Source organism: Ciconia boyciana, chromosome 9 (assembly GCF_034638445.1).
Source record: "Ciconia boyciana chromosome 9, ASM3463844v1, whole genome shotgun sequence".
NCBI classification, from domain to species: Eukaryota; Metazoa; Chordata; class Aves; order Ciconiiformes; family Ciconiidae; genus Ciconia; species Ciconia boyciana.
The window spans coordinates 17,451,193-18,535,452 of record NC_132942.1 but is presented as its reverse complement, the minus strand read 5'-3'; the positions used below and the strand labels follow the sequence as shown (position 1 = coordinate 18,535,452).

The 1,084,260-nt window shown below is 37.6% G+C and overlaps 6 protein-coding genes and 2 long non-coding RNA genes across 18 annotated transcripts; 4 read left to right on the top strand and 4 right to left on the bottom strand.

Moving 5' to 3' along the window:
• The first annotated feature begins 72,176 nt into the window (after positions 1 to 72,176).
• On the top strand, positions 72,177 to 106,166 carry LCP2 (lymphocyte cytosolic protein 2). The gene is made up of 21 exons (XM_072872504.1): positions 72,177 to 72,409; positions 75,981 to 76,043; positions 79,740 to 79,786; positions 88,375 to 88,440; positions 89,360 to 89,391; positions 90,236 to 90,270; positions 91,639 to 91,837; positions 92,594 to 92,694; positions 93,940 to 94,009; positions 94,247 to 94,330; positions 95,124 to 95,149; positions 95,241 to 95,260; positions 95,367 to 95,471; positions 96,392 to 96,422; positions 97,079 to 97,091; positions 98,150 to 98,270; positions 100,475 to 100,524; positions 101,384 to 101,487; positions 102,338 to 102,415; positions 103,509 to 103,664; positions 104,409 to 106,166. The coding sequence occupies exons 1-21, from the start codon at positions 72,332 to 72,334 to the stop codon at positions 104,529 to 104,531; spliced, it is 1,602 nt and encodes a 533-aa protein (XP_072728605.1). The 5' UTR covers positions 72,177 to 72,331; the 3' UTR covers positions 104,532 to 106,166.
• A 94,866-nt stretch (positions 106,167 to 201,032) lies between these two features.
• Positions 201,033 to 203,194, bottom strand: FOXI1 (forkhead box I1). 2 transcript variants are annotated; one of them, XM_072873161.1, is made up of 2 exons: positions 202,621 to 203,194; positions 201,033 to 201,586 (listed from the first exon to the last, which is right to left on the bottom strand). In XM_072873161.1, exons 1-2 carry the CDS (start codon positions 203,192 to 203,194, stop codon positions 201,033 to 201,035), a joined length of 1,128 nt encoding a protein of 375 aa, XP_072729262.1. The 2 variants fall into 2 exon arrangements, with proteins under 2 accessions (XP_072729262.1, XP_072729263.1); XM_072873162.1 differs by having other exon boundaries at positions 201,033 to 201,307; positions 202,624 to 203,194.
• Positions 203,195 to 216,138: 12,944 nt separating this feature from the next.
• Positions 216,139 to 419,668, bottom strand: DOCK2 (dedicator of cytokinesis 2). The gene is made up of 52 exons (XM_072873065.1): positions 419,650 to 419,668; positions 418,539 to 418,622; positions 415,466 to 415,506; positions 412,681 to 412,736; positions 412,424 to 412,520; positions 410,663 to 410,811; positions 408,501 to 408,636; positions 406,419 to 406,573; positions 405,693 to 405,774; positions 405,058 to 405,193; positions 404,404 to 404,479; positions 403,331 to 403,407; positions 402,840 to 402,965; positions 401,850 to 401,974; positions 399,639 to 399,737; positions 398,048 to 398,120; positions 397,869 to 397,972; positions 395,293 to 395,476; positions 395,093 to 395,190; positions 393,650 to 393,739; positions 393,294 to 393,394; positions 390,422 to 390,556; positions 386,329 to 386,437; positions 375,562 to 375,632; positions 374,782 to 374,888; positions 358,617 to 358,765; positions 340,660 to 340,755; positions 295,436 to 295,534; positions 293,603 to 293,697; positions 275,321 to 275,399; positions 264,552 to 264,652; positions 264,394 to 264,452; positions 259,719 to 259,867; positions 252,139 to 252,224; positions 246,322 to 246,478; positions 245,121 to 245,161; positions 243,561 to 243,651; positions 242,386 to 242,505; positions 240,518 to 240,607; positions 239,051 to 239,155; positions 236,724 to 236,865; positions 234,904 to 234,985; positions 231,201 to 231,285; positions 229,552 to 229,638; positions 229,046 to 229,222; positions 227,600 to 227,683; positions 224,639 to 224,776; positions 222,262 to 222,389; positions 220,734 to 220,914; positions 219,118 to 219,238; positions 217,953 to 218,095; positions 216,139 to 216,555 (listed from the first exon to the last, which is right to left on the bottom strand). Exons 1-52 carry the CDS (start codon positions 419,666 to 419,668, stop codon positions 216,481 to 216,483), a joined length of 5,490 nt encoding a protein of 1,829 aa, XP_072729166.1. The 3' UTR covers positions 216,139 to 216,480.
• INSYN2B (inhibitory synaptic factor family member 2B) lies at positions 325,693 to 333,165 on the top strand. The gene is made up of 3 exons (XM_072873722.1): positions 325,693 to 327,080; positions 328,619 to 328,693; positions 332,979 to 333,165. The coding sequence occupies exons 1-3, from the start codon at positions 325,693 to 325,695 to the stop codon at positions 333,163 to 333,165; spliced, it is 1,650 nt and encodes a 549-aa protein (XP_072729823.1).
• A 14,071-nt stretch (positions 419,669 to 433,739) lies between the features above and the next one.
• SPDL1 (spindle apparatus coiled-coil protein 1) lies at positions 433,740 to 460,311 on the bottom strand. Of its 9 annotated transcripts, none has more exons than XM_072873058.1 (15): positions 459,647 to 460,121; positions 459,416 to 459,494; positions 459,066 to 459,149; positions 458,199 to 458,246; positions 456,190 to 456,373; positions 453,812 to 453,988; positions 453,303 to 453,515; positions 452,838 to 452,987; positions 452,077 to 452,175; positions 451,074 to 451,184; positions 444,782 to 444,922; positions 443,124 to 443,230; positions 441,975 to 442,162; positions 440,660 to 441,005; positions 433,740 to 434,616 (listed from the first exon to the last, which is right to left on the bottom strand). In XM_072873058.1, the coding sequence occupies exons 5-15, from the start codon at positions 456,346 to 456,348 to the stop codon at positions 434,469 to 434,471; spliced, it is 1,839 nt and encodes a 612-aa protein (XP_072729159.1). In that variant the 5' UTR covers positions 456,349 to 456,373; positions 458,199 to 458,246; positions 459,066 to 459,149; positions 459,416 to 459,494; positions 459,647 to 460,121; the 3' UTR covers positions 433,740 to 434,468. The 9 variants fall into 9 exon arrangements, with proteins under 9 accessions (XP_072729159.1, XP_072729160.1, XP_072729151.1 ...); XM_072873059.1 differs by having other exon boundaries at positions 453,303 to 453,497; positions 459,647 to 460,115; XM_072873050.1 differs by lacking the exon at positions 433,740 to 434,616 and having other exon boundaries at positions 440,440 to 441,005; positions 453,303 to 453,497; positions 459,647 to 460,125.
• Positions 460,312 to 479,803: 19,492 nt separating this feature from the next.
• On the bottom strand, positions 479,804 to 499,027 carry LOC140656369 (uncharacterized). Its single transcript, XR_012044065.1, has 3 exons — positions 498,936 to 499,027; positions 493,752 to 493,910; positions 479,804 to 479,819 (listed from the first exon to the last, which is right to left on the bottom strand). It is a non-coding gene; the product is annotated as an uncharacterized lncRNA (long non-coding RNA).
• A 42,937-nt stretch (positions 499,028 to 541,964) lies between these two features.
• Positions 541,965 to 1,080,113, top strand: SLIT3 (slit guidance ligand 3). 2 transcript variants are annotated; one of them, XM_072873643.1, is made up of 37 exons: positions 541,965 to 542,217; positions 542,547 to 542,797; positions 568,770 to 568,841; positions 572,808 to 572,879; positions 598,239 to 598,310; positions 819,514 to 819,585; positions 846,326 to 846,397; positions 867,789 to 867,860; positions 872,966 to 873,129; positions 892,555 to 892,696; positions 907,970 to 908,041; positions 914,117 to 914,188; positions 924,404 to 924,475; positions 936,349 to 936,492; positions 939,160 to 939,323; positions 953,037 to 953,187; positions 954,398 to 954,472; positions 965,963 to 966,106; positions 969,278 to 969,421; positions 974,844 to 975,007; positions 977,174 to 977,306; positions 986,733 to 986,801; positions 987,921 to 987,992; positions 988,176 to 988,247; positions 994,878 to 994,949; positions 999,613 to 999,776; positions 1,003,569 to 1,003,693; positions 1,021,079 to 1,021,176; positions 1,027,908 to 1,028,047; positions 1,041,140 to 1,041,233; positions 1,046,623 to 1,046,760; positions 1,053,887 to 1,054,127; positions 1,056,510 to 1,056,640; positions 1,073,286 to 1,073,440; positions 1,075,848 to 1,076,133; positions 1,078,355 to 1,078,563; positions 1,079,744 to 1,080,113. In XM_072873643.1, the coding sequence occupies exons 2-37, from the start codon at positions 542,613 to 542,615 to the stop codon at positions 1,079,980 to 1,079,982; spliced, it is 4,563 nt and encodes a 1,520-aa protein (XP_072729744.1). In that variant the 5' UTR covers positions 541,965 to 542,217; positions 542,547 to 542,612; the 3' UTR covers positions 1,079,983 to 1,080,113. The 2 variants fall into 2 exon arrangements, with proteins under 2 accessions (XP_072729744.1, XP_072729745.1); XM_072873644.1 differs by lacking the exons at positions 541,965 to 542,217; positions 542,547 to 542,797; positions 568,770 to 568,841; positions 572,808 to 572,879; positions 598,239 to 598,310 and adding an exon at positions 673,420 to 673,586.
• On the top strand, positions 750,028 to 756,882 carry LOC140657104 (uncharacterized). The gene is made up of 3 exons (XR_012044218.1): positions 750,028 to 750,091; positions 750,872 to 750,947; positions 756,209 to 756,882. It is a non-coding gene; the product is annotated as an uncharacterized lncRNA (long non-coding RNA).
• Positions 1,080,114 to 1,084,260: the final 4,147 nt, after the last annotated feature.

Genomic DNA, 1,084,260 nt, shown 5'->3' with positions numbered 1-1,084,260 from the left:
TGAAAGAATAGCTATCCCTTTAAAGGAATACTTGCATGGTTGTTTTGGGGGCGGTGGTTTTGGTTTTTTAAGCCTTCCGCAAATGCACATTTATCAGACAGACTGTGACAACAGAAATGAAACCTGTATGAGAAATTCTGTATCAAGCAATTCATTCAGAATACAGCATTGAGGCAGCTGCATAAAGATATATATTAATAGAAGCTTTAAAACAGCTTATAAAAGTTTTAGTCTGCCTTTCCACAGATAAAAATTTGAAAAGTCTCCATTGTTCCTTTTATAGCTACTGATGTTCCCTTCTATAACCACTGAAATGGTTCTTCATGCCTCACTAGTGGTTCTTCATGCCTCACTAGGGGACAGGAAATAATTCACTGCCTTGTCAGCTGCTTTCAGTAGAGCAATGAAATAGCACCAATGAATATAACTTTTAAAGGTGTTAAAATATGGCACAATCAATCAAATTACCTGAACTTGAACAACATATCATTTACTCTTCAGAAGTAGCATGTTAATGTGGAGACTCAACACACTATAAGCAAATTCAAGTACACCCCCATACCTCAAGAAAAGAATTTGGGTTTCTTTGTGGTCAGGTAAAAGCACTATCTATTGTTCGATTCTAGCCCAAAGAACTCCATACAAGCAAATAATTTAGACTGGAAGAATCAAGTCATCCTGGCAGGACTGAGGTTATGGACCTATGCTATTGTGCCCTGCCTGCATCCATAGAGCACTCTCAACTTCCCAATATTCTTGCAGTGTACTTTGGGGCAGATTAGCTGGCCTGAGAACAAAACAAAATTGCCCAACCAACTGTAATGGTTCCTGGCAGCTTCTGTTCTGTAAAGTTGTAACAGTGCTGCACTCAGGAGTCTTTTCCAGAGCAGCAGAATATGCTGCCAACATCCCTCAAGGAAACGCTCAGCTCAAGCTTAGGAACTGATTTATACAAGGTGGCTTTATTCCCCCAAAAACTGCCACCCTAGGGGGCACTTGTGTGTTTTCTGAATGAATACAGTTCTTTAAGTGTGTCCTACTGTTTGTGCTTTAGGCACAGGACCTCTTGGCTTTGGTCTTAGTGTAGCAATGTGTATTAGAAGATTGGGTCTCCATTGGAGATGACAAAAGTGAAGTGAATTTTTGGCTCAGGTGTGAGCCACGTATATAAGCTGCTCCATGCTGTGGCTCAGCCTGCAGCATTCTGAGGCACCAGCTCAGGAAAAGCCATCCCTTTTACAACACAGTGATGAGAAATAACAGTGTCAACTGTGCTGTTACTGCTGATTTCAGCAGAAGCATCCAGTATTTAATTGACTCATAGCTGACTCACTGACTCAGTGGCAGCTTCAGGCCAGGGCTGCCGAGTGACACCTCATTTTTACCATAGGTCAAGGAGGCACTGAATGCAGATGATCAAATTCCAGTCTTTGTCACATCTGCCTCCCAGAAGTCACATACTAATTTGGGTTCAGAAAACCACAACACTATTTGGTCTTTTTAATAGGTAAAACATCAGTTGCTTTTCCAGGGCATTTAAATATGCACTATGTAACTAGCAATAGAGAAACCTGCAAATAGAAGGGAGATTACAGAGGGAGATACAGATTACACTGAACCAGTGACGCAGACCAAAACTGAGAACAGGATTAAAGGAAATGGAGTCAAGAAAATGCTGGAATAATATCATGCTATTAGTCTCATAAACAAGGCTTAATGTAAGAGGATAAAAATCAGATGCTTCACCAGTAGATATTACTACAGTATAAACAAATTAATGTAGAGTTAGCAACATGCTTCAGTTATGGACTTGTGTTGAAATGCCAAAACATTATCAATTTGTTTCAGAATGACAGTTACCAAGTTTGTTTAAAGCTGTTAAAAAAAATCCTAAATATTTCAGTTAGTACTGAAGAATAGCTAAAACACATTTAATGTCAGCAACCTCACAACACCTGCATGGCAAAACTGTTTTGTTGGATTTTTTTTTTCCAAACATTCTTTACACAATACTGTGCCTAAAAGCCAGCTGCTTTCAAATCATCAAAGTATTTTGCCTGGACTAAAGAGCACACGAGCACTGTGGAGCTTCTGGAAATCTTTGAGAGAAATACAAGAACCATAGTCCTGACCATAAAGGTCATGTAACACCTTCACCAATACATTTCAGTGTCAGAAATGTGCTCTCTCCTGGATGAAAAAAAGTACTGCACAAATCTGTCAAAATGAAGGAGCTCAAAATGCAAACAAGAGATAGAAGAGCCTTCAAAAAAAGACAACAAAAAGACCTCAACCAACCAAAAAAAGCCCCCTACTATTGGTATTTGTAGGTGAGTGTTTTGGGAATGGACAACTTAGGAGAGTTAAAAGCAAGCTGGGGTTTTTTGGCGGTGGTGGTTGTTTTGTTTTTAAAGAAAACAAAACAAAAACCTTTCAGGTAAGGTGAGTCAAAAATATATATCTCTTGTCACATAATAGATATTTCCAGTCATGTGCTGTGAAAGAAATCATCAGGCCCCTGGGATGATTGATGCAGCCACAGCCTGCTCCCCAAGCAAGCCACAGCCAATGGTAGGCAGGAGGCTGGGTACCCTATGCACAGGAGGATCCAGATTGCACTGTGTAAACATGTGGTTGTCAGCATGGGACACCTAAGCTGAAGTTCTCACAGTCCTCAGCCACTTTAAAAAATTCCTAATAAATGAGGAGCTCCTGTAGTCTCACAGCCTCTTGAAAAGTTCAATGAATGGATCAATACAGGAATTCTGATGCCCAGCTGGTTCTTCATTGGAAAGCAGGATTTTTTAAAAGTTATGAACAAAAACCTGCAGTAGCTGTTTTGGAACAAGATTAACACCATGCTTTTTCCATTGTTTTATATTCTGAAAATCAGCACTGTTTAGGTTCATGTTTGCACAGAATTTATCTACATGGAATGCAGCAAATCACCCATTCAGCTGACATTTAAAGTCTCTCAGATGGTGTTGAGAGCAAGTATTTTATACAGCTTTAAAATATCAAGACTGTACAGGAAGGTAGTATTAAAAAAGAATGAAATTTAAAGACTCAAACTGATGACACTTCAGGATCACAAATTATAGCAGTGTACAGGAATATACTTATGCCTATTAAGATTAGAAAAATTATTTCTCAGAGGATAAAAATGAATTCAAACCAAGAAGAATCAGCAGATAAAGTGTAATTCTGTTGCCCCCATCTTCTCAACTCAACCTAATTCCATGTCAAAAGCAGACACTGGCACCTGATTGCAGTAGTCAGAAATATAAATTCAGAAACCAAAAATTTATCTGACTGCCAAAAATGAAGGTACAAATCCCAGCTGTAAGAATTAATATATGCTTTTTGCAGCATTCAAGAGCTAAGTGACTAAAAGGCACACCATTAATTCCATGAGACCATTCCCATGTGTCTCACTGTGGTTTAAAGAAACAATTCCGTACAGGAGACCAGTAGCATTTAGCAGTTTACATCTGCTTTGTATTCCCTAGTAGCTGGAGATACAAGCAAAACTGGTGCCTGTCTAAGCTGCTACTGCAAAACGGTTGTGCTTTCTCCCAAGTCCTACCCATGGGGGCCTATATCATAATACTATCTAGAAGCAAGTTTGCAACAGAATGAGAACAGCTCAGAAACAGAACAAGATACTTGCTTTGCTGGAAGTGGCACAGTTTAGGGGGAAAACCAACAACAGAACAAACACAAAAGCAAACAAGGGGGAAAAAAAACCCCAAACACCCCCCAAACAGATACAAAAAACCCCAACAAAACCAAAACCTCCCCAAATCAAAAACATAAATCCACCACACATCTCACCAGATGCTCCACATAATCACTGACAAGTTGGGGACAAGGAAAGGTTAGGAACAGGATGAAAACTAAGAGAGTAAAATTATCACTAGTAAACTAATCAGATAAAAACATTTTGGAAAGCTAGTTGTAAGAGCTGAGGCATCACCAACAGAAGGAAAAACAATCTCTAACCTCCCTCCTGGAATACTATTAATTTTTGTATGACACTGAATATTAACACATATTCTATAAATTGTACAGAGCTGTCATGCTCCTAATCCCAATTTCTGTCAATTTACCTCACCAACTGTAAAAACACAGAGTCCCCAGCTGGATACACCTAACCAGAGCAATTATCACCAGATTCAGCTGATAGTAGAGCACATTTAAATGGATTTTTTTTAAATGGACTTTTAACAGCAATTTCAACTGTATGATATTTCCTTACTTTGTTCATAAAATGTCAGGTACAGTAGTTTCAAAACAAAAAACGAATAAAGCAGCACTGCATCTACTGTTTCCAACATTCCCACTAGGAAAGTTTTGCTAACAAAAGCACAAGTGGGGGGTTTTTTTCTTTGTTTTGTTGTGGGTTTTTGCATGTTTGATTTTTGAAAAAACAAAGCTGACTAGCTGCGGCAGGGGGTGGGGAGTGGTGTGTATTAGGTTTTGGGTGGGCAGAGAATAATGAAGTGGAAATACCACCAAAATTGGCTCATCTCTCAAAAATTGTCTAATCTCTCAAACAGTTGGGCTTTTTCCATAATTTATTCTATTATCTTTCTGTTCAGGAAAGCTAGGCTGGTTGGCCTCTACATTCTCTTTTCCCTACACCATGTTACAGATACAGTAATAGCTCTTCCCAGATTTCCCCCATTCTCAGAAATAAATTCTAACAGCTAAAAGATTGCACACAATTAGCCCTCAATAGTGATTTTCATCAGGCACTATGAATTCAATCATATCTGACTTACCTAAATATTTTTTAGCCATCTTTCCCATCTGTGCTTCTCTTTCCTTTGGACAATTAATTGTGTGAAGCAACAAGTCACATAAACTGTTTTTTGAAGGCTAAAGGACACATCAGCCATTACTTCAGCCCTGAGCCACTCAGCACTCGTGATCCTTGTCTGTTGTCTTTCTCATTTCCAGTGTATTTTTAGAATCTTTTATTGCCATCTCTTAAGTCCCTTGCCAGTTCTAATAACTCATTTTGCACCTTGGCCTCTCTGATCTTATCCCAACACACTTCCACTATTTAATCTGTATTAATCTCTTACAGTGCTTATCTTCCTGTACAGTCAGGATCATCGCCTGCCCTTTCCAGCAGTGACCAGCTTTCTTAATATTATCTTCCCAGAAGACTACATATCAGCTTCCCAAGCCTGCTAAAATCTGTTTTGAAGCACATTATTCTCATGCTGCTACTGCTCTCCTTTCTTCATGTAGGACTGTGAACCCTGTCATTTAACAAATGCCTTCACCTAACACTGCCACTCTCCCTCAGTCCATCCTGAAATTATGCCACTCTGAACAAAGAAAAATTATAACACTTGGTTTATTAGTAAATTCTTTAACTTCACTTTACCTGCATCTGTATTATCCATTGTACCATAATATTAAATCCACTGCCTGACTGATATAAAGAACTATTTATTATCCTTAATATGTTTATGGCCAGTAAAACTATTGACATTTGATGAAGACAAAACAGAAATCTCAAAATAAAGCACATATTTCCAAGACAAAGAGATCTACAGATACTGCAGTCTGGCAAAATAAAATTTAAAGGCTAAACAAAACAAACTGATATTTAGCAATCTTTTTGGTTTCATAATGAGAAAAAAAAAAAGGATAACAGCTTGTTCAACTGATGACACAGGACTACTCTCCTGACTGATCCAAGAGCCTCAAGATCCAGCTAGTGTGCAACTAAGACTGAAACTTTTGACTCCCTTATCTGTACCTGTAGTAATAAATGTAATATTTAGTGTTTGAATATGGTAGAATCATGTTGGAATATTGCCAGTAGCAATCCTTCAACATAACAACATTTTTACACAGATTACAGTCCACGCACACACACCTCTCCAGCCCCTCTGCACCTCTTGTCATGCAACTACAAACAATAAGGAAAAAGAGCAACATTTTTGGCAGAAGTTACAAGTGGGCTGTAAGACACATTTGGTTTAAGTAATATTAATTTGGTCTCCAGTTCCATTAAAACTATGAACACGGTTGAAGAGATAAGCAAAACTAATGCTGAGTTTTCATCAGAAACTGAAGAGCATAGCCTGTATTTCAATACTTCTTCATAATCATTAAAATAGTGGGAGTTTTGTTTTCTGTTTACATACAGCTTTGGCAGAAACAAATGGGATTCCCACCTTCCCCAGGCAGGCAGGACTAGGGCTATATGTTTTTTGCACTTATTTTCTTCTTTCTGCTCCAATATATCTTTCTCTTTTGTGGGGTTCGCTTTTGCACCAATTTCTTGTCCTGTTCTCCACATTTTTCTCACTTCAATGACTTCCTTCCTGCACAATTCATTTCATAAGGAAATTCAGGCTATAAATTCCAAAGGAGATATCTACAACACTATTCAACTGTAGGCAAAGAAAATAGCTGGGTGTACGCAAAAGAAAAACTGCAACGAGAGAAGTTTGTATTTCACATGACCATTCTTTGGGGAACTTGGTAGAAATTTATCATTTAACACTTAAAAATTATACCAAATCTACTCCAGTTTTGCCTCTCTGATCTTTTATGCTTCATTAAAAAAAGACTTTAAGAGATAAGTCAACAAGTCTGACTTGAAAAATGTTAGCCAGTTCAAATTAAAGTTAGAAAAACCCTATTGCATTGAATTCAGAGAATAAGAAAGAATAGTTTACAGTTTTATAGCTTTTAACCACATACTACCATTTTAAGAAGAAACGACCCACCTCACTTCAATTCACTTTAGAATTTAGTGCTAGTGAATCCCAGGGAAACACTCCTCTAATGCCTTACTCACTAGGAAGAGGAGTCAACCATGTGCATCAGCCACAAGCAATGCAGCCTCCTGCCATATGATTAGGATTATTTTTCTTTTGTAACTTGGGTCATTTCCCTTGCTCTCTCTCCCCTAAAAGAGAAAACCAACAACTACTGTACCTACTCCATGTATAATGAGACTAATCAACCCAACCAATTAAAATGCACTTTTCACTGAAGCAAACCTTTATGCCTGTCATTAATCATGACTATTTCCACATTAAATCTAAACTTCCATTTCTAATTTTTTCTGCATTACTGCTGCAGTGTCATTTGAAACACAATATTGCTGCATGGGTTTAAATTTTTAGTGTAATACATCTTCTGACAGGCATTTATAGAAAAAGATCACTGAAACAAAGAAAATCCTATGCAATACCATTAGGGCAAAGAGCCAATATGCAACATAGAAAACCAAACAAAAAAACCCTCAAACTTCACTTGTCTAAGCAAATAGTAGATATACTTTATGTCTGGGAAGAAAAGTTATGATAAACCTCTTCCTCCATAACACAAGCCATAACATTTCAATTTTCTATTTTTAAATCCCATAAAACTCTCAGATATACTACATCCTACTGGTCCTATGCTCAAGAAATCAAAGCTACTCTGAGAATAATCTACTGCTTTAACATTCCGTAACCTGTATTTCTTAAACACTGTCAGACAGCTATTGCTTGATAATATGGTGCTCTTGAGAATCAAGAGATCTTGGCCTTAGAGACAATTCCTATCTAATCCTGAGAAAGGACTCAATGAGAACACTAACTCTTGGTAAGGTTGCAGAATCACCCCCAGTTCTGAAACAGTCCTTAAAATGCTTGAGTATGTCAACAGGTTGAAAGTTATCTGTCCCAAAATACCTAAAAGCCTGATCACTGAAGTACTCTGATGGCTGAGTTAGTGTTACAGCTAATTTGATCTAACATTTCCTGAGGGGACAGGCACATCTCTCCCCTCTTCCTATATGTGCAATGTTTTCCTTATGAGGTTAGTTTTAGGCCAGTCTAACTCTTAATGTAATAGAAGGGTGTCGTGGCATTCAACGGACTTAACACAAGTGAAAGGTTAGCTTTCAGCACGGACTTTAAACACGTACTGCCACTAAAAACCAGGTTAATATTTTCTACAGAAGTCTGGGGATTTCTGCATTCACACAGAACCTCACCTCTCACCTTAAGGCAGGTTAATTAGGGAAGTAAGGACTTGCTGATCTTCTCCTTCCCAATATGCACATATTGCCAAAAATTCAATTAGTTTAAATTAGCAGAAGACATTATTTATTATTAATCAAATAGATGACTAGGAAAAGGCAATCAATCAAGTCCTGCGCAAAACTGGAGCAAAGATTTCATCCAGACATTAGTCATCTCCCTTCACCAAAGGCTGTACCCAAGCAGAACGTTATCTGTTAGATAAACACACTATGCTTTACAAAGCCCAGTAATGAAAAGGCAGCCATTAGCCTTCATTTCTCAAATCAGCTCTTGCTGGCTGGTATGTTGCACAATTTACTTCTTAATTCATTCTGAAAAGCAGCATGTAATAAGCCATCCTGACATGTATTTATTGGGTGCTCTTCACAGCACAAGTGCTGTTAAATTGCTTCCTACGCACCAAACTTTTCACCATCAATATTTTCAAACTGCAAACTTGAAGGTCCTTCAGCTCTAAAACCTCCAAGTCTGTACAATGTATATTCAATGTACGTTGCAATATAGTCTTATTGTCATATAAAGTAAATTCTGGCAGAAAGAGAATTGCTGCAAACTAGAGTATAGGACATGCATTCTCACAGTATTTTAAGCTTTTTTAAAACAGAACCATTTGGAAATAGGGTTTTTTAAAACTATTATGAATATAAATAATTGCATATAGCACCAAATAAAGAACAAAGTGTGTTAAGAGGTGGATTGGAATAATTTCTTTGGCCTGTATAACTTGCAGTGTTTGCTATTTGCACAATAGGAAAACAACGACATTTTTATATAGAACACAGCATCCTCCTTTTTGCACTTGCTGGACAGTGCAGGAATAGCAATGAGCATTCATCGACAAGCACAGCTCCATCCTGCCCAAAAGTCAGATCTGGAACAAGAGTTCTTTCACCTTGATCACTCAGGGATTCAGCCAGAAATGCATCAAGTACTAGCTACCAGTTTAAAAAAAAAAAAGTTTTGTGAAAAGGCTGATCCTCAATACCGTAAGCTGCAGCAAAAGGTCCTGGTCAGTGGCTGGGATATTGAGAAAGAGGTATACTTCTCCTCTCTTCCATCTCCTGTTAGCATGTTACAGCAGAGCCAGACAATATGCACACTAACACCTCCCAACTCACTGCAGCTGCCAGGCCACGAGAAAAGCAGGGCCTTTTAACAACATGCAATGCTGAGCATCACTTAGCCAGTAACACTGTCTTCCCAATACCTCCCAGCAGGCATGGCTACATAAGAAGCAGACAGGTCTTCATAAACACCCTAGTATCCTCAGTGATTTTAATAAGAGATTTGCATTTACAACATTTCATTTTGGATGAGTGAGGATGGTATACTCTAAAAGTTTATTTCCAAGTTTAATTAATTTGATAAAGTGTCATTAACTTTTTGTTCCTTGATTTCATTAGCTGTTCAAATCTTCCTGTTGCAACAGAGCCTAGGAACCCCATGCAGAGTCCAAGAGGTCCCCCACTGGAAAGACTAGCATAACAAGCTTTTTTTTTTTCTTCCCCTTTATTACTACACCGAGCAAGTGACTTTTCATACATAGCTTGAATGTTGAAAGTTCTTTTATTGCTTGAAGCCTCAATCTGCTCAGAATAACGCCTCAATTCAAGGATACGACTGACAGGATATCAGAGGTCTCGAAGACCAGCACACTACTCTTCCACAGTCTCCACAGAAGCGTGCAGTGCTGCAGGCATGAACCTCCAGTGCAGCAGTTTGAAATGGCATTATTACCTGGTCAAACCAATCCAAATGTTACTTTGATCTGAAAATAGAATAGTGTTGCAGCTGATACCTATGTACATGCAATGACAGATCTCAGGGGAGGATCACAGCTACACCACAGTCAGAAGATTTTAGCACAACATACCTGTATGTGAATCCACCAAGTCTGCTACAAATTTCTTAATAGATAATTCATTCTGCACCTGTAATGGAATTACTTCAACAGTTAAGCTGCTTCAGATGTGCAGCCAATACTAAACAGCCTGACTATTTGCAGTCTTTATTTTTCTTATTTTTTAAATACATTTTTGAGCTGACTCAAATCTAAATGCAAAGCCTTGCATGAAGGTGATATTCTCTTAAAAAACTTTCAATCCATAAACAAATTTCTGAATTATAGCAGAAACAAAAATAGCATCATCATCTGTGATGGATAAAGTCATTGCAATATTTCACATATTTAAAGGAAGAGCGAGGAAAAAAAAAAGAGAGCCTTCTTTCACTTCTCAATCTGAGTAAATTATGACAGATACTAAAAAAAAGTTGTCATCCTTATTTCTGTTACTGTCATTATGAAATTTTGTCTTCAAACACAGATTATGCTCAACTCAAACAAGAAGAATCACTTCCTGGGAAGTGACCATCAGGGAAATTGGCTGAAGTTTTAACTCATTCAAAACCTGGTAGGTGAGAGAACAGCACCGAAGCAGGAATTTCTGTGCAAACCACTTCTAGTCATTACTAAAAGTTAAAAAAAAAAAAGGGGGGGGGGGAGAGTTGATAATATCTAAACATGGTGCTTGTTCATGGACTAATGGAAGACACATGAAAGGATAAAACAAAACTGTACAGTAGTTAACTACAAAACCAGAGCTCTAAAAGAACTGTGACTCTGGAATCAGGTGAGAGGCAGCACCAAGTTCTTCAATGCCAAATCAACTTCTCCCTCTCAAACTACAGCTTGTGAGGAGAAGGTTCCCATTAAGTGAACTGAATAAGTTTGCTGCAATTTAATATCCTGAGCAAATACATCTCTTAGCTGTCTAACCACCCACCCAAGAGCCATGCTGTACTGTCATACCCTGCATGGCTCCAATGAGAGCAGTCTAGGGTAGCTGGGAAATGGGTGTCATTCAACTTCCACTTCTCTTCCTTAACTGACGTAAGAGAAAGTTGGTTCTTAATGTACAGCAAACAAATTAAAAAAAATCAATACTCATTACAATTAAGCATTGTATCTTCCCTGCCAAATGCCATGAGATAGGTTTTCCTATAAAGCCTTCTTACCAAATGAATTCTGTGCAGAGGTACGGTAGCACTAATACAAAATCATTAAAAGAAATGTCTCCAGCAGACAGTTTTCTTGGCTTTCTCACATTATATTACTGGAAATTCAACAAGAAGCAAGGGCAAAAATTACTGAACTAATAAATTTAGAAAGCAAACACACACATAGGTTGATATGAAGTTTAAGTTAGAGGTAAGAGATGAGGCTTTGCCATTTCAAACTCAAGGATGGAGAATAATGAGGAAGCTAAATTATTGTTCATGCTTTACCTGGAAGATAGCAACCAAGACAACATTGTACACAGAGGACTTGAAACTGAGCATAGATTTAAGCCATTCTTTAGTTATGACAGGGTCTTCTCCATTAAAATGTAGACACTGGCACCAAAATTATTTCACTTCCCTAGCCTCCTCCCCTTCAACATCTCGAAACTGAAACATCCATTTTATAATTCTAACAGCATGAACATCTCATGCAATTGTAACATTGATATTGAAAATGTAAAACTTCAATATTGTGCAAGCTCAAAAACTCTGAGGATACGATGCAGTATTTTCAGTGTGATATAACACTGCAGCAAACAAGGTAGAAAAAGCATAGTCATTTGTGATGATTCTCCTGAAACCAGGACCAAAAGAGAAAAAAGCTCCTTTTTGAGATTCCATCCCATGCTGTTGCTGCTCTCATCAGAAAAAAATGCCAACTTTAATTCCTACACAGAAAACAGAATGGAGAAGTCTGCATTACTGTGCTTCCATGCAGAAAAGCCAGTTGATTTAAGCTGAAAAAAACATATTTACACAAAGGGCTTCAGAAGGGAGAGTAAAGATAGCTTACCTTAATTTGTTTTATAGTTCACTAGGGCTCCTAAATCACCTGGAAACAACTCTGATTGTTGGCCTATAGAAACTACATTCCCCTACCTGAACATGGAGCAACAAACTTGCTTCCAGAGGATAAAAATCCTACCTAAAAGCTGCTTCACAGAATTTTATTTGGCATGGACAGGTTTGGTTTTTTTGTGTTGATTTTGTTTGTTGTTTGAAAACACATAGGGGAGCCCTCTGATCTCTGTAATGCATTATTTAATATTAGTCTAACACTGGAGCAGGGAAAAGATGCACGTTTGTAAAGTTGCACCATGACAACTGCTTGCATAGAGTATTTCTTTGCCTGGCTTCTCTGTACCTTTTCAAGCTTAGAGTTCTTCCTCCTCCTTGGTTCCTCATGCATCTTCATTCTTTACTTCCTGATACTGCAGTGTCATTACAGCATGCTCCATCATTTAGAGCCCATATGATTTCCACTTTGGTTGACTGGTGTACCTATACCAGTTTATATACAGTTCCACTGGAAAGAGGAGTGAAAACCAGAAAGATTGCCAGCAAGTGTATTTCTAGTCCTAGGTAATCTGCATCCTAGTAAGTATTATTATTAAATGGAAGGAACAATTCAGATGTTTGTGATATGAGATGGTCAAATCAATAAGTATATCAGTAACCTGTTGATATCTTTATTTATCAGTGTTAGAAGCAAAAAGCAGCGAGAATACCAAGAGACATTGCTATGGATAAGTGGAAAACAAGTCCCTTGCAGTACAGGCCTGACAGAAAGGCTTAGCAAATGCCAGCTGCAAGATTTCGAGTCATTATTTTCCTGATAAATTAAAAAAAGAAAAAGGGACCTGTACATAATCTTGTTTAAAAAGAAAGTTTTGCATGAAAGACATGGGCTGCTCATACCATTATCTCTCTTTCCTAATAAGTCCTAAACTAAGGGCAACATCCCTTGTCATGAGAGGCAGTCAGGAGCTGTCAAAGCCTCTTGCTCCTCTTCTGTTGTGTCGGCAGGCCACTCTGCTGCAAGACATCAGTTTTTTCAGGCTCTCCTTAGGCTGAAGAATGTTCCTGGCTGCTGCATAGCATTTATGTCCTCTTCTCCAGCAGTCTGAAGCCAGAAGGTATGTCCTTTGTGCAACCCTGTATGGCTTAGGGACAGGAGGGCAGACAGAGCTGGGTGCACAGCACATTCACCTTTTAAAACAAACTGTTCCCAGCTCTTACCAAATCAGCATTTCTTTCATTACAGCTCCTCCCCCCCGCCCCAACACCTCAGGACGGTAGCTTCTAATGCTGCTCCGCTGAGTCCTTGTCCTTGTAAACACATCAGTATTCTTGGCTCCCAATCGCAAAGCGGCTTCAGCCCGAGCAGCTCAGATTACGTAGGGAAGGCTACATTTTGGTATCCGTTTTGTTGAAGCTACACTTTTAAAACCAGATTGTTTTTCAAAACTTGTTTAGCTACGTGCGCAAGTCAATGGGAATTGTTCTAAGAGGTTTAAGGCTGCCAACAAAAGCCAGTATTTGCAGAGGAGGAAGCATTTTTTACTGGACTCAATTATATTATTGCAGTAGTGGAATTCAATTTAGCTTAATTCTCTGCATTTACAGCTCCATATTAATGCCAAACACCATGAAATAAAAGGGTATTTAATGTAAGCTGGCTTATGAGAAGATGTTTGAGAGCCACATACAATTTTCCAATTTCTGAGCCATAAGTCCATATATCTTTTTTTAGTTCTTTATACTTAAGGCATTGAGTTCAGAATTCAGGGCCCAGGATCTGATGTCTTGGACAGTTGCTTCCCTTTGTCCTCTTACAAACAACTACTGCAAGTAATTCCTATGGCAACATTAGCAAGCTCAGTTCCTAAAGAGGAATGGATCAGCTTGCAACTGCTATTTGTGTATATAGTACTAGTAGTTTAGTTTGCTTTTAAATTTATCCGACTGACAACTACTCAGTGCTTTATATATGTACTAATACTATATACAGGTATTTCTTGCCAAGAGGTTACTATCAACATTTGTCATAAAGAGCATGCTAATGTAATACATATTTAACTTGCTTAGAAATATATTTTTATAATGGATGGGGTATGAAAGTGTGGACTACATTACAGCACTACTGCAGCCTTACAAAGGGATATCAATGAAAATAGACAAGATACTGACTGCAGAGGTACATACAGATAAAAGACAGACAACCCATGGAGAACTTGATCTACACAGCATGAATAAAATCAAAGTTCCAGAGGTTAAAGTTCTAGTCCAATTTGGTAAAGAAAAGTTTAAGAATTAAGCTAAAAATACAAATACTTACAGAAATAAAATAATTAATAATGATGACTTAACCAGAACAGTGTCACAAAACCTCCTTCAGAAATTAACTTTCTACTGATTTCCTGCTTCCCAAGTGACTTCCAAGTCAGACTCTAAGGATTGAACAGTTGGTTTGATGCAAGAAGGTAAGTGGACCACCCCAGCAGTTCAGTACACAGACATAGTGCTTATTTATTCAACTTGTACATAGCCAATGCCTTGTTGTGGAGCAGTTACAAAGTGTGATAAATACATTAGGAACTAGACTGTCTAAAACCAAGGGATGTTCTACCTTAAAGAGGGTGTCAGAAGTGAACCCTTGAAAAGTAATTGCTTTTAGATGGGATACAACATTTTGGAAACAGATGTTATAGTGTTTTTTCCTTACTCTTTTGATCTGAAGTGTACATTGGGAACCTCTGGGATGAAAAGGGTGCTCAAACTAAAAGAACAGCCAGAGTTTAGTCATTTATAGCTTAGTTTATTCCATTTGCTTTCAGAACTAACAAGTTTCATCTTAGTTTTAGAGGACCATTTGACACAAACAAGTTGAAGAAGTTGCCATTTTTGCATTATGCAAGGAGGGAAACAAATGCCTTTTTTTTTTCCATGGACCATTTCTCAGGTTTTAGTTTTATTCTCATTTTGTCAGATAAAGAGTAGAATGGAGCTAAATTATAGCTGAACAACTGGAGGAGAAAGAGGTGAAAAAGAAGTAATATATGGAAAAGGTACAGTTAAGTACTTCAGCACACTGGAAGGAAACATTTCAGTTTATAGCCAAACAGGATTTACTACGTACGTCAGAAAGCGGCAATAAGTGGCAGGCAATCAAAGAGACTTCTGGCCAGTTCACCACTTCATACAGCTTAATGTATCCTGGCTAGAAGGCGAAGAATAGAGATTTTACTAAACTCTTCATCTCTGCCAGATATGGCCCTTGAAAGTAGCATTAGTCAAGTTCATGAGCAAGGACAAAGGAATCCAATCCCTAAGCATGTTTTGCTCAACAAGAACATTTTCTGCATCCTATTCTGCAGATTCCCTCCATGTCCATGAGCTGGGTACCTCCTGCTTTAACCTAGCAACCAACAATAAGGGCTGCAAATCTAAAGCTCATTTTATACTACCACTAGGAGAGCCACTTGCCAAACTCTATTTCACACTCATTTTTTTAAAAGGTAAAGGGTGTCTTAGTGGTTTGTTCTTTAAGAAAGTAAGCACTTATAGGCCTTGTAGCCACACTGTAATATTTACAGTGTTCCTTGAAGTGTACCAGATTTTATTTTTCCTTTCAAACTAGAGAACAAAGGCTTTATTAAAAAAAACAAAAAACACCCTACATATAAATTAAAGAATGTCTTGCCCAGCATGAACACTGCTTACTGCATCATCTCCTGCAGCTCCTCACTGGGCTTCTGGGACTATTTTCAGCTAATTTGGAAGATTTAAACCAATCCAAATGGACATGAATTTGCCACAAGAAATTAACTTGAGTTTTATCATTTTAAAGTGCAATTCACCAGTTTATTTCATCTTAGGAAACACTGTACTTCAGACATCAACATGGAACAACTCTAGAGGATATATTAGGTTTTTGAAACAAAATGTTAAGTTTTATTTTATATTCTTCAGTGATAGCATTCACCAGATTCTTCATGTTGCATTAAGTTCACAAATTTTCACATTACCATGAAAATGTGTGTATTTTTAAAAATCTACTTTATATATCTCTACATGGAGAGGGTCAGAAATTTCAGTCAAACAGAAGCTTGAAAGAATCAGAATCATATTCACAATAATCTAGAAACTCCTCTGAAATATTTTATTCCTTCTCTTCCTAATATAAGATATTTAAGAAACACCCTGCAGTTTAGACAAATTATTTACCTAAAGAGAGACCAGTTTTTCAAACATTGCCTGACATCTAACCCTTAGGACCTATAATAGTGGACAAAGGATATTAAAATACTTTCAAGGGATGAAGACTTAAATTACACTGTCCTTTTTAAATGTAAACCCAAGATTCTTGTACTTGGGAAACAGATATACTTATCAAGCATATTATGCTTTTCCTGGGATAGCATTTACAAAACCTCACCACCTGGAAATGGCAAGACAATTTTCCCAAGGGTAGTGTTTCTTTTCTAGTAGGACATCAGGTACCAAAATAACAAGGTCAGATCTTGAAATGCTGCACAGAGCTGTACCACTTCACATGTGCTGGGTATCAGACCCCAGTTTTTTTAAATTAGAGCCCCTCGCCTGACAGATGAATGCTCCAATATTCGTGTTGCTCCCAAACAGAAGAAAAGTGCTCCTCCAACAAGCATCTACATGTCTATAGACCCATAATATCAAGTATTTATTGCTGGAACAGGCTTTATAATGCAATATCATCCAGCTTTATGTGCAGCTGCCATGAAGGACAACACCAGAAAACACATAGCCCAAGTTCATAATTACCAACGAACCACAACTTACTGTAGCTCTCAAGTTTTAAAGACTAGTCTGTATTCAGGTCATTCTCCTTAGCACAGAAAAATGTTAACTATTAGGTCATTCTCAGATAAATTATTTTTATAAGAACATAGATAGTCTTCAACTACATAAAGGCTGATTTTAGCTGGGCTGAAGGAGATACTGTCTAGCATGCTAGAAACACCAGGCTTTGCCACTAGGCCTGTTTGCTGCTACAGCTATTGACCAGTCATTTTACAAAATTTCTTACAGCTATTTATTATTTATGCAAAACACTGCAAGTACACAGAGCATTTTTCTTGGAAAGCAGATCAAAAACACAGGAAAGACACATTGCATGTCAAATTCATTGCTGGATTAACTGCTTTGAAGATAAAAAGCTCACTTACAGGATGAGTTGTTTGCTAAGTCTGTCATTTAAAAAAAAAAAAAGTAAAACTCTCACATAGAGGTCCTCAGCAGTAAAGCTCACTACAGATTCTAAGGCAACTTGGTCAAAAAACTTGTCCTGAAAATTGGTTATAATTTGGTAGTATGGGGGCTGTGGCTTCCTATAGTTGCCATAGATCATAGAATCATCTGGTATTGAGTCATTAAGTGCAAAGCAAGTATTTTTGCATAACAGAAAAAGATGGCTTTTCATAAAATTATCTTTCTTCTGTTTCTGATTCCTTGTAAAGAGATTTACCCCCCAACTTGTAAAATTCAACAGGATTTAGAAGGCCAGTGTCAAAATAAACAAATACCAAAAGGAATGTTCTCAATCTTTATAGTTTTATGCATGACAAGTCACTTTTGATGTATCAACTATAAACAAACAAATAGAAACCACAAGAACTTTTGCTTAAGATTTTGTTCTATAGAAGCTGATTCAGAGCCTCATCTTTGCGAGTGAAGATTACTACAAAACAACAGGTTATTTCTTCCATTACCTGAGGTTATCCAACCTGCAGATGATGTGCTATGGAAAATCCAGACCAAACCATAACAGAAGACATCAAGTTCATTCTGCCTCCCACCCCCACCTTGCACATATTGCATCTCAATTTTTATGCCTAGAATATAGACATCTACTTTTGTCATACACTGAGTGCATAGCAAAGCCGAGTAAGTCTGAAGGTGGACTAAAACAAGCTCCTAAAAAAGCACTAAAAAAAAAAAAGTTAAATTAGGCTCTGTAAGACTGGCAGCACACTAGGTGTCTCTGAAAAAACAGAGATAGATAGAAGCTTCAAGCAAGCTCCAGCTCTTCATATCCCATTCTTGCTATGTAGAATTACTTCCTACAGATCTACATTATCACATCCACGTCACCCCTTATGGGTCTGATTTGCTGTACTCAATCTGAATCAGTTCTTGGTTTAAATAACATTTCCTTGCTTGTGCTATTAGCTGCATGACAGTTAGACACAATAATATTTAATAACCATTTAAGGCTTAATTCCCCTCTCCCCCAACTTCCTAAAAAACCCCAGAGATTGTTAAAAGTAATCTAAGCTACGTGCTCCCTTTTTCTTGCTTTTATAAAGTTTATTTGCATACTATTGATTGTCAAATAAGTTTGTCTAATATTGTAATTTTTTCTGCTTATAAAGACAAATGCACAGCTTATTTATCACAGTTGCCTTCACAAGACAGTCTGTGGTCTTGATGTTTTACCTCTCAATGAAATACTGCAAATGTGTTCAGCTTGTAATGGTGATTTTGCGGAAGTAATGTTCATAATGCAAATGTTTCTCCTGTTTTCCTATATTTATGAGAAGACAGAAAACTCACAATGAGCAGAATTATTTCTAAGATGAACACAGGGCACAGCAAGAGGTATTAACCCATAAATTCAAATGCCAGCCCTTGATGGAAACAGCACTTCTTCCAGTTTCTGAAGGAGTGATTAGCATCACTACAATTGCATGAGTGAGACCTTTTGAAAACTGAAAGGACCCTAGTTATCACAGCTCACCATGCTGCCACTAACAATTGCTGCAGCATCCTGAGTTACCACATCTGCAGTATGGTTTACATTTATACAATGCTTTTATTCATTGAATCTCAAATTGTTTCTCATGAAACACGTGATAACGTTCCTTTCAGGGCATCAACATAAACACACAATTCAACAATTGGGAAGCTTGCAAACATTTTCAGAGCCAAGTCAAAAACTCCCTGATGTTTATGAGTTTCTCTAAAACACATAACCTAAAGAACTGCTACCCCCCATATGCATAGGATGTGACAGGTATGGGATTTAAAAAAAATAATTTTAAAAAAATCAATACATCACAGCAAACAGACTTTAAGTAGGAAATAGAGAAGGCTATTTCACTTTTTATGCCTTTGTCAGCTTCAAGCTTACTTAGCTCCCCCCTGGTTTTATTTTTGGAAGTGTGTTTTTCATTTTTGCTGGCCTCCTCTTAGACTGAATCCCGATGGTCCTTATTCAATTTTTATCAAGTCAGCTGAAGTTTTACTTCAAGGTGGTGTGACAAGAGCCATATTTTGTAGTATTAGGCTAAGCATTTTGATGTAGAACATCTCATGCTTATTCCTCTAAAGTAACATGTTTATCTTTACTGAAATGTAAATGATAAAAATCTCTCACACTTTTTATTCCCAGTTTATTCCAGGAACTCCATGCAACTGTTGGAATGTTGATGGACTATCAGAGGCTGCTGCTGATAAAAATCATCACTAGCTTTACTGTGCATTAGTAATAGTGCTTTTTAATGGGTGACCATGAGGAGTTGTAAACATAAAAGGCAAAAAACAGACTGTACCTCTCTAAGTATTGCTATATATCATTTCATTACTCTTTGAAACATGATCTATTGTCTTTATCATTTACTGTTTATTATCACTAAAGAGACTCAACCTGCTAAGTAACAGCAGCTCATGTTTGTGAATAGTTGTGTTAAAGTATGAATATTTCAACAGATAAGCTATTCAGATCTCAAGATTTTAACCTACTCATTTTCTCCTCCAGTTCCCCACATCGCATAGTAACACTGGGAATTAAGAGAGTGGGCATTTGTTGCCTAACTAAACACAAAGTTTACAAGGTTCCCCTGCACTTGCCTAGAGAACACCTGATTGATACCAGAAGCAAGATCAGAGGGACCTCACAGTCCTCTTTTCTGAGCCCGACTGGCACTGCATACAAATCATGAAAACTGCTGTCTATGTTTGACATCATGGGAAGAGTGGAAAAAACACACATTAGGAGTGCTTATTTAACCGGAATACCGCCCCCCAGCATCATCCTCCATTATCATCTTTCCAACTGAACATACAAAAACACTTAAAAGAGAGAATGATATTCCCAGTAGTGTGGTTTTCCCAGGTGCCTATTATTAATCTCATTTGTAGACAACACACATTTCTAATTTAGACTGGATAATGTACGTGCTACTACTGTGAATTGCTGCCTTAATCACAAAGCATTATGCAACACATTCACCTGGGGCATACATCATTTTGGTAATAAAATGCACAGATAAGACAATATATAAAAAATAAATGGCATTTATACCAAAACTATGAGGGTATAGACCAAAAAAACCCCAGAACATATCACCCTCAACAGCAGATGATATGGAAATACAGCCAATTCAAAGACATTTTTAAAACCATATTTGTCTGATGAAGACCAACACATTTACTGCAAGGTCTGAAAACGTCACAGAACAATTTCAAGCAGGCAAAGTATTGCATTACTTATATTGCATTCAGGTGACTTTTTATGCAAGTAAAGCTGGATCCACAGAGACAAATAAGTAATGCACTTCTCTGGATCCTTACCTTGAAGTCCGCTCCTGCTAGTCACCCTGCACCCATTCATCCAGTGGATATTTTAAAAGTGTGATAGTCAGAAGCCCAGAAAGAAGAGGAAAATGGCCCAGCCTCATTAACAGGAAAGCTGCAAGAGAGGCAGAGAAAGGCAGAGCAGTCCTACATAGTCAGTGCATCAATCACACACGCGTTCCAGATCTGCACCACTGCTATATACTCATCTCTATAAACTGGAGCAGCTTCAGCAGAACAGCTCTACCCAAATCCCTGAAACATGGTCACCCCTACCTGGCCTAATTCCATCTATGACTTTGGCTGTTGAGATAGGTAAAACTTTCTGGGCTTCAGATTTGAACTAGGGCACCAAGAATCTTTCTTTGGAGTTCACATGATTTTCCTCACACTTACCAGCAGCTTTGGCACATCTATTCATTGCTAGAAGATGAAGGAACCAGACAAGTTAAGAGTTTGAGATCCTCCACATCATCTACTTTTCTATGTAGATTTAGCCTTCTACAGGCTTCACAGCCAGAGTTAGGAAAGCAGTTTCAGTATAAGATGGTTGCTGTTCCACTGAGTCAAACACACTGTACTCCTTCACAATGGATGTATTTGTTCACTAAGTCTTCCATTACTCAGTTTAAACGTGAATCTTGCTGAAATAATACAGAAACAAACATCTGATCTTCCAGATACAAGAATTTACAAATGGCAAAAGAAAACACCATCATATCATGCAATGTAAAGAAAGCATTAGAAAAATATCACGCCATTATTGCACATCTGAAAGACAAATTTACCTAAACCTTGAAGGTGCCACTCAAAAATGTCAAAGGCGGTCAAGTTAAACACTTGCTCTTTACTAGATTTTTAAATGCTGGGGACAATTTTCAGATTGCAATAGATTAAAACTGTATTAACTTTTGTTAGATGCAATTATGTAAATTATATAACAAGGTTTTATTTTTACACTCTCAAAACTTTATTTTGGCTTTACAAGATGAGCACCTCATCAAGCCTGTGGTAGCAATTTCTCTCTTACTCTAATGTAGGGCTTTGCACCAGGTCTCCCATTTATAAAAGAAAGCATTAATCACTCTTATTTTAAACCTCAGACTACTTTACTTCTAGTTACCAGCATTAAATGTACTCCACCCACGTGCCCTGCAAGCCAAGTGTTGTGAAACAGTCATTACAAAGAATGAAATTAGAAGTTAAAGCCAGCTGAGAAGTGAAAGTCAAATTATATATGCATGCTATTGGTTTTTAGTAAAGCTATGCAAATGTGGAAGAAGTTGACAATTAATATTCATTTCAATTACATCATGAGCTTAAATGCTGCCATAGTTAAAATCTTCCCGTGCCTGCTTTCCATTACATTACCATTTATGAGCTTTACTAATCATATTAAAACAAGAAAAACAAAGGTCGAAGAACAGGAATCCCACAAACACCATCATAAAGAAAAGTCAGGGTTGAATTTCATTTGCATCCCTAACAATGGGATTCCTGTTCAGGAAACCAGTTAGCTTTACCAGGCACCCAGCATGGAGCAGAAATACCACTGCATGTTTTGTTGCTAGCACCAGGGTGATCAACATTTGAAAACACTCTACAGATCAGGAATAATTCATAAAAATACATACAGAATATAGCCCAAACCAAACAGAGTTGACTTGCAGCTCAAGACTAGTTTCTGGTCACAGAAAAGACAGACAAGTGGTACCTTATTGTGACATTTTAGTATTGTGCTATTGGAGATAACTTCCTAGAGGTAAAACTACATCTTAAAATTACACTTCATGTGCTAATTTAAGCTAATTTTAGGATGATTTAATACATGCTACTATCCACTTATGCCGAGCCATCTTGAAAAGTTATCCATTCACACTTAAATCCACTCATTAAGTGAATAGTAATAGGGTCCATTAGGTCAAAATATACGTGGCATGTTCATTTTGCACCATTTTAAATGACAAAACCTAATTGGCAAATTAGCGTATCAATTAGCATATCAATATAGCTACAGCATAGGTATAAATACCTTAGCCCATTTGCCAGCAGCATACTTCCTGTCTAGCCCACTGGTTATGAAAAGAAAAAAAGAAAAGAAAAATGAAGAAAGAAAAAAACCACCAAAACCAACCAACCCCCCCAATAGGATACCAAATTTTCCTAAGTTGTTCCAATGCTATAGAATCTAACATGATTACTCTATTGCTTTTTAATTTTTTTTTTAATTAGAGAACCTGTAGATTAATAGATCAGTCATTAAAAAAGCCCTATACATAGTTTCTCTAGAGAAAATATTGCTGTAGTCCTGAATACAGACACGGGCAGTTAAACTGATAATCCTTGTATTTCTCAAACATATTCAGAGTAGAAATATCACAGTTGTTATGCCTAATATCATTAGTCTAGATTCCAGAAGAGAACATGGTTTGCCCACTGCTATGATATCTAACTACACCCAAGATTCCACAATATTCCTGTCTATCAGACACCACATACACATGTGCTTATTGCAAAACACCATTAAAAAAACCTTCCTGAATAGCTTCCCAAAGAAAATATTGTCTTGTTTTCTGAATAAGTAACATTACATGCTTATCTTTTGGGGCTACACCATTGCAAACAATTAAGTTCTTAATAAATTTCTAGCACACATGCAGCCTTATGTTTGCAGAGGTATTAGTTTCTAGAAGCAGAGGTTTATAAAGAGTTTTTAACTCCCTCTCACTCTTAGTTCTTAAAATCCATGTTGCTCCTGATGAAAGCCAGAAGTGGAATGCATGTACGTATATTCAGATTGCTCAAGTAGTGCAGCCTTTGTGGAAAAGGTAGATCTATCTGCAGTTCATTTTTCAGACATACAAACGTGTAACACCAAACAGAGGTGTATTTTGCTTAGTGGCTAAAAGATTCATCAGTATGGAGAAGATATAACTAGGTATGCTGGGTTTTTAAAAAGCCAAACAAAACCCACAGACACACCATGCAAGAGTTCCTACCAGCCATGCAACAGAATTGGAGAGCTTCACTGTGTAGAGTTAGGATCAGGTACTGAACTGTGAAGCTTCAGTAGCTATGGACTCTTCTCTAAGATGCACAGTGAAGACAGTTATTCTGCCCCTCATAGTGGCAGCCCCTCTCTAACTGGGGCTTTACACCAGCATTTTACATACAGAAACTCTCACTTTTCAGGACCATTTGGAAAACATGGACAAGCTCTAACCCCACTCTGTAAAAGCATGTTATTCACCTGGCTTCTGTAACCACTTTCGATATTAAAGAACATTTAAAACACTCAGAAAAGTTTTATAAAGAGAGAACTGACACATAAAAGCTTTTATAAGAGCCCTCTGAATCAGAGCTTCTCTAAATTTGAAGGCAGTAGTCAGAATCCAAGGGGTGAAGGCAGGCTACACAGCAGCAGGAGAATCAAAATATCTTTTTATATGTCACACAGGTGCAGGAACCCTGGCATCACTTGAACAACTGCAATGAACCTTCCTGTGTCTTTAGGACATCTAGCAACATTTACCCTACGCTTGCATTTTCAGAGGCTGGAGTCATGAAGACAAACCTAATGCTAAGGACAAAACCTAGATGGTTTTGTCCATCTAGGTAAAACAAACCTAATGGAGTCATGAAGACAAACCTAAACCTAATTGAAGACAAACCTAGTGCCAGTATGCTCTGAAGGAACAAGATTAATTTCCACTGAGAGGAGACAGAGCCTGTGTATGATTAAAAGGGACCATGCGCTTTCCTTACCATCTCACATAGCATCTCAGAAGACTAGCTGTAATTTGGATTCACAAAGCAGCAGCAAAACAGACCACATTGCTGTAAAACATTCAGAATACTTTTCTTTCATGCTGGGGGATGCTGTGGGGAGAGCAAGATGTTTGAAGACTTTATCGCTGCAGTGGAACAGATAATTAGGCAATTAAAACTATGAAAAGTGGACAAATTACCAGTTCCAGATGAATCGTGTTGCAGAACAGAGATGGGAGAAGCAAGAAAACAGAAATGAGAGCCTTTGGCAAGCATTTTAATAGCACAACCAAGAGAGGGGCAGCTAGGGAACAAAGGTGAAAGGGTAGTTAATTTGCAGAAGCTTATCTGCTTTTCCAAAGGAACATTTTGAGGAGTTGGTCCCTAAAATAATCTTGCTTTTCTTGCGTTAATAATTAGAACATATTAATAGAAATCCAAGAGGTCTCATTCCAGCTTCATTTTTGGTCACTCAGCAAGGCCCTCCCGTACTAGGTTTTTAATGACATTAGCAATATCTTCACACTCACACAGAGGGTTGTTGTTTAATCATTTTGCTCAATAAGAAACCCCAAACAAACTCATTCTTACCACCCCTACTTTCTCCCAGGACATGGAGGATGAACGACCATTTCACATACCACAGTAGAGGGAACATGAAAGAACACCCAAACCTCACACAAAACCTGCCCCCCCCCCCCCCCCCCGCCATTTGAGGCAACTTTGGTGAAGGTGCTGCTGCTCACACACTGTCCGTCACCACAGTAATTCACTTCCAGAGCTTCTTCTGGACTCTTCCCTGCAGGTGCTGGACCCCCATCCAAGCCAAGAAGGAGAATAAAGGAGTTACTCTGCTCCCACCAGCTGTAAAGGGGCATGTTTCTGCAGGCATATTTTCTTTAATGCATACATCTCACTACACAAAGCTCTTGGTGGAAGAGGCCTTCCTTTGCAGAGCAGCAGAGACCTCTACTCTGTTACTAAGGCTTTCCAAATAAGAACACACTAAGAGGGAAGCTGGCAAAATTTGCTAGTCCAGCTCTGCAGAGGTGCCAGCTATGAACCTCCTGGCTTACAACCTTGTATATTTGCAGCAGATTTAAATCAGGATGCACCAAACAGGCCGATGATCACACAGTGATATCAGGTGTGCCTATTCCCTTACTGCCGGCTGCAGGGAGAGGCTGCTGTCTCATCACACCCTGTTGCAGAAGGAGGGACTTTATAGCCGCAGCTCAGTCTCATTTTATTATTATAAATAATCAAGGAGAAAGAAAAATGCTATTATTAAGACAAGCAGAAGCCATAGAGCGCAACTAAGGATTACATCTCATTGAGCTGTGGAATATCTCCCACCGCAATAACGCTCATAAAGATGGAAGCATAAAAAGAGAATGAACCTTGTGCCTCACAAAGGATCTTCCTTGTAAAAAGTGTTTAAAGTAAAAATTAAAAAAAACCCCATTAAACAGTATGAAGGAAATGAGGCAGGAGTGGGATGAAGAACACAGGGGATATTGCTTGAATATTCAAGATCATGTATATGGTGTAAGTTAAAAAACCCATAACAACAGTAGTATACAACAGTTTCTATTTCTTGGCTTTACGTGCAGAAGTTTTAGTAAAAGAAATACTAAACAATTAGCTCTGGGATAAATGTACAAACTTCAACACTATTTTTTTTTAGTTCAACACTCCTGAGCAAGATTTCTAATCATTTTCCTTCTTGTTATAAGTTTCATAGGTAATGATATGGAAACATTTATTTTCATTGTAGCAGGTCTTTGATACCTATGCAAACTCATTCACATGGTTTATTCCTTCCTGAATCTGGTTCTTCCAGTTCAAAACACAAGCAGCCGCGTAGGAAAAAAAAGTTTATCAGAGTTTTAAATTCTTTGAATCCTAGGAAGCCACTCTTATCTAATCCAAGCAGCTTGAAATGAGACATTGCCATAGGAAAGATGTGGGCAAAACTGTATGATACCTTTGCATTCGCTGCAAAGACCATGATAGCGCAAAGCTGGGAACTTTCCAAAGAAAGGGGGGAAGGGGGAAGCAAGCAAGCCTTGGACATTTTATACTCTCATTTCTAGCTCTCCCTATAGTGCTATTCTACTCTCAGACACAAATGTTGATGTATCCCTTTGCCAAAGCAAGGCAAGCAGTAGGGGTGCAAGGGCTGCTTGAAAATTCCCCATTAGATGAACTGCTCTAGATGAGCACACGGGGAAACACCACCAGAACACAGGTTTCCCTTTGTCTTAAGGGGAGCTCAAGCAAACAGCACAAAGTTTATTGTCGATCACTTGTGAATATAGCAGTATACACCCTATGTTCCATTATCTCCTGAAAAAAAGCACAAAAAAAAGTACAGCAAATACACCATATTGACATGCTGTAGAGGACGAAGTCTTGCAGACAGCATCCTACCACTACTTTTTCTTCCCTACCATGATAATAAGTAATCACTTTAGCTATATCTTCTTCTGTGAATTTCTATTTTGTTTTTAATATTAAAAGAGACATCTTGGCATTAATCATGAATTACAACCAACATCTGACAGCTCTTTTCTGTGACAGACTTTTACAAGTTTTTAATCTTTCCTCTGCTGGTGTTTGACAGCCTATGGATGACAGGGGGGAAAAAAGTGGAAGAAGAATAATTAAATATAAGAAGATGCAATTTTAAACCAATCTTGATTTTAAAAACAACCAACCTGTCCAGCATTCTTAACGTGAAGCAGACATTTTCTTGTGCAGATTTCTTTTGAAAGCCAGTAAGGTTAATACAAGAAAGCTGTCTTAGAACTATATTTCTTTTCTAGAGAGACAGATTGAATACATTTCCCCAGTTTCTATAAAAGGAAGCTGCACTTAACAGTTCTTGGCACTTTCACATTTGCTATTTTAAAAGTCACCTCAGCTTGCTTTAGTTTATCCTAAGAAACAACTTAAACATTAAAATTCATGCAGGAGCACATGTGCTCCAGACAGCCAACACAACCACACACCTCTGAGGATTCTAAGCTTATCTGAAAAATAAATGCTTCTTTTTTGCTCCTTGACTATGAATACATTAAAAAAAGCATCAGACTTTGTATTTAAAAAAAAAAAAAACACATCATATCAGAGACTCTTCAGCCTTATACAAATCTTTCCACTAATAATTTAGTCTGAACTGTATTATCACTTCCAAAAATCACACCCCCTCCAACCAAACACACACACACAAAGCTTGGAGAAGTCTGACCCTCACCTAAACGTTGTCCACATTTCAACAGGCAATCAGCAGTCAAGCATAACATTGTTTACTATTCTCAGGAGTTCCCAAACAGATCACCAATACTCATTTAATCAGCTGCCATAGGTGGTGCTGAAAAATATCATTACGAAAGGAATAACCAACAAAAATAATGTAACAACTTACCTCAGTGCACCATCACAGGAACTACGAGATTTACAAAGAAGAATAGAGGATTTGTTTTGTTTATTGGTTGATTTTAGTGAAGAGGACAGCATAAATAAGTTTGGTACTGTTCTGCCTGCACGTGGCAAGGCACACAGGGTGTAAGCAACAAGCAAAACTTAGATAAACAAAAGGTACTCAAATACATTGGATAAGCAGCGACCTAGATCTTGAACCAAGGTACACACGTGCTTCAAACAAGCAGAAACACTAAAGTAGAAAATGACACAGAGAAGTACTGATTACTAACAGTTATGAAGTCTTTAAATTTTTGAAGCTGCATGTCAACTGCTTTCAGAAACACATCTCCAAACACTGAAATAGCCCACTACAGTTGTGAGCTAGGGCAGATTGACAAATACAGGTTACAAACTACACAAGTTAGAAACAATTACATAAGGCTTTACAGCATAGCTCCAATCTTCACTGCACACAGCAACTTCTTTCAGAGCAGCCAATTCCCAGAATTAAACCAGAACACCTCTGAAGAGACAATAATAAAACTCTATCACAAGCCTCCTTAAAGGCTACAAAAAACTCCCCCCCCAAGCAAGCTAACAGCACAGAACAACAGTATGAACTAAAACGTTTTCTCTTACCTTTGCTGAGAGTGCCTGTGATGAGCTTAAAAATAGTCTGGGCAAATTTGACAATCCCATGCTTGCATCTCTTTGAACAGCCACTCATGGTTCAAACAGGTAGAAAGGCTCTTCTCTCTTACAAAGTCCCGGAATAACAAAAAATAAAAAAGCGAGTCCTTTACAAAGTTGAGAGGACAGTTTGTGCAACGCACAAAACTCTGCTCTCATGCACTGAGCCCCAGCCTCTGCACTGAGGTTAAGCCTCTCTGAAGCTACTAGGAAAGATTGCAAAGGAGAAATTTGCATCCCCTTTTTGTTAAAGGTATAGCTCTCCCCTTCAGCCTCTCGGCTGTGATTGCACACACATGCCGCGGTGCCCTGATGGAAGTTGCTAACCACAGGCAACACCTCAGCCAGGCAGGGAAGGAGGAGGGGTTTGCTTCACCAGGCTTTGCTGTCTGCCACGCCGGGCACTGGTAATGCAGCAATGAATGCTAGAGTCACAGGGTGGCGAGTGCTGCGAGCAAAAGAAGCTGCTGTTTGAAGACCGTTTTCTTGGTGCTCTCTTCCAGCTGATTTCAATTAAGTTGTCAATTTTACTCTCATCAGGCCCAAGGGAACCAGAAAATAACACTTTGTTTTTAATTCTACCAACACTGTACTCACACTTTGCATGGAGAAGGTTTCAGAGTATTCTTTTGCAAAACCTGTTAGAAGTAGGAAAGCAAACCTGCACCCAGAAAAAGTCTCTTTTCTTTTAATGTTACCAGCTTAGATGCTGCTCAGCTGGTTATTTGCTCAACACTCAGAGATATGCCAGTTGGCCTCCAAGAGCCTGCGGGGCTCGTGCTCACACCTCTGTGCAGCACAATGTTGTTTCAGACCCTTACTTTTCGTATGCTACCTCACGTCGTGCTCGCCCGATGCTCACAAGGCTCCCTCTTGCTGTACTGTGAGTTTATCCCCTAGCAACAGCCACAGCTCTGGCTTCTCCAGTTCAGTCAATTATTTCTGCGTGCTTGGAATACTTTGAATAAAGCAACAAAGCAGAGGTGCCTCAGAGCTTCTGACCCCACCTGAGCACTAGGTAGAGTCAGGCATCTTTAGGCTTTAATTCATGTTGAAGTCCTCTCAGATGTTTTTAAACAACGCCCAAAATGCAGTATCTGCTTGTGCCGGGGTGGGTTACAAAGCAGATTACCTCAGGCTCTGCTCACACCCAGCTGCCACTCGTTAGATGACTTGATCAGCCCCGTCTCTAGCAAAGCCACCTGGAGCCAGCCGTCACCTTCGAGCAGCAACAGCTGAGTCCTCTGCCTTTACTGAGAAACAAGCGCGACAAACAGCTTTTCACTTCAGGGAACAACGATAATCCCCTTCGCTCAGGGGGCACTAAACTGCTTTACAGTATAATTTACATCTCTCTCAGGCAAAATTCAGTGCTTTGCCAAATGGTTCACCTTGCTGTGAGACAGGCGACTGTCTGTCCTTCCCGACTGGAAGCGCCTTTCTCCTCCTCCCTCACACAGGCACCCCCGCGCCGCCGCCCTCTCCCCCCGCCCCAACAGGCACCCCTGCGCCGCGCCGCCGCTCACCTCCTCCTCAGGCAAGGAGCCGCGGAGCACTGCTCAGAGAGGCTTCGCAACGCCTCATTTTACCTCAGAAAAAGGTACTTCGGCACGTAAAAAGAAACGTACGGACAAATTTACTTCGGTGATGGTCACCATCAAGTTCGTGCCTGGGCTGTCACCCGCAAGCTGAGCCATAAGGCACCGGATGTTTTGCTGCCCATTGACTTCCAGCGAGCTGCTTCTAGCCTTAAACACCTAACACTCAATTTCAGTTATTTTCAGACTTAATCGTCCCCAGCTGAAAACTTCGAAAAAACATCAAAGGAAATGTGTAGAAAGCAGGTACAAGGTCATGAAGATGGTTGACCCTGGCCGGCAGAGGTGGCAGGAGGCCTCCAGGGCTGCCACCAGCCCCACATGGACATCCCCTGCAGCTGCAGCCTCGGTCTTGGGGTTGTGCTCCCACACGACCTTTCAGGTAAATTTTTCTGTAAGTTTCTCATAAGTCTTTGCTCTTTCTTTTATTATGCTCCACAGGGCCAAATTCAGCCAGCTGAGTGCTCAGACACTGCCCCTTGAGACACAGGGTGGTGAGCACTGAGGCCACCCCTCCTCAGGGCACTGAGGGCAGAGGAGAGGAGCAGGGTCTCTGCTGCCTCCAAATCCTTCCCACCTGGATTTCAGCAAATACCCAAAGGTCACGTGGTTCCTGCCACCATCACCTTCACACAGCCCAGAGCCTTTATTATATATAATATGACTTCCCCATTTCACAGATTATTATATTTGTGGGGATCCTCAGCCCAAGGTTATTAATGGGAAACTGAGGCACAGATTAAATACATTCCTGAACATTGTTAGAAACATATGGCTGAATAGTGTGTGATGCACAAGTTTCAGGTGTAAAATAACATTTCTGCCCCCTACACCACAGATTTCCAACCACTAAGGTAAACAGTACAGAGTGATGTGAGGATGGGATTGAAAAAGCCAAGCCACTTCTCTCTGGACCATTCTTGGCTTGATAACCCTGGCTGACTAAAGAAAATGAACAGTAGCACTGTATTTTCCAGAAATCTAAGTAACTCCTTCATGAAGCCATCTCCAAGGCTGTCCTTTATTCCCAGAGATCCAATTCAAAGTTGGAAATGTGATTCTTCAAAAGAAAAAATAAATTGTAATAAGGCAGTAATGTCAATAGGGAAATCAAGGAGTCAGCAGGTTGTTAATTAGTATATTTCTATATCAAAGGTTTGCAGCATGTTTAATTGCATTTATATATACACATCATGATATAATTTGGAGGGGGAAATGTAGGACAACGGACAGAAGTGCTAGGAACTGTATTAAAGGAAGTCATGGAAACTGAGAGGTCTTACATAGTGAGAGACAGAAACTGTGTCATATCCCAGTCAGCACTTTAAGCCTCCCTGGCACTCGAATTTCACACAGAGAATGAGATTTCTTCTCAGACATCCATTTACCTCTTTTGGCCTGTACCACACAGGGAAAAATGGGTCAAAAGGAACATAGAATGTACATTAATAGAAGTGGATCATCTTAATCACAGGGTTGCCTAAAAGCTGCAGCAGGTTCAGTAGAGTGGTGGAGATACGCAGCTTTGTAGCTCAGGGAAAGCTGGAGTTAACCAGCCTTCCAGCAGAAGTTTCAGCAACCAAAAGCCTTCTAAATCTAGCCTCCAACACTGACAATCCTAAAAAAATACTTGGGCATAAAGATATTGATCATGAAGGGCCTCAAATTACTCACTACTGTTATCTGTGGAAAAGTACAAAGGCAGCTTATTCTGGTTGCAGGCAAATGTAGACAGTCTTCAGTAAATGACTGAGAACATCTCTGAGAAGCAAAAGTGTTATGTCCCTGTTTGAGCTTTTCCATAATGGCCATTTCAGACAAGATGAGTATAGACAGATAGTATTTCTATATATTACTCTATATAAAATTTCTGTATATTACTAGAAGTCTAAGGAGATCAGTCAAAGGTAGAAAGGCATATAAAAGTAAGGTTATTCAACACGAAGGTTGTCGTGGAGGGGAAAGTATTTTTCTCTGAAGGCTTTGATATAATAAACTCCAAAATAATACACCATATGCCCTCTAATTTATTTTACATGGATTTTCAGCATGCTTAATAAGGGACTACAGTAGTTACACAGCATTCAGAAATGTAACTGATTAACTCACACTCATGCTTGTTTTAATTTTCTACATGTAAAATCTGAGAACACTATATAACAAGTTGTCATCCCAAAGAGATATAAAAGTGCATGGTAGGATATTGTTCTTTCCTAATTTGCCATTCAGGATCACAGTGTGGGTGGGTGAGAGGTGAAAATATTCTGAGTATGTAAGACTCATATGAGTCAAGTTCAACCAGGGGGTCAGCTGGTATAGTTTCCACTGACATCAGAGACAGCTAAACCTATTTGCATCAGAAGAAAGTTTAATCCCTTAACTTGAAACCACACAGCAAATGCTGAAGAATTCTCTCTGGAATAGGTATGGACAAACAGACTGAACTTGGATGCCCTGCTTTCTTACAACCCTCTCCAGCATAAAGGGACTATCCCTATTTTTCTGTGGGTACATTAGGTTTGGAAATAGCAATTCCAGAACTAACTGCTGCCAAGGGTGTCAGGGTATAACATTCATGTTACCCAGTTAATCCCACAGACATTGTCATCATGCTGTGGAGGCCAAAAAGACAAAAGGCATGATGGCTGGGATCCATCATAGATCCTGGGTACGGTCAGAGAATACAATTAGTGTTTGGAATTTTTATATTCTTTTCCTAAGTTTCTGCTGCTTGGCATTGTGGGAGACAGTTGTCAACTAGTTGGGTATTTGGTCTGGTCCATTCTTATCTCTGGCTGCAGAAAGACTTTTGCACAGAAGCCAGAAAGTTCTCACTCTAAGAAGGGTAATCCAAGTCACTCCTTTTCCCTCTGGTTTGGGGAAGTGTGTCATTGCAGAAACTACCTCCTCTCAACCTCCTTCCCATAATTTTAAGACTTTTTCCATGTTGCTATGATGCACTGCTACATTAATCCAGTGAGCAAGAGTAGGATCTTTCCTCCTGCACTGGAAATTGTTTTCAATCTCCACATATTAATCTTGAGCCAGGTGGTCCCATATGTTCCTGATTGTCAACACTGGAGACTTGGCTGGAGCATGCCACAGATTCCTGCCCGGCCTGCGCACCCAGCTCTCCTTCCGACAGAAGAGAGGTATGGGATCAGATGATATGCACTGAGTCTCACCCAGAGGTGGAAGTGGAGAGGTGCCAGGTGTTCTCTTAGGTCCAGAAGTGTTGTCACAGACATTCTGTATCATCTTCATTGCACTCCCAAAGGCACAGTTGTCTCAGGGTAGACCATAAATGAAATTTTAATGATCTGTTTGGAAGCAAATGTAGCAAGTACAGGCAATTGTTCCTACTAGCTGTGTCCTGATTACCTCTAGATTGGAGGTAACCTAACACATCAAGAAGCATAGTTTTATTGGCCCCTAAGAAAAGTATAACTTCAAGGACTAGCTTTGAAAATTGATCTACTTAAAATGAAGAATTGACACCTTACTTGAATACAAATGGCCTGTGTGGGTAGAGCTCTCAGCGTGCCATATCCCATGCCATTATTTTTTGCAATACCACCACCATTAATATTGAGCATTTTCCATGTATAGAAATCCAACTACATCAGACTCCCAAGGAAGTTTGTACTAATATCTGTTTTTTTCAAGTGTGGTAAACTGACATACAACCAGATGGACTCACTTGCCTACGATTACCAAGAACAAAGCAGCAGCAAGTTTAGAATCAACATCTCTTTTGTACCAGTCTAGCACTTCAGCAGCAGTGTCCCAGCCCTGATACTATCTTCTCCGCTGGTTTCTGGCATTGCTGCCAGGCAGATAATGGCCATACTGCATTTTCATTCACTCTAATTCCAGTTAGTATTATCGATCAGAGCCTCAGGAACATTGCATGGAGATTTCCTCATTACAGAACTTGTTTTTTTATGGCACAGTAGTTATCTCTAGACTCAGGCAGCATTCCTCATTGGAGGGGAATGTATATAGATGGTAACACATCAGTATTTTCCACAAACTGTCTGCTCAAATTGGATGATCTGTTTATTTAATATCCCGTCTGTCAACCATGACTAATTGTTTATTTATACAGAAATCTAGGGGAAGAAAGGGTATTTATGAAAAAGCACACACTAAAATGGGCTTTTTAAAGTGCAGTGAGAAACTAAGAATCAACGTTTGGGTACAAAACCTTTTGCCTAAAGTACAGGCATACATACAGAGTGCACATAAATTGAAGTTACAATTCTGACTTTTCCAGGAGCAGCCTGACACCTTGGATTTGGAGGTCACTCCAAGCAGGTGGTTCATCTCTGCCTGTGGAAAACCACACTGACTTCCCTGGAGCTTTGTGTAGACAGAGCTTTTCCCTACAGAGGAAGCTGAGGCCAGTGCCTAGATCCTTCTTTCCAAGCCAAGCACAGTACTTGCCATGCAAGCTTTCTGCAGAGAAATTGGCTGAAGTTCCAGCACTCATGATATTCCAGCCCTGGACTTCTCTTGAGGTAGTTTGTCACTTTTGCTAAAACATACTGGTAACATCATAATTCAGACTGGGATGAGACTGAATACTTTTTCAGACTCTTGAATAGATTTGAATACATGCAAGGTCTAAAGCAAAAGGTTCAAAAGCATAAAGCTACACCACATCCCTGAAAATTACACAGAGCTTGTAAAAAAAAAAACAAGCAACCCCAAATCTAGCCAAACACTCAGTTTCACAGCTCTTGGCTATGAGAGTCCAGGAAATACTCTAGTGACATGTCTTAGCTTTCATAATGTCTGCCCTTATAACATGTGTGTCAGTGGGAGATTAAAAGCAGCAGGAGAAGCAGACACACACACAGGCTCTAAAGAAATATTCCACAGGGAAGTTAATTCTACTCAGTAGGTAGAAGCTTGATAGTTTAACCTATGAAATGCATACTTGCTGCCATGCTTCCAGCAGTGAGGCAATGTCAATATTTTAATGAGGTCCTGCTTTACTCCTACCTTAGCCCTGTGTTCTCAGGGTAGTTGTGCTATGGAGAGGGGTTAGACACACTCTTCCTTTGTTCTGTCATTCAAACTCAATCACAGTTTACTTAACCATAACTAAGGACAGAGATGCTACTTGGCAAATACAAAGCTTCTCAGAGAGCAAACAGCATATACTGAACATAGTGACTGTAGTCAGCTTGTAAAGCTGAAGTGGGGAAAGGGTGGTAATGAGCCCTTGCACATAGGTTAGTGGGAGATGAAGGCAGTTTCCCCAGAAAGACATCTGCCATCCAGAAAAACTGGTCTAGTCCAAAGGCAAGAGATTTACTTCTCTTAAATAAGTGTGTAAGCTCCATGGATAAGTCAGCCTTGTCAGAGGTGATTAGAGGACCAAAGTAGGAAGAAGAAAAAAATTAAACCATGCTTCCCTTCACTTTGGTGGCAATAATTTGTCAAAGGGGTCTTCAGACTTGTAGACTGGGAGTGTTTATATTGAATCAAATGGCTGCTTTTATGCCTCCCAGCTCCAATGACATGGAAGCATGTACACATTCATTTTTAATTTATAATAGTATCAGAGCATGCATAAGCTTGAGCTGTCCTTGAGTGAAGAATAAGGAAAACAATGGCTAATATGTCAGCTGTGCTTCAGTGGCTTGGTAGGACAGGTCAGAAAAAAAAAATGAAGTAACACTGATGAGGACTTTAATTGGAAGAACAACTATGGCAGTAAGGAGAGCATAGCTCCTTCCAGAGGCACTATGTCATGGAGTTTCCAAAATGAAATTTCCTCAGCATTTCAATTTCAGGGAAAATTAGAAATATATTTCCTTCACCCCCTATTCCCCAGATACTAGGTTTTCACTCAACTTTGAGTTAGTTCACTGATGCATTCATTGGTCTGGACCTAGTATATACCTTGACTAGACAAAGTACTTTCTTTCTTTACATTGCAGTAATTATCTCAGACAGAATTGATTGAAAATACTCTTTCAATTTCTTTTATCTTGTTATGAAATGGATCTAATAACATGTACCTGCCTCATACTTATTTTTGGCATCCCAAGAATCTATTTGCCTCAATAAAATAAGGTTTAATGACTTGGCACCTGACAGTTTTATGACAAACTGTCTATAGCTTGGTGCAGGCATTATGAAGCAAATACCTCCAGCAAGTCTTCTTTCTAAAGTCAGTAATCTTGTACTACTTTTTGCATCCTGTCCGTGCTTGAGATGTAGGTGTATTAATTTATGCAGCAGACACTGAACTTCTCAAAGCAGCAAGAGAGATTATATACTTGTAAATTTTAATGAGCTATAACAACTAGTTCTAGTTCAGGAAAATAAATTCTGGTGAAAGCAAGAAAACGTACATAAATGAAGTCAAGCAGGACAGGGAAGCACAGGTCATACTTCCTGAACTGATCTGCTTCTACCTTCACCAATTCTTTTTTTTCCTTAGGCATAAAATAGGTGCTGAAGCTTTTGAGCAAACAGTTAAGCCCTTTCCCAGTTAAATCACAATTAAAGTGAATGAAACTCACCTACAATTTTGAAGCTATCATTATTCAGTTAAGTGCAGGGAATAGCTATATAAAATTAATGTTTCAGCTGAGTAAAATAAGTGAAGCAAGAAAGGCTGTTTACAACCACCCCAAAAATTTGATTCAAACATAGCTTTCACAACTCTTAAGCTTTCTTTGTTTTTCTCTTAAGAGAACATGCCTTACCTATTTTGGCAATCTTATAAAATAATAGTTTCAAAGTCAAAAATTGAAGAGGTTTTTTTTGAGGTTAAAAAAGTTATTTGAACTCTTAAGAAAATATTTTATTGCTTTGAAAACTGCAATGTGTATCAATATCTGATTTTGTGAATAGTTTTATACACCTTTCAGTTACATTTTTAGCAGATGTAAGTTTATGCACACACCCAAACATGGCTGTTAACAGCCTGATTCTGATAATGACTAAATGGCAAATCTATAACAGATGGAAAGCTATAAATGGCTTTTGGACACAACTACCATTTGAAGAAGTGTGTCACAGTTGCCCTGTGAAGAGCCATGAGACTGTTATGATACAGAGCAAAAAATTCAATACAGACTACAATAATTTGATTATATCATCTGTGAATTTGTAGACACCTGTGAGAATTTTTTAAGTTTCCATGACTCTTGAAAGTTCCACTAATAAAAATATAAGTGACAGTTCTATTATCTTGTTTGAAACTCAATCAGCAAAACACAGAGTACATATAATATCCTGGAATCAGCAGATTAACCATATGTGTATGACTACAGTGTAATCAAAACAAACAGTCTGTAAATTACCCTCAGGTAAAATCTGTTCATTTGGGAAAATCTAGAAATGTTTATAAATACTCAGCATTTGTAAGTTCAGATTAATTCTAAAAAAAGTCAATCATTAATTAAAAGGGTAGATTCATAATAAATATTATTTAAATTGGCTTTACCCATGATCCTTTTGAAGTACATATTCTTCTCCACTACAGTGCTTTAGGAAAGCACATCAAGGGAAGAAGTCCTGGCTCAGCTAACAATGACAAGCTATTGTCTTGAACGAATGTAGGGTTTTGTTCCTGATATTTAAACAGTAAGATAGGGTGTCTGCTGTTTTCTACTTATTGAAACTCATTTTTCTCCACACATGGTACAAAAGGCAGTACTCTAACCATCCATAGCCTTTGTTCATAAACCCCACATAACAGGTGCCCTTTGCTCCTCTGATTCCAGTGCATGTTGAAGCCTTGTTACTCTAGTTCTTAATTGGTTTTTAATTGTTTATTTTTACTCTGCTTTTTAAAATTTTAATTTATTTTTTAATCCAGTGAACTCTGATCACTAAATCTCAGAATACTTTGGAAACAATAAGGTAAGTGCCAAAAAAGATGGTATTTTCCCTAGGTGCCAGATTAAGAGCATTGGTGCCAGAAGGCTGACATACTCAGTTTCTTGCAGCAGCAAGTGACAGAATGTATATCACAGTCCACTACTCTATCTAGTAGATCTAGATAGACTTTAAGGAAAAGAACTAGTCAATCACTAGATACAGATGATGGAGAACCAACATCCTATTCCAAAGAGCCCAGCAGTGTGATATGTCAGCTGGATCATGGACTGAGGATAATTTTTCCACACTTTTCTTCTGTACTGCTTTATTTTACATGCGCATTTTCAGGCACTCCAGCACACACAGGTGCCTGGTGAAATTTTGAAAGTTTTGAAAGTAGATAAGTGCTTACTTCCATGAGTTACTCCATGATCTGCCAAATAGTTCTCCAGCTATTGCAGCTAAAACACACTTAGAGGAGGAAGTGGGATGCTTATCTAGCTTTCTCTGAGGATGCTCAGCAACAGTATTCTGAGTTAAGCACCATGTTCCTTATCAGTACCACAAATATAATTACTTCTGTATAAAAGCAGCCAACCCCCTAGCCACCCTTCACACTGGACTTTTGCAAGACCCTAACGTGGTCTTTAAGGGAATGTTCCTTTGTACATCAGCCCATATTCATCACCTGAGTGAATTTAGCATAATGTGAACTTTGCACACTTGTCCAAAGACAACTAGGTTGATTACTGTGGGTCAGGAATCAGAACAAGACAGCTTTTTGACTTAAGGACCTTGTGAATCAAAGCAGCATGCTGGGGAAAAGCTGTCAGAGTTCTGACTATTGCTTGTTCCTCCTGTGGAATTTTTGTTGCTGTTTTGTTCTGTCTCAAAGCTAATGAAATGAAATCCATCTCAAATGAAGTATGAACTGTGCTTATCAGCACTATTCTCAATTATACCAGCCAGAGAGAATTTAGCCAGACTAGCTGAGGTCCAGCAATATATGCATCTCCCATTGCATCTGAGATTTATTCATGATTTTAAACTCTGCATTACCTTATGAGAATTTGGAGAAACAAGGAGAACTTCCTGTACAGTTTTACATTTCCAAGCCTTTACCAGATCCCAGAAGTGTACATGGGAAACAAGCAAAACTTCACTGAAGATTACTTACATCTACTAGCTTATGGCAGATACAATTTGATCACTCTCCATTCTTTACAGATCATCACGGAGGTACTTACTTGCTGACAGCCCAAACAGGACTGTATCAGATTAGTTCTGCTATGGGGCCAGACCAAGGTATAAACAGGTAAAATAAACAAATGATTGGAAGGAAAGAAGGTAACTAAACTCAAAGTGGCATACCCAGCAAGAACAGAAATTTGCACCTGAGGCAGCCACAGCAGTCAGGTCTCTTAGCTCCCAGTCCAATAACTTCTGCACAAGGCCACCTCATCTCATGAGCAATAATGTCTTTTACAACCCCACATTTATCTTATTTGCAAGGCTTTCTGAGGCTGGTAAATTTAATCTAAGCTGTAATGATCCTCCTAGTTAATTATCAGCTAAGAGGAAGTGATGGTCCAAGGTTACTTCTCAACACACCCAAAGCAACTATTACTGGAGCAGTAAAACACATCTTCTTGTGCCTTAGTATTTTATTAATAAGCATTGCAACTTACCTATACTATTAAAAGGGAAACAATGTTTTCTTCTGCATTATTCTCTCATTTAGACAAACTCAGTCTTTCAGAATGTGTCTGTTGGTATTATATGCTGTTCCCACTGTGCGTTATGCCATTAATTCCAGTGTCCTACAGTACCACTTCTCACTGTACATGGACCATCCAGGTGAGGCATGCTAGAACAAGGCTATAAAGGCAGCCATTTATCAGGCAACACTAGTTCTGAAAGATCAGAAGTACTTCAAATTCAAGAAGTAAGTTCTAGTCAAATTTCGGTTTACCATGTTACTGTTCTCAAAAACAAAAGTAGAGACTATTGCATCTTGCTAATTTTAGACGCACTTCAAAACACCTTTGCCTCCTCTTTCATTCACTACAGGCTTTTCCTCATCATAAACCTTCCCATCTTGCCACTGTGTAATGGGAATTATGGTGGATCTACAAGACAAAGACAAACAACAACAAGCCTGCTAATAGGAAAAGGCTGACCAATTTCAACCATAATTCTCCATCACTTCTAGCTATGGAACCCAGGAATTTAAAAGCTTCCCCCATCCCCCTGAGTGAAGCATGTGAGATTTGCAAGAACTATAGCAGTTTCAGCAGTTAAAAGGAGAAATGATAACTGATCTTCCAGACTTTACTGTTTGTACATGCTTATGTGAGTGTCACATTCACCAGCAATGAAGAGTCCCTCCTGACTTTCTGCATAACACAGACTGCAGAACTTGGTTGCCTCACTGAGTCAAGCTCTTTGTGGTTGAGTAACAGAAAACCCATCATACCCCTTGGTAAACTGTTCATGTTGCAGAAGTGGGCTCCAACTCAGAAATTGCTGGGTGAACTGCTTCCATGAGCATTACTGTTGGCTGCTCTGAAAGTCAATTATAATAGGCTTTACAGGAAAAGCAATGGGTGATATGTTTTTGGTTTTATCCTATTTTTGTCACTTCTATTTTTAAAGTCAATTAAAGCTGTTGAGATTCATCAAAGAGGCAATAAAATGACAGATTGTAGCAGCAGGAGAAGACTGATAGAATACCTACCTCTCCTGCAGCTGTGCAATCAACTTGAAGACAAGCTAAAATAACAGCCACAGGAGCTAAGGAGAACTTTACCAATGCAATGTGGAAAGAGCTCAGGAAGTTTTAGATACTGTAAAAAGGACAGCTTGGAGAAGAAAGATTTTCTTCTTTATTTTTGGTTCTAAAATGAGTGGGTAAGCCTCAGTAGGCCCAGTTCTTTTACTGTCCTCAGACCTCAGTACTACTATCTTACTATTTTTATGGATTATTTTAAAAATTGTTCTCCCATGATTTTCCTTATCCTTTACAAATCCCCTTTTGTGCCTTTCCATGCTTTATGAGTCTACTTTGAAACCCTGGAGTTGGTCAGACAGCTGCTTAACAAAATCTTTTCCCAGTTTGGCATTCTAATGTCAATGAAGAGCATTTAAGTGTATTTTCTCATTCAGCTTCTTACATCTTCTAAAATTGTGTACACAGCTAGCCCTTAGGCCACTATTTCAGTATTGTCACTGCTACAGAATAGCACAGGTACATTCCCACACAATCAAAGAGGTAGAAATAACTGCAATATGGTTTTGATTACTCCTTGCTCTTACACCTAACAGGATTAAGGAAAGGTTGACGGTTTATGGAGCCATCAGATCCATCAAAGAAAAAGCAACAGTGTTTTCCAAAATTCAGCACCAGTGGGCAAAACTTGTGAATCTCAGTTTTGAAATCCACAGCCAAATGAAAAATACAAAAAATCCCAAAGATTTTCTTTGTTCTTTCTTACTAGCCAAAATCCCCATCATACTATTTTTATGAGTGACTATACAATGACATATCAAAGGATTTGCCTTGGTCTTAATGACTCCTAGTATCTATGCTGAGCCTGAGGCATCATACTATCAGGAATGTACCTGAACAATGCACGGGCTTACTATAAATTATACAGCAACTTTACTCTGATCTGTGTCAAGCCAGCCAGACATCTGCTATCTTTTTGTTAAAAGATGTAGGAAATACATTAAAATGTCAATATTTCCACCACAAAGCCAAATTAGTTTGGATCTATAGGAATCTGTGGTCATGGCCTTCCTAATTCAATAACCAAGCTTTCAGGTCAGTTGAACTGGGCAGGTGGGTTGAAATCTGAAAGTTGCTACCAAGCATGAAAATATTAATGGGGCAGAAACTTCTGGAGTGAATACCAAACGTACTTAACTGGCAAAGATAGACTTGCAATGACAAAGCAATTAGAATAAAAACAATTGCTGGAAGACTTCTGATTGCAAGAACTCTGATCTTCACTAAGATTGTCTCTACATCTACTTCTCTAATAGCACTTTTCCTTTAGATAGAAGAGGGGTTTTTCCCAATGCAGAATTAGTTTAAATAGTTTTCATTAACTGTACTTAATTTTGATGTTAAATATGCCTTTAAAACAGATAAGTTATTTTCATTATAAACTATCTAAATAAGACATTTAAAAGGTAATGTTTAAGTCAGAAATGCTTTCTGCAATGGAATTTATGGCTTTTAAGTTGCCCCTAAAGTGTACTCTCTTCTAGCAAATAAATTGGTCATTTAGATAAGTCTAGTTCCTGGTTAATTTTATGGAAGAAAACTGACAGTGAGATTAATACAAGGTTTGACTAAGGTATGTCAAACATGAGTTCTTGCCTTGTACTATTTAACTATCCCCAAACTGATTATAAAGTACTGTTAGATCAGGGTAGTCACAATGTCACACTTGTGGTAGCTTAAATAGTGTAATATCAACAACAGTAGAGAAACGAATTTCCTGCATGAACTGGGGACAGAGGACAAGGAAAACTGTCAGAGGACAAGGAAAACTGTCACTGTTTAGAGAAATTTGCTATTAAGTTTCTCAAACAAGGGAAGGTAGGACTGACTAATTGGTCCCTAAAAGGTGGGCCCATGGCATCTTTGGGTCTCTGTCCCTCTCTGCAAAGACCTGGCAGAAATTTTGCCAGATCTGGCAGTAAATTAGAAGTTCACACTCACACACCTACTATTAATTCAGTCAGCTTCATTCAAACAGCTAACTAGAGACTCACCAGGATATTAATTTTCATATTAAAAGCATAAGCATCCAATTGTATTAAGAGATGCTGATTTTTTTAAATCAAAACTCAGACTTTTGTAGAACCTTAAGACCTACGACATATATGGCCCTTTCACCATACAGGATTCGAAATACATGATTACTCATGTCTGCTACTTATGGCCTTTACAAGACAATTCATAATGATGCCACTATTGAAGTGCAATGTAGTATTTGGTGCCTGATGCTTAGTCTGCTTCAGTATATCAAGGTACACAGGAGCAGCTCTAGTCCCAAGATGCACACCTGAACTCTGAAACCTTTGAAGGTTTAATAACTGAATACACAAAACATCAGATCTATGGAGCAAAAAAGTCTTTTTTACATTGTCCAACTTTATCAGATTTGAGGGGGTAGAATCCAGATTCTGGCACTCTCCCTGCGGGTCATACCATAGCAATAGTCATTGGGTGATAAGCACTGTGGCACTTAGGCATAAGCAGGTCGCAGCAGCCCTTTAGTGTAACCTTTTCCTCCCTTGCAGATGTGGTAGCTGGCTGCAGCAGGGTTCAGCTGCCAGCACACTATACAAGAGCACATGTTGTCCAAGGACCAGAAAGTGAGACTGCTGTGGGGAAGCACTGTGTTGGTTAGATCTAGCAAACTAATTGGCTATTGAGTGTAAAAGCTGATGGCTCTATATTCAAAGAGCACTTTCAGTGGAAACCAAGCTATAAAAATATCATCCTGCAAGGACAAGAGAGAAGGATAAGTAAAAAGCAGAGGAAGTCATGCTTTTTCGTGATCCTGACATATTTTAGAGTAATGGAGCTAGTCATGATATGCTATTTTAATCTGACACATGATATGAAAGATCTCTCACAGAAAGAAATTATTCTAAGCAAGCTTGATACAAGATGTGGTACAAATACTTGTAAGAAAGGATTATAAGTCTGTTCTGTGCTCTTTAAAGACTCTTGAGGTTTTTTCCTGCTGAATGTTCCCCCTCCTGTAAATTCAGAGGGATACTCAAATATACTTCTTGAGTTTGTGTGTGCCTAATTAACTCTGTGCATTTAGCCACTAAGTGCCTCATTTACCCTATCCTTTCTGCGTCTCTCTTGAGCCATTTAAACCCAGACTGTTGTATTTTAATTTGCTTACATATATGTTTGTGCAGGCTAAAACATACTGACCTCAAGTCATTTTGGTTTGCCAGGGCTTTTGTTGTCTTTAAGCCAACCATGTTCACCAAACAGAACCCGCCTCTGGCAAGTTGCTCCCAAATATTTTCTTTTATTTCAATAGTAAACATACCTTTTGCCCCAAACCTGATGTTAAGTACTCTAAAAGTCAGGGAATGCATTTTCAATTTCAAAATTGAATACTAATTGTACATCAATAGCACCTGTAAGCACCATCCACTTTTTTGTACAGGTACAAAGAATAACCTGGCAATGCTTACCTCTGGAGTTTCTCAGTTTGTCTCAACAGCCTGAACCCTGTGAAAATCTCCTCATATGTACCAACCCAAGGGCTGCAGTTGACTGCAGCTGCCCTGACTTGCAATTGGAAAACTTATGAAGTGAGAAAAAGTAAAATTGTTTCCCATGGAATCAAAAGCAAATTTCCAATTAGCTTTAAGTGCTTAAGTACTTAACTGCAGTTTTGCTACTTCAGTTATTACAGTAAAATTACAGTGGCCTCATCTGCCTAAGTTAAAACATTGTGTCCCAGGATAACTCTCCCACTATGGGAAAAGAAATATTTCTACCCATATAAGTCCAGGATGATTTCCACTGTCACCTTTTCTCTTAAGTACAAAATGTGACATTACAAAGTAAACTGGACATATTAGTGAGGTTTCTAGGTGTTTTGTAACAAGTCTCAGATCTCCTCAGAAGGAAAGGTATCTTTATCCAGGTCCTAATCCTGTAGGACCTTTTCCTTTCTACTTAGAAAGTTACATTTTGATGTAACATGTTCTCTTTTGTGTAGCAGGTACATTGGTTTGTAAAGCCCTTTACAGTCCACCTGGATGAAGCTCACACACCTCCCCGTGCTTTCATATGATGATGAAGGGCTGCCCAAGAGGTTCCAGTACCTCTGTCCTCCACATGGAATAATCAATGTCAGATGCTTGAGTCAAATCAAAAAGGCTAGAGAAAGGAAAAATCAGATAAATTGCCAGACAAAACTGCTATGGATGAGTTAACTATATTTTGGTCACTACTCCAAATCTTGAGCCCTTTAAAATGTGTAAAAACACTTAAATATGCTGGTCTGATTCATATATCTCAGTAACTACTAATTTCCTCAGGGTCTACCACACCATTCTTTTTCAAAAGACCATTGGAAAGTAGTGTTGGCAAAGACATCCCTAAGCAATACTGTGCAAGAATAAGTTGCTCTTTTGACTAAGTCACTACATTAGTATTCACTAAATCTGTGTTTCTAAGCTCTGCTACAGTCTTTCAGTATGGCACTCAACTGCACATGAGGTTCTGTAGAAAAAATAAACCAGTCACTGCTATAAGGAGCCAACCAGTCTAAATAGACAAGGCTGCAAGAAGATAGGGGAGAAATGTAGAAAAGCAACCTCAATTTCCTGCCTTAACATCCCCCCCCCCGCTTCGATTCTCTCCCCTGTTAATGCAGACTGGAAGCTCTAAATCCAGGACTAACTCCTATTTATACTAGCGCTAAGACAATGTAGTCTCAATTTCAAAGGAAACTAAATGCTGCTTTGCTACAGAGTATGAAAAATGTTTAGGAACAAATGGTAAACCATGAGATTACTTATACATTCATTATGTGCTTCCAAAGCCTCAGAAATAAATGGATGTTAGGACTTTTATTCACATCAAGTTTCAGATAAGGCCTCTGTTATATCTACATTAAGCTTACAGCTTCACCCATTGAACCAGATTATTTTTCACTCATGGCATTAAGATTTAGCTCCAGTTAACAAACTACCTTTAGACCAGGTTCTCTAAACATTGTTTTAATTTTGAAACCCAGCAATTACACATTTTGCAAAAAGCTTATGACCAGAATTTGCAGTTCTTGGCACCTACTCCAGACAACAGATTTTAGAAAGAATTTAGCACATGATACATTAAGTGTTACCACCGATAGACCAGAGATACATAAAGTACTCAAATCCTATGTTTAAGTCAATAGGATTCAGTGCATTTGTGCATATCACCCTGGCTAATACTGAATGTTCTAAATATTGATTTTGAGGGAGAAAAACTAACAGGTTATGTTGTATTAATACATTTAGTTGTCTAAGGGTGGTTATTCTACTACAAATTGAAGACTTTCATTAATATGGGTCAAATCTGTGGTGATACTTCAACTGGTTTGTCAGAGCTGTGCCCCACCACCACATATTGCAGTTTCTGGATTTGATTTTCATTCTAGACACTTTGAAGAACAGAAAGATTCAGATCTAAACACATTTTAGGCTGAAGTAGGCAGAGAAGTCACAATCTGTCAATTAATTCAGTGTTTCACCCCAAATTAATATAGTGCTTCCTTCTGAGTTGTGGTTTAGAGCATTCTGTGTTTACATGCATCTTAATTTGATTGGCACTTGCAGATTATCCTGTCACCCTCCTGTAAGAAACTAGAGCAGAACTCTAATTCTGATGTCCTTAGGTAGATGTCCTGTGTAGACAATCCACTCACCTGTGGATGTGATCCATCCTGCTTACTGCCCTGAACTTAAATACAGAAAACATATGTCCTTCTTTGGGGCATTATAAAACATGTTCTCTCATACATAAAGGGACCAGATTGCAGAAATAGAGAAGAGTGGGTAAACTTTGCATTTATAATATAGTCAGGTGATTTCTTTTAAAATGACCACTTGTGCATCAGGCCAGGATTTCAACAATTTATGTAGTAATTCAAGTAGATAAGGCTCTGATTCTTTCTGTTCCCTGCTGACTTCCAATGCACAACTGTATTTTCTGAAGAAGGCTGTTAAGTGATTTCAACCAGCACACTAAGATATTAGTTGTGTTTTCAGATGATGGAGCAGTGGAGATAACTACTGTCTTCTCTTGAACTCAGTGGCAGTAAAGTTTTAGGTGAAAAATTTTCTGCCCTTTTAGAAGCAGAGCCAAGTTGCACCTTGCTTTGACACTAGACTACATTCAACAACTTTTAAACAACTCACAGTACCTGAAGTGATTTCCTATATAAAGATATAACTATCCCTATTGAGTGCTGTAAGCTTCAGATTGTCATTCACTTTATCAGCTATATATGCTTATGCAGAAGGGATTTGCCAAGCCTGTCCAAACTCTGCCAGTTGTTTCACCTACGTATGAGTTTATAATCTATCATTGTTTTCAAAGTGTCATGCATAAGAGATCATCACAAAAGAGTGTGAGAAAAAACTAAAGGCTTTTTAGTAGTTCTCTGAAGATTTATAAAATGACAATTATTTCCTTTGTTCCATCTCCCACTTGGCTCAGAGAGGCTCAATCATATGACAGATCTGAGGGGGAGTATGTTTCAGGATGCAAAGTACACTTATTTTCAAGAATCCACTGTACATTCTGGGAGTACCATGATATTGTAATCAAAAGCTTTCAAGCACCACTAAAGAACTAGTATGATAAATCCTGGGGGGTTGTCTAGAAGGAGTTGATCTGCAGACAAAGAAACAGTTTTGGAATGCTATGTCATCTCATTATAAATATCTCACCTTGATCTGTGTTGTCAGCAAAAAAGGTAAAATTAAATCTAGCAGTTGTGATAACAGCTGGTCTTTGCATACTCTGCTGCACACTGCCAAATCACACTAATGACAGGGATAATATTTATTCAGTTGAGAAGACATGATTATATTAAAGAAAATTTTCCCAGAACTGAGTGCAGTATCAAAGAAATCAAAAGAGGGATTGTTAGAACAACAGATATTAAAAATTGTAGTTACTAGAACAGGGAAAAACCTAAGACCCTCTGAAGGTTTCAGAAGCATGTACAAAGGCTATGGGACTAGATCTGGCCAGGATCACTGAGCCTGAATTATTTTACACTAGGAACATGGTAGTCCTATAAGGTTCTTCTGACAATTTTTTGACATTTGTATCAATTTCATCAAAATCTAGTCTAGGTAGAGAAGCATGAAAGGCAAAATTGCTTTTGTTTTCTTCCAGAATTTAAGACTTAGTTTTCAAAAAGGAACAGCAGATTTTGTAATGTAAAAAAACCAAACACACTGTAGCAAGATGTTAATATTTATGTTCTTTATGCAATTCCACTTGCAACTACTGGTGGGGTGATTAAAAGCAAGAAAGGTGCTTGGAAGTAGGGATGTAACTGCTGTCTTCTATTTTGGCAGAGTTATCTGTGGGAATGAATTATGCATCTTCACATAATGGTGTAGCAGAAACAGCAGGAAGAAGCCTAAATGTGGGAAAACACACCTACCTTAGGCAAAGGCACACAAGGTGCCTGAGGTATTTCAAAGTTTGAGTGCAGCATCTGAGAAGTTGCATGAGGCCCTCAAGAAGATAACATATTGCACACTGTCACTCACCCTTAGGAGTGAATGGGGAACATCTCAAAGCGAAGTGCCAGCTGCAGAGAGTGTGGGAACAAGCACAAGTATGTTATCTGCTGCTGTTAGAGACCTGCAGTGTACAGGGAATTAAATGTCCCATAAAAACAAACTGCATCAGGAAACTGGCTCTGCAGCCAACTCCTCTTCTTAACTAGGAGAATGGTTTTTGCCAATAGCTTGGATCAGCATTGTAATTGATAGCTGCAGGGAAGCGCACTCCCTAACTTTATAGGAATATAAGACTAGCAATAGTCTTCCTGAGTACTTATTAGATAATTTGTGCTGTAAATAGACCAGGGTGCAGGGACTGATCCCACAGCTCAAACAAAACATTCAGTTTTATCTGATTTATCCACTATAGATTTATCCATTAGTCGGAAATATACAGCTACTGAAGAACCTATTACCCACAAACACCCCTGAGAACACACATTCACATGTATTACTGTAAGAGACATCACTTCAGGGGAAGCTGTTTATTAGATCATAGGATTGTTAATACATCTTTAAGTACATAGCAAATCTACAAGTGAAAGAAATATTTTAAGCCAATCTAGCACAGTAATATACATTCACGCTGTTGATCTCTCTTCACGAAGTTAAACAGAATTAAGTATAGACCTTATGGATTTCAAAGAAAATTTCCTCCTCATTCTGGACTGATCAATGTTCACTCTTTTCTGGATTAGTTAGGTTAGTATGACTGCCTCCGAGCTTGTGCAGGAAAAACAACCAACTCAATAACAAACAAGTCGACTGAATTTAAGTAAGTTCAAACTAATGCTTTAAGCATTGGCAACAAAAAAGCCATCCCACCACATATCTCAAGAGTTTTGAAGCAGAAATCAGTGAAACTGCAACAAAAAAATTAAAAATACTAAAGCTTCTTCTTTAAGATGAGCACCAAGATCTCTTAGTGCCTATTTGCAGCATTTAACCTTATTCCTCCAAGCTAAGCTGGTCACCTCGACCCCCTTGAAAGTTCATGAAGAAAATTGCACATTTCTAGAGGGCATATGAACCCAGCTATCTTCAGATCGTTGCATTTTAGACAAGGACTATTGAATAAATTAAAAACAAATATGAGATGCCTCTCTCCATTTGCTAGATGCCACCTTGAAGATTAGGTAAGACAGATGACTAAAGATAGGTAAACTAAAGCCAGTCCATCTTGATCCATTATCAAATATGATTTTTCCAACCTTAGTTCACCCAGTGGAATCCATATAATTTATTGTGATGTACATACTCCAGGCCAGTACAGGTAGAGCATATTCATGCAAAAGATTCATTGATGTGTTCCTCTTTAAAATTCATTTTAAGCATATGCCTACCCGCACAGCTGAAAAATACTATTCACAAGTCATCTTACAAGAGAGCAGTCCCTGTTTGGCAGAGCTCTCACTGACTAGGGAAGCAAGTACAGATTTCAATTGCTTTTATTCCTGTTTCCTTCCTGAGGAAAGGGTGGGCATCCATCAATTACTACTGTCTCCAGACTCTTAACCCACAGGCTCCCTTCTAAACTCTGTCTACTTCAGAAGATTTATTCTGAAGATCTCATCACCTTTTCATCCATTTTTGCCTCAGCAAGTCATTCCCTTGGCTTTCCCTTTTCCTTCCTAAATTTTATCCCTTGCTCTTTGAAATAGTGCCTTCCTTACTTGAGTACAACACTACTCTCTGCTCCTTTCAGCCTTCCCTGCATATTGGGATTCTTTCTTGATCATAACAATAGGAACGGTTTAACAAAATAATGGGTTTTGCACTGTGATCTGAAATGTTCATTTGCCTACTCTCTCTTCTTCCATTTCCTTCTTTTCTCAGCAGTCCTGAACTGAGAACATTTTACCTGTGCCTCAGATAAGGCGAAACCATATACTGCTATAGAATGCAGGCAAACATTACTACTACACACCACAAAGTGTTGTGGGTCTGCATTCATAATGTCAAGGGAAAAGGAATTTTATGTACCACTTATCAATAACAGTGGTACATAACAGTCTTTGTTACCATGGTATTACAGGCCAGAGACAGCCATAAATCAGCCAGATAGGCTGACTTAAATATATTTGTTTCAGAAACCCTTTGAAATTAATTGGAGTTTTATAATTGAGTTCAAAACTGGATCATGCCTCCAATTAGAAGCAATTAAAATATTCACTTGTGATAACATGGATTTCATGCAAAGTAAAAGGCATGTTTTACTGGATAGCATATGTTTAGATAATGCTAGGTAATTCCTGGAAAAAGAACTATGTTACATTTAGTCTATACTTTTATTAAATAAAAATAATGGCTCATTTTCTTTACCTTTCCCTATTCTGATAAAAGCATAATTTGAACAAACTTGCCCACTATTTCCAAGTGCCAAAATGTACTAAATTTTGTTAGTAATACTTGAATGAGTAAAAGGGTTATATACTTTTACCTTAAATAGAAAGAATTTAGATTATTAAAGGACAAGTGTATACAGGCTCAGTCCAATTCTGAATTAAGTGTTCTCAGGCCGTTCTATTGATTTTGTAAGAACCAGGACAAAGGTAGCATTACCGAGTATCCAAAGTCATACACTGACAGAGATTGATTTTGTAATCAGCATTTTCAGTTTCAAAATAGCTGAAACTAAATTGAACATATGGTGGTAAGAACTGCTTGGAACAAATAAGTTACAAGTGTCACTAATGGTAGTCATGATACACTGAATATCTAACTAGTGCAAGACACTAATGTTAAGGAAATAAAAGAAAGTATGAACATTGTATGACCGCTTCAATTTCCATTCAGAATACTGGCAGCCTTTTTACTGGATTCATTACAAGATAAATCATCTTCCATTTACAGCTTCCACAACCTGCTAATAACAAGGTGTGTGCCAAAGTTGTTTAGTAGGAGGCTAGAAGGTCCAAGTAAGATTCCTGATACTATAGTGTGATATGCAGTTTATTTTCATCCTCTTAAGGGAATTCAGTGTTCTAATTCAGGAACACTCATTTAAAGTTGTTACGACTTGTTATAATGTAGAGCCTTAAATCTGGGATAGATGCAAAGACAGTTACAACATGGGGAAAAAACCCAGACTATACTAAGTGACTTCGATCCATGAGACTGCCAAGCACCTCTGAAGTATTACTAACTTTATATTCTTATACTTCCATTAAAGAATCAAAAGTAAATTCTTCCCTTTCCTTTCCTGGAAGTATAGACTAGTAATTTCCATTAAATAAAACATACCTGCTAAGTCTAGCCTGTTACTGTCCCGCTGGGATTATAATTAGGAGTGAATTTGACAAGGAAAGGCTCATTACTTCTTACAGTATTTCACCTGCAAATTTCCAGTGCATTATTTTGTCTTAGTGACAACAGGCTGTTATAACAGACACTGTCTTTTACCCCAACATAATATGTTAAGACCACTGTGTGCTTACTCCTATATCAATCACTTAAAATTAGATACAGAAGTCTTGAGTCTTCTAAAAACCTCTGGCTTTTAAAAGCAGAAAAATTAGAAGTCCCTTTTCCTGCTATTAGTAGAACAGCATATTTGTCTCATTGTAGTCCTCCTTAGAGAATCCCTGCTGCAGGTCTGCTTCCAGTCTAGTGTCATTATAAATAACCCTTGCTGATGAGACACTTTTGCTAGCTATGGTTTTTCTGAAAAAATGTTACAGTGATTACAAAATACTGTTGTGCCCAAGTATGTGTACTAATGTGCAAAGCCTCCATGGGAGGCCAATTCTTTTATAACTGGCATCTTGCACCATGAACCTAATTTCAAACACCTTCTCCTTCACAGATGCATTTTTACATATTTATAGACAGATAACTGCAGTAATTAAGCATGTACTTAGGCTGCAACCTTTAAGTTTTGTTTAAGCTGATCTATTAGTACAATACATAGTACAACCCTACAGAGATTATTTCCTTTGCTACAAGAAGGTCAATATTTATATAAAATGAAAACAAACTGTGAGCCAGTCAATATGCTTCCCACAGGCTACACAGGTAACAGACATTGTAGTTACTTCTACTGTCATAAGACAAATTAGTGATCTGGAGGATCAGCATATAAGCCAAAAACTAGAAAAAAGTTCTGTAAAATCATGCAGTCCCTCAGTCTCAGAACACAATAAACAGGACAGGATTGCATAAATGCTTTGCCCATCTTAATTGGAAAGACAAACTGCAAAGCTTCAACTGTTTCCATCAGGAAAATATTCCAGCCATTTAAAAACTGGCAGAAAATTTTGACTTCTAAGGCCTATGTTTAACTGACATGTTCACTTTTTTTGACTACACACTTGATAGATTAGGCAAGTTTTGATGACATCCTTACTGCTGGTAAATATTTTAAATTCTTTTATGCTGGCTGCTGTTTGTAACAAAATATCAACTTTGTGTCACAGTTCAAGTGAAGCTTGGCATTGTCACCAGTTATAAATCAAAAACCTAAGCATTGTTAGTCATCTTCCCTATAGTCTTTAGGGATTTTTTTTCCTTTTTTTTAAACTCACTTTAAATTGTGCCTCCTGTCATCATCCAGTTGAGTTTTGAATGACATGATAAACAGTATTCCAAGTCCTCAAGTAGACTAACAGAGCATAAATAAACTGAGCTAGGGACCAAGGCCAAGTAATCATCTCTGGTTTTAGCACCAGTTTAAGTGTTAGCAGTATATATAGTGTCTAATCTTTACTATTGGAGACATCTGATTTTAACCTAGAAAAAGATTCAGCTCATCACAATAGATTTATGAGTAGCTAAAGATGTAATGAGTATACATTTGTATAACTTCTCCATGAGTGACAAACTACAGGGTTTGCATTTCAGAAATATTTAGTGACTGTTCATAGTTTGCTTCCACTGTTCTGAATGTCTTTATTAAAATGATTATGTTATAAAATGTTCCAAAGCTTTTAACGGCTTCAGTTAATACCTACCAATAAGAGAGATATCATAATAACTGACAAAAACACTGAACAGTGACATTACTTAGCATTTTCAGTGTTTAAAGCTTGAGGTGGGTTTTTTGGTTGGTTGGTTTGTTGTTTTTTTTTTTTTAAAAAAACACAGAATAAGCACTTTTCTATTCCAGACACTAAGCACTCTGTACTTGCATGCCTAACATAGATCGTGCATACCAAGACAGATTTTCAGTCTGAAGTCCACAATACAATGACTCAGTGTTACTCATAAGACTTCAGTCCAGCAAATAGCAAGCTACATAAATGAATTTTTATACGTTTAAGTACATTTTAAGTGTGCTTTCAGGTTCTGTTGTTTGAGATCTTTGGATTCTCATCTCTACTGCAAAGGTCAGAATTTTTTTTTTATAAAAATCTAAACAGTCTAAACACTAGAGCTTTAAAGGAGAAAAATTAGTATTGTAAGGTTCATAATAAAATTGCAAAAAACCTGACCATACACTTTTCACCACTTCAGGATACAAACCTGTACACTGGAAGAGTTTAACCATGATTTACAGTATTAAGAGGGGAGAATAGGAAATAGGCTTCCTGCATAGGATATATGAAATCTTCCAAGTTAGGAACACAAATCCTGCTGATTTACATTTGAAATCACAGTGGGTTCTTTTCTACATGCAAAAATTGAACTCCTGATACAACATGGCCAGCTATAATTCAGGGAATTCATAAATGAATTGGTCACAGCCTACATTTGTGACAAATACATATTTAAATAGTGTTCCCAAAATAATGAGTAGTAGTGGAGTGTTCTGTACATGTCCTTCCTGCTGATTATCAACCAAAGTCACCAAGGTCCTAGGCATCTCCATGAATGACTGTTTCAGTGAGGAAACTCAGCAGGATCTGGGGAACTCAAGACCTAGCAGGATCAGTCCCGGAAATTCAATCCTCCCATGATGAGGACATTGGTAGAACCATTTCAGATGACTGATTAAAGGCTTAAGACATTTATCTGATTTCATCCATGTTTAGTGTCTTGCTCTTACCACTGGATTACGCAGCTTCCTAATGTAATAAGTCTAACTTTTTTGGAAGAGGCCTGTGGCAGGCTTGAATGACAGGTACTGAGGTAAGAAAGAAAAGTGTTCTGACTGCAAACTTGATAATATCACTTTAAAGTACTTGTTTTTTAAAGAAACTAAAATGTTTGAATAAATAAAGCAGACAGGAAATCAAGCTTAAACTTACATACAGTTTGTGTTTATGCTGTGTATAAATGCATCTTTGTAGAACTGGGTTTAGTTTTAATAGTTATAAAAAATAGCAGTTACTAGTGCAGGAGGGAGTAAGAGTAGAGCTAGGCAGAAGTTCTGTATGAAAAAGGCAGAAAGTGTGCTGCTCATAAAAGCAAGTGTGAGAATAGATAAAAACAAACACTGGACCAAGTACAAAGCATGGACTGCAACAACTTATTGAGCCTAGCTATTATATGAAATTCTTAAAAAATCCTGAAGGTAATAGACTTGGATCATAGAGTGGGCAAAGAATATTCTTAGAACAAACTTCACTGCAACAAATATTTAACTTTCAGAATGTTGTTTCATCTGGGGCCCAGATATCAGCCAGCATGTATTATTGATCTTAAGTGATTTTCAGCCTCAGTAATTACAGCTTCAGTACTCACCAATTCCTTACTGAACATTCTACTTAACAATAGTATTTTAATTCTGTGATTGAGACCATCTATACAGCAGTCCATAGCAAGCCTGTTAAAGCCATTCCTCTTCTTTCTCACAAGCGAAGAAGGCAGCACAGCTGAAACAGCACAGAAAGGGAAAAGGCTCCCAAAGGTTACCAACCTTCTGAACTAACGGGAGAATCAAGTAGCAACCAGCTCCCAACAATCAGACTACCAGTACAATCCATGGTCTATTACCAGAGCTATGTACCTCAACCTTACTGGTGAAGTTAACCAACCAGCCCTCTCCAACCTTGGCAATCACTGGGGCTCAAAAATATTCGAAATAGAGCCTCAACTTCTAGGCATCATTAATAAGCCAGTGCCTGCCACCACTGATCTCTTCAGAACATAAGAATTCCTTGTTAAGAAATCATGTGCCTGACTTCATGTAGGCACCTTCAGCTTTGAAATTTTGGGACCAAATCACTCTCCATGCTTTCCATGTAGAGTAAAAATCCCATTTATCTCAGAAGAGACACATTAAGATGAGTACATACAGACATTTCACAAGGAAGTCTGATCTCCAGAGGTGGCTAATGCAAAGCATTAGCAATACCCTTTCTTTCAAATATTCAAAAAATGTGTAGTTTCCACTAGCATTGAAGGAGTGCCTAGAACTCAAATATGCCCTCATCACAGGGAGAATTGCATTCTAATGTGAATAGTAAACTAGTTTGACTGTACTTCCAAGGAGATTTAACCTTTACACAGAACAAGTAGATGATGAACAACATTATTATGCTTGTTGCAAAAGTGACCATGTGTTATGCTAATAAGAAAAATGTTCAGCTGCATGAAAATAACCTTCCCCCTGAGATTATTCCATTAAAGTTTAATGCTTGCTCTATACTTTCTTTTGAATACAGATCATTTGTTCGCAACACCACAGTCCCATAGAATCATCTTTTTTTCTCTTTAATGTCAAGGCCTTGCTAACATCACACTCCATCCTCATTATCAAGCTTACTGCATTAAGCTGCTGTTTATAAGCTTTCAACAGTGAGAAATCTAATTCAATTTCTTACCTTATTTTCCTTTTCAGAATTGTTCTTTTGTGAAGGGTGAAGTTAAATTTAGGTGAATTGTGTCACTTGCAACTCCTTTTAAACCCAGCTCATCAGAAGCTACCTATAAACAGGTTCAAAATACTTCTGAAGTCAGCCCATCTTACTGCATTCAGCCTAGCAAAGGCTGTTGGTTCCAGGTCATCTGACTTGACATTGAATTCATGTCCACTCAAAGCAAACTCTCATTCACAGATCATAACAGAGAGTAAAAACAGAATAGGACTTGAATGGGGGAAGAGAATGGTTCTCCCTCAAGCGAAAGACAACCATGGCTATACAAAGCTGGCTAAGTCATCTTTACACTCTCCCTCTCTACTAGTTGCTCTGGGCATACCAGTATCTTTGCACAAATCAAAACAGCCACACTGTTACCTGTGCTCTCATAAGTCTATTGCTAGGTGCTGTAGTGGTAAATGGATGCACAGCAACACCTTGCCCACACAAGAGATACTTTCTTACTAAGTATAAGTATAGCAAAATGGCTTCCTGACTATGCATTGAATGCTATCACAGTGCAGGAAATACCTGGTTTCATAACTAAGACCTCTGCACAGCAAAATTGCAAATTTGCAAACTTCTTCAGATTTATGCCAAGTGATGACTAATTCTGGAAGGCAGTTAATGTACTGGACTGGAACTCAGACTACATGGATTAGAGCTGCTGCTCTGCTATATGCTTTCTGTGTGACTTTGGTGATATTCTGTGCTGTACAGGTTCTTACGCCATGCTCATCCCTCTAACATCCAAGCACCTTCCAGCTCATCCACACCTGCACAATTGCATTAGCAAAAGGGAAAGGTTAAAGGACCAGATCTTGCATCCACACAGGAAGATGTTGTCTATGATGACAGTCAGTCATTCCTAGAAAATTAAATTTTTCTGGACAAGTTTTCAGTCCCTCATTTGTGAAGTGTAAATTAGCCTCCTTTCTCTTCTCAACTTAGCTAGTCATACATATTACAAGGTCTATAAAAGGATACAGCATTGTGTGCTTAGTCTCACAACACTTTGCACTAGGCAGCTGTGAGGAATGCAAATTTATGACACCCCAGCAAGCACAAGAACAGCAGTGCTTCATATACATGCAAGGTACTTCAGTAAAAATGTACCATGTCTAAGGAGGCTTAAATACCTAAATATTAGGTAGTGGGCTTTGTGGATCTTGGGATGCCAAGAAGTTTCTATAACTCCTGAAGGATCTTTTCATAAGTTATCTGGGGTGAGAACTGTGCCTTTAAGAAGTAGCTGCCACAATAAGGCCCATATCTCAGTTGCAGCAAAGCAGTACTGTAAGAAAGCTGTAAAGGAGATATTTAAAATATCATTGTGGTCTAGGTGGAAATAGACACTATTTTCTTTCCTGTTACACTTTAGATGTGTGTCCTCTTTACATGCAGAACTTGCAGGGGAAAATAAGCGTAATGAAAAACATCAGTTATGCAGACACTTACATTCCCCATGCAAGATTCCCCATCATCTGATCTCTGACCAGTAGCTTATTCAGCAAATTAGCTTTCTCTGTTAGAAGACAGAGAATGTGACTTACTGCTTTAAAAAAGCATATTTAGACATAATTAAATTACTAAATATTATACTATACATACCTTATTCCCAACAGTTTGCTTTGGAAAATGGTGATATGCCTGGCTGGGAGAGGAAAGCTAGAATCTTTGTCAAATCTGTTCAGACCTGATTTAAATTCATGAATAATTCTGGTATAATAAACACTGGGAAATGGAAGTACTGTGGCTCAAGACATGAACATAATTAACTCTGCCTCAGAAAGCACTATGCTTAAAACATGATTTGAATTATTTCCCAGCCCTACCCACAGTTTTAGCTTGCTTACTACTTTTTCATAAATAAATATATTTACCTTAAAACACATTGTAGCCATGGTAAAGCTGCTCCCACAGGTTACATTACAGAATTAACAACTGCCTATTGGGCTTCCTCTGCAGAAAAATAGCAAGTATCATCTCATTGTAAGCAATGCAGTTACCCAAAGCCTGTGCCCATTTGAAATGCAACAAAATTATTTTGTACCTCTTCCAGCAAATACTGCAGTAACATTTTTCCCCTTCCCACCCAGCCTTCTTTTTATATATTCCCCACTTGAGACTGCTTCTTACCATTTGAGAAGTCTCAGGTGGTTTTTCTTCCTTTCATCAACCCTTTCAAACTAAAAAATACCCAAAGCCACATGTGAAGTGGATCATGCCCAGCCTCCACCTCAGTGCTTTTTCTACCCGGCTCCTCCCAACAATTTCAATCCTTTACCCTATAGATTTGGCCCAAGGAATTCAGGATGTAAAATTAACGGCTGGAACCAAAGTATTTTTAAAGTCTACACAGTACCTTTATTAATAGCAAAGCAAGTATACTCTAGCTCTAGCCAAAGTTCATAGCAAGCCCCAGCCTGGGTCTTTCCACGCCATCCACCTGGCTTTTGATCAGGCCTTCTGTCATCTGTCAGTAACCCATAAGCAAAAGACTCAGACCAACATATAGCACTTAAAGCAAAGATGAAGTATTTCAAGAGAACTGAAAAAGGTAATGTCCAGCCAAAGATTTGAACTGATTTGAACCCTCAGTGACTGCAGTTAATGCTCTCATGTTTCTTACTGCTCATGATTCTGCAAACATTTGCCACAGAAATGCTCTGTTTTCCTGTACCTGCAACCAGTGACTCTGTACACTGTTCAATAACTTTACATTACCCCTAAGAATATGGGGTATAAAGTTTCTTATGTTTTCTGAAGAAAGTATTTATGTCATTAAGGCACATTTCCAACAAATTGCATTTTTCTGAACCTCACACAGCTTTCTGCTTTGCACGTGGCTTCAGGCTGGAACATCTCATCCCACAGTAGAGCCTATGGGGAGACAAGATGAGCCTGTCATGCCCCCTTTCTGCACCACTCAGGGGCTGGGGCTTGTCTGTCTTCTCATAGAAGAATCACCGAGTCTGTCTTCAAAACCAGCAAATATCAGCAGATCACTGGCCATATACCTCCATACCAGATCTGGTGCTGAGCTTACCACCTCCAGTTCCACCCCTCATAATCCAGTTTCACTTCCTTGTGTGAGAACTACTCCTGGGAACTTTTTTCCTCAGTAACCCTACAAACACTGAGCAAGCAGACAGGGTGTCCTCAGTGCCCTCATTACCTCAAAACCTATCCTCAGCACATACCTGTTTTCCCCACCAACACCTCCGCCATGTTGCTTCTGCCACACACACACCAGGTTCTCCTCCATATAGAATCATAGAATCATTTAGGTTGGAAAAGACCTTTAAGATCATCAAGTCCAATCCTTAACCTAGTACTGCTAAGTCCACCACTAAGCCATGTCCCTAAACACCACATCTACACATATTTTAAATACCTCCAAGGATGGTGAGTCAACCACTCCCCTGGGCAGCCTGTTCCAATGCTTGACAACCCTTTTGGTGAAGAAATTTTTCCTAATATCCAATCTAAACCTCCCCTGGCACAACTTGAGGCCATTTCCTCTCGTCCTACTACTTGTTATTTGGGAGAAGAGACCAACACCCACCTCGCTACAACCTCCTTTCAGGTAGTTGTAGAGAGTGATAGGGTCTCCCCCTGAGCCTCCTTTTCTCCAGGCTAAATAACCCCAGTTCCCTCAGCCACTCCTCATAAGACTTGTGCTCCAGACCCTTCACCAGCAAATATAGACTTAAATGACATTAACCCAAGCTCTGAAAACTAGCCCAGGGTAATAGAGCTTGATTTGGTTCACAGCCACAGAAGCACACTATTGCTTTTATTTAAAAGAAACTTATGCACTTAAAAATTGTCTCAAAAAATGTTGAGATTTAAGAAACTGGAGCCTGAAGCTAAGAATACCTAGAGAGAACTGATTTTTATTAGTATGTAATTAATACGTGCTCTCCTGCAAAGTAAATGTGATTATTGTGTGCAGTTGCAGTAAGACAGATGTCGTATTAACATAGCTCTGACTGGTGTTGACCACAAATGGGAACCTGAGCACCCTTCGTACAAACAGCTTCTCTTGTTAACCTGTCCACCCACTAACACAGGCAGCCAAAGCACATTCTGGAACTATGCTGTCCATTAGATTCTCAACATTATCCAAAAGCAGTATGCAACTGACAGCTGTTTATTTGACTGAGCAGCACAAGGACTTAGTTTAGCAAGTTGTTTCATGGGATGTGCACCATGGAAGATATCCCCTCTTTGCTCCTATTTATAGATATTTATCTCCAGGTAAATAGTAACAATTTTACGTTAGAAATATAATCTGAGGAAAGGCCAAGTAAATTCAAGAGTTGTATACAGACCCATTGCCAAGAGCCTTAACACACTATTAATCTCTTTATAGAACTTCATGCTGATCATAATGATTCTGTCTTGATTGGATTAAGACAAAAAACCCATCAATTCACCTGATAACCTCTGGAGGGCTGCATCCATACCACAGAACATGTTAAAGCACAAAAGTAAGTCTGCTGCTGCAGAAATACACAAAGATGAAAAGAGATAGTTTCTGTATATACCATAGATAGAGAGGAAAAAATGGCCCCAAATCTGCTCCAAATTATACTTACAGGACATTTGCTTTGGGGCAGAGGAATAAAGGAGTTGCCTCACTCTGCACCTAAGAAGTTATATTCAGATGTTGTAGGAAGGGTTTTAAATTTACTCTTTTTACTAGAGATATCAGTGTCTCATTTTACAAGAATCATTTAACTGGCTTCTGACCTATAAACACTCAAACTAGTAAGCAAGAACAAGCCTGCCTCAGTAAATGAGTACCTGATTCTACCAGGTCATAGTAGGTATCTTGACCACATCCCGTCTCACTTGGACTAGTCTTAAGAACAGCAGCAACAATAACAACAGCATGAAAAATTCAAATTTCTGTATGAAGTTCACCTGTTAATCAAGGGACTGCAAAAAACTCCATAGCTGATGTGCATACATATAAACTTACGTAGTATCATGGTTTAACCCCAGCCAGCAGCTAAGCCCCACACAGCTGCTCCCTCACTGCCTGCCCCCTGGTGGGATGGGGGAGAGAATCAAAAGAGTAAAAGTGACAAAACTCGCGGGTTGAGATAAAGACAGTTTAATAGGGAAAGCAAAAGCCACATGCACAAGCAAAGCAAAACAAGGAATTCATTCACTCCTTCCCATGGGCAGGCAGCTGTTCAGCCATCTCCAGGAAAGCAGGGCTCCATCACGTGTAATGGTTACTTGGGAAGACAAATGCCATCACTCTGAACATCTCCCCTTCCTTCTTCTTCCCCCAGCTTTACATGCTGAGCATGACATCATATGGTGTGGAATAGCCCTTTGGTCAGCTGGGGTCAGCTGTCCCAGCCATGTCCCCTCCCAACTTCTTGTGCACCCCCAGCCTACTCACTGGTGGGGTGGGGTGGGAAGCGGAAAAGGCCTTGACTCTGTGTAAGCACTGCTCAGCAATAACAAAGACATCCCTGTATTATCAACACTGTTTCCAGCACAAATCCAAAACATAGCCCCATACTAGCTACTATGAAGAAAATTAACTCTATCCCAGCCAAAACCAGCACACATAGCCAACCTTTAACAGGACTTTGCACAAACATTCAAGCAGTCTGGACTAATCAGACTGGACAATATATAAGAAATTCAGTAAGACTGATCTTGCAGGTGTAAGAGTAGGCATATCTACAGCAGGGAAGAAATACATCCCATCAACTCATGGCCACACCAGCCAGAAGAGCAAAAACTACAATCAGAAGGCAGTTATAGCTGCACAATTGTGACATAGGGGATATGGACTCCCATTCCCTATCAGGCATTAATAGCCTATGCTTGACTGCCAGCTAAAGTAGCTATATAGCTTCTCAAAGAGAGTTGCACCACAAGCATACAGCTTGCATGCACTCAGCTGCATAGGATGCATGCTTGACCTCTGTCATCTTGCTCCTGTATGCTGTTTATACATCTTATGCAGCAAGGAACCAGATTCATACAACTCCTTACTTACATTCCCTCCAATCTACAGGAGAACTCGTTCAGCTCCCCAACACCATTATAATCAGAGCAAATTCTAGAAGAGAGAGATAGCATCCAACAGTCCCACACACACTTCATAACAGCATCAGGGAACTTATCCTCAAGTTCACCCTCCAGAAACTACCAACATTAGGAAGTCATTCTTTTTCAAGACCATCCTAAAGTAACAGGACAACCTAAATAAGAGCACTGAGCAGCCCATGTCTTCACATAACTATAATTAGAGCAATCCAGACATTCATCATCCCCACTTATGTACTATGTCAAGCCTCTGACTGATGCAATGAAGAATGGAAAGCAGAAATTTCTGCTTGAAAGCAAAAGTTTTACTGGAAAGCAAATATTACCTTATCTGAGGAGACACCTCTCTGCCCATTGAAATTTTCAGTGACAAATATCTCAGCAGAGTCATGAGCTGAGCTTAAATACAGCCCCAGACCATGGGCAGGGTGTGGGTGGAGGCCCCAGGTGAAGCTAGTCAGGGCCATTAGGGCCTATTAGTGTCCTCAGGACCCTGGTACACAGGAACACAGTATATGGACAAATACTCTAGAGTGATCCAAGGACAGAATTTCTCTGAGAACTGGGTGAAAAGTAGAGCTAATTCTTTTATATTGACATACAAGAGAGACTTCTGCTGGCAGAGCAGGTGCTTGCAGTCTCCTGGTATACACTCATTACTTCTCCATCCAGACATGCTGTATCATGAGGAAGATTAATTTGTGAGTGACATAATGGCTTGGAAAATCTATTAGCTTATAAATACTGTTTGAGAACAGCAGCTCCCTGTACAGAAGACTGCAAATATGGGGCTTGCTTGCCTTCTCTTTAACTTCTGTGCTAGGCAGGCAGTCCAAATGCAGTAGCATGGGGTGACAGTAGAAGACAGTCAAATCTAGATGACATAACCAGAGAGGAGGTCCTTGGATGAAGAGTTGCTACCATTGAAGGCAAACGAGCTTCTCATGTCTGAACTCCTGCACATATGCCAGAAATCACATCTGAATGTGAGACTTTTGTAATCATCAGAACTTCATCACAATCCAATGTGGTGAGCCTAGTAGGATAGTATATGGACACTAAGAAAGAAAATCTGTTCACAGAATCTAAGATCAGTGACAAACTGTGCCTTTCTATAGCAAAAAAACCCCAAAACCAAAACCAAACCCATGTAAAAGACAAATAAGTATAATAAAGAGCAGTTCTATTTCTTCAGAGACTTGATATCATATATGCAGTTCACACAAACATCTAGGAGCTTAATGCAGAATCTTCTTTATTGAACCTGAATAACTTAAAAGTGATATGGGATGAAAAACAAGTGGGAGTTTTGTGGAATAGTTAAAAATAGACAGTTGTAGGAAACTTTCAACACTTACTGCTAAGTGCTAAGTAACAGACAGTTCAGACACTTCAGTGTCTGCCTTCAGCTTTCTTTCAGTGTCACAGCTTGTTATTTATCAGTCACATATAATAAAGCTACCTGAAACGAACGTCTACATTCTGCAACATATTAAACTACATGGAGGATAATGGTCAAAAAGTGAGAAGCACATAAAAGAATGCTCAACTTTCTCTGGGAAATAGGATTTTAGTTCTTTAAGTTTAAATCCTAATCAAGAATCCTTTAAATCCTGATCAGGAAGTAGTGCATGCCCCATCAGCCAGAACAAGATGGTGAAATGGATTAACTGCACAATAAAAATGAAAAGGGTTCCCATTTTTTTCTGGACGATCCACTTTGCCTATGTTATAATTTAATGTACAATCTGAACTGGCATTGCTGCCAAAAGAAACATCCCAGACTTTCCCGCAGATCCTGCACCAAAAATTTTTCTTTCTATGCTATACTTCCTACTCTGTGCAGGCATAACCACTTGCATAGTCATACAGCAAAGCCATATCAGGGAAGAGCTACAGCCTGAAACCAACCATTTCATCATTATTTTTTTTTAGATTAGCTAATGCAGCCAAATCCCTGATCCTTTTTCCTCATGTGGTCATGACAATGCTTATGCTGGCACAAGCAGAAGCAGCACAAATACAGAACCCAGAAGCTGGAAAAGGACCACATCTTGCAGTTGCAGCAACAGCTAATGCTGTCTTGTGAAAGACAAAGTATGTGTGAAAGTTCAGCAGTCACGGGTCTTCCTTCTGAGGTTTTGAACTTTTACGCCACTGTAGCCAATGAAGGAAGCACAAATCACATCCCTGCACTGCTCTTGGCAATGGACACTCCTGTCCCTCGTGACAGAATGTATTGTATCACTTATCAACAGGCAGCAAGGTGAGATCCTAGTCTGACACTGCTCTTACTTTAATCTACATCTTGGATGAGAGACCTAACTGATTAGGACTGCCCCAACTGAACAATTAGTTTTGATCTGTGCTGACCCTCCTTCATAATGAGCCAGAGGACTAAAAAGAAAGGTTTCGAAGTCCACTCCTAGTACTATACACGTATACAGGTTAAAATACATGCAAAATGCTTGTTTATGAGAAAAAAGTATCTCTTATTATGAACATACTTTATTTTGAACACAAGGTGACACTGAAAATTTGGAAAGCATGGAGTGTTCGAGAATTCATCTCCTTGGAAACTCTGAGCCAGTCACAGAGAGGAATATAAATATTGAAAACAGAACTAACACTAAAAACAAAACTATACCCGAGACTATGTTGGTTAGCAGCAGCTCTTTTTTTCTCCCAGACATCTGTGCCTCCAGATCATGCTGGTTTAGCTGCATCTAAACTACTGGTTCAGAAGCCCCCAGGAAATCTGTAGAGGAGGAAAAGTTGTGGCATTCATGGGATAGTGTCTTCCCTGCCTGCAAGAAAAAATGTGTGCTGCAAGGATGAGAATGCTAAGTATTTCTTCTGAGTCCCAGCTTCTTGCTTTGTCTGCTAGGAACACTGCAGGAATAAAGGAAAGTGCCAATAGCACCACTGGGTTGCAAGTGTAACTAAGAAGCTGAAATATCATTATTTTCATCAAAATGGTCTCACAAGTAACATATTTTCTGATCTGGAATGAAATTCACTCTCAAAAACTTTCAGGATTGACAAAAACATTTCCCATGAAGGTCTGAAATGAACACATATCAGCATATAAGCTGTTCAAGCTTTTTTCTTTTTCTCAGCATTGCAAAATCACTAGTGGTTTTCTTATTGTTCAGTAAGCTGCTTAAATATTTAGAGAATTTGAAATACACTAGGATTGGAATCCAATTCTGAGTTTGTGTATAGACAGGATGGTCTGCAATGCAACATTCACTCCAGATATTGACTTTGAATTTAACAGCAATTGTTTTCTTCTTTATTGGATTGTCAAGCCTTCCTTGTGATGAGTACAATGACAGAATTTGATGTTAACCAGTACAGATCTGAGCTGAAAGCAGTCTAAACTCTGCAAGTTGTATAAAGTTAGCTTGCTTTAGTTTAAGAAAAAACCTGGTTGTCTGAATAAAAAGAGGTCACTTACAATCTGAATGTCAGAGCCAATAAGCTGTTTATTGGTGTCAGTAGTTCATTTGATAAAAATAACAAAATGGGCTGAGTTAGAATAATCATCATATATTTAGCTGTCAGAGTAGTTGGATAAAATGGAAATACTGCTGTTTAAAAAACTGATTAAATAAAAATAATATTTTTTGTTATTGTTCAGTCGTCTTTGCTGAAAGAGAACAGGTTTTTTGTTTGTTTGTTTGTTTGTTTTTAACTAAACACGCAGCAAAAACAAAAAGGCAAATCAAACTGAAAGCTTACTAGTGAAGCACCGAATGGCAGTAACTCGAGCTTCGGCGCCATCTAGGGATAACAGCTGCGGACACTGATTTCCAGTACCAAAGGTGAGCACGGCAGACCAACCCTTGTCATGGTTTGCACAAATGTCTTCTCTTGCATTTGCACTCCTGGAAGCTCCTTTCAAAGCCATACTCTCAACCAAAAAAAAATCAAAAGCAGCTATGTCTTACATGTATTTTACCCAACTGCAGTGAAAGCTTCTCCTTCTTGCAGTTTAAGATCACTTTTAACTTCAAAAGCAGTGTTTGTGATATTGAGAGTACTGACGTGGGTTCCTAGGGCCTGCATGGCAGTCCTGGGGTTGCTCATCCTCACGGGATGAGAGGCCTCAGCCTGAATGAAGAACACTGCTCAGTCAGCATCCAGTTAACAAGCTGTATGCAACTTTGGATACACTGCATAATTACAGAGCCATATATAACCATTACCAGGTGCTGTTTCATAGTGAAGAAATTAAATAATGTTAAATACTCCCCAGTAGCTACCTTTAGCACTGTGCAAGAGGCAGTATTAGCCCACTCACAAACACTGACAAAGGGTTAAAACCAACAGATTTCTTTCAGGGAAAGGAGAAACCACATCAAAAAAGAAGCAATCTGGTAAGTCCAAGAATAGGCAAAACTATCATCCTTTAGGGCATACTTTAGCAGCAGCCCTGAACGCAGCCTTTTTCTCCGTCCTTCTGAGTAGCTGCAGAGATGGACACTTTTCATTTGTCTCACCACCGATGGCTACTGCTTGGTACCACCATCTCCATACTGCTGATCATGTCACAGCACCTTCCTCCCTACTTCAGCTCTTCAGAGGGAAACTGGGGCATACAGGGCCCAAGACACAGAAAGGAAACATCCCTAGTTGGATTCACTTTTGTCCTTTTTTCTTCCTTTCCCAGCTTTTATCACTTTGTTCAGGGATTCTTTTGTTCACCTCTTTTGACTACAACATACATAAAAATAATTTGAACCTGATCAGCTCTCCTTATATTTAGACCTAAATATCAGGCTTTTACTCACCATAACAGCAACATTTAGCCTTGTTTTAATTTTCCTTTTTAAGAAAACCCAAAATGCTCAAAGCAATTGCCACTGGGTGAGGTCTGGCTGTAGCGCTGGCAGGTTCTCACAGCACAGCATGGCACAGCCCAATTCTGCAGTGGTGCAGAGGAGACAGGAGTGTCAGGGATCAGGTGCGAGCTAGAGCAGAAGCTGTTACAGCAAAAGGGAGCTGCACCGATGGAAGAGGGCCTTGAGGGGAACTGGAGCCCTGCAGAGTCAAGGTCTTGGCAACTGCCCCCTTGGCAGCAGTCTTGTCTGGAGCTGGTGGGAGGAAACCTGTGCTTTTTGATAGCACAGGTGGAAAGGGTCTGAGCAGTTACCCCAGACTAAATGGAATATTTCTAATTTTTAACTTAAATAACTCCAACGTTGCTGTCCAACTTGCATCTTCAATTACAAAACCTGTGTGTTCGCTGGTAGAGTTCTGTACCTGGAATACACTGTGCTAAAAACGGAATATCATATCCAAAACTGAACATCCTTTCCAGTTGTCCTTTTGGCCCATTTAGTTTCCTTCTGAGTCACAGCACAGCCAGCATTGTTTGGTAGTTTATGAATTGAGCTGTTGAATTGCACTGAGCAGTCCAAATACTGGGCAGGAGAGTTCTTCAATCTGCAATACCTACTTTTCAAGCTTGCAGATTGCTTTTGTTGTTAGCAGAGCCTTTCACAGGTCACGAGAACAACTGATTGCTATCACCCGAAGTCACTAAGTTGGTCTCCTTTTTCCTTCTCTCATCTCCAACTTCCCTTTCCCAGACTAAGCAAAACATTTTTCTGTCTTTCCTCAGTAGACATCCTTTCTAAGGTTGGCTAGGTGTTCTCCTCTGTGTTTGCAGTGCCTCCGGACAGACTAGATACGTTATGCCACTTATGGCCCTAACAGAATGGAACAAAATATGTACCTGAAAAAAACAGTACTCTTGCTAGAATATCTCTAACTACTTGCCTTTTTTTTACAGCACCTTAATGGGTATTTGACTCTCTCTGTTTTCTGAATAGAGTTCAGCTGCACTCTAGTGGCTGTATTCTAAGATTTCAGGCATTTTGGATTTGCCTAAACTCTGTATTTCCACCAACTCAACGTAACACAATTCACTAGCAATGGAAAATATGCTTCTTCAAATATGCACGGTTTTTTTCCATCCAGGAAAACCATTGCTGAGGGTTGAGTTCAGAAAAAGTACGCAGAATTTTTGTGTGTGTGTGTGTGTGAAATGGGATTAGAAGCCAGTATCTCAGACATAGCTTTATTCAAACCATATATTTCACATGCAGGTAGGTTGGTTAGCATCTGCCTCGACTGCTTGTCCCATTGAAGCGCCATATATATAATTCAAGTACTAAATTTGTACAGTATCAGCAATTCAATATCCATCCCTGTTCTTGAAAATAGCCGTCTTTAGTGTTTGGTGTCGGTCTGTGACTTAACCACTAGGTGGTGAGGAAAACTCGTACTTCCATTCCTACAAAAGAGCTTTTTTAGGTTGCCAAAGACTTAGTTTTGGATCTTGTATTAATACACAGACATTGCAAAGTCAAGGTTAACACTTGACTACAAGGATTAAGGAAGTAATGGATAAGGACATTTGAGAAGTAGAAAGTGTGGCTCAGTGATTATTAAAGACAGCAAGGAATATATAACAATACTGCAGTGATTTTTAAAGGGTATAAAAATGAAAGCATTTGTTTTCCATGTCTTATAGATAGGTATACATCTTGGGAATAAGGCATGCAGTGTTAAAAGAGGAAATGTAGGCTGGCAATTGTCTTCCTTTTATCCTAGGATATCCTAGGATAAAAGGATAAAAGGATTATCCTAGGATATCCTAGGATAAAAGGAAGAAAGTGCCCAAGTCTTTTAAAATCAAAATTGGTCAGGGCAAAAAAACCCCTTATAATAAAGATCCACTTTGCTTTGGGACTGAGATGAACATGAAGGCTAAATTCTTATGAAGTTTACAATTTTTTTTGCTTTGCTCTAGGAAAGTTGACACGTAAACTGAGTTATTCTAGAAAAATAAGCTATTCTGAAAGCTGTTCAAAGTAAGCCCTTGACTCGACTTAAAACAGGGTGCTGCAAGACAGAACACCACCAGAAAGAGGTGAGAGAAAATGGAATATATTGAGGCTCTTTGAAGGCAGCAGAATGTAGGCAGTGTGAATTTCCCTCCTGCGGTGCCTGAAATGGTTAGACTCTCACATTTTCAAAGATCAGTCATCAGACCATCACTACATGTGAAAGAACTGTACCATTGGCAGCTGTTATTTGAAGAGACACATTTATTATGTGAAGGTTGTATCACTGCACGCATCAGCTATAAAAGACCAAATTCTTTAAAAAGAGGGAAAAAAAGGTTACAACGGAAAAGGTATGCACGTGATAACAGTTGTAATGTCAATGTTTCTCAGCATTTGAAAATCTAAGAGCTTAAAACCCATTTCATGGAAGATGGCCAACTGAAGTATATAGCAAATGATATTATGGAACAGATGTATTTATGCTGCCTACTTATTGTGTCTTCATTTCTTGCAATATAAGATTGAACTACTAAGATTCAAAGCATGTGAACCAGCAGACGGTTAGGATTATCACCTCTGAAATGTATTTAGTTATCAACCAAATTTCTGCATGTTGCCTGTCAAATTTTACATTCTTCCCCAGGAACTCTCTGTGGCCCTGTCTGTTGGCTGCAGTTCATTTAACAACACTAATGCTATCCCTGCACTCATTCTGTCTTTCTCCGTAAAATTCAGATGTGGTTCCTTCCCAGCCATCCTCCCTTACACCTACCCAATCTGACTAGAGATTCTGGCATGTGGGCTTGCACAAGTGTGGACATTAAACTTTTTCTCTCTTGATTTCCTTTCTTGGTGACCACCAGTGTTGAAATTGTCTCTCTGAGCAGAGGACACTGGAGGCAACAGGAGCACCTAGGAGAAAGTGCTAATTCTGGAGGTGACAACAGTGACTCTGAAGGGAGAAAGAGAAATATTAAACAAGTGAGAAAATATGGGAAGAGTGAACAGAAGAACAACTGAAAGAGTGAGGAAATAATATGGGGTCTTTTCTTCAGGATCAAGATTTTCCTTTTGTGGAATATGGGATTTGCCACACTGCATTTCTGGGCCACAAAGACAGACATTTAAAAACATCTTTCAAAACAACTGTCTGCAGTCTGGTTGGAATTGGGGGCCATGGCTCATGCATGGTTATTTGCAAGTTGAACAACACTTTCCATTGATATGTTCAAATACATACCTAGGTTGGAAATTCAATTTAAAATTTTTACACTAATCTCGCAGTATATCTGAAAATTCAAATGTAGAAAATGCAAAGTGATGTTTCCTCAGCAAGCCTCACTTGGCTACCACATCCTATGTGTTTATCGCATTACAAAAGAAGTTGAAGACAAAGCTCAAGTATGTGTGCAGCTGGATTTTGCAAAATGCATGGAATATGCATGTAGCTATAATGTACTCACAGAGACATAGACAGGATCCAAGCAAATAATAATGATTAGATAAATGTGTTAGAATTTCTGTGTTAGTTGCTCTCTAGACTAGGAGATGGACTTTAAAGGTGACTGCTTTTCTCCTATCTCAGCATCAGAATAAATGATGCTATGATTCTTCTATAACATCATTAGAATAAATTTTGACCAGACTAATTGGTTTTATATTAGTACAAATAAGGAATAACACAATTGAAATTAGAGCTGCTATGCTGGATTTGGGATAGAAATTAGATTAGAAGGTAATGAAATACTGTAATAGAACAAACAATTAGAAATTATAGCACAGGCTTCTTCCTGTCTCTGTACTGTAAGAAACTTGTTTCTCTGTTGAAAGACATGGTGTGTGATTGGGTGTCTGAGATGTATGCTGTGTAATCTCCCCTTTACCACTGCTGATAATGCACCATCAAAACAACTTCTCCTTTGGGGATTCTTTGTCACAAATTAATTTAGCCCTATTTTGTCCCCAGACCTAGACCTACAATGAAGACTTGATGATATTTCTGTGATACTGTCAGTACATGCCTCAGATGATTCATACAGGTCATTTCAAATAAGAACCCATAAACCATATCATGGTATATCTGTATTTAATAAATGCTACACTGTTTAGAACAGCTGTTACAGCAGTTCAGTTTTAGCATTTTAAATACCATGCTGCCATCATTTACCAAAATTTTTCCAGAAAAAGTAAGCTACTTTAAATTAGACTGTGAATTTCAAAAGGAAAACTCTTATATACTATAGAGACTTGTAGATATGATCTCAAATACATGCACTCGTATGCAATGCACTTGCAAATTACATACCCAAGGTTAGAAGGTCTTCAATGACTAGAAATAGCGAGTGATGCATTTCATTAGAAAGAAGAGAAACTTTCCTTTCCAGTGCTTCAGAACTATGCATCTATTCTTACTAATATAGGAAGCTCACAAAATAGCACCTTTTGTGCAGTCTACTGGAGCAGATGTGAACAAGGACACCAAGCATTCATACCAGCACAACTTTGGGAGGAAGTTCCACATCAAGAAAAGGGAGAATGGGCATGCTGTCTTTTTTAAAAAAAACAGGCACATTTGGAATTACTAAATGTAGTCTCACCAAAGGGACCTACTGATAGGATGATGCCTGAATTGGCTATACATGACAGATGCAGTCTATCATGTCCCTGTGGTAATATTATGGTTCTGTGCATTCTTTTTCAGACACAAAAATCCTCATTAGAGGTAGCTGAAAAATGGAGCACTGAAACAATGACAATGTAATAATTTTTCATCTAAGCTTGTCCATTCTTTCAGTTTCACTGAGAGGTTCCTTATTTGAAGGAATGCTGACTGTAATTCCATCCCTAATTCACGAATAAGTCCTTATGTACAACTCCAACAATAACCTTTTATTGTTGTACAAATCAAACAAAGGTAATGTGATTCTTCAGGTAGTGAGGTAAGTTGAAAAAGTTTCTCTTAAGTGAACATTTTCTTCTTTGGAGGGGGGCTTGCCTGGGCTAGACTTGCACAGAAGCAGTAACCAATATCTATGCAGATAATATGCCAATATTTTTATACTGTATGGAGTGTGTAAATACATAAGTATTTATGTATGCAATTATAAGCAAATAGGGTCCATAGGAGCTTACTTATATGTAGCAGGCAGAACATTTTCAACACTTTGCTGTGCTTCCTTGTTTACTTATTTATATTCAGACAAAGGAAGTGGTAAGGCTGACTAGCTGACAACTTTTCTGAGAAGAGACCATTTTGTATTAGAGGAAGCAGTATCTCTCTTGGATGTCCTAACGACGTAGTTCTAAATTAAAAAAACCCCAGGACTTAAACAGAAGAAGCTGGGCATTAGGCAAGGAATTACTGGACACGCTGGAGGTGGTCACACACAGGGAATATATGGCTGTTTCATCGATAGCACTGCTATGAACATTCTCTAACTGCCTAGAGGAGAAAACTTACAATGGATTTGCGAAACATTCCCTACCGTTCAGACGTGGTTACGTGGAACCCAGATGATTTAGCAGAATATTTTAGGACGGTAAGTTTAACTGTGTTTTATCTTTGTATGATGGAGGAACAAACTACTGTAACATTGTGCTAAAGTTACCTATTTTTATAATGGGCAAAGATTGCTGCAAAACTAAAAGCAAAACCACTGACAATTAAGAAGCTGAGCTAAACTGGCCAGTGAAATCTATAAATTAATCTTGAAAGTGTGTTTTAAATTAGGTATAACAGAAACTCATGGCTTTTCAGAGAAAATGTACCCTTTACTACAACAATTGTTGATATAACATATATTAACAACTGTAGAAGGTATTAATGTGTGAAGATTGCAAGCTTTCTAGGTCGTCTTCAATGATTTTCAGAAGAGAGATTTTTTTCAAATTGCTCAGTGTTCACAAATGAGCCTCTGAATGTCTTTGCTAATCACATCCATGAGAACCCAGCCAGGAACTTAACAGTTGTGGATACACAGACTCCTAATTTTTTTAGGCTCAGTTGGAAAAACCTTTCACCTTTTGGTTTGACTTCCCTGTTCTAAAACTTCTTGGGCAAAACTCATGGCTCAAGATTGCTAGCTACCCTTTCTTTCCTGTCACTGTTACTTTTTCTGATGTTACCTTGTGTGACACGCTAGGAATTTCTGTTTCTTTTGACATCATTTTCACTTGTGACAAATCTATACATTTTATTTTACAATGCAGAGGAGTTTCCACACTGAAGAAATACTTTGAAAAGCAATAAAGGAATTCACTGCCAATATATATCCTCTGCACAGCAATGCTGACACCTTTGTAATTGCCCAGGAATGTGTAACAACTGAGCCAATTTTACTGAAATTTCATTTTTGTGTGTTCTCTGTAAATTGCTCATTTTCAAATTTACATCAGAGATAGTGCCTCCTCCATCTCCCTTTCAACTGAATATGTTTCTCCCAAAGTCCAAATATGTCAGCCTGGAATTTAACATTCAGATCAATGAGAAGATTTGGGAAGATTTTCAAGTAATGCCAACATAGCTGGTTAATTTTCAAGTGAGCTGTCAGACTAGACTTGTAAAACCTGGAACAGTTTGGGCTTCATTTTGAAATCATGTGAAATTTATTGTTTCAACAACTCCTATAACTCTGTAAGAGTTTTCTTTAGGGAGTTGAGGCAAGTTTGATACTACAATGCAAAACTAGCTAATAAAGACAAGCAGATCAAACACAAAGCCTACGTCTACCAAATCTCCAGAGAAGTAAAACTGCCAACTACTTGCAAACCTCTAATTTTAGGGTGCAGGGGTTAGTGGCACAGGAAAGTGAAATGAAGATTTGGAGATGGAACAGATGATATCATTATCAACAGGTAACTTCAGACAAATATGAAAAACATTACAACACTGGTGCATGGTGGTTTGGATCACCATTTCCAAGAGACTAAGAAGGGAAATGGCTTCCTGAAAGAGTTGATAATGATATTCTTAACAGTGATAAAAGGATTAACTGTAAGTTCTATCATAACTGAATGGGCCTGGTTACATTAATTTTTGAGTACCTCTCCTCTACTGATCCAGATACCCCCCAGGATAGATATAATCTTGGCATTCCATTTTTGGGGAGATGAATTAGGGCAAAAGCTGCTTAAAGTCATCTAAGAAATCTGTGTAAGACAATAATGTCAGCCTAAGTCACCCAGCTCTGGGCAACTGCCATAAGTGACCAGATCTTCTCCCCAGATAAACTCATACAATTTCCCTCACACATATCATTAAAGGGACAAATATTATACCTTAGGAATGCTTTATTTGCATCTGACTAATATATTTTGCCTGCAGCCATATGTTCAAAGTCCAGGATTCAAGTCCAAGAGGGATAAGCAATTTTTTTCCTTTTAAACTGAGATAATTGTGGGATGATTTTCAAAGGACAATCACATTCAAATCTTCTCTCACCTGAAGTGATTGGTCATGACACAGGGCAGTGGTAAGATTTTCATCAATTCATTGTTAGCTTACACCTTCTCATTAACAAAATTCAAGCAGCACACACATCAGTAATTTATGTAACAATACTATGATGTATTACTGGCATGAATAAATTCCTCAGTTTCTGTCAAATAAGAATTCTTCATACTTAACAGTAATAACATCTAATTTATTATTCTAGGTGTGCTAACTTAAAGCCTATGTTAATTTAAGCTATGCATTCAAAATAGGGAAGGACCAATAAAGAACCAAACCTTCAAATAATTTCTAAAGACTTTAAATTTTTTTAGAAAAAGCAAAGATGTTCATATTTGTAATATCCCGAGGGTTATTTTTAATAGCTAAACAGTAATTTTCATCAATTACTTTAAGAATGAGATTAAGTCTCAGTCACACTGATGCATTCTACCAAGTATAGCAGTTGCTCACTGCTGCATACAAACTTGTGCTGGTAATGTCATGATAGCACTCACTATATGAAAGAGACATTATTTACAGGTTTAAGTCCTCAGTCTGCAGAAAAGTCTTAATCTGTATCCTAAAATATTTAGCAGAGTTAGGTCTGTTTCTGCATATGAGTAACTGAAGGTGGCTCCTAAAACTATTCTCTCAGCTCTTCAGATGTTTTCAGGATCTGTTCTCATATAACACCAAGTTACAAGATTACTCCTTAAAATTAATAAATAGGATAGAACTAAGAAAGGACATAATACTCCCTATAAGATGTTCTCTGCTTTAGGGGAATTATTGCAGCAGCACACGATCATTTGTCTGCATAACTTTCACTAACTAAAGTTTCAGGCAGGACCAGAGCCATTCTTCTGTCTTGAAGGCTCCAAAAAGTCACTTTGTCTACCTGCTCTTTGGGTTCCTTCTTGGTATGGACTTGATCAGCTTGAAACAGAAAAAAGGCATTCTAGCCAGATCAAAAATATAAGCTGTGTTCTCACATTATGCTATTACTATTCAAATAAAAAAAACCCTTAAGACACCCACTGGAAATATTTAAGTCATGTCTTGCTAAATGTGGCTAGATTTTTTTTTTTTCCTAAGTCTCCCAAATTACTGTAAAATTTTTGCCTGGTAAGACCCGGAGCTTTCTTTTCTTATGTACATGATCAACTTCTAAAATGCATGTCCTTGTCCTAGATGCTACTGTAAAACATAATATTGTGGAAAAGCTTTCCAAATATTATAGATAATTTCCAGGATTAACAAGCGACATTTCCATCCAGAAGAGGAAGCTTTTCAATCACAACAATGAATTCAGTGTCTGGAATCAGGGCTTCACTATTCCAAGTTACTAAGGTTTTTGCTGTACTTGTGTTTTCCGCAGCTGTTCATCCCAGTCCGTACCACAACTATCCATTTTCCAAATATTTTTTTGGGCCAGGCAGCTGTGAGGTGGTTTTTAAATGTGAGGAATTACATGTTCCTAAATGGATGAAAATCCTCAAGTCCACTGAAGAATCTTTGTCTTAAATATCCATGTATACAGAACAAAATGAGCTATTTAGACAGGCTCTAGCATACAAAAGGGTAACTTGAAGCATCTACTCAAAGCCAGCCGTGTGTCTAAGTGTCTTAATCCATTCTTATAAGTAATGGTGCAATAATCATCTTCTTTTCATTGACAGTTAAAGTATAAGGACTGTGAGAAAGTCGTGAGAAAGCACAGCATAAATGGACAAAGGTTTTTGGTAAGTAGAGTTGTAAAATTCCTTCCTATAAAATTCCAGTCAAGTGATTGTTTCAGCTCCTCCTTACTTTGCACTGGCAGATGCAAAGTACTTAGCTTGCAGATGGCTACTCTGGTATAAATATGAGAAGTAAATGCCTTGCTAAAATCAGTGAGACATCTTGCTTTAAATATGGAAGGCTGGGAACCCAAGCATGTTGTTTAATATGCATATATTTTTAGTATTTTTTAAACTGACAGAGAAGTTACAAAACCACAATCTTGTCTTGAATTCATCTCTTCCTTTATAGGAAGTGCTTGTTTTCAAATACCAACTACAGAAAACTCACATTTATTAATTCTCTCCTACTAAAGAAGACAGAGACCTGTTCAGAATGACTGGCCTTCTATTGTAATCACTGTTTCATGTCTCTGTAGTTAAAATTAGATTTATTCTGCAGCAATACACAAAATCAATGAACTTTAAGAGCACCAAAACTAGTAAGCAAAGTCCCAGTGGGTTTAAATCAACATTGCTCCAGGCTTTACTAAGAGCTTGGCTTAACTTTAGAAAAGCTGACAACTTCCATTGACATAGCTGCAGGTTTCAGGTCTTAAATACGCATCCATGAAGATGTATAAGGGCTTTTATTATTACTTCATTTTACTTCTATTTTATTTTATTTCCAAATATTAACTATTTTTCCCAAAAGTAGTAATTTTGATTATTGTATAATTAATCATAGTGGGGAAATCTATGCATACCTCTTCTAAAGCCTTCTTATTTTTTATTTACTTGTCCTAATGTATCAAGCTTTTTGACATTTCATTGAAATGAGATATAAAAATTTTCAAACACCTTTTGTAGGAACAGGATATTACACCTCCTTCCTTCTGGGTGGAGTCAGAATTATTCAGATGTGTGCCCTATGATTTATCCTACTAACCCCTAAGCGATTCTCCTTAGCTCAGCCACTAAGGATCTGTGGCTGGAGTGGGAGTTCTGGCTCTGGAGGCATTATGAAATTCTGGGAGTTTGTGAGGTACAAATAACAAGAGCAATAACTGTGTGATTCCTAAGTGATTTTTGTAATTTTTTATTATTTCCAGAGTGTTTCTGTAAATACATAGCTCAGAGTGCAGCATTTCTTCAGAAGCATCCTAGTAGATTCAAAGGATGCTTTTCTATTAAGTAAGCAAGCAAGCAGCTGCTCATGTCTGCTGAGACTTTTTTTTAAGCTTTTGACCTACTTGTCAATTGTATAATGCAAAAAAGGTTCACCTGTTAAACAGAAAAGGAGACTTTAAGTGGAATATTCTAGAGTACAATGCAATCTTGAAAAAAATTGCTTCTCTGTATGAATGATTTTTCTAAGAAGTATCTTTTTACATTTTGTAAGTTATTGGAAACTGCCAAATTACATTCGCACAGAAGAAACTGTTAAGACTGAGTGTTTGCAAGTTTTATATCTATTGTCAGATCTACATGGTAAACCTGACTGTAAAAAATATTGCTGTCTTATTCATCGGAATAACATCCTAGTTTCAAAGTCACATTTCTGTATCTACTGGCTACCACAAGGAAAGTCCAGTTGAGAGGTAGTAGGAATAAAACCAGAGGGATTCCATGTAACTTACTCTAACAAAATTCTCTAATATTTAAAATGGCAACATGGCCCTTTATGAGAGTTTAAACTCATAATATTTGTCAGGTTTATCACCAGAATAGAATTCCAGAGAGAAGCTTAAAAAGTCTTTTTAAAAAATTATGATCCTTCAGTAAATCCTGCAGGACATTTTTCTGCGTTTTACTCCTGTGAGTACTCCCAGAGGCAAAACAGTGCTGGAAAACACAGAGAGGATTTGTTCTGTTCTGAAAATCATTGATAGCATTGTGAACCAATGTATAATTAGAAACTTCTTACTGTTGGCAGCAAGAAAGACAGCAAGAACTAGACTATCATCCATGTTCCAAAGAGGGTTTGTGAAGCTTGTGATTAACTGAACAAACTGCTTTCTCAAAAGTTTTCATAATGCACTAATCTGTCCTAAACTTGGAGTTGCATATGATGGAAGAAGAGAGGGGCCGACTCTCTATGCAGGAACATCCGTAAAGCTCTCGAGACTTAGCACATCTCAGTTCAGGCCAGGAGTAATCTGCAATCTCATTGCTACATTATGGTTGAAGGGGGAAGAAACACTCTCTCCCCCATCCCAGTTTCTAGAAATATTTTTGTTAGGCTGCCAAGGCTGCTCTTAAGTCCAAGGAGTTTTCCAGCTACATCTGCACTAGAACATGTGATTTTACATACAGTCTGATGTTTCAGATAAGGTTCTTAGCACAAAACTCTTCTCTACTCCAGCAAATGGTGCTCTATTTTAAAATTTACTGGTTTAACCTGAAACTTTGCAATCATGCACAACTTTGCCTGATTTCACCATGCAGACATGAAGGAATTCAATATATCTAGCTTCTGAAGACACTTAAATACCATATTTTTTAGCTGTACTAAAAAGATGTAAAGCAAAATAGCATAAAATCAGAATCTACAGTAGAAGTTTGCCTTCCCTACCAGGAACAGCTCTTTACAAAGGGCATTTCATTGCACATTGCTTTAAAACTACAAGTGTTTAAGAAAGCATTTGAAATATTCTGTCCTTTTATATTCACTGTGAGAAGCATAATTCCAAAACTGCCAGGAAGAATGCCACTGATGATGATTTCAAGCAGACCATGCATGTTCTGTTGAGCTCACACCTGTAATCAGTAGCACAGGATGTTACCAGATGTATCTCTCTATTAATTGTTTGACACTGTCCACTGAGATGAATTATAGTATCTCGAGACTTCTGTAATAATAAATACATAAAGGATGTTTTTTCCTGTATGCTAAGTGATGTCAATGTACAATGAAAATCGATATCCAGAAAGCAAGAGAAAAAAAAGAGAAAAAAATTAGAAAACTTAAAAATAGTTCTGGAGTTTTTTGGTTTACTGTCTGTTCACCTGCTTTAGCTTAAGTATCTCTGACAATCTCTAGGGAGGAAGCTGTTGCAGAAGAGGGTTTTATTTCCAGTTCTTCTGAGAAGCAGAGCAGGGATGGATTTTAACCTTGCCTGTAAGTCAGTGTGACAATATAATGCCAATAAAGAACTGGATTAGAAACCAAATCAGAAAAGCAAATGACTTGGCTTTAACTTCGCACAGAGTCCCATTAGTTTGAAATTAATCCTGAAACAATGGCTCATCTGCTGGTAAACAAACATATTTACCTAACTCTCATCTGGTAAGAGCTGGTTTAAGATTTTACTTCTCCTTACAAATCTTTTTAACAAGCTATCATTAAAACATTGTAGCTACAGAAATACTTGTCTTTGAAGTTAGATGTGATTATTTTGTTGAAGTCCTTTGTCTGTAAACAAACACACATGATGTTTATTAACCTCCTAGCTAGTTTAATACAACTGGCAGCAACATAAAGTAAAAACCAACATCCAGCAAAACAAAAAAAATACAGAGAGGATTTTTTATTAAAATGGGTTCACTTCTCTTATGAGCCATGGGATGGGCACGCTGTTATCTTGCATTGCTTTTCTATGCACTTTATGTTCCTATCAGTTGAAACTTCATGCCACATTTTTGAATATGCAAACTTCTGTAAGTTGCAGGGTGTTCCATGGACAATTTTGTGATATACACCATGTGTTTCCTTTTCAGAACATGTCTGAAAATGATATTCAGAAATTTCCCAAACTCAGAGTGCCGTAAGTAAAGCCAAACCAATTTAACATTAAAAATAATCTTAGCTAGTCTGCAGTGAAAACTCATAGGAAATATTGGGCAAATGATTTGCAAGCCATTAGTTAGAGACCTGTTTATTGCACTGTACTGAGAGAAAAAGAAGAATGTTCCAAAATAAAAGGAACGTCGTCATGACTGCTCAAGCACAATGGTGCAATACAAAAAAATTGTCTGGGCGACGTTCAAAAGAACTCGTCCATAAATTCTTTGACTGACAGCAGCTACACAAAGGTTAAACTTTTTGCAAGTATTACCTTCGAAGTATGATTTAACTGTTCACTGCTTAACTGTTGACTTTAACTCAAAGGAAAAAAAAAAGTCAGGTATGTGCACAACAGTTGAGGAGTTCAAGCGATTTTCATCATGTGCTTTTCCTTTCAGTAGGCATTAAAGATAAATCAGTCTGGAACATTTGATTCAGTGTTAAATATCTTTCCTTAGCTCCTGTGGATTAGGCCTGGAAAAAGTTTTGCATTTATCTGAATAGCTTTCATAATTTCATAGAAGTTACTAAATGAAGAACAATATTCCCTTGAAGTCAACAGTGAGTAACAGAGACATTAGCTGCTTCTAATAATTCATGGTGAAAAATGAAGGATTTTATTTTGCTGTGAGTTGTCTGATACATATTTAAGACGGAAGTTAGAAGTTTCCTAACCATGAGACACATGGAGCTCTTCATGGTCTTCTAAACAAAGTAAGGAGAAAAAAAAAAAGGAACTCAAGTTGTTCCAACGCTGTTTCTTTGTACCTCATTTTCCAGTTCCAGACTCACTCCCTCTATGCATATCTTGATTTTGCCATGGGAGGTACAGCCTGCTTTGCCTTTTCTGATGCATCAGAGCTTGTGTAAGATGTTTTGGTGGAGATAAGAATACTGAAAAATTTTGAAATACCTGTGTAGTCTGTCACATTCATGCACTCATGGGTAAGCTGGTGGCTAGATCTGAGGGCAGGAGGATACCTCTGTTCGGATCAGATATGAAAGGACTTGAACTTGAAAGACTTGGACATGACATGTTTCTTAAGATCATATCTATGTTTTCACACAATAAATTTCCCGATAATAGGGACTGGTGGTGTATGATGTGTTAGTAAGAAGGCCTAGATGCTATAAAAAAAATTGCCCAGATGTCTCAGCATTTTTGAACTTACTGTCAATTAAAAGAAACATTTAATTATCGTTACTGAGACTGAGGGACCAGAGTTACACCAGATTGTCTGTGAAAAACTCATTTTACCATACTGTAAAACGCATTTGCTTGTAATACTCTGATAATTTGTCCCTCTTTAACAGTCTTTTGGCAAAATTGCCTTGTGTTCTCCTTGTTTGAAATTCTAATTTTGAGAACTTTTGGTGATTTCCTTTCAAATTCGTGAGTCAAAAGTGGTCAGTAGAAGGTCTAATAAACACACATACAAGAGATATTAATGTCATAGCTGAATAGTTAAAACAAAATCTAACAATGTAGAGTTGCTCCTATCTCATCTAATCTGTTGATATCTCAAAAATGTTTTGAAAATTAGATTTTCATAGTCCACTTACTTACCTTGTAACAGTCTAGAAGAAAGTGAATAGCCTTTTCTAGTCAGATCTTTTGGGTTTCTCAACAAGAAGAAAACTTGAAATCAAGAGCTTTAAAAGAAGAGTGAAGCTTGGTGCACAACTTGAAGAACTGAATAAATAAGTAAATTAATAAATCTGAATGAAAGTTCTGGAACTAATGCCCTTGTTCTCAGCTTTCTCCACACTTGCAAACACGGAAATAATTCATTAGAATATTGTGAATATACGTGGAAAAATGTTGATGTGATATGGGGGTCCTCCATGTAATGTCACTGTTTAAAACAAGAATTTAGAGCTTTAATAGGGAAGAGAACTGGTTGCCATTTAAAAAAACCCAAACAAACAACAGAATAATATTCATGGGTAGAAGAACCTGACATTCTTTTTAACATTAATTTCATTACTCAGAATTTCATTATTCAGAACCTCCACGCTCTCACCAAAATGGAAAGTGCTTGCTGTTGACTTCTACTAGGACATATTAACTCCTTACTTTTATATCATAATGCAAACCTCACCTAGCAGGAGAAGTTTTTCTAGAAGCTGAAATACACATTAGCATATTATAGTTATAGTACATGATATGCAACAGTGCTAAAATCTGAGCATATTCTGTAAAAATGTTTAATATAAATAGCGTCACACTTACAGCACTGACCAGTGGAATGAATAAAAAGTACATATACAAGAGAGATTGTTCTCCAGTAACTTTAGCAGGGTTATGCTGACCTACATGTACTGAGAACAGAACCCAGCACTTGCAACTATACAAGGTTTGCAAACCACAGCCTACATCCATACAGACCTCCTGAGCTGGGTATGTGGTTTTACTAAATATATACGTTTGAGCAAATCTACTGATCCAGTTTTGAATATAACTGTGTCATTACTTGGGGATGATTCTGTGACTTTTAGAAGAATCTTTAAGTGCCTAAGTAGGTAACAGTTGTTGTTACAAAGTATGATAGGCCACTTTCCAAAACTAATAAACTCCCCCACAATCTTCTGTTATTAACAGAATTATTATTTTGAAAGTTAATCTCCACCAGCCATGTTACAGATGTGGATCTTCATGAATCTTCTTTTGGCTTACTTTTAAATACCAAAAAAGGATTTAAACACTATTTTGAAAATTAAAATACTTCATAAAATCTTTAAAACTCTCCATTAAAAGGGCTGAACTCTTTATTGAAAACTTTGGTAAAAATTTACGTATATAAGGGCACCATATAAAAGTGGCTGATACATCCAGACAGTCCTGCAAGTTTTATTCTGGCTACCGTTTTGCAGGCAAAAACATTAACGGACAATAAGTCTGCACAGGATTCACTGCACCTGCATATGCATAGGCCACACACAGATTTCTTGAGGGATCATAACAAACTCTACAGTTCATTTACCTCAGTAGGGATTCCCATTCTTGTTTGCAGTCACCACCTAACTTTCTTGTACACCTGTCAGAGATACTGAGGTCTTGTACACAAGGTGATCTATACTGGCATGATTAAGGAAATCTATCCCGCATGTCTATTGGGGCATGATATCTTGTGGAGGATGGAAAATGAAGGCTGAATGAAGATCAACTTTGTCACGGAGTATTTGAGAGGTTCAAAACCAAAAGTTGTCCTCATCTTTGAGTTGTGCGTAAAGCTGTGCCAAACAGAGCATGAGTTGACTGGAAACCCACATGCCCTCCTTTCCTTGCAGTATCTGAGCCTTTAAATAAACCTGCAAATTTGAAACTATTCTTCCATTTGGGGCTTCTCTGATAAATATAAGTAAGTTTTTACTCTCATTCAGAATATTTACATTGATGATGCTGTCGCTCTTTGGAACCCTGAGACCTCTTGCACTTATGTTGCTATTAAAGCAATCTTAGGGAGAAGTTTAGAAAATAAACTTTGCTTAATGCTATATTTTGATTTAACATGGAAGCCTTTCTTTCATTCCCACTTAGGTGCACAGTAGAATCAAAGGTCTAGCTGAGGCACAAGGTCCCAAAGCAAAAGGCAGAGTACAGCTCCACTTGCTGCTTCACTTTCACTCTTTCCTTTCGACAAGAGGGAGGTGGAAAAAGCCACTTGGTCTTTGCCAGTTCTGTGTTGTAGTTGAACTGCTCTGGGTGGACATAGGGAAGAGGAATTGAAGAGATATTCTTGGACTGGTTTAAGGCTCCAGTTCAAAAGGCAGTACACTTGAACACATGCTGAGGTTCAGGCACTTCTTCAAGCTAAATAGAAAATGCCACCACATAGTATTTCTACTTGAGTATATACATTCCTATTTGAAGATACAGAGTATCAGCTTTAGATCACTTGGTAAAAATTTACTTTTAAGAATACTAACCATATCTTAAGAGTTTAAGCATAGTTGCCATTCTGTGAAAAGATACATGCCTATCTGTTCCAGTGCCCTACATAGATCTGCTATGGCACTGATGAACGATCTTTGAAGACCTGATACTGCATGATTACATGTGGTGGAACCCAGTCTCCAGGTTCCAGACCACAAAGGGTTTTCCCTACCTCACTTGTTCACAGATTTAGTGGAAATCTATGGCCCAGGAGACATTCAGCCATTATCCTAAAGTTATCACATTGCCACAGACCTTTAAGGAGCAGCAACGTTTGGGCCAAGTAATCTATTGGTAGGAACACCCAACATACATTTTCTCCTTTTTCCCACTGAGAAATTAAAATAATAATTGTGGCATGACCATCAGCTTTAGAGATTGGGTTATCATGAATGTAGCTGTCATCATAAGTAAGAGATAGCGTCACGGTTGACCTGACAATTTGTTCAGTTATTAATAGCTTAGCTCAGTTGCAACCTGTTTTCTTCAAACATACACTATGCTTAACACTTGGCATTTTTGTAACAATATGAAAAACTGTAAAAAACCATAGTGTTATGTTTTTTGTTGAGGTCATTCATATTACTCTTGTACTTGCTATATCTTATGACAGAACCATTTAAGTTAATATTAATACCACTCAGTTAACATACACACCTGAAGCTTCACAAAAACCACACTGCATCCTGAAAGAGTAAATGGTAAATTGGTGAAACAGGGAAATGATATGGTATATTTTACACAGAGCAGAAATTGAATATCTGTCTTAAGCGCTAAATGAAACTCAGACCTAATCACGAGGGTCTAATTAACATTTTGATAATAAACCTAATGAAACAAAAGGCCCATATAGAGCTTAAGGGACACATGGAGTTTTCTTATTGCTCATTATCACTATTGGCAGTCACAGCAGGTCATAAAGTTTATACTTGTGGATAACAAATGTGAGTCTTGCAAAATATTTTAAAGCGTATTCAACAGAATGTGCCTTACTTAATGTGGCCAGAATTAATAAACAAGAAAAAGCAAAGATCTCATTCAAAATAATGTTGGTGGTTGGTCAATACCTGAACCATGATCTAAACACTGAAGTTAGTGTTTGCCACTCTTATTGTTTACTATCTTGAGAGAAAACTTTTCCAAGTGTTCAGTAAGTCAGGGCTGTTGATCTCTTTGGCTATCCTCAATGGCAGATTGCTGGCAAACCTGAGATTTGAAATTCTCAACCTTGGTCAGAAAGCTTATGGCATATCCCATAGCACTTGTGAAAATTTCCAGTAATAAAAAGAGCATCGTTGCACTAAAGTGCATAATTGCATCTGCCACTTCAAACACACTAAGTGTGCCGAGTTCTGAATGGGACACATTCAGAGCCTACAAACATGGCACAGTCTGAAAGTTGTTCTACTTTCAGGACAGTCATAGTGCAAACCTAAAAATTAAGAAATCTATGGTGCCTTTCTCTTTTAAAAAGTTATGCCTTGGCCAGAGGTGAATGTGTGTGCACACATGCTCTCTCAGATGGGATGCTAAAGGTTGTTGAAAGGTTTAGAACATAACTGATATTCAGTCAGTTTTGAAGTCAACATAATAGTATTGCATCAGCCCAACAGACTTTTCTCAAAGGCCAAAACAAAGACTTCATCACCAACTATGCTCTTGACAGTATTCAATATGCAACTATGCACCTTCCTGGTCCTAGAGGACTTTGCCTTCCACCTCTCTCACCCATCTTAAGTCTTTTATCCCAATACAGGTAGAATGGATTCTACTCACGACAACAATATCTGCAGTTAAGCAAACAAAAGCCAGTTTTGGAGTACTGCTTTGGGGGTTGGTTGTGTGGTTTTTTTTTTATTTTCAACTTCCTGCCAGTTTTAAGCTAAGCGTCTAGTGGAGGAGGTAGAAAGAGAAAGAGAAGTCTGAGTAACATTTTCTGCAAGTGCTGTTGCCTTATCCTCTCCTATCATCCACTCCCACAACTCAGAAAGCAGTGTGGTTTTGGTACTTCCTTCCTCACATGGCTACAGACTCAGCTGCTCAGTGCACTGATCTTCTGTAATAATGTTGCTTGTAAAGTGTTACCATTCTAAACATTGCTTTCTTCTAATAACCTCTCTGAGCCATTGGTTTGAAGCATTTCAAATAAACTTAAAATAAAGATTAGACACTGTATTTTAAGCAGCAAATGATTAATTTTTTGGCAGCAAGATAAGATGAGCAACTTTTTCCTTTCAGTTTTTCCTCAGAAACCGGTTGTTGTAAATCCTCATAGCAGCCAACCCAGGTTTAGTCCAGAAAGCTTCCAAACACTCAGGTCCCATTCATACCCATGGAAGTCTGAACTAAAAGAATTATTAGCTCTAAAACCAGTGATCTTCATTTTACTTCTTTAGCTGAAAATAAACACAATATTATGAAAGATCCTTCCTCTACCTTTTCTACAACAGAGAATAAGCCACACACAAGTTCCGTAATCCATTTCTCAACCAAAGCACTGGTATACGCAGTGCACTGTTCACCCCAGAACATTTCCTGATGTTTCACATGGAATTTATTATTCACACAGCAACTTCCTTATCACCTGCAGCAGAAGGAAATTTCTGGTGCAGAGGAGTGTTGATTGCACAGGAAAGAAGAAGAGCAAGAGGAGTCCTCTGTCTATAACTTGGCATTTTTCTTGCTTTACACAATTTGCTTGGGTAACAATGTCAGATTTAGACAGCTGTAATCCTTCTTAAATTATTAACATTTGTGCATGTCCTTATTTCAAAAGGGGCAAGTATGACAATATTTGCTTCAAATCAGAAAATTGCAAAGTACTGTCTTAAAAAAAGAAAAACCAAAAAATATTCTTCCTCTGCCTTTCTATTTTCATTCTTGGATCCTTGAGTACATATCCTTAACTTCAGATTACCCATCTTCATGCTTTTCAGACAACACAACCATACTGATCTGAAATGGCTTGTTCTGTGATACTTGCTGGCAGCCTGATCTGTCCTCATAGCACTTTCCATAATCAAACAGAGCAACCTTATGCCTTGAATTTATCTTTTAATCTGAATTACAGTAAGGTAAGTATTAGGAAAGGAGCAAGAGCAAGAGAAGGAATATTCAAAATAAGAGAAAGATTTTTAGCATGGTTCAGGATAAAAAAAACCAGTATGTTTTTGTTGGCTTTTGTTTAATATCAGATTGCTTGAAAGCTTCTCTTCCTTAAGTCCCAGCCCAGAAAAGCAGTTAGACATGAAAGAGATGCACAAATGAGGTCATTTGGAAAAAAACTAGGGGATTATTATTGTTGAGTAGCAGAAAAAGACATGAAAGAAGAAGAAAAACAAAACAGAGTAGTAACTGCCTGGCCATAAAAAAAGATTTTACAATACTGATATAAAGTTTGATTGACCAGATCTAAGATGTATGGAAAAGAATTCTGCAATAACAATAAAGATAAGATTTTACAGAATTTAGAATCTGAGATAAACAGACATGTTGGGTTCCTGATTTTTTTCATACTACTTTTATTTCCACAATTACTGTCTCTGACAGACCTAAATAATATAAGCTAGAAGTAAAATAGGATATTTTAAACCAGATATATGTAACCAATTTGCTTTGGTTGTCACAGGACTTTCTTGGTGGGACTTTCCTCAAAAAAAAAAAAAAGAGAATTAAGAATCAGACCAATGACTCATCTTAAGCTTTCTGTGACACAAAAACTTTATTTGAAACAAAATAATCATAGAGGCAAACTTCATTACTAGTAGAGCAGGATTCTGTTGCTCTCTGGACTTAATTCTATTAATCTCAGTAATGACTGTCTTGCAACCTCAGAGTTGTTCTCAGGGAGTCATTCAATATAAAAACTCTCAGATGTCTGTGCTGGCTATGGATGCCAGCAATATTAGCAGCATAAATGCATGCTCCTGACCGAAATTTTACTCAAGATTGCATTTCATTGGTTGTTATTCACCCTACTGTTGTATACAAACTACGCACGAGTGATGACAAACACATCCATTTGGAAAAATCTCTCTAGACATAAAGCTTATAGTCTTCATATGTTCCATGAATATTTCTGCCCTGCCCTGCCCTGCAAATGTGTTATAACATGGAACTAAATCAACCTTTTCACCTTCTTTACTGGAGGGACTCTGGATGAGGTATATCTTGGTTGCAAAGGGAGGGAGACAAAAAGAATAGAGTAGACACAGGGTACACTTATTTGCTGCTTTCGCAACCATAAGCTTGGTAGAAGCTGTTTCCTGAAGCATTATCTGCTTTTTCCATGCAAAATAATACAAATGCAATCACCATTATTTAAAGCAGTGTTCTAGTGCATGATGTCTACCACACCCAAAGGTTCTAAGGCTTGCTGGGTTTAATGTTTATTTTTAAACTTGATACAACAATATGGGTTTTTATCTATGTAAAATAAGTCTAGTTTTCAATTGGATATGCTATAGTACAACTTTGCAATAAGATGATAAATTCAATATTCCTACCACATAGTAAATAATAATTCTGGATTACCAGATTTAATTTAGTAAATATTGAGGGAAAGCAGCTAAGAAAATTACTGACAAGTTTCAACGAGTTTTTTAAACTATTTTTGTGTTTCTTTTAAATAGAATTTTAAGTAAATTAAGTCAAGAAATAAACAGAAATGAAGGGAGGCTATCTTTCTTTCCAAAATGGTAAGTAAATCAATTCAGCTTTCTTTTTCAAAGCTTTCAGATATATCTTTTCTGGTCTGTTTTCTATGTGATCAATAATACCTGGGTCAGAGGGACAGCCTGGAAATGATATAAAATAAAACTCTATTTTGTTAATGTCATCTGTTAAGAATAGCAAAGCCTGAGCCTATGAATACTCTAGATACTTCTGCCATGTCTGGAACCAAATAACATATAAATTTCATACCAATTTCCACCTGCGTAAATTAATCTTTAGGAACGCTATAAACCCTAGGCACATATTATTGCATTAATAGATCATCATTAATGCATTTCACAGACCTATACATTGTTACACTTTTTAATACTTTATGACTTATCATTGAATATAATATTCTTGCAATAGAGGAAGAGCAAAAATTGTAAGAACAATCCATGAGAAAAGAACAATTTATATTAATATACAATGAGAATCTAAGTCTAGTCTACATAACATGGTTTTGCATCATCTGATAACATGATTTTACATCTTTGCATTAAGTAGAGTTCAAAACTAGAATTGAAAACCATAAAAATATTTATCAACCCTACAGATATTTATGAACTTGACTTTCAGCACCTTGAATAGCATTAGTAAAGAAAGTTTCCATTTTCAGGACTGGGGCCCTGGTAAATTTATTTACTGAGTCCCCTTGTTTCTAAACACTTGACCTCACTGACCTGAAGGTTTTTCAAGACAGTTTAGCTTACATTAGGATCCTGTATGTGAAATATGAAGTAGTGTGGTTTTGGCATTTTGGACAGAGTTAAATTCATCTGTATAAACTTCATTCTACTGTTAAAGCTAACTATTACCTTTATTTGCAATAGATTTTAGTATGCTTCAAACATTTAAGAATTGCAAATGGAAGGAATTTATTTTTTTGTATCTTTGTTGTAGGGCCCAAACACAAAAATGTCCTGAAAATCCAGGTAAGTATGTACTGGCAGATAGTATCTAACAACAAAAAGTGTTTAAAAATACTAGAATATTAAGTTAAACCTTGCAGGGCAGAGTAAATGGGGTGAGGGGGTGGGGGGAACCCAAAACAACAAACAGGAAAAGATGAGAGCAGGAAGAAGTTGCAAAAGGAATAAAGAGTAGTAACAGGAGAACAAGTAAGAAAAAAATATTTTTAAAATCAAAAAGATGGTGAACAAAGGCAAGAGCAGAGACAGTTACATGAGCATCCCCAAAATGCCTTTCTTTAACCCAATACCTAGTATCAGTGCTTATCTATTTCTGTTCCAACACCTCTGCCCCACCGGCCCCTACTCCTAGCAGCACCCTATATTAGAGAGGTAAGCTTCTAGATGTCTGCCATGTTCTGAATTTTTATTTCAATTATTTTCTTAATAGGCCACGAGCACTAAAACTTCTGCAAGCTACCGTGTTCCCATAGTCCTACTGAAATTAAAACCCCTTTTGATATGAAAGATAAAATAGTATTAAACAAAGAGATAAGAAGTCTGTGCTCATTCTGAAAGCATTCTACTTCAAATTATATTTAAAACTGGAAGCATAGGACAAACTTGAAGTGACAGCATATATATCATCTCATGCAAGGATAGCTATACTCTTAGTTTTGAATCAGATGTTATTTACAGTACCTTTTGTGACTGTCTGCCTGCCTTTGAAAGACCTACTTTGTTCCTGTGACATGGTCTTGTGGTTCAGAACTCATCTGGGATTTGTTGTGTCTTTTTTGTCAAGTTACATCTTGATAGTTTAAAGTTGTACATGCTAAGAAGCCTGTGATTATGCTTCTTTATGCAGGATACAGTCAAGAAGACGGTGGCTGGTCTTCATTTGTGAGTATCAGGATTAACAAAACCTACTGGTTGAATGGATTACCTCTTCTGTAAGGTCTATCGTTTCTTGAATTATCTACTTTGGGCAGCATGGATGGAGTAAGCAATGGCAGGGGGTGTTAGGATGAGGAGAAAGAGAAGCAGGAGCATGAATGATTGGAGTCGCTGCATACAAATTTCTTCACTGAGAAAAGGGTCACTCCCAGTAATGCAAGGCAGAGCTTCAGAATGGCAGTCTGATACCACTGGCTCAAGTAGAAGCTCACAGCCTACGATCAGGTCTCCACAGAACCTTAGCTGAATTTTATATACCTATTTCAAGCTCTTAAAAGAGGTGGCTAGTAAAGGAAAGCTTGCTATGTTATTCAATGGCAAATCCTTGCCATTTTATTCTCTAGGGTTGATTTGTTGAAGCATCTAATTTTTTGAAGTGAGCTAGACTGCAAAAGTTCCTTTTGCCTTTCAGCACAGAAAACGCATTGGTAAACATCATTAGATGAAGCATACACAACTCAGCTAGCTAAATGAATAAGCTGACTGATGTACAGTCCAGGTTTATGAAGATCTCTTACGTTGACCAGTGCCAATGCTTTTTTGCAAAAAAGGGGGCGGGGGGGGGGGGTTAAAAACCACTTGCTACTAAGTTTGCAGGAGATTTGCTGCTATTTTAGTATAAAAGGTAAAAGTAACCACCTATAGAGCACCTGGGCTTTATGTCAATACAGAGCTAGTCTGGAAATTTCAGCCAAGATACCAATGACAAATTGAGTATTCTTTTTCTTGTAAGCCTTGGCAGATTGCACAGAAAATGTACGCAGTGACCACTACCATATTTTCACTGTGATCTTACTAGGTCCTGCAAGTTGTATGAAGCTGTTTTGATTCTGGTCAGCGGAGGGCACCAAGACCCATATCAAAGACTTCATTTTTTTCTGAAGTATTTTTAAAAACTTGAGTTGCAGGATGTAGAGTACATGCTATTACATAAGAATGAATATCAACAGGCATCAACTACTGCTCCAATGTGTTTCTAGGAAGCACTGAATTGTTTGCTGGTGCCTTGTCTGTTAGCTAAAACAAAGGCACTGTGCATTTAAATAAGCCATCACCTTATCTTGGCCTTCCACTGAAGTTACTGTTACAAAATGATACTCATTTCCTTTCTTAAGCTGTTCAGTGCTGTATGCGTTACTAAAATGCTGCCTCCTTTCCCCATTTTATTTCAACAGAGAATGTTTTCACTCAAACTGGTTGTAAAAACTTGATATCCTCCAGAGTGAAAAATACCACAGTGAAAGGCCACAAGGAAATTGCACTGCAGTGTTTAGTATCCTGTTACAGCATCCATCTTTTATGTACATTTGCCAGGATGAAGATGATGACTATGAAAGCCCTGATGATGACCAGGACAAGGAAGATGAGGCTGACTATGAATCACCAACAGAAGAACCTGAGGAAGCAGAACATGACAGTGATGGCTATGAGCCACCTCCATCCAATAACGATGAAGCACACCACAATGTCATATTTCCTGCCAAGTCACTTGCAAACAACACAGATTATATAGGTAACTACTAAAAATTGTGTTATTAATAATTTGTAAATGATATTTTCACACATCATCAGCCACATTTTAGGTGGCTGGTAATGGAATATAGGTGGTTTTTCCTTGAAGTCAACAGTGTAGTTCATGAACAAGATTTAGTGACTGCATATGGTGGCTTTGTGACTTTTAAAGCTAAATTTTCTACTTCAGACAAGCTCTGTTGGATTAAAGATTAGTTTCGTGTGATGTGTGCATTATTTGGCCTTTGGTTTGAACCTGCATGAAGTTAAACATATGTGCATACTGTATTAGCTTTAGTACTGCAACCTTGAACAGAGCAAGTTGTCACAACAGTGGCAAAAATCTCTAGTGAAAATTGGGAAAAGAAAGAGATTAGCTTTCTCAGATTGTCATTTTTTTATGTCTGATTCTTCAGCAGCCTGCAGTTGTGGAGTCAAATACAGGAGTACAAAACTGCCATTTAGACTGGCTGGTGTTTCACACAGTCATTGTGCTGTGGAATGAAATCAAATAGTGTGGGCCAACAGACTAGCAGATGGAGTCACATCACCACCAAAGGGACAGACGAGCCTATAACTCCCAAAACAACATTGATCATAAAGCAACTGTCCATTATACACTAAAACAATGTCTTTATGATATATTAACTTAAGTATGCAGATTTTTGCAAGGGCTTTTTTTCATAAATATTGAATGAGAATAAAATAACCAAACCGTTTGTGTAGTTGTTTAGTTTTGGATTTTTGTTTTCTTTAGACAGACCTCCAACAACTAGATCATCACATCAGCCTCCAGTACCACCCCAGCGACCTGGCCCATCCCCAGTACCAGCCTCATTTGGGGGAAGAGGTGCTTCTGTATGTTTCTTTCTTAATATTTCACCTATTTCCTTTGCTAGTAGCTTTTTAGAAGTCCAAGTATAATGCCATTTTTATTCAGAATGGGTATGTAGAGGAAGAATTTCAGCCATCAAGATAGATTTGAACTCTGTTACAGGGTGGTCATTTTTTCATGGAACAATTACGTTTCATGGGAAAAATATATTAAATTATTTCACATTACTTGGCTGTTTCTTACACTGGAAATTTGTACCCACCTGTGAATGCCTCTCCCATAGAAATTATAGATTTGTAATAGATCCCTTGTTGTTTCTTTAGTGATAGTTGTAAAAAGACAAAAAGGCTAAGTCTTTCCAAGCTATACTGCTAGCAATTGTCCAATTGAATTAAGACCACATAAAAATATAAGGGACTGTATAATGAGAACCCTGATGACCCAGATTTTTTTCCTTTTTTTTTGTCCTGTGAATATTTCAAAACTGAAAGCTATTGTGCTGTTTACAATTGGCACTACAGGCTCACTGTATGCCAGAACAGATGTACATTAGACTTACCCATGTACACAAATAAAGGTAATTTTAGGGTGTAATAGAAGGACTTTTGGTCTCACTCAATGTCACAATTCATATATATAAAACACATAGGAGTCAGGTGTCATGAGTTCCCAAGACTGCTGTCCTAAATTGCTGCTCTGTATTTTTGGAATAAGAACGGACATTGGAAGGCATTTCTCTGGAGAAATCTAGGTTTAGATGCAAACATCTTTTGCCGCTGCTGACAACACAATGCTGTTTGACCCCAGCTCTCCCAGTAACAAAGAACAGTCCTCTCTCCCCCTCCCTCAGTCAGCAACACAGACTTAATACATATTCCTCAACTTCAGTTACCTCCACTAATTTTAATATCAGTTTTCAAAACTAACACCTGCTGCATTGAAGGGTCAAAGATACAGCAGCATTGTTAAAGCTCCTGTTTCTTTCCTTTGACAATACTCATGCCCTCCCCAAAGATAACATCCCACTAGAGTATTCCTTGTGAGATGAAACAGATGGAGGCAATTCTACATCTAACAAAAACCCATGTATGTAGGTCATTCTTCAGGAGTGTTAATGGCTGCTATCCTTTCTGTGTTGAGCAGAGACCTATTCCTTGTGCTGTACCAGAGACAAAGATTGGCAGATGTAGTGTGGTGGGGTTAATACACTAAAATTAAAACAGAAAGGTGAAGACACACTTTAACCACATGTAAAATATTTGTTTTAGCTGCCAGCTTTTCCTCCTCCACCAAGCAACAATGACTTGAGTAGAGACAGAAATATCAAGCCTTTGAAACGTAAGTACAGCTGGTTTTCCTTTTGTAAAGCTTTTTCCATGGGCTATATAGCACTTCACTTTTGCCTCAGTTCTTATTAAATAGAAAAAATGGAACTCTCCTCAGTTCCCCTCTCTTCTACTATTTATACAGAAGCCTCACTTGTTATTCCAAGAAGTAACACCAGTTCGTGGCTATGCAAAATAAAGATACATTGACCTATATTAGCAAATTATCTTACACAGCTTTTGTGTTTAGCCCCAGCTCCTTCTATAGACAGAAGCACAAAACCCCCACTGGATCGCCTTGCTCCACCCTTTGAAAGAGAAAGCCCAGTATCAGGTCAGTATTTCCTTATGCTAATATCAATGGGGTTTTTTTAATTATTCAAAATTATCAGTTTGAATATCATTCATGCAAAATAACAAGGCTTAACCACACGCACTGTAATCTAATCATATACAAGGTGATTTGTTTATGAATAAATAATGTGAGCAGTACTTATAAAGTGAGAGGAATTGTATCTAGAAAGTAGCAACCCTAGCTCAGGACTAATTGAACAGAAAGACATTATGAGATCCCTGTGCAATAAAGGTTTGACGTAATACTTAAGTGAATGAACAAGGAAATATTTAGTAGGCTAAAAGAGGAAATAACTTTTGCATTCGAAGCTAACAAAACTCTGCATACACTACATGATTTGGCACCCAGACTTAAGAGAATGCTGAGAACTGAAAAAACACAGGAAAAAAATGGCATTTGTTTCAGACCTGAAAACCATATTTTACAAAGAATCTAAAGAGACTACTCTATGATTTTTATTTATTATCTAAACACTTTCATCTGTTATATAGTGGCATAAAAGTATCCAGTAATTCAAAGTTGAACCATAGAAAATATGATTGTAAAACATGCCACTTCAAAAATTTTTAAATTTTCCTTTAATAAGAGATATTGCAATTTTGCCATCCCTTGCAGAGTCAAAATATTTTTCTGGCTTACATCTCAGAAGGCTGAGTGCTTCAATCTGCAAAATTCACTTCCAATGATATGCAAAACTTGTTTGTTTCATAGAAAGTTTAATGAATTATCTTAACTTTCATTTTTTCTAAATGTAAGCTTTTACTATTTTCAGGGAGGAAGCCAAGCTTTCCCGAAAAGGTAAAGTCTTTTTTGTTTGATGCTTATTGATGTTTTTCACCTATTTTGATACACTTACACATTCTCTTAACTATTCCTTGTTGTTTTACAGCCTCTGACTTCACAGCTAAGGTAAGAGTTTTGTCTCTGGAAATTAGACTCTCAATGCCATTATTCCCCAGTTATTTCTTAGTAAGCAGCTTTTTGCCTTTATTTCCTCATCTTGCTCCTGCTTTAGATCCCTGGGGGAACAGCTAGCAATGATGCCAAAACCTCCTGTCCCACCAAGTGACAGATATGAAAGAGGCAATCCATCTCCTCTAAGGAAGCAAACCCCTGTAAAGTAAGTGTTCATTTAATTGAAATTTAATAAAGGATAAATAAAATTTAACAAAAATATGGATAAGCAACACAGGATAGTATAATTTACTGCTACTGCATGACAGCAGTGTCTGCAGATATCAAAATTTTGCTTTATGAATATGCATGGGATGTGCTGTAAGCTACAGAAAAGTGGGAATGCAGAAAAAGCTCTCTCTCCAGTCATACCTGAAACAGCCTTTACATAAGTCACTTCCAGGTTGCACAAATAAATATATGATCCATGTTTTTTCCACCAGATCAAGTTCTTGCTCTAGGGAGCATTCTTTCATGAGTTCTGTTGCTATTTTTTTTAGGATGTTAGGAAAAGAAAGCTTTACTTTCCTAGCATTGATTTTACTAGCCTGCCAAACTCCTTAATAGCAAACAGCATTCTCTAGCAGAACTAGATCATTCTCTAGCATTTTCTAGACAACTTGTGGGCTGAACAGTGTGACTGATCTTAAAACAAAATAAGAAAGTAATTGAGAGCTGCTAATCAGCCAAGATAATTTATCAGAGAAACAAAGACTTATCATGCGCTCCAGCAATGTTGCTAAGTACTATAAATGAGTTCAAGACTTGAAGTCTAATGCTTCATCATTGTAAAAACTTGTTTTAAGCTCTAATCTTATAATCAATTCATCAGACATTTTCCTTGTTGACAGAATCAAGATGGGCTAAGGACTAGCATAACGTCTTATGCTGAAAATGATTATGCTGATTATGGCTGAAAATTAGAATCTTAAATATTTTTATGAGGAAAAAAATATTTCTGCATTCATTGGATCTGTAAAACTTACTATAAATTCATGTCTTAGTTGAAAATATGGCCTAATGCACACAAAGTGAATGAGCAATATTCGACCTATGATTCATGTTTTGTTTTCTGTTTCATTTCAGGCAGGGTCGGCCACCACACAAAAAGAGTGAAGTAAGTATAGTCTCAAAGCAAATATTTAAAGGTATAGGGACTACAATAAAATGAAGTACCTGTATAAACTAATAATTCTAGAAAAGGTAAACTTGTTTCTTTTATCAGTTATAATGAATACTCATGGATCTTTCATAGCACATGGTTTATTTTTAAACAGTTCTTCTATGTCAAGCTCAGTTTATTCCCTGAGTACTTTATCTTAGATAACAGGAAGAATAAGGCAAGAATTTTTTTATGACATGGGAGAAGTGATTTTGCTTACACTAGGTTTTGGGGTTTGGTTTTTTTTTTCAGCTTAAGCTGACCTAAGGATTTCACTTTCAGATAACTCTGAGAGCCCACACCTACTGAAGGAATGAGGAAAGTTTACATCTGCTGAGAGTTTCTGACTACTTTGGGCCAAGATCCATTATGGGACATCTACCTCACAGCTTATTTGTAAATAATAGCTGCACCTTAATGCAAGAACTTTAAAAATTATTTGGTGTTGCATGAAGATAGAAACCCCAGCATTTTAGATGAAAGTGACAGTATAGATATTAAAGTCCTTGCATACTCACAATTTACCAACTTCCAGGTTTTTGTTTTGTAAAATATTCCTAAGAACTGTGCTATAATATGTTGCTAACATTTATTTTCTTTTGGCTCCACAGGAAGAAGATGACAGTAAGTATTTCTACAGTGATTTTTAAAACTTAAAGTCTTTCTTTGTCTTAGTTCTAAAAAAAAAAAATGATCGCAGAGTTGTTTCTTTAGAGCCATTTCAGAAAGTTAGGTGGTATCTTGACAGGTTGTAGAATGCTTATAAAGTACCTCATGCAGATTTATATATCAAAGCCACAAAACACAGGAAATCAATAGTTAATAGCTTCCTTCAGTCAGCCAGTTACAAGACAGCAGGATTTCTTATTTTGAAATGCATTACATTTTAGAGATTTGTGATCTGCACACAGCATCAAACAGCTAGGCGTGTAAACCTGATATCCTCCCAGTTTTCAACAAAATGTTCAGTCAAACCCTGCTGGTACTAGTCTTCTGTGTAATGTTATTTACTCTAACAAACAGAAGTAGAACTTGTTTCATGTAATAATAGTATTTATAAATTACTTCAGAATCCTGGTTCCTAAAATTAAGTTGGTAAAGTGATGCCACAACAGAAGCAGAACATTTGGACAAGTCTCTACAAATTATCACTGCCTCTAAGACTCCATAAAGAATAGGGCTATTTAGGCTGTGCAGAGCGCAGTTAATCTGTTCCCCTTTACCAGTAGCTGAGGTCTGAGGACACTGCAGAAAGAAAATGTTTTATTTTATGCTGTTGTTTGTGATGATATGGGAGAAATCTCACAAAGGAATGAAGTTCAAAAAGGTAATCTCAAATCCACTATTTAGAAGCAATGTAACACAGAACACATGCTTACGTACCACCTTCAGCTCTACTGCAGTTAAGGTATTGAATTGTGGCTTATCCAAAACAGAAGTGAGAAAATGTAAATGTTGCTCAAGCCTGTTCCAGTTTATTTTTAATTTTAATACTTAATTTTAAGTTCTCAGTTGACCATATGAGTTTACAATCTGTAACTAACATATCAAAGACTTTTTATAGAACAGTTTACTCCATGTTTATCTCATTAAACAGCAGTAATGTGACAGCATTTCTTTATTCTACCTCATTTAACAATGTCTCACATAAGTTTTAAGTTTCATTCTCTTCCTCTCCACAGCTGCACCCCAAAGACCAATACCACAGCTATCTTTGCCCCCATACAGCTCCAATACATTCCCATCCAAATCTGTCAAGCCTCCACCTAAGCCAGGATCCAACAGTATGCCTGGTGCAGAAAGGTTTGTTTCACCCATTATTATGTCATTCCTTTTGAATCTCAATCTCTTTGCAATTTAGCAAATAATAGTATGTATGTGGTACAGGGTTCTCAGGCAAACACAAGGTAACTACCTGAAGTAATCCATTAATTTTCAGGCTATACCCTTGCCTCCACTACATGCTAATTTGTGTTCTTCCTACTATGAAGGAGAATCCTTCATATAATCAAATCTCTATATATAGTGAAGCAGATAGTGTGCATCAGGCAACCAAGAAAAAAATGCAAATCGCTCAGTTTTATGTCAAGGAAGTATTTTAGGGCCTACATGGTACAATACTTCCATTCTTGAGACATCTCTCCCATTGCCTGCAGGATCTATAAGAATGACAAGCCCTTTTGGGAAGGGATCATCTTCTCCAAAACTATGCAGGATGTAGGTCAAAGAGGTCCTTCTTTAAAAGGATTCTGCACACTCTAGGAGCCTAAGTGCTAGAGCTGTGACTTCTAATTGCTTCAAAACAAAAAAACCCCACAACCTTAGTTGTCTAGAGTTGAATCTGAAAGAATTTCACCAACCTTTCACTAAATTTTACTCTAATGGCTAATAATTCCTATTTAAAATTGTGAACCTTCCTTCAGCTATGATTTTTTCTAGCTTCAGCTTCCAAATATTAGATTGTTATGTCTTCATTTGCTAGATGGAAGAGCCCTTAACTAAATTTTGATTTCTGATGTAGTGTGCAACGGACTGAGCCTTTGATGAGTTAGAGTGTTTGAGTCTAAGTCTGAAGTACATTTTCTAATCTCTGTATTTTTTTAATGGCTCTTTGATGAATTCCTCCCATTTACTGTCATCCTCTGGAACTGCTGACACCCCAGTAGAACAAATATTGCAGTAGCAATAGCAAGGTCATATGCAAATATGAACTATTCCTATGATGAACACTTCTGCTTATATTCAAACAGCGTTGCCAAATTTTGTTATAGCAGAGGCCCCCATTTGGCTGATTCTCTCCCATGAATCACAAATCATGATAGGGTGTTTCTGTTCTGCAAACGTAATTAACATATTCATCCAGAGGTTTTTGTACAGTTCATTTAAGCAGAAGAGAAATATGAAATGTAAAGGAAAAGTGTGCAGGCAGTTTGTTCCCAATTAGGTCAAGAAATTAAAAAAAAAAAGAATTGAAGATTGGGACTCTTCATTTTGAGAAGTTTTGGATGCGGGTTCTGAGATCAGGCCATAAAAGGAAATTGTAGATTTTCTAACAAAAAGCATAAAAATGAACCCAGGAAGGGAAGCCTAGGAACATGGAAGTGTTATGGTGGTGTGGGTGTGAGCTCTGTGCCACTGTCAGCTCATAGCTCACAGAATCACAGAATGGTTGAGGTTGGCAGGGACCTTTGGGCGTCATCTGATCTAACCCCTGTGCTCAAGCAGGGTCACCTAGAGCAGGCTGCCCAGCACCATGTCCAGATGGCTTTTGAATATCTCCAAGAATGGAGACTCCACAACCTTTCTCAGCAACCTGCTCCAGTGCTCAGTTGCCCTCACAGTAAAAAAGTGTTTTCTGATGTTCAGAGGGAACCTCCTGTGTTTCAGTTTGTGCCCGCTGCCTCCAGTCCTGTCACTGGGCACCACTGAAAAGAGCCTGGCTCTCCATTCAGGTATTTTTATACATTAATAAGAACCCTCCTGAGCCTTCTCTTTTCCAGGCTAAACAGACCCAGTTCCCTCAGCCTTTCCTCTTACGTGAGATGCTACAGTCCCTTATCATGTGGGTGGCCCTTCACTGGACTCTTTCCAGTAGCTCCACATCCATAGTTGCAACATTAATGATGAGATACTGCATTTTCATCAACGTTATAGAAGCTGTTGCCTGTGCTTCCTGCTTTAGGGGAATAAAGTAGTCATTCCCTGTGAAAACTCAACAAGCTGAAGTAGTTTTCTGCATTGATCCTGACACAGAAGTCTTGGTGGCCCATTACTGATTCCCTCTACCTTACTCCCAGATACTGAGCTTCAAGTAAACTTAATGGTGGATCTACTTACATAAAAAGAAGGAAAGAAAAAAAAAAGAAGAGAAGGCTATCCTCATCCTGCATAGGTCTCAAGAGGATCTTGCATTCTGTAAAACAGGCACAAAGACTAGATCAGTTCTTCAGAGCACAGAAATGTATAGCAATGTTGTATTTATACTGACTACTTTTTTTTTTAAACAGTGCTAGAAACCTGTCTTCAAGTGGCTCACTACCACCACGCTTACATCTAGGTTTGTATCCTGCATTCCTGCATTTTTTGTACAAAAAATGACTGAAGGTTGTAAGGTGGTTTCAGTGCAGTTAGTATAACCTTTTTTTTCTATGGATGTTTCTAGTTGGACTGTGAACAGAAAACTATCAAATTCCTGAAAGGCATCTTGTGTAGATTACTTAGTCTGAATCTAAGATGTTTTATTCCCATGAAGTTTGGGCTTACTGCCTAGTTAAACAATGGTCAAAACTTCACGTAAGCATCTTTTTCAATATGGCTAGCACTACTGAGAGCTGAACAACACTACCTGCAAGTCACTGTGTTATATTAATACTCTCGAAAAAGGGAGAAAACACTTTCCATTTGAAATATGCTGCATATTTATCTTGTAATAACAAGTAAAAAATAAAGAAGCTTAGAAATCAATTGCTTTGCAAATAATTTTTCGTATACAGTAACAGCTGCCAATGTCTTACAGTGACATTTTTTAGGGTCTACATGCTAAGAAGGCAAGGAGTGCAAAGAGACAACATTACTTCTAACTGTCTCTGAAGAAACCAGAGATGCTCTCAACTGAGTAATTGTGGTACAGAAGCTAAAAAGATGTAACCTCTATTTCAAGTTCATCTGATTTTAAGGAAACCTGAACTGCAAGAGTTCAGTTAAAGTCCCTGTGCACCAAGGATGAATTTATGTAAAGAACCTGGTTCTCATACAGTAGCCTAAATCTGATTTCAAATAATTTCAAAATGTCTCAGTAACAGAGTGATATAAATCCTTCATGCCTCATAAAATCAAGACTGTACACCCTGTATGCACTCCACAGATGAAATTATTTTCCTGGTTTTAACATTTTTTCTACTTTTATATCTTTGAAGGCAACAACAGCAGATCTCCTTCCAGAGGCGCAGCTGACATAAGACCTCCATTGCCAATTCCTAGCAGACAGACAGTTCACCAAACAAATGTGGAGGAAGATGAGGTACAAAACATTACAAGTATTAACCATAACTGCTAAACACAGCAAATTTTCTGATTTCTGGAGAGAACGTTTTTCAAAGTTGTTTTTCTAGTTAGTAGTCACTGTCAGGATGTTAGTAGGTGCTTTCAGTTTCCTTTTCTGTGTCAAATGTTAGTGCCTTATTTTGTCTTCACAAAGAAAAATAACAATAGCAAAAACCCAGTAGAACAAAAAAAGAAAAATACTTGTTTGCTGGATTACTTTTTTTGCACAATTGCCTTCAACTAGCATTACATATTCAGTTCTCCTTCCACAAAACCTTGGTGAGTAAAGAATTCATACCCTTTAAGTGCATTTTTGTTTCACATTTCTTTAAATATGACAAGTTTAGAGCAAACCACTCCTGGTGATAACGCTGGTGGGCAACCGTACATGGTATGTTCACAGGAAGTCTGCATTATTGTCTCAGATGATAGTTAAAAAAGAAAAAATATAATAAAATAATTTTTAAAAATCCGAGAGAAATGAATGCAAAGGATACTAGTGCCTCAGGCAGACAAAAGAGGAAATGTCACTTAAAATCTATCTTTTACTGAAAATATTTGGAAATATCTGTTTTCCTAGCTTATTTGCAGACATATTATAGCTAGGTCTGTAACATTTTCAAATTTATCAAAGTGAGCAAATAATTTTAAAAACATTTAGTGCCACTTACCATACAGTAATATATACTAGTATGATTCTTGAAGCTCATACCTTCAGAGATTCTGCACATTCAAATTTTTCTCTACTTATTTTCATGTTGTTAACATCACAAGCTAATTCATTGACAGCTGACTTTCTCCTTTATCCTCTCTCACGAAAAACATAGGACTCACTAAATGATGAATGGTATGTTGCTTATGTTAGCCGGCCAGAAGCAGAAGCAGCTCTTCGAAAAATAAACAAGGTACTCTTTAAATTGTTGGTGATTCTCACCATCTCCTAGCTAGATGTCCTTGCAGTCATATAGGAAGAGTGAAGGTAAATGACATGGTAAGGTTATAGCCTCAATATAGATACTTTGAGTGAGGGATTCACCTTCAATATCTTTACCCGCATAAAAGTTACACATATAGTCTAAACCAGCCATGAAGGCTGCTGTTTTCCATAGTCCAAGAGAACAAATTATGTGTCTCCAGAAAGCAGTTTCACCTCTCCTCTCTTAGGAGGAGTGACTTGTTCTCTGGAAATAGTTCTCTGTCACCACTGAGGAATTTGTTGCAAATTCCAATTTTTAGATATCTTGAATTAGATGAGATGAATCCCACCCTTTTCTAGGCCATATTTACCAGCAAAATGAAGTACAGATTCAAACAGATGAAACCCAGGCTTAACTGTGCATGTGGAGATAAACCAAATTGTATCCCATCATGGTGGGAAATCTGTTTAGTCTATGATGCTTCACAGCACATGCAATGAGCTGAAGATGACATGTACAGCATTTCAATAACTTGTATTAAAGTCCAGCTTATGAGATCACATTCAATGCCTTTAAGAAAGGGTGTTTCAATGGAAGACTTGTTACAACAGATCTGAAATGAAGAAAAGCAGAGAGAGAGAGACAGAGAGACAATATCACTGCCTTTACCAAAATTACACAGACACTGTCATTATTTTAGGCTGTCTGTAAATAGATCACATAGGAACCTTGATTGGGACTTACCAGAAAGGAACTTCTCTTCTGGTTAAAGTGACATGAGGTTTGGCCTTTGATATTTTACTTCCTCCTTTAATGGAATCTCTCCCTCATAGAACATCATTCCTCCCTTCCCTAAAAATCTGCATTTGTATCAGACAGGAAAGTTTTAAGTAGCAAACTGAAAGATAAAACATTTGAGAATGACCTAAACTCTTTAATAGTGTGGTTTCTCTTACCAGGAGGAAAGAGGTGTCAGAAAGAAAAAACACTTAAAAGCATGAGTGCTCTAGTTAAGGTTGTTATGCTGATCAAACCCAGAGGTGACGTTTATTTGTCATCTTTCATTTTTTTCATCTTTCAGGATGGAACATTCCTGGTAAGAGACAGCTCAAGAAAAACTGCTACTCATCCATATGTACTGATGGTGTTGTACAGAGATAAAGTATACAACATCCAGATTCGTTACCAGGAGCAAAATCATGTATATTTATTAGGAACGGGCTTAAAAGGAAAAGAGGTACTATGTGTTTTTCACACTACTTCCCTTCATCTTAAGGTATCTCCTGTCTCATTCCTAAGTGTCAGGTTGCTTAACCTGGCAGCTGTTTTACTCCAGTGGAATTCTGCTTATTGTCTTAGAGTTACTCCTGATAGAATATGTTACTTCTGGAAGTAAAATCGGATTCTCCTGTTTGCGCTCAGGGAATGAAGGGATAGCCTTAGAATACAGCTATTAGAAATCCATGTACCTGGTTGTGAATGTTTGCTTACCACTAAGATACCAGAAAAGGGAAATACACATTTGAGAGCAAATCCATTTCTGCCAACTTTACTGCTTTGCTCCCAGACTGTTGGTTTACTTATGTCCAGCAGTACTGTGTTGGATTTACTGGCACCAGACAGACCGGTCAGCACATGTACTGCAGTTCTGATTGAGTTAGAACTCTCTGAACTTATCAGTCAACTTTTTGAACTTTCAAGTGTGATCATCATGTCAAGCAGAATGACAACATCATATATTAAACAGGCCAAGACTGCATAAATTAATTATGCAACATTTGGAGTAGGTTGTACACACACCAGATTAACAGTTAATGAGCTACAGATCATGGCAGAAATTAAAACAGCTGATCTGAGAGTACTTGGTGGACCTTATAAGACTGCTAAATATTTAGAGTTTTTAAAAAAACCTTTTTGTTTTACTAATTACTAACAATTCTAACATTTTTGCCATAGCCTTCTCATTTTTTCCATCCCACAGGATTTTTCTTCTGTAGCAGATATAATTGATTACTTCCAAAGAACACCTCTTCTTCTGATTGATGGAAAAGACAGAGGTTCGAGAAACCAGTGCATGTTAAAATACGCTGCAGGACATATTTAAATGAGAACTTAATGAAGATCATATACAGCATCGAAGCCTACTGAAGTTTGTAAACTTCAGGATAGTTCCTTTTTCAGCAAACTAAAATCATGAAGTCATTAAAAATCCTTTTAATTCTAAGGAAAAAGGACAATGTTATTTTTAAATTATGCCTTAAATGCAATACTCTATAAATCTCATTTTCCTACAGTGTGTTTATTACTGTCCACTAAGATGGTACATGAGAATTTTTTTTCTTCCAACATATGTGTATCTTCTTGAAATGATTTCCACGCCAAATTAGAGGACTCATGAAATAAATACCAATACAGGTCTCTGCTTTCATAGGAGAAAAGAAAAAAAAGTAAGCTATTTTTCAGATCAGAACTGCAGCAGCTATTATGTTATTTAAAGTGATACAGAGTAAACCCAAACCTTGTCAAAGTTTTGGAACAGACAAAAGACAATAAAAGCCCCATTTTTTTCCCACAATACACTTCCCAATAAATCTAACTATGGCCACTTATATGAAAAGACCGGGACTCTGACCTGGATCCTAAAGACACCTAGGTTTCAGCAACACCAAAAAAACACCCAACCCTGGATACGCAGCTGCCTGTCAAGATCTGTGTCTGTGTTATTCAGCTATGAAACTGTCTTTGTTCACATTTTTCTAGAAAAATAAAATATCTACAGATATCATGTTCTGTCTGCCACACCACTGATGATTCACTGATGGCAAGTCTTAGCCCACAAATTGGAATTACATATCTCCTAGGATCCTCTAACCTCACTCAGAAACAAGCTTTTCTCCCTTAACACAGACCTCTCTTTAGCTGTGCCTTTCTGACGCTAAATTAAGCAACCACTTTTTTTATAGGAGACACATCAACAAGATTATCATCATGTGATTCTTAATTGTCAGAACACACCCAAATCTCTTAGAAAGCAGACACACACAATATCAGGCTAAACTTAGTTCCTCTGATACAACTGCTTTCTGTTTTTACTGTATTTTTTCAAGAAAAACAGTAACATTCTCAGTTCTAAAATCTAAGTTGCAACTGAGGACCACTGAAGCGTACTATATCAAGACCTTTTCTCTCTCCTTTGTTAAGTGGGATTTATCCAACTCTTTGCCTCAGTTTTCTAGTAACCTTTGTTTTCTGACAAGACCTTTGGTTTGATAATTATGTTAGACTTTGTTACACTTTTTCTCCTTTAAAGCCATTTGTGTGCATATCACTTGAAACATTTGAACCAAGATTTTAGGCAGAAAAATATCTTCCATGTAATCTATATAGCTTCTCAGATAAGATAATCAGATTTCATAAACAGTTTTACTTTAAATATATATGTTTTGTAAATGTTATCTTCCTTTCTAATATATTTAGCTAGGAGCTGGAGTTCAAAGTTAGTGAATTTCATTTCCATGCAACTATGAGTCAAAACAAAAGATTAAAAATAAAAAATAAAAATTCTTCAGCTGACAAAACCTGTTTCTAGCCCAATATCTTGTAAAAGCTCACTACTAATCTTGTGAAAGAAGTATGTTTTTCAAAAAATGCTAAAATTAAAAACATCCCCCATATTACCACTGATTATGTGAGCTGGAGGTTGTAATTCTATTCCATTGCACTGCCTTGAAAAGTCTGTCAACCCAGAAATACCTGCTATGGAATTGTGTTTTATTTGTTTTAAATAATCTCATCAGTGAAAGAGAAATAAAATTTAAAACAGTATAACAAATTATAACACTGCATATTTTTTTCAGCAGAATAAATCTTGATTTGATTATTCAGATAAATATATTTTGTATATCAATAAAAACACACCTCAACATTCAAACATGTCCACAAGTAAAGTATGATTGAATATTAATTGTAAAGAACTACACAAAAATACTGGCTACTCAAATTTTGGGCCAAGAAGGTTTCAGGATAGAGTATTTAGACCAGTAACTCTTTCTTCTGTAGCTAGGTGCATTAGAAAGTCACTACAGAAACTAGAATGAAAGTACTTTTGGTTTTCCAGAAGTAATCTGCTCTTTGGCCCCCTCCCTCAGCAACATTTTTAGAATGAAGAAGGCAGATCAAATGACAAGTTGCAGTTCCTCTTTCACTGACTGTTTCTTATCCCATTTTCCAGAGCACAGATGAGATACGAGAGCAATGACTTGACCGGAAGTAATTTAAAATCTTTTGTTACTGTTCCAGTATGTCTTTGTTTAAAGGGAGACAACCACATGGGAAAAACTTCATGCCGTTTCCTGACCTTTCTAGTTAATATCAGTCTTTCCAGCCCTAGTGGGCTTAATTTGGGAAATTTGGGTTAAAAGAACCTCTCGAAATCAATAACCTACCTATAGCATTTTTCCACTCCACATTTTCATTTTAAAATAAAAATAACCTAACTGCAGGAAACTGTACCATCATTTTACATTTCAAACTGAAGCAGTATTAATAGAAGACAATGCATGAAAATGGATGTTATTACTTAATCTGTCAAACTCGAAGTTTTTTCTTCAGCTTCTCTTAAATCTTTGGCCTTCAAAGGATGGCTGAAATTCAAAATAAGGTCACAAAGCAGTAGCTGGCTTTCCACTGAAAGACAAAGGGCAATATGTTGTCATGGTATTTATTGAATGCTAGATGCTAAGTAAATGGCAATTTATATACAGCACTTTCTGAAGTGTTCATCTATCAACTCTTTCAAAAATTTGAAGGGTTCCCTTGTTTTATTTACTTTAAGACAGTTAAATAAAGTTTGGTATTAACACACTGGTAATATTCCTATTAGGAGACTATTACTCTCCCTGCAAAGGAATGACTTTGACTACCTAACAGATTTTTTCCATGATTAGCTAATATGATTGCATTTCTATGTAACTACTGTTTCATTAATTTTTAAAAACAAAAGAGCAACTGTATTGTTTCATTAGATTAAAAATCAGTTGTATGACACAGAAATCACGAGCCATTCACAACTGCACACTTCTTAAAACAATGCCTTAAACAGCTTCTTGTTTAGCTGAATGATGAACTCAGAATTACCATTTAGTTTCTTCAGCTCATTGGACATTTTGTCAACATTTTTAATCGCAGCTTCAAGGTTAAACTGCTGATCAGCAGCAGCATTTTTGAATGCCTGTATGAAATAGTAACAAAATGTGTACATATGATTCATAAACTCAGTAATACAGCTAATAACCTTTATGAATTTTTTCTTTGATTTTCTAAAATAATATTTTAACTAAAACTTCCCCCCTTTTATAATTATCCATTTAGATATGCCAAATTGCACCTACTGAAGGCAACTACTAAACACTCAGGCTTTATTTTTGTTTTTTGTTCCTTTTTTTTGTTTTTCTTTTTTTTTTAACAAACAACTGCAATGAAATGAATCATATCTAAAATTTCTTCTCCTGACCAGCATTTTTTTCATTTTTGTTTTCGACCTTACTTTTCCTATAGAATCTAAACGAAAATTACTCAAGTATATTTAGTCAACCACAAGATGGAGCTATTGTGACATTAACATGCGTAAAAGACATTAATGTCACTATTAGCACTGAATATTCATGAATCTGCTAATACCTGCCCAGGAACATTTGTGTCTGTATAGGTAATTATTTTATAATCAACATCCTTTTGCTTATTTTGGAGATCATATTCCCTCCCTTTAACATTTAATTAAAAAAACAATCAAAATCTGGAGATAATTAAGACTATAAACTGAAATTAAGTATAATTTGAATTTTTAAATTTATATGACACTCTTTTTTAGATTTGTTTTTTTTTAGGAAAAATATTAAAGAAAATAGCACATATCATGTTTTCTGGCCTAGTTATCCGCTCTCTATCATTCAGAAATTCTAAAAATAAAATCTGGAAAAACTCTGGGCAATTCATAAATAATGCTCACTATGTAGAACACCTCGACACACTGAGAAGTATGACAAAAAAATTAAACAGACATTTAACATAGATTCTTTGTCCAAGTCTCTCTTCCCTTCAGACAGTGGCTTTGGATTGAGGACGTCAGCCAGGGCCAAAGATCCTAAAAGGACAAACCCCAAATTATTATGGAGTAATATATATTATGTATTTATGTATGTGTGTGTATATCTCATATCAAAAATATAATAACATATTATAAATATAATGATTAGACCTTGTTTTAATTAGTGTAATTTGAAAGTAGAGTCTAAGGGGTTGAACAGTTTTATTTCTTCTTGAGGAAATAATCTTTTTTGTTTAAATCTTGGATTTTATTTTTTCACTTTGTTTTAGAGGCAGTATTTCAGAAATTTTTTTAGGAGTTAAGCATGGTACTACTAATAGTGAATAAGCATATTTATAATAGTGGTGAAGAATTCCTCAAACAAAATTCTGTATTTTTTTTAATTGAAAACTTTATAAAAGATATAAAAAGGCATTGCAGTCGGTTTCTATAATCTATTTGTGGAAGGAAAATCTAAAGCACACACACACAAAAAGTCAAGTGTTGAATGTCTGCTGGTCAGTAACAGAGCTGATTAAATACCAGATCCCTGGGCTCTTTCGTCCCCCATTCTCTCTGCTTTTCTTTCCTTAGACATTAGGACACCTTCAGGCAAATTTAAGTGTATGATATCACTGGAAAGCTGCTTCAACACTGAAAAGATAAAAAGAAAAGGTTTATTTCACCCTGGTACTGTGTGTATTCAGAAAGGGTGTAATGAAATGAAAAAGACCCTGCTCTTAGCTAAAAGGGCAGACAAAAGAGTGTGCCTCTCTTTTATTCCCCCCTCAGAAATGGCCTGTAGTGAGAGCAAAGCCCTCTGTGGGGCTGGCGGGGGCGATCAGCGTACTGTTCTGGATGAAGCACCTCCCCAGGGGGGTGCCAGCTCTGATGTCCATGTGGGCCACCATGAAGTGTGCGACAAGGGAGCTCCACAAGGCTTGAGGCTTTCCCTGTTACCAGAGGCTGTCCTGAACAAGCAGTAGTGCAGAAGTGGTGCCTCACATGAAGGCCCAAGGACTGAAATACAGCAATGGCAGCTACCTCACAGATTGGTCAGGACATGGTGACAGCACTCTCCTGTTCTTGGGGGTGCTTCATGGGGAGGTACGCTTGCTGAGAGTCAGAACCATCGGCACCAACCCCCCGTGGCATGAAGGTGTGTAACACCTCACATCTCCCAGGGCTCTGGTGCCCAAGGCCCTACTTCCAGGTGTAGCCTGTAGGGATGGTCCATCTGCTCTTGAAGGCCGGGGTGGTAGCACCGCCAGGCCTCCTGGCTGCCCCCATTCCCCAGCAAGCACAGCAGGTGCTAGCAGCAGAACTCGCAGAACACCAGATACCACAGGGTAATTTTACCCCTCCTCCCCTGCTGCCATGAAGGCAAGCAGGGCTGCCCCTGAGGAAACCGCAACCTGGCTGACCCCCGGCACCTCACAGGTGCTGGTGGGGTCTGCAGGCAGGCAGCAACACAGCCCTTTCCACCAGAGGTGAGGAGCCTGCCGTTACCACAGCCTGGCTGCACCACGGCTTCTGCCGAGCAGGCAGCCAGACGATCTGGTCACTCCGGTTCGGCCCTGGGAAGCACCGATCCCCGGGGCGCTGCCAATGGCTCCCCTGGCCTGGTGCAGGCAGCAGCCCACTCAGGTGGGAGGAAGTGCATGCCCCTGTGCACGGGCAGCCCTTGGGCTTTGCTGCCTTCTGCTTTGCTCAGCAGGGAAAGCCCCATGTCCCTCTTCCAGCACATGAAATGTTGGTAGGTTGCAAGAGCCCTGTAGGAGTTGTGATTTTAGGAGTGGGAGGGAAAAAGTAACCACAAGTGTTGCAAGGGCTGACGAAGAAATGGAGGAGAGGACCGAGGTGTCAGTGGGGGAGTGGTGAATGGTGATTTTCTCTCGTCCTTTGAGGCCCTGCCTGTGGAGCACTTATTGCATGTTGCAGCAACAAATTTATAAGCAGTCAGTTCCTTTTTGTCATCGACTTAAATTCACATGGAGTAAGAGTAATTTATGATGAGTAAAGATCGAATAATGAACCTAAATTCAAGGAAGACAAGAAAGGCACTTTGCTATACTCATTTATCAATTTAGACTACAACAATGATCACTGCCCTTAGATGTACATATCTGACTTGAGTTGAAATCAACAAAACCTGCTAAATAATGACCTGAAGTTGGTAACTGTTCATTTCTTCCCCACTGTGTGCCCTGTAGTACTTTAAAGCCAGGAACACCAAGCAAGAGAATGGCTGTCAGCACTTTAATTTACTGCAACCACTTTTCCTGCTGCTCAGTGTTCATCTGTATTTTGAACTTGCTGTTTGGCACCAGGGGAGGAGGGTTACCAGTACCTCAGAGGAGAGTGGAATTACTTGAATGTGCAGTAGAGGACAGATGGACAGAGAAGTCAGCTGCCTGCCATTTACTTACTTTTCCATTCTCCAACTTTTTCAGGGGTGTGCTTTCACAAAACTTCTTCTTTAAAATAAAGTGTTCTAAATGTATGGTTTTGTGACTGCAGGTGAAGCTAAATTGCAACTCAGAATTGCATTTTCTGCTACAGCACAATTAAACTGTGATTCAAAGAGAAAACATGATACACTGCTTAGATTGTGGGGCTTTTTGAAGATGAGAAATGCAGAGCAGGAAACACTTTACACATGCACTAATTCCTGTACTATAGTCTTTCAGGTTATAAGGTCTTGCAAGGACCCCAGTGCAAACAAGTTAGCTGTGCCCTTTCTGTATGCCTCTAAGGAAAAAGTCCTCTGTGGTTTGCAGAGGCTGGTGATTTTGCTGGCAGAATACCAGAGTATAGGTGTGTATAAAGAAAATATACAAGGTATTTTTATATATCTGCTCTATATAAAAGAATATATAAAAGTGTATATAAAATATATGTACAAAAAAGTAAAACGGTAGCCTAGCAAGTTCTTGAAAATGTTTGTGTTAGTATAAGCAGAAGTTATTTTCTTCAATAACCTGTAAAGGAGAATGCTTAAATGTCTGCCAGGAATGGGGTTAGCGGAAGAAGCTATAATGAAGATAAACGGGCATCTGCTTTACTGTATAGATTGCTAGGAAAAACAGGTGTTGTACCCTAGTATGGTAGTAGGGAAAGGGAAAGATAACAGCTGACCTCAAGGGAAGTGAATTATCAAGTAATGGGGAGTTTTTCGAGACATGGGAGACAGTTCCACATTGACCTCTGTTCAAATATTTTATTTAAGTTTACTTTCTACATTTTTTTTCCCACATCCTATAAATAATCTCTCACATCGTACTTAAATTCTTCTGTGAACTAACTGTAGAAGGAAAAATAGAATATTGTAACCACCAGAAAAATTAGATTCAAAATATGTACAACAAACTGAGTTGCCGGAACTAATTGGACAAACCAAGTAGACTGGTTCTTAAAGGCAAAGCCTTTCTAAAAATAATCTTCAATAAATTGAGATATTAACAAGCAAGATGACCAACAGTGTAGGTGGTTGATTGTACAAGGCATTTTCTTTTAAGAAGAAAAAAGAGAGTAAGAGATATTTAATTTCTACAATCAAATTTACTTGGAACTGAAATTCTGTCTGGATTTCTTTATAAGGTAATATTTCAAAATGAGAAATTGAATTTAATAATTTAAATTATTAAGTTACACCTCTATGTGAGGAGTGTTCTCATAAGTATTGCTAAAAATTTCATATCAGCATGTCAGTTTATGAGCTGCAGTTTCAGCTTTGCCTGAAATAAACCTATAGGTTTATGTGCAAAGACACATGCAGTTGAAGTTGATTGTAACTCTTTTCAATCATGGGCTGGTCTGGCTGTGTGTGCTACTTTAACACATGAAGAGCTGTCTCCCTGGAGTCTTTCTGAGAAGACATTCGGTTATGGAAGGTGAAGCTATTCAGCCATTATGAATCTCAGAAAAAGACAGAATTACTACAAAACCAGTTCTCTAAGGGGGAAAAAAGATCAGGAAGACTAGAAATATATTTCAGGTCATGAATTTAGGATTATGATGTGAATCAGCAAGCACTGCAGGCAACTAAAACAGTGCAGATCACTTCAAAGAACTGCCTTCCTCACCTCTGCAGTAAAATTAATTGGAATATAATTTCAGGCAAAAATAAAACAATTAAATACACAACCACTGAACAGAAGGATTTCAAAATAAAGGACATCCAAACTTATTTTCCAAAGAGACAGACCATGATCTCATGTTGTATCTCCCGGTTACAAAAATATTTCAAAGAAATTGTTCTAATGGGAAGTAGAAAAAATCTATTCACTTCAAAGACAAACAATATTTTAGTGAGTGGCTTAATAAACATTAACAGAGTCTGTCTTTTAAGGAAATCATATTTACAAACACTGCAATATAGGAGATGAGATATAACGAAATAAACTTTTACTGAAAATATAACCATTTGCTGTTATTTTGAAAGCTTTAGCTTTCATAAAAATTTCTTAGTGGATCTAATAGGAGGGTTTGAAGTTTCAATGCATGTTATTAAACTTTCACATGAAAAGCTCTAACAAAAGAGGAACTGCTTTTTTACCATTGCCTGAGTATAAAAAGTGTTAATCCAGATTGCAAGGAAAGTCAAATAGAAACCAAACCAACACACACAAAAAATCATGCAACCTCAAGATATGACAGTTATTTCTGATGAAATAATGTATTTCATAAGCTTTAGAGCACATGCAGGATTTTCACCGATGAAAACTGGTAAATGCTGAAGGCCAAAAAAAGCCCGACCAGATCATGGTACAAAACAGTAAAGCAAAAGCCACACTTTGTCTTGAAAAGCTTACAATGCAATTAGTTGAGGCAAAGTGTGCCAGGTAGAAAAGACTGCGAAGTGAACAGACTTGCCTTAATACATGCTCATGAACCAAGAGGTGTAAACGCTGAGTTAAAATATATATTTGTGACATAGTATATTGGATTATGAAACTCCTTTGCTTGAAGAGTTTCCAGCCAGAAAACTTCAAGAAATTATATAACACATAATACACTTTTCTGAGTATGTTTTAACAATACTTGATTAAGAAAACATTAAAAACACTAGTGTTCCACCTACGGAATGAAAACCATTACAGCATTTCACAGCAGCAATATAATTAAGTCTGTGTTGCTCTAAGAAACCGATTATATGAAATGCATACATTTAAAAAAACCAAACAACTGTTCAGACCATGTAAAATCCTACACTTAATTTAGTAAATGCTTGTCTGCATACTTAAGTTTGCCGATTGCTATATGCATACCATTGTCAGACTTAGAGGCACATATCATTGCCTTCCATTTTAGATACTAATTTTCATTTAAGGAGACCCTGAACAGCAACAGATTATAGAAGACAATACATGAGGATGCCTACCTAAGCATCTATTTTAATACCTTCCTTACAGTGGGCAAAGAACTAAGAAAATGCACAGTGTCATCTCAGTGGAGGATGGACATCAGTATATAGAGCCCTGTTTACTTCTATCGCTTGATCAGTAAATATTTTTGTGGTCAGTATTATGTTTTTCAAGCTCACAGCACATCAGGTTTTAACATCTCACATGTTCTTGTCTTCTGTTTGCTCGCATGGACAGTGTAAATTTTAACATTAAATCTACAAGGTACTTCCTGTTGCTCTGAAATATTTTTCTGGAAAATATTTTAAACAATAAACAGCATAAGCTTATGCTTTGTAGATACTCTGGAAGGTTTCTACTTGGTGTTCTAGAAAGTTCTTTTATGTGGTAATAGGTTTTAAACTATAGCTTTTAAGTAGTTCTTAAATGTAGTATTTAAGATAATTATATGGGATGCTAAAGATGTGCATAATCAATGATTGAAGACAAGTGCATGTATAATGCTAATACAGACAGAATCATCTGTTGAAACTGCTTAGTTGGTATGAATAACTTTTATTTAAAAATAAAGGCATATTTTCTGCATCTCTTTCATATATAACATTCGTGCTGTTCAGTTTTTTAGAAAAGTCAGGTGACTAGGTGGTGAATTTTTGAAGACATAAACAGTAAATATCAATTAGGTTCTGGTGGGATAGTTTGGGCAATTAATCATGAATGTTATGCCTAATGGAACTTTGGGAGATTCACAAATATTTTTGCTTTCTTCATGGTCCATATATCATGGAAAGAGAGAACTACTCATGAAAGCATAAGTCCTGCTTGGCATGCAAAGTCTGAGCCAATGGAATTTGGAAGCACAACTAGCCTTGCAGGGCTTTCTAAAGTGAATTTCAGATACATCCGGGAGTTGGGTGGAAGATTTTCAAGAAGCATTCAGGAATTCCTCATGCTTTTTGAATTTCACAATAAAAGTGATTTCTGAAGTTATCATCTATTTTTTCCCATTCATAATAAAACCATTGAAATGATACAGGACTTCATAGCAACTTTGAACCTTTACTCATTAGCATGCAGCTATCTAGGGCTATAGAACTATATCTGCCTCTAGTTCTAATATACACTCACATATACTTCTCTACATCCTTTCACATACCAAATGTAATTCAATAAGATTTTTCTCATCCACATGGGGAAAGTAAGTTTATAAAGCAAGGAATTGTGAAATTGTCTCCCGATCCTAAGAAACCAGTGATTCCAGATTGTGTTTTGGCAAATGCTGAGCCCTTTTGATTGAGATGGCAATGCTTAATAGCTCAGTTTTTACTGGTATCTTATCATACTGCTGTTTTATCTTCCTAGATTTTCATAGCAATAACAGCATACTGTCTGAAATACTGCAGAGAGAAATAAGGGAGTATGCTAATATCAGTAAGTCAGGTTTATAATTTGCTACACCACAAATTATCCCTTCTTCACTTAAATTCTTTTAGTACTATAAACTGTAATGGTTAGGGACACAATATAGATATTACAGCTTCTATTAGCTATTTCTATTGTAATTATCTATATTATTTTTCATTTGCCAACTTGCATACATTACTAGATGAAATACCCTATAAGCATTAGAGGTATAGAAATGAGAATTAAAAATAACAAAAGAATAATAATCTGCTCAGGGAAATTCTATTATTATTTTGAAATTACAGGCTTGATTACTTTTGTTGCTTTATCAGAAGAATTCTTTTTTATTAACTCATAAAATGGCCAGCAGGAGGCACAACAAAAGATCCTGAAACAATTCCTGTCTCAGCTGTTCGACTGGGTCATTTCCCTGTAACTAAGGCTTTTCATAAATTGGCTGTCTGGCATAAAAAAGCACAAAAGGCTTAATTTTTGCAATGATGTTCATGCTGTATAAATACAACTGTGTCACAAATTCCACATAATGCACTCTCAGTAAGTATTACAGTCTCTGAAAATTGGAATGGTAGAACTACAGAGCAACAAAAGAGAAGCCACTGGAGGCTCTCCTTCCCACAATTAAAATGCACTAGGCAAAAGTAAATTGAAAGAAGAAATATGCTTGGCTACGAAGATTGGTGATTTAGTCCAAATGTGAAAATGACAAGTATGTAATAGATGTCAGATAATTAATGCCACTGCCTTAATAGCATATTGTATTAGCTTCCCACTCAGTGATACTGTAATCCTAGGGGGAAAGGATGTAGCAAGAGGAAGACACTCACAAAAGCTGCTCACACTAGGCTCGCTCTATACCGTCAGAGTGATTATCCCTCATAGTGCCATCCACAGTAGGCAATTCAGGCTTATTCAGATAACCCAAAAGGAAGCCTTTTCCTTTCTGTTGACTACAGTGGCAGTTGAGAGAACTGGACCTCCCCTTACTGAAGTTAGATTTTGATGAATAACTCTTCCAGGTCTCATGTCACACACAAATGTGCTTTGCTGTGTTTTATCTGTGTTTACAGTGTAAAAAAAATAAATCTGTAATCCAGGTTGTTTATTGAACTCAGGAAACAGCATCAAGTTTAGAGGACTGCTGACTCTAACAAACTGTAAGTTGCTAGTCTTTGACTCCGGCTTTTGCCTTTATCTTGTGGAAAATCTCATATTTACATATCCTGGCTGTGTCTGCACAAAAATCATCATGTGTCTACCTGGATGAGCTGCCATATTGTACATGCAGACATGGACGAAGTTGCATTATCTTCTGAAACAAATAAGTAAACTGAAATACTAGCATTTTGTTCAGATTCTTTTATCAGAAGAGAGAATGTGTGAAATCAGTTATTTCAACTGGAGTTTAACAGTCTTTCAAATACGAACAAGACTGCTCTGAAATAACTGTGACATAAGTTAACAAGTTATTAGCTGTGATCATTTTGTGGCAACTACTTAGCAGTGGCCACATTGTGTTAAATGAGTTAGGACAGGTATGAATGCGAATGTTAGCTTGAAAACAAATATGCAAAACAGAGCATAAAAATAGAACTTATTAACAGAAATAAAAGTCAATATTTGTGTTAAAAATACTTTCAGTGAGAGAGAGAGGAACTGGATATGTGACAAGTGGAGGAGGGAATGTAACATGGCTGTACAAATGCAGTAGATACAACTCAACATTTTTCTGACCATTTCATGTGAAACTCTGTAAGCTGAATCACATGCTATGGGTGTTGTACTTGCATGTACATCACTTAGTAGGGGAGGGAGTGTGGAAAACAGCAATGGCCTCTGTCTCTCTCTTGCATTTGGCACCTGGGATCATTGAGCAAGAGGGAGACTGTGCTGCTGCATGATTAATGTTACTGAGCTGCAGGTGCCAACTGAATGAACTTCACACATAGCGTACAAGGCCTGGGGGGTCTAGATGGGAGCAAAGGCGAAAAACTTATTTTTTTCTGCTGGATGTATCATGAGCAATGAAGTGTGCCATATGGTTTAGTTTTACAAGGGTAAAACTAAAACTAAAACTAAAACAACATGAAAAACAGTTGAAATACACAAAAGAGATCTTTAAAAGTCTAATCAAGCTTCAGCTCCCTGCAAAGAATAAATGGACTCATTAACATCTCAGAAGTCTGCCTGGCTCACAGGCCATTTAAGTTACGATAATATCATCCTCCCAGTATTTCAGACTCCACTGATGAGCATTAATAGGAAGACAGAGTTTAACAAATGCTTCTACATGTCAAAGTTAAGTTTTCTCTTGAGGTTCCTACACAAACTAAAATGTAAAGTGAACTATTACTTTATTGTAATTATTGTATCTCTTTGTAACATTATTGATCATGTTTCCAAAAATGGGAAGTGAGGTCCTTCTCCCCATGCTTCACCATACTTGGTTTGTAGCTAAGAAATTAAATAAAAATTAATGCTAAAATTATGCTTCTTTTCAAGGTTTGTCCTGTTTAGATTAATTTTACATACATACCATTGATTTCATTTTTTCTCTAACAAAAATAATTTAAAATGTACCATCAAACTGTATACGGAAAAGAAAAAAGAACCCAAAACCCTTCAAAAAGACAAAAATGAGAATTTGGAAGACTGTTCCAGGAACCAGTCTGAGAGTTGATAATTTCTCCTGTAAACTCTAAATGGGTGAAATCTCTTATGACATTACTAGATTTCTTTGGAACCACAGAGAATTTTTTTAATGACAAATCAGGCGCATTTAAATGCAGCAAAGTGTCTAAAGTTATACATAATACCCATTTCTGTGCATTCTGATATATTAGCACTGACATTTAACCACAGAAATGTTTCACAATCCTTTTTTATTATGCTCCTTTCTCAAGAAGTTTGGAAGCTAGATAAATCATAAAGAGGATCCGTGTAATTTGGTTACCAGATTGATTCATGCTACAGACACACACTCAAATAGCATCACAGCACAAAGAAATGGCAGGTGCTTCCAGTTCCCACAAGTAATGCAGGAGCTGGCTTTAGCTCTAAATAAAAGAAGCCAGTCCTAACATTTGCAAATTGTATGAACAAGAAATAACGCCATATATAAATTTAACAAAGTGGAATGTGGAATAAGGCTGTCAAGAGTTATTAAGAGCTGACAATATATTTGTCCTATGAATCCAGGCATCCTTTCAGAGCCCTCACCTCTTTCTTTCCCTGCACATGATGGACCTGTGTATCATTCCAGGAGAGTAAGAAACAGATTCCAGTCATCATCGGGTACAAGTTATGGCATGTTAGCCATAGCAACTGCCACTTTGCTTTCTGTAACTAAATCAGCTGTGTGGCGACTCCAGTAAACTCACACAAAATATTTTCTGCTGCAGTCTACTGGAGTCACCACACAGCTGACATTAAAAGCTTTTTCTTGGGTTTCAACAGATCCAGAACTAATTAATGCCTACACACTGAACCTTCTACCCTCATCACAGATAGTTTAAAATCCAGAATGTCTAGATCCTCTGCAGAATTGCATATTATCTGAATGCTTGCAATCAAAATATCCTATTCCAGACCAGCCAGATGCTTTAGTTACCCCTCAGCAGGAGACAAGCCCATTTCCTGAACCTTCATAAAGTTACATTGTGAGGCTTTCTCCCTTGACATCACAGGTATACCTTCTGGAAGCACGACACAATATTTAAATAAAAGGGTGCTCTGTTTGGTATATGTATATTACGTGCAGACAAGACTTGCTTCCCAAAATTAGCTGACCCAGTTGCAACCATCAATAGTAGCAGCAATGTCTCCCAACTACGTGCTTGGATAGGGTTAGTCATTCAGACTTGCAGAGAGCATATCACAAATTAGTGGGTGTGCCACTAGAGTTGTGTAACCCCAAACATTTGCAGCTCCATGCACTCTGATGTGGCTGCAAAGACTGAAATTACATGGCCAAAGCTACCCCCTTTTCTGCTTGGCTCTCCCTGAAGATGCAGAAAGATCCTTGCAGAAAAGAATTGTGGGTTCAGCCAGAAACAACATGTTTACAAAGAATGGGATTAGGCTCTGTATGCACCAAGAAAATAAAAATGGTGCATTGAAAGTGAATCTTTACAAGCCAATTTGACAGTAGGTTATTTTTGTTCCTTTCTTCCTCAAGCACTTGAGGAAGTTAATATAAAATAGTTAGTTTAACTTTTGAGAGTTCATAGATATTCACACATAACATTACTTGACAGGTATTACAACAATTTCCTAATCCATTCACATTATTCCTCTGCACAGTCTGCAGAAGGAATGAAAATAAAGCAGGATTATTTCTTTATGCCTAATATTGCTTAATATCTCTTTTGACACCTCTGGGACATGTAAATCACTATTAACTTCCTTCTAAAGTTAAATGAGATCTACTGAAATTAAGTAAAACAGAAATGATAAGCATATTCTGACATTAATTGCCGATTTATGCATAATATTGCAGGTTTTTTGTTCTGACAATTGTAAGAGCTAACTCTAAATAAATAAGTAACCTGTGAAACTGAAAACTTATTTACCTTTGTAAATATTTACTTTTTCTGAGCAAATTGTCTCAGTATTTTATTCACATAATCCTTCCTGTAATTTTAATTTGAATTACTATTGCACAAAGGTATTTTCTTGTGAATTTACACTCTTGCAATGGAGATTATAAAAAAAATGAGCAACTACAAAATAAATTGTTCACTGCTGGTCAGGCTCCTTGTTCGTGGAATGAATCTGCAGGTTTTTGTTACAGAACTGCAGAGGTTACTGTGCCTCAGATTAGATTTTCTAGCTCCCTGAACAGTGCCATCATGCCTTTTTACACATTTTATCAGGTTTGTGTGTAGTCTCATTTTAGGTTTCCCAAGCAATTATTTCCTGAGTGTATTCTGCAATGTACTCCATTCTGCATGCTCTACATCCTGCATCTGCAAAGCTTTCCTGAAATATACTTCTGAGGAACTCTGTGCTACCTTTCCCCACAACCAGTTATTGGTTGGCGGGCTATGTATAATGGGACATATATTTAGTAGTACATAAAACAAAAGCATGTTTACTGATAGCAGATTTGTTTTTAAAACATCACAGTAGATTGAAAATAATTATAGCAAGTTACAAATGCTGTAAAAGAATGTTACCTCTCTTTTCAGGTAATCAGGACAGCTGATCAAGAATTTTTTAATAAACTTTCCTCCTACTTATTCTGTTAAAAAGCACAGACTCAAATATAAACTGTTCATAAAATTGAATCAACACCTGTGAATCTGAATTTCAAAAGCCAATCTCAACTTGCCATCTTTAAAGTATCACAAGGAAATGTTTTCATTATTCTGACATGAACACTTCCGCTTTTTTTTTCTGGTCATGATTTGTCAAGTCATTATTTTTTTGGTTGAGGTTTTGAATTTTGTCCCAATTAGACCAGATTTTTTTTTCACAAACTTGAGAAATCAAGATTGTGACATTCATTTCCTTAATTTGTGGTGACAGTCCTTCATTGTGACATTGCAACATTCATTTCCTGCCCAGCAGCTTTCCTCTCTTCCGAAGGCAAGACTACAGATTCCAGGGTGTGTGTTTGTATTTTTATTTTCTAAGTGGAATCACACAAAGACTACAGATAGTGATTGAATATGACTTAACAGAGATCTTGCTCTGCTAACTTTTGTCCATTTCTGTGCTTCAGGGACAAGAGAGAGAGCACAGAGCAGATTCACACAAACACCCTTTTCATGAGGAGCAGGCGATGTAAGGGCCAAGCAAACATCACACAGCAGTGAGGTAATTAACATCATCTTTTGCCACAGGATAACTAATGCTGTTAAGAATGACCCAAGCCCAGCCGTGCTTTTAACAAACCTATCTTGTTCTTGATCAGTTGAGACAGAGGACAAAAAAGCCAGTGGTTGAATTGGGAAATGGTCTAAGAAGCCACAAAATCTCTTGACTTGAAAAGTCATGGAAACTAGTTGCTATCTCAAAGTGGAGGCCTGGACCCAGAGCAGGACCCAGACTCCAGTCTGGGCCTTGCCTACAAAAAGAGAGACCTAGAGGAACCCTAAGGAGCTGTCTCAGAATCCAAGCTCTGCTGAAGAGTGGAAGAACTGGAACTAAATCCCTGAGAGCACAAAAATGGTATTCAAACAGAAGTATGAGATTTTTCTTTTTAACTTTGTGTTAGTGAAGATTTGAATATCACAAAATGTTTGGCCTTTAAGGGCTAAAGTACTGTGTCATTTCAGCAACTGAATGGTTAAAATCTGTGTGTGCCTCTAAAATAAAAAAAGAAAGTAGGAAGAATAAGTATCACGACGTAAAAGGGCTCTGCTTAGATAATTACATTACTCTAGTACATATCCCTCAGTAATTTACATAGTAATTTTTATGCCTTATCACATGATCATAAGTTGTGGTCTTAGCTACCTTGGCATGGCTGATACCAGCAACTGATCACTAAACTTTAGGATCATTTCAGTGTCACAGCTCTGTGGTCATAACTTTTTTATCTCCTTTCACTAGCCACATACTCTCCTGGCTCCATCTTATTACTTAAAGGAAGAAATAGGCCTCCACTGAAAGACATGAGAGCATTTGTTTTCTGGAGAAAAATGATGACATTTTACTGCCCAAGCTTTTTATAACACCTAGATTATATTGCTTCAGTGGCTGCTTTTTATAGCTTTTTCCTCTAACAAGAACTTTCAATGTAAATGTTTAAGAAAAGTATATAAGAACAGTAAAGGGAGGAATTTAGAAGGGTATAATCCCACACTGGCTTATTTCAATCATCATATCGCATCAGAGCAGTGTGCATTGTGTCCATATAGCAAATCCTAGCCCCTCTTACAAATCGACCTTTAGTGAAGCAAAAATTCATCAGTTCTCTGATACTCAATGTTTTATTGTTTACTTGTTGGTTTTACCCTCAATAAGTCTCTCCCCTAACTGTTATACATTTGTTTTTGATAACTGTACCAGTGGAAAAAAAGACTAAAAGTGCCATAAAAACATTCACAAGTACAAGTATGTAGTCATTCCAAAATAAGGAATTCAATTTACTTTACCAAGATGATTCATGTAAGGTTGTTTTACTGCTTCCTTCTTAAAAGTTTCTCTGACACAAAGGTCTATCAGCAGGTGAACATTACTGCAGAAGTAGCATGGTAGCATGGCCTTGGTCACTTTTTGAAAAAGCTGCAAGAAGCAACTTTCATGCCGCTGTTCATTAACACTTTGATCACATTAGCAAGGATTTTTTTGCAACTGCTGATGCAATAAAATATATGTCTGTTAGGTCTTTTAAACGCTTTGGAAATAGAGTCTACTGTACCTAATCAGACGTCATGGCCCACTGTTGGAAAGTCTTGCATGATTTACCACTTTGCCTAGGCACTCTCATCTGATTAGATCCCTCTTTCCTTGCTGCTGAGAAGCAGAATTGGCAGCAATGAAGCATCTTTAACATTCTGTGTAGTGCAGCTCTAGATCTCTTGGAATACATAAGTTCAAATCTTGGTTTAAAAAGCTCCCTAAATTCTATTTTACTTGGCTGCAAATAGGCAATCTGAAAATGAGCAAATAAAATACTACAGCTGATGCAGAAGAAATTTAGACTTCCACCTACCAAGGTACTTCAGTCTAAGGTGAAGCTTGATCGTGGGTAAGAGCATGAGCCACTGATGCATTCACACCTAGTCTCTCTGCAGAGCTTGTGAGCCTAGCAAGTCTGCCACTAGTAACATAGTGACTACAGGATACAGTAGCTGGGCAAGTGACATACAGTCACTTTAAATAAAGCTCTGGACACCTGTCAGACAGCTAAAAATTTTGGACAGTGCAAACAGCTCATTATGTGAATGGTAACCTGGTTAATATGACTAGTAACAACCCATTTAATTGTTTTCAGGAGGAATCAGTCTGAATAAATGCAGTAGTAGCGGTAACCTGCCAGTAAAATGTGACTCTCTATTTAAGGTCAAAGAAAGGCTGAGCTATATTAGAAATAACTGAATAATAAAATGTATTCGAGAAAAAAATTTCCATATTTAACTATGATATGGATATAATATGGACAGCAGAACAAGTGAGTCTTAAGGTCAGATTTCAAATTATCTTGCTGGGTTTGAAAAATACAGAGTTTTCATTGTGTATGTGGGTGTACATAAAATGTGATGCACATTACTCAGGAATACATGTGCCAGGACATATGATATATTAACAATTAGCAATTCTGTTGTTCCTATTCATTTGTCTAAGCCTTAATGGTGTGACCAGTAAATGGAAGCACTTTGGACTGAATTGTTTAGATGTTAATTTGACTGTTTCTGAAACTATTCACTCTAATAGTACAATGTGGATAGCTATGCAAGCAATGAGATTTTGGGCCAGAAACAGTAAGTATGGCAGTCTGGCTCACTGTGACTCTCACACAGGAAAGAAAAGGGGTTAATTTGATTTATGGATTTTAAATTTTTTAGGTATTTCAGGGAAAAATTCAAATTTTTTCAGGGATTATGTTCCTGTGTAAGGAAGGACATCCATTTATTCTAGTATTCTGCATTTTTCAAAGCATGCTCACAATAATGATTATTCCATCTGTGTCCTCAATAAAGAAAGTAAGAAAGAATGAGAGGTAGGTATTGTCTTTTGTGACAGGAGGAGAAGTTAATTAATTATACTTTTTAAACCTCTTTACATCAATGCATCCAAGCTACCTAAGACAAAACGAAACCTCCTTTAAAGCAAGGCTACCATTTGAAATGAACCATATAAAGAGCATACTTCCTCACCCAGCAAATTCCTCCTTGCTTCTATTTAGCATCATGTCAGCTCTTTGTTCATTCACAGAGATTTTTCCTATTTTTTGTTCCCTGGAAAACCAGCCTGTAAACAGGATTCTGTGCCAGCTTGTGCTTCACCGGTAGGATTAATTATTTCAAGAAAACATTTGTACTGTAGTGTCTTTATTGTTCATGATTTGCAAGCTGAGAAGAACTCACGGTAGCTCTTGAATCTCAAGTTGGCAGGCAAAACATGGTCTTGTTTGGGAGGTGGTGAGACAAGCCGTCTGGATTCCTGTGGCACAGTCAGGGCAGAAGCCCATACTGCCATTTGAGACTCAGTTTTACAGATGTAAACTTTGACAGATCTAACATGTATGCTTGTGAATGGGGGATATCAAAATGTCACTGAAAACGTTATTTCCTTTCATTCCCAATCTTATCTACCTCTTTCTATAGCCAGTACTAAAATAATTCCGTGACATAAGCAAGGTGGTGCTTATTTTTAGCAATAATGTGTTTAATATTCCCTCCAGGAGTGAACTCGTTAAAACGAGAAACTGATCTCCACACGAGCTTTCAAAACCAATACAATCAGGCGCAATAACACAAAACTCCCAGCAAGGGGCACTGTTTCACTAAACGTCCCTCACCACCTATTTTACACTAAAAAATGTTATTGTACAACTCATCCATTTAACATGAAACGTAGAACCTTATACACCTCACAAAAATGTTGAACCTTTTGTTACTTTTAGATGAAGGTAATCACTTTTGTCAAAGAATTTCTGCTTATTTTATTCCTCAGTCAACATCTTGTCAGGTATAGGACTTGCAGTTTCACTAAATTAAGATATACTTTGGAAAAATGAGATGGAATTTACTTATTCACAAATTTTTGGATACTTCAGAGAGAAATAGAGGTCTACAAATAAAGGATGAACTATATAAAGGATGAACTGTGAAGAAATTTGTGGGGGACATTGGAAGGTGTTTGAAGACAGGATTCAATTTAAAGTCTAAGTGTGATATGCAAGGAAGTAACAAATCCTTTGTATGTTAAACAAAAAAAAAATTAAGAGATACTCAGCAGATCCTGCTTTGGGGAGTCTAAAAACAAGAGTAAGCACAAATCTGAACCAGTATGCTATCATGAAAAGTATTCCTTTGGAGATTTTGGTCTTTTCCAAGACTAAGAGGGGAAAAAGAAAAACTTTGGTCATTAAAATGACAGATTTTCCAAGGTGGCCATTATAAAAATGAAAAGCAAGGCATATTTCATAACAATCCATTCACAAACAAAATATCAGTACTAGATTAGGTATGTTTTGTCTCAGAAATACGTGACTACTGAAACCTTTCCAATGTGTAGATATTCTTTCCAAATTAGAGTACATGCTGCAAGGAGGGCAACAGAATCGAACTCAACAAACTTTTAGGTAGAACAAGGTTGTTAGCAGGAGCCTACATTAAAATGTTGTTGAGGAGCTGAAGTTTTATCTCACACTTTTCCTACCTTATATTATCTCCAGGGTTGTGGCTAGTACAGTCAGATCTAGTCTACTCCCCTTTACAGCAATATTTTTTTCCAGATAAACATCCTCCTGAGAACTTCAGAAGTTTCTGGAAAATGTGGTTGTCTTATTTTTGTGCTACAATTTCTTCCTTTCCTTATGATATTTCCTGGCTAGTTTTCATATACTTTTTGTAAAGATATTTGTAAGAAAGCATTGGATAAGGACTTACTTCTCTATGTGTCTTATTTAATGAATTTGAGATTTTGGTATTTACTCTGAAGAACAACTGAGTATGTTAAACTAATCAGAGTGCTTCTCTAGTAGTTAAATGCAGCAGACTTCAGACGTACTTGCCTAGACATCAGTTGGGAAATGAGCCATGACCTTACTGCTTCAAGCATTTAAAATATTTTAGTCTTTCTAAGCGTTTTGCTTTTAAAACAAGAAAGATGCAAGAAGTAAAACAACTGTCCTCTTACCTCTGTTAGTCTGAGCAGCCAACCAGTGTTCTGCAGATTGTTTTGTTCTGGAAAACAAGGGAACGATGCAGTCATGTAATCCTTTGCAAAGATATAATGTAGAAGCAACGTTAGACAGTTTCTTTGCCACCACTACTCACCTACCTCATACTTGGCTGTAGAACACTCCCTTCCCTACTCTGCTTTTGCTGTGATGTAGAGCTATACTACCAGTAGTTATCCAGCTGCCTCTAAGACTTCTTTGCTGCCTCCTCTGAGCATTTTTTCACAGACTTTGACAAGTCAGGTTAGGAAAGAAGGCCATGTCTTGGATGGTTATAATTTCTTCTTCAAAGAGGCATTATGGTTCATTTACTTCTGTCTGTAATACCTTGGTGTGGTCACAGGTTAAGTGACAACTAGGCAGTCTGGAAGGGCTACAGAAGGAAGTGGCTTTTAAAGATTTTTAAATGGTCAGTATTTGGTCAGGTCTGGGCCTGAAAAACAGATTGGATGAGGAAGCAGAAGACTGTGGCTGCTTTATACAAGAGAAAATTACTTTTTTATGAGGTCTTCTCTTTCTTTCTCTCGTCTCCATTTTTAGGGTTATGGAGGCTTAGTCTGTATTTCTGACATCCTCACAATTTAGGATGTTCAGATAAGGAGTTTCTTTTCATTCTAACAAGAAGCTTCCATACTATATGCAGTCAGGAAGTACTTTCACAGTTTCAAGGTTATAGCAACCCATGCAGACCTATTTCTGAGGTGTGTTCTGATTTAGAGGATGTTGCAGAAGTACTGTCACAAACCAATGTAAGGGAATGCTGTTAATGTGATTAAGGCACAGTAAGTGGGTGGCTGTTAACGCTGATTTTTCTTCACCTATTTCTACTTAAAGGAACACATGAAAGAGAATGTTAATTTTTTTGTTTACTTTTATAGCTCTTTTTACTACGTAAACTCAAAGAAATGAAAATGTGCTATATGCTTTTCTCATGCTCAACTCTATCCAAATCCCAGACAACGTTTAAAAGAAGATATCAAAAATTGCAGGAGGAAATCTGTTGTTTCTCAATGGTTTCCTCATCTAATATGCTCAGAGACATAAGATGATGTGAATTTGTGATGCACTTTAACTCAGCAACTGTTCCTCATCAGGATTTATCATTGTACATCAGTTTCAGCATGCATGCCTGTACCTCTTCAGGAAGACTGTAATTTGTTTTTAATTGCAGATGGATTGCCTGGGATAAATACATGACTCTTATTTTGTAGGCAGAGAAGGTCAATAACAGTCTCTACAGAATCTCTCCATAAAATGTGACAATAAATAACAGTTTAACCTCTAATCTATATTAACAGACTACCTTTATTTATTGTTTGACTTGTGTAAAGACAAAGAGAGGTAACCCAAAAGGAGCAGTCGCAATAGAGGCTAATGACCTTCTTTTACAGGAATGTAGATACCAGTGGGCAAAAACCATTTCAGCTTCAGCATCATGCAAAGGGCTATTTTGCAAAGAAACACTGTGTGTTAGTTGTTGAAACTTTTTTGTGCATTCCCCGAAACAAATTACACTATTCTGAATATTTTGTTTTCTGTGCAGTAAATAAAGTCTTTCATGTTGACAATGCTAATATTATATTTTAAAATACATTTGCATTTGTGTTTTTTGTCATTTTTTATTGCATTGTATAAATCCCAGAGTAGAGATCCACTAAGCTCACTTTGAGAAAGCCCCGTTTCTTGGGATAGCATCATGCAGTGACACAGGTGATCATATGGCATTTCAGTATGGTTTACTGGCTGAATCTATGGGAAAGTTATTTCAACAAGAATAGTGGATATGAGTTTGGAGTACAAGTCAGGAACGTTATTTTTAAGTGATTTTTTTAGTTGAATTATTTCATATTAATAATTTTCAAGGGTGAATATTCCTAACGAAAAGTAATCTTAAGATATTTTAGTCTAATTAGTGCCTTAAATCTACTAGATAATCATGGGAAGGATGGGAAGGGGGGGGGCAAGAAAATAATTTTATTACTACTTGTAATTCTGGGAGTTAGCAAAGCCATTGTGGCATTGGGGGGACAGAATAAGAAATGACTAGTTAACATGTATTTTCAAGGCAGAGTTATGCACATTTTGTGCTCTAGCTAATAAATATTTTCTAATGCATGAAGATATGTGTGCAATTAAGTTGTTTTTACTTACTTTTACATTTCAGTGATGCATAAGACAGGTAGCTAGAAATTCTCTTCAATCTTAAGCCATGTACCTAGAAATAAGAAGTTAATTTTTATTTACAGAAATACTGATCCACATCTGCTGGTTATTTAATTTGTTCTTAAAAATACATCCTCTTTTTTAAGAATACCTTAAAAGCTCATTCATTTCATTTTTTAGTCTCATTTTTTGCTAAATGAAAGAATCAACTTCTAGATAATTTTAAAAGATTTTTCTCTTCCCCTTCCTACTTTATTAAGCCTATTTTTAACACCAAATGGCAAAAATCTCTCATACATGTAAGCAGCTGAGAAGGCAGTCTCATAAGGTTTATTAGAGTTGTATTAATACGAGAGGTGTTTCCTGAAGGTACTGAGCATAAGTTCTAGGACAATCTGTCTTACTTTAGTGTAGGAAATATGAAAAGAAAGCAACAACATTTCTGAGAATGGAATATTTTAATTTTCTTTTCAGTTAGTCAAGGAGTTTGACACCAGTTCTGTAAATGTACAGACTGTGTTTTTCAGACTTGGTCTGATTAGTAAGAAATAATGACAGATCTTCTTGGCACTGCGGGAAGCTTCAATGATGCTTTTTGAAAACGAGGCCTTAGAAACACATTGGCCTGCCAAAATGGAGTCACCCAAAATTGCTAGTCTTTTTTTCCTCCACTGTTGGCTTTGCAATTTAGCTTTCTGTTTCTCACATTTTCATTATGTGCAGTATTGTGTATATCCTTCCCAATAAACTCTATTACTTGGAACAATGGGGCTGAGCATAATTCAAATTCTGAATTAAATGCGAACCTAGCACCAGAAAAATGGATTAAGTAGTATGATAGGATTTGAAATGTAAATACTGTGTCTTTTCTGAACATAAAGTTTAATTAAATAAAGGAAATGGATACTTGTAAGGACTGACAAATTCAAGCTAGCATTTGTATCTGTAAGTGACTAATAAAATGTGTGCACCATGAGAACAACGTGGAGATTGAATACTGGTGTCTGAAAGTAACATACAACTGCCTTTGTAAACATTTTTACTCATTTTTGGACAAATGGTCAACTGGAGAGACCTTAGAAGAAGAAGAATGTCCTTTTTGCAGGGCCAGCAATGTTTTTTTTAAAGTGAGTATTTAATTTGTAATATAAAAAACAAGTATTTAATTTGTGACTGAAATAGTGAAGCCTTTCTACCCAGTGGATTTAGGGCAAGACTATTGCATTATTTCTTTGGATTCTGAAATGGAAGAAGAAAAAGTTTCAAATCATAGCAGCAGCCAGATAAGTGCGACCTTAATTGTCATATCTATGCAATATCAATATGGAACAACTTTAAAGATTTAAAGCTGTGTGGTCCTTTGTGCTAACATGTGGCTCAGAGTAATACACAAAGGAGTTTGGCTCTAAACCCAGGACAACATGCCCAGATTTCTGCTCAGTAATTATTCCTAGTTGCAGGCAAAAAAAATGATGGTGCTATTTTCCTATTCTTTTAATAGGGAAAGGGCTTTTTTGGCAAAAATACTACTTTGTACATAGACAAGGGAATTCAAATAATTATTTGATATTTAGAAACATGGAAGACCATTGTGGTGTCATTTCATTGCAAGTAGATAAATCCCATAAATATGGAAAATGTACCCATGAGGAAAAAAGGTGTCCTGTTTCCATTATGCCAAACAACTTTCTTAACAACTTGACACCTTTTGCCAAACAAGATTTTGGCAACATAATGCTGCAGATAATCATTATAAGGCCACACAATTCAAACTAGTTACTTTTCTTAAATGAACCATTTCTAGCAACTAGGAAGTAAGAGAACACGAGGCAAAAAGTTTCTTCTGTATTAATCCATTTGTTTCATTGAAGGTGAAGATAAGTAACTGCAGGCAGACTTTAGTTGGCTGTGATTGCATACATACAGCATATACTTCCATTTGTCATAGTCTCATGACAATTGGACACAAAAATATGTAGTTGCTCAACATATTCAGAATACATAACAAGAAGGCATGACTAAATTCTGCTCTTCTCCAATTTAAAGTCAAAGAGAACCACATATTTGGATTTAAGTGCAAATTCAACCCTCTGAATTTAGCCCATGTTCCTTCTAAGTAATTTTGGCAAATATATTTTCTTTAATGGTTCTTCACAAGCAGAAATAGATACAGAAATCAAAACTGACTCATGAAGTCCTAGGGAAGGTAAGATTTTGCTTACAACATTTTAAAGTTCATTTGAAAATTCCTTATCACTGACATTTCCAAAAGTACTCAGGAGTTCTGCTCTGTGATACAAAAATACTTATCTTGTTTTAGCTCAACTCTCTTTCAAAGGTATTTATCTGAAATTTTGGTTAAATTTGCAGCCCCTAAGACAAACAAACAAAATACTGATAAGTAGCAAAGATTAGGTAATACAAAATTAATTGTATTAATTTTGGACATAATCTTAATTTTCTTTCGAGGTCATTAGAATATTTATGTTATAGATAAATAATATGACCCATTTCTTTATTTGAAATTAATTAAAATATTTAATGTATTCAGCATATGCTACTAGAAAAGGTCATCCGCTCTCTGTGTAGATGGCATTCTCTTGTAACACATGAAATGTTAATAATGCTGATCCTAAAAACAAATGGTTTCAAAAATGTCTCAATTGAAATTTGAAAATAAATATGAGTATGTGTTCAGGTTTCCACTTACATGCTACAGTATTGCCTAAGCACATAAAAGAATAGCTTCTGCGTACAACAAGCCATCAACTATTTCAACCTGAGCCTTCACGCAAAGTATTAATTTGCTTTGCTGCATAATAAAACCAGTTCTGCTATCACCACAGAGAGCTGCTGTACATTGCATTAGAAAGAGATATGACATAAATTTCAGCAGAAGCAGTGCAAAATTTAATGTCTAGCTTGTAGTTTTGTTCAGTAGCACCTTTGTACATCTGAAACGTGAAATATGTATTTTGCTTGTTAGACAACAAATGACATTTTTTTTTGCTAAGAAAGCTTCCAAGTTATGAAATAAAACCAAGGGAAAGGCACATTGAAATTGTCACTTGTATTAATGTAGAGGTGTCTGAGGTAGTGGGTAGTATCTAGCCACAGAGCACAGAGAACAAAGCTAATTTTATCTTGCTTCTCAGCAAAGTAAATTAGACTTTACTTCCTCGGTAGGTTTTCAGTGCCAGATAAGTTGATACAAATATGGCTCAGGATCCAAACAGTCTGCAGCATACAGTATAAATAAAAAATTGAAAGATCTGTTCAATTTGACTTGCATGAGTTTCCCTCTAATAATTATCCACAAGCCGGTGCTGTTTTTCTGTGAGTTTCTGCCTGCTAACAGAGCCATTGTCAAACTGGGGCTCTGCAGCAGTACAGCACGTCACCTGGGAGCCCCTCAGTGAATCTATGCTTGAGAAGCTCAGTTGCTCTAGTGTAGAAGGCTGCCATGCAAGTCAACTAGAACTAAGATAAAGCAAGAGCGTTTAAGCTGTGTGCTACTATCTCTGTCAAAAGCAAAGAATAAGGACACTCTTCTTCATACAAAGCACTCATCCTTTTCTGTTCAGCAACTGGAACAACTTTTGCAACACGATTGCTCTTTTATTCACCAAGTTATGTTAGCTCCCACAGGCTCATCATTTGTCCATGCAGGATCATAACAGTACAATCTGGCTTTACATTCCACTGAAAATTAGCCTGAATATCTGTGGAATATTTTTAATACTTAGAAAGTTTTACAAAAATGCCATTAACCAATTCAAGTTACTTCCTTCTGGAAATGCAGGCAAGTGCTCTGACCTAGTTTTATGCATTTATTTCTCCACCTTCTTTTTACACCTTCCCTGATAATTAAGTGGACTCTGCACTGTTCTCCCTAGCTTTTGGGAACTTCCAAAACATGAAGTGATCTCTGAGAAGACAATGAACAGCACACAACAAAACCTGAACAAATTTCTGTCCTATTTTATGGAGCACTAAGTCTAGTGCGTTTTGAACTTCCAAAATTTAAGATATATCCTGTAGCATGATAAGAGAACCTATTTAAATATCAAAGCCCAATTTTGCTGAATTCAAAATATAAACATGTTGTTTGAAAAGACAGAAAGGTATAAATTTTGCACTTGTCAATGTAATAATAAGATTTCCTTAAAAACAGATTAACTTCAAATGTCTTTATCATTAGCATGCTGGTATTTTCCATTATTTGCATTTGCTAGCAACCTTTTTGTCCTTCCAGGAGAGAACCCTTATGCTTATTTACACAAAATAAAGATAGCTTCACTTCATAAGTTCAGTATTTTGGGCAAGCAATAATATACCAGTCTGCTAGCCAGTTTTAGCAGGAAATAGTCCTAGCACTGATCACAATGAGGTGACTTGTGGTATCAGCTCATTTTGAGAAGTTTAGCAAACATGTTATCTCTAGCAACAGGTCTGATGTAATGTTTATAAGTTCAGTCTGTCCTGTTTTGCCATTGTTGGTGATACATTTGTTACCAAAACAACCTAAAAGTCTTTTCTTCATCATGACCTTCAGAAGGTCACATACAGATGATGTTTCATCATGATCTAATATTTGAAACTTATGTTTAAAGAGAAATCCCTCATACCGTCAAAAAATTTTCCTGAATTTAAAACCTTAAATCTTACTTATAATGAAGCTTGAACAACTTTATACTGCAGAAAGCTTTTAAATGATAATCTGATCTCAATGTAAATAGGTTCCATTTTGTCCAAATAATGAATATGCCAAGTTGTATGGTGCATTATCTATATGACTGCAAATGCTTACTTAAAATTGTGGTTAGATGACCATCTATATTTGTTTAGTTAAGGACCACTCCATGTCCTCCAGGACATGTGAGCCAAGGCTGACTCATAATCACAGAGGGAAAATTATATGCAGAGTCAATTAGAAGGAAAGAGAAGAAAATATGCAGTCTGTATAATGTATTTCTTCAAGGTTATGAAAAGGCGTCAGGTTTGTTAGTACTCTTTTTACACTCAACACATTTTCTGTTTCAAACAGTGTCTTTAAAGTGCTTAAATTGTTACTACAATCATGTCACACACACTTTCTTCCCTTTAATTTCCAGTCTTCTGGACTGTCAGTTCAAATGAGTTCTTTCTAATCCTGATACCATCAACAACAGGAGAGATTTGCAGGCTGAAGTGATTCCATCACCTCTGTGCTGACAAGAGGGTCTCTGCTTACATGTCACCATCTAGAAAGTCATAAGAAATGCTGCTGATGCAATGGAAAATGAATCCAGCTCCCCAGTTCCTAGCTGAGCTGGGTCAGTGGGACTATTGTTTGAAGCAATGTTTCTTTCATCCTTTTTCTTAATCTAAAGTAAGAAGTTATAACTGAATATGCACATCATGAAGATCTGATTGATAAGGAAGTACAATTTGTAGTCATTTTCAGAGTAAAGCAACACTTCAAATTTCTCAGTATTATATATGTACAGAATAATTATTATATGGAAATTTACGACTACTCCCCTCATGCCTCAGTACGGCAAGAATGAGTAAGAAGCCATAGGGCAAGTTCTGTATTCAAGATCTTCTCAGAAACTTCTCTAATTACCTCCATAGACAGAAACTTCTTGCCAAGACAGACTTTTTTGGATTGTTCAAATGTCTTTTGGTTCTTCCTACCTTTTGCTTGTGGTTAAGGTCCTCAGGAACTTCCCTCATTACTTCAGTAGGAAAATGCCCATGGCAGCTTAATGGAGAACATACAATACTTTCTATTTGCTATGTACATCATCTTTTATCATTTTTGGTCAGCTGTCTGAAAAGTAGGGATTCCAGGTCTACATATAAAACAACAGAACTTAACTCTGTGTCTGGATATCTGAAAGGGTTAGAGTTGTGCCACTTCATAAGCAACGAGTATACAGCAGCAGAATGAAGCCAAGTAAAACAAAATGGTCCATTGCCAAGAAAGAGAATCTGAGATGACAAACTGTATAACTTACTATTATAAGTTACACTTATCTAATAATTACTATAGCAGTGTCAAATACCTTAAACAAAGCCATAAAAACGCTTGCATAAGAAATTCTTGCAATGTACTACTGGCTGCTTTCAAGCCTACAATGTCTACGGGCACTTCGTCTATCAATAAGATCTCCAAAACTTGTGACAAGCCCAGATAATCTGCTGAAGTCACATTACATTTTCTTTTCAGCTGCATACACCTTTGCACCTGTGTGCTTTTACAGGAACATGTGCTGAAAATTAGAGTTTTGCTCTTCTAGGATCTCTATATAAGATTTCATCAAAAAATGTATTTGGCTTTGTCAAGATCAAATATCCTTTTGTTTATGCTCCTCAAATTCTGAGACAGAAACAACTTGTTACTAGTTAATAATACAATAATACTTTATATATAATTTGTTTCATATTCTGATACATTTTTATAGTTTGGATATAAAAATGCAAGGATAGAAAGAGGGATCTTATTTATAATTTAGAACAAGAGTGAATATGTAAGTTTTTGATGAAATTGTACTTTGGCCAGCATCTTTAATAACAACACTTTGCCTCCCACCTTGTTCAGTACCAGCTCAGTAAAAAGTGTGTCCTTACTGAATGATCATATGTCCTCTCTCAGCCAGCAGTAAGCGTTGTTACTGAAGGTAATTTCCTGTTTCTTCACAGTTTAGTACTGATCCAGATCAACCTTGTTTAGCCTGAAATCAGGCAGTGTCAGAGTTCAGGGTCAGAGGGCTTCAGGCAAAATGAACTGGGCCTAGTCATTAAGATGACTGTTATGTATAATTTAAGTTTAAAAAGAAGAGTAATATATAAAACAGCACAGTTTACAGATGCTGAGTTCACAGCTGCTGCTTTTATTTACTGGTGCATATTTCTACTGCATACAAAAGCTTGAGCTTTCCTGTGTTAAGGCTGTAACACACTAGTTCAGGGAAATAAGATATAGATGGAGGTTAGCAGAATAAAATAGATTAAATGTAGCACACAAACATACAGATACTTTCCAGCTCCTACTAAGCGTGTGCTTATGTTTCATGTCAGACATGTTTCACCAGGATAACAGCAGATATTAAAACTAAGCATGTATGAGCAATGTCCCTATTTAATGTTAATTTGACAGCAATGAAAGGAAAACTAGGAACTTTACAACAGGACTTTCCATGAACTTCTGCAAACCAATAAAGTGAGTATGAAAGTGCATGAATCTCAACAACAGCTCTACAACAGCTTTTGCATGTAGGATGTCTAAGCAAGTTTTCACTTGGAGTATCTCGGGGTCCACAGAAAATCTGAAAAGCACTGCTCTAGCAGTTATAGGTCATCAAGAGTACACTTGGCTTACAAAGTTACACATTGATCTGCCTGCATATACATTGTCTCAATGAAATTTCTGAAGAACTGAGCTGCCATTGAGACATAAAATATAGGATAGGTATTTTTAAAAATGCCTATTTGTTACCAGTTCTCATCATGTCCCTAGTTCTATTTCTGAGAGTTCTTCCAGAGATTTTGCTTATAAAGAAGCTCTGCATTCTGGCCATATTTGCAACAATATTCTTAAAATTTATCTCAGAACTGTGGGTGTGTCACAATTTATTGTTTTGAAAATCATATCTGTTCTACGAGGAGCAGAATACTGTATTGGGCAAGGTCTCCTGCTCCTGCATATTTATCCCAGATGTTAGGTATGCTTGTGCAGTCTGGGTTGCCATGGATAGATTCTTGTAGATACCATGTTTGCATAAAAGGAGTGGTGCTGCTCACTCTGGAGATGTTCTGGGCATGGCAGAGTCCAGAATGGGCAGAACAAGTCCACCAAAGATCTACATTGCTTTCCGGCAGCCTGGAGATGCCCTTTTTTGTCAGAATTGGTAGTTTTTACACAAATTTTTTCAGATTATACGTTTTATTATATTAAAATTCAAGATTCTTTTTTGACAATTCAGCAGCCCTAAAGGTCACTGTGTTGGATAAACTGTGGTGGTACATTGTCCCTTTTGAGCTTTTTCTCATCTGACAGACATTGAAAAAGTCTCTCTAATAGTGTGTCAAGGAGTCTGATTTGTGTGACATTATGTAACACTTACCAATTTTAGTTTAATGAAATAGGAAACTACATAGCTGTGGATCCAGACATCCATGGTCACAGTGGGGACAATGAACAGAAAAGGACCACTAGGGAAAACTGTCTGATGAGCTGAAAGATCCTTCCTTGTTTAAAACCTTGCTAGCTTTAAGATGGAGCTTGATCGTTGTTATGGCTGACTGCAGGGACTAGATAGGGTCTATTACAGTAATCTGTCCCTACTTGAATCTTAGAGGTACACAAGTTGTGCATCTGGAATTTCAGGACTACAGGGAGGCCTTTTAGTGCCTGGGACACCTCCTCTGCATCCATTTAACACTTTAGGACTTTTTTCAGACTGAAGCCCCTCTTTGTCAAAGTCAAATCCTACCCTAAAAATTCTGCAATCTACAGTTGTGAAGATGTAGCCCAGATGTAATTCAGAAGGGTAGACTGTCCTGTCAGAAATTCTGCAATAGGTGTGGGACTAGTAACAGGTTCAGAGTGCCTTTTTATGCCCGCTATGTGTCCATCTTCTCTGTCACAGTGATGTCAGTGATCTCAAGAAAAAGGCACTAACAGCTCTAATGTTCCCTTAACTTCCTTTCCTCTTGTATCAGGAATAGTGTGGCCAGCAGGAGTAGGGAAGTGATCGTGCCCCTGCACTCAGCACTGATGAGGCCGCACCTCAAATACCGTGTTCAGTTTTGGGCCCCTCACTACAAGAGAGACATTGAGGTGCTGGAGCGTGTCCAGAGAAGGGCAACGAAGCTGGTGAAGGGTCTAGAGCACAAGTCCTATGAGGAGCGGCTGAGGGAACTGGGGTTGTTTAGCCTGGAGAAAAGGAGGCTGAGGGGAGACCTTATTGCTCTCTACAACTACCTGAAAGGAGGTTGTAGTGAGGTGGGGGTCGGTCTCTTCTCCCAGGTAACAAGTGATAGGACGAGAGGAAATGGCCTCAAGTTGCGCCAGGGGAGGTTTAGACTGGATATTAGGAAAAATTTATTCACTGAAAGGGTTGTCAAGCATTGGAACAGGCTGCCCAGGGAAGTTGTTGAGTTGCCATCCCTGAAGGTATTTAAAAGATGTGTAGATGTGGCGCTTAGGGACATGGTGTAGTGGTGGACTTGGCAGTGCTAGGTTAACGGTTGGACTTGATGATCTTAAAGGTCTTTTCCAACCTAAACGATTCTATGATTCTATGATTCTTTTTATCTATTACTCACCTCTCCAGTAATCAGACCTTTAAAAAGGGAACATATAAGAGCAATATCACAAGAGAGATGGGAGGCAGCTGAATATAAGTCTTCATTCAGTATTTATTTTGCTATAATTATGCACCAGTATCATAGGGCATTAGGACATATATCAGTATTTTCAGTTTGCCGGTCTCTAAGAAGTTATGAACAACACAAGTAATAAGACATGCTATATCAGGCAGGAAAGCTGCTGAAGAGTCACATTGCCTTGAGGAAAAAGGCATACCTATTCTGCACTGGGGAAAGGAAAGAGATTGTACTCAGTTAAGTTCTCTCCACATAAAAAACAGTTTCGTTTGTGAAAAATAACAGCGTTACTAAATAGGATTAATTTTCAAGAAGAAACTTATGTTTTTTGTGTTAGCAGTCCTGCTTTTCAAATTATTTCTAAATACATTATTCCATACCTGAAATAAAACTGTCAAGCTCTTGGGGTCTTTTGGGTTTTGTTGTTTTGTAGGTTTGTTTGCATGGTTGCTGGCCTTATCAGGTATATCCTGATGTGGAAATAAGCATTTGATCATTTAAAAGTGAACGTAAATGTTTGGCTTTCAACCAGGCAAGCTGTGAAAAAGGAAGTTCTTTTTCATAGTCAGCTATAAACACTTCTAGTTCATTTTTTACTTTGGCTTTTTTCTTATTTGTAGTGGTGTTTACTCATTATATGTGCCAATCATTACAGAGAGAATACAAGAATACTTGAAAATATATATGAGGAAGTACAGTGCTGGGGGCCTGGAAATTTTGCATATGAAAAGACTGGCTAAGGAGCATTTATATCTACTCTTGAAAAAATAAATACACGGACCATTGCTTATTTTTCAGGAATTTTAGAAGATACCAGAAAAGGGCATTGGCTTTCCTTTTATATGATATTAAGAATACATACTTCTCATATATTTAGTGACACTAATCCCTGTAATGGGGATGGTCTTGAGGTTCATTGGCATTAGTCATTCCATGGATATTTGCTCAGAGAAGTAAAATTACTAGTTTCTAGTCAAGGCAGGCAGACTGGAGATGCACTACAGGGACCCATGATTCCTGTTTGAGCAGATGGAATGGAAATTTATAGTGCAAAGGCTAGCATTCATTTTGGCATTGTTGTTAAAACTGCCAGTCATTCCCACTCTCATTGCCAACAAAGTGTTGTCTGCCGAGCATAGCAGACAGTCTGAAAGAAGCTTTACCAAACATTGTACTGGCTCTGAGTCCCACTCATGTTAACATAGCTGAGGCTTGAAAGGAACCCTTAGGGACAGGCAGCAAATGTTCTAAAACTAGATGGACCAATGGAAACCTTTGCCTCTATAAAAGGCAGTAGAAGCTCTGCCAAACTTTCTGCCACTAGAAATCACTCCCAGCATACCTCTGCTTCTAGCTGCTAGCATTCATCTTCTCTAGGAACCCCTTGGAATGTCACAGGCACTGTGGAGCATGAGGGGAGAAGACAGATGGCTAAAAAGTCTTCTCATATCCTGTCAAATCCAAGCTTTACAGTGGCACAGAAACACATGGGACCTAACCAACTCCTTCCTCTTTTGTTCGTCTGTTTGTCTCTGATGAACACACTGTACTATAAACTGATTCCCAGATCAATGAATAAAAAATGAGCAGTTAGGCAACCTACTTCACCTAACCATATTCCCACCATTGTCCATCTAGTCTCATGTTAAATAATTCAAGAGAGACTATTACAGTCACTCCAGTAACTTTCCTTTTTTAATGTTAAAAAAACAACTATCAGAGGCAATTTCTGTCACACTGTCTTCCTCTTCTGTGCTTATACTTTACATGTGCTTTACAGCACTTGTTCTAACTGCTTGCATTCCTCATTTTGCTGATATACACACATTTAGTTCTCTTAAGCAATCATTTCAAATGAGACACCACAGTTGGAAGAAACTATCAGGCAGCCAGATCTCTGCAGTAGAGGATGTATTAGTCACTGTATGCCTTACCACTGTTGATAGTAGCAGGACCAAACTCATGCAAGACCGTTGGCCATCGCCAGAGTACTAGAAACGTGATTCCTCCCATTGCTGCAAATTATTTCTGTATTCAAATCTAAATAGAACAATGTTTGTAACCAAGCAACCCTATTTCTACTCCCAGCCATTGGCACTTCTGCACATGATCCTCTAGATCTTTTGAGAAGTTAAGGTGGAGAAATTAAGACAAAGACATTTGCAAGGACTTGCATGCCCAGTTCCTTTTGGAACATCCAAAACATGGAGATGGCTTTGAAATGCTCATGCCTAATCTGCTTATTTCCATAAGAAAGACATTTTCATTAAAATGTCTTTTTCTTTTCAGTAACTGGCTAAAAAACCCCAAACCCCAAACATATATTATGCAGCCTCAAGAGGGCAGCATGGTATTTCAAGAATCACCTTACAAAAAGGTAATAATGCCTTAGCATAACAGCAGGCTCTAACTACAGCATAGAATTAAGGTTGTTGTAAACATTAATTATAAAAAAAGGCAAAAAATAAGGTAAGTCCGTAGCAGTATCATTAGCTCACCTGTTTTGCTGCTGTCCATGTAGCGCCACATGACTCACGGTAGCAGATGATGCAGGATTGCAGTTTCCAGATATATGTCCCATATGCTGTAGCAGCTACATCAGCATAGCCCTCCGTGCCAGTTCTTGCTTAACCAATACCTACTATGAGCAATCTGTTCAAAATTGTGATAGCACTGTGTCTAGGGCAAGGAACAGCCTAGTTCTGTGATAATGAAATTCTTGCCTGTGAGTGGTTATAATTCTGTTCATGCTTTCAAACGGTACATAGAAATTTTGATTTCTAGGAGCACTGACTGCAAGGTGATCTCAGGAGTAACTGAGTACAGTTGCCTTTTATGGCACTGCATCATTTTGTCCTTTCATGAAAGTATTATGTCCCATCTTAAAATTACATTATTTTTCCCTCTCGCTACTTCTCTTGGAAGACTATTTCAGAATTTCTTTGCTCTAACTGACCTTATATAAAAATTCCACTCCTGATTTATTCTTAGCCAATTTATATCTTTTGGTTCTTGTGTCGACATTTTCTGTTAGCCTCTACACTGCCTCTGTTTTGCTTAATTAAGCATTTTTCTATCTTTTATGCTATGACAAAACCCTCCAATTCGTTGATCATTTTAGTAACAACTCTCTCTGCCTGTTCCCATTTTAATCTCCTTCCTTGAGCACAGTTGATAAGTAATAACTATATTCCAGATGAATAATCCCCAAATCACTGGCCTTAATACTTCTTCAAATCTATTGGAAATTCATCATGTCACCACATGTGCCTTTCATAGCACTGATGAGTTAGGGATGGCAATGTTAGCATGTATTCTGAAGACTTGGAGGAGGAATAAACTTGCGAGTTAGCTGCAGGTACAACCTCCAATTTTGCCATCACTGTGCAACAGTTCAAGATAAACAAGACTGCATCTCAGGTATCTCACTTTAAGAATGGTGATAATATCCACCCATGCTACTATATAACTGATACCACAACTACAAAATTATATAGAAATCTAATACATACCATATGTCTTAATAGCATACTTTTCAGCTCACTAAAGTAGCATATCTGCTGTAATTCTCACAGTGATTTGTCCAAGGTCAGCTAAGAGCTTTGATACTGGTATATCACTGCATAACTCACAGTAGTTCACATATTATGATAATTTCTTTTTTCAACTGAATTTTCTAAAATAAAACCTCTCTCATTCCAGGAGAATGCCTTCTGGAATTATTCTTGAAATTGGTGTGATTAGTTTCATCATAAATCCTGTGTACTAAGGAGTTCTAACAGCACTTTTATGACCACCGCTTCTCATCGTCTTTCTCCCAATTGTAGTACATTGCAAAATAAAAACTAATTTCTTCCTGATTTCTTTGCAGGTTATATTTTTTTGTTAGTTTTGGATTTGTTTCTGAGAAAGCATTTGACCTGAAACACAAAGGACTATCAGAAAAATGTCCAGTGATTGTACAACGGAATAATCAGCAACATTTCTCATATAATCAAGATCCCATACTTAATATCCATCCCAAATGTATCAATTCTTCCAAAATTATTTGTGCTTAGCACTGTGTGTTTTGATCCTCCAGCAAATTATCTATGGCTGGGCTAAGCCAATCCTAATGGGGGACACTCAGATAGCATCAAAACACTGCAGTACTTGCATTGGCAGGACTTGGGTGAGTGCTAAACCCCTCCTAGAGGCCAGTGCACTGGTGATATGTGCATCTCTGGGTGAGATGTATTTAGTGCTCTATCAGCCAGAATCCTATTAAAGACAACTTCATGTTTGTGACTTGGGTGGAGGTAAGCAATGCTGCAGAGGAAGAAGAGCTACCACACTCAGTGGCCTTATGCTCACATCCAGCAATCAGTTTTCCCTCTGCCTGCGAACATGAAATAACACACTGGGAAACAACACAGTACGCAGGGTATCTGGCATTGCACAGCATACTAAACAGAGTAAGTTTCATGCAGTCCTTGGCCTAGGAGCTCAGTGAAGCTAGATACCGATTCCAGCCATACTGAAACACAGAGAGCTCCACAAACCACAGTATTTGATAAAGGGTTCAAGGAAGTGGTGGCAGATATTTTTATCTATCTATCTCCTGCATGCTATGTAGTTCAGCAGCTAGCCACAGTTAACACAAAAGAAAATGCAATAGCAAGTTTCTCTTCTGACGTTCTTTGTTCAACAGACACTTTACAAGCTCATTTTGTCTATCAGAACCTAACACTGCCTCTTCTCTTTCTAAGTAGGAATTTGTCCTGCTCTCCTAAAGTTTATTGGGGGAATCTCTTCTAAGACTTCTGCATTTAAAATAACAATCCAATTAGATGGTCTTGATTTTACAAGGTTTCTACACATTTAATAAGTGATTTGATGTGAAATAAAGCAAATGCAAAAAAGCTTCCAGAATGAATCACCTTGCATCTGAAAAGATAAAACATACCGATGACTAAAAAAAGGAGCTATATTTTCATGACTGACCCATACCGCTCTCTAATCCAAGTGGGCTCTGCAATTACATAATTCCTAGGAATTTAAAAGTAGCAGTTCTACATGCCTGTATCACTGATTCATTCTGGTACTGTTTAACGCTACTGCTTCTCGTAATGTATGGCCTGTACAGATGCAGCCTACAGCCTTGTTGACATTTAGCTGACTTCTCTCAGAATTCTGATTCAGAGATCAGTTTTCTTGCAGAGAAGGATGAGTACACTCACATCTATGGATTAGTCCTGGCAGCTTTTTTCTAGTTGAGAAAGGAAAAGAGAAGAAGTAACAGGCTGTAACTCTTCAGAATAAATCACTAGCTCACACCTGCGATGCTAGGACAGCTCTTCTGATACAGCTCCATGAAACTGGGGAATCTTCAGCTGTGAAAGTTTCTGGTATCTTTTTTCTAGCTGATCTCTGTATTCCATGGTCCCTGGTACCTAGCAATATTCAATTACACAAAGAAAGGAGACTCATATGATGCCATTTGTACACATGCAATTACATTATGGTAGTGAAAAAACATGGGGGTGGGATTACCCAGTACTGGATACTATCATCATTTACCCTGTTGAGAAGCCCACATACCACGAGCTGAGTCCTGCACTTCTTTCACTCCCCAAACTCCTCCTGAGTCAGATTCAGGGTGTAACCATTTTCTGTTGGACAAAAGCAGGGATAGCGAGGCTGTCAAGAGGCAAGCTATGGCTCCCTGAATCTCTTCCCCAAGACCCAAACCTGGAGAAGGTTAAAGGAGACGGAAATCTGCTTTGACACTTGCAGATGGCAAAGCTTAAAACTGTATCCTCTGAAAAGAAATAGCAGAAACACATGTCCCTAGCCACATTTTCCTCCATCCCCAACACACATGCTATACCAAGATTAGTGTTTCCTGGGGACCGGATACACATTCAGCCTTCCCAGCTGGAGAATCCTAAGTACTTTCTGGTCGGTATGTACTGTTTCAAACCTGCACTGGAAGTAGAGCAAAACCAAATCAGCCCCTTGTATTCATGCTTCATTCCAAGCATGGACTGTATATCCATCTGCGCCCCCCCCCCCCCCCCAACATCAAGCTTTACATAACTGGAGTGTTCAGCAGTTAGCAGGTTTTACACTGCATTATCTATCACCTTGAGAAAAATCAAAGGATCATCACTGGGCCTGAAATTCACTGAAAAAGCATTAAGTGAGCCAACAAAAAACGCTTTTCACACTTAAGGCAGATATTCAGTGACTTCCTAAATATATGTAAGTTTGTTCTGATCTGAGAGCTCAGCTAAGTCATTTAGTGGTGTCTACTGTCTTCTGTTAAAGTCTTTGTGGTATTATTGGGTAAAATTAACACATAAACAGAAGGCTTATACATGATGAACAAGATCTTTGGCTGGACGGTGAAAGAGATAGTAAACAGCTTTTGCACCCTGTCCTCCAAAGACTGAAAGCAACATATCAGCCCAAAACACTCCAATTGTGAGAGCACATTGGAAAAGGAGATGGAGAAAGGTAGGGTCTGAAACAAAGATCATAGGGCAAAATAATAGAGATTAACAAAAATTATGTAGGAGTCCTGTTTCTTAACATGTATTAAGATTTCTATCATTGCTGATGTTAATAATTGACATGAAGTACAGTGAGAGTTAGATAACAGCAGGAACGTTCAGGCCAGGAACTCATTTCATTTTCCAGTGGTGTGAGGCACTAGGTAATGGGGAAATGCATAACCTCATTTCAGAGATGATCTTGTTTCACTGTGTTACATCTTGAGGAATTTTATACTGTCTAGAAAGAGATTTCTGCTTGTGGCATGTAATAAGAGGTGTTGTTCAGAGAGTGGAGAAAGAACAGGATGTGAATTTTGTGTTCATGAAAGTGAGGAATTAATAGCAAAGCCTTGAGTCAGATATAAGCTGTGTGGGTATTGTGCAAGCCTCATCACACAGCACTGCCATCTCACCCCAATTTATGACCTGGAACACAGCAACTTTTACAGCTTTTAGCTGGAACTCCACGTTGTACCAAAGCGTACAATGATTTTATAAATACAAGGGAAAGAGTTAAAAGCTCCAAATATCTTTTGCTCTTTAGCCTAGCTCAGGTATAAGCTGGACAAAGTCTGACGCTGCACCTCCTGAGCCTGCAGATCATGTTGCCAGCATTTGAGTTCAGGTTTTAAATACAGTCACTCTGTATTCCCTGAACTCAGAATGCCCATGCAAGCCAAGATTTGTTCTCTAGCACAAGCAAGTACGAGTAAATGAGTAGGATCATCTTTAGCATGGGTATGATCTGCATGTTCATGTAGGCAGGCCATATTTTAATTTTCACCATCATATCTGATAGGGGTAATATTTGTAATGGCCTCAGAGAGTGCCAGAAAATCTCAGCCCGCACAGACTGCTGAGATGAGTGTCCTCCACGTACACCTTGCCAGCCCCCAGGATTCACCAGAGAGAGGGAATTAAGGCTTTCTCTTCTCTTTAAGCTGCCAGAGTCCCTGCTTTCTGGTTCATACCACCAAAAGCCAGCTTAAACCAGAGGTGAATCTACTACATGATATAACAAACAGCTATTGCTCTTATTTGTCCTGTATGTTCTTATCTTATGGTTTGCAATTAATCACCGCCCTGGAAATCAAACACTAAGGTATTTGTACATTCTCTTTGAAAATACATTTTAATTTCCTTTTACTTGAACTGCCCTGTCCTTTGCCACACCTGCTCAATGCATCATTCTGCATAGCACACACTATACATACCTGAAGAGTCTGATGACTCACGCTAGACAGGGAACATAATCACCATAGAAAGAATATAAGAGTGAAAAGTGTGATGCAATTAAATATAGAGGGATATCTGTTCATTAGCAGATTATCACATTTGCATGGTGATGATAGTTACAGTATGTCATGACTGAGGACTAGGTTCTGTTCTCAGTAACATGAAATTCTCTTTAGTGTGTGACCGTACAAGCTACATGAGTACCAAGGTTGTACTAAGCACCAAAGTCACTTACAGGAAAACTGTAAATCTAATCCCATCTATTTGGTATGTACACATTTTTTGATGCATGTTAGCTTAACCTTTGTGATTGTTGAAATCTGGCTTATTCTCTTCTATCTGGAGATATTTTGTTATTTGCAGAGAAGATAATTGGGAGAGGCTGATTTTATGGGAACAGCAGTGCAGATGAATTGGTCTCCTATCTAACATTTATAGGGAAGGTTTCCTGGGTTTCAGCATAGCTCACAGGTACAGTTGAAGGTACAGCTAGTTTCTCTGTACTGACATTAAGCTTAGAGTACTCATCGGGGCTTAGAACAAATACCTTAGATTCCCAAAGCCATCCTTGTCCCTCATCATATAACCTGCAGGGATTGCGCCATTACGTCCCTCAGTCATGATGGTCTTGTATCTTTTATTTTTAGTACTGAAATGTTTTTGCCATTCTGTGGTGTATTTGCACTATGAATTAATACGTTGTATTTTGCAAATACAGATGGCTCTGGAGATTGCTAGGCTTCCATGTGTCTGAAGGACAGCCACATTATTGCTGGAAAGTGTCTCTGCTTATTTGTTTAAAAGAACTTAATTTCTATACAGAAAAGCCTGAAACAACCAGAAATGCTGAAAACAATACTCCAATCGTTACACATCCTGAGACTGATTCAGTGAAGTTCTTGTCACAGATGCAAAGTCACATCCAGTCTGAGATCTCCTTGGCTGATCACTCTCAAACTTCCATGAAGGAAAGCAGTTTTAGCAGTACCAGAGCTGAGAAAGATCAGCGTCTTACAATTTCATGGACTCACTTCAGTCAGCAATTGTTGATCAAAACTTCCATGAGAATGGCATAGTCACAATGCTTCTCTGCTCTGTGATGTCTATTCTGTGATGTCTATAAGTAGGCACTGTGACCTTCCGCTATGTTGAGACACTGTTGTATGTAAACCCTCCTTCCCTTTTTCTCCTTGTCAAAAAGAGTGGAACTGGCCAATATGGTTCAGCAGTTATAAGGACAAAAGGTGGAAGGAAAGACACCATGATCAAATAAACACTGTTTCCACAGAAAATAAGGCTAAAAATAAAGTTATCTATTGTATTTCAGAGAGTCTACTTTGTTGCGAGGAAGCTAAAAAGGCACACATTTACAGCCTTACATTTATGCATGAATTGTATTAATGTGGTGTGAAATACCGTGTCTCCTGAACCAATACAAGGACTGAGCTCTGAGTCTGCTGAACTTCTATGATGAAGGAAGGAAAATGAACTAACTAATACTTTATTCAAAGTTTTACTGGCAGCTTGTCTGTTCTGATGATTTAACTGTTATTTACACTGAAACCAACATGCAAGAAGATTGTAGCCTATGACTCCCAGGGGAGCAGCTATGGAATTTTTGCATTCTGCAGAATGTTATGGGTTGGCAACCGCTCCTGTGTGCTACACAGATCACTTCAATCCCATGTGTTTATCCTATAAACAAGAAAGTGCTCCACACTGTTGAGCTAAAGAAAATAGCTGAAATCTAAAGCAGCTCAGTCCTGTTTAAGCTGTCCCCAGACACACTGCCTACCACGCGGATTTGTTTTTCATTTATTTGTTAATGAAAGCTGGCAGCAGATGCTACACTTTTATTGAGCACATTAATCATTGAAAGAAAACAATATTTCTGCTGCTCTGGCAACTCCTCTACTACACATAAATAAGGCCTGCTGCTTTCCTGTTAACCCTGTACGTAATGTAGAATCCCCTAAAGCACAGGGTTTCTTTGCAATAGTATATTTCTGCTGTAAGACTGGATGCCTAGTGTGGATTCAAGTAAGATCTGAAACCATCCGTCTGGCTTCTGATTGAAAATTCAACTTGTGGCAATAAGTATAAACAACGTGTGACAGGTGCTTGGATGCTTTTGAGGTATAAGAATGCAATCTTGATCCAGTTGCTAGTTTTCACAGAATAGTAGTAAGAACAACAACAGCTTAACTCTACTGATTCCTGTCATTCATAGTGATATTGTAGCACTCACAGTATGTGCTGAATGCCTGTAAGGCATTAGGGAATTTCTTGTGCCATATATACCCTTCATAAATGTATAGCCACTAGCACATTCACTTGCTCATCTTGTTGTAGGGTAACATGAGGGGTGTGTAAGTACACAACTTACCAGAGATCTAATTAGCCCTTAAGCAGGCCTTTTCTTCTCCCCACTCCTAGTTTATGAGTTATGTTATTAATGGCTCTCTTGGGACAACCTTCTCACTTGAGAGCAAGCTACCCTGCACACGCTGTTCTGGCAGAAATTGCTTACAGCTCAATACTGTACCTAACAGCTCCAAACATTTAGATTCATTGCACTTCTGCTAATTTGTGCCATACAGCAGAATTACAGCACACTACCTGTGGGGACCTCTCCAGAAGGTAGGATGGCACTGTTTAGGTGGAGTGATGGGTCTTAAACTAGTGTTAACAAATATGACCTACTCTCTTCAGCAAAGCTGCACTACTGCAGATGATAATCATAATCTTTATATTCTCATATCCCCACATTTAAAGCTTTGACCATATTTCCAAGGAAGAAGAGTAAATCAGAGAAATGGAGTTCATGCAGTTGTGGAGGTACCAATCCAAGACTGAAGGAGCCATCAAGTACAGGCTACTTTAAAAACATTTTACTGATCAAAGAACCTGTTATTCATATATAGTTTCTTATTTTCACAATGGAAAAAATCCCTGAGGTCAATCTATTAAACTTAATGGAGACACCAATGATAAATGCAATCCTCCTTGTGTCTCTATTACTGTATACTCTACGTTACACAGAAGGCTGTACCTGCCTGATGACCAAATAATTTGTGCTGCAGAATTATGGAAAATTATTCTAAGAGTTGAGCATAACAAAGGAGAGGACAAGCAGTCCTTGGGGGAGGTCTGCACATACTAGTCTACAAAGAACAAATTACCATGGAAATCTCTATAGTACAGAACACTTTACTGTACTGAATTAGGCATTACTTCCCCCGCCCCCCCCCCCCCCCCCGCCTAGATTCCAAATTGCTTTTTTAAATCAGCCCTAGGAGAAATCATTTGAATGCACGTCTTCATTAGTCTCTGTAATGAATTCAGTGCAAATTATAAATATACCAGGTAAATTAGTTTTACTCTGATCTACTTGGGAGCAGGTCTCTTAGCTGTATCCAGTTTTATTCACACTTCTTCCCTTTTTGCCCACATAAGTACAGTAGCAGAGAATAGCCTGGGCTGAAAAAACAATGGTGGGATGTCACAGAAACAGAACAATGCTAGCAGGTACTCTAGCTAGCATTTACATACTCGGCACTTACAGTAAGCACAAATTTCAGTTTCCTGTTTTAGACACCTCGGCAATAGATTTCCTGATAGATGGAAAATGCAGGACTTGTTAATTGTGCCTGCTTGGTAGTTAAGTTCATGTATCTCCAGTAGATGCTGCATTCTGCAGCTGGAAACAGGTGTTTTCTAGTAAGAACTAGATTAGTCCAGCTTGGTGTTTACATGAATTTATGTGCAATCTCTAAGTTCGTTATTCTTCAAGTTATCTTTTAGTTTCCCTCTGTCCTGCAGGTTCACCCTAAAGGTGTAAGTTTATTGTCAACAGTATTTATTAAATGAAAGACAGTGACAGCTGCAGCTCCTAGAATAATAAATAATATTTGATTTTGTTATTTCTTTCTACATTAATGTTTTAAGGTCTGTATGACTGCAAACAAAATATCCCAAATGAATACAAATGCTAGAATACTGATTCTCTTTCTTTTTAGTTCCTATGATCTCTAGCACAGGAAAATAGTTAGGAACAATTAGAAAGCAATTCCTTAACAATTTTAAAACTAATTTTGCCACATTTCCCACTGAAACCAAGTGTTCCTGGTTTACTGGTCAGTGCTAAAGAAATTCCTTCATATCAGATCACAAAAATTCTGTTATTATTTGCCTGAATTATTACCTAAAAAGCTTAAACATACTTGTGGAAAAGGGTCAGTGAATTAGATTTTAGACTAACAAAAAAATTTCAAAGACCTAAGGCAATTATGTCACTATGCTGGCTGTAGCTTCTCTTTGCTTGTCTAAGGCAAGGAAATATTGTTGCTGATGCTAGGTAATATTAGTGTACCTCAAGTAGCAAAACTTTAAAAATATTTGATTATTCTGCATGCTTAAAGAGTTTGGAGGCACAATTGAACATATTTTATAGGAATCTGATCATTGGAAAAATCAATGACCATCTAAGTGTCTTAAGCAAGGAGTTTTACAATATTCAAAGTCCTGGCTTCAGTATTTTGCTGATCCTCACAATGTTAGATCTACTATTGCTACAGCTTCTTGGGAGATTTGAGTTTTAATTTTTTATTTCTGTCTTCCAGATATCCGCAAAGATTATGAAATTCAGACTGGAGACGAAAACAATGTGATGAATAGGTAAACACTAAGTCTGGCTCACCTCCACACACTGTTCCTTTGAAGAACATTTTTTGAGGTAATAACTTGTTTTTCTCACCTAAATAGATACGAACTGTTGACGGAGAAGAAACAGAAGTGTCAAATATGGAGGTACAGCTACTTTTTCTAGTGAAACCTATGCATTAATTTCTGGGTTTCCATCTACATCTTCTGGGTACATCCCTAACTGGAAAAACACATACTCCTGTACCCATGACTATAGAAGGTGACATCAGGCTCTTCAGAAACTTTCCAGTCTATCATAAAATAAAAATACTTTTTAGCAAAGAGGATGTCATCACTTCATAACACATAACACTTTAACACAGTGGCTTACATTTCCAATTCTACTTGTCTATTATCAATCATATTTAATATTACTATCTGTTTATATGGGAGCAATAGTGTGGCAGTACTTTGCAGTGTAAATGTTTCAATTCTGATGACTGTGCAAGACATTAAACAAATGGTTTAGCAAGAAATGACAGCAAACTACAAGGAAAGAAGGTGGAAAGGAAAAAGGAAAATAAGATGATCTGTGATATGTTTTATGACCTACCATGATACATGTTCATGAGCCTGTGAACACAGAGGATACATTTTACATACAAAGCACATTTAAGTCCATTCTATCCAATAGAATTTATCCTTAGTATAAACCAGTGTATTACCAGTATAACCAGTATAACCAGTATAACCAGTGTATAACCAGTATAAACCAGTAAAAGAACTGGGCTATTAATTTCTGTTCATGTTAGACTATAACTGGGAGCTAATTTAAGCTTGGTTACTCCAGAAAACCTCATGTAACGATACTTATTTGTTTATAAAATATGCTGATAACAAAATTAACAAATGGAAAGCAAATCTATTATTTTAGAGTAGACTGTTTGGAGTCCTTGGAAATAACTTAGGTGCTCTAACATGTTTGGAGAAGGGGAAGAAGGAAGAGAGGTCAGGGAAGAGAAAGAGTGAAATTAAGTTATTCGTAGGTCTGCCAAACCAGCTTAGAATATTACCTTTTTCTTCCAGGAAATAAACCAGAGCTAATGGTTTTTAAGCTCTTCTGTATTGTGTCTTTAAGCATTGTGTGTTTAATTATCGCAATGTGCGCTTAAAAATTACTTCCTAACTGAATTGCTTGATCTTTTTATGGTAGATCTGTTTAATTTTTTTTCCCTTTCTTTTTTAGCTTTTGCTTGAATGCAGATAGATACAGCTGGGAAACTCCATCCTTGGTGGAATTCCTTTGTAGTCAAAATACAGGCTTACTGGATCAGTAAATGCATGAGAATGTGACTATATGCCTTATGAGTTGCAACTGCAGAACTGCTAGGTTATCATGATCTCTAACTACTGATGACTTTTGTAAGTAAGATGATATGGATTATCTTACTTGCAAAAGATTTGGACTTGTACGTGCCAAAATAGCAAATCATCAGATAGATGTCAGCAACAAAACAATAAATAAAATAAGAGTAAAGGAATGGCCAGGACAAAAGTTACCTAGCTAACCGTCACAAGCATTTGCTTTTGCTGCAGACCTCATCCACAAAAGCTGCCAAGGAACACACTGTTCTGCAGTGTTTAAGAATGTACGGTTGAATCAAAATGCACAAGCACATAGCAGGCTGACAGTGCAGAGGAAGACATCTTTACTTTTGTAATGTCATGCTTTGAAGTTGCTTTGCAGTAATACCCGACTTCTGAATGACATTTAAAACCAATAGTGCCTTGAACCTTTTATACCATAACCCCAGATAATACATTGAAATACCAGTCAATTTGTAATTAGAACATATATCAGAAAAATTTGTTATGCACAGCATGACACCAAAGGCCTGAATTTGCTGCCATTTACACTCACAGAAACATACAGTCTCATTCTTTCTGAACCTTTCCCTAAACATGGATGCTGGCATGCACATTGGAGGCTGTCTGTGTACAGACGGATTAAGAACAATGAGTCAGCCTCTCTGCTTTAATAAAAAAAGAAACAAACTTGTAAAAACACTCAAGCGATTTTTAGTAAATCAGACAAGGTTATACAAATAAAATACAATAGCCGTGTGATTTCACTAAAGCCAATTACATCTAAATAACCACAATACAGAGGTGTGAACTGTTCTTTGCCAGTTACTCATTAACCAATCTTCATTAATCATAAAAATTTTTTTACATGATTCTTGATTCTATAACTGCAATCTCCCAATCAGTGTTTTGCTCAGGTGGCCTTGGTCCAGCTACTATCCCTTCTTTTCTTGCTAAGATATTTTGCAATAGCAGCTGATGGGTGGGAGTTACAGAAAGAGGCTCTAGGCTTACACTACAGATGAAATCTCTTCCAGATTAATCTCAATGTTTCAGGGTTGTTTTTAATCTTAAATAATTAGAGGTGAGAAAAGTTTTCACTTACCAACAAAGAAATCAAAAGATATTTTATATACTTTTCATCAGAACGTTTACAGCAGTTCATTACCTGTGGGAATATATTTTATAATACTTTCCAGGGTAAGTACAAAATGAAAACAAATGGAAAAGCAATTAAATATATTTCATTTGTTGCAAGGACTGACAAACAAAACTGAGCAAAAGCAAAAATCAAACTCTACATGAAGCTTTTTCCCCACTTTTCAGATCTAATTCAAAGTCCTGTACATCATAACCCATAATAAATGGAAAAAATATTAATATTAAAAATGCAGAAATCAAAACTCAGTTAATCCTGTGGCTGCAATACCATTGTATCTGTAGCAGCTAGCATTCCAACTTTGTGTTAGGTTTTATTCCTTTCAGTCACATGATAGTGTCCAAACCTCTTTATATACAATGGAATTAATACTTCTAAGACAGACACAAAAAAATGGAAGGGAATGTATACTAAGTAAAGTAATTAAAAACAAAACCAGGAGTAAAATCTGCACATACTAGCAGTCTGCATGCAAATAACAAATGTGTTCAGTGCTCATGCTCTGGATGCCATTTCTACTTTTGTCTACATCCTGTTCATTGTGATGCCTTTGCAGTTGTATCTGTGTGTGAAAATAATGGTTAACAGTTACGGAAGATATATCCTAGCAGGTGACAAAACTGGTAATTTCTTAGGCTGCAGGATAAAAAAGTGTTAATTTAGCCAGAAAAATGTGTGTGTATTATTTATTATTCATTCTAAACATAAATGCATTAAATTGAGGCAGGTACAATGATATAATCAGGGCAGGTTATAATTTCTTTGCAGAAACATCTAAGAGGAAAAATCAAATGGATAGAATAATTCTAGGAGTATGTCAGATCTTCCTTCCTCGGCCTCATGCTCCCCCCTCAGAGAACAGAAGAGGCTTCAGCCCCAGGAAAGCCTAGATCTCAAGAGAGCTGCTGAAGACGATCAGCATCAGAAACTTAACACATCTGAATTGCTTCCTTGCAGCTTCTTGGAAAAGTCTTTCAAGTCACTAACACCCATGACAGCTGGAGAAACATCCCCTCCCAAAGGGTGGGAAGGTTTACACATTACAGAGGGTAAAATTCTCCAACTCTGACATCCATGATGGAAGCAGGTTGGTATGATACGATCAGGCAGACTTGGAGCAGGGCTAATGAACTGCATGGAGAACATCATAAAGTCAGGCTGGTCAGTGATTCACTGCCAGCAGTTACATAAACAAGTATAACTCCACTTATGTCATTTCCACTCATTTTTGCTTGTCCATGGAGTTATATTGTGTAGTTGAGTCCAGAATCTGGGCCAGGAAAACCAGACATTTATTCCAAGAATCCTGCCTTCTTGATTAGAAAAGCTGTGGATAAAAATTAAGATTCAAGGCCTAATGAGAAACATTCTGATTGACAGTGGAAATAGCCCTGCAATGCTAATATTAATACTGTGCTAAAATTATTAGTGTTTATGTCAGTGACTTGTCTATATACTGAGCTCTATGATCATTTCTGTAATAACTAGAGAAAAGATCATATAGTTGAAAGTTTGTCCTGTTACCTAAATGAAAGACCAGACTATGGCCATGACAGGTAATTTTTACCTGCGTGGTTCAGAGTAGAACTTGACTCGTCAACGTAATCAACTTGTATCAATCACTAATCACCTTGCATTAACACTTTTAATGAAGTTACAATCACGTATATTTCAAGTGGTGATTTAAATAATACTGCGAGGCACAGCTTTCCTTAGAGCTATTATGGCAACTATAATAGGCAGCTGAAATGTATTCCTCAAATCCAACACCTGAAGTCTAAAAAACTTAAAGGTGATCTTTCCCCCCAAACAGACACATTCTTCTTTGTCAAAAGCAGGAATGCCAGAAGCTCAGCCTCAAAGGTTGCTTAAACTATCCTGCCCTTTTCTTCTGTGACCACAGCTTTTTGCTTGCTGTTCTTAACCTTGCAGATAGGCATGGATAATATGATGCTTATCTTATAGGCAGGAGGTCTGGCAAGCTGCTTTTCAGAGTCCAAAACAAACAGTCCTCTGTGGGTTGGTCAGCAGGACACTGTGGAGTATAAAGCTAGTTTGGCCCCTCCTCATGTCCCAGTATATCAAGGTTTAAGCTTCATTGACTCCAGTATAGCAACCTTAATCAAGATTTTTCATGCCTCAGAGAACAGTACAGCTGCTAAACTTTCTTTAATAAGTGTTTTATAGCTGGGGAAACTGAACAGGAATTAGCTGAAAAGAGATGACTTACTTCTGGCCTTATTAAGCAGCAATTTATTATAACTCAAGCTGTAACATTGTTTTGCTCTAACATGAAAGAGGAATGTTGGTTTAAGTGATTTAGCTAAGTCATTGATTCTATTCCAGTCATTCCCTGCATTTTCTCTTGCAGTATGGGTTCGTTTCAAATTCAGGAAGCCAAATGCACTGTGATGAGTCTCAGGAGAACGTCCTACATTTCTAATTTCCCATCAAGTAAAGCAGATGTAGTCAACTTCCCAGGACTTACTGGCAATATGGTCTTTATAAGGCTCACTTTGAGATTTCATAGCTTTTTTTATTTTAAATGAAATTAATTTCCTATTACCTTATTGAGCCCACGTTGGCAATGTTAACAGAATATTCTGTTAAGGAAGACACAGGTATAAGGCAGGTTATGACAAGTGGCCACACTCTGGAATTTCAGTGAAGTGGCACTGAAGATTCTTCAATGGAATATATTTTACCTTTGCAGACCAGTTTTATTGTAGTAGATTATTAAAAATTGTCTTGTTAAAGATCAAATACTTTTTTTTTTTAAGGTGCACGTGACTGGTCTTACTAAAAAAATTCTTAAAGGAATGGGCATATAGTAAACATGACTCAGCATTTAGGTAACACTGTGCACACACTGCAATATGTTGGCTGTCCGATTAGCCTGTCTTGCCACATCCATTTCCACAGCATCATACAATTACTGTTTTTCAAAAAATGCTAGTTTTTTATTCTAGCTAAAGCTTTCAGATATACACACCTAAATTTCACCTAGTGTGCTATCAATAGCTGTACTTGCAATTCAGCAGTGTGTACGTTTCTGTCAGACTCAGCAATGAACCATTATCATGGGATGGCTCCATGGGCACCCTGCTCCTGATAACACTATTATTATTCCTGTTGTTGTTAATAATGTAAATTCCTATGGTATAGAATCTGGGAGTAACACTCATGCAACAGGATGCCACTATACTAGACACTGTAGAAAGACAAGTTTCAGACTGAAACACCTTGAATGAAAGTAAATATTTAGTCCTAAGCACCTACAGAATATGATGGAAGGTTTGGGTTTTTTTTGGAAGAGCTGAGCACCATCAACTGTCTTATAGCTTCTTAGATACAGTGCTGTGTCATTGAGTGATTTGCTTCAAATTGGAAGCTGTTGAGTGCTGTGCCAGTCCTTGAAGAATCTAATGGCATCCCAGCTCCTGTCCTACCTGTCTCTGCAGATGTTGCATAGCATTCTTCTTACAACAGTTCAAGCAAATGATCTCTGTATTTCCTCCCACTAGCCAGGACAATGAGTAGCCCCTGCTGAGGGAGAACAGAAAAAGTAATTCTTTTCCAGAATGGGACATTTCCACTCAGTTAAGAATGGGCCATGTGATAAGGTTATGCAGAGAAGGCATACCCATGTGTTAAATCTTGAGACAGCTATATACAAACATCTGATTCCTGATGGAGAAGGACTGCCAAGCATTTCTCTTGTTAGCTTAAAGTTGCTTGATGTTCTCAGCTTTTGTCCTTTGAGATTAGGACCCTGTAGGAGGTACACTCTACAACAGCAGCAGTGCATTACCTCCTTTTTACCTTTCCTTTCTTCCTTTTCCTATGCAAAGACAGATCAGGGATCAAGCTAAAGAGATTATTTCCAGCTGGCACCCAGAGCAAGGTAAAAAATCAAACCATTGTACAGCAAATGTATGCTTTGCAGACTCAGTAGTCTGGAACTGTGGAACCATGAAGAGGAGTTAGAATGTGTTGAATATATAAGATCACCTGCATTTACATCTACCTTCCATCTCAACTCTGAAAGGCTGTTGCTCATCTCTGACGATCTTACAGGAGGAGAAGGGATCCCTTGAAATGCATGCAAGTGCAAGATGACATGCCATTCAGAAGAAACTCAATACCAAGACCTGGAAGCTAATCACATCTCCATTTCTCTAAGGCATTATATCTATGTACCATAGTCACTCGTACTATTTTCTTAGTAACTGGCTCAAAGCTTCCATTCAGGCCACGAAGTTAAAAATCTTACAAAATCTGCCTATAATGAAAATACAGAAATCTTTCTCTTGCAAACTGCTCATTAAGACTATTCCCACTGTTAGCACGATCTACTGTTGGTGAATATTGGGTCAAATAGCTAATTCCCTTACAGTCCTTTTACTGTACTTAATGATTACTGAGAGTATGGAAATGAGAACAAAATATTTTATTCTTTATTCAACATGAAATCACCTTGATTTATATACCTGGAAAATTAATAAAATGCCTCTGAGACAGACTATCTCTGCTGCCAGGCTTGCATAATGTATCTGCTTTATCTGCTGACCTGTGCCGAAATGTATTAGAGAATAATACTTCTGCTTTCAGTGCTGCATTTACTGTAAATTTGCATTCTTCCAGGAAAATTCTGACAGACGTATTTAGCATCTCAGATCTGACTTTAACAGGGGCACTTAGCTATTATTGGTTCCACTAATCTTTTTTGAAAGAAGACCTAGCAGTTGAATTTGATGCCAGGGCTGAAGACAGAGACAGGACCTTCCAGCAAGATGCTAGAAAAGCAGGGAAAATATTTCCTTCCCATAAGCTGCAGATCCCTATAAGCCATCCCTGCTTCTGAGCTCATAACAGAGGCAGTGCCCGAGATGCTCCTTCCATACTAGGCTTCCTCTTTCCATAAATCACAACGCCATCACATGCAGGCAACAGCACTTACTCTCCTGTACAAAGCTTAATTGGGTGTTGTCAATTTTATCCAATTCTGCCCAACAAACAACATCCCAATTATCCTGTATTTTATTACATGCCACAAATATTCAGTTAAAACTAGCCCAAATTCTTGGTTATTCTTGGTGATGATGGCACAGGCTTCACTGCCAGTCACAGACTAAATGGCATAGTTGATAGGACCCTTCACAAGGGTGCTAGGGATGAAAAAAGTAGAATATGCTATTTTCAGACTTTAAAACTTTAGATAGATTTTCTTAGCAAACCATTCTTTTATTGCTCTGCTTTATCCTTTTTCCTTGTGATTCTACTTTTCTCTCCTGTGAAAGTCTATTCTGTCCTACCAAAGAGGAAGCATTGTCAAGAACATCTACATCCACGCAGTTTAGGAAGTAGATTTACATCCAAGGTACTATTAACACAAATTTGAAAAGTCACCATGTTTCTAAGAGAGCAGAATGGCTGGTAACTTAAAAACGTTAAGGAGGATTAAAAACGAGTTCTGGGAGACTGGAGCTACTGTTTGAATAGAGAAAGCATCTCCCATCACCATTCTTTCTATCCACTCCTATATTACTGATAATTGTTTTTAGATTCAGAGAAAAATCCTTGTTTGCTGACTTTCAAATAACCACTGCATAAGTAAATCATCAGCCAGTAACAACATACAGATTCTAGAATAAGGCACTGACAGTAAAAAAGGAAATCAAGCACAATTGCTGCACCATCTTTTGTACCATTACCTTTATAAAGTCTTAGCCCTTAAAGCTGGAAGTGTTAGTTATTTATTACTCTGTCATGTAACGGCTGTATTGGTGAGTCAGAAATATTTTTGCTAATCTCTCATTCATTTTCACACACTGAAAATGCTAAACAGAGCCAAAATAAAAGAACAGTTGGAAAACAGTTAATGAGCAATAAACTTCTCTTACTTTACTACAAAATTCTTGAAAAGTTGTCCTTCCACTTGCTCACAAATCTAGATGAATACATATGCAAGTTCAGTCTGTGTTTGCATGTTTGCAGATCAGTTCAATGCTACATGATCTTTATCAGTGATATTACGACATGTCTTTGCAGACTTGTCTGTGACACACTTCAGAAGCTGCTGAAATAGGTTTCTGGTTGCCAACAGGCTTATCTTTTATCTTTTACCTCTGAATAACAGAGCAGAGAGTCCATTATCAGCATTTTTCACAGTTTGATTTTTTTACGTACCATTTTGGACAGCAAAGATATAAAGCAAATTATTCTTTTTCATTCCTCTAAAATAACTGCACTCTCTCCTTGGAGCTTAAAGCTTGAAATGGAAATCATGCATATCTCAGGGGAAAATACAAACTGTATAATAAAATGCATATACAAAAGGATCTGAGCATCCTCACTCTAATGTACTATTCAAAGAAATGGAAATGAAAAATCTTCTAACTCTCCCTCACCTACCTGCACTAATAAATGCTACGCATGCATCAATATCAGCATATGATGCAACTTTGCTTCAGGTGCACCATCAGATGAATAAATGTTTCTCTTCCTAAGTGAAGAACTGATTTCAGAGAAGAAAAGAAGTCCAGCTCTTGCCCCCTGTAAGCTAGGGAAAGTTGTTACTAAGTGGAGGGGGCACAGAAGCAGGGTCTAATGGGATTCCACACAGGCACAGAGCACGGTGGGGCCTGACCACTCCAGGTGTCCAGCTCCTCACATAGCGTGCTATTGCACCTAAACCAGGTCTGCACTGAGCAAGCAGCCAGCTGTGTGTGTGAACACCACCGCAGTGGACTTTGCAGTGTTCCACAGACCTTAGTGTGTCAGAAAACTTTCAGAACATGTAGTGGTCTTTAAAGAGCAAACACTGACAAAATATTTAACGTTTCCAATGCCTCATAAAACTTCAAACCATTTCACAAATTGCTTTCAATTTCTGTCAGCATTTTGCTGTATTTTCATCATCTTATGGCAAGGGCAAACCTCATGATTCATGCTCCACTTGAATGAGAAACACTGAGTGTTAAGTGGAAGATAACCTCCTTTCCTGGGAAGGTACCTGTGATTTCATTTTGAATAAAAACTTTTCTAACTATTAAATACACTTCTGGAAAAAGCGCAGTAAGTCCATACATACCCCTGAATTTGAATGCAACAGAAAGCCAAACCACAAAATGGCTTTTTTCATATTTCAGAAATATCAAACTGGATACAAACAATATAATTTATAATGTATATATTTTCATTTCCAAGGCTTCCACAGATATTACAGGCAAATGTTCAACTGAGCCAAATCAAAATACCAAGTACTGGACCATTTAATCAGTTAATTGGTTTTCAGAGAATCAGTTAATTGGTTTTCAGAGGTGTGGGGCAGTTTGTAGCTTGGTCTGCCCAACTGTAAGTTTCTTCTGTGTAAAGATGTAGTTCTGACTCTATCAGGTCATTACACTGTAAACCAGAGAAAGAAGAAATAGCAGAGACCAGCAGGAGAAGCAAACATTATCAAGGTTGACAGGAATGTTAAATGAGTTTTCTCCCAACATCCTGTTCCAGATCCAGTCATTTTAGTAATAGGAGTGAAATAAATTCTAGACATTTTGTTCTTTAAGTGCAATGTTACTATTCCATCCTTCTAAAGATGCTTCAAGCAGAAAGGAAAGAATGGTTGCCAAAAGTTCTTAATTCTGAAAGACCCCCTAGGAAGGATAAAAAAATTACACAATCTCTTGGCATTTATTATCATAACTCCTGACAAGAAAGGAACAAACTGATCAGCTATATTGCATAAGTTTCCAATACAGAACGCATAAAAATTAATTCATGGAATAAACTTCTTGGCAACTGCTTTCTAGTTAAGTACAACTAGTTTATTTCCAGATCGGTGATCTTGTTTTGTAGGTAATTACATTTTAAAATTATACTTTTTCTCAGTATTGCTTCTAAATACCTGTTTTTTAATAGATCAGCACATAAAACCAGGCTTCTTAGTTCTTCTTATATAAGTTTTGATCAATATTTAATTATCTTAGTTGCTCTCAACTAAAAGTGTCCATATTCTGAAGTTTCATACCAACTTTCACTGTGGTTGTCATTCAGCTTCTTCTGAGCCTTTTGTTAACATCTATAGCAAATCAAAACACATTATCAGATTTTTCCTTTAGTCATGCAGAAGGGCAGTGGGTTTTCTTTTCCTTGTTGCCAGAGACATGTCTAAAAGCTGTGATACTCCCTAACTGGGGCAATTTAGAGCTGAAACCCAGACAAGACACTAGTCTGTATTCACACTGCAGTCCAAGAAACACAACACAGAGGGATAAAGTTGTGACAGGCTACGGTTGAACACATTTTAAGGTTTTTTTGGAACAAATATTCTTCCTTGTGCTAAACTGCTGACAAGAAGACAAAATGCTAAGCAGAAAATATGTTGTCTCCTCATTTGTTACCAAAAACATTGGATAAAAAAATACAAACACACTACCATATGCAAAAATATCCTGCTAGTGCCCAAAGATATTAAAACACCAGACATCAGACAGTTCTGTACAGCAAAACAGCCTTGGCATTCCTGTGGGACTATGGAGTGGCTCCTGGCCATTCTGGCTAAGAGACTGATCTCTCTTGTGGCTCTTCATCTCCATTGGAGATCACTGCTCCTAACCTCTATGTCAAATATTTAAAGAAACAAAGACTGAGTTTGTGAACTTTAAAGTTGTGTTGATTACTAAATAAATATATAACTAGAGAGAATAGAGGTGTCTTTGTCTCATTTGACTAAGAATTCAAACAGCTATCATGATCTCTAGTCATGAGTAAAGATAACTGAAATTTCTGGACACACAGGAAAACATGTAGAATACAAGATGCGACTTGAAATCTTATCTCGCTTCCACTGACATGTAGGGATGCCCACTGGCTTTAACAAGAGTAGGGTAGGCTCCTAAAAGTCTCTCTTTTAAAACATGAATGCTCACCCTACATTTCACAGGCTGAATATAGCCCCATTACAATACTGTTTCAACAGCCTGTGGAGCTTTAGTGACAACATCAGGCAAGAAAGGGAGCTGCTATCAAGAAAAAAAATAATACAATCCACTTCGTTTCTACTCCCTTTAAGTCCCAGGTAAAAAAAAAAGTGGCCAAGTACAGTCAGCGTGACATGTGCTGATGATGGGTGCCATTTGGGACATGTCAGATCAGTTGGTGGTCTGATCATGCAGTAAGGAAAAGACAAAGAATGTAGCTCTTCTCACCCCTAGAGTAAGACAGGTCACCTGTCAAGATGGATAGGAATGGGTAGATTAGTTCAGAACAAGCTGCAAAGAAATCTAGAAATATTTTATTCAAACAAAGTCCCTAATTACCTTGCCACCATCCCAGTTGTCAGGAAACAGGGACAAAAATGTTGCTGAAGGCAGCACCAGATGGTTTCTACTTCCCAAAACCTAGTGCATCCCTACAGAAATAGGAGTGTAACTACGGAATATATGTCTTAGCCATAGTTAATCTACAGCAGCAAATACAAGGAAGTTACCATTTCAGATGTGCTTTTTCATTAAAGATTTGAACATTTCCTAGGACTAAGCACTACAGCAAGATCCAATTTCTTCTTTTCAGCTCTTCAGTGCCATATGTGAGTAACATCAACCTCATAATTATCCCTTATTATTTGTTTTTGACCCTTTTCATTATCTCTTCTCAGTTTTTTTAGAAATTTCATTTTTAAATTACTGATCTCACAGAAAGCCTTGATCTTGCACTGTGTTCTCCTGTCCCAAATCTTTCCTTTAGTGCACCAGTTCTCTCTCTAATGAAGATTTCAATCACGTTACTGTTTGCTTTACTGTTGACCACTTTGACTAGCTGTACGCATAATGAACTCTCTGAACCTCAGAGGAAGCAACCGTAAACCTGTCAGGCTTAATGGTCTTATGGGCTGGTGATTTCACTCCACGGTCTCTCAAAGGCAGTAGGAGAGTCCTGCAGCCTGACCTCCATAGCCATACTGCCTGCTAGGGAGTGGGAGGGAAGGAGGAGGTATGGCTAAGGGAGCCAGGCACGCTCCTGTGTTTTCAGTAAACACTGCCTGGAAAATGGGCCTGCTTTATAGCACAGATTAGAGACTAAGATAGATAGCAGCTAGCTGTGATTGAGAAGCCCTCTGAGAGGAACTGCAGGGTTTGCTTGGGGAAGAATGTGCCAGGGAATCAGGCAGCAGTTGGTGCAGAGAGATGTAAAGCAACATTGATCTTGGTGTGGTAGCTGAAGGTTGTAGTACAGGTAGAGAATTCAATTAATGACATCCTCTGCTACCATCACAGCTGTGCAGCTGCTAAGTCATTGCACAAACCTTCCTTACTGCTTTCCTGCACAGCTGATCATGCATCTGAGCCTCATTTGTTGTAGTTTCAGCTCCCTCCCTAAAAATTGTGAGGGCATACATGCTATAGTAACTGCAGCTCGTCTAGGTGAGTCCAGATTAACACAGGCACTATTAGTGGTGTATTCGAAAGCAGTCCCCAGCTGTTTAGTATTCCACAGTGCTGTGGCTACATTGCTAAGAGTGTTGGAACTAGCTAGTTCAAAGATAGCTGGAAAAGTCTGCACAAATTGCAGCACGTAATACCTCCTGTCTCCACTATGAAAACAGCTTGACCCAAACCAATTTGTCTCCAAAGAAGAGCAATATGAACTACATTTCCAGGTAAGACACTGAAAAGGCAGTGCAGGTCTCAAGCTGCCTTTCTCTTGAAGAGATGACCCAGCCTAATTGGAAGCCTGAGTGCCAGTGGCACTGCAAGTACAGGGCATGTCCTGCATGGCATGTCCTCCTGGTGAAGCATGATTTCAGAGTACCTGATCAATTGCTGGCTTAAACCTAGATTTATTTTGTGACTTTGGTCATTTAAGTCACATACTTTCTTAGCTAATAATTTGTAAAATTAGATTGTATTGTATAGGAATGTTGAGAGGACAAAATCAATTAATGATTCTGAGTTATTCAACTGGAGTGGTGGTGCAGTGGGCCATCTAGTTAGCGATTAAAAGATATATGAATCAGGGTCTTTTCCAGCAATTTCCAATTCATACTTTTTACTTACTTTAAGCCTGATAAAAGTTACTGTCTTTCAAACCCTAAAGTAACAAATGCTGTGATTCACACATTTCCTCTTTTCTTTCCTTACCTGATGTTTCTGGCTAATGTACCATTAAATATCAAGATATCTAGAATGAAGTACCTGCTTAATTCAGCCACAAATTCAGTGTTCTCATTGTCCTTCTCAAGAAGGTTATTGAAAGCATTTCAGAGAATAGTAGCATGCAGTTTTGCCACCTTTTTTTCTTTCTTTTTTTCTTTCTTTCTCTTCTTTTTAACTTCTGGACCATTGTTGTTAAAATAGCCCAGCATTCACATTTTCCCTGCATTTTAAAAATTCTGAGTGAATTGCTTGGTGCATCTGGCAAGGCTGGAAAAGCAAACTGGTTTTAAACTTATTTTATTTTTATTTCATAATGCACTGCAGACAGAATGCATTATTTTCTCTAGGGTCAGTATGTATCGCACCCTCACTTACACTTGCTACCTCCAGGAATAATGTTTTTGAAAGCAATAGAATCAGTCTGAGTTTAAATTCCTGGGCAGCATGCACCCCAAACATTAGTGTAGGAGTGACAAAGGCAATTCAACTTTATTTTGTTTGTTTTTGGCATTCCCATAACAAGAAACTAATTTCATATTACGGTCAGATACAACATACTGGTCAGTCAAGGCATCCAAAAATGAAACTTAGGTCAGGAATCTCTTAGCTGGGACACTGGTAATTGGATTTCACCTTTCAATAGCCACACCATGCTGTATAGTACCTGTGTAGTTCTGTACTCCCAGGAGCCGAGGCACTACCTATCTACTGTGATTTTGAGCAACAATATACTAACAATTACCATCTTTAAATGTCATATGCAGAAAGTATCTTATATGCGGTTGATGCTTGGAAAACACTTGTTTGCCCTGGTAAAAAAGGAAGTAAACTTAAAAAAAAGCCTATGAGTAATGAATGGCATTTTCAGTGAATAGCAGAAATGCAACCACAGTGTAGTTCTCACTCTATGGAACTAGCCATTGCATACACAAATAGCTGCTTTTGTTTTGGGGGGATTAGGTCTACACTTCTCTAAGGCATTATTACTTATCATAGAATTATAGAATCATTTAGGTTGAAAAAGACCCTTAAGAACATCAAGTCCGACTGTTAACCTAACACTACCAAGTCCACCACTAAACCATATCCCTAAGCACCATGTCTACATATCTTTTAAGTCTATTTTATAACTACAGAATAAGGCTGTGTTTTCACTGAGGAAATAAAGATTTCTGGATGGAATCTGCTACGTTTAAACAGTCAGGTATCCAATGTTTATACATTACAGTTTTGTGCAGGAAAGAAACATGAATGTGAAGATTCTTTTGCTTGGTTTGAGAACCAAGTTTTGGAAAACATACAAAACTAGCTGAGCAAATATCATTACTATCTATGGAGTAGAAAACACACTAATTTCCAGGACACTTAGGCACATTTGGGTAGACAAAGTCACACAGGATTATGACTTTCTTCTTTCTGAACTCATAAAGACTTGACATTTCACTGCAAAGAAAGGTCTGTTCAGAGATTCTTTTTAAAGGAAATAGCCTTGAGGTTGCCCTAATCCTGCCAGGGAGATTCAGTACAATAAGTCTCATTAGCTCCTATACTTGACAGGATAGGAGCTAATACAACTTGTCCGGAAGGTGGAATCAGTGGAAGACACAGTCTCCAGTGGACTTATGGGTCAGGTCCTCAGCTACTCTAAATAGATGAGCTTCAGTGCTTTACCTGAAAATACGATCCTTCTTCCCCTGTTTAAGACACCATATGTTTGTGAGAGAGGTAGACGTAAGAGCCAATTTCCCACAACTTTTCATTTCTTCATACTGCTGTTTTTCCCAGAAAGCTTTTTATCATTTCTTACATGAAATGCTGGATTGAATCTGTATCTCTGAGATGTCTCATTTTCCTTAATGCCCATAGTTAACTGAAATATTAAATATATAAAGTGCAAGTCTCTTATTATTTAAAGCCTAAATTAACATAATTACCATAATTAAGTCAACTGCTTTTTTAAGTCTGTTACATCTCAGCTTTTCCTGAAGGCAGATTCATTATCTGCAGGCCTACTTTTATGTATCAGTGAAAGAATTACTGAAATTGCTACCATTAAATTTCATCAAGACATGCGCATCACCACTTACCTTAATATTACTGATTTCTCCACTGATTGTCTAGGTGACCAGTTTTGTGGCTCATTAGAAAGACCAAGTGTTAATTAAAACAACTTATCTTAAATACACTCATCCAAAAAAAGGTGAAATAGAAAAGGTTGTACTGGCAACATTAAAAGAAAATTACAGAAATCTTTAACACAGATTGAAAATGCCAATGGTCAAAGCCATGAAGTCAAAGATCAAATCTCACTATGTTTGCAACTTGGAATTTACTTATACTACAAAAAAGAGGAACAAAAGAGCTCATACAGATATTTTTAAGCTAGGCAAGTGGGATACCATTAAGAGATTTGCAGCACAAGCTTCCTCACTGACTGTATTCAAGCCCACCTTGACATCCACCATGGCCTTGCCTTCATGGCGATAGGTATGGGGATACCTTGACTATGTCTCTTTCTAGGCTTCTGAAATAAACACAATTAATTCAAAGCATGAAGTTCTCATGGCTTGCCCTCCAAAGCAGAATAACTATGAAGACACATTGCATATCACTAGTGGAGCTGCAGCACAATGCCTTTACACCCACAGCCACTGCTTCATCTTACTCTCAAGTAATCAGCTACCTGGAATACCCTTGCAGCTATCAGTATGCAATCTGACAGCTTTTAACCTTCGGAAGAAACGAAATCCAATTAAACTCTTCTTTTTGGTTGATAAGTCGTATCACAGTGTGCACTCATAAAAGCAGTGCTATTTTATTTAAATATCATGTCCCAGTTATGGTAGCAGCAATATAAACTTTACTGAATGTTTTACATAGCATTCCTTGCAATAAAGGCATCTCAGTCACTCTTAGGAAAGGATTGCTTTCTTGTAAGATCAGTGCGGCAATAAGCATACCTCAGTATGCCATTTTTCTTAATATAAGAGAGTCCTTTTTATGTTCCACTACATGTTTTCTTCTTTACAAAAAGCCTGAGGAACTCCTCAGAGGCCAGGGCAATGCAATACATTGTAGTGCAAAAAGGAGGGGGGGGAACAGAGAAAAAAAATAAAGAAGTGCTTCATTGCAGATCTTAAATTCTTTTGTCATCTAAAGAAGTACAGCATAAACACTAGCAGCTCCCTGCCATCACATCTCAGCTCTCCCTTCCATGAAGCCCATAAGAAAGCAACTCATTTCCTAAGACTCTTCTACACTTGCCTTTCCTGGTGAGAACAGCAGTACAAAGGAACATACTAAAGGGACAAGGATGGATTCCCTGCGTTACCACTGTCCCTACGCACCTCCAATTTTTTCAGGTTTGCTGACCACAGGTGTACACTTTTTGCAAGAATTCACCATGCTTGACACCTCTACAACCTTTCGAGTCTTCTCTGGCAAACCTGAGTCCTGGCAATCAGATACTCAGAGAGGATCAACTCAGGCACCAAAATTAGCATTCAGACTTTCAAAAAATTTCATCACCGTGTTAAAATTCAGGGCCTTTATTTGGTGCATTTTGCTGCAAGCTGAAAAGCCGGACTCCACTATCACTGGCTGCCCACTGTCAGATGTGTCCTTACAAATTAGTTCTTATCAGAAGTCAGACCACAAGCAGAAAGTTCAAGTGGGGTCTTTGGGATCTGGATATCTGGTTTCCATTTTTAGGAGTAAAACCTATTAAAATATTCTCTTATTTTCTTTTCCTGTTTGGTGAGTTTGTGGTATGCCAGGAATGCTAGCTGTTTATTTAATACCATTCATTACTGTATATAGACTATATTTCTTTCCCCTACCACTTTACTACTAAAACTCATTGGCAAGCTAACATTAGTGCAGAGCAGAACCTTTCCATGGCAAATGGTGCTATCTACAGAAGTGTTGTTTTTTCTGCTACAAATGATCAATCTTTGTGGCAGTTGCTTTGTCAGTCCACCTAGAATTATGGTTCAGAGACTGTTCATTTCTGGAACTGAAAGAATTTTGTTAAGTAATATAAAGATCAGCAACTGTTCTGACTGTTCTCCAAGGCAATTTTCCTGTCTTGACTGCTGGAGTAGCCAAAACCCTATCACCTTTTCCGGAAGATCAGAAATGTGAATCTTTAATAAAACTCACTATACATGCAAAGCTGGATTTGACAGACTTTATCATAAATTACGTTAACTCTCTATTACATTTAGATAGAGTCCTTTACCCAAGCAGAAAATTATTTGATTGATCCTTTTCCACTATAAACAACCAAAACACCACCTCTCATGATTCCACTGCTTATATCAACAGGGTCTACTCAGCAACAGCTGTTCAAACATTTGATAATCAATTCACAGCAAATAACAACATGGTGCAGCGTGCCTGTTCCTCATTTCAACTTGACCATAGCAATATTTAACATGCACTAAAAAACATATGCTGCACACACAAGTATTCACAAAAAAATATTTCATCTTAATCAACAACATCCTGCAAGTCTCAGAGGATACTGGAAAGTTCCATAGGTGAGTAGTTTGTAAAAGGCTGTGAGAGATTAATAGATTCATTCATCCTGAAACCTAATTCCTAAGAATGTGCATACAGGAGCACAAACAATCTGACTTTACACTTCGGTGCCCAAAGGCTGGGCCTGATTCTGTACTTATTAATGTATTTTGTATATATTGTAGCAGAACCCACTATCCATTAAAAATACCAGGATCCTGTTGTGATAGACACTCAGCAAACAGTGAAAAGAATGCCCAGCTCTAACACGTTAATGTGAGAAAAGAGAGACATGAAGTGACTTGCTGAAATAAAATAATCTATGAAGTCAGGGAGCAAAATTCAAATTTTCTGACTTTTCTGTTAATGCCCAAGCCCCCGGGCTCTTCTTGCTTCACAAATGTGTCCTGATCTCCTAGAATTTCTTAGTACTGGACCCTTGAAGTTTCGACAAGGACATTTGAAAATTTTGTCTTAATTACTGAGCTCTGAGTAAGGAAATCTTTCTTTCCCTGCATCTCTCCCTTTCCTACAGGGAGCCTAGCAAGACCTTTATTAATTAAACAAGAAAAAAGATCATCACCTTAACTTGCTGGTGCCTATTTCTATGCTCCTGCTCCAGGACTCCAAAGCCATACTATACCTCCTGGAATTTGCCAAGAGTGATGTAATCAGGAGCCAACCCCACTCAAAGCTGAGACTGTAAACACATGTTGTTCCTTCTAGATATAGTTTTTAGATGGGCTGCTGCTTGGCAAAATGTCAGGAACCGTGTTACAATTTTACACAAGGGTGAAAGCTGAAGAATCCACACAGCCTGTTTTCTTGAGAAGCTGTGTTCAGTCTCATCAATAAAGACCTAATGCAGCCTGCTACCAATATAAGGAAAAAGTACAGATGCCTTCACCTAGCAGCACGGGACTACAGCTCCTTTCTCAGGACTGTTTTGACTATCACTCAGTGTCTTTGGAGAGTCCATCCCTAGTTGTTTCCCCCTTTGGAGAATTCTGTCTTCTCCTTACACCCTTACTATCAAATGACAGAAATTTCCAAATCTTTCCACCTTTCTGTTTTCCTCTCTGAGAAAAGCACAATGCACTGTATTCATAAACTTTAACACTGCAATAAATACCCTACACAAGCCTGCATTTACTACTTACATCAAATGTATTCGTTTTCATCAGTGGCACTCTTTCAGCTACTATGGCTTACAACCATCAAACAGCACTGCCAATAATATGCAGGCAGTAATAAAATAATACGCACTACCTGTAAAACAAGAAACCAAATTCCCATAATTCACCTAAGCCCCCTCCTGTCAAAAAATCTTTAACTGGCATGGAATCGGCAGTGAGTTGTTTTATTTTAATATGATCCATAGTGACATAAAACGTCACGTTAGTATTGGTGCAGACATGATAACATTTTCCTTGTGTTCTACGCGTTCTCACATGACATCAAAAAGATATAGAAACCAAAAGTATCAATAAAATATAAGTATTGTTAATATTTTCTTTTTTATAAAGCATTTGCAAAAAAGCATATATCTTTCAAGATACCTTTTTTTCCAATATAGTGTTCCAAATCATAGGACCCATCTTACTTTTTTTGGACATCCTACTGAACACAGGGAAATCCCCCTTTTAAGTGAGATTGCTCCATAGAGCAAGGACTGGAGGAACAAGCCCCTTGAGGTGTCATAGAAATGTATGAAAATTAATATATAACAATTTAAAAAAGCAATATCCTTAAGTGTTTTAATCACAAACTTGGACAATACAAATACCACATATTTATTAATAAAGGTTGCTCTTCTACAAGATCAGACCATAATAAAGGAGATTCTACAGCTTGTCCTCCTTCAAAAAAACCCACACAGAACATACAGCTGGAAAACTAGGCCTCACTGGACTGTAAGATTACCCAGGAATTGCTTGCAAAAATATACAGAGAGCTAATTTTAGTTTGAAAGGCTGAACCACGACTCCAAGCAGTTTGAACAAATAGCTTCATTATGAACTTCTAGGTCTCATGCTACTTAGGCACCAGGCAAGTGCTGTAAAGTGATTGGAGGAATATACCCTTTGGTCAGAACGAAGATTTAGGATTAAGTTTTGACCTTTGCTGCTAAACCTCAGGGAAATGTTAAATGATGTATAACGACCAGTCCTGCAACTAGTGAGGACCTATGAAAAATTCTATTGATTCCAGTGGGTTTAGGATGCAATCATCAAGCTCTCTGTTTCAGTGCTGAATTCAGATATTAACAGTCTAGGGGAAAAAATAAGATCTTCAAGTAAAAGATTGTGTTGAATCCTAACGCACTATTAATGCAGCAGTCCAAAAGCCAAAACTACATGTGAGAGGACAGTTTTCAGCAGCTTAATCACGATTTTGAATGCCAGTGAAAGAAAAAATAGTTTAAGTGCTATGGGACAAATAGACAATAGCAAACCATATTCGTATGAAAGTTACTTTCTCAACATTTAATAGGTCTTTAATTTTGCTGATTGGTAACTCTTGCTCTCAAAATTTACAAGAAAAGTAGATGACAAGAAAAGCATCCAGAATAGACTTGACTCAGGGAAGACGAGGAAGCCCAGGAACCCAGCCTAGCTGTTATGTAAACTTGGGTTCAATTTGGCTTCCGCAGCTTTAAATAGAATCTATAAACTAACAAAAACCCTAAAATCAAAAGGAGCTCAAGACTATGTGTTTTATATCAGGATTTACACATTGTATGCTTTCTCTCTGGCTGCTTCACCACACCCATCTTGATTGTCCAAGTGCTGATGTCATGGAACCTCGGAGATTTTTTTATGCCTTTCTCATAAAAGACGACTTCTGTAAAATCTCTGAGGTTGAATCATGTTTAAAGATAAACAGCAAAAGTATAAAGGAAAGCATCAACCCTACGAAGCCAAGCGTCATTCTCACAGATATCTGTACTGTGTTTACAGACATGGTATTGGAAAGTTCTTAGCAAAGCTCACTGGCACTTTCAGGAGGAAAGCAGTTGTACCCATTCTGCATCCTACAACCACATTTAGTGAGCCAAATGCCACAGGAGTTCCTTTCAGTTTTTTTACTTAGTCTAATTAGATACACCTATGCTGGCTTTTCCCATCATAATGTTCCACCCTTGAGCTGAAGAATTCAGCACATTGTTCAGCACTCCCTGGATAGTAGCTACTGTCTCAACTTGTACAAAAAGCCACTGCTTTTGCAGAAGTTTTCTGATGAAAGCACCGTATTCCTAAAGCATAGGCTCCTGAAAGTAGATAGCACAACTATTGTATATTGTATATGAAACCAGAAATCATATGTAAGACACTGCAAACAGGGGGTTAACAGCCTTTGAAACGCACTCATTCCCTGAGAGATGGACAGGATGAGGAAGTAGAATTACTGGGTTAACTAGAGTCTTTCAGGAAGTAGATCTGCTACTAGGAGCTCTGTCCAAAACAAAACAAAATCCCTCAGAGAAATGGGGTTGTGAAGAGGTTAGAGAAAAGTCAGTGTGTCAGCAAAAGGAAGCTTTCCCAAGCGGGCTTGTGGGACTAGCTTGCTGAAAGTCTGAATGTATTGGGTTTGTTCTGTGCTCTAAAACAGGAGATATTCATGTAATAGTAACACAGTATTTTATACTGTGTTGAAAGACAGCTATGCCAATCAAATAATTGCTCCTTTGTTTTGCTGAGCTAATGCTTTACAGTCACTCTCCAACACTTGTAAGTCTAGTCTAACAGTTATTAAGAATAAAAGAAGAGAGCACTTTGTTTGTTTGTTTGTTTGTTTGTTTTCTATGTAGTGGTTCTACCAAGGAGTGGTAAGTGTCCCTTCTCTTGAGGAGTACTCTAGAATATCTGCTTATGAGAATGGAGTATGGTATCAAAGAAAAGACTAATCTTTTAATTGGCATGGTTTTTAAACTAGCAGTGAATGTATGAATTTATTCTGTTCAGAACTCTGAGTATCTTTAATCTAAAAGCATGTTTCAAATTTTGTCCACAAAAATTTAGACTATTTCAATAGGTTATGTACTGTTTTATTTTTCTGTTAAAGACCAAGAATCGGATTTTAAAGGTATTCTGTTTTCACCAATTGCTATGGGTTTTAAATGCTTAATGTATCTAGAAATCCCAATTTGGCAAAGTTGTTACAGCCTTAGTTCAGAAAATGAAGAATGCAGCCATAGCACAGGACTGGCTTGATTTAGGCATGTAAAAGAACAGGATTTATTTGGCTATAAGGATAAAGGAATAGTCTTTTTATTGAATAATTGGTTTAGTACCTATAGTTAATGTTCCTGTACGGATGCTAATTAACCCATTGTTGAGTTTTAATAAATTTGTAATTTCAGTGCTTTTCTAACTGCAAATATTTAAGGAAATAGGGGAGGTGACATTGGCAGTAGGAGGGAAGATTGCTTATTAGATTTAAATATGTAGGTGAGGAGACATAAACAAGCCAAACAAGGCTTTAGACACATAGGTTCAACTTGTTGCTGTATTTTTCCTTTTTTATTTTCTGCTTATGCTACTTTCCCTAATAGAAAGTTACAGCATTTTTCAAGTATCAAAATTAATTTTAAAATTCTGTTTCTAGGACTGGATTCCAACACAAACACATTACAGAGACTTCCAACACAATTGTTACAAATAGCACTGGAGGGAAAAATGTAACTGTGTGGAATGGGTATTTTTAAGCATTTAGGCTGTTATCTCTCACTGGAATTCACTGTCACTGAATTCTTTTGAACCATCTTGAAATTATAAACCGTAGACTATAGTATTTATCTATTAAAATAAAAAGAGTAGACATGACCTCTTTTAAGACCACAGTGCCATCTGTGACCACTTACTGTTTGTTGTAGAGCTATTTATTCAGTTTACAGTGTGTATTTTGAGTATATACATAACACAAGAACTAGATCTCATGAGTGATACAAGTTTGTTTCTGAGGACTGAGGGAATGTGATACTGGAAGTTCTCTATGAACTGTCTGAAAAGGTTGAACTATGAACTGTCTGAAGGGATTATGAAAGCTTGGGGCAGGAACGTAAACAGAGCAATGTGTAAATGCAGTTTGAGTGTCAGCAAAGACCAAATCGAAATCACATTTTATATTTCAAGATCTCTATCGATTTAGAAAATTTATTTCTCAACCTCTAGTTTGCATGTCTTTGACAACCTTCATTCAAATAATATGCAAATACTATGTAACAAATACAGTGTTACTGTTAGGGGTAACATGAGGTGACTTTTTATTCATTTAATCAGATTAATCTGTTCATCCCAGAAGACGAGTTTTGAATTATATCGATATTTGCATTACCAGGAACTGGGAGTCAGCTAAGCATGTGGTTGGTTCAGCTTTACGGAGGGCTATTAGAGGGATTTGAGTATTTTGCATATTGAATGTAGACTCCTTTAGGGTCTCTAAGCAGACTGCTGACTTTCTACTCTTCCCTTGGCCACTTATGGTCACTGTTAGAGGCAGGATACTGAGCTAGATGGACCACCAGTCTGAGTCAGTGTAGTTTATTGTACATGTATTTCATGTAAAAGACCATATAAAGTATTTACACTCTGTAGTAGCAGGTCTCTGCTTCTCACCCAATATCCTCCATTCGCCAAAAGAAGACTGGAGTCATACAAGTATTGTTAAGTAGCTAAGTTAGTTGAAAATATGAGGTGAATCACTGCTGCCTCTGCAAGTACAGCACTTTTATGCTGGCTTAGAAGTATTTTCTACTTATTTGTTTAGTAAACTCACAAAAGCATCAAATAGTTCTAGGCAAGATAATCCCATAAAAAGCACTCTCAGATCAGCTGGAGAGTGTGTACAAGGGGCTGCACAGCTGTAACAAAGCTCAGAGTAATGCTGGTTACAGCATATCCACAACCTGAGAAGATGGGCTACACCCCTGAATGCGCCACTGCATTTCCATAAACATTCATTGTGTTCTTTCAATTAACAATATATTTTAAAGTTGAAAACCATGAACGTGTATGCTTGGAACATTCAATTTGGGAAATTGAGAAAGTGTGTTCATCTCCCGTGGCTCATTTTTCTCTATGTTCTTCCTTAATAAGGCCTCAGCATTTCACGGCCACTGAAGAATTCAAAGAATGCCATTAACCAAGATACCACCCTGCTAATTAAAACTAAATACTTGTTCTGAAAGAATTCCATAGCAAATCTCTAGTCTTACACACAGAAACTCCTTTTAAAGCCACAATATTAAAACTTTCTGTTTTCCAGGTGATGTCTCGGCCTTTCTTTTGCCTTTGCATTCTTTGTCCAGTAATGATTCCATCACAATAATGAGACTGGATGCTCCTGTATTATTATTCTTTCATAACTTATAAACGCCAGTTTTCAAGTTTTGGTCTCGAGGGTTTGTTCTCTGCTTGCTGGGTTGCTTTTAGGGTGTGGCTATACCTGTCTTTATCATAGGGGAGAGAAAAGGAGAAGGGAAGAAAGGATTAAAGGGCGTGAGGGAGGAAATAAATAGCTGGAACTTATGTTCACTTGGGGAAAGGAAAGATGTGTTAAAGGCTGAAAAAGAGGAAAAAACATCAAGAGTAGCCCCCAAACACTTCACCTTCTTGTAATGTACATATTCTCTATAATTTTCTGTTTTCCTGGACAGACAGATGAAAACTGCAGCTCAAATGTGTTTTCTGTGAGTTGTCATACATAAAGACTCTGAACTGGAAGTCTGCTTAGCACCCCAGGACTGGCAGGAAGTCTAAAAAGCCTTTTGGCTACCAACAGTGAAAATGCTTCTGCATTCGCCCTGAGAAACAAACATGGGCACAACATCTATATGTAAATATTTCAGGAATCCTGTCTCCTCATTTCAAAAATCTAAGCCATGCCTCATTGTTAACCTCAGGAGGAAAAAATTATATGTGTCATAAAACCCCATTTCCTTGAATACAGGAGAACCAAACAGCTCAGAAGTCGAGCACAACCTGCTTAGAAGCAATTGCTTTTCTCACAGTCTACTGTCTCTTCCATCACAGATAGATGTAGCTGTGAGCAGTAAAAATCAAGGCAACCCCTCAAGATCAAGCAAATTTCTTGCATAGAGTTTTGCCATGTACCTCTGTGCTTTTGGACAGCAGTGTCTTACTATCCCTGTAATAGTTCTTCAAAACATTATTTATTGACTCTTGCTTTTACACCTAAAGGAAGGGAGCTCACCACCCTGAGCAGCTGTAACTCAGTTTGTAATTGAAAAAACCTACTTCACGGCAGCTGTGAACATGCATAGCCTGCTCTGCCTGTATTCAGCGTTATGGCAGCTACGTTACATCCCTGGTCTCTGAACACAAGGAGATTGGCAGAAGAGGTACGTAAAACATTTTCATGTCACTTCCAATATGTGTGCACATTCCACTTTCACTCATATCCCCACCCAAATGAGATTAAATCACTATAACAGTTGTTGACCTCTATTTACATGAAACAAATGTATCCTACGGTATTGTTTTGATACATGTATCACTGCTTTTTGGAACAATACACAAATTTTATGCCTATCTGAATATAAAGGGTGACTGTGGAGAAAAATAAATTGATAAATACAGCCATATTTGAATTCTTCAGTTCTGTGGATTGTCACAGAAGTTCCAGTTCTCAAGGCTCTTGCAAGCTTGTTTAGCTTTAAGACTAGAGAAGGAAAAGTGTTTGCGAAATAACTAAGCCTGGAGCTCAGAAACTGCATCTCATTTCAAAAATGTTTTAAATGTTCTCATTTAACAGTTTCTGAAATGAAATATAGCAGACTTACAGGTCTGCAACATCTTGTCCTAATTTGCAATGCAAAGTTTTACAAAAGCTTAATGGAATTTAAAGGCCTTTTTTTTGTTTGTTTAAATACAGAGAATCATCCTTCCAGAGTCTCAGAGACTGGCCCTGGCAACAAATAAGGAGGCTGAACTACTGCATTCATGTTAGATATGATATCTCAGGGCAGTTTAAGACACAGAGGAACACGCTGATACTTGCTGCTCATCATCATAGTAGAAAATGGTTTGCAGCACTGCCCTTATATAGACACAAACATGATCCTTCCTACATAACAAATCACTTTACATTGTAGTAACATGGCATTTCAAAATACAGCAGTTCAGTTTCTTGCATCAAAATGAGAAATGTCTAGTGTACTGTACTAAACTTTATGCCTTTCTAGTAGGTATATTAAGATCTAATCACATAGCTGAGATAATGACTCTTATTTGCATGCTAGCAATTAATGTTGAAACAGGCAAACTATACAAGAGAGGGAAATATGGCTTAAGATTCTTTTTCCCGTATTATGAAATACAGGACTCTCTCTTCCAATCTTACCCTTACCACAGTGCTGTAGGTGACATTGTTGTAAAATATGAAGAATTGTAGGTTGGGTTGTTTTGGTTGTTTTGTTTGTTTGTTTGTGGTTTTTTTAGGGCAGCAAACATTCCTTACTAATATCTACAGTGTTTCAAAGTGCTTAGGTACAGTCAGATTACTAACACCAAGTTTTCAAAATGTCTGGCTTGTGCAAACTGAAAGCATTGAGATTCCTATGTAACAAGAGTTCAATTATTTCTGGTTGCTCACCTTTGAGACCTGCCTCTGCAGCCTATGAAGCTGGTTGATATTGTCACAAGATTTTCAGTCTAAATTCAAACCAGGAGCTCTAAAAAGCAGAGATATGCAGTTCCTGCACTTTTGTTTAAGAATTTAACCGCAGTAGCTGCACCTGAAAAGCATTACTGAACTCCACTTAAACCCCATTAGAGTAAAGCCCAGGTTTTGCTCACACTTGCTCTATAAAAGTGAACAGTCAATAATTCAAACGTTTCATTAATTTTGTAGGAACAGTGTAATGTTAAAACAGTACAAGTCTATAGCCTAGAGCACATGATGCAGGCACAGTACTGACGGCTGGGCTAAGATTGAAATTCACCTCTTGGGAGCGCAGGAGCTTTCAGTTCCCAGTGGAGGGCCTTTGTGAAAGGAGGGAGGATAGCGCCTGGAGGAAGCTTCCCCCCACCTGTGAGGAAATAACTGCAATGAAGGTGCAGCGACAGCAGGAAGATGCCGATTAGGGATATTCAGAACAATCTGCCCAGTGTTGTGCCACTCATCACCCAGCCAGCGGCACAAATATCTTTTTCTTTTCCCCTCTCCAACTCGCTCTTTTCCCTCTCCGGCCAGGAACTGCCACATTAAATAACCATGCTATTGTTTGAGGCATTCTATGCAAAAGGTGTGTTTTTAGAGGTGGAGGTTTCAGGGGCATTACAAGGCTCATGTAAGACCCTGATGAAAGGCAGGGCTGGCTCTATACCTCAGTATATGCAGCTAGGCTCAGAGAGTTAGAGCTGGCTTCATTTCCGCTCCAAACCTGGCACCGGGGGTTGCACTCAGGGCTCCTGGGGCAGCACTAGGCCCAGCCAGGGGCAGCACCTTGGCTAGCTGACAGGAACCGGTCACAGGCTGGGAGCGGGGCACAAGGGGACGCGCGAGGGGGCACGCGCCGGCCGTTGGCGGGAATGCATGCTGAGGGCAGAAGGGACCCGCAGGCTGACTAGAGGGGAGGGCTGATGCCGATGGCTGCTTTGGTGAGGACCCGGCCTGGCGCACGGCTGGCACTGCGGTGCGGCGGGGCATTAGGGTCGCCTGTTCATTTTCCTCCTGTGGCTGCAGGGGCCAGTGGTGCCTGGAGTGGCCGGGAGCAGGACCCGAGTCCATCCTCAGGAACACCAGCAAACCTCCACAGCTCAGGGCAGGATTGACAGTACCCGGGTCATTGCTAACAGCTCTTAGTCTAACTTTTCTTTGAAACTACAGTGACAGAGATATCAGAACCTTCCTTGGAAATCTATTCTTGGAAATCTATTCTAACAAGTGTTTGCTACACTTGTTATTTTATTTATATATATATGAGGGGAGACATGGGTTATATATATTTTGAGAGTTCAGCATCTCTTAACACTGCTCGCTGCAGAATAGTGCCTAAAGATTGACACAGTGTTTCAGGTGAGATCTTAACCTCTCTGCCCTCATTTCCATCTGGCCAAGTTTGAAGTCTGTCTTCCACAGTACTTGTAGTCCCCAAAGCCTTCCTGCAGTCCAGTTATGGGACAGTTACTGCTGTTTCTGTTACGATGGTAACAGTGGCCTGTCAAAAAGAAGGCAGTTAGACTGGTTTGGCATGACTTTTTTTTCCTGACAATTCAGGTTAGCTGTTATTTTCACTTTAAACTTTCTTGGCATTTGAAAGATATGTATTTGCTAGCATGGTTAAAGGATTTTGCTTGCAATTCAGTTTAGCTGGCTGACTTATGAAATATTTCTCCTTTCCCTCTCTCTTAAAAAAAAAAAAGGAAAAAAGTGTGTACTTTTCAGCCTTTGCAATGCTTCAGCCATTTTCTGTCATAACCTAGAATGAATTGTGTCAGGTTTTATTGATTTAACGATTCATCTTAGTACTACCTACATTGCTCTTTCTTCAGTTTAGCCAGAGTTTTTCATATTTGATCTTCATATTTTCTACTGAGAAAAAATTGCTAAGCTTTTGATAACAAAACATAATATAATCAAAAACCAGATTGGTAGGCTTTGAACAAGAGAACCTTTTCTGAGGAGATAGCTTTTTCTGAGTGTGGGGAGGAGTTTCTCATAGCTGCAAACTGTGGTAAACTATAGCAACTCCCATAGCCTTCAAGCCTTAGTCTCACACTGCCATTGTCATGCCGTCCATTTCATAAATAAATGTCCACTAGTTTTGTTATACCAGTGTTCTTTATCACAACCTAAGCATTTGGCTTCATGCAAACAAAAGTAACTAACTCAGCAGCTGTAATCCAGCTTGGTGGAAGAGGGCTGTAGTCGAAATACTGACTGGAGAACAAACTGATTAAAAATGAATACAGGGATCCTAATGGAAAAGTGAGGTTTGCAAGGGAGGATACTGTGAAGGACATAAAGTGTGATCTAGGCTAGAAGGGAGAGACTGGACTTTCTTCATCAAATAATGTCAGATGCAGAAAAATACTTTATAAGCAGACTTGAGATGTAAAATGGTATGAACTGTTCACAGTATTGAAATGAAGGAAATCTGAGTTGCTGGAAGAAATGGTGTTATGGAGACTCCGAAAGTGGAGGCTGGGTAGGCTGAATTAATTCTAGACCAGAGCTGTTTGGTAACAGGGGAAAAGTTGAAATTTTATTTTCATATGCATATAGTGATTATATGCAAAAACATGATTTGTGAGAACGCTTCAGTATTTACTGCCTATCTCCAACTGAGCTTTACAGATCTTGTTGAGAATATCATAATATGTAACATTTTGCTCCTGTACAATAAACACTAAGTAGGAAGCAATTTAAATTTAAAGTCAGCTACAGTTTTGCTGGTTTTCATAGTTAACAGACAATTACTAAGTATGCAGTATCTATGATAGAGAAATTAAAAATAATAATAATGAAGAAGCATTGATAAAAGGATTGCATTTCATTACATCACACACTCAGCACAAATGAACACATCCTTAAATAGGTTTTACTGGTTTAACTACATATTTCAGTTCCTAAGTGAGCAGCACTTGTAGTGATATCTAAAAATATAAGAAATATGATTTGTGTGTTTGTAAAAGCAACTCATCTTAGATCTTCCACAAATTTGCACATCTTTTGATTTTGAAGTTATTTCAGTCCATAGGAGACTAGCAGGACTGATGACAATAGTTATAGCTATCTGCACAAGAAATACAGATTACATCTAGAAAAAACATCTGCGCTCTTGGAATTCCAGTGTCTATGCATATACAAACCAGTTACGATTGACTGGACTTTTCAGGGTCTGATTTTCCTCAAAAATAACAAGTGTTTCACTTCCCAGCTATAGCAGTAACATAATTTATGTTCTTCGTATAAGATCACTCCCTTAAATGCATATGCTTGACGTGGTCCCCCTTCTGCCCTTTATTGTTGATTACAAGGTCTCTCCTATCCACATCACCCTGCATCCTCTGCTTGCCATCCCAGTCCACCACCTCATCACTTGATTTTTGGTCATTATCTTGCTCCCCTGTAATTTATTTAATTTTCTGATTTTTTTTTTTTTAAAAAACTATGGAGCAGCATAGCATATGTATTCTCTACTAAAGACTTGATCACAATCTATTGCAAGCTTACAGGTGTGTTGAATAAGAACCTATTGTTGAAATGTTACTATTTCTAGTACTTTATTGTCCTTACTCTACTGCTCTCTGTAAATGATCCAAACTCATTACTGAGGCAAAGTCGGTTTTTGAGGTCTCACGAGTTGTTCTTGTGCATGACAGAAAGAAGAAAAGCTTATTTTGTAGTAATCTGGCTAAAAGAAGATTAAAAGTGGCATCTCTTTGTAATAACTCCCTGCATATGTTTCTGTCAAAGTCATATGTAGAAAAGACAGAAAGGCGAGACTCTGTGATGCCTTGGTTCTAGCTTACAGTTCCCGTTTTGTGATGCAGAATTGTCTTCTGAGTATGTGGTTGGCCTCAATGTAGAAGTGTAGCAATCTACTTTTAAATCTTCAGAATGGGAAGTGGGGCATCTCCCTTGTTCAAGAGACAATTGTATTTTGTTTATGGACTGATACTATCCATAGTAGAATTATAAACATGGAATCTAACCTATTTTTTGAAGGCTGGAGGACTGGGAGAAATGAGAGTTAAAATACAAATAGCAAGAGACTTGGGTTGAAAGCATAACAGTGCGAAGGACCAGGAGGAAGTCACCGACTAGTAATTTTTCTTGTTATGCCTGATCTGCAGCAGCCTCACCATCTGTTGTTTAGGTCTAAACAGTTCAAAGTCAGACTGTACTTTTCCTGAAATACTGATTTATTTATCTTTTAAATGAATGTCTTCCTTCGGCGTTCCCACATAGAACTCAAACATTTGCAGAGAGACAGACAGACCTGTTTCTGCCCTACCTAAATTGAATAAAGTATTAGAAAAAAACAACTACTTTCAGTTTAGCAGTTGTCAACATGACTGTAATTTCTATGGTGCAGTAAAACTTGTATTGACTTTAACTTTAGGTTTGTCCGTCTGTGCCTTGCTGTAATTGGTGGTGGAGGAAAGGGAGTTCCAAAGACTGGCTGGGCTAAAACAAATTGGAGGAGAGTCATCAATACTTTGGAAACTTGGACATATATTGTTCCAGTTTTGATTTGCCTTGAAGAAGTCAGCACTGCAGATACACAGTAAATCCACTACAAAACCATGCATGCTCAACAAGAACAGAAAAATCAATCAAACAAAACCCCAATAAAAAAAAAGCACTTGTCTTTTCACTTAAGACTTAATTTTACACTGTGGAACTGACGTCATGACCTCGTTGTAAGTAAAGCCACTGCTTAGACAATGAGCCTCGCAAACTTGTTTGTAAATACAATTTGTGACCCATTTCTCCTCTTTAGTCCTGGTTTTGGGTAAAGGTCCCTTCTGGTACTATTGGAATAAAAGCTTTCAGAGCTAAAGATGGTGTGTCCTTTATGTTGCTACATCTAGGATGTCAACCATACCAGGTAAAAAAACCCCCAACAACCAACCAACAACAACAAAAACCACCAAAAAACCCCCACCCCAAACCCAACCAAAGAACTTAAGTTTTACCGCAGAATAAAATTGTCTCTTGCTTTATACAAACTAATGTACCTTGTTGTATAGGCACCACATATCTTAGATACATAATGACTCAAATGACTCCTTTTTTATAGCAGTGAAGACAGGCTTGTGATGCCTCATGCAACGAATTATGATTTTGATTAAGGCCTAGATTACTGTGGCCTGTTAACTTCTACCAAAGGGCTAATTTTCACAATAAATATGGGCTTTTAATCAGAAGTTTTCTACAGCCCCCACAAAAACTTCTCATACAAGCTTTACAAGGTTTGCTAGCTGCCTCCTCCTGTGTGCAGGGTAAGTCCATAAGCTGCTTTGATCTGCAGAGGAAGCAAGTCCACTCTGCAGAAAGGATGCAACTTCATAGTTCTCTATTGTCATCCTGTCCCCTAGTGACAGTTAGTCATTTCCTTACAGCTTGCTGTGTAGCAAAATTGACACCTGACTAACACCAATCTCAAAATTCATAGCAGAAAGACAGCCTTCTCTCTAGTGAAGACAAACTCAGACTGCTGAGAACCTGTCAAGCTTTCACAAACTGGCTTTCAAGGAATTGTAACATTCATTCGAATCCGTTTCCTCTGTACCAGATGAGCCATATCAAGAAAAACTACCTGCCTGCCAGTAAATCTTTCAGTTAAATTTCATTATCAAACTCACTAGCTGTGACTGGAAGAGGTAACTGGAAGCATTATCTATTATGTTTAAAAATGCAGTTTGAGGATGCTATGTGTAATATAAATTATGTTCCACATTTAATGAATGACCTGAAACAACTTTTCAGAAAAGTATGAGAAACACAGAACCTTCTACGACCTTTACCTCTTTATATTGCTTGAGAGGTCCCAGAAAGAGTATCTCCTAGATTAGAGTAGCATGCTTGAAGAGGCTTACCCTCTCCACGCTACTGGAAAGTGGCACAAAGAAGTCACTGACGGTAGTGAGACCCTAGAGGAAGGAATATGGAGCAAACGTTGTTCTGCATTGACACACTGGCAGCAGGCCGTGGAAGCATCATGCAGCTCTGCTGAAACAGAGTTCCCATGTAGATGATTTGGGCAAGCTCAGATTTCTGATTTACTTGTTCACTTGGCTCTGATCTATGCCTAGTCAACAATCTGTTTATATATGTGAACTTTAGCTTTGACTGGAACTTCACCTTGCATTGCCTCTAGGTAGTTTAGACAAATTAACTTTCTCCTGTGCCGGCTGGTTTCTCTAAAACCAATGCTATCTCACTGGAGTTTTGTGTGCTATAACATTACAATGCCCTAAGGCAGGATTAGGCCATTTGTTTACATATAAACATGTGGCACACTCCACCTGTACAAGTGTGTGTTTTTGCATAGCTAGCAGATAACAGGGCTGTAAATTTTATGGCTAAATATTATAAACATAGATCTATGATTTTTTTCCCCCAAGAATTGTGTTTTGGGCCTGATTCTTATCTCACTTTTACCAATTTTTGGTGGATATAGCAGGAACCTGTGACTTACACATGCATGAAATTAGGGTAAAATTCTGGTTTGCTTTTCAATAGCACTGATATTACTTGTGGGTTTTTTTTAACATAATATAAACAATTTAAAAAAATATTAGGTCATTTTTCAGAAAGATACAAATGTAAATGATTAAAATAATATATTTATTTCCATAATTTTCTATTCAATGCCTTATTATATACACATACTGTATAATGAAATGACATTTTTCTAACAGTGCTATGAGTATGACTATTTCCATTTTTCTCTATTCTGTACGTTACTGGGTTGTGTCTTTTTTCCTGAAAACATCTCTATCTAAATGGCTGTTAACACAGATGTTTTTCCTCATTGTTTTTCCTTCTGCAGAATCAGAATTCATCACCACAGAGAGCTGCTATTGCTGCATGGATCCTTCTCCACATTGTCTCAAACTGCCAAACTGCTCAAACAGGTAATTTCAGTACTGTCACATCACACTTGAAATAGAATATCTAAAATATGTGATTATGTTTTCTTATTCATAGCATTAACATTTTGTACCATTTACATTATTTCTTAAGTTCTCAAAAGTCTTGGGGGAAAAATCTGAACTATTTTTTGGTAGAAAAAAACACATCTATTTTAACATAAAATTTGTTGATTTAGTTGCTCAAAAAATACCAGTGAAAACTTGAATTTGAATGTCTTTGTGGGTTCCCTACAGGAAAAAAAAGCATATGCAGACAAATGGGAAAGGCAAGTTTATGAGACATATTTGCATTTGATTTCAACCTTGAGTTGCACTAGGATCAGAATCATCAGAGTTTTCTGTCTTTCCTGAGTGGCTTTCAAATTTTGTTTCAAGTTCAGCTGCAAAAGCTAAGAGCAGTATTGCACTTGCAGTGGTGTGAAAGGGTTTGCTCTTCTGTTTGTATCTCTGGACACTATGAAACCCCTTTTCGTACATGTTTCCTTTTCATTAACAGTACCTATGCGGGTGGGATATCATGTGCTTCTTTGCATACTACTATGCGTAGAAGGTCAGAGGCTTTAAGACATACAATAATTTCAATTCACATATGTCTTCTGAAGAATCCATTTCAAGAAAGGAAACAAAAAGTAAAATTGAACACAAGAAATATTAACTTCATAATGGTTTTAGGTTGTTCAGTCAATATTAAACTGATAAAAATGATCTAAACAGAAATTATTTCAGAACACAACTTTACAGATTCATAAAGAGATTTTCATGATTAAAATAATGCATAACTAAAAGAGTGTTTATTTTTGCATGCTTCACTGTAATTTTCTACATTCTAAGACATTAATATGCATGATCATATCTTTTTGTGCTTGGATTCTTAGGTTTCATGTGCCATTTATGTTCGTAGTGGTATAAAAGGTTATTTTATTTGAATGTACAATGTCTTCACTTGCTGTTACTTAAGTGATCTTCTATTACAGAAGTGCTACAAATTGCATGGTAACAGAGTTAATGCAGTCATGAACTATACGCCATAGACACTGGGAAATTGCAAATGCAGTTATGTTTATATCACCAACTCAGCCAGTGGAAAGCCTCTTTATAAATGTGCATCATCAACACCTGAGGAATGTCTGAAAAGGGTTCAGCTATTCCATAGCTCTTCTGCTTTTATCTTACAACTTTTATGTGAAACATGTTGAATTAAGGACTATATGTCTTGCAAAGTGCACCTGTTATACCATGGCAGGTGTAGGGTGCACCTGTTTACCAGCACAAATCAGAAGTAACTGCAGAATGATCAGTGCTGTTTAAATTCTGGTCCATTATAAGAATGTTTTCTAACTAAATAATGACAGATACAGAAGGTTAAAAAGAAGACAGCTCCTGCTGAATCTAAAAATCTGTATAATTAGGTTAAAATATATATACATATTTTGTAATTAAAAGTCTGATGTAATTCTTTAAAGAGCCATCAAAGTTCAGTTAAGTAGGTCTGCTCACTGGAAATGCATGTTAACTCCTTTCTGCAGAAAAGGTAAGGAGGGATTATTGTTTCTTTAGGGGGCTGCACCAAGGAGATAATTACATGCTGTAAGATATAATCACACAGAAACAATAAGGAGACTAGGGCCAAGCGGGATGATGATGTTTCTACTAGTACTGTTGATTGCAGTATAGGGAACTGCATTGTGTTACAATTTTTAACCAAGCATATAACCCAGGTATGCTATGTCCTTCTTGTCCTCTCTGTAACTGTTAGCTGTCATGGTAACAACATTGTTGTACAGACTAAAGGGGAAGGGATTTTAAAGACTCTTAAATGGGAGAAATAAATAGGCAGGCCTTGGGAGATATGTTTTGGGATAATGGGGCATGGCAATTTGTAAATTTCTTCAAGATTTCTAGCACAGCCTTGATAATTGGAAAAGTCATTGAGAATTGTTCTTAGTTTTAGATTGTTCGTCTGCAAAGCATTTAGATACTGGGTTCATAATAAAGTTAAAAGGCTTAAACGAATGAATGAATTTTGAATTTTTCAGAAGAATGGTATTGCATAAGTGAACATATACCCACTATTAAGCAGAATCCGTAGCATTAGTGAACTATTGAAATTGAGATAATCCTTCAGAGGAGTGTTAGTCAAATCACAGCATGTCTTTGCCTTTCCCAGAAGGAACACTTACTGTTCAGAATGACTGCTAGCATTACATGGCAAATTTGGAGATCTCAGCTGTAAATTTCTTTCAGTTTCATTTCTGTTCAATATATATGTTGAGTCAAATAATGAGTGAAGCAGAAACAGTACTCTAATATTAGCAGATCATTCTCTTGCGATCCTGCTACTCACAGTGATGCCATATAAACCCTGATGTACCACACATATAAACCACACTATTATGTACTGCTAATAGAAAGTTAATCTGACCCAGAACTATGCTGTTTCTAATTCTGAGAAATTCAGAACAAAATCTTGCTCCTCTAAGTTCTTTATTATATCTAGTTGAACGCTACTATGAATGCAATGGTTCCTACGCCTCAGCCTGATGACTGGAAAACCTTAATCTTCTGCTGTTCATGACCTTGAATCCTTCTAGACAGTAAGCAGCAGAAAAATGATGGATTTCCCTGTACTTTCTCAAGCTGTTCTATTGAACAGACAAGCGAAGCCCAATCTGGGCCTTTAAAAAGATGTCCATAGCATAAGAAAAAACCCTGTTAATTCTCACATTAAATTTCAAACTTCATTCATGGAGGCTGTGCCAACTTACTGCCTCACCCTCAGATAGGTCCATTCATTTCAAGCCTCAGTTTCAAATCAACAAAATGCAAATAAATGCATAATTTCCAGGAAGCTGATATTTTACAGGGAGGCCTAATGAAGACAATTTTATAAAGCATTTTCCTTCCTTTGGAAGCAAAACATACACTGGACACAAAGGAAAATATCAGACTGTATTTAATACATACAAAATTATTATCTGTCACATATTAGAAGTGTTCAAATGTAAGTGTAAAGCAGACAAAGCACCAAGTTTGTAAAGCCAATCCACATAATTATGTAATTGCTGTCGCAATTCAGTTGTTCTCACTGCAGTTTTACTAGGCAAATGGACTTTTGTGGATTCCTTTACCTTAACTGAGCTGTGCTACCAAGTTCAGGCCCTCTCTTGCTTCAGTCCCCTTCAATACAAGCCAGGCAGGTTCCTCTAGAGAAAGAAATACAGATAATTTTGTAAGATACTAATGAAAAGCTTGTGTATCTGGGTAAAAGGCTGGACTGTTGGGCTTTGTTAAATGGACTTTGTTTTTTCAAAGTATGGATAAAACTGATTCAGTCTTCCCCTCAGTTACTGGCATTTGTTTACTCATTGGTTCAAATTGATTCCATAAGCTTTTAAACTTGGGCAAGACAGGTAAGATGCATAAAGCATCTCCTTCTTCTGGTCAGGATCAGGATGTTGTGATCAGGATGGCCAAGTTGGTGTTTTCAATTTCTAATGAATTGAATTCTAATTGAATAAATGAATCTAATGAAAGATTTCATAGGAATAGTTGTTCTGCCTAGCAGCTAGCTACCTGCATGGACCAGGAAAGCTTACTGAACTATCAACGTAGAGCTCTGTTTGGGCATTGTTGTGAGCATGGTGAATGGTTGTAATGGTTTCATGACACCTCCTGCCTACTGTCTCCTAACAAGAAAGTACAGGCTGACAATAGATTTTGAAAGTGAACAGTGTCTTTTTTAGTGTTTCAAAATGAAATAGACTCTAAAAACTGGAACGTCTGGCAGATTTTTCAGAGGTTCACTCTCTACAGTATCAGACAAATTACTCCTATGCCTTAAGTGTGGACGAATTTGGAAGAAGTAGTCCAAAAATGCTGTGGGCAAAAACTGTTTGTTTTTCAGGTGTATTTTCTTTTTAGGGAGTAATTTAAAGGAGGATTTTTTTCCTTTTCAACTGTGGAAGTAAACGAACCATGTTATTGACTGAAGAGGGAGACTTCAATTAGGTGCTGTAGTTACTACAGTGAATCTCTATCTGGGAGCACATCTGAGTGCCATTTGAACGGGAATCCATAGTATTATTGCAGCAGGAGCAGACATACTCCAGCTAGATTTAGTCTACAACAAATATCAATTAGTGAAATACTACAGGTTCCCAGGCTCTAGAACTCTGCAGAAACTCTAGGCAACAGAAGCGGATGTCAATGTATTTTACTGTGTGGAGTGCAAGCAGATACATTCACTTTAGTTCACAAGTCTACCTTAAATTTGTAATGCAGCTTCAGCTACACTGAGAGATAATAACCAGCAACTGGCAAAAGCCTGCTTCCAGGAGTAACTTCTGGCCCTTTTCACCAACTCTGATGCAGTTTCATAAGCAACCTTTAAAACTGGGCTGTTCCATTATTTGTATTTAATTACACATGTATTTAATTTTCATTTTTAATTTGTACATGGCTTATTTTCTCTATTCTAGCACTGTAATTATCCCATTGTCTTAAAAATAACTGCCAACTCCAAGGTGCTGATGACTCCTTTTCAACCCAAGTGTGCATCTACATTACATGATTAAAGCTTGCAAAAAACCCAGAGGACAGAGTGAACCTAGAGTATAAGCTGTTCTGATATCAGGTATGAACCCTGATTCAGTGTAAATCGTTCTCCTTTGTTCATCAGCTTTGGGAAAAAGTAGTGAGCAAGGTAGACCATGTTGAAAGTTATATAATGCAGCCCACCTCCCTCCCCCAACAAACACCTATTTTTAAAATACTTGAGAATTTGAAACAGCTTAAAATTTTCATATATTCTTTCTTGGAATATATGATGAAAATGTACCATAGAGCAGTTTAGCTAAATACAGAATTTGCCTGGAATTATGTGAGACCATGGATGAAACTTTGTGACTTGGTGGCAATGTTAGTTTAGGGAGTTCCTGAGTTATTTCCCAGCCCTTGCCTATTCAGTCTCACCCTTCCTCCACAAAGTACTGCTCCTGTCCTTAAATCCTCCCGCTTATTATAGGAATATGAGAAGCAGTGAATGGAGACAGGGTAATACCACTCTTTTTTTTTTTTGTTTTGGGTTGGGCTTTTTTCCTTACCAGGAAAACACTGAGTTCAACAAGCACAATTTGGAGACAGTATGCTGGGGTTTAAATTTCATTTCCATAGAACTTTGGGAGTACTTAAAGCTTAGCACTTGCTTAACTGCTTTACCTGATATAATTCAAATCCAGTCGGTACATATTTGCAGAATTCTTTGCACACAGTACACAGACCTGTGTGTTTTGTGCATATAGCTGTCCACCAAAATCTAATATCAAACTTTTTTATAAATTTTAGGTGAAAAATGTCCTTTCCAAATACAATCTGCAAACCCAAACTAGTTAGCAGATGAATAATCTCAATAAATATATTGTAAAAATGTAGTAATACAGTGGACAACTTTACTGTTGGATCACGTAGATAAGAATAATGGCACCCCAACCGCCCAAGGAACTCTAAAAGTCATACAGAAACCACTGTAACATTAATGTTCCCAAATCACAGGAGGTAGTTATATACTTCTGCTGTCACTTGTGTCTAAAACAAAAACTTGGAAAATTCTCAAGTTGCAGACTTTTTGTTTGCTCATTGGTGCTCTGAATTCACACTGCAGGGTTTAGGTTAGCCCTTTCTCTATCATGTTTGTTGATGTTATTCCCCCTCTAAGCAGTTATTTGGGATAACAGGCCATTCCAGCCATCACCTGTCCCACATGGCAGCAAGGAAATAACAGCAGTATTAAAGGATTAATCTGACCACAACTGATGGCTTCTGTTTCACTCGTGTTCCAGAATTTTCTTGTTTCTATCACTGCATTTCTAACTTTGCTTTTGTTTAAGTAGACCTGGCCTATGCTATTCATAGCCTGCTTGACTGCTTCGTTTTCATATTATTAGTTGTCATCAACAGGTTTTTCCACAGCTATGAACTTATTTTTCCCCTTCTGTGCAGAATTAGGAATGTTAAATACACTTCAACAGAGGGGAAAAAAAAAGTCCTGACTGACAGTAGTCTGAGGACTTTCAACATTTAAGGGCTACCTTACTAACTTGTTGGGGGATAAAAGGCATATTTTGCCTTTGCATATTTATTTGCATAAATACTAACATCCAAAATTGCATAAATTCACAATATTTGCTTTAAATAACATTCTATATGAAAATGAGAAATAACATATTGCAAGCACACCTGCAGGTGACTCACATTGTCCTATCCTTGCTTGTGGGGAGAAGATTACAGGTTGTCATGCTCTTTGGCTGCATCCAATTTATACCAAAGTACTTTAAAAATACTGAAGGATACACATGGTGTACCAGGAAAACAATGACTGTTCTGCATGCTTGCTTATCACATATCTACTTAAGATTCATGGAGACAGGATTAGATAAATCCAGATTTGAAGAGCATCTTGCTCCATAATGGGCCAGAGTTAGCTCATATTTGCCACTTCCAAGCAGAACAGGAGATGATGTTGTGGTCCTGGAAAAATGTTCAGGTTTTGTAAGCTTTGCATTTTTCCTTAGAACAAATCTGGGATCAATAAAACTTAATGCTTAGACCAAGTAAGAAGTGGGCATCACCTCTTTACTAATGAGGTTGCATGTGAGATGACATATAAGTTAAAACAGTCTCAGTTTATAACATCTTTTAAAGCTGTAACTCTGTACGCTGTCTACCAGGGTACTATGAGTGTAGGTGGCGCTCTGTGCAAAGTGAGATACTTTTTCAGACAAATAATTAAATAGGCATGCTAGTCCTATCAAAGAACCTGGGATTTTAGAACACACAAGACTAACCCTGTGGCAACCCAGTAAGTTTTCTATAGGTGACAAGAAAAGTATCAGATAAATTTTGCTCTGAAGTTTTCCTATTATAGAGAGGCAGAGAGATTAAATATTTGATGGAAAATAGTACGGGTCATGTAGCACCCCAGGAATTGGTAGTTTCCAATATTTGCATTTGCATGCAGGACACATGTTTGTTCACCATCTTTTACAAGTGTCATTCAGTCCACATAAAGAGACATATTTCTCATTTAGCACACATGTTTGTATTGTTAACCTGGTAGAATTGCATAGGAATTAACCCAATAAAGTTAAATGAAGAATAATGCTCATTTTATTGCTCATTAAAGTAGGTCTACCCAATTTAACTCAAAGTAAGATCTGTGATAAGGCCAGCTTGTTAGTATTAATTTTAACTCATCCTGTAGAATTTTGTAGTTATATGATTTTCTATTAAATTATGTAATATCATCTGAACTACAAAAAAGACCCTAAAAACCTCACCTTTGTGGAAATGTTACCTATTTCACTACAGGAGGGAAATAATCATGCAAGTTCAGGGGTTAAAGAAGTTTGAGTATCCCAAAGACATCCCCAATCTGGCCAAGGAACACTTGTTTCCAGTGCCAAAATAAAAAGGCAGGTCCAGGGGAATTCCTCAGACCTGAGCTAAAAAGGGCTATTCACAGTTGTGGCAGGCCTAGGGTAGGGAAGCATCTCAGAATACCCTCATTTGCAGCTGAAGCCACACTGTCCCCTACAGAAGCCTACAAAACAACAGAGAGACTGAGTAAATATCAAACCCTGCATCCTTTCTCCTTCCATGCAAGAATTGTGCTAAACTTTTTTCTTAAATAAGAGTAAGAGAGATTAGCTATCTGCCCACTTGTGATACAGTGAAATGCAGGTATGTCTTATGGGCATGATGGTTTAAGTCGAGGTAGATGATGGCATTATCAGCATTAAATAACCAGGTTTCCAGCTGACAAGGAAAAAAAATATATTGTTCCACCTTCTTTGAACTTCTTGCATTCTTAGCATTCTTTCCATAAATCATTTAATAGCTGCTCTATTCATAGGAAAATGTATTGCTGAAGCTAAAAGGTGTTTGTTTTTTTCCTTCCACTCTCATTGGAGGGAAATATAATAAATTAATCCTGATTTGCATGCAAGTTTGCATACACAAAACTCTTGTCATGAACTAGCAAACAATAGGCTGCTCATGTCAGAACACATTGTTCAAACAACAGCGTAAAAAATAGCTACTGAGCTGTAAGGCATATCAGTATTACCCTACTGCTCTGTGTTACTGGTACTTTGTCACAACAAATCTACACCTCTACAAAGGCAACAAAAAGCAATAAAATCAGCAGCTTTGTACCTCTCATTGTGCTGCAGTCCAAATAGCCTCTATTGCTTTGTGGGACATCCTGAGAAGAGGAAATTTTGGGTCCTAGATGAGCCTGTATGCAGAATGTATAAAAAGCTTTCCCTGACGACACAAATGTTACCCCTCTCTTTCAATGTGCTGTCTGGAAGCGTACGTCAGTTCATTTATTGGGCAATGTATAATTAGCTACTATCTGTGTAATGTTGCCATGAAACTTTTGGCATATAATGTTGAGCAGATTGCTTCGGCAACTGGTGCCATTGCAGGAGTAAAAGCATGTTACTAGTCCAGCTGGACATGCTGATATCATAGGTCACCTACACAATTTCAAACATGGGGAAAAACTTTCCTGATGTGGCAGGTAGTTACATCAGAGCTTCTGACAGCTCTTCATGGAAAGTATCAGCATGCCAAGGTTTAGCTTTGTTTACCTCTTGGAACTACACATGCAGAGGTTGATGCTAACACCTGCTTATTGCCTGCTTACCTTACTTATCTTCTGGAATCTGCCAGAGAAACAGAAGCAAGGGGAGCTAATTACTGTGACTCATTACTAGTAACTAGGAGGCAGCAGGAGAGATTTTTGGCTGGAAAGGATTGAATGAGAGCAGTAACAGTTCGGGGCAGTTACCTAACCAAAGCATGCCTAATATTTGAAGAATATTGTTCACAGTCTTTGTCACATAGTGAAAGCATATTTAAAATAATTAAAAATACATTAAGTGCAGAAAGCTTCTGTCATCCTAGGGTTAGGGTGCTCCCTTCAGATTGCCTCTGAAACATTTAGCAGAAATGAAGGACCACTTCCAACATTAAGAAACTGTGCAGCAGGCAGACTTCACTATTTGTTTTGGCAACCATTTCCATTTAAAATGCACTCAGCTTACACTATATAAGCTATTTGTTTTCCCATGAGCAAAATGCATGTATACAGAATTTCCTAGCCTCCTGGTTCTATGATTGTATGAACTGAAGTAGCTGATTTTGCACTGCCTCCTGTACTTTCCCTTGTGACTTTTGACTCTGGCTGTTGTGTGAATGTGCTGCCCTACTAACTGCAGGTCTGATCTGTTTCAGCCTACTATGGCAATCCTACATGTCCACTATAATATTTAAATCATTCACATTCCCCACTTCATCTGTAGTTGCACCTGCTGTGAAATGGACATTTAACAGGTGAAAGCAATGCCATATGACATTTTAAGGACATGAAGTTAATAAGCATGGCTCCTAAACTTAAATCTGGAAACCCATCCAGAGAGCTAGAATACTGTTAGGTAAGTTAAGATACAGCAAGGACGGTATAGGCAATTCAATTATATGGATCACAAACTTTTAACTGGGACCAAAATGATTAGTAGCTCAGTTATATGGTATTCTATTAGTTTTGGATTGCATCACTACCTGCTCACATGCATCTTTTTTACTCAGAGAAGAATATATACCTATAATACCTCCTTTTCCATGGTTGTCAAAGAGATGGGATTCCATGGGATTACAAGTAACATGGGTACATCTGTTCTAGCAGAAAGGTTATAACTGTGCAGCATAGAAAGCACTCATTTCCTAAGCACAACCTAAGAGCCTATGTGGTAGCAACAGCTTTGTTGCTTTGAATTAAGAGAGGTAGGTTAGCAACTGTCATCCATCCTATGCTAAACTTGAGACTAAAAATGAACAGTAAGAGATTGAGAACAATTAGAGGGACAGATGGGAGACAGATACAAATACTTTCAGAAAAAAATCTAAGGATCATGGCTTGAACCAAAAAGATCCTGGTCTAATTTAGCATGTCCTCAACAATTTTTTTTTGTTCTTGGCATGTTTATGTTTACTCATATGCTTATCCTAAAAATTGACTCAGGCTTATGCTATTCAGCTGTTCTGTTGATTATTCCAGTGATGATAATACGTTAAAAAAATTTGGTTTATTAAATTAAAAAAGGAATAAAAGATCAGATCAACTCTGGCTTGATTTTTGTGCTACTAATTTAAATCAAAGCAGTTAGATGGCCTGCTTGATTCGTGGCCATGCTAAGGATATCAGATTCCTAACATCAACTGGAGACATAAAATTGTAAACTAAAAAGCTGGTGGCTGTAAAATTGCTGGAACAAGAACAGAAAAAGGAAGAGCAAAAGAAGTTGAAAATAAGATCTTATTAATGTTAAACAGGATTATGAATATGCTCTGCCATGCACATGCACACCCTACAAGTGCTTTAGACACCTGTAAATCAGCTCTCCATTCATTTAGTTTCTGCTACTACAAATAGAAAATTAAGTATCTGAGTTCCATGTACCATTTCCAATACTAGATTTTGGTAAGGACTTAGCAGGCAACAGGTTCAATTTTTGCTCATCTGATGGTCATTTCTGACAAAAGACAGTGTTTATCTCTCTGAGCAGAGAAAAATTTCAGTGAGTGGGGAAGCATTTTAGAGGGGTATATACAAATAACATTGTAAAAGAAAAATCAGGAAAAACAATCCATTAGTTAATCACTGCGTTAGCCCCCAATCCAGCAAACTACTGTGTACTTGCAGAGGCCTTCTGAAGCCAAAGGGTGTTAGAGGGGTTCTGATGCCCACATGTTGGTAGTGTGCTTTGCAGGGTGAGATGCATCAGTCAGTCAGTGTTGACTTAAAGAGGCAAGGAGCTGAGTCCTCCAGTTTCAGTTTAAATAGAGAGGATATGAGGTTCTTGGTACTTTGCAAGACTACTCCACAAGAGATTTTATCAGGAATCTTTGTCAAAGGAACAATTAATAGTTTTTTACCAATTAACTTAAATAGGAAATGAGTAACATGCCGGTTAGAAATTAGGATTAGCTACTTCTAGAGTTGGCTTGAATTGCCACCTTGCTTCTTAAAGAGCAATGGATATCATATGCTGCACAAGACTAAAACAATAGTATGCTGCAAAAAGATTTGGAGAGGAATGCTTTCAGGTTTTAAAAAGAATTAAAACCAAGCTGAGGTAAAGCATAATTTGTACTGCAATTTATCCAACACAAGACACACAAAAATTAGTTTTAGAGAAGTATTCTGCAAATTAATTTGCACAGGATATCAGCAGGCAGTATATTGTGCAAGTCCACTCAGGAAGGGTTATTTGGGTAGATGAAAGTCCTTACCACCTTACAACTAGATCTGCAACATAAATAAGAAAAACATAAGTGTCTTTCTGTCCAGGTACCGACAGCCCTGCAGGTTCCTAGCACATGACAAGTACCAACTGAGATGTGCTTAACAGCAAGTCCTCCAGGACTACAGCAATACAGATTCTTGCAGTTGTCAGCACTTAAAGCAGGGAAAGCTAGAGGTTATGAGAAGTGTACAGCAGGCTCTTGGTTCATACTTTACAGATCTTGAGGTGCGGGTACTTCGGCAAAAAATCACATAGGTCTGGGTCAGCTGTTTCTAAGATCCATTGGAAACAGTTGTAACAATTGCTGTAAAGTGCCATAAACTGGCAGTTATGACTTGGCAAACCTACTGGGAAGAAGTTCAATATTTTCCTCACCTGGGAATGTTTTCACATGAAGCAACAAAGAAACTATTGACACTACTAAACAGTGAAGAATTTCATAATGCATCCCATCATGAGAGAAAGGTTAGTGCATTGTAATTCAGAATGTATCTGGCAAAGTCCCCATTGCTATTTGCTGGAGAAGTAAATACTGGCAGGACTGGAATGTGATTTTCCTTTACAGATACCTGCACCACACCTCTTGGTGTTGTCTTTAAACAAGGAGTAACATTTAAGCTCTCATCAGTTTATCATCTGGAAGGTCAGGCATTCCAGAATCCTACAATTAAATACAAATCTTTAAGTCTTGTGGTCTAGCTTTACTGTTCTCCCACTTTGTAAGAACATTACAGTCTTAGATGTTTGCTTTATAAGGCAGGTATGAATGAAACCTAAGTATTTGCAGACTCTTTTTACGATATTTTACACAGTGTCCTGCAGTTCCTGTTTCTAATATTTTTTCATTCATGATCAAAGAACTAAGAAGGTCATGCTACATTTGGAAAACTATGTAAACAATAACCAGGCATTTATATCATTAATTGTTTACAGAGCATTGAAAGAGTGTTCATCACTGTTTCAAGAGGCTGCAGCATTTTAGGGTTTTTTTTTTTTCTGGTGTGTGATTTAGAAGTCTCCCATTGCTTACAGAAAGAAACCATGGTTTGCAATGCTACACCAAATTTTTCCTCTTTCTTACAAAATGGTTTCACAGGGCAGTGTATGCTGATGTGCCACTGATGAAATGGTGAAGGTTCTGTCCCCCCCCTGCAGTCTGTCACAAAGCATGATGTGTCTGCACACTGAAGTCTCTCATCATGATCACCCCAAAATTGATTCAGCACAAACTATTTAGGTTAACGTTAGCAAGTCTTAGTAGCATTTTTCTTGAGCCTGGTTCACTCTGACTGAATCAAAGTAAGAAATTATTACTTAAGCATTTGTGCAGGTAGAGTTATCAGGATCCAAAAGGCACTAATCACCTACAGGAAGGGGTGATGAGTGGCAGAAAGTTCACATGCAGCCAGAACAGTGAGGCAGCAGCTTCAAAGAGAATATTAAACTGTGCATTCATAATCTATAGAAACCTTTACCATTAATAAAGTAAATACCAGCACAGAATGATCTTTGACTACTTTGCCTAAGCCAGTAAAAAGCTCCACAACAAGCTTGATCCTTAAAATAAATATGAAGCACAGAGTAAATTGCCATGCATATTAATTACATTTCCTGCATATTGACTGTAACAAGAGATTTAGCAGATCGTACTACTAACAGGTCTCTATTGCATCCTCATCATCAGTGCAAACTTTGGACCTAATGTTGCTCCTGTGTACCCTTCTCCTAAGCAGCCTGCAACTAGCTGATCAACCAACTGGCTTGGATTTGGCAGATGAGCGAGTCTCACATTTATGTTACCTTGTGTCTTCATTTTCCTTAAATCTAGTGGGTTCTTTTGTTTGGTTGTGGTTTTTTGTAAACAAAGATTGTTGATTACAAAACATTTTGTTCACAGTGTAACAGCTGTAGCAAAATTTCTTGAGTTTAGATGGGGCTCTACCTGGACTGCTGGGGCACAAAGGACCCTGAAAGCTCCATGTTCTCAGCTAAAGCAGCACCTTGTATTGCAGGACTCCAGGGTTTGCAACTGATCCCATGAGTAGGTGGAACAACCTTGAGGCTGTGGTACAAGGGATCTCTGGCTGCCCAAATCTCTGCTGTGAAACCTCAAATTGCTAGCATGGTTTGGGTTTCAACACCCTCCCTGGTACCAGAGCCAGGGCTGAAGAGTCACAGGCTCCACTGCTGCAGACCCAGGACACAGAACCAGGAAACTGTGGAATGAGAAGCCAGGGAAGGTGTTTCTGATGAGGTCAATGACAGTGAAGCTGCCCCAGGGATTCAGCAGCAGTATACCTCAGACATACGTAGCAACTCATTACTCATTTATCATTAGTCAAGACACCCTGCCTGCCAGTGAAGGCTTCTAGTATTTGCAGTTTTATTATGGCAGAAGGAAAGCAAGTAGTAACCTATTCTGAGCACTTTAGGGGTGGATGTGTTTGTGGTAAGGCAGGAGCAGCCTTTAAGAGTTAATTTGACATTTAATCCAGGAACAAATAATTGCAGAGTCATGGAACACAGTGTCCACAGTGGTATGTGAAGATAGCTGCATCTCAACAAAAAACACACTCTAGGAAAGAAATAAGCAATCAATAATCTTTACAGACAAAAGTACTCAGAGTTCTTGTAGTCCAAATTCTCTTTTCAAGCTGCATCAATCAGTAAATATGTTTGTAAACCAGACTATAGGTCTGTAAAGATCACCAGTGATTTAAATATATTTTAGTTACAGGTCCTAGTTTAACGGCTTCTTTAAAACAACAAAAAAAAGCCAAAAAAACACCCCTAAGAAGCCCCTACACCTTTTCCCTCCAAAAGTTGTATGTTTACCATACTGGTAAAATACACGAATAGGAGCATTACCTTTGACAGAGCAGTGCTACAGCTCATATAAGAACAGTAGTTAAGTTTCCCTGCAGGTGCTAGACTGATGTGCAGTAGCTCCAGGAATGTATCAATATGGCTGGTTATCAAAGCCAATTCTCTCTGAAAAACCACAAAAATACAGATGAAGAAGAGTGCTGCTAATTTGTTTTGTTACAAAGTAGTTTTGTTTTGAGGAGAAATAGGATTATGTCCCATGCAATCATCTTTCCACTCCTCCTTGAACAGAAGCTTCATCAGCTGAGCTGATGTGTCAAGTCAGCTGAATGGTCGCAGGGGAGCTAATTAATCTCTGTGGTCAGGGAACCCACTGGAAAACATACCTTTGGCTGTGAAGAACTGGCATGTTGGCAGCACTTCCTCATTATGCGTAAGCTGAAAGTGGTATTTGGTTGACAGTCCCTGGGAAGCAATGAGGCAAACTCTTGTCCTTTTGCATATCTATATGGATTTCCTTTTATTATTTGGGACTGGGAACTAGGAGAGTCAAACAAAATGCTGGGTGACAAAGGAGTTGCTTTTTACTATCTGCTGTTGTTTAGCAACATCATTCTTCTTAGCATAATTTGCACATTATTTTTCCCCACACTTATGCTCTGTAAGTAAGTCCATAAAAGAACATTTTTCATTTCAGCGCTAAAGAAATCAATTTCCTCTCAGTTTTGTGAACTATATACTCCACAGGAACTATATTTCTTGGCAATTTGTTGCATGTCTGCTGAATCCAAGACATATCAGGACTGAGTGAATGCATTTCTCAGTTGTCACATGAGCAAGTCTCTGTATAACAAATGCTGCAAGCTGCTAAGTTGCACGGCATGCTGTAGCCCACCTACTGGGCTGAGATTCTTGGAAGGGCTGTAAAATTCTGCGGGCAGGAGTTACAGCTCTGGCCTCAGCATGTGCCTGACCCGAGAAACTTATACTCACAGCAGAAGGACACCACCAGAAGGTCATTTTATTTTTTTCTTAAGCAACAATGTTAGCAGTGTAGGTATGTTTCAACTTCCAAGTGAAAACTTATCATAGTGGGTATAAAACTATGAATAGTCAGGGCAGCCTTGATAGTGAAAAAGTTTAAAAATAAAAAATAAATAAAAAATAAGAATGCAGAAAATATTGCAGTCATATTGGCCAATTAGCATGTGAAAATATAGTCTGGTTTCTGAAATTTTAAATGATCAGCACTACTTAGCCCCAGCAGGGAAACTCTAAGGATGCTTTTTATTTAGTGGTAGTATTTTGCATAATAGAAGCCAATTGTATTCCTCGGGCATGCAAATTTTGATTGCCTAGACATATACTATCTCAGTCTCTGACCTTCTGTGACTATTATATTGCTCTTTCCTCAGGCAAATTGCTCAAGTCAAACTATTAAGGAGACTTTTAAAGACATAAGTAGTATAGTACACACACACAGGTACGCACTCTTCCACACAAATGCTTTATTAAAAATGCTTCTGGGGTGGCCCATAACAAAACTATACCCATGTAGAGTTAAAAAAAAAAACAAACCTAAGACAAAATGGTATCTATTAGAATGCATTAATATGTTTTCTATCATTCCAAAAGTCTGGTCAGTGCCCAGATGTGAACAGTTAAACTTGCTGCCTATCTATGTTGTAGGCTACCCAGTTTGAGATATTACTCTACATAAATGTAGAACTTGATTCAAGTCTTGTTTTGAAAAAACTTGATATATATTTTGAAATGGTGTTTGTGGCTACAGTAGAGTGTAGGAAAAATAAGCATTATTTCTAATATTTACACAAGGACAAACAGCACAGACTTTTACAAAATGAAAAAAAAAAAAAACCAGTACAGGGACTTTCTACAATATCTGCAATTGATGCTCTGAAAGATCCAGCCTTTGGAATTGAAACTCAGAGACGGTTAAACTTTCTACCTCCCTTTTCTTCTCCCCCCACCCCCTTCAATATTCAAATTCTTTACTCAGTAGAAATGACTCACGTAGAATGTTAAGATAGAACAAATGTATTTTCTTCTTAGAAAACATATGTATTAAATATATATACATTCAGGACAGATCCCGTTTTCCTTATGTGAATAGATTTGCATGTGTAAGGCAAAAAAAAAAAAGGCCCCTGTAATTATAATTGAAAACATTAAGATCCAACTGCACCAGCAGAAGACAATTCCATTATATTTTGTTATGCTTCCCTTCAGTTTCAGAATGACTGTTGTGTCCATGATGATGCCAGCTTGCTTCACAGCCATATTTCCCTTGGGGTTGAAAGGGGATCAAAATTTAGACAATGTATGCACTAGTATTAGAGAAAACCAAAGACAGCACTCACCATTCAAGTGTTGGTTGTTACTCACTAAACAGTAGTTTTTATTATAGATCCTTCAGTGTCTCATAATAACTTTAACCAAATAAGAACTTGCTAAGCATGTCTAGTACAGGCAACCTATATCAGTAAGAGAGGATATTTAGAGATATAACCACATTTCTATTAGCACTTTAAAAGCATAGCGATATTAGTACCATGCCAGAAAAAGCTTCATGCCTAAGACAAACAGTAACTTCTCAAGGATATCTGTAGAGGACCATGGTTGGCAGCAATACAAGCAGTGTCTCAAGAGAACTCTTCACTACTTTTGCTGTTATGATTCCTGATTTTTTATGTGGAGCTGCTGAATGTGGAGTGTTTGTGATTTGAATAAGTATAATGGGTAACAAGTTTGCGGATGTCAGAAGGTAGGATGAAGTGTGGGTCCCAGAGACAACAGGCTAACGCTAATAATCTGCCCACAGATCATTCCCTCTCATAAATAGCTATACTTTGGTGTCTTAGAATCCTTCATTTAAACCTCCGTTCCTTCCCTGGAATACAGAGTGTTATTTGTGCTGATACTGCTGTAAAAATGGGTGTTAAACTGGTTGAGCACAGAGTTGCTGTAGCCAAGGTGGCTAGAAGGCATAGAATTGGACCACTCTCCCACACCATGACTGGGGATATTAGAGAGTGGAGAGTAGGAATTAAAGCCTACCATATTCTGTCCCATTTTGTCAATGGGTTCAGAGTTGAGTCCCAAAGGCACTGAGCGGCTCACTGAGTTAGAGCCGTTAACATATGCAGTCATACTGGAGAGGAAGTTACTGAGGCATGGGCTACTGGAAGATGGAGGTGGAGATCCCTTCTCAGGTGAATTGTCAGTCCCAGGTGGTGAGTTTTCCAAGATATCCTGATGCTCTACAGCTTTGGGGCTGCTAGTCAGGGCACTATCCTCCGACTTCTCAGATGCAAGAGTAGCAGCACTAGCCCCAATGTCAGACTTCCTTTTCCTCTTCCTGCGAAAGTTTCCATTGTCAAACATCTTCTCACAGTTCGGGTCCAGAGTCCAGTAATTCCCTTTACCTGTCAAAGGGGGACAAAAGTACATTTTTAGTTTAAAAATATGCACACAGACAGCAAAGAGCAGTCTCCTAGAGCTTTGAAATGTTTCTCTCATTTCACAGAAACAGAACAATTGCATGAGCAAAAACCATACGTATTTTTTAATCACGCAAAAGCAGAAGTCTGTTGAATTCAGAAAAAAGTGTAAAGTTTTGGGCTGTATCCTTATCCCTGACTTCACACAGGTAAAAACTACAAGTGGAGCCACCGGGAGGGCTTTTTGTTTTGTTTTGTTTTCTTGGTGAGGGAAGGAAGTTTTCAGTATATAGCTGGTCCTCTGAATTTACAGCAGAGAGTAATCAAATCCCATACTGGGCTGCTCCTTCAGATTCAGTGGGGTAGGATAGGTTTCTAACGAGACAGAACCAGATTTTTGGCCCTCTGTGGCAGCATAATTGAATGGCTTTCAAATGTTCCCAATGGTTCCCAACAGCTATTGATAGAAAACAATAAATAAAGGAACAATCTGACAACGTATCAGCCAAGGGGTTGGAAACGGCAGAGGTGTGATTCCAAGCAAAACTCTATTTGAAACAAACAAAATAAAAGCAGCCTGCTCTCCTCTTGAGAATTATTGTTGACTCCCTAAAGCTACTGGATTTCTTTGACAAATCTGAGTTTGCCTTATCCCCTTTCCATTAATTCCCAGTTAAGTTTGACATAAGTCGCATGCATTACACCAAATGGGTTTTGAATGTGACTTGCTCAGTTAGACTGCTCCTGTGCTTGCTGAGGCTCATGCTCAGCACATTGATCAGTCCTCAGGAAGACCTAGGGCAGTAAAGAATCCCCTTCCCTGCAGAGATTTAATAGCAACACTGATTTAGACCTCAACTATGCATAGTTGCCTTGTAGTTCAGACCTATGAAAATAGAAGAGCTACTATGTGTATGACCTGTACCTAGGCTATTATGTCTCCCTACAATGTATTAGGCATTTTTAAATTAACCAAGTTTAATTAGAGGCGGGGGAAAAAGAGGGGGAGAGAGCTATACCTGGATCATCTTCGTCTCGGGGCACCTTCTTGAAGCAGTCATTGAGAGATAAGTTGTGCCGTATGGAGTTCTGCCAGCCAGCTTTGCTTTTGTTATAGAATGGGAAGTTGTCAGCCACATACTGGTAGATCTGACTGAGAGTCAGCCTCTTTTCAGGTGCTCCATGGATAGCCATGGCAATAAGTGCAGAGTAGGAGTAAGGTGGTCTAACCAACTTCATAAGCTCTTCTTGGGATGGGAGAGGAAGCCAGCCAAGGTCAGTTCCTCCCAAGCCGTGCACGTTAGGCAAGAGCTGCCTTTGCATCCCGTAAGACTGAGGAATGAAGGGACTGGCATTGGATCCTGGGAGATATGGTGGTGGGGTAATGGAAGGTCCATTTAGCCAGAGGTAAGGATTGGGAGTGGCGTTGTAATCCGTCATCTCAAAGGTGCTCGGTCGCTGTGGACTAGGAATGTTCTGTGGATGGAAAAAGTTCTCATAGTAGATACTCATCTCTGGAGGTTCTTGACCAATGTTTGGAAATTGTGGGCTGCAGCGTGGTGGAGAGTGCGTTTGTGGATCAAAGGAGCTCATGCTCTAATACAGGCAGCTGATAAGTTATGACACACCTGTGCTAGTGCTCCTTTCCTCAGACAGGTGCATCACCTGTGCCCTTCCCTACGTACTTATGCACCTGTAAACGTTTAAGCTTGTGCTGCAGGCTCCACCCCACAACCCTGAATGGCTGCAGATGAGGACGATATCCTTTTTGGAATGCTGGCAGTCCCAGCCAGTCACTGATGTCACATCAACCAAACCTGAAAGTTACAACTGTTTATCTTCTTAAATGAATGAAGGAATTTTCCACTAATGTGATGCACATTAAAGAAAGCCTAAGGTGCCTTGAAGTTAAAACCCCTCATCAGAGATCCTCCTCTTTCCACCTTTCACAATGAAGCTTTAGCATTCAGTATGTCTTTCTTTTTAAAGAAAAGCCATTTTGTGCTGCTGCTAGTAACACCTCAGAATAGAAAAGCCATTGTCACTCGTCAATGAAACAGTAGGCACATATATATACTTTAAAAAAAAAAAAGAAAAAAGAAAAGGTCAGACCTCCTTTTCTTTCTGTAACTTTAATTGCAGAGTTGCTTGTACTTCCCCCTAGGCAATCACAGTACTACAGGCAAATTCTGTAGCTGGTTACTCACGTGAGTAATCTTACTGATATAAATGGAATTACTCCCTAATGTAAGGATTAATCTTGTGAGAAAAAAATTTCAAGCTTAATCATCAAACCTTTCTTTAGAGCTTAAATTGTTGAACTGAGATGGGAAATCATTATTTGCTGCTTCCTCTTTGCTGCAGGATTGGTGCAGAGAGCTCATAAAACCTCTTAGCAGACTTTCCAAACAGGAGGGAGGCAGGGTTCAGCACAGCTCTTTTCAGCAAAGTTCCAATTAGTTCCAAAAGTTCCATTAAGTTCCAATAACTTAATTTGTATCTACATAGACAAAAGTTGATTCCTTAAAATTGAGTAACAAGGAAAAACCTCTAGCCCTTTTATAACTTGGAAAAATACTTACTGCCTTGCATGGCACCCTGCACTTTTGAAGGAGGAAAAAGGAGAGCTGCAATCTCACCAACACCTGTCTCAGAATGAGAACAGCTCTTACAATTGTGTCACTGCATGAAAGACTGCGCTGTAGTTAAAAGCATAGTTGCAGTTCCCTTCAGAAGTTATATTTGCATATTTTTTTTTATGTTTAAGGCGCATACATTTATTTGGAACTTGACTCAGCCTTAATAACACAGGCAATTAAAGAAAGTCCTGGTATGACAAGGCCTTTAAGATGGCTCAAGTCCTATAATTTCTGCAGAAACACGAGTTTTGACCTGTAGATTTGAATTCCTGGCTGTACCAAAGACTTTTTTTTGCTTTGTCACACATTCATCAATTCACTTAATCTTTTGTGTTGCAGCACCACCAAGATTTCCCCCCTCCCTAAGCATTAGTGATTCACCAATGTCATGTTGATATTGTTGTTGTTTTGAAAGCTATGAAAAAAATTTCACTGGAAATACAACTGAAATATTGAGTACAGAGTGACAAAGCTAGCCAATTTGCCAGGTCAGAAATGCATGTCTACAGCTGTTATTTAAAAAAAATACATGCTTTCACTGCACATAAAATAATTTGTACTGTAACTATGGACAAACAAGTTGCTATTTTAATTTGAATGACTGAGAGTTCAGAGTTTGTAAATGCTAACCGGCCTATGCAGAGATACACGTTAAACAGACAAAAGTTAAGTGGAACATAGTGGGCTGGCTTATTTTCTAAGTGACAACTGCTGTGCAAAATGTGACTTGGACAAAAAAATCCAAATGATGATTCAATTTTCAGGAAATAATAATGTGAGTACCTCCCTCCTCAAGAAAGCTATCTGAAATAATTTTTTTTCCCCATAAGAATCTGAGTTACAAACATGCAAAAAGCTCGTTGAGCAACATTGCCTATGGCTTCCTAATTAGCTCACTAACATATAGATATATTTTAAAATTATATCTGTAGTCCTGCAAATATTAATGTTACAAATATTGCTAATGAAAACCCCCCATTTTTTACAGAAGAGTCAATGGAACAAAATATTTAAGAAATGCTCAAATGAGTAAAAACACTTTTACAATGAACTAAGACACACAATATAGTGTGAAAAGTAAACATAATAAATTTTTGATCCTCTCAACAAATTAAATTTTCGCCAAACACCCCCACTTGAAAACAAGAAAAACTTGCAAATTTATTACCGCTCAGGGTTTGTTTATTCCAAGAAGCAAAAATTCAGCTAGCTGCATCATGGACTTTGATGAGTGGCATCTAAATACTTATTCCCTGAGGTGCTCTGCAAACATAGTTACAGTTAAAATACACTGAAGTAGGTGCTGAGTGAATACATGCTTTGAAAATATGCCAGGCTTAACAAAGGAAAAAACTACTATTTCTGCAACCAGAGACTGATGAAGGTTGTAAAACTTCCTCCACAAATTAATCTTTATGAAGTTTTGGTGCAGTGCATTTTAGCAAGGTCAACCCCTAGCTGTGCTCTGCAGCTGTCTGAGAATGCACATTACTACCAGACCTACCTTGATGTGACATCTGAGCAAAATATCACACAGAACTAAGTAAAGCAAGGGCTGAGGTGAAGAATGGGAAGTACTGGTTTTAGAGCAATGAAGTACAAAGACAATTGTAGACTTCTGCCCACGGAGCTCTGAAAGAGAGTGCAAAGGTCTGATCGCTCCCTGGCACGTGTGTGCTGGCACAGTTTCTAGCGTAGACACGATCCGATCAGCAACATTTTTCTTCCAACTGACTGTGCCTGATTTACTCAGATCGGAGTATAAACAATGCCAGTAAAAATGGTACTTTGTCAGTACTATGGGCACACCTTACTGCTTAAGAATCACTGCAATACGTGTTCCTGTACAGCACTTCAGGTGCAGATGCTCATATGCAGGCAAAAGGCAGCAATGAAAGTATAAACTTTGCTCAAGCTGTGATTGCTGAGCACGGCTGGTCAGAACTGGAGTTAATTGAGTCTAGCCAGGAATACTGCCCTGGGGTCCCCACCACTGAGACTCCTGTTCTTGGCAGGGCTGGAAGGAGAAGGTAGCAATGCCAGAAGTGGAGAAAGAAGGGAAAATGGTGAGGCTTCCATACAAAGAGGCTGGGAAAAGGTGATATGCTGACCAAGCTATGCTAAGAAATCATGTTTAGGGCTGAAAAACTCTAGAAATAAAATGGAGACTGATGCTGGAGTCATAGTTCAGTGATCATTACTTCCAAATGCATTGGGTTTGGTGAGGTCTTTGTAGGCAGGATGCATCATGTTTTTAACATTTCTTTTTACTCCGGTATTGTACAGCCCTGAGTGCATGTCTGTACCAGCTGGAAGCCTGATCAACCACAGATTGTTGTCAACTCTCATGTTATATGAAGATTTGTTCCTCTCAATTTCTTAAGCGAAGCTCCAAAATCTGCAAGGCTGCGGCTAGGCCCATGCAGAACTATCATTCTCCATAGGATTTTTTAGGTCAGCTCCTATGTACCTCTCTACTCCAGCCAACAGTAATATTTCTTCACGCTGATTGCCCTTTTACGAGGGAAACCATAATTGTCTGAAATCTTGGGTTATGAAAAGTTCAAACTAATTTCATTGAAACTGGGATTCCTCAGCATTTTTACTTATACTCCACAGTAACCTATACATTCAGTGTTTTTGAAATGCAATGACTTGGGAGAAGTGTGTACACACCAGCACAAAGTAGGACACAAAAACACAGGGGTCAAAAAGTAGAGAATAATATGGGGAACTCTTTGTACACTTTTGTAATGTTGTGGCTGAGATACTCCTAACTACCTTCTTAACTGGGTCTTTCAAAATGATAAAGCAAAATAAAGCATGATACCTGCTAGTCTCACAAGCATCTTTAGGTCATTATACTGTTTCACAGTGTGACAGTTTCAGAGAACTTAGATCAAAAGCACCATGCCTGCATGATGCAAAGTACGACATAATGCAAACCCACTCTAATGTCTCAGGTTCAAAATTTTGTAGTAGTATTAACTTCATCCTGGCAAACCTTATAACATATTGCATGTCATTTGTCCCTCATATAGCCAACATCAAGCACTCTGCATCATGTACTTTAGCTAGTCAGAAATAAAATTGATTGTTTACACTTGATCCAGATCATGATACATATTGCCAGATAATCGCATGGTGCAGAGATCTATTTTTAATGGATATGAAGCTTTAGGCTGTACTGTTAACATTGTGTATAACCCCAGTCCTGGTGTATTAGCACACCTTAATATTTTGCTGAAGAAAAGTTCATAGAAGCTCTTCATGTGGTCACAAAGAAGAGGGAAAAATTGTTTTTAAAAGAAAAGAGTTCGTCTACAACTGTGTATACCAAGCAACCCACCTTGTTTCAAACAATTTACACACTGAATTCAGAAACCTTTCAGTATCCATCAATAAGACATTTTCACATAATGACAAATTATCTGTGTTCTCGGTTGTCTAGTAGATTACCTGTAGAAGTCTTCATGTCTTATTCCAATAATCATCTGCCCAGAGTATGCACAAAATAAACCACACCATCAGAAGAAACAAGGTGTAGCAGGCAAAACAATGTCATCTCAAGGTCATTACAAAAGCATAGGAAATGTAAAATACAGTATTGCAAAACAAGGCAAGTGAGCTTTATTTCTAGAAATGCAGGTTGAACATGAAATTAATGGAAAAGGCAATATCATTTGGATCTGTGCCATAAATGTTGCAACGCTAGAATGCCTTTAGACTTTTAAAGTCTTTCAGAACAAAACCACTGTGGATTTTTAAAGCAACTTTATAACTGGGGTTTTAGAAGACTGTAAAACCTTATAAGGGCTAGTAGCTGCTTTCTGACCATGAGAACTATAATAAAAATAGTCATAACTCCTGCTTCAACAAAGACTGTCCACCATCTTGCCAACATATAATATGGTAGAGGGGATTAGGTGTCCCCTGACTCATGTATTAGTCACAACAGGCCGTAGGCAGGCAAGAAATCTATAGCTTCCATTTGGCTGCCTATGGCTCCCATAGGATATGCTGCATTTAGATACACAGACATGCTCAGCCCTGCAACAGAGGGATACCTCAAGTCTAAACCAGACATGGAGAGATTCTGCAACAAATTTCTCTCATGTTAGAATCTGAGGCATCTCTGAATTATGGGAAATTAGTACAAACTTCAATCAATCATACTTTGACAACCTCACTGCTGCTACCAGCTTCTGAACAGCTGAAATGATTGCCTCTTTTAGATTATCTGCTTATTCTTCTATGCCTGCCACTAAATGTTTGTTTATACTAGAAATAAATGGTACTAAAATCAAATGAGGTGTTGTATGAACATCAGTGGTGTTTACCAAGGAAATTAATCTGTACACCTTTCCAAAACCCTTCAAAGTTTAAATTCTTGTGCATTTCAATGAGATGCACAACAGGATTTACAGAAAAAAAAATAGTAACATGCTAATACTTCTGTTTCAGTCAGATTTCAGCATTAAGGTCTTTGGATAGCATCAAGGATAAATCAGCTCCTTCCACTCCACAATTTAAATGGAGATCTCATTGAAAAGACTTTTTAGAACCAAGGATTTTTCAGAAAACATAGCTTCCTTTTTTTTTTTTTTTTTTAATGTTTTGTTCACAGTGTTCTACACCCTTTGGTACTTGCACAACACAAACACTTGGGGAAAACTAGTTAGCAACTAAAACTGATAAGTGAACTGGTACAATTGTAAGTGCAGTGAACTACTCTATGGACACACCCAGTCATAGATAAACTTAAGGTTGTTTTAATGTAACCAGGGTTTAACTGCAGTAAACTAAGATCATCTAACTTGTGCATAGGATGATTTACAGTGTTAATAATCGTTGCACTTCCAGTTGCTCCACTTCGGTTTTCCTGTGTCTGGGTAGACAGATCAGTAGTTTGAGTACTATTATATGGGCAAAGTATTGCAACTACTTATCTCCCCCTAGTGACGATTTTTGAAAATGTACCGAATTAGTCCGGATCTGCCCTACAGAGAACTTGGTAACAAGTTTTTATACTGGCGTGATCACTGTTCCCTTAGCAATATTATATAGATCTAGATTTGTAATTCTGGGATCTGTAAAAATAACCAATGATATATGTAAACATTTTAACTTTTTCATATCAGAATCCTTCGTTTGCTTTGAAATTCTGTGCAGAAATTCTGGCAAGTTTAGAGACGAATGTCTTCTAGGTTTGCTTCCTTTGCTTTTTTGTTTTCCAGTATTGATCTCCAATAGTAGTGTTTTCTTGTCTTGTGGAAGAAGTCTAAATGCAGTGCAGAAAGATTCTACAAATTTAGGCATTGCGCATTAGTACTGTTGATTGTGTCAAAGCACTACTGAAGTATTGCTGAGTGTGTCAAAGCAATTGAAGTCATGTAGTAAAGACTTCACATACCTCAATATTTGTAGAATCCAGGTATCCAACCATAACATGCTGTATTGTATGATAAAATACAATATTCCTGGCTAAAAGAGCTGCATCTAAAACAACAGCCCCTATCCAGGGCTGCTTTCTTATGTATAAAAAAAAACCTGCAAACATTCTGGGGAAAATATTCCCTCAAAATATCTGTCAAACATGGAGATTTTTTAGACTTTTTCTAGTTACAACAACAGTGCAAGATTCCTACTACTTCACCTAGATAAGTCTGGTTTTTGGCTGCCGGTCTGCCAACTCAGGGCATAGATACCTTAAATGCCTGTTTTCTGATCCCCATCACCTTTCCTGTGCCTTTTGAATCAATAACCACTTAAACTCATTGTAACACCATCAACAGCCACCTACTATCAGCTGAACTAATTCAAGTTAATGGGAAGGCCTATGAAGTGTTAACTGTGAATAGGAGATTGTTCATGCCTCTCACATTAACCTGTTAGTAAATGCAGGTTGAATACCCACATGCATAATGGGGCATATGGAGCTGCAGCACACACTGCATGAAAAAATCATTAACACAGAAACTATGTTTGTTAAAGCACAGACACTCACAGTGGCTGTCTAATTCTAGGGTCAGCCATATGAAAGATCACTCATAGCACAGTGGAGGTTTCTGCTATCCTGGAAGACAAAAAAACTACATTGAAAAGGGATAATTCGATCCAAAACCCAATCAAACAGTCCTCACTTCAAAATCATGATTAAAGTTATCTAACATTTTAAAGTTTATGAAATCCATGGCCTACCTGAGGTTTGTTTGCAGAGCAATTATTCATTTACAGTGTTAATCTTTAGCACACACTGCATCATGATAGCAAATCAGAGTAGAAAATTACAGACTGAGTCAATAAAGAACAACTACTCTCCTCACCCCATAGCAGTAAATATTGCCAGTGCTGAAGTCCTTACAACTGAGTGCAGCCCCTGGAATGTTGCTCAATGTTCCCTTTCAAAAGGACCTTGAATGCCTAAGAGCAAGTAGGAACTCAGTTCTGGGAGGGAAATATAAGTAAATACTATAATACTAGTGACTACTCCAAGGCATCCAGGATAGGAGATGGCTGCAAGCTTTTTTCATGGAGGCTTCCATATTCCTCGGAAAAAAAGATTTATGTAACAAGATGGACATATACACCTCCAAAAATTAATGAGGGAAAGGATCCTTAAATTGTTTATTTCTCCTCCTTCCTCAGAAATGGTTTTTAAAAAAAGGGATGACACAAAAGACAATTTGGCTTTAAATTGGCTGAATTATCTTGATTTCTACATGACAAGGATCCCGTGTTTGGCTAAAATTATCCCTTTTATTTTCCTACATTCTGGAGAATTGACCTGTGCTATTGTTTTAAACTGAATGCCCTAGGTCTAGATGATTCCCATTGAGGTCAGCATATACGGAACCAGTCTCTGGGATAAATATTTCATCTCTTAAATAGTATTGCACTGAAGGTGGAACAAAAAAGAGTCTTTTGGTCTTTTCATGATAGTTAAGCTAAAATCCTTTAAAATGGAAGAGCAAGTTAGCATAGAGAATTATATGATTAGATGGCTTTAAACACAACTCCTGGACCTCATCTGACTTAAACAGAAACCAGATTTAATAACAAACAAAACCACCTTCTTCTGTCCTACCTTTCTATTTTAAAAACACTTTTAACAGCTTTTCTTGTTTAAAAGTGCCCTCATCCCATGATCAGGGTGGAACAGACCTACTTGGGAGCTTGACTAGCCTTTAGTGATTTAAGTTATATCATTATTTCAAAGATGCTTCCATTGCTCTTACTTGGGTTGAAATAAAAATCCCTTGATAATCAGCCAGACATGATACAGATGTAGCAATATTGTGGCATTAGTGAGCAGCTTTGATTCAGAATCTGTGTAGTTGTAAGTACAATAAAATTCCTATGGATTTATCCTAGTCCAAAGCAGAAATTTATGCTCATTAGTGCAATCAATGTAAAACCTCATGATGACTCTGGGTATAGATTGTACTGTGTGATTTAACCAGTCATCAATTGTTGAATTGCTAAAAGACTTCATATTCAAACTGATCAAGTCAAATCATCTAAGTCCACTTCACTTCCTCAGCAGTTTCCCATTATCATTGCAAATTTTTTTCTTGCAGGATTCCTTGCACATATCTTCAACTCATTTTGAATGGAAAAGTCTGCTCTGCCATTGCCACTAGCAATGAAGCAAGCCGCAAAATAGCCAAACAAAAGCTGTGAATATCAAATGGATTAAAGAGAGAAACTCAACCTCTGAATCCATTTTGTCAATGAGATTTCAGTAACTTTAGTAACATGACACAAAAGCATTAACCTGTCTACCCATTCCCTGCTCTTCTAAGAACTGTGAACAAGTGCTTGGGCACAGGGTTATTGCTTTTTGCCAGTTCAGGTTAGGAACTGCACTTCAGCCAGTTTTTACAGTAAAACAGCTGCTGCCTGAAAACACTGAGTAAAATACAGTAGCTGGTGCTAAAAACTCCTCATCACCACCCTGGCTACTTGGTGTCCTCCAGACTGAGGAAAATTTTCCACTGTTATTCCATTACAGCTTCCTTATGTCAGTAATTGTGGGAGCAAACTGCCTCTGCATCTCAAATCTCATATGGAAAGCAGAATAGTCCACCACGTTGATTATATGAGTCCTTTTCTGCAGAGACCAGGATGGCACAAGGTTCCTTCAATTTAAACATGATGAAATTGGACACAATCCAGACTCTCGGAGTCTTCTACACTACTAAGGCTACCGTTCATGTGATGCATTAGTAACACATCCAGGAAAATCTACTTACACAGTGTTGTACTGTCTTTAGTTTAACATATTGGTCTGAGTTAATTTAACTTGTTTGTTGTGACCTTCTATCAAGTACAAACAGGCTAGAAAAGGAGAAAATTGTTAATTTAAAATTCTGCACTTCTGCAATTATGAGGAAATCCAATCCTCTTTCTCTCCCATGCAAGACTGTGGTGTCCCAAGACAGAGAGTGAGAATCCTGCCTTAATGAGTCTTTAAAGAAAGGTCAGGGACCTGATGAAACAAATCTGAGAACTAGAGAAAAAGCCCAAAGCCAGACCAAGCAATATCAACAAGGATAATGAAAGCAGAGATCAAATGATGCCTAGTGTGTTTGTGGACTCCATATATAATAACCAATATGGCACCCATTACCCCCACTAGGGGCTGGAACTAGATGATCTTTAAGGTGTCTTCCAACCCAAACCATTCTATGATTTCACTCACCCAAAATTTCAATTATCTAATAAAAAAGATTACAGACTACATGTGATACAGATAAAAAGTTCAATGTCAAGCAGTACCTGCAACAAATACACAGGTCTATCACACATTAATTCTCAGTTCAAGAACACAATGCATTCCTAAGGTTTGTAAAATCTTTAATAAAACTTCTTCCTGCTCAGAAACTTGATTCTTATTGACTTATACTCTGAACACCTTCCTATAGCTCACCCCAGCTAAGTTTTATTGAAATTTTAAGAGCATTAAATTCCCCCCCAAAATGAATAATTAAGCCATAATTTCATAATGAGGACTTGGATAGTTTAATTATAGCACAAACAAGGGCAGGTTGGATACCCAAGTTAGTTAAAGAATGCTTGAGAATAACTTGATGTAACAGAATCCTAACATTTGCCGCCTACAGCCACACCTTATGCTGCATTGACACAGCAGCTCTTCTGGAGCTAGACCATTATTACTAACATAGGGTTGCCCTCCATGAGAGATGAAGCCCAGGTGCCTGTGTCTAAAATTCAGACATCTAGCTAACTGAACATACATGGCATGCAGCTTAAATGCATATTACATTGTTGCAATGTAACAGCTTTCTACAGGTCAGCACATAAAATCTTAGCTGCACATGCAGTCTTTCCTACCCCATGCTAGACATAATTTATTACAGGCTCGCGCTACCCAATTATTATCTTAGTGCCGTGCAATCCAGAAAGCCAGACTGTTACTGTCCAGTCTATCTGAAATGTCTGAGAGAAGTGACATAAACTCTGATACAGAAAGCACATGAAAACATCATCGTGTCCAGAAATGCTTTTCTGACCTTGCATGGTGAGAGGTGGTAGGGCTATACAGATTACAGGTGAAGCTATCCCTGCTTCATTAATTCCCTGGGACAGCAGCCAAAGCCTGACCCTATCCTGGAGTAAATTTCTGCCCTCTGTTCTTCACATCAAAGAATGTTAAACACATAGGTTCTGTGCCGCCTGAGTAGATCTTCCTCTGCAAACATGAACTAGAGGCCTGTTTAGCTTGTGACAGAAATGACAATAATCAGTGCTGACTTAATTTTTAAACAGATGTTGCCAGATTGCCATACTTGCTCTTTATTATCCCAGAGCATGACTTGTTGTTCATGCTATGTTTTTTATTTGGACTAAATGTCAGTATCCACAGTTTCTGGAAACTTGTGAATGGCTGGAGCTTGTTGTCGAAACATCCTGAAAATTCCAGTTCCATGTGTGCCCTGTTCTTGGCAGTTATTTTTTCTTAGTTAATTTTGCTTTTCTGCTCAGAGTTGATTTACATGATTTTCAGGCTTGAAACAGATCCAAAAGTGGGCTGGCAAGAAGAGGACAATCTGTGATATGGGACAACTAATAAGATTTTTGCTGATATTTGGTAAATTAAGTGCAAATCTAAACTATTCATCAAAAATTATACTAAAACCTGAGAAAAACACAAGCATGAATCCTGAACCGCTAGCTAAACGCTCAACACCATACTTCCTTTGGATATTGTGCTCCTGCCTTCCTGGTATTTGTTTCTGCACTCTTCCTTCCCTTCTATTCTTTGTACTTTTTTATTTTGAATCACAGTACTTTAATTATAACAACAGCTTGAGCTAAGACTCTTTTATTCCACTCTCACATGAAAACATAGCTGCAAGATAGAATAAGCAAAAGATAACCTTTAACAGGTATCTTTACAAAGAATAAACAGTTGCTAAATCATCCTTTTCTTATTCGTTCCCAGTAAAACCAAACCTTTTCTTTTAAAATACTTTTTATTTTGTGATATCAATATTTCTTCAACATATCTGCAAATAATATTGAAGGACAACCCGGGTACCCTCTCTCTTCTTCCCCCACATTAGCAAGATGTAAAACATGCACCTCTCAACATTTCACTTTCTCCCACTCACAGATAACTTACTCTATTAAACTGAGTTTTTTCTAGAAAAGCCTTGTTCTTCCTCTGTGCTTCCTCAGAAGCAGTATCAAGTTGCTGTGAAAAGCCAATGAAACAAAGTCTATCAGTATCCATGCCAACAAACACTGTAGTTAGTGTTAATACTGGACCCATTACGTTTTGCTGTCTAGAGTTATTCTAGTGAAAAGTATTTATTGGAGCAGTATTAGTTCCAATGGTAAATATTTCAATCCTCTCGCAGAAAACAATTGCTAATTATTTCTGCAGAAAACAGCTTCACACTGACAACTTGCAAAGAGAGTCTAAATTCATTAAATAAACTATTCATGCTGAATGTAAAAGTGTTTATAGAAATAGTTAGGCTTAGAACAAACTGAAGATACCTTTCCATTGATTCAACCACTCAGTATGGAATAATTTTAACCTCTTCATCTTTCCCATATCCATATAAATAGCAACAAGGCCAGTCTCTCCCATCCGCAACACTATACGTGGTCATATTTTATTTAATGAATATAAACCTAGGTAGGTGTCTGAAAGATAAAGGGATGAGTGAAGGAAATCAATTACTCACCTTTTAGTAACCTTTATATTTGGATAACATACTTGCCTTTAGAAAGAACTGACAGGTTATAAAAAAAACCCCTGAGATGCTGACCTGCAGTGCTGTCTAGCTTCATGCCAATAAGGCATTATCTTCCAACACTACCTCATGAATTGGAGACACACAGAAAATCAATTTGGACAGCAGAAGACTTGGACTTGTAGAATTCCATTTGCTGTCAGTAAGAAACTATTACCTTATATACAATGATACCTAGAGATTTCAGAGAGAAAGTTTCAAGGCAATTGAAATAAATTTTTAACATTTTATTGATGAACAGCAGAAAATGCCGCTTTTGTTTATCATACTGCTGGATGTAATATCAATTTGTAGATGTGTAAATTAACTTTTGCACGTTTCCAGCATAATAGCTGCTGTTCTGAAAATAACTCAGGCGTATGGTCTCACAGTCATGGGCATCACCCTGAGAAAGACTGAGGATACAGAGCAGTGTGGTAGGAGCAGCAGAGGGATCTGAGGACTGTAAATCCAACTACAGCCACAGGGTAAATTGTTAGCGGCTATTTTGTCCTGAGCCATCTGTTGCCTTGACTACACTGCCAGCTTAAAGATAGCTGGAGTATGTCCATACAAGCTACACAAAACGATAACTTCTGTGCTCTTTGAAAAGAGCAGGATCCAACTTACATTATATACTAAGAATTACAGATGGCCTTTTAATACATCTTTCTTCCCAGGAACAAGTTTTGTCACCAGGGAACACACAATGCCCTTTGACCTGTATAACCAGAGGCTCAGTAAACTTCTGTTCCATATCCTGGCGGGCACATCCTGTAGTATTTTCTTCAAATGTTATTCCTATATCTGTATTGCCAGTAACTTATCAGAGCCCATGAATATTGCTGTTCATATCCGCTGTTAGCCATCTATGTGATCAGTGCCTTTCTTTAGAGTAGATGGTGCTCTATAATAGGATATATATGTATGTATAATTATTTTCAGTTGACAAGTGGCCTTGTAATGGAATGAATTACAGATCCGTAGGCGAAGATTTGAAATGGTGCTCCACAGACTGCTTTCCATCTTCTAGAACTTTGGAAATGCGCTGCAAAAAAAGAGGAACAGAGTGCCACATGTTAACATGCCACATGACTACTGTATTGGATTCAGTAATATGTATATTAATTACTAGCTTGTGGCCTTAAGCTGTGGCTAGAGGAAAAAAGACATTGACCAAATCCTGGACATTGTGAATTAATTTCTCTATCCCACAAAACCATGAACCTGTATTTAAACCTGTCCACACAATTCCAGTCATGCTGTGAAGCACTGTACAAATGGATTTTTAGCTTTATTCAGTTCTTTTTCAGACTTGTAAAAAAAGGACATTTTGTCCTCCTTATTTTATATGCTATTTAGGTTTAAATGTGAGTGGATGAGATTATGCTGAAAAGCTGTTACTCCTGGGTCTGAAAAGAACAAGTATGTGATAAATTGAATATAAGGGAAATCCTACAGACTTCAAATTAATAGGTTATTCTTGTTCCTACCAGAAAAACACGATTATGAACACATCTAAATGCAGATTTTCCTAAATGTTGCTCTGTGGTCCCTGAAGGCACTATCTATATTTTTAAAAAGACTGCAGAAACTAATGGATGAAAATGAAACCTATTCACCAGAAAAAATAAACAAAATTTTTTTAAAAATAAACCTTTGCTTTGAAAGATCAGCGAAGAGTTGATATGTAAAATATTACAAGTGTCACAGAATGCTTATGCAGTATGCATATCAGTAGCTACCCGCATCTGCATTAAATGTCACCCTCCCACTACCTGAAAAAATAGGAAAACTTTAAAACTTTTAAATCTCCATGTCTGCACTGAATATACATTTTTTGCTTTCAAACACTACATTAAATTCATTACTTTTAATCTTGTGAAATTTCCAACTGAAATCAGTGAAAGGTTTCCTACTCTAAAGGAAGGCAACCTGTTTTAAGCAACATTAATGACTCCAGTGTAAGCCAATTTCTACTTTCAAATAAGCATCTTTGATATCAGAAATTGACTCACACTGTGCATGTTTTGCCATATATGCTATGCTTACCTTACTCCGATGCTAGTGCTAACTACCCAATGTAATTAAATCGAACATGAAATAATTGCTTTCCTCTTTTGCTAATAAATGTTATATAAAGCAAATCAGAGAAAATCAGTAGGTCAGATGAGACCTCTTGTGGTACATATGCAGAACTGCACATCTAAGCCTGCCTTTTAAACACAGATGTACATCCATACTCCAGAAAGCACAGCCAGAGGCAAATTTTTGCTTCCCCAAAAGAGCTTCCACTTCTCTCTCTGACGAGAGAAATAAGAAAAAAAAAAAAAAGTAAGAGTTTGACTTATGATCTTATGGTATTTTAAAATTACATAATTTTCAGAGCATAGAATTTTTGAAGAGGTAACACTTTCTTTTTTCCCATAAACACACAGAACTTACCATTGTTTTAAATAACTGGTTCACTTTCTTTTTTTTGAAGGTCTTCTTGTCACCATCTGAGGTGGAAGGAAACACTGGTTGACTCAACCTATGTGATGCAATTGTTTCATCAGGTGCCACAGGGCTGATGGACAGAGTTAATCCTTAAAATAGAAACATATTGGTTGCACACAAAAAAACAAAAAAAAGAGAGTCAGAGTATAAGATAAAGCAGAATTCAAAATAATTAACTACTGCAATTACTAGAAAGAAATGCAACATTTTAAATCTAACTATATCCTTAGAATACAAAAATAAGTAATGTGGAAGCACTAAACTTGATTACATTGAAACTGAATGGTGAAAAAAATGAACCAATCTGGTCAAAGAAGAAAAAAATAGATAAATACTTGAAAAAGAAGTGGGCCATGGCAGTCTGTTGTGTTGTGCTAAATGTCTGTTACAGGCATCTGGAAAGATAGGGACAGTGAGAGGGATAGGTGAAGTGCAGGCTAAGAAATGGGATGTGCTATGGAAGAAGTGGGTGGTAAAGGATATTGAAATAGGGCATATTTTCTCTATACACCCTGGCCTAGAGATGAGTTACACTTTCTCCTGCTCTATCATGCAACTGTCAGTCTTTCTAGTGGGCAGTTATCTTGTTTCCCCTTCCTCTTGCTGTGAGGGAGCCTTATGAGATTCCTCTCTAACATCAAAAGCAGAAGTTGAAACCCTACTATGGGGCAACCTTTGGGGATATTCATCTGCCAAAGCAAAATACAGAGCACTCCTTCCTGTTTCAAACACTGCCCTCAGCTGTGAGGACAGACTGCAGAAGCCTTTGCTTCTGCAAGTGAGACCCTACAAAGCACAGAAGATGAATAAACCTTGCCTGTTTCAAGGCAGGGCGAATGCTCATACTATACAAGGAAGCAAAATTCAGAGCTCCAGAAGTAACACTTTCAGAATTTGCATGCTAGCACTAGGCAGCACAGTGTTATCAAGCAGTAGTAGCAGTCCAGCCCCACATGCACAATACACATTTAAATTGTAATCTTTGTCTCAGAGGCACGGAGCCACATAGGGTGAGCTACCTGCTCTGCTTGGAGCAAACCCTTTATTGCTATGTTTTCTTAACATAGCAATAAAGAAGTGCAGAACTCTCATCTTACTTTAAGCAGCTTACCTGGGATAGTTGGCATGGAACGACTGACAGAACTCATCTGCTTGAGGACAGATGTTTTCTGAGGTGCCACTACATGTTCTGAGAGGTTGGTGTCACTCATGAACTCATATTTCCTTGACAGCTGTTTAATTAAAAAAAAAAATAATGCCATTAAGATGAACTGAGATATGAGCAACAAAGGTCTAAGCAAAATAATATTTTGTTTAATAAAAGCATAAAAGAAAACAATTAATAAACAAACTATCATGCGTAACCCAAGTTCTTTATGGGATTGTTTGCTGAGTAAACAATAAAAGTAACTAGAAGCAGTAGAATTGGGTCCACATATAATATTAAACACTAGCTAAAAACACGTAACAATTTTGCGGATCATTTATAGTTAGATAAATACTTCTCATTCCACATAGAAAAAACATTACTCTAAAAAAGCTAGCTAGAAGAGATTCTGTAATCTGGAACTGTAGGATGGTATTCCTATGACATCTTTAGAATAATACCATCAGCCAGCTCTGACTGTGATCTGCAAAGTAAAATTAAGTTTTGAAAATGTTTTTCCTATTGCATTACCATAGCCAGCTCGGCTGCTGCGAGGCTTGTCACTATTTTTCTGAAGCAAAAGAAAATCCTGTAACTCAATATGTAGTGAGATTCCCACAGTTTGGTGTATGTGTTATCTAATTTAATCAAAAGACAAAGCTGTTGCTTGTTTTTGTCTATTAATGCTTCTCAGAAAATGACTGTGCTTTATACCTCTCTCTTGTACAAGGACACGTAGTATAAAACAATTGTAATCCTCCATAAGTTTCTCCTTGTTTCCCAAAAGAATCTTAGCTTTCTACTGAATTCACTTTGCCTTTGACAATTCCTCCAAAAATTTTTGATCAAATGAGTTATGCTCTCTCCACGTACTTCAACAATCTGTTCTTGCCTGACATTTTAATTTAGATGGGGCTTTTGTATCAAGAGAATATCTTTAATTTTTTTTTAATTATTTCTTTTTATACTAAAAGAAGAAAAGTCTCCTGAGAATTAAACTACCAAAAAAAGGTCACAACATAAGTTATATAAGTCATTCTAATGATCTAGCAGTGCAATAAAAGCACTCAGATGATCTATGGAGTGAGAGATGCCAGTGCTTCCAAACTTCAGTTTAGCACCATTAAGGAACACTGTTTGCAATCTTGCAATTTTCTAACAGCTGCATGTTCCATAACAAGGTACAAAACATACAGGGCTCATCACTTTTGAAATAGCCCTGACTGCAAGGAGCTGCCATGAAATGTCAGCACAGTCAATTGCCTCTCCACAGGAAATGTAGCTTAACCCTCCCAATATAGTACTCCATTTTAAGCTAACCAAGCTTCAGAATTTGCAACTTCAGGGCTATATTATCTGTCATCATAAGCAAGTAGGGATGTCCTGATTTTTCCATTGATTTGTTTCCTGCTCAGCATCTTGCAGGTTTCATTCATGGCAGGGCAGATCATCTCTGCATCCTGCATATTTCTCTTTACGACAGGTAGACTTCTGTGTGATATATTTTTCTTTTCCTAAGCAAAGGAGTAATATCTTCTTCTTTATGGATTATAAAATACTACTCTAAATCAGTAACATACACATTTCATGTCAGAGACAGAAGTATCAGGTGCTGTCTTCTCATCAGCAAACACCACACTGCTTCTTTTTGTTCTTTTTTTGGACCTTCTCATCTTTACTTCAGGGTGAGGATTAATTTGCAGAGCAGTCTCCTCTGATTCTGCTTTTACTTGCTTTGGTAGCACTACTTCCAGATCAAAGCTGCAGGAGCAAAAGAGAAAAGTACAAGTTGCTGAGTGATATTTTAAAAGCCACTGGTATTCTGATTTCATTTCCCCATGAAATATAAATGCAGGTCATCCTTTCCTTTGACTTTCTATGCAGCCTTGCGAACTATTGACAAAAAGTACATGATGTGCTTCAGCTGGCAACTGTAGATACAAATAAGATGCCTTCAGGAGGTATGATGTCATCTTAAAATGTTGCAAAGAATGTAAAATATTAACATGAGTGCAAATCTCTTTTTAAAGATCTGTGCATTAGCTTAAGAACTCCTAAACTAAACAGAGTTAGAGCTCATATGGCAAGTTTATGTGCGGTGATGATGGTGCTGAAAGCAAGACATGCTATTTTGGTTGTTGAAAACAGTGGAACAGAGTATTACTATTTATTGTGATGTTTTAAATGCATCCTCCTATTTATTTCATCATATTGGACAACAACGCACACACCCAGTGACAAAAAAAAAATCCCCCTCCTCTCTTCCTCTCATTTTTATAGTTTAAAAATTGGGCTATTTTTCACTTAAAACAAAAAACAAATGTGAAATTGGTCCTGGCTTTACTCCCAATAGGCTGATGTAATTAGCCTATTGAACATGGGGCTGAACTTATTTTACAACATCAAAATTGATAAATCAAGTAGTATGGTGAATTTGTTGACCTGTGCTTCCTAGAAACAAATTAGCATCATAAGAATTAAAAATAGGTGCATGATTCAGCTGCTTAAGTGTAGTTCTATGTGCCCAAAGGATAATTTATAAAGTGATCAAAACAACTTGTGGATGAAAAAGTTAATCAATACACCTATAACTGTTCTCTCAAACTTAAAAGTCTTTATGCTTCCCAGTGCTGCAGTTAAGAAAGCGTATTAGGCAAAGCATTTTACATTACCACAGGCTTTATTAAAATGTTGCACCTCCTTACTTGTAAGTTTGTAAAGGTTGTCCTCTTCCTCGCTAATTTTTACAAGCAAAAAGATGCTATTTAAGTTAAAAGCTGTATAAAAAGAAACTTGCAAAAACCGCAGATCTCTGTATTTTTTTGAAATGTCATTTAAATTTTAGAATACTTGTTTCCTGAAAATGAAATGCCACTTTTTTCAGTGAGAGTTGAGTATATTTTGTCTATTAAGGTTGAAATACTGTAGCTTGAAGCCTGGAGGAAGTGATAGCTACAGTTAAAAATAATTTTGGCATAGTCTGAAGAGACTGCTAGTGGTCTTTATACTTGAATGCCTTTTTTTTTTTTTTTAATCTTTTTGTTTCATCCCATACAACTGGTTAAAAACCAGGATTGAAAGAAAATTTATATTGTATTCATAACCAACCTTTCTGAAGCAGTTTTGTTTGGAGTACTGCAGTCTGAATTCATGGAAGTCAGTGAAATAACTGATAACTGACGATAGGATCTCAGCATTGATCTTGGCCGTCCTACTCTCTTGTCATCAAAATCTGGCTACAGGATGGAAAAGAGAAACATTTTCTATCAAACAACTTTGTGTGAACTTCATTTCGTCCCTTTTCACTAGGTCTTGAAGATAACACAGGTGTTTTAACATTTGGCTACCATTAGTTACTCTGATTGTTTCTTCTGTCTGGCTACAGCCTAAGACCTCTCAAACTCAATGTTACAGTGAGTAGCTAAATAAACCACAATTGACATAATTAACTATATGTTTGAAAAAGAAATTAAGAGAAACAGTGTCTGCTGATCTTACTTTGAACAGACCTGGGGCACGCCACTGAAGTACTTGCTTGGGCAAATAGATTTAGTTAGTCCTCGCTCAAAGACACTTATCATGCTCCGTCTTCAATACAACAGGTTCTGCCATCTCTATAGGTTAATCTAGCCTTTTTTAGTTATAAGTTTGCAAACATTGGACAAAATTCATATTTCCCTAATAGCCAGACAGGAAGAGCAGGAGGATTCTCCAGGGCATAATGTATCCATATTGCACAAAGCCATATATGCTGCACAATCTCTCTCTGCAAAGCTTGAAGTTGGTATGTTCTGCAGTGGAAGGAGGAAAAGTAGATATCACTCCAAATCTTCTTGAAGAAGATTTAGCTATCATATTGGAAATATTCAGCTTAATGTTGATGGTTATTTAGGCTTTGCAGCCTGGTACAAAGTTAACTGAAATATTCTAACTTATTTCCAAATGCTTTCCTGTTACTCTTGTTAATAAGGTAGAGACAAGGATCACATTTCTTGGCTAATTCTAGAACTGTTTTCTTTCTTTAGAGATGACTTCTGGGATCTAAAATTGTAGAGTGCAGTTAGCTCTTCTCTCTTTTTCTGTTCAAATATTTCCTGGGATGAGCATGCCTCCCCCTAGTTAGCTCATCACAGCGTCATGATATGAGGCAGGTTTTTGAGAATTTCATGGTGCATGCATGCCATAAACTACTTTTCCAGCCTACTTCAATTTCTATCCTACAAACAGGATGTGAACAACTTTTAAAAAACATTTCATATAAAATGTTTTTTAAACAGGGTTTTAAAAAGGGTTTTGTTCTGATTATACAGAAGATATTAAAAATTTATGTGTAATTTCATATGCCAAATTCCCAAATAGTTTGTTTCTCTCACTAAGACTCTGATGTCTAGCAGAAGATTTGGAAACATTTGTAGTTTCAAGAATTATTTTCAAGTGTTTTGCAGAGTTTACATGCAATGAGTTTACATGCTGCTTATCCTTTGAATGGCCAGAATCTTGTGATAAAGACACAATATCTGCATAACTTTTTTTTTTTTCTTTTCTTTTAATAAAAAAGCTCAGGCCAGCCACCAGGGAGAGTCAGACATAATAAAATGGCAGTGGTGCCACTCACAAAGTACATTCTCTGCTCTTGCAAAATTTTAAATAGGTTGCTTTTTTAAAGTGCTGATCTGTAAGAGTGCTGAAGGGTTCAAACATCAGGAAAGATTGGTAATTGTGGATTAAAGTCTCTCTATTATTCCAAGGATGGTGGCATGGGAGTGAAAATAAGAAACACATTCTGAGATAAATATACAAAATTTTCATCATATAGGTGTGTAACACAGCACAATATCCAAAATTTACATTAGAAACTTGCTACTTTTTCCCCTGTAACAGAAGAAATAAATCCTCTTATAAAATCATCAATGCTGAAAGCAACAGCATAAAATAATTGCCAAAGCAACTGGTATTTAATCACAAAAGCCAGCCAACAACATTCTTGCTAGCCTGCACAAGCTCACCTAGACTATTTATTCGAGAATTGTCTGGAGAGCTTGTGTTTAGAAGTTATCCTTCAATTCCCATATATTTCAGTTTGGTCTCAACTAATATTTATAATACTATACACATCATAGGTTTTACTTCACAACACAGCTGGAAGTGGCTAGCACAGGGAGACATCAGTTGCAGATCAAAGCCCTAAACCACTAAGAAAAATTACAAAGAGGAGAAACATGAGAATTTGCTTTTACTTCCTTAATAAGGCAGAAAAGAATTGCAATTTTAATAGATGTAATAAAATACTCCACATCTTCCAGAATGAGGAATATTTGATACGTCCAAGAATTTAATCAACTCTGACTATAAAACTCAGGTCCTACTACCTTCAGATCACAACAAAACCCACAAGCAACAAAAGTTTAGTATGTGTTTTTGTTTAGAAGAACAGTGTATTAAGTAAAGAGAAATTGCAAGAAGAGGTTAAAAAGGAGAGCAATACCAATTCTCTGGCTCCATATTGTTTTTCCACTTTAACTTTTAAATGCTTGAAACATTCCTCCATACGGTCATGGAAAGGACGAAGATTATCAGAAACTCTTCTTTCATGAATTTTAATTCCAGCCCCAAGGAAAGGTATCTTGAAGAGGGAAAAAAGGAAGAAAAAAAGTGAGAATATTAAACTGGGTCTGACAACCCCTCTAGCTCCATTTGAAGTATCTGCTAAGTCAACTGCAAAACTCTTACTGGGATTGGCAGATGGATTTGTCAGTTGATCTCAGCTTTTAGCAGCAACTACAAGATGGAAAGGGCTCTTGAAAAATGGGCTTGCTCAGTAAATTTTTGAAGAATGGTGGCTGCCTCATAGTGTTTGTTTTCTCTCTTCTATGTATTTTAATGTTAATCCCTCATGAGATTAAACACACCATGTGAGAGTTTAAAAAATTCTTAGACTACTAGCCCACCTGCTTATGAAGGTGCCTGCCATAGTTTACAAGAAAGGAGGTAGGGATGAAAAAATATCCAAGTGGATTCCAGGCAGGTGGTTTCAAACTCTTCTATTTCAAAATGGAGGATTAAGTGACTGGGAAAGGTTTAAATCAGTCTACTGGGGGCTTAATCATGTGATCACTTTGACAATTGCTGCAGCAATTTGATATGTTAATGCCTGGTTACTGAAGATGACTTCTTCCTTTCTCCTCAATTTTACTCTGCAGACTTCCTCTGTACTCCCCACATCTCGAGAAAAATTCAGTGAGACAACGCTTCAATACAAAAGTTAACAACTTCAAGCCACGAACAGAGGCAGCTTGCACTAACCAGGCTGACTTTGCCCAGTTTTACCCCTGTCCCCACCTTTCTTATAAGCCCCCTTTAAGTACTGAAAGGCGACAATAAGGTCTCCCCGGAGCCTTCTCTTCTCCAGGCTGAACAACCCCAAATCTCTCAGCCTTCCCTCACAGGAGAGGTGTTCCATCCCTCTGATCATTTTTGTGGCTCTCCTCTGGACCTGCTCCAACAGCTCCATGTCTTTCCTGTGTTCAGGACTCCAGAGCTGGACACAGTACTCCAGGTGGGGACTCATGAGAGCAGGGTAGAGGGGCAGAATCACCTCCCTTGACCTGCTGACTATGCTTCTTTTGATGCAGCCCAGGATCCTGTAGCCCTCTCACAAGGATGGCATAAGATTAAATCAATGACAAAGAATTTTTTAGTGAGTTAGTACAAAGAATGAGACATGGAACATGATGAGAGATATCTTGAGACATTCACTTCTGATAGTAAAATTCCAGATTAACTCACACTATTTCATAACATCCCTCTTGAAAGGGAGATCACTATATTATGCCTTGTTATAGCAATTCCTATGCCCATTTATTTATACAGAAAACAGTTCTTTCTCACTTAAGTCACCTACATTTCAGAGGACTTAGCAGTTAGTCATTTCTTATCAAACTATCTATGTGCAAACATGTAAGTCTCTTCTCTCATAATCATTCAGTTTGCCATATATTGATGGCAATAATTTCTATTTGGACTAGATAATGCAAATAGGATTGATAATTTTTGAGGTCATGTTTTTCTTCCCTCCATTATCATAACAAATGCTTAGGTCAATGAAAAGAGCCATTTTCCCGTGAATCTCAGCAAAAATAATTTTTTTGCTGCTACCACCTCCCGTAGGTACATTTTCCTCTTTGAGGACAAAAGGGTTCTGCAGGTTATCATATGTACACTATATATAAAATAATATAATAATGAATAAAAAACCCCAAAAATCTTGGTGCTGCTAGTATAGGGAGATATTCGGTTTTCCTCTGGAGATATAGCTTAAAAATATTTACTAATGGTCTTCCATGCTATTTGTCACACAAAAGACACGTAGCACCAATCTTGAAGGGTCACTGAGCATGAAAATAACTCCTGTGAGCAACTAGCATTCCATTAAGGTTTCTAAAGCAAAAAACCCCCTTACAAACAAAAAACAAGAACAAATACCCACCTCTAGGAAACAGTTATTTCCCAAGAAAATTTCTGACATTTGCAAATGCTTGTTTTCCCAGCAATTCATGAAGTCCTTATGAATTTTGTCATGCTCTCAGTTTTGTCTCCAGGAATACAACCTGAGTTTGAAATACTGGCCCTTTTAACCATAAATGTAGCCCACTATATGTGGCTTTTGATAAACCATTTCAAATGATGTGTTCTACAAAGTACTTTTCCGGCCTACTGCTTTCCCTAGGACGTAAGGAGATATATGGGTAATTCCCCCAATTCTGGTAGCATTTCATCTAACTCTTAATGGACACTATAATGATGATACTCTTCAGGAAATACAATGTGATTTTTGTAATTAAGCCATTTGTCCAGATTTTAAAAAACCTGAAGGACAGGATTGCTTAGATCCCCAAGAATGTTTTATCAATCACATGCCACATCAGAGGGTGAGGAATTATTGCTATGCTGTTTCGTCAGTGATCTTAGTGGGTTACTAATGGAATACACGCTTCCTGTTAGGCACATTAAAATTGAAGGTATTGAAGTCCTTTTTTCCTACTTAAGGGAAAATATTAATATCTACATAGGATAATAAATAGATAGTCCTTTTACAGCTATACCTACTCTGAAACAGAAGGTTTAGTCTGAAAGAGAATATTTTACTATGAGTCCCTTTTTAAAAAAATACTATGATTTCATCACAAAACTAGGCAGGAAGTTTGTAACAAGAATCTTCTCATTCTTCTACCCCTCCCTGCTTTGGGGAAACAGTAAAAACAAAGAAACACCGCCCCCCCCCCCCGAAAAAAACCCAAAAAAACAAACAAAAACAACCCAAACAAAACACCACCAAAACCTGGTAAAAATGACACAATCATCTAAATGCTATGTTCTCTGCTAGAAAGGAACAGAAGAAAGGAATAGCTGATGAAGCCTCAGATGACTGCTGTCTCTAAGAAGTTACCTGCCAAGCAATTAGATCTTTGAGTCTGTTCAGCTTTTCTTGATCCTCTGGATGGTCTCTGATATATTCTTCTGTAAAGAAAGCCTTAGACAAAAAAAAAAAAAAATAAAATCAGTCCATCATTTTGACAGGTAAAGAAATCAATGGTTATTCCATTGACTCCAGCTGGTGACCATAATATTGGTCATCAAATAAGAGAGACATACGCATGCTCCTTAACCAGATGCTGCTAGTGATAATTCCTTATTATAACAGTTGAGAACTGAGGTGCTCTTTTTTGTTAAAATATATTCAGTCTTTATCCAACACTTCTGAGTTTGGGACCCTTACTATGAAACCCAATTATTGTTGGTTTTATTAAGCTTGCACTGAAACTAAAAAGGCACAAATTTGGAGTATCATGATTTACATTGACAAATGATCATTTAGTAGGGTAAGTACCCTGCTTACTGACATTAGCCAGTGTTATACAATAAAGAAATTGACCTCTCTCATAGATGAACAGAGCCAGATATTGCATACACACTGCCATTTGCTGCCCAAAGATTTTCTCTCCCAGGTACAAAAGAAGAATGTAGCTATTTGTCCATGACTCCCAAATATCTAAACAAATGATACTTTAGGACTAACATAGCATAAGTCATACTCCTCCAGAATATGCCATGCTTACCACATATAATTTATGTGCGTACATGTATACATATATAGATATATGGCATCTTTTCAGCACTATCCGAGTCTATCTGATATGCTGAGCCTACTGAGCACAGCACATGCTTTTCATCAGGAAACGGCAGGCAGAAATAATAGAGCTCCATAGCTGTGGGGTAACCCTGCATTCATTTTCATTCAAAACTTTAATAATTAATAATTTAGAATTTAAATTTATATGAGTTTTTAACATTCCTGCTTTCTCTCCTACTCTGCCTTCATAAGGTGGCCTTAGGGACAAATTTTCTACACTTCAGTTCCTGAAGACATTCCATTTTCCATGTATTGCCAGAACAGTTTTTATCTGTATTCCCATTTTTTAAGAACAAAACCTGCTATGCAGAATGACTGCAGTTACTGAGAAAACCTGATGATGGTTTAATTTCTAACCCACATCTAAATACTCCAGACCTACTGTAGGATAAACTTGATTCATTTACTCCAGACCAAACCTTTTGATGTGTGAGAGCCTACTTCATTACAAAGGGGGTATCTCGTCTCACATGTATATGAAAAAACCCTCATAACTGCAATTAATATTGAGCTTCAGTTATTCTAGTTTGCTAGTTTCTGCTTTCAAAGACAGATGTGACCAGGATATGAGGATCTCTTAATCGGTAGAGTTATGTCTTTCATATTGCCAGGCCACATTCCACTGCCACTTTGAACAAAGGATGTAGGAGAATTATGAAATAATATACCTAAATAAGTTTGCATTGACTTAAAAGCTCTTACCTTCTCATATTTAGCAAAGCCACCCATAACAGCTGGGTCAACAATTCCATTCAGAAGCATAGAAAGTGGATTAATAGGAAGGTTCTCATCACTCTGGTATTGGTTAATCATCATCAAAATTTTTTCATTTGTTGTGGACATAGTCTCAATAGCATTCTCTAAAGGACTAATAGTAGTCTATAAAGAAACAAAAGACTTCTAAGATTTATAAAGACATAAAAAGGTCTTTTTGGTTTTATAAAACTTCACGTATATGAATAATTCTTACAATTCAGCAAACCAACACAGATTTGTTCAATTATCTTAGGACTTGGTCCTGAAACTATAAATCTGATGTAAAATATATCGATTCCAGCAGTAGAAAGATAAAACATAAGTAATAATAGTTTTGTATGTATAAAAGTAAGTAAATAACAATAGCCTTGTCTGATAAATTGCAAACTATTTTGTACATGAGGATTCACACAGATACATGTTTTATGGGTTCTTAGCATGTTAATACACACCTGTGACATGGAGACAACCTCAAACCATCGTAAAATTCCAGGAAGTTTGTATGCTGTAACAAATGATGTTCTCTCAATCCACATAGACTATTAAAAAAACATAGCAGGGATAAAATTATACTTCAGGATTTAAACTTTAATCTTTTCTGCCTTCTGAAATGTCAGAGTGAAAAGAATGTAGATGGAAAGCATATGCACATTTTTGCATAAAAGGACACTGCAAAATGAATCTAGCACAGCAATTTGCACAAATCATTCTTCTGATTTCAGATTAGGTCATCTTCAGGCACTAAGCCTGTACAAAGCAGAGTAAAAAGAAAATTACCCTTGAATCTTTTAGTATCTATTCCTACTTTTGCCATTACAGATTGAATGACTGTAATTGAACGACTGAATGACAGATAGAATGACCTACTCTCACCTCTACCCAGATTATACTTCCTCCCTCCACTTTTGAAATGTATTTCTGCAATTAAAAGCAGTAATAGCCCTATAACAACTTGCCAGCATTCTTTCTTTTTTTTCCCTTTCTTTTTCCTCTTCTGAACAAGACTAGCTGTTAGTATTTTAAAATGCCACTAGTTCATTTACCTTACTGCTCCTTATTTTACCAATGTCAGCTCATCTAAACTGCCAGTACTGAGAAACATAATAATGAATGCAATGAAGATGTACTCTAAATATCCCAATTTCCACCAATGTAAAGTAAGTATGCATATTATCTATTATCATCAGCAATGAAAACATTAACGATTTAATTTTTGTAAAACCATTTCAAGGTATATTCATAAATGGTTTCAAAACTCTCCAGTTTGCAAAGGAAGCCAATGTGCATCATGGGTCTTGACAATACAGCGCAAAGCTGGGATGTCAGGGTAGATTTTGCATATGAAGCATTTAATTTAAGAGCAGGTAAGAAGCCCCTTACATGACACTGTTGACATTACTAATCAGCATACACATAACAGAAAGTGTACATTTTTGAAATAAATGGCTTTTCCCATCAGTATCCCAAGAGCACAGCTTTAGCCATAAATATTGGATGGTATGGTTCATGACAAACTGTAAAATATCAGATATCTGTAAAATTAAAATACAGAAACTTACCACATTTTTATGCACAACACTGAAAAATAATTTATCATGTTACATATTTCCTAGAGTATTTGAACAACTAAGACTATTTCTGAGCATTACACCATTATGCATGGGAATAAAAATGACATAGGTAGTACTCTAGTCTGTCAGGATTTCACAGGACTGATGAAAGCAGACAACACACACCTCTGATTGCCAAGCTGGCAGCTGACAAAAGTGTTGTAAACTACAAGAGGCAAACGATTTGATATTTACTACATGTCATCTTGTTTCATAATGAAAATCTGTACCAGAAAATGTTACTGCTTAACAGAAATGTGTTGAACATACTTAACTACATAATGTTTACCTGCAATTGAAACAGTGATGTATCATTAAGTAAGTACATAGGAGTAGTGCTGAAACAGATAAATATTGCGTTTATTTTTTTGAACCAGATCCTAAAGTTAGGGTGTCTGTAAAGAGTAATCTGATACTAAGAAAGGATCTAGATCAAAATTCAGTCACAGCTGCCAGAACTGCATCCATCACCCTGTCATTCATTTACTTACAGCAAATTCATTTTCAGGGTCAACAGATCCTTTTCTGACTGGTCTTGAATAGTGGAATCGGTGCACATTATTGGACTTATAAAAACTGAAAGATTTAAAAAAGACTGTTGTAAAATACAGAATTCAGAAATTTATGGATCTTATCATCACAGTGAAATACTTCTTTTTGAGTCAGTTGAGTTTTTAATTAAAAGCAAATTTACTGCTCAGAAAAAAAGCACTTTACTGAAAACTCAGGAGACAACTACTTTATCTATAAATCAGGGTCAACACACAGTATTTTACAAGTATTAAGCTTCAGCTTGTGACTGGGTGTAGTTTCCAGGTACAAAAATTCCAGAACTTCCAGATTAATGTTAAAACCTACAGAAGGTCTAGAAAAGATTTTTACTTTCCTGTATTCTTGCTGTGGCATGCACACTGCTTGCCTGCTTTATAATGGCATACAAAAGGAGTATATTTTGTTAAAAATAACTGTCTGAACAGAACGGATATATTCACCTGGATGGAAATGCATGTGATTTTTCATTCACGGCGCATGCCAAATCACGTCTAACAATTCTGCTCAAAATGCAGAACAATAGTTATTCAATAAACTAAACATTGGAAGCCATTAATAACAATTTGTTGTAATAGATAAGAAAATGTATAGAAATACTTATAGAGGGGGACATCAATATAAAGAATCTGTTGCAAATTCATGTTATGGTCTATTCTATTTAGCTAATGAAACTTTCTTAATCACTGTGAGCACATATTTCCACTAAATTTGTAACCACTTGGCTTTTAGCAGTGGCTAATTTGAAAGAATAGAGATTGCACAGTTTTGGCTAAGTATTTTGCAGTCCACAGAAAAAGATCTCCTTTTGGTTTTTAGTTTTTGTTTTAAAGATGAATTAAATTTAAAGCCACGTTAAGTATAATTTTGCAGAGCAAAAATATATCTCAGAAACATCTTACAGTAAAACCAAGCCATGTTTTGGAAGCCTGGAGAAAGAAAGAAATTGAGACACCCCAAACAGTTGAGCTAAGCAAACTTCTGGTATGTTATTCCATATGAACCTAGGATTTCTGATCCAAACTACTAAGATTATCCTCATCAATAAAGAAAAGAAAGTGGAAAATACTGCCACACTTGGTCAGATCACTTTATACAGTTCCATCTGAAAGGACAGATATTTTTGAGCTCTTTGATAGAATAACTGCATTGCCATCAATTACTGTAACTAACAAACACCCATAAAGTACACTCATAGAAATAAATCTCTAAGACCAGATGAAATCAGCAGTTTTATTGAATTCTTCAGCTGAGACAAACAATTACAGTCTTCCATATGACAAGAGATTGTACTTTATGTGGAGCACTTCGTTAAATAAAACTGTTAAAAGTTCAAAATGTGGCTGGCACTATTCTGAAATCTAGTCAAACAGGACCAGCTTTATAAGCTATCTTTCAGTTACTGATTTTAAAATGAATTCAAGTTGAAATTGGGACCACAGTTCATTTTTTTTTTTTTTTTTTTTTTTTAATCTTGTAGTACAAGACCTGTGCTTGTATCTGCTTTATTTATTTTGGTGTATGTGGGGAGGTGATTATTATTTTTCCACTCTGAATCAATTGCAATTTCTGTAAAGATTCTATAAAGAAGGCTGCAGACAAAGGTGACATCTGGTTTGAATCCAGCTGTGGAACAGTGAGAAATGACCTCAGCTGGTAAAAAGAAGCCTTCTGTCTTCAGTCTCTTTTTGGAAAATGACAATAGAAGTGTCATTAAAGGGTTTAGTCTGAGGGTTTTTTTGTTTAAGTGTGGAGGCATTGCAAAGCCTCTGTCGCATTAAAAATGCAGGTACGTCAGTTTACCTGGAGAAATTTTAACTTAAGATGCCCATTTTAACCAGTTTCAATTAGGGACATAGAGTTATACCTTGTGCTTTTACAAGGCACTGGCAAGAACAGGGAGAAAATATGGCCTGCCTTAACTGATGATGCTTGTACTTTTTGCTGTCCTTAAGTTACAAGCTAGCAAATACTATCTTGAAATTTTTCATTCAGGTGTTATTGATAAGCAATAGCTTTTATTGATGTGCTGGTTTTGGCTGGGAGTTAAATAGAGTTAATTTTCTTTATAGTAGCTAGTATGTGGCTATGTTTTATATTTGTGCTGAAAACAGTGTTGATAAGACACTGATGTTTTAGTTGTTGCTAAGTAATGTTTACACTAGCCAAGGACTTTTCAGCTTCCCATGCTCTGCCAGGTGCACAAGAAGCTGGGAGGGGACACAGCCAGGATAGTTGATCCAAACTGGCCAAAGGGCTATTCCATACCATATGACATCATGCTCAGTATATAAAGCTGGGGAAATAAGAAGGAAGGGGGAGATGCTTGGAGTGATGGCCTTTGTCTTCCCAAGTAACCATTACACATGATGGAGCCCTGCTTTCCTGGAGATGGCTGAACACCTGCCTGCCATGGGAAGTAGTGAATGAATACCTTGCTTCGCTTTGCTTGCGTGCACGGCTTTTGCTTTACCTATTAAATTGTCTTTATATCAAGCCACGAGTTTTCTCACTTTTACTCTTCTGATTCTCTCCCCCATCCCACTGGGGGGGGAGTGAGCGAGCAGCTGTGTGGTGCTTAGTTGCCAGCTGGGGTTAAACCACAACAATTGACCATGTTTGCAAACATATAAATCATTGAATGGATTCATAAATCATGAATGAATCATTGAATAAATCATTGAATGACCTTTAAAGGTCATCTAGTTCCACCCCCCCTGCCATGGGCAGGGACATCTTGCACTAGATCAGGTTGCTCAGAGCCCCATCCAACCTGGCCTTGAACACTTGCAGGGATGGGGCATCTACCACCTCTCTGGACACCCTGTTCCAGTGTCTCAGCAGCCTCATAGTAAAGAATTTCTTCCTTATATCCAATCTAAATCTGACCTCTTTCAGTTTGAAACCATTGCCTCCCATTGTGTCACTACAGGCCTTGGTAAAAAGTCTCTCTCCATCTTTCTCACATAATACCCCTTTATATATTGATGGATTTGGAGCCAAAAATCTCACAAGCCTGAAGTCAGCCAATATTCCAGTAGGTACCGTATGTATTTTGGCATCAACTATTAGAATGAACCATCACTTTTCACACATGTAGTCAGAACACTTAATTAGGAAAATATAATAAATTCAACCTGTTCTACAATGGATTAGGAGTTTGGAAATATTAGTCAGTCTGTTCTCAAAATACTTTGGACAATTCATTTCCTTTATTCCTTTACAAAATCTTGACCATAGTACCAATGGAAACCATTTTGCCACCATGTCTTTTGCACCTGGCAAGGTGAGTCATAACAAGATTCTGGTGTACAAGAGCCTTCAACTCAACCATTCTCATATTACCAATCACCTCTAAGACCCCCCTCTCCAACAGTTGTCTAAGAAGCTGTGTTGAAAACTCAATAACTTGAACTCAAAGCATGGATTCTACCTCCCCACCCTGTAACTATATGCTATTCCTTAAGTGGTAGATGGGTAGATGTTCTTTCATGAAATTGCTAGGGAATACTAAATTGTCAGTAAACTAAGACAATAGAAGCGCTAAGATTCATTGGCAAATGACTGAGTTCACAAAATAATGGTCGTCAGTTTAGGAATATGGACTGACTTTCATTATATTATCTATTACAGAAATTCACTTACTTCATAATTTGATCAGGTACTGCCTTATTTTTGAATCTAGGTTGCTCCTCCAGGACTGGTTGCACTGTAAAACACTGGATATCTGAAATCGTGAAAGTTAAGGGCATGTTATTAACTGTGAGTATGAAATATTGTAGGCTGTGGGGGAAATAAAAATAAAAATAATAAGGAAAATTATTTTTTTTTCCTTATTATTATAAGACTTTTCACTTTCCTGGTGAAAAGTCTGCAAAGTTCAGGGGTTCATTTGTGGAGCTTTTTTGGCCAAAAAAGGAAAAATATGCCAGTAGTAACCAATGAATATTTATTTATATTAATTTTGAACTGCATATTTTTATTATTTACTGAGCTTGAATATATGTAGCTGAATTTATCACACTGAATCATTCATTAAATTTTAAAGCCCAGTCAACTTACAAAAATAACATCAACAACATCTGATGTTAACAGTTTCACTATTTAGCTTTAGGCATGCATAATGTCATGACATTTAGCATTTCATCTTTGAAATCTGTAATTGAGCAGCCCTTTTACTTGAGATTTCCTTTTTCTATGGAAGTGTTATTTTTTGATCGGAATACTGTATTTGTAAGTAAATATGTCATATTCTTAGATATTTCAGTATATTTGAAACTCATTCCCTCTGGTTAGATTCCATAGCTTTTTCTTAAGTGCATAAGTGGCGCATATCTCCTGTTAGGTGCAAAAAGACTTGAGCAAATTCTACTTTAAGAAAGGACTGAAGCATATGATCTCAAAAAAAAAAAAATTAGTTAAGACACAAGGCAGACTTATGAGAGCTTGGCTCTCAAGCTTAATGTACTATTTTAGACAAGCCTGTAATACTCTCTGCTTCAGTCCCAACAGTGTGAAAAGAAAGCAGTATTCCTTTTCGCCTCTAGCAGGTTCCATCAGAATACTCAAGAGAGCATGTGAAGTGTTACAACATTACCTTGAAAATTAATAAAGGAAAATCAAGACGTGAAAAAAAAAAGTGATACAATGAGGTGATCTCATATCTGCTCAGCCAGTAATGATTTAACTCAGAACATGAAGAAAAAGATAATGTTTGCAAGCAACTGTTAGAGTACTTCTAAACAAGAATAATTTAGGGCATTCTAAAAGGTGGCTAACGATGTTTATGAGTTAATTTTCCTAGGAAAATTTCTGAGAGTGACATAAGGCATATTTATGTTGCCAAGAAATGCAGGTGATACCCAAGTGCAGTGCCAGTCAGAACAATGTTCAAGGAAGGAATTAATTTAATATCAAGACACAACAGCTAGGAAGGTGAGATAATAGACAATTTGCTGCTTTCAACTTGGCCAGTTCATGTGTTCATCACTGTTTTTGCCACTTGAAGAAAATAAAGATAAACCATGTATGAACTTGAACGAATTTTCTTCACTGAAATGGCTATCAAGCACTGGAACAGGCTGCCCAGGGAAGTGGTTGAGTCACCATCCCTGGAGGTATTTAAAAGACATGTAGACATGGCACTTAGGGACATGGTTTAGTGGTGGACTAGGTTTATGGTTGGACTCAATCTTAAGGGTCTTTTCCAACCTAAATGATTCTATGATTCTATGATGATTGAAAGAGACAGACTCCTTAGAATTGTGAGAAAAACAGGAGCAAACATCTTAGGGACAAACCATAGAAGACATGCAAGAGATAAGTAAAACTGCAAACTGAGCTGCCACATTAATAAACTTTCATCCTTTTTAGGAAATGATTGTTCCACCCAGATAAAATCTTGTTAAACACAAGGTTTCTCCAACCTGCCTTCATTCTGTAATCTCCCACGTGTTCAAGGATACATTGACCAGGAGAGTTTTTCACATCCTCTCCAGGTGCTGAGGTGGTGTTCATCTTCTCTGCACTGGGAAACTGACTCATGAGCTGTGCCTGGAAATCCTCTCTCCTTTCATATTCCTTCCCACGATAGATGAATACTTTGTTCTGCAAGGAATAAATAGCTGATTTCTTGGGCTATATGATGCTGAGGCAGAAGTTATAGATGCATGTTTATAAGTACAAAGACACAATGGGGTCTCCAAATTTTGGAACGAGTGTTACTGTTTTCTGAATATTAATGAAGTATAAAGCAAGACACCATTTTGACCAGGTGCTGGAATGCAGCACTGACTCTCCAGAAACCTTACTTTATGCTGTTAGACAGAATGAAGATAAACTGGCATCACCACTGAGGATGCTCCTGTAGAGCAGAATAATATCAGAATGGGAGGTAAGAAAAGTACTGAGATTCCGTTTCTTCTTGTCTGTCAAGTAAAAGGATTTGCTTTCAAATACATTCTGGGTCCAGGTTTCACAGGTTTCTAATACCAATATATAGGTTTCCTCTGCCTGCTCCTTCTCCTTGGTATTATGAAATGTCCTCATTTACATTACAGTCTAACCCCAAATGTGCTCATCTGTGGTTCAGTTTGCTTCATTTAACAGGATACTTCTATAATACCAGAAACAAAAGGTGTGTGCTTCATTTGGTGTAATATTAGCATATCATTTCACTATTTTTCCAATGTTTTCAAGGCAACTTTGGCCTTTAAAACTGGGAAAGAGAGATCTTTCATCGCTTTTCAAGTGTGAGGAAAGCTACCATATTAATTGTAGTATGTAAGAAAAGATTTTTTTCTCTACAAGAAAACATCAAATATTCAGGTTAGTTTTATGCTCTGAAGACATGCACTACTATGGTTAAAAGAAAGCAATGATCTTTTAAAAAACTAAAGTGAAAGCCAGTTATGCATTACTTCCTAAGTTTGTCAGGTTTCTTGAAAAACAGATCCTTTGGATTCTTGATTTCTCACACAGTAGTCAAAAATGGAGAAAAGTAAAGAAAACTGAGAGAGTAGATTCAGTGTATAGAGATCTGTTTAATGAAAACAGTTCAAACTTACCATAATTGTCCTAAGATATCAACTAGCTGTTACCATTCAGGAAAAAACTTAGAATAACACAAGACAGTTGGTATGAACATGTCAGCTCAATGCATATCAGAGATCAAAAAAGCAATCTGAACTTCAGTCATTATGAGGAAAACAGGAGAACAAAAGAAGAAATATCAGCATGACGCTGAACAAATTAATAGTGTATCCACATTTCAAATACTATGTACACTTCTTGCCCTACCATCTCATGAACTAGAAAATGGACGGCAAGGGAACCAGGATGTTAAAACACATGGAATGGTTGCTGTGGAAGCAATGTTTAAACAAACCAAGACTATAAGGAACAGTATGTCATGAACAGCATGAGGAAGGTGATTAAAGAATAACTGTTCAGTCTCTCTGTAAGAACTAGTGTAGAGAAATTATCAGATGACAAAAAACAGGCAACAGTAAATCTCCAGCACACACAGTTGTGTCCTGTGAGGCCACCAGTTCAGAAAGCAACTGGACAAATTCACCATAGAACAATCCATGAAAGACTAGGAAAAAAACCTGTCACCTCCAACCCAGGAAGCTGTTTATCAGATAAGTAGGAAATATATACCAGCTCAATATCACTGCACACCTGCTCTATATTATACTCTTCCCTACCCTACTTATCTATTATTTCCCACTGTTAAAGACACAATATTTGGCTATGGAGTGTATTGATCTGAAAAATATGCTGTTTCTACAATCGTAATGTATTTCAGTTGTAGCTGAGAAGCAATATAAATCTGAAATGCTTGTCAGTTCATTATAAGGTACACTAAAAATACCAAGCTCATGTGAAACAGAGTTTTCGATTTAATTTGAACACAAGTTAGTTAATGACATTCTGATAGTTATCAATAACCTGTGTGGGGGCTCATCTGAGAAAGATGTACCATAAGAGCTGCCCATACCAAATTACATCATATTGCTGCATTTGGCTCTCATATATCACCTTCACTACCTGATATATCTTCTAGTTTCCACAATCAAACTAAGAGAAAGAATCAACTTAGAAGCATCTGAAAACATTTCATGCATATTCTTACAAGTAACAATTCAGACTTTGACTACAGTCCTGCATCCAAGCAAAACTAAATCCATGGTAAATATCTCCAGAGACTCACTTGTGTTAGTAGAGTACACTCATATTTTTAGAAGCATATGAAAATAGATGAAAAAAGTAATAATTTAAACAGGTTTACCCTTAGAAATGTGGGGAATCCTTGTCCATAATACCCAACAGCAAAATAGTCTGGTTTAGGCCTCAGAATTTTCATGATGTTTTCATAGAACTTAGCTTGTTGAATCTGAAAGCAAAACCAACTGCAATTACTTCTGTTTGTTTGGTTTTTTTTTTCAATTTATTTTTTAGCCTCTACAGTAGTACTATGCTATGTACTACAGCTATCAGGGGAAATGCAAGAGCTATCAATTATCATTTGGTAAGCTATAGCAATAATCAGCATGCACATGCACATGACACTGCTGTGGTACATTAAACATTGTTTACATTTATATGCAAATATGATACATAGCTAAATGTGTATGGCTTCAATTTTAATTATTTGACTTCAGAATCAGGCTTACCTTTAATTCACTAGCGTGAAAAGAAAAAAAAGGAAACACCAAAGTCATACTTGGCACTTTACACTTTAACACTTAACTGATAACATTACTGAGATAATACATTTGGAAAAACTCCCTACCTACCTCAAATGTTTTCTGAGGTATGGATCAACTCAAACTTTTGCCCTAGCATCACGCTAAGGACACACACCATGTAAAGGGCTTAGAACAATGTCTTCCATAAAATACTAAGTGTGATTTAGGTTTACTATTTTTATTTCCTGTGTTATATCTATGAGACACGCAACACTGCAACTTAAATGGAATTGGCAAAAATAATTTTCTTTATCTTTTAGTTTATGATGAAAGCAGAATTTATTGGGAGGAAAAAAAGCTTTCTTTATACACAACACTGTTCAAGAACATCATGTTTTGATTCCCACGGTTTCTTTGTGGAAGATTCAGGGATATCTATTGAATGAGCCCTAAATATTTGTTAAAGATCATGCAAGTGTGGAATCTTGGAGGTGGAAAAGAAGAAGATATGTGGGGGAGGGGATTCTTATTAGATTAACTCAATTTTAATGAAAACAAATAATTGAACATTTAATCTTCCTTTAAAATCTTCCTTCTAGCCTTTGGACCTAGTTCTAATTCCTTGTGATATATTACTTCCCCAGTACCTGATTAGGACAGAATTCTTTAGGCTTGTTAAGATTCGAGTTCCTAAAATTTAAAGAAAAATTTCAGCAAAAAGATGTATCCAGGTGCTTTTTCTACCCTAAAACAGTGCAAAGGCCTCAAAAACCTCTTATATTTCTTTTATACATGGCCTTTAAATTGCACTAAGTGAGAACATGTTTATTTAATCTATAGAAGTTTCAAAATATCTCAATAAGCAGGTGTCCGTGCAACTTTAACAAACAATTCCTTATGAATCTCTACTTTACCACTGTATTGTTACAATAAAACATAGCAACTATTTACAAATGAATTAAAAATCAGTTGTAGACAACAAGCTCATAAGCTTCTCTATCATTTGGTAGCTCAAAAGTACTAATTCCTCTGACTGAAATAATTTGAAGACCTGTATATAATCTTACCAGGTTTTGACTTAGAAGTTCATAGTCAAAAACTTCCTTTTCATATTGCTCTGCAAGTTCTTTGCATAAAGATATGGCTTCTTCCCACATCTGCAATGCAACCATATATTCAAAAAGTAAATCCAGTACCAACAAACAAGTTTTTAATGTATCACTGTTTAACTACAGTTTTATTGATTATACTATCTTTAAATCGCAGTCATTTATTAACTGCACATTTAGAAGGGAAGACTCAACGCAATCATAAACTTTAGGAAAACAGATTAATGTAAAAATAAAAGTTTTTTATGGTTCATTATAGGAAGTGATAAGTAAACCTACTTTGTTCTTACAATAAGATTATAAAAAATCACCTAACCTTTCAGATACATTAAAAAAGAAGACTAAATCACTAAGGTGCATAACATCCAGAATATAGCCCAAGCATAGGAGCAGTGTATGAGGAGACTAACACCTGCCTCTCCTTAAAACAAACACAATTCATTTTACAAGAAATTCTGAAGCATACATAATTATAGGTAGCTTTGCATATGACAGCTCTCCTAGTCAGCTAAAAAATTACAAGACTTAAATTGCCACTTGCCCAGAGTAGCAGCTTGTTTCTTTCCACACAACTTAATAGCTACCTCCAAAAATTACTGTGAGGAATTACAGAGCTGCATTGGAAAGACTAGGACAGTTTTTCTCATCTGCTATAGGCACTTAATATATGCAGCACAAAAGCTATCTTAAAGCAGATAGAAACTCTATATCTTGAGGATATTTCTCAAATTCTGTCAGTCTTCTCATCTATTCAGAATAAAGGAGACAAAAGGGGTTTTCTGAGCATAATTCTCTACTGATGTAAGGACACTGCTTGTCACATGCATTATGGCCATTTTTTCATGGTGCCATGTAGTCCTAGGCTAGGTAGTCCTGAACCTGACAGCTGCATTCTTGCATTCCTCCTTTTGCCTTCCTGCAAACCTCCTCTGATGTATCTGAGGAGATGCTGAATGCTAGGTAGATCAGAAATCATGAGGATTTAATTATTCTGATACAGTGGGTGGGGACTGCTACATTGTAGTTATTTCAGATGCCAACAAAAAAACCTCAGAAGTTATAAATAGCACTGCATTTTCCTGCACAGTGCTGAAGCACCAAAAACTTTCTACCTTCTGAATTATAGGAGGGACTCTCGTGGGGGAGTTAAGCCTTTATTTTGCAAAAAGCAGTAATGAATTGCCTTCCCACTTCATACCTTTGGCTACAGCTGAACAAGACATAATGACTTAAAGGTCTTATTGGGTCATAAGATTCATTATCCAGCACTGCAGAATTTTTTCTTGCTTTCTAGTCTTTTGCTTTATTTCCAAAAATCTCAGCTCTACTGTCATTGTATTGACAGGCAATTTTATTAACAGATATTTTTAAAAAAGCTGAACTAAACCCAGGTACTAAACATCAAACTACTACATTTTAAGTTTGGGATGCAATTCTCAGACTTCTCTGAAACAAATATGTCCATTTTGAACTGTCTGGTTTTTTGGGAGATAATGAAATGCAATCTGTGTAGTTCACATTCTTTTCCTAGTAAAGGAAAGTACATTCAACATTTTTTATTATTATATTACTGCCTGACAGAGATGCTTGTGTCCAGTATAAACTTTAACCCTCTTTCTTTGTGAATGTGGTTATTGAAAGAATATGTTCATATAGAACAGATATACTCTGTGAATAAGCCTTCAGGACACAATTTTTACTTGACCCACATTTCAAAGAGGATTTCCTACACAAACGCTTTATACAGAACACATTCATTAAATACTACTACCCTAAGTAACACAGTAAAAAGAGATTTGGCAGGGGAAAGAACTCTGCAGACCTACCTTTCCTTTGTCAAAGTATTCTATGATCTTCTCATACAGATTCTCTTTCAAGTGTCGATAGGTCTGTGAACACTGGAACTCTGTTGACATGACTTGGGGTGCACACTGTTCATCTGACCACTGAGGAAAAAAACACATTAAAAATCCATATGATTTTGGAGTTCAACATTTCACACACACATCCCCCCTCCCCCAAGGTCCAATCTTTTTTACCCTTCCGCAAAGAAACTGGGAAAGGCACTGGGAATGTTTTCGTTACCTCTTCAAACAAGTGCTGTATTTCATGTGATAACCAGGACTAGACATAACATTTTAAAAAATTGTGTTCCTTCCTGCCCTCCACCCAAAAATTTTGGATAAAAATCTGTGTGAGAAAATTAGCTCATTTTATTTCAGTGGTGTCATCTTGACTGATTTGGTTTTGATTTTTTGTATTAGAATATTTGTATATAATATTGTCTTTGTCTATACCAATACATGCAATATACCTCATATTTTTGTATGATCAGAAAAGTCAAAATGAAGTTCAAGTGAAATAGCTCTGTGAAAAGCCAAATTTATATGGTTCTGCACTAAAAGAAATTCCATAAGTAATCTCAAATTTTTGCTGAGGAACATTTAAATTTTGAATTTTCCCTTGAAATGGAAATGCATCTTACTGACCATTTCTATTGATAACGTCAGTTACAATGAGAATAAACATTAGTCGTAGCAAAAAATAATTACCAGCCACAAAAGAAAGCAAACATAATTTGGCAGTGATCTGTATTATTTAAAATGAAAAGACAGATGTCCCCCTGTGATAGCTGAAAAAAAATGCGTATAATTTTCATCATTGTTATGTTTGGGATAGTAAGAAATTAGCAAAATGAAAACCACATGGAAGTTAAATGGCTTCAGGATTTGCCCACAATGTTCTCACTATAAAGTAAAACTATTTTGCTACAATGTTTATTTTTACCAATATGTGGCTTTTAATCACCTATTGAAAATACAATTTCAGCAATTAATGCTAATTTTGTATGACCTACTGCAGTATTTTTAACTGGAAACTTGAATACCCCTATGGAAAATAACTAATATGCAGTAAATCAGAGATTAAGGCAGTCACTTTTTGATTTATAAATTTGAAAATTGCAAAAGCTTATTTATATATTGAGTTTAGAAAATTTAACCTTCAAGAGCCACGTATGGAGTAGAAGGGTATATGCTGCTTCCGTGTAATTCTCACAATCTAAATGAAGATCTCGCAATTTGTACAAATATCTGTTAGAGAAGAGAACAAGAATTAGACTAGATATTGACATGACTGGAATACTAAGTGTCAAAAAAGTTCTAGATAAATTCTGTAATGGAAACTTCATAGATGTCATACAGTCACTACCCAAAGAGTCTTTAAGGACACTCTGAGAGAGGTCTGTGCATTTGTTCAGACTTTTCTGTGTTCTCTTTGTATGCTGAAACATTGTGCACAAAAGGAGGAGAAAGAGCTAACTTCCTTCTGTGAATTGCTGTCAGCTCCACCTCTAAGAGGAAGAGGAAGAACTACTAGACTCAAAGTCTAAGTCAGACCTCCAAGTCCATTATTTCTGGACTGTTACTAAAGATAGCTGCCTTTCTCTGTAGCACTTTTTGATTGCATGTAAACACTTTCCATGTAAATAGATGCAAGCACAACAGATAACACAAGGTAAAGGAGAAAATGGAAAATACCAGCCCAGAAAGACAAAACAAGTCCCTGTACAACCTTGAAGATGGTAGGGGCAGAAGAGTTGTTCTACGTTGCCAGTGTTCTCCTTGATCCCTAGGGCAGCATTGCTGCTACAAGCACAACCATTGCCCATCATGTGACTTAAGCAACATCTTTTCCAGCAGCCAGAAAGAAAAAGTGCATCCCATCCTCTTACACACAACAGGAGTTTTGACGCAGGAACCCTGACACCTTGCTGCAGCAGTTCAAGGCATTACCATTCCCAGTTGTCAACTCAACTGAAAATGTGTCTCCCTCAGCAATGACCACTGAGGTAGCATTGTTTCTCCCTGGCCACTGAGCTCATAGCTCCAGGTTTAGCTCTGAATCACCTTCAGTGCTCATTTCAGCTGAGATTCTGGGCTTTGTACTGCAGTGGCTGAGGTGCAGGTCATTCTGCAGATTTTGCAGAATGAAAGGAGAGGCAGGAAATAGTGAGCTTTTGAACTGCAAGACTTGCTGCAGCTCATGCAAAACCTTTGGAGACAGTAAGAGGCCATGTCACATCTGAAAAAATTTGCCAGTATAGCTATAGCTCTTACAGAAAAATGTTTTACTAGTAATTCTGCATTGCATGTAATGTTGCATACTTAAAGATACTTGGCAGATACTGGCAGTTCTACAAAACTTGAATGTTTTTTTCTGCCATTCTAAATGTATGATACACCCTCCATCAAACCTCAAATCTAGCTCCATTTTCTTTATTTAAAACAATAGACAATGAACGTTGAGTGATTTGATCAACTAAAAGTTGATTCTTGGGGAAAAAGATGCTGCTTATGAATACGTATGATAGATTCCAAACCACTGAAGGCTAAGCAAACAAAGGAATAAGAATATAAATGAGGCCAGAGCTACAACAGAGTCATTGTGGACAGTAAACTAACATTAAGTAACAGAAATCCAAGTACAATGATAAAAACAGAATTCATGAGAGAATATTATTGCCCTCTCCCAAAGAGATCCAACAGAACAACTGCCATACCTGATGTACATCTCTTCACGGTTAATGTCCTTGTAGAAATTCTAGGGACACAAACATTTAAAAGTTATCTTTAATGTCTTTTATTAAAACACAAGAAAAAAAATATATATGCTGAAGTTTTGCTTTTCTTGCTAGTTGGACAGTATAAGAAATATATTATTTACAGATTAACTTAAGTTTAAACTTGGCACTACTGCTTCAATTAATACTTTAATTAGTTATTAGTATGTGTTGTTATTATACATACATGTGTATACTTCTCCTAGTTCACTAATGAAATCATTAGTGAAAGTTTTTCTGTTGGAGAAGAGGAAAATATTGTTATCCAAATGCATTAATGTAATAAATTACATGTTCTGGCTACACTTGATGGCCAGAAAAGAAGCTGATATTTATTGAAGGTGATTTGTAACACTGTTGATATGTAACACTTTTGTGCAATACCTCTAAAGGGGCTAATTCCAGGACTAAAGCCCATTTTTGTCACCGTAACGTATTTGCACGTATATGAGTTGCTAAGGCTGTGCAAAATGTATGACAAGAATTGCCTCCTGAAGAGTTGCAGAAATTTATACCACATCGCTCAGTGATGACTGAGGAACAGAGAGCATGTGAGTGCAATACGTATTAATCAATACGTATTAATTCCAACCTTCAATGTTGATGAAAGTTCCTCTTCAGCTTAGAGGAATTTCCCAGTGGAGGAATCTCTCTATGAGATATCCTCATTACAAAACAAGAATAGAAAAAAAAGACAGGGTGATCAGAGACTCAAATCTTCTTGGCACCTTAGTGCAAGTGTATCTTGCAGGTTTCTTCCCCAGATTTAAAAACCGTAATTGCTGAGTTGCTAAAGCAGCAAGTGGGTTAGTTCCTCATGCAAAACTTGACTCTGGCAAAAGCCCACTGTTACGTTAAACCTATCAAAAAGTAAAGGTGTATGAACAGTAGACTTCCTTATTTATCCACAGATCAAAGTGGATATAACATACAAACAAAACCAAAGAAATGAGTGGATGTTGCTTTCAGGTTTGTGCATATATCCATGCAAATAGATATAAAAATCTCTTGCCTCAGCGTTTAAATCACTACTAAGCATTGTCAACCACTCCTATCCCCAGAAAGATTTACCTTCATCTTTAGTAAATGGATTCTAAAGCTCTTCCCCATTCTCACACAAGAATCACGAGAGAGAACATACCAGTAAGTTCACAGTGCAGCTCATGCGATTGTCCTTGCTTTCATCATTCATCACAGTGCGGTAATCCAGCAGTTTCTCCAAGAGGCCTTTAACTAGGCTGACAAAACTTTCAACCAAGTTAAAAATGCTGGGATACTGACACGCACACTCTGTAAGACTGCAAACACAAAAAAATGTTTTTACAATACTGTGAAAATTAGCAACCCATCAACTGAAAACCTGTTTGGACCCGAAGACAAATACTGAATTAGGGCTAAAGCAACTGCACAATGCACTGGAAATTCCCTTTGTGGGTTGCTAATTTAGATGTCCAGAAGACAGATGGGATATAATAAAAAGAAAAAAAAATGAAACATTTACTTTTCCTGTCTGAAAATGACTTCAAATTCAAGGGGTATACCCACAATTTCAGAACAAAGTAACCTGCATCCATGGTATAACAAACTCAAGTCTCTGGAATGCCACACTATGGCACCAAACATTAGAGCTTCCTTTCCTCTGTTATCACGCAATATAAAATGCAACAATTATTTTCTTCTCTTTGTACAGTTACATGTGAGTAGAAAGTTCAAACTAACATAAATTACAATTTTATGTCAAAAAAGACATTCACGAACAAGACCTCACCAGAGCAATTTGCCACTGAGAAATAAGCAAAACCAAACAATAAACTCTCTGCAGATTAAAAAAGCAGTTAGTCCTCTTTTGATAAAAATATAGGAAAGTGAGTTTTATACATCATCATCAGATTCCAATTTACATTAAAAAAATATTAGCATATGCTGTTTCTGTAAAGTGCGGAAGTGATTTAGGAATAGATATTTCACATTACTATCATAGTTTTGTTTTCAAACTTAACTGTTTAAATCTTATGAAATGATTACCAGCATCTCATTAAGGATTATTTTCTTTCTTTGCTCAAGAGCTTGTTTCCTCTCCTTAGCATTCTGATTTTCCATTGGGATTCTCTCTGACAAACTGCTTTATATATATATATATATATATATTCACATATATATTTATATATGCATGTATTGGGTCTGGCTGAGATGGAGTTAATTTACCCCATAGCTGCCCTCATAGTACTGTGCTTTTTATTGGTAGCTAGAAAGGTGTTAACAACACACCAGTGTTTTGGCTACTGCTGAGCAGTGCTGGCACAGCATCAAGGCTCTCTCTCATACATCCCCCTCACCCCCAAAGGACAGCAGGGGCAAGATCTTGGGAGGGGACATAGCCAGAAGAGCTCACCCAAACTGACCAAAGGGATATTCCATACCATATGACGTCTGCTCAGAAATAAAAGCTAAGGGAAAGGAGGAGGAGTGGGGGGCATTTGTTATTATGATGTTTGTCTTCCAGAGCAACTGCTATGTGTACTGAAGCCCTACTTCCAGGGAAGTGGCTGGACATTGCCTGCTGATGGGAAGTAGAGAATAAATCTTTTTTTTCCTTTGCTTCCATGTACAGCTTTTGCTTTGTTAAACTGCCTTTATCTTGACCCACGAGTTCTTTTCCATCTTACTTTCTTCTCTCCCTGTCCTACTGAGGAGGAGACATGATAATATGGCTTGGTGGGCACCTGGCATCCAGCCAAGGTCAACCCACCACAATGCATAAAGTAGTTACATGTATATTTGGCATATTCTATTAATAACATACAAAAATCACCATGTATTCTCACAGGAAAATAGTAAAAACAAACTAACAATTGCAAAATTATCCCGGAAATATTCTGAAACTGCTCAGCTTAAGCACACAGTGACACATTGTTATTAATTTCTGATCTCTTAGTGTTTCATTAACAGCACTCAATTTATAGGCAAATATATTTAATAATTTATTATTACTCTTTAAGTACACTATTAGTTTTTTAAACTTTCATTATAAAGTACTAAGTTTTAATTAATTGCAAAAATAATTTTTTACTCCTCAGAATTATTTAAACTGTCTTCAGAAAATACATATTCATATTAACTTCAACTGCAAAGAAATCCTCGAAGCTTTGGCTTAGAATGGGACCCCAGCAAAGTACCCAGTCTCAAAGTTCTAACTCAAGCAAAGTAAAAACAGCACCTAATATTTATTCCTTTGATTGTACAGATCCAACATAGAGTTATTTTGCTGAGACAGAGGGAGTGTGTACATGCACGTCTGAAAGAACATTTATATTTTACAAGATGTGACAGGCAGAGGCTAACAGATAAACCCAGAATACTTTAATTGCTGTTGTTTGACTAGTCTGAAACAATAACTGAAATGCTTAAATAATTATTGAAACATAGCTCATGACATTAAACATATTGCAAATGGAATGTTAAATACTAAAGGGTCTGAAGAGTTGACAATCGACAAAACAGGCTGGAGCACGTTAAATGATATCTGTGGAAAAGGAAGTAAGAAAGCCTCAGAATCATATAGAAGATTGGAATACTATACAGGAAAAATTGGGTTATTTTACATATGTAAGTATCAGAAAGAGGATAAGATGCTAACAAAGGAAAGTACAGTCACCATTTAAGTGACTATTATGAACTTTTGCCATAGGTTCACTTGGAGTGACAGCAAACAAGGCAGATCCATGAACATTACTTGACTGTGAAACGAACATGAGTCACCAAGGCACCACGTTTCTTTCCAACACAAGTAGAAAAACATTGACATAAAACACAAGCTATTGCTAGATCTCACCCAGGATATAGTACATAACTCCAGTCACTAAAGAAAGATGAACTGGAGTACACATAGAGGAGAACTACAAATGAACAGGAGAGAGGAATACCTGTCTCATGAGGGAAGATTTAAAAAGTTGTCTTGCTCAGCTTTATACAGTAATCGCAATTAAAAGGACCCATAAAACTACAGAAGGTTTTTTTTTCCCCAGGAGGGATCAAGAAACCCTTGAATTTTTAAACAGAGCTTGAAAAAAATGGAAGTTTTAAAATAAAAAATATTTTCAATAAAGCTCGAGAAAACAACTGGGCCACTGCAATGATGGGGAACTGGAAAGCTTCCAAATGCTCTTTTCTGTTGTGCTTATATTAGTAACTAAAACATGCTAGAATTCATTTTCTGAGCCTAAGGAAAAGTGGCATAGCACAAGTTGTATTCATATAGCTAGATTCTCCTCCTTTTTCTGAAAACAGGGTAGCCTTGTCTATTCTGCCTGTTGAGAACAGCCTCCCACCTGTTCCATATTATCCCAGCTATTCCTTGGTGTTGTCTGGGACACCGTTCATTAGCACAGCTCATAACCCTGCCGTAGCACATGCTAACATTTAAGACTATGGACAAGCGCAAGGCAGTGATTAAACTTCTGATGATCTTATTTAGTTTATTGGTCATAGGGAAATTCCCAGCAACCAACCAGTGTGGGTAAGTGTTGGTTACAGAGGTAAGCATCAACACATGACAGTCATTGACTACTGCTAAATATCTGCATTCAGGTAGCAACTGGAACTGTGCAGGCATATGGACAGTTACAGGAAATTAGTTGATGAAAACATGACCAAATTAATAAATCTAGAGCCCAGTTTAACTGGGTGTCTATCCATTTGGAACAGGGATTTGGGGACAGAGGCTTGGAATTCCTGCTTTGAAACATGTGAAGGTAGGAAAATTTAAAACAAAACAAAAAAACCCAAACAAAAACAACAGAGAGGAGAGAACAGGGTACTACCACAGAAAAGTCACCAGACTCTGCTTCAACTGTCCCTCTACAGGCATCATTAAACAACTTCAAGGATGGAACAAAAAATATTATCTGGAGATAATATGAAGTGACATCTTTAGAAATGTGGAAACCTTGAACTTGAAATCTTGTAGAACATGGGAGACTATCAAGGGGAAAAAAAACAGATATGTCAAAGAAAGAAGGGTTCCTTGGAAAGGCAGGAAGATCAAATGCTATGTAGTATGTTTGATGAGACTATTTAACTGCACTACTGAAAAATGGGATTTAACTGGATAGGTACCAGTTCTCTAGAAAAATATTTGAATGTAAGAGTAAACTGTAAACAAGACAAGCAATGTTACACAACTCAGAAAAAGTAAACTTCAAAGACTTTCATAAAAAAGATCTGAAGGAAGCTTTTCTCTTCGCATTGATAAAGTCTCAGTTTGAATACTCTCTCCAGCTTTAAGGCAATATAGACGTAGATGTTGTAGGAATGTCCAGAAAACATTGCATATGATAAACTGAAATATTGGGGTTGTTTACCCTAGAGAGAAGACCAAAGGAAACTTGACAGCAACTTTCAAATTTATTAAAAGCTGCTGCAAAGAGAAGCAGAATAAATGATTCTTTATGTCTCGTGTGGGTAAAACAAAAAATAATTGGCTTAAACTGAGGCAAGGAAGATTTAGTATGGATATTTGGAAAAAAACTTACTAGCAGCAAGGAAAGTTTAGCACTGCAATAAATGTCCACTGTGTCAGCTGAACCCCTGGTATTGGAGATGATGAATTGTAGCAACAGTTCAGGCAGGCATTGCAGTTTAGGCTTTGCAGCAGTGTGATTAAGAAAACTATGTACTTACAGGCCTGTTTTCAGTCATACCAAGAGCTAGTCTGAACATCTCTGCATCACCTCTTAGCTATCCTAAGACTTGAAGCCAAAGAGTAAACATTCAAAATTGAAAAATTACTTTATTGCTCTCAATTTACATAGTAATTGCATGTTAGGAAGTGAAAGAGACATTTTTTAAACTTCATCTGTCCTTGCCAGTGTATCATTTTCAAAAAATAGTTTTATATTGCTTAAAAAGTGTCAGTAGTTTTACTTTTTTCAAGTCTGCCTCTCTATATTTTATCTGCCTCCTCATAGGACAGAAATTAAAGGAACATAGCAAACATTTAAATTATGTTTGATTTAAATGACATTTCTTTTAAATTATACTATTTAATTAGAATATAATTACATATTGTTTACATAAGGTGACATTTACATAGTATTATTTAATTATATAATTCAGTATTTTGAGTTTTGAATATGAATTTTGAATGTAGCCATATGAATTTTGTCATGTAGCCATAGCCAAAGTGCTCCAGCATTTTTATGCTTAGTAACTACTAGGTTATCAGTGCTTGAGAAAGTGTATGATGAGCGATGTACTTTCTCACTGCTACAGTCTAAGGAACAAAGCTAGGAACAAATTCTCAGAGGCAGACGCAAGGATTCCACCACTGCCCAATACATCACACACCCAACCTGCCACAAGTGAAGACACAGCTTTGAAATCTGAGAATAAAACTGAATGTGGGCAGCCAAGAAAAGAAGGAGATGCTATATCAGACTTTGGGATTGTTAGAAATATAGAAATAGAAATATTTTTATTAAACTGTAGCACTTCACAATATTCTCATTCCAGGATAGTCACTTTATGTAAATTGAGAGAATAATCTCTTGGAGTCCAATCTAGACATTGAGAAAAGCAAGTAAGACATTTTAAAATACCTTCTTATTAGTGTGAAATAAAAACAAGAAAGGTTATAAAGAAAAATGGGGAAAAACCTAAAAAGTGGGGTGAATATTTGACTATCTTGGCTTGAAAGTGGGATAGAGAAATGCAGGTTAGGTATAATTTCTTCATAATTTAGCTGGAGCACAAAATACTGAAAAGCAACCAGGAAAATAGTTTTAATGAGCAAAACTACAATTCAAACAAGGTTTACTGAAACAGCATGCTATTTCCAGCCCCTTCATAAAAAAAGCTACTAAGATTCTATTGTATTTTTAAGTGAGGTTACCAACTTGAGAAGTGGGAACAATAAGATAAAAACACATCCTGAAGGCATTTATTCTCATGCACTACTTACATGGACTCAAACAACTGCATGTAGTGTTCATCCCCACGTCCTCCTTCCACTTCATGGTCCAACTTCAAAATGATTTCATTTTCAAACTAATAAAGAAAGAAAAATAAAAACACTGAGCAGATATCCAGAGGTCAAACACATTTCAATATGGCATCAAAAGAATATCTTTGTATAATTATATCACATATTCCCTAGGGTTAAATGCTTGAATATATTCCAGTTGAATGATGCTCATCTGACTATCTCCAGATACCTGTTTCTTAGTACAAACTGATAAAATAACCTGAGGAAACAGGCTTACAGTGTCTGTATTATGGGATTTCATAGAATATCTCTGATTTGAAATGCAGGATTTCAGAGTAAGTAGAATCACTTTCATCCAGATAAAATATGAACAATCCTACAGTATGCAATACGTTATTTAATTGCTATTTGTTAGGTCTATCTAGACCCTAATTAGGAAACAGTGACATATAAACAAAGACAGCAAACAAGCTATTTTTGTAGTTAAACACAATTCTTTCCCCTCTACTGCATCATTTTTTAAATTTTACTTTACAGTTGTTGACACTGCTTCATTTGGAGCCATCAGCAGCCTTATTTCTCTACTTGTAAGGTCAAAAAGTACCTTTATCCCCTCTCTGAATTGAAAAAGAATCTATGCAGTCTGTGTGCATACAAAGAGAGAAAACCTGTTAATATTTCTCCACTCATCACACATTGTTAGCTATCACTAATCAGCCAACTCTTAAAACTCCAAGGCTTCTAGGTTTCCTTTTCTCCCAAACTTAGCTTACAGAGAAGCACTATATCCCAGTCTGCACAGTCACCCTTGAAACTTCAACCTAACTACTGGGTTCAGTCATTCCTATAATAAATTTCTTGAAGCTGGGTATCTCAAGATGTTATCTATATTATTTACTTGCCATTCCTGTTACACCCGGTAAAAATCTCTCTTATACTCTTCAGGTAGTTTTATGTAATTAAGCAAGGGAACAATATCTCACAGTATTCAGAAAAAGATAAAACCTGTTTTCAGACCTTGTCACACAGGTGAAGAAAAAGTTATCTGGGAAACTAATGCTAACCTGCAAAGTTGTTGTTACAAATATGCCTGTGAATTGTCAACCACAATAGCTTGCCATCTTCAAAGTGTAATAAACTCTGGCAACATCTCTGGAGAATTTCTAGGTAATATAGCATTAATTTACCATAGTAATATACTATTACCTCTTGACAAAATGGAAGTATATGTTGGATTATATTTTAACCCAGCACTTTGCAGGATCATACCTTAATTATATAAAGCATCTTTAAAATGTTTTTGTGTTATTTCAATATATATATACAATTGTAATTTGTCATTTCAAAGCCTTTGCAATGCATTATACACAGGAAACTGCTTTATTATTTTGAAAGGGTTAATCCAATCTAACATGTTTAGATCAGAATTTGTAATTAGTTTGCAATGTCTTTACCGTATATTATGCAGACTGCATTCAGGTCTGGGAAATTAAAATTGTGGAAACTATAATACATGCCTATGGTTTGTTTGCGGGCTTTTTCCCCCTTTCCAAGCACCTTAAAGCATTAAGAACTGCATATTCGAAAAATGTCCTCAAATAGTTGATAGTTATGATCATAGTCATAACAGAAACACAAAAGATGAGGGGGTTTTTGTGTTTTATTTCTCAATAAAACCCTGAAAAATATCAGTGGAAAACTAAAAAAAAACAAAAAACAAACAACAAACCCAGAAAAAAAGAAAAAGTAACTTAAGTCAGTTGGAAATTTACTGGGAGAAGTTTCCAAGGAAAATATACCCCCATTAACATTGTCCAGTGTAGACCCAGGCATTTTGAGCCAAATTACCGGGTATACTAGCCTATTGTTGTCCTTCAGACACGATCTGAAACAATTAAAAAAAATAAAGTGTTCCAAAACTAGTGTTTTAAAATAACCTAGCTGATATATCAATCTTGGAAAACAGAAAACTAATTAAAATTAATGTAATATAAAAAGATTTCATGGCAGAAAATAATTTGATTCAATAAGCTTAGCAGAAATAAACATTAAAATGCTGAGGGTTTTAAGATGTTAGAAAAAAAAAAAATCACTAAAAGGCAGCCAGACCATTAGCATAATTTTTCCCAAGCTTCAAATATTATGTTGTGAAGAAACAGGTATCTTTTCACACCTGCATGTTGGAAACTCAGCACAAATATAAGTACAACACCGGTGGAAATCCCCTTCAAAGCAGAGTCATTCTTTTATTAACCAGTCTTTAGCTCTAACTACAATCGGAATACTTTTTATACTCTCTGGTTACCTAAGTCAGTTCGACCTTGTTCTGTGCTTAGCCTTTACTGAGTACCTTTATTGCTTCTAAGACTCTTGCCTGATAATTTTCTTCGGTACTTCATTCTTTGACATCTCTTTTTGGCTTGTTATATGAAAACTCTAGAATTTATAAAAGCATTCCAAGATTCATCAGCTTGATTCATAGTCTGGGCTTTTAGCACTGCTGAAAGCCTGGAGATACACTTTCACTAAGCTTCCATTTCATTTGGGTATGCCCTCACATGACTCTCAAAGTCTTAGTGGAGCTATAGTCATTCTTTGTTCTCATCCAACTAATTGTATCATATTCAGATATCATCATATAAGAAAATGATTTGATATAGATTTGTAAAGTATCTGCACAGTTAGAGAATTACACGTTTTTAATGCCAACACTTTTAAAAACTTTTCTATTGTGGCTGTCAATGTCCTTTTTATGCAGTCACAACATGTCTCAATGCCCTCACCCCAAGATTTCTACTGAAATCTTTGAGTATCATATGAATAAATTACTCAGGTGTGGCAAAATTTATATTCATTTTTTGTTTCTAATATTTCATGTAAGTCCTGAATGTTTCACATTGTTACGTACAGCATGGTGAGGTAGCAGAAAGGAAAGACTTCTTGTTTATGTTTGTTCTATTGCCTTATGAGTCAACTAGAGACATACTAAAAATGAAAGATTGCTCATGCTCTGAGAGTAAGCACACATGCTAGTGAGACAAGCATGCAGAAGAGTGCAGTTAAGAAGACATTTGAGAAAAGCAGGAAGCAAGTCTAAAGGAGACTTTTCCAGGTGCTAAGGAAAAATTTGTGTCCTAGTAAGATCTAGCTTCAGACAAAAGAAACCTCAGCATAGTATTTTCAAGAGGTGGGAAAAATCTACCACAAGGTTCTAGAGAAGCCATCAAGAGGCACAGAGAAAACGCTAGAAAACTAGGAGATCTACATTGAAATAAAGCTCTGTTGCTTTACACAGATATAATTATTAAAAGCACTGTAAAAATGACAGAGAATTCACCACTGTACTAACACAGCAAATTTTCACGTTTTTCTTTCACACAGAATTTCACACAACTTTCAGTATATGAATAATTCTGTTTTCTCCCTGGAGTGTTTCTGTGTAATTGAAAGCTTTGGAAGACTGGGATCCAGATCATCCCATCAGAGAACTGGAAGCCTTTCATGGTAGAAAGAATTACTATAGTATTTTACATGCAGTACTATCAGATAACTGCAAGAAAAGATATTTTTCCTTACTTAAATATATCCTCATCAAATAGTTCAGCCCTGAGCTGAAGAAGCCAAGCCCAAGACTACATATAACAAAATAGTTCTTTCCCTTAGGAGCACCAAGTAGGTCGTGCATATCTTCAGACTTATGTTTTAGAAGGGACAATTCCTTCAGTTGTAGAGAACATGACATTCTAACTGAAAACATGTTACTACATGTATTTCTTTCAAGTAGGTCATGATTAAAACTCTCCAACCAGAAAAATTACTCAGCATTTTTCAAGAACAAAGGCCAAACATTCTCCATTTTTCTCCAGAATATTTGATATTCCTCATTTTTGTCCTGAGATTCAGCTAAACAGGACAAGCAAATGTCAAAGATCAGTTATTCCAGAATATAAGCCAATCAAATGTTTTTGCCCCTAAAAATCAAGAAGTGCAATTATGTTAAAACAGCTTCTTAAAGAAACAGATTTATAAGCTACCTAATATGTAAAAATCTCTATTTAAAAATCCTTAGATCTATCCCTGAGAGCCACCTAAAAAAAAAAAAAATCCACATTCTATTCAGATTTAGAGTTTTAAGATAACTGACAGATGTTACATGCTTGCTACCCATTCACTGTAGAATTTCTCAGGTTTCACCTTGTCACAGCAATGAGTACAATTCTATACTGAGACAGAAGAACTAGCAGGATTACTCAACCGGTATTCATCAAAGACAGCAGGAAGCCATGCATCCAAGCCCAGATCTACTGGGCCATGCTGATGCTGCAAACTGCTCTTTAGACAGAAGACTGAAGTGGGCTGTTGCTTCTTTCAAGGAGCTTTGAAGCACTGTCTTGAGTGGCCTAACTTCTACACTCATCACACAAAAAGCAAAAATTAGGTGCAGAAAATTAGGCAATACAGATACACTCCTCTTTTCTCTAGAAGGGGCAGGGAGGAAGGAGCAATTTCATCCACTTCATATTTCTCAGACCAAGTCAAAATGACAAAACCACGGCTGTAAATGCGCGAAACCAAAATTGTTCATATGATTATAATGCAGCACCAGATAGATATGCTTCAAATAGAAATACTTAAACACTTCACAGGAGGTTGACGTGTGTTGTGGTTTAACCCCAGCTGGCAACTAAGCACCACACAGCCGCTTGCTCACTCCCCCCCGGTGGGATGGGGGAGAGAATCAGAAGAGTAAAAGTAAGAAAACTCGAGGGTTGAGATAAAGACAGTTTAATAGGTAAAACAAAGGCCGTGCAGGCAAGCAAAGCAAAGCAAAGAATTCATTCACTACTTCCCATGGCAGACAGGTGTTCAGCCATCTCCAGGAAAGCAGGGCTCCATCACACATAATGGTTACTTGGGAAGGCAAACGCCATCACTCCAAACGTCCCCTCCTTCCTCCTTCTTTACCCAGCTTTATATACTAAGCATGATGTCATATGGTGTGGCACAGCCCTTTGGTCAGTTTGGATCAACTATCCTGGCTGTGTCCCCTCCCAGCTTCTTGTGCACCTGGCAGAGCATGGGAAGCTGAAAAGTCCTTGACTAGTGCAGCAACAACTAAAACATCTCTGTATTATCAACACTGTTTTCAGCACAAATCCAAAACACAGCCCCACACCAGCCACTATAAAGAAAATTAACTCTATCCCAGCTGAAACCAGGACAACATGATACACAAGAACTTGGATACAAGTGTGTACATGCTATGCAACGGCATAGGCGACTTCTCCAGCTTAGCACCAGGTATAGCATATTTTAAGACAACTGAGTAGGAAAGTAATGTTCATGAAAACGTGAATAGCACTGTTTTAAACGAGCATAGAACGGTTAAAATATTCTGCTGTCTGGATGAAGGGGAAAATTGAGAAAATATGTTGCTATTTATTGTCAGTGAGATGCCTACATGTAAAAGGTCATTGCTGAATGTGAATTTGCAAACCTGTATAGTATGCATATGAGAAACATTAATAGCAGTATAGGACTAACTCCAGCAGAACTGAGCAGCGTGTAGTCATCCAGTATTTCAACAGAAGTTGGCAGTAAATGTTTCATCTCTGTGGTGTACTGAATAGGCTCTACACTGCTCCTCAAAATAATTGCTTCAGATCTCAGAGTCTTCATTTAAGAGACACTTCCCATAATGTTCTCAGAGAAAACTATAAATTTTTCAGTAGAAACAGCAGTCCTGTTTTCTGATGAGTAGAAGGAAAGGACTACTACATTAGTACTATTTCTTAATTATCTTTTTAATAGAAGTGTCAAATAAGAGGGAACCTTATTTTTTCTTTAGAGGCCACAAAGAATTTTGGTTCCTTAGGAGTACTCTGTGATCCAGAACAATTCTTTGTCCTGTTACTTGCAGGTTTTGCTGCTCTAATATTAGCTCTTTCTCTGTAATTAAAGTACAAATTAAAGATTGCCAGTGGAACGGTACATACTATACCAATACTAGAGAATAAAGAACTATCATTGAAATATAGAGAAATAGAAAAAAAAATACTCTAGCTGGTCCAGGCTGAAAAAGAAGTTTAAAGGGCTCAGAATTAATTTCTATGTGTAAGCAGTATGTCTATATATGTGTATTAGTAACATGGGTAACATAGGTACATGGCAGTTTCAGGACAAGGCAATATTAAGCAAAAACACCCAATCCAGTCATGTTCTAGAGCTGAAGTCTGTGGACTTACTGCAGTAAGACAGAAATCTGTGACTATTGTGCAAGTCGAACACCAGTTAAAAATCATCCATCTCTTAAATCCTTCCTAGTACTTATTCAGCAGGCAGAGAATTGATTACTTCTCTAAGAGGCAATAATTTCACAGACGTTTTAAAAAAAACATCTTTCCTGCAGTTTTGCAACAAGCTGCAAAAAAGCCAGTTGCTTGAACCAAAATAAATAAAAAAGCTGGCAGAAATATAAAGAAAAGTTTTAAAGTCTCTGTGCCAAAATTAAGCCCTGGAAAGGGTATTTCTCCTCTAACTTAAACAGAGTGTGCCTAAGTGTCATTGGCACCAATTTGGCTTTAAAACCACCTGCTTATCTATCTAACAGAACCAAGAAATCTCCACATCTCTGAACACACTTCAATAGCAAACCACAAATCCTCTCCATTTTTTATACATGAATCTATCTGAAGCACCAAGCCATACAAACCTGGTTTCTGCTAATGGGATGATCTTGCATCCTTCTGAAATCCTTATGCATAATAAAATTTCAAGAACTGAGAGTAAGAAATATGGGTATTTACAGCAATTATAAATCACATGCACCAGAGGAGCTTGCTGAGAACACCTCTATTCACTCATTTAATAACGTTTTACAGCTGTTAGCTCAGAAAGATACGAGACTCCAATAGGTTCACTAAGAATAAACATCTACCCTTTAACTCTATCAATAACTATGTAAGCCCAAGAACACACGAGAAATGTAGAAAATATTTTAGAAATGTCAGTTCTTCACAGTGGTTATTTTTCTCACAATAAATATTTAGAAAAGTTAGTTTCCTGAGAAATTTGGTAATATATAATTAACTATTCACTGCTACTTCTGTCAGATATTCTGTATTGAAAATTGGAAGTTTTGGCTTATCAATATCTATGTCACAAGGAAGGGATATAATGAAAAATTTAGATTAGAAAGGACCCCTAGAGGTCATTTAATTCTACCTCCTACTTAACTGAGGGCTGACTTCAATGTTGTGTCTTGTTGCTCAGAATCTTTTTCAGTAAAATTTTGAAAATTTTGATAAAGATCCTGCAACCTCTCTGGACCCCTATTCCAGTGCCTTATTGCTGTCTTCGTGGCAAAAGTTTTACTTAAGTTCAACTAAATCACTCCGGAGAGCCTACACTCACTTGTACAGGAGCCATTCCTTTTGTTCTTAATATTTTGGATTTTACTTTCTGTAAGCAGAAAAGCCCACACAACACACATTTACCAGAAATAAACTGACCACATGACATTTTAATGAGTTTTCACACAGAGTATTTTTAATTACCTTTTTGAATTCTCCAGTCCTTTGATATTCACACACCATCATGTCAAAGAAAATTGGGATTGTGGCTTTTCTTAGTTCAACTTCTGGAATAAGAGTCATTTCCAAGATGGGTCCAACCATCCCCGGAATAAAGCAAATTTTATTCTGGCCTGAAACAGAAACACAAATTGAGTATTTGACAGGAGAGAAAAAAAAATTTTTTTTAGAAAACATTTAGGACACGCAATCATTTAAAACAGTGTTTTAAACCATCTATGTTGGTAAAGTCTTACAACTTAGTCATTCATCTCTATTCCTTCTCAAAAGCTGAAAGCATGTTAATGGATATACTCTCATCCTAAAATGCCAGAATTCAGTGCCAGAAGTAAGCCTGTATGCCAGCTGAGTTGACATTTTCAGTGAACCTCTGTTTTTCAACTTTTGACATCTCCTTTTAAATACTCAGAGTAGAAAGTAATTAAAAACCCTAAGATTACCCCAAATTTTCTCAGTAGGAGAGTGCCACATGGTAATGCTACATGCTGTAACCTTTCTAGCTTATGAAGGAGAAAAACATTACTTGCTTTCATTTCTGTATAACATCAAACATTGCAACCAATAAATCAAACCAACCACTGCATCAAACATTGCAAGCAATAATAGAAACACTATCTACACAACTCAACTCCCCAAACCACACAAAATTATCTTGTAGCACAACTGTTACATCAGCTGCCAATGAACATCCAAATCTGCAGAAAACTCAACCAGGTCCAAGATGTTCTTCAAATGCTGCTTGTTTCTTGGGGAAGAAAAACATTTGATATGTGGAGCAGACCACCAGCAAAATCCAATGACCTGCATAACAATGTCAATACTGCCTAAAGCTTGTAGGGAAATACAAATATTCTCATAAACAAATATGACTAGTCTTGTTCCATAACGAAAAAGTATTCTGATTCTGGTTTTCCTCTCATATGGGTGCCATGCTAATGTAACTCTAAGCATAACTGAACTATGACTTCAACAGTTTTATGCAACATTATTTTTTCTTCCACTCATGTTGATTAAAATCATTATTAGTCCTAATTAAATCAATAACGTCAGTAAGATTGAAAAGAATCTTATGACAACTGAGTAACTTCCAATACCTATATGTATTAGACCTTACAGGTCTATATTTTTTGAAAACCACAGAAATTCATGTATTAGATAGCTATCCATTCACCACTCAAAATCTTCCTTCTCCCAAGCAATCCTCTTACATGAATAGAAAAGAGAGAAACTTTTAGATGAACTATAGCAATACCTATTGCTTGAGCAAGAGACTAATCTTACACTTAAAAACAAAAGACCTTAGCACACAACTTTAAATAAATAAATACATAAATAAAATTCAAAAATTTTTAAAAAAATTAAAAGGCTTTTTGAAGACTATCCTGCCATCAGCAACTGTTATTTCTGTTTCAGGAATCAAGAATAACATCTCCTCAAACCTCACAATGACTGAGTGACTGAAATGGACAAAGGGAGATAATCTGCCCCAGAGAACAAAGCAATTCAATTTATAATTTGAAAGGCACTCTAGAGGTCACAGTATGAGATTTTTTGACATGCATTTGCCTGTTTCAATCTTGCTGTATATATATCCCTCAAACATGCATTATACTTAAGATGCTCCACTGCTTTTCAGAATGGAGATTACTTTTTGTTAAAGCCACAGGAGGAGCCTGAAAATTATGGAAAATAAATGGAAGGGGCATTTATTATTAAGTGACAACTATTGCGTATTAGTTTGAAACATTTCTCAATCAGTATGCCTCATTGCCTTTTCCATTGGGTGTAAGACAATATTATTTAAATAAAATAATAATGCATTGGGATATTAGAAAACAACCCTTTGGTCTTCAACATTATGCTAGACAAAACTGTTAAAGGCCCTTAAATCTTTATAAAGCCATTGTGTTTGCTGTTTTTAAGACGGACTCTCAGATTCAGCCTGAGTAGAATGCAAACAGCAAATCTCAAATACACACAAGTGGAAGAGTGCTTCTGCAAGATTTGTTGTACTTTGTAGTAAAATGAAAACTTGGAATTTTATTTTAAGAAACAGATGTTAATGGTTCTAGAATCAAGAGCTCATTTGAAAATTATTAATTTCAAATTTACACCTATCAGTATTAAAAAGGATGATGGTGTTAAACTAGAAAATTAATGACTATGCTGAAAACAGGTTTGAGAGTTCACCAATTAATCAGCAAAAGTATAAAATCCTTTAAAATCATGACTACATCTTTTTGATACATCAGAGTATACTGATGTAATAACAAAATTTTTTCTACTAAAAATACTGAAAGAAAAAATTTAAGAAAAGAAAGATTGAAAGGGGTATATATCACCAGAAGGAGTATGTGCAAGGTGATGAAAACATTTAAAATATCCAGGCAAGCACTGATACGCTGGTACACCTAGGAAACTAGAAAGTTTAATAGAGATCATAAAGAAATTTCACATGTCCTAATAGAAGAACTTTAGAAAAATTTTCCAAGATAAAACAATATTCTACATAAGTTCAGTTAATAAGAAACAATCCCTTTCAATGCATTGTATTTAAATCATAGTTGGCTTCCTTGTGTAATAATATAGAGTGATAGCATGGCCTCTCCACAGCTTATTTTACCTTGCAACATTGCTGTGTCAGAGATTCAAACACACTGCAAAACTTACTTGACCAATTCAGGGGTGAGAGGAAAGTGGAATGTGAACACACTAAAAGGAGAAACATGGAATTACTTTTGCCTCTACAGCAGGCATTGACACCCCACCAAGGGAAGAAAATGTCCCCATTTTGAGATAATGTTTCTTTGCAATAAATATGGTATATCAGGGAGACAGGGATGTGTGCTGCACTACATTGTATTTATGAATAAAACAGTAGATTATATGGAAGAGGAAAGCATACAATGCACTATCCGCATTAATTCTGTATGTTGATTTCTGTATGGAATAAGCTGGACGCTTTTTCCATGCTCAAAGCTGAAGAGCTGTCCTTCAGTGATAATGCTAACACTATTCCACTGGACATTTCATTCTGGTATAAATTTCTGAATAATTTTTTACTCTTTAACTTAATAGGGCCTTCAAGAGGCTTTTTTTCCTCAATATATCTTGACAATGCCTTGCTGGAATTTTTGCATAAGTAACAAAACATCCATTGGAAGAGAAAAGGAAGATGGATCTCTCCTTCCCCACCTCAGAGAAGCTAAGGCTCAAGTTCATCTTCAAAATCAATCACAAAAACCATCTCCATATCCTACAAGACAGCTTAATTGTTGGGTTATTGCCTATTTGGTGCAAATCATAAACTGGAGACTTCATCAGCCCACAGAAAGAAAATTATATCCTTCTATCAACAGAAGCTTTCCTGCAAAGTCTAATTGAAATAAAAACTTTTTAAAAATTTGCCTCAAAATTTAAAGAGAAAATTCCTCAATCAACTCACATACAGAGTGAACAGAATGTAAAAACCTGGTTCATCTGTACACAGTTACTTTGCTTAGCAGGTCCTTGAGATCAATAAATTGAGTAGTTATGAAGGTCTTAACATTCTTCATATTCTGCTTATGACTACTTGGTATTAGTTCAGAATAAATTCTGCCTCCCATTCATTCCCAGCCAATCAGTTTAAATCTTGCCTTGTATTCATGAAAGTGACCCTTTTTATTCAAGTTTTATTCAAGTATCTTCAGATTTTTGATAGTATGGATATATTTTGGCTAAAATTTTAATAACGCAAAAAATGTTGATACTAGTGGAAAAAAAAGCTCTTTTATTGCAGGCACTGAGAAGATCCCACACCATTCTTAAAATATAAACTTCTGATACATAGAGACTACACAAGTTTTCCTGGATGAAATGACTGCATTTTAGCTGAGTCAGAACAATGAGGACCTCAGGAGAAAGGGAAAAATGCTATTAGCTTATGCTCAGCACTCCACTGAAATGGCACATAGGAACAAAAGACCAGAACTGGCTTGTGGCCAAGAGATCTCAAACAGACAGAATGGTTGTAAAGCCTTTTCCTCTGTCTTCTCTCTGTTAATAAACTGATGAAATCTAGTCTTTTTATGATTAACTGTCTGAAATTTGACACTCAGATTGCATTTCAAAATATAATAATCGGTATAATCATAATTGTCTTCATTGTATATTTCAAAAAACCTCTATAATACATATTTTCATAGAACAATACATTGTTGTTCCCTTTATTATGAACTCTCAAAGGAGCAGTAGCAGAACATGGCTGTATAACAAATGTAAAAACATTTTGGAATTTTAATCCAAACAGATTCCAAATCTGAACCTACTAATTTCTGGGACTGTAGATTCAGACTGAGCAGTAACCTCAGGGAAAATTTATCTGGTTCTCAATTTCAGCAAAATAAGGTTTCTGAAATCTTCTGATTTCAGCCATCTTTGAAATCTGAGAGAAGGTTGTGAGTTCTCTTAGAAATAAAAAATAAGGAGTAGTCAAACAGTATCTCATGTCAGTTCCAAGCTTAATTGCAGGAGTGAAAACATATTTTAAGTTCAAATAGCAGAAATATTTACAAAAGCACTTTATGTCAGATATTTTTCAATGAAACAAGCAATATGCTATGGATTCAGTTGCAATTCAGTTCATTTGCCTCCTCACCAAGTTTGTACCACATGTCACGGATAGCAAAGCCAATTAAACGTCTCATATCTCCATATCTAGGAAAAAAAAAAAAAGAAAGGTATTTTTATCATTATCTTTATCATCATTTTACTACAAAATTAAAGACATAAGCTAATGTATATATTTGTACTTACTTGTTCTGGATTTTGTTGTATTTTGCATGGGAAAAGTTTTCTAGCTGTAGTGAATCTTGGGTAATAAAAGCCACAGCCAAATGAAAATAGTTGTTCCACAGCTGTAAATTGAATATAAGAAAATTATAATAGTTTTGAGAAAAACAGGAATAATATTAAGCTATGCATAAGGCTGAACAGTTTATGAAACCAAACAATGCAAGCAATATGAGATTTTTATATTATGCAAAGTTGTACATCATTAGAATTATGCAATTAGCAGAAAAGCAAGAAAGATGAATTTTAATAACCATTACTACCCATTTGTTCTTAATAACACAGCAGCTGAATAAATATTGCTAAAAAAATATTCATATGAGATTCATTAGCTAACAACATTAAACCATGAACCATAGCAGGACTAGTGAAATACATTACATGCCAGTCAATCTTAACAGCTTGGAGCTACCGGCATCCAATGTAATTACACTGTATTTGAGAAATACTCCAAAAGGCATCTACTATCTTCTCTTTGGATTCTAATTCAACAGCATTATGTGTGAAATTCCAATATATTTTGTTAATAGCTCTCTACATGAAACAAGGACAAAATACATCCCTAAATAACTGCTAATAGTACTGAGTCATGTACTTGAACTAGAAGAAAACCCCTTATATTTCCAGTGCACAACCCTCCGTTTCTGAAAGCAAATTACTTGTTCTCCAGACAATCAAAATGAAGTACTTCTCTCACATGCTAGAGATGGAAAGGGAAAAAAGAAACTTTACTAGGAAACACAAATTCAAGGAAGTAAATACTATTTTCAGAAGCTTCTAAGCAGTCAGCAATGGCTTTAGACACTTCTTTTAAAAACTGTATCTAAAAGTATCTAAAAAACTGTATTTAAAAGCTGTATCTAAAAATATGTGTGGTAGGTATCAGTGAGACAGTAGAAAGGCAGTGGTAAATGTATTCAATGGTAATTTAAAGAATGGAAACAAAACATATAACATTATTACAGAGCTCTTAATTTTGTATGGTGAAATACAACCCTAGGTTGGGAATCCACACTAAATAGCCTAGAAATACAATGTTTCATCAAAAACTTAAGTGACTTCTGTCCTTTATAACCTGGAAAACTCTTTTGTGCACAAATAACCAGGAAAAATGGATACCAACACACAAAAACACACCTCAAAATACAGACATTTCCTATAATACATAAAATTCTCAAACGTCCTCTATAATGTGAAGAAGATCCCACATTTAATTTATTCCTCCCTTCGAGGCTCAACTAAAGCTCTCCTTAGCAAACTTGCTTATTTAAAAGCCCTTAGGAGAGCTGTTTCTAAGTATTTACAGTTCAGAGAGCATAGTTATCCCTGGTGCAGATACACAGACTCAAGTAGCATTTCACTGGAGACAGTTATTAATCTGTTACATATTACACCATTCAAAGATGCTCTGAATTCACCCAAACCAATCACAGCCTTATTAAAAACTACATTTGAATATGAGCACTAGTAAGGCAGCAGCTTTTTTTTTCCCTTAATACAAACATTTAAATTATGTCCACGTCTAATTTTCGACAGTATACTAATAGTACATACTAATTCAGAACCTTTTTCCCCAGGATAAATGTTATTTATGTCCTGAAAGGCCTGTTTTCCCCCCTTATCAAAGATCTTAAAAGATTAATTTGACCAATTTAGAGTTTTCAGTCCCTTGAGAAGCTGTATTTATTGATGTGTAGGGAATATACTTTGCATATGTCAATTACACCAGTAAAATGGAAAATTTCTCAAATCGTTCTAGATTATTGGGAGAAAAATGAAGCTTTATTACTACAGTTAATGGTCTATTTATTTACTTAATAATTCCAAGTTCAATGCCACCTTTGTCAGAGACACACCCTAAAGACTCAATATCCTTATTTATAAAATACATTTCCTTTCGTCCTCAGAGTACCCTACGACGGCTGAAAAAACATGATCCTTTGCATTTCAATAGCACATTCAAGTTAAGGACTTGCTAGCTTTTAAGTACCAAAACTAACTTTAAAACCTTGTGAGGCAAAGTAATCTCTCAAAAGTAAAAAATGGCAAAAGCCAATAGAAACTCTTTTTAAAATGCAAAAAAATATGCTTATGAGACCTGTTTTGTTTTCTCTTAAGCCCACAATAACATTCCAAGATGTTTTGCATTTGAACATTCAGTTATCTAGCATGTGGCAGGGCTGAAGTGAAGTAGCACAGTGACAGGAGAGGACCAGAGCTCTCATGCTCTGATTTGTGTGATACTCATGCACTTTGCTGCTTGTTGACATGAACTCCAGTGCTGAGTTGTCAGCTAGGGACAGAGTACTGGGAGACAAAGCTAGAGCTGAGAAGTGACCCTTCTCTGTAATGAGTTATCAATTATTCATTGCAAACTCCTACTGAGATGCAGCATCTAACAGTAACAACGCAGGCTGGCCTAGTGTGTTGTAACACTTCGAAACATGGTGACTGAACTGGCTGAGCATGGTGTTAACCACACATCCTGAGAGGGCTTCAGATCTGTCAATGCCCCTCTATATAAGGGCTAAGGGAACTTAAAAGAAGAGGATCTCATTCTATTTTTTTTTCAGAAAACACGAGGTGCCTTCCCCCTAGGATATGTGACAGCTGCCGTATTGGAAAATGTGGAAGTAATTTAGTAAGAAATTTCTAGCCATCTCACAACAAAGAGGAGGTCTGGATGATTTTTCAGGATAAGTACCAAAAGTGAACACTGCTGCCTCCTCCTTCTTACACGCCTCTGAAACCAATGCCTCTTTTGCACTAATGCCTACCTTTTAGCCATTGTTTTCTCTACAGGCATCTTTGCTCAATTCTTTTTGATAATGTAGGAGAAACATGAAGTCTTTGGAAGACTTTTGAATTTCTGACAAATTATTGCAGATCCTAAATGTATTCGAGCTTTTCATAAAACCTAACAGACAAGATGATGGTTTTGTTTTGTTTTTTTTTTTTTCTTGAAATACAGTGAAAGCATGCTCAGCCCCTTGAGACCAGCAGACATAGTACATTTCAAATAGATACTGGGTTCATTACTTTGATTTTGTAGAAAATGGCACTTATAAACTTTCTGTGTGTATGCGTAATTGCAAACTATATGTAGTTACCATAGCTATTGAGCTAGGTTAGCTATAAATAACCTTTTCGAACCTTTAAATAACATTTATAAGAAATGATCCATTGATTTCCAGGATATATGACATTCTCAATATGTGATGATTTTACTCCAGTAATGTTCTCTTTCACATACTGGAAGACATTTCTTCATCACTTAAAACTAAATAATTTAAAAGAAACATATATTTTTTACTATTTTTGTGAGCCTTTTGAGTACATACAATTTTAAATAAACGAATAGCAACTTGTGTTTTAAATAAATTGCTTAATTGGATCAACCACAGATACTGAAATTTGATCATGATTTCTTAGATGCTCCTGGGAAGATAAATTACTTTAGATTTCCATGTTTTGATTAGAAGGATATGCACAAACTTTCCATGTAAATGCTGCTCAAAGAGAACTAAAAATTTATTTTTAAAAAATTAATATATTTGATTGGGGAGGGGGCAGAATATTAACATAGTTTCATTAATCTCCACAGAAAAAAGATAGCACACATGGCTCCACCATGCAGTCTTAAAATTCTGAATGAACATTCACGAAAATTATTCTGCATTTTCTTTTAGAACATCACATTAGAAAAATACAAATTGCTAAACAGAGACATAAGCGGAATGTGACGGCTAAAATTCAGAATAACTCACCAACTGATAGACATTAAAAAATAAGTAAAGTAAGCATTGCATTCTGTTTAAGTGGAGTCTTAACAAATATAATTTTCAGAGTTACAACTCATAAATTCTGGAAGTTGCAAGCATAATATTTAGGCCTTATTCCTATTGTGTGCAGACTGGTTCATGACAGGTGTAGTGTTTTCTTTGAGGTGGAAGAGAGAGCATCTCAGTTTTTATGAAAATCGTTTGGGACCTCTGCCAAAATTTCTTTGCATTGGTTATGTACTTCAAAAGGACAGAACAAAGGTAGAAAATTTTCAGGTTAATGAAAACAAGTTTACAGAAGCTTTGGAGAAATACAGCACATTATATAAACCAACAAAAGTTTGTTTTATTTTTTTGGTCTTTAAAGATTTTCATGTCATAATCCCATTCTCTCCTTGATTTTGTCATATGCTTCTTGCTTAATGATGCAACTTAAGTAAAATACTTGCAAATAGTTTCTACTCCAGACATCTACCATTCTTATGTTGGAAAACATCCCAAACCTCTGAGCACTCCCAAATCCAGTAAAAATTAGTTTCATGTACGCAAAATTTTACACAATTTATATCTTGTGTATTTCTTTCCATTCTGAGCAATGAGTCCCAAATCCAAAGAAATTTGCAGGTGAACGTCAAAAAATCAACTACTTACAATAATATATCACTCTAGGAAGACCCAGCTATATGTTGGTAGAAGGATCAAAGATGACCTTTAAACTCTGAAGTTTGGTAATTTTCAAATGCGCAACACGATATCACAGAGTCACAGAATCATATAGGTTGGAAAAGACCTTTAAGATCATCGAGTCCAACTGTAAACCTAACACTACCAAGACCACCGCTATACCATGTCCCTAAGCACCTCATCCAAATGTCTTTTAAATACCTCCAGGGATGGGGACTCCACCACTTCCCTGGGCAGCCTGTTCCAATGCTTGATAACCCTTTCAGTGAAGTAAAATTTCCTAACATCCAGTCTAACCCTCCCCTGGTGCAACTTGAGGCCATCTCCTCTCGTCCTATCAGTTGTTACCTGGGAGAAGAGACCGATCCCCACCTCGCTACAACCTCCTTTCAGGTAGTTGTAGAGAGCGATAAGGTCTCCCCTCAGCCTCCTTTTCTCCAGGCTAAACAACCCCAGTTCCCTCAGCCACTCCTCAAATATATAATGATATGATATATATAAAAATATAACATTTCTAATATTGCTAGTATAGTTAACACAGCTAGCTAAATTTTCTAATAGTTGCATTATCTATTCACTTCTGCATCAGCCATCTCCTAGGCTTTTCTCCAATGTCTATCACTATAATACGTATATTTTTGCACAGTATTGTGTGTATTTTTCCCTGTATATTTGTGATGCAGTGAAGCTTTTGATTTGGGGGTTTCTAACTGAAGATTTAAAATAACAGATAAGTTGCGCAATTCTGTTTGTGATGCTAAAATACATTGCATTACTGCTGAGTTATTAATGGTGCTTAGTGCATGCAAGAAACATAGGAAAAACATGAAAAAGAAGCATTTTCTTTTAAATCAGACTGATGTTATAATGGAATGTGGACTATGCCTTTTATAACAAAATTCTGTGGCAGGAATATAGATGGTTAATATGAAATTATAATTGCTATAACAGTACAGATTTAGAAAGATAATCCTTTGTAATGCCCTGTAAAAAATACTTCTAACAGAGGGGAAGGGTAGGAAGGAATAGGAATCAATAGCACTGTATTTTCCAAAATAGAAACTCTATGATAGCTATGCCTGGCCATAACAAAATGGTTTCTATTTGTTCACTCCTCCCTGTCCCTAATGTGTCAGAAACTGCCGTCTCCAATCAGAAATATTATAAAAGCAATGTTGCACAAAAAGTCATTTCAATGAATTAAGTGGCATTAAGGGTGGCAATAGATGCTGATTGCATTACAGCGCTGATGTGTTTAGTTGCTGAATGGAAACACTACGCAGAGCAAGACTTCTAATACCAAAGCTCATTGAGTTGACAGTAACAACAGAGTGAAAAGGCTGTTCTCCTAGACAAAGGTAAGACTTAGCTAATGACATCAGCTACTAACGGAAACAAAAAAATGTCATACAAAGTCTAAATAGGTTCTATAAAGGTAAATATGCACACTGGCAAATTTAACTGAAATTTTGAAGTTTGAAGTGAACCATTAAACATTAACTTCATTTTTCTGTTGATGGAAGACTGGCTTATGTTTCATTCAAACTAAATAAAATTAAGAGGAAAAAACCTATGATTTGCAAGCTGAAAAAGAGATTTCTGCTGGCGCAAAAAAAATAAATAAAACCTTCTTTCCTAGTTCTGCATTCATAAAAATAAGGAAACTGCTGACAGTTAAGACATGTCTGGTAAATAGAAAGGTAATTTAATTATTGTATTTCTATATAACAACAAAGAAAATGTTAATTCACATTTGAACGTACTTTTCTATTTCATACCTACATCTCTATATCCATATGGACAGATAATATTCGGCTTCAAAACTGAACTACTGTCAAATATTTGCTTCCTTGAAATCCTTGTGAATCAAATAAATGGCAAATCAACTAGCTGGATGTTCTTCAGTATAAAATAGAAACGGGTGTACAAAGACACTTTTTCTTTGGGGTAAAGGTATTTAGACTGCTTATGGAAAGCCACATTATCCCCTGATTATTCACCCTTATTTGACACCCTGGGGGCTACCCTTGAGGTATGCATATAATATTTTGTCTTGAAACACAGAATTTTTCAGTCAAATGAAATTAGCATTTTTTGATTGAATAAGATGGTACAATTATCACAAAAGGTAAAAGAGAAGTGTACTGCAAAGTCCCAGAATTGTCCTGTTTACCATAAATGAAATATAATTCTCAGACATTTATTGAGGATACCATGAATGTATATATTGCATAAGGACAGACCTCACAAAGTTTTTGTTATAATTAAACCCAAGAAACCAGGGTGACTTTCAGGGAACACTTTTTTCCAAAATATATTCTACAATTTTTAATATTTTTGTTTGTTTGTTAAGTCTTTTCTGAAGAACCCATCTCAACACATACATCATAAATCCAGAATTTACATATTATTATGGTGCGGCTGTTCTGTTATCTGGCAAAAGCGCAGCTGCAAAGCAGTGATCTGGACATGTTGTCTGATCTCTGCATTTGAAATTGGCAAATGCTTAAAAAATTGTTACTTGATACAAAACAGCAAAAATGCCAACATTGCGATCTCCTTTAAAATTCTATGTTGAACACAACTGAAATTACCTGCAATGGCTGTATTTCCAAAGCAAAATTGTCTTTACTAGTGGAAGCCGGTAATGAAAAAGAGCCAACCCTACCCTACACCACCCCTGCAAAAAAAAAAAACTGTAGCTCTTAACAAAATTGAAACTTATGCTACTTCCAAGTTTTCTCCCAGATCAAAATAACAAAAGTAAAGTTTTTGTGCCAAATCATAATTTTTCTATATGCATACAAATAAAAATAGAAATATAGCTACACAGAGAGATTCCAAACTGGTTAGAAGTTTTGAATGCATCTCAATGATGTTGAGCTTCCATCAATTGCCAATTTTCCCCCACTGATACTCTTGTTGCACTGTAACATTTATTATCAAATTGTTTGAAGTGAATACTAGAGAAATAACATACCAGCATTTGTTTCCATCTGCAGACTTATTGTATGGTTTTTGGCAATGACTACATTCCCTGTGGAACATGAATGTATTGCTTATTTTCATTAAAGCAAATGTTTCTTTAAAACTCCTAACTTTCTTTTAAATACAGACACCTCAAAGAAATCCCAAAGATTTGCTCGCCTTTGAAGGAAACTGCATCTCAAAGTCTGCTTTAGTTTCTCATCACTATTCTGTATCCAAAAAGCTTAACAATGAAGCAATGGATAAATAATAATGGAAGTAAGCTTGATTCAGAGTTTTCTTTTGCAAAGCAGCTGCTAAAACAAAAGCTACTTTATGATAAAACAAAAGCTACTTTTGGTACCTTAATTGCTAAAATAAAAACATACAAGCACTGCAACAGCTGCACAAAGAAGGCTTGCTTCTTTGTTTATTAACTAAAAATACTCCAAAACAACTGAGGAAAACCAAATATTAAAAAGAATAACAGCCCCAGAGGCTGAAACTGTAAAGTTAACTATTTTATAAAGTATAAAAGTTTCTCATTCACTTTGAGTTAACCACTGCTCATGTTTGCTTACAGCCAAGACATATTGATATATATATAAAAAATATTGTTTCTCTCTTTTTTGTCATTTGCTCATTTTCTAGTGATGTAGAAAAATTTTCTTGGACTGTAGCAAATGACTTCAGTATCCATGCTATTCCAGAACCATTCAACTAAGTGCAATCCACATGAAAAATTACACCTCCAAGACCAAACTTTCCACAGTCAGAAAGGTCAGGACAAAGAGATGTGGATTTATACTGCAGAGTAGGAAGATTTAAGCTATGACTTCAAAAGACAAAGTTTTTATTAGAAAAATTAGTTGATGTTATTCCTCCTTCCACCCCTTACTATTTGTTCCTGCCCATTTTGCCTCAGTGCTTTAGAGCATTTTAAGAAAATTTTGTAACTTTAAGGATAATATAGTATGTTTAGGAAAGACACAGACTACTCTTTTACCAAAAAAGGCTCTAGAATAGTTAAGCAAAATTCTTGTTAGAAATTATTTGGATAAAGTTGATCCTCATAAAATTAAGAAGGTCCACTAAAGGACCTCTCAAGTTTCTCATTTCAATTAATAACATTTTTAGTTTTAAGTGCTTCTCTATATTCAAGTTTTCAGTCTGAATAGTTGCAAGACAATGATTTATAGATTTAAAAAAAAAAGTAAATATGAAAAACAGTAAAAGAACCTTTAAAACATTAAAATCTTCAGCTATCAATGATCTGAATATGTATAGATAATAGTGGGAAAGCAAATTTTAATTTTTAATTAAGAAAATTAGACAATATGCTTTGCATTATTCAGACCTCCTTTAGTCCGGTAACAGCTTTTTTAATAGATATATTTAGGGTACTGTTAGAAGGTTTTCAGAGCTTTTATTCATGGAAGAAAAGTAAGGTATCTCCCTGACTTATACTTTTAAGTCTGTTGTGAAAACTATAAAGGTACTACAGTTCTTTAGATGGCACTACTTATTTACTATAACAATGGTTAGCTTACTCAAAGCCTCCAGATATTTGACAAGTCATGAATAAAAGAGCAAGCATTAATAGATTCCCTTGAACTACAAGGTTCAGTGTTGAACTACAACATCCCTGCTTGTTTGATAACATTTTGGAATGCACAGAATTGCCACAAGAAACTTATCTGAAATAAAAGTTCCAGGTTTAGACTGTGGCTTTAACATTTGAAAGAGGCAGTGTACACCTTAATAAAATTTTGACAGATACACAGTTTTTATAGTAGTCTGCGTGGTTTTGGTAGCCTACACATACCGATGTCCACCAGAACTATTTTATTTGCTTTTAAAAACTACTGACACCTTGTGCAGTAAAAATGATCAAGTGTTATAGAAATGATAGGTTACAAATCGGTTGTTAATAAATTGAAATAGTCCAAGAGACATTATATCATAAATATGTCAAGGATTTGAGAGTTTCCAGCAGCGAAATTTACTAAAAAGGAATTTGAAGTCTGTCGGAAGAAACATCTTTCCCTATGATTCAAAAATCTTAATTAACATTGTACATATATACATTTGTAAAGTCACACCTTTTGAAGGTACAAAATTTTTAATGAGATAAATGAGGAAAAACCTCTACATTTCATACTTGGAGGCCATTGTAACTGAGTATGAACTGATTGTTTTACCTTTTACCTTTCCTTTTATTATTGTCTTTTAAACTCTTCCTAGGTAGTCACTTACATAATGGCTCTGTAGCTATTTGTGACCGAGGTATTTTATGTTAAGGACCGAGACACCAATATCCAAGCAGTTTTTAGCATAGTAAGCCTAAACATTCACATGCAGTAGAGTAGAATCACTTAGACCAGAGAACAAGTTGCAAGATAAACCAGAAAATATAAACCCCAAGAAATCAAGAAGGCAGAGCCCTGAACTTTCTCTGAACTCCACAGTTAGGGTCAATAAGTTATTATCTAATGAACAGATTAGATTTTTTTAATAAGGAAGCATTTTTGAAGTTAAAACATTTACTCTTAACTGCAGTTAATATAGAGAGTGAAATAGAATAATTTTTCGTACTCTACTTTGTTAGTGTGTTTTCTATCTATAGCACATAACATAATGAGGCAGCATTAAGTGACAAATCTTGATTCTAAAACTGTATTTACATTTTAATAACAATGTAATGAGTTGAAAACTACAGACATTTTCTTTTTTATCTGAAGCAAGCCAAACATATGGTAAAATGCATGACCAATTAGTTAAGTTATAAAGAATGATATTGAGCAAACTAAAAAAAACCCCTTAATTTTAAATTATTTCAGAAAGAACTACTAAAAACCAAAGGAAATAAGTAAATAAAGATAGAATCATCAGGGAAGACTACAAGTTAAAAATAAAAATAAATTCTAAGTGCTAAATACTCTAGGAATCAATCAAAGTTAAGCTCTTTCTGCCCTACATACATAGCAGTGACATTATAAAGGCTACATGTATTACATCAAAGATTGCCTTTCTGAATACACTTGGCTAGCTAAGAAAAAAAAAAAGTTTTCTGCTTGCCAGTTCTGAGAGAATCACAGTACAAAATATTCTGTTTGGGTGCCTTATCATAAATAATAAGACTACGATTTTCATGTCATATCAAAGATGGCTTAATCCTGCCAAACTCAAATCAACAGTCATTTTGATACTGATCTAAAGTACCAGAAGGGGCTCTAACAGACCAGAATGATCATACCTGCACATACTACTTCGACTCAGCTAGAAAGCCTAAACACTTACTTGGACTTCAAAATTCATATTCTCCAGAAATTTCTGGTTCATTGTCTCTGCAAATTTGTTGATGGCTCTCAAGAACACCCTAAAAAAGAAAACCAATGATACAGATAAATAAATGTAATCTCTGGGAATCTATTCCAACCATATGTGATATTGATGGACACACATTTAAACACTGAACGCACTAGAAGAAGCAAAGTTCACATATACACGAACACAGCAGATTACATTCTGTGCAATGGCACGTTATTTATAGTCTGTTATACATAAAAGAATTTAAGCACATGATTGTCAAGAAGTTTCTTGATCTCCATTGAAAAATTCAGACAATATAATTTCTTTTCCTCTGCTGCACGCTGCATTGCATTCTTAATAGAGAGAGCAATTCTTTCAAACACAGTTTTACCTTCTGTGTGACAAAACCTAGTCATATATGAGAGTGTTATTGCCTCCTCCTCATGGGTTTGACAGCTAAAAGAGTTCCTTGTACTTACATTATTAGTTAGGAGCTGCCACTGCATTTTCCCAATTAAAAGATATTATGTGTAGCTTTTCGGTTTTCTCACAGGTGGTGAGGGGAGGATGACACCTCTGCCTATCTTCCTCCTCAGGTTGATTATAAAAACACATTCAAAGCTGAGTTAAAATACAGTTATTTCTTCTAAGAGGAAGAGTGTGAACACTATCCCTCTAGCTTGAAAAGCAGCACCTATTTATGCTCGTTATTAATGCAGCAAGATTGTCACATTTCTAAAGCTAATTTCTTTGTCTAACTTTCCAGCACAGTACATTTGTAAAACAAAAATCAATTGTATCTCTAAATATTTATAAATTTTATTTAAATAATTCGGTTTCATTCAATTTACAGTTTTGAAAACAAGCAATCCATTTTCCTCTACTTCATAGGTAACATTTTAAAAAGTTTTAAGTTGAAATATTTCTGTGGGACACACTGTGAGGGCAAACATACTGCAACCTGAAAGAGGTGAACACAAGGCAAAACCAATCCTAGTTGTTGAAATACAATGACTGACTGTCAACTAGCTATCACCAACCAGGAAAAAGATCTAATATTTATAACAAACAGGTCCACAAAACCCCCACCATCTTAGTGTTTAGTAGCATCAGAAAAAGCAATAATTCAATAATTAGAATTATTAGCAAAAGATTAAGAGACCACAGGATATCCATATGTTACTGTCAAAGAAATGTTGCATCCTTGTGTTGGATTCTGTGTGGTGTTCTGGTCTCCCATCTCAAAAAGATAAACAGATACAAAAAGTAAAAAAAGAGAGAAGAAAACAAGCAAATAAACGTGACAAAGAAATTATCAAACCCATTTAATGGATTGTGCCTGAGACCTAGTTTCTTTAATCAGGGGACACTACGTGACTGAGGAAGGATATGGTAGAACCTATAAAATCGAAAGCACCATAGAGATGAGAGACTTACTGTTCACGGTTTCTCATACAAGCATTGGAGAGCACTGAAAAAAATCAGAATGTGCATTCAAAATAAGCAAAAAGAGATAGTTTTTATGCTAGTCTTGCTCAACTACGCAACTCATTTCTACAGGATGCTGTGAATGCCTGAATTTTTTACTGGCTCAAAAGTGATTAGACACATTAAAGACAAAAATGAAAGGAGGACTACTAAATGTCGTTGGTCACTGGAAGCTGGGAGAACACAACAAACAGCGTTACTTCTTCCCAGCTCTGTTGTTATACTGTTCCCTAGGCAGCCGTTTATGAGCCACTACTAGAAACGGAATAGTCAGTGAAATGAATTTTAGTCTCACCACCAAAAAAAAAAAAATTTGCAAGGGCTAAATTCAGTTTCTTAATGAGGGAGGTAAAGCAAAATTTCAGCTTTTGGCAGGCTTATGACAGGGAGTCCTCTTTAACCACTAAGCAATAGTCCAAAGAAGCACACTGCTTCATTAGGGCAACAACTGGACTGGCTAGATTGAAACCCTTTGTTATGATTATGGTTTTCCATGAGGAAAAAATTCTTTGTGAAAACCTAAAGAATATTTTCTTTCCATCCACATAACATTCCTCTGTAATGCTGATGTGATCAAGGAAATAATTTGTACTTGGTGTTACATCTTGCCAAGTCCTTTTTTTAAATGTGATCAGAGGAACACTACAGTTTTACTACAATAACTGTGGCATTGGAAGGTAATGGACTTCTAAGAGTGCTGTGTTGCTCTACTGCATCATCCCACCCATTCAGGTGAGCTGCTTTCCAATGGTCTAGGGCATAGTCTGATTTAATCTTCTAACACTAGCTCAGCTAATCTTGCCATCTGAATTAAGGGTCTGATCTGTGAAACGCTGAGTGTCACCAAATCATCTCAAGTTCAAGAAACCTAATTTTGCTCAATACTGTTCTTGCAGGCTATCACCACTCTCCTAAATAACGTCTGTGTAATCACAGAATTGCCTTGTTGGTCTGAACAGGCTATTGTACTTTCTTTTCAGCCTTTTATGTGATCATTCTGGAAAATGTGATTTCTTCTGCAAGCTCCCCCACAATACCCACAAGAAAATAAACACATTCTTCCCTAACACTTCGCTCACGTGGGTACATTTATCTCTACAAAACTGCCTGGTGCTTGACACAAACAGTTTAAGATTTTGCAAAAAAAGGGGATTCTAAAAAGAATGTTCTACTTTAGACAGTACAAAAAAAATACACAGCTAGGCAGAATCATGGACATCCACATGTTATTCTGTCTATCAGCATCCCCATTACTCTTCCGAGTAGGAATTTTGGGTCAAGGCCTTTTTAGCGTCATGTCTTTTCTGTAGAACTATATTGCTCTACATTCTCCTTTGATTTACCAAGTATATTTCTTGCCAACTCATGTAATCAAGTTCTTCAGCTCCAGCTGCTCAGAGAGTAGCATTTCCCTTCACTCAGAAAGTCTTTTGTTGGGGTAGGACGGGGTGGCCTCCATTTTTGAGACTTCTTTCATTTCCCAACTTCTGCATATTTACACACTACTCCACCACCGACGGTGAAACATGTCACCTAAATATCCTGTTTGGGCAGAATCTGGTATGGTGCTGATAATTTGTCTTATATTAAAAAAACCCTCATACTTTTAGGTACTTTGTCTTTTAGCACAGGAATATAATGCAAGATACAGTAGAAATAATCATAACACACACACATGACATTTATTAGTGCAAATCTATTTCATAATATGGACATATTTCTTGTGTGTCATGTTTTAAATTTTTTGTGAAGAGCTTGTGGTTTAATGTTATCCATACATAAAAAGCCTCAAGGACACCTCAGAAATACTGAGGTACTTAATGTGCAGGAAAAATTACTGATAATATTAAAAATATTTACAGGATTCTATACGATATAATTATATGTAAGCTATCTTCTGTGAATATCCCTTTCATTCTCACAGATATTTTTATCTGACATACTGGAATGACACATTTGCAGGAAGCATGCAATACTTCCAGGCTGTCAAGTTCCAAATATTTTCATGCATTTGTATTTGGCCTAAAGGGTATATCTATTTCTGTCATTGGAAGTCACTTAGGCAGTAGGTTTGAATTCTATTCCTGGCCCCTGCCAATGCCAGGAATGCTGTCCTACCTCAGTGATTTCATTTCTATATGCCTCAGTCTCCTCTTTCACCAAAAAGGGGTATTAATTAACTAGCCACAAGTACGAAGCTAAACATACTTATAAAAAACACTTTGAGATTTTGATGAAAACAAGAGAAAATATAATTTTAATTATTACTGAGTGCATATTCTTATTTAAAGAACTAAACATTTCTCCAAGAGGAGAGAGTTAAAGTCAGTTGATTGAAGAAGTCATCATTCCTTACATGATTATTTATAACATCAGTTATCAATTATAACTGACATAATGGAGAAGATACAGCTAGAAAAGAGATGGTAAAAAAGCGTGCCCCGGAACAGCTCAGAAAAACACAGTGTGTACTGTCTGACTTCAGAAGAAGCTATTGAGAAAAATTACTGAAAGGTATTATCTTGTCACAGTGTAATATAACTTAATTTCCCTTGCTTCTATAACAGATCATTGGAGCTTATTTTTTATCTGAACTTGGGGATTGCTGCTCAGTTTTGCTTTGCAAGTTTAGCCTGACCTAGACTGACCAAAGGACAGGATCTTGATTTCTCATATGGATAATGTCATTAGGTGGTTTTTTTCTCTTTAAACTTCTCCTCTTGTCACATTTTTCCTTAATTTTAATCATCACACAGGGCTACAAATATGTTCTTTCATGTGTTTAATTATGATAACTTTTCTACAGTTACTTAATATGGAATTAATTTCTCATAAATTTAAATAATTGTGATCTAAAGTTGTTGAAATTCCTTTGCCCACAATAATTTCCATGATATTTCCTGAGTTAATGGGGATTGATGCTTCTAATTTACAGTTCATACCAATCTCTTAAGCCTGAAGATTTATGGATGGTCTTCAAAGGCCTAAGTCTCTGGGCTTAATCTGGGTATAAAAAGGCAAGGTTATGGCTTAGGACAGCAACAGAATCACCATAGTTCAACTGCTGCTATCTTCTTTACCTTTCTAAATTTCCTGCTGCTTCTGTTTTGCCTTATTGTATTGTCAGAGAAATTTCTTTCAAATTTTGGCTTGAAAGAAAGCCCAATGAATAGAATCCTGTGCAACTGTACTTAGTTTCAAATACTTAAAAGTATGTCCTAAATACGGATAGAATAGTACTGTAAGTAACATATATAAATAATTTAAGACAGACAAAGCTGAAAATGTATAAGTCATCCTTAGATAAAAATTTTATTTCAAACTTATTCTCCCTCAAACAAAATAAAACAGAGGGAGTGAGATGAAGCAAAGAAACAATTTTGTATTCATAAACAACATGTTGTTAATCAAAGTAGGATTTCAAGGCTATTCCTTAGAAGATGATGACTCTCTATTTAACAGTAGAATAGGTCTGCATATTGTCCTTGCTTTTGAAGTGCAAATAGGTGGTAAACCTAAAATATAGATCTGGAACTCCAAGTTATTTTTAGCAAACAAGTTAGAATTAGTGCATTAGCTCCTTGCAGCATAAAAGAAAGAGATTATGACAGTAAACCAAACCAAAACAAACCCCCAAAACCCTTACATTGACATTGCCTGTTCTTAGGTGGCTTTGCAAAAGCTGGCCTTTTTCTGCACCTAGTTTCAGACACAGAACACTTCAGGGTCCACAAAAATATTTTGGGAAAGGTGCCTAAATTACGTACAGAATTATAAACCTTCCCAAAATAATGAACTGACCTTTTCCTCAGGCTCTTACACATGAATTCTTTTAAAGCTGTGGTCCAACAGCAGTGAGATGTTCTTCAATGTCTTTTCAAGTTCACAAGACTCTAAAATTTAGGAGTTCACTGCTTCAACTTTGAGATGAGTAATCCAGATACTGAGGTGAAGGCTGAATTAGTTCAGCTAGGTATTTATGAGCATCAACTCAAACTCATGTTTGCTGTGTCTTCTAAAGCTGTGATTACACTGATGTAATGACAGGTGGAAAAAATTAATCAAGTACAAACTTCTACTAGATAATCAGACACAGGAAAATAGAGATAAGCTTTAAAAGAATATTATTTCCTGTGTTGTTGTGAAAGCTCTTACTGAAAGAAACCATTAAAATGCTGGAATATATGTTTTTTTTAAAATCACATCTCAAAACCAGTGAAGACATGGACAGTTTTTAAAACTTAGAACTCCTTCCCACAAACCCTAGGTGCTTTTCCTTCAGAGAATTTGGTCCACAAATTAAAGTCAGAAAGAGTTACGCTAACTTCAGTTTGGCACGCTTTTTTTTTTTTTGTCATCTCCAAAGGCTGATCAATCAGCACTTTCACCAGTGAATCCTCTGCTTGAGCAGATGAGGAATATGAGGAGAGTCCTTTCAAAGCCTAGGAGATGCACTGACTATTATTTTGAAGATCTTTTCTGAGTTCTGATAGACATGGTCTTGCCAGCCAGTATGCCAATTACGTGAAATCTGAAGTAGGGAATTGCAGAGCTGAAATAATACTCCCCCATAATTTACGTTTACTTGATAATAGCATCCTCAAAATGCTTTCCAGAAGACACCTGATCAGTATTTTAACATGAAGCAAGCACAAAGTAAAAGCAGCTGAAGTCAACTGATTCTCTTGTAGGCTTCTGTCATCTTTGCTCTTCCTTCTTGTGTGCAAAGCTAGAAGGAGGCATGTTAAATAAAGAGGAGACTAGCAGGTCAGACCCAATCCCAAATGCTGATCATTGTCAATGACTGAAACAGTTATCAGCAATTAAAACTAAACCTGGAAGACATAAAATACACAGAAGAGAGACCAGACAAGCAATCAGTGTGACAGCAGAGATTAAAAATACATATTTACTATTTCAGTAATGAAAACAGAGCAGCAGGAGAAAGCTTGAGAAAAGAGGTGAAAAGATAATAACCAAAATCTTTACAAAGCAACAGCAGAAATTATCTCCTAATAATGTGGCAAGCTATCATTGGTTTAGAAATTAAGGGCAATGCAAGATGGAAACACTGTTTAAAAACCTTGTAGCTGTGTGAAACCTAGTTATTTAAGATCACAATAACAGCAACTCCTAGGAAGCAATCCAATCCCATGGTAACTGGAAAAATATGGCCAGTGGTGCAAAGAAAGTAGTATAATTTAACCATATTTCTCCTCTGTGTCAACTCAGTATCACTATAGACTGAAGAATAATTTTTTGTACCATTCATATTGAATTCTAATGATAAAGCAATTGTAATTTTCCTAAATTCTTCTTCAATGTACAGCCAGAGAGTCTATTCAAATAGCATGGTCAGAAAATAACTGCTTAAAAATAACTGCTAACCAGCTTCTCTTGTCTCAATTATAAATTGTTATGTACAATTCATTTTCTTTATTAGTATTATTTGAAAATGTACCTTGAATAGCTATGCCAAGCATTCAAAAATAATACATGCTATAATGTATCAGAGTTAATTTGTCAGCAGTACAAAAACAACACCTAAAGACAAGAATGAGTAATTGCTTTGATGCTATACAACCAAAGTTTCCATTTGAGATCTCTTGACTTTGCCAACAGCCTCTTTGTATGTAGCTTTTCCTTCAGCATCTACCTAAAGCATGTTTTAAAGACTGCTTATCTCCCATTTAGGAATCAAAATACATTTTCACAGCTGCGTATTAGGTACACATTTATGCCAAACTCTTTTGAAAATGTGATGTTTAGCATGCTTTAAGAAACTTCATAGCTTGAAAAATAAGCATACAAAAAGCTGTCATAATGGACTCTGATATAAGTAACTTAGTTTGAAAGGTATCTTCAGTAATTTTCCTTATATTGTATCTTCTCACTTCAGTCTACTGTCCTTTTTTTGTGCATTCCAGCTAATTGTTTGCAGAGTAGAAATATTCTGAATTTAAAAAAAAAAAAATTACAGTGTCTTTAGTGCTAGATCAAGTCTGGGGGTTGTCCTGGTTTCAGCTGAGATAGAGTTAATTTTCTTTATAGTGGCTGGTATGGGGCTATGTTTTGGATTTGTGCTGAAAACAGTGTTGATAATACAGAGATGTATTTGTAGTTGTTGCTGCACTAGTCAAGGACTTTTCAGCTTCCCATGCTCTGCCAGGTGCAGAAGAAGCTGGGAGGGGACACAGCCAGGACAGTTGATCCCAACTGACCAAAGGGCTATTCCACACCACATGACATCATGCTCAGTATATAAAGCTGGGGAAGAAGGAAGGGGGGGACATTTGGAGTGATGGCGTTTGCCTTCCCAAGTAACCATTACGCGTGATGGAGCCCTGCTTTCCTGGAGATGGCTGAGCACCTGCCTGCCAGTTGTAAAGTAGTGGTGGGAAGTGGTGAAGGAATTCCTTGCTTTGCTTTGCTTGCGTGCGCGGCTTTTGCTTTACCTATTAAACTGTCTTTATCTCAACCCTCGAGTTTTCTTACTTTTACTCTTCTGATTCTCTCCCCCATCCCACCGGGGGGGAGTGAGCAAGCGGCTGTGTGGTGCTTAGTTGCCAGCTGGAGCTAAACCACGACAGGGTAAGATTCAAAGCTGAAATCCAGTTAGTATACATGAATGTAATGAGTTAACATGGTTATATCAGGATGTCATACACTAATAAAAACTCTCATGGTCTCCACTTTTGAAGGAAGTTTTAATTGATATTGTGAAATTACTTCTCCATTCTTCCACTGATTTTTGGTTTTCACCTGTTGACACTAATTTACCCTACTGTAATATTTGTATGTGTCATTTAGTCTTCATTTCTATATATCTAAGAATGGTGCAGAGTTGATACTTTGGTAAACATATTGTCATGGATGTTTCTAGGGCCTATTTCTAGAAATACTTTTATTACTTCACAAGTCAAAGGATTGAAATTGGAGAATTACATGAAACTAATGGATACTGTGGGTAACATAATCTCTGGGTTTTGGTTATTGTTTTGTTTTGTTTGTTTGTTTTTTTTAATTAGCTCTGTATTTTATTCATAATCTCACCATAAAACTTTAAAGATAAAATGTAGTATTTGGGCTTTGCTTTTTCTTTCCCCCTGTTATATATGCTTTCTGTATTTGAAATCTCTTCTCTATACCTGCATTATATTTTAACATAGTACATGTACTTTTGATTTTTCAGATATTCTTGTTGAAACTATTTAGCAAGTGAATACCTTTTGTCCAGAATACATAATTTCTTTACTTTTAGGGAAGCCTAGCTTTTTCTGAAGCTAAAAATATGATCTGTAATTATGGGTACAGACAACTATGCATCTGCCTCTTGTGTAATTGCTGCTCACTTGAGCTTACTACTTTACAGCCAAAACTGTATCAATACAGAAGAAGTTATATTGAATCAGCAGATGATGGCTTTAAAAAAAAAGATCATTATGCAGCAAATGCATAAGACACCAGCAGGGTTATTTTGTGATGTGGCTGTTTAAAAATATGAAAATAACTGTTCAAAATAATGTTAAATACAAGAAAATTCTATATATTTAATTTCCTGAAAAACTCTTAAGATATGAAGTGCCGCCCAAAGTTACTCATCAGAAAGGGGAACACAGAAAGATTGCTCAACAGCATTTACAACACCTGATGAAAATTATGAATACTGAATTTCTATTTTCAGTCTTTTCTGTAGTGACATATTTAGAACAGCTTATGTGGGTATTTTTTTACTCATTTGCACATATGTTCTACAGAGTGGAAAATACAACTCATTGTCTTAATTCCCAAATGTTTTACTAAAATTAAAATACCTGAAAACATACAAAAAATATTTTATTACAGGCCACATAGCAAAGAACCTTAGAGATTTCTATATGCAAGTCGAAGTTGTATCTGGAGAAATAGTTTATCTTACTGACTTTCTGAAAACATCAAACTAACAGATTGTTTTTCTGTGTTGAGTTGTTCTCTCCACTGAAGACTTTGCTTTTAGTTCAGGAGACCTCATGCTCTAGAAGCAGGAGCATCCTAGCAGTCAATACCAATAAAGATGAGATACTGTGCAGTGGGAGCAGGAAAGGCATATCTCACAGCATGTTTTCTCTCTGCATTTTAGATAAAAGACTAAATGACTGCAGTCAAAACATAACAGGCATCCATCGTGTACCATGACCACGATATGCAATAGCCTATCTTGCTGAGCAGATGATCTGCTGCAGTCACCACATAATTAAGTGTTTAGATTCTTGGTAAGCAGATAATTCCACAACATGGGTAACAATGAACAACATGCAGAGTTAGTGCAGAATAAGCATCTTGTAGTATTTGGTGCTAGAAAGATGCAAGTGATTGAAAAGCAGGGTTACATCAGGCACAACCAGACTCAAACACCTGCAGATGGAAGAGATGTTCTCTTCTAGGCTTATAACTAACAGCAAAGCATTAAGTGACTCAGTCAGACATATCAGCCACAGCTGGAAGTGTAACTCTCCATGGAAGCAAATTTACAACCCACAGTGAAAAACCTGCCTCTTCCCTTTATCTGCATTATCCCATTTTCCCAGGATGAACCTTATGCCATTTGCCCTATTACAAGTACTGACTTTTGTAGGGACTAGGAAAGACAACGAGGAAACAGAGTTACCTAGATTTAATGGAAAGGAGATACAAATCTGAGAATACTGAGACACTGTGTACCAAATACCCAGCAAGAAAAACAATAAATAAATAAATAAATGTCCTTTGCCTCTGAAAGGGACTTTATATTAACAGGGAAATTGCATTTCAGCAAGGACATTTTTAGTCTCATAACAAAAACAAACTGTCCAAGGACACATCTTATTACTATACATGATTAAAGCAATGACTGAACAGGACAAACAGTTTGAACTTGTTATAATACTTCATTTACCCTTTTGTGCATGTGTGCATAAAAGAATATTTTCATTAGACATTTATACTTGTTGCTTAAATACTTTTTCATATATTAAAATTACAAAGTTCTGCAATATGCCATAAGCCTATGTGTAAATGTATTCTGACCCCCTGAAAATTCAAGCCCTTAAGAAAAACAGCTGCATTTCTGTCAAGTATGCCTAGGCCAGTCAAAAGTTCCCAGAGGAAAATGAGATCAAAGGAGTTATTTGAATACAACAGATCAGCCTTCTAAATTCTGCCTTATTTGAGCAAAATAAACTGCAACACTGTCATTCAACCTTAGTTACATAAATGAAACTTAACTCCCAATACATCTTTGAAAAAGAAGAGTTAAAATTACCTAAACTACTTGTATTTTTTTTTCTTCTTAGGAATAAAGAAATAAATGCCCCTTTTTATTCTCTACAAGACAAATAATGACCCAGGCAATGTTTTACGCAAAATGTTAAAGCATAGCTGGATAGAATAAATCTGAGTTTTCTACGTTTCCTATGAGAGCAGAACCACTTCATATTAATAATCAAAGACTTAAAATTAAGGAGGATTTTTTTTCCCTATTTTCATAATGAAAATCGTATTCTTGATTTTAAAATTTCATCACAATTGTTATAAATTGAACACAATATTACAGCACTAGCTGGAGTAAAGGATAACACATACTCTTATCAATTGAATTCGTGTACCTTGTGTATAGTCAGATCCATTACTGTCTGTGAATAGTCACAATACCCACTGACATCAATACATATATCACAGCATCAAATATTTCTAAAACATGAAAATATGACAAGCTTTCATTTCCACCAACAGATAGATGGAAGCTTGAGAAGAAGTTCTAATATTTAAATTAATTTTGGGGTTTTCTCCCTTCCAACTTGAGATATTCTATGATTCTATGAAATCTAGTGAGTTGGTAGTAGCAATACAATTTGTAGCATCTCTCCCATAAACACTTAAGCTTCTTGCTTGAAAAAGATATATTTCCCTACTTTCTGCCAACTGTGTTCAGTTTCCCTTCTCTCCCAAACTATTATAAATACCATTCTTGAATAAAACACTTAAATTGCGACTACCAGCTGTTCAGGTTTTCTCTTCAGAAAATTTAAATGAAAAAGCAGTCCAACAGCCACTGAATTTGTCATGCATGCTTGTTACTTAAAGACTGAGACTACAGCTTTAAAAATGCCATCTCCTCATAATGCACAAAGCAACATTTTGTCGAGTTTCACTGGACAATACTATAAGCATCTTTTTCTTGTGGAAAGACTTTTTCTATTCAAAGGTAGAGCTGTTCAGAAACATGCATATGTGTTTACAAAGCCATTCACAGATGGTCTATGAAAAAATCCAGGTCTGGAATCCCTACTGTCCCTTTCTTAAAAAGAAATCCCTACAGTCCCCTGCTAGGTGATGAATAGGAACTTATTCAGCTTCATTTTGCTGGTTGGCCAGGACCTAATGATACCAACAGAATCTATAGTTCCTGGCAGTCTGAGAAATGGTGAGGTACTTGGGGATGCAGGTGGCACTGATTTGAAGCCACAATGAGATTTTGCTGAATTAAATAATGCTGCTACAACATGTGAGCTACATGAGAACCAGATCTTGAGGGTGTTACAAAGCAGTTCATCAGCAAATAAGCAGCTATTTTTAGTGTGTATAATGAAAGAAAATTGGCAACATTTCCAGCTGTTTTGCCAAATACCTGCAGCGCTAAACCTTTCAAGTTAGACTTAAAAAGGGCTGGGGAACACTTGACTCCGACAGATGTCTGAAAACACTCAGATATACAGGTAATGAAAACATATTTTAGAAAAAGCCTAACTACTGGTGTTAGAAAATACTCTGCAGTGTTATCTCACATGACTTTTTCAGCAAATAGGATCACACCTTGAAACGTACTGGTGAAAAACTGTTTCCTTTTATTTTTAAATACCGAAATATAATGTCATCAAGGTTCAAAAAACAACTGAAATGGACACAAAAGCAATGAAAGTGCTTACTAAGCCACTTTAGACTGGACACCAACCAAAACTAATTCCAGGTACTAATTGTGATAAGATCAAATATTTTCAAACTCCACCTGAGCAATTACCACTTCAAAGCCCAGAGGAACAGAAAGAAGGGATGTGAATACTTCCATTTAGTTGCTAATCCCCCTAACCATTTCTTTTATCCAGCAAATCTGACTCCCTATGCACTTCATATTGACAATGAGGTACAGGAATTTCCTGGGAGGAATTATGTGCCTCTAAATTAAAATTACAAACAGCTGAGAGATAAGCAGACTACCTGGTATTACCTAAACCAGCAAAACATTTCCCCACAAATGCCATGTACCTAGGAATTACTGCTTTTAATAAGCTAATGGCCAATAGCCAAAGTACCATAAGTGGCATAAAGTGCATGTACAAGCAGTAGCAACTAGTAAGAAGTGTGCAGTAAGCAACCTTCATTAGAACAAAAGTTAATTAAATCTACCATGGAGGATCACAAAAATAACCCAGATATTATGTCCTCATGACCTCAATGAGGGTTTTACTATTTCCCAAAGTATTCTGCCCCATCTAGCATGCCACAAAAAAGTGTTCTTCTCATCTTGCTGTTAATAGTAGAAGGGAAAAGAACAGGAAAAAAAAAAGTAGTTAATTCCACTTCTTAATTCTCAGTTGCTAATAGAATACTCCCAGTCCAGTGAGACTAGTACACATAGCCTCTGCCTCCTTCAAATGGGCTTTGGGAATCAGAACATGTTTTGAGAGCAAACAGCATGTTATTTATAATAGTGATTTAAAGTAATTTGAGTTAAATCATTCTATCCTGATACAGGCAAAGCTTGACTTAGTAAGTTTAGTCAATTAAGCTTCTACTCCCATTCTTTCAACTCTCCTAGCACAGTTTCTCCTGGACATGAACGTGTCCATTCTCCCTTCCTTTGGACAGAGGTGTCTCCCTTCCTAGATGGTGCATGCGTGCTCTCTCTCTCCCCCTCTCTCTAATTAAAAAAAAATTTAAAGTTCCCCAGAACCTTAGAAGAAGTCACTGTCTCATTCTTTTCCCTTTATCTATGCCAAACTTCTAACATTTAGTGGAAGTATCCCTGATATCATGCATGCACTGTCTTTATTTATGTATAAGAGTAATTAGAGTGTCCTGCTCATTAGGAATACCGTTTACCCACAAACAGGACCAAACTTGCAGTACTAGTTAAACTCTTCCCTTTCCTCTGCCTCTAAGTAAATGTACTCTGATTTTATGTTTCTGTACTGCAGTATATCCTTCAGCAAAATTCTTCCAATGCCCACTTTCCCTGCATCCTGGTTTTGGCTGGATAGAGTTAATTTTCTTCCTAGTAGCTAGTGTAGTGCTGTGTTTTGGATTTAGGATGAGAATAATGTTGATAACACACTGATGTTTTAGTTGTTACTGTGTAGTGCTTCGACTAAGTCAAGGCCTTTTCAGCTTGTCATACTGCCCTGCCAGCAAGGAGGCTGGAGGTGCACAAGAAGCTGGGAGGGGACACGGCAATTGTGTTGTGCATCGCTTGTTTTGTCCTTTTCTGTCCTAGTAAATTGTCTTTATCTCAACCCATGAGTTTTACCTTTTTTCTGACTCTCTCCCCCATCCCACGGCAGGGGTGGGTGTGTGTGTGTGTGTGTATGTGAGTGAACAGCTGTGTGCTGTTTAGCTGCCTGCCAGGTTAAATCAGGCCTGACAGGAGTCACCTCCAGAGGCTGAGGACTTGTGCCCCTTTTCTAATTGCTTTGTCAATGCCCCCTTCCCTAGAAAGGGATCCCAGCTGCTGATAAAAGAATATACAAAACAAGTGATGCACAATGCAATTGCTCACTACCCCCTGACCGATGGCCAGCCAGTTCCTGAGCAGCGGCACCACCCCTCCAGCCAACTCCCCCCAGTTTTTGTTTAGCATGACGTCATATAGTATGGAATATCCCTTTGGCCAGTTTGGGTCAGCTGTCCTGGCTGAGTCCCCTCCCAACTTCTTGTGCATCTCCAACCTCCTCACTGGCAGGGCAGTATGAGAAGCTGAAAAGTCCTTGACTTATTGTAAGCACTGCTCAGCAACAGCTAAAACATCAGTGTGTTATCAACATTATTCTCATCCTAAATCCAAAACACAGCACTATACCAGCTACTAGGAAGAAAATTAACTCTATCCCAGCTGAAACCGGGACACCCTGCTAGGTACAAAATAGAAGAGAGCATCTGGGGGAGACTGTCAGGCTTTGTTGAATGCCTGTAGGGAAGAGGTGCCAACTACATTCTGCCATTGGCTAGGTTACACAATAGTCATGCCTTACAGCCTGTAACTAATATTTTTGCAAATTCAGAAAGGCAAGAATCTTAAGGTAAAATATGTCCTTCAGGACTTAAAAAGGCCTGAATGTAGCCTCCTACTCAGAATGGGTGAATTAAGAATGCAAAACCTTAGCTGTGCTAACAATTTTTGTGGGTTTTTATTTATTTATTTATTTTCGTCTCTCATTGTTATTATAAAAGACCACAGCCTGACCCCTTGTAACTTTTTCTTTGCTACTTCTCTGGTTTGGAGTAAAGCATGTTAATAAGACAAATCTAGAAATCTAAATTATTCTTCAATTTATTTCATAGAACATCCACCCCCTCAAAAAACCCCCAAACAAACAAACAAACCCCAAACCAAATTCCTGTAAAGACTGATAACAAAAATCCCCCCTCCTAGTTGTTGATATAACATAAAATTAAGACATGAAAGTAAGATCAATAACTCATTTCCTTATGTCATCTTGGGAACAGCAACATAATCAAAGAGTATAAACAGTGCTAAATCAATTTAGGTAAGCAATGTGTTTATAGAAGCACTGTTAAATAGCTTCTAAACTTTTTTTTTTTTCCCCTGACTTTTTCTTTAAATATTTTCATTTGACTTGTCCAATACAGGATAAGGTTTAGAGCAACAAAGCCTGCCTGGACCAAATGGTCCCACAAAGTTCAGAGTCATTAGGAGGCATTATCAACAAATGTACAGTACCACAAATGAATTTCTATTGTCAGTAACTGAGGCAATAGAGATACCACCAGGTGAACAGCCAAGCCCCAAAAGCATATTCTTTGAACAAGGACTGACACTTTCCCCACCCCCATAGAATAAAAAAAATCCTATACTTGTGAATAATGCAGATGTTAACAGCATTTTTGAGATAAGAGAAACAGTTTTACATATGAAAGGTTTGATATGCTTACATACATTAGAAGACTATTAGGTTACTTTATTACTAAGCTAATACTAGTACTAAGCTAATACTTGTACAAGGATTACTTTAACAGTAATCCTTGCTACATTAAAAATAATTTCAAATTGCCACAGCAGCAACATAATAATGTGCACTGAATTAGATTTTACCTTTATAGGCCAAAGACTGGCTCAGGCAGAGAAACAAGTGGGATGAAACTACTATAATTTACAAAATCTTACCTGGAATGAACACATTCACCAGCATATATGTATCTGCCCACCTCTGAAGAGGTGTTAGCGATCTCTCTGCATGAATGTTAATGTACATGAGTGACAGAAAGTGAGGTTTAGGCACCTGAGCCCTCACTGCCATCATCACTACCCACTAGAACAGTAATCCTCGCTTTGAATCACGGAACACATAAAAGAAAACCCTTTCATTTAACATAATTCCATTTAAATCCTAGATTAAAGTGTATCAAATATCAACATTTGATGTCATAATACTGTAAATTTTCTTAGCAAATGTTTTTCTCAAGACCAAACACTCCCAGGAGATTATCAACTTTATTAAGTATCCTCTGGTCTCTCCTTTTCAGTATTATAAAACTGGAAGAGTAAAATTACATTACCGTGACATTTCAAATAAACAACAGCTGTGGACTTTAAGTTAATTGGAACCTATGCATCTTTGAGACTTAATTCTTAGACTAGTCTCTCTGTGACTTCTAGAAAACTCAATGTTATTGCCATTTCTACAAAACTAAAATAATGATAGTACAGGTGATCAAAATCCACCTCACCAACAGAAGTCTTGCTCAAAAAAAAAAGAAAGCACATTCACTTCATAATACAATCCAGCATATAAACTCCAAGTGTTTCTTTGAGAACAAGAAGCAAGAATAAGTTCAGCCCTGAAGGTAACACCCAAATAAATAAAAAAATGTAAACAAAATGATTTTTTTTCTCCAAATCCAGATCCCTTTCAGTGAGAGTTTTAGCTGTGATTTCCATGAAGTATGAAGAAGAGGAAATCCAGCAAATTAAAAAAAATCCACAAGGTAAGGTGGTCACATGCTCCCAGCTACTTTTTTGTTCAATTTCTTCTACATATGCAGATGCTTGTAAAACTATGTGTTCAAATTTTGAGGAAACTCTTCCTCACCTACAAGTTCCACAAATAAAGAAATTGAACCAACTAACTTTGTCTAGAGCAGCCATGTGTTTTACTTTGCATTCTCAGTCAAGCTCTCCCTTGCTTTCCTCCGTTATAGACTACACACGCAAAAAGAAGAAAGTCAGTACCTTGGAATGGCCAGGAACAATTATTAGGAACTAAATCCTCACATAGCCCATCCTGTATCCTATATACCGGCCTTTCCTTGTTGCCAAAAACATTCATTTCTAACTGATTCCCATAATAAATAACAAAACTCACATCTCAAGGGAAGAACATTTCCTTCCTCTTCAAACAAGCAATATTTCAAAGATACTCTGAAGGAATCCATCTGTGATACGCTGCCCAAGCCAGCTGACTAAACCCATTATCAATGGTGGAGGTGCACAAAGATCACTTCTCTTTTCTTTCCAATTCAGTATCACATGATATGGAAATGATAAACTGAAAAGAGTTCATGTGGCAGCAAAACCTGTATGATGTGAAATTTCACTTACACTACTTGCAACCCTAACACCAAGACAACAGTGGTCCTGGGACTTAACAGAGATGAAGCAATACTTTGTTTATCCCACCACCATTTACGGTGACACCAAAACAGACAGGTTATAGCTGGGGGTAAAGATGTACAATCTGCACAGTTTATGTCCAGAAGACATTTCCTTCAGTCAATTTTATAATAAGAGTACTCAAAGGTTTCTTATTAATAGCAAGCTCTCATAAAACAAACAATAGGGAGCATGATAAATTCGATTATACAAACTTTTGCTTAGATGCCATCTTGATCTACAGAGGCAATATACCTGAGTCTGAAGTAATCAATCATGATGAAACCCCAAATGATCTATAGCATAGCAATACCTTTCCTCAATGATATGAGCTACAGTAAGCACTGTGGATCCAACCTCCTCCTACAAATAGTGCATTGCACTCAAAGATTTGGTCTTTATCATCAGACCTTTCAGCAATCCAAGCAACCATATCGTTTCAGAAAGAAAACTGTGTTTTATAACTCTTGTATCACAATGAACTTGCTGACGAATTAGTGAGGACATTCTAATGCTGTGCAGAAATTGTACATTTAAGATTCAACAGGCCTTTTACAGTTTGACTTCTGTTGACTGTCAACACGGAGACCAACTATGTACTTCCACTTTACTGTTAAATACATTTTTTTTCCCCTTTCCATTGTAAGTGACCTTAAAGCACAGGCAGCTAGCTATTTAATGTATTGTCAGTAAATTATTTCAGATTATGACTTTCTTGGCATTCACCAAACTGGAATGATATAATCGTTATAATAATCATTATCATAATCAATGATATAATCACCTTAGGCTGCACAGCAAAACTTTTTGTAAGATACAAAATGAGTTCACTTTTCACAAGCATATGGAATATGAGCACTGATCCTCCAGCCCCATTTTACCTGTTCTGCACCATGCTCATTGCCATCCAGTCTGCAGGGTAAACATTCTTTCCAATGAGGTCTTTGAACATTATGAATGTTTCCATCAAGAAGTCCTAGAACAACAAAATGCAATAAGTCTGTGACTGTGTACCACAAAGTTTAAGTATTCCTGCTGTGATTAAAGAACTAAGATGGAGGGCTCCACTTTGCTCCCAGTGAAGTCGATGGAAAAATTCCTGGTGATATAAGTAAGCCCAAGATTGGAACTGAAGTCCTGTAAAACAGCAGTCAGATTCCAAATGAAAGCTAAAATTCATTACATTAGGCTCTTAAGAAAAGGTAAGCCATAAATGAATGGAAAGAAAAAGTTATAGTACTTTGGAGTAAAGCTGTTGAATTTTTTATTGATTAGCAAAACAGTCTCACTATCCATAAAGAATTAATAGTTTTTGAAAAATATAGGATTTTTTATTTAGTCCATTTAGTCCAAATTCAATATTCTAAATTAAAAATTGAAGGCACTAACAGAAAGTTTTCAAACAAAACAAACACCAATTCCTAGAAGCATTTAGAGATCACTGTATAATGAACTTAAATAAAATGAACATAATCATTGCAGGTCTATTTTACGTAGAGCACATATATATGGTTTTACCCTTGAACTTCTAAGCAAGTCACCTAGAAGTCCATGAGACTAGCAAGCTGAAATATCGTCATCTATTACCAAAACCTCACAAGCAACTCTCCGTGAAGTTTGTACTCTTTCTTGTCATATTACTTACAGAGAACCAAGTGAACAATAACTCTCAACAGCATTATTTGAAAACAAATCTTTGCCACCTTCACTGACAGATTCTTATGCTATGGAAAAACATGAGAAGACAACACACCAATGCCATTACAAACAGCAAAACCCATTGAATATATTGATGTCTTTTAAAATTTTTTTTCCTCTGCAGAACTGTTGAAGTAGTTTAAGGATTACTAAAACTTCTAGGACCAAGTACCCAATCTGCTTGGAAGCTGAAATTATGTTAAAATACTGTTACATTTCCAAGTAAACTAAAGCACATGAAGAATTGCAAAAGCAAAAGCTACCCAAGATTTGATCCATTAGCATTTCAGTTACGGCATAACTCTGACTGTAAGAAAAAAAGGAAAATGGACAAATCTTGCCAACTGAAAATATTACGTCCATGGACAAACCGTAGATGGTGTAATCAAAACCTTTGCCAATACCCAGACTTATTTCAGAGTTATGTTAGGAGTATAAAAGGACAGACATAGAACTACTGAAACCTTCTAGAACATAGTGACCACTGTTACAAACCAGAATATACCCCAAGTATTGTTAAATTATGCTAGAAACAACTGGCATAAAACAATGCGTTGCAATAGTAAGGCATTTACTGCATTTAGCATACAACATTATCTGGACCAGGAGTAGACTCAATAGTGAAAATGAAAAGTGGGAACGGATCACCATGTGCAAAGTGTGGAGGGAGGGTTCAATTAGTTGAGGGTTGATTTTGTTGTTTTGTTGTGGGTTTTTTTCCCCTCACCAGAACAGTATAATACAATGATCCCATTACTCATTCTTAATATTACCACCTCAGTGCTAGGGTCAACAATGGTGACATTTATATCTTTCCATATTTCTGATTACAGTATTGTCCAAGGTCACCATTAGAAGGGGGTAGCAACACAATGACATAGAGGCAGAAAACATACAGAAACAGACTTCATTCTAGGAAGAATCAGACAAGATACTCCAAAAAAATACTATTGACTTTTCATAGGCAATAAAATACTTAGAATTATTTATCACCTCCATGACTATTTTGTACTCACCACTAGTTCTGAACTTGTCTGAAAAGTTTCAATGTAAACTGAATAATGCTGGTTGTTCATCTGGTTTAAGATCGCTGTCATGCATGCCACAAAGTGACTCTGAAAGAAAGCCAGACAGAAATCAACACATATGAATTATTTAAGATATTGGATTGTATTCTTTCTAAAGTTGAACTAGTCTAAAAGCCTAATAAATCCTTTTATGTATGTAAAAATAAAATAATATTCAAGCTTTTGCAAGCCCAGATGAAAGAAACATACTAAGAACTCGAGAAGGATAATTCAAAAGCTACCCTGACAAGGGGTAGGCTCTGGTGAGAAAGCTGCATTATTTATGAAACGCTGCACAGAAACACACATTGTGACAAGAAAACTTTATATATAAAGTACAACTCAATATTACCTTAAGACTCCTAAAAGGCATGTGATGTTGCCCAGGATTCTTCCGTTAGGAATTCATAGGAAGAAAATATATTAGCATCAAAATTTTCTAATCATTCTAGAAACATAGGCTATTCACAAGAAGAAATATTGCAAGAAAGGACATTTTTACATTCTACAGGCATTTAAGTAGCTATTACAGAACTCCATAAAACTTCTATAGAATACTATTACTTTCATCTCTCAAAACTTTTCAAACTTCCTCAAAAGGAAATATTTTATTTTCCTCAATTCCTAAAGCAGAAATGCTGAAAGATATAAAATTATTTATAATCCTAGGTTTTCACTGTAATTTACTGAAAGTCACAAAGACATTTATCTCTCGGGCAATAATAGTGAGCTTAATGATTTGCAGTTTTCCTTTAAGACAGTGAAGAATCCTCCTTATTGATGCCTTATAATTTGCTTATATAAAAGATTTAATTATTGTTTTAAAAGTGAACCTGTTTTAAATGCTTTGATTTTATTAAAATAAGAGATTATGAAGTGGATGAGCATGCAAATAATTTTCTAGATTTACTTGGATCTTTTGACCATACTGGTTTAGAATTGATAAAAGGGACTCCCCAGCCCCTCTGACCAGAATTTAATTTCCGCCTGTTAATGATCAGATTCTCTGTTTAACTCTGACTCACTTTATACTTCTGTTACATCAGAGAGGCAACAAAGGCACACATTACCAAAGTATCAGCTGCAGTTTGCCGTACCCAACCATTTTGTCTACCACTTAGAGAAGGGAAGCCTTCTTTAACTTCAGGTTATGGCCACTAGAGGTCTTTTACTTTCATATGTTAGCTGCTGTTCAGTTTGTACTGCCTTTTTATTTATTTATTTATTTATTCCTACGTGAGCAGACCCAGAACACTTCTTGCAGATAAATAGTGAAAATTACAATATAAAGGACTACTTATACCTTCTTTTGGAGTAACATTAGTGCTAGTGAGAGCCTTGCCTACTTATTAAGACTAAGAAGACACATTTTCTGCAGGTAAGGAATTGTGTGTTGTCGGGTACTGATGCTCTTCTAAAAAGAAATGCTGGTTTTCCTGCTGTAGTAGTTCACTTTTACAGTTATGGATCAGACAAATCTTTTCTGTGATGTTAAATGTATAGCTGAAAGTAATAATGAATTGCAAAGGATTCAGTAATGAAATTGTGTGGGGTTTTTCTTCTGATGTCTTGATTTTGAAAAAAAAATTCCGACAGAAGTTAGAGAATTGTACATGAAAAACAGCTTGTATTTTTAGTAGTGAAACATTTGCCATAGAATGCCTTTCTATACTCATGTTAAATAATCACTTCTTGAAATAAGCAGCCTTTCTTCACAAGCATTGAATAGATGTATTATGTTGCTTAAAGGCATAAAGACTTTAAGAAGGTTATTTCTTTTGTTGAAACCAACTTCTAAAATGTGTCTAGCTATATCTGTGATTATGGTACAGCATGACTGCCTATTCTTAGTAACTGTGTATGGTGATTTTAAAATTAACAGATTATATGCCTTGATTACTGAAAAGAGCCATAAGCAAAGATCACATATTGCTGGTTAGTACCTCACACCAAACCTGTCAAATTCACATCGATGGGACTGAATGACACATAAAAAAGAAGGTGACAATAAAGCTGGTTTGCTACAAAAACTTTCTCCATAATTTCCATGTAACTGTAACGCAGGAAAATACACAGTTTTATCTTTAATAATTTTCTTGCCAGCGATCTCAACTATTAGAAATTAACTGCTAGCTTCTTTATAGGTTAAAAGCTTGCCCCTCCCTCCTAATCCCTAAACACCAGCAATAAAGATTCACTTCTCAGATGCAGCCTCGGATCTTTGAAGTAGTCATGCGCTCTCAGCATCTCCATTCTCATTGGTAGAACTTAAGTGTAATACAGGACTATAAAAATCTGTGATCAAATCTGCAAATATGTCTATGTATTTACTTAAATTCTCCTATGCTGTTTAAGTACCTCTTACTAGAATGTGCAAAGAGCATGAACTGCTTGAAAATACAGTAAAGTTCTGCACAAGAATGGTCTATTACACTTTGAATGCAGACTGCTTGCTCACTAGACAGACAGAAGAAATTCAGAATCAAGCACCGCCTACAAACATAACAGTCTAATGCTTATGATTCAAAACTTTATTTCATTAAGTCAAGCATTGTATGTAGGGATTGAATAGTATAAAAAAGGTTGTGGCAGAGAAGGTGAAGTTCTTCAGATAGAATCCTAACAAGTCATTTCAGCTGTGCTTAGACTTGCTAGGATTTATCCTGTGAATTACAGCAGAAAAGGTTGATTAGAACTAGGTCAAACGTATACAAAATAAATGTATCAAAGTAAACAGTTGACTGAGAGAATACTAATAGAAAAATTAACAGAAATAACTCTGAATACACTGCACTACTATGAAAAGATCTAATAAAATGTATGTTTTCCCAACTTAAAAACATTCATTTCCATTTAAATGTAAAATAACCTGGAACAGAAACAGCACTGAATTATAATTTTTTAAGTAACCAAGTGGCTGAGAGCCTTTCAAGAAAGAAGGAAATCAATAGTATGAACATTGCACTTCTATCAGGAGCAGGAACACAAGTAAAGAGGTAGTCAAATGAAAATAAGACAGAGGAGAAAATGTCTCAGGAAATGTTCAAACTCCCTGTCCACTTTAAAAAAGCATAATTAATATCAAATTTAAATGAACTATAATGCTGGCTGGCTTTAGTATAAACACTGCAAAATAGTGTCTAAGGTAAAAGAAATGCTGTTTTGGTTGAGTATATACAAAGTACATCAAAAGGGATCATAGATGTATTCTGTAAAACAAACAGGGCTTTCTAAGGTCAAGGGGAAAGAATGTGGAATCTTTTCCACTGTTGTTAAAATGCATATTAGCTGTGGATGCAACACGTACAGGAAAAGCAACGTCTGAAAAGCATTAGGGTCATATGAGTAAGATGACAAACTTCAACACCTAGCAACTAAATCCCAGCATACTTTATAATAGCAGATGGTGACAGGTTGCCGTAGTAACTTCAAATAATACTAGCAGCACAAGAATAAATAAAGCAAATGCACTGGAGAAACAAACAGCAACAGAAATAACGTAGAATGAAGCTACACTTTGATTCTAATCTACTAGAAGTATCTCAGTGGCTGTAGGGTGGGTAATCTTCATGCAGATGTACTTCTGGAAGGACTAAGGAGGATATTTATTTCATGTAGGCACTTAAGTAACATTTATCCTCTTTAATAGACTGCTTTACCAACATAGAGCCCGAGTGTAAATATATAGCCACATGTACATCATTAGAAAGCAGACAAAACAGAAACGTGAATAATGCCTAATAATTCAAATACTTCTAAAGGCCAAAGATGATGTAGTTATTTTTATATCCCCTTTTTAGCAGAATACTGGATGTTTTAAATGCTCATTTTACTTACCCTCACAATTAATGTAATGTAAGAGGACTCCTTTACATACCACCATCCTCACAATCTGTAACCCTATATTCACTAATGATGGTTTACATTTGATTAATGCACAGTTTTCTGTATTGGGCAAAGAATCTTATCCAGAAGAGCCAATATTTTTGTGGTGGATGAAGGAACCATACTAAATAGATTAGATTTAATTCTGAACTCCCTTTCAGGTTAAGCCAGAAGTTTCAAAACTCATCGTATGTTAGTACAGTAATTGTAAAAACGGTGCACATAAAAAGGGTGACCCAGAATTTCTACAGGCCAAACAGTTCTTTGTTTTGTTCAGCAACAAGTGCAAAAATCTTTCTGGAGGAAAAGTGATAAATGCATTATCTTTAATGTGATTAGAGAACAACTAACCAATCAACTTTTCCAATCTAACATTTAAAATCATCAGTATTTATGTTGTAGCACAAGCACATAATTGAGAAGGCATCCCAATATACTGTTTTCATAGAATCATTGAGTCATCACACCTGCTTAGTGTCATGAGCTAAAGAGCAACATAATTACTAGAAAAGTATGGAGGACTCTTAGTGATGCCATGAAGAACTACAGTGGTTCAAAGTCGCAGTTCCTTCAGAAAACCACACTAAACCTTGAGAACTGTGGCATATGTAGAGGATGGCACAAACATCTTTATCATATTATGCAAACACTAAACAGCAGCACTCTGAAATTAAAAAATAAGCAGAATTTGAAGTGACCTGCTAATGTAGTTCTGTTTCTGCTCCAGAAATAGATGTCACAGCCAATGCATGGGCTGTTCTAAACTGTACTGTTTCTAGCTGTAAAAGTGCAAAAATGTAAACACTAGAATAGGCTGCTATGCAACAACCTGGAGTATTCATCAGATGCATAGAGTAAGTCTGAAATGGGAAATAGCTCCTAATCCACACGGACTTGTTGTAGCTTGCCAATAAGAGCATCTTACTAATAATTAATTTACAATAACAGATTAATCTACTCTTAGTAGGTCTGAGTTTTTAATTTTCTATTTATACATTCATATAGTTCATTGGTTCTGTCTTCTTGTCTTTTATAGCTGACTGAACAGAAGCTTAGGCATCCTGTTCCTATGTCTTACCGACAGCTTTTGATTTCTGACTGAAAACATGCTGGGCTGTTTTAGCTTTTTCTACTGTTTTCTTTACATTCATATGATTCAGCCAAAAGGATATACAACTATAAAAACAGCAGACTACCAGATAGAAAAATACAGGACAATTTTAATAACACAATGAAATAGTAAGAGCAGCTGCTCTGTAAGATTTAAAGATATGTTACAAATTTCAGAATTATTTAAGACTTTTTCAGACATAAATAAAAGCAGTAAGACAATGGTTTATGGTATGACAAAAGTAGCACGATTTTTTAGAATATATCCTTTGCCATCTATTTTTATTTATTTGTTTTAAACTTTGTGTTGATTTCCCAGCAATATTCCAAAAGTAAGATTTTTCATTCTTTGCAATGTTTTTGCTGCTGCTGGGTTTTGTTGTTTGGTTGGTTGGTTTTGTGCCATAAATCCACTCCAGAACTTCTACTAGGGTGAACACCCTACTGTGATTGATGTAACTTGTGCTTAAGTCTGTGCTCAAACACAGTTATGTAATTTACTACTTTTCCCAGAATATTAACATAGTGTTCATCTTCAAGGTGTATGTACAAATAAATTATGGATAACAGTATTTAGTATGAAGTGAGAAAGCAATCATTTGGAATAAGCAATCATTGCTTGAAAACTGAACTAGCTTGTCCAGAGCACAGTTATAAAAAAAATCAGCTGTTTCACGTCCTCACTTAACCACTGCTGTCCACACTCCCAATCTCAGCTCTGCTGTATCAGATGAAATCTTCCATCCTTGCCTTCAGGGCTCTACACACCTTCATGCTGCATCTCTTCCTTCCTCCTCTGCAGTCCACTAATGGCTTCACCACAATTACTTCAGCCAGTTTCCATACTATCTCACAGGCCAGAAGAAAATTCCTGTCCTGGTATGTAAGATATCCACTGAGAATCCCAAGTATCCCAGTGCTGTCAGGCTGCTTATTTCACTAATTTCTTATTCGAAGTACTATTCCATTTCCCTGTTACCACTAAACCAGGTGGTCAGTCAAGTTGGCAAAGTATGGCTTGTCCTGCCAAGTGTCCCAGTGCACTTGTTCCCATGTTAAAGATGCTGCAGTCAGTATTCCATAGAAACAATGACAGCACACATACAAAATAAAAGAAAAGAATAAGATTAAAAATATTATCCCCAGTTTATTTACTGTAGTAAAACTTGGCCAGTCTCTTGCATTTAAAAGACTAGAAACCAACCTGGGAACTTGAAGGAAGTGATACAATAGCTGGGATGAGCTGGAGCTAGTCCCCTGCCCAGAGGTATAATACTTAACAACAGAAAAAACCCCAGAGTGTATTGCCAACTATATAGGACTACAAAGCAAAATACACTGGCTGCAAGAGAGATCAACAACTGGGTCGAAGAGAAAAGGGTAGAACTGAGCAATTTAAGTTCACTGAAGTGCAGTAACACATTTTATTTCTAAGCCATATATTTTGAATTTACACATATTGTGAAGATGAATGTCTTGGATGCTGATTCACTTCCTTAAAACTAAACAGAGCCACGTCCTGTATTCCCAGAACTAAGTCACCCTTGACTGATTTTGTTCTTTTTCTGCTGCACTCACTGAAGACAGAAAAATTAAACTTAATCTACGTGACCAGAGATGAGACCAGTACAATATATTTGTGAATGGTTAAAACAAAGCTTTATCATAATAGTTCTGCTTAAAACTGCTGAAAGTCATATAGCTCCAGAAACTTTCCTCTTGCTTTTAAATTGATCTTACAAAGAAAATAAGGCCCAATAAAAATAATTTTCGAACAACTCGCACCCATTACACTAACAAATCTACCAACTGTGTATGTTTAGGATTAATTAATAGCAATTTCTAAGGAATCCACTAATACATTTTATTGTAAATTATGTAAGATTTTATTTTATTATTTCTTTTTGAGCAATAGCACAGCTGCACTTGAGCTTCCAAAAACACAACATTTTTTGTCACCAGGCGATCAAAATCTCACCAAATCCTGAAGATATTAATGGAAAAAACTTTAACTCTGTTTAGTACCAGACATTCTTGTTGAAGAATAAATATTGGTTTTGTCAAAGTACATGCAATCCAGTATTGAAACATTTGCAAACACCAATATGTAGCCATCTCTTAGGCTGAGATTAAAATTGGCAATGCCTTACCTGGTTGATAACCCTTCTGCTAGGTCAGAGTCTGCCCTTTTACTTGGGCAGAGCTTAGTAAGCCATAAGATCCAAGTTTCTGATAAATTAAAACTAAATTTATTTAAAATCACTATTCTGGTCTGTGGAGGTGGTGAAGGGTAAACAAAAGTGAAGGGTAAACTCAGCATACGCTGCAATCACACATTGACTAAAGCCAGGAGAACTTTTAATGTTTTCCATTAAAGCAATCTTTCACAGTCAGACTACCTTAAAAAAGAAGTTAACTTGTTACTTTGTTCTTCAGGAAATTACACAAATGTTTATAAAGAGGTTTTTCCAGGACCTAGACAATGAATATAGGAAGGGGCACCAAAAAAATCCCAAAACATCCTGAACGTTTCACAAGGATCCTCAAGATTCTGGTAAGAAAACAGTTGAAATAAATGGAGATGCAGAGGTAATTGCCCTGAAACTGCCTTGTTAACTCCATTGTTTACCAGCACTCCCATGGAAAAGGGACTCTTACTAGAATAACGTTGCTCTCTGCTTTTTCACAGCTACAGTAGGGGAGAAGAGAAGAATTGAAATAGATTCAAGCATGCATATACACAGGAGCTCCAATATAGATATGAATTTACCCAGAGAGTTTAAAAAGAATTCATGCTACATCAACAATGACGTAAAATGCATCTAGTCTGCATAAATGGGGACTTTTCCATCATGGAAGGAAGACATACTGACATAAATCTTGGTTAGTGTAACACAGCATGCATACAATTTCATATCATTTTCTAACTATATAAGTCCTACACAGGATAAAATACTATACGGCTTTTAAAGCCAGCTAGGCTGTGGAAAGATGTTATATGAACTTCTTCATATTGTTCTCTCAAATTGCTACTCTCTGCCACAGATGAAAACAGGAACAAAGTGCACAGAAATAATATTTTCATTTTAAAGTAAAACCAAAGGAGTAACTAGCAATGGTTGGAACAGTTTTATTTTGTATCTGAAATATGAAAAATATTTAAATTATATCCCAGATGGGTTTATACTAGGTTTTTAATTTTTATGTAATAGCGGGCTCCACTTTGAAACACACACACAAAAAAAGTCTTGGACTGTAGTTAGCAGAGTAACTGGCTAAAGAAGAAAGTTCATAGAAAAAAAAAAAAAAAATTCTAAGACAGAGAGCTGTTCATATTGAATCTTGGGTAAGTTGGTTAATAGAAACCACAGGGAATACTCAGTGAAAGGAGAAAACTCCATGGGAACACATGTACAAACATGGAAGGATAAAACTTCAAAAATTAGATTGACCTTCTAGTGGGGTATTCTGCAAACTACTGCCAAATAAGCATCCTTCTTAGGGGTGGCTCTGTTTAAGGAGTGCCACTTCTAAGATGTCCCAGTTGATTTAGTTTCAGTTATAGTATCACAGAAACAAAGAATCCTGAAACTGTGATAATATAGAGAGAAACTTACCAAAATAGCATTATCTGCACCAATAATTTTTGCACATGTTAGTCTCTTCTGGAGGGATTGTGTCATACTAACATATTATACCAGGGGTCTGGCAGAATAAGGAATACTCCTTTAATAACTCTTTGCACCAGCCCAATGAGAGCTGAATTTATTATGTATGTATTGAAAACTAGGATGAAGATGAGAGTAGAAATTTCTTTGAATAACTAAATCAGGGAATATGCTTATGTGCCATCAGTAGTGTGACTGTCCCCTAGTTGCTCATTGACTGCACTCTAGGAGCCTCCAAATCCTAAAACTGCAATAGGACAAGACTGAACTCCTGTTCCACTTGGGCCACTCAGTTCATGTGCATTTTTTCCATTGTCTGTCTCCCCTCATTGCCACTCAGCAAGGCAGAAGAAAACATCGCACAAGTGTATGACAAAACACTGGCCTTACTTCCCATATTGGTGGGGGGTTTTTTTGTAACACACATAATCATGCTCAAAGGCAAGACCTCTGCTACCTTGGCATTAAATCCTTCTGATAACAAATTATATCCTTATTATGAAATTCATCTCAGACAAAAAACCCCCAAACATAAGTCCTCAGAATAAATGGTGAGCATAGATATAACAGCACTGTGTTACAACAGGTCTTCCCAAACACCAACTGATTTTTCAAACTTTTTCCAGCACTTTAGCAAACATGAATATCAAAATATTTTGTGGTGCCATGTCATCCGACCATATGAACTGCTTCAGAGGATGACAACTATGTGCCAAAGAAAGAGACACTTCTTTCTTTGTGTTGCTTTACTGGCAAAATATTCAGGGCTATTTGCAGTGATTTTTTATTTTTGCTAATCACTAAACTGGGATTTCATCTAAATAATTGTCTTGCTAACAAACCATGGTGCTAACACCTTCTCCTGAACCTTGCAAACAGAGAAATAATGTGTGTAGATAAATATTGGGGAATTGCATTCCTAGCAGAAAACAAACAAAATCAGAATCACTCATATATAAGCAGACTTGATTAATGAGTCAGAGTGCCAGAGAAATGGCATATGGGAAAAACATAATTTGTTATGCCTCTGATATTTAGTGTACGTATCTCCTGAACAGTCTTATAAGTCTTTTATTTTTATAATTAGTCTCTGCAATACAGAATGTGTGGGACCATCAGTATGTATCTAATGATGCATATAGAAAAAAAGGTTATGATTAGAACTATTGCAATCTACACATCGACTAATTACATTTCTATATTAATGCTATTAGATTGAATAGCAGTTTCAGAACTATACTACTGAAACTGTTCATAAAAGCTTATTAGGTCATAGTATGTAGAATCATCCTTGTTATACCACTCCACTGAAATGATACAAAAGGACCTGTTTATGAAGCAAGTAATTTTTTGTCATTTTAATTTAGTAATGAATATACTATACGATCACCTCTATAGAACTGAAGGACAGAACAGGCATTTAGTAGATGCTATACCATCACATATTCAAAATAATTTTCCAGATATTTTAACAGAACTAACCTCTTGATGACATCATTATGGTATGTTTTATAAACAAATTATTTTCTCATTTAACTTAGCATAAACCCATTGAGCTGAGTGCTACATTACAGCTTCCTAAACCTGTATCTTGTGATCTATTGCGCTGTTCCTGTTCAAACAAAGCCCTCTCAGAATTATGGTTGCAACCTTACAATATTAGGAAAAGTGTTTGGAAAACTAGGGAATAACATTTCCCATTTAGATCATTATCAGTTTTCAAAGCATATTTTATTAAGAAGAAAAAAAGTAACTTGTTCTGCTCAGTTTTTATTTTAAAGGATGCTGCTAATATTTTATAGCTTAAACCAGAACTTACTAGACTGCAGCGCTTAATGCCAGGAATTCAGTAGCGTAGAGTATTTTTTCTTAAAAAATAAAAGGAAGACAGCACAAGATGCTATACAGTCTTTCCCATGGAATTTCTTATATTTAGAAAACATTTTGCAAAAAAGCATTTACTACTATCAAGGCCATTTATCTTTTTTTAAATGTTACTGTAGTCATGTAAGATAACAGTGTAAGTTAACTATTTAATCTCTCCTTGGTACAATGTCCTGACCTCTGAGATTGCTAAATACAATAAACATTTAAATATTTAAATAATTTTAGCAACTAATTACAAATTATTTGTAAAAAATGGAAACACAAAAAGAAGTTTACAACCAAACAAGAGGAGAAAGAATATCACATGTATGGCATCAATATGATGCCAAATGAATAAGGCAATAGAGAAGGAGCAAATTTGAAATACAGGAAGAGTAGTGGAGCTCCCTTACCCCTTCCAGATTATCATAAAAATCTAAATGACAGTGCTGCAATTAGAGAGTTCCAGGACATTAGGTCAGACTTAGCAGGTTGTACAGCTGAAGTCACAGATGCTCTGGAAGAACAGAGTAATTAAGCATGAAAACAGGAAACCAATAATATAGTCACCAGGATTTTGGAGGAAAGAGAAAAAGAACTTGCATTCTATCGAATTCAAGAACATATTATTCAGGATTTCACAGCACTATGTAGGGAAGAAGTTCTTTGGTGGCAAAGAAACTGAAGAAAATAAATGTGTAGGGCTGGCAGAGTAGTTTAGACAGGCCACTGTTAGCAGCTGAAAAAAACCCCAAACCTAGCCCTTGTAACAAATGCATTTCTCTGTTGCTGGCTCTTTCTCCTTTATCACTGGTGCTCCCCCAGGGGTTTGGGGCACATCAGCATTTCAAGACAAGCTGAAGGAGGAAACAACCTAATGTACAAGCCTATGTAGTATCATGGGGACCTGCAAAGTGTATGAAAATAAGTCTTCACAGTCTGATAACAGATAGAGAAATCTTAATTATTGCACTAGACGTAACTATGTGAATCCTATGGTTTTCTGGAAGCTATCCACGAAACAAATAATACTAGGAACACAAACATCTCTATCAACATTTGAAATACACACACACAAAAAAAAGGAGAGGCTATTCCCACTGAACTAGGTCATTCCTATTATGCAAGGCTATACATGCCTTTAGGCTGCCAGTTAGACAGCCGTATATTCCTGCCTTATAAGGCTTTTTCTGGGCTTATAGTTAGGAGAATAACATACCAATATTGACAGATTACACACAGCAACATTTTTGTGGGCTCTAGCAAGTATTTTTTTTAAGTGTTGTGGTGTTTGGTTTTTTTTTTAATTATACAGGACAAAAAACAAACAAAAGAAACTGAAATGCATACCTAATTATTTTTGCTAACACAACATAAGATAACCCAGGCTTCTCTAACAGATTCTAGGTTGCCTGCCTTGCTCAACTTTGTGGCAAGGTAGTCATTTGGTTTCTTGTTCAACTTTATCTGGAAAACATGGGAAAAACTGCATGCCCAGTCATGTCTGAAATGAGACAAAGAAACCACACCTACATGCTTTATGTTTTATCTGTCTTGTTAATAATGCAGGAATACATTTCAAAATTTTCATTGAATCAGACTGCTGCTTCCCAAGTTAAACCTGAAGCTATTCCCAAGGAGACCTTTTACAATGCAATTATTGTCTAAAATAAAAACCAATACAATTTTGTGACACTGACCTCAGTGCAGAACCACTAAGGCAATGTACTGCTTGTATGGCATAATGAAGAAAGGAAATAACTTCTATAAAATTACTGACATCACAATAACAGGCCCCAGGAGAACACCCAGGGATACAAAAAAAGAAGAAAGCTGTTCTTTATTCCAGAGACACCTTAGGAAGGCAGACCATATTACATATTATGTAGCCACTTAAGAGCAGAGATTGCTGTTTTCTTCTTCAACACACTAGAGATGCTACAATCATGTAAACTACCCAATTACATGGGCCATTCTGCATTCTTATGCTTAAAAGCACCAGAAAGCAGAGGGAAAGTGATTTGAAGGAAATATGAATTTACTTATGCAGTTAACTTACATATTACTTCTTAAGGATTTCACATATTTCACAACATATGAGAAACAGGACTTTCTATTAATTTGTAGAGCCTACTACATGTATTCTATGTTCCTGTCCTCTTTGAAGTTTACTGCCTTCATTTGTGGAAAACTAATTTCAGAATACAAGATTTTTTTGAGGATACTTATTTCCATGCAGTTTTTGAGTTACGCTTATTTCAGTTCCCACTTATAACTTCTGGACTTCTTCAAAATGCCAGTCCGAGTAAAGACTGCATAATAAAAGATCCAACACTGAATGACAAGCAAGTGCCACACAGCTCAGGACAGTGCATTTATTAGACACGTCTATCAACAATTAACTTATCTAACTATCTAATAATAACTTTGCTAGCTAAAAATAAAATTTAAATCTATACAAGTTATAAAATCAGTTACACGTTATAGATATTAAGAAATATCTGACATGAGGAAAGGCAAAGAAACAGGCTTTTGTTTTGCCCTTGACATCACTGGGACATTTGCTTATGTCGCCCAGAGAAGCAACATGCTGTTAATTTCTCCAGCAAGGTTCAGAGCCCTTGGTGTGTTCACAGATCTGAATCTTTCCTTTAGTGACCACATCAGTAGATCATTAAAGGATGACCTACTGTCCTTTGTGTTCTGTCATCTTAGAAACTCAACAAGGTTAAGCATCGCCTTTCCCAAGGGGACAGGGAAATGCTTATCCACACTTCTGTGATTTTTTTTTTTAAACCAGATTATTGCAGCCTGCTTTTTAGAGGCATTCCAGGACAGACTAGGCACAAGATGCAGTTGATTCTAAGTATCTCCAGCAGGAGGGGGGAGGGGGGGGGAGAGAGAGAGAGAGAGAGAGATGATACTTTAATACATTTTGAGATGTCTCCCCCCACCCCATCTCAACACATAGTAAATATAACCTCAATTTTTTCTGCCATTGTACTGGCTTCCTTTTAAATATCATATTGATTTTATTATCTCACTACATGCACTAAAGCCACTTCACGATCTTACCGTATTTTATCCTCCTAAGATTATGCAATTGCAAAGAATTTGCTTCATCCTCTGTTTCTATATGCATAGTTATGCAGTGTGCCAAAATACCCACAGCTACCTAATCTCAGTCCCTAACTTTAGAACATTGTGACATCTCGATAATAACCTCTAACTGCAGAGTCTCATTTTCTTTACATAGGCATTTTAAAACTAATATTAAGAGACAGCAAATATTATCATGATTAGGAATTGAATATACCAAAGCAATTAGTTCACAAACAGAGGTACAAGGTTGATAGAAACACTGGAAATGTATCTTCCTAGTTTTTGTTTGTTTTTAACATGTCACCCTCAGCACTTCAGTCATCAAGGGCATTTGGGTTCCAGCTGAGTGTCCGATCCCTATGTAACTCAGATCTTTTCCAGCTTACTGCATTGACAAATAAACAAGCTTTGGATAAAGAAGATAAGCACATTTTCTTCCTAAATACCAAGGGATAAAGTTGTTTGGGTTTTTTGGTTTTGTTTTTTGTTTGTTTGGGTTGGGTTTTGTTTTGTTTTTTAACACTCCATATTCCTACATTCCTCAGTACCTGTTAGTACTGAAACATTTTCAAATTCTCATATCCTGTCCTAAGTCAGCAATAATAATCAAGAAAATATAAAAGAATAGTATTTTAATAAAGTGTGAAGACCAAATCATCCAGTTGTTCGTCTTACCCCAGTGGGACCAAATTTGACTGATTTGTCATTCTATTGCTTTGAAGAAAGAACAATATTTAGCCATAAGTATATTAAAATAATGCTACACATGGCAATAGTGCTGTAACTTAGAATTGGTGTCTCTGTCAAAGAATGAGCTGCAGAGAAGCTTACATTCAATGCCTGGGGCTCCTAACGTCAGGAGTGGTGCAAAGCTTAGAGAGCAATTTTAAGGCTACATTACTTTTCAGGCTGCAAATAATTAACTGAAGTGGGCTTTTTTCAAATCCTCTCCTCACAAACAGCAAGGCTTTTGAAAAGCAACTTCCCTCTACCTTTAGAAAAGGTAGCCAGGCAATAATGATGCTACAATTCAATTTTAAAGGCACCTGCCCTGCATAATAATCTGTGCACCTCACAAGCAACACTGAACCACAAAGCATTAAAATATACAGGATGGAAGTGGTCTATAAAATTGCAGAATAAAGTCACAAAGGATTACAGATAAATTGGTGTACCAGACTGAAAACATGACTGAAAAAAAATTGTCTTCAGAATGCTCATGAAAGAAACTAAACCTGCAAGCTTTCCCATGGATTGAAAGAGAGGTACTGCACAACAGATCAGATGCAAGCAAAGCAAAATACACTTGTGTTGTCACTTCCCATTATTTATTAGCAACACCAAGCTGTTGGGCTGTTAAATAGCCAGTCAGGATACTAAGTGTTGTGTTTTTAACAAATTCTTGTGAGTCTTATAAACTTGAACTTTGAGTTTCTCTAATGCCTACACTGCAGACAATATGAAATAGACCTAAAATTTGTAAATGCAAAGCCAAAGGAAGAGAATAAGCACACCCAAAGACTCTTCTATCATGTAATTCTCATTTATTTAATTGTAATCCCCCAAAATACATGTCATTCAACTCTCCAACATCATCAGGTTGGTGTATTTTGAAGTAAAATAACTTATAGCAGGCACTCATAATAAGTAGAGGTTTCTCTCTTGCTCTACTCTTCTCACTAGTCCCCCTCAAGAATAGATAATTCTGGCTCATGGCAGGTTGAGGACAGAATGAAACAGAATTCATACAAGAACCCAAGCTACCAACCTTATTGACAATTATATCACTGCTTCATTTTGAAAACTTTCAAAGAAAAGACATGCTAATACATTACACTGTCTTAGCAGTCTAATGTAGAATACACTGCAGAATGATAAAACCTGAGAAAAGACTCCTCTGCTATTGAAAAGCAGCCATGATCACAACTGATACCAGATTTTCTCAGAGGAGTCCCCAGCTCATTATATCTCAACCTACATTCTTTCTCCATCTGCAGGTTTTCGCACCAGAAGTAGGGAGCTTATGGGAAATGTCATTCTGTGCACATATCCTGCCAAAGCCAATAAGCATAATTTCAGTCTCTCCAGCAGTTGTTGTCAGCCAATTTCTTGTAACCTGGTCTCTAAACTACCATAATTCAATTCCCTCACACTAAAAATGTTTTTCAAAACCAGCAGTTGGAAAGACAGACAGCAAGGTATATTCAGCTAAGTACACAAAATACATCTGATGAGGACGAAATATACTTTCACTTGCATTTCTGATGTCATTCACTGGCCTGAAGGAATACAGGTTAAAAAGCCTCAAGATGCAGATTTTAAATTCCAGCCCTGTTACCATGATGAGATCTGGCACAATCTTTCCACACAGGTTTCAATATTTCTGTAGGAAACCCAGAAGCCATGGAAGAATGTATTTCAGCAAGAACCTGGCATGGTTTCTTCCCTCACTGTCTCCCAATATATCCAGAAGGTTTGTGATATAAGACTTGATTCCTTACATTTACTGAATACTCCCATGTACTGAAGTGGCAAAAAAAAAAAATTAAGTTATGGAGATCCTGAAGAATCACAACTGAAAACACAATGCTTACAAGGCATTACGTACAGCTGCAGCACAGCAGACTGCTAAATATTTTTGGGCTCAGCTTTGCTGTGTCATTCTTCTTGCTCTGAAGCGATAAATTAATTGAAAAAACAGAATACAGAAACCAACTGAAAGCAAAGGGGCTGCAGAAAGTACACTCAAAAGTTGTTTTTTGAAAGTAAATAAATATTGTAATGATGAAAACAACTCAAGTGTAGAAGTCAGTCTTCAGTAAGTGCTTTATTCTGTCTTTAAAGGGTTTAGGATAGAAATAGTCTTTTTTTTCCTGGAATTCAAATCTCTTAGATACATCCCACATATCTATAGTTCAAAAGGGGAACAGCTCTTAATGTACAAAAGCAGTATTACCCCCACAGTCTTCCTTTCATATTCTCCCAACAACTCTAATCTGAAGAATGTATCATGCACCCTCCAAGTGGACAGGAACAGAAGACACTCCATCAAACACTAAGACATTCATGGATACAAAGTAAATATAGCTCTACTTTTAAAAACACCTGATACAGTAACTTCTTATTTGAGGAATTCAGAACAAATCTGCCCAGAAAATTAAAGTATATAAGCCTATACACAAAAGCCATAATACTCTCTTTCGAACAACAATGTCCACTCTAGTTACAGTTTGCACATTCATTTTAACAAGGAAGACTAATAGCAGAGTCCTGGAACAAAGACAACACTTATTTTCCCCCAGTTGTCCAAACAGGCCTAATGCTGGACTCCTCTCTTTGCCCCTAGCATCCTTTGGGTCTTCTCACTGGACACAAGAAGACAAATGACAGTTGTTCTAGTCATATTCTCAAGAGGTTCATTGAGAGCCAATTCTGACCTATAAATCATACTTTTGGGAGTTCTACAGGAAGAAATAATGCTATACCTCTTAGCCAGGTTTAAACTGCACTGTTAATGCAGTGGCCCACATATTTTAAATGGAATCACAGTGTCTAGTATTAGGATTTTATTCAAGATTCCTATATTCCCACCTAGAGCGCATTGCTGTACTAAACAGCCTATTTAGAAAAAGCAAAATTGTCTTCAATAATCAAGCAATACGTTATATTGACCAACAATTATTCATAAATACACACAATGAAAAATTACACAACTTGGGGCAGATGGTGTCTTATTACTAGGTATTCCCAATATATACAGTTACTGTAGGAAAATATATAAATTTTATTATTATGTCTTCAAAATCCAGAAGCACAGCAATGAAAACAGTAGTGTTTTGTAAAACTTGAGAACATTGTTAGAGAGGATGGCAAAATTTTTCCTGTTACATACTTAAAGTCTTCGGGCACACTGCATGGATATCTTTCTCAAGGGCACACAACCATCCTCATAACCTTTCATTAATGACTGAAACTTAACAAAGCATGCAATATCATTTTGTTAGTGTTTGAATTTCAGTTTGAGAGGAGCATATACATTCAAACTGAAGAGTTCTGCAGCTCACAAATGAAGACAGAAGAATAATGTTCAGTGTATGAAAGTCTAGGCAGAGATTATGTTTCTTTGTCCTAAAAGGAGCTTTACTTATAGGAAGATAAAATAATTCCAGTAAGGAAATAAATGGTTTCTATTTGTCTGAATCAGTATAATTGAAACTAAAGATATCTTTTCCGTGTGCAACGGAATGGAATTCAAATTTGAATAATACACTGCCAAAGTTAAAACAAATGGAAATATTTCACAACCACAGTCTGGGCCCTTATTATTTATTCTTCTCTGTGCAGGTAGTGGCTTCAGTTGGATACTTACTTAACTACACTGTGATGCATTTTAAAAGGTGAAAGTTATCACTGCATGTTACAGCCAATATATGAATGTAAAGAATACTACAGATCTGTGCATAACATGGGATGCCCATATTAAAAGAATTCCTGAAGATATTAGTGTGAGCCAAGCACTGAAAAGAAAAGTGAATTCCGTAATGAAATTACTTCTGTGCCACAACAGCAAAGTCCATCAATTTTTGTTGTTCTGAGAATAGCAAACAAGATCCTGTGGGATGATGGGAAACGATTTTGTTACAGAATCACCATGAGACACTGCAGATAGTTTTGGCCTTTTCATCTTCTGTCTAGAAAAGACACGGACTACCTATGTTCAGAAGTAAACAGGAGTAGTAAACACTGTAAAGGAAGACGAAATTCAGCATGTATATTATGAAGGAAGGTTAACCTTCTGGAAGTCCAAGGGAGTAAACACTTTTGTTCTTTTTCCTCACCTGCACTAAGATTTTGAGTAAACAAGCCCGAAAATTCAGACAATAAACACATGAGATTGCTAGATGTTGCTACCTTTAGCTCTTGTTTATACTTTATTGGAAAAAACAACATATTCTATGGGCTGAAATATCAAGGACAATAAGGGACTAGCAGGAAGAGGGGGGAAAAATAAAAAAGCGCAACTCCCCCCTCTCACCCACCCCTGCCTCCTATATATGGAGAAGAATCTTTTGTTAATATATGAGCAGCTGACATATGAAGAACAGCCACAGCTCAAAAGTGTCAGGTAAGGTAGGGGATAGCAGAACAAAGGTGCCAAAATCCACATATGAAATACATGGCATACATTTCCTATAGCAGTCTTCTCAACAAAGACATAGAAGAAAGGTGGTGGAGAGTGGCAAACTGTCACCACAGGAATCATGTAAATGTAGCTTTTAAGTTTGCTACTCAGGAAAAATATTAAGTTTGGTTGTTATAACAGGCATAGTTGTTATAACTAGACAACCAAAGAGAAAGTTCAAAAGGTAAGTTTCATGAACAAATACCTCTGTAATCAAACGTGCAAAGGCCTGAAAAGCAGCACTCTCTCTCTCATACATACACAGATGTGCATATCTGCCTATGCACAGGCTACCTATGTAACTATATCTACATGTAGATATAGATATGTTAACATTTTATAAAGCCTGGATATACATTTACAGTAATCTAAGGTGTAAAACGTATGCATACTTTTACACAAATATCAAGTACTTACCAGTATTTTTTTCAACTACCAAGAAAATACTAGAATACTAGAATTTAGAATCTAGTAGATCTAGTAGAATCTAGAATGTAGTAGAATACTAGATTTATATGAGAAAGAACACTGAAATTTTATGTCATGAATCAGCTACTTGGACACTTTCCAGCTCACCGATCTGTCACATTGGATAACTTTCATCTCCCTATAGGCACTCAAACATTTATTCAAGAGAAATTTCTCAGTTTTAAGTACACTTGTCTTTGCAAACTAACACTGCAAAAAAAAAAAAAAACAACTTGTGTACTATATATATATATGTGACTGAATTTATTCACTTAAGAGAAAAGTATGTGTTGTATCTTATCTCCTGACAGTAAACTTTGTGTTAACAATTTGCAATATATGGTCCAAAAGAAATATTGAGATAGAAATGTTTTCTAATCCATGAAGCCTTTTATTCTGAAACAGCAAATGGAATGTATCATCCCTTCAAAGGAGATGGTTGAACTTTTATTTTTATTAGTGTAGAATAAAGGAATTTCAAGTAGCATAATTCTGGAAATTATATTCAGAAATAAGGTCATCATGATTTTATCTTTCAGTGCATCTTTAGCACTTCATGCGGAATGGCATTGCATCATCTCAATTGAAGTATAGCCAAACCACACTCAATTTTCATTCCTAAAGCTTGCTAAGTCCATTTTTCTGCTGCAGTAAATATCGCAGCATCTTCTCTACCCAGTCTCACCAACCTGAAGTAATTTTCAAATCTTGCTGTAATATTACTCAGAGATAAAATCCTATAATCTCTTCCATCACTGAAATGTTCCCTTTCTGAAGCCAGAAGCTTATATCCTATCCCGTATTACTTATCTGTGTTAGATTCTCCTCTCCATTCACCTTGATCCCACCTTGAGGTGGTTCACAAAACCTGCTAGCAGGATTTGTAAAAAAGTTCATGCCTTCTTAGGTCCTTGTTTCTTAGGTGCTCAAGCAAGGTTAATTCTGCATTACCAAAACCACCGCAGTAGGGAACATTTGAGCACGTACAGGAACATGCACAGAACTCTTCTATGGCAGCGCACACAATTGGAACAGGATATTCTGTGTAATGGCCAATGAGAATAAGTAATAGAAGAATACACAAGACCACCTGTGCACTAGAGAAGACTCCAGATACCAAACTATGCTACACAAATTATTCCGTCTCTTATAATAAAAATATTTACCCTCATAAAAAGCTTTTTGCTTTATTCTGTGGACCCAAAGCAATAAGACTCCTTGTTGTGATCAATGATTGGCCCCTTTACTCAGAGGCCTTTTAAAAATCTCTCTCAGCAGCTTCATCTTTCCTTCTCTCTGCCAGCTTTTTCCTGTGTATCATAATAAGCTGCAAATTTGCACTTTTGGGGGGTTGTTTTTACTTTATAGGCTCTGCCTCTTTCATCCATTTTCATCTGAAAATATTCCCTTCAGAAGCCTCCTTGCAGTTGATCTGTAACTTGCAGTACATTTCCATCCATTTCCTTCTGCAAGAAACACTATCTAAATTCTGTTTGCTAAAACCTCTTCCTTCTAATCTTAAAGGGTTGCTTCAAAAGAGAAAACCTTTTTGTTTCAGTGCCAATGAGATTCTGGAAGAAAATTTTGTGAAGTCATCAAGATCTGCATACCAAGCCACTCACTGCATGACAGACTGCCCTTGCTCTATGTTTTTTGCTAGCAACAAATACCTGTGATCACCACGTGCTGCCTCTGACTGTTAGCTTCATAAAAGGAGGAAATTGAGTCTCATTTGAGTCTCTGACATCCTCTAGAAGTTTTGGACATTTGCAAGTTGAAGAAAATTTGTGATAGGAAAATAATTAGACTACAGTGTTTCATGTTAACATTAGCGCATAAAGCTGGTGGCTGCCTCTGTTCAGAAGATACTGCTTATATTAAATGTTCAAAAGGTAAGGAAAAAGCAATATAGTTTAGACCATCTAACTAAGCTGTTGGAAAGATACTATATAAGTCTTCTGAACATTAAAACCTTGCCATTTCAGAATTTTGCTATTTTGAAATTAAGCCTGAAGCTCTAAATGAATAAATATACCCACCTTTTAAAAGATTAAATTAGCTGAGGTATTGTGAATAAAATCACTACAGAAACATAAAACTTCACACTATATCTAAAGAGGCCACATCAAGGAAAGTAAAGCTGTACTTGGCTGGATTTTGCAGGGTTTGGGAGCATGCACTATTTTTCCTGTAAACAGAGATATACTGGCTTTTTATGCAAGATTTTTTAAAAGTTAAGCTTTTATGTAGAGCAATACAAATGGAAGCCAAAAAAGTTCTCTCTGACTTTGCCTTTTATTCCTTTTCACACTTCCTTTATGTCTTTTAAAAGCTCCAAGAAACTCACATAGTTTCTACTTATGTTAGAAAGACACATCCTGACAACAGAGGTTTTTTCACCAGTCCATCTGTCTTGACCAGGGAGAAATAAATTCGAACCAGCAGAAATCTGTAGCTGTATCTGTAGTTCTACTGGACCCTCAATGATCCAGTGGGAGCTCACCACAGCTACCTCTTTGCTCAGATGCTAGGCATAAAACCAGAGTACACAAATGGAAACAGGGAACTAAGATTGTGCCAAAATGTGGGCCAGTAATGCAGGGGATATTTGGCAGCACAGATGCAAACAGTGAAGTAAAACCAACTAAAAGAACTAGTTTGAGGACCCTCACAATCCATTCTTACAGCAACATTATTAGTGGGGCAAGTACTACACAAGTCAATTGCAATAGTTAAATCCAAGAAATAAACCAAAGCATATCATAGAAACAGCTGTACTTCAGTAACACCATAATGAATAAAATAATAAAGGAAATATTGAAAGAGAAAAGAAAAGAGGCATTTATGAAATTTTCAAGACAGTCCTCTGCAGACCCTAATAAAAATTTGTGGGCCAAAGTTCAGTTTGTTACTATTAACGACTATTAAAATAATTCAACTGCTAATTACGTCTGTGTCCTAAAGAATATAACTGGTATATCAGGTTACTGCAAAGTGGGATATATTTTTGTCTGTCCTTTGTCACAAACCTTTTTGACAACCAGTAAAAATGTTCTCAGATATGACAGAAACTAATAGTACCACCCCAGCAAATTCTGGAGTAAAGCTTTCCAACAGAATTGTTACACTGACCTGAACAGCATGCTATGTACCCCAGTGGCTAATAACATGTATCTGAAGAGATATTCAGTGGTCTGGGCACAAGATATCCAGTCATTACATATGGTGATGATCATAGTTCACAACTTCATTTCTCACGTGCAGTTCAGCACTTCATGGGAGTACTTTTAAAACTGACTTGGACTGTTAAAGGACTGCCACAAACATTAATCATTTCAGTTACCTCCAATCTGGAAACTGGAATACTGTGAACCTAATTGGTGAAAGTGCCAGATGAAAGATAGCATCTAATTGCAGTGTCCATATTACAGTTACGGCTGTTTGAACATCTGAATTAAATACCACCTTTTTCAAATGCAGACATGGCACCAACTCCAGACCTGTAAATCTGCAGTGAAACCCACAGCAGCAATTTACCAACTCCATAGTCTGGAAATTTTCCATTGCTAGTTCAGACTGAGGAAGCCTTAGGAGATGTCAGGACACTCATGAAATGAGTGGAGCAGAACCATGCTAGAGATGCTGTAAAAGCATGTAACTGGATGTGGAATGGTTCAGATAGCAAGAATAGCTGACATGCTATTCTAACTTAACCTGACAAATATCCAAATCCAGCTCCAACCCAAAATAAGCCTACGATAACATTAGAAATAACCTGGCAACCTGAGACAATGCAGGAAAATCCTATTCAGAAGCAATTTGATCTTTTTTTTTTCCTCATAAAATGAAAACTTCAATTACAACTTTTATTTTTCCCCAAAACGTTAACCTAGCAGTATGTGCTGATAAGTTTACAAACTGCATTTAAAAAAAATCTATCACTCATTAATTCAATAGTGAAAATGAATAATGTTTCAAAAATACTCAATAGATATTTTAGGATGAGAAGAACATAGGAATGCTTTCATGACGCAAAACGATAGGAAGTTTTCAATGAATTCTGAGCCTTGATTCTTGAACTTTAAAGCTACTCACATCAAAAGAATGCTACAAGTTGTTTATGCAACGGTGTTGTGGTTTAGCCCCAGTCAGCAATTAAGTACCACACAGCTGCTTGCTCGCTCACTTCCTCCCCCCAGTAGGACGGGGAAGAGAATCAGAAGAGCAAAAGTAAGAAATTTGTGGGTTGAGATAAGAACAGTTTAATTATTTAATAATAATAATAATAATAATAATAATAATAATAATAATAAACAAATTTTAATGAGAAGGAAAACAACAAGGGAACGAGAGAGGAACAAAAACCCAGGGAAAAAAAAAACAGTGATACAACCACTCACCACCCACCGACCAACGCCCAGTTAGTCCCCGAGCAGCGATCGCTACCCCCCGGCCAACTCCCCCCAGTTTATATACTGAGCATGACATCATATGGTATGGAATAGCCCTTTGGCCAGTTTGGGTCAACTGTCCTGGCTGTGTCCCCTCTCAGTTTCTTGTGCACCTTGGGCACGGGAAGCTGACAAGTCCTTGACCAGCATAAATACCACTTAGCAACAACCAAAACCTCAGTGTGTTATCACTATTATTCTCATACTAAAATCCAAAACACAGCACTATACCAGCTACTAGGAAGAAAATTAACTCTATCCCAGCCGAAACCAGGACAAATGGTATTCTATTATTCTATTATCATTCTACTCCAGATTCTCAAAAGCCCCCAATAACCTGATGCTACTATGCAAGAGCCTGCTATAAACATGAAGGTTACCTTAAATTAAAGGTGAAACTATTAAAAACCATTCTGCGGCCCACCAGACTGTGATGAATTGCTTTCTGGCGTTTCTGAACTTAGACGTTTGCAGAAAATAGGACTGTAAACTCCATTGAAGTTTCTTAGGTTATAAAAATGTAAGATGTTCATTATAATCCATCCTAGAATAATTTACTGTGATTGTTGCTTTAGAGGTTACCTTTGAGAGAATACTGAACAAAGAAAAATTTGGATAATAACATTAAAAATTTTGACAGTTACAGAACCACTACATTATTAAATTGCTTTATACTTTTAGATTTTAAAGATTGCTACCACATCGGATAGAGTATTTTTTCATCCCAGCTGTAAGTTTTACATCTCAAAAGAAAAATACGTAGCAATCTCATTATATTTTCGCCAACATGCATGTTTTAAAACTTGCACTGCACTGAAAAGGAGAAAGAAGGCAAAGCACCTAAACTTGGCTCAGGTCTGTGGATGGAGGGAGAACAAAGACAGTCAACTTCAAACTATTGTTTACATTTAGGCCTGGGGACAAGGGGAACGCAATGCAGTTCAGCTAAGGTTCTATTATTGTGACAAAAGGGCAGGAAAAGGGGAAAGGAGAGAATTTTTACCATCATCCAATCCCAATGGTTTTAAATCCATCTCTAGCTCTTCATGCTATCTGGTAATGTATGTTTCAGTTTAGTCTGCAGGGATTTCAAACGCATAGCTAAACTTATCCTCAACATTTCTCATTATTTTAAGGAAAAAGCCAACACGAATTTTATAAAAAGAAGAGATATGGATAAATTAAACAGCTTGTCCAACATCTATTCTCAAAGTTCCTGACAGAGATAGAAAATGAACATGAAGACAACGGACATCCAAACCAATGCACTTAAAGCATTAATTCATAATTGTTAATCAAAAAAGTTTGATTTCAGACACTGATTTTTCTTTTTGAAAGGCAGGGTGAACCTGCATTATGGAATAAGTCCTCTGCAGTGTTTAGTCTGTTATCCAGCCATTAACAAGCATGCAGTTCAGAATGGCCACAACACATGCAGCTTCTTGTCCCACCAATAGTTTAGGAAAATCGAAGAGACTGGCAACATGAAGGGAAAGTGAGAGTCAGAAAATTTCTTAGAAACTGAGGATCATGATTATCCCACCTAGGAAACAGATTATTATCAAACACAAACCATAATTAAATAAATCAAGATGACTCTTTAAAATGAAAATGTCCATCTAGCTGCATATCATAGAAATTCTATATTGTACAGGATAAACCACAAATCAGACATGACAAAACTACTCAGTCTGAATATATTATCTTACAGTTATTAGAGCTCTGTCAGCTATCATTATAACTATAATGCTTGAATTCATCTGCTGTTTAAACTTTGGTGGATAGATCATCTGGAAGTGAAATTAGAGTGAATCAGGAAGCTTAAAGTGCTGATGCTCAAAAAGTACAACAAAGTAAATTACACTAATCATCTTCCTGTTGAAAGCCCTCACAAAATACTTTTAGCCTAGTGACTTTATTTATTTATTGAAGAGGGTGTCTCAAAACTTGTTTTTCAAGAAATACTGCCTTTAACACATGCATAAAAGAAAAGCAAAATACTACAAATACGTCACACTTCCGCTACAAGGAAAAACACTACTTCTTTTTGAGCAAACTAATAAACTGGAAAATTAAGGTGTCAAACTGCAACTGAATGAGTTTGAAAACCATGTCAAATACTTAACTATTTCCACAAAATGCAGAAAACCCCCAGAACCGCCACACTCTCACATGTGCACTCTTCCAAAATCCCTACTGCCATTTGCTAGATGCTTTTTCACTTCGTGCAGTTTCCCATAATCTCCACTTATCCTTACCAGCTGCACTCCTCTACCCACAGCTTCAGTCATTAAACCGAAATATGAACCAAAAAATGTGTTTAACACCTTTCAAGAAATCAGGAAGGCAGAGGCAGGAAAGATAGAAGAATTAATATAAAAAGATATAACTGTCTCTTGTGGTCAAATTTCCTCTGCCTGGCTGGCTAACTAAACTGTGTGTGCATTTCTAAGAACTGAAAAACACAATCTTGAGAGTGGAAAACCAGTTCCATTCCTGTTTGAGGTGGCACGCTTTGCACCTTAGTCTTTTCCAGGCAATTCACTTATTACACCCTCGAATATAATTACACTGGAGCTACAATAAATTTATGCTGGAGAGTAACTATCACCATTAAGAAGTGTGTGCGCAAAGCATGTAGAGACTTTAAAAATCAAGATTTGCTTTAACAGTATAAGCCAAGCATAACAGAAAAAAATGCAATGATATCTATCAGTCAGATTCACATACTCAAAACATTGAGAAGAGGAGCATGAAATATGCACCATTTAAAAATAACATTAACTATCAAGCACCTAATAGGCCACTTGCTTCAACAACCAGTGAATGAAGAGATTGGAACAAATCCACAGTGCTAATTAAGCAAAACAACCAAGGCACAAGGCATTTCCTCAGGACGGATGAGCAGCTGCCCAGGGAAGGGACGGGGAGGAAGAGGTTGGATAGCTGGATACAAGGTCATGGAACCCTGGCAGACATTAGATCCCAGTAAATTCCTCCTACCAAAACTGTTATTATTATTACAAGACATAAATTTGAAACTGACATATGCTTTTTGTTATGAGTGACATAAGTTAAATTAATACGTTGAAAGCATTTCTATAAAATAGATCTTTAGAATTTTTCATACTTCAGTCAATGTGAAATAATGAGCAAAACAAGACCTGTAAATTCCTGTGCCAGAAAAGAATGAGGAATTATATCCAGGGCAAGGGAAAATGTTATTTAAACTTAGTAATTGGCAATGTTACTTTGATTTGTTAATCTAAACACAGACACCTAGAACTCATGGCAATTCACTAGTTTGGGTTTTCAATCCAAATATTTGAGAAATACATATATTTCTTTTAATTTCAGCTTGATTTAATATAAATAACAGCATCAAAACTTTCAGTACAACAATTCCTATGAACTCCAGACTAGTGGATGCCAAGGTAGCTAAAAATCACACAAAATTAAAATAGCAATTTGCAAATTAAGAATGCAAGAATCTCGCTCACATGCCTCTATAGCCAAAGTAGTGAGCTCTCCTAAAACCCTTAAGGGCGTATTACTTGTATTTAAAACACAAAGGATTAGATTTCTAAAGCTTCTTTCTGAATTTAACTGGGCAAATATAACTTTTAAAGTAGTCCATCTGCCTGGAGCACAGCAGCTGTGATGGGAAGTGAAGAATGCTAGTGCAATATTTGGATACATTCTCAAACAAAAACTGTAAAAATTCTCCAGTAATTAGTGGATGATACGAGATTTATCCTCTTATCCCTATTCTACTCTAGCAGTTGATTTCAGATTTAGCATAACATTAAAAATACAGGAAAGAGATTTTACGTACAGGTACATGTCATGAGTGAGTTTTTAAATTCAGGACTTGAAATCTGCTACTAGTCCAGCACTATTCATTGCATGTACCGAATTTTGGCTCACACTATTCTGGAATGATCTGGGCAGGAGAATTCACATTTGTGAGGAAGTCTATCACAGATTATTTGGGTAAGAAACAGCAGAACCATCCTTAACACCGTAGAAACCTGGAGTAAGAAGTCCTGGCTAAAATGCATAGAAGTTAAATGTAGATAATTTGAACAAATTATATATGGCATGCACTCACCTGTATGTCCTATCTCAGGAAGCCATAGCAAATCAATTTGTAACAGGAAGGTTGCCAGCAAAATTCTATCAAAGTAACTTACATTTTGACATAAAAATATTGAAGCAACAAGATTAGTTTTGGCCTATGTGATTGGTAGTCATATGTGAAGCTGTCTACTCACATGGGTGAAGTGCAAGACTTAGTTTTCACTTTTACTGCCTTTATATTTTCTTACTGCAGCTCTAATACATCACATGTTCATTAGCAATGCATTGTTACATGTCTTTCCCATACCCTGTTGTGCCACCAGTCAACACATCATAGCACATGGGTTCATATTCCAGGAAAGAGGAAACGATACATTGCACAACCCTTCAATCAGTAAAACATACCATTAAACAGCCTGGGTGTGACTGCCTAGCTTAAAGGAATCATCCATTTGAGCACAAACTTACGAACAACCCATCCCGGTACACAATGCAGGGGATGCATCCATAATCTGCATTTAGAGTGACAATTCATTAGCACTTCAAATTTCACTAATAATACTGTTTTTATAGAATAAATACAGAGAACTTGAAAGTGGTAAATGCTCATTACACCTTAACTATGAATAAAATGTCTCTGTGGCAAACATTCTCATAATTGAAGTGCCAGCTGTGACAAATGGGTCGAAGCTTTATTTTGGGGGCTACAAAAAAGATTAGTGGTTATATTACACTTGAAAAAGACTAAAATACTTGCAAGTAAAATTTTGGTAACAGCTGACTCCATAATAAAATATTCTCTTTCTTTCCTCCAGTCTTGCTAATGTAATACATGTTCATTATGACTATATTATTGTCCTGTTTTTCAGAAATGTAAGTTTTAGTGGTCACTCAAAATATTTAATGTTTGTTTTTTCATTATGAGCTCTGGACAAACATGACAAACCACAGCTTTACAGGCCAGTCTCCTGCATGCAAACTGTGTAGAACACTTTACACGTATGTGCAGCCATTTTCAGTCTTGATTCCCAAATAATTGATCCTGCATGGGAAAGAGATTGCATCTCCGCAGAAAAGGTTCCATTTGCATTAATCACACTTTTAAATAAATTTATTTCTCCTTGACCAAGAGTTGTACTCAAATCTGAAGACTTCAAAATGAGCAACTCTAAAAAAATAAAAAAATTCTGAGTTTTGTTTGAACCTCTATTTGCCTTCAAATAAAGAACTCACCTTTCTATTGTTCCAGATTTTTTGATATTTCATCCATAACAAGATTTAATAGCCATTTTCAAATATGAAGATTTAAGTTTTAAGATCTATATTTGGGACCAGATTCAGGCCTGCACATGAGTACTGATCACAAAGAGAAAACTACCACTCTGAATATTTTATATCCATTTTTGGTGGTTTGTATTTCATATGAAAACTTTAGGCACTTCAAAATTATAAAACATTTTTCAGTTTCTATACAAGTATCTCAATGCCAAAGTTACAAAACCACTGGAGATGAAAAGTTGTTGGGAGAGAGCAGAATAAAATTACAGTGTTTGGCAGTTTGTTCATCTACAACTGTTGTCTTTTTACTTTTAGGAAACATTTCCTGTTATTCTGCATTTGCTGGTTATTTGGTCTGGACCACTCTTCTGATGCCAAAATATTTACAGAACTTCCCCAAATGAAACAGTCCCTTGGATATGATTGGCCTTGTATTTGTGTGAACTGAAGTAACAACTACATATCATTAACTTCTCTTACTGAAACCCACTGGATGCTGTATTTTTGCCTGGTCAGAAGTGGTTACATTTTGCTTGACTGTTTGGAAGCTTAGTTTCATTTGCAACATTAAAAAGATGGCTGAAGAAGAAAAACTCTCTCTAAAGAATGCAATTCAGTTTGGTATTAATGGATATATTCCATCAGTAAAACTATGCATCACAAATGAAAATACCCCCAAAAGTTATTATGCTTGTTGTTTAGGCAACACGCAAATAAAACATATGTGACTGGTCCATCATAAAAAAAGCTGGATCACTAATGGAGAGCTAACTGTCAAATAAGAGCCGTCATGAAAGCCATAGACTCAACCTTACCTTTAAATTAGTTAACTGTAAGCATAACAGCCTATTGCAATTTTGTACTAAGATCATGTTAGCTTCTGAACACGAGGATTTCTGCATTCCCTAGCTACAAGAAATCTTTCCTTAAGTTTGATATTTAATATCTTTATCTTAGTGTTTCGTCTAATCAGCAATAACATTTGAAAGAGCATCCCTAAAGAGAACATGTCAGTTAAAAGTATACATGATAATAACAAAAAGAATGAAAAGCTTAGCTTCTTCAAGAGTAAGGTATTCATTTGCATCTTAGGAACAATCTTAATATACAGTTCGAATGACAAATGAAATGGGTTGCAAAGAAACACGTTACTTACAGACTTTAAATTGCGATTTAATGGCCCAGCAAAACATGAAAATGCGCCCAGTGCTATTGAAAAGGAACAGTCTGGATTCAGCTGATTTTATGAGACAGCCACACCACCGCAGGACCAAATCTCAGCAAGTTCGATTCAAGGATGATGGTGTGAACACAAAGACAGAACTGGATACTAATCCTGCCCAAGATACAGCATTCATGACTGGAAAACCAGAAATATTTAGGGATCACAATTTCTTGCTAGATCAATCTCCATCTTTTCCAAGGCCTCAGAAGGGCCTTCAGAATATTGCCATACAAACATCTCCTAGCCTCAGGAAACACTTCCCAGTTTTTAAAAAGAAAAAGCTGACAGTAAGCAAATCATTAACAGAAATGCCAACTGAGCCTGCAAATTCGATCCTAGTAAATGGCAATCTTTCTGAACAAGACACTATGTCTTCAGATCTCTGTTACTTAAGAATAACTAATCATTTGGAAGATGGATTTAGGAATAGTGAGCTGGATGTTCAGTTAAGTCAAAGACCATCAAATGCACAGAGCAATGGACCTATCCACTCAGATGATTTCTCAGTATCAGAGAAGACAACTGTTTCTACACAGATGCCTGAATACATACATGTGAGTTTTCCACAAGACAGCAATGTTTCTATGGATGCACCAGACACAACTATGAATTTAAGTAATTCACTGCATTCTTCTACTGTCATAAATAGCAATGAAAATAATGAAAACAGCACGCTGTCATCTAACTCTGAAAAAGTATACCCTTGCCTAAGCAATTCAACTAACTGCAGTGAACATAATCCTCATTCTGGCTCTTGTGAAGCAGATAAAAGTGATAGTGATTCTGAGTTGCCTGTAGCCAGCAAAGATGCAAGCAGTAAGGAAACTACTCCATTATCACCTCCATCAAATCACAGTTCATCTCCTTGTTTCCTCAGAGACTATCAACAGGCAGGAGAGCACAAAACAGATTCCAGCTGTGTGACATTAACAAATGATGATCATACAATAAGGTCATTGACCAGCAGTAATGCATCAAAATCTGTTCTGTCATGTAATACTGAAATTGAGAAAAATTCTACCCAGTCAGATGTTTCCCAGTGTAACAGCTGTTTAGAAGGATTTCACATAAAGTCTTATCTGCCAAGGAATGAAATAAAACCACAAACCAACAAAGAGATTAACGAAATAAATCAAATTCATTTGGCACATGGCGAACTCTGTGCCCTACAAGGCAGGCTGCAGTCTGTAGAGGAATCCTTGCAGTTGAACCAGGAGAAGATTAAAGTCCTTTTGAATGTAATCCAAGACCTGGAAAAATCCAGAGCCCTCAGTGAAGGGTATGGTGCATTTTAATATTAGTAATTCATCAGAAGTGTGAAGTAGATGTTAGCATTCTTTTAACCTTTGCTACTGAAAAAAAATCTTTCCTGAGATATTTAAAGATAAGTTTGCAAAAATGGTATCTTATGCCCTTTTTCTGGTATTTGGGCCTCGGCAGGGAAGCAAGTGTCTTTATAGTTTGGCTTTAGCTGACACTGCCTTTACTAAAGCCAGAGTGAGACATAGTTTATTAAATCCCTTTTTTGTTTAGATTTATGGTGTAAGATACAAAGCCACTAACACCTGAGAGCTGGCAGTCTCCATCTACCTGAAATCTGTATGCAGTAGAACAACAAAACCCAACAGTCTAACATACTAATGTAGTATAGTAGAAACCTATGGCAAGCCAACGATCTCTTACTAGCAAGGTCAGATATGCATTTAGTGCCAAAGAAGTCCTATTGCTGAAACAGTTTATATCAGCAAAAATGTGCTTCTGTTCAATAAATTTTTACTGCCTTCATAAGCAAGCAAAAGTATTAGTGGCTAAAGCATATACAACTACCACCTGACTACGGTTCTTTAGGAAGTTACAGAAAAAAATACCCACTCCTTCTCCCCTACATGTAGTTATGTATGACAGAGCAGACAAGTTTCAATTATGTTTGCAAATCTGACCGTTACAAAGAGTAACTTGCAGTGAAGCACAGTCAGATTATTCAGCAATATTTATAGTCCATTTCTGTTCAGTTACCACACAGTCAAAACCAAAAATTTTGCCAAATATCTTCAAGTTTCACACTGAAATTCAATGATAAGTTTCAATCCACCTTGCTAGAATCATCTAGCAGTAAAACTGAACATTCCAAGTACTTGTGGAGGTAGCACAGCAATGCATGTGAAGAACCTCCACTTTAATTCCAAAAGCAATCAGAAAATTATTTTGGTACCAACTGAACTCCCCTAATTCAAATAAAACTTGCTAAATAGAAGTGTTATGCATCCTTCAGACATAATGAGCCACCAACCTCAAACTGTTTCTAATGCAGATCTCTCCATCACAAAAATAATTCAACTCTAGTTGGTGTTAAGTATGAAAGTCATTTTTCTTGTTTTCTCAACGCTCCAAATTTGTACACTATCAGCAGTAAAAATCTGACTTCTTTATACTCAAGTGAGGAAACATGAAAAGGGTAAAGAATGGACAGCATAAGGGTAGAGATCAGATTGAATTCACCGAAAGCATGGATATTCAAATACTATAAAGTGTGTTTATAAGAAGCAGTCACATGTCTAAGTGTTTTCATAACAAGTATTCATGCAAGAACCAACAACCAGATTCTTAAGAGCATGAGGTGGGAAAGATACAAGACAAAACCATAAATCAACATAGGGTTTGGGTTTTCTAAAGCAACCTTCTAATTTAGAATGTGACACTAGAATTTTTGGTAAGGATAATAGAAGTGGTGAACAGAATTACTTTTATTCATGAAAGGTTCAGAGATCTGTTAATGTATCTATAAATACACATTACATGAACTACTGTCTGTTACAGGCGTAACTTCTATCACACTGGTCAAGACCTCAACAACTGCAGCACCTGTCAGAACACCGCATGTATCATTTACAGGTACTTCACTCCTTCACACAATTTTGTATTGTCTGTATCTCTCTCACAAATGTACAACACAATGTTTTGCTCACAGCTATAAAAGGTCTCAATTATTATTAATCCAGTTTCTAACAAAAGACCAAATGGTATGTGTGAGGTGGTTTTTTTGTTTTCCCAAGTAGAAAACAATTAATACTGGTGTTATCTGAAAGAGGTACTGTAGTTCTGAGAATCTAAATAGAAATTTCCCACTAATGTTTCACAGCATTATTATTACTAGCATGCTTTGAAAACCTTTGATGCCATTTCTGATGATGAAATTCCCTTTGTGTGTTACATTTTCAAAGCTAGGATTTCTGTAATAAATTTAGATCTTGGAAAAGATGAACACTCAGTTCTCCAAATGCCAGTAAGCTATAGCTACAGTTCATGTTTACGGGCAAAACAAAAACAAAACTCCCACACTTCTCACCTCAGTAAATGTTTATTTGTTATTATTTTGAGAGAGTACAATTTGAGTGTAAGTTACTCCACATTTAAAGTGCAGTTTATGTTAAACTGTTATGACCAAAAAACCATGTAGTACTGTGTTCTGGAAGCTGTACGTGTATCAAAAGCTATGTCTATACAAACACCCTGTAAGAGTCTTCAGCTTGCCAGCCGTTAACCAAAAAGCTAGCAGGTACAAAGTCTTGGTTATACTGTACACGTAGCTTGTCCACTCAGCAAGGCATTTTATAGGGCTTCCACCAATTTATAAACACATTATCCAATCTCTGCAACCCCAGTTATAAGGCTGAAAACACACATCTTCACTTATTTGATTCTATAAGATTCATTGGGCTCTTCACAGAATATTAAATAATATATTGCGCAAATGCAGCATAATTAGAGCTGAAGCTCACGCTTCACCATTTTAGATCCTTTCCAGTACTGCCACACACTGCAGACTTAAGAGAATGAAGAGGAAGATGAATGCATGGTCAAAATTTACATATATCTTAGGCCTAATTTGGAGAGGTAGAGAATATGTATTCAAACCAAAGGTAGCGAAGAAATTGTAATACTGCTATTTAAATCCTGTCTTTTTTCATTCCTTTTTTGTGACGGACACTTTAAAGGACTTTGCAGCTGATGAGCTAATTAATTAAATCACATGTTCATTTTCCTTGCTATACATATCACATTTCTGATGTTCTGTACTGTTTTAAAGTTTATTCTTTTAGAAAAAGCTGAGTGGAAAAGGACCTTGCCAGTCACATATTGTGAAGATCAGGTATTGAAGTTAAACATTACACTGCAAAATTGAGAAGTTGATTTGAAACATCTCCTAGAAATTTTTTATCCCTTCAAAGATATTCATATGTATTAGTATTCCAGAGGTTTTAGATATTTAAACATTTACATTTACAAAAATAAGGGCAAGAGAATTTCTCTCTTAGGTTGAAAACTTTTCCTTTATTTCAAAGGATATGGCAGACCATTAGCTTCGCCAGTTTGTAAGCACTATGACTTTAATTTTTTTTGTGGATATAACGAATAGACTATATCCATATGGAAGTGTTTTTCACACCGCATTTTCCACAAGTGAAATTTATTAAGGAGCTTAAGAAGCTAGTTAGATAAAGCCAGGGTTGGACATAGCGTTGGAACCTATTGTTCAACATACAACTCAGTGAAGTACTTGTGTCCTAAATCTCTGGTAATGAAATCTCAAAGTAATTGATGTGTCACGAATTAAACGCCACAACTTCTCTGAGATGACATTAGTCTTCTCCACAGTCCACTGGGTACTCCCGGAAGTTACATGACTTACCCAAGAGCAAAGACTGAATCTGTATAAAAAGGAAGATCCAGGAAAAAACAGATTTTCTTTACTTGGTCACTGTCTCTGAACAATCAATCTCTGTGCATTTTTATTGGACTATACAGGAACAGAGGTCACTCTCTAGAATTTATGTACAAACTACCCTTTACCACAGGATGCCTTCTCTCTTCAGAATAATAAATTATGATGCTCACCCTGCGTTTTTAATTTACACAGTTTCAATACAGGAAAGATCCTGAGCAACAAGCACAAGTATCTGAAGGAAAGAACAGAGGATGTAACAAAACATTTATGTGGCTTTTTGATTGACTAGGTAGTTTATAACAATAATGGTGCCTGGAGGCTTACAGTGCAATGATTAGTAGAATACGTACAAGAGAACACAGTTCCTCTGAAGAGTTTCTAGTTTTAAGAGACAAAACAGAAGACAGCAGGGAAACATACTAGTTTTCACTTTACAGAGATGTTCCACAAGACATGGTTATGAAAAAAGCATTCCAAGTAACTAATATTTGAAGTTTGTAACATATGCATTAGACAACATACTGAAAGAAGTAATTGTTGTCAGTTTTTGCTCTAGGCAAACCCATGCAATGTGTTTTAGTAGCCTAAAAGATCCATGCAAGTATTTCTTCCACTAACGTAGCATCACTGTTGTCATTAATTATAGAATCAAGTGTTTCATCTTGCTCACTGTTTTCCTGCTCTTACAGAACCTAACTCATCAGTGATTCAAACACTGTAAAAGCAGAATGTTGGGTTACTGTCTTTGAACCATCTTTATCATGCACATTTTAAGCAGTCTCCAAGTCAAACAATATACTAATCTCCTATCAATCCAAGTGTGGATTACACTGATTGGTAAACTAATAAAGTGCTTTTCAGTCTAACAGTGGCCAGGAATATAGTGGCTGTAAGTTGTTTTATTAACTATCCAGCAGGGTTGTGTGAGATGACTTGGGACTTCAATCTAGATCCTGTAAGATAAATTTTTGTATTATAATAAATGCAAGTAGCAACCAAAACCAAACAGTTATCTCAGCATATAAGGGACAATATTAAATGAAGACTGAATTGATCTCTTGCCTCTAGAGATGATCTCTCCAACATTAAATTAGAAACTTTGAAGAAGGGAAGAAAAAAGGAACATGAGCAGATGCTATACTTACATATGCTATAAACTGAACATTTCATTCTTCAGTGCTCATGATCTGTGACTACTGAAAACTATTAAGTTGCAGTTTTAGCAATAAGCCAATAAAATTGCATACACTGAGCAGATTTGTCATTTATATCATTTTCTACTACTTTTATATTTATTATGTATTGATCCCTGTCCAGAGGTCCCTCTCTAGTTCTTCTAAATTAGAATAATCCTATTGCTTTCTTTTTGCCAGCTGAGTTATTTCACTTCATTAAAAAACCCAAAACTTTTTAATTATATGGGAAACAAGCTTCTAGTTAATTTTAACATATTATTCAACAATTTTTATGGATTTCTATATACATACAAATACTCACAATTAATAGTGTTTAAAGATATGCATATTTACTAATTTTACAGATTTCTTCTACTCAGTGCCCAAACCAGGTTCAGGGCCTTAATGTGACATCCCAGCATCCCTCTGATGATGCCTTTTTCCTCCCAAAGAGCTTGCATTATGGAAAATACAACCAGCTCCTTTCTGCTCTCCCCTCCACCTGCTAAAACCTCCACAGCAGACATAGCTGATACAACTCCCACTCCTGCCCAGAAAAGATGGTTGAGATAAAGAAAAACTGTACACCACTGCATCTTTTTCTTTTTTTTTTCTTTGTTTGCTTTTGTTTAAATGTACTGGTTGATTCAGACTGCTTAACCACTGTCCACATCGATTCTTTTGAACCTTACCTTTATTTCCATGCACATATCTGCTCTTATCTAACTAACATTTTTGGATCTCATTTGACATCAATAACAATTATGGGTTTCAATGGAGAAAGTGAGTTACATTCTACTTTCCTGTTAACTAATACCACTTATCTCAGATTTACGTATTTGCTTAATTTCATGTATTTTTGGTCCTAGCAGGTCTCCTAGTGGGAAACATGCACATTTACTAAAGTTAAGCATGTGAGAGTTTCGGATTCATGCCAAGCATATAACTGAATTAAATTACAGTATCAAAATCTGACCATTGAATAAAATGCATTGAAAGGTCATCCTAGTACATTTTCATTTTTTCTCCCTTAGTTTTTGTCCCATTGTTTTGGGCACAATGCTGGAGTTCTCAACTCATATAAAGAAAAAGGTTTCCCTCAGAAAAGATTAAGAGAGGAACTTATTTTCAAAGCAGCAACCTATACAGCCTTGCATTTTAACCAGGCTTTAATACTGAATAATGCAAAATCATTCTAATGAGGTAAGCATCCTTTCCACATGTTTAATGAGGGAATTTCTCACTTACTAGCTTAAATCTCTTCATTTTTCCATAGTGTAGAATATGACTTCAGACAACAAGAAGGAAGACTTCATCAGATTTTGAAAACACTGGATCATGCAGAGCAAAATCCAGCTTCAGCTTCACCTCAGAAGCCACCATCTGATCATCCAGCTCCCGAGAAAAAGGAGTTAAGAAGAAAAACAAAAAAGGTTAAAAGAAAATGCTTCTGGTGGATTTGACTTCCTTATGGATCCTTTTACATTTCAAAAGACACTAGAACAGAAAGAGGTTTGAGAGCATGCACCTGAAAATGTGCTATTATGAAATCAAAGCTAAAGAATGTTTAATTAGAGTATCTGAAAAATCAAAATAATTGAATTTACTTAAATCATCTCACTGAATAAAGGTGCATGAAGATGCTATTTTCAAAATGAAATTGTTTCTTTCAAAAGGAAGCGTTCTCATTTTTTCCAAGGACACTTTCATATGCTTTGTAAAGACTTCTTTTTTTTTTTCAACTTTCCAAAAATAACAAGGTTTAAATCTCTACTTTAAAATACAATGGTAGACAAAGCTAAGGGTGTCACACAGTCTTCATTTCCTATTTATAACCAACATGGACTAAAAGGAAAGAACTTCATCAATCTTTAAATAAACCACATAATCAAGAACAAATTGAGGGGAATCTACATCGTTCGAACAAATCTCTCCTCAAAGGAGACAATTACAATTATTTCACATCCCCCCTGAAATATTTTTCTTGCTATCATCTAATATTTAACAACAAGAAAAGAATTTCAGATTAAGTTTTACTCTGTCCTCTTTTTTTGGTTCATTTTAAAAAGCAACCATTTAGAAGTTTCAGCCATTTAATAGACTTCTCTGAAAAGAATCATAGAATCATAAAACAAGAGATTATCTCAGTAATTCTAGTCTTAACTCCCTAGTCAAGCAAGGTCCAATTAGGTGAATTTGAGTTTTGAGTATCTCCAAAGACAAGACTCCATAACCCCTTGGGGCAAGCTGTTCTAAATTTTTTCCTAACATCTAATCTGAATTTCATGTGTTCTAACTTTTGTCCATTACATCTTGCCCTATCCAAATACACCTTTGAGAAAAATTAGACAGATAATAAGACCCCTCTCCTAAGCCTTCACTTCTTAAAGACTCAACAAATCCAGTTTTCACTGCCTCTCTTCACATGTTATGCAGGACACAGCCATCTTGGTGGTCTCCCTCCAGTGAGTTGATGTCTTTCATCTACCTGGAAGCCTAGAACTGGACACAATGCCTCAGATGTCATAACGCAATTGCTGAATAGAGGGGACTAACCACTTTGGCTACTGTCTTGCTAAACCACTCACCCAATTTGTCCATCTAAGACCTGTATCACTATACCAAAATATCCCAAGATGCATTTTTTTGGCCTTAAGATATAAGTAATTCAATACATGACACAAAATTGATCACAAAAAATAATATTTAATGAATTTATCTGTATTATATAAAAAAATTATATACGCTTAAAAGATTTTATCAGGTGTCAATGCATCTATTCCTTTCCTTCAAAAATAATCTAGTTACCAGGGAAAGGTTTTCTGAAACAAGTTTAAAGGGCACACTATAAAGCCCAAATAATGTATTTTATGTTTAGTGGAATGTACTACAGACCTTTTCTTAGAAGTGATTCTGGTTAATTAGTTCAAATGGTGTCAGGGTTTTCCATAGATTAATCCCTGGATCCTATTTTTCTAAATCATATTGTATTAATTGTGCAATGTTAGTTAAAAATGTCTGTACACTTTTTGTATGCTTTTGTGTTCCTTGAATTCTTAGGGTTAATTACACATTTGAAAATACATTAAAAACAATTTTGCACAGAAGAATTTTGTCTGGAAGAATTAAGTTTTTTGATAAAACTAACATACTCTCTTCTAAATGAAGACTATGTGACATGGCTCAATTTATCAAAATTCTAAAGGACTGACAGTTTTAAAAAGCATTTCCATGTTAAGTTCAGTCAGTATGGAAATTACAGGCACAAAATTATCATTATTTTAAATGCTTTTCAGAAGAAAAGCCTTACACGAATTTTTACTAGCAAAAAGGATGCCTTTAGTGAGACAGAAAAGCTCTTCAGTAATAATTTGTGGGTATAATAAAGGTAAGAATTACATCAGAACACATCATTATACTACACTCAAATACATGTACTGCTTATGCTAGTATGCCAACAGCATTCCTATTTTGCATTAGTCTCTATCATTGATATAATGAAGGATTTATTAGTGTGTAAATGTTTCTTATGTATTAAAATAACATTTTAAGATTAATATCCTCCATGGTAAAGGTATAATAATAAGCAATACCAACAGGTGTAACACTAGCAAAACCAGTAAGTTTTTTTCTGTAGTGAACTTATTTTCAATAATTTGTTATTATATGAAAGCAATCTTTCAGTCTTTCTTTTTGTTAATAAGCACAAACCAGCTCATTTTAAGCTGTCTGATTTTGGTTTTGCATACATAATGAATATGATGCCTTCAATATATTTTCGAAGGATCCAGATTATTCAATTTAAACAAACCACAGTATTTTGGTTCACCACATAGCACCAATCAATTCCTGGGGTCAGTAAAACTATGTAAGAACAGAAATATTCCATTTAGTTTAAGAAAGTCCAACCAAAGATAGCTGCAAGTAAGGCTCTAAGTCTTTCTTATGACCTGAACAAACATCAATACTTCTGAAAAACTGAAACATAATTATTTAAATGTTTACAGGTTTTATGTTTTAATGTCTGATCTTGATGGAACTCAGAACTATAAACAATTTTTAATCCTTTATCTCCCAGTCAAAATTAGCCTTTGTTTTCCATATTCCTCAGTCGGTTGTTTTATGATTCTCTCTCAGTCAGTAAAGTATGGATTATCCATACATGAATATGAAATCTTTTTTAGCATATGCACACACAGCAGTAGGGAAACACTTAAGGTATCTAGGCCAGCCGACTCTCAGCTCCCAATGCTGCAATCTAAGAGCATTCACTTGTCTTTCAGCCTACCCTCTGTTCAGGGTTTTTAAATTCACCCCCTGCAAGACATCTGTTTTCCTTGAAATAAAATATGAAATAACAATGCTGCTAAAGCACTGTCCTTCAGACAGGTTGCTCCTAGAGTTCTCTACTTCAAGATTTCAGTACAAGGGAGATTTTTTTTGAGTCAGCAGTAGTAGCAACAGCCAGCCAAGTTCTAAAATACATAAAGGTCCAAACAAAAGGCTTATCTGAAACACAGACAGAACTCACTCATTCTTCTTGCAGAGGCTCTGACTACCATGAACAAAAAACATACAATAATTTAACTGAAAATAAAGTAAAAGTATGCCAGAAGTAAATTATTCCTACAAAAGAATAAGCATCATATTTTCACAATAAAACCACACCTACTAAATGCAAGAAGATATTATACCCAGTCTTCTCCACAGTACGTCACACACAACAGGCTTTCTACATAAAATTTTAAAGACAACCTTGGAGAAAAAGACTATTTGTTACATTAAAAGCTAACAGTGGGAAAGTGTCAGTCATGGTATGCATCAGCCACAGCAATTTGTAACACATAACTGGAGAATCTAAACTATGTGAAAGTGTAATATGTAAGCATTGCTTTTTGTTTTATTTTTTAATATTTTTAAAATAGTTTAGTAATTAATTATTAATTCATATAGGAAATAAAAAAATTAGCAGATACACACTATGCAATTTATGATGTCAAGATTGGAAAAGCAATAGAAATTGGTCGATTGTTAGAAGGTAATAGTACTGGTCATAAAAATTTATCTGATTTAGAAAATTATGGTGTAATGCCTAAAAGCAGCTCCCAGAGTAGGAAATAAATGTTATAAATACATACAAACATGCTCTTAAATAAAATAATAATTAAAAACCCACAAAACCCCCACAAACCAACAACAAAAATCCCAAAACCACAACTACTTGACAGCACTTGCATACAAAATATTGTAGGCTTCTCTGAAAGACATATTTAAATGACAACTACAATATGCTATTTATAAAACATTGCACAGAACATGGCATATTCCAAAATTACTGTATTTGAAATTGCTGTTTTATGGAGTCAGCCTAACTTTCTTTAAAAATTCAGAATGTATGAATAAAATACTGATTTCTCTCTGTCATGTAACAGCAGTTCGTGTAGGGCTTTTCATAGTTTTGTGCACTATAGCTCTTTCCAAAAAGCCACAATACTTAGTAATTATGCTAGCTTAGATACAAAACATCTTCCTAAAGAAATGTAATATCTAATGTATTTTCTGTAAATTTCTAGGTTCTTTAAATGTGATGTTATCTTTTACAATAAAATGAGATAGTTTTCTTAGGTTTCAGGAGCCAATTAATAACAAACAACATTTAGATTACAAAGGAAGTGAACAACTGTTCTTTGGAAAAGGAAAATTAATAGGAAATGAATAAATAGGTCTTCCATGGAATCATTCTGCAGCTTTTCTAGGTAGAGAAAGGATTTAAATTTGAATACTGAATAAAAAAGCTGTAACTTCTAGCTAGACCATGTGTATATTTAAATATATCATACTCTCCAACCAAGGCGGCTCTGCAAAATGGTTTCTCTGGTCATTATTTCCCCAAAGAGTGTTGGTTTTTGCAAAAGTATGCTATCTAGAGTAGCTTTGGTTAACAGAGCGCACTGTTTTCTTTTCAGCAAAGTCTTTATTTGTACAATATCTTATATAAATATTGTCTGAAAACTTTTCTGTGTAGCGTAACTACACTCTTTTCATCATGCTAAACTGATACTGTGAACAAAATCAAGTTTGGGAGTAGCAAAGGAAAGCTTTAAAATGTATATGGTGGATTTATGATATTTTTGTTTGTCTAACCAAGCCAATACCAAAAACAAGTATTTCTGTATTCTACATGCTTCTACACGTTTTACTTCTATAATTACTGTAGTGGGACTTCACTGCATCACAATGCCCTTTAACTAAAAGTCTAAATTTCATAAAGTATTCAAGATAAAGCTTGAATATCCAATTTCATACAATAAACTTGTCCCTCTATTACAAGTTTAGAAGCACATCTACAACTACAAACAGTCAAAGCGCTTTTTTTTTTTTTTTAAATAGTGAAAATAACCAAGCAGCAGTTAAAGACGTCACCCGCCAAAACATCACAATGAAGGCATTTAAGTAAGTCTTCTCTGCAGTAGTTGCAGAGAGCCAAATTTCTTTTCTATCACCAACACCTTTTCGGCCTGACCCTTTCCAGTGACTACATGAACAAAGCTCACAGCATGCTGTTACCAGCTGAGCTCAAGGCAGCGCCTTCCCTTAGATTCAACTGGCATCGTAGCAAGAAAAGATAAAGGCAACTGTAACCCCAAATCCTTCCTGCCGACAAGCTAGAAGATTGTGAAAAGGACACCTGAATATGAAAATTAACGTGCTTATCCCTGCCAGAAAGCAAAAAAACCCTCAGGTAAATAAAATCCAGTACTCTATCAGGTGCAAGACATTGAAACTTGCAAGGAATAAAAGATCTTGTAAATTGTAACCATTGTTTTTATGTATAGCATAGTACAACATAGTATTAGCATTGTTTTTCACAGCTTTTTCAAATTCTAGAAAATTACACATTTAAAGATAATAAAAATACTTGCAATATTCAGAAACATAGTAACAGATTTAAGAATCTAAAGAGTAACCCTCTGTTCTCCTGGAAGTAAATAAGACATGTAACCCAATTTGAAATGTCACTCATATTCATATAACATCAGGCACATAGTCTGACTACAGCTATTCCATATGTCTCACCTGTACTTGCAGAGTTCACCATACTTCTAGTAAATTTAGCTCACCTAAGCATTCTGCAGAAGGCCATAATTCCTGACTATCTGCTTCATTTTTAAAAGATTAAGCATTCAGGCTTTCAGCAAGTTCAGCCCTCTTAAGAACTCTTAAAGCAAACCTGTAAATTAACTGAGTGAACTAAAGGTAGTACACAAAGCATGAAACAAGCTGATTTTGTCAGTTCTTTCTGAATGCAAAAGACTATTTTGTTCATTACAAACAATTTCTTCACTATTCTGTTGAGAGATCTTGCCTCAGCTCTAGAAAACTGTTTGTAATTTATTGGAATTCTGCTTTGAAAAACCTCTAAAATGCCCAATATACACATATGCATAGGTGTTTATGAGCACTATGAGCATTCAGACATCTGCATTTCAACATTCACCTGGATTTGATCTTTTTAGGTAAAAACAGCTGAACAAATTACAGTAGATGAGAGAATAACACACAAAGAAAAATGAACTTATTTTCCAAGCCATTTCAATTGACTGTAACCAGCTTGTTTCCTAATGATTTCCTAATGTTTCCTAATAGATAAGGATACTTTTTGCAGGATTACTACAGTTTCATTGTTCTTCTTCATTTACTGTTTAGGGTATCCAGAAATACTCCTTAATAGATTGATTACATCATCCATGACACTCATATGATGCTTTGTTTGCAAGTACAGAAAACATTTTCAAACACTGTAGAGAACTGCAATGTTCACTGGGTCTTCGCTGAAAACCTCTTCCTGTTATGACCATGCATACGAACCAGATGGTTACACACAGACAAAAAATAGACTGGAGTTATGATAAACAGTTAATGATATGATTTCTCAAACTTGCAGATCTACCACCAGGGAGTTTGAAGCAACCATTGGCAAATATCTCCTCTGAAGAACTCAATTATTAGGACACTAATCATTAGGAGACACATATGCTCTGACTGGCAATGATCTAAAACTGTTATTTTGGTTTTCCAACAGAAATAAACAAGGAAATAAAGTACATTTTAAAAGACATGCAATATACCTCTTGTGGCCAAAACAATCAAGTAAATGCTGCTCATGATTTTGCAAAATAATGTAAATCTATAAAGACTAACAGTTAATATACAACTTCTCTTAAGTGCACCCTCTGAAGGGCAAGTTCCATAATTCCCACTGAACACAACTGGCTTGCATTCTCACAAATCATCTAAATCAAGAGGAGTACTCATGAGATATGTACTTAAATCTAAATAAATTGCAGAATCTCTCCTTGAATATAACTCTCAAATCATGGAATCTCCACAAAAAGCTCAGGTGAGTGCTCTGTGCCAGTGCATCCCCAGATATTTTACCTGTGCACATAGAACATCATCTTCCTCCTCCAGAAACAGAGCCAGGAATGGCAGCTGTTCCATAGCAACTCTAAGCCACCAAAAAGTAAAGCATGTGGAAAAACTGGGAGAAACAAAGCATCCACCAATTATTTATATAAGCTATTCCAAATAGCTTTTTTTTTTTTTTTTTAGTTTTACTCAGACATTTCCACTTTAGGTTAGTAGAAACACTATTTTCAATGTGTTAAAGTGTGCTCTTTATGCAGGTTTATAAAACATTCTTCTTTTCACAAATAGCAATTAAGTTTAGATTTAGTGTTTGCTTTTTTAAAGAATGCACAAATCTTGCAGTATTCAACTACACTTCAAAAGACACAACAGTGGCACAGTTGAGTGAAAACAGTAAAGCTTTAGACCTTTTCTTTTAAATCTAAAGAAGTCCACAAACAAGATTCCACAAATACTATATATGCATTTTTCAGGATAACTATAAAATGATTATCAAAGCATTAAAAATACATTAAAATATTACTCACAATTAAGGGATCATCTCGTCCCATTGTAATAACAGTTCTGTTGACTGTGCGTAATAACTGTACCATTATTTCTTGAATATGGTGATAAGTTGATGCCTATAAACGAAAAAACAGTTTTGGCATGAAATCCATATCTCTTGTAAAAGAAAGAAGAAACCAATTATTTCCACATTGACAGTTCAAGTTGTATAATATAACCACCCTATTGAAAGAACATTAATTCTTCTTGCTCACACTGCTCCTTAGTTCCAGCAGTTTCAGTGGAACACTCATTTCAACTGCATAGTCCAATGTTAGCCCTACCTATTCCATAACTGGTTTTTGTTTCACATTGTTTGCCATCCCCCACTCAAGGGACTCATGTTTTCCCAGTAACTGAGTATCCTATAACTTAATAGCAACACCCTGGTAACAGATAATTGAGGCAAATTGTATCATAGTTCTCCACATGTGTCAATGACCCTCAGGGCAGTCTGGAGCTCAGTAATATTCTTAGCTTGCAATCACAAAGTATAGAGTTGTTAAAGGAGAAAGTTATCTGCATTTCACTTTGCAGCTCTATGAGGACACAAACTGAAGACAGTCTGCTCTTTGGCCCCATTGCAAACTACTGGTCAATCTGGCTGACTGAGACTACACTAGAGACCCACCACCTGTCAGCACCAAGTTTTGAGTGACCTTTGCAGTCCAATGGCAAATATTCACCAACTCACATCAAATGGTAAGTATTTCTGGCATGTTGGCTGCAGAAGGACATTTGATTATTTATTTTAAAACATTGAGCAGAAGGGTATAACCTTATATTCACCAATTTCACTTACCATACTCTGATCACTAGGCAACTTTGGAAACTAGCATACAACAATCAAAGAAAAAAAAATTCTAAACAAATTTCTAATAGGAAAAAAAAATTAGCTTACACCAAACAAGGCACCTCTTTAAGATCACATGAAGTATGGAAAGAACAACACAATCACAAAAGCCATGGTGATTTCTTAACCATATTTTAGGTGCCTGAGCTCCAATACCACCCCAGGAGAAACTGCTTCTGATGCTGTTTTTCCTCTGAGACATCCAACATTGTCTTCTTTCTTTCTCCTGTTTTGATTAATATGGATCAGGCCAGCATCCCTTACAATAGAGACCTTCCTTGTATCTAGCTATTTATTTACTATTACCATTTAGTCCTATTGTGTCCTGCAACTATGACACATGCAAGCTTAAATGATCTTCTCTCCTATGACAGCATTTCAGAAGTTACTACATTCCATAAATGAACAATGTATTCACAGAATAATTTGTTTGTGGTTTATGTGTTTTCGGGTTTTTTAATTTAAATTTCTCTGGAACAGTCCCATATTTATAAACAGACTACACCTGACAGTTGCTGCATAGCAGACACGTTTGTTGGAGTCCTTTGACAAAGCAGCTTTCTCTTCCATCTCCTCTGCTTCCCAATATGCATACTGTGAGCTTTAAGGTTTATGCCAATCAAATAATATGAAAACCATACAATGCATTGGCTCTTTGTATTTTAAATACACTGGAAACAACAGTGAAATTAAAAATAAAAACCTACAATGCATCTCTCCCCATATCAACTTTAAAAATTCAACAAATATTCTTCTTGTCTCTATTTTTCTCTTTTTTTTTAAATCACCTGAAAAACCTCTGAGATAAAATTGCACTTTCTTCCACAGTAAAACAGAACTGCTTTCTGAAGAACTGCTTCAGGCTTATGTAACCAGAATCTTTTGGCCTCTGTGTTGCAGAAGCAGCATATCTTAGTCCTCCTAACGAATGTATTGGCACAGTTAACCTCTGTCATGGTTTAGCTTCAGTCAACAACTAAGCACCACAAAGCCACTCACTCACTCTCCCCCCCCGGTGGGATGGGGGAGAGGATTGAAGAGCACAAGTAAGAAAACCCATAGACTGAGATAAGAACAGTTTAATAATTGGGAAAAAGAAAAAAATACATAATAATAATAAATTGTAATGAAAAGGAAAACAACGAGAGAGAGAGAAGGGAACAAAAACCCAGGGGAAAAACAAACCAACCAAAAAATCAACAAGTGATGCAACCGCTCACCACCCACTGACCGACACCCAGTCAGTCCTGGAGCAGCAATTGCTACTCCCTGGCCAACTCCCCCCAGTTTATATACTGAGCATGACGTCATATGGTATGGAATAGCCCTTTGACCAGCTTGGATCAACTATCCTGGCTGTGCCCCTTCCCAGTTTCTCGTGTGCCTGGCAGAGCATGGGAAGCTGAAAAGTCCTTGATTAGCGTAAACATTACTTAGCAACAACTGAAACATCAGTGTGTTATCATCAACATTATTCTCATCCTAAATCCAAAACACAGCACTATATTAGCTACTAGGAATAAAATTAACTCTATTCCAGCTGAAATCAGGACAATATCCACCCCTTATCCTATACCATCTACATCATGCCCAGGTTCTACCTTTTGTAATACATCCCAATTAATCACCACCACCTTTCCTGCCTTTGATATATACACACAGATATGATTCCATTGGTCTATGGGCCATCCCTCTAAAATGTTTGTTGAGTTCACTTAGTCCATGACTTTGGGGTCCATCTGTCATAACAGTCCTTCTGGGCAGGAGATGTGGTATGTGGTGTTGCATTGTTGCATGCTGAAGCCAGTTCTGGTTCCATCACCGCTGCACTTCTCTTGGTTTCATCAAAGTTCACCCTTCATTAATCTCAGCAATTCTTATTGAAATACCATTGATATAGCATATAGCGACCATACAAATGATGACATACAGTATTACATAGCAATTAACATCATATCACTTAGTTCATTGGCTATTCTCACCCAAAATCAAATCCCCTTGAGGTACACATCAGACTTCCCCATCTTTCTGCATTACCCACCTACCCAGGGCCTTGAGCAAAAGCAATCCCACAGATGGGTTTGCCTTGGCCCGAGGCAGGAGTAACCCAGACTGTCTTCCCCAGCTTGTTTTTTATGTGCACTATACAGGGACTTTATCCCCTTCTACAGTATGTAAAAGTTTTGATTGGGCAGGGCCAGCTGGCTTGGCAGATCCCCTAGTGTTGACTAATGAGGTGGCTTTTGCTAAATGTGTGTCCCAGTGTTTAAATGTCCCACTACCCATTGCTCGCAGTGTAGTCTTTAATAGTCCATTGTATCGTTCAGTTTTCCCGGAGGCTGGTGCATGACAGGGGATGTGATACACCCACTCAATGTCATGCTCGTTGGCCCAGGTGTCTATGAGGTTGTTTTGGAAACAAGTCCCGTTGTCTGATTCAATTCTTTCTGGGGTGCCATGTTGCCATAGGACTTGCTTTTCAAGGCCCAGGATAGTGTTCTGGGCGGTGGCACGGGGCACAGGATATGTGTCCAGCAATCCAGTGGTTGCTTCCACCATTGTAAGCACATAGCACTTGCCTTGGCGGGTTTGTGGGAGTGTGATATAATCAATCTGACAGGCCTCCCCATATTTATATTTCAGCCATCGTCCTCCATACCAGAGAGGCTTTAACTGCTTGGCTTGTCTGATTGCAGCGCATGTTTCACATTCATGGATAACCTGTCCAATAGTGCCCGTGGTCAAGTCCACCCCTTGATCACGAGCCCATCTATATGTTGCATCCCTTCCTTGGTGGCCTGAGGTGTCATGGGCCCACTGAGCTATAAAGAATTCATCCTTATGTTGCCAGTCCAGATCCACCTGAGCCACTTCAGTCCTAGCAGCCTGATCCACCTGCTGGTGGTTTTGATGTTCTTTAGTGCCCGACTCTTGGGTACGTGAGCATTTACGTGACATACCTTTACAACCAGGTTCTCTACCCTGGCAGCAACATCTTGCCACAATGCGGCAGCCCAGATGGGTTTGCCTCTGCGCTGCCAGTTGCTCTGCTTCCATTGCTGTAACCACCCCCCCAGGGCATTTGCCACCATCCGTGAGTCAGTATAGAGATAAAGTACTGGCCACTTTTCTCGTTCAGCAATATCCAAAGCCAGCTGGATGGCTTTCACCTCTGCAAACTGACTCGATTCACTGTCTCCTTCAGCAGTTTCTGCAATTTGTTGTACAGGACTCCATACAGCAGCCTTCCACCTCCAATGCTTTCCCACAATACGACAAGACCCGTCAGTGAACAGGCTTCTCATTTTCTGGCAGTTTATTATACAGTGGGGCCTCTGCAGCACACGTCACCTCCTCCTCTGGCAATACTCCAAAATCCTTGCCTTCTGGCCAGTCCAAGATCACTTCCAAGATTCCTGGGCAACTGGGGTTTCCTGTTTGAGCCCACTGTGTGATTAATGTGGCCCACTTACTCCACAAAGCATCAGTTGCATGATGTGTAGAGGGGGCCTTCCCTTTGAACATCCAGCCGAGCACCGGCAGTCCGGGTGCCAGCAGGAGCTGTGCTTCAGTACCAACCACTTCTGAAGCAGCTCGAACCCCTTCATATGCTGCCAATATCTCTTTCTCAGTTGGAGTACAGCGGGCCTTGGATCTTCTGTATCCCCAACTCCAAAACCCTAAGGGTCGACCTCGAGTCTCCCCTGGTGCTTTCTGCCAGAGGCTCCAGGTAGGGCCATTCTCCCCAGCTGCGGTGTAGAGCACATTTTTTACATCTTGTCCTGCCCGGACTGGCCCAAGGGCTACTGCATGAACTATTCCCTGTTTAATTTGTGGCTGGAAAGCTGCCCAGCAGAGAAGGACCTGGGAGTGTTGCTTGACAGCCGCCTGAATATGAGCCAGCAGTGTGCCCAGGTGGCCAAGAAGGCCAATGGCATCCTGGCTTGTATCAAAAATAGTGTGGCCAGCAAGACTAGAGAAGTGATCATCCCCCTGTACTCAGCACTGGTGAGGCCGCACCTCAAATACTGTGTTCAGGTTTGGGCCCCTCACTGCAAGAGAGACATTGAGGTGCTGGAGCATGTCCAGAGAAGGGCAATGAAGCTGGTGAAGGGTCTAGAGCACAAGTCTTATGAGGGGTGGCTGATGGAACTGGGGTTGTTTACCCTGGAGAAAAGGAGGCTGAGGGGAGACCTTATTGCTCTCTACAACTACCTGAAAGGAGGTTGTAGCGAGGTGGGGGTTGGTCTCTTCTCCCAGGTAACAAGTGACAGGACAAGAGGAAATGGCCTCAAGTTGCGCCAGGGGAGGTTTAAGTTGGGTATTAGGAAATTTTACTTCACTGAAAGGGTTATCAAGCATTGGAACAGGCTGCCCAGGGAAGTGGTTGAGTCCCCATCCCTGGAGGTATTTAAAAGACGTTTGGATGAGGTGCTTAGGGATATGGTGTAGTGGTGGTCTTGGTAGTGTTAGGTTTACAGTTGGACTTAATGATCTTAAAGGTCTTTTCCAACCTATATGATTCTGTGATTCTGTAATTTGTTCAAAGGCTTGTCGTTGCTCAGGGCCCCATTTGAAATAGTTCTTCTTTCGGGTCACTTGATAGAGAGGGCTTACGATCAGACTGTAATTTGGAATATGCATTCTCCAAAAACCCACAACGCCTAAGAAAGCTTGTGTTTCCTTTTTACTAGTTGGTGGACACATGGCTGTTATTTTGTTGAGCACATCCATTGGGATCTGACGACATCCGTCTTGCCATTTTATTCCTCAAAACTGGATCTCCTGTGCAGGTCCCTTGACCCTACTTTGTTTTATGGCAAAACCGGCTTTCAGAAGGATTTGGACTATTTTCTTCCCTTTCTCAAAAACTTCTGCTGCTGTATTGCCCCACATGATGATGCCATCAATATCTTGCAGATGTTCTGGAGCTTCACCCTGTTCCAGTGCTGTTTGGATCAGTCTATGGCAAATGGTGGGGCTGTGTTTCCACCCCTGGGGCAGTCGATTCCAGGTGTACTGGACGCCCCTCCAAGTGAAAGCAAACTGTGGGCTGCACTCTGCTGCCAAAGGGATTGAGAAAAACGCATTAGCGTTCCAGCAGAATTAGCGTTCCAGCAGAATTTTCCTGGAAGAACCCCCTTGTGTGATTGTTTTTCCTTGCAACTTCTGTATCCCTGTCTCTAGGGTCGAGGTAGGTTTTCCATCCCCCTTCCTCATGTCCTCTCCATGGCCACGCAGATAAAACCACAGGGTGCCCCGTGGTGTGTACCTGCTATATCCTCTCTCTTGAGCAGAGGAACACTTACGCCTAATAGCTGAGATACTGGTCCATACAGGTGGGGAGTAGGACCTATCCTCTTTGAGTTGCTGGACCTCCTGGGGCAGTTTCTCCACAGCTGAGACACAGGCCCATAGGGAGGAAGAGAGACTTTCTTTGTATTGCTGGAGTTCGCCAGCCGATTCATCCACTGTTGGTCCCTCTCCATCTTTCTAGGTCATTACTGCCAATCAGTTGGTGTATGATGCAGGTGTGCTCTGTACCAATTTCTGCCACATGGGTCGTGTGCACCACACTTCATTTGGATCTTTGGATAACTGCTTGTTGTCCAGGTCACCATCAATCACCCCCAGCACGGCTAATTCCCTCAGGTACTGGATACCTCTCTCCACGGTGGTCCTTTTTCCTGGGCGATATATAACATCTTCCTTGAAGGGATATCTTTCCTTCATACCTGACAGGAGCTGCCTCCAGAGGCTGAGGGCTTTGCCCCTTTTCCAATCGCTTTGTCAATGCCCCCTTCCCTGGAAAGGGATCCCAGCTGTTTGGCTTCCTTACCCTCTAATTCCAGGCTACTGGCCCTTGTTATCTCACCATCGGAGCAACCAGGTGGCAATGTGCTTGCCTGGACAATGGCTGAAATATTTTTGCATATCTTGTGGCTCACTCAGGGATAGGGATCAGGTGGTTTCTATCTCATCCATGAGTTCTTCCTCTTCCTCTCTTTGTGATGGCCCTGATTTTCACCCTCCCTTTCTAAACAAGCTGACTTTCGCCTCCAAGATTTCTTCTTGTATATAGGGGCGACTAATACCAACACGGGTTGGTTCCCTGGTTCAACCACACTATCTGTCGCTGGGGCTGAAGTAGCCACAGTACCTGTTGCAGGGGGGGCTGCAGTAGCCATGGTGCCTGTCGCTTTGTTGTCAGATCCAGAGACCCTGTCTTCCCCTTGAATGTACTGAATAGTGTTGAACAGGGCTTGGTAGGCATGGGCCAGGCCCCAGCACATTGCAGTGATTTGTGTCTCCCTAGAATTGCCAGGGTGACAGCATACTTTTTCCAAATATTCTATTAATTTCTCAGGATTCTGCACTTGTTCAGGGGTGAAGTTCCAAAACACTGGAGGTGCCCACCATCCTAGGCATTTGCCCGTGCTATCCCACACACCCTGCCACTCATAACTATCCATCCTTGGGGCAGGTCTCTGGATGATATTCTTAAATTGCTCAGTCACCTTAGACAAAACCAAAACAATATTCCCAAGAAATACCAATAGAAGGATCTTAACTACCCAAGGATGTTCAAGATACTGAAAAGTTATTGTAACGAAGGAGAAAACATCATAGAAGAAGGTAGCGAAGGTGTCATTCTGTATTTCCTCCATAAAAAACCTCTCAGAGGAAGGATAATTGTTTATTGCCTCCACGAGGTGGTACCTGAAGCACAGTAATGGCTTCGGTATGAAACTCAGATACCAAATTAAGCTCAAGGCCACTGTTTTAATAACAAATCTCCCAGGCAAAACATCACTAATCACTGCAGAACACAGGAATCTGCAAAAACCAACACCAACTTTTAACTTGTACAGCAAAAAAATGAACGACACAGCTCAGATAAACTAATATTGAGAACAGATGAATCAATATCGTGACCCACAACTATTAACAGATCTTAATTCCTTAATATGCTCTGGTTAATCTGTTATTATCTGAAACCCTTGAAGCCCCATGTTGAGCGCCAAAAAGGGCTGTTGTGGTTTAGCTTCAGTCAGCAACTAAGCACCACACTGCCATTCACTCACCCTCCCCCCCAGTGGGATGGGGGAGAGAATTGGAAGAGCACAAGTAAGAAAACTCGTGGGCTGAGATAAGAACAGTTTAATAATTAGGAAAAATAAAAAATAATAATAAATTGTAATTGAAAGGAAAGCAATGAGAGAGAGAGGGGAACAAAAACCCGGGGGGGGGAAAAAAAACAAATCAAGTGATGCAACTGCTCACCACCCGCCAACCGACACCAAGTCAGTCCCTGAGCAGCAATTGCTGCCCCCCAGCCAACTCCCCCCAGTTTATATACTGAGCATAATGTCATATGGTATGGAATAGCCCTTTGGCCAGTTTGGATCAACTATCCTGACCGTGCCCCCCTCCCAGGTTCTTGTTCAGCTGTCAGAGCATGGGAAGCTGAAAAGTCCTTGAGTAGTGTAAGCATTACTTAGCAACAACTAAAACATCAGTGTGTTATGAACATTATTCTCATCCTAAATCCAAAACACAGCACTATACTAGCTACTAGGAAGAAAATTGACTCCATCCCAGTCAAAACCAGGACAACCTCACAGCAGAAAAAGGAAAATCTAGCCTTGCCACTGGATTGTTGAAGAGTGGCAGCCCTTCGCACAGAGTATCTTCACAAGCTTTTCACTTTTGGGTTGTTGTATTATACAGCCAGAAAGCAAGACATCATTTGAAACATTCTTTGCAAAACAGTATAAATTTTATTGGACTATGAGGCTACACAAGACACTCTTACCATCTCAAGTATTTCTCTTTCCAAGACTGTACTAATGCATTACAGATGCATTTAACTGGATCACAGATTCTTCATTACTGTTTCATCATACTATATAATAGTTATTGAACCCTGCTTGAAGCTGAGAACAAGGGGCAGAGTATAATGGGAAAGAAATACAAAGAGGGATTGCATCTCCCAAGAAGCCAGAAAAAGGAAAACAAGCAGACAGATATTGACAGCGTGAGGAAGAGGAGACAAAGGATGTCAAAAAAGATGAGCCAGCCATAGGAAAGAAAAATGTCACCAAGGTGCTTGAAATAGCATAATTTCTTGGACAGAAGAGCTCTCTCATATCCACTGCCTTCAGGATCTAAAATGCAACACATTTTCAAATCCTACTCTTCTACTGGGAACACTAGTGAAAAACTACTGAAAAAGTGTATTCCGTTCAAGTACTGTCTTTATGAGAGTTTAGGCATTCTCTACTTAACAAATACAGCTTACACAGTGAAAAGTGGAGGAAATGGCAATGCTGAGTACACAGACATGGAATTGTTTGGTAGCCTTACAGTGAAAACCATCTGCCTGCTACAGATGCTTGCTTTTTTCAGCAGGATTTTGTGTTTCTGTGAAAGGCATCCTATTTGCTCTTTGAACTTCAATGCTTTCTATATTCACTAGCATTACTGTAATGTCAAACGTAACTTTCAAGAAATAATTAGCTTTAGATAAACTACACTCTGGGCAAGTTTTTTATACATCTTCAGAGTATACTCTTCATGAATGTTGTTTTATTTACAGAGATCTATGCAGCTTCTCTGTTTTGTTTTCAAGCCTTTTTTGTATATTCTTCTTGAACTTTGTCTATAGCAATATATTTTATGAATGTGCACTTCTGTCCAAAAGCAGTTTGCCATCTCTTACTCCAGAGTATTGCATTTATTAATTTCAATGTTTGAAGAGTAGAACATTTGTTACCCTTGTGCATTGGGTACCAGTCAAAATTTAGCATCTTGTTTCAAACAAGCATTCTTGATTTGAAAGAATGCATCCTAGGACAGCAGAGAACCTATGGCAAGCCAACTGCCATAAAATCCATAATTTGATCAAGCTACCAGTTAACACAGCAGTAGAGGAAAGGTGAAACAGCCTAGAGTACAACACATTTATACAATTATACACCCTGCCCCTGAATTTTTAATTTCTTATTTACATCAGTTGGAAAATACGTACATCTAATTGAGAAACTGCATTATTTGTATAACTTCCTCCCCATAACTACAAAAATTAAATACAGAAGTTATGTATACCTTAAGCACAAATCAAGCCCCTTAAAGTTATATGGCTAGCCTATATCAGCAATTTGGTTCAGAACAATTTTGAGGCAAATCCGTTAATCACTTCCATTTACCACGTACTGCTTCTGAGTGGTTTTGTTGCACACAAACTAGATTAATTCCAGACAGAGATAAACTAGAAGCTCCTTGACAGTGCTAGAAATGAAGACATTAGGTCCTTGATCAATGTTTGGGTCACACCAATATAAGGTCCCCCAGCACGTTTCTAAACCATTTGCCTTCAGAAAGCTGAGCCATATACATAGTGGAGATGTTTGAACCACAGTATCAGACCAGATTCTAGTGTAAACTCCCAAGCCATGAACAACAGATTCATCAGGAGCCCCTCAATGAACCACATGAATCTAGTGGCACACTCATGTTGTGACACATTCCTTGCTAATGCAGACATTACCAAAACATCCTACGCAGCCAAGGCAAAAAAAGCACCATTAAGAAGGAAGCCACATTAAACGAAGTAAACGTGGTAAAGATTTTTTTTGCTGATACTTCTTAATATTCATTTGAACGTATGCAAAGCTGCCTGCTATAACAATGGCTACCTTCTGACAATAGTGTCTAAAAGCACTAAAACTTACAGCATGTAGTTTACAGAGAGTATTTTCTTTTCACCCAGGAATGATATGATGTCTCACTGGAAGAGCTGCAACACTTAAATAGCTTTCTGGTTAGAACTCTGTCCATGCAGCTACCATACCAAATGTAGAAATTAAAACTGGCATCTCAGCTGTAATTGTTATCTGCAGTGCTGCAAGAAATATTCTATTATTTGGCCTCTGTTACAATTAAAGATGTTTTAATCATAGCTGTTCTTCTAATATTGATTACCACTATAATTTAAAAAAGCAACAGACAAAAATTATAAACTACATAGTAGCACTTTGCAGACTTTCCTTGGACACAGGGAAGACACTTGTTCATCAGTTTGCCCCCCCCCCCCCTTTTTTTTTTTTTAATTCAAAGATGAAGGCTCTTATAATCTAGCTTTACTTCCTTCCACATTTCATTACATGCTATACCGTCATTAGTAACAGTTCAGAACTTTACGTAATGGTTTTACAATTTAGCCATGACTCCATTATTAAAGATGAGCTCTATTCTGAATTCACGTGTAGCATATAATATACCGTTCCCAGAGAAAATGTAACATATGCTCAAGCATGCAAAGGTTATTTTCTGCTAAGCCTTTGAATTTTCAGAGAAGTGTTAGCAAATGAATTAAAATGGTTTCTTTATGAAACTGAGACTACTTTTCTTCTTGATAATCTAAAAAACAATTAAGCATTCAATATCGACATTGTTAACTTCGGAAAAATAGTGTTTTCACACATTGCCTATACACAAGATTTCAGCTTTTGTTTTAACTGTTTCTGGCTTCAGAAGGCAGTCTAGCAAGCCACTGTAACATGCATTTTCTTAGATCATATTTCACTTCACAAGGATGACACTTTTTTTTAGTGAAACCTGGAAAACTCACCATCTGACTGCAGTCCATTTGGTTAAACATAAGGCTTTTCAGAAGCTGAATTACATAACATATGTAACATATATAAATGCTCCCTTGGCAAACATGAATTGTATCACTCCATTTAATGGTCATCAGAAACATATGCCTGTCTTCACTGTTGAAATGGATTTGGCTAGGTGACCAAGGCATGAAACAGTCAGAGCTCATACGTGGTATGCAGGTCAGCAGTAGGAAATGCTCTCACAGAATTCAAATACCTTCAGATTCATTGATGGGATGGATGGCACATATTGGTACACACAAATTAGTTAATAGAAAATCCAAACCAAACAAAATTTCACTCTCTTTAAAAATACCTGTGCAAAGTAATAGCAGTTAGTGTTTGATTTAGCTTTCATGTTCTATTTAAACTTCTGCAGAGTGGGGACAGAAATTAGACTAATTCTGTTGTCTCCAAGTCAACCATGCACTTCAGAATATGATAGAGTGCTCATTTATTTGGACAGTGACAAACATGGACTGAATGGCTCCTTCAGAATTATCATATTACACAACCTGTACTTGAGATATCCACTTGGAGATACCTCTTCGGTCAATTTGTTTCAGCTGTCCCAGCTGTGTCCCCTCCCAAACTCTTGCCCAACTCTAGCCTACTCCCTGGCATGCAGCAGAGTGAGAAACAGAGAAGGCCTTGACACTGTGCAAGCACTGATCGGCAATAACTAAAATTTTCATTGGTGTGTTATCAACACTGTTTTGGTCACAAATAGCACCATATGGGCTGCCACAGAGAAAATGAACTCTATAGCAACCAGATCCAGTATGCTTGCTGTCTTATGCATCCAGTTCTATAACTTCGTGTTCCTCCTCTGACACAAAAAGAGCACACAACAAGGATAAAGTAGTTTGTTTTTTTTTTTTAAATCACATAGTTCATAATCATGCATTGTTCTAACTGAAATTTGTCTGCAGAAGAACTTAAGGTAACTGACCCTAAAAGAACATGCATGTTCCCTGAGTAAATTCCTTTGAAATTCTCTTCTGCTAAAGTCTTAAGATCTGCCATAAGTTAGGCAAATGCTTTACAAATTTTTGTATAATTCTAAAATGCTTCCAGACTTGTTTGCTAATATAATCAACAGCTTAAAATGCAGCCGCTGCCAATTGCTGACTTTGTGCACAGAACAGGAAAAGGTTATACATTTCACTTCCACTTGTAGTCTCAACCAAGGTTTTATTTTAGATCCCAAGAGAAAGAGTTTACCATTACATTTAATCATGTAAGCACTATAAATAAAAACTTGTTCTGATACAGTAAATATTAAACTATAGGACATATGTCAGATTAGAGAAAAAGTCACCTTATGAAGGGCTTTCAGATTGCATGCAAAGTTGTAAAGGGGGAAAAGGGAAGTGTTTTCAATTAAAACAGAAACAAAAAGTTACCAATTTCACCATAACCTTCGTCAATGACTTGCAGTTCTGAGCTTTAACTGTATTTCACAGGTGCTGAATGCACACAGTCTCAAGCTATGAAGCTAATTTTAGACATGATTCACACAAAATAATGTCATCTATGTCTGAAAGTTGTTTGCTGTGGAGGCAATTTAAAAATTAAACATAAGCATCTTACCCAGATGCCTAACAATGACTGCCTATTCATAAAAATAAAGTCCTTACCATAAACCCGTGTTTTTAATGTATGTGCTACCTGCAGAACCAAGCAGCTAGACAGCAGCTGAACAGCATTTGAACACAAGGATCCGATGATTCACATGTTCCCACTTGCCAAACAATGTAGAGCAAAACAGTAGAGCAGAGCTGGTAATATCACAATATCTTTTTCTTTGACAAAGAAAATACATTCAGCAAAAATTCTGTAACAGTTTCATAGATCACCTCACAATATAAATTTTGACTACACAAAGCATAGAACAATTATTACTGCTTCTTTTCTGTCCTTCGTGTAAATTCTACTTCTAGTGATTTTCACAGAATAAATCCAATGCAAAAATATCAAAGTTAAGTTTACAAAAAGTTTTAAATAATAATAATCCAAAACCAGATTTCTCTATTGAGATGGAAAAACAGAAGAAACATGGACAAAATGTTGGTGTTTTCAAGACAGAGTTAAGCTTATAATTAATATTGTAAAGTGAGTCTGCCACTAACACCTGAAGTTTTCTCCCCCAGCAGGTCAAATCATCCATTTTCTTACATGTAAGAAAATGTAAGATTTTCTTCCATTTCTTACTCTATCATTTCTTACATTTTCTTACTCTATCTCAGCTGAGATAGAGGAAATGAATTGTTCAACAGAAAATTGCATTAAACTTAAGGTTCAAGTGCAATCCCATAAGAAATAATTTGGTTAATTACCAAAACAATTCTCTATATCACACTGAATAAAGGCATTCTGAAGGAGACCACCTCAATACTACTGTCATAATAATCTGGCCATATAGTGAACTTTTGCCATTTGCCTGTACGAGTATGGGTTACAAAGTATTTCCTATTGCAAGTCAAAACTGTATATCCTTGAAACACGATTTTTTCACTTTAGCTGGAAAGTAAACATCTATGTTACACTCGAGAAATCTGCAGTGTCTCTTAAAGACAAATTACTGTCTGATGCCTTAAATACTGCTGTATTGAAGGTGTTCCTTTCTTTGGTCTTTTTTTGTCTTTCAGAAGAGTCATCTCAAAAGTAGCTTTTAGTACTAAAACATCTCGTTCTTTTGTTGATGTCCCAACTATTCTACAGCATTTCTTATACTCATGAATATGATGCCTCCAGAGGGGTCATCATATGGTGATACCACTACTGGATTTAAACCTACTCCAAGGGACTTTTCTCCTTATATTAGAAATTCATCAGTATTCATTGCAAATGCAATCTGTAGATAACTGCCACCCAAATATCTCACAGAGAATCTCCAGTTTACAGGTTACCTTCCTTAAAAGAAGCTATTGAAGAAATGCCACTTGTTTTAAACAAATGTGAGTGTGTTTGGTTTTTTTAAATGCATGTGTTTTAAATTCTCAGCAATTTTCATGACATAGTGGTTACATGTTGCCTAAAAGCCATTTTTTTGTCATACTGCAAAAAGGTTTGCCTGGCTACCTCCTTCAGTATGAGTAAAAGCATAGAATGCATTACATACTTTTAAACAACATCCTTCTATACAAATTACATAATTTTAATTGGATTGTTAAAAGACTGAAGTCCAAATCTGTGAAGAGTACAATCACCCATTAAACCTCTGGTCTCCAGTTGTGTTTAAACATACACACCATACTGATCGGTGAAAAAAACAACAAAAAAATCCCATTATTACAGATAACATTCTTCTCAATGATAAAATACATTTGATTTTAATTACAGCTAAGCATTTGCCTAATATCAAAGGAGAACACCTGAACGAAACAAAAGTTAAGAGCTTTTCAAAAGCTCTTAGCAGCACACTAACCAAGTAGTTTTCAACTAAAATGTTCCCAAATTAGATCTAAAGTATTTGTCTAATTTTTTTTTTTTTTAGTTCTTGAGGCATATGTATATTAATTCATTCACAGAACTGTCCAAAACCAGCAGTTACAAACCTGTCAAACATGGAATTTATTGAAACAAACACTTGCTTTTCTTCAATCATCTTTGCACTTCATTTACACCTTATTTCTATAGGCATTTCTATAGGAGATGTATCAGTTCAGATATATGTCATCTTCCATCCCTCAAGCTTTATGTTTTACTAATATTAAGGAATAAAAAATAAAATTTAAAAAAAAACCTAAAGTTTAAAATGTTTTTTTCCTCAATATGGAAACTTACAAGCATTTCCAAAAATGAACAAAAATATATATTCACACAAATTCTACTTAGTAACTGGTTTTGTGCCAACAGTCACACTTAAAATAGGAACAAGACACAGGTTGAAAAGGGTGTTTCTCTTTAGAAACAGTAATTTGAGAAATAAATAAAATGGGATGCCTTTTTAAAAAAAGCCTATGTTTTCAAATGTTTCTTCTCTGGTAAACAATCCATCACATTTCTACATCATTCTGGGTATATCAGTTCCTACTCTTGGAAACTGGACAAGTTAGAATCTATAAAACAGTCTTCAGACTGCATGAGGCTACATATATGCATATCAAGCAACAAGAATTTGACTTCTTCATGCTGTTCTGCATATAACAATGTTCTCACTCATGCAAACATGAGCTACAAATCCATATTTTCAGTAGGCACTAACAAGTTTTTAACATATCAGCTACTGTTATTATGGACAGCAATTGTTAAGTTTGAAAATAAACTTATGTGGTACACATGCAGAAAGCATTAATCTATCTTGCTTTACAACTGCGTTTCACCCTTTGAAGTATACAGTAATGAAACTGATTCACTTTACATTATAGCCCTATAAACTTATAACTTCACTCTTTGCCCTATCATGCTTTCACCGTTTCGTTTATGAATTCCATTTGAAATTCAAATGTTCCAATACCTCTTAAGTATCATGTTGTATCAGTCCCTTTTGAAGCGCTTACTTCTAAAGCAACGAGGAAAATAGCTCACAATACACATGAAAAGATTGCCCTGTGCAAACAGACAAGCCTCTTCAGTTGCAAACTCAAAGATTTTTATGAAACCAAGAGACACGCTGCAATGATTTCATTACTAGAAAATGATCCAAGGATCCATCATGAAAAATGACTAAAATGACAACCTGCCTTTATCCAAAGCCTGCAAAGTTTGAACACATGTATCAGAAAACTATAGCTCAGGAGAATTCGACACATATTCATAGGAGAAATTACAGCTTTCCTAATGTAATTGATTCTGCGGTTTCCTCAGAATAAATTCCTCATTATTGTGAAACTTTATCGAATAACCTACTGCTCATTAAAAAGTGAGGGACTAAAAAGTCAATTTAATAGTCTCTCAAATGAGAAAAGCAACCACCCAGATCACAATTTCTACAGTGCTCCAAAACTACAGGAGCCTGAGAAAGAAACTACAAACTCAAAATGTAGTAAAGAGTAACCTGCTTTACATAGACATTGCTGAAAGCAGAAACCATAAGCTACAACCATTAGTACACTGAAAAATATTTCTTTCCTAAACTACAAAGGTTTTTTATAAAGGAAAAAAGATCAAATTTGAGAATTATTCTGAATACTTAGAATAATCATAGAATCATCGAATAGTTTGGGTTGGAAGGGACCTTTAAAGGTCATCTACTCCAATCCTCCTGCAATAAGCAGGGGCGACATCAACTAGATCAGGTTGCTCAGAGCCCCATCCAGCCTGACCTTGATTGCTTCCAGGGATGGGGCATCTACCACCTCTCTGGCCAGCCTGTCCCAGTGTTTCACCACCCTCATTGTAAAAAATGTCTTCCTTATATCTACTCTGAATCTACCCTCTTTTAGTTTAAAATCATTACCCCTTGTCCTGTTGCTACAGGCCCTACTAAAAAGTTTATCCCCATCTTTCTTATTAGCCCCCTCTAAGTACTGAAAGGCCACAATAAGGTCTCCCCAGAGCCTTCTCTTCTCCAGGCTGAACAACCCCAAATCTCTCAGCCTTCCCTCACAGGAGAGGTGTTCCATCCCTCTGATCATTTTTGTGGCTCTCCTCTGGACCTGCTCCAACAGGTCCACATCTTTCCTGTGTTCAGGACTCCAGAGCTGGACACAGTACTCCAGGTGTGGTTTCATGAGAGCAGAAGGGCAGAATCACCTCCCTCAACCTGCTGGCCATGCTTCTTTTGATGCAGCCCAGGGTATGGTTGGCTTTCTGGGCTGCAAGCACACATTGCCAGGTCATGTCAAGCTTTTCATCCGCCAGTACCCCCAAGCCCTTCACAGGGCTGCTCTCAATCACTTCATCCCCCAGCCTGTATTGATATCAGCGGTTGCTCCGACCCAGATGCAGGATATTGCACTTGGTCTTGTTGAAGCTCAAGAGGTTCACATGGTCCCACTTCTTTAGCTTGTCCAGGTCCCTCTGAATGGCATTCTGTCCCTCAGGCATGTCAACTGCACCACTCAGGTTGATGTAATCGATATCATCAATACTCAGCTTGATGTCATAATATTCTAATTCATTTCAGTATTTATTCCATTGAACTTTACCAGTCAAAACTAAAAGTGCTTAAACCTCTGCTAGGAAAAAACAAAGCAGCCTCACTGCTTTCAATAGTACTATGGTGATTTACAGCAGCTGACTATTTAAAGACTATAAAATTGAGAAATAAAAAAGATAGCGTAGATTTCAGTATTTCACCTTTAATACCTCAACTGCCCTTTAACTTAAGTTTATGAAAAGTAGGAGAAAAGTTCATTTTGCCACTGACTTGTATTAAAAATTTAAATAAGATTCATCAGCATCAATAATTTAGTACCTAATCAGCTCAGGCTTGCTACAGACTTGGGCCATCTACATAATTATCAATACTTACAGGGTCTTGACAGCTCAGAACCTCCAGGATGCTATTGAGTAATTCAACACAGTACTTCTTCTCTTGGACCTGGAGCTGCTGATCATCCTTCTGTTCCAGTAATTCTTTCAGCTCTTTTGTAATCACAGGAAGCAGAATGTCCCTGCATTCTGAAAGAAAGCAAATTATCTTAAGAACAACTATAAATTAAATACTACTTGCAAATAAATCCTCCTCCAAACAGTGAAACACAATATGATTTAACAGCTACAGTCCCTTCCAACATGGAATTGTTGTTTTTCCAGCCATGCCTCAGGGATACAAAAATATCACATGAGTTTAAGAGTAAGTCAACAGTATTTCTCATATACGAAAAACACAGCTTCCTGATAAAAATAATTTATTTCAGTTAAATTCTGAAGGCTATTTAGCTTGTCCCAAACACTTAGGGACAAATTATTCACTTTACATACAAAGCACACAGAAATAAGCTATGTTTAAGTAGTGACAAGATTTTAATGTGAGAAAAATACTATACTTATTAAATTATTCTTTCTGAAAATAAGATACAAACAGCAACAGAATTGTTCTATGTGTATCATTTTGAAACATACCTTCTAAGAACACATAAAAGAATGTAGGCAAGGAAAAGACTCTGATGAAAGGCCTATCAAGCCTATGAGAGTGAGAGCTATGCATACATTCATCCTTATTTAAATCTAAGGAAGCTGACACAAGTAGTAAGTTACATTTCAATCTCACATGTACTTCAAGACAGAAGTGCTTATGGGAAATGTTGGGAGGACAAGATGCACAAATTTGAAATAACTTCAATGAAGTCACTGTCTACCTAGGAATAAAAGATACCGAAGATTTTTTTTCTAATTTAATTGATACATGTCACTGAATGATTTAAGTAGCAACTTACTTATACAGTGCTATGTAATTAAAGAGAGTACAGCACAGCAGCATGAATAACACTGAGCAGGTTCTTCAAAGATTTGTTATATTTATGAAAATAACCTGGGAAGAAAACAGAGCTAAATGTAGCTTCAAAGGTTCCACCTTAGAATAAAATTTGTATAGAACTACAGAAGCATTCTAGTCACAGACAGTGAGCTGAAGTTCTTACTCATTTCCACTCAACTGATTTCTTATTGCTTAAAATTCTTGTCTATCTTAACTCTATGGAAAATATTTGTATCACCAATTGTATACTATTTTCTATCAATACCACATATCACAGTTTCTGAAAAAATAATAGAACAAAACTAGAAAACTTCTTAATTACTGCAAACAAAAATGAAAATGCAGATTTTTTTTTTTCTTTTAAGAATGATTTAGAACACCTTTACCTGGACATACAGCATACTCACTGATAAATAAGTGGAATGAGAGACATGGTGAAACTGTATCCAATGTGATTTAAAACAAGCCAGCGTCTCAGAATCCCCCACAAATAAGGGTGCTAGCACAAGAAGACAGGAGGGTATGAAAGAAAGAGAGGAAAAGAATGGAAAGTAGATTATAAATTTCTGAATTTTGCAGAGGAAGCAACAGAAGCTACCCATGCAGATTATTCTTATTTCAGTAACGGCTCCAAGCCATATAAAGCCAGGAGCTTTGAATCATGTCTAAGGGGCAGCATAATTCCTTGCCTCAGAAAGTATCTCTACTCTTGGTCATGCCACAATATGAATAAAAAGCTATTTATCTGATTTTCTATAACCCTTGTTCTAAGCTACAAGAGAACTCTTACTCAATGACTAAATTACAAACTCATTATTAAAACAGCAGTTAAAGAACACATATCAACACAAGACCTGTTCAAAGAGCAGCATAAAAAGGAATGTCACATAGCTTACAGTTCATTTACGTGATCAACTCTGCACATAGACAAGCTTCCTGCACTTAATGCAGGCCATAGACTACCCCTCTGATTCAGAAACCAAATAGCTGCACTTACAAAGCACTTAGTAAAGCATACTAGCAGGCCATACTAAGACTCCTCAAGCACTTCAGTGTGGATTTGTGTCCATGGAGAGAGAGAAACACTCCCCTCCAAAAGTCATCAGTACTGATAGATCCGTAGTCACCAGCTGTAGACATCAAATATTATCTAGTTTTCTGAAACTGAGATGATAATTAGCAAATTCTTTCTTGATTTGCTCATATGAACCACTTCTATTAACTAATTAAAAATACAACAAATGCAGTACCATTTGCTTCTTGACCAAGAACTAAACCAAAGAAACATCATTAGCAACATCAAAAGTTATATGCAATACCTTTAAACTTGCTGAAATGTGATAGTACTTTTTTTTTTTTAAAGAAAGAAAGGGTTTATGCATTCAGTGAAATAAGTACAAGTTGTAAATTAGATTATTACCTACCTACTTTTGGAAAAAAGCTAGAAAACAAACTTTAATTCTGTTTTCATTGCAATCTGTGGAAACTGTCCTTCAACAGTCTAGGGTTATTCAGGGGGGAAACAGTTCATAGTATGATCAGTTTAGGGTTCATTCATCAAGGTTCTGACCACTCCGAAAATATTTAAGATATTTTTTCCTTTAGACATAACATTTATTGCTAACCAAGTTCCATTTCATGATGGTTATGAAAAAGACCATAAGCATATTAGTGTAAACACCTGCTAAACCTACACCCACTTCTCTAAACCAGCAATGACTGTTTCATTCCCACCGCAGAGTTGGGCTGAAGAGTTATTTGCCGTACTTTTAACTTCTCCATACAGCCCATGTGCTGCTGAGATAGAAGCTGAATGTCGCCTCAGTGAGATACGTGCAAGGAACTTGCTTATGAAGTTGCAAAAGAAAAAATAAAATAGGACTGCAGTGAACTTGCAGTCTGTTACTGAAAGATGGCATGCATTTAACAGATTTTAAAGTGGATCAGACAAAAAAAAAAAAAGAAAAAAGACTCACAACTGAAACAAGCAGTTTAGACTGGATATAAAGAAAAACTTCTTCCCCATGAAGACAGTCAAGCAGTGGAACAAACAGGTTGCTCAGTCTCTGTCCTTGGAGGTTTTCAAGACCCAACTGGAGCAAGCCCAGAGCAACCTGGTCTGACCTCACAGTTTACCCCAACTTGAACTATTCTATGATCCTTTATTGCAAAAATTGCTCATTAATGGTAGCATAGCAGTAGCTTGGTGCACTGCAAATGACCAGTTGCTAATCCTCAGAAGACAGTAGCCAACTACTGATAACAAGTAAGTGCCAGCACACGGTGAGAAATTTACAGGAGACTGCTAGATCTTTAATCTTTGCAAAATGAATGGAGACTGTCAGAAAGTTAGGAACAAAGATATATCTCTACATTTATACCTATATATGCAAATCATGACTTTTTTAGGGATTGTAATTTTTTTCATCCATAGACTCAGACATCAAGGTTTCCTATACCAGAAGAGATGACATCAAAATCATGACTCCAAAGACAGAGAAGGGAAACCTATTTCTTGTCAATTCAGTCTGTAGCACTTGCACAGCATCTGTAGAGAGGCAAAAAAAATTGCTTCACAAATATTTAACGTGTATGAAAACACACATGCAGCAAGCACCGAGGGACATAAAAAATTTATCTTTTCTGATACCCACTCTGCCTGATCCCTGTCTTTCTTTTCAGATTCTCTAACTGCATGCAAAATATGCTAAAGGAATGATTCATTACAAGCTAAACCCCTCATCTTTCCTATAGCATTGTGGATCCAATACACTAACCCAAATGATAGGCAATAAAGCTCATCTGCATACAATATCACTGGACATACTTGTCTGCAGTTATATCTACATCTACACATTGCAACATTTTGTGTCACAAGTTCTCTGCTCTAAACCTCCTGTGTGCAAACTCTACTTTTTATAAGGATGGATAACTATTACTCTAACATTCTGCAGTAGACACAGTGACAGCTACAATTAATACAACATGAAGATGGACATATTTAGACAAACACATCCAACCTTTAACTAATCTGCAATCACGTCATAGGAATACAGGTTCCAAATCAACAGCATGTAATAAATTTAGCTGGCAACTCTTTTCTCATAACTACCATTCTTAAAAATACTGCTTTAAAACATTTCCACTTCAAAAAAATCAGTAGACACTGCTATGCTAACAGGCCTGTTCATAACAATAAAATTCAATGTCATATCAAATTACGTGACATTTCAGCCACTTTTCATCACTCACAAAGAGGATGGAATGTTATATGCACATGGCAGTTTCACATCTGCCAGGATAAACATACTTATTGCCCCCACTCCTCCAACATAATATCCAGCTCAATTTTTAAGCCATTAAGATTTCCCTTGAAATGTCTGACAGCTAGCAAATATAAAAAAATCTCTTTGGGCAGCTTTTAAAGTTACAGGAAGCAACTGGATAATAAATCATAATAAAAATCTATACTTAACAAGCTTTATTTCAAAAGTAAAGTAAGAGACTACACTGAAAAAAATCATTGATCAAGGGGAATCCTGTATTTTAGCTAAAGTACATTTTAAGTACTCATATAGAAAAAAGGTTAGGACTTCAAGGTAGGTACTATGTGTATATTAATCACTAAATTACATCTGACTTCACATGCCAGTGATATCTACTTGACCAGTAATAGGGAAGCGTAGAGGAGATCACGAGTTACAAGTTGCATTGGACACCTTAAAGAGGAGTAGAAATAAATTTCATTGAATTTAAAACTCCTCCATACCAGGGTTTCAGAGGCCATTTAAAACTTTTCCTACCAGTATGTAAAATGCCCACTGTTGTCTATAACTCATTTAAAAACCACACACACGTGTATTTTGGTAAAAGAAATAAGTCTTCGACATAATTCTTCTTTTGCATAAAGGCCTTCCATACTTCTTAAACATTAAGAAAGCAGGGTTTCTTGCATAGACAAAATTTTCCTATTGTACTGAGAGGACAGCAGAGGCAGAAGGTACAATTGATTTTCTCCAGTTTTAAGAACTAATTACTCTGCAAGCTTCATTACTCCCAGCTGTACTTTGCATTATAAATTAAAATTTGATTCACATTTGATATGTACAGATTCTCTTAAAAGGACTTAACATATGCAGCTGATCAATTATTTACAGTGCATTTTCACATGTGAACAATGTTGAAGTGTCAAGCTACACAGAAATTCAAAGGCCATTTAACTACCCTTATCTATATATATATATATATATATATATATTTTAAACAAAACCCATGCAATTGTAATTAATGAAAAAATTTGCAATGTATTTTTATAAGCAAGTTGTATGTTTTGGTGTTAATTATTTTGGTTTAGATTAAGGCTATATGCCTGTATTTTGTGACTGGCTGCTAGATAAACTCAGCTTGTTAGTTAAGGCAATACAGAATTACTTCATTTTGTGTGAAGTAAAGAACTCAATGTACTTCTAGGACGTTATTCATAAACAAAAGACAATAGTCTTAGGAAAGGAAAATGATTTAGATTCTATAAGATCCATAGCAGTTAAAGTCATCCCATATGAGGATGCAATTCCAAGATGTTCTGATGAATGCATACAATCAAAGTAACTGAAAAAGACTAGCATTTGTAGCAAATAAGCCCTGGTCTTAGCCTGAGCCTGCAAGTGGACTAGTATTACCATAGAACTGTAGTCATGCCTTCTCATCTTTAAAAAACCTGTTAAAACCATTTCACTAGAACATTATACAAAATATGAAATCCCCTTATTATCTTGGGACAAAGAGAAGTTTATTGAATGGGTATATAAATTCCAGATTATAATATTAAGGTATCATTGCAGAAGTAAAGTAAGCAAAATGAGCAAAGTGCTCATTTGGGCATCAACAACTTGTTGGCTAGGAAAAAGGAGAAAAAAAATAATAAAATCATGGAAGATGGTAATCAAGAAAACAAATAGCCAAAGTAAAATTTTCTGTTGTAATATTTGATGATCTGGACTCATTACTGAGTGCACCCTCAGTAAGTTTGTAGACAACACCAAATTGGGCAGCAGTGTCGATCTACTCGAGGGTAGGAAGGCTCTGCAAAGGGATCTGGACAGGCTGGATTGATGGGCCAAGGCCAACTGTATGAGATTCAACAAGGCCAAGCATCAGGTCCTGCACTTGGATCACAACCACCCCCTGCAACACTACAGGCTTCGGAAAGAGTGGCTGGAAAACTGCCGAGTAGGAAAAAGTCCTAGGAGTGTTGGTTGACAGCTGGCTGAATGTGAGCTGGCAGTGTGCCCAGGTGGCCAAGAAAGCCAACAGCTTCCTGGCTTGTATCAGGAATAGTGTGGCCAGCAGGAGTAGGGAAGTGATCGTGCCCCTGTACTCAGCACTGGTGAGGCCGCACCTCAAATACTGTGTTCAGTTTTGGGCCCCTCAGTACAAGAAGGACATCGAAACGCTGGAGCGTGTCCAGAGAAGGGCAATGAAGCTGGCAAAGGGTCTGGAGAACAAGTCTTATGAGGAGCGGCTGAGGGAACTGGGATTGTTTAGCCTGGAGAAGCAGAGGCTGAGGGGAGACCTTCTCTCTCTCTACAGCTACCTGAAAGGAGGTTGTAGTGAGGTGGGTGTCAGTCTCTTCTCCCAGGTAACAAGCAATAGGACAAGAAGAAACTGCCTCAAGGGTTATCAAGCATTGGAACAGGCTGCCCAGGGAATAGGCTGCCCAGGGAAGTGGCTGAGTCATCATCCCTGGAGGTATTTGAAAGACATGTGCACATGTCACCTAGGGACATGGTTTAGTGGTAGACTTTAGTGGCAGTGTTAGGTTTACAGTTGGATTCGGTCTTAAGGGTCTTTTCCAACCTAAATGATTCTATGATTAAGCAATCCACATACACACATTCATGCCCCCTGCCCCCCCGCCCCAAGAAAGCTGAAGACAGATGGGGGAGAGACATGGGGGGGGGGGAGGGGGCGGCGCAGATGCCTATTTAAGTACTAGCTGCTTTTTTGCTTGATAAATGATGTGATAAGATTGCCAGCACACACAGATATACTCTTTCTTAACATTCAAACCCATGAAAAAACTGATTGGCTTTTTTTCTAGAAGCCAGAATAAAACATGTGCTGCCTCAAACTCTATTTGAATACATAAGCCATCAACGTACAGTTTGAGCATCTTGCACTTATTTCATCAAGTTCTGTCAAAAGACATGTTGTTCTATGTATTTATCAATGACAAATTCCAACAAAGTTCTCAGAGAGAAGTTTCCTGGTAACATCTCCCTGCATAAGGACAGGTAGATTCATTCTGGTAGAAGATTAAGCACAGTTACATCTTATCAGTTTTAAGTTTTTTGGTGGGTTTTGTTGTTGTTGTTTGAGTGGGGGGTTTTTTAACCCCTTTATTCACCTTATTCTTCTTCAGAAGATATCTAATGATTTCTTCTGTACCAGGTGAGTGAAATTCAAACTCTAAGTCATTAGCACAATAATGTCATTAAAAAAGACATTTGGGTCTCCTTCAGCAAAAATCATAGACAGGCTTCATTCCTGACTGCCTCATATGTGCAGCCAAAATGGTAATAAAGATTTAACACCACTTTTTTCTCCCTTAGGAAACACTACTCTTGATTCCCTGGCATGCCTGTAGTCAAATCCATCTGTTAGGATGGCTTCATGCCCACTTAAAAACTGGCGTGCCAATTTAATAAGGACATAGGTGTCATCTGAATACAGATTTAGGACAAAGCCTTAAAAATAAAATCAGTGAACAACATTCTTTCAACAAGGAGAGACTTCTGATGGCAGCCAGTGCTCAATTAAAGTGCCTTGCTTCTTCACTAAGGACATCTGTTCACAACTGCAGGCATCTTTCTGTTAAAAGTCTTCCCTCTTCATTATTTGCCATTTAACTCTTTGTTGGGAGCCCGAAAGTCATGAATTTAAGATTGTATATATTTTATTCATTGCTAAATGTAAATTCAAATTTCACAGTTTAGATAGGAGCCACAGAAAGGGCAGGTGCCTTAGGTCACCTACAGACTGACAGCACTGTAAGATGCAAATTCTTTTTGTCTCCTGGAATCTAGTACTAACATAGCAAGAAGAAACACAATGGTTGATCCTGTGAAGCCAGCACACAACACTGTTGCTGACCATTCAAAGCAAGAGTCCGCAAGTAAGGTTAGATACAGAACAGGTACAACATTAATGGTCACAGCACACCACTGCGACCAAGCATAACGCTGCAGAATACATCCACTTCCCAGCTTCAGGGTGTATGTTCAACTTTCTCCACTCCTCACAAGAGCTGAATAATGACATGTATTTGAAGGCAGCCAGAGCAACATCTAACACTACTGTTGCTGTAGCTAAAACAACACTTTAAGCGTTCAGTGCCTTTTCCAGCTTTCAATCATTATAGTCTGTCAGCCTGCCACGAATGCTTGTCAGCATATCCTCTCTGGCAGATTTAAAAGTTTGCCTTGTGTTTGGATTATGGAATATTGATGAATTCCAACTTGCATGTTTCCACATTTCATTTAATTGGCACACAATTTTGCTAAAGTAACAGCTTCATATCGACTTCTGTAATATGTCTTTGTTCTCTTTTTTCTACTTGAATTAGCTGTAAACACAGATATTTTTATGCACACATTTAGAAGTTAATTGTTGAAACTAGTTCACCTAACTAGATTTAGATTTCCCTCCATATATCAAGATTTTTATAAAAATATAACTAAAAAACCTGCCACAATGGGTCAAATCTAACGAGAAGTTACCAGTAGCAATATTGAGCATGTCACCTAGTCCTCCATAAACAGAAGAAAGTAATGGCTTTAATCTACACATGTTCATCACAAACATATGCAGATAAATACCTGAAGATATACGTATGCCATCCTTATCCATATCAAAATATTGCAGGAATAGAACTGGCAAAAAATGAATACAGGATTTGAAGTGATGCTTTAAAGGTAATGTACCCCTAAAAACACTACTGCATATTACAAAAGGAGGAAGGAAAAAAAAAAACCCTACTCTGAGTGTGTTTCTTAAATGAATCTTTTCAAAGCTAAGTACAAAATTCAAGAATGAATCCACAGGAAAGATTCTGTGTTTCAATAGAGAACCATTTTAAAGGAATTTATGAACAGTGAGTATTTTCAATTTTTTCCCAGCAGCTAAAAAAGGGATAGTCAAGTGCATTAACAATGTCTACGTTCAAACATTTTAAAATATTGATGGTTGTGTTGAAAACAGTGCAGGAAACCAATTACAGAAAATGAAAAACAAAACTTTGGCTTAAGAACTCATATCAGTAGGAATACAACCGAAGATTACAAGAATATTTAAAATCAATAGCTATAACTCAATTCCAGTAATAATAATTAAACTGAAAGATGCTTAATCAGAAATTATTAGTGTTCCTTCTACTTTTTCAATTTTTTTCTTAACAGTCCTGAAGCTAAAAATAATACAGTTTTTTCTAAATCCTTAATTGGATTACATAGAAAAGAGAACACAGACTTGATGTTGATTATATGCCGCCATTTTAACTCCAAAATTTTTTCTGAGTTAACCCTGACTTGCACATATCTGACATCACAACATGGACTTACAGCTGGATCTTTAAAAGGGAAAAAAAAAAAAGTTATATTCTTTGTGAACCGTAGGCATTATACAACACAAACTTGCATTTCCTGACAGATCATAGCCCACGTAACAAATTCAAGCCTTTAGAAAGAAGAATTCCAAAGAACATGAAAGTACAAATCATTATCTTCCTGTTTTTTTTCAGACAGAAAAGTTCATTAAAGAGTCTAGCAAGACAATCTTAGATTGCTGAGGCTCTACTGTACAAAAACATAACATTACCAAACCCATTTGCATTCACTTGTATTTCACATGCTCTATTACAGTTAATCTATTTTATCTTACTGGTTTCTGCTTAAAATTAATGTTACGGTATTTAAGATCATAATCTAATTTAAAAGATGCCATAATTTAACCTGTATATAATTAACAACACACACAATATTCATAGCACAGGACCAACCTATTGACAGTTTTCCTTAGCTGCACCTCAAAAATTTAGGACACAGTTATATGTGTTTTACTTATTAAGGAATATATCTCAGATCTGACTTAAATCTTTGCTGTTCTAGATCACCAACACGTGAACTACTAATACTTTTCAAGCAGTGAAATGAAAGAACCAGGATATTTCACAGGCAAAACTCAGTAATGTACACATGAATGTTAGGAAACCAGTCTAATTATGGGTGTGTGCAAGTACCTATCTTGTTTAAACAACAGTATAATAGAAAGAGTTGTTCAGTTAGGAAAAATATTACTATAGTCTCAGCATTTCTTCTGACATCTGGCAAATTAACCCCTACTGCTAACATATGTCTCTTGCTGCTGTTCTTCCAAAATCAGCAAGTGGTTTGCATATGCTGAACATGCAGTAGCTATGTCTACAGCCACAGTGAGCAGAGGACCTGGATTTTGAGCCAAGAGAGTGAAACTCTATTCCCACCCCCGCCAGTGACCATCTGTGTGACCTACTTAGAGTTTATATTCCTTGGAGTAGATCTTACAGTGTTCTGCTACAGCACAAACTCGTAATCAGGAATGGACCTCTAAAGAATACAAAGTCATAAGCAGCAGTGTGAATACATACACATTTTATTATATGTTCAAGCATTTTATATTCATTTCACACCAATAAAAAACAATTCTCCCAAGGCTAATTGATTTGCAAATTTCAACATAATGTCAATGAATACTCCATGGTCAGTTTAGAATAAAAATCTAGCTCCAAATCCTATAAACTCAGAAACACTGACTACAATAAAAATTGCATGTAATTTGTAAACAGCTATGTCTTAAACTGGTGATCTCCAAAATGGAGAGATGGTCAGGGAATTTTGGCAATAGGTTTCCAAAAAAAAAAGAAAGAAAAAAAAGTGATGCATCAAAAACTAGCATTACATAGAAATGAAGCAATTCTAACAAACCTTTTCTTTGGCAGGCCCAACAGAGAATTTCACAAGAGGGAGAGAATAGTCCATTACATCTCAGTATACAAAGGGAAAGATATATGACAGGAGGCAGTTTCTTACATCATAAAAGAGACTTTGAAATCCCATTAGGGGTGCTTATACAGGACAAGACAACCATTTCTTTCCCTCTGATATTTTTAAATAATGTATTAGAGTGATCTAAAAGGAAAATGTCAAAAACTAAGTTTAAGATGATGTCTTGTCCTCTGATCAAAAAGGGCATAACATTGTCTGAAGACAAAACTGAATAAATATCTGTGCATGCGCTCACGCATCCTGCAAGAATGTTCCTAAACATGATAGAGAAAGTGCACAAGCAGTTGAAAGCATGTCTTCCTATGTTCAGCCACTCAAACACCTGAACCACCATAACCCCTCTAAGCTGTATTATAGTTACAGAGTGGGAACAAGAAATCGATGCCTCAACAACAACAACAAAAAATCTGTCAATGTAATTTAAAGGCTTGTAAAAGTGCTGTAGCATTGCGGGGCTTCTGAAGATCAATTACAGTAGCAGTCAACACAACTGGGCATCCTATCTGATGAAAGCATTCTATTCCAGAACAGTCTACACTGAAAACTTTTGAATGCCTGGGAATACATACCAATAAATTCAGCTTAACCTCAAGGCTTCCAACTTCAGGTTTATGTGCAACTTATTTAATAAAAACAAATTTCACTGGCTTCTTTATTTTTTGAAAACATTTTTTCATGTTTTCAGAATTCTGCTTCCTTAGAAAATGCTGTGAACATCAATGGGTAAAGGAAAAGAAATACCAATATATGAAATCCAATTAAATTATAAAGACAATACCATTGGGAATGGAAGTAAATGAACTGAACTGGAACTGTAATGAACTACATGGAAAGAGACTAAATACTAAAGCCTGGAGGAAAAATGGATAATCTGAAACACACGCAAATTAATAGACTTCATTGGCATTAGCAATGTAGTTAAATATATTCCATATTCATGGCAGAAGAAAATACTACCTGTTCTAGATAAATGTGAACTTTAGTTAATGATACTGTTTGGCAATCTTACCTTAATTATCATGCTGCATACTATTTTGTGATACAGTACATATACTTTCGTTCTTGTAAATTTTGTAAATTACCTTCCAACTCATTGCTTGGAGTAACGAGTCAGGCATTGTCTACACCCTGCAAACACAGTTGGTTCTCTACCCAATTAATTTTAGAATCAATTGTATTTAATGTAGAGCAATAAGAGCATCTTCGGAATTTTCTATTTTAAACCATGGCATTGTACAAGAAAAAGGACTTGTTTGCTATTTACTGTGCACAATATTACAGTAGCACAGTACAGAAACTTTTCCATACCACTATAATATCAGAGATACTTAACTGTGTATTGATCTTTTCACATTCTTCAGTGCCTGCACTTAAAACATGTTGTGGACTTTCCCCTATGATAATTACAACTTGAAGGTTAAATCGAAGCAATATAAAAACAAAACATAAATGCAAATAATCATAAAATATCAGCTAGATGTAAAACACCCTGCGATTATCCCAAGGCTGATTTTATGCCATTAGCAATGTAGGGGCAGGTTGAGTGAAAGGAAAATTATAAAGATCATTACCCAAAAGAGAAACTCTATGATTAAATGCCCCAAAAGATACTTGGGTAACACTACTGAGACAACAGTAACTTTGTTAGCTGGCCATACTAAGTGCCAGAGGAATGACAACTTTGTCATGGAATGGTCTCATTAAAAGTAAAATATACTTGCAACCCTGACTAGGTTGCACTGAGGATGGTGAAAAGGTATGCCTGTCCCTGTCCTCGCCCCCCAAGAAGAAAGAAAAAAGGGAAATTGTCAGGTTCAGGTATGTATAAATTTTAAACTCTACAACAACAGCAAGAAGCAGTTTTATTCTGTCACTTCATCAAAATACTGAAGTACAAAAATCTTTAAATGAATATTCTCTAGTTAGCAAGAATATTCTCTGGCTAGCCAAACCAATATGGACCGATAAAGCTAAAACAAACTGGGCATGTTTTAGCTTTATTTTAAAAATGACATCTACTTGATTTGTTTATTTTGGGCAACTGCTTCTTCAGAGGACCGTCTCTTATTTTAAACTAATAATTAAAAGAAGATAAATTTATTTCCCCAGGCTCCTCTAAAAACAACAGCACCTAAGTATTATTATATAATTATATACCAAGTATTACAGTAAAAACATTTTAAGGTAGATCTTGCATATATAATCACCATAAGCATATAAACAAACTGTTAGTTTGTACATATCATCAAATGCATACACTTTAACTGTCAATTACTAGTGCAAGTTTGGATCACAATTACCTATTCAGACATACAGGATCCAGCGTAAAGCAGCTAGGCTGGCAAATGGTTTAAGTATTATATGCTGTCTTTATGGTCTTAGCTCCTTGGTTTTGTTATGAAGTGTTTGACATTACCAAAAAGTAGCACAGGGAAGTTTTGGACATTATTTATTTATTTTAATTTATAAATTTAAGACCAAATGAGTCCACTAACTACCTCTCTGGGAAAAATTAAAATGTATTGATTATCTTGTCAGCAGTATACAAAAAGCACCATTTATTGTTTTTTATAAAAGCTCCTCAGAATTAGAAATCCTCTTAGCAAAATTGCTTATTATTACCTTAAAAATATAGAAAGAGAAAACATACACGCTTTTTATAATTCACAACATATTCTGAGGTAGACATTTTCTATGATATACCAGCTATATATTTCAAGACATCAGACAAGCTACATTTACAAGCAAGCAGCAATCTATTATTATTTATCTGCAAGCAATAAAAGCTTTACAGAACATTTTGCATTAACAGACTGTAGCTAAAGCAAAGGCCTGTTAAACACGTGAAATGAGAACCACACTAAGACTATAATGGTAGCTTCTTTGGAATCAAAAAACCCCACTCTTTTCTCCTCTGGAGCATACATTGATATGGAAGAAAGGAGCAGTGGCATGTACACTAAAAGGAGTAAGATGCAAGTCAATAGAACTGTGAAGAACACAGCTTATTGTATGCTCAACTATTTTCCTTCTGGATCTTTATTAGGGCTTTATTCTTTATTACACGAGCATGGGATCTCTTGTCCTGACCAACACTCCTGATATATGAACCAATAACAAAAGTATTTCAATGAGACAAGTTTCTTTAAAGAAGAATTATCGAACTATTGTTATTCCACAGCTGTGCCTGCTCTTATTCTGTGTCTTCTAAAATTCTGAGACAGAATAATACAAATTTGAGTTTTTCTTCCAGAAAAATGGTATTTGACTGGAGACTAATGTATCACACTAAAAGCATAAAAGTTAGTAAAAGGCTGATTAAAACAAGTCATATCCTTAGTACTATTACAGCTAGAATTACCCAGCTGCTTTAAGCCTCTAACTGTTCTTGCAGATAGCAAAGCAGTGGGTTTACTGGAGATGAACCAAAACTCATAACCTCAGAGTTTAGGCTGGTCTCTTATGTACTTATTGGTTGCACAGAAGATCATTACTAATGTACCCATACACCAGAAAAAAAAAAGATTATAGCTTACACTTAAGTTTCTCACTATTAAACACAGTCAAGGTAACTCACTGAATTCTAATAAGAGCAAGAGTTCAAGAGAGTGCATTATTTTAACCCCAAAGTTTTCCAGTTTTGTGAGAGGATGTTTTTCCTTCTGGTCTAAATGCTACTTGCCACAAGATGATGAGATAAAGGTAAGTCTGACACTTCTGATCTTAGAAGCAGCAGCAGTAGTAAAAGCAACCGGTAATGCAATGATATATCAGACTGTACTTGTAAAATAGAAACACAGTAACCTACCGGAAAAAATTGTGAATACAGAATTAGATCTGTTTGAAAATAAACTAGTTGCATCTACTTTTAATAGCTTGGATCAGTGTCTGTAGATACCCAAACTACAGCTACTAAAGTTCCACTGATTCAAGCAACCTTGAGTCTTACACATAGTTAAAAAAAAAAAAAAATCACAGATGATGAACATGAAATCATTAACATAAATATAGGTTAAAATACTATCTAATTTAATCTAAACATTAAAACCAACTATATTATTTTCTTTATTTTGTCCATGAAATCTATAATGGTCTCAAAACACAACAGAGACAGCTAATTATTGTTATAGCTTACAATATACATTTCCATCTCAATAGAATGCAACAGAAGTCTTAAAATAAAGTTGAATTTTTATCTGTCCTAGCTAGTTAGAACTGCATCACTCCTCTGGCAACAGAGGGATGAGATGAGGAGGGCAATCCTCTCTCACTCTACGCATGCTCAGCACTATTTACTACCACTGTTGTACTGTCAAGTTCCTAGAATTATTATCTATAAATTGTCAGAAACTGAAATTCTGACAAATTGGTCATCCATCTGAGTAGCTTGTGCACCTTTCAAAGTTCTGGAGGTCTTCTACACAGCTGTAAGATGCTGAGAGAGAAGCAAGCCATCTGGTCCACAAGAGAGGAGACAGAACACTTAACAGTGAAGATGAAGTCAACCATGTAAAACTGGGCTTCTCTGCTAGGACTCCTTCAGCAAAAATTCCCTTTCTGTGATAATATGAAGGAAAACTAAGTGCAAGGCTGATAAAGGCATTTCAGTACCACTTATCAGTCCTGTTCTGAGAGTGGGGAAAGACACTAAGTTCTGATAAAGGTTAAGAAACATCATAATTCCTATAAATGGAGAAGCTGCATTGCAGCTGAGCTATACTACAGCACAATCAGCCTTTTTTTCCTCTGCCCAGAGGCCTTATATAACATAAGTTGTGTTCACAAGGTTTCACTTCATGTTCCTATTTCACTATAGAGCTTACAAATGGGTTGAAAGGATATATACAGCTCCATCCCTCTAACCATTATATAATATGAAAAATGCACAAAACTGTTCCTCTGAGACCCACCTGTTCCTTGTTCTAGGCTACCAATCACACTTCGTGCGATAGCTGTCTTGTAGAAAGAGGTGAATCCTCTCCAGAGGTCAGACTTCTGGCATTCACACTCTCTCAGTATTAGTTTTACTCAATTTCAAACATGGATAGCACAAAACATAAGTCAGTCAACATTTTCACACCTATTTACTTTAAGCCTAAAAGGCATTTTATATTTACCTTGTTTTTTAAAAAGGTTGCTGTGTACTATTTCCTTCATGGACTGCACTTTCTGCTTCTGTAGTTTCACTGGTGGAATGCAAGTGTAAAATTCATATAGTAGTTGGCTGCATGTAAAGGAAAAGTGTCATAAATACCGTACAGATTAATCAATCATGTGTTAATAAAGACAGAAAGAGCAAAAGATCATATATTTCTAAACATTTATTTCTTTTTAAGACTTAGATTTATTTGCTTTATCACAAACATTGACAAGAGATCAGTAGCAGGTTCAAAAGAAAACTTTCAAGAGAAACAAGATGAGGATGAACTAGATTTTGGTCATGTTTACAAATGTTTATTACTTTCCATTGTTTTCAATGGAATAAAGATATTTTTGTGTGTGGTGGAGGCAATTTATCTTTGTCTGACAAATAAAGATAGATACTTATTTCAAACTGCTGAAATCAGATTTTGTTTTCTGGAATAGGGCTTATTTGGGGCAGGGTGGCAGGGAGAGAGGAAGAGGGAAAAAAAAAAAGATAGATTCTTCCACTTGCTCATTTTATTCACCAAGTTACTGCTGAAGTATTGGGCCTCCATAATGAATTCTGTCATTATGTAAGTCGGATGAGAACTCCCTGTTAAAAACATATGCCCAGAGTTCCACCACTGTCTTGATCAGTACAAACTGGCATAGCTTTGTTGACTTAAACTGATCAATAATAATTTATTATTTACAACAGCATTACATTGTATACACCATGTGATGCATCTACTAAATGTTCAAAAGCAGCTCACCTCAGTAACTTGGCATCAAAGACCATTTCAACATCATGAAGAACTGATGGTATGTACTTCAAGGCAGCAACCTGTATTGATATACAGATTGTGTTAATTTTGTATGTTTATCTGCATACAAACAATACAGAGCACACCACTGAAGCAGATGCACACAAAACAATGATAAATTTTGGCTTCTTTCCTCAGACTGAAATTTTACATCACGTTTGAATATTGATTTCACCACAAACTACTAGTCACACAAGGGCTCTTATGTTGAGGATATGCAGAGGAACTTAAAAACAATAGTTCCAAATGGATCATGTTCTCTTTGTAGACCACTGGAAGGGCTAAGACTGTCTTTGTAGATCATGTTCTCTTTGTAGACCACTAAGACTGTCTTTATGATGCAAATATGTAAACCAAGCACTGATCAAAGCAGGAGCTCTTTGATCATACTTTGTATTGATTCGATCCCAGAAATGTGTCATGCAGAAGGCAGAAGTCAGGATAACAGTCATCTATCCACCCCAAAGCTACACTTCCTGGAATAGATGCAATGGAGTGTAATCTCCCTAACCAACCATCAGCAGCTAAGCTATCCGATAGTTTACCTTATGCTAGTGATTTCTGAGTTATATTTTGACTCTGTAGTGGAATAATCAAACCTTAAAAGATGACAAGGGTAAAAAAAAAGACACATTACTATTCTTACATGGACAAGAATACTTAAGCAGGTAATTTCAGGCTCAAAATCATCACTAACATTTAAGGCTAACATACTTAAAGACTAATTTGCAGTACTCAGTGTCATAAAGTTCCTTTGTAGGTTGAAAGTATTTAGCCTCTGTAACACCTTTTGAAAGCAAACATAGTGAAAAATCTCGCAATGAAAAGCAAAAATGTTAAACATATTTAACATTTGCTGGGCCACTGTCCACTCATTTCTGTGCTTATGCTTTAGATAAAGAGCTGCCTGCAACAATTTTTACATTCACAAAATTACCTGTTACTTATCTTCCCACTAACAAGCTTGTATTTCTCAAATACTTTACATATCCAAAAGGATATGCAGTGCTTCTTGGCTGAAAGCTGTAATAAATTCCAAGCAAAACCAGACTATTTGGTTTTAAAAGTATTTTCTGTAAAGTGCTACATAACTTTTCAAAAAAGAGAACCTGGCCACATTGATATAGGTCTGACATCAGTCTCTTCCTTCCCTCCCATCTTCCTATTTCAATAGGTCACCTACAGCAGGTCCTTTTCATGGAAGTTCAAATCTGCATAAAGATGCTGTGCAATCATTGACTACCAAAAGAAACAACATCTCGGGATAGTTATTTATCTAAAACCAATTAGCTGTTTTGTCTGTTCTTATTTCAGAGGAAAACCAGAATGTCGTCTTGCCAAGAAGTTTTTTGCCTATCTAAAAATCTGACCACAGCATCCATTTTTGGTTATTGTACCATAATTTCTTAGCAAAAAACTATAGTTAATCTCTGCTGTCATTATGAACTTACAACTGAAGAAAATAGAAATAATCATACCAGTTATGTTTGCATGCTCCTATAAATCCAACCATAGTAAACAGAATCAATTTACAACATTTCAGTTTGACTAACCTCTTCTTGGTCCAGATTATGAGAATTACAAAGGTAATAACATCTTTACTTCATTGTGCAATTTTAGTGTGAAAATTTCTACTAACATTTTGCTGAAAACTAAGTTACAGTAATGTGAAGCCTTCTATTACTGATATAGCTCTAGTTTTTGTAACAGGCCTGTTCCACCCATGATACATCCTAGGTTAGGAAAAAAATTAGAACAAATCCCAAAACTATGCATTACACAGACGCTTACTGTCTTTTCTTCAAGGTAATATGGTATATGCTACAGGACTGATTAAACACGTTATCCAATAAATGCATGCTGAAGTTGCACAATTTCTCTTCACTCAGAATAGTGGAGTTTACTACCCACCTTGAAAATAGGAGTAACTCTTGCTTTATGTCATTTATTTATAGGGACTGTAACAAAACAGTAAAGATCACACATTCATTTTTACACTGGCAAAGCACAAAACCCAAACAAATTTTAAAAAGCCCAAACAGAAGTATGTTTCCACTAGCCCCTGAAGTCTGTCCATATTTTAAGCTACAATAAGGGATAAACTGAGTTAACTACAAGCAAATGTGATTTTTAATTAGGAACTACTGCTACATGTCATAGGAAGTCTAAAAAGACTGTGAACCTGGAACCAATGGAACACAATTCTTGACTACTTATGTCTCTTAAATTCAGCATAAGATAAGTTACAATAAGGTAAAACAAATTATTTAAACCTAGAGTGAGCTACTAATTACAAAAGTTACCAGAAAGTGTTCTACATTGCACTCATTAGGTAAGTTCTTGAATACTTATGCTTGCCTAGACACAGGCCTAGCATTGTTTTTAAGTGAAAACACTTCAGGTTTCACAGTTATATGCTTTCAAAATAATACTATAAAATCAGGTTCCATCTCTCATACCAGGCTTCAGAAATCACTGTTGTAAAGTGATTAGATAGTTTCTATGAAGAAACAGCAAAAGTCAATTATTTCCACATGATAGGGCAAAAAGCTACATCTTGCTAATAAACATGCATGGCTATGTGTCTCAAGAGATTCTCCTGTCATTTGAATCAGGCTCAATACTACCCCTATTTTAACCACTAAGCTAAATGCTTCTCTCCTGTAGAAGAAACTCAAGAAAAAGTTTGCAAGTAAAGTCCCAAAAGCCTTCTTGAATCATGAGACCCAAGTCTTCGTCCTACATAAACCTACACAACAAAACAAAAAAGTCTAGAGAACCACCTGGAGTCCACAAAAACTCACAGGACCAATTCTCTCAGCAGAAGCCCTACCAAGATCTGTAACTGAATCATAAAACAGGAACTGGAAAAAAGTGTTAATATTCCATGGGAATGCCACATCAACTGAGTGCTCCATCAGTGTGCAAAGCTACACTGATCTGGATTTTTATTAAATGGAATAAACAGGGTAAGAAATCGTACTACCATATGCCTGCTATTCTTTTAAAACAGACCAATTGTAATTTATTGTACCACTTCCATCCCTTTCCTAACTGAAGAAAAAAGGGTAAACACCACTGAAATGATATCAGACCAGAAATAATATTTAATTTTGGGCTCCTGTGCAGTCAATTCTAATTCAATGTATAGATATCTATCAGAACTATATTGCATGCAGTCAACAATTCACTGAATCTCAGCCACAAAACATGATAAAACATCTAACAAACTATTACAATTTGCATTTCCTGAGATTTTATAACCTGGTTTCAAACAACAGGAAAATCATTTAAACTATCATACAAAGATTAGTTTAAACAAAAACTTTATGAATGGGCATTGCAAATGCATGAGTCAAACATCTGAAATACACACTCATCGCCCCAGAGCATCAATATTTCAGCTTGTTCAAGACAATAAATTTATATACACAAATGATATAAGACAACAGTTATGATAGGTGCATTAAGACATACAACATAAAAGCAGAGCCACTCAAATATTTCTAGTGAGGGGGAGCGTAAGGAACATGGCAAGGCCAACAGCAAACTGAGAAGCACATCAAAACTGCAATCAGTAGTGTGAGAATGTTAGTATGAATAGACAGTTGAAATTACAAAGACTAAGGAAGAAGTATTTTTCTTTCCAGTTACCAATTTGAAATTTTAATGTGCTGATGGTTTGACAAGCTTTTGGTTTTGTCACTAAATGAGAAGCTGTCTACTGTTTCCTCAATAGCTGTCAACACCACAGTGCTTCTATACTGAAACTTTCCACAAAGATGAAAGAGCCACTCAGGAAGAGGCTTAGAATTAAGCCTATCTAGACTCAAAACATCTCTCTCTCTCTATACAGCAAACTCTTTGTTAAAAACTTAGTCTCTTCTTTATTTGGTGTAGGGAGATTAGAATAAAGACAATCAGAGCACAGCTTTCTTTGGCTCTCATTTAGACCTTTTAAACACCATAAAGCTATCATTTTATTTCTATTAGCTTCCACTGCAGTAGCCAGCTTGCCTTTTTTTTTTTTTTCCTTTTAAAATTATAACTATTTGGGTCTTGATTCAAAAAGAAAGAATTTAGTCTGCTGCAAGGGTGTATACAGTATTTCAAACTGGCTCAATGCTGGCTTAAGATGCCTTCAGATAAAGTCATTCCTCTACAGATCTCATCCCCACATTCATACACCATCCTGGGAAGGTCAAAGGAGTGTTCAAAAGCTGTTGCCACTTCAACAAAAAGATTCTGTGTTCTACTGATCTTAGCCATTATTAGCCCCTTGAAAAAGGTTGGGGAAAATGTTTGGTTTAGTTTTTGTTTGTTAGTTGGTTGGTTGTTTTTGGTTGGTTGGTTGTTTTTTTAAACACACAAGACTGTGAAAAACTGAGGCTATTTAAAACACTCGTACAGATACATGTCATGGGCTAGAAAGTTGTCCCAGCGCCAGTTTTACTTCAGCAATGTGTTGTTGCTTGCTCTTCACGCAACAAATACTATGTGAAGATAGTGTGCAATGGCAGAATCTGAATTTCATTTTACACCAATCCACAGTTACCATGAAAGATGTTTGATAAAGGATAGGGCCACCAGTGGCCACAAAAATATTTCAAGCAGTATTCCACTGACACTTGGTCTATTCTGCTGTCTCTGCCTTCCCACATATTCCCTATTCTGCACTTATATGAGAAGGGAAATGGGAAGGCTGTAGCTACCATTTCTCTGCAGATGTGTAGTACCAACTGAAGTACAATAAAAGTATATCCCCTGCATTCTTTTAAACTCCCAAGTTTCATTTGCAATAATTGCTTCAAATGATGCACTATGGACACAATTGAGTACTGCCCTTAATGAAGTCATAAAAGTCTCCTAGTAAGCAGTACAAGATGTTCTGCAAGACCTTAGAGATTAATTTTTTTAGTGGGATACAGATAAACCCACAACATTCCAGAAAATTATTTCATACATATACAATATGCAGTTAAATTTATTTTAACCTTTACTCCTGACCAAGCTTATTTTCTTAGCTGCCCTCTTTTACAACATTACATTATACATATTCATGACATTCAAGTACGCATTAGATGAAAAGAACATTCTAAGAAATCATTGGTGCTCTATTTCTTAGTCTAATTTTGTGCTATCAAGGCAACTTTAACAAGTTACTATGCAGTCCCCTATTGTACACCGCAATCAAAGCATCACAGTCAGTACCCTTCTAGCCTTATTCTCTCACAAGTAATCTATGCGTCTCTTACAGTTTTAAGTTCTTAGAATCTACTGCAGCATGATGGATGGGTCAAAACATGTGGGAAAGAATGAGAGGAGAAAGGTAGCATCTTCATATTACATTATTTTCATAGTTTTCAATGCCACAGACAATTTCTTATTCCTATGTTTCCACGACCTTAAGAATGTGTCATGTAAGGTTTCTTAAACATGCATAGAATTGGGACTACTACTTTCTAAAAATCAGTGCCTAAGAGCAAGGTGGGTATAGCTGACATTTGCAACAGACAAGACCATCTGTAGGTCAAATGTGATGTGTCAATTGGGGGACAGAACAGTTTTTGGAAAAGAAACTGGGGTTTGATTTGTAATTTAAGTTGGAGAGCACAAGCTTGTCAATGAAAGGGCACACACACAGACTACAAATCAGACATCAACAGTATGACCTTATAAAAACACATAACCTGAAATTTAAAAATAATTAATCAGATTTTTTTCCCTGGAAATATACGGTTGATTTACAAAGACACAAAACATATCTGCAGAAAATTATTATTTTTCCCTGAGAGCTAAGAGAAAGGAAAGAAGGTACTAACACCTCCCTACTCCCCCTCACTCCCAGGATCTCGCTTCACCAAACTATTTGCAGGTTCTGGAAATACGTTTCCAGGTTTCCAAATTTAAAAAAGTCTATCCTCAGAATTACAGACTTTAGGAAAAACTATCTCTAAAAACTACAAAAATTCACCAGCAATGGCCACAGAGAAGCAACTATAAATGAAACATACCTGTAACATCATCCCTGCCAAAATAAGTTAAAAAAATGTTTAAGTCTAGTATCTAGGAAGATGGGTGCCACCACCAGTAAGTCAGTATAAGTTCTGAAATTATCATTTTAAATAATTACAAGAAAAATCTTTGAAAAGTCTCTTACAAGGAAAAATCCTTACTCTGCACATCCACACTGATACTCATACTAGTGAATTTATAACATTCCCAATCTTGCCTACAAGGAGCAATCTCTTTACAAAGTAATATCCCAGGACCTGAAAATGGGTCACTCTCCAGTTCATATGGTTGCTTTCAAACATCAGGAAACGCTTTACATCAAAGTTGGCATATTGAAATTATAATCCTACTTGTAGTAAAATGACTTTATGTGATACTGAAGTTGAGAAGCATTCTGTCTGTATCTTTAAACAAAAGAGGCACCTTCACCAATTCCAGAAGTTAAAAAAAGGCTAATTCGGATTTACATGTAAATTTCCAGTTTACCAACAATAAATTAATAATTCAGTCTTCAGCTGTTCAAAGCTTATATGAACAGTACTGCAGAACAGAACCAGATATCTACCCTTCTCAAAGCGCAGGCAGTAAAATAAGTCAAAGCATCTATCGACTTCAGCCAACTTTAGAACAAGAAATTGAAAAGCTAGATTTTTAACTTTTTGTAAATTTATACAGCATGTAACAGATTAGGAAGTAAGATATCACTTAGAAGATAAAGTTAAATTGAAACAATAAAGTGCTTCTGGCACTGACTAGGCTGTTTCATATGACACATAATTTTATAAACAATCTTTTCCTGACTGAATTAATATTCCACACAAGTCTGAGTATGATTGCTATCAGTAAAAATGACTGGGAAATTGCTACTGACTAAAATATTGAGTTCCAAGTTTAAAAAAAAAAAAATCATTAGCAGAGACCAACAGACATTTCAGGTTTCAAAATAATTCTTTAAATCTTCTAAAGCTAAACCTTATAGGTATTTGGACAACCAACGGTGAAATAAGAGTTAAGAATTCACATTCTGAGGCTCTGCAAACTAGTTCATTTTAAGTTTCAATATCCTGAGAAACCAAATTAACTTTCTTCAGGGCTCCTAAAACTTTCTTCTCTGATAGCTTCAGTGTAATCCATTTGGACTCATTCAATTGATCCTACCAATCTATAGAAACATAAAGTTTGGAAAAGACCTCTAGGATCACCTAGTCCAACTGTCAACCCAACACCTCCATGCCTACTAAACCATGTCCTGAAGTGCCACATCTACTACATTTCTTGAACTCCTCCATGGATGGTGACTCTACCACCTCTCTGGGCAGCCTGTTCCAATGCTTGATAACCCTTTCAGTAAATAAGTTTTTCCTAATATCCAATCTACACCTCCCCTGGTGCAACTTGAGGCCATTTCCTCTTGTCCTATCACTCATTACTTGGGAGAAGAGACTGACACCCACCTCACTACAACCTCTTTTCAGGCAGTTGTAGAGAGAGACAAGGTCTCCCCCTCAGCCTCCTTTTCTCCAGGCTAAACAATCCCAGTTCCCTCAGCCGCTCCTCATAAGACTTGTTCTCCAGACCTTTTGCCAGCTTCATTGTCCTTCTCTGGATACGCTCCAGCATTTCAATGTCCTTCTTGTACTGAGGGGCCCAAAACTGAACACAGTATTTGAGGTGCGGCCTCACCAGTGCTGAGTACAGGGGCACGATCACTTCCCTACTCCTGCTGGCCACACTATTCCTGATACAAGCCAGGAAGCTGTTGGCTTTCTTGGCCACCTGGGCACACTGCCAGCTCACATTCAGCCAGCTGTCAACCAACACTCCTAGGACTTTTCCCACTCGGCAGTTTTCCAGCCACTCTTTCCGAAGCCTGTAGCGTGGCATGGGGTTGTGACTCAAGTGCAGGACCTGACACTTGGCCTTGTTGAATCTCATACAGTTGGCCTTGGCCCATCGATCCAGCCTGTCCAGATCCCTCTGCAGAGCTTCCTACCCTCGAGTAGATCGACACTGCCGCCCAATTTGGTGTCGTCTGCAAACTTACTGAGGGTGCACTCAATCCCCTCATCCAGACCATTGATAAAGATATTAAACAAGACTGGCCCCAAAACTGAGCCCTGGTGAACACCACTATATTCCACTTCAACTCATATCAATGATAATTTCAAATGTGGCTGTTTCAATGTAAGGCTGTTTTGATAGTCTGATTATTTGTCTATTTTCCCAATAGGTTCTGTGAACTTTCCTCACTGGGTATGCAAGGTATAACACCTTTGGAGTCCTGTGTGTAATATATCTGAATAGCCACCTGTCCCTTACCCTGCAAAGTTAACTTTATACTACTACAACATCTATCACTGTCATCCCAAAACTTAATATGGGAGCTAGGGGGAGGGAAATCAGTGTTGCTTTTAGGCAGACAGGCAGACTTACAATTTTATTTCTATCCCTTTCTGCCCCATCTCACCCAATGCAGAAGTTATCTCCATTTTTCTGGCCTGTTATGGACAACTTATATCCGCCTACCAGAGCAGGAGTCTCAAGTATCATAATAGAATTCTCCTCCAAATAGCCACAGAAAAATATATTGTCCATTGTGAAAGCTACTATGACTGACATGCTTATGGAGTTTATGATGGAGTGGTTTCTTTTAAAATTCTATCTTCCCTCCCCCCAGTAAACTTCTTTCCAGCCACAGGAACTAAACTACAGTGAGACACTTCTCAGTCCATGCCTCTCCTACTGGAATTTTATAACTTTAATGCAGTAGTTTTGATTTACTGTATGTAAAGCAACCTCTTGGTAAGTTTCTTCCAGAAACACATCTGTATAAGTTATCAGTAGTGGGGACAACAGCAAAGTTATGATATAAACCAGTATCTCAGACCTGCCATGAAATATTTCAGCTAAAAAGAAAACTTATAGTAGCTGGTGCAGACTTAGATACTTAAAAGCCCACTACTGCTTCATGGTTATGAATAAATATGATCCATTTTTCACAACTGACAGCACTTATTAGAAAACCAAAATATTCATTTTTAAGATGGTATTGAGCAAAGCATAACTGTTAAATAGCTAGTCTATCTTTAAAACATGTTTACATGCTCATTAAAATTAGCAGAGACATCTTTTGTTTAGTCCTTCTAAGAGATGTTCAGTTATATTCTCAAGGTTCTGGTATTTCTTAAGAGCATCGGCAAAGATATAGTATATTTTTGCTAAACAGGTGTAATATTAAGAACTAGCATTAAATATGGAAATACAGGAATCACGGTAAGCACAATCAACATTCATTAGTACATTCAATGCCATACTGCCATTAGTGTTACAATACCACCTGTTTTCAAACACACCCATCCCCCATTTCAGGGTGAGCATTGCCACTTGCAAACCCAGTAATGTGTCCCAGCAACAGTTAAGCAAGCAAAACAGTCTTCTACAACTATTTCTTGTCACTCTCAAGAAGAAACTACCCTGCTCATTAGAGGAAACACAGATGGACAATCCCACACAACCATTTTGAGATTAAGGCAGGGAGGCATGCAGTGACATGACGTGCCTCTCCTGAAGAGCATAAAAGCCTCCAAGATCTATTTGTTAATTAACATATTAATACAGTACAAGTACCACAAGAACAAACATTATTATATAAACTATCTCTTTCAGCACTGCTTTATAGTAAAGGCTTTTTTTCTTCTTCCAAAGTTTCTCCTGCTTCTGATGCAGTGTCTTTCAAATGTATAAACTATTCCCAGGAAGGCCTCTACAGAATTGTCAAACAACAACAGAGAGTATCTGAATGATTTTCAAATGCATTTAGAACATTATGATAATCATAGTATTACAGAATTAAAGTAGTATTTACTTTTTTAGCTCTTTTGCAGTTGCACATTAACACTCCATGCAGAGTGTCAGATAATACAAATCTCAAGATCAGCCACCTGAGGATTTATTCAAGACAGAGACTTTTTCACTGGCTTCCATTTCTAGTATAAGTCATAGCAAAAGGAAGCAAAACACAACGAGAGGAAAAGTCAAGCCCGATAAATATGAGTTCATAATAAAGAATGTATGAAGCATCAATATTGTAGTTGTCCAATAAAATCTTCTGCTTCCTACTTTATAGGAAGCCTTGATAGTTTTCTATTTCAATACAGAACTACATACCAATTATAATGATCTTAATAGCTCCTTCTTTTCTAGTTTCTTAAAACATCAGATTCCAAAGTGTTAGAATAACTAAGATTGATATGAATGGGAAACCTTGATCCTGTTTTCAGTTGTTTAAATAACGTACCTCCAAAAGGCTGATACTATAAAGTTTACTTTTTAAACTAAGATTGTGGAATCTCTGTTTAGCATTATTTGAAGAAACTCAAGAATTAAACATTCAGCTCCCACTGGAGGCTTCACTTCATTAGATTCCTTGAAAGATTCCAGCATCTGTGTTCTGGTTCTTTCACTCACTACATTCACAAAATTATATAAATGTATCTTATCCTGACTTTTTCAACCTAGGCTTCAAACTTTATTAGACAATTTGGTCTTCCAATAAAGGGGAGTTACAAGAGAGACACAAAGGATAAATTTCCTAAGAGTATCTTTTCCTCAATTTAGAAAGAAGAAAAACAAAACCAAATAGCTCACAAGCCAAAACCATATAAAAAACCAAAACCAACTTGTTTCCAAGCACACACCAACCTGCAACAAAATGGCAGTTTTATGTTGGCTTTTCATCAGATTGTTGATGGATTCAAAGAGTCTCCTCATAGATTCTTCAAATTCTGTTTGTTCTTTGCCTTCATATAATCTGTTGAGGGATGCATTGGGTTACCCTTTCAGAATCAGAAAGTTTCATAGTCCTAAATGTACCAGATTTAACCTTACCTTAAAAATATATTTCATAAGTTGATCCAATATTATGTACATAGATATTTCACCAATGGGTTATATCTGCTATTCACTGTATTGTGTAGAAATTCTTCAGCTTGAACACAACATAAGCATTTTCAATTTTTTTAAAAGCCCGTAAAGAATGACACCTCCAGGTTTGAGCTTATAAAAAAAGTAATTTCACTTTCAAAGTGACTTATATGCAAAAAAAAAAATTTTGTGGGTTTTTTCCCCACTACAACTGAGCTACTCTAGGATATTTTTCACATATTATCACTGTTTCTTCCTTCTGCTGTTATTGCCACTTTTTCAAATGGCTATTTTTACTGTACCCATTAACCATTCTGCTTTTTGAACAAAGTCTCTACTTGATGCTTAAAAGTTTAAAAGTGCATTTAAATTAAGCTCACTCCATTATTTCTTCATTCCCTGTCATAAAGTTTGAATCTTTCAGATTCTCTCTCCTGTAGTGTTCATACTAGCTATTAATACTAAATAGTGCTTATATAAACAGTAAAAAACACTGGTGACATGTTCAATTAGTTAGCTGAAACAGCTGTCAAAAGTTAAAGAAAAACAAGCTAAGAAAATAGCCAAGGTGACAAAAGAAGCCTGAAATTTGTGTAGGATACCGTGAACTAAATGCTGCGCCTCCAATGTACTGCCTTCTCTATTAGAAGAGAAAAATCCCTCTTTTTAAAGTCATGTATTCCAGTGTCACATGCTTTTCTTTTAAACTTGAAACTTAAGTCCTTAAGAGAACTAAAGGCAAATTAAGAGCTTTTGTCTACAGCAAGGAAAAATCAAAACTGCTATTCATACAGTGACTGGCAAGAAGCTTTGAGGAAAGGAAAACAGAGAGGTACACTATTCAGGCCCATGGCTTCTGCACTGTTTAGGTCAATGCTTGTCGATAAGATTTAAGACTTGTTATTAGAAAGGAACCCCAAGATCCAAAATATTATTGGGAGAGGAAAAAAAACCTATATATACATGTATACAACATACATGATGCATACTACTTCAGATACATCCCTACTGAGGTGCGATAGCTGTATAAAAAACACATACCAGAAAAACTTAGATGCGAAAGGCATCTTGAAAGAAATAAGTTTTAGTACAAGCACACTTATGTAGAAGAGTCATCTTATTTATTATCAAGTGGTATTTTAGGAGCTTGAGTTTTGCTTAAATGATTTAATTTATTTTAACATACTGGAGATTGTGGCATGTGGGGACTATTTAAAATTATTTTTCAGTGGGAATGAAGTACATTGTAAGTTGTAACAATGTGACTGCCTCAGTCTAAGTGTTTATTAAAGTTACTTGGCTAATGCACTGATACAGATTCTATTGGCTACACAACATTGCTGCAAAAGTTTCTTAAATCTATTTTTTTAATGCAAGTGGAAATTTGAAGCTTTCTTGACTAAAACTGTGGGGCAAAGAGAGAGGCAGAAGCACCACACAACATGTATTAAACATGCTTTTCAAATTTACACCAGGACTAATTTAAGCCAGGTAGAATGATAATCCTATTTCCTGACTCATCATCTAGCTTAGACACAATTTAGACACAATTTTCTGTTAAATTTCAGCTAAAATCACTTGTTCTGAAAGCAAATTTTAAAATATGACTAATTATTTGCTTGGAAACAACTCCATCACAACAGTGCACATGAATTTCACCACCAAAAATAACCTTAGGCCAATGAAAGGAGAAAAGCAAACATTTCATGTTTTCAGAGTCTGTATTATGTAAACCTTTGGCTAATATACATGACCTTTCTACAAAACATAGTCACTGAACAAACAGCTGCAAGACATAACCTTAGTTCAGCTGACTGGAGTAAAAAAAAATTTGCTTTCATTACATCTCTATAGCTTCAACAGGACTGAATGCAAATTAAAGTAGAACTTGGTTATCTTCAACATATCTGCCTGACAATGAGATTAAAAAAGTCTCCCATTTTATGTCTAACATTAGAAGTCATTATTCATCTCTTCCCTACACAATTTTGACTTTGTAATGTCTCTTACCTTTCAACAAGGCATCTTAGTTTCTTAAGCCGCCCATCAAATTAATGAGAGAATGATCTAAAGATCTGTCTCAGCTCTATTACTTCAAAATATTTGTCTCCAAGGCGGCTAATCTCAACCCTTGAAATTGAAGTACTTTAATCATAAATCCTAACTTTTCTCATGGGAAGAAAATAGATTTTTTCCATTTTTTCTTCTTTTTCATGACCAGTCTGGCAGTAGTAAATTGACTGCATAAAGTTAGATCACAACAGCTATAGATGGATGTACAATATCAGGTGATACTATTGACTGGTTATTTTTGCTAGAGGCTACCGTTTGCAAGAGCTATTACTGCCTATAATAATAATTGTCGAACTGAATTTAGAGTTTCAGACTTCCAGTTAAGACATTTATAGGGAAAACTAAAAGGAGTAGATAAGTATAGCTAACCACTTGAATATGCAACATGTTGCAATAACCTAGTTTACCCCTGTCTGCAATAACCTAGACTGCCCAATGTACAGTTTTTGCTGCCAGCTAATACTAGGGATTAAAACGGAGACCAAATTTCTCCCTGCAACAAAACCCTCCCTCTGACCTTCATCCATACAAGAAATTTTCCATAATCCTCTACACAATGCTTCCTTCCTCAAAACTCTAAAAGTCCCCTTTTGCCATGACACTTATTAAAAAAAATTAAAATAAAGTTTTTGAACTACCACCTATATTCCATTCTCATGAGCACCATCTGCTTCCTTATACAGCTTTTCACCTTGTTTATCTGTATCACCTATAAATAGTAAGTTCCTAGAGACAAGAATATTTCTAAGGGACTGTCTACCAGCAGCAAATAACTTCTGAATCTACTCCTACTTCAACCAAAATTTTATAACTCATCAAATATACTTAATTTTATAAAACCATAAACCTACGTAGATTTTTTTTAAAAAACGGGCAGTGGAATAACAAAGAAAAATTGTATTAGAGCTCCCACTGAGCAAAAGACAGATAAAGGAGAACACCTTCCTGTTCTGTTGACTGCCAACCACAAACATAACATCCAACCACTTTGTCTACCTATAGTCCTGAGTTTGCCACTGCATATATTCTGCCACTGCATACCTTCAGTCACGTAGCAGAGGGACAACAGAACACGTGTTAGGGGGAAACCAGATACAGATAAATGGAAAAGGATGAAGCAGAAGAGAAGAGAGGAAACAGAGGATGTGGATGGGATCTGTGGGATATGGTGAGAGTCCTTAAGGGCTAGGGGAAGAAGTGGGGGACACAGTTACCATAGTGCAGTTTTTCTCCTTGCAGTTTTCATCTCCTTTTTCCTTAAACCTGAATACCGCTTATAAATATTACGCCTCGTCTGTTTGGCTGAGCTATACATATCTAGTCCATTGAGTCTTCCCTATAAATTCCTTAACTGGAAATCTGAAACTCTAAATTCATTTGGACAATAATTACTGAAAATTACATTGTTCTATGCACAGTCTGGGCTGCTGAACACCACAATCTCAAGGACAAGCACCCAGCTTCAAGCCATCTGTCAGAATGTTTGGCCATCCATTGGTCTTAGGCCAAGCCACCTGACGCAAAGAATAATCACCCTTTGAAATCGGCTGCTATTACTAAATACATCTCTGGAACTTACATTGTGAATCAGAAAGCAGATTTTTGAAGATTCCCTCTCCAAAAAATATCTCAGCAATGTCTGTATTTTAGGCCAGTTGCCAGCTTCTATGTTTTATTTGTTTATTTGTAAAAACAAAAGATACAGTTCTGTTCTGGAATCAATTTTTTCTGTTTCTCAGGTCTACTTCTATTTCTGACACTGGACTGCTAGTTAAATGGCAATAGCCTGGGTACTTACTGTGAAAATAATGTCCTTGATCTAACAATAAACTTGAAAACATATTCCAGTGCTTTCAGAGTTCTTAGGATAGGTTCGCATTGCTCCCCTCGGCTGGAGGTATCCAGGTAAGTCTTCAGAACAGTCATTAATTTCCTGAAGTTAAAAAACATTTTTAAAAGAATATTTAAAAAAAAAAAAAAAATTAACTTCTCTAACTTCCTTGGCTACTCTAAATAAATGTTTATGCTTAGTCAAGCACACACAACAAAATGTACTGCATGTATTTTTGTGTTTATGTTCCACAAATTCTATCAGCATAAACAAATGAGGAGCAAATTCTTAACTGTGCAAGCAAGAAAGCAATCTGAAATTTCAAAAGAGCAGCATAACTTTACACAATCCTGGAAGCAATTTTACAGAAGTTTAATATACATGCACAAGGTACACAAAACGTTACTTCTGCCTACCTACATTAAGCAATGATTAAACACTACTACATGCTCTAAATTAACTACATGTAAATAGTACAGTATTTTGGTACACAGCAATGTCTTGTATCCAAAGGCAATTTTTTGCTAAACATACAACCTGCTAACAAAGTGAAAAAGCTCATCTAAAAACAAGTCCCTTTATTTACAGTTACAGTTTCATCTTAAACAATTAAACTAATATTAATGATGTAAACTTGATCTTAATGTAGCCATAAGAACTAAAATAAGGGAGGTTGGGTTTTTTTCTTACATCACTATAAAAACAGAAGCCTACTATCCCCTACACTAAACAAACAAAAAAACCCCAAGCAACCAGAACAAAACAAGAAAAACCAAACTAGCACTTGCACACTGATGAAACTTAACAGTTCACCAACTGGACTGATGAAACATTAGTAAGTGATCACTATGATATTTGGAACATACTCGCATGCAAATAATAGCTTCAAGAACTGCTCTCTACTGCACAGAATATATATATGTACAGATATATATGTGTGTGCATGTGTATATATATCTCTGTCTAGCTGTGTAACTAATAGACACACCCTCAGCCTAACTGCACTAGCCTAACTCACATTTCAGGACCAAAATACCAGGCTTTTTCAGCCTCTCAGCCTTCTGGGCACTACATCCATTGTGCGTTTCCTTTTACTCCTTTCTATAGCTTCTTTGAATTCACAGCTTTGTACTGAGTTGGAACAAAGTTTATTCAACTTGTATGCAGGGGCAGTCCACTCAAGGTCCCTCAACTGTCAATGTTAAGTCCTCTCCGAACTCTGTAAAAGCTAGGTACAAATGAATGACTAAATAGGAACTGAATAAATATCTAACAGTTTGGCCAAAATACTATATCATAATATGGTCATAATATGTCTGGGACACAGTATCTCCTTCCTAACTATGAGTTAGGCCACATACAGTTATTTATTTCATACATGATTCTTGAAACAGAGTGCATCTTCCATGATGTGCATGGAACCAACGATGCCAAGAAAACTCATGATCTGGGAAACAATCAAACATTATTTTGCCTCTGCCATTTTAAATCATCAGAAACTCCCAATCAGGTAAGTGTTAGAAATATTTTAAGCAAACACGGCTGTCCTGAGAAGTTCCGTACCCAACCTTCTCTTCTTTCACAATAATATAAAGCATTAAATTACATGTGCTTATTACATATGGAGTGAAAGAGGATTAAAGAAGAGCATGTAGCTTGTGCTTGAGCTTTCTGAGCCCACTAATATTAACTTCAACTTTCCTAGAGTGTGAGAAAGGATTGGTTGTGCACTAGTACCTTTCAATTCTAGCAAACTCATGTTCTAATGCACAATCTGCGTGACATTTCCTGTTGAGTTGGAATTGATGCAAATTCAGCACAGTACACTACAAGATATCCTCAACTATTCCAAACCTTCAGCTAAGATCTTCCATCCATTATTCATATCCCAAATTAAAGTTCCGCTTCAATCTGCCACCTCATTAAGCTGCCAGAACAAGACTTCAGGTAGATGAAAAAAATACATCTATCCTGTTACAGCACTTTCTCAAGATCAGCACTAACTGAAGATGTTATCTTTCTTCATAATTCAAAGTGATTTTATCCTACCATCATCTGCAAAAACTTTTTTAAATACAGAAGGAATCCAGTATTAAATTTACTGTATAACATGTCTCCACAGCTTTTATTCTCTTCTATGACTCCATGTCTTCCCATCTGGGAATTATCGGGAAGCTCAAAAAAAAAAAAAACCAAACCCAAAAACCCAAACTCCAAACAACCAAAAAACCAAAAGTGTCTGTCCACCTGCCCAATGGCATGACCGTGTAACAAATACTAATACTCCAGTTCACAGACCACGTAACAAATAGCAAAATTCCAGTTCACTACACTGAAAACCTTGTGGTGTCCTGGTGCAATATCAGACTGTGAACTGCATATAATGACTTGACAGCTCCCAAACCATTTTTTCCCCCTTGAGTTCATTTACTGTAGAAGAATACGTGAAAATCTGTGTTAATTGGTTAAGGACATCCTCAAGTCCTCACTTAGAGCATTTCAGGTTAAGGCCAGGACTGAAAAGGGAAAGGCTTTACAGCTAAATATCTTTTGACAAATTTGACAGGATGCAGGTGAAGTGCTCAGACACAGCAAAATCCAGACAAGAGAAAAATGAATGCCAGAATTATTTAACCCCAAATCAATTATTATTTGTCAATTAACTCTACTTATAATCATATGTGTTTCTCACAGGCAGGTGTGTTTCCAGATAAGCAAACAGCAGCGTCAAAACAACAGTCATCATTAATTACATCAGAAAAGTCACAAACAGGATATCCTTTCTTTAATGTGATGGTGGAGGTTTAGAAAAAAGAAAAAGAAGAGATAACAAACTTACTTGTATGCCAATGTTGCACTAAAATGCTGTTGGATATACGCTTCCAAAACAGTGTTAAAATGTTGAAACTTACGGTCTGCAATGAGTCCTATGATATATATCTAAACAGACATGCACATAATTAGCATTTTTCATAAAGTCACATTTTAAATTTAAATATTAGTCTTCTGAAATATTTTTGATACTCCACTATTTAAGAGTTTTTAAAGAAATTTGCTTTTCAGTCAAATAGTTATATTCCATCTGTTCTGTAGAGATTTTAAAACTAATTCCCTGAAATAAACAACTTGATAGCTCATTCAAAATTCTAGCATTCCTGACTTTGACAAATAAAATCCTTCGATGCTGATTCTTACCAGTGCATCAAAGACAAGGATGTCATACTCATTACTGTGGGAATGTTCCATCATGATGTTAAACAGGGCATCCAGTGTATCTTGGAGAAACTATACAACAACATGAAATGACAAATTAGCAACCAATTCAACTTGAAAAATCTCACAAGTCAGTTTTCAGGTAGTAGACTTGGTTTCCCTCAAGTTAGAATTTTAAAGGCCTTCACTGAAACATCACTTAAATCCAGAAAACACTTCTGAGGATTTACGCTCTGGTTTCTTTAATTTTAAGAACCTACATCCTCAGACACGTGAACAATCAATAATACACGTTTAGCTCAAAGCTTAAGGAAAAGCTAAAAATATTATATCAACAACATGAATATCTAAAACTGCATTCCTAGTTCCTTAGTGATACAGATTAATAGTTGCTATTTTCACATACACACGATGACTAAAAACACACTTCATACTTCTGTGGTCTGATTCAAAGCCCACTTTAAATTGAAGGAAAGCAGTCCAGTGACTTGGGAACCAAATCTTTGTTTGGTTAAATTTTTTTTTTTTTTTAATTTTTTTAAAGTTCTCTTTCCTCCTTCTCTCAAGAGAAGCATCTAATGGTTATATTTAAAGAGTAACACAGATATAATAGACTCCTAATCTGAATGCTGGAGTCTGCCACTTTTGAAAATATTAGCAACTTTTTATTCATATTATACTCATTAAATTAACAAAGCACTTCACTGGATACATAATATACTTTTTTTTTTAAATATCAACACGTAAATTAATATGAAGAACTGTAAAGAAAGCAGGAGGAATCATCTGTAATGTTTCAGATAGACAAAAGTAAACAGTTGAACAGAGATTGTGGAAAACATTTTACTGTTAATGCCTTCATATCCTATCAAGTTTTTAAAATAAAATTTTCTGTGCATGCTCAAAATTAAAGCTTATTTGTGGCACCTGATCAAAGCAGCAATGACTCCAAATAATACTCTTGGTATTGAATTCTCCATTCACGCACAAAATTTCCAGCAAAATAAAACAATAGAAAGTAGAAAAGGATCCTAATAAATTAGTTACCAGTGAAAGCAGGGAAATTCAACCAGTAATCTTGAAAATCTCCACAGCCTAACAGTAGCCAATACCAGAGATGTTTGGGAGTAACAAGTAGAAAGAAATGGCTAACACTATGAAGAATCCTGTCCAGGTGCTTGCTTCCTTGCTCCCTCTAATGAAGGGCTTTGCTCACGTCTTTTGTAAACTATCGCTAACAAAGGCACTACACTGAATGACACTCATAAAAGAAAGCATAATTGACAGGCTTCTTTAAGTTCCTATGTTTACTGTAGCTGACCCTCCAGTTTTTTTCGTTTTGAAACTTCGTAGCATTTTTTTCTGACATGGTATGAAGGGACATGAAGAATAACTATTATTTAGAATAACTATATGAAGATATACCTTCACAACTTCCTCTCCATCCACAATCTTCAGTTTTTCCAGGTTCTCCTGAAGCAGCTCTGGCTTCATACGCCACTTCAAGAGACCTAGTAAGCCCACTAATAGAAAATAAATGGACAGACATTAAAATTTAAAGTATGATTTATCATTTGTGCAAACATCATCTTTCTAAAACTTCTAGCTGTTTAGAAGATACATACCATTCTGAGTTAACTTTGTAGAACAAACAAGAGTCGAAATATAAAATGCATCTCGTGAGCTTACTGAAAGCCCCCCTACAATACTTGAGTTCCTGACTATGGTTGCTCCTTTATTTTCTATGTGTTGACGCGTAGAAGGTAATGTCAAATAAGCACCAGCATCCTCCATTTTTTTACTGTCCCCCTGCAAAACAACATACCATTTATGACATATTTCACACCACTGGATTGAAAAGCAGACTTATTTTGTACTATGTACAAAAGTAAACAAAATCTATGTTCTATGGACTTAAATGCATGCACTAAAGGATAAAGAATACACAAGTCCCAGCGTGGCTTGTACAGGTAAACCAAGAATCAATGTTACTCAGCAAGAAAGGCTGCAATGAACATGCAGGGAAAATACTACACTGAAATTGTAAAGTTATGTGTTTTAAGGTGCAGTAAGGAATTATGAGGGGTGACATCACTGGCAGAGTAAAAGCAAGAGCAGATTTCTCATTAAAACGTCAATAGCTACCGAATACAATAGATCATTGAGCATCACCTTGAAGACTGCACAGGGGATCTAGACAACACCGTTACGATGTCTGCACACAATTTAGGAATAGAAAACGGGACTGAATAAGGAAAGAATAGCAGTACCATTTTGGTATGCCCATTATAACTTAATACTTGGACCTTTAACATAAAAGACCAGGACATGGTAAGGTTATATTTTAAATTAGACAATATGCTTCAGTGACTGACACAGATATCATGGAATTCATGCTTTTCAGTAGAACGAAAAGTACAAAACCAGAGAGCCAACAGGTATTTTTCCCTCCTCTATTTTATCAAATTGCATGCCGCAACCCTTGCAGATTTTTTTTCTGTCTCAACTTTTGATTCATACCCCAGACAGGAAAGCAGGTTTCAGACAAAGACAATAAAAATCATATTCCTAACAGATTACAGAATTTTTCTTTAACAAAACTACTCAAGAAAATTTCCCCAATGAGTTTATGAGCTCTGTCACTTAAGCCTACAACACCATGGCAGATCTGACTCAATTGCAGACCCTTAGTCTACAACTGGTCATAAACAAGGAGTTACAAAGACCATAATCTAGAATGATTTTCTCAAGTTCTGGGTTTGTATCTGATTCAATGACTGTAGGTGGTCAGTCTCTACTTCCTATCAAACAAGAAATAAGGTTGAAAATTGGCTATAAAGAGACCTAGACAGACAAAAGGCAAAATCCTTATGCAGCAAAACAGACTGCATTACTAACTTTTATGATTCCTAAAGCTTCCTAAATAATTACTTCTCAGAATTTCTGGAACCAGAAGAGAATCTTGACTTCCTCTTTCAGATGAGTTAGACAGACAATGGAGAAAGAGTTGAAATTTTCATCCAAAAGTCTCTCAAAAAGATTCAATGTCTGAAGGCAGTGAAAATAAAGTACACTGTTTAAACTTTGTGATTTTCAAATTACTTATTTTGAGGAGCCAGGTGTACAACTGTTTAAAACACTTACAGCTTACAATTACTGTGTATAATATTAGAATAGGCAAACATATGTCAAAAAAATCTGTCTATTTCTCCCAAACATAAACTAGGTCAACTCATTTTAGCATTTCTCATCTATGCTGTCACTTAAGGAAAAATTACCGGGTTGATGCAGGAATGAATAAGATGGAATTTCATAATCAACGTTAACCACACACTCATAAAATGTCATCATTATTTTCCTTCTGGTCTAAGTATTTACCAACAAAGAGAAGATAAATAACTATACACTGCTATTAATCGTCGTTGGACTACCTAAACGACTTGATTTAGATGTATCCATCTCACTTGCCATTAATGTTACAGTAAGCTAGTTTACTGAAAAGTGCACTAAGAAATACCTAAAGTAGAATTTCTTCTGCATTGGAAGTGATTTATGGTTCTTAGTTCCCACTAGACAGTATTCTCCAAGGGAAAACAAACCAGCAACAACAACAAAAAAAATCTTGAAACATCTGTTCCCTGCTTCAGTTCAAAGTCAAAAATGCTACCTGTGTCCAATCAGGGCTCAAGGCTAGCCAAAACTATTCTTCACACCCAAAATCAAATTCCTGAAACTTTCACTTTTGTATCTGAGTAGCTACACAGAGCAGTTTCAAACCACCAAATTCCCTCAGATTACATTCGCTGATTATTCATGTGACAAAGATTCTAAGTGAATCAAAACAACACTTTTCCCCGCTTCAGTGAGAATAATGGTACATATTCAGGTTCTGAGCTTTAGCATGACTTCCTCTATACTACAGAAGGCCAAAAGCACAAACTTCAGTAAAAATAGTAGGAAGAGTAACCATCTCTCATCATGCTTAGACAACATCTCTCTCTAACTAAAATTTAGAGAAACATTTACAGACCATGGAACAAGTTACATCATCTTTTGTTCACATGAAAACCATAATACTTATTTTTGATAGAATGATAAAATTAATCTAGCACTAAGAAAATAAACAATGCAGTCAAAGACAACAGTGTGAAAAAAGGTGCCTCATGGGGGAAAGAAAGCAAAAAAAAATCGGATCCAATACCTTTAGGACTAACAAATCATGGATGCCATCCTGAAGAGTTGTTCCATCCTCCTTCATTAGTCTTATGTAGGCCATTGCAAAATTCTTTTCTCCTTTATCTTTAGCTGCAAAGCAAAGTATTTTCTGTTGACTATCTATCAATGAATTAAAATTCACTAAAGTAAAAATTCCCTACTTACACTCTTGAGATGACCTGTGTCTGAACATGAAGCGCAGATGTATCCTTTGCATGTCTTCAATAGGAACCGCTACCTTTTGTAGGATCAGAAATAAATGAACAGAAATAATGAATAGAGTTATGGGGGCAGGAAAGGTGGTTTCACCTGTAATGAGCTCCTATTTTAGAATAAATAAGCACCACTTCTGCTGGCTCCATAATGCCTTTCACAGACCATTTAAAACTATGGAGCCTGATCACAGCAGCAGAAGTAGTGGGTGATAAGCAATTATCTGTTAGACTTTGCTCAAAGTCTAGCACCACTAAAGAAATGAAGCACCGAACCCAGTGAGTTAAAGCACGCAGGTGCTTGTACACTAGAAAATAAGTATACTGCAGTCTTATTACTTACCCTGTTAACCATACAGAATTATGCAACACCTCTGCACTAAGAGACTTACACATTTCACATACATAAATTAACGACCAATTTTATAAACAGGTGAAAGGTAAAAAGATTCTAGAGAAATAAATTAAGTATATTTTTGTGATTAAATTCCATTTCAAAGCCTTGAGTAGAATCCCAAGAATTTGTGACTGCTTTATTCTTAAAGTAGCATACCTACTTATAACAAATATGAAACAAAAAAGGCCAACTGCATAAGAAAAAGCACAAATCTTTATATTATCAAGTTTATTGTTTTAAAACTTTAAAGACTTGTACTCCTTTGCATTCATTCACAACTTCCCTTTACAATTCTTCCTACATAACACTCTTTCACATTAACTACACTTTTCAAAAGGATCTACTGTTAATCATTCTGTATAAAAGTCTGAATTACAGAATAATTTTTAAAAGAAAGTAGTATATATTAAGCAAAAACCAGAATGGGTCAATGTTTTCAAAACAACAAATAAGCTTCTGTTGCAAATCACACTTCCATTCCCTCCCTGTCCTGCCCAATCTCAGCAACGCACCTTAGTGCAATAATTGCAGGCTTGTCATACATACATGGCAGTATTGTTTTCAATAGCCGTCTTCAAAAAAAACCCATGCTTGCTAGCAAGCCTGAGATATGCTTTACAAGAACCACTTCTGGAAGCTTCTGGGCATTTTCCAATCAAAGACATTAAAGCTAGTTTAGGGAATTATTGGTGTGTCTCAAGACAATTTTTCTCTCTAAAATCATATCATCTTGGGGGGGCTTGGTTTTTTTGTTTTGTTTTTAGGGTTGTGGGTTTTGTGGTTTTTTTTTTGTTTGTTTGTTTTACAAATCATGCAATTGAAGCTCCTCATCTCCATTGTTTCACCACAATAGAACAAATGCAATATTTCATTTTTGATGAGCCATATTACACATAAGATTATCCAAGATGACTCATTTGTTTTGCTAAACAAAATCTTAACATAATTTTCTAGGCCAAATTTTAAGCCTCAGTATATGATATATAATCCTGTATCTCTAATAACCGATGTATGACTAAGGCTCCATCCTTCTAGCTGTATTCAGGACCAAGTTATTTTTTAGAAAAAGCTGATGTTGTGCAACTTTTCTGTGTGAACAACCAAGAAATGAAGACAAAAAAGCAAGTGAAAAGTATCTACACCATACCTTTAACGTTTCCATCCAACGTGGCTGTTTGACCTGATAGTAAAGAACTGACCTATATTCGCTCACGGGTTTGTCGCCTGCTCCCAAGCAAACAGCATTCTTACAAAAAGAAGGAAAGAAACAGTGCTTAGTGGCTCATTAATTTCTGTACTTTTTTAGGACGTGAGCAAAACCAAACAAAGAAGCAAGCCACCGAATGAGAGCCTCCCCCAGGAGTCCCGCCCCTGGCTGTGAGCAGCAGCTTTACCTCAGCATACCGCCAAGACCCACACGAGACTGAGGGACGATTGGCCACCTGGCGCGAGCCCCCACCCGCTTTACCCCTGTGAGGTGACACTCACTGAGATACAAAGCCATGGCAGCTGCAGTGCCCTAGGCCAGGCTAGCCCCGGGCTCCCCCAGGCTTCATTTCCTGCCCTCAGCCGCACAGCCACAGCACCTTCACAGCAGCAGCTGGGAGCCGGACTGGGCCAGCTCCGGCCAGGTAAGTGCACTGGACCGCACCTCTGCGTCCTCATAAAACCACCGTGGCGGTTGGCAGCAGTGCACAGGGCACAGCTGCTGCCTGTAAGGCACCAGGGCCCTGGCTCAGGCCTGGGAGCTGAGGCAAGCCTTTCCCCTGTTAACAGGCCCCACCGCTTGGGCCAGGCTGCCCCCAAGGCCCTGCGCAGCTCCAGCTTGGAGCCTTGGGAGACTGGAGACACTCCATGAAAGCTACAGGTTCAGGACCAGCATATATCGTGCAGCATGAAGACCTGTCTTGAACAAGCAATTTTGAATTTGGATATGGCATCATTCAAAATTAAATAATAATGAAAGCACTAGCAGACAGGATGCATTAATATGAAGATACTGCATTTTCCAAGCCTCCAAGCCTTCACATAATGAAAATAAACATTTTTGATAATTATACTGGACTAGCCATAGATTGCGTTTTACAGGGGTTACACAGCGGGCTCTAAGAAGAGCTGGGTGCTGAGCATGTATAGACTTGATTTCTCTTCTCAAACTGACGAACTTAAGTAACCAAGGCATCATCTCAATTAGTAGAAGAAACACACAAAGTAATGTGAAAGGATGCATCTGAGAAAGGATGCATCTGAGAAAGGATGCATCTGAGAAAGGATGCATCTGAGAAAGGATGCATCTGCAGAACTGAACGTCCATAATATTGGAATGCAAGATTTAATGCATTGCAATGGGTTATTTTTTTAAGGAATACTTTGGGAAATATATTTTAAGCATATTATCTGTGAACAGACAGAATAGAGGTTGCTGAAGTTGATTTCACAACAAAGTTAACTTCTGTACATGCAAGTCACATGGTTAGGTGTTTTCATATGTGGTTAGTTGTTTTCATATGTACAAGTAGTGTTTTGTAATCAGGGTTACAATTTGTTGTGTGGACCCTAAGCATTATGTGGGTTTAGGATTTTCTTCATTCAAGCTTTAAAGTTAAATTGTAGGTCAAGCCTTTAACTGTAGTTCATAAACATACTTCAGCAAGTCATGAACCACTATGAGTTACTCCATCTTTATTTTATCTCAAGAAGTGTCAAGATGATTTCACCCTCATGATCACAGTACTGATTCAGCGAACAGTATAAAGGTCAGAAAAGGAAAGGCCAAAAATCCCCCTGAATACTGAACTGGTGTTAAAAAGCCCTAAGGAAAAGACAAAAACTTCTCAAAATGGAAATAGACAAAGACACTGTAAATATTTATGTTGCATATGTACAGTGTCCACACTCCTCTGTTGTCACTAATTTAGTTGTTTGCCATGTACTTCATTCAACGGACAATGACATAGTCTTCCTGGCACAAATCAAGGGTTTGTTATGTAGCAGAAATGGTACTCCTAATATTTTTATGTACAAATTGCATTCCTCTGGGCATTTCCTCAAGAAAAGCCCTAGAGTAAGAAAATAGTAATTGTCAGAAACAGCGTTTGTTCCTTGGCACAGCTAAAATAGGTCATTCATTGTTATTTCTCATTACAGTTTTACACAAGACATTTATAGGACTTTAATAGATATGTCACTTTAAACATCATAAAACTTATCAGTCACAAGATGTCACAAGATGACACAAGCGAGGGAACTGCAAGTTTTTGCACAATGGTATTTTATAAAAATTTGTAAGATGTTTAAGGCTTACTTCTATAATGTAACTCATGTTTGTATGTCCATTATACAGAAAAAATAAACTTACTGGCATCACTTTTCCTTCTTCATCACAGACACACATTATCACTTCCACATTTCTCTGGGTTGTTTTATTGTATTTATCAAAATCTCCATACAGCAATGTAATATAAATGTCATTTCTTATATCTCCTAAAAAAGAAATGGAAAGTTTAAAAATCAATGAGAATGCTGTGCGAGCATAGGGTCAACTGAACTTCTCAAGAGTACCTCTTTTTCTGCAGTGGAACCGATAAAAATGTCTTATTTTCCATCTGAACTTAAATGTTCATCTCTGTCATTCTTAGCTAAGAAGATACTACGATGTGATGCGAAACGAACGAAACGGGAGTCCGCAAAGTGACTTTAAGCTATTCTCGTCCTGCACTGACACCTGCTGGTGAGGTTATGGATGATGCCATAACTGATTTTTCCCGAAATACACAGCTGCCTTTCTAGAGGGAGCTTCTTATTTTTTCCTGTGAACATATTAATGATTTCTTTTAAAAGAAGTACCGAGATTTGAATTGAAGGGTTGGGGGGGTGTTTGTTTTTTTTCAAAAAGGAGCACTGCAGACAGTGAGTGACTTTAACTGGGAAATATCATACCATAAATCCAAAAAAATCAAGATATTGTAAACTTATATGTTTATTATTACTAAAGGACAGTCATAAGTTACAATAAAAATAAGGTTAATTTAAAATTCAAGTAAGCATGCACCATAATCTACTTAGAAGATAAGAAAGCTATGTACAAGGAGTGGGGATTACCCCTCAGTCTTGATTTTATTTTTTCTGTTTAAGTACTAGAAAACACTTTCCAAGGTTTTCATTATTTTATATAAGCCTCTAATACTGGAACAAAACTTACCATGAAGAGTACATTCTAAAGAGCCTCTGAGTTACCCATTACAGAAGTAAGTAAATAAGGCTGCAGCTGATACTCGTTAACCTAGGGAACAAAAAATCCCTAGGGGAAAAAAAATCCATTCCTATTACAGAACAAAGCACCTCCTACCTGGCATGATTATTTCAGGAAATCCTAGCTTTCTAGCAACAACTGTGGTTCTGTCTACAAGATGTGGATAGTCCTTCCTAGTTTGAATCACATCTCCAACAAGCATTTTCACAGTTACCCAGAGACCTATCAACAGAAACAAAAAAGATTACATTTATGGTAAGGAAAAAAAAAAAATACAAAACACCCATAACAACTCTTTTCAGATGATTGCCTCTTCTACGCACCAAAATAGTGATAAGAACTCACATCCCCCACTTCCTTTAACTGAAAGTAAAAGCTCCATAATCCAAACTGTAGCTACTAATTTAAATAGCCTCCAAGATTCTGCAACACACTCATGATTCTTCACTTCCAGCTTCAGAGTTGACCCACCTCCATGGTGGTGCTACAGCTCTAACAAAAGCCTTTCTCTAAAATGTAAACAATATAAAATGAAGTTCCACAAAAATACCTTGTTACTTTACTTTAAAAAAAAAAAACTACTTTACCTTGTCCACCACTGTCTCCTTTTGATGCAGTGACTTTGCTTAGGAGACCATGTAAAAAGTCATTCTCTGCCACTACCCTGCAGGATAAAAAACAGTGTCTACCAGCAATTAAGTGCTAAATATACCAAACACCATTCAGAACATAGATGACAGACAGCCTTAGTTGTCTTTGCAGTACTTGACCTTATTATCATACGTTCTGTAGTTTCATTATCTCTCACTCTGAGTTGCAGATCACTCATATTAAACTTATGTGTACACTGACGTGAAAAAGATTAAATTGACAACTTTAGCAACAGCATTTTGTGACACTGTCAATACAAAAGCTTATCATTTTGTAGGAACACACAATGTGAATGCATTCACCAACATGCGAGTCCAGTCCACTTTCCCTGACAAACAGCCTGACGAATGAATGAGCTATGAATTTTTTTCAGTTACTTCTGAAATTAGGAACAAATTCTCAAACAACAAAGGTGCTGGATCAAATTGTAAACAAGTGAAATAATAAACCAGTGTGTCATACTTGGGTCTTTCAGAATAAAATTTAGTTTCCATAGTACGTAGCAGCAGTGCTATGTAGAATGTACAAACATGTTTCCAGTGAATACTGGCATCTATGCATTTGATCTGTATCACATTTTTAGGCAGCTGGTCTGGCATTTCTTTTGAAGATAGTTGCTGTGTGACAATTCAGCTACTTTTTAAGTGATATCCAATTTTTACTCAGATTTCTCTGAAATTCAGTCATATAAATTAGTAGTTTTCCGTACTTGTAAAACTTACTATCAAGTATGTATAACTTTTTAACTTGGGTTTTGTTAAATAGGACATGGTACCAGCTATCTGAAGGAGCACATTCATAGAAATATACATTCATTTAACGTGCTATGTAACCCTTGTCAAGTCTTAAATGCCTTTTAAAGTAATACTTAAATAATTAGCCCTATTACAACATAAAATTATTAAAAGGAAAAATCATTTTTTCTTGAAACGTTTCACAGATTTTTATAGCCAAAGACATACAGAAAAATTTTTGTGAGTATAAAAAAAAATATCTATGACTATCTTACGGATGAAAGGGAATGAAATGCTGCTTTTCTTCATCACTTTCAGCTTTTCCTTTTATGATATCTGTAATATCCATAACTAGAAAAGTAAAAGAAAAATCATCAAAACATATAATATCATTGCAAAATATCTCCTTATCTATGAATAATGCACATTAATGTTCTTGTGCCTCAAGGTAAATATAGATTTTTCACTAGCAAGCAGCATAGCCGAATAGGAGTAGATTTGTGGGGCAGAACATTTAGTGCAAAGTCCACACTACAAACATGACGTTGTGTAAAGGGAGAATTACTTCAGACTAGTTTTGGTCTAATCCTGTGAATACAGATATGAGTGCGTTAGTGGTGCTCTTGGTTCATAATTGTTGGGTTTATTTCATCTGCAAGAAATTTTGTTATACTCTGGTACTGTGCTTTTCTTTGCACTGTGTAGCAGTAGGTATGAATTATTAGGAAATTAAATTCTAAAGCACATTTCTGACCTGAACTAAAATGCTAATGTAGGTGCAGTCTTTATAGGCTTAAAAAATTAAATATGGAAGATAGTTGATGTGGTTGTTTTGTATTCTGACATGTCTTGGTAGAGTTTCTATGGTCCAGGGTTGGCAAGTATCACTTGAGTCCTGCTTCAGATATAGCACAGGAGACATCAGTTACCTGCCACTCCAAAAGGCCGCCTTAGTCCTTGTGTGTATTTCTTTGAGTTACTGTCTTTGAGATCCATCCTTCCAACTCGGACTATTTGACAAACTAAATAAATTTTGTCTCTGCTAAGGTCTTTATTTCCAAGATCCTAAGACACAAACAAAAAAAGAATTTAAATATTACTTGGGGAAGAACCAAGTTGTGAAATTTAAACAGGACCTCCAGTAATAAATTGAGCCTCAGTAATCAATGGGGGGGGGGGGGGGATGATGACACACACGACACACCACCACCAAACACCAAACTGAGCCTACAGAAAAGATGAAAAACCTGACAGTTTAAACTTTGAAGAAAATATAAGGTAAGATAAATAGAAAAAATAGTACCAATCAAGAGCTATAGCAGATAAAAAAAAAAATCATCAAGTCATCAGTAAATTTATGAGGCAGTAAATGGATTTGAAGAAAGGACATTGAAGCACTGTCACTGCCTTAAAGCATTCAATGACTGGTCATCTTGCTCTTTTTCTAAAATTACTTCTGCTTCTTTCTTCATCTTGCTCAATCTTCAGGATTTCTGATAGTGACCACAGAGAAACGACAATCTGATTTGCAAATATGAAGTAAGGAAAACTGGAAGACACTTACTGTGAACACAACTTTAAGGTTGTTGAGCATATCAATTTCCTTTGGAAAGCCTTTACTCCCCCATCTCACCAAGTAGTTCTCACTGTTTTGAAGATAAATATCTTACTGTCATGTGATTTAAAAATTCTTCCCTTTCACAGTACATTGAAAACCACAGTACGTAACAAAGGTTGCATAACAGACAATAGTCCGTGGTGATTGTTTAAATCTAATGCCAGACTAAAAAGACAAGAAGAATGCTCTACAAAATACCATCAGTAAGTTTTGAAAAATAACTTGAACATAAGACAGAATGGCACCTTTTTTGGAGGAAACATTATCATCATAGTCTGACAGGAACACTCAACAGAATCTTAATCTATCTTTCAATTTACAAATTATTCCCATTTGGTCCCCTTCCCCCAACTTCAGCACTTTGCTCCAGACACCACAACATTCCCCATCAAGAATAATCTCTTAACTTTGAAGTGTTCTCAGGCTTCTCCAAAATTCTGAAATGTTCATTCCAGGAATTGCCTATCAAAATATTTCGGATCCCTTACCCTAGAGTTCTTTAGTATCTGCCAACAATTAGATCTGTCCACATTTCTCTTTCCTTTTGGTTTTCTTCCTTTTATTTACAAATTCCCTGCAGTACTAGCATGTTGGCAACTATTTTACTTCATTTTGGCTAGCTTCTTTTGCTACTCTTCTGCAGTTAAAAAAAAAAAAAAAAAGAAAGCTTACCTTATAATTGTTAATTTCTGTGGATCGTATAGTGACATAAAGAGTTCTGCATCCTCTCCAATTCGGCAAACAAAATTCCGCACAAAGACATATAGGCTGTGGGTGGGGGAAGACGACATTCGGGAGTACGATGCATAATCTGGTTGATCCTTTGACTGCTCAGAAGGAGGAAAGTCATTAGCTAGATCCATGAATTAAGATGGTGGGATACTACAAGCAGTTTCAATTTTTATCATATGTAACAGCTAATCTTGAAAAATCATAGAAAATTTGAGTAAAAATACTTGTTTCCAGCAAATAAGCATTGCCCTGTATATTCCTCTGAAAGGCATTGCTTAATAATGCAGACATGACTAACAAATAAATTTCTGATCCTCCGCAATGCTTCACCAGTGTATCAACATCCTTTTCTACTATGAAGCTAGAAAGTTAGCAGGTTAGTTAGAACGTGCAGAAGAGACATAAGTATGGAAGATCCCACTTTCCTCCCCAGAGCCTTCCCTGTGTGCAAGGAGATAAAAAGCTCAGGCTGGGTTCTTCAAAACACTGCATCCAGACTAGGGAGCTACCTCCATGTGCAAATAATGAAAAAATTGATGACAGAGATGCCTCATATCAAACTTTTGCAGTACTTAGGGCACTTAGTATTATGAGCAAGAACTTCCTTTGTATGGAATTCTAAGCATATTATCCTTTCCAGGTAGGTGTCTCCTTTTAGAAAAGGAACAGGGATTACTTTATTTTATGAATATTTCCAAGGAATGCAGTAGTTAAGCTGTTTCTCTTCAATTCTCCCTCCACCTTCAGAAACCTTCCTTTCTTGAAAATCTTATATTTACTTTCATTCAGGAGAAAAGAGCCAGGTTAAGTTCCCCTCCTGTGTATGAATGTATTCAAAACCTTACCTCCCAAGAAAAATCAGTCTGCTTTCAATGGTCTATTCTGAAGTCCTTTACTAAAATTTTGGTAAAAGACTGTGCCTAAGAGATTTGACAATGTTTTTGCTATGCTGCAAGAACTTAAACCCCTTTAGGAGAAGAAAACAGAGAGTTGGACTCGATGATCCTTATGGATCCCTTCCAACTTGAGATATTCTGTCATTCTATGACTTCCATATCTTAGGCCAGTTCTTCAGCCACTGGGCAATTATATAAAGGGTGAAACGTATGTTTAAAGAGAAGAGAAAGTATTAAGCTGTCACTACAGAGACAAGCCTACACAGTAGGATATAGCAGAAGACCTACTATCCACATTGTAATAGGGTTTCAGTATGCTAGGAACACTAGCAAAACAAAATATACCTCTTTGAAGAGGACACAAATAACATATGCTGAGATCAAGACACAGCTGAGCAGTTTCACCGACTCAAAAACAGGCTCCTAATTTCTACCTACGTCCCATTTTTAACTACCTAGAAACAGCTACTTAACGTTTGATGGCCTAAAGCTCTTTTTATCCATTGTTTGGCTCTATTTTTAAAACAAGTCAACACAGTTTATTGCAGACTACCAAGTTTAATTTTCCTTACATAGTCAGTTAATTTCCTTATATTGTCAGTTAAGGCATGCTAACTTCTGGTGTCTACTGGATTATGCTGAGTTCACCTGAGTTCATCTTTAGTGAGCTTAAATTCTCCAACTCCATCAGACTAACTAACAAGCAGCAACATATAGGAAATAACTAGCGTTGTCACAAGATCTTCTTAAAAAGAGCTTTGGTTAGTCATAGCTTGTGGCCTGAACTCCAAGTATGTAACTATTCACTACGCAAATCAGGCTATTGATTAGCCCACAGATAGAATGAAGAGACATATTTCCATTTAGGAATCCAAGAATGGATTTAGAAACAGCTTTAGACACAGGCTTTCAGCCTAGCCCAGAGGCTGAATCCAGTGCACAAATGCAACTAACTCAATTTGAGGCTTAGCCATATTTATAACACATGAATGTGAATCTACTCTTAGTTAAGTCGGAGGCAAGTTTCCACTATATATTGTAGAAGGTTACATCCTTCAACCCTTGTACTGGTTTTTCATTTTTGATTTTAGCAAAGGAAGCATTAAGTTTGGCCACTCATTCCTACCATTTCCTCCTTAATTCGCTCAGTAATTTTGTTAGTCGCTTCTTCATGTGCATGAAATAGGCTGATGACACTGGTTTTATCTGGATCCAAGATATTTCCATCTTCATCTCTAACTATTAGATCTAGCTCAAGTATCCTGTGAAAATACAAAGAACATAATGGCAGGATTATTTCCTTCTATAAAAATAAAGTTCAGAAACGTAACGCACAAGGACCTGCTTCAAGTTTTAAAGCAATAAAGTAAGTTTAAATACATGCAGCACTATTTCATTGAAGAAAAATGTAACTAAACCCCGTGATTTTCTTTTCACGTTGTTGTACAGTATTTATCCATTTTATGAATTTATAGTAATATCACCAAAATATTTAAATGTCTATCGCATAAAATAGATTCACCATGTTCAATGACTTCAAGCAGTCTTCATCTCTTTTGCTTTTTAACATATAACCTTTGTAATCAAGATGCGTAGGTTTTTCCTGTTACCTTCTGCTTTTATGTTGCTCTCTTATTCTCCCAGTCCCGTTACTTAACAACTACTATGCTCTGTTTTCCTTTGCAAATCATGCCTCTTTTCCTTCAGCTCTTTTTTTTTTTTTCCCCTCAACCTTCAAAACTCAAGTCTTGCCTCCATACATCCTACATATTATTGTCCACAGTGTCTTGGTGTCACCTCAGTCAAAAGACACCGTTTCTTGCCTATCACGATCTCACTCCTCCATCCCCCTCTAAAATTGGTCTACTTCGTGCTGGATTGTACCTTTTGCAATTTGTAAAATGTACTGGCTGCCCTTAGGGCACTGCTAATGCTGTTTGAAGCAGTCTGTATCAGACTGCAAGCCGTCTTCATCACCTTACATAATTATCCACAACCTCTCCTGATTTGGTGTTCAGTCTCCTCTCCCACAATGATCCACTCAGCCTCCATTGTCATTCCCCTTTATTCCTTCTCAGTTTGGCAAGTTTCCTTCACACATCACAACTCAGCCCCACACTTGCAGGCACTTACAAATACTATCCAACTTGCACTTTTCCTCTATACAATCCCAAACCATTTTAAACACCCCTTCCACCCCTGCTCCTCTAAAGGAAAACGCTTACTGTCTCAATTTGCAAAGAAGAGAAGAGTATGAAAACAAAAAAGTCTGAAAGCAAAGAAATGTTAATGTCATCTTAATCAGAGCTAGGCTTCTTTGATTGGAGCATTTCAAAGTAAAATCTGTCTTGGAGTGACCACTCAGCTCCACCTAGTGTAACAGGCTATGTGTATTCCCAGAGTGTGTTCTGTAAGAATACAATTTATCAGAAATCTGCCCACCCAAATCACAATGAACAAGTTAAGAGTTTCATAACATCTTGTGGTCATTGTTTATGTCTAGCCACAGGTAGCTGAAGACTTTCAGCTGCACGTAGGCCTGAAGGCCGCAATAACTGCAGTCACTTGCAATAGCTAAATACAGTTTATAAGCAGATGCCACTGTATAAACCTTTATCAGATGGTGGCACACCACTTGAGCCCACATAACCGTATTTTTGCCAAAAATGTGTTGTGTTGCAGTGACTTTTCGTTAGCAAGGAGCAGACAATGCATTTTGTCAAATAACTATTCTGTTCCTGGCAGTTTCACTTCTATTACCAGAACCAGAGTTCTGCCTGGAAATTCCCTAGTAAAATGGGGGGGGGGGGGGGGGGGGGGGGGATGCCTTTAACAAAGGCTCTGTACACTTCAGATTTTTCAGACTTTTGCTATTCATCCACCGCACTAAGGTCTCTCAGCACCACTTTTGAAGTGGTAGCATAACACAACTAGAGATAGGCTGTGTTTGTGAAGGATGGACAAGTTTTGGGTCCCGAGTACACTGATGTTATATGTATATAAAGGCCAGTTATCTGACTTCAAATCTTTACAATTTACAAGCTCGTATATCTATAATTAACAAATAAATTAATATTTTGAAAAAAGTTATTTGCTATGAGAAGCCTCAACATGGTATCTACTGTTATCACAGGAATAACAGGGAGAAGTTTGAAAAGAAAGATTCACTATGTCTACATCTCACTTTAACGAGCTACAAAACTGCAAACAGGAAAAAATTATCATCTCTGTTCTAGCTGGATGCTTTAAAATAAATCATGTTTTCCAGAAGCAACATAGGCCACTTACTTGTTACCATAGTCAATTTTGGAAGTGACTTTCTGTTTGAGTTCTTTGAGCTCATCTTTTGGCAAAGTCCCAGACAGAAGCTGTGACCGCCACTCCATTAAGTCGTACATCATGGACTGCACCTGCTGGAACTGCTCTTTCTTATTTGTCTAGGATATAGAAGAAAACAATAGGTTTCAAGCTTCAAGTTGAAGTGAAACATTGGTCTTGACAATGAAAGGTTGTCTCATATTTAACACTAAATGATTGCAGGAGCAAAAATTAGGCAAAGTATCCCACTAATGCAAGTCAAGTCTTGTTCTGTGTCTTTACTTCTGCTCATTCCTCCACAAATCCTCCCAATTTAAAAATCACTGAGCCTTGGCTTCGTTCCTCCTTTCATCCCACAAATTCTTAAGGATAAAATCTCCCATGTGACTATAAAGAAATGACACGAAATTTGAGCAGTTTGTATGGGGATAGGGAATTACATTATTTTTGGTTTATTTAATTGTGTTGTTTAAAAATTTGTTAACTAAGTCTCATCAAGAGAAAACATTACAGAAGCAATTTACTTCTGTATAAGATACTGATAAGAGCACGCTGGGAACAACAACATTTGATTGTGGTATTAATAGATTTAAAAGAAAAGTGAGAGAATGCGTAGAAAAACTACACCATATTCAAGATTTCTTTGCCCCAACAGAGGAAAAGCAAAATCCAATGGCTGGGATCCTGAAGCAGTCAGTGCAAGTTGTTGAAACAGGTTATCCATTAGAAGAGACTACTCAGGTACCAGAGAATTCACCATCTTTTCCTGTTTTTCCAGTTAACACTTCATGAATTTTTGGCTGTCAGACTTAGGTTAAACAAGTCACTAGAATCAGTAGGGATTAATGTAGGGTTACAAAATGCAAAATATCTGTGATTATGCAAATGTAAAGATTAGCCTTCTATCCTTCAAATTCAAATTTTATCTCTCTGAGTCTTGTAGTCCAAGGACAAGTATAATATTACAGGAAAGGTTTGGCATCTGTATAAAGGATAGTTGAGGCCTGCAAAAATATTTCACATCCAATTCAAATAAAAAGAAAATTAAAAAAACATGAATCACTTCTACAGTTCTATACTACACTGTGAGCATTACAAGCATATGCAAAACATCACCATGACTACAGGTTGCTTACTTACAAGGAACACTGATGCTGATGCAGTGGCTGTTTTGACTAATACCTCCGAATTCATTGCACTTTTATGTATTGGTAAGAGTGCTCCCAGGAAAAAATGGTTTTCTCCAAGATGGAAAAAACCATGTTTTTCTTTAAGAAATGTAAAATTAAGATACTCAAAGTAAAAAGACTAACTTCTTGAAATTGCCAGTTGTTAATAGCTACATGCTCTCAGTAACCCATTAGCAACTTTTGTTCTAGCATCCCAAGAACACGGTGACTCTTTTTCAAATGCATCTTAGTTATGTTTGATATTCCTATTTGAAACTTGTCAACTCTACAAAGAACAATTATGAAAATTTTATCATGTACAGTATACTCAAGGTTGAAACTGAAGGCATGAAGTTATACCCCTCCTCAGCAGTAAGTCAGCCTTTTAATTTAAAGCCGTTGAAGAAAATGGTAATCATCTAAGCAGTGATGAAGAAGTAATTTCTTAAATCCTCCCACATCCTGCCCTGCATCTAAGAAAAGATACTAATTTGAGCAAGGCCTCAATATGCATAAATAGAACTAATTAACAGGCCACACACAGCATGCAAAAATATCATACCACATAGAGCTGTTTCCAGATGTTTCCCCATTCCCAGAGAGTAGTGGTAACTTCTTGAACTAAAGGAATTTCAGCAGGTATTATATTTTCCATATGTCTAGGAAAGAGAAGAAAATGTAACGCAATGAAAACGAAAAAAAGTATCTGAGTTTCATGGGTTTATATTATAGTTACTGTGTTTAAGGCATATAAATGCCTTAAAGTTCATTATTTGGCAGATAAGATACTTAACGTAATGAAACAGTTAAATTCAATACCTTTTCCTTTCAACAGTAACTTCCTTGATGTGGATGAAAGATTTAGGAAATATTCCCTATTGAAGGAGAGAAAAAAAAAAATACAATCCACTCATTCACCAAGAACATTTAAGTAACAAATGAGAGCTTTCCAAAACTCAATTCTAAATTTTCTTCGTAAAACTATGACTATGAACATAAACCGTAATCTCCAAATTAACTGCTGCCTATCTAGTTTTCTGTCCAGCTAGATGCATTTCTGTTAGACAGACAAATAATAGACATTGTCGTATCCTTTTCTGCAAACACAGAATGCATAGCATTACATTTCTTCATAAGAAACACCATCTTCCAGCCCTGTGCCCCTCATCTACTCCCTCAGAAAACAGTACATACAGTGTAAATACAATAAAGAAACATTTTCACTGTGCATCAGCCCATACATTTCTCATTCTAGGAAAAAAAATGCAGTCTAATTTACAGATCAGCTTGATTATCAAACCAAAGGAGAGATGCTGATATAGGATCCTCCCACCTAGTGAAAGAAATATTGATAGACAGAGGAAATAACTTGGGATTAATAGCACAGTAGCCACTGACATGAAGGATAGTAAACTCAAAGTTACTTTGAAGCATAAGACTTACTGTGCATACTTACTGTGCATAAGACTAAAATTGCTTTAAGAAAAAAGAACAACCTTTCATTTACAATGCACAAAGAAGGGAGACACTTAAAGCCATAAACTCTCAGCCTTCCTAGGTATATGTAGCACCACTGCAATTGAGATTATGGTCTCATTTTGTACTACCTAGGGCCATGCAGTAAGATACCCAGCAAGATGTAGCAAAGGAGGCACCAGATTTCACAACATCCTCAACATTTATTTTTAACTGACCTGTGTAGAAAAAAAATGGTCACCAGACAAAAAGAGCTAATGTGATGTGTCCTTGCTATACAACACCTGAAATGTTTTAAGTTATCCTAAAGGAATGATGGAGTATCAATCTGTCCATGACAATCCTCACATTAACTAGCAAATCTAGTCTTGGTAATTAAGCTAGGTTCTTCTTGGGTTCTTCTATATTCAATAACTGACATCCATATTTTGTACTTTACAAAGTCTTTCTCTCAATTAGATTTCAGCTTTTATAGCCATTTTCTTTTAGCACTGGATCTTAATCAAAACACAATCATGTCTTATCACTTCCACAGTTTTTCATTAATATTTAAGTTCAAAAGAGTCCATGAAGAAGCGAAGTAAAAAAGAAGGTCCCATTTATAGTAAGTTTAGTACATGAAATTAATAATACTTCTTAAAACATGTTAGATGTTGACCTTGATGAAACCCTTTAACAATATTAAGAATTAGTTAAAAGGAAGTGGTTAGTTCTGGTAAATATTTGCCCTTTTTAGCTTTAGACTAATTTTTAATAAATTAAAATAAAAATTTTAATTAGAATAACCAACAATAGCTTTTTGAGCCAAAAGAAATGTCAAAGAAGTATTTAAAACACAGTTATAGTATTGGACAGGGTGGGAGGATGGTTAGCCTTTCTCTCATATCCACCCTCAATTACTGCAGATCAACCAGCTGATAGTAACTACATTGGGTAGCTTCCACTGAAATACTATGCTGTATCAAGAACTTATGGTGAACTACCTTATCACTAGCCTGGCTTCCACCTCATCTGTGATGAGCTAGAAATGGAAGCAAGCAAATAAGGTGTACTATGCAGTTCTATTGGAGCTCATAGAACATGAGAAACTACAGGTAGAAGCCTGGAGAAAACACTTATGCATAATTATCACAAATAATCATTCATTACTCTGTCTTTTAGAATGTGCAGGCATTGAGCAATGAGGTGAAATAGTAAATCAAGCATCTAATACTTCCAGAAAGAAACTAAAATATTTTACTATCACATACAGTTTGAAAATAGACACAAATTAGTTGCTCTAAGTTAATGCAAGTTATTGCTAATACCTACAAGCCACTGAATACAAAATAAGAAAAAGGAGAAATAGACAATTTAAGACTGTTTTGATTTTTTCTGATGGTGTATTCTCTGCCAACAACTGTCCCTCTGTTCCCCGGATATCCCTTTTTGAGTGGCTGTGAAGGTTTTATACATCCTTTTTCCAGGCTACAGAGAAGCAACTTCCACCAAACATTTTTACTGTAATATAGGCATGAGTGTCTAACTTCAAATGCCTTTGCATTGCTGCTCCCTAAAAAAAAAATTTGATGCCAAGAGCAAGTTTCAAAAAATGCTTTTCTTCTAGAAAAGTATATTTGAAACTAAAAAGTAATCTTCTTGCTACCTAACTCAGGAGTCATCATAACTAGGGTATAAACTATTCATTTGTGGCTTTCCATCTTTAGGTATAAGAATACTGACTTTTTATTATTAATATGATTTGTGTACATTAGAGATATATTTAAGAATTTAAGCCTGATGGGAGGAGTTTAGTTTGAATGTAGCCTAAAGAATCCTTAGAAAAAAGTGCAGAAACAGACACATCTAGCAGTAAATTAACTCAAATTTTAAATGATGTCTTCATCGCTCTGTTAACCTGAAGGCACAGTAATTTTTCTTCATTGATCTCCTTCTCCCAGTCCTCACTTCTAATATTTACCAACATTGTCCAGGACAAATGCTGATCATTTTATTCATCTTGAAAGGAAAGAGAATGGAGATAGCTGACTTCAGAGATCAGAATAGGACTATCTGATAAGAGATAAAGCCCACTTCATAGGTTGATTTCTTAAAAATACTCTCATAGGAATGAATAGTGTGATCTTACCTCTGATCCTTTATGTCTTACTAGATAACCCTTGTACCAATCTAAAAGCAAGAAAGAGTGCACTTATTATGACAGGACATATGCATTTAAAAAAGCATATAATAAAGTCATGGTTTTTGTTTCATGTAAGAACTATCTAGCATAGGATGATTAAAAATTAATAGTTACTTGAAAAATACAAAGATGAAAGTAAAGTGAACATCAGGAAGCATATTTAGCATGACTTGCACATTAACAAGTATGATTATATGGCCTACTTTCAAGTCTCACATAGTAAGTACAGATAATCTTACACAGAATTTAACACCCCCACACTCACCTAAAAAAGACAAGATAAGCTATTTTGTAATGTAATATATAAACACACACACATATATATCCCCCTCTCAACCAAGATCACTCATGATACTGGATAGCCCATGAAGCTCTTCTGATTGTGTTCTAGGTGCAGTATTAATTCAATACAGTACATGGTTGTTATATATCCAACTTTATGAATGTAAGAAGAGTAAGCCATCTTTCTGCCATGAGGAATTATAGCCTTCGGACCCAAATCGAATAAGCAGCTTCCTCATGTAAAGTTCAAGTTAGAACCTCAAGAAAATGAAGGGCTATTATGGGGCCTCTGCTCCATTCATAACTAGAAACCCCTTCTGAAAGAAAAGAGTGTAGTATTGCAGTAGTGGCAATTAAAACACTAATTCAGCTTTTGTTCCATCTATGCCCCAGTTAAGTCACAATGAACTTCTACAAAGAACACGAAATGAAGCGTTCAGCCTTACTAAATTACAGCAAAAGCCATGTCCCCTGTGCACACGTTCCATCATGAAATATTACCTGCACAGCAACAGTATTCAACTCTGTTGAATACTACTTCTATTTCACTCCAAAGCAAGCATTTTATAACTAAAAGCATACATTTTCTGACTCTAGTTTCATGAACAGATATTATACCTTCCCTACCACCTTTTCTCTTTCACCATTTCTAACACAGCACAGGTATTTCAGCCATGCAACCAAAGCATAAAAAAATTACCAAACCACAAACAGTACTGTGAGAAAGGCAATGTTAAAAGTCACAGGAGAATCACTGACCTCAAAGACAGATTCAGGACAGATTTTTTTTCAGGTTTTTCAGCACTGGGATTTTTTTCCAGTATCTTCTCAACAATAGAATTCCAACTGACTTCTAAAACTGAATTATTTGCACATAGTCTCCAATTTACAACCAAGTGTGTAAAATCTATTTCATCCCATTTGCTGTGACTGCACATGTATGTTCTGTGCATATATTTTGTGCATGCAAAACAAACTAAAATAGCATGTAAAATGAGCGCAGGAAAAAAACCTGTTACTGCTGGTTACTCTTCAGCTGCAGCTGGCAGCATATTTTTAACATATCTGATAAACGATGAACTTCCTCACTTGCGCAATATGAAAGATTCCACTTCTTCATTGACAAACATATTTCATAAAGTAAGCTATGGCATAGCATGCTAAGGGCAGAGGATTCAGAAAATACTTTTAGATAAAAAATAACCCCAAAAGATCACCACTCAACTTGCTAGGCTGGGCTGACAACCTGACAACAAATGAACCACAGGAGTCAGAAACCTGAAAAGCTGTTTCTGCAATTAACAGAGACAATATAGGGATGAGGAGGTTTCTGGTTTGCCAATGTATTTTTTCTTAGCCAAAATGTTTAGAATGGAGACTTAAAGAATTATGCAGACCTTTCATTTTTTAGGAGAGGATGCGAATCATTACTCATGACTTTGAGAGATGCATCTGTTGACTAATAGTCTAATGAGTTACATCAATATTTTCACCAATGCTTAGAGATACTGAATTTCTCTTACAGATAGAAGAAGAAAAAAAAATACACTTCTGTGCTCCAAAACATTGGAGGTATGGTTTCTCAGATGCTCTTCCCTCAAACACTTCGTTGTTTCTATGCAAAACAACATAGAGGTCTGTGAAGTTGAGCCCAGCCCATTCCAACAGCTTCAGATTCTTTGCAGCCTTTTGACCACAATATACAAAGTGTCTTTCAACACCAAGCTGTCTCTAACTGCACAGTGCAGCAGTTGGCTTTTCTCTTTAACACAACTGCAGTTAATAAGATACAACTAACGGATAGTGGAAGTAGGTTGAAAAAGATAATTTTACAATACATTTTGCAAAGCTTTAAGCACTTTATCTTTTTTTTTAAACTCTTATCTAGTGAAGAACATCACTGCAGATTAAAAATAAATTACTGTTACAATGATATTTGCAGATACCCAACTGTTGAGTTAGTAATAATTGCACCCTTGATGCTTTATACTAGCAAAAACTTAAGGAGCTCTGGCAGACTTGGGAGAGAATTCAGTCAGATTGTGAAGGTACAGATCAAATCAGTATGGAGGAATACACCATCACTACAGTATCAACAATGAATTCAGCTTCACAAATGTGAAAAATTTTATGTTCGCTTATTCTTCCACTGCTTGTATTTATTTTACGCCTATGCCAGTTGGTCAGATATCTCCACATACCGACTACAAAAGCTTGGATTGGCATATTGACTATGTCATGCATGACAACTCAGACTTGTGCTGTTTAGCATGTTCAGTAAGTTGGGTGGTTTTCAGAAGTGTTTCTATCATGCTGTCCTATAAACTACTTTAACATACTAGATTTCCAACTTATGCTATAGGATGACTAGGGTGCTGAATATCTCCTAGCAACAAATATTTAGCTTAAAGGCAAAAATGTACTCCATTCAAACTTCAATCAAACCTAATGTAACTTCCATCAGGTATATTACAAGCTGGCATGAACTTCACAAACTCTACATTCACCTTGATGACTTCCTCATTTGGTAATGGCTTTCCAAATAAACCACATGTACTGTAACATTTCTGATTTTGGCTCTCCAAAAATGAATAGGTTCTTCCTCAAAACAGAACACCACCACCAATACAAATAAGAGCATTAGACAACTACTTATGTAACAAGGGGAATTGCTGTGAAGTAAAAGGATTAAGTTATTCTCGCAGAGAAACCTATAGTCTGAAGGCAACAGACTTACCTTCACAGGACTCCAAGATATGGACCACATCACCAATCTGTAGAGGTAGTTGTGGTATTCCTGTGCCTTTGAAATTGTATATAGCTGAAAAATTAAAGGGTGAAAATACTGTTTTTCAATACAGCCATACACTACATTTAAAATGAAAAACACACGGTTATTAAGATTCTGATACTAGGATAAATACACTGGAATAAACAAACAGAACCATAATTCTATCAAGAAGCTTCATCTGTTACCATTGCTTAATCTCCTTTCTTGTGAAAATGCAAAGGTGTTGAAAATGGCCAGTGCTGAAAACAAACAAACAAACAAAAAACAGCACATGCATGAAAACAAGCTATTCATAACAATTGCTCTGCACAGGATTTAGGAGCACTATTTAGATGCATGTCTTCAATATATACATGTTCATTGTGCTGGAGAATTGTTAGTCTACTGTTCTGACTAAGAATTTAAGTGCATAGTTTACAGAAATTTTTGGCAACACTGGTGAGAAGGGGCGCAGAGATATGTATGAAAACTGAATTTACTGAATTCTTTCCTGGGTTTAGATGCTTCATCTTAACATGAAACTGTGTTTTATATGGAAACAGTAGAAATTTTTCGAACTTTCTGTATTCAATCACTCTGAAAAGAACACAGGAGCAGCGGATTTTACAAGTGTTCTAATCAGAAGCTTATCTATATGTGGTTAAGAAACAGCTAAGTTTCAGAGAGAATTCAAGAAAATAAGCTCCCTTCCTAGTTCTTACATTCTAGGGCTACAGGATGTGGGCTGCTCTGGTAAGCATTTATTTCTGTATGTTTTTTCTTCATGGGCTTGATTATAGACTTTTATGATAGCATTACAGAGTAGAAGTGGTTATTGAAGCTAGTATCACACAGGGAAACCGATTAAAATATGTAAGCCTGAAACCACAATTAAACTGTTCAAGTAGGAACAGTACACTGTCGACTAACCATGACCTCTGTTGTGCAGTAAAAATATCAGTCAGCAGGGTTTTCTTCCTTTTCTCATGACAGTGTCCCAATCCATCCACACACACAGAGCATCCAAAATTGCAGTATTTTGGACTAGGGGAAAACCGATCTGGAAAGCTGAACCTACCTTCAGAATATTCCTGCATTCCTTTTGCTCCCCCCTCCAGGATTCTAAAGCAGGATATTCATTTCTGCTAGGCCAAAATGTATACTAATGACACTCTTTACTTAAACATTTTACTTAAAATTATGTTTAAAGTCTCAAATTAAACTGCCTTCCATGAAAATGCCTATGGTAGGAGTGTAGAGCTAAATAGATTGATCCTCTTCATTTTCAAGTGTTCCATAAATTGTGTTTCTTTTGCCATCATTCTATTCATTATATTTCTGGACAGAAATAGAAGGAATTTCAGATTTAATTAAGAGGCTTATTGGACTAAAAATAAGTTATTTTTCTTGACATGAAGAGGCCTCTCCACCAGTTCCTCCTCCGGGTTGGGTAGAGCAGGACTTGAATCATTAAACATAAGGGGGGAGAAAAAAGAAAAAAAAAAACTTTGAAGTGAGGCTCTGCTGTCCAGATACAGCCATTTATTCAAGAGAATCTTGAAGATACTTCCTCAGTGATCCTCAGAGAATGGCCCTAGCTCAACAAAAAATTGAATTTAAGTAGTAGATGTGTATAGTAGATGTGTAGTTATGTTCTGACTGGCTTCCTTTAATTAGTCTTGACACAGATTTCAAGAAATGTAAGATGACAAACAATCCTCCTAAGTTATCATGACGTTTAAAGAGATGTTTCCACCAGAGGTTTTTTGGGGGTGGGGGTATGCGTGTGCTCTCACTGTTTTCCTGAAATATCCATACAGATTAAGATTACTGTTGACTAGCATATACTTTATATTTCAAAATATGTACTGCTCTACTTACAGTTGTATTTGTCTCAAAATATAGATGCAAATCACTGAGTCATATATTCACATTACATATTGGGTTTGCTCTCTTAAAAAGTTCATTTAACAGCAATTAATATATTGAAAAGTGCAGTAACAAACTGACAGAGGAAGTGGCTATATCAGCTAAGACTTCTCTAAATGAGTAAGTGGAAACTTAATGAGAGAGATATTACTCTAGAATTTGGATTGTTTGGTAGGATGAGTTTAACAAATTCCTTTACAAAGTTTTAAACTATAGACCTATCCAGACATTTTATGATAAGTTATTTCCCGTATACCATTGAAAAAAACCTCTATAAGCTAACAACCTAATATGATCAGCTACATTCTGACATATTCTCTACAGCACCAGACAGCTTAACTATCACATCTGCTAATTTTTGAATTATTAACTGTGAATGAAAATTTGACTATTATATCCAATTATATCTTCTGTCAGCTGTAACTGATGCTATTTCCCTTACAAACTGTGACGCTCTTATATTGCGAGTACCACCTCAAAGCCAAGAGGAGGGTTCCCTTTCCTCCACCCTCTGTTGAGATCTTCGGGGTTGTGTGTGTGTGGTTTTGTGCACACAAACATATATTTCATTTATTTTGCTCTTCAAAAACAGTATATGAAAAACCTGTATGGACTTAAAGGTTTTTTGGCAGGATACTCATAACAGGTTGGTTTTTTGGTTTGTTTTTTTAATGTAATCTCTCTGGCCAGTAGAAATAAAGGTTCCTTCAAATCACTGTGAAGAACTTTCTACCACTCCACTCTCTGGCATCCTCTATCCCAGCCATAAATATAAAAGGAGACAGTACCCTCAAGGCACAGAAGGTGGCCTTCTTGAAGACCCAAGCATTTATTCTAAATCCCAATAGCAATTACTGACCTCAAGAGCAACTGATGTCATGGCAATAAGATTAGTGGGAGAGATTTGGACAGCATATGCCCTCCCCCAGCAGCCAGCATCAGGCTAAGGTGTTCCCATCAATAGCGTATCTGTACACAGATGCTGTCAGATTCTCCCAGAATGGCACAGAGACCGCCCAGGAACTCCAGCCTCAAGACAGTGTTCCTAAATATGGACTTCACTGTTCACTGAGAATACAGTTAGCACATTTCCCCCTGGATCAGCAAAGAATAAAACCTATTTTTTTAGAGCTCACCATAACCTCAGTGGTAATTTTATAGCAGGACACACACCCCCCCCACACACAAAACAAACAAACAAACGCAAAACCCCCTTAGATTCCAGGTGTTTGTTTTAGCTCCCTCAGGAGATGAGCTGAAAGCCAGCACACCACAACAATAATATTGCTTCAGAAAGCAAGCCTAAGAAGTACCAGGTCAAACTGCTAACATAAAAGATTTTCCGAACTGAACTCTGATAAAGCACAAGCAGGCTTTGAATTGTACCTCAGGAAGATGCTCATTCCCATGAAGCATGCCCAAAGGTTCCTTTCTTGTTCAGCCAAACAATACATGCTGTAAAGCCAGTTACTCTAAGAAGCTTCCGTATCTAATTCTGCTATCACTCTCACACATTCAGCCACCCAGAGCATGTGAAGACATCTACCAGTGTCCATCCCAGTAGCAAAAAATGAGTATAAAGCCTGAAGAAAATTCTCATATTTCCATTTAATTCCTACGTATCTATTAAAGCCAGCACTATCGGATATGATATGCACATTCCCCCCACTAGATATATAGGTGTGTATGCTGTTGAATACATGCATGGCTATGAAGCCTGTTTCATTAAGCTACATAGGTATATACATGTTTTCCAAAGTAGAGTAATGAAAAATCTGTAGAGGACATTTCTCTTGACATTCTAAGACACAAGGTAAATGAAACAGTCACTCTTTGTTCAGAGTAGGATTCCTGTTAAAATATAAATTCAAACACCCACAGACTGAGACAGAAACACAGTTAACATTTTATAATTTAGATGACGACAAGTGGAAAAAAAAAATCATACTTTGTACCTCATTTGAGAACATTCATGCACAAAAGACTAGAAAACTCACAGTAATCCAGGTAACAGAATCCCTTCATCAAAAAGCTAGATTTCCTCAGTATTCATGTACTTTAAAAACCCAGATTCTTCCTAGTCACATGATTAGACTGTAAGGTAATGCAAGATGGGAATGGTAAGCAAGGAAAATCCCACAGACCTGCAACACTGAAGCCATTTATTCTCCTAATCTTCCTACCTGTCTTTCCTGACTGTTTTTCCTTGATGGGAAGTCCCTGCCCTGTTCTTCATAAGAAATACAAACATTACATTGTTTCATTTTGGAGACTCACTTTTTAGTAATAAGCTGTGTTTCAAGTTGGTTTCCTTGGCTACTTTCACACCCTTCCACTTGAACAGAATTTGAAAAAAATTTCTGACGTATAGCTTTGCTGAACCAGCTCTTAATTTCACTTCACCATAATATGAGGACTATCTGGAATTATTTCTATGTAATAACTCATGAAGTGTTTTGCATATTCAAACAATTTCTAACGAATAGCCTCAGCAAGAATACAGTTCCATTTTTTTTCCTGAAATATTACAGCTCTACTTTTATGAGTGGTAACATAAAAGTAGTACCTTCTCTACTTACAGATCAATTCTTTGTGTTCAGTTACCATTTTCTTCTCATGAAAACAGGGTGAAATTACTCAGCAAGGACACTGACAAACCTCGTATGAAAATGTTATGCAGTCCTAACAGGATTTATTGAAAGAAACCTATTTCTAGGAAGAAACCTATAAAATTTGTGTTCCAGTATTCTGAGTTAAGGATCTCCCCTTAAATCTCACAGAGCAAGTGTGCTATAACAAACATGACATGGATGCAGTTCTAATTAATATTTCACGGGTCAGAGACATGTACCAAAACTTAAGGTGGGTTAGAGTCTAATTTATTGCAAATCATGCTCAGCAAAGGGTACCTCTTCAGTTCTCAGATAACAAACTTTTACCTCAGATAATAATTAAATACATTAATTTCTTCACATGCTTACCCTTCAGGCCAGACGGAGGTTTTAGCCAACTTGAGCTACTTATTTTCCTTCTTAAACGCAATAAAGCCAGTGTAAGAACCAGGAAGTTCTAACATATCCCACTAGTTATATGAAGATATTGTTTCTGACTCTTTACCTTTTCATAGAAAATAGTAGCATTGTCATTTTTTTTTAGAAGTCTTTATGAAGAACAAAGTATTTAACTGTGCTGTTTCCTTTTGAAAGATTGTAGATAAAAAGATTCGTTTCCCAGCTTTGTCTTTATCTTACTTCAGTTTGCCTTTTGCAGTGAGGTATACTTTACAAAACTGCTGTTGTTTCCCAAGCAGCTAGAAGAGTCTGTTGGGTTCAGAGGCTGCATTTCATGAAGTAGGCAACCTACCATAAACAAAGCTCTGCCTCCTTTACAGCTCAATCTACAGTTTTCACATAGATGTAAAATAATTTTCAGAGTTCTTCAGCAGATGAAATCAGACAAGCCAGTCACAGCCCTTTGCACTCAGGCTGAGCATTCGCTTTTATACAGTTTCAAAGAAGTCACACAGTGCTCTCCTCCCCCAACTTATGCTTCAAATCGACAAATAGCCATTTTCAGATTCAGCAGTACAGGAGTAAATCTGACATTTGTTTTTAGTATGCCAATATAATATTTCACCCGCTTGTAACTAACTTTTTCACAAATTTGATAGTTTCCTCAAGGTCTGAGCAGATTTCAAACACATTTCATCTTGCATATTACTAGGAAACTGTCATCCAAAACCACTAGCCTACCATGAATTTTCTGTCTTGTACCGTCCATAAAATGTATGCTGGGAATGCTTCAATACTAAGAACAAGCTTCATGTGTAAAATCACAAATATGGTTTCCAAGGGCAAAGCTGAATATAAGCTATCTGGAGTTTCCTATTTAATTAAGTAAAATACAGAAGTGAGCACATAGCCTGCATTCTAGCATAACCAAGAATCCCAGCTGCAATTGTGTGGTCTTCCAAATCTACTCAGCGTACTACTGCTCATCCAAAGGCTGGGCCCAAACACTCTCAAGCTGATATTCTGCTCATCAGTGGAAACTGAAGATGTCAGGCACACTTTAATAAGAGACTTTGAAATTCAACATGAGAATCATTCATCAGAGACTTGAAAACAAAGATTTCTGAAAACATAGAAGACAAAATAGCCCTGTCTGGCCAAAAAGCTTCCAGTCTATATTATTCCAAAAGCTTGTTAACTTTCACAGACTTTATGTCTCAGTAGACTCAGTTTGCCCATATTTCTTTATTTTCCTGAGACACAAGAGGCATGCTTACAAACAGACCTTAAATTCAAAAAGCACTTTATTTGTAACTATAGTTGTCAATACCCCATATTCCAGGCCTCACTACTCCATAAGTTTCTCATAGTTAAAATTACACCATTTTCCCTCCAATTTTTAAGAACATAAATTTATTTAATTTCCTAAGACCTCTTTGAACACCCTCCCGAAACTAAATCCTCATTCTGACTATTTCCCTGAATGATTTTTTTTTCCGGCGGTGGGGGGGGGGGGTGGGGGTGGCAGTGTACAGGACAGGACAGCATAACTGGGGGTGGTGGTGGTGGTAAGTGTGCATGTTTGCTTGGGGTTAGGTTTTGCTTTCGTTTTGTTTTTCTAAATTTCTGCAGGTGAAAGACTATCCCGCTTTTCTTACCCAGTTGTATAATGAAAGAACAAATACATTTACTTTCCAAGATAAATAAAGGAAAATAAAACAGACTGTGAGCCAACAGCTTGGCTAAGAAAAGGAACTCCTGGGTATAAACTACAGGTTATTGAATTTGTAGTTATTAAATTAAAGCAATTATGCAAAAGCAGAAATGGAACTCTCCCTACTGAAGACAACCTACAAGAAAAAGTTACATGTATGAGTACTTATATAACTAGTATTCTGTTATTGTTGAAAAGTCCGTTTGATTATTGTTCTCATTTTCCCTGTTCTGCTTTGCAACAGACTAAACCGCAGACATTGCTATGATTGTGACTTTTTACATACAAGTATTAAAAAAAAATCTTATAATACAATGTTTAACAGAAAAACCTTCTTTAACCCAGGAAATGGACTTACTTGGGGTGAGTGGAGAAACAGCAAGTGGTAGTACTATTACCACACACGACACAGCTTGCACAGATTCTCTTTTACATCAAAATCACATATGTGCTTGTAGCCTAGAACCGCAGGGGAGCAAGCACGGGGTAAAGGAAATACCACCAGGTCTGCAGTGTCAGTTATCCCCAGTGACCTACTCTAGATCTTAAATTATTATATTCTGTTTTGGACTTCCCATTGGAGAGTACAATCATACCTACCCTTCTTGAAGGAGCAGTTCAATATGCATAGAGGACACATCTAAAATAATTTGTAGAGCAGTGCAATAATCAGTTATGGCTATAGTAACTACAGTAGAGGGAATGTATATTCAAAGTACACGTGACAATGTTACAGAGCTACTGTTATTTTCCAGCTTTAAAATGCTTTGTGTCATGGATTCTTTAAAATCTGATATCTGCCAGCTACAGATTTTACAAACTAAATACATTTACCCTAAGCCTCACAGCCATAAAACAGAAGGAATTATTTCTCTAAACAGTAGGCCTAATCTCATTTGGCCCGTTCCTAGTCCTGCACAGGCAAGTCTTTGTTCTTGAGCAAGTTACTTCGTGGCTAACCAGGTTTACTTTTTTTTTTTGTCTGTACAAAGACAAAGGTATCATCTTTGAGAATTACCAGAGTGTAAAGCAAAAGTCCATCTGTTGCTTCACAAACTGGATATATCACTTCCTTTACCTATTTAAAGGAAATTTATCAAAGCTTTGAAAAATTTATTGTCTGCTTTTAAACACTAGCAAAGTTCCTTAAAGATACAGATAATCAATTGCACCATTTCCTATTTAGTGCACTTTATAACCCCTGTTCATTATTCATGCTCTCTATAGATTTATTTTAGTCAAACAGTGGCTGTTTGCTTTGAGCTAATCTCAACAGTAAATTGAGTGCTAACTGACTTTCTTAATTTGCAGCAGGAAATTATTTTTAAAAGCTTGCAAATAAAAAAAAAATAATGGAGTTTTATTTGGCCTTCGTCTTCACTCTTCCTGACACAAAACTACCACTGATGTCCCAAATGCTTATATGACAGCAAATTAGTCTTTCAGTTAGAACTAACCCCTAGTCCACAAGTTACAGGTCACTGTGTTGGCACCTGGAAACTTCCCAAGTCGCAGGACTCCTCATCCACATGATGCAACAGATTGCAGAGTATTCAGCGAAGTGACTAACACGAGTAATCCAAATGTGTCTTTAGCATGTGAGCAGTTGTAACAATCAGACTTCTTATGCTAATAGACCTTTTTCAAGAATTCCAGTCTCTGTTGTAAACCCAAATAACCAGACTGAAGGAGACAACACTCTTATCAGGGAGATGGTGAGAGAAAGAGAAGCAGTATTTCTAGCAGACCATGTTTCAGAAAGCAGTACCTGTACATAGTAGTGATTGCACTGGTATCATCCTACAAGCTACACATACTACATACTCTAAAAATGAGAGTGCCATAGTTAGAGCTGACAATATTTGAAGAGCAAGAGCACTGGTCCACTGCCAGATCAAATAAAACCTAGTTGTTCTGAGTTTTTAAAACTTCCTGAATTTGTGTTGTCTCTATGGGAGTTTAAACTTAACAGTATTAAAATACTGCCATTAAATGTTATTTTCTGTTATTTGCTTTACTTTATGCACTAAAATAAAAGTGTTCATGGTAAGTGACCCAGTTAAAAGCTTACTATTTTGAAATAAATATTCTTAGATCAGAAGCAGAAAAAACTACTGCTATACAAAATTGCATATTCTGAATATCATATTTTAAGTCAAATAGTGCAGTGAATTGTTCAATCAAAATGGATTGTAGTCTTCATGAAAACAAACTTCACTGGATTGTCATTAGTTTATGAAGTAATATATTTCACAAGATGATTTTTATTATGTGTGGTTTGCTGTACCTTTCAAATACCATAGACACTACTATATCATACTAGCTTTTTGTATACTCACTGATCATATTGGCTATGAAGTTACAAACAGTAAACAAAGCATGGCAGACTGACTGTTGAACAAGTGACAGACAGATCATAAATGAGGGCTTTTTCAGGGGACACGCGTTGGTCAGGCCCAGTAGGCTGGTCCACTGCAGGGGTATATGCAAAAAAAAAAAACCCCACTAGCCTCTATCACTTTTAACATCAAGTCAGGTTATTTGACCATCATAATGTTAAAAATTACAGTGCAAGAAAAGCAAACTGTAAAAAGCTGCTACAAGTAAAGCTTGTTTTATATTACTCCTGTGATTATCTGATTAGTATCTAGTACTTTTACCCATATGCGAGATAACATCCATCACTAGTATAGGGATACAGAGACCACATCCAACAAATCCAATGGATATTCTCCCAAATCAATAGTTTTCAGAAAAACAAGTGCAAAAATTAAGTACTTTCTACTATTTGTAAGACTGAAACAGAAAATATTTACACCCTTTATTTTGTAATATAAACTGCCACCCGAACAGGGTACTTCCATTTCACAATCCTGCCACTGCTGCACATGGAAGCTGAACAGGAAGACATACTTTTCCTCTTACTAATTCCTTGATGATTCTTTTTTTTTTGTGAAGCCAGTTGGGTGGGGTTTTTTGTTTTTAATGTATATCACAAAATATTATGGCCTTCTTAAAATAAAAAAAAAATCTTTTAGAATATTTTGGGGATTCCATATTAATAACTATGCACTAGTAAGTAAAATAAAACATAAGTACAAGATTAACTGTCTTCTATACTGAGAACCTGCAGTTAAGTTCAGCAGAACATTTCTTTCAAGTGCTTCAGCTTTGATTCCCAATTTTAAGGCTTTTTTTTAAAACAACAATTCAGTCCTTTATGCAAGTTAACATCATTCATTTTAAGAAAAATTGATGGTGGAAGATGACTTTCCTTCCAAAAACTGTTACTTACTAACTCATATACAGGTTTTTCTGTAACACTAACCTCAAGTGACAGTCTCTCAGAAGCAACCGTAGGATTCCCCTTCCCCTACATTCGTTCCCTGTAACTTCTAGCTGCTACTTATTATACAACATACTACTTATTCAATCTGTTTCTAAAATATTGAGGTGGGAAAAGCTGCATTACTGTAAGAGTTCAAGATTTGACAGGGGTGGGTGTGTGTGGTGGGGTGGAAGGGTTACAACTCCCAAGCTGACACTTGTGTACTTCTTGTCGTTCTGTTTGAAAGATTAAAACTTTGTATGAAAATTGATCATTTCAATTAAGGCACCATGGTAAAGTGGAGTGTATTAACTCATCACACTAGAGAAAACACCTGCCCACATCCTGTTCAGAAGTTATGAAGACAAAAAACTCAAATGGCAGTTTACTAAGTTACATACCCACACCACTCTTCTTGTCTGTCTTGTGCCATCTCGCCATCATACATGAATCCGTGAGGCTCCGAAGGATGCCCACCACCAAGGAAACCAAAATTTACAGGACACACATTTGCAGATGGGTAACAAACAAAGGCACTGGAAGCAAGGTCCGTTTCCCAGCTGCTGTCACTGAGGACTAGCTGGCAGGCTGAGGCAGCTGCAAGGGTTCTGCGAGATTTGCTGCTGTTCTGAGCTTCCTTCCTCTTTTCTCAACTTAAGATATTGTACCCCAGTGTCATGGGGGAGGGGAATCACAAACTGGGTGTTTCTGTTGCATGATACCGGCTGTAACACATAAGCAAGCAAAAAGGAGAAAAAGCACCCCAGTCCTCTCCTGCACCACCCCTAAACATAAGACCTAAGCTGGAAGGCCACTGTGTGCAAAGCCCAGCTACAGTAACAATTGCTAAACATTGGTTAGCTCAGTTCTGAAACGTCAAGGGGGCCTTATTCCTTAAATGACACCAAAACCAGATTTTAAAGATTTGACTCCACAAGACACTACATCTTAAAAACTACTTTCTTCTAACCTGTCCCGGAATGGGGATTTGTTTTTCATAATAGACTACCCCTCATAACAGAAATGAAGACAAAGCCACATTTCTAACCGCACCCATTCCTTCTTCTTTCTGTCATTTTGCCTTTGGATGAAAAAGTAGGAGAGTTTCTCTTTATTCTCTAAACAAAGCAGCACTTTCTAAAAGACTTATTGTCAAGACAAAACTTCAACAAGTAATTTATTGTATATTTACAGCCTTTACTTTCACACAGGCTGCTATATGAGCTAACTTACATAATGACATTTTGGATGTGCAAAGATCAAGCCAAGTCATTTGTAATTTGGATTAAGGACAACATTCCGAACTGAAGACAAGTATGTTACCTTCATTCATGTTCTTCACTTATAGTTTGGAATTAAAAAAAAAACCAAACAGAAAATGCTTTAAAAGATTTACTGTTTCTTTATCTGCTAGGTACAACAAAGTCATATGACAATCCTGTCCTCTGGATATTCCATTGCAATTTAGCAATCATTGTTTATCAAAACTGTTCAACAGCACTGTGCTACATCCGTCAGGATATTTTTGATAACTCATGACGTGTCAGTTCTTGATTTTAACCAGCAATCATGAGAAGCACAGACTGGCAGTCTGTCTCATTGCACATGGAATTCTGATACCTACTTCTGGAGGAAAACCACCTTAAACTTTACCACAGATTTGCTTAAATTGCCCTAATCTTAACCATGTCTACCTACTAGCTTAGCAAAAGGTTTTAGCTAGGATTTTTTAGCTATTTCCCCCTCCCCTCCCCCCCAAATAACACAAAAATTCACGTTATGTTTATTAAAGTGAGCTAGATTCTGAGCAATTCAGATTATCTCCATCTACAGACAACCAGCTTCACCTAAGAGTCCTAAATCTTTCTTTTCCATGGAACATCCAACTTATATTGTTTATCTACCAAAAAAAGACTTCGAAGCTGAACTATTTCAGCTTTTATTTTACTATATATTTTGAGTAATAACTTCCTAACCAGCAATAACTCTCTTCCTTACTCCTCTGAATCCCGGCTGCAGCAAATCACCCCTTCCCATATACTATTTGGCCTAGAGGTCATGACTCGCATTTATTTTCTTGTTCTACATTGCTCTTCCTCATTATGTTTCCCTGTAATACAAAAGTCCCGAGGAAAATTGTTCCTTTCTAGCATTGATTTAAAAACATGCTTCATCACATAGGTCTAAAACCTAATTAATACAATACCACATTTTAAAAATAAATGATCCAAATAAGTGATATACAGAAATTTCATCTCCAAACTGGGATGCAATTTGCAATACTTTTCTGATGCCCTGAATCTCTTCCATCTGAGATCTGATTCTGCAGAGTACAAGACATCTAAATACCACCGCACATTTGAACACAGCACTGTCCCCACCTCGGAGCTCATGCCCCCCTGCTTACCATCCCAACTCACCACAAATTCTGTGACTTGAGAAAGCAAGCTTCTGAAGTCATTCCTGCTTCCCACCTGCTGTCCCCTTCCCCCACACCTAGCGCTCAGCATTGCACACATCTGCCGTTCCTTCCTCCTGTCATACTTTCACGATGATGCTTTTGCAACTCATTAGCTACTAGCACCTACTACCACTTTCCCATAAGTTAGCTAAGACAATCTCCTTATCTGACTGTGTCTGAAGAACTCCTAGCTCTAATTTCTAACAAATGGATTGAGCAACAAAATCTTTTTTCAGCTTTAAGGGGAAAATGCATCCAGAGAATAAAGCATGCATGGTAACCCTAAAATCCTATGTTCTGACAGCAGAGGACAAACCCCAACAAGGGTCTAAAGAATTAAGGCAGATAATAGTTACGCCCTTTGTCAGCAGAGGTTTTTATTCCAAGTATTTGTTGGTTTGTGTAATTACCATTCCACATTACTATTCCACAGAAAATAGTGGACAGGATCATTTGTCACCCTTATGTACTTTACCATCTTTTCCTTAAGTCTTCTTCCAGGCAGAAGGTCTTCACAGGCAAGTAGAAAATTCCTTGCTTCCCCCAAAAGATAAAAATCTTTCTGCCTAGGGATTTAATGGGTAGAACTTTACCTTCTGGGGGGTTGAGGGGCAGACAGAGGAAGAAGGGAGAGAATTCTTACTTCCTTTAATACTGCTATCAATTCCAGAAAACAAGATCTTGTAAAATGCTATCTAATTATCATTTTTTAGCTATGCTAACTTCCACTATACAGAAGAATTTAAGGAGAATACAACAGTTGCATTTAACTGGCTCTAAATTCTATTATATGCTAAGATCTGTGAGCACAGTTGCAAGAAAGCAACTGATGCAACAAAACAGAAGGAAGAAAGAAAATATGCAAAATATTTTCATGCACTTAAAGGACAATACCTTAAGTATGTTATGGCACAACAAAAGCCTCAATTCCAGACATCTTCCCCCACCTGCTAGTTGTAATTCTGAAAAAGATTTGTAAGCATACATGTATTATTTAAGATGATAAAGACTACAGGCTCCAAGTAAACTACAGCAGTACAGGTAAAGCAGTAGTTTTGGGGGGTAGATAACCCTGATCAGTTTTATTAATTTGTTGAAATGACATCCTAGTTTTGTTTGTAGCTTTAATTAACAAGTTATTTCAATTAAAAAAAATTAGAAATTTCATATGCTAAGTAGCTCAAGATTAATAATTAACTGTCTTAGTAGACAATCTACATTCAGTACTCCCATTTAAAGTACATGCATCCAATGTCAAGTTACTGAAGGTTTTCCTCTAATTAAAACAATTATGTACTTTAGTTGTTTTATGCTGTTTGCATCTCAGTGTACAGGGACAGTAAACAACGCTAATGTTCAGCATTTGCATAAAAAAAGGTTTTCTTCTAACATTTTGTAGCATGAAAAACATTATTTCTTCAATGTAGTATTAAAGTTCACTTGTGCAGTCAAAGTCAAGAAGAGTAATAACTATTTCATGGATATGTATTAGCTTCCTGTAATATCATGGAATCTCTTAAAAGTTAAAAAGAAATAGAATAGTCTCAGTTTAAGTAGACTTCATTAATAAGAGACTGAAGGATTTGGATAGATAGCAGATTTCTTAGATTGATGAAGTGATACAATTAGATTCTATGAGACATGGATTTATGACTATTTTGTTCAACAATAGCAGTAACAGCCACCAGGCTGTGCCTAAATTTAGCTATGCAGAAATGGACTGCTAACAAGTGCAAACTGCATTAGAAAGCGAGAAGCCACGTCTGCTCATTTAAGTTTACTTTACCACATCTTTAGTCGCTTCTGTTGTCACTCAAAATGTTACAGTTCAGTATTTGTTGAAATGAGTGACTGACGAACTAAAGCCACCCATGTGTACAGACATAGTTAACAAAATTCTAGGTATCACTTCTGAACTGGCACAACTGTAAACAAGCATATCCAAACAGTTGTCTTAGACAAGTACATTCAACAGATTCATAAAGGCACATATAGTTAGCAATTTCTCCAAAAGCTACCTACAAAATTTTAGGCAAGAGATTGTCTTCTCCCTCCCCCACAAACCTGTAACAAAAACCATTATGTTTCTTGAAAAGATGACAACTCAAGACATTGTATTTGTAAGGTACATCTGTACATTATCTAGAAATGTTCTGGTGGTGGTGGTAAGTTAGTTAGCATCACTAATACAGTGCAAGCTACCAAAAGAAATAGTGATTTGATCAAAACTAGAATACAACAAATAAAAAGTTCTTTGTATAGTATGTTTACTTTTACTATCTCTTGGTGCTGACTAGCAGTATCTGACACAAGCTTGAAGTTTCATCTGTTTAAATACAGAGGCATGTTAGGAGTCTTAGGTTCCCAAGTACCAATGGAAGTTAGTATATAGCAGATCAAGCTGCCAAATCTAAAACCCACTGGGTTGTAAGATTCTCGCTCAAGGTATTTTTTTCATAATGGATTTAAAAGGAAAAGTCTTAAAGAGCTTTCATTTTAACTACCAAGTCTTTTAAAGTGGCTAACCCATTCACTAGAGGGAGCTTAAACCATAGTATGAGTCAAACAAAGTAATCTTAGACTTCCATATAAATGGGGGGGGGACACCAATGGAACTAGCTTAAATGTTCTCCTCAGAATTATTCTGTATGAAATGTCATCTAAGAGCTACAGAAACATAAGATTTGTCTCCTAAAAACAAGACGACACACAACACATGCATTACAACTTCTTAGCTTTTATTGAGTGGTACTTTTTTTTTTTTTAAAACAAAATCCTTTCTACAAAATACCTCACCTCTCAATCAAAAAACCTGACAGCTTTAGATAAATGTTTTATCTTAAATGCAACATAGACTACATTTTAGAAAGGAAGAGCAAGAAACGTTTATTTTAATTATTAATACAAATACAAGATTTAGAGAGTTTCAAAATAATACTATCCCACAAAATGCATACAAAGATTCACATGCACCTTTGCAGTCAGGTCAGTCTCAAAGTTGAACAATTATACATTGGGGGAAAAATGTTAAGAATTCTGAATCCAGGAATTGGAAGTAATTCAGGAGTGCATGACTTAGTTGAGCTCTGCATCAACATTGCCTAGTCTGTCTTGCTCAGGATTGACCCGTCTTATCATATAAGAAAACTTCTGTAGCAAGTAGTTATCTTTCAGATTAGCACTGTGCTTCAAACATAACAATTAACACATGTTTAGAGACTTAGCCAAGATTCAAGACAAGGAAACACTTCAGGTCATATTGCCAGGGAACTTAACAGGTGCCCTCTAGGAAGTTAAGATGTCAAAAGTGCAACTCTCATTAACGCAATCATACTCCTCATAGAACAAGACTCCTAAGTTAGGAGCCTGTACATTTGTGTGACATAAGTTTACTCAGTATTTCCTGCTGAAGCAGGACTCCAAATTGTTCAGGTTCCTTCCAGATGTGTAAGTTCTATTGCTGAGCACACTGGGTTTCAGAAGTTGGCTTAGAAGATACATACAACGTTGTATACTTTTTCTTTTGTGTTTTCTTATCTGTTGTGACTTTATTTTCTTTATCTTCTTTTTCCGTAGTTTCAAATCTGGATTCAGCTGTTAACCTATAGGCAAAGCAACCATTCTAAATACATATTTAGTTAATAAAACACAGGGCTAAAATAAGAGTAAGCAAAATCAACAAGCCAACTGGCATACAAGACCATCCATATGCAAAGACAGAGCAAGCAGTTTTTAAGAATGAGACTAAAATAAAGCATTTTTATATCAGTCCTATTCACATTTCATCACTTAAACTACAGCCTTCCCCCCAGCCTTATCTGCTGAAATATTTGGTAAAAAAAGGTTACTGAACATGTTAACTGGTTGGGATCAACCTTTAAAAAAATAAATACAAAAAAACAAAACCAAAAAACAGTGACTGTGCCATGCACATAAAGAAGATCAAGTCCACAAAAGCACATCTTTAAGTGAAAAGTCCCAGCAACATAATACAAATGTCAAGTCAAGTATTTTGCTTTAACACCACCAAAAAAAGGACTACACTTAAAGCAATATACTAGTTTCCAACCTAGTTCTGCACTACTACTGCCTTTATCTTAATGCCTGAATATCTGAAAAGAAATTGTTGGAAAAAAATTTTTTCAGGCTCTAAATTACATCATTTGTCCACTGACATGTTTTAATTCTGCTATGAATTTTAAACTGGAATACAACTGCCACATTGCTTTTAAAGAGGTAAGTTAAAAAGATTTAGACATCTGAGCACAATCAGATGTTTTGATTATTTAAGAATTACTTAATAAACATACAAATGTGTCATTAAAACAAATTGATAAATAGTGGTATTTACTCAAATCACCGACAACCAATTGACTATTACACATAATTATTTCCACAGCAAAACAATTATGGAAAATGAAGTTCCAAATTAAACATTGCTATATATACCAACACAAATTCTATGCTGATTCATCACCACATCTGTTAAAGCAATTCTCTAGTGACCTTGTGGATTTCTAGTGGTCTCAAGAGCCTCCCACAATGAGCAACCCACAATGATCTATGGCTGCTTTCAATGATGGTTTTACAAACAAGAATAGCTGCTACCCAGTGGTTAGAGAATTTATTTGCAGTATAGAGAGATAGAGCTGAAGATGGGGACTATGAAAAGAACTGTAACAAAAAGGTTTAAGGAAATTTAGCTACAAGATTTCCCCCCCCACCCCCAGTCTATCTTTACACACAAATATATCAAAGAAACTTTTCTTATCCATCGCAAGCAATCTGCGTATTATTTCCTATAAGCACTGTCTCAATAGACTGAAAAAAAGCACGCTTTGCTGTGCATCTCCCCTAGGTCAGCAATGTTTGCTCCACCATTTGCTTTGTATTAAGTCCACACCTGTAATTCTGATGGCTAACCATTTTTTGTCCATAGTCAGCTTTTTTCCCCCATAGTCAGCTTTTTCCCAGCTGCCCTCCATTTTAGGTGAGCTGCTACTTGTAAATAGCCAAATAATTATATGGTTACAACAATAACCAGTTATTCAGCGAAGCAGAAAGTGTATTCTTAGTAATCATCTCCTAGTTAGTGTTTAGTCTGCAGTTCAGGCTATGCTTCCCTAGCTGCTGTAATTTGGGATGGATAGCTTGTGTCTATGCATCCGTTCCTATGGTAGATTCTCTTCATTTGTCCCTCCACTCTTCTGTCTTAAAACCACCTCTGTCCAAGGCCACCAAAAACACGACTAGTGGCCAAAATTTCCAACAAGGATTCCCTATAAAAATAGAGAACAAAGCAAGAACTCAAACCAAGAGGCCAAAATAAAAACTGAATTGACTTAAAGTATGTTCCAAAGCAGCACAATTGGATTTATACAAAAGACTCCCCTTTTACAGTATTAGGTAATTCTGTTAGTGTATAGTGTAACAAATCTGGAAATCAAATTCCCATCAGAAACATCACATTTTTCATAAAAGTAAACAACTATCAGAATTCGTTATTTGAGGAGGAAAAAAAAAATCATCTTTTTATGCTTCAAATGCACACCAAAATGTTTATGCAAGTCAGCATAAAGCAAGCTTACTCACACTAGAACTACGTTAATAAATACCTGAAGTAATTTATCACAGGACTGGCACTGACTTGCGAAGATGAAATGAATGAGCCATTTCATGTTAGCAAGCTACACTTAAGTTAGTTACAGCTTTTATCTGGATCAGCAATAGATTGCCATGATTTGCTTCACTCATGAAAACCTTAGTTTACGGCAGTGAGGTACTCAGAAATGCGTGACGATTCAAGTAATTGAGTTTTAATGTGACAATGAACAGACAATCCAAGCAAATAAATTTTTCCTCTTTCATCCTTAGTGTCTTATAGTTGGCCTGCAAATGCTTCAGGACTGATTACTCTACAGCCTACAAGTTGTTAAACCATACTTTGATCACTATACTGAATTACATTTTTTTGAAAAATACATGTTTTACTAGTGTGTAATAGATCATGTCTACAGGCTGCTACATATAACAAGAGAAGGGACAAAATGAATGAGTTCATTTAACAGATTCCAAAGTTAACAGCTGAGCATCATGTTATGAAGTTAAGTCTCATGGAGTTAAAAAATCAGCCAGCCCCTTTTTAAATTCTTTTCTACCAACCTTCACGGTAATGAAGGAGCAGCAGAGACAAAGTGTTATGAACTAACTGCAACCCCCATCCCCCCTGTGCCCCTCGGTGAGGAGGAGGCAGAAGCTGGGAACGAAGGAGTGAAGCTGAGCCTGGGAAGAAGGGTTGGGGTGTAGGGGGAAGGTGATTGTCTTTCTTGCTATCCCACAACTTTTAATTATGAATGAATTAATCTTCCCGAAGTCAAGTCTGTTTTGCCCGTGACTAATTGATCCCTGTCTTTATCTCAAAACACAAGATTTTTCCATCTGATTTTCTCTCCAATCCTGTTGAAGAGGGGGAGTGAGAGCAGCTGGGTGGGCATCTGGCAGAAAGCCAAAGTTAACCCACCACAGTCCTGCTACCAAGCCAGCTCATAGACCACCCCTTATAGCATTGCCATATTTCATGACATGTTTGCACAAGGAAATTGATAGATCAGAAAGATGACAGTTAAACACTTCCACTTAAAAAAAAATAAAATGCTTGTGAAACTATGACATGATTCTATCAAGCTTTGACTTTGTAGACTCCAGAAACGAGATGTAACCTAAAATGTAACCCATTTACGGAAGATCAACTAGTCTGATTAGATGGAGCTTTACTTCCTGAGGACGAATGCCATGCCTACAATATTAGTTATCCAGATCTCCTGCTGAGCCAAATGGCTATAGGCATTCCCTGTTCCTGTTTAACAAAGTCCAAATGAGGTAGATTTGGTATATGTAATCCAACTAAATAATTTAAAAGAGCAAATAAGCTCTTAGGCACACAAGCCCTTCTTTCGATCAAACTAAAGCAAACCACCTCAAATCTAAATGCAAACTAAGTTGGGCAGCAAGGGCTGGAATTTGCCATTTTAGTTGCAGAAGTGAAAAAAAGCATTTCAATACAGAAGTGTATTTTTTTTATAGACCAGCTGGCCTAACAGAAGTTATCGCTACCTATAACCTTTGCCTTGCCTGAATTACAATAGTAATTAACTATTACAAATAATCACTTAAATATTTAAAGCTTTAGTCTCAACTACTATGTTCTCAACACTCACATACCATAACCTAATCAGTACCATCCCCTAATAAAGTATTCCAATGTTTACTTGCTTTAAACTTTTGTAAGTATATACACACGCACTGCAGATATATACATATGCTATTAGTTCAGAGTTACCTAGCTTTACCTTGCTAAATCACATTAGCAAGCAAGACTCTTCAAACAAGGAAATCTGTCACCCTTAAATACATACAGATCACTTCTGACCACTTCTTCATCACCTCCTAAGCCAAGATGACAAAGCTTTTCAAACACCATTTTCTAGAAGTGAAGTTTGCAATCCCTTCACAGTTACTATGGCTCTTTTCACTGCCACATTTCATGGACTAATAATGACAGAGCTAGAGTAATTACTGCACAAAAAACTACTCCAGTTACAAAAATAACCCCCAATGACCACAATAGCCTTTTCAGCCAGAACATCACATTTTACTGAACGCAACGTGAAACACTAACATTATCCACCATGAACATGCCAATTATTTTTTACTCCCCCAAACTCTCCTTTTCAGGTCCACATTCCTGCTCAAGTTGCCAATATTTTTTGTGCCTTTGTATTTAGCTGTATTCCTACGTAGGGTTTGGCCACATCCATCACAGAACAGTCCAGAGAATCTTTTAGTGTTTAGAAACCCAACCTCTTATACACTCAGATTTTATCATGACTTCCTATTTCATAATAAATAGTAACAGATCAGGTTTAAGTAAATCCTCAATGTTATCTTAACAACATCATTAACATGGGATTTCGTAGTTCATTAACACAATTGGGAACATGAACAGAACCTCCTGCCTGGATTTGCCTTTTACAGGTTCATACCACCATTGAAAACAACTTTAAAGCTTATAAGGAGTCTTGTAGCTTTTTTGTTGTTGTGTTGGTGGTTTTTATTTTTTTAAATCTACTGATGTTTTATTCCTTATTTGAACCAGCAGCAATGGGTGCAAGATTAGAACCCTCCCTCTGAACTATGACTTCATCTTCCTCTTCCACCTTTTCCATCCACTCTGTTTTCAAACATCAACCTCATAAAATAATTTCCTCTCCTCACCCCCTCTCTCTGGTAGGTTTGCCCCTTCAGTTCACATAAATTGTTTCCAACAACTTCCTGTTGGCAGACACTGCATCTTCCTTTCCAGAAGAAATATGAGAAAATAAGTTAAACTTTTCACACCCAGGTTACATGCTATCTGTTCTTTTATAATGTACAGAACACTGTCAAAACACAATACCATCACTAAATTATCCAGTCTTTCCTCTCAACTTTCACCACCCATGTTTGACCTCCCTGGTCTTTCCTCCTCAACAACAGTCCCTGCATATTTTAACATAGCTACTTACACTGCTATTTCTGCCATATTCTTTCCAGACTATTTCAGAAGATTGTTCCGTTTGGTTACTTTAAATCTGCTAATTGCATCCAATGCAACCTTGAATAATTGATCTGAAAGTCAAAATATCAATCCAATTACTTCTGAATGCCGTTAGTTTTGGATATACTGTACAGATATCCATGTGTTATGCCTTCCTCCATCTTTGAAGCTGCTGTTGCTCTAGATTCAATAAACTATTTTTACTAGCAGACATTAGCAAGTTGTAAGCTCAAAACATCTAGACTATCCCAGATTTTTTTCTTCTCCCCCCAAACACTCCAACATGTGTTTACTAAGATTATGAATATGAACAGAATACAAAAGCACCAGCTGGAAAAAAAAAAATTCAGCATTCCTTTCACCAAGATAAAAAAGTTGGAGCTAATTACTGTACTAAGTTACTTTACCATCTATCAAAAAATAACTTAATTTCTCAGTTCAGGGGAAAAACTTGATCTTAGTTTAGCAGTTGTGTTTCTAGTTATCATGCATCCAGATTATGGAAGTCAGTTGTCTGACAACACAAATAGCATAATTAATGGTCTATTGCCTGGTACAACGCAACTTTTGTTAACCCAATTCAGGTTAAGAATTGCTTAATTTAAATAATTTTTAGGCTTTTAGCTAAATCTGAAAGTTGATGAGTGCTGAAATTAGGTATGAAACTGAAGCATGATACCTATTGCCTTTGCTACTTTGATATGTAACACAGTTGTGTGTCAGCTTTGAAGGGACCAAGAAAACAGTCCTGTTTCTGAAGTTAGAGCAAACTAAGTGAACTGTCATGCTATCTGCACACCTTAAACATTTTCAAGTAATGGGAATTTCAAAGATTGTTACAGTTTCAAGAGTCTTTTTCATTAGTCACCATTTTAGTCTTTCTAAAAGGTTTTGAGAGGTTCAACGTAGGCAGCCGGAGCCGAGGAATTACACTGCATGCAACACTGAGAAAATAAATAAAGAAGTGGATAGCATAGTTCATGCAGCGAAAGAAAAGAGAAGCAGGTCTGTGATGATTGCCTTGACCATAGACAGAAGCTGACACTGACCTGGGGGCAGCTGAAGTCATGGAATTACTTCCACTTCTGCTATACAAAGTAAAGGCATCATGATTCTCATCTTTAGTTTTAACTCTCTTTCTTTCTCTTTCATGTTCAACTCCTGCTTGCATTGCTTGAACAGCTATATTTATTGGCGGTGCTTCAAGAGTGTGTTTTTTTGGAGAAGCATCACTTTGCTCCAAGTTCTTGGAAGTCATCTTTGTTTCTTCCTTACTTGGCAATTGAGTGAGAGCTGCTTCTTTTGCTGAAGTATTTTTGCTGTCCAAGTATTCACAAGTACTGTCCACTGGAATCTTCTCCCTCTTCTTTTTAATTTTAGTGCCTTTAAGTAATTCTAAGAAAAAAGGAATATACTTTTTGTACACAAGTGAAGCTGGAGTTAACTTGTCCATCAATATGGTCATAATAACACTAATAAAGAACATTTCACATGACTAAAGACCTTGGAATAATTCTTAATAGACAATTTACATCCCTTAAAGAATGTACTTTCATATAATCTGTTATCAGCAAGTAAGCATCCTGATAGAAGTTAGCTTCAAAGAGAGACAAAAGTCTCTTTCTCCCCATCCACTCTCCCTTTTTACCAAGGCTTTTAAAAGATGCTCTGAACTACATCAATATGCTCAATTATTTTATTTCCATTTTGGAGGCTGCTGAGGTAAGCTTCCAAAACTAAGATTTTCAATTTAAATCCTTTGGGTAGGCACAAGTACCAAAACCAATCCACCCATCTGGTTCCCCATTAATCTTCCTCCACGGGCTACAACTCCATTGTTTCTGCACATACCCAGGTATCAGCCATTTTTCAGGTGGACCTCTGTTGTCAAAACTTAATCCATATTAACTAGAGCTACTAAACAGTTTTTCCTCTAAATGCTTTGCACTTATTACAAAGCTTGTATCAGCTACCTGCATTCAGAAAGCTGCTACTTCTCATCAATAGAGAGATACTGCTACTATTATGAAAAGTACCTCCTGAGAATTTGTTCCCACCTACTTCACTATGGTTATCTAGCTATACTCTAGCTAGACAGATCTAGCTAGAACACTATAATTTGTACTCTTTAGTCTTCTGCAATTAATATTAGTATACATACTAAAGTAAGGTCCTTGAGCAAGGTAGGGCTGTACTATTTCAGTTCAGCAGTTTTTAGACCAGGTTATTATCAAAGAGGCAGCCATTTAAACATTAGTTTATAACTGGAACTAACCCAATGTCTTCCTGTTTAATGTCATTCCACTTGTGAAGGTTGAGAAGACCAGTTATTCTTTTTTTTCCATATTGAAATGTAGTATTTACCTTCAGGTTCGTATTTCATTTTTAGCTCATCCAGCATAACACGCAAGTTCATATTCTCACTCTGACAAGCTTGCAAATGCCTTTCATTTGTGAAGAGTTTCCTTTCAACTTCCAGAACCCTTTGGCTCTCATACAGAGCTTTCATCCTCTGCAAGGATAGTTCATTTTTCAAGGTTTCCATTTCCTTGCTAGGGTGGGAGAAAAATTATACAGTCACTCAGACTTTGTTGGTTTTCTGTTTGTTTGGGGTGTTGTTGTTGGGGTTTTTTGGGGGTTGGGCTTTTTTGTTTGTTTTTTTTTGTTTTTTTAAGTAAAGCAGCAGATACAGAGTCAACTAACCATTCAGCGACTTCACATAAAATTTGTATTTATACACTAGTAGGAAATGAAAAAGACCTCTTTCAGTAGAATGAAAGTTCTCACTTGAACTTGACACAGAGTAGTGAGTTTAGTTACCAGAGATATAATGCTCGTTAAAAACAAAGCTATATGCTGAACACCACACACATGCATATGTAACTGGTTCATGCCAGTTTCTCATAATAGCAACAACAGTGAGGTGACAGACTTCTCTGGAATTCCCACAGCAGACTATTGCCTCCTGCTGGAAGTGCAATACTTTCACCTGAGGGCTTAAAAACAGTCCTGAGGCCAAACACTATGGACTTTCTAATTAATAGATATGGAATTCACTAGCCAAAGAACACATCTCAAATAGTTGAATAAAACATTTCAAGTGTTATTATCTGGCTCTTTTTAGAAGAGAAATAAATATATAGAGCCTATAGACTTTAAAAAGCTTCATACCGCTCCCTTACAGGTTAATTTTTAATTATTTTTTTTTTAAAGTTGTCAACTATCTTGTATCTAGGAGTATTAACAACATTTCTAGAAGAAAGCAACAATAATATAAAATAGTTCTGCTCCTATATTTTGCAACAATAAGTAAAATGACAAACAAAACAACTCTTAGTCCTATAATGAACATAGGATGGTTCCACAGTATTAGGAAATGAGACATCAAGCATATCTGCACATACAGTCAGTGGACTACATACAGACAACCAGTAACAAGAAAAGGGAGAAGTAGCAGCTAGAAGATAACCAGACTACAACCAACTTCTATGCCTCAGACCATTAAGTACTTACTTTGAGTTGTCAAGTTTCATTTGCAGTAAATCTGCATAGTAACCATCTTCAGACTCTCCTTTGGAGCTACTACTAGCTCTGGATTCTTCCATATTCTCATACAAAGTCTGATAAAGAAAAAATGTCAGGTTGTCAAATAGTGACCTTTCAGAAGCACATTAGCTTAGTCCTTCGGTGAATTTTTCCATGTGTTTCTATAAAGAAGCCTCATCACAGGGGCATTTAAACATACAAGAGATCTCAGCTGCTCAGAGTACTTCCTCATTTGTTACAAAAGTCAAATAAATAGCACTGAAACAGTTCTCTCATTCACGGGGGGAAAAAAAAAAAAAGCAAGTTCTCAGCTCCAGAAGGTTTTCAAACAGCATTGCAAAACAGTCATCTTCGTTTTTACTTCAAAATACAGGATATTTAGTTAACCCACAGGGAATTTGTTTCAGCCTTTATTTCTAGGTTTCAGCAGCTGGACCCCAAAGGTAAGGAATACAAGACATGTTAATCAATAGCCAAAATCTCAAAATCAATTAAATATTCTACATGAGAAAGTTAGTTCATAGTAAAGATGCCATAAATGCAATAAACTTTCTATAAAATACATCAGTAACATGTGAAACACTGGGGTTTTTGCTTTGTGTTTTTTTCTGAACAAGTAGTACTCAGATTTAATACTGTCCCACCAATCTCATACGCTTCTGTCAGTCACTGACTACAGGTACTTTTGACGGTTATTTGAATCAATTATTTAATTTCCTGACACTACTTATTTATGATATAGAGACAAAAATAAATACTGATCAAGCTTATACACAACAAAACTGGTAAAGCAATCAAGCTGTCTCAATTGCTTACTAAAAGGGGTTAAGCCTAGCTTTGTGCCACTTGGGTTAAATGCACAATAGAGGACACTATCCTGGAAAGCATAATCCTAATGCATAAGCTAAGAAACTTAAGTTTACATTCCAAAGCTGTGATAAGAAAGGGCCAATCAAGTCCATAAGTATGTAAGAAAGGCTAAGTTTTTCACTCTATATAAACACAAACACCAGTAACATTACAATAGCACACACAGGTGTTCTCATATATTTCTCACTTTCCAAAATATTGACAAGATGCTATCAAGTTGCATAAGATGACTGAAGAAATTGCTTTACAAGAATGATTAAGCAATTCAGTTTTTCTAGAAAAGAGCATGCTTCAACTGCAAAGTTAAGACACATTAAGGAAATAAATATCCAAGAAATCCAGTGTAGCTGAGAGACTAAAAAGTGACAAAGCCTAAGTACACACAATAAAAAAGTGAAATGGTTATGTCTTCCAAGAGAAAAATTAGATGCCATAGCTCAGTGAACTTTGACCAAGTAGTTGAATTTAAACACTACAGGTAACTATGTAAAATATGAAGGTGCTACACACAGGAACCCAGAAAACATTGTTTCTCCAAACCAGGGGTTGGGTGGTATAGAATTTTCTGCTTCTCTGAACTTCAGAAGTATGTGTTCTCCAGCTGTAAAATAGAACCTTCATCAAATAAAGGTATGAGTAGCCTTTGGATCCCTTTTCAAACCTGAGCATGGACTTCAGATAGTTTTTATAATTCTTCTTATTCTCATGTTTTAGATTCCAATTATAACTTTCCCACTTAATTACAGACCACATACCTTAAATTTTTCTAGCTGCCTCACTTTCATAAGAAGATCTTCTATCTCACCATTCTTTTGTTCTAACATTGACTGTAAGCGTTCCAGCTGCTCAAATTCTGCCTGAGAGCCTTTCATCTGTAACAGTGTAGCCATTTGCAGCTGGAAAAAAGGAAAAAAAGAAATCCTTACAACAAATACTGGGTTTAAGTGACTGAAAATCTCAGCCTCTTACCCAGAACAGTTAGGGTACTCAAGCCTTGTAATTCTAATCCTGAATATAGAAGCGCACTTGGATGCTTAAACTCAATAGTTTTCACAACATAGTCTTCACAGTTACCATCCTAGGTTGACACTAACAATCTTTAGGACAGCTGAAAACTTACTGAACAGAGTAGTCCTGAGGTGTCATATCTATTACCCCCTACTGCTGTTCAGTAGGGGGACTATTACCCCCTACTGCTCTTCTACATCGGGGGTGACGACGCTGCAACACGAAGTCCTAGGGCAATCAAAAGAGACTTCAGGGCCTTGGGACGGCTAGTAAGGGACTCTGGAGCACAGGTTATTTTCTCCTCTCTCCTTCCAGTTGTGGGCAGCGACACTAGGAGGAACAGAGATACCCAATCTATCAACTCACGGCTCCGCAGCTGGTGTCATCGCCATGGATTTGGTTTTTTTGACAACAGGATGGCCTACACAGCACCGGGTTTGCTGGCGTCTGATGGGATTCATCTTTCTCAAAGGGGAAAGAGAATCTTTGCTCAGGAACTTGCGGGGCTCATCGACAGAGCTTTAAACTAGACTCGAAGGGGGAGGGGGATATCATCAGACTTGCCTGAGGGAAGCTGAGGGACGACGTGCCACGGTTAGAGGGAGCGGGTGCCAGCGAGGGCACTCAGCCTGTGTCTCCGAGATGTGCGGGGTACGCTGGGGCACAGCTGAAGTCAAACAGAGTTGAGCTAGGGGATACTGAGGCAACAGGAGCCAAGAGGGAAATGCCAGTGAAACGCCTCAAAGCACACAAGGGGTGTTCTTCTATGAAGGAGACATGGACGACAGCCCAGCTGAAGTGCCTCTACACCAATGCACGCAGCATGGGCAACAAGCAGGAGGAGTTGGAAGCCATTGTACATCAGGAAAACTATGATATGGTTGCCATCACGGAAACGTAGTAGGATGACTCGCACAACTGGAGTGCGGCGATGGATGGCTATAAACTCTTCAGGAGGGATAGGCGAGGCAGGAGAGGTGGTGGGGTAGCCCTGTATGTCAGGGAGTGTCTGGATAGTTTAGAGCTTGATGATGGTGATGATAGGGTGGAGTGTCTATGGGTGAGAATCAGGGGGAAGGCCAACAAGGCAGATATTGTGGTGGGAGTCTGTTACAGACCACCCAACCAGGATGAGGAGACTGACAAACTATTCTATAAGCATCTGGGAGAAGCCTCACGATCACTAGCCCTTATTCTTGTGGGGGACTTCAACCTACCAGATGTCTGCTGGAAATACAATTCAGCAGAGAATAAACAGTCTAGGAGGTTCCTGGAGTGTGTGGCAGATAACTTCCTGACACAGCTGGTGAGCGAGCCAACTAGGGAAGGTGCCCCGCTGGACCCCTTGTTCACGAACAGAGAAGGACTTGTGAGCCATGTGATGGTTGGAGGCCGTCTTGGGCAGAGTGATCACGCAATGATAGAGTTTTTGATACGTGGAGAAGCGGCGAGGGGGGGTCAGCAAAACTGCTACCTTAGACTTCCGGAGGGCAGACTTCGGCCTGTTTAGGAGACTGGTCGACAGAGTCCCCTGGGAGGCAGCCCTAAAGGGCAAAGGAGTCCAGGAAGGCTGGACATTCTTTAAGGAGGAAGTCCTAAAGGCACAAGAGCAGGCTGTCCCCAGGTGCCGAAAGACGAGCCGGCAGGGAAGAAGACCGGCCTGGCTGACTAGAGAGCTCTGGCTCGAACTCAGGAAAAAGAGAAGAGTCTATGACCTCTGGAAGAAGGGGCAGGCAAGTCAAGAGGATTACAAAGGTGTAGCGAGGCTGTGCAGGGAGAAAATTAGAAGGGCCAAAGCTGAGCTAGAGCTCAATCTGGATGCTGCTGTAAAAGACAACAAAAATACTTCTTCAAATACATTAGCAGCAAAAGGAGAGCTAAGGAGAATCTCCAGCCCCTAGTAGATGGGGGAGGGAACCCAGTGACCAAGGATGAGGAAAAGGCTGAGGTACTTAGTGCCTTCTTTGCCTCAGTCTTTAATAGCAGGGCCAATTTTTCTCTGAGTACCCAGCCCCTGGAGTTGGAAGATAGGGACGGGGACCAGAATGGAGCCCCCATAATCCAGGGAGCAATGGTTAGTGACCTGCTGTACCACTTAGACACTCACAAGTCTATGGGGCCTAATGAGATCCACCCGAGAGTACTGGAGGAACTGGCAGATGTGCTCACCAAGCCCCTTTCCATCATTTACCAGCAGTCCTGGCTAACCAGGGAGGTCCCAGCTGACTGGAGATTAGCAAATGTGACACCCATCTTCAAGAAGGGCTGGAAGGAGGACCCGGGGAACTACAGGCCTGTCAGCCTGACCTCAGTGCCAGGGAAGCTGATGGAGCAGATCATCCTGAGTGCCATCGCATGGCATGTAGAGAATAACCAAGGGATAAAGCCCAGCCAGCATGGGTTCAGGAAAGGCAGGTCCTGCTTGACCAACCTGATCTCCTTCTATGACAAGGTGACCCACCTAGTGGATGAGGGGAAGGCTGTGGATGTTGTCTATCTAGACTTCAGTAAAGCCTTTGACAGTTTCCCACAGCATTCTCCTGGAGAAACTGGCTGCTCATGGCTTGGACGGGTGTACTCTTCACTGGGTAAAGAACTGGCTGGATGGCCAGGCCCAAAGAGTTGTGGTGAATGGAGTTTACTCCAGTGGGCGGCCGGTCACAAGCGGTGTTCCCCAGGGCTCTGTGTTGGGGCCAGTTCTGTTTAATATCTTGATCAATGATCTGGACAAAGGGATCGAGTGCACCCTCAGTAAGTTTGCAGACGACACCAAGTTGTACAGGAATGTTGATCTGCTTGAGGGTAGGAAGGCTCTACAGAGAGACCTGGACAGGCTGGATCCATGGGCCAAGGCCAATTGTATGGGGTTCAACAAGGCCAAGTGCAAGGTCCTGCATTTGGGTCACAACAACCCCATGCAATGCTACAGGCTTGGGGAAGGGTGGCTGGAAAGCTGCCTGGCAGAAAAGGACCTGGGGGTGTTGGTTGACAGCCACCTGAATATGAGCCAGCAGTGTGCCCAGGTGGCCAATAAAGCCAATGGCATCCTGGCTTGTATCAAAAATAGTGTGGCCAGCAGGACTAGGGAGTTGATCGTGCCCCTGTACTCAGCACTGGTGAGGCCGCACCTCAAATACTGTGTTCAGGTTTGGGCCCCCCACTACAAGAGAGACACTGGGGTGCTGGAGCGTGTCCAGAGAAGGGCAACGAAGCTGGTGAAGGGTCTAGAGCAGAAGTCTTATGAGGAGCGGCTGAGGGAACTGGGGTTGTTTAGCCTGGAGAAAAGGAGGCTGAGGGGAGACCTTATTGCTCTCTACAACTACCTGAAAGGAGGTTGTAGAGAGGTGGGGGTCGGTCTCTTCTCCAAGGTAAGAAGTGATTAGGACGAGAGGAAATGGCCTCAAGTTGCACCAGGGGAGGGTTAGACTGGATATTAGGAAATTTTACTTCACTGAAAGGGTTATCAAGCATTGGAACAGGCTGCCCAGGGAAGTGGTGGAGTCACCATCCCTGGAGGTATTTAAAAGAAGTTTGGATGAGGTGCTTAGGGACATGGTGTAGTGGTGGTCTTGGTAGTGTTAGGTTTACAGTTGGACTTAATGATCTTAAAGGTCTTTTCCAACCTATACAATTCTGTGATTGTGATCTTTCTCCGTATTGACTAAGGAACCTATAAATACACTGTTAAGGACACACACAACATTTCATGTTCAAACCATAAACACCAAGTCAGCTAGAACCAAACTACAGTCCAGGCTTGTTTATCATGTATCTATTGAGAACTTCTCACTTGGGAAAACACACCCTAGTTCACTAAGTTTAAAAATCCTTTTTTTGCAGTTCCAATTCTGAGGCACAGATAACACGAAGTTTGCCTTCTGTAATATTAATCCAAGAATTTCAGCTTCTTCTACTCTTTCAGCGGAACTCATCCTTTCAAGCAAAGGAACACCCTTTGTCATTGCAAAAAGGATAAATTTATCAAGGAAGAGTCTTGCATTTATAGCAGATTTTTCTGCTGCTGTTAACATAATAATATCATAATACGAGGGCCTTAACACATTCAGTTAGAAGTGATACATCAGACATTTAAACAACTGGAGAAACAATATGAAGTGCAATAATGGAAAGACTTAACAGGGTGTTGGTGATAACTGTAGCATTTTTACCAGCCTAGTCAGTATGGATAAGGTAACACTGTAGGACACTTGGAGAAATCACAGGGAAAGGATCAACCAAAACAAATTAGACTACAGATTAACAGAGAAAGCGAGAGAAGAGCATTTACCCTACAGAATCTCCTACGTCAAGCAAAGGATATTGACGATTCTGTACACAAACTAGAGCTAAAGGAAGATTCAATCATCTCCTCCTCATAGCTTCTACAGAACACAAGGGAAGCAAAATTTTAACCCCCATTGGCTGACTAAAACTATCCTTCCATTTCCCAAGCATGTATGCAACACCCAGCCTTTTCCCCTTTCACTTAAAAGCCCACTTGCTAACTGTCAGAATTGCAAATTGCAGTTGATCTACATAAAAACAAAGAACAGAAACATTAAGAAACTGGAAGGGATACTGTGGGCTTTACCAGACATGGTAAAACTTTCACAGAAGTACTGCTTACATTAAGTTCAGGAGTCAGATCTTCAGAATTCATCAGTAAATATCACATTCAGACATTCTGACAACTAAAGCTACAACAACAGTTAACTATACTGCTGGAATCAGCTGCTGAATGAAGAGATCAGTTAACTATAGATGAGCTTTTAACACACATCATTGCAAAGCAACACAAAGCAGAGATGATCCCAACAGGGATCTAACATGGTAGCTTAAGCAAAACAGCTGTCGTAACAAACTACTTATCTCCAATATTGATATTAGAAGAAGTTTTATGGGGACAAATGAGTACAAATTGAAATTCCAAATAAAAACCATTTAGTAGAACAGTGATACCAATTTGCCTCAGTTCCTGGTGAAAATCTTCAGTATTAGGAATGTTTCTTATACCATTCAATCAGTATGACTGACTTACTCTCACATTACAGGGAGAAAATTTCTTAAGAAACTGATCCTATTCAATCATTTTACTCAAATCTTTATCTTTTATTAAAATCTGACCTTGAAAGCTAATTCCTTTGCTGCATCAGTAGTTCTTTTCTGGTCCTTTAAGAATGTTGTTTCAATTATTTTCAACCTACTTCTCCACAAAGGCTAGGTAACACAAACCTCTATCTTCAGTGTTAACTCATTATCATCACTCTTGATGTTTAAGCATTCTCCTCCAACTGCATGATCAAGGTATTTGATCAAAATCAAAGGATCCACTCTCGTGTTGGAAAAATCAGAAGACCAACATGAAAACAGTTGGCAGTTTTGCAGTATTCCCCTTTACATTATCTTGTAAATCAGCTTCTGCCAACTAGTTCTCAACAGTATTAACCAACAGGCTCCCATCCTATGGAAGTTAGTCTAAATGAAAGTTATTACTTATTCTTGCACTAAAGATAAGAAAGCAAGAAAAATATGGACAACCATAAAAAACAAGAAAGCAACGGGGGGGGGGGGGCAGGGGGAACAGACACACATGATCAGAGGACACACTACAAGCCTGTCCTTTTCTTTACATTTGTTCCTGACAATTAAAGTTAATACACAAACAAATGATTCAAGTAGTAGGAGAATTAGATAAGAAAAAGCATTTGTCAAGACAAACTGAATGCTATTTTGACTGATGTGAGTTGTGTTTTACTTTTATCCATTTAACAACTACTGCCAAAGTAAGCAAACACTGTGTCTTGAGCATAACTTGGAGTTCTAGGATAAAGTAGTAACACTAGTAGCAATAGAAAAATGCTAGTGTACCATAAAAGTCAAATAGCACAATGAAATCTCACTTGTTTTTTTTCTCCCACTTCCCTCCCCCCAGACTACTGTATCATATTTTAAAGATTATCAAATCCCCTAGCCTGTGTACTAAAGCATTGCCTTATCAGACCCCAAGGAAACCCTGGAGTATTACAATAATGGTCATACCTTCATTCTTTGCAATTGTTCTCTAGTGAATGCATGCTGTTTTTGTAGTGACTGATATTTTATTTTCACACTGATCAGCTGTCGTTCCATTTCTGCCCTACGGTCCTCCACCTACAGAACATTGTTAACAATTATTACTATGAAAATTGTAACACTTGTTGTCACTTGGATGATGAGTTTTACAAGGAGATGTTACCTAGCAATTGATGTTGGTTTTGCAAATACTGATTTCCCAGCAACAGTACTTGAAAATATGTGCTATTGTCATTACCTCTGAGATAAAAGTAAGTAGACAGTGCTACAGCAACTGAAGCCCAATCAGTGAAGTGCAACAGATTTTTCTGTTGTTCCTTTTATATCAAAATAAAGTAACATTTCATATGCTTTGGTGTTGCTGTAGATTAGTTTTGTCCGTTGGCATCAGAACAAATAGTTTAAGAAAAAAAAAAAAAATGAACTGTGTACCAATTCAACCCATTCCCTGGGTGTTGTCAGAAAACAAAATAACTTCCTATGCATTTAACAGCAGCTGAACTCTTATTCAAAAACTAACTCAAAAACCATCCCAAATGCTCAAACATCCCGCCATTTTCAGCATGTTTTTAAAAGGCAGCATTTAACAGCATCTTTTAGTATTTCACATACTAGCCTTCTGCATTAAAGAAGGCTTACCAGCTGAACAAAACTACTTAGAGCTAAGAGCTGCAGACAGAACTGTCATGAACTCTCAGTCCCATCTTCTATCTTGATAGCCAGGTAACTTTAAGTGATTCCATTAAGTTTACTAACTCCCCAACTTCAGAGTGTGCATAAAAATTGCTTTCCATAGGTCAGTTCCTAGACAGTTCAACACAAATAATATTTGAGGAATAGAAATTCATGCTGGCCAGATCAGGTACTGATACTAAGATTTTCAATGCAATATAAGAAAAAAAAAAACAACAACTATGAAGTATTTCTTCTCTCCTCTGTATATTCTCAGGTATCTGTGGCATAATCGTACCTCAGCAAAGAGAGAATTGCCTTTACTTGTAGGGTCCAAAGATTGCTGCATTGCATGATCCAGCTGAACCTGAAGCTCTTGATTAGCTTCACGAGCTTTCTAGATTAAAGCAAAGAGGATATTAGTCATTTAAGCATCTGATGTACTGCATATATGAATTTAATCAGATAGTTTTCCCTCTTTTTCATTTCCTATGCCTTTAACACAGATTATCTTGTACTGCAGTACTGAACTATGCATACAGTCCCAGTTAGTAAAAGACAATCAATTTTGTTTCACTAAAAGGCTTAATACTACACTTGCTCTTCAGGACAAGAGCACAACTAAAACCTTTAAAGGAAAACTTTCATATTTATCAATTAGATTAATGGTATTGAGACTGTTAGCCTTGCTGTCCTATTTAGTCACAAATCCTCTACTCACCAGTACAAAATTTTCCAAGGCATTCAGTAAAAACTTGAAATAAAAATGAGAATTGTATCAGTGATCTGTGAGAAGGCCCTGTTATGAGGCAGGATGCTGCAATGCAAAGGATCTCCACACAGGGCCTTCCACAAAAACATGCCAATATAGAGAGTATTTAGCAACAGGCAATACCAAACATAACTAGCCAATACCCTTTTTTTTCCTCCTCTGCCTTCTCTTTCTCCCTTCCTCCTCAGAACTCCTCTCTCAAAACTCTGATTTCACTGAAAAGCTAGCACCACAACCTGTAGAATTCAGGGATTATCTACCATTGTTAAAAAAAATTAAGAGAATACCTCTAATGCATTACAGTAAGAAACAACTTCTTTTTCCCTCTCCTCTTTTTCTCCCTGTAGACGCTCCAGCTGATTACGTAAGTTACTGTTTATGAGTTCTAATTGTTCTTTACTGTACTGCAGTTCATTCAGCTTTTCTTCAACATTGGCCTAAACAAAAAATAAAAAAACCCCACACGAGTATGAAGTAAAGAGTTTATAAAACAATTTGAACAAAAGCAGGCCCATGTGAACCAAAACAGGTTTGTTAGTAGTAACTACTTTTAATATAAAATATTATCTTGAAGAGGAGGTTGTATTAAAGTCAAGTTATTAAGGCTATTATTTTTTCTGTGCATATTTTCTTAATAGTAAACCAAACATAAGGCAGCAATATACAACAAAGCTTCTACAAATGAAACGAGCAAAAGCACAGAATTTTATCTTCAAGTAGCCTACATTCCTAATTAAGTACTAGTCACACACCTTCACACTTTCTAGTTCAGTGAGTTCTATCTGAAGATTGAGCATTTCTGAAGACATGGTTTCATGTACACGTTCAGACATCATATGTAGTTCTTCTGATTTGGCAGCAATTATTTCCTTCTGATGATCCACTTTGTGTCTTAATTGTTTCTCCGAGAGTCGGGTTTCATCTAGTTCTGCTTTCAGGTTCTCCAACTTAAAGACAGTTGAAAACTAAGCAGTACCATTTTATAATAAATTCTTGAAAAGCACAGTAATTTTGAGACTGTTCTAATTACAGAAAGTGTCTTAGAAATACAACTTAAGAGTAAATTTTTAAAAATAAGCTTTGAAATTTAATGTAATTCACAATGTACCTATGCAGATGTTTGTTAAAAACCAACCAAACAAGCTCCTACACATTAAAACTATTTTAGATTTGTTTTGGTAGTAAGTGTGCAATTACGAGTTAAATACATATACTTTAAAATGCTATTAGCAACATTTTAGCTGTATATTAGTTGCCAAACCTTGTTTTTAAGGTCACTAATTTCTTGTCCATAGACTCTGGCAAGCTGTTCTTTCTGTTTATCCAGTTGCATGTTTTGCTGTTGCTTAAGGGAATCACATTCAAAACTCAAGCTTTCCAACATTCGATTCTTCAGTTCAATTTCTCTCTGAAGAGAGTATTTCTCTTGTTCATATTTCTGAAAGAAATAACATACTAATAAATCTAGATGTAATATTGATAAATGCTTGCGGAACAACGTACTAAATACAGGCTCGGAACCAAGACACTAAATGCCTACAGATTGCAGCTCATCCTGCCTTTTGTTGAAGTCCAATTAGGGAATTGTCATACCCATTTGGTTTTTTTGTTTGGTTTTGTGGGTTTTTTTGTTTTTGTTTTTAAAAAAAAAGAGGGCTCTGAAATTTTATTAGCTATTTGGTTGTGTAATCTTCTCTTCTTCATGGAAATTGTGTATTTCTTTGCACCCAACATGAAGGGTGTGTGACCCTTTTCTGCAAGTGTAACAAAGAAATTTAGTGAGAGCTTACATGGCCTATCTCCATGGAACACAATTATGTTAAAAATTGTTACAGTCCATCAAGTGTTCCCCTACTGCAGAACAGCTGGGTTCAATGTTTTGTAAAGACATTTAAATTGTCTACTGTTTTATAATAAATCTCATCAACCCTTCCAGACTGAAGAATGACTTTTTAATCTGCTTCTCTCTATGCCTGATTGTATATGTTTGCTAATTATAAAGGGCAGCTTCATTTTACTCTTCCATTCAGGTAGCAATTAAGGAAAAGAAAAAAATAAAAAAGGAGAATCTTGGAAGCAGAAAAGGTAAATACCAAAACCAAATCAGTCTAAAGATGCAGGATTTTTTTTTTTTTTTAATAAACTAACTCTTAAAACACAAACTAGAATTAAAAAAAGGAACAAACAAAGCTAAAAGCTGTCAGGGATGAAATTGACCTCTGTAGCCCAGACACCAGCTTATCAAGGACAGGCTTAGCTCTCAAATACACAGGACGAGTTTTAAAGATAAAGGCAACGAACGGAAAAGGTTGGGGAGTGCACTGCTGACCAGACTCAAGAAAGGCAAAAATCTACCATGATATGTTTACACAGACTTTTACAGAAGTGTACACAGATTTTTCTGAAAGACTCTCATGCCTGCTGTTAAAACTTACACTTGTGCTCACACTAATTACTTTGGCTCTCAGATTCCAAAGAGAACCACAGATTCAAAAGCTCAAAAGAATCTGTTGGATAACTATGGTTCCCACACAGGATGTTATTCTACCATATGAAAACACACAGATTCCAAAGGCAGAGGGAAGGAATTAAGTTACTAATTGATCTGGTTCACACAAGCTTCGCTCATAACTTTGCTCCAGCCTGTAACATAGGATTACAACCTGTAAGTGCAGCTTCACAACACAGTAGCTACCATCTCAGGCTGTCTGCAGAAAAGGATGATCCTGCCCTGCCTTATCACTTGTGCTTTCCAGCTGCCTCTCTTGCACTAAGCTTACTAACAGCAAACCGATCAATCTAAGTTACTAGGGTTCATTCAGAATAGCTGGGTGCTACAACTCTCCAGCTGGTGAAAAAAACAACCAAAACAAAAAAACAACACAAAAAAAACACTAAAGAAAAAACTACAACAAACCCACAAACATTTTAGCTCTATCACAAGAGAAAGGATAGATGCACAACCAGAAACAGACTAAGTGAAGAGACATGGTGTATCTGAAGCATGGGCTGACTGAAAACAAACAAACAAAAATTAAAGTGTTTATGAAAGGTAGAAGGGATTTTCCTGATTGGAATTTTCTTGCACAATTACTAAGAAAACTGGTTGACTAACTAATACCTCTATATTTCAACACTACACTACTCTCTTTTCTGAGCTGTAAAGAAACGTACTAATACAATCAGAATCTCTTGGTATTTATAAAATTTGAAAGCTTCACTACAGAAGAAATCAGCTTTACAGCCTTGCTGCTAGCGTTCTTTCTACACCTTTAAGTGATACAAAGCTTGAAGGGAGCGCGTAAAATTAATTAATTGATAAACATACCCAAAACACATGCTCTAAAACAACTTTACTTTAGCACTCGGTATTCATTTTACATTAAAGGCAATTAATCATACACAGTATTGAACAATTGATGCATAATTAGCTATGAAACCCTGCCCCAGTTAGGTAAAATGGTACTCAATATCTTAAGAGCAGAGATAAAAAGCCCTCTCTACAAATACTTAAACTAAAAAGGTTTATTAAAATTAATCTAGACTCTAAAAGGCACTTAACACACCTGTGACACTCAAAATAGTTAAAGTAAAACAAAGTTCTTGACTGCTTTTTTTACGCAAAGTTTAAAACGTCACCTCAGTTTTCTCAGTCAATTCACGGCGTGTTTGATCCAACTGATTTTGAACTTCACTTTGGGACTCCAATAAATGCAAGCCATATTGCGCTGCCTTTCTTCGCTCATTCTCTGCTTCCTTGAGTTGGTGTCTAAGACTTAAAATGGTCTCTGTCTCCATTTTTCTTCCTTTTGTTACTTCAACACTGCAAACACAGAAAGTAAGTTACAGCAGTTAATCTGAAAGAAGTTATTGGATTTCCATTCTTAATCAGGATACAAGGATATATTTTTGCATTAATACAAAACAAAAAAAAGATAGTTCATGAACAAAGTGCTGTGAACAGTAAGATAGCAGCTATTTCTCCATAAATTTGGTTAACATCTTATTCCTGACTATGTCTTAAGTAATAGATGCAGCAAAACAACTGTGTACCCAGCCTGGTTTCCTAGCACACTAGAACCAGAGTTAATCTAGTATATAGCTATCTTGCCATATGCAAGAGAAGGCTAGGAAATAACCTTGTAAAAACAGTTTTATGCATATGGCTGACAATATTTTCTGTGGTATTATAAATAAAGCCACACTAACTATAGCATTACTTGTGTACACAAATAACACTTAAGATTCATGTAAGCAGCTGTATTAGCAGGATAGTTTACTCCTAATAACATTATGTGGGATATAGAAACAGATAAAGGTAGTTGAAGGAAAGAGTCAAAAATAGAAACCCTGTTAAAATATATGGAATTTTAACACAGGGATTTTTATTTAAGTGCCTAATGGAATCTTTCATGACTGTTTTCCACTTTAAACAAAGCACTGCAGGTAGCCTACTTGTTAATAACCAAGTCTTTGTCACATGTTTCAGAAAATTCATCCCTGTCTATCTTCGTATCATAATAGAAAACACAAGTAAAGGTGAATTCTGCAAAAAGTTAGTAAAAATAAATCCAAAAAACCAAAATATTTAAAAAAATAAAAATCAAGTCAAACTAACACCATAAGCTTGTATGACTGTTTGCTCCCAAATCTACTAAATTAGCACACTGCAAAAAAATCCTATTAAGACAGAAATTGCTAAGCAATTCAGGCTTCTGAACAACGTAAGCCAAGACTTGTTTCAGAAAGTATGCAGTAACAATGATACACAAATACAAAAGTCTACAGTTGAATTTTTGAAGCCAGGGTTCATAATTTTTACATAATTTCAAGATTAAAGTAATTCTTCATTGAAGATCTTATTCTGTGCTTTTTCTTTTTATGTAAACAATGTAGTTGTTGCTGTTTCTTACTGGCACATATTATCCTTATGAATGTTAGCAAGATGCTGGTCTTAATCAAGAGCAAATGTCACAGCTCAACACAGGAGAGATTATTTTTAAGAGTCATTATTGTAATGTAATGCCTTCACTTTTTTTTTTCTCCTAACTTTTATTCAACATGGGTGACTCTACTAGGAGTTCCTATAAAAGGAACTTCCTATAAAAGAAAAAAAATAACTTTAACATGCAAAAGTGCGTCATGCCAAAACTGTGCTAATTGCTTTCAGAGATACATGATAGAAATTATCAAACTCTGTTTTTCACATTTTCCATCACTTGTTGTTATTCAAGTTTAACACATACAAAGAGACTTTATCCAGCCGGGCTCTGAAACTTCATTTTTCCACATCTAACCATTGCAATGCTTGAAATACAAGTTTTGCACACTTCTAAAATAAGCCAGTGAAACACAGGAATTCTGCATACCTATAACTAAGAATCAAAAATATTATTATTACTGCAAGGGCATGTACACTGGGTACAATACTGAAATATTTAACAACGAGATATAGTAATACAAGCATATAGGCATCACTCCTGGTGTGCGTTTGCATTACTAAAGGGGATGAATTAATCCTTATTCACTTCATAAACAGAATTTTTAAAATAGCTTTATTTTCTGATCAAACAACAGTATAGAGGCAATATAGCAATTTGATTGCTCCTAGCTTACTAAATTAAATTTGAGTAACATTTTTAACTCACCTTCAGAAGTCCATTTAAGTCCTTCTTGACCTTATTCTCGTACTCTACCTTTAAAAGAAAAAAAAGAAAGGCAACAGTTGTCTAGTCCAGATGAGTATAAGCTGCCATCATAGCACAGTCCTTCATAGCAGTCCATTTCTGAAAAAGCTTAACGCCTGTGGCCATCTCATGAAAATGCAGATCACAAACTAAAATCCCATAGAAATGCAAATCTCATTCAAATCTCAGTTGAGGCAGCTGTCAGATAGTTTAGAAACAGCCAGATCAGGCAATGTTGCCAAAAGACAGATGCTTTGCAATTGACCTGTGGGGCAACTAAACAGGCTACACCCAGGGTCACCTTCTTCTAAGCACACATATAATTTTTAAAGGTCATTTGGGGATTTTGTCTTGCTCCCTCCTACTTCTTCAGTCTCTTTTGCATGCTCTCCTCCAGTTTCACATACAAGATCTTTGAACTCTTAATAAATAATTTACTGGATAATATTAGAAGAGATCTTAGGCTTTTCTTTGATTTTATAGCTAAAGTATAGAGGAAAAGAAAAATAGTTTTCCTATTCACAAGTTCCTTGCTAACTATTAGGGAAAACATCAAGTATAGCTTTCAGAGCACAGACATCCTCAACTTTTCATTACCAATTTTGGATTAATTTCATCAGACAAGTCCAGGCAGCTTTGTTCATAAACCTGTATTGTTATATAGGAAAGTAGTTGCCTGCAATTTAATATTATGCATGAGGTTAAGTAAACTACCCTGAAAATAACATTTTAAGATACATTAAATAGGTAGTAAGGGGAGCAGGTAGGAGGTGAAATAACAGAAATCAGTCTCCATTTATTCTACAGATAGTTACAAGAGTTACTCACTTTTGGCTAATTATCTTCAAACATTTTATGACAGATTCTGTACTGAGGGCTCCAGACGTTGATTATTCAACCATTTAAGTACTCCTTGATGAAAATAATAGGGTAGGAGATAAAAAGGCAGTCTCCTAGCATGCAAACTTTCTTCTCCCACTCTATAACTGTTCTTCTAGTTAAACTGCTATTCCCAAGGGTCATATGCAACAGCCGTCTATGATCTGAAGTACCTATATTCAGAAGTGCCTACACAGTTTTCTGATCACTAACATAATTAGCAAGATAGTTTCTCTCCCTTAAGCTAGGTATTCCCCTTAGAATTCACTTAAGTTACGTAAACAAGTCTGTTTCTTCACCTATCAAGTTGCACGCTCAAGCTGAAATATTTTCAGGGCTAATCACCTTCCACAAAACACGTTCTTGGGTGGATTAAGCCTTGCAGAAAAAAGAAAAAAAAAAAAAATCAGACTAGAGCCTGATCTTTCAGTCACTACAAAGTACTCAGCAAACCAGCCACTGACTCTGTTAGCACTTCGCTTAAACAGTGTAGTGCAACGTTATACCTATCCTTTAATTCAGGACATTACCCTTTTGCAGTTCAGGACGGTCATTCCGTGGTATTCTCCACTCACTGCTTGCACACCTTCCTGACCCACTTCAAACCAAATCGAGCAAACGACTCGCCCCAGCACGAGGTTCTTAGCAAGAGTCTCATTAAGACGCTATGCATGGATACAGGCGACGACTTACAGTCGGTTTTGTCTTCCGCAGGAAAACACCCCCTACCCGTAGCATAACCCTAACGGGCAAGAAGGGCGGAGGGGGAGAGGGTGCCCCCCTGCGTCCCTTGACGCAGTATCTCCAGGGGCCGTAGGAGAGAAGAGCCTTTCCCACTTGAGGCAACAGGGGAAGGCACTGGCAGCGCGACCCCGGCGAAGGGAAGGGCCTGAAGGCCACAGAGTCCCAGACACAGCGGCACGAACGGAGGGGAGGGAGACAGGAGCTCTCCTCCACCCTCCCCGAGCCCCTCGACCCCACAGCCCCGCCGCTTGAGAGCGCCCTTCTGCAGACAAGGAGCAGCAAAGAGACAGCAACAGCCCCACAGAGAAGGAAGCCCCCCCTCGCATCTCGCTCCTCCGTCCCTCACAGCAACGGCCCGCCGCCACCCCCCGCAGCTCACTACCTCAGCCCGGCGCCGCTCCCGCAGTTCAAACTCGACACCGCCCCAAATCTCGCGAGACAAGCAGCTGCCACCACGCACCTTCCTTTCCCCTACCCGCCCCTTTTCCGCTTATCGCCACACCAGCGCGCGCGTGCGCGGCGCGGTCACCCCTCGGAGTAGAACAGCGCATGCTCCTGGGCGCGGAGGGGGTGTGTCCCAGCCGAGCGGGAAGGGGTTGTGTGGATAAGTGTCAGAGGACGGCATCTTATGCAGCCACCGTCGCCCTGCGCCTCTCGTACGTGTTAAAGAACCGTTGCTCCTTTAAGCTTGGTATGGTATGGAGTAGGTATGCAGGTGATGGCGGTGTGGAAGGGTGTTTGCATAGAGACTGTGGGAAATGTTCTGAAAATAAAGGGAAGGCAATAAAGTTAGCGTCTCAGTTCTAGTTCTCCGGCCGTACCTAGCCAGAGTACAGCAAACTGGAGGTGCAAAGGATATGCTTGGCTCCAGAGCCACCCGCACTGTCACCTTGCTCAAAGAAAGCACACAGACTAAGTGATGCGAGTCAAAGCGTACGGAGTGCTATGTATTATCTAGGAAACCTGCAAAGTAGAGGGGCAGTCCGCTCCTCCCACGCAGTATTCTACAGGAGACTTTTTGGTTTTGACAGCAGAACGCCTTAAGTATCTGGTTTATCCCACTACCCACTTTCCTCATCAAGGAAACCCCCTTCTTCAGCAGGGACTGCTGAGGCTGCCTGCACCTGAGGAAATGTCACCATCTTCTTATTCAACCAAAGCTTTCCTTAGATTCTACACTGCTTACCATCCAAACTTCAAGAGCTACACAGCAGGTTAAAGTCCTTGTAGCACAGCTGTCAACTAAACTTCTAACTTCCTATTTTTCTCCCTAGCTTGCTTTAGTTTTTACTCATCTTCGCTTCCTGCACCAGGGAGGAGTCCCAGGGAGGGATTTCATAGTGTTCGATTGTCCAGAATTCATAGATTTCTTAATCCAGTGAAGATCTCAATAGTATCCACAAAGAAGATCAAAATTCGTCAGCTGAAGCATTTCACCATGCAGTTGTGATGGTTATTTGAGAGTCCAAGCACAGTTATCTATGTGCCATTTTCTCTGCCCCAGAAGAAAACCCGAGTTATTTTTACTTTTTAAGCAGTGGTTAATTTTTTAATCCATTCTGCAAGATTCATATATTTTTGCACTTTCTCTAACCACATCAGTGAGTATGGAAGGTTTATTCTCATCTCTAGTGTGACATCTGTAACAAAAGCCGTTACATAGAAACATACTAAAGCAAATTCTGCCTTTAAAGAAACATACTTCAAGTAATGCAAGGTTGAACTCAAGCAACAGGCTGTAAGAAGATACAAGGATAACAATCCTATTTGGAGCAACCAGGACAGAAATAGATGTCTTAAGATAAACAGGGCTTGGAAAATAGGCATATAGTAAAATTCTACAGAGGAAGCCAATAAAACTACTACTACTACTTCTATTAAAATGATACTACATCTATTCTTCTATCAAAATGTGTGGTTCTATCTTATGTCAATAGAAATGGGATTAAAAATAAAATACAGAATGTTCTAGACAGGCAAGAATGCCAAGTTGATTTAAACAGGGACAGGAAACAAGAGAATCCTGTTCTAATCCTGATTCTGCTGCATTCACTGTGTGATTAACAACTCCAAATACCCACAGCTAAACCTGCTTGTTTTAAAACAAGGATAAGAGTGACTTAATTAACAAACCTATATAATTGTCCTGACAGTTAGTTGGGTACATCTTGGAAAAATATAAAATACATCATAAATTCTAAGTATTAACGTGATTACTCCACCAGATCAATTATCTGCCATAGCATGCTATGCATAGAACAGTTAAAACAGCTGCTTCTTCCCCCTGCCTTCAGTTCCAGTCATGTATAACAGCTGATGTTTAATACATGAAATATGTTAGCAAACTCCACAATATTTTCCTCATCTTAGAATTTCCATTTATGCCTTTAAAACAGTTAGGAGCTTAGATACAAAGAAACTGATTCATTATTTAAAACATGCTATTATCTTCAAAACTGTTCTCTTTTCCTTACTGAATTGGCACTAACTAGGATACTGTTTTACAATCACATCTACTTTTTCTGAATATAAAATACACGCATCAGTTGCTAAGAAGTTATTTGTAATACAGATTTGTCAAGTGGAGTGACCATCTTGTCAGAATGCTACAAGATTATTCACCAGTGTTATAAAATATTTAATAGTTACTTAATACCACTATTTACAGTTTGGCTATATAGCAGGATTCCTTGAGTTGTACTTAGCTTTGAAGCTAAATTTTACTTTAAGAGGTTGTGAAAGAGCATAGAATGACAAGGTCATTAAGTCCATCGTTTGTAGTAGATTTGTTTTATGGAGACAAATACTTTTGTCCCATTTAGCTATGAGAAGACTCTCACTTTTCATGTTTCTTTTCAGCTTGGGTCATGTTTAGTCCCTAGCTTGCCCCTGTAACTATGTATTTGCTCTTAGAAACTTTTCTCCTGCTTATGACCTCAATAACAGCTATTTTCCTATAGAGATTCTACAAATCCAGTAGTTACTGAAGCATAAATGTTTCCTAAGTGTGTAGTTTGTATACTTCGGTTTATTGACATTTTAGATCGCTAAACTTAATTAAATCTCTTCACTGCTGACTCACTGTAAAATGGAAATGCATGTTTTGTAATTCCTATCTATGCTAGCAGGCAAGCATTCCGTATAAGTAATGGAGTAATTACAGCAAGTAGATGGGGGGGGTGTTCCCCTGAAGAGAAGGCTTGTTGCCTTTATCTACATGAAAACAAATGACATGAAAAAGCTGTAGATAAAGGCTATCTATACGAAGCAAGTGAGTAATAGCAGCCTATTGAGAAGCAACTGATTACTAGCTACTTAAGCCATTTTGTCACAACAGATCCAGGGTTCATTATAGTTAAAACTCATTAGATCATCAGGGGGTTTTTGTTTGTTTTTTTTCTCATGTTCTTGCTCTTCATTATTTAAGAACACTTAATTTTGCACAATTTAAAGCCATGTTACTTTATTTGCTAGTGCAACCTCATAAAAGCCCAGGTATAACCCCTTCCAGATTTTTCAGTTGGTAAACATTAAACTGTTCTGCTTTTTTTGAGATGAGACACTTTCACCTTCAATTAAATAGAGTTCACAAGTCTACATGTTTTAATTTATTACTGTGAATTCCAAGAGCAGTAATGCTAATACGTAAGTTCTTTTGCAAGGAACTCAAGTAGCTCAATAATTACAGCAACAGATTGAGGACCAGTAACATACTGTTTCTAATCCTCTCTAAACTATTAGTGACTGACCTCATCCAAATCACTTCATCTCACTATCTCAGTCATCTTAGCTAAACAAAGATGTGGTTTGCATTTTTCTTACCAATCTAACCTTAGGTAGGCTTCTGTGGCTTCACATGATTACTTGGCAAATCTATGAAGTAGGTGTGAGAGTCTTTCCAATACAAACATTCAGGTACTCCCTTATGAAAACTTTCCATTAGAAAGTTTCTAATTAGAAACTTCTTTTCCATTAGAAACTTTCATTTAGATTTGTTACATTTTTTAATACTTACTTGAATGGGTCAGTAGCCTCACAATAAGCTTCTTGGATTTATGTAATCGAGGGGTCCAATTATGAAAATAAACATTCTTCAGTGTATAAATTCAGAGCCAAGCTATGGTGGAAATTAACATTATTAGCAGCTTGTAGGCTATACTTTCCTTTTTTCCTGATTTTCATCCTTTTTTTTGAACTATCAGATCAAATTGGATGTGTCTTTCAAGTTTCCCAAATAGCCATGGTTAAAGTCACAATTGCAAGATTTTGCTAAAAACAACAAGATAATGATACAAATTTTATGGTATTAACTTCAGGGGGTTGGGGTTTTTTTGTTTGTTTATACCTGGTAGGTCAAGTCAATCTCATAACAAGTTTACCAAATCAACATGTAATTAAACCTGGAGTGTACTGTAACTCAAATTAATTTTAACTTTTCCTTCTTTAAGCAGTACCTAAATAAGTCACGTTAACTTCACATCCAGTATAAATTCAGATATCCATTATTATCAATCTGCAATTTAATGGTGGCTCAGAACCCCCTCTGCTTTTTTCCATACATTATGAATTTAATTAGTTGATACCAGTTTTCATTCAACCGATTGCACTAATATACAGTTAATTCAGTATGTAAAGGCTTCTCTCCAATAGAAAAGCATTTTGATAACAACATCAAATTAGTATTTAAAAGCCACATTTTGTGATATAGAAATATACATATAGACATCATCATTAACACTTCTAATTGTATAACCATTAACTAACCCAAACACTTTACTATTCTCTGAAACTACTTATAAATTATTATAATTTCTGGGTTTTGGCTATAGTCACTAACAGCAGAAATTCCCTAACGCAGTCATCTCCTTTTCAACATCCCTGCTGTCGTGGTAGTTAATATACCTGGTGTTCTCCTAGCCACGTAGCTTTTGCAACCCCGATTCTCATTCCTTCAAAATTCATGAGAAAGAGCGTGGGGAGATGCGTACCCCTCCGGCTTGCTACCCCGCTGCGTGAATCACCAGCACCACCTTGTGGGGATCTCGCTTAATTACTGTTTCGTTCCACAGCTTGCCCCTCCGTGCAAGTGGGACAGCACTCTTTCCCTGCCGTTACAGACGTTTTCTTTGTGCTAATCACAGAGAAGTATTATAAGAACCGGGTAACAACTATTAATATTAATGAGAAAATGTTATTTAATGAAGTAATGTAGTTTTATTTTGATAAAAGGTATGTTTCAAATTAATTTACATGACTGCCTTTTTTTCAATAAACAATTGGCCAGGGTAATTATCATTCATTTTAATTTTATGCAGATCATCATCTACATTCTGGACAATAATTTTAGCACTTTACTGTGCATTTCTAATCAAATGGAGTAAAAAATTTAATCAGCTTTGCAAGCTGAAGGTCATTAGATTTTTCACCATCAAAACCAATTTAGCTTTCACCTGGACCTCATTTCAGGCCTACTATAAAACATCTTCACTTTCCTCAAAGATATAGCAGTTTAGGTGGCCTGTGCAAGTGAATGTGAAAACCAAAGGAAATTATTTTCCTTTGCTTTTTTTTAAACCTTTACTGTTAACAATATGTAGTGTTTATTTATGTGAAATATGTTAAGCTCTAGACTTTTTCTTATTTTAGTTGTTCTTACACAATGTTTCAAAACATTGGGTGGTATGTTCACACTGGATTTCTTGTTAACCTATATTTCATCAATTTATTATCTACCAAGTAGTTTTGAAAAGGCTTGTTAGGGATTATATAGCTCTGACACTTATGACAATAAAGAAGAATAGACACAAAAAGAAAAATAAAGTGTAGTAAGTTATAAGAGCTGTATTTCAGTACATAAATGTTTGATGACTCAAGGAGTGTATTTTACTTTTAAGGCCTGCTATTACTTAAAGATAGTGTCATGAAAGCTAAGATTGTTCGTAAAGGGTCTAAATTAAGCTATAAATGTGATCCCATGTTATGCATAAAACTGGTGTAATGAACTATATGATACATGAATAATTTGGAGCAATCTTACATGGGAATGCATGAAACATAATTAGTCATGTTTTCATTGATTGAGGTTTATTGCTCTACAACTAACTAAAAGTTTAAACTGTAGAATACTCAGTTGCGATCAGGACTGTGAAGCATTAATCTTTTTTTTTTTTTTTTTAAGCTTAACTGAATATATTTATCCTAAGTTGTAATAGGAAAGAGTAATGAATTGAGCTGTGGTTGTTTAGTTTTGTTTCAGTTTTAGATTTTCTATTTTTAAGACTGCTTTTAACTAGTTTTTTTACTTTGTCAGATTAAGTACTTGTGATTTTACTTTTAATGCCAATCCCTGTCCCCCTCCATCCCCCTTAAAAGGTGAACTCAAACACTTTATTAGGTAAAAATAATGGTTGTTTTCTTATTCTTAAGAAAACTTACATGATACTGTTTGGGATTAAGTCATCCTGTTCTGATTGCAGACATGTACAACATGACATGAGATGGCATGAATCGGACAGAAATTTATGTTTTAAAAGTTAACCAAGTTAACAGTATTGGCTATCTGGCTGCTTATATGGAGAATTAGCAAACTGAAAGTTTGTTGGTTTTGAGGGGTTTTTAGGTACTTTATGCACTAATTTTATTTTCAGCTGTCTGCTTACCTACTAGTTTACAAGTGTATCGTCAACCACAGCAACTGAATAGCTTCATTCAGGCCTGGCAGGCTGAAATGACCTGTTGAAGTTTTGCCAGAAAGCATATATGTTTTCTAAAACTTCTGGCATAGGTTTGTGTAAAAAAAACCAACAACAACAACAAAAACCCCAACCAAACAACAACAAAAAACCCACAAACAAAAAAACCCACAAAAACCCCAAAACTTTTTGTGATTTTTTTTTTATAGTGTAATTGTTTTCCCCTTATACTTACTTTTGAAAACAAAAAGAGACGTAAAAGCAATGAAGTGAGCAGTACTGAGTAAAATGGGACAATTTTGAAAGATGAAACAGAAGGGTCTAATCATTTGAATAGAGTATCTTAGCGTATTTGCCTAGCCTGGTAAAATATTCTGACACTTTTAGTCCCAACTTCATTTGCTACATAATTATACTAATTAATAGCTTTACTGGCAGATCAACAGCTTAGAGCCTAGTTTTAATTTTAAAACTCTAAACACAAATGACTTTTATTTTGTTGTTAAATATTCGTGCTGTATGTCAAAATATAGAACCATTTAATCTTGAGCGCAAGATCTCACAAAATGCCTCAGTGAAGATGGCCTGTAAGCACACTTGCTGCTTTGTATTTATGATTATAGTGTCTTTAATAATACAATTAGTCTTTTTCCACAGACAAATTGTGTTACTGAATGGCCTGAAATGTGTGGTACACAAAGCTTTCTGCCCATGAAACTTACTATGTCATTTAGTGTGAAGCAGTGTATCAGCCTTTACAAAGTCTTACTTTAGCCAAACTCAGCCTAGCTAATCTACTCAGACTTAGGTGGGTTCATCTTGGGTTTTTTTAGGTTCAAATGTACCTCTTCAGAAAAACCAATACCACTCTATACCAATTGTGATGTCATGCTAAAATATCAAGTTGCATATATTTTCTTGCTTAAGTCTTAACTTGGGCAATGTTTACTAGAAAATACCAGTGTGAATTTGGGCAAATTGCCATGGAATATCTCGGCAGAAATGACACATAAATGCTTCCTTCAGTTAAAGTAGAAATGCAAGCAGTTCTGAGCCCTGAAATACTCTTTTCTTAAAATATATAGGCTTCCTTCTAGGGATTAACTCAGCATTAGGAAAGCAGCAAAATGGTGATATTGTTCAGCACTCGGGACCAATTTTTGGTGGACTGAGTCTACCCCATTATAGAATGTCTTAAGACACACCTACTTAACACAAACTACTGGGATGCTATTTTCTGCTAATTAGCTCAGTGTGAAGAGAAGCACTTGAAAGATTCTCACTAATGAAGAGTAAGGTGAATGAGAAGTTAAAACATAAATGAGTGCAACAGAAAAATAAAAAACTGATCGAAGTTAAAATTTAGTGATTTACCTGGGTTCTCCTCTACTCCTTATCATGATAGTGGTCGTTGTGTAGCTGGGAAATAGTAGGTTGATTAGGGTGGAAATAGGTTGATTTCAACATTATTTCCTTGAGGTTTTATTGCTTTTGAAATATTTGCTTATTGCTTTTCTTCTATTTTCATCTCGGGTAGTACCAGATTCATAAAATAATATTTATATATTTTGAAGCTACTTGTTAAACTTTTTTATGATCTCTGTAAACTTTTCAAACATGGTAACAGTCCTGTGACAGAGGTGTTGCACCCCTTCTCACATGGTCAAAATAAAGCACTGAAGTTGCCTTTTTTAGTATAATTAACTAGCACAATGAAAAGCTTTTGGTTATTTGGTCTTTTCCTTTAGCAACAATTAATATATTCATACATTATTCCTATAATATAGACACATATAAAACTTGAACTACAAATTAGCAGAAACTTTTATGCATGTGTTCATTAAATAACCATTTATTCTTGATCATAGTAATGAGAACATAGCTAACTTCTGTTAGGCATTTGAGGTTAAATGCTCTTTATTTTAAGTGTTAACAGATTTTTTTCACACTGATCATATCAAAGAATACCAGTATTAAGATTGCAATAAGCCTACTTTTTTCCTGTGGTATGCAGAATGTCTTTGTAATGTCTCAGGATCTGTTTTAAATTAAGTGTGTGCTGATTTGAGCAGCTGGGATCTGGCTTTGGTTTAAATGATCATATTTAGAGGAGTAATAGGACTTAGGAAATATTTCTGAAAATAGCTATTTTAAAACGTCACTGACTAAGTAATGAACCACTGGATGTCACTGTCTTTCTCCAAGTGCAAAGCTCAATATTTTTTTGATACTATGGTAAAGTATTAAGGTAGGCAATTACTGTTTTTGACTTTTCTGATAGGCATGGCTTTACATACAAAGGGATTATGAAAAAGCAATATGGTTAACAATGGTTACAGACAAGACATTTCAACTGCTAAAATAGTAAAGAACCGTTCATATTGTCTGACCTGAAGTGCCCAATATAGGGAACTTGATTAGGAAACTAGAGTCTGTATAGGAAATAGTGAAATAGCTGGCCAGATTCCTACAGAGAGGCTGACTCCTGAACTGGACCTAAGCTTTCTCCATTTCTTATATAAGTAATCTAAAATTAGAATACAAGTACCACTCTGTTTCAATTTCTCCTGAAAACTTATTTGTATTTTACCATTAACACATTTTTTGCATATCTTCTCTTCATGAGGTTTGTATTCATACTGTTTAGTTACAGTTGTAGTATCTTTTAATATCTTGGTGTTTATTTTATGTTGGGTACTATTTAAATGAACTGGTTTTATGACAGGTTTGTGCTTTGCCTTTAGACTTTATTTCATACTATTTTATTATTCAAGGTTGAATGGGAGAAAGACTGTGTTCTGCCTGTGTAGTTCTGTGCAATTCGGTTTTTAGTAACTTCAGAGGGACACTTCTCTTAATAAAATTCTGCATAGACAGCCCATTGATGCAAATGAAGTTAAATCTTGTTTCCTTTCATATTGATTTAAAAAATGTAGCCTGTTAGGTCATATAAAAGAATTGCCACCTGAAGTCTTACTACAGTTTAAGTGCTATACAAACAGATGTAATCATGAAGAAAGCATCAAATGTGTCATTACTTTGCTGCAGAGTCTATTATCTACGCAAGATGCTGAAGCAGAATTGCTTTCCCCAAATTACAGTGAAGTTCAGCATGCTTTGGACCTCCAGTTGAAGGTAGTGTTTGTTCTCTCTTGTGCTTCTGCTATGAAAATATGGCAAGGTGAATTAGTAGAACTGGCACCACTTATTCTTAAATCCATTTAATTCCATTTAACTTTTTAGTAGTTTCCACATCACTTTTAGTTGCACTTTCCCTTCTGTGTAGCTCCTTGAATCTTATATGTGTTCTTGAAACACTCCTTAGCTTCGTTAGCCTAACCAGCTTCTAACCTGCATTTTTAATATATATCCTTATATTAATTTCAGAACAAATGTTTGATAAAGGCAATTCTAAGATTGTGTTCGTATTCTCTGGCCTGCAGCCAAGATGCTTCATCTGTCCACAGGGTTCTTGTTCTCTTGGGTTTTTTTGGATGCTTTTAAATGCTGACAGCTACAGATACAAAGCAGTGTTATTTGCATGAGCAATAACATTCATGAATCTGTTTTCTGTATATTTATTTTATGATGGCTTATAAGCTTTCTCTCTTGTATGTTTGGGACATACTCTTGTACTGCTCTAGAGCTGGTTTTCCCAAGCAATGGCAGGTGCTTTCTTTTCCAATGCTTGTTTTCATGGAACTTGCAGACTTGGTTTTCTTACTGGTCTGCCAGCTGAGGTTATAGTAGCTAAGGAGAGGGAAGTAAAGATGCTAGTGCTATGGTTCTGTGAACAATTTAAGCCAGCATAAACCTGTGCTGCAACTGAAGGACTTGGTCATTTCTCTTTCCTATTCCTGCCTGCTTGCTTCTTCAACAATATTAGTAAAAGATTTTTGTAGCTCCTCAGTTAAATGATTTACATTACCACTGCAGGCTGGATTAGTTTTAGTCACAATACCGTGTCAGGTTCTGTGTAACTATAATGACTCCTTTCTGATCAAATAACTGATTGCAAAGGTAATGGTTTTTCTGGATAATGCCTTTTTAAGCTGTACTTTCACTGCTATATCATTTAGACTTAATTGAATGACTTGTGGGAAATCAGAATACAGTGCAGGTAGTGGTTTTTCACATTAAATAATTATATACTATATAAACATATTATAAATTTTTTCTTTGACTTTTATATTCTAATGATGTTTTAAGTGAATTCAAGCTTTGACAATGGAAGGTCAAAGCTCTTCTATACAGGATCTTTATTCTCTGTAAATCCACAATGTGTAGAATAGTAACTTCCCTGAGAAGAATACTGTGGTTTTTTGTGAGTTGTGATATGTAAGTGTTTTCCATGAGCTGAGTAATGTTTTGTTCAGGGTGGCATAGCAGAAAATCACTACATGCTGTGAAGTTAAAGCTTTTATATGAAATCAAACTATTTCTTAACTGTAAACAAATCTCTTCAACTGAGAAGTTTTTGACATGCTAATATACTTACTCACTCCTTCGAAGAGCAAACAGAGCAGAAGAGAGTTTTACTAAACCAAAGTTGAACCAGATTTTTGTATGAGTAAATTTCTCCATAGATCAGACCTTCTGAGTTAAATTTGTTGCTCTGTATACAACTGCAGGTTGTTCAGAGTTCTGGAAAGGTAAGCCCTTCACTCTTTCCTATTCAGGCAGGAACGCGTAGAGCAAAAATAGGACTTAATCATGTTCTTACAGAATATTTGAAAACTGCTTATTCATTAGCAGATACTTCTCTAGGTAAGCTACTTGCATTACAACTAAGTTCAATTTCAGATTTCATGGGCCCAGACAATAAAATAGGGTATAATTTTATTATAATCTAGACTCACACCACTGGTTTAGCTTGCATGTTTGTTTCAGCTGATCAGTATAACACATTATCCAGTGAGTTTTTTTCCTTCTCTTCTGGAAGTAGAAGAGTATTAGGCATCCAGGAAAGGGTGCTTGTCTGTGTCAAACCCATTGGAACCAGGCTGATTTAAAATATTGTTCTTGCTCCATCCAGCAGTTTATTATTATAGTAGAGATGGATACTGCAGAGGTGGAAATGACTGCTACAAATATTGTCAAAACAAGAAATGAAGAACACTACGTTAGTCTTCCTCCAACATCTAGGATGACAGGCTCTGCAGCCTTCTCCTTTGAAGCATAATATCATATTGTCTTGAGGCATTTACCTCATCTCATGGAAGCTGATAGGTTTTTTGCTTTAAATTTTCCTGCACATATGATTAGCCTTAGAGTGAGTATTGAAGTATTTGACAGTTTACTTGCTGTAAATGTACCTTTATTTATTACTTTGACTGAATTATTCATACTTGCAGCATACGATGGGGCTGGCTGCACCTTTCACCTTGCTGAGTGAAGCTTCCTTCAAGGTGTCAAATTTTGTTTTGACCACACTGGAGTGAAATTCAACAGCTTTTTCGTGTTTATTTAGGACTTTGAATTGCTGTTCACTTGGATAAGAAGCAAAATTACATTGCTAAGCTAAGGCTTGCATGCTATAAAATATTGTAATGTTAGTAGTTCCCATATAGTGGGATAGTAATTCTTGCAAGAGAGGACAATAAATGGATCCACTGGGATGTTTTACCCAAGTCTTAATTTTATAAAAGCTTCTCCTTCCCAAAGGTTTCCATAAAGCCTTTTTGAATGAAGTCCCTTTTGGATATTACCAGTTGAATTAATATTTCTAATATATCATAAAATTTTCTGTACTTATCTTCAGGATTTTATCAGTCTCTTCACTCTCAGCAAAAGCTACATTCCTATCAGTAATTGCTCAATTTTTAAGTCATAATCTACTTTCTTAGTTATGAATTAATCCATTCTGCTAAGTCTTTTCACATAATCAATACTTGACCCTTGCTTATTCTCTATCTAGAGATCTCTTGATTCTCTAAATTACACGTTGACACAGAAGACTCCTATAACCTTAAATCTAGTGGAAACCTGTTATTCAGCCATAAAGCATTATGCACACACAGACACACACACATACTGTTCACAGTTTAGGTAATCAGACAATAATTTATCTGCCACTGACTTGTTCCAAAATATCATCTTCACAGACTAATGTGATCTTTCTGATCTGTCTTCAGAATTGTAAGAGTGTATGAAAAAGAGGAGGAAGAGGGAAGGAAAAAAGTACAACTTGCATAAAACAATTACTGCTTTTTTCGTCATCTTACAAATAGTATTGCATAGCAAAGCTCACTTCCAAGGAAAGTAAGGCACTTCTGTTGCCTTGAGGTCTGTTCAGTGATGTAAAGTATTATTGTTTTATTTTAGTTGCATAATGAATTAAAAGGCAAGGTTATAAAAATCAAAGATGTAAAACTTTCATCTTTACAAACCTCAAGCTGGGTCTTTAGTATACATCTCTTTTGAATTTAAGTTCTAACATTTTTTTAGAGGTTTGCTCAATCCTAAAATACTGTTCTCTGAAGCCAGATAGCCTTGTGTCAAAAGTTATACTGAAACTGTTTTTAATCTAGAATCTGCAGTAAGACTGTTCCCAAAAGCTACTATTACGCAAAAACTAGTGGTTACTTCTAAATGATCTCATTATTTTATTGGTATATAAGTGTGCTTCCAAAATGTACATTTAGAAAAGACATATTTGCAGCAGGCATGTACTATGAGCTACGAGATTTTTGTTCAGTTGGCAAGAGCTTTTGCCAACTGCTGTGCATAGGGGGTTAAGTCTTTATTGCTTCTTTGGGTTTCGGTGGTATTGAATGCTATGTTGTGCACAAACTTTGAAAGCAAAAACTAATTAAAGCCAGATGTAAAAAAATAATCATAATCAATTGCCAGGTTTAGATGAAGAGATGATTCATTTAGCTTCTTGCACTACCCAACCTGGAAGCTGCTCATTGAAAAGCTCGCATCACTTCTGGGGTGGAAAAGCGTGCAAGTCGTGTAGTTAATTAGGGCAGACATCCATTACCTAATGCCTTCTGCTGAGGTTGTTTATTTTACACACTTAGCAGACTTTAACATTAAGATTTTAACATAACTCTTGAGAGGCATAGAGTCCTTACCGTTGACAACATTCTTTTACTTAAGTAATTCACTAGCAAGACAGTGTGACGTTTGAGTATTACGATCTGTTATCTAGTTATATGCTATTCACTAGTTTTCTAGTTTTGACTACAAGATTTTTAAAACCTGTATTTGAGCACAAAAGTTCTTGAAACCCTATGTGGTTTATATCCGAATCCCTGCTCTGGCTCTCTAATTTACTATTTGTACCATATTGATGCTCAGTGACTGCAAGAAATTTCAGGCCTGAAGAAATAGAGACATTTAAAAGTTCTTCATATTTAATTTTCTAACAGGAAAATTAATTCCAGGCTTTTTAACTATGACTTCAGTTACCTTTACATTAGGTTTTGAGCTACATCTCCCTGCTATCATCTCACTTGACATTAGTTTTCTTGCGCAGCTTGGTCTCTAGCCATAGTTCTGGAAGATAGACAGCCTAATTTGATCTTTCTGAATTTAACCATATCACTATATATGATCTTGAAATGAAATTCTTGGCTGTCCTATGCTTATTCTCAATTCAGTGTACTCTTACAGTTCCAAGGTTTCCTAAGGCCGCTGATTAGCTGAACAATTAATGAAAAGTATAATGAAGCTTGAACTTAAATTCATAAATTTCTCAGTACAAAATACGAAACTCTCTAATAAAAGAGCAGCTATGAACATTATATATGACATTACTGAAGTTTTTTCGTTCAAGTTCAGTGTATTAGGAACTTTCTGAAATAGAAGAACTACTGTGCTTAGAGTTGGCTTGAATTCTGAAAGATTCATGCCTCTGGAAATACAGTGTATAGGTTTAAGCAATTGCTCTGCTGACCATTGCTTTGTTTTCTATATTGAGGGAATAGGATGGGTCTTTAGAACCAGCTACACTTTCACTGTAAAACTTTCACAAAGTTGGTATTGGGTATATCATTCCCACTTCTGTCCTGTCATATTACACAAGTACAGTACACTACCAACTAGAAGAATAACATAGATTACCTGACTCTTAAGTATTACTTACGTCCTACCTTAAATTTAACAGTTTCCCTGGTCTTAGATCATTTATATAAGGTACTTCTGAAATTTTTAATTTCTAGCACAAACTGTTTTGGCAGTCACTTCCCAGTTTGAGAATGCAAGCCCCAATTAAGGCTTTTCTTTAGGCAAACTTCGAATGTGATGGGAGGAGTAGGAAGACTCATCCACTGAGTCAGTTGTTTACCACAGGTTTTATTTTATTTGAGGGCACTTATGCTGACTCCTTATACACCTTTGTAATGATGAAGTTACTTTATTCCTACTTTTCCTTCAGGGGAATAGAATCAAATGTGCTTAATTTTTAGGCAGAAAACTGGCAAAAGTTTATGTAATTAATACTCCTTCCAACAGAATATGAATTAAAATTAATTGGAGCGCATTGCATTTAATGTCTTTGACTGGCATCTTCAAACAAGTGAAGTGTTTGAAATAGTTGCATGTTGAGCACCTGCCTCTCCTCAGGAGTCCTGAAGATCCCAGCCTTTAGCATAGTTGTTCAGATCCTGACATATCTTGGCTAATAGACAATTTGTTGTTTTCTGATTATTTTTTTTTTAGCCCATTATGTGCAACTAATCTGCAGCATAGAACTCGCATTAGCTCTTAGAGCTGCCTCCTCCTTTGTCTTTGCGTATAGTCATCTTGCTTCTGGAATTGCAGGTGAGTGAAGCAAGTTTAAAACGTACAATGCAGAAAGCAGCCGTTAGTAGCTGATGGACTTCAGCTTCATTAGAAACATTTTTGTTTTTCTTGGGGGTGGAACTGCTGAGGAGAGGTACTTAAAACATACTTAATATAGCAGACTTGTCAGTGAAAGGCATTCAGATTATTAGCAATTAGTTTATAGTGGAGACTGAATGAGAGGAGAATTTGTATTTAAATTACCATTCATAATTTGCTGTACTGTTTTTTTCGAGTACAGAAGCTTCTATTGCTTTAGCACAGGTCTCAACAGACAGCTATTTGAAATAATCAAGATGTACTTTAGTTTGTAGGCATTTGGGATATGACTTGGAATGACCAGAATGCATGTATAGGTCTGGTATAACTTTAATACCAAGCTGGGAAATACTGTGCTAACACTGAGTATAAATCCTGTATTGGCAAACCTAGTTCTTATTAATATTTTTAATAGCTTGCTATTTCTCTATTTTTCCTCAAGCATGTTGTGTTACCAAAAGGTTTTTAATAGGTTGCTATTTCTCTTTTTCCTCAAGCATGTTGTGTTACCAAAAGCTTAATGGATAGCTACAGTTAAAACAGAAAGTGTAGCTATATGCACAGAGCTATTTACTTATGGTGGTGTTACCTGCTTTTCAAGCTGAGGGCTGAAGTGTTTGGCATTAGCTTTAAAATGCTAAAGCTGTCTCTTTTGACATTTTGCTGGAGTCCTACATGATATTAGTTTATATTTATACAAGTACCAAAGTATTAGGGATCAGTTTATACTGTCAGTCCATGCCCAGTCCAGATTTCAGTACAATAGTTGGTTGAACGTAAGCACTAAAGGTGGGAAATTAAAATTCTAATGTTCAAGTACTGTATAATTGAGGATTCTGAATGAAAGCCAGGATTTGTATCCCAGTCTAGTTGAAGGGTTTACTCAGGACCGGGGATGTGTTTTCAGACAATGACTTTCACAGTGGGAAGTGAAATGCATATGTTACCCAGTGAACATGGAAATAGTTAGTTACCACCTGAAGCAGCAGCCCAGCTATCTTCAGAGTCTGTAATTGATTGTCTAATCTACAGAAAGTGGTATGGCTCTACTAACTAATGTTGAAGTAAAACTCGTGTGGAATTTGATCTTTTGATCAAACATTCACAAATACCTCATTTAAAAACAACTTATTTCTCAGTATTAAATGTGCAAACAAGGCAGAAGAAACCATATTAAATACCTAGTAGCTTTGTGCTGCTGGTTTTTGGGGTTTTGTTTTGGTTTTTTGTCATTATTCTTTACCTCTACTTGAAGTATATCTTTATCAGAAATTTGTGTGTGCTGTGCTTTTCCTTACTTTTATAGTTTAGTTATAGAAAATAGAAGTCAAAGCCTGACATGAATATTAGATATTCTGTGATATGTGGTCACATATTTGCTTATCACATGCTGAATATATAGATTGCATTAAAGCATTGTGCTATCGCACTATTTCATTTTCTCAGCAAATGAGCTGAATAAAACTGAAATGAAACTGCTCAGAAAGATATCTTTTCCTTTGAACTACATGCTATAAACAGAAATGATAGCTGTCTGTCAAATGTGATCTTAGTGTCATGTCATGAAGATATTTCTTGATATTAAAACTTCACTATGACCTCATATCTCAGCATACTGTATGCTCAAGTGAGGAATGGGAGTACAGTTGCCAAGAAAAAACAAGTTAAATTTGGAAGCAAACAAGGCAAGCCTAATCTGACTAATGCTCTGCTTAACTTTTTCAAATGCAACAGGTTTCAGAGGGAAGAATCTAGGTAAAACATTAAGGGGCATATAGAAGTTAATTTTGTAGCAGAGAAAATTTGTTGTGGTGTTACTCCATAGTGTACTGTACTAAGGGATATCTTCCCTAGCATTGTCAAATGTGGTTTAATGAATGCTTTGACCTGACATGTGAGTTCATTTCTGGGTCTGTGCCTTTTAAACCATGAATGTAACATAAATTGAACTCGTTTTTGTAAATAGGTTTCAAACTGCCATCTAACTTTCTTGGCTTTTGGGTGCGCAACAGCATAGCTCTTACCTGGGCTATGACACTTCCAGATTAAGCTGTTCGTTTGTGCCATGTTGCAGATAATGGATGCTGGTCGCGAGGCGGGGTCATCTACCCATGGTGCTGCAGGTCTGGGACACCACTACCCCTGGCCACCCTTGTCTGCTGCCCCCGGGCTGCAGGCTTTCACTGTTCCGCTGAAGCTTCCCACCATTGAGATTGAGACACATTTGCTGAGTAGTTAAAAAATCTATCCTGGATTGCTTCCTTTTCTGCCATTGTTTCACAATGCATTCAACTAACTTGCAGATAATGTCCAGCCACACAAGCGTGAAACTCACAAAATTTCAAGCATTTGAGTTACAAAGAATTGATGCGAATTAGGGAACCATCCCATAAAGATGCTGTTTGATACTTTTTATTCAGTATTGTTTCAGAAATAAATAAGAATGTGATGTTAAACATTCCAAATATTTCTGCAGCTCAATCCCTTCACCTTTGTGGGGTGTGCACAGAATGCAGTTGTTCATTTCACCAGCTTTGTCAAAAGAAGCTCCTATGCAAGAGTAGGAGCAACATTAGGGATGTTAATCTCTTCAGGCTCCATCTAAAAACAATGGGCTCCTTCAGAGACTGATTTAGACAAATTTTTATGCTATGGATTCGCAGTTTATAAATTGCACTTGTTCTTTAAATCAGTCTCTGGAGAAGCCTTTCTGTCTGTTGGTTATAGAAAGACAAGTACAGTAACTGTTTTGCAGACTATTCCGATCCAGGACTTTTTAATACAACTTTGAATTGAAGATGTCTTTCATCTTGCCCAATGTAATAATATTGAGTTGTCTGACTGCCATTTGGAAAAAAGGACTGCATTGAGTGTAACTCTGATTCTTTTAACCTATTCACTTACTGCTTAAGCCTTCAGCAATCCACTTCCACTTTTGTATGTACCAGCTCACTATCAGTTATCCCGTGACATTCTTCCACTAATAATTGCCAACAGATAAGGTCAGATATTCCTCTCACAGTGGTTATATATTGGGACAATGCCATTTAACTGTTGAAGTTAAGGCAGTTGACTGACAAATTCCTATTTTTGTGTGAAGAAATCCATCAAAACCTTAAAAGACAAATAAAAAGTCCCAGTTGCTGCATTAAGGAGATTTATTTACTATAGTGCAGGTAGGAGTGATGTAATTACAGATAAATTACTCAAAAGAGATTTTCTGTTTGGTTTTTTTTTTCTTTTAATAGAAGGCCACAGGAACAATGAAGAACTGAATACAGATGGCATAAGGCTGACAGTAGTAGTCGGTCAATCAATCCATACAGCCTGCTTGAAATGCAAAATTACTTTTAACATTCAGTATCTGTATTCAGTCACTGTTGTGACTAGTTTAGAATTCTGTGAGGAGTCAGAGGCTTTGCGTGGATATCACAACCTTCTCATCCACACAGGGTTCATCTGCAGCTTGTTATGTTTGGACTGATTTCCCTGAATATCTGTTCAGTTCTAAGTATCTCCAAATGCAGTGATCAAGCCTGCTTACCCCAGGTTCATGTTCTGCCTTTAACCTTTGTGACCAAGTTAAAGAAACTAAAACCAGAAAAGGTAGTTTGTTCATACTTGATAGAACATTGGAGTTTCTCAAGGATTTATTAATGACAGATTCAACTAGGAGGGCATTCGTTTTCACAGAACTTCTGCAGTTGTAAGTAACGCAAGCTTGATTTAATGTAGCTGCCCACTCTATACACCACTTCTTGTTTGTACAGTTAATTTCATAGTAGACTCTCTGCCTTGCCTAGTTCATGCTTTTCCTCATTAGCTGCTTGATGCACCAGAACATAGTATTAGAAATGGACACTGTTAAAAGCTTGCTATGGCAGGTAATGAAGGATATCAATTTATGTTATAAATTAATGCATGTCATGGCATGTATGCAAATTCTCTGAAGTCAGTAATCTCAATAAATCAATCTTAGGACCTATTGGAACTGTTGCCTATACTTTGACCTGGAAAAGATTCAAAGCATTCAATCTTAGGAATGCTGGGAATGACAAGTTTAATACAATGACAGGTACATGCAAAAATACTCTGAGCCCAAGTTTTGTTTTTTATCACTTTGAAATTTACTCCTCATGTATTAACCCTTCACACAGGGCACAGTTTAATACTTAGCATATGTATTCATAGGGTAAAAAAAAGAAAGTAAATCCTTCCATTTCATGAGTGAAGGAACATAGAATCTAAGAATTCTTATAACTGTACTTGGAACAAGTCCATGGGGGCATCCAGAAGTACATGAAAAAGCAGTCCAAGTCATTTTGCTTCAAGTCTTGATACTATCTCAGTAGCATTGATGCTATCTAGATAAGCCTTGATTTTTCTTCAGCAAGTGGTAGGAGCAAGAAACTGTATATTAACCTCTGGCCCAGAGAATCTGAATAGGAAAGAAACAGGAATTAACATAGGGTCAGATTGCTCATTAAGTAAATAGCTTGCTTGTGATTTTGAATGAATAAATGTATTTATTACTTAGCAACACAGGAATATTTGGATGTATTTGCAGAATATTTTTGTTGTATGTTATTCAATGAAAGTATATTGTCAGACAAGGAGGTAATGAAACTCAGGGTATGTTTACATCTTACCTTGCCTACTGTTGCACAGTAGGCTAGCCTGCACTGAGCTTTGTGCTGCTGCTACTTTAAATGAACCAATTGAAAGATGGTTTTGAAATGTCTACACTAGTTTAACTACATGAATGGTCCCATTGGACACACTCCAGGCATCTGCTATTGGCTACTGTTAGACACAGGATGTGGGGTTATATGCTTTGGTTTGATATGGCACAGCTGTAAGCTATTGCCAGGCATGAGTGAGGCACCTTAAGTTTAAAAAGAAACAAAAGAAAGACTGTCTGTGTTTAAATTCTAAAAGTTCTTTCAGCTACTGGCAAAACTTGTGTTCCACCACACTGCAGGAGTACTAGAGTTGAGTGAAGAAGAAAGTAGTATTGTTCATAGATTCTGTATAGTAGGAAACATTGGGGGATTAATCAACCCCCAAAGGTTTCATATGAGCTTTCTAAGTTTTAAAAAGCCTGAAAGCTTTCTCTACAGAACAACACAAGTGAGTCCATTCTTGGAGTGGGAGCAGCAAATGCTGTCAGGTTTTTCTGTTGTCCTTACAGATTTGGACATTTGGGTATTTCTTCTGCAACAGTGACCCATGTGCAGCCTTTGACACCTCTTCAAGAGCTGCTGTACAATGAAGTATTTGCCCTATATTTATAAAATTCAGGAAAACTGAGACATTTTTGTCAATTCTTTGCACTTAAGTGGCTTGGCAAGTTAAATGAGGTATTTAGGGAGCGGATACTTGTGGCTATCAGTGGCTTCTTTTACAACACAACCGCCAGCTCAATATCAGTCAAGTGACTTTTCTGACCCTCTGACAGTGTGGGCCCCAGCAAGCACTTTGTGGTTCTTTCATGCACGAGAATACGCATGTATAATGGTAGTGAATGGTTGCTCTGTGTCTGAAATAATATAATGCTCATGGAGAACTGAGCTATCACCTCTTCTATCTTTTTTTGAAGGAAAAAAAAAACAACAACACTCAAACCTGTTGTGTGTACATGGTAAATTATTTTTCAAACACACATGTGCTACTTTTTTTTTTTTCCAAATGGCTATATAATGCCACCAACAAGGTATTCAATACATTGTAGGAAAATGTTTAGCTAGCAGGTTGCTTCTGCTGAAGGCCTAATAAAACCATGTTAAGCTCATTAGCTGAGTCTTTTATTAATGTTTTGTGCTTTTGTCTGGAGGCTAATCTAGAGGAAGGAAAGTGAGAGGAAAAATTAAAGATTTGAGCCTACTGCAGTTATGGTAGACATATGATTTACAGCTTACAGCTGTTGGCCACAGGAGAACATGTAGCTATTGAAGTTTTTCCAGACAAATACTTCTTTTAACAGATCTTTTTTTTGCCATAAAATCACCTTTGGATCAAAAACTCTACAGCTTGGAAGAACTTCTCCTTGATTAAAACAGGATGCTGCTTCACATTCTTGTTAGATGTGATGTTCCTTTGGAGCTGGTGTACCTGAAAGCCAGATCTAATTATTTCACACTTTTTTTTTTTGTAACATCATATTGAAGTCCTACCAAAAGATTCTGTGGGTGAAGAATCCTGGTTACCAGCATCTGCAGTGTAAGCTGACCTGCACATGGGCTGGGGCAATGGGGGCTTAGTGTCCTTACTTAAGAGTGGTTTAGGTTACTATCATAGTCATTAGTTTTAATTCCCTCTGATAGGTCTTTTGACTTACAGCTAACTTTCTGTTTGAATTATTCATTCACTCAAATAGATTCTAAGTCAAAAAGATATTTTCAGAAATTCTCTTCAGTGTGGGTAACATTCATCAAGACTGTTCTCAACCGGCCATTGACTCTAGTGCTCACTTGAAAAATTTGTTTTCATTTGACTCTGGTAGTTTTCTGTATGAAGTGACTGTGCTTTATCTAACAACTTTCAATCAAAACTTTTTTTTTCTGAAAAGGCGCATGTAACTGATTTTTTTTGTAATAAAATTTTATGTAGGACATTTATATAAAGTATGCTGTGTTTGTAATATTTTTAAAGCATAAGGTATGCAATCAAATATGCAGGATGCAGCTGACTTTGAATTATGCTTGTTTGCAGATGATTGATGATGGGATGAAACCTGAAGCCTCAAATCACAAACTATTTTTTCTCAGCCTGCTCCTGCACTAGCCATGTTTCTGAGAAACTTCACCCTCTATTTGAGTAACAGTGTCTAGCGAGTATAAGAATATACTCAGGAATGCTTGTTTTAAAGAAGGGCAACATTGGATGACTAAGAATGCAAGTTAGGCAGAAAGAATTGGCTGTGCTTATCTTTTCTTTAGGTGTAGATGAAGCTTATATTAATGGATTATTATGTACCAGGAACTGTGTAACCTAAACCAGTATTTTATCAAATCTTATGTGTATTCTTAAAAGAATTGGTTGTTAAAATAGTTAATGAAATGATTGGGGGGAGGTGTCAAACTGAGATGATGGGCCCTTTTCCTTGCTATCAGTATGTCCTCCTTTAACAATAAAGCATAGTGTATTCACTGAAGGGCAGAAACTGATCATTTGATTTCAGGAAACTAAAACCGTCCACATTGAGTTGTCAGCTGTATCCTACTGAAGTTGGTATCTGCCTGCATAGGCCTGTGACAGGGTTCTTTAAGCATGTTGTGAGATAGATGTGAAAAGACATACAGGATGACCTGAAGGCAGAATGAGAACTAAAACATCTAGGTTTGGCAAAGTTCTTGTCAAGATAAATTGTTTCTAATCCTTAGAACTACAGCAGTTAAAAGTGCTTATGTTCCATGTCACGTGTGGCCATATTAATTCATCGGCCATATCTATTCATGTAACAGAATGAGTTGCTGTGGTATTAGAGGAAGTGTATCTTAATACTTCAGAATATGCATTTAGTTCTGTGTGTTCTTCATCCATATACTTGTTTTGAGGCCTTGAGCAAGTCATTTAATTTGTGCATCTCCTGTAAGCAGAATAAAACAGTTTTCCCTAAAGTTGTCGCTATCTTCTGAAGACATATTCAAACATTAGTGTTTCTTTTTTGGCTATCTTGAATTTGTCTATCTTCAGCAAGAGGCCAAGAGCCAGTGAGTTTTTTGGCATTGATAAACACCTGACGCACCTAAACAATGTTAGCCAAGTTCCCATCTCTGTTCAAGTAACCTTGAATGATAAGCAGCAATTGCTTCCTAAATACAACACTTCAGAGCATTTAGTCACAGCAGGCAAATTAGCATTGTCTTTGTGCATCTGATAATTTTGATGATAAACCAAGTGGGAAGAGAGGGTGTATCCTAGATCATTCCTGAGAATCTTCTGCTAAGAGTGATATCTGAGACATGTTTGATTATCGTGTATCATGGGGGAATATGAGAAAAAGTGGTAAAGCCATAGATGTATTCTGCCACAACTGGAAACAAGAATATAACTGGGAAAAGCTCATGTTTTGCATTACCCCATAATGTGATTTCTCCTTGATCTCATGAATTGTTGTAGCTTCCAAGTAGTATGTAATTAGAAAGCATGTGGACCTCCATGTGGTATAATTGAAAAATAAGTTTAGAAAAATAAATCACTAACAGCAGCTTTTTTTTAGCTGTTGCTTTGAAATTCTCTAATTGGATTATTAGCAGATGATGCCATTTCTATTGTGTTGCCTCACAGCAGTCTTTACTGAAAAAGGAAGAAAAAAGTACTCTTTATGCTTAATTAGAGGACTGTTTCATCTGGAAAATGTTGCCTTTAGTAATCTGCCCAATAGCTATTGTCAAATAGTGGTAGATGAGATAATTTCACTGATTCATAGATCTTTCCTAGAGAATATGTTTCCAGTGAAAAGTAAAACTGTTACCTTGCTGTATTTTTCCCTGTGGTAAGTAAGAGGCACCACTGAGAAATGATGCCTCTCTAAAATATATTTGTGCTGAAGACCCTTTGACTTATACCTCTAGAAGTTGAAATGTAACATTAATTTTCTTTGGGTTTGGTGTAAATGTATTGTCACAATGTGGTTTATGTAACTTACCTTAAATTTTTCCTTTTATCTACTTTACTAACAGGTGAAAGTACTCTCAGTTGGAACATAAGCTGTGTGCCACATTCTGTCAGTAAATAGCTTAAACAATTTCTGTTCTAATTTCTGTGGAGGTAAAAGTTCTGCTTGTAACTATTTAATTAGTTATCTTGTCTAGTTGATGAATCTTCCCGAATGCTATATAACTAATCATTTGTTGTTTGGGTATAAATAATTAATCCTAGCAAGTGGAGCATAACTTTGCAACAAGACTTGGGATGTATCCTCAGGTGGAGAAGAACTTGGTTTTAGTATGATGGGAGCAAATAAGCAAAATTTAGTCCTGAAGTAGTTGAGTTAACTTTAAAGTGGGTGTGAATACACTGTTTACTGATCAACTTCCACTTACTTTGCCCTATGACGCCTGATTTTTTTTTTTTACTTTTAAGTGGGTCTATTAAGTCTATTTTTACTATAAATGTTTAGGTTCTAAGATTCCTGTTAAAGACAGATGAGTTGTCCTGGTTTCAGCTGAGATAGAGTTAATTTTCCTTATAGTGGCTGGTATGGGGCTATGTTTTGGATTTGTGCTGAAAACAGTGTTGATAATACAGAGATGTTTTAGTTGTTGCTGCACTAGTCAAGGACTTTTCAGCTTCCCATGCTCTTCCAGGTGCCCAAGAAGCTGGGAGGGGACACAGCCAGGATAGTTGATCCAAACTGACCAAAGGGCTATTCCACACCACATGATGTCATGCTCAGTATATAAAGCTGGGGAAGAAGAAGGAAGGGGGGGACATTTGGAGTGATGGCGTTTGTCTTCCCAAGTAACCATTATGTGTGATGGAGCCCTGCTTTCCTGGAGATGGCTGAACACCTGCCTGCCCATGGGAAGTAGTGAAGGAATTCCTTGCTTTGCTTTGCTTGTGTGCGTGGCTTTTGCTTTACCTATTAAACTGTCTTTATCTCAAACCCTCGAGTTTTCTTACTTTTGCTCTTCCAATTCTCTCCCCCATCCCACCAGGGGGGAGTGAGCGAGCGGCTGCATGGTGCTTAGTTCCCGGCTGGGGCTAAACCACGACATGAGTTTATCTGTCAACTTTGGGAGGAAAATTGTCCTGTTGTGGTTTAACCTGGCAGGCAGCTAAACACCACACAGCTGTTCGCTCACCCCCCTGCAGTGGGATGGGGGAGAGAATTGGAAAAAAAAAAAGGTAAAACTCATGGGTTGAGATTAAGACAATTTAATAGGACAGAAAAGGAAGGGAAAATAATAATAATGATAAAAGAATATACAAAACAAGTTATGTACAATGCAATTGCCCACCACCAGCTGACCGATGCCCAGCCAGTTCCTGAGCAGCAAACCCCCGGCCAGCTTTTCCCCTAGTTTATATAGTGAACATGATGTCATATGGTATGGGATATCCCTTTGGTCAGTTGGGGTCAGCTGTCCCAGCCGTGTCCCCTCCCAACTTCTAGTGCACCCCCAGCCTACTTGCTGGTAGGGTGGTGTGAGAAGCAGAAAAGGCCTTGACTCTGTGTAAGCACTGCTCAGCAGTAACGAAAACATCAGTGTGTTATCAACATTATTCTCATCCTAAATCCAAAACACAGCACTATACCAGCTACTAGAAAGAAAATTAACTCTATCCCAGCCAAAACCAGGACACCTGTCATTGGATGAACTTGTGTTGTAGAATGCCACATTTATGAAAAAGTTCATTAAAATTTCCCCAGTGATGCAGGAGACTACTGTAACTAAGATTTACAAGAGTAGCAAGGACACACAGCTGCTGCTTCAGTGGCACAAGAAGAGCAGACTTCAAGTCTCCCCATTTCTAGAACTGTCAACATAAATTTTTTAAATGTTAAGGTCTCTAACAGTAAAAATTGCTAGCTGAGTGTTTGTTAATGTATGTGGATGGAACTTTTGGAGTCTTGACAACATTTAGCAATTTACTATCTGTCTTGTCTAAACCATAGCAGGATTTATACATTTTGTTTGCCTCTACCAGCATTGATGCACATGCAGTGTGCCATTATTTCACTACAAAGGTTGTTGTAACTCCTCTTGCCAGTTAAAAAATATCTTGGAAAACAAATGCAGCTTTTAGACAGTTCTGCTATAGTTGTTGCTTACTAATTTGGGGAATTTTTTGACACACCTATTCCCAGAAGGGAATGATTTAAGCTTTTCATGTTAAGGATTTGACCTGTTTAGATTATATTTGCTCACCAAATTGGCCACCAAAACTGTTAGACAGTAAATGCAAATACTTGCACAAATTGGTATTTCTCAAATCTAACCACTTGTACCAATTGCCAAATGGATACAGTGTGTACAATGGGTTACTAAGTATTATACACTGGATCAGATGCACATAAACCGCCATGCAGTGTTTGAATTTTCTGTAATGGACAGGAAAGACATCTTTAAATCAACTATTTCATTTTCATATCACTTACATAGATGTATTGTGCAATGAAAAAGGTAACATTTCACATTGCAGTTGTTTACTGAAGTAATAAGAACATCTGTGGTAAAGCTGGAGAGGAAGAGTTGTAGTACAGTTAACCTTAATAGAAACATATCAAGCAGCTTGCCATTTGTGGTATTGACCAATAAATAATCTCTTTTAGGCTTTGTTAGAACTTCCTAACCTCTCTGTCTGTGAAGAGTCTCAACAGGAAATGTAATGATTCCTTTTCCTCTAATGGCTCTCCTGTGGACCATGGAGTTCCAATGTCAGTGATTAAATGGTAATCACTATCTATATGCTGGTTTTTACTTTAGAAAGGTACTGCTGTCATGTAACTTTTCTGGTTTGCCTTCTACAGTGAGATCTTGCAGCAAGAGCTATACTTACTCATAAAGTTTCATACATCCTGTCTTCAAAAGTAGTGGAATGATGGGCCTGATCTATACAGCATATGCACTTTTCTGAATCTCTTGAGTAAAAATTTTTTAGCAATAATGCCAAACATGGGACAAAATAGTGTTCTGAATGATCAAGGTTAAGTAATGAAATGCCACATGAATTTACCTAAACAAAGCAGCTGGACTTAGGAGTTGGAAACCAAAGATTTAGAACTCAGATAAAAAAGTAGTTTACGTTGTTGTACATTTGTGAGTTTTTATTGTTTGGAATTATCTTGGAGTTATCTTAGTTTTATGGTGTTATCTGGTCACTTCTGAAGGATACATTTATATTTCTGTTTTGGACAGCTGTAGTAGTGACATCATTGCTGCAGCATGTGTTTACAGAAATTGTTAAGCTTGAAACCTATTATGAGGTTTTTATGTCTTGGTTAACTATGTCTGGTTTTAGATTTCAATGTATGCAGTGGGCTCTCTAGGGGTGATGCTGCTTGAAGCTACAAAACTGGCTGTGTCTATATTGAATCCATATTGTTGATACTGATGGTTTGGAATGTTCCCTGATGTAATTGGTTAGGTAAGCAAAGTAAAAGGAAATCATGAACTTGAGTTAAATTTGTCTGTATATACTGGAGTTGCTTAATGTGTTTCTTCTAGAGGGGTGCAAAGAAGAGCCTGCATGAAAACCAGAATTGTTCTAGTAGATGTTAAACTGAATGCCACTCCAGTTGTGCTTGTATAACCCTGCCCACCAATGCTTGTGTACACTGACATCCTATTGAGTGACTTTTTGCTGTCCTCAAGAATCCACTCTATGCAACAGAAGTAAACTGAAAATGTACAGAACATACTCAGATTTTCTTTCAGGACCTGGTCAAACACTTGTCAAAAGAACTTGATGGCTGAAGCCCTAAAGAGAAAAGCAGCCTCTCCTAGGTAGATATAGGGGATGGGTGGTAGAAGGAAGGGATATGAACATCTGGTGGGAAGAAAGGATAAGAATGGAAGAGAGCAAAGGGCAGGCTCACGGCATAGGTAATTCACATATGCCCTGTCATGCATGAGGCCCGGGCTGGGACTCAAGAAGTTGTCTGTGCAGATTGCTGTACAAAGAAATCTGAGAATTATAAACAGAGGGGAAACGGATATTTTTTATCGTGTTTGATTTTGCCCTGGTGTTTTCCTTTTTGATGATGTGCGGTTTATTAAATCAATTAACTTCTCAATTGCAATTAGGGAAATTCACTCAGAATCATGTATTTTACATCAACTTTCCCACACTTCAAGGTGGGGGCTTTGCTGATGTTTGACAGCCTGTAAAATTTGAAAACTAGACCCTCTTGCTGTCAAATTTAGGCTGAAGTTTGGGTTGTAATAATATTTTTGTAATGAGAATACAATTAGAATTTTAGTAAATCCTAAATCTCACATGGACTTCTGGAACTCTGGCTGTTACTGGTAGAAAAGCAAACCTCTTCTACAGCCTGATTCTTTTACTGAAGCTGTGTATTTCAGTAAATAGTTAAACTTGGTTGATCAAGAACTAGTCAAGAAAGTCAGGGCCCTCAGGGCACCAACAGGCTTTAATGGTCCTGACCAGCCTCACCTGGGACCCACACATAACCCTGCCCATGTGCCCAGGCACCTCAGCTAAGCTCAGCCTGGGGCCTTCAATTCCTGCCTAAGCTTTATCATAAGAGTGATATATATCATATCATCTCTGGCACTGCCTCCTGGAGGGACCTCAGCCCTATTCTGTAGGTAGCTTATCTCCTGCATGGACCCCCTGGCCATAGACTGTAGCCTCATCTCCAGCTCCGTCTCTGACCCTATCTCCTTTTGCTTCTGCCTGGGCTCCCTGGGTAGACAGTGGCTCCAGGTCATACTTGTTGTGCGGCAGGTTCTGCTGCATTGTTTTTGACAGTAAGACTTTACGCCTGTGTGTTGGGAATATTTTAAAGGAGTGGCAAGGAAATGTTGAAAAGAGGAATTTAATTTTTTCTGGCTGGTTCATCAAACTTAATCGTCCCAGAACTGAACACCTTAACAAATTTGTGTTCATGTGATATATGGTCTATGATTAAGTTGACAAAAGTCAAGTTCCTGGTACATGCAGCAACTGCTTTTGCTGCAATATGTGCAAAGTGGCCTTCCAATTTCATTAAAGGGTTAAGAAGTGGTACCAAAGCTTGCTTAACACTATGTGTAGCTAATCACTAGGACTGAAGACTAGCCTAAAACCTTTTCAGTGAGTATCACTGATAATGTGTGACTGAGTTGAAATAAACTTCTCAGTATTTCAAGTTCTTAACCAGTTGTGTGTACTGATGTAAATATATGTGTGTTCTTGGATCTGCAACATTAGTTACCACTGGATGAGGGATTTCTATTCATTTCTTAACAGCCACTGCAGTAGAAAAAAAATTCCTAGGAGAAGCATAACAGGGGTATAAGTTTCTTATATCTTTATGCTACCAAAAGCCTTACTATGTACAATTTTTTGCATAAGTACTGGTGCTGGCGTCTTATTTCACTCTGGCAGTAACTTGAACAGGAGAACAATGTTAAACTGATACAATGGTGAATGGTTTGCCAGGGTATCTATGTCAGACCTTAGCTAGTGGGTATCTAGTCTCAGCCACTTCCTTTTGTTACTAGAATAAAATTTTCAAGTGCTCATTTTCTTCTTTATTGCTGGATTAAAACATAACTTCTAAAAGTTCAAAAAAATCCTTGATCCTTTATAGCGGCTGGCATGGAGCTCATCCTAAATCTCCCAAAGTTGTTCCATTGACTCCACTTTCTGTGGTGGTGTCTGTGCTGGTTCAGGACCAGCTTAGTTTCCTGGACTAGAGTAAATATAGCTAAATCAGAACATCATTACCCAGGCTGGCCCTAGTACTGGTACGAAGGGTAGCCAAATAGTGCACAATGATGCCTTAAGCTATTATTTTTGCATAGCTCTTCCTGTGCCATGTAGATGTACCAGTTCATGTGAATCTTCATTCTAGAATCATTAAACATGTTTTCTAAGGATACAACAATCCTGATTTTTACCCAAGAGGACTAGCTGTCTATTCTTGACAGTTCACTACATTATTTCCAGGATCCTTTACGGAGTCTGATACAGATCTAGTAAAGATCTTAAAGGGTTGAACTCTTTTCACCTAGGGGCTTTCAATTATTTAAGTCCTTAATTGGATGGATTTTTTTCAAGCTATCCAAACTATTAAGAGCTGAAAGGTGAATCATAGACAAACTGCAATTTCTAAGACAAAGACAGGTAAAGATATGGATATGTGCCTGAATGGAAAATTCTACTGAAAGCTTATCTTCTGCCTTCTCTTCTATGAAATTCTGCCAGTAACTTAAACAATGAAAGCTTTTCTTCCAGCAATGAAGTCACAATACTATCCTCCGGCAAAAACTACCTCTTCCAGGCTCTGAAAGCAATACTCAATAGTATGCTGGTAAGTTACTAAAAAGCTGGCATTGCAAAATTAAAGTGTAATAACTGATCAAGCAGTTTACCACATCCTGAACCAAATAAAAATGTTCATGTCAGCTGTTTCTGTAGCTGGCTCATTTACAAGCATGTGCAATCATGGAGAAGGGGTTAGAGCAGAAAAACTTGAAGGCAATATCACTAGCACTTATCTTGTTTATCACTGTTCATCTGGTATATTTGTATGGGTTACCAAACAAGTAGCTGTATTTTAAAGGAAAACTTATTTGCATTCTTATTGCTTAAGTAATTTGTGGTGGTGCATCACCAAATATCCCTATGCTTGCCATGCAATTCTGTGCTTCTATGTTAATTTTCACAGATGGATCTCTTTTTATTTAAGTGAAATTCAGGGCAAATGGCATAGTGATTAACAACTCAGAGATTGTGCTGCTGTTGTATTTAACAAGTTTTATTTGCCAGTAGCCCAAATCAAAATGTTAGAGCACCTGTAATTGTTGAAAGGAGATGTTTAGCATTTCTGGCAAGTTCTACTTTTCTTTTTTTCAGAGCGTATCCTTGCTTCCTGATCACTTTGTGATGTGATCAATTCCCATGGGACTGGAACAATTCTTGTGTAGTAGGCGAAAGCCAATCTGGAGACAACAGGTTCTCATGTGCATCTGAACTTTTGTTTTAAGGCAAGGCCTGATAGATAGCAATACTTATGCTTTTGAAGCTTTATCTTCCTTAATCAAAATCAGGCAAGATCAAAATCTATTTTTCAGTGCCAGAGATGCACGGACTGGCAGATGTCTCTCAATCCTCTAGGGGCCTGGGTGGGTTTTTTTGTTTTGTTTTGTTTTCTTTCACAGACTCTTTAATCATAGCAAGTGTGACTGGGGTCTCAAACTCATAATACAGAAGTGTTCCAATGCTTATGAATTTTTAAGATCTTATCCATCTTATGAAAATGTAATTAGGTCTGCCAACTCCTGAATTTTCCTTCCTTCAAGTTTTCTTTACTGTTAGTGTGGGGTCCAAAGCCATTTGCCTGTATGTGTCTGTGGAATGATCCTTTCATCAGAGTTGGTAGGTCCTAGTTGTTAAGTTTCATGAGACTGAAGCCTTGACCATATGCAAAATTAATGCCATACTTATGGGAAGGACAGTGATATAAAGCAGAGATTGTAAGGAGCAGTATAGAGCCTGGAAAGGTAGCCTCGACATAGTAGAGTGAGGAAAAAATGAAGATAAAAATAACAAGATCATATAAAAGGATAGCATGAATTTTATTAACATCATAACAGATCCTTCACTCTAGAACTGTACTAAGAATTTATGATCAGTTCTTCAATTTCTGTTCCAAACTGGGCACACCCAAGAAATAGTGTCAAAAACACTGCATGTACCACAATGCAATTACTTTAAAAAACAGCAACAACAAAAAAACAGCATCTTCTAATCATGTTTGTTCACAGCAAGCTTTTTGTTTTGTATTCCATGTTTCAGGAGTGGATTTGTGCATGGAGAAAGTATTTACGAATAGGCAACTGGGTGAGAAAATAATTCTGTGCATTATAGCTGTCTTTAAGTCTGGAAAGTTTTGCTAGCATCACCAGAACTTTACAGACAGATTGTTCAGCAAAATTTAAAGATTAACATAGTCCCTCTAAGACTTCTTTTTCCCCAGCTCTCCTGTTTCAGGCTATGCAGTAGATACCTGCAGTTGTTTTGCAAATAGTAAACACTGTGACGGAACTATAGCCTCTTTTCATCTGTTGTTTAGTATCTGTATAGTAAGTTTAAAATCTTGCTAGTATCTAACCTACCAGTCTTGAAAAGGTTAGAAAGTTCTGCTACTATATACAGCTGTCATAACAGGTGCAGTTCAGTATCATGATGACTGGATGAATTCTGTAAGAAAGAGGTTAATATAAATTGAAATTATTAAGGCTTACTGTTAACACTTTCAGCTACAGTCTTGTTGTGTTGTTAAGAATCCATAATTTGAACACTGTAAGAATATATTGTCAGAAACAGCAGATTATTCAGAAATGAGGGAAAGAAAATGAGGACACATTTTTATTTCCACTGGATACTATCAAATAGGAATTATTGATATAATATATGACACCACTATGATTAATGCTTATTACACTGTTCTTAAATTTCCTTGCAAATCAGAAGGAAAATTTTGTCCTTCTGTTAGGACTAACGAGAGAACCACCAATTCTTGTAGAACTTAAGAAAAGTGTGTTAACATTATTGTCTTTTAAAGATGTGATGGCACTACAGAAGTCCTCTCTTTCAACTTGACATGTTCCATGTTCCCTCTGTAGTCCACCAGTTATCCTTATTTTATTTGTATTCAGAAAACTGGTGGTGGGGAGAAGCTAACTTTTTGCTTGAAAAAGGGTGGAAATGCTAAAAATGGTTGGTTTGATTAATGTCTTGCTTCCATTCAAAATCTCTTCAACTTCATACCATCTTTCCCCCTGTTCTCCCTAGGTGTGTCCTGCAGGCAAGGTAACCCATTGCCACAAAAGCTTGTTATGGGTCTTTAAGCAGAATAAACTGGAGCCTGATCAGTGAGGGTAAGGCTGCTGCCTACAATTATTTGAGGGGAAGAGGGAAGAGCTATATAAATTCTACATCACATGGATATAAACTATCTGTAGATTAATTTTGGCTTAAAATTATGAGAAGATTTTGACTAGACCATTCTCTGACCATTTTCCTGTAAGACTGTTGTGAAGCCAGACATGGGATGAATGGGTTTATGAAATGTAGTTATATGATCTGTTGGTCATCTGCAATCTCAGGAAAATGACTCATTGCATAAAGAAAAAGGACTGAATTTCATTTAAACTCAGTTTTGTGGCTAGTTGCTTCACAATGTTTGTTTTACATAACCTTCCTTTGGCTCTATTGGTCAGTTTCTAAGCTTGCTCTGATATTTCGAAGGTTTTTCCCTAATTCTGCCAACTTTTCCTGCACTGGATATACGTATAAAAGGAGTTTTGCAGCTGGAATACTGCTGAGTCATGACAAAAACTTGGCTTATATTAAATGGATTGCACTCTTCTTCTTGCAGCATGTCTACACTGTACTCTCAGCACTGAGGAGGAGCAGGGTGAAGCAGTGGCTGTATGTGCTGAGTTTTCTGTATCAGTCAAATGATTCAAACTAAATTGCTTTGTTACAATTAGTAGGGTTACTTTGATATGAAACTAAGCCATATTTATAAATTGTCATACTCCTGAATTAAATTACTTTATCCAGACATTTTGTTAAACATAGGCTGATGCATCATCTTCAACCCTTCTCTCATAAAGAGATAAACTTCTTATTTAAAGGTGAAAGTTATCATGGGTGATGGGGAGCAGTGCTTATAGCCTCTTACCTTACATCTTGCTGACCTTGATAACCTGAGCTTTCCTCTTATCTTGGCACACTGGTGTGAATGTCATTCAAATGTAATTTTGGTCTAAAACTGGAAAGCCACCAAGAAATCTTTGCAAACATTAATCTTGTTCATCTGCGGCTTCTGAAGGTAGAGCTGCTTTATAAATAAAAATGAAGTTGATTGACTGAAATGTAATCAATACATAAAGATGTTCAGTTGAACTTGGTAAATTAATAGTCATTAGTTTAAGTTTAAGGAAGGATGGGGGTAAGGTACTAGCAATGTCCTTTGGTGATATCCGAGCAAATAGTCCTGTACATACTTGAATGATCAAGGCAAACATTCCTCTGAAGAAGCAGAGAGTAAATTTTTTGTGTTGTGTTTGGGTTTTTTAATCTTAGAGATTAGTCCCATTACAGCCAAATTCATCCCAACATTAGGTACTTGTATCACTGACTCCTCTCACTTTACATTAGTATGTGTCTTTGCTTTTAAGATCTTATTGATATGACACTTGTTTGGTTTTGGTTTTGTTTTTTTGTTGTTTTTTTTTTTTAATTAAAGTTCAGTAATAATAAGAACCTGAAACCAGCTGCCACACTGGTCAAGTCTTACCTAACAAGTTCTAATATAAATGTGAGAGTGGGAAACAGGGCTCACATGTACCTACAAACATCACCACTAACTCATCTGTAAATGGTAATCCATAAACTTATCACTTACCAAAAGAAAAGTAAGCCTTTCAGGTTTTTTTAAGCGGCCTACATGTCAGCTTTGCTGTCAATGCATCATTCTCTCACTTCCTTGATCCCCTTGCTTTGTGCTACTATGTCTGGAAAAATTTGCTCATGTCACAATGAAAGGCATGCTACATGTATTTGCTACACCTATGAAATGCTAATGCTATGATGTGAATGATGTGCTGTGACTTCTCTCCAAAATCTCTTGTCCTTAAAGGATAGTACTGGTGTTATGAGATAATAAGTATCAATGTTGTAAAAAGTGTCAATAATGTACAAGCTACTTAGGCTGCAAGGTGAACTTGTCACAACAAACTTCCTACTTCTCCATAGCTATTTGATATGCACTGGCTAATAGTTCACAGTCAATGCCTTTGGAATAATAGAACATGTAGGCAGGTATGTTTGAGGGCAGTTCCTACCTGCTTGGATATATGTTAACCTTGTGTGACAACACTGATTTCATAATAAGTGTCAGTTTATTTGACATTGCATTACTACCAACTCAAGAAATACGTTTTCCAAAATAATTGAGCTGGCATAAAGCCTGTCATCTTTACTGTGCAGAACTTGTTGACAATGAACAGAATTTTAAACAAAGCATGGACTATCTCAGATCAGGATCTGCAAGAAAATGTTTTTGACAGTTACCCTTTATCAAAGATGTTTTTTGCCAAATACCAATTAAATGGGACAATAGATATTACTTAATATACTATATTAGATCTCAATTTTTAATGTGAAGTGCTAAGCTCATTTTGTCATTTATTCTAGTTACCATCTGCAAATCTGTATCTAGAAAATAATCATAGAAGTTAATGTACACATTTAACTGGGCTCTGTGGAGGGTTTTGACTTGGATCAATGTTATCTAATATACCAAAGTATGTTCCCTTAAACTGCCATATGTTTTACTTCCCAGTTCATAGGCAAACTTGAGATAGAGTTAATAGCTAATTGATTTAGTTCTACTCTTCTATTAACTTTAATTTTTAACCACCTGGCTCCCCACTGTCTCCCTCCTCCACCAAAAAGAGAAAGTGTTCTGCTTTTAACTTCTTGTTGATTGTTTCCAGGAGAGGAGGATTGATCCCAAATTATTTGTAAACATGACTTAATCAAGGGTTGAACTTGTGTAAGGACAAAACAAAACTTAGGGCATAGTGTTCCAACTGCACTGCTAAGAGGGCTTTAATTCAGAAAAATGTTTTCCTTTAATCTTTCTTGCATCAACATGTGTCCCATTCTTCATCCCATCATTTTTTTAACCCTGATATACACTTAGATGCCATATACTAAGTAGTTAATATGTTTAAGTTCTGATGAAAGGAAATTGTGCATTAAACAATTTGGTTTGGCAAGAGTGTGTGCCAAAAGTAGGCCCTCCCTTGATGTGTCAATGCAGAAATAAACATAGGAGGGAGGAAAAATGCTGGAGAAACAAATACAAATACAGATTGGACATAGCAACACTATAAGTTTACAAATAGTTTCTATTAAGCAAACATTAAGACTGGAAACTTAAACAAACATGAAGTTCCTCAGACACATGAAAGCCCTCACTAGTAAGCCTTAAAATAAAACAGAAGATAGGAAACTGAAGTGATGAGGTGATTGTTTCTCTTCCCAATTTGCTTTCTTGAAGGCCTTAATACACACGAGAGTTCTTCACATTGCAACGGCAGCTTCAGGGATCCCATTTGGCCCGTGCTGATAATCTTCCTGGGTCAACCAGCCACGAAGAAACCTTTTGCTTTGTGGAATACTTGGAGGACATATGTTTTGGCTGGCTGCTTCATATCACATGACTGTGCTTGCAATCAAGGTTTGTGCCCTGTTACATACATGGCTTCCTGAAACTTACTTTTATGTATCTAGTAGGAGTGTCTGGTCATATAAAGAGAAATAGCTTCCAGAAAATATAATGTCTTGAGTTACATCAGGCTGTTGGTCACCAGAACAATTAATATGCCTGTAGAAATCTTGGAGCAGGAGGTTGGCAGTGAGCTGATCACTTAATAATCTGCAGCGAGCCAAGCTGAACCGTAGTCTGAATGGGCTTGTCTACTTTATGCTTCACAATTTTCAAGTTTATGGAGAATTCTCTTCAGAACTATGGAGCCTTTTTCTGGCACAGGCTATAGCAGAAAACAATGCTTCTTACCATCACTCATCTCGGGTTATAATGTACTAAGTACAAGGTATCAGGGCAGCTGACCAGATGAACTCTTAATAGAAGTCTGTGCTACTTAGGTCAAAACCAAATGTAAGAAGTGAAATTTTGTGCTTTGTTTTCCATACTGCAGCAGAGTTGAAAAGCTGTTTTTTTGTTCACTAACTTTACTTTTCCAGGTCTTTGATTCCGTGCATATAGAGCTTTTTTTGATCAGTAAGAACTGAGTTGTAAATAAATCTGAATACCAATTCTAGTCCTTCAAGTGCTTACTAATTCACCATCCATTAATATAAACTATGTGAAAAACACAGAAACAACCCATAATTTAAGCACTACAGATATATGGATTATATCAATAACTATAAGGTAGGTAGTCTATAGGATCAACAAGTTTATTTCCTTGTTTATTGGATTAAATCTCTTTCAAGAACTAGAAAGAAAATTTCATTGGTGAACCAATGATGAAATTAAAGTTATCCTACAGTAGATACAGCTCTTCAATTCTGAGTTCTGTGAGGGTACTCTCTTGTATAGTGTTAGGAAATGTTTTGGGTTTTTTTTGTTTGAAGTATAGTAACTTCATCTTTGATAAGGATTAGCAACTCTGGCTGAAAAAATGGTCATAAAATGCACCTGATAGTATTATGTTGGATGATCCCGATATTCCAGTAATTGATTTGTACTGAAAGCTGGTCAAATATTCTTGTATTTAATGAATAAATAAATAAATAAAATTATGTTCCTCTTCCTTTAGTTAACCCTTCTGACTGGGACTACTTGAATTTTGATCTGTGGCTTTACTGGAGTTGCTGGAATTGAAAGACTGAGAATCAGATCTCTTAGGGAAAACTGTGGGCCTTTGTGGTTTGGGTTAAAACTTAAATGTGAAACTAGTTTAGTCTGAAGATACAGAATGAATGCAAATGAAAAGAAACCTGTTAAAAAAAACAGTTATGAAAACCACAATGATGTCAGATCAGAATCACTGGATATTTGAGTATTGAAATTAATCTTGCATTTAATGAAGCAGTTAGGGCTAGTGATGATCCTGGTTTTTGTGATGTGTGTGTAACAATTTGACATAAATTGGCAACTGCTGGGGTTTTATGGAGCAGTGTACTATGTCTTAGTCAATGTAGACTATCAGAAGACTTGGTCCTGCAGTGGTGACAGCGCTCTGGCATGTGCTCAGCACTTGAATTCTTTGCTTCTTTCTTTACAGTTCTCCATTCAGTGGGGAACAGAACTCTTACCTTCTGTGTTATTACCAATGAAAACAATTAAAAGAATATTACTAAGCAAGTCAAAGGAAAGACAAGCAAGTTTTCAAGAAAACAAATGATCTGTTTTCTCCACAGAAAGATATAGTGCTGTAACTTGATGCCAGAGAGATGTAAACCTCAGTTTGCCAAATTAATATCCTAAAATTTACCATGTTGTGACCTATAGAATGGGTATTTCAAGTGACACCAACTTTTCCATTTTTGAACACCAAATTACTGTAAAAAATTGAATCTTAGAAGATAAAGTGCTAATTACAAATGTTAAGACCAAAAAAAAAAATCAGAAGCCTGGCTTCTGTCTGTACACTGCTTGTGCAATGATGTAACAAGACTGACTTAGATTTAGTTCACTCAAGTTAGAGAAAAACCTTATGCAAAGAGTTGGTTTATATTTCTCAAATGCTTTGAACAGTTCTTTAACCTGTATTCCAACAAGTGTGGCTGCAGCATGTTACCTTCTTTAGAGCCTGTCGGAGTTCAAAGGAGTGTCTGGACAATGCTCTTAGTCAAATGGTTTAGTTTTAGGTAGTCCTGCAAGGAGCAGGGAGTTGGACTTGATGATCCTTATGGGTCCCTTCCAACTTGAGATATTCTATGATTCTATCCATGAGAGCTTGTCTCTTTTCTCTTGCAGATTATTTTTTACTAACTGATTGCAGATGTCTAGTAGGGATTTCTTCACCTCAGTGGTTTGAGAAATTGATAGAATTGACGCTGTTTCTTCCCTGGGGCCAGCAGTGTTGGGGGGGAGGGAGAGTGGAAAAGAGTTTTGCCTTTTGTCCTACATATCTGTTACTAAGATAGCATTTAAGCCACCACTCATTTATGCTCTTGAGAGGAATGTCTAAGATGTTCTCACCTGTATTGCTTCTAGGGCAATTACATGTTTAGGAAATGAAATAGGTTGTTTGGCTAATTTAGATGCATGGCTCCTTGGGTTACTTCTCTTTGAAAGCAACTGCTGGCTTAGGTACTCTCTTACCTGGGAAATATTGGTGAAATTCTTGTCTTGCTTTCCATAGTGTCTGTACAACATGCCAGGAATTACAACAACAGGAACTTCATCCATGTAAAGAGTCCTGTACATGTACCAAAAAAATCTTAATTGAGCTGGTTTTATCCTGCACAAGAGGGAAACTGTGGTACTCTATGTCCTTATACGCATTCATATATAACACACCAAAAGCTGTTAGTGTGCCTCTTTCCCTGAAGTAAACTGAATTCAAATGCTTCAATTAGGAGACTGTAACTCTAAGAGTGGAGCCCTCAAGGAATCTGAGGGAGAGTGACTTGCCTTCTGGGAGGTGCTGTATCAACAGAAGAGATGTGAGATCAACAGGAAGAACTGGTGCAGAAAAGGGCCCCAAGGATGGATCAAGCAACCTGTAAATGTACCTTGAGCAAAGCTTTCCAGTGTGACCTTCCATCCCCACCCTTCCACCACTTCTCACTGCCAAAAATAAAAGATCTTTCTGGTTCAAGGTTTCATTAGAAGTGGTTTGGAACTATAAACAAAGATTGCCCTTTTTGATTTCTGCTGTGTTGAGGGAAATACACTACTGTGCTATAATTATAAAGAAAAAGGATGGCATGAAAGATGCCAGACTCCATTATCTTCCTAGTTGGAACAATGTGTAGGCCCCACAGTTTTTGGCTCACTGGGTTGAAAGTGAGATGACTCATATAAAATCTTAGCCTTAGGAATCTTGTTCATTCTGATAATTGGTAATTTAATTAACTCAAATCTTTGAAAATTAATGAAAAGCAAACAGAAATTTATTTGATTTACCACTTCTGTTAAGTGACTGTAATTGAGTAGAAGCAAGCTTAGTCAGTTCCATTGCAAGATGAAACAAGTTGGCTTGTGCTTTCAGAAAAGGTGGTCATTTACAGTAATGATGAGAATCTATTAGCATAATAACAGTCCAAAATTTATCCAGTGATGATAGTAAGAGGAAGAAATAATACACCTGTTAGAGCAACTGCTTTCTTTTTTTAATCTGTGTATATCTCATGGCTACAATGGGGCTTTTAGAGCAGCTAACGTAGCTATTAACCTAAAAACTGTTAACAACTGACCAGGCAGATTTTCCAGCTATGGTTGAATGGATATTCCCATAACTGAAATCTCCAACATGCTGGTTGTTGACTTACTGAATTCCCAGGAATTTTCGGTTTCTGGTGAAACTAGTAGTGGTAGAGGGAGGTATGAGGTTTTGGATATGGAAGGATGTGTTTGAATTACTTCAGTCACCAAATTAAATGCAAGTTACATAGAGGTCTTCCTTTTTGTTTTATTTTGAAAGCTGCTGTATTGAATGTTCTTGATGCTTCACTATACTTCTACACCTACAGATTTAGCTTTTAACTATGGAAAGAAAGAGCTATGAACATTGTGCCTTAAGTTTGATAGATTGATTTAAAATACTCAAGAATCATTGTTTGGAAGACTGAAGTGCATGCTTTTCCATAAGTATCAAGCATAACTAAATCTAGACAGATGATGTCACAGACAGATAGTAGTTGGATAATTGAAATCATCATACTGGCTCCAGTAGTTGCTTTTTACCTAAGAATTGGCTGTTGACTGATCTTACCATGAGATTATTTTTTTAAAAACCCACACCTTTTTAACCTCTATTAAGCATTTAAGTACATTGAACACACAGCAAGTCTGTGCATATCTCAAGGTGTTAAAATGTACTTTGTGGGAAGTCTGCTTCACCTCCCCTCCCCCCCCCAAAAAAAAAAAAAAAAAAAAAGAAAAGGAAACAAAGAGGGGAAATCCTTTTAGCAGTGGTAGAAGACAGAGGGTAAAACCCACATAATGTATGGGAAAGGAGCAGAGAAAGCCATTTATTCTCATAGGAGTAATACAGTATCATCTATTCTAATGGCCTTTGCTGCTACTTCTGTTACTTAGTTTGCACCAATAGAAAAATACAAGTTAGACACACTGGGCTTAAAACATAGGAAGCTATCTTTGTGTCTTCTGCTCTGCAGTTGAGGTATGTACATATTACAGTAGGTAAAATATTATATCTCTTAAATGAATTATACTTTAATTCCATTAGCTCTTCTTTAGCTATTAATGTAAGAGAGGAAGTATACCTGCCCTAATGCTGAGTCAGAGAACTGCACAAATAATGTGGATTTTTAAAGAATTAGTTGCAGTTGTTTCTTATGAGGTCTTAGTCCCTGCAAACTATACATCAGTCATCACTTAGGTTAGTTTCACAAATACCAAAATGTTACCTCTTGTATGGATCCATCGACTACAGCATTGCCAGAATGCTAATATTGAGAATTCATTTGCAGAAGTGTTAGAAACAGTCACTGGCTTCAGTGTCTCATGTTTTAGCAAGCTCTGCTCTTCAAGATAAACAGTTCTTTTTCATTTTTACTGTTTATCTTGTTTGGATACACAATAAGCTAGGACTTGGACAAAAAATTGCTGTACTAGATATTGGCTGAGCACAATTTTCTCCTTTTGTTTTCTGTGCCCCTAGTTACACTATTACCAAGATTAATTTGTATTTATTGAACCCCAGTGCAAGCACTGATAGAGACTTCTTTTTTTTTCCTCCAAACATCAGTTACACTGATATAGATGCTGCAGATAAGAATATGAGCTGGTGAAAAACAGTGAACTACAAGGTAATGCAAAAACTCTTTCTGTGTTTACTATGGAGAGTTCATGACTATTTTGCAGTGTTATTATCAGTGCTCATCATTTTCCATGCTAAGAAACCGAGGTTTTTCAGATAAATAAAATGACTATAGTGGTTATTTTCTTTGGCTTTGATACATTGACTTCAGAGGTTGTGTGTAGCTTTCAGAGTGGTGGGATGGACACATGTTGCATTGTCAGAAACGTATTTTCTGAGAATTCTTTCTGAGCTCACAGTCTTTTTGGGGAAGGGGGACACATTCTTTCATCTGAAAGGTCAAAGTGGATAAAAATGTATACCTCACAATTCAATTGGAGTTAGGGTGCGTTGTAACATAGGGTCATCCTTCAGTCCCCTTAGCCCCCCTGAGTTACTTGTCCAAGGTATGTGGAGTGCTTGCTTTGTTCTCAGTTTCTATGAACTACAAGAATGGAAATAAAATGCTTACATTCTCCTTAGGATAGTCATTTATAGCTTGATGATCAGGAACATCACAGGAGAGGAGTGTTTTTATGTCATAGTAAAACTCTTCAACAACAGTAAAGATGGAGCTTTTAACTGCTCGAATTTGAGTATAGGCTGAGTAAGTTTGGTAGAGTTAAGTCAAATGGACAGAAAAATACATAGGAACTAGTAACTCTACGGAACTTACTGGTTTTAATGTCCTCTGGTATTGCTACCCTCCCCCTGCTCTTAGTGAAGGAGTCCAAAAATAATTCTTACCAAGTCTGGGGGACAGTATGCTTCATAACATTAGTGGATCATTGCACTTATTGCAGTTAATTCATGGCTATATACACAATTTATTTATAATAGTTTAACATTGAAAAAGTTCGGTTATGAAGCCTTATTCCCAGAAGTCTGAAATTCCTTCAATGATTCTTGGAATACTCTTGGTGAAATAAATCTGTATTAGCTCCAAAAATAGAGACATGGATCCAATTGGCCACAGTGCTCTGAATGCTGAGCACTTAGTTATCAGTCTTTACTGCTGTTTAGAGTAGCTGAATATTTAGAATTCATTTTGGGAGACTTGAGTTGACTGATTTTCTCTCAGAAAATCAAAAGATTTACATGACTTATCACATGCACTCAACAGGCTCCTAAATGTCTTGGTCATGTCCCAAAATATGCCATTACATTACAATGCAAAGACACATCTTTTTTCACTGTTTTAAAATGAACTAATACATTTTTAGTACAGAATTATACAGAATTATAATGCAGTTAATTTCTGATGTTAACTGCAAATAAAATGGAGCTTTATTGACTGCTTCCATGGTATTCACACAACTGAAACTTCTTTATGGGAGGGACAGGGAGAGACAGTTGAGCTCTTCCATAACCTACCTTCTTGTCATGTGTTGACAGATGTTCCTTCCCCTTTCCTCCTCCCAACTTAGGCACCATCTGTATATGCCCTTGTACTTCTAGGCTTCCACACAATATTTAACACAGGAACTTTCTGTTTAGCTGTTGCAATATATGTCTTAATGCCTAAAACAAATACGTACATTTTATTTCTGTGAAAAATGGTGTTGATCTAGAAGCATTTTAGGTTTAGCTGATGTGAATTGGAGCTTAAAAATGTTATCACAGGAAGTTCTTCTCCTCTGTAACTAGCAGTACAATTTATGAGCTGCTTAGTTTTTCATAGCAAAAGCAATGAGAAACTGTAAATCTCAACAGCTGCTGAGTTCAAACAATTGGGTAAAATATAAAAGATTATTTTAATATATATTCTGTGGGCAAATTATCTCCATATATCCCCCAAATATTTTTTTTTTATATTGATTTTCTCAGTCACTGACAAAAACCCAATGCACACTGGTCAATTTTCAAGGAAGTATTTAGGAACTCTGTCTGCCACATGAACTGTGATGATGATTACAGTGTTGGCAACTCCCATTTAGCAGAAGTATCTGATCAAGTGATCCTCCAAGGAGTCTGATGATGATGGCTCTGGGCGATATCCCTGGATTCCAGCACAGAGCTCTGGCTATGCTCCTCTGCAGAAGAGTCATTTGCAATTCTCTCTTCCTTCATCACCTTCAACAAACTAGCCAGTGTTCCAGAATGTTGGCTGTGCTTTATCTTTGTGTCTATTTGTTTTCTTGCAGTCTGCCACTTTAATGCATAGCAGTTAATAAAATAACAAAGATGTCAGAAAGAAAAATACTGTATGAGAGAGGTAGGTAGACTTCCTAGCAAAAGTTGAAAAACTAACTTGAGCGGATTCTAAAACAAACATACATAACTGCCAGCAGTGAATTGAACAAATACTAGGGAATTGGGCTGTTATTGAAAGCTGAACTTTCTCTTTGGTAGTTTCTTAGTGTATTTGAAGTACAGTCATGTTAGATGCAACCAGATATGTTCTTTCTCACCTGCCCAGAACACTGATGAGATGGGAGTGTTGTTGAAACATCAAGGCACTCAGATTTATGGAAGTTGGGAAAATCGTAGTTTTCACTGAACTCTGTGCATGCTATGGTTCCTTACAAGTGGTGGAAGAACTGTGTCTTTGCAGATTTGAGTGCTCAGCAAAGATACTTTCACTTACTTTACCATTTTTTACCATGTTTAAATAAAAAGTTTTCAAAATCTTAGAGCATAAGAACAAAATGAAGAAATGTTTTAAGCAATTTAAATCAGTATATCATTAAAATTTCAGGTAACTTTTGACGACTGAAATTCACAAATTTTGTAGCTCTTTAAGCAGAGATGGAAGATAACGGAGAAATGGCAATCTTGCTTTTTTCAGGTTTTTGTAGATTATTCTTATCCTGCCTTACTTTGCAAGTCCATCAAAAAAGCAAAATCAACCAGTTGCTCCTTCTTTGTAGCTTCACAGATATAATGGGTTTTTATTTCAAAGACAAATGGGGTGCAGTTAAACCTTTCTGTATAACATTAAGACTACAGAAGAATAATTTTCAGATTTCTTTGTGGTTGAAAGCATCTGCAAAATATCACTGCAAGGTAGGCGATGAAAAAGTTATTTTCTGCAGAGTTATGACACATTGCCATACTCGGAGGTTTTAATAGAATCCGAATTGTAGTTTCCAGGTTTTTTTAAGCTGTTTATTACTTCAGATTCTTGTGGTTTTTATCTTGAAGTTTCCACCTGTATAGTGAGTGGATTGCTTCTGATATACAGCTCAGTTCTCAATTTTGGTGTCTATTATGTATATCAAGTGACATGGTGTCAAAACTGCTCATAAGAAAAATTACCTTTCTCATCTGTTTTTCTGAGCATATTTTTTGAAATAGATGCTTAAAATGAAATAATTAGGAATTTTAAGAAAAACTTAAGACTTTTTCAAATCTAATCCAAACCATGAATGAACTCTATCGTACTAATTTAACAATTTTCAGGCTAAGCTAGTAGGCTTTCTACTGATTCTTTACTAGTATGTTAGTTTATGGTAGATTTTATACAGAGGTTATACTTCTGATGCAGTTGTGTTAATTTGTATCATTTCAATTATGAATGAATTTGCAAACTCACTTGAAGGTGCAAGGTACTTGAATGTTCTTCATGTTATTTTCCTGCAAACAAAGAAAATCTCCTTCTGTTGAGGAACATCTTTTTCACATTGACTCCTGCTTTTTTATAGTGTTATATACTGACTCCTCAAGTGACCTCTGTTGCCTCTAGGGTGCAGCTCTGCTGCCTCTGGACTATTCATATTATTGCACTGAGTTCTGCAAGAGTAACCAAATATTTGGGTTTAAAGATTTGGGAAGTATCATAGGAATTGAATGCCTTATGATTTCATGGTAAATGGGGGGAAATTGCTTTTAACAATAAATATTAAATTAAAAGTCAAGAAAGAATTGGGACTTAGTGATTGAGGATCACTATTGAGGGTAGGTTGAATCAAACATAAATGTAGCCACCTATATATTAAATGCACATCAAGAAAACAGCTCTCAGAATGCTTACTCTGTTTGGTAGCTGAGATCTTGTTCCTAAGAAGCACTTTTGTCATGAGTATTTCTTTCAGGGAAGGCCATTCTTAGATTTCTTCCCCAACACTGTAATTACTTGGGTAGAAATCTCCAAATTTTATTCTTCTTTAATGATTCCAGTTTTATCAGAATTTAGTCTGTATCAGAGCTCTTACTCACAGTTGCTTAGGCTCATCTGGGCATTGCTACTATTATAAAGTAAGGTAAAGGCTCTATGGTTCTGGATGTTAAGGTTTAAAAGTTTGTCTTTCCTTTACTCTTCAAGATATAATATAGCCAGTAAATACGGAGGCACGTAAACTGTGACTGAAATGCAACAGAGAATGACAGGTAGGTTAAGAAATTACTTTGAGATAACGTGGAGGTCAAGAACAGTCTAAAATATTTGCTTTGGGGGATCAGAAATTGTGATTTATCAGGATACAAATAGATCCAGCTCCAGTTTCTTGAGGCCTTGGTGTATGATAGCTGACAACAGACATGCACAGCCAAAGTCTGAAAGACGAAGCCCACTATTTTAGACATTAGAAGAGCTGAGATCAAACTTCTGTGTCATATGCTATGATTATGATCTGCTCAAGGCTTCAGATGAAACTGTTGATTCCTGGAGTTTCCAACTACTTGAGTTAGTGAAAATGGACATCTGCTTTGCTGAGCAGTGGTGCTGTTGCAACTCTCCTTGCATCACTGTCAGATTATCTTGCATACTGAGGAAAGGAATTTGGGTAACGTGTACATGCTGTCTGCTGCTTCATACACTTTTATAACTAATGATGTTCGGTTATTACTTAAATAAGGCCATCTAGTGGTGAAATTCTAGTAGTAGCTATGTCTTCTGCAGTTAATAGCTCTGAGTTTTAAAAAATTGTGGACAGGTTTGCAAAGATCTACTTAGTTTTCAATTATATTCTAGTTTGCATTAGCTATTACTTCAAATATTGATTCAGCAACAATTGTTCAAACAATTGTATTGTTTACCCTCAAATTTAATATGAGGCTAGAGATGGGAGGAATCACCCAGAATTTAGAAGGCAAACAGAACTAAAAACAGACTCTGCAGTGGAATTAAATAACTTCTTCTATACTTCCTCTCTAATTTCCTCTGTATGTATGCAAATAATGTCAATAATGACAGCTAGTTTATGGTTTATGTGTTCATCTGTTACTTCTGAAACACTTATTTTCTTACTTTATTCCGCGTGTTCAGCAAGGGCCTCACCTGTAGCCAGGCATGTATTTTAGTGATGTATTCTCTCTCTTCCTTCCTGTACATTAGTGTTATCTATATCTATGTTCTTCTGGTTCAGCTGAATGATGGCTTAGTCTATCCTGTGACTTTGCACAGATGAAATAAAATGGGAGAAATACATTCTGTAGCCAGAAAACTTTTTATCTGGGAAACAGAAACCATCAGTGTCACACTTCTGGCATCTGTCATTTAAGCTAACCTTCATAATCTTTACAGTAGTGATACAAAGTTGTGGAACTTCACATAATTGTATGTCATGTAAGAAGAGAAGCAGTGGCAAAGCTGGGAACTGCTTTATTCTGGGAGCTATTAACTGAGAGCATTGTCACCAAGTCACTTAACAGAATTTGTGTGATTTATTGTGTTGCCTACAAAAGAGAAAGATATCAAGCTGCTCCTATGATGTTCTTGTTCTTCTCTAACCTTTTTTTTCCTGGGGATTTTGCACATGGACATAAGGTTTTAATACTTTGCAGCTCAGGACTCAAACTTAGATAGAAGCACAGGCTTGACTGAATGAATTAATTCCTTTCTCCTCCAGTCAAATCCAGAAAAAAGTATGCCTCCCCTGCCACGTCCTGAGACAGAACCAGGAACTGCAGCACCCCATACTTCTGGGAAAGCTACTTTCAGCTACATTCTGCTACTGCTTACTTGCACAACTAAAATGTCTGCCTGGGGAGGTAGGTTGACATCTGAGCAGTAAAAAATTTCCAGGGCAGAGGGGATTTCCAACAAGTCTCTGATAAAACCAGAAATCAAATAAAAATAATGATTGATGGAGCTTGAGGTGGGTAAAAAAATGCAGTGTAGTGTATTCTTTAGCCACAGATCATATGTTGGTGGTTATCCTGTGCCATCTACTCTTTTGCTGTAACATCGTTGTCAGTGTACAGACTAGTTAGTCCAGTGCTATGTTTAACTGGAAGGTATGACCAGAGGGGTCAGCTAAGAGCATGTGGCTGATGCAATACTAACAAGAAAATATTTTAATTTTTAAAGGAAAATGTGCTTGATTGAGGTCACATGGAGAAATGTGGCTTTTACTCTGGCCATTCTTGGATTTGTAAATGAGCAGTTTTAATGGCAATTTGGGTCTTCAAACTTTTATGTATGTTAATGGTGTTATAAGTTTTAAGGCTTAGAGGGGAAACAAATAATGCGTGTTGTAGAGGATCACTACTGCTTTCAGTACAGTTCATCTTAGAAAGTCTCCATATAAAAGGCAAAACCAGTGTGTTGTAAAATCACGTCAAGCACAGTCACCACGCAGTGGTGTTAACCAAATGAATTTCTGGAGCAGGGAAGAATGATGGTTTGTGTCTAACTCTTACAAAGTTTACATCATATCAAAGAATGGAGAACTGAACTGAGGGAAAGAGGAGTTGAAATAGTGAGGATTAAGGATTTCACACACTCCACTCCTTTCAGTAATCTCCAGTGAGCATAAATGTGAAGTGTCACTATTCTTTTCTGGATGACCATCTAGTAGTAAAAATCATCCATGGTTAGTACTGTTGAAAGAGGTTTTTAACAGCAGCAGAATCTCAAAATAGGCTAATAAGCTTCCCTGCAACCAGATTCTTTAGTAGTTGAGAACTGAAAAGAATGAAGCCCACATTACTGTTTTGGTATGTTTGGTATGGTGAAATAGGATGCTTTTGTAGTTGTCATGAAGTTAGAGTCAAAACTAGGGTAAACCAGAAATGTAGTTAAGTTGGCAGTGCTTTTTTTCCTATATGTAGTCTATAGTGCCCTGCTATTGGCTTAGAGTAAGCCACTGTTATGGTGCCAATGAGTGTGGTGTACATCCCATGGCTATTTACTGCAAAGTGGAGAATAAAGAGTGGTCGGACTCCAAGTCATGCTAATAGCTGCAGGCAATTCTCTTTGTTCAGCAGAGAGGCTGATCCTGTCTTAATAGAAACAATATTTTATTTCCACATAATCATAACAAAACTACATGTTTCCTTTAAGGTTCTTGTTGTAATAAATCATAGCAATTTTTTAAACTGGAATAATAATTGTTGTATTGGTGACAGAAATGGCTTCTGTTATCTTTTAGGTCAGACAAAATTAAAGGAACAATTCAACTCACTGCATTTATGATCCCCCATTACTGCAGTGCCACTGTCCTCACAGACATGCGGGTTCTTTAAACTGAATACTGCAAAGAGTGGTAATGCGGAGTGAGCCTGCTCTGCTCCACAAGCAAGAGCTGTAGCTTGGAAATTGCAGGAGGCAAATCTCTCAAGCTTTATTACATGTGTAATTTTCTAGTTGCTGCTCAAAGCTGCCATTGACTTAAATGGGTATTTTGCACTGGCGAGAGCATCTGGACCTGGCTGAAGATAAATGTAGCCACTGATGGCATGTTTAATAAAAACTAGCATCTACTTTATCTATTTAAATATTTTTCTTGAAGATGCTTAATGCTTCTGTTTAAATCTTTGCTTAGAGAAAAGATGCATTTACAGGAGAGAATTGTAATGCTATGACAATTACTGGAAGGAAGACAGTGTGCTTCTTCCTTACCTCCCAGCAGTGTGTAGTCTTGAATACTAAAAATACTGTCCCTCTCAGGTACACTGAAGGGTTTCTTGAAATACTTAAAACTTTATTATCTAGGGCTTTCCAAGTCTGAGTGATCACAGAAAGTTCAACCAGGGTGTCTTCTGACTGTAATTTTGTAAAAGACTCTAACTTTCTTAAATGTCTCTATGGAAAAGTCCATAAGTTATGGCAATGGCTTAACAGAAATAGCACCAGCTCTATCAAAAAAAGATGTTCCTTAAAAAAAAAAAAAAAAAAAAAAAAGACCATATGTCTTAGAAAAGTGTTTGGCTACTTAAATTTCTCTTGGAGTAGTAGTGGGAAGCAAGCTGCATCCTCTGAACCTCTGGTGGTTCTTCTTTTAGATGTTGTAGGTTTTTATTTGTGGACTGGGGAGAGACTAGCTGCTGCAATTGGAAAGTAAACATGCATTCTGCTGTCATAGAAGCTGCTGCTTTCCCACTACACTGACTAATAAGATATCTTATCTCCTACATTTTCCATTCCTCAGTTCTGGTGTGGTATAGTCATGCTCAGTACAAATGCTGCTAAACTTTAAGATATTTGATGTTATTTTCAGTACTAAAAATTGACCATATACTTTAATGGTTTTGCTTCATGGTTTTGTAGGATTGGATCTCAGTCACTAAATCAGAGGTTGCTGAATAGTTAACAATAATGAAGAGATTATCTGAGAAATTAACTAAGTGAGGTTTTTGTATACATTTATATTTCATGGTCTTCAGCTGGCAGAAGCAGCCATATGTTTGGGTCTTTCACAATATCTGCTTTTAAGCATGGGTACTTAAGTATGATTCAGAAGATATGAAGTGTGAGTTACATAGTAAATGGATAGAGGCTTTTCCATAGGATGAGCGAGAACACAGAAATTAGTCTGAAAATGGATGTCAATATATCCCTCGGCTTGCTTTCTGAGCAGACACATATAATCTCTCTGGTGTGTTGAATGGAAGCTATGTAGCTGTGGTTAATACAGAGCTGAATTCAAATCAATTCTGCTGAGAGTTTGGGCATGTTAGCTGGCCTCAGTGTTATATTATCTGTGGTTACACAGTTTTTGGTTGGCTCCAAATATAAGCCAAATGCAGCAGAAGACTAGATATACACTGAAATATTTTGCTCCATTGGGAGTGAAATTTCTAAATAAATTTGAGGATCTGGGACTACTTAAACAGATCAGCAAAGGTATATATGTGTCCAGAGGGAGTTAGGTTTATTAACTTTATGAATATAGAATTTCCTATATAGAAAGTTAAATGCTTAGCAGCTTTCAAGAAAACTGTACAGGCATAGTGTCTGACAACTCAGCTGCAGCATGGTGTAATTGTCTTGTATGAGAGCTGACACGCTGGCTAGGTAGGGACCCAATTTATTTTAGTAAAATAGCTGTATATGAATGACATCCAACTCTGTTTTTCTGTGGCATGGAAGACTCAGTGACTTAATAGATGGAACATAACAGCAACTAGCAAACAGAGAGAATTATGAGCTTGTAAGTTTTTTGTAAATATGTGAGCAATATTTTGAAAAGCCAATTTAGTAGACCACTGAATATTGATGTTAGTAGCATTATTTTAGATCCTTGGCTTTATTGAAGTAGAAAGTGACAAACCATTTAATCTGTTTATATTACCCTAGCAGAAAAAGCATTATGAACTAATCTTCATCTCCATCTTTTAAATTACCCTTAAGTCAAATAGTTCAGTGCTTCTACGCTTGCACCAGTTCAATCTTATAATCAGTTAAAGATAAACAGAAAGCAAAAATGCTTTTATGGACTTAGTTGTAATGACTGGAAGACCCTGAACTATGGCCAATTTAAATGGCACCAACTGAGGCCAGACAGTGTGAAACAGCTAAGGCAGCACTTGATCAAATTTCATTTAACATAGACCTACACAGATGAAAAGCAATGAAGTATTAGGCTTACTTAACAGGGTGAAAATGTTACAGCTGAGAACTCATTGACTAGAAGTTGCAAATTAAGTTTACATCCGGGAAAGGTAAAACAAAGGAAAAAACTTAAATGCCCAACCATGCTATAGGCGGGACTTTGCCAAATACTAATGCATCTCATAGCTGCATAGGTGGTGCTGACTGTCTTGAAGATGACTTCAGATCCAATTTTTAAGCATCTTGTGCAGAGATTGAATTCCTCAGTATAACAGTGTACTGATCCACTCTCAAATTGAGTATATAGGAGAACATTTAAACATACTGCTTTATTTCATATGTAGCAATGCTGCCAAATGAATTGGAAGCTCAGAATTTTCACCTGGACTGTAGGTTAAGGTGTTTTCATGAAATGACCCTCAGTTTTAACTGGTATATATGCGTAGTTACGGTGATAGAGAAGAAAGAACTTCTTGGTTTCTTTGTACTACCTGGCACATGAGAAATGGTAACTAACTTGAAATACTTCATTATTATTATTATTATTATTATTATTAATTTCAATCTTAATTTCATTAATTAAATTTTACTATTCTAGTGGTATTATCCATGCTTCATATTAAATATTTAAGCTTTATCAACTACTAAGAAGCTGAAATGATTTTGTAGAGACTGACAGGTTTTTGTAAGGTCTTGTCTGATATGTATAATTTTCTAGCTTTCATTTTCTCGTGATTATGGAAAATTATTCCATTCTTTCTAAGGCTAGTATTAATGGTTTCATTCTGCCACGTCAGAATAGCTGTAGTATGTATAAGTCTCCTTACTTGCATGATGGGCAGTGTGTCATTCCAGCAAAGATGTAAATATGATAACTTGAATCAAATTAGCTATTATCATAGTAGAATGGATCATAAAGTGTGGTACAGATGACATTTCAAAAGATTACCAAAATTCTTTATCTTGGGATTTGGTAGACCATGTGAATAAGTAGCTAGCAGTTTCACTGTCAAGCCCAATGCAGTGCTAAATAAAAAAGTATTTACGTTATTAAAAAATACATCAAAATGTTTGCATTCTTTATCCAAAGGTTTTACTCATTCTCTTATTTTGCTCATACAAATAAGGAAATCTTGCCTCTGGGCAGTGACAAAGCTTTGTGGCAATATTCTCTGAAGTTCTCAGCCTTGAAACTTTGAACAAATGGTGAGCCAAACTTCCATTTCAAACTTCAGTCTCAAAAAAGATTTTATTGCAATTATAATTGATGTCAATGGTGCACTAAGTTTGTGGAATGAACGTTACAACATAAAAGTAAAACATTTGTAAAGAACAACCGAACTCAACCATTTCTGATGGCAAAACCAGGCTCCGCTTAAGGGACAACAGATGTTTTTTCATCTACCATAGTTTCAATGTTTAGTAATACCCCAGGAGGAATGAACTACATGTCTAAGGTTTTGTTATCTGCCATAGATGAAAAATTGCTTTGAAACTGTGCCAGGAAAATAAAAAATTAGTTTGTATAACACAGATTCCATAAGTAAAAACTACATGGGGCAGCTGTGGTTTTGGACTTTATTTTATTCAACTTTGATTCTACTTTTTCAGCTGGGCATAAACGTACACAGTACCACTTGGGAGGTCTGCTTCCACCTTTTATCTCTGAAAGTTTAGGTAGGTTTTTCTGAACTTAAAATGTAAATACAAAAAATTTTCGTAAAAAATACATGGCCACTTCAAATGCTGGCCAATTTTTCTCATTTTCTCTTTGATAATATACTCTGGATGTTAGCTAGAGACAGACTAAGAATGAATTATTGAACATTTATTACCACATTAATAATAAATAAAAAAGAGTTAGCAAGAGAGGCGAATTAGTATTTTAAGTAGATAGTTTAAGTAAGTTGAAATAAATATATTTAAGATTTTATTTCTACTAAATTCATACCGGTATCAGTATGAAACTTTTAAGCTTGTGGTCTTTAACTTCCAAATTGCCTTTAGTGACATAATCTAGGAAAAAACTTGTTAAATGAATCCACCTTTATGCAGTACTCTTTTAAAAAAATACTGAAGGTATTACAAGTGTAATAGCTACAAGTTAGGATGTAGTGTCATGTAATGTTCTGAAAATTATTAATAATTTTAATAGTAAAATCAATCATAAATTTTAATCTTAATCATGTATTCCATTAATCATGGAATATTCACCATTAGCACTGTTAAATTTTAACATTAATTCCATGTAAAAATGTCAGTAACTTATGTTTTACAACGAACTTCTAAAAATATGATAGACCATTCATTTGACATATTACCAGTGACAAGGGTGACAAAAATTATATTTAATCCTTTTATCATGCTTAGAGTACTAGCTTGCTTCCAATTTTCCCCCCAGATATGTTTCCTATGACCCCAGGTTTTCATTAGCATGACCTGTTCAGCTATGTATTCTTCCAGATGGAGGAAAACACATACTGGGTCTGCATAACAGCAAATTTAGTCAATCATAATTCAAGCTTTTCTGCAAGCCAGTTCAGAAAGGATCTTTTCTTTCCTACTGGGTCTTTTGGCTGCTATTTGCCAACCCAATTCAATGAGTTGTCCAGCTAAGATACTGTAGTGTTATTCCATTTTTGTTCTCTAAGTCACCAGTTAAGCTAAGAAATTTTTTGCATAAAAGGATAACACTTTGGAGTTAGCTTTACTAACCTGCCTACTATGACTAGAGAATTGCTGTGTGATCTACAAATACTGCAACTGTAAATCTGATGGGAGGGCCCTAAAAAAAAAAGTCCCAAAAGATTTTGGACAGCTACAGTTCAGAAAAGGTCTGTACTTTATGGTCAGTTTACAGCATCTGCTCTACCAGGCATCAAACTAGTTTTCATGTGGGCGTTTTAGTAGGTCTGACTTGTTGCAGTCCTTTCTGTGGAGCCACTGTCAGTTTTTCTTTTTGTTTGCACTTTTTTTTTTAGAAGCACACTAGTAAACAGGAGGGCATTAAATGACTTTCCTCAGGACAAGCTACTGTAATACGTAAACTCATCAGGAAATCCATTGTTGAAATGTTTGTCTAAACCAGGTTCTGTGTGAAGTCAGCAATACCAGACAATAGCAAGCCTCTGCTAATAAAATGTTACATAAATTTGGCAGATATTTGGACTTTTTAAAACTCGTTAGATAAATGCAGTTGAATTTTAATTGGTACACCTTTTGAAGTATTGACATAAGAATACATTTGAATAAGGGTAACTTTAATTCATTAGAACTATAATACCTTTCAGAAATGCAAATTACCATGTGGCTTATTCCACATTTGCTGAACGAGGCAAATGCAGACTGTTAAGAATACTAAATCTGACTTAACTAAAGTTATGGATATCTTACTAATAAAAGCTGTTCCATTGTATGACAGAGCTGGAATAGACTACTCTATGCCTTTGCTTGATTTTCTATTTCTAAACTATTCCAGAGGTGTTTACTGTGTGCCTAAATACTGCTCTCTAGTGATAAGTAATTACTGGAAGTAATTAGTGTTTCACTACCCATATTAGAAATTTTTTCTTAACATTAGACAAGAATTTATCGCTGCAATGGCAGCAAGAAGTAACTGCAGGTCCAGTGTTAATTCTCTGTCCACCAGACAGAGAACTCTTCTGTTCTTTCCTGAAATAAACACTTGTTTCTTTATCTTTTGTTATCTTTTTGTGTACTTAAATTTCTCTCCCCTTAACTTTTTAACCTTAGACTGCACTCCAACTCATTGAGTCTTACCTAAGTAATATTTTAATGCCTCCGCTTATTCTCTCTGCCCTCTTTGGGAGTGGTTCTCATTTATCTAATAAGCTTGACTGGACTATATTCAGGTTTCGGTGTCTGCCTGTGTTCCAGCAACATCCTAATTCCTTTGCGGTTTTCTCAAGAGTATTATATCAGGGTTTGTAATCCACTGTTGCCCCTAACTATTGTTCCCTTACTTTGCCTAAATTCCTGGTTAATAGGCTGCAGGAACATGGACTCATAATTTTTGAATAGCCATTATATTTTTCCAGACTATCTGATTATTTTTGAATTTTAGTACCATTCTCCAGCATTCTTCTACTTAATCCCAGATTTTGCCAGCTGCATGCTTATGAAGTATATTTTGTTACATAATTGGTTGAATGAAAATAAAAATAATGACTACGTTGAATAATATTGGAACTAACTGGAGTTCTAAAAAATAGAAATAAATAAATTACAATGTTAGTGGAGCAATATGTAGCTAGGTGAGTTCTAGGGGCTGCAGGCTTAATTGCACAAGGTCAAAAGCCTTAAACTAGGAGAAGAATCTGTAGTTACTATCTGAGGTAAGTTTCTCAAGGAAATTTTGTGCCTTAGTAGTTTGCAGTCCAATGCCCTGTCTGAATCTTAACAGATTCTCCCCTACTTTCATACAATTTCTTTATCTCTAAAAATATTATCTCTACAAATGAAATGGTATTGCAAGAAAGCTAATTTCTTTTACAGTTTACAGAGTTTTATGTTTTTGAAGGTCTGTTCCACAGTCTTACTAAAGGACATGGAGTAGATGTTCCCCAGTAGTATGTAATTTAGCTACAATCCATGAAAGGTGAACAGTCACTATAAAATGTGATCGTGGGAGAGCAGATATGTGGTTTTGAGTTTAACAGGCTTTGTTCCCTGAAATCTTTTCCCACTGACAGCATTTATAGAGTTCTAGAAAAACATATATGCTTGCTTTGCAGCAACTTGTACAGCTGTTTGTGATGAGGACAGACTTATTTTTTTTACTTCAAGCTAATAAGTTAATTACATTTTAAAAATTTATTTTCAGCCTGGATTAGTTCATGTCCTGAGGCCACAGGAAGAAGTGCTTAGAAATCAATTTATTGGTTGCTGATTAGCCTACACCCTCAAGTGTAAGCAAAGTTTACCTATTTACATCTGTCAGTTACTTAACTGATTACAGGACAACTTGCTATTCCTCCAGCTTATTTTTGTTGCTATTTGAGGATTTAGATGAGTTTTCTTGTGTTATCTTCCTGGTAGTTAAGTTCTCAGAACAGAATATTGTGATCCTATTAAGGTGTCTTTTGAAAGAATGGACATTTCCTTATCTTTGTTGGTCAAGATTTGCACTTTAGAATAATGGTTGGTCTTTTTTTTTTTTTTCTTGTTAGGTCCCTATTGAAGTTTACATTTGAAACGCTATCAACCCTCACTATGTATCTGTTGCTGGCCCTTAAAACATTTGCTGCCAACCATGTGTTACTGTCTAGTTTTGGTAGCTAGTGACACAATTGGTAACCTAGTCCATATTTCTGTGAAGTATCTGTAATTTGTTCTATATGGACAAAATACCTTTAAAAAATGAAGTTTTTGAAGCCTTAAACTCTCCTTGATGGATTTTTAGTCTAATATTCTGATTATCTAAAACAGTCTGCAAGTGTAAACATAAACATAATCCTGTCAGTTCTGAGGTCCTGGGATTTTGGTGAGCCTGTATTGAGTAGAAGAGAATTGATTACTAGGTCAACTGAAAATGGGTAAGTTAAGATCAGCTGAGAAAAAAATTTTTATATAGTCCTTACTGTCTTGAGCAGAGACTGTAAGAGACAGCTATCTGGGCATACCTTCGGTTGTTTATTTAAAAAAACAACCAAACAAAACCCCCAAATCTGTTAATCTTGTTTTATTTGGTTCTATCAATTGATAGAAATCCTAAATCACAAAAGAGAGCAATAAAGGGGAAGATAACTCAAGAATGTCTTATTGTATTTCAATTGAATTGTTTTAGTTACAGTGGCAATAAGGTAATACAAATGAAGGAATAATTTAATACTTTCAGATATCTTTATTTAATTTATTAGAACATTTCAAAGTGAACTTGTGACTCTGTAGGATGATATTGCTGCATGCAGTAGGAATACATCTAGAGTTGCCCTGTATATCAAAATCAAGTAATTTTCAGAGTGAACAAAAGAGGAAGACTAACAGCTGTAAACATGAAATGCATTAAATAATTGAGTTACTACAGAAAAGGTGGCTAAATAGTTTTGGTATAGAGCAAGAACAGAACCATATATATGTATGTATGTCTCCATATCCAAAGCAAGCCTTAAACTAAAAAGGTAAGGAAGTTAAGAAAAGGGGAGGTGTTGGAAAACCAAGGAAATTGTTGCAGGAAGCTGGCATGTATCAGGCGAAAAGGAAGCAATTGGCAAGGGATGAAAGTTTCTCAGAAACTGTTAGCCTTAAACTGTCAAAAAGCCACAGAAGAAATAGTGAGTATGAATAGTTTGAGGCTTTAATATTTTGGGGTGCTTTTGTCTTTATTGACTTTGTAAATTTATTATCTTGGAATATATATAAAATCACACTATGCTGTTTTGCAGCTACTTTTGGATGTAGGCTTACTTTATTTCTGGTACAGGAAAAGTCTCTCAGAGTTGGGAAAATGGACAGGAGTGTATGTGTACATCAGTTATAAGATATTATATTTAAGATGGGTATACCTTGGTAGAAATCTATTCTTTGTTAATGTCTTAGACTAAAATACACTGACTTTTTCTTTTTTTCCATCCCCATGGAACATAAGTTTCCTATAGCTGGCTTGGACTAGCAGCTTATGAGCTCAAAGCTGGATAAAAGGTTCCCAAAACTAGACTCCAAATTATAGTAAAGGATAGGGCAATAGAAATCTTTACAACATTGATTATTGCTTCATGACTATTAAGAAAAACAAAAAAAGCCTACCTCTATTAGAATGAGAAGTAGATTTGATTGTTCACAACATAATGTTGGGAAAAAAACCCCAACACACTGACCTCTGAATCAGCACTGAGTGTTATTTAGCTGCAATACAGTACATAAATTCTCTAGTAGTTAATTAACAGAAACTTCATTTTTCTGTTCAGTGAAATCTAGGATGCTACCTAAGAAAAAAAAATCGGAACTCAATTTGAGACTTTTTTTCTTGTTTTAGCTGGTAACTTAGTGTCTCAAAATTGGGTCTTGATTGTTTTAATCAAGGTTACTTTTTTGATTTCTACAGGAAATTGCTTTTGGTCCTGGTATTAAACTGCCACTGATGTGCTACTTTAGCACTCCATAAAGGAAGTAAACATTTGTCTTGAAATAACTAGTGAGAGTTTGTGACTGCCAGCTGTTTTTTCTGGGATTTCCTCAGAAAGGAAAGGGAGCTTGAAAGAAACAAGATTATTTCTATTTTTTTTTTTTTTTAACCAAGATGTACCGGTAATATGTTCATCAGTAATTAGAGGAATGTAATGATCTGAGAACTTCACTACTTGCCCTTATCACTGAAGCTAACAAGAATGCTAGGTATTTTGAAGTTATTTCCTGTTTATGGAAGAAAGAGCATATTCACCAGTTATATTTAAGTGTAAATGCTGAAACAATTAAAAAAAAAACCTTCCCAATAACACACACAGAAAGTAGGAGTCCAAGAGATGCTCAACTGTCCATGTTTGATTGTTTTGGATTATTGACCAAAATATGTTACCAAATGAATTATATCATCAATTAGTGCCAAGTGGATAGCAGAAGGGTCTGGAGGAGCTATAAATACATCATGCCACCTATAGTTTCTGAATTTCTGCGAGCTTCTGTGTTCATTTTTGGAAATAACTAAAAGGAATTCATGTTTCCCCATCCCCTGTGTGCAGTCTTATTCCACAGCAAAAATGAGGGAACTTATACTCCACCATAAACACAATGAAGCTGATATGTCACAAAAAGCAGATAAGAGCAAGAGTGCAGTTAATAGCTACATCATGAATGATGAGCTAAAACCATGCATTAGGCTGCCTTTTAAAACTTGCTAGGGTATGCATTGTCATAAAAGGTGCTTCAAGTTTCTCCAATATAATGTGCATGGATGTGAGACTGAGATGCAGCCTCCACCATCAAACTATGGTTGAAGGAGACAATGTAGGGGAAACAAAAACTGTAATCTAGCAGGTACGTCTTGGTCTCTGTCACAGTAGGATTAAAGAGGCATGATCATTCCATAGCAGTAAGGCTTGGGGTATAGGGAACTTAATTTTTATTTGAATTCTTTTTAGGAAATTCAGATATAGTTATGTTTCAACTGTAATAGAAAAACGGGAGGAGCAGGCTGTGATTGCTTCTCCTTGTCACTATTAACAAGTGTGAAATGCTAGACTTAGATATAAGTGCAGCATATACTGCCATTGCTTCTAATTCAAGACCCGTCTTACAAAGCTAGACATGGTTCTGGGAAGTTAATTAGTTGGTGAAGCTATCTGCAGATCTGTCAGATATGATGAGAAGCAAGAGGAGTCTGTCCCTCAGGCAGCTGCACAGGCTTAGTCTGAAAACAAAATAAAGTTTGAGCCAAGTGACAAGTGGAGACATACCTGTGGAGGGATTGTGCCAGTCAACAATCAACTTTGCATGCAGTAGGTTGTATGGATGTATTTTGTTAGCAGACAGTTTAGATTCTTCTGGATAAGAGTCAAATTTCATTTCTTGCTACAAAGTAGATACTTCCAGACACACGCTCAAAAGTGGGATTTCATGATGAAGCAGGTTGTCAGGCATCTACATTAGGTACAGATACAAAAAAAAATATATTCACAGTATGTAGAAGATATCACACCTCTAATTGTCATATTTTGGACCGCTGTCCCCACCTGTTGTATTCCCCCTCTGTTAGTTCCAGCATCTCTGGTGTGGAACCAAAGGAATTTTAGGCCCAGAGTTTCTGGAGCTTCTTCCATTCCTTATTTTGATTAGAGGTACATTATTCAGATAGAATACTTAGAGATGGAAGAGACACTAATTTATTGAGTTATTAGTAGGAGCTGAATGCCTATTCACAAGCTTGAAGCAATAGCTCTTGCTATCACTTTTCTCTACAATCTTTTGGGATAATTTCTCTTACCCAGACTATTGTATAAACCTTTTTGGTGGAAACATCCATCAGTCATCACTTACTTAGGTGTTACTAGACATTAAAAAAAAAAAACAAAACAAGCTATTTTCCCTAGTAATTAATTAGAATCTATTTAAGTCTTAAAACACTGGAAGTTTATTAAGGGTGGTGCATATCCTGCAATGTGACATAATAATATTGACTTTACAAGCGTTTTCAAGTCTATAGTAATCCAACTGGTTTTAATTTTAAGCTGAAATTTCACTGTATTAGAACCTTAAAAATATAATGGACTCCTAAAGATATACTTCAGAATTCATGTAGATGTAATTCCATATGCATAAATGGCACCAGTGATCTTATTAAATATTTACATTGCATAAAATATGTCATAATTTGGCCCTAGATTTGATAAGCACAAATGTTATGCTTATCAGTGCAGGAAGGGACAAATGTTTTTAATGAACACCTAGCACAATTTTACCTTAAGAGTATTCTCCAATAGCACCATTAACAAATAATCACATATTTTTTCAGTAACACAAGAACTATTATGTGTTAACAAGAACACATGAAAATAGTGTAGGGTTTGGGGTTTGGGTTTTTTTGTTGTTGGTAGGGTTTTTTTCCCAAAATGAGAATTCTGGATTACCTCTTAAGTGTATGACACTTAGAATTGCAGATAGTTATTTTGACTTAGTGTGATGTGTAAAAGTCATTTAAGGCTAAGACATATGCAAGATAAGAAATGTTTCCAATCCTTAGTTCTTTTTAATAACAAAACTGAAGACAATGCAAACACGCTTCCTATTTACACATACTTCTTGATGACTGGTTTTGAATTAGCTGTTTGAGGGGGTGAAGTCTGATACCTTAGTGGCATAATAACTGGCTTCAAAAGGAAAATAAAAATATTCTGACAAGTTTGTCCTCTCAATAACAAATGTGTGTACCTCGTTCATCCTGTTAATGTATATTTTCTGTCTACTTCATGGGGATGTGTCTGGAATGTTTCCCAGTCTTGCCTTTCTGATATCTCTGTGGGTTGTCAGTAACAATTGTTTTAGATTTCATGTATGTATTTAAGTCTTATCAGAAATACATGTCACGTTTTGATTATGCCAAACATGAATTTATGACTACCAAAAAAATTCACATCTGAAACAGGAGAAAAAAACGTCAAGTCAGGAAGCCCACAAAGATAGAATGACAGAACTTATATTTGGCAGCCAACTGTTGGCCAAATCCTGGAATATAACAGTAAATTAGCAGGTCCAATTTCTGGTAGCCAAAACCAGTATAAAAGGGTCCTATATACCAGCAGAGCAGAGAAGCAAGACTCTTTCAACTCTGATTAGTTGCTTTGGTTTAAGAGTCAAAACCAGAATGAGTATTTCCTCTAATATTGGCTGCTTTAATGGCACTAATATTGTCTCTTAGGAAGGTGACAGGTTGCCATAAAGTGGTTTGAGAATACAAAGTACTTTTCTGTAAAAGTACACATGCTTATAGCTTGCTGAACAAAAAAAGCCTCTCCTCCCAGGCTTATCAGAGCTGCAAGTCTTCCTTCTGCTTGCACAGTACTCATCATAGTTTTCTAGACAGTTGTTAGTATGACATACAGAAACTTTGTCATAATTTGAACTACTGAGATAACTAAGGTCGAACAACAGAATAACTTAAAAAATCACAGGAGCCTTTAAAGATCTCTTTGATTAAATGAACTTGACTCTAAATGAGTTAGATAAAAGAAGAAAACAAACCAAACAAACAAACAAAAAACCCAACAACCTTTGGTATTAATTATTCTTCCCTGTTGGAAATCAGACTTTTTTTTCAAGTACCAGTGAATACTCAAGGCATTTTACACATTACTGATAGCTCTGTGCGGTAAGGTTCCTGATGGTCTAGCATGTAACATCTGGTGGAATACTTAGCTGTGTTGTAACTGTAACTTCAGCTACAACTTGCTACAACTTGCACTTCATGGACTATGCTTGAGAGTATTACAACATGAACTTTTACAGCTTCTCTGAAGGATTGCTCAAATCCAACAGTTTGATTGAATACCTAATAAGTGGAGAAAGATGGGGAAGGGGGAAAGGCGTGGTCCAATTCTTAAGTTTATGTCAATAAATCAGTGACTGAGCAGGAGGCCTGCTAATGCCATTGATCCAGAACAACAGTGAAACTTTCAAGGGCAAGCAAAAGCTCTCCTTTGAATGTAATTCAAAGTGGTTTAGTAGCTAATGCCAAACCATAAACAGTACGCAGATGAAGCTAGCATAGTAAAAAGAAATATTTAATTTTTTGTTAATGTGAAGTATTTGTTCCGAAATTACCTGTGTTTGGATTATACTGGGCTCACCAAGTTCTGACAGTAAGGTGGAAGGGAATAGAACTCAAGGACCTTTAAGAGCTATGGAAGAACTTGTCACTTCACCTAGAAGTCTGTGCTTTCAGAATATTTCTAGAGGAACATTTGAGAAGTGGTTTTAATAAACAGTGTTGAAGGTTATAGGGGAGGAGCTCAGGAAAATTATGGCATGTGACTGTTTCACTGAGAAAAGTAGTTTTGTTTTAGCTTTATCATTCTTACACAATGTGCTATATGTAAACCCAACATTTTTCTAAGTTGAGGTGCTGAAGCACTGAAACACTTCAGTGCTGTGTGACTAGGACATCTTTCTCTCCTCCTCCTTCTAGTTTACTGAAGGTTAAGCACATAAGCAATGTCTGGTGTATCTCTTAGCATTACACTTTGGGATCTGACTAATAAGAATGTTCTTCAAGATTCCGCAATTCCAATGCAAATCACATGGCAGCAACTGAAAGCAATGACAGACAGTGAGCTGTTATGATATGTCTTTCGGGTGTATTAATCATTAATAAATAGCTTGTTAAATACAGGTGGATAGATTCCATGCTTGATATCCTTTCATGCTAGCTAGCTACCTCAAGCTTTCCCATGTCTTCCTTGCAATTCGACATTAATAATCTTATTGTCTTTATTTTCAGTTAAATTCATGGTGGCAAGGCCAGTTGTAAATGAAGAAAGTAAAGCTCCATCTGCATATCTCCAGAGAGTTCATTGCATATATTCTGAATATCAGGATAATTGAAACATGTATTCAAGCAGACATGTCTTAATTTGACAGAAGTATAAATGGACGACTAATAAACATAACAAAAAATGCTTTTGTTACCTTGAAATTTCCAACACCTACTCTGCGAAGTTTAAAGTCATTAAAGGAAGGTCTACTGAAAAGCTAGCTCCTTCTTCTGGTAAGTTTTTCTTATAAGGATAAGTACATCTGAAGACATCAGAGCCTAGGCTGAAAGATGTGTGTGAATAATGAATGTGTAGCATGTATCTAATCTGTTTTGAATTGAGTGTTTTGAAAGAAAACACCTTACTATACCATTTTTTCCACAAGAGCAGTTACTTCACAGCAATATTTAGCCAGTACAAATGTTCTCTTTCAGAATTTCATTATCATGATTTGGTTTTGGTGGAGTTGTTATGACAGAAGATGTGGCCTTTATTAATATATTCAGTTATTTTATTCTGGGCCAGGATTTATTGCTAAAGCTGAGCCTTTCAGTAACAGTTTTCTGTTATTCAACTGTAAGAATCATGTCATCATGAAGGTCTCTCCTTGTACAATAGATTTTGTTTCAATGGTAGTGGCCACAGAGAACCAATGTGCAAAACTCCTGCTGTGTGCTTCTTGAATTTGTAATTCTGCATGCTATTATTCTACTCCTTCACTTTGAGGCATCTCTGACCATTTTATAAGTCTCTAACCTTATTGGCTTATTACCCAGGTAAGAAGTGAAAAGGCAGTTGACTGTTGTGCAGCTTTGATCAGGACAGATTATTTTGGTTTAAACAGCATTTACACACTAATGTGGTTTAGCATCAGGTTTTTTTCTATACCAGTTGTTCCCTGAATGTGAAAGCATGTATAAAAGAGCTCTGTGTTATTGTAACATGTGTTGCTCTTCAAGAAGAAGCTGGAATAATGTAAGAAGACATGACTCAAACAGCTTGTGCTCATGGAGCTTTGACAGTCTTCTGACTGCAGGCTAAAGCTTTATAGATGGGATGCACGCAGTAGCACAAATCATAATCTTTACTTGTGATAGGAAGATACTGAGTTGCTTACATGTGGAAAGTACTTTACTTTGCCTGTATATTTCAGCATATTGAGCTGCTACAGTTAACTTCTAGAAATTTCCTCTTCCAAAAAAGGATTTGTAAAATCTGAATTAATGACACACAGACTAAGTGCTTTGGGTCTGAACTGTGTTAGTATTTGTGCAGATGTAGAGGAGCTGCAAAAGCATAGTGATTCCAAAGCCCTATGAGCAATAGCTGCATAATATGTCATAATAACTGAAGTTTTATAACAGAACCTTGGTGGGTGATGACTAACCTTTGCGATTTCTAAATTCAGAATGGAGAGTCATGTATAGTGAACTGAGTCTCAGAAAGGTTTGTGGCAGTAACACTAAAGAATTAGCAAATGTAGGCAGAGAAGAGAAACATGCTGTTGGCAGCATATCAAATGCTGCGTTCATTCCTGGATTTTGTGCTAATCAAAATGCTAAAAAGGGAACAAGCTTGAGCTGGGGGGGACCTCTGTTGTGGTGAGAATAGCTGTTGGTCTCAGGATTTGAAAGGGATTTTGTTTGAACAATTATTTTTTTATTAAGTTCAGTGAGCATTGTTGATAACCTGTGATGGGTTACTAAATACCTGTAGAGAGGGGTGGTTGTTGTTTACTATTGTTATATCTTGTAATTCCTTTCCATAAGCCTTTAAAAGCCAACTACCATGTGTTTTTAGTCTATATAGTTTATGAATATTTTGGGTCTTCTAGTGTGAAGAAAAAGAATCCTAAATTTCTTATATTGTATTACTGTGATGAGCACTGACCACAAACAGGCTGCACTGAGAATAATAAAATAGATCAAAATTATTATAATCAGGTCACTGAGTGCATAAATTCAGAAACAAGTTGATATTTCTGCTGTTTTTTCACTCATAATGTTGGGCAAAAATAACTTGATGGAAAGTGTAAAAACATCTAGTTAAGATATTGATTTCTATTCTCATAGGTGATTTTTTATTATTATTATTTTACAATGGCTCTAAGGGCTTTGGTTTGTACAGTGAATAAATAAAACAGTAAATATTTAAAAGGTAGTTTAGCAGTAGGTAGTGAAAATTATGTTAGACTTTTTCCATCCACGGAGGCTTCAAAAGCTAATCTTGATGGGTGCTTAAATAACTATGCAGACTTATATTCGTTAGTGTATTAAATGAGCTGATAGCTTTCTCCGCAATTCAGTAGAAATCATAAGTGGTTGTTATCCAATTTTGGAAAGCACTTTAAGATGAACAATGGTTGAAGTTTTGTTCTTTTTGTGTGTAAAAATAAATAATGTGCACAGGGAGGAATTCATTAGTTTGAGCCTAACATTTTCAATGTCAACACATTTATGAAGCAAGTAATTTAGATGCAATGAACTTTTAATATATTGTTCAAGGAATGCTTTTGGTATCCGCTGTCTGAACAGCAATTTGTAGTAATGCATTTAATTTGACAGATGAACAGTGAACTGGTAATGAAATTATGATAAAGAAACTTTTAACGAAGTAAAATACGACTTCAACAGTTAAAAAACAAAACAAAAAACTACCACCAAAAAACCCCCCACAAAGCCACAAAAACCCCCACAACAACTTTTAAAAACTATTTTTTTGCTTCTTAAAAGTATTGGCATTCTGGATAAAGGCAATCTTGTGGATGTAAGAGTTCTTAATCATTTTAAAGATGTTTAATGAAAATATGTCTCCAAGAGCTGAAAAAAAAAGTCAAGTAGTCAATAATTACAACCAAAATATTTGTATTAAGCAGATCCAGAACACTTAAGAGAGATTTTGGCAATAATTCCACGGACTAGGTCAGAAGGCCTACTACAAAATCCAAGTATTTCTGTATCTGTATACACAAGTAATACTCAAAGTATATAGCTTAACATATTTGATCATGGTTAAATTGTTCTTAGACTACATTTCATAACTGTGCTACTCTCTAAAAACATTATTTGTGATTTCTTGGAGTAGTTTTATTATTGCCAGGGTGCTTGACAATTTTTAATGAGGCTTTAATGCATAATAACTCAACAAGAAGTCTTTTCCTTGATTACAACAACAGAAACTTTAGGGTTAAAAAAAGAATCCCTACAGTTCTAATACATATTAATTTGGAGGTGTGATTTCAGAAGTTTATTTTACGCAATTAAAGTTCTCCTTTCTACAAAGCTTTTTGAGGTGGGGCTAAAGAAGCATTAATAAGATGGTTGAACAATGTTTCCAAACATTGACTATAAATTTAGTCATACAGTTGCCCAGATTTGACAGGAGGATTCACCCAGTTCCTTCTTTCTTTGGGAGATGATGGTTAGAATAATAAAAAGAAAACTATGAATCTACTTAGTACATCCTGAGTTTAGCCATGATGCCTCTTGCGCTTGCTGTCTAGATGATTGCTCTTTAATATTTGTGTACATACTGAATATACTACTCAATTTTCATCTATCTTCCTGAGTTTTCTCCAAAGACTAACAAGGCCTGTTAGACTATCAGAATAATATAGGTGGCAAGGGATCCATCGATGTCATCTCATCCAACCCCTGTCCAGAGGGGGCAAATTAAATCAAAGCACCCAGGTTATTATGGAGCAGTGTAGCACTGCGGGCCACTGGAACAATTCCCATAGTCCTGTTCAGGTGCAAGGATATCTCACAAAAGATCATTAGGGAGAGAGCTGTGGACTGTATGAATGTTGTGCATTGATGACTGGCTGTCTGTGTCCTGCAACTTATTGCTGCTTAAAGTCTTCTACGAACATTCACCAATCATCTATTACTATTTCTTGGTTATCTTGCAGCTAACTTTTGTGTACAAAGTACTTTGTATGCTTTGAGCACAACTTGTAAGACGTGTGTGTTAGTTCTCAGTACCTGAACAAATTTGCCAGGTCCTTGTGCTCATTTATTATACTGGGAGAAAACGTTGATTTCACCACTGAAGTGAACTCAGCATGCCACCATAGGGGTTTTCTGGCATTCACTGGAAACAAACATATCATAGGCGTGCACTTAGGTTTTAATATAAAACATTTTGCAGTGCAAACAAGTGAAAAAATATTTGGACCCTTTCTTGGTGGAAGGGACTTGTACCGTCACAGCTCACTTTCACTGTTTTGCCTTTCTTTTTATGGGAATGTGGTCTCACTAGATTTGTTGATGCCATCTTGTATCTATCTGACACTTGTCATAACATTTTCTGTAGGCTTCTATTCGTCTCTGTTCTGTCATGTTACTGTGTGCAGTGTGTATGCAGGTTTTTTGCTCTAGTCCTCAGACAGGGAATCATAGCTGTTCTCAGTATCAGTGTAAAAGATTGATTTTTCTCTGTGGCTGTGCTCTTCCTTGTAAAACTTCCCAGTTCAAGCACATGAGCAGTAATTTGATTTTTCTTTAGGGGAATATTTTGGAGGTTACATTGTGTTGTAAGCCTTCTAAAACTTTAGTGTTTGTGCCTGTTTGTGAAAACTGAAAAACTAGATTGTTCTTTAATCTGCCACTTGTAACAGCCTTTGATGCAAGGAAAGTATTCTTACCCTTGTAATTTCTTTGTCATTTTCTCCTTTCCCTTAATATTTCCTGCTAATTATGGTTATCCTACACATGGAAAAACAATGCTGTATGTACAATGTTTCAGGTTTAAGCGTATGTTTAATTTACTACTTATAAAAGGATGTACATGAAAGAGAGCAACACTCTGCCACGAAAATAAGCAAAACCAAAGTATTTCCTGTGGCATAAAAAAAGCATCTGTACTGTTCAAGACCTGTCTAACAGTCTTACAGTTGCTACAGCTTCAACTTCAGTAACCTTTCTTGTTTTGCCTTGCTAGCAGAAGGGTTTGGTAATGGTAAACAGTTACTTTATTACAATGTTAAATTTGAATAAATGAGATTTAACAGATGAGTCAGTTTGCATATACTGCCAAAGTCAACTATGAAGCAACCATTTCTGAAGATCTGGACAAGCATATAGTAAATAAATAATTGGAAAAAAAGGATAGTCTTTTCTTCTTTTGCCTAGATGTAACTTAGTAAGATAGCATTGTCATGGCATTGATGTGTTCCCCAGTCTGTTGACTGACCTTAAAATTACTGAATAATCTGTAGTTTATTTCATGTTTTTGTTTATGTTGACAAATGGTCCATATAGTCAGAGGATAATGAACTACTTGGTATCTAGTTTTGCAGCAGCATAGAATAAGGCACTGAAGTTACCTTCAGAGGTGAAAGTTCCAACTCTAATTGCATTGAATTCAATCTTGCTCATGTCTTGGAGTTTATCAACATCTCAAAATGGCTGTCATGAAGGTCTTGGAAAAAGCTATACAGATTGGTTTATCCTTATTGATGTTTAAAGCCTTACTGATGTTGAAAATTCACTGTAGCCCTTTGTTCTATTTTGAGTCATTATTTTCTGTAACTTCTCCATCTAGTTTGCAGTTGGCAAAATGTGAAAATGAGCCATATGTTACAATACTTAAAGCCTGTTCTGGAGATCATATGAAAAAAATACCAACTGTACCATGCTGAATAGCTTTAGGAAAACTGATTTTTCAAATATGAAAAAATGGCTTTGTGGTAGCAATGCATGGTATCAGCGTGGTTAACTTAATGAATTTTTTTTTAAATATGATAGTTTTAGTTCATGTATGGAGGTTTGAATGTGCATGAGAAGCCCTCTGCTGTGAGCTTTCCCTTACTTTGACCTGTTTTTCTGTGTGTAACTTTGGTACAGCAATATTTTACTCTCTTTGAGAGGTTTAATGTCATCTAAAGAAAAGCATGGAGTAGGACATTATAGTCATCATATGCCTCTCCAAAATGGTCCTAACAGTATGCCTTTCATTTGAGTTTTCAGAAGCCCTTTTTTTTTTTGCCCCTCAGTCCGGTCTTCAATAACTCTTTTGTATAAAATCAATTAAATCACATACATTATAGGATGAAACAATGTATTGGCAACAGCCCAGAATTGAAGATCAGCTTGTTTTAGTCAGGCACTAATAAATGTCAGCTAAGGAAAACTGCAAGGGAGCCCCTGACTACCTACATTGAATATTTTACTTGATAATGGCTTTAAATACACAGCTTATAAAGTAGGTAATAGCAGTGATACTGCTGGTTGACCTAGCTACAGGAGATAGATTGACCAAGTAATTGGTGAGTGAGCATGCAGAGATGCACTAGCATTGCTGGGAATGTCCTTCTAAAATGGCAACATAGCAAGCACCTTAGAACATCAGTAAGGATAAAGGTAAACACAGAGCGAGGGAAACCTTGCTGTGTAACTTGCCTGAGTGCTGTCTCAAAATATACATGCCCACAAAAGGCACATTTCCTGTTGTCTTTATGTGGACATGGTAAATCTGACACCACAAAAATGTGATGGTATTAAAATATGATGGTGGATGCTAGGCCCTGCAGAAAAGTTTGTGATCTTAACAGATCAATCTTGCTTGACTAAAAGCATGCTTAAGAGAAAGCCACTGCCATAACAGCAACCAGATTGTATAGGCATTTGAATGTGTCTAGCCATAATTTTGAAATTAGTGTGTATTTTGCACATATTTTATGAGTTTATGTTAGCTGAAAACTGGAAAAGTGACATGGGAAAGGTAAGTAAAGATAATGTTGACTTTTAATAATGGAAGTCAATAATATAACATTGAAAAGTAACAGCCAGAGTTCTTGGCCTTTTATACTTGGGCAGTAATTATTTATGTTCAAAGGAATAGACTTAAGGTGTAAATAACCAGTTATGTCAATCATAACTATAGTCAAGATAAATATTCCAGCTGGCTATGTTGTTCTGATTTAAAAAAAAAACCAACAAAACCACCCTCTTCTGTTCCATGAGTTAGCCTTTGCCTCTGCATGTTTATTCTGTCTAATTATACTGAAAAGATTTCAAATCCAAAATGCTGGGTCAAAAAAATATCTTATGTTTGTGTGAAATTGAGAAGTGAAGAGTTTAGACTTCCAACTGGAACTTAAAAGCCTTTGTCTGGCAATTGGCTAAATCTGTCTCCTGGCTGTTTTGGCTTCTAAAAATGCTAATTTAATAATTAGCTTGTCAGAAAATTTCACACTAGCCAGATAAAATTGCACTTGGTGGCCTGGACTTGAACCCAGTCAAGGTTGCATGTTTACAAAAGATAAATTCTGTCTTAATTCCTGAAATCACTTCTTACATTTTGGCACAAGGAAGCAGTTGTATTACAATTAAATGGTGGAGAAATCTTAATCATAACTCAAGCTGATAAAGAGTGAGCAGGAATTCAGTCTTCCTATGGCAACTACTTTCCACCTTCTTAGTTAATCTTATAATCTAGTAACAGAATAACTTTATTGCTTCCCTTTTGTGGTCATATATTTTTAAATTTCTACCCAGATGAAAAGCTAACTTGCTATTATTCCCTCAAATCTTCAACTGGTTAATGCTTGTTTAGTCACTTGTCTTGATTATCGTGTCCTGCTCAATCTACTTCAGATAGATAGTTAAATATCAAGAACAAGTGGACGAGCTGGTATTTTGTACTCACCACCTGGTGCAGAATAAAGGCAAAGCTGTTATGGCACAAAATACCCTAATCCTGGAGCTGTTTAGTATCCTAGTTTGGCTGTTTATCAGTGGTGAGCTATGTTCCCTAAAACACAAACCAGTTGTGGATTATAGGATGGGAGGCACATGCAACAAATCCTGCAAAGTGTAACCGAAATTCCCATTGGCCAAGATAAAATGAGAGAGAAGAAAAATTGAAAACCAGCCTAACAATGCAAATGAAAATGATGATTGGTAAAGTTGTGAATATTTGTTTATGTTTGACAGTGATTATGGAGGAATAAGGCTATTGCCAGACGTTCAGCAGTTATAATCATACTGAAACTTAAAATTCAATACTTGATTGACCCGCACAAGGTGAGCAGATAGATGTTTCTGATTTTATTTTCTTAGGATAAAAATAATGTAATGCTTAAATGATTCCATAATATCAAGGTTGCCCTCAGTCCAGATTTTCTCTCCAGTTTTCAGAGTGCTAAACAATCTTGTAATGAACCCAGAAAATCACTGGGAAATTATTTGGGTTAATAAAACAAAAAACCCAAACCAAGACAAAAAAGTATGTGAAGTTACCCTCAAATAATCTGCATAAAGCCAATGAAATAGACTGCTGTTATTAAAAAGTGACTTTAATATTTACAGCATAAAAGTAATGGGGAAAAAGTTGCTTTTTAATAAAACTATGGCTTGGAAGAATGATCTTGATAAAGTGTCCAGTCAGTCTGTACAAACTGCATTATTCTCAATATTAGTATTAACTGTTTTGCATGTATAAGATTTGGGTTTGGTTTTTCGTTTGGATCACTTCTTCATTTGTGTTGTTCTGTTGTGTGTATGTATATTCCATTTAAAGTAACCAGCAAATACTAATTCTAACCTACTGGACTGTATCAACTAACTTAACTTTCTTTATATTTTTCTAAACACAATCTCAATTTTTATTTTTAAACATACATGGAAACTGAAGCATGACATTTACTAACATAATTTCCTGTCTTAGCCCTTAATTGTGAGGATGATGGTCTGGGAAAAGACAAATACATTTTCTGCACAGCATCTTGGCAAAGAATTCCATCTGTGATGTGCATTTTGCTTTTCCTGGTGTTTAAAGACACATGATTATATATGACAGCCAGTAAAGAAGGCACAAGATCCAGTAGAAGACATTTTAAAGAAAGGGAGCAATAAAGTAAATTTATTAGACTACTGCTAATGAAAGACTGACCTAGAAGCATTTAAAGAAGCATAGAAGAATCATTTAAAAGAAGCATTAGACTACTTTTAAATGGTATATAGTAAGTATTTATTCTGAGGCATAAAACCTCAAGCTTAGAAATCATCCTGGATATGAAGCCAGGTTTTAGAGTCATTGTAGGTCAAATTGGTATTTTGGCATTCAGCAACAAGTTTTAGTAATAATGTAAAGATTTAAAAGGTAATCACGTAAGGCCTTTTTTTGGTAATTTGTATTCTATTTGTGAAGGGGGTTGTTGAAGGTGAATTATAAAATGGTTCAGTACATCTTGAAGAGAAAATGATAGAAAAAGAAATTAGATTATGAAATCCTGAGACAGTTCATACATAAAGTTATATAATTTCAGGATTTATCTGCTATTTCTTCCACAGTGACAGTGAATGAGGTCATATGTGCATGAATTAAAATGTATTTGAAATTAGGCCCACTAGATGCACAACAGGAGCACACTGTCTTTTGGAGTTCTCTGAAAGGTGTTTCAAGGGTAGGATCATGACGTTGATAATCTGAAAGGTGTTCTACCCTATTTGCATCTCATGGTACTGCAGGATTTAGGGATTGATCATAATACTCCTGGATTAGTGGATTAGTTTAATTTGGACAGTGACCCAATAATTATGTTATTTCTTGTAGTGTCGTCTTGTATGTGCTAGACCTTTGCTGACAGGAGGAGATACAGTTCTTTTTTCTCCCTAGTATCAAGGTAAAATGTAAGAGTTGCCACCAGAAAGAGAAGCTTTATTTTCTAAATTTGTTCTTTTGTTTCCATATGTTTGCAGGTTGATTAAAGGAAACATAGTTGCACTTTAAAAACAATGTTTCTAGACAATTTCAAGTGGCTTCTCTTGAGAAAAGGCAATTATAACCAACAGGAAGATCGGCAAATAACGTGTTTGGCCTAGAAATAACTATCTTTTTTAGAAAGAGGAATGTTCTTAACATTTAAGGCTTTCAGTTATACTTTTAAAATTTATTAACTCTTAAAATTCCAAAACTCTGAGCAGATCATTCTTAGTGTCTGAAAGTGCAAACAAATGTCAAAGCAACACTTCTGAGTCTTTTGTGGCCATTGAGGTCATTAAATTAACAGCTTTCCAATTAGTGACCGTACTGGATAAAGACTGCTTTCATTCCAATGAGTTTAGTAATCTTCTCTAGCACGTGAAAGATCAAGCTGGAAAACTACAATGCAAAGTACTTTGTAATAAGCCATTATGAAGATTTGCAGTTTTCTTTCCAAGTGCTGTCTTGAAAGAAACTATGCAAGATAGCCTCTGTGACCTAGAAAATCAGACAAATCCTTTTTTGCTCTCTGTCCAGTGTGGCTGGTCAGCTTATTGTCCTGATGTTTACAGTTTTGTTGTGAAATTTCTTGTACTCTTTTTTTTTTTTTTTTTTTTTTTTTTCTTTTTTGGGGGATGGGGATTCAGAATTAGGAAGCCCAAACAAGCAAACAACCCCCAAAATTTATAAACTACAGATTAAATTTTCCACTTCAAAAGCTTTGCATAAAGCATTTTCAGATCTTTCATTCTTTGGCTTTCTGGCCTTTATACAGTATGCAGAGTAGATATTGAAGAGTACTGTTAAAAATACTATTCTACAGCCATCCAGGTCAATATACACACAGAATGTAAACACTTACAGGGAAAATTTGACATTTTCTCTAGTACTTTGCTTTCAATTACCATATCCATTAAAGACATCCATAAGGGGGAAAAAAATTCTATTGTCAAAGACCACAAAATGTTCACATTTATAAAAATATTGCATATTTACAAAATACTTCTAGTTCTTGATGTTTAATGTAGACTTTAACTTAGACCAAAAGTAATACTTGAACCACGCTTTGTAAAGCTCAGACTGCTATATAACCTTTGGTGTATTATAAATCTTTATGAACTAGTAAATGGAGGCCAGAAGGCTGACTTGCCAAGGTCAGAGCTCATAAGTAACACAGAAACAAAATCCAGGTTTTCTGGTTCCTGCTTTAAGCACTAGATATTTCCTTTCTGTAGTCAAAAGAATTTTTTAATGTTAGTGTGTTGACATAATGGGGATCTAGCTGCCTAAGCTTTACATTGAATGCATTTTTAAACTTCTAATATGTTATTGAAAACTTTTCAACATCAGGGGTTGGGAACCACTGTATTGTGAGCAGGTGAAGACATGAACCTCTGATGCCAGCACATGCTAAATGGTATTTTACTTCTATTGCTGCAATTCTAGGAAGCTACTGATGCTTCAAAACAAGACAGTTCTGTTTTGACGCATTGAGCTATGTGAACCATCCACAGCTGAGATAATGAAATGTTTCACATTGTGGCAATGGCATTGTTCATTCTGTGCACAAGTGTTAATAATATTCAATCAAAATATCAAAATACAGAAGTTATTAATAACAGCTTTGAATGCTTTATTTTCTCCAAAGCTGCCAAGGCTTTCAGATTAGCTTCATCCTCCAAGACAGTGTAAGGTAATAAACACTTTTTCAATGTGAAAAGGCCTCATTTAGGGTAATAGGTATATATTGCCCCATCCTTCTGATTTGGGTTCCAAACTGAGGAGCTAGTCAAATCTTGAAAACTTTAAATATTTATTTTAGGTTATGAAGATGATTGATAGTCTCTATCTAAAGGATTGCTTTGTCTCAAAGTATGGAGTTGTTAGCTCTTGTCCAAGAGAAGTATTCACTTCTGAGCCTACTGCTCTGAAAACTTCTGCTTTTAATACACTTCAATGGCTGAGCTAAGAAGCCTGTGTTTGTATTTGTTTTTCTGGACACCTTCTCTGTTTACTTCTCAAATACCTTTTTGGGGTGAGAAAATGGATATGACTTCTTTCTGAATGCAAAACTGTTATTCAACAGGAGCTTTTACTTTGGATCTAGGTACAAGTAGCCTCTAAATGTAAGAAACTATTATGGTTTTTTTTTTTTTTGTGGCAAGTTTGTATTGTTATGAACAGTGCATCTTCAGCATATTCATCCACTAATCTTTCTCTTAAATCGTACTATTTTTAATCATTTTCCACCACTGAAACTACTGTGAATTGTTGCATATGTGTAAAGGTTGTTAGTATTCTTTATGCCAAAGTACAAAGAGAGAAAGCATGTTTATGCCAGAAACTGGTAATGACTTGTATATGAAAACAGTGTTTCTAGACTGTCTTAATCATTGATGGTAAAGTGTAGCTATGGTTGTACCCCTTTAACTGATTTTTTTTTTTTTAACAACTGCTGGTGTAGACAGCCATGAATTATGAATTATTATGCCTTGAATAATTAAAAAATAACCACAAACCCCAGATTTCCTCTAATGCAGAATCTCTTAGAATTGCTTAATGTCAGATTCTGGCTGAAACAAAACAACACAAAGCTAAGGAAATACTGTTTCATTGTTTCATACAGCAGTGAAGGTCATAGATTATACATTTTGAGTCTCCAATCTCTCCTGTAACCAGTGCCAAAACTTGCTACACCTTGCATCAGAAGTAACACCCTCAAGCCTGAAAGGGTGCTGTGCTGTGGCCTCCTTAGACTTTCATGTGTTCCACAAGTATTTAAATTATTTAGATTTTCCAACTAGTTCAGCACTTTCTTACAGAAGGCTATATGCCCTGGAAATAGAATGAAATGCATTGAATATTGCCTGCTATGTGCAAGCCATGTTCATATTGATTGCAGCCCTTAATATAAGAACAAAATGCTCATCTATTAGGTAGCTTTTGTGCACTAAAAGCATATAATAATAGGTCTTGTTTTGTATTTTTTTTTCTCCTTTTCTCTAGTATTTACTTAAATGCTGAGTATGAAGCAGAAAAAGCTATAGAAAGTTGTATGTGGATGTGAACTATGTAAGACAAAGGTAACTCAATAGTTAATACTCTATAGTTGATGGAATATATGGCACAGTAAGTAGCAGAGAGAATATAATGTGGAAGGCTTTCTAGGTTGTTTCTGTTGTATGATACAAATCTAAACCAAAAGAACCTAATTTAATGGCTTTTAGTGGAACTACTTTTTTGTTTTCTTCATAAGCTATAATTAAAAATTATTTAACACATTTAAAATGTTTTCAGCAATGGTGAAGGTGCATGATCGCTTCTCAATGATAGTCAATTAGCTTTCTGCTGCTTCCCAGTTTGACTTCAACTACCTGAGCAATAGCATATTAGGCGCTACAATAAGGAGCAGGTAAATTCCATACCATCCATTATTAGAATTAAACTGACAGAATAAACTAATTCCAAATTTCAAGGACATTTGCAATTCTGTCTCTGAATCTAAGCAAGAGAGCAAATAGATGGTTTATTAAGTTTCATTCATGATCTGCATAATTACTATGAATGGGAGTCCCACTCAAGTGGAAGAAATCCTGTTTAAATTCTTTGCTGCTCAAAGTTACTGCTCTTTTTGCATACTGTGTGGTGAATTGGGGTATGCCAGGTGACCCAGTGACATAAGTTTTCTTTCATGGAGTCATCTTCCTTATTACCACATCTCAAAAAGGGAATGGATTTGTGAGTAAAGATGTACAGATGGCTAATATTCATGTTTTTATTCTGTTTGAGGGGAATATAAGGCTCTCTTCAATTGCTAGACTTTCCAGTCCATCTGATGTTTCATACCAAGCAGTAGCCTTTAGTAGCGTCTTAGATCTGATAGTTGTTTTCATTTTATAGTTTGATTATTTTAAGAGCAGCTAATGCTTATTTCAATAAGCATAATATTTAAAAACAAAGGCACAGGTAAAAACATTGTTTGCTCAGCCTAACACATTCTTAACGAGGAAAACAAAACATTGTTTTCTTAGTTAACAAAAATAATTAACATGAAAATATCTTTATAAAAGCCAATATTCAGTGTTTAATTGATAATTAATTTTCCCCTTGAAACGGGAGTAGAAAATACCAGTTCCTTTATGAAACTTGTGGCATTAAACCCCTGAGGGCTCAGATAGACTTGTAGTGACAACTATAGTCTGGTTTAGCATCGATTGAATCTATTTTTCTTCTCTGTGGTGCTATCATCTTGCTATTGTTTATTTTGACCCTAGTTTTGACGACATCTGCATATGCATTTTAAAATCTCACAGGTTCAAAGAGTATTTAACCTCTCCAAACGACCTATGTGCAATACGTAGCGAACCCTCGGCGTAAGATCCGCGCAGGAGACCTTCACGAGGTAGCGGAGGAGTACCTGCGTGGGAGCCGGGGAGGGCGGCAGCCACAAGAGGGCATCGTGACACAAGGTAGGCTCTGCCTGCCGGGGCGGCAGAACTGCAGTCCTGCTCTGGCCTTCGAACTAGGTGTCCCGCAGTTCGTGCGGTGGTTATGGAGAGCATAACTGAGTGCTTAGATGCTGTGTGCTCTGAAATAGCGTGGCAATATTGCCATCTGTCATATTAAACCTATGTTCTATTTCTAGCTTCTAATAAAAATCAGGTTCAAATTCCTTAGCATTGACAGGGTTCTCAAGTGTCAGCCTTATGTCCTTTTTAGGTAATGTACTGAGATACTTTATTTAACTTGCTGCCCAAATGATTGCATCAGTGACTTTAAAATTAGGCGGAGTTTGAACTTAGCATGTTTAAAATGCACACTTCAGCTTGATCATGTGACAAAGCATTAAGCGATGTGGTGGATGAGCTTGAGTGCTCCTCTTTGAGCTGTTCAGGGAGCCTTGTGACTGAAATGATAAGATTCAAGGCTTGATTCCTTTGAAGCGATCAAAATTACTCATTTCCTCTCCACCCTCCTAGTTACTGGTGGAGATGGTGGAGGCTTTGTTCTGTTGTGCAGGTAGTCCTGCGCAGTATGAGATTCTGTGATGGTCTTTTATTGCTTGAACCACAGTACCATATGCTTGGATTCCTTAGACGGGTCTTATTTTTTGCTCATAAACTTTCAGATTTCAGGACTTCAGCCAGCTGACCAGGCCCTGCTACAGTTCCCATCAGGCCTCTAGACAACTGACTGTTGTGTATGCAAAAAGTACGAGCATTTGGGAGCCATCAGATTTACTGCACATGTGCAGGCCACATGGACAACACAAGTGCAGTGCGTCCTATGTTTCTCAGACATGTCACACTTGCTACACAGCGTGTGCACATGCATAACTGCCCAGGAAGTCCCTGACAAGAAACATGGTGACGTTATGCATACCACACCATGAAATGTATCTTGAAATTAACTCTAAAACACTTGTTGTGCTTGCATGTTTTGTGAAGAAGGTGGTGGAAGTTCAAAATTGCCTAGAGAAGTGATTTTCTTTCACTTACCTCTCCCCAAGCAGCTGTCATGATCTTCTGTTTTTGTCCACCCTGCCTTTCTGCTCCTCCCAGAATTCAGCTCTCTTCCAGACTGTAAGTGGTATTAAGGGTACTATTGCAAGGTGGAGGTAGTGGTGGAGTCGGTGAGGATATTGATGGCAGGTTCAAGAGAGAAGGCAGCTACAGAACTGCTCAGGTGACAGCACTGCTTGAATGTAAATATACTCTGAACATCTGTTTAGTAAATGTTCTTCCATACTAAGAGAAAAAAGAAAAACTACTTTTTTTCTTACTTGAAAACAAATAGATTAAATAAAAATATTTATGTATTAAATAGTTTCCAAATAGATGCAAAGATGTTCTAAACACAGTGAACTACTCATTTTCTAAGGAAATGACTACATTTCTTACTGCAGAAGCAGCAGGCAAGATTTAAATCCCTGCTGAGTAGACAGCACACCTTTGATAATAATCTTGTTTGTAAGGAGTTTTACATATATGGAAATTTTGGAATTTTCTAATACTTCAGGAAATAGTATGGATAAAAACTGTCCCACTTTAGATAGCTTCATAAAAATAACTTACTTGTTTAAATTAGTATAACTACAAATAAAAAACACGTTATAGATTCAGTTTATTCCATAATCTGTTGTTTTGTGCAGTTTTGTGTAACACATGCTGTGCTGACCTCTGCCAACTCCATACCGAGATATGAACAGTCACTCATTTGCCAGCTTCTAGCAATTGCCAGGAGCCAGAAGCCATAGTAGATGTGTGAAGGAAAAACAGCAGAGTCAACACTCTGCTTCACTGTGGTGTGTTTTGAGAATATGTGACCATCTCCTTTTAAGAGCTGTTTTAACCGGAGTGTAGGAAAACATGCCTCTTAGTTTTTATAATAATTAAATGTATTTCAAGGATAGGCTTGACTGTACTTCCATCCTGAGGTGAGGGGTGCGTGCCTCTCCATATGGCCATCTTTGTAGCGGGGAAGATGCTTGCTAGTAAACTAGAACAGGAAAAAAAGTCTTTCTTTGGAATGACATTGCCTGGCTGCTAAGGAAAGTTAGGTTCCAACAGAAGTATTTCCACTGCTTGAATGAGCTAAGGATGTATACCTTCAGTCTGTGTGGAGGAGACTTCAGAGCTTTCAGAGTACTTGGTCTTCCTAAGCAGTGTAACTTCTGTCTTGTCTGGTCTGAACCAGCTGTTCCATGTTCAAGAGCTGATCTCTTGTAGACTAACACTTGATTGAGGGTGCTTGCCTCAGAATAGATAGCGATGAGTGTCAATGACATGCCTGGAGCTGTCTGTGCTTTTGCACTCAAGAGGGTAAAGGAGACGAATACAGTTCAAGCTCATACAGTTATCATTGCTGCTTTAGGTACTGTAAGGCTGGAAGAGGGGTTTGTTGTGGCTTTGCCCCTTACTTCATCTGTTAATGCTGGAGGCTAAAGTGATCTTCCTCTGCCTTTTGCTCCAGGAAAGAAGAGGTTCAGTTGGGGATCCAGACAGAACTACACACACCTTCCCAAACTTTTGGTTTCTGTAGATTTGGGAGAGGTGGGAGAATAGTATTTTCTAATCTGTTCTGAAGCAGCATAAAGCAGCCACTTAAAGGAGTGACAGTTGAGTCCCTCTGTTCATTTTCAAACCTTGCGTCATTTGTCACTGAGCCTTCTCGCATTGGATACTGCTATATAAGGACCACTTAGCTGAGCTTTTGGTCTAGTCATGCAAGTGGTTCAATCTTAAGGCTTGATCAAAATGGTTTCTATATAAAAATGAAATTTCTCATGTAAATAATTCACTATAAAATGAGAAAATCACTTTATTGCTTTTTCTGACAAAGACCAGGAGAGGTGAAGGTTAACTTGTGGTCTTGCATGTGCTCTCTGGCAAATTTATCTTCACAGGGAAATGCTTTATAGTGTCAAGTCTTTGCTTATTAGGGAGGGCAGTAGACAAGTAGCTGCTTTGCTGGCTGCTTTGCTGGTAAAGGGGGACATTTAACTGGTTTGGGCAAAACCAACTATCAAGGTGGGCAGGAACGTCTCAAGTAATTACAGATTTCAGTAATCAAAACACAAAGCAAATGTTGCCAGAAATGAACAGGTATTTAAGATGTGCTACTGCACACTGGAATGCCATGTCCATATCTTATGGTGAACATCTTACAGTGTTTTTTTCCTACAAGCCCTTTACTTAAAATACTAAATTTTTATGTTTGTAGAAAAAAGCTGAGAACACATTTTGAGCACAACCTGAGAACTTGAGTCCTAATGTAACTTAGCCTTGTCAAATCTTTGGAGGGGATGTGAGGGTTCCATGGTAATGCTGGCCATGATCCCTGTTGAATTCTGGAAAGGAAAACTTTTCCCTACCTGCAGGAGCAGAGCCTAGGCTCCATAGTCATGGACCAAGAGCTTGTGATGTAGATGAAGAACAGATTCTCTGTGTTCCCAAGTATGTTATGCATAAACGTGCCTTTTGAACCATTTTTAAGTGTGCAAAAGAAGGAACTAGGTATTTTGAAACAGACAGGTTTTCATGATGTGCATACACCATCTTTATTTTGGCTCAGGAGCTCACTGTACGTGTATGGTGTACTACAGGGAGAACCCTCCCGTTAACAGGCTAAGACTTACCTTAAAAATATGCCTTCTTGTGTGTCTCCCAGGACTCGCAATTTTCCAAGTAATTGCTAAATGCTATCAAATCTTCAGGGAGTGCTGCATTTTTTGGTGCTTTTTTAGTACACTTTAGGTAGAATGTTCTGAGCCTCAAACTACGTCAAATCAGAACGGAATTACCACGTGAAAGCAGCCTGCTTTGCCTTATTCCTAGAAAACTTTGCTGCAGTTCAACTTGGCGCTGAAGTTTAGAGCTCGACGCACAGCAACGACACCGGCGAGGTACAGAGGCCCGGAGTTGCTCCGGGCAGCCTCGGCCCCCCGCGCCCAGGGCTCGGACCGGGAAGGTGACCGAGGCCGCTCCGTCCTTCCCTCGCAGGAGCCCCGGCGGACGGTGAACGTCCTCTTTCCGCCGCCAGAGGGTACTCGGGGAGTGGGAACGGGGCAGACAAAAGGAGGCGAATTCCCCTCAGAGGGGAAACTTGAGACCGCTTCACGCAGCGCCGGAGCGCCGGGCGGTGGCTCCCGGGCCGCAGCCCGCACATTCCTGTCCGAAACCCGAACCGGGGGAGGGGGCCGGCTCGCCCCGACAACGGGAACCGCGTTCCCCTGCCGCGGCGCCGGGCGCGGAAGGGGCTGCGGGGCGCAGCCGGGGTGCGCCGAGCACCGCTCCGCTGCAGCGCCGGCCGCTCCGCCGGAGCAGCGCGGCCCCCGCGCTTCCACCCTCCCTCCGCTCCGAAAGTTCAGCCGTTTGGTGACGTCAGGGCCCGCGCAGCCAATGGGCGTTGCGGGTGATATTTTGGGAGGGGGGAGGGGTGGCACCGTGCCGCGGGCGCTCGCCCGGCTGCCATGCACAGTGAATGGAGAGCGGGCGGCCGGCGGGGAGCGCAGCAGCGGGTGGGAGCGCCGCCGCCTCCGCCCCCTCCGCCTCCCCTCGCCGCCTCCCGGTCCCGGCTCCGCCGGCCGCCTGCGCGGGGGTGCGGGCCCGCGGCGGCAGCAGCCGAGCGGCGGGAGGGAGCGCCTGAGGAGCTTGCGGCGGGGTCGCTTTGAATTCCCAGTCATCTCCTGCGCGGGTTACCTGCCCGGCCCAGGTGGGGCGATGCAGAGCGGAGGAGGCTGCTTTGGAGATTGCCGCCCCTTCTGATGGATGTTTTGTGTGTGTTTACCTCCGCTCCCGGTTTCTCTTTCATCTGAGGACGCATCTGGCTCAAGCTCTGTTAAACTGTCTGCCTTCTGGTGCCGTTCGTAGATAACAGAAAGAAACCTGAGCCCGAAAGGCAATTCCCCACCTTCGTTCCACCTAACATAACCTTTTCAGGCGCCTTTGAAGGTTTGCTGGTGCTCCGGCGATGATGGCAGTGGTGGGTTCCCTTGGGCTGTACTAAGAGCCTCTTGTTTTCTTTTCCCTTTCTTCTTAGAGGCATTTCATTTTTAAGGGCCGGCTGCTTGCGCACACTTTTATACCCACTGAAGTGATCGAGAAACCATGTTGTCTGGTGGAAGAAGTGCGTTCCTGTGCCTTGGAATGATCTTGAGCTTTTGGAGCTCCATGAGTTGGATGCCTGTTGGAGGATGCCCGCATAAATGTACATGTATTGCTTCCAACGTGGATTGTCATGGACTAGGACTCAAAACTGTACCGAGGGATATTCCCAGGAATGCAGAGAGACTGTAAGTAAAAATTATTAAGGGCTCCTCAAGTACTTGTAGAAGCATATGGGATGAGTTTCTGAACACCTGCCTATCAAGTGCAGAGTACATACTAACAGCAGTTTCAGTAATCAAACACGGATTAATGTTTTCAGGAGGGAAGGGGAGGAGCCTTTAAGAAGTTACAGCTATCCTGCTGCTGTTCTTGCTTTTTTTTTTTTTTTAAAAAAAAAGCAGTTTCAGAGTTTCACATTTTTTCAGTTTCAGTTAACATCTGATTGGGTTTTGCAGTGACTTGCTTGTAATGGAGTTGAGAGCTCTACATGGAGTCCTCCCAGCAATAATAATTGTCAATGCAAGCACCAATTTAAAATGCAATTAGAAACCTGCGTGTTTTCACCTGATGGCTAGTAGCAGTTTCTCCTTACTTTCTCCTCATGGTGACTTCATCACCATGGAAAAATCGAATACTGCCATAAATTAATTCAAATGGATAAGGAGTCCTATTAAAGCAGCCTCTAATTTCTGTTTTAAACTGGTATGGGGAAGCTGGTTATTTCCTTTTTAATCTACTTCAGGGTTTATGATAATAGTGTAATGTTGCGGGGTGCTCCCAACCTCAGCATGGGAGAATGTAATGAATGTGTTCATAGTAAATCTTCTGTATCATAAGTTCTCGTGAATTTTTTAGTTGACTCTATTTGCTGAAGTTTCTAAGGAGAAAGCTGAAAGCAAACTTCAGTTCTCTGATACAGTTCTGGCACTCGCTTGGTGCAGAGGACGGCATCTCTGACATTGCTTAATGCATAGCATATGGCATATTTCAGAGAATGCCCAGTGCTAGATATGAAGATGGCCAGAATGGAATGTTAAACAGAGCTTCAGCGTGGCTCTACACTGGGCTCCACGGATGACCTCAGGAAAGTGCAGTTAGTTGAGCCTTATGTGGATTAGCTGATAACTTAAAATGTTTTTGAACTTGTAAGCAAGTGCTGTAGATTGTATGGCCTGACTTCTTATTTTATTTCCTTCTGGGTCATAGAGTTGGGGAAACTTCAAAGTCTCAAGCAATTTTTCCTCCAAGAAAGCAAGCTGGATGAGATTACTAAGCAAACAAAGTTTTTGTGCATAGAGTCCTCTTAAAGGCGAAGTTCTGTCTCAGAATGAAATTTTATAGCATCCTTGAATGTTTCTAAATGAATTTTATAGTGCTGAGAGTTCTTAAATGATAGCAATATGCAGATTTCTTACTACACTATTCTACCATCTTTAATGTTTTGTGGCCATATCAGCCTTCCTTTTAATCCCAGCTGTGTGAACAATAGTTTTCAGATGTCAGTATTGTAGAAAGCTTAACTTCGGTGCATGAAACTGTACGCTCTAAAATTGATGGGTGGCAACCTGGCAGTTTAGGGACAAAAAAACTCCCCAACCCCAAAACAACAAACCCCACAATAAACCACTACCAAAGTAGTATACCAAGCCAGTCAGAGTAAGTAAGTGTGGTAACACAAATGTTTTGTATGCTTCATTGGTGAGGAGTGTTTGCATAGTTTTAAGAGTCAAGGGCTAGAATTAAACTTTTAAATTTCAGGTTAAAATGATTCACAAATGCAAGGTTAGTTGGCCACCTGAGAAGAATTTAAAAATGGTAATTTGATAACAAATTCATTGGGGACTGAATTCATTTTGTTACTGGGTTTCATTTGTGAGAATGTACTTAATAGAGATGTTAACTTTCCTTGCCTTCTGGAAGAAGTGAAGCCAAAAGAGTGAGTTTCTTGGCCTTGGTATGTTAAGTGTTAAAAAGAATGAAAGAAAGTGTAATCACTGTGCTCTTGGTCCTGATAATTTTTGGTGTTACTCTACAGATTTAAAATTTAGATTAATGGCTGCATGAAGAACAATAGTAGCTATTTCACAATATTCAGTTTGAATTTTTAACCTCAGAGATATACTACTGATAAATATGAAATGTAGCTGTGTTGGATGTTTTGTTTGTTTGGTTTGGTTTTTTAAAATAGTGTATTATTGGACCATTCAGTGGCTGAAACCTTGTGGAAAAAGCATGCAGAGGATCATGTAGTAACACATTATTCCAGATTTTTCAATACTGTCTTCACTTTTTATTCTGTTCGTTCATCGTGAGCCTTTCACTGGTTTTTATAGGGTTCACCGTCATCTTCATTACAACTGTGTTTTAAAGCTTATGTCAATTATTTCAATTCTAGATTTCTACTAATTGCACTAACATGAATTTTCTAATGTAAGCAGTAGGGAGAAAAAGACTTTATATTCCTCTGAGTTTAAATTCTGCTCATTGGTGCCATCAGTCAGCCACTGGATATATCAGAGTATCTCATTTTTCTCTGTGGTCCACAGCAACCTGTAACTGTTTATGACACAACACTGGGTTGATGTGTAGTCTTTAACTAGTTTGTTTAACCTGTAAGTAAAACCAAATTGATTATATCTGAAATGACAAAGATATTTTTAATCTCGGAGAAATGTTTATATGTTGGGAAGGTAATTTTAGCAAGTTTCTTGATGGCCACACACCAAGTGACTTTTTAGACTCTTATGCTATGAAAAGGTCTTCACTTCTTTCTGCATTCTCTTGAGATAAAAATTCTGCTTACCTGTTCAAGTTGGAAACTTTTTGCTTTAATTAATAAGTGATCTAATGGCACCACTTTAAAATATTTTGCCACTAAGCTTTTAGAGTTATGTTTGTACGAATGTTACAGATTGTTTGGGCTAGTGGAGCCAAGTTTAAATAATATTTAATTTGTGTTAATATGAAACCCCAGGAAAACTGAAAATATAACATTAAGGAAAAAATGGGAAATCCCTTTAGGGGAAAAAAAAAATTCCTTATTGAGAAGTTCTATTAAATGAACTAGTGATCATCTTCTGATACCCCAAGAAATGGGCATCACCAGAGCTTTGATTACTGATTCTTCATGAGAAATGTGATGCATGCTTTCTTTTCTTTTCTTTTTTTTTTTTTGAATGCTTTGAAGGTGTAATTTTTGTAAAGAGTTGTACCTGTGATTTCTGTCTTCAAGGGAATCCACAAATTAACCAGTGATCCCAGAAACAGAGTTGTAAAACTATCCTAAACTTTTTTTATACAGATTTGTCTTTAATAGTAGCTTTACAAATATAGAAAGTAGTATTAGGTTTGCGTTGCTGTTTACATTGTTATTACGTTCTATGATAGTCTTCTAATTGTATGGTATAGATTGAAGCTTTTGCCTAGTTAGGTTTTGTGAGGAGCTAAAAAGAGGTGAACGTTGTATACTACCACACAACAAAATGACTCAGTCTGGAGAAAATAAGTGGTGAAACAAATATTTGTCATTTCCAAGGAGTAACCTTCCATTTACCTTTGTTCTAGAGAAGGAACCCTCAGAATAGCCATCATCTCGCACAGGAAATGAAACATGAAATTAGGTCTAAGACTTTTCCCCAAATTGCAAGATGTGATGCTCCACAGAGGACCTTGTACATGAGCAGGATGATATAGCTGACCTTGTGGCTTTTCATTAGTATTTACTGATCCATTCCACACTTGCTAAATAATTTAACATCCTACCAAAAAAATAAGTTTATAGACCTTTTGTGTTGTGGAGAAAACTAATAATTTAATAGTTAAATTTTGGGGATGGGTACAGTGATTCTTTTATTTAAGCTATGCAACTGATAAGATGTTTTGTGCTAATAAAGGAAGCAGTTAGGGTTTAGAAATTAAGAATATGTAAAGACATCCATAAAAATCTTGAATCTTTTACCTTTCTGAAAAGTTCCTTAGGATTGCTTCATCAAACTCCTCTAATCAGAGTTTGCTTAGCAGTGCTTCAGTTCTTATATGTGATTTTCTATTTATGTAATTTTCTTCAGTGGAAATGTTTTCTATATATGTAAAATATTATACATGTGGCTTTTTATAACACTTAATAATGCTGATAGTCGAGTTTAGTTTGAGACGATGTGTAAATGCAGTGAGCAGATCAAAGTCACCTGCTTGACAGTTGTATTCTTCAGCTCTGAAAGGAACAAGCGATAGGGAGAAACTGCTCAGAAGTCTTCTGGGTCAATATCTGCTTTCTGTTTGAATATGAAGCATAAGCCTTTGTGTTTTTCCTTCCATTCATGTGTAGTTATCTCCTTGTCTTTTAGGAGCACATTTTATATATATATTTATATATACATATAAATATATGTATATATAATACAAAAAATACATTAAAAACATGTATATACATATATATTTATATACATATAAATATATATATACACACACACACATATATATATATATATATATATAATGTGCATTAAAAAAAGTTTCTTTGGAGAATTTAGCCATGTTTGAGTTCTTGATGAATTTATACTTGGTGGCTTAGATTCTTGTTTAGTTGATAGCTCTCTTATGTTAATCGTTGTTTTGTTTTGTCTTTTCCTTAGAAGGATTCTTTACCTTGCTCAATTGATAAAGCTTGCAAGACTAATCTGTTCTGTGCTTTGTCTGAGTAGCTAAATTGAGTGTATCCACATTTAGGTGCAATTTAGAAGCTTAGTCATCTGCTTACTCTGGAGTTTTCATGTGGTCTGGGGTTTCTGTTATACAAATATATTATTATGGTGTTTTTGGCCTAGGTGCGTGTAGCTGCTGAAGTTGCACCGGCTTGTAATAAGTCTTCAACTTCCTCAATTTTGTCTCCAAATTAAATCTAGGCTCCTGTCTTGAATGCTTCCATATTACTGCAGAACGCAATGTTAAACACATGCAAATATAATTATACTGACTCTTACATTGACATTCTGTTTTTCTAGAATTCTTCCCACTAGGGATTACCAGTCATTTGTGTAGTAATAGTCTCCAAAACCTTGCATGGAGCCTTTCCCCTCCCCCCACCCCAGGTCATGTGTCAATAAGTAGACATACATGGCTTTGGCTTCGAAGAGCTTGCTCTCGGAGGTACTGATCCTGGGAAAACTTGACTGAGTTGCTTAATTTAATTTGGCTACTTCCCTTTACTAACTTAATGCTGACTACTTGTGTGTGACTGGACATTGACATGGACTTGTATAGGACCAGAGTCTTGCACTACCTCGTTTTGAAGTGATGGAAACGGGAAGGAGGATGAAATTAGCTATTGTAATTTGGTAGCTACAGAAGCAAATAGTGGCCATTGCCATGTTGTCTGTATTTGTTTGCACAAATTTGGATTAGATTCTGAGATCAAAGGGACCAGACTACTTACTGCAGGATTTTTTTAGTGAGTTGCTCTGAGACTATTCACTTTTTTCATATTCTTGCTTTGGCAGCTGAGTATTGATTCATGCAAAAGAATTAGGTGAAAGGAAAGTTGCCCCTCTAAAGAACAGCTGTTGTCTTTTAGGAAGTCCTAAAATATAGGTGATGAGTATTGCTTTTTCCCCCTGGAATTTGTGTGTGTATGAGTTTGGGGAAGTGTGTACCAAAGTCGGTACAGCTTACCTGTACAGATGGATTGTGAGTCCAAAAATAAGTAAATCCTAATACTCTTTTATTCTTACAGTAATCTGTATAAAAATCCATGTTTGTACACTGTCTGTCACTTGTAAGTTGATTGCTATGAAGTCATTTGACCTTCATAGTGAGTATTATTAGCAGTTTTTTGGAATGTCACTGCCAAGCTTTTTTTTTTTTTTTTTTTTAGTTCAACCATGTCCAGTTATGTTTAAAACAAAAATAACCTGTCCTGCATGGACATTAACATCTGATATGATTTGTTGTCTGCATTTCAGTAGTATCTAAGCTATTCCTCAGCTTCCACAGAGCAGAAAGAAAATGGTTTTCCCACAGAAATCTCACAAGATGCTTGGGGAGTTATAAGGATGATAAGGGAAAAGAACTTGACTCTAATAAGGATATTCAATGAGTAAGTTTCAGCCATTGTCTGTTAAGAATTGAGCTTGTTTACTGGAGAGACTGTTCAGAAGACTTAAATCGGGATGTATTCCCTCCCAGGAACAAATAGCTCAAATGACTTGAAGCTTAATTTTTCTAGAACTCTTGATATAGGTCTTGCGGTGCCCACAGTGCTTGATTTCCCTTGGCTGCCTGTTGCTGCAGCTGGTCGTTTAAAATTAATAGCTTTTGCCTGGTGGTAGTTTAGTGGGATTCATTTTTCCATGATTATAAGATTTAATTATTTCTGAACAAAGGTGGAGAATAGAAGCCATTGGTTGATATTGTAGTTATGTTGGCTTACGCTTGATTCACTAGAACTTAATGGAAAACTGTTTTGCTTAGAGTTCAAAGTTGAAATGTGTCAGGATCCTTTCCTAGTCAACTGTGTTGCTCTTTGTTTTCCACATATTACACCAACTAATGGTGGTGTAACGTTCAGATAAATTTTCTAAGAGCTCTCTTTCACTTTGGCTGAGGACTGCAGTTGACCACTCAAGTAATTTTTGAAGCAAATCAAATAGTTTAATTTGAGGATTTTTTAAAAAAATATTTAATGAAGAAGTAAATCACCTTGCTCCACACAGTAATTCCTGATTTTCTGTACCTTTTAATTTTTTCCTTACTTGCTCTCTTTCTCTGAATTTGAACGTACAAAATATAACTAAGTCTTGTTACTGAAGTAACTTGACTAGCTGTTTCTGATTCAGAATAATTGTGAACTTGCAAGTGCTGGAACCTCTTTTGTCTTCAAAAGTGCCTCCAGCCTTATGAGGTACTACACTGTAGCAAAAACTCTTTGTAATTAAACGGACGATTCTTCCTTTCTAAGTTAACCTGAAACACTCAAATGCCTTATATGAAGTGCAGGTCTGCTGCTGGAATTTGGTCTTGATGTAAGCTTCACTGTGTCCTGTAATACTACAAATATTGAATTATCTCAAATGTTGTGTTAACCTCAGGAAGAGGTTGTGGAATGTTCTTCATAAGTAACCTAGTACTTCTTAGTACTAGGTACTAAGTACTAGGACTTCTTTCACCTGTTTGCTCTCTGCAACTACAGACAGATGCTGGATCAGGTAAAGAATTTCTGTGGCTCAGTATTGAAACCCCTTTCAAGAGTGGCTGATCTTCTATGGCTGGGGAGAAAGTGTGACTGTGATCAAGTGTGCTTCTCCAGTGCTAGCAGATCATGTATTAGTTTTAAGTAGAGACAACTTTCTGGTGGATGCTTGATGACGGCAGCTGTAGGAACCAACATGCACATTCTCTGTCTTGCAGTTCCACAGCTCCCTAAAGGGGCTTCTCTTAATTTTCGCTCCTGCAAGACAAAGCAGTGTTGTTTGTCCTCTTCAAGTTGAGACAAAGCGAATTTCTAACTTCAGGTGAAGAAGGAAAGGAGTCAGGATAACTTTGGTGAGAAAAGCTAAAGTGAACTTCAAATGGTAAAGCTTTTTGAAGAAAAATAATGTTGGCAACATCATGGAGAATGACTAGAAGTAATGTGTGGCAAAGATTTCTTCAGGTGATTGTCCGTACGTTCCTATTACACGGATGTATAGAGCAGTGGTGTTCAGAAAATGTGATCATGATAGGGGTAAATTTTGTGCCCCATCCTCTTGTGAAGTCTTTGAGATAGGCTGGTAGAATGGCTGTCCTTGGCTCCTTTCTGCTCCTTGGGTGACAGGGAGTTTCTATTAATTCTTGTTGATTCAAGTGCATTATTATAATACTATATGGATTTTGGCTTGGGGCTGCTGTTGTCACTCGCATCCCTTTTACGCTCATTAACAGGTTTTGCTTGCCAGTGTAAGGCTATATCAATTTGACTTTTTTGTTTGTTTTTAAGTAATTTTCAGGATAAGAAATGGCTGGGTTCTAGTAATATTCTGGTTGCAACATGGCCCAAGCTATTCTGTTTTCAGTTTTTTTAAAGTCTTTTCTCCAGAGATCTGTAATGCTCTATTTTCAAATCTGTTTTCAATATTGTCCGGTCAGATGTATCTTTTAAGATCTTGAATGGCTCTCATCAATGGCAAGAACTACTTCTTCCCCATTGAGAAATGGCCTTGTAAGCAACTGACAGTCTTTTCTAATGGTACTAAATACATAAAAGATCTATCTACCTATTTACATAAGGGGAACAGGTCTGTGGTCTTGTACTTAGAGTAAACTTCAGATGAGTTGAGGGCCATCTCTGTAGAAAAGAGAGTTTAAGAAGCTGATTCTTACCTCTCTGCCAGTTATTTTCAGCTTTTTTCTGTTTTGGTGTTTTTTTTGTTTTGTTATTTTTTTTACCCCAACTGAAACTGGTCTGTCAGTTGTCTCTGTCAGAATAAATTTGTCTTGTATTTCGGTTTTACACCATCTGTTTGGCTGCAATATATGTTTCTAATCCTATGACTGATAGATTGCTGGAGCTTTTAATTAGATTTTTACTTTACTTCTATCTGTAAGTTGCTTCTTTTTCTGAGACCTTAATTTAATTTTGTCCCTCAGGTGGAAATCATTTTAACCAATGGCGATATTCTTTCCTTTTCTGTCATTGATGAAGGGAGCATTTTCAATAAACATCAGTTCAGTTAAAATGAGGTAGAAAACTCAGTGTTTTAAAGCTGGTCTTGTCTTGACTTTCCATCAAGCAATCTGCAAAACCTACCTGAAATCTACTTCTAAATTGATTTCAGAATTTGTATTGCTTACCAACTCACTTTTACCTATGCTTCCGTGAAAACTTGCAATACTGTTGCAGAAATGATTCTTAACTTCTTATGTCAAAGGGACTTATTAGGAGACCCCCCTATGCTTCCTGCAGAGAGGCTGGTATGACTGCCTTCCTACTTCAGTTGCATGGTGAAGAATCAGCCTTGCAGAAGTAGTATCAGGTTACTACTGAAGACCCTCAAACACCTATTAAATGTGTTTAGAGTCCAAGCAACACTGAGAATTTTGGGAGATAGCATTCTTATCGTTGATACCTCACTGGCTGCTATGTGGACTTGTGTTCATTCCAGTTCGAGGTGCAAGGCTTTTAGCAGTGATGCTATATTTAGTCGCCATCGTTGAGTCGCCATCCCTGGAAGTATTTAAAAGACGTTTGGATGAGGTGCTTAGGGACATAGTATAGTGGTGGTCTTGGTAGTGTTAGGTTTACGGTTGGACTCGATGATCTTAAAGGTCTTTTCCAACCTATACGATTCTGTGATTTAGGAGTTTAATTGGAGAGACTTTAACCCTCTTCTGTTGTGTGGGGATATTGTAGTGACATTATGCTGTGACTGTACACACAGGCTATCGTCCAAAAGAACAAGACAAATCAGTTGCCTGTAATTTTTCAGAATGTTTTCTTTGTATACCTTCACAGTTGTTCCTGTCTACATGGGCAGAAGATCAGTGGTTCTATTTCAACCAGGGCTCCATGTAAGTGGAGGGATAAACTGCTCTGGAGGTTAATGATTTGGAGATCAGTAACCCATTTTAACAGCCTGTGAACATGCTTGTAGAAGGGGGAGGGGGAATGGTGATGAACTCCATTTCTGACAGACTTTTTTTTTTCCTTCCGATGCTCTTGTTTGGGAGGAACTGTCCTCATTTAAAAAAAAGAAAGGTCACTTTGCAAAATTTTAAATATGCTGTAATTTTCATGGTATCGGTTAAAAATATGTAATGCAATTAGGCTGCTTTAGAGTTAAGGACAGTGCCTGCTGTTCTGATCAGTACTGTTTCATCTGCTTGTCTTCATCCCTTTGCTCTTTTTGTCTTTGCTGAAAGCCCTTTGGTACTTCTTTGTTTGTACAACACTTAACATGAAGAAATCTTGAGCTGTTGTAAGGGTGCTCCTAGGCATGATAACAGAAATGGTAATAAATTTCATATTAGTGAATCTGAGGTTCTGATCTCCAAAATCATAGCACTGTAAAATGCAGTTTTTAATTTCTGGCTCCAAACTCTTCTTTCCAAGAGCTAGATTCTGTCAAGGTTGACTGCTTGACTGGCGGGGGAGGGGCCCAGAGTGGAGGGGAAGAATATGTGAATGAACATTCTCATGAAATGATTCAAAAGCTAAACATTTAACTATTATGGAAATAACATGCTGAAAATAGAGGCATAGGTGCATTCTTGTGCATACTTATAGTTAGAGGACTATTTCTTAATCCTTGTTTTTTTCAGTTGGTCTTTTTCCTTTATTCCTGTGGCTGGTAAGGAATGTGTTAGTTAACTTTTACAAAATAAATGTATTAGTAGATTGTAAGGTATTACTGGCTTATGTTGTTATGGGACCCTAATAAATAACCTTGACAGTTTCAAAAGATACAGACAGTAACTAGCGACCCTTATGCACTTTCTCAGGTTATAGTAAAATGAAATATTTTAAGTCAGTTCGGCAAAACTGTCTACTGTATTGTTTTCACTGACATTTTGTCTGGGTATGCACTGGTAAATAATGAACAGTTCTTCAGATATTTTAGCAGCTTTTAAAGTTGAAGTAGTACTCAGTTGAGAAGTACTCAGTCTGTCTGGCAAAAATGGTTATTAGCATTAGCAGTAGATATAGTTTAATATATTACGTAATACTGACCTAATACAAAAACTTGACTTGGAAAAGCTTTTTCCACAAAAAACTTTCCCCAAAGTAGAAAAGATTCAAATTCCTAACTTCAGTTTTTCTTTAGAGATTCCAAAAAGCTCATCCTAACATGAAAGACATTTCCCTAGACTTTAGTAATCACGTTCCTTGGGACATGCTGTCTTGTCAAAGATGAATGACCAAAGAAATTCTCAATTGTTATCCAGAGCTCTATGCTATGTAAGAATATAATTTAGCTTTACGTTAATGATTTTTTCCCCCTTACAATATGAAAATAGCAAACAGCACAGAATCCTTGTCTGCCAAAGGTTTGATTGCCCATTCTCTCTGTTTTAGAGTATGATACATAGCATATAAAACTCATATAACAAATGTGGTCACATGACATCAAGTCCATTAAAATTAATCACTGCTTATATGTGTACTGGTTGTCCACAGATATGGAGACACTAATGTTTAATTAAAACAGTTGTAGTCTTTAAATATGACTCTGAGAAATTTTAGCAAGAAAAAGCTTTTAGCTTGCATCCTGAAAGCAGTTCAAATGTCTTGTGCCTTCCTGTTAGTCATAAAGCATGTTTTGCCTGGACTTTAGTGGGACCTTAACTTATGGATTTTCCCCAAATTTATCTTTCATCTCTGTGATGGTTTTGGTTAGACTGGGGAGGCATTATATTAAGTACATTTTTTAAATGCTGATTTTGGAAAAACCTGGATGAAAGATCTTTGCTTGGTGAGTGTAGCAGTGGTTACAGCATCACTTAGCAAGGTGGGAACTTCTGGGTCACAAGTTTCTCTGAAATAGTTGTAGAGTAATGAGAAGAGGCTAGCTGTCTCATCCTCTTGAAGTAGTAGAACTGGTTAGAGATGGTGTTTTAAGAATATAGCTGGGGAGCAAAAAAGAGAACTAATTGTAAGGAAATAGTACAGGGAAGCAATTGAGCATTTCTGAAATGCCTAAATAAATGCAGTAAGGAGGTAAGCTGGAGACAAGAATGAAGTGGCGAAACAAATCACAGAAGTAAAATTCTTGAGCAAAGAAAACTTGTTTTCCAGAAGTGGAAATAGATATTGAGAAATAAAACCCTCAGGCAAAGGCCGGTTCTTCAGAGTGAGATGAAAACACACATCTGGATATAAGTTTCTCAGATAAGTATGTGAAAGTATAAGAAACAGCCCAATTATCCTTTGGAGTTGTGAGTTTTAATAGATAATGTATGAAAAGGCAGCAAAAGATAAGGAGCAATCAAAAGTGTTTTATGGATTTTTTTGGGCAGTTGTTTGCTTTTTGGTTGTGGTTTGGTTTTTGTTTGTTTTGTTGGTTTTTTTCCCTGGGAAGTTCTTTAGCTAATTGCTTATGAAGTTTTTTAGAAGTTGAAAATGTGTTACTCCCAGTTGACATTAACTTCATTTTATAGAATAGATATTTTCCACAGTTGTTCTTCCATAGTTTGTAGGTATGTAATAGGCTTAGTGCAAAGTGGTTTTATAAGCATGAGTCATTTCAGTAACTTGAAACATCAAATATGTGTGCCAAGTCTTGTTTAGAAAAACTTGAGTTTTGTGTTCATTTAGCAAACACTGTGAAATCAATTCAATTTCACTTCAGCAAGTCAACTGTTGAAAACCAAAAGCTGGAGGAGGACAGGGTGGGACAGAGAAGGTGGGAATCTACTTGAGAAGGAAGAAAACTGCTTGTGGCTGTAACATCTGGATGCTAACTTGGTCAAGACAATACACAACTTCCTTCAAAATTTCATTTTATATATTAAAACTCTCCTACATCTTTTACTGCAACTTCTTGGCTTAATCTGCTCCTTAGTGGCTACGATAGATGTACACTCAGTGTGGTACTTCTTGGAAGGGATAGAGTTGGTGGAATGGGATGCTTGTTAAATTAAAAAAAAACCCTGAACAACAACAAAGAAACCCCCGAACACAAACAAAGATCTCTCTTACCTTTCCAGGAAAAGGTCTCCTGGGAAGAGTTTCTAGTCTGTGCATGTCTGAAAGTGAGCAAGGAGATGAAATCAAGGCTTGATTTTTCATGTCAGGATTCACTAAAATCCTTTTTCTGTTGGTAGAACTTTTTTCCCAACTCATCAAGAATTACAGCAGTCAGAAGCAGGTGTGAAATATTTCAAGTCCTATTTTCAAGTCCTATCATCAAATTGTCTGTATTAGTGAAGAGCACCTAAAGAGATAGCAATTTCTTCACTGCATAATATTCAGTCATGTACTACATAGTTAAGTGAAATATAGACTTAAATGCAAACATCAGATATTGTTTCTGGAACACAGCAATGTGAATTTTGCTGAAGTTTACGTGCTTCCCCCCTCCCCCCCCCCCCAGATGAGCCTGTTGTGATTGATTGTGTATAGAAATAAAAACACAAAACCGACAAAAAAAGACAAGTGTGTAGAAGAGTCAGGGTGAAAAACAATCTCATGAAAGATAGTAATTTTTGTCAGTCCATGTTTCCCACTTTATTTATTGCATTATGTTCTAGAAGTCCTTAATTAACATTAAATTAGCATTAAACACACGGGAGAAATTATTAACATTTTGGGAAAGTATAAGTGTTTGCCATAAATTGTAGTAATGACGTTAACTCTGAAGAATGCTCATTCTAACCCCTCATACGAACCCCTCACCTCCCCCCAAAACAAAACCCAACACATGTTTTACCCTTTTCTTTGTGGAATTGAAAATGTGGAATCATAGAATCTTTAAGGTTGGAAGGGACTTCAGGAGGTCTCCTAGTCCAGCTTCTGCTCAAAGCAGAGTCAACATGGAATTCAGACCAGGTTACACAGGGATTTGCCCACTTGGGTCTTGAAAACCACAGCACCATTATGCAACCTGTTCCACAGCTTGACTCTCCTGATAGTAACAAGGGTTTTTTTGTAAACAGCCAGAATCTCCCCTATTTCAATTTATGATCATTGTATATCTTATGCTGCGTACCTCAGTAAAGAGCCGTGCTCCATTTTCAGAGTAAACCTTCTGTCGGTTTTGGAAGACTGCTCTTCAGTAACCCAAAGCCTGCCCTTCTCCAGACTAAACAAGCTAAGCTTCCTCAGACTCATCTTATGTAGCCAAGTCCCTTGATCATTTCAGTGGTATTTTACTGGACTTGCTCAAGTTTATTAGCATCTTTCTTGGACTGGGGTGCTCAAAACTGGACATAGTATTCCCCGTGTAGTTGAGAAAGACACTGTTCTCCCTTAATCCACAGATGTGGTTTCAGCATAGAAGGCAGACAGGTTAGTCAAGCATGATTTAACTTTGGTAAATCTGTTGGCTATTTTTAGTCATCTTCTCTTCTGTGTGCCCAGAAATTGCTTCTAATAGTATTTGCATTGACTTTTCCAGGGACCAAAATGAAGCTGATGCTGACCAGGCTGCACTTTGCAATATCATTCTTTTTAACTTTTTTGAAGACAAATGTAATGTTTATCTGTATCAGAGATGTCACAGCAAGGCTGCTCTTTATCAGCCAGGTCTCTCTGCACCAACAGAAGCATCCTGTCTGTTCCCGCAGGCTTGTAAGGGTCAGGATTTCTTAAGAGATGCTTGATTTGATCCTCTGCCACTACTAGCTGTTCCTCTCCTCCTTGAACCTTGTCTTTAGGCACAAAGACTTGGGAGACTGTGTCAGTGAAGACTTAATGCAAAGAGGGGGTTGAGCACCTCAGTCTGTCACTAAACCATCATATCTTCCTTATTCTTTTATAGCTAATGTACTGCTAGAAGCTTTTCTTGATGACCCTTGCCAGTTTGAACTCTAGCTGAGCTTTGACTTTCCTAATACCGTCACTTAATGTTTGGGCAATGTTTCTGTACTCCTGTGTATCATACCCTCTCTTCTGCACTGGAGCTCAGTCACGAGATGCCTGTTTAGCCAAGGTGGTATTCTGATACACCTGCTCATTTTCTTCAGTATCTGGATGGAGTGTTTTTGTGCTAAGGTTATTCTAGGCTGCTTCTCACAGGATGTCCCCCATCGATCCTCTGAATTCTGAAAAGTTTCAGAATTCTGCAAAACTGAATTCTGCTCTCCTGAAGTCCAGGGTCTATGCTGTGCTACTTACCCTCCTCACACCCCTCAGCATTTTGAATGTCATTGTTTCATGATCAATAAAGCCAAAGATTCTACTGAATATCTCACCCCCAACTACTTAATCATTTGTGAGTAGCAGATCAGGAAAATTTAACCCATGGTTGGCCCATCTAGCATCTATTTTAGGAAGCTATGTCTGACACCCTCTGGAAACCTCCGGACTTGTTTGCCTACCCCTGTGCTGCCTTTTTGGCAAATATCAGGGAGATTCAGGTTCCTCATAAGAACCAGGGTCTGTGATCTGGAGACTTCCTCCCGTTGCTTAAAGAGAAGTGTAGTTCCCTCCTTCACCATGAGTGGGTGGTTGGTAACAAACTTCTACCATAATGGCACCTTCACTGACCTCTCCTATGATCCAGACCTGCACATTCAATGGGACTCTCGCCCAGTCCATAGAGGAGTTCCAGACATTTGAGCTGTTCCTTCACATGAAGGGCAGCCTCTCCTCCTTCTCTTCCTTGCTTGTCTTTACTGAGAACCCTCTATTCAACCATCACCAAGCAGACATACGACTACAAGAGCTGTCCCACCATGTTAGTTATTCCAATGGTGTTGTATTTCTGCATCTGTAATCAAAACATTAGCTCTTCCTGCTTGTTTCATAAGCTTTGTATTTGTGTACTGGCACATGAGGTTGTGCCAGTACAACCTCTTGACCTGTTTTATTCTTCCTGCAGGCTCTCTTTATCTTTCACAAGGGCACAGAAGACACTATCAAGTGAGATCTGGAGCACATAAAGAATAACCACAAAACTTTGGGGACAAAGGTGAAGGGCACGGCAGTGTAAAATGTACTGTTAGAACATTATTCTGCCAGCATAACATTTCCTTTATATATAATAAAATCTACAAACTATAGTAATTAATCAGGAGTTCCCCCAGGCTGGGACAAACATGTATTTCCTTGGAAGAAACAGAGTACTTGAATTACTCGGTCCATTGTGCTGCCTTCTGCAGGTCTTGAGTCCTACTTTCAACAGCAATCTGCTCAGTGGGGAATTTGGCCACTGCACAAGTTGCAAAAGGTAGGGTTTTTTTCTTGGTGTTTTTTAACACCTAAAGTTTGCCAAGTAATTTTTTCTTATTTTTATGTAAAGATGAGGACAGAAGTGTGTTGCCTGCAAGCAGTTCCAGGTCATTTGGACATTAATGTGGGTTATTAACCAAGCACTACTGCAATGGGCTTAAGAATGGATAGCTTATTCACAAAATTAGGGCACTTAACAATGAGAAAACTGATTTTAGAGGTTCAGACAAAGAAAACAATGAGTCATACCTGAGAGCTTTCTGTAATCAGAAGGAACGATCTAATTTGTTTGAATTAAAAGCTGTATCGTGTAGGTGTGTTACAAAAATGTGATGGACTGCAGCACAGAACTTGCACATTCCAGCTATTGTGTGGCTATTTAATTACTATTTAAATGATTCCAGAGACTGAAACTATCCAGTGTCATACATGTGGTGCTATCCAACAACAACAACAAAAATTATTAAATGTTGGATTGTAAATTTGTTGTTATTCTGGTTTAACATGGATAGCAAGCAATATCAAATGGATATTTGGATCCCAGTATTACTGTGTTAATACACTCTGCGCAGTACTCGTTAATGAAGCTATGCAGAATATTTCTGAATCCTTTCAAGAACTTGTGGTTGTGGCAGGGCTGTTTTTTTCTCTACAAATTTTCCTCCACATATGACTTGATCTTACTGGAGATCAGAGAAGGGGGACTGTATTCTCCTACCTACTAGGTAGTTATAGACTGCAGTAAGATCTCCCCTTAACCTTTTATTTAAGTTCAACAAGCTTTCAGCCTCTGTTTGTATGCCATCTGCTACAGCTTCCTGACAGTCTCAGTGGCCCTTTACTTCACTCTCTCCAATGTATCAATGCCTTTCTTGTACTGGAGAGCCTGAAACTGGATACAGTATTGCAGGTGAACTGTCACAAATCCCGAATACAAGACATTAGTCCATTCTTTCAAATTCTTAAACTCCTCTGGCTACACTCTTGCTAGTACAGTCTGGTCAAGGGTGGCCTTCACTGCTGCAAAGGCACACTGCTGATGTTTTGTGGCCCAATGGGACTCCAAGATCCTTTTCTGCAAAGCAACTCCCTTGTCAGTCAGTGCCCCACCCGTAACTGTTGCATGGGCTTATTTTCTCCTAGGTGGAGCACCTTAAGTTTTTTTTTTTTTCTATTGAACTATATTATGTGAAATGTTTAGAGAGTGCCAGTCTTCCTAGAAGTCAGTGTATAAAGAAAAAAAAAAATTCTCATGCTTCTTTACAAAGTCAACTCTTTTAAGAAGAAAAAATAACTTAAAAAAAGAAGTATTCTGTAGAGATGGAATGTACCATCTTTTTTTTTCTAATGAAATTACTTCAGCTGAACATGATTTTGAAGTTTTTTTGTCTTTTTCTTTACAAGTGATGTTCATACTTGCCCAAGTGATTTGGAAACTAATGGAATTTGTGTATTTCATAAAATCCAGTCCCAGGACTTTATTTCCTGCATTGCAAAAGTTGAGATGGAAATATGTTAAATCTGAAGATATGCAGATTGTGCTGCCAGAGGGTTTTAGAGTAGTGTTGTAACTGATTAGTTTATCATAGGAACTCTGAAGTTCTTGGATTGAAGGCATAGGAGAATTGCCAGCACTTTCTATAAGGAATTATAGGCATTTAAGGTTAAGAGGCTAGTGGCAGTCCATACCCATTAAAGACAAATTAACTCCATAGCAGAAATCCTGGAAAATGGTTAAAATAACTAAACAGATACTGGGTGTGTAAAGACTGCAAAGGGTAGCCAAAAGCTACTCTATGGATACATTTGCACATGGGAGTGGATTTTTCTCCTTTTTGATGGGTATGGTTGTTAGCATGTTCCCAAACTTATAAGAACAAAAGTACTCGTAAAGAGAGGAGGGCTTTAGTGAACAATGTTTTTGCCTCCAACCCTGCAGGTAGCTTTCATAAAAATCAAGAAGGTACTCCTTGTCGCTTTAATCTTCTAGGGTGCAGTAGGTAGCCAAATGAACGGCTAACTTACCTGTGAAAATGCATGTTTCCTCCAGTTCAGGTATGTGTTTGTGTTCATAGTTACCTTGCATTGTGATTGGGGGTTGGGAAAACAAATCAAACAGGAAAATTTTAAAGGGATGACTCAGCTGTCATTCTAGCAGGTGGCTTGGATCGACAAAGTCCTTTACCAGTGTAATGGCAAAACAATAAAAGCCTTGTTTCCCAAGAACATGTGCTGCTTGAGTTATTTGGAGGAATTGGGCTAATGAAAAATACCAGTAACTGTTTAGATTCAGGAATCTGGATTAAAATTCAAGTGATAACAGTTGAGCTCCCACATTTTGAATGTTACTGCCAAGTTGATTTATCATGTAAAATAAATCCTTTGGAATGTATTACAAATTAATCATAACAAAGAATGTGTGCTATACCCTCAGTTGCTCTTAAATTTGTGAGGAAATTTATTTTTCTTCTGTTCTTCATAAACTTTTGGAAGTTCCATGAATTGTCCTAGCTGAGGTTTGTTTTGATGTGAGTTATAGATGGTGTGTTGGATCCTGACCTGTTTGGCTCTTAGGGGACAAGAGAGATTTTTATTAATTCCTAAGTGCATTGTTCTGTGTGAGTCTAATGTTATGGATCCCTTGTTGGGAAATACCAAAAAATGAGATGAAGAGAAATGCATCTTCCTTGTAGATTACATGGGGTGTTGGTTTAATCAAGATTCTTTTCAGAGTATTGGGTTTTATGCTGATTTGCTTGTCCCACATGTGACACAAACGTGTATAGCTTTGAGCTGGTATGTGGTAGCCACTCTGAAAACTTAGCAGGAACAGAAACTAAATTTTGTGTTTGAGGTTCTATGACTAGAAATACATACTTACCTTACTTATGAAGCAGTTGGACAGGAAAGAACCCTAGTGCTGTGTAACTTGGGTAAGAGCTGTCTTTTGAAGTGTGTGGCAGTTAATTTTTCTTAAATACAGTATGCAGTTTCTCTACTGCTTGTGTTGAATTCTTTGTTTATTAATATAAATGAACAAACATCTGAGGACTTGAATGAAGTTGCAATTGGTGCTCTAGATTCCCTTCTCCTTAGATAGCAGGTTATTTTCACTTTATGTATTTTCATTTCATGTAACGTCTTCCTAGGTTAAAGACAAATGGATTAATAAATATTTTCCTAAATACAGCCCATTGAGGACTTGTGTTTGTCACTGAGATGCAAAATCAGCTACTGCCATAAAATTATTGGACATCAGAGGTGATCTTCAGTTTTCTTGTTAGGAATGCCACTGTGTTTGCCAGATTGGCACCTGAGAGTCCTCTGAAAGGGAGGAAAACTTTGTTGCTCTAGAACATTTATTGACAGTGAATGGCTTTAACCAAAAGAAATAATTGTGTTTCTTCTAGAAAGAGAACTAAACTTAAGCAACTTCTTTTCTGACCAAAAGATTTAGGCCTGGATTCTGGTGGTTTTCCAGATGAGAAAAAATTGTAAGTTAAAAAAATATATTACGTAGAAGCTTGTGTTAAAACAAATACATCACTTGCAGTAAGACCATCAGGCTGAGAATCTTTTGTGTGCCTGTGAACTTGTACAGTGCCCATACCTCACAGGCTTAAAAACCAAACAAAACCATTAGGGAGTTGTACTGAGAACTAACTGTTTTTTATGCTTTAGTGAGGCTTTTGACTTTGGCTTCTATGTGCCTAGAAAAGCGTAACTAGGCAACCAGAGCTAGCTCCAAAATGGGTAGCTGATTTAAAAAAAACTATAGTCTTGGAAGAGTTGAGGAATTAAGTTAGGGATTCACCTGGCTATGTTCAAGACTAAGTATGATGAGGGCTGAAACTTTGGATTATCTTGGAGACTACAGTGCATAGGGGGTTCAGCAGGTAGCAAAATGACATCTGAGTAATAGGAACTTGCTACAATCTAGTAGTGTTGTTTTGAATTTTTGCATCCTTGTATATAAAAGGATTTGAATTTTGTATAAGGTTTTTTTGTTTATATGTGAGTATTGAATTATTGATTTAAAGATTGTTGCAAGACTTCAGCATTTGATTGCCTTTTTTATTGCCTCTCTTGTAAGAGTTGTAAAGTTTATTGTGGTGGTGATGTATTGTCAAACTCAATTCTGACCTTGTATATTAAAGAAGTATAGGCTCAGAGCTGTCTAAAATGAGTGTGTATTTGCCAAGGTATGTGAGTCTAGAAGACAGAAGCATGTAGTGCTAAGTAGCAAGTGGATTTACTTCTCAAGTCATAAACTTTATACAGTCCAAGGAAGAGGGTGGGGATCGAGAAGAACAATGTCTGGATGTTTTGGAGGAGTTGAATGGCTAAGCAGAATAATTATCAACTGAAATTTAAGTAAAGGAACAGAGGATACCTGTGCATGCCTAGCGCTGTTTGAAGCTGCATAATGGCATGCTCCAGAGAATGTTGGAGATGCTTTAAAGCATTTAAAAGTCTGTCTTAAGTTCACTAGATTGTCTTTAGAGAAGAACGAAAGATGAAGCAATTCAGAGGAATTCTTGCTATGAAGCAGGATTTGCTCCAGTTGCCCCAAACATCCCTGTTTGTAATAAGTGTGTACATTGTATGACTTAATCTTCAACATCTACAAAATATGTATTGAATTAAATTGTTACTAGAACATAGCAGGACATGTTCATGAGTAAAGCTCCCTTTAATAGTTCACCTGAACTCACTTTCATGACATCTTGTACCATTCTAGTCCAATTCATGTTTTTATTCCCACTGAAATATTTCTGTCCATGTCTGTTTTCTTAAACTGCCACTACACCTGCATTGTCCTTAACATGTTTTATGCTAAAAAGAAAAATAGATTGACAAGAGAGACCTAATACCAAAAGCTTTACTAAAGCTGGTATAGATGACAGTTTCAGTTTCTTTTTGAGTGAGTGGTATCAACTTTGCTGCTGACACACCAGAAGAGATCTGTATTCCTTAATGGAGTTTTCTTAGATGTTCTTAAATTATGGGACAGTATGTGTGGGGTGAGATAGATGTGTTGAGTAAGATCTTTTGCCCCACATACTGTGCAAAATGTAGGAATTCTGCACAATAAGAATTTTATGTAGAATGAATGTATCTGCACATAGGTATTTGTTGAAGTTAAATATAAATTAAATTCACCTTTACAGTACAATTTTCGCCATGTCTTTGACCCAAATGATTTCTTTGCAAAGCTGTGTTTGCTTCCAACGGTTCTTATGAATGCTGATGTCTTTGAAAGCCAACCAAGATTAGATGTTAAAGTTTAGCTTTTTGTAGCTGAAACCCACTAGTGAGCCCATAATCAGCTCCCAAACTTTATAAAGGAAACATAAAATATTATGTTGCCCACAAATACCAGCTGTAAACCACTAATGTCTGCATTAGTTCAGTAACTTCACAGTCACAAAGTTTAATTGATTAATGGGGTAACCTGTGGCAATCTGCTTCTTTGCAGCAGTGTTAGACCTTCTGTGAACAGGAGGAGGAAGTGTTACATAGTGGTTCATCGAGGTTTTAGTCTGTTTTTCTTCAAATGGCAGATAAGCCTTAAGGGAGAGCATGCTGGAACAGGCAAATGTTCAGAAGGTAAATACTGCTTTTTAAAACAGAAGTGACAGTTATCAATTAAATGCTAAATGGTTTAAAGAAAGTGAACTTCATGAAGAACGGTTGTCTTAAACTTAGAGCATTGTCCAAGTAATTTTACTTACAGAAATTGAAACCTTTGGTTTAGATACTAACCTTCAGAAGGGATTAATAGGATTATTGATATTATGTATACAATATAGGCTGTGCCAATCTGCAGGAGTAGAGGAAAAAGCAATCTCAAGGTATGTATTGATCAAGGAATGTTAAAGTCTTTTTCAGAATAGGGAACTGCAGATTTTATGAAGAGAAGAATGTTGAATAGCAAGAGTGTTCTTGGGGCTGAAAGTAGAGAGGAATAGAGCTGATATGTGGGATTGGTCTCCCAGACTGGGTGAGAGGGGTGGTGAAGAGATTGCTGTGTATATGACAGGAATGCCGTTTTGCATACACCTGTTCAAGCTGAGTAAAGCTATGCTGAGAATTAAGTCTTATCAAAATGGACAAAAAGCAGGGCCAATGACACTGTGTTGCCCTTAGCTGACTCCTATCTGCCTTGGAGAATTCTGACCAGCTTAATGCTGTGCTTTGCTAGACTTTTCTGAGATACAGGCAAGAGAAAGCTTCTGAAGGAATTATATGAAAAGTAGATGGGAAACATCATGCAAGTAAAACACGCTATTTATGTGTTGCTTACTCCAGACTTAATTCTTTCCAATGCTTCTTGCAACCAGGTCACCCTGGCGCACCAGTGAGTAGTTAATGATGCACCAGGGTGGAAGAACTGAACTGAGAACAGAAGAGGAAATTAAGCTGGAAAATCTGAAAAATGTAGGCAGTGATTCAAAGGTATTCCTGGAGAAAAGCACGATTCAATCAACAGGATAAACACAAATGGAAGAGAACCGCTGGAACATGCAATGAAAGTTCCCTGTAATTGTTTTGTGGGTTTTTTCTTTAATGGACCTTTTTTAAATATAGTTGACATAAGTAAAGCAAGGATACTGTCGTTCTTGTTCATATAGCTGAAATGTAGGGATTTCCCCCCCCCCCCCCCCATCTCCTTATCATTATCCTTAGTTCCCATCTGTGCTAAAGAAAATGATTTCCTCACAGGAGAACATGTTTCTTCTATTATTTAAGTATGTCCTGTGCTAAGATGCATAAACTAACTCTTAAAACTTTATTCTATCTGTTTTTAAACCATTTTATGACTTAAGAATTTTATTAGTATTATTTTGACATTTATCAATAACCATCAGAAATAGATTTCAATATTATAAAACACTTATTTCTGCACTCTAGTGTATTTCACTTCCTGCTTCAATCCTGTTAATGTCTTGCTTGTACCTTAGAAGGATTCACTACAAGATTGATGTTAATGCTTGAAAGACATGCAAAAAATATTATGTATTCTATGCCTATATGGCTTCTATTTTTAATGGCAGAATTCAGTATAAAGTTCTCATTATGGACAACGTGTAGAATTATTGATCTGAATTTTATGGTTTGGGTATTTTTAAAGAGCCCTTAATCTATTCTTTCTTCCTGTTGTCTATGGCAAATTAAGTTGCTGTGGAAAAGGTCTTAAACTGTAGCTGGTTTGTCCCTGGCACAAATCTTGTAAACATATATGCTGAGGTCTTTGTCAGTATGAACTGTGAGCTTAATCATCGCCATTGTGGACTTCTAAGTATCAGACTACCCTCGGTTATGAAGTGTATCAGTAGTCGAAGTATCAGACTACCCTCGTACTGTATTGAATTTAGTTCTTTGTGGTTGGTTTTTTGTTTGTTTGTTTTTGTTTTGTGGGGGTGTTTTTGTTGTTTGGTTTTTGGTTTTGTGGTGTGTTGTGTGTGTGTTTTTTGTTGTTTGTTTGTTTTTTTTTTTTTCTTTTCAATTCCACTAAGTGAATGCACCAGCATGGTAAAATGACATTAAAAGGAGCTTAATTCCATATCGGTTTGCATCTGAGATTTAGGGAACACATGAGAAAACAATTATGTACATTTAGGAATATGAAGAGTTCTTTCCTCAGACGAATGGGTACAATTACCTGTACTCATATAAATATTTACATTTTTGATAAGTGGAGGATAGTATTCATATCAGGAAAAACCTCTTTATTTTTTCATGGTTAGAAGTATTTGGGGAAGTTAGTAGATATACTAAAAAAATCAGTCCTGTTTCTTCTCTGAATATTGAAAATGTACCTTTTAACAAGCTTAAACTTCAAAATATGTAACTGCCTTTATTTGACAATGTGGTTCACACTAGAAAAATTAAATTTGTTACCAAGACAATTGCTTTTCATTTAATGCCTTCGAAGAAGGAAACAATCATTTATGCTTGAACATTCACATATTTCTTAGTAGTAGTTCTATCCTACTAATAGGATCTCATGTGAAGTGAAAAAAGAGCGGCTTAAGTAACAACCATACTGGAAGGCTTGTATGGAACTGCATGTATGATAGAAAATTACTGGAAACTGTGCCAGCCAGGAGCACTTCCCGCCCTGTAGGATGATATATGAATGATTACAAATTATTAAACTGTTCTCAACACTTCAAGAGCTTTCTCATTTTGTTTGCAGTATTATTTGCTAGGCACTTAGAAGCCATCCTAGACAGCCATCTATGCAGCATTTTTCAGAATACAAACATGATAGTTGAGGCATTCCTGGAAGTTATGACTTCTACCCCTTCCTTGAATTCCATTTTGTACCTAGAGAAATAATCAACTTGAAACAGCACTTAGGAACACCCATCTGATTTTCAGAAATTATTTCAGGGTCAAGGTTTGTGCAGGTGTCAGATGATTGCCAAATGTACTTAAAAATTATGCTGTAATCTTGCTTTTTGTCATTGATTTTTACTAGAAATGGAACCTTCTAAATACAAGGGAGGTATATCCCGGTGCATATTAATGCATAGGAAAAGCCTCTACTTCCTGCTGTGGATTTGTGATCTTGTATTCTCTTTCAGAAAATGAATGTCTAGCCTCATGGCTAGTTTTTCATATGAGATTGTTTTCATTCGTTGGCAGTAGACAACAAAATTTGTCAGAATGTGTTGTTTACAATCTCATGATCTTTAGAAAAAATACTGAATGCTTTTTTGGCATGAAAACTGTTACCCCAAAGGCTTGTATTTTTGATATTTAGCAGCTTTTGGTAGACATAAAATATGACTCGGAAGAAAAAAGTTTACTCCAATATTAGAAAATTTATTTTTCATAAAAGGCTTCTCCTATCTATGAAACTGACACACAGAACAAATTTGTGGTGACATGATGGAGAGTATATCTGTTTTTATTAATTCGAAGTTTGCTGTATATTGCTTATTATGTTAAAATAAGAATGGCTGTAGACCAGGAAGAAAGAGTAGCTGTTTGTCTTGTCCCTGTAGGTTAGCACTAGGTAAGGTAGAACAATCTGGATGGAAAAAACCCAAACAAACCCCAAACAATGGGACATGCTCCACTGGAAGAACTTTAGGGTTGCCTAGCAAGTACTTAGGGTGCCTAGAGGAGAGAAAACAGCCAACACAGGACCTATAGCACCAGCAGGTATTTGGTGTACTATTTTGAAATGAAATGAGAGAAAGACTCTTTACGTTGGGAAACAAAAGGCGTTATTCTTCATTTGTTGTGACTCTAAAGGCACCAAAGTTAGTGTACTGAGAGCTATACTTAAGTATAGGATCAGTCTTGCAAGAAGGATTAGTTTATGAATTCCTTTCTTTTTAATTTGTCTCTAGTTTGAATTAAATAGAATTTGTCTCAAACTAGAATGATTTATTTTGATGTCTATTCTATTAAGATATAAGTTTAGACATGAAATTCTTAGGTATTTTTGGTGTGCTCACTCCAAAGAGGAGCTGCAGAATAGTGGGTAGCTCAAGGTCTGGTTACAGTGGGTTTTCCCTGTCACGGAAAAGAAGCCAGTTAGCTATTAATTGTGAATATAGAGCATAATACTTGGTATGTGACGACAAGAGGAAAACGTGTCGACGCATAACAAAGGTGTTAGAAAATTGAGAGTTTAAAGACAGAATGTAGGAACTGGCAAAGGGTGAACACACATGGGAAACAGGTCAGTGTGATTAACAGTATCTTCTGAAAACCAGCATTTCCAAAAAGCTGGGATCAGGAGTCTGCCCAATTAGGATGCTTGAAAAAAAACATAAGCTCTACTGTAATTTTGTGAATCTTTCAATCATTTGGGTAGGCCCACACTTAGGAGTCACTAAAGTAAGTTGTTCTCCCCTCAAGCTCTGTGTCGCCTAAGTTTCTGTGGCAGGCTAGACTCACTTGGCTTTAGAATAACCCCACAGTATGATCTTCATTTTGGGGCAGGGTACTCTGTTTCAGCTGTATTATACCAATTGAGTCTTGAATATATTTAGCCTCTTACAAGATTGTAGTCTTGAGGGAGAAAGCAGCATATAGTGAGCACCAATACTAGAAATAAAAGTAGAAGAAACTTCGTGTATGAGAGCAACATACTCAGAGGAGGAGGCAAAGTGCATCAAGATTGATGACTTGCTTTTTGAGATTTTAGTGGAAAAATTAGTTTGTACAATTTGAGCAGCTGATAGATGCTCCACTGATGGAGATACTTTCTGCTAACGGAATTTTGGACATCAGTTATAGTGCCTGAATGCTGGTTTCTTTTTCTCCTGCAGTGATCTAGAAAAAAACAATATCACAAGAATCACGAAGATGGACTTCACAGGACTGAAGAATCTCCGTGTCTTGTGAGTATAACACAAAACTTGTCTTTCTTTACAAGACTATTTTAAAGTGCGAGTACTAAGAATGTCCATAATTCTAGAGATCAAATGGTAGTAATTTCTGCATATTATTCAGTTATTAGTGTTCTTTTAAACCAGGCACCTGGAACAGTTTGTGATGTGAAACAGTACATTTTAGTTCCATACTAAAGTCTGAATGTAGTTTCAGAGTGATTTAGTTGTTTGTGTTTCTCACTGGCTTTTAATAAATACTGTGGTAAAAATTTTGGTCCACTTTACAATCACTTATTCATAAATCAATTATACTGAAACACTAGCAAACAGAGCTTTCAGATTTTGGTCACTTTAAGGTACAGTCCCATTAATAGCACTTTTGCAGAAGATTAAGCAGAACTTTATTAAGGATAGTTGATAGCTGTAGAAGTTGTACACAAGGAAATCTGTGAATTTTTTTAGTCTAATATGAAGTAATAAATACAAAAATTTTAGGTAGTGCTGTCTATTGATCTAAAAGTATCAGTCAAGAGCTTAACTGTACTTCTAAATGGGCCTTGAACATCAAAAGGGGAAACATCAGTCTACACAATTTGTCATTCCTGATTTCCTATTTTCTCTTCTATGAACCTCAGACGGCACCACTAATTTAGTGATGCAAATTAGGACTATCATAGATACATATTGTAGTTATATGTAGTCCTTTTTTTTTTTTTTTAGAGAATAATCTTGGGTTAAAAGAAGAAGAAATAGATTTTGAAGCTGTTTCAGTCCTTTCAGGAAAAGGTGGAGGTTCTTTCTATTTCAAGTAAATTAATTTTTTTCCCTAGAAATTTCTCTAACAGGTTTTCTGAATTACATCAAGTAATTTAGATCCCCTTCACATCAACATAGAAGCAGACATAGATATTGATGCCTCTGCCAGAAATGTTGTGGGGATCTGGTATTTGCTTTGTGGAAATGAGATTCATTGCATTATTTTTATACGTGAAATCAAATATATAGCTTTAAATATTTGGGCATGTATGAGGGGGAAAAAAGGCCAATGAGAGAAAATAGTTTTGAATGTAATGTAACGAATTAGTTGAGACTAAGCTCTTCGGTTCTTAGTGTTTCTGGAGCTCTCATTTAACTGTTGGTTTCTGACTTCATTGGGCTTGTATTTGGGCACTGAGTGCTACTGTAGTGATGCAAATTTGCAAGTTTCGCAGTGGGAAACATTGCTATGTTATTGGGGAGATCATATATGCATGTGTGTAGATCTGTATGTTTAAAAGCTGTGGCTGAGATTTTTTTATTGAAAATGCTTCTGAAACCTGAAAGGTGTGTGTTTATGTTAACAGTAACCAATGGGTAACATTCAAATTCTGTTTTTTCTTTTACCAAAAAAAAATTGATATCTAGTTCTGTTTATCAGTGCCATTTATGTAATAGTTACTACATTCTTTTGTGTGTGTGCCATCTAGTTCACTAGCAATATTTTGCTGAACTGTTGCGCTTAATTCCAAGTTTTAGTGACCAAGACAAAAACCTAATCTTGAGTTGATCCCAGCACTGACAGAGGCAGGTTGGTTTTACCACTCTGGCCCTTTCTTCTGAAACAAACAGCTATCAGAAGTTACAAAACACACAAGTAATCTCACCAGCACCCCCTGAAAATTCCTTTCTGTAATTCTTAAGATTGCCCTCTACAGTTGAAGTTTTCCTTTGAGTATTTTCTAAAATAAGTCCTTAAAACTGCAACTGTTGAACTGTTACAGTTATTTAGTGATAATTCAATCAATGAATTAATTTAGGCTTGCCAATGAAAAGGCAAGTCTTTTCTCCTGCTACCGTAACACCTTTGAACAAGTTGTCATATACTAAGAAGACATTTCAAATCTATTGGAAGACTTCTCGTTCCTATAGTGTTTCTCTCGTCTCTAGTTGTGGAGTCGTTTAGATTTCCTTGGTTCCCATCCCAACTGTCAATACCATTTTGGAAGTCTATTAAAATACATGTACTAAACTATCATTAATGTCAGTAGTTGTTTTGGTTTGGTTGGTTTTTTTTATAGCGTCAGACATTGCCTAATGCCGCTGCAGTAATTTATACTGAATGCCCTTAATGATAAGAAAAATACACAACTGCCATCTTTACACTCATTTTTTGTTCTGTGTTCGCTACAGGTTTATGTAACATGTTTGTTCAGCCTTTGAGTAGTGTGGTGTTTGCCACAGAAGTCATTAGGAATAAAACCAGAATATACCTATTAAAAATATTTTTTTTAATTGGCTTTTTCTTCCAATGTAAGACCATCTGAAACCCAAGACATGCCATTTCACTGTCTGCTAACATACCCATTTTTGTTCACTGTTGCATATTTCCCTGTTCTCCATATTCCTGTCATATATGGTATGTGTTTGTGGTTTTTCTTATTTTACTTTGTGCAGCTTTTACTTTGTGCACTTTTGGTCTCTAGAAGTCCTTCAGATTTTTCTTATTTTGTCTTTGCTTTCTCTTATGGTCTCTTTATAATTCTGGTTATTCTACATTACTGACACTCTATTTTTTCTTCTTTTTTTTTTCTCCATGTGTGATGGGGGTATAGTGGGAAGCACAGAAATATGAAACCTGTCCCAGAATTCCTAGAAAGGTAGTCTACTCCTGTTTTCAGACATCAGAATAAGGACAACAAACGAGCAATCCAGAAACTGGTAGAACAGTACAACAGGAAAAAAGCTTCCAGTCTCAAACTGGCAACATACATGCAAAATATTCCTTTGTGCACCTTTTCCTTTTATCCCTTATAACTTCATCCTTTTTTCCCTTTCCTCATGCAGTTCCCCTTCCCCCTCCCCCTTTTAGGAACATGCCTTTCTGATTCACATGCTTGGGTTTTTTTAATTTTATTTTTTGATCCTCATATGTGGTCTTAGCTGTGGAATACTCCTCTTGCTGTCTGTCCTCAACTGCTATCCAGTTGAACAGCTCTGAGCATCTTCATAGGATTGAGTGCAGAGGAGTGGCTGTTGAGAACAGGCAAGAATAGTGCTTTTTCACTAGTTAGTCTTGGCTGAGCCCAGACTTACTGTATGTTAAGTTCGTCCTTTCTGTGTGTTAGCTAAAGCTACATAAAATGTTCAGAGAACCTAGAGATTTAGCCTATGCATCTGAGTGCTCTTAAAGAAGCAGAAAATAGGTGTGTGCTGGAAGGCAGCACTGAGAGGAGAAAAAGGTTGGCTTGAGTGGGACTACTGGTATAGTGGACTATTCCTTGGCTTCCACTTTACCTATAACGAGCATTTCTGCTGTGTAAATGAATAGTTGTTTCCTGCACAGTGTAAATCAAAGAAAGTCAGTCTCCGTTGCTTATAACTTATCCTTGTCTCAGCCTCAGGGGCTGAAGAAAAGCAGGGTCAGACACAGGGGAAACCTGGGAGTTTTCCCTTACGTTTTTGCATCCTGTTGTACTGCGGGACTGTATACAGTTGTCACACATAGCTGCCATGGCTGGATTTCTGGAGGGATGGAACCACTTTGGATTACTTACAAAAGGTTTACTCTGGGGCAAGCCTGAAATCTTTGCAGAACATAAAGGCTGGACAAAAAAATATGTTGAAATTGAGTGGGTTCCTGCTATGGGCTATAGGAGTCAGTTGTCTCAGTTACATTACATAAACTGAGTTTTATACTAAGGATGTAACAATCGGCCCCTAGACCAACACCTTTCTGAGCATATTGGTTATGGTTATAAAAGTTTAGGAACAAAAATGTTTACCAAATCTGGCAGTCAGGAGGCAATTTTTGAATCTCTTTCGTGTTAGTGACCAAGAGAAACAGTGTTGTTCTGTCCAGATTTTTTTTAATAATCTCTAATTATAACTGTTACTGGTACTTCTGTGAAAAGCAATTTTGTAGCATGTGTGAAGAGAAGTGGGGAAGGTCTTTTATTTTTTTTGTCTAAAAATTAACTGGTATTTTTGGAATTGCAGACACTTGGAAGAAAATCAGATTAGTGTGATAGAACGTGGAGCATTTCAAGATCTAAAACAACTTGAACGGCTGTAAGTATCTCTGTTTATATACCTATGGAAAATCTACAGTTTTTCTACCTCACTGTTAATGGTCATTCATGATATTTCATGATTAAAAAATCAATTTCCTTTAAGAAAGAGACAGATGGGTACCTGCCTAAATTAAAGTATGCTCTTAAATACAGTTGAATTTATATTGCATGATAGCTAATACTTGAAATAAAATGTACAACTGCTTGCCAAGAAAACAGAACTGTCAGTGACACCAGAATCTTATCAACATTATCAAAAGGACATTATCTGGGCAACTCTTAAAATTGATATGTAGGTGAATAAAGATTTGTTTATAATAATTTCATATTACTATATATTGTGTGTATATATATTTGTATTTTTTATATATATATATATAAAATTCTATGCTAATGGAAGTTGCAGTTGTCTCCTTTGAGAACCATGGTATTTCTAAAACTGCCTTTAGACTTAATTTTCTGATTAGCTTCGTTACCTTTAAAGTTGCATAATGCCACTAATACTAGTGGATTCTGGGGTATCATGCTAGACTTAGTGGAGAAAAGACTGTAGATTTCTGCTGCTTTTGATAGCAATTACATTTATTTTTTTAAAAAGGTGAATATAAGAGGTCTTTTAATACAGAATCTGATTTATAGAAAACTACTGGCCCTGCAAGACTATAAAATTAAATATCAAAAAGTACAAAAGTAATGCTATATCCAGGTGCTACTCTTAGTTGGGTGCATTTAGCATTATCGTGAAGCTAGGTTAATTTTGTCTGCTTATGATGGGAGCAGAACAAAATCTCTGTAATACTGAAATACTTCTGGGAATTATTCTTTGTTAGAGGTAGCTGACTAGAAAAAAATCGCATGCTGGTTTGGAATGTCTGTTTGTTAAATGGAGAAGCAGGTTTTTTTATGCTTGATTGTTAACTCAGTTATCTGCAAGGCATTTGTTGTAGGACTTGGTATTTTCTAATTGATATTTTCTAAAGCAGCTTTTGAGACTTAAGTTCCTGCTAGCAATTGTTAAGAGAAGTCTGGAGTATTGAGCATGTGCTGTACTAAAACCGTTTCAGATGATCTCAGGATTAGATTTGCATTTAAGTTGTTTAACTAGTGTGTTGAACTTTTTAAATGAATTTACTCAAGATTTTTGTCTTGAATTAGAAAGCTCCATTTATGGCAATAAGAGAGATGAGTTTTAAATTCTGATTATAACCCATTTTTTCAGTTCCTGGTACCTATATTCAATTAGAAAGCACTTTCAGGACAAGAGTTTGCCATAGCTGACTTAATTCACATTTCTTGGGCAGTAAAAATAATAACCAGATAATTTTCCAAAATTAAGCATAGCCTGACACTGTAGAAAAGTTTATTCACATTATAACTCATTTTTGAGAGTCAGTGTCCTAACTACCATGTCCTAGTTTTAAGCTCATTTTATATATGTGTGTGTGTGTATTTTTATATATATATATATATATATAAAAATATATAAAAATCTTTCTCATATCTCTATTTAGATAGATTTAGTTAAACTATGAAATGAGTTTTGAAAAAAATCTGGGAGAAGGGCTAGCTATTAGTAACCAGAAATGATACTCATCTTAATGTGTTGTTTTTCTGTAAAGCCTGCTCTGTTAGCAAATGAAAATAATGTATTTTCTGAAACCAGAAGTTAGGAAATGTGATACCTTTAATAGTGTCTGTTTAAGTATGTGATGTTTGAAAGTCTTACTTTTTTTTTTTTTTTCCTGTGCAAACTCTTAACTTGGCCTGTTAAATATACTGCATCTCTGCTTTTCTTTTAGGATTGCCTGTCATAAAAATATTTCCTAAATGAATGTAGTATGAAAGGGAAGCCTGGAAACTTGCAACTTTTTGGTATTTTAGCTTAAATCATTTTTAGGACAAAACTATAAATCTAATTTTTTTGCTATGAGTCAGTAGGCTTTGGAGAATGAACTGTGGAAAGTTTGGTGTAACTTATAAAGGCTAAATTGCAACATTTTAGGTAATAATAAACCTATTTTATTGTCAAACATTGCAAAATGTTAATGAAGAAAGTATGATGGTTGATTTGAAAAAAACCTGGCTTTTTTCCATTTAATTTATTTCAAATAACAAATAAAAATTGCTTATATTGCTTCGATTTTGGAATAATGTTCTTTTTTGATCTATTGAAGTGGATGCAAAAGTAATCATTAACTTCTTTTTAAACAAAGCAGCTGCATTGGGTCGGACTTTAAAAAACAGGAGTAATTTCTATTCCTGGCAAAATACCATACATAAAGGTCTTTCATTCAAAGTAACAGTGGAAATATATTGTTCCACTCCCTGCCCTATGGTAATCATTCCAAGGGCATAACCTTAGGTGAGTATTATTTTAGCTCAATACATTTTCACTTGTCTAGATATTGAAGCAAATCCATCATTATTAACTGAGTAAATTAGCAGAATTTCCTTTGAAATGTCCTGCATAACAGTCTAAGTAAATTTTAAATAAAATGTCTGTAAAACTGTTAGCCACTGCTGCCAAAACCACCATGATAATGACTCTCTAGTTATTTGGATTTTACTCTGGGTTTTTTGGGTTTTTTGTTTGTTTGTTTTTGGTTTTTTTTGGTGGGATATTAATGCTCACAATATCAATGAAGCATCTAAAGGGCAATATTCTGCCCTATATCTGAATAATGCAAAATTGTATATTAGCTTAATAAAGTCTGGCAATATCAGTTGAAGGAAGCACGTAATGCAAGTTATGTTAAAATGACAGCACAAAGGTGAGAAATGATGTGGAAGGTAGAAGCAACTTCTTACTTTGGCATATTTTTACTCAGCTTTCCAAATACGCATTAATTTTGACCATTGCCTCTTAGCAAAATTCACTGGTTTTAGTATAAGTTGTTCTGCTGAGTCCTAAGATTCAGAATTCTTGAGAAGATCCAGTGGTACCATAGTGGAAAACCAGAAATGTTTCCAGTGGCTTTATTCCAATAAGTTTATATAGTTTTATTCCAAAACACAAAGATTAGTGGTGAGGTAGCTGACCATAAAAAGTCAAGCAGTTAAGAGACAACATTAATAGTTATAATCCGTGCATATAGCTTACTACCTTCTATGTGTTGTACTGTTGTTGAGCCTTAGACAAACCAGCAGTGCTCTTGTGCAGTGTAATACTGAAGTGGAGAAACTAATAAAGCTTGTAGAGCCTACGTGTCAATGTGACTTGTATGTCTGAGGTGCTAGAACGACTTCAGTATGGCTCCTCCTGGCTTGTTAGCTTCTCCCAGGCTTCTCTAGCTATTGCCTTGCCTTTGGCTCTGAAGTGCTGCTTTCCAAAAAATCCTACTAATTGATGTTGAATGATAGACTTTGCAGGGCAGATATGTGCATATGTTCAATAAGAGTTTAAGAAGCTATGGAAATGTTCTGATGAAACTCGAAAGTGCCAGTTGTAAATTTTGATAGTCTGCCCCCCTTGCCAGAAGCAGGGTGACAATTTTAGAACAACACTTGTGCCTGTTGGTGTATGGTAGGTTTCAGAAAATTTAGTTCTTTTTTTCTAGTTCCCTTCTGTGTGTTTTTCATAATAGTTAACTGAAAAAGGTCTGACTTTGATCCTCTTTCTGGTTTTGTTTTCTGTGGTTGGAAGTAGTGTGCATATGCCCATACAAACACAGTGCTATACTGGCACAATTTATTTTGGATTTTAGCATTTCAGCTGTATGCTTTGCTGTTAACACAAGTGTATGATTTTAAGATAAAATTATTATGAAATTTCGTATGCGAAGAGGATCAAGAATAAAAAGGCATACTGGTGGGCCTAAAAGATGAACTGAAATTTCAGCCAGATGTATGTCATGCATTTATGTGAAAAATGAGGCAGGATGTAAGACACCAACTGATCCTGACTTTTCCACGGCCAACTGCCAGAAATTGTCACGTAGCTGTATTATCTTCAAAAGACTGGACTTTGGCTGATGGCTGGTTCATTCTACTCAAATTAGTGTCTTTAGCTAGTATAAAAGATCTCAACATCTGAAAACACTAAAAATGTGTTTTTGTTGTTTAAAGCAGGGGGGGAAATGTATAAGCATGGCCAAATCAAATCTTTTCAAAGTTGGGAAAAATAATTAGTTAAAAAAAAAAAAAAAGCTAGAATCCAGATTTTAACCCTAGCATATACCTGTATGGTCTTGGTTCTGTGCGTGCTAAGACAGAGGTCTAAATGGAAATTGTATTTGACCTTTAACTGCAGAGATGCTACTGTGCATTGAGTCTTTGTAAGCAGCTTCCTAAATGCTTGATTAAGGTATTAAAGTATATTTATTTGGCATAGTGTACTGTAAAATTGCTGTTAGTGACCAAAGATGCTAAGGAGAAGAATAAATTGCTATGTGATGCTTCACAATCTGGATTTCATAAACTGAGATTGAACAGGCTTTAAATAAATCATGTAATACAAAAAGCATCTTCCATAATTAACATGCTGAGTGGAAAAATTGCTAAGTGCTTCAGAGTAGCAGGCAAAATAATAAAAGCATTGGACAGTTCTTTGCTGTTGTAAACAAAAGCTTATTGCAGATCTTTGGCAGCGTGGACAAATCTATAGTGTTTATACAAGGTTTGCAGTGTGTGCAGTTTATATGTTTTTCTGGAACTGCATACGCTACAGTTATTTACGAAGCCATATGGATTTGTAAATATGTAAGACAGTTTGAATGTAACCTTTCAGAAAAAAGCTTTATTGTTTTGTGTCTCCGTTCCCCTATGACATTATGGATAACATATCTAATTGGAAATCGGTGATCATAAAATGCTTCTCTGGAAATGCTAGAGAACAAAGACACACTAAAATGGATTTAAAACTGTGATCTGATATTTAATCAATTTTATTACTTGCATACTTCCCTCTTCCTCAAACTACCATGCATAAGTTGGTGTACTACCAGGTTTGCTACCAAACTCCCCAGGAACAAGTGGTGATTTAGGAGTGGGAAATGATAACCTTTTGCCTGTATTCTGCTCCCAAGACAGCTCTTTACACTTGGCCTTTCCCCTCAAAGGAGGGTGTGAATGGTAAATTGGGGCAGCTTGAAGCATCTTGAAGCTATGGTGTCTTTGCATTCATACCAAAGACAGTAGCATCCCCCATTGATTCCTGAGAAAGTGGGTGTAGCATATGTCAAAACTTCAGTTAATCTTTGATACTGGGCAGAATTACTGCTGCAACAACTCACCATCAATAGGTTAAAATGAACCTGTCTAATCCCAGATCACAGTCTGTGTCAGTGATGTAATCTTTTGTAAATGGGGGAAACCAGTTTCTAACGGAGACCAGTTGTAAACTTAACCACTCTTTACGGGAGCTGGCAAAGAATATAAAAAACTGATATTCAGTTCGTGGTGCTTTCAAGTGTGTTCTTGTTCTCCTGATTGGAAGAATAGACCAATACTTACTTCTTGCGCTGCCTGCATCTGTGAGCTAGCAATATGAAGCTCCTTGCTGCATTGGCTGATGACTGCAAGTTCAAGTAATATTTATTGATGTCGGTTAATATTTAATTAATATTGTTAATAATGCTTGTCCCATATCTTCTGATAAATTATTCCAGTTTAAAAAAAAAAAAGGAATCCTATAACCAACATCTGAAAAAGCAGTCTCTTTTACCTTGCATTTTCAAGAAAAGTTTAGCATTGCCTTTCAAGTGACTGTCTGTGTGACTGCTTACATTGTGAGATGTCCAACACGATGAGCTAGAATGTTTTGGGTGTGAGTATCTGAAGGGGTGTTATTGGTTTTATTCCTGGATGCCAATGGAACAATCATGGAGAATGGAGCATGCTGTACTGCAGAATCTTCCTAGTGTTATTTGAGTCACGTCCATTCCTTTTTACTCTCCAGTTTGGGGTTTGTCCCAAGGCTTTCCTTTCAGATAATCTCTCTGAAAGATACATGGGTAAATTATGAATTTATTTGGAGTGACTGATTTAACTTGCATGGATACAGCCTTACTACTTTCTTCCAGAATTGTGTTGTTTTGGAGTGTGGGTCTTCCCTTTCAAGTGGCCATAATGTAGTTTTTACTGCTTAAGTGAGGACCATATTATTATAACTACTTTTAGTAGTCTGCGTAATTTTCTGATGCTGATAGCAGTAGAGTAGCAGCAACACCCTTGTATAGCAGCTTTCTAAGTTCATGAATTCCCTCATCAACTTGCTGCACAAAAAGAATTCCACAGTTTGATCCTTCTTCTGACTCAGAACCAGAAGTCTAGAGGAAGACTAAATCTTCTCTATGTTACTTGTACTCTGGAGGAGTATGCACTTACCCTTTCTACAGAGTACAGGAAATCATACTCCCTGTCTCTACCTTTTGTCTTAGTCTCAAAGAATGGCTGTCCCAGAATGACATCATGAGAGCTGTGTTTGAGTTCTAGTTCATCATGTGTGGCAGAAGCCAAGCAAAAGCTCTTGGTTTCTAATGTCCACGTGAAGAAAAAAGGTGACTCCATAAGTGTTCATGTATTGAGGCTGTGTGCAAATTCATCACAGTGATATATTGCATCTTCCTGTGGTATCGTGCAGTTCTTTGGGCATCTGCTTGAGAGGTGCTTCTTGGGTTTCTTTTCTGGGCTTGGATTACTACAGGTTTTACTGGTCTCTGTCATTACTTCTGCTTTCTCATTATTCCACCATGCGTTTGTTGCACCAGGTAGTGCTAGTCTGAGTGCTGTGATCTTCTACCTTGTGCCATCTTTTCACGTATTGTAAAAACAGAGTGATTTGCTGTTCCCCACACAGCCAATGTCTTACCACAGAACTGTTCTGCTATCTCTTGTGTGTAACTAGTCTTCACCAATGCTTTTCCTTTCTTCCGAGGGGAAAGAGTTGTCTCTGTGTGCTTGTGGGCGTGGTAACTTTAAACCTGGGATGTTTATAACTCATTCTTAGAGCTGACAGTCTCTTCTCTGAATATAATCTTGGTACCCTCCATTAAATCTTTCCAATTACTGGTAGATAGATTCACCAGTCCTCCAAACCATAGGTATTGTTTCCAGCCAGACGAAACATTTTGGAGCTGGCTTGACTCATTTGACTGGCTAAACTATGAGCCAAGACCTCAAGCCTTGTCCCTTCCTTCTTAAAGAGCAACTTGGATGAATTTGCCTCTTGTGCTCTTGGAGTTATCTGTAAAATAATCTGCATGATAAATATTAACTCTGTTAGCAGAGTGACTGAGACCCAAGCCACTCCATCTCTCATCACCCTTATATAGCCTTCCAGAAAACTGCTTCATGGTCAGTTTTAATCCAAATGTGCACTCTGAGGAATTCTAGAAGCACCTTATGAGACTGAGTGACTGTGAAATAATACAGTAGATGCAATTCAGGGTTGAAGAACAGGGAAATGGGCAAGGTGGTGGTGGGGTAGGGAAATCCTAAAACGTTGGAGCTCATAAAAGACTAAAATAGAAGTTCACAGACAGTCATCAGAAGGCTGGCTATGTTTGTGAAAGAGATATGCATTGAGGGCCACTAAATATGCGAAATCTTCATCCAGCTAAGAAGTCTAGCTGAAAAAGGTCGAAAGCTAGCAAAGCTGGTAGAGGAGTATTGTACATGCTTGCCCTATGCTTATGCCTCTGTATGCATCTGCATGTTGCCACTGTTGGAAATAGGATACTGATCTAGGTGGACGGTAAGTCAGTTCCAGTACTGGATGGTTTCTGATTTTCATCTGTTGCAAGAAACTAAACTACTTATCTTTTCCAGGCCTTATTCTGCTTCTACTGAACTAGCTGCCTACAGTTTAGGTTTTAGGGATATGCTGTCCTTTTCGTAGAGAGGGTTGAGCCACTTCGGAAAGTACCACTGCTTTTTCATGTCTAGAGCAGAGGTGTTTAATGCACTTCCAGCTGCCCTTCACCCCACTAAGAAGCTCACACCGGATATCTGTGATATATTAAAAGAGTGCTATCAAGTCACCAATAAGGAGTTCCTGTTTCCTATAAGACTTTCTTAACAAAACCCCAGGCAAAATCAGCAGCTTCCCTGAAAAATGTGGATGATAATGAGAAGATAAAATAATAGGTACAAATTTTATTCATGAGATATGATGGAAACTGCTATACAAGATGCAAATGGTGGATTACTTAGCTGTGTGGTTGATACCTCAGTTTACATTTAGAATCACACAGGACAAAAACAGTAGCAAGAACGTGGTAGTTCTTGGTATATATATGGTGTGTGTGTGTGTCTACAAATAAAAAGTAAAATAGTAAAATAGATATTGACAGCTTGAGCGTGAATAGTACACTTCAGTAAATCATTGGGGAGGAATATAAGCGCTATATCTTACCAAGTCACATCTTGGCTCAAGCTGACAGCTCACCTTTATTAGTTCTTGGAAGGAAAGAAGGAAGCTCATTAATTTTGTATTGCTTTTGATTCAGCTTTATGTGCTGCTCTTGGCTTAAACAGTCAACATAAATGTTCCCCAGATATGGCTCACATACTTCACTTATCTGTCAGTATTGCGCACTGGCTACTCTGGAAGATTTCACTGAAATTTATTTTTCTTACACTACTTAACTGCCAGTAATTTAGAGAAACATTAGTCATTTCTGTAAATGACATACTAGATATGGTCAGGAAAGATTTTTTTTTTTAAAAAAAAGAATTCTCTCTTTGCTGTTCCCACAATTCAAATATACAGTCAATATAAAATTATGGGGGAAGGGGAATTTGCAACTATTAGTCCAAAAAGTTGTTCTTGTTGGAAAGGAATGTTATCAGATCTCCAGTACATACATTTCCATATAGAGTCAAGCTTTTCACAACAGTTAAGGACCAAAGAAAATGGGACTCAAGTGTGGCCTATTTCATGCAGACAATCAGTTCATATAGTGAATAATGTACTCTATCATTTATATTAAATTTTCAGGAAAATGTTACTTTGTTTTGGCTATAGCAGAATGATACTGTCCAGTAATGATAAATCATCTTTCATATCTAGTGTGAGTAATAAATGCACATCCCAGAATGAAGTGTCCTTAAAGCTTTAAGATCATCCTAACATTTTTGAAGTCCAAAATACATGAATTTCCATTTGATTTTTGTTGATTTCCTATCTAGTGCAACTGTAAGTTTTAGCCTTTCCTTGAGAATCTTTTGCTGTTGACTGTTACAAAGTAGTCCAGTTGTGTGTGATGTTAATTGCTAGGGTCTTGGTCCATTAAAGCTTTCTAAGAACTAGCAGTTGTCCACTTTAAATGCCAGTGCAACTTCTTGCAACTCTGAAAAGCTGCTTGGTCCCAAGTGCAAGACAGGACAATGCATGTTCAAAAAAAATTTTATTTGTGTAACAAAAACTGTAGCCACAGGTTTGGTCAGTAGTTATTCATAAGTACTTACTGAATTTCATTCAAAAGATGTACCACAGGGCTGAGGTATCACTATAACTTTGAAACAAAAGAATTCACACTATTTTTCAGAAAGGCAAAATAGAAAGTGTTTTGGGGGCAAGCTACTAACATCCTAAGAATATATATTATATTCAAGGTCAGAACTTCATATTGTATAATTGTGCAACATAGTGAGCATGAGATTTATATGCATGCTTCTGTAATGTCCATGTCAGTATCTCAAGATTAATTAGTGTTTACCTTCTCATGTCAATAGGGACCTACAGGTAGAACTTGGGGTTTTTTTTCAAGACACAGTGGTTCAAGTGTAAGTATAGAACACTGGTGTAGTAATACTGTGATGGAAAAAATAATAAGCATGAAACAACTTGTAGAAGCCAAACCTGGTAATTCTTAGAGGTACCCAGTCTGCTTTTTGCCTATGCATAAAGTCAGTTTCCTGTTTAGTGTCTTGATAAAGCTGGCCACATTTCTATTTCAAAATATTTAAGTAGTTTAAGCCACATTGTGAAAAGGTCAGATAATTTTTAGAAACTTCACTGGAAACATGACTCTTACAGAAGAGTAAGAAAAGCTTTAACATGAAAAAATGTATTGGGGCCTTTTTTGGAGGCATACTTTGTCATTCTGTGGGCATTGCATACTTGAAAAACAATAGTGCTTAGCCATGTAATGTACTCTGATCATGGTATTACCTCGGATGAGAGGCATCTGCACTTGGGATCTTGATGTTGGGTTTTTTCCTTATTTTAAAGCATATAACTAGCTTTTAACAAAATTAGTCAAGCATTATTTCAAGCATTGAAATATGTGTAATTGTCTTTGTACACAGATGAGCCATTGTTTGACACACATATGGGTTATATGCTTGGAAATAGTTTATATTTCTTATGATAATTTGAGAAAAAAGTAAAAGTTACCTTGTCCTGTTCTATTACCCTGTTAAAAATATTGCAAACTGTCAGTTTGCCACAAAATTCTGTGATTGCTGCGCTTGAAGTTTCAGGACTGAAAAAGCATTTGCAGATTAATTCAGGAAAGAAACCCATGGTCAACTTCGTAAAACTTGCTCCATATCTATCAACAGTAGGTTTGATAATGTGTGTGTCCTTGCACATCAGAAAGACACCTTTTTTGGAACTGTAGTTGATGTGAGTGGCACAAACATACTTAAACAGTAGAAATTTCATTCTTTGCCTTCTACTCTTGATAAATAACTTGCATGAGCTAGATCTTGTGCACACAATCTGGAGATAAAATGGAAAGAACAGGTAAAAAGGAACAAGTGTATGCCTTGATCAGCTAGCGATTTGTCAGTCCTCTGCACTATGTGCTGCTTAACACAGGTGTATACATTTCCTGAAAAATTTGTGTTTATACTGGACCATCTTTATTTAGCAAAAAAATTCTTAAACCTGTAATAGTGATAAACTAGTTCAAAGATTAATCCCTGCCACTCTCTCATCCATAAGTCAAGTGAAGAACAACTATATTTCTTTATGTGTTTATTTTTTGGGAACTGTTGTTGGAATAAATTTTTAAATGATACAGTAGCTGTCACTTCCTTACCCTTTGGGGACTATTCAGTGAATGAAGTAGTTGTGAGAAACCACTTACAATGATTCTTTGAAGATGTGTAGATTTGTAGATGTGTAGTGGTTATATCTTCTAATTGGGTATATGCAGTTGGGAAAATGATAGTTCCCAATAACTGTGTTTATGTACTGTGGACTCCTAGAGGGCACTAATATCCTCAAATTTCATAGTTTACTATGTTTGTCTGTAGCACGTAATTATATAGTTACATATTAGTCAGCCTTTGCTGGACAGACAAACTTTTTTGTTATTGCTGATGCAAGAGTGAAGCTTTTATTTCTTTTGTAAACATTAAAAAAAAAAAAAAATTGGCACCTCTTTTCTGAAGGAAGCCATTAGCAGCTCTGTCAATAGGTCTGCACAGGAGGAATCCAAACACAGCAAAAGTGCAAGAGAGGCAAAGGGCAGCTAGCAAGAAAGCAGGATGCATGCTTCAGTGAATTGGTTTTGGTTTGCATTAGTACATCTGACCAGGGCTACAAAACAAAGAGGTTTATTTTAACAATATGATAATAAACGAGCCTGGTTTCATCAAAAACATTTTCACAGGAGGTCACTGACCTATAAGAACTCATGGAAAAACAAATTTCAGTCTCATTTATGTAGACAAGAGGTTCTGTAACCACAGGATTCTTAAGCTTCTGAAAGTGATGGTTACGAAGCAAATGGAATAATGACACTTGCACTACAATGTAACCGAAATTCAGCTGGAATAGCTGATCAGCATTGAACGTTACATCAGAGGTTTTAAACATTATTCTTTTCTGTGGCTTGCTTGTTTGATTTTAGCAGTTTTTTATACGTGATGAAGATTTATGGGAGTATTTGCTTAAGCAAAACACTTATGGATTTAGCAGTCATTTCTCCAGGATCTGTAGGAAATACTTAAAGGTCTGCGTTACTGTTGGGTAAGAACTTCTGCATTGCTGGTCTGGAAGAATTTGGATGAACTTTGTTTAGCTTAAATAATTTTATCAAAAGAGTTTTGCTGCTTTGAGCTTCCTCATATTAGAAGGGTTATACTGCTTGCTGTCTTAGAAATACCGTAAGTGTTATTGGCTGAATTTCATGTTGTCAAGCACAGCAGTCCTTAAAATAATCCTGTTCCTGAGTGAAACATTGATGATGAATTCAAAGTACTTCACATCTTTTAGTTCTTTCTTGGAGAATATATGAACATGTAGGTCTCGAAGCCTTTCTGTCATTGGTCAGATCAGTACAGTCTTGATCTTGCTTTTCCTCTGGCACAACTCCATTTTAACTGTGTCCGTTGAACTGGAGCTCACCCACAGCTGCAGCCTTCCATATAGAACAGAACAAACTAATTCATGTTGGCTTACAGTTGACTTTATGTTAGTATTATGTTCTCAGTTGCTTAGAGATGATCTCTTCTTCAGATCTTTCTCTTTGTCTCAAGGTGTTATAGTATGAGGATCACAAGAAGAGGAGAGGGTTCTAGGGTTCATGCAGATGTTATGCATATTATGTATACATTTTAATTTTTGATAATTCTGAGTGGGATAGGTGTGATGCACTATATTAGGAATACAAGAGAGAAATGAGAACTGTTAGGTACTGAAGCACTTCAGAAAAACTGACCCCCTGCATTTGGTAACTTGCTGGGAAAGTGGAAGTGGATCAGAGGTAATTAGCACAGAAAATGGGTGTGCTCAATTTTTAGATATGAGCTTCTTTAATGACAATGGATTTTTGTGGCTGGTTACCTATCCCTTGTGGCTTCCTAGTGAGAAACTGTCCTTTGAATGAGTTGTGATAGGTAATTCCCACGGGCTTGTGATAAAGCAGTCACAAGAGCTGCTTTTTCGTTCTCAAATGTAAGTCAAGTGTACAGTGTACTCTTTGTTCCAGTTAATTATTTCCTTATACTCATTCTGTTGGCTTTGGAGGATGCATCCTTTGTTAAGCATCCAGTATGATTTCAGGCAGGAGATGATTCTGCTAGTCTTCCTTTTTTAATAGTTCTGCTTGGCATGTAGCCCCAGGGAGGAAGGAGTAACACATTGCCACAGAAGCATTCTTTACTATATATGGAAAGGTGTGGTGAGCTGGGCTGGTATCGAGTTATTAAAAGAGATCAAATAGGAACAGTGTTCTATTTCTTCTGGTAGAAATTGAAATAATAGTTCTACTTGCAAGTTTTCTTGCTAATTATTCACAGCTATTTCTGACTTCTGGAAATGATTAGTTTGATTAATATAAATTTTTAAGACTTGTCAGCAGGGGCAACGTGGCTTGGAGATGTGCATGCTAAAATTTACTTCTTGCTTTTGTCACAGGGCTTCAGCCTTGACCTGGAGAGGTTACTCTCTGGTGTAAGAAAATGGTTTAACCATGTCTATTTTACTATTACTGCCTTTGCAAAAATTGTATTTAAAAAGTACAAAAAGTATTAAAAGTGGTGGACATCTAGGGGTACTGCAGTAGACTCTTTATGTTCCTTGGATAAAGTCCTATTGTTTTCATGTAGTCTGTGGAGGAATAATGACGAAGTAACTATGTTTTTTCTCATTCTGTATTAGGATTTTGAAGATACAAGAATTGGAAGATTTTGTGTGAATTCCTAAATTTTTTTTTAGATTTGAAATAAGAGAAATTACTAAAAGCATTGCAGAAACTGAAAAACAGACAGCTTCTGCAGAGAGCATCTCTGTGTTTGAGGGCTTATTGATTTTTTTTTTATTTATTTGAATGATAGTTAATAGAAATTGTAAATTCTTGTATGTTAGAGGCTGAGAAGGCAGATATAAACTACCATGCTGCATGAAGGTAACTGGTTTTATAAATATGTTACTGAGTTAAGAGATTGTCCATGGACTTTTGCTTGCTGCTTCTGGATTTACAGGATTTTCTTGTTGTTGACATTGTCGTTAATAAGCACACTCTGATAATTAAGATTCTGTATTCCCTTCTTTAATTATTCAGTATTAACACTTCTGTCCATTTCTGTGTGATATAGAGCGTTGATTTCAGTCTTTAATGCATACATGAATGGTATTAGACCTTTTTGTTTCTTCATGTTGGCTTTGGGAAAACATTGAAATTTAAACCTGTTCCTCATACTTTTTTTGCCTATGTTACTAGTTTGTTCCTAGCCAGAGGAAATCTGTGTGTAATGCTTACATACTGGCTCTGTCCTCCATCTTAATGTCAGATTTTCTCATATGAAGAGATCCTATAAATAAATAAAGGATTCTTATATTGAAAACTGAAAAGTATTATAGAGCTACCAGTTCATATGCTGCTGCTTTGTACAAAGAAATGTAGTCTGCTTCTGATAGAGGGCAGATAATCTTTTTCAGTCTAATGAAAAGTTACTAATAAAGGTTATTACTTCTGACAGCTTTGAAAATGTTAACCAGGACCACCCAGTCTGCTATGTTTGTAATAAGGGATCTTGAAGTTGTAACTGTTGTAAACAGTTTTCTTCAAAAAACAGTCCCTTAGCGACGTGCAGTGGTATCTTGCTCAGTTTTTGGAAAAGCTTCTGTAATAACATGTCACATAAATAAAGAAGTTCATTTATTCCACACCATAATCCTGTAATATGGTTGTACTGTGCTTCATTGTAGGAACCTTATTGAAATTCCATTATATGTTGTCTGGCTTTGTTTCCTAGTGTAGTAATATAAAGAGGTGCTGACAGAAAGTAATGGACAAGGTTGACTTTTTTAATGGGTGCTGTATCGTGACTGTTTTTCCTTACAAAAAGGAAGCAATACAAAGCAAGGGAAGAAGTTACATTAATGACCACAACATATTTCTTGAGGCTAATAGGATTTTCTGATGAAACCATTGAATGAAATTGACTGTGCTCCTGCTTTACTGTTTCCCAAGTCAGTGCTGTTTAAAAGAGAAAACTTAGTAACTCCTTAGAGATCAATAACTCTTGTCTTTCTGTCTGAGTCTCCTGTTATGCATTAATTCATTTTTATTGCTTCTTGGTTACGCCCAAGCTTGTGATGTAACCGCTTCTCCCTTAAAGTAACTCTTAGAAACTACTTCAACTACATCATGTTCCCTGAGGCTGTTCTCCAAGGACAATGCCATAGAGCTCTTAATAACAAAGGGGAAAAAAGCTAGCTTGTTTATTGCCAAAAATGAGACCCAGATGTTTTGAGTGTGAAATAAAATAAATGACCAAACTGGGGAGTGAACCCAAAGTAACTTGGATATTTTCAGGATAGTAAAGGCTGGAGTACCAGGACTGCTCCCTTAGTTTTAACTAACCATTTTAAAAGATTAAAAGCACTGTAATTTTGATTTTCTGTTGGGGAATGAGTTGTATAATAGGTAGCAATGTGAATATAGATGTTAAATCAAATTTGAAAGTTGGTGAACTTGTGTGGAAAGGAATGGAGTGCTACTTATTTCATTACAAATATGCAGTAGTTTGATTTGGTGGTAAAGCTGTCGATGCTCAGTGGAAAAGCAGACACAGAATTTGGAGGCCAATGGTTATCACACACATTCATGGGGTTAAAGCTAGATAATTGCTATATTACAGAAGACAAATGACAGTTTATATCATAACCTGAGTATCAACTTAAATTTCTGGGTGGAATGCATTCAGTACTGTACAAGAATAGTATTAGTAAATATAATACTTCAAGATACATTTTAAATAGAAAATAAAGATGTGTATAAGAGCTTTTTGTTGTGAGATCTTCTAGTAGTAGCTAGGTCCTTTCCTTTTTCTTCCATAGCCATGTAAATTTGGTGATTTCTGCTCATGCCTTGAATATTTGCATGAAGCATGTTTTACTGATGTTACAGTATTCAAAATGTTCAAACCAAGTCAGTAGCATAGTGAGAAATGGAATTGCCTTGGAAAATTGCACAGTTTCCCAGGTTTGAATAAATAACACTTGCATTGCTTTTACATTGGGCTTCTATATAGATTGCATACTCCATGGGAAGGAGGTGAGTGCCTCTCGGAGGCTTTGAAGAGAGCATGGAGGACATTTCTCATGTAGTTACTGGGCATCCCCTCATTGTAACTTTGCAGAAAAGGGCTTTTGGCTTTTCCTTGGTTTCCTTCTTACTCAGAGTAAAACTGTTCTGCAGCTGCAAGAACAAAGCATGAAGCTGAAAATGCTTCTTCTCAAAATACTGGATACAATTGTATTTGATATGATCTGTTCATGTTGCTACTCTCAGACCTACACTAAGCATGTGTTTGTACACCTTGTGTGTAAATAAATGAGAGAAGTCACTACAAAAATAATACCTGAAACCCACCTGTGCTATGTTACAGATTATTAAAAAAATGTATTCACTCACAGAGAAATAGTGATGCATGAGCTGAAAAATATCAAGAAGGAATGGGATTGCATTAAATAGTTCACAAATTTCCAAATTAATTGTACAAGGAATGCATAGGTCTCTGAGATTTAAAATGTTCTTTTACCTATTTATTTGCATTCTGAACCCTGAAATTCTTCTGAACTTTCTGAAGTCTTCCAATGGTGATAAAAGCCTTGAGAAGGAAGGGATATTCTGCATGTAAGGAGCATTATGCTGCATGATTGTTGAAATTGCGTTCTGCTTCATAATTTGCAGTAGCAAAGAATCTGGTTAGATACCTCCTGAAAAAAGATTAAAATGGTTGCAAGTTGAGCAAGTTAAAGACTTTAATACATGTGGCTGAAGTGGCAGATAAAAAAAAATAGTCATTTTACCATAATACAAACTGTCTCCTATGGTGGAAAGGGTAAAGACCTGGGAAGCTGCTGGCTGACTTCTTGCTATGTTAGTTGCGCTTCCATGTGCATCTTGTTCTTTTCCATCTATACTGATCATGCCTTTGATATAGATTAGATATAGCTCCCGTTTGCTTTTCTTGTGAGTGGAACTCCATGAGACAACAGTACCTGAACTGGATGTGACCCTTCCAACGTGTAAACATGAGGGATGCAGCTGAAGTCAGTACCCCAAAGAAAGTTTGCCCTCCAGGAGAACATGACCTCTGGCTTGAAAACAACTTCAAGATTTTCCTATCAAAATTGAGATTCTTTCCTCATCCAGAAGTTATCCAGAAGCCAAGAAAAGGAATAAACCAAAAAGATAATAAAGGTAGAAATAACCCTTGTAAAGTGTAGGTCTTTTCCTCCATTTATTTCATAGAATGGTCCTGATAAATATCTTCAATCTATCTCTAGGGTGGTAGCATTATCTCTTTCCAAGTTCCAGTGGTCGTTTCTTACTCTGTTTTTTAATACTCAGGGGAATCTTAAGAGTTAAGTTTCTCTCCTATCCCAGCTTCAGACAGAGGAAGAAATATTATTAGTCTGGTTGGAGCCAGGAAGGTAGGAATTTCACAGTAACTTCTCCGTTGTTTTTTTTTTTTTAAGGGCCCTTAATAGTCTGTGATTGACGTTGAAGTTGTTTCCCTCTATCCTTTTGCCTTCAGGACATAGGAACCCCCAAAAGGGCAGTAGGCTGAGGGAGGAAGGGGAGAAACTAGCACTTGTTATGTATATGAGCAAAATATTTTTGGGAGGTGAGAGGGAGTGTTTGTCCTTTGTTGAAACAGTGTGTTTGATGCCATATGTGGCTGCTCTATAGAAAATGATAATACACTGGAGGACAAGGTTGCATGTATACTTCTTGTGACTTTTAAAGGTAACAGATTCTATAAATCTGCATTTTAGGCTATCTGAATCATAAAGTAAGAAAATGCAGTTTGTAACATGATAAAGCTGTGATGTGTAGACATTTATGTATTTACATTGTATGAGAACAGAAGTCAGCATGCAATATAACTAGGAGGAGCAAAAGAGCTTATTTGGAGGCATGTGAGCATGTCAGAGTTGGGACACAAGGGCTTTGGCTGAAATAAAATGAGGAGGAAGTAATGTTCATAGAGATATATACAGAGATATATGGATATGCATACATATGCCTATATACACATGTACACATATACCTATCTCTTGATTGCAACTGTAATTATGAATCTTTTACTTTACTCCTTTATGTTCAAATAGTCTTTTTAAGCCTTACATTGGGAACACATTGTATTTGTGCAGCAAGCAAACTTCACAGTCTAAAGAAGCTTTGCAGAAGTGCTTTGAATACAGGCTTAAAATCTACATTTGCATTGTTGAGTATAAATTAAAATTTCTGGTATTGAGTTTAAATTCTTTCCTGATGAAACTGAACAACAGCAACAAAAAAAGTATCAAAAGCCAGAAGATAATGGCCATACTAGCTCAGGCCCAAAGTATGAGTAAGCCAATATCCTGTCTCCTTTTGAAACTGTCTAAGGAAGAGCAAATGAAGAAAAAGCAAATATATAAATTATATTGTGGCAGAGATCACTTGAATTGTCAATTGGGTCTTTGTAATTAATATTACTTAATGTTTGTTGTTTATCTTCTATAACCACATAAACTAGCAACTAATGATATACAATCAGTTGTTACACAATTTAACTGCATGTTGTGTGGGAAAATTAACGCCATTTGTTTTTTGAAGCTACCATAAACAACATTTGATACTTCCAAGTTTTTTCTTGTATTACAAAAGGTGAGAACAACTGTTTCTTATCACCTTTCCTTGCTTCATAATTGTACAGACCTTTAGCATATTCTCCCTCAGCTGTTTTCCTTGTGGGGAGTCTCTGTCTACTTACTTGTTCCAATACGGAAGCTGCTCTGTAACTCTGATCGTCCTTGCCATCTTTCTCTGAACCTTATGAATCCTTTTTGAGGTGGAAATTCCAAAAGTTTTCAGTCTTCAACATGTGGATACACCATGGATTTACATAGAGAAATAATAAAGTTATCCGTTACTCTTCTAATCATTTATAATACATGCTTTATGAATTGCTACAGAGCAGTGAGTTGATGTTTTCATGGGTCTGCTTCCTGAGAAGTGTTCTTCAGGTTGGAGACTGCTGTTGTATGTATGAACTTAAAAATCTGTTTCCTTGCATATCTGTTATATAATTCCTTGCAGGTAAAATTTATGTCATTTTGCCATTTGGGCACTAAATACCATTAGTTTTTTATGGAATTTGTAATCAGCCTTTACTTTGTCACCACCAAATTTTGTCATCCCTTACACCTACAACTTTTCAGGTCACCTATGAGTATGCTGAATAGTTTGGGCCCTCATAGAAGTCCTTTCTGCCTCTGATGGTGACCTTCTTACTCTTTCCAGTTCCAACTGCAGTTGATAATTGTAATATACTCTTGGGCAGATCTAAATATTAGCTGAGTAACAAATTCAGATTACTCCTATGAAGCAGAGTTAAGAGGTTAGAAAGTAGAGGAAGGGTTAAAAATAGTTGGGTTTATGTGCCTGAGTCCAACTTGCAGGCCAGTACCTGTAAAAATCTCGAGTGACTTTAGCTGCAGCATACAGTCCCTGACAATGCTGTGGAAGACTCTGGCTGTCTTTGGGGAAGAATAGGCAAGTCTCTTGGTTTTTAATTTTTTTTTAAATGTTTTTATTTTTTTTCTGATTTCTTGGTCTCTTTTGCAGCTTTTTCTCTCCAAGCTACTTGTGTCTTTTTTTCCCTGTCCATTAAGTAATTTAGTACTGTTTCAGAAAAGTAGCCCTTTTAACCAGACTGTTAACAGCAGGTGAGTCTTTCTCAGTGCGTAGCCCACCAGTTTCTTTTAAAGGTATATTTAGTTATCTTCTTGGAGGTAACCTGTCATTGTATTTGTTTTGTTTCATGCCTATCTTATTTTACATCTGACTTGAAAATAACGTCATGCAATATCCAGAATAATAGTCAACAAGTAACCTGAGGTATATGTCTTACAAAATAATGCTGACATGTCTTGCTGTCTACAATGTTGAAGGAAGGAGTTACTCTTCTTTTAATAAAAGCTCATGGGCGCATGTAGTAAGTATGAAGTCTTGTTATATACAGCTATCATGCAAAACTATTGTGGTGGGTAGAGATATTATGCATATATATGATGTTACAAACATTATTATATATCATGTTACACATTTTATAGAAGTGCTCCTGCAATACCCCAGTACTTCATACACTGAAGTTTGAACTCTGTATTCCTGTATAAGGTGATTAAAAGAGTTGAACCACTTATATGCCTGGTTCTATATGAGGGATTTTCAGAGGATGAAACCATATTGTATCCAAACATAATTAAACTCTAGATAAGCTTATACCCTAGACTGAATTTTTCAGTTTTCTCAGCAATCTTAGTCACAAAAAGCATGCCAGTCATTTATAGTAGTTTCAGAAGAAACAGTAGTTCACTTCTGAAGTTAATTCCTGCATATGGGAATACGGGTTTTTAGCTTTTACCATTTACAGCTTCCCAAACATCTTCCAACAGAAGCATAGGTGAATATACATTTGAGCCTAGTGAGAGGACATTATGCTAGTGTGGTGGTCTTATATGGTTGCTTGGAGGTGATGTATGGACTCCTGGAGGCCCATTGCTTATACATTGAGAACTATTGTACGCAGCTGGTGGTTGGTCAGCTTTTATGGGTCACTTATGGGCACTTGAGGAGCAGACTAACAAAACAGAATGTGCAAAGATGTATTTCCCATGCATAGTAGTGGTTAAAGTAATCTGGAAGATGGAGGGAGTTGCAGTGTATGGAGATTGACTGACTGTACAGTCAGCATGTGTCTGATCAGACTTAAGTTTGACTCAATGCAGGTATTGCCAGAGCTGATATGACTCCTGGAGAGCCCCTCTGCACAGTTCTTCAACTTCCAGGAGGTTTTATTAGTCTGGACTCCATGCTGTGCACATCCAGAGTTGCTTCTGATCCAGCACTGGAGCTAATCTGTTCCATGGCATTAGATGATTATGCATCATTCTTCCCAGTGCTTTGAATTCCCGGAATACTTTGCAAGTCTTATTAGCTGTAAAACATCCAGTTCAAAATACTTCAGAGACTGAACAGCCGCATTCTCATCCAGCAGTCCCAGGTCAAATAACCTGGATCAGATCCTGTCTGGCTCTGCACCCCAGATTCCTTCCTTCCTCTGGGTGTACCTCAATATTAGTATGGTGGTGGTTGGTGCTCTGTGTTTGTACACATCTGCATGCACGTGTGCTGATTGCATGATGGATGTGCTTCTAACAACAGAGAAGAGGACAGATCAAAGACTTTACTTGGTGTGCTGGGAGTCCTAGGTGGTGTTCCCAGTTTGAACAATGCAAAGGATTTGGTGTTACAATCAAAATTTGACTGGTTTTGCTCATGAGAAAAAGTAAATGATACTTTCTTGAATGCTGGTCTACTCTTCAGATTCATAAAAGTGGTATGTTGTTCCTTCATGATGTAGTTAGTTAGTTGCAGTTGCAAAAATGGCTTGGCTTTTAAATCCATTTTCCAGATAACATATCTTGATGTTATTTCTATTTTAAATAAGTCACTAATTTAAAATCAGGAATATCTATATTTGTTAATACAGTGCAGTCACAAGAACAATGTCCACAAAATCATTTTACAAGATTTTGGCTCATTTTGTTTATGATCTTTTTGCAGACCATTTTTATTTTATTGTAAAAATATATGGCTTCACCTTTTCCAAGGTATTTGTTATAAAATCAGAAATACTGTTGTAATTAGAATTAAACACCTGACAGGACAAAATTTAAGCAGTAACCTGATGGTGAAAGGCTCTCATAGGTAACAGGCTTAGGCAAGCACAGGGAATTTCTGTAGCACTCTTTGGGTTGTTTTGTGTGTGAAGGGGCTGCTGCACAAGGGGTTCCTTAAAGTGTGCTCAGCCTGTGCTTTGAAGTTCCCCTTAGGAACAGCTACATTAGAGCTTGCCCTGCCCTTTGCTGGCAGTACTAATGTTTCTTCACCTTGCACTTGGAAGTTTCCTTATTTGTCCTAGAGCTTCCTGATAGGTGAGGATAAAGTGAAGTTCTTGTCAAATGGCGTGTTGGGAACTATTCCACTACGTTTCATTCGTGTTTGGCACTTCTCTGTCAAACTGGAGGAAACAGTGCTTATAAATGACCATTCATAACATTTGCTCTTTTCATTAAATAATTTTTAAACACTTTTGTGTGTCTCTTATGGGATTTAAAAACATCCTGTCTGGTACTTTGATACTGCTGTATTGAGAACTTTCTTAATGGCCTTTCTCTCAAACCCAGGAAGAAAAATAAGAAATGTAACTGGGATTTTTCCTAGGCTATTGTTGGTGTTCTGGCACATAAATGTAAGCATGGTAAATCTATCCTACATCAAGTACGTCTAAGTCTATGTGAGGTGATCTAGTCTTAGGTGAGTATTGCAGTAGGCGTTATTTAAATACAGTAGGTGATGTTCAAAAGAAACAAAATCCTATTCATTCTCTGCGTTCCCCTGAGAATCAAATGACGAATAAAATGACTTTTGGCAGAAATTCCAACTTGAAGTAAATCTTAGGAAGTGATGGAAGTGATGTTTGGAGAGTTCCATAGCTTGAACCAAGACATCAGTAGCTATGGACTCTTCAAATATTTGTTGTTATCTCAGATTCGCTTAGTTATCAATTACTAACGTAGCCTTGGCTTACTAGCTGCAAGCTCTGTTTGTGACAGAAGTACTGTCACCTACAGTATTTTGAGGACAGTATCATGTGCGGTACAGTGCAGGAGCACTAACCTGTGTGGATGAGTTATTTTGAAAATCAAGCTCACATGAGTTAAGGCAAAGGAAGAATGCCATTAAGTTATTGGTCTTGATAGATGGATTCAGCTTGCTTACTGCTGCAGTATAAAAAGACCAACACTTCATTTATAACAATATAAAGTTAAAAATATTAAATAAATTTAGACCATTATGAAATGTTTAGTGCTAGTGAACAGTAGGTCACAATGTGAGCTTTTCAAAAGTGTCCTCGTGTGGACTTTGGTCATATGATGTTTGAAAGAAAACCAATACTAAGGTAATGTCAGGATGAAATCTTAAAATGCTTAGGGCAATTTAAAAGGGCAACTGCTCTTTATCCATCACAGGTAGGGCAGTGTAGGCCTATACAAATAGTAGGAAATCACTTAACATATTTGATCTTCGGATTAATTTGATAATAAGTTAGGGAAAAAATTTTGATGTTAGCTTTTTTCTCTAAGAAGTTGTTTGTGTCACTGCAAATTGTAAATGTTTGACTTCTCAGGTTGCAAACTTTCTAACCTTGAAAATACAATTTTTTGTTACTACATACATTTTCTTGTCTGCTTGTTGGTGTGGAACCTCCTATTCTAGAAACTCAATCTGATTTTGCTTAGTTTCTATGGCTTAAAACAATAAGCATAAACTCAGCACTTGTGAAATCCTTGCAACTAGAGATAAGAATATTATTAAAACAGGTTCCTTGGACATTGCTTTGAGATAAGTCAGATTATTTTGGATTGGCAGTGGATAATTGCATGTACATTGTGAGAGCTGAAATGACGATCAGACAGTAATAAACATCAGACAACTATGTGGAGTTGACGCATTTCACTGGCAGTCTTTTTCATTCTGATTAATAAATTCAACATATTTAGTGTCTCTCAAGAACTAGTGGTAACCTTAATGAATTAGGATGGAACTGAGGAGTGCTAAGACCGGTATTATCATAAGTAATTTTTTTCATTTTATTTCATCCTGCTAAGTAGAGGGACGATTCTAGAATATAAACATGCTTAACTGAAAATACAAATTTGAGGATTAAGTAGCATGTTACTATGAACCTTAAATTAAACAAGATTAAGAATAGGTTTGATTTGCTATAAAAGTGTGAAATTTCACATGAGTAACGGAATCTACTTTAAAATCTTCCTATATACTTTCCCAAATCGAAACTAGTGCTTAGTATCTCTCATGTTCTTGTTTAGTGTTTCATTTACTGGTTTGTTCATTATCTCAGAAATGTAATGAGGTAGTCAGTAAAAGCACTGTGGAATAACGAATTTTTGTATCTGCTTAACTTAGCATGTGGCATGCGTAATGCATAATGTTTAAGTTCTGTAAGCAAGCTTGCAAATGCAGCCTTTGATCTGTTCTAGGTGTCAGAAAGAGAAGTAAATATTCCCCTCTCCCCTATCACCCCTTTATCTTGCAAGACATGTTCATATGGTAGCCATATGAAAACTCTGCCATATGAAAAACCCACCCCATTAGTTTGATCTCTGTGGAAGGCCTTTCAATTAAAAAAAAAATAATCTTGAATTCTGATAGTGAAATTACTCAGTGTGCAAGGAAACTGGAAACCAGATATTGGGTGCTAAGTATCAGTAGGTTTCTAAAAATTCCAGGTGTCTTCTGAGATCAAAACTCTAGCAAAAATAGATCTGGTATCGAAGTTAACTTTTAAAGTAGATTGGGAGCAAAGGAGGCATAAATACAGGCTTATGTAGGAACATATATGAGAAGTCAACTTCCTATTTGGAACAGTGGAGTTGTATGTAATTTGTTTAGGTCAACTTCATTATGTAAATAACATTCATTAGGACTGTGAAAACAAGCGACTTTTTATTGTCAGTTAGACAACAAGAAAAGGGTTGTAGAAAAAGATTGTCTCTTATAAGTAGAACTGCTTTTAGATTTTGCAGGGCTGTCGCGTGTTTTATGAAGGAGAGGAAGCTTATGCTTTTTATAGCTACGAGGCTGGAGTACTTTGTAACAGTTGATTTCTTGCAATTGACAAATTGTGGTCATCAGTGTAAAACTTTGCACAGTGAGTGAGTAAAATGGACTGATGTATAAATATTAAGCAGTTCTCTCAAATGTTTCTGGAAGAATCCTAAAGATTAAGATTCTATTTCAAATCACCATATCGTTGTCTGGTTACCTGTATGTTCATATGTTCTACAACAGTGCTCATATTTTCAAAGTGAAGTTTTAAGAAAATTCTTAAAAAAAAAAAAAAAAATCTTGTGTGTATACTGTAGAAATAATAGCTAATCTGGAAATAATCTTGGTTGGTCAAGTTAATTTACTGTGCCTACATTTTTTAGAAGGAGGGAGAAAATCCAGATACCTCCTGGTAATGATTCCTCAGAGCAGTGAAAGCTGATCATGGGGGCCATATGATTCACTGTCAGTAGGCATCCAGAGGAAAATTAAAGAAAATGTATTTGGGTACTCATCCATATGAAAACATTCAAACTTTCTGGTGACTGTCACTTGACTCCCTACCTGAAGAATCTAGGCAGGTGGCCTACAGATGGCATGAACTGTTTGGCTTGTGTATGAATAACATACATAAATGCATTCTATGCTGAGTTCATAGCATGAGGTTTAATACAATGGGAGTGTCATGAGTTTATGCATAATAGAATAAGCTTCTTAAATTGGAAGATAATCTAATTTTTTTTATTCTATTTGTAACTGTTTAGGCGTCTGAACAAGAATAAATTGCAAGTTCTTCCAGAGCTGCTTTTTCAGAGCACACAGAAGTTAACAAGATTGTAAGTATAATCTGATTTATGTTTCTATTGTATGTTCCTTATTATACAGATTTGCATGTTTGTGTTTTGACTGTGGTGAGAGGTTTAACTTTTGTGATGTTAGAACTGCTAGATAGCAAGGTTTCTTAAGATGATGTGTTATGTTTGCATGTGTGTAGCTGTAATTCAGTAGAGCATAAATATTAGACGGAAGAGAAACCACAATTTTTTTCTGTTCCTGATATATTCACCATGATGATTTCAAGGTGAATTATTTTCAACTCTGTGTAGAGTTATAGAAACCATGGAAAGTGTCAACTTCTCATATCCAGTATAGTCTAGATGTCCACAAGGAGAGACTGCATACTCTTATTTAAAAAACAATCAGTATTATGTTGACATAATACTGATTGTTATAACTTTTTTAGTTTAAAAAATTATCTTTTTAAGTAAGTCAGGGCATTGCCAGGCAGATCAGCAAAGTTATGGCTGCTGTCTTGTCAGTCAGGAAGATGAGGAAATGGGGAGAGGTAAAGAATTTTTAGTCTCCTTGAAATATAAAAACTGTGTTATAAGGTGTTTAGATGGCATCAAGACCAGTTTGAACAGCAAGAGAAGACTAACATGAGCTTGACATCTCTTTTTTTTGGTGGGGGGAGGGAGAGAGTGATGTTAGCACAATGACTGGATGATTTATAAAATATATTTTTTAAAAAAAAAAGGTAATAGAAATAAAATGGATGAGCAGGTGCCTGCACAGTTACTATCAAGAAAAGTCATCTGCCTTTTTAAAGGAGTAGTCAAAAGCTGTTTGAAATTGCTTTCTAGATCCTGCCAAATGTATACTCATGATCCAGTCTGTCTTTTTGAAAGATGTGCTATATGGTAAAACTGGGGGGTTTTTATGCTTGAGTTTATATGTGGAAGAACAGTTCGTAAGATTTATGATTTGGCTAGTGAAATTTTAAAGTTACTATGGGATTGCTGAAAAGTTCCTACATCCATGTGGGGTTTTCATAATTGTTTTAATACAATGCATGAAATTGTTTTAATACAATATTTTAATAATATGCAACCAAACAAACCATTTAGGCAGTGCAGTAAATTTTTTCTTCCTGTGGAAATACAAAACACATGGTGATCGTGAAGATAATTTTTGAATCAGCTGACTATTTAAAAAAAATAGGCTCTTCATTGATGTTTTAAAAGCAGACAAATTGAACAGTGTTGTGCAGCGAGTGATACTGATACAGTTTTGGAGAATTTCTGTAATGAACTTTGCCCAAACTTGCTCATGAAAAACTGTACAAGTGAATTACATTCTTCTGGAGATTTTTTTTAAAAAAATATATATATATATAAATAATTACAAACTATAGCTGTCTTTTAATCCCAAAATCTGCTTGAAAAATCTTTGTTGGATTTGTTTTTGCAAACTTTGTCTCAGCGTTTGAATCCACTGGAAAATATTTGCCTAATGGATTTGCTAGGGCTGAGTGATTTGGTTGTATTTCCTAATGTTCTTTGCATGTTTTTGAAATACTGTATCTTGAAACTCCTCTTGAGTATAAAGCATGAGCTGGTACTTACTTGCAGATACCATTATCTGGTTTCCAGAAGATGGCTGTGGTATTTATTTCATAGAAGAGTTGCTTCATGTAGGTTGACTGTCTAAGGAAATGGTGGTGCTTTCAAGATAAAAAATTTTTTATAGAGTTTACGTGTATCCACTAACACAAATTCCAGTTTAACATGTTGAACCTTCCTCTGTGAGTGGTTGCATTGTACATGGCTATCATTAGGCTGAAAGGAACTTTCTGGTAATTTGTGGTTTTGAGGGAAGGTTGTGTATGTTGGTAACTTGTGTGCATCTGTCTCAAGGAACCTTGCACGAAGAAACTAAGTGAACCTAATTGAGGCTTTTCAATACCAGAGTGTGTATTTTTTAGTAGATCATGTAATCATGATACATTATAGTCCTTAACAGCAAGGGTAATAATTTTGGTTTTAGAATATAAAGATTGTAATAAAATGACAAAATAGAATGATTAATATGAATGCTGTATTCTGTAATGCCTCCCAATGGATATTGTCGAAATATTTGTCTTTATTCACTGACATTCATTCAAAGTCTTGCTTACTGTTTAATAGTGCTTTAGATAGATTACTTTAGCAGTGTTTGTCAGTAGAAACTTGCTTTTTCTTTTGAAGACACAAGTGTTATATAAATATAGTGAATATTTTAAGGAAATAAATCTTAGCTAAGTGAACTGTTATGATTCCAAATGCAGTTTGGTTGTATGTTTTTTCAGTGATGGGATAAGAACGAGAAATTTGCTACCTACTAGAATTTGTAAAAATATGCACACACACACACATATATATTTATACTTTGAGGAAAAATAAAAATATGTGTCCAAGAAGGTTACTTTCTTTTTTTTTTTGTGTTACCGTCTTGGTCTGACTGCTAGTAGATTTCAGAGTTGTTCTTTCTCACTTCTGTTATGACTTGTCTTAAATCCAACAGTGCCAGTCTACTTTGTTCACAACTGGTTTTCTGGGTAAAATGCTTCAATGAAGAGGCATGATGCTTGCATTCCTCTCCTGCAGCTGCTCTGACCTAGCCTTTCAAGAAGAAAGCATAGCTGAGAAAGTGATGAAAGGGAAGAAAAGAAGTGAAGCAAAAATTGATAAGAGGGACTGATACATGGGTGACGTAAATTCTGTGGAATTTATGATGAGTGAATTAAAATGAACATTTAAAAGTGTAGATAATACTGATCTTAATTTTTATTTTCCATAGTACAGGCATATTATTTCTGCTGCCATATTTTCAGACTGTTGACTCTGGGCTATTAAGCTATGAGTCAATTATTTTATTCTTTTTTAATAGTTATAATCCTGATAAACTAGAAAGTCCAAAATTGAGTATTTTAATTGTTAAGATCAAATGATGCAAAATTTTAAGAGCTAAATATTGCCATGTAGTATACCCAAACCAGAAAATTTGCTTTTATTTGTTGAAAACAAGGAGCTCATAGTCTTGTCCACATAGCAAATACAGATGAAATCAGCAGTGATTCTTACAGACTCTCTCTTTAGCAGGCATGCATTGCACCATAACAGTCTACAACTCTGTTAATGAAGATCCAGACTCAATTTTTTAAAAATATAGAACTAAACACAATGGTGACATTTTAAGTTTGATAACTTGATAATAGTGTGAAAGCTGGGCATACTTATTAGCATCAGTAGAATTTGGTGGAGACGGAGTGACTGACCTGCTTAAACATGCAGGAATTTTGTGCACTGGAGGGTTTCAGGGAAGACCTGTTAATATTTCAGGAATAGTTAAAGGTTGTAAAACAAATGTGAATACTTTTCTCAGTATTCTGTCAGCTGGGCTGAAATCTGCCTGTCAGTTTCCTAAAGGAACAAACTTATTAATGTAGTTCAGTATCAGCAGAGTCTCTTCAGTCTTGTTGCTGCTGGAAATTGAAATGTAGAACATTAGGTTTTCCTGTCACTGATGTGCTTGAAAAGCTAGAGAACAAACCTGTTTGACGATGTTGGGTTCTTCTCTTGTTTCATATCCACGCTGTCTGCATAGTTTGGGACAGCTATGCTGTTGTCCCCGATGGTTTCCTTGTTTGTCACTGTAGAGTACTTACGTCAGGGCACTGTGCATTTTCACTGAAATGCAGTCTTTCTAATAACTAATAAAATTTAATTTAGACTGCTTCTCAGATTATAACTACTTCCTCAATCAATCACTTAGCTCCAGGTACCTTTGCCTTTTTTTTTCTCCAACCCTCTCCTGAAATGCCGAGCTACAGGATATCCTTGCATCTCTTACAGTGCTGCTTAGACTTTGTTGTCACATCTGGTTGATATTAGAAGCAGGAATATATATATAAGGGAATAAATCTTAGATGGAATGTGAAACGTCCCATGAAACGAGTTTCTCATAAGGTTTTGAACCTTTTCTTCTAGAAAGAGTGGCTTTGAGACTCGTGGATTTTGTTTGCATTAGTTTAGATAAGAGTTTTAGGTTTAAATTGGATGGTGAATGAACCCTTGATTGGATTCTGTAGTGGAAATGTTTGCCATTGCTTTGCCTTGATTTCCTAGGTTTTAAAGCTTCTTAAATGTTTTATCTGGGATAAATAATTAAGTATCTAATAATTCAAACTTCAGGCACTTTTAATGAGAACTGAATCAAGGAAAAGGCACTTTTAATAAATAGAGAAATGGAAACAATAAAGATATTTTTTGTATTGTTTCAGATATTATTTACTAATATCTAGCCATAAAGAAAAGGTAATATTAATCTTAATACAAGTGATTAAATGCACAGAAAAAAGTATAATGAACCAAAACATGTAATTTAACAGCTATAAAATCAGATTTTGATCCCAAGATAATTATTTTCTAATATCCAAAACAACTTGTGAAATTTATCAGCAAAGATTGTAAACATAGCTTTGTGCATGCTGGAATCACGAGTTTCCTTCGTGTGCACAGATGATATATAAAATGATCATAGTGTATCTGCTTTTTTGGGTTTGGTGCTGAGTCCTCACTGATAGCCTTACACAATAGGATTAACTTTTGATTAGGCCTACTTGCTAAGCATCTGCCTGGACCAAAGTTTAGTTAGTTCGAACAGGAGGACTGCATCCGTGACAGTCACCTAGAGCAGACTGGTGCTGATGTCCTGATGGCTTTCAAATATCTCCAGGAATAGTGGTTCCATAACTGCCCTGGGCAACCTGTACCAGTGCTGAGTCACCCTCACAGTAAAAAAAAGTGTTTCTTTCTGTTCAGGCAGAAACAGGAAACTGTTTTGTTGCATATGTGTACGATATGTCGTGCCAAATAACTCATGTAGTGAAGCAAAATGAATTTTAGACAGAAGAAAACATTTTGCAGTAAATGCATTATGAACAAAGCTCAGATGCTGTTGTTTGATTTCTTAGCTTGGGGTCATGCACCTTCAGTCATGAAAACATAAGATTTTTATAAGTCTTATAGTTTCCTATTGATGTATGTATCTCTTAATTGTAAATTAATGTTTCCCAGGGAGATGACAGTGACTATCAGTAATTACGTTTTGCTTTTTATAGTGCTACTCAAACATTAATTAGGTAATACGTCACTGAAACAAAATGGAAAGAGAAGCGTATCACTTCACTGTTCAAAGACGGAATAATAAAAAAGAATCAAATGGGGAAAAGGGGCTACTTAGCTAACTGCGAAAACGATATGGGGAATCTTGTGCTCATCCCACTACATCATGCTATTCCTTTAGGTTAATGGTTGTGAGGAATTATCTGGCATCTGCCTCCATATAGAAGTGCTGCTTTTGGAAGGATGAAAGAGGATAATACGTGAAACTTTGTTAGCTTGCACTGATCCACTGTCATTTGTAATGAAATTTAATTTGTGTTTTATCTGATTATATTTAACTTACTTTTAAAATTTTTTTTTCCTGAAATAAGAAAAATATGTACCTCCCATTTTGTTTATAATTTATTTAAAGCACTGATATGAATCTCATCTGTTTTTTATGACCACAGCTATACATTGTAGTAGATCATCTAAGTTTTCTGGTTTAGTATGCAATAAATGGACATTAATAGCTAATAAGGTATGTATATCACTGTAAAACAGTCAAATAAGTAAATATAAGTATGATACCTGGAGGGGCACTAGTAAAAATTGAGTATCTGTTTGACCTTTGTTGTTTTTGTTAATTTTTTTAAGGGTAGATTAGAAACAAGAAAGTGCACCTACACAAACACACACAAAATATACCAAATGTTTCTGAAGGCTTTTCAGACAAAGTTTTATTATTTTTGCTGACTTTCATACCTTCATTGCTCAATTTTTCTGCTTGAGCTGGGTATTAAAACTACATTAAAACTGCCTGGAAATAATGGTTTATCCTGTAATTCATATGCTTTGAAGATACCAGTGAGAAATGCATATTGTTGTGTGGATGTGCATACTTAAAAGCAATTTTAATGATAAATTTATTAGACACTGAAAACCTATGTAGTCTGTTTAATTGTTTATCATATTGGCTTTTAGTTTTATTTTTACACATTACTATTTGCCATCTCTTTTCTTGATTTGTCTGCTTCCTTATGATTTTAGTGTTTGTGCAGTGTGTATATTTGATTTTGTGTAAGTAGCTTCATTTGATACTTTCTAGCAGGAGTAGCTGGAACTATTTAGTACTGCTTTACTTATGAAGCTGACCTTGTTAAACATAAATATAAAGGTGTATTTAACTTCTGGATTCATTGTGCGATACTATGTCGTTCTACCGCACACTGTGCCTGCAGTCAGAAGTTGGCCCGGGTAAGTCAGTGTCTCCCGGTTTGAATTTGGCAAGTGTAGTGTGTATTAGACTTTACCAATGTCTGCTTTCCTTTGAGTGCATTTATAGCTAAGATGTTTATTGTAGCTAGGAGGTTGTTTCACACGTGTCTGATTTGCCAAGAATTTGCTGCTGAAAGCCTTACTAGAACTGTCACTTGTAAACCCTGCTTTCCAGCCTGATCCTTAGCAAGCTCAAAGTATCAAATCATGACTCCTGATCAAATTCAGGGTCTTTTATCTGTTGGATGTCATCAGAAGCTGTGTTTGGAAAAGGAACCAGTTCATAAATTTTCTTAGTGTCCTCTTTATTTTTCTGTTCTCTTTCTAGAAAGAAAGATCTCACAGATTGCTGACTTAGAGCTCCATTATCATTTCACATTAAAGCAGGATCCTGACAATTCAATTGTTACATGAGTTTGAGTTACGGTGTTGCCATGACAAAATAGCATGGGCTTGTAACAGTGTGTTTTTGTGGTTTTATCCATATCCAATAATTGTAGTTTTACTGTGTATAGATCACAGCAGGTCTTTTTAGAAGACAGTAAATAATTACAGTAAGCGTTTGCTGGTCTCCAGGGTGCACTTCTGGCTTGAGAAAGATGTGCATTAGGTCAGAGGCTTGTGCTGCAGATAGCTGGATGACATTTATGCCATTTATCAAGCTGAAGTCATTTTATATTTTCTTTTTGGCTCTGGTTGTAAATAATGTATGTAGCAATTTTTTTAGTACAAATACACCAGTTTTATTTGGAGAGTCTAAGGATATTTTTCCTGTCTAAATTAGTGCAGAAGATTAATTTTAAAAAATATGAATAAGAGATTTTTTTATTATTGTCAGAGTAGAAAACAAACAAAGACATGTCAAAAAGCCAGAAGGGTCCCTCCACAATGCTATATTTTCCCCTGTGTGAAATTGGTTATTTAAAATTATACTGTGCGATGTCCTGTTTCCCCTCTTAGGGGAAATAGGCATGATTGGAGAAGAAAGGGCGCTCTTTGCGAAAATGACTTCTGGGTTTTAGTGGCGTCTTTCTTCTAAGACATCTATTGCCAACTTCTGTGATCAGGTCATCATATTACTAAGCTATTTAAGGTAGTTTGTGGCAAAGGATTATACATTTCCAGAAGAAATACCACACATGCAGATTAAGCATAAGCCTGCTTTAAAATAAGTTGTTTTACTCTATTAGCCGAGTAACTACTGCCTTTCATTTTCACTATTTTTTCCTATGCTGTTAGAAAGGCAACATGCTCTTTTGGTGTTCAGCTCAAGAAATCAGGAGGTTCCCAATTTGTGAGATTAATTTGCCACCAAGTTATTTGGTAGCCTTAACCACGTTGCTGGGTGTCAGTTTTCCTGAATGTATGTTTTTTTTAAAGCACTCTCAAACATATTCTAGTTTCAAATCACATGTCTTGGAGCTAACACATTAAAAACGATTATACTGTTATTGCCTGCTCAACACAATCCTGAACTGGAAAATGCTTAGTTTATTTTACTAACACCGGTAGTAGCCTTGTAAACTTACTAAATCCAGCCCAGGACTTTACATCATCACGGCTGTTGTAAATAATTTCTGATGCTTCTTAAAATTCTTCTTATTCTTACTATCAAAAAAGGAATATTGATAAAATTCAGTAGGTAATCACTTTATCCAATTAGACATTTATTCCCATCAGAGTGAGTTTGAGAATTTTTGAGAACATCCTGGAGATGTTTTACAAAATTAGGCTTTTCTGAATCTCCACAGACTATTTTGCTGCTTTAAGTGAGTTGGAGCAAAGACAACTCCATCAGGACTCCATGGTTAGTCCTCACCTAGAAAGTTGGAGACATGGTTGCTGAGGGTGGTCATGTATGCTCTGCCAATTCTGAAATGCATCCTTTTTAACAGGCTTCAACTTCTGTGTTTTAGAGTGACAAGTTAAATCTGGGGGGAAAAACACAGTGACTCAGCTTTTTGTTATGATGGCTTTCACATGACAGAGCTATTACAGAGTTCTCAAAATACAGTAATTGTGGGTGGGCTTACCGTTTTCTTACATTAGTCTTCAGAACTTTGGTCTTTTGCTTCTGTTAGCACCAGTTCAAGTGTTGTAGCTCCCTACAGTGTTATATTCTGGTTCCTCTGGCTTGATTTGTGGTGATGGCGAGGCTGGGGAGGCATTGTTGCTGGTGGCCTCCACAGAGTGGCTGTTTCTGTTGAAGCCACGGGCTGCTTTTGTTACACTTGACAGAGGATTGAATAACTGTGTAGCTTGCAGTCAGAGAATAGTTAGGTTATTTCTGCAAGTATATTATTACTGTCAGTATTCTGACCTGATGGTTTGTAGACAGTTTCTTTTCCGGAAGCTGAATAACCCTGTTAGTCTGACTGTGCGTGCTCTGAGTTTGTCAGAGTCAGATTTACTGCATTTGCTTTGTTAACGTGGCTTTTTGGCCTCGCTACTAGAGTTAGTCTACAAGTGTCAGCACGTCATGGTGTACTTGCACATAATTTATTGCTATATGGATATTGCTTTTCTTGTTTAAAAACTTCCTTTTAATTGGTTAATTCATGTGTGAATATTTTTTGCGCTTTCTCCATTGGTTGTATGTTGAAAGGAGATGAAAAGTCTTTTGCCGAATGTTCAGTTTAGTAAATGGTCCAGAACTGCTAGAGTCCTGGTCCCAGTTAGAATGAGCAGTGGCAAATTCACTTGTAAATTTTCATTACTGCAAGTAGGAGAAAATGCAGAATAAATATAACTTTCTTTTTTTGGTGAACAGGAGATTAGAATAGGAGGGTTTAGCGTTATTTTCATGTTTGAGGCTGTTTCCTTACACAAGGTGAATGTAGGAACAGATTGAACTGGTGACTTGAAGCACAGACATCTCATCTGTGTAACGGGAAAAATATAATGATAATGTAAATATTTTCATTGCTTTCCATAATAGGTTGTCATCCTGAGGTTAAAGATTAGTTTACATTCCTTGTCTTGTAAAAGTCCTTTCAAATACTTTGGAAATACGTTGCAAGTTATGAGAGTTTCCTTTGGTGTGCAAGGGGATAGTAGAAGGAGGGGACATGATCATTGTTCTAGAGGTAGTAACAAGGGATAAATTTTAAGTGCTGCATGTGAAGTCTTGATTTTGATCAGTGACTTCAAAAACAAAAGGCCATTTCCTGTCACCAGTTTTCTGGCATCTAGCTCTACTGTTTGCTGTTTCAAGCAGCAGAACTCAGCTTTGCCTGCAGAGATTTATTGTGTATTCAGAGTGCCCTGTGAATTAAGGTTACTGTGGGTAAGATGATGCAAGACCAAACACTTCTTTGTTTTAATTCTCATTTGGTTTTATTCTTGAAATCTGCAATGTGTACAATGGGAAGCTTAAGTTAGGCTTTCTGGAACTTTTCAATATGTTTCATAGGGCTAATAGGGCATGCCTGTTTAAAGTATTTCAGACACTTAAAGGTCACCAAAATGAATACAGCTATTACTTTTAAATGCACTACAGTTACTTTTGAAATACAGTCATAAATGATCCAGGATTTCATTATGATTCAAATCAGTTGAGGGAAGCCATGGTATTGTAGCCTGAGTCGTATGTGTCCCTTTCAAAAGGGTCAACGTGGAGCAGAACCAGGAGGTATTTGATCTAGAGTCCGATGCAGTTTCATGTCTCAAGTGCAATCTACCTTGTAAAACTTACAAGAGTAGAAACTATTTATGAAACAAAATTAAAATACCTCGTGCAAGTCATTAAATGTTATGGTGCTACAAGAATAGATTGGCAAGGGCGGTTTATTATCTTCTTACTCTTCTGACTAAGAGAAGGATGTCATACAAGGTGTGCCTTTGAGCTGCTTTTATTTCTTAACTCAGTGTAACATAGTGAAAACAAAGGCTTATAACACTTTGTGTTATAAAAACTCCATGAGCTGATTTTTAATCTGTTTCCCTGGCATAATGCTTTGGAACTTAGTGAGATTATTCAAATATACAGTAATTGCCACTGTTGAAGTTTGAGATTTTCTACAATGCAAGTACTATTGAGAAAACTGAACAAAGCATATTTGGAATTTGTCTTTTGCTTTGCTGTGTTAAACTCCCTGATGGGCTGTTACTAGAGACATATCTATGAAAGATTTTCTTCAGGAAACAGCTGATATGGATTTACTTCATTCTTATTGATATCTGAAGGAAAGTTGAGTTTAATGTTCTGAGTGGTTTACATGCAAGATACAATGCCAATGCTTAATGAACTGTGAGGGGAAAAAATGTTGAAAAATAAGGCATCCAATATGAAACCAAATGTTATGCTTATACAGTTAGTTTCTTTTGTTGAGAGAATAATCTTGGTTCCTACCACACAATCATGTTAATAAAACTCCCTGTTGTGCTAGTTCTGATAATCATCACTGGGTCAGTCCTGCCTCAGTGTGTTTTCTGTACCACTGGAAGCGAAGAAGATTGCTGAGTGCACTGGAATGTTATCAGTCTCCCAGCCCTAAACTGATTTTTCTACAACTAGTGTATGCACATAGTAACTGTATGTTTTAAATTATTAGAATGGGATTTTTGCTTTTTTCTTGAGTCACTTGTACTCATACCATCCTTTCCTACTTTTTCCCAATAATTGCTCGATTAACCCCATACCTTACATTCCCTTATTAGGAGCAGAGCTGACGGGATATTGTATAAGTTTTTGTTAGCACTTGAGCTTTTTCTTCAGAAGTGGCAGCTGTTCGAATGTCTGATCTTGGTGTTATTTGATCTGGGTAGTTTTTGGTCAGTAGGAGGTACTTCACTTAACTTCCCTTCCTTTACTCTAGAGGCCTCATATTTCTTCTGCTATATTAAATGCTTATATGACTGCCAATGACTACACTTGAAATACCAGTCCCAGGATTTTGCATTGCAATAAGATTGGCTGCAATAAAACACGTAAATCTAGTAACGTCACTTTACTGGGTTTATTGAGAGGACTTAGTGGCACATCCATGCCTGAGCGAGAATATTGCCCCAGAAGGCAATGACTCACCTAAAGAAATTATTATCTAGTGAAGCTCCATCGTTCTTTTTTTGTATTAGTTATGGGACTGGGAAATGCATGTGCATGGTACAGGGTTTCAATTTCTACCAGTCCTTCCTATAATGAGAACAGAATTAGACTAACATTGCTCAGGTAGACTGCTTAGTTTTGACTTTCAGGGCAACATTTGTCAAGTATTTTGATAAAGTGTAATTTATAAGTATCAGTAATTACATGCTCCAGAGGGACCATAGCAATAATGGTACATTTTTCCTGACACGACAGGAAACAAATTTCCCCTAAGCCTGGGGAATGCAACATGCCACTTGCCCCAGTTGGTGGTGATCTTCAGAAGAAAACAATGTTTCTTTTTACTGGCCTCAGGTTTTTCCACTATTTTATCTTCAAAACTGGTATTTCAATTGCTTGAAGGGAATTATTTTTCTTCACTGCTTGTTACTCTTTTTCCAAAATGTCATTGCTAGTTTTTAAAAATGAGGACCACCTCACACTCTTGCAGCTGCAGCTTATTCCAGCTCCTATTTAATGAGGTAAACCAATTTCATTGTGTTTAAATAAGTGCATGAACAAAGAACCAATCACTAGATTGTCTGGCCTGTGGATAGCAGTGGCTTACAACAGGCCTTGTCTGACGTCAAACTTAGCAAAAATATGAGGTAGATTATTTTAAACTTTGTAGTTAAAGTTTGTAAATTGTGTATGTAAATAAATACAGTTTTAGGGAAAGTGTATATGATATACCTTTAAAAGTGGAGACTTATTTGTTAGCAGTCTGGTTTTTTTTTTTTATATCTCAATTCACTTTGTAGAATGAATTCCTTTCAAACTAATGAAATGAAAAGGGGAAAAGGATTTATCTTTTCCTTTAAAGCTCATTGAGCATACCAAGATGTATGGAAAAGTGAGGACTTTTGACTCCAGCATGACTCTGTAGCCTAGACCTGAAAATGAGAAAAGTTCAGTAGAGAGTTTCTGTAGCATTTTTTTTGTGTATGTACATCAGTGTTTGAATGTCAGTTTGGAAGGAAGAATGCCAAAGTAAGCTGTTCTTTAGGCTTTCAGCCTGGCATGTCTTTTAAGGAAGGTGACCTGAAAGGATAAAACCGTTAAAAACTGTGGGGAAGCAATTTTTATCTATGAAAATTTCAGATATTCATGCTGAAACAAGCTCTTTCAGTTTTCAGTGAGTGTTTAAATGCTAGAGGGATGGTAGGGATGCTAGAGGTATTGAAGTCTACACTGAAAATTTTTGCTGAGTTGAATAGCCAGTAACAATACTTCTGTATAACTTTAAACTGCACTTTTTGAATTATGCAACAGTTAGATACTTGACTGATTTTTTTTTTTTTGAGTAACTTTCCACGGAACACAACTGGTTTCTTCTGTACAGGTTGTGGGGATTAGTTGTAGAAATAGAGGTAGTGACTTGTCTTGAATGAGCAGTCACTGGGTTGTTTAGGTTTTTTCCCCACTAACGTGCCTAATTTTTAAGGATTTTGTATTTAGTATTACGTTGTCAAGCTCATTTGTTTCTTTCTCCTGTAGAAATATTTTTTTTGTTTGTTTTCTTGCTGTCGTTTAAGAAAGAGTAGAGGATATTAATCTCATCTAACTTTGAAGCTCACTGTGCTTTTGAGTGGGAAGTTGAACCATATCACCTCCAGGGGTCCCCTACAACCTGAAATATTCTGTGGTTAAATATATTAATTACAGTATTTAATTCTATGGTTTGGAAGCTTTTAGCTGGTTCAAGGTTTGTCATTTACTGTGGATGGGATACTAGATTGTGGGTTTTTTCTTTTCCCTTCCTTCCCCCTGCCCTTCTATTCCGAATTAAAGATTAAATGTAGTAGACAGGGTTTTTGTAGGTGCTGGAAGATACTGTGCCTAAGAGGTGCAAGATTGCGCTCATCACCAGGATCTTGCAGGAGTGTGAGATGGGGGTTCTCAACTCCCACAAAATTTGAGTCAGCAGGAGCCAGAATTGATGAACTTCTGCTAAAGAAAGTAATTTTTAGCTGTCTCCTGCCCTAAATTATGCTGTTCAGATCTGCTTGTAATGTTGGCTTTGGTATCCTTTTCAGAGGTAGGATGTGCCTTGGTGTTCGGTATTTTTAAATTTTATCTTGTTAACATCTCATTGTGGGAGAAAGTTATTTGCTATATCCTGTTCCTGAATGTGACCTGATTCTGCTCTGCTTAAAACCACCTTGTAAAACCAGAATGACTTGCATAGTAGGCTGTGTTAGGATTATTAGATCACATCTGCACATAGGTGCTTCCCAGTTTCTCCTAGAAAACAATAAAGAAAAGAAAAAAAAATGGGAGTATAGTATAGACGGCTCATATTATGTCTTCAGAGTTTTCCTTCCTGAGAGCCTTTTCAGAGCGGACTTGGCGTGGAGGCTTGAAGTGTTCCTATGGGGGCAGACATTTCCTTTTTTTTTTTTCTGGAGGACCCATGCTTTCCTGCCTTGTACAGGAGAAAAAGTCATGAGATCCCCAGAAGGATGTTTGGGGTTGGTACTGCTCATACAATTTGTAGCCTCTCTTGCGGTGAAGATGGCAGCTGCAAGTTGGCTACCAGCCCATTTCAGTTCCCGGCTGCAGTCTGGGCTCTCATGGCTATATCAATGATGTGAGTAAGCAGTTTTTCAAATAACATTGGATTGTAATTATTGAAAACAGAACAATTGTTTGAATTTTTTTCAGAACACACATTGTTGAATCTGCCAAGATTTTCAGGTCTACTCTGTAGTGGTTTTTTGTATGTATCTAATGGTAAAATTTGGAAGCAGGGCAAATTGGTCTCAACCTCACAATATTGAAGAACATAGCTTTTGAATTTAAATTATATTAACTTAGTTTCAGGTTGCAACTACAGAAATATGATTGGTTCTCTTTCTGATCTTAATCTGATAATCTTGATTTAGTTTTCAAATTTATTTCCAAACAGCCCCTAAGGTAATGTTACTACAATGTCAGCAGTCTATTTAAATTACATTAAAATCTCAACTATTTTTAAAGGATGGGTAAAAGGATATGTTATCTTAATGTCCACTGGGTTATGCTGAATTTCAGATGTGTTTTAAGGTAGTACAAAATTATGCCCATGTCACAAGTGCGATTGGTAAGTGAAGTAAAAGATAAGCAGATTCAAATAGGCTCAAACAATATATAAAATGAGATGGTGAAGTGGCAGAGCTGGGATGACCCTGTGGAGACAAATGTTGTTGAGTTTGTAATCTTTAATACCAAGTGTGCTTATTTAAAAATATGAAGTGTATTCCTTGGTGTTTTGGAGATAAACATGTTATTTCCAGCGTGCATATTTTGAAACTTGTGGTAAAGCTCTGGGTCAGGAAAATATAACACTATATTTCTTGCATGATTATCAATTCATCTGATACTGAAGGGAGTGACTTCATAGTAGTGCCTCCAGAAAGGTTCAACTTAAGTTAGTTAGCTTAATTCAGTTACTGAATTACATACTTAAATATGTATGTCAAAAGATTTTTTTTAAGTAGTGTTTTTTTCCCCCAAAAAAATTTCTTACAGAGTTTGTGTGGGAGCCATGTGTGTACAAAATCATCAAAAATATTCCAAAATCCTAACATTTGTGTCATGTGGATTAACTAATTAGTTTAGAGTTCTCAGCTAGTCAGCCAAAGAAATTAGTTATGCTGCTTAGACTGGTATGTCAATGATAGGTAATATGTGCAGTAATTATTAACTATATGAATGAGACAAGTACTTGAATTTTAGGAAGGTTTATTTTTGAAGAAAAAATGAAATATCCGAAATGATTTTTTCTTTAAAAATTTTTTTGTAATAAAAGACAAAGTCAGTTTGTGAGTTGAGTAAAACCATTTAATATTATTTAGTGGCTCCTCATTTTACATATTCATAGACTGAAGTTAGGCATCATCTCGTAGCCCTGTAGCTCTCCTCCCCACAAAGAGAACTGGATAATTGTCAGGAAGGTTGAAAGCTGTGTTACTTCGCTTTTCTTCAGGGCATATATGTGAACTGCCTTTTTTGGTGTTTTGGGTTTTTTTTTTGTTGGTTTGTTTTGGTTTTTGGGGTTGTTTTTTTTGGTTTTGGTTTTTTGTTTTTGTTTGTTTGTTTGTTTTGGTTTTTGTTTTGTTTTTTTTTTTTTTTTAAACAAGAAACCGAACAAAAATAGAGGTTTGAACTGGTCTACTGTATTTACAAAATTTTTGCTTTCTGCTTACATTTTCCTGTAACAGAATTCAGTGTCCCTATTACAGACGTGGGTTAGATCTTAGACAAATTGTAATTTTGTCAGTGTATGAATGACTAGCTGTTGAAAATAAGGTGTTGATATTTCAGAAACTCTAGTCAATGTTAATTTTATCTTAAATAATTTCAGATAGCATAATTATCCTTAATTATTTAATTCTTAAATTATTGTTTACTTGGTGGCTTTGAAGGGGTTGCAAATAATTTTGAGTCCTTAATTTACCAAGTAACTGTTCATGATTCCATGCATCCCAGTTTTTAACATGTAGCTATGATGCTTATTGAAAATAGTACATTTAAGTATTTCTTAAAATGTATGACCCTATGAAATTTTATAATTCATAAGAGAAAATGTAGAAATGGCATTTGAGGTGTAGTGCTATTTCCTTTGAATTACCCCTAATGCACTTCAGTATTTGAATAAAAGGACGGGTAATGTATTTTTTTGCTTATCATCAGCTATCATCACTTACTAAAAAATGTGTTTAGAGACCTCTTATGGGAATTGGGTCTCGTTTTTGCAGGATTTTATGTAGGTATGAAAAAATCGGTAGCTTTTATTTCACTTGTCCTCTAATATTTTTATGTCCAGGCACAAGAGAGTGATCCAAATACTGAAAACAGTAGCCAGAATCAGGGTCTGACAGCCTGGAAAAGGCAATCTCAGGAGGATCTTGCGGCAGTGGTTTTATTCCAGTATTGCTGTTCTGGTGTCTTCAAACTAAATAATAGCCAGTAGGAGCCAGGTCAAGGGCCTGATGGATTTCTGAGTAGGAAGCTCCGTGTAGTGCAAATCTGCGTTATTACTGGTCTGGGATAGCACCTGCTGATTTACTGCAGTTCCACGTTTGTGGGTCATGCTGTAAACCAATATGAAAGCATGTGTTATTTAACTACCTGAAATAAAAAATAGCAATAAATGGTGTCATTATAAAACTTTGAGAAGACATGTAGTCCTTTTGAAACTTTTATGAAGAGACTGTTAAAAAACCCCAAACAAACAAACAAAAACAATTCAACACAGACAATTAAAAAAAAAAAAAGTTGTCATGTTATGTTGTTGTTTTTACACAGCTTGGAGTCCATGTTCTAAATATAACTAGTTACAAAGAGTCAGAAGAGCAAATGGGACTTAAATGCTACCATTGTGCAGAGGTGCATTTATACTTGCATATTTGATTGCATGTCATTGCACTGAATTTGATTTAGTATCTGCACAGTCCATCTGCTGTAAATCTACACGTTGTTCTGCTCGGCATTTCTAACTGTATTAGGTAATAACTTGGGAAAAGAAAAATCTTGCATGGAAAAACTATTTCTTCAGAAACGACCAATTTTTAAAGTTATGTTGGCAAATATTACTTATCAGGTAATAAGGCAAAGAATTACTAGATAAGGGCAAAGAATTTTGCAATGTGGTGAACAAGACTCAGTGTCCTGATTGGAATTTTCAGTTGTTGAAGTAAGTGCATTATTTAAATGGCTTGTGTTCTAAAGAATTGGATGGCATTTTTAATTGAGTAACTTTGTGCAGGTTGGTTTACTGTTAGATAGTACTGGTGTTAAGAGTTGGTGGTTTTTGGTTTTTTTGTTTTTTTTTTTCTTAGGCAGCCAAACATCTTTGTGTGATGGTTGTTTCATGTATGCATATATTTTACTGACCCTCTTAGTAGTTACTTTTTTCCATCGCTGATGTTGCATGTTGTGCTGATGCTGAGTTGCTCTTGGAAACCATTTCTTAATATGGACATTCAGACTGTTTTTCAAGAAAATGTAGTGCTCAATGAAAACAGTGTGTAGTGCAACAGCCAAAACATTATAAACATGCACACTATTGTAGCTTTCATTGAAGTGTTACAATAATGCTACTGTTTGCCTTGGGATTGTTATATTACTGGGATATAAATAGCTAACTACTGAGATGCTTGGGAGTTTTTGAATGAAAACTTTCGTAGGCTTAAAAATTGCTGCTTCCTGTTTTTAATGGGAGCATTAGGAAAATCAGACACTACATGAATTATCTTAAATTGTTGAAGAATAAGTAAATTTTAAAAAGATTGAATTGTGATCATTCCTGTTCCTGAAGTACTGATGGTTTTTCATCAGTTGTAAATCTTAATTTTATACAGTGCTTAAATACTCTCTCGATATACAGACAGGAAATGAAGGGTTTAGCTGTGCCTTGCCTTGGAAAGTCATGGAATTTTTTGGTTAAACACTATGAACTTAAGACAGTGAAACCTGAATGAGTGATCTAGGCAACTTTAATTTTTGTTGTAATTTTCTTCAAAGCTGCTGATACTGTCCACTTTTTATGGCATAATAGAAAGACTTGGACAGATCAGAAACTGGATTGTACCTTTCCCATGGTTCCTGATATTAATAGAAAATAATAAAATAAATCAGAGCCATTTTTATGCACCACCGAAGAGAATGTGTGATAGGTTAGGGGAGCCTGGAATGGCAGCCAGGCTGTTGAATAGAAACAGGCCTTAGGTTTATTAACTTGAGAGAGAAATTTAAAAATTTAATTTAAGTATGGGCACAGAGTGTATTTTTTTTATATTTAAGTTTCAAAATAAAATGTTTGGTTTCCTTTTGAAGTGTGTGTCATATAAGAGCACCTGCTGCTTCTGCTGTAATATTGCAGTTTGAAAAGCAGGTCTGCAGAAGAAGCTGCTTCCACGAGGGAGTTTTTACTTCTGATTGTGGGTCAATAGTAAGTGTGGAAGGTTTGCAGCCCTGACACTGCAGGCCATAGGAGGCTGTGTTGTTGCAGCAGGGAGTCTAGAGGATGGGTGTTGTGATTGACAGCCTAAGGATACAGCAAATAGTTTCAGTATGGTGTGGCTAGTGAAGTTGAGAGGGCAAGTTTTGGAGAATTTCAGCTATGTCATGGGAAATGGCCACAGCCAGACTTCTGATTAGCAGTAGAGTGCAAATCCTCTGGGTCATTGCCAGGGTTCAGGAGGGCAAAACACTGCTGGGCTATCAAATTGTTGCCATACTTTGTTTAAAAGAGAAGGGAAAAAAATAAAATAATTTTTAAAAGCAACAAAAAAAGCAGATTACTTTTTTGGTGTCAAGTGTGCAATTGTGTTAATGCTACTGACATGTACATCCTAAGCAATCCATGGGGGACAGAGAAGGGCTGGAACAAGTGTATTTGAATACTGAAGATATTGAGGAAATCTGAAAAGTTAATAGCTACTTAGCTGCTTTTGCTTTGCATTAAAAGAATTCTCTCATGAATCAGCACTGATTTTTGTCTTATAAAATTTACCTACAGCATGGGTAGTTTTTATGTATTAGTGATCCCAAAATGGTTTTAAACTGGTTTTTCTGAATCCTAAATTGAAAGAAATCATGTGGCTTATTGAGGGAATAGGGAAAAGTATTTTACCAATTTTTTTTTTCTACACATATCAAAAGTATATTCTGCAAGGACACTAATTATGACTGTAGGCTAAAAGCAAAGTAGAAAACTTAAACTACTCTGAATACACTAAAATGCATTGAATTTTTCTTGTGTGAGGCAAGCTGTTGTAAATACCTGCTATATTGGTCAGACCTGCTGTGGGTGTGATTTGTGAGTGCACTCAAGTAGATGTTTCCTGGTTCTGGGACATTGCAGTTTTCCAAGTCAAACCTCTTTATTCATTCACCTCAGTTAAGTAAACAGAGGCATTTTGTTTTGCACTTCTGTGGTTGCTTCCCAAACCACACTGCCCTGTATCTCAGAACAGCTCTTTTGCAAAGGTACAAGTAGAGTGAGGTTGTGCCACTGGTCCCTGAGACAGGTGGTGTCTGACACCAGGTTCTTGCCACAGTCAAAACCATTCATTTACCCCTCACCCCATTTCTCTAATACCTCTGAATTACTCCAGGAACAGGCTGTAGATTGGATTAACCGTACCAGCTTGTTTCAGCATAGGAACCCACAGTGTAAGGAGTTAAGCAGGCCCTTTCTGGATTACTTCCCTGAGAAACAATGAAATGCAAAAAACAATGAAATGCAAAAAACAATGAAATGCGTGGGTGCTTTCTGCTAAGCAGACCCAAAGGGATGCCAGAGCTCTAGACTTACTGGCATTCTTCCTTATCTGCAGTTTTAGTCTAAATGACTGTGTTCATGATGCCCTTTCTGTCAGTCAGCCTGGTGCGTTATGTGGTAACTTTCTCTTAGTGGCTGTGGTTACTGAGCATGAGGATGCTGATAGTGATTGTGGAACCTGCTCCTCTGCCTGGTTACCAGAGGGAGGAATTGACTGGGGTGAGGGGAAAAAAAGTCCTTTTACCTGGGTTAAGTCTTAAAGTTATCCAGCCTTCTTTCCCGATCACATGCATAGGTACTTCTAGCATGCCAGCCAAGGCAGGGGCAGTTGAAATGGTGAAAGCTGATTATGCCAGAACTCAACTGAAAGAAATGCTGATCAAACTGTTTCCAAAGAGCCTGTGTGTCAGGCCTTACATAGTACTGTGATTTACTTTCTGATGACTGGGCTTGTTTTATTTATTTCTTGTTCCCTCTCCTCACAATACTAATGACATTTCCAGTTGATCTTTGTGATTTTTCATTTCCTTACATGTTTCAGCTTTCAGTAAATACAATTCCACAGCCTTTACTCATGCAAAAGTTGCAGAAAACTTACCCTAAAAGTGAGTCCCTGCAACTTACATGTCAGTAATCGTATTTTGTTGTATTTATCTGATTGTTTGAATTAATCTATCCAGCATATTTCTTTAGTAATTGCAGAGCACTTATTGTTTAGTGCTTCAAGAATAATACTGTAAATGAGCAGAGGTTTGCGGACTTCTATGCTGAACGCTGTCCAGATCTTGGAGTTTTCCCGCACAGAGCGGTGCTTCCCCTGCTTCTTTGTACAGAACAATGAGAAGCAGCAGTACTGTCCATGACTCGTGACACAGAGCTTAATATCTGTGTCAAGCTGAGAATTTTGTTTGCCACAGCCCCAGTTTTAAACAAGGGACTATTTGCTGACCAACTGAGAGCTTACATGAGGCAGGAAGCACTTGGCTGGAGGACACACTTTAAGTCTTCACAGTGATAGTACTGATGCATTTGCATTGCTTAAAAAACCCAAACCTGTGAAAGTGTAAGTAATATATAAAAAGTATTCAGAAAGAATCTGTGTTGATTTTCATATAATATTTTTGCAAGGTTAGGCTGACATAATATCAGAAGCCTAGTAGGCTGTTGTTAGTGCTTGAGATTCGTGTGTTGTCTCATGAAAAACATGAATTTCCTAAATGAGAATTTTTTCACTAAGTAGTAGTTAAACTAGAAGTATAAGTAATAGCCAGGAGCTGCAGGGAAATGAAGTTGTTCACCTGTGGTGACATTGGAGTCTCTGGTTTGGTGGGAGACTCTGGATTTTGGGCATGTCTCATTCCTAAAGGATGAATAGAATTGATAAGCATAAAATGCAAATCTGTTCTGTATTGTCAGCAGTATCCTCCATTGTGGACTCCTGTTTGCATACAGTGATATGCAGGATCTGAAAGGTATTTCAGAAGAAATCTTAACATCTTAATGGAGGGATTAAGAGGTCACCACGTGAACTTCTAGCCACATAATACTGGAGTCAGAGGATGAGGCAGTGCTATGCTGTGGTGATGAATATGTTCCAGTGTAACCAATGACAAAATATACTGGTGCTTCTGGCAGATTTTTGGGGGTGAAGTGAAGGGGGAAGAACATGTAGGAATGGCAGGACAACCTTCAAAGGATGGAGAGGGAACAGAGCCACCTGGCAATATATAAATAGCTCCAATTTTTCTACATTCTTAAAACAAGATGAAAGCATAAAAATGCCTAGATGTGTAAAAGAGATTTGTAGTTTAAATGTATGAATACAGTAATGATTGGCACACACAATGACTTTGAAGTATGTTTTTAATTACATTGTTTTCATGTAGTACTGTGTGTGAAATATTTTGATCTCACATAGGAAGAAGAGTTAGGTCTATAATAACTGTGTGAACAGTGTGAGAGTGCTTTTCAGTATATTTCTGTGCCTGGAAAAACTGGCATGTTGTTCCCTGTCATCAACTCAGACGTGAAAAGGAAATGTACAACTGCTGAAAGTTGTGCAAAGAATATGGTAAGAAATCTTCTGTCTTTGAAGATCTCCGTGTGTAAAGTACTCACACATGTTCTGGAGATGACTTGGTTCTTGGGATCCCTGAAGGTATTACGGAGGAATGAGAGGATGTATGTAGCAGGCTTGTCTTTGGCAACAGTTTAACAGCACAAAACAAATCATAAAGCAAATGCATAAATATGGTAACTTATTGTCTCTGTCAAAATTTAGCACAGTTATAAAACTCTGTCCAACTGCATTTTGTGATCTGTGTGGTCTGTCTTCTGGTGATTAACATACTGGAAGTGTAGAAGCTAATGTTCCAGAAATTTATGTGTAAAGAAATGTCTTAACTCCTGTTGGGCAAGGCTTGTGTTGTCAGAGATCAGATCATGTTGTTCTAATAGCAAAGCATACATGTTTTTACTATTGGCTGCCTTATTAAAGTGAGGCTAAACTTCCAGACTGATGTGTCTTTGAAGTAACGACATTACTGAAGTTCAGTTGCTGGAGGGAGAGGTGTGCTTGAGGAACTATTTGATGTGAAAATACGTGGCTTGAAACTAATGAAAAGTTTCAAAAGGAAGAATGGAAGGAGTGACTGGAGTTCACAGAGAGATAGGCCATAAATTGCACCTTTAATGAAATTGCATGCTGGGCTCAGAACTAGACCTATGTAAAACAGGTAGTGTACCACTTAAAACTAAGAAAAATCTGCTTCTGTTTAAATACAGATTCTTTCTTCACTGTAGCTACCTTGCTGTAACTGTAGTTGCACCATGCAGTACTTCCCAATTGGTCTGCTCAGCAGGCTTGTTGTCAGTGTCCACCAGGCTCCTCATGGTAACCCTGCCGTTTTATGGCATATTAATTCCAAATACAATTACTAATCACTTCTGGAAACACATACAGCTGCTTGTTGCAGTTCATCACCTACTTCCATATCAAACCTGATAAAGATAATTGATTTTCAATAGCAGTTGCTGCAAATCATGAGAACTGTTTTGCATGTGTGACTTCAGGGAAGTACTCTTAAGCACAGAAGCAGTGTATGACAAAAGAAAGAGATTCCCCCCTCCCCTCCAAGACACCAATATTAAAGATGGAAAGAAGGACTTTAAAAAGAGACGCTACAGTCAGTTTCCATTCTGAGTTCGGTGGAACAGGACTGTTGAATGAGCATGGAGAAAAAGACTCCATAATGGTGAGAGAGTTTGTGATTTGCACCTGGACTATGTTCTTAAGTGCTGGGCAAATCAACTTGTTAGTCAGGGAATTGTGGTTTTGTAAAGATATATTTTTTGGACATTTACTTGTTTTCATACTTTTACTTGTTTGCTAACCCTGTCTTGATTGTTCTGGGACTGATTTGTTGCTGTTTTTTGCATTGCACCTTACTCTTTAGGACACAGTTATTTGGAATGCTATGTAGGTTTTCTATATTGCTACTGAAACAAGGTAGCCAAGGTTGCCATACCAGAGCTGCTATCCAAGTAATAGCCAGCAGAAAGGGAGAGCACCAGTGACAAGAGAGAAACTGGCAGGGTTTTGGTGTCTAAGTGCACTTGCCTGCACTTTTGTATCATAAACGGCCAGGTAGTCATGTGGGTTTTCAGTGGCTTTATTCTAAACTAACATAAGTTGTTAGACATACAGATTAGAGTCTACATGGTACTTAGTTAAAGTGCTTCTGGTGAAGTTCTGCTGTTTTGCCACAAAACAGACGGAGCTTTTACTAAGGTGTTTGTAAAAGTTCTGGGGATGACTTTGACAGACAGGATCAGGAGGAGAGTTTAGCACTCAGATGGCTCTAAGGAGAAATTTCTCTCTCTGGTGATTAAAAAATCTCCTGAGAATAGGGACTGTGAATATTGAATTCAGATAAGTCTACTGCTTTTATAGTAACAAGACATAATCGAACATGGTATTTAATTCACATGAATGTTTTCTGAGTGGTATTTGGGCTATAGGAAGACAGACTGTATTAATCCAGGTTGAAATTTTCTGTGGAGTAAATTTGAATTTTCCTTTGATGTAGAGCATAGCCTAGGCCTAGTGGTGAAGTGTACTTAAGGTTTTAGTCTTTTATTCACACAAACAGAAAATTTAGTAACTAGAGTAAAAATTTGCAAAGAACAGAGTAGAATAATATTTAATCCCACTAAGTGATCCTGGTTTTGTAGGAAAGGTTTGAAATACATTTTTACTAAGATCATTGACTAAGTTTTGGGAAATAAAACAGCCTCTCTATTCATTCTAGATTTGATTTTATTGATGTAACCTACTAACTCTTATGTTGGTTAATCTTAACTGTTTTATGCTTTGAAAATCTCTTCACGCTAGCATTTGGGCAGGAGTTCAAAGTCATGTTTCTCTTTACGGAGTACATTTCTTGCAATAGGAATGTACACGATACAAGTACAATAGAACATAGACTTAACAATAACAATAAAAAATACCATGCCTGGTTTAAAACCAGAAGTTTATTTTTACAATCACGTTTTCCATGTTTATATATAGACATAATATTACAGCTTAAACTTGCTTTCCAGTTCAAGTATGATATGCTTGCAACCGCACCATACAGACCACTGTATAATAAACTCATCCGGGTGTTGTACACTGGTCTAGTGCTAAATTTGTGTATGCAGGTAACATGCACAGTTCCGAGTCTTAGCCAGCCTCTGATGTTTTCTCTGAGAGAAGCTGAGCTGAGTCAAGATCCTCATTTCAAGCTTTGGAAATCTTTTGGCTACATTTGAATAAAATGCATCGGTTTGTCAATTCCCTGTCACTTTATTATTTTTTTTTTTCTTCTCAGTTGGCTTCTTGATAGCGAAAAATAGGCTTGTGAGCCAATGTCTTATGTCTCAGTAAATGTTCTGTGAAATTAGAGATCAGTAAGCTCATAGTTTTCTTTGTTCATTTCTATGTGTTCAGGTAATGAGAATCAGCCACGTGATGCTGTTCATCAGTCTACATGGGGGAAATCTTGTGAAGCAGAACTATTGTAGCAGATAAGAAAATAGTTGTCAGTAGATGTAAAATTAGAGACAGTTAACTGCCAGACAGTAGGTTAAGTGTGGGAAAAATCTTTGGAACTACATCAGGGGTTTGGATGATGAATTGCATTGAGCAAGAGAGGTGGATTTTGTGTAGAACTTTCCTTGCCTGGGTTTGGCTTGTAGGGCAGACCACATCCAGATGATTAGCAATTCCTATGGAGCATTTCCATCTTAGCTATGTTTAATGTCTGTGGTTGCAACATTTAGGGTCAGTATTTTAGTCTTAAATGGTACATGGCACTCCTTCAAGCTCCACAACTCAAGTATGGAGTGAGGTGGTGACTTCTCAGTGGAGAATGACTGGATGGGTCTAAAGTACTTCTGTTAGCCTGTTTGTGAAGACAGTGTTAAAACATTGATCTCTGCAAAATCATAAACAGATAGATGTGAATTTGTTTTAATAGACTGATTAAAGCATTAACCTCTATTGCTTTGGAAATTTAAAATAACTTCAGCATTTTTTAAAACTGCAAAACTAAAATGACTACTTACATAGTGTTAGAAGTGTTAGAATATTGGTTATTAACAGCTTAGAGCTAACCTGTTTTTATAAATGTTCTCAAATATAAATGTGAAAATGGGAAAATATTTATATAGGTAATAAAAAAAAGTGCTGTTCTATCGTGGAGCCTGTTCTTTCTTACTGTTAAGATGTAAGCTATAAGGCTTTATGTCTTTCAGAAGTAAGAAATATGTCTGTTCTTTCAATTGGGTGTATAAGTGTTATCTCTATTTCCATTGTAAGTGTTGTTTATCCTAACTTTGACTTGGTTGTAATATTTGTTTGTTATTTTTTTTCAAATGTTTAGTGTGGACTGTGACATAAAGCATACATTGACTGTACCACAGAAATGCTAAGTCAAAGGTGCAGTTACTGTAGTATCTCACTTCTGGATTGGGGAGTGTGCAACATTTATTTTGACTGCTTAATTTTTAAGTAATCTGTGGCCAGATAAACTTACCATTTTACCTCATATAATTTGGTGTAAAATTATTTTCATGTGTCTACTATATGAATTCTACAGAATACATATAATCTGTATCAAACAGATGCTATATACAATGTGTTACTTGATTTGTCTGATTTTTTTTTCCCCAAATGATTTTTTTAATGGTAATTTCATCTGATGGAAGAATACGTCGGTAATCACTGCAATTTTAGATACAGACTGTATGATAAAAACCTTCTTAGCTTGCTGCAGAAAAGAGATTATGCAGAGAAATAGAAAAGTAAATATAAATTAAAAATGAGATGAGATTAAATCTCTGATTTATGTTTAATCATTTTAGGAGGAGGACTGCTCATCAGCCTCACTTCAGAATGGATTTACGCTATTAGTGAACTTGTGATGCAGAAGGCTTCAGTCAGGCTTTAAATAGAAAAGAGTGTACAGCAGTTTGGTGGCTCTTTTTTTTTTCCTTATCCTAAAAAGGCAGTCAGACTTTAAAGCTTAGTTATGCAGCTTCTCCTTTGTTTGCAGAAGTATCAGAGGGACAGATAAAAACGAATTTTGTCTGTGCCACTTATCAGTGACCCATACTTCTGTGTTTTAGCCTGTATGCCCTTTTTAAATAGCTGACATTGTATTTGCACTGAAATTAAAATGGGAAGTATTCTGATAAAACTGTACAAGTTATATACAGTTGCAAAATATTTCTGCAGGTGCCTGTAGGCAATGAAATCTTTCCTCTGCCAGCTGAACAATGAGGATAAAAGAGCTTGTCCTATTAAGTGTTGAACAAATGCTTACAGTTGTGTAGAAAAATGACTACTGTTCAAAGCCAGCAAAGAAGTGCAGAGATGAGTGTAAAATAGTGGCATCCAGGGGTAGTTAAGTGGAGAACGGTAAGTTAATGACCATTCCTGAGAGGTGAGTAGGGACGTGGAGCCATGTAATGTAAATATTCTGAATACTTGCTGTTGGAAACCTATGTATGTTTTTCTTCTGGGCTTTTAAAATCCAGTTAGACAAATAACCCCAACAATTTTTTTTTTTACTTATTTAGGCAGGAAGCCAGCTGTTAAATTTGCCTATATTAACTATCTGAGAATTTAGAAGAATAAATATTCTATGTACTTTTCATTGTCTTGAATTACAAAGTACATTAAAAACTAATTCCCTTTAAGTGTTGTGAGCCTTACTTTTGTCTACAGATCAACAATTTCTAATTGAAAAACTGCCTCATTACAGGACGATTAATTTAGCAGCTCAGCGCAAATCAATGATGATTGTAACCTTCAGAAAAAAGTGTCTGATTACACACAAAATAATTATATTTAAAGATGCACAAACTTTTGCTGATTACGGAGAGCAGAAATAAAGTATGTGTCTTTTGCCTAGACTATTTTTAAAAGCTCTTAGTTTGGTGCATCTTCCTTTCCTGTACAAAAGCTGCTACTTCTGTCACCTTTTGACTTCATAAAAATCTTTCCCAAATAAGAGAGTATAGGTATTTGTTTGAAAGGTAAATGTGGTGCTCAAGCTGTTTATTTTTGTGTGCTCCAGAATCTGCCTAAGGACAGGATGTGTTTGTGCCTCCGCTTTGCATCTTGGAGGAGAAGGGAAAAAAAAGAAGTCCCAAAGTCTGACTGGCATTTGAGAAGTTGTTGCAATGTTTCAATCTTAACAGAATTGCTGAAAAGGGGGTGGCTGATCCCCTGAAGTGAAACTTGTTAGTTTTGGCTGCCTAATCACAGGTAGTAACTACAGCTACTTGCTTAATACAGGGCGGCTGTGTAACCTATGTGTGAAGTTATAGTCAAAAATATGCTGCAGTTTATAAGCTACAGAATACAGACATGTCAGAAAACCTGTTTCAAATATAAGAAATAACCGAATATAGGACAGATAAACTGCAGATGCAATAGATCTTAATTCTCAAAGATTTATTAGATGAACAGGAAAGCAGTTGAAAAGAGTTTGTAAAATAATACCTGTTAAGCTAAATATAAGCTTCTTGGTTTAAGTATGGGTAGTTTCTACAAATAAACAGCTGTTTTGCTTATCAGCAGGAGGTGCTGTCATTTAAATAGTTAAACCTCTTTTTTTTTTTTGCCATGGAAGATTCCTCCTGCTGCTTGTTTGATATGCTTACAGGTATATCACAGTAGTGAGAAAATTGCCAAGTTCTTACTCCACTTAGCAGAAATAGCGCAGTGCCCACCAGCTTGCTGTTGTCAGTTCTCCTCTACATCAATCGGAAGAGTTGCTGGACATGACTTAACGGTGTTCAAGCTTTGAGAAGATTACAAATCCCCTAACAAACAAAATGAATACATGGAGAGGATGGAGTGGATTGCACAGAGGGGAAATGGTGTTTTGCTTGTTTGCTTTCTAATAGCAGAACTATAAATGTGTGTGGGTATATTTAACAGCTTTGGGCGGTTCTTTTGAATCTTCAAAACTTGTGTTATCTGGACGTATGTAGGCAAGCACAGTTTTATCAGTGAATTTTGCAGTACAAATAGTATTTGGGACATCAGTATTCATTACATAATGTGTTGTAATAAGCAGCTAGTTCCTCTGGGCTTTTCTTTCTTCCTGATTCAGTTTTTATTCTTTGATTTTTTTGGTGAGAGAAATTAACTTTTCTATTTACTGTCCTATCAGATTCTAGCCAGAGTTTTAGCTGCTGGTGTACTTAGCTATGCAGACAAGTCCCATTAAGAGGATTGGGACTTTTCTGTATAACGTCACACAAGCTGAAATGAAAACCAGTCACTTTAGCTGATTGTATCCAATTTACGTTAGTTGTTGGGTTAGATGACACCTGAAACACTAATGTATAAAACCTCCTTGTCCTTGGATAAATCACTGGAGCACAAAGAACAATTTATAGTGTATAACTGCTTCAGCAAACTTTATTTACTATTATCAGGCAATGAGTGTATTTTTTTAATTTACTGAGTTTGCGGGGATTTTTTTAGGTTTTTGCTTGGCTAGGGTGTTGTGAATATTTCAAAAGCAGTGTCTGTAATATTTGACAGATCTGAATTGTGAAGTTGGATATATGTCATGAATAGCACGTAACTAATTTTTTACATTACTAAATATTTATCAATATTTATGTGAAGCTATCTGTCTGTCTTTCTAGAAATACAATTATTATAGAATTTAATTAATTCAGTAATAAGATTGGTTCTCAGATATTCCAAAAGACTTTGCAGAGTCAGTTCAGCCATAAAGAAAAATCTTTCTTTTGTACAAGTTATTAGTGAAATTCAAAAACTGACACTAATTCAAAGGTGAACTGATGTATAGGTTAGAGCTGAGAGAAAGCCCCCTTGAAAATTAGGTAATGAGAATCTGTCTCTGAATGAGGAACTAACTCTTGCATTTAGGAAATAGGTAGGACTCAAAACTAGGCCATTATCTGAATTCAGCACTTGTTTGTAACTAAATTTGTAATTCCATTGAAGACTAATTTTTGGTAGTTTTTTTTTGTTTCACAAATAGAACCATTTGAGAACATGATCCTACTTTTTTTGTTGTTTTATAGAATCTTTATTTAAACATTTCTGTAAATGTTCTAGTTCTGACGTCCTTCAGGTAATGATCTAGAAATACAGCATAGAGTTTAGGAAGTTTGGATATGCAGAAAGTGGTGCTTTCCTACAACAGCAGGTTGTGTAATTACACTTTTTTTTCATGTAGTGGAAGTTCTGGCTATCTGATATGCAGAACAGGACTTGAATTTCAGTCATTTCTGTGTGTTGAACTATTGCTTGGCTGCTTGCTGAGTTATTCTATACCTATGTATGAATAGTTGCAGTAACTGCCTTTTCTTTCCTCAGAGGACTGTGAATCTAATACTGTAATTTGGTATCTTTGAAATTTAAATTCTAATTGAATGAATAAAAATATAGAAGTACTTTGAGGGTTTTTTTTACTTCATTGTAGGTTATGCATGAAAGAGTAGAAGGGAGCAAAAGGTAAGGGAGAAAATTATACATGGATGAGTTATATTAGGTTCGTTTCCTTTTTGAAATGGAAGTCAGTAATTTGCAAAAGGCTGTTCCTAAATAATCATGAGAAATAATGCAATAGGAACAGAAGTGGATAGTGACTTGTCTTATCCAGTGTTGTGTTCACAACAGTTGATTCAAATAAATTTTAAAAAACCCAACAGCAACAAAACCAAACCAAAACAAAAAAAAACCCAGACAAAACCCAACACAAATCCAAACAAAATCCCTCACCAAACCCAAAATCCCACAATGGAAAATGTCTGCATGACTGACTGTCATCCACACTCCATGCTGCATATATCTTCCTAATGTTTTTTTAATCTCACCTATTATAGTTACGGGTGCTGCAATTTATGAACACTTCTAAGAATTTGTGCATTGGTTGGTCTTTAAATATCTGATACACATTTTTGGAAATTAACTAAGAGCTATGAGATAGTACATATAGATTGCAAAGTTTCACCTTTCTTTATTCTCCTCCCTTTTCAAAGAGTCATACAAATAACTCCATGAAGATTCTGAATCTTGATGGAGTTTTAAAATGAATGGAAACTCAGTGTTTGTGACTACTTGCAAACAAATCTTGAAAACATTGTCAAACTTCTGCATGTGGATTTTGCCAACTGCAAATCCCCTTCAGCAATTCAGTTGAACTCAACTACCTACAACTTTACAAACCTATTCAAATACAGTTGACAATTAACTGCTGACAGTTAGGAGATCTCACTTGGTCTCTGCTAAACTTTGTATTATATAGTACATGATGGTTTGGTTTTCTTGCTAGGTATTACATACGCTCTTAGTACTGTCCAAAGACAAAAGACAAATACTGAGTAATTAAAATGAACACAAGTGAATGGTCTTGCCTCTGTATCATAGAGACATGGCAGAACTGGAAGAAGGGTTTGTCTCCCATCCAGAGTTTAGTATCTGCTCTTCAAGACTCTGCTTATTTGTAATGATTGTCATAGGAACTGCTTCTGACATATCTTTGTCAACCAATTTTAATAATAAGAAACAGAGTAAGAGAATATTTGAAACACATGATGTTACAAATTGTCTTTAAAGAAATAGCAGTAGACTCCTTAACTTTTAACTACTTATGAAATTTAAGAATGGGGTATTGTTTTGTGCTGTTCTCTGAAGGAAAAATTGTTATTCACTTTTAAGCTTTTTAATGTGAATGTGTAATAACAGCTACTGAAGGAAAAATGGTCCTTCAAGGTTTTACCAACAGCTGTTGTGATTGTCTGGGCATCACCATGACTTGCTTGTAGCCATGATCTCTTTGATTTTCTTTGCTGGTGCATTGTTAGGATGTCATCCAATGTAGCTGTGATTGTATTTGCATGTTTTCTTAGTCTGAATTATTGGAGATTAAATGATTGCATCGGCATCACAGTTTGCATACAATCAGTAAAACTGACATACTCTTGTTAATGGAAAAAGAGCTATATTTAAAAAAAAAATCAAAACCACAAACAGATAATAGAACTTTCTATTATACTTATAGTAATAATATTATTCTATTTATAGTTAGGATAATCAGGTTTTATTTATAATAAATTTTTAAGGGAAATGCTCAAGTTGAGAAGTGACAGGCTAGAAGGAATCCCAGAGACTCTCTGTATATGAAGGCACCATAGAAGCTGTACATAGTACTGCTATATAGTTTCATAATGTGCAAGAAAAATATAATTTCACTCAGTGCGGTAAGATCAGTGGTATAATGCATTTCACTTACTGTAGCATGACAAATCAAATAACTATCTGACAAGATCTGCTTCTTGGTAGCTCTGCAGAGATGAAATAAAGTCTGAATTCAAGGACATGTAAGAATAATACTTTAAAAATACCTGGAGATGAGAATTAATTGTACTAAAAGAAGTTCAGGTGTTTAATTTTTAGAGGACTATTTGCTGTGTATAGTTCAGTAAGTTAATGTTTTCCATATTCAATGTTCAAAAAAAGAAAAAACAGAATGTGTGTTCTTAAGCAGTTTCTTGACAAGGGCTAGTCCCATTTCTGTCATTAACGAAGGATAATGTCTGGAGTGGCAAATGTCCAGAAAAAGCAATCCACTATAAAGGCATATTTACTTCAGTCAGAGAATTTAAGCTGTGGTTAAAATATCAATATTAGCTTAAGAAAGTATTTGGCAGAGAGAGAGTCCAAAACACAACTGGTTACCTTACTTTGTGTGTGTGTGTTTAGGCGCTTTACAATGGTCATCACAAAGTCACTTTTAAGCATATGGGTATATCTTAATCTCTTCAGTCTGCAAGTACTACGTGCAGCTCTGAAGAGGTTTCTTAACAATTATTTTTGCAAAGCCCTGGTGTTTAGTGTCCGAATTACACACAGTTAGAATGAAGAGTTTTGTACTGCTGCTGTAGTTGGTTTATAGGAGAAGCTTGGTGAGTGAGGAGGAAGCTGATTTTCATGCATTTAACAGTACGTGGTTTACCAGTTCCTTCCTGTAATATGAAATCATCTGAGCAAGCTGTATCACTAGTGGTATACCATTTCACATTCTGACCGTTGGTGTGTCTCTGTAACACTCCTCTTCGACAGTTGTGGGTTTCTTGTGAGTTCAAGGCTATGACATCTCTGCATGAACTGTTACTTCTTCATTTCTGGAAGAATTCTATCCCTTATATTAATATGCTTGTATAACCAGTTTCAAGCTATCAACACTCCTTCACACCCCTCCCCCATGTAGATATTTAAAAATAAAAATGAACTCAGTCTTGAAGTGGGAAGCTTAAGAACCTTTGTGGGTTATTCAAAATACATGAATATATATGGGGTCTAAGTACTGGTCAGCTAGGAAGCCTAATTTCAAGTGACTCCTTCAGGAATATCATTCAGGAGGGGAACAGTACTCTTCTTTTAGAAGAGTTCTTCTTGACTTCTTGAATCTTCTTGACTTCTTGAATCTTCTTGACTTCTTGAATCTTCTTGACTTCTTGAATCTTCTTGACTTCTTGAATCTTCTTGACTTCTTGAATCTTCTTGACTTCTTGAATCTTCTTGACTTCTTGAATCTTCTTGACTTCTTGAATCTTCTTGACTTCTTGAATCTTCTTGACTTCTTGAATCTTCTTGACTTATCTAAGTCATGTTCACTGTCAGCATTGCTCATTTTCTATAGACGTATTTTCAATTATTTTAACATTTTAGCCAGGTTTTACCTTCTTAGTTACTCAGCTACAAGAGTGTTTATGCATCTTCCCTTACTGTAAAGTTGAAATAATTCCTTCGTGTTCTGCAATCAAAACATTTTCTGTCTTGTACATAAACCATACAAGAAACTGACTGTTCTGACACATCCTTTGATATTTTCCAATTAGAATATCATGAAATACAGAAATTTTCTCTTGTAAATAGTTTATATAGTCTGATACAGGCAATGTGAGAGTAATTGGAAATGTGCTTTAATGACACAGGATGCATGAGTGTCACATGTCCATTCTCACTTTGTAATTCTCAAGAGTTGATTCTGTGGTGAGAAGTCAAGAAAGGTTAATCTTTTCTTAAATGTGATTAAGAGTAAGCAGCAACATGATTCAGATTCTGAATATAATTAGTGATAAATGCATAAAATGCAGGATTATTTGCTTTGACTCTGATGAAGAATAAGATTATTTTTTTAAAGTAGGATTAATGCAAATTTTGGAATATATTCTGATGCAGAAATGCTTTGAGTAAAATTAAAAACAGGTAAATGCTGACTTGATCACATTTTGGAATAATTAGCCAAATTTTCACTTTTGTAAGGGTGGATCTTGAAGCTTGGGTTGTGGGGTTTTTTTTCTCTGAATCTTTACCCCTGAAGACTTGAGGTTATTTTTTATTGAGTAAGAATTTCAGATATTGACTAATTTCAAGACCATTGGTACTTAGTGCATCTCCTATGAACATAAGGATGCTTATAGAAGTATTTACTATTAATTACAGGTACTGATATGAAATACTTTGGACTTAAATGTTAAAAAAAGTTCAGTTCTTGAGTGGCTTGGAGGAAAGGATGTTTTAATAATGCAAGAAGGGGGTTATTTGGAACAATATCAAGGCCAACATATTTCCCTTACATTTTCCACCTCTGTACAGAGGAATACCCAAATCTCTTTTCAGTGCAGAAGGCTTTGGGTAACCCAATTAAATTATTATTTTTTTTAAGTTCAGAATTTTATTTGCCTTTTCTTCATGTAGTGTTATCTCTCTTTAGGTGATCCTAATAAGTGGATATATATTATTGCAGTGTTATCTTGACTTGATTATTTTGTGATAAATGGCTCTGGCACTTTCTAGATTCATCCTTCCCAAAGTATTTTGAAAGATTTTGTATTCGTAATAAACACTCTATCTCATACTGATGAAAAAGGTCTGTTATAAGTAGGAATTAAAAATGTCAATTTGTTTGAACAGCTTGTGTTGTTTTAGTACAAATTGTTTGGTGAGTACACAAGGCTCCAGTTCCATCTGAATGGCACTAAATTATGCTGATCTAATTATATTCTTACTTTTTGTAACCTGACATTTAATTACAGAAATTAAATTCTATGTGCACACCTCACCCCATGAGTGCATGACATGTAGCTCTCTTTCCTTTAGCTATTTTTCACCTCCTTTATCTTCCTGTCAGCTTCTCATTTGCAATAAAAATGTATTTCCATGACAGCTTTTACCTGAGATGTTGCCTTCAAGTTGCAAATGATAAGCAATGTAAACAATTGACACAGATGCCAGGGGTTTTTTATTATTTTTAAGAGTGTGTTTATCAGTCTTAACTGCTAGAGTTGAATTCTTTTCTATGAGTTATGATTTGACCTTTTTTGTTCTCCGTGGAAACCATCCTTTTCTTAATGCTACTGTGCCCCAGCAACTATTACGATGTTTCTGAATCCATAAACAGATATTAAACAAAAAATATTCCCACACAAACACTCCATTCCCCCCCAAAGAATACCATTTATATTTTCTGTTCTAAATTGTATTTTCAGGTTTGAAAATTTGGATTAAGCATTAGATTAAGTGGTAAATATATCAGCTGAAATCTTTATCTAAAACATGGACTGATGTGATAGAATGGAGCAGTCAGTGAAGGATTGCTGCCACTGTAAAACTTTCTGTCACTTTGGCATCCAAACCAGTGAGATACAGTGCATTATACTGCATGAAGGACTATCCCTGAATGCTCACAATAAAAGCTGTAAGGCATGATTCTTTACAACCTGACACTGGTAGCTCTAGAATTGCTTGTTGGATCTTGCCCTTGCATTGGGTTCACGTGTGAGTAGTGGTTATCTGCCTGATTTGCACCTGCAAGGGGCAATTAAAGGATGAATACTCCAGGGCATCCCTGCAGTAGAATTAAGCCAGGACACAACTGTATAAAATGCACATGCAAAACTTTGTTTTGATTATGGATGTTTCTTAAGGCTAAGATAGAAGGTACTGCTGAGAAATTTTTCACTTTCCCAGACAACTGCTGTGTTCAAGCATCCTTCTCTACAAAGTATGTGTGGGGCTGGTTCATGACATGCTCCCAGGGTTTACTGCCCATGCAGAGAGAGCACAGCTTACCTGGGGCTGCAGGCAAGGGGTCTGCTGAAAGGCACCTTTATGCAATTCTAAAAGTGGGCGGGAATTATTTCTCAGTAGCTTTTCCTAAAGACTCAAAGTATTTTTAAAGCCAAAAAGTCTCACAGCATAGAAAAAAATAGTCAACTTACTAAGTCTAAGACATAACACACTAAGTGTATTAAAATATAACCAGATCATCAGAAGACAAGTTTAAACATTTAAAACATTATGTGTTGTGTACAGTTTAAAACTGCGGTCATCTCTGGGCTGAAAAACCTCTTGAAAATTAAAGCTCTCAATCTTTGTTATTATGTTGCATTCTCCTTTGCAATATTAAATTTCAGGTTAAATAGTCTAGCTAGAACAAAGCTGTGAAGTATAGGTGGAGATCTGTGTGGCACATGACGGTGTCCTCTCTTTCTACCGGGAGTCATTTTACAATATGATCATAATCTCATCAGGGATATAAGTTTTTCCTGACTTTACTGATTAGATATCTTGCCTTTGTTTTTCTGGGTGATGTTGCAGGCTTTTGGAGCTGTCAGTCTCTTGTAGTCTTTAAACCACTTTCATGTGTAATCATGCAAAAAAGATTATTTGTTGTTGTGTGATTGTAAAGCTAGGTAGAGGATAAATATAGTAACCTTTGCTAAATACTGATGCTTAAAAAGCTACTGATGTTCTCTAGCTTTGTGCTAGAGTTGAAGTTGTGGACATCTTTCTGCTAGAGTTGGAGACGTGGATGACATAACTGATGAGAGGATATATATTGGTGTTTCCTCAGATTAGTATGGTATGTACAACTTGCTTTTCCAGTGTAACTCTCTCTTCCTTAATAGCTACATATAAGCCAACATATGAAGTCTAACCTTCAAGTGCCATGCAAACTAGATAAAACAAGTGTCTGATTTTCATTAAGTCTGTTACTGTGCCATTGAAAGAGTCTATTTTTCTCCTCTGTTGTGACCATTCTGGGTCAGTGTCAAATGAAGTCTAAAACTCACGTTCATGAGAAAATAGCCCTGCTTCAAGTTTCTGCTGTTTGAGGCTATAGGGAGATGAACAGAATTTTTTTTCCCCAAGTGATAGTCATTTCAGACTGGAAAAACATGAATGAGGACTGAGCTGTTGGTCTGATCAACCAGCCTGTTAGTTTGTAAATGAAGGAGTAATAAAAGTGTCACAGAATCATGAGCTTTATTTGGTTGTCAGTCAACATATCAACACATCATTAGTTATAAGATGCTGCCCCAAAGTAGATCTGTATTATTATTAATACAAAGTAGATCTGTATTATTATTATTATTATTAGCAGTTGGTTGCAAAGTAATGAAAACAGTACCTGCCATTTGGATAAAAGCTGAAGTGTTTTAGTCTCTTTTAAGCATTCTTTTATTTCAGAGAGAAGCTTTTGATACACAAGCTCTTCTATTCAAAATCATTCTAATTATGGTCGTTCTGAGGCAAAACACCATAAGATATTTTTTTTTAATGCTGCTGTAGAAAGAACAGCTTTTCCTTTTTGTCTGTGGACTTTGAAGAAAATGAAGTATTCTGTGATCTAACATATTATATTGCCAATTAAAAAAAAAAAAAATCTCTGTATCGTGTTATGGAGTACTTTGGCCAAACAGTTTTAAAAGACTGTAAGATATTATGTCAAAATGCTGCTCTGTGGAGTGTATAAAATAATTGAGTCTTTTTCAAGACTTTTCTTTTTGTAGATTCAAGGTCTTTTACATTTTGGAAGGACGATTGCACTCTCAAAAGCAAGAAGCCTGGAAAGCACTAGTGTCAAAAGTCTCTTGTCATTAGGCTTTAACAAATTAGAGAATAACCTGAAACACAGAGTGACAGCAAAACCAGAGCAAAGTAATTATGGGCATGGTGAGTGTTAATTTGTAACATGTATTGATCAGAACACCTCAACCTGATGCACAGTGAGGTGCATCTCTTTTCATTGAGCTGCTCTCTTACATGTTTACCATTGTCTTGGCATAGGTGTAAAAGACCATGAAGCCGTTTTGTACTTTGATTGGATTGAAGTTCATTTGACAATAACTTATTGTGCAACACACAATTTGCGACACAAAACATAAAGAGGTCCCTGAGGTACTGGCATGTGAGTGAGAGAGATGTCAAAAGGCAATGATGTTTGAATAGATGTGTTTGCCTTATGTATTGAATGTGCTGAGAAAGGCAGCTGTAGCAAGAGAAACGGTTTGCTAAGGGGAACCTTGAATGCAGCTAACTACCCAGCAGAATGATTTGATGATTACAGAAAGCTGGTTGGAGAGTGCTTGGGAAGTGGTACACTTGCATAGCTCTGTAGATGTATCTAGTTAAATTGTGGAAAAAGCTGAAAAGTGAAGATGGTGATGTATATTCCTGAAGAGCTGGATTGTAAATTGAACTATAACTTCTGAGAAGGTACACATTTGGCGGCTGATGAATTTGTCAAGTCAGTAAGGTGCTTGCAGGCATGAAGCCTGACGTCATAGCTCCATTTCTTTTAGATGTTACAAGGTTCTGTTTCCTGTGGCTGCTGAAAGGCCACGGATCAAAAATGTGCTAAGACCAAGGAAGAAAGCATAAATTTAAGTGATATTTTGCAGGCAGGTATGAATTTGAGCTGCCCATGGTCTAAGCATGGCATGTTGATTGTCCTGAGCATTGCACTGACTGTACAATTTTTGTAATGGACTTCTTGTGTAAATAGTGACAATTACTTAATAGCTGTAGTTGCATCTACAAATATCATGCACATGTGCCTTTAATGTTCTCTACTGGTACTATGTACTAGCTGATTAATGCCTTTTATAGCAACTAATTAACTTAATTAAGCTGAAGTTTAGTGTCTTTTGTCACTGTATTGCTAGGAAGACCTTAGTAATACTGTCTTCAGTTTATTTTCTTATACATGACTTTCTGTATGTCTGTTGCTTGAAGATCCAAGTATGGACTATCTTTTTAAATCAAAGAAACTGGTAAATAATGAGAGAAATACTGACTAGCAGAGAAATAGCATAAGTTTAACAAACTTTATCAAAAAAAACCAACAAAACCAAACCTACAAGATTTGAAAATCGATAGTATGCTATAACTGTAATCAAATTCAGCTTGTGTTTTCCTTTTTCTGTTGTGTGGTCTACCTTTTAATGAGAGACATTTCCTTTTTTTGGTGGCTCCAATTAGAAGGTTTTCTTGTGCTTAAGATTGGTTAGGGGGAATTTAGATGACTAGAGCTCTTCAGTTCAAGATATAAAACATACAAGGCTGTTCAATTTGTCCAGCTGTACCTTTCCTGGAGCTGCTGCCTGCAGTCAGTGAAGAGGTTGATACAGAGTGGGTAGGACTCTTGAAAACCACTATCTTGAAAACGTGGCAGTTCAGTGCCTTATATTGAGAGGGGACAACCAGAGAATTAGGTCTATTTTAGAGTAATGGTGGTTATGCTTTATTGTTTCTAAGGAAAAAGTATCCACACAGTTATAAAATCTGACGTTTGACTTAAAAGGATCATAACCTTCCTATGTTAGAAATGTCAATTATTATTACAAAAATGAATGAAATATGCTAAAAACTTCTCATAAACATGCTGTGGTACTGAAAAGAGATAATGACGTTATGGAAGAACACTGAGTTTCTTGACATAGCGCAGGAGGGTTTCTGTGCTTAAGATAATGTAGGACATTAATTTAGTGCACAGAATATCCCAGTTCTGAAGTTAATATTGAAGGAAGGTTCTGCCAGCAAGCCTTATTTTAAACATTTCCAGCAATTTGAGAAGAAGCTAAATTTTTTCAATATATAGTGTTTTGTTTGTGACAAATTGTTCAAGGAACTTGATAAAACTTATAAAATATTATAGGTACTGCTTTGGCAGTGATGCTTCCTTAATTTAAAAACAAAATCAGATTATTTAGATATGTTCAAGTTGATGGAAATCTTAGTGTAATTCCAACAGTAGTTAAAAATCCCAAGTATAGATGGTTTGGCTAAAAGAAAAAAAAAATGTTCTTTGTCTTTCAGCAGGATTTTAAAGAAGTATTTATATGTGGCGTTATAATATCAAGAATCTGTAGGTTAAGCATTTTAGCAATAGAGCCTGACCTGGTGCTTAAATGTAAACGTGCATGATATGATGTAGTAGTAGGCATAAATACCAAATCGTACTCTGAGTGGCAGGTGAGAGCAGGGCAGAGGCAGGGATTAAAGGAACAAAGCTCTCAATATCGAAGTCAAGAGAGAAAAGTTGGTCAGAAAAGGTGAAGGATGCCTAGGTAAAAGTTAAGTGGTGAGAGAAATTACAAAGTGTGCATGAACAAAGAAACAAAGTTACAAAAGCCATTTTTAAAGAGGTCTAGCTAGAGCTGAGTATCAGCTTCCTTTTTTTTTTTTCTTAATTAGCTGAGAGATTTGAAGTGTAAGATGTCATCCATTTTTTTTTTTAGGGAATATTTTTTGTGAACCAAATAATGTTTATTTTTGTTATTTGAGTTTGTAAATTACATAGTAATATACCTCAAGTTGGTTCAGAAAATAGACAGACTGCAGGGCGCTCTATCACTTTTCTTTCCACCACTTCAAAAAGTCTACTATTTTTTCTTTAGATCACTGAGACTGTCAACTAATTCAATTTGGTATCTTTCAAATACCCACTTTCCAAAGTATTTTTATTAAATGAAACATATATTTTTGTTCTTATTATACATCTGTATGGTTCCTTAAGATTCAGAAATGTAAGAATACTGCATTGAATGAGAAAACCCAAGTTTAAATGTCGTTATAAAGATATGTTAGCTACGAAAACAAACAGTGATTATTTGTGCTCAAGTAGTTTTTACTTAGGATGATTAAGATAACACAATTTAAAAGCGTTGGGGTTTTAGCCTCCAAATGTTTGAAGTATTTCATAACTGAAGGGAGCAGTATCAAAATACAGGAACGGGATTCAGAGGACACCTTTATGTGAAGACAGCAGCTTGTAAAGAAGAGAATACCTGTTTCAGGCTGACTTTTAAAAGCTCGGATGATGCTAAGAGATGTGAAATGTAGCAGAATAAATCTAATCTTCTATGAGAATGATCATCTCCCAAGAGACACCATTCCGTGTCTGAATGCTTTGTAGTTTTATGGTGCCTGAGACCCTGAGGTACTATTTAACCATCTTTATTTCAATTTATGTATATGCCATGATGCTACAATTCACCTAGATCCCACTTAACTGAACCCTAAGCTGCTTCAGCTAAATGTTTTATTGGTCATGGAAACTAAGTTGTATGCCACAAGCAGAGACCAGCGCAGCGCCAGTTTGCAAGGTCTTAGAGACTTGCACGAGAAGTGTTACGTCATCCTTGAACTAGTTATGTCTTCATACTAGAATACAGAAAGAGCTAGAATGAAGCTTTACAGAAAGAGCTAGAATGAAGAATAGTCCAATTCTTATTTTACAGGCAGGAAAAATTATTCAGAAACAGTACCCACTCTCTTTATGGGAGTAAGTTTACTCTTATCTGAGGAAAAAAAACATTGTCACACATGTGATCTTAAAGCAGTGATCTACACCTTCTGTTATCCTGTCATTAGTTGTGGCTAATCTGTAATAATTAAGAAGAAATTAAAAAAAAATAATTAATTACCTTAAATTAATAAAATTAATAAACTAAGAAGAAATTTAAAAAATTGGATCTAATTGGGGTTTAAGAGGAGGAAAAAAGCTATCACTTCTCTTCCAGATGACCAACTGAAGCCTTAGAACATGAGATTTGATTTTAGCCATTGTGTGAGTATAGGTGAGCAAGTGTTGGCAACTAATTGTAATGTTGAACATTTAACTGTATTGTGCTTCCCCATAGGGCTATTATATGTTAAAGAATTGTCTCTGGGTGCCACGAACAAATTTGTGTTCCTGTATAAAGTTCTGTAGCAATCTTTTAGTATACAAGAAGATTATTTATATTTTTGTCTTTTTGATCAAATGGAAAAATTAACACTAAGTCCTTAGCTGATTTATGTAGTTGGAGAAATCAATGATATAAAGAAGTCCTCTTTGGCGCAATCTGTTTATATGAACACATCTCAAAGTGCCTTTTTTTCTTGAAAAAGCAGGTGTTTATATTGAAATAGATACTTTAGATAGTGGTCCCACTGCAAATGTTAAGGAAAATCTCTCACACACACACACACACACACCCCCCCCCCCCCAAAAAAAAACCAAAAAAAAAAACCAAACCCAACCCAACAGGTTTCTGTGTTAAGTTCTTTCACGCTTTTGAGAGGCTCTTCCTGCTAGAAATATTGGTGCACTGATATACTCTAAGGAACCCTGCTGTAGGCTTGCATCTTAAATGATGAATATTAAAGTCTGTTATAAGATCTAAGGTCACAAGGGTTTTCTCATGTGGTCTCTGTTTACTCTGGATGCTCCTTTGAGGCTTTTGAGTGTGAAGTGGTGGAAGAAAACATAAATCCAAATTTCAGGTAGTAGGAGGACAAATAGCATGCTACAGGAAAATTCCTTTGATAAATGTTTTCTGCCATGCCTTTAACTGTGACATTTTTGGGGAATATTTTATGCTTTGAAGCAATATGCTTCATTCTATTTTTTTCTTCTTTTTTTTTTTAATGTGCTGTATACCAGTCATCAGATTGTATTCTAGATTCTGGTTTTACTTTCATTACATGGCAACATGCTTTCTCCATTTATCTTGTTAAGCACTGTTCCAGACTGTGAAGAAAGGTTGCTCATGCAAAAACTATGCTGAAGTGCAAATCTGGACATATTCAGAAAGCTGCTGGATTCATTTTGCTCAAGCTTTCAATTGATTTTAAGGTATGAAAATCTGGGCTTTTATCCAACTGGCCAGACCTATTACACCATCTGCTTTTGCAGATATTACACCTTTCTTTGGATCTGCTAGTGATATATTTAAGGTATTCACAGACCCTATGGTGATAGGCACCGTTTTGGATGTCATCAATGATGAGACAGTGGGAAAGCTGACTTCAGTCAAACTGGATCTGGTGAGGTGAGATGTGGCTGAGATTTTTCATAAACCCAATCCCCAAAGAAAAGGGTGGTTGAGTTCCTGTTTAGGATAAATGTGTCATTAACATAGAGACCTAAGTAAAAAAAAAATTAATTTAAATGTTTCTGTCATGTTAGGTAAACTGATGCTGTCTTACAGAAAGCAAGCAATGTTTACTAATGAATATGTAAGAATAAAATGTTTTATGATAAAACCCAGGAAGTTAGCCTCAGATTGACATTCAGTTCTTCATTTGGGCTTTTTATGTGTCCTTAGGGGAAAAATTAAACCCTGATTTTGGGCATGTAGGTTTCTTCTTATTGGGCTTGCCACCTTAAAGGTTTGAATATGGTGGCCTAAGAGGACCCAGTTTTGGATCTGTGCTCATAGGTCTGTATGTTATGTGTGATTTGACAAGGAAGTTGCCTCACAATGTCTGCACCAAAATGTTGTCTACTGGCAAAAGTTTTTACATTTCAAGGAGAGTACATTTGGACTGATTTCTCTGTACAGAAACATGTGGTTCACATGATTACATAATAAAATGTTTTCTTCCAAGGAGTTTCACATCCAGTAATATAAAACTACCTTCAAAACATAGCTCTGGTTTATTTGTGTGCAAAATCCTTGTGGAATCAGACTGTGCACAACGCAGACGGGAAATGTGTGTGCCATAGAAGGGAAGTTCAGAGATTAGATCCTTGAGATTTTAAGTCATTCCATGAGCAGCAAGAGGAAAAAGTACCAATTTCCTGCAGGTCTATTTGGTGACTGATTGACTTGTGTCTAAGGATGCAATTTCTTGAGATGTTGGCTTGAGAGCAAGAAAGCTGCTTGCACACATCATCACCCTTCCTTTTGATTTCCCATTTCTGCTAGGTTGGAGCTCTCCTGATTTTGTTGATACACTTGATTGTGGGCCTGAAGTCATCTGCATTATTGATAGTCTTTTTTTGATTCTGGAAAATGGATTTTCTTATCAATCTCATTATATGAATTAAAGCTGAATCCCCCACACAGTCATACTGGCACAGCTGAGGCAATGCTAAACTGTGGTGTGTGGGCAGGAGAAGGCCCTGAGCTGTGCGCTTAGGAAAGTGTTTTTGACAACAGGACCACTGTGCCCGTGCAATATTTACAGGAGTACATGATGAATTGCAATGAGAAACTGACTTTAATGTTCTCTTAATAAAATGATAATGAAGCCTACACTTGATCTAGTTTACAGCACAGTTCCATAAATGGCTGTGCTGGTACAAGTGCAGGGCATTACACCATGCTACAAGGGTTGAAACAAACAGTGGAAGATGACGACAAAGTCCAGCAGAATTTGGCTTGTGTAATGGTCGTGATCTGTCTTGATTTCTTTGAACAGAGTGACTTGGTCAGGTGAAGCCCTTCAGTGACATGAGAAATTTGTCCATCTGTGAGAGCAACTGAGCATGGTGCAGGGAGACTAGCTCCCAGGTATAACAAGAGAGGACAGCGAAAAGAGAAATAAGACTAACAGCTTCTCAGAATAGCTTCTTGCAGTAATTCTTGCCAATTGAACAAATTATATTTTAAGGAATGAAATCGTAGAGAACATCTACAATATGTTTATGAAAAAACTCAACATATTGTCTCTTTGAATTAATATTTAACGAAATACCAGATTATTCTTTTCTCTGAAAGCTTTAAACTACATGTTTTGAATTGAAAGAAACTGGAAATACAGACTTTAAGAAGCATGAAGGCAAAAGTGCTGTTAGATAGATGGAGGATTGATCTGAAGGATTGATCCTAAGACAATGTGAAGCAAACACTTCATCGGTGAACTCTCTGGTTTAAAAAGAGTAATATGTGGATGATTATGTAGAAACAAACATGATATATGTCAGTTTAAGAGACAGATGTGAGAGGGATATGTTTATTAACTGTGGTTTATCAGGCAAACCAAATCTTATATTCTCCTGAGTTGAATTTGTACCATCTAATAGCAGCCAGTATTAAATACAGACTTTATCAGGAGAGGCTCAAGGTGGCCAATGCTTTGTTCATTTACAGACTTTAACCCCGAATTAGTTAATCAGTTGGCTTGTGCATCTGCAACACCAGCATGCATTTTTGTATGTATGCAATCAAGTATGATTTGCAGTCTTCCTTAAGTACACACAGACACCTTTGAAACAGTGGCGTCATAGCATCAGGCCGTGCACATACACATCTGAATCACTCCCAAATATGATGAGCTGCTTTTGAAATTTTTTTCTTTTTTTTTTTTTGAGAAGAGAGCATTTAGCAAAATGCTCAGACTACAAACGGTTTTGAAAATGACTGCTATGAATGGACGGACAATAATTGTGATAGACCACTTTTGTCAAATTTGGCAAAATGAAGTACTGTATGAAATGGGCTTTATTTCACCAATGTTTTTTTGCTTCAGAAAGGAATGTTGATGGACGCTTCAGTATTGCCACTTGCCCATGTTTTGACATTCTTATCAGCTATGTGCTATTTGGAGAGTTGTTTGCTTTCAAATGGTGTTGCTTTTTGAAGTTTTTTTCATGTAAATGTACTAGTATTTTAAAATTGTTGTTTATAGGGATTTTGGAGGATCTCAAAATATACAGGTTTCACTTACATTTAAATGAAAGTTCATTTCAAGACATTTGAGTCCTTTTCTAAATGGCATTTCCTTCTGCCACAAAATTTCACAGTATATCTTCCCCTGTATAATATGGTTAGCCACCATGCTTTTCTTCTGCGATTGACAATAACATACTTCATATGGATTTGGGTAAAATGTAATGTTCCAGAATTGAAATTCCTGTCTTTGAGATGCATTTTATTTGTGCACATTTATTCTTTTCCAGCTAAACCACTATGAAACCTTTAACAGTTAATAACTTCTAAAAAGAAGTTCCTTTAGTATTATACATGTGAAATTATCATATTTTAACATCTACAAAAGCTTAAAAATTACTTTTAAAATAGGAAGACATTAAAACTTTTTTGGGGAGTGATTGATTAATTAGGAGCATCCACTGTTTTTCACATGTGCAGATTTCTTTGAATTTTAGTTTAACCTCTCAACTTTGGGAAAAGCAGGTCTGTTAAATGAGTTTCAAAAACTGATTCCAGGCCTGATTTCTTCAAGCAAGGGATTGGTATGGGAGGAATGCAGTTATCCTGCATTCTGTGGCCTGGAAGCCTCATGAGGATTATACAGTCAGAGGATGGGTGTGTGTTTTTTTGTTTGGTTTTTTTTTCTTTTTTAAATGTTTGTGCGCTTCTCATTTGGCTTTATGATTAATATTGGGAAAAGTTATTTACTTGCAGATATTAATTTATTCTGCTTTGGCACGATAGCAGTGTTAGTTGATGCCTGATGTTTGTGGTTTGCTATTTAATGGCATGTTTTTGTAAATTCTTATAGCCTGAAATTTCTCTAAGTTTTGTCTTGTTCATCTGAAGCTATGATGATGAATAAAGTCTCACTAGAAGAACTAAAATCTAAGGGGAATCTCTAGGAACTCTAGTTTATTTGCAAAAGTGGACAGTAAAATGTTAGCCAGGTTGCGCAAAGATTTTTGCAAAGATTACTTATCGAAGAAAGGAAGATGGGTTTTGTGTGTGTGAGAGATTTGAGTCTGAAGAAAAGCTCCCAAAAATACTATGCTGAACGCTAAGGCAGTCTTGTTTTAATTTCAGTGGTTGCAATAATAACCACGTAAAGAGCATAAAATAGGCAGTCTGAGTTGAGCAGGGAAAATTGTGGGGTAAGACCTCAATTTCTGTAATCAAAGCATGTAATAGAACTCTATTGTACACAAATTTATACTTATGACAGCCTTCATTTTACGTTCTATTTAAGAGGATCTCTGTATATGAAAAGGAGTAACAGGCTAGCCCAAAATGAAACAAACTTCAGATGCGATGCTGTTTTGTAATGCATCCCACAACCAGCCTAATCAGAAGCTATAAATCAATAGGAAATAGGACATGCCACTGATTAGTTAGTAGAAAATTCTACCAATCAGCTTTCAGCACAGACCCATTCCAGAAAATCCCTCACTTGTTGAAGGCATCTTTTCAACTTCAATGTGTAAAAGACAGATCTGGTTTTAAGAAAAAAATTATGTAAATGGGATGAAATTTGTTTCTAACTTGAGTAAACGAACATATCACTAACTGAAATCAAATGTTTGTAAAAGTGTCTCTGGGATAAATCTAACCCAGTCTGATTTCTATTAATTGATTTGTTTTGCAATTTAATGGCTGTCAAATTTGGCCCTGAATGTCAAAATCGTATTTAGCCAATGTCATTGCCAAGGCAATCAAACAAGCAGTGTTCTTGGTAAATAAAATTTGGCATAAGGTTTACTGGTGCATGTCATGGCTTAAACCAGCTCCAGTCTGTGTATTTCACACATCTGTGTGAATTTTTTAATGCATATTACCTTTTATAAAATAAGCATATTTTAGCTCATGGTTACCAAGTTTTATGAAAATTGAAATGTCACCTAGAGTTCAGCTCTGCAGCACGTAGGATGGAGTCCCAAATATCTGCTCTAGTTTTATGCTTGAAAGCATATGTAGGCTTTGTAGATGCCAAATATAAATTTAATATTGAAGAAGCTACAAAGTAAACATTCCTTTTATTTCACAACTGTTATATAATTTAATTCTTATTATTCTGTCATATTTTAGTACCTGTGTCCAGCCGTTAATTAGGACTTCTGACATGCACTGCTGCAGGGGTGATCCCCGAAGAAAATATTTTAAAGTATTTTCACTTTCTAAACACAATTTATGTCTTTCCAGTTTAGATATTTGCATATAAACTGCTATTGTGATGTACATTCTTGCTGAGTTGCTTCCTAAGTCTTTTCAGTTGTTCCACAAGAATTAATATGTGCAATCTACAAAAGAAAACCGATGCATATGATGAAAAAAATCTGTTGAATGAATTATTTTTCTGGAAAGAGCAAGCATTAGGAGGAGAAGTAGAATAGAGTATAGTGGGGTTTTTTTTGGTGGTTTTTTTTTTTTAGTTCAGGTAAAAACATCTCAAATATTCCTCTTTTAGCTCTGCGCTGTAGAATTTTTGTGTTTGTGAAGAAGCCTGGACATTGCATCCATACTTATATAATGTTTTTGTGAGATGACGGCATCGTGCAATATAGGAGAGAGTATCTGTGAAACAGATTGGTGTCTGAGTTTTATCTTTACTGATGCTGAATATCAGGCATATTCCAATGGAACATGCGTAGGGCACTGAAGTCCTCCAAGAATTCAGCTGTGTCACAAAAAGGACAATTCTCAAGACTCAATGGAGCCTGAAACTTGTAAATCACATAATTTGGTCTTTAGAAATCCAACTTTACAAATACATAGAGACAGTGCTCAAAATGTATTGAATCCTCTTCAGCTTGCCATTCAGGCTTTTAAAGGCCATGAAAGTTGGTTCTTCACACAATTTCAGAACTATGGATTAAAACCAAACACCACTGCCCTCCCCTTCCCCCTCCAAAAAAAAAAACCTCCAACAACAAACAAAAAACCCCACCAAAACACAACACCAAAACCAACCAACTAACCAAAAAAAAACCCCAAAAAGCAAAAACCAGCCCAAAACAACCCAAACCTCAAATCCATGATAGTGGACTGGCTAGTTCCTCACTCTCTAGTGAACATAGATGTCACTCCAAAAAGCAGAGACAATAGCTTTATTCTTTATTAAGTAATGTGGGTATTGTATTTTCCTTGCATAAAATCATTTTTGCCTGAATGCAACAAAAGATTTGCAGGTAGACACGAGTGTAGCACTCTGAAAATCTGTGATGTATTAAAATAATAACTTTTTTTTTTTAATGGGTGAATTCGGGGTTCTTCAGCTTCAGGAAGAAAGGAAACTGCTTCAGCAAAAGCTTCTTGTAGTTTTTTCACTTGTTGCTGCTTAGTCCACCTCTGCTGTTTTCCCTGATGCTAGAAGTTGGAGATACTTTCTCCTCTCATGACTTAGCCACATGACTTGTGGACTAGGTCATTGGGTAGTTCTGGATTGCTCTTGTTATTTTTAGAATTTCTATTTAAAAGATGTAAAATACCATATGGTAGGCATTAACACAGAATGTAGCTTGTGTCAGTATGTGTTGGTCAGTGTGTGCTAGTAGGCACTGGAAGTCAGGCGTGCCATCAAAAATGCCCTTATGGGGTAATATGAGAGGACAGATGCCCACGGAGAGCAGCCTTGCTTGCTTGTACTGAGTACTGCTCAGTTCAGTGTCAGCTTAAGTAAACAGCTTGTGCAGGGTATGTTAAAAACAAACAAAAAAAAAAGGAATCTCCGTGCTTGTTTTCCTACAAGTGAGGATTCTTTGAGTGTTTCATTCTTCTGCTTTTGATAAAATGATTCTTCAGTTTGTGTAATCATTATGCAACCCAGACTTTTGTAAATGGATTTTATTTATTATAGTGAAGGAGACAGATGTTTCTTGTAAGAACTTTTTTCAGTGCTATATAACATAAAAACACAAAGTTTTTTACTTGGTGCTATAATCCATGAATAGTCATTCCACTTATAACTTTATGTGCTCTGGTTACTTCACCATTCGCTTGGACTCTTCATTGAGAAAATAAAGAAAGAGATGCTCTCATTACTGTGAGTGGTGCTCAGGAGTTAGCATAGTGCTGTTAGGAACACCATCTATAGTAAATCCTGGAAAACATCCTGAAGGGTTTTGAACTGCTGCTTTGGCTATGCCGCTGGATATTAATTACTCCCTGCACATCCCCTGCCCTTGCTGGCTGTGTTATCCTAGAAAATGTAGGAATGATGAATCTTGAGTTGCAAAAATGAAAGAGGATAAATTATGTAGCTGGTTTTGGGAAGAAAAAAAATTATTTTAACAAATGGCTCTTGCAGTATTCGACACAATTTTCTGTGAGAGTGTGATGAGGGTACTTGCAATGCACCCCTAAAGTGCTGTTACAGGCTTCCTATCCCCTTCCTATTGAGCCTGTTCTTCCACCATCATGCCTGTTGCACAGACAGTGAGTTGTGTTGCTAAACGTGTACTTGGACAGGAAAAAGTAATTCCTAATCTAGTGAAATAACCTCTCCACTTATTTTAGCATTGGTGTTTTGGGGTGGATGAAGTTCGCCTAACTGCTTAATTGGGAGAATTTGGCTGTAAAATTACCGTATCTCTCCTTTAAAAGAGTGCCAGGAACAGCAGTTGCCAGTTGTCATGTCAGTGGCTTAATCAGAATTTTGTGTCTCTGTACATCTGGGAGATGTTCGTTTGTTTTTAGTCTCCTTTCCAGGTGGTTAGGCAAGGAACCAAGCTCCCTGTGATCAGAAACCGCACATACAAAAAGGCTGCAAACATTGATAGTTTGTTCCCTTGATTGTTCAGTCACCAAGCAAGGGTAGTTAGAGGCGAAGACTATTTCTAGCATAACAAGGGTATAATTTGGAGGAATAAACTTTTGCTGTATGTTCTAGCCATTTTTTTAAATGCAATTTGATGTTTCCCTTAAATATGACATGAGATCTTAAGCTCTGGCAGAAGATGAATACTATATTCTTCTAAACAACATCAGATACATATGCATCCCCGGATGTGGTAACACTCGGATTTCCTCCCCAAAAAATTCTTCTTAGCAAGCAAACGTACAGAGTAGGAAGTGAAAAATATCCTCCAGTGAAAGATTGCTGACATCTTTCTTGCTACCAGTGCAAAAAAGGAATAATCTTCAATCACTGCATTTCATGCTCATACTGTAGAGAACATTTAAGGCAGTGATGCTTGAAGTAACTTCTAGGGGATAAAGAAGAAAAAAGATCCCATATGCTACTGTAAAAAAAAAAAAAAAGTCTTAAGAACATAGCATTGCAAGGTGTGGAGTGGTGTATTTGGGACTGTGAATATAAATTTAAAATATAAAAATAATAAAATGAATACTTAGAAACGAAGTGAGAATGTGAACAATTGCACAGTTTATCAGTCTTATTTTTAGATTCTGTAATTGCTCAGAATATGATTAATATATTGAAAGTATGTTGCAGAATGGGCAGATAGTGTGCTTCATATTGGTAGTTGCTTCTAGTTTCATAGTGTTAATTTTAAGCAGTTTAGTGCGTCTATACATTTTGTTTCTCTTGAGGTTTTATCACTTTTGTTAATTATTCTGTGCAGTAGCAAATCAGCAAAAGACTCAAGGCAAAGAAAAAATTGTCACTGTGTAGAACTGTATAAATTAACCTGTGATAATTACCTGCTGAACTTTATTTGACATATTTTAGTTGAATTAAGAAGTGTATTTGATATAGCTGATGGTTTTCTTTGAATATTTTGGGAAAGGGAGGAGAAATTCTTGACTAATGCAATGAGATATACATAATGTAAATGTGAGCTTGGTCAAGATTTTCAGGATATGAAAGCTTAATATGTTTGATTCAGGCTGCAATGCCACCAGCTTTAGAGAGACAATACAGCAGCGAGGAGGAAACATTCTGTGTAACGCCTCGAACTGTATTGTTATATTTCAATGCTTTTAACATGGAATACATTCAAATGCATTGCTGCTTATTATTCTGAAGGTGCTGAGCCTGAGTTATAATTCAAAGAAAGTTATTATGGACAAAAAGAATGCTTCTTGTAAGGTGAAATTTATCTCCTGCTCATTTTTGAACTTTCCTTCCAAACAACTATTATTGGTTGTTGTCTAGAAGAAACACTGGCTGGTCTGTCAATCTGCTTTACAGAGCAATTTTAATGCAGCGGGTTGGTAATGGTCTACCAGTTTGTTTGCAACAATCTGGGAGCTAGTAAAGGATAGAGTCTATATGCTTACCTGCAGCCTCTCTTCAGACTGCCTGTGTCAAGCTACCCTAAATTCTTCTTGACAGATTGCTAGGATATGTGTTCAGTTTCCATGTATGCTATTTTGCTTCACTTGACTCTAGGGCCAAAGTTGTCCAGCTAGCATTCAGCACTCCTTTTTTTGCCTCCTGAAGTATAATAAAAAGGAAGTTTATCATTCAGCTGAGTATTCAGTTATGGAATTTCCTATACTCAGTTAGTCATTTTTAACAAAAATTTTAAGAAAGGTTTGATCCTAAATCCTCTTGGAGTGAAGGAACAGTTTCTTGGCTCTTAGGTTCTGTAGTCAAGTTGAAGGACCAAACTTCTGAAATAAATTAAATCAGTGAATTTTAATTCATAGACATGTAAAGACCTTTACTGAAATAAATTAAAGGGCAAGGCTGATCTGAACTGCCAGTCTTTAAGAACTTTCCCACTGCTTATCATCACATTTTTATTGAGAAAACAGAGATCAGACTTTGAACTGTTGATTTGCCAACATCTGTCTTCAAGCAGTTTAACACAGGTGCCTGTGAGGAATGTTTTAAACAACAAAATCATATATGTTAGCAATAGAGTGCATTGTAGTCAACAGTGATTGCAGTTCAGCATTCGTCCTGAGCTTGTTTTGTGATCAGGGATCCTGTTCTCTTTCTGAATAACAGAGTTCCAATGTGCTACAGCAGCAAAGATGTTGACTACAGTCTTCACTTTGGATTACATGTAGACTTTTAAGATACACAGGATTAGTCTGGAGCCTTTTGAAGGTCAGGACCAAGATTCTGAGCTTCATTCCCAGTTCTCTATGGAGGGAATTATCAACTGTAGGACATTCTACTTTTTTTTTTTTTCCTTCACTTTTAAAACAACCCAGTGGCAGGACCAGTGAGGATTTAATATTGCTTTGTTCTAGCCTTAGGTTGCACTTAATATGCTAAGAGCAAGGAAAGAAGACAAAATATTTTCTGAGTGTACTGCTGGAGAGTTTATTGTGTGGGTCTGTGTTTTGTGCAATGATATAACACATTATGTGGACACATACAGTGTGGTTCTACTTAACTAAAAAGAAAAAAATCTTCTGAAGGATATATTGCCTATGGTAGTCCAGAGAGCTTCTCCTGAAGGAACAGAAGAGGAATGATTGAGAATATCACATCTCTTCCAGACATGTGCTAGCACAAATTTCTGAGATATGTCATGTTTCATAGCAGCTGGAGTTGGTTTCGGTTTTTTTGCAGAATATTTCTCTGCTCGTTCCATCTCCTTTCTGCTTTTTCTTAATGTTCTCTTAATTTCCCCTTTGCAGAATGCAAATACAGTGAAAGTTAGAATTTAGTTTTCAAAACTACTATGTTCATTTGAGTATAAAATCAAGGAAAAGAAATGTGTTCTTTTTTCCCTGTGTCCCACAATGTTTTTTCAGGGGGAAAAATAATATTGTTATATGGGAGAATGGGAAGACAATTAGAATATGAGGAAATCCAGCAGTTCAGAATCATAGAATAGCTGAGGTTGGCAGGGACCCCTGGAGATATAGTCCAACCTGCCTGCACAAAGCAGGATCAACTAGAGCATGTTACCTATGGCTATGTTCAATCAGATTTAGAGGATCTCCAAGGATGGAGACTCCACAGCTTCCCTGGGCAACCTAGTCACTGTTTAACCACTCTCACATGGGGGCAAAAAAGGGGAGGTGTGTGGAGGACTTCAGTGTGGCCGCTTCTGTGCATTAGATGAAACAAGTCATCTTCTAGAACCAGAAATTGTGTAGTTATGAAAAAAAGAAAAAAAAAAAAAGAAAAAAAAAAGAAAAAAAGAAAAGAAAAAGAAAAAAGTTCCAAGGGGCAACTTTTCTTTATTTATAAAACACCTACTGCAGCTGTTAAGTAAGCAGCTAGCTTACTTAATTGTTGATCTGTTTAGGAAAGCACAAAGTTTTTTGTAGCAACTTTATTATGAAATAGAGTATAGTACAAATTCTGTCCCTCTTAAGTAGAATTGGAAACTTCAACAGGTATTTGTATTTATCCGAGGAGATCACATCTGGGTGCAAGATATTTTTAGTCCAACATTAATTGATTAAATAAATGCTTGAAGCTTAAGGCAAGCACAGCTGCTTACAGCTTTAAAAAGATTTTTAAAAAACATAAAAATTGTGCAAAAGTTGAATAAACAAACGAAAATTAGTTTAGCAGTATTTAAGTATTTTTAAAGTTAATAAGCATATTAATATATTGAATTACTTCTTTTATCTGTTACTTTTCTTTTGGAAATGAAAATAATTACAAAAAGCTCTTATGTATTTTTCCCCTCATAGTGTGTCTAGTGCTAGAGCAAAACTCTTATGTACAGAACAGTAATTCAACAAATTGGATGTTAAAGGCTGCAAAATGAATTATGGAAATTCAAAGCATCATGTATAATAGATGAATTAAGCACAATGCAGTGTTATATAGTAAGACTAGTGTTATTTTTGGAAGAGGATCTTGGAGAAATAGGATATGTGACAAGTTATGAAAGTCTGTCATTTCATAATTCAGACCGGAGTCTAGAATATCATAAAAATACTGAAGTGTCAGTTCTATCCTGTTCTGAAAACTGTGTACATGGGCTCATAGAAGAAAACTTTGCTTTTTCCCCTCATCTTTCTTTTACTGTTTACACCTGTCAGAACTAAACCGGTTCAGCAAAAAAATATATGGAATGTCTTTCATTGATGTAACTGAGCACTCCCTTCCAAAATAAACCTGAAGTCACATCTCCTGCAGAAAAGGAGGCAATATGTATGCAGCTGGGTCATCCTCATATTGCACGGTTGGCTATTGAGCCTTCTACAACAGCCCCTCTGCCCTGTCCAAATTGCTTCCTAGATTTAGAAGGAAATATTGTTAGAAGTGAGATGGGTATGAGTGTGGTTTTTCTCCCTGGAAGAATAGACTTTAAAAAGGTACCAAACCACTAAGTATGTTGCAGCAATCTTCCCCTCTGGTTTTTGGTAGGTGGGATAGTGAGAGAGGAACAACAGTTCTAGAAATTTCATTCATATTTCAGATGTATTTATATATTTTTATTTTCACAGCTGTGGACTCTAGGAAGATTTATTTGCTACAAAATTGGGTAATAGTAGTCTTAAAAAATTAACGTTCTTGGGCAATGTACTGTTTAGTAATGAACCAGGAACACAAGAGACTGGGAACATGCCTGTGGATTGAGAGGCTCTTTGGTTTCTATGGGATTGCTGAGGAAGGATTATGAACTTCCTGCTGTCAGAAGCCTGTAGTTTTATGTTGGAACAGAACCAAGTCCTGTCCGTCGTGTGTTTCTTCCCCCCCCCCCCCCCCCCGGGTTTTTTTGAAAATAATGAGATATTGGTAAGAAGTAGAGACTAGGATCTCTTTGAAAGCCAGTTATTTGGTGTATTTTTGCACTGTGCAGGTAGCTGTTTCCTTGCCTGAGCTTTACTCCTGTTAGTCCCTTTATAACCCTGATGTTTTCCTGTTGTGTCAATATGTTGGTACATTTATTCAATTACTAATCGAGATGATGGATTGTTCTAGAGAATTTTTTTTCTGCTTAAAATTTATTTCTTTTTTAAAAATTGCTCTATAATGCAGATACTCCTTTTGCAATTTCAGTTTCTTAAGCTGCTTGAAAGTATACCAGAATTGTGTTTCAGCTTGGCACGATTTAAATTGTAGTACTGCCACAGAAGTTTTTGATAGCTGGATTAAATAAAGTGACACTGTAAAATGTTTCTCTCCTTCCAAAACAGCAATGAAAAAGTTAGCCATACGTTGAATGGCAGTTCTTTTGCAAAGCAGTTAATCTTTATAGTATGTTGCTTAAAAATATGTAAATGTACTCAGAAATTGCCAAGTGTAAATTTAGTGGTGATTAAGTGAAATCATAAGTTATACTTTATAATATCTTTCAATCTCTTTTTCTGCTTTCCCTAGGCAGTAGCAGAGTTTTTTCTAAGGTGCTAAGTTTAGTTTATAAATTGGAAATCTGTAAAGAAAGAATGCTATCTGCACTGACTCACTCTGGCGTCTGGTCTTTACTCCAGGCCTTATTGATGACAAAGTATGCTATGAATTTAGAAAATCTACAGCCCTGTAGAGATGGCAAATTGCTTTCTGGTTTACCTCCAGTGTTTGTATGCATGTCAAGCTTGCCTCTTGCCTTTTTCCACACCAAGTTTCTCTTGCACAGCAGAGCAGTGGCACAGGTGTGCTCTTTCAGGCAGGAATGCAGCCTTTCTGGGATATGATTTTGTAAAATTATCCTGCTTTCCTCCCTTTACATTGATAAATATGAGTTATCTTTATTTTGTTTTGTGGTTTTTTTTTTCCGTTAGCCCAAGAGCTTATGTAGTTGATAACCCTTTAAAATACCATCTACAGACTGAAAAAAAATTTTGTATGTTTGTGATTTTTAGATGTTCCTGTTTAATGTAAACTCTGCTGGCTAATCAGAAATCACATTTTTTAAAATATGAATGAATTTATACTAGCTTCTGCCCCTCTACTCTGCTCTGGTGAGACCTCACCTGGAGTACTGCGTCCAGCTCTGGAGCCCTCAGCACAAGAAGGACATGGAGCTGTTGGAGCGGGTCCAGAGGAGGGCCACAAGAATGACTGGAGAGATGGAACACCTCTCCTATGAGGACAGGCTGAGAAAGTTGGGGTTGTTCATCCTGGAGAAGAGAAGGCTGCAGGGAGACCTTATAGCAGCCTTCCGGTACTTAAAGGGGGGCTATAGGAAAGACAGGGACAGACTTTTTAGTCTGTCCTGTTGTGACAGGACAAGGAACAATGGTTTTAAACTAAGGGAGGGCAGATTTAGACTGGATTTAAGAAATAAATTTTTTACAATGAGGCTGATGAGGCACTGGAACAGGTTGCCCAGAGAGGTAGTGGAGGCCCCATCCCTGGAAACGTTTGAGGTCAGGTTGGATGGGACTCTGAGCAACCTGATCTAGTTAAAGATGTGCCTGCTCTTGCAGGGGGGTTGGACTAGATGACCTGTAAAGGTCCCTTCCAATCCAAAGCATTCTGTGATTCTATGAAAAGCTTCATTTCAATTGGTGCATTATGAGTGCATTTTAACAGGTAATAAAGCAGGACTTAAACTACCTGAGACTGGTGCATATTTCCTATGCATTGTTAGCTACAATTCCCAAACATTATGCCCTAAGGCCAGTTCAATGGCTGTTGAATAATTATAGTTTATGTACCTCATGATCATCTGTGGTTATCAGACCCATGAGGGTCCATACATCTGCAGGTTGGGAAAAAATTAGATGCATCAGTGGACTGATTTTTAGTTGATTAAAAAAATTAAAACATGAAGTGTAAAGTATTCGAATGGTCTTTAGTCTTCCCTTAATGGGAAGTCACCGGAAAGAGAAATTGGAAGAAAAGTCATGTGTGTGCTGTTGTATCTGACCTAACGCTTTGCTCCCTTTTCTTCCTTGGGAATCAATCCATTCATTTCTGCAGGATGTACATCAAGGCTCCATTGTAGTAGGAGGCTTAGTAGCTTCAGTCACATCTTGAGGTTTAGATAACTGCAAAAACTGTTTTGTGTGTGTAAATGACAGTAATAGTTCAGCATACAGAGGGAAAAAAAGACAGGGACTACTAAACTTTGATGGCACATACATTTTTAAACTGCATTTTTCTTTCCTGTGGTGATTTTTGGTCTTTAGTAAATGGATGAGTGAAACCCTGTTATCCTTAGCGCTGTGGTGCAGCTGAGACTGCATGTAACTTGACTGTTCATTACTACATTTGTGCTCTGTTGTGGTCCTTATGTTTATGACTTCATTTAGTGGGAGTCAGTATTGGTCGAACTTTTTTGATTATTCAGTTCACTTTTTTTTCTGTGTGTTACAGGTACCTTCAACTAATGTGGCTTCAGTTGTTTTCTGTATTTCTTTCCATTAGCAAGCTAATGGACGTGATGCTAACTCTGAGGATTCATGCAGCTCTCTGTCCTCAAGTAGGGCATCCCAAAAACTGGTAACAGTTTGTAGGGGGCGGAGGCTTTCTGGATCTGTCACTTGATACATAGGCAAGTACACAGACAGTCTAGTAAGAAATTTTCCTTCCCTACTCTAAATTTTAATTTTTCTTATTTGTATAAGGCATTGAGTGAGTTAGCTCCCACAGTTGTTGACTTGGGTGTTAGACTCCAAGTAGGTCTTTGAAAAAAATCAGGTTTTTGTCACGCACAATGATGTGCTTAAGTGCTTTATATATGGGGTTTGGTTATGCCAGATGGTGTATCAACACCCCTAAGAGCTATGTAATTAATTTGTTTTGCTTCCTTCATCTCTTTTGACAAGGGCAACTATGCAGCAATTGCTTTGCTGTCAGTAGTGAGATTCAGTACTAAATGAAACTCTCCTATTAAACACCTAGGTAAGCAAATTATTTCCACAGTCCTTTACTAGTGTTTTTTTTCTTTTCAGAAGCCAGGTAATGAGTGTAGGAGAGGGAAACATCTCTGCAGAGAAGCTGCTAAGAACCTTGGTGTCCCTTATGCAGTTTTAGAATGAATAAACTCACAGCAATAATTCTGTCAATCTTGACCTGGAAATTTGTTTTTATCGCTACATAAATATGGGTTTGGTTTGGAGTTGTCGTTATCTTTGCTCTGGGTAATTGTCTACAAATCTATTGAAATCCTAAAAATAGCAGCTGATAAGATATGGGACATACTCTTCATTTTTTATTAATCGGAGGTGATGCCATCAAAGTAGTAATTACTTTTCTCTGGGATAAATCTATGGAACTTGAGTCTGGAGATTTTTTTCTTCTTTCACCCTCACCATTTGCATACAGAAAATATGTTCTAAAAACTTCTTAGTAAATTTAATTTTTTGCTACTACTTTTTAGATTAATTTCTCTGTAGATTTAAAAACATTTCTCATCTGTAGCAGGCAGTTCACTTGTATGACTTTCCACAAACTTTGGAAAAGTTTTAGGACTGTACTTGCTTTTTTTTCAAAAAATTGTTTATATTTTTATCCACTAAAATACATTTGTGCTATTGGAGTGTTGTTGTCTACCACAAAATTAATCTATACAATTTTTTGCTAGTCTAGTACCACTATTTTAAGCTCATAATCTCTCTTATTGACATGAAATTATGTTGTTACTTTATCAACTAATTTCTGAACTGAAGATCTCTTTCCTCTGTGGAGAAACCAGAGTTGCTGCTTTGCAAAATCTTCTAGGGCAACAGAGACAGAAGCTTAAGTACCTGGCAATTGGTATTGGAGCTCTTAGGATAGTCAAATTACAGTTACTTAAAATGTTATTCGGTATGTTTGTTACATAATCAATTGGCGTTCTAATTTTAATGGAAATCTTATGGATTTAAGATGAGGAACATGGTGTCTGGGTTGGAGAAGTTCATAGGTATCTGAGGAATAGCTGAGGAATGTTGGGCCTGTCCTGTCAGAGGAGGAGGCTCCATCAGACAGGCTTTGTGTTCTCCAATAGCCTGTGATATTTCAGTGCAATCTTGACAGTGTTTTGTCTTGCCTGCTGCACATGCATTGAGTGCATATAGATGGGTAATTAAACTTTGAACCAATAAACAGCTTTGAGAGGCTGGTGCTTTGAAGAACGGAAGATCATAAGAACAATTTCCTGTTGCTTCAGATACAGCTTAATGTGGAGGCTTGACTGTGTTAACTTAGACTAAGCCCCCTCCTGGCATCCAGCAGCAACTTGATTGCCATGTGATGAGCAAATACGACACATAAGCACATGTTTTCATCCTTTTGTAACTAGGGCCAAATTAATTAAGGATTTTTCCTAAATTGAATGGGGTGATTTGTACTGCAATATAGTATATTCCCCTTTCCAGTGACCTTTGTTTTATGTTTTAGCAAAGATTACGAAATAAAATTTGCCTATATTACATCATTAGGATTACCACCTCTAAATTCATAGTTAGTAGAACCCATGCCCTTTCACTATTTTATCTTCGGACAAAAGTGGGAGCAAATCAGACTAAAAATATTAGAATGCAGTCTTATTTTTTGATACTAATGTAACTACTTTAATCATACAAATGAAGCTTTATATATGAAAATGTTGCCTGACAATTACTTAGCAGGTAGCATCATGATCTCCATCGAAGACTGTCTACCATCCAAAACTCATTACCTTGAGTATTTCTCTTATACTGTCATGGTAACAGAGTAATTGCACAGAAATGATTCTCTGTATAGACAGTAAAGCACACTTTCAAACGTACATATATACTGTGTGTGTATTTATATGTACACACACACGTGCACATGTACGCACACGCACTTACTTTGTAATAACTCTTAACTGAAAAATCAGTACTGAAGGCCAGTCTGCTCAGGGCAAATGCACTATAAATTATTTTTGGATCCAAGTGGAGAATTTTTTTTTACTATTGTGAACTTTGAGGTTATACTGAAGTTTTGTATTATTCAACGTCAGGAAGATCATTCTCCAAATAATAAATAGATCTATCAGAAATTTTTTTAACTCCCTTAGAAATATGTTGTAGAAAGAAATGTCTTTATAGATTAACACATGCTTCCTGCTCACTTTGTAAAGGAATTTGAAGGTACACAGTAAACTTTCATTAAGGATTTATAGTTTCCTGGCTCATGCTTATTGTGTATAGATAAGAATAATCTCTTTGTTTTAACACAGCTCTATTGGCTTGCATTCTTTTCTTTTACACCTTCCATTGGTGTTTTTTCTTAAATGAATCAAAAAGAAACAATATCCCTGGGGACACTTCGAGAGCAGAAGGTAAAATTCAGAACCAGAAAATAGTTTTCTTGTATGGGACAACACCTGGCTGACCCTTTGTTGTTTGAATGTGGCCTGAAATTCTTTGCAGTTTGAGTGTAAAACCTTTGCCTGTCATTGCCCTCTGGCAATTAGCAAGTCAGCACGAGCTTGAGATTTTTTGTTTCAGAAAATGAGGAAGTGGGTAGTGGTGGCTGCAAATGTCCTTAGTATTATCCCTCTGAGAAGTAAGCAGATAGGCAGCATCAAGCAGATGAGAGTGACAACATTAACAGGCTCAAGATTGTACTATATGAAATGCCTTGTGCTCAAAAACTGATTACAGTAGTGCCTGCTTGCCATGCTGCACCTTCAGTATGTTTCATTTAAACGATTGATTCAACTGAAGATATCTATTTTCTTACTGCATGGTTGAGATAATTGTCTAATATCTGGGGTGGAATGAGAGAATTTCGTAGTTCAACTGAGGTTTTTTTTCTTTTTTTCTTCCTTTTTAACTTCAAGGCAAGATGTGACCTCCTAATGCCTGAAGACTTTTTAACCTCTGAGCACTTTTTCGGCTAAAAAGCAATTTACTGGCAAACAGTAATTAACTTGAAGAGAAACACATCCTTAGGTTTTACTGTCTTAGTATATGCGTCAAGTTATGAGTACTGCAGAGGTATCATCCATGGCATTTGAAAATATCGGTAGGAAAAAATCAGCAGACAATTTAAAATCAATATGTTCAAAGATCTAAGTAAGAAAATTCAGTTAATAGAGCAGTGGTGTCTGGCATGCTTAAACTTTTTGGAGGTTTTTAAATACAATTTTATTCTTTTGAGATGGCAGTGGGCACTCAGGTGAAGGTTTGGATTTCTTTAGATTTTTGTTTATTTGGTTGGTATGTGATTTCTGTTACAATTCCTTTGTAATTTTTCGGAGACAACTTGTTAGTTTTAAATAACTTTCTTCTTTTGTATGTGTGAATAGAGGACAAAGATGCTGTAACTTAACAAGGATCAGAAACCCCCAAAAAGTGAATCACTAAACTTCTAAAACATAAGATTTCCAAAGCCTATTATTAAGTCCTCAGAGGAACTAACATACTATCCTCTACCTGGCTTTGGGCATAAGATTGCCTTAGAAGTAAAAAAATTTTGTGAATCAGAATGTAGAGATTTAGTGAAGCATCTTCTTAGCTTTTAAAATATCAGCTGTTTAACAGCTTGAAATCAGGCACAGGATTTGTAAGACACAGAACTGGTGCCTCTTTCTGACGGTGTGTCTAATGTATCTAGTCTATTCTTGGGTTTTGTTCTTTAAAATACTTTGAAATCACCTCTGGTGCACAAGCAGGGTATCTGAAGGTAATAATAAAACAACAGATCTTTTAAATGACTGATCACTTTTTAACACAGAGAACAAGAAGAAAATGGTGGTAGGAGAGAAGAAAGAAATCTAAATTTCACTCAGTGGCTTTTACTACCTGAGAACCCTCTCCCAAGCTATTTATACAATATTAGGTTTGCATTACACAGCTGAAGGAATTCACAAAACATTAAAGCTGTGACTAAAACCAGGCAGTTAGGGTTTTTCCCTTTGGTGCTCAGGAGAAATGGGTGTTGAGGGAATTGACAATGAAACATTGCAAGTTTTCTGCAGGAACATAGCTAAGAATTGGTATTTTAAATGAAGCAGAAGGGAATTAAACCCAAATGCAAACTACAGTGCCATTACCCAGGTAAAATGTACGGAATGCATTACTCTGGGAGAACTCTTTCCTTCTTGCCCCCCATCCCATCCTCGAGTCCTGGCTAAGCTGCAGCTCCGCAAAGGTGAACTGAGAAAAGCTGGGAAAGATGGTAGGAAAAAGCCAGAGCTGGAAACTCTGAAGAAAGGCCTTTGAAAGGGGATCATATTAGTTCTCGAGGCCACACAGCATTAGGAATTTCCATAACAGTAAAAGAATTTACAATGTGCAGCCTATACCTAGCTAGCTCTTGCAGCCTGTAAAACTCTGCGTGTTTTTCCAGTAGTGAGGCTGGTACATGCTCCTGCGGGTATCCCTGCTTGCCTTCATATGGTCAGTGGGATGTTGCACTACTGTAATCCTGGCAATCCATTGCTGTGTAAGATCCTGGAGTGTGCTGTACTCTGGTAGGAGTCACTGTGTTAGTACACAAATTTGAAAACTTTCTGCTGTGAGCTGTAATAGATTAGCAAGGATAGTATGAAATTCTGACTAAATTACTTGCGTGTGCACATACATCACCATGCTTCACCATAATGTAAGCCTCCTTCTGAAGCTGAGTGTAGCAATATTATCCAAGTTCACTGTTAAATACAGATTTTTTTTCTTTTGTTTTAATCCATGGTTACTTTTTGATAACTGAGGAATGAGTTTAGTAGAGAAAAAAAATGATTTTTTTTTTTTACATTATTGAGACATCCAAGTAATTGTGGTAGACATGATAATAAATTATGCTTTATTGCAGTGGTGTTTCCAAGAATGAATTAAAGGCAAAAAATATTTGAGGTGAATGTGTGTCCTTCAGTTTACAGAGCTGAAGAAATTGCGGTCCTGATTTCAGATCTACTATGTGTCCCTCTGCTCCTGATGATAAAGATAATGCCAGCTGCTCAGGAGATCTGAATGTTTGGCCTGAAATGTTGTGAAGGTCACACTAAGATTCACTGACATAACCAGTAATATATCCTGGAATCTCATTTCCAGAGCTCCATTTAACTCTGAGACCAAGGCATTTTCCTCCTGTCACTCCTTATTCCTGGCCGAGTGGATCCTTTTCTTCAGCAGTTCTGTCAGAGAACCCCTGCCTTTCCACAAATGTCATGTAATTTGTTCTTACCCTTTAGAAAAGTTTCCTCCTCTTCATCAGCTCTAATAGTAGATTTTTCAGTTTACTCTTTGTGTTAGGGTTGTTAGAAAGGATTTAGATGGTCCTTTCAGGATTCTTCTAATCTGTATTTGTGCTCCAGATTTGTGCCTCCTTGCTGTGCCTTTCTTTATCTCCAGAAGGCTCAGCACTTTCCCTAAAAGGTTCCAGCTGAACCAGAATATGTTAGCCAAGACAAGATACACAAGAGATCATGTTTTCTGCTGGTTGGGCCCAATACTCCCCTCTCCACTTTAAAAAAAGCACCACAAGTAAATAAACAAAAGGGCATAGCCCCTTGTCATCCACTTATTATTTGAGGATGGCAGAAGAAATGATCCTTCTTTAGCACATATTGGAGTGGTAACATACTGCAGAATTATCCATCCATGGTTTTTGTTTGGAAATAAGAAAGATTACAGTTACAGATAAGTAACTACTCACCTTTTAATTAAGTAGACCAAAGCATTGTCCTTTTAAACACAGTATATAACATGGGTAGGTCCAAAAGAAAAGCACTAATTATTCAACTCAACAAAATACAAAAGTCAGAATATTTTTGAGTTCATACCGTTCAGTTGTTTAAATGCTTTGTAGTGAGCTGTAACTCTGTGGTTTCAGAACAGAGCAGTTATTCAGGTTTAGTAACATGAAAAGAGTTTTATGAGGTTGAGTATAAGGAAGTGTTTCTAAATTATGCTAGGAAGGCATATATAATTACTTTTGCGACTGTTCTCAAAAAAATTCATTTGGAATACCAGATTGATAGACAGATATAACTTTTTTCCTAAATAACACCCTTCTGAAATAGAAGTGCAGTCAGTTGTTTCAGTGATTAAATCTCTGAAACTGCTTAAAGGCTCTGAAATGACTTTGTATTAAGAAAAATAAGAGTCATGCAGGGGTAAGTTCCTGCCTGTTCACAAAGCCTGTTTTGGATTGCTCATATTGATAGCTTCATTAGCTTTACTGTTGATAGTAACTTGACTACAGCACATGCCAATTTGAATGATGTTGAAACTCAAGACTGTAGAGGATATAGCCTGCTGAAAGCGTTGAGTCAGTTTACAGGATTGAGGTGCTGGTTGTTCAGAATGTGAAAAACTTTGCTATGTTTAAGAGCATTTCATAAATTGGAAGATACCAGTATGATGGCTATTGTAGATGAATATATGATCACATGAGTTTTAATTCAGAGATGATATTAATATTTTCAAAATGTAATTTTAAATTCTGCACTCTTTGGAGGTTTTCATCTTGCAAATAGTTTTTGCCCCAGTAATTTTGAAGAGAGAATATTTAATTGTCCACAGGAAACTTGACTGCAGATATATGATTTCTCCTGTAGTAAAATTATTGTGTTCTTAATTAATCTTGAGTTTTTTCATCGTCTAACAAATTTTTCAATGGAACTAAAAGCTAAAAGTGGGTGATGTCCTGTCACATTTCCTATTGGTGCATAGAAATGCTAAGAAATTCTAGGACACGTAAAAATGGTATATATAATTCAATTTCAGCATTTGGAATTTAATTATATAAGAGGAATTAAAAACATTGCCTTGGAACTATCAGACTGATTTGAATCCAAGTAGTCCTATATGCAGCTAAAAGTATGTTGGAAAGAAAAAGGGAGATAAATCTCAGTTAAGAAAAAAATCTGATACCTGATCATGCCTTTAAATGTGTATAAGTGATGTATTCATCTTGAGCATGGTCTTGCTTCTGATCGGTTTTGTCCTGTGGTTTACTTTTCAATTGCTAAAGCTATTCCAGATGCTAGAAGTGTCATACAGACAAAGCAGTTATTCCAATTGACTTAAATTCAGATTATTGATTTAAGGGGTCAATAGCAGCATAAAAATACATTACATATTTAATGTGTGAACTGACATATAATGTCTTTGAGTGGCATTATTTTGGTGATGGGCAAATATTTAGCATTCTTTGAATTAAGAGTCCATCAGTTTTTAAGCTAAGGTAGGTAGAATTGTTTGTGAATATTAGTATTAAAAAAATTAATCAGAAAGGAGTATTGCTTGTCAGATTTTGTTACAGGGATTTGGACCCTAAGGCCAGTGTGTTCCCCAAAAATTCATCTTTTCAAATCAGGTTTTCAAATTTATGTTCAAAAGAAAGTAAAATATGAGTTAGAGGATGTTTGATAGGAAACTAGGCCATGACTGTTGTACAAGCATCACTGGTGGCTAAGTCTTTTGTGGAAGTCTTTCACCATCACATGTATTCCTTTTCTTGCCAGGTTCCTTTAGCTGAAGATTATTTTCTTTCACTTGCCTTTGCTTTAGGATTTTTTTGGCCAGTTTATATGTTGTCAGATGTAAGGCCACTACCATTGCTACCCACTGTAACGTTGAGTTAAGGGGTATAAAAATAAAGTACAAAATTACTACAGTATTTATTTAGAAAAATTATGTAATATTGATCATTGTTATGTCCTGAGAATCTATAGTATATGAATATATTTTGTATGAGTGGTCTGTGAATTGAAAGCTATTATATATAGGTTGTCTACCTGAGGATTTATTGATATTAGATGAGTTGTAAGCATTGAAGTAAAGGCCTTTGTGTAAGGAATCAACTAGCATGGACATCGCAAAGTACAGCTTATACTGTAAGTATCTCTAGTTGTATGCAAAAGATTTTTGGAAAATCTACTTTAACAGAAGTAGTGGAAGTATTTTAACATTACCACTACTGAGAAGTTGGTCTTTCAGTTGTATCCCCTGCCTCCCTGCCCCCAAAAGCTTCAGTTAGAATAAAACAAATTTCTTTAGCTTTAAAGTATGAAACCATAAAACTATGAGTATAATGGTTGAAGATACGCCACCCCCACCACCACCACACACACTTTTAATTAAGTCATTGTGTTGTTTCCAGATGAGAGGAAAAGATGACTCATTTGGTGACTTAGAATGATCACCATTTTGTATTAAAAAAAGTAAAAACTAAATTCAAAAGAATCACTTAAAGTTGCACATTAGCACCTGCATCATAATTGTGTGTACTACGTCAGTTCTCAAACTAAAATGTTTTGGTCTGAATTTTTTTGGTAAAGCTTAATTTCTGGAGTCTGAACCTAACCTTTTAGGTTTAATGAAGTTCTAACCTTCTAAAATCAGAGTTTTATAATGGAAAATGCCTGGCTTCCACCAGGAAGGTGTACTTACCTCTTATATTGGTACTGGAAGGTGTATTAGGAGTCATGAGTCTTAAAATATAAAGTAGGAAGCAACTTGAATCAATACAAGGCACTGTACTGGGATTCAGAAAACTTGTGTTGTTTATAGAATTGCTGGTATTTAGCTGTATGGTCACAGCAGGAATTTGTGACTAATAATTGTTGTTGCATCATTATTTACTGTTTTTCTATCGAATAATTCAGTGTAGAGCATCTCTTTGGCTTACACAAATTTTAGTTGAAACCTCTGCTGTTGGTATAATAAAAATTGCGACCGCTGGCAACAAATACTGAGCATGAAATACTGCAAGTTGCTGCAAAGCTGCACCTTTTCTATTGGAATACAGGGAAATACCTGGAAGCAAGGATTTGCTTGTGTGAATAGCACAGAACTGGCTGTACACCGCTGCATAGATTTTTATTTTAAAACAGTGATGTTTTTGTTGCATCAAAGATGCATTAGTTACTCAATTCTTTTTTTTTTTTATTCAAAACTGGGGAAAAGCTTAAATCAACTTTTGCTTTACAGCTTTTAATCTTTGTCTTTAACCTTTGAGGGTGGTTAAACACCTACATATAGTTTATTGGGTTGTCTGACGGTTGTTTATTTTTGAAGTGCAATAGAATGGCAAAACATTAAAAATCCCCATTAGATGTTATGACTTTGATAGGTGCAGAAAGATGTACCTGTTGAATTCACTTTAAAGGAGAGGCATGTAAAGTGTTTATTGCACCCTGAAATTGAATTTTTGCATTAGTGATGGAACTTACTTTTCACACTGTGACTACAGTTATAATAAAAGCTTTAAATAAAACCTTTCAGTAAGTATGTGTTTTTATATGTGTAGCACAGTTTTATTCTTTGACTCCTTGGCCATGTTGCAGCTAAAGGAGCAGGGGGAACATTTTAGAAAATGATGAATATTTCCTGAGTAAAAATGAGATGTTGTTGGGAATGTATATAAAGACAGACTAAATCTCTTCTGTTTCCAGCATACTGTCAACTGGGTTGAGTAATAAATTCTTCAGTCAACAGTAGTTCTACGAATGCTGGGAACAGAAATGTTAGTCTTGTACAGAGAGTAAAGAGCTGAGACTTGTAAGTGAACTGAAAGGACTATGATTCATTAAAATCTGAGTGAAGTAGAGGTCCACAGGTGAGAACAATATCCTCTTGTCATGTGCCCTTTCAGCACAGCATAGTCATTCATCGTTCTGCTCGTTGCTGTAATCAATGTGTTAGGAGCTATGTTTTCCTTCTAGGCATCTTTTTTTTTTCTTTTTTTCTTTCCTCTTCTCCCCTTACCCAAAATAGCAATGCAATTTTGTTCAGGTATTTGCTTCTACTTTTCTTGTTGAATCTTCCATAAATCTTTATCTGTCGGGTCAATTACAAGTCATTACTAAAATAATTCATTATAGACTTCAGTAAAGTTAATGTTGTTAAATTGTGAACAACTGTATGTTGTTTCCTTTCTTGAAGTTTTCCTTCTGGCTGGCAAAGCAGTATGAATGGGCCACTGGGGCTGGAGGAAGAGCAGCACTGAAGTAACGGTGAAAGGGTTGGCTAACTTGTAGCTTACCCAGTTGTTCAGCATTTATCTTCATTGCTAGTGTAGTATAGATGTTCAGCAAGAAGCATGAGAGCAGTGTGCATCTTTATATACTCTTCATTACACCTCTCCTATTTTTATTCTATTTGCACATAAAATAGAACAAAATCTTTTCCTGTCTCTTGTTGAAGTAGAAGGTTCCCTTAAAACAAAATTTATTGTGGTTTTACAGGCACAAGGGAGTGGTGCTTCCCGGCCTTGCTGGCAGAAATTTTCCAAGTGCACAGTTCACTAGTTTGTGTGACCTAATAGGGAGAAAAAAACCCATGACTATTCTTAAAGACTGTCTTTTTAACTAGCTTTATAATGGATTCCCATTGACTTCCTCTGCATAAGTACTACTCTATTAGCTCATTATGGTGATTTTAAGGCAGCTAATTACAATCATAGCTAAATAATGGTGTTCAGGTATTTCAGCACACTTTGATTCTCATATTAGCAGTTTCCAGACAATGTATCTCACTTGTGTCTCGTTTATAGCCTTTTTACAAATGAAGTGATAGTAACTTAAATGTCTTCCTCTCTATAAAACAAAAGTGAAAATCAATAATGTCATCTATAAAGAATATAAGTGTACCAGCATTGAAAATGATGTAATTTGTTCTTGTCCATTTCTGAATGAGAATATAATATTCTTTTATAGCAGCTGATATCTCCAGATTTACTGGAAAGAAAATCAAGAAATAAAAATACTTGGTAGAATTAAATGCCAGTCTCTCGGCTCCCAAAGTCTGTATGGTACAGAATGGCAAACCAAGGCAGAGATTAAATGACTCTTTTTTCATGCAATGGATCATAGATAAATCAAAAGTATTTAAAAAGTGGAGCCGATAATGTTTTTTTCTTGGTGTGATTGTTACTAGGAGTTCAATAATAGATTATCATGTTTGTAAAAGAAACACGGTAACTGAGCAAGGTCTCATTTCCTGTCCAGTGAAAAAGACAAGTTTGAGGTTGCAAGGAAGGCTTTTATTGATGTGGGGAGGAAACTGATGCTTCATAGATAAGTTGTGAGAGCAGGAAAAAGGGTGTAATCTTAGTTGTGGAAGAGCTGTTCCTGAAGCTTTCCTGCCTGTCTGTTACTGTTCTTTCTCTGTGTGTATGCACGTGTGCAGACTTGCCACCTGAAGGTTGAGATTGAGGCTCTTAAACACATTGGTACTAAATTTGTGTAGTCTGCAGATTTTCTGAGAATAATTTCCTTGGGAGATTTTGTAGTTTCAAGATCTGGTTGGATGGAAATTTGGTGCTGGTTACTTGAGGTTAATAAACCTCTCCCTATTCCAGCTTCCCTGATGTGCCTAAAGATAGTGTTATTAGGTGGGTATTGCGTGCTGGTGTTGATGTATTTTAAGTGTGTAGTTCTTTATGATAGTAGATGTGACAGGGATTTAAAATAGACTCAAGTCTATTTTGTATTCTCCATAATTTTGGTATAGGAGGTTACCCAGCATGAGTATATGGTGAAAACTCAGAAGGCTTAACTTGGAAAAACCCAAACCATTGCAAACTGTGATTTGGCTGAGTTGGTATCAAAACTGTAATATTAAGCACACATTTATAGCACAAATTTTTGTACTATTCATTTATTTTGAGACTTCATGCTCCTGGAAAGCTTTATACATGTGAATGCAATAGTGCCTTGGAGTGGCGTAAGGTAGGTTCATAAATCTAAACCAAACCACTTCTAGGTTGCAAACGTGTCTTCAGATTGTTTTCCATTTATGCAGAAATAACAGTTGCTGTAACTGGGATGTAGTGTGTATCCTAACACTGTACTGAAAAATCACTTAGGCTTTTGTACAAATTTTACAGATGACAGAGTGAGAGAAAGGTTTATAAAGTGACTTGTCTCCCGAGTCGCTAGAATTAGACGGCACCTGCAGCCCCTTGCCCCTGCTGTCACCCTGGAATGTTTTGGTGCTCCAGCGGGAGTGTTGTGATCTTCACCCCTCTCACCCCAGCCCTCTAAAACATGATTTATGTGGTTTACTCTGTTCAGAAACTCTCACTAAAACACCAAAAGAACAGGATAGGGTGTTGTATTTTTGAGGAAGACATTGCTTGCTACCATCAGCTGCAAATTATCCCTCGAGTTCAAGTATTTAGTGTGATGATTTCAGGTAAGGGATGAGTGGTTTAGGTTCCCTGGCATTCTTTCTAACAAACCTTCAGCAAAGAATGATTGGTTATGTTCCCGCCCCTCCCCCCCAATAGAAAAACCCCAAACCATACTCCAACAAAGTTGGTAAATGAGAAAAGAAATACTAGAGGGAAAAGGAATTCAAGTATTCCACTGCAAGTGCTCTGGATAATGGAAGAGTTAGTCCGACTAGTGTGACAAACAAGGGTATAGCTGGTATTAGAGTTTGAACTTCCATATTCATTTAAGTACGAGCTTAATGAGTAGAACCAGGATGGTTTGTGGTGCACGCACATGAGTTTTCACCATAATAGAGGAGGCATGCAAGTTCCTGACTACTTCATGTGGGACATACATATGCTGCAGTTTATTTTCACTGTGGTTTATACAGGACTATTTTTCAAAACACCAAATTGTAATGTTATAGAATATGCCACGTTTTTGTACTGCAATTGTAGTACAAACGTGCACAACTTTCATTTTTAGTGTATCCATTGTTCTATGGTTGATGTTGTAACGTATCTCCATTTTGTGAAAAACTTAACTCCTTTACCCCTGTCACATCAACATAAAGGATAATGTAATCTTGAAAACTGTTCAATATTTTTTTTTAAAAATGAAGATAATTGTTTATGACACTTGAATAAATCATGTTTAACTTACTGAATTAATAGTGTTTACTTTTAGACTAATAGTTAGCTTTAATGTTTTTATTTACTACAGTTTATTAGCAAACCTTACCAGCTTATTTAGACATTGTCTATATTTTCATATATTTAAATCCTTGTACACCTTTTCTAGTTTTAAAGAACAAGTTGAAGTTAAACCATGATTTCTTATTACAGTACATAATGATTTATAGTTCTTTTTCTCACTCTATAATCCCAGTGGGATTTTTCTTCTATGCCCTTTAGTGGCATATGCAACAGGCCCTAAATGAATGAATGTGTTGCCTTTTGGTGGTAGATAATAATTAAGAAGCTGCCTCAGAATATTTCTGGAGTTGAATTTCAAGAGATTTTCCTAATTTTAGCATACAGTTTTCTATTTCTCGATGAGCTATACAGCCCTGGTCTACTTACAACACTTAAAGAATGTGGTCTGCTAAGAACAGATGGTGTAATTTAAGTTTTATACTGATTCTACTTAAACTTTTAAATGAAGTCCTTATGCTTTTAAATGTTTAGTTAAGACTTACTGATTGTTAGCAAATTGAGAAAAGTTGGTCACAACTGATTACCTGTTTAGAGACTGAAAGAGGTAATTGTATCAATTTTAAAAACTTTGTAGTCATTAACATCATTAGTGGGTTCCTGTCATCTTCCAAAGGAAACAGTGAAGTTGGTTCATAAGCTGGGAATCATAGGTAGACTTAGGCTTTTCCAAAAGGCAGGAAGTGGTAAAACACGCATGTGGTTTTCTTTAGTGAGGAAATTAACTCTGATTCTCCACTGGTGAAGCTGATACAAATGAGAAGTCACTAATGTATGTGCTCTACTGTGACACTGTCAAAACAGATTATTTGGAAGTACAAAAGTGATATGGTTTTTGTCAGCTGTTTCACTCCCTTTATGCAGCTACAGAAGCTGTTGTTTGTATAAACTGCCTTTCACATATTTCCCGGGTTTCAAAGTTACTAAAGAAGATTGTTCATCATTTACAGTCACTATTTGCTTGGCAACTGCAATAATTTGGTTAGTTTAACTTTCATTTAGATATCTAAGATAATTCTTTAAAAAAAAAAAAAAAAGAAAAAAAAAAACCACCAAAACCAAACCTTCAGAGATCCTGAATATAGAATGCTAGGTGAAAAATTGTCTGCAAAGAGATGAATGAATAATCACAGTATAATACTCCATAGTATCTACATGCTCCCAAATGCAATGCAGTGTACACCCGATAGTAACCTCCCAGAGAAAACAGATAGCAAATCTTGTGATGAAAGGAAAAAGAGGACTGGTTGCCAACAGCCATTCCTGCTCTTCTAATACAGCTCAGTAAGAAAGTTTTGTTGGGTTTTTTTTCCCCTCAAAATTTAGCCATCATGGTTAAGACATTGCAATTTCTTTTTTCTGTGCCAGGCTCCATAGAGGCAGGACTTCTTGTGTGTTCCCTGCTGTGCTTCAGTGGAAAGTCAGACAATAAAGAGGACTTGACCAGACCCAGTTGTCTGTGCAGTGGAAGGGATTATGGAGTGCTCCCATGATAATTTTTGCTCTCAGGTGTCTAATCTCTGGCAGGGGAAAAAGGACAGAATATCTAACTGCTGCAAATTATTTCCAAAGGGATCAGGTGCTCAATCCCTCCCATCGTCATGAATTCGTATTTCAACTTCTTTCCAAACTCATAGAACTGCAGAGGAATTTAGGGGTAGCCTAAAACTTTCCTTGGTCAATGAAACGTATCTGTCAGCACAGTTCTGTGTGCCCCTAAGTGTAAAGCTGCTGCCTAAAGGCTTTCTGGCTGCAAAATATGTCTGCGTTATATTTTGACGATACCAGTTGAACACTAGTAACGAATGCTGCTGTCAGGGTTTTTTTTCCCCACTGTTTGTGATAGTTTTGCTAATTTCAGATTTGGATGAAAAATGCATTAGCAACACCCCTGTGTTTACACTGTGTTACTAAATATGAACCTGTGTGTTTTGATGTGTTATCTGAGAGGCTTGCAAATTTATGTGCTACTTGGTATTACCGAAGACTTATAACTGTGGAGAATTTGCACCTGTAGTCTTAAGTGTAGAGTTTATTTCAGTAATGGGTAGAAAAAATTATTTTGGGTGACAGAATATGGACCATTGTATTGCCATGGGCATTGTGTTGTTTTTCCAATTAAATGGTCTTTGGTTACATGAGTGTACTTGAGTACCTACCAGTACGGTATGGTTACTTGTGGATTAAACTTGGCTCAGCCTGTTAGATGGGAACTGAAGGCTATGCTGCTAATGAAGAAGTGATTCCACTTAAGGAGATGCAGATGTGCCATGAAGTCTCTGTGAAGCAGCATGGTTCTGTGTTGTCTGTTTGTTTAAACAGAATATGGTCTCCTTTTGAAATACCTGAATACACTTAATCAGCTTCAGGAAACTAATGAACCTACACTACCAAAGGGGCAGAAATATTGATTCAGTCACTAATAAGAAAAACTTAATAATGAAATGTAGCCTTCTATTAATGTGTAAATTAAAAGCAGATGCTAAAGACGAATGAATGCATGGATTAATACTGTTTTTTGTTGTCAGAATTTATGTTGATGGGAAATGGAGGAAATGTACCCTTACAGAAATATTTTGTAGCGGTTGTTAACACCTTATATTCTTTCTAGTGCTTTACTGTTTCATGTACTGTAGTATAAATGTGTAAGCTGTTAACAGCAGGATGAACATTCAGCAAGTTGAACAACGACCTGCTCCCATAACTGAATCATTATTTAAATTCCCTCTGCATTTCACAGGTTTAAACACTGACAGGGATTCAGATTTACAATGCAAGACATCACACAAAACTTTCAATGCAGTACTCTCACTAGTTCTTGCATGCCATATGTATCCACTTTGGCTGCAAGTGGATTTTACTGTAAAACAAGAAGTTCAAGGCAGTGTGTAATAGGGCTGGGCATCAAATGGAGCAGAAAGTAAAAATTCTCCTCAAGTTATCAATACTGAAGTACTTAAATAGCGTGCGAAATTCCACCCCTGCTTGCCCCAGGAAAGTGTTTGTAGGAGCAAGAAAACTATTTAAAGAACTTCAAGTAGTAAGTAAGGCTGAGCCCTTCCAATTTTCATTGTCTCCTAATCTTTGCAATTGATAGTGGTGATATTTCCAAAATAAAGTGCTTGTTACTCTTAAGCAAATATATTGTGAATATAAGTAGTTTTACCTTTAAAGAATAATAAATATATGAAGTACTTGAATAAAAATTAATTGTAGGCTGATTAAAAAACAAGAAAAAAAAATGCCACCCCTGCAAAAAAACCCCTCAACACTCAACTGATTTAAAATATTTCTGTTTGATGTAAAAGTTATTTAAAGCTTTGAAGCGCTGGAGTTAACAAGCTTCTTTGTCAGGCTCTTAGATACAACAGTGGTTTAATGTCATTTACAGTGTATATCTACCTTTGCAGTGGGTGCCACTCTTTCAAGAGTTTAGCTATTTGGGACTTTTATGAATTCAGCTGTTGAGCATTATCTCTATTTAGTAGGCCCAAATTTGCTAGTCATTCGAGAGAGGATATGTATTCCATATTTGTCAGATAAATTTCTACACTTTAAGAGCCACAACCTGACTTAAAGAAATAAAATAGCTTCTGGGGCTGTCTTAATGACACTTATCTTTCTAGTTTAGACATTTTCCTCTGTTATGGTTTTAAAGTATTGTAGATTGTTGTTTTGTGTCCAGCTCAACCTGCTGTGTCTTGCTTTATAACTAACTCATCGTCGTGAAATTGGTGGGAGCAGAGTACAAAAATGAAAGTAAGCAGTGAGTAAAATCTAATATTTAGTTGCACATTGTCACGAATAACCAGGTAGAGACATGAACAGTTAATGTTGTGGTTGAGCTACAGCTAATAAAATGATGATGTGCATGCAAGAATTCTGTGACTACTTAAGCCACACTGAAAACTTTTTTGGTTTTTTTTAACCTTCTTTCAGGCCTTTGCATCTAGGTAAGGAGAAGGCATCTAGTTTTGACTGGATGATTAGTGTATCAGTAATCTGATAGCATAATTTTTCTCTCTTAGTTCCTTATTTAAGCACAAAGTATAATTATTGTGGTTTTGGCCAAGCAGCTTCTGCAAGACATTCATGTCTTGGCTCTAAGGGGTCCTAATCCTGGTATTGGAGTTAAACACTTTTCAGCACTACTCCTAGGAGGCTCTAGATCAATTTTTGCCATCAATCCATCTTTCATAGAGAAAATGTGCATGTTAAAGGGAACACAACCCTAATGTGCATTATTTCAGGCTGACTGGACTTGGAGAATATTTAGAGATAACAAAACTAGATCTCGCTGTCATAGGGCAAGCATTTGTCTGATTTACTAATCCACAGGAAATAAAACAGTGTCTAAGCTAGGATTTGTCAGACCAAAAGCATGTAGAAACTGGATTTGCCACATGCACGTGATTCTTTTTTGCCTGACAGTTCACCAGTCTGTGTTTCCAGCAGTTGGCTTCTCTCTCTCATACCACATATACCACCCAGCATCTGTAGGAAAACCTCTGAATTTGGTGGAAGATGGCTGCTCCATTCTCTGTGTTGCCCCAGCATCCTTGCAGGAGCCGAAGCCTCAGCTGAAGCCATGCTGTCTTGCAGGCATGAAGAAGCCAGCCTATGACTTCTTGAGGGTGCAGAGAGGTGATCAACTACTGTCTAATGTTATCATGCAGGCAGATTCTCTTAATTTTCCTGTTCTTTACGAAGAATTGTTAATCGAGTTTAGGATTGGAATTCTAAATGCTGATGTCTTGCATTTGTGGATTCATTTAATAGATAGGCTTGACTGCTGCTTCTGTTTTCTTCAGTCTCTGTCTCTCTCCTACCAGCTCTCAGTGCTGTCCCAGTTAGCTTTTTACATGGAATATTGCTGTTCCTCATCACTTCTTCCTGCTGGACTCCCACTTTGAGGAATGTGTTCAACTTTTACTTTCAGAGGTACCTTACCCTTCCCTGAAGTCTGTTTTGTCTAACTCTTACTACCTACCTGACTGAGGAAATTTCTGTATGTCTTTTTTCTTTCTAGGCCACTATCCCTTGCAGTTGTCTTTCTGTAAAACTCGGTTTGTAATCTTGACAGGAGAGAAGAGGGTACAGGAAAACTGATACTGGTGTGGTGTGGCTGAGTCTGTTGTATTCTGGACTGTCAGTTAATGTTGTTTCTGTTTAGCTTCAGTTAATATGGAGTAAGGCAAAAATAATTGAGAGAAACTTTGTAATCCTAAAAGAAGAACTAAGGATGGGATTTAATGAAAAGACAATAGACGAGCTCTGAAATCCTGACAGTACTTAACTGTTGATTGATTTACATTGTTTCTAAAACATATAGCTGACATATTAATGCTGAGATAAAAAGAAATTTTAAAAAGAGCAATTTAGGGCATGTGATCTTCATAAAGCTGAGGCACTGTAATCTGTAAGAACGCAAATTGTATACAACTGAATCCCAGGTAATCCTGTACTTTGCAGCTCTTCATACTTGAGCTGGTTTCTCATATATTTCAGAACTACAAAAATAATATTTGGGTTTAGTTGTATTGCTTTTATTAAGGTAATCTTTAGAGACTCCAATGAAGAATGGAGTACCATATATATTCAATGAAAATATGGTTTGCGTCTCAAGGAAATAAATTAGGAAAAAAACCCAAAGTTCTCAAGTAAGCCCCCCCATCAACTGCTTCAATGAGAAGGCTCTTGTTCCTTTCAGCTCTAGACCTCAATCCTGTGTTCATTTTATTGATTAAAAAGGTAACATAATGATTTTTCAAGTCGCTCAGCTTGAATTAAATGTAGTCTTCTGTTATGTGGAACTCCTGAAGAAACACTACCTGGTTATAGTGTTTAGCAGCAGCTACACTTTGACTGTCATGTTTGGCAGTTTGCTCACATGATGCTAGGACCAGCCCTCTTAATGTTATTCCAGGAAATACGACATTCAGGTATGCCCTTGCTAGGAGATTCTGCCCTTATTCACGTTTACAGCCTTTTATGTATGTGAAATGACTTAGAATAACTTTGCCAACTTTTAATTAAATGTTTAACGTATTTTTCATTAGTGACTGCTCATACTGTGTGGATTCACTTAATAAGAAACATGGCTCATCTAATCGGGTGCTTTTCAAGCTTTTTTTTTGAGAGTAGGAATTCCTCAGTTAACTACTTTTGTGTGATTCTTACGTCCATAACAGGCTCAGTTCCTCCAGAATGAAACATCAATGCAATTATAGGCCAGAGGTGCAAGTGCCTCTTGCCTTTGGAGAAACAGGCTTCATCCATCAATTAGAAGCATTTAACAGTTCTCAAGGTAATTTAAATGTTTGCAGCCAGTAATGACAGCTAATTCTCACTCTTCCAGTCCGAAGGAGCCATGGTACTGCTTACCCCATAAGTGTCTTCACATCTCTCCAGGTGGTCAAGACCCATAATGCTGACCTAGGCAGTCTCAGTACTATGCCAAGATGTATGCAGTTAGAGTTAAACTACACTTTGTTGGAACTAGCTTGTCTTCATTGTGTATAAAACATTCATATTTGAACTTGATGTAATAATAAAATGCTTTGTATTAATCCTTTCCAGTTAATGGAAACTAACTATAGAGATAGTTCTAAGGGTTAGATATGAAACTCTAGGTATGATACAGCTAATATAAAAATGTATATGCTGTCAAAACAAGACACGAGTTTTGATTGAAACCATTTGTGATGGTGGAACAAAAATCCTTACCATTTTCTATAAGTTGACAAATATCCCTTAAGTTCAAATATCTCTTCTAGAAATTAATTGCAAAAGCTTTTTGATTATTAAAGTATGAAAAATACTTTTAATAAAGTATTCCAAGTTGAGGACTAAAATGCCAGAACATTCCCTTAGTCTTGATTTGTTTTAAAAATGAAGTTCAGTGCTTCAGAAGCTAGCTGCAATTGAAATTATATCTCTAATTTGTTATTTCTGAAGCTATTAAATTTGACAGTGTATCACATTCAACTCATCTGTGCTGTGTCGAGACTACTTCCTTGGTTTCTTCTCTATTTTTAGTTGAACTGATATTGTTTGGAACTATTAATGTAAAAATGTTGAAAAAAAGCATCTTTGTTGTTGTTAACTTGATGCTTGAATTGCTATGGGTGTAAGACTTCACTGGAAATATAACCCAGAATAATACATATATTCTTGACTTTCTCAGCTTATATTAAGTTGGTTTGACTTGTATTTGCAGTGGCTGCCCTTTGGAAGTGAGCAAGCATCAGTCAGCATACCAGTATTAATCAGGAAATAACACGGGATAGACAGGAGGCCTACGTTTGAGTACATCAATATGTAAATGGAAATTCAGTGGGTTCTGCAGCTTGAAAATGTAAGTGAGGCCACCAGTGAGCACAGGGGCTGACAGATGTTTTCAAGTGAAGGCATTTGACTCTCTTCCTGGCATGTAGAGTGCCATTTGCATCCAGGATCCCACATCTGCTGTCGGGATTTCAACATGCTCACCATAGAGCATGCTACTTAACTTTTCATGCTGCGCTTGATTGTCGTGCTTTGCTCTGCCTATCCCTGGGATAAAGAAAGGGTATAGGATATAGCATAGTGCTTTGCATGTGGTCCTGTTAGAGTGAAATCTCTGAAGATTGTTAGTTAGTTAGACAAATACAAGAAAATGAATTAGCTTTCTACAGGAGGAAAGGACAATATTTTTTTTCTTTTCACTCAAAGGAGTGCTAACAGTATCAGCCCAGCTACTTAACTTACCAGATCACTTCTATTAGTTGATGAAAACAGTTATTAAACTAAAACGATAGAATAAGTAGTGTGAATATTGAGACTCTCCCACGTGAATTTTGTCTGAAAGTGGATTATTTGCTGAGGCCAATGCATCTTCATTTATATTTCATTTAACCAGGCAAAAAATCATAGCAGCTATGCCAATACTTAACAATAATCTTGAGAAGTGTCCCAACTATCTGCTTTGTTTGCTGGAAATTTAAGACTGTAGTGAGGTGATGAAATCCAGTCAATGTTATATTATACCCTGTACATTCAGTGCTATTATATAGCCTGTATAGGCAAGTCTCTTGGTTTGACATCTGAGTCTTCCCTTGGCAAGTGATGATTCTGTCTGTTGTTGAGGTAGTTGATGTGGGAATGTGAATAAAATTAAGCTAGATGCCCAAAGAAATACAGTGCTGTAATGTCTGGTTTACATTCAGATATTACTGTTGTGTGGACAGACCTTTTTTTGTAAGATATGTATTAAGTACAACATTTCTTTTGAAGATCATAAACTTTAGAAAGTATTCAGTGGGGTGTGGTAATTTTAGTGGTTTTGTATACAAAGAAACTGAAAGTCAAGAGATAGTATGGACTTTCACTAGATCATGTAGTGGGTTATTCTGGCCAGAGCACTCAGAAACTTGACATCAGGCCAGACACCAGACACCAAAAGGCCTGGAAACCCTTTTCTGAGGAAGACATAGTGTAACTCCTCATGGGTGTTGGGCCTGCGCAGGCTCTGCCACACTTTGCATTCATGTTCTTACTGAAGATAGAACCACTTTCAGAAAAACACACTGGTACCTTAAAGTAAGCAAATAGTATGATTAAAAAAACCTCAACACCAGATCTGCTGCTTTGCATAAAGTAATGAGGGAAGATTACTTCCTAAGAAAAGCCTTGAGAACCCTATATAGTCCAATATTCAGTTGGAATGTCTTTCACATGCACTGGGTTTATCTCCTAAAGTGGCTATTCCGATACATAATTTTAGAGAAACAGAGGACACATTGATGCATAACCCCAGTGAACTGGGAAATTACGCTTTTAGCGTTCTCAAAGTGCAGAGTGATATCAGTAATCTTTCTTTGTAATTCATTTAAAACAAGGTTTTGTTGCAATGTGCACATGGCTTTGAGCCTTGTAGCTTGAAAAAGACACTTTCTCTGCATTAGCAAACTGAATGTCTCTCCTTCCCTTGATATCCAAGTGAGCTTATGGTGGATGGAATGACACCATTACCTACAACAGCAGGACTGACCTGCTTGATGATAGCACTGGCAGATGGCAGAAACTCAGAAGACAGAGCTGTGATTTTGAAGGGGAAATAATTGTTTTCTGTTCACTTAAGAGCTCTTTTAACAACTTTGGGCTCCGTAAACTACGTTTATTTGCAGAGGGGATGACCAGTTGATATTGACAGTAAAGAATAGGATGCCCTTATTTCCTTTTGTTACACTTTCTAATGACTAAGGATGCTAACAGAAAACCTCCCACCTTGAAGTGCTTAACCAGACTTCACAAAGTCTTTGTGTAGGTCTGAGGAGGAAAAAAACTATGATCTTAATCTGTGCACTTAATTGGTTAGGCTAGGTTAAGTTTAATGGGAAGGATGATTGTATGTAGATGGCTACAGATTTTATATACATCTGTTAAATATGATCTGATGCCTTTGTAATAACAAATAAAATACCCTGATCCTGTCATGGAGATATTTGCTGTATTTCAGAGTATGAAAACGTTGCAATAAAACATCTGGCACTCATTTCACTCCCTAAAGGAGTAGGGAAAAGATACAAAAGCCTTTGGCCAAAGGTTAATTTGTATTGTATCGTGTTTAAAAGGCTAAGAAAAAAGTTGTCTTGTGAAGCTCAAATTCAGTGGTATTTTGTATTCTAAAAGAAATGAACATCCATTTTCTTACAGGTGCATTATTTGTGTTACTATTGTATTGAAACAGATTTCTGAACTTCATATGTAAGGTTAGGCAGCAGGGATTGACATCTGGTGTATCATACCTGTGTGCCAGTACCAGGCCATGTTTTGAGGAAGGGTAACTAATGGTGCTACAGACTGCACTGTATTTTTCTGCAGAAATTTTTGGTGAGATCCCTCCAAGAGGCTTTTCTCTGTACAGCATAACACTTAGACGTGTCTTGTTCCAATACCCTGTGTATCAGATATTGCAAATCTTGCCCTTGCGGATCAAGATAGCATGCTGGGTTGCAGAATGGGAGGAAGAAGGCATGGCGCTAGACTGTAGATGCAAGAGAGAAAGAGATGCTTAGGATGTGACTATCCTAATGGGTGTCCTGAGTGATTTCTCATCTAAAGAGTAGAAAATCTATGGGATTTTATTCCTTTTTCGTCTTGTGACATATTACCACTTTTGAAACTGTGCATTGAATTTCAGCCTTAGGTGTACAATAAAATTGCAGCTGGACATAATTAAAATTATCTATGGCAGGATCTAAGACCTTCGCTTCTCTTTTTATTCTGTGTAAAAGTTGGATCAAGGATTTCCTATTAGCTTTTCTGCGAGCCTAATTTCTCATTTTACTACTTTGATCAGTTTAACATTGATTTAATTTGTAATGACTGTTTCCTTTATTGCTAGATTGTAAGTTAAGTGTTGCCAAACTATCTTTATTTGTGTGTTAAATTGGAATTTTAGAGATGCTTTGCATTCCTTTGCAGGGAAGGTTTGTCACATGCTGCTGTAAGTTGTTAACAGATAGCTTATTTTAAGAACTGACGGGCCTGTTGCCCTGCCCTGCCTGATTATCCCTGTGCCCCCTTAACTGCTGTGTATTGATTCCAATTAACATGACTGACATCCACCACTGAGGGTGAAGTTAATCAACTAGAGGATCTCCTGTTGTGAATTCATTTCCTCCTCTGAGCTTGTCCTGTTCAGTTGAGCATTTAAAGAGACTAATACAGACACTGCGCAGACACGTCCAGTCTGTGGAACGAGTCTAAGCCTTGGAATTTAAAATAGCTTTTTAAAAGCTATCCTGGCCAAATAAAGTTGATACACTTTTGAAAGGTCAAACTAACCACCTTTTCTCTCTACCTTGATTATTGATTGCTGGAAGAGGTCGTCAGACTTAGTCAAATTTCAGCAAATATGTTTTCCAGCTAAGTAGTAACTCGAAACAATGGGAGGTTTTGTCAGTGATGGTGGCATCAATTTTTATATTTGTGCTTTGGATGTGAATGTCTTAGAAAATTACTTTTGGGGTAGTAGAACCGCAAAGGTTACAGAAGTAGAGACTTTCCCAAGTCAGTAGTACATGTGAGGGACAAAATGTTTACATTCATAGACTGAAGTTGGTGACTGTAGTTGAAATGACTGAATATCCTACCAAGTACAAAACAGTTACGTCTGGCAGCAGTAAGTGTTCAGCACATGTTCAGATTGTCTGAAACTGCCATCCCTGCTTAGATCACTGCATTTGGCCCTAGCTTTAGCTATGAAAATTAGCAACCATGGGCTAAAATGTCTGTCTAGGTTGGCTTAAATAGTTAAGATAGAAATAGAGAAGGAATGGGAAACCTGGAATAATAATAGTGAATTGATAACTATCTTGATTTCCCATGCCAATTTAGCAATTTGTAGCTGTTACGATGTGAGCTACCATCTGGCTTCATAGATCTTTATCTCATACTAAATTACCATGACCGGTCCAGTTCCTTACTGAAAGTTTGTAATTGTGACAAGCAGCAAATAAAAAGAAAACACTGCTGAGCCTACAGATAAGGAGCCTACAGATACTCCCCTCTGGAGGTAAAAATTGCTGGGTTTTAGTAATTTCCTAGTTAAACACGAAGCTCAGCTCCTTGTATAAACTACAAATCTGCGCTGTTTGTTTTTCTAACTGCATAGCTCTAGTGCACTCATGTAGGAATGATACTCACTACTGTAGGACCTGATCTGTCAATGAAAATGCTGTTTTCAAGTGATTTTTTTTTCCTTTACCTTACTTAAGCAGTTTCATAAATCTTGAGCCAAGTGGCACTGTGTGAGAAACAAATCCAGAATGTACTAACAGCCTAGTTACCATTGGTGTGGTTTTATGCATTTTAGTTTGCTATGTCTGCTATGGTTTTGTCTTCCCATCACATCATGACATCCACAACAGCAACAAGCATAGTAATTTTACTTGGCTTGTTTTTGCTTCTTGACCATACATAGTATGTATAACAGGTATACGATAAACTATTATGCAAGTATTATGACCACATTACACAATCTGTCTCCAAACTGAGTCTTGCTAACTAGTTCCTCTGCTCTGTCTCCCAGTTTCTTACAAAGTTGTTATAAATTATGAAAGATTTATTACCTACAAGCCCATTTGTCTCTAACTTCCATGTGAAAATGCCTGGCTGCAAAAAATAGGCTATGGAATGGTCACTTGTATTTCAAGAGCTGGTAGAATTCAAGGTGAATTGTTTACTTGGACTAAGTGCGGTCTTGCATAAATTTTAAGTTTTGTTATTCCCAGTTGAAAACTGAAGTTAAATGGAACAAAGACATCATTTTTCTTGAAACCAGATTTATGCCTAACCTTGAATGGTTGTTGCATCAGCATTTGTGAATTAAATGCTATGACAGGAGATAAAAGGCTTTCCTCTTCCTGAATGTAGAACTCAATACCTGGATATTCACAGCCAATCCCGCAGAAAATATCACTAGCACTTTGGTTGCAATTGTTACTCTTAGCCACTGAGCAGTGAAGGTGCGAATCTCGAAGGATTCGAGTACTCTGTATGGTTAACTGGAAATCTTTATAGTCCAGCTATTTATTTCAGTTTCTAGCTTATGCCATGGTATTTCACAACAGAAGGTACTGCACTGTGTATAGTAGCTTAATCCAAGCAATGTATTCCATAGTAGTAGCAAATTGAGGATGGGGAGTTAGCCTTTAATTTTTCCTTTCCTTGTTATTTTTGGAGCATGACTGCAGTTATTATGGCTAGCATACTTTGATAACAGATGTTAAAATAAAGGCAGCCTTTATTGGAGCTTTCCAATTCAGAGAGTAGCTACCAGAGAACCATAAGAAATGGGCTGGTAATATGTGGAGAAGGAGCTGTTGTTTAGTACGAACTTAGGAGAAAATTTCTTTATAAATGAGTAGATATTAACACACTTGTCATTTCCAGGTTTATCTCTGCATAATTATTTGAGGGCCTATATTGCAATTAAAACCATATTCTGTAAAAGCTTTGCAGTCTCCTGTCACTGTTGCATTCCTAGCATTTCACCCATAGCTAATTATTAGGAAATTGAATTCCCAAAGTAAACAGATTTGTGCACACATTTCCAAATTAGTAAGTCTAAATTTCTCAAACTAGAGTTGCCATTTTGAGTATATACCTGTTCTATTTTAAAAACAGATTATCACACATGCTATCTTATTGGAAACTTCAGCTTAATAGTTAGTCCCTGTTAAACAACATATATAGCAGGACTTGTCATGGCAAACACTTGTTATTCTGTTTCAGAAATGCCAGTGTTTCCTAAATGGAAGGAGAAAGAGTCATCTTTTTTATGATTATTATTTTGGGCAGCTTGTTGTTTTTCTTTTCTACTTGTTTTTGGCTGGCTATCAGCAGGTATAATGAATGATCTAACATTGTAACAGTGGGAAATGGCATTCTGTTTACCGACTTAGATACTACAAGCACAATCTCCTTAACTGAAAGGAGGAGTATAGTCTATGTTTTGATGAATGGGTTCAGATTTCATCTGGTTTCCCATAGTTACCGGGAAGCGATAGCGCAGTTAGCGAAGCAGCAAGGGGCGTCTTCTGTTATTTATAGGTCCAAAACCTCATCATAAAGATTTATATCAGAGTATTTGACAAATAGTAGACTCTCAGAATTACATCTTTTAAGTGGAGGCAAATACCAATGGTGGGATATTAAAGGAGCTGGACAGTCCATTGTCAAGTGCCTTAGTAGCTAGATGTGCTTTTAAAAGAAGACAGAAAACTGGAGAGACATAAATCGTATTGAGTGATGACTTTTTTTAAGCAGAGTCAGAAAACATGGTAGATACTGTGAGGCAGTATAGTCTTTCGTATAAAATAAAGTTGCATTTCTTGGTCATGTAGAATACATGTAAGTGGAATCCATAGGCCAAATGTCTACATCAATCTTATGGTCTAGTTGGGGGTGGGGGAATTCTTTCCTTTTGTGGCTCCTTTATTTCTTCTTCCAGCTGGGTATAATTGTTTAAATTTGGCTTTTCTTTTTTTTTCTTTCATTTTTTTTTTTTATTTGACCTCTTATCAGCAGAGCATGAGAAGTGGGGTGGGGGGTGGGGGAGAAGTGTAGTACTGGGAAGCAAAGCTCTTTACACCTTCTAATTCTTTGGCTTTCTATATGCTTTCTGAGTAGAGGCATAGGAATCGGCTTCAGTCCTTAATTATTCTCATTCTTACATGAGCATCGTGCAGAACGTGTGGCATATGTAGCATAGGCTTCCTTCCATGTGGGGGAGAGGTTGCTGCTGGTAAGGGGAGGAGTGATTTTTCACTTTCAGACCTACCTTCATGTTTGGTATTGGTCTTCTGGAACCTATCTGAAACTGTTGAAGAGTGTATTTTGATTAAAGCTGTTGGGTATGTACAGCTTATTTTGTGCGCTTCAGGATACAGTTTTTGGCTTAGCATCGGGACTAAATGGAATCTAATGGTTTATATAAAACGTTTAAAGAAATATGAACATTATTACAGTTAGGCAAGTCATTTGTTGATATTATCAATCCTGCCATTTTCTGTCTTTAACAGGCTTTGCAGCCATCTTATGTCTACATTTAGATAAAAATAAAACCACAAATACATAAAATGATCGTAAGCATTGCAATTATAACACAGTTGCAGTTCCAGCAGTTGGGCACTGTACTTGATAAAGACTCCTTTTAGATCACGTATCTGATAACTTCTAATGCAGGGAGTCAACCCTTTGAAATAAATTGATCTTTTAAGCAATGATTTTAATAATGCAGCTGAGAACTTTTTTGTTATGTAGAACAGTTCTTTCTAGTCTCAGCTTTGACGATTAAATTCATTTTTCATGAATTCACAGTGCTTCAGGCTCCTGTGAAAGCTTGCTTAGCTTCTGAGGATTTTTTTTTTAATGTGTGATGTGAATTGTGTAAAGCCTTTCCATAATCAGAAAGGTAATTTAGGCCTTTTCTGACCCCCTTTTTTTTTTTTTCCTTCCTCTGAAGAGGGAAGTTTCAATAGAGTTGGAATTTCTCCAAAGGCTCTTATACAACTGGTACATTCTGCTTTAACATAATGCAATCTTTCCAGATTTTCTGTTTTTCCTTAATTAACGGGCGGATGGAAGGGGTGTTAGATTCAGTTTCACAGAAGGATTTTATGCAACCACACAAGACTGTGTGAAAAAAGAGAAGACACTTAGTAGGCAATAGTGTTTTTGAAAAGTTGACTGCATTCTAGCACAGGAGTTTACTCCTGGTGCATGTTATACAATATTGCTGGAAACACTTGTGATCTGGTGATCTTGCTGTCTGTTATGGGTTGCCTAAATAAGAAATTTTTCTGTGGCTTATTAAATAGGGCATTATCTGCTATGTAGTGGGATTTGGGGTGCCCCAGTCTCCATTACTGAATTTAGGTTGAGCTGCAATGTTGCTGTACTGCATCTTTGGATACATGCCTGTATAAGGAGGAAAACTTCCAGCTTGTGAATTGTAGACCCTTTAGCAGACAGGTACAAATGTGGAAACTTTTTTGCAAGACATCCATGCATAAATTGATAGCTTAAGAAGTAAGGTCTATACATGTATAGCAATGCATGGCTGCAAATGTAAGGGAAATGGTTGGAGATTAGAGACAGTAGGAGTTTGTGAAGTTAGGAAGCATCAGGAAAGGGAATAGTTAACAGCTTTAACAGATAATAGTGATAGGGAAGGAGCAAGGGCGGGGGAATTGAGACTGGATGGGTGAAATTTCAAGTTGCCTGTTTTTTAAAGGAGTAGGTAATTCATAGAGCTTAACTGGGGAATAAGAATGTGTATCTGATAGTCTCTGTGTTCTGCATAGAATATACTCTAGCCAGTCATATAATAAATGTTATCTAGACTACCATTAACCTCTTTCCCTGCAAAGCAGAAGTCTGTTAGTTGAATAACTGGGTGGTGTTAGATGTAGTTGTTCTGTGTCTATAACAGATATTCCTTCTGCAGACAAATGGAAAATGTAAAACAAAAATCCCAGATGGAAGCTAGACCCGAAGGGAGACTTCTCAGCATAGTCTTATTCTAGTGATTACACTTAAGCTGAGTGGTTATATGAGTGAATTTAAGCTTAAGGAAATCTTTCATTTCTGTGAAAGACATTCTGGGGGTGGGGAAGGGAAATATGTTGAGCTGCAGACTACAGATTTACTTTTCTTTAACAGAATGTCCCCCTAGTTTGTGCATCTAACTTTGCTTTAGCCTCCAAATTCATAAGGTGAAAATTTTGAGATACAGAACTGAGAGGAGTGATTGATACACCAGATGGTTTTGCTACCATTCAGAGGGACCTCACCAGCATAGAGAAATAGGCCAACATGTTCACGAAGCTCAGCAGCATCCTGCACCTGGGGAGGAATAACCCCCTGCAGCAGTACATGCTGGGGGCTCTCCAGCTGGAGAGCAGCTTTGCAGAAAAGGACCTGAGGGTCCTGGGGGACAAGATGACCATAAGACAGCAACACACGCTTGCGGCAAAGGCAGCCAACAGCATTCTGGGCTGCATTAGGTACAGCATTGCCAGCAGGTTGAGGGAGGTGAGCCTTGCCTTCTGTTAAGCAGTGGTGACACACATCTGGAGGGCTGTGTCCAGTGCTGAGGTCCCCAGTACGAGAGACATATGAACTTACTGGAATGAGTCCAGCAAAGGACCATGAGGTTGATTAAAGGATTGGAGTGTCTGACACATGGGGAGAGGCTGAGAGAGATGGGACTGTCCAGTGTGGAGAAGAGAAGGCTCAGGGGATCTTATCAGTGTGTATAAATACCTGATGAAGGGGACTAAAGAAGGCAGAGCCAAGCTCTTCTCAGTGGTGCCCAGTGGCAGGAGAAGAGGCAATGGGCACAAATTGAAACACAAGAAAATCCATTTAAATATAAAAGAAAGACCTTTTTACTTACAAGTGTTGTAGAGCACTGGAACAGGCTGCCCAGAAAGGTGATGGAGATCACCTTGGCAGTATTCAAAACCTGACAGTACACAGTCCTGAGCAACATGCTGCAGCTGTCCTTGCTTGAGCAGGGTGTTGGACTACATCTCCAGGAGTTCCTTCCAATGTCACCCATCCCATGACTGTGGAAATTGCAAGGATGCCAGCAAGAGAAGAGAGAGCATGTGACAGGCACAACTGCTAGAAGGAAACCATTTGTTCGAAGCTGAGAATGTGCAGATGTTTGGGAGATTTTTGAGAAGGGACTTCAATTTTTCCTGGACACACAGAGATAGAGACCCTTTGCACTTGGGTGCACCCTTTGTCCTCAGTGTAGACAGCTGTGTAGATGACTGATATCTTGGCTGTGGAACGTGCTACTTGGGCAGCACACGTTAAAAAACATACAGCTTTTGAAAACTGGTGTTTTAATGTAGTTTATAATCCACTTATGTGAGACTGTAAAAGGTTTGTGGTTCTGGGGGACAGGATGAGCTAATTCCTGGCTGAGAACTTTTTAATTGGGACTTGTTTCTCCTGTGCTTCTTGAAATAATTAAATAGGTCCACCCTGCCTTTAGTACTCCTTGCTGCCACCCTGTGATGGGTACATGGGAGAGTTGAGTGCTACCAGTTGTTTGTAAAAGTTGTTCTGTTTGTGGTGTGGTAGGGTAAATACTGGCCTGAAAAGAAACAGAGCTTCCTTGTGCTTTGCTGTGTTACTGCTGAGTTTTGCATGAGGGGATGTGGCTGTGGTGCCTGTTTCAGAGGATTTTAGTGAGAGGCGGTAAAAACATAGGTATTTGTTTTCATCTTTATAAAAACACATTTTACTGTCTCGTAAAGTTCAGAGAAACAGTTCTCAACTATGAATTAAATATCAAAGCATAGCAAACAGGTAAAAGCTCAATTCCCTTTTAATGCATTTTTCTGTAAAAGACAACTCCTGAGATTGGGCAGAGCCATAACACTTTTCACTTTTTATCCCTTAATAAGGGATAATGTATTGAGATCATAAGTTTTGGACAGTCTTTTGAGATTTTTAATCCAACACCTTTCTGCAAAGCTCTATACATCAATTAGAGACTTCTCCCATAGGAGAGAGAGGAGCAGTGGAGATGCTCTACCAGCTAGACTACAAACGAAGAATGCACTGGGAGCTTAATCACAGTCATGCTCTACACTAAACATTCATCTTCTGTCTCAAAGTGTGCAGGAAATGACAGTGTCAAGGGAAAGGAGGTTTTGCATGGAGAGAAAGTGTATACCTACAAAAACACAGACTGTGGCTATGTAAGGAGGATCAACCAGCTCAGTTGCAAAGTATTTTTTTTTCCAGTTTAATTTATTTTGAAACTTGTAAATATTTCTGTCATTCATCATCCATATAGGTTCTAAAATTAAGTGTTCCTGAAACTCGGGTGTATTATTTTGAGACAGAAGTCTAACATTCTTATTTAGATTAACTACTGTTTTATTAAACCAATATACAGAGATGGTGGAGGTACACATAAACTAAAAGAAATGTTCATTTTGTTGAGCCAAGCTGACAGGCCATGATTACAGATCATCTGTTTTTGTGATGCAAACTGGAAATTAGTATAAACAGTGTGGATGAAACCAGGCTTATGTTTTGCTTGTTTTTGATAGGAGCTGTGTGGAAGGGATGTCTCTGTAAATCAGCTCCAAGATTTATTCAGTGATGTCCTGTGAAAATAGTCCAAGTCAAGTCAGTATTCATTTCTGAAAGTGTAACATTTTGCTCTTTAGACTTTTAACTTTGAAATAGGGCATACTATAGCAGCTTGCAGTAATTGTTGAATGTGATGGAGTGTACGCTGTGTGTAAAATCCAGTGTTCCCTGAACATCATATCAGATAACAGATAAAATTCCAAATATGTAAAGTGTGGGCAAACTTTCTGACGACAGTATGATAAATCCTGTGGTAGTTACAGCTAAAGCAGGCTGCTAATATGCCTCTGAGCTCAGGAGATATTAAACTATATATAACAGATTGTTAACAGATTGTTGTTGAGATACCTGACACACTTTTTGATGTTACATGCATTCAGAAGAGCTGAGCTTTACATAATTTCTCGTTAGTGTTAGTTATGTTAATGTCATATTAAAATTAGTGGTCTAGTTAGGAAACTCACATACGCAAAAAGGCAGGTTTGAAGTTTTCTGCCAAAGATGCAGAAACTCTCTTGATAGATGGCATTCTTTTCTTTACATTTATTTTGAATTCAGTATGGTTGCAAACTACAGCGAAAGGTAATCTGTCATAGTGGTGATCAATGGAACAAGAGAAACTGAAGTGTGTTCCCTGTTTGCAAGTATTATCTCTCCAGCTGATGCTGCCACAGCTCTCTCAGGCACTGGAAAGGGGAGCAGAAGGACCAGGGTCCTGGTAGCTAAACATCAGTCACAGGAGAGGTCATATTCATTTTAGCAGCCTTTGGCTAAAGACTGTCCAGTGCAAACAGCCTTCAGAGCATTCCTAACACAAACTCCAAACAGATGTGTGAACACATGTACACTGAGATCTTTTTGAGGCTCAGCTATTTCTTGTGTTTGCTGAGTTTAAAGGCAAAGAGAAAAGATGGTGCTGAGGCAGGGATTCTCTCAGATTTTATGCTCTGGATTCCAATGTGAGGATAAACTTCAATGGAGTGAAGGGGACAGGACATAAATGTGCGCTGTTAAATGACTGATGGAGTATGTGCTCTTTCTTCGTATGGTTCTGTTACTGCTGGAGGTGCACAGGTCTTTTGGCTGCAGGGGTCCAACTGGTTCGTATCAAAAGAGTTGTAGAAGAATGCGTCATATAAGCAAACTATTTCTCTCTAACAACCTGCTGGGAAATTGTAGAATCACTTTTGCTGAAGTTTTTAGCTTGTTTTGCAAAAAAGAAAAGCAACTGAAAATAGGGTTATCTTATTCAAAATATTGGGCATTGTCCCTTATCTGTTTTGCTGTCAACTCTGTCTATAATTTCCAGTATTTCACAAACCATGGCTCGTAAAGCTGAAGATTATTTTTAGTATTTAGATAATAGATTATTTAGAACAGCGTATTAGGACTGTGCTTATAGCCAAAGGATTACTTTGGATTTTCAACACCTGAAAGGTGTCAAAGTTGACCTTCCTTTTTTCTTTGGATATTTAGTTGCATGACTTTGATAGGTGATGTAATAGGTCATATGCTGTTCAAGTATTTCTAGGTCTTTATGTCTATTTATTACCTTCTAAATGCTAGCTTGGTGGTTCTGTTCCCTTTGTCAGGGGCTATTAATCATAGTAGTTTAGATCTAACCTTTAGCATAAAGACAAGAATGTTCCGTATTTTTCTTACTTGTAGGGAAATACCCAAGGCAAGTGCTCTTGGCCACTAGAGGAGACACATTACTGAAGAAGATGGAGCTTTGTTTTTCCTCCTGGGTATCTATATCTGATAGAAATGCTTTCAGAGAACTATAGCCATCTATTTCTTTTTTGCTTTGTACACCCATTTACAATTTTGGGATGTATGGGTTTTCCAGTTCCTTACTGAGGCTTTACTTGGATTAATTACTCCAGTGTCCTTGTGACATCTCCTATCTTTCACTCTATACAGTGGAATAATAAAGTCCTTTAACTCTTGAGAACCACCTGACTTCTGATCACAAAATTGTGTGTTCATAATGATGCAGCTGTGACAGCAATTTGCTGTTGAACATTTTCACTGTTAGTGTGGCTAAAGATTCATTTTCAGAGAAAAGCATCTGCAAGTAATGCAGTGTAATTATGAAGCCACCAAGTAGCAGCCTACTCTGCCAAACAGCTCCAATCCTTTACTAGGATATTACAGGAGATTTGTTGGATTTTTAGCCACCACAATAACTGAAGTACCAAACAATGGTAGCTGCAGAAAGTATTTTTGCCAGAGAATGCTTTTGATTCACTAACAGGACTTTTAAGCCAAAAAGCAGTTACTATGAGCCTTGACTTTTAAAAACTATTTAATTGAGAAATTGTTCACAAATGTGTCAGATTTGGGAGCGGATGATGCTGAGGTTGAGACGTTGCAATTTTTTATCCGAGTACAACATAGCTGCTTAAGGAAGCCAACGATAAGAAAGAGTCTTTAACAGTAACTGTTAAAACTACTAGAAAGCTGCTGTGTCCAGGGACAGGCAGCTTTGGTGAAAAGCGCAGGGCTGGGACTCCATGCTGGGTCCTGGCATAGGCCTGTCCCTCTTTCACATGCAGCAAGTCTGCTGTGTGGCATGGGTTCATCAAAGAAAGGCTTAAACTTTCTCAGAGAACCTCTGCACCCTGTGTAGGTGCAGTCACACTCAGGTCAGCAATGTCCTACTGTGCTTCTGTATCTCCTTAAAGCTGGTGTGTGGATATGGGAGGCAGAGGGGAACTGCAGCAGTCAGTGTGAGGGGTCCTGGGTGTCTCTTCACCCTCCTGATAAATATACCCCTCTGAAGAAACACCTTATGGTGGTCCTAAGAGTCTCTTTTCAGAGGAAAAGGTGCTGACAGTTGTTTGATGGATGACATTCAAGATCCTGAACTTCTCTTGTTTACCTGACTGACGGCATTTTTGTGAAGATGCCATTCTTAACAGAAGCGGTGTTTGGGCGTGAACTTGTAGTGTGTCCCACCAGCGAACAGATGTGAAGGTTTGTCTGAGGAAAAAATACTAAGCTTTGTGTTCATTTACTCTGGATTGCCATCTCTAAAGCCTTTCTCTAATCTGTGTTTCCCATTGAAACAACAAGGTAGGAGTGTGAGTTGCAGTTCCATTTTCAGAGCTGGACGATTCCCTGATGGGAAGAGTTTTTCCAGGAGCCAGTTTAAAGGGTTGTTGAAAAGGCTGTAAAATAAAAACACACCTACACAGAGACATGTACGCACACACTCGCTCACCCCTCTATCAGTCTGTGACAGAGACCTGAGGGAGCCAGTGTTCGACCTTGGAGCCAAGAGCAGTTTGGCTTGCAAAACAGTGTCTCCTGCCCAGGCGTTACGCCGGGGAAGCTGAGTACAGAGCCCGGCTCTGTCCCAGTGGGCTAAGGGGAGGCACAGGAACACCTCCATCCACTCGGGTGGAGCCCAGGTGAAGTTGCCTGTTGATCTGTGGTGTGTGTGCATACCTGTCACAGCCAAAGAAAAAGCAAAAACCAAAACAACACTGGAAGGTGACATGTTTAAATGCAGCCCCCAGTTCTGTGATAGCGTGTTGACTCACCATGTTGGGAGCCTGAGACTCGGACTGTACCCACTGCGTCTCAGAACAGCCCTTTAGCTCTTTCTGTAACGAGTTTGTTGAAGTGTCCTGCTTAACTCCTGCTCCCGTCTTTTGTCTGGCCTGAATGTGCTCATGAAATATTAAGTGTTTTGCATGACCATTGTAACAGGAAAAAAAAACCCAGCTGCTTTGACAGCTTGATGTTTGCAGTTAGCAGGAGGTTTGTTTGATGTTCTGTGGTAACAGCAAACTCACTGGAACTATTTTCTACTCAGTCTGTTGATGTGTTTACTTCGGTTGGAGGCGTGGGTTTGTCGGGATCAGCTAGAAGAACAATATATGCTCAATGCAGGCATTAAATCCTGCTTGGATGCACAGTTTTTTACAGAAAAGGCTCACATTATATTTGATGTTGCATAGGGTATAACTTTGCTCCTGAGAGTATTTTCTCAGAGAAAGAAAAGTAAGCCGTGTAAAGACTCATATGACTAAGATGCCTATCTTAATATTAGGACTTTGAATGTGTGGCCTCTGGCACCCTCGGATCTGTTGTGAGAATATGTCATTTAGCAGTTCAAAGCTGCAATTTTTGCTATTTCTGAGTATTGTTCAACTGTACTTCAAGTAGCATTAAAAAGACAGTAATAAACTGAATTAATTTTGAATGACAAAAGCTGTGTATAATTAAAGGAACCTGGTTTTGAGGAGGTAACCAAGAAAAAAAACGACTCATGCCAAAATATCCCATGATGCTTCAAGAAAACCAAACATAACTAAAGATTGAGTTATAACCTATTGTATCTTTAATCCCTGCTTAACATTTCAATAAAAAGAACATTTCTCTATTGAGAAATTAAATGCTCTATATTTACATTTTCTTTATGAAACGAGAAGGAATGAAGTCATTCCACTGCATTCTCTTTTGCTTGACTGACATTTGATTTCACACTCTGTAGTCAACTCTCGAGTTGTATTTTCCATAATAAAAAGAGATTTGTTTTCCCTTGCAAGTTTAAAATCCATTGCTTCCCTTGGATCTTCAGCCAAGGGTTGAGTTGTTTTTTTTTTTCTTTTTAATTTCTGGTTTGGTTTTTTTACTGTTACAGACTTTTAAGCCATGATTTTTTATTTTTTGTAGGGTTTTTCTTACTTACGTAGGCTCTAAAGTTGAGTCAAACTGTACACTAAATGGAGTTTTTGAGAGCGATTGAGGCTGCCATCTTTAAATTATTGGAGCACAAAGAGAGCATAAGCAGATGTTATAAAGCACTTTGATCTCTGTTACGCCAAGAAATTTGGTAGTGGTGATCTAGGCAAAGTCTCTGAGAAGCCCAAGATGCATAGTTTTGAAATAGTTTGGAGTCCAGACCAGCACTTACTGCATCAGAATCTGGGAGGCAACTGCATTTTAGGTGGGGAAACCCCACCCAATCCTTTTTTAGCCCACCCCACCCCCCACCCCCCACCCCCCCCAAAGGAAGTGTTTTTAGTTGGTCCTTATGTTGTGGAGATTTTTTACCTACTGTTTTAGATCAGAACTGGGGTGGGCACGACAGCGCACAGCCCAAAATTTCTACATCAGAGGGCTGTAGGGGGCTGGTTTAGTTTTTTGTTTGGTTGGTTTTTTTCTTAAGACCCAAGCACTATAGTGCTGAATATCAGAGCTGTCCTGTTTCTTCACGTTGATGAACGTGTTATTTCTTAAGGTGTACCAAACATACAACCTGTAACACCCTGCATTTGATGTTTGAATGGTAAAGAGGCTAGAAGTGAAAGCACTTAATCCTCCTCTAAGAACTGTTAATGCCTATTGACATAGATGAGTATTGAGGGTTCTCCGCAGTACTGAACCGACAGCACCACAGCCAAAGTTAAACAACTTTATTTTATTCCTACTTATGTCCCAAGCCTGGAATTTGGATAGAAGATGTTGCTGTTATTTCATAAAGCACATCTAAAAAAGAAGGCTTCCTTGCTTCTGATTTATTTAATCTCCATGTCTGCTGTCTTCACAGGGGCTTCAGCAAACCATTCTCATAACTGGTTTTAGATGATTTCAGAATATTTTATTGTCATTTCCTCCATGTGAACCAGGAACACAATATTCTTAGCCTCTTTGGAGGAACTTTATGCAGAGTAAATAATTCATCTCTCTGCGGAATCATTTTATTACTGTTTCTATTGCAGAAAGTTACAATTGCCCTATTTTTAGAAATTACATAAGGAAACTAAATCTGAAGAGGTTTTCATAGAAGCATAAAAAAAGAAGGAATAGATTTGAAAACCAATACTCACCCTCTAGGAGAAGGGTTGTACCTTTTTTCTTTTCTAAAATTAAATGTGCGAAATATGTTGAGAATTGAGTGAGTACAAAATCTCTTCCACTGTATTCACATGTTTTGGTTAGACTGTAATAATCTATCCCTTTGCGTTCATACACCTGGAGAAAGCTAAAATGCATTGATACCATTGTAGAATACAATGAATTGATTTGCTTCAATGCATCAATATTTGTAAAAATAGACAGTAGAAGGGATTCTGTGGCATGGGTCCTATTTTCATGGAGGAGGTTCATGTGGTCACGCATTTTTATAGAGCTCTCATGCAGAAATACAACAACAGAAAAATGAAATATTGGTGCAAGTCTTTGGACAGAGTCCTCAGAGCAACAGAGTGGCAAAAGTGTAATGTAACAGCAGCGTATGAAGAAGCAGCTGAAATGTTTCTTGGGGTCTATTGGAGAATCTGGGAGCATTGGGAAGACATGCCCGAAGTACAATCAACATGAAACCAGCAGTAAGCTGCTTGTATTTATAGCAGCTGAAAAAAACACGTGGTTGTTGGATTTGGATCTCTTTGCTTATTTTAATAGCATTTGGTCAGATCAGAGGCTTCCTGTCAAAAAAAGTTAAATGTAGAATATCCAAGAATCTAACTGAATAACAGCATGTTCTTTGCACAGATGAAAATATTTGTGTGGCACAGAAGTGCTCCTGGTAGAAATGCTGATAAAAGTATAACAAAGCTTTTATATATTTCTCTTCGGACCCCTTCTTGGTATTGTGGTTTAAACAGAATGAGTAGGAAACATACATGAAATACTGTGTTTAAATAGGATGTCTTACTGTGAAATTGTTTTGTCTGCTGAAGTAGTGTGGAGTACTGTCTTGGAGTATTTGAGGAAATTTCAGTGCTCATTGAGATTTTACAAACTGGGGAGATTTCCATGAGATGCTAATAATTCTTACCTATTTAACAGAGATATGAGACGGTGTGATATAGGTTATCATTTCCTTTTATACAGCCTTATTATAATTGTATAAGTATATGTATATATAATACTAATAATATATATAAAACTGTCTTCATTGCGTATATATATATATAATGTGGATTTATGTAAGAATTGAATAATTGTGTTGGAACATACTTCTGAATGGAAAGCGCAACTTTGTTATTTGATCAATAAGGGCCAGAAGGTTGCAAAAATTAACTGCTGTAATAGTGGAGGATATTTCAGGAAATTCTGGATGTTTCTGGGAAATAGGGTAGAATGTGCTCCTAGCTTTCATTTCTTAACTGTGGGACGAATGTGATTAATTAAAATGTTATGTGTATTCCACTACTTGTAAAAGTGCCAGTGAATACCCTGCGATGCTTGCAGAAATGTAACTGCATTTTTTACCATGGAATATAGAGGAATAAAGACAAGTAGATAGGAGGTACCCGTGTCAGAGTACACAACAAAAGTAATGAGAACTAAAAGGTAATTGTTGGTTCTTCCTGTTTGTCTTTTTCTTCTGTAGCATATGATGGATAAAAATTTCTAATGTTGTCAATATTAAGAAGTCTCAACTGCATATAGTCAAATGCTTAAGTGATGACCCCAGGTTTTTCAATGTGTCTATATGTTCAAGTTGTTTTCCCATGTGTTAGCAGTCATAAAAATGTTATGCATGCAAATGCCTAAACTTGTTTTCTCATAGAAAGAAAGCAATTTAACTCTTCCTCCTGCACTTTGAGTCAGAGTCCACAATTTTACAGTAAATGGTTGCAATGGCAGTCTCTTACTCTTGAAAGTAAGGTTTCTTTATTTTCTGTTACATGTAAATTAAAAAACATTTTCAGATTGATATTTTCTGATTGTGTTCCTCTTGTTGAGAGGTGGTGAGTGCTTTTCTTTTCTCTTCCTATTCCAGTTTTGCTTCTCATAGCCTGGAGCTTTCCTGAGGTCAGCTAGAATTGTCTCTGGGAGAGTTCTTACTCTGGTGCCAGGCTATCCGTAAGCATTACCAGAAATTACAGAATACAGTGCAGAGTTACTGTTTATTACATTTTTTTTAGATACTGCACAAAATGTACTTAAAAAGTGATGTTCCAGATTGATCAAAAAATACCTTCTTAAAATGCCTGTGTGGAGGGTTGACCCTGGCTGGATGTCAGGTGCCCACCAAAGCTGCTCTATCACTCCCCCTCCTCAACTGGACAGGGGAGAGAAAATATATCGAAAGGCTCATGGGTCGAGTTAAGGACAGGGAGAGATCACTCAGCAATTACTGTCACAGGCAAAACGGATTTGACTTGGGGAAAATTAATTCAATTTATTGCTAATCTAATCAGAGTAGGGTAATGATAAAATAAAAACAAATCTTAAAACACCTTCCCCCCACCCCTCCCTTCTTCCTAGGCTTAACTTTACTCCCAAATTCTTTACCTCCTCCCCTCAGCAGCACAGGGGGACGGGGAATGGGGGTTGCGGTCAGTTCATCACACATTGTCTCTGCCGCTCCTTCCTCCTCAGGGAAGGACTCCTCACACTCTTCCCCTGCTCCAGCGTGGGGTCCCTCCCACATGAGACAGTCCTGCACGAACTTCTCCAACAAGGGTCCTTCCCACAGGCTGCAGTTCTTCACGAACTGCCCCAGCGTGGGTCCCTTCCACGGGGTGCAGTCCTTCAGGAACAGACTGCTCCAGCGTGGGTCCCCCGCAGGTCACAAGTCCTGCCAGCAAACCTGCTCCAGCGTGGGCTCCTCTTTCCACGGGTCCACAGGTCCTGCCAGGAGCCTGCTCCAGCACGGGCTTCCCACGGGGTCACAGCCTCCTCCGGGCATCTACTTGCCCCAGCATGGGTTCCTCCACGGGCTGCAGGTGGATATCTGCTCCACCGTGGACCTCCACAGGCTGCAGGGGGACAGCCTGCCTCACCGTGGTCTTCACCACAGGCTGCAGGGGAATCTCTGCTCCAGCACCTGGAGCACCTCCTCCCCCTCCTTCACTGACCTTGGTGTCTGCAGAGTTGTTTCTCTCACATATTCTCACTCCCCTTTCCGGCTGCAATTGCGCAGCAGCTTTTCCCCTTCTTAACTATGTTATCACAGAGGTGCTACCACTGTTGCTGATGGGCTCAGCCTTGGCCAGCAGCAGGTCTGTCTTGGAGCCAGCTGGCATTGGCTCTATTGCACATGCGGGAAGCTTCTAGCAGCTTCTTACAGAAGCCACCCATGTAGCCCCCCCCCACTACCGAAACCTTGCCACGCAAACACAATACATTCTGATAAGCTGGGAGCTCCCAGGTCCTGACAGGATCAGTGAGCATCATTTTCAGTGGGCAGCTGCAAGTGCTGCTGCATCCCCAGGGCCTGCTGTCACGTAAGCAGGTTTCCATCACTTGTGGGACTCTGCCTGGGGCTTCAGAAACATATCCTGAATTCAGTGTTTTAAAGCAAGAAGTTTGTTACTCAACCCACTACCTTTTTCTTTAACAAAGGCTTGGTTTATATGGCAATTTCTGATGAGCTCCAAATGAATGGTATGGGTTTTGAACAGCTAGTTGAACAAATAGTTGTTCTTCCCCATGAAGCTGAAGTCCTGCTTCCCTGGCTAATTCTCTCTAGCCTTACTGCAGAGGCTTTCTTTGGGGTGCTTTGCTCTTTTAGCCAAATGGTGTAGAGAGCTCCTAGTCCCATAATGCAATTGCCTGCTTCTCCTTCCTCCAAATATCACTTGTGAATAATGCATTAGAATATGTAATTTTATATGCTTTTGACTGAAAAATGCAAGAAGTAAGTGTTGAGTCTGAGTTAAGAGATGTAAATGAATGGAAGATGCTCAAAGTTTCTGGTTTGGTTGCCTGGAAGTCTAACAGGGTAAACAGAGTTAGTTTTCTGTGAGAAATTTTCTCATCATTTAGATAATGCTCTGGATTATTGCATCCCTCTAAATCCATGGCAGGAGACTGGAAATCTGGGTGTTCAGAGCAAGGTAAAATTGCAAGAGGTTGGGCATCACAAGATGATAGGGAAGGAGTGGTTGGCAGAACTGGTGTAGCTGCAATTTGCAAAGCAGTAGCGTTAGGGAGTGCTCACTCCTTCAGTAGGCTTTGAAATTAATCTTGCCTTTTCTTTCCCCTTGCTATTTTTCTTTGATCATTCCACAGAATTTAGGATGCATGTTCTGATCTCCTTAACACGAACCCTCTGCTGTTTTGGCGTTGAGTGTGAAATGGCTGTTTAATTCATGTAACCCTGGTATTCGGCCAAGCCACGATCTTTTAGTTTTCTCTTATGCAATACACTGTTACCCAGCTTTCTTTAGTGGACCGTATCTACTCTTTCCTGAGCAGTGTGGTGACAAGAACTGGAAGCAGCATTTTGTAGGAAGCTTCATCAGTGTCTTTGACAACAGCATTCTTGCTCTTGTGCCCACGTAGGGGATCTCCGCAGAAGCTGTAGTCATTTGCTGCAGAGGACTGGATGAGTTCACCCGGTTTCTGTGGTGGGATACAGACATATGAACAACCACACTTCAGTTGAAACCTATGTTTAAGTGTTGAAACAAACTTAAATCCAAATTACACAGCTTATTAGTGAGAGTCTGTAAACAGCAATTTCTCTTCTGAAGCAGTCTAATGTTGTAGGTCCCAGCTGTATCCTAGTCCCATACTATCCTGGATCATATTATCACTTATGATTAATAGATTTTGTGTTAATTTTATCTTTAAGAAAGCAAGTTGGGTTTTTTTTTAAAGAAAAGCAGTTAAGTAGCATCTAGTTTCCATTTATTTCAAAGGAAAAAGTAGACTTCTGAAATTGAATCTAATCTGAACACCTCTGTGCTCAGCAAGCAAAGGAAACCCAGCCATGTTTCATACCACCTCTGAGTGAGAACAGTAGTAATGAAACGAAGATACATTATTCATTTGGAGCCCTTGTTTGAGGGAAATGTGATAATGTTGCATGGTAGCACACATTCAGAAAGGGATATTTTGAACATGTTTGACTATCACGGTGTTCATAAGGCAGTCAGCGAAGCAGGCAGGACAGTGTGGTTTGTCGGTGTGTGTTTGAGAGCCCTGATCTGCTAAGGGCAGAGGCTGTTCACGTCTTTCCCCATCAGGGTTGTGTTGTACTGATGCAACAGGGAGAGCAGCTGAAAGACCCTACAGTACCTGCATGGGTGCTCTGTGTCACCAGGCAACCATGAGGAAAAACCTAAGTGAACTCGCAGCTTCCCAATGGAAGGTCTCTCCCAGGGTGAGACAACTGAGCCAGGATTTCACGATGCAACTGTTTGTGATCTATTCCACAGTTGGATTTTTTTTTAAGCTTTATATATTCTCTTTACAGTCACAAATATCTTGAGTTCAGCATTCGCTCAGGCTTATGTAGCTTAGTAAAGACATTTCATTGCTGAGATACTCAGCAGGGTGAGTGGGGGTTTGCAGACACAAAAGATGAGAGGGGTTTTTTTTGGGAGGGGCTTTTAAATGTTTTTAGCTTTGGGCTATGAAGTGCTGGAAGTGCTGTGGAATTCTTTCTCTTTCTTATTTTTATTTTTATCTGTGCACCAGGCACTCGTCCATGCTCTCTGCCCTGCCAAAAAGACTTCAGCATTAATGTGACAGACCACCCTGCCCGTGGGTGAGGTGTGTAATTCTTTTTCGGAGAAGAGATCTTGAGAAGAGGCTGCTTATTATGTCGAAGTGCATGTGGTTTTCTGACAGGAGTTACTTGGCAGTCCAGAGAAAATATTAAACTGCACTTAACTTGGAAAGACCAGGACGACTTAAATGCGTAGTAAAAAATGTCTGTGTTTCATTTCATCTCCTCTGTCTCTGTATTGGAAAGTCTTGGTGATGGTGAAGAGAGATCTTCCCTTGCTCTGAAATATGTCCTCTTGTTTGAGCGTGCTAACCCACCTGTGTCAGAAACAACTGCTGGCATTTGTGCAAGGATATTTTTTTTCCATGTTTGCCTATTGAATTTATAAATGGGAATTGAAATGACTGGTATTAAAATGGAAGTAAAACCCCACACCCAACAATTTGGAGCTGGGAATTTCTGCAGTCCGTTCTCCATTTTTGCCGATGGCTCTTGGGCATTGCTTGTGCCACACAACTTTCAAAAACATTTTTTTAGTTTTAGAAGTACGGATTTTTTTCAGCACCAGTATTAGTATTTGTTATTAGAGAGGGTTATTTTTCATTTAGTAACTTCCATTTAAGGTCATAAATTAGAGTTTTCAAAGTCTCTCTCCTGTTAAAACAAACAAACAACTTCTGGACTTTCAAACACTTTTAATTATTGGAAATCATTAGAAATTATCTCTTCTAAAGATTTAATTCCTTTAATCAAGTTTACTGCTGACAATAATGGAAAATTTTCTTCTTTTGTGGATAGCCATTTAATGTTAAACAAATGCTGAATATTTACTTTTTTACTTTTTGTTTTTATAATAATATTGATGTTAGAACCTAGTTTGAAATACTGTTCAGTTTAGCAGGTTTTTTTAGACAGAATTATGCCATTATGCTCTGAATACTTGGGAGAAAGCAAGGACTGTTTACATTCCCATTTCTGCCCATCACCATGCTGCAACCTGATAAGAAAGGAATTGGGGTTTGCACCTGTGTACACGCCTGCACAGCGCCAGGAGGTGCCAATTAGGCCCGATGGGATGGGGATGTTTCTGTGATGGATGTGGGGCAGCCTGGAATGGAGGTGAGAGAAACTCAATTCACACAGGCATACAAAACAGGAAAGCAAAGGAAGGTCCAGGGGAGGGGGCAGGCAGGTCTTCTGACTCTTCAGTACCCCAGAAGCTTCCAAGGAGTTCACAACTACTCACTTAAACACAAAATAATTACAGGAGAAATTCCAGCACATTCTTGCTAATTCAGTGTTGCATTGGTAGCCTGTTATTCAGCAACTGTTTTCTGTGTTACCTTTCCCAGTGTCCCTGGAACAGTCTTAACATGTATCTCCAAATGTTTAGAACAAAATTGCTGTTTGGTGTATATGCAAAACAACCAACCAAGCAAAACCCTCTTTGAATTTCTGGGTATCAATAAAGTTTCTCAGTAACCAGGCTACCGCTGGGTTTCTCTTGAAATTAAATACTTCATGCCTTGATTAGTTTTTTGTATGTTCCATTTGTTTAGAAAGTTCTCCTCTTGCCAAGCCCGGTGTTGCGGTATTTTCCCCTCTCAGACCAATAGCAGCCACAGATAGGACTCTCTGAAACTGGCTTCTGGGGCTCAGTGTTTACAGCTTCACTGCTGATCAGCGTAGCAGCTGCCTTTGTAACACCTATGGTTACAATATACTGAAGGCTTAAGAAGAGAGAGCTCATGATTGAAGTGCTGTTGGATTTCAAAGCTCTTTAGAAGCAAACTTAGCAGGGAACTGAATTCTGAGTCTCAAGGAGAATGATAGGAAAAACAGCTGCAGAATTTCCTAGCACTTCGTGTGTAAGGACTCTTTTTTAAAATGAAAAATTATTGTTTCATTGAACTGACATAAAATTGGCTTGTCAAGCACTGAAAATAAAATCTGTTTTTCCTTTATTTCTCATTCCTTTTATTTTTTCATGATTTATTTCAATTTTCAGCTTTTCCATATAAAAAAACCAGCCACTCCTAAACTCTTTCTTAAAATGAAAGCCAACAATTTCATGTGAATTCCTCACTCCTGAAACTGAAGTTTTAAGCCATCAAATGCTGTGAGACTTGCAGTAGAATTGCTGTATGTAACCAGCAGATCTCGGTACATGCAGTCTAGCTGTGGGCTCTTCCTACTCTTGATGAATCAAACCTAATTCATTTGAACTGTTAAAAAGCAAACAGCTTCAAGATGCATTATGAAGCCAACACTACATAGCACAGGAATTGAAATGAGTAAATAGCAAGCAATTCAGCTTTGATGTACCTAGATATGCCTCTAGGAATCTACAACTGCCTCTGAATTCAGTGTTTAATCTGCTGTCTGTGTTTGAACTTATGCAACAGCTTAAATATTTCGGTGTTGTATTTTAACCATCCTGCTTTCACTGGGTTTTGGAACATATGTTTTCCTATAAGGTATTTGAGCATAAAGTGCAGTCGTGTTCTTGCCACGTTGATTGGAAAATGAATTTATAATCTGACATAGGAATAATGATGTGTCCAGACATGGATATCAAATACCATTGAACTCCTGCTGCATTGTACGAGCTCAAAACTCAAGTGCTGCTATGGAAATGAAAAGCATCATGTTTGCGAACAGGTTATTCCTCCCTCTTTGCCTGCTCAGATTGCGCGGTCAGCGCACGCATCCTCCCTCATCCTCATCTGCTGCTGCGTTGTCCTGGAAACGTGCCGAGGCCGCAGCAGCCACACAGTGCCTGCCGGAGGGGTCACCAGGATGCTCACCAGGATGCTTGCAGCTGGAGATGTGCAAGAAGGGGGCTGGACTGGGGCATGTCAGAGATCACGGTTTGTTACCTATGCACCTGAATTCGCATCTTGGGCCAGCACTTAATTTTTGACTTCCTCCTCCAAGCAAACAAAGCCCTGTGTTCCACTTTGGAGTATATACGTGTGGAAAAATCCTTAATAAAACACATCCCTTTATAGGGAGCTTTGGTAGATCCTGTTTCAGACTGGCTTTACACTTTTTAGGGAGGAGCTAGGTTATTCTGTGGTTGTTGAGGATTTCTTGATCAAAATTATAATCTTGTAAAGAAGCACAATTCATGCAATGGGGAGAGTGTTAACCTGAGTGGGTCCCCCATGGCTCTCACCAGCCACAGGCTCCTAGTGTCCTCACCTTGACGCAAACCTGGGAAAATCAGTCCTGATCTGTTGCCATCAAAATGAATTCATAAGGACTTGTTTGCTGCCTTCTTCATATTAGTATTGATGGGATTTTATACAAGTGTTTCCCAAAAATAGGGCGTTGTTTAACACTGGGTGGTCTAACACTGAGGCATATGATTTTTAACTCTTCCTGTGTTTACTGAAGTTGAAAATAATGCTATTTGCTTTAAAGCAATTTTGCTTAGGCTTGGCAAAGGTATTGAATTTGTTATGATTATACTGCTAAACAGTGTTAAAGAATTCTAGCCAACTGCTGTGTTTGCAGAGGTGGCTTTTTTGTTGGAGTAGAATTTTATTAAATTTACAGAATAAATTTAATTAAAAGCCAGTAATTTCTAACATCTTATTTACAGTTAGTGTACAGATTTCATGCATTGATAGCTTTGCATATTTACTTGGCAATTTGTTAAAGTAATTAACTTTGTAATTATTTCCTGATTACTAACACTTTGGTGTCATGCCACTTTCTGTTAAGTTAAAACTGTGTTGTTGGCTTTATGGCTCTCTGATCTTTGCAATCTTTGTACCACTTTGTATGTGATAGTTCTTCATACTGATCCTCTAATCTTTGATGTTGTAACTTCCTTTGCTCTACTTTTGTCTCTTCCTGATACATCTGCATGTGGCCAGCATAAGAGAAAAGATGTGTAAGATGTCCTTTTGGTCCACCTAGATAGGCCAGCGTAGCTATTTCTATGTGTTTTTTACATAAAAAGAGTATTTAGGAAATGCCATAGGTACTTTCCAACCACATATAAAGAGCAGGCTTTTGTCCCCAGAGTGTTCCTAGTCTATAGGATTAACAGAAGTAGAAAGGATGTCCATGTAGCAAGTCACTCGAGTGATTCAAGGCACACATTATGTCTGTATTATGTCGCCTTTTCCCCATGACAAATGCTGTTCTTCAGCCCTTAACAATTAATTCCCCTCATCTTAATTCTATGTGGACTTTTAGCTTCGATTCTGGGCTTCTTTATAGAGCAGCTTCTTCTGACTTAAACCACAATTGATAGCGGATTAGGCATTTTTTGGCGCCTGAAGAGAAAGAAGTCATGGAAAGGCTTACACGTGTACTCTTACAGTGAAATGAAGCCTAGATGAAAAGTGAAGTAAGGCCAGATAGAAGTGCCGTTAAACATCCCTGGTAGCCTAAGTCTTAAAAGCTCTGTTTTCTTTGTAAAGCTTTCCTGCTACTCGTTCAGCTTGAGGAATGTATCCCACAGTGTTATTTAGGGCAGTCACAAGTAACAGATGATGTGTTTGCAGCGAGAGCCTGGTATGGCCCGTGGGGTTGTGTTCTGTTTCTCGGCAGTGAAGTGTTTGTACGCGCTTTTGATGAAGATGTGTCTTCCTGTGTTAGACAAATGAAGAGCATCATTTGGGCAACCCTGGGACGTTTCAGTGCTTCTTACCTCAGATAGCATTCGTGCTCCAAACCTGGGCTGGATTATGTTTATCTGTTAGCTCACAAGGTGCTTTTTACTACTGTGTCTGCTGCTTGTCTTAAAAAGAAAACTTGAAGTGGTGTTGCTTGGTTTTCCTTTGGCTCCCACTTCATTCGTAGCCTTGTAATTCTTAAACATACTTCAGAAAATTGCTAGAAGACTTCTACAAATCTGAAATGGTTTGTGGGATTATCTGGGATGTATACTTTAGTTAAGTATGTGAGATTCCTTCTTGCCCATTCTCCGCTAGATTTAAAAGTTATAGCTTGAAAAATGACTGTTGGTAATGGCAATTTATAACAGCCTGTGTCCTGGAGTGTAATTTATGATGAAAAAAGCAGAGGATTTAGCAAGTCTAAAGCCTCCCTGTCTGTTGCTCTGTTTTAAGCATTGTGGGATAACCTAGCATATGCTTAGTTAGTCACTGCTTCAAACGTAGAAGTATTTTAACTTTGATACCTAATGTCTTTTGCAGACAGCTTAGATAATGTTGCCATGTGAGAGGTGTGGTGTGTGCTTACATTTGCCACGGCTGCAGAAGAGGAGACAGATACCTGATGGTAATTTTTTTTTTTTTTTTTCCTGTGGAACGTAGATTGAAGTTTGGCTGGTTTTGCTTGGAAACGTACAGCAATTGGATTAAGTGATGTCTCCTGTCCAGCTTTTTGGTCACTTTGGGGTGATAGAGTGGATGTGACATCTTGGGGCTCACTTGTTACACTACAGTGAGTGCTGCTCTCTTCTGCTCTGGTAAAACAAAGTCTGGGATAGGTTTGATGCACAGCCTGGATCCTGCCTGGCTACCTTGGGGACCTGGCTTCTTGCTGTCCTGCTGCATTTTATCCCTGCACTCAGAGGAGCCTACAGCTAAGGGTCAGGTACTGGCATTGTGATGGGTGACTGCAGCTTTGTCTCCTCCCTTGTGTGTCCTTGTATTTCTTGTCTATCTTTAGGTGTGCTCTGTGTCCCTCCCCAGTAACACTGGGTTTTGCTTTGCCAGCATCTTTGCAGAGGTTGACGGGGCCAGCCTCTCATGGTGTTGCTGACTGTGGACAGGGAACTGGTTTTGCAGAAGTCCTTCCTTTGGTACAATCTCAGAGGAAAGCAAACTTGTTTGCATCTCCTTAGTGATGGCTGCTGCTGAGAACTGTTGACCTCTACATTAGCCCAGTTTACAATATTGAAATCTCATTCCATGGGTTATTGCTTTCCTTTTAATACCATTGTAATATATTAAGCGCAGAGTTGCTGTTGTGGTGACTTATGTTAAGATAAATTCCTAGTATGGTATGCAGGGATTTAATCTCTCAGTTTATGAATCTATGTATTCCCTGTGCATTAAATTACTGCTTCCTCTGAATAGAAGCATCTGAAATTGTATGTTTTATTATTTCTTGCACCATTTTGACAGACTTATCAATGTAGTTCAAAGAGTGAAGGTTTTATTTAAATAATACAGATGTGTTTGTTCAACTTTACATTTAATAGTCCTGGCTTCTTTCAAGTTCGTGACCAACTTTGCCTCATATTTAAATATTTTGTTTTCCAGACACAGAGAGAGAGAGAGAAAGGATAAGGGTTTCTGCACTTAGAGAGGTCATGGGACAGAATGAGCTGGCAGGAACAGAAGCCTTGCTGGGGCTTGCAGAGCAGCACCCTGTACCAGATTCCCCACCATTTAAGAAACGCTGGCAGGCAGTTGGCTTTTTCTCAATGCCTGTGCTTGCTCGTCCACCCAACAGCTTGACAGTGAGAGAAACAGAAGCTCAATAAACAAGATAGCTAGAAAAATGGTAGGTAAATGCTCCCCACCCCCCATTTTGAGGTGGAGAAATTGTTTTATTCAGTTTGGATGATTTTGGTAACAGAGCTAGGATTGAGCTGAGGTCTGGATTATAAAGATCTCTGATATAGTGGATGCTTCCAAATGACCCCTAATTCTGTGAATTAAGTCTATTTTGTTTACTAGAATTGTCAATGTCTTTAATTTTTCTCTTCTGGTACAAGCGTTTTAGCATCTGCACTTCTATATAATAATTCCAAGATTTTTCCTCTTGCCTACATTTTACTGGATTTCTTGTTAGCTGGATTTATTACATTCCTAATCTTATTTCAGAATTCATGTGACATGTGACTTCCTTGGAAAGTTAAATGTCAGGTAAATGGCATTGCTTTGTTAATTTAAATTTAATCAATAGAAAATGTGCTGCAGCAGGAACACAGAAGAGCTCAGCAGGTCTCTGACTGGAGCTGGGAATTTTCTGACAGAATTTTGGGACACTGTGTACCAAATGGATGCTTAATATTTCACTGGGAGGTGCTGTCATATGCATTCTCTGAAGTTGGTGATCCATTTTCAGTTAAACTTAATTTAGTTAGTGTGCATGTACTTTGTTTTATTATCTTCTTGTAGTATTTTCTATTCTGTGTTTTTGCCATGACTTATATGTCAATGGTATAAATAAATCTACTGATGAGTGCAGGCTAGCTTGTAATTTGATTTGGAGAAAGGAACTAAGCATGTTAACTTGACTAACAACTGCAAGTATGGCTTTCATACTCATAAGTATGAAATGCTCACAAATCAAAGGACAGAATAGTTATTTAATTTGATTTGAGGATATAAAATTGGGTAGTACCGTGGCTTTTATTTGAGAATAGCCGTTGGCTTCTACAGAGACTAAAGGATCTAATACATGGCAGCATGCAGCTCATCATTAGCTGCCAGAGTAGATGTGTGTGGTCTGGGATTTTGGTCTGCTTCTGTAATACCAGCTTCCTTTCTGTCTATTTTTGATGTAGCTACTGGTTCCTTTTTAATGGCAACTGAGGAATGGATAAGGGTATAGTAGGATGACTGTAAGTATTTGCACATGAGACAGGTGCCTGTCTGGGAAAAAAAATGTAAGCGAGCAGAGTAACATATTTAAATTGATAATGTAGAGAGTAAAGAAATAAGAAATGATAATGTGCGTAAAATAATACAGGAAGAATGAAAAAAAAAGTTCTCCCGGTACAGCTTTAGAGGTCTGATCTAGATGGGTCTGGATCAAGTACTGTCTTGCCTTATTCGATAAGCTATGCCAGAAGCACGTAGCTTTGTAGGAGATGTCATGTTCCCTGATATATAATAGGGAACAGCAAGGGGCAGCTGAAGGTGTGGCCCAACCATTCCTGAATGCAGCAACTAGCAGGTGATCTCACAAATAGCAAAATGAATCAAAACAAAAGGAAGCTCTCCTAACTTGAGTTTTGCTAAGTAATGAACATATTCGAGGAACATTGTCCGCGAGGTCAGGAACATTGTAAGGAACATTGTAATGTCAGGAACATTGTAACTCTTTGGATTACTTTCATCTCCACGACTTGATTCAGCATATGGGAAGGAAGTATGGCTGAGATAATGTCTGAAGTTTTCTATTTAAAGGTATAGATTTAGATGAAATGAAGCAAATTAGCTGATGAACTCAAGAATCACAAGTTCACAGAGCTGGTATTTCTTCATTTTAAAGGTTAAAAGAAAAGCTGTAGCAAAGGTCTCAAGACTTGGATAAATAACCATATAAAACACTAGGACCTGGACAGAGCCACTTTAATAGGAGCAGGCTAAGTAAAGATACTGATACATTCTGGAAGGTCTGATATTGAAGTTATAGGTATTTCTGTACTGAAGAGTGCTAATATAAAGTCAAAATAACAAAGCATAGAAATATGGTAGTTAAATATGTTCTAAGAGAATCTGTTAAGCTTCTTAGAAGTATTTTCCCTTCTGCTTGTTCTGCCATGAATTTGGCACATTGTTTTATGTTTCTTACAGCAAAACTGCCTGTTGTAAAGAAAACTGAATTCCATATTTGCTGGTCACCAACAACATTCTTCATAGCATAAGGCTCAGAACTGGCATAGATTTCCACCCTGAGTCACATATTTAGTAAACATTTAATTCAATTTGGGTATTCACCTAGGGAGGAGATTCAATGAGAGAGGTCAAGCAGCTGCTGAGTGTTGAGTAATTCAATACTTTGGACATGTTGAGATTTTAATAAACATCAAGGTAAATGGTTTGAAATTGGAGCTGGGAGTTGAGACCAGAAAGAAAAGGTTCATCTTTCAGTTTTAATTATGAAACCAGAGACCTCTATCCTTGCAAGCTGTAGGAAGGTATAATGAGCTGTGTTCAGCTTTGATTCTGTATGTGAGAATATCCTTCAGGTACAGATTAAAAAGACAAATATCTAAAAGTATTTTAAAAATTGTTGTTTTGGAGGCTACTGACCTACTTCTTTAAAGAGCATGCAGTGTAAGTAGTACGTGTTCAGGATATATAGACTGTCTATGCTACCAAATAAAAAGAAAAGAGCAAACAAGACTTGGGTGCTGTGCCTGTGATATTGTTAAGCATGATTATGTGTGTGTATTTTTTCTAAATTCAGCCTTTTATTTAGGTTCACATTCATAAATACTGATTTGGACTGAGATTTCCATGTTTATTATTGCATCATTCATTTTTCTAGGATTGAAGAATACAGTTTTGCTTTCTGGTGTCAATCCAGGATGCTGCTGCAAAGGTCATTTTCAAAATCTGTTGCTTCAGATGTGACAATTTTTGCTGTGAGAGGGAGGTGGAATCCCTGGATGTGTGTGATGCAGAAGCTGTTTGTCTTCAGTTGCAGAACTCATCCTCAAAACTGAGGGTGCAATCTGTCATCCACTTAGCTTGCAATACAAGATTTCGTCTCCTTCAGTTCTGAAGTTTTTAAACAGTTGTTTCCCCCTCACACTGCCCTTATACTGGGAAGGAATTGAATTCCCTGTAAACATCTACTGAGCCCTTCATTTTTGCTCCTCCGCATCTGCCCTTTAAATTATTTCTTGTCATGTTTCCTGATGAAAATATGTCTGCAGCCATCTGCTAATATGCGAAAAACACTTCCTGTCACACTGACCTGTGTGAGTCTGTTGTTTCCTTAGAAGTCCCTCAACTGTCTTCCTTGTATGCATTTGATCTGTCTTCTTTTTCACTTGTGGTATGGCGAGTCTTTTGCCATCTGAATATCATCTTTGTCTCTCTTTTTATCTTTAGCTGCTTGAAGTCTTGGTGTATAATTTACAATTTTTAAGCTACAGTGATGATGGATAGCTTTACACTTCAGATCCAAGAGATCAGAATCGTGCTGTAATAAAAACTGATAGGAGAATCATTTATTCTCATTTTCCCCGACATCATGAGATTTCTGTGCACTTCCCAGGTGTAACAACATCTGCCCTATGTGACCTTCAACTGGAAAGTGAGTCTCCTTTGGTTCATAGTTCAACCTTGAATCTATGTTTTATTCAGTTCTAGAATATTTAGGATAACTCATCCCATCATGAAATAACAAGTTTTTGAATGTGAGGTTCCCTCTGCTATGCATTTCGTCTGCTTATAAATCCACTGTGTAGGTGATCTGCAAGTAAGAAAAATCTTAGAGATCTGTCCTTGCTTTGTGTTACATACAAAATATAAGCAGAAAAGAAGTTAGCTTGGGTAAATCTTCATGTATTTTGGTTTGTTAATAAAACTATTATGGCATCTCAAGAATAGCTGTTTCAAATAATAAAGCATTCAAAACACACTTGCCCAAACTTACAAAATCTTTTTCAAGTGCTTACTTTTTTTGTTGTGTTTTTTTTTGTTTGTTTGGTTGGTTGGTTTTTGTTGTTTGTTTTTTCTTTATTATTATTATCATTGGTATACTTTTTCCCCACAAATATTTGCATTCCTGGTTCTGAGAACAAGTATTATTTTCTTACTTTATTTTCACAAGGTCTTATAGCAAGAAGTTCCACGCTACTATATGCTATATCAAAAAGTACATCTTTTTGTTTTCAGATGCACTTCCTGGCAATTTTATTTGACATACTCTAATTCTCCATGTGGGATAGGTGGTAAAAAATTGTTCTTGTTTTCTGCTGAATATTTAATACAATTTTATTATATCCACTCTTTAACTCTTTTCCAAGCTGGAAGTCCACAGCTGTGTCTGTCCTCGTTCAGAGAGCATTCCATGTTTCTGAGCTTTCTCGCCATGGTCTTGGTTCTGGATGTGTGTTACATTGCACTTCTTAACTTTGATAAACACATCGTCCACTTTACCCTTAGTCACTTCATACAAGGAGGCTTCCTGCTGCCCTTAACTTGTTTTTACGACATTGAAAAAATCTGAATCATCTGCAAACTTTGTTGCCTCGTATACTCTTTTCATTTTATGAGTACACCGACCAGCACAGGTCCTAGCACCAGTGCCTTTGGAACCACACTGCAGACTCCCCGTCATTGTGAAAACTGCCCATTTATTCCCATCTTCTTTGCCTTGCTTTTTAAATATTATTAATGCACACAGAAACCCTTTCCTTTTATCTGGTGACTACTTAGTCTTTGTAAGTGTCTTTGGTGAAGGACCCTGCAAAAAGCTTTTCAGAAATTAAAATACACTGTATCAGCAAGGTCAACCTGAATAATATACTTGTTGGCTACTTCAAATAATTCTTTCAGTTTGAGGTAAGACTGAACTCAATAGAAGCCATGCTAGCAGGTCTGCACCGTATTAGGCCAATATACGGGTCTATTAATGCTGATTCGTATTAATCCCAATTAAATACGAAGATTTCAGGAATCCATCTTCTTCTCTCCTCTAAGCTGCTTCTGAATATTGTCTTTCCATTTGTCACCTTCTGTTTGTTTTCTGCTGAAGTCAGTCTTGCTCTGTAGTAGTTAATGGAGAAATTTTATGGTAGTTATAAAGAACTGAAAGCAGCTGTGTAGAGTAAAACATGAAGCTTATCCTGAAGTAGCACAAAAAAAAGAAAAGATATTTGTCACTTTGTGTCAGAACTGCTCTTTGAATGACAGCTATTCCAGGTGATTTTTCTGTGGATTTTATTGGTTACTGTAAAGCCTCTTCCCCTCCCTCTTTCATTTCTGACAGTTCCGCTGACTCACACCTAGTTTAAGGAAAAGCTCCAGAGTGGGAACTCACTGAGCTCCAGTGTATTTATTTATACGTAACTTTTCTGCTGTGGCCTTAAGTCTCAGGGGCATATCTATTGCATCTTTATCATCTTTTTGCTCTTAATTCCTTATGGCAGTTTTCTTGCTTTTGAAATCTATGAAAATAAATGTAATAGTACTTTTTATACCTTTAGCAAGTTGTTCCTCAGAATCTGTCTTGGCTTAGCTCATTATTTTTTATTTATTACTGGAAAGATGGTATTTCTCTTCTCAGAGATCCTTATATGTCTTTGATCAATCCTTATGCTACTTGAAACACCTATTTTTTTAAATTTATGATATGTAAAAATATATAATGTCTAAAAATTACTTCCCATCACAAAATGTAACTGATCTATATTAGGATAATTTCTACTGCCAGTATATATATGAACATGCTTTTGATTTTGGTCTGGTTGCTTGTGGTAATTTTGCTTTTCTTAAATGAGCGATTAACTGGTACTTGCCTCCAGTCTCCTCTGTTGCTTATTCATTTTGGCTATATATTAAATTAGGATGCTGCAGAATTACTAGCTGACATGTCCATTGGTCAAAGAAATTGTTTCAGTGGTTGGAAATTTTAGGACCTATTAATTTAAGATGCTTAACATTTAGAATCAATTGAAGAGTGTATAATTATCTATTTAGATAATTTCATGATCATATCTTTGTTATTTCACTAAACAGAATTATCTTAAAAATATCTCTGTGCAGTCTAGCAGTGTATGTAAAATAATACTTATATGGGCTCTATCGATATAGCACATGCAGATTTGAGGATCATAGGCACATAAGTGACTAGACCATACTACCTGCAAGTTGCAAAGCTTCTGGAAAATATGTCTGTAAGGATCAACTTTGTGCTATTCTGCTGCTGACCTCTAGTACCAAGATAAAATATTTTAAAGCAAATTTGAACCAAGCGCCGCTGCTTGGTTCATTCCATCCTGTAGATACTTTTGGTTTAAAAATAAATTGCAGAAAATAATTTTCAACTGCTTTTTACGTTTCTCTTGATGTAGCGCATGTAAATTTTAATGAAACTCTTAACAAAACCTGAGTATTCTTTTAGTAATAGCTCTTCATTTAAAAGTTACCTGTTGCTGCCTTGGCTTCTAGCTACAGCTTTTCTCATTCTGGTGCTATGTTATTACCTGTTGACCTTTGCTAAGGTCAGATTAGTTTGATCTTTAGATCTCCTATGCGGGAAGTTATGTTTGTGTAATACACAGGTAAAATTTCATTGCTGTGTCAAAATTTATTTTCAACTGTGCAAAAAGTAGTTGTTTGCCTATCAAATAAATGAGGTAAGCAGCTGAGTTTCATAAGCAGCATAGTTACAATTTTCATTTTTACTTACTGAGCTCAGTGTGTTCTTCCATCTGATGGTCAAACCAGCTCCAAGCAACATTTAAAATTAGAAGGTTGCGCCTTCCTGTATTGTCATGTTTGTTTTGACCGGTAACTAAAGTACCAAAAACTGGAGATGTCTAAGAGCAATAGTCATTTCCCTTTAATCTCAGGTGGGCAACTGGCTGTAATGAGGCATGAAGCTGTTGTGTTGTTTTTACAACAGCCATCTCCTGCACAGGCCACATGAAATGGCCTTAACACAGATTTCTGTATTTTCATTATAGAGGAGAAAGATGTTTTCTGCTTCCTACAGGATTACAAATTTCTCTGTGTGATCCCCTGGTGTGCATATGGCAAATATCTGCTGTGATTGCTAAAACAGTTCTATCAAGATTATTAATTGCATAATTAGAATGTATAAATAAAACTTGTCACATGATTCTCTTGCTGAAATTTTAACATATGATGATGTGCTATGGTAGCACACCATAGTAAAAGCAATAATTGAACCATCAGACCATAGTTTCCTACTAATATATATTCCTTATAATTGTATTTTTCCATGGCTTAAGAGAAAATTCACAAGAGGACAGTCTCACCCTTTGCACAGCTTGCTGCTTCGTAAATCAGCATTTTAACTTAGGGGCTCGTCAACCAACTGAGCTTATTGTCTCTAAGTGGGTGTCCGTGGTACAGAAAAAGATGATGAACCAGAAAAAGTAGTCCAACAAGTTAAGCTTTTTCCAGAAACAGCAAGGGATGAAGATATTCTAGGGATCCTATGGCTTTGAGGTTTATTTGTATTTCTGGTTCACTCACCAAACTTGCACAGTAGAACACTAGTCGGACACTAAGCTTTGTGTAACATCCCCAGATCTCAGGTTTCCTAAATTATAAAAGTACTGGTTTTGAGCTTGTGTGTGCAGCCTGTGTTAGCAAGAAGGTATCAAATGGAGACAAGAACGCAATTACTCTTTGCTTTCATGAGGTGTAGGATAGGTACTGCTTTCTTCTTCAGAATGAACTCTGCCAGTGGAGGCAGAACTATGATGGAATAAGTAAGAAGGAGGGTACTCATGTATTTGGTGGTGAGTGGATAGAGGGTTCTCAGTAAAAGACAGGCAGGGAAGAGGAGAGTTTGCCCTTCACGTGAAGGAAAGGCTCCAATATCTGGAGCTCCTCTATGGACTGGCCAAAGAGGCTCACTGAGACTGTGCACAGGTCTGGATCAGAGAAGAGGTGATTACTCTTTAAGCATTTCTAGGCATGTGAAAGAGGAAAAGATGACTGGGAGCAGCCAGCACAGGTTCTCCAAGAGTAAATCAACTTGACCAACCTGACTGCCTTCTGTGCTGAAGTTACAGGGTCTGTGGATGAGCAGTGGGCAATAGACCTTGTCCATCTTGTTTTTAGCAAGTTCTGCACCTGGGATAGCATAATGCCCTGCACAGGCTGGGAACTGACCACCCGGGGAGCAGTTTTGCTGAAGAACCGCTGAAAAATTTGGGGACCCTGTTGGACACAAGGCTGGATGCGAGTTGTGTGCCCTGCCAGTGATGGAGGTTGATAGCATATTGAACAGCATGTTCAACTCCTGGAGTGAACAGCATGTTCACTCCTGTTAAGGAGTGTAATCAGTAAATTGAGGTGATTCTTGGCCTGTATTTGGCACTTGGTAGACCAAGTGTAATACTGGGTCCAGTTTTGTCCTCCCAATACAAGAAAGATGTTGCTAAACTAGAGAGAGGCCAGTGGAGGTCCCCAGGATGGCTGGGGCTGGAGCACTTGCTCTGGGAGGAGAGACTGAGGAAGCTTGGCTCATCTAGCCTGGAGAAGAGATGGCTTCAGAGGCCAAACAACAGTCTGCCAGTTCCCAAAGGGCCAGAGCCAGGGGCTTTGTTGGGGGACATGGGAGGAGAATGAGCTATAACAGTCATTAATTGAAATGAGGGAAGATTTGAACTAAATATAGGGACAGAAAATGTCACTGTGAGGATAATGAAGCTGAAACAGCCTGTGCAGAGAGGCTGGAGAATCCCCCACCTTGGAGGTTTTCTGGACCAGACTGGACCTCGGAGCTGACCCTGCTCTGAGCATCAGAGTGGAGGCCATTTTTTTTTTTATTGCAACACAAATATCTAATGGCAAGTATTGGATCTGTCAATGAAAATATTTCATTGTCTAGTCAGTAATAAAAAATACCTTCCACTGCAATTCAGCTCGCAATCCTCTTAGAATACCAATAGTAAATATTTAATAGTATAGGAGTGTTATTTCTCTAATTTGTGAATGTTTGTTTTCCCCTTCTTCCACTTATGGGAGTAGGTAAGCTGTATGGATTTCACACCAGCTTTAAAGATGAGGACTCTTTTGGATTAAAAATAAATTTAGAATTTTTCAGTATGTAAAAGTACATTGGGGGAGATTTGGAGGAGGAAATGCGGGGTGGAACTGCAAGTCATGAGAGCAATCCACGTACATTCTTACCTAAACCAGTCCTTACTTTATTTGATGGAAAATCATTATAATATCTATGTTTTGAGTTATAAATTTATCCTGTAAATTGCTCTTCATTTTCCTGATGATTCAGCGTTTGATACTTAAATCTAAAAAGACATATGTATTTATTCTCCTTTGTCAAATTGACAGAAAAATTTATGGTGAATGAAGTCTTGTTTTTTGTGAGTTTGTATTTATTAAATATTTAGACTGGAGCCCTTTGTTTTGGCCATTTGCACCTGTGCCTTCAGGGGGAAATATTTTTCTAAATATCCTCTTAAACTTTGTTGCCACAGCCAGATGAGTCTGGATGCTTTGATGGATACATATATAGAACAAATACAGGGAATGGTAGTTACTCAGTGAGCAATGCATTTTTTTACTTATATTATTTTTAAGTCATCTCAAAGCATTTCTGCTGAGGGGAAAAGCATGATCATTTTCAGAATTCTTATGCAGAAGTTCTGGCAAATAAATTAGCCTTTCAGACTTAAATGAGGATATGCACTGTAAAATGGTTAGAAGCGAGTACGTATACTGCCTTAAATGAGTTCAGAATGGGATATCTGAAATTACAGTAATGGCAAGCAACATCTTCGCTCTTATACCATTAAAACATTTAAATGCCGGAATGTTTCCTCTGAGTTAATGGGTAGGTTGTGATTTATGGAACTGCTTTTGTGTTTGGTGGCTTACAAGCAGTAGAGCACACTTGGGTCCAGCAGCATGTTTTGGCTTTCCAGCCCCAGCCTCAAGATCTGCCTGAGAAAATGCAGTATCTAAATTACTTCTGGGCTGGGAGAGACTGTCTTGAGATCCTAGTGTCAGCTTTCACAGCCCTTTTAAGACAGCTGAGTTGTCTATTGCAGTGCCTCAAGCAGATTTCATCAGCTGGTTTCCTCTCCTTTTTTAATACAAATCTAATTTTTAAGCATCTAAATATCATTCCATGTGTTGTGCCTTTTATATTTTCTGAATAATTGTTTTCTACCTCCTTTGACCTTCTGCAGTGCATCTTATCCAGCTTGGCTGTGATGGCAGCGCTTTCAGCAGCATCTGTGAAAGATTTCAGTCTGTGAAAGATGCCACTGCAGTAGCCCATGGTCAAGTATGTGCCCATGTAATAGTGTGGGATTTGCAAACCTCCAGTAGCCTCTTTGTAATACTTCTAGAGAAGGCAGTTTAACAGATCTTTTCTCCTTTATATGAGGCTTGAAGACTGAAAGCTTATAGATGATGGTAGGTTAGTTTTGGACCATGCTATAAGTGCTGTGTAGTGGCCTCTGTGAATCATCTTTGTACAGTGTTAGTCTTGTCAGTAATCAGATGCAAACACATTCGGATGAAGAGAAATTTTTCCATCAGTTGGTAATTTAATTGACAATAGAGTTACCGCGACAAAGACTTACTTCTGTTTAGTTGTCCCAGCCAAAGATGGTCATTATTAAATCTGAAACCACAGTTTAATGAACAAAAATAAAAGGTTTGAATACGAGTGTAGAGAGAGGAAAACGATTTACAAGTACATTTCCTCTTTCCTTCCTTTCCTGCTTCCAATAGGTCCTTTGCCTTATTAGAGAGATCAGTGGTTCACTGAGCATATGGCAACAAATCTGTTGAGTTGGTAATCCATGTTAAAGCAGTGGCAATTTCCAAAAGGTAGTGATTTATGAGGAAAAAAGTGTTGCATTCTCCCTTTCTCCAGATACTTACATCAAACTGTATCTGTACAAGGATGCTTCATTTCATCTTGAACATTTTGAGCCTGTCTTCTCGCAGTGCTAGAGCAATACATTTAACAAGAATCAACTCTGGCAACACATGCTTTACTTGGAGCTGAGTAATATACTAATGGTTCAGACAGTTGTTGCAGTGAAAATGTGTTATCACTCACCCCCAACAGACAAAGGTCAGGAATCGGTTTGAGCTGTTCTTGCACCTGCTCCCTCGTCGGTCCCAGGCATTTTTCCTTCCCATTTCTAAGCAGGTTGCTCAGTTTGGTGGTGGGAAAGGCGAGCAGCCTCTCCTCTTCAGATAAAAGAGAAACAAGAATCTGTTTATGATTTCCTTTTGAAGTCAGCCCACCCAAATTGTTTAGTAGCTTGGACTGATAAACACAGGTGAGCAGTGACTGTGATACAGATACCTAATGATCACATTTTCAGACCAGTGAATACGCGTTGCTCAATAGCTTCATTACACTACCTCAGCTGAAGCAGAGGTGTCTTTCAGCTGCCAAGCTACCACATTTGTTGGTTTTTCATAGCAGAGTATCAGTCTCAGCATCTCCTGTCCAGCCTGCTCTTGAGGTCTTCAGCTAGCAAATGCTATTTATATGAAATGTAGTTTAGTTTTGTTTCTGAAGTATGGTTTTCAGAATAATAATAGAAAAACATTGTATGAAGTATTTGAATTTAAGTAGTATTAGCAATATGTGGTCCCTCAGAATTAATGTGCTCTGAGGTGTTTGGTTTTTTTCATTCTTTTATAAATACTTATTACAGTCTTTTAATGGTAAGCCATAAGTGCTAAGCTGCAAGACATGGCTTGTACTCTGATAATCACGTTAATGAGCCTTTAGAATTGCAGAATCCTATGTTAACATCATATGTTTGTGTGCGGTTGAAACAGTCTCGTAGTTAGAGTTGTGAAGTTGTAATTATTTCCAAGTAAAAATAGAGAAAAGCATCTGTGATACTGAGTAACAAAGTCAGAGTTCCTAATGTGATGAGTCCCGTAATAAAGGCAGACGTGATGATGTTATCACAGTCCCATACCCTTGATTTCAGAAATAATCCCTGCTATCTTGCCAGGAATGCAGCTACCAGACAGGTCATTTTCCATTCCTGGCCACAGAAGGAAGAAAGAAAGAGCAAAAGCCAACTGGATGCTTATGTGTGTTGGGGGCAGTATCTCCTATGGTCCAAAGTCCATCCTGCTGCTGATGCTGGCTGTGTGACATGTATTAGGTCGATAAGGTTTGGACACAACTCTCTCTGCATTAGAGTAGAAAAGGATTGTTGTTGCTAAAAGCCATTTGGTGATCTTAATTCTAATCTCTCAGAAGTAGTTTTCATTAAATTCTTGTTACTAGAATCAAATCATTACTTATGAATAAAGCTTTCATTTGAAAGAAAAAATGAAGCTTTAAAGCTCTAATGGATGTAAGAAGCTTGAAAACCGGAATACTTACATGTGCCAAGGTTGAAAAATAATTTGGTGAATAAGATGGTATAAAATAGATAATAAGACTTTTTCTGAGAGGTCTAACTAATAGTTTTTCAGTCCTGGGTTTCATACTGTTGAACTATTAAGTGACTATTGTTATCTTCAATAAACAATACACAAAGCCAAGTCCCCATTTGAGGGACTTTGGAAAGGAGATTCCTAGACCAGGATTTCACATCAGCTGCAATATTGAATTGGAAGAGTATCCAGAAGAAATGTTTGCTAAACATGAATGTGCAATTATCAGAACTTTTAAATGTAATTTTAATGCATTATTGGAATTTACTTTGCACTTTATTTCTTCTCTGCATCATTCATAAAGCTTTATCTAAAATATTGATTGCTTGGCTTGCTGTACTAATTTTGGTTTTATTTTTCCTCTGTGGGATAAAAAATAAAAGTGACTTAATCCTCAAAGGCTGCAAGGAATGTTGGATCTGGCACTAAGAAAGAAAATAGTTGGTTTGCAGTGGGAATGGTATGGAAACCGAATACTTCTAATGCTTCCTAAAAGAAGAAAAATGAGCAGCTGATGCTGATGACTTGCAACTTTCAAACTTTTATCACAAATAACTTAATAAAAGTGCTTATGTATTTTGTCAGACATTTTTGCAATAGTTTTGTGCTATTACTGGACTAACACATCACCAGATTAGTTCACTTTTACACAGAGAAAACACTATTTGGCAGATAATAAAAGCACAGATAAAATTTGGCAATACATGGTCTCATGATCATGAGTGTGTAAGTGGGCATAATGACACTAACGTGTCTGTATATAAACCTCCGATACTGCTTTATCTTCTGGATTGACAGCTGCTGCTCTTCATATATGGTGGTGCCTCACTGTAACATCCATACACATATCTGTGCAAAAGACCTGCAAACACCAATGCACCAGAACACACGGGTTCTGCCTGAGAAAACGTGGATTTTTGAAGTCCCTCTGTGGAGAGAGACTTTGAAGTTGGGACTGGGGGAATTTGCTATACTTTCAGTTAACTTTCTAGAAAGTGTAAATGTTCCTTTACAAAGCTCCTTCAGACAGCATCACAAGTTGTGTGAATTAAGTTTTATGCAAAATTGGACTGGTTTGCTCCCAGGTTTTTATACAGTTATGATAGGATTTGGTTTGGCTTAAACATATGTTTGACATTTGTGGTAAATCTAATTGACGGTTACTGTTTTTATGGTAGATATCCCTGCATATTTTACACCAAAATTTAATGCTAGTCTGTATACATCCTTTCTAATCTCACTTTTGTACTCCTACAGTATTATATGGGTTATGATTAAGACACTTCCTGAAACTGGAATGCTTAAAGGTTGTATGGAAAGAGATCGATCCCTGCTGTTCTTGCATTATTGTTTGGGTTTTTGCACCACTGACTGCATAACGTATTAAATCTTTCTCTCCCATGGTTGTGTATGATGTTTGTATTCCTACTAGAAAAGTAATGAAAATATTTTTAAATGTATGAAAGCAAATGATTAATGTTTTCCTAGTTAAGTATTACTATGTTATAACTCAGTCTAAAAATACAAGCTAGGAAGCTAGTATTGCTGGGAAAAACACAAGTTTTGAGCTTCAGATACATTGAAGGATAAAAGTTGTTTGGGTTTTTTCCTCAGTTGTGTCAGTTACTAAGTAAAATACTGTCTTTTCCTACAGATGTGGCCTCCATGAAATGTTATTATAGACCGTAATTAGAGCTAAGATGTAATGAGCAGGAGCTTGCAACGTAGTCAGTCCTTTGCTTGTCACCATAACTTGTGATATGGAGGAAACCTTGTGAGAGACAGCTGGGTACCTCGTTCCCAGCTGGGGAAGGTCTGTTTGAAAGAAGGGAGAGATGTACATTTTCTGAATTACAAGTATGACAGAGCAATCAAAAGAAATCTATGTAGTGTCTGGTTGTTTGGTTTTTTTTATTGAGGAGATTCAGTGCTCATAGAAGTGGCTAACTAGGCTGTACCTTACGAAGAAGTAACTATGAAATAGTTTATTTGCTTAAAACAGGCAAAATTGCATATTTTCTGGACTTTGGTGGTAAGAGATATGGAGTTCATATCAAACTCTGAGGGAAGTGTAGAGCCCCTGTTAGATCTGTCCAGAAAACCTCTGGGGTTGTAGTCCCTGGAGGTTGTAGACCCTGTGTAGCTTACTCCTCTCAGGCTCTTCAAGACCATGTTTTGTGTTACTCCAGCTGTAACAGGCAAATAAGCTATTTTGTTGTGGTATCACAAAACAGTGCCTGCATTTAATCTCACTGTGCTCCCAGTTAATAGATCTCAGAGAGGACTGCCAGCACCATCTAATCCCACCCCTTATTCTCTGGGATCGTCTTCTATAAGACTTCCAAAGACCGAGATTAAAGAATGTCTTAAAAAGGTATTTGGTCTCTTTAAAAATGCATGTATCATTAATTGCTGTAATTTCTGCCTCCCTCCCCCCTTTTGTATGCATTCGGTTATGACATATCCTTTGCCCTAGACTAGTAAGTCTTACCCTATGCTACTATCCTTTAATTGAAGACTGTGGCAGAGGTGCTGGGAATAGGTTGTGGACTGATAATAGTGTGTCAGTTGTGGTTGAATGGTAAATGGATTCCCTGTTAAGAAAATCTTCCTAGTTCTTTGATGTAGAGTGAAGACAACCTTTCCAGAACTTCTGCTTACTCTAAGGTCTTTATTTGGGACTTGTGTATTTGAATGAGACTATAATTCAATTTAAATGAAAAGGAGAAGTTCAGATTTTAGATTAGAAGAATAGGCCACGAACAAGGAAGGCCACTTTCACAGCTGGTCAAAAACACAATAATTCTGTCATTGGGCTGCTATCATTCTGCTTTCATGTTAGCATCTTGCTGGCTTCGGTCCTTTTGCTTTTTTCCCAGAACTACATCAATTAAATCAGTGATATCTTTTTCTAAGCTATGCTTTTCTTTAAAGTTTTGGTTTATTTCTTTCTCATAGTATTTTTCTTTTTTGAAGTTGTCATACTTAGAACATTACTTCGGGCAACAGCTTAAAAATGAAGACAATTTTATATGAAGCCTACTAAACCTGTTGCTTTGTTATAGGTCTAACCTGTTCATGTTGTGTGTCAATGATTTACAATAGTAACAGTGAGATGAGTCTGGACTGGTGTGGAACCCAGCAAAATATAGGTGTTAAAGTGAGGGTCAGCCCAGACTCTGAAGGACAACTGAAAGGTAATTCATTTGTTTACTGGAATAAGATCACAAAATTGAGATGCTACTATCAACAATAAAGAGATCAGAAAGTCGTTCAGGTTGGAAGGGACTTGTGGGGAGGTCATCAGGTCTAGCCCCATTTCTCCTTTCTTCCTTGTACTGGTGACAGTCTCAATACCAAGACTATGCTCAAAGTGCTACAGTGTGAAAGAAACAAACAAAGAAATGGAATTTTGCAGTGCAAAAATGAGTCAGTCCTTATTATGCTTGTAATCTAGCGGTTTTGTTAAAGCAAGGAGTAGTTACAGGCTGCTGTGGCTTTTTGAGTGAGAAATCTCTCCCAGAGAGCAAGATGTGATAACTCCAATGGAAGCAGCCTTCTAGGAAGAGGGCAGTCTCCCTGGAAGGGAGGTCTGAGACTGGCAGGGTATTGGGTATATACTGTTTGTAAACTTGACACTAGTTCATTCCTGGAATATTAAACTTTTCATATTTACTTTGTTATATCTGGCAAGAGGCCTCAAGAAGTCCCCTGTTGGTGCTGCTCGACTCCAGTATCTTTATAGTTCCTTTGATTGATTTGACAGAGCATTCACAGGCCTAAAGCCAGACCGAGCTATTTTCTCAGCAGCAAAACATGAGACTAGAAAAAAAGGTACAGTCAGCTTTTCAGTTGCTTGCTTTTTTTCTAGTCACTATATGTTAATGTGCAAATTAGTGTGCACTGTACACAAAATGATATTGTAAGTCCCCACTGAATGCAAATCAAACAAATGGTCTTTCTCAAAATTTCCTAAATCTTTGTAAGTGGAAACAAAATTACACCTTTGATTTGGAATGATGAAATGGTTTCAAGATGATCTGTAGAAAATATTGGATTATGGTTTGGATATTTAATAATTTCTGTAGAAAAAATATACATGTATGTATTATCATTATTTTTCCATCTCCCTTGCCTAAAAGGTGGGTACATTTTCTGACACTTCCTTTCATGCATCTCATACAATTTAGGAAATTAAATTGCAAAAGAAAGGAGGAATGAAAACTAAATGACACACATGGTTCTCATGTACCTTATGGCCCAGTTCATTTGGCAGTTCTGTATTTTCCTGTGTGCTCGCCTTGCCACAATGTTTGAGACATTAACTCTTTCAGTCTCTCACAGCTTCACAGTGCTAAGCTTTTTGTAAATATTGATTTGTAACATGAGTTGCTGATTGATTTGCACCTGAATCACTGGCTGCAAGGATGTTTACAAAGAAATGGTGTCACATCCATTGCATGTATGGCTTGAGAAAAAAATAGTTGCAGGGAAGAGAGAACACACCAAGTTGTTTTATATAGGAGAAGAAATACTTCCAAAACTCACAATAGTCATTCATGGTAGGAAAATATTTCTGTGTTGTTATTTCACTTTTCTGTTTATTTTGGGCAGTGGAACTCAAGTTTTAGTAGTGTCAATTTGGAAGTAGAATAATTTGGCAATCCTGGGTTACAAAACCCGCAGGAAGATGTCATTCAAAGCATATTATCAGTCAAAATCCAGCCAGCTGGACTGGGTTGACTGAGGTCAACTTCTCTGTGTAAAAAGGAAGTTCTTTTTTCTTTTTTTTTCTTTCTTTCTTCTTTTTTTTAAGTATGGTGAAATATGTGTTGAGTGAGCTTTTAACTAATTTTTTTTAATTTTTGAGAACTTTTTTCTTTCTGAAATCAAATGTAAAATTCAACAAATACTTTTCAGTTAATTCTGATCTAAAGTGCTAGTTGTTTTAAGTATCTCAAGTGTAGTCAAGCTGAATCTCCTCCACTTGAACTTAGAATCTGCTTTACTTGGCTGAACTGTGGTCACCACAATTTTTGGTTTCTTCTTCACAGAATCTTCCAACTTTATCTCTGTTCCTGTATTTCCTGTTCTCCTGGATGGGATTTTCAGACGCAACTGAGGAACACAGATGGCATTAAAAAATAAAGGGACTTGGCTACCAAATCATACAAGGTTCTTTGCCAGTCCTACTGTCTTCTGTTCACTGCATTTGATGTGTTCTCCTCTATGAAATACTGCCCTTCTCTCTGACTTGGTGAATCTGTGTTCTTTTACCATCACTTTGAGTGGACCTCCCTCCTCCTACTCACCTTTAAATATGGTGTGAAGACACTACTGAGAGCATCAGAGGGATTGCAAATGCAAGCCCCTTTTGTACCTGAAGATCTTAGCTGTCCTGAGGTTTCATATAGTTAGTATAATTTGTATGAACTTGGACTTGTACCACTGTGTCTAAACCTATAGCCATAGTGAGGACACAATGTGGTAACACCTAGAATCCTGAGCAAGTGAGAATTGATTTTTGGGTCACGTTTTTATCTGAGTCTCCTCTCAATATTTAGTTAGTCCTGTTGGGGTTTTTTTAAAAACTGAGACGGGAAGTGTGTGGTGCATCTGTGTAACTACACATTTGAATTTTGTGCTAAATTACTTGGCTTGGGATAAAGATTAACTTTCTCTGTACATTTTTTACTATTACTTCATTGTAATGCAACAAGATCACAGGAACACTTGAAGTGATGGTTCTGTTCAACTTTGATGAAGTAGGTAATGTAGGGCAGTCTTCATTAATACTTCTTCACTAACTAAGCATCCAGTGTGAAACACGTTTCAGAACAGACAGACAAGGCCTCAGATGCTTTAAGATTTTTTTTATCCTTTTCAGAGATTGCCCAGCCAAGTAAGTAAAGCGGCAGCAGCCACTCCACTCTAACTTAATGACTGTTACGTAAAAATAGATCAGATCAGAGCAGTGGTTTGTCGAGCTCAACATCACGTTTCTGCTTGTGGTCATGGTAGGTGCGTGGAGATGCGCATAAGGGGCAAGCAGGAATGTCGTGCCTACAGACCCTGCCATACACTGCCAGTCTCCAGCCCTTTTGTGTCCCAGGCTCCTGGAGACAGCAGGTGTCTTTATAGTTAATAATATTTCCAAGAGAACTTTATTCCATTAGTTTGACCAGTGTCTGTTTGAATTCATGTTAAGTTTTGCATCTAGATATATTTCAGCAAAAAGGTGTCATAGCTTTTACCATGTTTGAAGAACTGCCTCCACTGTTTATTTTTGCCCTGGCTGCCTTTGGTTTGTTTGATGCCAGCTAGTTCTTTGGATAAGAAGCAAATGAATGTTTGTACCTTATCAGTCTGTGTCACACATTAATTTGTAGACCTCTGTTGTATCTCCTCTCAGTTGCTTCTTTTCCATCTTGAATAGTCCTGGCTTACTTCATCATTCTGATGCGGAAGCTGTTTCTTCCCTGTTGCCTTTCTCCGAACCTTTCCCAGTTCTACCAGTAGGATCTTCCCCAGTTGTTTTTCAGCTCTTTCTGTAGCAAGTATAACAATACTAAAGGTTGCATTGAAGGTGGAAAGCACGCCTGGGATTTAAAGAGTGGTAAAATGACTTATTCTTTGCGTTTTGCTTTACTCCTGATAATATCTAACTCTTTCTTTTTTTCCTTTTTTTTTTTTTAAATAAAAAGCTATTGAGCTGATGTTTCCATGGCTTTGACTATTTAATCCTAGAAACCCTTTAGAATTTTAGGTAGATAACCTCTCATTCTGACAGTATCTTGCTGTTCACTTCATTGATATCTTCCTTAGTCTAATGATGTTTCTGAGGCATTCCCCAAACAGAGGTGTCCTGGAATGAGAACTTCCCTTCGGCGTGAGCATGGATACAAAGAAAGATTTTTTTGGTTTTATTCTGGCGTTATCTCTGAATGTTACTTGTATGCTTTGATCATCTCATGGTCCTTTAGGCTTTCTGGCAGGGTTCTCGCTTTTGATACATGAGTATATTACTGGTTTGAGGACTTCTGTGAGTTCTTTTTTGAGTGTTGGTTTTGTGTTTTTAACGCCACCTGATTGTCTTTTTGCACTTAACCTGTTGGAGTTCATGATCCTTCCTGTGTCATTGGGGCCTTTTGATGGTTTTTGAAAAATGTTATCTTTTTTTGTGGTGTCCTTTACCACATTTTCCAGCTGCAATGGCTTTCTCTTTGTCCTTCTAAAGTTCTTTTTGATAAGTGATATTTTCTCTGAATCTTCAATGTTGTGTCTTTAAATAGTTTCTGTGCTGCCCACCATGGGCTTAGTGTGTCGACTGCCTCTTTTAACTCCTTTTTAAGAGTTTAAGAAACTCCTTTTCTTACTTTCCTGCAGTTTCTGCTTTTGAAGTTAAACAATCGACTAAGCTACATTCTTGCTGTTCCTACATGGATATTGCATTTGAGTATGCTGTGGTCAGTACTGCAGAGCAGTTCTTTGATGCTGACATTTACCCGGGTGCCACATACTGCTCAGGGTTAAGTGAACTGTTGCTTTTCTGTTTGTGGGTTTCCTGCCTAGGTGCTCAGTGAAGCTGCTGCTAATCATATCCTTGGATGTAGGCTTTGCAATACCTCCTGATGTGACGTTATCTAGTTTCCATGGAGGTAATGGAAGGCTCCCATTACTGTTGTGTTTTCATCCTCTGCAACATTTCTGCTTTCTTCCTGTATCTACTTACATGCTTCTATTTCTGTGCTTGCTGTTGCTAGTGCTGGCACAGCAATGTCAGATATTTTTTAAAAATCTTCAGAAAAAGTCGTACATTACTTGAACCTCTGGTGCAACCTCCAGTTGCATTTCAAGGAGCTTTCAAAAGATTTAAATTTAAGTAAGAGATGGTGCATATTAACTAAAGCTAAATTACGGTACGCATTCATACATTCTCCCTTACACAGGAAATAGCGGAATTATCTGATAATCCATGTCTAAACAGTGATTGCTGCTGTGCTTCCCCAATTTCATTCTACTTTTGTTGCATGTCCATGTACACCAAACTTTGAAAAGTGCTGTCATTGCTTGTCAATCAGCATTATCCAACACTGCAACTGCCAGTAAGTGTTTCCTGTAATAGCACTCTGCAGTGGTGCTGCGGAGCACGGGCATATTTGGGGCAGTTTGGCCTCCTTCCTTTTCGGTCTTGTGTTGGGAGCTGTGGGTGATGTGATGGCAGGCTGGGTGTGAGCCACTAAATAAGACATGTTAGAAATCTACAGAGAAATGAATAGAAGTGTGATGCAGGAAAAATGAGGATGGGGAGGGAGATGAATGCAGGAGGAGGATAATTTTCCCAAATGCAGGGGAGTGTGGTGTAGAGCCACCTCCTGTCTGTGCTGGGCACCCATGGGTGCGCGTGTGCAGTATGTGCTGGGCAGGGCAGTTTGTACTGCATAGGAGATTGTTTAATTGGCACATTATTTAATAAATTTGATGTTTCCCCTACCTATTTATGAAAATATTGCATATATGTAATGCTGTGTATGGATTTTGATTTACTTTTGGTAACATGGCTTTCTCTGGAAACCAAGTTCACACTGCCATATCTCACTCGTGGGAGGACAGTGGTTGATTCTGGTCAGCTCCCAGAAGGGACTGACACCTCTCATAGAAAATAGCCTGAGAACATGGAGATAGCTGGAAGGGACAGGCTTCAGAACTGACCAGCATAAGGACAGGGCTATATCAAGAGCTTGGTTTTCTTAGGCAACAGGGGATCTACTTTTTAAATGCTACAACTGCTGACAAAATTTTGTTTGAGTCTGGCATGCTAACACAGCAAAAACAGTCAATCAGGAGGGACACAGTCATGGCCAAGAGAAGAGGTGTGTTTACTTCTTTTACTCACAGAAATGTGCTGCCTTTGCTTGTGCTTTTCCTTGTATTCCTGCTTAGAAGATAGGAGTGGTAATTTACTTGGCTTATTTTTCTCTGCTGTTTGCAACTCTTTCTGAAGTTGGACAAACTTCAAGAGGGACAGACTAGGAAACACAGAATCTGAACACGGGTTTTCTTCCATGGACAGATGAAGGAACTGAAGAATGTAATTTGCAATTAAAACCAGAAAAAATTTACACTTTCAGTTCATGTTGAGCTCAGCTTTGTATTGAATTTTGAAAATTTTCCTTAAAAAGAAGACAAAATCTAAAATTATATTTTCCTATAGAGCATAATTACTTTTGACTGATTTTACAGAGGCAGACACTTCAGCCCTGTGGTATAGCCCGGACAGCACTGTCTGGTTACTGCCATGACACTTGTTTGTCTTCCCTAACGGTATGAATGGGAGGGAGCAGCAGTCATAGATTGCTTTGCTGATTAATAAAATCCATATCATGAATCTCAAGTACAAGTTCAAAATTTTGTAAGGGAAAAAAAAAACCAACCCACAAGCAAGAAAAGAAGTTGAGAGATGAGTCTCATGCTGAAGATGTCTGTACATCTCATTAATTTTTATAATATGAAACTGTTTTAGACTTGTGAATTTTCTTTGCATCAAATTTGTTGCAAAAGTGATTTTCCTTTACCCCACTAGTATGCTAAGCTGTTCTCTAAGTATAAAATGTATTTCTTTATAACATGTTTTTTCATGCTTTTTGTTTGTTAGGTAACTTCATAATGCTGTTAATGCAGTTTGTTTGATCTGTTGAGGTAAAAGCAAGATGGAAAAATGCAAAATAAGGGTTGGTATTTTAATCTTCTTTGCTACTGAATGTAATTTGCCCTTACTGTGCTTTTATTAAGAAAACCTATGCTTGAAAAAAATTACTAGTAGCACAGATTTTCTGGAAGCTCCTATACCTCTTTTAGCTTCTTTATTGTCATTACCTTTTTAAAAAAATTAATATATGAATTAGTGTAAACATCAGCAGCTTTTGTTCCACCCATGGTTTTTGTATTTTTTCACATATATTTGTAATAGCCCTTTCTTCTCTTTCAGTCTAAGATCTTTTCCTGAAAGTATATTAGTAAATTTGGAGAGAAGAGCTATTTCTAAAGTAGCCAATATCTCCTTGTTTTATTTTTAATGTCTTTTGGAAATGAGAGTAAATTCTTCATCAGGGCATTCAGGAGCCGTTGCCCAGAAGGAAAGGTATTAGAGGAGGAAAAAGAAGGAAAAGTAGAACTGAACGCTGTTTTTTTCTTGAGCTGCATATAGCATTTCCTTGGAAATTATTTGTGTTTTCATTCTTTCTTATTTGAATGTCTAGCTGATTTAAGTGTGGAGAAATATTTAATTAGGGATTAATGAAAGACCCTTTTATATTACAAATGAACATGCCTTCAAGCTAATTTCCTCTGTTTAAAATCCCACATTGCTGAACTTTTAATTAAAAGTTTGAAATAAGTAAAATAAGTAAATTAATTTATTTATGAAAAAATATGTATCTAAATATTAAACTGTACACATGTCTGCATCCTTACCATCCCATTTTAGCAGAGGTAGTACAGTTGTTCTTCAGTGAATTTGTGCTACATCTAGCTTTTCTTTCAACTCCCTGGAGTCAAAATAAGGGACTTCTATCTTACTGTTGAAATTATTGTCTTCTTTTGTAAGGTTATTTCCATAAGTCCAGCTCCCAGTTTAGAAGTCAAACTGTAATTTTGCTCCATGCTGTCCTCATTGGCCATGCGTATCTCAAATGGCCATTTGGAGAGACCAAAATTGCTAGCTCACTCCCAACCCCCTACGCTTCTTTGAACCAACAAAGAGCAACGCAGGTATCAAAGCAACAGCAGTGAGTAACCATGCCTTGATTTCCATTTTGCAAACCTTTACTTAAGATGAAAAAAGCAATTGGCAAGGGCTGTGTCATTTACTCTGCTGGCAGGCCAGCTGAAGTCAGATTTTCTATTGCACAAATCTTTTCTGTTTTCTCCCACATATCTTTCTCGTTATTTGACATTGAACAGCAATGGGAATTCAAGTTCCAATGAATCCTGTATCACCAAGAAGGAATTTCAAAAGAATTTTTTTATAGTTGAAAGAGCATTCCACAGCATGTGAGCTGTGATTGTACGTATGCGCAAGCACCATTCACAGCCGTGGTCTTCATAGGTCTCTGGAGGAATATAAGTAAGCCTCAGCAAGCTCATTAGTTAATTCTCTCCATACAAGCATTTATTTTCCCTGCCTCTTTTTCTCTTTCTTTTTGGTTGGTAGGGAAACCCTAGGATCTGACAGTGAACTTTTGGTCTCAATAAAGCAGTTGTACAGGGGTTGGGTGGAATTTCTCTGAACTTCACTAAGAGGGAGAAAATGTGGAAAATGCTTCCTCCAAGCAAAATATGAACAAAATGTTGTGATTCATTAAACTCCTTCCTATTTGCCTGCAAGTGAGAACCTTAGAGTTATTCAGCTGAATAGTGCGTGGCCCTGAGGGGGCAGAGCCAACAGAAAGGGAGATGGCATTAGTCCAAAGAGCAAAACACATGTTTTCAGGAAGATTAGGAAATTTTGCTCCAGGCATATCCCTACTTGCACAGTGAGTTTGTTGTATTGGGATTTTATATTGCTGTTTACTTTGGTTTTAAATAAGAAATGAAAGCTGCTTTTTAGTGTCACATGATATCTGGAGGGTGCTCCATAGAGCAGACCATCTGCTTTAATGGTTTTGTATGCATTTAAGTTTCCTAGTTGAAGTGTTTCAAGTTACACTGGATGGTCCACGGACCAGTTACTTTGGCTGGTTTTGGAGAAAGTTTGTATCAAATTCCTAGTACTATATCTTTGTTTCTGAAATACAAAATACTGGTTACGATAACCTATAAATAACTGCAGTGTTATCACATTGTTTAATATTAGTCTAGTATCGCATTTGTATACTGTTGCTTGGAAAATTCAAATCTTTACCAATTTTAGAAGAAAAAAAAATGTTGAAGGCGGATTGTAGAAGTCTAAGGACATGCAGTTGAGCTGCTTCCAGGAGAGGGCAGTAGTGTCATACATAGCATTGATGGTAGCCTTCAAGCGGCAGCTGCTTGGTGAGGCATCATGACTTCTAGTGTCTGTATTGTCCTCAGTGTACAGAAGAGATCTCTATGGTCCCTTTCTCTGTATGGTCCTGTTCGTGGCATGCATGTGAAAACAGAAGCCCAGCAGGTCCTGTCTTCCAACACAATTAAAACCCTTTCAAGGGTAATATTTGCCTGAGTACCTTGTAGTTGTACAGAAGTGAGTGTACATTTTGCCTGCGCTACAGAAATCAGTAACTTTAATCCTAGTTAACATACTGAACTTGTGTTTGCACGTTCATCTTTGTTGTAACTTGTGTAAAAGTCCTCGCTGATAGAACATAGTATTTGAGATGTTAGCTGGGTAGCGGGGATCCCTAGAACTGGGAGTCCTTGACCTGGACACACGCCTGTTCCATGGCCTGGAATAATTCCTGTAGTCTCTTTCTGTGCATTTATTGCATGTATATTACTATGCAGAGTGTGTTGTTTACAGTGTATTTTTGACAGTATTTCCTTTGAAGTTACCGTTGTGTGCTTACAAATACAAATCTTGTTTTGTAAGTGAATTTATGTTCACTTTTGGCATATTATGTTCAGATGTTCATGTAGTTGCGCAGGTCCTCTTATTTCCAGCAGAACTTTCAGAAAAGGCTGCGGGAATGTCTGCCCTCTCCTGGTAAACAGGAAGGCTCGTGTTGCCATGTCACTGCCAACCTAAACACCCTGGAAACTGCTCCTGCTCACTACCTCACTTTATCTGCCCAGATGGCAAACAGTGCTGAGCTGTAGCTAGTTTTCAAACCACATGGGATTTGATTGCTTGTGCTCAGTGCCATTCAGAGTGTTTAAGAGCTGAATATATGGAATACTTTACAAGATTTCACATCTTACTACCTCATTGTTTATACTGTCTGTGTTATCTATTAGACAAATAGTGGAAGTGACAAAATAGTTCCTTTTCCTTTACTTTCATTCAGTTGTGGTCACAACTGCTTGAATGCAACTGCAGACTAGACTGTAGTGGTAAGAGGAAACCTGAGGAATGTGACATGGGGGAGAGATAAGTGGTTAAAAAGATGAACTGTGAGCTTAATACCTTTAAGTAGCCAACAAGAACGGGACTATAATAACCCTTTATTCTCTCAGCTTGTTCTGGTGTGGGGTTTTGGTGGAGTAGCTGGGGAGCCTTGCTGGGGTACCTATTGAGGAGGCAGTCCTAATGAATCACAGCTTCTGAAGTGGGACACTTTATACCATGACACTCATTAACTCCTTGTTCTTCACCTTCCTTTCGTGCCACTGCACTTGCAAGTGAGGTGTCTCAGAGCAGAGTTGCGGCACTTTTACCTCCAGAGCACTCCCAATGTATCAGCCATAGCAGGTCCCCCCTCCTGGACACCCACTGAAAGACGTTCTCTGTCTTCTAACAAGAGGCACAGAATTGTGTTGAAGTAAAGAAAAAAAAACAACAAAGCAACCAAACAACCAAGACTGGCCTTATCCTTATCTGAGGAAAGGCTGTTTCTTGAGACTACCCACTGTATTTGTTTTATATAAAGTTCTCAGCTGTTTAAAAAATTAAGCTGACCACCTACAGGTGAACATTGTAAATTCTGAGAGACACACAAAAAAACTCCTGCAGATACCACCACATAGAGATTTTACATAAAAAGGTAGAAAACCAAAGCTACTGGCTGCCAAGAGAAAATGGAAAAAGAAATACTGATGCCACATGGATCAACTCTGCATTGTGGGAAGAGTGTTGACTTAGCCCCAAATGGTGAGGAGAAAAAGCCATGAGTGCTCCAGGAGCTGCAGTGCCGAAGGAAAGAGCTTACAGCAAACCCTGGGGAGGGAGGCAGGGGAAATCTGAGCAGCACACCGCCCAGGAAAAGCTGATCTGCTATAGCTGGGCTTATGGCTGTTATGTACGTGACAGTAATTTAAGCCCCCGTAAGCTGGCTAGTGGCATGAAGGAAAAACTTGGCCAACCTGTAGCTACGCACAGTGAGTGATGGAATTTCTGTTGTCTCTCTTCACCGGGAAATATCTGATGGACGCTGTTTGCCTTATACAGCTTCTTTAAGAAGCAAAGAAAAATATTCACCTGTGTTTTTTCATCACTTCTGTGTCTGCAGATGCTGTCCATGGAAGCATCTTTGAGGAGCGTCCATAGTCAGGTCATCGGATCACTCGTAGTCCCAGGCAGATGGGAGCTCTTAATTTATCTTGAGCTTTTGTTTTCCTAGATGAAAATAATTGTTCAGCAAGTTGAGCTCAGAGTTATAGAATGACTTGTTTTGAGTACATTACAGCACCCACATCCTATTGAATCACACTGTGTGCAGGCTTTTGGCAGGAGTGACTTCACATCTGTTTTAAAATTTTTGAATCTCTCTTAATATAATAAAGATAATGTTTATGAGCCTTTAAAACTGGTGTGGGAAAGGGTCGGCTGACTGCTGAAAAGCTGGTGTGATGATGGAAATGAAATAATAAGAATAGACATGGTCTATATTATAAAAACATGTCTGACATGAAAACAATGGCTTCTTCTAATCCTTTACGGCTGTGACTATGGTTTGTCCTGTAGATGCTGCCTTCAACTTCATTTAACTTTGGCTTGGAAAGGGAAAGACTATATAAATACAATAAGTTGATCTTTGGTGGGATTACTTGTGGTGCCATGCTACTATCAAAAGAAACAAGCAACCGAGAGCATAGCTGTAGGGCAACTTCTCAGCACTGCAACTGCTGTGAGTGTGTCTAGACTTTGCTGATTTATCTGTTAATCAGGTAGAGGAGATGAAGACACTAACCTAGACATTCAGGGAGGAGTGAAATGATAATTGTTGAATAATTTCAGTACAGTTTTTTGAATGTAATCTCTAATATTTGTGGATGGAGTATTATGAATTATTGTGGTTTAACCCTGGCCAGCAACTAAGCCCCACACAGCCGCTTGCTCATTCCCCCCGGTGAGATGGGGGAGAGAATCAGAAGAGTAAAAGTGAGAAAACTAGTGGGTTGAGATAAAGACAGTTTAACAGGTAAAGCAAAAGCCGTGCACACAAGCAAAGCAAAGCAAGGAATTCATTCACTCCTTCCCATGGCAGGCAGCTGTTCAGCCATCTCCAGGAAAGCAGGGCTCCATCACACTTAATGGTTACTTGGGAAGACAAATGCCATCACTCCGAACGTTCCCCCCTTCTTCCTTCTTCCCCCAGCTTTATATGCTGAGCATGATGCCATAGGGTATGGCATAGCCCTTTGGTCAGGTGGGGTCGGCTGTCCAGCTGTTCCCCCTCCCAACCTCTTGTGCACCTGGCAGAGCATGGGAAGCTGAAAAGTCCTTGATTTAGTATAAGCACTGCTTAGCAACAACTAAAACATCTCTGTATTATCAATACTGTTTTCAGCACAAATCCAAAACACAGCCCCATACTAGCTACTATAAAGAAAATTAACTCTGTCCCAGCCAAAACCAGCACAATTATCTATCGCCTGCTACGCTGATGTGAATGAAGAAAATACTAACTGGGTAGTGCAAAACAGACTGGTATAATTAGCATGCAACTAGACTTTGTTAAAACATACTTGAAGTAGTTATTTAGCTGAGTAAACAAAACCAGTTGTTTGTTCAATAACTATTTCAGCAATCCTCCTTCTCCATAACAAAATCTCTTTCCCTTCTGTGTTACACTTTCAAGAAAATACTGGGAAAACTTAATTTATATTGACTGTCCTCTGCTGATGTGCCTATTTGCTGTACTTCACTTGTCAAGCGCTGCAAGGTGTCAGTAATGCTTGCTTTTCTAGTGAGCTAATTCAGCAACAAAGTTAGACCTATACAAAAGGAAAGACTTTTGATTGAAGTCCGTGTTTGGCAAAATAAATGCTCTGTATTGATGAAACATCTTTTCTAGAAAGAAGGAAATAGTATGTTTTTACTGGGAAGAAACATTCAGTAAAATTGCTTTAACATCCCAGTACTTCATTCCAGAATCCATGTAGTTTTTCCAAGGCTTTTTCAATAGCAATTAAAGTGAGTACTGGCTGTAGCACACTTGGCTATTGAAAATCACTGCCAGACCTTGTTTTAAAGCTTAGAACTTTTAGTCTCAGTCACTATCAGTTACCAGGCTACTGAAGCCACTAAAAGTTGGATCCCACAGTGGGTTCAGGGACAGTTCTTCACCTTCCTGCGTTTAAGAATCTCTAAAAAACTGTAAAATGTGCAGAATAATCTAATAAAATGTTTTTCTCTGCACCTGTTGAAGATTTCGATCTCCTTCTTGTGTAAGTAGATTGGCAGATGTGTTGGAAGGTTTTTCCCTGAGAGAAGTGGAGATCATTTCTCATTTCACAAACCATTTTTAATTATTTTCTTGCATTTTTAAATCTGTCTCACTGTCTGAAAAAGGTGTAACATCAATACTTTGGTTGTAAGAAAACTGAGTCGGGAAAACTGTGGTTTGCCAGAATGGTTTCTTTCAGGAATATGTGTTTTAAATTGCATGTTTTTTTCTAAAGGAAAAATAAAACATGGTTCTGAATATAAAAAATGGATTGTATGAACCATGAAAGTCATTTTGACACTGTGATTTCACATTCTGTGGCATTGCTGCTTGTGAAGCATTTTGCTCAGCATTGCACTGGCTTGGCTGTTTGTGTAACCATATGCCAGTGTGTATCAAGGAATAGATTTGGCATACAAAAATCCCAGGGTTTTTGTTCTTTGAAAAAACTTGTGGAACCAGAGCTGAGCATGTTTTATATCAGGTGCTTTCCACAAATGTGGTCCACACTTGGATGATATTTTCTTACCCTTTTGAGAAGTTAAGATAGATTGTAATTATTGTAGTTCTGTAATTATTAGAGAGTACTGTAATTATTATAGGCTGTAAGGGGTCAAGATTTTGTTATAAACATAATGCAATTAGAAAACTTATTTGTTTATAGCAAAGTATCATGAGAAGGATCTTAGATGCTTTTAAGGTAAACAAACAAAAATAAATCTCTGAGGTTAGCCTGTGGCTTGGAGTCATCATTTTTCCATGGGATTGCCCCAGTTGTTTGGTAAATTGAATGTTATTTCATGTTATTGGCTCAACTGAAAAGTTGAGAAATGCGAAACTAGAAAGATGTTGATGTTCTTGACATAATAAATGATATAACTCAAAGCCCAAGCCAAGCTTAGATAGCAAGTCTGCTCATGTAATTACCAATAGTTTTCTGTTGGACTTGCAAGTAGTTACTTGGTAGTTTTACAGGTCAGAGTCAAGTGTCGTGTTCTGTTGCATAGCTTCTTACTTATGTGTGAGCGTAAATGCCTCACTACTACTGTTTCAAGAATTTTTGGAGCAAAATTATCTCTTTAAATCATTCTTTCAAATGTATACAGTCACAGTGTAAGCACCTGAATTAGTTGTCTTCAGGTCCTAACAGTGAGTTAGCAAGTCCAATGTTTGAAATACAGAATAATCAGAACTAAATAATCACCAGCTTCTGTTTCTAATAGAAAAGACACCATCTGTCTTTTCCATGCAAAACATTGCATCTATCAGGAGCAAGCTTGCTCCTTCCAGGGGGGCTCCAGTTGAGAGAGATCCATAGCTGTCAAGTGATAAATGTTATTAATTAACAGGTGGCCTCCAACATTTGTAGTCATTGCTGATCAGATGGTATATTGCCCACATTGTGTCGTGGACCACTGTGTGCTAGAACAAGGAGGTAAAACCAACAGAAATGTATCATTTTTTGCTACGGCAATAGCCTCACTAAATAAATATTGAAAGAAACCACACACCAATACACCTCTTTGCACGGAGACCAAAAACTGACGTTTTGTTGGTTCAATTAAGTTAATAAATATTTCTTGGTCAGTTAAGAAAGATAATTCTTTCCTGTGGTTGTGATAGGGGTTTCTCTGAAGATCTGTATTCCACTCACTGACCAGAAATTTCCATTGTTCATGAACATTACTCATTTTTAGGCTCAAGACATGAAATATCTGCTTCAGAACATCACAGATAGTGGTGGTGGGGAGGACTGAGTGTTACCCTCAGGAGAGCAGAGCTCTGGAAGAGCAGGGCACTCCCCTGGGCAGGATGGAGCAGGGCAGCACAACTGGCAGACGGATGGATGGTGCTGGCTTGAAAGCACTGAACATAGGAACTGGCTGCTTCAGTGTTTTATTAGCTTGTCATGGACACTTAGTCTCCTATAGAGTTGGGTAAAGATGAAGGCTATCCCAACTTCTCATGCAAAACTCTCAGAAAGAAAAGAATGAATGAATGTACAATCAGTTGGCTTTTCTTGGAAGAGCAACAAAAGGGAGAGAGAATCATATTATGCATATGCCTGCATTAGCAAGGAAAATAATCTCTTGAAACCTAAAAGGAAGTACATATCCTGAAATTGTGCTGAGCCTATCCACTACTTGATTTGTACTGCCTATTGATGTGATTTTAGTGAGGCAAGAGTGACATCCAAAATTAAAATAGATGATTTGGCACCATTTTCCTACTATATTATTAGTGTGTTTTAGTTTTTCTGTTACCGTCTGTGTTTAATTTGTAGAATACATTGTCTAGCTTTAAATAATTCCTCTCTGGTTAAAATGTGACATAATTAATACCACTATAGGAGCATTTGTGTTATATTTTAAGTTAAACCAAATAATTCCTATAGGACTATTTGTAAATTATAGTAGTGGCAGAAAAATCAATTAGCTACTTGTTGCAAAAATCATTGCATCAATTGCTTTTTATTTTTTCTTTCTTTTGCTTAATACAGAATGAGGATGACAAGAAAATCAAGTTACCACTCTAATAGTTTTCTCTAGGACTAATAATTATATTTGTTGCCAAATTAATGATAACATTCACAATTTTACATTGCAGTACACACAGCCGAATGCAACAGCTATGCGGATTGTGAATTTATGGTCATGGCTTCCTAGTATCTTGCTGTATTTTAATTATTTATTCATTTCTAAAATGGAGAATGTTTCCAGGTTTTGGTAACTACTAAGGAAAAAAAAAACCTGCTTCATAATTCATTTGGGTATCAGATGTTTTAGCATCTCAAAAGAGTTTGAAAAGAAAATGGAATGCTGTTTAATTATATTTATTATAGATACAAATATATTTAATATATATAAAATAAATTTATAAAAATATGTATCTTTTATGGCAATAACCATATACTCCTGAATTTCCTTCCCCTTCCTTCTCCTTAGTGCTAGTGCAGAACTGTGTTTCTTTCTGAATTACTCAAAAGGATATGATATTCATCAGGGAACTCCGCTCTTCCTAGTGGCATTGAAATCTCTGGGGTACATGGTGGGTATTTCTTGTTCACATGCTTAGGGACGGACAGGTGTAACAGAACTGGAGTTTGTACCCTCCATTAAGTTGTGTGAAGAGGTCAAGTAGATCCAAATTACTGCTAGTTCAGCTCTTATTACTACACCAACTGTTCTCAATCCCAAATTACTTCCACTCAGATCTGGCACCCGAAGACTCACGTGAGCAACTTTTCTTCCTTAATGTTTTCTACAAAAGATAGATAAGAACAACTTTCTGTAAGCAACATAGCACAGATACTATTAGATGTTAAGTGAAGTCTTGACTTTAAAATCAACTTGTGAATTTTGCTACAAAACCAGACTCATCTCCAGGATACTTCGTTGCACTGTCTGTTACACCCTGTATCTTGATGTCTGGATTTAAGGAGAAACTTATTTTCCATGAAGACGGTTGAGCAGCAGACCCCAGGCTGCCCATACAGGTTGTGCAGTCTCCGTCCTTGGAGGTTTTGAAGACCAGACTGCATAAAGCCATGAGCAACCAGGTCTGACCTCAGAGCTGACCCTGTTTTAGACTAGGGACAATCCAGGCTTCCTTTCCAACCTGTATTATCCTGTGACTCTAGGGTCTTGGGTCAAGAGTGGGAGGAGACAGAGACCCTATTTCTACCATTGTTAGCTGCAATACACACAAGAAGATACTGCTCTGAAGACCCAGACATTTGTTCTGGCATAAATTTTTTTACTGGTCCAAAATAATTTTCCTGTATGTTCATTGTGATTTAGTGTTATTTCTGTCCCTGTGAATATGCTTAGTAGAAAGCCATGCAATTAACTTAGTCATCCACATTAGTCACTCCATTTTTATTGTATGAAGAGATTTCCTTACATTTTCCTTAGCTTATTTCATTGTGACCCTTCTGAAATGACACATTTTGATTCTGAGAGAGATGGAGAAATAGCCAGTGAATCCAGGTTTATAATGCACTGGGTTTTAAATTAGTTTCTGAACTAATTAGTTTCTGAACTCAGAAACTGATTTCTAAAAAAATCCATCCAAGTAAGGATTTCTGTCTTGCTTTCTCAGTATGTTTGGCTTTCATTATGAAACTAGAACTCTAATTTTTTAATCCAAACCTAGTAGGATGATAACTTCTTTTTTTGGAGTGTACTTCCAAAATAAATTTCACTTTTTCTGTAAGTTGTCTACATTTGTTTTGTGAAATTTTGTTTAAACAATTACTCAAATGCATGATTATCTGTTCTGACTGATTGAGTCAGTGTATCAAATGCACAGGCACACAACTAGAAGGAATGCTCGCACTGGAGATTACAACATTAGAACGGCATGTTTGAACGTTCACACATAGCATGGAAACTTTGTACTTTATACTATGTTCATTTTTTCGGGGCAGTGCAGTATGTATCATTTAGAACATATCAGTTATTTGGAACTCAGACGAGTATCTAATTCAGTGACTGATTGTGCTTAAGAGTAGGGAAACAATAAATAACTCCAGGCATTACAATTCTGATGAATTTCTTTACTTGTTTGTAGACTCGTCATTTCCAGTGGGATTAAACGGAGAGATGTGTGAATTTGTCATATTCAGGCCACCTTGCTGTGTGTTAATGAGTCAGCTTAAATACTTCTGCTGTAATTGCACTCACTTTATCCCGTGTCAGTTTTAGTAATGTTCACGTGGCATCAAGACCTTGGCTTTATTTCAAGCAGCTAGTTTGAATGATAGCGTAATACTACTGATATCAATGTCACCTTTGAAAGCAGCCAGTCCCATAAGCGAGACCTTTCAACCTGGTTAGACTAAAGCTTTCCATAGTTTAGATGTAGTTAATATTTCAAACCACCTCTGAACCATGGTGCAATGCTCATTTGAGGGTACAGTTTAATATAGCATAAAAATATCAGTGATCGTGCACTGTTTATCCTGCACGTGTGAATGATTGCTTAGTGTTTAATATAGAATGTATATCCTTTTTAAAGGCTCAGAATAGATACATTGTACTATTCATGGTTAATACCAATTAGTAGTAGATCAGTCTAGTCTGTGTTATCAGACTTATCAGACTGTTAAAGAGATCAGACTTTACGAACACAGTAGTCCATTCTGGTCTAAAATCTATGGATAGACTCTTATTCGGTTTCTGAGTTTTTGGTTCATGTCATGCGTCTGAATTTTGACTTGAGTAGTGTTAGCATTTGTTCTCCTTTCTTCTACCATTGTAATCTGAGAATTCTCGCATTAAATGTTCAGTTTAGTCAAATATTTATAATACAAGGAAAGATCAGTTTCATTTGCTCGCATTTAATAGAAATGACGATTCCTTTCACATATTCTGCCATGAAATAAGACTGGGGGACTTGATTCTGGGAGGTGCAGTGGGAGTCAGGCAGGCACCAGGACAGCAGTCCTGTTTTCTTTTATATAGTTTTGTATATGATTCTTAGTATTCCTCTTTTAATTGACAAAAAGAAATATTTCAGCCTTTTTCTAGTTCAGTCAGAACTGTGTGGTACTGCTGGATACGTCTGGATAGGGATAGATAGTGTCCTTAGTATGCTTCCCCCAAAAGTCCCATTTGGGTAGCTTGCTTTAGATTTGTATTAGTCATCTCATTTACATTAACAGTAGATGTGTTCAATTCTTCCAGTGCTCTGAATACCCATGAATTTCTTTGGTTAGAACCTATGTGGCTTGTTCCACTGAGCATCAGGCTTATCAGAGGAAATTAGAAATGTGCTAAGAGGATCTTGACAAAGTTGCTCAGCTGATCACCCCAGCAGCACTGGAGCTTTCTCGGTGTGTGCATGCCTTTTTTGTATGTCCCTATAAATATTTCTATGCAGATGTAAGCGTCTCCTGTATATTGCATTGGGAGTAATTTACAGATGTCTGGTAGATCAGTTTACTTTGTAGCCCCATATACTCTTTCACCAGATGACTTAAAGCCTGTTTTCAAAGTGATGCTTGAGGACACAAAACAGAGGGAAGCTGCTGGCTGAGTAGCTTATATCACTAGAAAGAAACAAATGTCTTTTTGGTTACTTACAAATGTGTAACTATTTGAAGAACAAGTTTCTAAGGAAGGGGAAGTCGAATACATGTATAATGAGTTAGGCAGGCTTCTGCCTGGAGACCTTTAGGCTTTGCTATATATGTATCTTATTTTCATTTAGGTGCAATGAGAAGAATACAGAGCTTTCTTTTTCTGGACAGTGGTGTTAAGATCCATTGAAAATGAATCTATGAGTAACACTTTGTCTGTCATTGAGATAACATCAAATCTGTTAAAGATCAGTAGAAACATTAAACATGGTTTAAAACATTTTAAACATGGTTTTAAACAAAACCAAATCTATACAGAAAATAGAGCAGGATTCTTTCCTTGAATTATTATTTTTTTTAACCTGAACTTGTTCCACAGTGTTTGTTTTATAAATAAATTTCAGTAATAAAAATTAGCATGTTGTAGACTGTGAAAATACAGTGAACTGAAATTGTGGGGTGCAAGTTGAGGGAGTAACCATCTTAGAATTACTCAATTTGAGGAAAAAATAGTCTAAGCAAGGATACTTTTATGGCTGGGAATGGTTATCTTAACCATTGGTAATGCGAAGACTTGCCAATGTGTTGTTTGTGATTCCCATGCCTTCTCCACCCAGAGTCTAAAAAGAAACAGAAAAACCCCAAAGTAAATAAGAGAAGGGTTTGCAAAGAAACAGTTGTGCAGCTCGGGACTGTACACCATCAGTGATGCAAGACGTAGCCAAGAATGGCATTTTGTAGCAGATGCTGTGTGAAAATCAACTGTTTTAAGTGGAGATAGCTCTTTAAACATCTTATTATAGAACCGAGTATTTGCAACACATCTCCAGATAAAACAATGAAAAAGCTGTCTCTTAATGGCGTTGCCCTCATGTTAATGACGAACTGACAGCACACTCTGTTGGTGAAACCAAGCTCTTTGCAATTTTTTCTATGCATAAAGATGGTACATCGCAGCTCTGCTACATGAAAACATGCAAAGGGCTGAGGTTAAGTACCTGATAGGAGTATTTTTATAACTTCCTGTTAAAGGAAGAAAACACAAGCAATCTTGCAAATTGAATCAATTAGTGATTCTAGGGGTATTGCATATTGTACTTATGATCTTTGTGAAACATTTGCCCTCCTTGGTGACAGAACCATCTTAGAGCCCATATAGAAATATTTCTAGCTGCACCACTCTGAAAGTGCATTCTCTTGTTGTTATTTTGGTTTTGTCATAGCGTGTGTCTTTCATGCAATTAAATCATACAATTAAATTTCATGCAATTAAAGGGAGGGAAAGGGAGTATGAGGGCAAGACTGTCTTTTTCTACTGGAATTTTTTGGGAATCCCTGTCTTTGCAAATAATTTCATGGAGTCTAAAGTTAGACTAAACAGTGTATTAGAAATGTATCATTGTATGGAAGATTGCTTCTGCCTTGGTAAACAAAAAGGGGATAGAGTTGCTCTTTGTTTGATGTGCCTTCTAGCTTCACATAGTACATTTAATTCGTCCCAGAAATTACTCTCATACTAATACAGCTCTTTTGAAGGTTTTCTTCAATGTCTGTATCCAAATTACAAAGTGGTTACTAGGCACACACACACACAAACACACAAAAAGAGCTCACCACCAGGCTTTCTGCTGTTGTTTAAAGCAAGCAAAACATTTATCCTGCTTTTCTCTTCTGCCTAACAATTCAGAGCACAGCATGGTTTTATTAGTTGGTTGATTGCAGTTGTAGGTCCTTTCCCTTCTACTCCCATCACTTCTTGTTTTTTCGATGAGGTTCATGCACCATCAAAGTCCTAGTGGGAATGAGACCAGAGGGCAATGTTGTTGGGGAGCTTTGGGGGGAGGGTTGTAGAGGGAAGGAAAGGGGATTTAATATTGATAGGGAAGAGGAACTTGGGCAGCAGTTTGGGGGGAGAGTTAAAAGATTAGACAATAAATTTACTTAACAGAGACTAATCTACTGGGACTGAACTTCATATCCTGTTTTGGGATAATATATTTCCTTCTGTGCTCTGGAATGAATCTGTCGTCTCAAGTCTAATAATGAGAGGCAGAGGATTTTTAATCTCTGACCCCCTTCCATATAATTTAATAAAGGCTGATTTCTTTATCTTACTTGGAAGCTAACTTATTAAACTGGTTCTTACTGCTCTTCTGAAAAACACAATTCAGGATTTTGCATTTTAAGGTTTTTTAAAAATGGAATTGGGTTTTTATTTAATTTGGGACAATAATGTACTTGCAAAATATTTGTTATAGTCCTCATTTCAGAGCACAGTTGTTTATCTCTTAGCATCTCTGTTGAAATGCAGAGATGAGAAGCAGAGTCAGGCACGCTGTTTGCACATTCTTGGCTCCACATCGTCGCCGGATTCCATTTGACTGGGGTAGACAGAGGCGGGAGACCCAAAGCTGGCATGTGACTTTCTGTAGCAGGGAATGATCGTTATGTGGGAAGCTGAGTGGGGTTTCAAATGTGGTAACCACATGCATAATTAGCTCTAAAATCACAAAAGTTGTCCTCCTCCCTCTAACCGGCTGCTTCTCATGTGGCAGTGATTACAGCTGCTGTGGAAGTGCTGCACCGCTGACCTGACACATTGACTTTGCCAAGCCTCTTGGTCCTCTGCAATTTGTTGGAAAAAGCTCTCTTCAACTCTTGGGGAGCCCCCAAACCTGCTTTGATTATAAATCACTCTGTGGGCCTGAACATCAGAGTGAAAAGTTGTTACTCCCAAGGAACGTGGTGGCAGGTCTTGCTATACCTGATTAAGGAAGAGTCAGTAAAATATAGCAAACTACAAGGCTGGCCTTCTAACTGCAAAATTAGAAACAAAATACAAAAGGAAAAAACCCAAGACCTTTCCTTAAAGGTCTGTCTGAAATTTAGGTCTGTGTTAAGGCAGTGTTAAGGACTGGCATCTCCTAAGGACCTCTGTCACCTCTGTCCAAAGGATGTCTCCAGCAACAGTCAAGCTCCTTCACTGCAAACTGGCCAGTCTCTGCTCATCATAGACATGTATCTGTGATATTCAAAGCCCTTCTGAGATTATGCTTCCTACATAAGCCTGTTTACCGTGCTTTTTCTACAAAAAAGCTTTTTCATATAACTTATTTTTAGCTTCAGAAATTTTACTTTGTTTTTTGTGTTACAAAAGGACCAAACATGATAGGGGGGATAAATTTCAGATTTGTCACAGTGAATTTTACAGACAGAATTAGAGAGACTAATGCAGGCCTTGCAAGTACCCATGCAATCAAATTCTTAGGTTTCTGTCAAAAATAAAAGTATAGTCTTGACAGCGATTAAGAACTTATTTTTCACACCTCCCAGAAGCTCAAATCTAAGTAGGCATCTTTTGAAACTGTTAAGTGACTTTCTTTTTAATCTTCCAGGTTGCTGCATCCTATGTTCAGTTCATGTTCTGAAAACTTACGTTTGCTTTGTAGATAATGCTGAGGTGTGGGAGTTTGAGTGCCTTGTAGTGTGATTGCATAGTTTATGCAGTATGTTATTCAGTCCTTTTCAAAAAGGTGCTTTAGAAAACCTGGGCATACCTAATACAGCACATTATTCTGAGAGTTAAAATTAATAGTATTAACATAGAAGACAGGTCTTTCTTTTTAAAAAAAATGGAACTCAAAATTCAGTATACTCATATGCTGGAGTCCAGATGCTCAGTGAAGCTAGCGATGGGTTTGCAATAAGTGAAGTGGAACTGTGCTACTTGATACTGGCCATTCAGTCTGAGCTTTGTGTACTGGGCATGCATGAATAAGCGTGGCTCTTCTGTGACTTTCTAGGTGACTTTTTTGTGGTTAATATTGGATTAGTAGATTAGCAAAAACTTGGATTTAAAAATAGAATTAATTTAGGGATGTCAGTCCTCTCGGGAACACGATTAAAATGTGAATATTTTGTTATAATCACTGATTTCCATAGTAACAGCAAGTCATAGACTCATCAGATTCTCCGATCACTTTTGTATCCTACTGTTACCTTGTTGTTGAAGAGCTTTCCTCTTCAGAACAAAACCCAATAACTCTTCTTTTCCATTAGCTGTAACAGGTTCCGTAATTAGAACAGTAAATTTTGTCCGGTAAATAGAGCATGGACTTAGCTGTGATACTGCTGTTTTTACAGCAGAAGAAGAATGGTGACAATGGCAATTTTAGAACTGATTCTAGTATTTTCATATAATTTAAGCAGCAATTATGAAAAAAAATACTGTTTTGCTTCATCTTGATAAATTGCATATTATGGATGCCTCTACTATATAGTATTTTGTTTTCAGAGAGACTTTTATTAAAATGTTTTATATACAAAGTATGTTTGCTCCTTCATATTGATTGTATAAGTGAAAGAAACAAGATAGATGAAAATTGACTATTCAGGAGTGGTAATAGGAACAAAAGTGCAGGTTGAAAGAAAGATGGTGGTTTTTCATTGGGAAAGGTGATTTTCTGTAGCATAGAGACAAGAACACTGGATTAGAACATCTGGAATGTTTGGCTTATCCCCATTAATCTTGAAAGTCAATCTTGTGACTTCTGTGGATTTATTTTTCCCCCCTTTTTAGCACTCTGAGTCATTAAATTGTCTGCTTCATTATACGCATTAGTGCATCACACTCCATAAATCTAAATAGTAACTGCTATTCTCATGAATGTAGCTATTATTTCTGGGTTTGCTGTCTGTCTGTGTGAATTAATATTCTATTTTTTTCCCTGTTTTTTTGAAGGTTCCAAAGTTATGTGTTTGCTTAGTAACAAAGACCTATAGCCAGATTAGGGACCTCAAGGAGGTCTGATGCTTCATTCAAAGCAGGCAGACTTTCAAATCACATTTCTGAAGAATTCTTTGAACTGTTGCTAGATGGTAAACTTACTGTTCACACACTCTCTCTCTTCCTTAAAAAAAAAAAAAAAAACAAAAGGGGAAAAAAAAGTCATAGGTGGAATGGGAAATGAGGCACCCTGTTTCACCTCTGTGAGTTGTCTCTCCAGGTCAGGTCCAAGGGGCTTTTAACTGGGCTCCTGGGGCAGGTGCTTGTATAGTTTGTGCTTGTTCTATGAGTAAGTAAATTATTTCAGTCTCCAGGACTGTCTCCAGGGCCTTTCACCAACACTATAAATTCTTATTATCCAGACAAAATCAAAACCTATTTCTAATAGAAAAAGCAGGTCTTTTGTTTCCTTTTATTCTTAAATTCTTTTAAGGCAAAAGAAGCCTAGCAAAATTGCCTAAAATATTAAAACCTTCAGGCAGGTTTTGTTCTGCTCCCCTGCTTGGTCTTCTGTAATTAATTGGGTAATTAACACGGGGTTTTTGAAGAGAGAAACAAATGCAAGTGACTCAGCATTCCTGATGTGCCCTACAAATACTAGGGAGGGCTTAAGAAATGTAGTTTGCAGTGTATTTTCATAAGCTAGGATGTCATTTTAGGTTTAAGAAGGTTTATTTGACTGATTCTACAGCAGAAGGGGAGAGCAAAGTGGTTTATGCTTTATGGTTTTCCCCTTACTAGGAAGTAGAAGAAACAGGGTAGGCTGATGTCTTCCTGATGCTAGATGTCACTTTGCAAAGATTTTCTCTGTAAGACACAGTTTTAGGCTATTCTATTCTAAAGTTTTAACTTAGTGAAGCTGTTTAAATAGCAATAAATCATTCTTCAGGCTGGCCAGAATTAAAAGAGGTCATGGGCTAAACTGCAAGTACTGAAATGGTAAACTATTTTGAATATCTTTACAAACATCTCCTTCCAGAGTTTATATTTGTTGTATTCTGGGTGTGTTACAGCTGAAGAGGTTTTAACATTTTGATCTCTAAGTCTAGAGTTTTAAATAAATCTAAGTGTCTGGGAAAGATTCTTACTCATTTCACTAGTGACACTTGGAAAGGATTTTTCTAGCAGTAGTTATGATGCACACACTGTAAAATAATACCTGCAGATTAGATGTCCTGAGAGCTCCTCATTATCTTTGTCTTTTGTCCTGTTTTGTCCCTGACAAAGTTACCTAAAAGGAGGAGTTTTTTCACCAAGACCCTTTCATAATTCTCTGGCAATGTGGAGGGATCCTAGTGTAAAGGTAAATTAGGCCCAAAAATTAGGGATTTTTTTTTCTATGCCATGTGAAATTACAACATTTGAACAGACAGCTGCTGAATATTCACTTTCTAGGAATCAAAAAAAAAAAAAGTGATAGTCTTTTCTACAGAAATGCCTATCTTCAGCAAGGTTTTAAATGTAAAGGTAATCATCAGCTTTTACAGTGAAGCTGGTCTCCTTCAGAGGGTCTTTCAGCTTCGTCAGTGTAATGTATAGAGCATGATCTGAAACCGTATTAAATGCATGGCTGATTTGCTTTGTGTCAGTTCACATGTGTTTGTGACAGTATTTACAGTGCCTGTCACATTTTGAGCACTGTAAACATGATTGAAATCAAAGCATAACATTCAGAGTATGATTTCTTTTTTAAATTATAGAATAAATGGTTCGTGGTTTTGTTCAACAGATGAACAGGGACCATCGGTTTTGTGAGCAGTAAGTGTTGCATGCAACAGGCTCTTTAATCCTCATGTTATCTTTCTTGAACTTCTCATCACAACCTGAAGAGCTCTCTTGAGAGCTGGAATGGAAGAAGGTAACGGCAAGTTTTGAAAGTACAGAGAGACTGACCTTATTTTTGCTAATACTCCTATCCATCTTAGCTTTCTTCATTGAATTTTTCTTTCCAGTCTTTCATGGGACCTCTGCATGGTCTTGATTTAAATTATTTTTGTTAAAACAGTGTTCTACATTTATACTAATAATGGGAAACATAGTGCAGACTGTGAATAATAACTTAGGGAAGGGAAGGAAAAAGATGAAGCTATGGTCAACAGTGCGAGGTAGGCAGAAAATAAACATTTTCTTGGTGAAAAAAAAAATTTGAATTAGAAAAAAGAGAAGTAAACACAAATAGTATGTAACTTAATGTAGTCACTGGAGATGTTAATTATTTCAGTAGTTAGGTTACTTCTGCAGCAAATATATAGTGAACACTGAACCTATGCTCTCTGGTGAACTGTCTGAAAAATATTTCAGGTTTTGTGTGAAATACAAAAACTGTGTATTTGCGTTACTAGTATGAAAAAGATGCTTTAAGTTGCTTTAGCATGGGAAAAATAAGCATTTGTTTCATACCCTCACAACTCCAGGAATCAATAAATTTCCCTGAAATAACACAGCTGAAAAACTTTATATCAAGTTTCCCATTGTGGTTCACCTTCAAGTATACAAAATATAAATTATATCCAAAGTAGAACTTTTCAGCAAGTTTAGAGGGTGCAATATCTGTGCATTATAGGAAAAGTTGCAATACGTCTATTTCTGTCACTCAGACTTCTCCATGTAGCCTTCTATAGTCACAGCTGATCTATTAGAAACTATAGTTACTGGAAAAGTTACGAAAACATTGGCTAATATTTTACAGACTTGAGTTTATTTTCCCAAGGATTTTACCTTTCATTTATTCCAGAGCCTTTCTTTAACAAACTGGGTGGTGAAAATATCATATTACATTTGAATGATGGTACATTGGACCCAGCTTTCTCCAAATGTGTGATGTACAAAATGGAAGTGTGTGGGCACTAACTCATAAAATAAGTATAGACATGTCCAGCATGACCTGAGCTTACTTTCTTCTCAATGTGTTGATGTCCCAACAGGTGTGCTGAGGCTGAGCTTCTGTCATTGTTGGAGAGCAAGGGGGTGGCATTCTGCTTACAAAGACCCAAATGAACCAATGTAAATTGTATTGTGATGGTCTGACAAAGCGATTTCTGTAGCTAGATCTGAATCAAACTAACTATGAGCTTTGTTTGGTAGGATAAACAATGTCTCATGGTTGGGAGCTGGAAAAGGCAAGGTGAGGACAGGGCGTTAGTTTTATCTAACAGAGCAAGGCTGCTTCCTTCGCAGACAGAATCTACAATAACAGAAGATCACTAACAGGTTCCTCAATCTAAGTCCCATTTTGCATACACATGGTTTTAAATGAATCTCATGTATTTATTTGCAAGAAGCATGGGTTTTTTTCCTTTGCATGGCAAACCAAATCATTTTCTGTGAAATTCCACATGCTGTACATTTTTTCAGGCAATGTAGGTAGGTAAACATTGTATTTTATTCAGTGAGATTTCTAACAGCAAGTTTGTATATTTATTATGATACAGAGAAATAGTTATACAATAATCTTGCATATTTAAGTGTTCTAGTTACAGAAGCAAACCCAAAATATATTGGAATTCTATTTTTAACTCCACCAATGGTCAAGACAGCATATTATGGGGTTTTTTTAAATGGTTGATATGACAAAGGATACATGTGGAATACCTTTCTAAACTACTGCCAAGATGTTGTAGAAGCCTTAAACTGAGAGTTAGAAAAAAGAGGTGTTTACTTTACACAAGTATTCTTAGACTAAAATTCTTACGTGAATATTTGTGTGAAGAACAGATGTTAATCCAAATTAGAAAATGCCTAAAGACAAATACTAAGAATTTATAAATGTGATTATTTGTTCTGAGAACATAATTTTAAAGGAGATGTTCCAACTTTTGACCGTGGAGCCATTCACAGGCTCCATCCAGAATGATGTATGGATTAAATTTTTATATTTGAAGCAGCTGATGAAATGCTTTCAACATTTAACAATACCAGTGTCAAAACTATTATTTATGGAATGTAACTGGCAAATTTTTGCTGTTTGATAGTTTGGGCATGTCAAAATGAAATATATCAGAAAATGTATTTGTTGTCAGCACTGCTATAGGAACCTTTATAACCTACTGTGGTGGAACCGTTAGTTCTTGAGAATGAGAGTCCAGTCATTGCAGATCATGAGGTCTGAAGAAGCTGCCCATTTAACACTGTGAATATGGTGGGTTTGGTTGTTTTGCCTCAGGAAGCAGAATTACCTGTAGAGTAGAGTAAGAGCTTAAAAATATGTTGTTTCATGGCTTTCAGATTTTGTTATCTTTAATTTGCACCCTGGGTGCCAGTAGTGGCTGTGAGTAATGAGTCTGTCCATATTTCAGTAGTGGATGAAAACTGAGAGCCCTGAATTTGATCAGTTCTCCTCAGCAGTCTACAGTGCTGTACTTAAATGAGACTTCATTCTAGTTCATTACCAGGGAAGGAGCCCCAGCATTTTGCTGGCAGAAAAGCAGCAGCAATACAACAGCAAGGCAGGGTCTGTCTTTCTCTAAGTAGCTGCAGGAGGCCAGCGCTGCTCCAGAAATAGGCTGCTCTGTCCCGGTAGTTGGAACTGGGCTGCTTTAATCTGCTTTTGCTCAGCAGCATCTGAAAGTGAGGAGGACTGGTGGGGATTCGCTGGATGATTGATGCCTGCTGTCTCCATCTTTATCGCGTTCTCACTGTGAAAGCAGCAAGGTAGCACAAGGCTCTGTGGCAGCAGAGTGATGTGGGGGCATGCATCTGGACCATTAAAACTTGTTTTAAAAGGACACCAATTCATGTCCTGTATGCTAGTTGCTTAAGGCAACTAGAAAAACAATTAATGGAGTGGACACAGTTGTGGTTACTATTAGTCTGAGGTATCAGTGATCAGCAGAGGGCACCATATCCTATCAACACAGCTTGCCACCTGTGTGAAAGATAGGATGAGTTCAGGTTTGCCTTACTACATTTTAAGAATTGCATTGTGACTTTGATCTTCAGCAGACATTGAAGTTCAATGATTTTAATGCTTTCTACATGCTTTCTTTTAAGGCTTTTGGACCATAAAGTGACATTATTTCAATCTTACAGTATATTGTTAAAAAGAAAATTTCAGGTGAGTAATCTGCTCCAATATCTCCTTTCCAAAGGCTGTGGGGACTTCTAGCTATGTAGTCATAGCATCTGGAAGCTCAGCTGCCCTGCTCTGTGATTTCAGAGTGAATAAGATTATTCAGTTATGACTTAAAATTCTAAAACTAAGAAAAAAAGCACTACTTTTAATTTTTTTTTTTAATGAGAAATGTTGAAACAGACCAACAGGAGATGATTGTTTGGAGAGTAAAGGTGGTATTATTTTTATATTGCCAGAGTGGCTGCGTGAAGAAAGGTATCTGAAAATTAATGAACAAAGGTTTTCTAAAAATCATATCCGCTTCTGGCTTGTTTTTCCATAAGAATTGCAAAGAAATTTAAGTTTATTGACATTAACCCCTGAAAGAGCCAGAAAAATGATTGATGAAAACAAATGGTTTGATTAGGAAAACAACTATTTAATAGTGAAACGCTCACAAGTTTTATTGGAAGATGCCAGCCCTGCAGTGGCACAATCCTTTCTTCCCTCTCGCAGTATGGCAAAATGTTCTCAGCTCCTTCTTACTATTCCTAAAGACCATGGAATCATTTAACTGACATAAATTACTATTTTGGTGGAACAAAATGTTGGAGCTTATCTAATACAAGAAAGGAAAGGAAGAAGCTACAGATATCAACTGTGTTTTTCAAACTATACAAGTTAGCTTTAAAGTTTTTACCAGAGTGCATCACCCCACATAATTTCTCAATCTTTTTATAGCTTTACTAATTATGTTCTCATTTCTTCTATAATCTGTTGCAGTCCTACACATTAGATTCAGTGATGACTTTGCAGAAAACATAGAATATGATGTTGGCTGGGATTCCCTTCCCTGGAGGTATGAGACATTTGAGTTAGGTGACAGAGGGCAAAGAGTTTGCAGTTTTTCCTGGCAGTGGTTCAGTGCATTTCTGTATCTGTTGTGACCCTGAAAAAGCCTTTTATTTAATATTTGCATTAATGCTTCTTGTCTTTCTTTTTGAAATTGGTGAAAGTTGAGAGCATTTTATATCCTCAGAGACTTTACATTTTTTACTAGTGTATGTCAATGTGGCAGAAAACTTTGATTAATAAAACCTATGGCAGAGGGAATACAGGGTCTGAGAGATTTGCAGTTTATTCAGGGAGAGCAAGATTAGGGTATCAGTTGCTAATCTGGATACTGCTACAGGAATAGAGCAATGTATATTTAATTTACTTTTTTCTGAGGATTATATGAAAAGGAAGAAATATTTTTATATGCCAGACAAACGTGAGTGTGTTATTTTGATACATTGTCATGGAAATATTTTAAGAGATGAAACTTAGTTAATAATACATAACGTTGTAGGTAATGCATTAGTTAATTCAATGACTTATACAGGTCAATGAACTGAAACTCTTGTTAGAAGGAACTGAACAGAAAATTAGTGATTTAAGCTCTACTGTATGTATTTTCTAAAGCTGAAGATAGGCAGAAGACATGGATAAATACAGTATGATGGATAGAAGGAAACGGAGAGAGACAGATGATTTGTGTAATTCATCCAGCTGTCACAGTAAATATGAAAAATCTGTTTTCTGTCCTAGATCAGCCTTCTTTGCTTATAGGTTAGCTTCTGCTCTGCCTTTTATTCCTCTCAAAAGATTTTTCAGAAGGTTAAAGCCTCAGGAATGTAAAAATCCCCATGTAAACTAGGTGTTTTTAAACAAGTTTTGTGTTCTGTTGTGGGAAGTACACATTGTCAGCTTCCTTTCCTTCACTGCTGTCACTTAAGGAAATATTTTTCGGCAGAGTGGCATGGATACAGGATTTGTTGAGCATCATATTTCATGATGTGGAAGAGCGGGCTGAGTCCTGGCGCAGTAGGGCATTCTTAATGCATGTGACATTGGCACTGGAGGTTTATGGCAAGTTGAAGACTACAAAATCTTACACTGTGTAACACTGGCCATTAAGCAATCAAGTATGCTGTATCTGTAGAGCTTCTAGATTTATCCGAAAACAATTTTATTTGTTCTTCCCTGACTGCTTTGAACAGAAACAAGTCAGTGACTGAAACATGTAAACTGTGTAAGACACCAGTACATAATCCCCCCACCCCCCATTATATAAATAATATTTAAAAATTAATATTTGCCTACCTACAGCAGTCAGGCCATTGAAGTCTTGCCCAATGAAATTGAACAATGATTAAAGTAACTGAGGGACCACAATATCCTTCAGGGTTTCTCATGAAACATCAGTAGAGCCACATGGAAGAGATCAGGTGCTAAATGTTGCTCTTCAAAAGGGTTCTGTGGAGCAGCTATAGAGTGTTAAGTCTTGCAGACCTTTTTTTATGAACTACTTGTTTAGGTAAGCACTGAGATATTTTCTGCTGTAGTCTGCACACCAACTCTGAACACCAGAGATCAAATTAAAAACTATTTCCTGCCTTCCCAAAGGAACTACGTTACCTATAAACTTTGTTTACCTTTTGGCCATGATTAACATTTCCCTAGAAGAAAGGATTTTGGATAGCCTGAAAAGGAAATGCAGCACAGTGATGCATGTGCTTATAGTATCAATCTGAGAAGAGGGAAACAAGGAAAAAATATTTTTAATTCTGTGATTTCTCATTTGATTTTTTGGGGGTTTTTTTGTTTGCCACTTATCTAGTAATGGATGGGATGAGAAAATATTCGTGCTGTGATTTTCAGTGGAGAATAACAATAACAGTCAGGTTTGTACATATTTCCAGTGTATTTTTACTTTTTTGTTAACCCATGTCGTGGTTCATGTGCCAGCAGAGAACATCTATAAAAAAATCAGTTATTTTTTGAATATGAGAACATCCATACTGTATGTTTCCTACAGGACATTTTCCACCCCCCCATGGGATACAATTGCCTATCCTGGACCATGAGTTTCATGTATGGTACTACTGAGATTTTATATGTGGTGGTAATGTGGAAGGAAAAACCAAGTCAGTGAGTGAGATGGAGAAAAACATCTGTTTGTTTAGAGTATCATGTAGTGTAGGTGTGTACGTCCTAGACTTGAGGAGAAGGCAACTAAGCTTCAAAGTTACTCTATCCCATGCTATAGTAATTCACACCACTACTGCCTGTGTGGAGAGGTTTTAATTAAGATTGCCCTCTCCATGTGTTCAGCTGCTGTGCATTCTTTCTCTCTTAATAATGTGCTGCATTAGCTGCATTTAAGGGCAGAGCCTTCCCATGACATTTCAGCTTCACTGGTCATCTTAAATTTGGTATAGTGAGTCTGGCATCTTCTCTTTCTCTGTTAAAGTATTAAGATCATTACAGATCTGGACTCTCAAAACCAGCAAATACCTCAGTGTTATGTTAAAGACATGATTCAAAATGGAGGAGTTTTTTTGTTTTGTTTAGGATCCCCAAAATCGGTATTATTTACTAAGTGCCCACCATTGAGGTAGTTGAGTTGAGATTAATCATATCTCTATGAATCTCACTGAATTCCAGTGACTCATTAGAAAGAAACAACATTGACAGCTCATAAGCTTGAGCGTACAGTTTAGGATCTGTTCTTGCTTACGGCTTCCTAATAAATAACAAAAAATCTACCAGTGTTCCAGTTCAAAGGGTAAAGCATATGAGTAGTGAAAAAATCTTTGCTAAAGGCAAACATTTTAGATTTTGCCAACAAGCTTGTGCAAATGGTATTAATTATTAAGAGCATGACTTCTGTGTCATATGGCATTTATGAAATTGAAAACTAATAGACAAGGCACTTAATTTTATAAGAAATCAACACCAGTGTTTTAGACCTATTGGCTAGGTTAGGTGTTCTTCAACAGTAGTATTTTTACCCTTCATTCTAATATGGCTAGCCCATATAAAATGAAAAAACCACATGAACAAGACACAAATCAGCACAGAATGACAAACAGGATGGTGCGGTCTTTCTCATAACCAGGTGCCAGAAAATGGAAGAGACTTGATTATTTGGCAAGTGTAATTTAACACTGTGCTCGTATTTTAAATTTAGATTCTAGAAACTTTTTACAGGTGTTGCTTCAAAGTAGTATGTTTTGTAAGTAGAAATACAAGTAGTTCTGCTGAATGTTTTTTCTGTCATTTGTGGTTTGTGTGTATTTGAATAATGTAAAAATATACCATGTAAACTGATAGGCCAGTGGTATCAGAACATCACTGCTTGGAATCGAAAGTCGACAGACAAGCAGATCAGTTTCTGCATGTGTTTTTGGAAAGGTTTAAGGAATTTGAAAGTTAGTGGAAACAGCATCTGTCAACTATTATTGTAGTGTTGCTCTTCCTCGTTTAGCAAGCTGTCAACCACTAAATTGTCAGAAAATCAGGCAAATGTATTTTTGTATACAGGCCTTGTCAAGTGGTGGAGGCCCGTTTGTGTATTTTCTTGGCAATGACATTGTAGGTTCATATAAAAAAATCTAAGCAACCTATTATGTCACTGAAAGACATCGAGTTAGGACAACTGAAAATACTTGCTTTCTGCTATAATAAATATTTAATAACTCTACTGTAAATAAGAACCAGTTGGAAAACGGAATTTAGTAGCAGGGTACTTCAGATTTCTCTGAAGTGAGCTAAATGCTCCTTTTAGCAGTTAGGCCTTTACAGATGTCAGCTGAGGAGAACAAACATCTTCATAATTTATTTATCACAAGTGAAAGCTGATTTGCTACTTGTTCATGTATATGTAACTTTCATTTAACTGTCTCCATCGTGTCCACTTCAAAGAAAATAATAAGCACTGAGATTCTAAAATAACTTTTTTTACAGACGCTTTTCTTCTCTCAAGGTAGACCTTATGCAAGAGAATCTAATAAAGGAAAGACACTGTCCATCTGAAAAACTTTTCCAGGAAATGCTCTTTTTTCATTAATTTGTATATCATTTTGTTTATGTTAAAGTCACCATAAATACAGTAGGAAGTTGTTATGTTTTGTATATGTGTCTCCTTCAGAGATTTCAAAACCCCAATTCTAGAACTAGATGTTTGCAAGAAATGTGTTCAGACCTATTGAAGAAGAGGAGCTTGGCCCCAATCTTTTAGATTGACCATTTTACTATGACTTTGAAAACCTTTTTCACGGTATGTGACCGAAAAGTATTTTTAAATTCTGGGATTTTAAGACTGAGTGAAGATTTTATGCTAACTGCAAGAAGGATCATAGAAAAGATCATTTAAAATTGAAAGGGGTGGGGGGAGGACAAGCCCCAAACTATTCCATACTCTTTTGTTCCCTCCTAAGATTCTGAGTTGATACTGCAATTAAATTTTTCTTCTGAATGTAATGTTTACTTGAGGAAGATGGTGTTGAAGAAAAAAAATCCCCCCCTTTATTTTAGCTTTAACATTCTTAGGATCACTTAGCTGCTAGATTGTGCTGTGCACTGTTTGAAAAGAAGCAGAAATTGCAAGATAAGATCAACTGCTCACCTGGGGAGACTTACAAAAGTTTCATATTTGAAGCACATGTTCCAAATGCTAGTCAGGCATGGATAGCATTAAATTCTTACATCTGGCACAGAACTGCTTGCTTTTATGTTGGTTTCTTTTCTTGTTTTATTGTTTAGAAGGATAATAAAACCTCACAATAATATCTCATAATCAGTATAGCATATCTCCAGGCACCTTTTGCATGTTGTATTTGCCAAGGAGAACATTCGTCGTGGTTTATTTTGCCTACAGAAATGTTGAAGGTTTGCATCTGGATCCCTTTGGAAATAAATTTATGATTTGTACCAGTGCAAAAAGGAAGAGGAACATATTCCGCACTGGTTGAATATATGGTAATTCAATTTGACTGGGTGGTAAATAGAATTAATTATCCAAGCAAAAGATAACACCTTTTGGCATGGCTTCAGCTGCTGCGTATGGCCATAAATGTTTCAAAGCCAAGGTTCCAGCCATTTTCATTTGGCATTGGTATTATTTCACTGACATAAGTTAGTTCTGAGTAAATGGAAGATGATATAGAGAATGAACTCAAAATCCACCTTAAAGTGAACAGTAACTCCAACTCTTAGTTTTTCAGTGTATTTTAAAGCAAATTTTAGCTGTGCTTCACACATCCTGATTTTCACTGCTTGTTTTTAAAATTGTAGGGAATGCACTAAGAGCAAGGAAAAGAGTTGAACAAGGAATCTTCAGGTGTCTTCGTGAGAGCTTTCTCTTCAGAAATCTTTCCAAATGATCTACTTTGTTTCTGCTAATTCCTTTTTATTCTTAAATCTAATTAAATGAAGTGTTGATGTCAATCAACTATTTATTTTTTGTGTTTGTTTCTTACTGGCAAATGTGTGTTAGCTGGGTAAGTATCACTGCACGTGTGCCCTGTTTGTACCCTCCTCTCTAGATATCTGCTGTGGGCCACTGTAAGAGACAGGTGTTTCAGCTCACTAAAGCTTTTTCTGACTTCGTACATCCCAGACTGTTCTTATATTTCTGCTTCTGTGGCTCCTGCTCTAGATTTTTTTTACCTGTTCAAAATCCTTTATAATTTTTGAAAGCAACAGTTTCCTTAGGAATCTGAGGGAATCAATATCTGCCCACTTTTGGAAAATCCAAGTCAAAATGCTTCCAGGTGGTGATTCTAGGGTCTTTTCTTCTCTCCAGTTATGTTAAGATGGCTGAGGTTAGTCTTTCCTACACATATTCTTTAATCGCACCCTTTGTTTGATGTGGCTACTTTTAGCTCTCTCCAAGGAAAAAGTTCTTCTGAAGGTGTCAGTTAGAACATTATCCCATGAATGTCTAGATGGTGTTTCCAGTAGGCAGAAAGCCATGCTTTGCTGGTGATATTTGGTCACATTTACATGTTCTGGTGTCCTCCTTTACTGGTGCCAGAAACTGGGCAGTGATTACATGGACTTCTGTATCCCCTTTATCCTGCATCTTTTTAGGCCTATTCAGTGTATGGCTAATGTTAAGTGATTTGTGTGACTTGTTTTCTCCAGACTTACAGTTCCATCAGCTTGACTTAATCTTAGATATTTTGGTCTAACCACCTAGAATAGTTGTGCACTGTTTTATTTTTATTATTACATTGTAAACTTGTCCACGTTACTAAGGTTTTTTTTTTTTACTCTTATAGGTGAACTATCCGAAAACATTCTATGAATATGCTGCTTTTCCTAACAGAGTTGTGATTACTAAGCAGTTTATTTTTTGTCATCAGCAAATGATCATTCACTTACTAATATAATGAACCATTTTAGGAGAGTTTGTCTTGTTTATCTTCTGTTAGTGTTGGTTATAATCAGTTGTCTGATTCAGTCTCATAACTCCATGCAAATTGTTCCCATCAAATTCTATTTTTAAACTATGACAATGCTAAATACTATGACAATGCTAAATTGTTTATGGACTCTTCTATAGCATAGTTAGAGAGACAATTTGATAAATCAGGTAGCTATAACTAAAGCATTCAGATATATTACTGCATAACTATATTTCAAAAAATCATTAGTGTTGCTTTGAAAAATGCTAGTCTCAGTTAAAGACGTCAGCAAATTTAAGGGGAAAACAGAAAAAAAATCTATTTTTAAATCTTGGTTTAATTTAAAAGTTAATGCTGAAAAGTGTACAATTGAAATTTTATTTTCCTTATATTACATCTACTGATGACTGTCGTAAGAGCAATAAGCTAGACATGGGATTAAAATTGTATTAATTAAGTAATTTACCAACTACTATACTGCTGTTCTATTCTTTTTTTAGACTGCTGGCTTGAATGATAGACTTGAGAATTCTTACACCTTTAAGACATTTTCCTAAACAAGTATTAGTTTAATATTAGGAGTTAAAGAATGGAAACTATAGCCTATACAGTACTTATAGTATTTCAAGGACTGAATTTAATCTAAAATGCAAACTTTCATAGAAACACATAAATTGAATCTTTAAAGAAGTACTTTCCTACTAAATCTTTTGATATAGACAGGCATTTACATGCTCTGAATAGATAATGTGAATGTCAAGGTGTGAACCTTGCTTGAAACAATGCTTTAATTTGCCACGGGAAGTTATTATGCTGACTATAAATTACATCACTTGCTCATGCTAAATAAATCCAAAAATGAGATCTAGAGAAGTCATTAAGGAAATAAAGCATTGGTTTCATTCCATTGTATTCCAATGTTATGGAAAGACACATCTTGGAATTGGAATTGATTGAAACATTTTAGCCTGAATATGTTGACAGTGAAATCTGATTATTTTTCTGTAGATGCATAGATATATCAACTTACACTGAACTGCCAGCAAGATCCTGTGAGGGATGTTTGCATATTGATCAGTGTGTGCTAGATCCTGATCTTGAATGTTCCTCTGGTATTATGGATCAGAAGCTCATGATTATGCACCCTTGTCTGTGTCTAAATAGTTTTTAATCAGGGCAATATATGTTGCCCTTTCCATGGTGTGATCCCCTCAAGATCCATGGAGAAACACATTTGGTCTAGTTTTTCTTTGATATAGATCTCTACTAGTGCCTGAAGTACTTTTTTTGTAAGGACTGGGTCAGACTTTATAGGGGCTTGTGTCAGCCATCTTATTCTTGTACATTCATTTGGTGAATGTACATTCAGAACTTGCATAAGGTTTCATTCGACATAAGGGTGTCTAATAAAAATTTTATTTAGCTTTGATTGTATTCCCCTATTTGATATGTGATTTCCTCACCTAAATCTTAATTGTGCTGGATTAAAGAAATAAATAAATGTAATTATTTTTAAAACTTCAGGTTGAAATTTTTCCAAAGAACCCTACTCACATTGAAAATAATGAGAGCAAAACAACTTGGAGATGTCATTTGTGTCTTTTAAATACTGTGTTGTCTAGTGCATCAGTTTCCGTAAACTTTGCAATTTATGATTAGTGAGTGTGAGAAGAGTTTGTGAAGAAGTAGAAGCCTCATTTTCATTCCACAACATACATTTGTCGTCTTAACTTGTTCAGTTACAAGAGCAAACTGCAGTCTTGATATTGAAGAATTTATACTTGGGAGTTCAAATCTAGCCTGTGTATCTCTGACTTAGGAATCACATACAGGAAAGGGAAAATCTTTCAGTCCTGGTAAGTTACTTTTGTTTTAAATACTTTTCAGGTGGGATTTTTTTGGTCATTCGCTAGAAAAGATAAAATCATTAATAAAGTCAGAAAACTTCCTTGCCTTTGGATTCTTGGGGTTTTGTCTCTAAACAACAGAAGTGCAACACTCGTGCCAGGTAGAATTGAGCTTCCTAGAATACTTCTACACTGTTATTAATAGGTTAAAATGACTTGGCAATTTTGATAAATAGTTATTATATAAAAAAGAAGCTCCTCAAATGCTTTATTGATTAATGGTTAACCAGGGCTATGCCATCTGTCATAAAGAAATTTTAAAGAGAAATCGAGCAGATCTTATGCCTTTGTCCATTAGGAACCAATATCAATCGGTTCAGGGAGAGTATGCAAGGTCATTAGCTGCTGTTACGGCTGAAGCACTAATGTGTGCCTCATGCATCAGAGTTAATGATGCCTATGGTTTTGTGTTTGCATCCAAAGTGTCTTCAAAGGTTGGACTTCCTTTTTTCTTCTGTGAAACTGTCTATTAAAAGGAGAAACTTTGTGGGCTATTTATCTTTCTTATGTATTTAGGAACTAAAGAATGATCTTAGTCTTTCTTATTTAAAAAAAAAATTCTCAAAACCATGTCGTCTTATGAAGCTCAGCTGAAGAACAGGAAATTTCTCCGAGTTGGTATTTTTATTTTGCTGTTAGGATTTTTTTGATGACTGGAGTTCTATATTTTAGTCAATTTTCTATGACTTTTCAAAGTAGAAAGCCCCGAGGTATGTTTTATTTGTCAGATATGACCAACCAAAGCAAGGGTTAAATAGAGTCCTTGAAAAATGTCAGGTTACATAAAACCACATGCCAAGTGGGTTTCTAAAGTGAAAGGCATGTGAGAAAACAGGTCATAAATCACTATGTCTCTAGAAGATGAAGTCTCCAGTATTTATTATTTATGAACCATTTTGATTTGCCAGTAAGGAAGCTCCTTGTTGGGATAAATACTGTAATTATAGTGATAACATACTTGGAGCTGCAGCATCCACCAGTGGGGCACAGCTAAGAGGACAAGCATCCTGTTAACGTGTTTCCAGAAATGAAGGTGAGCATTTGTCTCAGTAATTTCTTTCTTATGGGAAACTATACATAAACCATTTAAGAAAAAGCTAAAGGAAAAGAGAGGAAAGGGAAAGGAAAGGAGAGTTGTTAAAGTGCCTCAAGGAAAGATGCATAATTTTTTTCTCATGTATTCCTTAATAGCAAAGAAGAACAAAGAGGGGTTTTTTTAAAAAAGAGCTTTTGAAAAAAGGTTTTAAATTTATTTTCTAAAGACATCATTTCATATGCATCTATATAAAAACATATATATATATTTTGTATGTGTATATACGTACACATTTGGATCTGAATATTTTTATAGCTCTGGCTAGAGCCAAACAATTGAAGGCAGACATAATGTGAACTTTCCCACTGTACCTCTGTCTAGATCCACACATGCTGCCCAGTCCTCCAAATCCTTTGAGAAGACGCTGCCAGATGGAGCAAGGTGTCTCCATATACATACATCTCAATGTGTAAAAAATACAGGTTTGATACATATCTAAAAGGTTTCCGAGTGATCTGAGAATGTTATAAAGGTTCTCATGAGATCACCTGTTTGATTTTAATTTGTTGCAGATATCAGCTTTTTCATTGCAATCTGCTGATGCTGCAGATTAGCTTACTGTGCTGGTTAGTTCTGGTTTAGTCCTCTCTTGTGCTGTATCTTTCTGGCATCAAAAATAAATTTGCTGTTCAGGATCATAATAGTCACTGAAGAAGAGACCATTATTTTGTGACGTAAAAGTGTGTGTATCTGCAAAGCATGTTCAGCAGTCAGGAAATAGTGGCTGTGTTCTCAACATGTCTGGACCTTCTATAGAAGGTGACATATGAGGAGCTGAAATTGTATGACACGTTTTGTAAAGAGTAGTGACTATTCTGAGATACATTGGATGTGTGATTTTTCTGGTTTTGACTTTCATTTTGTTTACAAATTTTTAAGAATCAAGTGAGCTTTTATTTAGAATGTCACAGTATGATACTTCGTATGACAGTAATTCATACACTCTAACCAAACGCAGTTAAATTTCAAGTAAAACTTCCAGATTTTTTTTTTCTTTGTTAAAGAAAGGCTTGAATTACCAGTGTGGAAAGTTTAGGCTTGCTTTGGTTTTTTTCAGTGGTGTTTATTCCTTTCTTCTAATCTGTAAGATGTTGGTATGTTCCCTGGGGACAGCACACTGAACCAATACTCTGACAGCTTGGGTTTTATCCCTAGTCTATTCTTTTCTGGTTCTCTCCTGAATAAGTCATTTTATCTGTCTGCATTTCTGTTCATCTCATGTATAAAGTGGGAATAATGACACTGTGACTTCCATTGAAATAAAGTAGAAATTTCTTAATGAAAATCAATAAGTAAAATCTATATGTGAGTGAACTAAGGTGCATTCCCCATTTTCTTTAAATAAGTTGTCTTGAGAATTTTCTTCTCAACTTGGATAAGATGCCTGTGGAAGTATCAGGTATCTTGTTGTCAAAATGGTAAAAAATCCTGTCTGAATTGAAGGTATTTTGTAAATTTCAGAGACAAAAAATGGCTTTAAAAGTTTTCTGAGAGATGTGTGATTTCTCTCAGCAGGAAGGGAAGAGAGAATTTATTCTCCGACGACATTCATGGAAGCTGTTTTCATACATAATTTTTGCCAGCAAACACTTTTCCCCTCCATGTTCCCTAATTCTACATCTCGTAGACATGGATGGCTTTCTTTGAATAAGCTTTTCCAAAACATGATGTAGCAAACCCTTGATGCAGCAAGTTTGGTGTTCGGGATTCATTCTCTGCCATTTCAAGTATGTCTCCATCTCCTTCTAGTATGGCTCCCTACTGACAGCACAATTCTCATGAACTCTGTCAAAGATGAATGTGAAAGCATGTGAACTGCAGTAAGTGTGAGTAGCAGAAGACACGATGAATAGCTCCTGAGGGTGTACAACACACGAGAAGACAAAGGAGATAGCACTTCAGCTCACAGGGAAGAGGCATCATTTCTCAGCATGATTAAGTGCTTCCACGGAGCTGTAGCAGCTACAATAGCACTTACATCTGGTAACTTAGCTTTTATAGAATTCTTTTGCCAGATTTTTCAGTATTTCAATGAACATATGTATGTTTATATAGGAGAAAGGAGTTTGCTTTAATGTCATCCCTTCCAACACACACTTGGTAATAAACAACTCCAGATCACGCCTTACGTTTTTGCATCAGGAGTGAACCTAAAATGTTATGCTGAATTTCAGACTAATGCTATTTATCAGTTGAGAATACACCTGGATTTTGGAAAAAATGTATATCCCAATACAGGATTAGTGTGTGAAATTCAAGCACCCTGAGTTGGTTATTTTCTTAATTTTAGGTCCTAATGTCTTTTGATTTTTGTCACTGAAGTGATCAGAGTTGAATGAAGCTTCATGCGTACAGGTTAGGGAATGGGAGGAATTGGTGCCATGTGTTTCCCATTGCAGAAACCTTTATGATATCATTGTCGGAGAACATGCTCAACATGCCTTCCAGACTTGGCGTGCTCTTTAGATTGCATGATTGGTTGGGACTGTGTCAGTACAATATTCATATTCCCTTGGGTGCACAAATATTAAGATATTTAAAACATTTAATCCCTAAGAGGAAAGATTCCTCTCCCCCCTCAAGAAAAACCAACCAAAAAACCCCCCACAACCTTTATATTCCTGATGAAAATGTATACAGTATCTCATTTTACAGCTTGACCTCCTTTTGCCATAGGCACTGTAAGAAACTTCTTATTCAGTGGACCACTAATTCTTACCTATCCATCCTTAGATACTCACAGAAAAACATATTTTTCGTCCCAGTTGCTAGAAGGAAAGTCGTCCTTCTGTCAGCATATGGATAACAGCTGTCATTACCACTAGCCAGTTATATTGTCTGCTGTCCCAGTCCTTTATCTGTCCAACTCCAGACACTAATTCAGAAAATAAGAATAAATAATCAAGGCATGTGGAACTGAGGCCAAGCTTTTTTTTATTTACAACACCTGTTGCCTTTTATAGGATTGGCACAGTTAGTCTAAGCCACAATGGCTTTCTAGATTTCATGATAACTGGACTTTCTGAAAAGTGTCTTTGCTTCTTTGGGGAGGGTAACTCTTACTTTTTATTTTCATTAAAAGGTTAAAAGTAAAACAAAAAATACCACCATGCATCCACTGCAAAGCAACAGGAAAAAAATGTTTGAAGAGGTCAAAACTGTATACATTTTTACACTGCAAGTTGAATGATTGCATTCAACTGTAGTACTGTAGTTCCTCCATCTCTGTTGATGCTTGTGCCAAGGCAGGGGACATTAAACACCCCATAGAGAAAACTGTCCTAACTGTCCTCCTCCTCTTTATCCTTTTCCTCTTTCACTAATTTGCATCCTCACTGCAATTCTCTTTAAATACACCTGCATTTTCTTTTCTAAATTTTCTAAATGTAGTATGTTGTCTTCTTAGTTCCTCAGTTGTTTCAAAAGTTTCACTTGATTTATTTCTTAATTTCTGCCTTATGAAACCATGTCAATTTAAGCTGAGATTTTTTGAATTTTCAAACTAAGCTGAGTTTGCACGTTCAGTGTTTGAATGCAAGATGAGGTGAGTCTGGGCTGACTCCTGGCAACAGGGCTAGCGACTCAGTCACTGGTGTTTTGAAGCATCTGGTCTTTGGTGTTTTGAGATTGTACTGACCCAAAGCTGCTTAACACAGCCATGTACAGCTGTGTTTCTTTAGGTGTCATCTTGGAAATAAATCCCTTATGTGAGTTTTTTAAGGCACACCTAAGTTTGTTATTTTTAGATTAACTGGTAGAGCTGGAAGAAGTAGACAGGCTTTGGAGAACGCAGACCCTTCTTCAGGTCAGGCAAATTATCTTGTTTTCCTGACTATGCTAATTGGTTTAATGACTAATATTTTATCTGTCTAGAAACCTTGTCTTACCTTTATCCTTAAACTGTCACAAAAAGTTAAAACTTGTTTATCTTAGGTTAGAATTTACATCAGTTTTGTGTGTTGAAATTTAGAAAGCTAGAAAGAGGACAAAAAATTCTAACAATCTTAATTAGAACTATAGGATAATTTAGTCTGGAAGGGACCTCTGGAGGTCATGAAGTCCAATGACCCTCTAAAGCACAGTCAATTATAAGAATAAAAAAAAAATTAATACGATCTCCCTTCTGTCAAGGGAAAGACATAAACTTGAACCCTGAAAAATGGAACATGTTTCTTGCAAATGTATGTGTCTTGTTCTTAGCATCCAGTTCCAGCTTCTGGACTACACAGTGTCCCCTGTATGGTATGGCTGGCTTTGCTACCTGTATCAACAGAGGTGGAAAATGATGTACTTGAGTTCCCAGTATTGGTGATTTTATGTCCTATTTAAAAAATAATTGATTGCTTTCTTGAGAACTGGGTCTCTAGGTTTATAGGTACATAAGTACAGGATAGAAAGGAGAAATGGAAATACATCCTCTTGATCAGCTATATGCATATGTTTATCTTAATTTGAAATAATTACTTTCTTCCAGAGCTGCCAATGATTTCTCATTTTTTGTATAAACAAAACTTACTATAGAGTTAGAAAAAATACACTTTGGATAAAAAGGCAGTTACAAAAATCTTAATAAAAAATAAATTATTTTTCTTAGTTCTACATAGAAACACCTTTTCTGCACTGAAAATTTTTGGAGGCTGTGTGAAATAGCTAATCATGCAGGGCTTCTACTCGCTTGGGTTTTTTCTTAATCATTTTAGCAATGTTACCATACAACGTATTATATATAGCATGTGTATAATATCTACCTATAAACATACATATTATACTCAAACCCAAAATCTATACAACAAACCTTTGAATGTTCAATTTCCTGGTGACATGCCTCAGTTGAAAACAAGCACAGCCAGAGTTAAAGTTACTTCAATGCAGTGCAAGAATGATAGCCTGAGCTGGCACCTATTTCAGTGCTGCTAGAGTGGGAGGTGTGCAGGTGCAGGGAAGAAAACAAGGAGGCGAAGATGTTGTAGGAGTCTACAAGCATTTATTGATCCAGAAGGGAAAGCTGAAAGGCCTGTTCCAGTGCAAAACTTTTTCATAGGTGCACAGTTGCCATTTTCTTAAAACGTACTTTTTATTAAACCTTGGCACTGGAAAGGGAAGCGACCGCTATGCTTCTCACGCCTTCTTTTTCAAAAGTGCCAAAAAGAATGTTTATTCATAGGTAGAAGAGTGCCATAATAGTTTGTGGAGGGAAAAGAAAATGCTTGGAGCTGAGTTCTCACCAAATAGGCGTAATTATGGTGTATGTAAAGAAGAAAAAGCATCATTCTTTGAAATCTGTTATGTTTTGGCAGCACATGTCCAACTTTAGAAACCATACATACCACCAGAGACAATGTCATTCTCATAATTTCTTTTTCTTAAAACTTGCATGTCAAAATGAAATAAAAAACACCTGCCTGTTCTGACACGTCTTTTCAAAGACCATGAGTGCCTCTAAGTGGCAGGAGTAAATAGAGTGTCAGCATTAAAACTTTATGTAGTGCACTCCAAATGGGATTAAACGTCAACAAATCTGTGCTGAAAAGATCTCTCCATTTGTAATTTCCTGCATTGGAATTACCACAGTTTGGAGGAAAAAAAACAAAATGCAGGCATTGACTGTGATGTGAACACAAGGAGATGCTGCAGCTTCCCCAGGTGGAATAGTCTTCTCTTCACCTTTCAAGGCTTCCCCAAACATACCCTTTTTTAGCAAATCTGTCTAAGGAGCCACACCTGTGTTTTTCAATGCCCCTAGAAATATTCATTTTATTTGACCTTTAAACACTCTGTAGAATAGAGCAAAATTTATTAACAAAGCTATTAACCTTTCAGTTATTAAAAATTTTTCTTAATTTATGGCCCTACTCTCCATTCAGTAAACTTTCTGTAATGGGCAACTCATGGGGGAGGTTGGCATTGAAGTCAAGTCCTTGAAAATCTCTGTGGGCTCAGTAACTGTTACCTTGATAGGGTACGCCTTTATATGAGAATGTCTTTGGAACAGGGTCCTTTTGCTTGGTACTTATCGCAAAGTGGATTCTTTCCCCTTTACCGAGGCTCCAAACCTCTGCTGTGATATAAATACTTAGTTTTGTGATGGAATTGCTGATTTCATGTGCTGATGCTACGATTTCATCCATTAGCCACAAAATCAACCTTCTTCAACAGTTGCAAGTCCACCCCAAAGTGACAGTTCTCTTTAGACAGTACCACAATCATCCCAGAAGAAAGTGGCCCATTTTCTGTAGTCTTGCTAGAGAGCATTATCTGGGTTTTTTTCCTACACAGTTACTTTAACTAGATATCTTTTTCCTTAACAGAATAAACATCTATTAGATGTCTACAAGGACAGTAGAAGAATAAAACTTTCCAAATTTAGATTTGTTGCCTTCTTCATTAGGAACATTTCCCATGCTCTGTCCCTGACAATTCTTTTGGCAGTTAGGTATTTTTCATTTTGCTCTATAAGATTTCATTTCATTTGCCTGTATAAATGTTAGTGTGAAACAAGTATTTTCTGATTAACTGAGACAGTTTAAACATTTTTTTTCTAGCCAGTAAGGAAGCTATATTCTATTATAATGACAAATTTGACTCCTCCAACCCTAAAAAATCAAGAACTTTGTTTTTCATTAATAGCAGGAGTGGAAGATTCCCTCAGGTTTTAAAACTGTACTTAAGATAAAAATTTATTTTGTATGTTCTCAATTAGTGTGGAAATGTGCAAATGTCACAGATTGTTAATTACTTGAAACTAGAAACATTGAAGAAGGAAAGGAGGACCTGTAATTTTTCTTTGATGTGGACGTGCTTCAGAGGACGGCAGCTTCCCCATAACTCAGTGCTGAATGAAGGAGGGGGGTTTCTCCCAGGTGATAAATTTGTACTCTGCAGCCTGACATTTATTTTAAGCTGTGGAAGCTGAGATATTGGCCATAGGGTCAGTTTAGGAAAAATGCTGCCAGCTAAACAGTTATCTGGGCCTGGTACTACCAGCATGATAAAATTAAGTATGTTGTTTGGCTAGCAGATCAGAGTGGGAGTTGGAATTAGGGTTATAAGAGTGGAGCTAGCACAGCCAAACAGTCAGGCTATCAAATCAGCCCTTCTATTTGCATTCTTCCTTATTTAAAAAAAAAAAAAAAGGAAAGAAAAAAAAAGAGGAGTGAAAAAGATTTGTTGATGTTGTCATTACCTCTTGAAAGAAGGTCTTGGAAATTATGACACTTAGAGGAGAAGGTAGGAGGGCAAGACGGGGTGGAATGGCAAGGCAAGATTGATCCTTGAGAGGCTCAGGGAGTGGGGGGAAACACGTTACAAACGGTAATAAGGCAAGTTAAGAAAAATGATACCAGATGTGGCTGTAATGCCAACAATCAGCAAAAAATGTAAACATATATAAAGCTGTAGTAATAAAGCTGTTACAGCTGTAATGTTCAGGATGGAAAGAAAAATGAGGTCTCTCTTTTTAACTTCAGCTATATCAGGCTCTAGCCTCTACTTATATTTATTTTTCCCCTTGTCCATTTCATCCTTTTAGAATAGTGATCAGTCTTCACTAAAATTTGTTAGGGAACATTTGCAACATTTTGTATAAAAATAAAATACAATACTGCCGACATCTTTCACAATAAATGATTTTATTTATATCAAAGAACACTTTTAAACTCTTCAGCGTATTTCACAACTAACTAAATTTCTAAGTGCATGGAAGCATTTGAAAATTCATCCCATTCAATTAAAGAAAATGTAGGGCTAAAGACTAGACCTGTCTTTCTGTGCACCCCTGCAAACACATGTGCATGCATGTGCTGTCTCTCCTTCTCTACCGTATAACAGTTTCTTGATCTGCAGTGTCCACTGATGCTGGTAAAGTAGATGTAGGCCACCCAGGAGGCCACAATTCTGCCAGTGAATCTTGGTTCAGTGGATTTGTGGCTCCCATGGTCTAGACTGGCCAAGAGTTTAAATCGCTTGTCTTCTGTTCAAAAAATGCGCTACTCTGCCCTGACAACACTGTAAAACCTGTTGACAACAGGGTGACCATTTTAAAGGCAAACCTTATTTTCTCATCAACTGCAGGAAAGAGGAGTCCTTATACTTTTTTTTAAATTTATTTTTTATATGCAGCTCTACCTTACAAATATAATTTTTCAAAAGGCCGTTGAATTTGTCTATTCCTACGGTATATGGAGTGATCCATGCCTGCAGAACGTTTTGGTTTTCATTAGTTATGAATTTAGGGATTCAGTGTTTTATAATTACGGTTTGTTTCCTATTGATCCCATGACTCTTTCTAGCTTTAATAATGCAATAGCATTTGGATCATTTATTATTAATGATTAAAATTTTCAGGACTTTCAGTTGTTCCCTGACCAGTAGCTTTTTGGGACTCCCTAATAATTACAACACATCAGCCATGTGAGTTACAGCAGTCTTAATACATTCTGAGTGTGAATGACTAAAAAGTGTGCAAAAAAGTATGCCCTTTTATGGTTTGGGGTGTTGATTCACTAAGTCTGCACCACACTTCTCTCACTTTATGGGCTCTTTGTATATATGATTAAAGGGAAATATTGTTTAATAAGCTGTTTTGTAAAACTATACTCTGAACTTACAGGGCATGGATACATTGTAATAGTGCTTGGAATTTCCAGTCCTGATTATTATACAGTGTTGTTCAGTCCGTTCCTTATTTTGTAAGGAAGTTTGTAAGATTGTTATCTGACAGATGTTGTTCCACTCAGCTTCAGCATTTCATTCATATGTATTCTTCCAGTCCTTATCATGGCATAAATACTCCCTATCTTCTTTTGTTCTGATTTGTTGACTGTTTTCTTTATTTGCATTCAAGTGGGAAATATCCTAAGGTACAGGCAAAATATTATGATTGTTTCCATCAGGAAGGATTCAGCTTTGTGTTTGGCTAGATTAGCTGAAATGACTGTGTACTGTTAGCATGACTGCAGCAGGATTTCATTCTTGCAGTATGTGAGAAGTGTTGATGTCAAGAAGAGATGTAGAGAGCAGCAAGATTATGTCTGCTTACTTGTCTGTGTGTGTGTTTGGTGACACACAAGTGTGTCACAGTTTGATTTGCTGCTACGAGTAACCACATGGTCACCATTTCTGAGATGTACTCTTTTCCTAAGGTGAAATGAGATCTGAAATTTGCAACTTTACAGGTATATCAATACCTTAGTTCAAGTAGATTTCCTTATTCTATCTCCTCTACACTGATTACATGAAACATGTTCAGTAATTCAAATTTTTGAGTCATGCTTCAGAAACAGTCAACTTTCTTATTAGTGATTTGAGATTCCTTACTATTACTGCTTCATGCAAAATAAAATCACCAATTCTGTCTGGGAAACTTTTCAACTACCTGCATTGGTGTCTGCTTCCTAACCTTAAGTTTATGGAAGACGCAGTCTTAAAACAATAAAATTATCTTTAGGAGGAACAAAGGCTTTTGCACGTTGCTGCTACAGGTTGTGCTATAAGCAGCACAACCTGTCAGGTACTTCCTACTGTATGTAAGCATCGATCTTTTAGTAGCTTTCTCCTCACACTTCTCTTGCTTATATTCAGTCCTATGCCACGGCCTATCCTTTCCGTAAGCCCTGTGTGCCATAAGCACCTGTGGTGAGGCTCACCTACCCTCTGTGTCCAGCTCACATGGCTGTGAAAGGGAAGAGCTGCAGCATTGTCTGCTGGCTGTGGTGGTTGTTCTTGGAGGGGTGCTCTGCTCAAGTCCCTTCTGATGTCATGTAATGCAACTTAAGCAGCACCATAAACCTGCCCTGAAGTGCTGATCTCATGAGTTCATCTAGAGTCAATGGTCTGGAATTGTAGAACAGTGTATTTCTGCAGAGAGGAAAAAGCAGAATAGTCATATAAGGGAGAGGAAATAGGTGTTGGAGGAAAAAATTGTTGCAGGTTTGTAATGAGCCACTTCTCTCAAGTGCTTGTACAAAAATATTCTCCTGAACAGTTTGAGTTGAAAAAAGTAATGGCTCCTGAGAGCCATTTGGTATTCACTTGAAAATAGAAAAAAAATTAAATGCTTTATGCAAAATCCCTGAAACAACATAGCTTTGAGCTATGGACAGCAAATGAAATCAGAGAGAAGGAAACTGCTGTTGTCAAGTTAACTTATACTGAGAAATTCGCTATGATTTTTGTTAATCAGATTTGTAGTAACACAAGATAAACATTTGAGATGACAATGTGTTATCACAGGTATCTCTGCAATTCATTGGAATGCTGAAGTAGTTGTTCAAGGTCTACAGTTTATTTTCAGAGAATTAGACCTTATCGTTAGGGCCACCCACAGAGTGAAGCAACTCCAGTGACTAACTGGAACTGCTCATTCACTCTCTTATTTCTAATGTGTGCAAGGCTGCAGAAGCTGCCACTGCCCCACCGGGGTGCTCGGCCTGCACCAACCACAACAGCACCGTGGGGACAGGTGCTGAGATTCCCATCTCCAAGTCCACTGAAGCCACTTCGCTTCCTCCATCACAGTGGAGGAAAGTGGGGGGGATAATTCAGTGCAGGCAGGAACCCTCTCCAGCCCTTTGCCCTGAAGATAAGAATGAATAAATAAATAGTGACACTGTGGTCAGGGAGGCAGGTTGTTCAGAAGGGAGGCAAGAAGTCAAGTGTGGGAGTTGAGAAGCTGGTGCAGATGGGGAGGAAGGAAGAAGAAAATGTGGGAGGTCGTTTATTCCTTTGTTGACTGCACCATTGGGTTTGCATTTTCACTCTGTAGTGAAAACAAACAACAGAGTTTTGTCATGAGGAGTTTTAAATCCTAAAAAAAACTTTTAAAAAATCTAATTCTTTCTTTGTAAAATCTTATTATTTTAGTCCAAAATGATACTATAATTCCTCTCATGGCTCCTTATCTCCTTTTAAGGAAATATAAATGTTTTTGTGAAAAGAATCTTACACCTGTAATAAGCAAAGTTTAAAATTTGCATTACCAATCGTAAGAACATAAATATCTATGTGCTTTTCTTATTTTGGGTGCGAAACGGTGTTGGATGACCTCACTGGCCCCTCATGGCAAGCCAACGCCACTCCGCAACTGAACCCAAGATGCTCAGATCCACTGGCAATAGCTGGCCAGAACTTAAAATTTAAGAAGTCAGTTACTTTTTTAAAATAAGTTAGAATTCATCAAGGGGTGAAAGGGCAGGTGTGTGGGGTGGGTGATTGGTTACAGATGATCTGCTCAGCTGCTCCCGATACCTGAGGAAATGGAGTAAACTCTGCTCATCCCACCTCTCTCTCCCCCAGGTGTCACTGTTGGTCCACACGAGTGAGGGTCAGACGCCTCCCATCTGGCTTTATCGCCTCTGGCGTACCTGTGCATGTGGCATAGAGACTTGTGTTGGTAGAGATCTGAGAGGGCACTTCATCTATAAATATTTTGGTCAGTATTAGGCGATAGCCATGGAAATATTGCAGCCTATTTTATTATACATTTTAAACAACACTCTTCTCAATAGAAGTGTTGTTTTCCATTCCTAAATACTCCCACTGTCCATCTTCCCCTGAACTGAGCTTCTGACAAAACTGGTAGGAAGATCAAGGAGCCATGGAAAAGTATCTGAGTCTGAGGTGGGACCTCACATACGTGGCTGTGCCCAGGCCATCTTTACTCTCCTATACTGATCTCCTCAGAAGGGCGAGCGGTTGCGTGGCAGTACCACGCAGGGCAGCGTGCTTCCTTCTCTCAGCAGAGACCGCGTGGTGCAGAGTGGGGTCCAAAGGCTTTGCAGCCGCTGTCCTGGCCACTGTGTCCCTGCGGGTGCGGCTGGGTCCCCATGCAGAGCTGCTCCTCCCTGGGGGGGCCCTGCTGCCTCTCCGCTCCCCTCAGGTGCCGGAACCTAGCAGGGTGCTGGCTCCCAGCCCAGCTGACACTGCAGCCAGGGCATTCCCCTCCTCTTTGTGGAGGGTACACAGCTGAGAGCAAAGGGACAAAAAGGAGGGAAGGTGAACTGGGTTGTCCCAGGGCTGCTGAGGAACCAAAGCTGAAGAGATTGTAGAAAACATGAGAGAAAGACAAGTCTATTGGGATATTGTGTAGTATCCCAAAGCTGGTAAGGTAAGCTACTTGGCTTGTAGTTAACAAAAACGTAATGCAAATTAAATTTGTCCTGAATATGGTTTTAATTTCTGTGAGGCTGCCGGTGTTCTTATGCTGGTCACCCTCAGGAGTGTAGGCAGGGAGCAGCCAAGGGCTGCCGCGGCCCGTCAGTGCTGGTGGGCGTCCCCTGCTTTAAACCGTGTCTGCTGCTGTAATGAAATAATTACAGAATCTCAGGCTGTTATCCAATTATTCTGACATTTCGCCATTCTTTGCCGTTAACTGGATTAAGTTCATTGTAAAAAGATTAGCTGTGGAATAGAGCTGAGTGTAACAGAGCAAGGCGCCTGCGCTGCACGGGCCTGGCTGTGGGGGTGCGCAGCCCCTGTGGGTTGGGGCAGTGGGGATGGCTGCTTGTGGCATCCTGTGACGGACGGGTGGTGAAGTAACTCATTACATGGAATAACGCAAAGTATAAATACCTGCAACGGTGTTGTGGAAATCTTTTTTCCTTGAGACGGGTTTTTCTAATAAATAATTCAGGGTAGTGGAAAAAAGAAGTGTTTCTCTGACCATTTTCTCTTTATAAGTGCTGCCTATTGCCATCTACGTTGCCACACTAGTTAACATCCATTTTCTAGAGTAATGAAACATCCTAAAAATTTCTGTATTTGAGATGTTGGAATTCATTTTATATATAACAGTTGGTGCAATGCTCTGCCTTCTCTCTGAAAGATCTGTTTTTAAAAATATTAGACTGATTAGTAATCATTTCAGTTATTTACTTCACAGAAGGTTTGATACTTCCATAACATGCAGTTTTTCACTTGCATTTTTTTTCCTTTGTTTCTCTCTTCTTGCTTTCCGGTTTTGATCAGCATAAACATTATGAGTGATGGTTGTTATTAACCAGTCAGACTGTGCAGATTTCCATTTCCGGTTTTACACTTCACTCACATTAACCACACTGTCACTAAATACATTTTTACTTTAATTATTATGATCTTCCATGCATGATGGGCCTTGGTGCATTTTCTCTGCACAAAATCCAGCATTTCAGAGGCTGCTGAAGAACCACTTTCTCTACTGAAGTCCAGGAACTGCAACAACAACAATAAAAAAAGAGGGGGGAGGAAATGGGCTTGTTAGTTGAGAAAGGAAAACAGTATATTAAAATTGTTTTGAAACTATTTAATTCTGCTTGTCTCTTTCCTGCCAAATCGTACTCTCATTGAAGTCAATGGGATCTTTGCCACAGAATTAAATAAGGACATAATGGAACATTGCTAACGTCACTGCCCTGGCTTTTCCCCTCCCCTTCCTAAAATGGTTTTCTTCCCTTCTTTCATTTTTATTTTTTTCTTTCAATGAAAGCTGGCATAATAATTATCTGGAGCCATATTTAGTGAGTGTAATTATAGTATCTTTTTTCATATATATTTACTCTAAAACATTAAATCTGATTTATTTTAGTTCTGGATAAGATTTACTATTCTGTAGGCAATACTAGATGATTTTTAAATTACATTAATTGTTTCAGCATCTTATAAAGTATGTATTATACTTTGTAAAAAAAGGTTAATAGCTGTGTATGAGATTTTTGTGCACATATCAGGGCCAGGGTTGCCAGCCCACAACCTTCCTTCCCAGACTTGTGCTGTAAGTGGCTTTATTTCAAAACAATGTTATTTGAATGTAAAGTCTGGCTGGGGACAAAATGTAATTGTCTTAGAGATTTCCTTGGTGGTAGTGTTTGGATTTGATTCGCTAGCAAAAAATGGCTTGTAAGCTTTCTTTTCTGTGAAATTTTAGACATTTCCAAATCTTCCTTCATTCCATATAATCTTTTTTGGGAGATTTCTAAATAGGTTTTAAAAGTGCTTCCACACTTATTTTGTTGTTTAATTAAGAAGTTTGCCAAAATGAATCCATTCCTATTGTATCTGTTTTTTTAAATGAGAAGCTTATCCTATTAGGAAGATCTCAGGTCTGTTACATTTCAGTTTTCCAGTTTCTGCTATGGAGACAGGTTTCAAGCTTAACTAAGTGTAACCTTTTAGTCTTTCTAAATGGGGCTACAGTTCAGTAGTTCAAATTTTGGAATTTATAACATTTACTGTGAGAACTGCAGCTCTTGCTTATGCTTTAGTAAGGCAAGTTCATTTCCTGATCAAAGCAAATCAGCACTGAATTTATACGTATTTCTTCTTTTTAAAGGTGAACCGCTAAAGGACTGAAACTGTACTTCCTTTTAACCACTGTAATATAATAGGCATAGGAAATAAGACGTGCAGAAAGCTTTCTGTGGAAGTTTTCCCAGATTCAACACCTAATTTTCCTTTAAAGTATACAGCTTAAGCTGCTACATTTTTCCACCTCATGCAAAATAACCCTAAAGTAAAGCAGATTTTGACAAATTCCTTCTCACAGTGCCAACCAATGGCCAATAACTGTAGCCTTTCCAAGTAGGTTATACCTGACCCTTTTGTAACTTTTTTTCCTACCCTTCTCCCTACCTTTCCTCTGCCATCATCTCGTGATTTTACAGGTCCTGTCTTCCCCATTTCCTAATTATGTCTGTGGAACTTGATCATTATATGAGTAATTGGAGTTCTGATACAGGCTTACAGCATGCATTACAATGTAATATGAAATGTAGACACTTCTGCTCTAAGTGGAAGTGACAGAGCAGAGCTTACAAATTGCATTCATTCACTTAAGAACCGCCTGGGACCTCTAAATTGATCACATGTGTTGTATGGATTATGTAATATTAATTAGGGTGGTATCCAATAGTGCAGCTGTGGTCCTTTTGATGGTTCTATTAAATCTCTGTTTTCAGGGGGCTGTAATTCAGTTCTTCAAGTCTTTTATTTCAAGGGAGGAAAACTTGAAGCGTAATTCTTTCTTCACTGAAATTGAGAAGGGTTAGCATAGGTATACGTAAATTTAAGAGTGAATCAAAGAAAAACAGTATTCGGGAGGTCTCAGAATTCCAGGTACTTTTGCACCTATCCTCAACTTTTATATCTAATTTACAATGAACACTTCTCATCTCAAACCTGAATATTTTCTGTTTGAATTAAAAATAATAATGTACTTTATTGCCCTGCTACTATAGCATTAATTTTTTACATAAGCTGATGATACTTTTGTGTTTCTTGAAGTATGTTGACAATTGTTACTCTATATTTATGGCATATATGTATAACATACAGTATTTGTGATTGATATATGTGATCATTATTAGAGAAGAATTAAACTAAGGCATAGGTGGTACATTGTTTGTCCAAGGCAACATAAAAAAAGTTAAATCTTTAAGAGTAAGGTCACTTCTTCCTGATTCCTATGCTCAGTCTTCTTCCCTTCAACTTTTCAGCAATTTTGATTTGATGATAAAATATTTTTATGAGGATATGAACATGCTGCAATTATTTTGTGCGATATTTTTAGTTGCTTCTGGGTTGGATGCTTATAATGAATCATATATGACGTTAATGTTTTGAAGTTAATTAGAATTACTCACAAACTTTGCTCTAGAAGTTAATTTCTGCTAAAACTCAAAAGCAGCATTCTAGGGCTGATTTAATTTGCAGTATGAATAGTATATCTTCTGATTTCACACCTTTAAGCTCCAGTCTTTCTAACATAAACTAATACCAAATAGTCATAAAACAAAAAAATCTAAGGACTGTATTCGCTTCCTGCAATTTATATTAAGAAATAAAAAATTACATTAGAGCTCTGTAGGCTAATGAGCCTGGCTGGGTGTTGGTGATTTCATCTGCAGTGTGACTGATACTAGTAAATTCATATATGTGACCTTTTTGCGCTCATATATAACTTTCAGTTCAGAACAACAATGAACCGCATCCGGCAGGGTGCTCACAGCACTTCTCAGGCTATTGGACTATTAAAACTTAGACTTAGGCAGTCTAGTCTTGCAACATGATTGATTTGCCCTGTTTTCCCCAGACACTATGTGCAAACCTTATTATTTAAGGCCTGCATAAATACTTTTTTATTAGAAGTTTCCTATTTTAGTATATAGTGATAAAAATATGTCATTATGGAACTATTTGGGATTCCTTGTATTTTTTTCTCAAAACGTACATTAATATTCATGTTGAAATTACATGCGACAAGTAGCATGTCTCCTTTTGTATCCTGTTTTAAAGGATCAGTGGCCCACATTCTTTCTTGTCCTTTTGCATTTTTATTCAATGCTATGTTTGCTCTGAAGTTTACAGAAGCTTGTTATAAAGCAGTTCTTTTCCTTCTAGTTACTTTCAGTATCTTTCAACCCTGAAGAGCTGCACTGCAGAGTCTAAGCCCACGTGCACGTTGCATTTCTCCCATGTGCAGTAGTAATTTCCTCAAAGCAATAATGCTTTTTAAGTTTGCAAAAGCATTGCAAAGCAAGGTTCAAAACAATCTGTATCAACCTTACTCTAGTGGCATGAAAAGAAGATTTTTTTTCCTTTTTTTCTGGTTTGTCTGCCACTTAAGTTTTCAGTATATACAATACAGTTTCAGTATGTACAATATAATGACAAATGGTATTTAATTTTTTCTTTTGAAAATACACAAGAAAACTTTGGAATGATCCACTAGAGTGGGAGAAAGGTAAAAGTTTGCCGCTGGCATCACTTAATTTTCATCATGTTCAGAGGTATTTGATCACAGGATATCAGAGATGTTACATAATGTTATAGTTGGTTAATAATCAGATGTGTTAGCGGCAAAATAAAAAATACACACGAATACATATGCCTTTTAATAGGAGATTTTTGTTGTTGTGAGAACTGGATTTATCCATTGATGCACGTATTTATATTGTCAGTCTTTGTAGTTGATACAGAAAGCTAATTTTGTTTTAATCTTTTGCTGAATGCAAAAGATTATCCTTGTGTTAGAAGGAGCTCCTTGATTCTAAAGTCTGAATCGTATCACCTGCTGAATTAAATTTTAGCTGTATCACAAAAAGTAATTGGAAGTAGAATGAGTTCTTACCATCCTTTAGTCTTCATATTTTTCCACATTTATTTTGGCTTAGTTATATTTCAAATATGAACAGATACCACCTTCGGCTTTTAGAAAATAACTTTTTAAAAAAACACCCCCTTTGAAAATGCTTTTAAAAAAATCATTTAAAATTCTACAGTAGTATTGTTGCCAATAGGAAAATATCACTTCTGTGTGCAAACACAAAGTATTACCTTATGCTTATTCAAGAGAGTAGTGTTTCCAGGAGTGGTTTTGTTCAAGGATGTACTTAATGGATTGTATTTAATGGAGTCACTACAGCTCGCTGCTTACACAGCCAGCTGAAAGTCTGAATTCTCTTTGTTACGTCCTGAATATAAAATGTGATTATATTTTCTTATATAATCCTCTCTTCTGAAGAACAGGTAGTAGCTTTTATTATTCCTAAAATAAATTATAAAATCCTGTCTTGGATAACAGTACATGGATGTCTCAAGACTATGGATTACAAAGCATTCAGAGCAGGATCTTTTCACCTTAATAGTAGCACATGTTTTTGTGCTTGTTTAAAAAAATAGGCTGTTGTCAGGAGGCAGCTACAGGATGACTGTCACTCCTGCTCCTGGGCCAGGTGTTTGGTAGAGGCCTCCTCCATCCCCACCCCAAGTCATACAATTTTCTGGCTGGTTTGTGCCGTGTCATGTTAATGCTATCGTCTCAAGTCTATGTTACAGGATAGTCAAGGGAAATGTAGCAGCCCTGCCGCTGGGTGAGGGGGGGTTGGGTAAAGATTTAAGCCTGGAGGGAAACTTGCTCTGCTTCTCACTGGCTCTTCCTAGGCCAGCAGGACTCTGCAAGGAAGAGGTGGTCATCCTTAGCAGATACTGGTGCAGAATGTCAACTTCTATGTATCAGTTAATTTGCTGTCTACTTTTGGGTAGACTTTCCATCTCCACGAGGAGTTTTCATTTCCATGATAAACCAGCCTTTTTTTTTTAATTTTTTTTTTTTTTTAAAGGTATTAGACAGACAAGCGGGATGGCAGCACTTTGTGGCTATTAGTTTGCTGTATGATCTGTAAATGTGTGGAAAAGACTTCTTCCACCAGCGAAGGAAGGCTTTAGTGAACAGGCCCTCCTATCTAATGTGCTACTTGACCTCACTGGTTCCTAGCATAAATTACTGCAGTATTTTGCATTACAATAGTATGTGCTATTTTTCTGTAACTTTTCCCTCAACTTCTATGTGTCTGAAACTGGAGTATAATTGTATGCATTTGAAATCCTTCTTTGTCTTTTTTTCCTTCTTCTTTTCATTAGTAATGAAGTAATTTTATATTCATCTCTTCCCTAAATTTCAAAGTAATGAATGAGTAGGGAATATGCCTGTTTCCAGAAGAGGCATCACTGTCTTTTGTTTCACTGTTACCCAGTGTCTGAGTCCTGCCAGCAGATATCCACTCAGGCTGCCCAGCCTCAGCCAGTTGTATGGAGAAGGTTACTTTCTGGGGAGTCATTAAAGCATGTTCTAAAACTGTTCTAAGTTTCACTCCATTGCTGGTTTTGCTGCAGATCTTAAAGCAGATATGCCATAAAATCTAGTGGATGCATACATGTTTTAATCATCTGGCTTAATAGGGTGGCTCTTGTATTAAATATGCTGCATGGCTGAATGTTTGAACTATATAGTACTGCTGGAAAATCCATCTCTAATGAGATTTCACTGGAAGTTAACAGTGTGATATAAAGAAATGATGCTAAAGGGCAATTTGACAACCTACTGTTTATATGAAATCACAACTTTTTGGAAATTAGAAGTAAAGACTTTTAACTTGAAATGCTGAAATCAAAGAAATGAATCAAGTAACCTTTTATTACCGAGAATTTTACTTAATCCTTTTTGGTATCTCAGCAGTTTCATTTTCATAAAACTTATCTTTACTGCTAAGTACTGAATTAAGGCATTCAATGATTTTTCTATTTGAGGGACTTTTGGGGTATTTTTGGAAGAGGAAGTATGTCGATTGTGAAGTGTCAATAGGATTTGCAGTCTATTTACCTGGTTTGTAGATATCTTCCTTAAAAATCACATGTTTTGAAGGATCCCAGAAGCATCTGATTAATTTAGGAGACACATTTTTATTTTACTTAAAATAGCAAAGAAAACTTGATAGATTTGATCAAGGCTAAGACTTGCTTCTCTGAGACATTTGTTTGTATTTTTATACCAACAGCTTTCATACAATATAGCTTTAAGCTTTGCACATATTGAGAATAATATTCCATCACCCAGCATAGATTTAATACCATGATTTTAGTTTTTAAGCTATAGACAATTTTTAGAGGATGACATAAACTATTAAGTAATTTTTTGTGTCCCTTCCTAAAGGCAGTAAAGAGGAAATTAAACAAAATAAACGCTATTATGCATGACAAATAGGCGAGGCACCGCTGTTAAATAACTAGACCACTGGTAGTTAATGAGCAAGCTGCAGTAGATTTTAATATGATAAAGCAAACTATTGTATTAATATTTATTTGGTTTTCTCACTGTAACAGTTTGAGTTTTTAATCCAGGAGTTCATAGGCTGCAGATCATGTTTCACTATTCATAATAATACCATTTGTTTTGCTGTCTCTTGTTCCAGGTCAGTTCAAATGTTTGCAAGTTTACCAACCCATTCCTGTACCTCCAGCTAAATGTGTGACACTGTCACTATTTATTTCTGTTCTCTTGTTAACCATGCTGGAAATGTGGTACAGGTGATTCAGTGGTGTAGCCCCTGTTGAATATCAAGTTAGTTCCAGTACAGTAATAAAATCAGTTTTGTGATTTTTATAAGCCAGTTGTGTTGATATGGTGAAAGCCTCCTATCTTCAGCCTTTTCCTGTGACCAATCTCTTGATTTTCTGTAGCTCATGTATAGGGTTTGCATTAGTCAGTGCTGCATCAGCAGCTTTCTTTTGACGCCGCGTCTAAACTTCTTGCTCATACTAATCTTTCTCAGGTCAATAATACTCAGATGAATACTGAAAAAAAAGAGACCAGTGGTGATGATTTTCGATGTTTTTACTTGGTTCCCTGATAGAATTTATAATTTTCTTTACCATGCTCCTCCTGGCACTTAGTATCACACTCTATCTTTTCATTTCCCTGAAATGAGAGTACCTAAGCCCAGTGTTGCTCCAAAGTAAGCTGGATTCCCTTATTGACAAATCCTACCCATTCCAAACAGTACTAAGTTCTGTTTACCTGACGGATTCTTAGTATCCAGACAGCTAAAAAAATGTCTGAGATAGTGGGAAGTACTAAACTTAATGTGTCTTCTGCTTGACCAGAGTCCTTGATTAGGTAGCATTGTGTAAGTTATTTATTTAGATACTGTACATGAAGACTAAATAGATTACATAGATTGCATATTCTTGCAGCAGAACCAGTTATTAACATAGCTGTTAAATAATACAATTACAATTATATTCTTCTATAATTTGATATGAAACTCAATTTTCTGTTAAATATGTCAATCATATATAGTCATGTTACACTGTCAACAGGTCTATGGAAAAACATCTTTATAAGCTGAGTGATGTTCACCTTCCAGAGCTGATACCTGATCAATTATACATTACTTCCTTGGACTGGCTCCAACAGTTTCTTGTATACAGTTCTTTCAACAAATGTCAATATACCACCACAGTGCCTTTTTAGTCACCAGCTTTATTCAGGCATTTGAAACTACTTGAGAATTCGACTTCAATTTAGCATAATTTTTCAGACTAGTTCTTCCTTTCAAGCAAAAGTCAAGTGGCCAGGGCATTAATTTGTGGAGTGGGACATGCACATCAGACCTGCCTTTGAGTAAGTTTTAAAGCACGTCTTCTGCCACCAAGGAAAGTGCCCCACTATGAAATGACCTGCAGTCATTCTGCTTGGAGGGACTGCTCCATCCTATGTGAATATTCAAATATAGTTTAGTGATTTCTCATCAAGTAATACTCGCTAAAGACACATCCCAACCAAACTCCTAGTTTTCTTTGTCCCGGGAGTAATAGTGAGAAAAAGACCTTAAATGTTTATGTAACAGTGTATAAGTGGAAACAAATCCAACTTTTTTCCTACATGCACTTGTGTCACATAAAAGTATTTAAAATTATAGAGATGCTGAACAAGGCCTGTGATAATGGATGGTTTTGCTCTTTTCATCTTTAACATTAGGCAGAATCAAGTTGAGTGGAAGGGAGTGATAGTGCTGAAGAATTATGTGGCAGTTGCAAAATTATGTTTTGCATCCTCCTCTACCCTTTGCAACATTGCTAAATATTAGGAAAATTCTTAAGCTGTGGATGTTGGGAAGACAGACTGTTTATTGGAACTATATGGAAATACACTTTCCAGCAGACTTTAGTTAGCTGCATTTTTTAATAGTTAAACTAACAAATAGCACTTATTAACTTGGCTGCTACTTATAGTATTTATACTAAATCATACATATGGTATTTATACTATAGTAATAGTATAAATGGAAGTCTTCATCTTGAACGCATTTTCTTTTGTAAGCAGGAATCTCCCTGTTTATCTAAGTAAAATGAGTATTGCAGACTCTTCTGATAGGATGAAATCCAAGCTTCTTGGATATTTGAAAACTTAGGCTAAAAGTGAATTCTCCAAATCCTTCCTCCTTTTTAAAACCCAAGGACAGCATTACAATACAGCACTGCTGAAACATCTGAGCTTTCACTCTAATCTACACTTTTGCTTTAAACATCATCAATTAACATAATGCAGATTAATAGAATTCAATTCTGAGTAAGACAAGGAGTGCAAACTCTGAACTCTTGCTTGTATCTCCAGTTGAAGGAATATTAAGAGTACTGCATGGATTCCCACGAAATAAATGTGTGTAGTTGTACTAACTACTCTTTTGCTTCTTTTTGAGAGATTTTCTGAGCAGCACAGACTGTTTTAGATAACAGAAATTACTGTGAAGGGCAGGATATTAATGAATGTATTAAAATTGAAAGATTTGCTTTCGCAAATGGATTATTTTGCAGGGCAGTTTTTATATCTTTAAAAATACATCTTTTTCTCTTCAGAAAACTATCAAATGCCTCTTAACATGAGCATTTTGTAGTGTTAAGGAGAACAGAAATTTGGGCAGGTGAAAGGTTTATTCGTTGCTTGTTAGCTAAAATGTATCCCTTGCCATGCATGGAAAAGTACAGGTTGTCACAAATTAAATTTCTAGAAAATGTAATGAGTACAGAGATATCAGAAAAGTGTGGTGGCACTAAACAAAAATTTTAGTTAATAAATGAGGAGTTATTTTTGACATATTGTTATTTTTGGAACATTGTTATTTTTGAAACATTGCTATGTGTAAACTGTATGTGTACGTTAATGCTAATGTTAAAATTGCTGTTGTGATTTTACCTGATTGTTGATGCTGCTCATGGGAAGTGAGTTGCGTGCATGGCACATAGTAGCATGTTATATAGGTGATGTTAGAGGGCCCAGGGCTTTCATGTGAGTAAAAATAGTAGCTAGCACATCTTCTGGCTCCCGTAGGATTCAAAAATCCATTGGATTTTTGAAAATATGGCTCCTTTCAAGTGGGAAAATGAGCAGAAGACAACAAATACGATCCTTTTTTCCTAGGGAGCCTACAGAGCAGTTTTTCTGTTTTTAAGAGAGACAGATTAAGATTCTCACTGAAGAGTTTGGGAGTGTTTTCACAGATACATTATGGAAAGCATGTTTTGCTGTGTAAAATTTATAATAGCCATCTAAGCATTTGGTATGATTTGGGCCTGTTGGATTTCAACAGCAAATCCCAGCTATAGCAGTGACAGGCAGAGTGCTTCTCTGCTCCGAGGTTATGTTATCGTATCCAGAAGGCAGGAGGTGACACTTAGTGTGTAGAACTGGTCAAAGGGCTCTTGGGATCAGAACATCCACAAAATGCATGTATTCATCGTATCTCCCAGGCAACCCCCAGGCATGCCCCACGTAAGGAGCCCTGCCTGCCATGTGTTTCAGAGAGCCCCTGGGGAACTGCTTGTGATCTCTGAAAGTGAGCGTAGATATGGAACGCCTCCAATTTCACCCTCTTCACCAAGCTCAGAAAGCAGAGCCCCTCTTTTATTATAACTAAGCATTCGTGCTCTTTTGAACTCCGAGAAAACAGCTTTTGTTCCAGAGTGGAGCTGTAGTTTGTGCAAAATCTCCTCCATTATATGAGGTACTGAAGGAAAGAAATTAAGAGTAGTAGTAAAGTGATCATGACTGAACAAATTTTTGGGCTCTGTACTTGCTTTCCTCTCATGTTCAGGCTATTACAAAGTCAATTTAAATGGAAAAGTAAGCACGTAGCCAGCTGTTTTGTATGTTGAGAGAAAATTGTGTGCGTATAATACAGATCACTACAACAGTGCTTTCCAGTTTATGGTGCTTTCAGGAGTGGGATGAATCTGCATCTTTGCCTGTGTTTCCAGTGAGTTTTGCAGAAGTGCATGTCCTTCGTCAAAGAACAACCATGTAACTGTACTTCTGTGTGTTGGTGTTGCCTGCACAGTTTTCATTCTCCCCTTTGCCACGGTACAGTGGTATTATAGGGAAGGAGGTTCTTTCAAGGCTCTGGTGGGTGTTTGAAATAAATTACTTTTCCAGTGTTCAGCTCACTCCTTGGATTACATTGGGACTTAAGATTTTCTATCCTGTTGTCATACTTTATTGTAAGACTGTACTGATTCATAAGAAAAACCTGTATTATATCACAAAGGGGTATTAAATGAATTCAATATATGGAGGTGATTTTTTGCCTGGTATTCCTGTTTTGTGAGACCAGGTCACAGCAACATGTGTTCTTGGCAACTCAGAAAATTAAGCTGTGTTAGTAGCTGTATGTACTTATTTGGACTCTTGAACTGAGATCTTTCAATGTAGGCAATATTTTTTAATTAATGTGAGGGGGAGAAAACATCTGAGAAAATCAGCGTTGGATCTTTGGGAGCCAAGGCTCCACTGTACTTTTCCTACTTCTGCCAGTGGTTTGGTGTGCTGTCACTGATAATTCAGCATCTGTATCCATGATATGTGAAGAACAATTCCCATGAATGTCATAAAGTTTATTTTAATGTTATTAAAATATTGGAATGCCTTAAATGAGTTGCCTAAGAAGGCAAGGTATTATAATTATGATATTTTGATTCTTGCATGTCTGTACACTGGAGAAATCCCTATTAGTAGGCACAGCCTTGTAGTAAATAGCACTGGAGAATTGCAGAGAAAGTAGATGTACAATAGCAGGAGTGCCAATGTAATTATATTTTGTTCTTCTGTACGGTTACTCCTAGGGGAGAAGGAATTTGGTAATTGAAATGATTAGGTACCAATATTATTGTGGTATTAGCTGGCACACAGGCAGTACTCAAAGCTTTGTCACTTCATAGTGGAGCTTTCTATATGATTCACTCAAGGTAGAAGTATTTAGAGTAATTAAGGGAAATAGGAGCTTAGCTGTTTAGGGGTAATAATGACTATAGAAGACGTAGCAATAGTAATGATAATTTGAGACACCTGGTGACAATCTGGCCCTCTTTTTATTTCTGCAAGGGTATAGTTAGAGCCCTTGGTAGTTTTGAAAGCAACTATATTATTTCTCTAACTGACAGATTTTATGCAATCAAGCGCCTTATGCTTAACCTCTGGTTGTATTTGCCCTTATTTTTTCCTGACCTTGAGTCAATGATTGTCATTTTATGTTCTAGCCAAAGTCCTTGAAATGTTCCTCTCCAGAAAAGGACTCAATACCGCTGTTCCGTTCCCAGAAGATTGCTGGGTACTGTGAGGGTGGAAACCATTTGCTATTACTTAATGAAAAAATGTCCTCCATAAATCACCTCTTCAAGTGGAGCCCACAGTGAAACAGCATGAGTCTTTAGCACTGCCAGTACTCTAATAGACTTATATATCCTGGGTACTCATTATTTGCTGGTTGTTAATTATAGAGTGTGTTTAACACAGGAAATCTGGTGTGCTTCTTAAGGAAAAAGCAGCATGCCCTACCCTACTCTTTAAAGGGAGAGGGAACAGGCAAAGGAGGGGAAGGAAATGTCTTTTGTTTTAATTTAAAAGAATGGACTATGTTCTTCACCTACAATGAAACACATCTGATTTTTTAATACATGTTACTGGCTGGGTTTTTTACTTTTTAAGCCTGCATATTGATGCTAAAGGATTTTAAGACCTCTAGAGAGGTTATTGCTGAGGCGATTTGGGTGCATCTTTGGGATAATTTGTTTGCCATTATGGTAAAAAGTCCCTTTGGGTACATGTGTGAAGGATGTCCCTGGGGGAGGAAAACTGGAGCTTAAAGATCATTGTGCAGCTCCCTGCTTATTAGATCAGTTAATCTAATTAAGTGGTTTACTCTGACTTCACGCAGGCATGAATCAGAAGCAATTCATCTTGAAAGTCAGTTGAAATCATTATAGTGGTGGTGGGGAGATGAGGGTTAAACCTAGTGCCTGTTGTGAAACCACTGGCTTCTACTCCCTGCTCCAAGAGATCACTTCACGTTTTACTTTTGCACATATGTCACTGGATAAAGTATATAAAAAGCTTTACAGCAAGAATTGGCAACCCAGGTTTTCCTTCCTCCAGGCAACTCTCTTAACTGCTGCTCTCTAGTCCTGCTTCTTTCTGATTCTGTCTTCCTGGAAAGTTTATTTTTCTTTCTGTCAATGGCACAACTTCAAGAGGGAGGCTAGAAGAGACTGCCCTCCCCAGCATAGCCACTAGTTTGATGTTAATGACTCCCTCTTCTGATGGGGAAAGGCAGGTTTTGAACCCACTCAAACAGAAGAGAATGTCTGATGCTAGTCACCTGCTTTCCAAGTTGTCTTACAGAAGAGAAGACTGGAAAGCTTCATCTTCCTTCTCCTTTGGCTGAAAGAGTGTTTGCTCCTGCTTGAAAGGGAAGAGTTGGAGGGTAAATGTAAACTGGAAAGACAGGAAAGGTGGTGCACAACTGGAATTTGTAACCAGGCTTTGTTATTCACCTCTTTTTATTAGAATATCAATAACAATAAAAAGTTATTTTTATTGGTTGGTTATAAATAAGCTCACAGGTGATCTTTGAAATAGTGTTACATTTAGATATCGGGGAATGGAAAACTGACTGCTATATTTGAGATGTTCTGTGTGAAGCTGTCTTAGCCATGGGAGCAAAGCAAATAATTGCAACAACAGAGGTTTCTCTTGATTTCTTGCTAGCTAATGATCCTTATTTGTCAAAATGTGGGAGGGAGAGACAGCATTCCTTTCCTCATGAAAAATCTTTTTGTATCTTAATTTCTAATAATGTATACACACATTATTTGGTGCACATTAACACTCAAACTTTTATTCTGTATGTTCTTGACTCCTCACAGATATCATTGAGCATGGAAGGTGCTTAAAAACTACCTTTATTGTGCTGGAGTAGTCTTTGCATCCTGTCCAATACACATGTTTTGCCTTGCAGCAGAAAGGAGCTCATATAAAACTGATGACAGACTTCCTCTATGGACAGATTCTTGTCTTCCTGCAAGATGAGGACTGTACATAGTCAAACTGTTGTATCAGACCACGAAATCTTCTGCAAAAGTATGGGTTATAACTTAACAGTGCTAAAGACAGTTAACGTAGTGAGTTCCTTCATATAGCAGGTTTATTGTACTATAGGTTTTAATAAGGCTAATTACATGCAATTTATATCAATAATCTGTCAGGCTTTAAGACCAACAGTATTAGAGAACCTGTATTAGAAGCCTCTATTTCCTTAAGAATACTTGACGGCTTTGAAGACATTCCTGTTTTGAGTTAACTGATGTAACCTAGCCATTATATAATTTTTATTGATATAAAAATGTGTATTTATATTGATAGGATATAAATTTTATTAATAATTTTGCAGAAGGTGAGTGACTTTCCAAAGTCTTTTTGGCAGAGGCACTGGCATAGTTGGGGATTAAAGTTAAGACTTGCCTCCACCAGAAGTGGTGGAAGAAAAACTTTTCAAATTGTGAAGACAAAATCTAACTAAAATGAAAAATCTGACCTAGAATGTTGCCTGAAAATGTGTCAATATCTCTGAATTACAGCACATGTTTATTTAAGTACAGACTTGAGCAAGGTTAGTAGCACAAGTACCATACATACACTGTGCTTGTGTACTATGTGCATTGTGCTTGAGGTTTTAAGAGAGTATGTTTCCTAAGGCTATACAAACTGGAAAATTATGTCTGAAATGTATCTGGCTTTTAGAGAATGGGATTCCCAAAGAAAAGCAGAGTCACTGACAGAACATACGCAATAAATTTTTGAGCATCAACTCTCTGTTCCTTTCTTGATCGATAGAGTTGGACGCCTATGTGGACATCCATACATGCAAGAAACATGTATGTTAGATGACAAGGATATCTTGACCTTTTATTGCTGGGAGAAACTGGAATGTCTGGTTCTATTTAAAAACATACATCTGTGTTCAGCATTGACTCAGAGGGCTGGCCCTTGCTCTTTTTGTGGCTTACGAAACTTTGCCCCAAGTTCAAAGATCCTAGCATAGGAAAATTAAGTGACGTTCCTACCAGTAACAGAACAGTGTCTCCCATAACATCCTCACAGACAAACCAATGAAGTATGGGCTAGAGAATTTGACAGTGAGGTGCTTGAAAACTGGCTGAACTGCCAGGCTCTCAAAGGGTTGTGACCAGCAGCATAAAATTTGTTCTGGCAGTGGTCAGCCTGTGATGCTACCCCGGGGATTGTTACTGGATCCATTACTGTTTAACATCTCCATTAATGAGCTGGAAGGTGAGACAGAGTGCACCCTCAGCAAGCTTGCAGGTGATGCAAGGACTGGTGTGATACATCAGGTGCTGGATTCAGTTCTGGGTGGCCCTGTACAAGAGAGACATGGACTTACTGGTAAGAGTCCAGCAAAAGGCCACAAAGAGCATGCGACTTAAGAGGAGAGGCTGAGAGAGCTGGGACTGTTCAGCCTGAAGAACAGAAGGCTCAGAGGGGGATTTTATCAGTGTGTATAAATACCTGATGCGGGGGAGTAATGACGAGGGAGACAGGCTCTTCTCAGTGGTGCCTGGTGCAATGGGCACAAATTGAAATACAGCAAATTTAGCAATTTGGAAACTGAGCAATGTGTTCTAGTTGACCCTACTTTGAGAAGGGAGGTTGAACTAGATGATGTCCAGAGGTTCCTTCGAAACTCACCTGTGACTGAGATGATTCTCTATTCTGTGATTGTGTATCCAGCTCTTTGTAATGAATGCAAGGATACTTGGTAATATTTTTATGTTCCCTTTACACCTGCCTGTTTCTTCACCTTTCAGTGCTATTTTTAGACAGAAAAATGTGCTGAGGTCATCTTCTCACCTAAAAATGTAGTAACATGCTGCTAGTCAGAGTTCATCCATATGTCCTGCCCTGAAGGCTTGTTTTTCTAAGGAGTCCTCCTCTAAATATTTTTATTGCTTTGTGGCCTTGATGAAGAGTGGGAAGCTTGGCCTGCCAGTTCAAGAATGGTCCTTCTGTGTTCAGACAGCCACCAGCTGTATAACTACTGCTGATTGCCTAAGATTTCTGAAAAAAAAAGAATCTTAATTTTGTAGCAATTTTATGACCCTTACTTAGTCTTCACCTCAAAGTCTGTTTCCAGATGCCCCTTAGGGTACATTTGGGTCCACTGGTTAAGCTGTTCATGGAATTTGTCTATTGCCTGATTCAGCACCATTAGCTTAACTTGTATAAATAATGGCAGTGTTAACTTGGCTCATTTCAACAGACGTGGGTCTGGGAGAGTTTACCTGAACCACCCTGGTGGCATTCCAGTAGGGGCAGTAATCTCTGATGGGACAGCAACAGTGAGCAGCACAGCTGCTGTTGAAAAAACAAACCTCGCCCTGTGTCCTTCTTCACCACAACAGTAATCACTGCAGAAAAACATCTGCTTACCTTTCTCATAACTAGGTGCAGTGGTTGTGGCAAATTTATGGAGGTCAGAATTGTCATAAAGCAAGTTGGAAATTTTGACAAACCACAAAGGAAAGATTCTTAATGCTGAGGTTGGCAATAGGCTGCATGGTGTATGCTAGTAATTAGTACTTCTGTATTTGTTAAGTTTCAGTGAGAGTTATTCAGACCTATGCCTTTGCAATGATCTTTTATAGTATTAAAAAGCGTTGGTCTAAAAAATGCGTCACTACAGTTACTGTGGGACATCATTATGTTGTGCAAAGGAGGCTGCTTAAACCTGTGAACTCTAGCTGTGACTTCAATACATTAGTTACTGCCAGGAGGTGGTGACAGCCCTGCAAGGTTGTTGTGTGGCCAGGGCTGTGAGGGTCAGGGGCCACCCCTGTTGGGAAAGCTATGTCTAATAGTTGGCAATCCATAATAGTCTCATAAAGCAATCCTTCTTGCAGTGTTTGTGAAGGACTGTTATTTGCAGTCTGATTTCCTGAAGGCATGCTGAAGATAAGGAGACTTGAATAATCAGATGGCATGGGGAGCAGCAAAGAATAAACTCTCCTCTCCACTGAATGCAAAATATGGAAGGGACAGGCCAACTCAGGATGTGAGAATACACTGCAGGGACAGAAGACGGAGAGGAGCCCCGTGGCCTACAAACTCTGCTGGAGGAAAATCTGCTGGTTCATATTGACTGTGGCCCTGCTCCGTTTCCATCCTACCAACCAGAGAGGAGCTTGCTTACCATCCCAAAGCAATATGTTACTAAGTTGAAGGGTTTAGATGAAAATTATTTGGTTTTCAACTTACTTTCTGTCTACAAAAATAGCATCTATGTAAGTGTTTACATAGATAATATAATCTGTCTTCTTCCATTGTCCCCTCAATAAAAAAGATTAAGGAAAGGTGTTTTGAAATGTTTAGGATCTGGCCAGTAAAGTACTTTGCTATCACCACAAGGAGGCTGAGGGTCCTTCCATTTTCCCATGTGCTTTGTATTTGTCACAACCTTTGGATAAGGAGCAGATACTGGTATGTTTGGTGTGGCATATACTACCTCTCTGCAAACACCTTCTTTAGAAAATAGATAGTTTTTAATGTCAAGCCTGCCCTGGCAAGCTCACAACAAGCAAATAAGAAATGTGTATTTTCTAACTAAAATCATATTGAACATCAGCTAAAGTCCAGCAGGCCCAAGTACTGATTCTCCTTTTTAAATTTTCCTCGGAACAAAATGATATCATGAATAATACCTTTTTCTATCTCCCAGCAAAGCAGAGATTAGAAAAAAGCTCTGTCTTTTTCCATAACCTCTTCCTGAAACACGCTTGAAGCATTGGAAAACTTCGTAGGTCTATGATAAATTGGCCACAAGCCACAGATGCAGTAATCTGTGTGCCTTTCTAAAATAACTCTCTTAAGGGGAACTTTTATGTCGTTATTTCTTAGCTACTCTGGTTATCAGAATAGCTTTGCACAGTGGCATATATCATGCTTTTATTTTAATTAAACGTATCTCTAAGAAGAGATTGTAAAAACATAGCTGGAGGTATTTTATAGGATTTGAACTTGAGGTCATTTTGTTCTATCCATCTCATTTGCATTCAGTAGCTTCTTCACATTCTCTGTGAGCAAAGGGTACTAGGGCAAAGGATGTCGGCGTGGGTAAAGATCATGGTTTTTGCAAGGTAGCAGTTTCTACTTCAGTAGACTTCTTTGTAATGTAGCTTCTATGTAATACTTATATAGTCTTTTACAGAGGAAGAGTGGCCATATATTTTAGGAACTTTACCCCTTCATTTTCCAAAACAGGTTCATGTATTTTCTTACTCATAAGAAAGGTGTGTCTGTATTTTCGTCTACAAGGTGTGTCTGTATTTTCCTTCATGACATCCCCAGGCAGCGTTCTCAAACACTAAAGGGTACAGTTTTGGTTATGCTTAAACATTAATGCTTCCAGAATCACCTTTTAAAAATGTTTTCTGTTTTATTGCTTAGTAGCAAGGAGGCAGGAGCAAAATGCCCAGTTCCTAAGAGTTATCTGGAAGGCAGAGCCGAGGGCAGTAGTTTCAGTACAGGGTAATGTTAAAGTAGATCGGCATAATGGAGTTTTACTGGAAAGAGCATGCATAAAGAGATATGTGAGAGACATTGGGGTGCTGGAGCGTGTCCAAAGAAGGGCAACGAAGCTGGTGAAGGGTCTGGAGCACAAGTCTTATGAGGAGCGGCTGAGGGAACTGAGGTTGTTTAGCCTGGAGAAAAGGAGGCTCAGGACAGACCTTATCACTCTCTACAACTACCTGAAAGGAGGTTGTAGAGAGGTGGGGGTCGGTCTCTTCTCCCAGGTAACAAGTGATAGGACGAGAGGAAATGGCCTCAAGTTGCGCCAGGAGAGGTTTAGGTTGGATATTAGGAAAAATTTCTTCACCGAAAGGTTTGAGTCACCATCCCTGGAGGTATTCAAAAAGACGTGTAGATGTGGTGTTTAGGGACATGGTTTAGTGGTGGACTTGGCAGTGCTAGGTTAAGGGTTGGACTTGATGATCTTAAAGGTTTTTTCCAACCAAAACAATTCTATGATTTTATGATATTAAATGGACTTGTGTCAGGATTCATTTGTTATATTTACTAGGGATTTGCCTACTTGCTATGCAAGTACCCTTTATTACTGTATTGAATTTAAACATCATCTACTCCTTGGGAAGATATCTTTTTTCCTTTTGTGTGCTGCAGTTTACTTCTTATTATCTTCCATCTAACATCAAAACCACAAATGATAACATTCATTATCAGTGTTGCAGTACTGCAGATTAAGAGGGTATTTCAGTGCAGTGACTTCTGCACAGTGTATTGGTAATTTGGCTGCCTCCCTTGGAGAAAACCAGGTAACATTTTACAGTGGGATTGTTGGCTGACATTTGTGGTATGGATTTGCTAGGACAAAGAGTGATTCCACTGGAATTTTCAAATGAATCTTCTAAACCATATATATGTGCCATTATGTAGGACAAAGCCATTGCTAAGTTATATAATCTTTAACAAAGAAACTTCGTACAGACCTTGTATTGGCTTTTAAAACAATTCTTGCAAAAGACACCAAGAGGTTAATGCTGAGATGTGAGCTATGTGTTTTCCATGAGACAGAATTTCTAAGTTCACTTAAATACAGAGAAGAGATTGTTCAAACTACAGCACTGCACAACCACTGCTTAACTTCATAGGGCTTTTGTGGTAATGTCAAAGGCTGGGACATCAGCCACTCTGTGAAAAAGAAGCTTCATTCTGGCAAATATATTTTAATTGATTTCTAATTTTGCAAGTTCTAAAATACTTACACACTTTAAAAGCTTTTGGGGTTTTGGGTGTAGTTGTACAGTACATGAGCCAAACTGATATACATTTTTGTCCCACTACAACTACAGATATCCTTCCAACCTATATTATTTTAGTTGCTTAGTGTTATAAAATCCAAAAGAAATCTGAAAAAAACTGAATGATTCTTACGCATGAAACCTGATTACAAAGGGATGGTTCAGGAATCAAAATTCTGAATAACCCAATGGTTCCAGTATAGCAGAGCTGAATTTTTACATAGACATAGTTATGTCTACTCTGAAATCTTACAATAATGTGGTATGATTATTCTTGATTCAAAAATTATTCTCTAATGATAGTAATAATTTGATAGCACCTTTAGGCTTAGACCTGCAAAGTTAGTAATGGTGTGTTAGTTTTTCTAAATAATGGTTGCTCCTTCATGAAATGCAGCTTTTCCATGTTTATTTTGAATATGTTATATGTGTATTTTAGAGTTTCTGCAACTAATTAATCAAATGTGGTCTGTGTTTTAGTGATAGCATTTGAAATATATATAATTTATATATATAATCTCATAGTTAATATTATGTTTATGTATGCTCACACACACATATACAAGTAGAGAGGGAAGATGTGGGAGCTAGTGTTACTGAGCTGATCCAATCCTGACTTGAATTTTAATCATCTTGTCACTATCTAACAATGTTGTAACATATAGTTACTTATATTACTGAGTTTTAGTGGTTTGGGGGCGGTTTAAATTCTGCTTGCATCTTGTAAAGCAGGAGGAAGTTATACATTAATGATATCATTTATCCTTCTGCTGAGCATTTCATTCTAAGCATTGGTTACTGCGGTGGTAATGATGGTCCCATTTAGTTTTGCCACAGTGGCAGTGGGGCTGTTGAGTCAAGAAAGCCTGTATTGGATCAACCCAAGCTAGCAGGATACATCAGCATAACATTCAGCAGAGCCACCTCTCTTCATGTAAAAAGAAGCACGGCTGTGCAGTCAATGTTTGAAAAAATTTATATTGCTCCTTGCAATATATACAGTATCTATTGTTTCTCTGGCTATTTTCTTTCAGGTACTTATCCACTTCTAACTAATCCATATGGAAAGGGATTGAAAATGCAAATAATTTCAGATAGTGGAAGCTGAAAGAGTAGTGAGTGTTTCTGAACCATTAATACTCTTCTTGATAGTGGCTTATCTTGCACTGGGTTAATAATGCACATCACAACACTTCCGTCATTTTGCGGCTCATTGAGCTTCTGTTAGCAACACAGTTGGACTCCTACATCATTTTTTACCTTGTTTAAAAAAAAAAAAAAAAAATTGTCATTAAACTGCATTAGCATCTATAACGAGCCCAGCCATCCCTTTTCTGCTCTTTTCTTCCCTGTATTCAAGAAGCCTCTGTAGGCCTGTTTGATGCAAGCATTAACCACACAGCAATGTAGTTAAATGCAAAATTTTGTTCTAAGAAACAGTATGATAAAATTTTAATTAATCTTGTCATTTATTCTGATCCCTCAACAGAAAATGAATCCTTTGTCTGGAATATTTACTGGTATATGGATTTATTTAAAGTCCCAGTGCTTCCATGTTAAAATAAATAATTTTTTACTTACTAGAGTAAAATGCATAGCTATGATAAAGGCAGCAATATTATCAGTCCTCATGTTTAGAATCTCTCTACAACTTGAATGCTGGACTTTTTTTACTTATATGAATATATCTTAGTTTTTCTTTCCTGTCATTACCTGATTTAATGTGAAAATTTCCTCATGTGGTTCTCTCTTTCTTAATTCATTAGATTTGGCATGGCTGTTTATTGTATCGGGTTGGCATCTGGCTAACGTAGCTCATTTGAAACAAACAATATGCTTGAACAACCCCCTATAAAATTAACCCTTGTGGTCTAAACAGACTGGTACATATACAGTATGACTAGTTCTTACTCTGTAAAAATTACTTAGCCAAATGAAAACATTTCTGTGTTCTCTTGTTAACCTGTTCCCATCCAGTGTATGAAATGTTTAACAACATTTTCAAAACTTTTTTACATGTGGTATTTTACATCATCCAGTACATTCTGCTGTCAAAATAAGTTTCTCTCTTACACTGAAGAAAAAAAAAACAACTAAAAAGAACTTTTCAGATCTGCAAAATAAATAAAGCCGTTTCAGTCTCGTTTGGAAAAGCTGTAAGTCCCTGTGCTATAACTTATGTTCTAGTAGAGGTTATAAATCCTTATGCAATTGCTGATGTTCTAAGTATCACCCAAACTGGTCAGACTTCTGAATGTAATGTAGAGGAATATAGTATGTTCATGCAGAAGTGACTAGTGTGATACGAAATTAAGTATTTACACCTATGATCAAAGGCCGAATAGCACAAATGTGCTAGGGCCTCCAATTCCCAGTTGCCATGTTCCCTGTTCCCTGTTCTGCTATGTTCCTATATTCTAATTCCCTGTTCTGAAACAGGTCCTTCATTATTTTGTCTGAAGTAACGGACCTTGGGGTAAATAAATATAAGTAGTGAAGATAATTACTAGAAAAAGATTATTTTGTTTGGGTAGAGCTTCTGTCAGAAGGGCTGGAATTGGACAGATGAGCATTCAGGAACAATTCTAGATTATATTTAATTCAATGTCCATTTACAGCTTTCCTCTTCTATGTTGTCAGCTAGTATCACTGTTTCAAGGCATTCTCGCACCCTGTGTTGCAACCTCTGCTAGCAAATTGCTATTTGGCCTTCAAATGGGCAAAAAGAACTATACCAGAAGTATTCTTATCCTATGGTCAGAGCATTGAAAGTACTACATGTGTAATCTCATGCCATTTTTATAAATACATGAAGTAATGTGTCAGCATATGAATGGCTTACAGCTGGGCTGACCATCCCATCAGAAGTGCAGATAGCACTGTTTTTTTTTCCCATGTAATTCTAGGATGTGCCTCTATTTTTCTGGTTTTGGGTTGCCTTGGGTTGGGTTTTTTTGTAAACCTGTCTTTTTTTCTAATCTTGTGTTCTGGCATTGATAAGATGTTCCTTCTTAATTTGTTCTTGAACTGGCTGTCTGCTATAATGGCCTCACGCTCCATCAGAGGATCCATTATCTGGTGCTTTCCCAGTCCTCTGCTTCCCTTCTTCAGAGTTTGAAGAATTGTTATTAAAGGCCCTTCCTTTTGAAGGGAAGATCTGATAGCTACTCAATATCACTTCCTTTTTGGTACAAAAATTTATTTTCATATTACTTATTTATTTTCATTGGAGAACACCAATGAATTGGAGAAAACCAACATATAGTTCTGTCCTGGCAACCTGTAGCTTTGGTCAGTTCTTCCTTCTTCTCCGTCTTCCAGAAAATCAGTTCCTCTCTATGATAACAAACAGCTATGAAATATTTGAGACAGCAGTTCATTTTGAATGTCATCAAAATCAGTGCTTGCTAGGACCTTGGGGTGAGTTTCCATGTTGCTTAGCACAGAGGACACATTGCTCTATCACTGCTGATGCTCTAAGTCTATCCAGTGCAGCAGCTTTCTGAGCAGAAGAGTTGGCAGGAGGTGGGGGAGGGGGGAATCTTTTTGTTTCTTTGTGGGTTTTTTTGCTGGTTGGTTGTTTTTTTACTTTGTCAGATTGTCTTCTTTTTTCTTCTTTATTTATGAATTCAAACATGTTATTCATCCTGCCCGATGAAGATTGTGGGGTTATTCTTAATGACTTACGGCTGTTCTGTGCAAGAAGGAAGAGATATGCAAAATAAACATACAAAAGATATTTTTTTAATAACAAAATGCCAAAGAGTGTTACAGCACTGTTATAATACCAGTACTCCCACCAGAGGCCTCATACATATGCATGATATGAGACCACCACATGGGAGAAATACTATGAGCATGGGGGAGAGAAAATGAATATTGATAAAACATGTCACAAACTGTGAATAGCCTACAAGAAATATATAATCTCAGTGGGTACACTTAATTGAAAGAGATTAAAATCTAAATCCATGTAGCTGACAATGTTTTTTATCTTGAAAGGTCAACTGGGTTTTTGACACTCCTAGTCTCACCAGAAACCTGTGTAAAAGACATTGGGCAGGGTGTCTTCAATACATTTTATTTAGAATGGACATTTATGACTGGTCGTTGACCTTGAGATTCCATTAGCAGTAATGAAGGGCAGTCGGTAATGCTTTGTGCAAAGTATAGTAAATGATGCATATACACAGATGAGAACACGTCCCTTGCTCCATGCTGCATTGGGATATACCACGACACTGTCACTGCATTCATAGTTCCAGTGAGATAAAAGGAAGCAGCGATACTAACAATAGCAAGACTGCTTTAGAAATATTTTTAGTATATAATGTGTTGGAGTCCCATTCTTCCCCCCTCTCCCTTTTCTCCCTCTTCTCATTGATAAAACATAAGACAAAATTTCTAATGCTCTATAGAAAAGAGGACAAACCCCATTTGCCTAATCACATAAGGAGTTTAGTTGACTGCTTTCATAAGGAGATATTACCAAGAAAGAAAATACAATAAAATGTTTCTAGAGAGACCTTACATGAAAATGTTTTAAACTCCAGTTAATCAAAAAGTTTCAGACTGGCTCTAGGTGACATTTAGTATCCCAGAAGCACAATGTGTTGATTCAAGGATTATCTTCTCCAAGCTCAACTAGTCCATCCCAATGAGTAGGAACTCAAGCAAAGGTGGCAAGGAGGAACAAGGAGTCCCTGACAAAACTCAAATATAAAAAAGAAGCATGCAAGAGGTGAAAGCAAGGAAAGGTGACCAGAGAGGAATACATAGATACTGTTCGAGCATGTGGGATGGGACTGAGAGCCATCCCTGTGGGTCTCCTACTTATTGTTATTGTTCCTCTGTGGTGGGATGCAAGGCTGGTTAGAGCCCAGAGAAATTTAGAAGCAAATTAAATCAGCTTCTTCATTCTATGACTTCCTCAGCCCCACTACGTTGTTTAGTTACTTATAATGAGAAGTCCCAATGTCTTAAGTTAAAAATTATATTGGCAATGATCGGGCTGGCTCATACATGATGAGAACACAGGAGAAAAAAAAGAAAAAGTATATTCTAGGCTGCAGACATTCAGTCTATGAATAGTGGTCATTGACAATAAAATATTGCATTCCTTATCGGTCATCATAGTTGGATTCAAACTGAGGGAATTTTTAATTCTCTTGATTTTCTTCCCTATTTCCATTAATTATTTATTAACACGGCAGTGAGGTTTTGTATGCATGTAGGGCATGTGTGTATTGTTGTTGTTCTTGTTGGTTTCTCATATAATGACATACTTCTAATTAACATGTACCAGAACATAAAATTTCACTAATTTAATTTCAGTTTATTAAAAATGCATATATGTATAGCTGCATGTACTTCAGAGAATATTGACTAGATGACACTTCAGTATAATCTTTCTTGAAAGGATATAAGGACCTAACTTAAGCATGAGAATGTAAGCTGCTCTTAAATTATGAAGAACAAAGGAAGTTAGGAGTTTCATATTTGAGTTACTTTTATTAATTGTTTCTTTCTCCTGCCTCCACTTGGATAATATTTGCTTAGAGACAATACCTTCAGCAACAATTTGTTTTATCCTAAAATACTAGGTAAATGCATAGTCCTAACAAATTCAACCAAACAATCGGCATTGTCAGCAATTTAAAACCATAAAGATGGGCGTTCAGACTTTAGAAAGTACATTGTTTTCTTAATGAAATAGGTTGCAAATAACAAACAATAAAAGTTGACCACTGAGGTTTCACTGAGCCCTGGCAATGTTGGCAAAAGGATGGAGGTTTTAAAGGTTATTTTGGATAAATCTTATTTTTAAACATAAAGTCACCTGAAAATCATCCATTTCCTTGAGAAAATCAAGTTTGCTTTTGGAAATGAGGCTTGCCAACCTTTGTCACTATACCAAGCTGAAAAAGCAATTGTGAACCCCCTACAGACTCATGTTTTTCCCTCTCAAGACAGAAGGGAGAGAGAAATGAAAAGCTGCCACCACTCAAGCAGCAAACTACCCGTCCTCTGTTCTCCAGCAGCTACCAGCAAAAAGATCTTTTCCTGAGACACAGGGATCATTTCCTCTTTCTTTTGGAGGCTTTGTAGCATTCCTGATGTGATGTGCTTCTGCTTAAAGCAGACTGTTCGTATACAGTAGAGCTGGATGAAGCTGCCTAAGCCTGGGCTGTCCCTAAGACAACAAAGCTCAGGACCTTAAAGAACATCATCTTTAAACTAGGCCTGGAGCGTATGGAGGTTTCTAATGTTATGACCACAGTGCGGGAGACAGCCTTGCCCTTAGAAAATGTTCAGCCTGCTTTAGAGTTGTTGGTTGATTTATAAGCACTGTGAAAGAAAGGGTGAGGAGACAGAAAGAAATGCAAATGCTGACCTCTTCTTCCCCTCCAAAGTGGAACGTGGCAGGTCAACCTGCTATATAAAGACCTTTTTTTTTTAAATTAGGTGCACTTTTTTATGCCTTCTTTCATGGAAGGAGCTGAACCTTTTTTAATTTAGGGCTGCTAAAGGTATCTAAGGAAACCTTTTCTGCTCATAACCAGGAGCTCATGAAAAAAGGATTTGATAGCCACTAGATGTATCTGTAGTATTTTGTAACATCTTTATTGCATGTTGAAAAAATGACATGTTGCATTTTAAGGCACCCTGATATATACTGCTCTAATGCAAGCTGAGTAGTACTGGGCTTGCACTTCTGACTCTGGTTTGAATGCTAAAAGTTCCCATTTGAAGTGGAAAATAAGAAATGCTATCCAAGTTTTAGATGTGCTGTGCTACTGTTGTGATGGTAAGACAGAATGGACTTCACTGTGGCACAGGTAAGCAAGAGTTATACCCGTGTCATACATGGAGAAACTCTTTGACGTATACTACCTGTGACCAGACCCGCCAGAAAGGTGGAGCATATTGGGTAATCTTCTTCCTTTTTCCATTAGTAAGCAATAAGTCGATCCCTTATCCGATAGACATTGACTGTATGCATCCTTGGCTCATTTAATCTTAGCCGATTTGATTAAAAAGAAAGTATTTAGTATTACTGTTACACATTAAAATATTTTCTTAGTTTTAGACAATATTTGTAATATGTTTTCTATTTCAGCCTACAGAACACTAGTTAAGTGAAGGAATAATAGAGCATTATCTGCTAACAACCTGTATATTACTGCGACTTTCTTTTCTGTATAATAGCACACTTAGATTTGAAGAAACATCTTTATTATTTTAAATATATATTAATGAGACACATATTGTCTAATTATTCTCCCTTGGCAAGTATGTTTTTAATAATAATTTGGCATTTAAGTAAAATATACTTCTTCATCTTGTAAAGCTTAAAGTAATAACTAATTAAAGCAGTAGTTCTGTTTTATTCGAAGAACAGTTATTTCTTTTGGAATGTGCTGTAAGCCTAGTTTTAAAGTAAATTAACCTTGTTCTCTGTTTATAAAATTGAAGTCTTCCATTCTGAGGCCTTAATTGCAAGTTTACTGCAGCAAAGATGTTGAGTGGCATGAGCGGTGGTGCACTGGGAAGCCACGGAGGCCAGTGAAATCTTGGGAGGCAGCTTGCAAACAGAGTATCATTTTCTTTTTGAAGTTATGTTTTAATAGAGGTGGATTAGTATTTTTTTTAATATATTGCTGATGCTTGCAATTGCAAGTTAGAGTACTGTGAAGCATCAAAGGACTGGAAGAACCTCTCCAGAAAATATTTACTGACACTTCTGCACCAAGGACAGTGTCTTTTGGTGTTACATCAAAACTGGGTTTCCTGCAATTTGTCATTTGCAGAGAATACTGCCTTTGAGATACTGGCCTAAAATATTATGACATCTAAGTAGTTGAGTTTCATGTTGCAGTCATGTCTGCCATTTGAATTGTCAAAAAACCCCTGTAACTTCTTTTTTTATTAAAAAAAAAAAAAAAAAGTCCTGAGCAACTTCTTTAGTAATGAGAAAATCTGCTCATTAGGGCATTCCAGCTTTGATTCTGTAGTTTCCGTGATTTGGAGTCAGCTACCCAAATCTTAGGTCTCATTAACACTGAGGTAAAAACAATCTTTCTCTCAAATGATTAGGTATAATCAGTCAAACATTTAAATAGTCTAATATGGCTTTCCTATTAAGGATGACTGATGGTTTGGTCCTGCATAAGGTCTTTTGATTAGATGTTTTCCTTTCCTTTGAATACATGTACTCTGTGCATCCTTTTCAATGAAGAACACAGCATATTTTATAACAAACTTGTATAGTTGGCTTACAGCAAATACCGTGAAGAAAAATTAAATTTACTCTCTCATAACTAATCAAATCCCTCCTATTATTCTGTAAATGTGGAACACTTCAATAATTATCAGGGGTTTTCAGCTTCGCTCCATAGTATTGCCTAAGCTGAAACTAGTGACGCTTTTCATTTTTAGTGGATGAAAAACTTGGGAAATAAATGCCTGTTTAAAAGTTACATATAACCTGTCAATTTGTTATATTCTGTTTCTTTGTTTCTTGGGTTCTGACATTCCCTAGGAAAGCTAAAAATTAAAGTAAGTTCTGGTAATCATGTAGATACTGGTGTCGATAGCTCAATAGCGATATATTGAGATGTCACATCTGGCAGACATTTTTACATAAAATGAAGTTTAGTCTTAAATGAAGTAAAAAATAAAACTCTAATGGTTTTTATTTAAGTTAAAAATATTACCCTTGTATCTGCAGTTTCACGAATGACCATGAGAATTAAATTTAGGCGTACATGAAAGAGGGAAGATATTTCAAGAGTGTACCATGGGATAACAAACCAATTTAATGTCATCAGTGCAGACAAAGAAAAAAAAAAAGCAATTGTGAATATTGAGAAAAGAACACATTCATCATGGTCTGAGTTTTGGAAGCAGTATTTAAAACAGTATATTAGGGCTTAAAGTCAACCATTAAAGAAAAGAATGAACTTTTTTCCTTTATAAGCATGAATTGCATTAAATGCAAATAGTATGTGAGAGTGTTGTCATTTTTTTTCATTCCCTAGTCCAAAGCCTCCAGCAACAGCGTAGCACATAAACTTGCTGCTATTGACAAATCTAATGATGCTTTGCTCATCTGTCAAATTTTGCATTTAACTAGGCAAGTGGAATATCACAAAGCTGCTCTTCATTTGCAGAGAAAGCAGACTCCTCTTGAAAGTAAGCAACAGTGTAAGACACCAATTCTAACACACTGGTCTCTGATTTCTGGTTAGATGTAAAACAGTTGCGGATACAGACACATTCACACACATACTGTAATGAAGAGACTCTGCTAATGGAGAGGTCGCAGCAGATAAAGCAAGTGGAAAAGCTTTTACTTTTTTGTGTTATAACATCTTATTGAGGCCATCAGCTGGCTGGAATGGGTTGTGTTTTCCTGAAATGTATTTTATCAGATATAAATTTAGAAATGTATGATGAATTAGTGTTTGGTATTTCTTTAGCATTACCTGTCGACTACTGTAGTAAAAGGATAAAAAGCTGCACTGAAATGATTAGCTGTGATGTTCAGAATGTAGTTGAACAATCTAAGTGGAACAATGCAATTTCAACAGAAAACAATTGGTTGTAGTTCAACTATATGAAGAAAAGAGTGGGTATCCTAATCAAATAAGAAATTATTTTATATTTTATTTAAATAATGGTACTTCAGTATATGAGAAATATTGCTATAAAGACAGCAAATTCTGCTTGTGTTAACCAACTGAAAATCAGTTTAAATCTTGAATATTTATAAGAATAGTGGAGAGAGGTAGGATGAGGCTTATATAAATTATTTCTGCTCTTCTTTCCTGATACGTCAGCCATCGTTCTTAGGACTTTTTAACCTAACAAACTGTTATATATCAAGGATTTTATCCTTCACTGTCACAGAAGATGCTGCCATGGAATTCAGCTAAAGAAATCAATTTAATGGTTTGACAAAGGAGAAAAATTAGATTGGCATTACAGAGAAACGTTTGATAAGGATAAGAAATAAAGTCAAAGCACTTGTAATGCATGTGTCTCACTGTTGTTCAAGTGTATCATTTAAAATACTATTGGTAACTTTGGAGTGGGGAAAGTCTGGGGAAGCTGACCAGAAGATGTTGACTGACATGAAAAAGCATATAGCTGCTACTTTTCTTAGTTCTGAATGACCATTGTGAAGTCATACTTGGCTTTTAATTATAGTTTAGTAAAGGTTTTTACAATGCCCAGTACAGATCATAGAATGACTGTAAAATAAATACTTTCTTGAAATATTTACAGGCAAAATCTCCCATCTGGAGTGTAATCTATAGAAACCTGAAATTTAAATTATGCAAAGGTTTGAGCTGGATGTTATTTTTCTAATAAAATTCAGTAAATCGTTCAGCTCAAAGAAAAGATGAATGAATAATAAATGCTCTTATTTTACTTAGGGTTTTTGTATTTGAAGCTCCCCTGGGATGATTTTTGTTATCTTCAGTTTTTTTGTATTTGTTACTAGGCAATGATAGAGAGAATCACACATGAACAGAATTTTTTCCTTAGTCTGTTTTTGGCACAGGAAAAGGTGCTTTGCATTGTCTGGTCACCTGCAGTCCTGCTGAGGGGGTCTGCTAGCAATTACAGGGAAGGCACTTTTGTAAAACTTCTCACTTGAGAATACATACACATTTTTACATGTGAGTTAGGTACTTCTCACCTATATAGAGAGAACTGAGTCACTGAGACAATCACTTTGTAAAGGTTGCAAAAGTATATTTAGGATGGAGCCAGGAATTATGCCAGGAAAGGTAGCATCCAACACTTTTCTTTAACCCCTAGACAAGAATTGTCCATCCTTCTGAGTGCAAGAGACATTTGTTTTCATTCTGTCTTTTTCTAAGGCTGTGTTGTATATTTTTGTTTTTCTGAGCTGGGAACCTGCAAAATTGGGATTCATTATTCTAGAGTTTCCAGTACAGCAGGTGTTTCTGATCGGTGTTACTTAGGTTTGCCTTTCACTGGGAAGCTAGTAAGGCCAGCAAGACCTGGGTTGGCAGCTTGCAAACTAAATATATTTTTCTTTTTTTTTGAGATATGTTTTAATAGTAGTGGGTTAGTATTTTTTTTTATTTATTTTAATGATGCTTGCAATAGCAAGTCAGAGCACTGTGAAGCATCAAAGGACTGGAAGAGCTTCTTCTCCAAAACATATTTTCTGACACTTCTTCACAACTTCTTCAGGTATGGTCTATATTTGGAAAGTTATGTTTGGCCAGAGATGGTGGATACAAAATTGAAGCAGGTCCAGGATGGGAGTAGCAGTCCCCATTGCTGGTGGGGTAAGATCCATGCACCTTGAGACATTATGCTAACATAGTCCGATACAGAAGTCTTTATAGTAACTGCATGTCTGGATAGAAACGCTTTGCTTCCTTTTTACTTGGAGGAAAGGCATAATAGTGAGCCTCAAAGGGGAAAAAGGCCTATAATCATTTAGGTTGAAGTGCTTCTTAATTCAAGTGGTGTGCTACTTAGAGAATTTGATAAGAAGGATTAGAACTGGAAAAGAAAGACATTTTTTAAAGCAGAGCTATTACAGGGTTCATTACTTTATTTATATGTTCTCCAAAATCACATGAATGAAGGAAAAAAATGAGAGAAAAAAACACTGGCTTCAGTTCAGAATGTCAATTACTACTTTTTTAATCCTCTTTTCACAATTTATTTGACATCTTGAACAGTAGCCAAAAAAGCTATTATAACTATAAAACATATTCATTGGTATAAATCTCATTAAGTTGAGCAATTTAATTAAGGTATTGACATGCTTAATTGATACGTGCAAGGAGAGACCATTTTCATATCTAATTTCCATATGCTTTCTGGTTTTAAAAAAAACTAGCTCTGTAAAAATGTTATAGATTCAGCTAAGCCCTGTCATCCCAAAGGAGCACTTGCTACCATTTACCTTGATTTAGAGCCAACTACTCTTCTAAGTGGAGCTCCATTAAATGGATCTGATGTATGCCTGACTCAAACATGCGTCAGCTTCTCTTATGATCAATAGTGGAATATTTATATCAATAAAGCACCAAGTTAATTAAATAAAATAGTCTTCTGGGTAAACTTAAGATACTAGGGGATGGGCAGAGAATCAATATATTCTGCTATTTGAACATTAACTATGTGCTCTGAAATTTTATGTTATCTTAGCAAAGATGCTTGCAGTGTGGAAGTCTCAGATGCACAGAAACTCCCAGTGCAGAAAGCTCCTAAGTGTCTTGTGCAGGATTTGCTTATAGAGTTAGAGAAAAACAAACAAAAAACCTTGGATCTGTTTGGCTTCTGTGACTACACTCTTCATTCCTACAAACACATTGGAAATCCTTTATTTTGGGTTGGGACTGGACACAGTCAAGTAGGTATTTTCCCATTCCAGCCTTGCCACACAAGGAGCGTGCATGAGAAACTTCCCAAGTAAGGGTTTATCAGTGATAATGAAGGGTCATAGGCCACCTATTTTGTTTTTGAAGAAAATACCCTAAAGAAATTTTAAAAATTAGCTTTAAAATCACTTGGCCACTCGTGAGCATGTCTAGTTCTAGTGTATTGTATGTTTCAGCCAAAAGGACAACTGTTCTTCAGCCTTTTCCAGCAGCGTGGCCTGCAGCTGCCCCCATGGGCGCAGGGGCAAGTGGTGGAGTATGCAGGGGCCATGCTGCCATGCCTCTGCTGAAACCCTCTCAGACAGAGCTGGGAGAGAGATTTCGACACGAGTGGGTCACTTCTGACCACTGCGGAAACCTCCCCCTGTTAGAATGTATGTAATCATAAGTCTCAGTCACAAATTCACATAATTAACTTGCTCTGAAAAGACAAACTCCGCTGTCTTTGTGGCATTGTTGTTATTTCTATAACATGCAGGTGGCCTTTGAAGGAAGCAAGTTCCCTCAGGTACCATTGCAATGCACTGATACCACTTTATTCTACCTTTTATCTACATTTTAAGCCTCCAATTCAATACAATAAAGTGAAAAATGTTTCCGTAAATAATAAGAACGCCTGACTTTGATAACCAAAGGAGATGTGTGCAAGGAAAAGAAAATCTTAATTCAATATTAATAGGTTATTCAGTCAGCTTAGAACTTGTTCTTTGTAAATACGTTACTATCTATTTAGTCATGGGCACTATGGCATTGCTAAAAACAGTCACCTCTGGTCCAGAGGCGAGAAGTCGTGTGCCAAAGCCCTCAGTGAAGGTGGAGTGTGGAACTTTCCTGCCCACTAGCTTCGCCAGCTGGCACTACGTTCCTTCCTGCTCCCCTCTTGCACTTCTCAGGGCTGGTTTGAAGGCGATGAGTTAAAACTGAGAGAATTAGAGTGTGTTCATTTGGGCCTTCTCATTTTTAAAAGCTCAGACGTGCTGGGCTGAACAGCAGCCATTGCTAAGCATGCAGTGATTATTGAATGTCTTGTGACTGTAACCTGGGGTCAGTATCTGAATGGAAGATTTCAATGAGCCCATTCTTGCTGACTTCTCTATGAGAGATGCTGTCTACCATATGAACTGAACAAAATCATCACGTAAACCCACAGGGAGGTAGCATATGGATTAATGTATAGAACTTATTAAAATAATCAGTAGGAGTAGTTCTGGGCTATTGCAGGAAAATGGCACTGATCTTTTCCTGTGATGTATGATTTTGACTTTGTTAAAATATTTCTAATTACCAGACACAGTGGAAAAGCTGAAGGAATAGTCTCCTCTGTCTTATAGTGAATTTTGTCTTGCAGTAGCTAATATCAGCATCTCAGTGTTTACTGAAAATATTTTTTGTTTTGTTTCTATTTTTGTATTAATATAGAACCTTCTGAAGATGACATACATGTTTGGTGTGTTTAATACTTCCAAATATACTTCATATATGGATAAATATATTTTGGCTCTTGTTTAATATTACTAATCAAAGCATGTATGTTACATGTGAAAATTCAAAATATTTAATGGATGTAAAACTATACTTCTGCTGTATTACTGTCTTTGGTAAAGTGTTGGTAATGCATCCCAACCCTACCATTTAGTATTTGGTTTGCCTTTCTTCTTTTATATCATTCTTATGTTCTATGATTTAGAAAGACCAAACAACGAGTGCAAGCTAGAAACAACATTGGAACCATATGTGTTATAGTTGTATATAATCTATAGCATAATCATAGAAATTTAACAGGGTGGGATAGGTTTAGTTAGAAAACGACTTTCTGGGTTAGACATAGTTCCTCAGTATTTAGAATTGTCTTTCCAGAAATTAACTGTTCAAAGAAAGGGCAAGTGATTGCATCTGAGCTGGGATAAAAACAGATTCCACTATGAATTACTTTCTGGAACCAAATAAAACCCTCTGTGTATGGAACTGCGATGCAGAAATTGTATTTTTTTTTTTTTAATGACTCTTAGGTTCTGCCTCTTGATTGTTGGTTTTCTGTATGTACATCTGGAAGTAATGATGTGAATAAATAATATCAGAATGTAAACTTTCCAAGTTTTATAATGAAGTTAAATTTGTTTTTTGATAAGATATAACTGTTTGTGTCATATGAAAAGGTTTTAAATTTTATGGTATTAAATACAAGATTTAAGGCGAAATCATAGTCTTTAAATTGTGTGTGAATGTGTAACGTAGAACAGTTTGCGAGATAACATGCCTCCTTGTTCATTACTAGAAATGGCCGTGTTTAGTTTCATTGTTCTTGGGCAATCAGTTTACTTCTGAGTTGTTACTTTTTTTTTCCCCCCACTTTGGTAGTGTGCATTGATTTTATTTAAAAAAGAATAATAATTCTGGATGACAATTTCCTCATCAGAAGCTTAGTCAGATCAGTGCCGGGGAGTGGGGGGAGCTATGAGCCACCATTATCACTTGCATTGTTTGTCTTTTAATAATGATTTGAATGTAATACATCATCTAAAGCTGCAAATACAGAGGCTTCCACTGTCTGGTGACGTGAGTTCTCTCTACCTTTGCATTTGAACTTAATTTTTTCCAAGTGCCAGGCTGTATTTTCAAAGTAAAGCAAAGCATCTTTACCATCAAAAGCTTTCCTGTGAATCATTTTGTACTTAGTGCTACATATACATGACACCCCTTAGCTAATTGTTTTTTCAAAAGCTTGCTAAAGTAGTTGAACAGAGGTGTCATAAATTGAAGAAACTTTAAGTCTGGGATAATTGAAAGCCAAGTGTTGCTGTCAGGCATAGTTTCTTCTGCAGACTCACATAGCTGTAGTGGACTTTAGACAAAGTCATCATCCTTCCCAGCAGTGATGAAATCAGATCACTCTGGAATTTGGTATTCTTTGATTTGAGAGTGCTTCAATGATGAAACAGCAATGTGTAGACTTCTTGCTGCTTCCCTTTGGAGTCTGTTGTGCAGGAGGCCCTCCTCACTCTCCCCAGTCAGCTATCAGCTTTTTTACATTTAATTTAATTTTCTGAGCTGACATTGTCAATCTGAAATTCAGCAACATGCTTGACAGTGAGTCAGAGGAAAGCCGAGTTCATTTTTGGAAGTGGCTTTATGCAAATAAATCCTCGTGCAGATCGCTGAAGCAAGGCATTTGCTGATGAATCAGAGTAGTGCCCTTGTTTCCTTGTTGTCTTCAGGAATAAAGCTCAAAATGTGCCACAAGAATCTTTGAGAGTTACTGTACACAATTCAGACATGCTCACATCTCCCTATGAGTATTTCGGGTGTTTGGGGATAAAAAATGAATTTGTTTTCAAAGTAGAATCTGGAGGTTTTCATAATGCAGTGTTTGGTTGGCTTCAGGGAGCTTAACTCAGTTTGCAACTTATTCAGGCCAGGCTTGTTTGTAAGTGCAATGAAGTCCTAGGGAGATTGTTAATTCATGTGAATTGTCTTGATTTTAGCTTAGTCTTCAATAAAGGTTTAACTCCTTGGTAGGTGATCTACCAAAGCATTAAAATAACAAAACACTCAATAGGCTGAGTGACATGATTACAAGTTTAACTTCTTTTTTTGGAGGAATTTATCATTTTGTGTGCACATTAGCTGAAAGGTAATTTAGGTTTAGGTCTATGTTATGTTAGTTAGCATGTTTGTTCTACTAGTATACTTTATTTTCTGTATTTGAAACACCTATCTTCTATTTAGATGCCTTTTTCTAAAGCATAGCACTATTAAATGATAAACTTTCTGTGCATGGAGTGGGATGCTTGAAGGTGCTTTACCTACCTGGATAGTAATTGAAAAAAAGAAATAATTTGGTTATGCTTCAGTGAATCTTTTCCTGTACGTGTGGATAAGGTAGCAAAATGAGGTTTGTAGGTATCATTCAGCTGTAATGGTCAGGATGGACCTGCTCTGAAATAGCTTGTGGGTTCGCGGAGCCTACCATAAAAAGGAGAAGCTAGTATTACTTAAACAGTTGCATCTTGCATTAATATCCCCAATAGAGTTAACCACTTTGTGGTATTACATCTTGGTCTAGTAAATCTAGATGTCATATCCACACAGGAAAATGAATTAAGGCTACAAACCAGTCTGAGCTGTATCTTCTTACATCTGCAGTGATTCACAGAGGCTTTCAGGGACTAAACGATTCATAGCAGGAAAGATACATAAAGGTGATATTGTGGAAGAAAAATAGACGCTAAAATATTATGAAAGAAAGAAGGGACAAGATGCATAAAACTCTCTCATCCTTTGTCTAGGGCTTCAGTACCTGTTAATGGAGTACAGACTGCTGAATATCACTGCAATAGACATTATTGGTCCAATATTATAATTTATTTTTAAAACTTCTATTACAGCTAAAGCAATAGTGTGCCACTCTTACACTGGTACACTTTTTACCACAGAATAATAGCCTCTTGATAACCAGGACTTAGCTATAACCAGAATATTGTTTTTCTCACTGCAGTGCATTCAAATAATTTGCAATTCATTTCTGCCTCACTAGAATAAATGGAACGTCACTGTAGTTGTTTTTACTATCCATGGATTCTGTATAACTTTTATTACTTTTGTATAGCCACAGAAATGCCTACGGTGATTATGCAAACAAATTAAATAATTGGCCTCTTTCAGGAGAACTTCATAAAAAGTAAAGCCTAGATCTTTACACATGCAATTACTACTTACTCCTATGAAAATAGTCTATTTTCATAGCTAAAGTACAGGATCACAGGCTGAATTAAACAAATACTATTATGACCATAATTTTCATTCTACTGTGTGATGTTAGGTCCACCAGAATAGAACTGGTCAGGGAGTTATTTTTCTGAATATATCCGTAAAGTGCAAAAAATTCTTTACTATAAAAATACTCATCATTAACAAAGGCAGAATTAGGTCAAGAAAGATCATTAAAGAGCGAGTCTTCCTCCAGATATCAATCAGTTATCCAGTGACGGTGCAGTTCATTAGCTCATGTTTCAGACTTTATGATTTCACATATTTATCTCGTAAAAACTCACCATATTTTTAAAAAGATATAACCAATAAACTGCAAATATATTTTTGCTAAGTGGTCAGGCTGGGCTTAAACAGGGGTTCATTTTGTTGCACCAGGGGAGGTTTAGATTGGATATTAGGAAAAATTTCTTCACCGAAAGGGTTGTCAAGCATTGGAACAGGCTGCCCAGGGAAGTGGTTGAGTTACCATCCCTGGAGGTATTTAAAAAGACGTGCAGATGTGGTGTTTAGGGACATGGTTTAGTGGTGGACTTGGCAATGCTAGGTTAAGGGTTGGACTTGATGATCTTAAAGGTCTTTTCCAACCAAAATGATTCTATGATTCTATGATTTTTGGTCTGTGGAGATCAGAGAGTGGAAATATTGCCTACTGATTTTTAGAATTTGCAAATGCATAAGATTTCTTTCCAATACAACTCAACAGACAAAAGTATAAAACAGGTCAACAGCAGGTCACAAGTATAAAACTTGTTTGTTTTTTTTTTTTAAATTAGCTTAAAATAAAGGAGCATCCATACAGCTGAATTTCCACTTTAGGAAGTATTAACATTAATAAGCAGCAAGAGAGCTTTTTGAATTCACATTGTTTTAGCAGCAAGCAAATATTTACAAAAAAGGAAAATCACTGGGAGATTCGTTTCTTTCCTCTCATGTCAGTGCTTCCCTCCTACCTCTTTGAGGTGTGTGTTGTTCCTACTAAATAATTTTAGTGCCTCTGTGTTGTAATCTCACTTGGTTGGAGAACAGTGTAATAGAAATGCATTGGTAGAATTTGGTATTGCATAGAAGTAACATCACATTGGGATCACTTTGTTTTGTCAGTGATCTAGTTGCAAATGTGTAGTAGTTCTGGATAATGTCACAGTAAAAGATTTTTCTATCAAAATGAATCTCTCTTAAATACATTGTCAGAATTGTGCATGCTGTTTCTCTGCTGGCACGCCAATCTCACCAAATGTGGTAAGACTTACTGTATAAATTGGATAAAATGGAATGCCTAATATATATGACTTTCAAGGTTGAGGGTTTTTTGGTCTCTTCCCGCACCCTGTTAGAGTACCTTGCTCTAGTCACATACTGCCTCTCATTGTGTTTCATTGTCCCCTCTATAAAAAGGAAGAATTAATTATATTGATACGATTTTGTAAAGCACTGAAGACCTACATTAAACACTACTAATAAAGAAGCCTTATTGTCATGTATTAGTCAGAAGCTTTATCGTATTTCTAGAGGGGTGCTTCTCTTCAAGTGTTTCCTCTGAGCCCGCTATCAGTTACTTTCCAATTCCTGCTTCTGGACATATCCAATGTTGAGCATAAAGACATTGAGGTAAAATTTAATTTTTGTATGTATGTTCCAAAAGACAAAAGAGATGCTGCTTTCTAAAATGAAAACTCTGATCTGTCTCAAGATGGGTGGTTTTAAATAAGTCTCCTAAATGCTGCCTGATCAGTGTTTGCTTGGCATTTTGGAAATGGCAGGAGGAGGCAGGAAGAATTGTAAAAGTCATAAAGACAAATGTTGCCTTTAATTGGGCATTGACACATAGATTATTTTTACAGTTCATTTAAAATAATATAAAAACATTTACTAACCTTGTAAGAGATACTCTGGTAGATTTAATTTTTTTCTGGTTTTGTATTGGGTGCATTGACAGCCAAATGTTGTAGCACTGTGTCCAATTTAGTGAAACAGAGTGGGATTTTTTTTGTTGTTTGAAGTGACTAAGAAATTTTTAAAAACCTCTTAAGAAGTATGCACAAATGTGTATCCTCTGTTATTTTAAACATTTAGAAAGACTTCACCATGTACTAAGTGATCTCTGTAGTTGTGTCAGGACAGAAGTCATGAATCTGTCAAAGTCCATGCAGGTCAGATCTCTTGAAGGGTCTTTATTAACAGATAGTTTTTAATTTGGCCTTGGAGAACACAGAAGATGATGCTAAAATAATTATCTACTGCTGAGATATTTTTCCTCATTGATTGCTTAGCAAATACCTTTCCCCAATCTTTAAGCTCAGCCTCTGTTCAGTGTCTTGTTCTTCAGAATGAGAGTATGTGTATGTGACTTAGGTTAATTAGACTACGTGAAGCTTTGAGTGAATGTTGAAGTATGGAAGTATAGCGTTAGCATCTATCACCTCACAGTAAAACCAGATCAACAAAGAAATCATGGTGTTTTCCATCTGGAAGCTTAGCAGTAGTACTTGTGCAGTAGTGTGTGACTGTGTGAAAGCAGTGAGGACTGGTTTAACTGGAATTTTTGAGCTCCTTTAAAACAAACAAAACAAATTCCCTCCCTTAAAACAAACAAAACAAAACTAGAAAGAGTTTCTCAATGGCTTCTCAGAGCATGAATTGAGAGCCAGCTGTATTATATTTAGCAAAAACACAATCACCTTGCATTGCTCAGGGTACAAAACATCTGTAGGACCTGCTCTTGTTTTGCAGAACTCGGATACTGTCAACATCTATACTGCAACTTTTATTGCAGTAGCAGCAGGAAGAAGTTTTTTTCCTTTTAGAAAATCAGCAATGATGCCAAGTTTCCACAGAGTAAATGCTATACAATACTATTGTTCTTAAGCTCTTGCCTTGTAGCCCATTGGCAACATGACTTACCAATTTTTCCTTTTAGACAGAGAGTTATGACTGTTGCTTTATGGTAAAAACCATCTTTTACACTGAGCATACAGAAAGGGAGAAGCTATTGCTTCACTGAGTGCGTAAGGCCCCTCCTGAGCATAGAGGTGCTGATGTGTCAGGCTTGCCACAGCTTGTTCTTACTACCATTGTAGTGGGCTGATTTGGTCAATGCTTTTCCCATCTGGAAGATTATAAATATCTTGAATTTATCTTGCATATTTACAAGGCTCAAAGTTACTGAATTGTCCTCAACAGCTAACTCAGTTATTTGTTAATCCATCTATAGAACAGGAAAAATGCTAATATTGAAAAGTTTTGGAAATACTAGGCAATAGCTCTTAGATAAGAATAGTGTTTAGCTGTTGAAAATGTTAAATATTAATTTTAACCATTAAAAAACTGCCACGCAATTTTGGCAGAGCAGGAAAAATTCTTCTGTCTTTGTTGTAAATGAAAGGCCAGCTTAATGTGATACAAAGACATTTTTTAAAATGTGGTTGAATATATTTACAGAGTCTGTTTTGATCTGATTTCAACATCTGCATCCTTGAGCTTGCGCGTACTGGCTCTTATATCTCCAGATACATTTACCATGCAAGTAATTCAGATCCGTTTCTTGCATACCTCAAGCATGGTGATCACTATCTTGGCTCAGTCTTCTTAACACACTTTTAAGGCACAGCAGCCTTTGCAATTGCATGCTTATTGCAAAAGAGACAGATCTGCACCCTTCTGCACTGCTTCCTGAGAATAAGTGGCTGGAACTGCATAAGAGGATGTGACTAGATTAACTGTAATATTGCTCACTTCTTTGAAGGGTCATTGTATTGATGGGCAAGAAGAAACTGTAGCAATTAGAAGGGAATCTGCACTGCAGCCGTTCTGCTGCTGGTTTTATGATCCCGGTTATGCCATGCTTGAGGTTAAGCAGGGTTTGAGGCATTGCAAGTTGTTGTGGACTGTAATAGAAACTCTGGGAGACAACAAAGCTTCCTTGAGAATGTCAAGCTTTTAGTTAAAAGAAGAAGACACTGTGAATATTAATATTCTGTGCTGGAATTGTTACAGTTATAATTGAGTAAACTTCTTTTTTCCCCTATGGATTTCCTTTGTCTTTCTATCTCTTTGCATGTTACCCCATTTTGCCTTGAAAACTCTTCCCTTAGTAAACATTGGGGCCTTTGCCCTCTCTCTTCACTGTCTGTAGAAGTTATCTTCCCTCCAGCTCTTGCTCTATGAAAAAGCTGACTTGTATCATTCTCCACTAATTTACTTATCTTTTATTATGTGTTAGAGATACCTATTCTCTTTGGATTATACTCTCTAATTTTTCCCCATCTGTTACACTTCAACTCCTTTAATTGTGTTATTCAATTCAGTAAAACATTGTAGGATAGAGTTTGTGTAACATGCTGTACAAATTAAAACTAATTCTAATGAGACAAATTGCAGTGACCAGGTTGTGTTAAGTATGTGATCTTTTGCAGAGTAGTTCAGCCTGCTTTTAGTCCAGTTGTAAAGAAATTTTGGGTTGAAGAATAGTCACTAAACTTTAATGCACAAAACCTCAAGAATTTTTTATTTTATTTTATTTTGGTAAATGCATAAGACTGAAATGTTTTAACCCAGAAATCATATTTGGTAAAAGAATGTAAACAAGCTACCAACATGGATTAACTAATTATCATTTTTCTCAGCTGTACATTCTGTAGCTGGAGTGAAGCTAGTAGGCAAAGTATTTATTTCTTAGCATTGGTGGCAGCTGACACTTTCTTAAAATCAGCATTCATACCTTTCCATTGCTTGCTTTGCAAAATAAAACTAAACAACATAAACTTTCCAATATTATTGTGTCAGGAAAAGATGAGGGGAAACAAGTGGTTATTTTTCACTCTCAAGCCCCCTATACAGTTGAATCAACCAGTGTTTGTCTTATGGGTTTGTATCAGCTGCTACAAAGAGAGTTGTGTGTGAGCTCTCCTTTCTTATTCCAAGAAGTAATTGAATTGTGGATAAGCTAGAAGGTATGTGAAGGAATCAGTTTAGTTATTCTGGATTTTTCCTTCATTTTAGCTGAACTTTGGTTCCATGTGTTAGTGGTTAACTCTGTGAGTTTACTGTTTTATTATGGGATCGACATACAATAACATACTGGGAAAGATACATGTTTGGCTGTGAAGCATTTACTGTTGATGACTAGTTCTTTAAGTCTTCACATTAAACTTTTTAGACATTAAAGGCAAGTCTAGTTCTTTATTTGATAACACTGGTGATCTTTTAGCCCATTTGAGCAGGAGAAATAATAAAAAAGTAGTGTTCAACCACAATAAATACTTCTTAATCAAGCTGCTTTTCAGGCAGTTCATTGTTTAAAAATAGCAATTTTAAATTACTATTTAAACAAAAAAATTAAAATTCTGGAAAATAACTGGTAAATGCTCAAAGGGGTTTTTTTTGTTTTTGAAAAGGGACACAACCTAAGTATAATGCTATCAGTGTTCATTTTTTGGTTTTCATATAGTACATTTTATTTTCAGTACCACCGTAACTTTGCAAGTTGTATTAAAGTAGCTATTTTAATGTTTCAGATCTGTAGTTCAAGTGAAGACTCTTATTTTATGAATGTTCATAGGGTCTGTGTTCCAATTAACTGATTTATGTTCTGTCACTGGCAAATTAAAAAAAAAAGAGTCTTAGTGTATTTTATTGCTATGTTAGACAGTTGAAATTTCACTTAGGAAGCAATAACCAGTGTTAAAGCAGGAAGCTACAACCCAGCATTATAGCAAAGACTACAGAGGCACTTAAAAAACGTCAGCAGTTTTGGGTGGTTTTTTTTTTCCTTTACAATCCTTTTATCAGTAAGGCTCTTGCAATTCACATTTGAAGATCAGGAAAACAATATTAGACTTGCAGCGGGAGTTAATCTGTGTCCAAAGCATTTTAGTTAAATTAAAATAAAAACTAAAAAAATGTATTGACTTGTGCCAACTCTTGTTTGAGTCTGGGTTAGACTAATGCGTGGTCTGCTGTGCTGTGAGGGCATGTGAGCCACAGCTGCTGGATTTTGTTAGCTCCTGCATCTCTGATCTATGCAAACTTGAAGTCAAGGTTCTTTAATATCTCTGTGGCTCTGCTTCCCCATCTCTGAAATGAGAGTGCTGTTTCCTTAGGGGTGTTCATTGTATGCTGCTGGCTGTGGAAGCTGTTGGTCAAACATGTTCAGTATCGTTGCCTGCTGTGCTATTCACCTTAGTCGGTTCCGCTGTGATCTGCTGCCGAGGCCTTTTCAAGCATGTTTTCATCAGACAGGACCCCTGTATGAAGGAGGCAGGGGGACACTTCCAAAAAGAGACTACACTTTATTGAGGCTGTAGCTGGTTGCAGAATCTCTGTGCCATTTGCACTGCTTGAAAGCTGTGTGGCAGGCTGAACTGGATGAAACTTGTCTGTATTTATCAAAATAACAGGAAGAATAATTTAATCCAAAAACATTAATTTAGCTCAACGTGTCTATTTTATCAGAATGCAAATGAACATGTTTCCATTCTTGTTAGGCTTGCTGCTTTCTGTACAGAGGAACCTTTGTGAAGGAGGGTGCCTCTGACGTATTAGCACATTTTAGTTTGTCCTTAGGTGGAGCACTTTTGGCCAGCTCTCTAACATGACCTATTAGGGTGAGGATTTTTGGAAGTGTATGTTTCTCTAAAGCTGGGATTTGTCAGGTTTCCTCCTTCGGATCCATCATGCATCCAGGCATTGGAGTCATCTTCCATTACAGAAATAGATGGCTTGAAACCTTTGTCTAAGAAATAGGAAATGTATTAGTAATCACCATTTATTTTTCTTCAGATTAGTTGTTTATTTTTTCTTGAATAGCATAATTTTTTTTTGTCTGTCTGGTTTTTTTAGGGTTTTGTTTTGGCCTCACATTAGTTTATCTGGTTTTCTGCATTTACTGTTAGTAACTAATATTTATTTTACATACTGTCAGTGAGAGCTTCCCATTATGTGTGTTGTGAGAAGTAGAGAATGAAAAGCTGAAACTTTAAGATAAACTATGTAGACAAGTTGCTTGTCTGCCTTCTGCTCCATCAGAGCAAATTTTGTGAAGTGCATGGGCTGAGCCTGGTTGGTGTTTGCTTGCTTATGAAAGTTTGACACTGTGTTAGGAAGCAGAGACGAACACTCTTTCTAACTGTCTCAAAAAGGGACCATTATAATTGTGAGAAGGCAGTTATAGAAAATGAAGCATGCAGTTGTGAATTTTCTTCCATGCTGCGTCACTAATGCCATTCAGGCTGTCAGTTCTTCAGACCACTAGAGATATTTATGAAATCAGTCCATGATCCTGGAGGTTGAGAGAGGCAGTATTGTTAGCTAGAGGACAGTGCCTAAATGGAAAATAAAATTAATACCATTTGCAAGAAGATTGTCATAGAAAATGGATGAATTTCCTATAGTCCTCTGTTTTTGCCTGACTGCAAGTGAGAGCTGAGAATAAAGACAAAGCAGAAAGCAAAAATATAAATTAGCCCTTTTAGATCACAATAATATTAGAAAAAAAAATTGAAAACCTAATTCATTTTTAAACCTGATTTGAAATAATGCACAATAAAATGCCAGACAAATGCAACTTGAGCTGTTGGTGGGTTTAGTGTGGTTTTATTTGATCACACAACTCTACTTTGTCAAGCCCTTTTTGTTCTACTTTGTGTGTCTCTTGCTTTCAGATCTTACTAATTTTTGCCTTCCTAAGCCATTTTGTCACACTTTTACCATTGGCTGTAGCTCTGCTGTGCCTCGCTGTCACACCACAGTGACTCCCTGTCATGAAATCGGTCTTCAGCATAAGACTTCCTTCTTATAGGTCTGAAATACACTTTACTTTCAACTCTTCTCCGTTCGGGTTGCCTGATCATTTGTCCGGGTTGAAGGTCTGTCTTTAAAGAACTAATATTTTGTTGCTGGCAAAAGAAAGGGGAGGTGAAGGAAGGGTCAGGGTGTGGATCAGTGTTAAACAAATTGTGAAGGTCACAAAGAATTTTAATCTGGCTTGAAAAAGAGACTTGTATCCAGCAGCACATTTTTGTTTGTGATAGTCTGAATGGACAATTGTGGGTACTTTGAGAATTTGGTGTAGACTGCATGACTGGTATAAATTGAATTAGTCTCATGACAAGGACATAGCCCCCTTTTTTTTCTATCTTCCTGATGGAAAGCAGAAGAAAGCCCTGCGTGACATGTCTTGACCCACAATGTCACTGTGGGCTTTTGTGACAGGCTCTGATTTCTGGCCTCTCATTTGATAAAGCCAATTTGGTGGAGACTAGAAAGAAGGCTTGCTGCAACACAAAATGTACTTACAGAAAAGAGTATCTGGTGGTGAGTACAGATGACTGCTATTCAGTCTTAATAATCATTAGAAAGCCAGGGTTTCTTTCTGAAAATGGGGCAAAGTCTTGGGCTTGTATAGCGTAGGGACACAGTCACACCAAATGATGTACCCTGAGCTGTGGTATCACCTTTCTTTGTCCTTTTCTCCAGCCATCCCTGTGCCTTCCATTTCCTCCATTTGCTTATTTCTTCCATTTTTCTTTCCCACTCTTCTGCCTTCCTTTCATCTTCCTACACTTCTCTATTCCCCCCACTTTGTACCATGAACTGGAGTGAAATTGCTCCCTCTTTTCCATGCTGACAGGGCACCAGCAAAGAAATCATTGTGAGCGCTGCTTTTCCTTAGCCTGAAAACATCCCAATCCATTTCCCTCCCATTCCTGATGCTGTCCTTCCTGCCTACATTGGTGCTGGTAGGGGGTTGCAAATTCAGAAAATTCCAGTGGAAATATTTATAGTGCATCAAAGGAAAAAGCAACTGAATGCAGGTTGTGTAACAGAAAACTGTAACCTGCAGTGCTCGTTGCTCTGCCTGCACTCACAATGCAGATGTAATGATTTAAATTGAAATATTTTGTAATGTTTTAAGTACTAGAAAGACATTTTGAATTGCTGCTGGTTTTTTTAAACAAAGTTAAAAATTCTGTCATTCCCATTGATACACAGTGCAGTGCTTTTTTTTTAATGCAGTGGATCAAGACCTTTTCATTGTAAATTTACAAAACTCACAAGAGGATAATTGTCATGTTTTTCCTGAATATTAATTTCAAGTAAGGGGTGTAATCTGAGCAGGAGTAGCCAAGTATTTTTGCAGTTGGTAAACAAACAGGAGCATGGTGAGAAAATTACATTTACACTACAGGGTTGCCATTTCAAGGCATAAGATTTGGCTGCAGGTACTCTGACAGCGAATCATGACATTGTGCCAGTGTCATGACCACATTTGAGTGATGTTTTCTGGAAGTCCTCTCATTTGTATCATGAATTCTGGTGGTTTTTGTTGGAGGGACATTTCAGCTCATGCCACAGACCTCTAGAGGAGATAAAGAAAATTGAAAACATCTTGTGGTGTAACAAATCCAGAAACATCTACTTTTCCAAGCGTGTTTATGTTCCATTATCTCATGTAGACTTGAGAAATGTATTCTCTTTGTTAATACAATGTATTTTTTTCTCTTCCCTTATTCAGAGACCTGAGTGAAAACCAGATAAAAGGAATCCCTAGAAAGGCCTTTCGAGGAATCATTGATGTGAAGAACTTGTAAGTGACAACTTCATTAATATTTGTGGTGAAAAACATGCTCCCTACATTACATCTGGCTGTTATGATTCGTTTGAGTACCGCGTGGTTAGCTCTGTAGAACACAAAAGGGAGCTGTGGACCCTGCTGGTTATCGTCAAGGGCCTCATGTGCTACCTTGGTCTGCATGTACACTGTGCAACACACCTGGGGAAGTTCTGAGCAAAGAAAAAAGTATACTTAAAGGCTTTACCCCTCCCTGCAATATTGTCCTGTAAAATCCAGTGAAATCACAGTTCAAGCCTTGAAGCAAGATCTGCACAGGAAGAGAACTGGTAGAGATTGGGGGTGAAATTGAAATATTTCACTTAGATTAAATTTCCTGTCCCACCACTTGGATGGGAAGTAAATATGTCAAAATGTGGCACACAGGCAGAGTAGTTGATCACAAATATCAGAAAACGAAAAAATAATGTGGGAAATTAACTGTGCATGTTTTGACAGTTTGTATTGAAAATTTAAAATAATTTTTAAAAGCCATTAAAGAGAGAAAAGCAGGTTTTGCTGCTTTTGCTAATGAAGGTCATCTGTCCTAGCCATTTTCTATAACATACAGTCTGAACTATGTGTAAATAAAGACTTTCAGCTCTATATTTCCAGAGCTGCTAGAAGCTCTTCCATATTACACACCAGAAATGCATTTTTGTGTGCGCTCACACACTAATGCACCATTGGCATCATTAGAGTCAAGACAAGGTGAACTGAAAAAGTAAATAACAGCCAGCAAGTCTGCAGAGTCAGGATTTCCTGAGAAAACTTGCGGCCACTCTCAGAACCATTTCAGAGCCATTAGTATTAGCACTGTGTTTCCACACCAGTAGCTGAAATCTGATACCCGAATGTGTTAAATATTGTAAGCATAGTGTAAATAGTGTGGATTTTTTTGTTTATTTAGTAGAAGAATCAGCTGAAGGAGATCTAAAAAGAAGCAGTTTTCTACGAACAGTCTTGCAACATACCCATGCTCTGTTTTCATTTCTTGCCCTAATGAACAACCTCTTTACTGTCCAGACTAAATTTTTTTCTATAGGCAGCATGGAAACTGTTAAGGGTAGTCAACATGAGTCAGAGCATGACCACTTCTGCATCCAAGGGCAAAGCACAATTCTTGTACTTTCTCTGGTGATGCTGTGTTGCAGGGAATATCACATCACTGGGGTTTGTACAAAGGAGACACTACTGCAAAAGACCAAAGCAGGACTTCCCCCAAACTGGAAAACACAGGCACAGGAGCAACGCTGTGAGTTGCCCCCTGCTAGCTCTCTGAGCACTCTGCAAAGTTCCTTTTGGAGACTTTGGGATAGACAGAATGTGAAGACTTTTACAAGTCATAGAACATTTACAGCTGTTTCTTCAGGCATTCAGCATACTAAGCTTGTGTTTCTTCAATGGATTGTTTCAACGACTTTAGCTTTTCAGGTGTGAAGGCTTTTTTACCTGAATGTCAGCTTGAGAAAACACATCTTGAGGAGCCATTTAGACTGTGTGAACAGGTCTAGTTTTTAAGACACAGGAAAATACTAGAGAATACAGTTTGTAGTGGGAAGAAGTTTGTGGATTTTAGACAGAAGCGTGGCTTTTTTGTCATGTTAGCATGAACTTTACTTACCTTGTGTAATCTAGAGGAACAATAGATGGTGTTTTGTTTCAGAAAATCTTAAGTTTCCCAGCTATAATTCACTGTTAGTTGTCTAACTTCATTTAAAATAGCAATGTTTGCATTCAGAGTTGATTTCACCTCTGGCAAGCTGTCAGAAAAATCACAGGTGTTCTCTGATTTATGCACCCAATCTCAGTGCAGAAGGAACCAGGGTCTCACCTTCACATGAGCTAATAGCAAGGGATGGATGGCTGGAGTGCTTAGAGGAACTCTATAAATGTTGGGAGCTAAAGCTTTAACAAAAAATTGTGACTGTCAAGTTAGGCAGTATCTATTATTTTGCTGTAAAAGACACAGTATCAGAAGTGCTTCCCTGTAGCCACTGTTTGTGTCTTTCAGGAATACTGAAGTTATCACAGAATCACAGATGACCTCTGGAGGTCATCTATTCCAACCTCAGGCTCAGCAAGACCACACAGCTCAGTAGTCTAATTAATAGATTTGCTGATGTAAGCCATGAGTACTGATTGTTTAGATAAATAGCAGGAGAAGCAGACTTTTCACTCAGACCTATAGTCATTTTTTCTTGGTAAGGAATGGATGAGTTGTGTATCCAGGGTGGTTCATTAGATCAGATGACTGTTGCTTCCAGACACAGACTAGTGGCCTATGAGTTGCTCAGAAAAATGTGACAAAATCTTGAGCCAACTTGCTGCTGGAAACGCATTAAAATTTCTGCAGCAATAACTGTAAGGGTGTGATGCAAGTTGAACCAAGTTAATATTTAAAGCTTTAAGCAGTAAGCTTAAGCATGCCAATTCCCATTCTCAGTCTAGATTTGGGAGCCAGATCGTTTCCTTCTTGAGTCACAGAAATGACCATGCCAGTGAGTGTTCAAGCACCTAGAGGAGGAGAATGAGTCTTTGCCTTTCAGTGTCATTCAGCTGTTCGAACATTTGCACTGCTAATCGCTTGGTGACTCTCTGACATATATGCACTATTGTGATAGCAGCAGGTTGGCTGTTTCTGTGGTTATCACTTTGCAGATTTATTGTACTATCTCAGAGTTCTTCCACCTTATAAAGCATGGTTTTGAGGGATCTTGGAGACTTTCATACATACAAAATAAAGTTATATATTCTCCACACTCCCCAACCCTCTCCAATTTATCTTTAAAATTCATATAGGGAAAGGCTGGTGTGGACTTTTCTCTGTTTTCATGACTTGACATTTAACACAGCCTCAAATTCTTCCAGTTTCTACATAAAGTGTCCAAATGTCATGGCAAAAATAATAATTCTGTAGATATTATAATAGGACACAGCAAGTGCTAGACCATGTGAAAGTCTCCAGATTAATGCTGTCTTTAACAGCAGTTTGGAAAGCTTCCCTCAGGAAAAAATGCAGAGAACTTGATGCAATAGACTAAGCCGGGGCATGAATTCCTTTTGGATACAGACTCCGAAATACGCTGCCTAAGGGCTTAATATGAATTACAGTGAGCGCCATTTGGAAACCCTGTGAGAACTACCCTATCTCAGCATGGCCATAGGAGTAAGCAACACAAAGTGGCAGGCTGTGTTCAGTTGAGGCATGCTGGTGGAAAAAAAAAATCCTGAATTTAAGGGAAGAGGTGCTGCTGCATGTGCTAAGCAATGTGTGCCTTTGGTGATGTCCATCTAGCACCAGGACTGCAGAACTGGCTTGGTACCAATACAACTTTGGTAATTTACAAAAATAAATGTTAAAATGATAGGAAAGAAAAAAAAAGTGTTATAGAAAGCAGTGTTTCAGGATATTTTTCACCATGCCTTTCTTTTTACATGGTAAAAGCTTTCTATCTTTCATCATTCTCTTAGCAGAGCAGTGAGCCCAGGAAAACGGGCTCACATAAGGGCTGTGCTAAAGAATAATTTTTAAATGTCAGGGAGGCCAATGTTTTTGCATGAGACAAAGCCAAAGCAGAGGCTGGCAGGATGCTGTTTTAAAACTCCCAAGTGGGGGAAATTTTGTGGTGTGAATTATTTTCATATGAAGTGTTTTCTGCTGTTTGACTACAAAATTAAAGGAAGAATCTGTACACAATAAGTTAGTAAGTCTATTTCTAATTAAAATATATAAATAATTATACAGTTTATAGAAAGTTTCATGAACACATAATGTCCATTACCAATAGTGAACTTATATGGGAATTTGGCGTAAACTGACACTTCGAACATATTGTAGAATAGATGCATAAATGCTCCTCAGTGGTCCTAAAAGAGTTGAACAAGCAAGGGCGAGAGAGGGCCAGCTTGCAGTGTGCACCTGTATTCAATTTCTGTTACTTATTACTTAGAGAACAGGAAATGTTTCTTTCAGGAATCTAGCCCCAGGTAAGCACATTTATTTCCAGAATTAAAGTATATGGATTTGGGTCTTGTTGAGCTTTGGGCTAACTCAGCACTGTCAGCCGTGGCCTTCCATCATAAAAATATATAGAGCAGCTTCTTGGATTTCTGCACATTTACCCTGCTTGTATCACATCTTGGCATTCAGATGAGTGTTTCTCTGGTGAGGCATTCCTGCAGTTTCTGTTGAATTAGCCTGCCCAGCCCACCTTATTGAGGGCAGCCAGATTCCCAGAATAGCAATATGCAGAGGTTGACTCAAATAAAGATCCTCTAACAGCAGCAAGCATTCTTTTAAGGTGTTGCTTGTGGTTATGGGCAGTATGCTCTGAGTTCTTCCTCTTGCTGTGCTCTCTTCAGGACTGTGAAGCTGAACATAACCAATCGAGCTGCGTGAGGATCGCAAAGCATTGTAGGAATGTGATTCTTGGAGGCATGATGATATAGGGGCTTTTTGTGTTGCAGGGATCATTCCCCCATAAGAAATGCACAGGACAGATTTCAAAGAATTACTCTTCCTGGCAAGGTGCTGCCCTATGTCCTTTTGCCATCTCTTGACAGAAGTTTATTCCTTTGTTTTGCAGCATTGCAGTAAGGAAAATCAATAGCCCAAGACTTACCAGCAAGCATAGAGCTGTCTGAGACTAAAATGGCAAGACTCTGGTTGCTTGTTTCCCTAAGCCACCCTCCTTTGCCACCCATTCCTATCTTGCACCTTTCAGACTGAAAGAAAAGCTACTTCTGTAAGCAGTGAGAGTGCAAACATACATCTCGCGTATATAGAGTGCACAGACTTGGTGTCAGTGTCTATGTCAATGCAGCCTCCATGACCCACATCAAGGAGCAAGTGCTGGTGGCAGGGCTGGGTGGTAGGAACTGGCCCATATGCATACTATCTGTGGTTCAAGTTCTGCTGTGCACGGTCCTCTCTTTCACATCAACATCTCCCAGCCAAGGAAACTAAATGATTCACTGAAAGGAAAACATGAATACGTATGCAGTGCGGATGTGTGGGGAGAATGACAGAGCAGCAGAGCAGAGAGAGGGAGCCAACCTGACAGTGTAGACACCCCATTTGAACACCACACAGAGCTAGAGCCACATGAAATTACACAGTTACTGCTTTTTCTGTGAGGAGTTGCTGCTATTTTTTGTTCTTGATTCACTGGAACTCAGTTCTGTGCATATTCAGCTTCTGTCTCTTTTTGTAGGCTTTGACTATAAGATAGAATGTTGTAGTATTGGGATTCAGGAAAACACAGGCTAACAGGTTCATCTGTCATGATAGTACAGGCTCATTGCATTTCTGTCTAAATATTTCTCAGCCGCACATAAGATAATAGCTCGTATTACTAGACCTGCAAGCTGCTTTCCTTGTGTCCTGGGGCCACTTATGAAATTGTGGATAATATCCTTCTTTATAGCCCTAAAGGTTTCTTTGGAGAAATTAAGGACTTAGACTGTTAAAAAAAAAAGCAGAAATACATCAGCACATATGTAACATTTAACACTTCTGTAAGTCAGTACACATTTATTTTCCTAGCGGTTACATTACCTATGCAATGTAAAAATCAAATCTGTGCGAGTACTGTAAAATATTTTTGTGACTATTAGTTTCAGTTTCTTATTTGTTAAATGGCTTTTCCTGGAAGATACTCTTATTTTTTCTGCATGCATCTACTATTAGCATTGATCCATGGGACTTTTACAAAAATTAAACATCTAGATTGCACATTCAGGTTTTGGAAAAAGCTGAACTTGCTCTTTACGTTGAGAGGTATTTTGCATTCACCTACACAAAATATAAAAATGTTCCTATGTCATTTTTTTATCCATCACAACCAGCACTGCAGAGCATATTTGTAATTTTTGCCATTCAGCCATAGAATAGAAATAATTAAACATACCTGTCAAGTTAAAATAATGAATAAAGCCAAGGAAATGATTGATTTGTATGTAGCCATTTCACTAGCAGAAAGCAAGCGATTGTGAATTATTTGCTGTACAGATATGCAGTATATCTTAATGAAATGATACACTAGAAAACTTAACTCCTTTAGTCTGGATTCTCAAGGGAAGCTATTATCCAGAGCCCTCTGAAATTCCTGGCCTTAGTTTCTTGACATTTGTGTACAGTATTCAGTGTTACTATTGCAGTTTGCAGTAAAATAAAACAAAAGGAGGAAGATAAACAGTTGGCCAGATTTTCCACTTGTTTGGTGTAAAATCTGGAGTAAGTCTACTGAAGTCAGTGGCTGGCCTCAAATAAAAGCGATGCAATGGCTAGAGGAGAACTGATTATCACATGTTGGCTTGTGTATTTGCTTATGTATCTTTCAATAGACTGAACAATATGTGTCTGTATCTGATGATGTGCATGAAAGGCACAGTATATTTTAAATATGAATATATGAAAATTTAAAGAAAGGATAAATTTCTATTATGGAACAGATTTCAGATTGCTTTGATCTCAGCTGGTATTTTTGAGTATTTTCAGAGCTGGCAAAAGAGGTCAGAAGTATTGAAACAGTCAGCTATTTGAAAATACTGGTTAGAGACAAGCCTTTTGCACTCTTTAGGAAGCGAAAAGATCGTATTACTTCAACCTTAAACATCTGTAAATAATGTTCTTCCTTCTTATCCGTAAATTGACACTGCACTCAATGTATTCCAACAGTGTATTCCTTTTTATCTCCTGTAATTGGTATTCATTGTGATAGTGACCATAATGAATTCAAGAGAGATCTCTGTGGCCGTCACATATGCTTTCCTAGAAATTCTGTTGTAATGCAGCATTATTATAACTTTAAAATAACATGTTACCAACTTACCACCTTCTATGGAGAAACATCACCTGCAGCGTAAGTTAATTTTATGAATAAATTAGTTTGAGCTTTTGCCATCTGTTCTACCCCTTACAATAAATGCAAAAAGCATATATTTCACAATTAACTGATTTAAAAGATATGATTGATTGAAATGCACATGCATGTTCCCTACACAATGCAGAATGCATTTAAGGTGAGATATGCTAAACTTAACCCACCAGAGTCTGAGTCTTAGAAGTGGACATTTTGTGATACAGTAACGTTTATTTCTTTACATCTTCAGCTGGCCTCATGCAAAAGGCCAGCACGCCAAGTGACACAGAAGTTAGTTGCTTCGTTTGCCTCTTGAGAGTCATGGCCCACCTTTACAGGGACTGACTGGCTGTGTATTGCAGTTTTGCTTGGGGAACTGCTGCTGGCTATACTGCCTGAGGACAGTTTGGCATATATCATCCCTTTGCTTTTCTCTCTTCTAGTTTATTCAGTTCTGAATCACTAACCTTTAAAATCTACCTACCCTGATCTTTCTGGATAAATTCTCTTGTCTATCTTATAGTAAAAATCAGAGAAAAAAGCAAGAAAACCTAAATGCTGTGCAGCCTGACTTCTGGCAGGCAGAAAGGCATAGGGAGGAATTGCATTTTCGTTAGCCCCCAGCTGAAGGTGCCTTACTGCTTACCCTGTCCGTTTCCATCAGGAACATCACAGCTGCTGCAGCCATAGCCAAGAGTAAACCTGTTAGGAATGTAGAGGTTAAAACATTAAATTTAATTCAGAAACCACATCCTTTTAATCAGTTTCTTCTCTGCCTACAGTGAATGGGCATAGCCTTTTTTCTTGTTATTTATGCTGCAGTGAGAAGGGTAGACAATGCATACACCATCTGTACTTCCTGATGGTATGTAGAAGTGCAGCATCTGCAGCACAAGGGTGTGTGCCCTGTCTGTAGGGAAGGCTTCCCCCATATCCCTTCCCTCGCAGAAGAGCCTTGTGCAGGATGGCTGAGGGTGAGCAAAGTGTCTTGAATAAAGAGTTAATTCTGCATTTTTCTAGAATATGATAGACATAGGCAGTGCATTCTGAATAGCTGTGTTCTCTACCAGTTCATCGTGATTTCAAGAAATATTGTGTTTTTCAAGTGTCATTACAATCCTGAAACTTTTGCATGTATCTCTTTTAACATCATACGGAGTGGTCATTATTCAAAATTACCTTCTTGAGAAGAAAGTTTTGTGGGATTTTTGCATTGTCCACTGGTGCTAAAAGATGCCGGTTCAGCAGTACTCTTGCTAGCTAGTGAGCTAATTTCAGTCTTGATAGCGCATTTTTGCAAGTGCTCTGCAGTAGTGTTATGTCAGCTTTTCACATGGTGAACTGCAGGGTTTGGTCCCAACCTGCAGGATATTCCTGTATTTTATGAGAAGAGCTGCTAAAGGGGAATGCTACTTCCTTGCTTTATTCCTGAACAACTTGGGATGGTCCCAGATGCATCAGGGAGCAATGGCAGAAACATGTGCAGACTAATAACCTGTAAATTCTGCAACACACATGATAAATACTGGAAAACTCCAGAACCATTTCATGAAGTATTTAAATGTATGTCATATGTGATAGCGTGATTAGACTATACTTGCATTTTTTTAAACACATTTATGTTTATGTAATCCCCTTTCCCATGTCCCTCGCTAATAAATGAAACACCAGGTGGACTAACCAGCACAGAATGATCTTAAATCTCTTGAATGTGCTAAACTACCACTTGTACTTCACTTGAGGTTGATTTCACAGACTGAAAATGCACTGCTGATTTTTTTTTTTTTTTTTTTTTTTAATGAAAACATCTGCATTAAGTAGGGTGGATGTCTGCTCTGTTCTCCTGTCCAGTTGCATTTCAGGAAGTATTTGTTTCATGGATGCCCGTAGTTGTGGGCTCGACTAGCCACAAGGGATCTGTCACCACAACTCATTAAAAGCCAAACCATCACTCCTGAGAAACAGATTTCCTCACTGTAAAGGTTGCTTTCCCCTGAGTAAAATGTCAGATAAATAAAAGCTGAAATATCTCTTAAGTGTGCTCTACCTATAAAATAGAAGTACATAAGCCAACAGTATTTAGTAGTGGGAGGATGTATGTTTGGTGGCATTTAATATTTTTATAATTTTCATTTTTCTGGTGCAAATCAGAGCTGACTACCTCAATAATAACGTTCTACATAATTTTGATTTACCCAATTTCTGTATTCAGTATATCCACTGCAATATATACTGTTTTCAATATCAATTTTTGGGCAAACCATAGATTTCTAAATATTTCTTGTAGGTGTAAGACAAGCATAAATACCAATTGTTTTTTCCTTTTCTGGAAATGTATTTCAAGCACCATTTAAAGGCTGCACTTTCCTTGTTCTTATGGTAAAATCGTAATGCTGATGACAAGAAAGACGAAGTGTACCACATAGGCCTAAGTCGTCCTTTCCATCTACTTCAAATTCTGTTCTGATTCTCCCTATGCTTTCTATTTTGCATAATTTATTGCCTTTCTCCTGCCTAAGAGGGCTGCTTCTATAGCCATGAGCAATGCAGCTCCGTAAGTTGGCCATCAGTGGGGGTTTTGAAGAGTGACATGGATGTCGTTCCCATCAGGAAAACAGCACATCTGACACAGCGATGTGAACAGTTTGCACAGGAGACTGAAAAAGTTCAGTATTTGGGTGTGAGAACCCCAGGCTTGATGGTCACTTTTAAAATTTGTAGTGAATTTTCTGTTTGATTAGGTGGAAAATAGTTAAAAAATCAGTTTCAGGAATCTAGAGATTTAAGTTGCATATAATTCACTTGCCTAAATGTGACATTGGTGTAAATTTTTAAATGAGGCCACAAGCTCCATGTCCAGAGCTTGACAACGGAAAACATCACCCCTAAGTTTGAATGGGATCTGTTATCTGCGGTTTGAAATCTGCTACAAAAAGTCAGGGTGGCTATTGATATTTCCAGGGATTACTCACCTGCTTGCTTATTTTGCTGAGCTGTGCTCAGTGCTTTCTGGGCTCATTATTCTTTTATCCTAATAAAGCATAGATAAATTCTCATGCAGCATCCATGCTGCAGCACCGCTTTTGTACGGAGAGTAATGCATAACAGATTTGGCCCTTTTCTGTTTTAATAGTCTTACAAAAGTCTCTTTGACAGAAACAATACCATGATTTAAAAACAGGCTATGTGGTATTCTTACTGTCCTTTTGATATAAAACTTGATTAAAATAGGATGTGACATCAGTTGAAAAGGTAAGAAAATCAAATTTTATTTATTTTGTACTTTTTTAGGCTTACCTATGCCTACAATTTATCTTTGGATAATTTATGCTGTCTTTGTGCCATACCTTAATTTTGAATACATTTGTTGAAAATTTCCTGTAGCATTCATCTATGATTGTCAAAAGGAGCTTTTTTAATTCTGAAAAAAAAAAAAAAAGTACTGGTTTTAATTATAATTCTAAATAGCTTCATAACCACTGTGAACTCTGAATTTACATCATTTTTATGATAGCCACACCGTTCCAGGTTTATTGATTTTGTCATTTGCTTCATTACATTTAATGCAAACCTTTTGTATGGAATTATTCCGGTGCTGTGCTGGGCACAGAGGGGTCAGCGTATGCAGTCTCTAGCCAAAACAGCATAGCAATATCATTTTAGTGCAGACTCCATGAATAAATGGGGGTTGTAAACACTGTGCACCAGCAGAACAAAGTTTGCCTTCTCCTCTTGACCTTTCCAGCTGGACAAAGTTAAAACCATAGAACCATAGCCTGAGTCATCTTTTTTTTTCAGCTCGGCTCTTCAGTCAGTGCAACACATCTCTTTTAGCTAGAGAGAAAAAGAGTCTTTTGGCACGAGAGCAGGAGTCAGGCAGAGCCTGCTTGTTCTGTGGCAATGCCATGCTTTGCCATGGGACTTGTCTGGCAGGACCAGTTCTGTGCAAAATGGAGATCTTGCCTACAGCGAAAGGATCTGCAGGGAGTGCCGACCTGCTGCTCAGAATCAGTTTTGAAGAGCCAATGTGCTTTTTGGCTTTCAAGGCAGAGATACTGTGGGTCTCTGGAGTCTCAAGTTGTTTTACCATTTCACTGGGATTAAGTTTTGATATTTCATTTTGTAAGTAGGCAACAGTGTTCATGGATTTGTTTTACCTTTTAAGGTGAATAAAACTTCCTCAATTCTTAATTAATAGTGCATCACTTTTTCTGGATAACACAATTATTATTTTTAATCTAACTTCGTTTAAAAAAAGTGATGAAAACACTGGTGCAAAACAGGTAAGTAAATGGATTCTTGTTTTCTCCAGAAGGCAATGACTTAGGCTCAAAAATTAATTTCAGTAATTGACTGGGGGACTAGATTTCCTGCACCGCTCTTCCTTGACCACAAAATAAGACGGATGTCCCCCCTTCTTGACCCCACCTCAGCAAGGCTGCTGCTTGCCTATTGTCAGTCCTCAACCCAGCTGCAGCTTTCTGTGAGAGAGCAGAACTGGGTATTTAAAACAATGACAATGACAGAGCCTGTATAGTTTCTTGCCACATTTAGAGCACAGAAGGGAATGATTCTCATTCAGTGATTCAGTCTGTTATATGGCTTCACTATCTTGCAGTTGGGTGGCTCCATGAGATAAAGTGGCCGTAGGAAAATGAAGCCACCTGCAATTCAGTTCAATCCAAAATTGTTATGTCTTGAAAGGAAAACATCTTTGGAGGAAAAAAAGAATTAAACTGTAATGGTATAATTGTATTTTACAGTCTTTTCATCATAAATTGGTTTTATATGAACATATGTTCCCTGTGTTTTTACAGCAAGGGATGTTATACAGTCCTTTTAAACAGCTAAATTGCTGCATCATTTGAAAATTTCCTCAAAAGAAGCTCAGATCATGTAAATCCTACATGGATATTAAGAAGACCCTGTGGAGGATCCTCGTTTTCTTTTATTTAAAAAAAACGTGTTTGTGCTTGGATCTGCAATGTTTTCTTCCAATGTAAAATAAGGATCTAAGTGAAGCACAGAGGGAATCCTCAGGCACTCAAATATCTGTTATAAGATTAATACAAATAGTGTAAAGTTGATTATCTAGGTGTAAATCTGAGAATGGCTTTAGTAAAATAGCTTAGAGGTAGGCAAGAATAAAAACCCTTTTGTTTAAGACCAGATGACATAGGGTGAATGTGAGATGGCAGCATTGGAAAGGGCGGTTAGATGATGGTCTCATTTGTACAACTGATTTCTGCTACCAAATATCATTTTCCTCCACTTTTTTTCCTACCAAAAGCCTGTGGGATCTAATTTTGCTTTTGTTTACCCTTTGGTAGTCCCATAAATGTCAAAGAAACAATGAGAGAATTCTATCTTCATGTGAAAGTAACCTCTGCTCCAGTCTTTTGTGGGTTTTTTAAAGCTCTTTTTGGAGTTATTTTTCCAAATCATTGAACAGTAGTACAGTAATGTTGTGATAATATGCATACACAGCTTGTCGAAGGTACTATTCTCACACTTTGAATTCTTCTTCCTTTCTCTTGTTTTATTAGGGAAAGTGAGGATTTCTTAATTGTTCTTCTGAAGGAACATGAGACTTTCAAGAATGATCAAGATTATTTCCCTATATAATTATGCCTCAATATCCTGTCAATCAGAAGTTGCTTATAAGGCACTCATGATAGTTAATACTGGAATATAGAATGATGCTTTTCTGAAAAAAAACCCCACCAAACCCAGAATTTAACTCATTTAAACAGATAAGCTAATGGCCTATATAAAACTGTGACATGGTGCACAAGATTTCTTAAAGCAAATGGTTGGCATTAAGATCCCCGTAAGCAGTTCTTGCTGCATTTCCAGGTGCACAACATACGACTCACTGCATCCAGTCTACTTCTCAGTGCAGCGAAACATTATTCTTTTTTACACACATTAAAAACTGCTTGTCATCACATGTGGTGGGAAATTGATCTTTCTGGTGTGAAAATTAGCTTTAGGAATGAGATTGGGGTTTTTTTCTTTTTTTTTTTTTTTTTGTTTCTTCCTTCTACTTTTTTTGTGACCCCTCAGTAGCCCTGTATGTGAGTTTCATCCTTGAACCTGCTTTATTTTGTATTTAATTTATATGCTTAAGCTCAGGTCATACGCAACATCAGCGATTGATTAGGTCCTGCTTCTAAAACCATTCTTATAAGGAAGATGACTGCTGCAAGGATGTCAAGGGGTTTGCCTGGAATGATTCACGGAATAAGGGGGCTTGCAGTTATCTGAACTGTTTTGGTGGGGGTTTTCTTGGTGGTGGTCAGGTTTTTATTTGGTTTTTAGCTCTCTGCCTTGAGCTCACATAGCTTTTCAAAGATGCGGTGCACTCACTTCTTGTGGAGCAGCTGGAAAGCACAATTAAGGGTTAATGTTCAGGCCAGGGAGGGGGAGAGAGGCAGCAAGCTCTTGCCAATAACTTAGGCAAAACCGCACTCTCAGGAGAATGACTGGGAAGGATGGGAGAAATGTACTATGAAGCCAATTGTGCAGGTATCCTCTTTACCTACTTACAAAAGATTTGTTGCTTTGATTGCAAGAAATAAAACTTTGGGGCAGGGCTTTTCTCTGGCCATTTTATTTAAGTGCTATCACATTTCAGTATGAATTAGATGTTTGAGATTTTGTTTAAAGGGTCAGGTAGGGTAACTGGTACGCTCTTTTGATCCAAACTTGCTGCCTAATCCTACTAGGGAGCAAAAGTTTTCTTGCACATGACTGCCTTTTTATTATGACAATCCTGGCAGGGGATGCAGCTGTCTCTGCTATGAATATATTTATGGACTAATGTCAGGAAAAAATAATAATTAAAAAATACCACCTAACAAGAAAGTTTCAAAGTCATATGTATTAACTTAACTTTTAAGATTCTTTGTTAATGGCTTCAATTTTATAAGGCTTGTAGAATCACTATTCAGTGGCTAGTAAGTAAATGTGAATGAACAGTTTAGACATGTAACCATTTAAATTTAAGAAATCACAATGTCTAAGATGACCTGAAGGTTGATGTTATTAATTTCAAAATGAAATATTTTTCTTTAAAAAAAATTAAAACTTACAATTTGCAGAGAAAACTATTGAAGTCTGTAACTTCTAGGAAATTCTGTATCTAAACCTGCATCTGCAATATTTCCTGTTGATGTTAGATGTAAGGTGTAAAAATTAGTTAATAATACTAGCCATATTTCTAATAATAAGCCATCTTCTATCTATATCTATTTATTTCTTTTTGAATTAGGGATGCAGTTATTTCATGATGCTGTTTTTACCAGTTTTAAATGGAATAATTCTTTCACATTTCTGTTCATTAGAAGTCCTGCATTTATAGATAAATACAGACTTTTAAGTTACCTTACTTGAGTTTCCTGCAAGATGGAATAAAGCCCTTTGGAGGTGACCTATCATCCTGGTTTTGCAGTGCATATTGTCTTGGAGATAATGGTTGTCCCTTGGTACTGGGATTTCTAAACTGTGAAGTTTCAGATCCAGGGTCAAGTTATTCCTTGTCCAGCAGTTAATCTCTCCAAGCAAACAGTGATCCAGAAGGAAAGCTGAAAGAAAGACTTCAGCACCTGTTGGGCTGCTTTTAAATTCTACCCAAGAACTAAGCTTACGTGATGATATCAGGTACCAATATGGTTTTTAATGATATTTTTACTTTCAAGTACTGCAATTCAGTAAAACATTACTGCTATTATATGTTTTACCTATATCTTTATAAATGTACTTTGTGACAATAGTAACATTATCAATATCTATTGCAGTGAGTGGTGTTCAGCACTTTTGATATAAACTCTCCCTGTTCTGTGTTTTAGGTTGGTACTTTACATGTCCTGAGGCCAGGGAAGCATATTTTAATTTAGAAATGATGTGGGTTAGTGGAACTGGAAGTGTTGTGTTCAGTTCCTGAAATTTTGTAAAACCTCCTTATGCTGCTGACAGCTGTGCCTCTGCGGGGCGGATGAATAAATATATTAAAGGGTGAGGGACTCAAATACTACAGCAATCACATAAATGCCAAAAATAGATGGATGCCATTTGCTTTTATGAATTAAAAGAAATAGACCTATGGTTTCATGTAGGTGGAAAGAAACATTCCCTGGTGAATATGTGTAAGAGTTGTCACATATGGTCTGTGCCCTGTTCCTGCAGGATATATAGTAGTACCACACTGATTTGGTAAAACATTGTTCAGAAAGTTAAAGATCTGCTAACAAAAACTGACTGTAGTGATCCAAACATATTGGATGCTTATGGTTCATGTGGGTGTTCAAATAGGAACATTTGTTCCAAAATGCTTGTAAACATAAATCTGCAGGATGGATTGCTGTCCTTACCCTGGGTGATAAACATTTCAGAGATCACATGAATTTGGCTGGCTTGAAAACAATAAAACAAAATGGCTTTTTTTGTCAACTGTGATCCAGTTTGCTATGTATTTCCATAGTACTTCTCAAAGTATTTCAAAACTGATGTAATTACTAGGTCCCAAGATGACCAAGAGCAACATTATTTTTGCTTCCCATTTAGTATGTCAGGTTTTTTATTTGCTTTCCTTTCCTACCATCTTTTCTGGATTTTCTTTTGATTCACTTTTCTTTAAAGTTCTTTTTTTTTCCTGTCTAGAAACTATGTATTCTTTCCTAACCCTTGTTGTTCTATAGATGCCCTGTTAAGTGTTCTGAGCTTTCATTTGTTATGTGTAGGTGTTTAATTGACAGCGTAGGTGAGTTTTGCAACTGTTCCAGAAATAGTGTAGTCTTGGGCAAAGGAGTGGATGGCAGAGGAGGACACAAGTCACAGAGGCCTAGTTTGTGTGACATTTTCTTTTTGAAATATCTCATGAGATGATTAACTTGGATCTGAATAACTACTGGAGGAAGATGCATGGGTCTTCGAATTCATATATAACTGCCCAACAAACATTTCATGTCTATGAGTGGACTTTGGCAATGCTGATAATGAGAAGTCACCTTTAGGCTGGCCTGCTCAGGACTCCTGCATGAGGCTCTGAATCCACACAGAAATGAGGTTTCCTCCGCCACGGACCTCACCATGTAGCAGGCAGGACATGACAACACTCACATCTGCGAAACAAAAGGTTGTGAGTTTGGAGAAGGCTGTTTGGTGAAAGTTCAACAGTTAAAGCTAAGTATGTACAGTGTATGGCCCAGAGCAGGCTCCAGTCGAATGTTTTCCATTCTGCAATTGCTTATAGCTTATCCCTTTCCCTATAGAAATGATTTCCTAATGTTTTGGGGTCTCTGTGACAAAGGTGCTTTCACATCACTAGTCTCCTAGCTCCTGGGTAAGGCAGTGACCCAGCACCAGTGGTCCTGGAGCCACTCTCAGTCACTGCTTTTTCACTGAAGGATCTTCCCTGATTTGGAAATGCTGGTTTCTTTTTTACACTCTCAAGTGTTTGCTGAGGATACCCCACTTTGTAACAATAACAAAATGGCAGCTTTTAGTGCTTGTTTTAACCCTTTACCAGTCTTCTCAGAGTAACAGGAGTGTTATTTGCTTATTCATATAATAAGTACTTACATATGTACTTATATGAGTAAGCAAATGTACTTATGCAACTACATAAGTTAGATGTATAAGCACACAGAGTGCCCAGGGAAGTGCAGAGTACTATTTTTATGAACATAGTACAAATATCAATAAATATATAAAAGCGCATAGCAAGAACTCACCTTTTCGTCAAAGTTTTTGTAGCTTAAGCAGGTAATGCAGAAATCCAAAGCACATTTTATGTTAACTTAGTTCTTTGAAATCACATAGGAGAACAAGCTAATTCGGGACAATGAAGTATAGAGTCAGAGCTGTAACCATAAGAAGTAATTTCAGTGGGAATTTGGATGTGGAACTTGAATTCATTGCCTTGAGTAGTGAGAATTAAGTTTGATGTGAATGCCTTGAAAGCTCGGAAGCTTGAAGATGAATTCTAAGGTCTCTCTCCCACCCTTAGCACCGACGCATCTAAACTCGCCCGTATGCTTATCTAGTACTGATTACAAGTCAACCACAGGTCTGACTTACAAAATGAGATGTGAAGCTAAGAAATGACAAATATGAAGACTCTTAAAAACAGGGAATCCGGACATTGCATATGCATTGAAGCAATGACTGGAAAACAAATCTCAAATGTTTTTATAGTATCCATTGCTGGCCTTGTTTTATATCAGTAAGAGGGCAACAGCCTTAGGAGCATAGTTATATGATGTACGTGGGTCTGCTGCTGTTTTTCGGTAACCCTGAGAACTCACATACCTGCAAAGCAGAGAAATGTGTAATCAGAGTGAGGAGTCAGAATTTGGAGCTGCGTGTGGACCTCAGCCATTTAGGAGCATTTGCATGTTTAAAACAAAATCTCTGACTTTGATAATGCTCAGACAGGTAGGCAGTGAACAAGAGAAAGCTGTAGCTAAGCCAAATGGCTCCTTGTCTTAAAGTAATAGAAAACACTTATTTTTAATTGGTTATTTTTCAGTGGCCAATTTTACAGTGGAAATTTCTAGAATTATTTAAATTGCACCTCTCAAAGGCGAGTTGCTGTTGCCAGATCAGTGTGAGAGAAAAGGGGTAAAAAACAAAAAAACTGGAAGCACCCCTCACACACATCTTTCATCATCTGGAGTGCAACTTACTCATCCTAAAATCAGAGCCCACAGCTGTATTAAAGACGAAATGGCCTGCTCTTTGGAACCCTGTAGAAAAGCTTCTGAGCCTGTGCTAAGCAGGATCAGTACTGGAAACCTGTATCAGAGCAATTTAAAACTAATGCAGCATCTTGAAATATGTAGTGTTCATTAACTATGCTCCAGTGACTGTGGGTTTTAGTTGTTGTTTTAGTACTTCTTGGATGTTGAGGAACTGAATACAACCACGTTAAAAAAAATAATCCCCCAAACCAAAATGGGGCACTGAGATATTCAAAACTGTTCTTCCCTCTCTAGCATTAACTGGCCATTTTTTACTTTTTGAAAACAGTGTGATAAACCAGGATGTGATTGAAAAATTTATTGGTGTGTTATACTAAGATACTACAGTCCATAGGTGCAAGATGTTAATTGTTTGGGTATTCATCCACTAGGTATTAATATTAATTTTCTAATTTAAAAAAAAAAAAAAAGTCACCAAAACACAAGAATCTCTGCTAGTCTCCCCAGATTTACCAGCCGTGTAACAAGGTTGACACTGCTGTGACTTTACTCACAACGTTTACTGTTTTGGTATTATTTCCTCCTAATTTTTGTCTTAAGAGCTAGAAAACATATATCAAGTCATTGTATGACTGCAGGTGATAGAATTAATTTAATGTAATATGTGATTTCGAAGGGGACAGATGTCTGGAGATCGAATGTCAAGATTCCTTTTTGCTCTGTCATCTCCCTAACTGTGTAAAAGAGGTGCTTCTGGTGTCTGGCCCTTGGGCGCGTTTACCTTCGCTTAATTGCCAAGGTCTATCGCATTTGCTCTCTGCCTCAGCCTCTACCTCGTCATGTAATTTTCATGTTTGCTAAAAAAGTCTAAGCCTCTTAAAGCCCTAGATTTTCTCTCAAAGCTGAATTTAGTAAATTATTAATAATGAAAATGTGAAAACAATGAAACACCAGAATTAATACGATTTTCACTAAGCAACCCTGTTAAATACCCAACTTGCTTTGCTACATCCCGCCCTTTATCCTGGCAGTATACATGGGCATCTTTAGCCCCTTGTCCCGACAAGCTCTGCACAGCCTTGTGCTGCCTGGGCTCCCGCTGGCAGGAGCTGGGCACGCGGGCAGCCCCAGGGAAGCCCTTGGGTGGTGTCCTTGGGGCAGCACTAATGTCATCTGTGTCCAGAACGTCTCCTGTCCTGCGCTGTGGCTAAGAACCAGCAGAGCAATAACCCTGCCTTGTTGTGTTGCTCTATAGAGTTTCTTGCAGCCCTCTGGCCTACTGAAGCCACATTTTAGAAATACTGGTAGCTCCAGACAAATTTTGTCTGTCCTTGACAACTGGCAGCTGACATAAATTTTAATATTAAGGGATGAAGCATTCTGTGTCTTTCTTTTTTAAGTAGTTTTGGTTCTGTCATGAATTTTCTACTACACGGAACATACGCACAGAATCATTTTCAAGGAAAAAACCCAAACCCCAGTTGCATGCTGCTATATTGATCTGCCGTAACAGCTAGCCTGTGGAGGCTTATTTGTTTTTCCTTCAAAATGAGCATGACTTATGTGCTATTAGTTCCATGTAAGTAATACCATGATGGTACATGAGCCTATGTAAACATTGACCTTGCTTATAGTACGCATCTTGACATATGCCTCGGGCAGCAGGGCCATCAGGGGGCTGCCCGTGGTGCAAGTTCAGCAGTGCTGCTGTCCTCGAGGAAGGATGCGGGCATGGGGACCCTGGTCCCTGCGGGCATGCTGTCCCTGTGCCTCCCTTAGAGCACCACACAGGCACACTGAAGGCGAGGCAAGGGCTCAAGGTTTGACGGAAGTGATGGCCGCAAATGTGGAAACAGAGGTAACTTCCAGCCATTATTGCAGGTCAGGGGTGAAAAGTAGCAGTTACTTAGTGATCCTATTCCACCTGCAGCAGCTAGGTGGATGCTAACCTTCTGCACCTCCTCTACCCCATGCTCTTTGTACATTACAAATTTCAACTAATTATTTAGATCAAATATCTGCATATTTTTTCCTATATAAGTGCCTTAGTTTCAGATTTTCCACAGTTTCACAGTAACATCCCTAATCATATGTTTTCCTGTTAATATTCTTAATATGATTCCCTAGTATGATGTCCTATTAATAAGGTGAATTATTAGTAACATTTTGGAATTAGAATTTTTCTTTACATGTGGTATTTGATACTTGTCAACTAAAAATAACAATAAATAAAAGAAAGATTTAAGTAAGTGCAAATCTTCTAAAAATGTAAAAACCACTATGGTAAATAACTTTCATATTCTCTAACACCCATTTTATCTTCCTCGTTTCTTCCCCTTTTCCCCTTTGGGGCTATGGCAGAGGAGAACAACAGATGGTTATCAGTCAAGAGTAACTAGGGAAACCGCAAAACCTGCCCCAATTGCTATGGAGACAGCCATTTCTGTGCTTGGTATGCACTATTTGTTACATCAGCAACCAGAGAGAGTTTAAAAAAAGAAAAAAAAATTGTTCTAAACCCCCTGATATTGAAAGGAAATCTTGGGTTTGTGTGTATCTGTCCCTGTGGGAAGAGGCAGGAGTAGTCTACATGTTCATTTGCCACTTAAGTTTTGGATTAAGCTAATATGGTGTCTATTTTTTGTCAGCAACATTTTGAATTGTGAGTTAATGTAATACAAAAACTTAGAGTAAATACTTAATACTTTTGAATAGTCTGCAGAGTAATTATTTATAAGCAACTCTTCCCCTCCAGATCAGATATCCCTCCCTCCTTATTTAACAACCTGGCAACATAGGTCAGGTATGAAAACTGAACACAGAGAATATGACTCTGACCAATTATTTCATGCAGTTGAGCTGTTTCTGCACAATGCTTCAACCGTAGCTTTTGGCAAAACCACATCTTTAGGGAAAAAAAAAAAAAAAGAAAGGAATTTTGGAACACTTGTAAAAATCCCAGAGGGAGATTTCAGCTTGATCCGCAGCAGCTCTGTCATTTGTGTTTTACACCACCGATTTACTCCACCTGAGAATTATTTCAATGTTGAATTTAATGTATCAATTCTTTAAATTTTCTAATACAAGCAAGCTCTTAGAGAATGATTTAATGATTTTAGTAAAGCGTCAATAAAGAGTAAAAATTAAACATGAAAAATGCATTAAAAGCTACTTTTGAAATGACTTTATATTATTTCAATTTAATTGATTTAGTATTAGTTCAAAGGACCATCTATTACCATTTATGATGCTTTGTTATCAATTTAATTTAAGGGTAAGGACTTTAGTTTGGTAGGTGAGAAATTTTACATAGATGTATTGGTGTCTCTTTCCTTTGAAATTTTAACATTCTCAAACTTATATAAGGACTGGTTTAGAGGTTGGACAATAAATGTTATAGAGTGTCTCTCTAATTCTTACAGGTTATTGAAAAGCTTCAGTACTAGGGTGTAAACTTTACAGGAAAGTGATGGCATAGACCCAGCAGTTTGTATTAGAAAAAAAATGGAACAGGTTTGGGGAAAACGTTGTCCAAACTGAGGTTCTTTTGGAGATGTAATTATTGGAGATGTAAATTCATTTTTTTCTAACAACAATTCTCTGTTAAGTTACAGTGAATTTACCTTCCTGTGAAATGGCTATTGAAAATTCCTTTAAATACTTTAGTAATACAATACCTTTAATATGGATACTTCTGGTTTAATATGCAAGTCTTTTCATTAACAAGGAAATGGCTCTTGCTTAATCTTGGATCTATAAAAGATATCTATAACAGTAGTAATTTCGTATCTGTAACAGTAGAACTTTCTTAAATATGCAGCTATTCTAACACTTCTTTTTATGCTAAAGACGTAAAATATGAGAAACAAAGAAATCTGAAAAATATTTATTACAGTACTTGTTAATACAGGCTTTTATTTAAATATTTAACTAGATTCTGGAAAAAATATAGAAAGAGGTTATAATAATTAAACTACTGTCACAGTATAATTAAAAACCAGATTAACACTTGAGCTCTGCAGTGGCCTCAGTAGTGTTTGTAAATGGAAAAAAAAAATCCCTCACCAAAACAAATAAAGTACAAAACACCGATTATATAGTTCATTATTGTGAAATGTTGATGCTTGAAGGACCTCTTCATGAATGTGAGTATGGCTAATTGCAGAAAAAATATTGAAAGCTCTTATATATGGTATCAGGTTAGTTGGTGTACTATGAAGAAACATTGCTAGTAATATAAATGTAGGGTTTTAAACATTAACTTACTTTTAATGTTAGTAAAAGATTAGATTATTTTGGTTTTGGAAAATTTCACCCTGGATGAATTAAATTCTTTAGTATTTTAGAACAGTTTTGGGTTTGGGGTTTTTTAAATCTTAAATCTACAGCATGATAAAAATTGTATCAGCTTTGTTGCTGGGGATTTTTATCTCTCAAATGCATTTGAAAACTAAAGATTCCTTATTGTTGTGTGCAAAATCTCCAAGCCTCAGTATTTAAAGGATTATTTCAAACGGCAAAAGAATGTCAACATTGTAAAATCCTATTCCTTCCAAATGTTATTTGAAATTTAACTCTCACGAATGATAGATAATGTATAAATCTAAATGGATAAGCCAGAGTTATAATCTGTCAGGAGAATTGTATTTTAAACAGTTAAAGTGGTGTCTTGGCCAAACCATAGACTGTCCAGTGATATAAATTTATTAGGATGCAGCGTTATTTCTCATTTCATAGAAAGGTGATTTGTGTCTATGTTTTTTTCTTTAAAACATCAATTTTAAAGATAGACAATGATCAATCAGTTGCATATAATTTAGTCACATAGTTTTCCTGCTTTTTAATAAAAACTGAGACTAGCTATTGAGTCATGGTTAGAGTCAGATTATAAAAAAAACATGTGGCATTATGTATTATAGCTCTACCATATGAAAGATTCTTTTTTCTCCAAGTAGTTTTATAAATTCTTGCATTGTTTATAAGCATTTGTCTGTGTCACACTTTACCTAAATCCCATATACCCATTCAGTATTTTCCTTGCTCGAGTGTTTTGCTCTGTTCTCTGAGAGCTTCTGGTATTGCTCTTTGTATCTGTTAAGTATTGTCTGGTTGCTAATTGCCTGTCACGGAGATCTCGGATCCCTGGAGCCTCTGAGGTGAGGTCAGAGTAGGTAATTCAATCACACACGAGCTGCTGGGTTTCCCAGGCTGGGATCTCAGCTTGCTGATGTTAGATCAAGAACCTGTCTGACAACGTCACCGAGCCCAAGTCCAGTGCTTTGTGTCTAATGCTTGAGCGATTCGGCATTTAACCCAAACACTTTAACCCAAATAAAAGTTAGATATCTATCTAACTTAGCAAAAACTTGGAAGTTCAAAGTTTGGCGGTATTTATTTGTTCATGCCTTAGCTTGTAGCTCTTACAATGTGCCATACATATGGAAAGGCTATTTCACACAGTTTGGTTATTGTGATTTCATTCATCCTTTAGCCTCTTTTAAATATAGAGGCTCACTTGTTCTGCATGAGAACCCTTATTTTCTTCAGAGGCAGTTGAATCACTTGATAGTTTTAGATAAAGTCTGAGCTTAGTGCTATATTCCTTCAAAAGGCAGGAGTAAACAGAGGTATAAAAAATGACTTTGTCCAGTTTAAAATTGTGTCTTAAATCCGAGTTTGTGTTGTCGGACATTTTTTCACCATTACATTACACCATTACACGCATAACATCCTGTTTGTAATGTTGAGGAGAAAAAGATCTTCTAGAAAGGGCATGAACACTGACAAACAGAGATAGCATTGAAATCTGAATAAATGGTTCTGCTGGCTGAGACCATTTTTTAAATTTACCTGTAAGCCTGGAGCAGCTGATCTGTGTCTCAGGTAGCAGTGCTCCATGTGTGTGTGAGTGCTCCATTCAGAAGGCAGCAATGAAGAAATGAGAGCAGTTGCGTGTTCCTCAAGGAAATGTACATGCCACCTGTTCTGAAATACTGGGGTTTTGTCCTTTTTTTTAATAAAGTTGAATTTTTACTCTCTCTGCATATGCTTAGTTTTATTCAGGTAAGATGTTCTTCTAACAAATGTTAGGCATGTCTATTCTGCGCATTGAAGAGCTGCATGCACAGCTTACCCACTTTGCGTATGTGATCTGGCTGCTAGCCCACATCACAGGATTTTTATTTTGTCTTCACGGGTATAAAAGTATGTGTTGAACACCTGTTTTTGCCTTTCTGTAAGGCTTTACCTGAAGCTTTCTCAAAACTTTAAACACATTGGAAGGAAGGAAGGAAGGAAGGAAGGAAGGAACGATGGAAGGAAGGAACTTCCTTCTTGGAAGGAAGACGTTGTTTAGACTTTAAATTCTCAAGTCTCTAGTCTCTGCTTAACCACTCACCAGGGTGCTGTACAGATGCAAAGAAATAGAATTTCCATCTTTACACATTGAGAAATAAATGGGGAGGTGAAGGGTTTTAAACACAGTCATGCCTAATTTTAAGACAACTAATAGTTCTATTCCTTTTGGGAAAAAATTCTCATGCTTAAACAGAGATGTGAATGTTTTGGCGTGATAGATATCAGGAGATATGAGCTCTGTCTGTTACAAAGAAGCATTAAATGTGTGGATGTCTCCCAGAGACTGCGCAGCTTTAGCTTATGGGGCACACAGAATCAGGGGGTATCTTTAATGAATATTTTCCCTATTTACGGACTATCCTGCTAAGTGCACGTCTTCTGAGCATCTAGAGGATTCCCTCGCTGTGGTCCTATGGATTAATCACACAGACTAAACTTGGTTGTTAGCGCTAGCATGACTGGACTTATATAAATATGATTAAGATTGTCATTACGCTTTTTCAACAAAAGTCAATCTATGAGAGTAGCGTTTTTAAAAAAAACCAATACACTGCATATGAAGCCCTTTAATCAGAAGGCTTTGTGACTCGCACACTGGGTTTATTTGCTTATTTTAGTGTATTTGGCAGAAAACTCAATATTGTAGTAGAACTCAAATAAAAATAGGCAATATATAGTACTTCCCATAGATGAAGAGAGAGAGGTGATTCTCAAGTTGCGCCTGCTTTCTCTTCGTCATGCTAGTATGTGCCAACTTTATGCTTAATAAAGCCAAGTGAAGTGTAAAGTACTTAGTCATGCAACTAGCATTACATTTAACTCATTTTAAGTTTATTCTTCCTGAAATCCACCATCCTTTCTGTTTGAGCAACAAATTTTTAACAACCCACACAATTAAACAGAGATCTCAGAAAAAGCCACCCAGCAGCCACTGGTCCTCCCAGCAGTCAAAAATATAGTTTTTAGCATCTTTGTTAGGTGATGGGAGAAGTAGAGAGACCATAAAGAAATATGTATGTATATACTTACATACTTATGTATATATACTATGCATGAACTCTTACTCTACAGAAAAATCCATTTTGGATTATTGTACATCCCAGTATCTGTCAGTATAAGAGACATCGTTGAAGTTTTGCCAAATTCAGCATGTTCTCCAAAGTTATGAGAGCTGTGAGAAACCTTAGTTGGGCTTTATGCTTGCTAAGCTGTTTAGTAGACCTTTATAGTTTGTATGGTTTTTCATGCACTTTAAATCATAAAAAACCTGATGTTCATCAAGAGCAGACTACATTACGAAGGGTGAGTTTCCCATAGTCTTCAAATATATACATATTCAAGATGTTCAATGTTAGTAGATCAAACTCAATCTTTAAAGGGGTGCATAAAGATTATATTTGCCATTGCTTCATTTAAACCTTTGTACAGCCTTCTGCTCTTTACCCCAAAGAGACTGTGGTTTAGGTTTTTGTTTCATAATTATACTGTAGTGCTCTGTCTGTGCTTTATTATTGTATAATAAGAAAGTTGTGACAAATGTCTATTTAGACCAAAAATTAGGTACAGCAAATAATTGGAAAGAAGTTGGTAAAACTATACAAATATATTATACACAGGTGTGATATATTTGGTATCTCTGCATATATATTTATTATTTTGTAATAGCAACCAGAAACTGCAATGCAATCTTGGTATCTTTGTTCACTTTACACACACAGGGCAAATGGTCCCTCCCTCACCAAATCTAAAGTATATGCTGTGCAAAGGGCAGCATAACATAGTCGGAAGCTTTCATCTTTTTATGAAATGCAGATATTGTACTTACACATGGGTAGGTACAAAATTTTATTTCTCTAAGTGTAAAATTTAAAGGATCATATGTCAGAAACTGTAATCACTGAATTTTAAATTACAACTTATAACTTTAATTTTCTAAGCAAAAGAGACAGATGTACTGCTGTATCCACAGGTATTGTAAGATGCATTTAAATCATGCATATGCAGGGAGACAAATGAGAGAACTCCACCACCCAAATATTAAATTATACATTTTGAATCAAAATAGTGTTTTAAGTGTACATGTGTATAAAGCTTTCTGTCACTGGATTGCTCTCCCTGATGCAGTTAGACAGAATCTGTATTTAGTCGGAAATCTTTCAATAGAACGGGCTACCAGATGGGACCAGTAACAATGCAGAGAGGCATTGAACCACCACAGACATTTGGTGCTTAGAATAATAAAAAGACTATAAAATTAGATTAGTTGAGTCTAATTTGGGATTGGTATATTCCCTATGCACTCTCACAGCTCTTGGGCAGATAAAGCCTGGAGATTTAGTACTGTCAGGACAGAGGACTCCAACTTCCAGTAAAAGAAAAAAAGGCATTCTGGGAGGTCACAGAGGGCAGCACAGTGACCTCCAATGATTTACAGGCCTTTAGCTTAATGAAATTGTTTCAGTGACATGACGGTAAAAGCTCATAATGGATTGGATGCCCTAATGTAATGAAATTACTCCCTTCTGCCTTAAAAAAAAAAAAAAAAAAAAAGGCGCAATTAATATTTACTGAGACCTGACAGGCTTCAGTGTGCGGTAGCGTGCAGCGCTGTCAGACAGCAGTGAGCAGAGCCAGAGCAGCGTGGCAGCTGAGCAGCCCTGCGCTGGGTGGCGAGCAGGCGCTGCGAGGGGGTGGAGGGACACCTCGGTGACGGGGAAGCCCCCAACCTGGTGCTCCGAGGCAGCTCTGCCCGTACTGGCCAGCCTTCATCCTCTCCCTTCCTTTCTGCAGGCAACTGGACAACAACCAGATCAGCTGCATCGAAGATGGAGCCTTCCGAGCCCTGCGTGACCTGGAGATCCTGTGAGTTGACTTGGTGCTGTGCTGGGGCGGCGGGGGGGTGGTTCTCCCCGTGCTGCAGTGCTGGGCGGAATCTGGGGGCTTGATATCCTTCCTTCCCACCTCAGACCGGTGGCGGAGGTAGCAAAGCGAAATCTCACACTTCCCCCAGGCTGGGGTTACTGCTAATTAAACCACAATAGACGACTTCTCTGCTACCGCTCCTGCTCCTGGGGAGCAGGGATATTGCCGTGCTCGCTGCTGCGTGGAACAGATGGGGTTCAGCAGTATTCAAAGTGCGTCCGATGTATGCTCTGCAGCCAGAAACCTGGCCAGGTCTGCGTAATGTCGAGTAACGGATGGGTAACAGGTTCGTGGGGAACAATATTATGAGATATCTGACTATTGCCCTAGACAAAAAGCTGTTTAAAAGGTGTTTGGTATGTAAGAGGGAGGAGAGACGGGTGTTTGGCAGGCTTGTTCAGTGCAGTCATTGGCTTTTGGGGAGGATCCTTCTCTGAAGGCTGAAATAACACCATGTTGTGCTCTTCATGTACCACAAACTTTACACATTGGCTGTTAAAGCTGCAGCACAGACCAAAAAAAGAAAAAAAGGATTTGACAGTTAAAGCTGACTCTAATAGAGAAAAAGCACATTAGATTTAGAGCACCGTCATTGTAATGTAAAATCCAATATTACCCAGAAATCAGTATCTGAGTAGATAATTTGCTTATTACTAACAGTTATTTGTTCACTTATAGACCTTTTCTGGAATAGGTTTTGACTAGATGAACTGATATAAAGCTTTCCCTGTTACCTGAAAGTTTACTGCAAAGCTGAAAGTGTTAATACTTGTGAAAGCACACAGTCCTAAAGCCAAAATGGAGAGGCCGGGGCAGGGGGGGGCAAAATTCAAACCCTCAACATCTGAACTGGAATTAATACTGGTCCGGCACTGAAATGGTATACACTTAAATACAGCAGGGAAGGCCTGCTCAGACTGCTGAAAAGCTTGCCCTTAAATTACATGGTATGAAACAGCAAATGGTAGATGGTTAAAGTAAGCACCTGCTTCACACAGTCCTGGCACCTGGAGATTCAGCAGACTCAAGGCATTGCCTTTGCTTCTGAGAACAGGCAATATAATGGGCTTTACAGACAGCGCTGTGCCCTGCACCACAGTGTTTTTGAATATGCAGGTGGTAGTACTGGGAATTCTTCCCCAAGGGCTCTACCCACCTTGGCCTGATGCTCAAAGGAGTTTTGCCATCAGTTTCAGCAGAAGCAAGTTCAGCTTTCTGAGAGACCTGGGAGTGGTGGCTGTGCGTGTTTGTCTGTCACAGGCATCTGAGTTACCTTTGGACCCTCTCTCTCCCAGGCTGGGATATTGATATTGATCAGATAGCGTGTGTTGCTCATATTGAGCTTACAGTAGGTATCTGCAGTTTCTTATCTGGGAACTTATGTTATGAAAAGTATTGTTGGAATTCCATATTAATAGCACTTTTCAGGAAAAGCAATGTGTTACCACTATAAAGTTTTACTTACCTGTCAGATTGAAAAGTCTACTGTGTGGTGAAAGAAAGAAAGAAAAGAAAAAAATCATGAATGCCTATAAAAATTACTTTTTTTTTTTGATGGACTGATTTTCCATATCCGCAGAGAGTACCTCCACTGACAGTAGACTGTGCTATAACTTTCACTAAAATAGGCTGGACAATAAATGGAACCTTTTTTGTAATATACTGAGTTCTGCAGGCTCTGAAAAAGTTGCTGCTCTATTATTTTTTGGGAATGCATTCCTTCTTGCGAGGATGCAGTAAATGTTGAATTAGTTTATTTACCTCTCTGCTTTTAATTGGTTAATTCTGTGCCAGTTATTTGTGGGTGAGAGAAGAAGATATATAAAATACATCATAATCAGTTCTTTAATGCATTTTTAGTTTTTAGCACAGACATACTGCTACAGGAAAAATCAATCTTAATTGTAAAAGATGAGAAAATAGATGGATAGTATCTATTTCTAAAGGTATATTTCTTGCAGTCACAAAATGTGAGTTTTATACCTCCAACCTAATCTGATTTTTTTTCCAAGTTTTTCTTCAAAGAAAGTTTGAGCATTTAAATCTCACTATCAAAATAAATTTGCTTAATGCCCCAGAGAATATCATATCTTCAGTTGTAAAAGTCATAAATGTTAAAAAATTAAAGTGATTTGAACCATCAAAGAATATTAACAAGGGAAACCAAATGTCATCATTTCAGATCCACTATATATTTTATGCGGATATATTTTAACCTGTAATGCAATATATAGAAAATATTTAATGATTCTGGCAAAAATTAATCTAATTATTTGTTTGAACAGTTTGCCAGGGCAGCAAATAATGTATTTCTTCTTTATCTTACTGAAATCTTGTGATCTTTCTGATATCAAACATTTACATTTCTGCATCGTTTCTCTGCACACCCACCTGTCTACAGAATTCTAAATTCTGTAGATAACTCGGGGCAGAGACAAAATGCTTAGCATTACTCAAAAAAATAAGAACACACTCTTTAAAAGCACTTTGGTTTCTGGGTTGCGCTTTTCATTCACCTTGAATTCCTCAAAAAACATGAGTGCAAGGAGCTTGGTGATTTGGTAGATGTAGAAACAGAAGGAAGTTGTGCAGTTATCCTTCAAAATCAAGAGCACTCCATAGTCCATGTTATTTATTTCTGCTTATCAAGCAAGCTGTTTTCATTTACTACTTCTATTTTCTTTTTCCTATGTTGTGAATAAGTTCCTGTACCAACAAATAGCACAGAGGCAGAGATGAAAACAAGACTGAAATTTGTGACTAATTTCAGTACTTGAAATGGTGCAGTCAGTTGCTAACTCCACCTGAAGCTTGGGTCAGACCAAGGCACTGACTGCAGCTCCAAATACAAACACTGTCTTTTGATCACTGTTTTGTTTATGGTCTTCCGTGTTTCAGACATCCCAAAAGGTGTCTCTGATCCTGTGATCTGACCTATGCAGACCATAATACACGTGCCAAGTGTTACTGGTGACTCTGAGTTTTGGGTTAAAAAGCTGCAAAAACGTTGAGTATAAACTGCTTTGGTGCCTTCTGTCGATTGTCTTTGCCCCTGCAGCAAGGTGAAGATAATGTCTGAGAAATGACATGCAGAAATGACATGCTTACTTAAATATCCTTTCTTGGTAGTTTTGTATTGGAGCTAGTTTTGTTCGGTTTTGTGTCAGATTTTCTGTACAGCTTCCCATAAAAGTTTTGGTTTTCATCTGTTGATAAAATAGGGATTTTTCTTGTTGACATACTTCCTTTGCCCCTTTTTGTGAGACGATAAAGCATATTTCATTGGGTTTGTTCTTGCATTCCAACGCACAGAAAGGTGTGTGCAACTACTGAAACAGCAATAAAATGTAAAAGGGGCATGTATTTGTAAAGGGGTGGCAAAAGTTATTAACTAACTTATGACCTGTTGGAATAGAAATGCGCAGAAAAGTTGAAAAAAATACATGTGAAACTTTCACTAACTAAAGTGTCATTTTTAGCAGAAGATTTTCTGCTCTGCTTAATTTTTAGTTACGTCCTGTGGCAATATCTGGCAATAACAGTATTATTGAGAAATATTTATAGTGTAGCTGTAAGCACATTTAAAGATTATTATAAAAACCTCACAAAACAAAACCAAAAAAAACCCCAAAGAATTCTTCAAAATAATTGTCCAGTATTCCTTATGGTGTGTGGCAATACGATGTTCATATCCTTTGTAGATTAGAAATTAATCCATAGCTTTATTTCCAAATGTCCAAAACTATGAAGCATAGGAGATAAAACTCTTCCAGAGCTCAGAATTTCACCTTCAATCTCTTAGGATACCTGAATAAAAGAAATTAATTTCAAGGTGGTTCGACAAGCTCAGTCAAACAGGATAAACTAGTAATATTGAGCGCATGATCTTGCTATTGTCATTAGACTGGAAGTGCTGAACAATACTTGTGTTTTTAGGATCTATATCTCAGTAAGATACAGAACTCAATTTAGCAAAAACCCCTTTTAATCTATTTGTTACTGTTTTGCCTCGCTGGGGTAGCTTGAAAACTGTGTGGTGACATGGCAGTTGTGCCATGTGGACAAGGACAGAAAGAATTACGAGTCACCGTTGGCAACTTAGGTGGAGTGTTTTCCTTGTTTTATATTGTAAAAGCTGTTTTTCCTCCTACTTTACAATGATAGCCGGAGGGACTGGAGCTTGAACATATTTTGTTCATGGCAGATTTTCTGTAAAAAAATTTCCCAAAACCCAAAAGATTTTATCATACCAAGACCTAATCCCGGGAGGACTGTGGATAGTATTTCTAGTAAAGAAGGCAAATGAATTCTTGCTGTACAGAGCCAGTACGGAATGATTTGGGGTTTTGTTTGTTGTTAGTCATGTTAATTGTTGTAGGTCTTTCACATAATATCTCTGAGCCTGAAAATCCTCTTTCCTGAGTTTCATGTGCTTTTTGAAATGAATGAGCACTGACTCTGTCATTGAGTCTGTAGCAACAAACTATGCACGCAGGAATCCACCATTCAACTCTGGGTGCTCTAGCGTGAAAAATCGTGATAATTCACTCACAAGTAATAATGAAGAAATGCAAGTACAATCACCCAAATATCCACAGCAATTTTAAGTTGTAACTTCAATTCCAAATGAGCACTAAATATTTGATCTTAAAAAAAAAAAGTTAGTTTTTCAGATTGTAAAATGTAAACACAAATGAAAACATGCCACACTTCCATCCCCGAAATCTTAAAATGAAAATAATAGGAGTCTTAGAAATTAAAATTGTTCTATCAGTGTTTGTATATATAACCTTTTCTGTCCAAACATTCCTGCCTCGCTCTTCTTCCTGCTCCACAACAAATGCCCAGAAAAGCACACAGCTACAAGTGCCACGCGCTGGTTTCTTTCAAACTCTGATTCGGCACTGAGTCGTGTTCTGCAGAACAGAGCGCGATCTGTCAGACCAGTTGTGGTCTGCATCCTCCAGTTCTTCTGTATGTTGTCTGACACATCCAGTCATTGCAAGCATTTTACAAGTGGAATAGGGTTATTCATGCTTTCCTTTTTTCAATCCAATATATTCCTGTTATAAAGGATTGTGTTTCATAAACAATTCAGTAATCTGTGCAATTTCTGCTAGAGATGTCATGGATAGTGTGCTTATAATACATACTACCTCTTGTCCTAATAAACTTCTAAGAACTTTTCTGAACATGAATCATTATTTTGTGCTACAGCTAGGATTTAATTGTTCCTGTGGTTGTCTTCTGTATTCTGAACACTCAGTTATATAGTCAGTTTTACTTATTTACAAAATGCTATTCTGGGCATGTCTTAACTAGATAGAAGATTTTTATTTGCTTTCCCAACCTGGAGAGTCAGGGAGCGAAAGTCATGACATAATTCTAGATATATGAGATGTCATTGCTTAATGAAAGCCTGAAAATGCCACACAAATGTGATTTCCTCTTCTATTTTGCTGGAAATTATGATCGGTCGAGGCAATCAGGATCAAATTTGAACTCTGTAAATTGTGTTCCTATAACTGATACCAAAATACCTAAATACAATAATGAAAATGAGATTTCTATTTAAAATGTTGTGCATAGCTGTTTTACTTACTCATACATGAGTACAATAAAATGAAAATTATTGGGTTTTGTGGGTTTTTTTTTAACCAAGGGTATATATTAGCTCAAATGTATGTAAATGAATAAAATGAATTTAAAATCTTTAGTTATTTCATCAGTCAGCATGTACATAATACGTGTCAAAATCAAAACTGAAGGGAGTAACTATTGGCAGTATATGAGTAACTGAAGTATCTACCAGTTAGGTGAAAAACCAGAAGTTTGGCTTTTCTAAGAGTATCCCCATTTTTCCGTGTCGAGCTTGTATCACAGGCAATAAAGTTATGCCAGAGGAAGAACAAAAGTCGTTTTGGCAATTGAGAAATGGTGCACCCAGAGTGTAGAGGTATCAGTGGACAAATGATAATTTCCATTTTTCTTTAGTCCATTACTTATTAGACTGTCCTGTAGTTTGTATCCTTCCTATTCTTCCTGCCTCCTGTATCACTGTAGGTCTTTAAGGGAAGGAGAAATGCTCCTGAAGAACCTGGCTGCTGTTATTACAAGGTTTCTGTTATATAAATCAGTTGGAGATAAGATTAACTACAGAAATACCTTTTTCTGGAGAACTTTTAGAAAGCTGCTGGACCCCCAATGGACCCTAGTGAAATGAGATGCATAATTAGCATAAAGAATTGATGGAGGAAAGATGGAGTGCTTACATGGTTGCTTGATAAGAAATGTTTTTATTTGCTGATACATGTCAGTGGGAGATCTGGTGTCATTGCTCAAGATATGGAAATGAAATCTGAGATAACCTCTGTTCTACAACGTATTACAAAATGTCGGGTTGGAAGTACAGCATAGTGAAAGGAACACTATCCAGATGGCACCGTGGTGACAGGCTTTATATCATAGACCAGCTGAGATAAAATAAGAGCGGGCAAGAGAGGGCCTCTGAAAATCACTGATGCCTGTTACAGATGTAATGTAACTCTCTCTTTATGGGGAGAATATATTTGCATAAATTCATTGATCAATGATTTTGCTAATCCTGCAGTATTCCAGGCATGTCCCAGCAAACTGATGAACATTTCTATCAATCCTTAGTGCAGATGCTTAATTGTATTACATATTTAGAAAAGATGGATTTTTCCCCTCCTGGAGTATATGTAGTAGTTGAATGCTGTGCTCATTCTCCTTTCCTGCTCCCATTAGGTTGGAGGTTTTTTTCCCTTTAAGAATAGCCTGGAGCCATGCAGGCTGCAGAATTTACCAAGATAAGAGCAGTGCCAGGTTAGAATTATTAGTTTCATGAATCACTGACCAATATGCTTCTTGAGGAAGCCTGGTTTTATGGCTTGTGTAGTGTAAGCCCTATATTGGTGCTGCAGTCACTGCTTTGAGAGACTCCAAAGTCAAAACTCCAGGAGACACAGAGATTTCTGGCAAACCTTCTCACCCATGATATTAATTGTTTCATTTGCATGCTCTGCTCATCTTGTGGCCTGCCCTCCCTCCCCTTTGACTAATATAGTTTCTTTGTCAGTAATATAAAAGATGTAGAACAAGCATTTTGACTGTTGAAAGTCAAATGAATGTGAACAGCTTAATCCAGAGGACACTCAACTGTATATTTAATGCAGAAGTGCGGCTCAACACCTTAACCAAAAGCTGAGCTGAAGACTGTGATGGGAATAAAACTCCTTGCAGATAAAGTTGAGGTGATGACAGAGTTCTGAGGGAAAGTAACAAGTTCAAGGTAGATGAGTAGTCATTTTATGCCATAATTTGCAATTCATTGTTTATATGACTCCCCAGAGCAGCTGGATGATGATACTACAGTAGCCGGATGTAGGCCTATCGGCATTAATAAGCCCCCTTTGGCTGGGGGAGGAGGCTGCGTGCCTGTGTGGCACAGGTTTCTGTGACATCAATATCAAATATACCAGGACGTCCTCAGCCCTTCTGTGACACCGTTTGGGGTCCAAAACTGGTGGTGAATGCAGGAACTCCTGCTTGCTCTGAGGTCAATCACCACAACAGCAAAAAAAATTATTATTTCAAAAAATGTTTCAAAACACATAATGGTTACCTTCTATTTTTCTGTGTGCAATTGAAGGTATTGTTTATGACCTGGTATAAATGGTTTGGTTTTTTCAGAGATTGCTTTTGTCCCTCTGCTGGGCTGGTAGAACAACATGGAGAAAGGCTCTACGCTGTAGCCAGTCTTTATACAAGAAAGGACTTAAAAGCCTGGTTTCTCTGGAAAGAGAGAGTAAAATTATGATGGGAGCTCTGCATACCAGAATTGTTGGTCTACCACTTCAAGCATTGTGTCAGATATTTAACCATAAACTGTAGCTGCTGGGATCAGGGTATTATGCATTACTTAGTATTATTAGCGTTATCCAATATTTTTAGCTGGGACAATAATACTGTATCTATAGTAAATTAGAAATCAAAATAGTAATATGTAGATAGTTAGCTTGCAAGTGAAGTAGATAATTATATCTGCACCTGAAAAAAATGCATAGGTAGAAGCTTCTTCTGGTCTAAAAATCAAACAGTGTCTTTTTTTCCTGCTGTTCACGAGGTTGTTCATATAATGTAAGTATATATGATGAAAAGAGCATGTATGTTACAGTTAAATCAAGAAAATAATTTTTAAAACTTAAAAAAAAAAGGGCATAAGATTAGTGTAAATTAGACTTTCTTTACATAGCGTATCCAGTTCTGTGTTTAAGAAAAAAGAAAATGTTAGAGCTGCATTGAGGATGGAAGTATGAAACAATTTTGAAGTAATTTGAAGCCAAATAATCACAATTTCTATGTTAATTTAGTTACCATAAATGAAGCAATTTCATGTTAACTGGTTTGATACTTTGGAAACAGAAATACATTTCTTAAGTTTCTGTTTTGGGGTGAGTAATCCAAATGCATTGTTTTAGTATGTACGAGTGATGGATGGCCACGCTTAGGACATCTGCAGATCCTTAGAAACAAATTTTAAAACGCTGTAAGGTCATCCAGAATCCTTTGTTGTGATATACCATGTTGCTCCTGAGTATTTTAGAGATACCTCAGAAAATAGCTTGGTCAGCTGAAAGACCAGCAAATGAGGTGGCTACATAAAGCCATTGAAGGAAACAATGAACAGTAGTGCCATTAATTTTTAAAAATTGCAGGCATCCCTCTTGTCTTCACAGTGCTATGTGACGTGAGATATCTGTGGTTTGCAAGTGCCAGACTGTGGCTGAGATTGGGATTTTTTTGAGGGTAAAATAGAAGAGAACATTGTGGAAGACAGGTTGATGGCTGTGATAAGGGGATGTAGGAGCATACACTGAACAAGGTCTTTGTTCACCAGATTGGTAATTTAGATTTGCTTTTGCATCTTTTGCCATTAGAATCTTAGATTGTGTCTGTCACCAAAAGTGCTTTCCTGGGAGAAGGGAGGGTGGGAAAGCAGATCTTGTTTGTGGCTTTCAGCTTTGGACTTGGCTACTGTGATCGATAAATTGCCGCAATGCAGCATCTCTGCGACGACGCTTGAAGGCCGCTGAGAAGCCCCGGTTGGTGCAAAAGGAGGTTGCGGGCTGGGCGGGCTCTGGGGAGGGGTGTAGTCCACTCCGCGAGCACCCAAGCTTCTTACTGGCTACTTGGGCAATTTCAGTGATGTCTTAAAAGGGTTGGGTCCATTTTATCTGCGAGACACCCCATCTTCCTGTCCACGGCTAGGGCGTTAGAAATCAGGTGAGGCACTTCAGCTAATACTTAGGCTGAAATAGTTAGGACAGACTATCCACAATGGCAGTTATATTTTATTTTGTATGCATGCAGATATTACAGAGAAACAGCCATGTACAGAGAACAATTAACTCCTTTTATTTAGCTACTTCTTGCGCTGGTAGACTATTCCTGAACAGATCATGAGTGCTTCGAATTTTTTTCTGTGTATATTTTATTTTGCACTTTTTCACTCTGTGGACTGAACGCAAATGAAACACTGTGAGTATTTACTATTCAAATTGTTATGGTTTCTTAGCTGTATTGCATACGCATGCATGAATATAAGCAGGTATTGCTGCTTCTCATGGGCAGGTGGTGTTTGGGAGAAATTTAAAAATTGGAAAGATAGGTGTTTTTAAACATATTGACCTTTATCTTGTGTGATGCACACAAGTGCTGTCTGATGTATTATTAAAAAAAACTTCAATGTTTAATTCCTGATGGAAAGCAGATCCCATTCTAGCTACACCAAGAAACATGTAATTGCCCTTGTCTAGGAACTATGTGTTGTCTGTGTTCTTTCAAAACATTTCTTTCCTCTATAAATGTAACTTTTCCTTAACAACTGTTCATACGTGCAAGTCTAAATTCACAGAATGTGTATATCATGCATGTGGATTTATATTAGCCTATATACTAGCCTTAATTTCCAGCGTGTATGAATTGCAGGTAGGGGCATCACATACTGTGAGAATATAAAATTATTCCACAAATACGGTCTGCGTCTCTTGCATTTTGGGGAGACACTTTTGGCAGTAAAGGTGAAGTTCCCTCTTTAGAAGATTTGCTTCTTTTCCTTCCTCTGCTGTCAAAAGTTGAGAGTTGCCTTTGTGGTTCCATGCCGCACCATGCCCATTGTCATGTTGCTGGAGCTATGAAAGATCTCTTCCCACTGCCCTCTCCCAGTGGGAATGCCAGTGGGAACCAAGGGGCAGCTGAGACACTGGGCTCCTGAAATCAGGGGGACTGCTCTTGCAAGAGGAATGAAGGGCATTATTTTGCCTGCAGGACCTGGTAGGTCTGCCATCGGATGGAAAAGGAAACCAGGGGTTCTGGCAGCCCACTCTCCGTGGTTGCCAATCGCCTGCCTCCTAAAAGGCTTTTGTAAAACCTTTTGCACTGACACCCAGACACTCAGGCTAAACTGCTGCCAGTGACATTTCTACTCATTGTTATATTTATACTTCCCCAGCAGCTGTCTGCGGCATACATGGGGTTCGCCAGCTCGTCCTTCCTTTGGTCCTAGCGGTCAGCATGGGACTTGCAGGAATCCGCAGTCCCTCAGCCAGTGCCGCATTGCGGCAGTTGATGAAGTGGCGACAGGCTGGCACAATGACTGTCCCAAAGAGATTGAATATTGTCACATAGCTCCTTACAATGGATGCAGAAGTCCATTTTTTGTCACTTTCTCTAGTTCTGAAAAGACAACTAATTTCTGTCTGCCACTTGGAATGGCTTTTCTGTTCCTGGGTGTGTTACACCTACAAGTATGAAAAGGATATGTTCCTTATGGCAGGGAATTCTATCAAAATAGAGGCTTTTACTGTAAGGTTATAGCATTAAAGTTGCAGTGTAATCAGGATGGGACAAATTAAAACACGGTTTTCAAGAATGATACTGTTCCTTTCTAACCCAAATTTAATCAATTTCTTTAGAATTTCTTTTGGTGGAGTTCTGTAAGAAAACCGCACCACTCAGCTGACTGAATGCTGAAACCTTTACCTTGGAAATCTCCACATTAAATGCCTTCAGCCTGAACAAATGGCAAAAGTTGCTTTCAAATTATAGAGCTGGATTCTGTCAGTTTGAATTGGATGTTTATAAGACTGCTTTAGCTTCAGAAAGGACTAAACAGAAACAATTGTTCAGGCAGGAACCTGAGAAACTGTTTTATTTTGCTGAAGTACTGATGCGTCAAACGTAAGGTTTGTATGATCTGATTCTGTTTTGTTGATTCCTTTTCAACCTTTCCGTAAATACACTCTGGTAGGCTTTCAGACCTCTATCGAGGCATTGAGAACCCAGTCCAGCTTCCATTGATTTTGGCAGGAGTAGCACAGAATCCATAAATTACAGTACCTGACATGCATGCAGTTGGGTAACACCAAGAGCCATATTTAGTAAGAGAGATCTCTGTTTAACCTAATAAATAAATAAATAAATAAAAGCATATCTATTTAACAATTAATTTATATTAAAGTAATATAATTCTATTATTAATTTAATTATATTAATTCATTGACTAAGAGATTTTCAAATTAAGCTACAAAACAAAATTTAGGTGAGTTGAAATTGAATACGATTATATTTTTGATCACTGTGGCTCCTGTGAAAATCTGCACCTAAATAAATAGGTTGCAGAGACTAGATTCACTCCCTGCTGAAATCAGCAACAGGATTTGCACTGACTTCAGTGGATATATCAGCCTTGAAAATTGGGTACCATAGAGAAACATCGAAACCACCCTGATGATGTAAAATATTTATTCAGCATTTGCAGAAATACTTTACTTTCTCTGAATCCAAATACTTACAGAAAATTATGGATATAATTGGGAGTTAGAGCCACAGCAGTCATTCCTTATACAGCGTACTGAAAAACATGTCGCCTTTGGGCTAAGACTTGAGAAAATTTCTTGATTCAAAAAAAAGTAAAGGCAGTGTTTCTTGTGCCATTTTTGGGTTTAGAAAAATAACTCACTGGAGAATCCTTAATTTAAAAATAAAGCAGTGGCAGAATAATTTCATCCTGCATTCTTTTGTCTTTGCACCAATGCTTTTATAACTAAAATTTCCATTCAGGCTGGATTGAATTTGTATTTTCTGCCTAGAATTAGAAAGTCATGTAAAAGATTGAAAAGCTGATTGAAATTTCTCTAAAAAACTTTTTCAACTCTCACTGGGCATAGGTGTTAGAAACAACTGGGGGATGCAACTGGTACCTGTATTTTGTACAGCTCATAGAGGTGATTTGATTGTGTGGGAAAATAGATATGTCTTTCTGTATATCAAAAGAAGAGACTTCCTTAAGGGGAAGCAGTAAGACGTTTCATGTAAGACCATGTGAATGACATTCTTGACTTAACATCTAACAAAGTCCACAACCTACATGAACTGTGTACCTCATTCTCTGTATAACCTTTATAATATTTTATTTTACCTTATCTTGGCTTAGCTCATCTTATTTTATTTTATTCTATTCTATTATTCTATTTTCTACTTTATCTTGGTTTAGCATATTTTATTTATTTGCCTGTCAGTATAAGTAAGTATATGCAGGTGTATGTGCACATACAACATAAATGCAGGGCCAAAGATAGGACTAGAAAGGTTTCAGCATCAGTCACCAGACATAAGTCACCAGAATTCTTAATTTTGCTCCCACTTGTATACATACGATAATACAATCTTTGATTGTACAGGCCCATACGATTTTTTTTTCTGGCCTCTTTTACCAATTTGCACTGATTCCTACTTTCAATCTCTTTACCCAGATAGCTTGCCCAACCATTTTCTTAGCTGAGGGTCCTGTCTTTCCCTCTCCTCTGCTCTTAGCCTCAGCTCCTGACCTCGCCAGTCCCAGAGACTCCAGCCAAGGCACAGCTGGTCTCTAGAGAGAGTTAATGCAGCAATTACACGACTTAAGTTAATATGCCCTAAAGTTATCACTATAGGCAAATGTGACCCCCCTGGTTCTTGCTGGGTGACAAAGCAGGCATTTGAAAAAAAAAAATCTGTTATTACCGTAACCCAGTTTCCCCAAAGCCTGATGTTCTTGAAAGTAATCTAACTCCTTCAAGGGAAAAAAAAAAATCTGCCATAAACATCTGGCCTTTATAATAAGCTTAAAGAGTTAAAATCTGACAGTTATATGCAAATTAAAATGAGCCACAGAATGGGAAGAATCAGGCAATTGTAGCAGTAAACACTGCTGGCAGTTTTGTGCATAATTCCATGCTAAGCTTATTTATTTTATTTTTCCATACATTTCTAAAAAGAACATTTTCTTTCCCCTGTATCCTTGAGACTAGTCATATTTCTGATGTTAGCTTCCCAAGTTAACAATGCTAGAGCCTCTCATGTTGCTGTGATGTGAGAACATTTGTGAACACATTGGCAAAAGACTAATACTAGAACAGAAACCACAAATGGGCAACTAGTTATTTTTATTTATTTCAGTGGATTTTATATCACCTGGAGACTATTTAGAAGATTATTTGCCTGGGCTAACATTGTGTTTAAAAATAGCACTTGTATAGCGCCAACTCATTTTAGAGTTGGGTACAAATATTGAGACAAAAACCCAGCTGTTACTGCTTTTGCTGCTAATTTGAGGTGTCAGATCAGAGCTCTACTCCTGTATGTCAGTGAATAAGGCCCCTTGTGAGATCATTATGTTTTCTAACAGTTGAGAGTAATGGATTAATCAGTGCAGCATCAGTTGCCTTCATTATATGCCCACATGGTAGTTGTGGGTTTTAACTTAAACAGTCTGTAGGGAGATGAAAGGATTGAGTGCAAGAGGCACTCAGGACTCACCAAACTCTGAAGAGATCCAGTTGAGTCTTGAACCTTGTCTAACAAGCAAATCTTGGATGCCTTAAAAGTCGAGTGTGAGGACTGTGCTCAGTGCTGAGGGATAGAGTGCCAAAGCCATTTTGCTTTTTCATCAGAGGCTATGAGAAGCAGTAAATATTTAATTTCATGCAAATTCCTTCTGACCTGTGTGAAAAATAGCTCTTTACAGCTATTGAAAATATAGCTCCTTTTACCCTACAAAGTTAATTACGAACATTAATTATGGTAGTGTATAAAATTCAAGTCTTTATTTTATTACTAAAAATAGATTTAGATTCACTTTTTGGAATTGGTAAAATGCCCCTGTTGTTAGTTATATTAAGTGGTACATAAGGGCTGGAAGGGGTCTGAAGTTGTCACCTATTGTCCTACCCTAGGACAGGACCATCGAGTACCATGCCATTACTTCCAGAGATTTGTTTAGCCTTTTATTACAGGCTTCCGCTGCTGATGGCTGCACACTCTGTAACAGCTCTTTTCTGTATTTTTCCTGTTCTTATTGTAAGAAACATTTCCTCTATATCTAATAAAAATTCCCCTTTCTGAAATTTAAACCTGTTACTACTTTGCTTAACCCTTGGTGAATACAAGGAACAAAGAATTTCTTTTCCCTTTGCAATGGATTTTTATGTAGTTGGAGAGAGGTTTAAGAGTAAGTGATATGAATCTGCTAACATAGAGATCTAAGGTTCTGTCACTGTTAGTGTTAAATTTTGCTGCTAATCCAGTCACCCAAATTCATGTTTCATGTCTAGTATTTCAGACAGACCGCAAGATCCTCTTCTTCATGTGCGTAAATGCTGATGGAGATGTCTAATCTTGCATGGATTCAACAGTTTCAGTCCACATACACACTGTGAAAAGATTCCTTCGCATATTTTTATTTACCAACACTCCACTCCCCGCCAAAGCTTTGGGATCTTGGAGAAGTTGTCTTTCTGTCACTGCCAGGGCCGGATTGTTGTGTTCCCTTCTGAGCTCCACTGGCAACTTGGGGTGAGCTGCACAATCATTTTTTTGCATCAGTTCATCCACTTCTGAACAGAAATAACATTGTCAAGAAAACTGTTTACATGAGAGGCTTAATTATGCTTGGAGATGCCTTGGTTAAGTCTTAATAAATTTTCTGGTCTCTTTTACTGGATGTCTAGTTGCACTGGGGATAGGAAGCCTGGAAACCATGGCAGTTGTGGGAGAAGCAGTTATCAGGGAGTATGACAGTAATTCACTCTTGGGAATGTTACAAGCCTGCAGATGCACCATTTGTAGCTATCCATTGCATGCACATAGATAATAATCTTGCATTAGGCCCAATTACATGGTGTTATGGACACACAACACACGGATTACATACACAGCCAACGAGCATACTGTGATAAAGCAGTGGTGTAATTGAAGGAGACAGAAGGAAATGTTAGACTTGTTAGTGCTACCAGTGCTGCAGTGCCCGATATGGCTGTTCCCCACCAGCCTTGCCCATCTGCTTTTCTGCTCCATTTCAAAGTCTCACTTTCAAAATATAAGTTTATCACAGAGTGAGGTAACTCAGCACCTTGTTCTTTCCACAGTGTGTTGAGAGGGTTTTGAGCAGGAAAAGGAAATGAACATCATTTTTTAACTTACATGGACACATAGAAGTAAGTGCTGCCAAATGAGGACTGTTGTTTCCAGGATTCCTGCTATCAAATCGTGTATGTTAGAAGCCTGTAAAGAATCTCTAGTGCCCAAACGTAAAAAGCATTCAAAAGCAGAAATATAATAAATGAGCTGGTGCCTTTTCAAATCTCCTTCTCCGTTTACCTGTCAGTAAATGGGTCTGAATATTTCTTTCTAACTGAGAATTTTGCAAATGCTGCAATGTCCTGTGATTAGCCAAATGTGACACAAAAGCAGCCCGGTGTGTATCAAAAACCTGAATGACCAGCACAGCAGACCTCTAGTAACTATGGTAGATGCTTATTAAGGCTTGGGGAAAAGTGTTAATCAAAAATTTAATCTACCATATGATTTCTCAATTTGATTAGCTGTTTGTGTTAATCAGCTGCAGAAATGGAATGTGAAAGAAAATCAGTCTCTGTTACTATCAAAAAACAAAGGACATCTTCAGCATACAACATGTTCTCCCTTTCCCCTTTCATTTTAATCCATTCAGATTGTAAACAAGAAGCATCACTGTGGGTATTGTACTGATGCACAGCTAGTAATCTATGTACATTATGAAAATGCCTTGTACTTAGAAAAATGGACATTTGCATAGTGGTTTTTCCTTTTGCCAATGATAAAATAGGATACCATAACTTTTTTTAAGCTGGGATGTAGCAGGTGGTATTGTCATCAAACAGTGTTATGTGTTTAACAAAAAACCCAACCCTCCTACGTATGTTCCCACTTGAAATGTGACTGGAAAACATTAAGACAGTTACTATTGTATAATGTACTTATTGAAGTACTAATTGAAGAAATTAAATAGTTAATATTTCAGATAATTCTGTTATGTTGCATAACTTTTTCTGACATCATTGCCAGAAGATCCTTTTGGTTCATGTCTAGTACTTAACTGGAACAGAACGGATAGATATATTGTAATGGAACTATTATTATTTCAGAAGAATAAGTCACCAGGCATTCTGATATTCATTATATGTTCTTAATTATATCATTAATTGAATTCCAAGTAAGAGAAACAAAATCTTTCTGTACTCTGTAATTTACAGAATTGAGAGTGTTTGATCTGACAGCCTGGGATTTCTGCTCTCAGAATTAGTCCAAGGAACATGAAAGGATGCTTAAAGTTCCTGAGTTTTTAAAATAAAATACTTGTATTATTAGTAGGGTTCAAAATTTAAATCCTTTCCTTTTTTTATCCAAAGTATCTTCCAAAAAAGTTGTGTGATTTCTTCTAGCATTAGGAGTATAATTTTTTTCTGACTCTCATCTAGTCCTGAACACCTGTATTCCTATTCAAGAGGGTGGAGAAAGGAGTAAAGAATAATGCATAAATATTATTTAATAAAACACACACATGACAGTCATTTCTACAGGTTAATGATTTTAATGTAATTACATTGAGTCTGGAATTAACAACTCTTTGTCAGGGAACTACAGTAGTGTACATGAATTTGGAGTCAGAAGAGAACAGAAATGCAATTTTTTTAAAAATTTGCACAAAAAGTTTGAGGAAGGAAATAGATAATTGTTTTCAAATCGTGACAGGATTGCAGAGTGAGCATTCTTTCCTCTAAAAAAATTCTGATTAGTAAGGGCTATAAATCAGCTTTATTCTTCAGAAGGAAGAAAGCAGCTCCATGCGTGCCTCTAACCAGTCTGGGCAACTGGCAGAGTGAGTTAGTAGAGCAGTTCCTCTGGGATTGTAAATTGAAGTCAGTGGGACTATGACAGTTCATACCGGTGGAGGATGTACCACCTCGAAGATTGCTGATCCCACGTTATGTTTCTTCCAAGTAGTCCTTGGAGGATCCTTAGGACTGCTGCAGTCTGCTTCTGCTTAGCTTGCAAGATCTGACAAGGATCACGGCCCAAGGTGGCAAGTTTGCTGGCATAAATAATATTGTCTATAACCTCAGTGTCCTGATTCAGCCTTTTGGATGTGAGTAGTTTACAGGGAGAGGACTTGTAAATGAGAGGACAGTGCTTTTTCAAGGAACACGGGTATATTGGGTTCTGGAAGAGGTGGGAGGTATAAGGCTGGTGAGAACCCAGCGGAATACAAGTTTCCCCATATGATGTTGGAGGAGTCAGAAGATTCTGGAAGTTTTCTTTTTCTCACAGCTTCCCTGTATTTGTGCATCTGTTTCTATGGATTTGAATCTTAGCTGGATCAAAATGAGACTGGGGCCTTGGAGCAGCTAGCAGATGACTGGAGCAGAATTTACTTTTTCTCTTCATGTGTTAAAAATGCCACTGTATTGTGTGCTTACTCCTGTCAGGACACATACTCTTAAAAATCATTGCTGGGAAGGCTTCATGTGCATGACAGAAAGCTTTGCAGAATGACTCTAGAGCACACCTCTACCTGAAAACATCCCCATTCGAAAGCCAAAGAGTTCCTACTGCATGACAGCTGTGTGCTCTGCACAACCAGAGCAGCAGGGTTAAATTCCTGTAGCTACAACTGAGCTGTAATGCAGACAGTTCACTGTCAATTAGTGCCCTTTGCAGCGTTTCGCCATCTTTGTTCTGAAATAATTGCTGTTATCATAGATGTTTTATTGCCTTCATTATGGTTAACATTTAAATATAAATGAAATAGTATGCTACTAAGTCATTTGCACAATAGCTATCTGCTAGAGTTATCCCTGAAATTTGTGTTTAAGGAGTATATTAATTCAGTACTGACTTAGGACTCTTAGAAGGAGGGTTATATATTTGTTGATGAATTATGGGAAACCTTTGCTTGTTAGGGGCAAAACCTGAGCCACTCTCATCTGATATTTTGTGAGTAGAAATACAGTGTGATTGGAGTAATGCTTTGTCTGTTAAACAGAAATATTTTAAGGAGTTTAAAAATATTTTTGAATCATCAAATCAGACAGTAAAGGCTGACCTTTCCACATCCAGATGAAGAATTGCACTGGGAGACAGGGATGTGTTCTCTACCCTCAGTTAGCGCAGAAGGAAGCTCGCTGTCACGTCCTGTTCTGCCTGAATCCAATCCACGTCCTTGTGAAATCAATATAAAGTCTCCCTTGAATTCCTACGGCTTCCATTGACTCCTATAGTGCCATGTGTGACCTATTCAGACATCAGCTATGTATGTGATTTAATTTTTGTGAGCTGACTTTACATGTGGCTTTTATTTATCAGTGTATACCTAAAATCTTCCAACCAAGTGCATAGCTCATTTTTATGTAACATGCAACTGACACAGAGCATGAATTATATTTTTATGTTTACAGAAAAAAATGGTGGTGCAATTAGAAATTCCATTTATGAGCCCTGTTTGAACTTCCCAACATGCATGTGCAAATGCAAATAGCAAGTAAATATAGATATTGAGGGGTGGGTGTGTTGGTGTATATAGGTATGCACCCTTATAAGAGGTTTTGTTCACTTTCTGAAATTGTTGTACATGCTTGTTTTGGCTAACTGTCCACAAAAGACTTTGGTTTGCATCACTGGCTAAATAAGGTAATCAAGCAGTAGCAATTGTATGACAGAGAGGTTCATTTTGCACCATATAAACTGCCACAGTGGGATATTTGTGTTGTCATCGTGACATTAGCAGGAATTCAAAGTTAGAGCTTTTCAGCCCTATAGATGTACACTGATACTCATTGTGTTCACTTCCAGCACTGAAGCCACAGAAAGGGAGTGGCATGTGCAGGTTGTGATGCACAGCTGATGAAATGACATGGCTGATAGCTGTAAGAGCTTACTTTCAGGTTTACTTTTGAAGTTAACAGTATTTCCCTGTTCATCTTATCCAGTAAATTTATAATAGACTGCATTTGAGTCTTTGCATATTGAGAAACTGAAAACACAAACCCATAATTTTGTATACCCATTGATCCCAATACTTAGATATGCGTTTCTTGCCCAATTTTTGGCAGCATCAAGTTTTCCAAAGGATCTGGGATTAATACTATATATTATACTATAAGCCATGATGCAATAAAACCTACAACTCTTATCAGCCTGGTGTGTGAATGTGTGTGACTTGACTGACACAGATTTCTGGCAACAGATCTCACATGCAGATTCCAGATTTCCAAAACTTTGCTTTTACTGACATAACTCACTCTGCTCACAGATTTGGAAAGGAAGGGTAATTTTGCTCTGTTGGTGCAGTTTGCTGTCATGGGTATGTCAGCACCCAAGCTCGTTCCAGATCGATAGTGCATCCATCTGGTGCAGCACTATGCTGAAATACCAGCTATGATCCTAGTAACAAAGTGGTCACGTTCTGTCCTGCTGGGATGCAGTGCAGCAGCAACACAAACACACCGCTGCCAGTGTCAGAGCCTGCTCCCACACCTCTCCTGAGTGTGCCTGCGCGTAGCCATGTTACTCTGCAACCTCCTGGCTTTGCCAGTATGTGTATGTGTCTTCCCGTGTACCAGAAAAACAGTCTTAATAGGGTATAACCTAATTTAGTGTTAATCTGCTGATGTTGTAGATGATGGTTTTGTGATGGGATTTCTAGGCAGAATGGTAAAAATGTTTTTAAACTGGCAGATGACCAAGAGGGCTAGTTAACTTCTGCAAAACTCTTCAAGAGCTTTTGATTAAATGTCCTATGTAAATACGTAACATTGGAACAACTAAATAGTTCAGGGACGGGTAATGTGCTTTTAGGTTGCTTCAGCAGGTATTTTCTTCAACACATACACAAATTTATGAAAGCACTATCTTCTACCAAAGTGATCCTGTGGAGTGCTGTGCCCCTTGTACAAAGCAGAGGTTGCTCCATGCCGTGGTGTTGTGGGCACCACACGTTTCAAATAGGCAGCTGGAGCCAGCAGCAGGACTGGCCACGCTGGGACGTGGAGTCATCACTGGCCCCATCAATTCTCATGACAAACTGGGCTACTGTATTTGCAGATTTGGTGCACTTGGAGCATGGTAATTATGCCCTGTTGGAGTGCTTTCCATTTCCTGTGCCATCTTGATAAACTTTATAGCTTCTAATTTGCTAGAGAGTCATTGATATAATTAGGAGCTACATAAATGGGAGCAGCACACTCAGCTGATGATAATCGAGTCAGTTCATTTTTCATAAGAAGCACTAAGGGGGTCCCTACCAGCAGCTGAGATCATTTTCTCTTTAAGCTCTGCTTTGATAGAGCAGCAGAAATCCTTACATGTCTGGGTCATGACATGTTTTATTACGATCCATTCCAATACCCATATATTTTTTCGTAAGGAAACCAAAGAAAGGGTACCCATCCATCTATGTGTTTTCAAAAGGGCAATTTGAGCTGTCTGTCCATGTAAGCTGTCTGTGGTAACAAGCCTGTGAGAGTCAACAGCTCTTTCTTTGTGTGAGAGTGACCGCTTTAAGTGCAAAGCTTTCATATTGCGGTGTGTGAGTTTGATATTCCTCCACTCAAGTTGTGCCAGGTTTTCAAACAAAGTGGCGGCTTAACCAAAAAGTCTAGATCCATTCCAGTAGTCGATAAAAACTCATCTCCTGTACTCCTTGGTACTCAGACATGGTAAATAGTAACCTTCATCCATTCTTATGCAGCTGTTGGTTGCCCTAACAATATGTTTCATGTTATGTCACAAATTGTCTGAGGTATCGGTCAGCATGTCTTACTGCTCACAGCCTGGCAGATTTATTACCAAACATTTTAGCAGCTTGTTTCTGTAAATAGTGTGTTGGTGAAGAAATGTAAATAATTGATCAATCTATCATTCTCTTTTCTCTCTTTTTTTTTTCTCCTAACAGTACTCTCAACAATAACAACATCACCCGCATTCCTGTTACCAGTTTCAATCACATGCCAAAGATCAGGACTCTGTGAGTAATATCTTCGAATATAATAATAATAATAATAGTGATGGTGTAAGCCAACTCTTTGGATATTTGTCATCTTGTGATAATCTTATTTCAGTCTCTTCCCGATGTGAACAATTCACCCTACTCTCTTGAGGAAGATGGTCACTGAACAAGCCTGACCCTGTGAGGGCCATGGTGGGCAGGGCAGGGCCTTGCAGCTGGGCCTGTCCCACAGGGACCCCCACAGCGGGGCAGCCTCAGGCACTTCTGTGGGGATGGCGACAGCTGAGGCCAGGCCGGGATCAGCCTATGGGTGGGGACCAGCTCAAAGGGGGCCCATGGCCAGGCAGGGGGGGCTGGAGCAGGGCTGGAGACCCGCACTGCTATGGCGGTGCTGGGGCAGGGGCTGAGAGCCCTGGGCTGGGCTGTATTGGAGTCCTGGGCCACAGCAGGGCTGGGGGAGCCCTACGAGCCCCTGGTGAGGCCAGGCGGGGCTGTGAAGACAGCTGGTGTCCTCAGAGCCCTGGCACTGAGTTCACTGGATTTACCCAGGGTTAAGTAAGATTCAGTTTTATTAAGATTTTGATTTTACCCAGAAATGAAACTGGCATATTTTCCCATGGGAAGATCCATAATGTGAAATGTGTTCCAAGCTGGAATATCATAAAAATTGTGAAAACTGCTCTGATGGATCAAGTTATTTAATTTTGTTAATATCCTGTGTTTAAATCCTATTTCTTCGTTTCAAATTCAGAATACTAATTTCTGAAACAAGAAATTTTTTAGACAACTTGAAAAAAGCTTCTTTTCCAGATACTTTCTGAAACAAAATGTCACTGATTCTGATGCATTTTTTATAAAAGCTTCTCTTACGTCAAATCCATTTTTCTATAGCTGGGCATCATTCCACTGGAAAAGCTCTGATCAGCTTTAGTAGACCAAAATACAAAGACCGTGAAATTAGACTGTGTGCTTTTGTATAATTTAGCCATAACCTACAAAAAACATTTTCTTTAAATAAATTATTCCTTTAAATTCCTTTAGGGAATACACAACTTCAAGAAAACTCATATTTAAACAAGGTGTCTCTGTTTTTTCCTCCAAAATCTCAAACTCAACCAAGATGTGTTTAGTCCTAAAAGCAAAGAAGGAGAAATAGCAGCTAGCCTGAAAATTTTCTATGGCACTGAAAAAATAAAATGCTTCAAGGATGCTACATATGCCTGTGTTAAATTACATTAAATAAGTTAGCAGAACTGAAGAAAAATGGCTCTTACTCATGTCAATCTATGTAAGATAACCTCTGATTTAAATTTACATTCTTCATTAAATGGTGACATTCATAGATCTTAATGTAAGTAATTAAATGGAAATTAGATGTTTGTCTTTTAGAAGAGAATGGATAAAGATAAGGGTGTAGGGTTAAGGTTCCTGGAGTTTTGCCTTTTCTCATTCAGTCACAGTGGTCCAGAGAATTTGCCTGGCTTCTTCAGATCAGTCAGTCTTGTCTGTTACCAGAGCTCAGTGCCTTCTGCCATTTTCCTTTTAGTTTAATTTCGGAGATGGCTTTGTATATAGCTCCCTGGAGACATACACTGACTAATCCCCCTCTGCTGTAATTAAGGGGGAAAAAAAAAAGGGAAAAAAAAAAAAAAAGGGAAGGAAGTCATAAATAGGATTTATAAAGGGAAGCTTTTATATTGAATTCTGAGAGCCACATTTTATAGAACATGAATGCTGACCCACTCTAAAAGGATTTGCTGGAAATTTAATTTACGATCTATGGCTAAAAGGGCACCTTTGCAAACTTGCATCGTATTCATTCACCTCATGTTCTGTAAAGGTAGTTTCATCAATATCAAGTGGCATGTTTCAGTCTCCAAAGACTGCCAAATAACACGCAGTACCCTTCTTAGCAGTTCAATATAGGAATTAAAAAATCCGGCATAGACAGGTGGAAATACAGTAAAATGGTTTAGTTTTCTATATTTCCTTCCATCTGTTTCAACAGAGGCAGAAAAGTCATCAAAATAGCAATTAATATAAGATAAATACAGGAATCAAATAGTATTTCATAATTTCTTCTGCTGCTCCTTCATATTAAAAATTCTTCCTCTATCCCCAAGTCATCTTAGCACTTTTCACAATTAATACTTTATTCACTAGAATTATTCATAAAACAAGTTTGCGTAGCTACATATTACTCAATATTTTCTGAACATCTTCTGTTCAGAATTTAGGCTAATACTGTTTTGATTTAACCAAGTTTTGTGTAAATTGATAGTAATACCCTAACAGTTAATGTACGCCTGAGCACATGTAAAACTGATCAGTTTTTGTTCACTTATGTAAAGTATTTATATAAAGATATTATTTTGGGGGAAAAGTTAATGTTCTCTCTACTTTCCTGAGCTTTATTTCACTTGATAACCTGTTTCTCCTGCATTAATATACAACCTCAATGAACAGTTTGCACGAAAGGAGAAACTGTCTGAGGCATAATGACTGAATAAGATCTACTATTTAATCTCTTGGTTGTTGATGCAAATTCAGTCCTAATGGATCATGAATGATGTTCATTATACTTTGGTGAAGTTTGTACACCTTCTCAAATAGCTTCACACTTAGATGTGCTTTTTTTCAGAAGCTCTTGTAGGGAATCCCTGGTCTGAATGTTACTTAAGTAGGGACAAGCCCTTTTTCCCATCCAGCTGAGGCCTGCTGCGGCGTGGATAGTCTTTTTCCTATGTGTCTCTTTCACACGCTAGTGAGATCCATTAGCAGGACTTTTGGGGCTGCTTGTGCCGCATCTGCATCTGCTGTGATAGCTCTGTGGATAAATAGCTTTTTCCTCATGGCTCTCAAAACAATCTGCTCATTTAAGAAGAACAGAGAAGGAAAAATAAAGAGCATATTCAACTTGAACGTGATGTCTCGGGGGAGGGGGAAGAGAACAGTGCTAGTAAGATTTGAAACTCTTGAAGAATTCTTAAAAAAAATCAGCTCTTCTGTGCTAACCTTTTTTATTTAACTGTCTTCTGTTGCTAAGTTTCATTGATCTTTTAGCCTTGATTGGAAGTGACAGGAATTAGTTTTTATTGATCTGCTTTCCTTTGCTTGAAACAGCTTTATTTATGTCAAAGCATGTCCCCCATACCTATTTGCTTAATGGTAAGTGTCCTGTCGTCTCTGCATGTGTGAGTGACTGCTGAGATAGGTAATTGCATAATTTCTTTTAATTTTTTTATTTACGGGTAAACTGAAAATGTACCAAACCACTTCAGTGCTTTTCATTGTTCACAGGAAAACTTGAACAAATGACAAGGTAGGGCTCTGCTGAGGCAGGCAAGCTGGCAAAGAGGTTACAGTTTGCACTACTAAAATGGGAAAACCCAGAAACCAGTTATACGAGTTTAGTGAGAAAAAAACCAACTCACAGAAGTGCAAAGCTGCCCCTTTTTGTGAAATTGTGGTTTTATTACTCCTGCCTGCCTACATCCATACAGGGGATGCAGGGAATGGGCATGGGATGAGCTCTGTTTCAGTTCCTGAAGGAAGATGATTCTGAATATAGTTGTTGACTGCTGTGGTGGGAAGGGATAATACTTCGAGGATTTAAATGAAATGCTTACTCTCTAAGTTAAAACAAAGTCTTACTTAGGATGATTTCTGGCTAGATGATATTTGTTCTCTTTTATTTGTAAATGAATTTATCTGTTCTTTCAATCAACAAAAAGTGTTCCAGGCAGATTAATGGTTCATAATAACAAAACATTTTAGTAGAAATCTAACTTAACCGCAGTGTCAATTAAATAGCTTCATAATCCCTAAAAAAAAGGTCTTCTAGCCATCCTTCTAGAACAATTACGTTTTACAGTGCTCCCAGGAGAGTAACGTCTTCCATCTCTACAGGATAAAATCTCAGTTCCAGATTTGTGGTTTTTTGCTGTGACTGCCCACCCCAGACATACAAATCTGGGGACTGTCAGCCTGGGCGCCACTGCTGACCTGCACTGCTGCTGTGCAATATAAAGATCTCACAGACAGACAGTTAATTTCTTTAGTGGATGGACAAGGCTAAATCCTGTGCACACCAATTGTGTGGGTTTTTTTAAATGTAATGCCTGTAATATTAGTGAATGATGCTTTGTCTAACCATTTCTGACAGGATTTTCAATCTGTTTTATCATTTCAGCTTTGGTATAACACTGCAAATGCATGACTCATTACAAGGAATGAAATAATTAATGTCTTGGGCTTTTGTTTTGACCTAAAGTTTGGTAGCTATTAAAATTACCGGATTTGCTCCCTGAACACATCATCATTTTGCAGACTTCCCCCCACAGTGTGATAATGCTCCTGCAAGTCTCTAGTGCCAGGCATGAAGCAGGCTGGGAAGGGAGCTGTTTGTCTAGATCTTCCATTACAGAGAACGGCCCCAGTATTGCTGTGTGTCAGGACCCTGTTGTGGTCCCCTTCTTCATCATGAGTTGAGAATTCCTGTCTAGAACTTGCATACTTGCATTAAATTGCCACAGTAAAAAGAGGATTAGTGAATTTGTACAGGCAACACAGGAACATACAAAGTATCAATAGCCTCTGGCGTGTGGGGTTCTGTCTGTCTGTCTGACCCCCCCCCCCCCCCTGTCTGTCGTCCCCCTTGTCTCACCCCTCCCCCCAAAGAAGAGGGAAGAATCACCTATCATCCTGTTTTTCAGCCTGGTCCTCGTGTTTGTACAAGCCATCCTTTGAATTCACTCAAAGATATCACATTCGTGCAGTTACTTACGATGTGAAATCACAGGCAAAGTGATTAGTTGGAGGAATCTTAAATTCTGCACGTTCTTTTCTCTGTAATGGCCAGCTCATGATTACCTGTAGGCAGGTAATTATTTAACTTCATTCTTCCAAGACATTATAAATAATAGCACTAATTTATATGTGGACATTTGTATATTATATGGCAATGTAGACAGTCAAGACCTGACTCAGCTGTAACCAATAACCTGCAATGATCCTACTTAAATTGTAGTGAAGAGCCAGACAGACTTGTACTTGATTGCTCTGGTTTGTGTCTTCTGTTAAAAAAATTACTAATTACTTTAGGGTTGTTCTGTCTTTTGTAGGCGGCTTCACTCCAACTTCCTGCACTGCGACTGCCACCTGGCTTGGCTGTCTGACTGGCTGCGGCAGAGGCGCACTATCGGGCAGTTCACCTTCTGTTTGGCACCCGTAAACCTGCGGGGTTTTCTTGTGGCGGAGGTTCAGAAGAAGGACTTTGTCTGCTCTGGTAATGATGCCAATTATTCATTTATCTATCAGCTGGTGGTTTTATATTGATAGTCACATAAAAACAGTGAGTGGAAAATTATGATGTTGTGTTTGAATGCCATTCTGTAGCAGTCCTGTTTGTTTTTATCATTGCTAAACTGTATGGGAGTAGATCAAATTGTTAATTTTTTCAGCTTTATAAGAATTATTGGATTCCAGTTAACATTTCAGTTCTCAAATTATTTTTTCTACTTTAGCATTGCCAATGATATAAACATAAGAAATCAATTAAGTGTGGATAATTTGGTATTTCTCAAGGGAAGAGCTCTACAGCTGACTGGAATACGAAAGAAAGGAAATAGAAAATGCTAATCTGAGTCTGTTGATAAATGATTGGACTATAGAACATGAGGAGCAGATTTATCCCAGGGACTGAAACAGGATTCTTATGGAGCCAGTGCATTTTGCTGTTCTACAAGTTTCCACATTGATAAATGAGGCTGATGATACATGGCCAACTCACAAACCATGCGTCTATATGTTGGGCCTATTCATCAAGTCTCTGGAACTGCACTTGGCTTTTTTGTGATAGAAATGCATTTTCTTAAAAGAAGAAGAAAAAGAAAGAAAGAAAGAGAGAAAAATAGAAAAATTGGAAAAAAAAATCTCTGAATTTGGCTGAAAGGAAGAGGTCTGGCACAGGAGAGGCATGGCAGTGTGTATGCTGTGAAAAAAAAAAAAGGAAGATACCAGACACAAGTTTGGAGATGGTTTTGCAGACCAAAGGGTAAGTAACACAGGGAGCTTGTTATGAAGTGGATGTGAGTCCCAATCTTGATAGACTGTGAGTCTTGTTGTATTGTGTTCTTTATCTCTCACAGCCTGTGAGCCCTAAAGCTTTATCCTCTTGGTACATGGGTTGACTGATGGAAATACAGTAAAAGTGCTCGTGCTAGAAATGTTTATAGGAATGCCTTTTTTCTATAGTTGCATTTACATGTGACAAAGAAAGAGAGAAACGGTTGTACTTAGAGGAGAAGGGTTTGATTCCCTTAACTATATCATGGATGGTAAATTAATGTCCAGCCCTGGAGGTTTGCAGGAAGTGTTATGAGTACATGGAAAATGAAGTTGTGCACCAGTGATTTTTGTGACATGATTTTCAAGAGTGCTGAGCAGCTTCTATGTAGTTGTGGAGATTTGATGATGCCCAGAATATCTGATAAATTACATCGGAAGTTTAACTAAAAGAAAAGTTTAGAAATCTAAAAGAAATGGATAAATGAATTAAGCTATCAGCAGAATCTAATTTTACCAAAGAGGTAACCACAGCATTTTTTTCTTATGAAATGAAGTTTCACATAGGGCATGAGTTCAGCTATTTGGATTTATGATATAGTGAACTGAAGGAAAAAGAGCTGTTTAAATAAGGAGAAGAGATAATAATTGCTGAATGAGAAATGTAACGTGGACAGAACTCATCTAAACGGAGTTTTCTTTGCAGAATATCACTTCCAAAAGAGAAAAGGTTTTTAACAGTTGCCTGTTGGACCAAGAACATGTAAGAGAACTCTCAAGATTGGCCTGCCTTTTTTTAAAACATAAATTAATAAAAATTAAAGGAAAGAAGCTTCCAGTGAGACAGTCCATCAACTGTATCCCCTAACCTTCATTTCGGAAATGAAATATACTGAAAAAGAAATGCATTTGAAGAGCTCATTTTAGTGGAGGATTTAGCAGAGAACTCGGCTTAGTACGTGCTAGTTCAACAAAAACCTACATGGACAGCTAGTTTAAAGAGGATATAAATCTTCCCTGCTCCTTATTACAGTTCTTATTCCTGATTTTACAGCATAATTTGTTCATGTTTGAAGTCAAACTAGGACAGGAGGTGAATAGTGAACTGAACTTGTCCCTCTGCAAAGGAATTTTATACAATATAGAATCACAGAATGCTTTGGATTGGAAGGGACCTTTACAGGTCATCTAGTCCAACCCCCCTGCAAGAGCAGGCACATCTTTAACTAGATCAGGTTGCTCAGAGCCCCATCCAACCTGACCTCAAATGTTTCCAGGGATGGGGCCTCCACTACCTTTCTGGGCAACCTGTTCCAGTGCCTCACCACACTCATTGTAAAAAATTTCTTTCTTAAATCCAGTCTAAATCTGCTCTCCCTTAGTTTAAAACCATTGTTCCTTGTCCTGTCACAACAGGCCTTGCTAAAAAGTCTGTCCCTGTCTTTCCTATAGGTACTGGAAGGCTGCTATAAGGTCTCCCCGCAGCCTTCTCTTCTCCAGGCTGAACAACCCCAACTCTCTCAGCCTGTCCTTGTAGGAGAGGTGCTCCAGCCCTCGGATCATTTTCATAGCCCTCCTCTGGACCTGCTCCAACAGCTCCATGTCCTTCTTGTGCTGAGGGCTCCAGAGCTGGACGCAGTACTCCAGGTGAGGTCTCACCAGAGCAGAGTAGGGGGGCAGAATCTCCTCCCTCGACCTGCTGGCCACGCTTCTTTTGATGCAGCCCAGGATACGGTTGGCCTTCTGGGCTGTGAGTGCACATTGTTGGCTCATGCCCAGCTTTTTGTCCATCAGTACCCCCAAGTCCTTTTCTGCAGGGCTGCTCTTGATCACATCGTCCCCCAGCCTGTATTGAAACCAAGGATTGCCTTGACCCAGGTGTAGGACCCTGCACTTGGCCATGTTGAACCTCATGAGGTTCACATGGGCCCACTTCTCCAGCTTGTCCAGGTCCCTCTGGATGATATCCCATCCTTCTGGCGTGTCAACTGCACCACTCAGCTTGGTGTCATCTGCAAACTTGCTGAGGGTGCACTCGATCTCGCTGTCAGTGTCATTGATGAAAATATTGAACAGCACTGGTCCCTGTACGGACCCCTGAGGGACACCTCTTGTCACTGATCTCCATCTGGACATTGAGCCATTGAGCGCTACCCTCTGGATGCGACCATCCAACCAATTCCTTATCCACTGAACAGTCCACCCATCAAATCCGTATCTCTCCACTTTAGAGAGAAGGATGTTGTGGGGGACCGTGTCAAAGGCTTTACAGAAGTCCAGATAGATGACATCCATTGTTTTTTCCCTTGTCCACTGATGTGGTAACTCCCTTGTAGAAAGCCACTAGGTTGGTCAGGCAGGACTTGCCCTTGGTGAAGCCATGTTGGCTGTCTTGAATCACCTCCCTGTCCTCCATGTGGTCTAGCATAGCTTCTAGGAGGATCTGTTCCATGATCTTCCCAGGCACAAAGGTGAGGCTGACGGGTCGGTAGTTCCCAGGGTCATCCTTTCTACCCTTTTTAAAGATGGGCACAATGTTTCCTTTCTTCCAGTCACCAGGGACTTCACCTGACTGCCATGACTTTTCAAATATCATGGAGAGTGGCTTGGCAGCTACATCAGCCAATTCCCTCAGGACTCTGGGATGCATCTCATCAGGTCCCGTAGACTTATATATGTTCAGGTTCCTCAGGTGGTCACGAACCTGATCTTCCCTTACAGTGGGAGGGGCTTTACCCCCCTGGTCCCCAACATGTTGACTCAGGAGGGGTGAGGATAGCGGTTGCCAGAGAAGGCTGAAGCAAAAAAGTTGTTGAGTACCTCAGCCTTCTCCTTGTCTGTTGATACTAGGTCACCACTCTTGTTCATCAGTGGAAGTATGCTTTCTTTAACTTTCCTTTTCTGGTTGATGTACCTGTAGAAGCCCTTCTTGTTATTCTTTGCATCCCTTGCCAAGTTCAGCTCCAGCTGCACCTTGGCCTTCCTGACCCCATCCCTACACAAGCGGGCAGCATCCCTATACTCTTCCCAGGTTACCCGTCCCTGCTTCCACTGCCTGTGCAGTTCCCTCTTGTTCTGTAGTTTGACCAGCATGTCTCAACTCAGCCATGCCGGTCTCTTCCCTTCCTTGCCTGATTTCCTACATCTGGGGACTGAGAGCTCTTGCGCTTTATGGAGAGCATCCTTAAAGATCTGCCAGCTCTGTTCTGCTCCCCTGTCCCTGAGGACCATTTCCCAGGGGGTCCGACCAACTAACTCCTTGAAGAGCTGGAATTTTGCTTTCCTAAAATTTAGGGTCCTGACTATACTCCTCACCTGTCCCATATCCCTCAGGACTGTGAACTCCACCAATGCGTGATCACTGCAGCCTAGGCTGCCTCCAATCTTGATGTCACTGATGAGCTCACTTGCATTGGTGACCATCAGGTCCAGTATTGCATCCCCTCGGGTAGGGGTGTCTATTACCTGGGTTAAGAAGTTATCTTCTGGGAGACTTCTGCACTCCAGGAGTCTCCTGGATTGCCTACAGCTTGCCGTGCTACTTTTCCAGCAGATGTCAGGGTGGTTGAAGTCCCCCAGTAGGACAAGAGCTTGCGAGCGTGAAGCCTCCTGTAGCTGGAAGAAGAAGGCTTCATCAGTAGGCTCTCCCTGATCAGGCGGCCTGTAGTAGACACCAACCACAAGGTTCCCTTTGTTGCCTTGGTCTCTAATTCTTACCCCTAAGCTTTCAACCTGTTCATGGCTATTCTTCAGGGATAACTCTTCACACTCTATCCATTTCTTGATATAGAGGTTAACACCTTCGCCCCTTCTTCCCCGCCTGTCCCTTCTGAATAGCCTGTAGCCATCAATAGCCACACTCCAGTCATGGGACTTGTCCCATCAGGTTTCAGTAATGGCAAGCAGGTCATAGCTTTCTAGCAGCACGGTAGCTTCCAACTCCTCCTGTTTGTTGCCCATGCTGCATGCATTTGTGTAGAGACACTTCATCTGGGCTGTCGGCCATGTCACCTTCCTAGTGGAACACCCCTTGTTTCCCTTAAGGTGTTCCACAGACGTTTCCTTGTTGGCTTCTACTACCTCAGGAGCCACCAGCTCATCTCTGCAAGACTTTGATTGTGGTGCAGTGTCCCCAGCACACCCCTGGGCAACAGGTTGAGGGCCCATACTAGCACCCCATCCCTCTAACCATTGCGTGTCCTCCCGCGGCTTGCCACAGGCAAGCCTGATATGTTCTCCCTCCCCCTTCACATCTCGTTTAAAGGCCTGTCAATGAGCCCCACAAGCTCCTGGGCAAAGACCCTCTTTCCCCTTTGAGAAAGGTAGCTCCCATTTGACACCATCAAGCCTGGTGCCGTGTAGGCCACCCCATTGTCAAAAAACCCAAAACTGTGATGTTAACACCAGCCACGGAGCCATGTATTAATAGACTGGGTCCGCCTGTTCCTTCCAGTGTCACTGCTCACAACTGGAAGGAGGGAGGAAAAAATCACCTGTGCCCCAGATTCCCTCACTAAAGCCCTGAAGTCTCTTTTAATCTCCCTTGGGCCACGTACTGCAACTTCATCACCTCCCACGTAGAAGAGCAGTAATGGGTAGTATTTGGAGGGCTGTACCAGGCTAGGAAGTTTCCTAGTGATATCTCTAACCCGGGCTCCTGGGAGGCAGCAGATTTCCATATGAGAAGGGTCTGCCCGACATATTGGACCCTCTGTTCCCCTCAGCAGGGAGTCTCCTACAACTATGACGCGTCTTTTCTTCCTTGTGGAGGTTGTAGGAATATGGGGGCTATGTCTTTCTGGTCTTGGCCGCTCCTCTGGTGTAGATGGATTGACATCCTCATTGTCCACTGACTGGTCCTCCACCTCTAGAGCCTTATATCTATTGTGCAGAGGCACCTGGGGAGGTGTGGTGGGCAAGGAGGGCGTTCACTTGCTGCCCTGTTTGCGGACTTGCTTCCACTCGCTGCTTCCGCTTAAGTCCCTGCCTACATCCTGGTGGGGGGAGGATACTGAATCCCTTTGATGAGGGGCTTTTTCCGGTAGCTGTCTCTGTTCATGTTTCTGGGAGGTCAGAGTGCGGTTCCACCAGTCTATCTCTTGCTCAGACACCCTGATGCTCCTTTAAGCTTACATGAATCACTGTAACTAGCCTGAAGCTGGCAGTGAAAGCCACCTTTGCATCACAGTTATGAAGAGCTGAAATAAATACAATGTAGCGAACTACTCGTTTAAGTATAGGCTCAGTATTTCAAGCACTTGTGTTTTTATGGCAGTGGGAATCTCATCACAGCAAAAGAAAACCCACCTTTTCCTCCACTGTAAAATGGGCTTCATCAGAGCATTCCAGTTCAAAACTTGTGCTGTTGCATGCTTCAAAGCAGAAAGGGTAGAATCAAATAATTTGGGGAAAGAAGAAAAACATACTTGAAAAACTGACTTGTGGTTATTCTTTGAACCCTATGCAAAAATATTTTCTTTTATAATTTTATGAAAAATGTTCCTTTGGAAACAAATTTTGAACGCTACATACCAAGTAATAGTGTAAGCTGGAAAAGAAAAAGTGAAACACTGATAGAGAAGTGCTATAACTGGAACCCGAATTGCTTGATTCCTTCTGGACACTATGCTAGCAGTCCTGTACAGTGACGTTTACAAGCATTAGGTGCAAAGTCTCTCAAGATTATGTTGCTGAAGTCAGAGTTATGTGCAGGTATATCTGTCTAAACTGAGTCATACCTGTGTAAACTGAGAGTCAGTCTTTCAAAAATGTTGCTCAGCTTGTGCACATAAATTATAAAAATGCTAATTCAAATGGCACTTGTAGGGAAATTGTGAGCAGCAGAAAAGATATTCCAGGTTTCACTTGTTCATGCCCATGAGCATTTGGCTCAGAACTGTAGGTAACTGTGTAGGATTAAGTAGTGAGCAGTTGCCTGGAGGTAGGTTTGCAAATATGTCTAACTGGATTTGTGTTACTGAGGAGGCAGGGGAAAGGTTGGGACTAGGTGGCCCCTCACCATTAGGGGAGAGTGCTGCATACTGCTGGCAGTCCTGTCACCCACCAGAGCCTTCTGGCTGGCTTCTTTAGCAAGCTGTCCCCTCCTCGCAGGAGAGTCTCTCCTCCAGAGCCATCCCTGACAGAGCAGCCTTCCTGGGCCTTTGCCTTAAAGCCATCTGTTCCCAAAGAAATCTCCAAATGGACTCTTCCTCCTGCACAACCGCTTGTTGAGCTCTGGGATGTGTTTGGTGAGACAGTCTCCTACAAGACAGTATGTTGTAGAAGGGGAAATTGTGTGGCACCAGAGGATGAGTGCCCCTGTTGATGCACTGCACATAGATAGCATGATGTATTTCTCCTTTCTCTCCACCATAACCTTGCAATTCACTGCCATGTTGCCGTGACAAGAGAAAACAGTACACTAAGCAAAGACTTAATGTCACTTGAAATACTATCTGCACTCTGATCCTTGGGAACTGTTTATTTTTATATTCCCTTAGCTAGCAGAGAAGCATCTGGGGGTGCTGGCTTATGCTCAGTACCTCCTAGAGCCTTCCAGTCTGTTTGGATCAAACCCAGCTTCCTTCCCATGTTCAGATGTTTCACTGTTGAACTGGCTTCTCTTTCTCTAACTTTGCCTCTAAACACAGACACGCTCTCTCTCTGCCTATTTGTCTGTCTCTCGTCCTCCTCTGACCTCCTTAGGATAGTAATTTTATTTCATTTTCCTCTCATATAAGTTTTATTATGACTCTTTGATTTTTCTTCTACCTGCTTTTTACTTATTGAAGTTGAAATTAATCTACATATCGATCAGCTATGTCAAGTCATAATGTGTTTTCTCACCTGTGTTAGTGTGGCTGTAAAGCTTTGCAAACTGAAACAGTGGGTTCATGAAGTTATACCATCAGCATCGCCTTGGTCTTTTCAGTGCCCTGTGCAGGACCCACTGGGTGACCCCACTTGTATTTTTTTACAATGATGAATCATTCTGTTTTTCCTAAGTATATACATGAGAAAATAAATATGCATCTGAATTGCACATCTAAGAATAAAGCAGATGCATTGTATCTCATACTGTGATGTGTAGTATACTTCAGGCACTGCTGTCCTCAGCTAGCTGCTGTCAGAACAGCTCAAATGTCATCAGTTCTCAACTGGTTGCTTGCAGAGGAGACTATCTGGTAGATAAGCAGGCAGAGACTGTGGGTTCATTTCAGTGGGTGGTGGGAGGAACTTGATTTTTCTCTTGTACTGTTGCTGCTGATTCTGAGGCAGTACGTTAGGACTTGGTGTTGACTCTGAAGGTGCAGGTTGATACAGATTTGTTATAGTTTTGGCCAGTAGCTTGAGGTACTTTACAGTGAACAGCATTTACAATGGAGTATGAAGATTGGATGAGATTTCTTAGAATACACCAGAGACTGTCATTTCTAACAGTTAATGAATTCATGCTTTTCTCATGTAAGAAACACCAGATTCTAAAATCCTGACAGTAATTTGGAGCTGATTTGTCCTGCATGTCTTGCGATGTGAAATTTAGCAAAGTTTAAGTGTAAAATATGTGATTTTTAAGTACTTTTCTATGATAGTTTTCTTTAATAATGAAACAAGCATTGTAGAGAGGGAAGTTGCATCCATACATCATTCTCTTTTTCATTAGAAACCATTTTCTCTGATTCTTGATCCTTAATTCCCATTCAGAGGATCTACAAGAACCTGAAGAAAATCAAAATGCATCATTTGGATTAAATAAGATAAAATTCAGTCTGAAATTGATGCAAGAAGGAAATCATTACCAGAGCCAAGTGTCTAGTGATTTCTGGCTAAATAAACTGATTTTAAGAAAATAGTGGATTGATCCAAATCTCGGTTGAAGATCTAGAGTTTCTGATTCATATGGTGAGACTGCAGCTGAGGTATAATAAAAAGGAAAATATGTTAGCTTTCTGCTGCTTACTGCAGATTGGAAGCCCTAATGAGGAAGCAGATTTATTTGTTTAGGTGAGGTCAAACAGTCTTAAAACATAGCTGTTACTCTCTGGCCCAGACCACAAAACTCAGTAGATTGTCTTGCTTCATTTTTCTCCTAATAACTTCATAGCATATTGTTGAGGAGACAACCAACAAGGAGTAACTAATAAAATAGCACTCCTCAAACTTAGTATCTTAATGAGAACATTCAGAGGATGCCAAAGCAAAACTGTGTGGGGAGAAGAACTCCCCCCCATCTGCTCCTATTTAAAAGACTGTGCAATACTATATCTGCATAACTAGCAGCAGGTCTGCTGCTTTCAACATGGGACATGGAGGTACTGCCAGCACAGAAGATTGGTGCTCCCTGGAAACTAAAGGAGGGGAGGACTATTTGCTAATGATGCAGATTTTGCTAGTGCTAGGCAGTAGCAATTGCTCCTGAGGGAGCAGAGCAGTTTCTCTCCATGCAGTCCATACCAGCTCATGCAGAGAAGGTCTGCTAATGGCCTTTAGTTTTAATGGTCACAGGAAGCAGCATAAACAAAGTGGGAGGAGGAGGCCTTTTTCTCTCTGTGTGAGCGTGTGTGAATGGTCACTTTCTGCCGTGCGGGACATCCTCATTGTACAGCTGTCTTATTGCTTTTAGAAGTGAGCTAAACCATTTCATCTAACTTCGACCTCTTTCCAAAACAGTGACCTGTGAGCCATATTAGACAAATAATGTCTTTTTTTTCACTGTTAAGTTGATTCATGCTTTTTGTGACCATCAACAGACCCAATAAGTGCTCTTGCAATGGAGTCTGTGCAGGACTTTCAGCGTTGTATGACTTTTAAAGCCTTTTGGTAAAAATTGTGCTTTAAATTTGGTCTTAGAAACTTTTTGTGGAACTCTGATAGAATTTTTACCTCCTGTTATAATTTGCTACCACAAACTAACGTATCTAGTCTAAAGAAACATTTCAATACTATGCATTTGTTAGTTGTTCCTCAGATGAAAATCTATAGGAGGTTTGGAGAGATACTAACCGTTGTTTATCAGAGTTTGTTTGTTTTCTGTTTCTGTTAAGTTTCTTATTACAAATTTAAATTTGCTCTAGCACTAGCAGTTATGTTGTTTCATACTGTAAGAATTTACTTCCTGAATTGCTTTATATGTAAGATGCCACATATGGTGTTTTTTATTTGGGGGACAATCTTGCAAATCTGAGATGTAAATAGGTATTTATTAAGGCACTTAATATTTCTTTGAAAACTAAAGCTGAAAATTGACTTTAAATTACAGCAAATTTAGTCTTACTGTCCAAAAATGATGTCTTACCTTTTCAGTATAATTACCTTTGTTCTGGAATTCTCTTTTCCCCAAAGCAGTATGTGTAGCTCTTTAATGCTTATTTAATGATGGTGGGTTGGAGTATAATTATTCAGCCATTGAGCTTTTGAACTGCTGCTGTAAGAATAATAATGTGATTAGTTTTTATGTTAATGTCGAAAAACAGTGGCTTGTTTATTACTAGTATTTTGGTAGTATTTTGGTATACAATGGAAATGCATCATGGTGGTCTGTCCTGCCACGGATCAGTACCACAGCCTTGTTCTGAGCTAGTTCACAGAGAGCGGCAGTGTTAAATATGAAGGAACATGGGTTGACTTTGAGTATGTGGCCAAGCCTTTGTATGAAATCCGTAGACTTTTTCTGTTTGATACATGTATGTGATTGGCAACATGTTTATGGATACTCAATTAAGAAGAGTGATTTAAAAAAGCATGGAGGTGCTTATAAAATGACCGCAGAATTCCATAAATGAATAAATGGCAAATACGAAGTTGCATACAGTCAATATCAGGTTCATGTGAATTTCTGTTTTATTGACAGTGAAATTTAGTGATGTTATATAGTTGCATTAAAACTGTGGTGTGTGGACCATAGCCAGTTGCCAGACACCCACCCAGCTGCTCTTACTCTCCCTCCTCAACAGGGCTGGGGAGAAAACACGATCTGCTCCACCACCTCCTCCCCCTCCTTATTCTCTGACTTTGCTGCTTGCAGGGCTGTTTCTTACACTTTTTTCCTCACTCCTTACTGCCTGGCACCTTTTTGCCTTTTCTCAAATACGCCTTCACAGAGGCACCCCCAGCTTCACTGACAGGCTCAGCTGTGTCCTGCAGCAGGGCTGCTGTGGAACTGGCTGGAACAGGCTGTGCCTGGCGCGGGACAGCCCTAGCCTCTCCTCACAGAGGCCCCTGCAGGAGCCCTGCTCCCAGCACCTGGGCACGGACACCCTGTACCAAAACTGAAGTGATCTCCTGGTTCATTGAATTAATTCTTCATCATTCCAGGCAAATGTTTAGGTCAGAAGATCCTTAAGAATTTTATTCTATAAGTTCCAGATACCATAAAGAGCTTGAATGTACCAGAGGTCTCTTGCAAAAGACCAAAGGCAGCAACCTCAGCCTGTCCCAGCAGTAAGGCAAGAAAGGTCGCTATTGCCCTGCATTCCTTCGCGTGTCCCAAATGCCAAAGAATTTGGTCCAAGGAATTCCGGGGTGGCTCTGGGAAGGGGATAATGCCTCACCCTTTGGCCGTTGCCCACTCATCTGGAAAAAAGTGTTTCCTGACTCCAGATCTGTCCATTGGGTGAGCTCGTGACCAGGCTGGACCTCTCGGGTGTCATTATCAGGAGAAATGTCACATTCTGCCCGACATCCTCTGAATAGCTGTGTCAATCTGTAATGCTTCTGATTGAAGTGAATCTCATCTTCCTCCTCTTCCTGAAGAGACCAGCTTTTGTGCAGAGGCAGGAAAAGTCCTATGTTAGGTGCGGAAGGATGCAGGGAGGGGGGGAAGCAAAGACAAACGTGCAATCAAACAAAATCAAGTTGTGTTTAAAACTCCTTTTCAAATACCAGCAAATCAAACCCCAGGGACTCAAAGCATAGTCTTAAACTATTCCTATCCCTTCCATAACTTTATCAAATTTCATCATGAAACAGTTCAGATTCCTTAATGGATAACCTGTTTAGAAGGCCATTCCAGAACTATACTCTCTTAATAAGCTTACAATTGATCGTGACCATTATCAATCTTTTAACCTTGTACAGGTGGTATCCTGTCACTTAAATAACTTGTCTTCCTCTTCATTTTTATGCTTGAATGTATTTATAAGTTCACTGTATTACTCTGGACCTATTTTTAACTGTCACTTCGTATGCACCTTTCAGACTGCTGATACAGATTGTGGAATTGGCTTTAATGAGACTACTATGCATAGATGCCATTTGAACTGTAGAAGCACTACATCTTTTAAGACTTTCTAGTAGCATTACTTTTTTAGTCTTTAGCCTGTTTTGGAAGAGCAAATAGTATACAAACCCAGAGAACCAAACACACGCTAACAGCTTTCCTTATGGTACAATAGTCAGAAAGTTAAGTTCTGGTGGCTTTTAGGAGAAAATGCCTGTGTTGACAAGGCTGAAGAAAGATGTTCAAAGAAAGGCTCAGAGTGGGCACAGGGCATAGGAGATGTTCAAACTCTAACTTTTTCAATCCCTCCTATGGAAGACTTAGATGGAATAAATTTCCCTGAGAGAAAAACAACTTTGTCATAGTTTTGAAAGGACTTAAGCTGTCTCACAGATTCTGTTTTATTAATCCTTCAGAAGAACAAATCTACCTATTAAACCTCAGTTGTTACAGGTGAGCCTGCTTCTTTGTTCTACTTTCTTCTATTTTGTTTAGAAGTATTCCATACAATTTTGGTGCTATTATTGTTAATTAAATAATTGCAATATTAGTGTTTTTAGGATAAGACAATGTGAAGTAAGGTCTGATTTTCAATGGTGTTACTTTACTGATATATTTTGAAACATGCAGCATAGGTTTGTAGAATGAAGTAGGCTTCGTTCATTAGGCCAGACCTTCCTTTCACTGCAATTGGATATTTCCTTTTTTATTCCTCAATATTTGTTTGTAAACAAATTGGTGTTGACTTTGCCTACAGAACAGTTGTGCTTATGTGCCATGAATTTTTAACAGATAAATTTACTGTTTGGGAATGTTCAGCAGAACAGTGAACTTGAATCAAATAATGAATATTCACGACTAGCAAATTTTTGCATACCATGAACTTGATGTTATTAACATCATCAATCAGGGGCTCAAGTCACTAATCATAAATACTTAATGCTGTGCTCAGCAAAAAGCTGTTGAACAACCATAGATGGAAATATTTGCATAAACCATTTGTTGCACATTCCTGTAGAATAAACACATTTGTACAAATTTTTCTCCATTAGTGGAATATTTGCTATCAATAAGGAATGTTAACTTTGCAGATAGTCACTTGTGATTGACTTGCCCATATCTCTCTGCAGGACTATGCACACTCAAGTGTATTCTAATATGAGGACGCAAACAGCAATCAGGAGCAATACATCAGCTTTAGGTATCTTTCTGAGATTGTATTACTGGGAGTCTAGTGAAAACTATAGCTCATGTAGTAGTACTTGATTTCAGATGTCCCAGCATTGTAAGAAGTTCCAATGGGTTATTTAATTAAACCACAAAAGGTCATAATATATCCACAGATCTGCAATACTTGTAGTGTTTTGTTTATTGATCAATAATTTCATGTCTGCTATACTTAAAATGATTTAAAGTCACCACAGTTTTTAAACTGGTAAATCCTGTCAGATTTATCTTAAAATCCATTAATATTTTTTACAAATAACTAACATTTTGCTGGTGGAAAAGAACTGCTGCAAAGGCAATTGGATAGGTGAGGAAGTAATAAAGCACACTACTTAGGGTGCCGTAATTCGGTGTCAGTGCAAATGAGATTGTTTAGTTTATTTAGTCATTGCAAAATTTATTTTAGCAGCCTGTGACATTTAAGCTGTTCATTTATACACCATAACCATTCTATTCTAATTGTAACATTGGTCTATTTGCTGCTCTTAAAAGGCTAGAGGCCAATGAGATGCTTATTTGAAAAAAGCACTTAATTTCTCTGTAAACTGCTGGGTCCTAAGTCTGTCCCCTGTCTCCTCTCTCCCCCGAACCCATAGTCTGAGACTCTAAAATAAAGTTCTGCAGGCTAATGGCATGCCAAATTTTAACTACCATAATCATTGAGGCTGTCATTCCATTACATCAGGCACAAAAAGCATAGTAATATTTGTTAATCATGTTCCTATCATAGCTTCCACATTGTTAGTGTTGGTTTTTTATAGCAAAATGTATAATTGAGTTGATGATTTTTATCTCTTAGAGAAAAATATAATTAACATGGTGAACTAGTGCTGCTGTGTAACAAAAAATCTGAAATGACAAGATGACAGATAGTAAGAAGAACTTCAGAAGGGAAATAACGTAAATGCAGCTGGCTTGTCTATGGCCATTTCCTTTTGTTGCATCCATGCCATAAGGAGTTTAGTGGACTTGTGAAGGACACAAACAGGAATCCTGAAATATTTTTGCTTTTCCTGTGTCTTTTCTTTTGAAGAAGTATTGGCAGCAAAAGGAAAATTCATTTTTAGATTTCAAATATCCTTCTTTAGAGGCTGTATTGCCTTGGGCCCTTTTATCTATCTGTATGCTTATAGCCTGCATACCTATGAAAATCATACCCAAATTTTAATTTTAGGAACTTTAAATTCTATAGCCTACTTAGACTTGTTTTCTTGACCAGTCCTTTCTTTACCAGCTCTTCACAACTATACAAACATTAAACTGATTAAACTCTCTTGGATTTTTTTGTGCTTTAATTCTATAGATCTGCTATGGAGCTAACAATAGATCCTCATTTAATTGAAGCAGTTAAATCCAAATCAGATTTGAAATTCTGTTTATAGCATTATTCAAGAAAACTTTACCTTAACAGATGACTGACTGTAAGTGCTGATGGATGTCATGGTTTAACTCCAGCCAGCAACTGAGCACCACACTGAGCACCACAGCCGCTCGCTCGCCGCCCCCCCCCCCCCGGTGGGATGGGGGAGAGAATCAGAAGAGTAAAAGTGAGAAAACTTGTGAGTTGAGATAAAGACAGTTTAATAGGGAAAGCAAAAGCCACACACGCAAGCAAAGCAAAGCAAGGAATTCATTCACTCCTTCCCATGGGCAGGCAGGTGTTCAGCCATCTCCAGGAAAGCAGGGCTCCATCACGTGTAATGGTTACTTGGGAAGACAAATGCCATCACTGCGAATGTCCCCCCTTCCTTCTTCTTCCCCAGCTTTATATACTGAGCATGACGTCATATGGTGTGGAATAGCCCTTTGGTCAGTTTGGATCAACTGTCCTGGCTGTGTCCCCTCCCAGCTTCTTCTGCACCTGGCAGAGCATGGAAAGCTGAAAAGTCCTTGACTAGTGCAGCAACAACTACAACATCTCTGTATTATCAACACTGTTTTCAGCACAAATCCAAAACATAGCCCCATACCAGCCACTATAAAGAAAATCATCTCAGCTGAAACCAGGACAATGAAATATGTGCTAGATGCTTGTTGAGTGTGCATATGTAATACAGTATTTTGTTCTTTGCAAAGGAAAAACATAAGCAAAAGCATTTGATAATAATGATAATTTATGCACGAAGTATTTTTATTTCATTAAAGTTTTCAGAAGTCTACAGTCTAGATCTACTTTTGCTCATGAAGAAGAAAGAAAATCACCAAATATAAAGGGCTGTATTCAGCATGGAATCAAAAGTATTTTTACTCTAAGCACAAGATGTTAGTCAAAAGTGGCAGGAGTACTGGTTATTTTGGGGCGTTCAGAGAATTCAAGCTTATAATGAAAAATTAAGTTTATAAAAATACTCCTTTTTCCATCCTATTTTAAGCTAAATGAGAAAACTGACCACTCATCATATGTGGAAAATAAAGAGTCCACACAAAGACAGCCTCTTTCTTTACTTTTTACTTTACTTTCTTTCAGTATAAACTGTTATTTTTTCATCCCATTTTGGTTGCATCTGCGCTAAGGATAAAGACATTATATTGCTTTCTCTCTATATTTTGACATCATGTACCTCCCTGGTTAACTAATGGTTATTCGTTTTACTCGCTAGCCATAAATCAAACTCTGTTCACATAGAAGTTCCTCTTTCCTAGTGGAGAATCACAGGTAAATGGGTTTTGGTCCAAATTCAGGGTAAATAAAAGGACTCCTATTGGCTTCAGTCAACTATATATCAGGTGTTCGTTTGGAGGGGATCCGAAAGGCTTAGTGGACAGCACAAATAATGTTTTGATTTACCTTTTGGCCTTTCCATTCAAAAGGTTGCTGGAAAGTTCCATGATATTTAACTGTAGTATGATATTAATTATCAACTTTTTACTGTTGCCACCTGCTTTTCGTGCAAGGAAGTCTGGTGTTTCTGTCTTTTCTCTCTCTTTTCAGGGAACTTTATATAATAACCTCCTTTCAAACCATTCCTTCAGTGTACAGCACTCTGCAATACTGCATCACACAAAATGTGGAGGTGATGAGCTGAGTTCCACTGAATCTTTTACTGTTGATTTAGATGCAGTAGAATCAGGAACACACTCTTAAAACTCCAACTGGCAATACATCAGGTTTTTTGATGTTGTGCCCTAATGGAAAGGGAGTGTATTGCTGCTTCTCTAACCCACAGTGATATGTTGTAGTGTTATAACTGTGCAAAATGCATTTTCCCCTTGCTACAAAGCCTCTTCAGAAAGCACATCAGACGTGTGATGATAAAGGGTATGGTATGTGGAAGATTTGACCTTGCTGCTAACTTTCTTTTTGCCTGCCAGACAGCAAGGATTGCTCTGAAGTGTTTCTTCCCAGTTTGATAATTTCTCCCTATCCCTAAAAGCTTGCAATAGGTCATTTGCACTTCCCCCATTCTTCATTTTGTTTTGAGCATTGCACCACAAGGTAGGCAGACAAAGAGAAAATGTAAAACGTATGTGATCAGGTTGTAAGAACAAACCTCTTGTTCTTATGCAAACATAACAGATGCCTGAGTGCATTTTGAGGCAATATAAACTACTTTTTTTGGAACTATTCACAGTTAAAATCTTACAGAAACCTTAGACTCCATGAAAGGCAGAGATGGCAGTGCTATTGGTGATACGCAGCAGAGCTCCATTAATTTTGAACAAATTCTATTAATTCACAATGATGGTATGTCTGCCCTGCATTTCTGTAGCCAGAAGACAGACCCAAGAGAGCTGCTTGTCCTGCCTGTTATACATGTACATGTTTGACTAGTGAAGATTTTTGGGTTTTTTGTTTAGTTCAAATAGCTACAGATTAAATACTGTATTACACACATGGTCACATATGTAGACTATGTTAACACAATGTCTAATAAGATTTTGAAACTGGAACAAGTCAAAGTTCAGGTTGCCTGATAAATGTGAATTTGATTCCATGGGCTATACGCATTAGGACTTAGACTTTAATTACATTATTGACTTATTTTTTTACAGTAGATTTTTGTCCAGTTGATTCTGTAGGGTGAAGCTGCGCTAGTACTGAAACCAGCTCTGTGTTGCAATAAAAGACTGTTGCTGGTAAACTCTTTATCTGCAACTGTCATGGAAGATGGAAAGTGGACTGTAAATGAGACAGGATATTTTAGCAAAGAGAAAGGATCATTAGGATCATCTCATGATGAAAGCAGCTGCCCACTCTCATAAAGAATGAATTTGACCCCTACCCATACCACAAATGTCCCGTGAGATCCATTTTTTTCAAGATGGTCACTACCTCTGAAAATCTAATTTCTGGATGCCTGAATTGGAGTTCTGAGGTCTGGTCTGCCAAAATACAGTCACTCACAGCTCTGATTAGCATCAATGAAAGCTATATTTAAAACACATATAGTGCTATGAAACCCACATTTTTCTCCTGCTATCCTGACAGAAAGTCAGGTGATGACCCAATAAAAAAAACCTAAATCCAATACCTTACTTTGGCAACATTTCGTACACAGTTGAAATGGTGATCTTATCCTGAAACTCGACAGTATACTTTAATTTAAGGCAGTTCTGTCATCCCTGGCTACAAAATAATATTTAAAGGGGATGACCGCTTGCTTGAACTAAGGGAAATTCAGACAAACAGAAATGAATTCACATCAGAATAAAATACCTTTCTAATGGAAGGCATGATTTTGCTGTAATTGTCTTTTGCTTTCCAGGAGAGCTCCCTCTGCAAGTGTAAAGTCAGCCTGTAGAAGTTTTCAGCTGACATCTTTTCAAACTGTATCTGCCTTACACAATAATGATACTTAGAGGTGCCACTGGATGTCTTTCTGATGTTGACTTTTCATTGCTGTTTACAAGTCTTTGAAAATAGGAACATATGTAGGCTTGCTATATGAGATGATGTTTTTGTGCATAGTTAAGGGCTAAACCAGAGGGTATGTAGGCATAAATCAAGAGACAAAATTTATAAGAATGTTGAATTGTTATAAAATTTTAATTGTCGTAATGATATTGGATTTCAAATTGATGCAAACAAATGTTTTTGGACTTTTTGTCACCTGCAGTTATAACTTATGAAAGTATCAATCATGGGTCTTTTCCAAAACAAACCCCAAGAATGTACAGCTTTGTGTATAGTTTTCCATGTTTTCACGTGTATTTGTGATTTGACAATTATGATGTTTTAATTTTTCCAACCAAAAGATCAAATATGTTTTGTGATTATAATCTACCATAATCTAAAAAAATACCAGTTTTTCCTGTTTCTGTTATGATTTTGTCACTTCTTACCAACACATGTCTTCACATTCCGTCCCCTGTGTCTGGCCAAAAAGATACTTGAGGTTTCTTGTGTTACATGTACTTTGGAAGTATGACTTATCATAAATAAGTCAATAACTGCTACATCTTGATAACCTCAATTAGTGTGGCAAAACCATTTTATCTATGTCTAAGTGTATGTATATATCAAAATTTTAGATGTAAGAATCATAACCATTTGAGTAAAACTGACATAATTGCTACAGTTTCAAAAAAACTTAATGACACTTAATTAAACCTGAATCCAGTGGATTGACTAGAATGTATATAGAGCCACGTCCTCATGCTAAACCTTTGCTCTGTAAGTAGCTTCTTGTCTTTCAATGGAATTATTAGATTAAGCAAGGATTTGAAGGTTTGAACTCACATTTTTCTAAATTCTTTTTATGTTTCCATTAACTGCATTGTCTAATCTTGAAAAAACTAGCTTTATATTTCCAGTCTTTATGCCGTAACAGGTTACCTCATTTCAAAAACATAAGTTATTGTTGATCACAGTCTTCTCTCAGTATGTAAAAATACTCAAGGAGTGTTTGTGTAATGGAAACTTCTAGGCAAAGATAATTTTTGGAAATACTACTTGATCTTAAGGCATATTTTTTAAATCTTTGAATAAATTGATATGGCTGATCATGGAGGGGACCAGAGAAGTGTTCATGAGGGAAAGAGATTGATAGAGTGGAGACTGAGGAAGAATAAGAACACAGTAATCTTTTACATGTTTTCTCTGCAGTTGATTTGTAGCACATTATATTCACTGAATCCAAATAAATTTTTATTTAATATAGTAAAAGGATCTGGAAAACTCAGAGGCTGATGTATTTTGTTGTTAAAATCTCAGGCGATCATTTTTCAAAACTAACGTTTAATGTTTTCATTATGTCTCAGGTTCCCAGTCTGAACCTCCGTCGTGCAGTGCTAGTTCCATCACTTGCCCATCTGCCTGCACCTGCAGCAACAATGTAGTGGATTGTCGAGGAAGGGGCTTAACAGAAATTCCAGCTAACCTACCAGAGGACATCTGGGAAATGTAAGTGCCAATGCAATGCAAAATTCTTTTCCATGTCTCTTCGGTTTTGGTCCATGTCATAGCCTCCTGTGTGGACAAAAGGCACAGGTTTTGAAAACTGTTTTAAGCAGTTATCAGGTATATTGTAGTTGTCCTCTTCGCTTTTGTTCTTTTGATCTAAGGGCTCAAACCATTCTTTAATGTACATTAAGATATTGTTCGAAGTTGCCCTACCCCAAAGCAAGATTAAGTTCTTGGCGTATTATGTTCAGATTGTGTTTACATCTCAGAAATCTGGGATTACAGTTCTATAGTCAGGAAAAGGAAATACATGGTCCTTTTTTTTTTAAATAGAATTGTTTTATTTTTAGGTGGTGAATTCCCCAAGAGATGGAGGGATTTCTTGTTAGCTTGGCAGGATGCATTTGTAATGAAGTGAAGTATGACATCAGAACACATTGTCCCTGCTGATTTTAGCTTCTATTTCTTGTCTCCCACATTTTGTTATTCCCAGTTCTTTAACACTTTTGTGACTGGTTTGTGTTGTGAAATCAGATGCCAGTTTTACAGACTTGTTTGTCTTTACTACCTTTAGGAATTTTAATCATCTATTTTTGTGTCCGTGACTTCATAGTACTGTGGTCCTGAAATACTGTTACATTAAACCAAGTTGCTTTTGGTTAGTCCATAGGGAATGCAGGTCAATTCTTTTCCTATTTAGGTGCTTGTCGTACAGAGGTTACTGACATCCAACCAGCTTTTACAGTCTACGTAGCATGGATTAAAATATTTGTATAGTCACTGGACGCATTCAGCTTCTCATTGCTGTAGAAATACCACTACATAGCAAAAGTCACTAGGATAAAGCATAAGTTGAATTGCTCATATGTAGCCTGGCCCACTATGATCTGCTAGGAGTGTGACAGTTATGGCCAATGAAGATGATATGCTATGTTGTTTGCTGGTGATCTGCTCTACACCACCACTCCTCTAAGTCACTTTATCAGTTGCTTTTATAATTTAAGATTCACCTCAAATTTGTTTGGATTGCTGTCTCAGCACAACAGTTTAGAGGTAGCTTATGCTTGATTGTGCATCTCCACAGAAAAGATATATTAGAAATGAAAAAATTGTCTCAGTAAGTGCAAAGAATAAACATCTTAAAATTAACATTGTTGAGAATGTATCTAGGGCATGAAAAAATGTTTACAGGAAATATAAACTCATACGCAAGCTGTTCTGAATGCCCATTAGAATGCCCTTATATCCAAGGGCAAAGTATTACATGTTGTCACATAGAAAAATGCTTCTGGAAAGATGGAGGAAGCTGCCACAGTGTTTCCCTGGAAAAATCCTGTCATAAATTATTTTGACCAAGATAGCCGTTCTGGTTTATGCAGAAATCTGTCATACTGCTCAGAAATTCAGTTTGTCTGAGCCTGCTCTGGGCTTATTCAATATGAAATCCATCCAGAGGTCTCGTTCCAGCTACACATGCAATAATGACTGTCTTTTGATGTGATATGATAGGCAGAATAACACTCTTGCTGTAATGTTATAGCAATGGGGCCAAGTAAATTCTCTCTACATGCTGCAACCCACATCTCTTGCTCTCATACAGCAGTACTGTTGGTTTTTTTCCCTTGGGATTTATCCCCCATGGTTGGCATTTAGTCAGACCCTTTGTATAAAAGATGGCTATGTAGTGGTGCTGCCTGAACACTTCTTTCTGGACTCTGTAATCCTATGATCTGTAATCCTCATCATCTGTGAGAGATCTAACTCTTACTAGAGATGAGATTCCTTCTATGGAATATGGGCTACTGACAAACTACATGGCTGGGTTGCTATTACATAGAATCCTAAGGGATATTACTTGAGATGGTGTATTTTTCATTCAGCCATTTCTATCTAGCATTGTAAATACTCATTCCACTAAAATACATTTCCCCCTATAGACTGTAGTCCATTCATAACATTTATATGATAGTACTAAAATGCTGTGCCTTCCTCAGTTCCACTTGAGGCATTTCCAAGTTCCTTTGCTTGGTTATTAGTTGCATACAATTACAGCTTTCTAGTTCTTGCATTTCCCCTTAACTCAGTATTTCTTTGTAAGCCAAATTGTATCCAATAAGAACCCTTGACTGATAAACCGTTCTACAGAAATGAAACACACAGCTGTTCCTCTAACATGGTTATTAAAGGTGACCTACATTTCACTCTGTGTTTCAGTATTAATTAAAGGTCATTTACTCAGCCTTCCTGCCTTTCTTCATTAAGGTAGGCAGAACCTTCTCTGACAAAGCTGTTGACAAGTCCTAAATTTTTTTTTGTTGATAAAAACCTATCACAAAACAGGCAACTTGCTTGTCATGGAACATAAAACAAGCATCATATGATGCTAATTTTCCCTTGCTGCTGACCTCTGCCACATGTGACTTAGTAGTCTGTTGTGTTACTCTATTACACCTCTCCCCGAGGTGCATTATCCTGAAGGCCCTCATTGCAAGTATGTTTATTATTAAATAAAGGAATTTAGGAAAGCTAGAAATCTGTATCCCAGCCTTGCTTTTTCATAATTTCATAAAATAGGTAGAATGTACAGAATGCAGTTCATTTTTTTATAAAGCTTCTTGTTCAGTGGGGAGCTGACATAGGCAGGCAAATTGTCTGAGGAAAAATGAGTTAGAAAAAATTGAAGCTGAGGAATACAGACTGTGTGTTGAATGTTATAAAAGATTCTGTGCTTACAAAGTGGTTCTCTTGTGTTTTTCAGAGGAGAAATGAACAGTGTATGTTATAGAGAAACGCATGAGAATAAGCACAGAAAAGTTTTGCATGAATACTTGCGAGGAAAACAAAAGTCATTAAGCACCTGGAGGCATGTACTGAAAAAGAAATACCAAAACAAATATGGCTTGATGGTTTGCTGGTAAATGAACAATTTAGTCATTTCACTACATTGGAACAGCATCTACAATAAAAGAAGTTTGCATTTATTTAGAAAGGGTGAGAGAAAACGCATGCAAGATAGGTAGGGAACATAGTGTGAATGCAGAATGGACTTGACCTTGGAGGGATATAGGGAGGGAGGGATGACCTACAAACTAGTAGGAGACAAAGTCTCCAAAGAATCTGTTTTTCTGATCAGACTTGATCACAACCTCGCAACCAGTGCCTGTCAGACTGAGTGACAGCTCAGCCCATAAAGACAGCAAAGCCAGGATATAGTAGAGACCAGCTGTGCCTGCGAGAGTCACCACCCTGCAGCTTGTGGGAGCTTTGAAGGGTGTTGTGAGAAACACGCTTGCCACAACAGCAGATTTCACTCAGCATGTGGTTTGGGCTGTTGTTGGCTGAGGACATTGGGCTGGATGGATCTGAGCTCTGGCGCTGAATGCCCGTTCTTAATCATTAGTGTTTGGCTGGTTTTATGCCAGGGAAAGGACAGCTTTCCTGCACTTGCAGATGTGGGGCACTGGGAGTAATGGCATTGCTAGCCCTGTCTGTAGTGTTTCAAACAGTATTTGCTTCAACATGCTGCCTGCCAGGTTCGTTTGATGCTTCCCAGTACTGGAGAGTGATCAGTAACTCCCTATTAATCTTTTCCCCACCTCACTACACTTTTCCTCTGTCCCTTCTTTAGAATGAAGTTTTCATGCTGTTTGTCTATCTCAGACTGATCTACTTCATTTTTTTTATTTATCACTGCGAATAAGGCTGTATTTTAGGATATTAATTCTGGACAGCTTTTGTCTGAGAATTTTGTACACCTTAAAACAGTAGTGCAGGGACTACTACATCTGCCTTTGTGTTTCATAAAAGTTTGTGTAAGACCTTCCTGAGTGAAAGCAGGGAACAGCTCCCCAAAGGCTGGCCCTTCTGCTGCTGTCTGGGCTGGAGTGCATGGTGGAGGGTGCTCACGCAGTGGTGCCCAGAGGCAGGCAGGCTCCTGAGCTGCCGGAGCAGCAACCACTAGCACCAGCACTGGCACTGGGCGCTGCTTGTCTGAAGGATCTTCAGATTGTGTAAAAGAAGGATTTGATTAATTGCTAGTGCTAAGGGCTGGATCGTGGGTTGGGACAGACACTTGAGAGAATAAAGACTCTCACTGCGCCCAGTATGGAACTGTTGGGAAAAGAAGGCTGAACTCAAATGAGGAAACAACAAAACTTATGATGAGAAAGACTGGGAACAAAGGAAATCAAGACAGGTTGATAAAAGTGCTATGAGCCTGAGAAAGTGAGGAATATTTGGTGATAAGGCCTGAGATTGCTGGTAGTGAGCCTGGGACACAAGCTCGGCAGGGTGGGCTTTGGGGATGCGGCAGGAGGGCTGGGACACTGGGTGGCACGAATGGGGTCTGGGCAGACTGCAGGGCCAGGACAGAGCGGCGCAGGTGAAGATGGAACTGAGGAGTCTCTTCCCACCAGAAAACGCAGGTGTCTTCCAGAGCCTTCCTGCCTTGTCACCGTGTACTTGAGAAACCCAACAACAATTTGCATATCTTTGGCCATGTGCACTAGTGACCACCTATGCAGAGGTTAACTATTGGACTACACAGGGATTTACTGTTTTAACTGCTGCTATTCCAGTTAGACATCAATGCAGAGGTCTGGGTGGTGTACTTTTGTTACACATGAGTTTCCTTGTGATGGAATTAGTTATTTCAGCTTTTGTTTTTGAATCTACTAAATTAAATATATTATTTTAAAAAGTAAAAAAAAAAAAAAGGAAATGCCAAAGTTAATGTTTGTAGCTGCAGTCTTCATGCAGTGCTTTTGTATACATTTGTTGTGGTATGCACTTTAATTACAGCATAGTCTCATGTTGCCGTTAAAAGATTGGAATCGTTTCTTGTTGTCTAGGGATGTGTCAGGGTTGTGTAGTGAGGGAGCCTGTGTATATAGGATCTGTTTATTTGTTGCAGAAACAGGAAAATTCTAAAATGGGGACTGTGGGGAAGATAATCTCATGAATGCTGTTCAGAGAATTGGGCTGTGTCTCTTCTTGCCAGTGGTTTTATTAATTGACTTTGGGCAAGTAACTTGCACAAACTTTTCATGGGTGGTCACTAGTGATGTAATCCTCGGTTTCTGGCTGACTCAGCTGAGATATTCAGAAGTGCTGAGGACTCACAGCTGCAGCAAAAGTCAATAGGAGCTGCGCTTTGAACACATTGTGCTGTGCAACGCTAATTACTTTGAAAAGCCAAGTCCCAATCATCTGCAGACTTATAAATCAAACTCCAGAATCTAAAGTATATTCTTACATCTTGAAACTGATCTTAGATTTCAAACCTGTGCTTTTTCATATCAAGCTTGCTTTATCACTGTTACTTAACCTTTACAATACTCTCTGTCTGGTGAGATTAAGAGAAATATAATTGTATAAACCAAGAGTAATGCTGGATAGGATGTATCTAAATTAGAAGCAAGGACCTTTTGTTTAAATGCTGATGTAATAGCTCCAGACAGAGTAAAGAGGCTGACAGTCCCTCAAGGAAAAGTGCTGCTTAGGCACCCATATCTGGTGAGATAATAACCACAGCTTCCTGTCTAGCTTCTGAGCAGAGTAAAATAGGATGGCAGCCCTTCTACCAGCATCTAGGTTTGGCTTAAGGTCAGTTTTGAGTCACTTGTTCGATGTTGGTTTAGTTTATCATTCTCACTATTGGCTGAATTGGTGACTGATATTTTTGTAGGTATGAGTAGTGCTTGATTTTGGTGCATAATTTCTACCGTTAGGAAAAATGCTAGAGTTTGAGCACTGAGGAAATATCTAATGCACTTAACTGTTGGTTTTCTTATGGTTCTGTCAATATGAAAATGAACCTACTTTTCTGCAGGAGAATCACCTTGAAATGTAATGTTCTACTTGTTCCACCTTTAATTAATGCTTTTCTGGCAAATTTAATATTTAGACAATTGCTGTCATGAGGGTACCACTGTGTTGTGCAGTGTTGCAGACAGACCTGTAGATAGATGAGTTTGTTGCTTTTGTTGCTTCAATGATTGTCTTGGGAAGAAATTACCTTCTCTGTTCTTCAGTACCTGTAGGAGTGTGTATTGTAGGAGAGCTGGGACTTCAGTTATGAATCTTGATGAAGCTTTTGTGATGTGAGGAAGGTGATCAACAAATTATGGGCATTTAAATTACTGGTATATTCGAAATCAATTTTCCATTGATTAAAATAAAGTCAGAAAAGCTATTATAAAAAGATTGAGCACTGGTAACTATTTATTGTAATAAAATTAATTCTTTCTTATATAAATTATGAATTAACTGCATCTTAACAATTTCACGTATATTAATAATTGGCTTTGAAGTTCTCAGCTTCTTAAAGGCAAGAGTTTTTTCTTTTTTCAAGAATATAAGTGTGTAGAAACTATAAACTTTGGGGATAGAGGAATGACAGTTCTGCATTTAACATTGTTCTTCCTCCTAAAAGAAAAGTACAATAATTTTCCCAGGCTTCCAGTAAATACTGTGGCTGAAACCAGCACAGTATTTTTGAACACTGTAATAAATGTTCCATAATTGCCTCTGGTGGCAAGTTCTCTGGCTAGGGAATCAGGTTGGCTCCTGTAGTTGAGTCATATAATATGATTTTCACTCACTGCTGTAAATTGGCTCTGGACAGCTTCACATGTCAAATATGACTACTATTTTCTGGATCTCACTAGACAAACTGTGTCATTCACTCCTTGCATTCCATATAAAAAAAGAAGTTTCTATAGTCAGGCAAAAATTATGTAGAAAATCTTCTATTCTATGAGGGCAAGACACAAAAATAATAAAGAAATAATAAAGAAAATATTTTAGATTGGGAGTCGGTAGAGAAAATATAAATATATGGGAAATGTTAAGAATAAAGGTGTTTTCTGTGCTGAGATGGAGTAAGGAAAACAGGAAGGTATATTTCACAGTTTTAGAAACAAGCAGTAATGGCAGGGAGTTTCTGCTGTAAGATCGAGGCAGGATTTATTTCTTACATCTTTACTTTTATTTGTAAAATGAAGTGTAACTAATGTCATCTATAGGCATAAGAAGATGTTTTTGTTTTGATAAATCTAGATTTCATACACATGATAATTTTCATTTTGGCTGTATCATCTCTTACCTTCTTCTCTTTATAATTGTGAGATTTCTTTTTTAAAAAAAAAAAAGTATGTGCAGGTGAATTTTACTCAGGCAAGCTGTGTAGGAGTTAGTAACCTTACAAGGTTTGTAAGTTTTGGGTTGCTGGTTTTTCTGGTTTGGGGTTTTTTTGTGTGTGTTCTTTTTTTTTCCAGAGACATCACTTCAGTCCAGCAGGAACATAAATTTAGCCTTATTAATAAAAATGAATGGTATGAAAAAAAGATCTATATCTTTTTTATCTAATACAAATGTCACTCAAAAGCTCCTGTTTTGCCAAGCAAAATGAAGAGATTGTAACACATAAGGAGTATATATATCCTGAAAGCTGATTATGAAGGTGTAGAAGGAATCACAGAAAATAAAATAGGGAGCATAAAACCATAACTTTGAAATAAAATATGCTAATCAGATTTTTTACTGCATGAAACACTAATTGTCTTTTGACTTACATGTGTTCTTCTGTTTATTTTGATTTTTAAAAATTATGTAAAGAACAAAGGGTTTGAGGAATGTTTGTATTCAAATGACAGAATCTGTTCTGTTGACAAAATATTACAGGTGGCAGAACTTCAACTACCAGGAAGCTAGTTAATTTTCCTACTTATTTCTTGAGTTTTACCTTTTCCTTGTCAGTATTTGTAAATGTGTACTAAAAATAGATGTTACAGAATGTACGGAGCTCTTCACAATAAGTTAGATTATAGATTAAACAATTACTTTTTTTCCTTTCTCTCAGTTTACTACTTCCATTTCCACTAAGTCTAAAAATATATTTTTGTGTTACAACTTGGCAAATATAATGCAAACCAACTTGAAATCCTCAGATCCCTGAGCTAGTTATTGCGTTGTTAGAAAACTTGGAAAGTGATCTGGGCTGGAAGTTTTTTGAAGTAATTTGAAGTCAATAGAGGGTGGGCAGGACTGACCTACTAAGGTAACAATGAAATAGCAATGTGACTTGTTAAGGGGTTAGTCTTTCTGGGACCTAACGGAACAAAAACTTGCTCTCAGTAAAGCAAACATTATGAGTCTGGGTTGTTAAAAGCCATTCCTACTTGTTTACGTTTATGAAATGTAACTGTAGGCCAACTATTGCTTCCCAGTAGGCACTGTAGAAACCATGTGTCTCCCAAGTATAGACTTCAAGCTTCAGATTAAAAAAAAAACAAAAAACAAAAAACCCCAAAACCAACCAAGCAAAAAAACCCAAACAAAACAACACAAAACCTAAAACAAACCCCAAAAAATCCAATCCAAAACATAACAACAAAAAGTGCTCAGCAGATGTCTAAAGTTGAGTCAGCCTCAGAACAGATGCTGCGTTGCTGGAGTGAATGCGAGAACCTCATCCTCTATGAGCACCCTGCGGGCTGGTCTCCTTGGAGCTTTCTGAACTGGAATCACTGGGTGTCACAAAAATCCGGGAGTGGGATCCATGTTTCTGCTGTGTTTGCCATACCACAACATCTCGGAAACACAAGCATGCATGAACACATGCATGCTGGTTGAATGAAGTATGCAATTGGGCTGCATTTCAGCAGCAGGGAGTTGGAAATTGCCAAATCTCTCCAACCTAATGACTCTCTCTTTCCTGGATTTGTGTTCACAGCCACATGTGTGTATACAAGTAAAATTCTTCCTGCAAACTCTGATCCCAAGTCCATGTGACCCAATAAAGTCTACTGAGATGGGAAATTATCTCTGTCTAGTCTAGAATAAGAGTGGGGAGACATTATTTTAATTCTACCCTAAACCAGCTTCTGTTTAACCTTTAACATCCTCACTGATCGTACCCACTGATGAAGGCTCACAGGGGAGCTCACCTGAAGTCCCTGCTTTTAAATCTGGGCACAACCCACAAACAGTTCATGTAATTGTGGCATTGCAGTGAGAGGGAGCTCGGGCACCAGCAGCATGCTCGGTGGATGCCTGCAGCCTCACTCCAAGGATGAATCAAGGAAAATAAATGTATGAGACTGGCAGGAGAAATAACAATGAAAGGTGATGAGAAGGGCCAAAAATTCCACCCAGGAATGTGGAGTATAACAGCAGTAGATGGAGAAACCTTGAGGTTTGGCAGTATACTACTGCATTCTGGCTGTTTATATTGATAGAGACATTGGTGTTATGTCAAAAACTGTTTTGCAAAATACCAGTCTACAGATTTCTCTGGTGTCTTCCTGTTTGTCTGTACCACATTTGATGCAAAATTAACATACCACAACAGAGCTGGTGGATTCATAATGTGAATGCCATTACAAATTCAGCATTTACCAGTAGATACCTGACCAACTGCTCAACTACAGAGTTGTGTCAGCTTAAACTAACTTCACTGTGGTATGTCAGAAGATCCAATATCACTAGCACTACTTTTAGATGAACACCGTGGTATCAGGGAACATATCAAAACATCTGGTTTCATTCTGAAAGATGTCTTTTGGTGAGCAGAATTATCTATGTAGCTTCCTAGGTAGATTTATGTTGAAAAGTCACTTCATTCTTGATAGGATTTTGTCTGTTGAAGATCTGCCCGTAGGTGAATAGTTAAGAAGAAGTCCTTTTTAAAGCTATAGCAGGAGCTCGACAGCTAGACCCTGAAAATCAACACCAAACGTTGGAATACGAAGGGAAACTCTAGTTGTCACCTTCTGTTAATATAGGTAGACAGTTTACTGGCTCTTAGCTCTCCAGTTCCTAAGGCAGACTCAATGAGAGGGATTTATAATACATATTATTAATTTTATTTGGAAGTTATTCAGGTATTGCGATGAAACGCAGCAGTATAAAAGTCTTCGAGAACCCTATGTGTTTAGGGTTTTTATAGTGGTGGTGGAGTCTTTGGCTGATGTAGAGATTGAAGGCTTTAGCTGTCTGTTAAAACAAGTAGTAAGCACAGATATTTAAAATGCTGAATGTCCTGCCATCCCAAAGCACTTTGTTTTCTATCTGTCAGAGAACTGAGGGGTGAGAGACCACAAAAAGGCTGTTCCTTGGTAATGTAGGTCCATAAAGACTTTCTGAAGCAACAGGACTGCAGATTTTTTGCCTTGCACTTTGCAGAGAAGTGCCCTGTGCAGTGCTGCAGTGCTGTGGTGTAAAGGGCAATGACCGCGGCTTCTACGTTTTTCACTGCAGAATAAGCCACAGGTTCTGACTGGATTCCTTCCTTCCCAACAAAGGTGCCTCCTATCCAGAGCTGTCTTTGGGTGCAGCTACCTGAACCTGTTGTGCATGGTAGGAATAAAGCTTATATTTCAAATGAAGAGGCAAAATAGGGGTCAGGACAGGGATCAGATCTAGCCCATATTTGTAGTAAGAAGACCAGATTTTAAGTATGATTTATTCTTAAATACTGAAAATATATCTGTGGACTTTTCTTCGCCAGAGTCCAAAATGTACAAGATATGTAAGTCCAAAATATGAGATAAATGTAAGATAATGGTCCAAGCAGCTTTTATAAGCCAGTTCTCACTCCTTGGCAAGGAGCAACAGTCTCTCTCTTGATTGTTACGTGCTCTAGAAGTTTCCTCCTTCCTAATACAAATGGTTCTCCCCAGCCCTGGGCTTTGTCACTGTGGGGGATGCACATGCTACTTATTTTCCCCAAGCAGTCCTTAACCAGCTCCCTGCAAATCCCTGCTTATAGGGCAGGAGAAAAGCAAGGGCTTTGCTCTTCCCAACAACCTTCACGCAGGTTGCATGCACCCTGCCAGACGTGAGTGTGCTACAGGTTACTGCTGCACGCTAATCTCATACACTTTCTCTGCCTCGGAGATTGCTTTTGGCTATTGGCTGCCTGAGTGATTCAAGCCCGAAAGAGCCCCGGCGCTGGGAGCAGAGCGATGTGGTCCAGAGCAGTCTGGCTCATTCACTGGCTTTCTCTCTCTCCCAGCAGGGAAGTTTATGACTGTCCAATGCAGAGGGACTTTTCTGACACATCTCAGGCAAGAGCTCAGTGGCACTGTTAATAGAGCATGGCTGTCTCATTTGTAGGCTCTATTCATCTGACAGCTAAGAATTATCAGTACTGATGCTTCACTCCCTCTCTCTTTTTCTCCAAGCTAGTAATTTGTCTATGTTATGGGTAGGTAAGCTTGACAAAACATTACACATTAGCAGCTGAGACAGTGTTTGAAATGGGAAAATTGCTAGCAAACTGCTCCATTAGAGACCCAAATAACAAATTCTTTCTTTCTCTCAATGAAAGAGAGAGAGTTAAGGCCCAAATTAATACGTCTGTCTCCCCCACTCTGCAGGGGGAATCACTCTTGAAGACAAATGCCTTCGTCACTCCTGAGAGTGTGAGCTGGCTCTGCGAAGGCAGCATTAGGCAGAATTTTTTATCCTTTGTGTTTTGCCATCCTGGGTGTGAGCAGTACAGGTGGCAGATGAGGAGGTGATGAAAAGATTTGCACCTCAGTGAATTTTGAGATGGATTAGCATGGGAATATGAGTGCCTATTCTTTACTCTGGGATTTTTCATATTTATTTCATAATTTCATTTATTTCATATTTCATAACCATATCTGGACTTTTCATATTTAACTGCATAGTTTCCCCATTTGTTTTGTTTTTTTTCTCCAATATGTTTACTTTTTGCTCTCATTGCTGCAAAGTCATTTAAAGAGAGTGGGAAGAAGGAGGACTTTATCCTGTCTAACATCATGTTATTGCAAGAAAAATGCATCTGAATCCATTGGGCCTTCATACTTTCCAATGTCTGATAATATGTTAGAGAAGAGAAAGGAAATTGTTCTTGTCCTTTGATGTTGTTGTCAAAGACTCTAAAATAAAGCTTCGAGAGGCAGACAGAGCATTGCTGTGTGTCAGAAGAGGGGAGATATGCTTCAATTCATCTAAGCGATACAGCTGGCAGCAGGCGACATGGCACAGTGAAATGGGTAACTGAAAGGAGGAACAAAAGCCCCTGAGAGGTTTGAACGTGGCCAATTTATTTTAATAGTTTTGTGAATTCTACTTGTGAAGTCTTTTAAATAGATCTTATTATGATATACCAGAGGAAAATCAAGGAAAATTTTATTGAGTTGTAAGAAATCTTAAATGTGGGGGATGGTAGTTCAAATGATCAAAATTTAGCCTTTTAGGACTGTGTCTCTTGTACAGAGTTCTCAAATGTGTTGTAAAATTATTTTGTAGTATATTCTGGTGATACACAAAAAAAATGAACTCACCAATGTTCCTTTGCACTAGCACAGGTGGTTTTATAGTGTATGACAGCACTTCAGAGTATGCAGGGTTAGACCATGAAAAATACAGTTTTCCAGAGGTCATGTTCTAGGTAAACTAGGCAATTTTCTCTGAAAAAAAATGTGGCTGTAAAATTTAAATTAGCTTTTAACTTTTTGGAGAAAAAAATTACAACACTAGGTAAGAACTCTGTTTTTCACTTTATTTGAAAGATGGCACCTCTAGCAGCAGCTTCCCATTATATCATGAATAACACTGGTTTATAATTAAGCCTTCGTCACCTTGAAATTGCCAACACCCCTTCTCTCAAAATCTAGTGTTTCCTAGAGGTTTTTAATCCTCTACTGTCCTTCACATGTCATTTATGAGCTCAGATGAGGTGAAAGCACAAAGTATTAATACAAATAATTTGTTTTCTACTATTTTAGTTGTGTAACTGCATTGTGTTTTTCATCCTACACCTGCCAATCTATAACATGCATTTATGAAAAAAATAAATGGAAGTCAGATTAGTGCTTCATACTTTTAAAATACCTCCTTATTTAATGCTGCACTTTACTTAATACTCCAAGATCAGCTGCATTTTGTGCCCAAGTTGGAGTCCACCTGCAAACACACCCTGATGAGAACATACGGTACTGCTTGTTGCTTCTCTGGTAGCATCTGCAAAATGTAGTGCACTAAGCATAATGTGTTATGTGTAGTCTTTAGTCCTTCATTTACAAAGAGCTTCATACAATAAAAAAATGTAAGGTGCTAAGGTGACAATATAGCAGCAGATGACAACAGCCTTTCTGTTGAAATACTGTTGAAATTTCTGTTGAAATAGACAACATCTATTTCTGTACAGGCCATCTGCTGCAAATTTTGTAGGAAAGGGGGAAGAATTCAGTACTGCTTTAGAAGGTAGCTCTCTCAAACAACTCTTTTTCTGTATTCCTCTCCACCTTTTCTAGAAATTTCATTTTTTCTTATTGCTCGGGATCTGTGGCTATTCCAATTCTGGCTTTTTTTGCCCTTTGGGGGCAAAATTTCTGTGTATATTTCCACCCTTGAGTCACTAAAATTTCCTTGGAATTTTAAGTGATTATAAAAAGGGGCCATGTTTCCCCTCAACACTATATTTGAGTTTCCCTGTAAGGACTGCTATGCTGAGTCTATGTGCAGCATGTGTGAACCCCCAATTTCCATTCATAAGGCAAGGGAATTAGACAGGCATGGGCCTCTTTTGTTCCTAGAAGTGTCTGCATAGAAATACTTGGGAGGAGTTAAACACCAAACTGGCAAGCTGACAAAAAGCCTTTATGGGAAGAGTATGTGTACTGCTAATTCTGGTGACAAACACCCAACAATAGTAGCGTGCTGAAGCTTACAGCAATTTGCATTTCACTGTGGACTTGCCAGAAATGAAGTACGTTATATTTAGACCAACTGGAAGGGAAATCTCAGACACTAATTCAAATCACAAAACAAGGAATAGAATTAACTCTGATCACAACCTTTAAAATAGACTGCTACAGAAATAAAAGAGTGCATGCACATTGACTGTACAAGTTAACTGTGCAAGTATCACAATATTCATGACTTAAATAGCTTCTTAGAGTATAACTGAGCTGGCAAAATATCTTATTTTCAAGAGGATTTTTCTTTTGTCTATTGAAAGTACAGATCAACGGAAGGATATGCTATGCCATAGAGGGCTGATGGGCCTTACACGTTTTCTCTATGTTATTCCCAAGTCCTTTAAAAAACATGTTTTACTTCTCCCTGCATCTCATTTTATCTCCATTCCTGGTTTGAAAATTTTTTCTCCCCCTGCATTGCTGCAGCAGCTCTAAATTACGAGAGTGATTCATTCCATCATTCCAGTATGTTTTTGTATTTCAATTCTAAACCATTTCCAACCACAGATTTTTGCTATTAAAACTGTTTCTTTTTATGATAGTTTTGGAAAAAATACACAACCTTTGAATAATAAGTAAAGAGTAGGCAAAATCAAATTTTGCCTTCAGTTCCAACTCTTGATTATAGAATTTTAGCTGCCATGGTCATTTGAATTTGTTGTATGGGGATCTACTTTTACATTTCTAATTGAGATTAATATTTAGAGTTCATCTGAGGAGAAGACAGTCCTTTTAGCAGGAATTTGGGGAACTTGCTGACAAAGACTTGAAAATACTTCTGGGAAGGAACAGAAATTAATCTTAGTGGTTACTGTATGCGGTATCTTAAAGTTGCTTGCATTTTATGTTAGTGATACATTCATTTATGATACTTCATAAAGAATACTTCTTTCAAACCAAGTCTCAGAAATGAAAACAACAGCATTTTCATGTAGTCTGGACCATATTTTAGAATACCTTCACTATTTGGTAGTTAAAATAGGAAGATACAGTCCTTTTTTGCTCTGCTTTAACATAGACTCTCCTGCCGCTCCTAAAAATCTGGATTCATATTGCAGTGAATTCCACTTTGTTTTTCAGCATGTTCCCACGGACTGTTGCCTCCTGAGTCACTCTGATAGTATTATTAATCTGCTTATTAAGCTGTCACAACACAACATAGCTTTTAGTTTAGATAGCTACGTTCTATTTACAACAGCTGGTCAAGGAAAGCATCTGTGTTTTCTACCTTAACTTTGATTAAGTAGTAATAAAATATACCCACTATTTTTTATTAATTGCATGAGCTTTAAAGATGCAGTTTCTATACCTGTGACTTTTTTCTATACAGATTTAGTGTAATCAGTGAGATGATTTTGTTTTTGAAGTTATTTTCTCAGTATTTTCTCCATTTAGTGGCTTTCAAAAGAAAAATTTGTTCCACATAAAAACTCTATAAAATTCTTTTATATTTATATAAGAATTTGTTATCATGTTTAATGTTATTCCTGTCCTATAATTGTGTAGTTAACATGTATATTGCTTTGTTTGTTTTCAGACGTTTGGAACAAAACCTCATCAAAATCATTCCCCCTGGAGCTTTTACCCAATACAAGAAGCTTAAGAGAATGTAAGTTTTAATAAGACCAACACGCAAAAGCAATCATGAATCTTCTAGCTTCAGGTTCAGTATCTTTATTTTAGAAACATATTGGCAATTTCTATGTTGAAATCACTGGGGATTGCACAAATAATCTCTTCAAAGTGTAAGCAACAATGGAATTTGGTTCAGGATGCCTAACAGTGCATGAAATCCTTAATAATGCTTAATTTCACTTCCTATTATAAATGATGTGAGCTAATTAGTTGTTGGACTGTTCAAACTTCAAATCTGCTTCCTCAGAAAAGATTTTAAGTTCTATTTTTTTCTCTCATTCATTCTGGTATCTGCTTGCACCACTTCAATTTAGTTGACCCCAGTTATAGCAGGAGTGCATGTTCTTGCAGAGTAGTTAGGATTTTTTTGTAGTGCATTCAATGTCATGATGCTGAAATGGCTTGACTGTTTAGAAGAAACCTGCTGGAGCTTGTTTTCTCTATTTCTTCATCACCAGTAGATACCCAGACAATTCTTTTCTTATTAGCTCTTGTGTTTTCTCTTTGAATTTAAAAAAAAAATATTCTGATTTTCAGCAGCACTGTCATGCAGATAACCAGGGCATTCCCCCTGGTCGATCTTTTAAGTGATGTATGAGAGATGTTGTGACAGTAGTACAATGATACAGACAATGGTAAAACAAGTTACTCCCACTTCACTAAAGTATTAAGATGTTGATGGGTACCACTGGACCAGTAACTTCCAGAAGTCATTCAGGCTTTGTAGCTCAGTGCTAAGACTGCTAAAAAGGTGCCTTTACAGTTCTTTTTCTGATGTGAACAATACTTACTGGTCATTTCACAGAAATGTCAGCTCATTTCACAGAAGACACTGCATTATCAGATAGCTAATGCTTTTGGAAACTGAAATGAACTTGTACTGTACCTTTGGATTTAAGGGTAAAATTTACTGTGTTTGCCAGTCCAAACTTATCAAGTTCCTAGAGCTGAAGAGCTGTAAATATGGATCTTAATATTTAACAGGTCAAATCATCAATCTTATAGAGTCTCTGTTCTTCTGTCTTACTTTCAATATAGCTGTATGTATTTTTAAAGAAGTACTGTATTAGATAGCAAGATGGTAATTTCAGTGAAAAATGATGGATCCCTTTTCAGTGCCCTAACTTGTAACTTTTTCATTATTAAATTCACTACTTAGTTCTTTCTGAGGTATGACTAATTTTAGATTTTGGCAATGTTTTACTGTCCTCTCATTTTTCATGACTGGTGAACTCTAGTTTTATGGGAGTTGACCAAAAAATTGTTCTTTAACTTGACTAGCTGCTCAACCCAATGCGGCACTTACTATGTGAAGTGATTAATGTTAGAATTTCACAGCAGAATTCCATTAGCTAGTTGTGTTAAGAGCTTTCTGGAGTATAATTGGCATACTCATTGAGATCTGAACTCATAGTTAAATAATAAGTTACTGTGCCAGATGATCTGTATCAAAGCTTAGTTAACATGACAGCATTTTGTGGAAGAATTTGGTATAGATAGTTAGGCTGCAGAACGTCCCATAACAAACACGATGTTTTGCCATTTGGTTATTGACCTGTCTCCTTGTTAGAGTTTTATTTCTGCTGGACAGTGAGGCTCTAAACTGGGCATCACTGTTATTACATAAAGTTTAATTGAGGACATTTGTTCCACTATTTGAAGAGATTATTGACATAATCTTTTCAGTGTGCAAGATTCCCAGTATTGTTAACACAAAAATAGACTTTGGTCAAAAGACTACCTCTTAAAACAAAAGAATTATCCATCCTCTTCCTTATAGAGGAATGACATGTTCGATATCACTGAAGTCATCAGCCTTTCTTAATTTCTGTCACTTTGATTTCAATGAGCAGCGCAATAGCATGAAGATTATTGATTTAATTAATTGATGCACTACCCAGGGTACAAATTAAGAACATTATTGTTATTATTGTTGTTGTTATTAATTATTATTTTAATAATATTTTTATATAATTCAGAGGATAGTATTAGCATAACATTGGGAATTATATTGTATTTTTCTCCTTCTCGTTAATAAATATGCAAGAAAGTTAGGGATAATAGCCTGCTCACTTGCTGCAGTCTCAGTATTTTGATTGTTTACTGAGTATTTCCTGCAAGATTATGCAGTTTCCTTTTCTTAAATAATTGGATAACTGAGATTAATTTTTAGGTAAGAGCCAGTTGTCCAAGATGATCTTTATATGACTTGATATTAATAGGTCAAGATGCTAGGAGATGTAGTATGTATATTAATTCAAGTGTTATATTTGCATCTAGCTGAAGTTTGCTATTTAGAATGTCTCTTCAATAGCTTCCAGGATGGGAGAGTTATTTTGGTGACTGGGTTTTAGCCAAGGAGCTGAAATCTTTTGTGTCGTGTCGTTCATCATATTCTCACACAATTAATTACATGAAGCTAAATGTATCTGTCTCAGAAGGAAGATTTGGCACCTGTAGGATTCAAATATGCAGTTGAATTATATACTCTGGGGTGATGGTTCCCCTGATTTTGGGGTGAATGTAACAGGTCCTAGCTCTGTGCTCAATTATTCAAGGGCTTTAGAAGAGGTTTGAGGGGCTTGAAGGAGATACATCCCATCTCCAGAGACAGAAGTTGTTGTCATTATTGCATGAAGTATCCAAGCCCAGACATGCCATTTTGAATTCATTTACGTAGCAGTTGTGCTTGTAACATAGTTCTGTAACTTCCAGCCTACGTGTTCCAAAGTTTATGGTATTACCTCCCATTTTGTCTTTGCTTTTCTGAGGCTTTTAACTAACCAGTTTGTAGCACAAGACTAAGAGCCAAGTACATAGAGCCACTTTGAAAGACGTGGTTGTACCTCTCTAGCTCTGATGCTTGTAGTGGCGTTTCATGTTGCTAAATTAATTTTACCATATATTAGCAGAAAACACATTGAGATTTCACAGTACTCCCAGTAGCTCTGTGGTGTTGCTACTTTTGTTAGGAAGCTTCTAAAAACTAAACCATATATGACATGGATTTTTGCCGAGTACTCTTGTCAAATGAGAGCAGTCCATTTTACGTGTTAGAGATAATCAAGTAATCTGTTTCTAATAATGTTAGTCAACAAAGAGAATATTCATCCAATGCTATTAATAATTTTGCATTTGGCTGCATCTAAAAATAAATCTGTTTTGTTTCAAAACCTTTTACAGTAAAGACATTTAAGCCATACAGTCATATGTTATACAGTGACTCACAGAGTATCCTTGCTCCCCTGGTGCAAAGTCAAAAACAATTTATGTCCCTAATTGGTAACTGAGCACAGCCACCCTCCAAGGTGTGTTCAACAACCTTTTGAAAGAAGATTTCTACCGTGCTGTCAGAGGTGCAGGGAGACTAGTATGAGGTGACTAATATATTCCTTGCCTGGGTGGAATCCTGATAAGTTTATTACATTTCCATCTAAAGAGCCACATTTCCACTGAAGGATTCAGAGATACCCTAAACTATGAAAATGAGCCTTATGTGATCTCAATTGACTTAGTTGTGCAGGTTAGAAAAACCCTTATCTCTTTGTCTTGGTGTAAATCAAGCACAGAATGGGATGATCTTACCAAAGCAGACCAAAGGAAGGGAACAAAAGTACAAGGACATAATTGAATCCCTTCACCTCAGTCAAGTCAGAAGGAGATGGAGCCTCCTTATCCAACAGCAGTGGAGCTTGGGCTCTAATGGAAAGGAAATAATGTGTCTAATTATCTTCTAATGCTGATTGTAGTGCATCTGCATGAAGTGAGTGAGTGTCATCACCCAGCATGGCACTTATGCACATTCAGGCACTGTTAGTTATACACTCATTAGCATCCGGACATGGGGAGAGAGAAAGGATGGAAATGTTGAAATGTAGGAAATCAACAAAATAGTGCTGAAATATTTGTTTCAAAAACTATAGATGCCCCTTTTCAGATGCTTGTCATTGTTCAGCAAACTCATGTTTTCATGTCATCGTAATAGGTTTTAATATGTTCCTCAATAAATAGATAGCACAGATTCACGTCAGACTTCTGCTTACATAGGAATGACTAGATAAAAAGTAGCAAATGCTACCAGACAGTCTAAACAGGTTTCACAAAAACTTGTATAAAAATAAATATTCCTACTTTCACTGTCACAAAATTGGCTGCTGTGAGTTGAGCTGAAGAACCAGAAACCTTCACTGAATGCTGTCCTTGTAGGCAGGATGTTGTAATAGAAAACATCAGTAGATTGCAGAGCAGTTGTTTCATGAGCCTTGTAAAAGAACCAAACCCTATAAAAGAACCAAAGAAAATCCCACTTTCTGTGGCTAGATTTGAAAACAGTTAGAGGACTCCATTAAATTTTTAACCAACGGAATTTGTAGCTCGAAACGTATATAGAATGGAAAACCTTCTTACTTTCTGATTCCTAAGTTATTGTTCAAGTGATGTTTATTTAGAGTCTGACTGGGATCCTTAGCATGTGCCCCAGTGGAAATAACAGTGAAGATGTATGTGAAATACTGTATTACTCCAGCTTCAGCTATCAGTGAAAAGATTTGATACGACTGATACAAGCTGATACCAACTGTCAGTGAATGCAACGAGGTGGCTGAAAGTTATGCCTGTAGCTAAGCACCTGGTTGAACTGATTGACAGAAAGATTGGATTGCAGTGACAGTCATGATAAGGCACCCAGTTCTGAGCATCTGGGTCCCAAGTGTAGTAAGTTTGGCTCCATGTATAAAGAAATTGTGGCTTAGTCTATATTTATCTTTGTGTACTTGGTTGGTTATGATTAAAATTGAAGGGTGTTTTCCAAACCAGGAACACACTTTCCCTTGAAAATGACAGCAGGCTATAACTGAATTCCACTCACATCATAGCTGAAAGGGTGGAATCTTGCTGGGGCTCCCTGACAGGGTCTGCAATGTGCTAGGTGTTCCCCACAGTGCTGCTGGCTTCAAAGGTCCACAGTTTCCATTCAGATGCCTGAAGGCTTTCCCTAGTGTCTGAAAACTCTAGGCAGACCTGCCAGTGCTCTGTCGACCATCTTCTCACCTGCCTCACCAGATCAAGGTCATGGTAGAATTTTGCGCTGCTTGTTTTCTCTAGGCCATTAAAAACCAAACATCACTGGTATAGTGCCGAACTCCTCAGTGACACTGGTGTCTGCTTTGGGTTCAGAGGCTGGGTAGTCTGTTTCCCATCCTCTTTCCCATTGGTATTAAACAGAGATGGTGTGGGACAAGTTTTACTTCAGAAGAATTTTATCATCCTAAGAATTACTGATATTGTTTCATATAAATTGAGACTAACCCTTAGTGGAATTTCCTAGGGTTTTGATGGGAATTTTGTTTGACTATACTACATGTTTCTGGTATTTATGAATATGTTCATCTTTGCATCTCATTTACCACAAGGTTTCTTCTCTTAGACAAACAGGCTTGCTGCCTCAGAAGCCATTCCCCTGGTGCCTACACCATGCTGACACCATTAATCCCACCGTCTTCCTTAATGCATGTCCAGCCAGCACTTTCCAGCTACCTTAGAACCTCACCTTATCTATCATTTCACTTATAATCAAAATATGATCTTCTGTACTGTTACAGAGTTAGGTTTCCATGCCTGCATTTAAATATTCAGACAACCTTTATGCTTTGTCACAGGCTGCTCCTCATGCTTGAGGGCCACCCCACAGAGTCACAATGTGATCTCCATTATTAATAGTTGTTAAGATGGTTTTATCAACTGTTTTTATTCAATGGGTTACCTCACTGTTGTTCTTCAAAGCTCTTCATAAAACTCTTTGTTTTGAAGTCCATAAAATGAAAGACCTTATTAACAGGGGAGCTGCCAATTTATTGAGGCTATGGCCTGTTGTACTGACTGATGTTTTCTGATCATTCCTGGAATTTGCCTACCTATGTCCTATCTGAGGTAATATGATCTTTTAGTTCTGGTTTTGTATCAAGTATATTCTTCCAATAAACTACAGCTAAAATATTTTCATCAAATTCCTGTTTACAAATTTTTTTTTAATCCTCCCTCCTCTTTACAGAGACATCAGCAAGAATCAAATATCTGACATTGCGCCTGATGCATTCAAAGGCTTGAAATCTCTCATTTCATTGTAAGTAGAAAATAGAACTGAATGGGCATTTGGGGAGAGCTTGCGTGTAAGAGAAATAAAAATGATAATGTGCTGTCTGGGAGAACTTATGTTTCTGTGTATAATTGCCAGCTTTCATGAAACATCTGATCTTTTGTAAATGAAAAATTGGTTATGAAGGAGGCACTGTTTACACATCTCTAGTAAGTTCTTTTATAGATGAACGCCCCCAAGGTCACTGACTTGTTCACTTCTTCAAATCAATGCATTATTTGATCTACTGTACATGTGCACTTGCAGGCTAATCCATGCCCTCCAACTCATCATGGCACAAAAAAAGCTCATCATAGCTCAGGCACTGTTTGATGATGTTAATCAGGGAGGAGGTAGGGGAAATACTTCCATACTGAATTTTTCTTCTGTATTAAAGAACTGAGATTGCACTCTCTTCTGAGTTTTTTGGTTTATTTGTTTTTTGGCTTTTTTTCAAGCTAGTTAGGGAAGAACCTAAGCTCTTAAGAAAATGTTTATATTTCTTGGCTGTAATTACTACTTTATTAAGCTAGAAAGGGACTAAAATATGACTTCATACTGAAGATAAAAGGAGGGTAGGATCTCTTGACAACCATTTGTTCCTCTTTATAGAACACAGAAACCAAGCACCAAGTTGAATTTAAATGCAACTATATTTCAACCTAGCTACCCACAGCACTATTAAAACAGTGGAGGTTTTAATGGGTAAAAGGAGCAATACAAGGTCAGAAGCTGCATATGAAGAATGAACTAGAATAGAGGGTTAGAAAGAGCCTCAGGTTGAGAGAAGAGTTGCAAGCTCAACAGGAATGATATTTACCTGCATTAATTTTAAAGACTGTTTTAAAACATTTAGCTCATTAATATTGATATAACACAGTTTGATTTTTTAAGAGTGTAGTTTATTTCTAAAAGCTGCCATAATTTTATTCTCTGAATACCGGATAATTCTAACAACCTATATAACTTGTTGACTATTGCTAATATTAGAAGGTTATTCAGTACTAAACTTATATGTTGCAGTAAACTTCTGAGTCAGAATACAGAAGGATGGGCCTTTTTTTGTGCCCTGAATCCAGCTGGGAAAATGCCAGAAATATATATTAAGTGTTGCTAGCCTTTTTTGAATAGTTAGGGCGGTGTTATTCAACATGCTCTGGAAATGGTCAAATCCCTCAATGCTGTCTGGAAACGATTCAGTAAGACAATGGCATTTACTGAACACTACAGTTTTGGCTTAGTATGAAACTACTGCTGATGCTGCAATGCTACGGCTTTCTGGTCTTGGCAAACCTCCTGGCTAGGAGCAAGCTGGACCAGCAAGACATTTCTACTGGGGTTAACTTCCCAACTCAGAAGGTATTCAGCTTTAGCTATAGCTAAATCAGATATCCCCAGGTGGCCTCAGAAGTGGGACAGAACACATCAGAGTGGACAGAGAGGAAATGAGAATATAAACTGGGCAGGAATTTGTATTGTTTTGACTTCCACACAGAAGCAAGTGAAATTACTGTATTCTCTGCCCAGTCATCCAAAACAATATATTAAGTAAATGATGTTTAAATATGTTTATATCCAAGTGGGTAAAATAGTACTTAAGTTAATGCTAGGAGGTTACAAGGGGGAAGAGAGAGAGCAGAGAGATGAGACACAGCACAGAAAGGCCTATAGTAAGGGAACTGCCTCTGAGCAGTCTTTCCTTTGTTCAGTGTTTGTCTCTGCCTGTTTCCTTCTACCGCAGCCACACAAAGCTGTTGTAACACAGTCTGTTTCTCCTCTCTTTGGCAGACTGGTTTCTAGGACAATATTGACTCCTGCCTTGAAATTGTCAGCCGCCTCCTCTAGGTTCAGTTGTCCGTTGTGCTTGCCATTGGCTTTTGCTTTCTTTTGAAAGGTTTTACTCTTGCTGTTCATTGCAGGTAGGTCTTGCAAATGTTTTCCCTATGGCTGATAGGCAAGAGTTAGTTCCCTGATCTTTCATGACCTGTCACCCAGACCTGGTGGTTCTTCCCTGCTGGTCACTTCTGTAGTTGTTTCAGTTTCTGAGCCCTAGATATCTTTATGGAGCAAGATTACTGCTGTTCTGCAGAATCTGGGTTTCTCTGAAGAAACCTCCTCCAGGTTTCTACTTCTAAGAAGTAGAGGATCTTCTTTCGTCTGATCTCTGCTATAGCCACCAGTCCAGTTCTGCCAACTGCAGAAAGACAAGTAAGTGCAAGAGAAGATGACTCCTTTGAAGTGCCAGCCCTCCCAATGAAACTGCTGAAGGGGAAAGAACAAGGAGGTAGAAATGAAGTAAGACAGTTTACTTACTGGTGTTTTCTCTTTTAAGCGGCTCAGTCTTTTTTGTGCCTGAGGCCTCAATAACTTTAGTCTGCTGTGTGCCCTGAAGGAACGTTGCTCTGCATACAATGCTTCAGCTCAGCTGAGAGTAACTTTTATTTTTCATATATATAAGTCAAATGTGATTGGTGGCATACATTTTAATGAGACACCATTGAGGTTTAATCTATGCACAGAGCAGCTGGACTTTTCAGCTAGCTGAGTTAAAAAAAGAGTAAAGGAGGGGAAAATATTAATGCACAAATGAAAGTAAGCAACTTTGTTTCCATTAAAAATGAAGTACTGCTTTGCTACCTAAAATCCTTGCTTTTTTCCCCCCTGCATTATTCCCATTTTCTGCTCCTCCCTTTACTCCCTGCTTGCATGCAATTGCAGTGCTCCCTATGGGTCTAAGAGAGTGAAAGTGCTTACCTGGAAGACAGCCAATGTTGTTAGTCTAGCTGGCTAATGGAGGCCTATATATAGTAGGTTGCTACTCTGCTTTCTTCTGAAGATAACTTAGGTTAGTGTTTCCAGGCAGAACTGTTTCTCAGAGTACTCCGCCTATTGTACCTGTGTAGAGATGGAAGAAAATATGGTGTATTGCAGTTTTCAAAACACAGGAATGTTTATTACGGAAGCAGTTTCCCCTAAAATGTATAAAGCTTAAATCTTTTTACAGTGCTAAGTGATCCATATGCTAGCAGGTCATAAGTTTTTATTTTAAATCGATATATTTTCACTAACAAGAAATCCACCTATGGGAGTCAAACAGGTCACAAAATATTAATACTTTAAGCCATTTCTACCTTAGGTTTTCTCTGCATTTAGCAGAAGAAAGGCAAGCTTGTTCTTGTAAGGACTCAAGACTTCTCCATTCCTCACACACAGGAAAAAAATTGTTTTCTCCGTGCCCATTTTTTGGTGGGATTTTGTTCCCTATTCATAACGGCTATGTGGAACAAGGAATTTCTACTCCGTTTTTCTTTGAAATAATTGGGCATGTACATAACTTCTCTTTTTTTCCTGGTTGTGACAACAACTAAGGAACAGGAATAATTCTTCAAGAATGTTTTTTTCTTCTTCCCAGAGTTTTCTGGCTTTTGCCTTTCCCCTTGTTGTGTCACATGCAGGTGGCACTGTGAGTCACTGGTCAGCTCTGGGTCTGTATGTTCTGTGGATTTATTCTGTTACAGTGTCTGAGGTTCCCTTTCAGTATTTAGGCACTAGGGCTTATATCCTTAGCATATTTGTTATATGAACCAAACTTAAAACCTGTTTATGGACAAAACTGAAGATACAGTAAGATCCAGCCTCTGGTTTTGAGAGGACAGAGTTGTGGAGATCTTGCTATAAAGCCATTGTGGAGAATGGAGGGTGTTGTGGATCAAGGCCTGAGAAAAAGGGTCTTTAGTCTTAAAGATGCTACTGTGGGATTTGGGAGGAAGAAGTTATGTTGCATAATTTCAGTGACAGCTGTTGGACAAATAAACTGCTTGTCTACACCAAAGTCTCCCCTCTTGAAAAAGTGGAAGTATTTCTCTGTCTTAAAGAGATGATAGAAGGGTGTATACATTGAAGGCTGTGAGATGTAGTGATGCAGTACTTGGGACCATATGAAATATCTAAGATGAGAAACAAATAATTAGAATGGTTTGAATCTAAAAACACAGTAAGCAGCACAGATGTAAGTAAGCTGTGGTAATGTAGCCATGGCTTTTGTGTTGGAGGGATTAGTCTTGCCATCCAATACTTCTTTCCATATAAACAGCAAATAGTACCCTTGCATTGAGAAGTGTGGCAAAATTGGTTGATTGCAAAAGAATGTGTTATCTTAATTTTAAGCGAAAGTTTGAGAAATGCTCTATTTTTAGTACATGGTGTTTGCTTTACAAAGTCAGAATTGCACTTTGCTGGAGTTGGAAGGGTTAATAACTCAGTGCAGAACATGGGGGCTAAGTTATCAATAGTTTCGTGTTTCAAGATTGCTGCATGCACTTTCTGAAGTAAATTAATTTTTCATTTAATCAACTCAAAATCTGTCTAATATCAGTGAGAGGATTGTATCAGCATTCGGTTATTGTTAATAGTATCAAAGATAAATGTTATGCTTCGGGTCAGTAAACTTCCCACAAATGTAGGTTTGGAAGGCGATATCCAGACTGTCTGGGGATGTTTTATGAGATATGACAAAATAGTCTAAGCCTTCGGTGTGTTAAACTGAATGAATAAATTTTAGACCACTGCAGAGGGAGAATTCCTTTACTTTTGTTCATATACTGAATTAAGCTAGTGAACAATTCAAAAGCTTAGATCAGCCTGGGCACAAAGACAAGAAACAGCTTAGATTTTGACATAGCAGTCCCATTTAGACCATCATCTCCTGGGTGATGATGTATGTGGTGTCATTCATGGTGATTTGAAATCTGCAGTAAAACACTGTCTATTGCAATAACTGCCAAACTTATTTTAAGGTAACAAATTGCTTTGGATAGTTTTACTGTGATTTATTTAGCCTAACTTGTTCTGGAGAAATATGAAATAATGGAGGGAAAAAAAATTACATGTCTAAGTTTCTTTCAGATATTAGAAATTTATTGCTGTTTTTACCCCTATCAATTCCTCCTCTTTTGAAAACTTGAATTCTTATTGAGTCTGTGCCATTGTACGTAGCTTGGGAAATATAATTCTTCCTAGCAAGAATTGTTTTCACAGTCTGAAGGAAAGTTAAAAGCATTCTGAGGACTGAAAAAGACATTGCATAAAGTCAAAATTTGACACTTCAGTAAGAATGTTTCAGCCAAGCCAAAATAAAGGAATCTTTAGCTGGAAACCATATGGTCTAGAGTAAGGGATTCTGTGCTAGGCTTTCATACTCCCAAAGAGTTCTGTGTCACCTTCCAGGGAAGAATCTCTGTATTCTGGGATCTGACTTAATGAAGGAGCTAAATTGCAACCACATTTGCAAGTAAGGTAGGCTGATGAACTGTAAAATAAAGATAACAAAGCAATTATTGTTTCACACCCTTAGAAGGTGGTATGCTAAACTTCAGTGCATACGAAAGGCCATGTGTTTGTAAAGTCTTTGCGAATTCCTTAATTTTAAAATTGGTCAAGAGGTCAGAATGTCTAGAGACTGTGAAGAATCAGTGAGACTTCTACAGTTCAAGACCCTGCCACTGAAGGTTTGTTACATGCTTACTTATATTCTCACCTAAGATAACATACTTGTTGCTATGTGTGCTTCCAATGCTTTCTCTGTCTGGTATGTCCCAAGCTTGTAGCTGAATCTATGCAGTGACTTCACTGTTTAATCTTTAACAGCTTACATCTAACTGACAACAACTACTTACATTACTACTAACATTAGTTGGATTAATCTGCAAAACTTTAAGTTTAGTAGTAACAATTAATTGTTTAACTGGAAATTTAATATTTGTGTCTTGGAATTGATACATTTTGGGAGGAATATTAAGATATGATGACAGAATCAGGCTGAAGAAACATAATGCCTCATTATGACTTTTATATATTTGTATAATTTCTTATTGCAGATCCATAATAACTCTTCAGCTGAATAGGGTGCTTCTTCCAGGGATCCCCTCTAATGCTTGCAGTGCAGCCAGGGGTTTGTGCTTTATGTGTGTTGTCTTTCCCATTGTTTGGAAGGTTGATGGCAGCTTGAAAACTGCTGCAAGTTGTGAGCCAATCTGCCAGGTACTTTTGAAGAACTGCAGCTTGTGGTTTGTGGCCATGCTGAAAGCATTTAGCTGTGAACTAGCAAGCTGATGGCTCTACGTGCCGCTAAGAATATAGCCTTCAGATGGCTCAGTTGCACCTGTGCCATAACAGCAACTTGCTGATGTTAGAAAGCCACCTGCAAAAAATTTGAGAAAAGCTCACTTGAGTTAAAAATACAGTGAATGGTTCTTCACACTGGTCAGTCTGGTAGTAGACATACCTATCCTGTGGAAAAGACAAGAATAAAATTAATGCACTGGCAAGTCTGATGTGTTTGCACATCTTTATGACTGTTTTCTCCATTCAGACAGGTTTCCATCTTTGTAAAAGAGACTCCCACGTGTGGTGAGAAAAGGAAGACAGGAACAGTAAGAAAAAAGATACCTATTGGTGTCTCAGTCAGTTTTGGCTTAGTCTCTAGTTGCTACTTTTAAGATTAGCATTGTGAATATAGAATTAAGCTATAGCTCACATTTCTCTTTCTCCCAAAATGTACATCATGTTTAGGGTAATATCTTCTCCACCTGACAGTAAACGGTATGTGTCAGACCTGTGGCTAACTTGGTCTCCCAGCAAAATTGAGAAGCTAATGAACAATCAGGAGCACACAATAAAAATTTTAGTCATTTTTTTGTGTTCTAATAAATGTCATTCTGATTCACCGATTCACTGTCTATTGGCAGCAATTACTGAGCTGATTTTTTTTTATTACATATTAACTTTGTTAGTGTATTTTTAATAAAAAATATTTTGGGTCTAAAATTTCAGGTGCTAGGAGATAGAAGGAGGGTGGTGTTTCCTGTGCCAAGCTTGCACAGTAGCCAGGACACCTGCATGTTCTGCAACATATGTGAGGGATGCAAGTGAACATACATTTTTAGAACTTGTAATGCCATAGGCAAATCTCCAAAAATTCATCTCTGTTGGTAAAAGCATTGGAGATTTAAATGAAGTTCTTGAATTGACTTGGATGAGTTTCCTGTTATATGGCCTTTTGAAATTATTTTCTTGTTTGGGGTTTTTTTTGGTTTCTTTTATTCCCAAAGCTGCTATTCTGGAAACATTGTGGTGCATGCTAGTGAGATGGGCAGAATGACAGGACATAAAGGAAAGCGGCTGCAATAATGGAGCGTACCTAACCTGGCCAGTCTTTTCTGCAGGCTAACTCATTCATAGAACTATTAGGAGTGCAGCAGTTGGTACATTCAGAACAAAAGCATCTTGGATCAAGAACCTGACTAATATTCATGTTTGTTGGTATGAGTATGCTTTCCTGTCTTAAACAGAAAAAATGAGAACTCTGAGGAAAGCAAAAGTTTCTGTGCTTTTTATTAAACAGAAATAAGGAACTCAAGAAATGAGATGCAATGCATTATGTATCTCCCCTCCCCTCCTCTTTGCTTCTTTCTGTAGGACCGTTTGACTTCAGCTCTGGCATGGCAGGCAGACAATGGCATTAGCTAATTTGGCTCTGTGTAGTGCTGAACATGAATATGAATTAGAGACAAGTGCCTGAGCTCTCATACTGACTTTTGTTTAGCTGTTAATTTGTTCGAATGTTAATGTGCCACATGCACATAAGCCCAATTAGGTTTGAAAATGCTTATTTTCTTTTCATGGCTTCTAAAAATTGAAGCTTTGTTTTATTTTATAAGCTATTTTAATCTGTTTTATTTCACTCAAAATAACAAAGAGGATGTATAAACACATCCAAGGTTTAAAATTCAGTGGAACACTGCACTATGACCTTCTGACTCTTAAATTAAAAATAAATGAAAAATTACTCTAATAAGAGTCTTATTTTAATATTTGCATTTAGTAGTACCATAACTAACAACTGCACTGGGTATGAGTGTTGAGATTTCTTTAAGGTTTTACTTTACAGAAGTGTTTTTACCTCTGCAGCCAGAATAACCCTTAGTCTGGAGTGGGGATTTTTTTACTTCTTTCCATGGGCAATTTGTAAAGCTTAGCTTCTGAACTCTTTCTTATATGCTATAGTATTATGCATTATTGATCAGCATTGATGATCCTGCTATTTCACAAAACTAAGGAAGATGTTCATCTAACATCACAGAGCTTATAATCTAAACTTTGTATACAGATGATGCACTTGCTAAAGAAATGTTGTTCAGAAAGAGTGGAAACTGAAGTGGAAATATGCTGGATTCTGTGGGCCTTAACATTTTAACCTTTTATAAATATTTTATTTGCAGAGGTTTTGCTTTTGCTTCCTGATACAGGTTCTCACACCAGTTACTTTGTTCAGAAATAAGTCTGTGAGTCAGCCATTTGGATGTTGTTTTAGAGCCCAGTGAAATTAGTGACTTGAATATTATCTCTTATTTTGAAACTATCTAAATGGACCTGCTAGGCCTTTCAAAGTTCAGCCATCATTTCTGTCTAGTTTTGGGTAGAGTATAAAAATCTATGTACATTGCATGAAATTTTTTGAAGTAGGAAATTGTGTGTGTCTTCTGAAGCTGAAATTAGGAAACAATTAGAAAAATTTAGTGGTACTAGCATTCGTTACTCACAAAAAACACCAACTGTAAAAGCACATTAAAAGCCAACCTCCTCACTCTGCAATAGATAAAGAGAAATTATGTTACATTTGTTTAGAGAAAATATAATGCTAGATGATCATTGGTTTCTTGGGTAGCAGTTCAGTTCCTGCTAAACTACAACAGTAATGAAAAATGAAGTTTCACATTTAAATTTTCATATCTAAGTGGTGTTATTTTATTTAGATTAATTTTATTTAGGCTCAGAAATGAGCTGTTCTGGGAACCCTCCCACAGAGGTGATATACTTCCAATGACTGATGAAGAGTAAACTGAAGTGGCGATACTCTGGGAAGGCCAGAGGGTATTGTAAATGGTCCGTCATGCTAAGTATTTGTTTTTCAGCATGTTCAACTCACCATAATATTTTAAATGTTGAAAGACAGGGTAAGCCAGAATTTCAGCCAGCATGGCTGAAAAGCCTCACATGGCTATTTGATTCATTGCTAGCATATTGTTCCACATTAAAAAGTTAGGGAATTAACCAGTTTAGTGACACATAAGCAACAAAGTTTTGTTATGATCTGGTTTATAACCATTTACCATGTCCTATGTAGAGCACAGAAATGACATAAATACTGTTTTTCCCAGTTTGAAGTCTATTAAAATGTTCAGGTAAGGCATAAAATTTTCAGAGGGAGCCTAATCTTCTTCCCTTTTACCAGGACCCATATAAGCTCCTAACTCACTTTCTGGTTTTGATAAATTTTATCAACTTTCAGAAATGACATGAGTAAATACTTTAGCTGTGATTGAAATTCAGGTGTTCCTGTCATATATGATTTTGCTCTGATCTCTAGGTAACACATCTAAGCATAATGGTAGTTTTGTCTGTTTTTCCCTTTAGTTCAATTTCTGAGGATACTGTATGTGCATTTTTAATATTAAAACTGAATCATGGATACCAGGTAGTATATATTTATGGTTGAATAAATATATATGGTGACTCTCATTTGTGTTATTAAAACTTTACTGATTTTTATAACTAAACTATACCTAAATTATTTTTGAGTTTCTGAAATATATGTCTATTTCCAGTTCAGGCTAAATTTCTTTATATTAGCTAGTTGAAATGGTAACAGCAGCTGGTGAAGCCATAATATTTTATCCAGTGATGCCTGTGTCACATTTCATGCCAATTATTATAACTTAAGAGATTCAGTTATATGAAATTTTATCTAAAACCAGCTTGTGCTCCCTGGCTTTTAAATTCAGTATCACTGAGCAGAATTCTAGGGTTTTGCATCAGACAATGAGCCTTTCAATGGTTAAAATATTTCTAAAAGTGGTGGAAAAAAATCCCTCAACAGAATGAAAAATATTTCAGATACAGTTTTTGGATGATGTCCAGTTTCTACATTGAAAATGCTTTCCAACACCAGACGAAGCCTGAATCATAACGACTCATTTAATACCATGTGCTCCCTGAAAAGAAAATGAGATCAGTAGTTAAATGAAATGCCCACAGATCCTGGGTATGGTGCACAAGATCAATAAAGATAATAATGCAGAGATGTGGGAGGACACTAAACTGGTCTGTTACTTAAGATTTATTTTGTCTTCCTGAATCTTTCAGAGTGCTTTATGGAAACAAGATCACAGAGATTCCCCAGGGCCTTTTTGATGATCTTGTGTCTCTGCAGCTGCTGTGAGTATGATCCCTTCCTCTTCTTATTTTACAGACTAGCTAGATTTACTGTGTTTTCATCTTCTGACATTAATATAATCACCTTTTCCACTGAAAACTCACTGGGACATGCTACTCTGTAGTTTCTGTGTCAGGCAAGAGGGAGGCAAGGGCTGAAAAAAAAAAGGAAGGTGCCAGCAGTTTTATAGCACAGTGTCTATAATGGGTAATAGACACAGAGGATTTAAGTGTGGGGAGGAAATGAGAGACTCGGTGAAGTCCAAGAAAAGAAATTTGGTCACCGGCTGATGTGCGGGTGGGGATGCCATCTGATTGTTTTTACATATTTAGCATTTGTGGTTGAATATCTAGATCCTTGAGGGCTACTGTGTTGCAAGTACCCGCACACACAAGCAAAATGGCAATACGAAAGATCTTATTGTTGCAAGCCATGCTCAGTTCCATATTCTCATTATGCCAAATGTGGCTTAGTTGCAAGAGAAATGATTTCAGAATATATTGTGTATTCGAGTATTTTATGCCATGTGTGATTTACCACACACTCATGATCAGGAGTAAGATATATATCATACGCTCTTCAGTATTTATTAATGTAGCATAAAAAATTTCCTAAGCCAAATGTCAAATTGCGCATTTCACTCACTCTTGTCTCCGTAATCACATTGGAACCAGTAACTCCTTCAAAGAGAAGGAAATCAGCTACTATTTCAGCCAGTCAGTAGAGGGAGCAGAAGTGAAGTGAATTTAGTATGTGTTCCTAACGTTTTGATTACCATCATGGATGATGCACTCAGAAAGTAAAGGTGCTATATGATAAATTAATCAATTCTGGTTTATATCACACACAAACTTCCACCCCCAAACAATAAATTATATAAAATATAAAATAAAAAGTAGCTTTTAGACATGTTATTTTAAGCCTTTCTAACTGTCTTGACGTAACCAGAACTGAATATCCAAAAGTTCATGATTACCATTGAATGTGTCACTCTATGATTGCAGTCTTTGCTGAACTTATATGCTATATAAAAATAAGCATAGATTTAGATTAGAAATCCATGAGCAAAGACAAAGAACTAAAATATGAAATAGTTGAAATTGCTGTATGTGTTAAGTGAAGGACTACTCAGACATGTAATTTGTCCATAAGATCTTAATTGCAAAATGGACCACCCTATTCTAGAGAAGGACAAGGAAGGGCACATATGGTTTGGTTATGACCATCCTTGAGCTGTGACAGCGGGAAGCTGTTCATCTCCTCCTGCACACAGCCAATTATTTTTTCTTCACCTTTTGCACATACTTTTTCTGGCAGCTCCTTTCCTCTCTCCTGTCGCATACCTCACAAGTTTGTTAGTACTCCAGTGTCTTCATGGCCAGCCTGTGCAGTAAGAGAAGACTGTGTATTTAGGGGGGAGGTGTTTTGCCATGTGTGAGAACATTAAGCATGAAAGTGCTTAGAAGCTGGGACTCAGTATAAGTTGTTATGACTGGCATGTCAGTCATTGTCAGACTCAGGTTGTGTTCGATACAATGAAGATGCTGCAAGGAAAAGGAGAGCTAAAATTTAACTTGTCACTTTGACCTCTGAGAAAGAAACTATATTTAAAAAATCTGAGCTTTATCATAGTCCTCCCCCCAGATATTCTATGGTTACAAGTTCAAAGTGATACACAGTTGCTCTGTCTAACCCAGGACATTTTACAGATAGGATCTTTCCCAGTAGAAAGAAAAATAAAAAATCACTCAACACATGGCTCACAGTGTCCTATAAAAATGTGGGTCTAGAACTTTCGCCTAAAAGCATTAAGCAGGTTTCAACGCCTTTATACTACAGTCCTTGTGTGCATGTAGTGCAGGCTTTCAATGAATTATGTATTTAAGCCCAGATGCAGTAATCTTCCAGTCCGAATTAGCTCAAGTGATGCCTTTTTGTTAAGTGGGCAAAATCTATATGCCAGAGAACCATTAAAAGGTGCAAAGCACCTTCAAGCATTTAAACATTCTGAAGAGAAGGTGTAAGTAGGTTGCCCTGTTACGGGATTCCCAGAGTATTGTGGCTTTGGAGCCTTTCAGGGTCTTCTTGAAAGTGTTTGAATGTAAAGTAGCTTTTGGCAAGGAGAGCATTGAATGATCATGCTTTAAATGCAAACAAATGTCTGCACACTTTTTGGATCATGACTTTGAAGCAGCTATTATGGGATTGCTTGTAGTATTTTAATGGATACCAAAAAAATAAATGGCATTCATTGGTTTTAGACTTACTGTTGAACAGTTGGAAGAGTGCCATATGATTAGATCTAATTTAGTGTTCCGTGGGCTCTAGATTGGATTTCTTCTTATTAGTCTGGAGACACACTGATAAGAACGCTCTGATTAAGGTATCCTGGTAGCCAGTATAATTTCCTAAGTTTGAGCTGGAGCATTTTTGAAAATACACTGGCATTATGGTAAAGCAGGACACAATCAGAAAAAGGGAGTCATTGTGGGTCCTGTACGAAATCGTTGAGATTGTATTTAGAAGGAAAAAATAATTACTGTGAAATTGCAGAGCAGACAATATTGTTATTTACTGTTTTGGATAAGACTCATCAGAGTTTCTCAGAAATGTCATTATCCTTCTGTTTAAATATGCTATCACAACATAGGCCCAGATTATTCCACTTCTATTCTGGCAGAATTGTTTTGTGTAAGTGCCTTACATCTTCAGACAGTACCACTGATGTCAGAAACAGTGTAGCTGGATAAAGTAATGCTTGACTCAGGCATGACAGCATCTTAAACAGCCCCGTTTGACTTTGGTGTATGGGAAATGAAGAATTCAGAACAAGTTTTAGACCACTTGGCTAGCATTAGAATTCGGTATTTTTGTCATATGACAGAGGTGGGTAAGCCAATATTATATTATACTTGGCAAGAAAATAACCAGGTATGGTTAGATAACAAGGGGTTTTTGTTGGGGGGGGGGAGTGTTGTTTTTGTTGGGTTTTTTTAAACCATATTGTTTTACTTAAAAATATTGCTTCTGAAGTCTTCATTATAATTAGCTATCTTAAGTAGTTAACATTCCCCACATAAATAATCACAATTGGATTTCTGTTAAATTGCTGACTTCACAACTCTTATGTCTTCCTAAATATGCAATTGTAACCAACGCAGCAGCAAACATTATTACAGAAGTCCAACTACACATCTGTTCTGTGGAACAGAAGCTTTTCTTGGACCATGTCATTTTCCCTATCCTGTTTGAAGCTGCCAGGAGAGAGGATGCTAGAAAGCTACTGTAGTTACTGTACCCTATCCTCATATATTCTTCTTTTCAGCAGGCTAGATCAAGTGTCTTCTGAGAATTTTAGGTCGATTTGGATTTTAGAGAGCTACACTGTTTTCCAGAAAAGGATAACTGGAGTCTGATTATTTTTTTTTTACAGTAAACTGAAAGTTTCATTTCATTGGGGCAACAGTCCATCCAAGCTGTGAAGTAGTGTTTGATTAATTATCATTGTTTGTGTAACTTGTATTTGAATATCAAAAGAATGGAAAGGGTTTTAGTTTAAGGTGGAAGTTTTCAAGTAACCATTAGCTGCAGCCAGTTTGAACTCCTGTCCGGGAGGCCTTAGACTAACCTTGGTCTGTCTAGAAACTGGAATATATTTAAATGTCCTTCCTACCTGTTTTCCAGTTTTCCTGGAATGTGGACAAGCTTTTTCAGGAGCCCTTGAGTTTGCCAGACTGTCTGCCAGTCACTGCACAGGGGGCACAACATAACACTGCACAGCTCTTTCTTTTTCAGCAGCCCTGTGACAGATAAACCTGACGGTTGCTCTGCTTGCTCCCAAATAAGCAAATGTGCAGAGCCAGTCTGCAGTGAAACAGTGAGTCAAGTGGCTCAAGACAGTGAGCTATGGATAATGGGCACCAAGTTTGTTAACCAGTATTTTTCATATCTAAGTAATACACTTTCCTCTCTGCAGCCATATTAAACCAAACATTCTGGCAGCCTTTTTATTAGAGTTATACACTCTGTGCTTCACAGTGCTCTATTTTCTGGAACAAGAAGGTATCATAAAATCTCTACTGTTTAAAGAGATTGTATAGCAAAGTAATATAGGGGGATGAAATATCATTTTTCAAATGTCTGGCAAGTATCAGTTTTCAATAAATCCTTTTCCTTGAGGAAATTTACTTTGCATAGTTACTAATCATACAAGTGCTCAGGCGTGATGATCCTAAATCTTATGGTTGAGATCCCCATTACTTGCTGGGCAAGAAAGAATCCATATAGTGGACTCTGTTTTGATGTTGCTAGAAGCAGATATACTCCTGGGGTACATATATGTTGAAATCAGAGGTTTGTTGTATTCCTCTCTCATAAAATGAAGCCAAAAGCTTACAGCCTACTCCTCCTTCTCCTAATGTCTGATCATTAGGGAAAACTCAACAGTGTAGTTGGAAGAGACCAATAACCATATTGGTGCCTGGAGTTTGACATATTGACAGATAAAGTAACTTCAAAAGTGGTGAAAAATTAGACTTCCAGATCCAATCATCTAAGCTGGGTTAAAATTGGAACTAGATCTAATATTTACAACTTCAACTGACCTTTATTTAAAATAGACTTGTATGAAGTGACGAGTCGTGTATGTACTTTCAGAAACTGCTATTATCAGTCTTCCCAAAATTCAATCAGTCAAATTTTGCTTTGAGTGATTCTCCTTTTTAACCTGCTTTTTATACTGTTTCTCCTTGGATGCATTGTGAGATACTTGGCACTCCCATAGCTCTTCTGGTGAGGTTGCTTGGAAAACATCTCTGTGGCAAATTTGCCAAGTTTGAAGTGCTGGTGTTGATTTGTAACTGTAAATTGAATCCCAGTACTTAAGAGCTTAAAATAGGATCTACCAATTATTTATTGTATACTTTTGGAGCTTGTTAGAAGCTCAAAGAAAATCTAGTGAAGCACAAACCTGTACAAAGTATTTTTAAAAAAAAGAAATACAAAATTACTCTAAAGAATGTACATCAATTCCAATATTTTGTAGTGTATACATTACACTGTTGTATACATAAGTACCATTAAACAGTGATGCAAACAGTATATAAATGCCAGAATAAAGAAATTCAGTTTTCCATTTCCAAATCCTTTATAGCACAGTAGTCTCCCTTCCTCCCCATAGCAATATTCTGAGCTTTAAGTGATGTGTAAAATCTTCTTGTTCCATGGAGTTCTTAATTTTTCTCGTGGAGAAGAGACAACAAGCATTAAAAAAAGAGATCTTCTGACTAGATAAGGGGAAACATTTTCACAATGACAAGTCAAGCAGTTGAGCAGGCTGCCCAGAAAGTTGTACATTCTCTGTCCTTGAAGATTTTAAAGACCAGACTGAATAAAACTCTAAGCAACCTGGTCTGACCTTATAGCTCATGCTGTTTTGGGCAGTCTAACAGGACAAGAAACCTCTCAAGCTTCCTGCCATTCAGAATTATCCTGTGATCTGATGAAATAATTATTTCTCAGAAAAAGCAAATATCTGCATTAAATATCTATAAATTGGTCATGCTTTGAGTGGGGTTCAGACCAGATGACCTCTGGAGGCCCTTTGCAACCTATGTTGTTTCTGGGTTCTGTGATTCTAAATTCTTAGCAAAATGACATATGAACTTTTCCCTTGATTAGTCAAAATATTTCTGGCTACAGCAGAGATACTATGCAACCCTCATCCTTCTAGTTCAGGACAGAATACTCTCTGCACAGACCTGTTTAATAGCTTTAGAATTGTTTTCAAGCTGTTTGCCTCAAGCTTTTTTTCCTTCAGATTTCTACATTTATTCTGCTGCTGTGATAATATTACTAAACTCAATAACTGCTGTTAAAGTGAGGGAGCAGCATCTGCCAGACACAGAAATACAATTACAGTCAAGCGCTAATGAAAGACTGCAACAGCATCTGCCTTTTCTGTGTCACTTCTGTAGACGGTCTGCATGCAACTTCCCAAAACAACCACTAGTTCATACGTCAGTGTGTAATTCATTAGCTCTTCTGACGCCAGTGCTCCAAGCTGGACTTACCTGACAGAAGCTCTCCTAGTTGTTATTATACAAGAAACTAACTCACTGATAGCTCAGGAAGTTGAGAAAATGTGTTTATTCTGCTGTGCATCTGAATTATCATGTGGTTATCTAATACCAGCTGTGACCTTATCTGCAGGTGTAAATTGGACAATATTGAATTTTGAGTAACAGAAGTCCAGATGCTATGACAACATGTGCTTATAATTCTCCAGGTAGTAACACAAGTACCGCAGGATTGTTTTATGGATAGTGTTCAACTGAAGTTGCAGTCTTTTGGATCGGGAATGAAAGGAGGCCTTTAAAATCTCTCCAAAACAGGACTGTCGGACTGTGCTCTGTGCTTCCTTCTTGACTCATTATCAGCTTGTGACTTTTCCATTTTAATTTACATTGAATACATTTGTCATCACCATCATCCAGTTTCCTGAACATGGAGAAACACTTGAAGCTGGTTCAAGCAAGCACAATGGTGATTTCGCACTGGTTATTATCAATTGAAGCACTGACAGACTCTTCAGTGGTCAGTCATCACACTAGAAAATGTAAATTTTAGTAGATGTCTAAATATCTTGACACAGTGAGAGGCAGTCAGATTGCTCCCCTACACTCCAGGCCATTTTAAAACGTTCCTGGAACCTAATATAATTATTTTGCCAATAAGTAAGCAGGGGCACACACAATTCTATCATTAGACTTTGCTTGTCACTGACTGCTGGGAGGACGGAGTACTTGACTAGATACGTCCATATTGGCACTTCAGCTGTTCTCCTGTGGTAAGTTATGTTAAGGCAAAGATGACGCTTGATTCCCTATAAATTTCAAGAGAAAATGCTGAAAAAAAAACGTGCCAAAAAGTTTTTTGCCTTTCTGTAACAGGTATTGTATATTCTAAGGAATGCTTCTGCCAAGAGTCCTTTATTTGCTGCCTTATAGTGCCTTTGAATGTAGGTGAAGCCTTTGACTATTGATATCGTATAGAAGTCATGTATATTCAATTTGTATTCTGCTGTAACCCATGCAAAACTGTTACCCAGTTCTCCTCTTCCTTACAAGTCTCCTATGCATTTTACATCTGCCTTTTTCTGGTGAGTTCTTATTTTCCCCAGTAGAGTCTGGCATGTAGGATGTGCCAGCCAGTTCATGGGATGCCGAACATTTTCATTCTCATCATGTTGTCGTTGCTGTCAAAACACAAAGCTAGTGAAAAAGAAAGAGAAGTTTTCCAGTGGCTCTGTGCAGCTTTTCTCCCTGACACTTTCCTTTTGGCTCATTAATGTAGGATGATTTCTGGTCCATCCTGTAGCAACAGAAATCAACCTGCAGTCTCCAGCATGTGTTAAGGTTGGTAGGCTGCTGTTTCATTCTCCGAGTTACGTAGTTATTTGCTGAGAGTTTGATTACTTCACTGAGCTGAAAATACAAACATTGCTAAGGGTAAAAGCCATATAAACATCCCCATTTGCTCTTAAGAAACAATTTTTTCAATCATTTTGGGTTTGGAGTTCAAAATGTTATTTAAATGTTAATCACTTGAAACTGTGCTTGGGCATAGAATTCAATTATGGGACCATCTTAATTATGCAGATGGTGCTTATGAGCATCTGATACAATTACAGTGCCAATTCAGTACACATTCGTTCAAAGGGCTTTGCTGAAACATGTTATTATTTCAATGTGTGTGGACAAATTCACTTTTTCAGGAAATGGGTTCATGGAATTGTAATACTGCTCCGCTCTGCTCTGCTCATTGCTTTCAATGGTGTGTAAACCACAAGGTCTTTAACCATTCTCCTGTATTCTGTGGTGGTCCTAGGCTTGCAAGAGATTTCTTCATGTTTTTAACATATCCAGAGGGATGAAAATGGAGACTTGAGTTAATAACACATCATCCCTCTGGATAGCAGGCGGTTTTATTTCTGCTTGAGTTTTTAACCTCCTTTTGAATGCTGCACCACATCTGGAGGCCGGGTGTAAATCTCATTCAATCAAGCTGATAACAAAATAGGAAAATTAGTGGAATTTACTTTTACCATATATTGGTGCAAAATAAATACCATGTAATCCTTTTTAAATAAGGCTCAACTTTTAATATTGTCCCTTGTTTTGGTGTGAGTCCAATGAAAAGGAACCCTTAGTATGTTTTACAGCATGGTTCAGTGTTTAAGGAATATCAGTGTTTCTGCTTCCTAGAGTATGTTTTTCTCATCTGCCTTTGTGTTAGTTTTAAAAAAAATTCTTATAACCACTTTTAACTCCATGTGAGGCCAGCCTTGTATACCTAATTAAAAAGTAGATGCCATTGGGGGGCTGAGACAGTGAAGAAAGATTAAGCAAAGAATTGGAATTTATATAGGGGAATATCCATAGAGGGGATATTTTAAAATAACCAAGTTTTGAAAGGAATGTAAACCTTAATGCTTCTGGCCAAAAGTCATCCTCTGACTCACAGTAAGTAGGAGGAAAAAATGTTTAAGGATGATTTATTCTGCTTTCTCACAGGTTTTCACTTCCACACCCCCCCCCATCTGATTTTGATCAGAAATAGGACATTAATCTCTCTCATGATCCACCAAATATGGCCACATCTGTATTACTGTTGAGCACACTATCTGTCCTCTTTAGATTTAGGTACTGCAAATATATTGTGTACGTCATACACAGAATAGGTGTTGTCACCTCAGAAAAGCTGTGTATTACCTGAATTCCCATTTCTAAACAGTCCGCACAAGCACTTTCCTGTTCCAAATTACTTTCTCTGATGCTTAAAGGAGAGAGTATGCCTCTGTGTTTGTGGCTGTATATAGGATCAGTTTCTCTCATTTTTGGTATTTGGCTCTTACAGAAATGTCACAGATTATATCACCATTAATCTAGTCATTGAAAATTCATGCCAGGAAAACTGGTCACATTGTAAATTCTAATTTCCAGCATTGGGTTTATTCATGTTTTGCTGAAACTAATCAGAGGAGGAATTTGAATCCCTTGTATTCACTGCAGTTCTAGGTCAGCTTTGCTCTGAGGGTTTATTAAGTGGGATCAATGATGGTTAGACTTCAAGCCCACTCTTCGCACAGGAGCAAATAGCATCTGTACAACGCAGCTCTGCTATGTGTGCACTTCTTAAGCATCACAAAAAGACATGCTGGTTGTCCACATATACAAATACAACTGTAGTTCAGTTGTAAATTCTCTCATTACTGAGATTATTTTCAATTTTGCTTTATGCTTTGTTATGCTTGCAACATAAAATATTACTACAATATTAGAAAAAAAAAAAGCATCTAGCAAAATAAATCAAAGTACATACTTGATTTCAGTTTTCTTCCTGTATAACTTAGGTACCTAGCCTCTGTCATGGAACAACCAATCTAAGCTAATGTGCATTACCTAAAGCAACGTGGGACCAGTGCACAAGGACAGGGAGTAGAATCCAAAGGATTTGTAATGCCTAAGTAGCATCTGAACGTAGATGTTCACATATGAACATATGTTCATAAGTGGGGTGTTGTTCAAAACTCAGTAGCTGATTCTGCCTTCTAATGACTTTCTAACCTGTTCTTTATAGAAAAGATAATGTACAAGCTTGAAAGAGAAATGCATAATGCACAAGAACTGAGAGAGAATGAAGATTGCTTTTGCTTGGACATACGAATGGCGATAAGAAGCAAGTAGTAAGAGATGACAGTGATGTTGAAGCAAATCTCAGAAGCTGAATGAATGGGAGGAACTGTTCCTGTAGCCTAATATGAAAATTAACCTTTTACTTCTGGTCGAGTTAACAGGAGTGTGGATTAGGTGTCACATAATTATCAGTCACAGAAATACAGGTTACAGAGGGATTATACTAGTGCTGCTTATGATTTCATAAAATTATTTTAGCTATTAGTTCATGCAAAAATGTAACCTCATTTATCCATCATTGCCTTCTACGGAACTTTCTCTTACCTAATCTCAAACTTCTTTTTCCACGACATATAAAGAAGAAAATTCAGGTAAACTGATACTGACTTTTCAGTTGGCTAGAAAGGTGAATTCTTCTCTGACACCCTCTCATTCCAAAGCGCTGCATCCCTGTTCTCCTTGAGAAAAGGGCTCTACCCAAGTACGTGTCCATCTTTTACATATCATAATTACTGTAGCCATTTACTACAGTAATGAGGCTCTGCCAAAACGACAATAGGAGCAGAGAGCTGTAATGAGTGTACAATGTTCCAAAGGTTTCAACAATGCAAAGGCAGGGTGCTAGGCAAAGCACCTTCCGAAGTTATTTTTTGGAGCAAAAGGAAAGCATCATGTGCAGCTAACAAGCATGCATTTCTTCCCTGATAGGTTGCCCTGTTGTCTACAGTGGTTTATGTGCAATTTGTTGAAAATGGAAGCTCCCTGTGCTGTTAGAGGTGTGTTTAAGATGGTGTATTTGCTTGCTGAGGAATGGAGGATGTTTTCTCCTTTTTACCTAGAAACACATTTGTCCTCTGATTTAGTATTAGTGTGGTGCCTCAGAGAGAGCCACAATGCTGCAATATTAAGCCCTTCAAACTCATTGACAACGTAGCAAGAATTTTGTGACGAAGAGGACAGAGTTAACAGCGTATATTGTTTGCAATGTACCATTTTTCTCAGGCTGATAGTAGTCAAAAGATGTGGATTTTGGCTTTTGTAAGAAGAATAGGTCATTTCCTGCCTATTTTCCTTCTAAGTGTTAAATACCACATATGCAGATGACAATGACAATTTAAGTGTTCTCGTGTTTGATTGTCTCAGAGGGAGATCTAGCCTGTTGTTGGGATTGTATGCTTGTTATACATGACAGAACTCTGGCTGGATAATCTAAGAGAACTTGCACAAGTACTGTCCAAGGTTTTCTGGCTGAACTGACTAGTTCTGCCAACTGGGTGCTGTGTAGATGAGCAAAATATATATATAAAAAAGCATGTAAATTGCCTTTGTGCTGCTTTTCCACAACTGCACAGGAGTCTGGTGTAATTGGAATGGAGTAGATTCATAGAATTGTAGGACGATGGAGGTTGGAAGGGACCTCAGGTGGTCACTAGCCAATGAGACTGGAGAACCCTTGCTCAAAGCAGAGTCACCTTATAGGTCAGAGCAGGTTGCTCATGGCTTTATTCGGTATCAACTTGAAAACCTCCAACAATGGAGACTGCACAGTTCTGAGCAACCTGTTCCACTGCTTGACTATCCTTAGGTATGAAGTGAGCTTGCCTTTCGGTAAGTTTTATTCCAGACCCTACACTTCTCCCTTCTTGTCTCTGAGGAGAATCATGTTTTCTTTCCTCCCATGATCAAATTAACCCTGCACTGCTTATCAAAAGATGTCAAACTTCCAGAATTTCAGTTAGACTTAAGAAAGCTGCTGGTAAAGAAAACTGGAAAAAAAAAGGTTCTTCTCATTGCGGACTTTGTGTATGAGTGTGTGCATGGAATAGCGGGGTGGGGAGTATTTGCCATGTCTATGTATATTAAGCTGAAGACTTCTTTGAATATTTGTGTAGAATTTTGAACAAATAGGGGGAGGGGGCTGGGCATACAAAAAAACCCAATTTTAATTATTTTAAGATAGCTAGCACTGTTACATGTCTGTATATTCCCCAGCTATGGGAGTTCTAATGTTGACTGTATTTTTTTCACCTTTTTAATGTAACAGCCAAATGAAGACCTTTAAATGTGGGTTGGCTTTGGTGACTGGGTTAATATTTTTTTGGATTTAACGCCAAAGTTCAGTCTATCTTTATTTGATTATTACAAGATTAATGAATTATAAACCTCTCCTCTGTTTTCAGGCTTCTCAATGCCAATAAGATCAACTGCCTGAGGGTAAACACGTTTCAAGGTCTGCATAATCTCAAACTGCTCTCTCTTTATGACAACAAACTGCAGACCATCAGCAAGGGGCTCTTTGCACCTCTCCGGTCGATCCAGACTCTGTGAGTATGCAAGCATATCATAAATGACAGCTCTCTCTTTTTCCCCGAAAGATGTTGCCTGTCTTTGCAAAGGCTTTGCAACTGGCACTAAGACAATTTGGAAGAGACCCCAAGGTAGTAGCCCCTCCTTTTCTGACAGAAATAAAAGGAGCGAAAAAAAGAAGTACTGCATAAATTCAGCACAGCCAGCTATCTATACAGCCTCCCATAGTGACATAAAAGTCATAAGTCTATTAAGCTCCCAGAGTAATTCATTCATACTGTTGGGAAGATAATAGGTAAATTTGACTCTGTACAATATATGAACAGCAGATTCTATTAAAACCATTGCCTAACAGTTTTTAATGAGCTAATGAGTTGGCATCTCTCCTTACTGGGTCTGAGTCCTGCTGTACAGCTCATCACTTCTCATACTTTATATCAGCTGACATTCCACTTAAGGGAAATGATACATTGTATTAGTTGATCCATTAAGAAAATCCACTAAACATTTTATGAGAGTCTTTGAATTGAAGGCATTAGGAGAAGAGGGATTAGAAGCAAAATTGGAAGCAAAAGTATAGAAATTACTCAATATTTTACAGAAGAAGGTTTCATCCTAAGGTGTGAGTACTAAGATAATAAGGTAAATAGTACTCCTTCAGAGCTGCAGTTGGCAGCCTGATATAAATGAAAAACAAGGAAGAACCCCCTCACCCAATATTGTGTATGTGTGTTTATATATATTTGTGTGTGCATATATCGACATAAGGCTCTTGTGTGTTTATGTAGTATGTAAGTATATGCATTTCCAGTATTAAAATATATGTGCATGTGTATATATATACACACATACTGGAACAGATGTGCACATTATATATGTATATATATATACACATACTGTAGTACTGGACATGTATCTGTACACATGCACGTAGATATTTTAATACTGGAAATGCATTGAGCAAATTAGTTTTATAAATGTTTTCATTCATATAAAAATGAACTAATAGGGATGGTTTCTAGCAGCAGGGTACCTGCTATGTCATCAGGCAGCCACAAGCACAATCTTAATTTCCAACAGATATCTGGGCAGTATGTATTGCTGCAAATCATTAAGGCATTAGAATAATAACGTACAAGCCCCCCCAGCCCTGCCGCCCCCCCCTACCGATACATATATATGTAAACAAGGGTGACAGAGAAGGTTCATTTACAGAGGTATATAAGATTTGGCAAGCTAAACAACAGGCAACACCCTTAAGGTATAAAAACTTCTCCTTGGTTTCCATGGGGTTTTACTGGTACTCCTGGTGGCCATTACTTAGAATGGACTTGTTGCTTCACACCGAGACACTTTTTCATGAAATGTTTTGATTCATTCTCCCATTTTTAGTACTCCAAGTGATTGCCCTTTTCTGCCTTTTTTCTAGAGCTACAAAACCAGTCCCATATCCTGTCTCTATATGCTTGTTTGTTCTTTGGACCTTTCACACCTCACACACAGGAATGGCTCTACTACAACAGTAATCTTTAGTTTCTTCAGGCACTTTCTGCTATGTATGCTTTCACTTCCCACTCCTTGACAGCCCTTGCCCTGTTGTATTTTATACTTATTCTGTTAAGTCACAGTTCATAAATATAACTGCAAACAGAAAAGAAAAGACGTTTCTACAGGTGGAAAAAAATATGCTAACAGTAACAGAGCAGAGTTCTTGTGAGGATATAACTTTACACCTCTGCCCAAACTAAATTTAAACATCTGTCTTTTTTTAAACTATCTTTGCAGTTATTGGAGAGCTGTGTCCTGCTCCCTTTCCCTTGGAAGTTAGAGGGGCTGGTGCAAGTTAACTTAACTGAGATCAGAATCAGGCTCTGAGAAAGACCTGACAAACTCTCCTGATATAGTGCTCAACTTTGTCAAGCAGAATGAATCACAACAGCAGCAGAGAAATACTGTTTCTCTCTAAGATACTCCAGCAGATTTCTATTAACAAAGTCCAAATATCCAGTTAAAATCAATGCTATGATACCTATTTCCAATTGTGTGGGAAACATGTTGTGCACATTTTGGTGAAGGATAGAGTCAAGTTCTACCTTGCATAAACAGTTCAGTCTCAAAAGTAAAAATTTTTGGTCCAGGAAAAAGTACATATAAGGGGAATACTATTGCGCATGATGAGTACATGCAAATATCAATTTCACTCTCGAGAAAAGGTCTCTGGATCACCTCTGGCTTTGCCCACAGATCCAAAGCACTTTACTAATTCGCATTTTGATCCCTAGGAACTGAGCTTGCCACTAAAGTTTCTTTTAAACCAGGATACAAAATGATCTTCAGGTCAGGTGCATCTAAAAAGGTGCATTTCTCTCAAAAGGCAGCATATCAAGCTCTCAGGAGAAAACATTGGACTTTGTAGACAGGAGGTCTGTGTCCTTTAAAGCAGGCTTTGCTATATTAATTTTTGTTTCCTCTGTGAAAGGACTTGCAGCGGGTTTAATGAGCTATGAAATGTGATAGCTCACAGAATTCTCCCATTCATGTGCAGCTCCGTGTGGTTTCCGCCAGGCCTGGGTTTTTGGAAGCTTATTCAATTACTCTACTCTTCAGGTTTGCGTTTGTGAAAAACAATGATGGAGTACAGTGTCACAGGTCACTTCTGATTAAACATCCCATCCTTCTCGCAGACATTTAGCTCAGAATCCATTTGTGTGCGACTGCCATTTGAAGTGGCTGGCTGATTACCTGCAGGATAATCCGATAGAAACCAGCGGCGCTCGATGCAGCAATCCGCGTCGCCTTGCCAACAAACGAATCAGCCAGATCAAGAGCAAGAAGTTCCGCTGCTCAGGTAATTCATTTATCCAGGCTGTACTGCACTTTCAATTCAGAAATAAGCAGGTCCAGAGAGCCTACTAATCGAATCTGCAGGACAGTGTTTGCTATAATGGATATTATGGAGCATCTTTTAAAATTAAATTTGGAAAATTCAGTTAGTTCTCCAGAAAGCCAATTACCCTTATGGATTTAAAAAAAAAAAAAAAAAGAACAAAAAATGGGGCATTCTATAGCTGTCTTCTGTATGTCTCTTAAAAACAAAGAAAAGAAAAAAGAGGGAAGCTTGTGACATTTAATTTTAAAAGAATTACTAGGTTATAAAACGTCTAAAGAAAACAATGAAGATGTATATGAATCCATGTGGCAAATGTCATATTTTGAAGGGATGGAAGGTGGATGGATCGTCATTTGTATTCAGGCAGAACTCTTGCTGAGCTTGATGAGAGCTGAGCTCAAGTAAATTCTCAGACCTGAAAGGCTGAGAATAGTATGAGTGAGATTTTTATACAACTGGCAATGGGCATGTCTGACCCAGGATGTGAGTGAAGCTGGGGGTAGGGGATGGCATCAATTCACATACTTTCATAGATTTTTTTATATCCGTAAGTAATATGCACTAATTCAAGCAAAACTGTCAGTGAAGTTGGTAAGATTTTTGGTTTTAGTAAGTTTTGAATCGAAACTTGCATCTCAGTTTAGGCAAAGATTGTGTTGTGAGCTAGATGGAAAAGTGTTTCCACCTGAAAATAACCTCCAAAGTAACATAAACACCTTTTTCTCAACCATATCCATTCTTTATTTATGGTCCAGCTATCAGTAAAAGGACATTTATTGCCTTATACAGCACAACTAAGCAGACTGCTTCTTCATGTGTTTTTTCTATTGGTTATATGTATTTTAGATTACTGCATTTTTGTATACTGTAAAGACAAGCAGGTTTCAGTGAGCAAATCTATTAGTGTTTACTGAGAAGAAAAATGACTATTATTGATGGAGTACCTTGTAGTATTTTCTATAAAAATTACTATGATTTTTGTCTTTTTTTCTGTGAAAAAAAAATACCATGATTAATTATGTTCTTGGTGGTAAAAGATTAATGACTCTAGATGGGGATGCAGTATGAAACTGAATGGCAGCAGCCCAAAACAAGCCGTTGTGCTTTGTGTATCTCTGCAAGCAATATGCTTAGCTAAACCTTCTCTTTATGGGGAAAATAAAATAAAGATAACTTTATCTGCAGTCATGTTTTCTTGGTCATGCTTGTTAAGGTCTTCAATCACTTGTGACTCAAGCCACAAAATTTATAACCAGAACTGAAATTATGACATACTTTTATCTAGGTTTTTGGATTGTGTCCATCATAGTAACAAGATAATTAGTCAGTAATATTCCTATTTAAAGAAACTGGAAATGAAAATGCATAAATATAATTTAGAAAGAAAAGTAGACTGCAGAAACAGATCTGTATAAATCTGTACACAATTTGCCACTGTTATTTTCATCTGCTTTTATTAATAGGATAGAGAAATTAATGTTATGTATGTGCATGCATGCCTTGAACAATGGTACAGGCTACTGGATAAGGCAAACACCATCTGCTATCATTTATGAAAGGTCATAGCTAAGAAGAGCAACAATGCAGAACACAGTACCTGGTGATGTTGTGAATAATATTTTGTGTGAGTTCTTATCTTGGGGGTCCTTTTCTTGAGGCATTAGGCTGTTTTTTCCTTGGTCTCCAATCCTATAAGTATATCAAAACCACATGGAAAAGGCATAAACCTGACTTATGAAGGGGGAGAACAGGGATTGTACAGCTTCAGAACAAAGATTTCAGCTCGATGAAAACTAATTATATTCAAAAACTCAATAGAGGAGATATCCTTGCCTGTAGAGTTTCCAGGTGGCTATGAGGTATATTGAACTTGACTCACTGTCTGCTCACATGAGACAGGGAGAACGTCTAATAGTTTAGAAGAATCTTAGTTTGTAAATGAATCCAGAGAACAGACATCCTTGGCACCTGTTGTGCTCAAGTTGTCCCTTTGAATCATGGCCGCTTCAGACTTGGCATTTAGCAGGAATATTCCATGTTTTCATTTTGAGGAATATGTTTCATCGCAGGATTTAACACAGCACATCTCTGTGCAGAAAAGCCCATGAGGAATCTTCATCATTCAAAGTCAGACTATTGAGCAGTGCTTTGTGTTATCCACGGATGAGCCTGCACAATCCCACTGGAATGGCAATGCTTAGTAACTTGTCAGTGTCCTTGCTGCCTGTGGAATTCTCCCTGTCTAGTTTTTACATCTTTTGCTCAGTGTATGAGAAAAGAATTTTTATTTTAAATCCTTTTGTAAATGTGCATCTCTTTTCTCAAAGGGTTTTTGTTTCAGGATCCTGATATTGTCATGTGGTTTGTTTAATACATTTAGTACATGTCAATGGTCAGAAAGATAGTTTTGTGGGGGAAATCCTAGTGAATGTGAGGGGTTGGTTAAGGAAGCAACGTGAGGGATTTTATCCTGACCTGGTCTTTGGCCTTTGAGAAGTGATGAGGATGCACAGAAAGTGTGACCTCGGCAGGAGTAGAGGTACTCAGCCAGTGTCAGGATCACACTCATGAGTAGTTAAACTTAGGTGACCTTAATACTTTGACATCAGGGAAAGGATCAGTTCTGAAGTCATAAAATTCTGAGATTGCCCTGAAGCAATCTGTGTGTTTTCCACATTCATTTGGATTCTACAAAGTATCATAAAGGGGACTATCAGGAAGGACCTGGCATGAGAAAAAATGTGATTGTTCAGTAAATTGAGAGGAGAAAGGGAAGTGCTTCTTGTAACGAGGATAGGAGAGAGGAGTCGTTAGCAGGAATGGGGAAGAAAAGCTGAGATGTTTGAAGTTTCATCAATCTGAAATGGTAGAGGAACATCAATAAAGTAACGTCAAGAGGACACATTCAGAGATGCAGATGGGCTAAATAGAACTCTATTTGATTAATTAAATGAAACTGCGAAGACAAAACTATGCAACATAGTAAAAAAAAAAAATCAAATCTAGAAAACTTCGTTCTGCATATTGTTTCCTTCAGTTTTTATTCCAGCTCCTCACCATCCTTTTAGATAGTATTTAGCAAGAACTTGCCCTCTTTTTTTAATTCATCATCGAGGCACTTTTCCCAGATGCTATTTCCTCCCTGAACCAAATGACTCAAGCTTTTACTGATAATGATGGAGCAACATCTGCAAAGGTTATGAGTGGCCATAGGAAGGAGATTCTGTGCAACAGGTAGGTAATGTACATAATTCTTTTTAAAAGGAGAATTGTAAGCATTATAGCATGAAATGAAGGAACAGCAGGGAAAGGGGCATGTTTTTGCCTGGGGCTGTGAGACAGCCAAAGCTGTTGAATATACTATCAAATATGTTTAAGCCTCAGATTGCAATAGATACTATTTCCCTTGTTTTTCTGCCTTCCATTTAATGCAATGCACCAAAAAAAAAAACCCACCTCCCCCTTGCTCAACTCTCTCCCCACAGCTATAGAATCTGAGACTAAAAAAGGTTTTTATTGAAAGAGAAATTGGAAGAATAGGCTGTGACTAATTCTCTCTCTGTTCTGTTTAGAAAAGGGAAATACTGACATTTGCAGTGGCAACAGTAAAGTTCTGATGATCATTTTCTTTTTGGCTGCATCTGCCCGCTATGACCACCTAAGGATCCAGTGGTACTTGCCAGCCTTAGGTCACTGGAGGCTATTATTCTTAGCAGGAATAGGGGGGGAAAAGAACAACAGAAATCTTCTGCCCAGTAGCATTTGATTAATTTCACTACACAGCAGTTTTGTTTTCTAAAGCAGCACTGGGCTTTAAGAGGAAGGAAAATGAATCTATGAGCAGATTGTGTTGTCTCTGTGGTAGCTTATTGTCACTTCAAGAGTTGGCAGGCTCCTTGATTGCTGTGTGACACTGTGTATGAAATAGCTTTTGCAGGGAGCTGCCCTTGTATTCAGCTATATATCTTTTTTTCCCTGTGATACGTTTGTGCTTTTCAGTATATTGTGTATTTCAAAAACGATGAAAGTTCCACCTGCCACACCTCCACAAACCATTTCTGATAATGATCAAAGCATATGTATATCTATGAGCGTCACATCACAAAAACTTTTTATCTTCTAATTCTTAGAAATAAGAAACTTAGAAATAAGGTTACCATTTGTAATACTATGAAGTAATGTTGTCTTCCTACTTCCTCTTGTATTGGGGCATACATTGTATCTAACTGACTTTAATTAGTTACTTCAGTTCCAGATAGTGTTGGAATAATAGCAGGTGGACAAGGAACCATCTGCCAGCACAATTCTCTCCTTTTTGGACACTGCTTTTTGTTAGCTCAACCCAAAGCAAAGTCAGCCTCTGTGGTACATATGGATCCAGAGCTTGCATATTTAAGGCTAGTGTCATATCTCTTGTGTTATCCCCTGTTATTACATAGTAATGTAGTTGCTGTTTGTTCACTCATAATTTTCGAAAGTATTTGATAAAACCTCTTCTTACTAATTGCAGTTTTCCTCCTCATTCTTTATGTGTCTTTTCCAGTCTCTGTCTTCATACATACTCACCTTTCTTGGGTTACCTGTCTACTTTGGAACAGAGTTCCTATTACTTGTGATTACCTGAAATTTCCTTCTCTCTTCTCTGCGTTGTTTCAGCCTTAGAAGCATAGAACTGCAATGGACAGAGTGTTCCCAGTCAGGAGAACATAGGCTGCACATCAGGGCTTTTTGTCTGGTCCCTACAGCAGTTCACGTGTTTCCTGCCTCTTGGTCTCCCTGGGTTATCCCCTTCTTTGCTCTTAGTGACATGTAAACACTATTTAAGCTCTCTGAGCTCTCAAAACGAAATGTGCAATGTATTGTTACTCCTCAACCAGTGTTTAAAAGTCATGAAAGGCAAGTGAATTTAATCCAGATCTCACATAATTTATCTGATTGAAACACTCTCAGTTGTTCCTGTAGTTTGCCAATCACTCTGATGACAGCTTTGCGTATTCCTTCCATTTTTAGTAAGCAAATAGTCATTTATAGACTATGTATTCATATTCCTGCCCTTAGCATTTTCTGTTTGATGAAAAGCACTGATAACCACCTGCTCTTGTCTGCCTTGTTACAGCGCTGCAGTGGCATGTGCTCAGGGATTCACGATTATGCCTGCCCTTAGCATGCTGGGCTCCAGCAGCTCCTGCCTGAGCAGGCACCAAGCCCTGGCAGCTTGTAGGTTTGTCCGTGCTGGAGGTGACAGTGGTGGGGATTGGCAGTCCTGCACAGGATCCTCTAGGCCTGGTTACATTTGCAGGAAATCTTGTCTGAGGCCAAGCTCCAGTACTTTTGCTCACCAGGGCTTTTGCTTGAGCAGAGTGAGGGAAAGGAATATGAAACATTGCCTATGATCTGGACAACGTGAAAATTAACTGCATTCAGATTTTTTTCTGTGGGGTTTTTTTGTGTGTTTTGTTTTATTTTTATGCAGTTAAATGCTGTGTGTTCTACTTTTTTTTTTCCCCCCTGAAAGACAAAGACTCAGCAAAAGTACCTTCAGAAACTCTCTGAATATAGAACAACTGAGGATATGCATTTGTTGTGCATAATAATAATTCTATCTGAACGAAAGGTTGTTTAACAGCAACAAATCACCTGCAGATTAAATCCTAGACTGAATTCATAATTATGAACCTGAAGTCTTCACCGTACACTGTAACTTAAATATATTTGAGCTTTGGTTTGCATGAAATTTTTCTGAAGTTGAAGTTATTAGAGAACACAACACGACTGCTATGACTAATAGTAATGGAGCTAAATTCCCTTGTACTGTAGAAATGTTCCTGTTGAAAAAGTAATTTGGCTGTACTGTATCCTGATTATAGCTCTCCCTTTTCTGTAAATCTTTGATAGCAATTCAGATCTTTATGTTAATATTTGTGTCAGTTACTCTAACCCCTCACTAGCTTGTGATGAACACTATGGTGAAGGTTTCCTGCACTGCAGTAGGGGGAAAGTAGGCAGAGTGGAAACCATTTTACTCAAGGAAGCATAAAGTTAACATAGAGCAGGTGGGTCTGTTTGGCAAAGAGTATCATTTTTAATAAGAAAGTAAATTGACGTGTCCCAGTTAAAAACTTTATTTTAAGGCTGTGCCTCATGTTATTTTTAAGTTGAAGTAGTCTTCAAAAAAACTAAGCATCTGAACTGCTTTGTTACCAGCCAACATCCTTATTTGCAATTATAGTAAAGAGGCAATGAAAAGAGGGAGAATGAATGTTGAGTCACAGATGCATCCATATCACTTAGGCATCCAAATAACATAGTTGTCCTAGATTCCCCATGTAGGCAGAGTACAGAGCAATATAGATTCCTCACATGAGATCTGAGTTGTCCTCTGGAGGTGTCCTCTGGAGGTTCATTAGCTATGGCAGAAAGCTGAGTGTAACTCCGATACCTCAAAAACTAAGGTAGGACAAAGTTTGTTCTCTTCTCTCACATCATTGCCATTGCGTGTGTTGAGATTAAGCTGAGCAACACTTACCAGAGATGCAAAGTTAGCACTTTTTTGTGTGTATAGCAGTCACTGGAATAGGATAAAGAAAGTAATTGGAGAGGCATTGGCATGAAGAGAGCTAGTCAGCTAAAACTAGTGCAAGAATGTTTGAGCCTGCAATTGGACAATAAATTTTCATCTGACTATTCTGAGACTGCGGCAGTCTCCTGAGGTGTTACAGCATGATGGGACAGTTAAAAATAGGGTCCTGTATACGAATTCTTAGCAAACTGCAGATTCAGTGACTGATAAACAAACAGATTTTGGATTACCAGAGGTGAATTAACACCTAAAGCAAACCATACAATGGTGCTTGTATGTAGAGTATACCTAAAGGGTGGGGTTTTTAGTGAAAACTGGCAAATATCTAGAAATGTGATCATTCCTTTTCAACTTTTTTTTTTCTTTGCAAACATATATGCAGAATGATCTATGTACATCCAAAGACTTATGGAACATTTTTTTCAAATGTAATTTACAAAATAGTGTGCTTCCCTGTTTTTTTCTATTCTATTTGTTTAAAAAAAAAAAAAAAAAAAAAAAAAAAAGAGGAGGAGGCTGTGTTCCTGCACACTTTTTTGCAATAGTCTGCAACGAGCAGAAAGGCCAGAATGTGCCTGTGGAGTATTTTGCCTCTTAATGTATTCTGGGGACAGAAATTAGGGTTTTGGCAGACTTTTCTTTGTGTGCTGGTACCTCTTGTTCATTGTAGTTGATGATTAGCTTAGGCAGTTATTGTAAGTGGTGTTTAATTAGTGCAGCAGAGGAATAGAGAGTTGTTCAAAATATTCTCTAGGGGTTTCTCAGGAAGACATTTGCAGGGCTCTGACTGCATTTGTTTCCAGTAGGACTGAAAGAGTTCATTGACACTGAAATTATGGAGTTTATTACAGATATTCCACTTAATACTGAAAATCAGTATATAATATAAAAGTCTTTGGAAGATATGAACTATTACTTCTCATTGCTTAACAGAGTACTGTGGTACTCTGTAATTTATTTGAAGAGCCCATGCCAGAATTGCTGCTTTATTAAACCAGTGTAGGAATAAGGATATGGAACTCTGCATCCTTCTTTACTAGAGCCATACAAAGTTATTGGCAGGAATGCTAGTTATAGGTATAATTTCTAAATAAATGAGGTGTGAATTCCAGGGTTATACATACTTTGAATGAAAGAAAATTAATGCCTCTTGGTGCCATGTTGCATGAGTCACAAAAGAAAATTAATAATCTAATGTTTGTATCAGATAGGACTCTGGCTAGTTTGGCAGGTTGTGGGGTTTGAAGGTTTATTGTATTATGTTCCCCTAAAAAGCTGCTTTAGTTTCTTTCTTAGATTGTAAAGATAGACAGTAAATCAAATTGTCTTACTTTCATTGCTGTATGCAAACCCACAGTATGAGGTGACTAAGTTAACACTGTGCTTATTTTCTGGAGTTCCCAAGTAATTGTGTGTTGACTTTCTGCATAATAATGCTGGTTTATAGCAAAATGGTGAAGCAGAGCCCCTTGCTGTATTATCTGTCATCTCTGCTCAAGTACTTGCATTGTTCTCCATGAATAATCTGCTTGATGCTGACTTTGTTCTTTGGGCAATGCAATCCCCTTACTAAGGAAAGTGATATTTTTTTTTAAAAGCACAAGCATTGACCTTCACTGAAGTCCAGCAAAATGTTCTGAGGAGTTGCAGAGGACAGCCACTTCCTCTCTGTTCATGAAGCCTGCAAGAACATTTGAGATATGACCTTCAAAAGCACTCTCCACTGGCATAGCTCTGCAGATGTTAAAGTCAATGGGAGTTTTATTTCAGTGGGAGCAGTCAAGCCAAAACTGAATGCCCTACTTTATATGTCAAAGTTGCAGGAATGAGTTACAAGAAGTAAAGCTGTTTGAAATAATCCAGGATGTTGGAAAGAGAGAATGCTTCCATCAGCAAATGATGTACAAAACCCAACAAATATTATGCCAAGAAACAGAATAACAAAATACTCCTGTCTGCCTTAATATGTCTGTAGTAGCATGTGTGTGCTACCTTGCTGTTGAAAGGTGCAGTTAAAAAAAAAAAAAAAGAAAAGCAGTGGTAATTACAGATTGTCAGTGTAAGTGCCACTAGCATGAAAGGCCAGTGGGAGCTGAAATCAGCCTCCAAGGGAGCTTGGGGGGCACTTAATGCCAGAGCTTGGCTATCAGCTCAGAATCTACTGTTATTAATAAGAGCTGCGGTATTTCTAAGATTGCATTTAAATAAATAGAGCAAACCAAAATGGCATTTATACTGAAAGGAGACACCAGGGGAGAGTAAGTAGCTGATAACGAGCAGCGTAGATTGGGCATTCAGTATGTGGTGGAAGTTGCACATCCTTCCTGGAAGGAGCTGTTTGCAGTCCTTTGGTAGTACTTTCCATCATATTAGTTCTGTTTCTGAATTCACCTGGGCTCTGTTCTTGTACACTAACCCCAATTGTGCTCCAGGGTGTTCCTGCAGTTGTAGCGTAAAGGATGACCTCTTGTATCCAGCACCTTTTTGCATGGGTGGAGTGGAGAGCAGCTCTCCGTGAACCTTCAGCTTGTGCTTCTCCATGCTGCTTCTTTTCAACGCTCTTCTCTCTTTGGCGCTGCCTAACTCTGACTCTGGCTGTTCATGGGGTTTTCCTTTGTGCTTGATCTAACCATGTGGTAGAACAATACAAATTGAACATGGTTCTGTCAAGCACCATGGAAGGCTGCATACTCCCTGCCGCATGGCATGCTGGGATACTTCTGCTGTTTTCAGAAGCATCAAAAGGTGAGAGATTCCCCTTTTCTCACAGGACAAATGAAAAAGGTGAAGTGATGCTTAACCAGACTCCCGGGCACTGCAGGGGGGAGCCCTAGCGATGTTTGTGACAGACTTTCCAGAGGGCTTGCATGCAGAATAACCATTTCTAAGTAATGAATCTGTTTAATTGCTCTTAGAATGAAGAAGTTAGGCATCCTGTTGATTAATATGATTCAAAGGTGATTCCAGCCATACCTACAGAGATGAAAATCATTTTTGTCTTCTTACCCTATAAATAATATAAGCTACATCTCTCCATTTGAGCTGTCCACTGAATCCTTCTACTTGAGGTATGCTTTGGATGCCGCTTCTGTAACAAGATGCCTGCTACCTAACATAACTTTGGACCTGATCTGAGCAATCTTAATGCACTGGCATTTTATTATGAAGAAGTATACTGCAAAAGAACTTCAGAAGAGTCTGCAAAGCATTATCTTTTATCTCTTGAAATGACATGGGTAACAAGGCCTGTATGAAAACAGTATTATCCAATAGTTACACAGCACAAAGCTGAGTCAGCATACCCAAATGGGCCATTTTAGCTTTGACAGCTTAGATAAGATCTTTAACATATTTCTGCATAACTTCTCCCCTACGTAAAGTAGAGATAATTACACCTATTCATAAAGGACTTTGAAAGCCTCATACAGAAGTTTTCTTTTACGGAAATACTGCCTTATCTTGCAAATTTGTTACACATCTGTTGTGGAGCCATCAGAAGAAGGACATCTGAGATTCTTAGATTTTCTCTGTAATTACTGATAAGAATTAATACTACTGATGTGAAATTATGACAAACAATGTACCTCCTTTTTTTCCTGAAAACCTATGAGAATCATGATCTAGTGGTTACATGAAGAAGTGAGTGTTGGGATTCCTGGTTTTTTGTCCAAGTTTTAGACCAAGTGATCTCTGTGATCATATTTTTGGTGCCAAGTTTGAGGCAGCTGGATCCATCTTTTCTAGAATGAATGTATCAGGTCAGAATTCAAGCCCCTGTTGAGACAGCTTGATATTTTTCCAGAACAGATCATCCAGCACTCCTTTTAAGTCCTTTGGGCAAAGCTAAGTTTTAAAAACTGAAATCAGGTTGCTAAACAATGCTTAAAAAGAAGAATAGGACAAAAAGGTATTTGCCTCTGCTGCTTAATTTCTCTATGCGGGTATTAGAAAGGCACCTAAAATTTTTGAGCACTTGGAAATGTGGTGTTTCTTTATCTCAATACTGCTGTTTTGTAGAATGGCATGTGTGTTTGTTTTATGATACTGAGGAATTGCAATGCCCTGGTACCTGATAGTGGTGTCACACAGGCTGTGAAATGACAATGTTACCAGAGTAACTAGCAATCCAAATAAAAACAGTTGCCTTCAGTTAAACACAGGCCTTGCTGTTGCCTTGACTACTCATTTTACAGCAAACTTAATTCTTTTTAATTTTGTAAATTACTAGAAACTCCCAGGTCATGTTTTACATTCAGCCAAGCTTCACAGAGTTCTCAGCTACAGTGCACACATGCTTTCAGGCATAATAAAATGACCAAATGGCTGGTCTGGAATAGTAAAATGAAGCCAAGTGTTTCTTCTCTGCCTGTCCTGCATCTCTTTTCCATGGCTTTCCACAGGCGATTTTATAGCATGCAAGAAGTACTACATGCACGTGATGGTTGATTGTACTTCCTGAATCCTGTCATGTTCACTCAGAGCCCTGCAGTAGTACATTGATAAAGCCCTGTGTGTAGAAATGGATACACACACTTAAATAGTTCTGCAGGCAGATGGCTGAATTTCACATTAGTATCCCAGATGGGAATATCTTAATAGAGCAGCCACCTGTCAAAGTGATCTCAAGGCTCAGGTCAAATAGTAAATTTTATCTAGTCTTTGGCAGGTGATTCCTGCTGTCTCACAGTCTAATGGATAACTGACTACTTGCTGAGCATATACATGCTATTGATTACTTTTCACTCAGTGCTTGCGTGGGTAACTCATATTTAAACTAATTTAGAAGAAAAAAAAGGAAAAGAGAAAAAAATGAGAGAGAGAGAAAGAAAGAAAAGTACGGAGGTGATGTTTGCTCCCTTCCTCTCCTGGTGAGTTGAGAGGCCTTTCCCCTGTTGCAAGCATGGAGGCAGTGGACTGATGCCCAGGCAAGTTCAACTTCCTATCGCTGATGCAGTGTGGAAAGTTGTATGCCATCAAGAGAGTGAGACTGCTAAGTCAAAATGTGGTAAATATACTTTACTTACTTTTCCAGAAAGCTTGAGAGAAAACCAAAAACTGATTTTCACCCTCTAATGTTATATACCCCTTTTTCTCCTTCATAAAGCATTCCACTTACTTTCCCATCCCTCTTTTTTCCATAGGAAGATGAATCTTGTATCTATCAGTAGACTAAAAATTATACTTAATAAATTTTTACTCTGTGTAACTTAATGATGTTTGTGATTATTCTTTCAAAGAAAGCTTTTACAATGAAAATTAGAAGTGCTTCTTCAAGGGTTAATTTGGGGATTTCCAAGACATTTTCTGATCGCTGAAAAATTTTGCTGGGTTTTTCAAGGCGTACTGTAATTGTGGCAGTTTTAATAAACCCTGGTCCTGATAACTGCTTATCTTTGGCATTATTTCCAGGGAATCGTAAACAACAAATGTACTGTCTCACAGACCTAAGAAAGAATAGCTGTATGTTCTTGTAATCAAGCCATAATACGCTCATCATTTGACATTTTAGCCTGACTACCAAGCCTGGAATTTTTAGGACTGGAAATCAGATTGGTTTTTTTGAAAGGATAAGAGTTTAAATGATGGTGGTGTGGGAAAAGGCTTAGAATGTATTTTTATAATACTTTAAAATGCCCAGTGGTCCTAATATTTTAAGTGCTGTGCTGTCAAGCTAAAAACAGTAGCCAAGTCTCACTTTACATGTGTAATTTACAATAAGCATGATAACCTGCTAAGTATTTAGCACCACAGAAGTGGTAATGTACAAAGCTGTATGTGATGTTTCTCATAATCTAGTCTGGAATTACAAAACTAAACCAAAGTGTGTTTGTGGGATCAAAATGTTAGATTGCCTGCAGAATTGCTTGCTTTCACTGTATCACCGTGTGGAGGTAATGTGTAACATAAATTAAAATAATAGTGGATTTAGGTGACTTCTTTTTTCTTACAGAAAATAGTATGTGGTCATAAAAGGAGCAGTGGTGTATTTATCAGTCTGGGAAAGGGAAGCAGGTGAAAAATGTCATAAAGTCTCTAAAAACAAATTTCAGCTCAGGTTTAAGTTTTTATTCGTGTTTTCAGGTTCTTAAAAACTGAACTTGCTCAGACCATTCCTGAGAAAGCCTTGCAATTGACTTTTAAAACTCTGGAAAAGTTAAAAAATACTTCTTGGTAGTTATGATCACTGGGCGTTACACAAGGTTCCTGAGATAATTCTGGTGCTTCCATTATGAAATATGAAGTGAGTGGGCAGGTATTGCATGGCAGGGTCTTGGCAACACTTTGCTTACATACACATTTATTAATACTCCTGGTTCCTTGAAGCACAGAGATCAAGTTTCCAACCTGCTGTTATTAAAAGAGAAAAAGCAAACCTGAAAAGGACAGATTAGTTCACTGAGCCTAATTGGAAAAGCATTTCATTAGAACGGGTCAAAAACCTAGTCAAAGAGGTCTGGCAATCTTGGTATAATGGTACATTAGGGAGTGCTTCTCACTAAGTATGGTCTACCCATTCCTTAATTAAAATGAAAATGATTTAAACTGCTATTACTTTCCTCTGCTGTTTGTTTAACATAGTTAATAAAGGTATCTAATTGTTGGAAAATTGACAAGGTTCTCTCATAAAAGATGGCTCTCAAAAATAACTCTAATAGCTGAGGTCTGAAAATTTTGGGGTTTTTAACGACATCTTTAAAAATCCTTTGCCATTCGAATGCACCAAGATAGCTTCTGCTTTCATGAGATCCTTTTTCCTTCTTGCTGGACTAAGTTCCATACGGGAAAAAGTGACTTTGCTGGAGCTCCTTTGAAGCAGACTCCAACAGCTAATTAGACATGCTTCAAAAAATACCTTAACAGGTAGGCTTGTTAGACAAGGAATTAATCTATCGAGGGAAGAGTGAAAAAACAGAGGCTAGTCTTGGGAGTAATATGAAAAATTGCTGAACAAAAATCTTTGGCAAGTGTTAAAATTGTGTGCAGGAGCTGGGAGCTGACAGGAGGCAGTGTTGAGAATAGTTTCCATAAAATCTCTGATTGCTACAGTTATCAGGAGCTGTTTGCTGGAATATATTTTCCTTTTATTGCAGGGTCAGAGGATTACAGAAGTAAATTCACCGGGAAGTGTTTCATGGACCTTGTCTGTCCTGAGAAGTGTCGCTGCGAGGGAACAATTGTAGACTGCTCTAACCAAAAACTCACCCGATTACCCAGTCATCTTCCTGAATATACTACTGATCTGTAAGTGCTGGCTTTCCAAGATGTGCTCAGCAAGGCATGTTGGTTTTCCTAGTTTTTAAAGGCTGTAAAAGGGACTCAGACCAATTCAAGGCACCTTCTACTTCAATCCCTGTATGAAAAAGGGGAAGTTAATTTTATTTCAAAGGAGCACCACAACTCTGTTATTTCCTTAGCATTCATGCCAACTGTGGGGATGAGAAAGGAGCCATGGCCCTGTGCATCAGCTGCCTGTGTGTGTCTTCTTGAAGTGTTGACCTGTTATGTGTCCCAAGCTGTATGGTTCCTTTCCATTCTACCTTTGAGTCCTTTGTCTTTGCATCTGGTCATTTTTATTTAAGAAATGGATTAATCCTTTTGAGTTAAGTCTGTGATCAGGAACTCATTCCATCTCAGCAGGGCCTGCTACTTAGGTAAAATGGCTCTCACTAAAACTGATGTATTGTTAAACTATAAGTGATTTTATGAAATTTATTTGCTTTTAGAGATTCTTAGGAATTATAAACACAGTATACTGCTAAAGAGAGTGTGAAAAAACATATTTATTACTAAGTAACTTATTTTCTTTTGTTATATTAGTAGCCCCTTCAAACACAATTCTCTTTTTGTGTTAGTATTCTATTTATTGTACTTAAGGTATTCTATTTAAACCCCCATAAAAATTGTTGATATGAAGTTAAAATAGAAAAATATGAGAGAGAGACATTCAGAAACACAGCAAAGTCTCTACATAGGAAAATGGAGCTACATGTAATCAGAGAAATAATTTTGCATCCCAAACCTGCCAAGACAGTGGCCTTTGCATTAATTTTGAAGACCAGTAGACTTTGATGGGAAAGGACCTGAAATCACATCCTTTCTGTTTACATGAACCACATCTCCAATTGCATGTCTTCTGTAGCAGAATGTGTGAGGGAGGTTTAGTCACGCAAATAAGGCTTTTTCTTCCTGTGCATTGGAAGAAGAAGGCATTCTGATGCTGTCCTTTGGCATTACACTCTTGAAGGCATCCTAAGCTTTTACTATAGATAGTCTTCTATGTTCCCTTTCCTTCAAAGCTAAACTCTCTTTACTCTAGGAGTCTGAGAGAGATGACAGATAGTGTCTTGCTTAACAAAGGTCATAGTTCTCTGGGTGGCAGCCCTCTATGTCACAGAGATATATCTACAGACGTCTGTGAAGTATTAAATGTCTTTTTGTTTGTTCCTATCAGGCGTTTGAATGACAATGATATTTCTGTTTTGGAAGCTATCGGACTCTTCAAGAAATTGCCAAACCTCAGAAAAATGTAAGTTTGAGTCAATTGCTTGTTAGAATACATGCTGCTTTGGATTATAAGGAAGGAGGAAGGGATAATTTTTTTTATAGTTTAGTACTGCAATAGCAGAAATCGGTTTTTTAATGTGAATTTAAGGAAACTGAATCAGTTGCCTGTTAGATAGACAGGCCCAGTTAAACCATAGTGACAGATGAAGATTGCTAGGCTGACATTTCAGTATTCTTTAGGCTATATTTCTTAAAGTCTTCGACTCATGGAAACTGAAGGGAATTCTGTCCCAGAATTTATTCAGATGTATGCTTACCGTCAGAGGTGGCTACAAAGTTTAGCATTTTGGTTTTGTCTTTTGAATGTATTGTGCTACTCCAACTAGTGTGATTGTTTCAAATGGTCAAAGGAAAATAATATTACAAGATACAGATTACAAGGCAGCTTCTTTTGATCATTATTGTTTTAGAGAGGACAATCAATTACCTAATTTAGAGATCAGTCATTCAAATATATCTGCATAATTCTGTTAACAGTCTGAGTCCTGGCACTGTACAATGTATATATTTAACAAGAGCTGTGTTTTGGAAAGAGGATAATATGTTAGATACCTCCTGATAGTCTCTAAATGGATCTTTCTGAAGTTATTTAAAGTTTTAAACCTATGCCCCCATTGCTAATGTCTCATCTAACTATTTACTTGTAGTAAGATTATATTGCTAGAGTCAAGGTAATTTAGGGAAACCAACCAACCAGGCTTTCTGTTCTGCATTCGTTTCACGTGGTTTCTGCCATCTGGAGCTTCCTAGCCATTTGAATCCATGTAAGATCTCAGTGGCTTCAGAGACAACTGTAGTGGGATTCTTATGTCAGTTTTATTTCTGCCAGAGTTTCAGATGCAGCAATGCAGGTTTGGGGGTGGGGGTTGTGTTTGTGCAAGTACAGGCCACCAGACTTGGGAATTAATCATATACATTAGGCTAGTATTTTATAAATGATCCATAAGTTGTAGCTACAATGCACTTAGAACTAAGTTGTTGACATTGTTGAAGTGCTCTGTTGTCTATGCAAGTAGGTAGTAAATGGGAATGAAAAATGCATGGTATATAAAAGTATACACAAATAGGAAAGCATCTGTCCTCATCAAACCTTCAGGATTTATGTTTTGAAAATTGGAGAGGTGTGATAGCTGGAATAATTTCTTTCATTTTATTTAACATTTACCATAGGCAAGTTATGGTGCTGTCCTTCTTGTTCCCATCAATCACTCAGGTGGGAGGGATGCCTCGACAGGGCTGTATTGTTATGCATAAATGCAGCATGAAACAGTTACGAGAGTTTTTTTAAGAGTTTGTTTCCTGTTAAACAAAAAATCTTTCTGCTCTGTTCTTGGTGGGCGATGAGAACTGAGGTGTACCGTTGCAGTTCAAACAGACAGCAAAAAGAAGTAGTTGTGCCCTACACCTCATAAAAAGTGTCTCATAGATTTTTTTAGTGTCAGCCTCCAAGCAGAGGCTCTTTCAGTAATTTTTGTAGTTGAGCTAATTTCTTGTATTCTGCCTGGTGTTGTAAAGAAGTATCTCAATTGGAATAAAGGGATTTTCTGAAAAGGGTGGTTTTTGATATAAGTGGAGCAACATTTCAACCATAACCTTACTCAGTAGCTTGATCCTTAAAAAGTCAGATTAGACTTCTTTTTCCTAATTCTCCTAATTCCATTTTGTGAAGGGAAGGGGTTACCAGGAAAAAAACAAACAAGCAAACAAACACGCCTTTCCTTCTATGTTATTATTTGGCCTTTATTAAGTATCCTTCTGCTAATAATAGACCTCTTTCCATTATGCAAGAAGGGAAATGTAAGGAAATACCAGTGGACGGGATTGCTGCTGCTAATGGTCCTAATGCAGCTGTGTGTGTGGCAGGAATGTGATACATGTGCTCTTCATTAAGTCTTACTGCTTACTGCTGCTGCTAAATTAAGGAGGAATAATATTGATCAAACCTCTATTTTTCACTGTGTATAAGGGACAAGAATTTTTACTGTTATTTGATTGGCAATATTGACTCTGTCTCATCATATTCCTTGTCTGTTCAAGTGTTAAAGGAAAACAGCAGGTGGAGGAATCTGAAAATTGCATTGCTGCCTAGGCTTAAGAAAACAGTTCAGAGCTTTGTAGTGGCAGGCCATTAGCCTAACTCATCTTTTTTTTTCTTTTTTTCTTTATTTAATCTCTGTAATTCTCTTTCTTCTGAAATGAATCTGAATATCTGCAATCAGGATATCTTAATGGGTATTTGAACGATTGCCCTCTGATTGTCCTTCACTTCAGTTTAAGACTAGTGACAGATCCATGTCAAGGAAATTTGCAAAGAAACTACTTTAAGAGTACCTCAGTTCCACAGTGACTAGTAAAGCTCCAGCATAATTCCAGAAATAGAAGAATTAGCTCTTCCTTCCTCTTGATGGGTGTTTCATCTTGGTGCCTCCTCATCTTACATTACGCTTAAATGTAGCTTTGGTTTATAACATAAACACTCTGAGGTGGTCTGTAAATTGGACTTTAAGGAGGATTCAGATTACTTGTGTTATAAGTGTATGCTCACATTTGTTCTTTTGTCACTCAAGCTCCGTCAGTTGTCCATGTCTGTATGTGTGTTGTTGCGTATCACAGTCTCTTGGGTTTTCTCTTGGGTTTTCTAATAAGATTCCAAAGTGAAGTACTCATAGATTTGGTATTGACATATTAGGGTTGCTCCAGTGTGTAAATGTGAAAATAGTCTTTAATTATATAGTCACATAATAATTTTCAGTTGGACTCTTGTCCCAGTCCCTTGCTAGGTTCCTTATTTCCTGATTCAGTATAGTTTCTATTCTCACCGTATTTTGCCTCAGCGTAAGGCCAGTGTCCTGTTCCTCTTCTCTCTACCTCTCTGTAGCCACTGACAAAACTCGTACTCTTCTCACTCAGGCTCCCTTCCTAGCCCTCACACACAGTTACTCCACTGCATTGCCTTGAGCTGTTTTTATAGCCTTCATAGATCTTGCTGGGGCCCCCTCTCTATCCAGCCAAGGACGTTACTTCTTAATACTGCCTGGAACAGGTAGAGTAGATACTTGGATAGAGAAAAGTGCCCAGTCCCAAACTTTGCACAGTCTGTAGCTGTGTCCTGCACTGTCTTGAGAGACATGAGAAGCTGTCATCTGAAGAAGAATCTGAAGTGAAAAAACCTCTGGAAAATTAGCACCTAAAATTAAAATTTTCAAAAAAATATGTCTTGCAGTCTCCTTGGATTGTGGCAGGAATCTTAAATCTATTTGTTAAAGACTAAGGATTCAGCCAAATCCTAACAGATTTTCACAGGGAAGATGTATCCTTTGAATAAAACACCTACATGGTAGTTACCAATTAACAAATTTGAAATCAGAATTTCTTTGAGTGGCTTTTCACAAAAAGATTATCAGAGTTTTGAGATACGAGAAAAATTGTATTTTGGATAGCTTTATTTCCTGGAATAGGTAAACTTCCTTCTTTTGTTTAAAAAAAGAAAAATAAAACTAAAAAGTATCTACCTCTAAACATGAAAAGGACATCTGACAGTTCATTCCATTAAATCTTGCCAGTCTTATAAAGTAAACATTACAAAAATGGGAAGTGTCAGACCACCTTTGTAATAGGTGGTACTGCTAATCCCACCTCTAATATATAATTAGCTTTTGGGGTATGATTTGTCAGTAAATATTCCTCCTAAGCCAAATCTTATTGTATGATGCGTCAGCCCAGGACTTAATACATTTTAATGCAAAACAAAATTGAATTCTTGATATAGAAATGTAAAGGTCACAGATCCATAATGCAAAGTTATGCCACATTTTATTTAGGAATTAAATTGCTAAGATTACCCTGATGGTTTTTAAAAGGTTAATGTGTCTGCATATGCCTTAAAAAAAAAAAAAAAAATCAACATCAATAATTAGCTGCAAAATCCCATATACATAATGCTATTTTCATAACCTAAATTTTAATCCATCTTTATGTTTAATGTTTTCTACAGTAGAATAAAAAGGTTGATAGGTTGATGTAGATTCCTGTAGGCAGATCTAACCTGGTCCAGAAGTAATTTACTGGGTTCTCCAGTGGATTTTGCAAAATGCCTTGAACTCTGTGTTGCTTTCAATGCGTTCTTACCATATTACCTCACCTGATCTTGCAAGTGTAAAAATATGACTTGTCTCTGAAAGCTGAAGTCACATTGCAGTGACTTCCAGGCTCCAAGAACTGTGTTGCTGGTATTTTGCAGGGTGGTTAGAAAAGAGCAGTTTGAATCTGCCTAAAGTGCAGGAGAAATACAAGGGTGCGTTTCTGAGCTCCATAACAGTGGGAGCAGCTCTGTGACTTGGGTTTTTGGGGGTATCCTACCCCTGTGAGATAGAAAGGCTCCAGGACCTGCTGCCCTCCAGGCCTGGGAGCTGGAAGTTTTTGCCTTTCATGGAGGAGTATGTTGCCAGTGGGAGATCTTCTCACTCAACGCAGCAAGATCTCGCATCAGGCAGGGGTGAGGGGTGACACTACCATTCACAGAGGTAAGGTTTTGCCTTTTGTGGAAGGGAGCAGTTCTTTGCTTGCAGCAACTACCAAATTCAGCATGAATCAAACACTGGAGACCCCACGACTCCCTGGGACTACCTCAAGTTGTTAATCAGTGAAAAAACCCTCCAGTGCTTGGGGACTCCCATGGCAGTGGGAGCCTGGAGGTATCTTCTGGCTATGGCAGACAGGTTCAAGCTCCAAAACCCCCTGGGTGCCTAACTCAGTGGGAGCAAGGAGATACATTTTCTTGCTGAAATGGGATGCTGACCCATAGGGAGAGGCTGCAGCTCCTAGATGTCAGCTCCAGAGCCTGCCCACTCCCCAGTGCCTATGGGAAATCAGTGGGACTGGCCATTCCCACTGAGGTCCTGGCAGCTGTTTCTGCAGAGAAAAAAATGGCAATGAGCTCACATTCAAAACAAAAAGGTGAACTGCCATACTTCATGCACTGCTGGGGAGAAAGAGGACTGAACTCTTTTCTTGGAGAACAAGAACAATAAAAAATATTTACCTCGAAACCTGAAAGGGACATCTGACAGTTCATTCTGTTAAATCTTACCAAAGTTACAAAGTGAACATAAAGTATGGTCTTATAATAGGAAGTGTCAGGCTGTCTTGGCAATCGCTGGTACTGCCAACCCCACCTCTAGTATATAATTGCCTTTGGAGGCTTAATTTGTCTGTAAATATTTCTCTTACACTGAATTGTATGGAGTGTCAGTCCAGGATTTAGTACATTTTACATGCAAAATAAAATTGAATCATGATAAAGTTTGCAGACTAGAAGTCAGTTTAAAAAACAGAATCTCAAGTTTCTTGGGGAGGTAAAAGTAGTTTGTGTGCTTGGAAACAGCTGTTACCTGCTGTTCTTTCCCCTAAGCATAAATTTTGCCATGGCAATTGAGGTTGCAGTCATCTGTCACTTGTTATACAGAAACAGACTTTATTTTCTGGAAATGATATTGTACAGAGTGTTGTGGTACGTGGCATTTGGGCTCATCATGTACCTCCCTTTTTTTCCAGTGAGGCCATCAGTCTGCTCTGCTGAATGAATGTAGGAGTGTCACTGGGTGTACTTTACTGTCTGCCTGTAGTATTTTAAGACTTTCAGTGCCATTCTGCCTCTGAGAACAACTCACTCTATAAAAGCCAGACAGACTGTTGGTAAAAGCTGTAAAATCTTTGGTGAGTGAGCCAACTAGGGAAGGTGCCCCGCTGGACCCCTTGTTCACGAACAGAGAAGGACTTGTGAGCCATGTCATGGTTGGAGGCCGTCTTGGGCAGAGTGATCACGCAATGATAGAGTTTTTGATACGTGGAGAAGCGGCGAGGGGGGTCAGCAAAACTGCCACCTTAGACTTCCGGAGGGCAGACTTCGGCCTGTTTAGGAGACTGGTCGACAGAGTCCCCTGGGAGGCAGCCCTAAAGGGCAAAGGAGTCCAGGAAGGCTGGACATTCTTTAAGGAGGAAGTCCTAAAGGCACAAGAGCAGGCTGTCCCCAGGTGCCAAAAGACGAGCCAGCAGGGAAGAAGACCGGCCTGGCTGACTAGAGAGCTCTGGCTAGAAGTCAGGAAAAAGAGAAGAGTCTATGACCTCTGGAAGAAGGGGCAGGCAAGTCAAGAGGACTACAAAGGTGTAGCGAGGCTGTGCAGGGAGAAAATTAGAAGGGCCAAAGCTGAGCTAGAGCTCAATCTGGATGCTGCTGTAAAAGACAACAAAAAATACTTCTTCAAATACATTAGCAGCAAAAGGAGAGCTAAGGAGAATCTCCAGCCCCTAGTAGATGGGGGAGGGAACCCAGTGACCAAGGATGAGGAAAAGGCTGAGGTACTTAGTGCCTTCTTTGCCTCAGTCTTTAATAGCAGGGCCAATTTTTCTCTGAGTACCCAGCCCCTGGAGTTGGAAGATAGGGACGGGGACCAGAATGGAGCCCCCATAATCCAGGGGGCAATGGTTAGTGACCTGCTGCACCACTTAGACACTCACAAGTCTATGGGGCCTAATGAGATCCACCCGAGAGTACTGGAGGAACTGGCAGATGTGCTCACCAAGCCCCTTTCCATCATTTACCAGCAGTCCTGGCTAACTGGGGAGGTCCCAGCTGACTGGAGATTAGCTAATGTGACACCCATCTACAGGAAGGGCTGGGAGGAGGACCTGGGGAACTACAGGCCTGTCAGCCTGACCTCAGTGCCAGGGAAGCTGATGGAGCAGATCATCCTGAGTGCCATCGCATGGCATGTAGAGAATAACCAAGGGATAAAGCCCAGCCAGCATGGGTTCAGGAAAGGCAGGTCCTGCTTGACCAACCTGATCTCCTTCTATGACAAGGTGACCCACCTAGTGGATGAGGGGAAGGCTGTGGATGTTGTCTATCTAGACTTCAGTAAAGCTTTTGACACCATTTCCTACAGCATTCTCCTGGAGAAACTGGCTGCTCATGGCTTGGACGGGTGTACTCTTCACTGGGTAAAGAACTGGCTGGATGGCCGGGCCCAAAGAGTGGTGGTGAATGGAGTTTACTCCAGTGGGCGGCCGGTCACAAGCGGTGTTCCCCAGGGCTCTGTGTTGGGGCCAGTCCTGTTTAATATCTTTATCAGTGATCTGGACAAAGGGATCGAGTGCACCCTCAGTAAGTTTGCAGATGACACCAAGTTGGGCAGGAGTGTTGATCTGCTTGAGGGGAGGAAGGCTCTACAGAGGGACCTGGACAGGCTGGATCGATGGGCCAAGGCCAATTGTATGGGGTTCAACAAGGCCAAGTGCAAGGTCCTGCATTTGGGTCACAACAACCCCATGCAATGCTACAGGCTTGGGGAAGGGTGGCTGGAAAGCTGCCTGGCAGAAAAGGACCTGGGGGTGTTGGTTGACAGCTGGCTCATTAATATGAGCCAGCAGTGTGCCCAGGTGGCCAAGAAAGCCAATGGCATCCTGGCTTGTATCAAAAATAGTGTGGCCAGCAGGACTAGGGAAGTGATCATGCCCCTGTACTTGGCACTGGTGAGGCCACACCTCAAATACTGTGTTCAGGTTTGGGCCCCCCACTCCAAGAGAGACATTGAGGTGCTGGAGCGTGTCCAGAGAAGGGCAACGAAGCTGGTGAAGGGTCTAGAGCAGAAGTCTGATGAGGAGCGGCTGAGGGAACTGGGGTTGTTTAGCCTGGAGAAAGGAGGCTGAGGGGAGACCTTATTGCTCTCTACAACTACCTGAAAGGAGGTTGTAGAGAGGTGGGGGTCGGTCTCTTCTCCCAGGTAACACGTGATAGGACAAGAGGAAATGGCCTCAAGTTGCGCCAGGGGAGGTTTAGACTGGATATTAGGAAATTTTACTTCACTGAAAGGGTTATCAAGCATTGGAACAGGCTGCCCAGGGAAGTGGTTGAGTCGCCATCCCTGGAAGTATTTAAAAGAAGTTTGGATGAGGTGCTTAGGGACATGGTGTAGTGGTGGTCTTGGTAGTGTTAGGTTTACGGTTGGACTCGATGATCTTAAAGGTCTTTTCCAAGCTATATGATTCTGTGATTCTGTGATCTTCTCAGCAAATATCTTTCTTCCAGAAAAATGCAACAGTATTGGGGTTTTCCTCCTAACATATACTTAAAAATTCCAAACACATCACCAACAGACAGAAATATTCTAGGGAAACCCCCACTCAGAAAAGGCTGTTTGTATGATAAAACTACAAGATTCAAGGGGAGACCAAGCAGAGCCTTTGCAGTTGGACTGTGCTCTGGTGGTTGTTCTTGTGGGAAGTGGTGTCAGTACCACAGTGATGAATAATATGCTGTAATGTTAAAATTGACCCAGCAGGTACAGCAGGATGAATGGTTCTGTAAAGTCTGAATAGAATCCAGCTTGTTCTGTATCAGTTATAAGATCAACAGAAATAACATTATTATAAACTTTAGCCATAAAGTAAATAAAATCTGACTGAAAAGTGAGCTGTGTGAACAATGTCACCTTGATAGCTTCTTAGATCTGTTCATTTCCTATTCAGAGCCCCACAAAAAGTAAACCCAGGCTTTCTGAAAATTTCTTTTGACTTCTTGCCCAAAATAAAAGTCTGGATATAGGATTAAACTTTATCACCAGGGTAAATCAGGGAGTTCTTATGGAAACAATAACCTTTCTTGAGTGACCAGGTTGACTACAGGTTCCCATGTGAGTCCTGCCAGAGGGAACAGGTATCTTGGGAAATACTCAAGATTCATTTTCCACTGTCTTCCAGTATTTCAAGAACAATTCCTTATAGAAGCTTAGCGTTGCAAGAGGATGGGGCTTTTCTATAATGGGAGTTTGCTGTAAACTGTCAGAAGTTTTTTGTCTGATAAAAAAAATCCTTGTCAAGTGCTATGATCATATATGAAAGATTCTTTTAGTGCGGGGAAGGACAGAGTAGAGCTCTCTGAGTTGCAGAGCAGGCAAAAGTTTCATTGCTTTCATTTTTCAAGGTTTGTATCAGCTGATTATTTTTGCTGGTAATTCTAGACTGAAAAGTATGTAATTTTTTATGTTGACTATTCTAGTAGGTCAGATTTTAAGGAGGATACTTTCTTTTTTGAGTGAGTAAGTGCTGTCATCTACCTTTTTTGTTATTGTTGTTGCATTCTGATACGGGAAGCTTTAATTTTACCTATTTATTATTGTAAACCTTGTCTTTTCTCTGCCTTGCAACTTTGATTTTACCATAGCATTTAAACTTGGATTTTCAAATATTTTGCATGGGAAAGGTATATATAATTGCCGCCTTCTGAAACTGCTAGCATATTTTTGGATAATTTTGTGTTGTTGAAATTATCAGGCATTATTAACTCAAATGAGTGAAGTTCCCTATCGACAGAAGTTCTTTGGCAGCAATTAAAATTCAGATGGTTTGCATTGTACAAAGGTGCCAATTCCTTTGCAATTATGGCCAGCCTTTTTCTCCAATATTTGCTCTTTTTTGACGTGAGTATCTAATAATCCATTAAAATTGCACCCATTTTTAAATATATGTGACTAAATATCTTTTAGATGGTAAAAACTAACTAATAAAACTTTGTAACTACAAGAATAGGTCAGTTTGCAATCTGTGAATTGAAAGTCAAAGTCTTTGTGTATTATAGTAACTCACCCTCCTTTCCCACTACAAATATTTACTTATTTATTCATTGATTTTTGTGCAAATATGCATCATGGCATGATCTTTACCAGGAACGGGATCATTGGGAGCAATTATTTATGCCAGTGTTCAAAAGAGATGCTGAGCTATAAACATTTTCACTAGAGAAATAGCTGAGCCCCAGAATTAAATGCATATGTCAGAATATCCTTCCTTGACTTGCTTTGACACTGAACATAAACTCTTCATGTGAGTGTTAGCACAAAGTACTAAACTTCTGGAAAGCAAAATCTGCATGTAAGTATTTCTATATGTTTTTATGTTATTTTTGGCTGATTGCTGGCATACTCCTATTCTTTCTGATCACGGAATGCACAAGAGGTGACGGGCCACATGCTGTAGGGCCCACTATCTGACAGTTGTTCAGCAGACAGAAACCAGTGTACTCAAGTTTCCCACATGAAACATATCTCCAAGACTCAACTTTTTTTTTTTTTTTATTAAGTGATGACTTCTGCAAAGAGCAAGACCCACATTATTTCTATCTGAGGCCAAGCTGTCCTGTTGCCATGTCTTCTGTCAACTTTTATCCCAACAACATTGCCTGTTCTTCTGAGCAGAGTATCCCAGGTGTTAATCTGATACCTTGTCATTTGTTTTATATCACCTGGAATTGGATTTTGAAACTATTAGTCATGCTGCCTGTGTACTGGGATCATTTCTGGAATAATGTGCTATTCAGTATGAGTAATAGTGTTGGAATTTGGCATCTTTTGGGGAGCAAGAGCATATCTTTTACTTTCTCTTTTTTGTTGTAGACAGTAAAACAAAGAATAGTGTTTCCTGTCATAAACCTAAACAAATAGGATTATTCATCATAATCTATACAGGGCATCATAGGAGATGCTTGAAGGACTGAGGCCCAAGGTTTTAATGTGCTTAAGGCCTTTTATAGGAATGTTTTAAATAATTAAATAATTAATATTTGAATGTATTTAAATAAATAAATTTTATTTTTATGCATCTCTGATGGCATTTTATCATTCAGCAGTTTTCTATTCACTGGGTTTTTCACAAATATGAAATATTCAAAAGATTAATTTTGCATTTCATCAGAACTTCATTTGACTTCGTAGATTGAAGTTTTCCAGTGTTGATCTATAAGCAAACATCTTGACACTGTATAGGCAAAATAAATATTTAGAAAATAATGCTGTATATTGCAGTAGCTGTGAACTGAGCATTAAGTAATACTCATTTTGAGTGGTGATGTTAAATTTAAGTGCCTGGGAGTTCATGAGTGCACATATTAAAATTTGTATGAGATACATGCAGTCACACAGTTTTGTATGTTAGTCAAGTGTTGAGTTTAAAAAGAGTAAAGGTCCTGGTACACTAAATAAAAGTGGTCCATATTTCAATGTGTGGTACCTATTTCAATGGTAGTAACATTAACTGATTCTTGCCAGATGAGCACCCAGTCCCAACCACGGTCCATAACTTCATGGACATAAATCAGATGTTAGAAACCCCCACTTATTGTATCCCTGAGACCCTTATAAGCAAGAATGACATGAGGTGTAAGAGCTAGTAATTCCATTAGTTTAAATACTCTTGATATATCTGATATAATTGTGGTTTTGATGAGTGAAGGGGAGCTATTTGTAAGTACAGTAGGTATACTTTTGAACTTGAATGAATGTCTCTCTAGATAACCACTAAAAGGCACATATTCTTCCTATCTTCCTCCTTCCAGTGTGATGACGTATGTTTGGAATAAAACACTAAAAATTTTATTATTGTGACTGTTGTGTCCTTCCAGAAATCTAAGCAACAATAAGATCAAGGAGATCCGAGAAGGCACATTTGATGGAGCTTCAGGAGTGCAGGAACTGATTCTGACAGAGAATCAACTGGAATCAGTGCATGGACGAATGTTTAGAGGCCTCACAGGGCTAAAGACATTGTAAGTGCAAAGGCCTGTCTTTCTCTGTTCCTCTGTAAGTTGAGTGGGAGTGCTCAAGTTCAGCAATGCCTGCTAAATTATCTGTTACTAGACAACAAGCTTTAAGGCAGGGTCTTGTATCACTGTCATCAAGTCTTCAATATATTTCTAGTCCTGGGTAGGTTTGAGATTTATCTGCTGTTTCTGTGTAAAAACAGATTTTCAAGAATTTCAGGGGTAACATGATGGTGAACCTGTCATGGATCAAATTTGGGCATTTTTAATCATTTAATACTTTTATTATTTTGTTATTTCCTATGGAAACAAGGCATGTAGGAACATGTTTGCTATCTATTAGTCCATCCTCCTAGTCCGCCTCCACCCAAATTGGAATTGTTGGTCTACTTAAATCAAACCTCAGAGTAGGCTAGAAGCCTGAAATTTTTAATATCCTACAAACTATATGAAATCAGTAGGTAGGGAGAGAAGAAAGACTCCAGTTATTGCTGCCACCAAAACAGGTATAGCTAAGCAACTTTAAGGCAGGCATGACCAAACTGTTACAGGTCCTGCTGACAGCAGGTAGCTGGCCACTCACTCTGCACCAGGTGTAGTAGCCCACAAGCACAGGCATGGCTTTGGACTAGCCACAGCATGCTCCTTCTTGCCCACACCAAGTACCATAAAAATTATGTGTCAGTATGTTATTAATGCAGTTGTGGTTGGGGAGAGTGTGTAGGAGACATAGAGCACAAATGCATAAGAAATCAGTTGGGTATTACTTTTGTGCTTAGACAACCTTTGTAATTTATTTCTGAGAACTAATGCTTTTACATAAACTCATAGTACCTAACGCTAATTTATTTTCATGTTAAAAGTTATATTGGAAGAAGGATCACAGACAAGATTTCAAGATGATGTCTAATCTACCCCATCCACCATCCTGAGAAGCAGTCAGGGACTAGGCTTCTGGTGACAGCAAAGACTCATGCCAGACAATGTGTATGATCTGTACATGAAAAATACCTCTCTTGCATAGTCTTCCCTGCTGTAGAAAGAAAGCACTTGACTAGGTGGATGCTGTCAGTAAATAGACTCTAGGAGTCAAAGTGCAATTTAAAATCTGCAATGTATTCATTAGCAGCAAATACTTCTTATGTTGCAAAGTATCATGGCACAATTACTTCAGTCCTTACTCAAGTGTAAAAAGAAAACCAAGTTTCACTTCAAGGACTTTGACCTGTAATGACGAATAGGGAACTTTTCTTTTGCTGTTCCTTTAACATTATTTTTCTGTGGTTACAGCCATCTGTCCTTTAATTTGATGTATGCACTTTACTAAGGGATTTGAAAATACTGTCTGTAGATAAAAAATAAATTTTTATACTGTAAAGCAGCCTGTGGCAGTACTCCTAAACAAAATTTAGCATTTTTTAATAAAAAGATGCTTAACATTCAAGCTATCCTGCTGACCTGACCTACATTTCCCTCTAGCTGACAAAGCAGTCTAAATATACACAGCATGATATGAGGATCTGTAAGTATAAGTTTTCCTTCAGAAAGGGCACAAAGTGCATGCTGGACCATGATATGAAACCAAAGGTTTTGACTTGAAGGACATATATTTCTACCCATTAATTGACTTTCTTTGAGCATTAAAATTGCGGTCTTTTACAAAGAGGCCACATTGGACAGGGTCATGGTCCAGTTTTTAAAAGACTGTATGCTTACTGAAATGTAACAAATTGCTGTGCAAGATGTATTGTCATCCAAATTTGGCCATCCCATCTTGCAGTACTACTGCCTGATACTTTACATACAGAATCAAGAAAATGTTTCCTACTGCTACTAAGCCACTAAGGGCGTTACTTCTCTTATTTACTACACTATTCATTTGACAGCTTGTGGTCTTGACCTGGCTTTCAGGCAGCTTAGTATTCTGTGTGTAAGGTGTGTGCCTCTGTGCCCTGTGACTCTTTTCCGACATAGTTTCACCCCAGTTGCAATACCAAAACTATTGGACCATAGTGGCTGTGATGGTAACTGCACATAGAGAACAGTAATGCAAAAGCAATATAATGTCCAGGTCTTAAACACTGAGTATTTCAGATTACACTGTGAATTACTTCCCAAACATATCTAATCTCTCTTTGGTGTTTTTCAAGTGTCTATTGATGTAGTATTTAAACACCCAACTAGTGGATACCAATCTGAGATTTAAATCCAGACTTCTAAGGGAGTCTGAATGTTCATTGTTCACTGCATGAATCTGATACCAAGGAATTAACAGTCCTCAATTTGGAGGAACAATTCACTGGACTAGCAGCATGAGCTGCATATTTTTTGTGGATTTTTGGTATTATGCTTTAATTACTGAATAATTTTTCACCTAAGTAGGAATATCACAACTGTGTAGTGATGTTTACAGACCCAGATATTGATTGGCATGCAGTGTAACAAATACACATGAGCCTTTTTTGCTATGGAGTGAAACAAGTTACTACAGTCTTTCAGATTAATTAGGCTTTATGATCCAGTTCATTGTTACCATAACAACTCAGAGAGATGTATCTTCCAAAACACAGCACTGATTCATCTGGTACAAGCACTGAGCAAAGACCGTTTTATAGGATGGTTACTGCTTTCTGTCTTGTCAATTAATGATTATAATGACATTTCAGAGCTTGTGTTAGGTCTGGAAATCTTTCCTAAGCTATTCCTTGGTTTCTGCTCAGGATACTGTTTCCTTCTCTACTTTTGCAGCATGGCTTACAAAAACATCCATGATAGGAGTAGAAGTAATGCAGCTAGTATTGTTATTGTCACACATTTCTGGCAGTCTTTCTCGATTGATCTCTGAAATACATCTTCACTTACTCTCAAATATTTACTAAATTAAGACTTTAGTGTTTATTTCAAGTTTGCCACTAGTCATAATTTTAATTGCATACTACTTTCAGATGTGGAGCTCCCATCAGCCTCAAATGTTGTGTGGAAGAAATGCATTTTAAGTGCATGAGACAATGTTTACATGAATCTAGCCCTCCTTTAGCTGTGTTGTACTTCAGCAATCAATAAAAATAGAGTACAGTGCTTGCCAAAGCATCTGTTGATGCCCTAGATAAAGGACCTCCTATCCTGAAATTATACCCCCTTCCAGTAGTTCCTAATTCCCTGTTTTAATCCTTGCAGGATGCTGAGGAGCAACTCTATCAGCTGTATAAACAATGACACCTTTGCTGGACTAAGCTCAGTGAGGCTTCTTTCGCTGTATGACAATCACATCAGCACTATCACCCCTGGAGCCTTCAGCACATTAGTCTCTTTGTCTACAATGTAAGTTATCTTTTTATGATACAAACATGTCATGATGCTGTTATTCAATGCTTTCCCTTTAAGAAGACAATGTTTGAGTTTCAAAATCAAACTACTTACTGTTCATATATGGAAAATTTCATTTAGGGAAGGAAAACCCCATCCTACTGAAATCGCAGGTTTGGAGGATTCAAGGTGTGATTTAGAAAAACGTTTTAATTGCTTCAGCTGGAGTGGCTGACAACTTTGAGGTTACCAGTCTCAGGCAGGATGACTGCACGTTTTGCTGTGTCACACCTAGTGCAGTACACAGCAGAAGCTCATGTAAAACCATCTCTGCAGATTCAGAAGTGCATAGCTTATCATACACTTTAGCTCCCTGAAGCTGCTTTAGTTTCAGTAGAGTCTAATTTTGTAAGAACAGCTTTCTTGGATTTCAGTTAAATCAGTTAAATATCAGAAGAAATCTACTAGCTAATGCTTAGATTTTCAGAAGAGCCTAAGTGGACAAAATACTCCAGTCCTACTGAATGTGAATTTGAAAATCCCAACCTAAGCTGTTGTGATAATTCTCTTATATTTCTCAATCCTTCTTTGAAGTATTTCCCTTGCTTCTTAAATATGTTTACATGCTTTTTGTAGTGTGTCCATTTTGATAAAATACAGACTGATAAATATGGAAAGAAAGTCTGCTGTTTGTTTCCAGCTATGACTGGGGTCCCTGGTGTTGCTGTTAATGGAAGTTGTCTGCTTAATGCCCTTCACACTGCCCTGAAAATACATCCTAATTGTCCAATCAAAACAAACTATTGGTGCTATTGCATTTCAGGTTTTGAAAGTATTCTCCATCATAGAAAAAAAGAAGTATTGAATCTCAGCTGTTTTGTTGCTCACACTTTCATTTTGTTGTTATAACTTTTCACCAGCAAATCAGTTATCATTCTGGCATTAGCTCCATGCAGCATAAAGAACCGAGACTTTTCTTCCATTTGCTTTCTGTAGTCCCAAAAGCCTCCTCGAAATTGAAGGACAAAGAGAGAAGCACAACCAGATTATTTTTATTAACTGTTTTCAAGTCACAGGTCAAAGTGAGTGGTACTTGCTGAAAGCTTGTTCTCACTGTGCTGCAAGCAATGCCTGCCTGCTTTTCGCGCAATTGTCTCTCCGCTTACTTCTGCGGATCCCTTAATAGCGGTGACTCTTTGAATCAGTCTATAAAGTCCCTACCTTGTTTGCATAGGAGCATCTTTGCTATGTTTTGTTAGAAGATAGCCAAATTTCTTCTTTTTGCAGCTGTGGATAAAGATTATTACAATTTCTAGCAACAGCAATTAAAGCTGCTGCTAATTAGAATGCGCTGCTTTGGCACTGACTTACAGTCATGTTGGTCATGGTAGGTTCCTAGCTGTGTCTTGATGAAAAAGTTTGTTCTTTGACACATTTTCACTCTGCGCTTGATCCACAGACAGGAGAAGGTGTGCTTTTGACTCCTTTAGACATTGGTTTAAGGCCATAGTGATATTTCACATACAAATGCAAAATTCAGATGTGTTCATTTCCTGGCAGTACTCCATTGTAGGTGGATATATTAGATGATAACACTACTGAAGATAGTATGACTGCTTTTCCTGTTCAACCCACACTTTGTGAGTTAATTGGGTATTGTAATGACTTATTTTTGCATCTATTAATGTGAGCCAGAAATTCATACAACGTTTAACATTTCCATTTTTATCTTGGCATATTTACAACACTAAAAAATATTGCTTCTTTTCTTATTACTCTTTGTGATTCAGCCTCATTGATATCAAAACACAAACAGCTCTGAAAATAATGCCCTGACTAATGGTTTTCAATAGAGGAAGAACATCTATTTTGTAAGTTATTGATAAAAAAATAGCAGTTTTTATTATTTATTACTAGTTAAACTAGGTACTGTAGCATCCTAATTTGAAGTGTGCTTGCACTTCTGCATAGAGAGTTCAGTCATGTCTTTCAGTCCTTTACACAGTCAAGTGGGCATGTTTGCAAGTAGAACTGGTTTTCCATGAATTAAACATGCAAATATTCTGGTATAAACTTAACCTGAATTCCAGGTTATATTTTCAACCTAATTTCGACAATATCCAGATGTGTTTTGGCATGTTTTTCTAACAGGTCACTAGAATCCATTTAAATAGTTAATATTCTGTGGCTTCTTTGCAATTTTTAAGAGGCACTTGTAGTAGGATATGCATATTTCATTCCTCAAAACTTCTGTTCCCCCTTGATTTTAAAAATATGTCTATGTCCTTGAGTAAACACTTAGGAATCTAACGTTAGTACGTCATCTTTGCTAAAAGCTTGATTGCTTTGTTTCTGTTTGAGTGGTTAAATCACTGTCTTACGTGTAGGAACTCTGATTACTAATTATGAATTTTTATAACTATTTGTCTGCCCAACATTACTGTTTGTGATTTGAGAACTCTACTTGAATAGCCAGATGCCAAGATAAAGCTTTTGCAAATAATTGGCCTTTCCAGACTTTCAATTGCTTTTCAAGTGGAGTAGGGAGTCTCTTGTCCCATGTGACACTTTATAGAGAGCCTTGATCTTACATTTTTTCCAAAAGTTGCATCACAGTCTTGCCATGGAAAGAACACGTATCTAAGCACATGTATGAACTTTATACTACATTAAAGCAAAAAATCACTGCTCTGCAGTTGGACAAAGGATGACATTTAGGTGTTGCTAAAGTGGCAGGAGGATGTGTGTAATGCGTGACAAGATAAATTTGTCCTTTTTTCCCCAGTCATTTGAATTTCTCTATTTATTCATTTTACATGTAATAACTTAGTTCTTTCTTAGTTCCTAAGAAAAGCGTAATCCAAATTCTAATCCAAGGGTTTAATAAATTTTAGGTCATATGTTAACCTGTGTTTGCCAAGGAGAAAATGCGGGTTTGTGAATAGTTACTGCTGCTCAGGTAGTTAGCAGTAACACATTAAGTCAAAGCAACCTCTCCTCTGTAGAATAGGGATAATTACTATTTTGATGGGAGCATTTTATAGATTGAACGCTTGAATGTTTCTGGAAGTTTTTGATATGTCCCAGTAAGATGCTCTCTAGATGTGCAAAATGTTCTTTACATTCCGAGCTGCTGGTTTTCCAGAAACCTGATTATATACACGTGCTGTTTGTTTCCAATTGTGGATTATTTAATTCTAAGGATTTGTGTCACAGAAGTTGTTCTGTGAATATGATCTTGCCCTCTTCCATCAGTGGAACAAATGGCCTTTGAAGCATTGCTTCACTTAGTGTTGGAGGTTTAAATACTTGGCTTAAACACTCTGTATGTCAGTATGGAAAATATACAAAGCATCCTGCATGTGGTCCCATTAAGGATTAAAGGAAATGGAAAACAATTCAGAAGGAAAGTAACTAGAACTAGAGTAATGCTTTCAGTGCTTTTCTGCACATTCTGTCTGAAAGCTTCTATGTAACCTGTTCTTTTTCTCACCTTCATACGGCAAGTTAGCCTTGCCTTTGAATCCTAGTCAGCATGAAGTAGGTTGAGTATTTTTGTTATAAATAAAATATTTATATTTTATTATAAAAGTATTTTATTTATAATATTTATCAATATTTTTACTAAACATTATGCTGAGTTTTTTCCTCCCCCTAGTTCTCCCTCTACAAAATGTACAATAGTCTATGCTAGATCCACATGCAATTACACACCCAGAGCTCCAGGCTAGTGCAGTGATTGAAGTATGCTTTTTTACAACACAGAGAGCAGCTGTAAATCATATTGTGGGTATGTGATGTTGGCCTAGAACCTATATAATTTAGGAATTGGTTCGGGTTTGTTTTCTTGCTGCCACACCTCAACTATGCCATATGTTTTTGTCTTCAGCACTATTGTTTTTTGAAGGAATTGCTTGGCTGAAAACCTAATGTGATTTTGACTACATGTTTAGTTTTGTAAAAGTATGTTGCAAGTGAAGACTTACAAGGTCTTCAGCTACTACACCTGCAGCTGAAGAGCCTGTTTCTTTAGGGCCTTAAAATTTTTTGTCTTTAAGATATGCTATGCTTTAGAGAGATTTCATTATCATCTTTTTTCTGTACTACCAAAATAATAACTCCCGGACATATTCACATATGATTTGAGAATTCCATCAGCGTTAGAGACTTCATTTTCCATGCATGAGGCTCTGACAGATCATTTTTCTTCGATGAGGCAACCTCAGAGTGAAGCTATTGATTCTCCCTGTCTTTGTACATAAGATAGTCAGCCTTCTTTTTTTACTGGGGATATCAGCGTCTTTCCTTCATCTGAAGTTCAGTAATAAAAAAGCTTACACACAAATTATGGATAGGTGTTTCAGTACAGCACTCCAGTAAAAAGTTTTTTTCCAAGATTCTCAGCACTAATTCTAGTTAGTTTAGAAAGATGGTTGCTTAAAATAACTGTCACTGTACACTCCTTTCATTCAAAGGATCACAACCTATTCAGAAATAGAAATGAATAATATCTTTTCTATACTTACTATCTATGTTACAGGTGCTCCACTGAGAAATTGCGATACATCTATGCTTTCATGACTTGACAACAGGATGTTTTTTAAACACTGCTAACTCAAGCTACGTTAAGAATCCATTCCTCTCACGGAGGCTGTCAAATTGTTGCTTTGGGAACTGCACACCACAGTGCTGCAGCGAGGCTGCAAATGTATTTGAAAGATATTTTGGGAGCTGTAGCAAGATGCTTTTCACTACAGATATACTGACCTTAGAAAGCTTCGTAAGAAGTGGCTCAAGCTGACAGTGCTGCTTAATATATGTATATATGTACATACAGAGTGCTATCCTTACTACTTCAGTGGGAAACCCAAATTCAGATTGCCAGTGGCTCCCACCTGGCACTGGTTTGTATGGTCTGTAACACAAATGAGTGGAAAACATGAACGTACTGGGACAAGGAACAGTGTGCTAAGCCAGCTTGGCTGTAGACATAGGGAGTGGTATGTGTAGGTCTGTGCTAAGGGGTAGCAGTGCTAAACTTTTCCATGGCATTACCCGAAGTAATGACATTGACGATCATGCATATGTGGGTGCAGTGCGTAAGCTGAGTTTAGACTTGCGTGTGAGCTGTAGCTTGGGTTGAAATCCACTATAAATACAGCCCTGGTAGTGATGTGAGTATGTCTGAATAATAGTTGTAGTAGTAAGTACTTTGGTTTATAAACTTATATATATATGCATGTATATATATTTCAATTATAACCCTAGTCCTAGTATAAAACCTGCATAGAACATCCCTGATCTGTAGAACAGAGGAGGATCTCACAGAAACAGATGGCAGGAAAGAGCTTGGACTTGGAACCTCTCATCTTTCTGTAGTTATTTCAGTATTTCTGTATGTTCATGTTTGATGCAATTATGTTTTGTTCTGTTTCAGTAATTTGCTGGCTAACTCCTTTAATTGTAACTGCCATTTGGCCTGGCTGGGAAAATGGTTGAGGAAGAAAAGAATTGTCAGTGGAAATCCACGCTGCTTGAAACCCTTTTTCTTAAAGGATATTCCAATCCAAGATGTAGATGTCCAGGACTTCACCTGTGATGGTAAGAAAATCCGATTCGATTTGGTGTTTATGATAATGTTGGCAGCTCTGTGAGGACCTCCCTTCCTATCAAACAATACTGCACGGTAAACAGTTTAGTGATGAGGAAGATAGCCATCTAGAGCTGAAGATCATTGTTCCCTATCAGGAGTTTATTTTTATTCTTGATTTCCAGTTTCTGAATTTCTACTGTCTACACCTAAATATAAGAATGAATTTATTATAGACAAATGCTCTGCTTTGTATAATCCCAGTATAATCCTGGCCCTTCATCCCACTTCCTTATGCATACACTTAGTTAACACTCTGAAGCCAGTGGGAATGGTGCTTGCTTGAAAAGTCTTAGTTTTGGATACTGTTCAGTTTCACCAATAACAGGTATGAATACAGGGAAATAACAAAACTTAGATATGATTTGAAATGACTCAGTGATGCTTAATGCTTTGCCAGGTCCATATAGGTTTTTAAATAAAAAAAAAATCCTGACATTCCTTTCATTTTCCAGGTAGTTCTTTGTCTTCTGATCAAGCAGATTTTAAAGAAAATAATGAGATAAATTGACTGATGAATGCACTGCTAACTTGACTTGTAGGCTGTGATTGCCTGTTAAGACCAGATATGCTGGAGCTGCAGTTAGTCATACCTCTAAAGAGACCATAAGAGTGATAGAAGTTTCCTGCTTAGAGTAGAAATTAATTCCTGTCCTAGTCGAGCAATCTGGCAACAGGCCCAAGTGTTTGGGCTCAGAGCTCAAGGCACCCAAGTTTAGTCATTAAAGAACAACTGGCTTTTAGTTTGTGAGAAAAAAAAATCCTGGTCCACAAAATGACATTCCACATGTGGAAGCTATCTCTATCATACAGTCACTCAGACAGCTGTGGTGAATGGAAGGTAGATGGTGGCAGGGTGTAAAACACAGAACATAGGGGGAAATTGAATATGCTGAAGAAACATGCTCTTTCTGCAGGTTTGTGAAAGACTTTGAATTTTGTTTCCAGTCATTAAGCTCATTAAGCTTAGCTGGGGAGAAAAAGAAAAAAAATCTTCCCTGTTCTTCTGTAGGCTGGTCATGCTTCTCCATCCCTCTGCCTACAAATGATTCCCTACTCATACATGTATTGTAATTCTGTTATCTTGTATCAAGACTTCCAGTCTTATTCTTTAATCTCATGGGTACATCAAGCAGAGAGAAGAAAGAAACAGATCTGTCTCAATTAGTCCTTGCATCAGTTTAAAAAAGAAAGAAGGCGGCACATAATGACAGCTGGCTGTGTGCTCTTGGATTGCAGCACTGTGTCTCCGTGCTGGTCAACTCAGGCTGCCTGTACTCACAAACAGTTGTATGATTCCTCTCACTGTCATCTAGAGAACGTGCCACTAAGTGTTTCCTTTCATACACATCATGATACTGTAGTATGCATTTGCCTTATGTTTTGCAAAGCCTGTTGCTTTTGGGGAAGATCCATGCTTTAATGTTCTTAACTTCACAGAGTTGGTTTCTTCTGCAGAAGCCCTATTGTTCTTCAATTACAAGATTTAATCTGTTGTTTACGGACCTTTGAATCCATTTTTGGAGAACGTAGATATTTTTATGTGTGCACAGATGGATCGCCAGCAGTGGGAAGTATGCTGCTCAGTTTGTTGTTTGCCTGGTTATCCTTGTCAAAAACAATGAGGTTTTACAATTCAGATGATAAATGAAGTGCCAGGCTGACTTTAAAAACTAAAAAATTAACATCTAAAAGCTGAATTAAAAAAAAATCTACCTAAAGCAGAGTAGATCATGAATATTATCTGTCTAGATGAATTTAAGGGCAATGTTGGGGTCAAGTTCTCCATTTCAGCTAGTACATGGGGGGTGGGGGGATGATTTGGGATTCACATAACTGATTTTAATGTAATTTGCAAAATTACAAAGTAGATACTCCTTAGAAAAAATATTATTTAAAAATATTGCTATTCAGTTTTTGAACTGATGTTCATTTTGCCTAAAGAACCTGTATGGAGGCAGGTTGATCCAAAGCATTGGATCTACTTTAAAATACTGTGATGGTTACCATGGATTCAGGGATGTCCCTCCTTGGTCCTTGTAAGCAGTTATCTTCAAAGTGCATCACTCTGGACTGTAAAGCTGACTTCCTAATACTCCATTTCTCTCCCTCTGCAGGTAATGATGAAAGCAGCTGCTTGGTTTCCCCTCCTTGTCCTTCCCAGTGTACCTGTGTGGACTTGGTGGTACGTTGCAGCAACAAAGGGCTGCGTATATTGCCCAAAGGAATTCCCAAAGACGTGACTGAGCTGTAAGTTACCTTTTACATAGCTCCTTTCATGAGAAGTTCATGAAATTACATCATAGTGAGGCTTTGTAGGTCCTTGGGGGTTTTGCCTTTGACTTCAGGGGCTGGTGTTTTGTGCTTTGGTGCTTTCCATATGTTTTGACTGTTAGTTTTATAGTTACTTGTCCCTTGGCTGAATACATTGCTCTGTAAGGGGAACAGAGCTTATCTATCCTTGTACCCATTAATTTTGTGTGTAGGGAACAAATGCATATATTAGTATCAAATAATCCTGTAGTGCTTCTGAGCAGCCTGAGCTTACAACAGGCAGTTTGAAAGGATGATGAAAATATGTTCCTGACTTACGCAGCTGTGAGCTAATTATCCTCTGAGGACATTAAAAAAAAGAAAAAGAAAGCAAGCCAGTGGTGGAAACAAACAATGAATTCTTTTCTCCAAACCTCATGAAATGGCTAAAATAACAGATAATTAGATTAAATTGTAAAGTAAATTCATCCTAGTTGAGAACCATCTTTCTAGTCGTCTTTTCATCTACACCTCGCTCTGACTTTGTACTGGATTTTTGTTCTTTCCATGGGACTAAAATACACTGATGGAACTGCTTGGCTTAAACAGTTGGCAATAGAAATATTGAGCTTTTCCCCTTTAGGTCCTTATTCAAATCTATCCCAAGTGAGTCGTTACTGAAACTTGTTACAATCTCACCAAGATTTCTGTGTGAAAGTAATTGGTTGAGTTAGCTGGTATGTTTAGTGAATTTTGTAATAAATTAATATCTAATTCTGCTATTTTTTAGTATCTAGTACTATTTTTACTATTTAGTAACAAGGCAGCTGATGATGAGATGCACATCTTTTTACTCCCTTCACAGGGGGAAAATGGGTTTTGCGCTGTTTTTACCAGCGTTGTAATCAAATACAAGACTTCGTTGCTGAATGAGGAGTGTACTGAAAGCGTATGTGGTGACTCAAATTAACTTGGAAATTTTGCATTAATTACTACATCCTTGGAACCCTGTTAACCAGGGCATGGTTAATAGTGGTTTGAATTAAAAGCCAAGTCCTGGCCTGTGTTTCCTTATATATTGCCATCAGCAATAAAAAGTCTGCTAGGTAGTTTCTGCTCTGCTCTTGTTCAGTTTTCATTGCATTCAAATATGACTTGCCAACAATAAGATATCACAGATGTTACTTTGATTTCCACTGCCACACTGAGGAATTTTTATGTTTAAATTTTGCATATTGAGTTTTACTGATACTATCTGATACACTGACGACATAGCTTTCACAAAAAGAGTGAAATTAATCTCACATTCTTGAAAACTGTTATATTTCTTAAGCTATTTCTTGGCAAATGAGGCAGTAGCCTGGAACTGAGCAGTTTGAGTTCATAGGAGTTTACGTGACTGTCTTCTTCAGTAGGAGCCTCTTGGCTGTGCAAGCCTCTAGTTCAGCTTTCTGCTTTCAATCCAGAAATGTGTCAGCAGAACACAGTCAGCCCTGGACTGGCTGGCTCTGAATATTTCATGTTCTACAAATATAACCTTGAATCTGTCCCAGCTGTCTCAAAATTCAATCCTGATCTCACTCTCCTCTCAACCAACATTAACTGAGCTCCTTATTTGTATCTATACCAAAAGATGAGCTGCAGGTACTGGAGGTAAAAATGTCACGTGTTTGTGGAAACTGTGACAAAAGTGACATAAGTAAATAAATAATCAATCTTGCCTTCCTTCTACTTCCAGATTGAGATAAACATGTTGCCCATGATCTAGAAGGGACTATATAATCTAGGTCCCAAGATGCTAGTGTGAACTTAAGTATTGTTATTGTTCTGTGTTTGAGAATTGTCATTGCTGCTATGGTAAACAGCGTCTCCTGTAGAACCTCTCCTATTGCCTCATTTTCAGGACAGCTAAAACTTGGCAGAGAGAACCCAATAGCTTTCTGGGCACAGGGTGAAAGAGATTTATCTTGTTCAATCTATTTACACTCCTCACACCAAAATACCCCCATTTCCCTAGGGCAGTCCTAGATCCCTTGAACTGTGTCCTAAGGCTGAAGCATCTTCTTAAAGCTGTTTTGTTTCTGTGGTAGCAGTGGATATCCGTTTAGCACTTGAAACCGGAAAGCGCGTAAGTTACCTGCTGCAGAAGATATCACAGCTTTTGCATGGCTAGAGAGAGCCACAGCAGTCTCCAGGGCAGGGATGCCTTCACCTTTCTCACTGGTACAGCAGTCACAGGTGCTCAGATAGATTAAAAACCCTTCTGCCATGTTACCACAACCCACGCTGCCTTTCTCCCCTTCCACGCTTTCATGTCAGAGACCTCTGGGCAGTGTGCTGGGGTCTCCGTGCTCCCACCAGGCACTCACACAAAACCACGGTCACTAAGGACAGAGGGCATGCCAAGGAGAGGACAAGGGTGTAAAGAGTCTGTTGTCCTGGTAGCCCACAGCTCCCTCCGTGTGGGAGGCCTGAATGGTGATATGATGCAGGGGAGCATTTTAGAGGAATTTTTATGAATGCACCAGTCTGACATTTATAAACTTCCATTATTGATGTATTCATTTACAAGACGCATTAGCTGCAGTACTTTTTATTAAACTGCAGTGTGTTTTTATACAACATGGTTTAAGAAAAAGAACTGTCATGTATCTAGATAAACCAGTGTTACGGCTGAATATAGCCTTCTCAGAAGTTCTTTTAAAGGTCTTAAAATAGTCTTAAAACAGGAATTCTTTCATTGTAATAGGTATTAAATAGCAATGTGCAAAAATGAACATACCTCTTGCCCAGGCACATAGGGAAACTGTTACCCTTTGCTGGGTCAAATTTCACTGTACCTAAGCTCAGCAAAAAGGATCACTGGCAATGTTTTATTGCATGGTAGACTGGAGACATAGGCTCGCTCCTTCCAACTTTCTTCCTGAGTTTCTGGTTTGGATGTGTATATAGACAAAACATGTGAAAACCATTATCTCCTTCATATTTAGAGCTTGGAATGACAGGAGACATCCCTGTGTTTGGTTTGTACCACCCTTGGGAGGAGGGATTACCTTGGCAGGGAAGGCTTCCATCTAGAATAGAAATGAAAAGATCACTAAGTTTCCTGGCTTTTTAGAGGGATGATGATGCAAGAAATTTCTATTTCCCAGCAATTCCTTCACAAAACCCCATCATCATGGGCAAGCCTTCTTTCAGATTCCTGGGAATAGGGAAGTATTATGTTGTTTCTTGCAAATTCCTTTGCTCTATATTTACGTTCTGCCGACATTTTTTCCCACTGTTTGCTTGCTCTGAAGAGAACCCTTGGTTTTTTTGAACATAGTCAGTTTTCTGATCCAGATGTTCTGAAGTAAAATGTTCATGCAATGAGCTAGTTTGGAACTTAGCCTCACTGCTGCTTAGTGTTTTAGGCTTTCCTTTCCTTCTTTTTTTTTTTTTCCCCAAATCCATTTGAACTAAGTTTCCCATGCTCTTTTTCTTTTACATACTACCTCAGTGTGTGAACACTAGTTTTTTCTTCTTTTCACAATAGTCTATTTCCAATAAAGTCTTATCTGACAGCATCCAGCTGCTTTTATGGACCTACAGCAAATAATATTTTGCACTGGGGAAAAACATTGGTGGCAATTATGTAGACGGCATGTGCATAAGCTGTAACATAATGAGCATGGTGTATTTTAGAATAAATATGTACTAATCATATCATCTCCAGACTCCAAATGTTGTCATGGCACTGAGCTATATGATAGCACTGATAGGATTGTTAGGAAAACCTGCATCCATACATCATTGTTAGTGATTATTTTTCTTTCCATTTATGTTAATACATATTAATATTTGCATTACTTTTGCCATTTCTCTTTCTCTCCTCACAAACCTTCTCTCTCCTGTTTGTGTTTTTTGCTCTGTGTGTTAGGTTCGTTTAGCCTGCAAGCTCATTCAGTACTTGGCACAACAGTTTTCACAAGTGCCTGACCTGCTTACTAGCAGAGGGATCCCACTGAACTGTCTTTTAGCTCTTTATTCCCCACCTCTAGTTTGCTGCCTGTTGCTGCCTCGGCCTTAGCATGGCACCTTTATTCAACCAAATCTCCAGTTGCCAAGATGATTTTGACAATTGCTTCCCATACATTTGCTGCCACATCTACTTGGAGGTATTTACCACCGATCTCAACCCTCCTTTCCAACTTCCAAAGAATTTGTGATTTCTCTTGACTTGTGACTAAAAATATTGGCTCATACCTGGGCCATGCAAATTGTTGCAATAAATATGCTCTAAGCAGTTAGCTATGGTACATGTAGAATATTGTAACAATTTAGTGCCATTTTTCAGTATGCCTATATTGCTGTTGATCAAAGGGATAACTCTGAAGTGAGATATCTGATGGAAATCATCTGCTTGAGGATGCAAATGCTTTTGCTTGTCTGGCAATCTGCACTATTTTATACACTGACCCTTAACACAGACTTCAGTGAATTTTCCTTTGATAATAAAAGGGAGAAACAATTTAGATCAAAGCATAGGCTTACATGGTCCTGTGTCATAAAAGGTTTTTCAGCCTGCTTAATTCACTGCAGAGGAAAACTGTCCCATTGAGAGAATGGATAGTTCTGTAGAGGATATTTTAGTTACAGCTGAAATAGTGGACTTAAAACTGCATTTAAAATCTGATAGTCTCGAAAAAGTAAATAGCATCAATACTATCACATAATGTGTTCAGTGACTGATGAAGTTTAAGTACATATTGGAAAGGTGACTTCAGCACTAATACAGGTAAGTTTAACTTTAGGGCCTTCACTTTTCTCTCAAACACAGTCATGTTTCTGTGTGTCAGACCTGTAGGTTGTGGTCTGACATACAAATGCAGCAAAATCCAGAGTTCAAATTTGCCAAAACTTAAGAAAGTTCAAGATCCAGATTTGTACCTAGATCCATACTTGAATTTTGTTTCTTCTCAAGAAACTGTAATTGAAGCTCTTAGAAGTCATGCTTTGTGGATATGTTTCACCTTTCACAGTCCAATTCTCTTCTAGACCACCATTTTTAGGAAATGAAACTTTCCTCAAAATTTTAGGATATGGGATATCTGCATTAAAAAGTTTAGACTATAACTTAATTTTAGATCTGCATAAAATTGTCAAGTATCATCTTTTTTTGTAATGTAAGATTCTATATGAAATATTTGAAGAAATTAAAGGAAAGGCTTTGTGTCTTTTCAATTACTGCTTGAGAACTGATTTGTCTCTCCAGTTTCTTCTCGTAGCACAGATTGCCGCTGTGAGCTTGACTTTATGGCTGAATAGACATTTCAGTACAAAAAAGGGTCCAAGTGATTCAAATTGTTACATGATGCTTTGGCACCTTGTGCTGGTTATATCACATCCAATCGAAGTGTTTCCGTATAAAAATAGACAAGTTGGAAAAAGAACAGCTGTCATCTTTTATGCATAGTTTTAAATTTTTTATATGTGATGTTAGTGTGTGTGGAAGGTGCTGGATGAGCCCCGGGGCTGCTGCAGGCGCTGAGCTCTGAGAGCCGGTGCAGTTGGTACAGGCACAGAGTGAGGCATGGCCATGGCCTGCAGTGCCAGCCATCCTGGCCAAACAGTTACCTGTCTCCAGCACTCAGTCACATTTTAGAAGAAGACTTTCCTGGTAGGTAGTTGGTGCCATTTTATGAGAACATGAAACATGTTTTTTCAATTTTGGCTCTGGTAATTGCTTGTTGGTTACAAGTCATTACTGAGACTGCAGGATTCCCAGCAGCATTCATGGGGTAAAAAACAATTTCCAATCTGATATATTAAACTACAGAGTCTAAAGACTTTAGGAAGCAAATGAGGTTGTTTTGGATACTAGTCAGTATGTCTGTATTAAGGCAGCTGACACCCATTCTTGATTCTGTCTGTATATTAATAACTTGGCTCTGAGCATTAAAATTAGACATATTTTTTTCATTCATGCCAGAATTTCTTTGCATACCAGATGCCATGTACATCACCTTACTTTGGCTGAGGATTGAAAAGAATTAAAAACACAACCTTCCCTCCACATCATTCTGTTATGGTTTGCTTTGGTTTGTTTGGGCAGGGGGTCTGTATCTTCATCCATGTTTTTTTATTTATATATACATATACATAAACACGCAGAGTTTTGTAACTGGGCTCTGCCCCTTCAGCCTCAGGAATAATTGTTTTTCGCTATGTCCAGCTTGCAGCCCTCTTGCAGCCCCCATACATCATCTTCAGCCCAGCAAGCTGCAGAGCTGCTGCCCCTGCATCCTCCCTGCACTGACAGAGGCCTCGCCCATGGTGGGCAACAGCTCACCTGCAGCAATTGGTTTCTTCAAATGTTGCATTTCAGGTCCTCCTGATTCTTGGCATGCTCTTTATGCTCTAAAAGCTCTGGTTATTTCAAATTCATTGCACTTATATGTGCTTTCAAAATGAATGCCTTTTGCTTAGAAAATATTGCCATTCTTTGTATAATGTGGTGAAAGGTTTAACAGTGGTGAATTGTTCTTATGCATGCATGAAAAGTATATAATCAGTAATTTTTCAGTGCAAAATTGTGTTTGTTTAGAAATTATACCACTGGTATAAGTATTGCAGCTTTCTGCAAGCACATTTACATAACCATCAAACTGCTTGCAGTACAAATCCAAAGCTATTGAAAGCAGATCTTCTGTAGGAGTTTAACTCCAGGGGTCTGCACATCTATGTTAGTCTGAATAATGAAGCACTGGATTAAAATGTGCACCCTCGACTTTTGATTGCACAGGAAAGCAAAACAGGGGGGAAAAACCTTGGCCAGCCATCATCAGTTTGTTCAAATTGCAGGCTGTTTTATATTGAGATCAACAAGAGAATATCCTGAAAATATATTTCTGAAGATTTCAACACATTGCAAGAGTTGAGTCTCCTTTCCTAAAGGAAAATCATATATAGCTTCCAAATACATAATACATGACCTGCTTTTGATTTCCTTTGGAAATCCTTTGGATTTTGCATTTGGAATAAAGACTGGAACCTTAACCCACCCTCATGTGTGGGTTTAAGATTTGCGACTTTCTGGGATGAAAGAGAAGACACAGGCTCCCAGTGGCTTGCTACGTCCATAGCAGACCATGACTGGGGAAATGAGACATGATTTGCCCTGTTTAAATAGTAACAAATGTGGTTGAATTCTGAGGATCTTCTACATAACAATTTATGGTGGGAATTCTCCAAGGAACTCCATTTTCAAAATATTTTATACCAAATTTAGTCAAAATGAAGCAAGTGACTTTACACTTGCTGAATATGAATATTCACTGGAGGTGTAAATGTGGCATAACTAACCCATACTCTGGTTTGTGATAATCTGCGTCAGCGGAGCAGCTGTCACTACTTTGCAAGGGCTAACTGTTTACTGTGCAACATTGTCATTAGATGCTTGTGAACTTTGTGAATGGAGAGATTAATCTGTTCAATAGGGGTTTTTTTGCTTTTGGTTAAAAATTCAAAAGCCTGTAGTCCCGCTTGTCCAGCCTAATCCCAGCAGGAGCTAGGTCAGCTCCACCACATGCTCTCAGGTAACTCTGCCTTGACGGGATCCTGTGCACAGGCAGAATGGATGACCATGAAACTGGGGTAGTTTAGTTGAAGTAGTTTAGATTAAAAGAGAGCTGAAGCAGCAGAAAATGGTGAGAGGGCATTATGCTGAAACAGAAGGGGAGAAAAAAATAAAATGTGACAGTTATAAAATGTATTTGTAAAAATTCTGTTAGTGTTTATAGATTTTATTTTTAAATGATGTAAAAATAAAGTTTGTGGGAAAATTTTCTTGGTTTTAGCTTACAGAAATATCTCTGTGTTGTTACAGTTAATGTAGAGAGGGAACATATAGCACAGTAATAATCTATTATTATTGTTGTTTCCTACATTAAATGCAGAATAAGGAAGTCGGTTGCCAAAGAAAAGGAAATTGTATGTGTGGGATAAAAATTCTTAATGTGATTATCGGATTATATTTTCAGCAGTAGAGGCAGCACATTAAGTATTCCGGTGTCTGTGGGCTGCATTTCCTGGCTATGCTTGATTATCTTTCATCAATTGCATTGCCCCATGTCTACCTTAGGAAAAATCCCCCAAAGTATCTTGTAAGGAAGGGAAATATCATTTCATCTTTTATCCACACCTGTGGAGGGAGAAACACTTTCCTCCTACACAGTACTTTCTGAGAAGGTTGGATTTGTTTCCCAGGTAGATACAGCTTCTGGCAGATGTGTGGAAGATCACCTTGACAGTGTCATGGGACCAGAGCATTCAATTTCCACTGTAGCCTTATTACCTTGGTATCTTCCAGGGATGCAGTTTCACCCAAAAGCCACAGTTAAGGAGAAGAAATCCAGCTCTGTCTCTATTATTTTGTAATAAACAGGAAAAGCCCCACATCCCATTGCTACCACAGACCAGCTATGGAGTCTTGAGTTCCCATGCTCTCTTCTGGGCAAACTTTTGGGAAGTATTATATTTGTTTAAGGTTTTTCCCTTGGTTACTGAATGTTCATGTTTCTTCAGTGGAGAAAACCTGCAAAATACAGGCATTATATTCCAGGAAAATGAGGGCATAGTATTACCCCAAAAGGCTTTAGCCCTACTGTGCATGTGTCTGAATAGAGACACATTCAGTGGTGTCTCAAACAACTTCCACCCTGGAAGCAAAAGCTATTTTATTAAATACGCTTAGTGCTTGTACAAGGAGCATGTATTCAAAGAGAACTTGGTCTTTGGTTTTCAATTTGTACCAAGTTTTCCTCCTGTACCAGCGTACTTTGAAAAAGAAAGGTGAGGAGGGTGTATATGCCATAGCAGGAATTGCTGTGATGGATGTGGCATTAAACTGATGGATGTTTGTGTTGACACTGGAATAAGTGAGACTTTTTGCAACATAGAGACCTGGCAGTGCAGCTTCTCTTCCAGTTCTGGCTGTGAGAGTTCTGTCCAGTTCTGTTCTTCCTTGTGCACAAGGAACTCACATGCACAAGACAAAAACTTTCCTAACAGGGTCAGTCAGCACTCAGAGTTATTCTAGAAACTTGTTAAAGGTAACTTTAAGTTCAGGGTACAAGCCATACAATTTTTCTCCCCTTCTTCAGTTGCTGTCATAGAAGAACCAAATGGTCGTTTCTGTTTGCTGTAGGCCAGAGATCCTTTATTCACTTGCAAGCCTTAAAAAAAAAAAAATAAATCAGTAAGCTACTGTCATACTTTGCATGTCTGATAATTCACTTATGAAGGAGAAACTGTTATAGTTTCAAAGCAATGAATCAAAGATAATTTCCTGAGTGGCTGACTTTGTATTTTCCTCATTCATGATTGAGTGACAGGAGTTCTTGTTAACAGGTTTGTGTAATTGTCAAATCTGACTTTTTTCAGATACCTGGAAGGAAACCATCTGACTGCTGTGCCGAAGGGGCTCTCCACCTTCAGACACCTGACACTGATGTAAGAAACACGTGGTTTCAATGTCAAGAAAATTACAAGACTCTTTCTGCACTATGTTGTAGGTGGAACATAAATAGTATTTGGGGGAAAAAAACCCCACAAAACCCAAAAACCTTCTGTAGTTTGAATTTTGAAAGAATTTCACAGTGGCCACTGCTGCCAATAAGTGTTATAAAGAGTGGAGAAAGAGTGAGGTGACTGAGAGCACCAGAGACCCTTCCTCTGCAGGAGCTTCCAGCCTCTGTGGAGGACTAAGCTCTTGTGCAGGCTGCTACAGTTTCACTTGGCAGATTTATCTGTGCAAAGCTGTAAAGGTCATTAACAGAGGAGACGGCATTAATTTGTTCTAGGTGAGGCAGTATTTATAATGCTAAGGCAATGAAAATTTGCATAGCTGTTTCTGCTATGAACAGTCATGCAGAGAGAGACACAACTAGACTTTTTTCAGTAAATTCCTCCCTGAAATACACAGGAGTGAAATTTCTTGGCTGAACTATTTATCAGAAAATTTCAAATGCTGTTTGAATCAGCTGTAGATACTCAAGTCAAATGGGCAGAACAATCTCAGACAGAAACAACATGGAGGGGAAAACTGGAATCCTCTGTTTTAAAACAGTGTTTTATTTGGAAACATGTCTAATTTTGTTTTTCAAGGGAGAGCAACACGAAAACAAAATGTTCTGTTTGAGCCTAAAATACTTTTTTTAAATGAAAAATGAAATTTTGTTCTAGTAGCTGTCAATGAGAAGAGCATATGGAAATGATATGCCTGTAATAAATTGCAAAGCAAGTTGGTACAGTAAATATTCACCTGCACTTGTATCATTTATTAATTTATCCTTCTTCAAAAATTTTGCTTGTACTTACTGATTTTTTTTGGAATGTTATATGCTGAAAATATGCCTTAATATTTCTGAGTCTGAAGCTTTTTAGGGGAGTCTGATGTGCTTTGCTTTTAGAGCTTATTCAAAGTTGGTTAGAAAATATTATATCAATTGATAATATGTGACTTTTCAATTGCTTCAAGCATTTTGCCGTGCAGATATTACGTAATATTTTAAAAAGACTTATTTCTCAATTCATACATATAAATGATATTTTCTCTGTGCGTTTCTTCAGTGATTTGAGCAACAACAGCATAAGCGTATTGGCCAATTACACCTTCAGCAACATGACTCAGTTATCAACACTGTAAGTAGTCCAAAGTTTTGATAACAGTTTTAATTGCTTTTCAGACACCATCATAGGTGTTGAACAATTAGTATATATCTTGTTACTTACGCTTGTGGCTTTCCATGGTTCTTTGTGGTTGAATTAGTAGTGAAATAATCAAAGAAAATACAATGCTGTAACTCTGTTCTCTCATTCTCCCAGCATCTTGAGTTACAATAGACTTCGGTGCATTCCAGTCCACGCATTCAATGGGCTCAGGTCTCTTCGAGTGCTGTAAGTACCACTTCTTTGATGCAGCTGAGGTGCAGCTTATTAGAATGCTGTTGATGGCAGGGAGGTTTTTAATGAGCAGATGGCTTTCACTTGATTCAGTAGTCATAAATGTTTTCACACAATTAGCTTCAATGTACTTGTACTTAGGTGCAATATGTCCGGTAATGACTAGAGCAGGTGAATGCTAAACTTTGAAAAGAAGTAATTACATATTTGCAGGATGAATGACTTCTCTCTGATAGTTCAGGGACAAGCACTATCATGAAAATAGGCATCCAAGAGCCTGCATAGAGTCTGTCTCTTCTACTTCAACAATGTTTGGGTGCCCCACAGGAAAGGACTTTTCTCTTTGTCTGTAAAAACTTGATCATATTTCAGAGTGTAAGTTTCCATTGGATGCTTCAGCAAGAGTTTCTTTACTGAAAACTTGTGCATTTTTAGAATATTTTCTATTAATTTAGATTTCTGCAGGCAAGTTTTTAGATAAAAGAATGCAATCTGAAGGGAAGTAAGTTATAAGTCCCCACACTAAAACAATAAGTCAAGCCAGTGGCTGGGTGCCAGTAATGCTGAGATGCCTGTCTCAAATGTTGTGAATGAAATTTCTCCTCATGTTGACTAGTGGCATGCTCAGAGATGTCTACGTGTGGTTTCTTTCTTTGGAGATCCTTTTCTCCACTCTTTCTGGTGTAACTGCTTTCAGCAGCTTTCTGGATTGAACAATTTGCTTACAATCTCTTCTGAAAGTCATCTTCTTTATATCATCTTGGGGTGTGGCCTGTGGGCCTGTTCCTTGCAGCAGTCAGCCCCACCCCCACCCCCCCAGCTTTTCTTAGGCATCTGCTAGACCAACTCCTGCTTCAGTCTTGTATTTACTGTCTCTCACTCCCCATCTGCTCCGTCAGAAACAAACCCTGAGTTGGGTTTGCTCAGTTGTTTGTGTGGAGATGTGACCCCATGTGCAGCTGTCAGGACAAGGTGGAGAAGCCACCTTCCTCCCCACTGCCCACCGACACAAGTGGGTCATCATTACTTGCACAGTAAACTGAAAGCAAATAAATTAAATGGCTCATCTGTGATGAGATTATTCAGTGTGCTGAAGGAGAAAGAGCTTTGAACACTAAAAGGTCAGGACAGAGGACTTGAAGGATGTGTCCTGAGTGCTTTGAAACTTCAAATTAGTGTTTTCTTTTTTTTTTTTAAAGTTAGATGTCATTCACATGCAGAAGTTTCTGTGAATTTAAAGAGCAATGGTTGCTGTGCATTGACTCCGTAAGTGTGGAATTAAGGTGTCGACATGGGCAATACTGTGACTGTGGAAGCAATAAGGCAATGCTGTTTGGCTGAGCTCTTTCATTGTGGTTTGAGTGGTAAAATAGATATCTAGGTTTCAACCTCCTAACTTACAAGACAGCTTTAGATTCCCAGTTTTCATTATTAAAAGCAAGAAAGAGACGTGATTTGGATTTGTCGCTTTAAGTTTGGCTTGGGACTCTGATTTCTAACGTGCTAGGATGGTCACATTTGAGCTGTTACGTGAGTCGTGAAATTCAGCCACAGATGAATATATTCTGTTTCATGGCCAAATAAATTATTCCATATGGACCTGTCTTCTGGCCTCTTCTGATACGCAAGCTAGCTTGGTTAAAGCTAGTTTGGGACTCTCTACCCTGAATTACCATGTAGATACACCATGCCTTACTCTTTCCAATAGCTGCAATTTGTCTTTTCACTTCTGTTCTTGCAGGCCACGTATGGACAGAAACAAAGGGCAATATTTTAATAACAACTGTTATCTTTTGGCTTTTTTAAACGATCTGCTAATCAAATTGAAAAAAAATCTTCCTCCTTCAAGGGAGAAGCCCTCCCTGTCTTGCACAGGGCTGCACGAGTGTAATGAAGCGTAAATGGGAATCTCTGCCTCTGCTCCATGCATTTCGAAGTCTCCAGATTGATTTGATTTATTATGGCCCACAAAACTCTGGTATCAGCTACAACTTTTGCCACATGTCATCTATGTTGTTATTAAAAATCAATTCTCCAGAGAGAAAATGGCTTCCGAGCGACGGTGTGCAATCTGTTATTGTCAGTTATTTATTATCCATATTCTCAGGGGAATTTAAAAGAGAAAACATCAGCAAAACAATTTCCACTTTCTTTTTTTTTTAATAAAACGAATATAGAGACCTCATTACCTTTGGCTGTGCATGCCTTTGAAAGTAGCAGACCCTTCTCATACAGGCTTCTGTGTTTTCCAAATTCCTTGTTTTCTTTACTTTTTGCCTCTCTATAGTAAATATGTCTTTGAAAATCAGAGTAGTCAGACATGTATGATGAAGTTGATCTTCAACAGATATCTGGTTCTGTCCTCTCTCTTACACTTTTCAGCATAAGCCCAACTAAGAAAACTGTAGAGTCAGCATGTTTATGTTTAAGCCTGAATATACATCAGTGTCAACACAATCAGGCCTTTAATCTTCAGTCTTCACATCGCTTATCCATAATGGCAGCCAAAGTGTGCTGGGGAGCAATTTCAACATAGAGTCTTCAGAATTTTTTTTAATAAACAAAAGTTGATATCAGTACGTTTTTGCATCAAAACTATCGCAGTAAAAAAATGTGGTTTTCTTTTTTGGTTTTATTTTGGTTTTTTTTGTCCAAAGCTAGTCTTTTTAGAAGCTAAATGTAAACAGATTTAAAAAGCTGAGATTGAGACAAAGTAATTATAAATATTAGAACTCTCTGGTTGACATGACCTGATTATTTTAAAGATTATTTTTATTGCGTGACAATGTTGTAACTTCTGACATTTTGTCCTGATTTAATTAAGAGGCAAAGTCCAAATATTTTCTCAGATCACTTAACAATTTTCCATGTTATATTTATGAAAAAAACAGTAAAATGAGCTACAGAATATTCTACCAACCTGAGATATTCTAGTTTTACTGAAAACTGATGGCTATTTGCTGCAGTTCAAAGCTCACACATAGTAATATGTGTGATGATAAAGCTACCACAAATACTCTTCAGGCACAAATGTGGAACCAATTTTTGCAATATACTTTCACTGTTGGATGCTGCACTGAATGCCCTAACAAATATTATTTGACTTTTTTTCTTTTCTTTTTTTCTTTTTTTTGCATTGCAGAATGACTACTTGTACTTATCCAGTAAATCTGTAAAAGGCGCTGTTGTTATGAGCATTAAGCAGTGACACTGTGGCTTCCCACTTCCTCTGACATCTGAGTTGTGTTGGTTCTTGTGGGGTTTGGCATCGTTCGGGGTTCATTGTACATGTTTGCCCTTGATGGGATGTGGCTCTGTAAGCTCAGCCAAGCTTTTAGCCACATTTCTGTCTTTACAGGGTAGATCACTGTTTACTGAAAAAGCATCCCCTTTGCATCTATAGTAACCAAATGTTATGAGACAGTGGGCTAGGAGGCAGGGCTTGGGAACAGTTAGTAAAAAAACAAAAACAAAAACAAAAACAAAAAACAACCCAAAAGGATATGTTTAGTTCATTTCCTTACCTGAAGACAAAGTAATAAATTAGTGAGATTACCTGTAGAAGAAAGTTTTCATTTCAAGAATTCAACTGTTTTGTGACTCTGTGCTCTTGAGAGGAGATCCCTATCACCTTAAATTCATACCCCTGCTGTTTACCAATTTTTAGACAAGAGGATACCTAGAAGTTGTGCTTTTGAGGGAGAACACACAGATCAATGTGTGTGCTTTAACTGTCCAAATGTTTAAGATTTTATTTGACCATTTGCTTATAAGGATTTATGGTATAAAAATGTGTTCCTGTTGTTGATCCAAGAGGAAAAAGATTTTATTGCACTGTTGAATTCTCTTGCCACTATTTATGATTGTGAGGTTTAAGGTTTTTAGCATTTATAATTTCATTTTAGCTGCATGGGTGATGATGTTGCTGATGTGATTTTTTTGTTAAAATGCAGGCATTTGCATCCATGAAACATACCTCAATGTTTGAGATATGTAAGTCAAGCCATTCATGCCAAATGGTTTTATATTTTTGATGGGTTTACATTCTTACAGATAAATGGCTTTGTCATTCTTCAGCTTCTCTTAGAATAAGTTTCCAAGACATCTAGGAAAGAAAATGCACCCCTTCACAGAATAAACACAACTGATATGACATGAAGATAAATCTAAGTTCTGCTGTCTGTTCAGAGAGAATCGTCTTGCACATCTTTAAGTAGTTTAAAAGATCAGAATATAAGCTCATTATGAGTGTCTGTTTATTTAAATATGCTCATTTCATTGAAGAAAGGAACATTTTGATGACAAGAAAGGAACATTTTGATGACAAGACCAGGCCTGATCTTGCATCCTCATACCAACAAAAATACTTCTTATTAATAGCTGTGGGGTATGTCTCTGTCAGTTGGTCATTCTGTATAGAATTAGTGAGTGTGCTTTATCTGGAGTTACTGTGTGGGAGCTCATATCCTTCCTGTTCCTGTTCAGATTAATTGCTTGGAGATCCATCCTTATATATGCCAAGTATTATTATTAATAGCCAAAACCTAGGTATGCTTAAAAGAATATTTCAGAATCAGTATGTTGGAAGGGGACGTTTTTGGTATACTGGCATCAAGAACTGGAGAGAGATGCCAGCAGGATAACTGCTGTAGTTTTTGTGTTTTCATGCTCTGTAGAAAAACTTTGCAGTACAATAGATAGAAACTGCAGCTGCAATGAGCAGCTGTGAAACATGATCGTGGTAACATTGCTTTTGCTCACGTAGTTCACAACCCCATGGCAGGGCCCAGGCTCACTGGAGACAGGACAAGGTGTATGCAAGTTTGTCTTTCCTTCCTGTGCGTATGCTGGTGTAAGGCAGTATGTAAAGGTAGAACTCATGAGTTCTAAGGCATCATGTAGATCATGGTGAAGCTTATAGTGGTGTTAGGGTAGAGAAAGGGAAGAAAGGATGCAAAAAGAGATGCTTTTATTTTCATCTGGGGCTATTGTCTATTTCCATGGGCCCAGATGTTTGGTTTGTTTTAAACTCAATGTGCACCGTTTCAAGCATCTGTACAGTCACAAAAATAAAAAATAAGATGTGATTGCTGTGTTCCGCAAATCACCAGGTAAATTAGAAAATAAATGACTCGAGGGAAAGAGCTGCTACAAAACTGACACACAGCAGGTTTCTGTTTTCCACCCTCCTCTGCCACGTCTGGAGCACTGACAGTAATTCCTGGACCTGGGAAAGAGGACATAAACAGTACAGCAGTTTGCTATAACTGAACCAGCTCTGGGGAGAAGTGCAAACGAAAATACAGTTTTAAAATATTGATGTCCTTTCCCTTTGCAAGTTTTCTACCAACTTTTGTTTAAGAAAAGGCTAATGAGATCCAGCAGAATCTACTCCTATTGGCTCCTTACAAGTTCTTTCTGTCTGTTACTATGTGAAGTAGCAAGCTGGTATTCAGCGACATGCAAACTAGAAAAGTTAGAATAAACTATAAATATTTTTCTCTATGCTATTTTTTGCCAGATAATTATCTAGTGAGGCAGAGGATGCAGCAGCTGAATAGCTGATTTTATTTATTAATAAAATAAAATGTTACATGATTGTGTACCTTCTCTGGTGCATTTTCTGGATAGTTTTTATGCAATTGTCACCCCCAGCATCCTGTACCCTCCTGCACACTCATTTGTTGCCGCATGTTTTCCTGTCTGATCGTAGCCTTGGTGCTGCAAGAAGTGCTCTTCCTCTCTATTTGTCTGTCACAGCCTCTAGTGGTGGTGCCCTACTTTGTAGCTGGGCCTTCAGTTGCAATTGCAACGAAAACCACAAGTAATCACAAATAATGATTTTTACTCTTGTGTCTCCCACTTTGAATATGAGTATTGTGCTCTACAAGCTGCAAGAAAAATCTTTCCATTTATGCTTGCCTATGTAACACACACATAAATGTATTTCTTAGAAAAGAGATAGAGTGGCTGTTTAAATTTTCCTGGAAACAGTGGAGAACCCTTTCGCAAGGATTCTGAAGACCCTGCTAGAAAAACATTAGTTTCTTTACGCAGGGTGAATAATGATCTAAACCAACTAATTTCAAGTATTTTCCCTGGTAGCATAAATGTATTTGTCAAACGGATTTTTAAAATACCACACAAAGAGGTATTTCCTACTGTAAGAATGGGAAACTAGAATGTGAAAGTGCAGATATATTTGCCCTCATGGACCCTTGCTGTCTCCAAGGATCTCTCTGAAGTCAATATTTAATTAAACTTTCACAGTTCCTATTTTCCCTCTTCTGTTTTGTCTGTGTTTCCAGCTAATGGGATTCTATAAAAGCATACAGGTCTGTATGTGAGGGTCTGCTTGTCATCAATATACTTTTAATAGCATAAATAGTATGTCACCTTTTTAATTTAAAACATTAGTCACTAGCAATTCTGATTGTATCATTATTTTAAATGTCAACATCTAGAAGTAGAAGTAATAAAGCATGGAAGCTCATGAGTTGTGAAGCTCACAGAAACTCTGAATGAAACAAAATTAAATATCCTTCTTAAGCACCAATTCCTTCACCTGTGAGGAGCAGATAAAAAACTGTGGTTTGATACCTTCCTGCTTCTCCCCTCTTCTAGGACACTCCATGGAAATGATATTTCCAGTGTTCCCGAAGGTTCTTTCAGTGACCTGGTATCCTTGTCCCATCTGTAAGTACTTCTGTCTGGGTTCATCTGTTTGATTGATGGTTTCAGGTTTATAAACCAGTACATACTATTACAAATTTAAGATTGTATAGCTTTTCTGTTTTTCCTGCTCACTTTCCATATTCTGCTCTGGCTATTCATAGCGCATCTGTTCAAAGGAAATAAAAAAATACTAGAACCTGTTGTTATTAGTTACCAAAATATTTTCCTAAGGAAAACCAAATGAGAAAATGTGAGTTTCCTCTTCTGTGGACCTTGTGTTTAAGGCTTTCTTTCAGCGTTGTCTATGTGAAATGCAGAGTGTGTTATGGACTGGGAGTAAGACAGGAAACCTCCCACAAAGAGCAAATATTAAGCAAATGTGAATTCCGTGCTTAATAAGTGTCATATGTTTTGCATACTGAAATGTTGTCAGTATATGAACTTGTTGATGAATCACTACTTCAGACATATATATTTAATCATATGGAAATTGGCCATTTTACAGCATTAATACTTCATTCCATAATTTGCAAAAAATATTAGAAGTTTCAGATATTTCAGGAAATTACTATTGTATTGGTGGAGGTCCAGGATATTTTTAAATGCAGTTTGGTTGATGAAAGAACTGTAAAGACAAATAGCTGCAATTGTTATGAAATTAACCTGAAGTGTAACAGTTGATGCCAAAAGAGTGAACAGAAAATGTTTTTTCCCTGAGATAATGTGTGATACTCCACATTATTATACAGCAGATGTAAAGAACAAGTAATTTTGTGTAGCATGTTTCTTGATTACTGTCCTCAAGTAATCAGTGTTGGGTATGTCTTGGTCATTTTGTGAAGTGACTGGTTTCACAAGTTGATACAGATATTTTCTGCTCTGATGCTGCCCTCATGCACATGAGTTGATGTTGATGTGTGCACGTCGAGACATACAAACAGATATGTGTGCATTTAACATAGGTTTTTTATCTCTGTTTCACTCTTTGCAACCTCAAACATGCCCTCCAGAACACTTACCTGAACACAAAGTTCAGTTCATATTTATATATTTTCTGGATAGCAAATATGTCCTTGAACTGTTTATTTCTGTGTAAGAGTTTTCTGTCTCAGTTTCTCTCTAGACAATAAAAAATAAAGATATCTCAGATTGGTAGGGACAGAAATCATATGTAAGCAACTTAAGCAATTTCAACTTCAACTGAGAAATAACCTTCTCTGTTTCAAGCTTACACCTTGGTATCTATGTCAGAGAAAATACTCATTTTGCACAAAATGTATTTCTTCATGATGTTGCCAGTATAGTCAAGCCATTTTATATGTTGTTTTGGAATGAAAGTCTGACTGAACTGAAGCCCTGTATCTCCTTTTGGCAGCACAGTGACACCTTCCATACTGGGAATCTGGCTTCTGAGGGTATTTTTAGAACTCAAGAGATAAACATATCATGCCCCATTTGTTTGGATTTTCCTCAGGGTTTACTTTAAATGAAGTGCAGATAAAATTTTCCTGGGTAAAATGTTCACCTTAGGGAGTGATAAAAACCCCTTTGGCCCAATACAATCACTGCAGTCTATCTGTTTAGATGTATGCGCTGCCAGAAATGTAAAATACACAAAGCTCAAATGAACAGTAATAAATAGGATTCATAAAATAAATAAGACCTGTCTGGGGTGTAATTTGCACAGTTGAACAATTGAATTTTACAGTGCAATTGTGCTCTCCAGTTTCTTAAAGAGGATTCTGAAACTTTTAGCAACCACAATGATTTTGCTCTTCACGTGCCAGAAAAAGCTGTTCTTATTCAAACGAAGTCATACATAATTGAAAAGAAATTCATTTTGAGCTCTTCCTGATATATAGATCTTCAAGGAGAAAGCATGCACTTGGAATAATTTTGAAAATGATACAAGGGGTTGCTACTCATCAAACTCATAATACATGGGAGAACAAAATTTTATGTTAAATTTACAATCTGTGTGGCTAAGAGTACGATAGGTATTATGGCTGGAGAAAGCTGACTATCAAGGTGTTTAGGAGGATGATCGGCCTGGGCCTTCTGCATCAGTACAGTTTGGGGGGTGGGGGAAGAGGGAGGGTATCAAATTAACCTTTAGAATTGCAAAGAAATATTTGTGTAGCATAGACAAAACTATTGATTTTAGTTAGAGTCTTTTGTAGTAGCTTTAAATTGGTTTGTAATTGGAAGAACAAAACTGAGATCTAGATACTTCAATCACTTTTTCCATAGCTATTTAAAGCCTACAGGAAAATGTTGATCAAATTTCCTTTACATTGTAAACGTCATATTGTTGTAATGTAACTATTATAACAAACTATGTAGCTGATATACCTCACTAAAGACAGGGGAAGATTCGTATATGGTATACACACACTGGTTTTGTTTACTATTTATTACTTTATTTACTTGAATCATATAATCGTCTGTTTAAGCCATGACTCTACTAACTTGTTTAGTCCAGGGCAATGATGAAAATGTTAACAGCACTACTGAAGGATCAGTATATATTAATACTTAAATATACATATATTACATTAATAAATATACATATATTAATACATATATTAATACTTAAAAAGAACCCAAAATCTTTTGGGGTAGAACTGAGACCTTCTCAGTTAGGTCAGTTCCTGCATTTGCTGTCCTCACCATTCACTGATACACACAAGTCTGTAACTGATTCAGTTTCCCAAATATTGCCCACACATAAACTGACCTCTTGGCACTCCAGGGGCTCCACAAAGAAACCCTTGGTAATGGATGCTGTGTACAGCAGGTATTTCTGTCAGACGTATTTTCGATAAACAGCTCAGATTCCTAATCCTGTTGAATCATCTCATCTTTACTCAAATTTATGTTAGTTACCTATAAAAATAAGCTGTCCCCTCCTCTGTTTCTCCACATTATTATGGCTAGAGTTATTTTAATTTACTTTATTTGAAGTTGCCTCAAAAAAAAAAAGTGAACAGAAATATCCGCACAACATTTTGAAAATGCTGGTCATGGTATTTCATTACAGCACAAGATACTTTGACCTTCTGGAAATATTTTGCTATAATGGGCAAAGAAATAGAGCATGTTAGAACTCATGAATGAAAATACAAGAATTCACTATAGTTTCTAGAAATGAAGAAAAAAACTCCACCAAAACCACAAACAAAAGAATTGAAAGATACATGTGATAATTTCTGAAGTTGTACAACAATGTTATTGGTAATCGTTTCTAGTGTCTATAGAGCAGCTTTATTTCTAACGTAGTTTATAGAGATTAATTAACATGGTAACTAGCTTTCCGTTGTCCTCCCACTCCCATTTTATATGATAGTTGCTCAATGCTAAAGTTAATTTCTTGGTCCAACTTTCACTGCTGCATTTTGTTTGACCTTGGACAAGTGAGCCAGTTGATCACAGTTACAGGGTCAAAAAGTCAACCCAGTAGTTTTTTTCCATTGTAAGCAATGGTTTTACAGAAGGAATGGATGGATATTTTTTAATACTGTGCTACAGTACACATTTAATTTTGATGAATGAGCCCTAGACAGGGTTTGAACCTATGAACTCTCATTATGAATCTGTCTAGGGCACAGGGGGTTCATTAGTCACTCCAATAGACATGTATCAAGACATTTACTGAGGTTTCTATCTTAATATTCTGTCTGATATGTTTTTACTTGAAAGAAGCTTGAGTTTAAAATACCATCTTAAAAATAGTTTATAACATACGCAGAAATAGTAAAGTCTAAAACCCAATTTGAATTATTGGTTTCTTTAGTATCTCTTCCCTATGCTAATCTTTATTTGGTTGATTTTCTTCCAACGGCAATTCAGGTGTTGTACAGCTAAAGCCTTACATTTACTTTCAGCAAAATAAATTCAGACTTCCAACATGCATTTCTTCACACTTTCAAAAATTAATTGTTTTTAAACTGACTTTTCTGAAGTCTGGACTTTGTTTGTAATTGACTGACTGCCTGAAAAGACACTTTCTTTAAGAGAAAAAATAGTATAAATGAGTCAAGGCAGCACCTAAATTTAAGGTTAAAAAGTTTGTTCTCTTTTGGATAGATTGCCATGAATAATGAAAAAGTTCTGTGAATTATAATTATATTATGTGAATGCATCTACTTCAACCATATGACCTAACTCAAGTGATGTGTTTTCAAAGCCAGAAAAAAACTTAGCAGACACGAGGTTGCAGTTCTGAAAACAGGGGTATCCTCTGTGTGTATGTTTCATCTAGTGAGGTGACATTAATATGAGTCATCAGATCCAAACTAAATTACACAATTCACTGTTAGAATATGCTCATGAAGGCCAAAGACTTAAATAAAAGAAACCAACATGATCAATTTGATGAAAGCAATATGTCTGGCAACATTGCTCAAGCACAATTGTTTGAAAAAGTGATTTATGGTTTGAAGAAGTGATTTGTTGTTAGGTATTTATACAACCTCCCTAACTAATGATGAGAAGAAAGGAAAAGAGTGGGAATACTGGAGGAGATAAATCCAAAAGACTTCCTGAACACTCAGAAGATCTTTCCCACATTTTGAAGTAAAGCATTCCTGTAAAAGTGTAGAATAAAATGTGCCTCAATGAGATCAGGGATGTTATATTTGCTTGCAAGCCAAAATAACTGCTGTTAATTGTTTTACACCACTAGGGCTCTAGGTACCAACCCTTTGCACTGTGATTGCAACCTCCGCTGGCTTTCCGAGTGGGTGAAGGCAGGGTACAAAGAGCCAGGGATAGCCCGCTGCAGTGGGCCTGATGCCATGGTGGACAGGCTGCTGCTCACAACACCGACTCACCACTTCCAGTGCAAAGGTAGGAGCAAGCTGGGAGGCTCTGTGTTCTGTCCTGTTGCTTTTCCTCATATACAGTGCTTTATTTTTATACTCTTGGAAGCTGTTTGGTTTTAAAGTGAGTTTGGGAAAGAGTTGCATTTGGCTTTCATTTTCTGAACCATCACATTACATTCAAGTTGCATTTTCAAGTGTTCTTCCACAAAGTGCAGTTAACTGCACCACTGGAAGAAAAACCAGCAAACCTCAGAAAAGTTAGTATTCCTGTTGCTTGCAGCAGATTATATAATGTCAAGTTAGCATATAGGATGTTGTTAGAACTTATTTGGGCAAGTAAATTGTTTTTGGCCTTCTACCTACCCCAGAAAACTTCGGTAAAATAAGGGTTATTTTAGTGGAAAAGATGGGTCAGTAGCCTCTCTTAGAAATGGAAATGAGGGCATAAAGCCTGTTTTATATGTCTCAGAGTGCCATGCACATTTACAGTACTGCTTGGCAGCATGATTTTATAGAGGCTGGGATTAAATTGCTGAACAAACAAATGAAGGTGTTGAGGTGGGTTTAGAACACAAGTTCCCAAGCCTGAGCTGAATTTTATGTCCTTTCAAATACATTTTTAATATCTGTAACCTTATAATTTAATTACTTTGAAATGTCAGTCTCAAAACTATCAGAACTATGACTATAATTATCAGAACTACAGACTTTCTAATAGTCTCTCAAATGTTAAGTACAAATATACCCTAAATACTAAAAATACCAAATAATGTACTTGTTCACATGAACTGAAACAAAGAAAAATATCATATTTACATATTAAACAGGGTCTGAAAATTAATCCAGAAAGAGAAGCTAGATGACGTCTTCATTCTGAAACTGTGATATATCAATAGCTACGCTCACTTTCTCTCAAAACAAAGCAAGCAACTCTTAGGCAAGAGATAAGTAAACCTGTGATCCAGACTATTAAAAACAGCTGTATGTTTTTTATGTAAATACTAGCTTGGTCCACTAGAAAGCTGGTGGGCTTTCTACTATCCCAACTGTCTCCATGGCTTGCTTTATCTGAATAGAAAAGGAGAAAAAAGTGTTGATTCGGAGGTGGTCTTTAGACAAGCAGAAACTGTTGATGGTCTGGACGAGCAGCAGCATACTCCAAGAAGCTCCAGGCCCTAGCAAAATTCACCTTTTCTCATCACAATACATATATTTTGAAAAACAATGCATGATTTGGTAGTCTTAACCGAACCCATTTCCGTGTGCATGTTTAAGATCCAACGCCTCGTGCTATTCTGTCTGCACATCGGTGATGCTCTTTTATGGTAAAGCAACAGGATTTATTACAATGTCAAGTGCAGGTTTACCCTTGGGCTGAAGCCATGTGCGTGGCCTGTGACAGGGAATGGTGCAGCCTCAGTTTGTCCTGCAGCTGCATCGCCCTCTCATCACTGAGCAGTAGCTGTGACATGCCTGTCCGCAGAAGAGCGAGACTGTCTGTGGGGTGACACAGAATGTCCAAGGATATGTCTGTACTTCTGCCTGTGTAGATTCAGTCCTAGCTCAAATACTTCTAGCATGCAGCTCAGGGTGGGCTGAACTGCCTTCCCTCCTAAAAGCCTGGGTCATTGCTGCAGAAGTCAGACTGTGCTGAGCTTGGTACCTTGAGATGCTTGTATAAAGGTAGTGCATAGATGTCCTCTGTGACCTCCAGTAACTTTTACATTAAAAAAAAGTAGAGTTTAACCTACTCATGTTAAAATTATGGTTTTAGCCTGAGCAGAAGGTTATGTCTCAGCAGAGCCAAGAAAATAAAAGTATGTAATGTGCAAGTCATGCAAACTCAGCTCTGCTTTTTATTAAATTGCCCTCCTAGTTATGCAGTAGAGGAAAGGAATGTGCTGGGCTGAGGGCATTTTGCTATATGGATTTATAAATCAAATCCACAAGGGCAAACTAATGAACTACTTAACTGCTAGGAACTAACACTGTTCTTATTAGCTCCTACATTGATTAGCTTTGATCTATGCCATAGGAATAAATGGAAAATGTACGCATGTGTATTATGAAATAAATAAATAATAGAACAAATTCTGGTTTAGTGACCTCTAAATCTAGAAGAGCAGCACTGCTGCCTGTCTCATGAGCCCTCTGAGGAGCTACCTTCATATATTCTTTGTATATTCTGCCTTCAAGACAAAAGTAGCTCAGATATGTCGCATTCCACCCTGTCGGTGCCAGAAATTCAGATGTTATTTCCTCTTGCTGTCCTAACTCCAAGTTAAAAGCATGTATGGCATTTAGTTAGACATAAATGCAAAGATAGAAGAGGATGACAACAGTCTTTTTTTTTTCATTTTTTGTATTTGTTACTTCTTGTGTATTTTTTCCTCATTATTGCATGTTGCACTTGGCAATCAACTGTGCCCTATTAACAGACCATTGCATGTTGCACTCTGCAATCAGGGGCCCTGATAACACCACCATCAGTATAGAATCGGGATACAGCCTTTACATTGCAAGTGCTTTTCAGCTGAGACTCCTTGGTACCCATTTCTGTCATGTTCTTACCCCCTGTTGGTGCTGTGCAAGTATTCAAAGTTAATAATGAAGGTTTATATCTTATACAAGTTGATCCAAAGCAAATCCTTGACTGGAAGGGATTTTTTATCTCTAGTTTTGGTAACCTTCTACAGCTGCACCTTCACTCTAACATCAAGTATAAGCTTCTTTTCTTCACTTTCAGGATGTTTCACAATTTACTCTTTCTTATAATTTATCATGCAATAACAGAACCTCTGTGCCCACTTCTGATTAGCATAGGACCAATTTTAAGTTATTTTAAAATTTATTGCCTTAAAAATGAAATAAAATTATTTTAGGGTCTTTACTGCCTGATATAATTTAAGCCCTTTTAAAGTGTTAGGTTTTATTTTTTACATGTAAAAGCCGTTAATCCATTAATATTTGAAATTTAGCCACTTCAGAATCACCGTTTCTTTAACTGTAAATATAACTGTCTAAATTAGCTTTCTGTAAAATCTCAACAATAAAATATTGATTGACTTGGTGCCCCAAATGTACTTAGTATTGTTTTGGTCTGTGTTAATTTTCCTGCTCACCCACAAACATCACTGCTTCTCTGGAAGAGTTCTTTTAAAAAATGTGGTTTATTAAATGGTTTAAACATGGACATGTATATTTACCTGCATACATTTACATCTTTGCATATTTGTCTTTGTTGCATTTTGCCAAGATAGTTGAATGTTGATAATCATTCTTCCGGGCAAAACAGGAAGAAATTTTGAACTCTGTTAACATTAAGGATGCTAGAATACTTTGCACCTAAATATTCCCATAAGCCTCTAACTAAATCTTTCTTATGCATGTTTTTCATTTCTGCTGTTGCATCTGCACTTTCATTCTTGTTACCAGCTATAGAAATGTCATGTTATAGTTCCGTAGGGGTTGCTATTGCAGAATTTCCAGCACTGAGAAAGGGAAAAATTGCTGAAAGCCATATATATATATATAAGCCCACTCTCTGGAGGTTCCCAACATGTTTTTTCAGAGCTGATGTTTGCATGTCCAGGAGAATATAAGAATCATTGAGACTTGCCTAGCATTTGATTTAAGTACTTAAAATCTCTCTAATCCCTGGGAATCCCATGCTGTTGTGTAAAGTTGCACCCACAGCATGTGTGTTTGTGCCAGCGCAGGGTGAATACAGCATTAGGAAAAAATGTATGTGTGAGTACAGGAAGTATTAATTTTGTAATCCAGTTCTCTATTAATACACTGTGTTTTGCCTTTCCAGAGCCAGTAGATATCAGTGTTGTGTCCAAGTGTAACCCCTGCCTCTCCAATCCGTGTAAGAACAATGGGACGTGCAACAACGATCCAGTGGAGTTTTATCAATGCACTTGCCCTTTTGGCTTCAAGGTATGACTACAAATGAACTACATGAAAAGCAATACTGCGTTCCCCATCCCTTCTGTTTTCTTAATTGTTGTACCATGAGAAGTCTTTACAGGCAACTGAGCTCAAAAGATCCCTTGCTCAAGCAGATTGTGTGTGACCTGTCAACTGCACCCTGCTACAAATTTTATCCTGTGCAATAGGAAAGGCATTTCTTTCTCTCTGTGCCATGACTATACAGATCATCCTGAGCAACTTGCTGTAGTTGACCCTACTTTGAGCAGGGTGGTTGGACTAGACGATCTCCAGAGGTTGCTTCCAACCTTGGGGATTCTCTGCTTCTGTGATGTAGACATCCATATAAAATGGCAAGTTAATTTTATCTTCCTTTTCATTTCTTTTCTTTTGCCAGCAACAAGATAACCATTTCATAGGCTGCCAGGCCAAGGGGAGGCAGTTCAGATGAGAATTCAGGGCCAGTTTAGTCCACGGTGACAGGATGTTGATACTTGCTAGCTTACATCCATCTTGCACAGACTGATTAGCAGTTAGCTGTCTCTGCCTTCTGAGCGCTAATGTCCATAGAGTGATCTGCAAATGTGAAATCCTGTAGATGCCAAGTATTTTGAGCATGCAGTGTCAGTTTCTTGATAACACATTTGAAAATGGGAAAATCATGTCATTGAGGAATGCAATTTCTTCAGTAGTGATGTATAACTCTCATTGTTAACACTGCATCATGAGAGCTTAAGGCTACCAAGACTTTGTTTCAGAGTTGATATAACTGGAAACCTAGCTCAGTAGTCAGTAGCTGAAGGATTAAGTATAAGTAATAACTGAGGCATATGACCTGTTCACTGCCTGGGGGGAATCCGATCTTATGGCCAAAGAAGTAGGTTGCATCCTGTAGACTGATTTTATTTGCCTCATTGGATATTTCTTACAGAGTCTTGGTCAGTTGAAGCAGATGCTCATAAAACACAGAGTGATAAGAACTGTAGGGAAAAAAAAGAAGGGCAAAACCAGACATATGTGTGGGAAGTAAGCACAAGTATCCATGTCTTACATTTCAGGTAGAATTCAGGAATTAGTTGGTTCTGATGATATCACCATTTCCCTTCTCTGTTTGCCTAGGATACATCCCAGATGGGAACAGAGAAATTGTGGTAGATCCCTGAAACATTGGAAAAGGGAAGATGTAAAGCTCATTTCTTCTATTTCATCCCAGTGCCCCCATGCTTGGTACTCAAGAATAATAACAATTCTCCTAAGTAATTGAAAAAGCCACTGGAAATTTCCTCTCATTAAAAATCCTTCTACCCACTGGCATATCAACCAGCAACTTTTTGAGGATCTTAAAAGATCACATTGTCATAAATTCATTCAACTGAAACAAACTACTTGGTAACGATTGATTTGTCTTTGCAGTGAGGGAAGCTGTGGCTGTTTATTTCCTCAGGTTAATAGAACAGTCATTTTAATTTGATATTTAACATAAACTAGGTTGAATTTTTCAGATGGGACTAGGTGACTGTTAGGATAACTTGAAAAGTAAAAGCTTTCAAAACTAGCAGGAAAATACATAAATCTTTTTGTATGTCTTACTCTGTAAGGCACGTATCGTGGAACAGATATCCAGGTAGTTCAGAGTAGAATGTGTTTGTTATGGGCATATCTTTTTTTTGCCCTTAGTTTTTTCTTTTATTTTTTATAGTATTTCTGTATTAGCAAATGCACTAGTATAGATGCATTTATACTGCTAGAAGACATGTTTACAAAGGGAGGATATATTAACAAGAATAATCAAGAATAATCCTCTAGTTACATTAGCAATCACTTTCTAGTGTATATTAAACCTCGGTATGCATCATTTTACTTAGAAAGGTTTTGATAAACTCTTGAAGTGACTCAGTTTAAACATCTCGTAGAACATCCAACTTTTCTCCTCTCTCACACTCTTTCTCAGGTGACATTCAGTGTGTGAATGTAAAACCTAAAACCACTTGTGTGGTTGTAAGCACCAAGCTGTCATCCAAGCATGGCAAAGAGCAAACAGACCCAGGCATGGCACTTAGCGCAGAGTTTAAAAATACTGACTAGATAACAGTACAAGGAGAATTGGTGGAAATTTAATAAGCAAAAAAGAACTGTGTGTCTTTACCACAGGTTTTTGAATAAAAATGAAATTTGACAGGTCCAAATGCAAACCATATGAAAGGAGCACTCTATCTACCACACAGTTCTCCACCAGAGATTCATGCTAATTCAATAACAATACCTTGCTTCCTTCTTACCAGCAAGCACCAAACAGCTCTGTCCATCTGGAAGCTATTTCCTAGACCTTGATAAATTGCCCTAAATCTGCCCTCTCAGCATTTGTTTTTCCTTGTTTGATGTAGATTTTGAAAAAATCCTGTGTGGAAGAGTGCATCAATAAAGTGAAAAACCCACCCTTTTTTCAAATGTAAGCTCATTCAAATGAGCTGATGGCTTTGTAATGTTCCCTGGAAAGGGACAGACAGTTACAGACTGCTTTCTGGGGTTCCTATGCTCATGCTAGCCTTCAGAAAAAAAACAGTAGGCCAACTAGCAGAAAGCCACCTAAGTTACCAGTTGCCAAACTGGTGCCTGATGGAATCAGGAACTTGTACCAGTTAACTGTAGTTGCAAAAGCCTATAGTTTTATTTTTCACTATCACATTGTTAATGGCTAGATCTCTTATTTTTCATGACCACAAAAATGTTTTTGCTATTGAATGCATACCTTAAGGGGCTTTTAGCAACATGTAATGCTGCCCATGATGGGTTTGAGTAAACTTAAAAGTGAGATAACTCATGGACCGCCTGAGCTGAGAGGCCAGTGGGCCAGGCAGTTGTGTTTGATGACAGAAATATAGCTTGCTTGCTTAGGAATGGGGAAGGCTATGTGCTGATAGCTATCTTTGCTGCTGCTCTTTCCTTAAAATGGGTGATGAATGTGTTTGCTATAGGTAAGCCATGGTTGAAACAGTGGTTTTTCGGTTGTTCTTTGGGGACAAAGCCCCAAAGACAGTGGGAGATGGTGTGAGAGTGCCACCTACGGCGACTGGCAGGCTGCACAAGCTTGAGCTCCAGGGTGCCACCAATGCTGGCAGGAAATGTCTCTTAATGTTATGAAACTTTTGTTTTCATATTAAACACAGACATAGGTGTAATTATCCAGCGATTTTTTTTCTCTTCTCCATAGCATTCTTTGAAAGATTATTTAAATAATATGTGTGGTTTAGATTGTGAAGTATGATTATAAGTAGAGAAATGAAGCTTTCTTCTGCTTGAAATGCTGCTGGCCACCTGCAGTGTAAGTGTGTGTGAGTGCAGCTGGTAGATGGTAAATAGATAACGGTACAGTACTAATTCATTTATCCTGCAGAGTGTGTGGCTTTTATGTATTCCCATTGATATTGTAAAATCTAGACTATGGGTGTTAGAATTCAAGAGAATATTCCAAACGTGCAATCAATAAGCCATTGAGAAAGGATTTACTTGAATAGCTGTAGTAAAAACTAAGGTAAGTGAAACCAACGCTCAGTGTACTTTGCTGTTGCTGTATTCTGAAAACACACTTTTGGATTTTTTGGCTGATTTTTGTATCTTTCATCCTTTTTTTTCTTAAAACTGAGGTAACAACAAATGAAGGAGAATAGTTTTCTTTCTCCCAAAAAGAGTTATTTGTAGAACTGAGGAAAGAGAGTTTAAAATACATCTGTGTTTTATCTGAAATGAAAGAACATTGCCAACCTAGAATATGAAATGCACTACCTGCCTAGGCATCGCCGTATCCTCTTTGATTGCTCAGATAAATGGGAGCCTGAGCTGTTGGGATGCAGGATGTTTGTCAACTCTGGGTTCTGCTGTTACTGAAAACTGTCTGAAATGGAAAGTGAAGATAGGTGAAATTAGTATAGCACATATCCCACACTTTAGGCAACAGATGCTGATGCATGTCTGTGGTAGAGTTGCTCTGTAAATTTTATCCAACTCTATTCACCTCCCTGTTGAGTTCAGCCAGTGTCCTGACTTTTCTAGCAGCACTGCAGTATCTTGAGGGTTCAAGCAATTTCACCAGTCATCCAGAATGACAGATACAGTTGGAAAAATCCTGGGTAAAGCTCTTGGGCTTTGGAGAGACAGGATTCTTTGCAGCCAGACTCGTGTGGTGGGAGGCATTATAGTGAAGCCAGAGTGATATTTAGTGAGGAAGCTGGCTCCGAAGTTCTGCTAGGAATTTGGCTCTTCCTCCTCCCCACCCCCTGCGCCAGGTTTTCATCCCTGGAAACAGGGTTAGAAATTGAGAATCTCAGAACAAAGTGTCTCTGGGATATGTGGGATTCGTGTCTATCACATGTTGTACACAGATATAACTAATGTGCCAGCACTTCAGCAGACAGATGTAGCTGAGCAGAAGCTGTGACTGCTCAGCACAGGGCTAATAAGCAGGTTATATCAGTACAGACCCCATACCATTAGCATGGACTCGGTGCTGCACTGACTGTATCATTCACTCATGGGGGTGCACGTGGCCTTGCATTTGCCTGGAGCATGGACAAGTGAAGTTTGCTGTATTTGCACTTTGCTGTGTAGATGTACTTCTGTAGCGTTACATGAGTAATCTGTCAGAGGCCTAGAATAATGTCTGTTTTAGGAGTATTCAACATAGAACTGATCTTAAAATGTAGATATGGTATTGTTTGCTCATGTACAGATATTCTGGCCAGCTCTTACAGCTCAAGGCCAAGACAGTTCAAGTTTATTCCAATAGGCCAGTTTCTCACTTAGTTATGCTGATTTGGGTGGGGTTATATGAATGTAACCAAGTATAGAGTTTGGCTGCTGATGCATGCCAGCTGTGTGAGGGTCCATGCCTAGTTTGTTAGGCTAATACTGTTTGGAAATGTAATTCCGTGCTTTTGTTTCTTTGGATCTATTAACATATGCATGTAAGTCCCCATATACATCAGTCAGTGCACAAATAAATCCCCAAGTTAGCATTGCAAAAGGAGGAGAAATTGGAAAAACTCTTAAACCAGCCTGCCCTCATCCACGTGAGGCAGGAGAGGAAACGTCTCTGCCTTCACATGTTACCCTGTCTTGGCCTCTTTCCTCTCCCAATGTCCGGGTTGGGGGGACAGACAGTGGAATGTAAGCTCAATGCCAAGTTTTCATATGAAGAAATCAGTGCAGCTGATTCTGCCTTGAACTTTCATTCTGATCAATTCTCCTGGAGTGTGTGTTTATGTGATCTGGGGTGTTTTATTTTTTATTTGTTTATTTTAACCATACTTAAAATACTTACTAATGAATGTTGAAGAAGCATTTTCCACTCTTAGTATAATAAAGCAGAAAGCCGTTAGGGATAAGAAGTAATGGGTGGCCATGTAAAATGAGTAGATCTATACTTATGTATGAATTTTTAGGGCAAACACCAGTGTCAGCAGTAGGTGGTTATCATTTCATGTAATGCTCCTGGGGCAGAAAAAACCTGCAGAAATCACAGTATTTTCCTGTGTATGCTTATTCTGTAAAACTTACTATGCATCAGTCAGATTTGTGTTTCTTTCTTTTTGCCCTTTCAGTTATAGTAGGTCTAAAGAAAACGGAGACTTACATCTAGAAGAGCATAAACATGAAAGGCTTAAGGAGGGATTGCTGCCACAGTTGCTGGCTGAAGGTCGTGAGGCAGGCAAACACCCACCACAAGTCCTGTAAAAAACGCAGTGATGTATTGTGGCATGCACTAATGAGGGCTCTTAACAATAAAGCCAACTCTGAAGAAGTATTTACATTTTTGTTAGGCCAGCAAGAAAGCAGATATTGAGCAGCTTCAGGCATTTGCTGTGTTTGTTCAATGCTGCATCAGGAGAAGTAGCTGAGCAGTTAAAGTGAATAGTAAGCCATACCCACAGGTGGGCACAGTCATATTCATTCTTTTGTCAATGTGGATTATTCCCCCCCGCTTTGTTTTTACTACTGTTTTTCTGGTCTAGTTCTAAATGCCTTAAGAGACCAGGCTTCCAATCTTTCTTTTCCCATGGTAAAATAGAAGTTTTTATTGGCATTTAGTCTGAATTTCAGGATCTTGTTCTTATGTTTGCCTGGTCCTATTACACTAAATAATAATTTTTATTCCTCTGTGGTATGTCTGTCTTTCAGGTGATTGCTGGTTGCTATAACTCTGCTTAATCTGCTCTTTAGCTAGCTCTTAATTTTCTGCATCCCACCATTTCCGCATAATTGAATCAGTTGAAGTAGGTGGTCACAGCTGAAAATCCTTATTGTTAGATTTTCTTGTGATTGTCTGTCATCTGTTATCCTTGAGGCTTTCTTGGCATTGACTGTACTTGACAATATGACTTTTGGGTTTCTTTTGTTGTCCAAGAACATGAACAGAAGTTGTCCTAGGAGGTTAATTGCCTTATTTTCCCCTTTCCTTTGGGGATGATGGAATTGGTGAAGTTACTGTAAGCAGGCTAAGCTGAAAAAAACCTTTCTTTATCATGTGAGAGTAAACTCTCTCCTGTTAATAGAAATTATATAATGCCAGACTAGTTTGAGAATTAGTAGATTACTGTGTAGAGCTAAGTGCACGTACACTGCAGGTAAAGTACGAAGCTCTCCGCACTCCATTGCTGACAGTCAGGCTCCAACACTGAGCTGGTGCAGGGCAGACACCTGTCTCCATGGCACCCTGGGAGTCCCCTCCTCATAACTCTGAGCGCCTCTGAAATAAACGTTGTGCTTTTGCTCATTATCATAGTGGGCATGTTTGATTTCTTTAGTAGTCTGAAAAATTCATTAGCATGTTTGCTTCTGAAAACATCGCTGCCTGCCTGGGTTACCTGTCACAATTCAATCCACTACCACCTTACAGTCTTGGTTTATGCCAGAAAGGACTGCTGGTATCTCTGAACTGGCGAGCCTTGTAGGGGAAGCTTTACACAGCTTCCACAAGCAAAACAGATTATACTGGCATTTTTGCTGATATAACATGTATTTCAGCATGAGACCTTTTATCAGTACAGAACTGTTCCCCACCAAAAGCCTGCATCCTTAACAGGCAGGGATACACCAGCAAAAGTTTCTTCAAATGGGCTGTGACTCTTCCAGCATCTTTAGCTCTATTTATTTCAGAAATCTAGTGAGTGCTTTTGAGAGGATTTTTAATCGCATAAGCCCTGCCTCATGTTAGGTTTCATGAGGTTCCTGCATGTGATGTGTCCCTCCTCTCTCATGCAGGCTGCATTCAATAGCTTGTTAGGCATAAATTAATTGCCTTGAGGAATAAGTTTAAAATACAACAATTATATTTTCTTTTATTTCTTATTAATAGGAATTGTGTTTTCTATACAAATGTCCAGTCTTTATAACTTTCTCTACAGTGTTCACATTAGAAAAGAGCCACTGGTTTTTGATAGCCTGAGAGAGAAAATTTTGTTGTCACTGCAACATGTATTTTAAAATAAATAGGCCCTTAAATGTTTTGAGGGTACTGAAAACATTGTTCGCATTCATGAATGTTGGTTGAATTAGAGACTACATATAAAATATACAATGTCTTTTTTACATCACATATTTTGGATTGGATTTTATGTACAGAGGCAACCCTGGGCAAAATCAACTATTTTCAGTGTCCCTAATTTTCTTCTACATCTTCCAAAACATTCACCCAGTGATCTGCATCAGGCAGTTGATCGAGTAACCCTGGAAGTTCTACAGCACCTGCCCCATCCACTTTAGCACCTCTGGACTCAGTTCAGATATGTGCTATGTGAATTAACTCCATGAGAGATGAATGACATATCTTCTGTCATTGATTAAAAGCCCAAAAGACCATTGAAACCCCTTATGTAAGGAGAGGTTTAGAAGGACAATCAGGATTTACGTGGTAATGAATATAATTGCAAAATAAACCTCAGATGTCCACTGGGAATTAAATTTCATAATCATAGGAGAAGAACCAGAGATTTTAAAAAACAATATGATGAATCCTTGCACTTTGACTTTGACGGGCATATTCTTGATTACTAGCTACGGAGGTAATGGAAGGTGTATTATACCCTGGAGGATCATAAATCTTTCTGATTTAAATAAAATGAGGCTTAAGAGAGCAGAGTTCACCTAATTTGCTATAAATTGGCAATTGTGATTTATTAACAAGGACAAGGAAGTCACTAAGAAGTGCTGCTACCATGCCCAATTATTGTTTAATCAGGTGCCAGATGAAGGTAGACTGGCACAGAAGATAGCTATACAGTGCTGAAGATGGTGGGGTATAAATAACTATTATCTGTATTTTTATTTCAGACACTAACACTGTGAAAGATTTCAGAGGGAGTTAAATCAGCCAAATGGCAGGGGGCAGGAGCAGCAACAAACCCAATATCAATGTATCTTCTTTTCATAATCTAGCTTCTATGCCATTTAGCAAATAGTATTTCTCATGATGCTTATTAGCAGCGGGCAATTTTTTTGTTGTATTGTTGTGTCAATGTAAATACAGCTGTATAAACAACAATATTGAACTAAAAAAAGAAATCAGAATTGTCTAGGTAAATTCAAATTTATATTAAAACTTTTTTCAGAACTAGAAATGGATGAAATTAATTGCTTTTTCATGTTAAATTAATTGGCTTGTAAACAGCAATCCTCAGAAGGTACATTTTTATTACCGCATTGGGACAGATGACTAAAGAGAAATAGTTAATTCATCACCACTGTGTGTACCCTAACCTAGAGGCATCCAAGGCGTGGATGTCTGTAGCAAGGTCTGCATTCAGAAGGAATGCAGTCACATTCTAGAGGAATGGAGTCACAGCCTTTTTGCGAACAGCAGATGATCAAAATCTTTCGACTTCCACCTGGCAATCTAAAAGCAGTCTGATCCAAAATTACTGTGATACTATCCATGCCTTGCCAAATAATTTGTATATATGCCTAAGCAGATGGATCTAACATACACCCTGCCAGCTCTTGTAGTTGTTTGACCTTGCCAATGAGCGTCATCTACATCTTTTCCAGATTGAGGCTTAGCCATTATGTCCATGGCCAGAAAGAGCATAAACAAGGAAACAGTATCACCTGGATCTACTGAAGAACTTCATACTACTGTATATAGATATCAGTGTCTAAGCTGTCTACATACATCTTAATATCAGTGCAATCAATTAGGAAATCAATTTCAAATGATTCCATTGGTAAAATAATAGTAGAGTAATTCCCAATGCTATATTTTTTTAGCCCTTGCTGCAAAATAATTTAGATTAATTTTATATTTTAAAGTTAGTTTCATTCTTCACTCAGATTGCAACATCGCTAATTATTTGATAACTAATTATTCTCTTCACAAAGCTGAGTAGCTGTGTTTGCAGTGATCATTGAGGTGTCCATTAAGTCCTTCATGCTGCAATTAGCATAAGATGGCATGCTAACTTTCATAACTTGCTTTAAGATTTGCAGTACACATAAAACTTTTCATGATCTCATTATAGCAAATACTGGGTTTCTTTGCAATGAAAGGATCTTAAATACACAATTGTGAATAGAACTTGAGAGAATTTTTCCTACCAAACTTGCATCTGTGTGTATTGGCTGTGTAGCTGAATTCATAGCATCGTGTTTCCTTCATCAATTATGCAAAATTCTTCTTGTTTCTCCTTTGTATTTATGGCTTCTAAATGTATTATTACAGGGAAAGTGCTGAATACCTCATTCTTATTTCCTAGCTTAATTTTCTAGTGGAATTGAGGTTTATGTGATAAAACTTTGTGAGACATCTCTTTCCCTTCCTGCCCTGGGAATATTTCAATTTACTCTCCAATTTTGACTATTTATGACAGAGGGATAAAGGTTTCAAATGGTGAAAGACAACACTGGTAAAGTTGCGACTAGGTAAAAGACTGTAGCATCTGTTTATACCTTATTGGATAGCTGTATGCCATAACTTCAGGAAAATCTTTGATCATAGTTCTCACTTTACTAAGCATGAAAGAAGCAAAACTCAAGTTAAAAATCCATTCAAGAGTTTAAACTGTATTCTCTTTCTGCATTGAGTGTCTGTGTCTTCTATTATTTCTGGATGGTTTTTTCCCCCTCTCCTCTCATCCCATCTCATCTTATTCTTTTAAATGAAGAATCAGGATTCATGACAGGTTTACACACCACATTTAGCCCTTCACTCTGCTATTAGACCTTTGCAGGTCTGAATATATGAACGAGTCCCACTGACACATGCAGAGGTAGTTTTAACACTCAAGCAATCAGCATGCATCAGAATTGTTCAGAAAACTGTGTTTAATAAAATACTTTCCAAGCTCTGTGGAAGCAGAGCAAACCTATACATAGTGGCTGTGTCCAGTTTTCCTTAATTTCACAACATTAGGAGGTTAAAATTTTAAAGCTGGCAGATACTTGTAAGTTTGAATAACATTCCTGAATACACACTCATAGAACACATTGTACTTCTCAGTTTATCTTTCCGTGAATTTTCCTTCAAGCCTGTCATGAAGTGGAAGATTTACTTAGCCTTTTCCCTTAATGTAATGATTGCTTATTAACTTCTGACCCCCATAAGACACCCATAAGACAAGTGTATTAACATTTGTGAGACTGAGAGTTGGATGTAGATGCATTACTTCCACTATTAGGAATGTAAAGCAGTAGGTTTGCAATACAGTATCTTTGTTGCTGGTAATTTCGTCTGATTTCCCTAAAAGCTTTAGCTGTATTTAGAGCTTGATAATGAAGTTGTTTATGAAAATTTCCTAGTTCTTAATTTAAAGTCTCTATCAACTATATTTGTCTTTGTCTAGTATTTTTACTAAACACATAAACGCTACCATCTGTTCTCTACATATACCATCTAAATAAAATTTATTATGAACATGTTGTATATTGTTAACAACTCAAATAAACTTTGGTATTTCTTTTGTATAGCTCATTTTTCCAGCATGCTTTAAAACATTGTAGTCATTGAATAAGGCTGTAATTAGCTGGAAAGAGGTCTCCCTATTTATGACCCATTGAAGTTGGATAGATTTCTGCCTGTCTGCAGGTGTCTTCATCACTGGCTGGATCATGTTTCCACTGCAGTCAGCAGTGATAGTTTTCTACACTAGGAGGTTTCTACCTGGATTGTCCACCTGGTTGTCTACCTGGAATTCCTGGAGCTTTTGATACGGTTTCCCACAGCCTCCTCCTAGAGAAACTGATGCATTAAGGTTTAGACAAGTGGTCTGTGTGGTGGGTGGGGAACTGGCTGACAGGCCACACCCAGAGGGTGATGGTAAATAGCTCCTTTTCAAACTGGCAACCTGTCACAAGTAGGGTTCCCCAGGGATCGTTATTGGGCCCAACACTGTTTAATATCTTCATAAGTAATCTCGATGATGGTATCAAGTGTATCCTGATGAAGTTTGCTGATGATACCAAACTGAGTGGGGAAGTGGACACTTCAGAAGGGAGAGTCACCCTGCAGGAAGACCTTGATAGGCTGAAAGAGTGGGCTAACAAGAGCCTTATGAAGTTCAGCAAGGACAACTGTAAGATCTTGCACCTGGGAAAACATAATCCAGGAGTGCAGCACAGGCTGGGATCTACCCAGCTGGGGAGCAGGTCTGTGGAAAGGGACCTGGGGGTCCTGGTGGACAACAAGCTCAATATGAGTGAACAGTGTGCTGCTGCGGCAAAGAAAGCCAACAGGATGCTGGGCTGCATCAACAAGGGCATCACCAGCAGAGATAAAGAAGTCATTATCCCACCCTGCTCAGTGCTTGTCAGGCCACACTTGGAATACTGTGTTCAGTTTTGGTCCCCGCTATACAAAAAAGATGTGGACAGGCTGGAGGGGATCCAGAGAAGGGACACAAAGATGATGAAAGGACTAGGAAGCCTGCTGTTTGAGGAAAGGCTGAGAGGTTTGTTTGTTGAACTGGGTTTGTTCAGCCTTGAAAAAAGAAGGCTTAGGCGAGACCTTATCACCATGTTCCAGTATTTGAAGGGTAGCTACAAAGAAGATGGAGACTCCCTTTTTACAAGGTGTCACATGGAAAAGATGAGGGGTAGTGGGTACAAGTTACTCCTGGAGAGATTCTGGTTGGACACAAGAGGAAAATTTTTCACAATGAGAACAGTCAGCCGTTGGAATAATCTCCCCAGGGAAGTGATGGCTTCTCCAACATTGGACACTTTTAAGATTCAGCTGGACAGGGTGCTGGGCCATCTTGTCTAGACCGTGCTTTTGCCAAGAAAGGTTGAGGATTCCTGGTATTCTATCATTCTACGATACCTTGTGCCTGTGGCAAGCTCCATGCTGCTGCCTCTTATCTATGCCTGCTGCTGTTAGAAACGGGTGAAGGATCACGTTAAAATGGACAGAGGTCAAATCTCTGCTATTCAGTCTTGTATGAAGCTTTCAGTCTCCATAGACAATACTAATTTGTGAAAATTAATTAAAAAAAAATCATTGCAGTGGTTGAAACAGTGTCAAAGCAAATGCGTGCTTCTTTATCATATTATCCTTTGTTCTTCCTGCTGAAGTCCCTATTAGTTTTTGCTACTTGTTCTTGGGTGTTTTACTAATCATGATGTAATGTTTTCCAGTATTGGATACTTGTAAAGGCTAGAATTTGGCACAGCAGTATTGAGGAACAGCTTGTATATACACTAATGCCCAGTACGGTTAGTCACTATTGAGTATGAAATGAAGAATTGACACTGTCTGAGCATGGTGGATAGTTTCTGTTCTCATTCACTAAAATATGGAGATGGAGCTGCCCAGATAAAATCCTTTCCTCTCCTATAGAAAATGAGAGAAATTATATAAAAGTGGTTTGGATCTGATGCTTTCCTATCGGACTAGACAAAAATTTATTGCAGCTTAAAAAAGCTCTAGAAATAAAATATTGCACACAGAGGGACCTTCATCCTCTTTCTGTGAATTGCTGGGACAGTCATCTCTTCTTGCCTGTCCTTGAAACAAAGTCTGCACCTCTTTTTCTGATTCAGACTTCATTAAAAGGCTCTTTAGTCTTGAAGCAAATATACAATATTCTCCTTTGTAACAATAGTTATTTCCAGGAATGTAATACAAAGAGTTTTCCCAACTCACAGATAAATTAATTTTAGTGATGCTTGACAGCAATTCCATTTTTCCAGTAAGAACAGTCTTACTGTAAATTGAGACTAGAGAACTGCATTATTCATTTGAAAGATGTTTCTAGAATGTCTTTAGGCTCTTCTGGGAAGTGACAGTCTTATACAGAAATAAAATGGCCTTGCTTTGCTGTAGATTTATTAGTACCAATATTTTCTGCAGCTTCTCTCCTTTCAGAATTCTTTGTTTTTCAGTCTTCTGTGTTAGAGAAATTGTACTTGTTTTGTGGGCTCTCAATGTGCTCTCTCTTGATAAAGTCAAGTCAGAGAAGATAATCCTCAGAGAAAGATTAAGTGCTGTTTGCCCATTTATCACAATGAGTAAACTGAGTCAGAGAGACTAATTTTCCTAAAGCCACATAGCAACATAGTGTTGTAATTAAGTCTGATTCAGCAGCACATACTAATCAGTTTCCATGGTGCCTGAGGACCAAGAAGCCAAAAATTCAGCCACGTTCATACAGAAATGAGAGCTGAGTCTAAGTCATGAGAAATTTCATGTGCCAATGAGAGAGACTGAAAATGCCTTGCTCTCATTTTAACATTTATCTTTATTAATTTTTCACAAGAACATTCAAAATAATCTGAGTAATTACAGTAGAAGTGATGGGACTGTTTTACATGGTGTTCAACTGTGACAAAAACCTTCAGAAAAACAGATGCTGTAGTTTCTGCTTTGCTTCTTGCTATGCTTAGCTGCAAAGGGTTTAATATTTTAGTGATACAGGGATGAAGAGTTCATGTGAGACAGAAGTAACTGACGTTAGTGAAGTATCTATAAAATAGTCAGTTCTTCAGGGACACAGGAAAAGTATTTGTGATCTTAGAAATATAAAAAAATGGCATCTTCCAGCTTCACTAGGATAACTAGGTAAACACACAGGATTCACAACACAGATGGACAGAACACAGGCAATGTTGCAGAAGGGTGGCAGCGGATTAGTGTTAATGCTGCGTGGCTCACATCCGTGAAGTGCTGCGGACCACATGGTGCCAAAATAAAACCTGCATGAGCTTCCTTCGGCACTTTCCCAGTTCTTCCCTGAGACATTTGGGGGCTTGGGATTTCAAATGGAGAAGGACAAGCTGTTTGGCAAATGCAGCATGGATGAAGGAGAAACCCTCTCTGCCAGGTCTTGGGTGAGGTCTTCACATGCTGCCTGCACTGCTGTGTTGGGGGAATGAACTCACCGTGAGGCAGGGAGTTGGCCAGGTCTTTCTGTTGTTCTTTGGAAATGTTTCTCTTCTGATTCAACCAAGGAAAAGGATGTCCGTGTTTCCTTGTATTTGCACAAATTTTAAAATGCAAAGCTGCTTCTCCTCTCTCTGGGGAATGCTGGGGACGGAGCCTCAAGAAATACAGCTTTGTCTCCCATTTCTGTAACAAAGCTCCTCTGTGGTGTTGGACGAAAGTATAATTACTGTGTGTGTGTGAGTCCTTCTCACAGTATGATGGCAGTATGTCCTATCTGACAAAATACTGAAGATTTCAGTAGTATTTGGAGGACTGAACTGTGTGGCATGTGAATGGGAGAGCCTAGCACCAGGAGTGGACAGACCAGATCAAATGAACTGTAGAAAATTTCACACTTATAAGCTGGTTTTGGTTTTCTGATGCCTTGATTAGGCTTAATTGAGGCTGCACCAATTTCAAGATAAACACTCCAGAGACAAATTAAGATTCCTACTATTATTTATACAGTACTTAAAGCATGAATGGAGCTTAAGCTGTCACAGAACCAGCACAGTCCTTGTCCTGCTGGCTTGTCACCTCCAGGCTGGGCACATTGCTGGAAATGGGCACACCAGTCAAGAGCTGAGCATGAACTTCTGATCAGTGTAGGATGTGGGAGAGAGAGGTGGGCAATGATGAACAAGGGTTAGAAAGATGTGACTAGCCTATTTGTTCTTCGTTCAAGAGCGAGATTTCCCAAACAGATATGCAGCCATAGACAAAATGATCAAACCCAACCTGGTGTGGTTTTCCTGAGAGATCTGTTCCCTTATAATGCACAAAACCATGTATTCTTGGTTCAGGGAGCAGCTAGGTTCTTTTGAAAAAAAGATAGGGAACCTTTTCCTTGTTGTAAGCCAAATAAGCCTTTCAAACAACTTTGACATAAGAACATGAGAAATGCCATAATGGGTCTGTAGTGCATTTATTGCAGCATTCTGTCTCTCATGGGGGCAGCAGCAAATCTTTACTGTTTGAGAAGAATACACAAGCCTGGCCAGCACTCCTCTCCAGTTCTCCCAGCGCCCACCATCATCCAACTAGGGATGTTGATGTTTGCCTATTGCCTTTCATATCTGTTTTGGGTCTATTGTATGTGAATTTGTCTAATGGCTTTTATACTATCTGACTTCGCAACTTCCTGTGGCAAAAACATCCCAGAAGCTCATACTTTGGAAGAAGTATTTTCTTTTATCTATATTAAGCTCATCTTCTAAATCATTAAGTGTCCCTCTACTGCTGAGGGATTTAGTGTGTGACAAATTCTGCATTCACCACCTCCATGATTTTGTAAACCTCAATCATATCACTCCCATCAGTTTTCTTTTCTCCAGACTAAAGTGTCCTAGTCTTTGTAGTATCTTCTTCTAAAATAGTTGCTCCATCTCTTTGAACACGTTGGTAGTCCTTTTCTATGCCTTTTTGAACCCCACTGTATTCATCCTGAGGCAAGCAAATCATTGTCAGGTATCTGCCAAGTACATTGTTAAGTTTCTCAAAGTCCATTCTTAATTCTAATGTAATACTATATCTTAAGTGAGAACAACAAAGTCTCAAAGCTAGGTGGAAAAACAACTAACAGTTGATGCTCTTGTGCAGTATATGGCTGAAGCATCAAGATGCTTCATTTTGGCAACACAGCCATCATAAAAAAATGAGACTACAGAAACAGAAAATTTGAGTGTCCCCTGCTCCAGTACATCATACCAGGTATGTAAAGTCTGAAAAGGGTCAGAAGCTGTTGCAAATTCGGTGGAGAAAGGAATGACTTCTGATGAGTGTGGTCAGCAAGGAAAGTTGGCAGTGGTAGTAGGGTAGTGTTCAATACTAATACACAAAAGTTACAGCTCTTACGAACTGGTGTCACGGGCTGGCATCTGCCCTCTTTGTTTAGAGACTTACAAATAGATATACCATTGTTATTCCTCTAAAGTACAATGTAAATAATGGTTTTTAAACCAAGGCAAAAAAACCCAGCAACCTTGACTGAATTAATGTATCTCCTGAGATATTTTTCTCATCTTGATTGCAGTCATGTATCAGCTTTCCAGTAGATGAGCTGGCAGAGGGCCACTGCTAACGGGATCTTCGGTAGGAAGAGTAGAGAGATCTCTTGAACTTCTTGTGATTGCACAGATCCCTTGAGTATTGAGGCTTTCAGGTGTCTTTATTCCACCCTACTGTGTGAGTAACTGAAAAGCAAGACCAAACTCTTTGATGTATTTGCCAATTTTGCAAATAGGTTGTTCTAATCAGCAGAATATAATGATCAGAGAAATATGTCTATGTCTTGAAGAGCCAATAAAAATTCAGTTGGTAACAGTGGGGGTTGTTCAAGCTAGTGAAGTTCAGTTGGAACCGATGTATATTTTATGGCAATCTTTAGGAAGGGAACTGATTCAATGATGATATCTCAAACAGGATTCAGTGTGTTCTGTAGAGAAATTAAAACTCAGCTCCCACGATAAAAATGAATTTTCCGTTTTAGTTCTTGACAATGCGTAGTAATGAGTATGGTGTACTGTTGCAGTGTTTAACTGCTGCAGTGTTTCACTGAGCACTTGGTAAATTCGGCTGAATGAATGCTGACTCTATGTGGTCTTGTACTGACTGTGTGTGGCCTTCTGCTTACCTTTGGTCATGATCAATTCCTCCATTATAATTAACATTAGAGATTAAAGTGTGTTAGAGTAATGATGAAACTAAATGTTTCCTTAAAGCAGTCAAATGAAAGAGTTAACTAAAATCTTGAAACTGAAATGATACCAAGATACCCACAGTCCCATTGGTCAGAACAGTTTCCCTACCCAAATTCTCACTTGAGTGATGAATATATCTGTCCATCAATAAAGAACATTAGGTGATGTGATGGGTCTGAAGACCACGGACCTCCTGTAAATGGTGCCACGCACAGGGTGAAGGAGCAAGGGACATTGATTCAGATTACATGAGTCTTACTAACCTTGTTTCTTTTCAACTTTCCCAAATAGGGTCGAGACTGCAGTGTGCCCATTAATTCTTGCATTCAAAATCCATGTCAGAATGGAGGGACCTGCCACCTCACCGAGGGAAATAAAGATGGATTCAGGTAGTAACACAAAGTTCATTTAAAATGAGATGATAAAATTAAACATGTTTCTACTTTGCAATAATGAACTATAATGGCTACTTTATAAAAGCTGCTGCATGTGACATTTCTATTTGCCATACAAAAAATTGGTCTGGTTTCATTGGTGACATGTTGTTTCCTCTGAAACAGGCCTCCTTATTTTCTCATAATGGAATATACTCTTAAGAGCTATTTTGAGCGGTCTCCCTGATCTGCATTGTGTGATCTCTATGCTAATTTTCCTTGGGGCATTTCAAACTCACATATACCCTTTTTTGTATTTGTAAAATAAGCATCTGTTGCTTGACAACCAGATGCAAAATGTTTTCATACTGAAAAGCCTTGTAGTCAAACAGGCTTTAAAGAAACAATTAAAAAACAGGGAGAGATTGCCACATCTTGGGCATTGTGCCTGCAAGAGAATAACCTTTACAGATGGACATTACAGATTTCAGTTTTCTCATATAAGAAAGATGTAGCATAGGTGGGGATACTCCAAGAAAAGTCCAGAAATTTTCATGAGGTAACTGGAAGATATGTGCTGCTACAGGCATTACTTTACAGCTAAGAAAATACAAGTTTTAGGCTTTGGCCACTAGTTGTCATTAAAGTTGATAGGAATTTTTTTAGAAAAGAGTTGCTGACATTTTCATAGATTTGTTCCTCAGTTTATGCTATTTCTTGCCAAATATGTACAAAAGTACACCATACTGTTGTTTCAATTGCATATATGAAAGCCTCACTTCTAAAAGCTTTTATACATTACTGAGGCTGCTGCTTTGTCTTCTCCTACATATAGCTTCCTATCAGTGACAGCTGGAGGGAGACACAGAATTGCAAGGTTTATAAATGGTGTAAGCAGGGAGTCAAACCAGTACATTCTTTCAGTTTGATTCCAGTTTGGTTTCAGCTGTGATTAAGACTGTTCCAACTGGGGTTAACTGTTTGTTAACCAAGTCAGCAAGCCCATATCATCTTATGTCAGAAAACAGGATTTTTTCAAAATAGAAAGGGCCAGGTGAAAATTTGGATGACTGACAGGACTTTAGGTGCAGTGGGGGGTTAGCACCCCCCTCCTGTTCCCCTACCAATGGTAGGATGCCTTTTATACTTCCAGCAAAGTGCTGTGGCTTCTTTTTGACTCCCCAAATCCCTCCTGTGGGAATGAGGCACAGAAGAGCTTCCATTTTGCCCTGGGGAAGCAGAAAATGGAAGAAATGCCCCAGAGCTTCTCTCTGTCTCTGTGCCTGCCCAGCCTCAAGAATTCCTCCCTTGCAGAAACCGATCCAGCACATGCTGGACACAGAAGGACACTGCTGATATTACAATGGAAAAGTGCAGGTCGATGGGGATGAAGGGGCACTGTCAGGCTCTGTTACAAATAACAACCTGAGGCTTTCCAACACGGGAGAACAGGAGTAAAACACATGGCCACGTCTCCATGAGGGGCAGTTTAGAGCTTAGCTTGAGCACCTGTGACAAGGCCCTGAGCAGCGCAGAAGAGCACATCTCCTGGGTACAGATGCGTCTGCAGGGTCATAGTGCATAGTGCAGGTGCATAGTGTTGGGAGAGGATGAGGAGGCTCTGCAGATCATAGCATGGGCAACTGGTCATGCTGCTTGACAGGACTCCCTAGATTTTGATGAAACCACTACTCTGCACTTGTGATCTGATGTACCTCTTCTTGACTCAGATTTTAGCAGGCCTGGCAATTTTTGGAGTAAAAGTTCAGGTTCAGTTTCTGCTTGAGAGAAATAAAGGTCTGGTGGTTTTCGGTTTGGATTCTCTTCTGGTCACCCTCATGTAATACTGTTTAGATAGCTTTGTCCAGCTTGTACCAAAGCAAAATTGTACCATATTAGAATATCTGTTTTCTGTCATTCAGTACTCATTTTTCAAAAATCTAGCTGATATTAAAAAGTGCTAGTAAAATATTTCATAATATCCATAATACTGGAATGAAAGGCTTCAGCTTATATTTTGGATTGGGTTTTTCTTTAGCATTTTAGTTTTGTTCTATGGTAGAAAGTAAAAAGTTTTGAATGACCTGAAATCAAAGCTGCTTCTGAATTTTTCTTGTGAAGAATTTTACAATTTCAGAGGATTTGCTTCAGTTCCAAATTAATGTAGTTTTTGAGATCCTTTACAAAACTGCAGAGGTGGTTTTGTTGCTTAACGACATTTGAGGCTTTTTAGGGAAGATTTCTGCTTTTATAGTTATTTATATAGTTTCAGTTGGTCTAATAAAAGACACATAAAATGATATCTCGTCAAAATCTTGCTTCATAAAATTGAATGTTCAGCTTATGCATTGCTCTATTTTCTCTCCATATTTTTAATTCAGTCAGTCCATAGCCCCAGCTGCTCTGGAGAACAGGACTGTGGGGCTTTAGCGTGTCTTAGAGAAATGTGGTGTGGGGATGGAACAGCCAGTGAATGGGAAGATAAAGAAATATTTTGAGCTTGAATTTGGTTGGTTTGGGTTTTTTTGGTGGGAAATCTCCTCTCCAGTGGATGGCAGCAGTCAGAGTTACGTGCGTATAAATTGTGTTCATCAAGATGGGAAAACGTTGCCTTAGATTATATGCTGTGAGGAAGTGGATATCAAAAACATTTTCATGAGAGGCCTCCTTGGATTTTTCTGTTGTGTGGCCTGTAAAAGAAATTATATCTTCTGTATATTCTCTTCCCTAGGGAAATATATTCATACACAAGCTCTGCTGCCAAACTTGTCAAATCTTTACTCTTGTAAAAAGGAAACTTAAGCCAAAGTTCTCTCCCTATGAAATGCCAAGCAGTTTAACTCTCAAGTTTCTTTAGCCTTAGACAAGAAAATTACCTTTTAAATAATGCTAAGGTGGTGATGTTCCCCAGGCAAAGACAGGAAATTCATAGTTATGACTGAGATTCCAGCATAACTTGCCCGCTGTGCCTGGTACCTACAAGGGCTGACAGCAGCAAGTGAATGAGCCGCTCAGATTTGTTGTAATAGCAGGTCCTGGTGGGCAGCTGAATGGCAAAGGTTCAGCTGGAGTTCTTCAGTCCTTCTTGGCATCTTTTATTCTTGCACCTTTTTAATTCTGAGTAATTTTCACATTCTCTTTTTTCAGGTAGGGACTTCTTCTGTGTTAAAGAACAGTTAAGTGACATCGTGTGGCTCAGGGGATTAGAAACATGAAGTTCTTCTTCCATTTGAATTACTCATTCTAATCTAATCTAATCTGTTTTCTTTGACAAAAGGTTGCCAAGATGGTGCTTACTGAGACTGATAATATAAGATGGTCAATCAGACATGTCCTGGTCATTTAACATGCCTGTAAGTGAGATTTTGACAAAGGAGGCAGAGCTGTCAGCTCTGCTTCAGTTAGCCACAGGCAACCAGCTGATCTTTGATAACCTACGGTGTTGGGAAACAAAGTCTCTGGATTATTTTACTTTTCTCCATGTAAAACCCCCTCTGTTTTCCAGAGCGTTTTCTTTGAGTTCCCTCATAAATGTAAAATCCTGGAACTGATTAACTCCCTACTGTTAATTCTGCCTAGTTGAAGGAAAAACGTTGCACTTCCAGACTTACAGGCCACTCCATTGGGATGTAGATGTAAAAAGCTCCTTTACCAAGAAACTGTAATATTCCTGAAAGAATTTACTATCTCTATTTAAAAGCTGGCTTTTTTGAAACATGATACACTGTATGTATGCCTATTTTAATAAACAGATGCTAAACGGTTTCATTAGAGTTTACGAAAAAAAAAAATTTTTAATATAGTAAACTTACAAAATTGTCGGTATACTTCAGCTCCAAAAGTTTCCCCCCAAAATGTTGTCATTAAGTTCTGTGTTCCCTTGCACCTTCATGAGGATAATAGGGTTTTATTTAGTTCTTTATTTTTAGGAAAACACAACACCAACAGAAAATCCCTAAACTGGAGGAACAGGGAATTTGGACCTTTATGCGATCACAGCATCTTAGAAAATAGTTCTTTCCTGCATGGCTCCATTGTTTCTGAGGTCCAAATGAAATGCTGTCTCATACTGCTTCACTATTTAGTCAGTACAAAGTTTTCATCATTGTCTCTGGAATTAATTTTCTCTCTCAGTCAGCTGGAACCAAAGTTTGATGACCTTCCAGTCACTCTGCAAACTTCATTTTTCTTCTAAGCCTTTTCTGGGAAAATACATACAAACAGTCCCAAACTGCAACTCTTTCAACAAATGATTCAAGCCGGGTCCCAAATTGTATGTTTTATCTTTTAATTTCAGTCCTCATATTTGGCACATTTGAATGCAAATCATAATAAAGAATCATACGTAAGCAATAATGTAAAGACTCCCTATAATACATAGGGACCAGTAGCCAAATGTCATCAATTATGCTGACATTTCTTTCAGTACGGAATGTGTCCTAATACTGAGCAATTGTAGGTTAACAATCCCATATGTATTGTTACTAATGGTAACTTGACTGAGTTGAACCATTACTGTGATAGTATTTATTAATGTCATTTTTAATTGCATACATCCAAGCTGTCCCAGTCCTTTTGTGGAAGGAAAATGGTGTTATATTCACATAAAAATAACCAGCACAAAGCCACTCTTGTTGCTTTTCTTTAAATGGAGAGAAAAAATTGTGCTCCCAAACTGAGACCTTGGATGCCAAGTTGCAGCCTGGAGCATGTTTTTATGGCTGAGTTATAAACCCCTGAAAAAGGGGTTTTGTAATCGAAAAAGGAGACATGATGAATGTGCCACTGTATTTAATTAGATGTCTTTAAACCACACACCCCCCACCCCCCCCAACACTTGCATTGCCACAAAAGATGGTGTGCCAGCTCTTCATTCTTATCTGCCTCCTGTGATCCTCTGGATCTTTGCAGGGTCAGCAAGAGGACATATTTTATTAGCAATAATGACCTTGAGACAGGAAAATAAAATATTTCTTATTGATTTATTGTGTCCTAAATTGGATTTGAGCAGTTTGGTTTTGGTTATTCATGGTGAAGGTTTTCTAACTCTCATGACCTGTGAATGGTCCCTGCAGAACTGAATGAAGATGACTGTTAGAATGTGACCTATATGCCTGTTCTGTACCCATCTAGAAGATCTTACTGTTGTGGTGGCTCAAGACACATTCTCTACCCTTTTTTCTTCCTCTTTGCTATTCCCTTCGTTTCTGAGGTTGCACATGTCATGAAGAATCTAACCTTATCCTCAGAGTCCAACCTAGGACCTACTGAAGGTGGATGCAGAGCGCTGTGCCATCCCTCCCTGGGGAGTCCCTGTGTTCTGCTCAGTCTGTGGCACGCAGGACGAAGAGAAGCAAATGTCATGCTGAGAGCAACCAGCCCAAAAGTGCTGTAGTTTTCTTCACAGATTCTTAAGATCTCCTATTTCTCCAGGGCATTCCTCACCTCAACCCCATGACACCTACATAAAGCAGGATAACCACCCCATGTCCACTTTGTCCATCTGAGCTGAAAAAAAGTACCCTGCAGCTATCTCTGCATTGGAAATTCTCCTGATTTCAGAAAGCAGTGGATGGCAATTAGTGTGACTGCTCTGGTGCTTTCTGTTTTTCATCTCATCAATCAGTAGTGCTTTACATTTGTTCAGTTCCTTTTCTGCCACCAGAACTTGCATGGGAAAGGAAATGAACCACGGAGCAAATGTGTAGTTTGGACTGGAACTCAAAACAACACAACTTCCCTTCCACACACACGCTTTCTGTGACTAGTGAACAGCAATACTGACACTTCAAATATCATTGCTGGCTTCTTAGAAGCCACTGAAATGACTGGAGCACTTAACACATGTTTTTAGACTCTCTTTTAGGAAACTGTGGCCTCCACCTCTTTATCACTTACAGCTATTTTAAAATATAAAGGTTCTCTTAGTAATCATAACTTGTAGATCTAGAGAGGAAACTGAGATTGAAAAAAAATTAAAGTCATTCTTCAACCACTTAGTTTCTTACACTCCCTCTAGGGACCATACATCACAGTCTTGTGAGATAAAATATTTAGTGCAATGATTCTTCAATAGATCCACATCCTCACAGAACCATTTCTAGCTCTGCCATTGTTTGTTTGTGTTTTAGTTGAATTATTGAGACATCATCAGCTCTTCTACAAATAGATGTTGGAGGAGCTGTAGAAGTACCAAAATCTTACTTCACTTGTAAAAGCAATCATTCCCAAACATTTCTTGTTTGGACAAGTGACAAAGTGGTAATGAGAAGAAAATGTTCGTGTCTGTAAACTCAATTCAAGCCGTTGTTCTTTAAAGAGAGCAAGCTATCTAAAAGCTGCCAAGTCACCCTATGATTGTGCAGTCCTCAGTAGGCAAGTATCCATATACTCACAAAATCATTAACAGAGAAGCCAAGGATTTGAATACTGTGGTGAGTGTTTACTCTCCTGCCCTGGAGTTGCTTACTTCAGGGCTAGGGTTATCAACAAAGAAAGCAAAGGGAAGCACGACAGAGGCTGTCTCCTGCTGATGCTTTTATCTCTTAATAATTACATGACCCCATGAACCATCAGACTGCATCCTTCACCAAACACATAGGGTTAAAGTGCTCTGTACTTCACAATAGCAGTGAATTTGGCTCCAGCAACTCACTTTAATATGTTTTAATTTCAGTTTTATACCTCAAACCTCCTGCCCCTTCAGATCCATGCTAACTTTTATTCATTTTTTTCTTTCTCCAAAGCTGTTCTTGTGTCCTTGGGTATGAGGGGGAGAGGTGTGAAATAAACCCAGATGACTGCGAAGATAATGACTGTGAGAATAACGCTACATGCGTGGATGGGATCAACAACTATGTCTGTCTCTGCCCTCCTAATTACACAGGTAAGAAAGGGTTACAACCAAAGGAGAACAGGAATCCATGAGGAGTCCCTTCAGTGCCTGAAGGGAAGGGTCCAAATGCACGTTTACTTTGTCCATGAGTGTGTAATTAACCAAGAATCTAGTCCCATTTTAAAGCAATCTGGATGTCTTACTGGAAGGATGTTCTACCAGTATTGCAATACATGTGCTGACAAACATGGCCACTTTTTTGAGTCAAAATACTGATGCTTCATTGTAAAATACATTTAAAAATCGTGAAGTTTAAGGTGTCAGAGAAATTTGTACTTCTGCACGCACATTCTGTAACTGTATTTCAGAAGTATTCCCAGTACTGAACTGAGTCTGATATACATCTGTTCTGAATCTTGGAAAATAAAAATAGTTCCTGTTTAAATTATGGTAGGAAAATAGCTTTTGGGGCATGGCTTTCACCTGAGATCTCATAGGTCCTCATTTATTAAATAAAATGAGCCTAACAATATGCTGTTTAAATTCATTATCTCCATTTCACACATGGAGAAGCAAAGGCTGTGTAAGAAACTGTAGGCTCAGTTGTAGTCTTCAGAGCGCACCCATGGCAGTTAGCCCAGCTTGGCAGATGTGCAGTCACCCACTAAGTCCACGCTGACAGAAGTTGGTAACTGAGTTAGAAATGGAATTAGTATCTCCAGCACCCATCCTGCATTTCAGATAAATTCCTTCCTAAACCTTCTGCAAGAGCAGAAACCCTCCTAACTGGAATCTAAAAATGATTTTTCTCAAGTCATTACTGGAGCATACTGTTGACTCATTCAAACTGTGTTAGCACAGCCTTCCTGGCTCAACATGGAGTGGTAAGGAAACACCTGCAATAGTTCCTACTTCCATCCTTTGAAATGGGTTTATTACCTTCTAAGCATGGAGAAGTAATGAAGGGCTTCTTGTACACTGGAATATATTACATGTCAGGGGATTTAATGAGGATCAAGCTTGAGTGGCTGAGTAAGGCAGGAGGAAAGCTTCTAGAATTTCCAAACTCTTAAAATACTTTTGTGGCTGATACAAAGGAGGCCCATGTAAATCTTTAGCTGAGAAAAGCCTTATGACTTGAATGTACATTTATTAGAGTTCTAGAATGATCTTTCTGCCAAAAACTGAAAAACGTCAGCTTAGCAGAGTAAAGAGTTTTGCTTATAGGATGTTGAGCCCATTGTGCTTACGTGTGCACTCTTTATGTGAGCTGTTCTTGGGTGGTTTCAAACAAAACTCTATACAAGGAGGCAGAGTCTTTACATTTACAAGAGGAAATACATTTGCCCAGCCAAGAAAAGACATACCTTGTAAGAAACTGAATCCAGTATATATGCAAATGCACTTTCCTTTTCACAGGCATATTGCAGATTATCTTGGTTTTTGCAGACAAAAAAGGTAGGAAAGAACTAGATTGGGATTTCTTCTCAAATGGCAGTCTGAATAGGGGCCAGAGAACTCATATGATATGATACTTCAGAATCAGTTTTGAAATATTTTTAATCAACTTCCAGCTTTTTTTTTTTTCACCTGAATATTGTCTGTGCTGTGCTTATGCTTATTAGCAGGAGTTTGTCAAATACTAGACCCCAGTCTTGCAATGTAGGGTACATACGATTGTATATACTGCACAAAAAGCATTTGCTATCACAATGCAGGCAATAGCTTTGACTACAGTTGAAACAAACTGTATTTTTGAAGAAGAGCAGGAAATACTTCTGGAAAATATAATATGAATCATAAGTGAAAAAAGTTGCAGAAATAGGGATGTTGCTTAAATTAGAAATCTGAAGGGTTGCAATAGTTCATGTTGCTTAAAAATAGGGAGAGTTTAGTGAACTGTGATAAAAGAATTGCCTTAACCTACTTTACTTCCATTTTGGAGTGGGATATTTCATCAAACCTGATCAGTCACACAGAAGGACTCACTGCAGTGCAGCTGGCTGGGCTGAAATGTCCCTCAGAGGTACACCTGGCCCTCTCAGAGCAGGAGGGCAGGGAACAGCATAAAATGGTTGGAAGAATTGAAGCCATCAGCCAAACAAAAGTTACATACAAGCCAAGCAAATCTGAGCCATGGTTTTGAGGGTCCTCTAAGAGTTGAATCCAAACACAAGAAATTGGTCATCATCTGAAGCTGCTTGATTGAATGAACAGCAGCTAAGGAAATGCCGTGGAAGCACATAAGGAAGTCATGAAGAAGCACTTTGAAAGGATTAGATTGGTTATTAGGAAAAATTTCTTTACTGAAAGAGTAGTCAAGCATTGGAACAGGCTGCCCAGAGAGGTGGTGGAGTCACCATCCCTGGAGGAGTTCAAAAAACGTGTAGATGTGGCACTTCGGGACATGGTTTAGTAGGCATGGAGGTGTTGGGTTGATGGTTGGACTAGATGATCTTAGAGGTCTTTTCCAACCTTAATGATTCTATGATTCTATGATTTGTGTGCCTGACCTGAAAAGAGAGGGATCTATTGACCAAAGAGTTTGACCGAAGTCTCCTGTGACACCTTTGTGTATCTTTGTGTATATTCTTTTTAAATAAATCTTTTTATACTGAAGCAATACCTGAAGCTACTATGGCAGTATCTATTAAAAAAAAAAAAAAAAAAGAAGATGCAGATGACTTTAATATTGTGTTGAATATGCTAAGAATAGTGAATGCTAACATTTCAGAGAGAAATCGGGTCACTGGAGGCACCAGGAATACTTATTCCTGTGCTCAGAATTGTGCGTTGAGTTACCTGCCTCCCTCTCAGGTGCTGACTGTGCTAAACATTGTGTTAACAAACTTCAGAGTGTGTTTCAGAGTTGCCAAGTGTATGGATTTTATTTATATTTATATGAACAAAGAATGGATGATGGAGGATACTTTCCATGGAAGCAGTTTTTCTGTGAAGCAGTCTGGTGGACAATAAGCTCTCAATGTGGTACTTTGCCTAAAAAGGCAGTGATATCCATAGGCAAGGTGTATCTAGTAGAACAGAAAACGTAGGTAATACCTCTTTGTGTTGTGCCCAAATATTATACTTAGTTCTGTTGTTCAGAATTCAAGAAGCAAGTTGAGAGATGAGAAAGAGGATTAGAGGTGAAACATAAAAAAACATTGGGGGATTGAGAATAGGTCTTGAAGATCTCAAGAAAAATGTTATTTGGCTTAACAAAAAATAGGCAGACAGAGCAAGCTTTTATTTTGCCTTTTTTTTTTTTTCCCCACAAACATTTTTATGGACAATAGAAATTTCTTTAAAAGATTCATTGGCTGGCCTTTGTGGCTGAAAAAATCCAGACCATAAATTTTTATCAATGTAATTATACAAGACTTGTTGGTTCTAGATACAAACTGGATTTCTCAGCAGATGCTGTAATTAAAAAACAAGTTAATTCAAGAGCGGTCTATGTTACACTGGAGATCAGGATAGATGTTTCTGTACTGATAATCTGTGATGTTTTGAGCAACATTCAGGCTGTTGGTTATAGGTGCCCAGCTCAGCTATTGGAGATTCCTTCTTTTCTCGACTGTAGAGGCAGGCGGGCTCAGGTAGCACTGCGAAGTAGGTAGTCTGAATCCCTCATCACACTTGTGGTCTTGGATGCCGTAATACTGGTAAGACTGCAATGCTATTACAGTAAACATTGCATGTATGAAATAAATGTATGTTGTAATACAAAGAATAGTCTGAATACAGGGAAGAATAAAATCCAAGTGTGTATGTGTGTGGTTCTGAGCGTGTATGTGTGTTGTTCTGTAACAAATATTTAGGATCCCCCTTGGTATAGTTGACTAATGGTTAAATCATGATAGTGAATCTTATATTCCTAAATGAAATGCAAATTAAAAATGCATGTGTTGGAAATGTTGACTATTGACAGGGTTTGTTTTTTTCCATATCTTAGTATTTTCCTGCTTTATCTTCTGTCTGTCTACTTTTACTTGTTATAGCCTTTTTAGAAAACAATATCCCAAATAATGATGCATAAATTTTGCTTTCATTGGTTGGAATAATGAAGGCCAAAGATCTTTCTTCAATTAATAACTTTTTGCAGTGTTTTCCTTTAAAATTCTTTTCCCCCACTCAAAGTAGATGAAAAATGGCCAATTTGTTAAGTGACTGCTGAAGGAAAGAATTTCCCACACTCCAGCCCCATTTCACTTTCATTTAAAAAAAAAAAAACCCCACACCAAAAAACAACCGACAGTCACACAATAATCTCCTTCCTAGTTCCTTTCCATCTAATAACTTTAAAACAATGTGCAAATACAAATGGATTCTATGAAACAGGTAAACATAAGTTAAAGAAGACAAAACTGAGAGGCAGGCTAGGCAGATAGCTGATTGCCATAAAAAAGATTCAAGCCCTTACCTGCACCACCAGGTTTCCTCACTATTCTTAAAGTCAATATTTTCAATGTGTGTTGCCTGTATTTACATAACCAAACCAATACTCATGCTGTGTAGCAGAGTCCTGATGGCTTTTATTGTCAGCTGCTGTCTTATTTTTCCTCTCCTCAACTGGTTATTTTAATCCTGAAGCTAAATTATAAATATGTATTTCCTCCAGGATAATCGTGTACCCAAAGTCCAGCCAGCTCTAAAGCCCAAGCAGTCTGTGGGTTGGTTTACAGCCTGGTCAGACCCCTTGATAGGGTCCAGCTCCTCCTTACGGTTTGGTAGGCTTTCCTCCTCTTCAAAAAGAAACATATATAGGAACATCAAAGGAGGAAGCTATGAATTAGATCAGTCACCCCAGTTTTTTTCCTTTTTGTATTTTTCTAATTTTTGTCTTTTTGGCTTTAACATGGCCTATCTCCACCTATCAATATAAACATTCTGCTGTCTCCCTGGCTTTGTGGTTTAGAAATGTAGGACAAAATTCAGACAATTTTTCCCTTCCATTCCTTTTTTCTATTCGCTACTGTCATAGACCTTCTTGAGAGCCATCACTGTTTTCCTTACAGTTCTAGATCCAAATGTAGAATCTCATACCTCCAAAAAGAGATCCTTTCCTCAGTCTCACTGTCCTCTGTGCTCTCCCTTGAAGAGGCGTCCAAACATACATAAAGGATGAAATGGGCTGTACCAAACATGTAGTATGTACTTTGAATGGTTTTATGCTTTACTTGCTAGTTTATTTAGTTTTGCTTGTTTGCTGTGACTTTTCCTTCTTCCTATCTATTTGATTTTAGCCAGAAGCAGAAATGTGTAGCGCTTGCACACAAAAAAATCAGAAAATATTTCAGTTTTTGCTAAGGTTCCTAAAAAGCCTCAGCAAATAGCCACACCTCTTTGTTCTGAAACCTAAATAAAAAAATTAGTGGCTTCTACTACTGAAAATAGGTCTTTTCTAAAATACATGGCATCCCATGGTGGGGAGCAGGGGGAGCAAATGTTTTAAAATAGTTTGTTTCCCTGGGAAAAAGCTGCAAGCAGTTTGTATCACAGAAAAAAAATCTCTGTCTCAAAAAAAAGCTAGAAACTATTTCTGGTTTTATGTGTTTGGAAGAGAAGGCTAAGATCTATTTTACCTTAGGGGACCTTGTGGTGTCCTGTGGTAGATGGTATCTGAGATTTTTGCAGTTATGCTACTTTTAGACAGAACACTATTCACTGTTAGTGATTATGGTCCCTTTTTCTGGCGTATGTGATTGTGGTAATGTTGCATGGCCAAAGCCAAGCACTTAGTCAAGCTAAACAACTCTGGAAGAAAGAAGTTGTGTGGTGACTTGTGGCTGACGCTCTTTGCTGGAGCTCTCCAGCTCTTTTCCCATCGCTAACCATTGTGAGACTGATTTACAACAACCCCTGAGATGGGCACCAGTGACAGCTGAATGAAGCTGAAGTGGATCATTGCACTGTAGGTTGTTTTTTTTCCCCCCTTCCGAGTTTTTAGCTATGTGTTTGATATAGGAACAGGAAGGTTTTAGGTAGTGTGGTTCAGCCTTGTGGTTCCACAAGGATATGGACTGCCTAATAAACACTGAAGGCTTAAACAAGTACTTAACTATCAGCCTCTTTTAAAATTTTGGAACTTTAGCCATAATTTCCTCAAGAGAAACAGAGAAAATTGTGGTCAAAGTTTGGTGTATTTTCTTCCTTTTATTTGAAGGAGTTCTGCCTTACATGGAAGTTTCTCAGTTTTAGTTACTTGGCAAATGTGAAATGTGTTTCCTTTCTGTGCAAAAAAATAAAAAGGCACCCACATTTCCCACTTGTATAACTATGAATGAGAAATGCTGGAAGAGCTGGAAGTTTTTAGCTTTGTTAGGCTTGAGCCTAAGCCCATTTCCACCCCTCTTTTATTAGGAGAGAAGCACATTTCATTGCTATCAGATTGGACTCTCTTATCTCATTGTACTGGCACTGAAGAAGGAAATAGCACAGTAACTGGCAGTGCTGCAGCCTGTCTTTAGTCTCAGTATGGGTGTTCTGTCATGTTGGAGCTCTCAGCTCCAGGATTTCCTCTGGTCATATTCCCATTTGTAAAATGTAATGTGTCGTGTTTGGGGAACCACATCTACTGGAGAATTTCTCTTTGTTCATCAGGACCACAGTATACATCTAAGAAAATGGAATCTCAGCTACTACTGTCTTAAAGGATGGGTGGCGTGAATGTCATCCTGAAATGGGATTCATGATTCATTAAATCCAGTCTGTGAAGAAACACATCAGAGGATGAGAAGTTAACCACAAGCCCATTACTTAACCTGCTTACTGGCAGGTGCTGCATACTGCATGGTTAATAAAGCTGGGAGGAGCAGAGTCCTCCTATGGACAGTCAATGTATTCAGCACTCCGACACCACAGTGATGGCCATGTTAGAACTGCCAGTAGGAAATAAGTAAATCTTTTTGCATATAAAGTATTCTTTAGAGACCTCTATTGGTTCAAAGACCGTATTGGATTTATGTGGCAAGATTTTGGTAGCAGGGGAGGTGGGGGGCTGTAGGGGTGGCTTCCACAGTGAGAAGAGATCAGGAGCTGCTCCCCTGTCAGACCTGCCACTGCCCAAAGCTTAGCCCATCAGCAACGCTGATGAAAAAATTGTGAGAGAAGCAACTATGCAAATGCCAAGGTCAGTGAAGAAGTGGGAGGAGGTACTCCAGGTGCTAGAGCAGAAATTTCCCTGCAGCCCATGGAGAAGACCACAGTGAAGCAGGTTGTCCCTCTGCAGCCCATGAAGGACCACCACATCCCCTATTCCCCATCCCCTCATTCAGACATGCATGAGTCTACAGTGTATCTGGTGTCCTATCTGCCAGCCCTGAAGGGACATCTCAGAAAATGTGTGGCACGTCAGATGTGACTGGATGCACTAGATTGTGTGAATAAATTAATTGATCCCCAACAGATTCCAGATAAATCACATAATTGGAAAATATCCATATGAAGTAATATGGCTCAAAAATGTAGGGGGTCCAGCAAAATTAGGATCTATTCCAGACACAGTGGTTCTGAGGGTTAATGCTATATGCAGGTTACCACCTTGTAAGAGCACTGGAATTTGTCTGGTTTAGTTAATGTTTCACATACTGTGTTGTTGTGGCATTTGTGATGTTGAACATGATTTTTCATACTTTGGCAGTGCATAGAACTGGAACATATTCTTTGTTCAAGATTCAGAAATAATGAAAGGATCATTATTTCTCTATCCAGATCTTGTTGTTTAATCAGTTATCCCTTTTTTTAACCTTAAGAGTAGAGATAATTGCTCCTTAATTCTGAAAAACAAGCCACTTTGGGAATCTCAGTGTGGAGTCTAACTTCAGGTTCTCACTTAATAGGCCAAAACCCGATACATGAAAACTCAGATATGAGTTTTTAAAGCATTAACACAGAATAAAAAGCATAAAGTAACTTTTCGTTCTTTGCCCACTAAGTATTGTGGGCAGTGTTCATCAAGCAACAGCCAACCTCATCAATAATCTAGACAGAGAATTCTGCTACAGTGCATTTCAGGTAATTTCTTTTATGTGTTGGTATCTAACATGGCAGCCAAGTGCATTTGCTACTGAAGGATTTTCACAGAGTTTCTCTTTTCTTCATTGCAAGTTGAAACCGTTTGGAAGTAAAAAATTCATTTTTTATTTTCCAAGATGAGCCTCAAATCTTTTTCATCAAACATCAACGACATTCCTAACTGAAATATTTTCTTGGAGGAACATCCTATGTCTGTTCCACCCAACCGTTTTTAGGTTCTATGTTCTCCTGAAATATCCCATTGGCACTGACTTCTTTTTAATAACTGAAAAGAGACAAGGGGAAAACAAAATGCAAAAAGCATTTCTTCTGATACAAGTTATTAGATATAAAATGAGTAATCTCTTATGAGAAAAACAGTACAGTATTTTTTATTAGCAGTAAGGAGAAGAGTTCCATTCCGACTTACCTGGCAAAGTTCAGAAAATTGCAACATACTATTTAACCACTCAAATATATATCTTCTCCCTGTGCAGCCTGTAAAAAGTTTGCTCTGTGGATAAAGGCCGGGCTTTCTTCATCCTTTCTTCACTGTAAGCACTTTCCTTTTCTCAAGTAATATTGTGAAATTCTTGACAGCGTTTTTGCTTTTAGTCTTCCAGGCCCTACAAAAGCTTCTCTCACATTAAGGATGAGAATATCTTCTATATTGCTTTATCAATTATTTCATGAATACTCTGAATGAGAGAACAAAGTATCACCCAACTGACATATGAAACAAAAGAAAAATCATCTAACTCATTGGTTGCAAATTGATGGTCTAGATTGTCTTTTTAGAATTGCAGTTTTACTTACAGATAAGTAAGTAAAATACTATTATTGCACCCAATCTCTCTTTTACCGATTAAGGAGGATTAATGTAACTTGGATCCTGGTTTTAAAAGTCTAATGTGGCATGAAATATATAGCTCTCATGACAGCACAGAACGGAAAAAAAGAAAGATGATTATTAAACTGTGTGTAAAAGTAGTCTTTATTGCTCTATTGTTGTTTTGGCTTCATTCTGACACGTGTGGAAGCCTACAGAAAAGCTAAAGCATGTTTCTTGGCAGCTCTTCATAAGCAGTGAGCCCTGTGAAAAGTGAATGTGGAAAGCCCCATGAAATTCATGATCTTGCTGAAAAATTAAGAGCAGGAAAATGTTGCATGAGACAAAAAAATGTTTTGCTGTGTTTTTTTGAAAAGCAACGAGTAATGCTGGTGAAGAGGACGAGGGAAGTAATTTAAAAGGGGAAAAATACCTTTTGTATTGTTTTGGGGTTTTTTTTCTCTCTCTTTTTTTTGTTGTTTGTTGTTTTTTTAATGCACGAGACAGCAGCAATGGGAGATCCACCTGCCAGTGTTCCACCTGTCAGTACAACTTGGTTCTAATCTGAAAGTCGCATTTTTTGTGGCAGATCAGACTGCTTCCTTCATCTGTCTAATGCTTGCTTCTCCTAAACAAGCACTAATTACCAGCACATTACCCCCGGCCTTAAGAAGTTTGAAATGCAGTGCCTACACAGCTGAGGATATGGCTATCTTTATAAAGGTACCCTCTTCGTATCATACCTCAGTTCTACAGACCACAGAACATTATTGACCTAATACCTCCGGCTACTATGAAAAGTAAAATCTGATGGCATAAGTGGTTTTCCTCTTGTAAATCTGACATAGTCTTAATCTGTTCTTCACTGGGGTGCATTGCATGTTGATCTATTCTCTTTGGCTTTGATGAAAGAGAGTAAGTGTGCCTTGATGAAACAAAAAACATTCTTTGGGATAAAAAAATTTGTTTAACTGATTAGAAAAGAAAAGCGGTTGTCATTTTCCTGTCTTTTATATAAGGACTTCAGAAACCTTTGTGTACCCAAATTGGAGCTCTGATTTGTGAATACATAGGAGAGAGGAAAATGGGGAGGTTGGATTATTTTCTACATTTGGGAAAGCATTGCACTGAAGTTTTCTGTTGTTTTAGCATGATCAAATATCTTCCACAAAGAGAGTCAGTGCTGCTAGAAGTTGGCCTAAGATTAATGTCCAGTTTGTTTTTAGGTTCACATAGCTATCCAATGAGAAATTTGGACTAGACCTTTAATTGCTGCACAGAGAAGCAGCCCTGTGTCACTCCAAAAAAAGAGGATCAGATTTTTCCTCTGATACTGACATTAAAGCGGCCAATTAATATTGCATTCTCAAGTCCGAGGGCAGATTTTTTGGCCCAGATATTTTCTGAGTGAATAAAATATGAGAAAGTCTTAATGTAGCTGGTGCCTTGGGTTTTGCTTTTCAGAAAGTGTTTTATTTCCCTGGCATGCTTTCTGCAACATCTAGTGAACACTGGTGGAGCCTGAAATAATGTATCAAGAAGAATTTTCTTCCTGAGATGAGGCTGCTCTAGTTGCAAGGCACTCCCAAGTGAGCCCCCTAATGAGTGATAGATGGGAAAAATAACAGGAAGGATCCTTAAATGTTCCAAGTTTTGCATGAAAAATGATAAAATTTTTTGGATGCTATGTTTGGTACCTAGCCTAGAATTCTCCTACATTCTGATAGTGGTGCCTTCAGAATGACACAGTGAGTCATAATATTTGATATTTGGGGAGATTTTTACTGGATCTCTAAGCACTTATCAAGACTGTTGAGAAGAATAATTTAAGAAGAGTTATGATTTCCTTTGAGAGTTTATGAAACTGTTATTTTTTTAAAGCCTGTTTCCTTTTCTTAAAAACAAAACAAAAAAAAGAAATAGAAACTTCAAAAGTGTGTCTTGATCATTTTTGGTGAAAGGATAGTTGAAGGCATCTATCCACACCATATTCAGTTATTAAATGATCTTCCAAAAATATTTCCAGCTTTAGATCATTGAGTTCCTTTAATGTCACTAGCCAGTTACTTTTTTTTCATGTTTATTTTCACATAAGATTCATAGTACACAAGGGACATGAGGAATATCAAGACAACAAACTGGCAGTTGTCCAGGCATCGTAGCAAGTTCTGACCTGCTCATGTTCATGTCTGCCCAAAGGCCGAGGGAGTCGCTTTGCTTGTTAGTAATTGGGAGGGTTGGTGGGCTGTGGATTTGAGGATTGCTTAGTAAGCAGACCTATCCCCAGTTCTGCCACCTCAAAAATGTGTTAATAGCTGTCCCCAATGACAGTTTTGTTCATATTTGGAAGACTTGAACGTCTAGTTGCTTTTGAGGTGTAACAAAGTACAATGGCAAACCTCAAGCCCAGTGAATGATCAGTTTCCCTGGTTCCCATGGATTTGCAGCATTCAATTTCACTGGCATGTCCCCCTTCCTGAGCTGGATACATTCATTACATTTGCCCAAGATTTGTCCAGGGCTGTAAAAGGCTTGGTAGTACTTAATAGTGGTGGCTTCATGGGATTCCTTGGCTCCAGATGGAATTGGTTGTCTTATAACTGATGCTATGAACAATAAACTGTCCACTGCAGATTGCCATGCCAGAATTCTCTGGTATTGCCAAACCCAGCCCACTAAAAGTCATGAGGGTATGTATGGCACAAGAATACAGGGTTTATGCTAGTAGTATCCTCTCTCATGTCTCCATGCCTTCTTGCTCCACTTTGTCACTTATGCTTGACAGCTCTCAAAAGCAGATATATTAGATGTTCCATGTTTGAAACAAAACCAAAATTGAGTAATTTTGCAAATACATATTATACTTCCATTCTAATATCAAGAGTCAAATAAAGAACTATGTAGCTTGCACTGTAGGGAGGCTGGAGATGTGTGAGAAATCACCTGAAGGAGTGAGCTGGGGGTGTTAACAACTTAAACCATACCTGTCACCACCAGCGTCATCCTCAAAATTGTGCTCTCAGTCATCCCTGCCAGATCACAAGACTGATGAAAGACAGACGGTTCAGATTTGCATTTTCCATCTGAATTTTGATCTTTGTGGTTTGCTTGGCTTGTGTGTTCAAGAGTTTCTCTGTAGCCACTAGAGTTAGAAATGTAAGGATTTTTGAAAATTGAGTTTCTCCCAAGACAGGTGGAGCTGCAGCTTCATGAAAATACTGCTAAAACATTGCCAGCCCACCAGTGCCTCCCACGTTATCCATTTTCCCACACTATCCACATGGTTTGTTGCTCATGTGATGGTATGTATTGTGTATAGGCACACAAAATATGCATAACCTTGAAACTTCGCAGATGTGGTCTTCTGCTATAGCTGCATGAGGGACTTTGGGACTGTAGCTTTTGGGGGTTTCCATGTTGAGAGTACCTGACCTTTGCTTTTCCTGCAAGGCTTTGGGAGGTGTGGGCTAGGTTTCTGTTGGTTTCTTGGGGAGGCAAAGATTTCTGTGGTCTTTGGCTGGATCTCAAATCCTGGGGTACTGAAGTGTGTCCTAATAATTTAGGACTTGGAGAAGGGTGGTATTTAAATAAACTATCTGGTTTTGAACATTCTAGAACTATTAATTATTAAAATTTATACAAATCCAGGGAGGTACATGGCATGTAACACGCCATACCTAGAAACAGCTGAGCTGAGCTTACATGTGATGGGTTTTTTTCTGAAAAGACATAATCTCCTGTGAGCACAATAGAGCTAGTACTTTTCTTATAAACAGTGAATGTTTTATAATTGCATGCAGTCCTAAAGCTGGTTCCTATTATTGAGAGTCACAGAGGTTTTGGGGGGAGGGTTTGTGGGTTGTTGTTCTTTTCCAGAATTATGTCCAATCGTCTTCTTTAGCAGAGTATTAACTATGGCTAAAATATGTTTCAGTGTGAAAATGTTACGGTCTAATGAGCAACTTCGCTTTTGTGTCACTTTCTTGCTTTGATATAAGAGGTTCTGGGTCAGGAACCGCCCATTTGATCCTTCGCCTGTCTCCAAGTGGAGTTTATATGTCAGTACTTTTTACACCAGCCTTTCAAATTCATGTGATGGAAACAGTACTGTCACTATAGGTCAAAGGAGCCCAATTTAATGAAGTCTCACGTGCCCTCACAAGCAATATTGTCGCTTTCTGCTGATCTACTGAGCTGTCTCCATTTAGGGAGATTCGCCATCCCTGAACATCATGGTTGAAGCTGCTTCAGGATTGTCCAAGTTGTGTAACAGCTTTATTGCTTTTCTTTTGCCTCAGGTGAACTGTGTGATGAGGTGATTAACCACTGTGTTCCTGATCTAAATCCATGCCAACATGAGTCCAAATGTCTTCCCCTTGATAAAGGAACCAGGTAAGCGTGCGTGTATATTGGTCTCCCTATACTGGGCAGATCCATCCATTAGCTTGATGAGGGTTGAACTGGCAATGAGTTTGGGGTGAAAATCATAAAAATTAATGCAAATAGTGCAAGACTATATATACTTCATACCATGTCACATTTTAATTTTAATGCAACCATTCATACTTTTCTAGCTTTCTGTGGTTTACTTGAAAATAATGGATGTACCCCCCACAGCAGAGAAATTATTCTGGAATAGAGCATTGCAAAAGGAGTACTTCTGGAACAGTTACTGCAAAGTATCTTATCCCACCTCAGAAACTAAGGACAGTTTCCATATGTGTTCTTTAGGGCATCCATCAATTCGAGCATCATATAACAGGAGTCTTAACAGATGTAATTCCGCTCTCCTCTGCCCATGCTGGCTAAGTGTTTAAAGTCCAGTCCCCATTCTACCTACTGAGAAGGGAAAGATAAACTTGCGGACAGAGCATAAAGCTGCCGGTCAGGAGTTTTCTGTTGTATTCCCACTTTAGCTGTTGTCTTCCAGGATGGCTTGCAGTCTTGGGGTACACTGACAAAGGCCAGCCTTGACCGAAGTGAGACTCCTCTCCCCACACTTCCTTACCTGGGCAGCAGCAGAAAACACCTGAACTGGATGGCTCTCAGTCGGGAGCCACCTTCTCCCATTGGCTATACAGGCGAGCCTCGCTTGGCTCATGTTAGATTTTGTGAAGTCTCCTGTGTTTGCATTTGTGTGTTGGGAATGGCACTGACTGTTTCACAGGGGCAAAGTAAAGCCGCATGTTTTGAACGGCAGTAAAACATCTGGAGATTTAAGGGCTTGGTGTTTTGAGAGGTGCATAGTAGCAGCATTCATCACTTGTCTGAACAGGGAATTTCAGAGCAATTTAGCAAATAGAGACAGTCAATTGAAAAGTCAAGCTCTGTGGAAAACTTGTCAAGAAAAGATCTTTGAATCGAAGATGTAAGGAGGACAAATTCAAGAGAGTTCAGTGCAGTGTGAGCTGCATTCTGCACTTTACACTAAGGCTGTTTTCACAGCCCCCAGTGCAATCCTGGGAGCTCACTGATTCCCTCCAGGGAGGGAGGGATGGGGTTTTGACAAGGGAAGCCCTTACCCAGCACACCTAGCATGTTGCAGGGGAGAGACAGTAGCAGTCTTCAGTCTTCCAGGTAACTTGCAGTTGGTGTCAGATTGTGTCCTGTGAAGCAACTGGCATGTTAGAATAGTGTAAACTAATACACAGAACATTTCAAGATAGTTCAAAGGAAGTGAACAAAAGTTTTAGAGATGCTGGCTATCTAGAGGGCAGCTGAATCTGCGCTAGACAGTCAGTCTGTACAACTCAAGCCTTTCTTTTGGGTGAAAAACCTCCAGACAGAAATGTTTCCAACCCTTGAGGAAGATGAAACTGTTAAATTATTAGGACAGTTCCTGAAATGATGCACGGGGGCTGGATAAGGAGGTGTGTACCAGTACATAAATAGTCCCTGATGTACTTTCCAGCTTTCATTCCTAGTTAATACATCATTCAGCTAATCCAGTAGCTACATCATGTTATGAGGCAAAGGCTTGTAATTCAAATTACCTTATGTTGCTAGATGTATGAAGGGATGGAGACAGCTGTGGTCCTGAATGGACCCTTTTACCCCTGCTGGAAGCATTTTCATACCTGCCACCCAAATAATTTGAGTAAATAAGGCACTTTTGCTTGCTTGCTTGCTTGCTTGCTAGAAAAGTGTTCTTCACGGTGGGGCCATTAACCCTTGAGGGGAGCCTAAATAACTACTTGTAAGTATTTTCTACTACTGTTTGTTGCACTATTCTTCCCACCATTCATAGAATACTACACAAAAATCCAGAATTTCTTTACTATTTCTGTCCCATTTTGCTTTCTAGCAGGACAGACTTGAGAGGTGAAGGAGCCTGCCCAGCCTTGAACATAGATTTGTCCACGTATTGCTTTTTCTTTCATACTTTAGTTGCACCAAACCTTTCAGAAATGGGCTGAGAGCCCTCAGCAGCTTTTTTGCAGTGATGTGTGGTTGCTGTTGGGTCTCATTGAAAATGACAGCCTCCGGTCCTGTGCTGTTGCTGATCCCCTGAGCAGTTGATGTGCCATGCATTTAACATGTAAAGGTGCAGTATAATGCCACATGCAGAATGAGTCAGGCTCATGCACCAGTCCTCTGCTCTGCTTACAGAGGCGGGGAATATTAATGGCAGGATTCAGGCTTGTTCCTGAGCTGACCATCCACTTGTCAGGTTTGTGCCCTGAGCATGTGAGTAGGGCACACCAGTGAAGAATATCATAGCAGCAAGGACACCAGTCAGTCTGTCTGTCCTGCCTTCAGCTCTAGTTGGCCTGCAATTCTGCAGAGGGAAGAAAAGATGACAAAGACAGGAAAAAAAATAGGAAGCCAAGTTATTTATTGATATGGGGAGGGAAATTCCTTTCTGGCCCTGCAATAGAAGCCATGATTCACGGCTTTAATACAATAGACATTGAGTACATGCAGATGCAAATCCCATCGGATAGGCCAAGATTTTAAATACCACTAGACATGTTTTTAGGCTTTCTCTGATACTGGGAATGTTGCCATCACTACAAGGCTGTAGCAGAAAACGGTTTCAACTGTACTGGTGTCAGATGTTCACTGGGAAATGAGATAACTGATCTAATCGCATAAATTACTCTCTTACCAGGATTTGAACATGGAAGTTTCTTTGCCTCCTCCTTTACTTCATACTTTTACTGATACTCAGTCACTTGCTGGCACTGTGTGGAATAGGGATGGACCTAATATGCCATGATTCCCTGGGAGGGGAGACCTTGGGTTGCTAGGAGGAGGCTGGGTGAGGCACTCATGTGGCTGTGTTTCTCACCTGTTACAGTCCAGGCATGCATTTTTTGGTAGCTTCAGCCTAGATGTGAAGAGACACTAAGAAGTCAGAGATGACTGACCCAAAAGGAATTGCATGTTTCTAAAGGGAAAGCCAAGCTTGGAAGCAAACTGGACTGTTTCAGTGTGTGCTTGGCTGCACAGAGCACTTTGCCTTCTAAGCTTAAATTGCAGGTGGCTTTCCTCACTTCCAGCCTCCACATCTTTATTGTGCTGTTACTATAGAAGAAGAGTAGCTTTCTGTATGCCAGAAAACAAAACAAAACAAAAATCAACAAAAAAATACCATTTAACACAATGAAATTACTTCTAAAAAAAAATTTCAGGAAAGGAGCATGTTTTTCCATTCACTGTATTGATGTTGGAGCATGGTTTAAATATACTTTATTATTCTAAAGCTTGGAATTATTACCTGACAGCTTAAAATGCTGATTTAATGCAGCCCTGCAGAGAAAAGTGGTGGTTCTGTCATTACGGAGATAGCCAATACACATCATAAAATTGATGCATGGCAGCCCAGAATAAGGAACTGCACATCGTTCATTATTACGTCACTTTATATTAGGACTGCAGGGATCAATAAAAAGCAACAGGATTAAATGCTGCCAATTCTCCCCACAAAGTCTTTTGATTGACATTATTTGCTTGCAGGTGTGACTAGAATGTTGCCAAAAAATATTGCCCGCTTCTTATGGTTTGGGGAAGGAACACTTTTTGCTCTGTTTTGTCATGTCCGTTATGTTAATCACAGTATTCCCTGAGCCACCAAGGTGTAAAAAAGCAATTCAGGCGTGCAGAGCTGGAACATCAACCATCCTGTGGCTGTGTAGGGTCGTGATGGGGGCCTTTCCTGTAGGGAGGGTGAAGAAAGACAGTATGTGCATCTATATAATGTTATCCATTCTACAGCCTGCAGGTTAATAGGCTTTGGCCTATTTCCTCCTTTTTTAGCCAGTCACAAGCTGTGTTTTGAAATGTAGACTGAAGGTCACATTCTTCTCAGTGCTTCAGCTAGATGGTTGCTGAAGTCCTGATGCTGTGGCAGCTGTTCACTGGTCATTAGCAAACACAGGACCCACCGTTGCACTCTGGCAAGTTTCCCCCAACTCGTTGCCTTGCACTGATGAGCTGGGGAGAGGGCAGGAGCCAAAACACACTGTCACTCGGAACAAAATTCAGCACAATGACTGCTGCCTGGAAAGTGGATATATCTTTCCTCAGCAGCTCCCAGGTGTCCAGTTCTTCTGAAGAGGTTTTCCACAAGGAGCCTCCTCCTGCACTTACCCCACCACCCTGCTGGGAGGGAGGAGGAGGAGGAGGCCAGCAGAAATAGGTTGGTGGAACAGTAGTTTCTTGCCTGATGCCGCTTCCCTTGACTTTGTGATGTCTCTCCTCTTCCAGCTCTTGGTGGCAAGCACGCTGCGTCCAAACAAGGGGCTCCAGCAAGAACACAGACTTTTTTTATTGCTGAAGTTAACTCTTCCCTTGTTTTGGTTTAAGTGATATGCCCTTTGTTTTCCAGATGTGCAGTAACATCCAGCTGGGAGGAGTAAAACGTGTTTTATGGACTAAAGGGTGTTCATGACTAAACATTGTCTATACTATAGATTCAAAATGAGGCTGTTCAGCAAACTCTGTTCCAAGTCAGAGACTTTGGGATGCATTTTCTATTGTCAGGTTATAAACTTCTGCAGGGCTTATAACAGAAATGCTGATGCAGCCTTTGTACAACAAACTTGAGAATTGTATAAAATAAAATAAAAAGCCAATGTCTGCAGGTTTGGGTGCATCCCATTGTGTTGCTCCTACGAATGGTGTTACCCCATAGGAGCAGGTACATGCTTCACCTGAGTGTCACCACGGGAAAGGTCAGGCTTCAAAGACAACTTTCTGTAGTTGCAGCAACATTTGCTATGCCTTGCAAATGAGCAACAAACAGGTGGTGGTCTCAAAACTGATGGTCTTTTTCTTTACATTTGCTGAGTTTTATGGCTTGCTTGCAGATTGCTTCCATTTGGAAGGTGGAACCTTACCTTGCTCTCTATAGCTGCACAGGGCCAACCTCAGACACTCAGCAGTGTGCAGACATTGGCAAAAATCATAGTCTGAGATATCAGAGCAACTGCCCTTGCAAAATATTGCCCTTTGAGTCTATAAGGTTAGGGAAGATGTTGCCATCTTTAGCATAATTGGGAGACCACTATATGATCACCCTTCTCCACTGACTTGGCTGTGGAAAAGAAGTAGTATGGTATTGCTTTGCTTGGTTTGAATTTAACCAGATTGTAGAACCTCAGCTGCAGACAGACAGGAGGGACTTGAGCATTTCTGATGGCAGGAATTGTGCTTGATGTTTCCAAGAATAATTGCTAACACCTTTCCATCTCAAATCAGATTGGTGCTAGGCTGCCTGTATGTGCTATTGTTGTGAATGTTGAAACAAGCTATTAACAGCGATCTTCTTGTATTTCAGATGTGAGTGCTTGCCGGGTTACAGTGGAAAACACTGTGAAATAGATGATGATGACTGTGTGGGCCATAAGTGTCGCCATGGAGCTGTCTGCGTAGATGCAGTCAATGGCTACACCTGCGTCTGTCCTCAGGGTTTCAGGTACGTGAGAGTCAGCTCCTCCCCCAGACTGTCTTCTGTACATAGTGTTGGGGCACTTTCTTTAATTGCTTTCATCCTCAGAGCTAAGCAGCCTCTAGATATGGTATCGATCTGTCATTCCTACGTGAATGGATGGCTCAGCGCTTCAAGTCTTGTAGCTGACGTAGGTCTTAAAAAGTTAACTGAATACAGGGGATTGATGATTCTTGCTTTGAGAACAGCAATTTGCCTTTTGTGCAGTGCTGTGTTAGTTTGCCTGCCTGCCTGCCCCATCCTTTCCTGGTAAAACACTAGGTAATACACTCACATAAATTATATGGAGATAAACTCCGCATGCGCAAGAGTGAGCAAAGGATAATAAAATTACAGATATGAACCCTCAGACCTGGCTGCAAGAAAACAAGATTCTGAAGATTGTGCGCCAGTATCTCTGTGCCTGTTGGTGGATGGGCTCAGTATGATTTGGGCTGTAAATTTCCAGTCTCCGCTTCTGACAGCTGCCAATATATCTGACTCCTGGAAATCTCTCTGTCTGTCAAAGATAAGTGTGCTGCTCCAAATGGATTCACTAATCATTGCCTGAGGCTGGATACTGGCTTCCTTCCAGCTAAACCTTTTCTGTGTTTGAAATACACACATGAGACAAAGAAGGAGTACCTGAAAAGATCTGTCTTGACAAAGCAGAAATTGCATGAACACTTATAAATCATTTTTTCTGCTTTGTATCTGCAACTGTTTTCATTCTTCTTGCTTTCATCCGTGCTGGTTTTTGGGTTTTTTTTCCCTCTCAACACACATTTTTATTGCAAAGCAGACAGACTTCCCTGAACAGGCATTGATATATAACATGAGGTCAGCCCGTGGTTTCACAGAATCAGACTTGTTATTTACAGAATATCAGATATCCTCTGAATTTCAAATTATACCCTTTTCTCCATGTTTCATTCTCTGCTTCAATCCCTTTGATGGCCTTAGGGATCTTGCAAATTGGTGACTGGCAAGGATAACAAGTGGCTGTCCCACAGTGGAATTGTAAAGGCTCAATGTTACCTAATTGTTAGAGTTGAGAAATGGGATTGCAAAGCCATATCTGGAGTCAAGGGTAACTCGAGCCTGTCATCAGATGGTAGTGACTGGGAGACTTCCGCTGCAGGTCCTCTGATTTTTAAGGCATGTCAGTACTAGGCAGTGATGAATGTGAGGGGTTTTTTTCCCAGGAAGATAGGGTCACAGTGTTTGGCAGAGATGTTTTGAGTTGTGACACAGTTGAGCAGAGCAGCAGAGGTAGGTGGAAGACCAGCCTGGGTTCCTTCCTGTGTACCAAGCAGCTCTACTGGAAATTTGGGCAGTGCCCTGTGTTGGCTGATCTCACACCAGGGACTTCAAGAGCAGAACCTGGAACAGCCCAGCCTGCTTCCTCACTCAAATGAGAGGGTTTCATTCCACTACAAGTCCTCCAAGAAGAGGAAACAGCTTTCTGCACAAAGCTCCAAAACTCAACTACTAGCTTAGACAGCACTTCATAGCCCAAGGTAGACTTGGGTGAGCAAAGTAATCCTGCTGCCTGTCAACAGCAGAGCCAGGATTAACTTGAGGTCTCCTGCTTGCTTTCTTTTTTTTTGCACTAGTCCATGCCACCTCCCTAAATCTCTTGTGCAAGATGCAAGGAAGCAAGGGTCTTTAGGAGAAAAACACCACAGTGGGCACTAACAGGCTCCCTCTGCCAAGGCAGAGAGCAAGCTGAAGCCCCTTGTGTTCTCCATGTAGAATAGTCCCGGATCTTGTTTGATTTCAGGATTAAAATTCTGCTAAGAAAATACTATCTGCTCATTATTCTTTCCATGACTCCAGCCTTTTGTGGTTTAAAGGCCTGCTGCTCTGAAGGGGGTTCTGATTTTTTTTTCCCCTCTTAAGATTGTAATTGCAAAGATGGTGATTGACAGAGTTCAGGCTTCTTATGTTCAGGGTTATAGACTCAACTGTTCACGAAGCATGCCTCAGGCGCTGGGTTGTGCAGCAAGGAGGTAACTTTGCAAGTATTTTCAGGCTGCAAGTGTTGATGAAAAGAAGAGAACGCAAGGGGTGATCTGACAAAGGTAACTAGGAGACCTAAGATGATGATTAATAAAGTTTTTTGGCTAAGTATCAGGAATCATTTCCCAGCAGTGAGTTTGCAGAGTGATCTCCCAGTTATCTGGAGCTTACGCTGTTGTAATAAATGCATAGACCTATAACAATTTTATGGTTGTCACTATGCTGTATGTCAAAGCCACTTGGAGCTGCACATTAATAAGGATGTTAAAACTTACATCCTCGCATGGTTGAACAAATGGCATTCCAGTAATTCTTAACAACGTAGAGCCTCATATGCACAACAACACACCTCTGATGGCAGACCTAAAAAGCAATAGTACCAACATGCACACACCTGTTTTCCCATCTTAGCATTTCCTGTTCACTGGTCATGTGTAGTTGTGCTCCATGCAGCACCTTTCCTTATCACTCAGCAACCTTTTGCAATTACATAATACACTTTCTTTCTGAAAAGTTTTCAGTGTTTTCTTCCCAAAATAACATTCATTTACCCCCTGTAGATGAAAACATTTTTGAGAATTTGTGAACCCCATTGGATAAAACCCAACTTATCAAACCTTCCCTCTAGCAATCAGCCTCACAGTAGTGTTGTCCTGATAAATGTTGCTCTAGTGGGGAAGCACACATTAAGGCTGATGAGCTTGATAGAAAGCACTGTTCCTCCATTGTGTAGATGCTTCAGAGTTCCCCACTGGGATAGTTTGCTGCAAGAAAATCAGCAGTGATTATTTAAATAAATGAGATCGTACCAGGCAAAATGGTCTTGGCCAAGCTATGCAAGTCAGGCTGTGCTCCACATTCCACTGCTGGGGAAATAAATAGTATTAATTATTTCTAAAAATATATTTAAAAAAATATTTTAAAATAAAGAAGAAAACGCCTTGACAGACGCTGTTGCTAATGTATCTTCTGGATGCCAGTAGCAGGGCAGCTGCACTTGTAAAGCCACCCACAGAAGGGGTTTCACAGCAAGGGAGGGTTGTGCAGGAGCTGTGAGAGGAACTGGAGCTCAGGGAATCTTTCAGAGCAGCACCAAGCACAGACACACTGGCTTCTTGCAACATTTGCTTTCTGTTAGCAGAGGCTGTTGCGGGTTGCATGGATTTTTTACTATTATTATTTTTAACTTCCATGAAATTAGAATTATATACTCTGACTTTCCTTCTGCTTTCTAGTTGTCGCTCACAGACAAAACAAAATGATTGGCATTAGGTAGAACAAAGCTAATGGGCTGGGTTAGCAGTGCTCCTTTCTGCTAGTCACCTCTGGAAAACAATTACACCTGACATCAGGCCAGGGGTGACAGCCATCTGTGGGGTTGGTCCTAGTTTGATCCCATTGCTGGCTCTCCTGACATGTTTGCTAGCCAGCCGCAAAGCCCTGCACTGGTGAGAGAGATCACACGCTCAATGAAACCAGGCTTTGAACAGGGAAGTGCTCCAATCAGACAGTCTACTTCAGTGCCTGGCTAGCAATGGGGATGTGGTGCTGATGTGTCCTCAGCTCATCAACTCTGGCTGTGTCTGACTGCTGTGCTGGTAGGCCGCTACTACAGTAACTACCTTAAATTGGCAATAATTGCTTTCTGTGTATCTACCTTCCCATGAGGTTGTTGCTATTTTTTAATATTCCCTTATTTTCTTGGAAAGGGGAATCCAAACCATCTCTTGCTGAGTGGTGCTATGCCCCTCGAGGTACTGCGCTCACCCTCCGGGAACAGGGTGGCCTGTGGGGCTCTGCCAAGAAGCTGCAGCAAAGGGTCTCGCTCAGGAAAGTTTCATAGTCTATAACTAATGCATAGTTTAGCTGTATTCACAAAGAAAGGTTCCCAAGAACAAGTTTACTTTGAGAAACATCAGACTAAGGAAAGACAACTATTTCCCATATGCAATTATTCCCCCCCACCGTACTGCCTGCCGTACTCCCATTTCCACTGCTGCCCACAGCAGGCTGAACACTGTACTGACCTGTATGTCTCCTCCGAATACTCCTTGGAGCAAAGTAAATGGGGATTATTGATTGCCAGCAGTGTTGCCTGCCAGATTACACTTTGGAGATACATGTGTCTAAAGGAATAGATTGGCTTGTCCCTATGCAAGATTATGCTATTCTGGTAGAGGATATTTACCACTTGGCTGACGGGGAGTGGTTTGCCCCCCCCCCAAACCCTGTGCTGATAGTATTAGCGGCCTATGACTGTGTTCACTTACAGCACTAAGTGTCACCCGGGCAGTGAGGGGAGATAAGGGGTCCCTGTTAACCACAGCTCCCTGCCCCTGAGAGAAGCCAGGTAGCGATGGGATGGGCATGGGGAGGCTGGCTGTGAAACATCATTCAGTCCTTGTGGTGAATAAAGGAAGTTTAGGGCAATGCAATGAGAAAAGTGTTGAAATGCAATTTATCCTGAAAAGTACCAAAAAGTGGTTCTGGCTGAGAAGGAAACATCTGCATGTTTGTGTGCACAAGCACAGCCAAGCCCGAGTGACACCAGGGCAGGCGCAGAACAGTCCCTGCAGGGCATGCAAATGGGGCAGCAGTGAGAGGCCAGTGCAGCACGGTGCTTCAGGCCTCGGAAATCCCCAGCAGTGTTTTTCACCCTCCTCATGCTTATTCCTGTGTAATAGATTTCTTTTTGCCATACCCACATCACCATTTACAAGGTCAACATACAGATTTGGGCAAAGTTAGGAAGCTGGTTAGGGTGTTCCATGCTGTATAACGGCTGTGGGGAAAAGAGAGCTTTTCTGGCCTTCTCCCAGGTGCAAGTACCAAATGTTTGCATCTTTCAAGGCATTCTTCAAGTCTGCCTTTTGTAAAAGTAGTAATGTAAAACCCTGTGTCTCTTCTTCTCTCAGATATGATAGAAAAGCAGAGCAACTCCATTGCTTTTGATGCAGTCCAGGATTTAGCCCATCCATATTTTGTTGTGTATTTCTCTCTCTTTCATGTTTCCCAAAGGCAGACCAGAGAGTGGTGTGTGTTGGGAGAACAGGGGCAGGGAGCAGTTTGGGCTCTCATTCCACACAGTGCTAAGGATAGAGCCATGGTATTCTGTGCAGAATTTCACATGAGAAAATGTAAAAAGGAAAGCAGTCATCTCTATTTCCTTCTGTTACAGAGGCAGCAGGTTCTGGTCTCTGTGGCTAAGCAAGACTGGTCTTGAGTATGTTGTGGATGTTTTATTTACTGTTCTTGCACGTCTTGTATCGGTACTATTTACTGTAGGGTAATGGCTTGGGTTTCTATTCTAATTGCATCTAGGAACATTGCCTAGAAATTCACTGAGCTTCCAAGTCTCACCTGCTTTACTGGAAAAGAGTGAGGTTTTTGGCAATTTTTTGCTTTGTTTTTATAAGTGCTATTATTCCACAAAGTGCTCGCTGAATGGTGGGAAATTCCTAGCGGGACAAGTCACTGTTCCAGGATTGGGCCGATGGGTTATTCACTGCATGAATGGGTCTGCCACAATCCTCTCCTGGCAAGCCCTCTGCCCCTGTGCTGACGAACACTGTGTAACATAGAGATGGTGCAGGAGCCTGAGCCCACAGCGCTCGCCGCAGCTGTCCCCATGGTGTTCCCTGCTGCACAGCCTGATGCACGCTCCCTACTCAGCAGCTACCAATTTTTCATCATTTTATTGTCTACACATTTTCAAGCAGTCACAGAACTCAGTGGAAAGAGTTTATATTCTCTCATCAGTACAAAAAGGGTTTGCTGGGTTTGGACAGTGATTGTAATGAGAAATTTGGCGTATAGGTGCAGGGGTATACCATGTGCAGCCATCCAGAGAGCCTGGCCCGATCCCTTTGTGGTACCCATTGATTGCACAGGCCAAGTGGGTGTACTGGGCAGAGATTTTTTCATTTACTTTTTGCAGTTTAGTCTGACACATGACATCACTGTGAAAGATGACTGCAGCTTTTTGTACTTTCTCCCTTTTCTCTGCTCCTTCTATGCTTGTGTCAATATTTCAGTGTAGCTGAATTATTCCAGCAAATAACCTGTGAAGCGTGCAGCCATGCTGAATCCAGGAAGGCAGCCTGGGGACTGAGCCATCGCTGCTGCTGGGAGTTGTACTCCTGGGAGACATAGCCCAAGCCTCAGAGGTCAGAGGTTCCTACATGTGGGTTTTGCTCAGCCTCTCGTATAGTTAAGACCAAACCACGGCACTTTCCTCCAGATCTGAATCTGATTTGAGTTCACAAGTACTCAGATCTGGCATTTGGTTTTCAGTTACCACTGAGTCTGGGAGATCTTCCTTTCCTTTGCATTTTTCTGATCCAGGACATTGCCAACCACAAACTTGGCTAAAATAAAGTTGATGATCCTGATGGTGTTAGAAACAGCCAATTCAGGGCAGCTGCCATTCAAATAGTGTGGTATCAGTGCATTGCTTCTGAGAGTTTTTAGCAGTTGCCCATCTGTTGATGATACACTTGCTGTAAAGCAAGTATAGCAGTATACAGTAAAGCAAGTATACAGTAAAGCAAGTATACAGTAAAGCAAGTATAGCAGTATACAGTAAAGCAAGTGAGGAGGCTGTAAAAAACACTAAAAATAGAGGATTTTCCCCTTGCTTACCACCAGCAGAGGTAGACTCAAGTCACAAAGCCTAGGATGGGGGTTTTTGGTTGAAGAGTGGTGCATGTTTCTGGATGGCAGAGAGAGCAGCTGAGGAAATCTCAAGTTTGGGCTTAAATGGCTCCCAGTTTTTGCTGGGAACATCTGCACAGCACAGTATGGGATGAAAGCTATTTTAGACAGACTGCTGTACCTTGCAGAGCTAAATAACCAGTGCAAAGTGCAGTACAAATTGCTTTCAGTATTTGAACCGCCTCATTCAGACCGAGCGTGGGAATTTCTGTGCAGCACTATGCTGTATGGCTTTCACACAGTAAAGTGGGCACATGGTAGCTGAATCTCAGAGTCGCTATACCACAGTAGTGGTATAACATCAGCATCTGAAAGTGTTTCCTTCCTTAAAAAAATGATGATACTTGAGGCCGCTTTTTCTTTTCTTTACCTTCTACAGTGGACTTTTCTGTGAAACTCCTCCACCCATGGTTCTGCTCCAGACGAGCCCATGTGATAACTACGAGTGCCAGAATGGGGCCCAGTGCATCATCGCGCACCATGAGCCTGTCTGCCGCTGCCTCGCTGGCTTTGCTGGGCAGAAGTGTGAGAAGCTCATCACAGTCAACTTTGTTGGGAAGGATTCCTATGTGGAGCTGCCATCAACCAAAATTCGCCCTCAGGCAAACATCTCCCTCCAGGTATGTCACGCAGAACATCAGTTGCCAGCCCAGTGCTCTTCTAAGCAATAATACATAATACATACACATGTATGTATTTTTGTATTCTGAAGGAACAGGGTCTATTGGCCAAGATGCTGACAAAGTTAGAGACAACTTGTGAGCCAGTTGTCTGCTCTAAAATTATTGAAACATTAAGGAGCAACTAAGGCACCACTGTACCTTTGTGGACACGTATCCTGCCTCCAGAATCTCACCACTCTCTTATTCCCAGACTGGCAATGTAACTAGAGGTGATTCAGCAAACCTCCCTGTCTTCTTACTGATTTACAGCATTGTGTTTCATTGTGTAGAAATTAGTGCTTAATATTAGGAGACTTATTAAAAGAGGCTGCTCTAAATGGCCTTTCCAGACAATATTTTCCTTACTCTTTTACTGCACACATTCAGTAGATAAAAGGCCTGGGATTTTGTTATGGTCCTGTTGTTACACCTACATTTGGTTTGCGGTCTAAGGCTCAGAAGGCAATGGAAAATAGATATTAAAGGTGCCATGCCACTACTGTTATCTTTGTGGTTGTGGATCAAAGATATTTTGGATACTTAGTCCAATATGATATTTAAGTGATTTGGAAGTTATTTGCATTCACAATCTAGTAGGCATTAAACTGATCTTTTTTTCCTCTAATATGCCAAAGTAAATGAGGGGATAATTTCTAGCTTTATACGTTTTCTGATGAAGAGATGTGTGGAGCACATGTACGACATGACACATCTCTTTCTTAGGCCAATGATTGTTAATCTGGACTATTTCCATGCTAGATTCATCCTGCAAACAAAGCATAACATTTCAAAAGATGTGAGAAGAAAAATCATCCCTGTATGTTTATTTTATTGCATTTATTTTCTCAATTTGAAGATATTGTATTCCACAGTTGGAAATCATATTCTAGACTTACTTGATGGAGTTTGGTTGTAATTAAAATACCAATGTCAAGACGTGGGAAAAAGGACCCAATTTCCACATTAGAAATAGAGTTTTTAAGGGTGGTTCCTGCAGAGTTTATTCTAATGAGAAAATTCCATAGTTAATAGTTAGCTTTTCTTTAATAGCTTGAGTATCCAGTTCATATGAAAATGAAGCTGATTCCTGTATACTTGAAACCCCAGTTTTTCTTTAAAATTCCCTTTTATTTAATGTCACAAAAGAGATTCTAAAATATGGGCACTCTGAAATATGGCTCACAAAGGCTCCAAATATTATAGATCAACATTAAAGTGGAAAATCTGGACATTGTCTTCTTAAGTGTACAAAACATGTTACATCAGCCATAGCTTGCAGAATAAAACTGATGATTACAGAAAGCACATGCAGATGACTTTCTCACTTCTTGTTTCCCAGGCTGAATATTATTCTTGCATCCAGTAATTAATCACTAGTGAATTAAAATTAGAATACAACATTGATTATTCAGAACAGATAAAGGAAATCTTATTAAAAAGTGTTCGAGAAAAAAAATCTTTTAAGGGCAAAAGAACAGTATTTAAATATATATATATTAATGCAAACAAAATTTTAAATGTACTGTTTAGTTTTGGCATTTAACAGCCATTATAAAAAAATAAGCAAGAAATCTGAAGATTTCTGTGAAAATAACAGGCAGGTTGTATCCAAAAATCCCATTTTATCTCTTCTTTTTTTTTTCTTTTGTACTGTAGGGATATTTGAGAGCTGGAGACTGGGGAAGTGGAGTCCTTGTTTTTTGATTCAGTGTTCAAGATTTTTTTTTTCCTTGATGTACATCAAAGCTAGAGGGACGAGGGCTACTCTATTCTCCCTGACTCTCTAAATGTCCCATTTGAATTCAGCATGTCTTGCTAGTAACTTGGATTGAGTGAATAACCCATGGTTATACTAGATGTGGGGACAGGTCTTTCTTTCCTTCTTTTTGTTCATAAAAAGTCTGTGAACAGATCAGCACCTGCTGAAATTTGTTTGCTTGTAATTATGACACACTCCTTCTACTGCCAGAGTTGATTTTCTAAACTTCCACTTCAAGCTGGGGTAGTAGCTGAGAAATAAATTCATGTGTCGCCAAAAATACAGCCATAGTTTATTGACAGGGATCAAATAAATTGCAGCTTTTGCCTCCTGAAAACTAGTTCTCATTTGAAACAAGGGAGCTATCCCTTAGTGGGAGGCAGACCTGTTTGTGTATGAGCCCACTCAATGTCACCAAGACCTTTTTGTATCTCATTGCTCTTGATCTTGTTGTTGCTAATATATATGATTTATTAAATCATATTAGAATTACATATATGATTTTGGTTTGATTTTTATATAGGTTTATTCATTTTTTAATCATTCTCAAGCAACCTTACCTGGTTATTAATGTTTCACAGGTAGCAACGGACAAGGACAATGGCATCTTATTATACAAAGGAGACAATGATCCTTTGGCTCTGGAGTTGTACCAAGGACACGTGAGGCTCATCTACGACACGCTGAATTCCCCACCTACCACAGTATACAGGTGAATAGCTAAGCTTTACCAAGACAATTGATTTCCAAAAAAGATGGAGAGGTAGGATTTTTCTAAGAAACGTGCATGGGAGAAGAACCTTTTATTTTACTTCACTGTAGCTCTTTTATGTATGTAATTAGTTAAGAAAATCAGAATAAAGACTTAGCTAGAGGCTGCATGGTTAAAAACTGGCCCTTATTGGCAATACCACTGATACTGTGTCCTACTGTGATTGCAGAAAAATGTTGTTTTCTCATCTACTGTTAAGATTTAGTTTCTGGTGAATGTTGTCCTTGAAATAGTTCCAAATAATCAGTTTATTTGATGTTGATATTTAACATTAATTTACTGCACCAAGACAGAACAGTGACTGTGCAACTGCAGGATTAGACTGTGTCAAATAGGAGGAAAAGGGCTGAATTCTTCTGCAGGGTGAATATTTTTGGAAGAACTCTTACCTATATCAGTAGAAACTATACCATCCATGCAAAAGCACAAATTACAATGGTAAATTGTAGGGCAATTTGACCTTCAGACACTTGACTTTTGGGGATACCAAACCCACAGGTTTTATTCATTAGTCACAAGAAAGGAAAGCAAATGTGAAAGTGAAACCCATGCACAGAGGTGTTTCCCTGGGAATGAGAGATGTGCTGCTCATGTCTTCCACTGTTCCTTTAGCATCCCTCTCCCCCAGTTAACACCCTTCTGATTATTTTTAACCCTTGTTGCTCTGGTTTGTTCTGTGTAAACATGCAGTTGTGACCACATAGAGCCCTTTTGGGTTCAGTGCAGTTTCATGGCATTGTGTATGCAGAAGAGCTGGATTTCCCAGCCCACCTCACTCTTTAAGGGAGAGTATCCTATTAGAGCAAGTGAAAGGATGCCACCAAGTATCACTAGCCAGGACGGGCCTTGTACTTTTTCTGGAAAGTTTTCTCAGCACTTGATAAAACTTGAGTCTTTCAGGAGTATGGTAGCTGTGCAGAGCTTTCTTTAAGGGGAATGGTGACTTGTTTAAGAAAATGAGGAAATTCTTTTTGTATAAAAGCAAATTGCATAATACCAATGCAGGGATGTCACCAGGAAGACCAATGACTTGTCCACTGTAGGAATGAAGAAAGTAGTTTGTTAGTGATTTTCACCAGCTGGATAGGTGTGAAAAATTTCTCTGTGTGTGGCTGCCAATCCTAATTGATTTCATGTTAGAGCAAAGCTGAAGTTCTTAAAAGGTTTTACACCACTAATTAGAACATGGGCAGCACAGGGGGTGACGGATCGGTGCGGATGCTTGCTCTCTGTTGTCAAGGGCAGAGTGGTGTGGTGACAAGAGCTGTTGCCACCGTCACAACACCACTTTATGGATCTGCTGCCTTCTGGCAAAGTTGCCGGCGATGGCAAGCAGCAGTGTCCTCATTATTTCTGCACCCTTCATATTGATCAAAGAGGAGGTCTCCGTTCAGACTGACACCTCATTACCATAAGATTAATGGCCTGTTCACTACATTTTGTACTGTGTGATCTGTTGAGATGGGAAAGAAGCTGCTTAATACGATGCCCTTTCTGAAATGTCACTCTAATCTTGTATTAGTTTAAGGAGTGGAGCAAAATGGGATTAGCATGGAGCTTGATGGGAAAGATTAGGTTGATTGAGAAAAACTGCAGCTAAAGAATGTCAAAAAGGGCCTCTAAATAGATTAAAAGACTTGTTTTCCTTAAGGGCTGAGAAAGGGGGAGGAAACCTGCTTCTCTCCTTACAATCATAGGATTTAAGGGTAGAAGCTGTGAGTGGATCTGGTTTGACCTCCTTGTATATCCTGTTTGACTTATGGCTAAGGCGTAAGCTCTGTTTGGCTAAGACATGACTTCCAACTTGGCACCAGAAAATACCAAAAAACTGAAATTCCCCCATTTCCTTTAGTAGCTTGGACAATGGTCAATCATTTCCATTATTCATGCACTGGCCATAATTTCTAAGTTATGTTGCTAATACCTTCTGGATATTTTCGAGGCTTTCTCCAGGGAAATTAAAGTCCTTTTATACCTGGTACTGGCTCCCATGAGTTTATCTGTACTTTTAATTGTGTTGTCTCTTAACTTGCATTTTGATGAAATGAACAGCTGATTCAGTATGATGCATTTTACCTAAACCTCAAGAATTTGGGGAACTCTTTTCTGCAACTTCTCCAATTTTTCATTTTTCATTAAAAATAAGGTTACTAGGAGAACCTGAAACATTCAAATCTTAGCCTCACCATTGGTAAAACAGTTTGCCTTCTCTATTGCATACTCCTTGCTGTCTTGTTTAGATGCCTCACTTAAATCTCAATCTCAGCAAAAGTGGACTGTTTGCCTTTGAGAAGCTCTGTTGAAAGACTATTAGATTAATTTTCCCAGGCAATATCTGGCGCTGCTATCCTCCAAAGGGGTCCACTTCTTGGAATAGATGAGCAGTGCTTTGGCTCTTGTTTTTCCTCAGAAGAGTCTGCCAAAAGAGGAGGAGGCCTTAAAATACGGCCTGGTGGGAACTGTGCCAGCTACAGCTGCAGGAAATCTATAACTGACCTGGTCTTGTGTTGTAACTGAGATGTTTTGCTGGATATTTCAGGTACTCCCATGATGGGATGTGGGAAGTCATTGGGAAGCCACTTTATCTGTAATTCTTCATCAGAGTCTCCATGACAAGATTTATTAACAGTACTTAAGAACAGTAAAATTAGCAAAGTACTTGGCTAATAGAGGTAATACCCTGTAGGGATAAGATAAAACCTGTTGTCAGACAGGTTTGGAAGCCAGCAGTGAGTAAGGCATACTTGGTGGTAGTTTTCAGTAGTATTCAGCGGAAGGGTGCTGGAAGGATGAAGTACGCAATGTGTTACATTGCAAAACTCTCCCCCGGCCCCTTAGTATACAGCCAGGGTGAAAGTTTGTACCAGACATGTGGTGTGTGTGCTGTGAACTTACTGTTGTAGTGTATTCTGTAGGTGGCCTCACTTGCAAAACCATTCTAGGAGATTGAGGGCAGGGATGTGTGGCATAATGGTGGATTGCAGGCATGCCGGTCAAGAGCAATTAATTTTCTCTCCTCTGTGAAGGCAGGTTGTCTCTGGCTATTGGAGTGGACCCGTTCCCGTATCTTAGTTGCTCCTTTGAGCAGATTTAAGTAGAACCGCAGTACAAAGTTAGTCTGGAAAAGCCAAAGATTAACTCGCTGTACATTCAGATTTGCTTTACATGTATTCATTCCTATGGTATGTTTGGATAGAAAGGTTAAAGTTGACATTACACTTTTCTTCCATTCTAGTCAGATAAAGGTCAGCAAAGGTCCAATGGAAAAGACTACCTATTGTCATCAAGTTAGAAAGAAATACAAGTTAATGCATGAATATGCAATGATTGAACTCGCCCTTTTAAAAGAAAAGCTGACTGGTCTGTTATTGTAACTTCTCACTTCTAAGCTGCAGAATAACTGTTTCCTGGACGTCATAGTAAACATCTTAAAGAAGGTCCATTTTTGAAGTAGGATTCCTATTTGTTGTTTCTTTTATTCTATTTAATTATTCTATAGATGCACAAATGAGAACAGAAATCTGTTTCTGAGTGCTTTATTGACCTCCTGGTTTCCGCACTGGTGAGAGTTACTCTTCCATGTCATGACAGTACTTAGTACTGAACCAACAGTGAGTTCTTGAAATAAAGTAAATTACACAGACACCCTGCCTTAATTTAAAGATACCAACTGATGAGGAATGTGCTGCTTTTATTTACCACCATGCTCCAGTTGTTAAAAGTTTGAATTAACAAAAAGCATGTAATTCTTTAGTTTCAGCATTCAGCCATTGATAACTGGTATCTGTTTAACTGTATTCTGTAGGGAGAGCTCCTACTTTCAGTCTTTTTTCCTACATCTGTTCCTTGAACCAGAGATAAGAACTTACTTGTAATTTTTTTTCTGATAGGTTTTATGCTACTACACAGTCATATTGATTTGGATGCTAAATTAATCCTTCTTAATAGAAATGGAAAATACAAATTTGACACAAACTACTGCTGTAATTCCCTCCAGAGTTCCCAGATTGCTATGTTGCATACAGACCGTCATATCTGGTAAAGAGCAAGATGCAGATGTCGTTGGTGTAAAATCGTATGTTTTCATGCAGGCTTCCTGACAGCAGTGAAAAAGGAGGCAGTTAGGAAAACATAAGAATTAATTGTATTTGTCTTTCTGCAGAGCCTACACCCAAATTATATTATAATTCCTTTTAAAAGTATCCTTGCACAATCTGTTTTCAAAAATGCTACATCATTAAAAATATTTCTTATAGATTGTATCATGCAGTTCTCATGGTCTGGCTAATTCTTACATAGCATAGATGGATGTTCTTGTGGTTAAAGCAAAAGGCCTGAAATAAGGGAGCTTAAATTCTTATTGTATCTGCCTCATATGGGATGACTGTGGGATGACAAATTAAATCTGGTTTTCTGTGCACAAAAAGTACAGAAATGCACAAAAAATAGAAAAGGTGTTTCAGAAATGTGCTGCGGGTCTCCGGAGGGTGAGGTTCCTTCTCCCTTCTCCCTCCAGGCTGTGGAGAAGCATCTGCAAACTCCCCATGCCATTCCACATCACTCAGCCTCTGCCGATGGCCACTGGAGCCCAGGGAGCAGCCCATGTGGCCACTGGCACTCGTTGTCCAACAACAGGTCCCTGGCCATACTGCTCCAAAGAACTGAATATGGTAGTATTCAAGGATTTTGGTCCTCTACTCAGATTTCATAGATTTCTCCATGCTTCTGGTGCTGAGGTTGAACAGTTGCTTTGGTGATGGAAGAACTTCCACACCTTCCGAAGATATGGGAAGTGGGATTTTTGTGTAATCGCCTCTCTTTAGCTGCAATTGCTTTTCTGCAAAAAAACCTGGGAGGCTTCACCATTAATTCACTGCCTTCTAGGGAGGAATGTGCTGGAGGACTGAAAGCACTAATTATTCTTAGGATCATTATTAGAGCTTGTCAAACCCAGTTTTTACCAAAAATCTCTTTGCAGTGCTCACTGCATGACTGGTCCTTTCCTTCCTAATACCTTCATAGTCTGCAGCTTGTGCTGTGCCTGTCCCTGGTAGGATTCCTTTTTGATACTTCTCGATGGTCTCTAAATAGACTGTTTTTCAGAGATTTCTATGAGACATCACTGAGCTCTTAGCAATTCTGTATATTTGCAACTCATTTTATTCTATCACACACTCTTATTTTTTCAGGTACTCCTTAGGGATTTTGCATCAAATATAATGAAAGAAACCAGTATTAATCTCTGACCTGCACAGTAAAAGTTGTAAAATTTGCATGTACTTATACATCTTGTATGAGCCAAGGAAAAGGAGAGATGAATTATTTTTTGCCTTTATAAAGGCCTCTGGTGTATTTGAATGGGACAAAAAAGACAAGTATGTGAGTTCTTGTCAAACTACAAACATCGCATTTCCCTAGCTTTTCTTGGATTTTTGTGTAGTAGGACAGTGAAAATGTAAGGCCAAGACCTTAAATGTCATCTAACTTTTATCATTAGGTTCAGAACCAAATATTTGCTTTCGTGAAATTCAGAAACTTTCTTCTGCTGAGATTAAGCTTAGGAAGGGTAAAGTTTTGTCCTTCAGGCTGCCTGAGGACTTAGCAGGCAAAATCTTGTTAAGCTGAATTAATTTTTTTTCTTTGTAAATCTCTTCAGTATCTCTTGCAAGAATGACAGTTTCTCATCTCTCCTCTCTCTCCTCGCCTCCGCCTAGCTCATTCTCTTCAGCGTAATATCTGAATACCCAGAAACACTGTGCTGCAGACCCACAGCTTTATTTCTAACCTTACACATATGTGTAGGGTGTTTCAGAGTGAGATGTTTTATCAGAAGAAGGCAAAACCTTTCACAAAGCAAGCTGGCGTTGGCGTGTCTGTATACTAGGTCTGCGAGGTTAGGAATAGGTCATGTAAAGCCACTTGCCCTGTGGTAGTGACAGAAATAGAAGTTACATTCTCTGAGTACCAGGTCACCTTCTTCAGGGCTCAAAATCTGGGGCTATCAGTCTAAGTTTCACTCAGATGTCCCCTGTCAACAGAGGCCGGGCTGCACCAGTACACATGGGTGCTGCCAGTGTGCACGGGCTGCTGACTTGACCAAAGACCCGTGACTGAGGCAGGCGCATGCTTGGCTTTGTCTTCCCCTCAGCACTCACCATTGAACTTTGGAGAGCTTACGCCATAGTCTTTGAAGGCAATAAACTCCATAGCTGCTCCTCTGCCACAAAGGGTTTCATGCCATTTTAACTAATTCTTTGAATTAACTTGCATTATGACCACTTGAAGTCAAAGCAGAGATGTTATTTGTATCCTTTTGATTAGGAACATGGCCATCTACACCATCACTGTTGCTTTTATCACTGTTTTTTAAAAAAAATCAGAATACTGCTGCAGACCCAAATCAATTTCAAACAGGTGGCAGAAGACAGTCCTACTCCTCCCAAATCACCCTTTTAAGGAGACTGCTGGCTTTAATGCATAGACAACATATAAGCAAATTGTCAGTAGTCTGTGTATTTTGTTAAGCAAATTGATTTGATGTTGTTTTCTAAAACAGACACCCATAAGCTGGTCTGTACCTTGTTACTTTAGTCACTGCATACCTGTCTTCTGCATGGCTCCACCTGTATCTCCTGGAAGCGCTCTCTCAGCTGAAGGGGACAGGAGGGAAGCCGGAGCAGATACGCTGTGTCCATCCCTGCCGGTCGCTTTGTTGATCAGCAGCCTTTTAGGAAGAGCTACGCAAAACAGAGGACTGCAGCACACACATGTACATATAACTTTAGCACAATAACATTATAATGCTGATTTCTTTCGGCACAGAGTAATAATAAAAATGTAATGAAGTCAGCAAGATGCCAGTATTAATCCCAAGAAGAAATGAGAGATGATGACATAGGGATAGTTCATAACTAAAGTCAGGGGGGGAACACACCCAAAATGAACCAATGTGTCAAAATACCCTGAGTTCAGCCTCTAGTTAGAGCCTAACTTCACAGCGTACTGGCCCCATGCAGCTCCTCTCTCTCCTGACTGTATTGGACACTTCAGAGGATTACGCCTAAAGATGGAAAGCAAATCCTTCACAGTTATGACATTTTACTTTGCAGTGGAGAGTGTTGACCATTCAAAAGCATTTTCAAGAGCATCAAGAAGGAAGACGTTTGCTCTTGGAAGCTTGCTGAGCTCTAGAAGTAGCTCAGTGCCTTGCAGGTACTTGCTGGTTTTCATGTTCAAAGTAGTCTTGGGTTTATGTAAAAATGAATGGTGAAGCCAAAAGTTGTTCTCTACAGTGATTTGACCATGACTAAAAATAATATAGCTCTATCATCAAAAGAAAATTGCTGCTGAAAATGCAGAAACCCACATTATAAATGAAGGTTTTCCCCTGTTTTTTAAAGTCAGTAGCTGGGTTGAGTTTTAGCCAGTTCAGTTCAAGCTTTAAAACTGCCCAGCCAAACCAAAAATAATTGTGAAATAAGAATTATTTCTTTCACCCCAGCAGATAACCTGATTTAGTCATTAGTCAGTTTGTAACATGGCCTCACTGTTTCTTCTAGCGAGAGCATCAGTGAAACCATGACAGTGGTCCTGGCAACTCCTAAACCCTCACAAATTAGTGCCAATGTTAGTCCACCTTCTGAGCAGTCAGTTTGGTTTCTGCATGTTGGAAACACGCTCTTGTGCTGCACTCTGTTTCCAGTGAGTAACTAGGAGAAAGGTGTGCAAATGTATTTTAAAAGGTATTTTCTTGCTATAGTACAGGTCGTTAGTCCAGTATTATATTGCCAAAGTTGGTTAATACTGATTACATCAGAGGCAGGTTGAAGTATTCTCATAATAGACAATGATGGAATAAACCTAATCATAGTCAAAATGACTTTATAAACTTCCTATGCACTAATGACTGGCTCATGTCTTCAATTGTGAGGTTTTTGCCTTGCAACAAAATGTAGCAAGCTAATAGAACACGTTTATTTTTTGCCTGTAAATTTCTTGTAAACATGATGACTAACACAAAGTTTAGATGTGTACCATGTGTGTACCATGATAGATTTATATCCTGTTTATACCAAGCACCAGGCTCTGGATTCAATCGATACAGTCTCTGTTAGAAGAAGTGCATGCAGAACTAGCACTGAGAGTGATCACAGAGGTGCAGCATGGTTCTGAGCACAATTATTTCAGTGCTTCTTTCCAGTATAGAAATGTGACCCACAGCTCTGCATTTGCCAGCATGCCCCAGTGCTGCTGGAAACAGTGGGTATGGCAGCTGCTATTCTGGTTGTCAAACAGCGGTGGAGTTTGTGTATTTTTGTGGAAGTAGAGGCATACAACTGAAGGTATGTTGCCACAGATGAGGTGGAAATCATTTCATTTCCTGACCATGTATCAGGTTTCTGAATAGACACAGCTTTTTTTTTTCTTGGGGCTTAGCCTCCAATTTCAGCCATCATTCTCTGTCATTCTAATTGGAAGCACTTTTAATTGTATTCTGTAGTGGCCCTGGTCCCTGCTGCTAAATGGCAGATACCTTTGTATTTTCCAGAGCTGAAAAGGGGATAGATGGTGTAAAGTATTCCCCCTAATGAAATGATTTTGTGAAGACACTTGATGGATTTCTTCATTAGAACCTGAGATTTGATATCCAGTTGAACAGCAGAGCTGTTTTGAATAGTGTTTGATAGCGGCACTAAAAAGCACCCTGGTTTGTTCCGAGTCCAGGCAGAGCAGGGGGGCTGTGCTGCTGCACATCCCAGTGTGTGCCACACAACTGTACACATACAGTGCCGCCTCTTCGCTTGGGAGGATGTGGCACTCGGTGCTGTCACTGGCCCTGCTGCTGTGCCAGGGCCTGCCCTCCTCTGTGCTGTTTGCAGTGTCATTTTTTAAGGATAAATGATTTAATGACTCCCAATAGCATTGCAGAATCTATATGTGATTGTTTTTACACTCTGCATTTACTGGGTTTGTTCTTTTATATGATGCATGTTACAGTAAAGATACTGAGATGCAATAGCTCATTGCACTGCAATACACTGTGTGCCATGATGTGCAAACTTGTTCTGGTGGAGTAAGTTGGGAAGGCAGTGACACTGTGGTCTGTCATTCCGGAGAGACCTTGGACTTGAAGAGTTCGTTCAAGCTATTTTTACTGCCATTACGCTTGGTTTAACAAATTCTCAGTTAGCAGAATGAAGCATTCAGCTCTGCAGAGACATGGTGATAGTGTAGGACACCAGTGCAGGCTGCTTCTCCCCAACAGTGCAGTTGGAGGAAGGTGTCAGACCTCTTGCCCATGTCAGGGACACTGTGAGAATTCACTGCAAACAAGGAGTGTTTACCCTGGCCATGAGTCTGACCCTTTTATGAATAATCCAGGGAAAAGGGTCAGGATTGTGTTAATTGCATGTTGCAGGGGTATAAAAAAGGTCCTTGCTTTTCCCTTAGAAGGTCTGTAATACAATGACTTTCACTGTTGGCAGGGGTGCTGCAGGAATTGAATTATGACTGGAAATTAGATATGCATAGCCTGGCCAAACGATCATTAAGGGAGATACGGTAATCAGCTGCCAGTCTTTAGGGGCTGTAAACACCAAGACGAGAAAGATGGTTTATTTGGGTGGTCTACAGAGTTGTAAGTAGGAGAAAAGGTATAAAACCAAGCAAATAAAAATGGAGGTATCAAGGAAAAAAATCTTAATGTTGAGTGCTCTCAGCCTAGGAGGGCATGTAAAACAGGATTGAACATAACAAAAGAGAGTGTATTTTAGAGCTGAAAGTGAACTTGAGTGCTTTAATATATCTCTTTCACCTCTTATTTCCCTAGCCTTGTGTTTCATTAGCATTTTTCCTATTTTTTTCTCAACATGTGTTTTTTATTTGGCTTCTGAAGATGATAGTGCTTGAAGTGATGTGTTATTGTAGAGGTAGCACAAACACTACTCTAATTATGATTTTGCCTTTGTTGCCATGGAGAAGTTTAAATCTATTTTAGGCCAAGGACTGATTATAACTGGAACTAAGAGCAGGAGATAACTGTACCTTGGAAAGGTGAAACACCATCACCACTGATACCTGAAGTCAGCCTGGCACAGTATGAGTTTCACAGCTCCCAAATCGCTAACTTCTCGATGTGGTTCCCTGGAGCTCTCACCTTGTGTTTCTTGATTTTGGTACCTCTTCTCTGGTGCCTGCTCTTCCCATGTGTTGCAAGCTCCTTAAGCTCTTTTGGACATGTATTTCTGCTTATTCCCTTCTACTTCGAGTGTTTTCAAAGATTATCTAAGTTCAGTGTTCCCCACGGCTTTAACTCCCCAGTCACTTACCATCCTTGCATTTGCTTTGTTCTGCACTTCAAATGAGGCATGTCCCCATTAAGACAGAGGTCAGGGAAATCTGGAGACTGTAGCTAATGAATCGATGTCCTCATTTGCATAATTGATGGTTATACATTTCCTCAGTGACATGGTTTGCTGTGATACTTAAAGCTATTTTTGTTTTTGACTTCTCCACCCTGCTGTTCTCTGCTGTCTACACTAAAGGTATATTACATGTCAGTAAAAAAAACTAACCCCAAAGCCCAAATTTTACAAGTTCAAATTGAATGCTGTAATCCTTTCATGCATTTCTGTTCACTGGCATATTTACAGTGTCTCAGCTCTAAATCTCTCATGGGTATTAGAGCAAGGGGAGTTAGTATTTATAACATCTGTGTGTGCTTGGGGCTGGAGTAGAGGGGAAAGAAAATACAGGAGGGAGAAGAGAAATAGATCAAAAATGAGAGTGGAAAACAGTTCTTTCATATATTCCCTGGGGTTTTATGTTTAATACACATCCCTTTCCCTTCAGTTCGTTGTGTTCTGGAGTCTAAGCCCCCAGCAGAGGCCGTGGCCATGGCCTGTGTGCAGTGGTGCCCTGTGCAATGGGTCCATTGGCTCATCTTGCTGGAATTGCTCTGACAGATGAGGCCAGCTCCCTGTGATATGATATTTTAATGACTCTCTTGTAGAGCCCTCTCTAGTGGCCTCCCTTCCCTGTGAGGGCAGCTCCAAGCTTCCCACCTGGGCACAGAGGGAACAGAAGGTGCTGGACCCAGGGGCCTTCTCATTAGCTTTGGAGGCGGGGCTCTCCTCACATGCCCAGTATTTTCCCCTTTTTTTTTTTTGGCCAAATCTGATCAGATGCCATGGCCAGCTCTCAGTGAGGGCAACCTTGATGAAAGCAATGTAGTGGATTGTGCAAGACATGCAACCTGGGCTATGAAAAGATGAGTGTAATGGAGAAGACAAAGGTGAGGGGTGCTGCTGGTTGGGGAGCAGCAAGTGTGTCCCCTTTTCCTGGGAGGCAGGGCACTGCAGGACAGCAGCTACTCCTCCTCGGTACCCAGGTGGCTCCCGGGGCAGCCAGCTCTGACTGGGATCTGTTCACTGCACTGCTGATCTGGAGGAATCCTCCTGCCAACCCTCAGCATTTGGCTGTGCATGACTTCCTTTCCCTCAAGATACATGCTTTAAGGGACGAGAAGCGATTACATTTGGAAGGGAACTGAAATGGTTTCTCAGCATCAAGTTTGTAATAAGACTCAAGTGAAGGTCCTGTAGGCACCGTGAGTACAGTCTATGAAATGTCTGACGAGATGGGCCCTCACCAGGCTGCTTATTGCGGTATGAGAAGCAATTCCTGGGTCCTGAAGAATCTTTCTGTGTTATATAAAACTGGTCTATTGGCTCCTTTTACTGCTTACTTTTTAGCAAGTTTAATTATTAAATTCCTGAAAATCCTTGCTTACACTTCAAATGTTTACACTTCAAACATAATTCCTCCCTTTTTTCAACAAGAATATATTGTAAACTATATAATATCCAATGGTGGTGGCCCAAAACACTGCAGTTGGAAGTTGGCTAAAAATTCATGACTGTCTTTTTTTAATAGCTTGGAAAAATCTCAAAAGCTGGGACTTGGTTTGTTAGTGCCCCCGAGAAAAGCAGTTGGCTCAAATCTAGCAGCCCTTTGGCTTCTTCCTTCAGTTCCTTTCCCCTCGCCCTTGCTTCGCTCAGACATATTATTTTGATTTAACCATACAGCATGAAAACCTTTGCAAAAAGGAAGGAGTTGGGTAACATCACGTCGGCTGTCAGGTGTGTGACACGGCGAGATCTGTTTCAGTAAATAACTTCTGAGCAGCGAGCCAAAACAGCCTCCGTACCAGCTTATAGAAGTTCCTCCGACTCGGCACCCGAGCCAGCCGGCGAGTGCGGCGCCCGGTTGCGAAGGGAGCCGCTGGACTCCCCCGCGCCGGGGGGCGGGAGGGCGGCGGGCGCAGGCCCCGCGGTGCTGTGGCGGCGCGTCCCGCTCCCCTCTGTGGAGCTCCGGCGCCCCCTGGTGCCCGCCCGCCGCCGCCGCCGCCGGCCCAGCCGCCGCGCGGGGCTTGGCCGGGGCCCGCGGCGTTTACGGCGCGGTGCTGCCGCCGCGGCCGCCGGCGCGTGTTCGCCGCATGGCTGCCCCTGGCAGCCGGGCGGGCTTCAAGCTCGCAGCCCCGTGCCCGCTGGCACCGCGCACGGCAGCGCGGGGTTGCTACTGAAACACGATAAATCCCTGGCTCCGAGGCAGGTATTTACATACCGCACAGGCTGTTTCAGAAGGAAGAGCGCTGTAAGACCACCTGATCCCCAATAAGAATCCAATTAAGATTTTAATAAAACCCTTGCAGAGAGCTGGGTCAGGAAGAGGCCCCTTGAAAAAAAGCCGAGCACAGCAAGTTTGTGCTGCGAGCTGCGTTGTGATGCACTGTTCAGCGTCTGTGGCTTTCTTCCCTTCATCTCCAGCCAAGCCACTGTCTCCAACTGTCTCAGACGATTGCTGAGTCTCCTAAAGGCCCAGCTATGTACATAAGAGGCTCTGAGGGGAGTTCATGTAGCATTTCTCTCACCACTGGTTTCTCCCCCAATGTTGTCTCCATCTCTCTCAAAATCCAAAAGCATTTTATGCCTTTCTGTCAGCAGCAGCAATAAGTGCTTTAACACAAGTACCTCCTGGCTGGGGATTTTCTGCGATTCTGGCTGTCCGCATTCAGCTTTTCTATCATGTGTTTGCTTCTTCTCAAAAAGTGAATGAGTGCTTTGCCCGTTTTGACTTTATCTGCTTTACAAAACTGCAGTGTCGGGTGATGGCTATAAGTTAGTTTGTTTCTTAAAGTCTGGGCATGGATTATTTAAATTCAAAGTTAAAAAGTGAACGAGTCAGAACTGAGTAATATTCATCTGTGTGTACCTACAGACAGGGACCTCTCACTCCCTTTCCAGCAAATATACTAGCCCAGGGTATGCTGAAAGGCATGAGCACCACGTGGGGTGGCTGCTTCCATCGCCAGGACACACAGACTTTTGTTTGCCTGTTAGTCAAGGCACAATCTGGAAGAAGCACACACTGTGGAGGAGTAGGTGGTTAATGCCTGTGAAATCCTATCCCAGGGAAGAGCCAGCCCTGCCAGACGTGATAATGTTGTCCTCTGACAAATGGTCATAGCTTGGCCCTCTTCAGATAACAACGTAGTTTTATGCGTTAGCTTCAGATACTGATCCCACCAGGGAAGGGTTCCCTGTCGTACAGCCATCCATCCCACCCCCTCAGTGCTCAGCTGTCAGAGCCGATGGATTTTGGCTATACTTCTTCCTTTCACTGGCACTTCTGCATAGACTAACAATTACAAATATTCATTTCCATTTATCTTGCACCTTTCAGCTGGAAGTCTAAGTACTTTACCCATATGAATTAAGCATTGCAACACAACAGTTAGATATGGAAGGAGCACATAGGGATCACCCAGTCAGCGCATTGCTGTAACACAGCTGTTTCTTGTAATGTGGCAGATACTTAGCAGAATTTAAGAATATCTAAACAGAAAGTTTGGACCAGCTGTTTTCAAACTTATTGACTTGTCAATCCATAAAGTAGTCTGCTAGAGGTGTGGGCCCCAATACAGCGGACTTGGGTACAGTGATGATAGGCTTGCTTTTCTGAGGTGCAGGCACTATATCACCTTTGGCAATGAGTCTAGCGTAAGTCCTCAGCCTCTTATCCCAGCCCACGCAACTTACTGCCCTTGCAGTGGCTCTGATATAGCTGTATTTTGAGCCAGACTGTCTACAGGATCAACTGGATCTGGATTTTTGTACAATGTCAAGCCTTTATTTTTTTTCTTAGAAACCCTTTAGACAGTACCATCAGTTCCAGGTTCTTGAGACCTAGCTCCCTGGGGCTCTGTCACCATCCTGAGGATGGGCAGCAAGCGCAGCCCAGCCGCTTTCCTGCAGGTCAAGCACAAGCAGTTCAGCCAGCAGAGCTTTCCCAGGAGCTGTTCTGTGGCAGAACTAACTTACCTCATGTTTATGTAAAGCCACACAGTAAACGTGCTCATATGCTGCTGTCATCTTATAACCTGTGTAATCTTACGTAAATTTTTAAAGGCATACATGTTCATGATTCATCCCAAAAACCTGTGGGGACAGCAGCACTGTAGAGGCACATTAGCTCAGTTCTGAAACAGCGGTGCACTCTTCTTAAACAAGCATATCCTCAGAAATGCCTGCAGTGCTGACTTTCTGCCTGACATTGCTCATGTGCAATTGATTATGTCAGGCCTACTGTAAAACACTATCAAAATGAAACTTCTTCCAGGAACAACTGAATTCTGGTAATTTCCAAGTCATGTAATTTGTTTCTGAAGTTGAGGTCCTATTTCCATGATACAACGGCCTTACACATCAGTTATGCAGGACTGGGCGCTAAAGATGGGCAGCATGTCATCTAGGTTGAGAGGTGGACACATCTAAAAGGTGATTCATCCTTAGAGATGAGTCACTCCTTAAGTGTGCCTGTTCCTCTCCACTGATAGTAAAGAAAAAATTTTCTTTACTTCTAAATATTTACCCAAATGGGTAAATAGCTCAGAGACATCGACATTGCAGCTTTACAAAACACCTGAAAGGAATCTGACCTATGACTTTGTAACTTACTGAGAGAGGATGCTGAGTTTATGGGCCATCTGAATGAGCAGAAACCCATTCTTAAAACTAACCTTTTACATTTTAATATGGTATTTACCACTTGTGCAGCATCCCAAATCCAGATTGTTGGCTAAGCAGTATCTCAGGATGCCTAAATCCCACAGTTGGTGTTTTCTGCCTTTATCCATATGTAACAGAACCACCACCCAGCTAATGAGCCTGCCAGGAGGAATTTGGAAAAGGGTGCTCGCAGGCCAAGCTTAAGATGTGTTGGCAACACTGTGCATGTGGGCAGTTTACATAGCCCACAGTCTAATTTCGGCTGTAACCGCTACTGCTATTAGATTCTCATTGTGCACTGGTGTTTGCATGCATACGGAACAGAGGCTGTACCATTTAATTACATCTACAACAGTGGAAAAGTCCCATCACGTCTATAACTACCAGCCTAATTTGAAATCCTCTTTGCTCAAGAGCAGGTAATCCCACCCTTGCCCCTTCCTGCTTTTTGAAGTGTATGAAGCTATCCAGTTGTTTTAGAGAATTTCAACATGCAGCATAAAGGCTTGAGAGCTGAAGCTGCCCTCAAAATAAAAAATGGTCGTGTGATGCAAATTGAATTGTACCACTGCATCTTTTAATTTCTGGGAGACTGAACTGAAGATGAAGGTGAAGACTGCATGCAGTGCAGACTAGCAAAGAGCTGTTATCTGACTCACTGCGGGCTACATGCATTTGAAAACTCAGTGTTCAAAACACCTGAGCAATAAATACACGGTGCCTTTAATATCTTGTCTGTTCAGATGGCTACCTGCTCCCTGTTCCCCCCAAAATTCCTACTGTCTTAGTCTCAAGCCTCAATCTACACCTAAATGTTTCTCAAAGAGGAGTAGCAATTTGTCGGTTTTCCTTGCATTCAGGTAGGACTATATTGTATTAAACGAAGTATCCCAGTCATTTATAAGCCAAAAACTCCTGAATTCCTTCTCTGGCTTTAAGTAACTCAGCCTGTCCTTATGCCTCAGCATGTAGTTATAAGATACTTCTGCTGTGAGGAAATGCTGGTTTCAGAGGACCCTGCTGTCTCTTGCCCCAAACTGCAGTCCCTCCCTGCCCCTGTGAAATAATTTGAGTTTTAACTAACCATACAAAAACCATACAAAAAGAAATCATTTCACTGATCTGGCTTGCAACACGGGCACCAAGCAGTGTGACAGAGGGGCAGCAAGCTGTGGCTGAGAGCACAGAAAATAGATCTTAAGTAATTTTGCCACCAAAGCCAATATATCATGTAGTTACACCCTTGCTTTTCTTCTCTGGGAAACACAGCTTCAGTAGCTACTATCCTGATTAGCTGTCCTTTCAAGTGTAGGTACTGCCTCCACAGGCATCAGCAATGTTTAAATTTGTACCTTGGAGGCTCACGCTAGAGGAAATGTTGAGAACACGGTGACTGTAAAGGAGCACGGAATGGGAGCTGTGCCTTGCAAGGAGTAATACCGTGAGATAGAATGTCACAGAAGCAGAGGCAGTTCATTGTTAATGTAATCTTCTAATTCTTCTTTTTTTTCTTTTAGTGTGGAAACAGTAAATGATGGGCAGTTTCATAGTGTGGAACTTGTGATGCTGAATCAAACTCTGAACCTGGTGGTGGACAAGGGGACTCCCAAGAGTCTAGGAAAACTCCAGAAACAGTCTTCTGTCAGCCTCAACACACCCCTCTACATTGGAGGTATAGTGAGTTGCTCTGGACTTTGAGATTTTAACAAGTCTTCTCAGAAGCAAATCATATTCCATCCTATGGAGAAGACTGTCGGGGTTGGAAACTAGCAGTTTGACTTTCCCCTCTGCCAGAGGTTGCTTCCCTGAATAGAGAGCCTGAAAACCACACCTCTGCTGTTCTGCTTCATGCTCCATAGTCAACGAGCACCCCACTGCACGGCCAGCACAAGCTCGCACACCAGACCAGGGAAGCTACCCTCAGCACAGCACAGGCAGGTTATATGTTATACGGCCATGGCAAGAGTGATCAGTTTGCCATTTCTAAAGCTTTCAGAACTGGCTGGCACCAAGATGTCGTGGTTGAAGAATACAATGGAAGTATCACAAACAGTCATGGCAAAAAAGCAAATCAATAGTCAGTAGGTTTAAATATACCACAAATGAGCTGTATTTCTGCTGGAAATTTTATAGAGGTCTAAAAATTTTTTGGGAAAAAAAAAGATTAAAACTCCAAACCTCATTAACACACAAGGTGACTAAGAACTTCTTGGCTAATAGTTTTCTCATTGGAAACTGAAGCCAGAGCTTCAGTATTAGAAAGATATTAGAATTAACCAAACTTCAGTTAAGAAGTTTTTTTCCATTCAGTACTGAATTTTGGGGGAAGGAGTGGCCAAGTGGGGTGGGGAACAGATGCCCAGAGTAATGAGTATCCCACTGATTAGGTGTCTGAATATAAGAGACAGAACAAAGGATGTGCTCTGCCTGATTGATTTGGTTTTGCCAGAAACACACACACCACACACACCCCCCCAGCTCTATTCTGCACTGAATGTTGAAATCTTTCCCTTTCGGTGACACAGAGTTCTTGAATTTTTAGTCAGACTATTCTAAATACAAAAGTCAGCAGAACAATAATAGACTCAGAAAGTCTTTGGGCTTTTTCTAATGAGATCATTGAAGCCAATAGTAGAAACTCTTACCAACTTCACTTGGTGCTGGTCAAGCCTTTTGTAAGTAATTCCTCTTAATAACACTTTTCTAAAAGAAGCCTGAATATTGCTCTTGTAAATCAAAAAACTGGCTAATCTTGCTTTGTACAGAGCTGAACTTTTACAATTGGTTCCTATTAAGAATGTCACAGGCTATTAAAGAGCATTATGCATCAAAGATAATCTGCTGGTGAGGCCATCACAATTTCTCCTAGCACAGTGTAAAAGATACCAAACTCACAGCAATTTATACACAGGGAACTTGGGAAGTAATCACATGGAAAAGTTTTGTTAAGGGATGAGCATTGTGGATCAATACTAATTCTCAAATGGTACCTACAAAAATGCATTCACAGGACAAATCTGAGACCTGGAATGAAGCACTATTGGATACCAGAAGCCATGGGCTCAGTGGAGACTTTTTTTATTGCCCATTAAAATCCTTCTTGCTTCTTTCTAAACCCTCACTGTTCTGCATGTGCCACTTCTCTGCATGTAGCATTCCTATGGATGCCAGCTGCCCTTCCACTTCAGACTGTTTAGTTAAAGTAATTGATTAAATTACTCCAGAGCAATTGTTCCGAACCTACACTAAGCTTTAAGACGGACCTGAGCCTTCATGTGTCCACAATTTTGTCCATCTCTCCAACTACATCACCTGGTCCAGCAACTTTCCTCTTAATGCACGGTTAAACAAAGATGCTGGTTTTGTTTTCAGACCATCTTTAACAGTGGAGTTACTTATGGACAGCAAATTCAGAGGCCTTATGCAGTTGAAAATGGAAGCACTTGCCTATGCTAATGCAGCTATACAGCTCAAACGGATGTCAGTGGAGAGGGTGTAACACAACATCCAAAAGAGTCTGCTGGCCATCTGAGCATGTGAACTCTTCCAAGCACTTGAACAAGATGGAGGCTACTCGCCACAAAGACTTGGCCTGGCCTCCTGAAGTGCCGTTCCCTGTCTCTAGCGTTCTCCTGCACTAGTTTTGATGGGGTGCACTCTTACCACTCCCTGTCTTAACGCTGTGATCTAGTAATCCCTAACTATCTTGCTGTATCCTTTACTATCCTTCTGGCAAGTAAAGACATTCTTAAACCTTTCAGAAGGGTAATTGTTATTAAACTATAGACAGAAGGAGCATTATCTAAGGACAAGAACACATGGCCATCGGCCAAAAAAACTGGGCTTTTTTTCTTTTTTTGTCATCTACTTCTTACGTAAGCTTCAGCAAGTTATTTTATTTTTGTTTCTTTCCATTTCCAGAATTAGGACAATGAGACTGTGCTGCCTTACAAAGGTCCTATACAAATTAATTCTTTAAAGATTATAAGGGGCTGTGACAAAAGAAACATTAGCAATTATAATTTATGTACTATCATTGTGACTGTGACTAAACCTTCCCTTTTTGTTTTTATCTGAAGGGATCCCAACATCTACTGGATTATCTTCACTGCGCCAGGGTGCAGATAAGACACCAAATGGTTTTCATGGATGTATTCACGATGTCCGTATCAATAACGAGCTGCAGGATTTCAAGGATTTACCACAGCAGTCACTAGGAGTCCTTCCTGGCTGCAAATCCTGTAACATCTGCAAGCATGGTATTTGCCGGTCCCTAGAGAAAACAAGTGTGATTTGTGAATGTCACCCAGGATGGACGGGCCCCCTGTGTGACCAGGAAATTGGAGACCCGTGTCTTAACCACAAGTAAGCTCAAACGAATGCTGATGGGAGGGTGGAAGCTTTACAGCTAATGCGTATTTCACATTTCATCTTGTAAAACCACATCTGACTATTTTTGGAGGTGCTGGGTTCCCACGTTAAATTATTGACAGTTGTGAGTCAGCATCCATGGCAACTCTCAATATCCACTTCTTGTTCTGATGTTGCTCACTCTCCAAATGAGCTCTTTGTCCTGGAGGAGGTAAGGCGTTAACACTGCAGGTCATACTTTCAGTTGTGACTCTACACATTAAAATATGAAAACTCCTGTTAATGGCTATGGCTTACCTCTGAGGTGGCGAGTGCCTGCGCTTATCCAGAGCAGAGCTACCTGTGAGCGGGAGGTACACATTTTAGGGATATGCTCACAGCAGCATTGGACCCAGTATTCAAACTAACTCCCTGAAGACCATTATGCACTCCAATGTGAACAGTTTTAAATTTCCCAAATACCTGACTTAAATATTACACTCTGAAACACCCCTTTAAAGTGCAAGTTTAAAGGATAGCGTGGAGTTGCATGCAAAGGGAGCATGAGTGTAAAGCATTCACAGTTCAAAGGCTCAATAACCACATCTCCATCAGAAACACTGGATGAATAGCTTACTTATGGCAAGTACACAAGGAAACAGTCCAATGCAGACCAGCAGTCTGCATAGTTCAGTGCTGTTTCATAAGCAGATGGAAGTACTTTTTTTTTAGAAGCTACTTTGGTTGCGCTATCTGTGGAATGGGCTTTTCACAAGCACATACTTTTGACAGGTAAATTAACACAGTGAATAATTACTCTTTTAAGGGCAGAAATTTAACTTGGCAGAGGTACCATTTTAAACTTGCTTCTGGGTCTAATTCTGGAAAGTACTGAACACTGAAAGGTGTTGAGAAGTGCCTGACAGTTTACAGACCAAAAGTATGAAGACCCAAGTGAAGAAACACTCAGAGGCCCAAATGTTTCCTTGAATTTCCAACGTCAACATGAAGCTGTTGTGGTTGGACAGAGAAAAATAAGGGAGTTCCAGATGTTTATGTGGTGAGGGATTGTTTCTCTCGTAATCTAAGGAGGGTGATGCAATCATGAATGTACCCCCTTGCTAAGGAAAGTAGCTGTGCGTATTTTTAATGCTCGCATACTGTCCCACCTTTCATTAAATCACTTCAGCCTTTTGGAGTTGTCTCCTTAAAGCCAAGCCCTTTGTGTCCAGGGGCGTACAGTGCCATGCTGGCAGGTGTCTGCTCCAACACTCACAGATCTCAGTGAGAAAATGCAACTGTAAAGAACAAGTAGTTGATGATAACAAGAGTTACTATCCAAGCACACTTTTGGTTAGTGGGGCAGAAAATCCTGGTTTATATACACTGTGACCCGCTTTATTACAGTATTTTGCATGTCTTGAGTTGACTGAAACTGTTTATTATTTGTGCTTTTTAGTTCAAAGCTTAAAAATGAAATGTACAAAGATTCAACATAATCAGGGAACAATTTTAAAGTACCAGAAAGAAAATAAATAAAAATAAGAGAAAGACATGGGGTTTTGTCAAGTAGGACCTGATATAGCAAAGGTTTATAAGCCCTGAGCAGTTTTAACTTGGCTGGACAATGTTGCTTTCTTCCCTGTCCTCAGCCCATTCCAAGTCTGTCTGTGTCCCAGAAGTGGGGATGGTGTCAGAGAACCTGCTAAGGATCAACACCCCTCCCTGTGGTATTCCTCAGAAATACCAAAGCTCACTGCAAACCACATGAGCCAGGGAATCCTTCAACTACAACTGCCTGTGAATAAGTCTGTGCATAGCTTTTCCACAAGCACCTTCATTTATCACACTGTTTTTCATCACCTGATATTATTTGTAGAGTAATTCTGCTAAGGAAGCCTGGGCATGCAGCTTGATTGTTGGCACTTAGTTCTATATGCTGATGCTGTAAATGTGAGCTGTCTTGTGTGGATGCCAAATGCTGGTCCATGCTCATGGAGGAGCCTAATGTTTTTCAAAGAGATCACTTAGGATCACAAATTCTAAATGTATTCTCTGAATGTTATCCAGTATTCACTGAAAACTCACAGTTTCTTTAGAGTGTTTGACACTGAACTGCTGTTTTTGGATTAGTATCCTGGAATTAAAGGGGCAGAAATGCCGAAACCAAACATCCCTGGGAAAAGGAACTTTCACATCTAACACAGGCCAGCTCTAAATGCTTCTCTTTCTCCAGGTGTCTGCATGGTAAGTGCATGGTGGCCAACGTTGCTTACACCTGTAAGTGCATGGAGGGCTACACAGGCATGTACTGTGACAAGAAGAACAATTCCTCAAATCCCTGCAGGATTTTGAAATGCAACCACGGGCAGTGTAAAATTTCCGAGCATGGGGAACCCTACTGCGAATGCGATCCTAACTATAGTGGAGAACATTGTGACAGAGGTATGCTTGACCACAGAGCCCAGGATGCTGGTCTGCTGCATTTCTGGTTTACACCTTTGTTTTTACCTCTCTTCCATGTGACTTGTATTTGGGAGTACATGGCAAATAGTAGAAAATAAAGCTAAGTCAGCCTCTGCAGAGCTATATAGGGAGAAGAAAACAACACAGCAGCTAGCTGGCTACGAGCTGAACATATGGAAAGGGGGACATGCATAGCAAAGGGTTTTATTTTAAAGGGTTTATTTTAAAGACACAGAGTGTCTCCTGAATCCTCAAGGTTTGCTGCTCCCAGGATTCTGGTGGGATGTTTAAAGGAGAGGTTGTTGTGAGGTTTGCCCTCAGCAAACAGTGATTAGTTAACTGCTGTGCTGGGAAAGAAGGTCTTTCTTACCCTGCATACCAAGGGCTTTTGTAGATGACATAAGATTAGGAACTGGAAGGCAGGAGGTACTGTTCATCTGAAGTGGCAGTAAAGATTCTCAGCTTGCTCCCTCTGATGCAGCTGGGCAGGTTTCGTGGGGAATCCCACAGATCATGCTGGACTTTCCTACGAGGGCTGGGGCCCAACTATTCTGCCCTGACCTGAAAAGACTCACTGGAAACTCACTGAGTTCTATCTTCATCCCTTCTGCCTTTTTTTGTTCCTGTACAGAAGAAAAGACCTGGCTTGTATTATTTTTATTTACGTTGTGCCTTTACTGTGAGTGAATGACAGACTTTCCAAATTATACACATATATAGCCTCACCAAAATGTGTCTGGCTGCTGCAAAGTGACTGCAGAACGGCACAGACATTTTCAGGTATCCCAGATTGCTAATGTCATGCAGAGCAGGCTGACCTTTGATCCTGAGAAGTAGACATAGTAAAACTAATTCATATTTTGCAGGAGTGTTGCAGGATTCAACACTCAGCATTCATTACAGCACTTCCAGAACTGCTGATCAAAGCCAGCAGGCCTGCTTGGCCTCTGCCTTGTGCCGGATATTACACATTTGTGTAACACAAGCTCTGTTTTGATGGCAGGTTACAAAGCAGTAAAAGATTACGGTCCTGCTCATGCCATCTGTTTGCCTTGAATATCATTATGTGTACAGGGCTGTCTACTGATGTTTGGGGAATATCTGGCAAAATAGTTACCACCTTTTTTTTTTTCCCTTTACATCTCTGTTGTCTTACCAGAGAATCTCTGCCAAGGAGAGATAATTCGAGAAGTCGTACGTAAGCAGCAGGGCTACACGTCGTGTGCCACTGCCTCGAAAGTACCCCACCTGGAATGCCACGGCAGCTGTAGCAACGGGCAGTGCTGTGTTCCTCTCCGGAGCAAGAGGCGGAAATACTTCTTCCAGTGCGTGGATGGCTCCACCTTCACGGAAGAACTGGAGAGACATGTGGAATGCGGCTGCTCAAAATGCGTATAAGCCATTCTCCAGTCTCTTGCCACTTTAATCAACTCAGAAGCGCTATCAAAATGGGACCTATTTACTTTCAGAGTGAAGAAGAAGAAAAGAATTATTAAGTATATTGTAAAATAAACAAAAAATAGAACTTATTTTTATTATGGAAAGTGACTATTTTCATCTTTTATTATATAAAGTATCACACCACTTTGGGTATATGTATCATATAGTGAGTTATTTTTACCATGAAACTTTTTTAACAGTTGTAAGAAAAAAAAATTCAAAAGTTAAACGCTAAAAAAAAAAAAATAAAGAAAACATAGCCTAACAGGAGAACTGTGGGGGTGACTTTATATATATGCACAATGAACAAATGTAAAGGTGTTCCAAGGACCTGCCACAGAACTGATACGGGCTGAAGAAATCTCCGAGGCTCTGGGTGGGTCTCCTAAGAGAGCGGATCCCCATGACTGACAGCCATCTCGCCTGCTCAGGCACCCTGAGAAAGCCTCCCCCTCGGTCCCTTGCTCTGCCTAACACTGCCGACGCTGTTTTATTCCTGTACAGTGGCTCCGCTTGCTGTTCTTGAACTGGTTCCCCATAGCACGTAGGCACTGCCATAGCTTGAGGCTAACTACATTATTTGACTATTGTAATACTATAATACATTTTTTGCTGTGTATGTTGTATTTATCTGTGTTCACATTATATTCTTCAGCAACTGTATCTATAGAGCACAGGCAGCTTTATCCAAAAGAAGGGGACGAAGGGAAAGGAAGTGGGGAAATATATGTTGCTTTGGGAAATTTGGGGGCAAAATGTGAAATAAATGCTAAGTAATGCCTAATAAATGACATAGTACTTTTGTGTAAACTCCTCAGCTATGTTATTTCCCAAGTTTGTGCCTTCTTGCTCCTAGCCTTGAGCCCTTTTTTGTATATGAAATATAAGGAATGCACTGCTATATAGTTTGTCACGCCTTGACACTTTAACTTGCAAAGGTTGTAAAGAGCATGAAAATATTGCAGGTGCTGGAACATACCTGCAACATAATGGCTTTTACTCCCACTGTCACTTGAGCTATGGGTGTAAGCTGGGCTGTAGCTGCCTGTTCATCCACGCTCTGGTACCAAGCAGTTGGGTACTTTTCCACAGCTTTTTAAATGAGCAGAAGTTGCACTATATCCTGTGAAGGTATTCAGCCGACGTTTGTCCACCTTAGCAGCACTCTCTTCTCTGCACAAGGAGAGACGTCACAGCTTCATCCCATCCTGTTCTTGTGTTTGGTGCAGATTGACCAATTCAGCCAAAGCTTTTCCATCTGCACTGCTTCGTATCCTGCACTTGTGTCTCCCAAAGGACTCCGATTAACTTTAGCTGTGTTCAGAGCAAATGCTGAATAGGAAATGGAAACCAATGCAGGGATAAATTCTCACTGTGAATGTGAGGCAAAAATAGACTCTGGAAGTGAGTTTGATTTTTGGAGGGTTTTTGGCAGGGCTACCTTTCAGGGTCAGTAAGTACATGCAAAGAGTACCATGGATACCTTGAAGTTTCTCTTACTGTAAGTTTCAAACATACCCATCAACAACTGTTCCATTATCAGTGTAATTTCTTTCTTTCCCTAATATAGCATGTATTATGGTCCTTTCTTCAATTTCTCTTTCTCTGAGGGAGGTGAAGTCAGAGATGATCCCTAGCAGCCATAAGCTCCTTTTGGGAACGCTCGCTGGTCTCACCAGAGTTCAGATCAGGGGCTTCAGCAAAAGATGAGTAAGAAAGTTGAATCAAGTAAACAGGGCTTTTGTTTGACTGGGGCTTTGGAAAGATGCACAGAATGCAACCCTGCCATGACAAGCATAAATGTTTATTTCCCATTAAAGAAAAGTGACCATCTAGCTATCATGCAACCAGAAAGCTCTAACATGCTTAGCGTTCTGCTACGTCAATCTCTCCTTAACTGCACCAGTTCATTCATACTTCTTTGTTACTACCAGAGCAACTTGAGCAGAAGGGACATAACCAATATAATAGCCATCTCACAAAAATATCAGTATGTGGAGCCTGCAATCAGTGAAACATAAAACAATCACTAGTTAATGTGCCAAACTGTGATTGAAACAGTACAGCTCAAGAGCCAGGGAAAAACTAACCCTGGTTGCAAGTACTATGGGCGGCTTTTTATTCTGAATATAATGTCAGAAGCTCGTAGCAGCTGGAGTTTGTGGTGTACGACAAAAATCACCCAAACCCACAACATACAGGTTTTAAAAATTCGTGCACGTAACTGCAGACACTTGTGCAAATATGTGCCTAGCACACCACTACCATTGTTTCATTCCTGCTTAAACCACTTTAACTTCTAAAGAAGCGGCTGCTACAGTGCCAGGCAGAAGAAACCCAGACTGAGCAGTGGCTTACAAGCCCTCCATGTGTTCTGCTGCAGGATTTGTAGCCACTGGACTGCCAAGGCCTGCAGAAACATGGTCCCTCTTGAACACCACCCAAAACTGTGTTCACTTTGTCCCTTGAGCAGCAATGTGTACGAGAAAGAACATGACATTTACTCGTTGCCTCGCACCTGCTGGAGGGTGCTTTAAAAGGAATGACCTTGACTGGCAAGGCAAAAGCCATCAACATCTTGTTAACACATCACTCTGGGATTTATTTAAGCAAAGCCTTGCAGCAAAGTGACCAGCAACAACTCAGCAAGGCTGGCCCTGTTCCTGGCCCTTTTCTGTCATGGCACTTCAATGTTAAGCATTGGGATAAAGAACTAAGAATATCTATTTTGTAATCAAATGATGCAATTTTGTATGCTTTTAGGCAGCACTTGCCATTGGATAGTGATGCTTTATGTCAATGATTCTCTGACTTGCTACAGCATTATTTTATGTTAAGAAAATAAAAAGCATTCAGATGTGCCAAAAATGTGAGGTTAACTAAAGTGTAATTAGCTCTGAAAGTTCTTCTGTAACCTGCCTAATGTTACAATAGATTTCAGGAACTGCGGGTACAATGCAGTAGTTCTTACCTCTATAAAGTTTTAATATAAAGTGAAGAAAGATGCTTACCCTTAAAAAATGGCAATGCAGACTGGTGTGAACTGATGTATTTTATTAATAGATTCTCATTGTGATGTAAGTTTAAATAAATTGTTGGGTTATGGAAGACTGTAACATACCTTGTGATGCAGATTATTTCTATGTGTATTCGAGGTGTTGAGTCTGACCTTTTAGAGCATGTGAGGTAGCTCATGGAAGATGATGGGGGAACTACACATGTTCCTCTTCTCAGAGGATCTAGTCAGAGAATGGCTGTAGTTAAACATAGTATGAACAGTGGTTACATATTTTTATGGCATCACAACCTAATCTTTTAGGAGTCTTACACGCACAGATGAATTAAGCCACATAGTTTTTGAGCCTGGGCATTTTCTTCAATGAAATACTTTATTTGCTGCCTTTTTTTTTTAACTGTTTGAGAAAGGCCTGCAGCAAAAATACACTCATTAACTAAGGGTAGAATAAATGAAGAAATATTGGAAATTGGGGTCAGAGGAGGTCTGACTGAGGAAATGGAAGTCACACAGCCAACAGGGATCTTGTGACGTTCTGACACACATATATTGCAAATTTTCTGCCACACTTCTGTAGCCAATTATTATTAGTGACCCAGATGTAACAGACCTCCTCCTCCTCCTCCATTGCATTCCAACCTTGGCATAGAATAAAACGAAGCTCCCGCTTAGTCCTCAGCCTTTCTTCACCCACGGCCTTGTGTAATGTTCACATATTGCTAATTATGCTTCAGACTACAGCCCTTAGAGTTGCCTTTGCCATTCCATGCAAAACTGGTGACAGCACTCAGCCAATAAAAGCACTCAACCTTAATGAGCATCATTAAGCCTGAACTATGAAGGTTAATTATATAATTGTAGCAGATGGTAGCATTTTCACCTAAAGCAAATCCAGCTGAGACCACTAAAAAAGCTAGCAGGAACTGTTCAAAAATTTTTAGGTACTGGCTGAAGTAACTGGTTTGCACAACAGTTATTTGTCTTGCTCGTGGCTTTGCAGCGCACAGGTTCCTCAGTGAGCGCTCAAGCAACCCCAGGCCAAGGATAAAATGCTTGTTTGTGCTTCTGCTTGCAGTGCTCTAGGTATCGCTTTTTGGCCATTGGTCTGTAGCAAACAATGCCGAGAAACTGTCTATCCCGTATTCCTTTACCTTTGTTTTTTCTAGTTGGCAGGGAATAGTTAGATGGTGTTGCTGTTTGCAGGGTGTTTGGCTGTGGGT

Coding starts and splice junctions, on each gene's coding strand:
- LCP2 (XM_072872504.1), top strand. CDS start 72,332: ATGGATTTGCGAAACATTCCCTACCGTTCAGACGTGGTTACGTGGAAC. Junction 94,331..95,123: donor AAGAGAAAGCCCAGTATCAG/GTCAGTATTTCC, acceptor TACTATTTTCAG/GGAGGAAGCCAAGCTTTCCC. Junction 102,416..103,508: donor CTCTTCGAAAAATAAACAAG/GTACTCTTTAAA, acceptor TTCATCTTTCAG/GATGGAACATTCCTGGTAAG.
- FOXI1 (XM_072873161.1), bottom strand. CDS start 203,194: ATGAGCTCCTTTGATCCACAAACGCACTCTCCACCACGCTGCAGCCCA. Junction 201,587..202,620: donor CCGAGACGAAGATGATCCAG/GTATAGCTCTCT, acceptor CCCCTTTGACAG/GTAAAGGGAATTACTGGACT.
- INSYN2B (XM_072873722.1), top strand. CDS start 325,693: ATGACAAATGAAATGGGTTGCAAAGAAACACGTTACTTACAGACTTTA. Junction 327,081..328,618: donor TCCAGAGCCCTCAGTGAAGG/GTATGGTGCATT, acceptor TGTCTGTTACAG/GCGTAACTTCTATCACACTG. Junction 328,694..332,978: donor ACCGCATGTATCATTTACAG/GTACTTCACTCC, acceptor ATTTTTCCATAG/TGTAGAATATGACTTCAGAC.
- DOCK2 (XM_072873065.1), bottom strand. Junction 390,557..393,293: donor AGTGCAACATTGGCATACAA/GTAAGTTTGTTA, acceptor TTTTAACTTCAG/GAAATTAATGACTGTTCTGA. Junction 224,777..227,599: donor AAGATCTAATTGCTTGGCAG/GTAACTTCTTAG, acceptor TCCCTCTTCAAG/ATACCTTTCCTTGGGGCTGG.
- SPDL1 (XM_072873056.1), bottom strand. CDS start 456,348: ATGGAGACAGAGACCATTTTAAGTCTTAGACACCAACTCAAGGAAGCA. Junction 442,163..443,123: donor ATGAAACTTGACAACTCAAA/GTAAGTACTTAA, acceptor CTCCCACCCTAG/CAAGGAAATGGAAACCTTGA. Junction 441,006..441,974: donor AATGAAATACGAACCTGAAG/GTAAATACTACA, acceptor CTTTTTTCTTAG/AATTACTTAAAGGCACTAAA.
- SLIT3 (XM_072873643.1), top strand. CDS start 542,613: ATGTTGTCTGGTGGAAGAAGTGCGTTCCTGTGCCTTGGAATGATCTTG. Junction 819,586..846,325: donor ATCATTGATGTGAAGAACTT/GTAAGTGACAAC, acceptor TCCTTTCTGCAG/GCAACTGGACAACAACCAGA. Junction 892,697..907,969: donor CCAGAGGACATCTGGGAAAT/GTAAGTGCCAAT, acceptor GTTTGTTTTCAG/ACGTTTGGAACAAAACCTCA.